Here is a 1141590-nt window from a genome sequence, read left to right on the forward strand (position 1 = left end):
TGATTTTTACCCTCCACGCTGTCCTCAAATACTAAACTGGTGATCCCTTGATGCCTCAGAACATGTCCTACCAACCGATCCCTTCACCTGGTCAAGTTGTGCCACAAACTTCTCTTCTCGCCAATCCTATTCAATACTTCCTCATTAGTTATGCGATCCACCCATCTAATCTTCAGCATTCTTATGTAGCACCACATTTCGAAAGCTTCTATTCTCTTCTTGTCCAAACTATTTATCGTCCATGTTTCACTTCCATACATGGCTACACTCCATACAAATACATTCAGAAACGGCTTCCTGACACTTAAATCTATACTCGATGTTAACAAATTTCTCTTCTTCAGAAACGCTTTCCTTGCCATTGCCAGTCTACGTTTTATATCCTCTCTACTTCGACCATCATCAGTTATTTTGCTCCCCAAATAGCAAAACTCCTTTACTACTTTAAGTGTCTCATTCCCTAATATAATTCCCTCAGCATCACCCGACTTAATTCGACTACATTCCATTATCCTCATTTTGCTTTTGTTGATGTTCATCTTATACCCTCCTTTCATGACACTGTCCATTCCGTTCAACTGCTCTTCCAAGTCCTTTGCTGCCTCTGACAGAATTACAATGTCATTGGCGAACCTCAAAGTTTTTATTTCTTCTCCATGGATTTTAATACCTACTCCGATTTTTTCTTTTGTTTCCTTCACAACGTATCCAGCAAGTATTGCACGGTGAAAAGAGAGGAGATAAGTGACTTTCGAAATTTTGGCGGTACCTGCGAAATTTAGTCAACGACACCGAGTTTCCAGATACGACACTGCAACATGTATGGGGTGTGCAGTTGCCAGAGGCAGTTAGAACGACTGTGGCGCTCTCAGACGCACAAGATATCTCGTCGTTGATCTCATTAGCCGACAAGGTCTACACATCATTAGACGCAGTGCATACGTCGACGGTGATGTTCGGACACAACAGTACAGACTCACAGGGAACGGCGGCGATACGACGACGCCAACAGCCGGACGTTTCTCAACAACTGGATGACCTACAAAAACAAGTTGACGGATTGAAGCAGCAGATATCGACGTTGCTCGGAGGCAAGAAAGGCACAAACAAAAAGAACTAGGAAGATGACATTGCGTCTAAGGAGCGTATCTGCTGGCACCATCGACGATTCGGAAGCGAGGCGAAGCGCTGCACGTCACCCTACAATCACCGAAATGGCGACGGTGGCCGGCGTTACGAGGTGAGATCGACGAGGGGCAGCTACGGGTGAGTAACCTTTCTTCTCTACCTTCACTGTCCCATCGGCTGTTTGTTACATACTTATCTAGTCGACTCAGGTTCGGACGTTAGTGCATTGCCTGTTAGAAACTGTGATGTGAAGCTCCCTCTATCTCAGTCGAAACTAACAGCAGCAAACCAGACGTCGATAGCGACTTATGGAAAACGTCAGATAGAGGTAGACCTCGGGTTCCATGAAAGTTTACCGTGGACTTTCGTAATTGCCGATGTGTCAGACGCAAGATTGGGTGCAGATTTCTTGTTTTATTGTGCACTTGAGATATCTATTAGCTCAGTGAGCATTCCACTGGGGACACAGTGCATTGGGTCTAGTGAAGCAGAGGATACAACCCGTCGGCTTTGACCAATGACGTCATACACTAGTCATAGATTGCAATGTCTTCACTTCGAGGCATAGATAGTAAAGCAGTTCTGTGTACGGGATAAGCGCTATCATTGTGCATTAAAATTATTCGCAATGATATTGAGGTAATTTCGAGTATTAGCTTGTTATTGTAGAACAATTTATACTGTCTTATTTTAGTTTATAGGAATGGATTTGTCTGTTTGTGGGCATGTAATTTTCGTTACTGTCTGTCTAGGCGAGCTTCGGTTATTCCTCGATATTTCCGTGTGGTAAGTTCACTTTTCTATTTACTTCTTTCACTGTATTTCACTATCTTGACATATTTCACTGTTTTATTCCACCAATATGTGCATTTTCGTGTTGTGAAGTACATAATAGAAATTTCTCAGCTGTCGACCTGCTTTCGTTTCCCACCACTAGTATCAGTACGACATTTTGGAATGTGTGCTTGCTATATCACAGGAGAAACCCCTGACACAACTGAAATTTGTATCCCGTCCTTCACTTCACCTTTACACCGACAATATATGTCAATTGGCGAGCAAGATGCAAATGTTGCGTATAGCTTTATAGCTCAAGTAACGAATGGGATACTGTTAGCGTCCAAGGCAACAAGAAAACTGTACCCCATAGTGAAGTACGGGATACAAATTCTAAATGTGTCGTCTTCTTGTCTCCGTGTAGGTCAGTTGTGGTACAGGTTGCAAATGTAACTTACGTCTATTTCCACCTTTTCGTTACCAGTGTACATATTATAGAGGTCAACGGAAGTCTGGTATACATACATTACATACGTAGGTTCTTCTGCCATGAGTAGTACTGATATGTACGTAAGAAAGGACTGTTAGTAATAGCGGAGACGAAAAAAAAAACAACACATCTACAATTTGTATCCCGTGTTCCACTTAGGGTTTACTGAAGCGGAGGATACATCGTTCAAGTGAAGAACAGGACAGTAATGCTAGTGAAAACGAAGACATCGACTTATGATAAACTCCTATTCCGTACTGTAGTTAAGCAACACACTTCGCATGAGCTTTTCATTTGCATCCGGTGTTACATTTACGGTTTAGTGAAGCAGGTACACATAGTTCAGGTGAACAACCGGACAGCAATGCTAGTTGAAACTAAGAAATCGACGTACGCTGAACTTGTATCCCGCACTGCACTTAAGCAATACTGTTCGAAAGAGTTTCGAGATACAACTGACATACATGTAACGCGATGTATTCTTTGCTAGTAATATATTTCATTCACTTCTTTCCATTGTATTTTGCGGAGAAATACTAAGATACAAACACGCGATATCGTTAACTTGGAAATGCTTCTGGCCCTTATATATCTGAAGTACAGTTTTTCTCTCTTGCATTTCTTTGTTTCTGAACATTCTTCTCAGCTCTTTCATCTTTGTAATACATGCTCTCTGGCTAATTCTGACGCCATTGGTCAAAGCTGACGGGTTGTATCCCCTGCTAAACGAGACCCCAGTGCATTAGAGGCACCGTAGGACGAAGCCCTGAGTCCACGTCTGATTGCAGACAAGTAGCAAACTGCGAATCCATGTCTGGTGGGCAGGCAATAAAGCACAATACGGTACATCACATCAGGACTACACCCGGTCAACCTGTGACTCAACGCCCACGCCGGTTAGCTTCGGACCGTTTTGCTACAGCGAAAGCAGAGTTCGAAGAATTATTGCGCTCGGCAATCGTCCGTAGATCCGACAGGCCGTGGTCATCGTCACTTCACCTCGTAAAGAAGAAAGATGGGACTTGGAGACCGTGCGGAGATTACAGGGCACTAAATACTCGTACCATTCCCGGTCGTTATCCGATACCACATATCAGGGGTTTTACGCACGCACATGCAGGCGCGACCATTTTTAGTGTCATTGATTTCAAAAAAGCCTATCACCAGATACCGGTCGCACCTGCTGATATACCGAAGACGGCTGTCGCGACACCATTCGGTTTATTCGAATACCTCCGTATGCCGTTCGGGTAAAAAAATGCGGCACGAACTTGGCAGCGTTTCGTTGACGAAATCCTCAAAGATTTACCATATTGCTTCGCGTACCTGGACGACATCTTGATTTTTTTGGTGCCTGAGGAATTGCACGAACTACATCTAAGGACTGTTTACCAACGTATTGAGGCATATGGCATTTCGATCAATGAATCAAAGTGTTTACTTCGACGACGTCAGGTGCCATTCTTGGGCTACTAACAAGGGAACCTCCCCATCGCACCCCCCTCCAACTTTAGTTATAAGTTGGCACAGTGACTAGGCCTTGAAAAACTGAACACAGATCAATCAACAAAACAGGAAGAAGTTGTATGGAACTATGAAAAAAATAAGCAAAATATACAAACTGAGTAGTCCATGCGCAAGATAGGCAACATCAACTAGCGAGAGAAGCTGCGAAGCGATAGCTCCTTGGTTCAATTCCTCCTTGGAGTGAAAAGTTTAATTTTTTATTTTCAGACAATTATCAGAGTTCAGGCACTCACACATAAACAACTTCGCTCTCCAAAATTCCACGACATGTTCACATTTGCTTGGACATGTGCAGGATTTGACGGTCTACACACGGAAAAAATTGAAAACGTTAAAAACGTATGTTTTGACAGAGCACAGGGAAATTTGTGCGACTGTGAAACTTGCATTCATTTGTTGCAGTTTATGTGACAAACTCTTATGTTTTCATCACTTTTTTTGGGAGTGATTATCACATCCACAAGAAAACCTAAATCGGGCAAGGTAGAAGAATCTTTTTACCCATTCGCCAAGTGTACAAGTTAGGTGGGTCGACAACACATTCCTGTCATGTGACGCACATGCCGTCACCAGTGTCGTATAGAATATATCAGACGTGTTTTCCTGTGGAGGAATCGGTTGACCTATAACCTTGCGATCAAATGTTTTCGGTTCCCGTTGGAGAGGCACGTCCTTTCGTCTACTAATCGCACGGTTTTGCGGTGCGGTCGCACAATACAGACACTAAACTTATTACAGTGAACAGAGACGTCAATGAACGAACGGACAGATCATAACTTTGCGAAAATAAAAAAAAGTAAAGTTTTCACTCGAGGGAAGACTTGAACCAAAGACATCTCGTTCCCCAGCTGCTCACGCTACCCACGGAACCACGGCGCTCCTGAGCTCATATTTCCTTGATGTTGCCTATGTCGCCCATGGACTACTCAGTTTGTGTATTTTGCTTACTTTTTTTCATAGTTCCACACAACTTCTTCCTGTTTTCTCGATTGAGCTGTGTTCAGTTTTTCAGGGCCTACCCACTGTGCCAACTTATAACTAAATCTGGGGGCGGTGCGATGGGGAGGTTCCCTTGTAAGTGACAGCAGCCGGTATCAGCCCACTGCAAGAAAAACTCGACCTTATCGTAGAGAAGACCCGCCCCATCGACTATCGCCAACTACGCCGCTTTCTTGGAGCAGTTAACTTCTACAGACAACATCTGCCTAATGCGGCGGCCATTCAAGCACCTTTGACGTCAGCACTAGTCGTGAAGGATGCAGTAGGCAAACGACCTTTACAGTGGACATCAGAAATGCAGATGGCATTCGACAAGATCAAAGCCTGTCTACGTCAGGGAATAATGTTGGCACGTCTGGTTCCTCAAGCTCGACTGGGAATTGTTGTGAATGCGAGCCAGCAGGCAATAGGTGCAGCTCTACACCAGAAGGTGGGAAACAATTGGCAGCCCCTAGGTTTCTTCTCCAGCAAGCTTACACCAAGTAAAATGGAGTGCCTATGATGAGGAGCTACTGGCAATTTATGAAGCCAGACATTTCCGACCGCAAGTAGAAGGCAAACCATTCACTGTTTTCACAGATCACAAGCCAATTACCTTCGCCTTCAGTAAGGATGGTTGCTCACCACGACAATTTAGACAACTCGAGTTTATCGCCCAGTTTACGACAGACCTGCAACAGATAAAAGGAGCTGAGAACGTCGTGGCAGATTCCCTGTCTAGGTTGGAAACAATCTCTCAGACTATTGACTACAAGAAAATAGCTGCAGGACAGGAAACAGACCAGCAGCTTGCTAAACTCTCTCGTGACAGTAGGTCCGGGTTATGCTTGCAACAAATACAACCTACGGGTGAACACTTCCGAGTTTGGTGGTATCGCAAGGAAAACCGAGACCGTTCCTACCTGAGAGACAGCGACGACAATTATTTGATAGCATCCATGGACTGGCTCATCCGGGAATAAACGCCAGCGTCAAAACATACAGATTCGTGTGGCCCAGTATAAATAGAGACTGCCGTAATTGGGCAAAAACGTGCCTAGACTGTCAGAGGACCAAGGTGGGACGACACGTGCACAAAGCGGTAGGAAACTTCCCACTTACCACACAACGTTTCACACATGTGCACCTGCACATCGTGCAACCGCTTTTGCCGTCGGAAGGATACCGGTATCTGCTCACTGCGGTGGACCGCTTCACCAGATGGGCAGAGGCGATTCCGTTATCGGATATTTCAGTAGAAACGGTGGCACGCTTATTTCTTTCATCTTGGATCGCACGTTTCGGCTGCCCTTTACGTGTAACCACAGACCAGGGCGTCAGTTTGAGTCAACGTTGTACTCAGAATTGGCCAACCTCGGAGGGTTCCAACATCATCGCACCACAGTGTACCACCCAGCAAGCAATGGTGTGGTGGAACGCTGGCACAGAACATTAAAAGCTGCATTAATGTGCCATGCAGTCCGCAGCTCGTGGTCGTGCGGTAGCGTTCTCGCTTCCCACGCCCGGGTTCCCAGGTTCGATTCCCGGCAGGGTCAAGGATTTTCTCTACCTCGTGATGGCTGGGTGTTGTGTGATGTCCTTAGGTTGGTTAGGTTTCAGTAGTTCTAAGTTGCAGGGGACTGATGACCATAGCTGTTAAGTCCCATAGTGCTCAGAGCCATCTGAGCCATTTTTTTGTGCGATGCACAATCTCGGTCGTCAGCGTTACCGCTAGTTTTGTGGGGCCTACGCACAGCATTGAAAACGCATTTAGGGGCATCCACCGTAGAATTGACTTATGGTGAACCCTTACGACTGCCTGCAGAATTCTTCACCGATAAAGAATGGGCACGAAAGACCGAATTCCCGTTTACTTTGCAAATGGTATGCTCACATATGGCCAGACTTCGCCCATCTCCTGTCTCGAGACATGGAGCGGTAAATACGTTCGTGGACAAAGATCTACTACGCTCATGTACACATGTGATGCTACGGACGGACGCTGTCTAGTCACCGCTGCAGTCTCCATATTCTGGACCTCACAGAGTGCTCTCATAGGATGAACATACCATGCAGATAGATCTAAGCCGGCCGGAGTGGCGGAGCGGTTCTAGGCGCTTCAGTCCGGAGCCGCGTGCCCTCTACGGTCGCAGGTTCAAATCCTGCCTCGGGCATGGATGTGTGTGTTGTCCTTAGGTTAGTTAGGTTTGAGTAGTTCTAAGTGCTAGGGGACTCATGACCTCAGATGTTAAGTCGCATAATGCTTAGAGCTATTTGAACCATTTGATACCTCTAAATGGGAAGAATTAAGTGGTATCATTGGAACGGCTCAAAGCTGTACATATGTTACAGATTGAAGAGGACACAGAGGCCAGGCACCAAGCGCCACCTTCCACACCACTGGACCAGGGTGACACCACCTCACCACCACAAGAGGATGCAGCGCTGTCACTACCAGCAACAGAAGCTGAAGAAGTTCAACCAATGCCTTCAGTACACACAAGAGCTGGGCCTCGGGTGAAATATAAATACCCCTAGAAAGTCTCTTCGGGTTTGCTGCTGGATCCTAAAATCAACTTGACTCGATATTTCGGCAATCCAACTGTTCGCCATCTTCAGGAAATGCTACTTCTGCTGATGAGTCCCGCTGAGAACTGACTCCAGGCTGCAAATCGACGTCCTATATGGGCCACCGTTCAGTACACGGCGCATGCGCCGCCCATCATGGCTTCTGCCTACCAAGACAGGGAGGTGGCGCCGCCCTTAGTGAAACACTGCTGTCAACGATATATCGCAATCAAGGCCGCACCGAAGAACGTTCACTTTTGATGCGAGGTAATACAGGATTCCACGTCTTGCTAAGAGGAAACGCATTGTCTGTTGATTAAATTGTCAGCCAACCTAATTTCAGTCGCCTCTTTATAGACACTATTCCAAAAACCGGAAATGTTGGCAATCACAACAGTTTCCTCAAATTTCATTTTGTGTCCCTCATTTAGGCAGTGATCTTCTATTGCCGATTTTTCCGGCTGTTGTAGCCTCGTGTGACGCCGATGTTCCACACATCTGTCATGCACTGTGCGAATAGAACGGCCAACGTAAGCTTTCCCACATTGACACGGGATTTTGTACACCCCGGGTTTCCTATGTCCCAAATCATCCTTCACAGAGCCGAGAAGAGCCCTAATCTTAGAAGGTGGACGCAACACACTCTTAATGCTAAAATTCCTTAAAATTCGTCCAGTCTTAAACGATAAACCTCCAGCATAAGGAAGAAAGGCCACAGACCTATGTTCCTCTTCACACGCCTCCGGTGATGGTCCAAATTCCATAGCCCGACGAATCTGTTTCTCGGTGTATCCATTTCCGACGCAGACAGCTTAACCCAAGAACTTGAGCATTTGATGACTGTTTTTAAGGAGAGCTGTTAGCTTTTGGTCTCGCTTTTCAACTCTGAAAGATTGCTTTGCCTTGTCGCAGCAGGGAATGCAAAACTTTGGCAGATTTTTCTTTTAGCAAATTTCTGTAGCAGACTTGGATCCGCCGGAAGAGCGCCACACAAAGGTGTCGATAAGAAGAGAGCATTCGCTCCTGTATGAATGTCTGTTTGCCTTCAGCTGTGACTGCATAAGCTTTCACCTTTCTAAATATTTAGAGCTTTGCCTTCTCGTAAATTTTCCTTGCTTTGTGTAACTTTCGTCTGTGGGGAGCCAACCACGGGGTTGAACATTAGAATTGTTGGGATACCGTCATCATAACTGTCCGATCTCATGTTTGTTTTAAAGAATGTTAACTGTTCATGATTGTGTGATGAGATATTGGTGCAACTTGGCCACGATACCTAGAAATTGCGTCTCCATAAACCACGTGGGGACGCGGGGCTACCGCGGAACGTGTACCATTTCGCGAGTCATTGCGATCTGTTATCAGGCAACAGCAGTAGTGTGAATGATTCAAACCAGTGCTTTTAGGTGTAGATTATAACGGTGAACGTATCGATGCTTTTCTTTAATGTTTTAGCAATTAATGTTATCAGGAATTGTGTACATGCCTCACACCCATATCTTAGGAATAAATGATTTTATCCACAATTTTCTCTTGTACTCCGAGGTTACGTTTTTGCACCTAGGCCACTCACCTCATAGCTTTCCCGTTAGCATATCCAATGCGTTTCCTTATGCACAGGTCCAGTGATTAGTTTCCCCTTTTAGTTTAAAACTAGTGCAGGTCTGTTGCTCGGAGCTGACCTTCTGCACAGTGTTCATTGATTTTCTATTTTATTTTAAATGTTTGATTCTGATTCGTGAACAGTGCACTGGCAATACTTTTAATTACATGGCATCCCCCTCCAAGCGACATCACAATGTATGCATTTTATGTGTTTTTGGTCTGTGATCAAATTAATTTATTTTCCGATTCGGCCAAACCTTTGATTAGTTCTATGGTTAGAATCGGTGGCGACCCTAACCTTCTCACGTTAATTTCACAATCAATAAGCATTTCCATTTCCAATAATAACGTAATAACCTGTAGAGACAGGTTGGTTACAATATATAATAGTTCTTTTGATATTGATTCAAAGTTGATATGAGCTTTTAGTTGCAATAAAAAAATAAAATATTATAGCCTAACTAGTCTTTCTGAAGATTGTAATAAGTAGTACGTGACTAAAAGACCATCATATCAGAAAAAAATGATTGAATCTCTGTTACAAAACTGACAGTTTTATATAACACTCGAGAGTAGGAAAAGCCGATGGCATTAACAAAAGAAGGTTGAGCCGCGGAAAAATTTGTTGTTTTGAAAAGCGCGCCGCAGCGCGCAGTGTAAAGCAGTCGCCTTCCGTTTCTGGCGGTGGCGCCGCTGTGGCAGTCGCAGCTTTGGTGTCTCCCTCTGGTGGGAAAGGGGAAAAGTTGCCTGTTCACGTGCATTTAAGGGGCGCTATGAGCTCGCCAGTCAAGCCCCACCGCCACACCTCCAAAGTGAATTGCAGAGACGTAGTCTCTGCCCTGTGGATAAATTTACTGCCTCACCAACACAGTTAGACCGCAATAGCCCGGTGATGCTGTATTGTAACATATCACACACACACACACACACACACACACACACACACAAAAATCGGCAGGGAGTCAGTCAGTAGGAGGCAGTTGGTCGGCCAGCGCAGTCTGTCAGTCTCGGCGAGTCTAGAAGGTCGGTCAGTCGGAGTGAGGCCAGGTCAGTCTCGCGTCACCAGTTGCTGGTCTGTCTCTCGTTTGCATTTGTGCGGCAGTTAGTGTCTGTCTGTCGTCGGAGTGCTAGTATAGCTGTCCTGAGGATCAAACCTTAAAGCCAGAAAATGATAGTCTTGCCACTCCGCCAGTAAGAGAACTCAGCGAGTGGTCGCCCGTTCGGGACTGAGATCCTGCATCTGAGTCTGCGCGTTAGGCCGCCAGTCTGCTCGGGCAACGGTCACTGGCGGTTGGATCGGTCGGTTGGTCGGTCGCGCACTGAGACACGAGATGACTTGTCCGCCTGGAGCGTCGGCGCATGTGAGGTCCCCACGTGACTCCAGTTGGCAGCGCCGTATAGAAAGATTGACGCGAGAGCAACAGGAGTGAAACCACGACATCGGGCTGGCCGGGGCGAGCTGCGACGCCGTGAGACGGGAGATCGGCGCGCCTTCCTGCGTCCGTTGAAGCGGTTGGCAGCGGACGGTTCGGGAGAGCGTTTTGGGTGTGCTGTACCAGGTCTTCGCCAGACATCGCAGTTACTAGAAGCTGAGTGATTAGTGATATGTTGTTTCAATTACTTGTTAATTCTGCTTGTGTGGTTGGTCAGTCTCTCGTCCCCAGCTTGCTCGTTTCTCTCGTGCGCATTTGTTACGCAGTTACTGTCGGTCTGTCTGTCTGTCGGTCTGCCATACGTTAATAGCTGCCTCTGTCATTTTCGTCGGATTCTGTGTTAACGAATTTATAGAATAAAAGTAAAGGCCGAATTCCTGAAATATGTATTTATCTTGCCTATCATCTTGCGAGGCAGTTTATGTGTAATGTAGAGCATGTTGAACACTTTATGTAAGTCGGAATTTCATGGGTTTCATTTAGTCATTTTTATAAGGTTGCCACCCTTTCACCGTAATTTGCAAAAAAATGGTTCAAATGGCTCTGAGCACTATGGGACTCAACTGCTGTGGTCATTAGTCCCCTAGAACTTAGAACTAATTAAACCTAACTAACCTAAGGACATCACACACGTCCATGCCCGAGGCAGGATTCGAACCTGCGACCGTAGCAGTCGCACGGCTCCGGACTGCGCGCCTAGAACCGCGAGACCACCGCGGCCGGCCGTAATTTGCACTTTTGGTGGAAAATAATTCTTAGTGTGAGTGTTTGTACCATTTCCATCCCTCTTACGGGGTGCATAGTTAAAGTGTTTGTGTGAGTGGTTAAGTAATCTGGTGTGTTGCAGATTTGCACCAGTGTAGTTTTTCAGAGGTCGTTGTGAGCGGTCGTGACTACGGCCGTGTTGAAAGGGAGCGGAAGCTTCTCAGCCCGAAGGCTCATACTGTCAATATTGTTCTTTCTGCCTCTAAATAAAATTGTAAGTTGATATTTCAATGGTGCTTTTCTGTTTATAATTTTAAATCTGTTTTTGAAAAAGCTTTTATGAATAAAATTTCCATTGGTTGAAATTTAATTTGTTTCCATCAGTTACTCCTTGGCAACTACTTCCACGCTCACATAGTGTGTTAATGTTCTTGATGAATCGCTACTAAATAAAGTAAATTCTTTAAGAAAAGATTTTGAAAATAAATTTACGGTTCAGAGGTCTTGCAAAGGACAACGTCCTAGCCCCGCTTCTATTTAATCTGTACCCAAGTAATCAACCAACACCAGACCATACTATGAATTTCTTGCATGCCAATGTTGCAGCTATTACTACACAAAGATATAGCTTTGAGGAAGTAGAAAGGATACTGGAAAACACATTGAACATTATATCTGAATATTGGCAACCAATTCCCTCAAACCAGAAACGCAAGTTAGCATTTTCCACCTTTGCTCAAAACAGGCAAGCAGAAAGCTGAACGCCACCTGGAACGGCAGCAATCTAGAACACACAAAGAAATCAACATAGCCAGGTGTCAATTTGGACAGATCACTAGCATACAAATGTCATCGCGAGGAGACCTGTCAAAAGGTTGCCGCCAGGAACATCATCTCGAGGAAACTAAAAAAGTAATACATAATTCCGCCCAAACAGGCCATGGGGGCCCAATGGTACCGACCGGCCGTCGCGTCACCCTCAGCACATAAGCGTCACTGGATGCAGATGTGGAGGGGCATGTGGTCAGCACACCACTCTCCCGGCCGTGTGTCATTTTACTGAAGTAGCACTAATCTCTCAAACAAAAGCTTCAGGTGGTGGCAACACTTTGATATTTGATACCTGAGAAATTCCTGTCGAAACACACGCTCTCTCTCTCTCTCTCTCTCTCTCTCTATCTCATGTGCCGACCTCCTGTCACATGCAACTGCCGAGCCTGCATGTGCCGTCGGTTGTGGTCAGACCGGACAGTTAACAAAGCAGGGTTAACCTGGTAAAACCAGAGCTGTAGATGTCTTGGAAATATTCCCTTACTGTATCAGGCTGGTTGGCTATTAATTAAACATACTTTGTGTGGGACAGTTCTTCCTTGCTTCCTACTGGTGCTTACAAGGATTGGAATATTTGGGGGGATTCGACACTGAAAACACCCGATTTCCAAACCCTACTGGGGCCTCCTATCGGTGGATACTGGCACAGTTAGATCATTTGGGAGGAAGTCCGTTACGTTGGAGGTAGCTGAAATATTTCAATTTTCAGCTCAGTCGCATGCTATGACCTTAAACAAATCTGTGGAGTGATTGCACTGATGTCTGTGTGCTCGCAATACCACTATTGGAGACAATAAATAGATAAATCTGGAATATGATGTTGCGACTGGGTTTTTAAAACACTATACAGGGTGTTATAAAACGGTACGGCCAAAGTTTCAGGAAACATTCCTCACACACAAAGAAAGAAAATATGTTATGTGGACATGTGTCCGGAAACGCTTACTTTCCATGTTAGAGCTCATTTTATTACTTCTCTTCAAATCACATTAATCATGGAATGGAAACACACAGCAACAGAACGTACCAGCGTGACTTCAAACACTTTGTTACAGGAAACGTTCAAAATGTCCTCCGTTAGCGAGGATACATGCATCCACCCGCCGTCGCATGGAATCCCTGATGCGCTGATGCAGCCCTGGAGAATGGCGTATTGTATCACAGCCATCCACAATACGAGCACGAAGAGTCTCTACATTTGGTACCAGGGCTTTCAACTGCCCCCATAAATGAAAGTCAAGAGGGTTGAGGTCAGGTGAGCGTGGAGGCCACGGAATTGGTCCGCCTCTACCAATCCATCGGTCACCGACTCTGTTGTTGAGAAGCGTACGAACACTTCGCCTGAAATGTGCAGGAGCTCCACCGTGCATGAGCCACATGTTGTGTCGTACTTGTAAAGGCACATGTTCTAGCAGCACAGGTAGAGTATCCCATATGAAATCATGATAACGTACTCCATTGAGCGTAGGTGGAAGAACATGGGGCCCAATCAAGACATCACCAACAATGTGTGCCCAAACGTTCACAGAAAATCTGTGTTGCTGAGGTGATTGCACAATTGCGTGCGGATTCTCGTCAGCCCACGCATGTTGATTGTGAAAATTTACAATTTGATCACGTTGGAATGAAGCCTCATCCGTAAAGAGAACATTTGCACTGAAATGAGGATGACACATTGCTGGATGAACCATTCGCAGAAGTGTACCCGTGGAGGCCAATCAGCTGCTGATAGTGCCTGCACACGCTGTACACGGTACGGAAACAACTGGTTCTCCCGTAGCACTCTCCTTTCAGTGACGTGGTCACCTTTACCTTGCACAGCAACAACTTCTCTGACGCTGACATTAGGGTTATCGTCAACTGCACGAAGAGTTGCCTTGTATGTTGCAGGTGTCCTCGTCGTTCTAGTCTTCCCCAGTCGCGAGTCGTAGGCTGGAATGTTCCGTGCTCTCTAAGACGCCGATCAATTGCTTTGAACATCTTCCTGTAGGGACACCTTCGTTCTGGAAATCTGTCTCGATACAAACGTACCGCGCCACGGCTACTGCCCCGTGCTAATCCATACATCAAATGGGCATCTGCCAACTCCGCATTTGTAAACATTGCACTGACTGCAAAACCACGTTCGTGATGAACACTAACCTGTTGATGCTACGTACAGATGTGCTTGATGCTAGTACTGTAGAGCAATGAGTCGCATGTCAACTCGAGCACGAAGTCAACATTACCTTCGTTCAATTGGGCCAACTGGCGGTGAACTGAGGAAGTACAGTACATACTGACGAAACTAAAATGAGCTCTAACATGGAAATTAAGCGTTTCCGAACACATGTCCACAAAACATCTTTTCTTTATTTGTGTGTGAGGAATGTTTCCTGAAAGTTTGGCCGTACCTTTTTTGCAACATCCTGTATAACCCCGAAGTTGTTTCTCTCAGCTACACCTGGACGAAGAATTAGCAAGAGGAGGAGGAAGATGAAGGTTCAACCACGTGATTGGATAGTAACAACAAGAAATACAACTGCAAGACAGGTTTCACAGGACTGTATTGAGAAGCAGTGAACACCACACACTTAATCCTCGTTCTGTTCCATAATAGTTGTCGCAACTAGACGTCGGAGATTGCTGAAATATTCGTACATCCCTTGCACTCATGTTCCAATGTCCACAAGCACCACCCAGGCAGTGATAGCTGCTGCATTGTACGCGTGTCTCAGTGATTGTGCCAGGTCAGCAGACAGGGGAGCGCCTGGTCATGGAGGGTTTTCGGGGATGATTGGAGTTGTAAGAACTTTGATGATATCGTCATATCCAGTCCTAACACTTGTCAGTGATCGATATTGAATCTTCTCAAATATCCACACAAAACTCAGAGAGTACTCACAACACACACATTCACAAGGGCTGCCCAACCCATACTGAGTATTAGGCTACCATTTCAGCTATCTAGAGGGCACCACAACCAGGACCCCCATGCAACTGTGAGCAAGAACTGACTAGCTGGCCGGACAGACTTTTCTTTGTTATCTGACACTCACGAGAGTCGTAAGCTGCAAATGCACATTTTTTCCAGCCACATACTACCTCTGCCATGCAACCCGCACGCCAAATGGTGTCATTCTAGGAAACCAGGCACATATATATCACTGTAATTAAGAGTGCAACCTCAATCTGATGTCATTTGACAATGAGCAAAGTATTGGAAATACCTCCTTCTGATAGCTGTAGCTCTGGAACTACAGTTCAAAAATGGTTCAAATGGCTCTGACCACTATGGGACTTAACATCTGAGGTCATCAGTCCCCTAGAACTTAGAACTACTTAAACCTAAGTAACCTAAGGACATCACACACATCCATGCCCCAGGCAGGATTCGAACCTGCGACCGTAGCGGTCATGTGGTTCCAGACTGAAGCAGCTAGAACCACACGGTAACTACAGTATCAATATCAATATCCTTCTTATGACTGGACATTATTTTCCATGGACAATCCTTCACCTCCCTTAAGACTAAAATCGCAGTCTCCCACATGAAATCTGTAGCCCCGCCACCCTTATGACCAGACATTGTCATTTTCTTTGCACATATTGGGATAATGACCACAGTAACCTTACAGACCAATCACAGCGAATCTGTCACCCATCCCCTACTAAATAGAACACTTTGCTAACAATTGAATATTGGTGGCACCAAGTAATATTGAGTGAAAATCCGCTATGGATGGGCAGGCATCATTCGTTTTTCATGCGAGTGGTTCCAGGGCGTCTTAGGAAGAGAGACATAATCGTCCGATAAGCAACCAGTTGTTAGAAACAAGATGGCAACGACCGTGTTACTGTCACCCCACATAAAAACCAGTCTCTGTTCTACAGGTACACACACATATATGCACTTTATATATCGAGATACGGCACTGCTTCTGAATGAAGTGTTCTTCCTCATAAATACTGTGAACTTCAATACACATGGTGATCGCAGGATGTGTATTAGAAGACAAAGTGAAGGCGCACGTCGCCAGCGGTGTAACCTCATAATAAAATTTAAAAAGTGATTTGGCTAAGGAATGTGGAATTAAGCCTATATTTGCAACTACCTCATGCCGCTGCTAGATATTTCCCACGCTAACAAACAGTATTTGTTCAAAAATGGTTCAAATGGCTCTGAGCACTACGGGACTTAACTTCTAAGGTCACCAGTCCCCTAAGTACCTCCATACCCGAGGCAGGATTCGAACCTGTGACCGTAGCGGTTCCAGACTGTAGCGCCTAGAACCGCTCGGCCACTCTGGCCGGCTAACAGTATTTGTAACACATTCTATCTCAATACCACATAGACAGTGTAACAGATGTTCTGCAATATAAGCATGGAGCTATAGGTGAGGGAGAATCTGCATGCGAACATCGCTCCAGATAAAACGCGTGGTGGATTGACACTTGAACACTACCCCGGGTCTGCTCTGAGTCATGGAAGCCATCTGCAACAGACACAGACATACTGAAAACAGAGCAAATGCACTCCACATATTCTACAGTTGCATTTGAATATAGTGCTATACTAAACCGTCTGATCGAAAAAGTAATGGATTTGCGCTAAGTGTTGGCAACTGTACTGCATTTACAAGAATTTCAGAACTCATGGCAAGAAGTGATGTCTTACAGAAAATACATATAAATTGAGGGTAAACACGGTAAAACGAGGGGAAATTGGGGAAGGGAGGATGAAGGAGTAGTTGCATGTCTTCTGCTTGGTGCAGGAAAATCCTTGTACTTGGGACGAATATGTGACACCAAGAGGAATACAAGAAAACATTGACATGGAAGCATCGGGAACCAGGAAAACAGTAGCTTTTCGTCGACAACACTAAGGCAGCTTGAATAGAATGTTTAACATGGATGACTACTGAACGTCGAGAAATAAATTTATGTATCTTGGATCACAAGCATACACAGAAGTTGACTGCTGCCTTTGATACTTTTCTGGAAAAGAGAACCATCTGCTTCTAAATTGACATGGATCTGTATTTAAGGATGACAGAAGCTGGGTGGAGCAATTGGTTGAGAAGGTTTGTAATGAAGTATCATTTAATTGTAAACTAGAGAGAGGGAGATGTTGCTCCAGGTCATTTAACAAAGTGCTCTCAAAGTGCTTCAGTTGGGTGGTGTTACCTGCATTTGACTCATATACAACTGCATTTTCTTTGTGACTTAGAGCGCTATTTACCTGCAATCGTTAACAGTAAATGCGTCCACACCATAGTTAACAGAGGGCTTCCAATACATGTGTTATGAATGATGTCCATCTATGGAAAATGTATTTCAACACCCTCCCCTAGACGAATGAAGATGTATGCGAAGTACTCCATTTCTCTGCCGCATCTTGGACGTAAATTGAGTCTTCAGTTTCATAACTGTAGTGATTCTAAGTTAGTGGCGGCTGTTTGTGAAGTACTGCAAACCCTATGTATACATCTGCTTGACTGTTGTAGTGTTTATGGAGTTAGTGCACCATGGCACGTAATTTTACACGTCAAACACCGCTGCTATTCATTTGTCTGTTTCCTTCCACGGGGCAGTCTCCATTGCTCACGATCATTTTACAGGACTGACGCGAGCATAGTTAATTTCTGAACCATAATTGGATGTGGACATTGGGTGCTATACACCTCCAGAAATCTATACTGTGCATGTACCACAAATACTCTATGTTTCTGTCTGGTGTAGAAGGAAGTAGTTTTAGCATCTTAAAAGTTTGTCACCGTTGTGAGTGAGAGAGAGAACTTGTAGGATGGACGTATGTGAGATGGAGGACGTATACATCCTGCATTAGATTATTAAGAGCTTTACACTCCACATGACTAATTTTTGGAAATCACATAGGCTTAACATTATAGTGTGTTTAAGTGCACAACCGTGTAGCCTTAGGATTGCATGTGTTTATGTTCTATGATCATTTATGTCTTACCAGTATCTTGTTGGTACTGGCGCCAGACACTAGAACAATACTTCAGACGTGTTTGTTCTTAACTGTCTGTTATATCATCACAACAGTCTCATATCTACTATACACCGATAAGTGGTGCTAACCTCCTTGACATGTGTGCATGTGGAAAGACCTTGTGCACTTGAATGGGGGCCGTAAGATTGGTGCACACAGTCTTTGCTTAATAGCCGTTACGGACTAAGCTCATTCTGTCCCTACACGAGACATGAACTGTAGTGGGTATAGTTCCCTCCTACTTCTAGTCAGATGAAAATTAAATCAATGACAGTGTTGTGTGGAGGGTTGATCAAAGACAATACGCAAAGATCTTTCTATCTCCAACTTTATCGTAAGAATGCAAGAATGCTCTGTGACTCCCTTCCACGTAGGGAAAGATAAGCAATCGTAAATTACACACAATCATCGAAGTGCTAGAAATATGTAGGTAACCTCACTGCATCGAATAGGGCACTGTCTGGTATGCTTTAGTGTATATGTTTGATAATTAACCATGAATGGATGTACTGCACAGTCATCTAACGACATTTGCAAGCTGGTATATGGTACACACAAAGTAGCAGTGGAGTGGTTTAATGATAATACAGAAACTGGGAAGCATGCTGCTGTGTCATTGAAATTACCAAAAATCTGGTAAAAGTGCTAGAATTGGTCGCACTATCAACTGTGATGATTATTACAGTACATTATCCCATATTGATGGTGTCTCTTCCACCTGTCCATCCACTGGTACACTATCCATTACCACATAATGATTGACTGATATCACTTCTTTGAGATGGGGAGTGTCTTAGTGGAAGCAACAACATTTGGGGATGCAATATAAGGAATCTATGCTCTTGGTCTCTTCAAAATGGAACACCTAGCCATCTACTACCCTGTCACTCTGAAAGATGAGATTAAATGTACAGGTCATCACCTCTGGGCAGTTGTTGGGAAATGCTCCACAGTGGTGCAAACTCTTGCAGTTTCCATAGGTTGCAACTTCTTCCATAATTTTGTCAATAAGAAACATCACCTCTGTATTTTATTTCAACCAACTTGTGTCTTGTGGGGGCAGTATCGTTTACACCATGTGATGTCCTGCTTCTTTTGAGAGAGCATATGGATGGAAAAATGTTAATGTCGATTTAGCACCTGATACAGACCTCAAAATTGTGGTGGAAAAACAAAATGTATGGTGGTGTACAAGGCTGTAGCCATATAGTGCTTGGATGTGTTACAGTAGGAAAACAATGCATCAAACTACTTATGGAAGAACAACAAGTTGCAAGAGAGAGCCCCTGTGTTGTTTTTTGTCATTCAGCAAAATGCTGGCAGTTGTTATTCATGGAGTAGCATCACTTCATGCAGTCTTCCTGCTCATTGTTCTTGGACTGCGTCTGCAAGACATATCAGTTGTTGGCAGTAAATATCATTAGTGGTGGTTACATCTCAGGGAAGCAATTCATAGTACACCACACAGTCGGTGTTGCACCAGATGCATAATGTTATCTTATGTGGACTGCAGGTCTTTGTACAGGTAGCTGCTGCTATTTGGGCTTAACCATTCTTTCCTTTTCCTTACATTAGCAAAAAGACACCATTACTCATCACAAGTAACAACACAGGATAGGAATGGTGAGTGTTGTTCCCGACCCTATTTATGACGAGCAAGCGGAGATACCAGGATTGCCACAAGTTTCCCCATGTGAAATTCCCTGACATTTCCCTGATTTCCAAACAATTTTTAGCATTTTTCCATGACAAATTTTAAGATTTCAGGGGTAAGTTAAGATGTAAATTGACAACCTGTCCTTGCAGCTAGAGAACAAGAAACGATAGTGCAAATGAGGAGATATAAAAAGAAGCAGATGGCATTTCCTGATGTGAGCAAAAATCTTAAATGAGCAACTTTTTTAATGAATTGCTTTAGATGCTATTTTAATGAATATTTATTTCAATAAATCAAAACACATTTGGTGACAAAAATACACATTTTCTTGGAATCACAAGACAGATTTAAAATACCTTTAGCAATAACCTCAGAAAAAAGTAAGTCTCTTGAAAGAAGTGGATTTGGTGGGAAAGAACTGTGTAAACAAACATTGTTAAGTGACTGGGAGTAAAATGTTGGAACTACTATGTTCGTTAAAGTCAGTCACTGCCCACTGTGTTATATGAATTATTTTACAGGTATTGTGTAATGTTACTTTTGAGAAATATATGAGTACATAGCTTACGAACTGCCAGCGACAGACTCATTTTTCTTCTTCTCATTGCCCGTACTTTATAATACATAAACTACCTGTGAAGTGAAAAATGTACAAGAACAAATAAAATGTGTCTAAAACTCCACACTGTACCACGTACATGAAGTGAGTCACAATTCCTGAAATCCATCGCCTGTGGCTCTGGCCTGCTGAGGAACACCACAGTCCTGGTTCCATGGATAAAGCACAAAAATCCGCTGCAATATCCCACACATATACAGACCCGAACTGTGTGCAGATCAGTGACACTAGATTCGACGGGCGGGTCGTGCACATTAGTGGGAACCGAATGGCTTCTGATCAGCAGGCCTGATCCATTACAGATACCCACAGAAACGGCCTGCAGTTTTGACCCGTCACGGAAATCCATTAGTGTGGCCAACTATTCAAGAGCCACAGAAAACATGTTGACGAAATGAGACTGCAGTGATCAATCCATGAAAACAGATAGCTTGTTCAAATACTCTGAGTATCAATAATAATGAGGATAGGTAGCAACTCACCGAAGAGATGATTGCTGAGCTGCAGGTAGGTATGTAGAAAAGACAATCACACTCTCACAACTAAATTTTTAGCCATAGCCTTTGTCAGAAAACAAGAGTGCACATACATTCACACAATCACTCAGACGCAATGCATGCACACATGACCCCTGTCACCAGCTGCTGCATCAACAATCTCTGAGAATCAGATCCCAGCAAACCCCTCCTCATGTGTCCCTGCCTGTCGTTGGCAGCTGCTAGGCTAGCGGCAAGAAGTGTCGACAACATTGACTGCAAGCTGAGGGGAGTGGTAGAAAGGGGAGAAGCAGTAGGAATGAGAGAGAGTAGGGAAGCGACAAACGTACTTCGCTGCAACCAACCGGCTACGATGCATGACACCTCAGTAAACAAACCATTTCATGTACTGAGACAAACGAGACTTTTCCAGGTTTTCTTCAAATTTCACTGACACGTTTGAAATTCCCTGGTTCCCAGAACTAAGGCAATCCTGGATACACATATGGACACCTGCTGATTTATGTGATTTTGGCTTAAGAGCATGCGGTACTCAAATACCCGAGTTTTGAACCTTTCTATTGCACACAAATGTCGCATGACAGTGCAATGATCCAGTTCCTCACATTTGTCCCTTCTCGAGTACAATGATCTGGGTCATTGTGGAGTAACTTGTTTAAATGATCTCCGTCAAACATCAACGATCTTACAGAATGTGTAGAGCCATTAATGTGGAAACAATCCTCCTTAAAATGAGAAAACCATCTTCGTGCCGGTTCCGTCCAATGACATTATCCCCATACACAGTGCTCATGTTTCTCACTGCCTCTGCTGCTGTCATTCTTCTAATGAACTCTAATGAAAGAATATGTCAGAAATAATAGGATTTCTCCACTTGGTACAACATTTTCTAGCATCCACAGCTTCACTCAATATTTTCAAATGACGATTTGTAAATTCGGATAGCAACAGAGAAATACATATAAAAAATGACAATCAATAAATAAACAAATACGAACCAGAAGAACACTATGTGAAACAAAACTGCTACGAACATATGCTCCTACCTAATGCATGAGAAAACAAAAGCACTTAACACTACTGCTGATACTTTCATTATCGTTTTGGAATTTCTAAGTAACTATCACGAGTTGTGATAATGAATTTGATAGTAAAATGACATTGTGTTATGCAGAAGGAGAACAGGAGTCGAGACCATGAGTGTGAGAGGAACAATCACACGTTAGAGGTCAAACCGTTTCCAGTTCTGAAGGGTCTCTTGTTGATGATCAGAATCTGGATAATAATCTGTGAAAAGAAGGAACATCAGAGTTCAACATCTCGTCAGTGCCACGCTGATACTATACAGACTACCAGCTCCAACTCAATAATGATGACGGAAGAAACTGGCTGTGCCATTTCTGAATGAATCATAAGTTATTTAGAGAAACCATGAGAATGGTCAGACATTGGGTGTTGCAGAGCCTGTGTTGTTCACAAGCGCTATGCCATGCAGCTTTACTGTATGGTTAAATTATGATGGCGTCCTCTTGGGTAAAATATTCCGGAGGTAAAATAGTCCCCCATTCGGATCGCCGGGTGGGGACTACTCAAGAGGATGTTGTTATTAGGAGAAACGGATTGAAGCGTGAAATGTCACATCCCTTAATCACGCAGGTAAGTTAGAAAATTTAAAAAGGGAAATGGATAGGTTGAAGTTAGATGTAGAGGGAATTCGTGAAGTTCGGTGGCAGGAGGAACAAGACTTCTGGTCAGGTGAATAAAGGGTAATAAATACAAAATCAAACAGGGGTCATGCGGGAGTAGGTTTAATAATGAACAGGAAAACAGGAATGAAGGTAAGCTACTACAAATAGCATAGTGCACACATTATTGTGGCCAAGATAGATATGAAGCCCACACCTACCACAGTGGTACAAGTTTATATGCCAACTAGCTCTGCAGATGATGAAGATATTGATCAAATGTATGATGAGATAAAAGAAATTATTCAGATAGTGAAGGGAGAAGAAAATTTAATAGTCACGGGTGACTGGAACTTGAAAGTATGAAAAGGAAGAGACGGAAACGTAGTAGGTGAATATGGAATGGGAGGAAGGAATGAAAGAGGAAGCCGCCTGGTAGAATTTTGCACAGAGCATAACTTAACCATAGTTAACTCTTGGTTCAAGAATCATGAAATGAGGTTGTATGTATGGAAGAAGCCTGGGGATACTGGAAGGTCTCAGATTAATTATATAATGGTAAGACAGAGATTTAGGCACAAGGTTTTAAACTGTAAGACTTCCCAGGGGCAGATGTGGACTCTGACCATGATCTATTGGTTATGAACTGTAGATTAAAACTGAAGAAACAGCAAAAATGTGGGAATTTGAGGAGGTGGGAACTGGATAAACTGATAGAACCAGAGGTTGTAGAGAGCTTCAGGGAGAGCATTAGGAAACGATTGACAAGAATGGGGGAAAGGAATACAGTAGAAGGAGAATGGGTAGCTTTGAGAGATGAAATAGTGAAGGTAGATAAGGATCAAGTAGGTAAAAAATTGAGGGCTAATAGAAATCCTTGGGTAACAGAAGAGGTGTTGAATTTAATTGATGAACGGAGAAAATATAAAAATTCAGTAAATGAAGCAGACAAAAAGGAATACAAACATCTCAAAAATGAGATCGACAGGAAGTGCAAATGTAAGGATGTAGAGATGCATATCACTAGGAGTAGGGTAGATACTGCCTACAGGAAAGTTAAAGAGACTTTTGGAGATAAGAGAACTACTTGCATGAATATCAAGAGCTCAGACGGAAACCCAGTTCTAAGCAAAGAAGGGAAAGCAGAAAGGTGGAAGGAATGTATAGAGGGTCTATACAGGGGCGATGTTCTTGAGGACAATAATATAGAAATGGAAGAGAATGTAGATGAAGATGAAATACAAGATATGATACCGAGTGAAGAGTTTGACAGATCACTGAAAGACCTATGTCGAAACAAGGCCCCGGGAGTAGACAACATTCCATTAGAACTACTGACAGCCTTGGGAGAGCCAGTCCTGACAAAACTCTACCATCTGGTGAGCAACATGTATGAGACAGGTGAAATACCCTCAGACTTCAAGAAGAATATAACAATTCCAATCCCAAAGAAAGCAGGTGTTGAAAGATGTGAAAATTATTGAACTATCAGTTTAATAAGCCACGACTGCAAAATACTAACACGAAATCTTTACAGACGACTGGAAAAACTGGTAGAAGTCAACCTCGGGGAACATCAGTTTGGATTCTGTAGAAATGTTGGAACACATGAGGCAATACTGACCCTATGACCCATCTTAGAAAATAGATTAAAGAAAGGCAAGCCTACATTTCTAACATTTGTAGACTTAGAGAAAGCTTTCCTGACTTCATGCCTTTCAACAGCTGCAGTTGTCCAGAGTGTAAAATTGTTTGGGATTGAGGATTTTTTGGTAGTATATTAATGATCTTGCAATCAATATTAATAGTAAACTGAGACTTTTGTAGAGGACACATTTAGCTACTACAAAGTACAGTTTGAACAAAGTGGTATAAATATTCTGCAGGCCTTCATATAAAATTTCAAAGTAATGCAGTGATTGGCAGCTTGCAATAAATGTTCAAAAATGTAAAATTGTGCACTTCACAAAACAAAAAAATATACAAATGAGACTTAAAAATGACTCATGTGACCCATTCTAGAATAATGCTCAGGCATCTGGGATCCATACCAGATAGGATTAGCAGAGGATATCAAACATACACAGAAAAGGGCAGCACGAATAGTAATACATTTGTTTCACCCACGGGAGAGTGTCACTGACGATGAGATGTGGAAAGAACTGGGCTGTGGCTAAGCCATGTCTCCGCAGTATCCTTTCTTTCAGGAGTGCTAGTTCTGCAAGGTTCGCAGAAGAGCTTCTGTAAAGTTTGGAAGGTAGGAGACGGATACTGGCAGAAGTAAAGCTGTGAGTACCGGACGTGAGTCGTGCTTCGGTAGCTCAGTTGGTAGAGCACTTGCCCGCGAAAGGCAAAGGTCCCGAGTTCGAGTCTCGGTCGGGCACACAGTTTTAATCTGCCAGGAAGTTTCATATCAGCGCACACTCCGCTGCAGAGTGAAAATATCATTCTGGAAACATCCCCCAGGCTGTGGCTAAGCCATGTCTCCGCAGTATCCTTTCTTTCAGGAGTGCTAGTTCTGCAAGGTTCGCAGAAGAGCTTCTGTAAAGTTTGGAAGGTAGGAGACGGATACTGGCAGAAGTAAAGCTGTGAGTACCGGACGTGAGTCGTGCTTCGGTAGCTCAGTTGGTAGAGCACTTGCCCGCGAAAGGCAAAGGTCCCGAGTTCGAGTCTCGGTCGGGCACACAGTTTTAATCTGCCAGGAAGTTTCATATCAGCGCACACTCCGCTGCAGAGTGAAAATCTCATTCTGGAAACATCCCCCAGGCTGTGTCTAAGCCATGTCTCCGCAGTATCCTTTCTTTCAGGAGTGCTAGTTCTGCAAGGTTCGCAGAAGAGCTTCTGTAAAGTTTGGAAGGTAGGAGACGGATACTGGCAGAAGTAAAGCTGTGAGTACCGGACGTGAGTCGTGCTTCGGTAGCTCAGTTGGTAGAGCACTTGCCCGCGAAAGGCAAAGGTCCCAAGTTCGAGTCTCGGTCGGGCACACAGTTTTAATCTGCCAGGAAGTTTCATATCAGCGCACACTCCGCTGCAGAGTGAAAATCTCATTCTGTGAACTGGCTGAGTCGTGAAGACAAACAGAAACTATCCTGAGAAAGTTTAGTGACTAAGTTTCAAGAATCTGCTTTAAATGATGACTCTTGGAATATTCTACAACCCCTATGGTTCACTCACATAGGGATTGTGAGGACAAGATTAGATTGATTACAGCTCACACAGTGGCATTTAAAGAATCATTTTTCCCGTGCTTCCTAACTGACAGGGATGGGAGACAAATATCATGTGTTTTCATAGTCAGTTTGTGTCAAACCCAACAGGTATTCCTTCTGTTAGTGAATGCAGAGACACCTGGACCAGTTCACTAGTGAACATTGTGAAGGTGACCACAAGCGATGAGCATTTGTACTCAGAAACCTGACATAAGGTGATTGCTCACAACAGCACATAAAGCTGTATATGTTCAATCAGCCAATTGACACAGAAGCCACAGTAGCTGGCCAGTGGAGGCGGGGTGGAGACTGTGTTCTGATATTTTTTAAATGGTGCAAGGTGCCGACTGTACTGAGAACTGAATGAAGTGTATAACCTCTACTACTTGCTGGATGTATTTCAAGGTGGAGGTAGTTTTATGATGTTTTAGGGATAACCTTCATACCGCAACTTGAGCCCAATCATTTGGGTTACCACAATAATGAACAGGGTGGTTATTAGGTTGGCACATAAGTTTGTGGCATTTTTGGTTTGCACATTGGTATTCCAGCAGCTATGGGTTTATTCATTAATCGTTATCTTTAATTTGTGGTTCACTGTTGCTATTTGAGCTTATGTAATGTTGTTTGGCATTCAGAGATAGTGAGTGGAGCTGTGGACACAACAACATCGAGTGACAAGTGGAGAAATCAGGACATTTCTGAAATATTCTTGTGATTGAGTTCAGTAGAGAGGTAACAGCAGTGGAGGTAGCGAGACATTTTTGTGCCCTGTATGGTGGACAGACAATAGCAAGAATATGGTTTTCTCATTTTAAGGACGATCATCTTGACATTAGTGACTCTCCACATTCAGGAAGATCTTTGGAGTTTGATGAAGATCATTTAAACACATTAATCCTTGTCAGTCTACCTCAGTATACTCTAGAACCAGCAAATGTGATGAACTGTGTGAACCATTTACATTGCAGTGAGGAAAGTTCAAAAATTGGATGTGTGGGTACTGCACGCTCTAAGCCAAAATCACAAACATCGGCAGGTGCCCATATGTGGATCTCTGCTTACTCGTCATCAATTGGCTCGTGAACAACACCGACCATTCCCATCCTGTATGGTGTCTTTATACCTTGACAATGTTGACTGGAATACTCTCTTTCAAATTCTAAAGGTGGCAGGGGTAAAATACAGGGAGCGAAAGGCTATTTACAATTTGTACAGAAACCAGATGGCAGTTATGCGAGTCGAGGGGCACGAAAGGTAAACAGTGGTTGGGAAGGGAGTGAGACAGGGTTGTAGCCTATCCCCGATGTTATTCAATCTGTATATTGAGCAAGCAGTAAAGGAAACAAAAGAAAAATTTGCAGTAGGAATTAAAATCAATGGAGAAAAAATAAAAACTTTGAGGTTCGCCGATGACATTGTAATTCTGTCACAGACAGCAAAGGACCTGGAAGAGCAGCTGAACAGAATGGACAGTGTTTTGAAAGGAGGTTATAAGATGAACATCAATAAAAGCAAAACGAGGATAATGGACTGCAGTTGAATTAAATCGGGTGATGCTGCGGGAATTAGTTTAGGAAATGAGAGCTTAAAGTAGTAAAGGAGTTTTGCTATTTGGGGAGCACGATAACTGATGATGGTCGAAGTAGAGAGGATATAAAATGTACACTGGCAATGGCACGGAAAGCGTTTCTGAAGAGGATAAATTTGTTAACATCGAGTATAGATTTAAAAGTCAGGAAGTTGTTTCTGAAAGTATTTGTATGGAGAGTAGCCATGTACGGAAGTGAAACATGGACGATAAATAGTTTGGACAAGAAGAGGAAAGAAGCTTTCGAAATGAGGTGCTACAGAAGAATGCTCAAGATTAAATGGGTAGATCACATAGTTAATGAGGAGGTACTGAATAGAATTGGGGAGAAGAGAAATTTGTGGCACAACTTGACTAGATGGGATCGGTTGGCAGGACATGTTGTGAGGCATCAAGGGATCACCAATTTAGTACTGGAGGACAGCGTGGAGAGTAAAAATGATAGAGGGAGACCAAGAGATGGATACACTAAACAGATTCAGAATGATGTAGGTTGCAATACATACTGGGAGATGAAGCAGCTTGCACAGGATAGAGTAGCATGGAGAGCTGCATCAAACCATTCTCTGGACTGAAGACCACAACAACATGCTATGTTCCTTCTAACATGTATGCATGTCCGAAGGGACAGACACTGTGGCAACTACAGCCATTACGAAATACATGAACTGCATTTGCCATTGTGAATATGGATAATGATTAGCTGTACAATTGTTGTCATTCCATTAGACAGCCATCACTGTTGTAAATAGATTTCTTTTATTTAGTAACGATGGTAGTTGGCACAGTACCTGATCCGCCAGCAACGGTCAAATGAATTTTAATTTAAATGTCTCTCCTGTATCGGAACATACACAGTAGATGTATGAGTACAGGTTGAAGATACACGGTTAATTAATACGGAAGTATGGTTCTAGCCATAAGAAATGTTCAGATAGTCTTATGGTAAGGCGAGCAATAGACAGGAAATCTGGGTTAGAGTCCCTATCCAGCACAAAACACTCACTGTCATCATTCCATTAAAGAGCTGATAGTTATCTGTATTAACAAATGTGAATATATTTCATTTAGGTCAGGCGTAGATTTGAAACCTAATTATATCAAACACTACTACAGTGTCTTGGTCACTGCATCTCCTTGGAAAGTGAACAGCGTCAAGAGCCTGTCAAGAATATCTATTTTTCAAGCATTACCTCACACCGTGGACAGTGCAGTGGCCCATGGCCTTTATTTAAAGATCAGGGACATACGAAAAAAGTATTCATTAGGACAATGCGGCAAAATTTGCTAACAGCATATCGCCTGCGACACCTCTCCTGGGCTCATGACTGTATCAGTTGGATGGACCCTAGACTGGAAAACCATGGCCTGGTCAGATGAGTTTGGTAAGAACTGATGGCAGGATTCGAGTGTGGTGCAGATCCCATAACACCATGGACTCAAGTCATCAACAAGGCATTGTGCAGGCTGGTGGTGGCTTCACCATGGTGTTGGCTGTATTTTCATGGAATGAACTGGGTCCTTTGGTCAAGCTGAACTGATCACTGACTGGAAATGGCTATGTTCAGCTATTTGTAGACCATTTGTAGCCATTCATGGCTTCAGGTTTCCAATCAACAATGCGCCGCATCACTGGGCCACAACTGTTCATAATTGGTTTGAAGAACATTCTGGGCAATTCAAGTGAATGAGTTCGCCACTCAGATGGACAATGTGAATTCCATCGCAAATTTATTGTACATAATCGAGAGGTCAGTTTTTGCAAAAAGCCTTGCACTGGCAACACTTTCACAATTAGTGATGCTTATAGAGGCAGCGTTACTCAGTATTTCTGCAAGGAACTTCCAACAATCTGTCGAGTCCATGACATGTCGACACTACGCCATGCAAAAGGAGGTCCACCATGATATTAGGCGATGTCCCATGACTTTCGTCACCTCAGTGTATATACATACCACATAAAATAAGTCTTTGGTATTTTTGGCTAGTAAGACGTGGGTCATCTCACTGGTTGCTCTCCCTCTGATGAAGAAGTTATTGCCAATTAGAGGACTGTTTGGTGTAATGCTATGCCAATACATTTAACAGTTTTGCAGTAGGGTGGCACAAGGATAAACAGGTCGTCATTAGGGAATTACATTTAAAAAAGGAAAACAGATGATTTCACAGAAATATATAGGTTTGGAGCACGATGGAAGTTACTCTGGTTAGTTTTTAGTGAGTAGTATCGACATAATTTCAGGCACGGCAACTGGAAATCTTACTCTCAGTTGAGGTGCTTGATGCCACTTAGCCTGGTTTAGACAGCAATTTCCTTAGCATTTTTAACCCTCCTGAATAAAAACACCACTGACTAATTTGAAAAATGAATCCGAAACATACCTAGGCACCTATTTATGCATTGTAAATTTGGAAAGAGAATACGAAGAGGGGAAAAGTGTCAGTCATACCTGCTGTGTCTTTAGGGACACATTGCTAATGTTGGCATATGTGAACAAAAATAACTTTTGTTTTGCTTCCTCCATTCTAATATCCACAAAGCTCTATGATTGTTGTGCTGCTGTACTACGAAGCTGGAAAGTTGGCATACACTGGTTAATCCAGTTTTACATTCAGTCTCATTAGAACCTCACATAGTCTTTTAGTAGTATCAGCAGAATTGCTTTACAGTAAAGCAGTGGTGTTCATCTGAGAAAGTCTGCAGACTAGTAGTGAAGTAAGTAAGTTACACTGCCAAAGAAATAATCTTTATATGATTTCGTCACATAAGTAGATAAATTACACAATCTTTGTCATTTTCTAAGGATGCTGATTCCAGTTAGTAGACGTTCAAGTTTCCTACATCGATGACACACCTGTGAACAATAATTAATTGGGGGTTTCACTTTCAGTTTTCTTTTTTGTGTGAATACACACAATGAAACCAGAACATGGAATACTCCAAGCTAAGTAGTGTTGTATTGAGAGCACAGAGTGACTTAAGTTGGACGAATATACCCTCAATAGCAATCAATTGGATGGCAGAACAAGAGAGTGAGTGTGTGTGTGTGTGTGTGTGTGTGTGTGTGTGTGTGTGTGTGTGTGTGTGTGTGTGTGTGTGTGTGTGTGAGGGGGCGTTGGGGGGGGGGGAAGGCAGTGGGGGGCAGGGGGAGGGCGAGAGGGAGGGAGGGGGAGAGAGGGAGAGGGGGGGAGGGGGGGGGGGGAGAGAGAGAGAGAGAGAGAGAGAGAGAGAGAGAGAGAGAGAGAGAGAGAGAGAGAGAGAGAGAGAGATATTGGCTGTGCACAGTAGCATGGACCGATGCATCAAATTTACCTTCCCACCGACCAGTGCAAAAATTATCACACAATTTTGTGGCGTGCTTAGTTTCTGCATCATAGAACACTTACACCAATGACAGGGAAGGGTAAACTTTTCTGCAGCCAGAAGCACAGTAGATATTTACATACAAGATGTGTACATCTTCTCAGAAGCAAAATAAATCCTATAATATTTTATTCATTGTGCCATATAAATTCTTGCATAGTGATGAGAATAGAATTTAACAAGTAACAGAGAAATTGTTTGGATGGTGTGGAATGATAGCAAACTTCACTGGGCCCACCACAATAACTGCTGAACATTTTCAGTTGTCTCTACTACAAATTTGGAATTCTCAGGCAGTTGTGCCATTGAAAATTGTGTATCGTGAGCCTGCACACACTAGAATAGTATCTCTTTCTCGAGAAACAAAAAACTTGGCCTGTATGTAACAGATGGATAAATGCATAACCATGACACAAACCGAAGCAAACATACGTCTGGTGTGTCAAAGATTGAGCAGGTGTTGTGACTGGGTGAGAAATATGGACAGTTTACTCTTCAATGAACTACCCCTCTCCATTAGTAATAAATACAATAATGAACACTGAACAATGTAATGGAAATGTAAATGAAACACACTTTTGTTCCGTTGACAAGGGAAAACTTGCATATGACCTCAATTTCTCCCTCATCTTAAGATGTGTGTTCAGAAGATACTAATGTACACAGAGGTCAAATACGCGTATAATTTAATTTTATATGCATACATTGTACTAGTGACAAATATTCTAGTTTGTCTCACATCTTTTACACCTATACAAATGCACACACCAAATGAAGGAAGCACTGATACCTGGCACCAACTTAGTCTTAACTAAACTGATCAGGGCCTTTTGTTTCCTACCACTTGTTCTCTGCTAAATTGCACGCAACTTATTCCTGCCACAATCTTCCCAGACCACAAGCTATTAAGTTTTCAGTCCCAGTTGTTCATATATTTTGTCTGGCGTTGTAGTATAACATGAGTTATTTGTTAGAATGATCTATGTTCCACTGAGGATGCTCACACTGGCACAAGATGGCCATTCTCTACCTAACATTTTATGTAGTGGAAACAACCCACTGTGCATACCCCGATCTGTGCAGATGGTGTATATGCAGTGATGTAATGTATCAGGGGCAAGGCGCAGTGTGGTGAGTGCGGTAGCACTTGCTGGTTGTGGGCGTTTATGCCTTGGTGATGACCCTTAAGGCATCATGAACACCTCAAAGAAAACAGACGTACGGCAATGTTAACACTCAAGAGAGATGAAGATTGTAAATTTTTACCTTTAGTCGGGTCCTATATGGTTGGATATACTGCACGATGTGTTTGAGTTCATGAGATATTGATATTTGGATCTGTCTTCACAATTGATGTAAATAGAAATTTGCAAGCTAACATACTTTCACTCTCTAATGTCATACCAAATAATATTTTGGGATAACTCTACACTTAGGTAAAAAGTATTTACTGCACAAAAGAAAGTGTTTAGAATAATGTGTGGGGCTCACAGTCGCATGTCTTGTAGGTAGCTCTTTAAAAGGTTAGGAGTTCTTACAACAGCCTCACAGTACATTTACTCACTAATGAAATTTTTTCTCAACAATATGGACCAATTTAAAAACAACAGTGACATTCATGATTATAATACCAGTAGAAAGAAAGAAACAGTTTTAAAAGTAAACTGAAATGGTATCTCCTTGACAACTTCTTCTATACCACAGATGAATTCTTGAATAGGAGTAAATAAATCTATAGGTATAATATAGGCATTTTGCAACGTTTAAAGGAATGGGGTAAGTCAAAGTAAGTTTGGGCAGGGCCATAGTACGAGTAGCCATACCATGAGAACAAAACTAAAAGGTGACTGTTTTGCAAGAAGAATAATCAAAGGTAACTTAGACCACAACCCTACTCACGGTGTTACAGCTGAGTAGTGTGTCCACACATGGGAAGAAACACAGCCGTAAGCTGACTGATGTCTTTGTCATCCAAGAAGGAGAGTTGGGGAATTTTAAGAAAGGAAGCAACCACGAAATATTAGTAACAAATGAGACTTAAAGCAACTCTTACTTAACCTCATACTAAGTCCTTTGTTCTAACAATCTCCTTCATGACAGGCATGTTCAAAGGCTAGCTTTAGTAAATTTTTGTCTGTCACAAAAAAGTTTCAGTCATCTCTGTTAACTGTAACGGGATATCCCTTCGAAGATAATACTTCCCTCAGCCACCTTTGATAAAATCTTCTAAACACAATAATGGAAACACTATGTAGAGGTGGAAAATTGGATAGACTTTCTTATAGGATGTCAAATAAAACATCTTACAGCATCAGATTTTTGCTACAGCCATCACTTCCCAGTTGAAGTGATCACTATATCAAAAATCTATGGATACCAGTATTTGAACGCTGGTCTCTGTTTTGACCCGAAGCAAGATGGAATCTTCCTGCACAATGGTCAAGGGCCTGAAGATGGCGTAGACAACTGACAGAACTGGTAGCCAAATAAAATAAGTTTGGAAATTAGACGGCTGAAAGGCATTTGATTTGACATTCGGTAGCGAACAGCCAATTCCTGCAACCATCTCTGAAAGATGGACATACAGAAACTTTGTTATGATTTAGAGTTTCTGTCAAACTTCGTCATTATCCTAAATGTATTGTGCATTCTGAGCAGACTTAATAAGTTTTCCAAGTGTCTCAAGAACTTTACTCTGACAGTGTTTATTTGATGTATATTAAGAACTTATTATAAGAGTTGTTTTGATATCTTTTAGAGTCAAGGCTTAGTTCACCACTTTGGTTTCATCACCAACAGACAGTTGGAATACTTTTATGTTCTACTCAGATGATTTCATTTGGGTTTTTCCAGTACTAAGATAGTTCAGAATTATCAAACTTTTGTTTTCTCCTTCCGAGAGCTGGAAGACTGTTTCTGCTTCACCAGCAAGTATAGTTGGTTTCATGGTTCCGAAGACTTATTAAGCTGAATTGAGTTTCTCTATATTCAAATAAACTTTGGTAATTTGTTTACACCTGGGCTGTTTACTTGTGTACCGCTTACAGCGGGCACTTTAAACACCATTACATACGATAAGTGAGCAGTCTCAACTTACTGTAAAAAATTTTCATAGTACAAAATTTATTTTTTAATACAAATGAGATTCAATTACAAAATAGTACACAAGAAAACAACTTATTGGGAAAAGTCTTACAAAGCTTCACCTTTGTGGTGCAGAACATAACAATTAAGCTCAAATTTTACACTTCACAAGGAAAATAAAAATATTACAAAAAAAGAAAAGAAAAAAATCAGTCTGTGCATAAAATAACCTCCCATCTTTTTGGTTACTTTCATGGAAATGCGATGACAAAGCCACAAAACTGAAGTTGTACTAAGGCACTTATGCAAATAACATGTACAGAAATATGTCAATGAATACTTAAAGAAAATGGTGTTTCTACACACACTAATTATTAAGCTCAACAAAAATATAATCACAGCCTACAATGCTTATTTCACAAACTACTAACTACATTTATCTATGGAGATTCAGTTTGCTTATGTATACTAGTAAAATAATTTTAATAAAAGTTGCAATCTAAACTGTTGCGTAATAGAAATTGAACTTCATTTTTATCACAGAAAAAAATATCTTTGTACCATAAACCAATGAATAACTTACAACATTGCATTGAGAAGATTTCATACCTGTAGAAATACAAACTGCGCATTTGTGAAATACTGCACCTCAACAGAAAGTATTTGCTTGAAGTTTTAATACAAGTCTACAAAAATGTGATTAAATTACTTCCATTATTAACAGCAAATAACTACACATTTTCTTTTTTTCCAGCAACACAAACTTTAGATAGACATGTATCACAATTATTTCTGTTTTGATTACATCGAGAATAAGTTACAACTTCTGTAAAGCCTGAGTAAAATTGAGCAGGCAATTAACTGAAGGTGTTGATGTACAACATAGACACAGATAAGAGAGGACAAAAACTTCAACTGGTAAACTACACACTTGTTAAATTTGAAATCTCTAATGAGCAATATTTTGACTGGATATATTAAAAAATAGACATCCACATAAAAAACTATGTATGCTTCCTTGAAGAGACAGAACATGTCTTTTGCTCAGAGTTAAACACACTGTAACTCCCATTTGTCAAGCAAGCAAACACTCACAATATTTGCTACACAAATAATTTTATTTGTGAGATATTCTGTGAGTTGACAATTAATTCTCCTCACGTCTCAGATCTTACTTTTTTTTAAGGAACTGAAGAAACTGAGCCTATCAACGAAAGGTCCCAAAAACTATGCATGATCTAAGGAACTTATTACTTGCAAAGCAACAGAAATACAAACTTATTTGTAAAGATATTTATATGAGAACTTGTAGACAGCTCAACAGACATGGGCACAAGTTTTTAGCTGCCATATCAGACCTTTACCCTAAGAAAAAGAAGTATTCCAACAACTGCCTTTTAAAACAGCTATTCCAGCAACTTCCTGATGTAATGCAGTAGTGGTGTTGAAAATAGTAATTCCAAGACAAAGTAAGAACATTAAATTAAGATAATTATTTTAACTAGATGTGTTTCTGCATATTTTCAGATTCATGCCAGATTTCTGTTTGGCGAAATAAGAAAAGCAGGTGCAAGGGAGATCCAATATTAAGCTTTCCTCTACATAGATGTCTTCTTTGCAGGAAAAAAACAATTTTTTTCTTTTTGCAATTTATGGTTTTTGATACAGTACACTTCCAAGAACTGCATTTAATACAGAAAAAGCAGAAACAAAAGTATGGTGTGTTTCTAAAGAAGTTAGTGAGGACAGCTTTGTCAGCTAGAGTCGCACCAGGTAACATTTCCTGATTAGCAACAACACAATAACTAGCACAGTATTTAACACGAATATTAACTGCGGGCTGCAAATGAAGAACCACAAATGCTCACATTATCTTGGGAAATCCTCGAAACTTACATCATTGACATATGAAGACGATATGGCACTGTAGCCGATTAACGCACGACTGTGACAATGATCTCACAATTTCTTTTTTGCACAGGCACCTCGAATGGCACAACAATTCCAGAGTCACCCATCAACGTCACGCAACCGGCCACGGCCTTTGCCACGTCCCCTCACTGCCACGGTGTAACCTCCCTGTGACTGGCTGGGATGGAGCCTCTCTTGAACCACCTGTGCACTGTGAACCACTGGCCACACTTCTGCAGTAGGCGGGACTACAAATCCCTGAGGTCCGACAGCAGGCCCAGCAGACGGGTCTGCGACAGGAGCGACACCCGCATTAAGGTGCATCTGTTGAAGGAGACGGCTAACGACTTCTGGTGGCTGGCACAGGAGGCTCTGAACTTTCTCATAGTACAACTGCGCCTTCGGAGTCGACCCCTGAAGTGCGGGAACAGACTGAAACGTGCCCTGAGGCGTTGCGGTCGTCTGCATCCCCTGAGCTGCACCACGCTGGGATGACTGTCTGAGCTTTTCGGCCAGGTATGAGACGTCCGCCCGGCTTCCATCTCCAGGAAATGGGTAGCGACCTTCCTGCGAGTTCTGACCTTGTGAGCTCTGAGCCCTGGGCATTTTCTGCACGTTCTTAGAATCGGAGCTCGATCCGTCACCGATAGTAGATTCAGACACAATCCTGCCCTTGGGAACTGTAGCTGTCCCTGGCTGTCCTGAAGCATTTCGTTGAGAATTTCCTGCTGTTGCCAGACTATTTGCATTTTGACACATCCCAGTGTGCAGGATGCCTGGCGGGTGCTGTGTGAAACCAATTTGTTGCTGGACTGTACCTTGAGGAAATGGTGGCTGTGGTGGTAATCCAGGTGGCACTGAGCTGTGTCCCACAGTATTAGCTGATGGAGTACTAAGTTGGGTCTGTGCAGCTATATGACCAATACCTGGGAAGTAAATCTGAGAATGTTCATTCAGCTGTTGAGATTCTGGACCAAACTGAGACATCTGAGGAGCGTGTGTTCCCCGCATCTGTGGCACCATTGCAGCCTGTGCTTCCAAACGCATATCTGCTACATTGCTAAACTGTTTCGCCTGATTGTTCCGGCACATGTTGACACCGTCATGCACTGGCAATAGAGGCGGTACTCCTGGATACCATATGTGATCTACAAGTGGGGTACCTGGCTGTTTAAATGACTGTTGCATTCCAAACTGTGCCATATCTGGAAAATGACTCACTGTACCATCAGCGTTCATAATTTGAGGCATTCCTTGCAATTGTGTCAAGTCAGTTTGAGAGAAACAGCAGAGTGGCCACTGAGACATACCTATAGCTGTCACATCTGGCGAATCAGCAATTCCGTTCTGGTGCAATGTGAGGAATGTATTCATGTCATTTGGCTGTACAGATGTATACATAGTTGGTGGGTTCGAGTTACCGGTATTTGTCGGAGGCACCTGGGGTTTCGTACTTCGGTTCAAAACTGTGTGTGAAGATTCCTGAGAAGCAGGTGTCTGGCCATTACCAGACGCAATCTGGGTATTCTGCGATACTCCGCTAGCTTGAGGAACCTGCGGAATTGCTTGTGTGGCACTGGAATACACTTGGCTCCCTCTAGCATCCTGCACGCTTGATGCAGCAGCATTCTCTTGTCGAGGTGTCACCTGTCTATCGCTGATATTCTCTTGGGGCACCTGCATCGGCTGCAGCACTAAACCTTGCTGTATTTGGCTACAGCGAGGTGGTGAGACACCGGTCAATGGTGTAACTGCAGGGTATGCAAATACTCCAGGTGGAGGAGGAACTCCAGTGGGCTGAGACGTGCCCATTCCTGGCATCATTACCTCCACTGGCATTAATGACGACGCTGCTGCCGCTGCCATATTCCCATAACCTGTCATTCCTCCATTTTTCAAAAGACTACCCAGATGATTGCCATTAAATGCCTGCTGTCCACCCTCAAAGGTGCATGACCCAAAGCTAGGGTATGCGCCTTCAGGGGACTGTGAAGACAGAGTGACAGGTACAACTGTCGGTCTCTCACTGTTGTTACCTCCAAAGCGAGAGCTCGCCTGAGGAGCTGCACTGGGACAGCAGTCACTGTTATTCTGCAACATAGCATGATTCTCTAGCAATGGCCTCTGACTTGTTCCATCAACGTAAGTGTAAGTGCTGTATGGTAAGGCAGTGCCCATGTCGGGTAACATTCCGCAAGGTTGGTACATCTGCGGTACCCCACATACACGAATCTGAGTTGGATGTATAGTAGGCACTCCTGTTGTTCCCTGGATCACTGGTGCCTGAGCACAATTGGGTTGTATTCCCAAACCCGGAGCAGACCCCCCGATTCTGAATGCACCCATCGGCAAGCTGCCGTCTGGCAACCTGACAGCCTGCCCAGAAGTACTGTTGTGCTGGGCGTACTTCCGAAAGAACTCGTCGACAGATGACTCTTGCTCTGGAGGCTTGCTCTCTGAAGTTTGCTTCGCAGCAGAGACCAGATCCCTCGACACTTGTTCGTTTCTCTGCTGCTCGCGGCACGGGAGACCTGGTGGAGAGGACACCTGTACTCTGGCATTTGTACAGTCTCTGTTGTATTTCTTCTCTGCTGCTTCCTCTTGTTTCAATACTTGGCCTTGTTGCTGGAGCTGGCCATTGGAGTTGTTTCGCTCTTGATGCACCTTCTCTTCATACTGATGTGAACTGTTCCCTGTCTTGGCGTTCCACACTGCAGCCCTCTCAGTAATGTTCACTGGAACGTTTGAATCAGTCTGCTCGTGTGCTGCCGAAGATACTGGAAAGTCTGTACTGTTAGCAGACTTACTGCAAACATTGGTAAATGAGCTCTGAAAGCTATTTTGACTTGAATTCAACAAGTTTCCTTCGGTACCATCACATTCAGAGCTTTCTTCCGTGTTTCTGCTGTTTCCTCTGCTTATGTTTGCTGCTACAGAAGGAGTACTGTTCCTGAAGTACATACTACGTACATTCGTGTACTTACTGGTGCTGGTATCATTGCCAATACCTTCACTGTCTTTATCTGCATTTTGCACACTGTCATTCTCCAATGATTGTAAGGAACCCTGGCGATTCCTACGTTTCGATTCTGACCTCTGCTCTTTGGGAGTTTGACAGTCTGTTGAAGAGGAGCCATCAGCGATGTACATCTCATTTGCTTCCTCAGGTTTTCTTCCTGTAACACTGTTTTGATTGCTTAATTTTTCATTAAAATCATTTCTTCTGTCTTTCCAGTCAGATCTCCATCTTTCTTTGTTCACAATCTCCTTTGGAGCAACCTGAGATTCATTATATATTCCAGTTGTTTTCTTGTTATTCACAGGTTCTGGTTGGAACCTGTCAGCAGAATTCTTCATGTGTGAATCTGTTGACAACTCACTTTCTTGAATGGGCTTTTTCCACTGCACTACTTTTTCACTTGCTTTTTCTTCCGTGAATAATGAAATCCTTGTCTTTCCATCCCCTTTACTTCTGATAGTCCTTTCCTTTGAGGATGACTGGTACCATGATGAGGCATGGTTATCATTTCTAGGAACTCTCCTTGAGTAGTTAACTGTGTTAGATACAGAGCTGTGATCTGTACACTCCTTTGAAGCAAAAGGTACAGTTTCAGTGTTCCTTTTTGTTTCTAAAAAAGATTTCTCTGAATTTTTATCACTGGCTTCCACTTTCTGCTGGAATGCCTGTTTTTCTGTGCCATTTTTTGACAACTTCTCAGCTGTGTTCCTGGTAAAACAAAGAGCAATGTTTAACATCATCTATATTACATGGATAGATCTGACTGTGTACATTATGAAGAAAATGTTACCAATATTAATCTAAAGAAGTATGTTGTAACAGCCAGACATGCAACAAAGTAATTGTATATGATCAACAAAAATTATAATTTTGAAAATGTAATATAACTGGAATTATAAAAAAATTCGCCCAGGAAATTGTGGCAAAAGGACACATGTGTAAAGCTGGATTAAATGTGCAAGCTTTTGGAGTCGGTGGCTTTTGGGTCATTCCACATTAAAGGAACCAATATTAGAAAGTGTTCCCACTCTGTCGTCTCAAAATTTAACAAAATTGTGTGTGAAGGTTCTTTATGGTCTTTGATCATTATATACCAAATTTCAGTCCAGTATCTTCACTGGTTGAATTTATGGGGCTTTAAAAGAGAAGCTACTCACCTTCGCATCATTTACGAAGGTGCAGATGTGTCAAGTTTGCTAGGCTTTTTTTAAAGTTCTAGCACACATTTGGTCATTTGCTTTAACATACATTGACAACTTTTTATGCTGAATCACACCATGGCAAAAATTTGGGATTTAGCCACACCTAAATATAGATATAAGCCTCTAAAGTGGCTAAAAAATTCTTCATGCTATTTTGAGAGTCCAGGTTTGACTGACCACTGCTACTTTTCATATGAAGCAATCACACCAAATTTTAGAGTGTTTTTGGGGGGCAATATCTCAACAGTTTCTTTTTCAATACTATTTTTCTTGTCACATATGGAAAGAGCATGCTTTAAGCTATCAAAGCTATATTGTTTAATTTCTAGACCTTGCGTATTGATGAGTAAGAATATACACTCAAAAGTAGGGAAAATGGATTATCAATAAATATGAAAAATTAATACAATTTGAAGTTCTAAACCAAAAAAAATGTGGAGTGTGTCTTTTGATAGTATAATATTTTCCTGCGGTTTGGGGAAATTAACTGTCTAATAAGTGTTTTGACAATATTTTACAGTATACAATATAAGTATAATAAAACATCAGAAAACACTCTTAAGATCATAAAATCTATATGAATAGAATGTTATGTTGTTTAGAATGTTCCAACCCTACAACACATGGTGGTGTTTATGTACGCATTGTCACTCAGTTTCCATCAAAATTATAAAGCAACAACAGTTTTTTAAGGCTCGATCCTCGTAGCAGTGATAGATTGCTGAAATATCACTTTCAACTGATGGTTTCATTATTGGCAATTTTCACTATGTCAGTCTTCTGTGTGGTATAATCTTAGTGTTGAGTACTGAGTGTTTGAATAATCAATAACCATTGTTGTAGCTGAAAGTAAGCTATAAAAAAATATGTTCTGATGGTGTAATTTGTGTATTTTATGTATTAACAAGACAATCTCCAATGCTTCAAATGCGGATATCCATAAGCTTTCAAATTCGCTTGTTATAGGTTAATAAAATATTGTATAAAATGAGCAAAGAAACCCCTTCACACAGCTACTTTGGTGGATCAGATGGAGCTGGTTGTCATAAGTCATCACCATTCTATTATGACAATAGTCAACTACAATCGGATAAGGAAAAGTCACCAATAGACATGGAGCTTCTACAGCATAGGTCTGGACATGATTTTACTGAATATGTCTAAATTTGTCCATACCTTAACACTTTGTTGATGACATTTCAGTTCCTGAAGAAAACCTGCTGCTACACAGTTGACAAAGAAAAACACAAACCCAAGATGGCTTGAACAGCGTAACCATTGCAAAGTCTGATAGGTTGAAGTTACTGACTAATTTTTTTTAAACCTAGTCAGAAAACTTGTACCAAATTGAGACAAGAAGTGGCCCAAAAAGAATGATTCGACAATTATAAGAAAGAATCACCATCCACTGAAGACATGGATGTTGTTGATGCTTGCATTACTGCTAATACTTCATTATCATCACTTTGAGAGCCACCATTAAAGGTTTAAAGAGTCATCAAAAGGGATTCAATAGGATACACAAAGTGCAAAGTTCTGAAAGCCCAAGCCAGCAATACTAAGGTAATTGCCACAGCTGCTGGTGTTAGCCAAGTAGGTATTCCTCAAATACAAACGGAAGTGTGCCATAAATTTAAAGATATGGATATCTTAATTGAAGATTAAGCTTCAGGCTTCAAGAAATTGCAGTATAGTTCAAATTTTGACCCTGGCTCCAAATAGATGGACTATTGAAAAGATGACTAAAGAATGTGCTGTTTTGACTAAAACGGAGTAGTAGTCTAGGAAACTAAAGATGGAGGGTGGGATTTTGGCGACACCTGTGAACTAAAAAGGGAAAAAGTTTATCAATGAAGTAAAACAAAATGTCCTAACTTTGTTTTTGGAGATGATGAGTTTTCTTGTTTACGCCTAGGCTAAAAGGATTGTGTTCCAGTAAAAATAAATAGGAAGAAGATTCACAAGCAGAAACATCTGCTCCTTTGAAATTTGAAAGAAATGTTCATTGTTTACTGTAAACAGTATGGAAATCAACTGAGTTTTTCAAAATTTTGTGAGCTCAGGCATAAATGGTGTACTACAGTTGGTGCTTCTGGATCACATTCAGTATGTGTATGTGTAATTTATCAAAATGGCAAATTAATGTTGGCTCCAGAAATATACATCCAAAATGATTACAAGATAGAGAGAGAGAACTGTGTGCAGTTTGGAATCAAAAGATTGTATGCTTCAATGTTGTGAGGAGTATACCAGAAAAATACAACTAGAGGCTTTTCTCAAAGACGCTTTTAAAGACACTGACCCAGAAGAAACAATGTAATACCAATAATAGGTCCATACCTGCAGACACACATTCGAGACAGGTCACAGAACTGTTGAAGATAATATGGAGGCACTGATTTTCAAAAATTACTTGTTTAAGAAGCCATCACTTTGTGACAAGACACTAAAGTTTATACCTTAAGCAGCTAAAATGAAATCCTGCATAAGTGAATTAATTATATTGATAGATTTTGTTGAGTATTATTCATTTGTTGGTCAAGATGCTGTGCAAGGATTTCATGGGGAGAATAGTCAGGCCACATTACATCCATTTGTTATCTATTTTGAAGGCAAAGTGTGTCAGAGTATTAGCAATTGTATGATCAGCGACTGTCTCCATCATGATACCATTGCTGTCCATGCCTTTCAAATAAAGTTAATAGCATACTTAAAGACAAAGATATAAACCATTTAAAACATTTATTTCTTTAGTGATGGTTCAGATGCTCAATACAATAATTTCAAAAATTTCATTAATTTATGTCTGCATGAAAAGGATTACGGCATCACCGCCGAATGGAATTTTTTTTGGGACAAGCTAAGGTAAACTGCCTTTTGATGACATTAGGGGAACAAGAAGAAGACAAGCAGTCCATGCTAGTTTGCCGAGGCCCTTAGATAACCAAATATTGACTCCATATGATTTGTTCAAAGTCTGTGATGGTAATATCCCAGGCATAAGGTTTTTTTATGTGCCAAAAGAAGATTTTGAAAAATTTCAAGGTTTGCTACAGGGCAGACATATCTGGAATAAGAGATAAACATCAGTTTAAGCAAATTAATTGTAATCAGCTCAGAGTAGGCAGAGTTTCCAACGATGATACAGAATTTTCACAGTTAATGCCTTCAAAACAGATGAAGAAATTCCAGCAACCTCAATTGCATGTTTACAACCAGGACAGTATGTTGCGTGTACGTATGACAACTTTTGTGGGTTGGAAAAGTGTGTGAAGTTTCACAAGAACAACAAGATGTCTTCAGTAGCTTTATACACCTACATGGTTCTGCTCATTCCTTCCACTGGACAGCGGCTAAAGACACCTGCTGGATTCCTGAGCAAGATTTTCATTACTTTAGAAGCAGCAGCAGCAGCAGCACCACCACCACCACCACCACCACCACCACCACCACCAGGAAGACAATACAGTTTTCCTCAGTCTGTCTTTGACAAAATTGTACAACCATTTAACCAAAAATGGAACTGAGTCTTTAGTGTTTTTGTTTTGCAACTTTACTATGTTGTGTATTACACTTGTTTTATAGCATATGTTAAATTAACTTTTGAAACTGATTTATATACTGAAAAAAATTTAATGTGGGACTTAATGAACATAATATTTCACTTTTCAATCTTCTCAAAGTGCTAAAATAATAGCTTTTGAAATGTATTCTTACCCATCAATATGCTAGATCCAGAAATTAAAACAATATAGCTTTGAAAGCTTAAAGCGTGCTCTTTCAAGGTGTAGCAAGAAAAAGAGGATGGAACGAGACACAGTTTAGATATTGCCCCCCAAAAATTTCCTAAAATTTGCACATAGAAGATTTTGTCCAACTTCGCAGATTCATGTCTTTTCTTCTAGGCATTCAATGTTAGTTAAATTTGATACATATATAGACAACTAAGGTAGGAATAGCCCTCTGAAGTTTTGATGTGATTTCTTCACATGAAAAGTAGCCATGGTGGTCAAACCTTGGCTCTCAGAATAGCATGATGAATTTTTTAGCCACTTTAGAGGCTTGTAACTATGTTTCGGGGTGGCTAAATCCCAAGTTTTTGCCATAGTGTGTTCAACATAAAAGGTTGTCAATGTATATTAAAACAAATGACCAAATGTGTGCTAGAACTTTTAAAAAAGCTAAGCCAACTTAGTGCATTTGCACCTTTGTATGTGATGCGAAGGTGAGTAGCCACTCTATAAAGGCTTCTAAAAATTCAACCACTGAAGATAGTGAACTGAAATTTGTTATATAACCATCAAAGACCGTATAGAACCTTCACACCAAATTTCATTCAATTTAGAGATGGTCGAGTGGGGAGCCCTGGTCCCCTCGACGTGGAATGATCCTTTCCCTTCAGGGAGAAGGATTGAAGGGAAAGGAAGAGGGATGAAAGAAAAGGACTGATGAGGTTTAGGAAATGGGAAAAGTCAGGAAAGTACCCCAGAAGCCTGGTTCAGGGAAGACTTACTGACTGGGATCAGAAGGGAAGACTGATTGTTAGGACTGCACTGCATGAGACTTGAAAATCTGAGAGCTTAAAGTTAGAAAAAAAGGGTCATAAGAAAGACAGAGATTACAGACAAATCATCAAACAGCAGTTAATAAAGAGCAGAAAACTAACTGCATTGTAGATGTTAGAGGTGGAAAGGAGGGGGGGAATATACAAGTCATAAAAGATGTAGAAACTACAAGGGAGTGAAGAAAAGAATAGTTACTGGAAGAAATGCTGAGGCTACAGAAATTAATGTAAATTAAGGCCAGGCAGGTGGTGAGAACCAAGGACATGTAATGCTAGTTCTCACATGTAGAGTTCTGAGAAACTCTTGCCTGGGGGAAGAATGTAGGTGGTATGTGTGGTTAAACAGCAACAACAGTACTGTCAAACGGGGTGATTTTGGATGGTTTTGTCATTATTTTGATTGTAACTTTCGTATATACTGTTAGATTAAATTGATTGTTATGGAAGTGGTAGAGTATATGTGTAATGAATAAAATATCCCAGAACCAGAAAGTGTATGTGAAGCTATATTTATCTGAAGCAGTTAAATAAAGTGTCCGAAGCCACCCCGTGGATTTGGGTGATTTCGGACACGTGTGTTTTTTAAATCTCTGTCCGAAATTGCAGTATATAGAGGGCAAATATGGACACTTACAGCCTTTTTTATAAATTCTGCATGCTTTTTATTTGATTTTGGTGACATTTTACACATTTTAAGGTAGCCCTTTGCTACGAATAAGTGATATGGAATGAGATAATGAATTTTATGTATTACAGATAAGTTTTTATTTTGCAAGAATTTAAATAATTTTTTTTTTACTGTTCTTAACTGAAATATTAGAAACAGACAGAAACAAAGTAATTTGACTAAAAGGTCAAAATAATTTTTCTCACTCATCATTCTGAATTAAGTTGCAAACACTTTAATTAAACAATTGTCTTCGAGTCTAAAGCACATCTTCTCGAAAAATGAACATTTCTCTCTTCTCAACTGGTGTGGGAAGTATTCTCGAAATTTGCAATTTTTGTATTGTGTCTTCATCAGGGACATTAGGAAACACAAATATGTTTTTACTGTTCTCGTGTGAGTGCAAGAATTTCACACCTACTTCCGTAGCGCCAACGTTTGTGGCCACTCCAACATACTGTCTTGTTAGCTTCTTGTTTCCACATTTATATTTGTACTCTGCAACAAGAAAAGTCTCTTCTTTTGCACTAAAATGTCATTGGATGATGTGTCGTTTTCACTTTCACTACTGCTAGAAGCATTGTCACTTGTTTCAGCTCTGTTTTTGTTTCCCTGAAAATCTCAGCCAGTAACTGATTTTCTAAATTGAATGTCTAGTTTGCGGCGGCGCGAGCCACCAAGCTTATTTGGAGGATAACAAATTTCTTTGAGCATTTCTTCAGAAGTGTAAGATCATGTGTCTGCATTGCTTTGTTGGCTCTCCTCATTACCAGACAATTTTCATAATACATGATCTGGATCAAATGGGATTAGGCCCTTGGTGCAAAATCCACCCTTTATATCATCCTTGGAGTTTGCTGAAATCTTGGTGAGTGTCTGCTTCAGAAAAGATGGGAAGGAATCCTTGGAAATGGTCCAACGAGTGTGTTTCTTCCAATCAGTTAATACAGTTCGCCACGCTGCTTTCATTGGCCTGAAGAAGCTTACATCGAGCGGTTGGAGGAGGTGGGTGCTATTGGGGGGAAGGAGAATGAATGAAATATTGTTCCACTCACACTCTTCAATAACACGTAAAGACACGTGGCTGGATAAGTTGTCTCCAATCATGACTGTTGGCCCATTTCACCTCTTCAAATAGGACAAAACAATTGTAAAGAACCAGTCTTCAAATACTGGCAGGTCAAACCATCCACTTTTGTTCCTATTGAAACGGGTTCCTTGTGGTCCACCTTCTTGCCACATATCCCACAAATGCTCTGATTTGTAAAGGACATATGGAGGAAGCAATTTACCATCAGCACTAGCTGCCATCATTATTCAGACACTAGATTTTGATGAGTCCATCACTTTTTCAGCATGCTTACTCCCTCGTTTTTGTAATTATCTGCTGCTTGCCTGAATCATCGGACATGTTGGTTTAATCATAGTTGATCAGGTTACTACACGGGAGATTTTCCAGCTTTGCCTTGATATTGGAGAAATACATCTTTAACAGTCTCTTTGTTCACTTCTACACAAGCTCATTTAATATTTTCACTTAAGCGAACAGAAAGATCTTCTGTCATTTGAGGAATAAATGCACCCATTCTTCTCCTGGTAAATTATTATGAAATTTCTTATCTTTTTGGCCAGATTTATCAAGGTAGCCTTTAACTAAATATCTAATATCCAATTCAGTGAAGGGAAATCCCCAATGTGCAGCCCTCAAGATACCTTGCTTCAACATTTCTTCTTCTTCTTCTTCTTCTTCTTCTTCTTCATTTAGCACTGGCTGTCCTCCCATTTTTTTCGGATGTGCTTCCTGCACTTTATTTTGTAGGGTTGATTTAGGTATATAATACAAATCAAACGTTTTTCTGTATGATAATTTACCACTCTGAATATCATGAACAGCTTTATCTAAAAGTTCCGGGTCATAATTACACTGTACTGTAGCACCTCTCCTGCTCTTATACATTCTTGGCATTGACATCTCGAGGAAATCTGATTTTCTGCCGGATATCAGCGTCTTCCAAACACGATATTTCGATGTCATTACTTGACGTCTTCATCAGGTGTTCCCTGAGTCTCAGGGTAGTTTCCACTGAGTCTCAGGGAACACCTGATGAAGACGTCAAGTAATGACGTCGAAATATCGTGTTTGGAAGACGCTGATACCCGGCAGAAAACCCGATTTCCACGAGATGTCATCAGATCGCCGGGAAAGTCTAAGAAATTACATTCTTGGCATTGTCGGAAATCACCACACACAGTACACAGTTTTACAAAAACCGTCGTTATTTTACAACCGTGCACGAGAAACTCAACAAACTTGCATAGAAATTGTCTCAATGTTGTTAGCTACTAAGTACATTGACAATTATGGTTACAATAAATTCCCAGTCGGCGCAACAATAGGAAGTTTCCACTTTACAATAAAGCATGGATTTTTAACACAGACTGTTCATCAATTATTCACCGAGGGAAACAATTGACGAAAAATAAAAGTTGTGGAAAGCGATAAATGCAATCTTACACTTAAAATAACTGGTGCACGGACGTTAAAATAAGTAACTCTCTGTTTCTATGCAGTGGCAAAGAGCAAATAAGCCATACTGTCCGAATTTGCCCTTGTGTCTGAAATCACCCCATTTGACGGTACTTAACATTCTGACATTTGCCGTTCTTTCCATCTCAAATGTTCCCTCCCATACAGCCTTGGCTTTCAAGGCAAACATATTTGTTCAGATGTGAACTCTTTACACTCATATATCGCCCGTCTCATCTCAGCCTTCACTGGTCATAATTATCCTATCCGCCTAGTTCAGAACCAGATTTTCCTGGTCATCACATCCAATCTTGAAATGCTGATCCATCCAAAAAACAGCTTGGGAGTATACCTCATCACTCAGTATTATCCTGGTATTAAATGTATTAATCCTACTTCAACAAGGCTGTGAATTTCTACAATAATGTCCTGCAGTGAGTCCCATTCCGTCCAAAATTTTGACCACCACATCTAGAATAGCCTTTCTAATTTTCCTATCCTATGGCTCCCACCTCTGCGACTGTCTCCCTGTAAGACTTGCCATATCCTCCCTCCTACTGGCCCTGTAACTGTCAAAACATGTACTACCAAATGTAGAACAACCTGTTAAATGACACTTTGTGTACTAGCTGTTATGTAAACATTGTTTGGCCCTTTACAGTGGTATTACTACTACTGAGAAATCAGTTATAAATAAAATAGAAAGAAACTTCCACATGGGAAAAATATATTAAAAACAAAGATTCCAAGACTTACCAAGCGGGAAAGCGCCGGCAGATGAATGGACATAGACTGAGGGTGTTTACTGATAACCCACAATATCTTGTTGTACAGAATGTTCTAGAATATGACAGCCATGACCATACTGATTGTTTCACCATATGTGTCACCTGGATTCGTCCCCCAGACACCAGATTATCAGAATTCCTCAGGTGTGAATTACATTACAACATGTCCTTGGTGCTTGTCACCCACCTGATCTTAAGTTACATTAATTTCTTCTCAGTAATTATTCTTTTTTTCACTCCCTTTCAGTTTTCTATCTCTCTCATTTTCAGACCTGTCTACTGTTTCCCATCCTCTACCTCTACAACATACAATGCATATACTTCTGCATTCTTATTAACAGTTGTATGATGTTTTGCCACTAACATCAATCTTCCTTATTATCGTATCTTCCACATTTAAATACTCTGATTTTCAAAACTCATCTGGTGCAGTTACAAACAATCAGTCTTTTTTTCTCATCCCAACCAAAGTCTCCCCTGACCCTGGATTCTGGATAACTTTTCCAAACTCCCTATTACCTAAACATTGCTAATCCCTTTCCTTCTTTGCTCTTCCTTCCCCCACAACCCTTCTGCCAGACGAAGGGGCTTATGGCTCAAAGCCTACACACTTACTTCACCTTTATTTATGCTTTCTGCTGCTCCCACTTGGTCAGCAATTTTTTTTAATCTATCGAATTAAATTATAATTAAAATTATAATTACATATACATAACAAAAGAAGTATATCAATGAGGAATCTTTTCACTGTGTGCTCTAAAAGACATTATGATCGATGATGTTTTAAACGTTTTTCAACAGAAGTATATTAATTATCCAAATCCTAGAAACTACTGCCAAATTGCGTAATTCTTTTAGTCCTGGTATTACAACTGAGTTTCACAGTACTTTTTGGGAACAGAGAAAGGTTACTGACAATTAAGCCACTCTAGTACCTTTATTGTAAAACAGCTGTCAAAAACCTAAGTGGTCTTGTCTGTTACAATATGCTTCCGTACTCTGAAATTGTTAACTGTTAGTTGAGTTCCTGGGGGGAAAAGGAGGGAGAGGGAGAGGGTATCACAACTCATGGTCCATATGATACTGCAAGCTCAGTGACACACACTTCCTACTTAACCATTACCAACCTCCCTCCCTGTCCCCTAGAGTAGGTTCTAAATCTAAGGTAGTGGGTGACTCACATTTTCGTATTAGCAATACAAAGCATTCCGACTCATTCAGGCTTCACGATTTACAGAAAGTGGAAAGGAGAAAAGAGCAGGGTGGAGAAAGTGGTGAAGGGTGGGAAGGGGATTGGGGGGGGGGGTGGGGGGGTGAGGGGGGGGGGGGGGTGCCGGTGGAAAGGCCGAAGGATGCCCAGGTGGACAGGCAAAGTGGGCCATAGGTGGAGAGGCGAAGGGTGTAGAGTGACCATGCTGTGTTACAGAGTGATTAGGGGGTGTTACCAGTGGCCAGAGGGGAGGGAGGTTAGAATGACAGAGAGGAGGGGTCGCAGAGCGGCGACGGGGTGGGGGTGGGGTCGCAGAGCGGCGACGGGGTGGGGGAGGGGTCGCAGAGCGGCGACGGGGTGGGGGAGGGGTCGCAGAGCGGCGACGGGGTGGGGGAGGGGTCGCAGAGCGGCGACGGGGTGGGGGAGGGGTCGCAGAGCGGCGACGGGGTGGGGGAGGGGTCGCAGAGCGGCGACGGGGTGGGGGAGGGGTCGCAGAGCGGCGACGGGGTGGGGGAGGGGTCGCAGAGCGGCGACGGGGTGGGAGGTGGGGGGATTGCAGAGAGATGGAAGGGTTAAATAGTGACAGAAGGTGTTAAAAAGTGATGGGGAGGTTGAAAGGTGTAAGGGGGAGCTAAAAAGTGGTCGGGGATGTAAAGCTGACCAAAGGAGAGTGGAGAGTTAAAAACTGTTGAGGGTGTTAAGAATTGATGGTGGTTAGAAATGATGGGGAGAGTGTAATGAAGAAAGGTAAAAAGGGTGAGAAATAACTGAGGAAAGATGAAAAGGATGAGTAAAAACAGGAATGGAGAAAAAAAAGGAAAACAACCATGAGCCACAAGGCATGAAAATATTAGCAAATTTAGAAAAGTTTGTAAATACCTAACATTAAATAGAAAAGCTGGTAAAGTTGAAGCAGCAGGTTACCTTTCTGAATCAGCACCATCAGCAATGTCAGCCTCCCAGTCTTCATTTTCCAGCGGAGGTGGCTGTACGTATGTTGACTTTGTACAACGTGGCCTGTGCAAATATAATGGAGGCGAATCACAAGGCATGTCAGATCTAATTATTATAAAATATTATATTATTCTTTTTCTTGTGCCTTTCTCCTGCACTGGCGTAGGGTCAGCGTGGTTTTTGACGGATTTAAGATGTTTAATTTAATAGGGTGTGTACCTGAACTGCCTGTGTGTAGCGATAATTATGTAAACGAGAAAGGAAGTTTTATAAATGTCTGTGAATTGTGTAACTGAGACTTGGGTTGGGTACTAGCCTGGTATTTGCCTATTGGGATATGGAAAGCTACCTATACATTGCATCTAGGCTGGCCAACACATTGAACCTCATTGTTAAACTCCTGGGCAGATCTGGTCTGGGTTCAGTGCAGCTCCCCATCCTGGAAGCAGTGCTTTAACATGCACAACTATTTTGCTAGGTATTATGAAATTTCCTATTAGAAAATGATTACAATTGCAATATAAGTACTTTTATTTTTACAAGTAAGGACAATGTGTAATCTACGACTACATACACACGCAAGAACCACAAAAGCGCATGGCTCAGCATAGTTCCCACTGTACCATATACTATATTTTCTTCTTGTTCCATTAGGGCATGGAACATGGGAAAAGTTATTGCTTAAGTGCCTGTGTACACTAGCAGTCCCTATGGCACAAATAAGGAGGGGGCTGAATCTGAACATTCTATTTTGACACTTTGCAATCATGCTTTTGTATAAAAATTTAGGCCTACTTCAAGTGCTGTCAATTCATACTTGTCAACATTTTCTGTGGCATTCACCCACAAGTCAAATCTATGACCATTCTTGCTGCCGTTCCTTAAATGTGTTCCGTATACCCTGTTAGTCCTATATGATACAGTTCCCATATACTTAGGAAATACTCTGAGATGGGATGCTGTCTCCTTTGTAGACTGACCACATTTTCCACAGTATCCTGCCAATGAACCCAAGTCTACCACCTGTCTTACATATGACTGAGCCTATGTGATTATTCCATGCCCTAATATTTTACATTTCTGAACATCTGAAACAAGTTGCCCATGTCTGCACAACTTTGGATATTTGTGCAGCTTTCTTTACACAGTATTTCATTACAGACACATGCATTGTCTGAAACATAACATTCTGCGTCGTCCCTAGCACGTAATTCTATCTTCTCAATCCAATAATAAATTTGCCCAAACTCTTTGCCTTTACATATGTCTGCTTGTCTCTGTATATGTGCGGATGGATGTGTGCGAGAGAGAGAGAGAGAGAGAGAGAGAGAGAGAGAGAGAGAGAGAGAGAGAGAGAGTATACCTGTCCCTTTTTGCCGCTGGCAAGTCTTTCCACTCCCGGGATTGCAATGACTCCTTACCCTCTCCCTTAAAACCCACATCCTTTCGTTTTCCCCTCTCCCTCCCTCTTACCTGATGAATCAATCGTGGGTAGCGAGAGCTTGAATTTTGTGTGTGTGTATGTGTGTGTGTTTGTGTTTGTTAGTGTCTCTATCAACATACCAACGCTTTCGTCTGGTAAGTTACATCGTCTTTGTTTTTAGATACAATAATAAATTTTGTTTGATATTTCATAAAACTATTTTTTCATTCCTAAACCTATGTGTGGTATCTAGTCAAATGCTTTTCACAAGTCAATAATGAACATCTACCCGATTGCCTCAATCTATGGCTTCGTCATGTCGTGTGATAACAATTTGGTATTTAAATGACTGATGTTTTTAGATTCCACACTGGTGGAGGTCATACAGTCCAATGTACCTCACAGATTGCAATGAGCTGGTAACAGTTATGTTGGTAAGAATGGGAGAGAAGGGGGGGGGGGGGGGGGTGCGGATAGGCGCATATCACACAAATTTTGTAATTTATTTCTACATCACAATGTGTGTGGAATGGCCCTAACTATTAAGACAACATGTGTTTTACAAATAGCCAGTAACTTAGAAACCACTAAACAGTAAGAATGCCAGTTTTGCTATTGGTCTGTACATATAAATCATGAAGAACTGCAGTGACATGTGCACCTGTGAATAGTAGCCTCTCCTGAATTATGTTAATTAAATTTGTATTTAAATTCAGTTGTTTGGAGAATTAACCTCAACCTACAAGCTTTTTTTGCTTCATTATGCTGTATCACCTGGCTAATGCTTGAATAGCAGCCACCAACCATATAATCATGTATTGTGGGTTGCCCACAGCTCTGGCTTGCTAATGACACTTCCTCAAGATCAGATGAAAACAATCCACATCAACAAACATGTGTCACATAGCATTCAACCAAACCTCCAGCAGCTGCCACAGTACCGTGTGGCACCAGCCTCACTGCCAAAGCCACAGGGAATGCTGCAAATGGTGATTCCATCACTGCACTACCTCAATTCATCGACTCGTCTGCTTCATGCCATTTCCTTCGCCAGGCAATTATTTAGGTCACCACCCAACTACCCTGCTGCCAGTTCACACTCCAGGCTTATGTTGGCACAATCAGAGCTCACACTGGCAAGCCAATGAGGAGTGTCTTGCTGCAGTGTCCATTAACTTCGACCATTCTCAAATTCGACACCTCGCTGGACTTAAGTCTTCACTGCCCTCGAGCAGCCTCCCACCTCATGGACTTTGTTTTGTAAGAACATTCAGTGTGCAACAGCAGTGACTTTCAGCTTGAACAAAGTAATGCAGACTGACTCCCCAGGAAACGGTGTTATTGTATTCTGATTATTAGACTTAATAAATGTACAATTGCTCCTTGTTAATGAGGCACATCAACACAATGTGTGAACCACAGTCTAGCCGTCCATTCACCTCAAAAACAAATGAAAATGTTGTGAAAGATCGCGACTTAGTGTGCTCCAATCACAGACTTACAATTAGGGAGATAGCTGATAAACTTAATTTAAGTTTCTATGGACTTCAGTCAGTTTTAACTGAAGATCTTAACATGCGCCGAGTGTCTGCATAATTCATTCCGTAAGTAGCTTACAGACTAACTTCATAAAGAAAACACTGTTTTTAACACAAAGGAATAAAAACATATAAACATATGTATCCAATTTACAGAATGCTACAGAAGATGCTTTAGAAATAAAAGCAAAGTGTGTCTGGTGTAATTCCTTTTTAATTACATTGCAGTCAGCTCAAGACAGATAACCTATAACAACAGAGCATTCCAAAAGTGTTGTCAAGTGACCAGAGACAATACCGACTTGAAGTGGCCAAGAAATGATTAATCGGAATACAAATTACCCACATTTGTTAAATCGGGTAATTACAGGTGACGAATCATGGGTATATGGATATGATCCTGAAACCAAAAGTGTCTTCACAGTGGAAGACACCAGGTTCACCACAACCGAAGAAAGTACAGCAAAGTCGGTCGAAGGCGAAGACAATGATGGTAATTTTTTTTTCGATTCTACTGGTATCGTGCAACATGAATTTACTCCTGGAGGGCAGACAATTAAAACCAGGAATATTACAAACGTGTCCGTGAGCATTTGCACAAAAAGGTGCGGAGGAAAAGGCCTGCATTGTGGAAAGACAGTAGTTGGGTGCTACACCATGACAATGCTCTGGCTCACTGTGCCTTCTCCATCATTGAATTTTGCACCAAACTAAAATTCCTGTGCTTCCACAACTGTCATATTCCCCTGGTTTGTCCAATGTGGACTCCTACCTGTTTTCTAAACTGAAATTTTCACTGAAAGGGAAGAGATTTGACTCGATTGAAGACATCCAGGCAAATACGGTGAGTGTCCTTAACAAATGTCCGGAAAAAAAATTTCCAGGGATGTTTCCGAAGCGGAAACACTGTTGGAGTGTGTGTGTGTGTGTGTGTGTTCAGTCAGAAGGGGACTATTTTGAAGGAGATCCATCACAGTAGCATGTAAGTACCACCGTTCTACAATTAAAAGCTCATTCTTACAACTTTCCAACCACACCTCATATATACATCATCAGTGGTGTGAAATTAAAGATATTTACACACAATATTACGGATCACTGAAGATGCTTCACCTTCCTAAAACCAAATGTGCCGGGTGAAAAAAACATGCGTTTTCTTGTAACAACAGAATGAAAATACCCTCAGGAATTTTAAAGGAACTATGCACAATATGGCCACACAAATGAAGAATTTAGAATTTCTTAGTGTTACAGCTGACGCACCCCTGTGTCATTCCACAAACTTTCTGAAAGATGTTTCTTGTGTTCATCTTAGTGGCAGTTTACAGCAAGTGCTGTTCCAAGTTGTCTGTCAGGAGTGACACCTTGATGTCAAGGACTTCTGTTATGCAGTGAAACACAGCAAGTTGGAATATAAGTCATCTGTTACATTTTCTGGATCTAAGAATAACTGAAGTTTTTTTTTTTTGGTGAGATTACAAATCTAATGCAGCTGCCCAAGTAATAGGTTACATATACAGAAACGTGTCAAACTTTTATTCACAAAAAGCTCTTAAATTTGTATCTCAGTTGTTTATATTCATGAGTATAGTGATGCCATTGGTTTTATGGAAAACTTGAGTGAAACTTGCGATAACTGACATCAAAAGTTCAGACCATCCAAATTTTGATAACTTATTTTACTCTAAAGACAGCAAGATTATGAACTTCGACAATATAATTTTACTGCTGCATTTTTTTAAAAATTAGACAACACTTCTCATGAATTAATGCACTCAGTAATTAAGATTTCAAATAATTTAAAATGAAAAGGAATTATTTCAAGATGAATGCCATACTCTCAAGTATGGAATTTCAGAAGCTGCACAGCAATAATGTTCCAGATACTTCTGTGAATTACTGACCTGAGACATTTTTTATAAATCAAACAGCAGCAAAGTTTTAGAGTCTTTGCCAAATAGTAGAATGTAACTTAATTTCAAAGCATTGTGTAATTTCTGAATTCGTGTCATGCATGTACACTTGTCTTTAAATAGCCACCCTGTAGTATCATGTCGAGAGAATTTGATATGTCCTTGTAATCTCTGTCTTATGATGCTTGTGCAGAAGTGGTAAAAGTGTCAACGTGGTGGAAATGTTTTTTATATTTGTTAAAAGCTAGTAGTGGCCAAACGTTAACTTCGCTCACGTTTTGAAATATATTGCAATTTTTTTTTAACGTCTGGTATGGACAGACTAAGAAAGCTATACATTGTTCTGTGTGTTAAAAATTACAACAGTAATATTGACACACAAAGATATAGTGGCTGCGAGCAGCAGCAGCGATGCTAAAAAAAGAGACTGTTGTACCTTGTATCTCCGGTTTTGTAAGCCAACTTTATATTGTCTACCTTGGGGGGACATTGTATGAAATGGATGGTCCACCATTGCAATCAGAATTGTGACTTTAATGTTTGGTGTCTACATAGAAAAGGTGGAAGGATTAAAAAACACTATATTTTGAATGAGATCATCTTGATGAAGAAACGGCGAATGTAATTATCGTCAAAGACAACAAAACAGGAAAAGGGGACTCATTCTTTTAAAAACCCAACACTTCACATTGGACATTATACAGGCCGAGTCAGGAGACATGCTAGTATAAAGGATTTGGAACAAAAAACTTCATATGGACATATGCCCTATTGCAAATGGTTTCCGAGATAGAACACGTTTAACATCACTTTTGTGTTTTTCTTCAATAACTCGAAAACCACACGCTCCAACGAAAACGTGCATCAGTACACAAAGTAAATTAAATTTGCAACAAAAAAATGTCCTATTTTTTATTGTCTAGGACTAACAGTTTGTGTTAAGTGATTGTGAGAAAATAGGAAACCTCGCAAGGGTCACGTGTGCTGTAGCGTAAGTACTTTTTGTAGGCCAGTTTGAGATAGTTTTCCTACTTGATAGATGAGAAGTGTCCTGTATCAAAATGTTTTTCTCGGCTTCCTCTATACTACTGTGGTACGTTTTAAACAATGACAATGAATAATACAGAAAATAAATAGAAATGTACATTAAAAGTGTTCTATCTCTGAAACCATTTGGAACAGGGCATATTTCCACATCAAATTTTTTGTTCAGAATCACTCATGCTGTCACCTGTCAAAACATGTACGTTTCCTCCTGACTCGCCCTGTACATGTTTAAGTTTTACCAGCAAGATTTACATCTTGGCCAAAAATAATTTCAAGAGCCTGCATCGAATTTATAACAACATGGATCAAAACCAGCTACAAGTGACATTTCATCTTTTCTCAAAAGTAACATTCAATAGCCCAGACGTGGATTTATTCTCGCAACAACAACTGAGGATCTGCTGCTATTTTCATTCCCCTCCTGTTTTTTTTCCATTCTTCTTCCCCCCCCCCCCCTCTCAAGATTGTGCAGAACCATACAAAAATCGTTGCAGCTGTGGAGTCCTGGGATCGACAACACTGAGATTCAGATGACTTCTTCCTCCGGTGAATCTATCTGGCTGGAGATACAAAGATTCTTAGGAAAGTCCTGCAACTAACTTCACAAATGTTCATAATACTTTTTTTTCTGCAGTCACCCTGCACAGTACATATTCATTCAAGAAAGAATTAGTACATTATTGCAATTAACTTGGGGAAAAGATATAATCCCTATCCCAGAATTGGCAGTTTGCATCCAGGGAGCAAACACTTCATCATCATCATCAGTATGAATAATGAATGGCTAACATGTTCCACTAACACCTCTACGCCAAATCTTGGCTGGTCTGCAACTGGGTAACATTTAGGTGTTAGTAAAGCATGCGTCTGGAATTATTCAGTGAACATTTATGTGACCATCCACATTGCTCCATTAACATCAATGTGTCATTTCACTGCATAGTGCAATCACTATGTTCACATTTCTGTGTCAGCCAAAGTGAAGTACTGCATCTCAATGTAACACATGTGATGAGTAAGATCAAGGATACGGAATGGTGTCTAAAGACTCTCAGATGAGCCAATGGATAAACAGCCTGTCTGTGGTAATGATCTAGAAACTGTGTGTGCTGGACAGTGTTATGTAGTCTGGTAACAATATTGCAAACCCTTTTATGAGCACTAATCCAATCTTATTTCTGACATCATATATTCTGCCACTGTGAACTTTAACCAAATCTTTGATGTTGCTTAGCAGTCTGAGGATTTTCCTTCCATACGGGATTACAAAGAAGGAAATGCTCTACTGTTTACATGTATATACTGTGAATTGTGAAACCAGAACTGGTCATCAACTATAATACAGTGCAAATATATTGGGATGAACCATCTTTCACCCTTTCACTGCTACAAACAAGCTCTCTGCATTCCATGCCGAGACGGCTGTTGTTATTGCTGTACAGAGCACCAAATCCTGATGCCTGTGCTGAAAGAGAGCATTCTGACTGATATGAATTATTTATCATTCGATTTTTCGAAAACTATTAGTTGAAAAAATTTGATCTTTGCTCGATGAATAACTGAATTTCTTTTGAATGGCTTAAGATATCAAACAAGATATTTTGCAAATGATAGTGCACATGAGGCAAATAGGTTGTATGACGAATACCCTCAAACATTTTTATTCTCCTAGCTATTGAAATAACTTGTCCACAGCTGTGAGATGTCAGGAACTCAGAACATATTTAGATGTCCAGAGCACTGCAGAAAAATCCAAATGGCACATGATTCAGTTCTCAGTAAGTTATTTCTGTTTGACTAGATGTGAAACTTCAACATTCTTCAAAATCAACTGCAACAAAACAGGCATGTGGAACACTGCAGCCTCAGACGTTTCGCTCCAAAATATACTTTTATTTCTTTGTTGGGGAACTTGTTCAAATGGTTCAAATGGCTCTGAGCACTATGGGACTTAACTTCTTAGGTCTTCAGTCCTCTAGAACTTAGAACTACTTAAACCTAACTAACCTAAGGACATCACACACATCCATGCCCGAAAACTTGTTGTTAAGGCGGAACAGGTAACTTTTATTTTAGCAGCACTTTGCTGTAACCTTCAGGCATGGGAGTATTTGCCACCAATTTGCAGGTCTTTAGTCAAGACAGACTCAGTAGCAGCCAGGTCTTTGTGGTTTGCACCAAGAGACTTATCATCAGCGTACCCAAATTCCTTAAGATTGTCTATGGCATGTCTGCTGTATACAGAAGAGGGGCTAGCACTGATCACTGGGGAAGGCCACTATTGGGCGTTATTGGAGGCCTCAACTTATTCCCTATCAGAATTTTGAAGATTCTATTGCTTAACACAGCTCTGATGAGGTTTCAAGTTTTAAGACATGGTATGACCACAAGTTTTTAACATTACCGATTGCCTCCACACAGTATCATAAGCCACTGTTAACTCCATAAATACAGTAGACTTCTTTTTTGTTTTGAAATCCTGCTTCAATCAAAGTTGTCTGTGAGAAGACCTGGTCGGTGCAGCTGTGGTTTGGGTGGAATTCTGCCAGTTCAGCAGGCACATCTTCAGAAATTTTGTGGCCGATTCTGTTATACAGTATTCTTTCCAAAAGTTTATACACTGTGCTAAATAAAGCACTGGGTCGGTAGCTTTAGCCTGCCATTTGGTTTTCCTGGTTTTAAGAAGGCTACAATCTTTGCTCTTTTCAAATCATAGGGTTTGTCACCAGTTTGGAGAATATCAGAAAGGCACTACCAGACTTATTTCATACTTACCACAGTTGATTTGGAATTCTGACTGGATGCCACTAATACCAGGTACCATCCCTGCTTTCATTTCTTTGACAGCTGTTTTAGAGTAATTTGACTGACGTTTACAGGCTAGTTTGAGAGCCTTTAATTTGTTTTTGAAATTAATTGAATGTGATCAAATCTTACGAGTTCTAGAAGTGGACACAACATTGTTTGCTACTTGCTTGTGAGCAACAGCCTTCTTCACGATGGCTTGGCGTTGGCATCTCCAAATTTTCTCACCTAGAATCAGACTGTCCTGCTTGTGGTTGCTCATGCTAGTGCTCTTTTAACATGCTTTGATCCTCCTTAGCACACTGTCCACAAGGTGGTCAAGGTATTGCTGCTCAAGCCTGATCCATTCTCTGATGACCAAGTGTAAGGTTCGCTGCGGCATAGCACTGGAAGTTTCCATAGGTCCTGAGAATGTTCAACTGGTTTCATTTCAGCATATACTGAAGGCCATTCCATTTGGTTGACTCCTGCACCCCCAACAGGAAAGAGTTCGCAACGTGAGCATGGTGGGATCTTTCATTATCTCTAAATACAAACTCATCACTGACGTGTTGACCACATAGATAGATGTACAATCGACTGACCGATCCTGTTGCAATACTACATATCCTTCAAATTATGCTTTATAAGTGATGAGAAGTGGCCCACCTCCCTGCCTGAATATGTGGGACAGGATGCCCAAGGTATGACTTTGTGCCTGGACCGTTTACAGACTTTTCTCCGGCAGTCTGGAGGCGCCACACAAATCCTGCACTCACCACGACAGAGCACCAAACAACTGTAGAGATGTTACCTTACCCATCCTCTTAGTGAACTATGGTCCTCGGGGATTTATACTGATGAATGTAATAGTACCTAAGGGAAGAACTCATTGGCCCGGAGATAGCTGCAATGGATCGACACTGCACAGAGTTTGGTGGGGAGGGGCAGCAGCGCAGCACCCTTATTCTGATACACTCAGCTCAGTATACCTAATAATTTGCAAGTAGGTTTCATCAGCTGGAGTTGTTGACATAAAAAGTCTGAACAAAGCAACCTAAGGTGGTCTTACATATGTTAACACTGTCTATGCATTAGGGCTACTACAGTGATATATTTTTCATGAAGTGGGTGTGTATCTGAAAAGATAATGGTTAACCAGCTCAACATTCACATCAAAAGTGTGGGAAATCTGCACTCAGGCTGGCTGTCTGAACCAATTGAAAATGAGTTATCAAACTAAAGTGGCTCTCGCTTCACCAAGTGTAATGCAAAGTGAGCAGACACACTACTCTGGCTGTTTGTTTACAATTTTAAAATAAGATCTCAAAATTATTCAGTTTAATTACATTATAATATCCTGTACCCTTGTTTTAATAGCAGTAAGTATACTCACCAAATGTTACTATGGACACAAAAACATATTCTAGTTAATTACACAATGAACAGTCCAGGTTGGGCATCAACAATATTATGCAAAAGTGTACATCTCTACTCACAAAAAGACGACTCATTAATTTGCAAACACGTCGAACAGAAGTAAAATCTGGAGTGGAACGGGGAAACGGAGGGATCAGGGTACGGGTGGGGCAGAGGAAGGGGGGTAGTGGGCACTGCATGGTGGGCTAAATTGTTGCAAGACCATGTCGCCAGTAGGCTGCTGCGGAGGAAGCGACACCCTGTGGCACAACATGCAGCCAAATGTAACATGCTTGATTTCAATGGCTGCTTCGCAACACAGGCCATCTGCATCCTCCCCTCCACAATCAGCTTTTCTGAACTATGCAGATGGAAGTTATACTGCCAACAAAGTATCTGCTCCCAAAATCATCCTGACTTCAACCTATGGAAACCTACCGTCTCCACACCGTCTATCCCACAGTTTCCGCTTCACCTGTCCCATCACTTCCTCCTAATTCACATCCCCTCAGCTACATTGTGCACCATTCTCTGCCAACGCACCCACCGGTCTTTTTTCCTTGTTTGTAAGTAATCAGAAAGAAGTAATAGTAATACCACCATCACCATTAATAATAATAATGTGGAAGAAGAAATCTGTAAAAATTACTAAAGATTCCAAATAAAAGGAAGAAAAAAACCAACAACAAATGAAGTTAACAGAAAGGTTAAAATTACTTGGAACAGGTTTACAAATAAAAAGAAATTATACTTTCACATATTAATGTAACAATGACAGCAATTTTCCACAGGGGACTGTGTGTGTGTGTGTGTGTGTGTGTGTGTGTGAGCGCACGCACGTCAACTTGGTGTGGACATGTTAATAGAATGGGAGGTGGCAGGATGTCAAGACAGGCTCATTAAATGACAATAAGATGAAAGATACCAAGAGGAAGATGAATTGGTTGAGGGAAGCATTCTCTGATTAAGCGAGGAGAAGAGCGAGACAGCGTGGAGAGAAACAAAAAGAGGGAGGACAGGAAAAATCGGAGGGGCTTACATTCTAACCAGCCAGTGGCTGGAAGCTGTAGATAATGATATTCATTTTGGATTGCCTTGTGCGTCATTGTCTCCTCTGTGAGACCATAACACAAACAGCAGAAACAGCACAATACCAGAAAGAAAAAATCTACTAACGGTTGGGGCAGCAATATAGTCCCTTCCTCTTCTGCAGTTTTCAAGCTCGCCTCTACAGCCATCTTAATCATCTTCTCTTCAGTTGCGCTGGCCAATTCGTCAGCCTTCTGCAGCTCACTGTCTGATACTGGCTGTTTTGGAAACAAATCCACTCCCGGCCGCTGCAACCAGACGTTGACACGCGTGGGGAAGGGAGCTGTGAGAAGAACCACAATCCTATGTTAGATGGAGTCCTCAGGCATTCTTCATTTCCAGTGGCTAACAAATAAACTATCCACATGACAGAAGATACTAAAAAAAAATACATACATACATTCATACATAAACGCTTTCGTTACGCATCTCATATACAAAGCTTTTTGAATTCATTCAACACAGTTCCATCAGGTTTAAATAGGGGACTAAATTTAAAGCTTTAAATAGGAATGTATGTCAGAAACTTTCCATTCTAACATTGCGAGGAAAAGGGAAAATAAAAGCTTATCTTTTAACTCTTACATTAAGATCTACGTTTCTTATGCAGTCAACTACACAAAGATTCCAAGACTTACCAAGCGGGAAAGCGCCGGTAGACATTATTTTATTGTGCCTGTCTACCGGCACTTTTCCGCTTGGTAAGTCTTGGAATCTTTGTTTTTAATATATTTTTCCCATGTGGAAGTTTCTTTCTATTTTATTCAACTACACAAAGAGCTTGATATAATTTTTACCATATTGTATCAATGCAGTATGTTCTGATACACTTGGTCATAAGTACCTGGTGTGCAGTCCCAAGCCCATAAGCTGTAAAGCAAGATCTTCCTCAGATTCTAGTTCTTTAAACAAGACTCCTAAAGAAGCCCAATAGCAGTAGTGTGAACGCCTCCAATCTGGGAGCATTTGTGGCCAACCTTTTCTATAATGTTTTTCAAGATGGAAAAATACGCAATATGCTGAAATGCCATGATGATGAAGCATGAATGTTCAGTGGACATCTTCCAAGATGATCACTCTTTTCTGCAGGCAAAACAGGTACTGTCCACTGCTGAAACGAATGCATGTGACAGATTGGTTGGTTGGATGGATTAAAAGAGGGAGAAAGGGACCAAACTATGAGGTCATCAGTCCCTTGTTCAGAATAAAACAATGCCACAAGTGTGAGAATAAAATAAACAAGACTGACAACCCAAAACAGAATGAAAGGAAAAACCACAACAACGATGAAGGGCAACAAACATATAAATGGGCAAAAGAGGACAAGAAAACATCACAAATGCAAGGAACGGGATGAAGAGATTAAAACAACAAGGAGATTACCATAACTGGCTGACCATGAGAATAAAAAAAAGAGGAAGCCGGCCACTGTGCAACACATTAAAACCTCCAACTTAGAAGCACTAGGGTGGAGGACACAGAGAGACAAAAGACATGCGCTAAAATTTTGATCAAATGATAAAACCCACCCTCACGAACAAAATGTAAAGCTAAATCAGCTGATGAGGCGTTGACAGATAAAATTAGCAGCAACAAGTCCAATAACCCAAGATTTTGTCGCTGAGCAGTCAAAGAGGGACAGTGCACCAGAATACGAGGCCACTGTCAACCGAGCGTCGCATCGACATTCAGGCGCATCTTCACGGCACAGGAGGTAATCGTGGGTCACACAAGTGTGGCCAATGTGGAGCCAGCAGAGGAAAACTGATTTCCTGCGAGAGGCCCACATGGAAGTCTTCCACACATTCATAACTTCTTTAATGACACACAGTTTGTTGTGAGTACTGTTATGTCATTCCATCTCCCAAAGCCGAAAAACCTTACGGCGCAAATCAGAACGCAGGTCAGATTCAGAGATGCCTATCTCCATAAGTGGATTCCGCGTAGCCTGTTTAGCCAACCTGTCAGCAAGTTTGTTTCCTGGGATGTCGACGTGTCCTAGGGTCCGTACAAATGCCACTGAACGAAGCAACAAGTCCAGTGCACAGATGGACTCCTGGATGGACGCTACTGAAGAATGGTGAGAGTAGCACTGGTCAATAGCTTGTAGGCTGTTCAAGGAGTCAGGACACAGAATAAACAATCCCCCAGGGCATGAACAACTATACTGTAGTGCACGAGATATGGTCACCAGGTCTGCAGTGAATACACTGCAGCCATCAGGCAAGGAATGCTGTTCAATAAGGCCTCTGTGGACGTAGGCGAAGCCCACATGACCATCAGCCATCAAGCTGTCAGTGTAAACCATTTCAGAGCCCCGGAACACGTCAAGAATCAAGAGAAGTGACAGCGGAGAGCGGCAGGAGTAAGCGAGTCCTTAGGGTCATGCGAAAGGTCCAGACAAATCTGCGGCCTAGGTGTATACCATGGAGGAGTATGCAGACGGACCTGGATGGGAGGTGGTAAAGGGAAGGACTCAAATTGAGACAGAAGGGATTGTATGTGAATTGCAATCGTTAGCCCTGACCTGGGCCGCTGATGCGGGAGATGAACTGCCGTGGGTGGAAAAAGGAAACAGTAATTAGGATGCCCAGGAGAACTATGAATGTGTGCAACATAGCTGGCTAGCAATTGCGCACGTCGGATCTGTAATGGAGGGACTCCGGCCTCCATCAGGACACTGGTCACCAGACTCATTCTAAAAGCTCCCGTCGCTAAGCGAACGCCACAGTGGTGCACTGGGTTGAGTACACGCAATGCCGAGGGTGCCGCTGAAACATAAACCACACTCCCATAGTCAAGGTGGGATTGAACGACGACGCTGTAGAGCTGCAGAACAGTAGAGCGATCTGCATCCCAGTTGGTGAAGCTCAAACAGCGAAGGGCACTGAGGTGCTGCCAGCACTTCCGCTTACGCTGACAAAGATGAGGAAGACAAGTCAATCGGGCATCAAAAACCAGTCCTAAGAAACAATTTGTCTCTGCTACAGTTAGTGGATCGTTATGACAGTAAAGTTCTACCTCCAGATAAACAGTACTTCACCAACAGAAGTGCATGACACACGACTTAGGGGCAAAAAACTGGAAGCCATGGGCTAGAGCCCATGATTGCACCTTGCGGATGGCTCCCTGTAGGTGCCACTCAGCAACACCAGTACTGGTGGAACTCTACGAAATGCAGAAGTGGTCTGCATACCGAGAGGGTGAGACGGACAGCCCTACAGCTGCTACTAGACCATTAATGGGCACTAAAAATAGTGATACACTCAATACAGAGTCCTGCAGGACCCCATTCTCCTGGATATGGGGGAACTATGGGAAGCATCAGCTTCTACATGGAAAGTACGGAGGGACAGGAAATTCTGGATAAAAATCTGGAATAAATAGGCCTCGGAGACCCCACCCGTATAATGTGGCAAGGATATGACGTCGCCAGGTGGGGTCGTACGTTTTGCATAGATCAAAAAAGATGGCAACAAGGTGTTGGTGTCTGGAAAATGCTGTTTGAATGGCAGACTCCAGGGACACTAGATTATCAATGGTAGAGTGACTCTGGCGGAAGCCGCCCTGACATGGAGCCAGTAGACCACATTGACTCCAGGACACAACCCAAAACACCAAAATACCATATGTTCCAGCAGCTTACAAACAACGTTGGTGAGCCTGTTGGGCCAATAGCTATCCACATCAAGCGGGTTTTTACTAGGTTTGAGCACAAAAATGATGGTGCTCTACCACCATTGCAATAGAAAGATGCCATAGCATCATATCTGGTTAAGGATGACGAGGAGATGTTGATTGTAGTCAGACGAGAAATGTTTAATCATCTGACTGTGGATCTGATCCGGCCCAGGAGCTGTGTCAGGGCAACGTGCAAGGGTGCTGAGGAGCTCCGACTCCCTAAATGGGATATTAGAGGGTCCACTGTGGCGTATAGTGGACGAGAGGACTTTCCTTTCCATCCACCTTTGAGGGTGCGAAAGCCTGGGGGGTAGTTCTCCGACACAGAGGCTCGAGCATAGTGTTCAGCAAGTTCTCGGCAATCGCTTTTGCATTGGTACATAGCACGCCAATGATGGTAATGCCAGGGGCACCTGTTGGGGTCTGGTACCCAAAAAGAAGTCCGATATTTGCGCAGACTTGGGAAGGTGACGTGTGGCACCCAATAGTCGACACATACCTCTATCAACACTCCTGTTTTTGTAGTTTTATAAGCCGGCATACAGGGGCACGGAGCTGCTTAAAGGCTACCAGATGCATTAGGAGAGGGTGCTGCTTATGTTGCTGTAGAGCTCGCCAACACACTGTAATTGCCTCAGCGACTTCCGGTGACCACCAAGGGACTGTCTTTCGCCGGGGCACCCTAAAGAGCGAGGAATCGCATTTTCTTCCACAGAAACGATTGGGGTAGTCACCTGCTCAACCACCACACTGATGTTATCATGTTGGGGAGAGTCAACAGTAACATTAGAGGTGAAAGTTTCCCAGTTTGCCTTGTTTAAAGCACATCTGGGCAGGCGTCCATGGGGCTTACGCCGGGGCAGTGACAGGAAGATGGGGAAGTGGTCACTACATAGGTCGGCCTGTGCTCTCCAGTGGATAGATGAGAGAAGTCCTGGGCTGAAAATTGATGAATCAATGGCCAAGAAACTACCTCAAACCACACTGAAATGTGTGGTGGCCCCAGTATTTAAGAGGCAGAGGTTGAACTCAGACAGTAAAGTTTCGACATCTCTGCCTCAGCCAGTAAGCACGGTGTCACCCCACATGGGGTGATGGGCGTTAAAATCTCCCAAAAGTAGGAGAGGTTCAGAGAGTTGATCAATCAGGGCAGCTAATACATTCAGGGGTACTGCACCATCTGGAAGAAGATATACATTGCAGACAATAATTTCCTGCATCATCCATATGCTGATAGCCAGAGCTTCAAGAAGGGTTTGAAGAAGCACAGTTTCACTACAGACTGAGTTTAGGACATTAATGCAAACACCACCTGACACTCGATTATAGTTGGTATGGTTCCTATAATATCCCTTATAGCCGCGGAGGGCAGGGGTCCGTATTGCCAGCAAACAGGTTTCCTGGAGGGCAATGCAGAAAGCAGGTGTAAAGCTTAAGAGTTGCAGTAGCTCAACCAGGTGGTGGAAAAAACTGCTGCAATTGCACTGGAGGATGACATCATCGTGAGACTGTGAAGGTGTGGAACATTCAATGAGGCAGTTTACGCCTCAGGGCTACCTGCTGCCACCGATTTTATGCCTGAGCAGTCCCTATCTATTGTTCTATTGTGTCTGAGGGTACGGCTAGATCCAGGTCCTCAGCGGACCCAAGAATCTCCACCTCCTCCTCAGAGGCAGAGCTTTCAGGTAGTGGTGGTGGGCGGTGTAATTGCCACCTCAAGTTCTTTGTTCTTCTTGGGGGGGGGGGGAGGTTGTCTTCTTTTACAATTTCTCGCGCTGTTCCTTGTATTTCCCTGGATGGGAGACCTTCACTGAATCAGTCTCGGGGACTGAGTGTGAGTGTGAGCATGAAGCCTTACGACCAGCTGCTTTTGGGCTCCTCAGTCACTAGTGGGTGTCATCTTTCGCACTAGCAGACATCTGGAAAGGGAGGGACCAAAGGGACCCCTTCCTAGCGAAAGGAGCGGAGAAGCCTTACGCTTCTCTGGCACGGAAGTGAGGACTGAAATCTCTGATGGTTGGGGGGGGGGGGGGGGGGGGGTGTTGCTTCTGAAGTAGGTGGTGCGGGAGCAACAGGGAGGGAAGTGCCAGCCACCATCAAGGGGGCAGCTGTAGTCTCTCAGTTCAAAGAGGCAACAGGAATTCAAGGAACTGATGGGGCTACAATTCTCGTAGCAGCGGCATATGAGCAGGTCACAGCCACAGAATGTAGGCGCTCAAATTTTCTCTTAGACTCAGTGTAGATCAGTTGGTCCAGGGTCTTATATACCATGATTTTCCTCTCTCTCTGTACAATCCTGCAGTCTGGCAAGCAAGGTGAATGATGCTCTCCACAGTTGACACAGATGGGAGGTGGGACACATGGAGCATCGGGATGCGATGGACGTCCACTATCACGACAGGTGGGGCTGGAAGTACAGCGGGAAGCCATATTGCTAAACTTCCAGCACTTGAAGCACTGCATCAGGGGAGGGATATATGGCTTGACGATACAGCACTACTCCATCACCTCGACCTTCTCGGGCAATGTGTCACCTCCGAAGGCCAACATGAAGGCATCGGTGGCAACCCGGTTATCCTTTGGACCCCAATGGATGCGCCAGACATAATAAACACCTCGCCACTCTAAATTTAAGTGAAGCTCTTCGTCAGGCTGCAAAAGAAGATCCCTCTGGAATATAATACCCTCGACCATATTTAAGCTCTTATGGGCCGTGATGGTAACAAACATCCCCCAACTTGTCACAAGCGAGTAATGCCCGTGACTAGGCAGATGATGCTGTTTTGATGAAGACTGACTCTGACCTAATTTTGGACTAGCCCTCCACCTCCCCAAACTTGTCCACAAAAAACTGAGGCTTCATGGACATGAAAGGTTTGCCATCAACTCCCGTACATACGAGGTACAGGGGCGAATAAGCTTCACTTCCATCCTTAGCCTGGCGTTCTTCCCATGGTGTGGCCAGGGAGGGGAATGACTTGGGGTCATATTTCTTAGCACTGTAGTTAGACTTTTCCCACTTAGAGACTGCTGGCGGTTGACCACCAGCAAGAGATGACGTACTACACTTCACGGCGTGTCATCTGCCCTGACGCCACTCTCTCCACCCAGGGGGCCTCCCCACAGGCGCCACCCAGCTGCAGCAAAGGTCACCTGGCAGGATGGCCATTGCCGGGAGTCCCGATGCCCCAGGGCGACGGGCATCTACCCCTCGGCATATGTGGGAGTTAATGACACAGCCATCAGCAGAGCGATTCTTGTGTTGTCAGGGGGCTACAACTGACAGGGTAAATGGTGGACCCACCACAATGGACTGGCTACCGTGCTGGATATGAGCTGCAAAGAAGTCCACAGTCATTGTCGGCACAGAAAGTGACACTGCGTAGTGCATTGTGGAAAATGCACCCACGAAGGTGTCCTCGCCCAAAAGATGGAGTCTGGGTGGGACTGGAATGTGACAACGAGAAAGTAGGCTATAGATCTCAATGCACGATGGACACGATGCACCGTGTAAAGCGCCCTTCCCCAATTGGCTTGCTCATTTGGAAAATTCTGAAAAATGGAGGTCAAACCATACACGAGACCATCACATAAAAGCCGAAACATGTGAGACTCCTTTTAGTCGCCTCTTACGACAGGCAGGAAATACATCAGGCCTATTCTAACCACCAGAACGTGTGACAGAAATGCGGCATTGATTCATGTGTGCATCATGTTGTGCTCTACAGCAGTATAGTACCATAGATGCCAAGTTTGGAAAGAGAATTGGGGACGAAGGTCTGGGAGCCCTTGCATGAATCCCCCCCCCCCCCCCCCAAAAAAAAAAAAAAAAAAAAAAAAAAAAAAAAAAAAAAAAAAAAAAAAAAAATTACAGTAAAAATCTTAATTTGAAGCATAATTTTAATGCCTGAAGAGTGACAAAACAGCTAAAAACACAGCATGATTTAATTTTGCCTGTATTTCAGTAAAACAAGACTGACTCTTAAAGCAGCAAAACAAATCGTACAGCACAATCAAACCAACCACATAAGAATTGAAAATGTTATTAAAGAAATAGAATAGCTTGAAACTACTGTTATTTACCTCCAAACAACTGCCTATTATTTTATAAGACATAAAAAGTGTAGCGCTCCATGAACACAGAATAGACAGATGAGTATGCTGCTCATTTGAGAACTGTGGTTGCAGTTGCTAATAATGACTTGTGATTATGAAGACAAGAGAAAGGCATCTAATAAATGAATTATTAATGCAGAGTATTCGTAACTTTAAAAGAAACAGTCACATTAAACATTAGAATCCACTTTATTTACCCAAGGCCAAAAGAGACCAAATTGCATTGTAACTACAAGCTTATGCACACACAGTAGCGAAGTTGGCAAGGCACCACTGCAGTAGAGAAGTGTTTGCGTATATTACACAGTCTATGCTGAACGTATAACAAAAGTTTATTGAATTACTTCTGAAACAATACTGGTTCACAAAATGATGCAACAAAAAACATTGTGCTGTCAAACTACTAAAATAAATTGAATAGTAAATTCCATAATTTTAGCAGTAGGTCCCATTAAGGCCATAATTTTAGCCTAGAAAACATAATAATCATCGATGAATAGTAATACTTTTCATGTCAGCAGCATATGTTATTCTAAAAACATTTTCATAGAAGCAAGTACAGTGTAATCAGACTTTTATACCCTCAAAGTAATGTTTTTCTCACTGTTTAAGACATTTTTTATCAGACCCTTCAAATTGTCTATGTTCACAATGATAATTAGCACCTACCGTAACTATAAATCTCCCAGCAAAGTAGAGTAACTTGCTGTTCCAAGTTCAGAAGTGAGGAAGAACAAATTCATTACTTTCTTCTTTCCAGCAAGAACAAAATCAAGAGGGCACAAGCTCAGGAATGGGTGACATGTGAAACAAGTTATTCATGCAAGTGTAATAGTCTCAATTTACTACAAATCTATGCACAACCACTAACCTTCCACTACCCTTTCTTCCCCTCAACAGGTGCAAACAGCCAGTAAAAACTGTCAAATATCGTGTGCAAAGTTTTGTAATGTGGTCAATGAAGTATGAAGGTGTAATTCAATGTTAGTACACTACTACCAGGTGTTTCACACTTGTGTAAAAATTCAGGCCACCTTACTAGCTTTATCACAAACAGATTGCTCTCCTTCCAAAATAATATTGAATTATCACCACTTGATACCACAACTATAACTGCTCAACAGCAGCATGTTGCTGGTCATTTTGTAAAGATGCCTTTGGGTACATGTATACTTAATGACATTTTCAGCCTATTCATCTTGTATAGAATGCCATGGCATGAGATGAACACAACTGGGACTTACTGAACTCTAGTTGGGGGTGGCCCTAGGCATTTTCACTTAAGTCTGCACAAATGTACTGATATCCAGATGTTGACTACTGGAAAGTAACAAATACAGTACAAATTTTAATTTATCACTGAAACACTCACTCAAATGTAAACAAGTGGTCACTAAGGTAAGTGCCAAATTCTGCTTTTTACACTTCAGAAGACAAACCTATACAACACATCAATAAGTGTTTACACATCTAGAACATTTGAAATCCTTCTAAGACATAATATTTTTTGTTACAGAACACTGTATAAATTATTAGAACATTTAAAACTAATCTTTAAAAAAATCTAAAATTTTTCTGAACTGAATCTGATAATTTCAGCATATTATGGTTAAAGAAGTACGTTTCTTTAACACTGAGCACGGTGCCGTATGGGTGCCCACAACAAGGCATTTCCGACAGCACTCTATCCCATAAGGGTGGCCAAGTGTCAACTAGCTGCCTGAAGGTCATTTGACATGTCAAGGACACAATTTCAGCATATAATGTGGAGGTAGGTTCCACTACCAGAGGGCTGCATTTACCCATTTTGTTAACCTGGCAGCAATTGAAAGAAACAGAAGAGAATCACTTGCAGTTTGTTTGCAGGCATTTACGAAGGAAGAAGTGGCGTGTAGGTAGGTGACAGAGGGAGAGGTTTTGGATATTTCATATAGAGATTAAGAATCACAAATGGAAGATATTAACACAGGAAATTCATACTCCCCAGATGAAAGTATAAGTGATGAACCACCCACATCAGTGTTTCAGTTGTCAGTAAAACAAATACAGTATAAGCCACTTTTACATTCCCAGAAGTAACATTTTCCTGCTGTTTGCGTTATTTTGTATCGCTCATGATTTTGTATCATATCCGATTTTGTGTTAACATGTTTATAATTTTCCCATAATTTTCGCTCTATTAAAAACTGTTTATGGAGAAAAAACTGATGTAAAAATATGCTGGTGGTTAAGTAGTGTTTACAAACATTTACATGGTTAAGTTTCTTGACACCAGAGTGCTCTACTCAGCGGATTTAAGACGGTCAACATGTAGAAGTTGAACAATTCGTGCCGTGTCTCCTGTCGTTGCAAAACTCTACTCTGCATGGTGGCTGATGGAAGTAATTAGGTTCATTTAAATAAAGATATCATGACCAATTACAAATCTCGCTACAGTGCATGGGCAGTTTTGTGATTGTTGTAATCATGTCGCACCTCTGTCAAACCATATTTAGCGTGTTATGTCTTTTGGCTGCTTGTAGCACTAGTTGACACCTTCACTCACTTTGCGTTGCTCAGATGTTTTTGGTTTAAGCACAGTGCCAATTACCTATTTTTCATGCTGAGCAAAACATGTTTCACGGATTTATAATCCAACAAAATTGTAGTACAGGAGCGTGACGATAATATAAGTTAATTGTTTATCTGAAATTACAATAGTGAAGCCAGAGTGCACAAAAATTTTCTTTAGAAAAAGGGGTTACATTTCCGATTTCAATGAACTATGTCATTATTTTCAAATGTAAAACATCAGTTGAAGAATATATAATAGGAATTGTGACCATACATCTGCCAACAATTACAAAAATAATGACACCAAGTAACGGAGAAAAAGGTGGCACAATCAAGTCACTGCAGGCTGTGCCCATTCTTGTCCAACTGTTCATTCCAAGTCCTAATGTAGAATAGATAAATACTACACTAGAGTAAAAATTGCCAAGGATTCTTGCAAAATGCCAATCCCAAACTTCCCGTGAAGCATGGCATTTTGTAATGTGTACAACAATATTTTGGTTGTTAGATGCTATATTGAGACGAAACTTCATTTCTTTGTTATCATACCTCATCGACTAGTCTTTTCTACCTCATTTTAAAGCTGTAAACAATGTAAACCAGTGTTTTGATGTATACTAGTGTGATTTGTGTTTAATAATTGTAACTAGACTAGTGGCACCAGCTAGTGCCCGTTATTGTACATTATATAGGTCATGCTTTATTCCTTGTGTTTCTATGTTATGTTCATGCCCTCTAGTGGCAGAATGGGTTACCCGGCAAATGGAGCAATGTTACGTTAGCAAGTTAGTAGTGTGTCAGTCATACATGAGAGTACAGCCTGTTTTAAGATTCTTTTTTTCAGAACATTGTAAAGTCATGTGCAGCATTCCATATGGAATGCTTGCTATGCTCAAGAGACATATGGTGAGGTTATTATCTGTGTTTATCTCATGGGAGTTCGCGCCATGATAATGATTAAAGGTAAGTGTTTAATTTTCAGACTTGTGAACTTATATCAGCCACACAATCGTTGTGTCACACCAGGATACATTGCAGAAGCCTCAACAATTTTTACCCTGGTGTAGTTTTTATCTATTCTACATTAGGACATGGAATGAAAGGACGAGCAACATGGGAATAACTTGTAGTGACCTGGTATCATTATTTTTCGTGATTGTTGTTACATATAGGGCACCCCATTGCTTTTTCACACTTTCTGTATGTGCACATAGTATGCATCAAAATACTTTCGTCAGCAACTAATAAAAACCACCGACATAGTGGAAACTGGTAACTGTCTGTTTGACACAATGTCATATTTTATATGGACATTTTTGGAAAGCCTGCAGCTGTCATTCGTTATTTAAATAACGAAATACTCTACCAATTATGTAATTCTTCGTCCTCTGCACAGTGTGTTTTGAGAATTTTTTCTTGTTATCAAGTGCAAATATTTACATAAATAATTTGTGTGGTGTTTGCATAATGTTGTTCTGCATCTCTTGAAGTGTAGTTATCTTTTTGCAGTTATCCGGTACGGTGCCTCCTCAGTTATGTTGAAAACCCCGTACATATGCAAACTCTCACTCATATTGTTTGTGTAATGTACAAAAAATACATACTTGAATACAGCACTTGACAATGAGACTAAATTATTGAAATGTCAATTGACACTACAATAGTGAAGCCATAGTGACAGGTATTACATTACCAATTTCAATGAATTACACAGCCATTTTCAAATGTAAAACATCATTTGAAGACTTTATAATTGGAATTGTGACCATATGCTGGTAACATTAAGACAACAAATGAAATGCAAAGACAACTTAAAAACTCTGTATGGCATAAGTGGTCTACAGTAAAACGACATGAAACTTACTAATTTTTCAACATTACTTTGCATATTTGAGCCATCAAATTGTCAAGAGACCGTGACTACTGGTGAACAACTTCATTATTACAGTTAGCATTTGTGATTAAATTGCCAAGGTGTAACCTGTTTAGTACTTTACTGGCCATTGCCCTTCGCATCCCACAGTGCTTCCAGGATTAGCATTCAAAAATTTCTCAGTTACATATCACGAATGGAAGGCAATGAAAACTCAACTCCGCCTGTCTGTGAAAACCTCTAATTCCAGCAACCAGTAAGTCCATTACCAAAGAGAGATTAGAAAGTGCATTGATTTCTCAAACCCGTCAATAACTAGGTTTTTACTATATAGTTACACATGAAGCAACATTATCTCTATCACTTTTTATATATATTTTTCAAGAAAGCATTTTTTGATTCTCCTGTAAAATTTAACAGATGGATTTACAAGGTTTTCATTGCCTACCATCGATATCAACTTTTAAATATTCCTGTATTATTTTTGTGACTCCAGGCTACTCTATAGAACACACAAAACTCTGTTTTCATAACTTTCATGTTTTCTTTTTATAATTATCTTGTCTATTAAAAAGATCGGTGTTTATGTAACATACATACTTTGTGCTTTTAAATGGTGCAAGAATTATATTCCTATCACATTTATGTATTTTGCAATCCCATTTAAAAGCAATATAGAATTATGTCAGGTCACAGCCATGTAATGCGCGCGCGCGCGCACACACACACACACACACACACACAGTTTTTCATACATACTTCTGTCATCTTCCTGACTGGACTTGGAAGCTCGCCAGAAAGGAGTAACATCACTTGGGCGAGAGCTGACTCCAGGAAATGGTGGGGGCTGCGAGGCCATGACCAGCTGTGGCCTGTCCCCCACCTGCTGCTGCTGCTGCTGCTGCTGCTGCTGCCGGCAGCGGCGCCGGTTGCGGCCCTTGGACTTGCCACGTGCATCCTCAGAAGCAGCGTCTGCCTCCTCTGCGGCCAAGTCTCGCTTCGGCGGTAAAGCGTGGAGCTCTACTTGGGTCCTGCGCGATTACAAATAAGTTGAGGTAGGAAGGAAATGAGATACCAAAGAAGCAGACGACTGGGAATTTAAGAACCACTGTCCAAGAACATCATTAATAAAAGATATGGGCCAGCTGAGCACACAAAGGGTGTTCCAAAACAATCTTTACAACTTTGCTAATGTGTTCTTGGAGAATGAGTATAGTACAAAGATGTGGCTCTGAGCATAATGTTCTCATACACCTGAAGTATTAGTAAGCATCTGACAGAGTCCAATTTGTGTGCCACCTATAGCACACAAAATGTCTAAGTGATACTCAAGAACCTCCCGTGTGTTCAGCCTAGCACGTCCTCATTAATGTGTGCAATTGTCCCTCTAATGCGAACTCGTAGTTCCTGCAGGTATTGCAGAAGGGTCTGGTAGTCACCATCCTTCACAAAATTCCAGGGGAAAAAAAAAACTAATGGGGTTGTGTCTGGAGACCTTGGGGTCCAGGAAATGGGTCCACCTCTGCCAGTCAGCAACCTGGAAAGACGTGTCCAAAGCCTTCCTAATGAACAAGGTCCATTGAGGAGGGACACCGTCCTGATGTCAGGTTGCAGTTTTTTGATCCATGGAAATGCAAACTGTTCCAACATTTATAGATTAACAGTCAAACACCACACAGTCACAAAGCAGATCACACCAGACATTTATCTTTGGACTGTAACATACAATTTCCAGATTGAAAAGGGGGGGAGGGGTGATCAGAAGTGTACAGCCTCACACTGTTGGTTTACCTTTCCAGACGTATGGAAGAAGCTCCATCTGTGAACACCACATTTTTCAGATAGTACGGATCATTGTCAATGCGAATCAATTTAAAGTGCACAGGTTTCGCCCTTCAACCTACCATCAGGCTGAAATGTATGCAGTAGCTGCACCTTATAGGCATGAAGCTGCTCCATCAGTCTCAAGCGTAGCATCCTGTGAACTGTGGTCGGTGGTAGCTCCAATCGTCGGTGTGGTGTGGTGTGGTGACCATTTTTGTCAACAAAAAATGAAAGTAGTAATAATAGTAATAGTAATAATTCAAAATTTTAGGTGGTTGTGAACACTACACTGAGAACTGTATCTTTCTGCCTATCCCCATTTCTGAAATATGTGTGATCAAAGCTGTGAATGTCACTGCAGAGCACCCTGTATTACGACACGAGTTACTCTTGAAAAGTGCACTCGATAGGTCGGTGGAAGGAACTATCGCAGGGGCCAGTCTGGATACGAATGCATGAAACAGATCAATAATGATGTGGGAAGTAGAACTTACGGCAAAATGAGAAACAGGATTTGGAAAACAAGTGACTTTGTGGTGTGGTATTTGGGCCGAGGGATAACTGGGGTGCACTTATTCAAATATGGCACCAAAAATACATTAAAACTGGATGGCGAATGGTACAGCAATGTTTTAAGAGAAATTTTGTGGTCTTACGTGGGTCATATGGATGCTCAAGAGGTTCTGTTTCGATAGAGCATACAAACTGTCACATCGATTGCAGGAATGGACTCATTAAGAGCGAGACTCCCAAGCCAGATGAGTTTTCACAAAGGGAACGTGAACTGTCTATTCAGATCTTGCGATCTGACAGCCATGTGCTTTCTTTCCGTGGTGTACGCCAACTGACCGCAATTACTTCTAGAGCTCAAGAGAGAAATTCATTGTGTAATTTCAGAACTAGAAAGGCATGTAAACCGAGAAGCTACAGAAAATTTCATCGAAATTTGCCTCCTGAAAGTTTCTCCTGGGCATAAATTTAATCTATAATGTTACAATTATAAAACACTACATTTGTATGTAGTTAATGGTTGGGATTTATTAGGTTGATACTGTTGCATTAAACTGTAGATGGTGATACTATTTGATATTTACTTAATTTCAGGATCATAAAAATACCATCTCCTCACCTCACGCTTCCATCCCCACAAATATATCTTGTAAAAAGTATCCCTTAAAGAATGCAACATTTAAGTGCACAATAATGCACAAAATTTATTGATGATATTAAGTAAATTACACTATCCTAAGTTTCTGAACTAATAGTTTCTTTCTTGGCAAGGAGAGACACACAGGTTGTGGAAGGTTAAAAGGGAACCCACACTAAACTGAAAACAGGCAGGCCTCATGTACTGACAGACAGGGACTCCGGATTCCAAAGATTGATTGTAAATATCACATGAAGCCATTGGAAGGAATTACTCGTGAATTCCGAAGTGCTACCAATAGTCCAGCTTGCTCAATGACCACATAGGGAGTTAAGAAGAGTATGGGCTACAATGCAGCTCCTCATAAGCCAGCTATTTCTACAGTCAAGGCTCAAAGTGACATTTGATGTGGCATACAGAGTGACGCCACTGGACAGTGTATGGCTGGAATCCAGTGATTTGGAGTGAACTAATATGCTACACCCTGCAGAAATCTGATGGCACAGTCTGAGAATGGTGAATTCCAGGAGAACATTACCTGCCATCATCAGCATAATGATAAACCACGTCATACAACAGCATCTGTGAGGTGACGGTTTGGCAATGAAAGGACTGGCCTATCTGAATCCCCACCTGCACCCGACGAAACATATTTGAACCGAGTTAAAACATCAACTTCACTCCGGACCCCAATTTCCTGCGTCACTATCTTCAGTGGTTTTGTCTTTTCAGGAAGACTCAGTTGTTATTCCTCTACAGGCATTTAGAAACCTTGTTGAAAGTGCCACCAACAGAGTTCAAGGGATTAGATACTGTACTTTGCTCCAATTGGCTTCTTTAGTGAAAGCTAGATGGGGTTATGCTCTTGTCAGCACACCAACTCAATTATTTTAGTTTATTAATAGTAAATAAATTAATCTTCAAGTATATTCAGATCTACCTCTCCATACTTTACCGTGGCACATTTATACTGTCAATTTATAGTTAACTTTCTATAAACAGTTCACGTACTGAGGAGAACTGTCAATTAAAGAACAACTGCCAAAGGAGGTGGTTCACACCAACCAGACAGTTCTGAGTACGATGAGATGCAGCATTAGAACACAAGTGGTTAAGGTCGGTCATCTGCGATTAAAGCATACAAGAGTTCAGGAATGTCTAATTTGTAATGTGACACATTTACTATAGTGTTGTCATCAGACATCACTATGGAAACCAAATAACTGGTGTAACATTACTGTCGACCATTCTGGTGCCACTATACAATAGGGCACTAGCTATCAGGAATGCTATGTGATGAAACCACACAAAATATTATGCATAAGCCAGTCCAAGACTAGTCTGAGTCAATTGCAATGCCATCTGTGAAGTGCGCAGTGATCAATATATTGTTTTGGTTAACAGTGTTGGCTCTGGTTGTTATACACAGAGGTCATACTGTGCAAACTGGACTAATTATAATCCTTACTCTAACAACCTTGCACTGTAGTGGAAGTGTTCCACAACAAATTCTAAACTGCCTAATGAATCAGACTTACTCTCTGTTAGTTTCACGCAAAACATACTTTTACTTACAAAAGTGACTGAATTTTGGCTAATGAAACTAACCAATGGTTTATTGTGTGATGCTGACGGGCATATATACATGACTATGCTACAATGTAGAAGTGAATTTGCTCTTTTCTCTTACTGATTATGGTTATAATGAAAATAAATGTCATCCCTATAAACTATGATCTTCATTATTTAGGTGAGATAAAAGGCTGTCATCAAAAGCTACAAACTCAAGATCTGCTTGCTTACTTCTGTGCTGGGGCCGTTGAATATGTCCTGTTGGTAGAACTATTAGAACTTTAGTATACTGTTCTGGTGGGGGCAAGATACTACTAAGCTGCATGTACGTTCTCTTTCTCCAAACAGATGGTGTGAAAGTGACATGCTAACTATGATAACGGAAAGAAGGGAATAACATTCTACTTTTACAGCCACATGCTATTTCTTACATGCAAATTTACTCTCTACTGGGGAAGAGGTGTGCTGCAATTTCACCACAAGGTATGTACAGCTCAGCAAATCTGTCTCATAATGTTATACTTTTCTCAAGAGAATTTTGCTTTTGAAACAATTACACATATTTCACATTAAATCACTTCGTAACTGGGCATTACAACAAAGGCAGGCTACTAATGTCAATGTAATAAAGCAGAATGCCCGATTCCTCTCAACAGGTATCTCATGAAATGAAGAAATCACTAACCTGACAGTCTCTGTCTTGTTCCGCTGCCACTCCATCCTGCGTAGGCGTTCTAGAGCGTTCTGCCGACTCACTGTTGGATCAGATCCCAGACCCTTCTGCTGGCCTTGTGACTTGGCCTTTTCTCCATCCTCCACTTGTGCAGGTTGCGATTCGCTACCACTGTTTGTCTTCCCACCTGCCTCTGTAGGTTTCTCAACCAGTTTAGTATCTAGTGACAACAAATAATAATTGGGGTCTCAAAACAACTGATTTATAATGATCAATAATTCACTGCAGGCAGAAATCTTACAATGGATGATCCAGCACTCTGCTCCTAACTGGAAAAGTTAGTTCCACAAGTCAACAATATTTCTGCCAGCTACTCTCATCTGTCCCTCTACAGTAAGACAGGCTCATCTGTTAATCCTAAAACAAGACTTTACCTGGAAATGTTCTCGCATCAAGTCAGGCTGCAGGAGTTGCAATGGTGAGTAATGTAAATCGTCACAGGAGCCCCAGTAATCACCACCTGTGCAGCTCCTGCATGTATTCTGCAACAGTAATGGGAAGTTTAAAGGTCTCATTTCTGCAAAACTTGTTCCTTCCCCACTATAGCTGGCCTAACATGCATTCGAATGCAACTTTTCTGTTGATGTGCAGTACTTCCTTTTACCCTAGTTTTCTGCACTAGTCATGCAAGAAGCCCTTTGTCCTTACTTTCTAACTTGCTTAGCCATTCAATTGTTTTTCAACCCTTTTTATTATATGAATTTACTTTTTTATTACAAGCCCACAATCATCTGCACTAAATTTTCATGTTTATTATGAGAACAACAACAAAATTACAATGCCATCATTTCTGAGCATAGCCACCCTAGTTTTTCAATGCATATGGTCCACAGTTGCACAAGCTTACCGATATACAAAATAGAATGTCTCTGTTGTGTAGAAACCTATATAAACACGGCTTCCTTCACCTCCCAATCATAAGTGAATCGACAGCCGTCTTTGGGCAGAATAAACAAATGCTAATCCAATGGAGTGAGATGGAGACTACACTCAGAATACTCCGTCTTCTCTAAATGAAGATTATGTAGTTATAGACAGTGTGGACAGCAGTAAGTTGCCACGCAAAAGGAAGAAGATACTTTGACAATCAAAATTTCGACCTGTGTTTGGTTCGTATTTGTATGTCTGAATTTCTTGCAAAGGCATGTAACTTATGTATATCACTTCTTGCTGACCCTTTTTCTCTAGCAATGTTTCAGAATTGGTCCTTGTAAAAGGGAGGGTGACTACCCTGAGAGTACCATGTTTGCTGCAGAATGTTGAAACTTTGATTTCCTCTTGGACAGAAACTTCGGGTAATTTCAGGCCTTACTCTAGCATTTACACTCTGATTTGAAATTTCGTCTTCAGTTGCAACTCATTTCCAAAATGTTTCACCTTTGTTAGCATAGCAGTTCAGCAGATGCTGACAATTTCTTAATTCCTCTTGTGCTCTTCACGGAGATATTTTGGAATCCATCTCACACAGACTCTACGGTAGTTGCACCTGCTATGCACTGCTACCTTTGTGGTTCTTATGACTAATGTGTATGTTGCTTCACCAATAGTCACTAATCAATCATTCAGAATCAGCACAGTGCTTTACAAAATGTAAAAAACTTCTTGGTTTACTTACACTGTGTAAAGCATGCAAAACATGTTAAGTGTGGCTAAGTGTGTGATGTGCAGTAAATTTAACTTCATTGGAAAACACTTATTATATTTTCCAGGATACTGTGGGCACCAATAACTACCCAATGGTTACTAGTAACTCAACACAACTACCACACTGCTGTGAACAATCAATAATATGTATCATCTGATGATGAATTGTTAGGCAGTTCGAAACTGGTTAATGAAATAATAAAAACTGAAGAACAAAACCAAAGAGAACTTTTTGCAGTAATTTTAAGAAACATTTAAGCTATACAATGTTGGAATAAATATTGGACGTGGACGCATATCCTATTCTTTGCAAGCCCTTCCAGCTCATTTGGCTACAAATGGATTTTTGCTGCAATATAGTGGAGGGTGTTAAGGTTTGGGTGTGTGTGTGTGTGTGTGTGTGTGTGTGTGTGTGTGTGTGTGTGTGTGTGTGGGGGGGGGGGGGGGGGGGGGGATGTCTTTTGGTGCAAAAGAAACAGAGTAGGGCAGTCATGTATATTTAGCAACACAAAACTAATTGCTCTCACACCACTTCAAACTACCATAAACAAAGAAAATGGTGCCATTTCAAGGTTAGCAAGAGCATGAAGCCAAACCCACAATACAGACGACAATTACTCAGGTACTTTCCAGTTTATCCTTAATAAGCAGCTGGTGACATCTTAATATGATAGTTACATGAAGTGGCTGCCATTTCATGTCTCAACAATGTAATATACTTATATTTACTATCCAGTTTTCTCCCCAATGGTGGAAAATTTATCTTAGATAACGTTTGACTCCCTGTATTCCTACCACCTTCACAATGTCGATGAGGGCACTCCTGTCAACGTTGCAAAAAGCTTTCACTGAATCTACAAATGCGTAATTGTAGGTTTGTCTTTCTTTAATTTTTCTTCTAAGTCATTACTGCCTCACATATTGTAACATTTCTTCAGACTCAAACTGATCTTTCTTGATGTCATCTCCTACCAGCCTTTTCATTCTTCTGTAAATAATGTGTATTATTGGAATGAGATTTTCATTCTGCAGCGAAGAGTACATCGATATGAAACTTCCTGGCAGATTAAAACTGTGTGCCAGACCGAGACTCGAAGTTGGGACCTTTGACTTTTGCAGGCAACTGCTCTACTATCTGAGCTACCCACGCACGACTCATGACCCATCTTCACAGCCTCAGTTCTGCCAGTACCTCGTCTCCTACCTTCCAGACTTCACAGAAGCTCTTCTGTGAACCTTGCACAACTAGCACTCCTGGAAGAAAGGGTATTGTGGAAACATGGCTTAGCACAGCCTGGGGGACATTTCCAGAATGAGATTTTCACTCTGCAGTGGCGTGTACGCTGATATGAAACTTTCTGGCAGGTTCAAACTGTATGCTAGTTCTGCAAGGTTTGCAGAAGAGCTTCTGTGAAGTCTGGAAGGTAGGAGACGATGTACTGGCAAAACTGAGGCTGTAAAGATGGGTCGTGAGTCATGCTTGGGTAGCTCAGATGGTAGAGCAGTTGCCCGCAAAAGGCAAAGGTCCCGAGTTTGAGTCTCGGTCTGGCACACAGTTTTAATCTGCCAGGAAGTTTCAATCTGTATCATCATTTTGCAACCCTCAATACTAAACTAATGCTTCTGCAATATTCACACCTGCTTCTTTGGAATGCTAATTATTTCATTCTTCTTTATGTCTGAGGGTTTGTTGGCTGTGCTATATACACTGTATACCAGCTGGAATAGCTTTGTCTCCCGAAGATTTCCATCATTTTGATGGCTGTCTTCTACTCTAGAGGCCTCATTTTGATTTAGGTCTTTCAGTTTTCTGTTGAATTTTTCTCTCTTCTCATCTTCGTCTTCACATATTTCCTCTTTCTTTTCTATAGAACTGTTTCGCAAGTTCTTTCCTTTCATATTGCCCACCCAAATTTGTACTTTTCTTAGTACTGGCTTACCAAGTGAGATATTTATATTCAAATGACTATTTCCCTTTTCTCCAAAGGCCACTTTTTTCCTGTCCCCTATAGCAACATTTATATTTCGGAAACTTAAATATACTTTTTCACATAGGTGACAAAACCATGCAATTCCTTTTGAAATCGTGTTGGAACTCGTTTTGCCTGATGCAGTACAGCAACTCGACATGGCATGGACTCAACATGTCATTGAAGTCCCCTACAGAAATACTGAGCCATGATGCCTCTATAGCTGTCCACAATGGTGAAAGTGTTCTCGGTACAAGATGATGTACATGAACTGACCTCTTGAATATGTCCCATAAATGTTCAATGGGATTTACGTTGGGGGATCTGGATGGCCAAATCATTCGCTGAATTGAGCAGAAAGTGCTTCAAACCAGTCACGAATAATTGTGCCCCAGTGACATGGCATTGTTGTTTGGCAAAATGAAATCCATGAATGGCTACAAATGGTCTGGGCAAGTAGAACATCATTTCCAGTCAATGATTGGTTCAGCTGGACCAGAGGACTCAGTCCATTCCATTTAAAAACAGCTCGCACAATTATGGAGCTACCACTAGTTTGGACAGTGCCTTGCTGACAACTTGGGTCCATGACTTAGTGGGGTCTGCGTCACAATCTAACATTACCATCAGCCCTTAAGGGGACTGATCCGTGAATACCAGGGGGAAGCCTTGAAAAAATTGTCAGTTTTCTCAATTGTGTATCACAAAGAATAAGATTTGTAAGCCCATATAACAATTACCATTTTTAAGACATCTTTCAAGAACATTTTTATGTTTAATGCTTTAATTCTCACACTTTTTTAACTATTTTTTGTTGCAAGTGAAATAAAGCATGCTAATTATTTATGTACATCATAGGTACACATTACTAAAAATACAAACAAAGTACACAGTTTTCTTTTCACTTAAGTTCTATACTCTATTATCTTTAAAGCAGACTATCGAAAAGATGGTGCTGTCTTAATTTGTGGCACAAAATTTTTTAAATATGACTGTCAAAAATTTTAGAAATGAATCCAAGGTTTTTCTTCAAAAAAAGCATTTTATTTTCAAAGTTAAGTCACAAGAATAATCTACTTTTTAGTTAAGCATGTTTTATGATAGTATAAAAAATTTCAGCACTATTTTTAATAGTTTTTAGCCAAAGTGTGCCAGAACACTAAACAATTTAACTTTTGGAAAATTCAAGTCAAAGTTAATACTTGCTTTTTCTATTAACCCTGCATGGCACTAATGCAACCCAGGTCCATATTCATCTTGTTTTCTGTGTTGTTCTTCCTCCCTTCTCTTTTTCACATTTATTCTTCTTATTCTTGCTTCTTTGATGGCTTCCAACACTAATTTTTCTGCTTCGAAGAGTCTCCTTCGGTCAATGGCTATTAGAGTTCTGTGCATATTTAGTCCACCAGACACTCCCATCAGCTCCATAACATCAAGTCTTGACACTTCACTGTCATTGAAACATAGCACAGCATCTAGCACACCTATTTTCAAAGTATTTAGTCCTACTAAAATAGTTTTTGGTGTCCGTTGCCATATACAATTGTTGATACTTTCATTTGGATTTTAGGTCCTACCATGTAAGCATTTCTCTAATAATCTTGTGTCACTAAGATCCCTATATATAGGTTTCATAGCTTCCATTATAGCAAATGGCAAAGACTGTTTACAGTTGCAGGTCTTACCTTGAGTAACAGCCGTCTGGTAGCCACATCACGAATCACTGGTAGGTGGGCAGTATACCTGACATGGTTTGTCATCTGTGGAGAATTTATGAAAGAAGATATCCCCTACTGCCTTTTTCATTCTCTCAAGGTCATTTTTATTTTGTCTTATGGCTTGTCCATAATAATATTGCAACCTGTCTATTTCTTCACCTGTAAGCCACCACATCCACTAATGCTCTTACCATCAGCTAATTTCTTTCCCTTCAAATTCCTTTTCAAGTTCCTCAATCTTCTACCTTATGTTTTCTGGATATGTCCAACACATTCCATTTTTTCAATTTTTGTGTCACCACAAGGTTTGGATTCACAAACTTTTTGGTACCCTCTTGAGTCTCCATGTCCTAGGTAAGGTATATACATCCAACAACATTTCTCCAGTGACCTGTGAAATACCTTCGTAACACTTTCAGATTCCATCCCTCCATAATTACCACTAAAATTAATCATAAATTCATGATTTTCAGTTCCACTACTGCAACCATGACCAATGACTGTTCGTTGTCAGGATGCATTCAGGGTTGCAGACATACATGTATCACTGTCATTCATGCCTATACTTTCCTGAACAATATTTTTCATACTATCATTTGCTACTTCTTCTAAAGACTGTATAATAATTTTATTTATTGTACCTGTCAAACACTGTAGTGGAGGTAAGTCCATAAGAGCACAGAAAATTTGTGCGCTTCTGTACCCTTTGCCTATACACCTCACAGCATAAGCAAGTTTAATATATCTGTTATACACTGTGTTTAGTTACGCCACAAGTATAACCACACTCGCTTGAACCACAAAATTACAAACAATTCTTAATTTTGATGTACAACCTCTCCTAGCACCTATCTCCTCAGCTACCTTCACACCACTACTGCCACACTCCTTACACTGTAAGCTTGCTTTATTGGCTCAGACAGTGCAGAGTGTTCCACAATGTAAGCTTGCTTTATTGGCTCAGACAGTGCAGAGCGTTCCACAATAACACAAACTGAATCAACACTTGGTGTGTGTATTTTATCAGCATTAATACTGAAAAGCTCATTGTGCAAATATTTCAGTTTTAGCTTCAAAGCACTTGGAATAGTTGAAGCTGATTAAAGTGTTGTATTATGTTGTATTTCAGTATTAGCCGAGTTAATCCGTTTGGTGAACTAATTCCCATAAAATTTATGTTGTTTAACACGATGTTTCCCATTGCTTTCAAGTAGAATAAGAAACCCGCGCACACAGTTGAGGAACCTGAGCACACAGTTGAGGAACCCGAGCACACAGTTGAGGAACCCGAGCACACAGTTGAGGAACCCGAGCACACAGTTGAGGAACCCGAGCACACTATTACGTCGCTGTAAACAAAATATTTGTGCCAAAACAACAGCAAACAAAAACTAAACTCCCTGTATAAAATAAAGAAAAGCAACTGTAAAGCCAACTAATGGGACTAAAAAGTCAAAAATGAAACAAAGGAGAGCAAAACTTTATTTTTAACCGAGCTGACTGTGTGTCATGGGAATGTCATGGTGCGTGCAACCATTTCTAATCTCCTCCAATTTTGGTAATTTCTGTGGTCCATTTCCCCAGAAGTAAGTTTTTCTCGTTCAGAGAATTACGGAGAATTTTTTAAGACAAAAATAAAAAAAATCGATTTTTTGACTGTTATTCACATACAAGTTCCCTTAAAAACTGAAATCAGGACAAATCTAACCAGACCACAGTTTTCTAGTCATCTAGGGTTTAAACAATATGTCACAAGCAGAGGAGAGGAGCTGCACGCAGTGTTGCACTACTAGCAAAGACACTCGCATTGGTTGTCAGCTGCCATACCCCATTAACACCAAATTTCACTGCACTGTCCTAATGGATACATTCGTTGTATGTCTACATTGAATTCTGTGGTTATTTCAGGCAGTGCTGCTTGTCTATTAGCACAGACAACTCTACACGAACACTGCTGCTCTCTGTCATTAGGTGAAGGTTGTTGGCCACTGTGTTGCCTAAGGTGAGAGAGAATGCTGGAATTTGGTATTCTAGGCATCTAATCTCTCTCACTTTATCCTCATGGTCTCTTTGCGAGATATACGTAGGAGGGAGCAATATACTGCTTGACTCTTCGGTGAAGGTATGTTCTAGGCATCTAATCTCTCTCACTTTATCCTCATGGTCTCTTTGCGAGATATACGTAGGAGGGAGCAATATACTGCTTGACTCTTCGGTGAAGGTATGTTCTCGAAACTTCAACAAAAGCCCGTACAGAGCTACTGAGCGTCTCTCCTGCAGAGACTTCCACTGCAGTTTATCTATCATCTCCGTAACACTTTTGCGATTACAAAATGATCCTGTAACGAAGCGCACTGCTCTCCGTTGGATCTTCTCTATCTCTTCTATCAACCCTATCTGGTATGGATCCCATACTGCTGAGCAGTATTCAAGCAGCAGGTGAACAAGCGTAGTGTAACCTACTTCCTTTGTTTTTGGATTGCATTTCCTTGGGATTCTTCCCATGAATCTCAGTCTGGCATCTGCTTTGCCGACAATCAACCTTATATGAGCATTCCATTTTAAATTACTTCTAACACGTACTCCCAGATAGTTTGTGGCATTAACTCCTTCCAGTTGCTGACTTGCTATACTGTAGCTAAATGATAAGGGATCTATCTATCTATGTACTCGCAGCACATTACACTTGTCGACATTGAGATTCAGTTGCCATTCCCTGCACCATGCGTCAATTCGCTGAAGATCCTCCTGCATTTCAGTAAAATTTTCCATTGTTGCAACCTCTCGATACACCACAGCATCATCTGCAAAAAGCCTCAGTGAACTTCTGATGTCATCCACAAGGTCATTTATGTATATTGTGAATAGCAACGGTCCTATGCCACTCCCCTGCGACACACACCTGAAATCACTCTTACGTCGGAAGACTTCTCTCCATTGAGAATGACATTCTGTTATCTAGGAACTCCTCAATCCAATCACACAATTGGTCTGATAGTAAGTATGCTCTTACTTTGTTCATTACACGACTGTGGGGAACTGTGTCAAACGCCTTGCAGAAGTCAAGAAACACGGCATCTACCTGGGAACCCGTGTCTATGGCCCTCTGAGTCTCGTGGACGAATAGCGAGAGCTGGCTTTCACACGACCGTCTTATGTTTCAAAACCCATGCTGATTCCTACAGAGTAGATTTCTAGTTTCCAGAAAAGTGATTATACTCTAACATAATACGTGTTCCAAAATTCTACAACTGATCGACGTTAGAGATATAGGTCTATAGTTCTGCACATCTGTTCGACGTCCCTTCTTGAAAACGGGGATGACCTGTGCCCTTTTCCAATCCTTTGGAACGCTACGCTCTTCTAGAGACCTACGGTACACCACTGCAAGAAGGGGGCAAATTCCTTCGTGTACTCTGTGTAAAATTGAACTGGTATCCCATTAGGTCCAGCGGCTTTTCCTCTTCTGATCGATTTTAATTGTTTCTCTATCCCTCTTACATCTATTTCGATACCTATCATTTTGTCATCTGTGCGAAAATCTAGAGAAGGAACTACAGTGCAGTCTTCCTCTGTGAAACAGCTTTGGAAAAAGACATTTAGTATTTCGGCCTTTAGTCTGTCATCCTCTGTTTCAGTACCATTTTGGTCACAAAGTGTCTGGACATTTTGTTTTGATCCACCTACCGCTTTGACACAAGACCAAAATTTCTTAGGATTTTCTGACAAGTCAGTACATAGAACTTTACTTTCGTATTCATTGAACGCCTCTCGCATAGCCCTCCTAACACTACATTTCGCTTAGCATAATTTTTGTTTGCCTGCAAGGCTTTGGCTATGTGAAGTTCCCTTTGCTTCAGCAGCAGTTTTCTAACTCTGTTGTTGTACCACGGTGGCTCTTTCCCATCTCTTACAATCTTGCTTGTCACATCTAATGCATATTGTACGATGGTTTTGAACTTTGTCCACTGATCCTCAAAACTATCTATACTTGAGACAAAACTTTTGTGTTGAGCTGTCAGGTACTCTGAAATCTGCTTTTTGTCACTTTTGCTAAACAGAAAAATCTTCCTAGCGTTTTTAATATTTCTATTTACGGCTGAAATCATCAATGTAGTAACCGATTTATGATCACTCATTCCCTGTTCTGTGTTAACTGTTTCAAATAGTTCGGGTCTGTTTGTCACCAGAAGGTCTAATATGTTATCGCCACGAGTTGGTTCTCTGTTTAACTGCTCAAGGTAGTTTTCAGAAAAAGCACTTAAAAAAAAATTCACTAGATTCTTTGTCCCTGCCACCCGTTATAAGCGTTCGAGACTCCCATTCTATATCTGGTAAATTAAAATCTCCACCCAGAACTATAACATGGCAGGGAAATCTACTCAAAATATTTTCCAAATTATCCTTCAGGTGCTCAGCCACAACAGCTGCTGAGCCAGGGGGCCTATAGACACATCCAATTACCATATCTGAGCCTGCTTTGACTGTGACCTTCACCCAAATTATTTTACATTTTGGATCTCCGTTAATTTCCTGTGATACCACTGCACTTCTTATCGCTATAAACACGCCTCCCCCTTCACTGTCCAGCCTGTCTCTGCGGTATACATTCCAATCTGAGTTTAGGATTTCATTACTGTTTACGTCCGGTTTCAGCAAACTTTCTGTCCCTAGTACTATGTGGGCATTGTGACCGTTTATTAATTAGAGCAGTTCTGGGACCTTTTTCTAGATGCTCCTGCAGTTTACTATTAGCACATTAATAATGTTATTCCCTGTAGCATTTTGCCTACTCCTACCTCACCGCATCTCAGGAGGCGTCTTGTCGGGCCTGGGGAGGGAATTCTCAAACCTAAAAAACCCACATGTGCACTCCACACGTACTCCGCTACCCTTGTAGCGGCTTCCTGCATGTAGTGCACACCTGACCTATTCAGGGGGACCCTGCATTTCTCCACCCGATAGCAGAGGTCGAGAAATTTGCACTCCAGATCTCTGCAGAATCATCTGAGCCTCTGGTTTAAGCCTTCTACTCGGCTCCAAACCAGAGGACCACGATCTGTTCTGGGAACGATACTACAAATAGTTAGCTCAGATTCCACCCCGCCTTCACCAACTCCGCCAACCGCCTGTACGAACTGAGGATGACCTCTGAACCCAGACGGCAGGAGTCAATGGTGCCGACATGAGCAACAATTTGCAGTCGGGTGCACCCAGTGCTCTCTATCGCCACTGGCGGGACCTCCTCCACATCTCAGATGAGAGCCCCCAGCAAGCAGACAGAGTGAACACTGGCCTTCTTCGCCGACCTTTCCGCTATTTCCCTAAGGGGCTCCATCACCCGCCTAACATTGGAGCTCCCAATAACTAATAAACACCCCCCACCCGTGTGCCTGCTTGGACCTTGCTGAAGAAGCAGCCACATGTCCACTCACAGGTAGAGTGGGCGATGCCACACAGCCAGCATCCACATTGACCCTAATTAATTCCCACTGTGCAGCCACAGTCACGTCAGAAACCTTTTCACATGAATCACCTGCGTTAAGTGACAGCTCTGACAATCCACTGCCCTTTTATACCTTGTGTACGTAATACTGCTTCTGTTAGTATATGGGTGCATCACTATCCATGACTTTTGTCATCACAATGTACAGGTTTGCATTGTTTTTAGTTAATCCTGTACTGCCAATCTGCACTTTCAATCAACCTCATTTATAAGTATTTACTTTTGCCTGTTTCATTTTTATATTTTCATGGTTCTTCAATTAAATTCAATGCCTCATGTCTTACTCACCAATTTTTACTAGGACTTTTATTTTTGTCTATTTGTTTAACTGTGTCCTCTCTCAAAGCTACCAATTTCTATTCTGTTGTGTCCCTTTGCTCAATTTCGGTCAATTGTTGTCCAATGCTTCCCCAACAGCTTCTGTTTCTTTCAACTTATCCCTGTCCAGACTCCTCAATCTCTACCCTTCCTTCAGTTTCAGTTTCTGCACCTCATAGTCAATCAATTGTGGCCAGATTTCGCACCTGCCCCTGGAAATATTTTTAAATTTAAAACTGGTTTTGGAAACTCTGTCCTACCGTTATATAATCTATCTGAAACTTTTCGATGTATCTTGTTGAATCAAGTGTTCATGGTGATTAACTTGTACTCTACACAAAATTCTATTAAACAGCTTCCCCTTTAATTCGTTTTCCTCAGTACCCATTCTGATACTACTTTTTTTATTCTTTCTTTGTATCCTATCACATTCCTGTACCTAACCAGAATTAAATTTTCATCTCCCCTAATGATTGAACTAATTTCTTTTATCTAACATTCTTGGATTGCAAAACAAGATTTCCTTTCTGGCATTGTATACTGGCTTAGAATTCTCTGGTGTCCAAGTACACGATAATGTGCCAAGTTTCCATGTCAGCCAATGAACTACTACCTTCAGTTGATAAATGAAAAACGAGCAACTGAAAAGAAATGGAACATAAGATAACAAATGTCAACAAACTGGACATTAACATAAAAAATAAACGCAAGTTTATTACAAACAAATAAATAAATATTTGGTTAGTGAAACATCAAGAATATGGGTGTTTGGTGATAGGAGTAGAAGTCACATGTGCAGATTATCACTAAAATGCAGTGGTTACAAAAACAGCCCTTGTCAAAAATTTATAATTCTCAATAACGACAAAACATTGTACATCTCTGCATATTGTCTTGTTCTCAATTATAGCTTTTACTCTTCTTCCTAAACATACTTAAAACACTTAAATTGTATTATGTCTACAACTTTGCTTCTGCCATTTCTCAATAGATGGCAGCAGCGTTAAGTGGTGGTGCTGGATATGGTTGTATGTATCATACAATAAGCTTGGGAATTTGTAAACTGAACACAATCTGTGATTGTCTCATGACGTTATTCTCGATTGAATATATTACCTTACAAGTCCAGTTCTAGTCATTTGCAGGACGTCTTAACTTTCTGCTTTAAAATGTAGAAATTCGCAACTGAAGCTCATAAAACGCTGGGTAAGACCTATGGTGAGACAACTATTAGTGAAGGAGCATGCAGAGAATGGTTTCAATACTTCAAGAAAGGTAATTTTGATGTGGAACACCAGCATGAGAGTGGAAAAGCGAGTTTTCAAAGATGCGAAACTATAGATGTTACCTGATCACAACACACGCCAAACACAACAGGAATTAGCACAATTGCTGGGATAGTTAACAAGCCATTTCCCTTAAACACTTGAAACCCACGGGAATGATACACATGCAAGGACATTGGGTGCCATGCAAGTTGAAGTGGAGAAATGTTGAGTAGTGTCTGCTCGTTAACAACTGCTTGCCTGGCAAAAGTGGAAGGGATTTCTGCATCATATTGTAAGCAGGGACAAAAAACAGGTTTCTTACAATAATCCTATGAGCAAGAAATCAAAGGAACATCCTGGCCATGGTTCCACATTGACAGCCAAACTGAATATTTATGGCTCGAAGGTCATGTTCTGTATTTGGTGATACCAGTTCAGCATCGTTTATTATGAGCTTCTGAAACAAGACTGAAAAAAACCACAGGAGATCGTTATCAAAAGCAACAGACGCATTTGAACCAAGCAATGAAAGACAAATGGCCACAATAGAGTGATAGACATGAAAATGTGATTTTGCTGTATGACAATCCTCAACCTCTAGTTTCGAAACCTGTCAAATTGTACTTGGGAATGTTGACGAGGGAAGTAACATCTCACCTGCCATACATCTACATCTACATACACACTCCGCAATCCACCATACGGTGCGTGGCGGAGGGTACCTCGCACCACAACTAGCATCTTCTCTCCCTGTTCCACTCCCAAACAGAACGAGGGGAGAATGACTGCCTATATGCCTCTGTACGAGCCCTAATCTCTCTTATTTTATCTTGGTGGTCTTTCCGCGAAATATAAGTTGGTGGCAGTAAAATTGTACTGCAGTCAGCCTCAAATGCTGGTTCTCTAAATTTCCTCAGTAGAGATTCAGGAAAAGAACGCCTCCTTTCCTCCAGAGACTCCCACAAGAGTTCCTAAAGCATTTCAGTAACACTCGCATGATGATCAAACCTACCAGTAACAAATCTAGCAGCCCGCCTCTGAATTGCTTCTATGTCCTCCCTCAATCCGATCTGATCCCGACGCTTGAGCAGTACTCAAGAATAGGTCAATTTAGTGTTCTATAAGCGATCTCCTTTGAAGATGAACCACATCTTCCCAAAATTCTACCAATGAACCGAAGATGACTATCCGCCTTCCCCACAACTGCCACTACATGCTTGTCCCACTTCATATCACTCTGCAATGTTACACTCAAATATTTAATCGACCTGACTGTTGCAAGCGCTACACTACTAATGGAGTATTCAAACATTACGGCAAACATTACGGGATTCTTTTTCCTATTCACCTGCATTAATTTACATTTATCTATATTTAGAGTTAGCTTCCATTCTTTACACCAATTACAAATCCTGTCCAAGTCATCTTGTATCCTCCTATAGTCACTCAATGACAACACCACAGCATCAGCAGCAAATAGCCGCACATTGCTATCCACCCTATCCAAAAGATCACTTATGTAGAAAGAAAACAACAGCGGACCTACCATACTTCCCTGGGGCACTCCGGATGATACCCTCACCTCCGATGAACACTCACCATCGAGGTCACTCACCATCGAGGACAATGTACTGGGTTCTATTACTTAAGAAGTCTTCGAGCCACTCACATACTTGGGAACCAATCCCATATGCTTGTACCTTAGTTAGGAGTCTGCAGTGGGGCACCGAGTCAAACGCTTTCCAAAAGTCAAGGAATATGACATCCGTCTGATACCCTTCATCCATGGTTCGCAAGATATGATTTGAAAAAAAGGGCGAGTTGCGTTTCGCAGGAGCGATGCTTTCTAAAGCCGTGCTGATGCATGGACAGCAACTTCCCTGTCTCAAGGAAATTCATTATATTCGAACTGAGAATATGTTCGAGAATCCTGCAACAAATCGATGTTAAGGATATTAGTCTGTAATTTTGAGGATCCGTCCTTCTACCCTTCTTGTATACAGGCATCACCTGCACTTTTTTCAGTCGCTTGGGACTTTACGTTGGCCAAGAGATTCGCAATAAATGCAAGTTAGGTGGAGCCAATGCAGTAGAGTACTCTCTGTAAAACTGTAAAACCGAATTGGAATCCCATCAGGACCTGGCAATTTATTTATTTTCAACCCATTCAGCTGCTTCACAACCCCAGGAATGTCTATCACTATGTTCTCCATACAGGAATCTGTACGAGACTCAAAAGGCGGTATGTTTGTACGATCCTCCTGCGTGAAAGATTTCTCAAATGCTAAATTTAAAATCTCAGCTTTCGTTTTGCTTTCTTCCGTTGCCAGACCAGACTGATCAGTGAGTGATTGGATGGAAGCCATATTCTCCAGACATTGCTCTCTCTGACTACCACCTTTTTTTGATCAATTACATGCAGCCTGGCTGCCACCACTTCTGGCTATACAGGGTGAGGCAACTAAAAAGTTGTCCCGACGAGCCGATACAACTGGACAAGAATGTATGCATATAACCACAGCCCGTCTACATCAGCCACATGATCCACATTGGTTCAAAGCATAGTGGAAGCAGTGGGTGTTAGTTGTGGAAAGTTACATGAAAAAGTTGTGGAAATGTTGTGGTCAGTTGTTTGCTGAGAAGTTTAATGGTGTCAAAGTGCGAGCAAAGAGCAAGTTCGGAAATGGCGTCAAGCAGTATGTGTTTTGAACAAGTTCAAAAATATTCCAAAACATGCCTGCACACCAGAAAAAGTAGCTGCAGTCCAGAGTCCTGCCAAATCAACCTGACACCTGTCACGAGAGATTGACATATCACATTGACCATGTGGCTGAATACTCCACCTGGATTTGCATAGTCATGGCCCTATTTGGCCATCCAGGTCACCTGATCTGTCAGTGTGCAATTACTTGGTGCGGGGACCCCTCAAGTCTAAATTATCGTAACAACTCTCACAGTCTTCAAGAACTGCAGCAGAAAACATTTCGGATGTGACTGCAGCAATTCCAGCAGGCCAGCTTCAATCCGAACTTCAGCAACTTGCTGAACAGGGACCAGAAGTGCCAGGAGATGAATGGTGGTCACTTTCAACATCATCTACAGTCATGATAGTACTGTATTTCCTTTCCTCTGACGTGTTTCTTTGTCTGCAACTCTCTTCTCCAGGCCACTTTTATCTGCGCCACCCTGTACTAACAAGTGTAAAACTGGACTGATTCATGAATCTCCTCAAAAAATACACTTGCCCACCGTAGGATTTGTATGCTGCTTGAAAGATGGGAAAAGTAGTGGCCAGCGATGGCCAATACTTTCCATCACAAATTGTTTACAAGTTTTTCACAATAAAGTTGTGAACTTCAAGAAAGAATGGTGGAAGCAAAGTTGTAGGCCTAATACTAAGTTATCTTCCTGTCTAAATACAATGAATGTTTTTTAAGTACAGTTCTCACTGACATTGGCTGAGAAAATTTAGCTGGTGGCAGAATTCCATGCAAAAGGGCCCAGGTTAGCTTCTCAGTTGGGTCAGATTTTCTCTGCTCAGGGACTGGGTGTTGTGTTGTCTTCTTCATCATATCACCCTCAGCGACATGCAAGTCGCTGAAGAAGCATCAACACAAGAGACTTGCGCCAGGCAGTTGGTCTACCTAATGGGAGGCCCCAGCAACATGGCATTTCATTTTCATTTACATCACGGTATGCTAGTGTGATACAGGAGACAAATTTAAGTTATATTAAAAAATGAACAGAACTGAACAAATCTAACTTTCACTTGTCTTCTCTAGGTCTGTTGTCAGATTGAATCGTAACCAAGTATAGTCCAGCTTCTTCCACTGCACAGGCTGTTAGTATACTGAAAAAGTTCTCTCTCTCACTCACTCACTCACTCACCAAGAAAACAGAAAGAGCCTTAAGGTCTTCAGCTTCTGACTACTTAATCTTGATTATATTGTATAGCTGACGATGTCAAAACGTGCAATTTCTACTTTGCACAAAACAACAAAAGACAATCAAGACAGATGTGAATGTGGAGAGCTTGGTAGAACACACAATGTTTGTTACAGTATCTTCCAAACCACAATATTCAAGCCAACAGACTGCAGAAGTAGCCCTTCGCTTTATGTTAAAGAACCACTACTCATGGGTAGCTACAAATTAACACTGCCAACAATACAACATACAGGTAGCTGTTAACATTCAGGGCAGAAAAAAGAACAAACAGCTGAAGCAAAAACATTTCTCAAGTAACAATAACAGGGAGTGAGCGAGGCACAGAAAGACGGGGTAGTGAGGGTGGAGATGGGAGAATGGTCTATTCAGGTAAGCTGAGGATACAGAGAGCACATGTGGGGCCAGAGTGGGAGCAGGGGAAGGCCCAGAGGCAGGAGGACGACGGGGACTACGGTCCCTTTAAAATTACCTGGTAGTTGACGTCTGTCACTTACCGTTATAGTGTCGTCACATTGGCCGCCGTCTACCACTCGATTATAAGCAACACACAAACACAGCAAGTCACTTCACAAATCCTGTTCTTGTGTAACACGATGCTTTGTCGGAAGTGGATGCCGAGAAATATGTCGGGAAAGTGAGATGCACTATTGACAGGTGTTTTGAAGTGACCAATGACTGAAGGCGTTCGATACAGTTCTCCACAGTCGTTTGATGAACAAAGTAAGAGCATATGGACTATCAGACCAATTGTGTGATTGGATTGAAGTGTTCCTAGATAACAGAACACAGCATGTCATACTCAATACAGAGAAATCTTCCGACATAAGACTGATTTCAGGTGTGCCGCAGTGGAGTTGTTGTACCGTTGCTATTCACAATATACATACATGTCCTTGTGGATGACATCGGAAGATATTGAGATGTTGTAACAATGGAAAATTGAACTAAAATGCAGGAGGATCTGCAGCGATTTGTCACATGGTGCAGGGAATGGCAATTGAATCTCAATGTAGACAAGTGTAATGTGCTGCGAATACATAGAAAGATCTGATATCATTTAGCTACAATATAGCAGGTCAGCAACTGGAAGCAGTTAGTTCCATAAATTATTTGGGAGTACGCATTAGGAGTGATCTAAAATGGAATGATCATATAAACTTGATCGTCGATAAAGCAGATGCCAGACTGAGATTCATTGGAAGAAACCTAAGGAAATGCAATCCGAAAACAAAGGAAGTAGGTTACAGTACACTTGTTCGCTCACTGCTTGAATACTGTTCAGGAGTGTGGGATCCGAACCAGATAGGGTTGATAAAAGAGATACAGAAGATCCAACGGAGAGCAGCGTGCTCCGTTACAGGATCATTTAGTAATCGTGAAAGCGTTACGGTGGTGATAGATAAACACCAGTGGAAGACTCTGCAGTACCGATAGAGGTACTGGAGGTACCCTCCGCCACACACCGTCAGGTCGTTTACGTAGTATGGATGTAGAAGTGCAACAGAAGACACAGTTTTTAGCCCTAAATTTAAACTTGTACCTTAAGCTAACCAGAATCCTATGATGAGTAATGTTCTGAGAGAGTAATGGTGGCCAATCTCCAGCAGAACTAAAATTGTGATCATTTTGTTCATGGCGATCAAAGCTAATCTGCAAGATCATACTCAAGACAGAAAAAGTTCAGTTTCAGCACTAAAAGCAAACTGTAATTTCTTGCTATCACTGGTTACCTGAAACTATCCTCTCACTGGCTAAATGAGCTTCCTGGCGTTCTCCAAGGAAGTGCTATAAGCCCTCTATTGTTTCTGATCTATATTAACGACATAGGAGACAATCTGAGTAGCCCTCTTATATTGTTTGCAGATGATGCTGTCATTTATCATCTTGTAAAGTCATCAGATGATCAAAACGACTTGCAAAACGATTTAGATAAGATATCTGCATGGTGCGAAAAGTGGCAATTGACGCTGAATAAAGGAAAGTTTGTAGTTATTCACATGAATACTAAAAGATATTAGCGATAAGTCTCACAAATACAAATAACCTGAATTGGAACAATCACACAGATAATATAGTGGGTAGAGCAAACCAAAGACTGTGATTCATTGGCAGAACAGTTAGAAGGTGCAACAAGTCTACTAAAGACACTGCTTACACCACACTTGTCCGCCTTATTCTGGAGTATTGCTGTGTGGTGTGGGATCCACATCACGTAGGACTGGCGGATGACATCAAAAAAGTACGAAGGAGGACAGCTCATTTTGTATTATCGCAAAATAGGGGAGATAGTGTCACAGACATGATAAGTGAACTAGAGTGGCAATCATTAAAACAAAGGCATTTTTCGCTGCAAAGGGATCTTCTCATGAAATTTAAATCACCAGTTTTCTCCTTCGATTGCGAAAACATTCTGTTGCCACCCAGCTACATAAGGAGAAATGATTAAAGCAAAATGATAAGTTGGGGTGGCAATCATTAGCACATGTGGATTTTTGGTAGCAACGAGATCTTTTCGCGAGATTTTAGTCTCCATTTTTCTTCTCGAAGAATGAAAACACTTTGTGGCCCACCTACTTAGGGAGCAATGATCATTGTAATAACATAAGTCAGAGCTCATACAGAAAGATTAAACTGCTTGTTCTTCCCAAATGCTGTTCAAAAGTGGAACAGTAGAGAAATAGTATGAATGTGGTCTGATGATTCATCTGCCAGGCACTTCAAGTGAAAATTGCATAGCATTCCTGTAAAGGTAGATAGAATACTTGTGACTCAACAGTGACCAGTACACTTGCTGCACCATGTGGAGTTGCCACTAAAATGCTAGTTTGAGTTCAACAGCCTTGCACAAAGGTTGGCTACATGTCTGATTCTGTAGGTATTTGTAGCCAGTCTTATCCCTTGAAGGTAGGTAGCATCACAACACAATAGGCTACTCATTTAAAAAACAAAACAAAAATAAAAATGCATGCAAGTATTCTGTAAGGCTGTTTTGGTGAATTTAATAAATTAGTATAGTTTCTGTTTAATGAAACAAAGATATTCTGAAGTGTTTATAACCTCCAGACACAGACACACTTGCACACTAATGAGGAAAGGCTATTTTCTCCTTGGCATTCACCCCAAATCTTGTTAGATTAGATTAGGCCAATTCTGTGTACCCCACAGTGAGTAATCTCTTGGATGTGGAAAGAAATAGGAGATATACATGTAATTTAAGGGGAATACATTGAAATGACTTTACTGTATTACACTGCAAAATTCTAATTATAAACTAACATAAAACATACAAATTGAGTGTTACTGTGGCCATTAGCAAGTTCTTTAATTCAGTCTTAAACTCCACCAATATACGATCTACAAGACATATAATGTGTTTTGGTAGGTTGTTGGACACATACAGACTCCTATCTGATTCCTTTCTGCACTAATGTTTGCTTCAAATCTCTGTGGAGGCTGTTCTAGCTCACAGCATTATATTCATGCTTTTTACCATTTTAGTTGTCAAAATATCCAGTTTTTGAAGAAGTCTCTACAAGATTTTCCAGAATGAAGACCAGTTGCAACTCTTGCAACACACTCCTGTGTTCTGAAAATACTGCCTCTGTACACCCCCCCCTCCCCCCCCCCCCCCCCCCGCCCATAAAAAAAAAAAGACCTGGAAATTTACAAAATAAACTACTACTCCATCTTTGAATCAAAGCAGTAATCATGTAGCTGAACTACAATGCTTCATAAACTCTGGGCAGTTTGTTTTATAATTAAGGTTGTGACCTATTTGTAGTCACAAAATATTGACTTCTACTTCTTATTTAATTGTTTGAAAAACCTATTTTTATAGCTTGTGGAGTTCTATGAGAAGTACTGCACCATATGTAATGAGACTTGTTAAAACTGCATTGATAATCCTTTTGCCTAGAACCACCTATTGATGTTTTTGAATGTTTCATTAGCTGCCTTTTCATTAAAAAGACTGACACTACTTTTTATTCCTATACATGTATCATCTACAAAAAGGAAAAAATTGCATCTTCTGAAAACACAAGTGGAAGATAATTTATATGTATCAGAAACGACAGAGGACCCACAACTGAACCCTGCATCACACCATGACCGGCTGTCAAATTTTGAGTGCCTATTATTGTGTGATTGACGTGGAACTTGTGCACACTGCTTTCTGTCATTCATGTCAGATAATATCTCACACGTGTTACATTGAACACTGAAGGAAACAGTGGGGAAGAGTTAATGCTCTGTCTCTCTAAGAGAGAGACCAAGCTCAGAGGATGGAACAGAAACAAAAGGAAGAAGAATGCCATATTTCCAAAGGAACCATTCCAGCATTTGCCTTATGTAATCTAGGGAAACCACAGAAAACCTAAATCTGAACATCTGGGAAGGAATCTTAATTGCCGCCATCCCAAATGCAAGTCCAGTGTTTTACCGGTGAGCAAACTTGCTAAGTAAATGTCAAATAAACGATAGCGCACAAAAGTAACAGTTTCACAAACAAGAGTTTTTAACTACACACAAGACAACAGTTAAATAGACAACATCTACTACCACCTAGCACCCATATACCAGGCTGTTAGAGAATCATGACTCGTTTGAACATTTATGTTACCTTTATTGTCTTTTCCACTCAAGACCAGTTTACCACTGCCTGACAGCTTCGAACCTCCTGTGGTGCCTTCCCCACTCTTCGGGTCTTGCCAGGCACAACTCCTGCACATATAAATAACTAGTCCTGAACAAGCTAGTATACAAGTATCTACGTGTCCATTTAGGATGCAAATAGTGTACAGATATGAACAAATAAAACAAACTGAAACTTATGAATGCAAAATAAGGTGAAATAACGCATATATCATGGCAGTAATATCATAATGTATTTGACATTTATGTAGAAAATTAGTACAAACGCCATTTAATTCCGTAATATCTTAACCACAATTGAGTCCAAACCTGAAAGCAGGGTTTTTAATTAATTACAAGATTTAGCACTGAAATCACGTACGTCAAAAACACCAATGTACTGACAGAACAGAACTCAACTCTTAACAGTGCTGCTATTTATAAAACCACTGATTACTGAAAAATATGCAAACATAAAAAACGGAATAAATTTTAAGAAATGTCTGTAAGTGATAAGTACTAAATAGCAAATAACTGGTGATTGGGTCTGAACTGGCAACCTGCAGCATGCCAGAAACTGATACTAACTGCCATGCCCCATCGCATGCAGCACAGCTAACAGCATTGCTCCCTCTCCTCGAAAAATGACCACCCACTTGTTCACAATTTCTCATCAGTACTGAGTAAAGACAGTGCTCTTTATCTAGGTCTTTTCAATGGTCTTCCATATGGCAGTGCTGGCAGATAATCATGTTCTGATCTTGTTGTCACATCCTCTCCATTTTAATGGACATCAAAGGTAGCTTCCTCCCATCGATGATTTGTGATCGCCAAACGGGTCTTTAATTTCTATGAACAAGAAGCCCCAGTGACAAGGGTGCAAGAGATGCATATCATATCACAACTGACACAGTGTTGCCAATTTAATAAATTCACTCTACCACAACATTTGAAACTATCCTGTAATTCACGAGACATAATTTATACTGAGAATCAAACAACAGAATAATAACAAAACAGAGAATACACATAAATCAAAGAGATATTCTGACAAAGATAATCATTGCACAGAGTAATCAATTGCATGTGTACCAATATACTTCGCCTCCATCATCAACCTGCATTTGAGGACTGTATATGGCTTCATACGCAGGTTATAAACAATGTGTCAGCAGTTTTTTCTACTTCATGAAGGGCCATAATCCTCAGCTTTGTATGTGACATCCAATGAGCAACAAAGGATACACTATGGTGCAAGTCCTATTTTGGATACAGCAGTAAAAATCCCTAGCAAGTCTCCCAGGCAGTACCTCACTGGCCTATGCTTGGGATTATGACGCTCTCAGTGCTCCTCCTGTGCATCCAGAGACCAAATGTGAGCCAGCTGTCTCTTCTTTTATCCTAGTGATGAGACGTTTCAACTAGTCATCCTGAGTATCATCCAGTGGACACAAGAAGAGTGTATCATTTGCAATCTTGATTTGCGACCTTGGAATGCAAAGAATGGTGTAAACATGCATTTTCTTGTTTCACTGTGTTACTTACGAATGTCACATTGGGCAGTATGGTATTCCAATCTTTCCCTGGGCCAGCAACATAAATCGACAGCATATCGGCCAATGCCTTATCAAAACATTATCTGAAGCCACCCACGTGTGTGTTGCAAGTAGCTCTCACCCTTGGGTGATGTCTCAACATGGAGACTTTTTCACACTGTCCTGGCCCTGGGTTTTGAGCAAATTTTCCATACTTCTCCCCGTATCCTAAACGTCACCAGTCCCTTCAACCAATTTGTCAGGATGAGGGGTCACTGGCTCTGAAAGCTAGCAAACTTTCGTATCTTTTACATGCATTTCTCCTGCGCTGCTGGCAAGTAAAACTTTTTTTTTAACCATATTATACCATTTTTTCAAATGTGTGAAAGACATGTAGGACAGCAACCCTTTTATTTAATGAAGTATTTATTAAAAATCTGTCATAGTTGCGGTACACACATTTTGACGACTAGTTTCGAAATGATTGGCCCATTCTCAAGCCTGACCTACTGAGACTGCACTGAAAATGCAAGACTTAAATAGGAGTCAGTGGAAGAATGTTGTCCGTATCAAGTTCCGTTGGCCAATTTACACAATGTGAGTTCAAAATAGAAGTAGTTGTTACACATTCAGGTTATACATTTTTCACATCTGTTTTAACAGAATGGTAGTGGGGAGCCACACACCACACCCATGACTAATGTCCCATACTTAGCCATCAACTTGCCAACAATGCTGATCTTGTTCATGTGCTTATCAACTGCTCAACGCCACTTCAACCATACAATAAATGATTACTTTTATTCCTCTCATAATTCATATTCCACAGTGGCCATTTGAGTATCAAATTAATTACAGTGTTTATGAAAATACTGTAGCATATAGACAGTCATTATTACCTTGTGTGACTAGGGCCTCCTGTCGGGTAGACTGTTTGCCGGGGGCAAGTCATTCAATTTGACACCACTTTGGCAACTTGCACGTAGATGGGGACGAAATGATGCGTGATTAGAACAAAACAACACCCAGTCCCTGAGCAGAGAAAATCTCTGACCCAGCTGGGAATCTAACCCAAGCCCTTATGGTTGATATTCTGTTGTGCTGACCACTCAGCTGCTGGGGGTGGACACTCCATCCATGAATGGAATAGAACAAAATTTGCAAGTGAATATATCAGAGCGGTGAATATATCAGAGCATCACTTCAAAAGAACTGCATAACTTCTTTTTTCAGAAATAGAACTTCCATTCTACATATGTGGAGGTCCCAGATACATTCTTCCCATACGCATTCAAATTTAATTCGACCTGTTTCCACAATTTGAACTCCATCAGGATGGCCGCTGCAAATGATGTTCATCTGAAGCAAAGTGCTGTTATAGTGTTCCTGCATTGTGAGAATGAGTGTAACAAACGTGAAAAAGTGACCACAGAAGGTGTAAAGGGTTGACCACTGTTAATGCCAGTACTGTTAGTTGTTGGGCTAGCCAGTTATCTGGTGAAATGGGCACGCTGATAATCATGTCACGTATAGCAACACACCAAGCACTGCACGGACTCCTGACAATACACACCCCTGACAATACACACCCCTGACAATACACACCCCTGACAATACACACCCCTGACAATACACACCCCTGACAATACACACCCCTGACAATACACACCACATTCACAATCTAATTTTGGCTGACAAATGGACTGTCAGTCTGAGTGGGCTAGGAAAAGTGAGTGTGTGTAAAATATTGAGACAGATTAAGTTCAAAAATGTTTTTTAAACAGGTCACTGAAAAAACGACCACGAAGGTCAGATGGACAAAACTGATGCCATTTTAACCTGAGTGTTAAAACCGCTCAAAACAAATGGTTTCCAAAATAACTGATTCTTGTTTTTTAATTCTTATTATTTCCTGTAATAAATGTAGAAAACGAACAAAGACTGAGAAACTTTTGACTCCTTCAGTTTCAAGATACATGGAATAAAACATTAAATTTAAATGAAATAGGCAAATAAAAGAAAACTTAGCCTGTGCATTGTTTGCTGCTTTTCTCGAAAAGTGGTAAGTGGTTGATTTTAAAAAAAATACAGTATTCATCTATTGATTCTAATTTCTTGAAACTCTGCTCAAAAATCATGTTGTAATCTAGGATCATACCACTTTTTGGGCATTATGAATGGTCAGTGCTAAAAGGTGAAAACTGAGCTTGAAAAACTATTTCTCATGTTAATCTGTCCATTTCAAAAGCTAGAAGCAGAGAAAGACATACGTAGACACAGGTGACAGGTCAACTACTCTCCATTTTTCATGTAAACTATGAACGAAGTGTTAAGTTAGAAGGTCCTCCTGACATTATTTGGCAAGTTTGTTGTGGTTCCTCCTGTTTCTAATCTTTTAAAGCAACTGGAGCACTGTACTTCACTGATACATAGCACTTAACGACAACAGTGGGAAACTACCATATATACACCATACATACCACACAATACGCCACACCACAAGGGTAAAAGGTACAGTTTGGGGCAGTAATGCTGTGCCAATCCTTATGTCATATGTTTGTTGCTCGTTTCTATTGGCATTTTTATGAAAACAGCACTGCTCACTTCTCCCATTTTCTATAAAAACAGAATATTCCAAAGCAGTGAGTGGAGTGGCTCATTAACGGCTTAGGGGAAAAACTGAATTAACGAGCCTCACCTTTGCATTCTGTGGGCCACACTGCACACCAGTCTGCAAAACACTTGCGAAAATACAGTAGTATTATCCCCACTGACACTAAGTGTCATACAGCAGAGAAACTGACAGCAGCTGGCTCAAAGTGAGCCACCTGCAAGCAACACACACACACACACACACACACACACACACACACACACACACACGACTGGCTCATGAGCTGTCAGCAATGTATCATTAGCACAAAGAACACTGCCATGCAGTGTACAGTATCTTGTACAGCATATATGTGGATATAAAAACCACTGTTTTCAGTCTGACATGGAACAAATGTGAGATAAGCAGAGAGTTGCACTAGTTTGTTGATAGCAAACAAGAGAACAGCAAATCCATAACCCTCACCCCAAAACACACAACTATAAAATACTCATATACATTACCAGTAGCCAAAAGTTAACAACATCTTGCAATGCAGAGTTAGTCTGTGTGGTTTCATCTGATCATGCAACTGGTAGAAGTACTTCAGTGCATATTTTCTTTAACACTTGGCTCCTTGGTTCTGAACTGGTAGAAGTCTGAAGACTACAGATCCTTACCCTTTGGCCTCAGACCACCACTAACCTTTGTGATGTAACACAACATTGTTGTACCCCTTAACTGAATGCTGTGTTATGCTGTCTGTTTATGGTGCAGTGAATGATAACTCACACCCTTCTCCGCTTACCTCCCTGTCTGTCTGTCTGGGGCATATATTGCTCCCACCCCTCCCAACCTGTTAACATTAAGAAATAAGTGCACGAAGTATCCAGGTTTGAAGCAAGGTCTGGGACAGAATTTTAAATTTTTCAAATATAAACACAGTTTTGCAGATTTGAATTGTTGTTTGCCTCACAGAAGCAAACAGCAATGACAGTTTAAACTTTCCACATGGCACATATTTCACTCTAACACTGGTGAACTACGATATTAAACGCATGCAAAACTGTAAAACAATCATCTAACAAGTAACACAAAAAATTTAAAGAATGTAACAGGTATCACATGGTAATATTAATCATACGTGATGGAAGTAGGAAGCTGACTAAGTATAGTGACACAAGTTAAATTAATTTGCACTCTTACCTGACAGTGTAAAAGTGCTGCTAACAAAATTAAAATTACTGTAGATTAGGAGGAGAACACAGACAGAGCACATGGAATAGGTGACACAATGCACAAGCAAAATTTCATTTAAGGTAAGACAGTCGCTAGACAGGATGGCAGGAAGCATGTGATGCTAAGATGAATGGAATTTAAGTATTTATCCCATAGAAAAGAAAAGGCAGCAACATGCACACTGGCGAGACGGGTAAATGTGTTAATACACAGACATTTTTGTGGAATTCTGAATAATGTAAGTAAATGCTGACTTTGCAAGAATTTCACACCTTACGTCATACAGAAACACACCACAACGCCTGCAAAGGAACTGTGTGAATACAAGAGAGTGTAGGTCAGAGATGGCAATCAGACAACAGATTGAAGGGTGATATGTTTTAAGGTACTAGCTATCTGATATTTAAACCATTCGTCATCATAGATTCTTTGTCCGTAGATCCGCAATGAGATGAATTTAGTTAAGACCCATCAATATTACTCTATTCTTTGAAACAGCACCATAAAATATTGTGCCAAGTCATAAGCTAAAATAGTGACTGCAGCCAGAATCTGATTCCATTACGTAGCATCCCTCCCCCTTTCCCTCTCTCTATTCATACTCTACTTTCACTTTTTATAGTAACTGTACAAATTAGATGCATACAAATTTACATACTTTTGTTGTTGTTGTTGTTATCGTCGTCGTCTTCTTCTTCTTCTTCTTCTTCTTCTTCTTCTTCTTCTGTCCAGAGACTGATTTTATGCAACCCTTCATGCTACTCTATCCTCCACAAGTTTCTTCATCTCCAAAAAACTATTGCAACCTATATCCTTCTGAATCCACTTAGTGTATCCATCTCTTTGTCTCCCTCTACAATTTTTACCCTCCACGCTGCCCTCCAATACTAAATTGGTGATCCCTTGATGCCTCATAACATGTCCTACCAACCGGTCCCTTCTTCTCGTCAAGTTGTGAAACAAACTCCTCTTCTCCCCAATCCTATTCAATACCTCCTCATTAGTTATGTGATCTACCCATCTAATCTTCAGCATTCATCTGTAGCACCACATTTCAAAAGCTTCTATTCTCTTGTTGTCTAAACTATTTATTGTCCATGTTTCCCTTCCATACATTTTCCGTTCTCCATACATTTAGAAAAGACTTCCTGACACTTACATCTATACTTGTTGTTAGCAAGTTTCTCTTGTTCAGAAATGCTTTTCTTGCCATTGGCAGTCTATAATTTATATTCTCCCTACTTCGACAACAATCAGTTACTTTGTTCCCCAAACAGCAAAACTCACTGACTACTTTAAGTGTGTCATTTCCTAATCTAATTCCCTCAACATCATCTGATTTAATTCAACTACATTTCATTATCCTCGTTTTGCTTTTTTTATGTTCATCTGGTATCCTCCTTTCAAGACATTGTCCATTCCATTCAACTGCTCTTCCTCGTCTTTGCTGTCTCTGACAGAATTACAATGTCATTCACAAACTGCAAAGTTTTTATTTCTTCTCTATCAATTTTAACTCCTATTCCAAATTTTTATATTGTTTCCTTTACTGCTTGCTCAATATACAGACTGAATAACATCGGGGATAGACTATAACCCTATCTCACTCCCTTCCCAACCACTGCTTCCCTTTCATACCCCTCAACTCATAACTGGCATCTGGTTTCTGTACAGACTGTAAATAGTCTCTCTCTCCCTGTATTTGACCTCACGCTAGAAACGTTTGTTTGCCTTTCCTTAATCTAGCTTGTAAGATACGTCATAGGGTCTGTATTGCCTCACCTGTTGCAATATTTCTACGGAATCCAAACTGATACTCCCCAAGGTCAGCTTCTACCAGTTTTTCCATTTCTCTGTAAACAATTCATGATAATATTTTGAAGCTGTGACTTATTAAACTGATAGTTCAGTAATTTTCACACCTGTCAACAGTTGCTTTCTTTGGGATTGGAACTATTATATTCTTCTTGAAGTTTGAGGGTATTTCACCTGTCTCATACATCTTTCTCACCAGATAGTGTCATGGTTGGCTCTCCCAAGGCTATCAGTGGGACTTGTTTCGACTTAGATCTTTCAGTGCACTGTCAAATTCTTTACGCAGTATTGCATCTGCCATTTCATCTTCATTTATGTCCTCTTCCATTTCCATAACATCGCCCTCAAGTACATTGCCCTTGTATAAACCCTCTATATACTCCTTCCACCTTTCTGCTTTCCCTTCTTTGCTTACAACTGGTTTTCCACCTGAGCTATTGATATTTACACAAGTGGTTCTCTCTTCTTCAAAAGGTCTCTCTCATTTTCCAGTATGCAGTATATATCTTACCCCTAGTGATGTAAGTCTCTACATCTTTAGATTAGTTCTAGCCATCCCTGCTTAGCCATTTTGCACTTCCTGTAAATCTCATTTTTGAGATATTTGTGTTCCTTTTCGCCTGCTTCATTTACTGCATTTTGATATTTTCTCCTTTCATCAATTAAGTTCAGTATCTCTTCTGTTACCCAGGGATTTCTACTAGTCCTCGTCTTTTTACCTACTTGATCCTCTGCTGCCTTTACTACTTATCTCTCAAAGCTACCCATTCTCCTTCTACTGTATGTCTCCCCCCCCCCCCCCCCCCTTCTGTCAATTGGTCAGTAATGGTCTCTCAGAAACTCTCTAAACCTCTGGTTCTTTCAGTTTATCCAGATCCCATCTCCTTAAATTCTCACCTTTTTGCAGTTTCTTCAGTTTTAATCTACAGTTCATAAGCAATAGATTGTGGTCAGAGTCTACATTTGCTGCTGGAAATGTCTTACAATTTAAAACCTGGTTCCTAAATCTCTGTCTTATCATTATATAATGCATCTGAAACCTTCCACCATCTCCAGTTCCATTCCACAAATACAACCTTCTTTACTGGTTCTTAAACCAAGTGTTAGCTATAATTAAATTATGCTCTGTGCAAAATTCCATCAGGTGGCTTCCTCTTTCATTCCTTACCCCCAGTCCATATTCACCTACTACTTTTCCTTCTCTTCTCTTCTCCTCTCTTCCCTGCTATCGAATTTTAGTCCCCCCATGACTATTAAATTTCCGTCTCCCCTTAACTGTCTTTTATCGCCTCATACATTTCTTCAATCTCTTCATCATCTGTGCGTGTCTATCTTGGCCACAATAACGTGTTCACTATGCCGTTTGTAGTAGATTATCCGCACTCCTAATTTTTTATTCATTAGTAACCTACTCATACATAAAGTTATTTGATTTTTTATTTATAACACTGTATTCACCTGACAGAAGTCTTGTTCCTCTTGCCACCGAACTTTGCTAATTCCCACTATATCTAACTTTAAGCTATCCATTTCCCTTTTTAAATTTTTTAACCTACCTGCCTGATTACGGGATCTGACATTCCACACACTGATCCATTTATTTTGTTTTGTTTCTCCAGATAACTATGTCCTCCTGAGTAGTCCCCACCCAGAAATCCGAATGGGGGACTATTTTACCTCCAGAATATTTTACCGAAGAGGATGCCATCATCATTTAACCATACAGAAAAGCTGCATGCCCTCGGAAAAATTTATGGCTGTAGTTTCCCCTTGCTTTCAACCGTTCGCAGTACCAGCACAGCAAGGACGTTTTGGTTAGTGTTACAAGATCCGATCAATCATCTTGACTGTTGCCCCTGAAACTACTGTAAAGGCTGCTGTCTCTCTTCAGGAACCACAGGTTTGTGTGGCCTCTTAACAGATACCCCTTTGTTGAGATTGCACCTACAGTACAGCTAACTGTATGGGGGGGGGGGGGGTGTCAAATATTATGCTTTATGAAAAGGCCCCTCTAGAAGTCATTATTTGTAGCATTTATATACACTACTAGCGATTAAATTTGCTACGCCAAGAAGAAATGCATATGATAAACGGGTATTCATTGGATAAATATATTATACTAGAACTGACATGTGATTACATTTTCACGCAATTTGGGTGCACAGATCCTGAGAAACCGGTACCCAGAACAACCACATCTGGCCATAATAACGGCCTCAATATGCCTGGACATTGAGTCAAACAGAGCATGGATGGAGTGTACAGGTACAGCTGCCCTTGCAGCTTCAACATGATACCACAGTTCATCAAGAGTAATGTCTGGCGTATTGTGACGAGCCAGTTGCTCAGCCACCATTGACCAGATATTTTCAATTGGTGAGAGATCTGGAGAATGTGCTGGCCAGGGCAGCAGTCGAACATTTTCTGTATCCAGAAAGGCCCGTACAAGACCTGCAACATCCATTCGTGCATTATCCTGCTGAAATGTAGGGTTTCGCAGGGATCGAATGAAGGGTAGAGCCACGGGTCGTAACACATCTGAAATGTAACACCCACTGCTTAAAGTGTCATCAATGTGAACAAGAGGTGACCAAGACGTGTAACCAATGGCACCCCATACCATCACGCCGGGTGATACGGGAGTATGACGAATACACGCTTCCAATGTGTGTTCGCAGCGATGTCGCCAAACACGATCATGATGATATAAACAGAACCTGGATTCATCCGAAAAAATGTTTTGCCATTCATGCACCCAGGTTCGTCGTTGAGTAAACCATCGCAGGCGCTCCTGTCTGTGATGCAGCGTCAAGGGTAACCGCAGCCATGGTCTCCGAGCTGATAGTCCATGCTCCTGCAAACGTTGTCGAACTGTTCGCGCAGGTGGTTATTGTCTTGCAAACGTCCCCATCTGTTGACTTGGGGATCGAGACGCGGCTGCATGATCCGTTACAACCATGCAGATAAGATGCCTGTCATCTCAACTGTTAGTGATACGAGGCCAATGGGATCCAGTATGGCGTTCTGTATTACCCTCCTGAACCCAGCGATTCCATATTCTGCTAAGAGTCATTGGATCTCGACCAACGCGAGCAGCAGTGTTGCGGTCCATAAACCGCAATCGCGATAGGCTACAATCGGAACTTTATCAAAGTCGGAAATGTGATGGTACCCATTTCTCCTCCATACACGAGGCATTACAACAATGTTTCACCAGGCAACGCCGGTCAACTGCTGTTTGTGTATGAGAAATCTGTTTGAAACTTTCCTCATGTCCGCACATTGTAGGTGTCGCCACCAGCACGAAGCTTGTGTGAATGCTCTGAAAAGCTAATCATTTGCGTATCACAGCATCTTCTTCCTGTCAGTTAAATTTTATATCTGTAGCACGTCATCTTCGTGGTGTAGCAATTTTAATGTCCAGTTGCGTATTAAGCTACAATTAATGATTTTTAGAGTGTCCTGTCATAGAAATGACAATAAGAAATTGTCCTCAGGAACTTTAACACTACCTGAAGGATACCTTGCCACAACGGTATTCAAATTTTCAAAACAATTTGTGAGAAAACATCAACATTCTACAATACTGGCTTTTCATACACTAAATCTGCATTCATGAGAAGTATCCAAATTAAATTCAGTTGTCTTGTCCCTAATTTTTTGTCATATACACTAACATATTTGTAAGTCAGCAAAAATAAAAATATAAAATGATTAAACAACTACTAAGATGTAAACTGTACCACTCGGGCACTACACACAATCTACTCTCAACCTTGTTAATAAGGTTGCTGTTTTACTGGATACTAACTTATCTCGCCAACATATCTCCTTTATAAAAGCCCACCACATTGAATGGTTTTACTGAGAGAAAGCTGGTGGCTTGTGCTACAGTAGAATACAAAACATTCAGTCATTATTCTGATCCCCCTAAGCCACTCATGGCCTCATGGTGTGAAAGACAGTGTTTGTTCTGTGAAATTTAATCATAAACTTTGTCAGAATAAATAAGTTATGATATACAAACAAGAAGGCAAATTATATAATATTTTTACAAAGAGAGATGCACTAGAATTAAAGCAGCGATTGGTTTATTTAGATGAAATGTGGATTCATACATACCTGTATTAAATAATAATAATAATAATGTTCTTTGAATAACTGAAAGCAACGAACAAAAGGCTGATTTACGTTGAATTACTATGCTATGCAGAGCACTGACATACAAACGTGCAGTACGTGACAGTGCTCCACTTTTAACAATCCTGGAGTGTATGCTGTTAACTTTCTTTCATATTTCTCTAATGTAAACATGACAGTGTAGTTACTCTGAGTTACTAATAGTTCAATAAATATAAAAAGTCAGTGCAAATTACTTAAACAGAAAATTCCACACTGTCTACAGTGTAACGTAATTTGGGCAGTTCCCCATTGTTTCACATTTGTGTCTTACTATTTTCTATCAGTGGATATTATAATAAAAAACCACTCAGTTTATACTGAATTATTGACATCACAGTATTAAGTACGACTTGACTTTATAGATTTGATGATGATCTGTGTCACAAATGTGAAAGTGCTGTTGCAGTGTACCTGAGTATACCGTTGTGTGACGCAGTCGGTAACCGCGCAGTGCGTGACTGGAAGTTATGACTAATGAGGAGTCACTCTTTAGTAGCCAGTAAGATTCTTCATTCGTAGTGTTGTGCTGTGTATATAAATTTAGTTGACATACCAAAATATCTGTGACCTGAAAGATAGCAAATCTCATCAGTAGTAAAAATAGCTAAATGTTTCTCAGAAGCAAGTTTGTAGACGTTATTTCTGCTTGTTCCAATTGTAGCAATTTAAAATTTGTCCTTAGGTAACAAACCCTAATCACGACCTTGGAAATCTTCAACGTAATTGTAATAAGAACAGAAATAGGCGAGGGAAGCAATGTTGTAAATCAGAACAATTTAAACTGTGTTCTTAGGTGCAACCCTAACCATGATTTCAAAAACATTGACATAACTGGAAAAAAAAGACTGAATATCAACAAATTAACGTAAGAACTCATAAAACTTTGGAACAGGTATGGAGCAAGTTAAAAGAAAGTGGAATACATATGCTCAATACAGGGTGGCCAAAGTGAACTAGTGGTGTTGACTGATTATGCCAGGTGGTGGAACCAATGAGGTAAGTGCATTTGGTGATCATCATTATGACGTCTAGTGTATGAAATCAAATTTTTCTGAATGCCTTCATATAATAAAAAGAATTCCATGAAATATAAGCTATACACTTACGTTCCCGGCTACCCACCACCTCAGAAACCTGCATGTTATGAATTTACCCCACAAAATTTTTGAAACCATCACTGCAAAAGTAATTTCCGAGATTTAAACTTAACCTACATCTCAGGCTACACTTCAGGTTGGTCAATCACCACAAGTCAGTTTTTCTTCAGTGAACTACAAAATCACTTTCAAAGGTCCAGACACTGGTAGTGCAGAAGACAGGTGGTCAGCTATAAATCATTTCCCGCGTGGAACAGATCAGTACAAAAACATGTTTTATGTCTTATTTGCTTAAGTAAATTTAGAGTAGGAAGTGGAGTGCAGAAAGTTATTTTTCATTAAGTTTACGGAGACGGTTTCCAAAATTACAGTCCAGGAAACGGTTTTAATTTTTGTTCTTTTTTATATTCTTTTCAATTAATGTTTCCCTGCAGTAACAACTTTTTAGGCTTTGCAAACTGACAAACAACAAAGATTTCAATATAAATTACATTTCGGGCGATTTGATGCGAACCGCCACAAATTCTTCTACTGTGCCAAACTCTTCATACCAGAGTAGCACTTCCAACCTACATCCTCAGTTACCTGCTTGATGTATTCCAATCTCCATCTTCCTCTACAGTTTTTGCCATTACAACTCCATCTTGAACCATGAAAGTCACTCCCTGATGTCTTAACAGATGACCTATCGTCCTGTCCTTTCTCCCTGTCAGTGTTTTCCACATATTCCTTTCCCCTCTGATTCTGCACAGAGTCTCCTCATTTCTTATCTTACCAGTCCACCTAATTTTCAACATTTGTCAGTAGCACCACATCTCAAATGCTTCAATTCTCTTCTGTTCTGTTTTTCCCGCAGTCCATGTTTCACTACCATACAATGCTGTGCTCCAAATGTACATTCTCAGAAATTTCTTCCTCAAATCCAGGCCTATGTTTGATACTAGTAGACTTCTCTTGGCCAGAAATGTCCTTTTTGCCTGTGCTAGTCCACTTTTGATGTCCTCCTAGCTCCATCCATCATTGATTATTTTGCTGCCTGGGTTATAGATTTCCTTAACTTCATCTACTTGGTGACCATCAATCCTGATAAGTTTTGCGCTGTTCTCATTTCTGATTCTTCCCATTACTTTAGCCTTTCTTCAATTTACGTCATCAGCAAATCTTATCATTGATATCCTTTCACCTTCAATTTTAATTACTCCTGAATCTTCCTTTTATTTCCATCACTGCTTCTTCGATGTATATATCGAACAGCTGGTGCCAAAGACTACATCACTGTTTTGCACTCCTTTTAATCTGAGCACTTCATTCTTGGTCGTCCACCCTTATTATTCCATCTTGGTTCTTGTACATAATGTATATTACCCGTCTCTCCCTACAGCTTACCCCTATTTTTCTCAGAATTTTGAACATGTTGCACCATTTTACATTGTCGAACACTTTTTCCAAGTCGACAAAGCCTATGAATGTACCTTGATTTTTCTTTAGTCTTGCTTCCATTATCAACCGCAATGTCAGAATTGCTTCTCTGGTACCTTTACCTTTCCTGAAGCAAACTGATTGTCATCCAACACATCCTCAACTTTCTTTTCCATTCTTCTGTACATTATTCCAGTCAACAACTTGGACGCACGAGCTGTTAAGCTGAGAGTGCGATAATTCACATGTTTGTCAGTTCTCACAGTCTTCAGAACGGTGGGATGATACACACTCCTGGAAATGGAAAAAAAGAACACATTGACACCGGTGTGTCAGACCCACCATACTTGCTCCGGACACTGCCAGAGGGCTGTACAAGCAATGATAACATGCACGGCACAGCGGACACACCAGGAACCGCGGTGTTGGCCGTCGAATGGCGCTAGCTGCGCAGCATTTGTGCACCGCCGCCGTCAGTGACAGCCAGTTTGCCGTGGCATACGGAGCTCCATCGCAGTCTTTAACACTGGTAGCATGCCGCGACAGCGTGGACGTGAACCGTATGTGCAGTTGACGGACTTTGAGCGAGGGCGTATAGTGGGCATGCGGGAGGCCGGGTGGACGTACCGCCGAATTCCTCAACACGTGGGGCGTGAGGTCTCCACAGTACATCGATGTTGTCGCCAGTGGTCGGCGGAAGGTGCACGTGCCCGTCGACCTGGGACCGGACCGCAGCGACGCAGGGATGCACGCCAAGACCGTAGGATCCTACGCAGTGCCGTAGGGGACCGCACCGCCACTTCCCAGCAAATTAGGGACACTGTTGCTCCTGGGGTATCGGTGAGGACCATTCGCAACCGTCTCCATGAAGCTGGGCTACGGTCCCGCACACCGTTAGGCCGTCTTCCGCTCACGCCCCAACATCGTGCAGCCCGCCTCCAGTGGTGTCGCGACAGGCGTGAATGGAGGGACTAATGGAGATGAGTCGTCTTCAGCGATGAGAGTCGCTTCTGCCTTGATGCCAATGATGGTCGTATGCGTGTTTGGCGCCGTTCAGATGAGCGCCACAATCAGGACTGCATACGACAGAGGCACACAGGGCCAACACCCGGCATCATGGTGTGGGGAGCGATCTCCTACACTGGCCGTACACCTCTGGTGATCGTCGAGGGGACACTGAATAGTGCACGGTACATCCAAACCGTCATCGAACCCATCGTTCTACCATTCCTAGACTGGCAAGGGAACTTGCTGCTCCAACAGGACAATGCACGTCCGCATGTATCCCGTGCCACCCAACGTGCTCTAGAAGGTGTAAGTCAACTACCCTGGCCAGCAAGATCTCCGGATCTGTCCCCCATTGAACATGTTTGGGACTGGATGAAGTGTCGTCTCACGCGGTCTGCACGTCCAGCACGAACGCTGGTCCAACTGAGGCGCCAGGTGGAAATGGCATGGCAAGCCGTTCCACAGGACTACATCCAGCATCTCTACGATCGTTTCCATGGGAGAATAGCAGTCTGCATTGCTGCGAAAGGTGGATATACACTGTACTAGTGCCGACATTGTGCATGCTCTGTTGCCTGTGTCTATGTGCCTGTGGTTCTGTCAGTGTGATCATGTGATGTATCTGACCCGAGGAATGTGTCAATAGAGTTTCCCCTTCCTGGGACAATGAATTCACAGTGTTCTTATTTCAATTTCCAGGAGTGTATTTCTGAAAATCAGATGGTATGTAGCCAGACTCATACATTCTACTTACCAATGTGAACAATTGTTTTGTTGCCTATTCCCCCAATGATTTTTAGAAATTCTGATGAATGTTACCTATCCCTTCTGTATCTCTTAAATTCTGATTCAAATACTCGATACCTTATCTCTTCCCCATCAACTCCTGTTTCTTCTTTTATCATATCAGACAAATCTTCCCTCTCACAGAGGCTTTCAATGTACTGTTTAGATCTATCCACTCTGTCCTCTGCATTTAACAATGGGATTCCCATTGCACTCTTCATGTTAGCACCTTTCCTTTTAATTTCATCGAAGGTGATTTTGACTATTCTGTGTGATGAGTCAGTCCTTCCAACAATCATTTCTTTTTCGATTTCTTCACGTTTTTCATGCAGCCATTTCATCTTAGCTGCCCTGCACTTCCTATTTATTTCATTCATCAGCGACTTGAGTTTCTGTATTACTGAATTTCCCTGAACATTTCTGTACTTTCTCCTTTTGTTGATAAAATTAAGTATTTCTTCTGTTACTCTCTTTGTACCTCTGTTTTTCTTTCCAACTTCTGTGATGGCCCTTTTGAGAGATGTCAATTCCTCTTCAATTGTACTGCCTACTGAGCTATTCCTTCATTGCTGTATCTACAGCCTTAGAGACTTCAAGCATATCTCGTCATTCCTTAGTACGTCCTCATCTCACTTCTTTGCATATTGATTCTTCCTGACTAATCTATTAAACTTCAACCTAGTCTTCATCACTACCAGACTGCGATCTGAGTCGATATCTTCTGCTGGGTAAAACTTACAATCTAGTATATGATTTCAGAATCTCTGCCTGATCACGATGTATTCTAGTTAAAATCTTCCCTTATCACCCAGCCTTTTCCAAGCATATCATCTCCTCTTGTGATTCTTGAACAGAGGTTCACTATTACTAGCTGAAATTTATAATGGAACTCAGTCTTTCGCCTCTCTCCATTCCTTGTTCCAAGCCCAATTTCTTCTGTAACCTTTTCTTCAACACGTTCCCTTACAACTGCATTCTGGTCCCCCATGACTATTTGATTTTCATCTCCTTTTATGTACTGAACTACCTTTTCAGTATCATCATACTTTCTTTATCTCTTAATCTTCAGCTTGTGATGTCTGCGTGTACTATCGTCATCAATGTTTGTTTGCTGTCCAGCCTGGTGAGAACAACCCTATCACTGAACTTTTCACAGTAACTCACTCCTTGTCCAGCCTTCATTTTCATAATGAATCCTAATCCCAATATAGCATTTTCTGCCGCTGTTGATATTACCCTATACTCATCCTTGTCTTACCCTATACTCATCCTTGTCTTCTTTCCATTTCGGTTCACTGACCCCTACTATATCTAGATTGAGCCTCGCAAATCACATTTCAGATTTTCTACCTTCCCAGCCACATTCAAGATTCTGACATTCCATGAGCAGACTTTTACTTGGCAGTCCCCTCCCAGATAGCCGAATGGGTGACTACTCTGGAATCTACATCTACACAATTACTCTCCTATTCACAATAAAGTGCTTGGCAGAGGGTTCAATGAACAACCTTCACTCTGTCTCTCTACCATTCCACTCACATTGCACACGGGAAAAACAGCACTTAAGTTTTTCTGTGCAAGCCTTGATTTCTCTCTCTCGTGATGATCGTTTCTCCCTATGTAGGTGGATGCCAACAGAATGTTTTTGCAATTGGAGGAGAAAACTGGTGATTAAAATTTCATGAAAAGACACCATCACAATGAAAACTCCTTTGTTTTATGATTGCCACTCCAAGTCACATGTCATGTCTGTGGCACTATCTCCCCTATTTCGCGATAATACAAAATGAGCTGCCCTTCTTTGAACTTTTTCAAAGTCACCCGTCAGTCCCACCTGATGCAGATCTCACAGCACACAACAATACTCCAGGATAGAGCAGACAGGCATGGTGTAACTAGTCTCTTTAGTAGACTTGTTGCACCTTCTAAGTGTCCTGCCAATGAATTGCAGTCTTTGGTCTGCTCTACTCACAATATTATCTATGTGATCATTCCCATTTAGGTTATTTGTAATTGTAGTCTCTAAGTATTTAGTTAAATTTACAGCCTTCAAATTAGTGTGACTTTCATGTATTCAAAATTTAGCAGATATCTTTTAGTACTCACGTGAATAATTTCACACTTTTCTTTATTCAGAGTCAACTGCCACTTTTCGCACCATAAAGGTATCTTATCTAAATCATTTTGCAATTCATTTTGGTCATCTGATGACTTAACAAGACTGTAAGTGACAGCATCATCAGCAAACTAAGAGGACTACTCAGATTGTCTCATATGTTGTTAATATAGATCAGGAACAATAGAGGGCCTATAACACTTCCTTGGGGAACACCGGATATTACAAATTTTACTTGATGACTTTCTGTCTATTACTATGAACTGTTACCTTTCTGACGGGAAATAACGAATCCAGTCGCAAAACTGAGGCGATATTCTATAGGCACGCGGTTTGGTTAGAAGACACTTGTAAGGAACGGTGTCTAAAACCTTATGGAAATCTAAAAATATGGAATCAACTTGACATCTCCTATCAATATCACTCATGACTTCACAAGGAAGAAGCACTAGTTGTGTTTGACAAAAAACAATAGTTTCTGAATCTCTGCTGACTATGTGTGAAGGAATCATTTTGTTCGAGGTAATTCATAATGTTTGAACACAGTGTATTTTCCAAAACACTACTGCAAATTGACGGTAATGATATGGCCCTGTAATTCAGTGGATTTCACCTATTTCCTATTCTATGAGCAAGCGGTTGTAGATAATTGCTAAATATGGTGCTATTGTATCAGAATATTCTGAAAGGAATCTGAGTGGTATACAATCTGGACCAGAGGCCTTGCCTTTATCAAGTGATATAACAGCTACACCGAGGATATCTACTTCTACGTTTCTCATCTTGGCAGTTGTTCTTGATTGGAATTCAGGAATATTTACTTCATCTTCTTTGGTGAAGTAGTTTCAGAAAACCGTGTATAATGAACTCTGCGTTAGTGGCATTGTCATCAGCAACTTCACAGTTGTTATCGTGCAGTGAAGATACTGACTTTGTCTTGCCACTGGTGTGCAGATTCCAAGACAGTGTTTCGTTGTGGAAATTATTAAAATCATCTCGTATTGAAACACGTTATATTTCAAATTTCTGCAAAACTTTGCCAATGTTGGGGATTTTGCATTCTTTTAAATTTGGCGAGTTTTTTTCATTGCTTCTGCAACAGCCAACTGATCTGTTTCGTGTAGCATGGGGAATCAGTACCATCACTCATTGATTTATGTGGTATATTGCCATTGATACTAACTCTGTGAAATCACTTCCATCTTTTCTAAGCTTACGTTGTCAGATCAGAAGGAGACTGTCTCTTAAAAAGGCGCTGAGAGCATTTTTTTTCCCCCTTTTTTAAATAGATGTACTTTGTGTTTCTTTTTGATGGTTGTGGGTGTTACCGTATTCAGCCTAGCAGCAACTGCCTTGCTGTCACTAATCCCTGTATCCACTATGATATTCCTTATTTGTCCAGGATTATTTGTTGCTAAGAGGTCAAGTATGCTTTTGCAACCATTTACGCTTTGAGTGGGTTTATGAACTAATTGTCCAAAAGGAAGCATTTCGTACCATTTCGGACAACATTTTATGCCTGCCACCAGTTTTGAACATGTAATTTTTTCAGCATATCAAGGGTAAATTTAAGGTACGACAGACTATAATTCTTTTAACTGTCCAGCAACTATGTCATCTGAGTCGGGAGTCAGAAAAAATGGTCCAATTAATAGTTTAGTCTGATTGCCACATATAACCTCCACCCATACTATTTTGCAGGAGCTATCTACTTCAATTTCATTACATGGTAAACTACTACTGACAGCAATAAATACTCCACCATCAACTGTATTTTAATCCATCCTTTCTGGACACTGTTAGGTCATTTGAAAAAAAAATTTGGCTGAACTTATTTCCTGCTTTAGCCAGCTTTCCGTAGCTGTAACTATTTGAGCTTCAGTGCTTTCTATTAGGGTTTGCAGTTCTGGTTCTTTCCCAATACAGCTTCGACAATATACAACTAAAATCCCGATTATTTCTACAACTATCTTACTGTGTTTCACCTGCCCTCTTTTAGATGGACGCCCTTTCTGTGGTTTCCTGAGACCTAAAACACTGCCCAGTCCCTTCCTTTGTGTAGCTCCCACTACACATGTAGCCGCTTCCTATATGTAGTGGACTCCTGACCTATTAAGTGAAACCCTGAAACTCACCACCCCTTGGTGCAAGTCAAGGAATCTGCAGCCTACTAAGTCACACAACTGCCCGAGCCTCTGATTTAGACCCTTCACTTGTCTCTGCACCAAAGGACCACAGTTGGTTATATCACTAGTGTTGCATATGGTGAGCTGCTCCTTTATCTCGCAAGCAAGACTGGCAGTCTTTACCATGTCTGCTAGCTGCCCGAAACCAGAGAGAATCTCCTCCGATCCAAAGCAACACACGTCATTGGTACAGAAATGAGCCACCACCTGCAGTTGGCTGCACCCTGTACTCTTCATGGCATCTGGAAGCACCCTTTACCCATCCGGAATGACTCCTCCCGGTATGCACACGGAGTGCACACTAGCTTCCTTCCCCTCCTTGGCAGCTGTGTTTCAAACGGACCTGATTATGCACCTACGTTGGAGCTCCCAACTACCAGCAACCCCACACACACTAATGCCCAGATCTTGCGGGCCAAGAAGCTCTCTCTAGAACAGGGGTGACAACAGCATCTGGCTTAGAGATTTCGTCAACCACAGATAACGCTTGAAACCTGTTCATCAAATGAACTGGGGAGGCCCAAAGATCAGCTCCTCGGAAAGTCTTCTGCTGCCTGCCAAACTTTGGAATGATCTCCCACTTGACTACGGGTGAACCTCAGTGCAGGCAGTACACGGGGCAGTCACAACAGTGAACTGATTGAGGGACACGTGGGATGTGCTTGACGTCCCTTGCATCTCCACGTCCGACCCCTCACAGTGATGTCCCTTGGCAGCAGCCTCCAGCTGTGACAGAAGCGAACAATGCCTGGAGCTGTGAGAGAAGGGTCACCAACTCAGCTCCGATCTACACACAGCAATCACAGTTCCTATCCATTACAAGTTGCTTCTGTTTGAAGCTCGTAAAAATAACAAACGAATGGTGTACTCAGTTTATTTACAGCAGGAACCCGAGGTACTCTCTCACAGACGGTCAAACCAACACATTTTTTTGCCAATGGAGATATCATCACGATACTTTTTCAGTTGCAGGCCACATGTCCTGTGGATACATGTTACGTGTCTTTAATGCAGTGATTTCCATTGCCTTCTGTATCCTCACACCATTGATCATTGCTGATCCTTCCGCCGTTACTGGCCGTGTCCCACCCCAAAGACAAGAGTGTGCCCTGAACTTCTGTCTGCTGCTCCGCCCTCTTTGACAAGGCTGTTGGCAGTGTGAGGATGACTTCTTATGCCGAAAGTCTTCGCCTGCAAATGCTGATAATTAATCAAAATTTAAGTGGTGATGGGTTTCGAACTCGGAATTGATGATGCTTTGTTTACTAATAGAAGATGTTACGCTAAACCACAGGTGCCTATGTTACATATCAGTTTTTCACACATACAGTTTTCCTTCTATAATAATTCATCTATGTGCCAAAACAGCTGTTACTTCAATTACAGACACTAGTTTGTATATAATTTTCTACAGCCACTACTTCATCCCACAATCAGCGTTGCCAACTTTCCAACAATACTAGTACTCCGTTTAACCTAAAAAGTTGTTACTGCAATGGAAATAGTAATAGAAAATAACAATATACAACAAAAATAAAATCTTATTCTGGATTGTAATTTTGGAAACGGTTTTCCTAAACTGCATGGAAAATAGTTTTCTCCACTCCACTTCCTCCTTCAAATACATCTAAGCAAGTACGACATAAAATATGTTTGTTCCATGTAGAAAATGCTTAATTGTAGAGCATCTGCTTTCTCTACCACCTGTGTGCACACACTCATGTCTGTACCTTTAAAAGTAATTTTGTGGTTCACAGTTAAATGCACTAAAGCTTTGTCACGAAGGCACTTGAATGATCAGAAGCAATCTGATATTACTGTTGTGCCAGGTAACACATATTTCATGATATTCAGAAAAATGTGGTTTGTCCTTGCCTCAACAACTTCAAAGAAGTGCTTCTTGCTTCCTGAGTGCCACCACTCACTCACTCTGTAATGTAATCACTACTTCTTCCAAAACTTCTCTTTCCAAACATGAAATTGACCAATCTCTACAATAAGACGACACCAAGTCTGTCACCAGTCTTCACACAGTACACACTAAGTGACAATACCTGTGCCAATCGAAAATACTACAATCTGATAAAAGCATGTGCTTAACAACAGAAGTTGTGTATTTCCGCGTCCACAAATGAGTTCTTTTGAATATGCATCCCACTGTGAGTCTGCCTATCACAAGCCAACTTTTTTTTGTCCTGCAAATTAAAGTAATTGCATTGGAATATGAAACAATATACCAAGAAGTGTCATCATTTTCCAAGTTACATACAACACAAAAATTGATAACCAATCTTATAATATATACTCACCATATGAATAATCGTCAATCAATCAGAGCTGTTCATTCCATAAACAGAAGTAATGATATTGCGGGATTTTATTTTGCATCAAAACAAATAATTAGAATCAGTGATTCTCATTGGCTACCAATATTATCACTTGATTGGGCAACAGAAAGAAACTGCAACAAGTTGTGTGCAATGCAACAGCTCAGTACACCATAACAGCACTTTACCTGAACGACCTAGCTTTTACTTGAGCAACAGCTTAATCTGGTGATTGTAACATTCCTGAAGTATTTACAAGTGGTGGGACATTGTCTACATAAAATTACACATGCTATTTTAAACAGAAAGAAGGAAAAACAAATGTAAGCACGCACACGCGCACGCGCACACACAAACAAACAAACAAAAACTAACCTCTGCTGTTGCAGCTGGATGCGGGCTTCTCGGAGGATCTTTTCAAGGCGTTCGTCATTCTGTCGTTTGAGTTCTGCTGCGTCCGGAAGCGGTTCCGGTTCTTCGGCATTGTCACTTTCAGCAGAGCCAGCAAACAAGTTCTGTTTACGCAAGAAGGACATAAGCGGGAAGTCGTCTCGTGACGACTTGCCCAAGTGCCCTGGTGCGATACCCACTACCTGGAGACCACGAGCATTGCTCATTGTGGATCACTGCATAATATCTGCAACAGATAAAGGGGCAGCTGAAGTTGATCTTCAAGCGTCTACCATCAGGATTTATTTCTTTTGGAGTCTGTTTCTATTAAAAAAATGACAATGAGGGAATACACCATTAGGTCAGTATTGTGTAGCCTGCTTTTGGGTGTTAGAAGGCAGTAAATATTCTCCTGCATTGTCTTTCTACCTTCAAGACTGATCCAGGCAGTAATAATACTTGCACATTCACTATGTGGACAGTATTAGTCTTCAACCTAAGGTTGAACAGTTTTCTCAACACCAAATATCACTGCTGTGTGAATGCCAGTCAGAACAAGTTCTTGTGCACTTTGTGACTGTTTAAAATGGCCTGTTCGATATAAATTTCTCCCTTATTGAGATATGATGTGTTATTTGAAACGTAAATACTTAGAAGTTTAAAATTACTGAAATTAATAAACAATAAAAACAAGGGTACGGTGGTAGAGTAATGAAAGAATGAAATCTAAGAAATTGGTCTGAAATGCCCAACAATAAATGCACAGACATGCATGAGGAAACAATCCCGATGTCCACTACTTATCACACGATTTGAGGAATCAATGCCTCTTTATTAATTTATCCACCTTACAGACCACACCTCGTCCCTGGTGATCAAGTCATAATTGCAATAATGACTGTGTGGACGATGCGGTCTATTCTCCACCTTATTTTAGATCTACATCTACATCCATACTACGCAAGCCACCTGACGGTGTGTGACGGAGGGTACCTAGAGTACCTCTATTGGTTCTCCCTTCTATTCCAGTCTCGTATTGTCCGTGGAAAGAAGGATTGTCAGTATGCTTTTGTGTGGGCTCTAATCTCTCTGATTTTATCCTCATGGTCGCTTCGCGAGATATACGTAGGAGGGAGCAATATACTGCTTGACTCTTCGGGGAAGGATATTTCTCGAAACTTCAACAAAAGCCCGTACTGAGCTACTGAGCGTCTCTCCTGCAGAGTCTTCCACTGGAGTTTATCATCTCCGTAACGCTTTCGCGACTACTAAATAATCCTGTAACGAAGGCGCTGCTCTCCGTTGGGACTTCTCTATCTCTTCTATCAACCCTATCTGGTACGGATCCCACACTGTTTAGCAGTATTCAAACAGTGGGCGAACAAGCATACTGTAACCTACTTCCTTTGCTTTCGGATTGCATTTCCTTAGGATTCTTCCAATGAATCTCAGTCTGGCATCTGCTTTACCGACGATCTACTATATATGATCATTCGATTTTAAATTACTCCTAATGCCTACTCCCAGATAATTTATGGAATTAACTGCTTCCAGTTGCTGACCAGCTATTTTGTAGCTAAATGATAACGGATCTATCTTTCTATGTATTCGCAGCACATTACACTTGTCTACATTGAGATTAAATTGCCATTCCCTGCACCATGCGTCAATTCGCTGAAGATCCTCCTGCATTTCAGTAAAATTTTCCATTGTTGCAACCTCTCGATACACCACAGCATCATCTGCCAAAAGCCTCCGTGAACTTCCGATGTCATCCACCAGGTCATTTATGTATATTGTGAATAGGAACGGTCCTATGACACTCCCCTGCACCACACCTAAATCACTCTTACTTCGGAAGACTTCTCTCCATTGAGAATGACATGCTGCGTTCTGTTATCTAGGAACTCCTCAATCCAATCACACAATTGGTCTGATAGTCTGTATGCTCTTACTTTGTTCATTAAACGACTGTGGGGAACTGTGTCAAACGCCTTGCAGAAGTCAAGAAACACAGCATCTACCTGTGAACCCGTGTCTATGGTCCTCTGAGTCTCGTGGACGAATAGCGCGAGCTGGGTTTCACACGACCGTCTTTTTCGAAACCCATGCTGATTCCTACAGAGTAGATTTCTAGTCTCCAGAAAAGTCATTATACTCGAACATAACACGTGTTCCAAAATTCTACAACTGATCGACTTAGAGATATAGGTCTATAGTTCTGCACATCTGTTCGACGTCCCTTCTTGACAATGCTACGCCGATTATATTTATATGTTTTGACGATTTCATTATGGCCTTATCACTTTAGGACATGGTGTAAAAAAGATCTGAGGATGGTCAAGACAGACTGAAACTGGTCATCGTCTAAAGAATTCATATTGTGATTGGAACAAAAAAAATTTCATTATCTCTACCTCGGCCAATAAGCATGGTGCCACCCCGCAAGGGGTTAGGGGCATTAAAATCTTCCAAAAGCAGGAAAGGTTTAGGGAGTTGATGAATCAGTGCAGCGAATATGTTCAGCGGTACTGCAGGAAGATGTACGCTGTAGGCTGTTATCTCCTGTGCTGTCCTTATCCTGACATCCATAGCCTCATGAGGAGTTGGAAGGGGCACAGGTTTGTTACATATCGACTGCAGGACATGAGATGCAAACCCCATCTGAAACACTACTAAATTCCCTACTGTTTTTGTAGAAACCCCTACAGCCGCCAAGGACAGTGGTCCTCATTACTGGGAACCAGGTTTCCTGAAGAACAATGCAAAAAGCAGGTGCAACACTTTGAAGCTGTCGTAACTCAGTCTGGTGGAGAGATAACCATCACATTTCCAATGGAGAATGACACTTTCTGTCGTCTGAGGTAGCACGAAGCGACCAAGGAGGCAAACTAGACCTCAGCATCACTTGCTGCCATCAGTTGAGTGTTGGCATCCAGTACTACTGCATCCGAGCCGTCCTCAGGGGACGCCATAATCTCCACCTTGTCCTCGGACGCAGAGCCATGGGGGAGTGCTGCTGCTGCTCTTTCAGCCACTGGCTGGTGTCTGCTTGACCAATGGGGGAGGGGGGAGAGAGGGAGGGGGACTGTGGAAGGCAGAGTCCCAAGGGACCCCTTCCACTTGAGAGGAGCTGGAGGAGAGGGGACCGATGACCCAAGCATATTGATGACGGAAGGGCCGGCGATGCTCGCAAAGCAGAAGATGGAGGGGGAAGGAAGGTGGGCTGCCCTGAGGGCCCACTGCAGAAACCTTAGATATGGGTGTAACAGTGTCATCAACGGTGACACTGTTGTGGAGCATAAGAAGATAGTATGCGAGTTGTGTTTAGCCTTTCATATTTGAGTTTAGCCTCACGGTAAGACAGCCTGTCCAGGGTAGTCCATAATTTTCCACTCCTTTGGGAGTACTGGGCTGTCTGGCGAGCAGGGGAATGGTGCTATCCACAACTGACACAGGTGGGAGGACGCGCACATGAAATATTCGGATGCAGTTAACATCCACAATTTCAAAATATGGCACTGGAATTGCACCAGAAGGACATGTGGCCCAATTTCTAGCTCTTAAAGCACCACATATGGGGGAAGGTCATAAGGTTTGATGCCACAGCAGTACACCATCACCTTGAGCTCTTCAGGGAACGAATCACCCTCAAAGGCCAAGATGACAGCACCAGTAGCAACCCTGTTGTCTTTGGGTCCCCGTACATGTGCTCGATGATACAAATACCCCACCATTCTAAATTGGCACATAGCTCGTTGTCGGATTGCCAAAGGTGGTCACGATGAAAAAATTCCCTGGACCATGTTGAGGTGTTTTTGAGGAGTGACCAAAACAGAAATATTACCCAGCCTGTCACAGGCAAATAACGCCCCGGACTTTGTTGTGAAGCCCTCTGAATCAAGAAAAACCTATTGCGCATTTTGGACAGTGCTGTAACTTCCCGAACTTATTTATCCTCCAGGTGCTCAACAAAAAACAGAAGCTTCGTATCCAGAAAGGAGTTCCCATCAGTTATGCTGCACACAAAGTAACGAGGCAAATACGGATCCTGTCATTCTGAAGCCTTATGTTCCTCCCAAGATGTTGCTCGGGGAGGGGGGACAAATTAGGCTAATACCTGTTAGCATTGAAATCAATCTTTGCTTTCTTAGAGACTGCTGCTGCCATTTGGTCCCCAGTAAATGATAACTTGGTCCACTTCATCGCAAGTTATCTGCACTGATGCCACCCACTCCGATCAGGGGCCCTCCCAATGTGCGCCACCCAACCACAGCAAAGGCCACCTGGCACGATGGCAGTTGCCGGGAGTCCTAATGCCCCAGGAAGACAGGCATCTACACTCATGTTCATAAATTAAGGATAATTGCACGATGTGGTGCCACACAACGTGGTACTACACAAAACTGGTGCTAATAGCATAGGCACACAGGGAACACACACAATACAGATCTTTAAGTCCATGGTATCGGTTATAAGTTGAGAAAACTGTCCCGAAACACACATGCTACAAAATGCCACAGTTTCCTTCACATGTACCCCAACATCAATATGGGATATGATCACCATGCACACGTACACAGGTCGCACAACGGATTGGCATACTCTGGGTCAGGTAGTCGAGGAGCTGCTGGGGTATAGCCTCCCATTCTTGCACCAGTGCCTGTCGGAGTTCCTGAAGTGTTGTAGCGGTTTGAAGACATGCAGCGATACGTCGACCGAGAGCATCTCAGATGGGCTCGATGCGGTTTAGGTCTGGAGAACAGGCAGGCCACTCCATTCACCTGATATCTTCTGTTTCAAGGTACTCCTCCATGATGGCAGCTCGGTGGGGCCGTGCGTTATCATCCATCAGTAGGAAGGTGGGTCCCACTGCACCCCTGAAAAGGTGGACATACTGGTGCAAAATGACATCCCAATACACCTGACCTGTTAAAGAGTTCCTCTGTCAAAGACATGCAGGGGTGTACGCGCACCAATCATAATCCCACCCCACATCATCAAACCACAACTTCCATACAGGTCCCTTTCAAGGACATTAAGAGGTTGGTACCTGTTTCCTGGTTCACACCAGATGAAAACCCAGCGAGAATCACTGTTCAGACTATACCTAGACTCATTCATGAACATAACCTGGGACCACTGTTCCAATGACCATGTACTGTGTTCTTGACACCAGGCTTTACGGGCTCTCTTGTGTCCAGGGGTCAGTCGAATGCACCTTACAGGTCTCTGGACAAATAAACCATGTCTGTTCAGTATTCTGTGGACTGTGTTTCTGGAGACAACTGTTCCAGTGGCTCAGGTAATGTCCCGAGCAAGGCTACCTGCAGTACTCAGTGGCTGTCTGCGGGCACTGATGGTAAGATATCGGTCTTCATGTAGTGCTGTACACTGTGGACGTCCGATACTGTAGCGCCTGGACATGTTTCCTGTCTTCTGGAATTGTTGCCATAATCTTGAGATCACACTTAGTGACACACAGGGGGCCTGCGCTACGGCCTGCTGTGTTTGGCCAGCCTCCAGTCGCCCTAGTATTCTACCCCTGATAATGTCACCAATGTATGTTCTCTGAGCCATTTTCAACACACAATCACTATAGGCTATCTGAAAACGTCTACACCGTACTCTGACATGCACTCTGGGTATATGGACTGCTGCCACTGCCACCGTGTGACGACCGCAGGTCAAATGAACCGCATGGTCATACCCAAGGTGATTTAAACCCGCAAACTGCTCACCAGAGCGTTGTTTCACCATGTATCAGCATTATCCTTAATTTAAGAGCACAAGTGTACTCCTTGGCATACATGGGAAGTTTACAGCTCACGCATCAATGGTGCGATCTCTGCGTTGTCAGGAGGCTACCACCAAATGGGTATATAATGGCCCACCACAAGTACTGGCTGCCGTGCTGGATATTGGATGCAGAGAAATCTGAAATTGTCATGGGGGCAGAAGAGGGCAGGAGACAACGAAAGTAGATTACATACCCCAGGAGGTGTCCTCGTCCAAATAGCTGAATTCCAGGTGGAGATGCAAAGCCATGACAAGAAAAGGTGCAGGAGATCGGATCTAATGGCACTATGTTTAACTGGTGCACCATGTAAGGCATCCTGCCTTAAATGGCCCACACTTGGGAAGTTGGAGGTTAAACCATAAAATAGGACCTGAAGTTATAGGGCTGAAATGCAGGAGACTCTTGTCTTATGACAGGCACGAATACCTCGAGCCTGTTCTAGCCCCCGGACCTGCAGGGGGGAGTATTTTTGTCATCAGTCTTCTGACTGGTTTCAGGCAGCCTGCTACAACTATGACTTCAACATCTTTCTCTTAATTTCATCTCAGAGAAAAAAATACGGGAACATCGTAAGAAATGCATGCTTGAAGACAAAGGCAGATGCTAGCGATGCCGGCAGCTGTGCTGTTGTATCTGAACACAACTGGCACCTGTGTAATGTCCTTAACACATTGCAAGTGTCAGTTGTGGTCAGAATAATATTCTGTGCAATTATATGTGCATTATGTTGGAAAAATAAGACGATGGCGGCTCCAAAAATCACTACACAACTGAATGCCACATTCACCAACCCTGCCAGTACGAAAACAAGGCAAAGGGAGCTTCTAAGTTGGTAAATGAAGGGTGAGCTGGAATTCCAAAACAACTCATCAGTGATGCAAATACCCATACGAATAAAACATGGTGCTTTCACTATAAGAACTAGACTGCACACCAACGAAAGAATGCCTTTGGGTCGGATGTGTCTAGATTCACACTGTCTCCAACTAGAGGCCAAGTTTATGTCCCAAGAGTGAAACACAGCTCATGTCCTGTGCTGATTTGGGCAGCAGTACTTCATGGGCTCAATAGTTACTCTGCAAGACTGGATTACTGCCAAGGATTATATGAGCCATTTGGCTGATCAGTACCATCTTTGTGCCCCAATGGTGAGACAGAGTACAAAGAGGATAGGGCCCCTGTCCACAAGCCCACATCCTCCTGTACTGGTTCTGAGAGCATGAGGATGAACTGTCGCATCTTCCTGGCCACCACAGTAACCAGACCTTAGTATTATTGAGTCTTTGTGGTCTACTTTGGAAAGAAGGGTGTGTGATCACTATCAACCTTCATCATTATTACCTGATCTTGCCACTATTCTACTGGAAGAATAGAAGATTCCTTTGAAAACTGTATGGGATCTGTATTTATCCATTTGGGGATGACAGGAAGCTGTTTCGAATATCAATGGTTTTCTACAGTGTTTCCAATAGAATAATGTAGTGTGCTTTTAGTACTTCCATACTTTTATCCAATCCCTGTGTATCCAAAATCCTCAATTATTTATTGTACACATCTCAATACTTGTCTTGCCCTACAGTTCATTCCAGTATCAAGGAAGTTATTCCCTGATGTCATTACCTAAGTCCTGTCATCCTGTTTCCTATTTATTGTCCCTGTTTGTCATGTACATACTTTTCCTCGTCTGTTCTTTGGATTATCTCTCCATTTCTGATTCTTCCAATTAATTTATAGCATCCTTCCATTGCAGCACTCCTCAAACACTTCATTTCCCCTGTTCTGAGTATGTACCATAATTTACAATGGAAAGAGCACAAGGTTTAATATAGAGAACAAAGATCTTACAGATAACAAAGATCTTCCAATGTATTCACAATTACTAACATTTATTAAATCTTAAAGGTTTTAACATCCCACTGGTGACAAGATGATTATAGAGACAGCACACAAGTGGAGATTGAGAAAGATATGGAACAAAACTGGTTATGCCTTTTCAAAGGAAGCATCACAGCCTCTTAGTGGAGGCACAGAAAATTTAAATCCATATGGCCATAAGAGGATTTGAACCGTTTTCCTCCCTGACTTTTCACTGTGGCACCATACTTGGTGTAACTAAGAAAAGACTGTGAAAAAATTCCACCTACAATAAAAATCGAGACACTGAATAGGAAAGAGGCTCTGACAGGAATACAAATGAATGGATGTGAGCTAGAAGGATGGAGCTTGGTGTATATTGAGGTGCAGATTGTGCACTTCCGTGAGGCACAAGACTTTGATGGCAGGATGTACATTGCTGCACAGGCCAGTCATGTGCCTTGGCTACTTACTGACTGACTGACTGACTGACTGACACTACACAGTTCTCTGAGGACCTTGGCCTCCTCAAACACAGATTTCCAATCTGTCTCGGTCTTCAGCACACCTACGCCACCTCCTCACTCCCACTGTTCTCAGGTCAGCTTCCACATCTTCCTGATGTGTCACACGCAGTCGTCCTCTCCTCCTTTTACCACCAGGATGTCCTATCATCATCTTCAGGAGCCTTTCTTCTGTCATATGCTGGACATGTCCTCACCATCTTAGCCTTCCCATTTTGATTGAAATTACCAAATCAAGTTCTTTGTACAGAGCCATTACTTCTTCTTTAGTTCTAATTCTGCATATCCCATCATCATTTACAGGACCACAAATCTTCATCAGCAATTTCCTTTCCCATATATTTAGTTTCTTCTCCAAAGCATCCATCAGTACCCATGCCTCACTCCCATACATATGAACTGGCTTGATCACTGTTTTGTAGAGTGTCAGCTTTAGTTTCCTACTTAGGTTCTTACTTTTGATCATGGTATATAGTGCTCTATATGATCTGTCAGCAGCCATAATTCTGTTTGTTATATCTGCCTCCACTTTGTTTCCTGATGTTATTACTGAGCCAAGATAAATAAAGCTATCTACTCTTTCAAAGTTATACCCTTCTAACTGGAGATCATCTGTGTTTCTTCTGTCTCTCTCAGTTATCATATACTCAGATTTTGTCTCACTTGTTACTAAACCAAGGTTCTTGGCAGCGACCTCAAACTCTTTGAAGGCTGATGTGAGCACCTCCATACTTCTAGTACTTATTACTACTACATCATCTGCATATGCTAAGATTTGCAGAAGTCTATTGTCAGTATTGCTTTCTGGGTTTGTGGTTATTGATCTTACTGCATCTCTCATACTAGGTTGAATAGTATTGGGGATAAAGAGTCTGCCTATCTTAGTCCTCCTCCCGTTGGGAACGATCTCGACAGACATCCCTGAACTTTAACCTGGCTTTTGCCATTTTCCAGGGCCATCTTAGTTAATTTTATTAGCTTCTTACAAAATGTGAATATCTGCATTGTTTCCCACAGTGTGGATCTTTTAACTCTGTCATAGGCCTGTTTAAAGTCTAAAAAGAGATGTTCTAATCTTACATTATATTCGTAAGTCTTCTCCAGCATCATATGTACTGTAAATATATGGTCAACTGTAGACCTCTCAGTTCTAAAAACTGCCTGGTACTCGCCTAGAATATTTTCTGCTTTTCTACTTACTCTCCTTGTTGTAGCCGTATGAAGGATTTTGTAGATGATACTAAGCAGAGATATTTCTCGGTAGTTCTTACACTGCACGCATGATCCATTCTAATGTATAGGGTAGGTGGTTGTAAACGTCCAGTTCTCTGGCATTTTCTCTGTTTCCCTGGCCATTGTAATTATTTTATGTATCCTCCGTACTAATATTTGACCTCCATGTTTTTGTTATTCCCAAGTTGCTTTATAATTACTCTTAGCTCTTCTATCAATGATAGTTCTGTGTCCACTGCATCATCATCTCCGGCCACCATTTGTTCTTCAGTTTCTTCTCTAGCCCCTCCATTTCTCTCTTCACTTACAATGTGTGTTTGACAGTAACACTTCAAAATGTTGTGGCCATGTTTCTATTATTTATTCCTTTCAAACTATCAAACTGCCTGTCTCATCTTTCAGAGTGTCCATTCTGGGCTGATATCCTCTCTTTAATTGTCCCACCCCATAAAAGAATTTCTTCCCCTGCTTATTTTCAAAGTTCTTCTGTATTTCATCCATCCTTTCCCTTTCCTCTATTCTCTTTTTAATCCACACTAAATTCTTAGCTCCCCTTCTCTTCTCTATAAACATAGACACATTATTTTGTGTAGGTCTCTTTAACCACCTTGGCCGAGCTTGATTTTTATCGTCTAGCGGCTTTGACATCTCCTCATCAAACCATCCATTTCTTTTCTGTTTTCCTCTTTCTCCAAGTACCTCTTGAGCTTTTGTATATAAAGCTATCTTAGTTTCCTCCCATAGTACGTTGATATCCTTGCCCTCCATCTCGTTGATCTTTCACACTTTGTTCCTATACTCTTCCTTTTTCGTCTTATCTTTGACCATCTCCACGTTGTAGACCTCACTTTTCTCCAACTCAGCCCTTCTGTCATTAACTGCAATTCTTTCTACGATTTTGATCCTTACCAAAATATGGTCTGAGTCAATATTCGCTCCTCGGCGGATAATAACATAAAAAATATCTGATGCATGCCGTCCATCTATCAGTAAATGAGCTATTTGATTTCTCGTTAACCCATCTGGTGATCTCCAAGTCTCCTTACGAATGTCTGTGTGTGGGAAACACGTGCTTTTAATCACTAGTCCAATGCTAAACACAAATTCAATCAGTTTCTGACCATTGTTGTTTGATTCCCGGTGTTTACTATTTAGACCTGACACCGGTTGGTTCTCTTTCTCTTTACCTACTTAAGCATTACAATGCCCCAGTATAATTTTGCTCCAATTTCTCATAAAATTCTCCTCTCTCTTCTTCAGCTGCATCTTCCGTTGGGCACGCACACTAATCAGCGACAAGTTGGAGAATTTGCACTTCAGCCTCAATCGGTTTTTATTAGGGTTTTATTGTTTCATATTACACCAGGGTTTTATTGTTTCATATTACACCATGGCGTGACTAAGGGACTTCTTTCCCGTAAAACCTGTTCCCAATCTATTTTCTTCTTCCCCACTATTGATCAAGGTATAATGCTGGAGATAACCACCTCTGCTTGTTTCCATCTTATCTCTTGCACTGCTGCAACATCAATTCGGTACCTCAATAATTCCTCCTAGAGCTTCCTAGTGGCTCCCACCTGAAAGATACTTCTTACATTCCATGTTCCGATATAGCAAAATCGTTACCGTTTGACATTCCTTAGTTGTCGTAAGTATAAGACAGTATTTTTTTTCTGTGCATTGGTTGCTGAACACCGAGGTTTTTTTTTTTTCTGATATAGGGTTGTTAGCACCATGATCAACCCTAAACCTGGAGGACCTGGATTTGTATCTGGTTTACTCCCTTAGGGAGACTGGCTTCGCCACACCTCTAGAGCCCTCCCTGCCCTATGTTGTAGGAAATTGAAAATGACAAGAAAAAAGGATAGGCTTAGGATAAGATAGGATACAACGGGAAACAGGACTGATAGGTCGTTGTGGGACACACTTCGTCTGGCTCCTCCTCTTTGGCCTGTCCGTATGAGTGACCCTGCCGGTAGCTACACTACCACAGTTACAGCCCTCTGGATCCAGAGTACGCAAACCACCTCGCCCACACAGACAGCACTACGTTAAGGGGGTGTCTCAATAAAAATCAAGATACTGAATAGGGAAGAGGCTCTGGCAGGAAGACGAATGAATGGATGTGAGCTGGAAGGATGAAGCTTGGTGTTTATTGAGGTGCAGTTCCCTGAGGCACAAGATTGCTAATGGCACAATGTACATCTCTGCACAGACCGGTCAAGTGCCCTGGCTACAATGCGCACAAATTAATTTGGGGTTTACCTGTACAAACGGCTTGCTAGGTAAGGAACCAAGAAGAGTGGCAGTGGTTGCATTGCCAGCAACTGGCACAACAGAGAAGGCGCAGTTCAAGTGCTGAAGCCTCTTACAAGAAGAACTTGGGAACTACGAACTATTAAGTCTCACATGATGGATAATTAGGCAAGTCTACCTTGGGGAAGATCAGTTTGGATTCCGTAGAAATTTTGGAACACACAAGGCAATACTGACCTTACGATTTATCTTAGAAGAAAGATTAAAGAAAGGCAAACCTACCTTTCTAGCATTTGTAGACTTAGAGAAAGCTTTTGACAACGTTGACTGGAACTCACTCTCTTTCAAATTCTGAAGACGGCAGGGGTAAAATACAGGGAGCAAAAGGCTATTTACAATTTGTACAGAAACCAGATGGCAGGGACATGAAAGGGAAGCAGTGGTTGGGAAGGGAGTGAGACAGGGTTGTAGCCTCTCCCCGACGTTATTCAATCTGTATATTGAGCAAGCAGTTAAGGAAACAAAAGAAAAGTTCAAAGTAGGTATTAAAATCCATGGTGAAGAAATAAAAACTTTGAGGTTCGCCGATGACATTGTAATTCTGTCAGAGACAGCAAAGGACTTGGAAGAGCAATTGAATGGAATGGACAGTGTCTTGAAAGGATATAAGATGAATATCAACAAAAGCAAAACGAGGATAATGGAATGTAGTCGAATTAAGTCGGGTGATGCTGAGGGAGTTAGATTAGGAAATGAAGCACTTGAAGTAGTAAAGGAGTTTTGCTATTTAGGGAGCAAAATAACTGATGACGGTCGAAGTAGAGAGGATATAAAATGTAGACTGGCAATGGCAAGAAAAGCGTTTCTGAAGAAGAGAAAATTGTTAACATCGAGTACAGATTTAAGTGTCAGGAAGTCGTTTCTGAAAGTATTTGTATGTAGTGTAGCCATGTATGGAAGTGCAATATGCACGGTAAATAGTATGGACAAGAAAAGAATAGAAGCTTTCGAAATGTGGTGCTACAGAAGAATTCTGACGATTAGATGGGTAGATCACATAACTAATGAGGAGGTATTGAATAGAATTGGGGAGAAGAGGAGTTTGTGGCACAACTTGACAAGAAGAGGGGACCGGTGTAGGACATGTCCTGAGGCATCAAGGGATCACAAATTTAGCATTGGAGGGCAGTGTGGAGAGTAAAAATCGTAGAGGGAGACCAAGAGATGAATACACTAAGCAGATTCAGAAGGACGTAGGTTGCAGTAAGTACTGGGAGATGATGAAGCTTGCACAGGATAGAGTAGCATGGAGAGCTGCATCAAACCAGTCTCAGGACTGAAGACCACAACAACAACAACAACCCTTTATTATTATTTCTTTCCTTTCTCAGACATTATGTCTGGTTAAAAATGGAAAGTGACGCAGACCTTCATCAAGCGTGCCTTTTTTTAACTGTACAGTATATGTTACATTGCATTTAGGAACTTTTGGGTAACTGAACATTTATCAATAATTACAGATTTCTGTGGTTGTGTATATATGTTTGGGTGTAGCTGTATTGCGTTGATGTACTGATGGATATTGTGTGGTATGACTCCTGTAGTTGATAGTATAATAGTATAATTGGTATAATGTCAACTTTATCCTGATGCCACATGTCCTTGACTTCCTCAGCCAGTTGGATGTATTTTTCAATTTTTTCCTCCCGTTTTCTTCTGTATATTTGTTGTATTGGGTATGGATATTTCGATTAGTTGTGTTAATTTTTTCTTTTTATTGGTGACTATGATGTCAGGTTTGTTATGTGGAGTTGTTTTATCTGTTATAATGGTTCTGTTCCAGTATAATTTGTATTCATCATTCTCCAGTGCATTTTGTGGTGCGTACTTGTATGTGGGAACATGTTGTTTAATTAGTTTATGTTGTATGGCCAGTTGTTGATGTATTAGTTTTGCTACATTGTCATGTCTTCTGGGGTATTCTGTATTTGCTAGTATTGTACATCTGCTTGTGATGTGATCTACTGTTTCTATTTGTTGTTTGCAAAGTCTGCATTTATCTGTTGTGGTATTGGGATCTTTAATAATATGCTTACTGTAATATCTGGTGTTTATTATTTGATCCTGTATTGCAACCATGAATCCTTCCATCTCACTGTATATATTGCCTTTTCTTAACCATGTGTTGGATGCGTCTTGATCGATGTGCGGCTATGTTAGATGATACGGGTGCTTGCCATGTAGTGCTAGCTTTTTCCAATTTACTTTCTTCGTATCTGTTGATGTTATGTGATCTAAAGGGTTGTAGAAGTGGTTATGAACTTGCAGTGGTGTAGCAGATGTATTTATATGAGTGATTGCTTTGTGTATTTTGCTGGTTTCTGCTCATTCTATAAAGAATTTTCTTAAATTGTCTACCTGTCCATAATGCAGGTTTTTTATGTCGATAAATCCCCTTCCTCCTTCCTTTCTGCTTAATGTGAATCTTTCTGTTGCTGAATGTATGTGATTTATTCTATATTTGTGGCATTGTGATGGTGTAAGTGTATTGAGTACTTCTAGATCTGTGTTACTCCAATTCAATATTCCAAATGAGTAGGTCAATATTGTATAGCGTAAGTATTTATAGCTTTTGTTTTGTTTCTTGCTGTCAGTTCCGTTTTCAGTATTTTTGTTAGTCTTTGTCTATATTTTTCCTTTTAGTTCTTCTTTAATATTTGTATTATCTATTCCTATTTTTTGCCTGTATCCTAGATATTTATAGGCATCTGTTTTTTTCCATCGCTTCTACGCAGTCACTATGATTATCCAATGTGTATCTTCTTGTTTAGTGTGTTTTCCCTTGACTATGCTATTTTTCTTATATTTGTCTGTTCCAAAAGCCATATTTATATCATTGCTGAATACTTCTGTTACCTTTAGTAATTGGATGAGTTGTTGATTTGTTGCTGCCAGTAGTTTTAGATAATCCATTTATAGCAAATGTGTGATTTTGTGTTGGTAAGTTCCAGTAATATTGTATCCATAATTTGTTGGAGAGTGTGTTCAGAGCAAGGCAGAACCAGAAAGGGCTTAATGAGTCTCCTTGGTATATTCCACGCTTAATCTGTATTGGCTGTGATGTGATATTATTTGAATTTGTTTGGATATTAAGTGTGGTTTTCCAATTTTTCATTATTATGTTTAGGAACTGTATCAATTTAGGATCTACTTTGTATATTTCCAATATTTGTAGTGACCATGAGTGGGGTACACTATCAAAAGCTTATTGGTAATCAATGTATGCATAGTGTAGTGACCTTTGTTTAGCTTTAGCTTGATATGTCACCTCTGGATCTATTATTAGTTGCTCTTTACATCCTCGTGCTCCTTTGCGGCAGCTTTTTTGTTCTTCATCTATAATTTTGTTCTGTGTTGTATGTGTCATTAATTTCTGTGTAATGACTGAAGTTAATATTTTGTACATTGTTGGTAGGCATGTTTTGGGGCGATATTTAGCTGGGTTAGCTGTGTCTGCTTGATCTTTAGGTTTCAGATAAGTTATTCCTTGTGTAAGTGTATCAGGGAATGTGTATGGGTCTGCAATGTAACTGTTAAATAATTTGCACAATAAAAAAACCACACAAACACACACACAAAATTTCAAGCTTTCGCAACCAACGGTTGCTTCGTCAGGAAAGAGGGAAGGAGAGGGAAAGATGAAAGGATGTGGGTTTTAAGGGAGAGGGTAAGGAGTCATTCCAATCCCGGAAGCGGAAAGACTTACCTTAGGGGGAAAAAAGGACAGGTATACAATCGCGCGCACGTGCCCGCACCCACCCACCCACCCACCCACCCACACACCCACCCACCCACCCACCCACACACACACACACACACACACACACACACACACACACACACACACACACACACAGACACAAGCAAACATATTTAAAGGCAAAGAGTTTGGGCAGAGATGTCAGTCGAGGCGGAAGTGCAGAGGCAAAGATAACGTTGAATGACAGGTGAGGTATGAGCGGCAGCAACTTGAAATTAGCGGAGAGAGGCCTGGTGGATAACGGGAAGAGAGGATATATTGAAGGGCAAGTTCCCATCTCCGGAGTTTGGATGGGTTTGTGTTGGTGGGAAGTATCCAGATAACTTGGACAGTGTAACACTGTGCCAAGATGTGCTGGCCGTGCACCAAGGCATGTTTAGCCACAGGGTGATCCTCATTACCAACAAACACTGTCTGCCTGTGTCCATTCATGTGAGTGGACAGTTTGTTGGTGGTCATTCCCACATAGAAAGCGTCACAGTGTAGGCAGGTCAGTTGGTAAATCACGTGGGTGCTTTCACACATGGCTCTGCCTTTGATCGTGTACACCTTCCGGGTTACCGGACTGGAGTAGGTGGTGGTGGGAGAGTGCATGGGACAGGTTTTACACCGAGGGCGGTTACAAGGGTAGGAGCCAGATGGTAGGGAAGGCGGTTTGGGGATTTCATAGGGATGAACCAAGAGGTTACGAAGGTTAGGTGGATGGCAGAAAGACACTCTGCGCTTTCCCGTTTGGTAAGTCATGGAATCTTTGTTTTTAATATATTTTTCCCATGTGGAATGTTAAATAATTTAGTTAGATGTGAATGTGTTGAGGTGAACGTCCTTAACCAGAAATCTGCTATTTTATCTTTTCCAGGGGCTTTCCAATTGTGAGTAGAATTAGTTGCTTGGGTGACTTTATGCTGCAAAATTATCACTTCAGGCATTTGTGGTATCATATTGGATATGTGTGTTTCTGCTTGTATCCACCATGAATGTCTTATGTTGTACCGGATTTGACTGTATGTTGCTCCAGAAGTGTTCCATGTCTATTATGCTTGGTGGATTGTCTATTTTAATGTGTGTGTTATCTATTGTCTGGTAAAATTTCTTTTGGTTTGTTTTGAATGTTTGGTTTTGTTTCCTTCTATTTTCACTTTTTTTGTATCTTCTAAGTCGTTTGGCCAGTCCTTGTAATTTCTGCTTCTTTTCATCTAATTGCTCTATTGCTTCTTGTTGTGAGATTTTACCTAACCTTTTTCATTTGTCGTCTGATATTTTATTTCTTATAAATTGTATTAGCTGTCTGATGTATTTTCTCAGTTTTTCTATTCTGATCCGTAGCCTGTGTTGCCATGCTGGTTTTGTGGGTTTCTTCTGTATATTGGTTGGTTCTGATCTCTGCCTAGTGTGTATATTTAGTGCAGTGAGTGCTCCTATATAAATCAGTAGTTGTAACTCTTCCATAGTTGTATTTTCATTTATGTTGTTGTGTACGATTGTGTTGATAGTTGTTATTGTTGTTTCGATTTGTGGGTTATTTGGTGGTCTATGCAAGAATGGTCTAATGTCTGTATTTGTTGTTGTTGTATTCTATATATGTCACCTGATTTTTTTCCCTATATCTAACATGTGTGTCACTTTGTGTTCTATTTTCGCTTGTTCTGGTGGCTGTCTTAAGATTTCATTTTCCTCCGATTGTTTAATTGATGCGTTGTGTTCTTTGTTTGTTTGCTCTGGGATGTTCGAGTCCATTACTGTATTTTCTTCTTCTTCTGATTGCACATTATTTTATTCCAGTATTTGTTGTACTTGTTGTGTATACTTGTGATCTGTATCCAGTTGTGTTGGTTCCTAAGTTTGTTGCTTGGTAACAAGAGAACATGAGGTGTCGGTTAACTTCATCTGACCATCTCATCCTCTGTCTTTGTTTTCCTTCTCGAGTGGTTGCAGGAAGCATATCCTGCAAAACACCTCTATTTGGATTTAAATCATTTTGCGTGTGGCTAGCAGTGTCGTTACCATTGTGGACGGACATAGGGTTCAAGCCTCATCCCCGATCGTGACAACGCTTGTCCGAGGCTTCATTAGTTCTGTTCTGAACCAACTAATCACACTAAAAGGGGGATTAGCCCTATTAGTGGTTTGATCTTTTCGTCGCCTTTTACCACTGGCAGAACATACCGGAGGCCTATTCTTTTCCCGGGCCTCCACGGGTTTTATTATTATTATTATTTGAGGTAAGGGGCGCTCAACATCGTTGTCAGTAGTGCCATGATGAAAAGTCAGCATGCCAGTCTCATGTTTGGGGATGAAGGCTGTCCCCACATGAGGAGCAGTTGAAGTCTGCTTCCCTTACCCACCAATTTAAGAATGAGGCCTTACAGATTACAAAATTTCACCATTCTTGTTAAACTGAAATCCGTATCCGCAAGGATGGTGAGTAGATCTCCATCGAGACTGAGGGGTGCCCTAGTATAAATATATAGGAAACACATCACCACAATACGCTGAACTGGAAGTGGCACACCACAGACCTTGCAGAGTGGTGGATCATCTCGCAGGAGGAGGAAGCCATGTGTTGAAGGGCTATGTCTGATGGATTATTTTTTATTTGTAGTCTCATTTTATGGCGAATGTACGTTCTCTCTTATTCTTCAGTCAGTCTGGTTCCCTATTTTAGTAAGTTTTGTTCCATATCTCAATTGTGCTGTCGCTTTATGGCAGAATTTATTACACAATATGTCAGAAAGCTTTCTGTTTCCAAATTGCAGCACCGACTAGCCAAAATTTACAGCAATAAACATTAGCAGAATCAAAGGGAGATCTTACAATGCACTTTAAAACCCTATCAGGCAAAACAACAGAACAAGTGAGGACATTCTCTTGCTGGGATCAATCTGTATAAACAATGATAAGCCTGTAGTATGTACTTAAAATGGAAGAAAACAAAGTTATAAAAACATAATCTGGAGTAAAAGTTTTCTCACACCGGGTCAAGCTTAAAATCATTTTGGGCCTCTGAAAACACCAAAGTGGCAAAGCGTTCCAATCTTGGTTGTGTATTTGGAGGACTGATAGGTCCAGATTCTTATGAGACAGTAAGTAGCATGTATCCCAAATGGCTTGGTCACATGAAGCCGATTCCTGAACAGATGTTCAAAGTTGGGTTGGAGCACTGCATTAAATGCCAATGACTTAGGTGATGCTGAGATTTTTAGTGTCCATCGATCCAATGAATAGTGGTTCATCAGCTTCTGCATACAAATTCCGAAATGGATTGGTCCGAAAGGTTCCAGTCAATATCTGTATGCTCTCATGGTGGAAAGAGTCTAACATCTTGAGGTAGGAAATACGGAGTGATTCATAGACCATGCTGCCATAATCTAAACATGATCACACAAATGCTTTATATGGGCCATTCCATGTCAAATCAATAAGTGAAACCATTGTTTTCAACCTTACCCTCTTAGATTTAAATGAAATTAAGTATGCCTATAGTACTCATAAATAGTACCACAAATAAATTTTTTACATTTTTCTGATAAAAGGTTATCGAGTAATGGACTTTCAAAAATTGAAAAAAGTGACAAATTTTTGACTTGCAGAACAATGTTGTTTTCTTTATAACTCGTGTTCCAATTAAGCTACAACAATAAAATTTACTTCATTGGCAAGCTCTTTAAAGAGCTTTTATATGATACCAAGCATCTCTCTCTCTCTCTTTCTCTCTCTCTCCCTCTCCCTCTCCCTCTCCCTCTCTCTCTCTCTCTCACACACACACACACACACACACACACACACACACACAAACACACAAACTGTTTATAAAAACAACATTGTTGAATTTATCGAATTTTGAAAACTGTATTTTTAAAATACTCAAAAAAATATATGTGAAAGATACACTTTACATCTACATATTCTGAAAGTTTCAACTTGGGATGAGCATGGGCTCACTATCAAAAGCAATTTTATTAAACTTTAGTGCTAACTATTTATTAATAGCTGTAAAACCACGGGAAGAAAAAGAAAAAAAAGGAAGCTATCCCTCATCTTAAAGATTATATATAAAATCATTCTTTGGTGTTACTATCTGCAATCTATTCAGTATTTTATCTCTGGTTAATATTGTCAGCAATTTTCACCTATTGTTTAAAGTGTCCCATACATTCTTTCGTTGTGAGGCACCTGAAGTGAAATTATGTGATTAACTCTGAAATGTGTTTTGAATCTAGCTTAAAGGTACTTTTGTACAAACCTCACAAGAGTCTGGAAGTTTGTATGCCTACAACTAGTTGGTGTTTGCATACATAATGAAATATTTTTTTTACAGGAAGTGAAAGAATAGAGAAATAATATTGTGTAGTATTGAATATAGAAAGCTGGGGCATTCGACTTCAAAAATATTTTTTAAAATTAGTTTGTTCACTTGAGAAATTTCAGCTTTGTGCTGTAATCCATTTAATGAAAAGGGCCACAATAACCACAAGAAAAACTTACGGCCTGTTTCACAATGGATGATAGCAAGAAAACCTTTCTTAACTTTAAATCAAAAAGTGTGTGACAACTGCCATAAAAAAAATTACACGAGTAAAAATTTGTGATACGTCTAACACCAAAAATAATGATGATCTACTGTATTCTGCGGTGATACAAGAAAGTGAAAAGGTTTTATGTGATAGTGACGTACAAGACATTGCAGCAAGTGAGGCCTTAGAAAAGTTGAATGCTTCTTTGCAGTCCGTTGGTGCATCGCCAATTAACAAGAAAAGACTGTGTGAAGCAAAATATCCTAAGGAAAAACTAATTAAATTAACTTCAACAATTCAAACAAAGGTATTATTGCTTCCTTCCAAAAAAGAAGAAGAGGTACATGATCATGCAGAATCTGAGATGATCAGTCAGCTAAAAGATAAATTTCATACATGTACATGTCGAAGTAAACAGATGGAAATTCTTACCATTTTACCTAAATGCTGGAGTGTTAAGATGCTTCAAAATGAATTTAACATAAAAAATTACATGGTTTGAATACCAAAAGATTTGGTGAAAGCCAAGGGAATTTTGTCTTCACCGAACCCAAATCCTGGAAAGACTCTTGATCAAACAACTGCTGATTTTGTAAGAAACTTTTATTGTTCTGATGAGATACGCAGGGCAATGCCTGGGAAAAAAGATTTTGTGCTTGTGAGAGATAACGGAGATAAACTGCAAGTACAAAAATGGCTAGTTTTAAGTAATTTGAAAGAAATTTACGAGAACTTTAAAGACAACCATCCAAGCTCCACATGGATTTTCGAAGTTTGCAGACCTACGTCCCAAAAATTGTGTTTTAGCTGGAAGTTGGGGTACACATAGTGTCTGTGTATGTACTACCCATCAAAACTCATGCTGACTGGACGTAACATTCTTCAGCTGACAAAGGATGAAGATAATCCAATAAAAACTTACAAAGACTGCATTGCAAGAATTGTATGTAATCTGTTATTACCTGCTTGTCATTTTGCTGAATAAATTCTGCCCTGGCCCAGACATATTTAAGACATATTTACAAGATTCATTGAATACTAATGATATTGATAATATAATATGGGTTTCCGTTGATCACACATCTCTAGAAACAATCATAAAATCATCTGACAACTTTATTGATTGTTTTTATGATAAATTAAAACTGCTTACACGACATTCATTTGTTGCTAGTCAACAATCAACCTTCCAAAAGAGATTGAGAAATGAATTTAAAGAAGGCGAGGTCTTAGCGATCTGTGACTTTTCTGAGAAATACTCCTTTGTCATCCAGGACAAAGTTCAAGGCTATCACTGGACAAACATGCAAGCAACGATTCATCCCATTGTTGCTTATTACAAGGATGGGAACAAACTCGAGCACACAAGTCTTGTAATCATATCAGAATGCCTAACACGACACTGTTGCTGTGCATTTGTTCCAATCGTACTTGATGGACTTCCTGACTGTTAAATTCGGTAGAAAACCAAGAAAAATATATTATTTCTCTGATGGAGCAGCAACTCATTATCAAAATAGGAATAACTTTATCAACCTGTGCGATCATGAAGAAGATTTCCAAACTGAAGCTGAATGGAATTTTTCAGCCACCTCGCATGGGAAGGGAGCTAGTGATGGTGTTGGTGGAACAGTTAAACAACTTGCAGCTCGAGCAAGTCTGCAATGGCCATACAGTGATCAAATGATGACACCAAAACAACTTTATATGTTTGCCAAGGGTAACATAGAAGGAATGAACTTCAAGTATCCTACTAAAGAAAATCACGAAAATGAAAAAATGAAACTGATGGAGAGATTTGAGAAATGCTGCAAAATTGTTGGGACACAAAAACTTCACACTTTTATTCCTTTTAGCAAGGACAAAATAATAGCAAAAGTGTATTCAAACTCTGATGATAGTAAAATTGAACTGGTGACAGTTTCTGACAGTGATACAATACCGTTCAAAGACCTAAAAGGATATGTTGCCTGTGATTATAATAGACACTGTTGGGTAACCTGGGTACTTGGAAAAAAAAAAAAAAAAAAAAATCAGGAGAAGGATGAAATTACAGTTTCTTACATCCACATGTACCATCACCATCTTTTGCATTTCCGAGTCATTCAGACATTCTTTCCATAAGCAGTAGGGAAGTAGTGGCAATTGTGAACCCTCAAACTGCTACAGCGCGAACATTTAAGTTATCCAGTGCAGAAATGTTGATGTGTAACAGACTGATTAGTTCGAAGTACGACGCAGTGCACTAATAGGACGGAAGCATAAAACATATGTGCTTTTGTCAAATATAAGTTATTTTTAATTTCCACATTTTACAACAACATACAGCTGGTGAGAAGTAGGCCTAATATCTAAAATAAATTAGTTTTTATGAATTTTTAAAGCACCACCCTTAACGTAAAATTGCTTTTGATGGTAATCCCATGCTCATCCCAAGGTGAAACTTTCAGAATATGTAGATGTAACGTATATCTTCCCCCCCTTTTTTTTGAGAATTTAAAAAATACAGTTTTTCAAAAAAAATTTTTAATGATGTTTGGTATCATATAAAAGTTTTTTAAAAGAGCTTTCAAATGAAGTATATTTACTTGTTCTAGCTTAATTAGAACACGAGTTGTAAAGAAAACAACATTGTTTAACGAGTCAAAAATTTATCATCTTTTCAATTTTTGAAGGTCCATTACTCGGTAACTTTTCGTCAGAAAAACTTGAAAAAATTAATTTGTGTCATGATTTATGAGTAATAGATGCATACTTAATTTCAAAAAAATCCGAGAGGGTCAGGTTGTAGCACTTGTTGATTTGACACGGAATTGCCCATATATAAGGGCAGGAGGCGGAACTTGTCAGCTATCCATGCTTTCTGCTACTAAGGCATTTCAAAATATTCAATGAATCTAACTCCTTTGCTTACAGGTCTTTCAGGTGTGGAAGCCAAGTTAATTACGAGTCAAATAATAAACCCAAAAAACACACAATTTCCTGAAACAAAAAAAGTTGTGCCCCATTGTGAGCACTAGTAGTTTAGAACTGACACATGTAGCCTTCTCTGGTGAGAATCCAAAACCAGTTGTGCTGGCCCAGTTTTCCAGGCTCCTAATGGTCAGCTGTAGCTGCCTCGTCATCATTGTAAGATCAAAAGAAGAGTAAAAGATTGTGAAGTCATCCACAAACAAAGAGCATTTGATTGGGCTCTTGACTGTGGAGGAAATGCCATTGGTAACAATGGAAAACAATGTGACACTGAGTAAACTGCCTTGGGGGGGGGGGGGGGGGGGGGGGGGGCGCTCCATTCTCTGGAACAGAGCTGTCACACAAGGCACAGACAATGTGATATCGAAAACACTGGTCCTCGAGAAAGGGTTGGATAATAAGTGGCAGATGTCCACATAGTCCCCATTCATGATGTTGGCAAATGGCGTTGTACCTCCAAGTAGTATTGTATGCTTCTTCGAGGTCAAGAAACAGACAAACCAAAGGGTTTCGGCATAAAAAGGGGCCCTGTATCATTTTCCCCAGTAGAATTAAGTTGCCAAGGGTGGAACAGAAGCGTCTGAAACTGCACTGGGAGCGGCTGAGGTGACCTCAGGATTCGAGCAGCCAGAGGGAGGTGGCTGACCATGTGTTCAAAAGCTGTACCCTTACAACTGGTAAGGGTTCCACTCTGGTAACTGTTAGAGGTGTTATGGTCCCTTGCCTGGTTTCCATAATGGAATTAACACTGCCTCCTTTCAAGTCATGGGATACTGTTCATCAAACCAAACCAGACTGAAACAAGAGAGGAGCTATTCTTTCGCTTCAGGGCAAAGCATGGCATAATGAATCTCATCAGGTCCTGGAGCAGTGTGTCTGGCCACGGACAGAGCTGATTCCAGTACCCACACGGAGAAAGAAGGTTGTATACTTCCTCATTATGCGAGAAGAAATAGAGCTTCCTCATCTCCGCAAGCCTATGGAACACCTGAAATGCAGGAGCTTATCTGGATGATGCAGTGACTGCAAAAAGTTTTCAGCTAATACCTGAATCATATCTTCAGGCATGTCCATCAAGGCCCCATTTCCTGACACGGCTGTAAGGGGATGTGTACTGCCTTTGCCTGACATCCGTATTATTGATTCATAGACTTGCGTAGTAGAAGTTGACAGATTAATGGAAGTTGTGAATTCCTTCAACGAATCCCTCTTCCATTCTTTTACCATTCACCTTGCATGTGCTCTAGCAGATCTTAAGGCATGAAGGTTTTTTTGTAGTTGGATGGTGTTCGAAGTTCCGCAGAGTGACAGTCATCATTACAGGCCTTCGTCTGAGCTGGTTACTAGACCGGGGAATGAAATCTGCAGCAGCCCGTTAGTTCTAACAAGTGATATGGGCCACCGTCTTCTGTGCACAGTCATTTTGTTTAAAAATAGCCTGTCGACTGTACTGCAGCCAATTTTCCCTTCGTATATCATCCATCTTCATGGTCTTTTGTGGACCACCGTCCAAATTGGCAGATGGATCCACACTGGGAAGTGGTCACTAGAGTGTAAATCTATTGCCACTTCCCACTAAACTGAGTCCGCAGTAGTTGGGGAGCAAAAACAAATGTCAATGGCTGAAAAAGATGCTGTAGCTGTGGAAAATTGTGTTATCTGACCTGAGTTCAAAACATTGATATTTTCCAAATGGGCAAGTCACTCAATCATTCGACCCCTGGAGCAACTGGTAGCTAAGACCCACAGCACATTGTGTGCGCTGAAGTCCCCCACAAGGAGGAATGGGGAATGGGCATGGGAGTGCCTGGAAGAGTTCTGTCATTGCATCTGCATTCATTCAAAGCATCACAAGGTGGAAGATACAGAGAACACAGTGTGATGTTAAATGGTGCTAGAACTTTCATAGCAACTGCTTTTATGACCATGGTAAGGGGGACAGGACAGGAGTGGCATCTGTCATCAATGAAAACAGCCACTGCACCTTTAGTCCAGTCTCCAGTAATATAATACTTCCTGTATGGGTGGTAACCCCATAATGCAGGTGTGTGTGTGACTAAAATGAGATTCTTGTAAGCAGATGCAGAATGGTTTCTCCTGGATGGGGAGTTTTAATTCCTCCAAATGTGATCCGTAACCATTTAAATTCCACTGCAACGCAGAAGTCCCTGTGGGAGCCATTGATTAGTGGTGATTGGTCTTCTATTTCTCGCACGGAAAAGAGGTGATTTACCCAGGAGGTCAGAGGAAATGTTAGCCGTTTGCCGGCCAGAGTGGCCGAGCGGTTCTAGGCGTTTCAGCATGGAACTGCACTGCCACTACGGTCGCAAGTTCAAATCCTGCCTCGGGCATGGATGTGTGTGATGTCCTTAGGTTAGTTAGGATTAAGTAGTTCTAAGTTCTAGGGGAATGATGACCTCCAATGTTAAGTCCAATAGTGCTCAGAGCCTTTTTTTTTGTTTTTGTTTTTTTTTTTTTTTGTTTTAGCCGTTTCCTACAGTTAACAGTCCATATCCTCAAGAGCACAGTCCCCATCTGAGAGGGAGAGAGCTCACTGATCCACAGGTTTACTGCCAGTTTCTTGAACTCTGAACTACTTTTTGAAGAACTTTTTTCCTTCCTTACAGGACGAGTTGGTTGAGTAGAGGGGATGGTTTAGTAGGCTTCTGGTGGTGGGCAACGGTATGTGGCTTAGGTGGTAAGCCCATTGCTAACAGCTTTTAATTATTTTTGGTTCAGGTGTAGCGTTTCCCCCACAGGTACACCGACAAGTGTATGCCCATGTACTTGATCTGGGGTCTGAGTTTGTATGAAACCATCCTAGTTGGCAATTAGCTTCTTAGGGCCTATGCAAAAGAAGTAGCAAAGCCCAGATATCCCATTGCTTTAAAAAAAATTTTAGCTTCAGCATAGGGTATACATCTCGTGACTCTGGAATTGTCTTTTCCTCATTGTAAACCTCACACTTTCTGCTCCATAATGGGTGATCCCTGGAGCAGTTTATACATTTCGGATTAAGTGTACAAAAATTGCCTGATTCGTGAGCTGAGCCTCCACAATTTCCATATATTCCCTCCCATTGCATCCCATAGTGGTGTGGCTAAATCTTTGACATTTGCAGCATCGCATTGGGTTAAAAACAAATAGGTGAACCTTCAGACGGACATGTGTTCAGATAATTCTGGAATACTAAATGTTAGAAAAAATGTTGCAGATTTTTCCAATGCGCCATTGACTCTCATATAGTTCAGCACTCCCATGACAACCCTATTTTTCCATTCTTCATGTAACTCTGCAGGGTCCACCTCCTTTATATGAGAGCAAGTAACCGCACCTTTACTTAAGGATGTTATGCAACTCGGCCTCAACTGGTTAGTCACCTAAGGCCTTGCATCCCAGAAGCTTAGATACTTGGTTTGAATTAACAGTTTCAACTACAAGTGTTCCACTATGATGTTGTTTGCCACTTTTTATGGACCCAGCAATACCCTCCAGCGCCTTGAGAATATAGAAAGGGGAGACCTTCCCAAAGATTCCCTCCATTCTCTTGGTTACAATGAAAGTATTATGGCACACGAATGCCACATTAATATGATTCTGAGACTTGTTCTCAGGAGGACTGACCAACCGAGTTCTCTTTGACCAGATCTTTCCATAGGGGTCCCATGAGGCACTAGGGAAACAAATGTTGACCCAGGCAGAGCACTGCATGCCTGAGCAAGCCTTATACAACTGAGGAATGGCAGGTGCACCAGAGGTTGCCTGCTAGAGACTTATCTCAAGAGCCATTCACATCTTCAGCACATGGCACACTTTGAGGTTGAGAGTTTTTTAAAAAAATGTGTATACCTTCCTAGTGGTCCCTGTGGTGAAGCCAAAGCCCCTGTTCTCCAAAACACACAACATTTCACCGCCACGAAGCACAGTGGTCGCTGAAGCATGCAGGAGGCTTACACTAACAGGCGACTGGTGGTGCTTAGCAGTCTCCAGCTCAGGAATCCAGGGTAATGAACAGTTTCTTCAAAACCACTTGAGAAAGATTGCAGAGCACTCAATACCTGCACACCTTTGTTTACACAGTGCTCCGAGTTGGTCACTGCCCATGCCAAAGTGGATAAGGACTATTTCGTTCATAAAGGATGAATTTCGCAGCTCTACAGGCGAGAGAAAACTGAGCAGACTGCCCTTTGCAACAGATTCGCCCAGACTAAGAACTAGAATGTGTTTCCACATAGAGGCCATGTTGACATGAGTGAACTCTACCTGCATCTCAATGTGCAGGGCTTATTGACTGATTCAGGAGTTAAAGAGGCTAAACAGGGAGGTCATCAGTCCCTTTCGATTTAGAGAAATCAGCCAGAAATCTGATCACCTGGAGGTAGAATGTAGAACTGGTAAAATTGAGGCTCCGAAAGTACTATTGAAACAAGGGATGAAAAATAATAATTGCATGCAATAAAAGTATATTGGACAGGCCACTCTTCAATCAGGAAAGTTATCCAGAAATCTTCAACCCAACCACAAGTTTGTTTGGTAACCTACATAATCTTTGTTTTCTAGTAAACCGCTTGGGAGCTATCAGGTAAAATGCTTTTTGGACCTCAAAAAATTGTGTGTGTACCCAATTTCCTTTGTCCATACCTCTCATTGGGTCATGGAAGAAAACTCGTAATGGGTATCAAATAATCAATGTTTTGGTAATCCATGGCGATTGGCATGGATTTGCAAATACATTTCCATTGCTAAATTGAGTCACCGATTATGCATCAATTGCAAATATGTAGTTTGGGTTACTGTTACTGTAATTACAGATGAAAACAAATTTTGTAATTGTTAATAAATGCAGATTTAGCAGCTGCATAAGAAGGGAACTGCATCACCACCATCAGCAGACTGTGAATCTTTCACGAGAGTTTACTGCACCTGACACTGCATCCCTCTGCAGGACACTCGTCTGCATTGCGCTTTCTGCCTTTTCTCAAATTGGCCAACCTGGCTGTCCTATTCTGCACTGCCCTGTATCCCTGTGAACACCTAGTCTAAGAGAGCAACTGTGCTGATCAGTTCATAACAACAACAAAACAACAGAAATGTTCTGTGGTAGGGAGAAAGCAGCACTATCACGGGTGAAGAGTTATCATCAGTTGCAGAAATAGCTTCTGGTGAGCCCATGGAAAATGTGTTGGGACCACTGCTGTTCATGTCTCATAATAATCTTGCAGACAATATTAACACTTTGCCATCTGCATGTTGTGTGCAAATTTACTCACTTGGCACCGGCAGTGCTAATTCACATTACTTGGCATGTCGTTGGCCATTCTTAACATTGACATTAAACTGTTAAGTTTTACTAATCTCATTGTTAGTTCTCATAAGTTCTCAACCCTGTTCTCCTACTTAAATGAAATTTCGAAGATATACATACGTAAATAAATAAAAAATTTGTTTGTTTCATATATTTGTACTGTCTTTGGTACTTAGTATTTCTCTTTCATATGATACACAGCAAAACAGTCTCCAAGATGTAACCCTACTCCACAACACTTGCAGATTGAGTTTGTTGTTGTTCTTTTTTGTTTTTGGAACATACATGGCAGTTTCTTCATTTTCGTTTATTCATTTCAGAAATAAGTATTAGGTTTTGTTGCTTTATGTGACCGGAAAGTCTGTCAACGGGACCACGAGATGTATGTGATGTAGTGGCAACCTCTAAGTCTTGCTCAGAAGCAGGTACATGGCCTTTCATCCACGAATCACACACACTCAATAAATCTTGTGAAATTGGAGACACTGTGTTCTGTATTGAAATAATGACATGTTTGGAAAGCATTAAATAATGAGCAATTAAAGAGGTACATACAAACCTTTTTTGACCATTTTCTAGTTTTTCTTTATATAGGGTAATAACTCAAATATTGGTCTGCCCGATCCACTCCTTTCATGCATTTGTTGTAGTCTAATATACTTTCAGGGTTTTTTATAGTGTGATTGTATTTTCCACATTTTCTTTGAGTGTCAGTCAAAGCAGCATAATGTATAGTAGAGATCATTCATATCATTTTAGCTCTTGAAGCTCTCCACACCTGTGCGACTACTTCACCTTTCTGTTGATGACAAGCTTCAAACACATTGACTTTTGCACACTTTAATTTTTCTGGAAATCCTCTATTTTGCTGTATCGTCCCACAAACTCGAATTTTCTTTTCAAGTAACTTCTCTGTAAGTTCTACACTGTTATAATAATCATCTATATAAAGGTGATGCCATTTTCCATAAGAAGACATCAATAGTTCCATCACTGTTTTTGTTAAAAGCTGTCCACTGCCGGAATACATCTTGAATGTGGAAATGTATCCCATACTCGAATCATGCAGCATCCGAATGAGTATGCCATATTCTGTAATTTCAACAAACTGTAAACTTTAAAATTTAACCGTCCTCACCACAGTACTGTTCCTTCATCAATTGATATGTTTGGACTCTGATTAAGAATCTCTTTAAACTTTTTTGAAAAAATAATCAATTACCAATTGCACTTCGAAAAGCTGGTCAGCACTATTTGGTTTATTATTGTTGTCAGAAAAATTTAAAAACGATAACATTTGTCTGAATCGGTTGCAGGGCACTGTTTTGCAAAATATCGGTGTGTATCATCAGATTCGTTGTCCCATGATCATCGATCCTTTTTTTTAAATTCCCGTGAGGATAGCAAGCCCAAACCATTTTTTAAGTTTGTCCCGTAGGGAGAAATTTAGCATTTTTTTAAAATCCAGTTTCCTTCTGTTGCAATTTTGACTGTAGTACTGTTGGTTTTTTGCTAATATATTCAAATAGATCTTTCCCAACATATAATTCTATGATATCCTTGATGCTATGTGTGTCTTTGGGAAACAGGTTTGGACCCGGAGATCATTCCGTCAAATTTATTATTCGTCTTAAACAAATCAAAGTCTGACCACTGTGCACCGTCTTCTTCATCTGATTCATCCGAGTCAGTTGACAACTGTAGAGTTCACCGAATTCTTCCAACGATTCTGCTTCACTTTCATTTCTTTGATATCCAATGTCTTCTTCCTAATCAGCCAAGTCGCCCAGAATGTCAGACAAGACGTCTGCGCATTCATTGCAAATAATCGTATCGTCTCTTTCGCCTGCCGTGATGAAAGGGCCCAAGTACTTATAAAAACAAAAAACTTGTTGATGTGTGTAATTTATTTGTTAGCTAAACAAAACACCAACAGAAAGAAAAGATACTAAAGTGCTGTTGCCAGCCACTGCACGATACTACGCACACGACAACACAATGGTGTCACCGGCTTCTGAGTGCTATTTCGCACACGACACCACTGTGGTGTCGCCGGACTGCATGGTGTTAACTTCAGATTTTTCACAGACTATGCAGTTATCCATAATTAAGTACTGTCTGAATAAAGCAGCACAAATCTCCATACACTGACAAGATTTCAGAATGGTACAAAGTTTGGGAACTTCCCTTAAATATCCAAAATTATAAAATTTTGCACTTCACATAATGAAAAACTGTAGTATCTTAAGGACGTTAAAAGACCATGGGAATATGGTGTGCGATTGCTTGACTTGCAATCACTATGCACATTCCCGCATCAGCTGACTCCATGTGAAACCATTGGCATTGAATAAAAGGTGTCCATGTGGAATCAAAGCTGGCTGTGATCTGTGTGCTATTGTCGCCACCAGTGACGTCTGCAACAGGTTGAAGTTGGTAGACTACCAGGGCCTTTATCACATGCATGTATATTCATATCACTGAAAGAATAAACGTATATGCATTGAACTGGACTATGACTATTAGTATTTATCACCTGCTCACCCTTCATGATTCCAAACATACCGCCCCTATCCTGAACAAAATACCTTAAAAGCTATAATATCAATGAGTCACGATTCGAATCTATCAACCCATAAAAATACCTGGGTTTAACAATTTGTAGGCAGTAAAATGAATATATCACACAAGTCTAGTAACAGGTAAAACAAATAGCAGACTTTAGATGACTGGTAGAATATTAGGGAAATGCCATTGCTTATAACTAGAGGTCTGCGCGGATGCGGATATCCACAACCGGTGCGGATATCCGCGGGTCATCTGCGGATAATGAGCAAGGCATCTGCCCCGTACCTATGTTGCAATGTTAGTTGAAAACTTCAAGTCTGTTGACATTCTTGGAATCTTGCAGGGCCCAGGTAGAGCGGATGTCTGTTGTCCTCAGCCCACCGTCTACCAGACATGTGCCCGTTGCAATTTTCCGCTGCCTACTGTTATCACTTTGTAGTGACCGAGGGACAACCAAGCAAATATCAGTGAGAGTTCTTTCTTCAAATGAACACCATATCGATGGATACAATTTCATGTAAGGTGAAAAAAAGGTAATTTTACATTAGTGATGGAAAACAAATTGAAATCGCCAATTTGGAAAAAATTCGAATACTTATTTGATGGCAACGAAAAGATAAAAGATATAGTGGCTTGTTTTGCATGTAAAAAAGTATATTCCTACACTGGACACAAAAATGGAACTTCAAATTTGCTAAAACATTCGTGTGAGGCTGGAAAAAGTAGAATAATTACTTATTTAAAAACCAAGAGAGACGTGAAAGTTCCTGAAGTTCCGCCAAATTTGAAGACAGTCGCGACAGAAAAACTTAACAATCTTGTCAGCCAAGACATTTTACCATTCGAAGCTGCTTGTGGATCTGGGTTTCACGAGACGGCACAGTTTCTTATCGATGTGGGGGCCAGGTACGGTGCAGTGAGTGCTAAGGAACTGCTACCTCATCCAACCACCGTATCCAGAAACTTGAAGGCAACGGCCGATCGTTTGCGTCAGAATGTCTCTGCAGAAATGAAGAATATATTCAGAGATATAGGTGGAGCACTAACTGTTGATTTATGGACCGATTCGTAACGTAAAATAAACTATATGGGAGTGACTGCACATTATGTTAATTATGAAGAAGTGAAACTTGAGGATCAATTGTTGTGCACCAGAAATTTTGAGAGTAAAAAAAAAAACAGGAGAAAACATTAAACTTGAATTAATTAAGATACTGCGGTCGTTCGATTTATTCAGTGCTGTGAATAACACCGTGTTCGTTACAGATAGAGGCCCAAATATTGCGGCAGCACTTCGCCAATACAAGAGGCTCTCATGCTCAGCACACATTCTTAATACCATGCTGGAGCACACGACTCGAGGAGACGCGAATGATAAGAAGAGTGACGTGCAGCGACTAATAAATTCCTGCCTAGCTATCATAACTTTCTTTAAAAGATCTGGTCTTCAGAATCGCCTTCAGAAGTCACCGAAGGGCGATATACACACACGATGGAACAGTAAATTGGATATGTTTGAGTTTATTAATTAATAATGGTTTGAAGTTCTATCAATTTTGTCAGAGAAAAATCAAGATAATTTGATTGATTCTATAGACAAGAGGATGTTGGAGAGATATAATAACCTTTCTGACACCATTTAAAATAGCTTCTTATGATCTCGAAGCCTCCAAAACCCGTATGCTTTATTTGTGTGTGTTGTGAAAGTTAAAACTTCTCTCCTTCCTTTTAAAAAATGATGGTGACAACCCATTTCTGATAGATTTAAAGAGTGCAGCCAAATCTCTTTTAATCAGCAAATGGGACATAACAGTAACCCATAAACTTGCAACATTTTTGAATCCAAAATATAAAAACCTAAAATTTCTTAGCAGTGACGAAAAAGAAGAAGTTGTAAAGGAAGCGAAAAATTATGTTGCGAGAAATTGTCCACAGTTAAAAGATAAGGAGGAAACAACATCTGGGGGGGGGGGGGGGGGGGGGAAACTGAAGTCTGACGTACTTTTTAATGAATTTGAAGATTCCTCAGAAGATGAATCGACGAGAGATCTTAACTTTACGTCAGATGAAATTCACAGATATACGAATGATAAAGTCCAATTTTCGGAGGGCATCGACTTGATAGCATGGACGTGAAAACGTCTATCCGCGTCTTTCCAAACTCGCATAGTTCGTGCACTGCATTCCAGCGTCCAGTGTGCCATCTGAGAGAAGCTTCTCTACTGCGAGACAAATAATGCAGGAACGACACATGTCTTTGAAGCCACAGACGACTGTTGACATGTTCCTGCATAGTAATCTTCCAAAGTAAAAAGGTACTTTACAGCTTCTCTTACTTCACTGTATTTTTTGGGCTTATCTGAATTAGTTACAATTTTTTTTTTTTCATCTGATTCTTTCTTTTACAGAATTGAATCAGAAGCAAGTAGAAGATGAAAATATTTAATCTGAAATTTCGTCTTAGTAATTTAGACCAATATTGACGTTTTAAAGTGTGAAAAACTTTGTTTGGTTGAGAATGAAACCGACATTTCATTTATCGCTAGGTCTTAATTTGATAAATCAGCCAAAAGGTGAGGTTCGAGATTTCAATCATATTTTTAGCTAAAGCTAAATGGACTCCTAATTTCTATAACCACTGATTTTGTTGTCACTCTTCGGAAGACGAGTTATTTACAAGTTATTTCTTCCAGACAACGTCAATTATTGCTGGCAGTCTAACTTTTTCACAGGTGCGCCCCTGTTTTGCAGTGTAGGCCTAATACTGTAAATATTTTCACCTGGAAATGACTAGGACTGAACACGTAAGCTATAATATAATCATCAGCTGACATGAATGGCTTCAAAATTTGACACACCCAAGCAGCGAGTACAAAAAAAACTGTCGGTAAATGATGCAATGTGCTTGTAACAGTTTAAAACCATGGTCGTTTTTAGCTGCCTTGACACAAGAGCAGTGAAATATAATTGTTTCTATACACGTATTTTCATCATTTAATACCATTACATTGAATGCATTTTTTTAAATAGCGTTTCCAATCTCACGAGATCTGAGCCGCTACTGTGTGTGCCCCAGAGCGCCAATGCTTTCCTGTTTGGAATGGTCTGCTGTAGAGTAGGTATAGAGCATTTCCTGTGATTTAAGAAGTCAAAAGTAGTTAAGTTGCCGCAGAAATGGCACCCTAACAATAACTATGTCATTACATACCATAATTCTAAGTACTACGGTCTCTTACTACCTTAGGTACAAAGAAAAATATCCTAACTTTATTTATTGGCAAAAAATAAAATAAAAATGTCACTTACACGTACCATCCACAATAAAAATAACAGGGAATTCTGAAATAAAAACCATATGTATTCCTTGAAAAACTATTCCTAAAATATTTGTGATTGACATGTAGATCAGAAATGTCATCAGGTGTGAGTTGAAAACAGTTATCAATTTTTTTTTTGTTAATGTACTTGTTGCATTTCACTGTTAAATGTCTTTTCAACCAAATGAAACGAAGGAAGGATTCAAGCCTTAAGGAGAAACATTAATAACTTTTTACATATGTACCGGTATATATAGATACGAACATTCTGCAAAGAACATTTTCATATACAAGTTAAAATATAAAGAAAAAACTATATCTTACAAAAACTTTGTTTCCCTCGACATCTTAATCCAAACACTAAACAATTTCACTTAAAGGTGAGAGAACTTACTGTCAAGTTTACACAATCGTGCACTGTGACTGTATGATGCTGGGACATCCACTTAACATACAACATTGGAGTAGGGGGCCTAGGCAGCATCTTTTCTATGCCACAAAAGGAAGTGTGATTCAGCACGAGACAACATCTCTAAATTCATGTGAAACTCATTAAAATAAATGAATGTGGCTAAAATTGTGAAAATTGTTCTATCCTCCACTCATTCACTCTCCCTCTCTCATGTGCACTAAAACAATGAAGAAAGAGTAAAATAAGCTATACATGAAATTAAAACACAAGTAAAATGATAAAGGAGCTAAAAGAAAGGTATAGGAAAATGTGATTGGCTGACTACTTACAAAAATATGGGTAAGACATTCAATCTTTGAAAAATGTCATACAACTCACAAAACCTTAGAACGCTAATGGTATTGGTTTGAACTATCAGCAAGCCTATTGTGGCTGCTGGTCAGAAAATAACACAAAGACCAATAAAATGTGATCTGTACACCACAAGCATCACACACTGGAGGGTCCTCTCGCCAGAGCAAGAAGCCAAGTGTTATAGAGTTGTGGTCCATGTAAACACGATTAAGGAGGATCTCGTACCATTGACATGGCCACTATCACATTGTGGTCTCTGTTAGACGGAGTTTATTATCTGTCCATCCTCCCACCAATGAAAGACTCTTGAGCTCAACAGTGAGGCTATAGCATGTAGGTGGATAACTAAACCAGCACCATCTGAAAAGGCCCAACGGTACCGACTGGTCGCCATGGCATCCTCAGCCCACAGACTTCACTGAATGAGGATATGCAGGGGTTTGTGGTCAGCATACTGCTCTCCTAGACATGGCATGCCTGGTGAGTGGCATGCTGAAATAGCTTAAAATCACAACACATCTCCTTGACTGCTAGATCCACCGTTTCATTCTCCACAATACGCATGTGCCCTGGTACCCAGCAGAAAGGCACCACCTTCCCCAGTAGTTGTAGTAAGACAGCCTGGATTCTAGATTACTTTATATACTGGGTAGAAATGTCCTAGACACTGTAGGGCACTTGGAGAATTGGAACAGACAAGAAAATTAGCACTTGGAACAGACAAGAAATTTAGCACTGGAAGAATGTCTCATCTGCTCCAGTGCTTGCAAGATTGCACATAATTCTGCATTGAAGACAGTAAAGTCTTGAGGCAGTCAGACCTAGAGGACACGATCGTGGGAAGACATAGAACGACCAACTGATGGCACCTGTTTAGACTATTTGTAAGGATAGCTACATAGTTGTGGTGCTCATTTAAAATGACAGAAAATACCGCATTAAAAACAGAAGCTGTACTGCACCAAATCAAAAAGTATTCTGGGCCTCCACAGTAAACAGGGCGGCAGATGGTTAAAACCCTGGAGTTGGGGTTGTACTTGTTCCACACTGAACGACTCCAGCACGTGGATCCCAAATGTGTGGTTCTAGAAAAGGCGTTCCGGAGGAGGACGAGCAACAGTATAGAATGCAGGCATGGGATTTGTCCTGCAAGCAACCGCGGTCAGCCAAATCCCCTCGTGATGGACTGCGTCAATGATTGTCAAATAAGGTGGTCTCACCTATCAATACACTGTGCATCCATAGTCCAGCTGCGAAAACATGAAAGCCCTATAAAACTGGAGCAGACCCACCCTGTCCGCTCCCCACAATCTGTGGCTAAGACACTTGATGACGTTCTGTGCCTTGAGGATTCTGGCTTTCAGGGAGCAAAAAATGAGGTCCAGAAACCTCACTGAGTCTCTAAATTATAGAGTGGTGTCCTCATATCCAAGTCAGATACATAAAAATATCAAGAGAATGATTAAAACAAACACACACACACACACACACACACACACACACACACACACACACACACACACCTAAAACACTGCCGAAGGGACATCATTCTCCTGCTCCAATTAACTTGAGTGTGCCACCAACTTGGTTCCTAAAAAACTGCTTAGATAGTAAAGAATGTAAGAAGATGGGGAGGAGCTCACAAAAGCCCCCTTGATGGAGTAGTGCGAGAATATTGTGTCTCCAAGTAGTATCGCACACTTTCGACTTCCAGATGTTCCCACAATGCATCTTCATGACCTTCCATAGCAATAGTGCTCCCATTTGCAGCTCATAAAGTCCCATAATTAGAAACATATTAGTAACAATAACTATAAATACCTGGTGTGATAGTGTTCCTGGAACAGCCTTCACTGTAATGACCCGGGTTCCAAGAAACCTTCATAGAATTTGTTTAACCCCCTGTATTTCATGCAGTATCTTGGGTACAAGTCTTTCAGATTAACTAAAGTAAGTCTTTTCTGCACGAGAATCTCCTTGTTATTTGCCATGGCAGAAACATACTCTTTCCTACCTTACACAAAGTCTTAAAAAATTGTCATCTTCGTAAAACATCACTATGTCATTTCACAATTTCAGGTAACATCTTTTAATCACTCTAGAGTACAAGAGAAACAATTAAAACATTACAGCCTAACTTTTCTTGCTACATGTGTCATTTACTCTGTGGCTCCAACAGTATATGCTACATTAACAGTGCTCCATGAATGTTGGGGAACTGATAAGACAATCAGTCCATCCAATGCAAGTTGAATTCTACAATTTCTGAGTGAGGGGCTCTATTACATGGGCAAAAGGGCTGCACTGTCCACATGGGCACCCCACAAAATACAGGATATTATGTTTTTTGTTTCTTCGTTGCAGAGCAAACTGTATGAAGGTTTCTTTGAACACAGGTACAGTAAAATGAGGACAGTTCCAGTAACACTATTGCACTATGCATTTCTAGTCACTGCCACTAACACCTTGTTAATTGTTGTTATTGTTGCAACGGCAGTTCATGAATACTTCACTGGAACAGCTGCAAGTCAAGCTGTACATTGCTTTCAGATACGATGAAAATTGATACATAAGACCCAAGTTCCAGGTATCACATGAATTTATAGATGCTGAGTTTAACTACATGTCTCCTGGTGAATCAGAATTCCTTTGATGGCAGAAGAGGAAGGATGCTGTTTGGGCCCCTTTCTCCAATGTTATATGTAACATAGAGGTCCCATGACTACAAAGTCATGGTGCACAGTTGTATAAACTTGACACTAAGTGCTCAGAAAAAATTGCATATCTTGCCTTTAAGTGAACTCATTTTGTTTTTGGATCAAGATGTCAAGGCAAACAAAGTTAGCCTACATGCAAGATGGAAGAGTTTTAAAAACATAATTTCTTTTTTATATTTTCATTTGTTTGTGAAACTGTTCTTTGCACAATGTTTATATATCTATATATACTTCTATGTATGTAAAAAGTTATTGTCTCTTATTGCTGCTTGAATATTTCCTTTTTTTTACCGAAGTTGTCCGTTTAATTTATAGTAACAGAATAAAGACATAATCACCACATTTGAGCATCCAAAAGTCTCTTAACTCTTCTCACTGAAAAGACATTTAACAGTGAAGTACAACATACATACTATGAAAAATGATTGATAATTGTTTACAGGTCAACTACAAATATCTCAAGGACTACACATGGGCCTTGTTTACCAATTCCCTGTAGTGGCAAATGTGGATGGTATTTGTAAGTGGCATTTTTATTTTATTCTCTGTCAATGAACTAAGTGACTTAGGATATTTTTATTTGCACCAAAGATTGCTACCAGATACATAAACATTTCAGTGAAAAATTTAAAGCACACCATAGAAAAAGTATTTTTCTTAAGAAATCTTCTTACATATATCCATTTAGTGGCCTACATAATACAGGCATAAACAAATGTATGTCTGTAGGTCAACTCTTCACTGAGTAGGGAAACTGGTGCCCGAATAATGACTGGGTACACACCCTTGAGCCTTCAAACCTGAATTTCTCAAGAAGGTTAGAGTTAGGACAGTGCTATCTGGCAGTCCTATTTAGACGTATAGTTATCCATGTACCGAACATGACTAAATTCTTAGGTTGCCATCTTACCACCACTGTGAGAATAACGGGAATATGGCACAACAATGAACATCAAAATACACTCCATACCAATCTGTTAACACAACCTATACTTCACATTCACAATCAATGGCTTTGCCAACTCTCAGACAAATTATCACCTTTCGACCTTCCTACACCTCATATTATGCTACAGCTCAGGGTCATCCCAACCAATGTTTCGGTTGGACAGAGGATGGAAGGGGAGGGTGCTTCATGCACACACAACCCAATAACAGCTTTGCAAAACAATCCTTTACACTAAGGGTCAAACATTTGAAGTTACACTGTTTTAAACAGACTAGACACATTTCTTGGAGGATGGAGGCTGCAGTCTCCATCCACTACCCATGATTTAATTTTCCTTGGTTTCTCTAAAGTAATTCAGGCAAATGCTGGGTTGGTGTCTACTATAACGTCATGGCCAACTGGTTGTCCTATTCTTGTCAAAAACTAATCTAAGTAATTTAAATGATTGTAGTTATTCATTAATTTTTTTCTGTTGCAGCATAAGACATCCAATATCCTTGTAAATGTGACAGACAGATGGATAAAACAACAACAGCAATAAGTAATAGCTGTCTTTATGTAACAAAGATAAACATGCATGAGCAAAATTACAATTTAATCTTAGTTACAGAACAATAAAATAAACTTACATTATAAAAGCTACATCACTGTTTACTTAAACAATAATTAAATAAACCTCAATTACATCACTCTGCTGCCTCATACAAGTGTCACCGTACACGAATGGCCCACTCAAAGCATTAAACAGTGCAACTGCAATACATCGCCACCAACCAGTTATTTGATTGATAATTTTGTTGCAGATAACTGCCTCAGTGTGGGATTATGCTGCTAGCTCTGAATAGGGGTCATTATCATGCACAGATCGTAAATTATTTCTTTACCAAGCTCACAGTTTATTTTATATTATTGCTGCTTACTTGAATGTACGACAATACAACTTACCATTGTGTTAGCTGAAGCTGCAATGAAGCAACAGGTAAAGGCTTACAATTGCAAAACAACACTGGAACGGTAGATTGTCGCACATTATACATAGGCACCAGCTCGAGGGTTGCGGGGAGGAGGGAGGCAGACCTTGAGAAGATTTCAAAGTGGTGCAAAGATTAGCTACTTGTTTTAAATGTTGAGAAATGTAAATACTACACTTCACAAAAGACTCACAGTTGGAATCAATCACTATTTTACTCCTTATCTAATCATGTTTCTCGTTGAAGGACCTAACATATGACGATATTTTCTAATCACTGCAACTACAGGTTTATCCACAGAACTACCATGTCTGCTCTCTGTTTTGACACACTTGTGGCCTCAAGAGCAATTACTGCAGTAACTGTATCCACGACACAAATATACATGTGAGGTTGAGGGCACTGGAACATACGAGACATGAGAAATATGAAATACAGCTGACATATGGTCAGAGGGTCTGCAGATCCTTTTTGAGGTGGTAGGAGTAGCTCTGGACCTGTAGTAGGTTCTTCACTCATTTCAGAAGCAGAAAAAGAGTGTGCACTACACACCACAAAACAAAGTGAAGTGGGCAAAGCATTCAGTATTGGCTACAACACTATTACCTGCTGTACTCCCATAAATGATGAAGTACAGGTCCAATCTTTGCTGAATTGAGTAATCAGAAACTTAAAAATATACAAACTATTGTATTTTGTTGAGTAATAATGTTTGTATACGCGGCAACTTTTACTCCTCTTCTTCGTAGCTTGGTGTAAATTGTTCCTAATGTTATCAAGCATAAAGTCCATATACACAGCTTTCTCTTCTGCAGTATTCACAAGGCTAATATTTTTTGACACTTCAATGTCTAAAACAATTTTTATTTTCTTTTTTACATCTTATCCCGACTAAAAATTTAACTTTTATACATCCCTTTTTACAGTTTTCATTAAGATCCTTTAATTTCAAAGGTAAGTACCCTGCTTCACTGAAAGTAGTGTTTAAATATTTCATAACCTAGAAAACTAAAACATTTGCACTTTCTCTGGGACTACATAATTTACATTACCTTTTTTTCCTTGGGTGTTAAATAAGATATTGTTTATTAAGATGGGCATTAAAACTAATAACAGAAAAAAGTTGTAAATAATTGGTTCTATAGAAGGAAAAAAAAAAAAAACACAAAAGAACAAAAACCCCAAAATTTTGGTGTTTCATTTCATAGTCCATGGCTTCAAATTTATTTTGTAAGAATATTTTGGCCATTGTCCCATCCCTTTATGTGGTATTTAGTGTTGCACATGTGCCTTTTTCTATTTCAGGAGAGGGACTTTGTCAAAAAGCATGTGTACTTTAACAGTCCTGTTTATTGTGCCTGTCTATGACTAGATGCCTTCTCCATATTATTGTTATTCCATCCTGGACTTCCCACTGTTTGAATTATTATTTTTATTTATATTTAGCAACTGTAATTTTGCACCATCACTATGTCAAAAAATCCAAATTTTCTAACTGTAAAATGTGGAAATGAAAGCAGAAACATCACATGCTAAAATTTGGTATGCATATCTTATCTCTGTAGGGTGAACTAATGAGCTAGATTTTTTCCAATATCTGGGATGGTGATAAGAAAATCCCCCCCTTTTTTTAACTCAATTGTCACAGAATGACCTACCATTGCGATGAATGTCAGATGAAACAGAACTAGGGAAAATAGGCTCTAAGCAGCAGTGTTTTACTCCAGATAAAAATAAGCCTATTGGCTTTGAATTTACATTACTTTCCATAGGTTCCATGAAGGGTGGTCACTGGGATGTGGAAAGAACTCAAAGACATGCATTGCAAATACAGGAAATGACTTTACATTACCATATTACAGCGCTAATTCTAGTTACAAATTAACATAAAAAATTAAATTTAGCAGTTTCTGTGAAAATGTTCAACTGTATCTCCCCCTAAAACATGATATATCATTTAGTTAATTAAGCCAGTGATAATGCCCCTTGTGTCATGTGCACACAAAACAGCCTTATGTCACGGGTCAAAGCAGACAGGTGGGATCGTACGCTTCGGTCAACCCACAATTTCTATAGAGAACTGGGTAGTAGGTCAAAAGTTGGTGATTTCCTGAAGTTATAGTGCTGAGATTACCATCCACAACTTCAATTTAGGCATATCTTCCATTTTACAATCATCACTGAAGCAATATTTTTGGTAAACAATGATCCAAGACAACCACCTTTTGGTCACTTCAGTGCCCTCCCCTTTTTTGTGTCCATATGAAATTTGCATAAAATATGTTATAAGACTGCGGTAACAGCAAGGAAGCTTATCGAGGTATTTGTACAACACACCTTTCAAAGGCACTTCAGTTCGGCTGTAGGAAATTACTGTATAAATCAAGGGATGAGAAATCTGTTACTCTCATTTATTTTAAATTCGAGAAACAGCAGAAGATGCTATTCACACACGATCCATGATCTACATAAACTGCAAATCTAGGAAGAAATAATCATAAATGTACGACTATGTTAGTTACCAGCACAAGCTAAAACATCAAAAAAGCACAGGAAAACCATATTTCGTAAGTAGATTTGACACCGACATCCAAAAGATTTCAGTTTCCTAGATATACCAGAATACTCCTGAGAAAGGCTGCAAAAGAATCCTTGACATTTTAAGATGAGTATGACATGGCCTGCTCACCCAGGGGATTCTCTCTTCCATAATCTACTAAAGTCAAAATAACTTCAGGACTACAATGTAACAGCTCAGATTCTAACAACATCTCATTCATTTACGCCCAAATGGCTTTAATCACCATCTATTCTGGGAAGTGAGGGGGATGGACAGATATTAATGATTAAAACAATTTAAGTATTGTAACTATGTAGCCTACTCCTTAGATTAATGAGGAAGAGTAATCTAAAGCAGTAGAAATTTTACCACTGAACATCCACATAAGAGTTTAACGAGTACGTCTATAGCAATTCTGCAACCATTATTAGACTACTGAAAACTGCCAAAACTCTTAATTCTTAACAGAATTCTTTTTAAACCTTTCTGCTCACCTGACAAATAAACTGAGTGGTATTTTTCACAGAGGCGAAATTCTATGGCTTTACCTATGAAGATTGCCTCACCATCAATTACCGCGGTAACACGGCGTATGTTTATTCAGTAACGAATAACAGATGTCAATTAGATGCTTTAACCATGGAACACAAACAAATTAACAGCATTCCACACATTCTTTCATCTGCAGAATTCGGCACAACACAAACCAGATCCAATACCAGTAGTAATTAGAAGTTCTTGATATTGCACTGATTTTTCAACATATATTCACATGCGTTTCTGTTATTCGCTAAAACTGTCGTTTAATCTGCTACATACATTACAATGATGCACAACATTAAAAGAATGAACCATTATGTTTCCCTCAAATCTGCAACATAAAATACACGTACGATGTGATAGAATTCATTTTCTCACGCCGTTTGGATTCTATAGTGAAGTTAAACACAACTTACAAATATCCTGATAGGGACAACTAACCTTAACAGGAACATCCATCGCTCAATAAACAAACGCCGGCTTGTCCTTTTGACAGTCTTCAGCTACATCGCTGCATCCAATTCGCTGCTGCGTACGTAAGGTTCACAATTACAATTTTCCAACAAATTAATTAAAAATAAATGTTTACACCTCATGCTCGAATCAAGCATAAATTCTATACCACCCACTCAACACAAATACAACACTGCGTCCTATTCTCCGCGCACCGCAATGAACTAATCCAAACATTACTGGTAGTGCGCACATTTGTTTGCGCATCTCAACACATAAAATCACGTGTTAAAACACTGGACACAAATCAATTTTAATACGGTCACGCGCGTAGGTTACCAATTAATTTAAAACTTACAGAATCGAATTACCTTTCTCACCCGACACTGTTGTAGAACATGACACCAAATTAAATTACGGCTTCTGGCACCAATAAATTCGTGATCGTTCTATGTCATATAAAGTTTTTGTTTATCTTAAACAGTTCAGACCACAAATTACAACTTCCTACCTACGGCCATAAAGTTTCACCAGTTATTTTTTACTGCATACTTCAGCGCATTTTGAACAAACCATTGATAACATTAGCCGCGAAATACATTTCTACAATCGTCATCTCTGCTACTGATTATACTATCGAATATTCTTTCGATTGTTTGCATCGAAGTTTCCTGAAATATATTAGTCCACCTCTACTACACATAATGCTTTAGCTACTTTATGTCGTAGGTTTATGATCGTTTCCAGTGACTTCAGTCATTCTAACTGTTTCTATTTCACAGCTCCTTACGCCCCTCGTTTGGTGTGAAGTGAACCACTAGAACGTTCGGGAATAAGAGCGGACAAGATAAGACAATTGCATTAATAATTAACTACGACAAATGTTGATGGTGTTAGGACAGCAACCAGCCACAAATTTAATTAGAGTTCCTTTATTCAAAGGAAACCGTTACCGGTTTCAAATCGTTGTAATTCATCATTAGACGGTTTACATGCTTTCTTTCTGATATTTGGTGTGTTTTTAAAGATTAATTGTCCTAAAATATGAATAAAACATAATTATAAACACACCACACACTAATGGTTTCGTTACAGATTTTCGTTGCATGTGACTTAATTTTATGTTTCTTGAAAGCATGTATGTTTCTCATTACCTGGCGAGGTAAGCTTACCTCGCCAGGTAATGAGAAATATACATGCTTTCGAGAAACACAAAATTAAGTCACATGCAACGAAAATCTGTAACGCAACCATCTGTGTGTGGCGTGTTTATAATTATGTTTTATTCATATTTTAGGACAATTAATCTATAAATACACACCAAATGTCAGAAAGAAAGCATGTAAACCATCTGATCATGAATCACAACGATTCGAAACCGGTAACGGTTTCCTTTGAATAAAGGAACTCTAAGTAAATTTGTGGCTGGTTGCTGTCCTAACACCATCAACATTTGTCTTCAAACTACAGCCACGGTCTCCTACATGTCATCATATGACAAAATTGAATTAACTACGATTTGCTGTAAACTACTTGTGCTTTCTCTAAGTACCTAAGAACCTAAAATTTACCAGGATGCTGAAACTAAACAAAAAGCTATTGCTCCCCCATCCATCTTTGCTCCAGATAGAGTTTTAGTCGATCTCACTTTTATTTTGGTTTCATACAGTACATTTTGTATTTTGAATGCAGTTGTAATATAAGACAAAGTAAGAAGCACAATATCATATGGATATATTGAGTCACACAATATGTTATCACAATACAGACTACATGTGTTTTAAATTATGTTATATCTGGGTATTAGTATATTTACACTTTCTTTTTGTTTTATAAAGTTAAATTTGTGCATACCACTAAAAGTTACAGTATTACTTGAAATGTATTTCTTTTTATAACAGTTTTGTTCAAACCGTGAAAAGTTTTTAAGTCCAATTCAAGCTTGTAGCCGCATCACGTCACGTGGTGCCAAAAAATTCCACAGTGCATTTCAAATGGTGGCATTCACGCAAGTCGTAAACGGGACGCCATTCAAGTTGCCATCAAAGTTTCTCAGATACAAAGATTTGACGGTGGTGTTGTTGAGAGGAAACTACTGTTGTCAACTGAGAAGGAACAAATGATGTAGCCAAAAAGGCATATCTATAGATACTCTAACATCAACATTAATGAACTGTCAACACACAAATGTAATCACAGTTGTGATACCCTACAGATATGAAGCTGAAAACTCGTATTGCATCAGAGATGAAACCAAGGGAACAAACAGGAAAACAGCCAAAATAATGGAATCTTACTAAGACACTCAATTTTTAAGAGTCCCTCAGAACATTGACTAGTATACTTGCCATGGACTCCATAAATGCTACACGAAAAAGAAGAAATGGCAATAACTATGGTTGAAGTCATCTCTGCAAAGAAGCAACTATAACCTGCAGTATCACTTAAATGGAAGTATCCAGATGAAAGTTACCAAGTAGTACAACCATAGTAATGTCGACAGGTAAGTGATGAGCAAAGGTATAGGAAGATCAGTCTACAGCAAAAGTATAGTCAAAAGACCAATCACAAGAGTTTTGTGGTCCTGTTAAGCAGGCCCACTTTATCAAGAAACTTCAACATTGGCGGCCTTACAAACAAATAATTAAGATAAAAAATATTTTGAATAGCATGAAGGTGACAGATCAACTAGAGGTAACACTGGAGAACAAAGTCCTTACATTCCACGCACTCTTCACCAACACTTACTAAGTCAAATGTTGTAAACTATACACTTCCAGTTTCTGCAACACCAGAGATGGTAGACACATCAGCACTCTGTACAGAGATTGCAGGCATTTCAGCATCTCCTATGATAGCTGAGCGGACAGAATATAAGTTGCAGCTCCAGAAATTCACCATGGCCAAAGAGAAATAAACTCTCCCTTGACGCCTGGACCCAATACTTAAGTAAGTGAACCACTTCAGTGCTTTATAAAGGAAGGCAATCACGGTGACCAACAAAAAATGACACAAAACTTATGCACTTATGAACCTAAATACACAGTAACTTAGAAATAAGCTTAATGTGTTGCAGCCCTTTGTAAATGAATATTCACTTCATGTGTAAGTGTTAAATGAGCATGGATGAAAATCTGATGAAATTGCTTACTGTAACCTAGAGGGCCACTACTTACACTTTTAGTACACTCTAAAAACAATAAAAAAGAAGGCATACCGCGAAGAAGTTATCCGAATGGGGCAAAAATGTGATGCACTTGTGCAAACAATGACTACAATTTAAGAAAAAAATGGGTTGATTTATTCAGGAGAAAGAGCTTCACAAATTGAACAACTCAAAAATGTAGTGATCCACGTCTGGTCCTTATGTAAGCAGATTCTCGGTTTTACATTGATTGATAGAGTTTTTGGATGTTCTCCTGGGTGATATCATGCAAAATTCTGTACAATTGGCGCGATAGATCATCAGAATCCCGAATTGTTTGGAGGTCTCTGCCCATAATGTTCCAGACGTTATATATTGGTGAGAGATCTGTCAACCTTGCTGGTCAAACAAGTTGATGAGCATGAAGAGAAGCAGTAGAAACGTTTGTCCTGTGTGGCTGGGCATTATCTTGCTGAAATGTAACCTCAGGATGGCTTGCTATGAAGGGCAACAAAACAGGGCATACAATATCATCGACGAAGCTCTATGCTGTAAGGATGTCACAGATGACAACCAAAGGGGCTAGCTGACTGCAATCGCCACACAGCCTGACAACCAAGACTGATGGTCTAGGGTGCAATTTCTTTTCATAGCAGGATCCTTCTTGGTTTCACCTGAGGCACCCTTCCAGCATACTCATACATTGGAGATATTCCATGCCCCGTTTTGTATCCCACCATGGCAAGCAAAGTGACAGGATGTGACATTCAGTCTGAACATACCGTGAAGTGATGGTGACGTGATGGTCCATTCATATCAAGTGTGAATCGACATTTAGGCTGATGGAATGTTGGCCAAATTCAAGTATCATTGCTGGGGAAGAGATGTAACACAAGTAGAGGTACAGTCAAACGTGGAAAACACAAACATATATATACACTCATGCTCATAAAGTAAGGATAATGCTGATACATAGTGAAAAAACGTTCTGGTGGGTGGTTTGTGGGTTTAAATCACCTTGGGGTATGACCATGTGGTGCATTTGAGCAGCAGTAGTCGCATGGTGGCGCTGGCAGCAGTCAAAATATGCAGAGGTGTGTTGATGAATGTCAGAGTACAGTGCAGCGAATAAGTGTGCAGAACCAGAATGAGATTTTCATTCTGCAGCGGAGTGTGCGCTGATATGAAACTTCCTGACAGATTAAAACTGCGTGCCGGACCGAGACTCAAACTCGGGACCTTTGCCTTTCGTGGGCAAGTGCTCTACCATCCGAGCTACCCAAGCATGACTCACGCCCCCTCCTCATAGCTTTACTTCTGCCAGTATCTCGTCTCCTGCCTACGAAACTTTACAGAAGCTCTCCTGCGAACCTTGCAGAACTAGCACTCCTGGAAGAAAGGATACTGCAGAGATATGGCTAAGTTTGGAAGGTAGGAGACGAGATACTGGCAGAAGTAAAGCCGTGAGGACGGAACGTGAGTCGTGCTTGGGTAGCTCAGTTGGTAGAGTACTTGCCCGCGAAACGCAAAGGTCCCGAGTTCGAGTCTCGGTCCGGCATACAGTTTTAATCTGGCAGGAAGTTTCATATCAGCGCACACTCCGCTGCAGAGTGAAAATCTCATTCTGGAAACATCCCCCAGGCTGTGGGTAAGCCATGTCTCCGCAGTGTGCAGAAGTTTTCAGATGTGCTAATGGTGACTGTGTGTTGCAAATGGCTCAAAGAACATATATTGATGACGTTATGAGGGGTAGAATACTAGGGTGACTGCAGGCTGGCCAAACACAGCAAGTCGTAGCATGAGCCCTCCGTGTGCCACAAAGTATGAACTCAGATTATGGCAACGATTCCAGCAGGCAGGAAACGTGCCCAGGCGCTACATTACGTTTTGTATCCCGCCTGGAAGCCGGCACGTGGGTCTGTTTCTGTAAACGGAATGGATAGGGCGAATATGAGAAGTGAGTAGGAGCAGGTGAAGTAAGATTCTCAGTACAGCTTTTTACGTGACAGTTCATTTGATTATTAGTCAATGAGATACGTAACTTTACACTGAAGAGCCCATAGGTGCGAAACTGTATTCCTGTCGTAAGTAGATACATAGTCTCAATAGCAAGCTGAGGTTGAAGCAATGTTTCCACGCCGTGTGCTCTTGATGAAATGGGCAGAATCTGGAGCGGAGCTTGTAGAGCTGGACAGCACTGACTAGAGGGCGCTGTCGCCGGTGTCTGTCGCCGGTGTCTGTCGTAGTGACAACTTAATAACGTGCATCTAAGCCGTGGCATCGATGCTATCGATAACATAGTACGCGACGCCCGCAGTGTACAACTCCACAAGAAGACCGATACCTTACCATAAGTGCCCACAGACAGCCACAGATTACTGCAGGTAGTCTTGTTCGAGACATTACCGCAGCCACTGGAACTCTTGTCTGCAGACACACAGTCTACAGACGACTGAAAAGACATGATTTGTTTGCCCAGAGACCTGCAAGGTGCATTCCACTGACCTCTGCTCACAGGAGAGCCCGTAAAGCATGGTGTCAAGAGCACAGTACGTGGTAATTGGAACAGTGGTTCCAGTTTATGTTCATGGACGAGTCCAGGTATAGTCTGAACAGTGATTCTTGCCGGGTTTTCATTGGTGTGAACCAGGAAGCAGATACCAACCCCTTAATGTTCTTGAAAGGGACCTGTATGGAGGTTGTGGTTTGATGGTGTGAGGTGGGATTATGATTGGTGGTGGGAAACAACTTGACGAGCACACGTTACAACACAACACCCGCATAGGCAACGAAAAAATCAAGCCTCTCTTTATCTGGTATGTTGTATGCTGCGATGTGTGTCTCGAGCTGGGTGATGTTTTCTGGCCAGCGTTCAACGCCAGGATTGAAGGCACGAAATGGCGGTGCCACTGGCGACGTCGTCGTTACAGGCGGTGGCGTCGGAGGCGCGGAAGTAGCTCCAGATTGTAGTGCGGGGAGTCCATTTATGCAGCAAGCAGCTGCGTCATTTGCTGAGCCTGAAAACGTACAAGATCGGACGGCAAAGCCTGTTCATGTGGCGAACCAATGGTTTACACAAATGAAAGTCTTTATAGAAAAAGGTGGGAACCAGCCATACACCCACAGGGAAATCACAAAAAATCTGAAACACTAGAGAGCAAAAAAGGAAATTATAGGAGAGGAAAAAAATATTTAATACCATCCTTGTCGCCAAGCTTGTGTATCCCACCTGCAAGGCGGTGTGTGTTTCTGTTTCTGTAAACCGAATGGCTAGGGTGAATGTGGGAAGTGAGTAGGAGCAGGTAAGGTAAGATTCTCGGTACAGCTCTTTACGTGAAAGTACATTTAATTGTTAGTCAATGAGACACGTAACTGTAGAGCCTGTAGGTGCAAAACTGTATTCCCGTCGTAAGTAGATACATAGTCTCAATATCAAGCAATGTTTCTAGGCTGTCTGCTCTTGATGAAATGGGCAGAATCTGGAGCTGAGCTCGTAGAGCTGGACAGCACTGACTAGAGGGCGCTGTCGTCAGTGCCTGTCGTAATGCCAACTTAATAACTTGCACCTAAGCCGTGACATTGTTGCTATCGATACCACATCCCTCCCCTCTGAAATGACGCACCGTTGTTGAGTATGGCTTCCGACGGTGCGTGGAGGAACCCAGGGGCGGCGCACCTGAGGGGGCGGACAGCAGAAGTGCCGGGGCGCACTGTCCACCTGCTACCCCGAATTGCTCGAGAGGGGGCGAGGAAAACGCTGCGTGGAAAACCTGACCAGGCCGCACACTTGCGACTGGGGATGCTCGGATGAGGAGGTGGAGCAACGACCTTCATGGGCGACGGCGGCAGGATGTCAGCCTCAGCGTCCATCGACTCTGCCACTGCCGAGGAACACGGCGGCTGTGGAGTCGTAGGCTGAGGCAGCGGAAGCAGTGAAGCCTCTAGTACTGCCAGAAAACAAAGAGCGTCAGAAAACCGAGGACAGCACAAACGCATCTGGTTCCGGTGTCGCTTGGCAGTGCCGGAGGGACCAGAAATGATAAATAAGGCGCGGGCGAGCTGACGAAGAATGCGTCCCTGCTCCCAGCGCTGCCTGCCAGAGAAAACCCGATATAACACCAAATCGTGCGGTGCCAAGCCAGAACGAGGTGAAGCAGCGGGAGCGTGCGGTGGCGGGAGCAATAGCTGCAGGAGCGACCGATGGGGTGTCTATGCAGCATTTCCGCTGGGGAAAGGGTGCCGCACAGTTGAGAGCGATATGAAGCACGGAGGGTCCAGGGAGCGCCCTCGCGAGAGTGCGTGGCGCGCAACTTGATCATCTGCCCCTTAAACGTACACACAAAGCGTTCAGCCTCGCCGTTCGACTGGGGGTGGAACGGGACTGAGGTCAGATGGCGAATGCCATGAGCAGTACACAACGCTTCAAACTCTGAGGACACGAATTGGGGGCCATTGTCAGAGACAATAACTTCAGAAAGGCCCTCAATGTTAAAAATAGACGTCAGAGCCTGAATAGTACTGGCAGATGCAGTAGAGGAGCAAAGCAATGGAATCCAGAAAAAATAAACTTGAATTGGCCTTCCAACTAACAAAAAATACATACAACAAAAAATCCCTTTCATGGGGATCATGGGGGTCCAAAATTACAGATTATAAGACAGTGATTAAGTCAGAAGCATTGTATGCAGCAGAAACACTTAACATGAATTTCAATGGCCAAATGGAGAAACTTTCGGTAAAGGAAAGAAAAATTTTTAAGAAAAATCATTGGGCCAAAATTTTAAGACAATAAGATTATATACATCAAAAATGAAACTCTCTACAAGAAAATTGAAAAACTTTCAGATTCTATGCGAAAAAGGAGAATAAATTTTTATGGTTATCTTCTCAGAATAAGTTCCAACAGATTAACTGAACAAATCTTTGACTTCTTCCATAACCGAAAAATGAAGCCCAACTGGTTTAAAGAAACTGAGAAAGACCTAGTGGAATTAAAGATTTCAGAAAATTCACTTATTGACCGAACTGTTAAATTAATTACTAAAGATGAAAACATAAGGTTCCAAGACAAATCCACACAAAAGTCCAAACCCTTCATCTCGGAAGAAGAGAGGAGAAGGAAAGAAAAATTTTTAAGAAAAATCATTGGGCCAAAATTTCAAGACAATAAGATTATATACATCAAAAATGAAACTCTCTACAAGAAAATTGAAAAACTTTCAGATTCTATGCGAAAAAGGAGAATAAATTTTTATGGTTATCTTCTCAGAATAAGTTCCAACAGATTAACTGAACAAATCTTTGACTTCTTCCATAACCGAAAAACGAAGCCCAACTGGTTTAAAGAAACTGAGAAAGACCTAGTGGAATTAAAGATTTCAGAAAATTCACTTATTGACCGAACTGTTAAATTAATTACTAAAGATGAAAACATAAGGTTCCAAGACAAATCCACACAAAAGTCCAAACCCTTCATCTCGGAAGAAGAGAGGAGAAGGAAAGAAAAATTTTTAAGAAAAATCATTGGGCCAAAATTTCAAGACAATAAGATTATATACATCAAAAATGAAACTCTCTACAAGAAAATTGAAAAACTTTCAGATTCTATGCGAAAAAGGAGAATAAATTTTTATGGTTATCTTCTCAGAATAAGTTCCAACAGATTAACTGAACAAATCTTTGACTTCTTCCATAACCGAAAAACGAAGCCCAACTGGTTTAAAGAAACTGAGAAAGACCTAGTGGAATTAAAGATTTCAGAAAATTCACTTATTGACCGAACTGTTAAATTAATTACTAAAGATGAAAACATAAGGTTCCAAGACAAATCCACACAAAGGTCCAAACCCTTCATCTCGGAAGAAGAGAGGAGAAGAAATACTGGGCCCTAAGAAAAGAACAAGGCACAAAGAAGTGATTGATCCAGCGTACCCCAAAGACGGTGAAACGAAAGAAGAAGAAGACTTTGTTGTTGTTGTGGTCTTCAGTCCTGAGACTGGTTTGACGCAGCTTTCCATGCTACTCTATCCTGTGCAAGCTTCTTAATCTCCCTGTACTTACTGCAGCCTACATCCTTCTGAATCTGCTTAGTGCATTCATCTCTTGGTCTCCCTCTACGATTTTTACCCTCCACGCTGCCCTCCAATACTAAACTGGTAATCACTCGATGTCTCGAAACATGTCATAGGTACAACAAAAGGAAAGTTGCTGTACGCATCAATAACGATCAACCAGCGTGTGTCACAGACCCGCAAAATCAATATGAACGCGCTGCCAAGGCGCAGTAGGAGTGAGCCAAGCAAAGAAGAGCTGGTGGGGAGCAGATTGATGCCCCGAGCAATAGCGACATTAGCAAGCAAATTCTCAATGTGTTTATGAATGCCGACCCAAGTGCAGTGACGACGCGCTAATTGCTTCGTCCGCACTATACTCCAATGAGCAGCACACAGCAATCGGAGGATTTCCGACTGCAACGAACGAGGTACAACTACACGAGACTGACCATTGTCCGTTCTTAACAAGATAATACTGAGGTGTACAGACAAGTTGTGACGTTGTGTAAAGTAACGTCGAACAAGTGGATATCGAATCTTCGTAGCAGGTGGAGGCCATTGAGTACGGATAAACTGCAAAAGAATCTGCAAAGAAGCATCGGCGGCTGTCGCGGAAACAATGGGACAAAAATCCACTGGAAAACCGTCAGCTAATAACTTATCTTGTGAATCAATAAACATGCAGGACAGTTCGGAAGAATCAAACACTTCGTCAGGACTGATAGGCAGGCGAGACAAAGCATCAGCATTGGCTTGCTGGGCCGTAGGCAGAAACAAAATTTCGTAATTGTAGTTAGACAATAACAAAGACCAACGTTGCAACTTTTGTGCAGTACGGGCCGGAAGTGGCTTTGACGGGTGGAAGAACGACGTCAAAGGCTTAATGTCTGTGTCCAAATAGAACTTTCGACCGTACAAAAAATCATGAAATTTAGTCACTCCATATACAATAGCTAAAGCTTCTTTCTCGACTTGACAATTGTTTCGCTGAGCAGATTTGACCAACTTAGACGCAAAAGTGAACGGGCGATCGACAGAATTAATGCGGTGCGAGAGAACCGCGCCGACGCCGTGAGAAGATGGATCGACAGACAAAACAACTGGTTTGGAGGGATCGAAAGGAATCAAACAGCGATCACTCAGCAAAACAGATTGGAGCTTGTGGAAATCAGCGTCACATTCCGAAGACCAAACAAATGGAACGTTCTTACGCCGAAGGCGATGCAATCTGCGCTGATTTGGAACAAACCGAATATAATATGTAATTTTGCCCAGCACAGACTGAAGTTCTTTCAAGCTCCTGGCCGCTGGCAAGTCTCTGATCGTACTGAGATATAGCGGCGAGGGGTCGATACCCTTTCCGTTAACCGCATGTCCTAAATACTGAATCTCAGTTTGAAAAGATTTGCACTTGTCTCTGTTACACTTTAGTCCTGCCTGTAAAAGTAGAGTAAATAAGGCACGCAAATTCTGCAAATGTTCGTCAGGAGTGCGATCTGATACAATTATGTCGTCCAGATAGATGGAACAACCAGGGACAGTGGCACACAACTGCTGCAAGTAAAAACTGAAAAGTAACAGGAGCCGAAGCACAACCCAACGGAAGGCGGCGAAACTTGAACAAGCCAAGGTGGGTGTTGATCACAAAATAGCGCTACTCAAAAATGGTTCAAATGGCTCTGGGCACTATGCGACTTAACTTGTGAGGTCATCAGTCGCCTAGAACTTAGAACTAATTAAAACCTAACTAATCTAAGGACATCACAGACATCATTAGAATTAATTAACCGTAACTAACCTAAGGACATCACACACATGAATGCCCGAAGCAGGATTCGAACCTGAGACCGTAGCGGTCGCTCGGCTCCAGACTGTAGCGCCTAGAACCGCACGGCCACACGGCCCGCAAATAGCACTGCGCCCCGCAAGTCAATCGTGGAAAAGAGTTTTCCCGCGCCAAGCTTATCAAAAACGTCTTCAGGACGCGGTTAGGGAAATGTAGCTACCACTGTCTGGGGATTTACTGTAGACGTAAAGTCAGATCAACTATGGAGACGGCCGTTTAGTTTCTTCACACTCTCTATAGGCGAAGCACAAACAGATTCAATGATACCACTGTCTTGCAAATGCCGAAGATCAGAAGGTACGGCGTCGCGCAGTGCGTGCGGTACTGGGGGTGCACACCGGAAAACAGGCCTGGCATTGTCTTTAACTACAACATGCGCTGCATAGTCCGTGGTACAATCAAGACCATCATAAAAGAGTGCAGCAAAATCATCGCATAATGCGGCAACGTTGTCTGCATGTTCACTAGCGCTGATGAAAGCACATTGTCCTGAACTGCGAGGCCAAAAAGTTCAATAGCGTCCATACCAAAGATGTTTGTAGCATCGTTAGAGCGGAGCACATGGAAAGACACTGCATGGGTCGTTGCACCATACATTGCTTGTAAACTACACACGCCAGGGTCTGAGATTTCCTGTCCAGTAACTGCAGTCAGTGTGGAATGTGAACGACGAAGTGGGGGCGAACCAAGCAAGTCATACGTCGATCTGTTCAGTAAAGAAACAGAAGCACCAGTGTCCAGCTTCAGGCGAACAGAACGTCCACAAATGTGCAAAGTCACAAAAAGTGTCCTCTCATCGACTTCTGATACTGCCTGCACACGCTTTACATGGTACGGAAACAACTCGATTTCCCGTAGCACTCTCCACACAGTGACGTGGTCAACGTTACCTCGTACAACAGCAACTTCTCTGACGCTGACATTAGGGTTATCGTCAACTGCACGAAGAAATGCCTCGTCCATTGCAGGTGTCCTCGTCGTTTTAGGTCTTCCCCAGTCGTGAGCCATAGGCTGGAATGTTCCGTGCTCCCTAAGACGCCGATCAATTGCTTCGAACGTCTTCCAGTCGGGACACCTTCGATCTGGAAATCTGTCTCGATACAAACGTACCGGGCCACGGCTATTGCCCCGTGCTAATCCATACATCAAATGGGCATCTGCCAACTCCGCATTTGTAAACATTGCACTGACTGCAAAATCACGTTCGTGATGAACACTAACCTGTTGATGTTACGTACTGAGGTGCTTGATGCTAGTACTGTAGAGCAATGAGTCGCATGTCAACACAAGCACCGAGGTCAACATTACCTTCCTTCAATTGGGCCAACTGGAGGCGAATCGAGGAAGTACAGTACATACTGACGAAACTAAAATGAGCTCTAACATGGAAATTAAGCATTTCCGGACACATGTCCACATAATATCTTTTCTTTATTTGTGTGTGAGGAATGTTTCCTGAAAGTTTGGCCGTACCTTTTTGTAACACCATATATATATGTATGTGTGTGTGTGTGAGTGATAACTGCAATTCTATTTTCGCAATGTGTAGCTAGAGTCAACCCCAAACAAATCCCACTCATCACATCTTTTGTGTCATACCCAGCATTGATGGAAAATATCAGTTTGCTTCCTGTTATAAACAAAACGATTTTTAACGGGAAATATTCCGTGTCCATTTTACAGAACAGTAATAAATTAGTTTAGTGCGAATTTCTTTTACCGATGTGTATTAAAAGGGACTCTAAAACACCAATCATAACCAGCAGACCAGCACTGACAGTACGACCTGGCCTGAGCTGACTGGTACTGCCATGATAATTCTTCTTGCTTTATTCTCATTCTTAATACATATCTATAAAATGAATATCGCACTACACTAACGTGGGACCACTCTATCGAATGAGCACATAAAATTCCAATTTAAAAGCTATTTTGCTTGTAACAGGAAACAAACCGACGCTTTACACTGATGTTTGGCATGTTGTGAAAGATGTGATGAGCAGGATTTGTTTGAGTTGACTCCAGCTACACGCTGCAAAAACGAAATTGCAAATATTTGCCAAAACACCGCCTGATGACCCGTAGAAGGGACACTTAAACATAGAATTTTTGAACTATATGAAAAAAACATAAATTAGTTACAACTATGGCGTAATCACGCTTTATTCAAAATGTAAACTTCACTAGAGATATTTAGATTTAGGTTATGACATGTTCAATATGCCTGCCAGCATTGGTGACAGTATGGCACAGGTGAATAGCTAAATTCTGCATCATCTGCTGAATTATTGGAATATCGATACTGACGATGGCCTGCTGGATGGCTGCATTTTCAGATCAGGTATATTTTTGAGGTCATTGCTGTACACCTTGTCTTTAATGTAGCACCACAAAAAGGAGTCGCATGTGTTCAGATCTGGAGAACATGGCGGCCAATCTAGGCCAATGCCAGTGGCCTCTGGAAACCTCAGAGCCAGAATGCTGTCCCCAGAGTGCTCCTCCAAGACATCAAAGATTCTTCTGCTTCGATGGGGTCGAGCTCCGTCTTGCATGAACCACATCCTGTCGAAATTAGGGTAACTTTGGGTAATGGGGTTGAAATCATCTTCCAAACCTTCACATACCGTTTCGTAGTCATTGTGTCATCCACGAATATCGCATCGATAATTTCGTGAGTGGACATTGTACACCACAAGTTATCCGTTGAGGGTTAGAAGACTTCTCGATCATGAAATGAGGATTTTCAGTCCTCCAAATGCGCCAATTTTTTATTTTTGATGAACCAATCAATACGAAAGTGTGCTTTGTCACTAACCAAAGCGTATTCACACACTAATTCCCATCATGTCCTGCTGATAACCATGCAGTTTGAGAGCCCTAGCGCAAACCATTCAGAAGTTATGACGTTTTCATTTTATATAATTCAATAGTGGTCACCCTGTTTATATATCTTTCTGTGTGTGTATCTCATCCTAGGTTGTGTTTCTTCACTTGCAATGACACTTGAGTATGGAAAAAATCGCATCAATGATCAATGTAGATTAATGAAACTTTGGAAATACATTTCTATAACTGACACATGTAAGCGAGAAAAACCATTGCAAATGTGAAATTCTGGTACATTAATAATCGGTTTAAGAGTCAGAGTTTGGAAAGCAACCACACAAATGCAAATGCATTGTGTTGTACAGGTGCAGGAAGTCAGTCTGTGGAATGGAACTCCATGCCCGTTACACTAGGTAAGTCAATACAGGGCCAGTTAATGCTGTTTGTGGATGATGCTGGAATTGTCATTGGATGATATCGCTTATGAGCTCCATTGGGGACAGATCTGATGACTGGGCAGGCCAAGGTAACATGCTGACACTGTGTAGAGCATGATCGGTTACAACAGCTGTGTGTGGGCGACCATTAGCCTGCTGGAAAACACATCATGGAACGCTGTTCATGAATGGGGGCACAATAGGTCGAATCACCAGAAGACTTACAGATTTTTTGTCAGGGTGCGTGGGATAACCACAAAAATACGAAATCTCACCCTAGACCATAAATCCAGGTGTAGATCCGGTGTGTCTAGCATGCAGACAGGTTGGTTACACGCCATCAACTGGTCTCATCCGAACCAACACTCAGCCATCACAGGCGCTGAGGCAGAATCATGTCCAATCAGAAAACACGACCTCCAATGAACTCTCGCTTGACACCACTAAAATCGCAAATGGTGGTGGTTTGGAGTCAGTGAAATGGACGCTACAAGGCATCTGGCTCGGAGCTGTCGTTGAAGTAACCAATGTGAAACAGTTCGCTGTGTTATTGTGGTGCTAGCTGCTGCCCAAATTGCTCCTGTAGATTGAGTATGATGCGCAAGAACCATACGCCGACACAGTGGTCTGCCCTCTCTTTAGTGCCACATGGCCATCTGGAGGTCCTTTTTCTTGTGTCCATACATTCTCATGACAACAGCTGCCAGCAGTCATGTAGAGCAGCCACAGTCCTACCACGTCTATCTGCAGCATCGCACAAGGAACATCCAGCTTCCCATAGCCATATTACACAAACTTGTTGGAAATCAGTGAGCTATCTCAAAAATAGCTAAAGCTAATGAACGTTACAGAGTGTGTTTAAAGCAAACCTGATTCGCATCATCATACTGGTGCTAGTAGAGCTGCTCTCATGCCACTGGCGCAAAATCCGAATACACTTCATATTTCAGATGTTGAAACATGCTCAACAAGTCATTCTTGATGTTTTTCCGTCAGTGTGTGTGTTTGTGTATGTGTGTGTGTGTGTGTGTGTGTGTGTGTGTCATGCATAATAGGCCACGTCCAAGGCCAGCCCTCAGACCTAATAGCACATGTCAAAAAAGTAAGATTAAAGTTATATGCGTGTATCAGCAGACTCTCACTAATAAAACTCACCAGTAGAATTCTGACCGACTGATGACCTCAGACGTTAAGTCCCATAGTGCTCAGAGCCATTTTGGAGAGAATTCTGACATATGTACAAGGGTGTCAAGTAAACAAAACAATGGATCACACAAGTGAAACTTGATCTAAAACAAGTACAAATCCATCTGACAAACTGAAGATGGAAACATATACAGAGACAAGATACACAATTGGTGTATGAGGTCAGAGAGCGTGACAAAGTGGGCGGAAGATACGAAGAAATCCCAGGGAGAGTGCCACATTCATCATATGTGGCACTGTGGTCTAAAAAGGAAGCTGTAAGATAAGATAAGAAATTGAAAGAATGATCAATCGGAAAATCGTAGAACCTTCACAATTATGATACTGCAGTCCTCTTTCAGTCATTGCAAAGCCTAATGGAAGTGTATGATTAGTATTGGATCCAATGTAAATGACCAAAATAATTCTGCCAATTATAGCAAGGTTGGACAATTTAGTTGAACAACTGTTAAATTTCATGGAGTTATTCACTTAGCAACCATAGGTCTGAGGGAATCCTACTAGCAGATCGCAATTCATACTGATATAAGAAAGTGTGCCGTGTTTATCTGTTTGAGCAGAAGCTACCAATTCTGTGTTCTACCCTTTGGGCTAAATGTTGGCACTGGGTAGATGACTTATTGATCACGATCACTACAAGAAAAAAATACACTGAATTACTAGGCAAGGTGTTGGAGAAATTTTTGAAGTTTGCAGTTAATATAAATCTACAAAAATTCGAATCTGGGAGAGAGGAAATTAAATTCTAAGATCTTCTCATCTCCTGAGAAGCAATACTCATAGATACAGGAAAAATTGATGCAATCAAACATTTTACAGTATCTCAAATTTAAAAAAAAAAAAAAAACAGGTAAAAGCATTTTTTGATTAACTTCACCTTTTAGGAAATTCGTATCAAAACACTGAACAGTGATGTATTGTTGTATTTATGAAGAAAACACATGGTTATGAACAAAATAATGCCAGAAGGTCTATGACACCATGAAAAAACTTTTGATAAATGCTCATTTATTGTGCCATCAGGACATTACCAAAGATTCTTTTTTAAGTATGGATGCTTCCTCAACAGGGGATGGAGTCTGTTTCAGATCATGGAAGTTGAAAGGAAACTAATAGTATGTGTAATTAGTTTTGGAAGCCAAACCCTTACCGGATGAGAGACACCATTTTCGGTGACTGAACTCGAGGCACTGGCAGTAGTTTGGGTGTTTAGAACCTACCAATATTACCATTGGGGGAAACAGACAAAAGCATTTTGTGTCCATCAAGCCCAGTCATTTCTCTTAATGTGCAAACTGTTACACAAACGAATGTCAAGGTTGCACCTTTTCGTACAGGAATTCAGTTTTGAGGTTGTATGTATAAAAGTAGAATCAAATATAACAGCAGACACACTTTCACAGCTCCCACAAAGTTTTAATGAATTTGCCAAACTAACAGAACAGACTTCAGTCTTTCGCATTTTATGGATGCATGAAGCTACATACTGTCTATACTACCTAGAATGTATCGCAATATGTGACAATTAGAAGAAGAAAGGAGTACTTTTTCATCATCACACGCCAAAATCGTCCATAAGGTTTGTATCTTGACATAAAACGTTTGTAGACGATTTTATTAAGTATAGTCACAATATCTGGTCGCATTATGGAATATCAAAGTGTACTAACAAATTTGTGTCATACTGCTATTACCCAGTGTTCATCGCAAAGTATCACAGTGAATAAGAAGGTGTGTCACATGCCAGAAAGCATAACATTCAAGCTGATCGTTTTTAACAGACTTACATCCAATCAACTCCACAAAAATACCTAGAGTTAATGTCACTGGATGCAGCTGCTTCATATGTACAGGGCAGAGCTGTAGTAAAACATACACTTGCGCTCTGTGAAGTTTTTTCTAAGTACCTCTGTATAAATGCTGTAAAAACAGTGACGTCAGCTCCTATTACTACAGGTATTATGGATGATTATTTACCCAGAGTCAGTAAACTGGCAGCAATGATGATGCATAACAATTCAAATTTTACAAGTAATAAGTTGAGAGATTTTGTAAAGGCATAGAAAACTAAAAATATTTCGGTTTTAACATTCCATGAAGAGGCCAGCTCTATGGAGAGGTTATATCAAGAGTTCGATGGATTTATCGGGACATACATCTCTAATACACAAATGAAATGGATAGAATATTTGGCTCCCTTCCAACAATTTGTTAATAAAAATGGTTCAAATGGTTCTGAGCACTATGGGACTTAACATCTGTGGTCATCAGTTCCCTAGAACGTAGAACTACTTAAACCTAACTAACCTAAGGACATCACACACATCTACACCCAAGGCAGGATTTGAACCTGCGACGTAGCAGTTGCGCAATTTGTTAATAAGCTACCACATACACCAACTGGTTTTACCAACACAACTAATATCCCATAAATCAGAAACGGACAAATGGATTAAAACATTGTCACATACACCTTATGCTGAGTTCTCATTAGAAGGAACAGTCAGAGAAGGCCCAGTAACTCTTAGTGAAAAAGCCAAAATTAGGAAGAAGGTTTACAACAAGAAATTAGCATATGTGTATACCTTCCAAGTAGGACAGGAATTACCACAAATCAATCAACCATGTCCGTCCTGATAGCTGAGTGGTCAGCATGATGGACTGTCATGCCAACAGGCCTGGGTTCGATTCCTGGCTGGGTCGGAGATTTTCTTCACTCAGGGACTGGGTGCTGTGATGTTCTAACCATCATCATCTCATCCCCATCGACATGCAAGACGTCGAAGTGTCGACAATTCAAAACATTTGCACCAGGCAACAGGTCTACTCAATGGGAGGCCTTAGCCACACGACATTTCGTTTCATTTCAACCAACCTTAAGAAATTGAACTGTAAATGGCAAAGGTTGGGTTCTGGACCACATCTCATAATCAAAATTCTGCACCCGGGATCTTTCCTCTTACGAAATCTGAATACTACGAAAGTATGAGGATTGTACCCACAAGGACCTGAAAAGAATTGTATGTCAGTATTAACAGCTGATAAGACACAGAACGCAAAGACCAAGTAAAGGGAAAGAGGATCTTAAAAATAGACAGATTTAAATATTAGTTTGAAGCTTAGGAATTAAAAACAACAGGGAAAGAAGAAAATCATAAGTATATAACTCATAATCACATGCTTAAAATAATTAACTACAGAGTATGATTATTTAGAAAAGAAATATTATGCAAGTAACCCAAACTACGCTATAGTTGGGGACACAAACGATGGTGGTCGAATTTAGGCTTGTTCTGCACCCCTATGTCATGTATTCTCCTGCAAACAATGGACATTCAGCAGCGTTCTGAGCACTCTGATATGAATGCTGTATACAATGTAGCTATTGAACGTGACTCTAGCTAGTTATTTAGGGAATTTTTATTCCGTTTGTTGCGAGTTGTCAAGACTGATAGCTGTGGTTGACGACAAATTCTACACATGTAAACAAGAAACATAGTTTGCAGGGTACACACATTCAACATGCTCAAAGCATGTGTATACACATAGCACAATGGTCGCTAGGAACCGCCAGCAACGCAAACCCGTCCATGTCTGAATCTGTGCAAACAACCACTGTTTATGGATTGGGCTATAAACTCCAGGACTGACGACCTTGCTGTTTGGTCTCCTCCCCCGAGTCAACCAATTAACCAACCATTAGGGTTTTCAGAGAACTATACTACACAAACTCGGAACTATGCTAGATTACAAGATAACCAAATCCATGCTACATACAAATATTTACAAGAACCTTATAGACAACAAATGTGACAACAAGAAGTTCCATGGCGGGACATGACTATTATACAAAACGTGAGGCAATGACCACTATGAACACAACAACACATGTAATATCACGAAAAGCAAATGAATTAATTTAGTGACTAAATCATAAGAAAGTATGTTTTGTAGTGAAAGATTGACATGTTACAGTGAAATGTCCCCTTACAAAAATGTATACAAGACTGTGCTTAAACTGACACACAATATTTTTAGCGCAACGGAATCTAACTTTCAAAAGACCCTACGAAAGAATGCTCCTGACTAACAATAACCTATACGTTTCACAAATCACTTACCTCACAAAAATCTTCATTACTCAAGCTACTGCAATACAGCGAGCGCCACTACTGCCAGCTAAATAAAAGATTCAAACTACTGAAGGCACTAACTAATGAAAGATTTTAATACAGAACAAACAATGTATTTACCTTAATAGTCATAATATATATATCAGTTCGTGACACCAGTTCTTACAAATTTCAAAACTCCGCCATCTCTCTCCCCACGTCCTCCATTGCTGGCGGCTCACCTCCAACTGCGCAACGCTACGCGCTGTTAGCATCCAGCTGCCGCTGCCCAACACTACAATGGCGAGTATTACAACAATGCCAACCAGCCACAGACTGCACATGGCACAGCCAGTGATTTTCATACAGAGCGCTACATGGCGGCGGCGTTACCAATAAAAAAACCTAAACAGCCTACTTACAACAGCACAGAAATTAACATATGAACTCATTAGTAAAGGTTTGATGGAATAAATATAATTTTAGTACTGTGTTCTCCGTGAGAGACAAGAGCAGTATTTCATGAATATGGCAAATAATGCAACCTAAGCTACTTTGTTGAAAAAATGTTTGAGTTATCAATGTCACACTGGCTAGCCTATGGATGATTAACAATTCAGACATTTTATTAGGGAATAAAGGGTTTAAGGGAATGATGCAAGCCTATATCCCAGTTAATAGAGGGAAATACCTATAAGTGCAGTGGTAGGTACTAGGAGGGTCCACTAACAAGAAATATAGTTATGTGACTGTGTAAATGTGTGTGAAAATGAATGCAGAGTGGAACATAAAGTACATGCTATACTCTCACCGTATATGATAGAGTAGCGGTGATTGTAATGGGAAACTGAGAAATGAGAGACATAAGAATTCGCGTACAAAGTAGGACATGAAAACACTGACCTACAAATCACTTGTTATCGTTCGTTCCTTGAGTACTGTATGTCAATCCTATTCTATTGCCAGATTGGATTTATGGAGGAAACAGAGCAACACAAGATCTCTACTCAGTCTGTCAAATGTTTGTCCAATCATAATGAGAGTATCACTGAAATACGTCACTAAATCCAAGGAAGGACGTTAAAACAATTGACGGTCGTACTCTACATAATTCAGGATAGAAACTTTCAAAGATAATTCAAAACCTGTATTGTACTCTCACATACATTGCATGTCGAAGCTTATCTTATAGGGCTATGGGGCAGTCATTAATTTCGGGCGTATGTGGCTACACAGCACGCGGCAAATACGAGTGTTATTCTTTCTTTTGTATTTAAAAAACTCTCCCCTCTTAGCTACATAAATGAAAATTGTGTACGTTCAGCACAGAGACATTTATTGGAAACGAAAAGGACGAGTAAACTTGCCTTTATGACAATAAAAACTAAAACTGTAGAGTTAAATAGTGTCTCTTCTTACCCCTTTGACTGCTGCAGACGTGTTAACTCTTAATGCCTCGCCGTTCCCCTGGCGCGCCTGACATGTAGACATGCGGCCTCGGGTCTTCCCAACGTGTTTATGCGTCCCGCGCCACCGACCTTCCCACCGCTAGGGGCGTGTTTACACGCGCTGAGTCACAGTTACCTGGGCGCTAAGGACGTGTATACACGCAGAGCTGTCTTTCCACCCCGCTCTTCTAGTAACTGTTCAGTGATCTGACTGTGTAGTTCGAGAGTGCATATATCTTTATCTTTGTGGCTGTGTTCGCTCTTTGCAGAATTCGACTCAGATTCCAGTATTTTCGTCAGTTTTCTCGTTTCTTATGTGAGAAATCTCACGTCGCTGTGGTTGCACAGATAAAGAAATCCTGGATATGCTCAGTAAAAGCGACAGTGAGTGTCAATTATCTGACAATTCTAACAGTGGTGAGTCTTCACTAGAATCTCGAAGTTGTAGTCAAATAAAAAAAAATGCTCAAATGGCTCTGAGCACTATGGGACTTAACATCTTGGGTCATCAGAGCCCTAGAACTTAGAACTACTTAAACCTAACTAACCTAAGGACATGACACACATCCATGCCCAAGGCAGGATTCGAACCTGCGACCATCATGGTGGCGCAGTTCCAGATTATAGCGCTTACAACCGCTAGGCTACTCCGGCCGGCTGAAAGTTAAGATTAAGTGATTATTGGTCCAGAGACACATTTTTGAATACAGCACTTTTCAGCGAAATTATATTCCGAGACCGTTTTTGCCTACTTCTGAGAATGTTACACTTGAGTGATAACTCTGTAAGTACTGGAGGCGACAGTCTATTTAAAATTAGGAAGATTGTTGGCAAAGTTCGTAAGACTTTTCGTAATTCATTTCGCCCACCTTACAAGCTTTGTATAGATGAAAGTCTCTTGTTGTTCAAAGGACGATTATCTTTTAAGCAATCTATTCCAACTAAGCGAAGTAGATTCAGAATAAAGACATTTGTACTGTGTGACTGTCAGGGTGGGTATATTTTAGATTTTATTGTATATGCAGGGGCAACAACAGAAATTGGGTTCCACAATTTTGGAAAAAGTGGCGATGTAGTGGCAACTCTTATGGGACCATATTTGGAACAGGGTCATATCCTATAAGTCGATAACTGGTACTCCAGCCCGGATGTGTTCCTCTGGCTTCACAACCATGGAACAGCCACATGTGGCACTGTTCGTAGGAACAGGCGCAACATTCCAAAACTGCAGAAGAAATTAAAACGAGGAGAAACTGAGTTTAGGCCCATTGACAAGGTTCTTGCTATCAAGTGGTGCTATAAGAGAGAGGTGTACACACAACACAAATGGTTGAAATAGAGGAGACTGACAGAAATACTGGTGGAAAAATAAAGAAACAGCAATGTATTGTAGATTAAAATTTGAGTGCAGTTGGCCGTTGTGACATGTTACTGAGCTCTGTGGGATCAGTGTGTAAGACTGTTAAATGGTATACGAAATATTTTTTTTCACATTCTGGATTTGTGCATTCTAAATGCTCATGCTCTCCACCGGTCGGTAACAGGGCGAAAAATGGCACTTGCAGAGTTTCACCTTTCTCTCATAAGGGAGATTGTAGAAAAATATGCTACAGAATGGAAAAAAAGCTGGTAGTGGAAAGCGCTACGATGGCGAGAATCCTCTACGATTCACAGGGAGACATTTTCCAGCTGTTATCGTGAGTGAACATTAGCAGAAAAGTACGCTAATGCGCAGATGTGTTGTTTGCACAAAACAGAAAGTGTGTCGGGAGACTAGATACCCATCCAAAACCTGCAACGTTCCATTATGTGTTGCACTCTGCTTTGAGACTTATCATACAAGAAGCATTACTAATCATTGGGAACTAAATCTGAAAAAAATTATTGATGCTTCTGAATGAATTACTAAAAAAAGAAAAAACGTAAAAAAATATCTATTATCTTCGTCACTGCCAGTCCGAAGCCCGGATCGAAAAGAAAGATAGGAAACAGATGCAACAGGTGTAAAATTATTCAAACAAAGCCTGACTTCTTCATATGTAGCAGTTTACTGGCAAATGAACGGACTTGGTGATTGAGGTGGCGCAGTATCAGTACGGTGGCAAATGTAATTATGCCGAGTACATTGCGCCAGTATAACAAAACCCATACATTAATCTGCATATGATACACTTAAATTATTAACGTGTAACATGGACAGTTATATTCTTTTATGCTTAGTAGTACTAATGTAGATCACACTCGATCTACTTGCACAAAACATGTTTTCCATAACTGATTTAAACGCCTTTGATCAACGAGAAACAACATGCCAAAGTTAAAACTCTTTTCTCAGTGCGATTTTTCTTGCTACTTTGCCTCTGTTGTTAGCCAATATTGAAAATTAAACTCCTTGTTCTGGAGTGGGGGCGGGGGGGGGGAGACATAAAATTTGTTGTTCGACTGAGACTAGCTTTGAAGCATTAATAGAAAACAGTACTTGAAAAAGAAGTATTGAATACACTGTACTTTCATCTTTCCATAAAAATCAACATCTTTTCGACTAATTTGTAGATTGTTGGAAAACAGCAGGAGAATAAAAAAAATATTCCTTATCGTTGACAGTCAATCTATTGCACTATAAATTTCATTTTCATCGTGCATTCACGGTACCACACATGCTAACCTGAAGTTTACATTGTTTTTGGGCCTGATTTTCGCGCTCAACTTACATTCCAGTTGTACAACTTGGTATGTTTTATGGAGCATAGTTTTCTAGCAAAATCGGAACGAAAATACAGCATTTTTGACGGTTTTACAAAATCTTCAATTTTATGCTTACTTCATTCAGTTCTGAAAACTGATAAGGAAATGAAACTTCATATTTAAGAACCTTGTGTTGTTAGGTTACCACATGCCAAGTTTCACGTTCGTCATCCCATTAATTTAGGAGATGCAAGAAGCCAAACTTCGAAAGTTTTTCAGGCGCCTATTTATTTGGCCGATTTAACTACAATTTTCTGGCTCAATATGGTTCATAAAATTATTTTCATTGTTATTCTTAAGAGAACGCATAAAGTTGTAAAAGATGGCCAAATTTTATTTCTTTAGAAAAACTATTGCCCGAGATATTACAGTTCAAAGTCGCCAAAAATTCACGCTGGCTCTGCGCGAGTCGTATTCATCCGAGAAATATTCGGCACAGGGTGGGTTGGGCAGCTCGGGCCGATCCACTCCCGGCGGCTGCTCCAAGGCACAGACACGCAGCGCAGGTAGACAGATTACGCCGCAGGCCACGGCGCCTCAGCGCGCCAAGTAGGTGGCGCGTCTTCAGTAGTCAAAGGGTTAGGCACGAAATAGCAGCACATCAGCACCCCACGTGGCAGGCTCGCGAACGTCTTTGACGTAACTTGGTGATCAGCTGATTGCAGAACTCCTCGCCACAGTCTATTGGGCATTAAGGTAAAAGTAGACAAATTTGAGCTTCTACAAACACAATATTTGAATAGATGAGGCAGAGGGATGCAATTAATGCCGGAAGAGAGCAAAAGTCTAGCGGCTCTGGCCTTGAGGTACGATAAAACTTATTAATGTTGTTAGACAGTCCGTCTGATTTTTCGAGATAATACAGCTCCACTCTCGTTCCTAGTAACCTACTGTCTGATACATAAACTACACCCCTACATGCACATAAAAAGGGTGGTGGATCGATTAGGTGGTTTTAGTTTCTCTTCAGTTTTGAGAAGATTTCCATTTATTTGTGTCCAGAGGCCACGAAAAAAATCAGTAACACAAAGTATTTATCCATATTTAAATCTAGAATGACTATGTCGTGACAAACAGAATACCAACATCTCATTTTGCACGCAAGAGGAGGCAACAGTAAAATTAATGCTATAGGAGAATCCCAGGAAAATATGATAGTAATGCTGGTGACAACATCGTACATTACTACTACTACTTCTATTATTATTATTACCAACTATATGTTATTCACCGGCATTGGCTGGACGTACAGCATCAAGATACAATAATAGTATCACAATAAAATTAATAGACTATGGTATTATAATTTAATCAATGATGCTAATGTGAATATTAGAAAATATATTAAAGTTATGGACGAGATACAGTATAATTAAGACTAATTACACAACTACAAAATTAATACAAGAACATAGTGTACTTTAATAGCAGAGCCGCTGTTTCTGCCATGGTATCACTTAATGACTTGTTAGACACCGTTACTGTAATCCTCAGCTTTTCAAAAATACAGTAATATCGTTATGTTTGAAAAATTGTAATTCATAAAGGTTGTACAAACGTTGGTTCCGATTCTGACAATATTTCATGTGTCACGGTAAGTATCTAGATCTAAATGTGGGAGGAAATAAAGTTGTGTACTTCACAAAATGAAAAAAATGCTTAATTACAGAGACATATGATTAGTAAGTCACGCCTAGAGCTAATTACGTTATATAAACATCTAAGATAATCCCATTGACTCAGATATGGATAACATATCTGAACTTTTTGATTTACCAGCATACTAGTGGTTTGTTGTAGATAGTCTCCAAGTCAGGGAATTTGATACAATAGGTGTGTCCTCTACCATGCGTACCACAGCGTTTTGAAAAATGTAGATGAATAAATTATTTTGCTATGTCATTCAAACATATTCATTACTTTCGGAATAATTCTGGGCCTTCTTTCTTTTGCATTTGGAAATAGGTAAATATTGACAGTCGATTCCTGTCTTTTTGTTGCAAGGTTTGCACCGGAGTGTCATCGATACTCGGATTTGGATTTGACACTGTGGATCACATCGCGCTCCATCTGTGGAGAGCGCAGAGTAAATCTTTGATTTGTTCTGCTTTGTTATTGCTATATTTTGATTTCAAAACATTTTGATGGGAGAGACTGTAATTTATTGATCATAACGTATTATGTCACTTAAACGCGGTCTTTGCAGATAATGGGAAAAAAGGGCCACGGAAAATCTGGAGGCAGAGGAAAAGTACAAGAATCGAGTAACGAAACAAGCGCACCGCGGAAACTATCTCGCCAGAAAAGAAATGAACTAAATCAAGTATTGGAGAAGCTATTAAAAGGTAAGTGTTTACTTTTCTTGTACCCTTTGTGTAGAAGGTGCGTTCGTGTGTCATCCGGGCAAAAAGTTACATTGACTTAACCAGACATGATTTCCGTAAGCTCAGTAATGTTTTCCATATAGTTTTACTACACAGCACGATATGCTTATAAGAAATATAATTACATGTGATGAATGAATCTCTTATGTAGCTCTGGTGTTTGTTTTGTTGGTGCTGTGTTGAAGTAGGTCGCCAGTGTGTGTGCTATTTTTAAGGGAAAGTCCTAATGAGCACTACCGAATTTGAACATTTTTCATTCTCAAAAATTTCGTTCTGTTTGACGACGTGGTTCAAACATCAGGCCACGGCGTATAAATTGAAGAAGGACAAGAGCCTGCTAAATACAAGATTTAAGAATTCTTGACGAAATAAGCGCGTACTAGAAGCTGCTAGAATTGCGTTCGCGTCATTCGCATTCCCATGGATGATGTATGGGTTCTTGCTGTCGAGCTGTAGAAATGTCAGTCTTTCTTGCCATTCTACCTCATATTTATGAATGATGAACATCACACTTCCGGAACATATTGTTTCACGTGAAACAAATTTTCTGACTGTTATATTTTCCGCCGATCGAAACTACGGAAGCACATTGAAACGAGAAGCAGTATGTGACTGATAGTGAAGTAGTACATGTAATTAACCTCTGGTGTTAGACGGAAAATCAGAACAATTGTATAGCAGTTATTATTACTATTTGATTTTGTTTCACACTTAACATTTTTATCGTTTCCAAGTGGAATGGATGTGGTAGATGTCATAGGGACTTTATATCACAGCTTTGAAGCATGTGAATGTGTGCATTTTACTGTGATAATGATGTGACCAGTTCACTTCTATTGTAAATTCTTGTGAACCGAGCCTGTTGGTCTCATGATACTCCCACACTCAAACTCACCTATTGTGATTAATTTAACATGTATATCCCGTGGCAGTACCATGAATGAGAGACATAACCGGTTTGCAGATAGTTATTGAAATAGGGGCTATGCCTGCACGGATTTGTTGACCACTTTTAGCTCACCTTTAGGCAACTGTTTGTTGTAGAATAAGTGCCTGCAAATTGTGGCTTGTTTCCAGAGTTCTGTAGGCCTACTGTTTATGTGGTGTCATGCTTCATCTAAACTTTGACGATGGGGTGGGGGAGGGATATTTCCTGGTCCCAACTGAAACTTAAAATGAAACCTAATAATGTTAATTTGAGTGATTGGGAATAAATTAAAGTACATTGCCATGTTGCCAGTAGAGGAAAATAAGGACCATAACCTAACCTTCAATTGTAGAAAGCAGGCAGTTGCACAGCTCTCTTTTGCACCCACCTTGTAATTTTTGTGTTTCTGATGCTCATGCCAGGCTGTGATTACAGGAATAGTTTGTTTTATTGGAGACATAAATTGTGTTCTACATTTTTATTGATTTAATCACTTGCCACATTCTCTTTTTCACCTTATGTGAAGCCTCTTCAGTATTAGCATGCCTGATTGGGTATTTGGTTTATTCTGTTGGTACTCATAGTTCAGAGTCACTTATTATAAGCATTGTGTACACTTTTTCTTGAAATAAATATAACACTCAGTGTGACATACATGCTCTCACAAGTCACAATCCAACAGTTTATCCTAGTTCTAATTAAGAGAAATCGCCTATTTTGCTGTATGTGATGGTAATTGACGGGATGAATCTATCAGAAGGTCTTAAAAAAATGAAGTTTACTTCATGCCATTTTATCGAAAATTTGTTAATTGTGGCTGTGTAAAATTACAGTTTAATTTCTATGATAAGGTAAACACAGCCACTAGCCACTTTTAAAAATGCTATTTATTAAGAACAAACAGTGCATCAATAGTCTTCAACCAGTAGGGTTGTCATCAAACAGCTGTTGGAGTGCAAAATATGGTGAATCTAACTGTTAAAACCAATAATGGCACTCATTGTTCTTATAATAAATGACATTACTAACACTGGTTGGTTACTGCTTTTACTTTAAGAATTAGCCCTTATAGACAGTTTTTCTCCAGAGAGACAGAAAAAGGAAAAGACGTAGCCACTTGTATAGCGTCTTTGATTTCTAGGACATACTACAATGAAATCCTATATAAAGTCCGTACACCTTGGCTTCCCTCTAAAATAATGTTTGAGATAATTGTCTCATCACTTTGTGGTCATATTACTGTTTTCTAAAAAGAGCTGTAAGGGTCTTGTGTGATCCTCTAAAGTAATTACTCCAACTTACATTCAATCATCTCTTCAGCACTCACAACCCCATGTCATCATTTGTAGTATATTCTCAATATTTCTGATACAGCAAGTTAGATTAAAAACTTCAGCTTCTGATGATAACCTTCACTATTAATATCTTGTAAGTGTTGCTTTGGTGCCCCCCCCCCCCCCCCCAAACGGGCCTAGATTGGTCGATTCACATCAGAAGTCGTGTCAAAAAACCTGCTTCTAAACACCACTAAGATTATAGTAGCTGCCCTGGTTAGGGTTTGTGTAGCAAATTCTGATTCCTATGACATCTTTAATGAGCATTCCATATGCTTGTTGTATTGGGCAATTTTTTAAAAATTTTATTTCGTTTTTCTTATCAACCAGAATTTTCAGTTTATTCATAATGCTGTAAGCAACCATAGATTTTTCTAAAACATAATTTTTACTATAGCATTAATGTTCTGCACATTGTTCAGATTGTTTGAATTTGCTGGTCCAATATCGTTACTTCCACACTAATAAATAATGTTGTAAATTCAAAGGCTCCTGAGGCTAAGACTGCCATGAGCCAGATACAGAACCATTAATATTCTTGAGCAATTGGATTATAAGTATTGAGCCTTGCCTGTGAGGACTAGTTTGCAAGATTTAGTCCCATAGGTAGAAAGAAGTTAAATAGATGGCACCCACTGACTAATACCTCCATCCCTACAACTACTCTTTCAGAGCACATGCTTCTGTAGTTTTGTCAGAAATGGGTGCAGATATAAGGTTAATCACTTCAAAAAATGCTGTCTAATGTCTTGAAATAATGATAGCTTAATCCTCCCTACTCCTTCAATTCCTCTAAGTCACTAACTGCCCTAAGACATGTTTAAGCCATCTCCCTCTCTTCCCTACTTCCTTTGTTTAATTTATTTTATCATAAACTACATGAGAAAGACCTCAAAAAACAGTCTTAAGTAGTCTTAAATCCACTCAAGTATTCAAGAATACCCTGATGTGAAATAAAGTACCATGTCATTGACTTATTCATTCCCTTACAGAACACCGAGAACATTCCAAAACATAAGAGAACAATCCAAAGCCATTAATTGAGGGGTCAAGAGGAATACTCTACACCAGGTGTTGATTTTGACAAGTGATATAATGTTAATGGCTGCTGTGACATACAACTAAATTTGAAAGCAAAAAAAACTGTGCTATGTTACACACTCATCTTTAGTGTAGTCTGTTTGGGAAAATATTACCATTGATATGACAATATAATCGGCATGATGCTCGCGATGTTTGTCTCATGTTTCCTATATCGCTGGTTAAAGCTGACAATTAGCATGAATATTCTTCTTCACCCATGCAAGTGATCACTGATGTTGATATTTATACCAGAATATTTTTATGATACGATCACAGTAGCAGAAACTGTTACTATAAATTGTACTACATATTTTATAAAGACTGGCACTTACAAATACGGAACATTTCAAAACATCCATAAATATTTAAGAACATTAAAGAAAACTGTAGAACTCTATGGATCATGCAACACTTTCTGGTGTTTGTCTACTGAATTTCTTGGCACCAAGGTACTGACAAACTTGATCTGCTCAGCTGTGGATAGTATGGTTGTGTTTCTTGTATTCCTTAGTGGGATGATAATGGAGTGCTTTGCCTGCCAAACAGTAATCTCTACTTGTTTGCTTTCTACTTCTTGTACACTAATGTTTTATTCACCCATTTGTGATTGTTGTCGTTCATGAGCTTCACTAGCTGTAACCCTACTTCATCCAAAGTCTAGTTTCCTCAACATTTTCTCTAGGTGTGCTTGTTGGTATCTTGCTCGATGCTCTTCTCTAATTTCATCTCACTGTTCATCTGTACAAGTTTCCTCCTCCTTGTCTTCCATGGTACAGCTAAATGTGCTTCTTGCTCCGCATATATTTCATACCTTTGCCGTTCTTTCAAGCAATTTACATTCTTTGAGATGTTGCTATTACTTTCTACTACTTTTGCAATTCCTTGATGCACTCTCATAAATTTCCAGAAGTATACTGACGCACACATCTTGCCATCACCTGTGTATACGCTTCTTATCTGAATCGTATTCTCATCAGAACATTTGGGAAACATTTTCACAATCGTTGTGGCAAATTCTCCAACATTCTTGAACTTTCTAGGAGAATACGGCACTTGATTTCCAGTTCTTTCACTGTCTTCCCAAAAGAAGTAAATTGGTGTGTTGCTCTCTTTTGACTCCCATATCATCAAACACAACCCCTATAGTTCCAAACTGAAACCTTCTTCAAGAATGGGGAGTGGAGGGGTGCAATACCACTAATAACACCTAGGGGGCTTTGGGGGTTGGTTGTAGAGTTAATATAAAGTTCTCGTGTTAGCAATGTAAAATGTATGATGCTTTGTTAAATATCGAAGAGGCAAAAGGCCAAGTAAATAAGTAATAAATATGCTGTAAAATAGTATAAATAAGGAGATGAGGAAAACTTGGGGACATGAGACAATAATGACACTAAGGCTTCTTTAGAAGAGAAAATGAAGAAAGGCAAACCATTTATAACATTTGTAGGTTTAGAGAAATCATTGGGCAATTCTGAATGGAATGCACTCTTTGAAATTTTTTAGGTGGAGGAAAATGAAGGAATCAGGAGGTAGCTGACAACTTTTATGGGAACGGAGTTGCAGTTATGAGAGTCAAAGGACATGTGTGGAGACAGTAGATGAGAACAGAATGCTCTTGGCTGTCCACATTTTATTCAATCCTCTAAAGGGAGGAGTATTCTGGGAGATGAAATAAAAACTTAAAGGTTTGTGAGTGGCATTGTAATTGTCAGAAATGACAAGAGTGTTGGAAGTGCAGTTGGATGTTGTCCTGAAAAGCAGTTACGAGATGAACACAGACAAAAGCAAAATAAGGGTAACAGAATATAGTCATTTTAAACTGGGCAATGCCTAGTAAATTAGATTAGCAAATGAAACAGTAAACAAAGATGAGTTTTGTTGTTAGCACATCAAAATTGCTAATGATAGCTGAAATAGAGAGGGTGTAAAATTCAGACTGGGCAAAAATAAAGTTATGTTACAGTTTGAGCAAAAGAAGGGAGTGGCTGACAGGACACATTTCAAGACATCAAGGAATTTGGTGATAGATGGAATGTGGGCATAGAAATCATAGACACACAAAGGGTGGAATGGAATAAGTCTCTTCAGCGGGCTGTAGATTGCACAGTTGGGGAGAAATGAAGAGGCTTGCATAGGCTAGACTCGCATGAAGAAATGCATCAAACCAATATTCAGATTGGATATTATAAATCCTTGGGTAACAGAAGAAATATTGTATTTAATTGATGAAAGGAGAAAATATAAAAATGCAGTAAATGAAGTAGGCAAAAAGGAATACAAACGTCTCAAAAATGAGATTGACAGGAAGTGCAAAATAACTAAGCAGAGATGGCTAAAGGGCAAATATAAGGATGTAGAGGCATATCCCACTAGGGGTAGATAGATACTGCCTACAGGACAATTAAAGAGAACTTTAGAGAAAAGAGAACCACTTGTATGAATATCAAGAGCTCAGATGGAAACCCAGTTCTAAGCAAAGAAGGGAAAGCAGAAAGGTGGAAGGAGTATATAGAGTGTCTATGCAAGGGCGATGCACTTGATGACAATATTATGGAAATGGAAGAGGATGTAGATGAAGATGAAATGAGAGATATGATACTACATGAAGAGTTTGACACAGCACTGAAACACGTAAGTTGAAAAAGTCCCCCTTATCTTAGAAGCTAGATTAAGGAAAGGCAAACCTACGTTTCTAGCATTTGTAGACTTAGAGAAAGCTGTTGACAATATTGACTGGAATACTCTTTCAAATTCTGAAGGTGGCAGGGGTGGAATATAGGGAGCGAAAGGCTATTTACAATTTGTACAGAAACCATATTGCAGTTATGAGTTGAGGGACATGAAAGAGAAGCAGCGGTTGGGAAGGGAGTGAGACAGGGTTGTAGTCTCTCAACGATGTTATTCAGTCTGTATATTGAGCAAGCAGTGAAGGAAACAAAATAAAAATTCAGAGTAGGTATTAAAATTCATGGAGAAGAAATAAAAACTTTGATGTTCACCGATGACATTGTAATTCTGTCAGAGACAGCAAAGGACTTGGAATACCAGTTGAATGGAATGGATAGTGTCTTAAAAGGAGGATATAAGATGAACATCAACATAAGCAAAACGAGGATAATGGAATGTAGTCGAGTTAAGTCGGGTGATGCTGAGGGAATTAGATTAGGAAATGAGACAGTTAAAGTAGTAAAGGAGTTTTGCTATTTGGGGAGCAAAATAACTGATGATGGTCGAAGTAGAGAGGATATAAAATGTAGACTGGCAATGGGAAGGAAAGCGTTTCTGAAGAAGAGAAATTTGTTAACATCGAGTGTAGATTTGTCAGGAAGTCATTTCTGTAAGTATTTGTATGGAGTGTAGCCATGTATGGAAGTGAAACATGGATGATAAATAGTTTGGACAAGAAGAGAACAGAAGCTTTCGAAATGTGGTGCTACAGAAGAATGCTGAAGATTCGATGGGTAGATCAAATAACTAACGAGGAGGTACTGAATAGAATTGGGGAGAGGAGTAGTTTGTGACACAACTTGACTAGAAGAAGGGATCGGTTGGTAGGACATGTTCTGAGGCATCAAGGGATCAACAATTTAGTACTGGAGGGCAGCATGGAAGGAAAAAATCGTAGAGGGAAACCAAGAGATGAATACACTAAACAGATTCGGAATGATGTAGGCTGCAGTTGGTACTGGGAGATGAAGAAGATTGCACATGTTATAGTTGCATGGCGAGCTGCATCAAACCAGTCTCAGGACTGAAGACCACAACAAGAACACAGAAAAATAGAAGCAGTCATTTTTCCCTCACTCCATATGCAATCAGGAAAAAAAGGGATGGCAGAGGGTATTACATATCCTCTGCCATCTGTGCAGTATGTATGTTTGGGTATATGTATGTATGTATGTATGTATGTATGTATGTATGTATAGCTGCACCAAACATCTCAGATGTGCATTCACCTTTTGCACTACATTGTTTTAGGATTAATTGAAGTGTGTGATACTGTTTGCCAATATATGATCGTACTGTTGCCTCTGAACAAACTTACACCTCGGGCTAAACTGCAAATAAGTATGTCACCCCATCTAAAATTTCTCATCACATTTGTTGGTTTCGTGAACTCACACAGTCACCTTCTGGCCTTACCTCAGTCTCGGGCTATGTTACCGATTAGACAAATCACCACATCCTACATTCCAAAAACTAATAACAACACAAAGATATGGTCAGTACTCTGTTCTCTTTCTGTTTGTGCCCATATGACATCACATGCCATGTCATTATGATCTTGGAGGACAAAGCTGACCTCCAGTACTGGTGGGCAGTTGACCTTTCTTTTCCAGATTCTGAAAGAGTGTGAAACTTGTTTTGGGATAACTTTCATGCTTCATAGCTTTCGTTTTAGTTTATATAAGTTGTAGACTAGCATTGATGTCTAGTTTACCTGTGTGATTGTTGCAGTAAGCACCAGTGTACCCCTCTCGCCCAATGCCAGCAGAGAATGGGAGTCGCACCTGGAGATCGACAGACTGTTGCAGAAAGTAAACCAGCTGGAGGCAGGTCAGTCTGCTTGCTCATTAGTGACCTCGTACCATTAATATTGTGTTCGTTGCTATCATATTGTTTCTCATTTGCCTTGCAGTTAGAGCTGCCATTGGCAACATCATTCAAGATATGGAAAATAGATAAAAACAGTTTTTTAAGTTTGTGTTTAGTATGTCAGATCAGTAATATGGTTTCTCCTTGTTTTGACAATATTATGAAAAGGACACATTGCAACTCACCATATAGTGGAGATGTTGAGTTACGGACAGGCACAAGAAAAAGACTGCTGTACAAGTATGATTTTGGCCTAAGGGCCTTCCTTTGAAAGACACACACACACACACACACACAAACTCTGGGAAATTAAACACCTCCTCCCAATGGCTTGGACAACTTCCTCACGTCATGTACGCTATTGGTAAGTATCGTTTCAGTCACCATTATTTGTTAAGTGGAGACACCACATCACTCTGCTTACTGCAACACAGCATTGACAGTGTGCCATTTTCTGACCCAAGCGCTATTTCATAGCTGTTTACATTTTAATATATGTTACCAGATACAGCACAAGCTGCAGATCATGTTTTACTTCTTATTCGTCTTAGAAATATAGCAAAGGTAATTTAGTTTCCAACCGTTCCAACATCCTCCTGGAATGAGAGGTGATTGTTTTTAGCTGTCCCTCTACTCCAGTCAGTTAGATTTGGAGTATTATTGACTTCAAGCTCATCTGGTAACAGTAGCCAGATGACCTCAGAAGATCACACACACACACACACACACACACACACACACACACACACACACACACACACACAATTTCGAGCTTTCGCAAGCGGCGGCTGCTTTGTCAGGAAAGATGAAAGGATGTGCGTGTGCGGGTATATACCTATCCTTTTTTCCCCCTAAGGTAAGTCTTTCCGCTCCTGGGATTGGAATGACTCCTTACCCTCTCCCTAAAAACCCACATCCTTTCATCTTTCCTTTTCCTTCCCTCTTTCCTGACGAAGCAGCCGCTGGTTGCGAAAGCTCGAAATTCTGTGTGTGTGTTTGTGTGTTTTATTCATTGTGCCTATCTATTGGCCCTTTCCCGCTTGGTAAGTCTTGGAATCTTTGTTTTTAATATATTTTTCCCATGTGGAAGTTTCTTTCTATTTTATTTAAATCTATCCTTTTCATATCATTGTCATTATTCCATCCGGTGTTTGATTTCTTCTTGTTTTGATCTACTTGGGTAGTTTGACAATGGTATTACAACACAGTGGACAAAGACGTGGCTGGGGTGAGAGCACCATTGTGTTTAAATCTGATAAGAATGGAGAGAGGCAGTAACAGTGTACTCTCTAGTGTTCCTAGAAGTGCAGCACTGCCACACACTATATGTTTATACACTGGTTGATTAAAGGCTTCCGGACACTAACAAGTGGACATTAATATGGTGCGAGTCCACCCTTCACTTTTATGGCCACATGAACTCTGCTGGGGAATGTCTGAATGTCTGTGGAGGAATGGCATCCCATTCTTCCTCAAGAGCTGAAACTTGAGGAAGTAGTGATGTCAGACATTACAGTCTGGAGTGAAGTTGTTGTTCTGACTCGTCCCAAATCTGTTCGTTGGGTTCAGTACGGGACTCTGGGAATGCCAGTCGACTTCAGGAATGTTATTGCTCACCCAACATTCCCACACAGAAGCTGCTTTGTGACAGGCTGCATACAGTCAGTGACAGTCTCCAAACTCATGCTCTACTGTACGCAGTACACGTTGCTGTAAAGCGTGTTTTATCCTTCCACATTTAGTGTTTTCCTGACGAGAAGATCGCACACTAAACCCCATATTGTAGGATCATCTACAGTACTCCGTACTTCACTGTTTGCACTACACAAGCGTAGGTAACATTCTCGAGGCATTTTCCAAACCCAAACCCTTCCATCGGATTGCAGCAGGGTATAACCTAACTAATCACTCATTTCCAATGATCCACTGTCTAGTCTTGTCACTCTTTTAATAACCTCAGTCATTGCTCAGCACTGATTATAGAAACTTTGTGTCTTATGAGGAGGTGCTGGAACATTGGACCCCATTCTTTTTTAACTCCCTACGCACAGTCTCTGCACTAACTGGGCTGCTGGTAGCAGTTTGGAACTCGCAAGTGGTTCCACTTCTGTCGTGCGAATTTTTGCAACCACCCTGTGCAGTGTATGACAAGCTCTGTCTGTCAGCACGTGAGTCCTGCCTGGCTGTGGTTTAACTGTAGTTGCTTCTTTGCATTTCCACTTCAATATTGTGGCTTCAGAAAGGTGAAAATGTCCACAGTGGATTTGTTACTCAGGCAATAACCAAGTCAGTGAGTTCTCTTGACTGACCACTTCTGTAGTTTGTAGTTATATGCTGACAACACAGTACTCTCTTGCTCCTTTTACACTGGTGGGTCGACCTCTCATGGCGTGTGGTGGTCAGTTCCACATTGTCTGGATACTTTTGATCAGAAAGTGTTCAACAGTGCCCTGTGTAATACAACAGCCAAACACTGGCTGCTACTTTTGTTTGATAAGATTCCACAGACACTTGAAAGGTGTCTTTGTTAATAGGACCTGTAGAACATATGTACTACCATTTGTGGAAATTGCAACACACAGAAAGAAACGCAGAATTCAGTTAATTTAATACCACTGGTTACCTTTTCAAATCTGTACACGACTTTTGAGCCCTACTATTCAGTATGTCATGTGGCCACCGTGCGCTGCAATTAGAGTTGTGGCATTGAATCGATAAGGTTCTGAATATGTTCCTGAGGGATTTCCCTCCTTGTAGTAGTTTGTATCTGAGCCCACAAATCCGTGACACCAGTGACTGAAGGACCGAGATGCACCAGGTGCCAACCGACAATATCCCGTACATGTTCAATGGCCGACATGTCTGGTGAAAGTGCAGGGAAGCAGTGGTACCTGTCACTCTTCGAAGAAGACCTGTACATCCCTCACAGGATGTGGCCAGTCATTGTCCTTTTGAAATGTGGCCTGTGGAGATGCCTGAAGCAGGGGGAGTACCTTGGGCTCAACAACCTGCGTTAGGTACCGGTTGTTGTTCAAAGTGCCTGCAATATGTAAGAGGTGAGATCAGGTATTGTAACCGATGGCACCCCAAACTGTGACACCTGTTGTTTGTCCACTATGCTGCTCCACAGTGCAACCCTCCAGGTTGCACTCACTACGGTACCGCTTGGTCACAAATGCGGCCATCACTGTAGGACACGTTGTAGCGGGACTCCTCCAAAAAGATTGCATGTTGCAACTCGGCACCCCAGTGTCAGTGTGCACGTGCCCATTGCAGTGGGAGTAGCTTGTGGTAACTGGACAATGGAAGCCGAAGTAATGGCATGCTTGCAACCAGTCCAGCTTGCAGCAGATGGTGACGAACTGACGAGTTCACACCTGTTTCAGTGCTCCAGTGATGAGCCAACACTGTGGATGACGCTCTACGGTCTGTAATGGCCATGTGGACAAGATGATAGTCATACTGTGCTGTGCTCATGTTCCGGGGTCTGGTTCCCACTCGTTGATGCTTATGACCTCCCTGTATCCACTGCTTCCACACACGCATAACTGTCATAGCAGCATGCCCTGTGTGAACCAAAATGTCACGGTATGTCAACCCCTTTTCCCAGAGACCGATCACTCTGCCCCGTTCGAACTTGCTCACATGCTGATATGACTCCCTCTGATGTCAATGAGGCATACTGGCACTCACTGTATTGTTTCCACCTTGTGTGACAGCTCTGCGCTGACTACACTAGTCACAACTCTGACCCTGTCGGACTGACACTAGAGGGCTCTGTTCGGCCTACATGTACCCTATCTCGCTGCAAAATGTATCGCATATTGCTTGCAAACCTGTCGCCACTTCCACAGAGTGTAGTGTTATTTGGGTAATTCCTTCTCTGTGTTGCACTTTTCACAAACGACAGTGTACATGTATGAATGCTAAATATCATTTTACTGCACAAATGAAGTTCACGCAGTGTGTGTGTGTGTGTGTGTGTGTGTGTGTGTGTGATACACAGTGTTGATGGAATAAAGTTAAAAGGAATTTGTTCAGTTTACTTCAGCAGGTGGGATGTAATGATTTGGCATCTCAGAATTGTTGGAGGAGTTAGTTTAAATTACTGTCCTTAAACTTCTCAGTATACGGGAGTGAAAATCTTTAGTAGACTAAAAGACAAGGAAATTCCTAACTTGAAATATGGTATACTAAAAACCGAAACTAATGATAAAATTTAATTTGTACATAACATGCTTGGAGATAAAAAAGTGATCTATTACAGATTATCACTTAATGAAACACTCAAGATCGCAGATAATCATTTATTTAAAAATGACTGGTTTTGGCCTTCATGCTTGCCATCTATAGATTAGGAGCGTCATATGGCTAAAGCTGATGGTGCGTAAGACAGTTGCATGATGCCACGGTCTACCGCTCCGTAAATGACCGTGCCATCACACATCTGTTCTGTGGACCACCAACTTCAGCCATATGGTGCTGCTGATCTAAAAGTGGCCAGCATAAAGGCAAAAACCGGTCATCATTTTATAAATGAATGATTATTTGCAATCTTTACTGTTTCGTTAAGCAGTAAAATGTTACTTCTGTAAGAGGTGATAGACAAAATGATTATTTCGGCAAGGTGACATGATCATTAGCTTCATCATGTAAATGTAATTATGTAATTTCATTCTCAGGGGGTGGGAGTATTAATTTTAGAGTACTGCTTGAGCTCATTAGCCAAAATTTTAGGTGAATGGATTGCATTACTATTTTTTTTTAGCATGTGCCCTGAACCCTTATTCAGAATTTTCTGCCACGAGATGAATAAATCACTAGGAAAGGAAAGTGAGAAGGCATAGACCAATGGTAGTCATCAGATGGTAACAAGCCTTTAAATATTGTTATTTTGAGCTTCTGGTTTAATCTTCAAGACAATATCAGTCTCAAATGGAAAGACAGTTCCACTCTGTTATTTAGTGAACAGAATATGAGATTATTAAAATAGGACCAGATTCGTGATGATTGAGAACCCCCTAGCAGATAAAACTCAACAGGACATCAAGAGACGTAAAGAAATTCTGGGAGTTTGCCAGGGGATTGTTATAGCTTAATGAAATGATTCCAGGGCATTATTGGCTGAGAGAGCACCACGTGGGTAGTTTCACTACCATAGTGCATATCTGTTTCCTGCCACTTCAGTGACATGCATGTCATTTATGATAACACAACACCCAGTCCCCATGTGGAAAAAATCCCTAACCCGACCGGAAATCCAACCCGGAACCACAAGATGCAGAAGGAGCAGAGCTAACCACTAGACCATGAGCTGCAGACATTATATCTTGATGATCTATTGGATAATGTTGGAAGCTCCATGAGGATGTTGAAAGACAGTGCCACTTCCAGAATGCAGGAGGATCTGTAGAGAATTGTTCATTGTCACAGGGGCTGCCAGTTGACCCTGGATGTTACAGAACATTTGTTTAACCAATTCTTCAGTGCTGCACATCAGTCTGGGACCCTTATAGAGTTGGGTTAGTTGGAGAGAGAGAGAGAGATGATCAACAAAGAACAGCACATACTGTCATAGGTTTGCTTAGTAAGCACAGAGAGTTTCACAAAGGTGCTTGACAAACTCCAGTGGAAGACATTACAAGAGAAGTGTTGAGTAGTGGAGAGATTTACTGTTGAGTAGCGAGGTCAGTTATTCTGAGAAGAATCAAGAATTGTATTACTTTCTCGCATCTGTGTATTTTGCATTGAGTGCAATGAAGAAATTGCAGAAATTGGAGCTCGAACAGGGGCTTACTCAAAGTCATTATTCTGCAGCACCACTTGTCAGTGGAACAGGGAAGGGCGGACGTAATAGTGGGACCAGAAGTCCCACTTTCCTCTCAGTGAGGTGGCTTGTGGATTATAGATGTAGACATCGAGCAAAGTGCATGTCCCTGCCTAACCCTTTGTTGATTTTAATTGAAGCAGCTACACTCATGTGAAGAGAGAGAGAGAGAGAGAGAGAGAGAGAGAGAGAGAGAGAGAGAGAGAGAGAGAGAGAATTACACACAACACCTTGAACAACCAGAGATAGGACATTGACTCATGCTGCATCCATCTGGTTGGCATTGGATCACAGCACTGCACCCATTGTTTCACCATATCCCACACATTTTTGATTGGCTATCTGATGATCTTACAGATGTACCTGCTAACTTTATTTTCAAACTATAGAAAATTATGAACTAACATTCTAATTCAGTACTGACAGCTGATTCAGGATTCATTGTATTCAGTTCGGGTTATTCGTCACACTACTTGTTACTGACATCAGCATATGATACATCAGCTGCTAACACTGTAAATGCTTTTATACTGACCAGTATAATACTCATAAGTTTTTTCACATGTGTTCCTCAGTGTAACTGGATTTATGTGATATGTTGAACATGTGACTGTGCTCCAGGTAGAACAGCCACTTAGTTAAAGCTTAAAGGTGAAAGATTGTTTCATGTGCTGACAGTCTTGTTTCTGTTCCAAACAGCCATGAAGATACCACCAGAGAAGGAGCGCACAGGATGCACAGAGCGGCTATTGTCGTGGGCGGTGGCAAATGGTGCAGAGGTGCGTGGTGTTAAGGTCACCCATTTCCCAAACTATGGTTTGGGTCTACAAGCAGAGAGAGACATCAGTGAAGGCGAGCTAGTGGTTGCAATCCCGAGGCACATCATGCTGACAACAGACACTGCTCGAAAGTCACCAATACTTGGTAAGTCAGTTCTGGTGACTCTCATGAAAAGAAGTTGTGGTTCTGCTTATGCTGCCTGCATGTCACTTGAATAAGAAGCTTTATTCCAAACTATAGGCTAGTTTCAATCTAGCAGCAGCTTCTACCATACAATTATTTTATCATACATATGCTATTGATAAATGACACGAGGAAAAAAAAAAAAAAAAAGAGAATGTTAGGGCATGTTCGAAATACACTGTGGTCCCACTGAATATGAAACACATTACAGAACATAATCTCAGGTAATTGTGTTAACACCTATTGCCAAACAAAATATGCAGCACAAATGAGTACATGGATGAAAAATTAATTATCCCAACGAAACATAATGTTAATATTCTGCAACACTGCCTCTAGCTTTGACAGCCTCAATTTGGCAAGGCAGAGATATGCAAAATCGAACTAAAGCCAATTATTGATTATTAGATTGCATAGAGCTACCAAATTGTGGGCATGTGGATTGCTATGTTTCATCTGCTTTTCCGAACATTCCCAGATATTTTCTGTAAGATTAGGATTTAGTGATTCAGTGCGACATTCAAAATGCCTTAGTGTAAAACCAGGAATATATGTGTGCAAGCTTGTGAACTGTCATCTTGAAAGGTGGGTTATGCTTGGTGGAGCACTGCATACATGCGGCAAAACCATGTGACTAGTGCTCGCTGCCCAGTGCTCACTTTGTGTGTGCATGTGCAAGCGCTCGGCCAGCTGTTTCCACACTCGGTATTATGTGGTTTCACTCTGTATCGTGCAGTGTGCACTCACAAAGCGCTGGGCGACACCCGCATGACAGGGAAACATGGATTCTATAAAGCTTTGTCACGACATAGCACCACTAATGGTCCTGGCAAGTGCTGGAATTCATTTAGGATTTTAATTTCTTGTTAGCTGCCAATTTTCCATGTTTTGTATTAAGAAGGTGAAATCTGTGCACCTGAGATTCAACAAGAACTAGCAGAGTGACTAACTATGATTATGTATAATGAAATGTAAACTGATAATTGAATATTGAATGTTACTGATTTAGATGTGGAAGTCTAAATTTTTGTAAATGAAAGCTAATGAAATAATTCTGACATCCAGTCTTCGGCTAAAATCACTGACATGCAGACGTATTTTGAACCGACCAAATGAAACAGATTTATGTTCACGGGCATGGAAACTGATAGATTGTCTACTTTAGTTATAATTTTGAAAAAAATTCCATCCAGTTACATGGCAGGCTCTCGTGAATAAATCGAACAATGAACTAAAAGGACCTGTTACATTTGATATTAACTGCTGTGACCACAAAGAGGAATGAAATGCAAGGTATAGTGGTAAGCAGAAATGGGTATTATTCATATAAATTTGGTGTCTGGATAATTGTTAGAATAAGCAGATCATTCAAACAAATTTATTCACAAATAAATTAATTGTAATCTAATTAACAAATAACACCACTGTATTTTCTTTGATTGCTTCTTGTGTCAAATTCTGTAACTGGTGCTCGTTCTCTTGGCTCAGCGCAATTTCTGTTAGATATATAACTTGGTAATGTGCCTCTGTGGCTCAGTGGATTAAGTCCCAAACTACAAAGCTAAAGTTTTTGTGTTCAATCCCCAGTTGGCGCCAACTGTTACTTTTCACTTCTTTCATCTGTAACGGTGACAAAAATGCCAAGTGAAGGATCACCATATTTCTAAGTAGTAAAGCACTGCATTGTTGAAACCAATCTTCAGACTGAGCACAGCTCAATGTACAAATGAAACATAAAAATACTTAGAGAGGGACAGCCTTTGCAGTTGCACAGCTGACACAGCCCTATTCAGCTGTCTGTATCTGCCAGTACTTCTTACCCTCCCCCTGCTAACATGTGCAAGTACTCTAAGTAAGTAGCCATTGATGAAAATGCATCCAACACAAACTCTTAATTTTAAACACCTTCCTCAGATTGCCAACACTATTAGATACGGCTGTCTCCTTGATATAATTATGCAAGTCATTCATGTTTGTAATACTACAAAATAAGTGCATCAAGTAAGAAGTCAGTGATTGGCAACAACTGACATCACCAGACTTTTAATCTAAATTTACATGGATCCTCTGCAAATCACACTTCAGCGCCTGCAGAGGGCTCTTAAAACTACATTCGCAATAATTCTCTATTATTCAATCTCGAACAGTGTGCAGAATAAATGAATATCTATATCTTTCCTTGCATCCTCTGATTTCCCTTTTTTTTATTATGGTTATTGTTTCCCCTGGTGTAGGGCAATGTCAGCAAAATAATTTCACATTTGGTTGCGATATTTCTTGACTGAAATTTTGTGAGAAGATTGTGGCACAGCAAAAAATGCCTTTGTTTTAATGACGTGCACCCCGTCTACCTCAAATCCTATTTCACACTAATATAAACCATGCTGCTGCTCTTTAAACTTTCTCCATTTACTCCATTAATCCTATTTGATAAGGACCCCACACCGCACAGCAGTACTCCAAAAGAGGATGGACAAGCTTAGTAGTATTGGCAGTATCTTTAACAGATCTGTTGCATCGTTGAAGTGTTCTGCCAATGAAATGCAGTTTTTGGTTTGTCTTCCCCACAACAATTTCTATGTTGTTCATAATTGTAATTCCTAGGTATTTAGTTGAATTTATGGCCTTTAGATTTGACTGATTTATTGTGTAACCAAGGTTTAATGGATTCCTTTTAGCATTCATATGGATGACCTCACCCTTTTTTGTTATTTTCTGTCAACTGCCAATTTTTTGCACCATACAGATATCTTTTCTAAACTGTTATGAAATTTGTTTTGACCTTCTGACATCTTTACTAGACAAACAACAGCATCATCTGCACACAATCTGAGGTGGCTGCTCAGATTGTCTCTTAAATTTTTTATATAGATAAGAAACAGCAGAGGGCCTATAACACTACCTTGGGGACTGCCAGAAATCGCCTCTGTTCTATTTGATGACTTTCTGTCAATTACTACAAACTATGATCTCTGATAGGAAATAATGAAACCAGTCAGATAACTGACAAGATATTCCATGAGCATAGAATTTGACTGTAAGCCAAATCCTTTGTCAGTAGTACTCAACACTTCGTGTGAGTAAAGAGCTAATTATGTTTCACAAGAATGATGTTTTCTAAATCTGTGTTGACTGTGTGCCAATAGACTGTTCTGTTCAAGGTAATTCATAATGTTTGAACACAATATATGTTCCAAAATCACGCTGCATATCCACGTTAATAATATGGGCCTGTAATTCAGTGGATTGCTCCTATTGCCTCTCTTGCATCTTGGTGTGACCTCTGCAACATTCCATTCTTTGGTTACATGTCTTTTGTCGAGTGATCGATTACATGCGATTGTCCAGTATGGACCTATTGCATCAGCATACTCTGAAAGGAACCTAACTGGTATACAGTCTGGACTGGAAGACTTGCTTTTATCAAGTGGTTTAAGGTGCTTCACTACTCTGAGGATACTTATGTTGGCAGCTGTTATTGGTTGAAGGAATTTTGGAAGGCTGTGTTTACTAACTCTGCTTTGACAGCACTGTCTTTGATAGTATTTCCATTACTATTGTGCAAAGAAGGCATTGATTGTGTCGTGCCATTAGCATAGTTTACAAATCACCAGAATCTCTTTGGATTTTGTACCCTGTTTCAAGACAGTTTGCTGTGGAAACTATTATAAGCATCTTGCATTGAAGTCCACGCTAAATTTCAAGCTTCCATAAATGATTTCCAGTCTCGGAGATTTTTCATTTGTTTAAATTCAGCATGCTCTTTTTTTTTTCATTGTTTCCCAAACAATGTTCTGACCCGTTTTGTGTACCAAGGGGGATCAGCTCCCTCGTTTGTTAATTTATTTGGTGTAAATATCTTCAAATTCAAGCTATGGCTGGGCTACATTTACCGATATAATGTTAATTTGGAAGGAATGTAGATTACCTCTAAGGAAGGTGTCAAGTGAATTTTTATCTGCTTTTTGAATATGTATATTTTTCATTTATTTGTGGCGGATTTGGGAGTTATAGTGTTCAGTCTGACAGCCCTGTGTTCACTAATCCCTGTATCCACTTTGATGCTCATTATTAACTCAGCATTATTTGTCGCTAAGAGGTCAAGTGTGTTTTCACAACCATTGACTATTCAAGTGAACTTGTGAACTAACTGCTTGAAATCATTTTCAGAGAATGCATTCAGTACAATTTCGGGGGATTTTTTAAGTGTACTGTCGGACTTATACCTGTATTTTTGCCAGCACGTCGAGGGTAAATTGAAGTCACCACCAACGAAAATTGTATTAGTCGGGTATGTCTTCGAAATTTACTTCCAACCTTTTGGCAATTGTATCATCTGAGTTGAGAGGTTAGTAAAAGGATCCAATGAGTATTAGCTAAAGTCTCTTAAACTGTTGATGCAATGCTGCTGAATGTTTTATTATTCAAAAATGTTTTTGGATTCACAGTGGGTAGTTCCAGAAGAGATCCTGAGTTTGGATACAAAAAAGGTTTAAAATATTGCAGCACACTGGCAGCTTTATAGAGAAAGTGTCAAGAGGCCATTGCAACAAAAAAATTTGAACCTTTTTTTTCCACCTTTCTACACCAACTGCAATTGTTGCATCACCATCTTACCTAAAACTTAAAAACAAATAGTTCCTGTGTTGCAGTTCATAACCTAGGGAAGCTTGCAACAAACTGCAGGCATATAACAGCCAAAGAAATGTCAAAGAAATTGGGGCAAGAGTTCCAAATCATGTCATAAAAAGAAAATTTTTATTTTGAACATGATGGGAGGTGTATGTAATGTGGAACCACAATGAATTATTTGCGAAAACTACAGGGGAACTGGTGATAACTCAGATTTTTGCTGAATACGATTATGATTTGACAGTCTTGTTTCACCCTGAATTAAAGGCAATTTCAGAAGATACGTCACATCGATATGCTCTTTACATGTGTAGAATGCACGTTCTTTAGTGTATCGCAATGGCATATTTTTGCAAATCAAATGAATTTGCTGATGAAAATAAAATAGAAACTTCCACATGGGAAAAATATATTAAAAACAAAGATTCCAAGACTTACCAAGCGGGAAAGCGCCAGTAGACAGGCACAATAAAATAACACACAAACACACACACACAAAATTATGAGCTTTCGCAACCGGTGGTTGCTTCGTCAGGAAAGAGGGAAGGAGAAGGAAAAATGAAAGGATGTGGGTTTTAAGGGAGAGGGTAAGGAGCCATTCCAATCCCGGGAGCGGAAAGACTTACCTTAGGGGGAAAAAAGGATAGGTATATACTCGCGCATGCACACGCACACAGACACAAGCAGACACATTTAAAGGCAAAGAGTTTGGGCAGAGATGTCAGTTGAGGTGGAAGTGCAGAGGTAAAGGTGATGTTGAATGACAGGTGAGGTACGAGTGGCGGCAACTTGAAATTAGCGGAGATTGAGGCCTGGTGGATAACGAGAAGAGAGGATATATTGAAGGGCAAGTTCCCATCTTCTTAGTTGGGATAGGTTGGTGTTGGTGGGAAGATGAGATGTTTGAAAGAGAGTTCTTTTGAAAATTAATTTATCAGCAACAGAAAGTATTTTAGTTTAATAAATGACAATAAATGTCATTGGATTTGAAATTTATCTGTTGTTTGTAATGTTTTGTATTAGCAGATGATGAACAAATATTTTTATTCATGTAAATGAATAATATTCGGAATAAATACTTCTATTTGTTATTCACAAATAATGAACAATAACTTTTAACCTGTATTTATTATTTGGATAAATGTGGCCCAAGTCATGTGGTACATGAAGTGCATCGTGCAAATGCACACAAAAAATTTGCAGTCTATGTGCAAGTGAGTGCAAACATGTTGTATCTGCATTATGTTCAGAAGTATATGACATCGGTGTGGCCATAGCCAAGTCCTCACTCACTAATGTGGTTAGGCAAGGAAGCATCTGTCATATTCGACAACTTCCGCCAATGTTAGCATAATGTATTCACGCTCTGTGATGTACTGCAGATGAGTGCGGACCATGCACATAGGACACACATTTGCAGGGCTCTATTGCATAGTATAGTCATTGTGAAGATGTAGGAGATAAGACAATAGTTAGTCACAAAGGAGGTTTAAATAAACATTCTGGCTCATGTTCACAGTAACTTGAGTGACTGGACACGCTAAATGGCATGAAAAACACCCTTTTAACGGCACAGAATGACCTCCACCCTGAACTACAGCCTCCACACTCTACAGGTTAAACAAGTCATTGGGGCATTAATGCACCCTTTGCCTTGCCTGATATGAAACCCGGGGAAATTGCGACACATTGGGCCACACAGCATGTCTATGGTCAGCTATTGTCCAGTTTGTGTTCTGGAGGTACGTATTAAAAAACGCCTTCAGTTACAACTTTTTGTGTTTTATTAGGTACACGAAGCATTTTGGACCCTGTGGGGTCCATCATCCCCATCAGCTGCAAAATATGGATAAAATTAAATTTCAGTGTTATTTGGTGCATTGAAGATGTGCAACTTCATATGGCTCTGTGAGCAATTGTCTTTTGAGAGATAGCCAGCTCCATGCAAGTAGTTTCCTTCACATTTCTTGCTTGGAATTGGCTGTTATAGATGTAAGTTCATTGATAGAAGCAATTCTTGTCATGTTCAAAACAGATTGTAAATAAAATAGAAACAAACTTCCACATGGGAAAAAATATTAAAAACAAAGATTCCAAGACTTACCAAGCGGGAAAGCGCCGGTAGAGAGGCACAATAAATAAAACGCACAAACACACACACACAGAATTTCGAGCTTTCGCAACCGGCGGCTGCTTCGTCAGGAAAGAGGGAAGGAAAAGGAAAGATAAGAAGATGTGGGTTTTAAGGGAGAGGGTAAGGAGTCATTCCAATCCTGGGAGTGGAAAGACTTACCTTAGGGGGAAAAAAGGATAGGTATATACTCGAGCGAGCGCCCCCCCCCCCCCCCCCCCACACACACACACAAGCAGACATATTTAATGGCCAAGAGTATGGGCAGAGATGTAAGTCGAGGCGGAAATGTAGAGGCAAAGATGATGTTGAATGACAGGTGAGGTATGAGTGGAGGCAACTTGAAATTAGCGGAGATTGAGGCCTGGTGGATAACGAGAGGATCTTCTCGTTATCCACCAGGCCTCAATCTCCGCTAATTTCAAGTTGTCTCCACTCATACCTCACCTGTCATTCAACATCATCTTTGCCTCCACACTTCCGCCTCGACTTACATCTCTGCCCACACTCTTTGCCTTTAAATATGTCTGCTTGTGTCTGTGTATGTATGTATGGATGGATGTGTGTGTGTGTGCGTGTGTGCATGTGTGCGTGCGTGGGTGCGCGCGTTGTGTGTGTGTGTGTGTGTGTGTGTGTGTGTGTGTGTGTGTGTGTGTGTGTGTGTGTGTGTGCGTGTGCGCGCGATTATATACCTATCCTTTTTTCCCCCTAACGTAAGTCTTTCCGCTCCCGGGATTGGAATGACTCCTTACCCTCTCCCTTAAAACCCACATCCTTTTATCTTTCCTTTTCCTTCCCTCTTTCCTGACGAAGCAGCCGCCGGTTGCGAAAGCTCGAAATTCTGTGTGTGTGTATGTGCGTTTTATTTATTGTGCCTCTCTACCAGCGCTTTCCCACTTGGTAAGTCTTCGAATCTTTTGTTTTTAATATATCAAAACAGATTGTGATTGACAATACAGGACACTAATCTCAAATCTTGTGCTGGCTATGATCTTTCTACAACCATCATTCTAAAGCTGTATTACTGGGCTGTGAATTGGTCACCGTTCCTTCTAGACCTGTTAGGCAGTCCGCGTCATTTAATGTTATTTTGTACACACGATCCGTGATACAACACACGGAAAGAAGTCTTAATGGAATGACATTGGGAGAGCGTAGGGGCCCTGTGATGGAACCATCAAGACCCAGCCACCTCTCAGGAAGAGTGTCATAAAGCACATCCCACATAATTGAAATCCAAACTGGGGTCTGCATTGAAATGCAGTGCGCACTCTGTCGACACTTGGTTGAGACACAGGGATATGTATACTTAGATTATGGTCTTTTACGCTGGCTGTTTCTGCAAAGTTTTTGAACCACCTAATTCTGCTCGTTTTTGCTGGTTGTGCTCATCCATACTGGTATCGATAATTCCGTAGCACCCTTATCACAGATTTTGATGTGCATATGAGATGACTCCTGGTCTATCGCCATTTTGATGAATTCCAAATTAAATTTGCGGCAGAGGACGAAGGAAAAAAAGCTTTGAGAGGTGCCAAACATATTACAATAAACCCCGATTTGCTATCTCTGATAGTTTCCAAGTTATAATGTTTTGAAATGATAGTGGGACCATATTGATGCTCTGTATAGTGAGAAGTTTTCCTCCCATTGAATTGTCTGGTTTATTTATTTTTATGATGGCTCCTTGGAGAAGATCAGTTAGAGTACATAATGAAGTGAGGAAAGTAATCAACATTGTCGCCGAATGCCTCTTTTTGAGAATGGATACATAATTTGTAGCAAAATGTTCTGTTATTGAAAATGTACATGACATAAAGGCACTTTGGGCGTTTGCCTATTCCATGTGTTCTTTTTGCTTTTGTGATGATGCCGGGTATGAGTCACACAGTACATATACATTTTTAGCTGGTCTCATCACTGCGCTGGACATGGGTTTCTATATACTTGTTTCCTGCACTCCTCGCACGTTTCTCTGTAAGCAGTTGTGAATTTGCTAGATAGTTTATTGTTTCCTATGTGGAAAAGAATTTTACCTCAGTAAGATTGTGAATACCAACATTCTGTAAGGAAAAATTGCTTAATAAGGAATTAATTTTAACCCTTTGACTGTTATGTTAAACCTTTAGCTGTTGTGATACACTAGATCCATTTGATTGACATGCTTTATCTGTTGCTATAAACCCAACAGATGATATTTCAGTGTATGCCACTGGATTTCTCTCTGTTATGCATTTTTGCACCACATTGAGAGAATGTGTTGTTGATACAGAAGACCGTAAATAATGTAAACTTCTGACTTCTGACTCTGACTCTGCTTATCCAAAGCCCAGAAAAAAGGGCTGCAAAGTGCTGAGGCTGTTGAAAGGATTCAGCATTCAACACACGAGTAGTGTGATGTTGCAGCAGGCTGCCGTGTCTTGCATGTAGCAGCCAGAAGATTAACAAGCATACGTCACAGCTTACCACAATACAGACGCTCTCCAAAAATGATACTGTAAGACAAAAAAACTTGCCCCATGACATTGACCATACAGTGTTTGAAGTTGTCATTTTATTTAGTGATTATATTTGGTAATGAAAATGTAATGATCCTTGATGTTGATGGCTTCTGTATTTTTAGTTGTTTTTTTCCCAGTTTGCAAATGTGTTAACAGAGGTGACTATAATTGCTATAGATGATTGACACATCCACATTCCAGTATATTCAGTAGTCACATTTTTGTTGCTAAATGCACCAATGTTCTTTTTTACAGGTCCGTTGATACGTGAAGACACAATGCTACAGCATATGCCCAACGTGGCCCTGTCACTGCTGCTACTGGTGGAGAGATTTTCCACCGACTCGTTCTGGCGTCCGTACATAGAAGCCCTGCCCAAGACGTACACCACTGTGTTGTACTTCACCACACAGGAGCTGCAAGAGTTGAAGGGGTCACCTGTTCTAGGTGAGGCCTGTGCAGCTGATAGACTCATATTTTGTACCCAATGCAATGTCACTGCCAAGATTCTCGTGTGAATAACTAATAAAGTCGTGTGTTAGTTAGCTTATATTCAATTCAGCATTTTTAAATGGAAATTCCAAACTTACCTCTACAAAATACGAGGGCATCTGAAACATTATGCCTCAATTTCTTATTCTTTTCTCAATATCACTCGAGGCACTACGTGTCATACATTTTACTCAGTCAACTTTCCTGATTCGTGGACACAAGTGGAAACCCTCAGCCAGCAGATGGCTCTGAACTGTACGAGGGAAAATCAGAAACTCTTTGTCCCTGTTTCATACTAGCCAAAGTAAGATACATACAGGTAATAACAAATGTACATTGTATTCTACATACCTTACACTATTTTTCCACATAGACCAAACACAGATTCACAAATTTGTCCCTCGCAGGCCTAAATTTGAGACACCCCTGAAATAGAATTTGTCCGGCTGACTATGGAACCACTGTCAGACTGCTGTCTTTGCTTCATCATTACTCGTGAATTGCTGTCCTACCATAAGTTTCTTCAGCAGTCCAAAACTGAGGCAATAATTACGGATGAGGTCCAGAATCTCCCATGAAATACCTGAAGCTTCTTTGTCACAGGTGAACCTGGATGTTTCCACATCATGCTCTGTGGCTTGGATTCTGATGTGAAATGCAGTATCCACGTTTCATCTCCATTAACAATATGGTCCCAGAAACATTCACATTTCTTGGAGTACCATTCCAGATGATTCAGAAAGACATAATTTGCTTGTGTTTCATCATGTCATCCAACAGCTGAGGCACCCACCGATATGAAACCTTTCAGTACCCTTAGCACCTACGAATGATGTCGTAAGCACTCCCATACAATATGTCAAGCTCCCAGGAAGTGGCCATGATGTGCACACGCCGATCTACGTTCACCAGTGCATCCACATGGGAAATGTCTTCAGTCAGCGACTAATGCGGCCTCCCCGACCACTAATTGTCATGCAAGACCTCATGGCCTTTGTTGAACTAACAGCACCACCACCACTCTCACTTCTGAAAGTGAGACTGTTTTCCCCATATGTTGGCTGCATTTCCCTGTAGGTCTCAATGGGCCTTCATCCCCCATCGTGTTGCTCTGATGCTGTGGATGTGTGAAGCACAACTGCCGTATTTAACAACTGACAACAGCACCATGCATGAACCTAGAAAAATCCGACATATGTGGACTTTGCATTTACAGCAGTAATTTGGCTGAAAAAAAAATAGGATCGAAGACTTCCCGGTCGGCCCTTGTGGTATGTAACATGTTGGTGCATAACTGCTGGTGCATGAGAAACAGCTTGCTGTAAGAGTTTCTAACAACAGAAAATGTTGTGCCAATTGAAATCCAAGAGAGGGAAAACTGTATGGTGGTGGTAGTATCGACATCCGTAATGTGTGATGGTGTGTTGTTCATGCTCTTAATGAAGGAAACTGTGGTGCTGACCTCGTTTGTGGCAGGGCTTGTTGTGTTTCCAAAACTTAAAGAATATGTTTGCGGGTTTCACTTTGATAGTGGTGAAGCAGTGCAAGCTGAAGTGAGGCCATGACTTCATTAACGAAGTCAGACCTTCTACAGTGACAGTATCAACAAAATGGACTCTAGTTGGGAGAAATGTTCGTCACCAGGGTGACTATGTTGAGAAAGGCATGAAGAAATTGTAGAATGTTAAAAAAGTATGTTTTGTTGAAAAATGTTAGTTTCCACATATATCATTCAGAGACATTACTTTTCATCATGCTGTTGTAAACTGGCAGCTTGTGTATGTTTGATACAGTTAACATTGCTCTCTGCAGTACCTGCTGTGTCTATAGAGGCTGAAGCAGTGAGTGTAGGCTTATTGAAGGGAAACTGAATTCACACATGCCTCATATTGGCTAGCAAGTGGTGCATGACATGGGTTTTTAGTTGTCACTTGTAACACAGACTGTGAGACAGTATGGCCTTAAGGCAGAGCACTAGTCGGTGTTAAATTTCTATCAGCGTTCTGGATTCTACCAGATTAAAAATCCCACTTGGTTAACTTAAGAATTGCTCTTATTGGATTTCGTGCTTTACTGTGGTTATACAGTAGTTAGTTAGTTTGTTAATGCAGATGACTTAAGTAATTGTTTTTATTTTAACCATTTGATTTTTATATCCTGGCAAGATTAGGGCCATCATGCCTTCTTACATATAACAATGGATGACATTCATTACAGTAAGTATGGCAGAAGTTACACATATAGGAAATACAATGCAGATCACATTTATTCATGAAAAGTATAATAATAAAATAAATGAGAGGAAAGTAGGTGTACTCTAAGATCACTAGCGGCAATGGACTTCAGAGAAGGGATGCATTAGAGTGAGGTAGAGAAATATGATGAAACACAGTTAATGAATGTACAATAGTAGAAACCTGAGACAGTTGCCTTTGCTGACAATGTAGTGTTGTGGGGTGAAATAGAAGAGGATGTTCACACCAGATTTGAGGTGTGGTAATCCCATATCTATGACTACAACCTCCACAAGTGAGACCAAGACATTGACATTGACATTGACATTGTCATTGTGTGTGTGTGTGTGTGTGTGTGTGTGTGTGTGTGTGTAGGGGGAGAGTGGCCTGTGCATACTCTAGCTCGGGAAAGGTTGATCCCAAAAGCCAGCAAGCCTTCTTCCTCTTTTGTGTCTGCATTTCGACAACTCAGTGTTTGTGTGTGGTCTCATTTACTTGTAAACTATTTACTCTGTACCAGAACTTTAGTGCTATACCTGTAGGGATAATTTGACTAGATAAAGGTTACCAGCAGTGTGCAAAGGGTTTCAGAATTCTACCAGCAAGTGAGAACCCTTTTATGGGACAGTGCGATTCCAGAAAAAGCAAAATAGGTGGTGTTCAATAGCTACTTCATAGCAATGATTGATCTTTGGTGTTGAAGCATGAACCCCCACAGAGATGCAACAAGACTTAAGGCATCAGAAATAAAATTACTGATATCCACTATCCAGGAGACCAGGATGAACAAGTTAAGGAATGGGGAGGTGATGAAGAAAGCTGGTAACAAAGCATTCTTTTTAGATCATATCTGCCGATCCAGACTTCAGTCATGAATGAGATTGGATCCCACAAGAATAGCCCAAAAAGCAAAACAAACAAACAAAAAAAAGGGGCGGAAGGGTTGTGCAGTGAGACCCAGAACCCATTGGAGGCCACGATAAAGGATAACCTAACAGCTGGAGGAAGACTACATGATGATCTCTGTGACAGGTTTTATGAGATCTGTGTTCTCCCCGTCACCTTCTTCCCACTCCTCAACCCCTCCCTCTCCTTCCAGTGTCTGATCAGACACAAAATTGAAACCACAGTGAAAAACAGAAGCAGTGTTGCACAGTATCCCTAGTTCACCTGTCGATCATGTCGTATTGCTTTAGTCAATTCTGACAGGATTATGAAAAGGATAGATTGCTACTCACCATACAGCAGGGATGATGACTCACAAACAGGCGCAATAAAAATACTGCTAAACATGTAAGCTTGTGATCAGGCCTTCTACTGAAACAGAAAAAAACACACACACACACTCACTCTATTCATGTAAATGCAGCTGAAACACTCACATGACCACTGTCTCTGGCAGCAGAGGCCAGACAGCAAGCAATGGCGCATGATGGAGGAAGCAGTCTGGGTGGTGAGGGCAAGGATGAAGTTAGGATGAGGAGGAGGAGAAAGATCAGGGTACTGGTAGGTGACAGTAAAGTGTTGTTTATGGAAGCATACAGGGACGAGGTGGAGATAAGGTGTAGGGTAGCTAGGTGCTACTGGGAGAAGAGAGTGGGGGTCGCAGAGCGAGAAAGGAGAGAAGTAAAAAGACTGTGGGTATGCTTGTGGAATGATGTGTAGTGCTGGAGTGAGGAGTGAGAACATTGAAGGGTGTAGGTTGATGAAGGACAATGACTAACGAAGGTCAGGGCAACAAATGTTGCGGGAACATAGGCTGTATTGCAGAGAGAGTTCCCACCTGTGCACTTCAGAAAAGCTGGTGGTGGTAGGAAACATCCATATGGCAAAGCCTGTAAAGCAGTCATTAAAATGCAGAAAGTTGTGTTAGGCAGTGTGGTCGATAACTGAGTGGTCAGCTGTTTCTTGGCCACAGTTTGTCTGGGACCATTCATGCTGACAGACAGCTTGTTGGTTGTCATGCCCACATAGAGTGAAGCACAGTGGCCAATGCTTAGCTTGTAGATCACATTACTGGTTTCACAGGTTGTCCTGCCTTTGGTGGGATAGGTGATGCTTGAGACCAAACTGGAGTAGATGGTGGTGGGACGATGTACGGGACAGGTCTTGCATCTAGATCTATTACAGGGATATGAGCCATGAGGCAGGGGATTGGCAGCAGGGTTTGTGTAGGGATATATGAGTAAATTGTGTAGGTTTGGTGGGCGGTGTAACACCATGGTGGGAGGGGTGGGAGGATAGTTGGTAGACATCGCTCATTTCGGGGCACAATGAGAGGTGGTAGAAAACCTGGTAAGGAATGTGATTCAGTGGCTCCAGTCCTGTGTGGTACTGAGTCACAAGTGAAATGCTCCGCTTTGGTCAGACAGGGGACTTCGGAAGATGACGGGTGTCTGGAGAGATAAGGCACAGGAGATTTGTTACTGTATAAGGTTGGGAGGGTAATTACGATCTGTGAAGGCCTCAGAGGGACTGCTCGTCACTACAGATGTGACAGCCATGGGTGCCTCTGCTGTATGGAATGGAGGTCTTGGTATGGATTGGGTGGTATCTGTCAAAGCAGAGGTATTGCTGGTGGCTGGTCAGTTTAGTATGGACATAGGCATTGATGTAGCCGTCTTGAGATGGAGGTCAACATCAAGGGTTGTGGAGAACCAGATGAAGCAAATGGGGGAGAAGACATAAAAGTTCTGGGGGGATGTGGATAGGGTGTCCCCACCCTCAGCCCAGATCATGAAAATGTCTCACTGAATCTGAACTACATGAGGGATTAGATGTTCCAGGTGGTTAGGAAGGATTCGTCTAGAAGGCCAATGAGCAGGTTGGCACAGGATGGTGCCAAGCAGGTGCCCATTGCCATACCCTAGATTTGTGTGTAGGTTATTCCTTCAAAATAAGAGGAATTGTACATGAGAATGCAGTTGGCCATGGGGACCAGAAAGGAGTGTAGTTTGGAATCCATTGGGTGTTGCGAAAGGTAGACTTCAATAACTGCTAACCATTGATATTAGGGATGTTAATGTGAAGGGAGGTGGCATTGATAGTGACGAGCAGGGCACCATGTGGTAAATGAACAGGAACTGTGGAGAGACAGTGGAGGAAATGGTTGGTATCTTTTATATAGGAAGTTTGATAAACTGAAGATGTTGGTCTATGAGGCAGAGATTCTTACAGTGTGGGCACAGTAACTGGCCACAATGGGGTGTCCTGGGTGGTTTGGTTTGTGGATTTTTGGAAGCATGTAGAAGGTGGGAGTGCAGGGAGTGGTGGTGGTGGTGGTGGTGGTGGTGGTGGTGGTGGTGGTGGTGGTGGTGGTGGTTGGTTGGTTGGTTGGTTGGTTGGTTGGTTGGTTGGTGGGGTGGGGAGAGAGAGGGGGGGAGAGAGAGAGAGCAGGGGGGGGGGGGGGCAGGGATGGGTTAAAGGGTTTAAGGAGAGACTGGAAGTCCTGCAGGATCTCTGCAGTGAGATCACTGTGGCAGGATTTTTAGGTGGACAAATCTGACAGGTAGTGGAGTGGTTCTGCCAGGTAATCCTTGCAGTTCAAAACAACAATGTTCGTCACTAGGTAGGATAATATGACCTGTTTTTGGTTGTTTCTGTTAAGGTATGATAAAATTACACCTAAAATGCACTACACATGAGTCAATACATCATGCAACTTTACTTTGTAGCTATAACAATAAATAGACTCAAGTGTTAGAGATTCATTCTTTTAATATGCATCTCTATTGTCATACACCACTTAAGTAAAGGCTGGCTGGGTTTGTCCCAATGAAGCAGCATGACATATTTTCAAAGAGACAATGTGGTGACAATGAGTCACATGCAGGTCGATTTCAGTGTGGCTGAACTGCTACCTACTGAACTACAAAAGTAAGTAGACTCAAGTGTCACTGATGCAGCAGGATGCTGACTCATATCGAATTATAAAGACAAGTAACATTGCACCATACAAATTCTTGATTTCAGTATAGTGTATAAACTTATAATGTCTTTTCTTAAAATGTGCTAATCTATATAATTGATCACCTGTAGTATGAGGCTTATTTGGGTAGTAAGTAAGAGGGTTTGCTTGGGTAGTAAGTAAGAGGGTTATTCGGATAGTAAGATCTGTAGCCAATCGAATGTCACTCGAAAATTGGAAAGCGTGTGGACACGAACTCCTGGCGTGCCTTGCTCATCAAACAATGCCATATGTGTTGCTTATGTCACAGTGTGCTGTTTACAGTTTCAGTTCCAAATGTTTAAAACGATTGATCAGCCTGCTGACTGTGGGATATGGTCAGTGATTAGTTTTTGACAGCAAGGAATGTTGCAGCAGTAGAAATTCGTTAACAGATAAGTTGAATGTATGATGCAAATGCCTCAAGAAAAGTGCTTAAGTGAGAGAGAGCTTTCATGGACAGACAGGAAAATGTTCCTGATGGATTGCGATCAGGCCAACCATCACTGATCACAGAAGATTTGCTCAATGCTGTGGATGAAAGGTTTCATGAAAACCGTTGCCAAGTGATTTTCACTTGTTCCACTAGCTGAAGGAGTTCATCGGTGGTTAAGTGCTTTGCAACAGATGATAAGGTGAAAGTTGTACTTGAAGACTAGTTATCCTCACAGGTGGCAGAAATCTATGACTTAGGGATACAAAAGCCTGTAGAACGTTACAACAAATGTGAAACTATGCAGAAAAATAGAGAAATATGTAATGAATTAAATAAAAACAGTCTCTTCTTTAAAAAAAAAAGTAAATAAAAAATCTCTCAGAGTTTATTTTATAAAAAATTGAACAATGGAATATCCAGGATGGAATGTAAAGACGGTCAGAAAGTGAGCTTTCAACCAACAAGGTCTTCATCGAAAATAGCCCCCCCCCCCACCTGCCTGCCCCCTTCACGCGCACATGTGTATGAGCGACCACAGTCTCTGTCTCTGGCTGCTAAGGCCAATGCTTTCTTATGAGTGATTTTATGAGAAATCTGGTCTTAATTTCTGAGTAACCTTTGTATTAATTCAGAAAATGAATTTAAAAGCTGTGTTTTTATGCAAAAGATCTTCTTAGCCCCTACTTTTTCTGTAAAAGTCCTATTTAGCCCTTTTTAGATCTTATCGTAGGATGTAGCTCTCTTTATGTTCTGCAAGGTTAAACCTTCGAATCCGGGCTCTGTTGGTTACACACTATAGAGCCGAGACTTGGCTCCTCTGATTTTCGTGTCTTTGCTCACATGAAACACTTACTAGAAGAACAGCATTTTGGCAAAAACAATGAGCCACAAACCAGCGTAGAGAATTGGCGAAAGCACAGGGGACTGCCTTCTATGACAACTGAATTCGAAAGTTGGTACAACGTCACCGAATTTCTAAGTTGGAGTGACGACTGTGTAAAGAAGTAGCTGGAAGGTGTAGCTAAATATTACAAATAATATTTTTGATTGGCAACGGCCTTGCCAAAGTGGATACACCGGTTCCCGTCAGATCACTGAAGTTAAGCGCTGTTGGGCGTGGTCGGAACCTGGATGGGTGACCATCTAGGCCGCCATGCACTGTTGGCATTTTTCAGGGTGCGCTCAGCCTCGTGATGCCAGTTGAGGAGCTACTCGACCGAATAGTAGCGACTTCGGTCAAGAATACCATCATAACGACTGGGAGAGCAGTGTGCTGACCCCACGCCCCTCCTGTCCGCATCCTCCACCGAGGCTGACATGGCAGTTGGATGGTCCTGGTAGGCTACTTGTGGCCTGAAGATGGAGTGCTTTAATATTTTTGATTATCACTGTTGTTTCCACCAGTGGAACATTTAAGAGAGAAAGGAAAAAAAAAAAAAAAAAAAAGCCCTCGTACATGAACAGAAAGAAGGGCAAGAACATAATTAACAATAACAGAATGTGACATAACTGAGAGCCAAAAAGAGAGAACATAATGAGGAGAGGCTGATAGCATTTGTTTTACAGTTTGAAAAGGAGATCTAGCCATATATTGTGTTGGTGCATAAGTTCGTAGCAGTTTTTCATAAGTTTAATAAACAGAACAGGTACCCATAACATTGACTTCAGTCATCAATAATATGTTCTCCTTCACTATTTACAACAGTCTGCCAATGCTGGGGTAACTTCTCAATCCTGCGAATGTAGAAATTGTGTGGTTTTGAGTTGCAGAATTCTTTGCACCATGTTTGGTGTGCGTTTTCATCTGGAAAGGATGTTTGCTGAAGGTTTCTGGATAGAAAGCGGAAAAGGTGAAAGTCTGAGGAGGGCACAATATCAAGTGAAGGAGGTGGGTGAGCAATGACCTCCCAACCCAGCTCCTGTGTAGTGTTCTTAGTCAGTCTTCCAGAATGTGAGTGGGCGTTATCTTGGAGTAGTGTCACTTCAAGCAGTCTTTTTGGTAATTGTTATTCGATTGAACCTGGAAGATGTCTCGGTAAACAATAAATGTCAACAGTGATGGTTACACCTGGGAGAAGCAATCCATAATACACCACACTGTCAGTGCTCCATCAGATGCATAACACTGTCTTTTGTGTATGCACGCAGGTCTTTGTACAGGGAGTTGCCCTCTTTTTTTTTCTTCTTTTTTTTTTCTTTTTCTTTTTTCTTTTTTTTTGTGGGGGGGGGGGGGGGTGTTGACCATTTCTTTCTTTTCCTTATGGTAGTGTAGGCATCATTTCTTGTCACCAGTAACAATACAGTATAGGAGTGGTCAGTGTTGTTCATGAGCCCTCCATCCTGCGAAATGATATCTAAATGTATACGCCCATGAAATAAATAGTTTGAATGTGACATTTCCTTATCTGCCACCAATATTCTGATTCAGTGACATTGTTAGCATGACTGCTTGATTTTTTTAATCCAGCAAAATATGTGAAATGTCAATCATTCCATCCATTACTTTCACCCGGATCAAATGGTGTTTTATAGCAGTAAGTTTTGTTCCTGATTTATGCGTATGATTCTCAGAGTGTTAATTGCTGCTTGACTATCACACCTCACAGGTGTTAACTCTCCAGTCATTTATTTCAGGTCAAGACTCTTCAGTATCTCTCACATACATACCGCCTGTCCAGTGACATGTTTGGCCTCCATTGTGCTAAATCCAATTGTAGTTTGTTAAATAATCCTCCAGTACACTGGAGATACTGTCTGTATTGTCACATATTCATTAATGCTTTAGTGATCATGTATTAAAGAAGCCCAGTCAGTATCAGCAAATGCAGGAAGCATTTGACAAGTGCAATAGTATTTGAGTTTGTGATGAACCAGAATGAGATTTTCACTCTGTAGTGGAGTGTGTCCTGATGTGAAACTTCCTGGCAGATTGAAACTGTGTGCCGGACTGAGACTCGAACTCAGGACCTTTGCCTTTCACGGGCAAGTGCTCTACCATCTGAGCTACCCAAGCACAACTCACACCCCATCCTCACAGCTTTACTTCTGCCAGTACCTCGTCTCCTAACTTCCAAACTTTACAGAAGCTCTCCTGCGAACTTTGCAGAAGTAACACTCCTGAAAGAAATGATATTGCAGAGACATGGCTTAGCCACAGCCTAGGGGATGTTTCCAGAATGAGATTTTCACTCTGCAGCAGTGTGTACACTGATATGAAACTTCCTGGCAGATTAAAACTGTGTGCCAGACCGAGACTCGAACTCGGGACGTTTGCCTTTCGCGGGCAAATGCTCTACCACTCTGGAAACATCCCTTACGCTGTGATTAAGTCATGTGATGAGCCGTTTCCTTCATTATTTTAGTAATACCCCTCTTGCTGCACTCCAGTGATTCTTGTTGAACTTTGAACAATATTGTGACATCTTTGTCAGCAAGAAAGCTATGTCTGGTCGAGTCCTCTGTGAAATGTAAAGGAGTCTACCATTAAGCTCACAATATGGAAGGTTTCTAGCTTCGCTGGCACACTTCTCATCGCGAAAATTTAGTTTCATTTCATTTGTGCTTTTGGGTCTCTTAGCGTATTGAAGTCCAAAACTTTGAAGTAGTTGATTAATATACTCTCTTTGAGACTCATTGTTCTATCTTAACGGTTTTCAAATTTTGTTTCTATCGTGTGACACTATGCCCATGTGTTAGAGGTAAAAGCAATTCTGTAGAAGAGTTTTCATTTTTTGCCTCATTTCTTCATTCTGTGGAAATGTTAGCATGTTATTCATGTATACTAACAGCATATGGCTTCATTCGTATACCTAACCTAACCTAACATAACCTAACCTACAGGGATCTATATCATTTTGAATAAGTCCCTGTTTTTATAGTGAATAATGATCACTCAAGCATCTACTGCTTTGTTTCAGTCCCTATATTGACTGTTTAACTTGCAAACTAAACTTACTTTGCCCTTCTTGATGAAGCCTTCTAACTAGAGCACATACAGAGGGGTCCAGAAGAATGTACACACTTTTTGATAGTTAATGTGTTTGGAACAGAATGACATATTGTTGCAATTTTGTGCAGTAGCATAGTCCATTGTTTTCTCAACAGATCTTGATGCTTGTTTTCCAACAGATGACAGTGCAGCAATGAATGAGGTAAGATTGTCATTTGTGCAGTCCAAGGTTCGATTGAAGTGGTAATGTAAGTATGAAAACATGATGGAAGTACAACACCAATGGCATAGATTATGTATTGAACTTGGCCAACAACACACAAAACGAATTTGTCATATTTGGGATAAATTTGAAGCTGACTGCACTGTTCAGGATATGCATAAGGAAAGGTTTGGCTTACCAGAAACATCAACAAGTCTGCTTCCAGTGAAGGTGTGTTGCAACATTTTACTAGGTCACCTCAGAAACCTGTGAAGCAGGGTGCACGTGAAAGTGGGGTAAGCCAGTCAAGCATACGATGAACTCTGAAGGAAGCAAAGTGGAAAGTGTACATTACAACATCACTGCATGCTATGAACAAGGATAACATGGATCCAAGGATGGAGTACTGCAAGTGATTTGAAGGCATGCTTCAGGAGGATGAATGACATGCAGGGATGGTTATGTGGTCTGACGATGTTAAATTCTGAATATTTCTGAAGGCTGCCGCAACTGTGTGTACTGGACTGCTGAAAACCGTCATGTTCACGTGGACAAACATATTAATCTGTCACATGTTAGTGTGTGATGTAGTCTGTCTTTGTTTAGTTTGACTGACCCATTCTTCTTTGAAGGTACCATAACTGGTGAGAAATATCTTCATATGCTACAAACATCGATTTTGCATGCCATCCGAGAGGTGTTTAGAAATGAAAGATTTATCTACAACAAGCCTCACTAGCACAGGTATGTCAGAACCTACTTGGATGAAAATCTACCTGTATGATTGACAGGTTGAAGAGCGGCTGTTGAGTACCCATCACAGCCTCCAGACCTTTCACCTCTTGTCTTCTACATACGGGGGACCTCGAAAAATGAAGTCTGTCAACAGAAGCCGGCTACAGTAAACGAGTTATGAGAAACCGTCGAGATGTAATGTTTGGCTATCACATAAGCAACACTGACAGCCATAGTTCAATCAACAGTTCAGTGGCAACGATGTAGTTTGGCTGCCAAAGGGGTCACTTCGAACAAATGAAATAAACTTCGCCCGTGCAAGAATTGTAACAGTATGTCATTTTGTTCCATTAATATTGACTATCAAAGAGGTCTTCTTTTTCTGGACCCCTCTGCTATGCAGATATGAACTCTTCATATCATACTAATCAGTATGCCAATTTTTCTCAACACTGACTGCTATCAGCAGACAAATTGTTTCAAAATTTAAAATAAGAGCATAAATCTTGATATAGTCCACACCTCATACTTGGAATGTCCTTTAAAAATCTCTCTCTTGCCAATTGTCGTCTTTTTTGTTGTGTACTGGAACTGCGCCAGATGGTAGCTTGACCATCTTCCAATCATCATAGATGTTCAAGGAGTTAATTTCTTCAGTCTACAGAATCGTGGGTGTGACCTCTATTGTGGTCAGGTGCCGTGGAGCAATGAGTGGATGCCAGACAGTTGTGCATTGTGTTGTCATAGAAACAGCAATACTGAAAAATTAATTTATAGTTAACAAACTACAACTACTGGGATGATATTGTGAGAAGTCACCATTCCCAGGAGGTAAGCTGTGTACAGCCTGCAAGAAGCTCTATCAGTGGCGGCACGACAGCTTGCCGTATTCGGCAGCCAGTGGGAAGCACCGGCAGTGATTCTGCGAAGACACTGACTGCAGCAGTGGGCAGTGGCTCACGGTGCGTACTGGAGGCTCCTGGCAGACCAGGATGGCCACACAAATGTGTGTGAGTCACTGTCGACCAGTGCGAACGGGGTGGCTCGCAGCAGCATCGGTGTGTGCCCACGCGAGCGGAGGCAGGTAGCAAGAAGTTTGCTTGCATGGGCGAATTTGGCTGGATGGGCGAATTTGGCTGAATGGGAGTGTGGCCCCAGTCTTGAACAATAGACTCCAGGGTAAGAGACCAGCAGCAGCTGAAGTAGACCCCCAGGTGGCCTGTCGGTTGGAGGGTACTCAGGTCTGCAGCTTGGACTTGGCACGAGCAGCAGGGCCGCCATTAGCAGCGACAGTCGGGAGTTGGTATCTGGTTGATGCATATAACAGACGTGCCAACTCTCCCGATTTAAGCGGGAGACTCCTGATTTTTTTCTTCTTACTCCCGATCTCCCAACAGTGAAGATCGATCTCCTGATTTTCAGAGCAGTTTCAATACTTTCTTTACTATTTGAAAATCCTGCACGTACGATACATTGGTGGATGACAAGGTATGGCTGCTACTTGTCTATGTTAACTTGGTAGATTGGTGCGGTGGCTGTCGGGAGTGGCAGTAGGCGTAGTTCGCGCTTCGTATCTACAAGGAAGTAAGTAACTTACCGTTGGCAGCGTTCGGAGACAAATGAATATCTTTCAACTAGTGCCAATTTCCTCCGCTTCTGGCAGCACCAGCGCAATCCTAAAGTTATCGTGGACAAGGAGTAGTGGACAGTTGTTCCAAGCAAAGTGATTTCCATTGTTATTTCTAAAAGGCAGTGTTGGCAAGTTTTGGGCATTTCCCCCAAATTTAGGGGGACTTAAGCTGCCTAGGAAGACGCCTATGGGCTGAGGATAAGGCGGCCAGTCAGTACCGTTGGGCCTTCATGGCCTGTTCGAGAGGAGTTTAGTTTTTAGTTTTATTCATTTCAGGGGGAAAAATCTGTAGGTTTACTACCCTCCTCTGCCTGCTCCTCCGCTCGACAATTTCATTCTTGACTCCCTTTTACCGCCCCACTACCTCGCTTGCTTACCCGACGGTGTGATAAATTATTTATGGGAATTTGAAGTGCAATATAGGGGGAAACGGTGCGCAAGGGTTGGCATCACTGCTACAAGACCATTGTCTAGAACGTAGGACCATTGTGTTCTCAGTTCTGTTTCGTGATTATAATATACGTTAATTTGTTTCCTCGGATCGTAATTTCGAACTGTAGTTCTCTAGTGAGAGTTTCAGTTGAATGTGTGTGAATCCAAAGAAACCTGCAGAGCTCATCATTCATATTGTTCAGCATGTTGAATAATAATTATACAGTCCGAAGGCTCAGGTATGCCCATTATTTAGTATTTACATGTAAATAATAAAGCAAATGTAATTGAATTGTTACAGTTATTGAATTGTTGCAACTTTAATCGTCAGGGATGTGTTGTAATTCACAGTAGCACACCACAAAAATTCTCCTGCTTTTTCACTTTTGAAAGTTGACATGCCTGATATAAACTCGTAGACCATTGTAGGTCTCCCTTTCGGGTCTAGTGACTGGTAGACAGCAATACCGTGGAAAAAATGATGAGTGTTTATATGTACTTGGCCTGTCCTTGTTTTGCTGCATTATTGATTTCTACCAAATAATTCACAACAAAACAATGGCCTGGATATGAAGCTGTCAGGCTAGCAATGCTGTAATGACACTGCCTGTTTGCTGCATCAGTTTTATTATGACACTAGACCCTTGGCTTGCCCAGTTATTTGATAGTTGCTGGATGTCATAGTGTTGTATCAGCAGGCAGCGCCTGATATAACGGCATCTGGTCAGCTCCAATGTGACCCATTTCTGTGGCTCGTGTTTTAGTTGTGACAGGTGTCTTAATTTTACTCAGCAGTGACCAGTAAATTATGTGTGGTACACTAAAGCAGTACAACTGTCCATTCACCTGTCCCATCCTAATTAACTACTTTTGCTGTATCCTTTCTTGGCATACAAGGTTTTTGTGGAGTTTCAGCATTTTTCATGAGTTCCTTATTACCATCCAGTAATAAAGGCATTTCTTTTAGGTTTTACTCCTCATTTGAGAGACCATAAAATTCCTCTTCAGTGGTTGAATCTTCTCATCCACTTTGGATTTCATCTTCGTAATATAGAAATGGATATGGTTCTTGTTTGTATAGTTCATCTGAGCATATGACATTCAGTTTTTTTTCAAATATACGGTGCCAATATTCCAAGAACTACATCTACATCTACATGACTACTCTGCAATTCACATTTAAGTGCTTGGCAGAGGGTTCATCGAACCACAATCATACTATCTCTCTACCATTCCACTCCCGAACAGCGTGCGGGAAAAACGAACACCTAAACCTTTCTGTTCGAGCTCTGATTTCTCTTATTTTATTTTGATGATCATTCCTAGCTATGTAGGCTCAACAAAATATTTTCGCATTCGGAAGAGAAAGTTGGTGACTGAAATTTCGTAAAAAGGTCTCGCTGCGACGAAAAACGTCTATGCTGTAATGACTTCCATCCCAACTCGTGTATCATATCTGCCACACTCTCTCCCCTATAACGTGATAATACAAAACGAGCTGCCCTTTTTTGCACCCTTTCGATGTCCTCCGTCAATCCCACCTGGTAAGGATCCCACACCGCGCAGCAATATTCTAACAGAGGACGAACGAGTGTAGTGTAAGCTGTCTCTTTAGTGGACTTGTTGCATCTTCTTTCCTGCCATGTGGATCCTTTATCCATAGCCCTGCAGAGAGTATCCAGTAAGAGTGCCTTTTTCCTGATAATTTAGAACATTATCTTCATTTGTGTGTATGAAAGCAAACTTTGCATCCAGTCATATGTAAATGATATACACAAGGCTTTCCAAGTGTCAGAAATCCATATGGCACTTTCTTTGTCGCAGATACTTGTAACAAGATTTTTTATATGTGGTGTAGTGTGTATCAGCTGAGCCCAAGAACTGTTTGGTAAATAGCATCCTAGCAACAGCAGTCTTACCATGTCCATTCATGTTTTATTGAGGCGTTCAGCTATACCATTTTTCTGCAGTGTCTGCATCCAGTGACGCCTATGGGCTGAGGATGACAAGGCGGCCAGTCAGTACCGTTGGGCCTTCATGGCATGTTCGAGAGGAGTTTAGTTTTATATGTCGTAGTTATTTCATGCTGAATACCTTCAGATTCACAGAACTCCACCATTGTCAGTGTGGATTCTTTTAGAGTTGATACTGGTTTATTTTTCTGTTTGAGTCTTGCATTTATTGAATTCTTGAAATACTTCGTTCTTATTTTTCAAGAAATGCACAAATATATATCTGCTTGCATCATTCATGAAACTCATTAAATATCTGTGTCTCCCAACCTTGCAACATCAGTAGGTCCGTGAGATCATATTTAACAGGTTCTAAAGTGATTGTTCATTACTTCAAATTTTGCTGTACAGTTTTGGTTAAGTTTTCATATTTATCTACCCAGCAAACTGCTAGCGTAATCCATGGAAGGTACTGCCAACCTATCAGGACATGCTCAGAGACATCTCAGTTTTGGTGTGTGTACAGGATTATTATTATTATTATTATTATTATTATTATTATTATTATTGTTGTTGTTGTTGTTGTTGTTGTTGTTGTTGTTATGGGCACACTTCTATTTGTCAACTGATGGCCATATTCAGTTCTAATCATTTTCACAGAACTATTGCGATCTTTGGTGGAGCCACTCATGATAAAATGATTCTGTTCGATGAACAGTATAAATGAGACAGGTGAGATACCTTCAGACTCCAGAAAGAATGTAATAACTCCAATTTAAAGAAGTCTGGTGCTTGCAGTTGCGAATATTACCGAACTGTAAGTTTAATTTCTTAAAAGACATCATAGTCACCGTTGACTGTACAAAATATTTATTGTTACTATTGCAATTTCAGCCTTATGGCCATTTTCAAGTAACACTGCAAAGTTACATTCTGTCAGAATATAAAACTATCTGACAGAGTACATGTCGTCGTCAAAATGCAGTCTTTTGACTGAGAGAATCCCAGATCTGATGAGTATGACACTCATTAAGTTAATCACATGAGAAGTTTATAAGTTTAATGTGTGGAAGCAAATTACTGACACACATTATGTACAGAAGAATAGAAAATCTGTTAGAGGCTGACCTCATGGAAGATAAGTTTTGGTTCTGGGAAAGTAGGGACAGTGAGGTAATACAACTTTGTTTACAAGAAAGACAAAGAATATGTAGGTTTAGAGGAATCTTTCAACAATGTTAGCTGGACTACACACTTACAAATTCCGGAGGCAGTATGGGTGAATCACAAGGAGTGGAAAGTTGTGAATAACTTTCACATGAGCAAAATTACTGTTGTAAGTATCGAAGGATATAAAAGGGAAGCATTGGTTGCAAAGGGAGCGAGACAGGGTTGTACGTCTACATTTGCATGGTTACTCTGCAATTCACATTTAAGTTCCTGGCAGTGGGTTTATTGAACCATTTTTATACTACTTCTCTACCATTACCCTCTTGAATTATCTGGACATTGTTGTCTGCGGTCAGTGTTGACAGCCTTCTGTCCTTATTAGCATTGTCCATGTCTGCGGCCTTTATCAAATTGTTGACACCATTTCACTACAGTAGGATGCAGCATTCTGGTGCATCTACTGCCAGAATTTCACAGTAAATGTGTGTCCAATTTAAATTTTTGCCCTCAAGAATCCCGCTGTCCCATGTACTGCAACTTTGGAGTATGTTTCCAGTTACAGCACAATTCACTTGCCCTGTATTACAAACCTGGTTAACTGTACCACAGCAGAACTGTGTTTGCAGGGAACCCAGAATATGTAGTCTTCTCTGACAATGCACCACTCTTGTGTGCGCAGTGGTCTTGTGCAGGACGATGTGTGTAACTGACTTATTGAATTTCCCTGAGGGTTAACCTCTTCTGGGACAAATATTTTTCTTAATTTCAATTTTGACAGCTATTTTTAACACTATATTTGAGATGTAAGGAAGTCATTTCACATATATGTTTTCAACAAATGCTTCAATTTACTGTACAACAATGAAAATAGGAAATGGCCACATTTGTGTACATGGTGCATAGCAGGTACAGGAGAGCAAACATGGTGAAAACATAAAGAAACCAAAAAATGCGATAAATAATGGCAAAATTCTAGTAACAAGAAATTGTTCACATCATGTATTGTGGAAGAACTCCATACATTCTGGGCAAACAGGAATCTTGCATTATTTGCAAATGTATCTTGTTCTTCTTTTGCAGTTTTTATCTCTGCACCTAGGAGGATTCTTACATTCTTTTTTTTCCAGGGTAATGTGTTATTCCATCCATTATTAGATCTGCAGAACATGCAGTGCGTTGCCTTTTCTTCAAGTGAATATTGTCATGGGTCTGCCACGCTTCCTTTGCAGGCTTCCGAGCTCTATAATTGTTGTAGCAGCTGATGCCTTGAATTCCACAAAAGAAATATTTCTTTCAGTGTCTATTTTGTAAAGAATTTATGCATTTTCTAGTGCATCATTATAAAAGTGGAAAAATATTCTCAAATAAAACTTATTGCTCTTCATTGTGCGAGGGTAGTGTGCAACCATCCAGTCAGTCATGTCTACTCCGCCCATGAATTTGTTGTATCATGCCACAGCATGTTGTTGTTGTTGTCTTCAGTCCTGAGACTGGTTTGATGCAGCTCTCCATGCTACTCTATCCTGTGCAAGCTGCTTCATCTCCCAGTACCTACTGCAACCTACATCCTTCTGAATCTGCTTAGTGTACTCATCTCTCGGTCTCCCTCTACGATTTTTACCCTCCACGCTGCCCTCCAATGCTAAATTTGTGATCCCTTGATGCCTCAAAACATGTCCTACCAACCGATCCCTTCTTCTAGTCAAGTTGTGCCACAAACTTCTCTTCTCCCCAATCCTATTCAATACCTCCTCATTAGTTACGTGATCTATCCACCTTATCTTCAGTATTCTTCTGTAGCACCACATTTCAAAAGCTTCTATTCTCTTCTTGTCCAAACTAGTTATCGTCCATGTTTCACTTCCATACATGGCTACACTCCAAACAAATACTTTCAGAAACGACTTCCTGATACATAAATCTATATTCGATGTTAACAAATTTCTCTTCTTCAGAAACGCCTTCCTTGCCATTGCCAGTCTACATTTTATATCCTCTCTACTTCGACCATCATCAGTTATTTTACTTCCTAAATAGCAAAACTCCTTTACTACTTTAAGTGTCTCATTTCCTAATCTAATTCCCTCAGCATCACCCGATTTAATTTGACTACATTCCATTATCCTCGTTTTGCTTTTGTTAATGTTCATCTTATATCCTCCTTTCAAGACACTGTCCATTCCGTTCAACTGCTCTTCCAAGTCCTTTGCCGTCTCTGACAGAATTACAATGTCATCGGCGAACCTCAAAGTTTTTACTTCGTCTCCATGAATTTTAATACCTACTCCAAATTTTTCTTTTGTTTCCTTTACTGCTTGCTCAATATACAGATTGAATAACATCGGGGAGAGGCTACAACCCTGTCTCACTCCTTTCCCAACCACTGCTTCCCTTTCATGCCCCTCGACTCTTATTACTGCCATCTGGTTTCTGTACAAATTATAAATAGCCTTTCGCTCCCTGTATTTTACCCCTGCCACCTTTAGAATTTGAAAGAGAGTATTCCAGTCAACATTGTCAAAAGCTTTCTCTAAGTCTACAAATGCTAGAAACGTAGGTTTGCCTTTTCTTAATCTTTCTTCTAAGATAAGTCGTAAGGTCAGTATTGCCTCACGTGTTCCAACATTTCGACGGAATCCAAACTGATCTTCCCCGAGGTCTGCATCTACCAGTTTTTCCATTCGTCTGTAAAGAATTCGCGTTAGTATTTTGCAGCCGTGGCTTATTAAACTGATAGTTCGGTAATTTTCACATCTGTCAACACCTGCTTTCTTTGGGATTGGAATTATTATATTCTTCTTGAAGTCTGAGGGTATTTCACCTGTCTCATACATCTTGCTCACCAGCTGGTAGAGTTTTGTCATGACTGGCTCTCCCAAGGCCGTCAGTAGTTCTAATGGAATGTTGTCTACTCCGGGGGCCTTGTTTCGACTCAGGTCTTTCAGTGCTCTGTCAAACTCTTCACGCAGTATCTTATCTCCCATTTCGTCTTCATCTACATCCTCTTCTATTTCCATAATATTGTCCTCAAGTACATCGCCCTTGTATAAACCTTCTATATACTCCTTCCACCTTTCTGCCTTCCCTTCTTTGCTTAGAACTGGGCTGCCATCTGAGCTCTTGATATTCATACACGTGGTTCTCTTCTCTCCGAAGGTCTCTTTAATTTTCCTGTAGGCAGTATCTACTTTACCCCTAGTGAGATAAGCTTCTACATCCTTACATTTGTCCTCGAGCCATCCCTGTTTAGCCATTTTGCACTTCCTGTCGATCTCATTTTTGAGACGTTTGTATTCCTTTTTGCCTGCTTCATTTACTGCATTTTTATATTTTCTCCGTTCATCAATTAAATTCAATATTTCTTCTGTTACCCAAGGATTTCTAGCAGCCCTCGTCTTTGTACCTACTTTATCCTCTGCTGCCTTCACTACTACATCCCTCAGAGCTACCCATTCTTCTTCTACTGTATTTCTTTCCCCTATTCCTGTCAATTGTTCCCTTATGCTCTCCCTGAAACTCTGTACAACCCCTGGTTCTTTCAGTTTATCCAGGTCCCATCTCCTTAATTTCCCACATTTTTGCAGTTTCTTCAGTTTTAATCTACAGGTCATAACCAATAGATTGTGGTCAGAGTCCACATCTGCCCCTGGAAATGTCTTACAACTTAAAACCTGGTTCCTAAATCTCTGTCTTACCATTATATAATCTATCTGATACCTTTTAGTATCTCCAGGGTTCTTCCACGTATACAACCTTCTTTCATGATTCTTAAACCAAGTGTTAGCTATGATTAAGTTGTGCTCTGTGCAAAATTCTACTAGGCGGCTTCCTCTTTCATTTCTTAGCCCCAATCCATATTCACCTACTATGTTTCCTTCTCTCCCTTTTCCTACACTCGAATTCCAGTCACCCATTACTATTAAATTTTCGTCTCCCTTCACTGTCTGAATAATTTCTTTTATTTCATCGTACATTTTTTCAATTTCTTCATCATCTGCAGAGCTAGTTGGCATATAAACTTGTACTACTGTAGTAGGTGTGGGCTTCGTATCTATCTTGGCCACAATAATGCGTTCACTATGCTGTTTGTAGTAGCTTACCCGCATTCCTATTTTCCTATTCATTATTAAACCTACTCCTGCATTACCCCTATTTGATTTTGTGTTTATAACTCTGTAGTCACCTGACCAGAAGTCTTGTTCCTCCTGCCACCGAACTTCACTAATTCCCACTATATCTAACTTTAACCTATTCATTTCCCTTTTTAAATTTTCTAACCTACCTGCCCGATTAAGGGATCTGACATTCCACGCTCCGATCCGTAGAACGCCAGTTTTCTTTCTCCTGATAACGACATCCTCCTGAGTAGTCCCCGCCCGGAGATCCGAATGGGGGACTATTTTACCTCCGGAATATTTTACCCAAGAGGATGCCATCATCATTTAATCATACAGTAAAGCTGCATGTCCTCGGGAAAAATTACGGCTGTAGTTTCCCCTTGCTTTCAGCCGTTCGCAGTACCAGCACAGCAACGCCGTTTTGGTTAATGTTGCAAGGCCAGATCAGTCAATCATCCAGACTGTTGCCCCTGCAACTACTGAAAAGGCTGCTGCCCCTCTTCAGGAACCACACGTTTGTCTGGCCTCTCAACAGATACCCCTCCGTTGTGGTTGCACCTACGGTACGGCCATCTGTATCGCTGAGGCACGCAAGCCTCCCCACCAACGGCAAGGTCCATGGTTCATGGGGGGAGGTGCCACAGCATATGGCCTCTATATATCTATGCAAGCATGGTTCTTCACATTCCATCTTTTGATAGTATCAGTTGGTGTCCATCCAGCAAAGGTAGATACCATGTAGACAATGTTTCTATACACTCATCACACAACTGTAATATTGTCATTAGAAGTAGTAATAGACATTGAACCTCAACTTGATTTCATTAGAACTTTTCTGTTGGTCAATTTACTCTCTGCACCCTTCAGTCTGTCCGACGTTTGGTTCCCAATACATGAATTTTCTTTTGCTTCAGATACAAAAGCAGTGGGATTGTTGTGAATAAATTGTCAAGAATGATCTTTTGATTGTTTCCTTCTAGCACCTGGCACAATCTTACAACAGTGTTTACAATAGGACCAAAGTTAGGGCTCGGTGTTTTATTCTGCACCTGCCTTTTCCCCTGGTACATCTCAAAAAAATCACATATCCATCTGAGGTAGAGTGTACCCATGCTTTGAATCCCCACTTTTTGGATTTAGACTTTTATACTGTTTTGCCCTGCTTCTACCCTTGAAGGGGATAATCATTTCATCTATAGATTGATATTCAGTAGGAGCTACTGTCCCAGAAAATGTCTCTTTCAGAATGTCCAAAATGGGTTTCACCTTCACAAACATGTCAGTTTCGTTTTCAGGGATTTCTTCATTGTCCATAAAATATAAATGTTTTTATTTTCTCAAATCTCTTTAGTCACATAATGTCAGCAATAAGATCCATTCTCGAAGCTGGATTACTTCACCATTACATATGATAGTTTGGGTACTTTATATATGTCAAAATCAAATTAACTGCTAAGAAGCGATGAGTTTCACTTACTGAGACAGAGAAATTTCATTCACCATTTGAAAAAGCATACCGTGTTCTCTCTCTATCATGTCCAATACTGATTTCTATCCTTTCCTGTATTAGAGATAAGTGTAACAGATTTATTATATATTGGAGTTAACAATAGCACATGTGACAGAAACTTAATAAAGAATGCACATAGAACGACAGCCTATTGACAGTTGATGTGCAAGTGGCTGAAATACATGAAAAATGATTAAGAAGAAAAGGTAAAGGAATCTGAGAAGCTGAGACCTACCACTGTTGGAATACACTGGATAGAATTTACATTCAGAGACTGCGAGTACAAAGAGAAGTTTGAAGGCAGGAAATTGTGAATTTCAAAAGTTAACGGAATAGTTCAGTAATATGTTTGTACTTGGTATATTTAAATTTGCAGTATACTGCTAAGGGCATATAAGACTCCTTCAGTGTTTTGTCTACTTTTGTGATGTTCAGCAATATAAAGTTCAATGTATTGAACTATTGGAGATTGGGACCCAAGAATATTTCCATAGTGACATTATTCAGTAGTGAGATGTAAATCAGTAACTTGATGGTTACAAAATCCAGTAGTTGAAGAGATAATTCAGAGCCAACTGAAATTGTAATTTTTGTTACAGAACCAGCGTTGAAACAATGCCGCAATATTGCACGCCAGTACGCCTACTTCAGCAAGCTGTTCCAGGTAAGAGTTATTTATTCTTTATATGTTTTTCCCTGTATTTAACTTCATTCTTAATGGAAGTCAAAATTGCATGGCAGGGTACTAACAAATGTGAAAGTGGCAGTTGTAGTTCCTATATGTCACTAATATTTATAAGGGCACTGTACTCTTGTGGTAAAGTCACTGTGCTCCCATGGGAATCTTGTGTTTTCTATACAGTGCGTCCAAGAAGTCCTCATGTTCCTAGATCAGAACAGTATATTGTATATTTGAGTATGTACAGATAAAAGCTATGTTTCTGTATGTAGACCATCATTCCTTACACAAAGAGCTCTGTGTCTCAATTTCCTCCTCGACATCTTGCAGAGAGTCATAGGACTTCTGCTTTGAAAGGCTTCTGCCGCTCTGTATTAGTCTTGTACTGACACTGAGCCACATGGGACTTAGTCGTTCCCTGTAATGAGCTACCTGGCATGGTAAGGTCTTTGTCATCGTGGTTTGTACAGGGCTGGAGATGTTGCTAAATCACGCCACATCCAGTGGCCTTAAAATGGTTCATTGAACAACCCGCCCACCTGAATAGTAATTTGTGCTGGGGCTATGTCTTGCTGTAACCAAATACCCATCATTATCTTGTGTTTGAGCTGAGGTATTAACCAAATTTTACCATGTCCAAATAAGAATTTCTATTACTAACAAAGAGATAGAGGGGCTGGCCAGTACTTACCTCAGCTCAGTACAGCCGATAGAAACACAAAAAACAACCGAAAATTTAAGTTCCTAGCTTTCAGAATAAATGTTCCTTCATCAGGGAGGAGAGAGAGGGAAGAAGGGAAAGTGGATTTAGTTACTCGCAACCCAGGTTATGAAGCAACAGGGAAAGGAAAACAGGGAGGGCAGCAAGGATTTAGGCATGGTTGTCAGAGGGAAGCCAAAGATATTGTACTGTAGGTACTGCGCCAGGAGTTGAGGTTATGGAGGAAATGGAGGAAACTCCTTTTCGAATCTGAATTTCACCTGGTCCTTCTCCAAAATCCAAGCCACCTTCCTGGATGTTGACCTTCATCTTGTTGAAGCTCACATCCACACCTCTGTCCATATCAAACCCACCAACAAACAACAGTACCTTCACTTTGATAGCTGCCATCCATTCCACATCAAACGCTCCCTTCCCTACAGCCTAGGTATTCGTGGCAAACGTATCTGCTCCAGTGACGAATCCCTCAACAATTACACCAATAACCTGACCAGTGCTTTCCTCTCCCACAACTATCCTGCAGACCTTGTCCACAAACAGATCTCCCGAGCAATACATTCCTCCCCGTCCAACAACAATATTCCTACCCTCAGACCACACAGAAGCATCCCCCTTGTCACCCAGTATTATCCTGGCCTCGAATACATCAATAAATTACTCCGCCAGGGATATGACTTTCTCAAGTCAACCCCTGAAATGAGATCATCCCGTGACAAAATTCTCCCCGCACCACCCAGAGTTGCCTTTCGTCGTCCCCCTAACCTCTGTAACATCCTTGTTAAACCCTACAATATTCCCAGACTACCTTCTCTACACAGCGGTTCCTACCCCTGTAACCGACCCCACTGCAAAACCTGCCCCATGCATCCCCGCACAACCACCTACTCCAGCCCCGCTACTGGTAAAACATACACAATTCAAGGCAGGGCCACGTGTGAAACTACACACGTCATTTATCAGCTGACATGCCTGCACTGCACAGCCTTTTACATTGGTATGACAGCAACTAAACTGGATGAGCGCATGAACGGACACAGACGAACTGTCCGCCTAGGAGATGTCCAATACCCAGTAGCAGAGCATGCCCTCCAGCATAATTCTAGGGACCTAGGAACCTGCTACACCGTATGTGCCATTTGGCTTCTCCCACCCAACACCAGTCCCTCTGAACTGCGGAGATGGGAACTTGCACTCCAGCACATCCTTTCATCCCGCCATTCCCCTGGACAGAACCTACATTAAACAACCTCACTCCCATTTACTTTTCAGTCTTCTCCTCTTTCCCTTTCCTCTTTAGCCATTCATGCATCTTTTCATCCTACATCTTTATACTATACACCTCTTTACTTCTGTATGCATCCTCTTTGGTTTGAAGCTGGCACAGTACCTACAGTACAATATCTTTGGCTTCCCTCTGACAACCATGCCTCCATCCTTGCTGCCCTCCCTGTTTTCCTTTTCCTGTTGCTTCATAACCTGGGTTGTGAGTAACTAAATCCACTTTCCCTTCTTCCCTCTCTCTCTTCCCTGATGAAGGAACATTTATTCTGAAAGCTAGGAACTTAAATTTTCGGTTGTTTTTTGTGTTTCTATCGGCTGTACTGAGCTGAGGTAAGTACTGGCCAGCCCCTCTATCTCTTTGTTAGTAATTGTTTCACATCTTTATATGAGATTTTCCATTAATTAGTAAGAATTAATATTCATGTTTCCTTCAAAAAAATATGATCTGGACGGGTATCGTGATGACACACTGCCCCATGTTAAAACTGTATTGCGTACTGGGCTGGGCTGCTGAATATTCAGTTATCACATTCACAGTTGTGCGTTGTGGGCCAGGTACGCCCTTGCTTTGTGTCAGGAGACTGTTTGCCAACAGAAGATTCACTCTGCTGTTTATTGCCGAGCTTCCTGCAGCTGCCACAGCATCTGAGTGGTAGTGGCTGAGCTGGTACACGGTGCGCAGGTCACAGTAATCAGCACTGCAGTCGTCGCCACCTATTTGTGTCTGCGTGGTTATGTGTACACAGGATGCAGCACCCATGTTTCTCTAATGATGGATACTTACAATGCCCCTCTACCCCTCGACAGCCAGCATTACTAGGATCGACCGTCAACTACTCAAATCTGCACTTCAGACAACACTATGTGCCACTGCCATTCCCCATCAGACAGTGCTGCCTCAGGTGCTTGTTGGGATCATCAGCTGCTTGACATCCATCAGTCATTCCCAAAGCATGGACCCATGTCTTGATGACCCATGAGCTCACAATCGCGTGGTACAGTGTCACTGATCATCCTCATCACCTTGCGACTCCTCACCACTACCGTGATGAGGAGCTCTGTAATTGTGGGCATCCACTACATGTTTTCAAGATGGACTTTTATGTTGTACTGCGGTTCTGTCCTCTAAAGCTGTACCAAGTTTTGTTCAGGTTAAAAAATAAATAGTTTTTATTCGCAACATGTGAATTCAGTCTCAGCCCGTCTCGTCCCTTGATTGAGAGTACAGCAAAACATGAGACAGGTTGTGTTCGAACACTTGCACATAATGGGAAATTGCCTTAGGCTGGAAAATGTTGTACGTGTTGTGTGAACTGTGGACTGTTGCACACTCATCAGAAAATAGCACCATTGCAAGTGAGAGTATTTGGAAATCATGCAAACAAAGCAGTCCAGGTTGCAACTCACTGCGCCGTGTCATTGTCAAATACTTCATTCACACACATTGGTCTAAATCCTTTCATTTTGAAATACTTTTTAAATTTAGTCATACACTGTTGACTGTGGTGCTTGAAGCTCAGCTGCATCTTTGGGAACAGGTAGCCTTGGAGGGGGCTCAATCAAGCAGTGCTGCTTTATAGGACAGGACCTTGCGAAAGTCTTGTCTTTGACATCTGTATCTGGAGAAGTTCATGCAGCCCCCTCCCTCCCTCCCTCCATAGAAAAACTAATCACTCCTCAACAATATAACTGTGCTATTTTACATCAGCCCTGACTTCACAGCTAAAACAGTACAAAAAAAAAAAGTTATTGATAAGTGTTTTCTGTCAGCTTTCAAATGGGGATTCCAGTAAAACAACAACTTATTTCCCCAACTGTACAAAGTCAAGAGTTTTACAGAATTTCTCAGACACCATGAGAAGAAAGAAGATGAAGTGAAAATAAGGAAACTCAAGATGTCAAGAAGAAGAAGAAGAAGGAGGAGGAGGAAAAAAAATCACATACCATAGTGCAAGATTCAAACGTCATCCCAAGTACTTTACCTTTTTGTCAAAGGGAAATGAAAACAATCGGCAAATACAAACCAATGTAATATGATATTGTTTTGGAATAAAAAATAAAGCTGTAAACCAATGAACAATTATGAACCTTTCAAACTCCCTGTCCTCGTAATTCAGAGGAAGGGAATGAAAATAAATACATACATACATTCATTCATTTTTGGAATTCACAAGTACTTTCTATAGTTCTACTTGGAAAATCGTGGTTACATTGACAACTTTTCCAGTTTTTAAATCATGAGTTTACAGCAATGTATTGCAGATGCTTCTGAGAACGCACATCCATGACAAACCAAGAAGCACATTTGTCCCTATGACTTGCATCTCAAGTATTCACCCTAAAACCATGTAAGTTAATGCAGATGAGTAAGAAGATCAAACCTGTAATGTTTGGATATGGTGTTAGTAGCGTCCTACACGATACAGTCAAGTTGTTCAAATATCTGAGCGTAATGTTGCAAAGTGACCTGATGTAGAATGAGAATATGAGAACTGTGATAGGGAAGGCAAATGGTTGACTTCAGTTTATTTGGAGAATTTTAGGAAAGAGTGCTTCGCCTGTAAAGGGGACTACATGTAGGACGCTGGTGCAACCTTTTCTTGAGTACAGCCAGTGTGTTTGGGGTCCATACCAGGTCGGATTGAAGGAAGACATCGAAACAATTCAGAGGCGGGGTGCTAGATATGTTACTAGTAGGTTTGAACAACACGCAAATGTTAAGGAAGTGTTTCGGGAACTCCAGTGGTAATCCCTGGAGGGAAGATGAGAAACACTATTGAGACAATTTAGAGAACCTGCATTGGAAGTTGACTGCTGAGCAGTTCTACTACTACCAACATATATTGCGTATAAGGACTGTGAAGATAAGATATAAGAGATTAGGGATCATACTGAGTCGTACAGTCAGTCATCTTTCTCTCACGCTGTTTGCAAGTAGAACAGGAAAGGAAATAACAAGTAGTGGTACAGAGTACCCTCCACCACACACCATATGGTGGCCTGCAGAGTATCTATGTAGATGTGGATGATACCTATAAATGTGTGGATTTATGCAGAGGTGTCTCCAGAGTGTTTGTATTTTATATTATGGGTACAAACAAAAGAGGTAAGTGGAAGACAAGCAAATAATAAAAAAAAAGTTGAGAAACAAATGGTATCTCTGACGTGCTGTATTAAGACTGTGTGCATGAATACCTTATAACAAAGTTCCTCAGGATCCAAAATGCAGATATGCACGTATTACAATGTGTCTTCCAGGTGGGCATCATTCATGTAAAGGCAGGTTTCTGCACGTCTCCTATCGATTCCTGTACAAGTACTGAAGTCCCAGATATGTTTCCAGTGCACTGACAACCATCCACAGTGCATTTCAGGAGTTTGACACTATCGGTAGGGCCAGCTTTAAACACCTGCTAACAAACAAACAAAAAAGTTGGCAGGACTTTGGATGCCTTGGTACTGACGAGCCATGACTGACACATTTGTTGTGGAAAGCTATTTACCAGCACTTCATCACCCATAAGGATGATAAGATCAAATAAGAGCAGTTTATGACATTGTAATTTGTGATTGACTTGTGGTGTTTCGAAATAAACAAAACAGTAGACATTAAAGTGTTGTGAGATCGGTGTGCCTGCACTTCATGTATATGCTACATCAGGGAGGCCATTGGATTCTGCACCTATGTTTATTAGGATTCTTTGGTTGTTTCATTGTCGTCCTCTCACCCATTTTGTTTATACTTACAATAATCAGACATCCAGTGGACAGCTGTTATTCCCATGTTATTGTTGTATCTTCTAGCACTACAACTAAATAAAAAAAGTTTGAAACTGTCAGTTTGTTTGAAATGCACAAGCTTTCACCAGTACCCTTCCTTCATGTAGAGGCAGACACTGCTAATTGTAACAGGGAGTTGAGACATGTATGATGACAAGGATATCCCCATGCAGTAGGACGATTTGGGGTTGTACTTGCATTCTACTTCTTCTGCAGTGTATCTTTACTTTGCCATTACAACACTTATCAATGTCCATTAATATTATCGCTCACTTTTTTGTACATCATGTAGCTTTGTGCTATAAACATCACTGTCCATAATATACTAACTGACAAACGACATTAAGCAGAAGGAAGAGATGGTCCAATGTAGATGCAATACTGTGTAAATCTATCAGCAGCAGGTGGCTGCGTGAGACTGCATTAAACGTTGTCACCATGAGATTATGTTATGAAGTCTGATAAGGTAAATAACAGGTATGCGATACGTCCAACAGTTCATGAGTGCATTGAAGGTCCACATTGTTATTAATGACCTGGCAGATGACATTTAAGTATTGTCATATGTTCGGTAGATGAAACTCTTCGTACGTACGGAATCACTACAAAAGTGCTACAAACAACCAGTCATTTCCTGATAAGATTTCAAAGTGACACAAAATCTGGAAATTAGCAATAAATACAAAAAAATGTAAAATCTTGCACTTCTTGAAACATGGAAAAGTAATACCATATTACTAAAATGTGAGTCTGAAAGTTCCCTTCCTGTTTTTAGGATTCTGTGCCTCAATCTGTAAACACAGAACTCTTACAGGATCGTTTTGTCTCTCTCTCTCTCTCTCTCTCTCTCTCTCTCTCTGTGTGTGTGTGTGTGTGTGTGTGTGTGTGTGTGTGTGTGTGTGTGTGTGTTTGTTTGTTCATGAAACTGATAAGAACCCTTTCTCCCAGGGATGAGTAGATGTGTCAAGTTCAAATTTATCTCACATGTTAAGGCCTATGATCTCTTGCCAGTGCAAAATGTTTGAGTTTCTAAGTCCATTCAGTCAAAAGAGATGGCCACTTATGTCACATACACTATGTGATCAAAAGTATCCAGACACCCCCAAAAACATATGTTTTTAATACTAGGTGCATTGTAGTGCCACCCACTGCCAGGTACTCCATATCAGCAGCCTCAGTAGTCATTAGACATCATGAGAGCAGAATGGGGTGCTCTGCAAAACTCGCGGACTTTGAACATGGTCAGGTGATAGGGTGTCACTTGGGTCATAGGTCTGTATGTGAGATTGCCACACTCCTAAACATTCAGAGGGCCACTGTTTCCGACGTGATAGTGAAGTGGAAATGTGAAGGGACACGTACAGCACAAAAGCGTACAGGCTGACCTTGTCTGTTGACTGACATAGACTGCCGACAGTTGAAGAGGGTCATGATTTGTGATAAGCAGATATCTATCCAGACAATCACACAGAAATTCCAAACTGCATCAGGGTCCACTGCAAGTACTATGGCAGTTTGGTGGAGGTGAAAAAACTTGGATTTCATGGTCGAGCGGCTGCACATAAGCCACACATCATGCTGGCAAATGCCAAACGACGCCTCGCTTGGTGTAAGGAGCGTAAACATTGGATGATTGAACAGTGTAAAAACGTTGTGTGGAGTGACAATTTACAGTACAAAATGTGACGATCCGATGGCAGGGTGTGGGTGCGACGAATGTCTGGCGAGCTTCATCTGCCAGCGTGTGTAGTGCCATGAGTAAAATTCGGAGGCGGTGATGTTATGGTGTGGGTGTATTTTTCATGGCGGGGGTTTCATCCCTTGTTTTTTTGCATGTTGCTATGACAGCACAGGCCTACATTGATATTTTAAGCACCTCCTTGCTTCCCACTGTTGAAGAGCAATTTGGGGATGGTGATTACATCTTTCATCTCGGTACAGCACCTGTTCATAATGCACGGCCTGTGGGTGAGTGATTACACGACAATAATGTCCCTGTAATGGACTGGGCTGCACAGAGTTCTGACCTGAATTCTATAGAACACCTTTGGGGTGTTTTGGAACGCCGACTTCATGCCAGGCATCACCGGCCAACATCGATACCTCTCCTCAGTGCAGCACTCAGTGAAGAATGGGCTGCCATTCTCCAAGAAACCTTCCAGCACCTGATGGAATGTATGCCTGCAAGAGTGGAAGCTGTCATCAAGGCTAAGAGTGGACCAACACCATACTGAATTCCAGCACTACCTATTGAGGGTGCCACGAACTTGTAAGTCATTTCCAGCCAGGTGTCTGGATACTTTTGATCACATAGTGTATTTTGATATTTGAAAACTTAATCCTAACATATAGTGTGCTTCCTGTTTGCCCAGGGTCATTAAATTTGGCAAGAAGTAAGGTTTCAAAGTATAAGTAAAGGAAAAAATGTGAAATTGTTAATTTGCATTTCATCAAACTACAAAAATATTTCTTTTGTCATTTGCTATCTGACTTCAAACTTGAAATTAAAACATTCTCAAAAGTCTTGGAATCCATGGGACCAATATCTTGCTGTCATTATCCTTAATTTGCAGAATGGATAAATCGTCTACATACATAATTACGCTTGTATTGAACCTCAGTGTGAAACTCCTCCTTGCACGTGGCCAATCTTTGTGATTGTGGTTCATTGAAATTTAGACATAAGACTGGTGGACAGGTAAAGGCGCACGCCTGTAGAACACATTTGTTGTTAACAATGAACATGTGTCTAGACAAATACAGTTAGTTAGATTTATTGTTATGAATAATATATTATTATTTAAAGGAAACTTTGAAAGAAGAAAACTTTTTCTTTTGAAGTTTCAGTGAGTTTATTTTGAAATAGCTAGTTACTGCCTATCTATTCAAATTCACAAACTTCAAGTTGATATAGCACTACTTTTCCTTACTGTCAGAGTTGTCCATTAGATGAGATTAGATTATTAGGCTTCTTAAAATTAATGCAGCATGATTTTGATTTGCTTCTTCTATCACTCATGGCCCAGAAATTTCATAGTGCTTTAAGTATGTTTCACAATTACTGTATACTGTTCATTAGGAATACCAATGAAACCCACAGAAATTTGGCCTATTTTCAGTACTTTGTGCTAGAATGAATTACAATATGCTTGACTGTGAGGAACTGAACTGGAAGCTAGAATGTCCAGACCTTCATGAAAACACAGAGCAGATACACTACCTACAGCAGCAGAAATTTTAAAAAAATAAGTAAATAAATAAATACCCTGAAAATCAACAAAGGCTGTGGAGAAGACTCTATTACATCTGTAATTATAAAATGGCCCCAACCAAAAATTGTAACTAGCATTCAGATCATGTTTGAAGAAACATGGGGAACTGAAAAGATTCCACAAGACTGGAAATGGCCTTTATCCATCCTTTGCACAAGAAAGGTGACAAACATAATATAAATAACTACAGAGCTATGTCTCTGTTGCCAGTGGGTTCCAAAATACTTTCAACAATATATCTCAACAAAGTAGAAGCAACACCTGATAGTCATTTGGTAGAATATCAGAGTGGATTTAGAATGGGCAGATCTTGCTCGGAATAGACTTTCAACTCAGTCAGTAATCCATCACAGACTTACAAACTCTGAAGACATGGTTGTAACATTTATAGTTTTAAAAAGCCATTTGATTCAGTTGACAGGGAAACACTAGATAAAGTGATCTGAGAATTTGACATTAAATCTAAACAAACCAATCTTATTCATGAAATGCTCACACACACCTAATGAAAAGTAAAGTTTCAGGATGAAACGTCGAAGGCATTCAAAATAAAAATAGATGCAAGCCAAGGTAACAGCCTGTCTCCACTCCTCCTCAGTTGCCCCTAGAAAAAAAGTAAGAGACTGGAAACTAAAAGAACATAAGCTATCATGAAGAAGACTGGAGACTAAGAACTAAGGCATTGATATTCACTGTCTAGCATGATTTTTCCATTCTTTCTGGAAATGTAACAAATGCAGAAATAGAAACCAGTTTCTTAGAAGAAATAGCAACAAAGTAGGTTTAAGAATATCTTTAAAAAAACAAAATTTATGACAAACATAAAAAATTCTCCTATAATCGTAGGAACAGATATTGGACAGAAAAGGAGGTTACTAAATTTAAATGTTTGGGAGAAATGATTCAAAAAAATGGTGTAGAAAAATTCGCTGTAGAAGGAAGAGTACGTAAAATGGAGTGAGTGTATGGTATAACCAGGAACATTTACAACAAGAGGGAAGAGTATGTAAAATGGAGAGTGTGCGTGGTATAACCAGGAACATTTACAACAAGAGGTCTCTGTCTAAAAATATGAGAACACAGCACTGTATTAAAACCAAAATGTATTTATGCAAGTGAATGTTTAGTACTGAATTACAAATTACACAAACTTGAAATAAGAAATGAGAATAATTTGAAAAATGCTTGGTCCTGTAAGAAATGCAGATGTATGGAAATTAAGAAGTAATGAAGTATATTGCAACATAGAAAACATAACTGAAATGCTGTGGAAGAGGTGACTGCTATTTTTTTGCCTTTATACAGAATGAATGGCAACAGCTTAACCAAACCGATTTTTAAATATCAATGGAACAAGAAGTCAACAGTAACCTGGATTCAAGAAGTGAGGAAAGATACTGAAAGAAACAACATAATTGAAAAAGACACAACAGAAAGAGACGTTTAAGAAGAAAGTGTTAAAAAATGGAAGGGTTCCAAGGGAGCAGGGAGAAGACATGATAAAAATGGCCTCAGGAGAGAAAAGGGTACATAGTTAGAAGAAGAAATAATACCGGAGGAAGAAGAAATAACAACAAAAGAGGAGGCATTGAAATTTGTGCATGGTCCTTAGATGATTCAAATGGAAAAAAGAAATAAAGAACATCAATATGCTTGAAGTCATCATTATATAAACTACAATTGAAGATTAAATCATTATAAAAATACTTGACTTATTCCACACATCTCGCGGACATTGATTGTGCTACGCGAAATCACTTGGCGATCGCTCTGTTCCAACACAACCACACATCTCGTGTTCCTAAGCCATATTATTGTTCTGTGCTGACAACATCTGAATTACATATGTGGTGTTTAAACTGGTGCTAGCACCAAGATAGGTAGAAGATAACCTCTGGTGGAAGAAAAGTTACACATTATCCAATTGTGAGCATATGTGGTACACTTTCAAGTCACATGTGGAATCAGTCAACTTGTGCAAATACCTGTATGTTACTATTTGTAAGGATATGAAATGGAATGATCACATAAACCCACGTATAGATAAAGGATGTGGCAGACTTTGGGTGTTCGGCAGTATACTGTGAAAATGAGTTCAGGCTACAAAGGTGACCACTTACAAAATATTTATGTTGCCCATCTCAGAATATTACTGAAGTGTGTGGGTTCCATACCAAATAGCACTAACAGGGAAACTGAATGTTTACAAAGGAGGACAGCATGAATAGTTACAGATTTGTTTAACTTGTGGGAGAGCATCACGGAAATGCTGCTGTTTCATGGAGGCGATCTTCCAAAGTTAGAAAAACCAGTACTAAACAAAGGACCTAAAAATAAAATTCAGTCACCTATGTATTGCTTCCACAGAAACTGCAAAGACAAAATAGAGTAATTAAATCGTGCATAGAGACATTTAAGCAATCATTCATCCTGTGCTCTGTGCGCACTCGGATCAAGAAGAAATCCTAAAATTCTATAAAGTTCTTTTGTAAGAATATGTTCCTAGAATATTGTGTGCCCTTGTAACCACTACCATCACTGAGCGGATTTAAAGTGGGCAACATTGTGAGCCTGTCAATGTGTGCAACACCCAGTCAGGAGGGGCATTTCAGTGCAACAATGGCCCAATGTTGGACTGAATGGTAACAAGATATGAGCCACAAACGGTGTCAGTGTTCTTGTTGACCAAGTCTGATTGCACTGAGGAAGGATTGCTGTGTTGTGCACGAAGCGCATCACCACCCTATCACTTCTGCACCTACCATCTGGCCGCAAGTAATAGACTCGTTACAACTTCTGAAGTAATTTCATCCCATTGATCGGGACTATGTTGGTGTTCAAGTAAGAAGATGGGTTCGTGATATGCAGGGAGGAATGCAGAATACTTTGCAGTGTTGCCTCAGGTCTATCCATTGCCCACCCTCGAAACTGGCAATGCTGAGGTGAGCACCACTTCGGGTTGCTGTTCACGATTCTGACTCTCCCTAGAAAAATACATATGTTCCAAAACGATCACTGCCCCTTTCTTAACGCAATACTTGTTGAACACTACAATGGCGAGCACCCTCAGTCAACTAAAATTGATATGAAAATCGACACTAGATGTTCTACAGACACACCAAAGCACATGCAACAGACAGGTGTGACAGAATTATGCTCTCGGTTGGAGCATCATATATCTCAGTGCCGCTTGCATTGCTCCGTCGACCGCCTTCGTATGTGCTAACCCGTATAGCAGTAGCTGGGGAAGTGTGAGTAGGCTTCTGTTAACATAACACCCCAGATGACAGTCTTTGGAATTATGTCATAGCTAGGAAGTGTGGACTGGTGACAAGTGGCATCGCATCACTTTCAATGGTGGGTATTGGTTCTATACTACCTGAGATCATCACCTGCAAATACATCAACACCGAGGGGACATGGGGCATTCTGCTAATGTTCTGAAAATGCATGATAGTCTAGCAAATGGTGTTTTGAGCCAATTTATATGAATTCAGGTACAACTGGTAGTGATTCAGGGATTTCTAATGACAGAACAATAGTCACTGTCACTGACCTCATCCATCCTTGCGTATTACCTCTCGTCAGACAGTCTACTGGTACCAACTTTCTACAGCAAACCACTTAATCCTCACACGATACGTGTGTATATGAACTGCCTGCATGATGTTGAGATCCTTCCTCACCTATAAATATCATTAGTAGAACTTCTGTGGGACCTGTGTGGACACCAACTCTGTCAGTGTCAGTATCCATGACATTGAGGGGTCTAACCTACCTCTTGCCTTTACTGCCCAAAATGATGGTTGTTATAATATATAAAATTTTTGTTTGTATTATTAGAATAAAGCCACAGTTCTCAAACACATTTTGTAAAGATAAATATGTGTATTTGATATGAATTAACTCCTAGTAACAAGCAGTGAAGTTCTGACCCAGTATATCATGCATGTAACATTGGTGTCATCTTTTCTACTAAAGTGGTGTATTGAGATGTGAGCTAAAATGAATGTAACACTGTTCAATTTCATTACAAGGGCCATTTACAGTAGTTGATCAAGAACCATGAGGAGACTGTACTATAACTATATGTAAGCTTTCCCAATCAAATTGGTGCAGGAATCCTGACACCATGGGATACAACATTTTACTTACAAGTGACCAGCCATGCCCCTCTACTGCCAGTTTTATTATTACTTTAACATGATACAATTGTCACTGAAACTACATGACCTCTGGTTGTAAGTTTCATTTCACTTCCTCCTCTCCTGCTAGGTGCTTGACTTTGTCAGTGAGTGTACATGCATTATACGATCTCCACGTAGGTCCACTTCAAAGTAATGTATAGTCAAAATTGACTGATCATGGAAAAATGAAATCAAATGATTGTGTGGTGTTATTGGTTGGGAGACCCCACTTGGGGCTTTCCAGGCCACATAGTACAAGTCTTTCTATTTGATACTAGTTTGGTGACTTGCACATTTTTGTAATCAAGATGAGCTGAAATGATGCAGACAATACAAACACTTAGCTTCTGAGCAAAGAAAAGCTCCCACCCAGGTGGGAATCGAACCCAATACCTCACAATTGAGAGACAGGGATGCTAACCCTCAGACCATAAGGTGCAGTGGAACACGTTATTTAAATAGTACACAGGCTTTGCACCTGGAAACCAAACAGATTGAATAAATGTTGTTGTTGTGGTTTTCAGTCCTGAGACTGGTTTGATGCAGCTCTCCATGCTACTCTATCCTGTGCAAGCTTCTTCATCTCCCAGTACCTACTGCAACCTACATCCTTTTCAATCTGCTTAGTGTATTCATCTCCTGGTCTCCCTCTACAATTTTTACCCTCCACACTGCCCTCCAATAATAAATTGGTGATCCCTTGATGCCTCAGAACATGTCCTACCAACCGATCCCTTCTTCTAGTCAAGTTGTGCCACAAACTTCTCTTCTCCCCAATCCTATTCAATACCTCCTCATTAGTTATGTGATCTACCCATATAATCTTCAGCATTCTTCTGTAGTACCACGTTTCGAAAGCTTGTATTCTCTTCCTGTCCAAACTATTTATCGTCCATGTTTCACTTCCATACATGGCTACACTACATACAAATACTTCCAGAAACGACTTCCTGATACTTAAATCAGTACTGGATGTTAACAAATTTCTCTTCTTCAGAAACGCTTTCCTTGCCATTGCCAGTCAACATTTTATATCCTCTCTTCTTCGGCCATCAGCAATTATTTTGCTCTCCAAATAGCAAACCTCATTTACTAATTTAAGTGTCTCATTTCCTAATGTAATTCCGTCAGCATCACCCGACTTAATTCGACTACATTCCATTATCCTCGTTTTGCTTTTGTTCGTGTTAATCTTATATCCTCCTCTCAAGACACTATCCGTTCCGTTCAACTGCTCTTCCAAGTCCTTTGCTATCTCTGACAGAATTACAATGTCATCGGCAAACCTCAAAGTTTTTATTTCTTCTCCATGGATTTTAATAAACATTGTGGAAAGCAAATGGGTGATCTGTGTAGGATATATAATGGTTTCACTTCTAACATCTGTGCAAACCTGTGATGGCTGCAAGGTCATTCTGAATGAGAGAATAACAGCAGCTGACAGTTAATTGTTTGCAATGAATCTGCATTAAATAGAACAAGGTCTCCAATATCTTACTTTCACCTCTATTCACATTAATAGACACCTTAATTTTAGTGAAACTTCATGTGCCAGACTCACTCAGGACCATGACCTTTTGCAGGGAAGTGCTCTACCAACTGAGTTACCCAAGAACAACTCATGACCTGTCCTCACAGATTCAATTGTGCCAGTACTTCACCTCCTACCTTCTAAACTTCACAGTTTTAACGTTAATATTTCTAGGTATAACATTAACACTACCAGTCTCAGCACTTTTACGGAAGTCTCTTGAAAACCTCATCATTTGATAGGCTAGCCACCTCCATAATCATCTTTGAAGGCCAGCTCTGCAGTCATATCAGGAGGATGGCTATTGGAATGAGGATGACCCAATTCCATGCCAACATGAACCTTCTCATGGGGCACTCGAAAGAGGCATACCTCAAATCGTACAAGCTGTCACTCCCCCTCACCCCCCTCACCCCCAAAACCCCCCTGTTTTTCTCTCTCTGGACTTGTGCTGGAGATTCATTGATGACAACTGTGTGTGTTCTCATCTTGACAAAAAGCTCTTCCACTTCACCAATGTAACTGATTTCCTTAACTGAAATTCATGTGGTTCCTCTCCAAATGAGAAACTACATTCCTGGATTTTGATTTCCTTCTTGCCACATCCACACATTGCTCCCTCCTTCCCTCTCCGCACTGCGTGTGTCACAATGTCCCTTCCTTACAGCCTAGGTATGCATGGTAATTATATTTGCTCCAGCACCAAATCTATCAGCACTTAAATTAATAATCCTCCCAGGTTTCCTTCTTGCTTGAGCCACACCAATCACCTTGTCCACAAGTAAACCCTTTGGAAAATCTCCTCTTCCTTCTCGCACACCCCTGTAGCAGCAAAGTTTGTACAAAAAAGAAAATAGAAGAAGAAAAATAAAGTTTGAAACACCACTTGTAACATTCTTTTGTCCATGCATGACTATTTTATAAAAATTTGCAGCTTTGTATGATGCAAAATAAACTAAAACCTTATCAATTTTGGCCACTTTTTTGTTAAAATCATGACTTCTTTTTGGGTCTTCAACCTTATTGTCTATGGAATACGGTGATTTGAAGTTGTATTTCAGCTTTTTGCAGCCAATTGAGTGCTTTGTGTTTTGCTTTGAAGCTGTTCTGGTACCCTTGTTATTGTTCGTTTCTGTTTTTTAATGCAGTCAGTTGTATCATGTATTCATATAATAATATCCTGCAGTATTCAGCTTATTCGAACAAATTCAAAGTAAGCTGCAAAGCAGATGATTTGCTGCAGCAAGCTCAAATATACAAGGTATGGCATAACATCCTCACTAATTTAGAGTTCAAATAAAAAGGAGACAGAAGAAAAAAAACTGCATTAACATAAATGATGTTTACACAGTGGATATTTTCCATTTTGTGAACAATGTGTCAAACAAGTGTGTTATTGAATCCAATTTCAGGCATTGTGCCTCACTCCGATAAGCATTTCTTCAGGAATAAGACCAGTTTCTTCCTTTATTACATTTCTTAGGGCTGGCAGAGTCCTTGGGTGATGTTTCAATACCTCATCTTTAAGATGGCCCCATGGAAAAAGAATCACATGGTGTAAGATCCAGTGTCTGTGATGATCAGGGGATGCCATTGCACAAAGAAATTAAGCTTGTGGGAAGCTGTCTCAGTACTTGGAGAGAAATCTGAGCTGTGTGAGCTATGGCTCTGTCCTGTTGAAACAATACCTGGTCAGTCTGCAGTGCACTGAGTCTTGGTGCAAAAATTGTGTTGATCATGTATGTATCATGAAGAGCTTACTGTCACAGTAACACCATTCTCTTCAAAAAGGTAGCGACTGATTACCTTGAATCTTCCAACCCCACAACATACAGCAACATAGTCATTTTGTAGTGGTTTTTCAAGAAGTTTACATTGTTTCTGTCCATTCCAATATCGGAAATTTAGACAATTAACACAGCATTTTCAGGCACATTTTAGAGTTTATTGGAAAATGACCTCACACAACTGTCGTAATAATGTTGAAACAGTTGTTGAACAGTGACTGACTATGTGGATGGAAATTGCAAGTCTTGTTGCAAAATGCACACTGTAATCAGATAACTAAAGAGCTCTGGCATGTTTTCGAGCAGATCTCTTTGGAGACTGCTGAAATGAGCACCTTACTGCTTTAATGTTTCTTGGAGTTTGAATGCTGTGTGGCCTTTCTCCTCATGTTTGAACTGTCACCACTCGTTCTGAAGTTTGATACCCATGAGCTAATGGTTTTCCAATCTGGAGCTTCCCCACAAATGGGAATCTGGAAGCATCTCCAGAAACCATGCTGGGCGGCAGTAGTAAAATAATTGTTTACTAGAAGCGATTCCATGGTGTAAGCATGTTCTTCACCTTCCACTGCATAGTAGGAATGTTTTACAGTTTACAGTAGCTGGATGCCAATTATGTATGTGCAATGTCCTATTCCTTCCTTGTTGTTATAATATCTCTGTAGTAATGTATCACTATGGCAATATGTGTAAACAAAACTCCCCACCCCTTAGACATTATTTATTTTGATACAGTCTCTTTATTTTGATTTATCTGCTTTTTTATTTGAACTTTAAATGAGAGACATCCAGAGCATGCCCCTACACCCTGCTGAGTGTGTATCCCTCATCACTGTTAAAATTGTTGTTGTTCATTCTGATCTCAGCCTCTTCTTTTATAACGGAATCCCAATGTTTTGATGCATGAGCTAAGACTCTCGTGTTTTCAAACAGTATTTTGTGTCGGTTTCCCAGGCAATGCTCAGCTATGGCTGACTTGTCAAGCTCGCTTTTTGTAATATGTCACTTGTACTCGGTATGGCACTCTACAACTGTGCGAATTGTCTGACCTATATACAAATAGATGTTACTGCCTTCACAATAGATACCATACATATCAGGTACACGAAGAACTATGTTGTCCAGCGTGTCCCTTGCGAATGTGGCAGCATCTATATAGATCAGACTATTTGCACAGTTGCAGGGTGTTGTACCGAGTACAAGTGACACATTAAACACAGGCAGTTTTACAAGTCAGCCATAGCTGAACATTGCCTGGAAGATGGACACAAAATACATTTGAAAACCTGAGAGTCTTTGCTCATGCATGAATGTACTGGGATTCTGTTATAAAAGATGTGGATGAGATCTGAATGAACAGAGACCAGGAATACACACTCAGTAGGGCATGGGGGCAGGCTTTGGACGTCAAGAGGAATCAAATGTAGCACCGTCACTGGGTCCTATGGCAGGCTGAAGTTGCCCAATCACCTATCGGGAAAGCTTTGTTTTGGCCCTCTCTGATTGGTGTCAGAGGCCAAATCATGGCTATATAAGTGAAAAACTGCACCAGCCCTGGCGGTCAGTAATTTTGCTCCTGACCACGATAGCAGAGATGGCCATTGAAAGTTTGAGTACTTTATTCGAATTGATGCGGCTTGAAGACTGAGAAGATTTTATTCTACTAGAATCCTTTGTTTTGCATAGCATATCTTCTTGTGATTAATTACGTAATTTTTGTTTCAGAGCAATTCAGATCCTGCCAGTGAGATGCTGAAAGATATCTTCACATACGAGCTTTATTGGTGAGTACTTTGTTATGATTGCTATAGCTTTCAGAGCACTGTGCTAGTAACATTTTCTGTTTTATTTTGAATGGCACTTAATTGTTTCATAATGCAGAATTTTTTGCGTCTTCGTTTCAGTTATTTCCAAGGGCTTTTCCTTTCCCTCTCTGATCTGTGCATTCTTTAATGATGGTAAATAGGCTAAGACATTTGTTGCTTCATCATGCCCTGAGAAATTGAGGCACAATTACTGTAAGGAGTCCAGGAATTCTCTCAAGTCTTAGAAAAGTTACTGTGTATGTCGAAGCCGTAATGACACCAGAGGCAGTGTGGGTAGTGATATAGGGAAATACAGGATTTGAGCCACTTTATATGTAACATTATTTATAACAAGATTTATTCATAAGTTTCATCCATATTAAACTGGGGGAATGAACCTTCATCATTATTTAGTGGACTGCATTTTGAACACTGCAACTGCCTTATAATCTGTGTGTTGCAACTCCTTGTTTGTCATTTATATAAATAGCTCAAAATTTATTTTAGAGTGACTGGCATTCTGTTGCAGTGCAGCATTTGTCATGTGATGAAGTTGTTACATATACAGGGTGTTACAAAAAGGTACGGTCTAACTTTCAAGGAACATTCCTCACACACAAATAAAGAAAAGATGTGGCCATTTGTCCGGAAATGCTTAATTTCCATGTCGGAGCTCATTTTAGTTTCGTCCACCTACGCTCAATGGAGCACGTTATCATGATTTCATACAGGATACTCTACCTGTGCTGCTAGAACATGTGCCTTTACAAGTACGACACAACATGTGGTTCATGCACGATGGAGCTCCTGCACATTTCAGTCAAAGTGTTCGTATGCTTCTCAACATCAGATTCGGTGACCGACGGATTGGTAGAGGCGTACCAATTCCATGGCCTCCACGCTCTCCTGACCTCAACCCTCTTGACTTTCATTCATGGGGGCATTTGAAAGCTCTTGTCTACGCAAATCGGTACGAAATGTAGAGACTCTTCGTGCTCGTATTGTGGACGGCTGTGATACAATACGCCATTCTCCAGGGCTGCAGCAGTGCATCAGGGATTCCATGCGACGGAGGGTGGATGCACGTATCCTCGGTAACTGAGGACATTTTGAACATTTTCTGTAACAAAGTGTTTGAAGTCACGCTGGTACATTCTGTTGCTGTGTGGTTCCATTCCACGATTAATGTGATTTTAAGAGAAGTAATAAAATGAGCTCTAACATGGAAAGTAAGCGTTTCCGGACACATGACCACATAACATATTTTCTTTCTTTGTGTGTAAGGAATGTTTCCTGAAACTTTAGCCATACCTTTTGTAACACCCTGTATAAATGTGAAACACGGGGTTGAGAGACAGCATAGGAGGCAGCTGCAGCATGCAGAATGTGGCCCGTATTGGGGCTTAGTGTTGCAACCAGGCCGCTTACAAGACTCTGTGTTAGGCCACCAGGTCGCTGCCTTCCTGGTGGTCTGTGTTGAGTCAGTTACGGTCACACAGTCTTTCGGTATGTGACCAAACACGACTTCCTCAACTGCTGTGCCACAACAAAACTGCTTTGGTAGTATAAGTACTCGAGGCACAATGGAATTACGACACGTAACTGCTAGTGGACATTGATTCACATCAGTGGAAAAAAAGTTGAAAATTTGTGCTGGGCTGATAGTTGAACTTGAGTCTCCTACTTACTAGGCAAATGGTCTGACAATTGAGTCATCTGGACACTGTGGTCATCAAAACTGCACAGACTTATGTAGCACGCCTCCCATCAGACCCAAATTCCCACCTTATCGGTACACTAATTGAATTGGTGCCCCTGCCTTTTTTGTTGTTACTTGAGGTGTTTCACTAATTCCTGTAAGAGTTCGAGCGTGGAATGCATTATTATATAGTACGAGAGCTATCCACAAAGTACATTACGTTTTGGAATTAAAAATAAAGTATTGGAATTTTTTAAAATTATATACAGATGAAAGCCACACTTAAATACTACTTTTCTACATAGTTGCCATTTAAATTAATGCACTTATTGCAGCGATGGACGAGCTTGGAAATTCCTTTGTCGTAAAATTCGGCCGCCTGCGCCTTCAACCATGTGGTTACCTGTTCTTGAAGCTGTGTGTCAGTCATCAAAACACTGCATAGCCAACCACTTCTTCGTTGCTGGGAATAAGTGGAAGTCGCTCGGTGCCAGGTCGGGACTGTACGGCGGATGAGGAAACAACTCCCACTTAAAAGATTCGAGAACTTCACGAGTGGCATTTGCCGTGTAGGCCCAGGCGTTGTCGTGGATCAGCAAGATCTTTGAGCCCAACTTTTCCCAGCGCTTGTTTTGTATTGCTCTTCTGAGGTTGTGCAGAGTTTGGCAATACCTTTTGGAGTTTATTGTAGTGCCTCTTTCCAGGAAATCCACAAAAATCGCACCTTTTCTGTCCCAAAAGACGGTCGTCATCACCTTCCTTGCCGACATTGTCTGCATGCATTTCTTGGGTTTTTGGGGGAATTTGTGTTCCCCCACTGCATTGACTGCAATTTTGTCTCGTAGTTCACATGCTTCACCCATGTTTCGTCACCAGTAACGATGCGATCGAGTAATGAGTCGCCATGTTTCTCGTAAGCGTCCAAAAACATTAACGCTGCAGCCATTTGCTGATTTTTGTGAATCTCTGTCAAGATTTTTTGGTATCCACACAAAACTTGTGGTAACCAAGCTTTTCAGTAATGATTTGGTGCAACAAACTTTGTGAAATTTGTGGAAAACTCATAGAGAGTTCTGTTATTGTGAAGTTACGGTTTTCATGGACCGCGGCATCGATTTTTCGACAAGTTCTGCAGTCACTTTGCTGGGTCTTCCACTTCGCTCTTCTTCGTGAACGTTAGTTCGGCCATTTTTAAATTTTATGACCCATTGACGCACTCCACCTTCAGTGATTATGTTGTTCTCATACACTTCGCAAAGCTGCCGATAGAGTTCTATCGGTGTACAGTCTTTTGCAGTCAGAAACCTTATTTCAGCACACACTTCGCGGCATTTTCAATTAATGCTGACATTTCAAACTGTCACAGTAACTCAATGGAGTACAGCACGAGCCTCCCACTAGCACGGAAGGATGTCGACTGAGCGACGGAATGCCATGACACCAAGATGGCCGCACTAGCCCCGCCCCTAACTGACACAAACGAAAACGTAATGTACTTTGTGGATAGCCCTCGTATAAGTACTGGCCATCTACCAGGCAGATGATTGATACATCGGTGAAATGTCGGATCGTCTACTGTCATCGTGTCATCTCGTGCTGTGAGCTGCCCTGCTACCTGCTCCTGAGCCAGCACCATGAGAAGGTCTGGCATTCATACACAGGAGCCTGCCTTGCCTCACTAGTTGCCGTCCAACAGCAAGCTTCGCATGCAGCTGAGCCGAGGAGCCGTGCTGCTGCTGGGCAGCGGGTCCTGTACGCAGCCCCTCTGCTAGCTGCGTGACACCACCAGGCCATCACACTGGCATCTGAAGCAGTATTGCTGAGGTATGCTGACCACACAAGGCTGCAGCATTTAGGGGTTGGTGCTATTGCCATCATCCTGTCACGGATGGGGGCTGCGAGAAGAACGCTTAACCACAGCACAGGCCATACGCTTCGTGGGCTGTGACAACTGAAGATAAGGACTCTCATGGATATGATGGAGTGCCTAGTAGAATACTGAAGTACTGTGCTGCATATGTTAGGCCTGTACTTAAACATATTTGTAATTATTCCTTTAAGAATGGTCAGTTTCCTGAACAATTAAAGTACTCAGCAGTAAAGCCAATTTATAAAAAGGAAGAAAGCGATAATGGAGACAATTGTAGACCTATTTCTATGCTATCAGTATTTGTTAAAGTTTTTGAAAAGGCTGTGTATTTAGGGATAATTGATCATATCATATCACATAATTTGCTAGCAAATGTACAGATTGGCTTTAGAAGTCGTTTAACAACAGAAAATGCTATATTGTCATGTGAGGTACTGGATGGATTAAACAAAAGGTTTCGAACACTAGCCATATTTTTTGATTTACTTAAGGTGTTTGATTGTGTTGATCACAAAATATTGCTCCAGAAGTTGGCCATTACGGATATGATAGTAGCTCACAATTGGTTCACCTCGTACTTTAACAACAGACAGCAAAAGGTCATTATTCACATTGTTGAGAATGGCTGGGATGTGGAGTCTGAGTGGGGAATGCCCAGGGATCAGTGTTGGGGCCACTCCTGTTCCTTATTTATGTAAATGATATGCCCTCTAGTATTATGGGCAACTCTAAAATATTTCTGTTTCCTGATGACACTAGCTCGGTAGTAAAGGAAGTTGTGTGCAACATTGACTCTGTTTCAAATAGTGCAGTTCATGACAAGTTCATGGCTTGTAGAAAATAAACTAATGCTAAATCACAGCAAGACTTTGTTTTTACAGTTTCTAACACACATGTTCATCGGTATTCAGATAGATAGTAAACTGACGTGGGAAGTCCACATTCAGGATCTTGTTCAAAGGATAATGCTGCCATTTTTACTATTTGAACGGTATCTGAAGTAAGTGATCAGTCAACACGAAAATTAGTCTACTTTGCTTATTTTCATTCACTTATGTTGTATGGTATTATATTTTGGGGTAACTCTCCCCATTCTAAAAGGATATTTTTGGCTCAGAAATGGACAGTTCGGGCAATAAGTGTTGTAAGTTCACAAACCTCTTGTCAACCGCTGTTCACTAGTCTGTGTATTTTGACATTGCCCTCTCTCTGTGTATATTCTTTACTGTCCTTTCTTGTTAACAATATCAGCTTATTCCCAAGAATTAGCAGCTTTCACTCAGTTAATACTCTGCAGAAATCCAATCTGCATCTGGATCACCGAGCGAGGTGGCGCAGCGGTTAGCACACTGTACTCGCATTCAGGAGGATGACGTTTCAATCCCGCGTCCGGCCATCCTGATTTAGGTTTTCCATGATTTCCCTAGATCACTCCAGGCAAATGCCGGGATGGTTCCTTTGAAAGCGCACGGCCAACTTCCTTTCCCATCCTTCCCTAATCCGAGCTTTGTGCTCTGTCTCTAATGACCCGTTGTCGACGGTACGTTAAACACCAATATCCTCCTCCTCCTGCATCTGGATCGCACTTCCTTGACTCTTGTACAGAAAGGTGTGCAGTATACTGCTGCATCCATTTTCAATGAGCTACCACAAGACTTCAAAAATATTAGCTGTAATCACGCGCTTTCAAATCGAAACTGAAGAATTTCATGGGTCACCCCTCCTATTCTGTTAAGGAGTTCCTTGAAAGGTGATTCTTTTGTATGTTGTTGATTGCATGTACTTAAACTTATGGCTTGACTTCTTTTGGATTCATAAACATTGTATTTTATCTGTTATTACTTTTATGTTGTAATTTTATGTACTGACACGTGTCATGCCCTTGGAGATTTGCTCCTCAATTTGGTCCTATGGAACTAGAAGTGTAAATAAAATAAATAAAAACCACCACCTTACCATTCGTGGGACATGGATGTCATGGATCAATCAGAGGCTCAGCCACCAACAATTGAATTCCAACAGGATACAGGAACAAGAGTTTTCAAGCATGTCTGTCTGTCTTGCTGCAGCCACCTTAGTTCTCACACCATAACCCCTCCACCCATCAAACTCACAACACTGAGATGGGAGAGCCGGCCTATAGAAGAAAGGCTCTTCCAGCCCTACATAGTATTCACTTGCACACCTGACCGTTACATTAATAATGATGAACCCATACATGTGTTATATTGATTGAAGAGGGGGGGGGGGGGTAGCCATAACATCTTTCACCATTAACAAAGCTATACAAAAATGTAGCCAGTTTCCACATTTCTTCAAGTAACACAATTGGGAGCCACAGAACTGTACCACTATTATTGTGGTTAAACATTCCGTCTGCAAAGAGAAAAGAGGAATTGGTTGGTGGAGGGTTCAGATTGTGGGGGTAGGTGCGGAGGTGGGTCACTCAGATTCTAGGTGGAAAGGAACCCAGACCTCTCTGTCTGGTGTATTTTAAGTGTTTCATACAATTCCCCCCCCCCCCTCCCCCCCCCCTCCTTGGGGTAACTATTGGCCAACCATTGTATCTTCTTGTAGTTGTAACAGTTTCTCATTTGAATCTTCAGTTCGATAGAAAAGAAGTTTAGTCAGATGGAGGTGGTTGCTGTTTCCAGTGCAACTTTCCACAGAAATAATCTATATTTTCTTGTTAATATGGTATTAGAAAACCTAAAATTTGTTAACCATAAATTAGTCCAAAGTAAATGACAAGACCATGTGAATTATGCCCAATTTTTAACTGTTCAAGATAATGATAACTATGTGCACAATGGCAGTGTTGGAACTTGTATTAAGATATACACTGAAAATTGAAAGAAGAAAGTCATTGGGTTGTCGTAAATGTTGAAACCAAACTAAAAGGACTGCATTCTTAACTTCATCATCATGCATATACAAAGAAAACTAGGGTTTAGATTTGAGGAATTCTGTCGTAGGGCATATGACTGATTTCTTCTGGGTATAAGAAGTCTACTGTGTATATTGCTGGTTGAAGGACTATAGTGAATTTTGTATGAAATTTGTGTATGTTCTGTAGTCGTGATGCACCCTGTATGCAACATATATTTATATGTGCAACTAAATCATAAAGGAGTGTATTCATAATGAAAGCAATGTGAAGTTTGACATACTGTCCATTTTATTTTTATTATAATAAATTAATACAAAACATTTAAGTATTCATATTGACAATAATTGTACAAAAATAGTTTGAGAAGGAAACTAGAATGTGTAATTATCATCACAATCACCACATAGACAATGGCATTGCATTTGGCAAATGTTTACACACAAAATAAACAGTCTGGGTTACTGTTTCTCCTCCCATGTGCTCATACTAACTTTGTAACATCATAAAAAATGAATAAGCACCCAGTTATCAGAAAGTTGTTGAAACGTTGCACCCACTGCATAGCCAGACAGGAATTCCTTTTAAAAATGTGTACTTTGTGAGCCATCACTTTTCTTCTAGCTGTTTCTGTTGGAGATACCATTACAGTATTTCCATTAAGAATATTTTTGTGCTCTTTGGATACATTGGTCAAGAGACTTGAAGGTATTATTAATCTACCTAAGACATGTGATGCTCAGAATTGATTTCTGCATGAAGTATGAATGTGTGATACACCTTCCTGATTTAGACTGTGTAAAAGTTAGGTTATGAAACCATAGGTGCATGTACTTTCTCCTGTTGTCAAGCATTGCGAAATGCAGAAAAGACACACTCCTACCATCCAGTTTTTTCACAGTGGGCATTCCTAACTTCTTGGAATTTGCCTATGTTCCAGGGGAGTGTACTCAGCGTGGACTGTTTCTTGCAGAACCACTGGTGTGGCTCTCTTTTTGAGAGTTCGTAAAGTGTTGCTGGCTGTGATTCTTATAGTTACATGCTAAACAGTCAGCCTGATCAGTCATACTCAGTTTGATAGATGATCCATCTGTCAGGGTTAGTGAAATGAGGAAAGTATCCTTACCCTGAGTTTATATGTAACATCCTTGTGGCAAGTAGAGTAAGTTGACAGTAATGGCCTACATATTCCACTTCCAAAAACTTGGCTTTTGTGGAAGGTGGCCACATTTTAATGTCCAACTTTGTAATCCAATGGAAGTGACACAGGTGCCATCACTTTGGGTCTTTGTTTTCCATATAAGAGACAACTTATTTACATCAGTTCACTTGAGTAACATGCCAGAGGTTTGAAGATTTGTCCATTCTCCATCTTGTGGTAAAACTGCTGTCTACTGATGTAGCCAGAGTAGTATAATCCACACACAAATGCATCACTGGGAGAGAATGTGGCAGAAATGATGGTTGTGTACCTTTGGCATTGTTTTTTTTTTTTTTTTTTTAACCCAAAGCAGTTAACACAAGTTACCGCCCAGCTCATCTATTGATGTCCTGTACTCATCTTGTAAGCACTATCACTTGTACTGAAGTGTCTTGCGAATGGTCCTCCACAGATAGTACCTCCTCGGAGGCTCAGCAAAGTCGTCCTCTAGGTAGTGCTGCTGACTGCCCTCCTGCTTTTTCCTCTTGTGACCCGGAAGCACGAGTGTGCCCCCGAGATTACGCTTGGCGCCGAGTGTGGCCCCCCGGTTGAGGATCATGGGCGAACGCGCCCGGGCACGGCGCCTCCGCTGTCGCACTCGGCATCCGACCAGCACCGCCAAGAAGACGAGGAGCGCTGCGCCGAGCACCGTGCCGCCAGCTGTGACTGCTGATCTGGCTGACGGAGACAGCCAAGCGATGTCGTCAGACTCGGTACTGTCCCTGTTTACACTGTCATCCTCCCTCACAGCTGCCATTTCGTCGACATCGTCTGCTGTCACAATATCTGTTTCTGGTTCCACTGTAGGATCCACTGCTGCATTGACCATCTCTTTGGGCTGTGTGGCTCCTCCAGGTATGACCTCATCGTGGTCCACCATCCAGTTTTTGTGACCAGCCTCAGCTTGCTTTCCAGTACTCTGAAAATCCCAAGGAAAAAATACTTTAGCTGGCTGTGATGGTGCAAGCCAAATCATGCAGAATAAAATAGTGAGCTCCATAATATAGAGCTAAGTTGTTCAATAGAAAATTTGTACGACTCAAGTTCGGCTGTTACTTTCACTACACATAAATGAATGTGCACGTATTTTTGGCAGTGTGTGTCATTCGTGTGTTCACTCATTGTGTGTTGCTTTGATTTCCCGTTCCATATCTTGGGTTATTGCGTATCATTCATAATGTGTTCCTAGATGTGGAGAACACTCATGACAGTATACTGAGGTATAAAGGGGTTGCTTTGTGAACACTGTCCTATATCCTGTAATTACAAACATTCAGAATGGCTTAGAACAAAGAGAGGTGTGCAGCAGGGCTGTTCATTCTCCATTATTCTTCACCATACCCTTTGGTTCCATAAGTAAAGATGTCAAGGAAATGCAAAAGGAAGATCTAAAAGCTATAATATTCATGGGTGACATCACCATTGGAGTGAAACCAATATGGAGATGAGGGGAATTTATATCTGTGGAACATCAAATTCAGAGTGTCTGGGTCAACTGTGAGCAAAAAACAAGACAATTAAAACAAGTGAAAAACCCACTCCATGTAACCTACGTAGGTTGTCCCAGGTGGAATGGTTACTGTTCAGGGATATGACAAGAATGATCATTCGAAGCACAAAAAGTCTAGTAAACGTGGGCACTAAAATGTGTACCTTAAGAACTATGAGCACATGTTCATCTTAGCTGCTATGAAACCCATCTATTGTACTGAACAAGTGCTCATAGCTCTTTAGTTACAAATTTTAGAGCCCATGTTTACTAGACTTTTTTTGCTTCGTATGATCATTTTTGTCATATCCCTGAACTCACTGTTCCTCTTGGAGAAACTCTGTATGTGAAGAAGCAGAATATGAGAGTATGAATAGTTTCACTAATGTTGTGGCAAGTGAAGAAGGTGACAATGTTTAGGTTCTGAACAGGGTAACTAAAGGACACAAACTCTTCATTGTAATACGAACACTTATCTGGAATCAGATTGTTCCTCTTAACAACATAACAAGCCATGTTCGAAACTTGCTTTCTGTCCATAATGTATTGTAGTCGTAAGAAAAAAGATACATAATAAGCTCGTGTGTAATTATATACCTTAAACATGCTGTACAAATGACAGAGAGAGGAAAGTCCGAAAAAGAAGATGTAAGTATAGAACTCCAGTGGAAGTGACCATGGAAGGGAGGCTGACTATTGTGAGACTGAAAATGTTTGTAGTATTGAAGAAATACAGCAATCACCCACTTCGTTACGTAGTTTTATTTATGCAAATATGCATTTTGGAGTTCACCCATCTTCAGTTGGCATAGTACGTAATACAACTAGTATATCGTTATGAATATTGGTTGCAATATGGATGCTGCGTATGACTTGTGGAAAATAACAATTTTGTTTTGCAGCGTCCAAACTGCAGTTGACATCTATAACGATATACTAATGGAATACTGAAATATGTATTGCACCAAGTATTGCAAGTGGATGAAAGTCTAAAAGGTATGTTGGGATAAATAACAAAATGTAAAAATGTGGTTGGTTACTGTAGTTCTTAAAATAACATGATCCACAGCCACAGAGCTCAACAAACAATAAAGTGGATAAATTATTGAAGTGGGTTAGTCATGTGAAATGGATGCATCCCAACCATATTCCCCTCCAGTACTTGTAAAGGATCGTATCAGATGAAGACCAGTTGATTATCTGAAGAGAGATAACTAGACTTAAGTTAGAGACCTGGAAAGGAGAACATGGGGTGCTTTGGTGAGGGAGGAAATCACCAAGACAAACAGATGCAGGAAACTGGATCAAAAACACTGTACCCAAATTGCTGAAATGCCTTTCTGATGATTAATGGAATTATCTTGTCTAATGGTGGTGACATACAGTTTATTGAGTTGTACAGATTCACAAAAATATTTATATTCTCGAATTATAGGTATGGATAATGGTGACCAATCATTTCAGGCATTTTCATATGTAGAACATATAGTTGGACACTACCTTTAGTCTTTCCATAGCAGCAGATCAGAAAGCTGTTAATGTATGACAGTTGTTCTGTAAGATGTATCCAAATCAAAGACATTTATCAATGCTTACTACAGCGTATATGAGATATTGGTTTGAAGAACCTCACTGGAAGCTTTAGCGATCATTGTCATCATCTTCTAATTGCAGAGTTGAACAGTGCCACTCTCATGAAATATTTGTTACTGTTATAATGTAAAACATTGTATGTCGTGAACTTGTGAGCCTTCCAAGACACACATTGTTTTACAAAGTTACAGAAACAAAAAGTAAATTATAGTGTACAGTTTACATTTGGGGGGGAGGGGGTCTATAGCGCCCTTGCCGCCCCCCCCCCCCCTTGCCATGTTCCCTGAATGTCGGTCATCCATAAAGGGTGAAAATACCTGAAAACATCGAAGATGTACTGTGTTTCAAACCAGCCCCAGGAAATCAATCAGGAGAGCTGCACAACAGGTGGGAATCAACTGGTAGACATTGTGAAAATTGTTGTTGAACACCTGCATCTCTTGTCATACAAAATTCAAACCCATCAGCTATTAAGACCCAGGAACATGTGTAAGCAGCTGTTTCGCCAACACTATTGTCCCTAGAATTGAAGAATGGACTTTATTGTAAATGTGGTTTGATTTAGTGTCGAAGCACACTTTCATTTGGATGGGTTAGTCACTGAGTAAAATTGGCACATTTGGAGGACTGAGAATCAGCATTTTGTGATTGAGAAGTCTTTTCACCCTCAATGGGTGACGGTGTGGTGTGCAATGTCCTGTCACTGAATAATTGGTGCAATATTCCATGATGGCATGGTGACTATTGAATTGTACATGAAGGTTTTGGAAGATAATGTCATCCCCATTATCTAGTGATGCTGAATTTGACAAGATGTGGTTCATGCAAGACGGAGCTCCACCCTATCGAAGCAGGAGAGTGTTGGATGTCCTGTAGGAGCACAGGGGGGGTCACATTCTGGCTCTGGGGTATCCAGAGACCACTGGCATCGGCCTCGATTGGCCACCATATTCTCTGATTCTGAACACATGCAACTCCTTTTTGTGGGGCTATATTAAAGACAAGGTGTTCAGCAATAACCCCAAAAGCATTGCTGAGCTGAAAAACAGCCATTCAGGAGGTCATCTGTTGAATAAAGTGTGTGCATGCTGTAGTTTGTAACTGATTTTTTCTTCTTTTTTTTCATGTAGTTCAATAACTGTCACATTGTATGATTGTGTAAAGGTACACACGATCTGTATAAAAATGAGCCGGAAGTGGCTGAAAAACTAGTTACGAAATGTAAAGTAATACTTCATAAATGACAGCAATTTCTCTATGTTTGTAATTCAATTAATGTAGAGTCATGGTATTTAGAACAATTAAAATTAATTTCATTTGCATTCTGTTTGAAATTATAGTATCTAAGATTAATGAAATTTGCAGTGTCCACCACAGTTTCTTTCATAGAATTAGCCATGCAGCTTTTATCTGTTGCTTCAAATTTTTTTCTTAGTACTCTCTAGCACTGTTAACTGATTGGTTCATAATTTGAGTGTATTAAATGAACCAACTTGACTAGAAGAAGGAATCGGTTGCTAGGAAATGTTTTAGGCATCAAGAGATCACAGAGGGAGGACAAGAGATGAATACAAGAAGAAGATTCAGAAGGTTGCAGTATTACTCGGAGATGAAGAGACTTGAACAGGTCAGAGCAGCATGGAGATCTGCGTCAAACCAGTCTTTGGACTGAAGACCACAACACAACACATGACACTGTATTGCATACTATTTATCTAGCACAGTGGTGATGTGTGACTCTGTACTGTGTTTTGAAATGTCAGAAGCTATAATAGTAGCTGCAGATTGGTTTGGTCAGTGATATCTTCCTAAGCTGTTTGACAGGATCTAGGAGTAGCAGCCAAAAGTGAACTGGTAAGGGATTTGTTCCACAGCAACAACATGATAAGTTTACAGAACACCCATTTCACAAGAGTCCCAAAGCAATCATTTGCATACAGTTTTTGTCTGGCTCCAACCAAAGGAGTCAGCAGAAGAAAGTGATAGCCCACAATTTCAAAAGGATTAGTCTGCTCGTGTTATCTGTTGTGTTCTCAAATGAACCACATGCTTGGAATAAGCAGCTCCATATGTATGACTAGAAAGAACTGTCCACTATATAAACTGCTTCATATCATTGTATTTACATTGTACTTAAAAAAACACCCAATAACTCTAAGAAGTCTCGTTTGTGTTAGCACTTTCTTCTACCAACCTCTTCAGTTATCTTCTTTTCTTAAAAATGGAATGTGTGCTAATTGCTCTGAATCTGTGGAAGCAGCTTCGTATTTCATGAAAAGTATATAATGTATTCAGTAAGTGGTTTGAGAGTATATGGAGGATACATTTTTGAATAAATCAAACTTGCATTCCTCAGATCATTATTGATGACTCTGATACCGTAAAATGTGTGCAAAATAGTTTTGTTAGCGTAGATGAACTAAGAACATCTTAATTTTCTTGCCCTGACTAGTAATTATCTTGACCTATCAGAAAAGTACCTGAGATATGCAAGTTACTATCAAGGCCTTATCTTGGTGACGATAGTAGTGTGGTGCAGTTGTTTTGGTATGAAATCTCTTGAGCTAGTTATGCATGTAAGTCAAATGAATGATACATTAAGAACAACCCTTCACCTCTGTGAATGCTGAATGCTGAGTATATAAGAATAAGGAACAAAGATATCGTGAAGAAACAGAGCTGTGTGTAGCTGAAATGACTACCACTACCCATTGAGACACACACTTCGCCTGGCTGAGCTGTGCATCCCAGACTCTCACATTGTAGGTATCCCAATACACAGCTGTATTTTCTCATTTAAAATGGAAAACATTCTACTCTGAAGCCTTCAGTTGAATATTCACTGTGTGCTTTGATACAGGCTCTGCTGCTGCAAAAAGCTTTAACATCTGAACTAAAGTGCTGTGGTACAAATCCTTTAAAAATCTCAGCTTATTGCCTGAAACAGTGAAACATTCTCTAGCCACCTGTTTCATCAATTATAAACATATGACACATGCTCCTTTACTGTTCTCAATGTTAGTAAGATCTTGTAAGCAACTGCTTGCATTCACAGCTTGCACACTAAGGAACAGCAAAATAAGTGGGAAGAAAGCAAATTCAGTAAAAATATACACAATCGTTTTATAGAGGAACTTCCGTTCCACCCAAATTCAAATTTTGTATGGTTTGGGAAAAGACATGGTATTATCCTCTCCAATCATGTCCAATCCAAGCTTGTGTTCTGTTGCTAATTACCTTGTCAATGGGCCAACATCAAACTCTAAACTTCCTTTTACTTGTGACCAAAACAGTTACTGGGTCAAGTATCTTGAGGCTTGAGGTATGTTCATACTATTGGTTTTAATGTGTGAGCTGCTGCCTTGAGGGTTTCTTGTTGCCCTCATATATGGAAATCCCTGCATGTTATGCATAACTTAAACAGTTGACATTTCAGTTTGTTTTTAAGGTGTACTGGGAACTATCAATTGTTTAAATGATGTATAATATACATGAGTTGAAGCATAAGAGGACAACAAGAAATAGGAATGCACCATACTAATGCCGCAACTCTCACATTACACCAAACATCTCATAATACTCTAAGAACATACTTGAAATGGGAATTCTTTCCTAAAAACTGTTGTGCAGAAAATAAAGGAATTTTAGGACTCGACAGCTTTCTCGTGGATAAAATAAAACTACATACTACTATAACTGAATTAATTATAGAAGGGCACTACAAACCTGCTGAGTAAGTTGATGGATGAGCACTGCCTGCAGTTCTGGACCATTTATTGCATTTGGCCGTACATCGTAGAAGCTGTTAATTCTGTGAACTGGATGATTGCTGGAACCTGCAGTGACTGGCTGGTCTCGGATGTCATTGGATTCCTCAGTCACTTCAGCAATGAAGAATCCATTGGGCTTGACTGGCTGAAGAACTCTGTGCCTGCTGATGTCGAGCTCAACTGTGTGGCCGGAGTGGCCAGGTATGTCTGTCTTTGGAGGATTGTTGAAGGTGGTGAAAGATGGAGGTAGTGCAGGACGAGAGGGCAGTGGTAATGCATCTGGGAAACGGAAACTACCTGTTCCTCCTGACTGTGTCTTGTTTGATTCCCTATTCTGGTCAATACGTAGTCCTGGGTGGAAGGCAATGTTATTACTATCACCTCCGGATGCGGACGGCTGTGAACTGTGAGCCGAAGTTCCATGATGTAGCCCAGTCATTATTCTTGGGTTCCGAGATGGGTCTGTCATGCTGATCTGCATCGGTTCATCGTGTGCCAGACTCTGTCCCCTCAACAACACTGGTAGCTGAGGAAGTGACTGCTTCTTCTTTCCACTAAAAATATCGGAAAGATGTTGGTGTGACGATCCCCTCTCTCTGTGCTCAATCAGCTCTTGCAGAGTCATATTGCGCGACTGCAATATCTTGGCAAGCTTGGCCGAGCCTGCCTGTGTTCTCAGCAGTTCCAGGATGTCTTCATCTGGAACGTCTTCACTGTCACTTTCTGTGTCAGAAACTACAGCGGGGACACTGCTCGGCATTATGACAACTCGACTCTTGGAGGAGCTTGCTGAGGCATTCACTCCTCCTTCACCCATTGCCTTGACAGGATCTATGGCTGGTGACTCTTGCATAATGAGTGGTACATTGACTGTTGGCATTTTTACCACCGGTTTCTCATCAACCTGACCACTTCTCACCGTTACTGTCGGAAGCTCGGTGACAGGTCTGCTTGTTGGGACTCTTTCTGCTGCCGGGGACAGTTTCACAGATGGAGAAGGTGTGCTGGATGATAGATTTGCGCCACTGTTGGTCAGACTTGCATTTACAATAGGAGTTATCTTCACTGGAAGAGTGGCCATGGCTACTTCAGATACAGTTGTTGGCACTGTACTCACAGTAAGTGTGTGTGGTGTATTTGTCTGAAAGCCTGTAATTGCAGGTATAGTGTTGACTAATGGAGGAATGGCTGTTGGTGGGCCAGAAATATTGACAGTCTGGTGAAGTGATCCTCTCTTCCTCGCAAATAGTTCTGTCGGTGTCGGTAGCCTGTGGATAGGGATTCTGCGGTGCTGTTGGGGTTGACGCAGCTTATCTCTGACTCTGGAGGCCGTTGTTGACTCCCCATTCTCACGCACGATGTCACCCAATGTAATGTTCTTGATCCTCAGCAGTTCTGACAGGCTTATAGGAACTGGGGTCGGTGTACTGACAGTCTCCTGATCTGAGGAATCTCTTCTCACTGTAGTAATTGTTGCAGTAATTTCAGTTGTGATGGCTGAATTTTCTGTGGTGAAGCCTGATGTGGCATTGGCTGTCTCTGAAATCTTATTCTCAGCCAGTTCTTTGTTGCTAGCACTATTGCTAAGGGACTGGGCAGTATTGACTGCCACCAGCTTAATGATTGCATCCTCTTGAAGTGCACCAGCTGTATCGCGATTGTCGTGTGATAATGTTTCAGTTTGTTCAATTCTGGAATCCTCAGTTCCCACTGTCAACACAGCTGTTTTCCCCTCACTGTCTGTCTGTGGTGCTGGTCTCACATCTCCATTGTGAACCTCACCTTTAGTCTGTTGATGCAAATTAGAAACAATACCTGCTTGAAATCTGGCAGTGCCTGTAGCTGGTGACGAGACTTCTTCTGCAACAGAACCACTATTGTCTGTGGCAGGCACCGGTAGCGCACTGTCATCAAAGTGAACTCTTGTCGATAGGTTCTGGCGCTTACGAGATCTCGTCTGATTATCACCACCATCTGGATACCCTTCACCGAAACTATCTTCGTGTGCTATGACGGTATGGTCATAAAGCGGCTGAGAGTTCTGGTATCGCAGCCTGTTGCGCCTCCTAGGTTTTGGGAAGAACGTGTCGTCATCGCCAGTGCTGTCGTGAGGTGGCGGCGGATTGCCTGCCTCCAAGAGGGGGATGCCATCACCGTGATCACGTAGAGGGACTCGCTCCAGAGGAATGGGCTCATCTTCAGGGATTCTAGCGTGGAACTGGTGTACTGGGCGCCTCCTGCGTGGTGCCAGTGGACCGATGTCCTCACTGTACAGTGACAGCCCAGCTTCTGCGTCTTCAGCACCTGCAAAAAGAATGTTGCCATTTACATCGTCCTTGGGATATCCCTCACTGTCAGCAGTATAATACAGTTAATAGAATAACAAAATTATGCCACAAGATATATCGTATCGCAGTGAAGGTAGCTAGTCTGTAGTACAGCAGATAGTGTTTGCGATGAGGCACCCAACAGGTTTCCTGGAATGATGTAAGGATTTATTCATGCCAATGTTAGTTACATATTTCCACAATCTCAGTAATGTAGGTTAGAGGTGATCAGTGGATGCAGTTAATTGCAGAGAAAGTCAGTTTCCAACCAATGAGAAATGTCCAGTACTCATGTAGGTGGTGGGGAGCAAATTGGATGCCAGTTGGTCATTTGGCTTGAGTAGATCAGGCCAGTGGGTGTGGAATTATTTACTATTGGCCCCATCCCAATTTTCAGGGTGATTCGGCTGCTCCTACCTCTAGGCCTTATGCAGCCTGCACCCACTTGAAAAAATTTTCTGTTCTCATGCTCACTGCGCACAGACTTAGTTCTACAGAAAAAATGAACAGGTCTTTTTTGCATGACATTTAATGCATTTAAATATTTTACTGGGACAAGTTTTCATTGGAGACCACATTTTTTGAGTTTCTCAACAAAAACACTTTCAAAGGTTACTTTTGTACACTTCTATTGCACGATTTGAAAACTACGACATCCAACAAAAATGAGTCCCAGTACAAAATTTTCTGTAAAAAGTCCTCTTCATTTTTTCTGTAGGGCTAATAGTCGGTGTGTAACAATATTATGAAAAGGAAAGTTGCCGCTCACCATATAGCGGAGATGCTAAGTCACACATAGGTACAACAAAAATACTTCCACAAATAAAGCTTTCGGCCAGTAAGGTTTTCATCAGAAGTAGACCCCACACACACACACACACACACACACACACACACACACACACACACACACACAAACACAAACACAACTGCAGTATCAGGCAACTGAAACTACACTGGAGCAGAAGCACCAGTTCATGATGGGAGTGGTGACTGGGTAGGGGTAAGGAGGAGGCTGAGGCAGAGGGGGAGGGACGTATGGTAGGAGTGGACAGTGAAGTGCTGCAGGTTAGATGGTGGGCAGGGGAGATATGGGGAGTAGCGGAAAAGGAGAGGAGGAGGAGGAGTGGGTGTGATGGTGGAATGTCGGCTGTGTAGTGCTGGAATGGGAACAGGGAAGGGGCTGGATGGGTGAGGACAGTGACTAATGGAGGTTGAGGTCAGAAGGGTTACGGGAATGTAGGCACTGTTCCCACCAGTCTGTGTGTAGCGAGTGACAGAATGTGAAAATCCTGTGCACGATATTTGAAAGTCTCGCAGGTTCCGTAAAACCCAACTGTGAGGCAGCTGAATCGCCCTGTTTATGGCAACGTAGGTGGGCTAGGGAGCAATGAGAAAACAGAGGAGCTAGTCATTTGATGACAGATAACACTGTTTTCGAGTATACCACATGTGCTATATAGAGAGATACTTTCTCTGATAATCTGTTTGTAATCGAGTAAATAAATTATATTTAGATATTTGCAACAGGATTGTGCACTGGCTTCTGTGTTATTTAAAATTTTCTTGGAAGACCTGTTAAAGACATGGAGAAGTAAACTTAGCCAAGTGGGAATACCAGAGACATAAACTATACTATCTCCTACACACTGACGAACAGATGGTAATTGCCACCAAAAGATACTAAGATTGATTGCTTTCCGTGCAAATTGATTACTGGACTCAAAGTTTTGGAGTTGCAAGATTAGACCACATCAGAAATGAAGAAATAAGAAGAATTATGGAAATTGAAGGAAATATGATTGAAATGAAGAGATTACTTTGGTATGACCATGTAGAAAAAATGGATGATAGTGCATGGCCAAAAAAGGGTGTAGGTGGATCCCAAAGGAGAAAGGAAATCAAATTGACTGCTTACAAGTTGGGTGAAAAATGTCAAGGAAGCAACAGGCAGGCACAAGCAATCTCTAAGAGGCTGAGTAGGAAAGATGAGATGGAATGGGATGAAAACTGAGAAGTGACAGCTACTATAAATAACTCTCTGACAGACATCGCAGGGGTAGCAGTTTTTTGAAGCGGTCATCCCCCATTTTTTAGGCAGGACCAACAAATTTATTAATTTTGTGTAATTCAATAATAGTAAAATTATTTTCAGTAAACTTTCTGATAGCCGTTATTCTTTTCTGTCTTGGTTCTACAGCCAAAGATATGTATATTATTGTTGTTAACATATTTGCTTTTACACTTGTAGTTTTCATGTATTTTTTTCTATTCTGTATTTCAAAATTAACTACATTATTCGTTTAAACTGACAAATGACCTGATGACTTCATAGATTGAAATGAAGGATTTTGTCTAAATTCTGCTTCGAAACATGCTCTCCCCCTACTCCAGCAGAGGGACAGAGTTAGTGTCACTTTTGTTTATTAATGTTCCACTATTGATGACCGTCTGTGTTGGTCATCTTTCCTGTGTAACGGTGTCAGTTGTTTACAGTGCATATTCTCTTCTGAAATGTGCATTTTGATCCCTGGTTGGCACAACAATACTTAGCTAGGATTAAAGTCGCTTCGCACAGCAATCCCTCGTTTCATTTTTGCGTTGAAAATTACAGGATGTTCACGTGTTGAAATATTGAAAGTTGCTGTATTATGTTGACCGGCTGCCTTGTCATCAGTTACTTGAACATTTGTTGTGAAATTTGGTACTGCTGGAATTGCTTAGAAGACTGCTGCAACCAGTCCTTTTGCTATTGGGCAGATACAAGAGGAAGAGAAACACTTCAAAAGCAATGCAAATAATGAATTTCCAGAGACAGGAAGCTGTTGTAGTTGGAAACGATTAACCAGTGCCCCAACTCTTCAGAGTCGCAGTCCAGTGTATAAAATTGTTTCAAAAATCTGATTACTTTACAATTGAGTTAATGTGCTAAATATTTGACATTATATGTAAAATATTTATGGTTGAGTCGTGATTATTTACCCATAGTCTAATAAAAAAGCTTAGAAAATGTCTGAAATTATGTTTAAAGGTTGTTGAAAGTGAGTTACGTGCTCTCATTATCAAACACTGTAGGAGTATAGTCTGGTTAATCTGTGCTCTGTTATAAGAAAATCTAATTTTTCATGAATCTAAGTATTTATGATGTCGTATTTCCCTAACCGTGTGTTGTACAGTGGTATAATTTGCAGGTATGTTCAGTAGTATATGTCAATACTGAAACTCCATGGCAGTTTAGAACTGTTTGCCGGACTGAGCTCAAACCTGGAACCTTTGCCTTTTGTGTGCAAATTCTTTTTCGACTGAAGTATCTGAGCATGGCCATGACCTGTCCACACAGTTTTACTTCCACAGTACCTCACCTACCTTTCAAGCTTCACAGAAATTATCCTGCGAAACTTGTCAAATTAGCACTCCTGGAAGAAAGGATATTGTGGAGACAAGGCTTACAATTAGCCGCAGCCTGAGGAATTGTTTCCAGAATGAAGTATATTTTTAAGGTATGAGATGGGATATTGGTAGAAGTAAAGCTGTGAGGGCAGGTGATGGTCACACTTTGGTTGCTCAATTGTTGCAGCACTTTTCTGCGAAGGGCCTAGGCCCTGAATTCAAGTCCCAGTTTTTCATATGCCAAGAAGTTTAATATTGGTGCACACTCCACTGCTGAGTGAAAAATCATTCTGGCTACTTAACTACTGTCTGCAAAAGTACTGCAAATAGAAATGATAAAATGCTATGCGTGATGCTAAAGCTTTAAGTGCACGAACAGCGAAAATGTTGTAAGCGATAAACTGTTTTCCTTTGATTGTTTTGTGAGAGGTATCAGCAAGAAAAAGTTACTGTGTTAAATCTTTAACATGAGATACACCCCCTAATGAATAGATTGTGAACAGAATTTTAAATTTGGGTATCTAATAGTGAAAAATTAAATTTCTGTTGCACCTCAAAGCTGTTAGATAAGCAACCTGCACCTGCGACTGTGTGCCCTTTGTAACTGTTGTAAGGCGCCACTGGAGTAAGGCAGCCAGTCTTTTCTTATAAAATGCGTTTTAACCATAAGCTGTTTATTTGTCCGATTAGGCATCTACTGATTTCAGTTGTCAACAATCTTCCAGGATGTAGGGTACAATTGTTTAGGTAAAAGCATCCACATTCCCTTTCAGCTGAATAATATCGAAATTATCCAGTGAAATTGTATAAACATCTGACATAATTTGCCTTCGAATACTGACAGTCATATATGGTTGCCAGTATTCTGAGACAAACTGTCAGGTGTTTGTACAATTTCAGTGGATAATTTGGATATTATTCAGCTTAAAGGGAATGTGGATGCTTTTTAACTAATGTGTTGTACCCTACATCCTGGATGATGTTTAATAACCGGAACCGGTAGATGAGTAATGGGACAAATAAACAACATATGGCTGAAATGCATATTGTAAAATACTTCACAACTGTTGAGCCTCACGTTGTGGAAACATCTAGTCAACCTGTTTCGCCACTGACGTCCACGAAGTACCACTCTCAAGGTGCAATGCCGTCACTACGGTCAAGGTATTGTGCGCATGGAAATGGATGGAGACAGTTGGCGTCTAATACCTGGGCGGTAGTTGTGTGCCCTGACTGAACATTAATAATTGCTAAGTATTGATGGAGACGATCAGCTGCTGTAATGAAATAATGGTTACAAACCATGTATGTTTATTGTTGTGACCTCTGTTATTTGCTCAGAACAAACAAGGATCAAATCTGGCCGTGGTCCATGGAATTCTTCTATTCCTAAAGTTTCGTCCACTACTACATTGGACGTCTTCAGAGGCATGGCTGGTCCTGCTGAGTCCTGAATCCTGCCGACTGACGAGTCGGGCGTCGGAGAGTGGCCTAAATACCGAGGAAGGTGGACGTGGTGTAGCTTGTACATAGTAGCAGAGAGAAAACTGCTCAAATATAAAATGTAACTATCGATAATAGTCGGTCATAGATAAAAATCCCTTATCTATTCTGTAACGCCACTGCCCATGTTGTTATGGTCTTCAGTCCTGAGACTGGTTTGATGCAGCTCTCCATGCTACTCTATCCTGTGCAAGCTTCTTCATCTCCCAGTACTTACTGCAACCTACATCCTTCTGAATCTGCTTAGTGTATTCATCTCTTGGTGTCCCTCTACGATTTTTACCCTCCACGCTGCCCTCCAATGCTAAATTTGTGATCCCTTGATGCCTCAAAACATGACCTGCCAACCGGTCCCTTCTTTTTGTCAAGTTGTGCCACAAACTCCTCTTCTCCCCAATTCTATTCAATACCTCCTGATTAGTTACGTGATCTACCCATCTAATCTTCAGCATTCTTCTGTATCACCACATTTCGAAAGCTTCTATTCTCTTCTTGTCCGAAGTATTTATCGTCCATGTTTCACTTCCATACATGGCTACACTCCACACAAATACTTTCAGAAACGACTTCATGACACTTAAATCTATACTCGATGTTGTTAACAAATTTCTCTTCTTCAGAAACGCTTTCCTTGCCATTGCCAGTCTACATTTTATATCCTCTCTACTTCGACCATCACCAGTTATTTTGCTCCCCAAATAGCAAAACTTTACTACTTTAAGTGTCTCATTTCCTAATCCAATTCCCTCAGCATCACCCGATTTAATTTGACTGCATTCCATTATCCTCGTTTTGCTTTTGTTGAAGTTCATCTTACATCCTCCTTTCGAGACACTGTCCATTCCGTTCAACTGCTCTTCCAAGTCCTTTGCTGTCTCTGACAGAATTACAATGTCAGCGGCGAACCTCAAAGTTTTTATTTCTTCTCCATGGATTTTAATTCATATTCCGAATTTTTCTTTTCTTTTCTTTACTGCTTGCTCAATATACAGATTGAATAACACCGGGGAGAGGCTACAACCCTATCTTACTCGCTTCCCAACCACTGCTTCCATAAATAGTCTTTCGCTCCCTGTATTTTACCCCGGCCACCTTCAGAATTTGAAAGAGAGTATTCCAGTCAACATTGTCAAAATCTTTCTCTAAGTCTACAAAGCTAGAAACGTAGGTTTGCCTTTCTTTAATCTTTCTTCTAAGATAAGTCGTAGGGTCAGTATTGCCTCACGTCTTCCAACATTCATATGGAATCCAAACTGATCTTCTCCGAGGTCGGCTTTCACGCATAATACACGAAAAAAAGTTTGTCATTCTTAGGGTATGATCCCGGGACACTTTGTATGAGGATGTAACACCCAACTTTCCCACGGAAGTAACATGTGTTAGTTTCTCAGAGGTACGCTGTTGATGTGCTCCGTACTTCTGGTGTTACTTTTAATTAACTTTTACGCCCGTTCTGCTGGGCGACAACACACAATACGAACTGAATCGGAGATACGGTTGATACTCTACCAACAGACAACGTTTGGTACCTATCTGAGTAGTAGTAGTAGTAGTAGTTGTTGTTGTTGTCGTTGTCGTTGTCGTTGTCGTTGTGGTTGTTGTCGTTGTCTTCAGTCCAGACACTGGTTTGGTGCAGCTCTCCACGCAAGCCTGTCCTGTGCAAGCTTCATCTCCCATTACCTACTGCAGCCCACATTCTTCTGAATCTGTTCAGTGTATTCATCTCTTGGTCTCTCTCTACGATTTTTACACTCCACGCTGACCTCCAATACTAAATTGGTGATCCCTTGATTCCTCAGGACATTTCCTACCAACCGATCCCTTCTTCTGGTCAAGTTGTGCCACAAACTCCTCTTCTCTTCAGTTCTGTTCAGTACCTCCTCATTACTTCCATGATCTACCCATCTAATCTTCAGCCTCCTTCTGTAGCACCACATTTCGAAAGCTTGTATTCTCTTCTTGTCCAAACAATTTATCGTCATGTTTCACTTCCGTACATGGCTACAGTGTGAGTAGAAAGGGAAATGAAACACGAGGCAGTGCTCACCTGCAGCGACGCCGGGCCTCCTGCCGCGGGTCCTGCGCCTGGGCGCCGGCAGCTCGTCGTCCCTGTAGCGGCTGTGGTAGCGCGCCGGCGCCGGCGCCGCCCCCGCGCCCTCCTCCGCCCCCAGGGGCAGCGCCGGGGCCGGCGGCCTGCGGCGCAGCTTCCTGCGGCGCGGCCTCGGGGCGGCCGTCTCCGCCTCCGCCTCCGGCTCCTCGTAGGCTGGCCGCGGCCGCTGGTAGGGTAGCGCGGGCAGGTCGGCCTCGGGGGCGGACTCGTCGGGGGCGGGCACGTCGAACAGCTCGGGGGGCAGGGGGCGGCGGGGGCGCTTGCGGCGGCGGCGCTTGCCCCCGGGTCGCGGCCTGCCAACAGCGACCGTAAACTGTCACCTTCACATACAACGTGGCGCACCAAATGTGTTACTATTTCGTTTTTGAATATAAACTTTATTTGATGTGATTGTTCACGTTTTGGCGGCACAAAGTCTGTTCCATTAAGTTTCGGGTGTGCAGCCGCAAGAAATCTCCCAATATTTCGGCTGTATAACGTTCAGCCATCTTCAGAGTGAGCCACAAGACTACTGCTCCAGTTTTTTTTTTTCATTATTGTTTTTCAATTCCCCCCGAAGGGGGCGGGGTGGCAGCAGCTTAGTACGCTACTCTACATCCTACAGACTTTAAAGGAAGAAGAAAACAAACAAGAAAAACAGGTGATAAAACGGTGACTTAAAGTGTAAAATGGCGGAAAAATAGGGAAAGTTAAAACAGAAAGCAAAAGGGGTTGGCAATGTTAAAATACACAGGAATCAGACAAGTAACATAGTGATTAACAAAATTCTTTTCCGGGCTATTATGCCGTGGTCTGATGGATTTCGCATTGTAATCCGACGTTTCGTCCCCATCTGCGGAGGACATCTTCAAGGGGGTTCGTGGCTTCTGTTAACTTCCGAAACACACACTGTCTCACTACTGACTGCAGCAAATTTTTGTTTTCGCGTGCTCCCGCGCATAGGCGTGACGTCACATGTTTTGAATACGCGAGCGCAATTGGCCGTTGTCGGTTGCCGCCGTCCGCTGTTGCTATCATCCCATGGCGGAAGACTGGTACACATCTTCTTCAGCACCGGCATCCAGATGTCATTCAATTTCACGCCCTCCTCCTTCCTATTAAAATTCCTGGGGTGTTTCATAATCTCTATAGCCTCTCTGTAAAGCCTTTCATGATATCCGCTTGTGGCTGCCAGTACTTGAGTTCTATCAAAATAAATGTGATGGTCTCCTGACTGCAAAGCGTGTTCCGCAACAGCTGATCTATCAATCTCTCCCCTTCTGCAATTGCCCTTGTGCTCTTCTAGTCGTTTTTTGACCGTTCTTTTTGTGGTACCCACATATACCTCCCCACAACTACACGGGATCCTGTAAATTCCTGCTTTTTCCAGCGGTTTACGAGCATCCTTAGCCAATCTCAGGTGTTCTTGTATCTTCCGGGTTGGTTTGTAAATCACCGCGATATTCCGTTTTTTCAATATTTTCCCTATGCGGTCAGTGACGTCCTTAATAAAAGGCAGGAAAACTTTCGATTTTGCAAGCGCTTGTGCATTGCTATTATTTTCACGCGGCGGTCTTAACGCTCTTTTTATCTCAGCAGCCGAGTAACCATTCCTGAGTAATGCATCAGTGAGGTGTTCCAGTTCCGTATCCAGTAGCCCAGGTTCACAGATGTTCCTCGCTCTATCCGCCAACGTTTTTATTATGCCTCGCTTTTGCTGTGGGTGGTGGTTCGAATCCCGGTGTAGATAACGATCCGTGTGCGTGGGTTTCCGGTAAACTGTATGGCCTAAGCTACCATCCTGTTTCTTGTAAACTAGCACATCCAGAAAATTTAGTCTCCCTTCTGCCTCCTCCTCCATGGTAAACTGAATCTTCGGATTAAACAAAAAATTTGCTGCAGTCAGTAGTGAGACAGTGTGTGTTTCGGAAGTTAACAGAAGCCACGAACCCCCTTGAAGATGTCCACCGCAGATGGGGACGAAACGTCGGATTACAATGCGAAATCCATCAGACCACGGCATAATAGCCCGGAAAAGAATTTTATTAATCATGACAGTTCCGGCCGTGAAAGTTTACATTTTACAAGTAACATAGTACACACACAATTAAAAAACATGGTGACAGTCTGGTTTCTTTTCGCAAGAGATAAGAAGCACACACAGCGACAGTATGATGGCCGTTCGCAACACTTCTCAAAAAACACAACACAGAACACTCACTGTAAAACACTGCACGAAAATGGCGGCACAAAGATGACACTCCCGAGCCAAAGGCAGATTGGGGGGGGGGGCTGGAGGAGGGGGATGAACAAGGAGGGAGGGAGGAAAAAAATGAAAAGGGGGAACCAAGGAGGGAGAGGACTCAAAGAGGGAGAGGGGCAGGGCAGACGCGAGAGGGAATGAGAAGAGGCAGAGGAGGGAAATGCAAAAGGACTTGGGGGAGAGAAGGGGGCAGAGAGAGAGGGGAGGTCAGCAAAAAGAGCATGGAAGGGGGGGGGGGAGAGGGAGCCCGGGAAAAGGACAGGAAAGGAGTACGAGGGATAAATGGCGGGTGAGAGGGCATCATCCGGGAGGGGGAGTTGATGGAAGCCATCTTGGGAAAGGAGATGAAGGGTGTAGAGATGGAGGGTATGGGGGACACAACAGTGAAGATGTGGCAGGGGGCGGGGATGGGAGAGGAGAGGAGCAACCAGGGGGTGAGGGGGATGCCGCTCCAGTGCTCGCTTCGTCCCTTTATACTGTTGGACCGCGCGACTGCGTGTGCGGCCACAGATGCAAATGCGCCAGAGACGTTGGTCGGCGGCAGAGATGTGCATAATGCGCGAGTTGTATCTATGACTCCGCAGTTGATCTTTGTTGGCATATCGACATATCATTGTGAGCAGCACTGTGACGACGTCTTTGCGAGTTTATTACAGCAAATGCCGGATTCCGTGATTTATCAAGATTGAAACCACTCTCTCTATTAATTACATTCGTCGTCAAGCGAATTTCAATTGCCTTCTTTACTATCGAGTCCCAAAAGGATGATGTAGTTGCCAAAATTTCGACATTGTCATACAACATACTGTATGCGCGATACAACAGTATAAAGGGACGAAGCGAGCACTAGAGCGGCAGTCTTGCGGCTCACTCTAAAGATGGCTGAACGTTATACAGCCGAAATATTAGAAGAAGAAGAAAGAGATTTCTTGCGGCTGCACACCCGAAACTTAATGGAACAATAAACTTCATTCTAAATACAATCTGAAAGGAACATACACTACAATGAAGAGCTGTCCATGGAGATTTGTTCAAGAATATGTCTTCCGAGCCCCATTAAATCAAGTGGACGTCTCGGGAAAATTTTTTCCTCCAAAGAAAAAGTCACACGGATTGAGGTCTGGAATATTGGGGAGGTGGGGGGGGGGGGGGGGGGGGAGCAATTTCGTCCGTCATTGAAGCGACCTGGAAACCTGAGTGAAATGATCCGCATGTCGAAATGCTCGTGTAAAACCTCCAACACAGTGTGTGCATTATGTGGCCTTGCTCCATCTTGCATGTGTTGAAGGGCAAGGCAGTAGCGAGAAGCTGTGGAATTAAGCTATTGCGAAGCATGCTCAAAGAACGCTCGCTGTTCAGTTTCTTCAAAGAAATAGGGTCCAATAAGTCCGTGACTGGAAATTGCTGCCCACGCTGTAATCCTCGGAGCATAATGTTGTCGTTCATGAAGCACTTGTGGGTTTTCTGTGGCCCAAAAGCGTACATTTTGTTTGTTAACCACACCGTCTAAATGAAAATGCGCCTCGTCTGAAAACCAAACGTTGTTGAGAGTTTCTTTCCTATCCTCCGCCGACTGAGCAAACAGTAGTCTCTGCTGCTTGTGTTCTTCAGTGAGCGTCTGTGCATAGGTCATCTTGTATGGGTACATATGGAGGTCACTTTTAAGAATGCTTTGAACGGAGCGTCTGGATATTCCCAGTTGCACTGCTGCCTTTCCAGTCCTACTACTCTGTAAATCCGGTTTTTGAAACTTTGTTACAGACTTCCTCGGGATAGTTTACATTCTGTCTTCAGGATTCTGCATTTCAGTTCCTTGAGTATCTTTGTGACACTCTCCTCTAGATTAAACAAACCTGTGACCATTCATGCTGCCTTTCTCTGTATACGTTCAATATCCCCTGTTAGTCCTATCTGATATGGGTCCCACATACTTGAGAAATATTCTAGGATGGGTCCCACGAGCGATTGGTAAGCAATGTCTGTAGGAGACTGACTGCTCTTACGTAGTATTCTACCGATAAACTGAAGTCTACCATCTTCTTATTACCGATTGAACCTATGTGATCATTCCATTTCATATCGGTACAAAGTCTTACACTCAGGTGTTTGTATGAGTTGGCCAATTCGAGTTGTGAACCCCTGATGTTAACAAACGTAGGATACCACGTTTTTTCATTTTTTGATGTGCAAAATTTTGCATTCAGCGTTTAAAGCAACTTGCCAACCTTTGCACCACTTTGAAATATTATCGAGATCTGACAGAACTTCCCTATAGATAACTGGATCATGTACGGGAACTCTGATGGTACTATTAGTATTGTCCTGTAGGTTGTTAATATACTACTTGCCCCGCCCAGTTAGCCGTGCGGTCTAACGCACTGTTTTCCGGGCGGGAAGGCGTGGCGGTCCCCGGCATGAATCCACCCGGCGGATTAGTGTGTGGGTTCTTGCCACTCGGGCCGAACCGCACAACAACACTGTGTTCGGTGTGGGGCGGAGGTGGCGTGAGTGGACTGCTGTAGCCTGTATCGGGGTTGTGAACCACTGAAGGCTACGGCGGGGACGAAGCCTCTCCGCTGTTTCTGGTCCCCAGTTCCATACAGTACAATATACGTCAACAGTGAGGTTGCTTGTACATGTGCCAAAAAAAAAAAAAAAAAAAAAAAAAAAAAATCCTCAATCCAGTCACAAAGTTCACTTGATACGACATATGATCCTACACAATGGATACTCATAAAAGGAATCTATTTAGGAACAAAATTCGGAAAGTCACCTTAAAGGACGATCAAGAAAGAGGAACAAAGCAACCTCGTAACAACGAAAACCTCCGGAAGCAGAAATCAGAACATGTGAAACGAATGTGAGCCAAGAACAAGACGAACTCAAGAAGCATAGATTGAAATATTGATTTCAACGTGCTTCGTAGAAGGCCCAAAACTATTAATTATGAGAATAACAAAAGTTATGAACCTATGTGTTTCAAAAGCTCAGTATCACGTTTCTTCCAGTTCAAATTATTATCGATGTGAAATTCCAGCATTCCTTCATGTCAACTAACTCCTGCTTATGTGTCACATCAAGTCCTGACGTTATTTTATTAGGTTTAAAGAACTACGGAACTGGGGAAGAAGCAGTTTTCGGATTCAATTTACCAATTGTTTGAATTTTTGATTAATCCGATCCAGTACGTTGTAATGGGTGCCGAATTTAAACAGAAACGAGTAATATATAATACCGGGTATGCTCCAGAGAAGCGTAATAAGACCTCTGATGATCCTGATATACGTAAATGATTCATCAGATAGGCGTCAGCAACACTGTGATTGTTCGCTGACGATGCTGCTGTCAACAGGAAAATATCGCCGTTGGACTATTACAAGAAAATGTGGAAAGTCCCAGACGGGTTTTTTCACTTTGTGTAACGGATGGGTGGAAGAAGGTATCTATAACAAGGAGACGAACCCAATTACAAGGTTAGTAATGAACGTCTTGGGCACTTCACGTTATAAAACTATTTAGGGCTAATACTAATAAGCGATTGAAATGGGACCATGATGAAATATTACAGAAGGCAAACGGCAGACTTAGATATGTTGGAAGGGTTATGTGCAAACTGCAATGTCTCTGTAAAGAAAATAGCATCGAAGATGCTAGCGCGACCAATTCTGGAGTATTGCTCCAGCGCTTGGGATTCTTTTGAAATGGTCTTGACAACAGACACCTAGCGAATTCAGACGCGTTGATAGAGTGGTAGCAGGTCGGTATAGTCCGTACGAAACTGTAACAGACTTATTCGGGGAAATGTTTTGTAAAGCTTTGGGGGGAAATGGCGGCGGTCTCATGAAACCCTGTAAATTCAGAGAACTGGTATTCGAGGATGTGTAAGTATCCCGTTGCCAGTTGAGAACAGGTTTAAATTATAGATGTGATACAGATAGGCGGAGAAAACAGCGAGTAGCAAAACAATGTTGACAAAGTCGAGTGTGTGTTCAGGAGCAAATTTAGGAAATGTCAACCAATGACGGTACTAAGTGTCAAATTTCTAGAGGTCAATGCCTTTCACTGGGCCACCGCCTCCTGAGCAAACACGAGAACGCTAATGGACGTAAGCTGTGATGTAACAGGCCGAACACCAGATGTCGTGAATACTGTCAGGCCCATTGCACCAATTTCCGCTTGCAGTCTGTCGACATACACATTCATGTTTGCTGCCGAAGGGAAGTACAGTACTTAGCGGGAGGCGTTTGCCCTCGAAACTTCAAACGCACTGTAGCGTCGTTTGATATTTCCTGGCATTGCATCCTGTCCTTAACTTGTTGTTACAGGCACCTTTTACAAGTCATGTCATGCTCTGTTTAATTCTTTACTTAGCTACAGTGAATGTGTGAATTTCGATGTAAGTAGAGTTGCGCTTTGTCAAAACTACAGTTCAGTACTTCTGGTACAGCACATATATGACGTAGCAAATACAATGTTACTGGTAGTATTGGTAGGGAAAGAAACATAAATGTGTGTGAGAGAAATTAGGGACCGACGATTTCTGTTTGTTGGCTTTACACATAATTAGAACCGCCGGCACATCGTTCAGTGTTAGGACATTATGTATTTTATATCCTTGCGAAATATAGAATACATATTATAAGTAATAAAAATGAGTTGCTCACGTGAATTCTGCGCTTTTACATAACTAAAACAATTACCTTCGATGGAATTATTGTTATTTTGTACTCAATGGAAGGTACTTCATCATGATCAGAGGCAAAACTTTGCTGTTACTATTAAGCTGAAAGTTGTTTAGGAATGACATGTTTATATAAAGCTCGACGAAGTATTGTAGCGATGTTTGACATTTCTAGGCTTGGCTTCATGCCCTTAACTTGTTATCCAAGACGCTTGTTTCGCGCAGTTGTTTTTACCTTTTTTTATTTAGGAAATTATGTTTCCAAGCGCCTGTATGATAAACCTGTAATTTTTTAAATTTTTACTACAACGTGTCTCTATTTCACGTTAAAAATCAACAATTTTCGGATACAACCGGAATTAAATATTAACAATTTCAGTTTTGCAATAGATACTGTTTATTTTTAAATAACAGACACGAGAAAAAAATGTTACGTAGTTTTGTGACCTTTTATGTATGCTCACTCCGTTTGTAAACGTGAACCGGTTCCGGTTTCTAAGGGAACCAAGTCAGTCCCTGATCGCATACGCAAGCAAAGCAATCGAAATTGGGTAACCTACGATACGTATACAACACAGCTAAGGTACAGGTAACGTGGGTAAGACCTTAGCTCACCAAAGCTATTTGGAAAAATATCGTAGTCTACGCTTATTTATGATAGTCTACGGTAGTTTTACAGCTCTTGTTGTAGGTTCATTACTTGAAAATGTACAGGTTTAAATTATAAATGGTGCCTGGAAAAGTTCGGAGTAGGTATTAAAGTCCATGGAGAAGAAATAAAAACTTTGAGGCTCGCCGATGACATTGTAATTCTGTCAGAGACAGCAAAGGACTTGGAAGAGCAGTTGAACGGAATGGATAGTGTCTTGAAATGAGGATATAAGATGAACATAAACAAAAGCAAAACGAGGATAATGGAATGTAGTCGAATTAAGTCGGGTGATGCTGAGGGAGTTAGATTAGGAAATGAGACGCTTAAAGTAGTAAATGAGTTTTGCTATTCGGGGAGCAAAATAACTGATGATGGTCGAAGTAGAGAGGATATAAAATGTAGACTGGCAATGGCAAGGAAAGCGTTTGTGAAGAAGAGAAATTTGTTAACATCGAGTATAGATTTAAGTGTCATGAAGTCGTTTCTGAAAGTATTTGTGTGGAGTGTAGCCATTTATGGAAGTGAAACATGGACGATAAATAGTTTGGACAAGAAGAGAATAGAAGCTTTCGAAACGTGGTGCTACAGAAGAATGCTGAAGATTAGATGGGTGGATCACATAACCAATGAGGAGGTATTGAATATAATTGGGGAGAACAGGAATTTGTGGCACAACTTGACTAGGAGGAGGTATCGGTTGGTAGGACGTGATCTGAGGCATCAAGGGATCACCAATTTAGTATTGGAGGGCAGCGTGGAGGGTAAAAATCATAGAGGGAGACCAAGAGATGAATACGCTAAGCAGATTCAGAAGGATGCAGGCAGCAGTAGGTACTGGGAGATGAAGCTTGCACAGGATAGAGTAGAATGGAGAGCTGCACCAAACCAGTCTCTGGACTGAAGAATACAACAACATAATGATTGGTGTCCAATTGGGCGCGAAGCGGAGAGGGGAGCCCAAGTGCAAGATTTGTGTACTATAAGTATCATCGTAGCGAAAAGTGATATGGGTGAAAAAGTATGAGGGAACGGGGGAACGGGGAGCACACCAGATAGGTCGCTTGTGTGGAAAAATGTTCTCGAAGCGGCCTGAGGACACCTCGTAGACCGAAAGTCTCCCGCCGGGCAACCCCTCCAAGACGGCTAGAGCGTGTTGTTGGCGTACCTGTTCCTGATGGGCTGCACGTCGTCCCCGAACACGAGGTCCTCGTCCTCTGGCAGCGCGCCGCCCGCAGTCACCGCCGCCGAATCCAGCTGGCTTCCAGCTGCTTCCAGGCTCGCCTCCGCGGGGTCGGCTCTTCTCCATGCCTGCGCAATTCAGGGGGGGTACGTCAGCGCAAGGAGCAGGGCGCGCAGCCTGCGCTGCGCCTGAGAGGGGGTGGGACTAGTCACGAGTACAAAAAACGTTTACGCGTTAACAACACTTTCTTCGTACAGTTGTCACACTTTTTTTTATCTACTGTGGTCTCAGCTGTGAGTGTATTCAGGCTGAAGTGTCAAATACGAAAATGCACAAAGGCATAAACACATGCGCTAGTCCAAACATCAGGCGAGTACGTACGGTGTCCCTGTAATAAGATACATGAATAATTAAAAAACCAGATCAATACTTACTTACTTTCCGTGTCCGGAACTAAACTTCAGACTTCCAGAAATCAGCAGCCAATATGACCTTGTCATTTGCCTCCCATAAGTCATTCATTGTGCAGGGCTGGTCTAAATAAGGACCGATAAGCAGGCGTTGAGGATCCTGGACAGAACCACACAGACAGAGAGAATTCTCATTCTCTTTTAGGAAACCCCGTTGCTGCAGGTTTGTCTTGCAATTTGGTACTTCTACCCTCATACGGTTTAGGGTTCTCCAGACTGTGTATGGTAGATCTCCACCAGCCGCCAGTTCTTCTTTTACATCTTTATGGGGGGTTTCTCAGGTCGATTTTCCACCTTTTCAAACGATTCTCTGCAGACGACCCTTCCAGGGCTCGGGTACGTGACAGGAAACTCTTCCTCGAACAAAGCCGTCGGTCAGCAGGCTGGTGTCCAAATAAAGGGTGACCCATGTCCTCTTCTTGCTTTGTTTTTTCGGCTTCGGCAGCGATGTCACGTCGTATGTTGGGCGGTGCGATCCCCATGATTAAGTACATCTTGTGCACTGGGGTTGGCCTCAAGCATCCGGTAACAATCCGTGCCATTTCATCCACCGCGACATCAACTTTTCTCGTGTGTGTTGATGCAGACCATACTGGAGCGGCGTATTCCGCAGCTGACACACTGAGCGCAAGGGCTGAAGTTCTCAGGACTTTTGGGTTTGCACCCCAGGATCCGCTGGTTAGTTTCCTGATGTTTCTAGTTGAGACTTCTTCCATTGTGGAAATGATGTTTATAGGTCAGTGTGCGATCCAACGTGATACCAAGATATTTGGTCGTTTTACAATACTCGAGACGTTCACCTTTCCATATTACATTTAATTTTTATCGACTCAAGTTCATCGATACCAGGAACTCTGTTAATCTTTAAACTGGAAATTAATGTAACTGCAGTAACATACTTGTGGCATTTAGCAAGTAATGAAACACAATTTTTTCTGAAAGAAAGTTGGTTGGTTGCATTCGAGATTCCAGTACACCATATTATTCCCCACTATTCTGGTCTCGAGACGGTAAGTTTGAACAGGAATCTTACCCGCATGGCTGTAACGGATCGCGCAGCCACGTCTCGATCTCTGAGTCAACAGATGGGGACGTTTGCAAGACGACAACCATCTGCACGAACAGTTCGATATTTGCAGTAGCATGGACTATCAGCTCGGAGACTATGGCTGCGGTTACCCTTGACAGTGCATCACAGACAGGAGCGCTTGCGATGGTGTACTCAATGACGAACCTGGGTGCACGAATGGCAAAACGTCTTTTTTTCGGATGAATCCAGGTTCTGCTTACACCATCATGACGGTCGCATCCGTGTTTGGCAACATCGCGGTGAACGCACATTGGAAGAGTGTATTCGTCATCGCCATACTGGTGTATCACCCGGTATGATGGTATGGGGTGCCATTGGTTACATGTCTCGGTCACCTCTTGTTCGCATTGACGGCACTTTCAACAGTGGACGTTACAATTCAGATGTGTTACGACCCCTGGCTCTACCCTTCATTCGATCGCTGCGAAACCCTACATTTCAGCAGGATAATGCACGACCGCATGTTGCAGGTCCTGTACGAGCCTTTCTGGATACAGAAAATGTTCGATAGCTGCCCTGACCAGCTCATTCTCCAGATCTCTCACCAACTGAAAACGTCTGGTCAGTGGTGGGCGAGCAACTGGCTCGTCACAATACGCCAGTCACCACTCTTTAGGAACTGTCCTATCGTGTTCAAGCTGCATGGGCAGCTTTACCTGTACACGCCATCCAAGCTCTGACTCAGTACCCAGGCGGATCAAGGCCGTTATTACGGCCAGAGGTGGTTGTTTTTCTCAGAATCTATGCCCCAAAATTGCGTGAAAATGTAATCACACGTCAGTTCTAGTATAATATATTTGTCCAATGAATACCCGTTTACATTTGCATTTCTTCTTGGTGTAGCAATTTTAATGGCCAGTAGTGTACATGAAGTATGAAAATACCGTCATAATGTTATATAATCAGAAAGTACGTGAAGGCAATCATGTTTGATACATTAACTGCTGTTGTTGACACTTAAATAGACTAAGTAGTTAAAACTATATAACAGCAGATGGCATCTACCAACGGCGTGTAGAAAACACTAGTTATCTCGAGATCCGTCCGTAACGGATGGAGCCCGAAACGCAAGTAAACTTCACATCCGTCCGCAATGTCTTAACGTTCATCGCGGACTCAATAGCACGGTCACAGTTAGCATCTTCCCCTTAACAAATTGTCAGACATGGAATGAACGATTAAGGATGAGAAAAAAAGAAAATCGTACTACCCACGAAGTATTGAATCATAGCCCTTCGCATAGCTTGACAGTGACTGATCCACTAGGTCGCCAGACTTGATATTCTTCACTTCCTCTGTCTTAATATAGACGGGCGATTTGAACGAGTGTGGACAGGAAACTGTGCTCACACAAACGCCTGTAGAATGTTTTGTTCCACCCGCTGAATGGCTGAGAACTCCTTCAGCGAGTTACGAGCAAATTATGATATTTTAATGGCCCGAGTCGCTCATATCCCCCCCCCCCCCCCCCCCCTCCTCTTGCTCTGCGGCTATGAACGCGGTTCAGCGTTCTTCACTTCCCACGATAAACTGAGGAAAAGCGCCTTCTGCGGTCCGCTTTCGCTGGAGGTTCCTCCCCAACAGTGCTGCCCGCGGACTGGAAGAGTTGTTGCGTCTGGAGAAACAGCGGCTTTCTCTGTCCGCGTTACTACATTGCTCCAAAGCGGTGACAAATTCTTCACTAAACGTGTTCAGCTTCTCGGCTGTAGTTAATGACACTCGATCGACAACTGTAACTGTGTGAAATCCAAGTACGAGCTGAAACAGTCCACATAGTACTCGACAAGTGTCTCCCATAACATCACCTGGTTTCTCGCTTCCTAATAGATTCTGTTAGAAGATGTTAGAAGATGTTAGAAAAACAGTCACTTCCGTAGCGGGAAGGAGTCAATATCCATGTAATGTACACAGATGATTCTGCATACCGGTGTCGGGATCCAGTATGTGACAGAATTAACGAACAGGCCAGCACCTCGGAGTCTTGGGTAAGTGGAGTAGAAGACCTAACTACACACAAAAAAAAAGTTGATGTTGTTCAGACACAGACGACTCGCACACACACTAAAAGCTCGTCGCTGGGGGCAAAAGATCACCCCCCCCCCCCCACAAGTACACTGAAGTACTTCGGAATTCACTTACGCGCGTTATTAATCCGGTAAAAAAAAAGCGCGATATAAAAATAAGAAAATCAGAGGATGGACTTGCGAAACACAGAATGCTTGGTACGGACCCACCAGTTTTATTTTTAATATACAAAATATTCGTTCGCCCAGTACTTGACTTGCTTGGATTGCAAGCATGGGTGACGTCACTTACAAACTAAGATCATCATGTCTACAAATAGGAGGATGTTCAAGCATGTGGGTCCTCTTCTACTTATTAAATGTAACTCTCAGTGCAAAGGAACTGCAGGACAGGCTCAGAGACAAATGAGCTAGATACGGCCTCGGCAGAATAAGTCACTCTGGATTCGTGAAATTTATCCTTCAGCGCGAACCTAGAACATTCAACTAGCCACACTTCAAGATATATGTATACCCCCCTCACTTCATTCCCGAAGCTGCGTCACACTCCCACCAGTCATGAAGAAATAAAAGCGATCCTTCTTAGGTCAACTAGAAAATGGGCTGATATAGCAAAGACTCCATGACAGTATGAATTATTAATAATACAGTAGTCTATAGAAAGTAATTAGACGCAAAATGTCACGGCAGACAAGGTTTTTTAAGATGCGACATGACGTAGCGTAGGACCATTACGACTATTGTCTAAGAATCCCAGGTGAGGTTTCTGTAAAAGAAAGATTTTCCTCGGCGGTAAGGCGAAAGCAGGGATTAAGCAGTAAGTATATGAACATCCCCCCCCCCCCCCTCTTCAACCTGCAGTACAAACCAGATTAGTACCCAAATTAATAAAATAAAGAATGTTAGAACTATAGTAAAAACACACACAGAAAATTATAATTTTGATCAGGGATATAATGTGAGAAAATAGTCCCAATCCTTCACATTCGGCCAACCTTTCCGTGAGGTTTTCTTTGGCTGTCAGTAACAGCTAAAGGCCGTATTATACTGTAAAAGATCTCCGACAAAAACGTCTTTTATCAAACCCATTTGGACAAATATTTGACAGACCACTAGAGAAGCTTCGATCAGAGATCGTGGATATAACTTAAAGCTTGGGCCTAGCTTTCGTCAAAGTTCCCTCGTGCTTGCTTTAGTGCCTTTAACCTATAAGACGTCGGGGAAGTGTATTTGCTGCATGGCTGGCATCACAGTGATCATTTCAAAGTATGAAGACGAAATTCTTGGTAACATAAAGCACGCTGAATGCAGAAAGTATTGTAAGAAGTTAAAATTGTTTAAACAAATTGTTGCAGCAATGAGCTGTATTCGAAGTTGCTGCGCCGTGGATGATGTAAGGAAGAAGTTAAATTGACTGACGAGTCTTTGGAGATGTGGAAAGCCATGTGTTGCCAGTAAAATGTACATTAGTGAAATTAATTCATTCATTTATACTCTAAATGACCTAATCCCACCTTTATAAATCTCTCCCTGAGTGACTTACGTATTAGTTCCCATTTTTCTGGAATAATACGTGAAATAGTGCACTGTGCGGTTCGAGTACTCCAGCTTATTGCAATCTGGAACATTGGGACAACATTTATCGGAAATGGCACTCATCATTTAAATAATGAAACATTGCACTAGTTAGGCATTTTTTCGTGGTTAGCATGACGCGCTTATCAAGTACAAATATTTGCGTAGATATTTCATCTTATGTTTCCGGAAATAGGACAAAAGAAATTCTCAGATTGCAGTAAAACATAAAAAGACAACTGCAGGGCAAGAGAGAGAACTACATACATACAGACACCGTGCGAAATACCTATGTAAATATTTGCTCTTTATAATAGAATTAATTCTAGAAACGCGTCATATTAAGCATGAAAAAATGCGTAATAGCGAAGTGGTTCATAATTTAAATAATGAACGCCACAGTCGCAGGCTTTTCAGAAACATATTTATGATGAATGAAATTAAGAAATGGCATTTATTAAATGAGTATCTTGTTTGCGGATATGGGTTGGTTGGTTGGTTTGGGGAAGGAGAGCAGACTGCGTGGTCATCGGTCTCATCGGATTACGGAAGGATGGGGAAGGAAGTCGGCCGTGCCCTTTCAGAGGAACCATCCCGCCATTTGCCTGGAGTGATTTAGGGAAATCACGGAAAACCTAAATCAGGATGGCCGGACGCGGGATCGAACCGTCGTCCTCCCGAATGCGAGTCCAGTGTCTAACCACTGCGCCACCTCGCTCGGTGCGGATATGGGGGTGGGGGGGGGTGGGGGGGGGGGGGAGCGGGCTCATTTCATAAGGACAAATTGAATCGTTGTTCGCCCATTCTCAGATAATTTTCGTAGTTCCTTATGTCCTCTCATTGTAGCTCACGAAGCAAATTCTCTTAAACACTTCGAGCTTCTCTTCTCGCTATCCACGGTTACACACACAAAATGCAGTGGCCACCAATATTACAGTAAATGCTGTTGTACGGACGATTTATTATTCGTCAACCATTGCCAAGGTATCATGACAAAAAATTTTTTATGGTTGCATGTTAGCCCCAGTCGAGTAGTTTGGTCAAAGAAGTTTGACAAAATCTTTGACGAATTGTAAGATCTTCGTCGGAGATAAATTACAGTGTATGGCTACCTACCATTTATTCCCAGTAGGGAAACTATCTCCGTTCCACTGCCAGCTATCCTCGTATTGGCTGAAAGGAATCGCAACTCTTTAATCTGCCAAATCGAAGACAGTCCTCTCTACTCCATGGAGCGGAGCAAGAAAATTGAAGAGAGGAGGGGAAAAAAGGCTGCTGAGTGTGTCGGTCTTCTCTCCTTTTCCCTCGTTCAAACATCCATGGACATACTTTGCAATTCACTGCGAAGTGCATGGCAGAGGATACTTAGCCTGGTACCGCATCTTAGGGCTTTGTCCCTTTCCATTCGCATATGGCACGCAGGATGGATACCTGCATTAAATGATAGTGTGCGCTGTAATGAAACTAATCATGTCCTCACGCTCTCTACGAGAGCAACGTGAAGAGTCTGAAATATGTGTCTAATTTCTTCGTGCAGTACTGGTTCATGAAACTTTGTAAATAGACTTTTCGCGGGATGGCTACCGTTTGTTTTGAAGCACAGCGCCACATCAGGTTTTCCAGCTTCTCCTCGACACTTTTCCGTAAGTAAAAAAAACCCTGTAACCGTTCTACACCTACATCGTAAATGTTGTGTGACTAGGGCCTCCCGTCGGGTAGACCGTTCGCCGGGTGCAAGTCTTTCGATTTGACGCCACTTCGGCAACTTGCGTGTCGATGAGGATGAAATGATGAAGATAACGACAACACAACACCCAGTCCCCCAGCGGAGAAAATCTCCGACCTAGCCGGGAACCACCGGCCGTGGTGGCCGAGCGGTTCTAGACGCTACAGTCTGGTACCGCGCGACCGCTACGGTCGCAGGTTCGAATCCTGCCTCGGGCATGGATGTGTGTGATGTCCTTAGGTTAGTTAGGTTCAAGTAGTTCTAAGTTCTAGGGGGACTGATGACCTCAGATGTTAAGTCCCATAGTGCTCAGAGCCATTTGAACAATTTGGACCAGCCGGGAACCGAACCCGGGCCCTTAGGATTGACGTTCTGTCGCGCTGACCACTCAGCTACCGGGGGCGGACTACATCTACATCTATGCACCACTACTAGCCAGGTCCTTTCGTGCTCCAGCCTCCGTACAAGCCCTGATTTCTCTATCTTCATAGTCTTTGCTGAAACATACGTTAGCAGTAGTAGAATCGGTCTGCTTTTAGCCCCAAATGTCAGCGCTCTAAATTTTCTCAGTAGTGTTTCGCGAAAAAAGAGCGTCTTCTTCCCTACAGGGATTCCCATTTGAGTTTAATGAAGCATCTACGTAATAACGTGCGTTGTAATCGAACCTACCGGTGCCAAATCTAGCAGCGTTCCTGTGAATGGTTTAGATGTCTTCCTTTAATTTGACGTGGCGGGTATCCTAAAAACTCGGGCAGTACTCAAGCATAGGTCGCACAATCGTTCTATACGCGGTCTCCATTGTGGATGTGGTATACCTTCCGACCGTTCGTCTTCACTTACTACCGCCCTCACGTGTTCGGTCCATTTCATGTTCATATCCGTATGCAGCGCTACTACTACTAGATACTTACTACTGTGTCAAGCTGCACACCACCAGTGCGTTATTCGGGCATTACGGATTGTTTTTCGTACTCAGCTGCATTAACTTACATTTTACATTTAGAATGAGCTTCTATTCATCGCACGAGCTAGAAATTGTGCGTAACTCATCTCGTATTCTCCTACAGATACTCAACGGCGACACCGTTCTGTACCCCACAGTTTCATCAGCAAACAGGTGCCCAGCTTCTCTGTCAGATCATCAGAGTGTAAAAGGGCTTCTGGTCTTTGATCGCTTGCCGTCGAGGACGTTCATTCTGCACTTCCCTGAACTGTTTTGGACTCAGCAGACTTCTGCAATGTGGATGTGTCCATAACAGTTTAATCGCCTTTTCAGGAAGCCTATCGCGAGGTAGGATCTCTTTCCTGTTTCCCGAGATTTCAGTCGGTAGCCATCTTCCAGTATCTTTGGGATTAGGTCTAGATTCTTTCTCATAATTTTAGTTGCCTCCTTCAGTATGTTTTCCATGTCGCTTTTTGTGATTAAGTGTGAGCGCATCGCTGGGAGACAGGGCTTCTGGTTTGATAACTGTATCGTAGTGCGAATTCTGTGCGCCATTTTTTTCCCCCAAGTAGGTTCAAGGATATCGCATCGGATAGACAGTGTCTTGAAAGGAGGATATAAGATGAACATCAACAAAAGCAAAACGAGGATAATGGAATGTAGTCAAATTAAATCGGGTGATGCTGAGGGAATTAGATTAGGAAATGAGACACTTAAAGTAGTAAAGGAGTTTTGCTATTTAGGAAATAAAATAACTGATGATGGTCGAAGTAGAGAGGATATAAAATGTAGACTGCAATGGGAAGGAAAGCGTTTTTGAAGAAGAGAAATTTGTTAACATCGAATATAGATTTGAGTGTCAGGAAGTCGTTCCTGAAAGTATTTGTATGGGGTGCAGCCATGTATGGAAGTGAAACATGGACGATAACTGGCTTGGACAAGAGGAGAATAGAAGCTTTCGAAATGTGGTGCTACAGAAGAATACTGAAGATAAGGTGGATAGATCACGTAACTAATGAGGAGGTATTGAATAGGATTGGGGAGAAGAGAAGTTTGTGGCACAACTTGACTACGAGAAGGGATCGGTTGGTAGGACATGTTCTGAGGCATCAAGGGATCACCAATTTAGCGTTGGAGGGCGGTGTGGAGGGTAAAAATCGTAGAGGGAGACCGAGAGATGAGTACACTAAGCAGATTCAGAAGGATGTAGGTTGCAGTAGGTACTGGGAGATGAAGCAGCTTGCACAGGATAGAGTAGCATGGAGAGCGGCATCAAACCAGTCTCAGGACTGAAGAAAACAACAACAACAACCTTAGGCATATATAAATTTAGCCATAGAACACAACAATGCCAAAAGAGGGAACAGATCGATTATACATCGGAAGAGATCGATTCATTACGAACTTGAAGAATCTTCTAGCATATTATAAAGCGTACTGCAGTTACCTGGCGGTTTCTAACTCTGCTGCCCTGGAAGTAAATGGCGACGTGTATACAGGGAGAACCAAAACCCACTAACAACATTTCGGAAGTTGTTCATGGTTATTTTCAGAGGATTTTACTGTAAGGGATCAGCGTCTACGGTTGCTCGTAAAAGAGTAATGACATTTTGTTTGATTTCTGAAGGTCCTGCATCTTTGTATCTGTATTGCATTGAAAATATCGGCAGAAAATTACAAATGCCAACAGCATTGTTTCCAAACTTGTTTAATTAACTGACGGTACTTGCTATTAGTAACTGTAATACTCCACTCATCGCTCAGGCGTTGAGTAGCGACCACTACGGTGTCGACTTGGTTATACTTCCGTTGTTGATTCTACGAGGGTCCTTCAGTAAGTAACGCAACACTTTTTTTTTTCCTCGGCTAAGTTGTTTTCAAAAAATACGGAACTCGTTGTGAAACATCACGGAATAATCACTCTTTAGCTCATATAGCTCCGTTAGGTGGTGGCACTATATTAGCCTACAAAATGGCGTCATCAACGGAGATGCGTTCCACGCAGAAACCCATCTTTTTTTTTAAATGTAAAACCAGAGCATCGCAGATACTGTTAGGCGCTTGCAGAATGTCTACACAGACCAGGCAGTTGGACAAAAGCACGGAAGCCGTTGGGAGGGGTGTGTGCCATCATCGCAACAAGGTCGCGCAAACCTGATCAATCTCTCGCGTGCATGCTGGACGCACATAGCAGTGGCTCCTGCAGTGTTGGAACGTGCGGACACTCTCGTTCGTGGTGAGCAACCGATCACAATCAAAACATCCCGGTGCTCAACGGGACGTCTCTGTTGTTAGTGCTGACACACTCGTCCACCACTTGAGGTGCTCAAAGATGTGTGCCGTATAGCTTCCTCGCTGCCTGACGGAAACCATAAAGAGAAACGAAGAAGCGTTTGTGTGGAACTGCTTGCGCGATACGAGGCTGTTCGTGACAATTTTTCTGTCGAACCTCTGCCCAGTTCATGAAACACGGCTCCATCTGTTAGAACCGGAAAGGTGAACTAGAAAGTGTGTTGTGCTAACTTCAGGTAATTAAAGGAATAACTGCAGCGTGTTCGTCGCCACACGAATGCAAACGAACTACTTCTCCACTACAACGCAAGGCCTCGCCAAAGTCTGCACTACTTTAAATGGAATGACTTTTGCAGCAGCATGTCTAATACAACAGTCATTGCGCGACTGTTGGAAGACCCGTCTCTGAACATCACTGGTATCATAACTATTTTGGAGCCCTCGCGGTAAAACGGTTTGTCACCTGCGAAGTGTTTGTTTTTATCTCCACCAAACACTCATTTTGTATAGTCTTTTAACAGCTCGTATATTTAAATACCGTATTTGGAGCCACTAACTTAGTAAGACATCTACATCTACATACATACTCCGCAATCCACCATACGGTGCGTGGCGGAGGGTACCTCTTCCCACAACTAGCTTCTTCTCTCCCTGTTCCACTCCCAAATAGATCGAGGGAAAAATGACTGTCTATATGCCTCTGTACGTGCCCTAATCTCTCTTATCTGTCCGCGAAATGTAAGTTGGCGGCAGTAAAATTGTACTGCAGTCAGCCTCAAATGCTGGTTCTCTAAATTTCCTCAGTAGCGATTCACGAAAAGAACGCCTACTTTCCTCCAGAGACTCCCCCCCCCCCCCCCCCCCCGAGTTCTTGAATCATTTCAGTAACACTCGCGTGACGATCAAACCTCCCAGTAACAAATCTAGCAGAATTGCTTCTATGTCCTCCCTCAATACGACTTCATAGGCATCCCAAACGCTCGACCAGTACTCAAGAACAGGCCGTATTAGTGTTTGATAAGCGGTCTCCTTTACAGATGAACCACATCTTCCCAAAATTCTACCAATGAACCGAAGACGACTATCCGCCTTCCCCACAACTGCTATCACATGCTTGTCCCACTTCATATCGCTGTGAAATGTTACGCCCAAATATTTTATCGACGTGACTGTGTCAAGCGCTACACTACTAATGGAGTATTCAAACATTACAGGATTCTTTTTCCTGTTCATCTGCATTAATTTACATTTATCTATATTTAGAGTTAGCTGCCACTCTTTACACCAATCACAAATCCTGTCCAAGTCATCTTGTATCCTCCTACAGTCACTCAACGACGACACCTTCCCGTACACCACAGCATCATCAACAAACAGCCGCACATTGCTATCCACCCTATCTAAAAGATCATTTATGTAGATAGAAAACAACAGCGGACCTACCACACTTCCCAGGGGCACTCCAGATGATACCCTCACCTCCGCTAAACACTCACCATCGAGGACAACGTACTGGGTTCGAAGCCTTAATTCCTGCGTTACGTCTTCAGGTGGTCCAAGAATTTTTCTGTGTTCTATCGTTAACATAAACATAAAATCATGTAAATAACAGGAAATAACGATTCATAAATGCGTTCACACGCTGTCAGAAAATGGACACCAGGAAAAAAAGAAAAATTGTCGTTGACGTGTAAACGAAAACGAGGAATCGCTACAGTGAGACTCAGTGCAGGAATATGATGCCAGGGTTGCTGTAGTAGCCTCACTTTCCACAAGTAGTCGTCTGAGGCAAAGTCGCTAATGTAAAAGGGGCTTTAATGGCTGTCGCGGCAGTTGCCTTGCCCTACGGGGGATTTGCACAGATTTGTGGCAGGTGTCGCTTGCCCCGGATTGCACTATCCACTGCCGAAGCCCGAGACGCGATCTGTACGTACGAGAAAGCACCGGCTCCTGGTGTGTGCGGCTAGACGTCCCAGATTTCCAGCCGGGAAAAGTGAGAGCGCGTGAGCTCGCCGTGTCGCCGAGGCGAGCCTGCGTCGGTCTCCTCTGGCTGCGGAGCGTGGCCACAGGCAGGGCGAGATATCTGTGTCAGCAGGGACGGCGCCTGCTGACGCTGTACGGGGAGGATGACTCGCACCCAAACCTCCACATGTCAGGCACTCAGATTGGCACCGAGCACTGTTCTGCTACGTGGGGGTTTCCTGCAAGGGTGCAGCAGGTAGCGAAGCTGTCCAGAGCAACCGGTTCCCTGACAAGGTGTTTGTGTTTGGCGGATCTCATTAACAAAAGTATGCTTTTAACGGTATTTCTAAAGTTCTAATACACAATCTGCTATTCACAGAATTCTTATCTCTAAAAAACTGAAATTTTACTTGGTAAATTTCTTACATAACACGGCACCGAGCATGGTGGCGCAGTGGTTAGACACTGGACTCGCATTCGGGAGGACGACGGTTCAATCCCGCGTCCGGCCGTCCTGATTTAGGTTTTCCGTGATTTCCCTAAATCACTCCAGGCAAATGCCGGGATGGTTCCTCTGAAAGGGCACGGCCGACTTCCTTCCCCATGCTTCCCTAATCCGATGAGACCGATGACCACGCTGTCTGGTCTCCTTCCCCAAACAACCAACCAACCAACCAACCAACATAACACGGTCACTCGACCTGTGAAGCTTCCAGAATTTTTGGTGAGGAAGGCGGAATTAGGACTCAGGCAGCTGGTTGCCCACTTTTCTGTTAGAGACTTTTAAACGTCATCATATTTGCCTTTATCGTGCTCCAACAGGAGCAATTTTCTGCTGATTATTGTGCAGTTCATTTTATAAATATGAAATTCCAACTAGATGAACTTTGGTGGAGTCGTCTCTATTAAGCAACGAATTTTATCATCTGTAGACATCAAGAACAAAACTCTAGTTATCGAGACTTTATACGCCGCATCTAACCATAGGGAAATATTCTGTAATTTCTTTCAGATGAACACGGCCATTGTCGCGTAAATCTTTATCTAATTACTAACTGTAAACTCGGCATTGCCCGGATATTTATTCAATCCAGTTTTACGTCAGTTCATCCCCGCTTCCCTCATCTCTCTTGTCCATTTAGTCCTATTTCGTCTCCCTGTCCACCTCCTCCCTCCGCCCATCCGTCTCTCTTTCCATCTCCTCCATCTGCCCCCCCTCTCTCACAACGCTTCCTCCTCCTTTCCATCCTCCTCTCCTTCTCCATCCATCTTCCCGTCTGTGTCCACTTCCTCCTCCTCCGCTTTTTCTAATAGTACATCAAATTTACAACAACACCCCTAATTTATGTATTTATTACAGTGTTCCATTAGTCATTCATCACCTTCCCCCTTTCTCTGTTTACCTGCGGCTCTCCCGCTCTTTTAATGTTTCTCTTACTGCTCTGGATGCACCTCCTCCTCCCTCCCCGCCCCTATCACGTTCTCCTCTCTCCGTATATCGCCTCCGTCATGCCATCCGTCATGCCATCTCCTCTTTCCCCGTCTATGAAAAAATACGTATTTCTGCCAACTTTCATGCTGATTGACGAGATGATGATCAATTTATTTAAACGTCGGCCAACCATCTGCCATCCAGCATACGTTGGCTTGTATAAATGCCTTCACCACGAAAACATACCTACATGAGCCAACTCCCAAGCTGATCAGTCAAATGGTGTGTAATTATGTTGTAAGGCACCCTCCGCCATACACCGTATGAAATTTCACGTAGACGGTGAGGTTTCCCTTGCTTTGAAGATAAAATGTACAAAATTTCATCAAGATCGGAGCAACACTCTGGCTTTTGTTGAAATCCGTAAGTAAAGTACCCTCCACCATACACTGAACGAAGTTTTATGTAGGCGGTGACCTTCCTCTTGGTTTGGGAAATAGGGATTCATTTTTATACACCCTGCTCTCTCTACACCGACTTAGTTACGAAACATAAATAATAGATTCGAACAACAGAAATCTTGCAATGGCCGGCCGCGGTGGTCTAGCGGTTCTAGGCGCTCAGTCCGGAACCGCGGGACTGCTACGGTCGCAGATTCGAATCCTGCCTCGGGCATGTATGTGTGTGATGTCCTTAGATTAGTTAGGTTTAAGTAGTTCTAAGTTCTAGGGGACTGATCACCACAGACGTTAAGTCCCATAGCACTCAGAGCCAGCCAAATCATGCAATGATTTCTGTTGCATAAGGGGCAACATAGCTATTAAATAATAGTAACGAGATTACGAGAGCAGTCACTTTCAGTGTTAAGTAAAATAACGTTATACCTTGTAAATTATCACAACACAAAATGAAAATCATAAGCAATGTGTGAGTTCCATCTGTTTGCATTTGAAACTCTCTGAGAAATCCTGTGTGGTGAGGAGGGTGGGAGGGGGCAGCAATGGGAGCCTTTATTTGTTTTGCCGGCCCGGGCCTCTGACAGGTTTAGTGTGACACTGCTCGTAGGAAACCCCACGGTAGGTAACCCTACGAAACCCACTGTTCGTCGCAAGAGTATCAATTTAAACACCGATTTAATTCGTGCTCTGATCTGTCGCCCAGTAAAACGTGCGTAAACGGTAATTAAAAGTAACATGAAAACTACGGAGCACAGCAAAAGCGTATTAGTGAACGATTGTTTTATAGATCTCGCGTGATTGAGTTGCTATAGCTTGAGGTCTTCGTATCAGACAAAGGTCCCGCGTTCAAACCCCACTGATGACAATTTTTTAACTGTTACGCGTGGAATTGTATACGGAAGAAGATGTTTCTGACATGTAAAAGGACTTTTTCCAATTTGTGGCAATTTTCTTTTGGCAGTCTGCTTTCGCTACGCTAACTGAAAGTAGCAAACACATGTGCGACAGAACACCATATCTATTTACACAGATGTACTCTATAGGTTTCCTACTTTCAGCTAATGAAACGAAAGGAGATTGCCAAAGGCACATCGGTACACTCTCTGAAAAGTCTTTTTACATGCTACGAAAATGTTCTCCCATATTAAGTTTCACGCTCAAATAGTTAAAAAATGTCATTGGGGTTTGAACGCGGGACTTTGATACGTCGACCTCACACACTACCAACTCAACTACGCGAGATTTACAAAACAGTTACTCACAGCTACGCTTTTCCTGTGCTCCGTTGTTACGCTGTCACTGATGCTCCATAGTCCAGGTGTGATGGTTTCGGCACCACGTTATCCTGTTTTGGACATTTCCATAAACAGAGAGTGGTTTTGCAGTTGTAGCTCGCACTGCAATTCCCAGATTATGGAGGCCCCTTCTTGTTGTTTTAGTGGCGACAGACTTAGCGAGTGCGGCATTCAATTCAGGAGCTACTTTAGGAGCTGTCGTCTCCTCTTACATTTCTGCAGAATCCTGTTCAGTGACCGTCTGTAACGATCGCTCGACGCAAACTTCCTTCCGCGTTGTGACTTAGCCGGATCATATTTCTCGTTTTCTGTGTATGCGGTATAAATCTTCGATGCCATGCCTCTTGAAACACCAAATACTTCGGCCACACTGGTAAAGAACAAAAAAATCAGAAAACTGCACCCGAACTGACCATAAAGCCGCAACGATACGGAGCGGCCGCCGGTTATCCTCAGCCCACTGGCATAACTGGATGCGGATATGGAGGGGCATGTGGTCAGCACACCGCTCTCCCGGCCGTGTGTCAGTTTCCGAGACCGGAGCCGCTACTTCTCAGTCAAGTAGCTCCTCAGTTTGCCTCTCAAGGGCTGAGTGCACCCCGCTTGTCAACAGCTCTCGGCTGACCGAATAGTCACCCATGCAAGATCTAGCCCAGCCCGACAGCGCTTGACTTTGCTGATCTCACGGGAACCGATGTTCTTTGGTTACGAAAGGACCCACCATATTATCACCAACAATTTGCCCACGTTCGTTCTTAGCTCCGATATAATGCACTCACAACGACACGGAACACTGTTCTAACAGTTGACACTTGGAACGTGCTGAGGACTTGCACAGACGAGCTTCGTGGTCAAAAACAACCGGCTGCAGGCTAGAGACAGTAAGAATTTATGGGGAAGCATGCATTTCTTATCGTGTTTCGAAATTTTTGCCCAACCCCTGTATAGCCTGCGCTACTCATAATGCGAACGATCAATTCATCTCTTGTCTACTTTCCCTTTGTGAACGTCACCTTTCAACTGTTCTCACTGGCAAATGTCCGAAGAGCAGAAGTCCAGGAACCTTGGTGGCCTAGAAACGTGGATGTTTCTTCTGAAATCACTTGCACTGTTTACAGTGAAGCCGCTTTCACTCTTGGCGGTATGATTACACTAGTAACCCACATTGGTGTTGCGACGAAAACTCACATGATTTTGTAAAGATACATTTTGAAGACCGTTTTGATGTAAATGTGTGGTGTGGAACGATAGAGAATCATGTTTTGCTACCTCATCGTCTTGCAGGGCCACGTTGCTTAGACTTTTTTGATAAACGAGCTTCGAGCGTTATGGAAAGAGTTTTCTTCGCCTACAGGAATGTGTATGATCTTCCAGAATGACGGCGCCCGAGCACTTCCTATCATCTGACATCCCGTCCAAACCCAAGAGTCACTGGAAGATTGATCAGCAGAAATAGTCATCCAGAGGCGTGAGTCGTGCTTCGGTCGCTCAGATGGTAGAGCACTTGCCCGCGAAAGGCAAAGGTCCCGAGTTCGAGTGTCAGTCGGGCACACAGTTTTAATCTGCTAGGAAGTTTCATATCAGCGCACACTCCGCTGCAGAGTGAAAATCTCATTCCGGAAACATCCCCCAGGTTGTGGCTAAGCCATGTCTCCGCAGTGTCCTTTCTTTCAGGAGTGCTAATTCTGCAGGGTTCGCAGGAGAGCTTCTGTAAAGTTTGGAAGGTAGGAGACGAGATACTGGCAGAAGTAAAGCTGTGAGGACCGGGCGTGAATCGTGCTTCGGTAACTCAGATGGTAGAGCACTTGCCCGCGAAAGGCAAAGGTCCCGAGTTCGAGTCTCGGTCCGGCACACAGTTTTAATCTGCCAGGAAGTTTCAGAAATAGTCATGTTTCTTGGCCACAAAGATCTCTGGACATTACCGCTTTAGATATTTGCCTGTGGGGATGGTTGAAAGAGAAAATCTAGAAAGAAAAAGTAAACTCAACTCACGCACTGATCCTTCGGATATAAGAAAAGTGCTGCTCTGATAATGTAACACCAGGACGACTTCAGTAGAGCTAGATATGATGTTGTTGATAGAATTCGAAAGTACAGTGAAGTCGGAAGTTCATGAAAAACAACTTTGAACTTAATCATTTCCCATCGCAGAGCGCCTGTGGGTTTTTGGTTGGGTTAAATCCTGTTAGTTGTATCTCTATAACCAATAAGAACAGAGCACATGTTATACGGAATATTTTGTTCGAATTAGTCTATGGTATAGCCACCGGTATAGAAAGCGACCTTCCCACTGGACTCGGAGCTCGGGCGATAAGTAAAAGCTGTCCCAGAAAGCCGCGAGCTGGCGCCTCTCCCGTAACACGCGCCACAAAGTGTGCCGCAGAGGCATCTGTTGGCAAACAAGCCGCCCGCTGCAGTCTCGGCGGATGCCCCAGTACTCGGCCTTGGGCGTCAGCCCTGGCGCTTGTTCAGCCTCACAGGCCCAGCCGGGGTCACCAGCTCTCGCCACTTCCTCTGCTGTAGGCCTAGTCAGCAAAGGTACCAAGTACTTTCTACGTCAGACCGCCTCGGTAGCTGCATGGTCAGCGCGGCGGATTGCTAACAAGGGAATCTCCCCATCGCACCCCCTCAGATTTACTTTTAATTTGCCACAGTGCATAAGCCTTGAAAAACTGAACACAGATCAATCCATAAAGCAGGAAGAAGTTGTGTGGAACTGTGAAAAAATAAGCAAAATATACAAACTGCGCAAGATACGCAACATCAAGGCTAGCCTGAACTCAGTACCGCCGTGGTCACGTGGTTAGCGGGAGCAGCTGCGGAACGAGAGGTCCTTGGTTCAAGTCTTCCCTCGGGCGCAGAAAAGTTTAATTTTTTTATTTTCAGACGATTATCAAATTTCAGGCACCCACACACAGTCAACTTCGCTCTCCAAAATTCCAGGACATGTTCAGATTTCCTTGGACATATGCAGGATTTGACGGTCTACACAAGGAAAAATTTGAAAACGTTAAAAACATATGTTTTGACAGAGCACAGGGAAAACTGTGCGACTGTGAAACTGTTGCATTCATTTGTTCTTATGTTTCATCACTTTTTTGGGAGTGATTATCACATCCATAAGAAAACCTAAATCGGGCAACGTACTAGAATCTTTTTACCCATTCGCCAAGTGTACAAGTTAGGTGGGTCGACAACAATTTCCTGTCATGTGACGCACATGCCGTCACCAGTGTCGCATAGAATATATCAGACGTGTTTTCCTGTTCAGGAATCGGTTGACCTGTGACCTTGCGATCAAATGTTTTCGGTTCCCATTGGAGAAGCACGTCCTTTCGTCTACTAATCGCACGGTTTTGCTGTGCGGTCGCAAAACACAGACACTAAACGTGTTACAGTGAACAGAGACGTCAATGAACGAACGTACAGATCATAACTTTGCGAAAATAAAGTAAACTTTTCACTCTAGCGAAAACTTAACCCAAGTACCTTTCGTTCCGCAGCTGCTCACGCTAACGACGGGACCACGGCGCTCCTGAGCACAGACTATCCTTGATGTTGCATATCTTGCGCACGGACTACTCAGTTTGTATATTTTGCTTATTTTTTTCATGGTTCCACACAACTTCGTCCTGTTTTCTCGATTTATCTATGTCCAGTTTTTCAAGGCCTATCCACTGTGCCAACGTATAACTAAATCTGAGGGGGGTGCGATGGGGAGGTTCCCTTGTAAGTGAAGGGGCCCAGGTATCGTCGTAATCAACATTGCTGTTGAGGTGGACGAATGGGCACGGACAGACAGCCAACAAATCGAAGGAGGAAAAAAAAAACTATTTTACATGGAGTCTTGAGTGACCAAACCTTTACGGTCAAAATTATACAGATGGTGTGTTGTTGTGGTGGTCAGTCAAAAGAATCGTTCTATATACTCTCTCTCTCCACGCTATTGTATACTGTGAAAGTCCCTTCAATCTGCTGCAATCTTCATGCATTTGAATCTGTTTACTGTAGTTCAGATTTGGCACCGTCAACAATTTGGATTTGCCTGTGCCAGACTTGACTCCACTGATCTTTTTTTTCTTCTTTCGTGTTTAACCATAAGTTTCTTTTCCCCAATTCGATCAGTAGCCCGCTTATTAGTTATCTATCAATCAGATCTTCAGTATTTTCAGTATCATTACGGCAGCTCACCTGAACTTCTCGATACCAGCAATATTCTACCGTGTTTCTGTAAAGTAGCTGACTTATTTCTGAGACAACATTCAGATTTGATTTCATTAATGTAGAGGCACTTTGATACATGGATATGTTTGTATTGCAATGATATTATTCTTATGTGTATTCTTTCTTTTTGCCACTATGATCTTTGACGTTCTTCTAACTCTGATTTTTGGGCGCGTAAGCGATTATTAGTTAAGAGTTAGAGAGTCGGGCCTTGAGGAAGTCAAGTGTTGGACGTCATGTTGTAAAGACGCGTATTGTAGTCAGCTTTTAAAATGTGAACTTTAACAGTGAGGAAGATGTTTTCAAGTGTGTTTTGTATTATGAAGTGATGTTTTGTGTGTTACGTGATATTGCAATAGAAAGGAAGTGTAACTTAAATTCGGAGTGCTAATTATTTTTTTACACCACCATTGTCCTAACTTTGAAAGGTTTAGTCTTCAAGAATGGTTTATGAAACACATCTATAAAACTTTTGAATATAGCAGAATAAAACCTAGGCCTCTTTGCATCCGAGCTGGGAATCATCACCACCTAGATTTTCGACGATGAATTTACAACGAGACCAGCGTGCGAAACACGAAAAGATGAGAGCCTAGTTCATTCATTATTGCATGAAATGACTTTATTAACTGTGCTCTAATGACACCTACCACATAATAACTTTGTTGTTGCCCGAAAATGCAGTATTTAGCAGCGTGAGCAACACCACAATCATTAAGTTTTGACCTTTGTTGTGGTACGGTTGTTAGACCTGCAACACAAAATTTCAAACCGAGCGAAATGGCGCAATGGTTAGCACAATGGACTCGCGTTCAGGAAGTCCCTGCCATTCAGATTTAGCTTTTCCACGATTTCTCAAAAAATGAAATGATCGTATGGCATTTATTGGCCGTGATACCCCCCTCGGGGTTCGGCCGCCGTATTGCAAGTCTGTTTAGTTGACACCACTTCGCGCGACTTATGTGTCAATAATGATGAAAATGATGGTGGACACACAACACCCGGTCCCCTGCCGGGAATCGAACCCGAGCCCCCTTGCGTGGTAGGCGGCTACGCTACTCTCTTCGCTACGGAGGTGGACAAGATTTCCCTACATCGTTCAGGACAAACGACGAGATGGTTCCATTGAAAAGAGCACAGCCGACTTCCTTCCACAGCCTTTCGTAATTCGAGCTTGTGGCCCGTCCCTGGTGACCGTGCTGTCGACGGGATGATAAACACTTATCTTTCTTCGTTCTCCCCCTTCTTTCTACATTTTCAAAACTACTATTCTAAAATGTTTGTTGTCCACGTTTCATTTCCGTACAAGGCTACACTCCACACAAGCACCTCCAGAAAATGCTTCGTAAAGGTAAATTTACATCAGATGTTAACGATTTTCTTTTTATTTTGACTTGCTTTTCTTGGAAACATACTCCGGAAGCCATCGTACGGTGTGCGGTGGAGGGTACTTTGTTCCGCTACCAGTCGTTTCTGTTCCTGTTCCACTCGCAAACGGGGGGAAAATAGACTGTGTACGTGTCTCCGCAACAGCTTTAATTTCTCTTACCTTCGTGGTCCTTACGCGATATACGCGCTGACGGCAGTAGAATCGTTCTGCAGATAGCTTCAAATGTCGGTTCATAATATCGTTTCGCGAAATAGCAGAACACACAGACTTCTACTGTTTAATTTTCTAATCTAATTTGCTCAGCATCCCTTGATTTAATTTGTCTACCTTCCGTGCCTCTTTTACTGTTGTTGATATTAATGAAATATTTTCAAGACGGTATCCATTTTATTCAACTGCTCTTGCAACTGGCAGAATTGCAGTGCCATCCCCAAGAACTCAAAGATTTTATTTGTTCTTCGTCAACGTTAATTGCTTTTCCAAATAGACCTTTGGTTTCAGTTACTACTTGCTAAATGCACAGACTAACTACAATGGTGGGCAGGCTACAATCCTGTCTCACTCCCTTCTCAATTATCGCTTCCTTTTCATATCCCATCAACGAAAGAATTGGCTTGCACAACACTCGTTAGAACCAATTATTGAGTATTATCAGTCAGTTTGAATAAGTTCCCTAGTTGATTAGAAGATGACGTTGAGAGGAACGAACGAAGAGCGGCGCGTTTCGTCACACACTCGTTAACTCGGCGCGTGAGGTTTACGGAGATGGTCAACAAACTCCAGTGACAGCTGCTAGAGAAGCATTGCTCGTCGGGGAGAGGTCTGCTGTTGAAATTCCAAGAGCGTACGTCAGAAGCACACACTGGAAGGAGGTTGTGCGGAGTGAAGCTGTAGAATGCTGTGTGTGTGTGGGGGGGGGGGGGGGGGGGGGAGGGAGGATGGGGAAGAACCCCGGGGCAGAGAGCTGCCCAGATGGCACTGCGGCCGGGTTCCGTGAAGCCGGCGGTGACTTTCACCAGCGCTCCACGACCTTGGCCCTGGGCGAAGTGAAAGTTGCGGCTGTTCAGATGATACCGGGACTCCGTCGCCAGCGCTCGGCGGTTGCAAACAGTTCGCAGGCTCAGTCACCTGTGGGTAAAAATTCCGCATACATTCCACACTTCGTTACTGAACGTCATTACTAATGTAGCTATTGTACATGGATACTCTTTCGCTAATCTAGCCGCGAATCTAATGGGGGGGGGGGGGAAATTGGGAGTACAGTAAACGAATTATGCTTATGTTAAACCATTTTATTTCCTTTATTCTGATACACTGAACAAACAAACAGGTACACCTACCGAATATCGCGTAGAGCCCCTGCGAGCAGGCAGAAGTGCCGTAAGACGACGTGGCATAGACTCGACTAATGTCTGAAGTAGTGATGCAGGGAACTGAAACTACGAATCCCGTAGGGCTGTCCAGTAAATCCGTAAGATTACGGTGGAGTGGAGATCTCTGCTGAACAGCACATTGCAAGACGTCCCAGATATGCTCAATAATATTCACGTCTGGGGAGTTCGGTGGCCAGCGGAAGTGTTCAACCTCAGGGGAGTGTTCCTAGATCCACTCTGTAACAATTATGGGCCTGTGAGATGTCGCGTCGTCCTGCTGGAACTGCTCAAGCCCGTCGGACTGCACAGTGGACACGAATGGAGGAAGGTGACCAATCGGGATCCTTACGCACGTGTCATCTGTCAGAGTCGTGTCTAGACGTGTCAGGGGTCCCATGTCACTCCAACTGCACACGTCCTACACCATGACAGAGCCTCCGTCAGCTTGAACAGTCCCATGCTGAGATGGAGGCTTCATCGATTCGTGAGGTTGTGTCCATACCTGTACATCTCCATCTGCTGAACAATTTGAAAGGAGTCTCGTCCGACCAGCAACATGCTTCCAGTCTCCAACAGTCCAATGTCGGTGTTCAAATAACTTAGGGGTTTGCTGCCGGGTGACGTCGTCGAACACCGCCGATATTTTGACAGGAGCACACCCTGCCATTCTCAAGACACAAATGCAAGGAAGAAAAAATGTGCAAGCAAATTTAATACCTCGGTTCACAGACGAGAAACAAGGAAGACACCACATACAGAACAAGTGTCAACACAACCAAAGATAACGGACATCAGAAATATCTATAGTTACTATCAACAGATGAGGTAGCACTAAATCTGTCCCTCTGTTTTTCGATGAGAAACAGTGCCGGATTCCAAGCAGCATATAAACAAAATCCACCATCTCTGTTAATAAGGTTGCTTGATAGTCTGATTTCAACAGCTTCCTTAATAACACTATCCCTCATTCGGTAGAGCACTTGCCCGCGAAAGGCAAAGGTCCCGAGTTCGAGTCTCGGTCCGGCACACAGTTTTAATCTGCCAGGGAGTTTCGTATCAGCGCACACTCCGCTGTAGAGTGAAAATTTCATTCTACTATCCCAATAGCTGTACGTGCAAGCCAGAATCTCCGTGTTGTTGTATTCCATAGGATGACCGGTGTCAAGGCAATGTCCTGCAATAGCGGATTTGCTCGGCTGTTGTAAGCGTGTGTGACGCTTATGTTCAATACACCGGTCTTGCACAGTCCTGATTGACCAATATGACATGCCACAACTGCAAGGAATACGATAGACCCTAGCCTTACGCAAACCAAGATCATCTTTTACGGACACCAACAGGGTGTGATCCTGTCGAAGTATCGGTGGCGTTTGACGACGTCACGACGTCACCCGCCAGCAAACCCCTAAGTTACTAGAACATTCGATTCACCTGGAAAAGTTAAGGTCTCACAGTCCAATGTCGGTGTTAAAGTGTCCCGGCGAGGCGTAAAGCTCCGTGTCTTGCAATCATCAAGGGTACACGAGTGCGCCTTCGGCTTCGAAAGTCCATATCTATGATGATGTTTCGTTGAATGGTTCGCACGCTTACACTTGTCGATGGCCCAGCACTGAAATCTGCAGCAATCTGCGGAAGGGTTGAACTTCTGTCACGTTGAACGATTCTCTTCAGTCCTCGTTGGTCCTGTTCTTGCAGAATCTTTTCCAGCGTCAGCAAAGTCGAAGATTTGATTAGACTCGTGAAATGGTCACACGGGAAAATCCTCACTTCATCGCTACCTCGGAGGTGCTGTCCCACATCGCTCGTGCGCCGACTATTATACCACGTTCAAACTAACTTAAATCTTGACAGCCTGCTATTGTAGCAGCAGTAATCGATCTAACAACGGCTCCGGACACTTGTTGTCTTATATAAGGGTTCCCGACCGCAGCGCCGTATTGTGCCTGTTTATATATCTCTGTATTTGAATATCCGTACCCATATCAGTTTGGTTCAAATGGCTCTGAGCACTTTTGGGACTTAACTTCTGAGGTCATCAGTCCCCTAGAACTTAGAACTACTTAAACCTAAGTAACCTAAGGACATCAAACACATCCATGCTCGAAGCAGGATTCGAACCTGCGACCGTAGCGGTCGCGCGGTTCCAGACTGTAGCGCCTACAACCGCTCGGCCATTACGGCCGGCCCATATCAGTTTCTTTGGCGCTTCAGTGTACTTAATATTCTAGGGATCTGTGGTACCTTAGGCCGAGCGGTTCTAGGCGCTACAGTCTGGAACTGCTACGGTTGCAGGTTCGAATCCTGCCTCGGGCATGGATGTGTGTGATGTCCTTAGATTAGTTAGGTTTAAGTAGTTCTACGTTGTAGGGGACTGATGACCTCAGATGTTAAGTCTCATAGTGCTCAGACCTATTTCAACCATTTTGCCGAAATGAGGGAGCGAGCTACGGCCTACCTTCATGACGAACTTGCCGCGACCTGCCTTCCTCGTGGACCTCGCCATGCAACAGAATGATATGTCTCTATGGTTGCTATCACTCACTTGCAGGGAGGCCATACATACCCGTATGGCGGACAGTCTTATCAAAAGGAATGCAGACTTTCAGTTAAGCGCCGCCTGGAATCCAACACTGGCTGCCGTTAAATAAAAACTAGGAAAACAAGATCTTCCGATTCCTCGCGTGACGCAACACACTACTGAGATTTAATCAGAATCGATCGGCAGCAGAGTCACTGCCCACAGTGCACGCATGGAAGGCCTTTCTGCGGCTTCCAGCAGGGGACACTAGGAGCGGCTCTTTCCTCCAACTGCGAGCGTCTTCCAGCGCGCGTATTTCCTACTCCCGGCTTGATACACTGTGTGATCAAATGTGTCCGGACACCCCAAAAATCATACGTTTTACGTATTAGGTGCATTGTGCTGCCAGGTACTCCATATCAGCGACCTCATTAGTCATTGGACACCGTGAGAGAGAAAATGGGGCGCCCCGCGGAACTCACGGACTTCGAAAGTGGTCAGGTGATTGACACTTGCGTCATACGTCTGTACTCGAGATTTCCACACTCCTAAACATCCCTAGTTCCACTGTTTCCGGTGTGATAGTGGAGTGGAAACGTGAAGGGACACGTGCTGCACAAAAGTATACAGGTAGACCTCGTCTGTTGACTGACAGAGCCGACAGATGAATAGGTTCGTAATGTGTAATAGTCAGACATCTATCCAGACTATCACAAAAGAATGCGAAAGTGCATCAGGCTCCCCTGTGCGGGAAGTGAGAAGACTTGGATTTCATGATCTTGCGGCTGGTCATAAGCCACACATCACGCCGGTAAATGCCAAACAGCGCCTTGCTAGGTGTAAGGAGCGTAAACATTGGACGATTGAACAGTGGAAAAACGTTGAGTGGAGTATGGCGAATGCCCGGCGAACGTCATCTGCCAGCGTGTGCAGTGCCAACAGTAAAATTCCGAGGCGGCGGTGTTATGGTGGGATCGTGTTTTTCATGGAGCGAACTTGCAGCCCTTGTTGTTTCGCGTGGCACTATCACAGCACAGTCCTACATTGATGTTTTAAGCACCTTCTTGCTTCCCACTGTTGAAGAGCAATTCGGGGATGACAATTGCATCTTTCAACACGATCGAGCACCTGTTCCTAATGCACGGCCTGTGGCGGAGTGGTTACACGACAATTGCATCCCTGTAATGGACTGGCCTGCACAGAGTCATGACCTGATTTCTATAGAGCACCTTTGGGATATTTTGGAACCCCGACTTCGTACCAGGCCTCACCGACCGACATCGATACCTCTCCTCAGTGCAGCACTCCGTGAAGAATGGGCTACCATTTCCCGAGAAACGTTACAGCACCTGATCCAACGTATGCCTGCTGGAGGGGAAGCTGTCATCAAAGCTAATGCTGGGCCAACGCCATACTGAATTCCGGCATTACCGATGGAGGGCACCACGGACTTGTAAGTCATTTTCAGTCAGATGTCCGGATACTTTTGATCACATAATGTCATATTAGACGACGCCGCGCGAGTATCATCAGTCACGTCTTACAGCTGTGACAGCAGCAACTACCACAACGTGAAGATGCCGAGCAGTTACATTGATGAAATATTGTGCGAGTTAGACAATACGATCCGGTTGCAAACCCGAGAAATGTATTTGCAACAAAGCCTGAGAAGTCAAACAGAAATCTCGTTTCGATATCAACTGTTTAATTTCTGGACGTTTTCCGGTAAGTCTGTCGCAGGACCTGTCAGTACGCACGTTCCTCACGATTTGTCTCCAACCCGGAGGCCATTAAGATCCAGCTGCCGCAGTGTACGCGGCAGCATTCCGTCACGTAGTGCACACGCACTTGCGTGTGTGCCTGCCTCGTTTACACGCTGCTCTTCAGTCGTTTGCCTCGCGGAAGGCAGGCATCCGGCACGGTCTCGGGATCCGTCGCCCTCCAGCGTACAGCTAGTGCACGCACTCCGTCTTAGTGCGACTCCCAGCACTTTTCCTTTGTTGAGTTTCCAACGTTATAGAACACGATATACGATGTAACCAGTAGTCGCCCCGCCCCATTCTTTAAAGAACTGAACTCGGGTCTACAAAACGTCCTGTCTCCTGAACTGTGCGTCAGTGATAAAATTTTTCTGAAACATTCAGTTGTGTACCAGGACTGTTCAGAAAGTAAGGTCGCGAAATGGAGACGACTGTGAAAATTAAAAATGTTTCGTTTGCAACAGTTAGCTCAATCTTCCAGCAACTTCTCTACACGCTCGCCTCTCCGACTTACATATTTGTCGGAGCGTTGTACCAACTTTACAATACCCTCGTCGTAGAAGGTAGCCACTTCTCTGCAGGGCCCACCTCCACTGGCTCTGCAAAGTGCGGTCGGGAATTGTCATGAAGGAATATGCATGAGAGTTGTGTTTTGCGGGCTGCGTGACATCTGCCGAAATCTCTGCGTTGATTACATCTCGTTGTCTGGGCCAAAATGTTTGTCGTCTTCATAGCCAGCGGTTCATATGAGCAAAAATGAAATTCAGGGGGCGCCAATGACGGGCTATATTGTGGGTGATTAAACACTTCCCATTGAAAACGTTGCAGGGGCCATCTTCATTCGCTCTGCAGAGTGCTGGCGGGAATTGTCATGAAGAAGGAATACGCATGAGAGTTCTGTTGTGAGGGCTGCGTGACATCTGGCGGAATCTGTCACAAGCCCTTACACTTGGCGGGAGACACTGTTGTTCTAGACATCTTTAAGTGCTCCCTGTGTGCTCAGAACTGAAAAGAGTGACGTGACGCAATCGACAGGCGTACTAGAGACACTGTTCAACACATCTATACAAAGCTTCATCGGATTTTCACTGTGGTTTCCATTTAGCGTCCGATCGGGGCTTACTTTTCGAATAGTCTTCGTATGTACAGGGTGTTTAAAAAATGTCCGGTATATTTGAAACGGCAATACAAACTAAACGAGCAGCGATAGAAATACACCGTTTGTTGCAATATGCTTGGGACAACAGTACTTTTTCAGGCAGACAAACTTTCGAAATTACGGTAGTTACAGTTGTCAACAACAGATGGCGCTGCGGTCTGGGAAACTCTGTAGTACGATATTTTCTACATATCCACCATGCGTAGCAATAATATGGCGTAGTCTCTGAATGAAATTAACCGAAACCTTTGACAACGTGTCTGGCGGAATGGCTTCACATGCAGATGAGATGTACTGCTTCAGCTGTTCAATTGTTTCTGGATTCTGGCGGTACACCTGGTCTTTCAAGTGTCCCCACAGAAAGAAGTCACAGGGGTTCATGTCTGGCGAATAGGGAGGCCAATCCACGCCGCCTCCTGTATGTTTCGGATAGCCCAAAGCAATCACACGATCATCGAAATATTCATTCAGGAAATTAAAGACGTCGGCAGTGCGATGTGGCCGGGCACCATCTTGCATAAACCACGAGGTGTTCGCAGTGTCGTCTAAGGCAGTTTTTACCGCCACAAATTCACGAAGAATGTCCAGATAGCGTGATGCAGTAATCGTTTCGGATCTGAAAAATGGGCCAATGATTCCTTTGGAAGAAATGGCGGCCCAGACCAGTACTTTTTGAGGATGCAGGGACTGCAACATGGGGCTTTTCGGTTCCCCATATGCACGTGTTCTGTTTATTGACGAAGCCGTCCAGGTAAAAATAAGCTTCGTCAGTAAACCAAATGCTGCCAACATGCATATCGCCGTCCTCAATCCTGTGCACTATATCGTTAGCGTATGTCTCTCGTGCAGCAGTGGTAGCGGCGCTGAGGGGTTGCCGCATTTGAATTTTGTATGGATAGAGGTGTAAACTCTGGCGCATGAGACGATACGTGGACGTTGGCGTCATTTGGACCGCAGCTGCAACACGGCGAACGGAAACCCGAGGCCGCTGTTGGATCACCTGCTGCACTAGCTGCGCGTTGCCCTCTCTGGTTGCCGTACGCGGTCGCCCTACCTTTCCAGCACGTTCATCCATCACGTTCCCAGTCCGTTGAAATTTTTCAAAGAGATCCTTTATTGTATCGCTTTTCGGTTCTTTGGTTACATTAAACCTCCGTTGAAAACTTCGTCTTGTTGCAACAACACTGTGTTCTAGGTGGTGGAATTCCAACACCAGAAAATCCTCTGTTCTAAGGAATAAACCACGTTGTCCACAGCACACTTGCACGTTGTGAACAGCACTCGCTTACAGCAGAAAGACGACGTACAGAATGGCGCACCCAAAGACTGCGTTGTTTTCTATATCTTTCACATCACTTGCAGCGCCATCTGTTGTTGAAAATTGTAACTACTGTAATTTCGAAAGTTTGTCCGCCTGAAAATGTACTGTTGTCCCAAGCATATTGCAACAAACGGTGTATTTCTATCGCCGCTCGTTTAGTTTGTATTGCCGTTTCAAATATACCGGTCATTTTTGAAACACCCTGTAGTTACTGTTTGCAAAATATGTTGCGGATATCGTTATTAGTAAAGAAGTGGTACTTTTGGTACCACTGACTGATTCACCTTCCCTGTTCCACTCGCAAATGGCCCATGCGAATATTGACCTTCGGTAAGCCTCTTCGTTAGTCGTAATTTCTCGAATATTTTAGCCGTGAGAATTTCGCGAGATGTATTTGGGAGGAAGTAATGTCCGAGTATTCACTGAAATGTCAGTAATAAACTCGTCTGTGATGCACAATGCATTCCTTGTAGCGTGTGCCACTGGATTTTGTTGAGCATCTCTTAACGATCTCGCGCAGACTAAATGATACCGTGACGAAACGCGCAGCTCCTCTCTGTCCTCTACACTTATGTTATTGTAAAATATTTTTTTGAAAACATTATCAGCGATCATATATTAATATGGTAATTAAAAAATAGTCGTTCTGGGTAAGGGTAGTTTATAATCTTATTTCTGTGTATATATGTTCCTGTAAGGAACCTTCTATCTGTAAATGTGTTGCTTCAGAGTCTCACGGTAATCCTTTAAGGATTGAAAGCGGTCACTCCGATAAAAAGAAATTTGCGATCAAGCCTGTTTTTAATTATTATTCTGTTATTGTGCTGAATCCTTAACATAAATTCATACCTCTTAATGCATATATTTTGACAGCATTCTAAATTCAAGCAATAATTACGTGAAATATTGAAAAACAATTTTTTTGTCCCTTGAAGCTGTTAGTCAACCTGGAACTGGGATGGTGCACCGACGTATCTGTTTAGTAATAAAGATTCATCGTTACTATTTAAGCACACTTCGCAGAAAATACAGGTTTATAAAAATAATTGCTTCACTTAGGTCCCAGGACACCTGCCCTTTGTAAGATGCCATATTCGAAGTTCTTCATAAGGTCCGTTTTCTTCTGTTTGGTGTGTATGTCTTACGGCGAACAGCACTTTAGGTATCTACATATGTATACCGCAAGCCATTCTACTGTGTGTCGCGAAATGTACTTGTAGTATCTCAGTAATTTCCCACCCTACCCGCCCCATTCGCGATCGGTACGTCGCATGAACGACTGTCGATAAACTTCGTATGATCGTCGAAAACTTCGTATGATCGTCGAAAACTTCGTATGATCGTCGAAAACTTCGTATGATCGTCGAAAACTTCGTATGATCGTCGAAAACTTCGTATGATCGTCGAAAACTTCGTATAATCGCTAATTTCTGTGAATTTCTCGTCGTGGTCATTTCACGATACGTTTGTGGGAAGAAGTAATCTGTTGTCCGACTTTTACAGCAACGTCGCTCTCTAAATTTGTGCAGCACACAATGCCACTCTCGTAGTGACTGCCACAGAAGTTTTGTAGAGCATCTCCGCTAACGCGCTAGGGCTAACTAAACGGCCCTATCGACGTATCTTGTTTTTTCTGTTAATCCAACCTGTTAAGAGTCCCAGACTGACAAGGAATTCGGTCGAACAGTCATCGGTGCACTGCCGTTGTTCGAGCAGTTCGCTACAGTTTTCTGGCATTGCTACCTTCCTATAGCCAACACCATCGTCTGCTTGTAGCCTTATAGAGCTTCTGTCGTTGTCCACTATATGACTTTTATACAGGTTTATGTAACCTGTCCGTACTGATGGGTTTTATGCAACCCGCACGGCGTTCTAAAACCAAGTGCGAGATCGTCATATTTTCTCACTTGATACACGCAAACTATTAGTCCTACAGAAAAAATGAACAGGACCTCTTTGTAGGACATTTGATGTCTTTAAATTTGGCACTGGTATATGTTTTCGCTGGAAGCCACAGTTTTCGAGTTATTCAAGAGCAACACGTTTGAAGGTCACTTTGGTAAAGTTTTTTGAATAATGCGAAAACTATGGGTTCTAACGAAGACGTAAACCAGTACAAAATTTAACTACATTAAATTTCTTACGAAATAGATCTGGACCATTTTTTCAGTAGGAATAATAGTTTGCACGTAGCGAGCAGGAGAATATGAAAACCATAGGTGTCGTATTTAAAGCATTGCAGGTTCCATAATACCCATCGATAGGCCCAACTGAACCACACTGTATTAATATGTTATATAATAGGGCACGAAAATCTATGTTTACTTAACGTATTTATTGAGATAGATATTCACCTGATGGAGGAGATGGCAAAGGGAACTAAGGTGAAAAAAGCATACATTGTTATCAGATTTGCTGTTGATGCCGTAATAGTTGTAAACTCCGAAAAAGAAATAAATAGAACGCTGTAAGTGTTTTTAGACGCTCTTCTACAATGGAAAGTAATAGTGACACACGAATGATGATATTAAGAGAAAATGTGAAAGAAATTAAAATCAGTCTAAAAATGAAACCAGAATTGATCAGGTAAAATAGTTTTGTTATCCTGGTATTATGATCACAGAGAACAGTACATGCTTAGCCTAATGCAAATGAAGAGGAGGATTGCACCGGCGAAACAGGCGTTTATGAATAGGAAAACCATCGTAACCTGCAAACGTTGAATATAGACGTTAGAAAGTGCTTTTCAAAATCATGGAAGTGGAAGTTGGATTCTGGATAAGTTGGAAAGGAATTCAGCTGAAGGTGCTCAAAATATGGATATGGCAGAAAACAAGAACGAGGTGGGGAAAAAAAACCCTCGAAGTCTTAGGGGAAGTCACCACACAACGCTTTAATCATTAACATTCTTGAAGGGGAAAAGTGCTGCGGGAAAAAAGAAGGAAGAGGACCGGCTAGGAAGAAGTATTTGGGAAACATCGACAAGAAGATACGGTGCGACTTACATGGAATCTAAATGACCCGTTAGAAGATATTGCTTCCATCGACAAGGTATTATCCTTTACAATATGTATGTACATTAAGTTGTTGTGAAGCAGTGTCAGATGATTAAGAAAGTTGAAGTCGAGTTTAGAAATGGTACATCCAGTGATATCGTAGGAAACATTGGCTGCTTGTGATTGTAAAAACTGCTCAGTTAGATACATAACAAGTACCTTTATTAAATTTAGATACATTAACTTATTGTTATGATATGCCACGCCCATTTTTTCCTAAGATATCGTTGTGCAAATCATTTATAAATTCACTCGACTTTTACGTTCTTAGTCGTGTTGTTTCTCAAAGCATAATATAATGTAAGGTACATATTTTTACTCTTGTTATACTCTACAGATGTAAACTTAGTTGTTGTTGTCCTATTATGTGAAAAATTTATACATCCGTATGACACATTAACAAATGCAGTTTCCGATCCATTAGAAAATGACTTAGATGCGAAAATCGAAATGGTCGTGATCTTGACTTATGTACACTGAGGTGACAAATTTAATAATATCGTGTCTGACATCTTTTTGCCCGGTGTACTTCAGCAACTCAACGTGGCGTGGACCACAGAACTCTTACGAAGTCCCCTGCGGAAATGTTGAACCACGCTGCCTGTATAGTCATCCGTAATTGCCGGCCTGTGTGGCCGAACTGTTCTAGGCGCTACAGTCTGGAACCGCGCGACCGCTACGGTCGCAGGTTCGAATCCTGCCTCGGCCATGGATGTGTGTGATGTCCTTAGGTTAGTTAGGTTTAAGTAATTCTAAGTTCTAGGGGACTGATGATCTCAGAAGTTAAGTCCCATAGTGCTCAGAGCCATTTTCATCCGTAATTACGAAAGCGTTGACGGTGCAGGATTTCGTGCACGAACTGACCTCTCGATTATGTCCCACAAATGTTCGATTGCATTCACGTTGTGCGATCTGGGTGGCCAAATCATTCACTGGAACTGAACAGAATATTCTTCAAACCAGTCGCGAACAATTGTAGCCCGGTGACATAGTACATTGTCATCCATAAAAATTCCATCATTGTTGGCTTCTGTGGTCTCCAAGTTGCCGAATATAACCATTTGCAGCCACTGGCCAGTTCGACTAGAGGACTCCGTTCATTCCATGTAAACACAGCCGACGCTATTATGGAGGCACCACCAGCTTGCACAGTGCCTTCTTGACAACCTGGTCCATGGAAGCGTGGGGTTTGCGCTACACTCGAACCCTACCATCAGTTCTTACCAACTGAAATCGGGACTCATCTGACGATGCCGCGGTATTCCAGTCCTGGGTCCAGACGATATGGTCACAAGCCTAGGAGAGGCGCTGGAGGCAGTGTGAGGTTAGCAAAGGCACTCCAGTCGCTCGTTTGCTCGTAGCCTATTAACGCCATATTTCGCCGCACTGTCCTAATGGATATGTTCGTCGTGCGGATCTCATTGATTTCTGCGATTATTTCACGTAGTGTTGCTTGTCTGATAGCACTGACAATTCTACGCAAACGTCCCTGCTCAGGGGCGTCTACAGAAGGCCGTCGGCCACTGCATTGTCCATCGTGAGAGGTAATACCTGAAATCTGGCATTCTCGGCACATTCTTGACACTTTGGATCTCCGAATATTGACTTCCCTAACGATTCCCAAAATGGTCTAATTCCAACTGCCATTCCGCGTTCACAGTCTCCTAATTCCTGTAGTGCGACCATTATCACGCCGGACACTTTTCCATATGAATCACGTTCCCTTTTATACTTCGTGTACACGATGCTACCGCCATTTGTATATGTCGCGTCACCTTTGTCACCTACCGTGACTCAAACGGTAATGACCATTATTATGGATCGGTTTTAATGCACAAGTAGAATAGAATCGTAATACTTTTGAGGTCGCCTGCTAATTTTTAAGCGGGTTGTTACTAATGTTGCAGATATCGTGCCCGTTCAGGCTCTAATCCGTAAAGTCAGCGTTAACTGCAGATAATCTTAGCCGTATCCACGTAGACTAGTGTGTATACGGTACTTTATCACGTGTTGTGGTTAGAGCCGGATTATAGTCACGTGTCCGCGCTGTGTACAAAAGGCGCCCCCGAACAGCTGTCGGCTGTATGCGAACACGGCAGGTGGCAGGGAAAGGAGGAGGGAAAGTGATGCGTGGCGGTGTTTACGCACGCCGGGCACGCACCGCGGCGCTCCCAGCACTGTGTCCACAATGCGATCCGGCACCGTTTCCCCCAGCCTCTCGTCTTCTCCGCGCGCGAGGACCAACCAACCAACTCTCTCCCTCCCTCCCTTACACCCACTCAGGACAACGGACTAAATCCTTTTATTTGTTCGGTTCTTTTGCCAGTCTCTAATTTCTCACTCATCGGCACTATTAACAAGCAGTATTTGGACAGCCTTTTCCCGTCGCCATCCTGTTAGGAGGTACATATGGGGCTAGGCAACATGTTTCGCGACTTTTCTTGAAACGTATAGACTCGGAATTGTAACAGTAAACATCTGTGTGATGAGCGTCGCGTCGTTTGTAGCGTCTCGAGTTCGATGACTAACCCTTTGATGCTCTCGCAATTACTGAGGAAACCTGCGACGACACGGAACGATTTTCTTTAGATATTCTGTCTCCCTCTACCTTTTGTCAATGCTAATCTGAGGAACTACTCTAGGGATTTTGATAGGGTTTTCGCTCGTGGACAGACTGACTGACTAGACTTGTGTATATAATCTCTCTCTCTCTCTCTCTCTCTCTCTCTCTCTCTCTCTCTCTCTCTCTCTCTCTCTCTCTCTCTCTCCATCTCCCAGCTATCTGCATTTGCATTTGCTCCTTGCCTCTCTGCCCGTCTCCTATTCCCGTCTCTCTGGGTCTTAGCCTTGTTGATGATTGCTGCCGACGAAACCTCGATCGGGAATTGAAAACGCTTAAAATGAAGGAATAAATCGGTTGCGTCATTGTTATCAAGGATTCGAGAGACCTCTCCTGCTGCTTGCTGTGGGAGGATATTATCTTCAGTGACAGTATTCCGCATAGCTTTAAACTGCTAACGGGTCGAATTACAAAGTTGGGGAAGGTTCAGTTCCAACGTAGTATTCTAATCGTAAGCCAACAGGGCGGAAATACAACTTTCCTGTTTTCTGTTAAAACCGAATGCGGGAAAGAAAATGCTATGTTGTGAAATATACGGCTTCGCATCTTGTCTTGCAGTCAGTTTGTACTACGACAACAGGGCATTTAAAACTCAGACAAATCGTTCAAGAACTTTTCAAGATTTTTGCTAACAACAAATGTTGAAAAGTTATTGAACGATTTGTCTAGTGTTTAATGCTGTAATAGCCCATGCCTGTTCCACTGTCTGAGTCCCGTACAAAAATTTGAAGAAAATCGGTCAAGAAGTTTTTGGGATTTTTGGTAACAATGTTCAATGGCGCCTTCCGTTCATATAAATAGAACACTTACTGATTACCGTCACTCCAGGCACGCACGTGCGGCCGTGTGTACCAGGTCTCCCTGGAGGAACTGCTTCGTATTTGCCACTGTGAATCGCATCTCTTTTATTGAAGAAATACTCACGGCTCTTGATGTATGCATTTTAGGGACCATGGTTATTAGACTTTAATGCTACAAATGATCGTTCGTGCTATATCCCTTTTTAACGGATGACGCTGCTAAGGCAGGCTTAGTTTTGAGTTTTATTAGCGCAGGGGGCTTTTATCGCTCGATCTGAGTGTTTGTGTCTTTTGTGTTGAGTCTGGCCTTTAGCCTACGGTTTTAGATTGGGGTTTTTAGTGTGTCTGTAGGTGGTTGGCTTTTTTTGTTCTTTTTTTGTTTCCATGGTCGATCACCCACTGTACACCTCTGTGTGCTTTTAATTCCTTTTGTCTCTCTCTTTCTTGTTCTGTATCGTCCCTTGTCATCTCCGTTGCTTGGTTTGCTTCTTTATGGGTGTTTCGTGGTTGTGGAAAAACGGACCGATGACCTTTGTAGTCTGGTCCCTTCAACCCCCACAAACCAACGAACCAACCTGTCATATCCCTGAGTATTAACAATTCGTCCTGGGACACATCGTATACACACTGGTGCGCAAAACTTAATAAAGAAATTAACTTTCGTGTGATGCGCCACTGTCAAGAAAGATAGTTGGGTGGAACTTGAACCATACATATAAGGAACTGCTACAGAATAGTACAGAAGGTAACTGAAAGAAATACTCAATGAAACGAACAGAAACGACACTTTTATCCAAAGAATAATTACACTGAAATCACCGTCATTTGTTCTCTGCACGTTACGAAAGGTGGGACATCGTTCTTAATAGGATGTGTGATCACCACAGACTACAGTGCTTGCTGTGCAACATGCTCCCACGCTAGCCACAAAGATGCTAAGGATTTTTTTTGTGGCGGAGCGTTCCGCCACCAGCGCATTTGACAACTGCTGGGCGGTCAATGGTGCATGTGGACCTTCCCAACGCATCCCACAAGTGCTCGATGGGATTTAAGTCGGCTAACCGGGCAGGCCAGTCCAATTGCTGGATGTTCTCTCGCCTCCAGCTGCGCTGTTCAATGCAGTCGCGCGTTGTCGTGCACAGAAATGAAATCAAGGCCGAATGCACCCGTGAAAAGACGCGCAGAGGGTAGGCATACAGTGTCACAATATCGTTGACCGGTGGTGTACCCTGTTAGAGGTTAGTATGCCCAAGCAGCATTACGCCTTCCCATACCGTAACACTTGGACCACCGAAAGCGATCGTGTGTGACAATGGTTGACGCGCCCTGATATAGCGAGATGTGAGAACACGTAATGAACCAAGTCCACAGGACATTATACGGATTATTGTGCCGCGGAAATGTTGGCTCCGACGAGATTCTTCTGGGATTCAGTTGTTAAGGAATCTGTGGAAATACATTTGGCGTAAGGGCTTTTTAATCGTGCTGGTTGCTTTCAACTACACTGAAGCGCCAAAGAAGCTGCTATAGGCATGCGTACTGAAATACAGAGATATGCAAACAGGCAGAATACGGCGCTGCGGTCGGCAACGCAGATATGAGACAATAAGTGTCTGGCGCAGTTCTTAGATCGGTTACTGCTGCTAGAATGGCGGGTTATATTTGGTGCACGAACGATCGCACACAGCATCTCCGAGGTAGCGATGAGGTGGGGATTTTCCGGTACCACCATTTCACGATTCGACATCGTTGCGCCCGCAAAAAGCTCCTGCGAGAATTGTATCAACGATGACTGAAGAGTATTCTTCAACGGGACACAAGTGCAACCCTTCCGCAAACTGCTGCAGATTTCAATGCTGGACCATCAGCAAGTGTCTGGGCGCGAACCATTCAACAAAACATTATCGATATGGGCTTTTGTAAGGGAAGAGTCGCTCGTGTACCTTTCATAACAGCACGACACAAAGCTTTACGCCTCGCCCGGGCCCGTCAACACCGACATTGGACTTTTGATGACTGGAAAAATTTTGCCTGGTCGGGCTAGTGTCGTTACAGATTGTACCGAATGGATGGACGTGTACGGGTATAGAGAAATCTTCATGAGTCCAGGGATTCTGCATGCCGGCACGGGACTGTTCAGGCTGGTGGAGGCTCTCTCATGGTGTGGGGCGAGTGCACTAGGAGTGATATGGGACCCCTGATACGTCTAGATACGACTCTCATGGATGACACGCACGTAAGCATCCTGCCTGATCATCTGGCTCCTTTCATGTCCACTGTGCATTCCGACGGACTTGGGCAATTCTAGCAGGACACTGCGACACCCCATATGTCCAGAACTGCTACAGACCGGTTCCAGGAACACTCTTCTGAGTTTAAACGCTTTCGCTGGCCACCAAACTCCACAGACGTGAACATTATTGAACATATCTGAGATGCCTTGCAACGTGCTTTTCAGAAGAGATCTCTGACCCTCGTACTCGCACGGATTTATGGACATCCCTGGGGAATTTATTGTGTCAACTCCCTCCAGCACTACTTCAGACATTTGTCGAGTCCATGCCACGTAGTGTTGTAGCACTTCTGCGTGCTAGCGGGAGCCCTACACGATATTAGGCAGGCGTACATGTGTTTTTAGCTCTTCAGTGTAGATATGGGGGAGGGCGGTGATTTCTTCAGTATCTTTCAAAAGAAATCATTTTATCCGTAATGACACGTGAATGTTGACACCGCGGAACCGCTGTCCAACAGAGAACGCACATGCAATATCACCATTACGCCTGCCGTTGCGCACCTCACAGTTCGAGCAGTATTCGAAGAGGGCGCTAAACTACACAGACGGCGCTCATGCAGGGGTAACCTTAGAGAGCCTGTATACAGAGAGAGTGGCCATAGGTGAAGTTGCCCGTGATTGGTTGATTAGCTTTGGCGCCATTTGTCTGTCAAACGTCTCTCGCGCTTCCTATGTTCGCCGTGTTTTTTAGTCGAATTGAAGTTCAGAGGACTTTCGGAAACGATTAAAAGGTATTTGAATTATTGAGAGACTTGATATGCGTTGTGCATGCGTGTTCGATTAAGTTGTATATCGTTTTCAGTACATAATTAGCGTTTGCGTGCATGCTGGTAGCATCACAAGCTTTTCTGAAGCCAATATCTGACAGTCCTTGATGGAAACGGAATGTTCCTGTAATTGTTGTACCATGCTAATTCGACTTTATAGCGTCAAACTTTATTTCGTTCCGAATCAGAGCTCTAGGCATTATTTTGGATTCAGTATTATCGCCTGACTGTTAACGCAGGCAAGTTGTAAGCACGTTTTACGCAGTTGTCGTGGTTGCTGAAACATTATTCGTAATAAATAATTGTTGATACTCTTGAAGACAGTTTTTAAAAAGGCCTACTTACTGTGGGATACAAGGGATACGGTAGTTTTCTTGTTATATTTGGTCGTTATTATAGTAGCCTACATTTAACATTACGTGATTTTTCTAATCTTTTTCGTTTGTTATCTACGACAGGTATTCAGTATACATGAAAGAAAATCAAAAGCAGTTGTTTACTTGTGACATGCAAAAAGTTTGAAAATATGACAAGAAGTACTAATACGTCTCACACTTTTTGCATGTCACAAGTAAAAAACTGCTTACGACTTTCATTCATCTGACGTAATACAGGTACGTTAAATCTTTAGCGTTATGCACTTCCGATTCGAAACAAATGCTATACATTTTTTATTTAAGTTACTTTCATTGCAATATGTCTAGTAAACGAAATTTAAAGCAGATGAATGCAAGTAACGAATAATTTTTGCAGTCACTGTATCAAATTTTCTTGTGCTGTGCGTAGCAGGCTACTGTGAATAAAATATAGCTGTAAAGAAAGGCATTTAACGAATGATTTCGCCATATTGTCTAGTGATTTTGATTCGCTGAGTGTGAACTCCACTATTGGCCATTCATAAGTCCCGCCCGCATTTTGGCAGAAAAATGGCCGCCGTATCGTCCGGTTGGCCACTCTCTCCCTATACAGGCGCTCTAGGTAACCTTTGCGCATGCACTTCCGCGTTAATTCTTGGTGTAAACTTACCGACGTGCACCGGCACTCGCCAGCGTAAAACAGTCGTCTGGAGACTGCTGAGCTGCATGGTTGTCAGCCGGACTACCGTGTGGGAGACGTCGACTAGATAGGCTGCAATCAGGAAATTTCTTGCAAAAGAAAAGACGATCTTTCGAATCCCGGTCCGGAGCCCGGCTTCAAACTGGCGGAGGAAGTTGCCACAGAGTGGCCGCTGCCAGCCGGCGGTGTATGCCTGGAAGGATCGTTTCGCCAGCCCCCGGCCGTTTCGGAAGCGCTGCTGCGGCCCGTCGGTCGACTGACCCAGAGGCGGCGCCGGCCGTTGCGCAAGTCGGAATTCATTAAGCGGGCGCCCCGTTGCGAAACACGAGGAAGCAGGCCCTGCTCCGCATCCCCCGTCCTCGGCGTCGTCATCAGCGCGAGTTCATTAACGGTGCCGTCTGCTCCTCTTTGCGCAACGCCTCTCCCGTTACAGCCGCACTGAACGCCATCTCCGGACTGGGAAGTGCATTAGACGGGCGTACGTGTCGGCGTGCGGGGACGTCTGCGCCCACGGGGTCACGTACACGGCGAAGAACCGCAGTCACACCTCCTCCCGCGGCCTGGTGCTAACAAGGGAACCTTCCCACCGCACCCCCCTCAGATTTAGTTAAGTTGGCACAGTGAATAGACCTTGAAAAACTGAACACAGATCAATCGAGAAAACAGGAAGAAATTGTGTGGAACTATGAAAAAATAAGCAAAATATACGAACTGAGTAGTCCGTGCGCAAGAAGGGCAACATCAAGGAGAGTGTGAGGTCAGGAGCGCCGGGGTCCCGTGGTTAGCGTGAGCAGCTGCGGAACGAGTGGTCCTTGGTTCAAGTCCTCCCTCGAGTGAAAAGTTTACTTTCTTTATTTTCGCAAAGTTACGATATGTACGTTCGTTCATTGACGTCTCTGTTCACTGTAATGAGTTTAGTGTCTGCGTTTTGCGACCGCACAGCAAAACCGTGCGATTAGTAGACGAAAGGACGTGCTTCTCCAATGGGAACCGAAAACATTTGATCGCAAGGTCGTAGGTCAACCGATTCCTCCACAGGAAAACACGTCTGATATATTCTATATGACACTGGTGGCGGCATGTGCGTCACATGACAGGAATATGTTGTCGACCCACCTAACGTGTACACTTGGCGAATGGGTAGAAAGATTCTTCTACGTTGCCCGATTTAGGTTTTCTTGTGGATGTCATAATCACTCCCAAAAAAAGTGATGAAAACATAAGAGTTTGTCACATAAACTGCAACAAATGAATGCAACAGTTTCACTGTAGCACACTTTTCCCTGTACTCTGTCAAAACATATGTTTTTAAGGTTTTCAAATTTTTCCGTGTGTAGACCGACAAATCCTGCATATGTCCAAGCAAATTTGAACACGTCCTCGAATTTTGGGGAGCGAAGTTGATTATGTGTGAGTGCCTGAACTTTGATAATTGTCTGAAAATAAAAAATTAAACTTTTTGCTCGATGGAAGACTTGAACCGAGGACTTCTCGTTCCGCAGCTGCTCACGCTAACCACGGCGCTACTGAGTTCAGGCTAGCCATGATGTTGCCTATCTTGCGCATGGATTACACAGTTTGTATATTTTGCTTATTTTTCTGATAGTTCCACACAACTTCTTCCTGATTTATCGATTGATATGTGTTCAGTTTTTCAGGGCCTATCCACTGTGGCTAGTTATAAGTAAATCTGGGGGGGAGGGGGAGAGGGTGTGATGGGGAGGTTCCCTTGTTAGGCGCTCCCTTTATGGGTTGTTGTGATGTTTGGTTTGTGGGGTGCTCAACTGTGCGGTTATCGGCACCCGTATAAAGTCCAAGTTTTACACAGTCCAATCTAGCCACTGCTTCGAATGATAATGATGAGGACAACACAAATACCCAGTCCCCGGGCAGAGAAAATCCCCAACCCGGCCGGGAATCGAACCCGGGACCCCGTGATCCAGAGGCAGCAACGCAAGCCACTAGACCACGAGCTGCGGACTCCCTTTATGGGGGTAGCGTTATCCCGTGATGCGTGGAGGAGTACGCTTCAGGAGCGATGCTTCTGTTACTTCTACATCTGAAGAGATGAGACCTGAGTTTCTCCTGGCGTATACAACTTTCAATTAACTTCCGGGAATTCAGCCAGGTAATACTTTCAACGACCGCCGATATTTCGGCCGGAGAACACCCCGCCATTTTCAAGGCAAACTGCAACGGACAGACGGCGTACACGCGAATTTAAAACCTTGGTTCTCGGATTGAAGCCGGAAAAATCACACACACACACACACACACACACACACACACACACTGAACACTAGTGGCACCAAAGATGACCAAAGTCAGAGCTATCGATAGTGAGACTATGAATTCGCAGGTGAGGTAGCGTTGACTCTGTCCCTCCTTTCTTTAGATATGTTAACGAGACCTCTGTTGTTTGGCCTCTTGGTAGAAAGAATCAGAACGCCTTTCTAGAACATCTGAACTCGGTCCACCTGAACATTCGTTTTACAATGGAGGTGGAAGAGGATGGTTGCCTTCCCTTTCTTGACGTGTTGGTTAGGAGGAAGGATGATGGATCATTGGGACATGCAGTCCACAGGAAACGTACTCACACCGACTTGTACTTAAAGGCTAATAGTTGTCACCATCCGGCTCAGCGTGAAGGGGTACTTCGTACCTTGGTACACAGGGCACATGTCGTTTCTGACGCTGAGACTCTGCCAGCTGAGCTGTCCCATCTTGAAGTTACATTTTGTCAAAATGATTATAGTGATAGACAGATGGAACGTGAATGAAATTTTCACTCTGCAGCGGAGTGTGCGCTGATATGAAATTTCCTGGCAGATTAAAACTGTTTGCCGGACCGAGACTCGAACTCGGGACCTTTGACTTTCGCGGGCAAGTGCTCTACCAACTGAGCTACCCAAGCACGACTCACGCCCCGTCCTCACAATTTACTTCTGCAGTACCTCGTCTCCTACCTTCCAAACTTTACAGAAGCTCTCCTGCGAACCTTGCAGAACTAGCACTCCTGAAAGAAAGGATATTGCGGAGACATGGCTTTGCCACAGCCTGGGGGATGTTTCCAGAAAGGCAAAGGTCCCGAGTTCGAGTCTCTGTCCGGCACACAGTTTTAATTTGCCAGGAAGTTTCAGATTGAACGTGCGTCGCGCTATCGACCAACTGTACATCGCGTGATCGATGATAATTCTGAATCGACACCTAAATCTACTGCCTCTTTGTCTTACGTAGGAAACACTTCCAACAAGATCGGTCGTATTTTTACGGAAATACGATGTGAAATGTGTTTTCCGACCTCCATCTAAAATTAGAGCGCTTTTGAGTTCTGTTAAGGCTGATCTTTGTATACGTAAGACGGGTCTATATCGTAGCTGCGGCATGGCAAATATTGGTCAAACAATCAGTACCGTGGAGGACCGATGTACTGAGCATAAACGGCACACACGATTACAGCACCCAAGTAGATCTGCTATTGCCGAACATTGTTTGGATACTGGTCACCTCCATGTTATATAACAACACACAGATATTGGCATGCACGTCCAGCTATTGGGACAGTGTTATTAGGGAGGCAGTTGAGATTAAATTAGTGAGCAACCTCGTTAACAGGTATGGAAGTTTCTGTTTAAACTCTGTTTGGAATCCAGCTCTCTCCCTTGTCAAGAAACAGAGGGACAGAGTCAATGCTACCTCACCTGTGAATTCGTAGACTCCCTATCGGTAGCTCTGACTTTAGTCATCTTTGGCGCCACTAGGGTTCAGTGTGTGTACCGGTTTTAAATTTACATGTACGTTGCCTGTCCGTTGCAGTTCGCCTTGAAAATTGCGGGGTGTTCTCCCGCCGAAATATCGGCGGTCGCTGAAAGTGTTACCTGGCTGAATTCCCGGAAGTTATTTGAAAATCTGAAGACGTGTCAGGCAAAGGCCAACATGTCCACAATTTAGAACAAATGATGCACAAAAGGGAACGGTGCATGTTCAGGGTGACAATTATTGAACTATATGAAAAAAAAGTAAATTAGTTACAAACTACGGCGTGCATAGATTTTACTCAACATGTAAAAGTCACTACAGATATTCGGATTTAAGTTATGACATGTTCGATATGCTTGCCATCATTGGCGATGATGTGGCACAGAAGACCCGCTGAAGTGTAGGAATATGATGCTGTCGACGACCTCCTGAATGGCTGTTTTTAGCTCAGCAATGCTTTTGGGGGTATTGCTGTACACCTCTTCCACATAGTCCCACAAAAAGGAGTCTCATGTGCTCAGATCCGGACAATGTGGCGGCCAATGGGGGCCCATGCCAGTCGCTTCAGGATACTCCAGAGCCAAAATGCTGTCCCCAAAGTGCTCATCCAGAACATCAAAAACTCTCCGATAGGGCGAGCTGCGTCTTGCATGAACCACATCTTGTCGTTACAAGGGTTACTTCGGATAATGGGAATGAAATTATCTTCCAAAATCTTCACACACCGTTTGGTAGTCATCCAGCCATCATGGAATATCGCAGCGATTATTCCGTGACTAGACACTGCACACCACACAGTCACCCGTTCAGTGTGAAAGACTTCTCGATCGCGAAATGCGGATTCTCAGTCCGCCAAATGCGCCAGTTTTGCTTATTGACGAACATTTTCACGTGCAATGGCCGACACCAACATGCCCCGCGGCCAACCGTGCAGTTTGAACGTCCTAACGCGCAGCGTTAAGCAGCTATGACGGTTTTATTGCACATAGTTCAGTTATTGTCACCCTGTGGGTTAAGCAGACTAAATACGTCACGTATTTTAAGCTAATTCTAAAATGTCTCCTGATATAAGCCTGTGAAAGCACATGGTTCAGAGGAAACACGATCCAGTCAACATATACATTTCGTGCCATTACGCCCAATAATATTGCGTAGTACTAAGCAGAAGTGACTTCAGCCTTATTGCATTCGTTTTAAATTCATTGATTTTTAACGATAAGAATGTGATAAAACTTTTATCCCTGTGTATTATTTTGTTTTGTTAACTTACGTACCTGCTGACCGCGTTTTTGGTAGAGCAGAGAAACGTCTACGACAAAGGCCAGCATTTATAACAAAGGAGGTATATAGCGAGGTCTACCAGTCAGTGGGTGAAGTAAGAAACCTTGGTGAAGATTAGAGAGTGATACACGTGAAATACCTATGTAAAGGGGTGTGAAATTTACATGAAATAACTGAAATGAAACGAATACTCACATACCAGTAAGAAACTGTGAGAAACAGTCATATCGATGTGGAGGCAACTGCATTCTACAGGTCTCAGCACGATGTACAAGAGCAGAATTCTCTTATGAAACACGGATGGACCATTACAAAACAGTCTTCTCAGTCGTGAGCTGAAGTACTTATCAGTCATCCAGTCTCAGATGACAAGAAGAAAGATGTTGATGGTTCAAAGAAAACTGTTTTCGGAGAAGACTGACGAAATCAAGAGCACTTAAGTTGTGATGATCTATCATTGACGATATTCCCATTTTGTTCAACACGGAGATAGAGGTAACGGCTCGTGATTGTTTAGAAGATGGTTTTGATTTATCTTTGTAAATGTGGCACTTAGAACCTTTCTAGTAACAGATAATACCATTGTCCATCATTGTATATTGTCGTTGTGATTTGAAATATTTCAGTATTTATGAAGCAGCAATAAAATCAGAACTGTAGGTAAAAGACTGAGAAGGAATTTCAATGTTGCAGTTGTCAGTTTACTTGCTTTTCCGTGAAATTAGATATTAAATTTTTAAAAACACGTAATTATTATACAATGAGATTTAAGTTCTTTTAAAAAGCATGATATTCACATCTGAAAATCATTCAAGGGCAAGCATATTCAATGGTTCTTGGAAATGTACTTCATAAAGGAATATTTTCGTTGTAGTATTTATTTAAAGATAATGAAATGCCTTTTGGCACCAAAGTAAATGTGTTTGTATTGCAAAATGTTCTTTTCATTCATATTTATGCCTGAAACAAGTTTATGTTGATTGTGAATAACTGCATTTAGTGGACATGTTCGTCTTTGCATGTCACCTCCTTATCTATACTATGGAAGCCTTCTCACGGTGTGTGACGGAGGATACTTTATGCACCACCAACCCTACCGTACTCGTTCAAATAGCGAATGATGCCCGCAAAGAACGATTGTTGGTAAGCCTGCGCGTGAGCTTGAATCTTTGTAACCAGTTAGTCTCTGCAACTGGGGATTTAAGGAATCGAACTCCCACGTATAAAACAGCGAGAAAAAATTTAGAAAAGGTGCGAAATTATGTTGAGAGTTTCTTTGAAGCCTGTCAGTGCTCTAGTTTTCAAACACTGGATGAATATAGTGTGGCTAATTTGCGCCCCGTGATCACGCTGCCTGAAGCCATACACACAGTTTCTTACAACAATATTTCTCTTACTGTGTTAAACTTTAACCTCTTAAAGAGTAGGTTATGACTGTAGATTATGGCCGAGTGGTCAACGCGACTGGCTGCAGTGCACGGGGCCCGGGTTCGATTCCAGGCCGAATCGGAGATTTTACCCGTTCGGTGCCTGGACGTTGCGTTGTACTCACAATCATTTCATCATCAATGACACACAAGTCGCCGAAGTGGCGTCAAATTAAAAAGACAACCCCCTAAATCATTTCCATTTTAGTAAATTATAACAGCATTTTAAATTTTAAATTCAGTCAATAATTATATGAAATAACGAAAATCAAATTTTTGCAACCCCCGGAAGCAATCAGACTGGCAACCTGCTATTACGACTGTGCACCGTTTTAGACGTTCAATAATGTAGAAATTTTTCTTTAACTACCGTTTCTTGAGATACACGGAAGCAATATCTTCGTTGACTCTTGTACGAATGTACGCTCTCGCAACTTTAGTAGTGAACCACACTAAGATGCTCATCGCCTCTCTGTAGCGTCTGTCATTGGAGTTCCGTAAACATCTCCGTGACGCTTTTCCGCTCACTAAATGAACCCTTAACGAAACGTTGTGCTCTTCTTTGGATCCTCCCCATTTCCTCTATCAGTCCTACCTCGTTGGATCCCAGACTGACGAGCAATATTAAGCTATTTTGTAAGTTAACTCCTCCGTGGGTGGGCTACACATCCTGAAGATTCTTCCAAAGAATCTGTCTGGCATCTACCTCCGCATCATCCGCGGAAAGCCCCCTGAAACATCCGATGTTATCCTCTTGGTCATATAGTCCAAATAATCTCCTGTTTGGCGGTTTTGTCGCACCTGTATGTTGCTCCTTGTATATAGCAGAGTATTTACAAATTACCATATAAGTAGCATTCACACAAGCTGGTTAATACATCTGTCAACTTCATTTGTAATATTATACACCCATAATGTAAGGTTTATCATTGTTTTAATTTTCATTAAGTTATGGTATTCTTTAAAAACAGTCATTCTGTGAAATCAAAGCAACCTGTATATTGTGATGTCTCTGAGACAGAACGTCTCTGACACTGTTGTGTTTGTAAATCTGCAATATCTGTGATAACTTCACATGTGGCAAATTGTCTTTGTGCGTGCGTGCGTGCGTGCGTCAGGGGGGAGTGCTTTGCACAATATGGTGATATACTAGTTTCGTAAGTGCTGGATATATTTGGGAATATGCGAAAAATACAATCCTGCAACTTCGCAACAAAATAGCGCGGAATTTTCGACGTAAGTACCATAACCACTCAACCTCTCATATTTATTTACGCTATATTTCATCGTTTGGGGGTCAGTTATTTTCACATAGTGCGCTTCTAACACTGTTTTTCTGCCGTAGGGCATCAAGGCACCAAAAATACTTCGCCACAGTGGAATAGTAAAAATCGGAAACCGACGATAATATAAAGTCTATCTTGAAAAATCATGTGAACAGCCGTCCGACGATGAACTTGCCAGTTAGAAACCGGCAACGGCGCTATTTACCTAAATAAATAGCAATATTAATAGTGGCTGGTTGCTGTTTTCTTATTTGTAAGAATTAACCTACATTAATTGTACAGAGCCACGGTCTCACCTTGTCAGTTTTAGACAAAATAGCAAAATGTAGTCAGTCATGCTTTTGATAGGTGGACTGTGTATTTGGCCAGCAGTTTTTAGCAATTTGAATACACTAAGCTCTGTTAAAGGAGGCACATAGCTCGTATTGATTATGCCACATTTACTCTTGCCCAACGGGAATCGTGCGGTGTGTGTCTCCTTTTACGAGTACTTTATGAAAATTGCTCCTCTGCCCCTCATACTCCCTGGCCCCATCCGTATTCTTTTCACAGAAACTGGCCGGGAAGAGACGGTCAATAAGATGAGGAGGAGATGATCGTGCGATAGAGTTGTTGAGCCCGGACAAGGCGGGACGCCTGCCCGTTAGGCAAGCGGGCGCTGCGCCGCCCACGGTCCATGAGCGATGCGGCGGTTTCTCAAGGCGGCGGGGCCGCTGCCGCTGCGTGCGGAATAGCCGATGGGCTGCCGCACTGCGCTTGGCCAACCCTGCCGGTTGCGGGCTGCGCCACGGCCTCCGTATCACCGTTTCGCCATCGTGATACCCCGACGTGTGTTGCCGGTGCTTCACCTCGTACCGAGGTGTGGATAAATACTCTGCTGGCCATTAAAATTGCTGCACCACCAAGATTACGTGCTACAGGCGCGAAATTAGAGCGACAGGAAGAAGAATGTTGAAGTGCCTGTGTCATTCCGCATTACGACACAGTATACCGTTGGATATGCATGCATTTCGAAAGGACTTTGCATTCTAATTAAAAATAACACAGGCACTGCAATACGGCATTTATTCGCCGACACCCTACAAGAGACTTTCAAATAAAATGTCTAGCCGTACGTTAATATAGATAGTGGATACACGAGTAAAGGTTGTAAACGCATGGTTAACTACATATGAAAGTCTGAGTCAGGCTGCACGGATAGCCAAATGCTAAGTGACCGATCGCGACAAGTAGGAAATCCGGGTTCGATTCACAGTTCGGCACAAATTTTCATTGTCCTCATTCCATTCTGCAGCTGATGGTTGTCCATATTCGTAGTTGTGAAAACATTTAATGAAGCAAATGGTGCCTTATCAGGAAAGCAGAGCTTGTATAGGGGGACTTAGATGATGATGATGATGATGATGATGATGATGATGATTATATGGCGGTGGGTCAGGGGATGGTGATGGTGGTGGTGGTGGTGGTGATTGTAATTACAATGCACTTCTTTTCTATACACATCTGCTGCTTTCCCCCGTTGCGGTTGCCGGTAGCGCTCTGACCGAGGTACGCGCAAACGTTACTCATTACTCACCTGGACATCGGGTTCTCCGGCTGTGGCGTACAGCAGCCGCCGCCTCGTTGGCGATGCAGCTTGCGCCTCCCGTGGTGGGGCCACCGCAGAGACCGTGAGCAGCACAGCCAGCAGCGTCATCAGCATTGACGACGCACACGCCGCCGCCCCGCGACCTGCCATCCTGCGGAGACAGTCAACGCCGTGGTCATGAGACGTCCATAATGACGGGATTTAAGCTGCTGTAGCGTATGCACTATCTTGATTAAAAGAAAAAATGGGTTGATAGCCGATAGGACACGTACTGAGGTGTCAATAAATAGTTATTATGGTAATGAGGGAAAGTGTGGAGGTAAAAGCTGTTTAGGGAGACTAAAGCTAAGCAGGTTCAAATGGATGTGGGTTGCTGCAGTTGGAGTTGAAGAAACTTGTACAGGACAGACCAGCGTCGAGAGCTGTGTCAACCCAGTTTGAGCTCTAAAACATTCTAATTCAATGTCTATATACGAGGTGTGACCAAAAAGTAACGAAACATTTTTGTTTTCCTTAAAGAATCTTCATTCATTCGATATCAACTTTTTCCGCCCCGAAGTAATCTCCCTCATATATAATACACCTGTGCCAGCGCTTTCCCCAAATTTGGAAACACTTCTGAAACTCACTTGCCTTTATGGTGTTCATTACGTTCACCGATTCTGTTTTTATCTCATCAGTGGTTGCAAAACGACGTCTCTCTTTAAACCCGAGAATAGAAAGAAGTCCGGGGGGGGGGGGGGGGGGTTCTGGCGATTATAGTGGCTGAGACAATATAACGGTTTTGTTTCTTGCCAAAAAAATTAACGAACAAACGTTGAGTCGTGATTGGGAGCATTACCACGATGCAGTTTCCACAGGTAGTTTGCCACAATTCTAGTCGTTTTCTTCGGATTGCTTCATGCGACGGGCGCGTTACTTCCAAGTAGTGTTCCTTATTGTTCTTAGCACCAAAAGGCAGGAACTCAGGATGCACTATCCCGTTGTAATCGAAGAAAGCAGTGAGAAGAACCTTCATATGTGATCGAACTTGTCGAATTATTTCGGTCTCGGCTCTTCAGGCAATTCCCATTGGAACGATTGTGCCTTGGTCATACCCTTACAAAAAATGGCTCTGAGCACTATGGGACTTAACATCTGAGGTCATCAGTCCCCTAGAACTTAGAAAACCTAACTAACCTAAGGACGTCACACACATCCCGAACCTGCGACCGTAGCGGTCGCGCGGTTCCATACTGAAGCGCCTAGAACCGCTCGGCCACACCGGCCGGCCATACCCTTACATCCATGTTGTTTCGTCACCTGTTGCAATCTTTAGAAGTTCTAGACCGTTGTCGACTTCATTCAGCAATTCCTGAAGATGTCCACGCGACGTCGTTTGTGGTCGAAATTCAACAATTTAGGAACAAACTTAGCTCCTACACGTTTCATGCCCAAGACACGCAAAAAATTGCTAGGTATGAGCCAAAGGATGTGTGTATATCAACTGAGACCTCTCTGGTGGTGATTCTGCGTTTTTTTCCAATACATTTTTCTTTACTACTTCCATATTGGCGTCAGTAATTGATTTACTAGGGCATCCAGGCCGGTCGACGTCATCAGCGCCTTCTCGACACACTCTGAAACTTTTATACAACTGCTAAACCCTTGTCTTACTCCTCGCCAAAAATCACAGTGCGCATTTCCAATGGAGTGCTGCACTTTCTACCGTTTTTCCGCCAAAATATAATGCACATTTTCTTAGTCGTAACTGTCGAAAGTAAAAATACGCCGAGCACTCGAAAACACATATAAACTTTTCGACTGTTAACAATAAATTAATATTCAAAAAGCTGAAAATACAAACATACATCAGGAGCATGTGTACCAATAAGACAAAAATGTATCTGAAAATAGGATGTGTAAAGCCTGCGCTATTAAGAAATTCCCGTTACTATTTGATCACATCTCATAATTTCATCTACGTATTATAGCGTTCTGTAACACAAATGTAGAATATAAAAACTAATTGATCTGAGGTCATACGTTGGGCAGTTAGTTTTGTAAAAGTTTACTACGTACTGGCTTCTGGTCTGACACATCATGATAACTTAACCAGTGTTATTCGCAAGCTGTACTGTATCGTTGAGAAGGGGAACGAAATCCGTTTACATTGATATGGAAACATTAAATGTTTTCCTTCTCGTAAACCATTCGGAATATGGCATATATTTTGAAGTGAGCATTCCTGTTGTATCCCCGAACGTTGACCATTCCTCGTGGGGCACCCTGTAGTCCTGAAGATAGCGCGTCTCTACCCTGACTACTCAGAAATTCGTGCCAAGTAGAGACAAAAGGACAACATGGCGGACACCACTGCATTGCAGGGCATACTTTACTGCAGTATTTTGTGGCACCAAAATGTGGTGCCATTGCTATGCTCAGATATAACTGTACACCAAACACGTCCAAGTGCCGCAACGTTACTGCCAACTGTGTCTCTCCATAGCATTGCTTGATGCACCTTGTTCATTGTTCCACTCAGATTTGTCTGTTTTTTGAAATTAACGTCCAGGTTTCCGGTTTATCAGGAAACAGGACGGAGGGGGAAAATCGGAAGCTGGAGAAGAATTGGGGGACAAATCCTACTGTACTGGAACAACCAGCAATAAGGAAATATCAAAGCAAGCCAACAAAAGAGATTAGCGTCAGTGTCTTTATTTTGTACCCTCTAATACCTTTCATCAGTTTGCATAGACAGCAGTTACTAATTGTTCTCCAGAGTTTTCTGACTCGGTAAACCGCCTCCACGAAAAAAAGAAAAATAGATCATATCTCCAAATGATAATCCATCGCACTCAGAACATGGGGACGAAATCACCAAGATTCGATTCGCATGACTAGAAAAGAACAGTGGCCGAATCTCTTCCCTATTGCCGATGTTGTTTGTCTTCTGTTTCCTTTAAACGAAATCAAGTTTGCCTCTTACAATTTTAGATCGATTCCACCTACTTTAGATTGATTCCACTTGAATTTGCTTTGTTGAAAGGCTCGTTTTTTGACAATACTTAGTAATCTTAATTAGTGGTAGTTTGAGATAATGTGGTGGTGGTGGTGGTGGTGGTGGTGATGATTTGTGGGGCGCTCAACATCGTGGTCATCATCGCCCGTACAAGTTCCCAATCTCTCCATTTCCAGTCTTGCCACTTCCCGAATGATGATATGATAATACAGACACCCAGTCCCAAGGCCGGTAATCGAACCCAGAACTCCGTGATCCAGGGGCAGCAACGCTGTACCACTAGACAACTAGATGCGGACTTGAATCAATGTATTTGTAGCTTGTTCAGTGCCCCTTTCGCTAGTTTATCCACATATTCATTAAATATTATTTCTTTGGCGGTGCTTGCCCAGTTGAGGTTTTTCATTTCCTTTTTGATATCCAGAACAAGTTGAGGTATCTGCATAATATCGGACGAATGTAAAACTGAAATATTCTCCTGCTGTTTGGTATGATGAGAAGCTTCTCGGATCCTACTATTCTGTCAGTTATCACTGCTTCTCGAATGGCTTCAGTCTGGAACCGGACGACCGCTACGGTCGCAGGTTCGAACCTGCCTCGGGCATGGATGTGTGTGATGTCCTTAGTTAGTTAGGTTTAAGTAGTTCTAACTTCTAGGGGACTGATGACCTAAGATGTTAAGTCCCATAGTGCGCAGAGCCATTTTTCTCGAATGGCACATGCTTCCCTGGAGCATACAGAAGTTTCTTTTGGGAGGTAAAATTAATATTAATCGCTTAAAAAGATTACTTAGGACTTCTTTCACATAGAAAGGAAATGACATGACGATTCCTTGATGCTTCAGAATGTCTTCAGTCTACCATTTGTTTTAGTTATGTCATAGATTGCTCTCTTATCCATTTCAATTCACTACCTCTTCTTTAGTTATTCGATTACCATTCTGATGCTCAGCATTTCAAAAGCTTCTGTTCTCTTCTTGTCTGAGCTGTGTTTATCGTCCACGATTCATTTTCGTGCAAGGCTGGGGAAAATAGCCTTACCAAAGACAGCGTAATACTGAAATGTCTATTCGATGTTAGAAACTCCTATCTTTTACAAATGCTATGCTTACTATTGCCAGTCTGCATTTTATATCCTTTCTACTGTGGCCGTGGCATGTTTGTTTACTGCCCAAATAGCAAAACACATCTACTACTTTTAAAATTTCATTTACTAATATTAATTCCATCAGCATCTCCTGATTAAATTCGGCTGCATTCCATTACCCTTTGTTGACTTTCGTTTGTGTTCCTTTAGAATATCTTTGGAAGATAGTATGCGTTCCGTTCAACTCTCTTCCAAGTCCTTTGCTGTCACTGGCAATTACGGTATCACCGGCACACTTCAGCAAAGTTTTTATTTCTTTTCCCATCTTTTTGAAGGTTATAATGCATGGTAAAGTACAGAAAGAACCCTCCAGCATCTTCTTGCTATGAAAACATGATCAGTATAGTATATGGAGTACGCTATACAAAGGTTTAATTATTGTCCATTAATGGTCGTTCTTCTTCACATTATCAAATCAGTCTCGTCACGGCGTTGCAGCTTCTTACAATGGGTTACGTTAGCGTAGCCTCAGTTGAGTAACAGCTCACTTCCTTCCTCTGAACTAGCGCGCCCCTGTCGTTTATGCAACACTCTTAGCTGCACCGCTTAGCGGGTCACCATCACTTCTCGGCAGTATTACCTTGAGTAGATACGGGGATGTCCATTAATTACATGTGTCGCTAACAGGGGTGGGGGGGGGGGGGGGGGGTGAGCTACACCTCTCACCCAGTCTCACATGGGGGGGGGGGTGTGTGTGCAAATATCAAATACTAAAATGTAGACTTTCACGGCAAGAAATATCATGTCCATTATACTTGTCCGGGCTGTTATGCCGTGGTCGGTTGATGAATTTTGTCTCAATTCCCAACATTTCGTCTCCGACTGCGGGAGACATCTTCAAGGGGGTCCGTAGGTCGATAGAAGGTCCAACACACCCACTGGCTCGCTACTGACTGCCGCTAAATTCCGTCTCCGCGAGCTCCCGCGCCGCGGTGTGACGTCACGTGTTTTGAAAACGTCAGTGCAATTGGCCGCTGTCCGTCGCCGTCGATCGCCGTTGCCATCACCCAGTAGTGGACGGGTGGTACACATCTTCTGTAACACCGGCATCCATATACCGTTTAATTTCACGCCCTCCTCCTTTCGGTTGAAATTATTTGGGTGTTTAGCGATTTCGATTGCCTCCCTGTAGAGCCTTTCGTAGTATCCGCTTGTGGCCGCTAGTACTTGCGTCTCCTCGAAACGAATATTGTGGTTCCCTGGCTGGAAAGCATGCTCCGCAACAGCTGATCGTTCCGTTTCTCCTCGTCCACAGTTTCCCTTGTGCGGTCCACAGTGCATCGTCTGTACCAACGCGCAAAGTGCGGCCCTTACGAATTATCACACGTCGAGGTACTGAGGTATTTGCAAGCGACAACGGTTTAGAGTAACTACATGAGAGACTAAAAGAGCAGATGATTTTACTGAAAATCACTTGGACACGATGGTTCCAGTAGTCACTTTTGATACCTCACGAGTCCCCGTGCACTGAATTAGAATGACAGTTCTTTTAAGAATTTTAATAGCTCCTTTTGTTTAAGTATTTTATCCTCATTGTGATTCTAGGCTACATTCTATCTGAAATACTAGTCTTAATTAGTCATAAAAATAATTAAGCAAATTATGTTTTTTTATAAAATAAATCCAACGGCAGGTAAGCACAAACAAAAAGTATGCATTTTGAAAAATCTCAGGTGCATTATTTTTTTTTGGGGAGGGGGGGGTCGAGCCAAATCTGACGACATCTCACCGAGGAGGGAGGGAGGGGGAGAGTCGAAAAACGCCTTACGCAATTAATGGGACCAAGAGAAGTAGCGCTGTGGTTAGCTCACTGAACCCACATGGCAGGGGGAGGGGGGGGGGGGGGGAATATACGATTCAGATATGCGTCCGGCCATCGTAATGTAGGTTTATCTTGATTTCCCTAAATCGCTCTAGGCAGTTTCCGAAATTGTGCTCCGTCTATGCAGTGGCCAATATATCGCTATGTTCTTTTGGCTAGTACGGTTGCAGAGCGTCACGGGTGTTGCTGTATTTCTTGTATCCCTAGATTCGTTACGTTCCGCGTATGTCTGTATGTATGTAAGGACAATACTTTGTACTACACTAGTGTACACAACTTTTTTATATTTATGACTCTTTGGGCGAATGTATGATAGGAAATTTAGAGCCAAACAAGTAGCCTTTCACGTATGCTAGACTTTCTAGAACATCATATCCCAGATTTGGATTAAAAATAGTTTCCGTTCCTCAGTTCTGGCTAATTATTTCGGGAAGCTTCCCTTGGTTGTAAGACAAGTACTGGAAAGGACTGCATTTTTAATCATTAGTTGTACAAACAAAACTTTGTCTCAGACCAAAGGAAGATTACTGATATAAAATTGAAAAAAAGCCATGTATGAGCACAGATTATGACCAGCAAATAATGTAAACACGTAGTTTAAAGAGAATAATAAAAGTACTTACGAAGACAAAACATCAGATGGATAAGCAATTCATCTTTCACTTACATGTTTCGAAAGCCCACACCCTTACAATAAGTGTATACGACCATCCACCATATACCATGACCTTATACAGCATCAAATTTGTCTCCTAATAATACGCAACCGAATATGAGGGAACTGTCATGAAGATTGATTCCATCTGACTAGAAACAACAAATATCACTTGCTATGTAAGAACTGCAAAGAATACAGTGCAAAGAGTATGCTACCATATTCATTATAGCTTACATACAAAGAAATAGACCGCCTGCGGCCAGAGAACTAGAAGGAATAAAGTATATCTTAGAAAAAGATCTTACTACAATGTGGCTGTGTTGTCGATACATCGTGTCTTACATCCTTGGACCTGGAACACTACAGTGAAGGTATAAACCTCAATAACTGTGGCTGTGGTGTGTAGATAATATACACCATGGTACCATACAACGTCATCAATATTCACATAGGTTGAAACAGTAATGTAGCCGGTCGTTGTGGCCGAGCGGTTCTAGGCGCTTTAGATCTGAACCGCGCTGCTGCTACGGTCGCAGGTTCGAATTCTGCCTCGGGCATGGACGTGTGTGATATCCTTAGGTTAGTTAGGTTTAAGTAGTTCTAAGTCTAGGGGACTGATGACCACAGATGTTGTCCCATAGTGCTTAGAGCCATTTTAACCATTTGGAATAGTAATGTAAATCTCACCATACCAGCACATTCTGCACTGGTGCAAATGTGACTCTCCAAAATCGCGATAGTAATCGTAAAAAATTTACCTCAGTCACTAGCCCATTATATTACAGATATAAACATAACCTAGACCTAGGTATACTGATGACTGAAATGTACACACAGTAGGTATCACGCAAGTCCAGCGATGTATGGCGCGATGGGTGTACATTTGCAATACATGTAACAGGTCGTGTACATAACCTTTCCTATGACTTATAGTATCTGAGATCTAGGTCATCCAGTGATAGAGACATTTGTTAATCGACGTGTACGGGTCGAAATGTTTACTGCCGGAGGTCTGTATCAGATGATAACTGACTAGCAATTGTGACATAGGTTCGCAAGTTTGACAGAGCTATGTCATCATCGTATCTAATGCTAATGGACAATATGTTCTAAAAAATTTTAAAACGAAATATCCTATGGTAACAACATAGCTCTGTCGAAACCGGTCATGCATTAAAGTGTTTTGCTTAGTGACCCTGCCTTGTGCAGTTTCCTTCAGGTATTACAATTGGTATATGTTTATGTATATTCATACATGGTTGCATATACAATGTGATTTTGCATTTAAAAAGTGGTTGAAGCCTATTTATTTTTGACAGAACTTTGCGATAATCTGTTTACGATTTGAATATTAGTTTAAAAAGCATTTATCTTGAAAATTTATGATTTAAACAGCATTTGTTTTCACTTTGCATATCTTTACTTGTTTGTTTCACTCAATGAGTGATGAAGTCAGCTTGTTTTCATGTATTTTATAGGTCTTCATATGGTCGGCAATGTAGTCAAATTGTAATACGACGTTTTTATAAGATATACGTTGTTGCTTGTGCTACTCTGACTGCAGTCAGTGTATTTCTTCGTATTTAAGCTACACTGAATATGGTAGTACACTTTTCGCACTGCCGGCCGGAGTGGCCGAGCGGTTCTGGAGCTACAGTATGGAGCCGCGCGACCGCTGCGGCCGCAGGTTCGAATCCTGCCTCGGGCATGGATGTGTGTAATATCCTTAGGTTAGTTAGGTTTAAGTAGTTCTAAGTCTAGGCGACTGATGACCTCATATGTTAAGTCCCATTGAACCGATAGTCTTCCTGTGATGATGGTTTCAGAGACCGAAACCGGTAAAGTATACAGGTTTATTTGAACAGATAGTTAAAAATGCAGTTCTTTGAGCATGTGATCGCTGCCGCTAAAAGATTAGCAACTACTGGTGTTGGAAATCCTCTCCACTGTACTCACAGTTGAGACTCCCTCTGCCGCAGTACAGCATGCCAGGTATATTTGAGCGAAAAAGCTATGTCTTTGTAATGTGTCATATCTCATACGTAGAGAATGGAAAGTAAGAAAACCTATTCTATTTGGGATCTCCTGTTTTCGAATACTGGCGCCCCTAGTATTTGCATTAAAAGGACTGCAGTATAATGGATCAGACCTCTGAAAACCCTCTGTATCCTTCATGACACAGAATGAAATGTTAAGAAAAAAGTAGTTTATCTGGCTAAGCTGTTTCGTGGCGTTTTTTAACTGTGGTCTGCATTTCAACATCACAGTTAATTTTGTGCAGGTGAAACGAGGGAGGTTGAAGCCAGCCAGTTTTGCCTAAGGATATGAGAAGACAGTAAGGAAGTGTTTTCTTACCTCAACGCGTCATCTGGTGCGGAAGACGTCACGGCTAGTTCTTGGCCCGTCTTCGACAGGTTTACGAGATTTATCTCGCTGCCGTCGCCATTGTCGATCAAAATCTGTGTAGGACGTTTTCGCCGTCGAATATGAGGCGACTGGATGTTGCTCAGCGTGGGTAACGATTATGCGAAAGTGGGGAACAACACATCATATATGACTCACGTTACGTGGCGCTGTTGGACACCAGCCAGCCGTCTGTGGTTTGTCAGCCATACAAAATAGCGGTTTCGCATGGTGAACGTACCTGTATTGCTAAACGGCCGATCTGCGCTCTACAAAAACTACGGTTCGGTGGTTTTGTAACAGTACGTAAATGACGCAGTAAATGCTAGGATTACCGCTAGTATTGGTAGCATTGACAGGGAAACAAAAAACATAAATGAATGTGTGTGTGAGAGGAATTGTTTTTGTTTATTTGTTTTTGTTTTATATAGAGCCGTACATTGTTCAGTGTTAGACCGTTGTGTACTTTATATCCTTACAAGATATAAATTGCATCTTATAAGGGTAAGAAAAGCTGATTGTTTAACTTATGCACTTTCATGTAACCAAGACAATTACTTTTGATGCAATTATAGTTAACATCCACCAACACACATAATGAATACAGAGTGAACCTCCAGAAACTTCCACTGAAAATATTGCGGAAATGGAAAGCGCTATTGATTTGCGGTTTTCACACAATGGGTGGGTGGTCAGGGGCTCGTATTGTTAGCCAATATACAGTTTGTAATAATACATAGAAATGTTTTTCTGCTGACATACATTGTTTAAAATGGAGTAGTGCAGATCGACATAAACAGACCAAAATAGGATAACATAGAATGTCAGTGGTGTTTGTCCCAGGACCCTAGTGCGAGTGGTTTACGAGATTTTTTTTTTAAGTTTCCACACCGGCACTTCTTTTTGCTAAGTACGATGTTGTTTTCTGGCTTACAGTGTGAATCTGTGTTCCTTGAGTGCATTGCCACTTGTTAGTGAGTCAGTATCACAGCATGAGGACTATGTCGTTGATGGACGTTGGGATTGACCAATGCAGAAGAAAGCCGACATGCTCATGGTGTATGGAGAGTCTATGAATAATGCAGTCCGTCCTTTTGCGGCGAATCCTGCAAGATATTGTCATAGACGTCAACCATGTCGCCATTATTTAACAACCTCTTCAACCAGTTACTTGAAAGCTGCAGTACAACACGTAGACAACGTTAATAGAAGAAAACAAGTGACAACAGGAGAAGGCAAATCAACGTTCTTCCTACTGTTGCAGTTGATCCGTGGCACCTTTCATCGGTAATGCTGGAGTTCAATATGGTGTTGGCCCACCGTTAGCCTTGAAGACAGCTTCCTCTCTCGCAGGCATTCGTTCAATCAGGTGCTGGAAGGTTTCTTGTGGAATGGCAGCCCATTGTTCATGGAGTGATGCACTCAGGAAAGGTAATGATGTCGGTCGTGAGGCCTGGCACGAAGTCGGCGTTCCAAAACATCCCAAAGGTGTTCTGTAGGATTCGGGTCAGGACTCTGTGCAGGCCAGTCCATTACAGGGATGGTATTGTCGTGTAATCACTCCTTCACAGGCCGTCAATTATGATTAGGTGCTCGAACATGTTGAAAGATGCAGTCGCCATCGAATGTAGGCCTGTGCTGTGACAGTGCCACGCAGAACAACATGGGATGCAAGCCCCCTCCATGAAAAACACGACCACACCGTGACACCACCTCCTCCGAAATTTACTGTTGGCACTACACACGCTGGCAGATGACGTTCACCGGGAATTCGCCACACCCACACCCACACCCTGCCATCGGATCTCCACATTGTGTACCGTGATTCTTCACTCCACACAACATTTTTTCACTTTTCAATAGTCCAATTTTTACTCCTTACACTAAACGAGGCGTCGTTTGGCATTTGCCGTGATGTGTGGCTTATGACCAGCCGCTCGACCATGAAATCCAAGTTTTCTCACCTCCCGCCTAGCTGTCATAGTGCTTGCAGCAGATCCTGACGCAGTTTGGAATTCCTGTGTGATGGTCTGGATAGATGTCTGCCTATTACACATTACGACCCCTCTTCAACTGTCGGCAGTCTGTGTCAGTCAAGAGACGAGGTCGGCATGTAGGCTTTTATGCTGTACCTGTCTCTTCACGTTTCCACTGCACTATCACATCGGAAACAGTGGACTTAGGGATGTTTCAGAGTGTGGAAATCTCGCGTACAGACGTATGACACACATGACACCCAATCACCTGACCACGTTCGAAGTCCGTGAGTTCCTGGGAGCGCCCCATTCTGTTCTCTCGCGATCTCTAATGACTACTGAGGTCGCTGATATGGAGTACCTGGCGGCGGTAGGTGGCAGCACAATGCACCTGATATGAAAAACGGATGTTTTGGGGGGTGTCCGGGCACTTTCGATCACATAGTGTACCAACTACACTCATTGGTGTGCGACGACGTCTTATCGCATCCTGCTCGGACATCTCCGCTGAAATGATAGCACGTGTGGAACAGTAGTTCCATACCAGACTGGAATCGTTTATTGCAGCTGCCGGTAATCATTTTGAACACAATCTGTGATGGTCAGATGTGTTATTGGTCAGAATCCACGTAAGTAGTGTATGCACTTGCGTTGTCCTTTAGCATGAGACGCCACAGATATTGTACAAGTGTCCGTGTGGCAACTATTTAAAATACGATACCTCCTAAACGCCTCGCACTATAATCCTGCAAAAAAATACCTGTGACATTCTAATTTTGATGGTGTCAATTAACATTGTTCCATATGTTTGCACAAAAAATACATTTTCGGAATAATATTACAATTTGTTGATTGGCTGAAATACGAACCCCTGGCTGCTAACTATTCCGTGAAAACGACACATCAATAACACTTTCCATTCCGCAATATTTGCGGTGCAAGTTTTAGGCGATTCAGCCTGTGTAATTATTGTTGTTAGACTGCACTCAATATCAGCGTTCACCATAGGGATCAAAGGCAAGAGTTTTCTGTTATAATTGATAAATGTGTAAGATGTTTGGCAGAAAAGAAACATGTTTTACATCAGGTCGCCCAAGAATTGAAGCGATGTGTTTTATTTGCAGTTTTATTATTTTACATTTTTTGAGGAAACAGCGTTTTGTAGTGGTATATAATACATCTGTAGTGTTTCTTCTTTTATTTTTACATCATCATCCCTCTTTTCACTTTATGAATAAACAGTTTTCGAGTAAAACGTGAATTAAACACCGACATTTTAAAAAAAATTGTTCAAATGGCTCTGAGCACTGTGGGACTCAACATCTGAGATCATCAGTCCCCTAGAACTTATAACCACTAAACCTAACTAAGCTAAGGACATCACACACATCCATGCCCGAGGCAGGATTCGAACCTGCGACCGTAGCAGTCACGCGGTGCCGGACTGAAGTGCCTAGAACCGCAAGGCCACCGCCGCCGGCTCGACATTTTAAAATTTGCTGTAAATGTTTATTTTTAAATAGTGGATTCGAAGTTAACGTGTAGGCTATACGACCCCTTGTATATATATATATATATATATATATATAGTCAGTTGGTGGACAATTGACTGCTTCTGGTTTCTAGACGAATTTAGAAACTGCGTACACAAACAAAACGATCGAAAAAAGTTAACGCCAGATAGATATGGAACTCTCCTAACGTACGAGTAACACGGTTACGATCCTAATTGAACAAAGCTAGGAAAACTCTCGTGGTCTACGATCATTTACAGTAGTCTGTGGTAGCCTACAGTAGTTTTACAACTCTGCTAAATTGCTGACCGATCGCACGATCCCACTTGGAGTTAGTCCGCTCGCGGTAGCTGAGTGGTCAGCGCGACAGGCAGAGATTTTCTCCGCTCAGAGACTGGGTGTTGCGTTTTGTCCTAATCGTCATCATGTCATCCCCATCGACGCGTAAGTCGCCGAAGTGGCGTCAACTCGAAAGGCTTGCACCAGGCGAGCGGTCTACCCGACGGGAGGCCCTAGTAGCACGACATTTACATATTACTTGGAGGTTACATATCTGGCAGTTTCCACAGGCAACAATTATGGTTTTTAACTATTTCATATAATTCATTTACAAATTTAATATGTCAAAATCGACTCGTACAGATTATCTTACGTCAGTCCTATGGGCCCGTGAAACGAGTATTAAAGTTAAAAGCTCTGTAGTTCTGTAAGCCTTGAAGGACTGTTAATTCATGGTGCGCAAATTACAGAGACTACATTCATCTAGTATCAGAGAATGAGAGCACAAACTTAACACATTGTTAGAATCCTTTCGAAACTTTACTCTCGAATATCCCACAAAATAATGAAAGGAAAAAAGTCTATCGCTTGTTAAATTTTCGTTGTTCATTCAGTGAATCTTCAGCAAAAGCCGTGACGTTTTAGTTTATTACTTCTTCAGTGCTTCTTCGATTCGTAAGATATTTTGTATACAGAATCAATATACACTCCTGGAAATGGAAAAAGAACTCATTGACAACAGTGTGTCAGACCCACCATACTTGCTCCGGACACTGCGAGAGGGCTGTACAAGCAATGATCACACGCACGGCACAGCGGACACACCAGGAACCGCGGTGTTGGCCGTCGAATGGCGCTAGCTGCGCAGCATTTGTGCACCGCCGCCGTCAGTGTCAGCCAGTTTGCCGTGGCATACGGAGCTCCATCGCAGTCTTAAACACTGGTAGCAGCGTGGGCGTGAACCGTATGTGCAGTTGACGGACTTTGAGCGAGGGCGTATAGTGGGCATGCGGGAGGCCGGGTGGACGTACCGCCGAATTGCTCAACACGTGGGGCGTGAGGTCTCCACAGTACATCGATGTTGTCGCCAGTGGTCGGCGGAAGGTGCACGTGCCCGTCGACCTGGGACCGGACCACAGCGACGCACGGATGCACGCCAAGACCGTAGGATCCTACGCAGTGCCGTAGGGGACCGCACCGCCACTTCCCAGCAAATTAGGGACACTGTTGCTCCTGGGGTATCGGCGAGGACCATTCGCAACCGTCTCCATGAAGCTGGGCTACGGTCCCGCACACCGTTAGGCCGTCTTCCGCTCACGCCCCAACATCGTGCAGCCCGCCTCCAGTGGCGTCGCGACAGGCGTGAATGGAGGGACGAATGGAGACGTGTCGTCTTCAGCGATGAGAGTCGCTTCTGCCTTGGTGCCAATGATGGTCGTATGCGTGTTTTGCGCCGTGCAGGTGAGCGCCACAATCAGGACTGCATACGACCGAGGCAGACAGGGCCAACACCCGGCATCATGGTGTGGGGAGCGATCTCCTACACTTGCCGTACACCTCTGGTGATCGTCGAGGGGACACTGAATAGTGCGCGGTACATCCAAACCGTCATTGAACCCATCGTTCTACCATTCCTAGACCGGCAAGGGAACTTGCTGTTCCAACAGGACAATGCACGTCCGCATGTATCCCGTGCCACCCAACGTGCTCTAGAAGGTGTAAGTCAACTACCCTGGCCAGCAAGATCTCCGGATCTGTCCCCCATTGAGCATGTTTGGGACTGGATGAAGCGTCGTCGCACGTGGTCTACACGTCCAGCACGAACGCTGGTCCAACTGAGGCGCCAGGTGGAAATGGCATGGCAAGCCGTTCCACAGGACTACATCCAGCATCTCTACGATCGTCTCCATGGGAGAATAGCAGCCTGCATTGCTGCGAAAGGTGGATATACACTGTACTAGTGCCGACATTGTGCATGCTCTGTTGCCTGTGTCTATGTGTCTGTGGTTCTGTCAGTGTGATCATGTGATGTATCTGACCCAGGAATGTGTCAATAAAGTTTCCCCTTACTGGGACAATGAATTCACGGTGTTCTAATTTCAATTTCCAGGAGTGTACATCACTGAATGTGCCTGCAAAATTGTCATTGTACGACACTTAAACAATGAGATGTTGAAAAATTAGCTCTTCTTAAAACAGAGTGGAAATTACCCAGCCTATACTAATCCAGTGTTTGATAAGAAGAACACTTAGCGTATTCCAACACACTTCAGTCACAGTTTCAAACCTTGTCTAAACTTTTCCTCGCTGTTGTAAATGTGGGAGTTATGTCCTTGAAAGAATCGGAGGTGAGGGAATTATTGGTTAATACTAAAGCATTTGTGCGTATCATGCTCATTTCTGTTCCAGATAGTCTTCCAGGTAGGTTGCTACGGCTTTGATGACGATTTTTGAGTTCTGTAGCCGTTTCTGAAGATGGTATAGAAGTTTAAGGCTGTGTCTAAAATAAAATGCACATGCTTTGGATGTGAAATTCTACTGTAATGTATGACTCCTGGACGTGACCATACACTGATAGTTTGTCTTCTTTTTCGGCCATACGGTTTAAATGAAAAATTTGTGCTACGGAAGAAAATAAGAAAGAATGAGGTGAAGCTTCTGTGAGATACTAGGCGTATCAGACATGTGACCGCTTGACTTGTACTAGAGCTCATGCAGACAGAGGATGTGACCCCTGCACCGCACGTGGAGAGGCGCATAAAAATGTCGCTTGCTGACGGGGATGGATTCGGGACTTCCCCGTACCCTATCGGAAGCTACGATGACCCAGACCTTCGCGCGGCATCGGTCTTCTCACGGGTGACGAGCGGGATTCCCCGTATTTCTTGTTAGTTCCAAACAGCGCAGTCGTTTGTCCCATTGGAGAGCGTGTCAAGTATGAGTCGTGAAAACTGGCAGTTTCCGTTTTCCCTTGTTCGTGAAGACACTACGCCAATGCAAATGAAACACGGCCTTACGGCACTTGACAGAAAGTGATCCTGTGTGTGACACGCACTTTACATCAAATTTTGTCGGCGTGCTGTGTAAATAAAGTGTATAATGAGATCCTTCGAGATTCTCTAGCGGTTAAGTGACATAAGGATGGCATCTTTACTCGTGCTTTTACACGTACGTCTGTACCCTGCGAATAACTTTTGAAGTGTTGGGGTAGGATGTACTTTTTATCGTAACATGGACGATTTCTTCTCGTAACGTTCAGAGATATAATAGGTTGGGGGGGGGGGGGGGGGGCGGCAAGAAGTATTCGCAGTTCCCACCCTAAGTGACGATTTTTTAAACATTCTAAGCAGGTTTTCTCAAAGTATTGGGTGTCCTCGACCTTATGCCTACCAGTTAAGAATTCTAAACATTACTGTTAACACTTTGACCAATCCTGTGAGCCACTGACCATCCGCACCGCCTTTGTATACGCTCGGTATTGGTAAAACCTAGTGTGGATGCCACACACTTCAGGAGGTATGAAACGTACAAGTGTCCAGCACGCAAGCTCTGTTCTGAGCCTCTGTGCTTGTTGCACTTAATATGCTAAATATTTTATGTTAAGCTTCTAAAAACTTTAAAGAGAGAAAAAATTTAGAAAGGTATGTTTTAAGTCTGTTGGGAGAGTCTAAGTCCTCCATTATCAAACTCGCGAAGACTGAATTATTTTACTTTCCGTTTTAACAAGAGCTAGTTTTTCACACATCTCGGTGAGTCTTTGTTGTTGTTCTGGTCTTCAGTCCTGAGACTGGTTTGATGCAGCTCTCCATGCTACTCTATCCTGTGCAAACTTCATCTCCCAGTACCTACTGCAACCTACGTCCTTCTGAAACTGCTTAGGGTATTCATCTCTCGGTCTGCCTCTATGACTTTTACCCTCCACACTGCCCTCCAGTACTAAATTGGTGATCCCTTGATGCCTCAGAACATGTCCTACCAACTGATCCCTTCTTCTAGTCAAGTTGTGCCACAAACTCCTCTTCTCCACATTTCTATTCAATACCTCCTCATTAGTTACGTGATCTACCCATCTAATCTTCAGCATTCTTTTGTAGCATCACATTTCGAAAGCTTCTATTCTCTTCTTCTCCAAACTATTTATCGCCCATATTTCACTTCTACTCACTTTCACTTACACTCCATACAAATACAACAAATTTTTCTTCTTCAGAAACGCTTTCCTTGCCATTGCCAGTCTACATTTTATATGCTCTCTACTTCGACCATCATCAGTTATTTTACTTCCTAAATAGCAAAACTCCTTTACTACTTTAAGTGTCTCATTTCCTAATCGTATTCCCTCAGCATCACCCGACTTAATTCGACTACATTTCATTATCCTCGTTTTGCTTTTGTTGATGTACATCTTATATCATCCTTTCTAGACAGTGTCCATTACGTTCAGCTGCTCTTCCAGGTCCTTTGCCGTCTCTGACAGAATTACAATGTCATCGGCGAACCTCAGAGTTTTTATTTCTTCTCCATGGATTTTAATACCTACGCCGAATTCTTCTTTTGTTTCCTTAACTGCTTGCTCATAATACAGGTTGAATAATAATTCAATAATATTTGTCGCCCTTGCGAAGCTGTTGCTGTTCTGTAATGTACACGGACGGTAGTGTCTTAACAAGCCGTCCTTGTGGTATTGTGTGACGAATTTTTGAATAATTCGAGAAGTGGTTTGCTCTATCCATGGAACTGAGAACATGCTTTGTGAAGAGCTTCATTCTTTTTCTTTTTTTTCCACATGATCGATATTTGTGGAAACAATGTTCATTTCCATAGATAGTTTCTTCCAGGTCGGTCATTGCCTTAAATCACAACGGAGGCGTATGGCCAAGGAGTCATTAATTTTGCTAACCTTTCGCAGGACTATGGTACGCACATAGATGTAACGTATGCTGCACTAATTCGCAGGACTATAGTACACACATAGATGTAACATATGCTACACTAATTCTAGTACGATACGCTTCTCAAGCGGTTTCAAGAAACCGAGGTTCAAAGTGCTAGACACTTCAATCCTGTAGTCAGGCGTCGTGTAGCGTCATGTGTGCAACAGGCTAAAGGTGACACACACACACACACACACACACACACACACACACACACACACACACACACAGAAAGTCAGTGTGTCTCTCTGAACCTATTTGCCTTCCAGTCTCTTTCACTTTTTCTTTGTTTTTCTTAGTCTTCCACCGAACACGTGTATCGTTACAGCAAGGCACGTTTCTTTGGAAGAAACATGACGATGGGGGGACCCATGATGATGATTGCTGTTAAACGTTCATAGAGAAAAATGTCAAGAAATCGTGATGAATTGAGAATTTACTTAACGACTCTTCTAGGTTCAAATGGCTCTAAGCACCATGTGACTTAACATCTGAGATCATCCGTCCCCTAGACGTAGAACTACTTAAACCTAACTAACCTAAGGACATCACACACATCCATGCCCGAGGCAGGATTCGAACCTGCGACCCTAGCAGCAGCGTGGTTCAGACTGAAGCGCCTAGAACCGCTCGGCCACAGCGGCCGGCGACAAATAGGGGATCGAGTCAAAGTAAGGCAAATCAGAGCTCTCATGGAAAGACATACGTGTTATTTTTTTTTCGGTGCGCTGTTAGAGAGTGGAATAATTGAGAATTATTGTAAAGTGGTTCGATGAACCCATTCCAGGCACTTAAATGAGATTCGCGAAGTATCCACGTAGATATAAACTGAAGCGCCAAAGAAACTGGTCTAGGCATGCGTATTCAAATACAGAGATATGTAAACAGACAGAATAGGGCGCTGCGGTCGGAAACGCCTGTATGAGACAAATGTCTGGCGCAGTTGTTAGATCGGTTACTGCTGCTACAGTGGCAGGTTATCAACATCTGAATGACTCTGAACGTGGTATTATAGTTGGAAGACGAGCGATGAGACACAGCATCTCCGAGGTAGCGGTGAGGTGGGGATTCTCCCGTACGACCATTTCACGAGTGTACCGTGAATATCAGGAATCCGGTAAAACATCAAATCTCCGACATCGCTGTGGCCGTTAAAAGATTCTGAAAGAAGGGGACCAACGACGACGAAGAGAATCGTTCAGCGTAACAGAAGAGCAACCCATCCCCAAATTCCTACAGATTTCAATCCTGGATCATCAGCAAGTTCCAGCTTGTGAACCATTCAACGAAACATCATCTATATGGGCTATCTGAGCCGAAGGCCCACTCGTCTGCCCTTGATGACTGCACGACACAAAGCTGTACCCCTCGCCTAGGCCCGTCAATACCGATATTGGACTGTTGATGACTGGAAACATGTTGCCTCGTCGGACAAGTCTCGTTTGAAAGTGTATCGAGCAGATGGACGTGTACGGCTATGGAGACAACCTCATGAATCCATGGACCCTGCATGTCAGCAGGGGACTGTTCAAGCAGGTGGAGGCTCGGTAATGGTGTGGGACGTGTGCAGTCGGATACGACTCTGACATTTGACACGAACGTAAGCATCCTCTCTGATCACCTGCATCCATTCATGTCCATTGTGGATTCCGACGGACTTGGGCAATTCGAGTAGGACAATGCGGCATCTCACACGTCCAAAATTGATACAGAGTGTCTCCAGGGACACTCTTCTGAGTTTAAACAGTCGCTCTGGGCACCAAACTCCCCGGACATGAACATTATTGAGCGTGCAACGTGCTGTTCGGAAGAGATCTCCAGCCCTTCGTACTCTTACGAACAGCTCTCCGGCACTACTTTCGACATTAGTCAAGTCCATGCCACGTCGTGTCGCGGCAGTTTCGCGTGCTCGTGGGCGCCATACACGATATTAGGCAGGCGTACCAGTTTCTTTGGCTCTTCAGTGTAGATGTACTTAAAGTCCAGGTAACCGGGACAGTACGATTCTTGTGGTGAAAAACGTCTAAATTGCACACAAATTCATCGTGAATTTCTGGCGGTGTATGCACCAGATGTAATGTTGCGTTGAGTCACAGTGAAACTGTGCCAACAATTTGCCCATGGCCACACAGACATGGGTGATGTTGATCGGGAAGGAACGCCATAAACTTCGGCCATAGACAACAGTATCCAGGCAGTTGAGAAACTGATTCGCAGTAGTAGTAGATTCTCCAGTACAAAATTTTAGAAAGCATTCTGTTATCTGGAGCAAAGCAACGATCGGCATAGAATGCTCGAAATCCAATAAAAACACTCTCGATCGCGTTTTCAGATTTTTGTTCATTAGCAACGGGTAGAAGCAAGAGTATCACTACTGCTGTGGCATCCCTACTTTTGCGGATCTCGTTCCGTCTGGCGCCACCAGCAGCCATAATTGGCGGTGAAAAGCCTCAAGATGGTCTGAGCAAAGGGCCGAAACCGGTTGCTAATGAAGTAATATCGGAAAACGCATTCGGAAGTGTTTTTATTGGATTTTTAGATTTTCCAATTATCAGTACGTTCACACAGAGGTTCTCGAATGGCTTCCGGCCCATGGAGCGTATTTCTGTCGTCGAGGAATTAAACGATTGTTGGAATGGTCTGACAGTTTTTTTACAGAGACTTGGACACCGTTGGAATATAGTGTCATCTTCCAGTGTCGCTTTCAAGCGTAGTGCAGCGTTCATTAAGTTATTTGCCTTCCATAGCCGTGTATAGCGCACTTTTGAACTTCGGTCGCGATATTTGTTACTCAACGCCAGGTAGTGGAGGTGGCTTGTTAGTGATCATTAGGTACCAGCAAACGTCGCGGCTCCACCGTCACAAAATTAGGCTAGGTAGTCCACCTGGAAAAGGTACTCCCACGCAATGAGGAAGTTATGTTATTTTGTCTGCAACGAAAATGTTAATTGCAAAGCAGTTCTGACGAAGCGTCGTAAGGGAGGGAGGAAGAATGGGTTAATCAGAAAACTGCACATTTGGATAGTCCTCAAGGGGATTGGTGGGCCGAAGAAGTAGCAATTAATGTAATTACTAGATGGAATATGGGGCATTAATGCTAAAGGTAGGGGCTTTCGGCTCCATTCAAGGCAGGAGCTCTTCCGGAGCACCTCATTACGTGAAATGTCCACGGCCGGTTACGCAACCCCGCCGTGTTGTTTACGGTGAAAGGGGTCGCGCATTTCTCCGGAGAACGGGAAGGCAGGCTGAGGGTGAACGGATCTGCTCGGGCCTGTGGTGGCTTCCGCGGTGGCAGGCGGCGAAATGCGGAACGCAGGCGTGGCGAATGTGGATGACACGCCGTAGGCTGGTGTTATAATGACGGCGGGTGCTCCATCCGGAAGTATTATACAGCAAATGGGGAGGCTGGCGCTTCCAACTGGGTAGCTCTCGAGGTCCTCTCTACGTCGTGATACCGCTGTAGACCACGTGAATTATGTATCAGTGAGAGATTGACCGACAACAAAACATATAGTAAACAAATACAGTGGTGAGTGAAGTGAAAAACACCTCTTACTAGATTCACGAAAGGCAATCGACGCTGTACTAATTACCAAAATACGCTCATGCGATGTATCTACAGAGAAGGGCGATTGGGTCCATGAATACTTGACTTAGAGAACCTTGTATGGTACGCTGGTCAGAGTGTGTTCAACAAAAACAAGTGTAACACAGGGCGTGCCGCAAGGGACATCTAAGGTTTTCAATAGACTCGGATTAAGCAGAACATTGTATTGTATGTTAACCGGAGACCTAGAAACGACGGAGAGGCTCCGTCCCCGAGGCTGCCGCAGTGGTCCTCAACCCCACGACGCCTGCTGCAATCCACTTCATCCCTCCGCCGCCCCACAACGAACCCAGGGTTATTGTGCTGTTCGGTCCCCGGTGCACCCTCCAGGGAGCGTCTCACACCAGACGAGTGTGACCCCTATGTTTTCTTGTAACAGTAATGGTGGTGTGCGTACGTGGAGAACTTTTTTGTGCAGCAATCGCCGACATAGTGTAGCTGAGGCGGAATAAGGGGACCCAGCCCGCATTCGCCGAGGCAGATGGAAAACCGCCTAAAAACCATCCACGGACTGGCCGACTCCCCGGACCTCGACACAAGTCCGCCGGGCGGATTCGTGCCGGGGACCATGCACTCCTTCCCACTCCGGAAAGCCGTGCGTTAGACCGTTCGGCTAACCGGCGGGCAAGCAGAACATTAGTTACTCCATTACTCCATTAGTTACTCCATTACTCCATTAGTTACTCCACCTTGCAGCACTGCCACTAGTCTCAGTTCGGCGAGAATCACTTGGCAAGTTTCTACACTTACGCCACATCCAGTTGAAACCAAACATTGGTGGTTACTATCCAACCACGGTGTTATTGCATTTGGCTGTTATCGGAAACACAAGATGACGTTACTGTAAACAAATGCAGTGATGAGTAAGGAAAATACATCACACTGCCAAAACTTCACGTCTGTCGTGCACATAGTTTCAACCTCGATTACGCTATGCCTCACGACAAGCCACAGACACGCCCTCACTCGCAGGTCCAGTGATTTTGTGACGTGACCAACAGATGCCGTGAAGTACTGCAGGAATAGTGCACTAATCGCCGGCCAGGGTGGCCAAGCGGTTCTAAAGTGCGCGTCATTTACGAGGGCGGCCGAGTTTAGGTTCTTTCTGCGCATCTGACGTCACAAAACACAGTCAGCCAATGAACAGAGAACGACGTTGCCAGAGCTCGACTGCAGTGCAGAGCACGGACGAGTGTCTTCAGTTTTAGGAACGTTCAGTCATAAATAAAGTAATTGAAGAAAAGCAGTGTCTTGATAGCAGAATTTCTTTTATAGAAAGTTTGGAAAAAGCGTTCTTTATACCAATTGCTTCATATTCTATTAATTAATTAAACCAAACAATCAATAAGCCTCCTAATTCAGGCGATAGCAATGAAAGGTGTTTGTATCATTCTCACTAACCGCTTTTTCGGAATAAAGAACAGCGGTAATTGTTTATTTCCTATTGTACTTCAACAAAACGTCAGTAATTCATAATCATACCAACAGTGTTTGTCGGTATTTTGCGTGATAGTTTAAAGTCCTTCGCCGGGATAGCAATTGAACAACGATCTGTGTTAGTGTAATGGTTAAAGTGTATGACTGCTAAGCAAAAAGTTCTGAGTTCAAACCTTGTTCGATGTTTAATATTTTCTTTATTTTAAACAATGTCAAACTGACTTACTTCATGAATTTTATTCTTTTGAATGTATTTTTTTGAAATTTCTAGTGGCAACTAAAATCGACCATACGGAAAGTATACGCTGTGGACTTTTACCTCTGCAAACTCTTCAAAATTTCGTGCAATGGTTCACTACATTTCATGCTGCACAGTAACTGCGTTGAACTTCGAAACAAAATTAAGTCATTTATGAGGGGAAGGTATCAGTCAAGAAGATGTGTAAAAATCAAATTTTTGGGCCTATTCGTTTTTGTGAAATGAAATGATAAAAACTGTGTCAAAGCAGTCGAAACACCATGTGTCTGCACAGGCTATCAGTGCAGTGATGACAAAATGGCGCACATCGCGGAATGTGGGGAGCACGTTTCTGTAGCAGCGAAAGGGTTAATGCGGCCGTGGTGGCGTTACTTCATAAACTGCGCGCTCTCCCCTAAGCGTGTTTGCGAACTACTATGGCGCTGCTTCTCTTGGCGCTTACAACAGGCAACGCAGCAATCTCCCGCGTCTGGGCGGGCGTGCGCGAACCGCCAAGATAAAAGAACTGAACTATTGGTGCTACAGTCTGGAACCGCGCGACCGCTACAATCGCAGGTTCGAATCCTGCCTGGGGCATGGATGTGTGTGATGTCCTTAGGTTAATTAGGTTGAAGTAGTTCTAAGTTCTAGAGGACTGATGAGCTCAGAAATTAAGTCCCATAGCGCTCAGAGCCATTTGAATCATTTAGTGCACTAACGGAATGGACAGTGTCTTGAAAGGAGGATATAAGATGAACATCAACAAAAGCAAAACGACAATAATGGAATGTAGTCGAATTAAATCGGGTGATGCTGAGGGAATTAGATTAGGAAATGACTCACTTAAAGTAGTAAAGGAGTTTTGCTATTTAGGAAGTAAAATAACTGATGATGGTCGAAGTAGAGAGGATATAAAATGTAGACTGGCAATGGGAAGGAAAGCGTTTCTGAAGAAGAGAAATTTGTTGACATCGAATATAGATTTATGTATCAGGAAGTCGTTTCTGAAAGTATTTGTATGGAGTGTAGCAATGTATGGAAGTGAAACATGGACGATAACTAGTTTGGACAAGAAGAGAATAGAAGCTTTCGAAATGTGGTGCTACAGAAGAATGCTGATGATAAGGTGGCTAGATCACGTAACTAATGAGGATTTATTGGACAACAACAACAACATGGAGGTGGAACAGTGTGTCAGTGTTCATCATACCATGAATGTATTCGTCCTGCTGGAAGTAAGTTTCAGAGGCAGAATTCTTTGTCATAATTGGAACCCAAAATATGCTGCTGTGATTGGATGTGTGTCTCCACAGCGGGAGTCGTCAAACATTTTTACTCAGGAGTCAACACTGACCTTGTTTGACGGCACCTCCGGTCGCATATGTACCGATCTTTTTAAAACTGGCACTCGACGTAAATTAGCTTGTTGCGAGCCCTCAATAGACGAGCTCTCGTGAGGGCGCTGGAAATCGGCCGCCGGACATCAGGCCCAGGTGCAGTTTGTTAAGTCGGCGCCAATCGTGTCCGTTTCTGATTGTTCCCATCCTCTGCGACCTTAAAACTGAAAGACTGTAATAGCCTGATGAAGTGTTGATTGGTGGTCCAACTGCCTATGGTTTCCATCCAGAATTGCTGATCAATGTGGGAGGAAAAGCTAAGAAATGGCTGGCAGAATTCTTCACTGACATCCTGCTGACTGGTCAGCTTCCATTGGAGTTAAAAAAGGCGAAGATAATACCTGTCCTGAAACCTGGCTAAACCAGCAACAAGGTAGAAAACTATCATCCCATTGCCCTACTTAGCTGCTGCTACAAGCTTTTTGAAAGACTAATATATAACAGAATAAGTAGCGCTATCCTAGAGAACGTTCCATTTCATCAAGCAGGCTTCAGACCAGAGCGTAGCTGTTGCGACCAAGTATTGTGTCTCATATCCTTCATAGTCAGGATACCAAATGAAGCAGAAACATCTGTGTCATTTGTTGATCTAACTGCCGCCTTCGACACTGTGTGGAGGGAAGGCTTATCTGCAAATTTCTCCGCATCATACCCTGCAGAACAATGGCTCGACTGATTAACAGAATGCTAAGTGATCGGAATTTCCAGGTAATCACTGGAAGCAACATAAGTAAAGAGAGGAAGCTGAGCAACGGATTGCCTCAAGGATTAGTTCTCACCCTTACTGTTCAACCTATATCTGTCTGATCTACCTGATACTTCGTCCAGAAAATACTGCTATGCCGATGACCTGGCTCTAGCCGTAAAACATCAGGAAATGAAGACAACACAAGAGATTCTAGCCAATGGCCTGTCTGCATTAGACAATTACTTCAAAATTTGGAGACTCCAACCCAGTGTGAGTAAAACAGAAGCGTGTTGCTTCCATCTGAATAACCAGTTGGCGAACGTAAAACTGGAAGTAAGTTTCAGAGGCAGAATTCTTTGTCATAATTGGAACCCAAAATATCTTGATGTCATCCTGGATCGTACACTAGGCTTTAAACAACACCTTCTTAACTTAGGTCAAAAGTTGAGAACTCGAAGCAACATCCTCCATAAGCTATGCGGAGCTACCTGGGGATCTTCAGCAACCACCCTGCGATCTTCAGCTCTGGGCTTGGTGTACTCAAGTGCTGAGTATTGGATGAACAGTCATCATACAAGGCTTGTTGATACCCAGCTGAATACGAGCATCAATCAGATCTATTCCAGTTTATTGGCTTCCACTGTTAACCGGTATAATGCCTCCTGATCTACGCAGATGTACTACCCTTATGAAAGAATTCCACAAGATCTCCAGGAATTCCAACCCACCCGTCCTTAGCGACCTATCACTTTCAAATAGCAAGAGACTGAAATCACGCCATCCAACTCTGTGCTATGCTGCTGACAAGGTTGCCAAGGGTTTCAAACCTCTTGAAGAATGGAAAAGTCGGTGGGAAGCAGTGACAGATGTGCCCCTGCATAACATCTTCTCAGGTGCTAAACTTCCAAGTGGATTCGACTTACCACGCAAGACCTGGACTACACTCAACAGAATCCGTACCGGCCATGGCCGATGCAGGGATGTTCTCTTTAAGTGGAAGAAGCTGCCTCATCCAGGCTGTGACTGCGGGGCTCCATACCAGACTGTTCACCACATTGTCAGTGAATGCAGGATTCGAGCTTATCGCGGCGTTAAAGAGGACTTCCTGCTAGTAACTCCAGATGCAGTGCGCAGGATTGAAGGACTGGAAATTCAGTTGTAAAGACAAACTTAAGTTTCTTGTGTGTCAATATGTACATATGTATATGTAATTTCATGATATGTCTGTATTAGCCATGCGCTAAATAAATAAATAAATAATTGATTAATATTTGTGATTTTAATTGTGTTGCATTGTTCCATAATGCATTCAGATATGAGACACGATCACAAATGTTTACTGAATGGTTTGAATGAGTTTCCTTCCACTCATAAGATATTTTACTTCCTCAGAAGTTTCGTTTTACAACCTCTGCGATTTTAGGCTTTCTTGCGTGTCCGATTTTGATATGTTCTTTGCAGGGTCGTTAAAACAGCCTTAATGTAATTTCGCATTCCTTGCTACAAATACATACCGCATTTGAAGATAGCCGTCTCTGCAAGTTTTTTCTGTTTCACATTCACACACGCCAGTTGTCTTTGAGGAAGACAAACCACGAAACATATCTCTGTCACATTCTCTAACGCAACAGTGGCCGCTTATTACACCTACGTCCCTGAGGTAAGCGGCCAACTTTACTTGGCCGTATTCAGCAACGTGAATTAGAATTACGGGCATTGCAAAATATTACATCTCTGTAAGTATTTCTGTTTGTTAATGAACTCTCTTAAGAAGCTCTTAACGTTATCTGACGTTTTTGAATTCGGATGTTAGCTGCTGGATGCAGATTATCATACGACACGAGTACAAGGTGTTGCACAGAAGTAACCTTTAGTTGTGAAGAATAAATTACTTAAAGAAATGTTTGATACAGCACTGAATGCAGTATATCTTCAAGTTATATTCCCGACGTTCCTGTCACTTGATATACGCGAATGAGTTATTCCAAAGGTCATCGTGGAATCTTATAACGATGCAGAGCGTCTGCAGTGTTGTTTATGTTTTCATGAATCCAGACCTGCGCACGCAACCATCTTCGTTGCAGTTTCTGGATAGAAAGGCGTGGTTTCGCTGCCCCACGCACCTTAATCGCCTGACCTCGCTCCGTGCGACTTTTTCTTGTTTCCAGGAACGGAAAGTGACATGAAAAGACACTGATCTGACAACACCCAAGAAGTCAAGAAGAAAACGAGGAAGGAGCTGTTAACCATTGTTAAAGATGACTGGAAAAAAAATGTTTCGAACAGTGGGAACACGATGGAACAAATGTGTTGGTTGTAATGGAGAGTATTTTGAAGAGGACAAGGTTGTTTTGTAAACGATTTGAAAATATATAGCTTTTAAAGAATAATTCTTTTTTTTTGGGGGGGGGGGAGGGCAGGGAAGGGTACTCCCTAGTATATCCAAAGACGATAACTATTTTCTGCCATTCTGTTAGATGCCAATGTGGACCCATCATACTGCGCTGGTTCCATACAACCGACTGGCACATGCACACCATTTCACCGCCATGATGTACGTCAGCGGCTGAGAGTCACATGACCAGTTCCACAACATAACAAGCGCCCCAAGGCACCACTGTACTCTTTCAAGCCGTTGAACTTATTGTTCTGTTGAACCAGTATACTTTGTCCAGCAGTCTGTTGTCACAGTTATGTCTACCGTCACATCCGTATGGCTTCGTGCTTGGGAGTGTTCTTCCTTGGCTACTTCGCCTTACCTGACGAAATGAAAATCGGACGCGCGTGTACCGGCCTGGCACGGCTGTGCCCGGGGCCTGGCTTTCTCCGACGCGATCGGTGTGGTCGGCTCCAGGTGTTCCACGCGCACTTTCTCCAGGACTCGCCTCGGCGCCTCGTGGAGCACGCCGCGGCTTCCCACGTGGTTCAGAGGTCCCGTAACTGGGAAAGTGTGGCCGACACCAGAGGGCAATCTGTGGCCTTCAGTCTCCGGGCGATTTACCGCACAGCCGTGCGCTGTTTGTTGCTGCGCGTAACTTATTTGCGTCTCAAAGCGGAGCATTTGAGGTCGACCCCAGAACCTAGCATAAGGACGGACGCGATATATCATAAGGATATGAATATGCAATTCGTCCACCATATTACGACGGGTTGAAGTCTGCTGGAGAGACTTTCAATGAGCTGTCTGAATGTCTGTGGAGTAATTGCAGGCCATTCTTTTTCAACAGCCGAAACCAGACATGGTGGACCTGAGTCGACGTTACAATCCTTCCCAAACCTATCTAATTGGGTACAGGTCGGGACTCTGGGGCACCAGTCCGTTCAGGATTCATATTTCACAAACTTACAGTTCTGTATGAACCTTCATATACAAGAACAGGATCGGTTTCGTGGTATCAAATCACATACTCAGGCGTTTATCTCAGTATTACACTAAGCTAGTACAAAAAAATAACTAACGATCTCTTCCAGATGAATATAAACCCAGTTCGCTTCGCTATTGTCCACAGCGTAAAACTAATTGTCGCGATTTAGGATAGGTTTTGTTCACAAATCATTGCTTCAGACATGATAATTTATGACATGTCATGCTGATAAAGTGACATCGTTTCCAAAGTGTTCTCTAGTATACATTACAAAATGCTCTACTATGGGTTCATATCCTTCCTCATTTACCTTCTTATTTAGTGCAATAACGGGACCACACCCTAACAACGAAGAACGTCAACCTACATGCCAAAATGTTACGGTTGAGAATGGCACAATTTACGAGGTTGCAGTAGTGAAATAAAAGCACTAACAGCTAAAACCGGCATAAAATAATTAAAAAAATATATAGAAGCCGTGGACCAGTATTACAAGAAAGTAAGGTTATAAGATATTTTACTTCCTCAGAAGTTCGTTTTACAACCTCTGCGATTTTAGGCTTTCTTGCGTGTCCGATTTTGATATGTTCTTTGCAGGGTCGTATCGTCCAAATGGTGCGACATTTAGGCAATGTAACTTGTTAATATGTTCAGGCGGCCCTGGTGATGGTTGCCTTCCGCAAAACAAACTTCGGGAACACCTTAATCCACACAGGCTATAAGATAAATATATATAAAAGTCGCATAATGGAATGTAGTAGAATTAAATTAGGTGACGCTGGGAGAAGTTTATTGGGAAGTGAGATAGAAAAACTCGTATAAATGTCTTCCTATTTGGGCAACAAAGTAACTGATGCCAACAGAAGCAAAGAAAATAAAAAAAGAGAAAAATGGTAACGTCGTCTATAAATTAAAGAATTACGGAGTGTCTCCAGAAAGTATTTGTTTGGAGTGTATGGAAGCATATTGGAGTGAAACTTGGACGATAAGCTGTTCAGACAAAAGAATAGAAGCTTTTTGAAATCTACTGAAGATTATGTGATAATTACGAAATGCTGAATCGAATTGGAGAGGAAAAAGTGATGGCACAAATTGATAAAAAGTATGGGGAAGTCTACAAAAAACATTTTAAAGTTTGCTCTAAATGTGCGAAAATGTAAGTTAAAAAATGCATATGAGTACGAAAAACACACCCTTTACTGTTAGAGTACAGTATTAGTGCTCCGATGCTTGACATAGTTACGTCGATTCACTATCTAGGTGTAACGTCGCAAACGATGTGAAACGGAACGAGAATCGTAGGCTTGTAGAACGGTAGAAAGTTAATTGGCATCTGTAAGGAAACCATGTACAGAACACTTCTGCGGCCTATCCTTGAGTGCTGCTCCAGTTACTGGGATTCCCAGCAGGTTGGATTTAAGGAAGACATGGAAACAATCCAGAGGGGTTTTGCTAGATTTGTTACCAGGAACTTCGATCACCGCGCAAATGCACAGTAATGCTCTGTGCACACTTTTGAGCAAATTTAGATAAACTGCACTTCGGACAGACTGTGGAACGACTCTCTTCCCACTAATGTAACCTACACCTCGCTTAATGATCGCAAAGACAAGATAAATAAGGGCTTGTACGGAAGCATATAGGTAACTGTTCTTCCTCGCTCAGTTTGCGATTAGAACAGGAAAGGGAATACTTAGCAGTGGGACTGGGTATCCACCGCCATGCACCATATGCTGGCTTGAGGAGTATGTATTAGGTTGGTGCATAAATTCGTAGCGTTTTTTCATAAATTAATAATAAACAGAACAGGTAAACATACCAGACGTTAGTCGTCAATAATATATTTTCCTCCACTATTTGCAGCATTCTGCCAACGCTGCGGCAACTTGTCTACTCCGGTATCGTAGAAATCACGTGGATTTGAGGTGAATAACTCATCGAGCCATGTACGGAGCGTATTTTCACCTGGAAATGAAGTTCCTTGAAGGTTGTTCGGTAGGGAGTGGAAAAGTGAAAGTCTGGGGGCGTAAGATCAAGTGAATAAGGTGTGTGCGGAGTGGCCAACTCCTGAATAGAGTTTATTGTCAGTTTAGCAGAAAGCGGGCGGGATCGTGGCGTATCATCAGTTCACGCTGTCTTCCTGGCCGTTGTCTACACGACATCTTAGTTGTTGACAATAAACGTCAGCAGTGATGGTTACACCTCAGGGAAGCAATTCGTATCACATGTCGCTGTTCACCAGATGCATAATATTATCTTCTGTGTATGCACGAGGCTCTTCGTACGGGAAGCTGCTGCTTTGTTTGAGCTCAACGATTCCTTTTTTCCTTTATGTTAGCGTAAAGTCACCGTTTCTCGTCACCAGTAACAATATAAGATAGGAATGGTCGGGGTTGTTCACGAACCAATTGATGACGAGCATGCAGAGATGTCCATATGACCATCCGCAGATTTTGTGATATTGGCTTAGAGGATGCGATACCCATACAACAGATTTTTCAACCTTCCCCATTGGGTGAAAATGCCCGCACGACGGTGGAGTGATAACAGTTCATCACATTTGTCAGTTCTCGAGTACACAGGTGGAGCATTGTGGGTTAATGCGTTCAAACGATCTTAATCAAACCCCGAAGGTCTGCCTGCACGTGGGGAGTCACTGATGTCAAAACGATAAAAACATTTTATTGAAAACATTTTATTGCCATGCTCTGTCCAGTGGCATTACCTCATACAAGTCGCAAATGTTTCTGGGTAGCTCCGCTGCTGTCACCTTTCTGTTGGAATCAAACAGAAGATTATGTCGGAAATGATCCGATTTCTCTACTTTGCACTCCATTTTCTAGCGCCCACAACTCCGCTCACTATGTGCGTCCGAAGGACAAAATGACAATATGTGAACTTAGATAGAAATAGTGAACTAGAAATAAAAAATCACTATCGACAAATAAACGAATAGCAACCGGAATGCCAGCATGCAAAACAAGCCGGCCGGAGTGGCCGAGCAGTTCTAGGCGCTTCAGTCTAGAACCGCGCGACCGCTACGGTCGCGGGTTCGAATCCTGCCTCGGGCATGGATATGTGTGATGTCCTTAGGTTAGTTAGGTTTAAGTAGTTCTAAGTTCTAGGGGACTGATGACCTCAGATGTTGAATCCTATAGTGCTCAGAGCCATTTGAACCATTTTTTTGCAAAACTAAAACGCTGCGAACTGATCCACCAGCCTAATATTTAGGTGCAGTAGAGGATTTGAGGAATAGTTAATTTGTTAGTGGAGGGGGAAGGAGGTAGAGATTATAGAGAGACACGAAGGCTGTAACACAGTAAACAGAGTGGGTGCGGAGGTAAAACAGATTTGTGCCATATAGAGTAAAAGTGGACAGCCCGATGTAACATGTTGACATATTCCGTCTGTTGTGAAAACAACTTCATTTGACTGTGACGTTCCTTTCTTGTCCGTTGATACCTTAAGTGAACCGTCTACATCTACATGTACATGATTACTCTGTAATTTACATTTAAGTGCTTGGCAGTGGGTTCATCGAACCACAATCACACTATCTCTCTGCCATTCCACTCCCGAACACCGCGCGGGAAAAACGAACACCTAAACCTTTCCGTTCGAGCTCCGATTTCTCTTTTATTTTGATGATCATTCCTACCTATGTAGGTTGGGCTCTACAAAATATTTTCGCAGTCGGAAGAGAAAGTTGGTGACTGAAATTTGGTAAATAGATCTCCGCCGCAACGAAAAACGTCTTTGCTTTAATGACTTTCATCCCAACTCGCGTATCATATCTGCCACACTCTCTCCCCTATTACGTGATAATACAAAACGAGCTGCCCTTTTTTGCCCCTTTCGATGTCCTCCGTCCATCCCACCTGGTAAGGATCCCACACCGCGCAGCAATATTCTAACAGAGGACGAACGAGTGTAGTGTAAGCTGTCTCTTTAGTGGACTTGTTGCATTTTCTAAGTGTCCTGCCAATGAAACGCAACCTTTGGCTCGCCTTCCCCACAATATGATCTATGTGGTCTTTCCAACTGAAGTTGTTCGTAATTTTAACACCCAGGTACTTATTTTAATTGACAGCCTTGAGAATTGTACTATTTATGGAGTACTATTGTTCTTTTGGAACTCATGTGGATCACCTCACACTTTTCGTTATTTAGCGTCAATTGCCACCTGCCACACCGTACAGGAATCTTTTCTAAATCACTTTGCAACTGATATTGGTCTTCGGATGACCTTACTAGACGGTAAATTACAGCGTCATCTGCGAACAACCTAAGAGAACTGCTCAGATCGTCACCCAGGTCATTTCTGTAGATCAGGAACAGCAGAGGTCCCAGGACGCTTCCCTGGGGAACACCTGATATCACTTCATAATACAGGGTGTCCGAAAAGTCTTTCCTTGATTACATAAATTGATAACTCAGGCTAGAAGTAAGATAAAAATATGAAACTGGTGTCTAATTGTTTACAAACTATCAAAGTTTTTTTTTTTTTCACACGTCAGTAAACTTCCAGTTTCATATTTGTATCTTACTTCTAGCCTGAGTTATCAATTTATGTAATCAGGGAAAGACTTTTCGGACACCCTGTATACCATTCATAATGTGGCCACTAAAGAGCGCGGTAGATTTTTGTGACATCACGTAAAAGCACAAACGACACTTAAAGATACAAGCTTGCCTCAGTACGGGAATAACACGCCAAGAGGCTTGCTAAAATACTCCGCCTCAAGTGGCTGAATCAGGTAACAATGTCGATCTTGTATAATGTTCTTCTTTCCACGCGCCAGACTTGCGCGGCTGCTTTGGAGAACCGCAGACATAGTGATCAGCGAAGCACCTGCGATTGCCTTGTTCCCCTCTTGCGATGTAGTGAGGACCTGTCAGGGTGCGTTCGCCTTCAGAGGCTTTATGACAGCCGTCTCCGCGTCTTGCCTTTTCTGGAGGAGAGTATGGAGAAAGTGGCCGCATGAAAGTGGAATTTCTTCTCGTATAAGCCGCATCCAAGTCGATTATCCACCGATAAGTGATTTCCCGAATGTGTGTACTTTCAAGACAACAGCGGATACTTCCTCAGTGGCTTGTTAGCGCCTGAGGTACGGCGAGCTACTCTCCTTATCTATCGTGTCGTAGATTTAGATACATCGATCTACCGCAAATATAGTTTTTTTTTTGTAGAAATAGTATTGATATAAACGGATATGGTGCTGCCGATAGTTATATGTTGCGCTCGTCAGTCCCGAGACTGCTTGATGCAGATCCTAACGCTGATCTGTCCAGAACAAGTATCTTCATGTATGCGTAATTGCTGGAACGTACACCTACTTCGACTTGTCTATATTAGTCATGCCTTCGTCCAACTCCGCACTTCCGCACTTACCTATTTACTAAATTATGTATTCCTTGATGACTCATGATGTGTACGAACCCTTGCTGTAGTCAAAATGTACCAGAATTTTTTTTCTCTCCATAACTTTTCTTCCTAACTTATCCGATCTTCTTCTGTAACACAGCATTTCAGAAGCTTCTGGTCTCACTTTTCTGAACTGCTTATCGTCCACATTTACACTATGTGATCAAAAGTATCAAAAAGTATCAAGACACCCCAAAAAACATACGTATTTCATATTAGGTACATTGTGCTGCCACCTACTGCCAGATGCTCCATATCAGCGACCTCAGAAGTCATTAGACGTCGTGGGAGAACAGACTGGGGCGCTCCGCGGAACTCACTCACTTCGAATGGGGTCAGTGATTGGGTGTCACTTGTGTCATACGTCTGTACGCGAGATTCCCACAGTCCTAAACATCTCTCAGTTCACTGTTTCCGATGCGATAGTGAAGTGGAAACATGAAGGGAGACGTACAGCACAAAAGCGTACAGGCCGACCACGTCTGTTGACTGATAGAGTACGCCGACAGTAGAAGAGGGTCGTAATGTGTAATAGGCAGCCATGTATCCAGACCATCACACAGGAATTCCAAACTGCATCACGACCCACTGCAAGTACTATGACAGCTAGGCGGGAGGTGAGAAAACTTTGATTTCATGTTCGAGCGGCTGCTCATAAGCCACCCATCACGCCGGTAAATGGCATACGACTCCGTGCTTGGCGTAAGGAACGTAAACATTGGACGATTGGCCAGTGGAAAAACGTTTTGTGGAGTGAAGAATCACGGTACACAATGTGGCAATCCGACGGCAGTGTGTGGGTATGGCGAATGCCCGGTAAACGTCATCTGCCAGCGTGTTAGTGCCAAGACTAAAATTTGGAGGCGATTATCTTATGATGTGGTGGTGTTTTTCATGTGGGAGGTTTGCACCCCTTGTTGTTTTGCGTGGCACTATCACAGCACAGGCCTACATTGATGTTTTAAGCACCTTCTTGCTTCTCACTGTTGAAGAGCAATTCAGGCATGGCGATTGCATCCTTCAACACGTTCGAGCACCTAATCATTATGCACGGCCTGTGGCGGAGTGGTTACACGACAATAACATTCCTGACCTTAATCCTGCAGAACACGTTTGGGATGTTTTGGAACGCAAACTTCGTGCCAGGCCTCACCGAACGACATCGATACCTCTCCTCAGTGCAGCAGGCCGTGGAGAATGGGCTGCCATTCCCCAGGAAACCTTCCAGCACCTTGAACGTATGTCTGCGAGAGTGGAAGCTATCATCAAGGCTGAGGGTGGGCTAGCACGATATTGAATTCCAGAATTGCCGATGGAGGGTGCCACGAAGTTGTAAGTCATTTTCATCTAGGCGTCCGATACTTTCGATCACATAGTGCAGCTTGCGCGCAAGGGTTGCACTCCTAACAAATACCTTCATTAATGGCGGGCTGGCATTTAAGATTATATTCAATGTTACCAGATTTCATTTATTTATGAAGTGGATTTCTTGATATTGACAGTCTGCATTTTACGTTCTTTCTATTGCAGTCATCGTTAGTTATTTTCCTGCCCGAATACAAAAAACTCATCAGCTACGTTTAATGTCTCAGTTCCTAATCTAATTTCAACAGCAACACCTGATTTCATTCACTGTATTAATTTTGTTTGTATTCGCCTTCCAACAACTTAGAGTCTGCCCACTCAGTTCAGCTGCTCTTCTAAGCCCTTTGCCGTCACCGATAAAATTGAAGTGTCTTCGCGAAACCTCAGAATTTTAATTTATTCTCCCTTAAATTTAATTTCAGCTCCAATTTTCTCCTTGGTTTCCTTCACAACTTGCTAAATATACAGATGGAATAACAACATCGGGGATAGGCTACAGCCTTGCTACACGCCCTTCTTAGCAACTGATTCCGCTCTTCTACTCATGCAATTGCAATCTGGTATCGGTAGAAGATTGAATAACGTTTCGCTCCATTCTGTTAAGCCGTCGGTCGTCTCGGGTATATCTCTTGGGGCATCTGGGACATTGTAGATGATATTCGATGTCCTGGACTTCACCGCAGTCGCATTTGTGGCCTGCTTCGTCGTTGAGGCCCCAATTAATTAGATTTGTTTTGACTGGCGCGACAGCCATTCTGATGTGATTCAGTGTTCTCCAAACCTTCCAGCTAGATGTGTTGCCGCGGGGCATCTCTTTTGAGGCAGGGTATGCCCTAGGGGGCTAAAATTACTCACTCCTAAGAAATCTGTTGCGGAATTTGAACATGCAGGTACGCCTGAAGCGCCATGTAGGGAGATGGCGCCCATAGAAAGTCTTAAGTTTTTCTGTAAGTTCTTCGGGATTCAGAATCTGAGAATCTGGCTACTTTATGTGGTTTCCCAAGTGATGTATTCCTCATGCATGCTGTTGTATGTCTGTGTATGTTTTTTTTTTTTTTGTTTTTTTTTTTTTTTTTTTTTTAGAATTTTATTGACTTTTCTTGCATGTGGGGATCTCGACCACACGGGGCAGGGATATCCCGCCGTGAAAAACCAAAGTGCTTAGACAGTTGTTACTAATACAGCTGGTCTGGCTCCCCATTTTCTATACCCTAGTTGCCTCGAGATGATGATCCTGGTGGCAACCTTTAGCCGAGTCTTCTCGCAATGATATTTGTAGGTCAGTGATCTGTCCAGGTAGTAACCGAGCGGTTCTAGATGCTTCAGTCCGCCAGAACTATGCGGCTGCTACAGTCGCAGGTTCGAATCGTGCCTCGGGCATGGATATGTGTGATGTCTTTATGTTAGTTAGGTTTACGTAGTTCTAAGTCTAGGGAACTGATGACCTCCGATGTTAAGTCCCATAGTGCTTAGAGCCAGGCACGACATCCAGCTATGTTCGTTTGACCGTATGTTCCAGGTTGCTGCCATTCCAGATCACATAAACTTTCTGTTTACCTGTTTTGAGCGAAGTTCCAAAGCGCTAACGAGTGTCTAAGGGGTGAGGAGAGCTGTTTGTTTGAGGGAGTTTTCTTGGTGGTTCAAAAGGTTCAAATGGCTCTGAGCACTATGGGACTTAACATCTGAGATCATCAGTCCCCTAGAACTTAGAACTACTTAAACCTAAGTAACCTAAGGACATCACACACATCCATGCCCGAGGCAGGATTCGAACCTGCGATCGTAGCGCCAGCGCGGTTCCAGATTGAAGCGTCTATAACCGCTTGGCCACACCGGCCGGCTTTCTTGGTGGTATTGAGACATGATACTGAACGGTTTTTCCAGTTTCTGTTCCTGTTCTACTTCCTCAAAGCTTTTTCCTTGTGGGGTAACAGCCATATCCTTGGCATACAAAAAAGAGTAGTGTGACCTGGTGTTGGCCGATCATTTGTGTATACACGGTGGTCAGAAACAGTCTGAAAATCGTGCCGTGTATTCGCAAATTGACAACTATCAGATACAGACATAGCACTAATGACAGTCACAAAGGCCTGTAAGGTTGTTGCAGGATAGGTTCTGCTGAGATATACAGTTCGTGTAAGTTGTTTTCATAGAGTATATGATAGCGCACGAGAGGCGCATCGTTTGGCTCGGATTCGACCCTTACTATCATTCCGTGACCAATTTTTGTATCACCCTCTTGTTCCGGTTTCTGAAACCAAACGAAGAACACGATTGTCGACAAAGTCTCTGGCTGGCCGCTTGAATTTGCGCGCGTAACGGCCTGACTAACTTCATTGTTAATTAACTCTGAAACGGCGCAACGTATCGCATTTTCTTTTTTCGTAACAGTTATTTCTCAGTACAATCTACCCTGCAACAACCTTACAAGCTTTTCAGACTTTTCCTGACCACCCTGTTTAATAAAGAAAAGGGGGCCAAGGACACTGGCCTGGACGAGACCGTACTTTCGTCGACGACATCGACTTTTCCTGCCCTATAGCTTTACGTAAAATTGCCGGTTTTGTAAATGAGATTCAGTAATTTTTGTGCTTTTCAAATTTATCCGGGACATCTCTCTCTCTCTCTCTCTCTCTCTCTCTCTCTCTCTCTCTCTCTCTCTCTCTCTATTCGTTTAGTCGGTTCCGACTCTCCGTGACCCCATGAACCAAATCACGCCACTTTTTCCTGTCTTGCACTTTCTCCCGTAGACCTTCCAGGTTGGAACACATTGCTTCTGTGATGTCATCGACCCATCTCATTCTCTGGCGTTCTCTTCTGCTAGTTCCTTCAATCTTCCCCAGCATTAATGTTTTTTCCAGCGAGGCATGCCTTCGCATTCTGTGTCCAAAGTAGGTCAGCTTTTGTTTCAAAATTAGACCTTCCAGGGAGAAATCGGGTTTTATTTGCTCCAATATTGATCTGTTGGTTCTCTATGCAGTGCATGGAACTCTAAGAAGTTTCCTCCAACACCACAGTTCGAAGGAGACAATTGTTCGCCGTTCAGCCTTTCTAATGGTCCAGGTCTCACATCCACATATCACAACTGGAAAGACCATAGCCCTCAAAATACGGATCTTTGTTGCTGATGTTATATCTTTGGACCTTATAACCTTGTCAAGGTTTGACATCGCCTGTCTACCGAGCAACAGGCGTCTCCGGATTTCATGGCTGCAGTCGTCATCAGCAGAGATCTGGGAACCGAGATAACTGAATGTGGTCACTACCTCCATGGTTTCTCCTGCTATATCCCACGAATTGGTAGGTGTAGTTGCCATAATTTTCGTTTTCTTCACATTTAGCATAAGACCGGCCTTTTCACTTTGGTCTTTCACCTTCAGTAAGTGTGTTCTCAATTCTTCTTCACTTTCTGCCAACAGGATTGTATCATCCGCGTACCTGAGGTTGTTTACATTTATTCCAGCTATTTTAATTTCTGTTTCTCCTTCATCTAGCCTCGCATTCCTCATAACATGTTCTGCATACAGATTGAATAAGTACGGTGACAGTATGCAACCTTGCCGGACCCTTTCAGTATGCAACCTTGCCGGACCCTTTAACCATTTCGTTGTTCCATACATAGTTCTCACCGTGGCTTCTTGGTCAAGGTATAAACTCCGTATCAGATGAATGAGGTGATCTGGTGCACCCATGTTTTTCAGTACGTTCCATAATTTGTTGTGATCGACGCAGTCAAAGGCTTTGGCGTAGTCAACAAAGCCAGAATTTAGTTCCAGGTGGTTCCATCCCCGCTTGTAGGGCACGTGCCGGAACTGGATACTCTCTCCCAAATACAACTGGCTTCGTTTGCCCCACTACAGCCTTCTCCGAGTATTTGGCTGAAACGACACTGACTCTCCAGTGGACCAGTCCTTGGCCCACGCGCTCCGTGAAGCGAGTTCTCTCGGTGAATCATTTCAGGAGCAGATCGCCCACCTCTACCTCAGGCTGGCTGGCGCGCTGTGTGACATTGACCGCAGTTGGCAAAGCCGCGAACCGAGCATTAGTGCAGCGTGGTATGTTTTCTGGTCGGGCGGCCGACGCGCAAGGTCGCTCACCGCCCTGTTTACCTTTCGGTTAGCCACAGGCTAACAGCCGCAAGCGGAACGCGAAACACTTTCGCCACGGGCGTCTTAGAAAAGCACTTCTGCGAAGACCGACTAAAACACTGACAGCTGCGGCGGACTAGCACCCTACGTCGCCTTGATAACTTCATTCTGGCGAGTTCAAACCTATTTGGTCGACAGCAAATTTATTGTTTTCTCTTCGGTGCAGCTGTCTAATTAACACATGTTGATTTCACTAACATGAAATGCACACTGTTGTAATGGCAGTCCACCAAAACTGCTGCCTTAAATTTTGTTTACGTAGATTACACTGCAATTAAATGTACAGTATCTGATGAAAAGTATCTGTAAATTGTTATGTAATGCTGAACTGACCGCTATATACCGGGTGATCAAGAAGTCAGTATAAATTTGAAAAATGAATAAATCACGGAATAATGTTGATAGAGAGGTAAAAATTGACACACATGCTTTGAATGACATGCGGTTTCATTAGAACAAAAAAAAAAGAAGTTCAAAATATGTCCGACAGATGGCGCTTCATATGATCAGAATAGCAATAATTAGTATAATAAAGTAAGACAAAGCAAAGATGATCTTCTTTACAGGAAATGCTAAATATGTCCACCATCATTCCTCAACAATAGCTGTAATCGAGGAATAATGTTGTGAACAGCACTGTAAAGCATGTCCGGAGTTATGGTGAGGCATTGGCTTCGGATGTTGTCTTTCAGCATCCCTAGAGATGTCGGTCGATCACGATACACTTGCGACTTCAGGTAACCCCAAAGCCAATAACCGCATGGACTGAGGTCTGGGGACCTGGGAGGCCAAGCATGACGAAAGTGGCATCTGAGCACACGATAATCACCAAACGATGCGCGCAAGAGATCTTTCACGCATCTAGCAATAGTTTTTTTTTGTTTCTAATAAAATCCCATGCCATTCCAAGCATGTGTGTCAATTTTTACCTCTCTATCAACATTATTCCGTGGTTTATTTAGTTTTCAAGTTTATACTGACTTTTTGATCACCCGGTATATATAAACGCCTGGAAATACCACTCATCTACTATGTACAATTTTTTCTCCCGGTTGATGTGAATGAAGACAACCCCGCCATATGTCTTGGAGGACTATAGAACTGCCGGCCGAAGTGGCCGAGCGATTCTAGGTTACAGTCTGGAACCACGCGACCGTTACGGTCGCAGGTTCGAATCCTGCCTCGGGCATGGATGTGTGTGATGTTCTTAGGTGAGTTAGGTTTAAGTAGTTCTAAGTTCTAGGGGACTGATGACCTGAGAAGTTAAGTCCCATAGTGTTCAGAGCCATTTCAACCATTTTGAACTTTATAAGTAAATAATAAATTCAGCAGTTTTATTTAGTGCTATTCCCAAAAGAGTGCAGAATGACATGTACTTCATTGTTACGCTTGGAACAAAGACATTCTCGCTTAATTAAACGATTGAATCGACTGAGAATTGGCTCCTGTCCTTTGACACAGACACTCCTGAATCCTTCCACCAGTGTGCGTGTGCGATGCGTGCTGGGTACCAAGCTTGGTGCACCAAATCGTACTCGACTGCGTTTCATATTCGGACAAGAGGGCAGCCGTTTTTTCTAACCACTTTTGCCGACTGCTGAAAGATATTCGCGCGTTTTACAGTATGCGACGAAACTAGTCGAAAGAGGGGTATGTGAGACGCATTATAAAGAACAGTCTCATATTGGGAATTTCATTTTTTTTCATTTTCTGTAGGAGACAGAACATTAAAGTTCATATTGTTGTTAGTTCAATGAGGACAGAATTCCAGATAAGGCTATCTCCCGAAGCGCAAACATACCAAACGCAATGCGACACGGAACTCTGTCGATCGAAGTACTTAGACAATCAACCGGTTTGAGGCTGTTTTCCTTGTGGGAAAATGTTGCAAAGAATTAATATAATTGTGCAGCTAATTCAATATATGAGCATATTCTGATATGTACTAACAGCGCTTCAGAATGCTGCAGCGGAATATTTTTAGACGGCTACTGTAAAACGTCGTTAAGTGAAGAAACAATCTTCGCGACGCATAAATAAATGCAAACATCTGAAAACGGAGTAAACATAAAACGAATGCACTCTTAAAAGCGCGTCATTTGTTGGCGTGGTGTGTCGGGAAAGTGGTGCCATTTATATCGATGCGTTACCCCATAAACATTGTCACCAACGCTATAGGTCTGCGTTCACGCGGTAGGTGCGTTGCTGTCTCATCACGCGAGCTTAAGTATGTGTATCAGGCCGGCGGGTCACTGTTCGTATCAGCGCCTCGTGTACAGCAGGTTCCTGCAAGCGTCCCAGCCGCTATACTTCAGCCGAAGTTGTCTCCACCTGACGTTTCATGAGAACCCTTACTTGATCCGGCTGCGATGTTACTCCAATATGTGTGAAACGTCTTCCGATTCAGCGCTACCGTCAACTAATCCATTATCACTGATGTCATTGTCATCTGACCACTAAAACGACACTAATTCGGCCGCCAGAAACCATGCAATCGGCCGTGTCGCCATTTCGCAGCCAGTCAGTTACGTAATTAAACGTATATCTGACCATCATGGAAGTATGGGAAGAGTTTCTTAGTTCAGTGTGGAAACTGAGTCAGTGGCCTCACAAATGACTCGACATAAGTTGTTGTTGTTGTTGTTGTTGTGGTCTTCAGTCCTGAGACTGGTTTGATGCAGCTCTCCATGCTACTCTATCCTGTGCAAGCTTCTTCATCCCCAGTACCTACTGCAGCCTACATCCTTCTGAACCTGCTTAGTGTATTCATCTCTTGGTCTCCCTCTACGATTTTTACCCTCCACGCTGCCCTCCAATGCTAAATTTCTGATCCCTTGATGCCTCAGAACATGTCCTGCCATCCGGTCCCTTCTTCTCGTCAAGTTGTGCCACAAATTCCTCTTCTCCCCAATTCTATTCAATACCTCCTCATAAGTTATGTGATCCACCCATCTAATCTTCAGCATTCATCTGTAGCACCACATTTCAAAAGCTTCTAGTCTCTTCTTGTCCAAACTATTTATCGTCCATGTTTCACTTCTATACATGGCTACACTCCATACAAATACTTTCAGAAACCACTTCCTGACACTCAAATCTATACTCGATGTTACAAATTTCTATTCTTCAGAAACGCTTTTCTTGCCATTGCCAGTCTACATTTTATATACTCTCTACTTCTTCCATCATCAGTTATTTTGCTCCCCAAATAGCAAAACTCCTTTACTACTTTAAGTCTCTCATTTCCTAATCTAATTCCCTCAGAATCACCCGACTGAATTTGACTACATTCCATTATCCTCGTTTTGCTTTTGTTGATGTACATCTTATATCATTCTTTCTAGACAGTGTCCATTCGGTTCAGCTGCTCTTCCAGGTCCTTTGCCGTCTCTGACAGAATTACAATGTCATCGGCGAACCTCAAAGTTTTTATTTCTTCTCCATGGATTTTAATACCTACTCCGAATTCTTCTTCTGTTTCCTTTGTTGCTTGCTCAAAATACAGGTTGAATAGCATCGGGGAGAGGCTACAACCCTGTCTCACTCCCTTCCCAACTGCCATCTGGTTTCTGTACAAATTGTAAATAGCCTTTCGCTCCCTGTATTTTACCCCTGCCACCTTTAGAATTTGAAAGAGAGTATCCCAGTCAACATTGTCAAAGCTTTCTCTAAGTCTACAAATGCTGGAAACGTAGGTTTGCCCTTCCTTAATCTAGCTTGTAAGATAAGTCGTAGGGTCAGTATTGCCTCACGTATTCCAACATTTCTGCGGAATCCAGCCTGATCTTCCCCGAGGTCGGCTTCTACTACTTTTTTCCATTCGTCTGTGAAGAATTCGCTTTCGTATGTTGCAGCTGTGACTTATTAAACTGATAGTACGGTAATTTTCACATCTGTCAACACCTGCTTTCTTTGGGATTGGAATTATTATATTCTTCTTGAAGTCTGAGGGAGTTTCGCCTGTCTCGTGCATCTTGCTCACCAGATGGTAGAGTTTTGTCAGGACTGGCTCTCCAAAGGCCGTCAGTAGTTTTAATGGAATGTTGTCTACTCCCGGGGCCTTGTTTCGACTCAGGTCTTTCACTGCTCTGTCAAACTCTTCACGCAGTATCGTATCTCGTCATTTCATCTTCATCTACCTCCTCTTCCATTTCCATAATATTGTCTTCAAGAACTTCGCCCCTGTATAGACCCTCTATGCACTCCTTCCACCTTTCTGCTTTCCCTTCTTTGCTTAAAACTGGGTTTGCATCTGAGCTCTTGATATTCATTGGACATAAGTGCATACTTAAAACCTGACAGGTTTGAAGTTCTAATACCAAAAGCCAGGAGCAGTGTTTTAACAATACTCGATGCATCATATGCTGCGCATGTTTTTGTCCGTTCGTACTGAACATAGCGCGTGCCGATGGTGATTGTGCGGAGAAGATGGCTCACGAAACATTTGATCCACACCCTGCTAAGGCGTCGATAACCGTGCCGTTGGGTGCCCTGAAAGCATCATTCTCATCGCCGCTACGACGACGACCACCACCACCAGCTTGAGATGGGCCGCGAGTGGTGGCCTCGTAGAGCGATACGCGCGGCTGACCGGCGCACCCGCCGCTATCGGGCAGCGCCCCGCCCCACGTGTGCGAGCGGCACCGCGTCGGCCATTGTGATAGGTCGCGCCCACAGGGTCAAGGCTGCCCTCGAGAGGTCGCTCTGACGTCACGCTGACCTCGAGTCAGTCCGGCGACCCGCCAACAGGTGCTTACAGATCTCCGTGGACTCCCGCTTCCAACACTGGTGCTTCGGCGCAAAGTGTTCATCTTTGATCCAGCGTACTTTGGTTCTTTTGTTCACCAGAAACTGTATTATTTCATGTATTAGTCTCACCTGAGCTCTTCTAAGGATGTGTTCCAAAACACGCTCCTTTTCCTGATTATTTCAGATATTCTGTCCATCTTGGTATACAGCTCTTCGTCCGGCCGTCTCCTACACTGACCATCTACTCGTCTCCACAATCCCAATATCCACCGTTTCATCCCACCAGTTCTAGTCTCGTAAGCACTTCTGTTCTTAATAAATTAAGAGTATCTGCTGCATACAGGGTGTTACAAAAAGGTACGGCCAAATTTTCCGTTAACGTTCTTCACACATAAAGAAAGAAAATATGTTATGTGGACATGTGCCCGGAAACGCTTACTTTCCATGTTAGAGCTCATTTTAGTTTCGTCAGCATGTTTTTCCACCTACGCTCAATGGAGCACGTCATCATGATTTCATACAGGACACTCTACCTGTGCTGCTAAAACATGTGCCTTTACAAGTACGACACAACATGTGGTTCATGCACGGTGGAGCTCCTGCACATTTCAGTCGAAGTGTTCGTACGCTTCTCAACAACAGATTCGGTGACCAATGGAATGGTGGAGGCGGACCAATTCCATGGCCTCCACGCTCTCCTGACCTCAACCCTCTTGACTTTCATGTATAAGGGAATTTGTAAACTCTCGTCTACGCAACCCCGGTACGAAATGTAGAGACTCTCCGTGCTCGTATTGTGGACGGTTGTGATACAATACGCCATTCTCCAGGGCTGCATCAGCGCATCAGGGATTCCATGCGACGGAGGGTGGATACATGTATCCTCGCTAACGGAGGACATTTTCAACATTTCCTGTAACAAAGTGTTTGAAGTCACTATGGTACGTTCTGTTGCTGTGTCTTCCCATTCCATGATTAATGTGATTTGAAGAGAAGTGTGTGAGGAATGTTTTCTAAAAGTTTGGCCGTACCTTTTTGTAACACCCTGTGTAAGGCTTCACGGCGGATGCTTGTCTAATAATATCTCAATTTTGCGTTATGGCAAATACATGTCACTAGTCGGACACTACTTAACCGCCTACTGCCCGATATATCGGCGGATAATGCGTGCAGATTCCAGTAAAGTAGCTATTCGTTGTAGGCATATGGATATTTTATCCATGCTGGACGTTTTAACGTGCCCATTAAAATCTTTTGCCTGTTCTCCCATTGTGGCGAGATCACTTTTTCACTTGTTTACACCAGAGTCGCTGTAGTTCGATTTTCAAGTCCTTGTATCAGGCAAGTTTTTCAAGTTGCTTCTTGTAGATTGTGCTGTCGCCTGGCAAGGCAATGTCTATGGTACACACGCTCATTTTCTCCGCAGTTGTGTTGTCTGGTGTATTGTGTTCGAGCACTCGAGTTCTGTGAAGTCAGGAGTCCCACAGCAAATGGGCGTGTTCATTCTTGACCACTTTTTTCTCGTTTGTGGCCCCACCAGTTCGTTTCTGCCGGCAGATGGTAATTTTGGCTTATGTTCCAGTGTATAATTAGTTCCACATCATTATGCTTATGCTTGTAATCAGTCTGACCTATCTTTTTGCAACAACTAAATACTTATGAATCTCCATCAGATAAAATTGACGAAGGACATCGAAAAGTTCAAAGAAGGGCAGCTTGTTTTGTATTATCGCGAAATAGTGAAGAGTGTGCCACGGATATGATACACGAATTGGGGTGGCAGTCATTCAAACAAAGGCGTTTTTCGCTACGGCTGGACTTTCTCATGAAATTTCAATCACAAACTTTCTTCTCAGAGCGTGAAAATATTTTGTTGGCGCTCGCCTGCAGAGGGAAAAATGTAGGCAACATTCCAATAGAATTGCTGACGGCCTTGGGAGAGCCACTGCTGACAAAACTCTACCATCTGGTGAGCAAGATGTATGAGACTGGCGAAATACCCTCAGACTTCAAGAAGAATGTAATAATTGCAATCCCAAAGAAAGCAGGTGTTGACAGATGTGAAAATTACCGAACTATCAGTTTAATAAGTCACAGCTGCAAAGTAGTAACACGAATTCTTTACAGACGAATCGAAAAACTGGTACAAGCCGGCCTCGGGGAAGATCAGTTTGGATTCTGTAGAAATGTTGGAACACGCGAGGCAATACTGACCCTAGGACTTATCTTAGAAGAAAGACTAAGGAAAGGCAAACCTACGTTTCTAGCATTTGTAGACTTAGAAAACGTTTTTGACAAAGTTGATTGGAATACTCTCTTTCAAATTTTGAAGGTGGCAGGGGTAAAATACAAAGAGCGAAAGGCTATTTACAATTTGTACAGAAACCAGATGGCAGTTATAAGAGTCGAGGGGTATGAAAGGGAAGCAGTGCTTGGGAAGGGAGTGAGACAGGGTTGTAGTCGCTCCCCGATGTTATTCAATCTGTATGTTGAGCAAGCAATAAAGGAAACAAAAGAAAAATTCAGAGTTGGAATTAAAATCCATGGAGAAGAAATAAAAACTTTGAGGTTTGCCGATGACATTGTAATTCTGTCAGAGACAGCGAAGGACTTGGAAGAGCAGTTGAACGGAATGGACAGTGTCTTGAAAGGAGGATATAAGATGAACATCAACAAAAGCAAAACGAGGATACTGGAATGTAGTCGAATTAAGTCGGGTGATGCTGAAGGAATTAGATTAGGAAATGAGACACTTAAAGTAGTGAAGAAGTTTTGCTATTTGGGGAGCAAAATATTTGATGATGATCGAAATAGAGAAGATATAAAATGTAGACTGGCAACGGCAAGGAAAGTGTTTCTGAAGAAGAAAAATTTGTTAACATCGAATATAGATTTAGATGGGTAGATCACATAACTGATGAGGAGGTATTGAATAGAATTGGGGAGAAGAGGACTTCGTGGCACAACTTGACAAGAAGAAGGGACCGGTTGGTAGGACATGTTCTGAGGCATCAAGGGATCACAAATTTAGCGTTGGAGTGCAGCGTGGAGAGTAAATCTCGTAGAGGGAGACCAAGATATGAATATACTTAACAGATACAGAAGGATGTAGATTGCAGTAAGTACCGGGATAAGAGGAAGCTTCCACAGGATATAGTAGCATGGAGAGCTGCATCAGACCAGTCTCTGGACTGAAGACAACAACAACAACAACAACAACAACAACAACAACGGAGTCGTATGTACAACTACGCTTCGCGCGTGTCTTTGGCGGCTGGAACAGGAAATGGGTGGGAATGGTAGTGGTACACTTTGTAGCGCCCGCCATACACCGTTAGGTAGATTGTGGCGTATATGTGTAAATGTAGTCGCCCTGGCTAACTATTGATCTCGTTGGGGTTCGGCAAGCACGTTGTCAGTGCTCCTATCGTGCTGGCGATGCGTTAAGGTTTTGCTGATAGAGGGCACATTCAGGCTGTGGCTACGTGGTTGTAAGCTCGAATGAGCAGTTAATCCAGGCGATTGAAGAGCCTTAGCCATCGTGCCAGCAGAAAAAAATCTGACATAAAGTTATCGTCGTTGGACGCTGGTAAAGGGGAAGAGGCGCTACGTGAGAGACAGAGCGTGTGCCCTCTCGGAGTGCCTGTCTAGACTAGAGGAATGCAACCCCGGGGCTTGCCTACGTGTCTGCGAGCACGTGGCGTCCTCTTCCCTCCCAGACCCTCCCAGGACGGGCTTATCTCTGCGACAGCGGCGTTTCTTTCTTCAGGGGTTGGCGGTAGGGGGGAGGGGAGGTAGAAGGGCGCAGTGTCCAGTGTGTGCCAGGGAGCCTCACAGAAACAGAGCAGGACATGGCAGAGCAGAAGGCGCTCAGCTGTAGAGTACGCCGTAATCTCCACCACGCCAAGGTTCCTCAAGGCGTCACGTGCGGGCAGATAGGGCAAAGCGTATATGGTGTAGTGTACTGCAGCGTGGGGAGCTTACGGTCCGATAATCTCGCACGTGCACAATACGGCCGATGCACTGCGGAGTTGCAGGGTGCCAGGACAGTTGAGTTGTTCTTTTCGGAAACGTTAAGTGGAGTCCTGGATTAGTTCTTTGCACAGCCAAACACCCAATCAGTGCGAACAGCAGGCACCAGTCTCGCTTTGTCCTGCGAGATAGGTTTAAACTTTACGCCAAAGCCCAAACACCAACCGTTCGTCTAATTTCTCGTCTCCACATCTGAGCCTGTGTATTCTGCCTACTGAGCGTGTGCACAAAATGGCAATACTTGCCTACGAAAATCGTAAAAAAACGTTGATTGCTCCACACTCACACACGTGAAACACCCTTGCCAGTTATGCGAGTTTTCAATGCTCAGATCATTAAGTCTCTGAACAACGTAATCAGCAATATTGTCGAATCGGCTCCTACACTCTAGAGATTCCACGACTCCAACACATAGGAAGGTGCCGATCGACAACGCCGATTAAGGGAGCTCTGAACCTAAACTACATCCGAACAGGCCCCGGAAGGCCCAACGGTACCGTCCGAACGCCATGTGATCCTCAGGGATTAGGCGTCACCGGACGCTGCTATGTAGGAGCATGTGGCCAGCACAACACTCTCACGGCCGTTGCCAATCTTCGTGATCGTAGCAGCAACTTCTCAATCAACTAGCTTTTCAGTTGCCCGCGATTTTAACCGCTGCACGAAATTATTTCAGATTTAGTGCTTCTAGTCAATAAGAATCAAAAGCAGAATGGAAGCATTTCCCGATCTCGCTAAGAGGGCTTACGAAAGATGCTGCTTCCTGTCAAGCACTTTCATAAGGGAGCGTGCTGCCTCCATTGCTGTTCAATATTAGTACAAACGGCTAGCCGCTACGTTACAACATAAGAAGTCTTAGCTAAGCCGACGAGCATGCCGTGGCCTCCCAACGTGAAACAACTCTCTTGATGGTGCTCTGGAAGAACTAGGCATCTACTATAAGGCGAACCACCTGAAACCCAACCCTTCAAAAACTCTGCTCTGTGCTTCCTGTCTCAGAAACAAGAAGGCTTCAAAAAAATCGAATGTCTTGGGATGGCACCCTACTGGAACATCGTTTCAGTCCAAAGTACTGAGGAGTCGCACTGGACCGATTCAGCGTCAAACAGAAAACCAGCGATCGGAATATCATCTTCAGAAAGTTTAGAGAACATCCTTTGGACTAAGCGACAAGTTATCAGAAGCACTGCTGCGGCTCTATGCTATTCTGCAGCAGAGTATGCCTCCCCACTTTCGTATAAAAGACGTCGTGCCAAAAATGTGGACTCAGTTCTGAGTGAAGATTACAGTCTGATTTAGAGGGTGCTTAAAACTTATCTCTGTTGAAATTTGTCCTACTGGTATCAGACCTCCAAATAATCATCGTGAAGTTCTTGCCTATCATGCACAACTGAACGATGAGACCTTGGATGCTCACCCACTGCCTAAGCTAAAATCGAGAAAAGTTTCCTTCGGACAGAACAACCTGTGAAATTCCCTCCAGACAAAGTAAGGCATTTTCGATGGAAATCTGTACAGCGAGATCGGATCGAACCGCAAGGACATCTTCCGACCGACCACAAGGAACGGAATGTTTGGAGGACCCTTAAACGTGTATGTACTAGTGTCGATAGGGCAAAGTCCTCCCTTAAGTTTTGAGATTCTGTTTTCGCCAAGTATAATTTGGTTTGCTAATTTTATCACTGAAATTTCTGAATGTTGTTCCTGCGTAAACATGTGTGTGCTATTATAACTGTGTGGACTGTAAATGTAGGTTTCTGACACTAGTGAATAATAAAATAAATGGGAAAAACACCTAACCTGAGAACCAACCAATTTAGAAGTATTAGGGGACTAAAAGCTCATCAGATCCAAGCTAAAGAAGCAACTCTAAGCTGAAGAAAATATTTCTCCGCCAGAAACCGACTCTGTCGTAGAAGATAGACGCAGGAAGAACGCACAGGCGCGACAAGGAATTGATGTGTTACGGACCGAATTTGTGAGCATGCAACCGTAACATTAGTAAACCTCAGTTCACACTGAACACAACTTTACGTCACGAATACTCTGCTAGAAAGTCTTGACAGCGACAGGAGACGGTATTTCGCCTCCTTACCCTTGTAGTTACGTATTTCCGACGTATTGTCGGTGGAACAGTGACCAACGGATTTAGAAGAAAAATACTTGCATTTGTTTACACACAAACTTTTATTTTGTCCAACAATTACCGCTTTCGGAATGAAGTGCCATCATTATCTCATCATGCGATTAAAAACACCACAGTGCACGATCAAATGTCTCTTCAGGAAATAATTATGTAACTTTTTTTATGCGTTACCTAAAATGAAATATAGGCAGCTCCTTCCCCTAGCGGCAGTCAAAATCGCTTACCTACGTAGGTGTAATAAGTAACGGTCAATACTGTGTGTTAAAAATACGTAAATTATCGCCAGAAGGGGAACATCGTCAAGGGAGCCTCCTATACACGAAGTTTTCCAAAAGTCGCAATGTAAAAGGTATAAAAAAAAGTCGCATAAACCAGAGATAGGACATTAGTCTTTCCCATATATGTCCTTCGACTCTTATTCAGAACTTGTACAGAAAAGTGGCCGCGCGAAATTAGCCGAGCGGTCTCAGGCGCTGCAATCATGGGCTGTGCGGCTGGTCCCGGCAGAGGTTCCATTCCTCCCTCGGGGATGGGTGTGTGTGTTTGTCCTTAGGATAATTTAGGTTAAGTAGTGTGTCAGCTTAGAGACTGATGACCTTAGCAGCTAAGTCCCATAAGATTTCACACAAATTTGAACATTTTTGAATGAATAGTGGCTGCAGTTATAACCTTTCACTGCCTGTAATTTATTCGTGCGTGGTTCAGAATTTCAAAGAGTCTATTCCAGCAACGTCAAAATCTTTCTCTGGATCTGCAAATGCTATAAACTTACGTTTGCCTTTCTTCAACCCGTTTTCTGCCTTTCTTCAACCCATCTTCTAAGTCCTAGGATCAGCACTGTCTTTCGAGGCGTACTGACGTAGTTTAATGGTTAAGGGAGCTGCTTCCGTTAAGCAGGAGGTCTGGGTTTGAGTCCCGGCCGGGGCCTTTGAAGAGCTAAAAGACTTGGTGAACCACCTGCGCTAGACGTGCAACAGAGAACTATACTAGTTACTATATAGGAAGATTTACTGAAAAGAAAAACAAATACTAATTCCTGTGGTGGGGCGTCCCCTAAATACCGTCGGAAAGTATTACTTACTGGCGATACAACGCTGACCGCGGAGAGCTGAAAATGAAAGACAGAGAATGAGGGACGCTTTGGAAAGTGGTAATCATGGATTCGTCTGTCGCGTTGGACTGCGGCCTTTGTAACACCTGTAAATCGGTGATTGTTTCGTTCCAAATGGCAAGGTCTTGCTGCCGATCAGCCATCCACTTAGCATAGCTCGACGGCGCACGCTCCTACCCTACACGAAGGGATACCTGCGGTACCGCCGACCTGATGCGGCGGACAGCGAATCTCCCTTAATGCCAAGGACTCGTCTCTCTTCCCACATTGCCTCCGTGCTTCCTGCATCCTCCGTGAATAAAGATCGTGCATTGTTTCTACAAACTCAAAGTGGCACTGCAGTTAATAGCACACGAGGTCTGTTTACGATGAAAAAGATAACAAGTACGATATTCTCCCACTAAAAACCACAGAAGTTAAGCACTAATGCTAAAAGACAGTCGTTGACGACTGCTAAGGAACAGACTCATTGTTAGACAGGAATAATCACAGGCTGTGACGGACAACGCTAAACACACTATTATATGTAATAGAGATAACGAAAAATGGTACAGATTTCGCTACATGGCAAAGCGGGATATCAGACATAAGTAATATTAATGTTTGACACAGGTCAGACTCCAAGAATAAAGGTCACTGTCGGACTCTCAGTAAGAAATCTGCACTCCTCGGGCACTAATGCTCATTTTGCACCTGTTACTCATGCTGGTTACCAAACTGTTGGAGAGTCCTTGGGGGATATTGTCCCACTCCTCTCACAAGACGATTTTCAGTCTTTACACGGTTGCCAACAGCATCCCGGGTATGCTTTATAGATTTAGGCATGGGAAGCACGGAGGCTGTTCCATTCGTTCAGCATAATCAGTTTCCAGGGTGTCCGACACCTTAGCGGTATTGTGTGCGTGGGCATTGTCGGGACGTACCTCACCCCTAAAGAGGCGGACATGATCCGGAAAACAGCTACTATGCTGTAACGGTACATTGCGCAAAGTTACACAGCACTGTTTGGCCATTTTGCATAATGCATGCCTGGACTATAAACCCTACGCCATACAGATGACTTCCATGAAAATTCTGTCGTTGTTGTGGTCTTCAGTCCTGAGACTGGTTTGATGCAGCTCTCCATGCTACTCTATCCTGTGAAAGGTTCTTCATCTCCCAGTACTTACTGCAACCTACATCCTTCTGAATCTGTTTAGTGTATTCATCTCTTCGTCTCCCTCTACGATTTTTACCCTCCACGTTGCCCTCCATTACTAAATTGGTGATCCCCTGATGCCTCAGAACATATCCTACCAAGCGATCAATTCTTCTAGTCAAGTTGTGCCACAAATTTATCTCCTCCCCAATTCTATTCAGTACCTCCTCATTAGTTACGTGATTTACCCATCTAATCTTCAGCATTCTTCAGTAGAACCACATTTCAAAAGCTACTATTCTCTTCTTGTCTAAACTATTTATCTTCGATGTTTCACTTCCAGACATGGCTACACTCCTGACACTTAAATCTATACTCGATGTTAACAAATTTCTCTTCTTCAGAAACGCTTTCCTTCCCATTGCCAGTCTACATTTTATATCCTCTTTACTTCGACCATCATCAGTTATTTTGCTCCCCAAATAGCAAAACTCCTTTACTACTTTAAGCTTCTCATTTCGTAATCTTAATTCCCTCAGCATCACCCGACTTAATTCGACTCCATTCCATTATCCACGTTTTGATTTTGTTCATCATATACCCTCCTTTCAAGACACTGTCCATTCCGTTCAACTGCTCTTCAAAGTCCTTTGCTGTCTCTGACAGAATTCCAATGTCATCGGCGAACCTCAAAGTTTTTATTTCTTCTCCATGGATTTTAATACCTACTCCGTATTTTTCTTTTGTTTCCTTTGTTGCTTGCTCAATATACAGCTTGAATAACATCGGGGAGAGGCTACAACCCCGTCTCACTCCTTTCCCGACCACTGCTTCCCCTCGACTCTTATAACTGCCATCTGCTTTCTGTACAAATTGTAAATAGCCTTTCGCTCCCTGTATTTTACCCCTGCCACCTTCAGAATTTGAAAGAGAGTATTCCAGTCAACATTGTCAAAAGCTTTTTCTAAGTCTACAAATGCTAGAAACGTATGTTTGCCTTTCCTTAATCTGTCTTCTAAGATAAGTCCTACAGTCAGTATTGCCTCACGTGATCCAACATTTCTACGGAGTCCAAACTGCTCTCCGTCGAGGTCGGCTTCTACCAGTTTTTCCATTCGTCTGTAAAGAATTCGTGTTAGTATTTTGCAGCTGTGACTTATTAAACTGATAGTTAGGTAATTTTCACATCAGTCAACACCTGCTTTCTTTGGGGTTGGAATTATTATATTCTTCTTGAAGTCTGAGGGTATTTCGTCTGTCCCATACATCTTGCTCACCAGATGGTAGAGTTTTGTCAGGACTGGCTCTCCCAAGGCCGTCAGTATTCTAACGGAATGTTGTCTACTCCGGGGGCCCTGTTTCGACTTTCACTGCTTTGTCAAATTTTTCACACAGTATCATTACAAATTGTCAAAGTTAAAAACTTGTCAGTAGAAATGGAACTGTGTGTTCTGCGAGAGGGGAGGGCGTGTGTTTGTTGCCCCCGGTCGTGAGAACGAAGAGGGCGTGCGCGCAGCGACGGCAGCAGTCCGGTCGTCCTTCAGATTCCGCTGTGGTCGCGTGCGGCACGTGCACGTGAACGCACGTTTATCCGCGCGGGGGCGACGCGTGAACGCCAGACATGATCCAACTGCCGGCGACCGCCGTGGCATGCACTCCCAGCTCCCGAGTCTTGTTCCGGAGGGGGTGCGGCAGTCTTGCTTGTAGCGTCTCGGCCAATTACAGCTGTGCGCTGTTTGACTGTTACAGGCGCAAACGGAAGGGTAGCATTCATCTCACGCTAGGTGAGGAGAACCCTGCGCATAATGAGGTAACGCTACGTCATCGTGACGTAAATCGCTTAAATCGATTAAATGAGTACGTATATCGATCTTTGCAGTTGTACTGATAACGTCAAAGCTAAATGTAAATACACGTGTATAAACGAAGTGGCAGGAGTTGTGTGATATGCTCATCCCAGCTGAATGAATTGTTAAATGTAATCCCAACAGTTTGCGATGTTATTGTGTATTTCACGAACATAATTAATGTCTGAGGGAAGGAGGCATAACGAAATCGAAAAAAAGCTTGTCATTCTTTTTAAATCCGATGAATCGTGCATAAATCGTGTGGACACAAAAGTGATGTAATTAATTATTAAGCTGCAATTCAAAGAATGTGGGATGTTGTGTGTTTCATGAACGTAACGAATATCTGAATGAAGGAATCATAACCATAACGAAAGTTAAAAAAGTGTCTAGTAATGTTTTCAATCCGATTAATATTGAATAAATAATGTGGATAAAAACGTAAATAGGAAGAAATTAAAGTGTTTCGTATTTTTATAAAATCCAATGAATTGTACATAAATCATGTGGGCAGGAACGTTAAACTGAGAAACTGAAGTGGTTCTGAAGATAATTCCGAATGTTGCTAGAAACATTAAACCATCTAGTTCTGTTTGATTTTGCCTTCGTGTTGTAAATCAAATAGGAAATATAGTGAAATCTTTCAGACTATCTTTATGGATCTGCTCGAAAGTCTCTGATATCCGTTAGAGCCCATGTTCAGAACGGCGTACACGCTAGCAACACCGGACAATAAAACACACAAACAAATAACAATGCAGAGTCTAGACGCACGCAACAGTCTATATATTCAGGTTGCACACAACAGTCCGTAGCACAACTCGTGAAACTCGAGATGACGCTTGCCTACGTCACTATGACGTAGGGCTCTCCTCACCTAGCGTGAGATGAATGCTACCCCAAACGGAAAGAGTGAGTAAAGGCCTCCTAACACGGACGCGGCACCTAACGTTGAAGTGAGTGATTTGCGATCTCAGAGCTCGCAGTCGTCTTCATTTGACTGGCGCACCACACAAATTCTTTACGAAAATGGACGCCCGTACATTAGCTGCGTTAACTCTTCCAGCGATTGTCGAAGAAGAGCAGAGAAAACTGTGAAGAAGATGCTTGACTCGTCGATTGCTTGAGCAGTGAATTTGCTGGTAGCGGAACACCACATAACGCTGTACTACGATCCGTGATACGTAACAGCAGAAGTTAATCGTTTCCAGTGACAGAACTGAATTTTCATCCCATTTTTGGTTTCAGATTGAATGTAGTTAAGTTATAGCGTCTGTAAGTTTGCGCCTGCGTAGTATCCATATACTCGATATTGCATTGCCTACCAATGCTCTGAAATAACGTACTGCGTCACATGGATTTCAAGATCGAGATTAGTTTCGTAATTTCATTAGAAGGAAAGAGGAGATTTGTTACGAAGCTTCTCACCATCACTGAAAAACATATTTACTGCCAAGATATGAACATGGAGAGAAAAAAAAAACTTTGAACTTAGCTGCTAAGGTTCAGTGACCGTGTCAGAATTATATTAGAAGAAATAAGCCCTCGGTCACAAATATTATTTCAAAATTGACCAGGTTTCGACGCTACTATGAGCGTCGTCTTCAGAATTAAACTAACTATTCTAAAACATATAGGTATATAATACATTAATAAAATTAAAGTTTGTACTGACTGGAAAGAGATGCAGTACTTACAAGTCACATTTAAAAAAAGATCTAAGCCGGAAAGGCGACGTCATGAATAGTTGTAAATAAGATGGCGAGCCGCTAAGGGCTGCTCGTACTTGAGTGAATAAGACTCTAAGAGTCTTGTTGCAACCCTACGAAAACACAAAGTTTACACGATTCACTCACATAGGGCGCACAGCTTACAAGCTTCGCCTCAGTCGAAATAAAATAAATTTGTCAAATCATGAAAACAGCCGGACTCGGTATAACTGTATAAAAGCCAGGAAAGAGAGAGGTGAGCAGTTCGGGAACACTTTCTCGGTTGAGCACACCGTATGAAACTACGTTCTGCAACAGTGGTTGGCGTGATAGAGATGTTTGGTTTTAATTCAAGGGAAGTGTACAGAATGTTCATTCCTCAACTGATGATGTTTCCCGAGGACTGTAGCTGCTAGGTAATACAGAATAATTAATATGTAATCCAGCAACAAGCATAAGGTTTGTTTTAAATCTCTTTTGCTAATAGTTGTCCATGGAGGTAATGAATTCCGATTCGCTGATAACTACTGACGCAGGAAAATGCGTCAGCCAAGGGTTGATTTCTACACCGCATAGCCTTACTGAGTGTGGAACCCTTTTGCCGTTGCCCGCTTTATTTACCCATAAAGTTACAGGGGGAACTACAGCTTGAAGTAGGCTCTCAACCACTTCGTATCTTGGAATGGTTTCACTTATACACATCTCTGCTGCGAGTAGGAAAAAAAAAGGGGCGTGTCACAGGAGTGCCCAATGACGACTTAGACATGAATTTTAGTATTTGTACCTTAACTCAAACCGACATGTCTTCGTGTTTTAGACAGATCCATTATCCGACTGCTCATATTTTGGTTAAAACAGGGTGCCTCGTTTCACAGATAAGTTTCCAACAGCTAATTCACCGAGTGTGATTGTGCGGGTATGAAGTTAATTAATTTGCATTCAGGATGAACAGGATTCAGTTCCTGGTCAAGATGTTCAGAGCTAAGTTTTCCTTAATCTTTCTGTCAGATTGAGCGGAAACTGTGCCTCTGAGAACGTTGATGCATTCCTCATACATGTACCATCTGAACAATGGGCTCAGTCTCTAATGATACCGCTGTCGACGGCAGGTTAAACTAATCTTTCCGTCTTCTTCTACAAATGTCTGTACACCCGAAGGCACCACGCGTGTAAAGCTTCGCGCAAGGTTTCCACAAAGGGCAATGTAACTCGCCTGACATCGAATATAGTTCGACACCGTTAGTGGTGCTTCGATATCAGATAAAATTGAGTCTGTATGGTGAATCGCATTATAAATGTGATAAATTTATAACTTTGTGCATATCTGCGTAAGTGCAGAGTAAAGCTTACGTATCGATTGTTGTTGTCTTCAGTCTGAAGATTGGCGCGATGTAGCACTCCACGTTAATTTATCCAGGCTGTATTTTGTATTCTCTTATCTTATTTCCTGCTCTAATTCGCACAACATCGCCTTATTTAATTCAACTTCATTCTTTTGCTCATGTTTTATTTTATTTTTTTATCGTAATGTGTAATTGTTTCCAAGGCACTGTCCTTCCTGTCTTAATTGCTCACGCACGTCGTTTGCCGTGTCTGACAAAATTTCAGTGTCGTCGAAAAATGCCAAAGTTTTAATTTCTTCGCTCAGAACATTAATTCTATTCTCCAAATTCTGCTTAGTTTCATTCCCTGCTTACTCAATATCAATAGGCTGCTATTATTTACTCAGCCTAATATAGGATTGCCTAACATTAAAGAAAAGGAACAAGAAGTATAATAATTATTTCTGATGTTAATTCTGGAACATCCTGCAGAGAACACTTCATACAACTTCATATGTCCTTTGACATCAATATTTCTCCTTTCTCAAACAATCGTGAAAAGTATTAATGACACCGGGATAAAAGCCTCAACCAGAACCTCAAGGGGTTCACATTAGTACAAAAAGAAATCAAAATACATGGGTGTCCATGGATTCAACAACTGGCAGACCAAATTATATGTTATGTAGATAATATCGCGTTTAAATCTTTTCCTTTCCACATCTGAAAGACAACACCATGGGATCAACGGAAAACGACTCTAGGAATATAAATATTTTTTTGTTAATTGTCTTGCCCAAGTATACTAGTGTTATCAGCATGTGATTAATATTATATTGAAATCTTAATTGCCGGCCGCGGTGACCGTGCGGTACTGGCGCTGCAGTCCGGAACCGCGGGACTGCTACGGTCGCAGGTTCGAATCCTGCCTCGGGCATGGGTGTGTGTGATGTCCTTAGGTTAGTTAGGTTTAAGTAGTTCTAAGTTCTAGGGGACTGATGACCTCAGTCCTATAGTGCTCAGAGCCATTTGAAGCCATTTCATCGGCACAAGACACCATTGAAACATGTTCGGGGGAAAAAATTAACGTAAACTCCAGCAAAAATTAGGCGCAACCGTATCCAATAGTTACTTGTTATTTTACTCATCAGCTTCCATGGGACCATACGAGCCGAAACTACTTGCTGATGAAACGGGACAACGTAGATTGTAAACTAGTGATTACAATGTTTATAAACAAGGGAGACTAAACAAAGCGTAAAATTCGGAAAAGAATTGAGAGAGTATACGAATAACGCATTGGAGAGGAACGTTCTGAACTACTGCGAGGAATTTCTGTGCCGCGTTGAAGCGTGCTTCAAGAAAGCTTTTCAACTTAGATTTGTAGACTTTTGATTTATCATTCTTTTGTATCGTTTCTGCTGGAAACCTATTGAAATCGAAACGTGCCGAATAGCGGACACATTTCCCTACAATGCTTCAGAAGTTATCTCCAAGTGCGTGTCGTCTTTCCTCTGGTGAACACCGAGTGAATGAATGTCTGGATGAGTGAACATTGTCAACAAGAAATCCTGTGATGGAATATATGTCCAGAGATATCAGAGCTATAATTCCGTGACGCAACTGAACAACGACCCACAGGAAACTGGCACCGCAGTTCAGTCGGACGACTCGTTTCTGGGCTGAGAATATTCAGATATGTGGAAGCGAAAGTTGCCAGAGAAAGCAAGCCCGCGCCCGGATGGCCTATCTCGCTGATGCACGCACGTACCTGGCTGTGAGAGCGCTCTGCTGCTGTCTTCTGATCCGCTTCGTGCCCGGCGTGCGCCTCTCGTGTTCTCCACCTGTTGCTCGCTCGCAGAATCGCTACTGCCCTAGAACGACGCGTCTGTACTGTATGCGGCCGGGGCACGCACTGGCGTCGTTCGCTTTCACCGGCAGCTGTCTGGTCCCGCCAGCTCCCCCCCTCCACCCTGCCCAGGAGGCGGCGGTGGTGGGGGGTCGGCGCGCGAAGCCACAAAGCGGAACGCAGGCGGCGTATCCGCAGCGGTGCCTCATTCACGCCTCCGAGCGTGACAAGAGCTGGCACGGCTGCTGTGATAGCGGCCCGTCGACGTCATTGTCTCCAGGCCTCTAAGTCTGTTGTAACAAAAGCGCAGTTCTGTTCGCTATAACTTTACGCTCCAGCCTAGTCCAACTAGACGGAGATTTCACCTGAACAATAAACCTACAGACATGGAACTCACAAGGGAACCTCCCCCCTCGGATTTACAAGTTAGCATAGTGGATAGGCCTTGAAAAAATGAACACAGGTCAATCGAGAAAACAGGAAGAAGTTCTGTGGAAATATGAAAAAAATAAGCAAAATATACAAACTGGGATAGGCAACATCATGGATGGTGATAGATCAGTAGCGCCGTGGTCCCGTGGTTAGCGTGAGCAGCTGCGGAACGAGAGGTCCTTGGTTCAAGTCTCCCCTCCAGTGAAAAGTTTACTTTCTTTATTTTCGCAAAGTTAGGGATGGCTAGAGGACAAATGTAAGGATGTAGAGGATTATCTCACTAGGGGTAAGATAGGTACTGCCTACAGGAAAATTAAAGAGACCTTTGGAGAAAAGAGAACCACTTGTACGAATATCAAGAGCTCAGATGGAAACCCAGTTATAAGCAAAGAAGGGAAAGCAGAAAGGTGGAAGGAGTATATAGAGGGTCTATACAAGGGTGATGTACTTGAGGACAACATTATGGAAATGGAAGAGGATGTAGATGAAGATGAAATGACGAGATACGATACTGAGTGAAGAGTTTGACAGAGCAGTGAAAGACCTGAGTCGAAACAAGGCCCTGGGAGTAGACAACATTCCATTAGAACTACTGACGGCCTTGGGAGAGCCAGTCCTGACAAAACTCTACCATCTGGTGGGCAAGATGTATGAGACAGGCAAAATACCGTCAGACTTCAAGAAGAATGTAATAATTCCAATCCCAAAGAAATCAGGTGTTGACAGCTGTGAAAATTACCGAACTATCAGTTTAATAAGCCACATATGCAAAATACTAGCACAAATTCTTTACAGACGAGTGGAAAAACTAGTAGAAGCTGACCTCGGGGAAGATCAGTTTGGATTCCGTAGAAATACTGGAACACGTGAGGCAATACTGACCTTACAACTTATCTTAGAAGAAAGATTAAAGAAAGGCAAACCTACGTTTCTTACATTTGTAGGCTTAGAGAAAGGTTTTGACAATGTTGACTGGAATACTCTCTTTCAAATTCTGAAGGTGGCAGGGGTAAAATACAGGGAGCGAAAGGCTATTTACAATTTTTACAGAAAGCAGATGGCAGTTATAAGAGTCGAGGGACATGAAAACGAAGCAGTGGTTGGGAAGAGAGTGAGACAGGGTTGTAGCCTCTCCCTGATGTTATTCAATCTGTATATTGAGCTAGCATTGAAGGAAACAAAAGAAAAATTCAGAGTTGTAATTAAAATCCATGGAGAAGAAATAAAAACTTTGAGGTTTGCCGATGACATTGTAATTCTGTCAGAGACAGCGAAGGACTTGCAAGAGCAGTTGAACGGAATGGACAGTGTCTTGAAAGGAGGATATAAGATGAAAATCAACAAAAGCAAAACGAGGATAATAGAATGTAGTCGAATTAAGTCGGGTGATGCTGAGGGAATTAGATTAGGAAATGAGACACTTAAAGTAGTAAAGGAGTTTTGCTATTTGGGGAGCAAAATAACTGATGATGGTCGAAGTAGAGAGGCTATAAAATGTAGACTGGCAATGGCAAGGAAAGCGTTTGTGAAGAAGGGGAATTTGTTAATATTGAGTATAGATTTAAGTGTCAGGAAGTCGTTTCTGAAAGTATTTGTATGTAGTGTAGTCATGTATGGAAGTGAAACGTGGTCGATAAACAGTTTGGGCAAGAAGAGAATAGAAGCTTTCGAAATGTGGTGCTACAGAAGAATGCTGAAGATTAGATGGGTAGATCACATAACTAATGATGAAGTGTTGAATAGAATTAGGGAGGAGTTTGTGGCACAACTTGACCAAAAGAAGGGACCGGTTGGTAGGACATGTTCTGAGCCATCAAGGGATCACTAACTTAGCATTGGAGGGCGGCGTGGAGGGTAAAAATCGTAGAGGGAGACCAAGAGATGAATACACTAAGCAGATTCAGAAGGATGTAGGTTGCAGTAGGTACTGGGAGAGGAAGCAGCTTGCTCAGGATAGGGTAGCATGGAGAGCTGCATCAAACGAGTCTCAGGACTGAAGACCACATCAACAACAGTGATCTGTCCGTTCGTCCATTGACGTCCCTGTTCACTGTAATAAGTTTAGTGTCTGTGTTTTGCGACCGCACCGCAAAAACCGTGCGATTAGTAGACGAAAGGACGTGCCTCTCCAATGTGAACCGAAAACATTTGATCGCAATGTCATAGGTCAACCGATTCCTCCACAGGAAAAACACGTCTGATACATTCTGTACGATACTGGTAGGGTTTGTCAGGCATAAAGACAAGCAGTAAAAAAACTCTCGTCGTGTACAGGCGGGGATTATCTTGCTGAAATGTAATCCCAGGATTGATTTGGCGTGAAAGGCAACAAAACAAGGCGTAGAATATCGTCGACGTACTGCTTTAGGGTAAGTGTGCCGCAGGTGAGTACCAAATTGGTCCTACTGTGGGGAAAAAAAATGTTGCATCCCAGACAATCAGTTTGTGGTTGTGGGTCTGTACGGCGAGCGACAGTCGATTTGGTTCCTTCGACTGTCCGAGACGCCTCCAGACACGTCCTCGATCTGGAATCTCATTGACAGGAGTAGAGTTGTCTTCAGCGGTGAGTCCCGCTGCGATTCTGATTGGCTGGCGCGCGTTTTCAAGCAGCGCCACTCACTCCTTCGTCCAGACTCGGTACACTTTCGGACTCATATCAACATCGGTTGTGGAAAACTGCAGGAGGAATTTGTATCGATGTAGCACTACGCTACCAAGCATTATGAGGCGCCAGCGACTTACCGGATTGTGTCGGCATTTAATACTGTTTGTGACTAACGAGAACAAAACTCGTCAAAACAGAAGGGCCTACCGCACTTCAAAATTATGTACGGGGCGATAAAAAGTCAGTATAAATTTGAAAACTGAATAAATCACGGATTAATGTAGATAGAGCGGTACAAATTGACACACTTGCTTAGAATGACTTGGGGTTTTATTAGAACAAAAAATTACAAAAGTTCACAAAATGTCCGAGAGATGGCGCTTCATCTGATCAGAATAGCAATAATTAGCATAACAAAGTAGGACAAAGCAAAGATGATGTTCTTTACAGGAAATGCTCAGTATGTCCACCATCGTTCCTCAACAATAGCTGTAGTCGAGGAATAATGTTGTGAACAGCACTGTAAAGCATGTCAAGAGCTATGGTGAAGCATTGGCGTCGGATGTTGTCTATCAGCATGCCTAGAGATTTTTGGTAAATATTTTTGGAATACAGTGATCAATAGATTATTATATTTTGACTTAAGTTCAGTCTTGATAACACCATTTATGTCTCAATGACATAGGTAACCGGTTTCGGTTATTTTTACATAACCATCATCAGACCCATGGTTTCCTTCGGATGGTAGGCGGAGCTCTCCTCAGCTGCTACGAAGTCAAGTCCTAAGGAAACGATGGGTCTGATGATGGTTATGTAAAAATAACCGAAACCGGCTACCTATGTCATTGAGACATAAATGGTGTGATCAAGACTGAACTTTAGTAAAAAAAAAAAAAAAAAAAAGTCCATAGAGATGTCGGTCGATCACGATACACTTGCGACTTCAGGTAACCCCAAAGCCAATAATCGCACGGACTGAGCTCTGGGGACCTGGGAGGCCAAGCATGACGAAAGTGGCGGCTGATCACACGATCATCACCAAACGACGCGTGCAAGAGATCTTTCCATGTCATTCCAAGCATGTATGTGAATTTGTACCTCTCTATCTACAATATTCTGTGGTTTATTAAGATTTCAAATTTATATCGACTTTTTTATCACCCGGTATATGTCAGTTATTAAGATGTTATCTTTTTGTATATGTCCAATTGTATTTATTGGCAACCTCAACTACTGACGCATCAACTCATGTTCATTCATGTGATTGTTAATAATGCGCGACTGCAGAAACCTGTTGAACGATAAAACGTTCGACTACGCAATTGTTCGTTAAAACCAGTAGGTTGCCGGATAACTAACGGTTACTACTTGATATTTTGCGATTGTTAATGTTCAAAATGGCGCTTAGCACGATGGGACTTAACATCTTAGGTCATCAGTCCCCTAGAACTTAGAACTACTTAAGCCTAACTAACCTAAGGACATCACACACATCCATGCCCGAGGCCGGATTCGAACCTGCGACCGTAGCAGTCGCGCGGTTGCGGACTGCAGCGCCTACAACCGCACGGCCACCGCGGCCGGCGATTGTTTATGTTCCCAGTAGTCAGTAGCGCAAGCGAACTGTAGTGGATCTTTCAGCCTGTTTATATGCAATAGGACAGCATCATATTTAATTCCTGCCTGTCCCTGCACCAAACATTGATCTGTAGGCCTTATAGTATTTCGCTGTAGTCTACTGACGCGGTGCTCGCGAGACGTAATCAGATCGATTCTATTGTAAACAGAACGCCCGTCATCTTGTTATTCAAGCTTACTGTTTTGTCAGAGTTTACTTTCTAGTGTATACCTGCGGAAATAGGGTTCTGCAAGGAGCAACCACGAATTCTTTAAAACGCAAACATGTTTCGGAGACGTTACACATCCTCAATGCGTTCACCTAGCGGATGACGCGTTTCCTCTGGAACGAACTGCTAACGTAGCTTGGCATGAACTGCAGACATAGATGACAAAATATTATCTCGTGCTTGCGTCTGAGTTTGTTAAATATGCGGGCAATAGTACGAATGAGACTGCGATGAAAAGAACTTGTTTGTCAAATTTTGCCTGTCCGTAGATTGACATTTACCGTTACGTTTATTCTTTAAGCTATTGGACACTGCAAGATTAATATAAATTCGTTCACTTACAAGGCAGATGCCTCTTCGTACCACGGTCCTTCGGAAAAACACATTTTTATCAGTGTTCACGAAACGTTTAAGAATACTAAATCGTGGACAAATAATCTCCAAAATTAAAATGACTGCAATAGGAACATAACGTTATCGAAACTAGTACAATTTACCAACGCAACAAAGGCCGTGCCGCGTTGAGCGAACGCAAAATAGATGATTGCCGTTTGAGAGAAAAGTTGTTTACATTACTACGTTCGTAATTAGTCGTGCATTATGGTTCGTTTTCAGATTACTGTGTCTGACGTAGAGCCTCAGTAGCGCAGATTATTTTCGTCTACATTGCGAAAACCGTGCAATCAATAAACCCGTTACAAAAGCCAGTAATACTTTAGACGCTGCAATACTTGCGCTACGACCAGGGCTACCAAACGAAACAAATTCCAGCTGAATGGTGTCGTCGTCAGCACAGGGCAAGGAACGATTGCCAGGCGAAATACGAGCAGGCCAACTCTGTCCGCGCTGACACCGGTAGCACGGCGTTAACATTAATCTTCCTTCCTTTCGGGTACCAGGTTAGTATCTAAGACTTATGTAGTATCGGAGGCGTATCCAGAGATAAGTAACGAGATTCGTCTAAACACACAACTTTTAATCGTGACGTTCATCCATCTATTGGATTTTGGTTTATGTACTGTGTTTAGACAGTGAAAGTAGGTCCACTGACGTAGGGTTTACCTGCCCAACCCACCGCAGACCACGTCGAAACCTCTCCGCATACCCACGTAGTGATCCACTGCTGAGCCAAGAACGTGGAGTCTGCGTCACTCAATGCTTGCTTACTGGCAAGTACGATCCTCTTATACACAGTATCTACTTATCAGCAGCTGCGCCCCTGTCCTACCCACTGGTTTTACATACTCATCTCTGTTGTAGCAGCGTGCCCCCAAAGTATCACCGTACTCCGAACCTAATTTCCGTAGAAAAGTAATACTGCAGTGCCCTTCAATCGAAAGAATGGTTGTGCTCAAGTCTCCATACTAGCCTGTCTATCGCAAGCTCCTTCATCTCTGGCTGACTGTTGTTGTTGTTGTTGTTTTCAGTCCTGAGACTGTGCAAGCTTCTTCATTTCCCAGTACCTACTACAACCTACATCTCTCTGAATGTGCCTAGTGTATTCATCTCGTGGTCTCCCTCTACGGTTTTTACCCTCCACGCTGCCCTCCAGTACTAAACTTGTGATCCCTTGATGCCTTAGAACATGTCCTACCAACCGATCCCTTCTTCTAGTCAAGTTGTGCCACAAACTCCTCCCCCATTCTGTTCAGTACCTCCTCATTAGTTATGTGATCTTCCCATCTAATCTTCAGCATTCTTCTGTAGCACCACATTTCCAAACCTTCTATTCTCTTCTTGTCCAAACTATTTATCGTCCATGTTTCACTTCCATACATGGCTACACTCCATACAAATACTTTCAGAAACGACTTCCTGAAATTTCAATCTATACTCGATGTTAACAAATTTCTCTTCTTCAGAAACGCTTTCCTTGTCATTGCCAGTCTACATTTTATATCCTCTCTACTTCGACCATCATCAGTTATTTTGCTCCCCAAATAGCAAAACTCCTTTACTACTTTAAGTGTCTCATTTCCTAGTCCAATTCCCTCCGCATCAACCGACTTAGTTCGACTACATTCCATTATCCTCGCTTTGCTTCTGTTGATTTTCATCTTATATCCGCCTTTCAAGATACTCTCCATTCCGTTCATCTGCTCTTCCAAGTCCTTTGCCGTCTCTGGCAGAATTACAATGTCATCGGCGAACCTCAACGTTTTTATTTCTTCTCCATGGATTTTAATACCTACTCCGAATTTTTCTCTTGTTTCCTTCACTGCTTGCTCAAAATGCAGATTGAATAACATCGGGGAGAGGCTACAACCCTGTCTCACTCCCTTCCCAACCACTGCTTCCCTTTTATGTCCCTCGACTCTTATAACTGCCATCTGGCTTCTGTACAAATTGTAAATAGCCTTTCGCTCCCTGTGTTTTACCCCATCCACTTCTAGAATTTGAAAGACAGTATTCCAGTCAACATTGTCAAAAGCTTTCTCTAAGTCTACAAATGCTAGAAATGTAGGTTTGCCTTTCCTTAATCTATTTTCTAATATAAGTCGTAGGTTCAGTATTGCCTCACGTGTTCCAACAAGCTGACTAGTGCAATCTATATTCAACTGAATCTCCGTGCTGTTAACGAGCCGTAACTTTCCTCGACATATTCCCCAACGCCCCCACTTTCCTTCGTTATCAAATTTATGATTCCCTGATGCCTCAGGATACACTCTGTCGATGAATCGCTTCTTTAGCTTAGTTCTGCAGTAAATGTCTTTTGTCACCAGTTAGATTCAGTACTGTCTCTCAAGTTACTCAATCTACCTTTATAATCCTTAGAATTCTTCTCAGACACCACATTTACAACACTTCTATTGTTTTCTTCTCTGTATTGTTTATGGTCCACTTCCGCACAAACATACACTCCAGACGCATAATTTCAGAAAAGTGTTCCAAACACTTATATTCGATACCAACATATTTATTTTCGTCAGAAATGCTTTCTTGTTGTTGTCAGTGTACTTTTTACATCCATCTGCTTCGTCCGTTGCTAGTACATTTGCTACTCAAACAGCAAATTCGTCTGGTGCTCCTAACACTTCATTTCATAATGTAATTCCCTCAACATTACCAAATGTAGTTCAGTTGCACTTCAGTACCCTCAATTCCTGCAATGGCACGCTTTTATATCGAAAGGGTATGGTGGTACTTGAGTTTTGGGTTTGTCGGTACTGCTAATCTCAACTTGGCATAACGCTGAACATTCATTTAGATCGGGCAGTGCAGGACACTGCTGGTCTCACATGTACGCCATATTTCTCCAGCCATTATCACTTACTTCGGCTGCACAGTGTTGCACGTTGGGCATGAAAAGTTATTCCAGCTTTTACACTGGAGAGCCAAAGAAACTGCTACACCTGCCTAATATCGTGCAAGACCCGCGCGAGCGCACATAAGTGTTGCAACACGACGTGCTATGGAGTCGACTGATGTCTGAAGTAGTACTGGAGTGAACTGACTCCATGTATCCTGCAGGGCTCTCCATAAATCCGTGAGTATGACGGGGTGGACACCACTTATGAACAGCATGTTGCAATGCATCCCAGCTATGCTCAGTAATGTTAATGTCTGGGGAGTTCGGTGGCCAGCAGAAGTGTTTAAGTTCATAAGTGTGTTCCTGGAGCCACTCTGCGGCAATTCTAGACGTGTGAGGTGTCAAATTGCCCTGCTGGAATTCCGTCGGAATGCACAATGGACGTGAAGGGTGAAACTGTCGTTCCACTATTGTTATTTTGTAATAAAACCTGGCATAGTTCAAATAAAGTAGTAACTTTTTTGTATATATATATATATATATATATATATATATATATATATATATATATAATAGTTAAATTCCTACAGGTGGCTTCAGTTGTCTAATATGAGTATGATTCCAATAGTGCCGTTTGTTGGATGCAGAAGTTCCGCTGTTCACCGTGTCTGTCTCAATTTGGGTGTTTCTAATACCATTTTTTCTTTCTGGATGTGCTTGCTTGCTGCTACTTGATATAGAAAGTAATACGAAAAACTCATAAGTTCATCATTCACTTTCGATTTATTTCACAGGGAAGTACAACTTTGTTCCACGACTGCGTCTCAACCGAACACAGCCAACTCTACAAGTGACAAAGAATGACTCTAGCGTCAAAGATATTCCACTCGACACCCAAACTTCCGCTTGTAATAAGTCTCTTTGATATTGTTCGTCATATCCAGCAATATCAATCAATATATTGCAATTTTTGAACATAATAGTTAATTAACATAAAAATAAGTAGATTGTAATTTATAAAAATTCCGACAAAAATATAAGAGAGAAACATTCACCACTTCGGCCACTAAATTCGGTATCGATAACATCAGTTGAAAATAATACATCTCCCAGATCCATTACAAGGGACGCAGGTGATCGGGCAGGATGCGTACGTACATGTCACCTGTCAGAGTCGTATCTAGTCGTATCAGAGGTCCCATTATCAGTCCAACTGTACACACTCCACACTATTAGAGAGGCCCCATCAGCTTGAAGAGCCTCCTGCTGACATGTAGGGTCTATGAATTCGCGAGGTTGTCTCCATACCCGTGCACGTCCATCCGCTGGATGCAATTTGAAATGAGACTCGTCCGAACAGTCAACATGTTTGCAGTCATCAACAGTCCAATGTCGGTGTTGAGGGACCCAGGCGAGGCTTTTTGTTGTGCAGTCGTAAATGGTAAACGAGTGGGCCTTCGGTCCCGAAAGCTCATATCGACGATTTTTCTTTGAATGGTTCGCACGCTGACAGTTGTTGATGGCTCAGCACTGAAATCTGCAGCAGTTTGCGGAAGGGTTGCAATTGTGTCACGTTGAAGGATCCTCTTCAGGTCGTCGTTGGTCGCGTTCGTGCAGGATCTTTTGTCCGGCCGCAACGATGTCGGAGATTTGATGTTTTCCCGTATTCCTGATATTCACGGTACACTCGTGAAATGGTCGGACGGGAAAATGACCACTTATCACTATCTCGGAGATGCCGTGTACCATCGCGAGTGCGCCGACTGTAACACCACGTTCAAACCCACTTAAATCTTGATAACCTGCTATTGTAGCAGCACTAACAGATCTAACAACTGCACCAGACAGTTGCCTTATACAGGCGTTGCCGATCGCAGCACCGTATTCTGCCTGTTTACGTATCTCTGTATTTGAATGCGCATGCGTGTACCAGTTTTTTGGTGCTTCACTGTATTGCCCGTTTTTGTAAGATTCAGACGAAACATGTACGCTTATTCATTTGAAAGCACGAAACTCTAATCAGGTAAACTATTTTTCCACGTAATGCACACTTTTTTTGCCGATTTCTCCAGCTTTAGAAATAATTCTGGAATGATGATCAGTTGTAGAGCATAATGTTTGATTTTGATCACAATCGGATCCGTTTTAACTGCTTTTTAAGCGTTTGGAGAAGTTGTAAAAATATTGAGCGATATTGGTTGAGTAGGAAGTCTGATGAAGTAACGCACTAAAATAGTCTGCCAAGTAAGAATGAATCAGATGGGAAAGAAAAGTAAGACTCTGAAGCGAAGAATAGGCGGGTGAGTTATCGTGAAGGCGGTGCCAGCTTCCTTCTGCCCACGCACGGTGCAGGGACGGGAGAGTGACGAATGCATCTTCTGTTAATGTTCGGGACTGTGACACGTTAATAATAATAATAATAATAATAATAATAATAATAATAATAATAATAATAATAATAATAATAATAATAATAATCATCATCATCATCATCATCATCATCATAGTCGTCGTCGTCGTCAATACCCGTTTGATATCCAGTTCTAGATGAAACCCTCCTGAGGACTTCTTTCGTCGATAAAAGTTACCAATGTCGAACTTCCAGTGACGTAATTACCTTTCGCTTGACTTCATACGTGCGCAAGTAGAGATATAACAGAAAACTATTTCTTTTGTTTCAATATTATTTTTTTGAATGTGGGTTTTGATATCAGACTGATTTGTAACGGAGCTCAAGGTCTAGGTTAACTGAAAAGATGGCAGTTTTTGAATTGGCGAAGCCAACGGATTTGATATCATGAGAATAACTCCTTTTTTATGTTGAGCATCTGTCGCATATTTGAGTGTCAGCAGTGGTTTATTTCCGCCATTTTGTCCCCCACGTCATGGTTGACCATTGGTATGCTCAATATGCATCGCATACGATATTCAGCTATACGCATCTGTTCGTCGCAAAACATAAGAACTTCCCAAAATTCATGGAAAAAGAAATAGGTAAAATAGAGCTAGCTGGGCAACCCTATACAACAGAATGGACGAGAAAACAATGCTGTAGGTGTAGGAGTTAATGAAATCCAAAGATCACTTTGTTTGACTAAAAATCTGCAACGGTAAAAGCATCTCTAGAAATACAATAGTAACACACAGTGATAGCACTGTGATCGTGCTAAGACCGGAATGTTAATATGCACGTGGATACTCAACGATGAACAGTAAGGTGGACAGAATAGACATACTCGGACGACGAGGTGATAGAAATTTACTAGTTGCAATACAAACTATAGTTGGTTTGAAAATGAGAAATAATGAGATCTATAAAAATGTGCAGAAAATATCAGGAGTAATGGTAAAGCAAAGGTTAATCTTTTATGAACACATCTCTCGCTTGTATTAGGACAGGCTAACGAAACCAAAATTGCTGTGTTTCTAGAAAAAGAAGTCAACAATCGGTTGGATTAAAGAAATATTACATTTAGGATGCTGTCAAGGCGGGAAGAAAGAAGTCGGGAGTGATATGGACAGAAGGGGAAAGAAGGCGACAAAAGAGGAAGACGGAATACTGGGAAAATAGGAAACAACATTGAAGGAAGAGGAATTGAAGCTGCTACATGGGTCCAAATAGTAACTACGAAGATAAAAGAATCTGTATCCGGTTAAGTGAAGCTGGTGTTGAAATTTTCTATATATGTAGCATGTATGGAATTACGGCGAATGTATAACAAAAGCTTATTCAAAAACAGTTCAACTTTCCACTTAATATACATTTACATCTACGTGATCACTCTGAAATTCATTCGTAAGTGGTTCCCAGAGGGTTCATGCAAAAAGCAGTTTGACTGTTAATGTACCGTTCAACTCTCGAATAGCACCTGGAAAAAATGAACACGTCAAGCTTTCCGTGCGACACTGCTTCCTCTTACTTTTACGCTGATCATTCCTGTGTGTTTAGGTGAGAGCCGACAAAACATTTTCACATTCGCGGGAGGAATTTGGAGGGCCCACAGCGCAAGGAAGAACACTTCTCTTTTAACGATTACCGGCCCAATAGGCGTATCATATATTTCACACCCTCTCTTCTGTGTTCACGTTAGTACAATATTATCTACCTTTATTTGATACTCTCTTTGAACTTTTTCGATGCCTTTCGATGACTTCATACGTGCACAAATAGAGATATAACAGGAAACTGACAATATATCTTTTGTTTCAATATTATTTATTCTGCGTCTTTCTTTTAAGTTTTTCGGCGCCTTTCTTTTAAGTTTTTCGGCGCCTTTCTTTTAAGTTTTTCGGCGCCTTTCTTTTAAGTTTTTCGGCGCCTTTCTTTTAAGTTTTTCGGCGCCTTTCTTTTAAGTTTTTCGGCGCCTTTCTTTTAAGTTTTTCGGCGCCTTTCTTTTAAGTTTTTCGGCGCCTTTCTTTTAAGTTTTTCGGCGTCTTTCTTTGAACTTTTTCGGCGTCTTTCTTTGAACTTTTTCGGCGTCTTTCTTTGAACTTTTTCGGCGTCTTTCTTTGAACTTTTTCGGCGTCTTTCTTTGAACTTTTTCGGCGTCTTTCTTTGAACTTTTTCGGCGTCTTTCTTTGAACTTTTTCGGCGTCTTTCTTTGAACTTTTTCGGCGCCTTTCTTTTAAGTTTTTCGGCGCCTTTCTTTTAAGTTTTTCGGCGCCTTTCTTTTAAGTTTTTCGGCGTCTTTCTTTTAAGTTTTTCGGCGTCTTTCTTTGAACTTTTTCGGCGTCTTTCTTTGAACTTTTTCGGCGTCTTTCTTTTAAGTTTTTCGGCGTCTTTCTTTTAAGTTTTTCGGCGCCTTTCTTTGAACTTTTTCGGCGCCTTTCTTTTAAGTTTTTCGGCGTCTTTCTTTGAACTTTTTCGGCGTCTTTCTTTGAACTTTTTCGGCGTCTTTCTTTGAACTTTTTCGGTGCCTTTCTTTGAACTTTTTCGGTGCCTTTCTTTGAACTTTTTCGGTGCCTTTCTTTGAACTTTTTCGGTGCCTTTCTTTGAACTTTTTCGGTGCCTTTCTTTGAACTTTTTCGGTGCCTTTCTTTGAACTTTTTCGGTGCCTTTCTTTGAACTTTTTCGGTGCCTTTCTTTGAACTTTTTCGGTGCCTTTCTTTGAACTTTTTCGGTGCCTTTCTTTGAACTTTTTCGGTGCCTTTCTTTGAACTTTTTCGGTGCCTTTCTTTGAACTTTTTCGGTGCCTTTCTTTGAACTTTTTCGGTGCCTTTCTTTGAACTTTTTCGGTGCCTTTCTTTGAACTTTTTCGGCGCCTTTCTTTGAACTTTTTCGGCGCCTTTCTTTGAACTTTTTCGGCGCCTTTCTTTGAACTTTTTCGGCGCCTTTCTTTGAACTTTTTCGGCGCCTTTCTTTGAACTTTTCCGGTGCCTTTCTTTGAACTTTTTCGGTGCCTTTCTTTGAACTTTTTCGGTGCCTTTCTTTGAACTTTTTCGGTACCTTTCTTTGAACTTTTTCGGTGCCTTTCTTTGAACTTTTTCGGTGCCTTTCTTTGAACTTTTTCGGTGCCTTTCTTTGAACTTTTTCGGTGCCTTTCTTTGAACTTTTTCGGCGCCTTTCTTTGAACTTTTCCGGTGCCTTTCTTTCGGTGCCTTTCTTTGAACTTTTTCAGTGCCTTTCTTTGAACTTTTTCGGTGCCTTTCTTTGAACTTTTTCGGTGGCTTTCTTTGAACTTTTTCGGTGCCTTTCTTTGAACTTTTTCGGTGGCTTTCTTTGAACCTTTGAACTTTTTCGGTGCCTTTCTTTGAACTTTTTCGGTGCCTTTCTTTGAACTTTTTCGGTGCCTTTCTTTGAACTTTTTCGGTGCCTTTCTTTGAACTTTTTCGGTGCCTTTCTTTGAACTTTTTCGGTGCCTTTCTTTGAACTTTTTCGGTGCCTTTCTTTGAACTTTTTCGGTGCCTTTCTTTGAACTTTTTTGGTGCTTTTCTTTGAACTTTTTCGGTGCCTTTCTTTCGGTGCCTTTCTTTGAACTTTTTCGGTGCCTTTCTTTGAACTTTTTCGGTGCCTTTCTTTGAACTTTTTCGGCGCCTTTCTTTGAACTTTTTCGGCGCCTTTCTTTGAACTTTTTCGGCGCCTTTCTTTGAACTTTTTCGGCGCCTTTCTTTGAACTTTTTCGGCGCCTTTCTTTGAACTTTTTCGGCGCCTTTCTTTGAACTTTTTCGGCGCCTTTCTTTGAACTTTTTCGGCGCCTTTCTTTGAACTTTCTCGATGAAAGGTTTCCTGTTAAGTGGTCATGCTCAGAGCAATATGCAACAGAGTAGGCACCAGTGACAAAGTAATACCCGTCACTAGGATCGTCCAACTGTGCGAAGTAAACAACTTGTGAGAGGGCAGTGACGCGATGCGGCAGGGACGTCGCACAGCTGAGGAGACGCTTAATTGCTGTGTGGCTGGCAACCTCGCTCGTTCGCGGTGAACCCATTAGCGGCGCTGGGCGCTGACTCACGGCTGGGATATCTGCCTGGCCGCCTCTCTCTGTGACCCCGCAGGGCTCCTCGCATGCCCTTATAGGGCCTCGCCCGGCCCTGCTCCGGAATTCCACGAGATAGCAGCGCCCAATGCTGTCCTGGCTCCTACCGCTGTTTGTCCACCAGGGACACGCGATCGGCCGTTGTCGTCGCCGTGCCACAGTTCATCTGACACGCACGCACTCGCGGAGGGCGAGAGAACTTTACAAAGCCGTCTCAGATAGCGCAACGCATTCTGATGACGCGCTGTGAGAGATAACGGTAGTTCTCAACGAAACCCCCAATAATACTTCCGAAAGTGTTGCTACTCGTCCGCTCAGGCATTGTGCAATATGGATAACCGATCAGATTCTACGTCAGCACATCCAACATGAAGCGTCTCCTATGTTTTTTGCCTTACATCGTGTGTAGAAATAGGGACGCCCATTTTTTAAGTAGTAATTCAAGAACTAAGCATCAAATGCACATCTACATTGTGTATCCATGTTTTGAGAGGGAGTACGATTCCGCCTTTAGAGACAAGCGCACACAAATGGTCAGTAATTGCCATTGCATCGAACTGCACAATTAAGCTGACGTAGTTGAAGTTAGTTAAGACCGGTTAAATAGAAAGTTCTGGAGTTGAAAAACATTAGACCTCGGACACTCAAAGCTTTGTGCGAGTCTTGCAGAACAATAAAAAGAAAGTAGCGTATAAAATATTGTTGTTATTATCGTATTGGAATTTTGAGCTCCGTTCCAGTGCTTCCAGAAAATAATGTCGAATTAGCGATGGGATCGCCTTTTTGCAAGTACACAAATTATTGCTTTGCTTTAATGCCCAGACGATTTCCACCACAGTTGTCACTCTCAGTGGGTTTTTTAGATTATGAAATATGTTGTGGCTGATTTCGATGAGCGCGCATACACACACACACACACACACACACACACACACACACACACACACACACACACACAGGTCGGCCTATGTGGCCGTGCGGTTCTAGGCGCTACACTCTGGAGCCGAGCGACCGCTACGGTAGCAGGTTCGAATCCTGCCTCGGGCATGGATGTGTGTGACGTCCTTAGGTTAGTTAGGTTTAATTAGTTCTAAGTTCTAGGCGACTGATGACCTCAGAAGTTAAGTCGCATAGTGCTCAGAGCCATATGAACGATTTTGAACACACACGCGCACACACACACACACACACACACACACACACACACACACACACACACACACACACACACACACACCAGCGCGCGCGCGCTTGACGTAAAATAAAAGGTAAAGTGCGTGTATAATTAAATACCAACAAAATTCGATCTAACACATTTCATAACTTGAACGTAATCTGTACGTACGTCTTGCAGAAAAATAAGAGAAAAACCCGCTATGGATGCCGTAACAGTGGTGAAAGATGTTATCGTGTGAAAGCAAAACAATAATTTGTGTACTTACTAAAGGCAATCCTTGCCTTCATTCTTCATTGCTGTTATTTTGTGATAAATTGTAAGAATCCCATTCAAAGTTGGATTCGCAGATCCTGCCTCATCCCAATGGTGCAGATTATTTTCATAAAATCTGCCCCATATGTAATTGGCTTTTCCTTTGTCGCACTGGTCGCCAACTACGGTATTTCATACTAACAGCGGTATATTCTACAAGTGGATGCTCTTTTATCCGGCACTCATCAACGCCGAGTCTGGAGCACGCGGTCTAGATGATACCATCGCAGCCTTTAGATCATGGGGTCTCGGGTTCGATTCCCGGTCGGTTTGGAGATTTTCTACCCTCGGGGAAATGGGTGTTTGTGTTGTCCTCATCATTTCATCTCATGACGCGCAGATGGCGTCATATAGGAAGGCCTGCACCAGGCGATTGATCCGAATAGGATTTTTCGTTTTATAGCACGGTGTTTGATACTCCAGAAGTGGTAACTCCAACAATTTACGACGACAACCATCAGTTTTAAATTCAACCAATTGCCATATACGGCTTCTGGCACGGTGTCAAGAAGTTAACCCAGGCCTATAGAGTACTGTATGACCCCCCGTTGTTTGTGACTGTAAAATGACATCAAAGAGAGACACGGTGTTACTGTGTCAGTGGACTAAACGTTTGTGCCACTGCGTAGCCACTGGGTAAAGGAACAGAACGCAGCCAGACAAAGTAAACCATTATTTGGAACGCCGAACTGTTGCTGGTCAGAGACCCGCGTGATAGCGCTGCACGAAAACCGTACACTGCCGAATTTCAGAAGAAACTTCCCGTTTCCTTAACTGGACAAAAATCATGGTGCTTCTTTCAGTACATCATCAACATTTGGGTTTATAGCTTTTAACCAACCTTATTCTGTTCCTTCCGACTTTCCGGATTAACCGGATTAAGATTATCTGGTGACTTACGGTCCACTCTAGTCCGGATAAACGAAGTTCAACTCTTCCGCAATCCTCTGTCAGTACCTGGCGACGGGTACTTCGTATCAATATCCATTTTCTTTCCTATCTGATGTATTGAGCGAAGGAAAAATATTTTTTCTGATGCCACTAATGCGCCGCAATCTCTCTCTTCTTTTTGTCATCTACATGACTATTCTGCACTTCACAGTTAAGTGCCTGGCAGAGGGTTTATCGAACCACCTTCAAGCTATTTCTCTGCCGCTCCACTCTGGAAGAGCGCTCGGGAAAAACGAACATTGATTTCTCTTATTTTATTACAAGTATCTTATCTCCCTCTGTAGTCTGGCGGCAGCAAAATATTTCCTCATTTAGATATGATGGTCGGTGTCGTGAAAAAACTTCGCCTCAAGGAAAAACGCCTTTCTTTTAGTTATTACCACCCCAAATCCTGTATCATGTCAGTGACAGTCTCTCCTCTATTTCACAATCCTACAAAACGTGTTGCCCTTCTTTGAACTTTCTGGATGTTATTGCTATCTGATGAAGAGCCCACACCGCACGGCAGTACTACAGAAGTGGGCGGACAAGCATATAGGGAGGGATAGACTTACTACTCACCCACGATATCATTGCACTTGGTTTTCTGTGGTTGTTATCGGAGGCGGTGACGTTACAGCAAACAAGTGATGACGAAGGAAAACCCATTGCACTGCGAATGATTTCAAAACAATTGTGCATATACTATCACGTGGCTGAGCGTATCTTCGTGAAATGTCACAATAAGACTCGTGATATACCGACCAAAGCGCCTTCACTCTCAGGTGCAATATGTTGTGTTCGAATAATACAGCTTGTTAACAATAACAAGCAACGTTCCGCGCTTTGTGTGTTCATGAGTTTCAACACAGTATGAAGCAGCATAGTCCTATCGCCGTTAGATCTCACATCGTCTGTGCCCTTAACGGGACTCTGAGGACGGAGGTCAGTTATTCAGGGGCGCTGCAGAAATGTCGTGCTTTACCGTCGTCATTGCATCTCTTACCGTGTCCTCCATTCGAGTAACTGGACGGGACTTTTTCTCTGTCATACACAATAACCAGTGGACTCATGAAAAGAACGGGAGACATAAAAACCGCTGATGATGCCTGACACGAATAGATGGTTAAAATGGCTCTGAGCACTATGGGACTTAACTGCTGTGGTCATCAGTCCCCTAGAACTTAGAACTACTTAAGCCTAACTAACCTAAGGACATCACGCACATCCATGCCCGAGGCAGGATTCGAACCTGTGACCGTAGGGGTCGCGCGGTTCCAGAGTGTAGCGCCTAGAACCGCTCGGCCACTCCGGCCGGCTAACACGAATAGGGAAACACGTTTGGTTAAAAACAAAATACACATTCAGTTGCAAAAGTCGAATGATATTTGGTTTTATCTACGTGATAAATACAGTCTGAGTTCCGGTGATTGTGATAATGGTCTGCTTTCGAAGTAATAACAGTGGTAAGTATTTGAAGAAGGAAAAATGTGTCTTCGTGAAACTCTAATGTAGCTCTTGTCTGGCTAGGAACTCTTTCGTAATTTATTGAGGGGAGCAAGATGACTCGTGTTCACAATACAGACCGGTGCAGATACCTTTGTTTAAGTTCTCCGTGGAGTCCTAACGAGAGGAAGAACTCGTACATGACCAACAGATTCGGCTCATATTACCACTAAAACGAAGTACTCTAGTTCGATTCCTACATTCATTTAGAAGTATTTTTTCCATATCTATATTGGTGTGAATAGAAGAGTTAGTAAGGTAAGTAAATCAATGTGAAATAATACCCAAATAGGCGAATAAATTCCTCATACAACTTAGATTAGTAAAGGCGAGACAAACTTCAGATTTGCACTGTAACATCAAGAGGTTGGCTCCACGGGGTATCCGATTGATCGTTTACGACCCTCGGTACTTGCTGTTTTGTGGAGGGGAGATTGCAGCTCAGGTATAATACACTGTCACTCCAAAAATGTCGATAGAGGATTAATAAAAATAAAGATGAATTTAGAAGATTGTGGTTTTAATGCTTCTTGTTTGTACGTAGTTCTCTCCCTACCCTTTTAAACTCCCCGCCCCTCCCACCACCCTGACAGAGCGAGGTGGTGCAGTGATTGACACAGGACTCGCATTCGGGAGGACGACGGTACAATCCCGCATCCAGCCATCCTGATTTAGGTTTTCCGTGATTTCCCTAAGTCACTCCAGACAAATGCCGGGATGGTTCCTTTGAAAGGACTCGGCCGACTTCTCTAATCCGATGACACCGATGACCTCGCTGTTTGGTCTCTTCACCCAAACAACCCAACCCAGCCCACCCCCTGACTTGAGTACAACGCACAGGACGTTCGTACAACCACGTGAAACTGCCCCAAATTCTTCCTGGGAATGTTGTTCAACTCAGATGTAACATTGAATTTCGTTTACGTCGCCAAAGCGCTTGTCCTTTATGTGAATTTCTGCTCTTTGCCGTTTTGTGGTAGGTTAGTAGGCTACTGACAGGACCGAGCGACGTCACTCGTGACGATATTACAAACAAAAAAAAAAAAAAAAAAAAAAAAGTCCGGGTGTTGCATTGCAGTCACGTCGCAGAAGGTGCCCATGCGTCGTTGTTGTTGTGCGGGAGTCAAGTTGTGTGGAACAAGCTTTTCACCCACTTTATCTTGTTCAAAACATTATGTAGACTTAGAGATGTCAGTTCATTGTTCCACTGCGATTTGTGTCCCTACAACGTTGACACACTGTAGCCGCACGTCCACTGCTAGACACTAACAACTGACTTGTCGAATGTATATTTCTCGTGTACAGTTGTTAGTTAAAGCATCCATTGCAGTTACTACCCTGACGTCGTTTCCACGCCAGCAATAAAATCAGTCTCGGATCTTTTATGTAGTGTGACCTTTCAGCACGGGCGATTCGTGAACGACTTCCATGATCTACACGGGGGTGGGGGGTGTATCTCGCACATATCTTACTTGTAAAATAGTAGTTTCTAAATAGAATAGGTAAAGAAATAACTTACGGAAGGTACGAGAAAGAGGCAACGGTTAGTCGGACTTACACCATCGAAGAGTAGTGTATCTTGTTGGCTGCGGAATGAACTCGCCTCTAATGACCTCACCGTCAACTGGATTTTAGAACCTAAGCTTTCATCCTTCCTATAAACAGACTTGAAGGGCACACATTCAAGGCCTTTGTAAGGCCTATATCACTCTGTCAAATTTCTTTGACAAAGATCTTCGATCAAAGCCCATCGGTTAAATCATTGACAATGTACTATGGAAGCTTTTACCAAAGGCTTCTTTGATCAGAGGCTTCTGTGATCAGAGATCTCTGTTTAGAGGCAGAGCGTTATCTTCTCCTCAGCCATCACAGGCCCTGTAGACCACGCGCTGCATCAACTATGTGCTTCCACCGCCTTCTATCTCTCGCAGTCTCTCTCCACTCTGCGCAAATTCCTAATGCTTCGATGTTCTTCTTTCCACCTTGTACGAGGTCGACCCAATGGTCTTGTTGCCTGGAGAGTTCCTTCAAATGCCTTTTTGGTGATTCTGTTGTTTTCCATTGTAGCCACATGCCCAGCCCATTGCAGTCTCCTAGTTCTTAATTTCTGGATGATAGTGGGCTGCATCATTAACTGATAAATTTCATTGTTCTTTCGAATTCTCCATACGCCATTCTCCAACACAGGTTCCCAGATTTTTCTCTTTACTTTTCTTTCTAAAACATTCAGTTTTTCGTTCTTTGTAAGTGTCCATCTTTCAGAACTGTACATTCCTATGGGGCAGATGATAGTGTTGTATATCTTCATCTTTGTCGTGATTTACAAAGCTTTACTTTTGAGTGGATTCTTAGTGAGTACAGACATCTTGACCCTGAGGTTCTTCTCTCGTTTATATCCATTGTTACGGTATTTTTACTGTTGAAACATCATTCGAGGTATTTAAACTGAAGAACTTTTCTGAATTTACAATGTAGGTCAGTTTCAAAGTAAAGATTTCGGTTTATGACTCGACCTGTTTTCATATACTCTGTTTTCTCTTGATTAATCAAAAGCCCGATTTTGCTGGCACTGTGCCTGAGAGATCTGTACATGTCTGTCAGTTCATCTTCAGTTTGACTCAGCAACACTATATCATCTGCATAAGCCAAGAGATTTACTTCAGTGTGTTAGAATCGGAGATCATTGTATAAATGTAAATTACTCTCCCGAACCACTTTCTCTAATGCAAGGTTGAAGAGGACACATTAAAAGCGTCTCCTCGTCGCAAGCCTGTTTTGATTGGGAAGGCGGGGGATATTGATCCTCTGAAATTCACTGCTGCCTGGGAGCCATTCATGCACAGTTGTATCATCCTCATGATTTTACTGTTTATACTAAACTCTCGTAACGTGTTGTACAGGCTACTTTGTGGATGCTGTCAAAAGCTCGCTGGAAGTCAATGAAGAAACATTGGACATTTTTCAGAATGAGGTGTTCACTCTGCGGCGGAGTGTGTGCTGATGCGAAACTTCCTGGCAGGTTAAAACTGTGTGCCGGACCGAGTCTCGAACTCGGGACCTTTGCTTTTCGCGGGCAAGTGCTCTTGGTAGAGCCAGGAAGTTTCAGCGGATATTTTTGTTGAATTCCCAGTATTTCTCAAAGATCTGTTGTATACTAAAGAAATTACCAGTTGTGGAATGGTTTGTTCGAAATCCAGCCTGGTAATTTTGAATAATATTTTCTGCGTAAGGTTTAAGTTTTTCCAGAATGATCATTGACAGGATTTTGTATGTTATGTTCAGCACACTGATTCCTCTGTAATTTGCACATTCCATCTGTTTCCTTTCTTGTGTATGGAACAAATTATTGCAGTTTTCCAATCTTCAGGCAGTGTTTCAGTTTTCCATATCACTGGGATAAGGTCATAAATTTCTTTGTGTAGTTTGCTTCCGCCTTATTTTAACATGTCTGCCCCTATCTGGTCCGCGCCTGCTCCCTTGCTGTTTTTCAGCTTTTGAGTGTTGTGGATCACTTCTACTTCTGCGATTCTACATTCATCATTATTAATGCTGTCACTCTTAGACATTGCGTAATTGAAGGCTATCTGCGGATCAGTGGAATTTAACATTTCTGAGAAATACTCTTTCCATCTTTCGAGGATATCTCCATCTGTGTTAGCATATTTTGTTTTTTCTCTTTTATGGAAAGGTTTTCACTTTGATAACCTCTCTTACTTTTCTTTGTATACTGAAACAACGTCTTTGAATTTGCATTCCTGCTTTCCACTTCTATCGGTTCTAGGACTCCAGTTATATACTTCCTTTGCTCTGTTCGTAGAACTCTTACTGTTTCTTTTCTAACCGCTTGAAGGTCTCTCTCCTGCCCTCACTGTCCTTATTAAGCAACCACAGCATCCTGGCTTCTTTCTTCTTTTCCACTGCTCTTTGACACTTTTCGTTGAACCGTTTCTGTTTCTTCGTTTTCTTTTTCCTGCCCAGTGTTTTTTCTGCTGAATCTATTACTACAGTCTTTATTTTTGCCTAAGCCTTCTCGACACTATTTACTTCCTCAGCTTCTTGCAATGCTGTAAATCGGTTATTTATTTCAATCGCTTAGGATAAGTGAAATTCATCTATTTCTTTATTGTTCTAAATAACTTCACCTATCCTTCACAAATTCCTCCTTAAGTGATTTACACATGGGTTCACATATTTCTGGAACTCTACGTGACCTGGTACTCTGTGGGATGCAAATACTATATTGTAAGTTTGAAGACTTTTCTTCTTCTGTTAATCTTAACGCTACCATGAGACAATCGTTAGCAGGAGTCGCGTTTCTTGAATGAGAATCTTGTTCGCAGATGTGTGAGGTTAGTTTCATAAAAACAAATTGAAGTGTTTGTTCTTCCATTATCAAATAATTTCGGAAGCTCTTTACATCTTCGCTTTGTACTGGTAGTTCACGAAGCAAATTCTAGAGCAGGGCTTCCCAACCCCTTAGGGGTCCGCCGGCTCTTTCTAGGGGGTCCGCGGCCACCTTTCACCAAATCGTGTAAAATAATGAGTAAAATTATTGAATAAAAATGTGAAAATCTAATTCATCACTGTTTCTCTTCGTGTGAAAAACAAGTATACTTCAAGTCGTATCCCCAAGCAGTCTTTGCGGTTCCTAAGTGAGAACGTATACACAGTTTAGTGCCGGAGAATGCGGCTTCTCTGATCGACTGTTTAGCAACAATACGGGGGTCGTTCGTGTCTCGGCTCACGGCGCTGGATGCGCTGAAACCTTTTACGCATGCGCGGAACGAGCTTTGTCGACCAATCACAGCGATCGCATGGCACGTATGCGGCCCCAGGCATCATTAAATGTTACACTTGCTTTGCCAGTGCGCTACCTGTTTCATAAGTTGATTTTTGACCAGTTTATTACTTCTAACATGGATCGGTGGCTGAAGACAGGATCATTGAAGAAGGGTGTAGTTTCTCCATCGTCTTCACAAGGGAAGTTTCCAGTTGAAATGAATGAGGAGGGAGGGCGACCAAAGGAAGCCTTTACATACATTTAAACATTTTTCTTCGGATTTCAAGAAAAACCACACACACACACACACACACACACACACACACACACACACACACACACACACGGCTGTTACGAAATATGCATGCTCCTTACACATCAGTAGCCAAATAGTGGAAGTGAACAGATCACAAGCGGCAGCTTGTCAATGGCGGACAGTTTGGACGTGACGTTGATTGCTCTTGGAGGAAGAAAGCTACATCGTGTGAAATGTCAATTACCAAGTAATTTTAATCAGGCTATAGTGTGTTGAACAAAGGGAGTAAATCCACTAGTAAGTGTCTGGATACAGTGGGAATTCAAATTGGGTCGTTAATTTCAAGTTGTTTTCATTCATCTCTAAACCGAAGACTATTGATACTTCGCGGAGGGGGGGGGGGGGGGGGTGTCATTGGGAACATGGCACTTCCATTAAGAAGCTTTCAGTTCCCATGCGTTTCGCTCTGAAATTTAAAGTTATTGTGCTCCTGACTGACTAGGGGTCCGCCATGGATTTTCGACCGAAGAAGGGGTCCGCCAGCTGAAAAGGTTGGGAAGCCCTGTTCTAGAGGATACACTCACAATCTTTTTCGTTTCTTGTTCTTTCTCGGGAATGCGCCTGCCGCCAGCATTACATTAAGTGCCGCTGCGCAGACGGTTAACTGTCCAGCATCCGTTCTCGAAAAACTAGATCCAGTGAAGTACTTTGGTCAAGGACGTTTGAGAAAATCCTGCTTTTGATAGTGTAAGGAAACGCGTAGAAACCGACCTAGTACGAACTACGTTCCAGTGCACACGCTCTGCGACATACGTGGGGAACCCATTAAGGACAGTGGCCGCGAACATCAGCCGATGCCGAAACTTAACGCCGCAAAGCAGCAGGTCATTAGGTTTCTGAGGCACCGCTACCTGTCAGGATACGAAAGCAAACTGCCCAATGCCGACGACCGGGATCTCCCACTTACCTTACCTCAGCATACCTGGCACTGAGTACACCGACTATATTGACGGCTTGGAATTTCCACAAACGCTGCAGCGTCACTTAAGAGTACGTCTGTCAATTGTGTTGTCAGCGGATTCATTTTGATACGCGATATGCTACCTTTATGATTTGTCTTTCCTGCTACTGGGCTATCTTATTAACTTATGAGAATACTGAAAGAAGAAATGCAAAGCTAACCCACCCTTTAGAAATAGTAATCTATTGACAACCATCCACCTTGGTGTCGACGTCATCGTAATATCATCCACTTTTCATCCGCTGCTGGAGGCTCTGAGTGAATTAATTTCCAGCTTCAAACGTGCATCCTTCTTCTGCGTATTTGTGATCCAAATACTATTTTTATGTTGCATATCTTTGTGGTCTCCTTAAATCCAGCAAAAAAACTTCTAGTCCATCTCTCACCCATTCTTCATTTTACGTATTCTACATAAACCGTTACGTTTTCGTTACAGCGATAGTATCTTCTTGTAGGTCCGCCTTATTTCGTGATGCATTTACATGTTTTCATGCCTCTTTCAGTAATTTCCAACATACACGGCACGTACGTTCACTGAGCTAGCCTCAGTTTTTCAATTGTTCTTACATCCAGACCCCATGCCTCACTGCCATAAAAAAAGTGGCATGATAAGGTGATTGTAAACTTTCCTTTCCAGACACAAAGCAAGTTTAGTTTTGGAGACTGTAAACCTTCTATCCGAGTGATGGCTAATGGAACCTGTAGCATTCTGCATCTACATCTATATGATTACTTAGCAGTTCAGTTACTCTGTTTGAGAGACGCTTCTCTGAAGCACTTTCAGACTATTTCTCTACCGTTCCAGTCTCGAATGTCATGTGAGTAAAACGAATACTTAAATCTTCCCGGACGAGCTCTTATTTCATGTTTTATTGCGATGATCTTTTCTCACTACGTAGGTGGGAGTCAACTAAATATTTTCGTGTGCTCATTGGAAATCTGGTAATGTAAATTTCGTGAAATGATCTTGCCGTAACGAAAAATGGCTCTATTTTAATGATTGGCATCACAACTGGCGCATCATATTCGTGATACTTGTACCCATTTTCAGGATAATACGAAACGAGCTGCCTTTCTTTGCACTTTCCCAGTGATCTCCCTCAATTCTGTCTGGTAAGGATCCCATTACGCGCAGCAGTACTCCGGAAGAGGACAAGCGACGTGTAGGCAGTTTGTTTAGTAGATATTTTGTATCTTCTAAGTATTCCTCAGTGAAGCGCAGCCCTTGGTTTGCCTTCCCCACAACGCTTTCTGTGTGATGATTCCAGTTTAAAGTTGTTGGTAACTTTAATCCTCAGGTATTTAGTTGAATCGACAACCTATAAATTCGTGTCATTTATCGTGCAAACGAAATTTTCGGTACACATGTGAAGGATCTCACACATTTTATTGTTCAGTGCGGACTTCTACTTTTCGCACCATACAGGTATCTTGCCTAAATGATTTTGTAATTCGTTTCGATCCTCTGAGGATGTTAATGGATGTTAATAGATAACATCTTTTGCAGACAGTCTAACGGCTGTTCAAATTGTGTCATAAATCGTTTATATAGAGGGCCCGTACACTCAATGATTTCCCACTAATTACCATGAATTGTGATACTTGCCAGGAAGTCACGAATCGAGTTGCACAGCTGACATGATAACTCCTAGGCACGCAGTTTGATTAGAAACGGCTTGTGAGAAATGTTGTGAAAAGCCTTCTGGAAATGAAGCAGTATGGAATCTGCTTGAGTTTCGCTATCGACAACGCTCATTACTTAGTGCGAATTAAGAGAAGAATATTATTTTCTGAATCCACTGTGGTTGTGTGTCAATAGGTCAGATGTTACCTTCGAGGTATTTAATATTATTGGAATAAAGTTTAATAAATTTTAACTCTCTTTGTTTTCCTACTTTTTACGAATACCAGTCGACACAGGTAGGTTAATTGCCGCTGGTGTTAAACATTGTAACTCATTTTCAATAACAGACCTTCACGACGCAATCTTGTTGCAGACATTGGCTAAGATTACTTGGTAGGCCAAATCGCTTGTGCTTGTGGTGCAGTTGAAGCGAACGACCGACTACAGGCAACACCACGGGCGATGTGGACAGCAGTTTGTCGTTCGTTTTGGAGGCGTTTGCGAGAGGTTTCCGCGAGACGTGCAAAAGTTTTACTTGATACACGTCTGGCTCCAGTGTTGGGTGGAGCCGATTTCGTATTTACAGAAAGTTGAAGTCGTTTACAGTCATTACTACTACGCAGTTCACACATAAGTGACTTGCAGAAGATTCGTCGAATCACCTTTGGACTATTTCTGTACCGTTTCACCCTCAAGCACGGCGCGGGAAAAACGAATTTTTGATTCTTTCCAGGCGAGCTCTGATTTATTTTATTATGATGATCATTTCCCCCTACAGAGGTGGGCACCAACCATATTTTGGCACCTGGAGGAGAAATATTGTGATTGAAATTTCGTGAAAAGATCTAGCCACATCACAAATCGTCTTTGTTTCAGTGATTGCCACTCCAATTTGCCCATCATATCCGTGTCATTATTTCGTGCTGATGCAAAACTCAGGACAAAAGATGTCTATTGAATCGACGTTGTCTGACGTAAATAATGAGGAATAATCGGCATTGTTTCTAGTGACTCACCACCGTAGAGAGGTCACTAGCGCACGCCTTTATGATGCTTCTCGACTCGGAGGTATGTCGATTCGAATCCAGGTGGTGGAAAATGTTCACTGCCAGTATTTAGCTGCCAAGGAGAGGAGAGGTGGCGATGTAAAGTTTCTGATCACCGGTTTTTGCGCCGAAGTGCTGGATTAAATTCCAAAACTCTCCGCAGTGTCTCAGAAAGTGAGGGCATGTGATTCTCTTAATGGTGGTCCGTCCGTCGAATGCGTAGGTCGAAGCTTTGCGGCCCACTTGGTGCTCTTTGAAAGTAGTAGGCTATGTCTTCACCCTCTCCATTCCCTTCACCCACAGCAACACAAATCAAAGGCTACACTTCGCAAGTACTCATAACACAGACACACACTTGGCACCTCTTAACAGTTTGGAGGAAGACGACGGCGAACCACCTCCACCAGGACCTTGACTGTAACGGCGATGTAGGCTTCCTGCATCTGCGCCCCTACACTCTGTCCCTCAGTGTGGGACTATTTTAAGTTTTTTTATGGTAATGGCAGAAGACGTGCTATTTAATGTGTTTTTTGTTGCATTAAATTTCCTCAGATAACAACATTCCGTACATGGTATTCGTCACGAGACTTCTCCACGCCTTTTGGTATTCTCCGCGTCTTTTGGTATTGCAGATACTTGTTGTGGTCTTCAGTCCTGAGACTGGTTTGATGCAGCTCTCCATGCTACTCTATCCTGTGCAAGCTTCTTCATCTCCCAGTACTTACTGCAACCTACATCCTTCTGAATCTGCTTAGTGTATTCATCTGTTGGTCCCCCTCTACGATTTTTACCCTCCACGCTGCCCTCTAGTACTAAATTGGTGATCCCTTGATGCCTCAGAATATGCCCTACCAACCGATCCCTTCTTCTAGTCACGTTGTGCCACAAACTCCTCTTCTCCCCAATTCTATTCAGTACCTACTCATTAGTTATGTGATCTACCCATCTAATCTTCAGCATTCTTCTGTAGCACCACATTTCGAAAGCTTCTATTCTCTTCTTGTCTAAACTATTTATCGTCCATGTTTCACTTCCATACATGGCTACACTCCATACAAATACTTTCAGAAACGACTTCCTGATACTTAAATCAATACTGGATGTTAACAAATTTCTCTTCTTCAGAAACGCTTTCCTTGCCATTGCCAACCTGCATTTTATATCCTCTCTACTTCGACCATCATCAGTTATTTTGCTCCCCAAATAGCAAAACTGATTTACTATTTTAAGTGTCTCATTTCCTAATCTAATTCCCTCAGCATCACCCGGTTTAATCTGACTACATTCCATTATCCTCGTTTTGCTTTTGTTGATGTTCATCTTATATCCTCCTTTCAAGACGCAATGCATTCTGTTCAACTGCTCTTCTAAGTCCTTTGCTGTCTGTGACAGATACTTAAGAATACTTTTTTAAGCAACATAAATAAACCAAGGAAATGAGTCTGGATCATGAGTTCTGAATAGCAGATAACGGAGAACATAATCCAGGCTACTACAACCGTCCAGCCGCTGCGTATCAACGCAAGGTTGGAACAAGAAAAATACGCCTTTAACCGATCTTTGTTAGCCCTAGTCGCTTATCACATTTTTTGGCGTCCGGTAATGGTTTCGGTATGTGAGAAATGTCAATAACCGTGGTTAACATAAGCTGTAAGTCCTGCAACAAGTGGCCGGGTAACTCAGTTCACAGCTCGAAAGAAGACAACGGAACACCACCTTCTACAGAAGCACGGCTAGCGAAGCAGTGCAGTATTCGAAGCAACCGTCATGTTGAGGACACGTTTACCTTTTAGTCCACACGTCTTCTGGACCCCGATGCGACGGACCTTCAGATCGTCCACTGCTCGCTACGTGTTACCGCAGCAGACCGCCTACCGCGCCTGTCGGGCATCTAGCCCTGCTTTCTATCGCCCGCCTTTCTCCAGCCCCAGGACTGGAATCCCACCGGCTGCCGCCTCCTTTCCTTCCGCCGAAGGCAGTCAGACGGCCGCGCGCTTCAGGCTGCGTTCTGCACTAGCAGCGCTTGATACACTTAACATCATGTCGGGCACACACTGCGCAGAGATTGGGAGCGATCAGAGGTTGTATCTACTAGAGTCCTGCATGACCGAGTAAGCGAGCACAAAATATGAGATGGGGCCAGCACATCCTAACTGGATAGGCTGCCCGCACTAGATCTACGGACTGAGCATAGAAGCCGTGACCGGATACGTAGCACGTAACTTCAAACACATTACACGTGTAATAATGTAGTGCGAGGAAGCCAGTGCTGTAAGGCGTAAGACTGAAACCAGTGTTTACACATTGAACAAACGGGAAGGTCTAAAAAGCCCAGTACGGAGTACATTTCTGTTGGTTGTAGACGAAAACAGTGCGTCTACTGGGTACCTATCGTGCATAAACTGCTCCACATTATTGTGTTTCCAATCGGGAACCACTCATTTAAAGAAACACAGTTGCAAGAAACCTCACAAAGAGCTCCTTCAGGAATACCGGCATTAATAAAAAATAGTATTACAGTAAAGTGTGTTGCAATGTGTGCTAAAGATATGAGAGCTTTTAATGCTGTTTGCGGTGAAGGTTTCAGAGAACTAGGCCAAGAATTAATACATCTAGGTGCGCATTATGGAGAAGTTAACGTGGCAGATGTCATGCCACATCCCTCTACTATAAGCAGACATGTCAAAGAACGAGCTGATGCAATACGAAACAGCATAATTCCTTCTGTTATTGCGGAAGTTATTAATAAAACATGTGCTGCGGCAGTTGATATGTGGACTGATTCGCATAATCAGGTGCACTATTTGACGCTTACAGCACATTACATTAACACAGATTGGTCTCTTGTGATCAGTGTTTTATTTACAATAAAATTCCCGGACGTTAGGAAGACAGGAGTAATTACTATAAAAGAAAGTGATATGTAAATTTAGCTGTGTTTTGTACCCGTTCTTGGAAACGTTACTTTTGTATTAAAAGAGAGAGGCAGAGATAAATACATTGTGTGTGTGTTTGCCGGCCGTTGTGGCCGTGCGGTTCTAGGCGCTTCAGTCTGGAACCGCGTGACCGCTACGGTCGCAGGTTCGAATCCAGCCTCGGGCATGGTTATGTGTGTTGTCCTTAGGTTAGTCAGGTTTAATTAGTTCTAAGTTCTAGGCGACTGATGACCTCCGAAGTTGAGTCGCATAGTGCTCAGAGCCATTAGAACCATTTGTGTGTGTGTGTGTGTGTGTGTGTGTGTGTGTGTGTGTGTGTGAGAGAGAGAGAGAGAGAGGCGTTGGATTTGTACAGCACAGTACAGCGTGCCGAGGCGAGGCGAATTGAGACGTCTGTGGTGACCGGTCATGCTCGGTTGTCCGCGTGCCTGCAATCGGAACAGACATGGGGCGAGTACGTGACCGAGCAGAGTCGTATGGGGCCGGACACACGAGCGGCTCGGTCCCCCCGTCAGCAGGCGAGCCGTGACCGGTCAAACATCGAGCGTAGCAGCACTCTAGTATCTACATCACTATAGATCGCTGTTGCGCGCACTGCAAAGTAAACTCACCTGACAAAATGTTTGTCGCTCCATTAAAAGACCATGTTTGTCGTTTGCGAGCGTTGTAGGTGGTATAAAACTAGTGTCATGCGACACTCTACCACTGACCTACGTCACCGCAGTCAAATGGTTTTCCTGCGTCCGGCCATCCTGATTTAGGTAGTCCGTGATTTCTCTAAATCGCTCCAGGCAAATGCCGGGATGGTTCCTTTGAAAGGGCACGGCCGACTTCCTTCCCCGTCCTTCCCTAATCCGATGAGACCGATGACCTCGCTGTCTGGTCTCCTTCCACAAACAAACAAACAACCAAACCAACCAGTGAAATGGTTTGTCTCTTCCAGTGGGACGTAAGGAGTCAGCACTGTAAGATGAGAAGACGTGGAAACGTGACAGAAAGGCCGAAATGAGCTGTCATGTTGGAACGCGCCAATGGCCACTCTGTGATTGAAGTTTCCCAGTTTGATCGAGACGGACTGACCAACGAGTGTACAAGAGATGGTGTGCCCTTCGCAACCATGTATCACTGCGTAACAACAGTGGTCGCAAAAATATCATAACCAACTGGAAACAGAGACAAGTGTCAATCCTTGACAATGGCAGTTGATTCCAAATCCGATAGATATTGCTACCACCAGTGAGTGTAGGTCTACTATCGTGCCAACGAAAACAAAGAGCGAAAGTGCGTCCAGTCGACATTTGGAGTCAGGTACCTAGCAAAAGGTCATTGGTAACAATGACACATAAAACTGCACGTCTCCAGTGTATCGAACAACACAAATCGGACGGCGGTGGACAAAACGTGATTAGAGCGGCCAGACGAATCAAGAGTTTTCCGTCATTTCAAATGATGGAAGGCGTCGAGAGCACAGACGGCACGATGAGGTGTTTAAACCGCATTGTCTAGAGGGTGTAGTACAGACCAGAAGAGCTCATGTGATATTTTGAGTCTGTTCATCGTTCCATGACTCGGGCCCACTGTTTCATGTTATCGTGAACATGGACAACGATCAAGACACAAAGTAATAAAAACATTAGCTGCCAGTGGACATCGATTTATATCAGCCGGGCAAGTTTGAAACTTTTTTTTGCCAGACTGGAATTAAAGCTCGGGTCTCCTGTTTACTAGGCATATGCGCTGACGACTGTGGCATCCCCAGCCAGTGGTCACCACAACCGCGGGGACTGACATAGCCCGCCTCCCGTCAGACCCAAATTCTCAACTTATAATACACACTGCTGACGTAGTACCCCTACTCATTAGCCTCATTAGTCGGAAAGAACAGACATCACATGTGTAATGAAGGCAATGTCGGACAATGGCACACCAAGCTCGGCGAAATGCCGCTAGCAATGACGCTAATGGGTAAGGGGCACTGCGTCAGTAGTGTGTGGTAGAAGTTGGCATTTTGTGTCTGACAGGGGGCGTGCTAGGGTAGTCTTTGCGGTTGCGGTATCAATAGTGTCAGGTTGGTGTAGTGATCAGCGCATCTGCCTAGTAAGAGCTTCGAATCAAACTTTCACCTTCCCCAGTGATACAAGTCAATACCCACTGGCAGGTAATGTTTCAAAATCCTTTGTGTCATGATTCATAGTAGCTTGAGAATAAAAATGGTGCCTGTTCTTTCGGACATGTCCAAAAGAACATATTCAAATGGTTCAAAGCAGTATGGGGCTTAACCAAGTCCTCTCTACTCTAAACTTAGAACTACTGGGTGATCAAAAAGTCAGTATAAATTTGAAAACTTAAGAAACCATGGAATAGTGTAGATTGTTGTTGTTGTCTTCAGTCCTGAGACTGGTTTGATGCAGCTCTCCATGATGCTCTATCCTGTGCAAGCTGCTTCGTCTCCCAGTACCTACTGCAACCTACATCCTTCTGAATCTGCTTAGTGTACTCATCTCTCGGTCTCCCTCTACGATTTTTACCCTCCACGCTGCCCTCCAACGCTAAATTTGTGATCCCTTGATGCCTCAAAACATGTCCCTTCTTCTAGTCAAGTTGTGCCACAAACTTCTCCCCGATCCTATTCAATACCTCCTCATTAGTTACGTGATCTATCCACCTTATCTTCAGTATTCTTCTGTAGCATCACATTTCGAAAGCTTCTATTCTCTTCTTGTCCAAACTAGTTATCGTCCATGTTTTACTTCCATACATGGCTACACCCCAAACAAATACTTTCAGAAACGACTTCCTAATATATAAATCTATATTCGATGTTAACAAATTTCTCTTCTTCTTAAACGCTTTCCTTGCCATTGCCAGTCTACATTTTATATCCTCTCTACTTCGACCATCATCAGTTATTTTGCTCCCCAAATAGCAAAACTCCTTTACTACTTTACTACTTTAAGTCTCTCATTTCCTAATCTGATTCCCTCAGCATCACCCGATTTAATTTGACTACATTCCATTATCCTCGTTTTGCTTTTGTTGATGTTCATCTTATATCCTCCTTTCAAGACACTGCCCATTCCGTTCAACTGCTCTTCCAAGTCCTTTGCCGTCTCTGACAGAATTACAGTGTAGACAGAGAGGTAAAAATTGACACACATGCTTGGAATAACATGGGGTTTTATTAGAACCAAAAAAACAAAGTTCACAAAATGTGCGACAGATGGCGCTGGACAGTAAAACTGCTACCGTGACGGGTGACAGGTACGCCGATATGTTACAGAATCACATCATCCCCAGCCTGGCTGATAAACACCTGCTGGAACGCACGATGTTTATGCAGGATGGCGCTCCACCCCATATTGCTAGACACGTGAAAGATCTCTTGCGCGCGTCGTTTGGCGATGATCGTGTGTTCAGCCGCCACTTTCGTCATGCTTGGCCTCCCAGGTCCCCAGACCTCAGTCCGTGCGGTTATTGGCTTTGGGGTTACCTGAAGTCGCAAGTGTATCGTGATCGACCGACATCTCTAGGGATGCTGAAAGTCAACATCCGACGCCAATGCCTCACCATAACTCCGGACATGCTTGACAGTGCTGTTCACATTATTCCTCGACTACAGCTATTGTTGAGGAATGATGGTGGACGTATTCAGCATTTCCTGTAAAGAACATCATCTTTGCTTTGTCTTACTTTGTTATGCTAATTATTGCTATTCTGATCAGATGAAGCGCAAACTGTCGAACATTTTTTGAACTTTTGTATTTCTTTGGTTCTAATAAAACCCCATGTCATTCAAAGCATGTGTGTCAATTTGTACCTCTCTATCTACATTATTCCGTGATTTATTCAGTTTTCAAATTTATACTGACTTCTTGATCACCCGGTATTTAAAACTAACCAACCTAAGGACATCACACAACACCGAGCCATCACGAGGCAGAGAAAATGCCTGACCCCGCCGGGAATCGAACCCGGGAACCCGGGCGTGGGAAGCGAGAACGCTACCGCACGACCACGAGATGCGGGCTGGTAAAATAGATGTTCGACAAGAGTCATCCTTCTTTCTACTTCATCTTATCAGCATGCGGTGGACAGTTCCATTTGGGAGGGGCGAACAACAGCCGTGTTAGCAGATGCACACATACGTCCCTGCTTTGACCAGTAGTCAGACACCCCACCCCACCGCACCTCGACGGATCTGCTATCAACCGATCTTCATACACAGAAAATGTCTGCGACCAGGTGGAACACTTGGTGAAAGAAACATAGCAATGTAGTATCCTCTCAGTTTGGTAACTCTACAGAGCCGGATGATCAGTGAGTGGTTTCAGCTGTATATGGCATGCCTAAAGAAATTAGTGGTCACCCTCACCAAATCGAGGCCAATATCGATGCAGACAGTGTCATGCGGTATTATAGTGATGGCCGGCCGGAGTGGCCGTGCGATTCTAGATGCTGGAGCCGAGCGACCGCTACGGTCGCAGGTTCGAATCCTGCCTCAGGCATGGATGTGTGTGATGTCCTTAGGTTAGTTAGGGTTAATTAGTTCCAAGTTCTAGGTGACTGATGACCTCATAAGTTAAGTCGCATAGTGCCCAGAGCCATTTGAACCATTTTATTATAGTGATGTCTTGCCATGAGGGGTAATATTTTCCAGTGTGTGTTCACATATAGTGTAAACTCGACGACAACCAGCAGCACCCATTTAGATCCACTCACGCATGAAGGCCTAGTACAGACGTCTCGTTGCATTATGTATTTCAGCGTCACCCATCCATTTTGCTCCTGCAAATATTCTAATCTTACGTACCTTTCTGCCTGTAGATCTTCCTTAACACAGCATTTCGTGGCCGCCGATGTATGTTAGCCCTGTTTTGTAGTCCCCTCAGCTAGTTTCCGGCTACAGGGAGAAAGGGTTTTTCCCTAATCCTTCTAAGTGGAGGGTAGTCGAAGCTGACAAGGCGGATTTGAAGGACGGGTGTTCCCCAGCACGGTCCTTGTCTCCGGCGTCCATTGTAGAAAAGGTTGTTAATGGCCTGCTAGGAGGCAGCACCTTACCTAAGCACGACCAAAAAGTGGCCAGTGAGAATGCCTGCATTCTGCTCCTGGTTGTGATCGGGTGAAGAGCGTATATATTTATTAATTTCGTGGAGCGCTTGGGAGCTTGCGAAATCGGATTCGGGCGGAGATGGTGTTTCCATTGTATACAGGGTGTTACAAAAACGTACGGCCAAACTTTCAGGAAACATTCCTCACACACAAATAAAGAAAAAATGTTATGTGGACATGTGTTCGGAAACGCTTAATTTCCATGTTAGGGCTCATTTTAGTTTCGCCAGTATGTACTCCAACGTGATCCAATTGTAAATTTTCACAATCAACACGTATGGGCTGACGAGAATCCGCACGCAATTGTGCAATCACGTCATCAACACAGATTTTCTGTGAACGTTTGGGCAGGCATTGTTGGTGATGTCTCGATTGGGCCCCATGTTCTTCCACCTACGCTCAACGGAGCACGTTATCATGATTTCATACGGGATACTCTACCTGTGCTGCTAGAACATGTGTCTTTACAAGTACGACACAACATGTGGTTCATGCACGATGGAGCTCCTGCACATTTCAGTCCAAGTGTTCGTACGCTTCTCGTTGAGATGCGGTGATCGATGGATTGGTAGAGGCGGACCAATTCCATGGCCCCCACGCTCTCCTGACCTCAACCCTCTTGACTTTCATTTATGGGGGCATTTGAAAGCTCTTGTCTACGCAACCCCGGTACCAAATGTAGAGACTCTTCGTGCTCATATTGTTGACGGCTGTGATACAATACTCCAGTCTCTAGGGCTGCATCAGCGCATCAGGGATTCCATGCGACGGAGGGTGGATGCATGTATCCTCGCTAACGAAGGACATTTTGAACATTTCCTGTAACAAAGTGTTTGAAGTCACGCTGGTACGTTCTGTTGCTGTGTGTTTCCATTCCATGATTAATGTAATTTGAAGCGAAGTAATAAAATGAGCTCTAACATGGAAAGTAAGCGTTTCCGGACACATGTCCACATAAATTTTCTTTCTTTGCGTGTGAGGAATTTTTCCTGAAAGTTTAGCCGTACCTTTTTGTAACACCCTGTATATAAGAAATCGTGAGTACGTGATGTCTCGTGATCAACTTAATTAGTTAGAGCAGTAAAGCAGACAGATAAAATTCGAATTGCGTTTCCGGGCGTGAGGATGGACTTTTTGATAGGCATCAGAGTAGAGCGTGGATACATTGTTTAGCTGGAGGTGGTGTAGGATATAAGTGACTGAATTGGCAGTAAATTTTATTTCTAACAGTACGGAGATTGGAGAGTGATGTTGTGGTATGACTTCTTCCCTGTTGACTTTAAACCGTGATCACGTTTGTTGTTGTTGTTGTAATAATCAACTGCAATTGCTAATAGTCTGTTGAAGGTTGTGTGTTGAACTGTTGGCGGTGAATATGTTCCAGTCCAGTTGTTGGACCTAGGAATCTCTCCTACAAGTAGTTTCCCGTACATAGCTAGAGAGGTTTTCATGTTTAGCTTTTGAGTTGTAAAGCTTAACCTTGTGTCGCGGACTACTCTGAGGCTGCCGACCCTATTTGCACAGATTTGCCAATCCACCAGGGCAGAGAATTAATCTAAGCCCGCCAATAAACGTGTCCAATACAGTCTCGGCAGCGGCACGTCGCTTAATTAGTCCCGCGCGTCGCACACCGCCAAGAGATCCTGGGTTCTGGCGGTGGTCGCGTGTGACTTCCCGTGCCGCCACGTAACTTTTGATGGTGAAAGGAAGGGACACTTCACTTCGCCTCATTGTATGTTCTCTTGGAATCGAGCAGAGTTTACAGTCAGTCTACATACCCTACCCACCTGCACTTTTTTCATTGCAGGCGTAGTTGCGTCTGCCACACCAAACTGTTCTCTGGTTACTTGTTTATTTTACGCCCCGTCTAGTAACTCCCAATACGTATTCATCTCCCCACTGTTCATTGAGGAATGCTCAATTTTAAAATGATTTTTCGCACTAAAAGTAAGTTTCTACATGAGAACGTATTGGAGCAAATGTCATCCTTCCAGCATCTTGCATGTAACATAACCAACGAGTAAGACAAAGACGTAATTGAAAATATTGTCGTCTCCCGGACCATTGCAGCACTGTCGTAAGTATCTGCAGGGTGGCCAGAAGCCGCCTGAGAAGCTTGTAAGGGTTTTCCAGGACATGTGGGCTGAGAAATAACTGTTACGGAAGAAATTCGATACGTTGCGCCGTTTCCGTGTTAATTAGCATTGAAGTTAGCCAATCAGGTCGCTGCGCCGCAGATTAAAGCACTTGCACGAGGTGTAATGCGGCGATACGGAGACATTTGCTTGTAATACTTTTCCTTTACTTTACGTCTGTGGTCACAGATTTTTTTGTCGTCAGACTACCGGTTTCGGTCCATAATGACCATCTTCAGATCTGCAGCAAAATATGGCAAAACGTAAATACACTAGCAGATTGTCTACAGCATAAAACAATAAAATATACCATAATGAAAAGTACCAGGTGTACCGGTATGAAATGAGCGTTAAAATACAAATGTGTCGATAGGGAACATTTGTTGTGAAAGAGCCTTAATTTTTTGTTTGTTTGTTTGGTTGTTGTGACATCTGTCAAAGATATTTAGTATACATCAAGTCACGGAACAATCATCATCATACGTTTCCATCGTGTTAACAATGTCGAATTTTGTACCGGAAAGTGATGATTTGCGGAAAGCATTAATTTTTTGTTTTCATTTGAAAAAAAGTGCTGCAGAGTCGCACCGAATGCTTGTCGAGGCTTATGGTGATCATGCTCTATCAGAAGCAACATGCAAAAGATGGTTTCAACGGTTCAGAAACGAAGAACGTGGAAGACCACCAAAAAAGTTTGAAGACGCCGAATTGCAAGCAATATTGGATGAATATGATACTTTGAGTCTGAAGCAAATGGCAGCAATGCTAAATTTTGTATAACAATTTCTGACCCTTTGAAAGCTATGGGAATCATCCAAAAGTGTGGAAAATGGGTGCCACATAAATTGAACGAAAGACAGATGGGAAACCGAAACACCATTTGTCAAATTTTGCTTCCAAGACATGGAAGAAAATCAATTTTGCATCGAATTGTTTGTGGCGATGAAAAATGGGTTTATCTTAAGAATCCTAAACGGAAAAAATCATGGGTTAATTCGGGACAACCATCAGCATCGATTGCAAAACCAGATCGAATCGATAGGAAAACAGTGCTCTGTGTTTGGTGGGATCAGAAAGGTGTGGTGTATCATGAGCTTCTAAAACCCGGTGAAACTGTGAATACTAATCGCTACAGACAACAAATGATCAATTTGAACTATGCATTGATCGAAAAAAGACCATAATGAGCCAGAAGACAAGGCAAAGTAATTTTTTTACACGACAATGCCCCTACACACAAAGCAAAAATGGTTCAGGATACAATCAAAACACTTGGCTGGGAGTTGCTATCCCACCCGTCGTATTCTCCAGACTTGGCCCCTTCCCACTACCATTTGTTTTCATCGATGGGACACGCATTGGCTGAGGAACACTTACATCCCTACGAAGAAGTCGAAAATTGGGTGTCTCATTGGTTTGCTTCAAAAGACGAACATTTCCATTGGCGTGGTGTCCACAAATTGCCAGAAAGGTGGTCAAAATGTATAGAAAGCAATGGTCAGTACTTTGAATAAAAAGGTTTTGATGTACAATGGATTGTAGTTAGATGAGGGGTAACTCAGCCGCAAAGTCAGTATAGAATCTCTCAGGGATTTCTTCCCAGTGGCTGTATGCCGTGGAGGTTCTCTCCCATTATTAATTGTTTTCCTGCGTACATATCTGTTCAGTACATGGTCAACTATTCTTTTTAAACGTTAGCCAGAGTTGCTCTACATGCTCCTGCCCTGAGCTGAAAGTTCAAAGTTCTTCATTTAGATATGAGACTACTGATTTTTTACCTCGTTTACTGAGCATATATATCGTTCTGCTTGTTTTAATTGCCTTTTGTACTGTGTTAATTATTGGTGCCACAACCGCGTCATGATTACTGATACCAATTCGATGTGGACATCCTCAAACGGGTCGGGTCTGTTTGGTGCCATTACAGCCTACATATTTCCATCATGAATGGGATTCCGAACTCTCTCTTCTACATCGTTTTGAGAGAAGACGTCTAGTAATGTTTCGTCGGATGTCTCATCATGCCCACCATTAACAAAACTGTAATTTTCGCAATTAATTGTTAGATGATTAAGTCTCCACCGATGACGACAGTATGATCGGAGAACTTACGTACAAGCGGACTGAGGTTTTATCTAAAGTTTTTGGTTAGGTGAGGAGATGAGTCTGATCATCTATTCATGAAGTAAGGTATTATAGTTTGCTAAAGGTTTAACACAGTAAGTATTACAGATAGAAACTGTGTACATATCCTGCGGCTGTGTAAGTCAAGGCGCGCAAATTACCCAAGCTATATTCGTCCAGTCTTTCGTAATGAGAGGCCCTGGCGACTTCCAACAAACCTTACACATAATTTCAAACCTCTTCTAGAGTACTTCCGGCTTACATTCTTAATGTCAAATACTTACCACATTTGTGAAGTATTCAGACGTTTGCCGCAGTGGTCTCGCGGTTATAGGCGCTCAGTCCGGAGCCGCGCGACTGCTACGGTCGCAGGTTCGAATCCTGCCTCGGGCATGGATGTGTGTGATGTCCTTAGGTTCGTTAGGTTTAAGTAGTTCTAAGTTCTAGGGGACTGATGACCACAGATGTTAAGTCCCATAGTGCTCAGAGCCATTTGAACCATTCAGACGTTTACCGATCTTTTATATATAAGAATTGAGTTTTTAAATAATCAGAGGCGGGAGCTTTACTGGTTCTTCATAAAAAGAAAGTGAAATAAAATTTTAAAAGGTGTATGGATTTCCTGTGGTATTGCTTGCGTCGCAGTGGTTACATGCGAAATATAAAAACCTTATTATGCAAGTACAAAAGGTCTGAAACGAACCACTTCATACCGATAGAAGGTCGCAACGAAGTAGATTAAAATCTGAAATGACTCCGAGGGGAAAGAAATTAACGTGTTACCAGTAAGGGCAAAAAAATACAGAAGAATGTTAATTTAAAAAAAAGATGCAGCGTTCCTGTTACTCGTTTTTGGTAGCTTCCGCGGCGTGGCGCGAAGTCAGTTCGCTGTTGGAGCTCCAGAATCCGTGCACTCTCGATGGTGTGCGGTACGCGAGACAATTTAGACGTCCATTTAGGCGGGATTGTTTGTTGGTGGCCGCGGATTAGTTCTTTGCTGCGCTACACTATCTAATCAGTCTGAACAAGGGTCGCGAAACAGGGTTAAACTTCTCACTACTAGCAAGTCAGTAACTACTCTCGGGCAGATTCCACAACAAAGCAACAAGCAAATACAAACGTTGAAATTTCCATCTAAGCAAATGGTATCTATTTGTTACGTATAGAAAAACACACGATACTGGTGTATTATTCTACAATATTGATCTTAAAAACTTGTTTCTTCGGCTGTTATGCCATCTTCAGGCGTAAAGAGTGCAATCACGGAGCATCTCAGTTGGTTTCCAAAACTGTCAGTTGTTATTGTTTAGTTTAGGAGAAAAACGACAGAGATTATTCCGTTAAAAATGGGGTGTAAAACTATATAGTCAAGATTAATATATATGATAGTCATGCATCACAAATTAGAACATATGTTCTGAGAACAAAAAATAAGTTGAACTGCTACAGTAATGTGTTTGGTGACTTGTTAAAGTGGGTTGACTCAACAAGATGATTTTGACCTTGACAGGGAAAATAGTACAGTTGTGTCAAAACAGCTAAGTGCAACAACAGTAATTAAACGAAGCAAAATTTTTTAACAGTGTGATTGTAACTACGGCAAGTAGAATAAAGAAAGAAATGGGACACATAGCTAGGAGGGGTAATTCACACAGTGGTTTGAATGGGTTTATTAGTAGTGTCTGCAGTTAAAACTGGCGAGTAAGTGAACTAACTCTGACCATCCGGTATTAATCGTACGAAAGTGTACATCATTATGTTCCTTAATTTAATTATTTCAAAGTAGCTCATATTCCTCCTATTGTGCATGTTATGTAAAACTTCACGTTGCATTTTAAAACTATGAATTTCTTTAAGAAAAAGTATTTTAGGCTTAGCCTCTCTAAGTGCGGCCATAAAGCTTAAATTTGAGAGCTCCAAAACATTGTATGTGCACAACATTGTTAGACATTTTATCCCAATTGGCGAAGACTGAACGTCAGCTTCGGAAAAGAGCGGAATATACCAAATCCTTACAAAAAAAAAAAAATGGTTCAAATGGCTCTGAGCACTATGGGACTTAACTTCTGAAGTCATCTGTCCCCTAGAACTTAGAACTACTTAAACCTAATTAACCTAAGGACATCACAAACATCCATGCCCGAAGCAGGATTCGAACCTGCGACCGTAGCGGTCACGCAGTTCCAGACTGTAGCGCCTAGGACCGCACGGCCACCCAGGCCGGCACAAAATCCTTAAAATTTTGGCAAATTCTGTATGGACTTAAAGTAACACCACAGAAGGTGGAGGTTTACAAAGGAAGAGTTTACTTTTGCGGACCACCTGTCTGCTGGAAATAGTCGAGGCCATTTCCAAACCGTCAGAAAGAGCACCTACGCATTATAGATATATTGTGAATAGTCGGTCTTCTTCTTCTTGTACCACCTGACACCGTCGATGGTCCAGACAGTGGTGTGGTCCTGTCGTTGCCAGTCAGCAACTGGGCACAGAAAGCTGCCCGTCTCAAAAGCAATTTACATCGTTTTTCTTACATGAGAGTATTTCCAACAGTGAGTAGTTATTAAAATCATTACATCACAAGTGATCAATTGTCCATCCTTCGTGTTATTCGTTTTTTCCTAAAACTACGCAACTATGAAACTAGTTGATTCTTATGAATACTGCTTATAGCGAAGAACAGTCTAGAACTGCGCGACCACTACGATCCCAGGTTCGAATCCTACCTCGGGCATGGATGTGTGTGATGTCCTTAGGTTAGTTAGGTTTAAGTAGTTCTAAGTTCTAGGAGACTGATGACCTCAGACGTTAAGTTCCATAGTGCTCAGAGCCATTTGTAGCGAAGAACCGCTATAGACAGTTCTTCCTCGTTGAAGACGAATATAAAAATCAAGCAGTTGCTCTTGTCTCGAATGCTGTAAACGCTCTGCCGTTTATTTACATTAATTTATTGGTGTTTATTTCGTTAACTTTGATTTAAACTATATCCATCGCCATAGACCTGTAATTTTATGCTAACCTACGATTCAATGTACGGGTGTGTCACCATACGGCACTACTGGCAGTATCGATGAGTTGTCAGTTTTATTTCGTAAGAACTCAAGATGGCAAGTACAAGAGCCGAGGGACACGAAAGGGAAGCAGTGGTTGGGAAGGGAGTGCGACAGGGTTGTAGCCTATCAATTCAATCTGTATATTAAGCAAGCAGTAAAGGAAAGAAAAGAGAAGAAATAAAAACTTCGAGGTTCGCAGATGACATTGTAATTCTGTCAGAGACAGCAAAGGACCTGGAAGAGCAGCTGAACGGAATGGATGGTGTCTTGAAAGGAGGGTAGAAGATGAACATCAACAAAAAGTACAACGAGGATAATGGAATGTAGTCGAATTAAGTCGTTAAGTCGGGTGATGCTGAGGGAATTAGATTAGGAAATGACACACTTAAAATAGTAAAGGAGTTTTGCTATTTGGGGAGCAAAATCACTGTTGATGGTCGAAGCAGAGGGGATACAAAATGTAGATTGGCAATAGCAAGGAAAGCCTTTCTGAACAAGAGAAATTTGTTAACATCGAGTACAGATTTAAGTGTCAGGAAGCCATTTCTGAAAGTGTCTGTATGGAGTATGGCCATGTATGGAAGTGAAACGTGGACGATAAATAGTTTGGACAAGAAGAGAATAGAAGCTTTCGAAATGTGGTGCTACAGAAGAATGATGAAGATTAGTTGGGTAGATCACATAACTAATGAGGAGGTATTGAATAGAATTGAGGAGAGGAGGAATTTGTGGCACAACTTGACAAGAAGAAGGGACCGGTTGGTGGAACATGGTCTGAGGCATCAAGGGATCACCAATTTGGTACTGGAGGGCAGCGTGGAGGGTAAAAACGTAGAGGGAGACCAAGAGATGACTACACTAAGCAGATTCAGAAGGATGTGGGTTGCAGTGTGTTCTGCGAGATGAAGAAGCTTGCACAGGATAGAGTAGCATGGAGAGCTGCATCAAACCAGTCTCAGGACTGAAGACGACAACAACAACAGCAACATTCCCTTAAATCTATTTTAGTTTTGTTGACATTCATCTTAAAACCTCTTTCCAAGACACTGCTCATTTCATTCAACTGATCGTCCCAGTGTAACAGAATTCCAGTATCGTCTGAAAACACCGGGGACTACCGTAGACGACGTTGTCGTTACGAACAACAAACCTGGCGTATTACATATCGGAGCCTGCCGTGTGAGACCCCTTAATGGAAGCGCTTGTCTTTGGATATTCTTGTGTCCGATGCGAAAGCACGTGTCTTTAGTAAACAGGTCGGCCAAGGGATACAAAATCCGGTCTCCCGTAAAAATGAAATGATGGCAGCCGCGGCACCGAATTTCCCGCCTATATACCTTCCACATGTTTTCCCGCGTTTCAGGCATTAGTTTCTCCGTCTAGGCTAGTTTCGATGTATTAGAAAACACGCTGTCATCGACAGGAGACAAACAGTAAACGTCGAGTGGTTGCACCTCAGTGTCAGTGCCGCTGACATATTTTTCTATATTTTCATGCTTACGTTCTGGCCTGTATTTCATAACATCATTAATCCTTCGTTCAATCGTATGACTGGCTCTGTAGTGATAGTGATGAGGCGCTAACGTACGCTGTATCTTCCAGGCGATACAATGAGGAGCAAGTGTCTTCCTAGTACTGCATCAGTAAATGAGCACTCGCGTGGATCCTCAATACGGGATGTCCTAATCCTTATTGTCAAAACAGGCCACGACGTGATTTGCCCGTTATGTGGTTTTCCGGCATTCTTCCCGTAGCTGCATTCGATACATTTATCTTGGTTTGCCAATTAACTCTTATCATTCTCTTCCCAGTCACCGTTCTTTCGTGCTTCCTTTATTATGCAGTCTTTTCTCATCCAGTGTCGTAGCCACCTGTTTATTAGTCTGTCCTCATTCTTCCTGTGTAACTACCCGTTTCACACCTTCCATACCCCCCCCCCCTCCCCCAGATGCACATCTTAAAAAGCCTTTAAGCAATTCCACTCTCCCAAATGTTTCGTTCCCATGTAGGGGAACGCTCCATACAAAGGACTTCGCTAATCTTTTCGTTAATTGTTCACTTCATGCACCACAGAAAATACTTTCTGTAAATTTTTTTTCTATAACTATTCTTGATTTTAGTTCTGGATTACATTTTGTGTTACTCCAAATTTACATCCTAGGTATCAAAGGTTGTCAACTTGTTCCACTAACCCATCACAAATTTTCACTTTTGATTTTCTAAATGCCTTGTAAGAATCATTGTCCTAGTATTCTTCACGTTTATCTTTAAATCAAATTGAGCACAGTTTGTGTTAACTTCTTTCGACATATTGTTAGTTGCCTATTCATTGTCGCCCAGCAGTAGCATGTCATCACTAAATCTTATACATTTATTTTATCCTCCCTCCTACTGTCACACCACACTTTCGACGGAAAAAATTTCCAACTCCAACATGTAATAGATATTAAACAGAGTAGATGGAAGATTACACCCTCGAAACTCGTTCTCCCATTTTTAATTAGTTCTGTTAGCTTATCGTGTATTCTTAACTCTTCGTGCGATGCGTAAGTTGCTTACTAGCATTTTTCTCTTCCAGCCGATACTGAAAAAGTAATGCCTCTGAACTTCCTTTATTCTGTTCTCAATATCGGTTTAGGTATTAGGAGCCTACATGTCGTGAATATCACTCGATGAGCTTTCCCGGTCTAAAATAAGAAATGCGTTGATAGAGACATCCAGAGGCGTCAAGGAAATTTCAGTTCGGTGTGTACGACTGAGTGGGGTGGGATAGGAAGAGGGGCCGGGGGAGGGATGTAAAAATTGCAGACGGTGAACAAGGCTTGAATACAGTAAGCAGGTTAAATGGATGTATACTGCTATAATTGTATTTGCTTAGGATAAACTAAAAGTTCTATGAAACCAGTCTCACGACTGATGATAACAGCAGCCTAGAGGATGTAATGCGACGAAGCATTTTTACATCAAGGAAGATAGATTTATAACGACGTTTGGCACTAAATCATTGGGAAAGACAATCCACAGGCACAGAAACGATCAGCTTGAAACAGTCGTAACAAGGCAGACTTCTTTCGAAATCTCTCTCAAGTGAAAACGTCAAGTGCGTAGATAGACGGAGTGATTACAACAGCACAATAGTTCGGCCTTTCTCTCTCTCGTAAACGAAGTCTCCCCTAATCAGTGCTCGCTTCATCCAGCGCTGGAAGCCACTAACGGTTAGGGGGGATCTGCTCATCGGCTATCGCTTCCGACACTTTAGGCAGATTAAATCGTGCGGGCCCGGCTGCGGGCCTTTGGCCGGAGAAAGCCGCTGGGAAACAGTGCCTGCAGATTAGTCGTCCCTCACTTTCTCCCGCGGGACTCAGCTCACAGGCTCATTCCGCTGCGGGAGACTTTACTGCAAAGTGGCGCCCAGATCTGCACAGTGGGCGCCGCCTTCCGCTTCCCCCTGGCTTTGAGCCACGACCGCATTAGTTACAAACGACGTTCTGCAGGCAGGAAGATTGAGGTTTAATGGTCTGGCGACGACTGGGTGGTTTCAGACGTAGCAACAGCTCGAGCAGTAGAGTAAGTGGCTCCTTTAATCCTCTGTCAGTCAGTTCAGTGTGAACTGCTGAGCCGGCCATAGTGGCCGAGAGGTTCTAGGCGCTACAGTCGCAGTCGCAGGTTCGAATCCTGCCTCGGGCATGGATGTGTGTGACGTCCTTAGGTTAGTTAGGTTTAAGTAGTTCTGAGTTCTAGGGGACTGATGACCTCAGATGTTAAGTCCCACAGCGCTCAGAGCCATTCGAACCATTTTTGAACTGCTGAGGAGTCACATAGACGAAGATGCAAGAGGATGTGGGCGAGGTTACTGACCCCGTCCATCTTCAACGGGCCATCGAGAAACTGCTCTGATGGTCTGGTTTGTCAACTATGATTTTCAGCTATTAAAAAAAAAGAAGACAGACAACCCTACTGCTAAACGAATGTTATGCTGCCGTTGATGCAGCTCTCCACCTCCTCTCGTCTGAATAACTACTGCAGCATACATCCATTTGAATCTACACTATTGGCCAAAAAAAAAATCACGAAGATGACGAGATACAGACACGAAATTTAACCGCCAGGAAGATGATGCTGTGATATGCAAATGATTAGCTTTTCAGAGCATTCACACAAGGTTGGCGCCGGTGGAGACACCTACAACGTGCTGACATGAGGATAGTTTCCAACCGATTTCTCATAGACAAACAGCAGTTGACGGGCGTTGCCTGATGAAACGTTGTTGTGATGCCTCGTGTAAGGAGGAGAAATACCTACCGTCACGTTTCCGACTTTAATAAAGGTCGGATTGTAGCCTATCGCTATTGCGGTTAATTGTATCGCGACATTGCTGCTCACGTTAGCGGAATACGGAACGTCGTGCTGAATCCCAACGGCCTCTATCACTAGCAGTAGAGATGACAGGCATCTTATCCGAATGGCTGTAACGGATCGTACAGTCACGTCTCGATCCCTGAGTCAACAGATGGGGACGTTTGCAAGACAACAACCATCTGCACGAAAAGTTCGACGACGTCTGCAGCAGCATGGACTATCAGCTCGGAGACCATGGTTGCCGTTATCCTTGACGCTGCATCACAGACAGGGACGCCTGCGATGGTGTACTCAACGACGAACCTGTGTGCGCGAATGGCAAAACGTCATTTTTTTTTTTCAGATGAATCCAGGTTCTGTTTACAGCATCATGATGGTCGCATCCGTGTTTTGTGACATCGCGGTGAACGCAAATTGGAAGCGTGTATTCATCGCCACACATTTCAGGTGTGTTACGACCCGTGACTCTACCCTTCATTCGATCCCTGCGAAACGCTACATTTCAGCAGGATAATGCACGACCGCATGTTGCCGGTCCTCTACGGGCCTTTCTGGATACAGAAATAGTTCGACTGCTGCTCTGGCCAGCGCATTCTCCAGATATCTCACCAAATGAAAACGTCTGGTCAATGGTGGCCGAGCAACTCGCTCGTCACAATACGCCAGTCACTACTCGTGATGAACTGTGGTATCGCGTTGAATTTGCGAGGGCAGCTGTACCTGTACACGCCACCCAAGCTCTGTTTGACTCAATGCCCAGGCGTACCGAGGCCGTTATGACGGGCAGAGGTGGTTGTTTTGGTTACTGATTTCTCAGGAGCTATGCACTCAAACTGCGTGAAAATGTAATCACATGTCAGTTCTAGTATAATATATTTGTCCAATGAATACCCGTTAACATCTGCATTTGTTCTTGGTGTAGCAATTTTAATAGCCAGTAGTGTACGTTAGTTCGGTTTGAGGAAACCAAACGAACAACACGTTTGCCGACACTATCTGAGGCAGGCTGCTTGAATTTGTGCACGCGATGAACTGACTGGCTAACTTCAATACTAGTTAGCTCGGAAACAGCGCATCATAAAGATTTTTTTCTTATCAGTTATTTCTGAGCATAACTTTCGCAGCAACTTGCGTACAAGGTTTTCAGGGCGTTTCTGATCACCCTTTATACCATATGTATTTCTTGCGCATTGATAATCACTTTCTTGTATTTAGTTATAATGGTGCTAAATATACCGCAGTAATTGTGCTGCGCGGTGTTGGATTACCACGTCTTGGTGTCAGCTAGGGCGTTGCGTCTGAATATCGCAGTTCATTCTCTCGAGCTTTCCGTCGAGGTGGAAAAGAGGACAAAACCAGTACTCGTTATGCTCGAGAAACGTCCGAAGACCCCCGATTACTTTTCCCAAATTGTGGACGGGGATTATGGTTTCCGGCATCGGCTGATTCCCGCGAGGAAAAAGCAGCTTGAAGCTGCGGCCGCGGTCGTGAGGTGGTCTTTTGTTCCGCCGAGAGCGGAAGTTATTCTGGTCGCTGTGTCTTCCTGGAGACGCATTAGAGGGAAAGCCGACCGCGTAGCCTCCAGCACTGCCGCACGGAGCGCCCGTCAAGTGGGCACTTCCGTTGCCTCGTGCCACTGCACTGGCCAGCCGGCTGTAGTGCTAGGCGAACGTGCTGTTAAGGTCGGCGGTCACAAGATCATATTACGACGAGTTAGGACGGCAGCCGTCTAGAGGCACGGAAATAAAACAGTGCCGAGGGTTGGAAATTGCTGCCGGACCGGGGCTCGAACGTGGCTGCTCTGCGGCTCTAGAATGGTTTGCTTAACTGCCTCTGCCATCCGGGCACGCTTCCCATCAATTCTCAATCTGGCACGCCAACGTAGCTTTCCCATCCGTTAGTCCACCTGATTGTAGCATTCGCAAACTCCCGCAGGGGTGCGGAAGATACGGTACGTCCGCATTGAATGTACGTACTGTACGTAGAGCGGTCCTCGAATATGCAGGGTGTTACAAAAAGGTACGGCCAAACTTTCAGGAAACATTCCTCACACACAAATAAAGAAAAGATGTTATGTGGACATGTGTCCGTAAACGCTTACTTTCCATGTTAGAGCTCATTTTAGTTGCGTCAGTATGTACTGTACTTCCTCAATTCACCGCTAGTTTGTCCAATTGAAGGAAGGTAATGTTGACTTCGGTGCTTGTCGTGGCATGCGACTCACTGCTCTACAGTACTAGCATCAAGCACATCAGTACGTAGTATCAACAGGTTAGTGTTAATCACGAACGTGGTTTTGCAGTCAGTGCAATATGTACAAACGCCGAGTTGGCAGATGCCCATTTGATGTATGGATTAGCAGGGGCAATAGCCGTGGCGCGGTACGTTTGTACCGAGACAGATTTCCAGAACGAAGGTGTCCCGACTGGAAGACGTTCGACACAATTGGTCGGCGTCTTAGGGAGCACGGAACATTCCAGCCTATGAGTCGCGACTGGGGAAGACCTAGAACGACGAGGACACCTGCAACATACAAGGCAATTCTTCGTGCAGTTGACGATAACCCTAACGTCAGCGTCAGAGACGTTGCTGCCGCACAAGGTAACGTTCACCACGTCACTGTATGGAGAGTGCTACGGGAGAACCAGTTGTTTCCGTACCATGTACAGCGTGTTCAGGCACTATCAGCAGCTGATTGGCCTCCACGGGTACACTTCTGCGAATGGTTCATCCAACAATGTGTCAATCCTCATTTCAGTGCAAATGTTCTCTTTACGGATGAGGCTTCATTCCGACGTGATCAAGTTGTAAATTTTCACAATCAACACGTGTGGGAGGACGAGAATCCGCACGCAATTGTGCAGTCACGTCATCAACACAGATTTTCTGTGAACGTTTGGGCAGGCATTGTTGGTGATGTCTTGATTGGGCCCCATGTACTTCCAGCTACGCCGAATGGAGCACGTAATCATGATTTCATACGGGATACTCTACCTGTGCTGCTGGAACATGTGCCTTTACAAGTGCGACACAACATGTGGTTCATGCACGATGGAGCTCCTGAACATTTCAGTCGAAGTGTTCGTACGCTTCTCAACAACAGATTCGGTGACTGATGGATTGGTAGAGGCGGGCCAATTCCATGGCCTCTACGCTCTCCTCAACCCTCTTGACTTTCATTTATGGGGGCATTTGAAAGCTCTTGTCTACGCAACCCCGATACCAAATGTAGAGACTCTTCTTGCTCGTATTGTGGACGGCTGTGATACAATACGCCATTCTCTAGGGCTGCATCAGCGCATCAGGGATTCCATGCGACGGAGGGTGGATACATGTATCCTCCCTAACGGAGGACATTTTGAGCATTTCCTGTAACAAAGTGTTTGAAGTCACGCTGGTACGTTCTGTTGCAGTGTGTTTCCATTCCATGATTAATGTGATTTGAAGAGAAGTAATAAAATGAGCACTCGCTAGCACGCCGAAGTGCCGCATCATGACTTGGCATAGACTCGACTAACGTCTGAAGTAGTGCCGACACCATGAATCCTGCAGGGCTGTGCATAAATCCGTAGGAGTATGAAGGGGCGGAGATCTCTTCTGAACACCACGTTGCAAGGCATCCCAGAAATGCTCAATAACGGTCATGCCTGGTTAGTTCGGTGGCCAGCGGAAGTGTTCAAAGTCAGAAGAGTGCTCCTGGAGTCACCCTGTAGCAATTCTGGCCGTGCGAGGTGTCGCATTGTCCTGCTGGAATTGCCCAATTCTGTCGGAATGCACAATGGACATGGATGGATGCAGGTGATCAGACAGAATACTTACGTACGTGTCACCTGTCAGAGTCGTATGTAGACGAATCAGGGCTCCCATATCACTCCAAATGCACACGCCCCACAACATCACCGAGCCTCCATCAGCTTGACCAGTCGCCTGCTGACATGCAGGGACCATGGATTCATGAGGTTGTCTCCATATCCGACACGCCCATCTGCTCGATAGAATTTGAAACGAGACTCGTCCCACCAGGCAACATGTTTCCAGTCATCAACATTCCAATGTCGCTGTTTACGGACCCAGGCGAGGTGTAAAGCTTTCTGTCGTGCAGTCATCAGGTTTACACGAGTGGGCCTTCGGCTCCCAAAGCCCATGTTGATGATGGTTCGCACGCTTACACTTGTTAATGGTCCAGCATTCAAACCAGCAGCAATTTCCGGAACGGTTGCACTTCCGTGACGTTGAACGATTATGTTCAGTCGTCGTTGGTCCCGTTCTTCCAGGATCTCAGCGATGTTGGAGATTTGATGTTTTACCGCATTGCCACTTGAGTTTGCTAAACATCTCCGTAACGCTATCACAGTTACCAAATAACCCTGCGACGAAACGCGACGCTCTTCTTTGGATTTTCTCTATCTCCTCCGTCAACCCGACCTGGTACGGATCCCACACTGATGAGCAGTACTGAAGTATAGGTCGAACGAGTGGTTTGCAAGCCACCTCCTTTGTTGATGGACTACATTTTCTAAGGACTCTCCCAATGAATCTCAACCTGGTACCCGCCTTACCAGCAATTAATTTTATATGATCATTCCACTTCAAATCGTTCCGCACGCATACTCCCAGATATTTTACAGAAGTAACTGCTACCAGTCTTTGTTTAGCTATCATATAATCATACAACAAAGGATTCCTCTTTCTACGTATTCGCAATACATTACATTTGTCTATGCTAAGGGTCAGTTGCCACTCCCTGCACCAAGTGCCTATCCGCTGCAGATCTTCCTACATTTCGCTACAATTTTCTATTGCTGCAACTTCTCTGTATACGACAGCATCATCCGCGAAAAGCCGCATGGAACTTCCGACACTATCTCCTAGGTCATTTACATATATTGTGAAAAGCAATGGTCCCATAATACTCCCCTGCGGTACGCCAGAGGTCACTTTAACGTCTGTAGATGCCTCTCCATTGAGAAGAACATGCTGTGTTCTGTTTGCCAAAAACTCTTCAATCCAGCTACACAGCTGGTCTGATATTACTTCATCAGGCGACGGTGCGGAACTGTATCGAACGCCTTCCGGAAGTCAACGAAAATGGCATCTAACTGGGAGCCTGCATCTAAAACGACATGATACTCGAGCAAAAAACATGTTCTAAAATTCTACAACAGATCGATGTCAGAGATATAGACCTATAGTTTTGCGCATCTGCTCGACGACCCTTCTTGAAGACTGGGACTACCTGTGGTCTTTTCCAATCATTTGGAACCTTCCGTTCCTCTAGAGACTTGCGGTACACGGCTGTTAGAAGGGGGCAAGTTCTTTCGTGTACTCTTGTGTAGAATCGAATTGGTATCCCGTCAGGTCCAGTGGACTTTCCTCTGTTGAGTGGTTCCAGTTGCTTTTCTATTCCTTGGACACTTATTTCGATGTCAGCCATTTTTCCGTTTGTGCGGGGATTTAGAGAAGGAACTGCAATGCGGTCTTCCTGTGTGAAACAGCTTTGGAAAAAGGTGTTTAGTACTTCAACTTTACGCGTGTCATCCTCTGTTTCAATGCCATCATCATCATCACCCCGGAGTGTCTGGATATGATGTTTCGAGCCACTTACTGATTTAACGTAAGACCAGAACTTCCCAGGATTTTCTGTCAAGTCGGTACATAGAATTTTACTTTCGAATTCACTGAACGCTTCACGCAGAGCCCTCCTTACGCTAACTTTGACATCGGTTAGCTTCTGTTTGACTGAGAGATTGTGGCTGCGTTTAAACTCGGAGTGAAGCTCTCTTTGCTTTCGCAGTAGTTTCCTAACTTTGTTGTTGAACGACGGTGGGTTTTTCCCCCTCACTCACAGTTTTACTCGGCACGTACCTGTCTAAAACGCATTTTACGATTGCCTTGAACTTTTTCCATAACCTCTCAACATTGTCAGTGTCTGAACAGAAATTTTCGATTTGATCTATTAGGTAATCTGCCTTCTATTACTCTTGCTAAACAGATAAACCTTCCCCCCTCTTTTTTATATTCCTGTCTCGTCATTGTGGAAGGTACAATGGATCAGCACAACTATGTATTTATCCCTGGTATCTAGCAGTATAATATAAAACCAATAGAGAATCTGGGAGGCTACCTCGATTGGACAGTTCGCGCCATTAAATCATGGATCCTCACCCGAGAAACCTGGCTCTGCTGCCCACGGCACAGCACAGGAGTCGGTGCGGCCCCAGGTCCGTGCAGAACCTCGTTGAATCACTTCATCTACATCTACATCTACATCCGTACTCCGCAAGCCACCTGACGGTGTGTGGCGGAGGGTACCCTGAGTACCTCTATCGGTTCTCCCTTCTATTCCAGTCTCGTATTGTACGTGGAAAGAAGGATTGTCGGTATGCTTCTGTGTGGGCTCTAATCTCTCTGATTTTATCCTCATGGTCTCTTCGCGAGATATACGTAGGAGGGAGCAATATACTGCTTGACTCTTCGGTGAAGGTATGTTCTCGAAACTTCAACAAAAGCCCGTACCGAGCTACTGAGCGTCTCTCCTGCAGAGTCTTCCACTGGAGTTTATCTATCATCTCCGTAACGCTTTCGCAATTACTGAATGATCCTGTAACGAAGCGCGCTGCTCTCCGTTGGATCTTCTCTATCTCTTCTATCAACCCTACCTGGTGCGGATCCCACACTGCTGAGCAGTATTCAAGCATTGGGCGAACAAGCGTACTGTAACCTACTTCCTTTGTTGTCGGATTGCATTTCCTTAGGATTCTTCCAATGAATCTCAGTCTGGCATCTGCTTTATCGACGATCAACTTTATATGATCATTCCATTTTAAATCACTCCTAATGCGTACTCCCAGATAATTTATGGAATTAACTGCTTCCAGTTGCTGACCTGCTATTTTGTAGCTAAATGATAAGGGACCTATCTTTCTATGTATTCGCATCACATTACACTTCGCTACATTGAGATTCAATTGCCATTCCGTGCACCATGCGTCAATTCGCTGCAGATCCTCCTGCATTTCAGTACAATTTTCCATTGTTGCAACCTCTCGATACACCACAGCATCATCTGCAAAAAGCCTCAGTGAACTTCCGATGTCATCCACCAGGTCATTTATGTATATTGTGAATAGCAACGGTCCTATGACACTCCCCTGCGGCACACCTGAAATCACTCTTACTTCGGAAGACTTCTCTCCATTGAGAATGACGTGCTGCGTTCTGTTATCTAGGAACTCCTCAATCCAATCACACAATTGATCTGATAGTCCGTATGCTCTTACTTTGTTCATTAAACGACTATGGGGAACTGTGTCAAACGCCTTGCGGAAGTCAAGAAACACGGCATCTACCTGTGAACCCGTGTCTAAGGCCCTCTGAGTCTCGTGGACGAATAGCGCGAGGTGGGTTTCACACGATCGTCTTTTTCGAAACCCATGCTGATTCCTACAGATTAGATTTCTACTCTCCAGAAAAGTCATTATGCTCGAACATAATACGTGTTCCAGAATTCTATAACTGATCGTCGTTAGAGACGTAGATCTATAGTTCTGCACATCTGTTCGACGTCCCTTCTTGAGAACGGGGATGACCTGTGCCCTTTTCCAATCCTTTGGAACGCTTCGCTCTTCTAGAGACCTACGGTACACCGCTGCAAGAAGGGGGCATGTCTCGCAGCAGCCCACATATAAAAGGTGCTGAGTCAGGCTTTTGACAGTTGCTCACTTTAATTTAATTGGACAGTGCAATTCATTAAGTCCGACTAAACCTTGCGAAGTCCGCGTCGTTCAGTGAACGCTTCCTCCACGCAGCTAACGCCCAACGCTCTCATGTAAGACGCTTCTTCTTATCGACAGTTTCTCACCCACTAAACAGCAGTCAGCAAGGGAAACTGGTATAAGGATTGAACAGAATTCCACACTTGCACACGGCGATGCACTTGCCGTTTCTTGTAGTGTTTCCATATTTAAGAAGCAGTTCGAACTCCCGACTTCAGATAAACACCTGCGCGCTGGAGGAAAACCCCTTTCCCCAGGTGCCGGTACTAGCGACACAATGCACACAGAACGGCACCGGCGCAGTCTGTACCCCAAACTCTTAAAATTAATCAATCACTTTTTCTTTCTTTTTGATGAAAAGATTTGTACAAGGTTGCAGCAACTGTAGGATGAAATTTAAGTTGAATGAACAGTCGAAATCTGAATAATATTTATTTAGCGGATTCGGCTTATGTACAAGCTATCCTCAGAACGAAATGTTCGTGAAGGAATACTAAGTAGCCAGTCAGTTACAAAATGGAAGGTTTATCTGAACAGGGTAGCACTGGAGACACACACACACACACACACACACACACACGACCAATAGTAACTCAATGCGGATACAAAAGTTATTTAAACTTACTGAAGCCTTCCGAGGGGAGAGGACGCTAGTAGAATGAGCGAGGGTGATGCACATAGCTGAATAAACGTGATTACGCTCAGCATGCTTAAAACGATTAAATTAAAAGTATGACAGTAAAAATCAGGTAATATTTAGCTACATACATACCTAAAATTAATAAAATGGGAATAAATAAGAAGTTACCATTAAGGAAAGCTTTTAGTAGTAAAAAGAAATTACACAAACTGTGAAATAGTGTAAATACTATAAAATACGGTAAGACGTGGGGTTCTAGAGGTAGGGGGGGGGGGGGGGAGGGGCAGCAAGATGTTAAAAACGTGTATGACTAAAAAGTGTAACATATCTGACAAACTGTGACCATCGAAATCTCAAGAAATGCGTTATCTTAAATAAAGAAGCAACGGAGAATCGCCAGCCTTAACACACGGGGAAAACGGCGTATCTAAGGTCGTATGGACGATCGCGCCACTTCTCAGTAAACGTTGTAAGCAAGTTTTAGCATAACCATGTTCATCCACTAACGTGCACCATCCTCTCACATACTACTTGTACCATCTCTCTCCGTAATCTTTCATTAGTCCAAGCGTTACGTACGAGCGCTAGTGGACAAGCTGTGACGACCACCATGTTGGATATGGTTTTAATATTATGAAAGTTAAATTTTTAAATTTTGTTGACGCCTTTCGGCTATTTTTAACGTACCTCCGCTACAACAAGCATCCCAGTAGGTTTGAATAATTTTTGTATCCGGTTAACATATATCCACTGTTAACCTGTCGCTAATATCCTTCTGCAGCAGACTTTTTTTTTATAAATGTTGAAACCATGTGATAGAGAGAGAGAGAGAGAGAGAGAGAGAGAGAGAGAGAGAGAGAGAGAGAGAACTCAAGGACACTGGAAACCAACTCGACTAGGAAGAGAAAATATAGAAATATCAGACCCAGCTTTCGCAGAAGACCAAACAGAGGTACTAAAAGACTGCACGGAAAATGTTCGGCTGCAAGTCTCTTTCGAGAAGTCTGAATTTTTCTGCTCAAAATTAAACAAAATTAGACACAAAATACGGCAAAATAAACATAGTTGCACACTTCATGTATCTAGGTGAAATCCTTGAACCTAAAGGAGGGGAAAAGATCGCACAGAAGACCCGAATACAAAAAATGAAGAGAGCGTTAGGCAAGACACAGCACGTATATAATAAAAAATGCATGTCCACTCACACAAACGTCAGACACTACAACACAGTAATCAAGACTGAATACTGAATGCAAGTAAGACGCTAACACTCCATATTCCATCAGAAAAAACATGAGGAAAATTCTCGGCACAAAGCTGGCAGAACAGGGATACAGATTACACTCTAGGAAAACTACAGAGAAGATGACAAACATATCAGCAGATGTCAGAAAAAGGTTGAAATTCTATGGCGACATCATCAGGCTATCACCAAAACGACTCAGAAAGAGAGTCTAACGTACATACAAGGGCTCAAATCAACATTACTATCGATCAAAAACGTCAAACTGGACGTAGAAGCAACAAAAATCGATCCAGTAGAAACTGAACACAGAAATATATGCAGGGACAAGGTAAACAAGTGGAATGTGAGGTCAGAGAATGAAGTCCCAAAGAAACCAGGGACAAAGTGGACTGAAGATAGAGAGAGATTAAAAAATGGTTCAAATGGCTCTGAGCGCTATGGGACTTGACCTCAAGAAGTTATCAGTCCCCTAGAACATAGAACTACTTAAACCTAACTAACCTAAGGACATCACACACATCCATGCCCGAGGCAGGATTCGAACCTGCGACCGTAGCTGCCGCGCGGTTCCAGACTGTAGCGCCTAGAACCGCTCGGTTACCCTGGCCGGCCAGATACAGATTCCATGGAGAAAAAAATGAGATATTCGTGGAAGGGCAGAGAGAACGCACGAATGAGGCATGCTTTGCGTGACCCTATAGGATCTCGACGAATATAACATACACTCCTGGAAATGGAAAAAAGAACACATTGTTACCGGTGTGTCAGACCCATCATACTTGCTCCGGACACTGCGAGAGGGCTGTACAAGCAATGATCACACGCACGGCACAGCGGACACACCAGGAACCGCGGTGTTGGCCGTCGAATGGCGCTAGCTGCGCAGCATTTGTGCTCCGCCGCCGTCAGTGTCAGCCAGTTTGCCGTGGCATACGGAGCTCCATCGCAGTCTTTAACACTGGTAGCATGCCGCGACAGCGTGGACGTGAACCGTATGTGCAGTTGACGGACTTTGAGCGAGGGCGTATAGTGGGCATGCGGGAGGCCGGGTGGACGTACCGCCGAATTGCTCAACACGTGGGGCGTGAGGTCTCTACAGTACATCGATGTTGTCGCCAGTGGTCGGCGGAAGGTGCACGTGCCCGTCGACCTGGGACCGGACCGCAGCGACGCACGGATGCACGCCAAGACCGTAGGATCCTACGCAGTGCCGTAGGGGACCGCACCGCCACTTCTCAGCAAATTAGGGACACTGTTGCTCCTGGGGTATCGGCGAGGACCATTCGCAACCGTCTCCATGAAGCTGGGCTACGGTCTCGCACACCGTTAGTCCGTCTTCCGCTCACGCCCCAACATCGTGCAGCCCGCCTCCAGTGGTGTCGCGACAGGCGTGAATGGAGGGACGAATGGAGACGTGTCGTCTTCAGCGATGAGAGTTGCTTCTGCCTTGGTGCCAATGATGGTCGTATGCGTGTTTGGCGCCGTGCATGTGAGCGCCACAATCAGGACTGCATACGACCGAGGCACACAGGGCCAACACCCGGCATCATGGTGTGGGGAGCGATCTCCTACACTGGCCGTACACCTCTGGTGATCGTCGAGGAGACACTGAATAGTGCACGGTACATCCAAACCGTCATCGAACCCATCGTTCTACCATTCCTAGACCGGCAAGGGAACTTGCTGTTCCAACAGGACAATGCACGCCCACATGTATCCCGTACCACCCAACGTGCTCTAGAACGTGTAAGTCAACTACCCTGGCCAGCAAGATCTCCGGATCTGTCCCCCATTGAGCATGTTTGGGACTGGATGAAGTGTCGTCTCACGCGGTCTGCACGTCCAGCACGAACGCAGGTCCAACTGAGGCGCCAGGTGGAAATGGCGTGGCAAGCCGTTCCACAGGATTACATCCAGCATCTCTACGATCGTCTCCATGGGAGAATAGCAGCCTGCATTGCTGCGAAAGGTGGATATACACTGTCCTAGTGCCGACATTGTGCATGCTCTGTTGCCTGTGTCTATGTGCCTGTGGTTCTGTCAGTGTGATCATGTGATGTATCTGACCCCAGGAATGTGTCAATAAAGTTTCCCCTTCCTGGGACAAGGAATTCACGGTGTTTTCAATACCTACTTACGTTTTTTTTTTTTTTTTGTTTAAATGTAAACCTGTTTTTATTTTTAGCGCAACTGAGAATAGAAACAAATACTTAATCAGTGCCGTTTGTTAAATTGTAAAATGTTAAGTACATGCGGAGTAATTTGTATCATAAGGTTGACACTTGAGACCTATTACGTTAAGTCTCGTGTTGCAACAAACAAGATGTGTAGGGGTATGTTTACGAAGACTAAGAGGTTTACGAGTTTGGCTGTCTCAGTGTCTGCATGTGGCGCTTGCTAAATTAGTCCTCGTACACAGAATAGCTGTAGTACACCGTGTTATCGGACGTTGTGATAGTGTACTGTACGAAAGTAAGAACGGAAGTACGCACAGTAGGAACGTGAGAAGGTCGCAAGTACAACAGTGTCTTTCTCCAAAACTGTTTCACAGAGGAAGACTATACTGTACCTTCTCTAGATTGTCGCACAGATGACAAAATGGTAGATATCGAACTAGACGACACAGGGATAGAGAGACAATTAAAATCGCTCAAAAGAGGAAAGGCCGCTGGACCTGATGGGATACCAGTTCGATTTTACACAGAGCACGCGAAGGAACTTGCCCCTTTTGCAGCGGTGTACCGTAGGTACCTAGAAGAGCGTAGCATTCCATAGGATTGGAAAAGGGCACATGTCATCCCCGTTTTCAAGAAGGGACGTGGAACAGATGTGCAGAACTATAGATCTACGTCTCTAACGACGATCAGTTATAGAATTCTGGAACACGTATTATGTTCGAGCATAATGACTTTTCTGGAGAGTAGAAATCTAATCTGTAGGAATCAGCATGGGTTTCGAAAAAGACGATCGTGTGAAACCCAGCTCGCGCTATTCGACCACGAGACTCAGAGGGCCATAGACACGGGTTCACAGGTAGCTGCCGTGTTTCTCGACTTCCGCAAGGCGTTCGATACAGTTCCCCACAGTCGTTTAATGAACAAAGTAAGAGCATATGGACTATCAGACCAGTTGTGTGATTGGATTGAAGAGTTCCTAGATAACAGAACGCAGCATGTCATTCTCAATGGAGAGAAGTCTTCCGAAGTAAGAGTGATTTCAGGTGTGCCGCAGGGGAGTGTCATAGGACCGTTGCTATTCACAATATACATAAATGACCTTGTGGATAACATCGGAAGTTCACTGAGTCTTTTTGCGGATGATGCTGTGGTACATAGAGAGGTTGTGACAGTGGAAAATTGTACTGAAATGCAGGAGGATCTGCAGCGAATTGAAGCATGGTGCAGGGAATGACAATTGAATCTAAATGTAGACAAGTGTAATGTGCTGCGAATACATAGAAAGATCCCTTATCATTTAGCTACAATATAGATCAGCAACTGGAAGCAGTTAATTCCATAAATTATGTGGGAGTACGCATTAGGAGTGATTTAAAATGGAATGGTCATATAAGTTGATCGTCGGTAAAGCAGATGCCAGACTGAGATTCATTGGAAGAATCCTAAGGAAATGAAATCCGAAAACAAAGTAAGTAGCTTACAGTACACTTGTTCGCACACTGCTTGAATACTGCTCAGCAGTGTGGGATCCGTACCAGAAAGGGTTGATAGGAGAGATAGAGAAGATCCAACGGAGAGCAGCGCGCTTCGTTACAGGATGATTTAGTAATCGTGAAAGCGTTACGGAGATGATAGATAAACTCCAGTGGAAGATTCTGCAGGAGAGACACTCAGTAGCTCGGTACGGGCTTTTGTTGAAGTTACGAGAACATACCTTCACCGAGGAGTCAAGCAGTATATTTCTCCGTCATATCTCGCGAAGAGACCATGAGGGTAAAATCAGAGAGATTAGAGCCCACACAGAGACATACCGACAATCCTTCTTTCCACGAACAATACGAGAGTGGAATAGAAGGGAGAACCGATAGAGGTACACAGTCAGGTGGCTTTCGGAGCATGGATGTAATTGTAGAGTGTGTACAGTGTCGTAAGAACTGTGAAAATGGTTTATTCCAGCTCTGAATAGGCAGAGATGATACTCGTCTATGACGAGTGTAGATAAAATGCAGCTACAGCCTGCAGGTTGTATTCAGAGGTCATCCAACGGGCCGCATATTTGAAAACATGTACAAGCAATTGTAAGCAACAGGATGGTCGTAACACGCAGACGGGTCCGTAAAAAACCCGTCACAGGAGAAGCAGGTGCAGTTTGTGTATTAGCTGCTGTTGACGTAAACCCACACGAGTTCCCATGACATCGCTAGAGGCAGTACAATGAGGCGAAGTAGTGTAATGCGCATACTACGTCGTGACAAGTTTCATCTGTATCATGTGTGCTGCATCAGCAATTACATGGAGATGACCTTAAGAATCCAGTAAATTTCTGTCAATGGGCATTACCAGAAAATGCGTTGCAGTCCTACCTGTTTACCGGTGAAGCAGGTTTCACGAGCCACGGTGCAGTGGATTTACGAAACATGCATTACTGGTCCGTGGACAATCCTTGCTGGCTTCGACAGGTAGAACGACAACGACCGTGGAATATACATGTATGGTGCGGAGTCATTGGCGACCACCTCATTGCTCCTCAGTTCATTGAAGGCACCCTAACATCTGCAAAATACACAGAGTTTCTACAAAGTGATCTGCCCACATTTCTAGAAAATGTCCCGCTGGAAACGCGTAGATGCATGTGGTATCAACATGATGGTGCTCCTGCACATTCTGCAATGGACACTAGGCTGACCCTTGACAGAATGTTCGACGGACGTTTCATAGGACGTGGCGTACGCATAAATTGGCCAGCCCGTACTCCTGATCTGACAGCTTCAGACTTCTTTCAGTGTGGTACGTTAAACGAGAATGTGTACCGTGATGTACCAAGAACCCCGGAGGATATGAAACATCGTATTGAGGCAGCCTGTGTCAACATTACACCAGATTTAGTGCGTCGTGTAGGTCAGTCATTACGCGGTAGATTGCAAATGTGTGCAGCAAATGATGGCCACCACTTTGAACATTTATTGGCCTGAAATGTCAGGATAGACTCTTTTACATTCTGTAATTGAAAAGAAGAATCAAATTCGTAAGTTTAACTACATTCTCATGTTAATGTGCATTTTCTTCTAACAAACCAGTGCCGTACAGTTGTCTTCAGAGAAAAAGACTAATAAAAATGTTACACCGAGCGAGGTGGCGCAGTGGTTAGCACACTGGACTCGCATTCGGGAGGACGACGGTTCAATCCCGTCTCCGGCCATCCTGATTTAGGTTTTCCGTTATTTCCCTAAATCGCTTCAGGCAAATGCTGGGATGGTTCCTTTGAAAGGGCACGGCCGATTTCCTTCCGCATCCTACCCTCACCCGAGCTTGCGCTCCGTCTCTAATGACTTCGTTGTCGACGGGACGTTAAACACTAATTTCCTCCTCCTAATAAAAATGTTAACATTTGGACGTAATGTGCTATTCATGACTCTTTTGTATCTGCGTTATATCACTGTTGTTTTTTGTATCTCTAATTAATTTGGTTATCTCAGATACACCTGATTAAATGCTTAGTAGTTACTCAAGCGTCAACTTTACGTTACAAATTACATTGAAGAAACCGCATTGATTAAGTATTTTTTCCTATTTTCAGTTGGGCTGAAAATATCAGGTTTCCCATTTAAAAAACATAAGTATGTATCGAAAATCATACTTCTGTGCATTTCTCAGTGGTTTGTATTAATCAATTCCATTAGCCCCTCTCCTTATTTTCAGTCTGTGGAATTGAGTATTCTGTGACATTTGAATTCCCTGACCCAGATTACACTTGCCATCGTACAATACGCTTCGTCATTTCGCGTTTTCTTATTAGTATAAGAAGGCTTGCATATTGCATGAACGAGATAAAGTACTACCTCGTCTGCTAAACCAAGAAATGTACTCTTGATTCGTATTTCCTATTCCGTTTAGTAGCTTAGCGCCGGTTTCATTTAGTCACTTACGGAAAAGTCGAAAGGCCAGTGGCTAAGAAAAATGGTTCTCTTTTCTGTTTGCACAGGAGTTGCAAACATGCGTTGCGACAGTGAGTCAAAGTTCTTCATAATGGAAAAGCTACCTCGCGAGGTGACTGATGCTTATACTGCAGATGGAACATCTGCCGCGAGAGCAAACGCTTTCGCGCCAACACTTTCTCGTTACTTTAATTGTTTCGTGATGGCGAGTGAAATAGTGGACTCTCGGCTGCTACTGAGCGTGACGGTGGAGGTTTAGCTAATGAGCGCGAAAAAGCCGCGAGAGCTTCGGCGTAATTCAGCGCCCGAGGAGGACGTCAAATGAAGCGAGCTCGCGGGGGAACGGTCTTGGGTTCGCGGAGGCAGGCTTACGTGAAGGATCGGACCCGAGGACTCATCCTACGGTCCTTCAATTGCCTTTGGAAGACATTGATAGCGGAGTGAGATGGCTTATCTTCGTGGAGATTTTATGTTACACATCTTACCGTGTCTTACTTGTAGTCGCTACGCTAGTATCCAAAAATTAAGCACGGAAAGAGATGGGATCGCAAACACACAAGGAAAAAGAAAAAAAAAAAGTAATCGTTCTCTAGGTAACACGTGTCAGTCCTACACCTCTTCCTAAACCTCACAATGGCCCGAACTCGGCGTGGAAGAGTGTCCGCAAGATCTCCCAGGTACGCCAACAGCAGCTGAAGCCGCTGATTCACGATAAGATCTCATAGACTTACGGGAATACTACGAAGTTGATCGTTACGTTTCACTCGCTGTTCCAAACAGCCGCAGACATTCTCTAGCGGATTAAGATCGACTGATGTAGTGGTCCAGTTTAGATGCGGTGTGATGCAGTGTGTCCGTCAACTCAGGACGTACTCTTGCTACCCTGTCAAGACGGCTTGTTGGTATCTTGAAGTTGGGAGTGTCCACAGCAACACTTAGGCACCAATTGTGGTAAAGTAATCACGTTCACGTGAATGAATGGGCCCAAGTCATGGACCAAAAAACATGCCCAAAGCAACGAAGAATAACCTCCAGGATGAACTACACCCTCGTAACTCTGCAGATTAAACGCCAAATTACGCCAACAGTGCGACATGCGTAGCCTGAAACGAGGCAAAACTAAGCGGTCTACACGCTTACCGTCAACTTTTGTCCAGTCTCTGTGTTGTCTGGCCCACTGACGTCCAGTTTTATCAGCTGTTGTGATAAGTGGCTCTCTGGAGGTAAACGACTCCACATATCAATTACATTCACTTTCTGTCGCAGTGTTAACTTGGAAACTGGTTGCGATGGACGCGCATTCACTGAAAGCAGCGGCAGTAGTCGCTGTCCGGTTTGAAACCGATTTCGTGGGTAAGGCGAGACTCTCGTCTCTGCTCCCTTTCGATTAGGATCTTTTTACACCCGACAGTTGTCATGGCGTGTTGCACGGTAAATCGTGTCATGTGGGCACGTAGGACAGTGCACGGAGGAGAATCATTCACGGTTGGTCATGGGCGCGTTCAAACACCGTAGCACTTTTTGCTTCTTATTGCGCTGATTTCACCACTGAACTTCACTACCATGACTTCGATCAACAGTGTGAGTGTCGTATGTCAGTCTGGTACCTGTCATGCACCACATCCAGTGCTACGAAGCGATCAGCATGCTCTTTTGAAGGGGGTGGGGGGACTAATATTTTATTCCATGAGCTTAAGTGTTTACCGCAGCCACTCATTATGTTTACGTTTTATTTTTATTACCAGCTGAGTACACAGCGTTTCACAGGTATTGATTTATTTTCTATTAGTCCAACTCCTCCTTCCCTGTCTCTCTGCCCATGTCCTCCCTCCTCTCCCTCCTTTCTCTGTCCATCTCCTCACGCTCACCCTCTCCCTGTCCATCTCCTCATCACTTCTTCCTCCCTTCCTCCATCTGTCTCCCCCCCTCTCTCTGTCCTCCTCCACCCTTCTCTCCATCAGCTCCACGCCATTAGCAGGTTGATGGTCTTCGCCCCCCTCCCTCCCCCTCAGGATTTCTTTTCAGATGGGATGCGTACCAAGTTACGTTGAAATCTATCCAGGGGTTTACGAGGAACGTTTTATCCGCAGCTTCGCCCGTGGAAGCACATGTCACATATATTTAAACATTCCACGCATATTTGGACACATATTTCATCTGTAGCTTTAGCAAATTTCGCCCTGTGGTTTCGTTCTCACGCAACTTAATGTTAGACGTCTAATCTCCTGAGCTACTTGTCAAACAGTGACATAATTTTGCAGGTACCCTGTGTATCCAAGGCAACCCGGACACCCCAAAAACATAAGTCTTTCATTTTAGGTGCAGTGTGCTGCCACCTACTGCCAGGTATTCCGTATCAGCGATCTCAGTAGTCATTAGACATCGTGAGACAGCAGAATGGGACGCTCCGCGGAACTCAAGGACTTCGAACATGGTCAGGTGATTAGGTGTCACATGTGTCATACATCTGTACGCGAAATTTCCACACTCCTAAACATCCATTGGTCCACTGTTTCCGATGTGATAATGAAGTGGAAACGTCAATGGACACGTACAGCACAAAAGCGTACAGGCCGACTTTGTCTGTTGACTGACAGCGACCGCTATCTGGGTCCTCTGGAAGGACTATGACAGTTAGGCGGGAGGTGAGAAAACTTGGGTTTTAAGGTCGAGCAGCTGCACGTACGCCACACATCACGCCGGTAAATGCCAAACGAAGCCTCGCTTGGTGTAAGGAGGGTAAATATTGGACGATCGAACAGTGGAAAAATGTTGTGTGGAGTGACGAATCACGGAACACAATGTGGCGACCCGATGGCAGGGTGCGGGTATGGCGAATGCTCGGTGGACGTCATGTGCCATCGTGTGTAGTGCCAAGAGTAAAATTAGGAAGCGGTGGTGTTATCGTGTAGTCGTGTTTTTCATCGAGGTGGCTTCCAACCGTAGTGGTTTTGCGTGGGACTATCACAGAGCAGGCCTGTATTGATGTTTTAAGCACTTTGTAGCTTCCCACTGTTCGAGAGCAATTCAGGGATGACGATTACATCTTTCAACACGATCGAGCAGTTGTTCGTAATGCACAGCCTGTGGCGGAGTGGTTACACGACAATAACATCCTTGCCATGGACTGGCCTGCACAGAGTCCTGACCTGAATCCTATTGGGATGTTTTGAAACGCCGACTTCGTGACTCTCCGACCGACATCGATACCTCTCCTCATTGCAGCACCCCGTGAAGAAGGGGCTGCCATTCTCCAAGAAACCTTCCAGCACCTGATTAAACGTATGCTTGCGAGAGTGGAGGCTATCATCAAGTGTGGGCCATCATCATATTGAATTCCAGCATTACCTATGGAGGACGCTACGCTTGTAAGCCCTTTTCAGCCAGATGTCCGGATAGTGTATATTCAGCAACATACGTCGATACACATTCTAAGGCATCAAGGGATGACCAGTTGAATAGTGGACGGAAGTGTGAGGAATAAAAATCGTATTGGGAGAACAAGAGATGCATCCAGTAAGCAGATTGTATGTAGGTTGCAGTAGCTACTCGGAGATAAAAGGCTTGTACAGGATAGAGTAACCTGGAGAGCTGCACCAAACAAGTCTTTGGACTGAAAACCAAAGCAATAACAACGTGTCGATACTGTCTGTGAAATGTGTTGGAACTGGAGGTAGTTGTAAAGAAATAATAAATTACAATGTCATGTATGATGCAGCAATTTTACTGCATGAACAGTGATAAATATTTTTCTTCTCAACATTTTGTGGATGCTGTATGCCAGAAATAGTTTCGTAAATGCTAGAAATTATGTGTACTGTTAGTTGGAAGCGACTAAGTGCTTCGTTCTAAATTACTGGATGAATAAAGTTTTGGTATTTGCGCGTTGTTACCTACACTTCACACGTACCCCCATATGATTCGTAACCCCACCCCTACCGTATACTCTCAAACAGTAAGTGATACGTGTTTCAGTTTTGATTCAAATAGACCCAGCAGTCTTGCAGGATACGTGGAACACACACACACACACACACACACACACACACACACACACACACACACACACACACACGCACGCGCGCGCGTTCACGTAAAAGCGTCATTTCCGGTCTCTGGAAATGGAACACACATGTACGACTTACCTTTCAGATTTGATGACGGGTGGCTTTTTTGTGGTGATATTTTGACCGTAGCTTATTGCGTGTTTTTTCACAAGTTATCCAAACATCGTTGTGTTCCATTCCATTTTGTACTATTTTGCGTTAATGTTAACGTCACATTGACCTCTTTAGAATTTTTTGGGTGTGACCATTATTGTTGGGTAGTAAGTCAGAATTACACTATAGCAATACATTATGCAGACGTGAGGGAAACTCAAGACTCACTTGCAATAATACATTAAGAACTTCTTACTGTTGTTGTTTCGGAGTTTTCTAAGTTAACTTGTAACTCCCGTTGGTCCCTCTCCGCCACTGTTCTTCAAAGAATTCATTTCCACGTATAAAACAGCTCCGTACGTTTTCAGTGTTCAGTATTTGATGTTAAACATGTAAAACATTTATGGTTCAAGATGAAAAACCCTAATTATGTTGGTTTTGTCAGTTTCGATTTATCGAGACATAGACTAACGGGAAAAATCGAAACTAAAACTGATTAACCGAAAGAGTGATGATACCTTTCTACGAATGTATCGAGAGGTTGTAGCAATGGAAAATTGTACTGAAATGCAGGAGGATCTGCAGCGAATTGACGCATGGTGCAGGGAATGGCAATTGAATCTCAAAGTAGACAAGTGTAATGTGCTGCGAATACATAGAAAGATCCCTTATCATTTAGCTACAATATAGCAGGTCAGCAGCTGGAAGCAGTTAATTCCATAAATTATCTGGGAGTAGGCATTAGGAGTGATTTCAAATTGAATGATCATATAAAGTTGATCGTCGGTAAAGCAGATGCCAGACTGAGATTCTTTGGAAGAATCCTAAGGAAATGCAATCCGAAAACAAAGGAAGTAGGTTACAGTACGCTTGTTCGCCCACTGCTTGAATACTGCTCAGCAGTGTGGGATCCGTACCAGACAGGATTGATAGAAGAGATAGAGAAGACCCAACGGAGAGCAGCGCGCTTCGTTACAGGATCATTACCGAGCGAGGTGGCGCAGTGGTTAGCACACTGGACTCGCATTCGGGAGGACGACGGTTCAATCCCGTCTCCAGCCATCCTGATTTAGGTTTTCCGTGATTTCCCTAAATCGTTTCAGGCAAATGCCGGGATGGTTCCTTTGAAAGGGCACGGCCGATTTCCTTCCCAGTCCTTCCCTCACCCGAGCTTGCGCTCCGTCTCTAATGACCTCGTTGTCGACGGGACGTTAAACACTAACCACCACCACCACAGGATCATTTAGTAATCGCGAAAGCGTTACGGAGATGATAAACTCCAGTGGAAGACTCTGCAGGAGAGACGCCCAGTAGCTCGGTACGGGCTTTTGTTAAAGTTTCGAGAACATACCTTTACCGAAGAGTCAAGCAGTGTATTGCTCCCTCCTACGTATATATCGCGAAGAGACCATGAGGATAAAATCAGAGAGATTAGAGCCCACACAGAGGCATACCGACAATCCTTCTTTCCACGAACAATACGAGACTGGAATAGAAAGGAGAACCGATAGAGGTACTCAAGGTACGCTCCGCCACACACCGTCAGGTGGCTTGCGGAGTATGGATGTAGATGTTCTTGTAAGACCCTTTTGCAAATATTGCATATTCTCAAACTTTATTTTAGGCTTCCTCATAGCAAAAAGTAAGTTAAAAATTCGAAATCATCAAATCCAATATAGCCGTAAGCGAGAAAAAGTTTAGAAAAGGTTTCACATGATGTATAAAGTTGGATGCAAGTTGATAAGTGCTCTCAGTCTCTAATACTGGATGAATATAGTATTGGTAATTTGCGCGCCGTAATTTACGTTGGCTCAAGACATATATACATTTTCTACATGTAATGCTTGCTTAAAATGTTTGTTGTCCCTGGAAGCCGTCAAACAGGTTGCCTGCAACTGGGACTGGGTGACCATTTTAGATGTTTGTTTATTTTTATCTGTTTGTTTAACCTGATCTGATTCGAGCCGTCAGGCCCTCTCTGACATCGGATCAGGGTTTCTAACATACAGTATCTTTTTTTACATCATAGTTACGTAAGGAATAACAGTTTCAATGTCACAAATGGGACAAATAGTATTAAAATGATATGGTGCATATAGTGACAATGTGGGAAAATCATACAACGATCTATTAAAGTTAATACAGCAGTTTAGTGGCGTACGTGTTCGGAGTAGTATTGTCCGTAAACCCAGGCAAAAAGAAAAAAAGACTTTGCCAAAGAAACAGCAAGCCAGTACGTAATGCTTAAGATTCTGCAGCCCTCTCTCTATAGAACACGGTGTTATTCGAGTGCTGAAGCGAAAAAAAAGACGGTTTGGCGCACGCATCAGTATGTTCCGCCTGGGAGACGATAGATTCATCTCGGTAACACATCTTCGTGACATCACTATGACGTGTACACGTACAGTATCGACCGTCGACTTTCGTGGTCGTATCGAGTTCTGAGAAGTGCGACAAGCCATATTTGATTGGTTTTAGCCTCCTACGCATGTCCGCTTCAAATGTTGAGGATTTCTCGAAAACCCGTCGCTTTGGTTCGCTTTATTATAATTAAATATAAGGAAAGAATCATAACGATAGCTGAAGTCTTCAGGTTGTCTAAATTTGAAACCAAGTGCATAGTGTCCATAGTGGTGTTGTGGATAGAATGTCCGGTGATTAAGCGGAGTATATAGCTAGTGCACTGGCTCGCGCCCTGCTATATCTGACGTTCTTTTCTTTGTTTTCTAAAAGATTCTACAACCTTACTATTTTGAGGAAAGTATGGTCTGTAGTACTTTATGTTGCGTATACAGGGTGTTACAAAAAGATACGGCCAGACTTTCAGGAAACATCCCTCACACACAAATAAAGAAAAGATGTTACGTGGACATGTGTCCGGAAACGCTTAATTTCCATGTTAGAGCTCATTTTAGTTTCGTCACTATGTACTGTACTTCCTCGATTCACCGCCAGTTGGCCCAATTGAAGGAAGGTGTTGTTGACTTCGGTGCTTGTCTTGGCATGCGACTCATTGCTCTACACTACTAGCATCAAGCACATCAGTACGTAGCATCAACAGGTTAGTGTTCATCACGAACGTGGTTTTGCAGTCAGTGCAATGTTTACAAACGCGGAGTTGGAAGATGCCAATTTGATGTATGGATTAGCACGGGTCAATAGCCGTGGCGCGGTACGTTTGTATCGAGACAGATTTCCAGAACGAAGGTGTCGCGACAGGAAGACGTTCGAAGCAATTGATCGGCGTCTTAGGGAGCACGGAACATTCCAGCCTATGAGTCGCCACTGGGGAAGACCTAGAACAACGAGGACACCTGTAATGGACGAGGCAATTCCTCGTGCAGTTGACGATAGCCCTAATGTCAGTGTCAGAGAAGTTGCTGCTGTATAAGGTAACGTTGACCACGCCACTGTATGGAGAGTGCTACGGGAAAACCAGTTGTTTCCGTACTATGTACAGCGTGTGCAGGCACTATCAGCAGATGATTGGCCTCTACGGGTACACTTCTGCGAATGGTTCATTCAACAATGTGTCAATCCTCATTTCAGTGCAAATGTTTTCTTTAAGGAAGAGGCTTCATTCCAACGTGATGAAATTGTAAATTTTCACAATCAACATGTGTGGGCTGACGACAATCCGCACGCAATTGTGCAATCACGTCGTCAACACAGGTTTTCTGTGAACGTTTGGGCAGGCATTGTTGGTGATGTCTCGATTGGGCCCCATGTACTTCCAGCTACGCTGAATGGAGCACGTAATCATAATTTCATACGGGATACTCTACCTGTTCTGCTGGAACATGTGCCTTTACAAGTGCGACACAACATGTGGTTCATGCACGATGGAGCTCCTGCACATTTCGGTCGGAGTGTTCGTACGCTTCTTAACAACAGATTGTGTGACCGATGGATTGGTGGAGGCGGACCAATTCCATGGCCTCCACGCTCTCCTGACCTCAACCATCTTGACTTTCATTTAGGGTGGATTTGAAAGCTCTTGTCTACGCAACCCCGATACCAAATGTAGAGACTCTTCGTGTTCGTATTGTGGACGGCTGTGATACAATACGCCATTCTCTAGGGCTGCATCAGCGCATCAGGGATTCCATACGACGGAGGGTGGATGCATGTATCCTCGTTAACGGAGGACATTTTGAACATTTCCTATAACAAAGTGTTTGAAGTCACGTTGGGACGTTCTGTTGCTGTGTGTTTCTATTCCATGATTAATGTGATTCGAATAGAAGTAATAAAATGAGCTCTAACATGAAAAGTTGACGTTTCCAGACACATGTCCACATAACATTTTCTTTCTTTGTGTGTGAGGAATGTTTCCTGAAAGTTTGGCCGTAAGTGGTGGTAACACCCTGTATAGCTAGTGCGCTGTTTCGCGCCCTGCTTTATCTGACGTTCTTTTCTTTGTTTTCTAAAAGATTCTACAACCTTACTATTTTGAGGAAAGTATGGTCTATAATATTTTATGTTGTGTGTGTGTATATATAAAAGAGCGCTGTCTCGGAGGAGTGAGTTTTAATTTCAACATTTTACAGATTAAGCGTGAAACAGCCAGATGCTAAAAATGTTCAAAATACGTCGGTCTGGTAAAAATGGTAAGTACTACTCAAAATAAAGGCATAGAAAAGAGTGATAGAATTGAAGAAGAATTAAAAGGTAGCTTGGTGTCAGCCATATAGAAATATAAAAGAAAATTTTCAAGCTATTTATTTTAGGGGCCTTCTTTTCCAAACAAGAGAATCTTCTACGTATGCAGACGTAATGTATTCTCGTACTGGCAAAGAAGTGAACCTTAAGGTGTAATTTTTCGTTGTTTCAGTTATTTTCACAAGTTCAAAGGAAGTATATTATTTTTCTCACAGCAAATTGTAATTTTTCATATCAAGTTAAACGTACGTCACTCAACCATCACGCTTTTACCATGTGGGAAGCGTATCGTTAAATACTTACCGTAATACGTAATTACGGTACACGTGTGTAAATGGCGTGTGTGAACTCGACAAGTTCTCACTTTCAAAGAAATAAAAGCCAGGAATAGTTTCCAGAGTTGCAATTAATGCACCAGGTGAGTTGCTGATTTAATTCGTGAGCAAGAAGCCTTTTACTGTTTCAGGACTGTGTTATGGTAATACTACGTTTATTATTGCGTAGCAAGCATAATTTTGTATAAATGACTAGACAAAATAACATTGGGTATATGGTCTTCAAATGAATAAATAGGTCAGTTAAATCGAATAAAATGAGGGAAGATGTGACTTATCCACTGATGTGGAGCCAATAAATCCGTTTCAATTTTTTAATACTTATGAGTCACACAAACTAATTAGATTTTTGCAGACGATAACTTTGTCATCCATACAACACGTTAGTGCTTGGAAATAATTAGATACTGAAAACAGCAACCAGTCGCATTATTTCCTATCGGTGAACTGCTATTACATCGCCTGCCGGAGTGGCCGAGCGTATCTAGACGCTTCAGTCTGGGACCGCACGACGATACGGTCGCAGGTTCGAATCCTGCCTCGGGCATGGATGTGCCTGATGTCTTTAGGTTAGTTAGGTTTAAGTAGTTCTAGGGGACTGATGACCTCAGCTGTTAAGTCCCATAGTGCTCAGAGCCATTTGAGCCATTTGCTAGTACATAACGTTTCCTAGCTGGTGGCATGTATCAACACAATGATGGTGCCAACCCCCATGTGAAACCGTGAGACTGTAGGCTCACCGCGGTGATGACTCTACGTAAACCTAGTAAGGATGGCCGTTCCACGAGAGGCTCGCCGGGCTCAGAGTCGATACGTCCACGAAAGTCGAAAGATGTCCGCAAGATCTCGTTACAGTGACGTCACGGAGGTGAACCTAGCGTCTTCCATTCCACCTTATCAATCAACATACTTTGCTCTTCCATCAGCAATTACGTTGCTACCTGAAGACGACGAGAGCGCGTGCTCCTTCAAAACATTCTGCGCATCGCCCACAAACTTCATGTGCAGCCGAACAGTTGCTAACACGTTGAATGATGGACGCGAGAGGAGGGGCGATACGATCGCTGTCAGTAGTTGCGTGGTGTTGCAACAGGAGCGCTATTCAGCCGAACCTGTGGCACGGAGTACCGGAAGGCAATTGTCCACGGCCGAGTTGCGATGGCGGCGTCTGCGACGCTCGCGGCTTAGAGCTCAGCGAGAGAGCTTGCATTGTCCGCGATGAGCTGCCGCAGAAGTGTGCCAAGAGCCCTGATCTCTCTGCCTGCTCGCACTGCAACTATATCTACTTGCTGCGTGTCAACCAAACACTTCTACATCTGAAATCGTAAGTGGTGCATGGTGAAGGGTCAGAACCGTACCGAAATGATCCTGCGCCCCCTGGCAAAACTGACAAAATTGGGCCCTCTCCACCTTCCCAAAAACTGTCTTCCTGTAATTTTTTCTACACAGATTTAGCAAATTTTATGGTCTTACGCCTAGGTGTAACAGAGATGAAGGATAACTGCTGCTTTAATGTTATTATTAAGCGACAGAAGATATATTCTTGAACTCTTTTTCTATTATGTATATTTTTACGAAACATATCGTGCAGACCTCAGACTTCAAGACTAATATAGTAATTCCAATCCCAAAGAAAGCAGGTGTTGACAGATGTGAAAATTACCGAACTATCAGTTAAATAAATCACAGCTGCAAAATACTAACGCGAATTCTTTACAGACGAATGGAAAAACTGGTAGAAGCTGACCTACGGGAAGATCAGTTTGGATTCCGTAGAAATGTTGGAACACGTGAGGCAATACTGACCGTACGACTAATCTTAGAAGAAAGATTAAGGAAAGGCAAACCTACGTTTCTAGAATTTCTAGACCTAGAGAAAGCTTTTGACAATGTTGACTGGAATACTCTCTTTCAAATTCTGAAGGTGGCAGGGGTAAAATACAGGGAGCGAAAGGCTATTTACAATTTGTACAGAAACCAGATGGCAGTTGTAAGAGTCGAGGGACATGAAAGGGAAGCAGTGGTTGGGAAAGGAGTGAGACAGGGTTGTAGTCTTTCCCCGATGTTATTCAATCTGTATATTGAGAAAGCAGTAAACGAAACGAAAGAAAAGTTCGGAGCAGGTATTAAAATCCATGGAGAAGAAATAAAAACTTTTAGGTTTGGCGATGACATTGTAATTCTGTCAGAGACAGCAAAGGACTTGGAAGAGCAGTTGAATGGAATGGACAGTGTCATGAAAGGAGGGTATAAGATGAACATCAACAAAACCAAACCAAAATAATGGAATGTAGTCGAATTTAGTCTGGTGATGCTGAGGGAATTAGATTAGGAAATGATACACTTGAAGTAGTAAAGGAGTTTTGCTATTTGGGGAGCAAAATAACTGATGATGGTCAAAGTAGAGAGGATATAAAATGTAGACTGGCAATGGGAAGGACAGCGTTACTGAAGAACAGAAATTTGTTAGCACCGAGTATAGATTTAAGTGTCAGGAAGTCGTTACTTAAAGTATTTGTATGGAGTGTAGCCATGTATGGAAGTGAAACTTGGATAATAAATAGTTTGGACAAGAAGCTACAGAAGAATGCTGAAGATTAGATGGGTAGATCACATAACTAATGAGGAGGTATTGAATAGAATTGGGGAGGAGTTTGTGGCACAACTTGACTAGAATAAGGGATTGGTTGGTAGGACATGTTCAGAGGCATCAAGGGATCACCAGTTTAGTACTGGAGGGCAGTGTGGAGGGTAAAAATCGTAGTGGGAGACCAAGAGATGAATACACTAAGCAGATTCAGAAGGATGTAGGTTGCAGTAGGTATTGGGAGATGAAGAAGCTTGCACAGGATAGAATAGCATGGAGAGTTGCATCAAACCAGTCTCAGGACTGAAGACCATAACAACAACAACAACAATAACTCTGATCACCCATAGCTCTAAAGAACAGAAACACACATGCCACATTTGCAAGCCACCTCATGTAATAGAATCGCCATACTACTGGCATAGAAGAGCCAGTAGGCAATGACAATAATTCGTAGACAACTAGCGACCACCTACCACAAAGGAAAAAATGATCCACTGCTGTGACTTTAGCCCAGCTACCTCACTTGAACATAGAATTTTTGACGTTTTACTTCTGGCCTAAAGTTTCCGATACGGCTGTTGCTTGTTTCGTAGATGAAGTGGAACATTAAGTGTTGACATGAGGCTGAAACAGCTAGACAGCCGCAGAACATGCATAATATAATGTAAGGTAACTTTCGGTTGATTATTAGTAAATTTTTGAGTCGTTCGAAACTTGTGGTTTGCAGTAAAGTAGTGACTGCAGGCCATAGATTCCGAAGCATATCCCTGTTCTGATATTTCTCATCCTCAGGAAGCCTCCCTATTAAGATATTTCTCATCCTCAGGATGGCACAATCTTCTCCCTTCTCGTACTGAACGTGAAAGTTTCTCAAATTGGTGTTTTGTGTATGGGAACGTCGCTCCATTCGACCGAAGAATACTGATTTGAATTCCGTCGTCCGAAGTCTGTACTTCCGGGTCTTCAGATCAGCTGCGTACTGACCCGCCTGGGTAGCCGAGAGCGCTAACGCACTGCTTCCTGGACCGCCTGCTTCCTGGAAACGCTCGGCGGATTACCGACGAGGGCCGGTATGCCGGCCAGCCTGGATGTGGTTCTTAGGCTGTTTTCCACATCCCACTAGGTGAATACCGGGCTGGTCCCCACATTCCGCCTCAGTTACACGACTCGCAGACATTTGAAAACGATCGCACCATTCCTTGGGTTACACTAGACGCAGACAGCAACGAATCTGTTGCCCAACGTAAAGTCCCGAGCGACTGGAAAAAAGCGAGGTGACGCCTTTATATAAGAAGGGTAGAAGGACGGATCCTCAAAATTACAGACCAATATCCATAACATCGGTTTGTTGCAGGATTCTCGAACATAACAGTTCGAATATAATGAATTTCCTTGAGACAGAGAAGTTGCTGTCCATGCACCGCTCCTGCGAAACTCAACTCGCTTTTTTTTTCACATGATACCGTGTGAACGGTGGATGAAGGGTATCAGACGGATGACATATTCCTTGACTTCTGGAAAGCGTTTGACTCGGTGCCCCACTGTAGACTCCTTGACTAAGGTACGGGCATATGGGATTGGTTCCCAAGTATGTGAGTGGCTCGAAGACTTCATAAGTAACAGAACCCAGTACGTTGTCGTCGATGGTGAGTGTTCATGGGAGGTGAGGGTATCATCTGGAGTGCCCCAGTGAAGTGTGGTAGGTCCGCTGTTGTTTTATATCTACTGAAATGATCTTTTGGATAGGGTGGATAGCAATGTGCGGCTGTTTGCTGATGATGCTGTGTTGTACGGGAAGGTGTCGTCGTTGAGTGACTGTAGGATACAAGATGACTTCGACAGGATTTGAGACTGGTGTAAAGAATGGCAGCTAACTCTAAATATAGATAAATGTAAATTGACGTTCATGAATAGGAAAAAGAATCCCGTAATGTTTGAATACTCCATTAGTAGTGCAGCGCTTGACACAGTCACGTCGATTAAATATTTGGGCGTAACATTACAGAGCGATATGAAGTGGGACAAGCATGTAATGGCAGTTGTGGGGAAGGCGGATAGTCGTCTTCGGTTCATTGGTAGAATTTTGGGAAGATGTGGTTCATCTGTAAAGGAGACCTCGTATAACACACTAATACGACCTATTCTTGAGTACTGCTCGAGCGTTTGGGATCCCCGTCAGGTCGGATTGAGGGAGGACATAAAAGGAATTCAGAGACGGGCTGCTAGATTTGTTACTGGTAGGTTTGATCATCACGCGAGTGTTACGGAAATGCTTCAGGAACTCGGGTGGGAGTCTCTAGAGGAAAGGAGGCGTTCTTTTCGCGAACCGCTACTCAGGAAATTTAGAGAAACAGTATTTGAGGCTGACTGTAGTAACCTTTTAGTGCCGGCCGCGGTGGTCTCGCGGTTCTAGGCGCGCAGTCCGGAGCCGTGCGACTGCTACGGTCGCAGGTTCGAATCCTGCCTCGGGCATGGATGTGTGTGATGTCCTTAGGTTAGTTAGGTTTAAGTAGTTCTAAGTTCTAGGGGACTAATGACCACAGCAGTTGAGTCCCATAGTGCTCAGAGCCATTTGAACCAACCTTTTAGTGCGGCCAACTTACATTTCGCGGAAAGACCACCAAGATAAGATAAGAGAGGTTAGGGCTCGTACAGAGGCATATAGGCGGTCATTTTTCCCTCGTTCTGTTTGGGAGTGGAACAGGGAGAGAAGATGATAGTTGTGGTTCGAGATACCCTCCGCCACGCACCGTATGGTGGATTGCGGAGTATGTATGTAAATGTAGATGCAGACAGTTGGGGTACACTCATTCCATCCCGGGGGATTCGGGGTGGCGGCACGACGGGCATCCGGCCACCCTTTGCAACGAACACTGCCAAATCAATAGTAACATGGCCGACCCTGCGTGACGCGGGACAAAGGTTCCAAGAAAGAAAGAAAGATCGGCTTCTTACTAATTGTGAAAAGACTGGCCGGTTCCGGTCGTCAGCGGGATCTTCCGATGTCTGTGCCGTCGTGGCCGCAGCCTTTGAACTGCCTGCTGATGCTGCTGCTGTACATAGCTCCATCGCCCCCTCCATTCAAGCTCGTCACTGATAACTGCAGTGGTGCTCAACTATGAACCTGTGGTGCTCGAGGCGACCCTGACCTGGCGCCTCCGCCGCTGGGAGCAGAAGTGTGCCGCTACACGCCATAAGCTGCTCCAGGGCCGCCTTTCTCCGGCCTGCCTGGAGTCAATTACGGGCCGCCGCGAGAGTAGCTGTCTCGTCTCCGGCGGGACTATGCTCTCCGAAAGCGGCCTCCGTCGACAAACAGAAAGCGAGGCGCGACTGCGCCTAGCGCTCTGCGTTCGCGCCACCACTCCTGTATCAACACATCAAGACCACAGGGCGTAGTTAGGCATACAAAAAAATCTGTATCGTTATGCGGGAAAGTGTCGTTCAGTTACCGCAGGAAGATACAGGATGACTTGGACGGAATTTCTGTTTCGTGTGACGAACGGCAGCTTGCTCTAAAAGTGGAAAACTTAATTCCGATGAGTAGGGAAAGTAGTCCTGTGATTTTCGTTGTGTGCTGTTTCACACAGTCAAGTTAGTTAAATATGTGGGCGTAAAGTTGCGAAGCGCCACGAAATTGTTTGAGCATCTGAGGATTGTTGTAGAAAAAGACTTCGTTTTATAGGGTGAATTCTAGAAAGGAGACCGCGTATATAACAATACTGTGACCCATTCTTCGGCTGGTGAAGTGTTTCCCGTCGCCACCATTCTTCTTCTACTGTATTTCTTTCCCTCATTCCTGTCAGTTGTTCCCTTATGCTCTCCCTGAAACTCTGTACAACCACTGGTTCTTTCAGTTTCTCCAGGTCCCATCTCCTTAATTTCCCAAATTTTTGCAGTTTCTTCAGTTTTAATCTACAGGTCATAACCAATAGATTGTGGTCAGAGTCCACATCTGCCCCTGGAAATGTCTTACAACTTAAAACCTGGTTCCTAAATCTCTGTCTTACCATTATATAATCTATCTGATACCTTTTAGTATCTCCAGGGTTCTTCCACGTATACAACCTTCTTTCATGATTCTTAAACCAAGTGTTAGCTATGATTAACTTATGGTCTGTGCAAAATTCTACCAGGCGGCTTCCTCTTTCATTTCTTAGCCCCAACCCATATTCACCTACTATGTTTCCTTCTCTCCCTTTTCCTACACTCGAATTCCAGTCACCCATTACTATTAAATTTTCGTCTCCCTTCACTATCTGAATAATTTCTTTTATTTCATCGTACATTTCTTCAATTTCTTCATCATCTGCAGAGCTAGTTGGCATATAAACTTGTACTACTGTAGTAGGTGTGGGCTTCGTATCTATCTTGGCCACAATAATGCGTTCACTATGCTGTTTGTAGTAGCTTACCCGCATTCCTATTTTCCTATTCATTATTAAACCTACTCCTGCATTACCCCTATTTTATTTTGTGTTTATAACCCTGTAGTCACCTGACCAGAAGCCTTGTTCCTCCAGCCACCGAACTTCACTAATTCCCACTATATCTAACTTTAACCTATCCATTTCCCTTTTTAAATTTTCTAACCTACCTGCCCGATTAAGGGATCTGACATTCCATGCTCCGATCCGTAGAATGCCAGTTTTCTTTCTCCTGATAACAACGTCCCCTTGAGTAGTCCCCACCCGGAGATCTGATTGGGGGACTATTTTACCTCCGGAATATTTTACCCAAGAGGACGCCATCATCATTTAATCATACAGTAAAGCTGCATACCCTCGTGAAAAATTACGGCTGTAGTTTCCCCTTGCTTTCAGCCGTTCGAAGTACCAGAACAGCAAGGCCATTTAGGTTAATGTTGCAAGGCCAGATCAGTCAATCATCCAGACTGTTGCCCCTGCAACTACTGAAAAGGCTGCTGCCCCTCTTCAGGAACCACACGTTTGTCTGGCCTCTCAACAGATACCCCTCCGTTGTGGTTGCACCTACGGTACGGCTATCTGTATCGCTGAGGCACGCAAGCCTCCCCACCACCGACAAGGTCCATAGTTCATGGGGGGGGGGGGGCAGGTTATATTAAGGGAAGATATCGAAGCACTTCAGAGGCGTGCTGGTAAATTTGTTACCAGTAGGTTCCATCAACAGGCGTTTATTACGGAGGTGCTGCGCGGAGTAAAATGGGAATCACTGCAGGGAGAACGATCTTTTCGCGGAACATTATCGATATAGATTTTGAGAAGCGGCATTTGCGACAGACTGCAGCACGATCCTACTGTCACTAACATACTACATCTCGCGCAAAGACCTCGATACAATGTAAGGAAATCAGAACTCGTACCCAAGCATGATAGTCGTTTTTCACTCGGTCATTTTGCGTCTGGAAAAGAGAAGGGAATGGCTAATAGTGGTACAAGGTATCCTCCACCATGCACGGTGTACTGGTTTCCAGAGCGTTGGCAGTCCGCATCAGTCTTCTTGTTCAACATGTGTTCTATTGAGGTTTCACTCGTATTTGCTTCTGTTGTTGTACGGTAAATTCCACGCAGCTGTGCAAGTGGGTCACGGTATGAAACTAATTAGAGAAATGATTTCTCTTTTGTGATTACTGTTACTGTGCGGTACGTACGCTGGAAAAGTTCAGAACATTTTTTTTTCTCTTTTCCGCCACTGGTTGGTAATGAGACGCTGCTACTCAAAAAGAGATGATGCGGAAATGATTTCTGCTGTAGTTTAGCAAATGGAAGTAGCCTGCGAAACTGTGCAAAAAAATATCACCTTGGCAGAGTACCGCGAGTTACGCCGTTGGGCTGACTGTTCCATTATCTTCGGGACACAGGTTCGATAGCAGTTAACAGTGCAAGCCCTCGCTCAGTTCTCACTTCTGAGATGTGCTACGTCTTGTGTTGTTGTTGTTGTTATTGTCTTCAGTCCTGAGACTGGTTTGATGCAGCTCTCCATGCTACTCTATCCTGCGCAAGCTGCTTCATCTCCCAGTACCTACTGCAACCTACATCCTTCTGAATCTGCTTAGTGTACTCATCTCTCGGTCTCCCTCTACGATTTTTACCCTCCACGCTGCCCTCCAATGCTAAATTTGTGATCCCTTGATGCCTCAAAACATGTCCTACCAACCGATCCCTTCTTCTAGTCAAGTTGTGCCACAAACTTCTCTTCTCCCCAATCCTATTCAATACCTCCTCATTAGTTACGTGATCTATCCACCTTATCTTCAGTATTCTTCTGTAGCACCACATTTCGAAAGCTTCTATTCTCTTCTTGTCCAAACTAGTTATAGTCCATGTTTCACTTCCATACATGGCTACACTCCAAACAAATACTTTCAGAAACGAATTCCTGATACATAAATCTATATTCGATGTTAACAAATTTCTCTTCTTCAGAAACGCTTTCCTTGCCATTGTCAGTCTACATTTTATATCCTCTCTACTTCGACCATCATCAGTTATTTTACTTCCTAAATAGCAAAACTCCTTTACTACTTTAAGTGTCTGATTTCCTAATCTAATTCCTTCAGCATCACCCGATTTAATTTGACTACATTCCATTATCCTCGTTTTGCTTTTGTTAATGTTCATCTTATATCCTCCTTTCAAGACACTGTCCATTCCGTTCAACTGCTCTTCCAAGTCCTTTGCCGTCTCTGACAGAATTACAATGTCATCGGCGAACCTCAAAGTTTTTACTTCGTCTCCATGAATTTTAATACCTACTCCAAATTTTTCTTTTGTTTCCTTTACTGCTTGCTCAATATACAGATTGAATAACATCGGGGAGAGGCTACAACCCTGTCTCACTCCTTTCCCAACCACTGCTTCCCTTTCATGCCCCTCGACTCTTATTACTGCCATCTGGTTTCTGTACAAATTATAAATAGCCTTTCGCTCCCTGTATTTCACCCCTGCCACCTTTAGAATTTGAAAAAGAGTATTCCAGTCAACATTGTCAAAAGCTTTCTCTAAGTCTACAAATGCTAGAAACGTAGGTTTGCCTTTTCTTAATCTTTCTTCTATGATAAGTCGTAAGGTCAGTATTGCCTCACGTGTTCCAACATTTCGACGGAATCCAAACTGATCCTCCCCGAGGTCTGCATCTACCAGTTTTTCCATTCGTCTGTAAAGAATTCGCGTTAGTATTTTGCAGCCGTGGCTTATTAAACTGATAGTTCGGTAATTTTCACATCTGTCAGCACCTGCTTTCTTTGGGATTGGAATTATTATATTCTTCTTGAAGTCTGAGGGTATTTCGCCTGTCTCATACATCTTGCTCACCAGCTGGTAGAGTCTTGTCATGACTGGCTCTCCCAAGGCCGTCAGTAGTTCTAATGGAATGTTGTCTACTCCGGGGGCCTTGTTTCGACTCAGGTCTTTCAGTGCTCTGTCAAACTCTTCACGCAGTATCGTATCTCCCATTTCGTCTTCATCTACATCCTCTTCTATTTCCATAATATTGTCCTCAAGTACATCGCCCTTGTATAAGCCTTCTATATACTCCTTCCACCTTTCTGCCTTCCCTTCTTTGCTTAGAACTGGGCTGCCATCTGAGCTCTTGATATTCATACACGTGGTTCTCTTCTCTCCAAAGGTCTCTTTAATTTTCCTGTAGGCAGTATCTATCTTACCCCTAGTGAGATAAGCTTCTACATCCTTACATTTGTCCTCTAGCCATCCCTGTTTAGCCATTTTGCACTTCCTGTCGATCTCATTTTTGAGACGTTTGTATTCCTTTTTGCCTGCTTCATTTACTGCATTTTTATATTTTCTCCTTTCATCAATTAAATTCAATATTTCTTCTGTTACCCAAGGATTTCTAGCAGCCCTCGTCTTTGTACCTACTTTATCCTCTGCTGCCTTCACTACTACATCCCTCAGAGCTACCCATTCTTCTTCTACTGTATTTCTTTCCCCTATTCCTGTCAATTGTTCCCTTATGCTCTCTCTGAAACTCTGTACAACCTCTGGTTCTTTCAGTTTATCCAGGTCCCATCTCCTTAATTTCCCACATTTTTGCAGTTTCTTCAGTTTTAATCTACAGGTCATAACCAATAGATTGTGGTCAGAGTCCACATCTGCCCCTGGAAATGTCTTACAACTTAAAACCTGGTTCCTAAATCTCTGTCTTACCATTATATAATCTATCTGATACCTTTTAGTATCTCCAGGGTTCTTCCACGTATACAACCTTCTTTCATGATTCTTAAACCAAGTGTTAGCTATGATTAAGTTGTGCTCTGTGCAAAATTCTACTAGGCGGCTTCCTCTTTCATTTCTTAGCCCCAATCCATATTCACCTACTATGTTTCCTTCTCTCCCTTTTCCTACACTCGAATTCCAGTCACCCATTACTATTAAATTTTCGTCTCCCTTCACTATCTGAATAAATTCTTTTATTTCATCGTACATTTCTTCAATTTCTTCATCATCTGCAGAGCTAGTTGGCATATAAACTTGTACTACTGTAGTAGGTGTGGGCTTCGTATCTATCTTGGCCACAATAATGCGTTCACTATGCTGTTTGTAGTAGCTTACCCGCATTCCTATTTTCCTATTCATTATTAAACCTACTCCTGCATTACCCCTATTTGATTTTGTGTTTATAACCCTGTAGTCACCTGACCAGAAGTCTTGTTCCTCCTGCCACCGAACTTCACTAATTCCCACTATATCTAACTTTAACCTATCCATTTCCCTTTTTAAATTTTCTAACCTACCTGCCCGATTAAGGGATCTGACATTCCACGCTCCGATCCGTAGAACGCCAGTTTTCTTTCTCCTGATAACGACATCCTCCTGAGTAGTCCCCGCCCGGAGATCCGAATGGGGGACTATTTTACCTCCGGAATATTTTACCCAAGAGGATGCCATCATCATTTAATCATACAGTAAAGCTGCATGTCCTCGGGAAAAATTACGGCTGTAGTTTCCCCTTGCTTTCAGCCGTTCGCAGTACCAGCACAGCAAGGCCGTTTTGGTTAATGTTGCAAGGCCAGATCAGTCAATCATCCAGACTGTTGCCCCTGCAACTACTGAAAAGGCTGCTGCCCCTCTTCAGGAACCACACATTTGTCTGGCCTCTCAACAGATACCCCTCCGTTGTGGTTGTACCTACGGTACGGCCATCTGTATCGCTGAGGCACGCAAGCCTCCCCACCAACGGCAAGGTCCATGGTTCATGGGGGGAGGTGCTACGTCTTATTGACGAAAAATTAGACTACAGCACAACTCACTGCAGTCCACCAATGGTCAGAGTGACTTATACAGAAAGAAATATAAACATAACTGTTGACCTTAACATATAACTTACAGACACACAGAACAAACACGAACAAGAAGCACCCACAACAAGAAACAAGTGGTTCGCTCTCACCTACAACAACAAAGCAGCCCACAGAATAGGCAACATACTCAATAAACAAGAGCTAAAAATAGCCTACAGGACAGACAAATCAACACAGAGGGAACTAAGGACAACCAACACAAGCTCAGACAAACACAACACATCTGGTATTTACCAATTAACGTGTCAGGACTGCAAATCAGTTTAAATAGGACAGACAAGTAGAAACTATAATACCAGGTGGTCCCCCCAGAGTAGTTTCCTGTCCAGCCAGACACCGAGGTATTTGACCTTCTCGCGGAAACGTATTGGGCGTGTGTGTAGTGTTATTGGGCTGCAGTGCTGATGTTTGCGCAGTTGCTTCGGTCTTCTAGTGAACAGAAAGGCTTCGCACTTTTCGACGTTTACTCTAACACGCCATTTCACCAGCCAAGGCTCCACCGTTCTGAGTGCAGTCTGTAGTCGTGAGTTAATGTTAGACGACATCCAATCTTGCGCAAGGATGGCGGTGTCATCTGCGTAGATTGCCACCGTCGTGTTGTGTGTAGCTGGGACGTCGTTAATGTAGAGGTTAAACAGTATGGGCCCTAGGATGCTTCCTTGGGGTACTCCTGCCTGTATACCATATCGTGTCGATTGTTTGCCCTGCACGTCGGTGTTGAAACTCCTGTCCGTGAGATCTGAGTGTATGAGACGTACGAGCCCGTCGGGGAGCCCTGCGTCACTAACTTTGCGTATTAGGCCGTTGTGCCACAGACGATCGAAAGCCTTTTCAATGTCCAGGAACACCGCCCCCAGTCGGTTTGTTTGTGTTGTATCCGTGTGTTACGTATTCAACGACGCGGAGGAGTTGCTGAGTGCTGATTCCTGAAGCCGAATTGCTCCAGTCTCAGGGTGTCGTTTGTGATACAGTGCCTGGTGAGTCGTTTTAATATTACCTTCTCAACGATCTTAAGAGTATTAAAAAGTAACAGCTGTCATTCCACATTTGTTGAACACCTTATGACAATAAAGATAGCCCAACAGACATCAACACTGATTTGAAAATTCTCAAAAACAGCAACATGCCCCCACAAAAACCAAAAATTGAAGAAAATTATCAAATACAAAAAGCCATAGTTGAAGGAAAGCTCTGTGCAATGCAACTCTGTTCTCTGCCCTCAAACGATTATTAGATAACATTAACATATAGAACTTCTCTCTCTCTCTCTCTCTCTCTCTCTCTCTCTCTCTCTCACACACACACACACACACACACACACACACACACACACACACACACACACACCACCTTTCACATAAATTATTAATTTCAGGCATTTCAGTTCTGAAATCGTAATACTCGAGTAAATATTTTGCTACATTAATTTGAATATGCAGATAACAAACTGTAGAGAAAAACAGACACTGGAAAAACGTAATATAGCAGAAAAACCACACCATGTGATAAGAAGGTCTGAATACATAATTTTATGTGGTCTTCAAAAATCTGTAATGACGATCTAGAAACTAATATTTACATGCATTTAAACAGTAAAGAGCATTCCTTACCATTATCGACCACAATGATAAAAAGAAACCACTGATGATGGAGCATCTGCAGCGAACCGTGTCCAGGACAAGAAACAAAAATGTGTTTTGCTAAAGGCGGACCCCACCCAAAAACACAATCTGCAGTCAGTCGTTTGCATAATCTAAAAAGATCATGCAAATCCAGATTTCGGCTAGTAGCTAGCCATTCTCAATGCGCTGTATTTTTATTCTCAGTGCGTGTAAGTCCCTGTTGTTCGGGCGTCAGTCACAGTTCTTTGGTAGTATTCAAAGGACTGTGACTGACGCCCGAACAACGGGGATGGATTCTTTGAAACGGCACGGCCGACCTCCTTCCCTAAATCGATGGGACCCATGACCTCGCTGTTCGGTTGCCTCCCCCAAATCAACCAAGTAATCGATCTTCTGTAGTTCGCTAAGAGTGAATCTGTAATTGCAGTTGAATGCGCGTTTCGCTTAAAGTTTAATTGTGATCCCCGATGTGGCAAAAACATCCGCCGATTGTATAGTAGACACACATGGTATGCTTCAAAGCCAGGTGACTGTGATGTACGTTATACCTTTGCAAATGAAGTATTGCTGCGGAAAGATTACTTCGTCGATGGTGTGGTTTTTCACCGAAGAGTGGATTTTTTATTTAATTAGGAAGGTAAATGCACATATCGTTCGTATCTGGGGGGGGGGGGGGCGTCAGAATATCCTTACGACCTCCTAAAACATCAAAGAGGCTCCTAAAAATCAAACATGTTCTATGCTCTGTCCTGATGTCAAGTGTATGGGCCTTTTTCTTCTGCTCTGAAGCTACCGTGACAGGTGCGGCTTATCTGGATACGTTTCAAGAACGGTTCTTTCCCCAATTAGCGGCCGGCCTGGTTGGCCGAGCGGTTCTAGGCGCTAGAGTCTGGAACCGCGCGACTGCTACGGTCGCAGGTTCGAATCCTGCCTCGGGCATAGATGTGTGTGATGTCCTTAGGTTAGTTGGGTTTAAGTAGTTCTAAGTTCTAGGGGACTGATGACCACAGATGTTAAGTCCCACAGTGCTCACAGCGATTTGAACCAACCCAATTACCGGGTGCACCTGAAAACTTCATTTGGCAACAACATGGAACTCTTGTCCATTGGCATCTCTTTGTATGAGTGTGGTTGCACTTCGAAAACCCTGACTGTTGGATTGGTTGTTATGATCAGTATGACTGCGCTGCTTTCCGCTGGCCTCCAAGATCATCTAACCTCACGCTCCACGATTTTATCCTTTGTAGCTCTAAAAAAGATACTATCTACGTTCCGCGAGTACCTAATGATTTGCCATAATTGAGGCACGGAAGAGAGCATTGCTTCCATTAGTCCTGTCTTGTTAAGCGAAGTATGGGATTTGAATTTTCGGTTGCGTGTGTGCCGGTAGCAAGCGGTGCACAATATACTACACATGTTAAGCGCAGCAGTATTGAACATTTCTAAGAACAAGTAGGTCAGTTTACCTTTAGGTTGATGTGCGATTCGTTGTAGATAGTTGAAACTGGGACTTACTGTTACGGACACTTTGTATTCATCGAGATGTTTATCCAGAAGTGTGATATCGCAGTGCCGGATACCAATAGTTGTAATCATATTAAACTCCATAAATCATAATTGCGTCATTACTTTGCAACGAGCCACAGGAGACTCCGTGTCCCATGTGTTATTCTTGTGGTCTTCAGTCCCGAAAGTGCTTTGATGAAGCTTGCACAGGATAGAGTAGCATCCAGAGCTGCATCATCTCCCAATCTCCCAGTACCTACTGCAGCCTACATCCTTCTAAATCTCCTTAGTATATTCACCTCTTGGTACCCCTTAAGGATTTTTACCGTACACACTGCCCTCCAATACTAAATTGGTGATCCCTTGATGCCTCAGAACATCTCCTACCAACCGATCCCTTCTTCTTGTCAAGTTATGCCACAAACTCCTCTTCTCCCCAATTCTATTCAATACCTCCTCATTAGTTATGTGACCCACCCATCTAATCAGCATTATTCTGTAGCACCGCATTTCGAAAGCTTGTAATCTCTTCTTGTCCAAACTATTTATCGTCCATGTTTCACTTCCATAAATGGTTACACTCCATACAATTACTTTCAGAAACGACTTCCTGACACTTGAATCTATAGTCGATGTTAACAAATTTCTCTTCTTCATAAACGTTTTCCTTCAATTGCCAGTCTACATTTTATATCCTCTCTACTTCGACAATCATCAGTTATTTTGCTCCCCAAATAGCGAAACTTCTTTACTTCTTTAAGTGTCTCATTTCCTAATCTAATTCCCTCAGCATCACCCGACTTAATTCGACTACATTCCGTTATTCTCGTTTTGCTTTTGTCGATTTCATCTTATATCCTCCTTTCAAGACACTGTCCATTCCGTTCAACTGCTCTTCCAACTCCTTTGTGGTCTCTGACAGAATTACGATGTCATCGGCGAACCTCAAAGTTTTTATTTCCTCTTCATGGATTTTAATACCTACTCCGAATTTTTCTTATGTTTCTTTTACCGCTTGCTCAATATACAGATTGAATAACATCGGGGAGAGGCTACAACCCTGTCTCACTCGCTTCCCAACCACTGCTTCCCTTATATGTCCCTCGACTCTTATAACTGCCATCTGGTTTCTGTACAAATCGTTAATAGCCTTTCGCTCCCTGTATTTTACCCCTGCCACCTTCAGAATTTGTGTCCCGTACCCCAGAATTTCGTCGGCTGAGTTCACGTAGACCCTGTGGGGGTAAGATAGACGTTCGACACAATCTGTGTGCCTCGGACAGCACGTGTTGGTGCTCGGGCTTACATATGGTGGCAATCAGTCCCCTGTCCCCCCTCCAGCAGCTGCCTGTGCCCACCCGTCTGGCGAGGCGTGGTAGGCGCGTCCAGCTCAGCCGCCGCCGTCTGGCAGACCCCTCGCAGCACGCTGTACGCGTGTGTAATCCGACCCCGCGTCCTGACGAAAGCATTGTGGGCCTGCTCGGTCTCTTGCGTTGCGCGGCGCTCCTCAACGTGTGGCGAGTACGGAGCGCTCACTGTACCTGTTGACACAACAGCCGTGCGTCTCGCATTCGTCAGAGAAGCTAGGGGGCGGTGCGCGCCGTGTATATTACTAAGCCAGCCAGTTACAGGTTCCATATTTAATGTCTTCTATTTTTCAATATTTCTTATTATGGGTACCAATGGATTATTTGATATGATTTTCACAATACACTACTGGAAAGCATTACATTAAAATTGCTGCGCCAAGAAGAAATACAGATGATAACGAGTATTCACTGGACAAATATATACTAGAACTAGCATGTGATAAATTTTTCACGCAATTTGGGTGCATAGATCCTGAGAAATCAGTAACCAGAACAACCAGCTCTGGCTATAATAACGGCCTCCATACGCCTGGGCACTGAGTCAAACAGAGCTTGGATGGCGTGTACAGGTACAGCTGCCAATGCAGCTTCAACACGATGCCACAGTTCATCAAGGGTAGTGACTGGCATATTGTGACGAGCCAGCTGCTCGGCCACCAGACGTTTTCAATTGGTGAGACATCTGGAGAATGTGCTGGCCAGCGCAGAAGTCGAACATTTTCTGTATCCAGAAAGGCCCGTACTGGACCTGCAACATGCGGTCGTGCATTATCCTGCTGAAATGTAGGGTTTTGCAGGGACCGAATGAAGGGTAGAGCCACGGGTCGTAACACATCTGAAATGTAACGTCTACTGTTCAAAGTGCCGTCAATGCGAACAAGAGGTGACAGAGACGTGTAACCAATGGCACCCCATACGATCACCCCGGGTGATACGCCAGTATGGCGATGACGAATACACGCTTCCAGTGTGCGTTCACCGCGATGTCGCCCAACACGGATGCGAGCGTCATGATGCTGTAAACAGAACCTGGATTCATCGGAAAAAATGGCGTTTTCCCATTCGTGCACCCAGGTTCGTTTTGGAGTATACCATCGCAGGCACTCCTGTCTGTGATGCAGCGTCAAGGGTAACCGCAGCCGTGGTCTCCTAGCTGATAGTCCATGCTGCTGCAAACGTCGTCGTACTGTTCGTGCAGATGGTTGTTGTCTTGCAAACGTCCGCATCTGTTGACTCAAGGATCGAGACGTGGCTGCACGATCCGTTACTGCCATACGGATAAGATGCCTGTCATCTCGACTGCTAGTGATACGAGGCAGTTGGGATCCAGCACGGCGTTCTGTATTACCCTCCTGAACCCACCGATTCCATATTCTGCTAACAGTCATTGGACCTCGACCAACTCTAGCAGCATTGTCGCGATACTATAAACCGCAATCGCGATAGTCTACAATCCGAGCTTTATCAAAGTCGGAAACGTGATGGTACGCATTTCTCCTCCTTACACGAGGCCTCACAACAACGTATCACGAGGCAATGCCGGTCAAATGCTGTTTGTGTATGAGAAATCGGTTGGAAACTTTCCTGATGTCAGCACGTTGTAGGTGTCTTCCACCGGCGCCAACCTTGTGTGAATGCTCTGAAAAGCTAATCATTTGCGTATCACAGCGTCTTCTTCCTGTCGGTTAAATTTCGCGTCTGCAGCACGTCGTCTCGTCGTGTAGCAATTTTAATGGCCAGTAGTGTATATGGTTATATGTCGGCGACATGTTTTTGCCATGATATCGATATCGAAATGGTCATATCGAATGCCGATATTTTTTGTTCAAAAGGCTCTGAGCACTATGGGACGTAACTACTCTGGTCATCAGTCCCCTAGAACTTAGAACTACTTAAACCTAACTAACCTAAGGACATCACACACATCCATGCCCGTGGCAGGATTCGAACCTGGGACCGTAGCGCAACTCCAGACTGTAGCGCCTAGAACCGCTCGGTCACTCAGGCCGGCGATGGTTTGGTCAGGCATATCGTGGTATTTCATGGGCCCCATGTCTAGCCTCTAAGGCCGCATTACTGGCAAGCACTATGTGGCTATTTTCGCTCTCACTGTTTGTTCCCCAGTGGTGCCACTGTGTCCCATGGCGACGATGCTCCTGTTCACTTAGCTCTCATTCTGCTTTTCTGGGCACGGGCGATGAATTTTCACACGTCCGATGGCCGCCAGTGTCCCAGATCTCAATACTACTAGCTGTTGTGGCCTACTTTGAGAGAAATTTGCGTGTTACCTATCCACTTTCATCATCGTTACCTGAATTTGCAACGATCTAGTAGCAAGTACGGTATTCCCCTTAAATACGATACAGGACCTGTATTTATCCCTCTGAGACGACTAGAAGCTGTTTTGAATGCCACCGGTTTTCGAAGCTTGCATTAGGCGTGCTAGTGTGTTGTATTTGTTGTGTTGCATAGTTTTTTTCGCCTTCTATATAATCGTATGTTGAAGTTTAACACTATGAGCTACCTGTATTATTGCGGTAGGAGCACGTTTGGCGAAATAACGTAAACATCCACTCGATGCAGAGAATTTGAGGATATTTCAGAATAAATAATTTCGCAACCACGACTGTTTATAATACAAATCCTTTTGGGGCATCAGAAGATTGTGTTAAAGTAGCTGCACATTCAACCTGTTCATCATAAACGTGTATAAAATGGACGCAACTGTAACTGGGTATGTGATTTATCCGTCATAAGAACATACACACTATGTGATCAAAAGTATCCGGACATCCGCCTGAAAATGACTAAAAGGTTCGTGGCGCCCTCCACCGGTAATTGTGGAATTCAGTATGGTATTGGTCCACCCTTAGCCTTGATGACAGCTTCCACTCTCGCAGGCATCCGTTCAGTCAGGTGCTGGAAGGTTTCTTGGGGAATGGCAGCCGATTCTTCACGGAGTGTTGCACTGAGGAGAGATATCGATGTCGGCCGGAAAGGCCTGGCACGAAGTCGGCGTTCCAAAACATACCAGAGGTGTTCCTTATGATTCAGGTCAGGACTCTGTGCAGGCCAGTCCATTACAGGGGTGTTATTGTAATGAAAGCACTCCGCCACGACTCCGTTTATTTGAAGAATCGAACTCCCAGGCATAAAACAGAAAATCTAATTTTTCATCTATCACGACTATCCTGAACTGTATTTCGAACAATGATAAAATTTTGGCGGTATATTCAGTGATACATGTGGATACTGTGTGCAAAATTCGGAAAACTGCATACGAAAGTACTGCATAGCCTGTTAATGAGACTGTTTACTGTTGACGATGAGGACAAATGAAGTCGTTGAAAGCTTGAGTAAACAAGCAAATGTGACGCTGCAATAAACGTTTATTTATACCACCCTGAGTTTTTGAGTAATCGAATCTCCTGGATAGTATCACTGTTGAGAACTTAGCCTACTAAGTTGGAGATCGGAGAGCGTTTTTCTCGTAATTGGAATTCTGTCCATGCTCATTTTACAAGCATGAGGTGAGGCCACCACGTGTACAAAAAGTTGTCACCAGCGTCGGCCCACAAAGCGTATCTCCATGTTTACGGTAATGTAATCAGACCGCCTTATCGTTTGACGACGGCCTGTAGTTAGCACGTTTACTTACTTTAGTTATCCACGCCTGCCATAATTTGAGCTATCCCGCGGCAGGAGATAGCTCGCTTTTTGAGAATCCCAAACGACTGTAACAGTGAGTCTAGAACAAGAGTTGTCTGCGTGTTGTGTCGAAGAATGTGCAGTCAAGAGCGTAATACTTCAGACCATATAGACCCCGATGTAATACAATACTGTCTAGAAGTCAAGGTTAAGCAAGCTATGAGAGCATTTGCTGGGCGTGACACACTGGTGGAAATGGAAAATGCTAGACGATGAACACACTGACCGAGCGCTACCGAACAGACTCTAGTATTTCCGTGCCCTTCGGTGTGTGGATTAAAATTACATCCTGTTGCGAACTTATTTTCAGCACAGAAAAAGGACTTTCGCACAGATGGAGAACGCCATGAACAAATAAGTGTGCCTTGAGGTAGATTGGTGGTGGTGGTGGTAGGGGGGGGGGGGAGGCACGTTTATTTAAAAGATGCTCAAAATATACAATTTTGACGAGAGGCAATCAGATTTTGTGCCGTGCTTTACACGGAATTAACTGATTTACTGTTACGTGATTTGGATTATACATATTTACTTATTTTATGGAATTTAAAAATTTTATTTTCGAGCCAGAGGTTGCATAGAGTTTCAGGGAGAGCATAAGGGAACAATTGACAGGAATGGGGGAAAGAAGTACAGTAGAAGAAGAATGGGTAGCTCTGAGGGATGAAGTAACGAAGGCAGCAGTTGATCAAGTAGGTAAAAAGACGAGGGCTAGTAGAAATCCTTAGGTAACACAAGAAATATAGAATTTAATTGATGAAACGAGGAAATATAAAAATGCAGTAATTGAAGCAGGCAAAAAGAAAAACAAACGTCTCAAAAATGAGATCGACAGGAAGTGCAAAATGGCTAAGCAGGGTTGGCTAGAGGACAAATGTAAGGATGTAGAGGGTTATCTCTAGGGTTGAGATACACTCCTGGAAATTGAAATAAGAACACCGTGAATTCATTGTCCCAGGAAGGGGAAACTTTATTGACACATTCCTGGGGTCAGATACATCACATGATCACACTGACAGAACCACAGGCACATAGACACAGGCAACAGAGCATGCACAATGTCGGCACTAGTACAGTGTATATCCACCTTTCGCAGCAATGCAGGATGCTATTCTCCCATGGAGACGATCGTAGAGATGCTGGGTGTAGTCCTGTGGAACGGCTTGCCATGCCATTTCCACCTGGCGCCTCAGTTGGACCAGCGTTCGTGCTGGACGTGCAGACCGCGTGAGACGACGCTTCATCCAGTCCCAAACATGCTCAATGGGGGACAGATCCGGAGATCTTGCTGGCCAGGGTAGTTGACTTACACAACCTAGAGCACGTTGGGTGGCACGGGATACATGCGGACGTGCATTGTCCTGTTGGAACAGCAAGTTCCCTTGCCGGTCTAGGAATGGTAGAACGATGGGTTCGGTGACGGTTTGGATGTACCGTGCACTATTCAGTGTCCCCTCGACGATCACCAGAGGTGTACGGCCAGTGTAGGAGATCGCTCCCCACACCATGATGCCGGGTGTTGGCCCTGTGTGCCTCGGTCGTATGCAGTCCTGATTGTGGCGCTCACCTGCACGGCGCCAAACACGCATACGACCATCATTGGCACCAAGGCAGAAGCGACTCTCATCGCTCAAGACGACACGTCTCCATTTGTCCCTCCATTCACGCCTGTCGCGACACCACTGGAGGCGGGCTGCACGATGTTGGGGCGTGAGCGGAAGACGGCCTTAACGGTGTGCGGGACCGTAGCTCAGCTTCATGGAGACGGTTGCGAATGGTCCTCGCCGATACCCCAGGAGCAACAGTGTCCCTAATTTGCTGGGAAGTGGCGGTGCGGTCCCCTACGGCACTGCGTAGGATCCTACGGTCTTGGCGTGTATCCGTGCGTCGCTGCGGTCCGGTCCCAGGTCGACGGGCACGTGCACCTTCCGCCGACCACTGGCGACAACATCGATGTACTGTAGAGACCTCACGCCCCACGTGTTGAGCAATTCGGCGGTACGTCCACCCGGCCTCCCGCATGCCCACTATACGCCCTCGCTCAAAGTCCGTCTGCTGCACATACGGTTCACGTCCACGCTGTCGCGGCATGCTACCAGTGTTAAAGACTGCGATGGAGCTCCGTATGCCACGGCAAACTGGCTGACACTGACGGCGGCGGTGCACAAATGCTGTGTAGCTAGCGCCATTCGACGGCCAACACCGCGGTTCCTGGTGTGTCCGCTGTGCCGTGCGTGTGATCATTGCTTGTACAGCCCTCTCGCAGTGTCCGGAGCAAGTATGGTGGGTCTGACACACCGGTGTCAATGTTTTCTTTTTTCCATTTCCAGGAGTGTAGATACTGCCTACAGGAAACTTAGAGAGACCTTTGGAGAAAAGAGAACCACTTGCCTGAATATCAAGAGCTCAGATGCAAACCCAGTTCTAAGCAAAGAAGGGAAAGCAGCAAGGTGGAAGGAATATATAGTGGGTCTATACAGGGGCGACGTACTTGAGGACATTTTTATGGAAATGGAAGAGGATGTAGATGAAGATGAAATGGGAGATACGATACTGCGTGAAGAGTTTGACAGAGCAGTGAAAGACCTGAGTCGAAACAAGGCCCCCGGGAGTAGACAACATACCATTTAAACTACTGCCGGCTTTGGGAGAGCCAGTCCTGACAAAACTCTACCATCTGGTTGGCAAGATGTATGAGACGGGCAAAATACCGTCAGACTTCAAGAAGAATGTAATAATTCCAATCCCAAAGAAAGCAAGTGTTGTCTGATGTGAAAATTACCGAACTATCAGTTTAATAAGACACAGCTGCAAAATACTAACGCGAATTCCTTACAGACGAATGGAAAAACTGGTAGAAGCCGACCTCGGGGAAGATCAGTTTGGATTCCGTAGAAATATTGGAACACGTGAGGCAATACTGTCCTTATGACTTATCTTAGAAGTAAGATTAAGAAAAGGCAAACCTAAGTTTCTAACATTTCTAGACTTAGAGAAAGCTTTTGACAATGTTGACTGGAATACTCTCTTTCAAATTCTGAAGGTGGCAGCGGTAAAATAAAGAGAGCGAAAGGCTATTTACAATTTGTACAGAAAGCAGATGGCAGTTATAAGAGTCGAGGGACATGAAAGGGAAGCAGTGGTTGGGAAGGGAGTGAGATAGGGTTGTAGCCTATCCCCGATGTTATTCAATCTGTATATTGAGCAAGCAATAAAGGAAACAAAAGTTCGGAGTAGGTATTAAAATCCATGGAGAAGAAATAAAAACTTTGAGGTTCGTCGATGACATTGTAATTCTACCAGAGACAGCAAAGGAGTTGGAAAAGCAGTTGTACGTAATAGACAGTGTCTTGAAGAGAGGGCATAAGATGAACATCAACAAAAGCAAAACGAGGATAATGGAATGTAGTAGTATTACGTCGGGTGATGCTGAGGGAATTAAATTAGGAAACGAGACGCTTTAAGTAGTAAAGGAGTTTTGCTATTTGCGGAACAAAATAACTGATGATGGTCGAAGTAGAGAGGATATAAAATGTAGACTGGCAATGGCAAGGAAAGCGTTTCTGAAGAAGAGAAATTTGTTAACAACGAGTATAGATTTAAGTGTCAGGAAGTCAATTCTGAAAGTATTTGTATGGAGTGTAGCCATGTATGGAAGTGAAACATGGACGATAAATAGTTTAGACAAGAAGAGAATAGAAGCTTTCGAAATGTGGTGCTTCAGAAGAATGCTGAAAATTAGATGGGTTGGATCCCATAACTAATGATGAAGTATTGAATAGAATTGGGGAGAAGAGAAATTTGTGGCAGAACTTGACATAAAGAAGGGACATTTCTGAGGCTTAAAGGAATCACAAATTTAGTATTGGAGAGCAGCGTGGAGGGTAAAAATCGTAGAGGGAGACCAAGAGATGAATACACTAAGCAGTTTTAGAATGATGTCGGCTGCAGTAGGTACTGGGAGATGAAGAAGCTTGCACAGGATAGAGTAGCATGGAGAGCTGCATCAAACGCGTCTCAGGACTGAAGACCACAACAACAACATTTTCAAAAAATATGTGTGCCTTTTTATCACACGCTATTTAAGAGACATACCGAATAGGATAATTTTAGTTATTATTTTTCATAATTCTGTTAAGTACAATATAAAATTCGTGCAAAATTTCAAGCACTTTGTCCCATATGTCAGCTTACACTCAGAATTTCAAAATTTGCTTTTGAGACACCATTTATCGGGTTTGTAGAAATAAGTACACAAAATTTTATAATTCTATCCTTCACAGATTCTGAGAAAAAGACATATAATCCTTAAAAAATGTAATTTTCTGGAAGTGCAATTTAAAGTTCAACCTAACGTTTTCTCTTATGTCACCTCTTTAGAAGGCCTCAGATTTATTCTCAGGGTCCTCTTTTTCTTCAAGGCTCCTTTTTTGGTTTCTTGTTTTTTGTCTTCTTTGTTTCACCGGGTCTTCAACTGAGCTTTTAGCCGCAGAGATGCGCCGTAAATCAATTTTTCTTAAGATGTCGTGAGTGAAGTTTCCTATATTGAAGTCCATTCTTTCTAATATCTTCATCGCGAAATTGAAATTCCGACACGGTACCAGATGAAAATGCCGTTTTAGGGCTTCGTTTCCGCATGTGTGAATTTAGAGACCCATTTGGATTCTGGGTTTTGCCATGGAAGCACTTTTTTAAAAGTTAAGGATCTGTCAGAAACTTGCGAGTGTGCTTGTCAACATCCAGAACATAATTTGGAAGTGGGTGTAATTCACGTAATCTTTTTTCACCGAGCTAGTATAGAATTGTAGCTTCAAACATTGGGCGTGGCGGGAACGTCGCGTTACGCATTTAATTATTTTTCAGGCACTTCGGAAGCGTTTTCATCATTGAAACTTTGGGAACTTATCATCAAAGAGTTCAACTAATAAATCGAAGATAGCTGTGAAAATTGACATTTCATATCAGTTTTACTAAAGTCCACTCTTTAACGTTACTGGATCTTCCGAGGCGAAGATCGCAACACAGCATGCACAGAGGAAGTGCACATTCATGTTGACGTCATTTGTATAAAAGTCGTAACACTGGCGTGAAGACTATCTTAGCATCATATCGACAGATCGCAGACAGTTGGCTGTAGTGTAATGAACGCAGGACGGGTGTTGTTGAGATGGACTCAAGCCAACAGTGTGGCAACAACTGTTGGCACGGGTCCTTCCAGGAGGAATACACAACAGGAGACGGTGTGGTTGTTGCAATGGCTCTGCCGAGTGGACTGATGACAACAGCTGAAACACTGGCATCCTCGTATGTTACAGGCAGAGCGGCACCACAGTCAGAGACGTGTATGGTGTGGACCCATATTCAGCTGTGCCAATGAGTGCCATTCACTGGCGCTCAGCGACGAGTGTCGGTGATGTTTGTCGTTGTCAAATCGACGCCAGCTTGTCCATAGACGAACTAGCGAATGACCACAAGAATCAGCCATTTTCGAGAACCAAGTCTAGCAACCTCTGGAAACGCGGCTGTGGGGAGGTGTTGGATACAAGAACGGGAATGTTATGATAGTTGTTGAATGGAGGCTGTACCTTTCCCAGTATCAGTCGGCCCTAATATTATTCCACCCAGAAGTGAGTGTTTCGGTCGGCTCATCGAGAGTCATAGCGAGAGCGTGGTTGCAGAGGAAGGGGGAGGGAAGGAGGGAGCGGGAGAAGGACGGCAGAAATACAGTTACGCAATGGAAACTCCACTAACCTTGGGGATGAAGTGGATGGTCCGTCGCAGAACGGGTAGGCGCGTTGTTCATCTGCTGTATCTGTTATCCTTTCATTCGCCTGTCGTCATGGGCACAATATACAGGGTGATTCAAAAATGCATGTAAATATTTTAAGGGTGTATTTGTGAGGTAAATATAAGACAAAAATGTTCTATACAATTTTTGCTATACTTGGCTTATTACAGAGTTATGAACAAAACATGATAATACATTCAATACAACGTAAAGTATTTACTTCCCAGAGTTCACAGTTTAATTACAGTGCATTTGGACTAAAAACGCAAACTGGTAAATAAACGTGACGTAACAAACTGAAACAATTCCTCGCGAATACTGTATTACTTTAGTTCCTGTTGATTGAACTAAATCAATGCAAAATAACTAAGGAAAATACGTGAAGAATTTACAGACTGTACTGTACTGTATTTGCACAAATCTTAATGCAATGCATGTTCAAAATGCTGTCCCTGAACTTGCAGACAGACCCGTGCTCGTCGCCGCAATGATCTCTGCACATTACACAGTCCGTTCAACTCTCCACGAATAATTTCACAACCACCTTCAATTCTTTGTTGTAGCACTTCTCTGTTCGGTACTGCAGAAGAATACACCAATGTCTTTAGTCGGCCCCATAAATAAAAGTGTAAAGGGTTCAGGTCAGGTGATCTGGCTGGCCAAGCAATTGGTCCTCCGCGACCTATCCATCGATGTGGATACGCATCATTGAGGTACGTCCTTACGTTGCGGCTGTAATGGGCAGGAGCACCATCGTGCATAAACCACAAGGTGGCTCGTGTTGCAAGAGGGACATCCTGTAACAATCCAGGCAATTCCCCCTCCAAAAATTCGCGGTAAGCGTGCCCAGTCAGCCTTGGAGGTAGAACATGAGGTCCGAGTAAGTCATTCCCCACAATACCACACCAAATGTTTATGGAGAATTGATGTTGATATCCACGCACAATTCTCGCGCCAGGATTCTCGACAGCCCACTGGTGCATATTATGCGAATTGATTACACCCGCACGAGTAAACATGGCCTCATCTGTGAATAATATCCGCCGAATGAACATTTGATCATTCAAATGACGCTCTTGTAACCACTGGCAGAATTGCTGACGGTGAGGATAGTCTGCAGGTGTCAATTCGTGCACTTTGTGCAGGTGAAATGGATGCAACTGTTGTCTCCGAAGCAGCCGCCATACAGTAGATTGTGGAAGTCGTACAGCTGCACTAATTTGTCTCGTACTGATGGCTGGATCTTGGTCTACCAGGTCCAAAACATGTTCCTCGACGTTCACTGCATGCTCAAGTGGTCGACCTGAATGTGGCCCAGGACGAATGCCATACTCCCGCATACGTCTGTCCACAGATACAAACGTCTGATGACTTGGTAACCGTCGTCTTGGAAACAGCTCACTGTACCTTCGTCTTGCTGCAAGTGCGTTTCCATCTGCTGCACCATACACAAGGTGCATATCAGCATACTCACTGTTTGAGTACATCATGTGCACGAAACCTGTAGCCTTCCGACGATGAATGAACGACAGGAAGTACGTTTCCGTTACCAACAACATCAGCACCATCTTCTGTACAGTAGGACTAAACAGCAATTGCAAACACAAACAAACACTATTCATGCAGTTTCGAATCAACTGTTGGGACATACGTATGTGCATTACGTACCAGAATATGGCATCCTGCTGCTTGCACTGACGTCGTTTTGATACGGACATGACTGTCGTATTTTAACGATAACTCTGGAATCAAACGTTTATGGAAAAACATTTATAGAACATTTTTGTCTTATATTTACCTCACAAATACACCCTTAAAATATTTACATGCATTTCTGAATCACCCTGTATATAAATGACCTAGTAGATAGTGTCGGAAGTTCCATGCGGCTTTTCGCTGATGATGCTGTAGTATACAGAGAAGTTGCAGCATTAGAAAATTGCATCGAAATGCAGGAAGATCTGCAGCGCATAGGCACTTGGCGCAGGGAGTGGCAACTGACCCTTAACATAGACAAATGTAATGTGTTGCGAATACATAGAAAGAAGGATCCTTTACTGTATGATTATATGATAGCGGAACAAACACTGGTAGCAGTTACTTCTGTAAAATATCTGGGAGTATGCGTGCGGAACGATTTGAAGTGGAATGATCATATAAAATTATTTGTCGGTAAGGCGGGTACCAGGTTGAGGTTCATTGGGAGAGTCCTTAGAAAATTTAGTCCATCAACAAAGGAGGTGGCTTACAAAACACTCGATCGACCTATACTTAAGTATTGCTCATCAGTGTGGGATCCGTACCAGGTCGGGTTGACGGAGGAGATAGAGAAGATCCAAAGAAGAGCGGCGCGTTTCGTCACAGGGTTATTTGGTAACCGTGATAGCGTTACGGAGATGTTTAGCAAACTCAAGTGGCAGACTCTGCGAGAGAGGCGCTCTGCATCACGGTGTAGCTAGCTGTCCAGGTTTCGAGAGGGTGCGTTTCTGGATGAGGTATCGAATATATTGCTTCCCCCTACTTATACCTCCCGAGGAGATCACGAATGTAAAATTAGAGAGATTCGAGAGGGTGCGTTTCTGGATGAGGTATCGAATATATTGCTTCCCCCTACTTATACCTCCCGAGGAGATCACGAATGTAACAGTAGAGAGATTCGAGCGCTCACGGAAGCTTTCCGGCAGTCGTTCTTCCCGCGTACCATACGCGACTGAAACAGGAAAGGGAGATAATGACAGTGGAACGTAAAGTGCCCTCCGCCATACACCGTTTGGTGGCTTGAGGAGTATAAATGCAGATGTAGATGATGCCGATCATGGAATGTTCATTCTTTTGATACCAGTTATGAACATCAGCACAAAATTTAATAAATACCGGACTGATGCTTCATGGTGTAACATCATCGGCCAGAGAACTTGTACCGAACTTAAGAGTTCAGACATTATCACCTACCTGAAACAAAATAATCAATATGGCTATTGACATAGCTTCCAAAACATATTTTAACAGAGCTCAAATTGCTCTTTCGACACATGATATCGTCAGCGCGCTGGATAGAGAAACCCGGTTTGATTCGGATTCTAGGCTGTCAAAAAAATTTTGATCAGTCTCATACCGGCTTCTTTTAAAGAAAGTAAGATCTCACAGAATGTCTAAATCAGCTTTGCGACCAATATCTTATCGCCAGTCCTTCCACATCTTCATGCTGATTGTAATGTGACCATTCCAGCCATCCAAGTTCACAACAACCATCTCGTGACTGGTCTGCAGCGATAGTTCCTGGTTGACGAACACGCAGGACCTCGGCTGATCGGTTAAATCACCCATTCTAAACCCACAGTAAATGTTTGGATCTGTTGGAACGGAGCAGTCAACAACACAGAAATTTGATAACTGTACGGGATGTCTTCCTCGATGAGTGGCTGTAGCTTGTTATGGCATACCTGGAAAAAAAAAAAGAAAAAAAAAAAGAAAAGAAAAAAAAACTTGTGGACATTCTTGCTCGCGACACTGAGGCCATCAACTACGCTGGAGGCGTGATGATGCGACTGCAGTTGCTACGAATGGCACGTACCGCTGTCATCGAGAGTGCTCTCCGCCATATTTTGCGGATTCGCCCGTAGTCCGGTGAGAAGAAAACACTTTCGGCTCTTCGGCACTTTCTCCCAGCGTGGCCTACAAACCCGTAACACACCGACGGATGCTGCACGTCGCTGCTCCGTTTCGGACCTACTGCTTGTGAACCTCTTCAGACTTTTGTCGGTGGAGAGCACGTCGTGAAATCATAGCGTTATAGCGACTGCGTAGCCGTCGCGAATGGTCTCAACCGTTCGTAATGTTTCATGTCGAAGAAAGCGTAATCCTCGTTACGAAATGTGGGGGACGGAATAGCAATTCTGCATTTCTGACGGTGGCAAGGTCGTAGTGAAGTTCTAACAACGACGACGCTGTACTGTTATACATATAAATAATATTTTTTCTTCTGATTTTTCGATAAAGTTGTGTAATTGATGTTCTGATTTCATTTCTTTTTTGTTTCATGCCATTGTGTTAAGAAAACTGTGAACAAGTTTCAATGTGAATATTAATGTTTATGTCAAATGTCAAGTAATATTGTAATAGAATTGAAATGTAACAAATTTTGAAACTGTTGTAAGATGTTTAAAATTGTAACTGTGCGTCTGGTCCATACGTAGGCAATGTGTTAGGATATGTGGAAAGCAAAACGTCGGGTGAATACCCGGTCTGTCAGGGAGCAGTAAAAGGTGGATGGCAGGCGAGCGTGGGAAAATGCACGCGGGCACTGCACGGCACAACGTGCTCAGTAGTGGTTGGGAGTTTGGTACTGGTTCGAGCAACAACTTCTGGAGCGAGGAGGCTCTCCTGGAAGACACAGCTTCACTGAGCCTCGGGTATGCCGTTCCAACGCCCACACAGCATGGCAAAATTCCATAGGCACTAAATGGAAAAGTATTGTGACGCTAAAAAGAATTAAAGTGCCGATACGTCAAGACCCATAGCTGTGGTTGTATGTATGCTCTGTGCTTCGTCATCTTGCCGCCCGCCAACCGCCGCATCGATACAAGCAGGTTGAAACTTTTAGTACTGTATTCGTATGGATCAGAGAGTGAACTGTGCAATAATAACCTAAATTTTACCAGAACTTTCCCGTCATTTAATTATTCTTACAACTAACCTAGACAGGGTCCTTTCCAAATGTTGTGCTATCCGAAAGTCCCGAAATGAAAATTAAAATTTGTGTTAATAATAACTATTTGCAGAACTAGCTTTGTTAGAATGGTGTTTAAAGAAATGTTTTATTAATGAACCAGTAAATGAATGACGAAGGTCTAACGAAGTTGAAAGATAACTTTAATATTAATATAATAATGAAGTTTATTATTTCGACACAGATATAAAGGTATTTAAGTGAGCAGTAAATAAGATGAAAAGAGTAGTAACTTATATACTGGAAGTCTTGAACGCATAATAAATTCAGTATTCCTTTTTTTTAATACAGCGATCATAACAGTTTCAAGGACCCCTCCTTCTTTTATTCATTTGAATTCTGAAGTGTTCTGAATTGTTTTGACCAGCAAAAGTTAAAGTCAATATAAAAGTCAAGATTTATCAGTGTTTTATCTTTATCAAAATTGACATTTTGTGTATGGCACGAAAGTGATATTTCTAGGGTAACCTATGCCCGATTTTAATCAGATTAACCCTTTCAGACTTGATTTTTTATTCACTTATAAAAAAAAGACTAACATGATTATTACATTCAGTTGAGTCTCCTGACAACATTTTTCAAAGAAAAAATTTCACATGATCTCTAATCTTCTAGATATTTAATGTACACAATTGTGTTCATCAGGTCTTGAGCTTCATGTCAGGAGGTTAACAGTATGGGTCAAGTATGTGAGTCTTTATTTTACTTTAAAATAGAAGAAACAATAAAAAAATTCCAAATTACTTTTCTTATTTAAACAACAATGGCCAACACAATCATTTTAAGGTTTAGTATGAAACTGCAAAAAACAATTTCTGTCCTATTGGAGGCACAACTGTATTTTACATTTTCTGCACTGAATTCTACAATGCCCTGTACATTTTGGAAATTTGCAGTGACTTGGAGTTCCTTCATGATAAAAGGCAAATGGTCAATGGAATCAAACTGTATCTCTGTAGCTGGCCATAATTATCCTCTTTTCCTTGGTATGACTCTCATGTCTGGAGCCAGTCCTTCATCAGACAGACGCCCCCTCTTCTTTTCAGTGACTTTCTTCTGGCACAGTATCAATCCATCTGCTACCCTGATATGAAAGGAAAGTAGATCCATTTGCTTCTTCTCTGGGATAGACAGGTTGTCTGCATCTCATCTGTATTCCAACCAACTTGGCATGATGGCAAAGTCAACAGCACGAAAAATCATAAGGAAATACCGTTTTCGAGATCTCATGAAAACTCTGTAGTAGCTTATCAATTGATCAAATAGATCCACAGGACCCATTGCATAATTATGTCTTCTCACTATTTCAGGTCTTTCTACTTTCACATAATTGTGGTGCTTTTTGCCCCAATCCTAAACTTCATCTACTGAGCCTTTACAAACAAAGTTTGATAACAATACAACTGGCCTATTGGCTAACCATTTACACATGGTAATGTCATCAGAACTAGTGATTTCTCCACAATAACCTCTGGTTTGTTTCATTATTGTTTTATCATCTGAAAAAGGCAAGTTCTTTCCAAATCTGTTTTGACAGACAGTGCCTGCTGCATGATGCCTTGAGATTTCAGAACTTCCACACAACATGAAGACTTTAATTCCCCATGGACTTGGTTTCCCCTTGACATACTGCTTTTCAGAAAACTTCCCAGTGAAAGTAATTCCTTCATCCACACAAACATTCTCTTCTATAGGAAGTTCACCGCAGTGTTTTCGAATGGCTGCGTAAATTGGCTTGTCTTTGTAAAATTTATCTTTATTTACAGGTGGCTTCTCCGGGCTGTTCAACAAGTGAAAATTTGTTCCTAATTCAATAAAACTGTCTCGTGACATGTTTTCCCAACACACATTTACCTTCAGGCTTACATCCCAATACATTCGTAATCTGGGAAATTTCAAAGCGCCAGTCAATATATGCAAACCAAGTAGCACCTCTAGTTCTTGAGAAGTTGTCTGCTTGAATGAGGATTTGCCTTGTTGTAATGCATAAATATTAGTGTTTGCTGCCAAGCTAGTGCACAAACCATCTGGTATACATCTTTTGAAATATTGTATTAGAGAACACAAGACAGATTCTTCAAAATTTGAAGCTTTGTATGTTTCTTCCATGGTACTTAGAGACTTGTGTTTCCATTTTATGGATTCTTAAGGTGTCACCAATATGATGTGAAACAGGCTATTAAATTCTGGGTTGTTTTCATTGTATAAAAAATTCATTTCAGCATCCACCACCTCTCAATCATATTCATCTTCAGGTATGGTGTCTCTACACACATCATTCATGCCCAATTTATCTGCTCCAACACGTTTCACTTTTTGTGGAGCTTGCCTTTCAATAAGTGGTACACTGTCATCCTCATTTCCACTCAGACTAATGTCAGAAATGTCACTATTTTCAATTATGTCCATAATCAAGTCCCAATCTTTGTCCACAGAAAGATATTCCTTACCCATATTTGTAAGTCAAAAGCCAGCAACATAAAATAAAATCATATGTACAGGTCAAGTTATTCTCCTCCTTGCTGCTGGTACCGAAATTACTGAAAAAAATAACACAAATAACTACCATAGCCATGCAAATACAGCTGAGGCACATTTTAGGTTACATTTCCTAATTATCACCATTAAGGACCTGTTGTACACAAATGTGTACATTAAACTTTCTTGATACACAACACAAATATGAACTGAATGAAATTGCTGAAAATTCCACTGAAAGGATGTCTAATGTTTCCAAAAGAAGGAAACCACACAAAATATTCATTAACAAAACCCAGAATGTGACTATTATAGCAATAAAGTCAATGAGTAATTGCTTCCCACCGAGAGATAACACCAGAGAGTATATTTTACTAAGTGCTCACAAGAGAGCAGCAGCTGCTGGAGCATAGCTAAAAGAAACATACACAAATGTGCACTGTGAGTTTGGATGCACCTGACATTTCATGTCAGCGAAATGTTAGTGAACAAATTTTATGTACACAATTGTGACCACCAGGTCCGAAAGTGTTAATAGACAGTATAAAGTTTTGTTGTATGCATTGTAGTGTAGTGTTATGTATTAATGGTTTTTCCGTATCAGTACAGAACGTGGGACCATCAGTTCAATAGATTTTCTGGCTCTAAAATTCTACTATATTATGCAGTGTTACTACTTGTTGTTTTGCATGAATATATACCAACTTGTACAGGGAAGACACTCAGTTAATGCCCAATTACGCTGGCGACCGTATTATTAACAAATTGGTAGTATCTCCAGAGTTGCTTTTGGTCCACCCTGACGTGTAATTGCATATCGAACTTACTTGACGTATCATTGTTATTACAGAGTGGATGTAAGTCTGATTTGCCACCATTCAGGTACACGCGGTCGATATCTAGACGAAAATCCTTTATCATAAAGTGAACCCCGCTCACTTACCTTAGCAAAGGCTTCAACGAGTACTGTGTCACGCGCAGGTTACAAAGTCATTGTTTGTTTTTCTTTCTCCTTTCATGGCGCAGCGAACGAGACGTCGCAGTGATGAAACACTAGACTCTTATCACGTCTCCGCCGAGATCTTGATGTATTTGTAACAGTTCTAACTGTTACGTAGTGGTCCCATCCGTCACAGCTAGGGAAAACGTACCGAGTTTCACTGAAGTCAAGACTGTTATACAGTTAGATGGAAACACTAAATCAACATTGCGCCTATTGGCACATGCGATGTAATAAATCACGGCTACATTAGAATCTGCTTGGAATCGTGTTTTACTGACATCTGATTAAGTAACTTGATATTCCCACATCTACTAATTGTATCTCGTACCCTATCCTACCATTCTACATACTACTTCGTGTCACGAATGCTATATAAATCCATGATTTACCTCTATGTTGGTTCACGTTTAAATTTAACATTCTTAAATCGTCCCTCATACCTTTCGCTTATCTATTGACTGCTAAATAATATATTGACTTAGTGTGTTTTCAACCAGTCTCCTCCCAGCAAAATCTGTTCCTGTAGATCTGGTTCCATGTACATATACTGCGGAGACTTCATACCCTTTATGGAAAATTTCACTCTAGGCACTTCTTTCACCTTTTTGCTTATGTTTCCCCAGTATTCTTTGAAACTATTCCTGTCATTTACTCAGATCCACCAAGTTTTGTCCGTCAGACATATAGTTTAGCTATAACGGAACTTTCGCTACTAGAGAGGGCCCCCGTGAAGAACGAGTGACCGTAGCACAAAGACACTGTGGAAACATTTGTAAGGACATGCGGAAGGGAAATGAAAAATAAATCTTTGAAAGAAACAGATTTTAATTTTCTTGTGAGAGAGTAACGTTTGTTACACGCCCCATGCTTACGTTCCAGGTTACAAACTTAGCTCGATGTGACGACCATCTGCATCCACAAAACCTGGAACCGCACTAGTGATCGCTCTGCTGTTGCCAGAAACATGTCAGGTAGAATTTTGGCTACCTGCCACGCCATGCCCATCTTCAACCTTCCTGAATGAGATTCACACTCTGCAGCGGAGTGTGCGCTGATACGAAACTCTCTGGCAGCTGTGAGGACTGGGCGTGAGTCGTGCTTGAGTAGCTCAGATGGTAGAGCACTTGTCCGCGAGAGGCAAAGGTCCCGAGTTCGAGTCTCGGTCCGGCACACAGTTTTAATCTTCCAGGAAGTTTCATATCAACGCACACACCGCTGCAGAGTGAAAATCTCATTCTGGAAACATCCCTCAGGCTGTGGCTAAGCCATGTCTCCGCAATATCCTTTCTTTCAGAAGTGCTAGTTCTGCAAGGTTCGCGGGAGAGCTTCTGTGAAGTTGGAAAGGTAGGAGACGAGGTACTGGCAGTAGTAAAGCTGTGAGGACGGGGCATGAGTCATGTTTGGGTAGATCAGAGGGTAGAGCACTTGCCCGCGAAAGGCAAAGGTCCCGAGTTCGAGTCTTGGTCCGGCACACAGTTTTAATCTGCAAGGAAGTTACAACCTTCCTACTACGCCTAGCATTGTCAGCCATGGGCAACAGAAACGTCTTCAGTAATTTGAGGCGCGCCTGACAGTCGGACTCTCTCAGGAGCTGTTACCAAATCGCTGGTTAATTCGATCTTCCGAGTCATGTTCTTCAAACGCGTTGCGGAAAGAGAATCTCTGTGTTCCTTTAATGCGTCTGTATTCGTGAAAAGCAGCTGCACTACTGATATTTTGATAAAACAGGTTTATGAACAAAGCCATGCTCAAGATTCCCATATCCTTGTTGACCGACTGCAAAAAAAAAGAAAAGGTTCTGAGCACTACGGGACAACATCTGAGGTCATCAGTCCCCTAGACTTAGAACTACTTAAACCTAACTAACCTAAGGACATCACACACATCCATGCCCGAGGCAGGATTCGAACCTGTAGCAGCAGCGCGATTCCAGACTGAAGCGCCTAGAACCGCTCAGCCACAATGGCCGTCTTAATAAAAGTGTTATTTTGTTTTATTTTTGATGTTTCGCATTTTGTACAAAATTTAAATTTATTTTTGACGAATTTTCATGCCAATAGGAATTAAAAAGAAAACTATATTTAAAAAACTATGTTTCATTATTTTGAAGTAAAATTTTCATTTGTCAATAAATAAGGAATTTTAAAATGTAAAAAAAAAATTTCTAGTGAGAGTCGATCTAGCAACTTGACGATTACAATCTTATTGCTCTGCACATTCACTTCTTGGCGAACGTTGTTAAGTCAAAAGTGTAATGTATCATTATGTATAGATTTGTATTAGGTTTTATATTAGACATTTTCACTGTAGCTGTAATGATGGAGGAGATTATTGTGAGATAATAAGTCCACACAGTACATTATTCTTAGTTTATGTTTATGTAATATGTAAACTTAAAAAAAGTCTCAGTTGCAAATAGTCACACTTGATAACTGGTTTCGATGTCATGTAGTGATCATCTCTAGATCTAAAAATAAATTAATATAAAGCATTAGTAAAGACTGGTACAAGAAATATTTTACAAAAAAACTGAACAGATGTGTGTCTCTCGTGACGATGCGTTGTCTGTTGTCATAACAATGTATAAGACTTCTGAATTTTGTAATAAATTGAGTTTTATATTTTGCAGTTGACCCGAATTCACAAATTGAATCAAGTGTTCCGTCTACTACACTGTTAACGCGCAATAAGTGAAATTTCGTTACTTGCTACTCTTCCTGATGTAGCAGTCTTAATGTCCAGTAGTGATGTTTAAAACGCATAAAGCTTTATAAATTCTACTGTTGTTTTGAAATGTATCAACATTGCAGAAAAGTGATCAAAAAATAATTGCGAAACGTGGGGATACGGAACCTAGAGGCAAAAAGGATCGTGGATTATACATTGTGTAAGAGTGGTGGTAGCTTCCTGTGTAACACGAAAACTGCTGTAATGATTTCTTAAGTTTATAGGTCAGCGTGAAGAGTGAGGTGGGGCTACCTCTGATTACTTCCCGCTTTTAATGAGTTTCGTTTAAACTGTTCAGATTGAGGCGGAATAATTAACGGGGGCATATTTATGCTGTGACGTAATTTCTGTGTAAAGCGAAGTGAGCGCTTAGAGAACCAGATACCAAAGTCACGATTTGGAGACGTTTCCCGTTCCTTGAATCACTTGGCTACCGATATGCCACGAGGACAGATTGACAACGATTTCGGAAACAACGGGATTCTCGTTTCGACATCATCGCTACCACCTTTGTTGTCTTTTCTTCATGTGGCGAAGGCTGGTTCGATGCAGTGTAAACCTATCCTTCTCTGCATAGCTACTGCAACCCAAGTGTATTTGAAACTGCTTACTGTACCATCGAAATCTAAAAAGGGGGGGGGGATGTTACATTGTTACTAAACGATCGTAAATTTTACTAATCCATATTTTATGCAAAGGAAATTAAGACTTATGATTTACGCACCATTTACTTACAATTAAGAGGTCTCCAGTGGTATATGGGATACAGAAAAGTAAAAAAAGGCCCCACTTTACACCGTGTACTGACAATACGAGATTGGCGGGAACCACGAATTGGTTCCATCTGCAGTCGTAAATTTTACGAGGGTTTAGGATCGAAAGTTAAGCATGGTCCCCCTCTACAATCTTTAGCCCTTCCCGCGCCACACACACACACACACACACACACACACACACACACACACACTCACTTTTCAGCCGGCCGGTGGGGCCGTGCGGTTCTAGGCGCTTCAGTCTGGAACCGCGTGACCGCTACGGTCGCACGTTCGAATCCTTCCTCGGGCAAGGATGTGTGTGATGTCCTTAGGTTAGTTAGGTTTAAGTAGTTCTAAGTTGTAGGGGACTGATGACCACAGATGTTAAGTCCCATAGTGCTCAGAGCCATTTGAACCATTTGACACTTCTCAAGTCGACAATTCCTTGACGCCTCAGGGTAAGTCCTATCAACCGATTCCTTCATATAATTAAATTGTCCCATATTCTTTTCTCCTTGGTTCGATTCAGTAACTCATTATTACTTATGCCATTTACACATCTAGTCTCCAGCATTCTTCTGTAGCACCACATATCAGAAAGCTTCTGTTCTCGTCTTTTGAACTGTGTATTGTCGACGTTTCACGTCCCTACAGGGCCACAGTCTAGACGGATACCTTGTGAAAACACTTTCTATTTACTTGTGTTCGATGTTAGCAAATTTCTCTCTTCAGAAACGCTACTCTTGCCATTGACAGTCTACATGTTATATTCTCTGTATTTTGTATATTTTATTGGTATTATTAACCTCATAGACACCTGTGACAGGTTAAAAATATAGATGATACAGTTCAGGGAATGGGGGAACAGTAACAAACGGTGAACACCCCCCCCCCCCCCTTTTTCAGAACCGAATCATGGTTTCGCGCCTGCTGCACAGCAAGTACAAGGTGTTGGCTGGCGAAGGTTGCATGGATTGAATCTGATTTTCGACTGAGGTCCTGCGGAAGTGTAGATGTGGGCGTCGTTTGTTTCTGTTACAGCTGGGCCGTGTCGACGGTGATGACGCGGCAGAACTTTGTTCCTTCCGCAGACGGCGGTGCCATGCTGAATGCGCTCATCCCCGTCTGGGACATGGCCAACCACGACAACGGAGCGGTGAGTACTTACGGCATTCTCCTATCTTTAACGGGGCAAACCATTTTGCCGCATGTCACACGTCGCGGGAGGGAAGGGATCATCCACAGACAGATAATGTTTCAGGTATCACATCATCATGATTACCCATATGAGGTCCTTTGCTGGAAAAATGCCTCTTCCTTGCGTTTCCACCTTTCACGTTATTCAGCGATAAGCATCCACATTGCTCCTGCTAATCTCGTCTGCTCATTTTCCTTTACGATGTGGTCTTTGACCTACAATATATTGAGAACGGGGCCAAAAACGAGCCAACCCCCCTCCCTCCCAGATCGCTGCCCTGGCCGTTGCCTAAAGCATCAGATTTTTCCCCTCAAAAATAAAAGTGGTCCCATGCAATGAGTGTAGGCAGCAAATGCATCGGCGCTCGTGACAATATGATACTGGAGGCAGTTTGGCATTACCTTCCTCAGGCCTGTTACGAAGGGTCTGGTGTGTATTTGTGTCGTGTGGATGGCTGTAATGATTGTTTGTACACTGTAGTGTCGGATTGTGTTGTTATGGGTGATGGGAATGGAGAGAGTGAAACCCAATACCGGCACACAGCTTACCACCAAGGGGACCACCAAGTTTGATGTCCCCATTCGACGGACGCGTCGCAGTGAACAGTGTCATATGCCCTCACTTCATGAGATATTGTGGAGATGTGGGTCAGCAGTTGCAGGAAGTGTTGGGGAGTGAGTACCAGGTCACCAGCAGTGTGATCTCCCTGCGGGTCAGTGGTTAAGAAAAGGCCCGATGTATTCCTGCCTGACGTAGGAGGCGACTAAAAGGAGTCTCACACGTTTCGGCCTTCATGTGATGGACCCCTGTAGGGTTTGACGTCCATTTTTAAAAATTTTCCCGAAGAGCGAACCAACTGGGGACAGACGCTTTATATAGTGCATAGTGTCCATCATGTGCTGAGACCTCTTGCATCCTTCATTGACACGGATCTGCACTTCCGCTCATTCTCCAGCTATTGGGCGAGGTCACCCTCCTGGATGCGTTTTCCTCCATCCTCTGTGCAGTATTGCTTTCTGCGTTGTCGACGATGATGGACTTCTTAGATCGTTTGCGCCTGATATCCAGCACAGTAGCTAGTGGTGGGGCCGCTATGTACCATGTTGGTTGTAGCCTCCTGACCACACAGAGATTGCTCTACTGATGCCTGCACAGTCAACTCCCCACGTATGCCAAGGAGCAGATGCCTGTCACCCTGGGGCATCGGGACTCCCGGCAATAGCCATCCTTCCAGGTGGCCTTTGCTGCGGCTTCGTGGCGCCATGTGGCAGGCCCCTGGTTGGAGTGTGTGGCATCAGGGCAGATAACACTCCACGAAGTGTAGTGCGTCATCTCATGCTGGTGTTCAAACACCAGCAGTCTCTAAGCGGTCAAGATCTAACTTCAGTGCTAAGAAATACGACCTCGTTCCCCCCCCCCCCCCCCCCTCCCTCCAGCCACACCATGAGAGGAACGCCAGGCTAAGGATGGCAATGAAGCTTATTCACCCCAATAACTCGTATGTACGAGAGTTGACCGGGAATCTTCAATGAAACATCATTTTTTTGTAGAGCATTTAGAAGACAAGCTTGGGGAGACGGAGGGCTTGTTCAAAATGCGACCAGGTTCGGTCTTGATCGAAACTACATCCTTTACCCATTCACGGGCACCACTCGCCTGTGATAAGCTGGGGAATGTTTCTGTTTCCATCACGCCCCATAAGAGCTGAAATATGGTCCAGGGTATCATCTTTCACAGGGACCTTATTTTGCAGTCTGATTATGAGCTGCGCGCCAATTTAGAGAGGCGAGGTGTCCATTTCGTTCGGCGCGTCCATCAGTGTCCGAGGGGTAATCAGGTTGCCACCGGTGCCTTCATCTTGGCTTTCGAGGGTGACACATTACCCGAGAAGGTCAAGGTGAAGGTCTACCGGCGTGACATGAAGCCATTTATCCCTCCCCTGATCCGGTGCTTTAAGTGCTGGAAGTTCGGCCATATGTCTTCATGCGGTACTTCCTGGGTCACATGTCGGGTTTGTGATCGTCCTTCCATCCCAATACTCCCTGTGCTCCACCTCCCAATTGTGTCGACTGAGGAGAGCACCATTTGCCTTGCTAGCCAGATGGCAGGATTCTCCACATAGAAAAAAAAAAAAAGCATGGAATACCTACCGACACACAGGCTAAGAGAAAATATGAGAGGCTACATCCTGTGCATATTCCACCATGACAACAGTTCGTCCATCTTCCGTTCCACCGCATACAGTTGGCTCTCAGAGCCGACAGACTCCACCTGCCCCTTGATGGTGGAGGCCACTTCCCTCCCAGTTGCTTCTGCATAACCGACTTCAGGAGCAACCCTCCCCCCCCCCCCCCCCCCCCCCGAACCATCGAGAACATCAGTCCTCAGCTGGAGAAGTGTAAGCCTTTATCGGCTTTTCTCACCAGGAAGGGATCCCTTGGGCAACTGCTTTTCCAGGTTCCTAACAGTGGCAGAGCTGACACCTGCCTGTGGCTGAGGCAACCAGGGCTTCACGGTCCTCCTGTCCCTGAGACTGAATCAGTCAGTGTGTATACGGCCCGGGACATCAGGGAGATCCGGGAAAAACCCGGCAATTTTTTCATCCGGGACAAATCCGGGAAAAACCCGGGAATTTTTTAGAATTCCGGGATTTTTCATTGTTTTAGATTTCAGTTAGTTTTGTAGGTTTGACGTGTAAGATCTGATACGTTGACAAAGAACTTTAGTCCACTACTGCTGAATAATACTGCAGCAATGAAACATAAATCAGAGTATAACACCAAAATAAAAGTTTAGTTGCATAGAAAATGGGTAATTTACACAATGCACAGACCAGAGTGCCGACACCGAAAAGTGTCAAAGGCTTTAGGTCGAAGATTATGCAGTACGTCCGTAACAACTTACGTGCATTCGATGTGCGTGACGTCACAATTGTTTACATTTCTAACACATCACCAGAAAATATTACGAATAGTGGCTTGAGATGCGTTACTTTCAAAGTAAATTTCCACGCAAGATGATTTATGTTACGTGTGAGAATGTGCAGTGAATTTCTTAAATCACAGGGCGTTATAACTCTCAGTCAGAACGTAACACTTTGAGGATCAGCCATCTGAAAAATGTCGGGCCCAGAAGATAAGTCATTTATGCCACTATTTAAAATTTTACCGGCACATTTGTATTTTATATGACTTAACGTGTAACACACGCTAAAGAAAGACCGAGCTTCAAGTTAGTTTTCATATTTAATGTTGTTCTTTCATAAATAAAAAAATATGCAATAGATGGCAAAAAGTTTAATTGACCTTCAAAAAAAAAGGGCACAATGTGTTACTGAGCAATGGCACAAATCTCTTCATGCCAGAACACTTCGACTTTTCTACGCAGCTGATAATCATTTTGGCACGATTGTAATTGCCAAATTAGGGCCTGTTAGGCCTACGGACTTCCTATCATTGTAGGACTAATAACAGTGGATGCCAATAGACGATGCAATTCTCGTTCATACATACGCATCTATTTACGAGTTAACCGGTGTAGAAACGCACTTTGCTGAGTTGAGCGAGCTCGGCCTACCTTCGTAACGTAAGCGCCGCGGCCTGTCTTTCTCTTAGGCCTCGTGCTCTGAATAACTGCCGTCATTCACTAGCGAGATCACGTGACATGAGCTATATTACTGGCTGACAATAGTGCATCGCTCAGCGAAATCTCTTTTTTAGAGTTTCGGAAGCTGCCGTGCTGTAATTTGTGGTATTTGTGTAAATACTTTCGCAATACGAAAATAAACTCTGTGCATCTTGTCTCGCATCAAACAACTTTCCAAACGCATTGTTTTTCCCTGGATTTCGTTTCCTAAAGTGCTGGGACGTCCTCCGCCGGTATAAGACCTTTACGATTCAAAGGGCTGGTAGGTTTTACAGTTCCGAGGGAAAGTATACTGTTACGGAACACGAATCTATTTTCACCCGCTTTATACGTAATTTCATCCGGGAGAAATTGTGTTTTTAACCGGGAAACCCGGGAAAAATCCGGGAATTTTTTTTTCTTATCCGCGTAGACACCCTGTCAGTGAAGCCCTCCCAGCCGTACAAACCTAAGGAGCAGCTAGAGAAACTTAAAAAGAAAAAGACCCCCAAGAACCAAGGCACTGCGATGGTACCCACAGCACCACTAACTACAAGCTCTGTGTCTGAGGATGAGTTGGAGATTCTGGCGTCCGCTGAGGACCTACTCTCGCTGGGCCCTGAGACACAACGGATGTTGATCGCACAGGTACTGATCTGGTGGCAGCAGGTGACCTTGAGGCGTAGACTGCCTCATTGACTGTAGCATCCCGTCCCAGTCTCACGATCACGTAATCCTTCAGTGGAATTGCGGCGATTTTTTTCCACCACCTGGCTGAGCTACGGAAACTGTTAAGCTTTACATCTGCTTTCTGCATTGCCCTCTAGGAAACCTGTTACCTGACAGTGCGGACCCCTGCCCTCTGCGGCTATATGGGATATTACAGGGACCATAGCAACTATTATTGTGCCAGGTGGAGTTTGCGTCTATGTCGTGAACTCAATATGTAGCGAAACTGTGCCCCTTCAAACCCCTCTTGAAGCTGTGAGGATAAGGACGACGCAGGAAATAGCTGTCTGCAATGTATATCTTCCTCCAGATGGTGCAGTACCCCTTCCCTACTTCTGGGAGATTTTAACGCACATAACTCTTTTTGGGGTGGCGCCCTGCTTACTGGCCGAGGTAGCGGCGTCGAAAACTGTCACAACTCGACCTCTGCCTCTTACAGGTGCCCCCACACTTTTCATTGTGGCACATGGCATATATTCGGCCATTGATCTCTCGGTTTGCAGTCCAGGCTTTCTCCCATCTATCCACTGGAGACCACATGACGACCTGTGTAGCAGTGACCTCTTCCCCATCTTCCTGTCACTCCACCAGCATCATGCCCACGGGCGCCTATCCAGATGGGCTTTAAACAAGGCAGACTGGGAAGCCTTCACATCTGCTGTCACCGTTGAATCTCCCCATGGTGCCGTCGATGTTGTCGTTGAGCAGATCACTACGACGATCTTTTCTACGGCGGAAAACGCGATACCTCGTTCTTTAGGGTGTCCCCAGCGAAAGACAGTCCCTTGGTGATCGCCGAAAGTAGCTGAGGCAGTTACAGAGCGGCGGCGAGCTCTACAGCGACATAAGCGGCACCGTTCCCTAGAGCGCCTAATAGCCTTTAAGTGGCTCGGTGCCCACGTTCGCCAATTTATCAAACGACGGAAGCAAGAGTGTTGGGAGAGGTATATGTGGACCATTGCGTGCCATACGTCACCTTCCCATGTCTGGACGAAGATCAGACGTCTTTTTGGGTACCAAGACCCAACAGGTGTGCGTGCCATTAACAACAATGGCGTGTTATCTACCGATGCAAACCCGATTCCCGATCACTTTGCTGGGCATTGTGCTCGAGCCTCTGCGTCGGAGAACTACCCCGCGGCCTTTTGCACCCTCAAACGGCACAAGATAAGGAACGTCCTCTCGTTCACTACACGCCACAGTGAGTCCTATAATTCCCCTTGCACATTGCCCCGACACAGCTCCTTGGCCGGATCGGATCCTCAGTCAGATCATTGTACATCTCTCGTCTTGACTACAGGCGACATCTCCTCATCATCTTCAACCGGATGTGGTGTGATGCCATCTTTCCATGGCAGTAGCAGGAGAGCACCATCATTCCGGTGCTCAAATGTGGTCAAAACCCGCTTGATGTGGAAAGCTATCAGCCCATCAGCCTCACCAGCTGTCTTTGGAAGCTGCTGGAACGTATGGTGTGTCGGTGGTTGGGTTGGTCCTGGAGTCATGTGGCCTACTGGCTCCATGTCAGGGCAGCTACCCAAACGGTCTTTTCCAGGCGCCAGCATCTGGTTGCCATAATTTTTGCCTTACATAAAGCGTAAGACACGACCTGGCGACATCATATCCTTGCCACATTGTATGAGAAGGGTCTTCAGTGCCCGCTGCCAATTTTTATCCAAAACTTCCTGTCGCTTCATACTTCCTGTGTCCAAGTCAGTGCCTCCCATAGTCCCCCCCTCCCCCCCCCCCCCCACCCATATTCAGGAGAATGGCGTTTTGCAGGGCTCTGTATTGAGTTCTCCCTATTTTTAGTGGCTATTAACCGTCTAGCAGCAGCTGCAAGGCCGGCGGTCTCACCTTGTCTGTATGTGGATGACTTCCGCATTTCGTACTGCTTCTCCAATACTGGTGTTGCTGAGCGGCGCCTACAGGGAGCCATTCACAAGGCGCGGTCATGGGCTCTAGCCCACGGGTTCCAGTTTTCAGCCGCAAAGTCGTGTGTCGTGCATTTCTGCCGGCGTCACACCATTCGTCCAGAACCAGAACTTTATCTTAATGAGGTTCCGCCCACTGTATTGGAGACATATCGATTTTTAGGACTGGTTTTCGACGCCCGATTGACTTGACTACCTCACCTTTGTCAGCTTAAGCGGACGTGCTGGCAGCACTTAAATGCCCTCTGTTGCCTGAGCAACACCAACTTGGGTGCAGATCGCTCTACGCTGCTGCAGCTCTACAGAGCCCTTGTTCAATCCCTCCTAGACTATGGAAATCTGGTTTACAGTTCGGCAGCGCCCTCAGCTTTGCGTTTATTCGACCCAGTGCACCACTGTGGCGTTAGCCTAGCGACGGGAGCTTTTAGAACGAGTCTGGTGGCCAGAGTCCTGGTGGAGGCCAGAGTCCCTCCATTGAAGGTTTGGTGTGCTTACCTGCTGGCCAGTAACGTTGCACACGTTCGTAGTTATCCTGCACATCCGAATTACCGCCTCCTTTTCCCAACCACGCCGGTCCATCTCCCGTATCAGTGGACCAGGTCAGGGCTTACGATTGCGGTTTGCGTCTGGTCCCTTGTGTCTGAACTGGAGTCCTTCCCATTACCACCTCTCCTCAAGGTCCATTCACATACGCCTCCACGGTGTACACCTAGGCCGCAGATTATTGTGGACCTTTCACATGGCCGCAAGGACTTCGTTAACCCTGCAGCTCTACATTACCACTTCTCTCGTTTTTCGAAATGTACCGGGGCCATTAAGTGGTTTACACTCGAGGCTCGATGGCTGACGGTCACGTTAGGCTTTGCGTATGTTCATGGGGAACATATTGAACAGTACTGCTTGCCAGATGGCTGCAGTGTTTTCACTGCAGAGCTGGTGGCCATATCTCGTGCTCTTGAGCACATCCGCTCATGCCCTGGCGAGTCGTGTCTTTTGTGTACTGACTCCTTGAGCAGCCTACAAGCTACCGACCAGTGCTACCCTCGCCATCCGTTGGTTGCGTCCATCCAGGAGTCCATGTATGCCCTGGAACGGCCCCGTAGTTCCGTGGTATTTGTGTGGACCCCAGGACACGTCGGAATCCCAGGCAACGAACTTGCCAACAGGCCGGCCCAAGAGGCTACCCGGAAACCGCTTCTGAAGATGGGCATCTCCGAAGCTGACCTGCATTCTGTCTTACGCCGCAGTGTTTTCAGGCTTTGGAAGACGGGATGGCATAACAGTATGCACAACAATCTGCGTGTCATTAGGGAGACGACGAATGTATGTAAGTCTTCCATGCTGTCCTCTCTTAGGGAATCAGTTGTCCCCTGCCGGCTCCGCATTGGCCATACGTGGCTAACGCATGGTTACCTCCTCCGTCGCGAAGACCCACCTGAGGCTTACAAACGAGGGTCGTCCACCTCTTACTGGACTGCCCACTTTTAGCCGCTCTGCGGCCCAGCACCCTACATTCGGTGTTGGACGCCAAAGCCTCAACAGCAGCTTTAGTTATACGTTTTATTTGTGAGGGTAGGTTTTAACACTTGATCGAAGTTTTAGCGCATGTCCTTTCGTCCCTCTATGTCCTCCACGCTAGTGCTTTTAGGGTGAAGGTTTTAATGTCTTGCAGAGTGGCACGCTTCTCCTTTTTATTCTCATGGTCAGCCAGCCAGCCATGGTAATCCGCTCTCTTGTTTTGATCTCTCCTGCATGTTTCTTGCGTTTCTATGTGGTTTCCTTGTCCAGTTTGGTCCATTTTAGTGTTTGTTGCCCCTCTGCCATTCTCCTTCCTTCCAGCTACGTTTTGTATGTCTCGATTATTTTACTTCCACCGATGACCTAGCAGTTTGATCCCCCCCCCCCTCGCCCCCCCCCCCCCCCCCCACCACCACCACCCTCTTTTAAACCAACCAACCAATGAATGGTCGGCTTTATTTGTCAAGCAAAACATACAGTTTGTTCACGAAAGTGGACGCCCGTAGAATTCCTGCGTTAGCTCTATTAAAAGACGTATCTCCTTTCTTGACCATAGGCTAGTCGTGTTGTTCTGTGATATGCATAAATAAAAACTTCAATATCCGTGAAGATGTTATATGACAAAAATGAAAGATACATGTCCACTCAGCAAGGATATCGTCTTACAAAAGTTCACCAAATCATAAAAACCCATTCCTCACCGAGATCGCAGTTACATTTACATAACATCAAATATTACAGAAATTATTTCTATTACATCTACATTTATACTCCGAAAGCCACCCAACGGTGTGTGGCGGAGGGCACTTTACGTGCCACTGTCATTACCACCCTTTCCTGTTCCAGTCGCGTATGGTTCGCAGGAAGAACGAATGTCTGAAAGCCTCCGTACGCGCTCGAATCTCTCTAATTTTACATTCGTGATCTCCTCGGGAGGTATAAGTAGGGGGAAGCAGTATATTCGATACCTCATGCAGGAACGCACCCTCCCGAAACCTGGCGAGCAAGCTACACCGCGATGAAGAGAAGCCTCTCTTGCAGAGGCTAAACATCTCCGTAACGCCATGACGCTTACCAAATAATCCTGTGACGAAACGCGCCGCTCTTCTTTGGATCTTCTCTATCTCCTCCGTAAACCCGATCTGGTACGGATCCCACACTGATGAACAATACTAAAGTCTAGGTCGAACGAGTGTTTTGTAAGCCACCTCCTTTGTTGATAGACTACATTTTCTAAGGACTCTCCCAATGAATCTCAACCTGGTACCCGCCTTACCAACACTTAATTTTATATGATCATTCCACTTCAAGTCGTTCCGCACGCATACTCCCAGATATTTTACAGAAGTAACTGCTGCCAGTGTTTGTTCCACTATCATATAATCATACAATAAAGGATCCTTCTTTTTATGTATTCGCAATACATTACATTTGTCTATGTTAAGGGTCAGTTGCCACTCCCTGCACCAAGTGCCTTTCCGCTGCAGATCTTCCTGCATTTCGCTACAATTTTCTAATGCTGCAACTTCTCTGTATACTACAGCATCATCTGCGAAAAGCCGCATGGAACTTCCGACACTATCTGCTAGGTCATTTATATATATTGTGAAAAGCAATGGTCCCATAACACTCCCATGTGGGACGCCAGAGCTTACTTTAACGTCTGTAGACGTCTCTCCATTGATAACAACATGCTGTGTTCTGTTTGCTAAAAACTCTTCAATCCAGCCACACAGCTGGTCTGATATTCCGTAGGCTCTTACTTTATCAGGCGACAGTGCGGAACTGTATCGAACGCCTTCCGGAAATCGTGGAAAATAGCATCTACCTGGGAGCCTGTATCTAATATTTTCTGGGTCTCATGAACAAATAAAGCGAGTTGGGTCTCACACGACCGCTGTTTCCGGAATCCCTATTGATTCCTACAGAGTAGATTCTGGGTTTCCAAAAACGACATGATACTCGAGCAAAAAACATGCTCTAAAATTCTACAACAGATCGGCTTCAGAGATAGAGTTCTACAGTTTTGCGCATCTGATCGACGACCCTTCTTCAAGACTGGGGCTACCTGTGCTCTTTTCCAATCATTTGGAACCTTCCGTTCCCCTAAAGACTTGGGGTACACGGCTGTTAGAAGGGGGCAAGTTCTTTCGTGTACTCTGTGTAGAATCGAATTGGTATCCCGTCAGGTCCAGTGGACTTTCCTCTGTTGAGTGATTCCAGTTGCTTTTCTATTCCTTGGACACTTATTTCGATGTCAGCCATTTTTCCGTTTGTGCGAGGATTTAGAGTGCGGTCTTCCTCTGTGAAACAGCTTTGGAAAAAGGTGTTTAGTATTTCAACTTAACGCGTGTCATCCTCTGTTTCAATGCCATCATCATCACCACCCCGGAGTGTCTGGATATGCTGTTTCGAGCCACCTACTGATTTAACGTAAGACCAGAACTTCGTAGGATTTTCTATCAAGTCGGTACATAGAATTTTGCTTTCGAGTTCACTGAACGCTTCACGCATAGCCCCCCTTACGCTAACTTTGACATCGTTTAGCTTCTGTTTGTCTGAGAGGTTTTGGCTGTGTTTAAACTTTGAGTGAAGATCTCTTTGCTTTCGCAGTAGTTTCCTAACTTTGTTGTTGAACCAGGGGTTTTCCCGTCCCTCACAGTTTTACTCGGCACGTACCTGTCTAAAACGCATTTTACGATTGCCTTGAACTTTTTCCATAAACACTCAACATTGTCAGTGTCGGAACAGAAATTTTCGTTTTGATCTGTTAGGTAGTCTGAAATCTGCCTTCTATTACTCTTGCTAAACAGCTAAACCTTCCTCTCTTTTTTAGTATTCCTATTAACTTCCATATTCAGGGTTGCTGCAACGGCCTTATGATCACTGATTCCCTGTTCTGCACATACAGAGTCGAAAAGTATTGGTCTGTTTGTTATCAGTAGGTCCAAGATGTTATCTCCACGAGTCGGTTCTCTGTTCAATTGCTCGAGCTAATTTTCGGATAGTGCACTCAGTATAATGTCACTCGATGCTCTGTCCCTACCACCCGTCCTAAACATCTGAGTGTCCCAGTCTATATCTGGTAAATTGAAATCTCCACCTAAGACTATAATATGCTGAGAAAATTTATGTGAACTGTATTCCAAATTTTCTCTCAGTTCTGTCACTAACGCTTCCTAGTCGAGAGGTCTGTAAAAGGAGCCAATTATTAACCTACCTCGGTTGTTGAGTGTTATCTCCACCCATAATATTTCACAGGAACTATCCACTTCTACTTCACTACATGATAAACAGCGACAATCTATCCTTTCTAAGCACCGTCTGTGCCTTTGTAAAAATTTCCGCTGAATTTATCTCTTGGCTTCAGCCAGCTTCCTGTACCTATAACGATTTCAGCTTCGGTGGTTTCTATCAGCGCTTGAAGTTCCGGTACTTTACCAACGCAGCTTCGACAGTTTACAATTACAATACCGATTGCTGCTTGGTCCCCGCATGTCCTGACTTTCCCCCGCACCCTTTGAGGTTGTTGCCCTTTCTGTACTTGCCCGAGGCCATCTAACCTAAAAATCCGCCCAGTCCACGCCACACAACCCCTGCTATCCGTGTAGCATTTCATAGGAAAGTTTAACAAAATTTCAGAAAAGTGAAGAAAAATTTTACAAACAGGTCTTCAACAGAGTATCTCACAACCGTCGATTTCTTAATGTGGCCCCTCAACGAACTACGCTATATATTAATTGACAATCAAAAAGAACAATTTCTAACAAGAACGACACTTTTTCATGAATCTTCAATGGCTCGTTGCCTTAAAACGGCGTTACTTTCATAACACGCGGTTTATAATGCGAGAATTTCTAAATACGAAAAATCCTGTAACCACCAATAAGACGTTTTCCGTCATTTTACCACAAATAGTACCAATAACGATTCGTTCTGGAGGTCTGCGATGTGCTGGCGCTTAGAACCAACATATATTGATAGGATGTAGCGCATAACACAAGAACCACTGAATATGGGCCTCTACTGAGCACGACAAATATAGTATGTCGTCTCGCTTTCTGTTGTAACGGAGGAAGCGTTCTTGCTTCCTATTGATTGTTCTTTACTTGGCACGTTTCCGAAATATCGCAGAACTTATTTTGTGTTTCACGTGACGAAATGGCTCCTCAGCGTGAAATCACAGTAAGTGACGCTACAAAACTCTTAGAGTACCAAATCAACTTTGGCTAACTCGTCACGCAGGCCGACGGCTTTAGCTGCCGCCACCACCACCCAAACAACAACAACAACAATAATTAACAACACCACTTCTTCCTTACCGGCCAAGTACTGGCAGTGAAAACTTTCCATTACCAGGATTCGAAGCAGCTTATTTCAGATTCGGAAGCACCACCACACAATCGTGCGTTAGCGACCTCTCGTCTACGGAGGCGGTTGTGCTTTTCCTATTGCAAGATTAATTCGTCTTGGTCTTACACTTACACATTTTAATTTAGAAAGCACCGAAATCAACAGTGAAACTGCGTTCACTGTAGAGCAGGGCTTCCCAACGTGTGGTCCGCGGACCGCTTAGGGGTCCTCCGGCTCTTTCTAGGGGGTCCGCGGACACCCTTCACCAAGTCGTGTAAAATAATGAGTAAAATTGTTGAATAAAAATGTGAAAATCAAATTCATCACTTTTTTTTTCGTGTGAAAAACCTGTGTACTTTTACTTCAGGTCGCATTCCCAAGCAGCCTTTGCGGTTTCTAAGTGAGAACGCATACACAGTTCAGTGCCGGAGAATGCGGCTTCTCTGATCAACTGTTTCGCTACAATACGGGGGTCGTTTGTGCGCCGGCTCACGGCGGCAGATGCTGTGAAACATTTTACGCATGCGCGGAGCGAGCTTTGTCGGCCAATCACAGTGCTCGCTGGTACGTATGCGACCCCAGGCATCATTAAATGTTAAACTTGCTTTGTCAGTGCACTACCTATTTCATAAGATGATTTTTGACCTTCAAGTTGATTTCATTCATCTCTAAACCAAAGGCTGTCGATATTTTGGGGAGGGGGGTGGGCAATTGGGAATATGGAATTTGCGTTAAGAAGCTTTCAGTTCCCATGGGTTTCGCTCTGAAATTTAAAGTTACTGTGCTCTTGACTGACTAGGGGCCCGCTATGGATTTGCGACTGAACAGGGGGTCCACCAGCTGAAAAGGTTGGGAAGCCCTGCTGTAGAGAATCATTGGTAAAAAGGCCGGCACACAGTGCTCAGCCAGTAAGGAAGAACCTCACACAAGAAGTATTGGTATTTGTGTGCGTATTTATAAAAATAATTGAACGTCTGTACGTGTAAGTTTCACATTTTCTACGAATCCACTGGACTGATTTCAACCAAACTTGGTATCACGCACATCTGAAAGGAGGTAATGTGAAGATAAGAATTACCTACCTTCCATAGCGGCGAGGATGAAAAGAGGGTGATTTGAGCCAAATTGAGTATATATTTTACTTATTATTTCTGTTAGTTGCACAATTAATAGTGTCAAAATACCGTGGGGGTAATATACCCATAGGAGAGGACGTGGATGTTGAGAAGCTGTGACATTAACATCATTCGATAACGACCGATAATAGAACCGAATACATTCATTTTAGCGTCGCTAGGCTCATTGGTGACAGCCCCAGTGCCATCCTTGCGAGGAGGGATGCAAAGACATTGACAAACCAGTACATATCTATAACGCCTAAAGCAGTTTCTATCAAACGTGGCATGCGCGTCACTTGCTACGTGGAAAAAATTACTAAACAAACCTACATTGGACTGTTGATGACTGGAAACATGTTGCCTGGTCGAGCTAGTATCGTTTCAAATTGTATCGAGGGGATGGACGTGCACGGGTATGGAGGCAACCTCATGAATCCATGGACCCCGCATGTCAGCAGGGGATTATTCAGTCTGGTGGAGGCTCTGTAATGGTGTGGAGTGTGTGCAGTTGAAGTGATATATGACCCCTGGTACGTCTCTCGCAGGTGACACGTGCATCCATTCTTGTCCATTGTGCATTCCGACGGACTTGGGCAATTCCAGCAGGACACCCCACACGTCCAGAATTGCTACAGAGTGGCTCCAGGAACACTCTTATGAGTTTAAACACTTCCGCTGGCGACCAAACTCCCCAGACATGGACATTATTGAGCATATCTGGGACGCTTTGTATGGTCTTCAGAAGAGATCTCCACCCCCTCGTACTCTTACGGATTTATGGACAGCCCTGCGGGATTCATGGTGTCAGTTACCTTCAGCACTACTTCAGACATTAGTTGAGTCCTTGCGACGTCGTGTTGCGTCACTTCTGCGTGCTCGCGTGGGGCCAGAGATGATGATAGGCAGGTGTATCAGTTTCTTGGGCTCTTCAGTGTAGGAGGCGAAGCTACGCCGAGATTATACCGTTATTCCTAACAAATCATGGTATGAAGAGTGCAAGTACAGTAGAAATTTCATTGTCACCACGGCTTGCTTCGGACAGAATCATGGGCGATTTCAAACACGCCTCTGTCAAGTCCCTCTGGTGTGTGTGTGTGTGTGTGTGTGTGTGTGTGTGTGTGTATGTGTGTGTGAGAGAGAGAGAGAGAGAGAGAGAGAGAGAGCGCGAGCGCTCGTGACACCCCATTTACCTCTACCTACGAATATGAAAATCTTTTTGAAGGTTCTCAGTATCACTACAACACAGAAGTGCTGTGACAAGTTTGTCTTTAAAGCCCGCGCGCAGAGCTTTTTTTGTGTGTGTGTGGGGGGGGGGGGGGGGTGTTGGGGAGGGGGGGGGAGGGTTGCAGGTGCGGAGGCCTTTACGCTCGGTTCCTATTTGAGGTGGGAACATGGGGTAAAGAGTTTCTGGCTTATCCTGAACCAGCGGCCATTTCTACTGCCATTCGAACATCTGTCTAACTGTAACTATGTTTCAGTATTTAAAGCTAGGTTGTACCGGAGCTGATACCCAGGCAAATTGTGGGAATCGGTTAATTCCTCTTGAAAAACATTTTAATTGTGTTGAAATTAATGCTCAAATAATGGCACTATTTGAAAATGCATCTTTCGGAGTTCACGTGCAAAAGCTGTCACCTTTAAATAACTCCTGAGTGGAGCAAGACTTGTGGTTCACATGTGGCCCACCTTTGTATTCTACGTGGCTCTAAGGTAAACTTTAACGGTTTGAAAAATGCTTGCTTCGTTTGAATTTATGTGAAAAAACCGTTTTATTATGAGGTTTTCGAAACGGGATACGTCTGTACTTTAAACTTGAATGAATCGGTTCAAACTTTGCACGAACGTGGGTGAATCGATAAAGCCAAGACGATTTTTTTAATCCAATAAGCTCCATCCGTTGCGGAGATTTTGTCCTTACGTGAATTGAATATGGGGAAACAAAGTGACTCAAAGAAATAAACAGTGCATTCTTACGATAAAATTGAGAACTTTCTTTCAAAAATTCAGCTTCATTCAAATTTTACCTGCAAAAATATTTTCTTTCTGAGTTCATATGGGTGTCGCTTCAGTGTTTCAGATTTGCTCGAATCGGTTTAAATTATGTAAGAAGGTATACAAATACATGTCAGTAATTGTTGTCTACTGCCACTATATAAGCATTATGGTTCGAAAGAGAATAAAAATATACACCAGAACGGTCGTCGCTGAATGAACAGAAACCTGCATCGGTTGCCAAGCTATGGCGGTTTAATGTCATAATTATGGTTGAGTAAAAGTTGCGAATCAGTGTGAAAAATGCTCCTATCGTAGCACAAAAAAGACAAATTGTTCCAGGGCGGAGTTGGAAGGTAAAAGAAGGCATCTAGCTTTTCGACTTAGCTGGTATTTACGAAGAAATTTTTATCAAAAGTCTTGAAGATTCGTGTTTTTTTTATGAGTTATCCGTACGTCACCAGCGCGATGAGCTCTTAGACCCATCTACTGTTAACATACATGGTGACGGGTGTAAAAACAAATAGACACAAATATGTGTGCTTCTAGAGAGTGCGATGCATCTACAATAGGAAGCACACTATGTGATCAAAACTATACGGACACCTCCAAAAACATACGTTTTGCATATTATGTGCATTGTGCTACCACCAGCTGCCAGGTACTCCATATCAGCGGCCTTAGTAGACATTAGACTTCGTGAGAGAGCAAAATGGGGCGCTCCGCGGAACTCACGAACTTGGAACGTGTTCAGATGACGGGGTGTAACTGGTGTCATATGTCTGTACGCGAGATTTCCACACTCCTAAACATCCCTAGGTCCACTGTTTCCGAAGTGGAAACGCGAAGGGATACGTAAAGCACAAAAGCGTACATGCTGACCTCGTCTGTTGACTGACAGAGACCGCCGACAGCTGAAGAGGGTCGTAATGTGTAACAGGCAGACATCTATCAATACCACCACACAGGAATTCCAGATTGCATCAGGATCCACTGCAAGTACTATGACAGTTAGGCGGGAGGTGAGAAAACTTGGATTTCACGGTCGAGCGGCTGCACATACGCCACACATCATGTCGGTAAATGCCAAACGACTCCTAGCTTGGTGTAAGGAGCTTAAATATTGGACAATTGAACAGTGGAAAAGCGTCGTGTGCAGTGACGAATCACGGTACACGATGTGGCAGTCCGATTTCAGGGTGTGGATATGGCGAATGCTGGTAAACGTCATCTGCCAGCGTGTATAGTGTCAATAGTAAAATTCGAAGACGGTGGTGTTATGCTGTGGTCGTGTTTTTCATGGAAGGGGCTTGCATCCATTGTTTTGCGTGGCACTATCACAGCACAGACCTACATTGATGTTTTAACCACCTTCCTGCATCCCACTGTTAAAGAGAAATCCGGGGATGGCGATTGAATCTTTCAACACGATGGAGCACCGGTTCATAACATACAGCCTGAGGCGGGGTGGTTGAATGACAATAAAATCCCTGTAATAGACTGGTCTGCACAGAGTCCTGACCTGATGTTTTGTAACGCCGTCTTCGTGCCAGACCTCACCGACCGACATCGATACCTCTCCTCACTGAAGCACTCCGTGAAGAATGGGCTGCCATTCCCCAAGAATCCCTCCAGCACTTGATTGAACGTATGCCTGCGAGAGTGGAAGCTGTCATCAAGGCTAAGGATGTGCGAAAGCCATACTGAATTCTAGCTTTAGCGATTGAGGGACCCACGAACTTTGTCATTTTCATCCAGTGTCCGGATACTTTTCATCACACAATGTATCAGAGAGTGGGGAGTCCATCTGTAATGGAAGTATCCCAGAGTGGAGATCCATGCATCCTAAACTTTAATAACACGTTGTGTCATATTGCACGACATGACTAATACTATATTGGATTACATAATGGCATGTGTCATGTTATAAGACGTGGCACATGTAAACACTTTACTTTATATGCATTATAGTACATGACATGGCTGCTTATACTGACAAGTAAAAAAAGCGGGAATATGTCAAGATGTTTTGATTTAAAGGTCTTTAAAGGCGCCAGATACTCGAAAAGCTAGTTCCCTTTTTTCCCTATCTTTGTCCAGGACATAGTCGCCTTTATTTGTGCTACGTTGGGAGCATTTTATACTCTAATTTTCTTATTTCTATAAGTTTATTACGGAACGGCAAATTAAAGTGTCGGTAACATCTGTGATTCATCAGCGGGAAACCAGAATTCATTTGTCTTACACTGTATTTTATACTACAATGGTAAGCACTAATAAGTGGTCTATATAACTGTCAAATATTATTCATCACATTGTGTTCCTGTCAGCGATGGAGTATACTACATAATTTTGATGGCTTCATGGGTGTTGTCCGAAGTCGAAAGTCGTGATAGGAAAAGAAATAGAAAGTAGTTTGAAAGCACTCGTATTCATTCTCGAAGATACCAAAACGATGTGACTAAAGTTGTATTAAGTAGAAACAATTTTGACAATAGTGGCAACTGTTTCGACGGAGACACATGAACATCGCGTTCTCCAATACAAATTGTTCATTCTGAGAACACACTCAGCCCAGTAGTTGACGGGAGTAACTGTAACTTTAGAAATCGAATGGTCTCGCCAAGTACCGACAACCTTCATCACACATCCAATCTATTCAGCATGAGCCAGCAGACTACGCTGTGTTCATTGCGTATGCGTACTCGTCGATGAAAGCAGATGTAACTCGAGGAGCTAAACGTTACAGAAACGTTATGTGTAGTTCAGCTCGAAACGGTTAAAATTTATTGACACGTTAATTGAGGGTACTGTTTGCCCACAATGTCGAAAACTACGGTTAGTAGCGACCAAAAACAAATGAATATCGTTTGGAAGCCGCGCACTGCTCTCAAACTCGTTATCTAAATAGCTAGTCCCATTAGCGATCGCGCTTGAGAGTCTTCTGAGTGAACGATTAATACAGCTTCAAGTCACGTGGTTCAGGCGTGACACACACACACACACACACACACACACACACACACACACACACACACACACACACACACACACACGAAATTTTCGAGTGTTGTGTGGGGCAGTTGACGTCATTGTTCCAGATCATAATGTTAATACGTGAATACCAATATTAAAGTGGCGATTTTTAATATAAATTATGCAAGGCGGTCAAACTTATGTAATTCGAAAGGTGCTTTGCCATGGATGTGCACAAAGAAAACTCGCGTGTATGTAGCTGTTAAGAGTGGCAAATGAAAATAGATGCTTTCATATTCAAAGCTCAGATGATACCTTCTCTATCTCCCAGGCCCAGTGACGAATACAGATAACCTCAAGGAGGGAGCCCTAAAGATACCATGAACTAACTTTACTTTTACCGTAATAAATAATCACGTCACATGCAAAGTTTAATAAAGTTTTATTGAAACTTACTATCACGTATACAAGACAATGCCATCTTATGATGTTAAAAAAGTTACAATTGTGGTCTCTGGTTCTCTTCCTCAAATGACGAATTCTGTGCACCTATTCTTCCTGGTAAATTGGTTAATTACATGGTCAACAGGACAATCAGTGTCACGGTGAGTGTTTAACAGAGCTAAGCCATTAATTCGATCCTCCTTCATTGTCGACCTCGAAAGTTCTTTGTACAAGAAAACAGTAGAATATTAGCGACTTTTATCAAACAAATGCCCCGCGCGCCCGCATATGTATCCGCCATTGCCCAGACGTGAACACCGAAAATTTAAGTGCTACGAACTTCTGCCCAATGTACCGATCAGGTGGTACGGTAGGAATGACACGAAAGTAACAGCATTTCGTGAATTCACATTCTAGGGACATTCATGTTTATATGGTTCATTTGTAGTAACACACGCATACCGGGCAGCTGCAGTGCGAAAACTGCTAGGTCGATGATGATGATGATGTCAGCAGTGGAAATCAAACTATCTAGCAACGAAGTTTGTAAATAGAGCTATATATTGGCGTCGTTATTTCGTTTACTTTTCTGTAAGAGTAACTTTGTGGTTATTTGCCACTGTTAGCAGAAAATTAGAAGTTAAGTTTCTAATTTTTAATTTAATCATTTGGAATAACTCAGACTTTTGACTTCCCTTATTATACGGAAACAATATTTGTTTTGGCTATGCTTAGGAGAACGCTGATGGGTCGGAATGAAACAGACAGTTAGACAGACACAATTTTTGCGTAAACAAAGTGATACGGATCATGTGAACGTTGACCGTGATAGTTTTGTCTTTGATTTGAGAGATACATTTAAATGTGCGCAGGACGTAATTGCAAATCGTTTTGAGGGTTATAACTGCTGTTGATGAATTTACAATGCAGATTTTGTAATGCAAATGGTTTCGCACCAAAGGCCATTTTATGCGACAGAACGGTATTCACATATTGTTGTCATAAGGGAAAAGTTAATTTGCTGCCGTTAACACAAACTTCAGTTTTCACTACACTGTATCAAGGACTCACTTCAAATGATCGAACAATTAAAGACAAATAAAAGAATTGCTTCAAGAATACACGTAGCTACGATGCAGAATTTGCTCTGAATCAGATCCAAAGCTAAAATTTCATCACCTTCTAGATGATTGACTTTTTTTTATCACAGTCGGGTCCACTAACCCTATTTGTCGAATTTCCATCGCCTGATTCTGTGCATTTTTTGTTTGCTTTTCCTGTGAATAAGTTTCTCACGGTTATCAGACAAATGCCAGAATTAGATACATCTACATCCATACTCAGCAAGCCACTTGACGGTGTGTGGCGGAGGGTACCTTGAGTACCTCTATCGGTTCTCCATTCTATTCCAGTCTCGTATTGTTCGTGGAAAGGAGGATTGTCGGTATGCCTCTGTGTGGACTCTAATTTCTCTGATTTTAACCTCATGGTCTCTTCGCGAGATCCCCCTGCGAGTTCGGGGGTTAGAATAGGCACGCGGTATTCCTGCCTGTCGTAATAGGCGACTAAAAGGAGTCTCAAACTTTTCGGCCTTATATGATGGTCCCCTGTTGGGTTTGACCTCCATCTCTCAAAATTTTCCGATTGGGGAAGGGCGCCTTACTTGGTGCATTGTGTCCGTCTTGCGATCAGACCTTTCGCCAGCTTATACACCTTTGAACTGCAGTCCTGTCCGCTCTCCATGTCTTGGGCACGACTCTTTTCCTGCGTGCAGATAACACCTTGCACTGTGCAGTGCCTCTTTCTGCACCGACGGCGACCATGGACCACATGTTACCTAACATCCAGCACGGTAGCCAGTCCGTTGTGGTGGGGCCGCCATGTACCCTGTTGGTTGTAGCCCCCTGACAACACAGGGATCGCTCTACTGATGCCTGCGCCGTTAACTCCCCATGTATGCCAAGGACTAGATACCTATCCTCCTGGGGTATCGGGACTCCCGGCAACGGCCATCCTGCCAGGTGTCCCTTGCCGTGGCTGGGTGGCGCCCGTGGGGAGGGCCCTTGGTCGGAGTAGGTGACATCAGGGCGGATGACCCGCAATGAAGCGTGGTACATCGTCTCTCGCTGGTGGCCAGGCGCCAGCAGTCTCTAAGCGTTCTCGGGCTCAGTTTAATGCTCAGAAGTACGATCCGAAAACGTTCCCCTCCCTGGCCACACCGTGGGAGGAACGTAAGTCTCAGGATGGCAGTAGCAGTTATTCGCCGCGCTTCGTAGTTTGTACGAGGGTTGATGGGGAGTCTTTTCTGTCCACAAAGCCTCAGTTCTTCGTCGAGCATTTAGAGGACAAGTTTGGGGAGGTGGAGGGCTTGTCAAAAATGCGCTCTGGGTCAGTCCTGATACAAACGGTATCCTCTGCCCAGTCACGACGGTTACTCGCTTGTGACAAGTTGGGGGATGTTGCCGTTACGATAACACCCCATAAGAGTTTAAATATGGTCCAGGGAGTTATTTACCATAGGGATCTTCTTTTGCAGTCTGATGAAGAGCTGCGCGCCAATTTAGAGCGCCGAGGTGTACATTTCGTCCGGCGCGTTCATCGGGGTCAGAAGGAAAATCAGATTGCTACCGGTGCCTTCATCTTGGCCTTCGAAGGGGATACATTACCGGAAAAGGTCAAGGTGATGGTCTACCGATGTGACGTTAAGCCCTATATCCCTCCCCCGATGCGGTGCTTTAAGTGCTGGAAGTTCGGCCATATGTCTTCTCGCTGCACTTCCAGCCTCACATGTCGAGATTGCGGACGCCCATCACATCCCAATACTCCATGTGCCCCGCCTCTCATCTGTGTCAACTGCGGGGAGCACCATTCACCTTGCTCGCCAGACTGCCGAATTTTCCAGAAAGAGCGTAAAATCATGGAATGCAAGACCCTGGACCGACTAACCTATACTGAGGCCAAGAGGAAATACGACCGACTCCATCCTGTGAGAATGACATCTTCCTACGCTGCTGCTACAACACCTGTGCTAGCCCTGTCTGTTTCTCCAATTGTGGCCGGATCGACGAGTAATAAAACTCGTCCTGCCCCCTCGCCAGTGGGGGGGGCTCTACCCACCGGGTTGCTCCTGCGCCACCTACCTCAGGAGCAACACCATCCCACCCATCGGGGACGTCTGTCCCCACTTCTCAGCCGTAGAAGCGTCCAACTTCTTCGGCTTCTCACGCTCGCAAGGGGTCCCTTGGGTCCCTCCCTTCCCAGGTTTCCGCCAGCGAGAAGCCTGACGACGGACAATGGCGTAAGTGCCCGCAATCAGCTGGTCGTAGGGCTTCCGGAGACTGAATCAGTGAAGCCCTCCCAGCCGGTGCGACCCAAGGAACGGCGTGAGAAACTCAAGAAGAGCTCTCAGCCCAAGGAACTCGCGGTGGCAGCCATCCCACCGCAACCTTCCAGCTCTGTGTCTGAGGATGCGGTGGAGATTCTGGCGTCCGCTGAGGACCTCGATCTCGCCGGTCCATCAGACGCAGTGGAAAGCACTCTCACAGGTGCTAAATCGGAAGCAGCAGGTGACCCAGCGGCGTAATCTCCCTTCCCAGTCCCGTCAAGCCTTTCTCAGCCATGGACAACACCATCCTCCAGTGGAACTGCAGCGGTTTCTTCCACCATCTAGCTCAGCTCCGCCAACTTATCAGCCTTCACCCTTGCCTCTGCATTGCTCTGCAGGAAACTTGGTTTCTGGCAATGCGAACCCCCGCCCTCCGTGGCTACTGGGGTTATTATAGAACCGGGCAGCTTATGAAAGGGTGTCTGGTGGCGTCTACATCTATGTCCTGAACTCTCTTCACAGCGAGTCTGTACCTCTCCACACACCTTTAGAGGCTGTCGCTGTTCGGGTGTGGACGCCACAGGCTGTTACCGTCTGCAGTCTTTACCTTCCACCGGATGGTGATGTCACGCAGCATGTCCTGGCTGCTCTGATAACTCAATTGCCTCCACCTTTCCTGTTACTGGGCGACTTTAACGCCCATAACCATCTGTGGGGTGGGTCAGTGGCAACAGGTCGAGGCGCCATCGTTGGGCATTTATTGGCGCAGCTCGATCTTTCGATCTTAAATGATGGTGCCTTCACATACTTCAGTGTGGCGCATGGCACATACTCCGCCATTGACCTTTCCATCTGTAGCCCTAGCCTCTTACCGTCTGTCCTATGGAGAGTGCATGACGACCTGTGTGGTAGTGACCACTTTCCGATCTTTCTGTCACTGCCACAGCGTCAGTCTTCTGGGCGCCCTAGCAGATGGGCTATGAATCAGACTGACTGGGACTTGTTCCCCTCCACTGCCGCTATTGAGCCTCTCTCTAACGATGTCATTGATGCAGTGGTTCAATCGGTCACCACTGGCATCGTTACTGCCGCCGAATCTGCCATTCCCCGTTCTTCTGGGTCCCCTCGTCGGCGGACTGTGCCTTGGTGGTCGCCTGAGATCGCTGAAGCGATTAAAGCTCGCCGGCGGGCGCTCCAGCGTCACAAGCGACATCCCTCAATCGACCACCTTATCGCCTTCAAACGGCTGCGTGCGCGAGCCCGCTGCATTATCCGCCAACGCAAGCAGGAGTGCTGGGAGCGGTATGTGTCCACCATTGGCCTCCATATCACTCCATCGCAGGTCTGGGCCAAGGTTCGCCGCCTCTATGGCTATCTGGCCCCTGTCAGTGTCCCTGCGCTCTCACTGAATGGAGCAGTTTGTACTGACTCCGACGTCATTACAAACCGCTTGGCAGAGCACTTTGCTATGAATTCCGCTTCTGCCAACTACCCCTTGGGCTTCCGCTCCATTAAGGAGCGGATAGAACGTCGGAGTCTCTCTTTTCGCACTCACCATCCTGAATTCTACAATGTTCCATTCAGTGAGTGGGAATTTCGAAGTGCCCTCGCCGCTTGTCCTGATACCGCTCCTGGGCCAGATAGCATCCACTCGCAGATGCTGAAACACCTTTCAGTAGACTGCCAGCGATGCCTCCTCGATCTTTACAATCGTATTTGGGTCGAGGGTCAGTTTCCGTCGCAGTGGCGGGAAAGTCTTGTTCTCCCCATTCTGAAACCAGGGAAGAACCCTTTGGAGGTGGACAACTACCGTCCCATTCGCCTCACCAACGTTCTTTGCAAGTTGCTTGAACGGATGGTGAGCCGGCGCTTGAATTGGGTACTGGAGTCTCGAGGCCTTCTGGCTCCGTCTCAGGGCGTGGTTCCGTAAAGGCCGCTCCGCCGCTGACAATCTGGTGAGCCTGGAGTCGGCCATCCGTACTGCCTTTGCCCGCCGTCAGCATCTGGTTGCTGTCTTTTTCGACATGCGGAAGGCGTATGATACGACATGGCGTCATCACATCCTTTCTACGCTTCATGAATGGGGTCTTCGGGGCCCTCTGCCGATCTATATCCGCAATTTTCTGTCGTATCGTACCTTCCGCGTGCACGTCGCGGCCTCATATAGTTCCTCCCAAGTCCAGGAGAACGGTGTGCCACAGGGTTCTGTTCTCAGTGTGTGTCTGTTTTTAATAGCTATTAACGGGCTCGCTGCGGCCGTGGGAAATACTGTCTCCGCTTTCCTGTATGCTGACGACTTCTGCCTTTACTACAGCTCTATTGTCATTGCAGCTGCTGAACGTCAGCTACAGGGCGCAATCCGCAAGGCGCAGTCTTGGGCTGTAGCGCACGGTTTTCAGTTTTCCGCAGCCAAGACCTGCGTTATGCATTTCTGCCGGCGACGCACTGTTCACCCGGAGCCGCGGCTTTATCTTGGCGGCGAGCTTCTTAAAGTGGTGGAGTCACATATGTTTTTGGGGGTGGTTTTTGATGCCCGGTTGACTTGGCTGCCTCATATTCGGCAGCTTAAACAGGCGTGTTGGCGGCATCTAAATGCTCTGCGTTGCCTGAGTCACACCAGGTGGAGCGGCAACCGATCTACTCTCCTACGGCTTTATCAGGCGTTAATCCAGTCCCGTCTGGACTACGGGAGTCTGGCTTATGGCTCAGCATCCCCATCTCAATTGCGGGTGCTGGACCCAATCCTCCACAGCGGGATACGCCTTGCCACTGGTGCCTCCCGAACCAGCCCTCTGGACAGCATACTTGTGGAGGCAGGTGTCCCTCCACTGTGGTTACGACGCCAACAATTACTGGCTGCTTATGCTGCCCATGTTTTTAGCTTGCCCGGGCATCCAAATTATCGTGTCCTCTTCCCGGAGTCAGTCGTTCATCTGCCAGAACGTAGGCCCCAGTTGGGTTGTCCGATCGCCGTACGTGTCAAACAGCTTCTTTCCTGCCTTGGGTGTTTCCCTGTTCCACCTCCTTTCCGGGCCCCTCTGCGTACACCCCCGTGGTGTGTGCCTCGCCCTTGCCTTCAGCTCGACTTGGCACAGGGCCCGAAGGACTCAGTCCCTCCGGAGGCCTTCCGACGCCGCTTTTATTCCATCCTGGACACGTATCAGGGCTCTGGCGTTGTCTACTCCGACGGTTCGATGGTTGCTGGTCTAGTCGGTTATGCACTAACTCTAGGCGACCATTCTGAACAACGTTCGTTGCCGGATAGCTGCAGTGTTTACACTGCTGAGCTGGTCGCCATCTTTCGTGCCCTAGAGTATATCCGCTCCTGCTCAGGTGAGTCCTTCGTTATCTGTAGCGATTCCCTGAGCGGTTTACGAGCTCTCGACCAGTGTTTCCCTCGTTCTCGTCTGGTGATGTCTATGCAGGATTCGCTGCATACTCTCGCCCGTAGCGGCAGGTCTGTGGTCTTTGTTTGGACCCCAGGCCATGTTGGTATACTCGGCAATGAAACTGTTGACCGCCTGGCGAAAGAGGCCACCAGTGCGCCATCTCTGGAGATTGGCCTCCTGGCGGCTGATTTGCGGGCAGTCTTACGCCGCAAAGTTCTCTCGTTTTGGGATGCTGAATGGCGCGGTCTGACCACCCCTAACAAACTCCGTGCCGTCAAGGACACGACGACTGTGTGGCGGTCATCCATGCGAGCCAACCGCAGGGACTCAGTCGTCCTTCGTCGGCTCCGCATTGGCCACACCAGACTCACGCACAGATATTTACTGTGTCGTGAGGATCCCCCTCTTTGTCGTTGTGGGGCGTCCTTGACGGTGGTCCATATTCTGTCGGAGTGCGCCCTTTTAACCGTGCTCAGGCAGATTTTTGCAATGCCTGACACACTCTCTGCTCTTTTATCAGATGACTCTGTCATGGTGGACTTGGTTTTGTGTTTTATTCGGGCAGGGTTTTTTTTATCCTTTCATCTGAGTCTTTTAGTGTTGATTCTGGCTTTTAGCCTCTCATTTTAAACTGAGTTTTTAAAGTGTTCTTGGTGGTTGGCTTTTCCTCTTTCTCTCTACGGTCGGCCAACCACCGTCACACTGTGTGTTTTAATTTGTTTTGTCCGGTCTCTGTCAGAGTATTTCATGTCCTGTTTCGTCTGCTGTCTTTCCTGTTGTTCGTTTTTTATTCTCTTCGGGCGGTTTTAGTTTTTATGGAACAAGGGACCGATGACCATAGTAGTCTGGTCCCTTTAATCCCACAAACCAACCAACCATCTCTTCGCGAGATATACGTAGGAGGGAGCAATATACTGCTTGACTCCTCGGTGAAGGTATGTTCTCGAAACTTCAACAAAAGCCCGTACCGAGCTACTGAGCGTCTCTCCTGCAGAGTCTTCCACTGGAGTTTATCTATTATCTCCGTAACGCTTTCGCGATTACTAAATGATCCTGTAACGAAGCGCGCTGCTCTCCGTTGGATCTTCTGTACCTCTTCTAGCAACCCTATCTGGTACGGATCCCACATCGCTGAGCAGTATTCCAGCAGTGGGCGAACAAGCGTACTTCCTTTGTTTTCGGATTCCATTTGCTTAGGATTCTTCCAATGAATCTCAGTCTGGCATTTGCTTTACCGACGATCAAATTTATATGATCATTCCATTTTAAATCACTCCTAATGCGTACTCCCAGATAATTTATGGAATTAACTGCTTCCAGTTACTGACCTGATATATTGTAGCTAAATGATATGGGATCTTTCTTTCTATGTATTCGCAGCACATTACACTTGTTTACATTATTAAATTGCCATACAACTTTCAAATTTTACCGTTCGGGAAGCCTTTTGCCTAACGCCCAGCTCGCTAGATATAACTGAAAGAACGAAGTACTGTGAGAAGGAAGAGAGAGAGAGAGAATGTGTGTGTGTGTGTGTGTGTGTGTGTGTGTGTGTGTGTGTGTGTGTGTGTGTGTCCACTTCAGAATGGGAGAAGGTTTGGCGTTTTTACTCAACCACTTTGTTTCCTTCCACATAATATACTGTACCTATGTGCACGTGTTTCTGCTAATAGGCACAAAAAGATGGCTGCTCAAGTCTATTGTTATCCAGATAATGTTCACACAATATATGCATTGACTGCCTCAGCCCACGCGACCTCATGATGCTCTCTTGTTTCCTCAGCTGTCAACTGACTTCAGTCCGACGCAGAACCGCAGCGAGTGCTTCGCCTTCCGCAACTTCACGGCTGGCGAGCAGGTCTTCATACACTACGGCGTGCGGCCGAACTCGGACCTCTTCGTCCACATGGGGTTCGTCTTCCCAGACAACGAGCACGACTGCGTGAGGCTGCGACTGGGGGTGAGTTCACCGCAGTCTCCGCTGTGCATGCCGTGTGCTACTGGGTGTCACCAACAGGGCTCTCACATGTCGAGTTACAGTAACTGAAGGTGATGCCAGGTATGTTGAAATGGAGTAACTTGAGGTAATGGCAGGTCTGTTGCCGTGGTGTGACTCGTTATTCTTTGACCGTGTGCTTGAGTATCACAAGCATCATATTTGTATAGTTACGTTTGTAAATATATAGCTATACAGCGCGTATCAAAAAGAATCATCCGATTTGGCACGTCTATATTTCTAAAACTAATAAACACATGGAAAAACTGGTAGAAGCCGACCTCGGGGAAGATCAGTTTGGATTCCGTAGAAATGTTGGAACACGCGAGGCAATACTGACCCTCCGACTTCTCTTAGAAGAAAGATTAAGGAAAGGCAAACCTTCGTTTCTAGAATATTTAGACTTAGAGAAAGCTTTTGACAATGTTGACTGGAATACTCTCTTTCAAATTCTTAAGGTGGCAGGGGTAAAATACAGGGAGCGAAAGGCTATTTACAATTTGTACAGAAAGCAGATGGCAGTTATAAGAGTCGAGGGACATGAAAGGGAAGCAGTGGTTGGGAAGAGAGTGAAACAGGGTTTTAGCCTCTCCCCCATGTTATTCAATCTTTATATGGAGCAAGCAGTAAAGGAAACGAACCCGCATCTCGTGGTCGTGCGGTAGCGTTCTCGCTTCCCACGCCCGGGTTCCCGGGTTCGATTCCCGGCGGGGTCAGGGATTTTCTCTGCCTCGTGATGGCTGGCTGTTGTGTGATGTCCTTAGGTTATTTAGGTTTAAGTAGTTCTAGTTTCTAGGGGACTGATGACTATAGATCTTATGTCCCATAGTCCTCACAGCCATTTGAACCATTTTCAAATTAAACGAAAGAAAAATTCGGAGTAGGTATTAAAGTCCATGGAGAAGAAATAAAAACGTTGAAGTTCGCCGATGACATTGTAATTCTGTCAAAGACAGCAAAGGACTTGGAAGAGCAGTTGAACGCAATGGACAGTGTCTTGAAAGGAGGGTATAAGATGAACATCAACAAAAGTAAAACGAGGATAATGGAATGTAGTCGAATTAAGTCGGATGATGCTGAGGGAATTAGATTACGAAATGAGACACTTAAAGTAGTAAAGGAGTTTTGCTATTTGGGGAGCAAAATAACTGATGATGGTCGAAGTAGAGAGGATATAAAATGTAGACTGGCAATGGCAAGGAAACGTTTATGAAGAAGAGAAATTTGTTAACAACATCGAGTATAGATTTAAGTGTCAGGAAGTCGTTTCTGAAAGTATTTGTGTGGAGTGTAGCCATGTATGGAAATGAAACACGGACGATAAATACTTCGGACAAGAAGAGAATAGAAGCTTTCGAAATTTGGTGCTACAGAAGAATGCTAAAGATTAGATGGGTAGATCACATTGAATGGAATTGGGGAGAAGAGGAGTTTGTGGCACAACTTGACTAGAAGAAGGGATAGGTTGGTAGAACATGTTCTGAGGCATCAAGGGATCACCAATTTAGTACTGGAGGGCAGCGTGGAGCGTAAAAATCATAGAGGGAGACCAAGAGATGAATACACTAAGCAGATTCAGAAGGATGTAGGCTGCAGTAGGTACTGGGAAATGAAGAAGCTTGCACAGGATAGATTAGCATGGAGAGCTGCATCAAACCAGTCACAGGATTGAAGACAACAACAACAACAACAACAACAACAACAACAACAACCATAAACATATACAATGAATTTAGTTTTTTGATGAACAGGTAACTCAAAAAGGTTTTTGTCATACATTTTCAAAGGTGTTCATTATGCCCCTTTTGATATGCACAAAATATGTCAGTGCGGTATTCAAATTGTTCCCACATTGTAGCAAGCATGTCTTGAGTTACAGCTGCCAAAGCTTCTGTTATGCAATATCTCAGTTCATTCATTGTTATTTGTAACGGAGGTATATAAACGGTGTGTTTTGTAAATCCCCATAAGAAATAATCACATACAGCGAGGTTCGGTGACCTTGGAGGCCAAGTAATGTAAGGCTGTAGGAGGATCCGTAGCATACCTAGTACGAAAGTCTTGCTGAAGCTGAACAGCTATTAATAACCCGTACTGCGTAAAACGTAGAACAGAAAACGCTTCTTGTTGTGCCGACACCATTTTTGCGAGAACTGAAGTGGGCGCACACTGTTGCTACCTAGCGGGAACCATGTAAAGAGTTTGCTCTTTCCTTTGGTTTAAAAATTCCCGCACTTCCACATGCAAGTTCCCCACTCTGTGAGTAAAATCGTTCGAATCGTTGTCCAAATGTGGTAAAAGAAACTTCGCGAGCATATCGAGATATGTGCTTCCTGTAACAGTGTTCTCGGCAAAGAAAATGGACCATAAACCTTTTCATGTTGACATAGAACCCATTAAATTTTGGAGAGTCCCTCTCATGTTGTACAACTAATGTGGCTATTCCATACCCACATTATGACAGCTTACCTTTCAATTCTAATGTATTGTTGCCTTGTCACCAAGTACTAAGCGTGAAAGAAAACTGTCATCCTCCAATTTACCAAGGACGAAATTACAGACTCCACACGTTGTTTGTCGTCTTCGCGAAGAGCTTGCAGTAGCTGAATTTTGTATGGTTTCATGTGTAATCGTCGACGCAACACACGTCAGTCAGACATGAGGGGCATGTTGAACTATTAACCTGCACGGCGATCGGATTTCTGCGGACTTCTTGTGAAACTATGGCTTGTGAAACTATGGCGGATGCGTTCAACATCTGTGTCAAACACTCTGGGACGGCTCGGCAATTTGCTTTTACACAAACAATCTGTTCCTCGGAATTGCTCGTGCCCTCGTCTAACGCTCCGTGCCGTAAGAGGATCCATACTGTACCTAATACGAAAGTCTTTCTGAAGCTGAACAGCTATTAATAACCTGCACTGCGCAAAACGTAGAACGCAGAACGCTTTCTGTTGTGCCGACACCATTTTTACGAGAACTGAAGTGGTTAGAGTTGTGGCGATTCGTGAATGAGTCGTTCTTTTGAACGACTCTAAATAAAGAATCATAAGAATCGAATCGTGATACGGACGAATCGTCGTTCAAAAGAATCATAAGAACGATTGCGTGTTTCCGAGTCGTGACGATTCCAAGTTCCAACGATTCATCGATTCTTAGCACGCTATGCTTCGAAGGCAACTTCCAAATCATGCTGAGTCGTGCCGAATGATTACGGCCGCCAGGTGGCAGTTAAGTGGAGGATGCGTGTGAACAAAACGAAGCAATTTTGCACCACCTTTCGCACAAATAGACTCCGCTTTCCTGGCATACTCAAATAAAACAATAGATACGATCAAATCAAACGTGACCTTTCATCAATTAAGGCATTGCACGTATAAATTGAGAATCACATCTGTAACGTCATATGCATGTTTAACTCATAAATAAACTATTTCTGGCATATCTTTATCATGTCACAGTTCGATTCTAACCCCACTGACAATTTCAGACATGTCCTGCCATCTGTGAGTAAGATGTAGAACTTTTTGCATTCCGTAAGAATCGTGCCATCGCAGACTAGAATGAATCGTGAACGAATAGTAGGAATCGATTCGCAATGTGAGATTGAATCGTAGGAATCGAATCGGGAAAAAGAATCGTGTTGCCCAACTCTAGAAAAGGCGCACACGGCTGCTACCTAGCGGCAACCATGTACCCAAACTCGAGAGTTTACTCTATTCCAACAGTACGTTGTTCACGGACATGTCTCGAATAATATTATTATGATTTTTTAAATATCAAATGATCCTTTTTGGTACACCCTGTATTATTTCTTCCTGTGTACTCGCATGTTCTGACTGGGAATATTTATTATTAGTACCCCGATATTACTGTAATTTGTTCGGCGACGTTGGCGGACGGTATCTGGTTAGTTGTTCCTTTTTCGTTGCTATACAGTTAACCAGAGATGAACTGCCTTGCTTGTTCGTTGGTATAGTGTCAAACTAAGAAGAGATCAACACGTTGCAGGGCATGCATGTTCGAAGGAACAGGCACTGCGGTGACTACAGTTGCTAATCTGGACAACCTTCAGCTGTGTAATGGAATTACGATATTGAAAATTTATGTGGGACCGGGCAAGAGTGTACCCAGGATCTGAACTACGGGGGGGGGGGGGGGGGGGGGGGGGCAGGTCATACTAGTCTCAGGAAACAAGGACTCGAGACAGCATACAGCACTTCTTATTAAATAAAACAGTACACCAGTGAAAAACTGCGAATATCTTCTTGGGGGGGGGGGGGGGGGGAAGCTGCCCCTCTCTGGGTACGCCCATGGGACCGGGACTTGAAGACGGATTCCCCACTTGTTGCGAGCCTTTGCCGTAACCACTTCGCCTAACTAGGAACGCTTCACGGCCACGCCCAAACCTCCATATGTTGTCGTCCTTGTGTCTAAAATGTCGTCGTTCCATTATGAAGCTGAAACTGTGAATACATTTTATGTAGAGATAAAAACTTTTTCTTCACAAGACATTCACCTTAGCCTTCCTTTAAATAATTTTCCATTATATGTGGTACATTCGCTACTTGCATATCATTTTCGCCTTCTTATAATCAATCTTTTAATATTTCGAAAACCTGTAATTCCCGAATTCGATAACTTTTTTTCATATTATTAGTACAGCAATATGTTAACGGTGATTGCCTCGCATTTCGTAACTGTATAAAACATTTCATGTGATTCATCAATCGTGTAAAGCTTCCAGTGAAACTCGGTGAATCTGTCAGATTAAACTCTTCAAAAGTTTCTGTTTTATTTTCACACTCCGCCAATAGAATATTTATTTCCACGCTATACAGCAGCATAACTTGACAATTAACCAGATACATTGCTGTCGTGATAAATACTACATAGCCTTCTGTAAGTTACACAACCTTATGGTAGCAGATGAAACATGCACTCCGTCTTCAGGCCACGAGTGGCCTACCGGGACCATCCGACCGCCGTGTCATCCTCAATGGAGGTAGGATGGGCGTGGGTCAGCGCACCGCTCTCCCGGTCGTTATGATGGTATTCCTGACCGAAGCCGCTACTATTCGGTCGAGTAGCTCCTCAATTGCCATCACGAGGCTGAGTGCACGCCGAAAAATGGCAACAGCGCATGGCGGTTGGATGGTCCCCCATCCAAATGCCGGCCACGCTCAACAGCGCTTAACTTAGGCGATCTCAGGGGAACCGGTGTATCCACTGCGGCAAAGCCGTTGTCTAGATGAAACATGAAGGCTCAATATTACAAAGGTTAAATTCATACGACCTTTACATGCCATATTTTGATCTGATCTAGTCAGATTGAAACCTGTTATCAAAACTAGAGGTCTAGGCGGTGTATTGCATTCATTAAGCTGAATCACTGCGTCGCTCCAGCCAATCTGACACGGTAATGCGGCGACTGGAGGTAGTTCAGGATCGCTGACTGAGTGTGAAAGGTATCGCCTCCGTATGTGGCATTTGCGTGTGATCTGTACACACAGTCCTGCAAAATGACCTGGAAATGAGGAGAGGGACCTCCAGTGATTCCCACTAATACCTCAAGCCTGCGTGGGTGGTAATTTGTCAGGCGGTGTTGACATGTGCGGCGGCATTAATGCAACTTTCTTTTCAACAATTGTGACAATTGACGAGACATAGATGTTGTTTTTCAATCCTGTTACGAAGCATCAATCAGCTCAATGAAAACACACGCTCACTGTCACAAAATAAAAATCGTGCGAGGCCCACTACTGAAAAATTTATGACGGCCGTGTTTTGGGACAACAGTGACGTAATCCTTACTCATTAAGTTTCAGAGGGCAATACAGTGACAAGTACAGTGTGTAAACTTTTAGATGGCAGACCTCTCCCTAGTCCTGAATCGGTAGTAGTCGCTAAACGTCGGGAGGCTTCGGTAGGCACGCAGTTTCGACTGCTGCCAACATTACGTGGCTGACTGTGTTGTACAAGGTAGCCATTGTCGTCTGCTTCGTTATTGTTTTGCGCTGTACTGTTCTGCGTGTTTTTATTGTGCAGTTGTGCTAAACATTATCAAAATGAGTGAAGAGGCAGTTGCTGGCCCATCTCGGGAGTCGCCAACAACCTCTACCGGTAGGCCTCTGGTTAGAAGGAAACCAGTATTACGTAAATTATATTGCGTGTGTTTGAGGCATTCTCGAGTAACGTCGACTCACCACCTCCTATCTCAAAGGCAACTAACGCTCACGACTGTATAAAGCGAGCCTGATTTTCATCCTCACAATGATGTTACTAGCGTCATTTTTATGCGACTGGCGCGAAATATGAATGGACATAGTGTTTCAGACAAACATGCCTACTAACTTTCGTTTATGTCGCGAAACTCCTCCTTGGTATTGCAATATTTTCCGTCCGTATTGATATAATTTTGTAGATATTTTCAGTGGTATACTGGAACACTGCAAAATGTTTAGCGAATACCGTTAGCAATATGGACGTAATAAGTTGAAGCGTCATGCTAGATGCGAGAATGAAGAGCAAAAATATAGTAAGGGATGAACTTTTTTTCTTTCAATATGGAGGGTGACAGCGAGAAAATGTTTCGTAAAGGTTTGAAATTATGTGTAAAGTTCGTTGCAACACACACACACACACACACACACACACACACACACACACACACACACACACACACACACACACAGAGAGAGAGAGAGAGAGAGAGAGAGAGAGAGAGAGAGAGAGGCACGACTGAACAGTCTGTTAAAATTTTAAATCTGGCTTAATTCACGGAGGAATTAACTCATACGGTTGTAATGACATGAGGTTTTATTGAAACTGAAAACATGTGCAAAAACTGGCCAACATGTGACACATGAGGAGCGTAAAATGAGCTGTAGTGAAAGAGGGATTCAGAAGCGTCAGCAATCGCAGCTTGACCAGAAAAGACAGTATGGCGTTCCACCCCATACAGCTACACATGTGAAAGATCTCTCTGCCATCGTTTATTGAGGATCGCGTGACTTGCTAAGCCACCACTTTCCGTCATACACTATGTGATCACAAGTATATGGACAGCCCCCCCCCCCCCCCCCACACACACACACTACTCAAACAAAAAAGAATGCGTTTTGCATACTAGGTGCATTGTGCTACCACCTACTGCCATGTACTCCGTATCAGCGACCTCAGTAGTCATCAGACATCGTGAGAGAGCAGAATAGGGCGCTCCGTGGAACTCACGGACTTCGAACGTGGTCAGGTCATCGGGTGTCACTTGTGACATACGTCTGTACCCGCGATTTGCACACTCCTAGACACCCCTAGGTCCACTGTTTGCGATGTGATAGTGAAGAGAAAACGTGAAGGGACACATACAGCACAAAAGCGTACAGGCCGGCTTCGTCTGTTGACTGACAGGCCGCCGACAGCTGAAGAGAGTCGTAATGTGTAATAGGCAGACATCTATCCAGACCATCACACAGGAATTCCAAACTGCATCAGTATCCACTGCAAGTACTATGACAGTTAGGCAGGAGGTGAGAAAACTTTGATTTAGTGGTCGAGCGGCTGCTCATAAGCCACACATCATGCCGGTAAATCCCAAACGACGTCTCCCTTGGAGTAAGGAGCGTAAACATTGGACGAATGAACAGACGAGAAACATTGTGTGGAGTGACGAATCACGGTACACAAAGTGGCAATCCGATGACAGGGTGTGGGTATGGCGAATGCCAGCGTGTGTAGTGCCAACGGTAAAATTCGGAGACGATGGTGTTATCATGTTTTTCATGTAAGGGGCTTTCGCGCCTTGTTGTTTTGCATGGCACTATCACAGCACAGGCTTACATTAATGTTTTAAGCGCCTTCTTGAAGAGCATTTCGGGGATAGTGATTGTGTCTTTCGACACGATCGAGCACCTGTTGATAATGCACGGCCTGTGGCAGAGTGGTTTCACGAAAATAACATCCCTGTAATGGACAGAGTCGTGACCTGTCCTTAGAACACCTTTGGGATGTTTTGGAACGCCGACTTCGTGCCAGGCCTCGCCGACCGACATCGATACCTTTCCTCAGTGTAGCACTCCTGAAGAATACGATGCCATTCCCCAAGAAACCATCCAGCACCTGATCCAACGTATGCCTACGCGAGTGGAACCTGTCATCAAGGTTAAGGGTGGGCCAACACCATATTGAATTCCACAATTACCGATGAAGGCATCCACGAACTTTTAAGTAATTTTTAGCCAGATGTCCGGACACTTTTGATCAGATAGTGTACTTGGCCTCTCCAGACCTCAATCCGTGAGTGATTATTGGCTGAAGTGTTATCTGAAGTCGCACGTCTACCGCGATCGTCCGACCTCATTATGGATCCTAAAAGACTACATCCGACGGCCATTTCGCACATTATCTACTGATACGCTGTTAATAACATTGTCCCTCGACATAATGTTGCTGATGTATGACGGCTGACATGTTGCGGATTTGTTATAAAGAACATCGTCTTTACTAAAAACCATTTATTGTGGCATGTGTGTGTAATGTTTACGTCTCTGCCTTACTCATTTCTAGCACGTGTGTCAATTTTTATCTCTCTGTCTACATTATTCCGTTAAGTGTCGGATTTTCAAATGTTAAACGACTTTTGGGTCACCCTGTACAAACATACATTTTTATAATACGTACGAATACATCTTTTTCCGTCATACAACCAATACGGAGGACCTAGCTACGCTGAAGTCTATAGTAATGTAAATAGGAGAGATATTAGAACGCGTGCAGATTTACCTCTCTCCACCCGCGGTGGAACATGTACATTGTTGAACACTTTCCGGAAATCTGGGAATACAGTATGTGCCTGTTAGCCTACACCCGTTGAAGAGGAAAAGTACTGCTTGCTGTGGGTTTAAAAAAAAAGTAATAAAAAAATCTCCAGCATACATTGCACAGAGGCTTGCAGAGCACGCATCTATGTGCAGAGGTAACTATTTCAGATAAAAACGAAGCCTGCCACTTTCTCACGTTCCTGTGTGGTACTGCGCAATTCTTACAAGGTCTCCTGTTTTCTTCTGCACAGTATAGTCACACAAAAAATTTGAAACTTCTGTTATTTCTCATTGTAGTATCCACGCAGCCATATGCACTACTGTATGATTCTTTGGCCACTGTGAATGTATCTACAGGAGTCTGTGTTAACTAATGGGAAATAACTGAAGCAACAAGGATGCAACTGGAGACTGTGCACGCAAAGTGTGTATTTCCTTACTGGAAAGAGCCAAAAATCGTTTGAGGCCGGGACAGGTGCGTACCGAGCACAAGAAACCACTTCAAAGTGGTTTTCATGAAGAAACTCCTACGTCACATATGCCCGATGCGCTGGTGCATTGTCTTGCTGAAAGAGCAGACGTGCAGCGATTTCCGACAACTTTTCCCCTCAATGCTGGAGGGAGATTGTTCCTCAAACTATTTTAATGTCTTCTACAGTGTGTTAACAGTAAGACGGCAGAGTTGTGCGGGGAGAGGAGGAAGCAAGCATTTGCTGGCGAGGGGGAGGAGCCGTTGGGGGGGGGGGGGGGTTGACAAGGCACGCCTACCAGTTGCAGTGCTGGTACTACAAATTGGGCGTCATGCTTAACATGCTTACACGATTGCTGGCGGTGGTGGTCACAGAATATACAGTCGCAAGGTGACCGCACTCCGGACCACCGCGTGGTACTACCGGGAGGAAAGATCGTCGTGTTAGGCATACGGCTCCGGCTCATCATACAGCATCTGCAGCAGCAATTTGAGCAGCATCTGCCACCGTAGTGACACAGAAAACTGTTACAAATTGGTTACTTCAAGGACAGCTCCCAGCTAGATGCTCTGTAATGTGCTTTTCACAGACACTAAACTACCACTATTTGTGACTGCAGTAGTGTTGAGCGAGAGCTCGTTGGAGGGCAGAATGGAAGTCTGCTGTGTTTTACAATGAAAGCTAGTTCTGCTTCGGTCCCACAGATAGCTGTGTGTCGTTTAGGAGGCTAGTTGAGGGCCTGTATGCAACTTGTCAGTCTACTAGACACACGCGACTGGCACCTGCAGTTGTGGTGTAGGTTGTGATTTCCTATTACAGCAGGACAACTCTCGTGGTTATCCCTTACTGCTAATTTGTACATCAGTCTTGTGATTCGATCTGTTGTGCTGCCATTCATGAACAGCATAGCAGGGGGCATTTTCCAGCAGGATAACACTTACCTATCTGCTCGAGCATCAAATCTGTCTCCGATTGAGTACATAAAGGACATCGTCAGACGGTAACTTTGGCGTCATCCACAACTGGCCTCAGCCGTCCCTGTACTGCCTGACCGAGTGCGACAGGTGTGGAGCTCCGTCCCACAAACTGACATCTGACACCTGGCACCTGTACGAGGCAATGCATGCACGTTTACACACTTGCATTAAACATTCTGGCAGCTACACCAATCATTAAGGTATCAGAATTTCACATTACCAATGGCATTTCTATCGTTTGCATTAACCTGTGATCTTGCAATGTTAATCACTTAAATATGCTACTTACAGAGATGCATTCCTGAAATTTCATTGCTCTGCATTTATTATTTTTTGGTGTTCCAGTTTTTTTTACCCATCAGTGTGTATACAACACACAGCTCAGAATGTACGCTGCTATAAATACAGAAATGCGTGAAAAACTGCTGCATCATTCGTGATGTTTAAATTTGTTATTACTAACCTGCTGAACTGATTTTTATGAATTTTGGTAAAGAGATAGCTTTAAACCTTTGTAGGAACGTACACAACTTTAGAAAGTGTGTAGTACAAGATACTTATTGACTTGAAGAGTTTTATATGAATTTGACTTTTGAATTGTTTGAATTGTTTGAATTGTTTGAATTGTTTGTGTAAATACCTTTCTCGGTTGGTATGTGTTGTGTGATACGATTCAAATTAGTGAATAAAATGCATATAGAATCTTCAGTGTATTTATTCCATACTTCCACACTGTTTGTTGCATAGTGTATAGCTGCTATGTGCATTATCCATAATTTGAGAACAAGAGACCTTATTGACTTGCAGCAAAGTTTACACATAATTTCAAACCTGTACAAAACTGGTTCTCACTGGCAACACCCACAAAATGATGAAAGTTCTTCATGCAGTAGAACTGTAGCATCAATCATGACATAATGACTTTTACATTTATTGCTTCTTTGAAACTAACCACATTTAGCAGATGGTATTGATATATGCTGCTGAATGCACGTTCAAAGTTATGTCATTGTATGATACACAGTTTAGGGGATATGAGGGAAGGAGGAGATGGGCAGAGAGGGGGAAGGAGGAGAAGGAATGATAGAACTGAAATAAGTACATTCCAGGGTAACACCAGGTACTCAGCTAATTTATTAATAACTTTGTTTCACTAATTAATATCAGTTTTCACGTAAAGACATATAATGTATAAACCAGTTTTTGGTGGCACCATTTTTATTAGTACAGCGTTCTGAACATTTTAATTTCATAGTTTGGTGTTGAAATACAAGTTATAATATTCACTCAAATAATAATGTTCACCATTCACATTTTTAAAGGATACTTATGGTCCCTGCATACAGATAAAAAATCAATAATATACTTGACAAGGTGTGGAAAGCAATCTACAATATTATGGATTACATCTCAGTTGTCACTGACAAGTACCAAGCTGGATAGTTAAACATACATTCATGTTTGTCACATGTTTCAGGTGAGCCGCTCGGATGCTCTAGCAGCAGAGAGGATATCACTGCTGGCACGACTCGGTCTACCATCTGCCGGTGACTTCGCTCTTCGACCAGGACCCGACCCAGTTGAGGGTCGCCTACTAGCTTTTCTGCGAGTGTTCAGCATGAACAAAGGTGAGTGTGCAGCATGAACAAAGGTGAGTGTGTGCATGTCTCCCCCCTCTTAGGCATGGGATGCATTTCTCCATCCTCTGCCCTTTCCTCCCCCCCCCCTCCACCCTCCTTTTCCTTCCTCCTCACCCCCATTTTTTCATATTTTTCTCTCATCCTACTCCACCTCCATATACATCTACACGTACTCTGCAAACCATCTGACTCTTATTTTTAGCAGGACAGAACATGAAAATATTAGCATTACTTCAATCATTGGCATCTAGTGTGATGTCCCAGTCAAATTTTGAGCAGATGAACATGAACTGGCCATAGGTGACCATCCTGTTCAGAATACGTGCTCTAAAGATTGCCTCACAGATCTAGATGTATCAGACCTCATAATATGCAGCTAGGGGTGGAACAAAATGTCACCTTGATGTGTTCAGAGGCGCAAAGTAATTTTAAGCTTGACTGAACGCCAAAAAAAATGTGTTTCAGATTCCATTTGTAAAAGTCTGTTTTGTTAAATTTTAAGACTGTACCAAGATTTTGTTGTTATATATGCAGATGGATCTAAGCAAGAGAATGCTCTCTATTGTCAGCACTTTTCCCTAGTAAGGTTTTGAGTTTGCTTCCCAGAATGTTTAATAAATTATGATGCAGAGGTATGCAGTGTCCTGAAGGCACTGGTGCGAGTATGTATGCATCACAACAGAGTCTTCCGCCTTCTCTGACTTGCTCAGTGTCCTATAATCAGTACAGAAGTAGTATCCAGTAGGGTGTGGGGTGGGCGGGGGGGGGGGGGGGGGGGGGGGGAGAGAGAGAGAGAAACAAATTGAAAACCAACCACGATGCATGACAGTGGATCCAAGACGAAGGCAAGGAGGTGGTCTTTTGTTGATTCAGGTACAAGTAAATGATGCAGCTGACAAAGTAGCCAAAGAAGCATGTAGAGATGGTGTTGTAATTAGGTGCACAAATATGGTTCCTCACCTCAGTCGAGTTATGATTCATTTACAGCATAGTTGACTGAGCACCAAAGCTGCACATATGTATAGTTGCCCTAGCTGCGCAGATGTGTAGCTGGCTCTTAATTAGGATTTGTCCAAGCTTAGTGATGTTTTCAGTTCTGTTTTAAGTGCCTAACAACTGCTCAGCACATCAACTACATGAAAAGGTTTTACTTGTACTTTCTCTATTAATTAAACATTTACAGTACATCTCTAACATGATTTCACAGATGTGAAAATTACCGAACTATCAGTTCAATAAGTCACAGCTGCAAAATACTAACACGAATTCTTTACAGACGAATGGAAAAACTGATAGAAGCCGACCTAGGGGATGATCAGTTTGGATTCCGTAGAAATGTTGGAACACGTGAGGCAATACTGACCCTATGACTTATCTTAGAAGAAAGATTAATGAAAAAGGCAAACCTATGTTTCTAGCATTTGTCGACTTAGAGAAAGCTTTTGACAATGTTGATTGGAATACTCTCTTTCAAATTCTGAAGGTTGCAGGGGTAAAATACAGGGAGTGAAAGGCTATTTACAAATTGTACAGAAAGCAGATGACAGTTATAAGAGTTGAGGGGTATGAAATAGAAGCAGTGGTTGGGAAGGGAGTGAGACAGGGTTGTAGCCTATCGCCAATGTTATTCAATCTGTATAATGAGCAGGCAATAAAGGAAACAAAAGAAAAGTTTGGAATATGAATTAAAATCCATGGAGAAGGAATAAAAACTTTGAGGTTCGCCGATGACATTGTAATTCTGTCAGAGACAGCAAAGGACTTGGAAGAGCAGTTGAACAGAATGGACAGTGTCTTGAAAGGAGGGTATAAGATGAACATCAAGAAAAGCAATACTAGGATTATGGAATGTAGTCGAATTAAGTCGGGTGATGCTGAGGGAATTAGATTAGGAAATGAGACCCTTAAAGTAGTAAAGGAGTTTTGCTATTTGGGAAGCAAAATAACTGATGATGGTCGAAGTAGAGAGGATATAAAATGTAGACTGGCAATGGCAGGGATAGCGTTTCTGAAGAAGAGAAATTTGTTAACATCAAGTGTAGATTTAAGTGTCAGGAAGTCATTTCTGAAAGTATTTGTGTGGAGTGTAGCCATGTATGGAAGTGAAACGTGGACGATAAATAGTTTAGACAAGAAGAGAATAGAAGCTTTTGAAATGTGGTGCTACAGAAGAATGCTGAAGATTAGATGGGTAGATCATATAACTAATGTGGAGGTACTGAATAGAATTGGGGAGAAGAGGAGTTTGTTGCACAACTTGACAAGAAGAAGGGACCGGTTAGTAGGACATGTTGTGAGGCATCGAGGAATCACTAATTCAGTATTGGAGGGCAGCGTGGAGGGTAAAAATCGTAGAGGGAGACCAAGAGATGAATACACTAAGTAGATTCAGAAGGATGTAGGCTGCAGTAGGTACTGGGAGATGAAGAAGCTTGCACAGGATAGAGTATCATGGAGAGCTGCATCAAACCAGTCTCAGGACTGAAGACCACAACAACAACATCAACAACTCTAACATTCAGGAGTTTTGACATCTTTGTCTCCTATCAGTGGGAGCTCACCTTCCAGTATCGTCATCATCAATAGCAAGAACATCTTGTGAATAAGTATGTGGTGTTTCCCCTACAAGTCCATCCTGCAGCACCTTACTCCCACTGGTCCAACACCTTTGCCCCCTGCTCCTGCCCTCTTTCTCGCTGCTCATCCTTTCTGGCATGTAGAATCACATACAGCCTACCTTATCACTGATACCCAGCCACAGCTAATAAATTCATAGATCTTGCTCTAAGTATGAGGACAGTCGGAAGAGTTCACGGTATGATAGTAAAAGTGGGAATTTTTTGTTTTCAAAAACTTTTTATCTTTCAACATGATCTACATTTACGTTAACATCTCTCATCCTGTGGCATTATTCTGTTTCTGTATTGTTCCTCTAGAAGTGCAGCAAAATACTTCTTTAGAGCTGCAGTTGCTTCTTGGTTCAAATAAAACATTAACCAGCAAGAAAGACTTTGTTTTGGGGAGAGATGAAGTCAGAGGGAGCCAAATCTACTGAACAGCACAGATATTCCGAAACTTCACATTGCAGATCTCTCTGTTTTCTCATCGCCAAGACACTTTTGTTGGCAGAAGTATTGCCTTGATGAAAGATGATACTTATCTTTTTCAAACAGTCTCTTTCCTCAAATTCTTGCACCCGATACATTAGAAGTTTATGATAATGATCGAAAGCTACTGTTTCACATTTTTGAAGACTGTCAGTAAAATTTCTTTCTGATCCCATGCATTGGGATGCTGTTTCCTACTGATGACACAGTCTTTACCTTCCTTGGAACTGAAGAATCACCTCTTGTCCACTGTCTGGATTGTTGTCTCAATTGTAATGTGTAGTTGTCAAACCATGTTTCAACCATTATCTTATACTGCTGCAGAAAACTACTTTGATTTCTACAAATATGCACCAAACACTGTTCACATCTTCGTGTCCCAACCTTCTGGTATGATATTTTGCACGTTATTTAAGATTTATGATATGATTAAGCTCTTCATCCTTCAGTGAATCAGTTTGGAAACTTTCACGGGCTCATTTAAATTGAAGAGTCCATTTCTCATGATGGGAATTCAAGGAGAAGAGTCACCATACAGATTTATGAGTGTCAGTTGGCATAGAAGATTTTTAAAATATAATATTCAACCACGGGGGTAAAAAGTTATGCCTGTAGTGGTGCAATATGTGGGTGAGACAGAACTTTTCAGAGAATCCTTGTACCAGGTTTTGTGAAGTCAGTCATGTACAATACCATACAAGCTAGAGAGAACGTTCTTTGATAATTGATCTCTGTGCAGGAGTATTTGATTTCTATGGATAATTACACAAAACAATAGTCCAACCTATCTCTAAAGACACAATACTCACAATCACATTGTGGTTACTGGCCAAGTAGCGTATTAGCTGCTGTATCAAGAGTCCTGGAATAAATATTTCACAGTCAACTAACTTTATACCTCAGCAAATACATCTTAAGTAATAGATATTACTTTAAAGTCAGTACCCGCCAGTAAGCTGTTGTTGTTGTTGTTGTTGTTGTTCCCAGTGTTACGTTTACACGATCATGATTTCAGCAAAAAACAGTCTAATGACTTTAAAGAAATATATTATGACTGTGACCCCACATTATGAAAAAAATATTAACAGAAATTAGCCTGTTTTTGAAAAACTGAAATATGCCATAGACAATTGTGAAGTCACAGGAAATTGTGACACTTAACATTTTCTTCTAAACTGAAGTGATTTGAAAGCTACTTGAGACACAGGCAGTAGCATATTGTCAGCAGGAATGAAGAGCTATCTTGGAAGCTCATGTTATTAGTCCTGGGTCATCTCTCCATGTGTGTGTGTGTGTGTGTGTGTGTGTGTGTGTGTGTGTGTGTGTGTGTGTGAGAGAGAGAGAGAGAGAGAGAGAGAGAGAGAGAGAGAGAGAGATATTGCCATCCCTGTCTTGAAGATACAATTTCTGTGAAGACAACTGCGTGCATTACTTAAGTGCTAGATCTAAACATATCAATACTGCCATCATACAAGTGAATGATGATCTGTCGTCTGAGTCCATATGGGTGCAAAACCTGGGACTCACACTAAATGTGAATTAAGTGCCAAGTAATTTCAGTACACCATCATAAAGCGAGAACTTCTGAATTCCACAAACAAGTGGCCCCTATTCTTTCCTATGGTATCTCATTAACATATAAGAAAAAGTATACGAACACCTCAAGGGTCTGAAAATAGTGTCGCCTCGTGCTGGAAGACTTCTCCGTGCCTCTACGCGCTCCAGAATTTTCGAAACATATTTGCACTGGGTGTGAAAAATTAACATCTGCACTGACTGTTCATATGAATCACTACTGTTCTAGTGTAATCCAACAAAGGAGGAGAACTAATCTTGTATGCTCATGTGTTTTTCATCTGCTTATTTGGCCACTTCATTCTGCAGCTAGTATGGTTGTGGCATAAAAAGTTATGTGACCACCATGAACTGTGTCTCCTCCAATAGCTTGTTATTGTGCAAGCATTTCAGTACCTCACATTACAGATTAAGTAACTGTCATCTCACTATCATAAAAGAGTCTCACTTATCGATTAACCTAAATGCACTCATCCATAAAACAGAAACACTGACAAAAACCTTCTCTGTTGCTGCTGTCCACTGCCAGAATATGTTACTTGCATTCTGTGAGCAATACAGTATCCTGTTGCATGTAAGAAAAAGCCGAATCACTTGCTTTGTAAACTTACATACCTGGTCTATTCAGGGGCACTACGCATCAAGATGGTTGAAAGAACTGGTGAGGGAGAGGGTAGATTCACACCAGTGTGTACAAATGATAAGCTATGGTGATACTGACAGGCCTTATAAAGCAGGCCCATTGGCCTCAGGTGTCACCAGCAGAAAAGAATGAGTGCAACCTGCCCATGTCCTCCAGAATTGTGCCAGCTAGACAACCCTGCATGTACTGGTGATCCTCATGTCATGCTATTGAGTGTGGTAGCCAATACTAGATGTTTGATGCAGAGCAATGCCTCCTACCCTCCCCCCTAAGGGGTTAACGACGATGACGAAATTGATGTACAGATGGCTAGGAGGACACAAGGACATACCTCCCCCAGACATGCCATAGACACCTTGCAGTCCATCAACCGAATCCCCTATGAAGCAACGGCTGGCCGCACACCAGCTCCGAGCATCGCTGAAATTTCCAAAGTCATGCAGTAACCCATCACTTTGTCTCAAGACTCGTGAAAGCATGATGAGTTAATCAGCAGACAGGCTGCCTCCAGATCCTCATCACCAAAGAGTAGCCACAGTTTCACGAAAACTCGGAAGCCTACCATTGTCTCCTGTGTAAGACACTGATAGAATGGTGGCACAGATAAATGCCTTAATGCTCTAAGCTTGATTGTTTGTATCCTTGTAGCTACACTTCTGACATAGCACTACTGGGGAAGGATGAGTAGATTTGCTTTATAATTCCTCACCCTGTCAGCTTTTCCAGTGAGCACAGGTTGCTAGGCCCTGTTAAATTTGCAATATGAGAGTTTCTCAGTAACACACAAGTGCTCCAAGTTACAAAATGTTACTTCACCCTTGTTCACACTGTGTTGCAGCATTAACAGTTCTGTGCACCTTTTCTGTGACACGTGTCACAAACACCGTCTTGCCAGCATGTTTTGATGTAATGTCCACAATATTTGCCCAGTGGCTTACTTGAGTAGCACATTGGCTGATCTGGACTGTACTGTCTGTAGCAGTGGCTGGAATGAGACTAAAAATATTTACAATAAGAACACTAAACTTTTCTGGGATGCAGCACTTCTTGAGTTGTAACACAAAAAATAATCTTCCTATCTTCCTATCAAACAAGTAAGCAATTGGTCCCATCTTCTTCCTGTTACATTCTCTTTCAGTCTCTCTCTCTCTCTCTCTCTCTCTCTCTCTCTCTCTCTCCTATCTCTTCTGTTACATCCATTGCTGCCATGGCTTGCAGTCTGTTTAGTTACCTGTACATAATTTGTAAGGTGGCTTTTATGTATGCAGTGTGCTAGAATATTGTAGGTACAAATGAAATGGGTGGTAAGAGGAAAACGAAACAAGCAGATAATCGTAACAAACCTAGGTCTGGAAACCGATGGTTTCCCTGATGTTGCATATTGTGACTGAGTACATGAACACCTTCTAACAGAGTACCTGAGGATCCAACCTGCAGACAAACATGGTACAGTAAGTGCTCCACATGACCGCCCTTCATGTGAGGGAAGGCTTCAGCACATTTCTTCATCAAAGTCTATACATGTCCAAAGATCCCCCGTTTGTTTTGAATGCATTGATAAGCATCAACAGTATATTGTCAGAGTATTGTGCCATTAACACGGCTGGAATACAGCAAAGCTTTTAAATAACCTACAGAGTAAACTCCTCTGGATTCAGGATGAGGGATGTGGAGGCCACAGTATTGGCTAGTTGTGCCCAATATGCTTGTTGTCGAAGATTTGTACACGTATTTCCCAACAGCCACATGAAAGTGTCCTGTTGGACCATCGTGCATGTCCCATGTATGTATCCTTTCACCTTAAGGAATGTCAGCAGCTTACATGTAGCCTTAGACATGTGTTGTGGAACAGAAATCCAGCTGCCACATGCAGGGTGAGAGGGGCCAGTTCTGAATGTGTTAACAGTATTTTTTCATTGCCATTTCGTAGCAAATGCACAAAATAAAATGAAAGCCATACAGAACATTGTAAGGCATACAACAGGAGTAAAACAGGGAGAATACCATAATATCAAACTGAACTATAACACTTCTGTAATATCTGATCCCCAGCAGGTAGCAAATAATTTTAACTCTTATTTCTCTGAGGCAGTTGAGATTCTGGTGAAGCAAAACTTTCAAAATGCTGTCACTGCAAGTCAGATTAAAACTATCCCTAGTAACAAGTCTCTCTTCCTATACCCAACAGATGAACAGGAAATGCTAAAAACAATAAGGGAACTAAAATCAAAATTTTCCTCTGGTACTGACAACACACCAGACCATATCATTAACAAATGTGCACACATAGTAGTTAAGCCTATGGTAGACATCTGCAATAGTTCACTTTCTCAGGGAATCTTCCCAGAAATGTTAAAAATAGCTAAAGTCAAGCCATGGTACAATAAGGGTGAAAAAACAGCTATAACAAAATATAGGCCAGTGTGTCTACTATCGGTTTTTTCTAAAATAATTGAAAAAATATTTTATAAAAGACTTGTAGATTTCATTGAAGAAAATAAACTTTTCTCAGCTAGACAGCATGGTTTCGAAAAATGTAAATCCACTGAGACAGCTATTATCGATTTCTTAAATGAAGCTTTAAATGCATTAGATAAAAAAGGACACATAGCAGCAATATTCCTAGATCTTTCAAAAGCATTTGACATCATTAACCATGGTCTATTGCTTAGAAAGCTAGAAAATGTTGGTGTCAGAGGCCCAGCCTATTAGTGGCTAAAGTCATATCTACAAAACAGACACCAGATAGTTGAAGTCTTGTACAAAGAAGGAAAACATTTAACTTCCTATCAATCAGAAAAACACTGTTAAATACGGTGTGCCATTGGGTTCCGTACTGGGACCAATCTTGTTCTTGCTGTTTGTAAATGATCTGGTACCATCCAGCCCTAACTATAAGCACATTAAATATGCGGATGATACAAATATACTTATCAAAGGAAAGACCCCAGAAGAGCTCCAAAATGAAGTAAAAAAGAACACTACACATGTATCAGAATGGTTTGCAGTGAACAGCTTAATAATAAACACACATAAAACACACTATGCATCTACACACAGTGCAGAATAAACAGCCTTTAATTGCAACCATAGAACTGTTAGGCAAAAGACTTGACATTGTAAATGGCAGCAGAATTTTGGGAGTTTGGATCCAAGATGACCTAAGATGGCAGAAACACACACAACACCTATGTAGTCAATTAAATACAATTTGTTATATTATAAAAATTCTTGCTGGATGCACATCAATGCAAAATAATGTGTACTATGCCCAAGAACAATCACTACTAAGATATGGTTTAATTTGCTGGGGAAATTCACCACCCAGCAAAAGCTGTTTTATTGCACAAAAAAGAATGATAAGAGTCATGGAAGGCTCAGCACCTCGATCTTCATGCAAACCCTCATTTAAAAAGCTTCATATTCTTCCATTACCATGCCTATATATCCTAGAAACAATAATGTTTATAAGGAAAATCGTAGATGAAAATAGCAAGATTGCTCCAAAAAAACCAAAATATCCATTCATACAACACAAGGAATAATCAAGATTTACATATGCAGTTTTCACATACAACACTAAAACAAAAAGGACCCTTGCAAGCAGGAAAAGAACTGTATAAGAAACTACCTAAAGAAATTAAGGCAATAACTGGGATGCATAAATTCAAAACTGCAGTGTGTGACTACTTGCTACAGAATTGCTACTATAGTGTTAATGAAGTTTTATCTACAATGTAAATATGTGAAAAATTTAAGTAGTTTACACAATTAAGGCCAAAATAAGAAATGTGTACATGTAGATTTATCTCTGTATTATATGTGGTCTATTACATATATGTGTGTGTCTGTATAATCAAGGCCGAATGTATGAAATGTGTGCGTGTAAAATTTATTTGCGTATTTGTAAAATGTTATTCTCATATGTTACAGTTATACTACTATATACTGAAAACCATACAACAGTTTTTTCTGTTAAACTTTATTGCAAATTATGTGACTTGTCCTATATCATTATGTGCCCCTGTACAGTGTATGATTCATAGGACCAATAAATAAATATAAATATACACTTGTGCTTACATGGTATCAAAGAAACTATTGGTTTCTGGACCTGTGCTTACTGTTGGGAATGCAGGGGGGACAGCATAATCGTCAGTCAGAACAATTCCCAACAATTGGTAATAAAATGACGTTTGTTAAATGTAAGTAAATACTCAACTTAAATGAAGCTTCTTCTTGTGAAATGTCCAGCACAATTAGTTTAAAATTACTACAAATCCTCTAAAACATTAAATTTGTTACTCTGTGCCTCCAAGTGATGCTTACGCAGAGTCCAGAGTTGGCCTACAATAATGAGGCATCGACCAGTCACTATCCACACACGTGATATCCAAGGGTTGGCAGCTGCGGCCCCTGGCAGACCTCTGTGTAGTTCATACTGCCGACCCATACAGCTGCTGCTCTAAGAGTGTTTCGAGCACAGTCTATCGATTGTGGTGCGGCATTCTCTGGAGTCAAGAGTACTGTCACCACATTTATTAGCATTATTTGCTTTCTCATTGTCCAAGCAGAGTTATTGGAGACATTTTTTCTGATAAGGTACAACCTACTGAGAAGAAATTTCATCCAACACTTGTCTGCAAAGTGTGTTCAATCAAACGAAATGTCATGCAAATTTATTGCATTCACAGTTACAAAGCTATGATTTTGAAAAATGTGTTAAGAAACAGCAGCCCAGCTACCCCATGCAGCAGGAGTATTGTAAAATTTGCATGACTGCACTTGTGCTTACATTGTATAGAGAAAAATATTAGTTTCCTCATTTATGTTTATTAGGATTCTTTGCTTGTTTCATTGTCCTCTACTTACCCACTTCATTTGTGCCTTTAGTAATCAAACACCCTGTATATATCTTCAAACAGGTTTGATGCAACCCTCCATGGCTTTTTCTCCTGTACCAGTCTCTTCATTTCAGAGTAACAGCATTTACACCCAATGTCCTCAGCTATTTGTAGGATATATTCAGACCTCTGTCCTACCCTCCACTGTTAGGAAGAACTAGACTCCGTTTAGGATGTAAGACCTCTTATAAGATGTGTGTGTCATGATGACTTCAATATAAAATATCTGCAGTAGAGGGCTGTATGGCTCTATTATTGTCAGGATAAATAAATTTACAAATGGAATAAAATTTTCACAGATCAGCTGCAGCACTGGATGGAGAGTGAGAAAGTCTGTGACCTGGTTTACGATGATTGTGCACTTGAGACAGAACTGGAGTCTCGAACCTGGAACTTCCTGTACACCCGCATACAGCTGCTCCTTTCTGCGTACCCGACAACACTGAAAGTAAGTACAAAGGGTAGTTACAATGTGCAAGGCAACATACAGCCACTGTACCTCACAAGGGAATTTCCCCATCGCAGCAACCCCCCCCCCCCCTCCCCCTCAGATTTAGTTATAAGTTGGCGCAGTGGATAGGCCTTGAAAAACTGAACACAGATCAATCAAAAAAACAGGAAGAAGTTGTGTGGAACTATGAAAAAAATAAGCAAATTATACAAACTGAGTAGTCCATCTGCAAGATAGGTAACATCAAGGATGGTGTGAGCTCAGGAGCACTGTGGTCCTGTGGTTAGCGTGAACAGCTGCAGAACGAGAGGTCCTCGGTTCAAGTCTTCTGTCAAGTGAAAAGTTTAATTTTTTTATTTTCAGGCAATTATCAAAGGTCAGGCACTCACACATATCAACTTTGCTCTCCAAAATTCCTGGACGTGTTAAGATTTGCTTGGACATATGCAGGATTTGACGGTCTACACGAAAAATAAGAAAACGTTAAAAACATATGGTTTAATAGAGCACAGGGAAAACTGTGCGACTGTGAAACTGTTGCATTCATTTGTTGCAGTTTATGTGACAAACTCTTATGTTTTCTTTTTTGGGAGTGATTATCACATCCGAAAGGAAACCTAAATCGGACAAGGTAGAAGAAACTTTTTACCCATTCGCCAAGTGTACAAGTTAGGTGGGTCGACAACATATTCCTGTCATGTGACGCACATGCCGTCACCAGTGTCATATAGAATATATCAGACGTGTTTTCCTGTGGAGGAATCAGTTGACCTATGACCTTGCGATCAGATGTTTTCAGTTCCAATTGAAGAGGCATGTCCTTTCGTCTACTAATTGCACCGTTTTGCTGTGTGGTTGCAAAACACAGACACTAAACTTATTACAGTGAACAGAGACGTCAATGAACGAACGGACATATCATAACTTTGCGAAAATAAAGAAAGTAAACTTTTCACTTGACGGAAGACTTGAACCAAGGACCTTTAGTTCCACAGCTGCTCATGCTAACCACGGGACCACGGCACACCTGAGCTCACACCACCCATGATGTTGCCTATCTTGCACATGGACTACTCAGTTTGTATATTTTGCTTATTTTTTTCATAGTTCCACACAACTTCTTCCTGTTTTCTCGATTGATCTGTGTTCAGTTACTCAAGGCCTATCCACTGTGCCAACTTATAACTAAATCTGAGGGGGGTGCGATGGGGAGGTTCCCTTGTCAGAAGAAACACTGCTGCAGTCAGTGTCGATATACACTTCTGTGGCCAACTGTTTAAGGTAATATCAGTGTTTAAACTGTTGGAGAATAAAACTCGTAAGTGAATGATGAAATATCAAGTAGACTAACAAAGTTATCACACCAACATTGGTGCTGTGCTTAGTTACATGAGGAATATGTCTTTGAGTGACAGATTAGAATACTAATTAGTAAAATCAGTTTGCAAAAAATGGAAAGAGAGATAACGTATGAAAGGTAAAGATGACATTTTAATTACCACCTTGAAAAAATAAACTTACATAATTAATTTTACATTCGTTTGCAGGAACTTGCTGCAGCCCTGGTACACATTGAAATCCATGTACCACAATACTCTAGCATGCTACTAGGAACTGAAAAAAAATTGCTCAGCTCATTCGCAAATTGAAGTGTTGTGTAGTAAATTTGTTTTAGCATTTGGTGAGGAACAGCACTGCAACTGTCCCTAGTGAGTTGGTGGAAGTGTGCAACAATTCATTATCATATGGAACACCAATTAGTTAATGGAGATGCTTCCATGTGACCAGAATGACAGAAGAAAATGACAGATTGTCTCTCTGAGAAGAACCACCAGTCATAAGAGTAGTCGTGGCCATAGTGCTCAAAGAATAGTGTCTCACAATTGAGGTAATGGTGGAAAATCAGTTTTTAATCAATTTTCCACATCATGCACATGATTTTCAATACGACATTAGTCCCCATCTGCTCGGTTTTGAGAGGGCTCACACCCATTCAAAAGCCCACCGAACTGACGCAGCAGAAACGTTGCATCTGTGTCAGACCAATCCATCCAGGTGACTTGTATAGCCACCTAACTATGGATGAATGTTGGGTGGGTCACTATCAATCCGACAGTAAGGAGCAAAGCAATCATTGGAAACATATGAACTCACTACCACTAAAAAAAGGCGAAGACCCAGTCATTGTCAGCCAGGCGATGCTGTTTTTTGGGACTGCCACATTGTGGTGATAGCATATTATGCTCATAATGGGCAAATCATCACAGGAGTGTATTGGAGAAATATCCTGAGGAGGGTAAAGGAGCTATCATTGCGGTAAGTTGTCCAGCGGTGTGTATTTGTTCCACAGCAATGACCTAGCCGATATCGCACAGGACACAGTGGCTCATGTTGCTTCTTTAGGTTATTAAATTTTCTCCCTCCTCATGTATCCTCCTAACACAGTACAGAGTGGCCAATGACTATGTCCTCTTTACTTGGATGAAGAAACCATTGCACAGAAGGCATTGTGTAGGTATGAAGACAAACTCATTTTTGAGAGGCAATATTCATAAACAGCCAAACTGCAGCCTCTTACAACAAGGTTTCTGCCAAGTTGTCTATCATTAGAAATGTCACATTGAAGGGGGGATACGTAGAGAAGGCAAACACCCATCACCTTTCCTCACTTTCACTACTGACTTCCCCCCTCCTCCCCCCCCCCCCCCCCAAAGAGATAATTAAAACTTTATGACTACCCCTTGCAGACAGTTACTTGCCATTAAGTGAGATCAGTGTTAGTTTACTGGCTGCATTATGTCTATTTGATATACATTAACGACTTACCATTCCATACTGGTGAAGATGCAAAGTTAGTTCTTTTTGCTGATGATACAAGTATAGTAATAACATCCAAAAACCAAGAACTGAGTGATGTAATTGTAAATGATGTTTTTCACAAAATTATTAAGTGGTTCTCAGCAAACGGACTCTCTTTAAATTTTGATAAAACACAGTATATACAGTTCCGTACAGTAAATGGCACAACTCCAGTAATAAATATGGACTTTGAACAGAAGTCTGTAGCTAAGGTAGAATTTTCAAAATTTTTAGGTGTGTCCATTGATGAGAGGTTAAACTGGAAGCAACACATTGATGGTCTGCTGGAACGTCTGAGTTCAGCTACGTGTGCTATTAGGGTTATTGCAAATTTTGGTGATAAGAATCTCAGTAAATTAGCTTACTATGCCTACTTTCATTCACTGCTTTCGTATGGCATCGTATTCTGTGGTAATTCATCGTTGAGTAGAAAAGTATTCATTGCTCAAAAATGTGTAATCAGAATAATTGCTTGAGCCCACCCATGGTCATCCTGCAGACATCTATTTAAGGATCTAGGGATCCTCACAGTAACCTCACAGTATATATATTCACTTATGATATTTGTTGTTAATAATCCAACCCAGTTCAAAAGTAATAGCAGTGTGCATAGCTATAACACCAGGAGAAAGGACGATCTTCACTATGCAGGGTTAAATCTGACTTTGGCACAGAAAGGGGTAAATTATGCTGCCACAAAAGTCTTTGGTCACCTACCAAACAGTATCAAATGCCTGACAGATAGTCAACCAACATTTAAAAATAAATTAAAAGAATTTCTAGATGACAACTCCTTCTACTCATTGGCTGAATTTTTAGATATAAATTAAGGGAGGGAAAAAAAAACTAACTTTAACATTAGTGTCATGCAATATTTTGTGTAATGTAATATCGTGTACAGACATCTTTCATTAACCTGACACGTTCCACATCATTATGAAGTGTCATATTCATGATCTATGGAACAAGTATTAATCTAATCTAATCTAATCTAATAGAATCAGATGAGTAACTATCTTGTCCACTTTCCATGGTCCATAGTGACCGTCACCTATGGTCGTACAGAGAAGGTGATTCACTCATAGGCAGAGCACCATTGTGAGATATACCCCTGCTGAGAGCACAGACACAGAGTGGCCTCAGAGACTGACTGGATTTAAAGATAGTTTAAGAATTAAATGTATGCAAGTTCTCCTAACCACAGTGTTCCTGTCTCCTTTCTATAAGAATTCTCTCAGCCTGCACAGCTGTGGAAATTCTGCCAGGGGTGTAGGATCACCTCACTACACAGCTATGGACAGTCAACAGGCAACCTTCCACAGAAATCAGTCTTGGACAAAGAGCACACACGGCCATGAAGTTCGGATATCTGCGGAACCAGATAAGAATATTAGTGCCGTGGCTTATGGATGCACAAGTGGTACTTTGTGTTACTCATGTGACAGACTGAAGATTATTTGATTGGAATGTCAGAACTGGTTGTCTAATAAAATAATATCAAAGTAATGGCTGTTGGTACAGTGTTATTAAATTTTTAAAAGCATAATGTGGAGGAAATTTCCTGGCACATTAAAACTGTACGCCGGACTGGGACTCAAACTCATATCAGCGCACACTCCGCTGCAGAGTGAAAATTTCATTCTGAAAACATACCCTAGGCTGTGGTTAAGCCATGTTTACACAATATCCTTTCTTACAGGAGTGCTAGTTCTGCATGGTTCGCAGGAGAGCTTCTGTAAAGTTTGGAAGGTAGGAGATGAGGTACTGGCAGAAGTAAACCTGTGAGGACGGGCCATGAGTCGTGCTTGGGTAGCTAATTTGGTAGAGCACTTGCCCACAGAAGGCAAAGGTCCCGAGTTCGAGATTCAGTCTAGCACACAGTTTTAATCTGCCAGGAAGTTTCATAACAGCGCACACTCCGCTGCAGAGTGAAAATCTCATTCTGGATAATGTGGAGGAGTTGGTTTGCTGAGTATGGTGTCAGTCATTTCAGTATAGTCTCTGTTGGTCTGCCACATTGCAGTGTCTATCTCTAAGAGCGTCTGCTGACTCAGGTTTTCTGTGACACTGTCCTGTGACTCAAACAAACCTGTGATGACTGATGTCACCCTTCTCTGTTTGTGTTCAATATCCCCTGTTATAGCCCGCACCACCTAGCAAGGTGCTTCCACACATAGAGGCAGAGCAAAAAGGAAGCGTGGGGGGATGGGAACTGCGCATGCACAGCAGCAGAGAGCAGGTAAACAAAATCCACATTGCTCAACTGAGTTGCTATGGACAACAGTCAGGCTCATTTGTGTACAGTACATTGAATTACACGTTCAAATCTATGAGGGGAATAATAAATGTTAAAACCACTTTCAATCAATCGTCTTGAGAGAAATATTAATTCACTTTTTGATGATGTTGCATCCACTGCTCCACAGATTTACTCTGTGTGATGTCTGGAGGTGAGAACAGCTGCCACAGCTTTGTGAAGACATGAAGCACAATTTTTCTCAAAATGATAATTGTCTAACAATTAGGTCATTGAAACTGCTTGCAATGTTGTTGTTGTTGTTGTTGTTGTTGTTGTTGTTGTTGTTGTTGTTGTTGTCTTCAGTCCTGAGACTGGTTTGATGCAACTCTCCATACTACTCTATCCTGTGCAAGCTTCTTCATCTCCCAGTACCTACTGCAACCTACATCCTTCTGAATCTGCTTAGTGTATTCATCTCTTGGTCTTCCTCTACGATTTTTACCCTCCACGCTGCCCTCCAATACTAAATTGGTGATCCCTCGATGCCTCACAACATGTCCTACTAACCGGTCCCTTCTTCTTGACAAGTTTTGCCACAAACTCCTCCCCTATTCTATTCAGTACCTCCTCATTAGTTATGTGATCTACCCATCTAATCTTCAGCATTCTTCCGTAGCACCACATTTCGAAAGCTTCTATTTTCTTCTTGTCTAAGCTATTTATCGTCCACGTTTCACTTCTATACATGGCTACACTCCACACAAATACTTTCAGAAATGACTTCCTGACACTCAATCAATACTCAGTGTTAACAAATTTCTCTTCTTAAGAAACGTTTTCCTTGCCATTGCCAGTCTACATTTTATATCCTCTCTACTTCGACCATCATCAGTTATTTTGCTCCCCAAATACCAAATTACTACTTTAAGTGTCTCATTTCCTAATCTAATTCCCTCAGCATCATGCGACTTAATTCGAGTACTTTCCATTATCCTCGTTTTGCTTTTATTGATGTTTATCTTATTCCCTCCTTTGAAGACACTGTCCATTCCGTTCAACTGCTCTTCTAAGTCCTTTGCTGTCTCTGACAGAATTACAATGTCATCGGCAAACCTCAAAGTTTTTATTTCTTCTCCATGGATTTTAATACCTACTCCGAATTTTTCTTTTGTTTCCTTTATTGCTTGCTCAATATACAGATTGAATAACATCAGGGATAGTGCCATCCGATTTCTGTACAAATTGTAAATAGCCTTTCACTCTCTGTATTTTACCGCTGCCACCTTTAGAATTTGAAAGAGAGTATTCGAGTCAACATTGTCAACAGCTTTCTCTAAGTCTACACATGCTAGAAATGTAGGTTTGCCCTTCCTTAATCTTTCTTCTGAGATAAGTCATAGAGTCAGTATTACCTCACGTGTTCCAACATTTGTACGGAATCCAAACTGATCTTCCCCGAGGTCGGCTTCTATCACTTTTTCCATTCGTCTGTAAAGAATGCGCGTCAGCATTTTGCAGCTGTGACTTATTAAACTGATAGTTCGGTAATTTTCACATCTGTCAACACCTGCTTTCTTTGGGATTGGGATTATTATATTATTCTTGAAGTCTGAGGGTATTTCGCCTGTCTCATATGTCTTGCTCACCAGATGGTAGAGTTTTGTCAGGACCGGCTCTCCCAAGGTTGTCAGTAGTTCTAATGGAATGTTGTCTACTCCCGGGGCCTTGTTTCGACTCTGGTCTTTCAGTGCTCTGTCAAACTCTTCACGCAATATCATATATCCCATTTCATCTTCATCTACCTCCTCTTCCATTTGCATAATATTGTCCTCAAGTACATCGCCCTTGTATGGGCCCTTTATATACTCCTTCCTCCTTTCTTCTTTCCCTTCTTTGCGTAGAACTGGGTTTCCATCAAAGCTCTTGATATTCAAGTGGCTCTCCTTTCTCCAAAGGTCTCTTTTAATTTTCCTGTAGGCAGTATCTATCCTACCCCTAGTGAGATAAGCCTCTACATCCTTACATTTGTCCTCTAGCCATCCCTGCTTAGCCATTTTGCACTTCCTGTCGATATCATTTTTGAGACGTTTGTATTCCATTTTGCCTGCTTCATTTACTGCAGTTTTATATTTTCTCCTTTCATCAATTAAATTCAATAATAATTGATTATTGCAATAATTTACATTTATTGTGATTTGAACTGCATTATAAGTAAAAATTTAATTCACAACAAAATTAACTTCAAGCACCAATCGAAATCATTATATTTGCTTGACAACTGCTTCTACTCAATACAATTTTTAAAAATGTGTAAGGTGTGTGTGTAGGGGGGGGGAGGGGGGGTTGAATGTGGATGACTATAGTTAAGTGTGAATGCTCCCTGTAAAAAAGAATTAGTGGTAGAAAAGACTAATGTAAAAGATGATCATAAAAATTGTCAGTAAGTTGTCACACTTTTCACTGTTAATGGACATTATGAGTGTAAACTAACAATTTTGATATTACAGTGAGGGAGACCACATTTATAATCAATTGAATGAGCAAACAATTAACAATCATCTGTGAGTAACTCCAGAGGATGCTTACCGATAACATCTAAAACCACCAGTATTTCAAATAACAGTTACTATCATTTTAGCACCTTATCCAGTTCGTGCCTTGAAAATGACAGAGGTTTACGTGTGGAAATATTGGACTTCTGATGAATATATTCAGCATGTTATTAAAGCATATAACATGATGGGAGAAGCTTAACTTCTCCTTGGGAAAAATTTTTGAATGTTATAGTGTGCATAACTAAAAGGATACAAAGTCCTAGTCAAAAAGGCTGGGAAGTTCTCATTATTATGTATGGAACTGATATGTTGACAAACACTTGTTTTAAATCATGTGGCTTCAAAATTAAGAAATATTATTACTTTGTCCAAAGTCTGTGTCATAATACCATCATCACTTCTATTTGAGTCTGTTTCTGAACAATCTGATTGTAAATTTATAATGATAGGTTCAAGGCTTATATCCGTCATCACTTCCCTGTCAGATTCTTCTTTCTGAAGCTTTTCAGCATGCTGCATGGACAGTGCTCACACTACAGGTGGAATGTTGTCTATTGCCTCATTGTCTGTTGTCTCATGCACAAGTGATTTCCTGTATGTTATCTTGAATGTGTTACTTTTTCCCTTACACATAGCCTTAAAACCTTTTGCTCAAATTAATTCTGTGGGACTACACTGACTATAACACAGGGGTAAACTCATAACTATGTCACGTCATTCATATGCAAGGAAGTGAAGTTTGTACATTCTGTCACGTGACTTCTATAAATTAATGAGCTGCAGGAGATTGGCATGAGTGTGGTTTATACGGTGCTTAATATTTTTATTTTTAAACTTGGGAAAAATATCCACTTTTCTGGTGTGTGTACTTGGTGTTTTCTCTATAACAGTTGAATTATAATTGGCCATGACCTACTTCGGAGTAAGGTATGGCAAGAATTATGAATCACGTCACGAAAATAACAGTGTTCATTTCCGAATGGTAATCACTGCAGTTTTTCTTACATGTAAATACAACTTTATTCTCAGAAACAAAACCAGAAGAACAGTCAGCATGCAGAATAAATATCTGAGAACTTATTCCTGTGACAACTTTAAAACTGCCAATACTATCACTCATTTTGCCAGCAGATCTTCTTCGAATGATTCCAATTGATCCATGTTTCAAGGTAATACATTGCTGAACTACCTCCTTCTCTTGTATCATGAATCTTTGTGGGATATAGATCGTGCTGCACCTGTGTCACTTCTTTTAACTAAAAACACTCTTCTTAACGTATCTGGAACCAATGTCTTTTAAAATTATTTACAAGGACAAAGCTGCATAACTGTAACACATTTTTGTGATGTTGGGCATTCGTCATTCACATGGAGCACTTTAAAACATCATTGTTAAAACCATCTATTTGAGTTAAGAGTTCCTTGCGATTTCGATGCTTTCCAGGTGATACAAAACCAACTGTTTCTACAGTTCATAGAGCTCTGACACTTTCGTTTACAATTCTTTGTACAGCTTTCTTGCTGACATCACATGGTTCTACAGTCCGTTCTTGTGTTTACAAATGTCAACAGTAAGGGACCTGCTCTGAAATTCACGTTTGAAAAAGTTACAAATATGGTAAATAATCTGCCTCGCCTGCTTGTGAAGTACTTCACATTGCTGTCACCTGACTTTTTTTCAAATTCACAGCTATACTGCTACAAGAAAGCAAAGGAAACACAAATATTGACAGTTGAATGAATAATTCAGTTGTTATCAAGTATGGCAACAGTGCAACAAGCAGGAGCGAAATTCTTGCTCTCTAGCTGTAACTCTCTGCTAGCCACCCAGAAAGAGAATGAATATTATTGGCTGCCAGTGGCTAGTAGAGAGGGATGCGCAGAATGGCTGAAAATTGGGCCACCTTCTTACATGATGTGAACTTCAGTCGTGTATGGCATGAGGCCCAAATGCTTCAGCAATAATTTAGATCGTGTCTGCTCTGTATACTGACTGTATAAAGTGGTTATATTGTAAGGATAGTGTTAGTTACTATGATGCTCAGCTGATCATCTTTTAAACAAATGTTGTTCAATAAGTAAGGCAGCACTTTTTTTTCTTAAAACAGTTTGGTTTGATGTGGGATTCCAGTACACCATATTATTCCCGACTCTTTAGGCTGCAGAACCCTATTTTGCAACCTAACCTCCATTCAATGTGGCAGCCTTATGGCACCTTACTGGGCAGGCCTGATGCTCTCATGGTACCACTCTACTGGTCAATGTTGGAGCCAATGTCTTGCTGCGTCAATAACCTCCCCATCATCTATGTACTACTTCCCACATACTGCATTCTTTGTTGGGTCAAACAGATGTAAATCAGAAGTTAGAAGATCCAGGCTGTAAGGTGGGTGAGGAAGAACAGTCTTTTGCGTACCCCAATTGGTGAATGAGTGTGGGCACTACCAACAGACACATCCAGTTGTACAACGAGGTATTTGATTGTGATCCATCAATCATCTCAAATGAAAATGTTCACACACTCCAACACTGCAAAAGTCACACCTGTGTGCAGCCAACTGACACACGTGAAACTGGACAGCTTTATGTGACTTTCTTGCTGTGATGACAGATGCCTTGCCCAATGATTCACTGTGTTTTTGTTCACTGCACGGTCTCGGTAGACATTACCTATGAATATATATGATGATCTGGTTTGCTGCCAAAAGAAACTCGGTGACAGCTTTCTGCTTGAAAGCATCTCCATTACAGATGCCATTTTGAAGGCTATGTATAGTGCTGCCACTTATCAGAACTTCATAAAACTATAGGGGCTAAAACAGGAATATTCCACGATGTCCCACAATAAAGTCTGCATTTTTGTTGTGAAGCAAGTGCTGGCCAGCAGCACGAGGTAGACGGTTTAAAGTCAGTAAAAATATTTCTGTTACTGATAAAACAGATACATGTACAGTATTTAATAATCATTTTCTGAGCATTGCTAGTGAATTAAATAAAAATTTAGTTTCTACAGGGAATGTAACTTTCTTGGAAAATGCTTTTCCGAGATTGATGTCTGAAATTCTTCTCTGTGATACAGACAAGGGGAAGATTGAATCAGTAATTTAATCACTAAAGACTAAGGACTCTCATGGATGCGATGGTATGCCTAGCAATACATTAAAGTACTGTGCAGCACATGTTAGCCCTGTATCTAGCCATAATTTTTAATTTTTCCTTTGAGAATTGTCAGCTTACTGAATGATTAAATTACTCAGTAGTAAAGCTGCTTTATAAAAAGAGAAAAAAGGACAATGTAGACAATTTTGGAACTATTTCTATGCCATCAGTGTTTGCAAAAGTTATTGAAAAGGCTGTGTATGTAAGATTTGCTATCAAATGTACTGTTCAGCTTTAGAAGTCATTTAACAACTGAAAATGCTGTATTTTCTTTTCTCTGTGAGGTAGTGGATGGGTTACACAAAAGGTTTCAAGTGCTAGGCATATTTTTTGATTTAACTAAGGCATTTGATTGTGTTGATCACAAAATATTGCTCTGGAAGTTGGGCCTTTATGGAATATGGAGAGGAGGTCACAATTGGTTCACCTCTTACTTTAGCAACAGACAGCAAAAGGTCATTATTCACAGTGTTGAGAAATGCTGTGATGTGGGGTCTCAGTGGGGTACAGTCATGTGGGAGGTACCCCAGGAATCAGTGTTGGGGCCACTCCTGTTCCTTATTTATGTAATTGATATGCCCTCTAGTATTATAGGTAACTTTAAAATATTTCTGTTTGCTGATGACACTAGCTTGGTAATAGATGATGTTGTCTGCAACACTGACTCAGTTTCAAATTGTGCAGTTCATGGCATAAGTCCATGGCTTGTAGAAAATAAAGTGACACTAAATCATAGTGAGACACAGTTTTTGCAGTTTATAACACACAATACACTGCCAATCACTTCGTTTTGGCACATCGGGAACATTCCAAAACATCTGAGAACATTCAAGAAATTCAGAAGCTTCCTAAAACATTCCAAAATCGAGAACATAAATATTTTACATTTGCAAGCATGAGTTCACATTAAAAAATATTCATAGAGCTTGACAACATAGATAAATCTTGAACTTTTCTTTTAAAATACGTGTTAATGCAAAAGACACATAAGATGTCCTGGTGACCAACACAGTGCAGTAGCAACCATTTAAAACATTCATATCTTGAAAAACACAATAGCTACCACTACACGACCACTGTAGTATACAACAGGGGAACAAATGACACAATTTGTCACAAACATTTGTGTGAGAATCAACCTCTAAGAACATAAATTAGAAAGCTGTACTGAATCATTGTATTCTCAATACTGCTATATTTAATTTAGTGAAAGAAAACTTTGCTTTGTTTTCACTGTATTTCATACATAATTAATTAATAATTAATTCATACTTATTCTGCCATTCTTATGAACTACGTATTTCATCTTGTTATTTGGTAAGTAGATAAATTCTTTGGGTTTCCTGTCTCTAGAGAAAGCTACATATAACTGACCACGAGAAAAGCATGATTATTTCAAATTAATACATCTTCATGTTCGTCCTTGTGCCTTATTTTTATTGGTACTACACACATCAAAAAACGTTTTGCATCACTGCGGTTCTGAGAATTCTGGAACTGCACAGAAAATTGGAATAGAGATCAACATAAACATCATTTCCGCCCTTTTTAATGCTCATGAAAACCACACATTGCATGTTGTACCACCATACAGCAAGACCTTCAGAGGGGGTGGTCCAGATTGCTGTACACACCGATCCTCTTGGCATTGATGCATGTCTGTATTCGTTGTGGCATTCTATCCACAAGTTCATCACGGCACTATTGGTCCAGATTGTACCACTCCTCAATGGCGATTCGGTGTAGATCCCTTAGAATGGTTGGTGGGTCACGTCGACCATTGACAATCCGTTTCAGTCTATCCCAGGCATGTTCGATAGATTTCATGTTTGAAGGACATGCTGGCTACTCTAGCCGAGTGAGGTCGTTATCCTGAAGGAAGTCATTCACAAGATGTGCACAATGGTGTGCGAATTGTCATCCATGAAGACAAATGCCTCGCCAATATGCTGCTGATAGGGTTGCACTATCAGCTGGAGTGTGGCATTCACATATTGTACAGCCATTACAGCACCTTCCATGACAACCAGTGGCGTATTTCAGCCCCACATAATGCCACCCCAAAATAGCAGGGAACCTCCACCATGCTGCACTTTCTGGACAGTTTATCTAAGGCGTTCAGCCTGATGGGGTTGCCTTCACACACATCTCCGAGGCAACACTCATTGGTGTAGAGAATGTGATGCAACCCTGAGCAGTCCATTCAGCATGTTGTGGAGCCCATCTGTGCTGCAAGGTGTCTTGGTTGCAAAGATGGACCTTGCCATAGATGTCGGGAGTGAAGTTGCACAGCTTGAGTCATAAGACAACGTCCTGTGGCTCCAAGAAAAGCACTTTTCAACATGGTGGTGTTGCTGTCATGGTTCCTCTGAGCCATAATCTGTAGGTAGCGGTCATCCACTGACTAAGGCATGTCATCGACAGTTCCTGTCTCTCTGTATCTCCTCCATATTCAAACAACATCGCTTTGGTTCACTCCAAGATGCCTGGACACTTTCCTTGTTGAGAGCCCTTCCTGGCACAAAGTAACAATGCGGGCACGATCGAACCGTGGGATTTGACCATCTAGACATGGTTAAACTACAGACAACACAAGCCGTGTACCTCCTTCCTGGTGGAATGACTGGAACTGATCGCCTGTTGGGCCACCGCTGCTCATGCGTTTTTGTTTATATTTTCGGACAGATTTAGTGATGAAGAGGTAGTGTACAAAGATCGTGACGATGTCCTCCAAAGGTGGGATGAATATCTAAAAGAGCTATAAGACACAAATCGCAAACCAGAAACTCTGGAACTTGAATCACGCAACATTGTAAGTGATGACAAGAAAGGACCAACCATCATAATGGAAGAAGTAAAGTCTGCCATAGCTGCAATGAAAAATGGCAAAGCAGTAGGTAGAGATACCATACCGGGAGAAATATTAAAAAGCTTGAATCAAGATGGAATAAGAGAAATATTGAGGTTATGTAATAAAATATATGGCAGTAGTGAATGGCCTGAGGACTTTCTGACAACAGTAACGATTCCATTATGGAAAAAACAAGGAACCAAGAAATGCAGTGAGCATGGGACAATCAGTCTCATTTCGCATGCAGCCAAAGAGATGTTAAGAATAATTAATAAAAGACTTGAAAAAGTAATGGAGAAGAATCTTGGCAAGGAGCAGTTTGGCTTTAGAAGGAATACGGGCACCAGAGATGCAATAGGGCTTCTACGAATCTAGGGGAGAAAGGTTTATTGAAAAAGGAAGAGACCTGTACATGTGCTTCATCGATCTAGAAAAGGCATTTGTTAATGTGATTTGGGACAAGCTAGTGACTATAATGAGGGAAAAGAGGTGTACTGGAAAACCAGAAGACTTGTAAACTCATTATATCTTAATCAAAAAGCCTCAGTTAAAATCAGAGGAGAAAGTACAAACTGGATTGGATTAGGAAAGGGAGTAAGGCATGGATGCTGTCTATCACCTACTCTTTTCAACCTCTACTTGGAAAATATGCTTGACCAGTGCTCATTATATGACAAAGGAGTAGAAATTGGAGGAAGAAGAGTAGGGTATTTGAGGTTGGCTGATGACATGTTCCTTCTAGCCACAGGGGAAACAGAATGGCAGAAATTGGTGGACATCATTGAAGCTAATGGAAAAAATTAAGGAATGAAAATCAACACAAAGAAAACAAAAGTATTGGCACTATGATGACATAAGGAAATAAAAATTATGCTGAATGCAGAAGTACTAGAACAGGTGCAAAATTTTAAGTATCTTGGAAGCAAGATAGACACCGACTGGAAGTGCACCACAGAAATTAAAATGAGGATAGCAATGGAAAAGAGGCATTTTATACGAAAAGCAGAATTTTCTGCAGTGGTCTGGACATAGAACTCGGGAAGAGACGCATAAAATGTCTTCTATGGAGTGTTTTTCTATATGGTGCTGAAACATGGACTTTGAGGAAGAAAGACAAAGAAAGGCTGGAGGCTTTTGAGATGTGGACATGACGGAGGATGGAAAGAATAAGTTGCATGTACAGAGTAAAAAATGAAGAGGTACTGAAAAGAGTAGGAGAGAAGAGACAGTTACTAGATGTAATAAAAATAAGAAAAAGAAATTGGATTGGGCATATATTAAGAAAGAATGACAGGTTGATAAAAACAGTTTTTGAAGGTTATGTAGAAGGGAAAAGGGAGTGAGGAAGAGATTTCAGATACTGGATGATGTGGTGGATGGTACAACATACGGTAGCCTTAAGAAGGAAGCAATTGATCGCAGAAAATGGAGAGGCGAAGGACCTGCTGATATAGCAGAATACTGATGATTATGAGTGACATCTCTGAATAGTCAAAGGGACTGTGTATGTGAACAGTGTCCACAGTCAGTGTCTATCTTCAAGAGTTCTGGGAACCGGGGTGATGCAAAACTTTTTTTGTTTTGTGTAAATGGTAATCTTACTGGAAATTGCAGTCTTTTGCATTTAAATGGCAGTTCGATCGATATGAGCAGAACCCTCAGTATAAATGCTATTTTTGCTTTACCTATCCTAATATTAGTTTTGCTGTGTGTTCATGACCATTTCTTGTTTTGAATATTTAAAATAATATTGTCCTCTACTGCATTTCTTACTGACAAAATGTCTGTCTCAGAACAACATTCAGAGAAAGCTCATCTATTTATTCATTTGAGCTTGTGATGTTGTTACATAAATCATTCTAAGTTCAGTTTGGCCAGTTACACAATCAGTTGGTGAGTGCCTTTACTAATTTATGAGTATTTTGTCCAAGTATTCTGCTTCTTCATCATTGGAAACTTAAGCTCTCATATTTACTCTTAATTGTACTTTCCTCACTAGATACAAAGAAATGATTTTTTCAAACGCACATTGATATCATCTGCTGGAGTTAATTTTTGAGTAACTGGACCCATTTGCTGAAAATGTCCAGAATGTGTAAGTAATGCACCTCCCATTAATTCTGGATTATCTTGGAAATTTAGAACATTCTCGAATCTTCGGGAAGGTTCGATAACATTGTGGAAAATTCTACAACATTCTCAAACATTCTGGACAGTCTCAGCCACTTAGGCACTCGATGCCAAGCTGCTTCACTGTCTTCCCACAGAAATCCATTGCTGGGATGTCCTCTTTTGACTCTCATATCTTCATAACTAACAGATGCAGTTGCAAAACAAAACTACCTTCATGGAGAGAGAGAGAGAGGGGGGGGGGGGGGGGGGTGGAGGATTATCACACCTTATAACCCCCATGGGACTGTGAAATTCATTTATGTAGTTTTGGTGATGTACATAGACACACCACACTTACTTTATCATATAAATTCATTGTAATTATATAAATTCAGTGTAATGCACTGAATTAGCTTTCTTTTGAGGCATTTGTCAGTGTAGTTGAATAAATGCAATAAAAGTCCAACTTTTGTCTAAATTTGTGATATGAGAAGTCTTTGTTACTCTGTTTCTGCTGAAATAATTACACTAAAAGATTCAGCATGGACATATTTGTTTTGTCTTGAAAAGAACTTTAATGTGATATGAAAATGTCTTATCTAACTGCAGTACCTCATGTTTTTGTTACGTGACATCCTGAGCAGAGCAACAGCCTAGCTTTTGCCATCCGGGCAGTATCAAACATGTTCAGATTGGCGATGACCCATCCCATGAGGTTGGAGTGTGCCCTTGCACACTCAATTTTGCTTGGTGTTTATAGAGCTCTGTACTTTCATAAAGCTTTGATTTCTATAATTTTGTAATGTTGCATATTAAATGAGATGATGAACTTTGCCTTCTGCAGGTCATTAAATTTCTTTAAATGATATAAAATAATGATCAATACATGTGACAGAAAGAAATCTATTTAAATAAAAATCAGTTGCTGCATGTATGAAAGTACCAGAGAACGGCTCAACTGATTTGGATGAATTTCTGTTGTGTTCATTTTTGTCAGGACAAGGTTTGCATAGAAGAAAATTTTTGGAAAATCCAACAGAAAAGTCTGAAATTAACATTAATTGCCATATATATGAAATATCAGTAGTTAAGAATGGATTGGACAGCTTTGGTTGATTTTTGTCTTTGTTATGTTCATAATTTTTACTTTTTTTTCAGGACAAGCTTTGTATGAAGATAATTTTTGGAAGATCTGGAGGAAAAGTCGGAAATTAAAATAAACTGTACAAGATTATCACTTGAGAATGGCTTGACCCCCCCCCCCCCTTTTTTTTTTTTTTTTTTTTTTTTTTTTTTTTTTTTTTTTTTTTTTTGAGAGCATTAGTATTTTTGGTATGAAAAAGGAAATTACAAAACACACACACACACACACACACACACACACACACACACACAGAGAGAGAGAGAGAGAGAGAGAGAGAGAGAGAGAGAGAGAGAGAGAGAGAGAGAGAGAGGTAATATATTAAGGGGAAAATATTCCTACTGATGGTCTCAAAAAGTTCTTGATCAATTTACTTCAGACTCTTATGTGCTACTCAATCATTTAGACAGAAAGGGTGGGGGGGGGGGGGGGTAGGATGTACAAAGAGAGAGAGAGAGAGGGTGGATGAGAAGATGGACAGACAGGGGTGGAGGACAAGGAATTTAGAATGTATATGAAGTTTCCATACATATTTAGCAGTTGCAAAGCACTGCCACATTCACTAGTGTAATGATAAATGTAGGTCAACAGAATAAAAGTTCCATGTATTGTAAACATCACTTGAAACATGTATTGCCTACTCCTATTTGAATCTGATATTTTATATTTCAGTACATGTCTCTCCCAGCAATCCAGTTACATTTCAAGTGATGGTTTGTAGGTGGATGAGGAGTTGTTGGCGAAGCGGTCATCGCTGTCCCCATGCCACGCGGCAGCTGTGGAGATGCGTGCCTGCGAGAAGCGGATCCTGCACAACGCGCTCGAGTATGTGAGCCAGCGCACACACACTTGACGGCCCGCCCTCGGGGCGCGTGGCGCGCTACTTAGCCGCCGACACTCCGCGCTCCTCGGGTAACTCCGGGTGGTGTCAATCAGCAGGTGGAGAAGTGGGAAAATATCATGGGCACTGCACTGTCCAGTCCCTGATACTCTGGGCCCCAAGTATGTAATGACACTGAGTCAGAATTCTCTTTCCCCTGTACCCACTGGTGTAACAACCCTGTTGCGGCTGTTTGGATGATCAGCAGTCCTTAATGTACCTTACCTGTCGTTCTTGCATCCACCTGTTACTGTCATGCAATTTTATATGTGTCTATGTATGTGGCTGTCTTATCATACATCATTGTTGTTACGTATTTTACTCAGTATAAGGAAAAAAAAATAGTGACAATGTAGGTATTTGTGTAAGTTTAATGGTATACTCCTCAATTGAGTTGAAACTCACATTTAAAATGGATCCTAAACTCTATTTGGAATTTGAACTTTATCTTTCCCAAGTTGGGCATTCGAGCACTGTGCTTCAAATCCCAAGCCAGGCTTAATTCTGATGTGTATTGTAAGGCTCACATGACAAGTATTTTGTTGATGGAGGAAATGTAAATTTGGTGGATTATTTGTGTCATGCTTCAGTGTATCAATGTATCAGCTAGAGGGGTTGGGGCAGGGCATTTGTTCAATATCCAGTAAAAGGATAAGAATCCTGTGACACAGATTGTGGTTTAAACTACAGACTGACTCAGAAATACTAACAGAGCTGCTACACATAATATAAATGCTAGTCCTGCTGGTATAATGGGAATATTTGAGACTTGGACGCATGTTTGTTTATTTTATGTTTTTTTACTGATAAAGGATACAAAGTAGGGTTTTACATATTGTGCTCGGCTCAGCCATTTAGTTGATAACATGTGTTGATTATTTTCAAGGTTGAAACTTCCTGGCAGATTAAAACTGTCTGCCAGACCATGAATAGAACCCATAATCTTTACCTTTCATGGACATATGTGCTACTGACTAAGCTATCCATGAATGATTCACTACCAGCCCCGTGTATTCGTTTCTACCAGTAGCTATCTCTTAAAACCCAAAGACAGGAGAGAGGTACTGACAGAAGTTATGCTGTGAGGGCAAGTTTTGAGTCATGGCTGTATAGCTCAATCAGTAGACCATTTGTCGATGAAGAACAAACTTAATGGGTTCTAGTTGCAGTCTAGCACACAGTTTTAATCTGCCACAAAGTTTCAAAGTTAGTTTGTTCTTATAGCAGAATATTTTCAGCAATTACTGCTGGTCTCTGTGTTATTATTTTAGAATATATTTTACACCCCATGGTTAGCAAAGAGTTGCCCCTGAAGCTTTTGCAATTACTTCTGTCTCCATTCTTGTAAATACGCATTGTTACTAATTTCCAATCCTGTGAAATTTCTTGAGTGCCCAGCATTCGTTAATATAGCTGATAAATGTGGATTTCAGTGTGGGCAATGCATATTTAAGCCATTCTGTGTTAATTCCATCATTTCCTGGTGTTTTTCTTCTGCATGCAAATCATTTTCTATTTTTTGTTTTACAGATTGCATTTTATAATTCCTTTATTTCTATTCCATCTGTACATTGATAGTACCACAATCATGTTCTGATTGTGTGATGTGGAGCACCTTACTGGACGAACACTTGAGCAGCAGATCAGAGGAATCTAGGCAGAATTGTGCCTCATTAAATAAGTAAATAATATTAGCTTCAATTAAATGGTTCAGCCTTCTTGTGAAATGATTGTTTCCAGTCACTGTCCTTTGCGAGACAATTTTTACTATAAATCCATAGCATGTTCTCCAGTTGTCATCAGTGTGGGAACACAAATAAAAAGTTTGCCCCCTTGTAGGATTTATTCCAGGTACACTTCTCAACAGTGTTTGGAGGCTGATGTGAAAGTCAAATACTTCATGAGACTGCATTTTTTCCAAACGTAATATATTTTTACTTTTCCGCATTTTCTTTCAAATTATCTTATTCCAACTGCTAATTTATTTCATGGAGACATGTTATTGACCACACAGATTTGTTGTTTGCTAACTGATGTGTCAGCATTTGAATGTTATGTGAGACACTTTGTTTAAGTGATAAAACAGACTGAACTCCAGGGTAAAATTGTCTTCCTGCATCCAAGTCTACCAAATGACAATTGTTTCATCCCTGCTTCAGATGACGTTGGATGGCCACCCGGCAGGGCTTTAGGTTAGCACACTGCTTGCCCCACCATTAACACTTAATTTTAAAACTGCCATAATTTCTCCTTCAGATATTCCAATAGTTTCTTGAAGTATGTGCAACTAGCTTTGAGGAGAGTCAATGACTGAATTAAAACTACTTTACATAATGGTATACTGTGAAATAAAATGTTTGTGTCTCAGAGATAAGACAATTGCCACATTATCTTCCAGTCAGAGATATAACTTCACGCATCAATGGATGGATGGCATGTGTTGGGATGCCACATAGTGAAGACTCCGAATGGTAATTCCTCTGAGAGAGCAGATGTGAAATGAGTGGTTTCCATGAACTGTTAGCTAGTCTTGCTTGAGCTGGCAGTCAGCAAACTAAATTTCCACACTTGCTTTCTTGACCACCAAATCTCAATAGGAGGAGGCTGTGGCCAGTATCTTGACCTTCCTGTAATCTGTGAAATGGCTGGTGGAAATACAGTGTTTCAGCCATTACAGATTTGTTAGGATGTATCACTGGTTCTCATTGCAGCTTTCTTGTACAGTGTGTGTTGTTTGTCCTATGTAGCTTTCACCACATTGCCAAGGAATTTCATCAGTACCCAACTTTCATAAAAGTAGATTGTCTTTCACTGATCCCAAAAGAGCTGCAATCTTGGCATGTTTCTTCATTATGCTGGCAGTTTTTAATGAAATGTTTCCCACATGCAGAAGAAAGGCCATAGATTTTTCCCCCTATTTCCTCTTCCTTTAGTTGGTCTGGTGTTTTTCCTTGTGGAGCATTTTTACTGAATACCTTCTCCAGGTGTACCAGTTAGTCCTGTGGGCTGTCAGCAAGTGTCTCTGTACTAATGTTTGTAGTAGACTCATGGTTTTTATTTGTGAGTGACACTGTTGTGCCGACTGTCCTATCTCAGATGCATGTGTGTTTTACCCCACTGTACATTACTGTGTTAAGTGGTTTTAATTCAGCCACCAACTTGCCTCGAGGATGGCTGTATGATTAAAGTGACTGAAATATTGGAAGGTGAAATATTGCTACTGCAGATGCATGTCTGGAAGATGATGGAATATATCATTAGTTATCGTATTGCATGTTGGTAATCTTATTTCAAAGCACTTTGCAGGGGGAAATACCTGTTTCTAGGACTTGAAACTTGTTCCTCTGCATGACAGAAATATATGTTAATTACCTTACCACCTATGTACAAGATATTTTTGCTATATATTACAGACATCCTGATCAGGAGACAATCTCCATATTGTAAGATTTGAAGAAATGTTTCAGATCGCATTTAAATATTTAAATACGATCTTGGCCATGAAGTATTTCTTCAAATATTACTATATCTTTGTTCCCAATATTAATGCATAGCTCAAAAAATATTATGGCAGAAGCGGAGAATTTAGTTGTATTTTATGTTGTTTGTATTGATTGCCTCTATGGCACAGGCTGTCTGTTTTTTTGCAGGGTCATGGCTTTTCTGTAGCACATTGAATGGAAGTAGTCTTCCGTCCTGGCATAGAGTACAAACGTTATCAAGTTGGGTTTGTCATTTGTCATTCATGCTTAATCCTCATCCATGTAGTCCGAGAATTGAGCACCTATATTTTCCATCAGCCATTTACAATGAAATAGGCTCTGTCACATATACTTAATCAGTCTCTCATAGATACACTTTGAATTTTAAAATGTGGTGTCTACATTATTAAAGTGAATGAATTCAGTTATATTATGAAAAAGGTTTTTGTGCTTTAGGGAATTTTGCCAAAACTAAGAATTGTTCTACTTTCAGCTGTAAAAAATATGCATTATTATCACCATACAGACCATCAAGTTAAAAAATACAAAATAATTTTAATCATCATACAGCAGATGCCTGTTCTGCTCAACAGAATACGAAATATGCTTTCTTGAAAGTTGTTGATTCCAACGATTGTCATTCTTTTGCACGACTGGTGTATTTTAAGGCTTGCACCTTTGCATAGTGTGTAAGTTTAACCTTATCCATCTCCACAACATCAGATTCTATTTGTTCATCTTTGTTTTTGAATATCACTTATTGAGTCTGGATATTCCATCAGAAAAAAACAGTGGTATGTCATACCACAGTTATGGAAATGTAAAGATAGCTGAAGTACTACTTAACACCTTTTTTAATGTGATGTGCTATTCATCATAAGGTGATGGCTTGAAACATATTACCTGAATTTTCAAAAATAAAAATTGTAATTTTAGCTTGTTGTTGGTGATGGAAGTCAATATAAGAATGGAAGCAGAAAAAGTGATTGTTACAGCATCATTTTATGTATTTATGGGAAAAGAAAGATGTATATTTTACACTTACTGAGCTTTTGTACAAGACTGTAATGTGCTGGAATTTGTAAGCATTGTTTGATATTTAAGAAAAAATTTAAAAAATTTCCTCTTGTGCATTGCTGCCCTGAAGTAATATGTAGTCATCTACTTGTGAAAAGGTCAGTTTAGGAACTGGTTTCAGGGCAGCATTACACGACTTTTCCTGAACTGTAGTGTCTTTGTAACACTAGCTGATTATAGATAAGTAAAGGTTCTTTAACTGGTATAATAACGTATTATCTGTTGGAAGAATTAGTGCTTGGTTGGATTATTCTATTCCTTCAGCAAAGTTTATCACCTATTGATGTAAATAGCTGCTTTATATGAAATGTTTATGTATTCTGTGTCAAAAACCGAATTCCATTGACTGTCAGTAAAACATTATTTATCGTCCCATATGTATTGAGCAGAGTTTAACAGAAACAGATTAGTCACTAAAAGGACTTTTGAGGTAATTGTTATATGCAAATTGTATTTAATATTTATCAAGAGATTTATCAATTAATAGGCGAAATGGTCAATCCACTCCACATAAAGAATCTCTTACCTAACTCTGGCATCTGTGAGAACTATGTGAATTTTGATCTGATGAGAAAATGTTAATCTGAATTTCTCTCCTACAGACCCGACTCACTATTCTGGTGCAAAAAAATACCATCATAACATTCAAAAATTGCTGGACTATGTCAGTGGTGATGGATGTATATTTTCAGAGTAAGTCTTCCAAGCAATTTTTGTTAACCTAAGTAGACCAGACATTTGGAAGCAAATACTGTATGGCTGAAACATTTCTTTGTAACATCAAAATTAATGTAGTTCTTGCAGATGCTAGAGTTTTCTGAGGCACCTTGTGGTTTTTAACAATGGCCTAGTAATGCCCATCACAAAGCAAATTCACAAAATGTATAATTTGTGAGAAGTGGGATAATTGTTCGATAAACAACATACATACAGTGGATGCCCTTTCTCACTTAAAACAGATTTGTCAAAATGTATGGTTTCCAACACAAATCGATGGAGATACACTGAATTTAACATCACTAACAAAACTAGTGTAAGTTGCCGTGTGAACTGGTGCTTGACTTCGTGTGTTTTAAAATAATTGTTGTGGCTGTGTATGTGTGTAGCTTTTCTTTATTTTCTTGTTTTTATTTGTTTTTATTTTTTTTATTTTGCTCCTGGCATTCAAGTGACTGATTAATATACATAGTATATTACTCGCCACAGAGTTTTAATGTCTGTGTAAGTGTGATGTAGTCAATTTTGTATCTTACAGTATTTATTGCTCTAGTGATTAATGTCAGTGACATTTTTTAATGACTGAATGTTTGAAGAGTAACTTTACTTGAGGAGAGTAAATTTCAGTGAGGCAACTGATTGGAATGACATGCACCTCACTGTGGTATGTACCAACAGGAAATCGGATATAAATGTATACTTTGGCAAGAATGTTTCATGTGTTTAGTATTGCTCATTCTGCAATGGAATATGAAATACGAAAATAGTGACGTTACTGTCGTTAGGGGAAAAGAGGGAGATTTGTTTAAATACTTGGTTCTACTTGGCTTCTGCGGCTTCCTGCAGTAAGTCTTATTTCCACTGTAATGATGAATTATATACAGAGTTGCATTATTATTCATTTCAAATGTAATGTACTAAGCATTATTTATGTGGATGAGAGTTTTGATCAGAGATTAATGTAGAGGAAATATCAGTTATGGAAAACAAAATTGTAAAATTAATTTGCTGCTTTTAATGGCAGTAGAAGTATTAAAGTCTAATGTTGGTAGGGAAGTGAGGAAAAGATTTCAAAATACAGAAGAGTATTTTCATACAATTAATATTAATATTGTGCATAATTATATTATTATTGTGCTGTGAAAAGCAACATTAGACTAAAAATGTAATCCATAGCAGTATTTCTGTCCTACTATATGTCATATTTATGCATTCATTTGCCAATCTATTGGATATATAAATACATCACATATTGAGAGCAATCTTTTCCTGAGTCTTATTTTGCATTTATTTTTGTGTTTAATACACTTTTCCTGATTTGCAGTAGGAGTGTTTGCTATACATTGATGCATGTAGTCTGTTTTCTTACAACTTGTAAAGGAAGTTCAGGATTCAGCATGTACCTAAGTACATTAGATCCTTTAATGTATGATTTCCTGTTGCTTCTGTCTTATATTCATAGTAAATAGTAAATTAAACGTAGGTTTAGGCAAAATAGAGAGCAACTGGTTTCTACACTGTTTGATAGCAATTTTTCTTGTCTCTCTTGAAAGAAATTGAGCAGAAGAAGCAGTATCCTGCATTACATCTTGTCACTGAAGGAAAATGCATGCTACCATTCTTTTTGTCATTCCTGCACTTTCCCTGTTAAGATGTTTCCGAATTGTTATTAGTCAGTTAATTATTTAATATGTCAGTTCATATTAACATGCTGGAAATTAATACAGTTGTGGAATACTGATGTGTGAAGGAAGCAATTTCACAGCATTTTTATTTGAATATTTAATTACCATGGTTTGATGATCATAAATTATCATTATCTCTGGTTAAGTATGCTGTGGATCTGTTCTTGTGGAACATTCTTGAAATATTGTCAGAAGTAATCTATAAACTGGCCTATGTAGAAAATATTTTAAACTACTTCTTTTTGTTCTAGATTGAGATGTTAAACCCAGGAGCATTAAGTCAGTGGGTAATGTTTCACTACCTTTATTGTAACATTCAAGCTATCTGTTAACTACTTTTGGCACATGGAATTAATATTTTACTTTTAGCTGCAGTTTTGTTTCTACATTTTTGCCTTTTTGTGCTAAATTTTCAAATGACAGTTAGTCAAGATAATAAGACTGTTGGCGCAGCAAATGGGAAAGCAGCAAACTGTCAAGCAACTGCAACAGCATGTTATCAGAGATAGCTTTCTTTGCTAAATACAGATTTATAGTTCTTAAATACCTTGTGGTTTTTATTCTTTGGTGTTGTCATCAACAGCAGTTCCAAGAACTTCCAAGATTGACTATTTTGTGTGCTATATTTACGTGTATTTTTGATCAGGGGAGAGCAAGCTTAACTTACATATTTGTAAGGTGCTGTCCTAATGGAATGGGTGTTGCAAATACTTCTATATGGCTGTAAATAAAATAAATATTGGTGTTGAAATTCTTTCATTGTAGTCATTCTTTAGAACTAACTCCAGTCTCAAAAAAGTTAAAGGTAAGTAGAACATTAGCAAGGAAAGTTACCTTTAATAATAATCTGAAGACCACGGGGCAAAAACAGGATAAGTCCATGTTAATAAATTTCACAGGCATGCAGTTTAAAAAATGATTCATATACCAGTGTTCTGATCGTGAAACCTCAATTTATTTTAGTAGTGCATACCCTTTTTTGCTGTTATATGAAGCATTCATATGTTCTTCAGCCAGTTTCGTTGGAAAGATATTCAGAATTGTGTTTTAACATTCCAGTGATATTCTGGAAGAGCTGATTATCACATAAACAATTTAGGAAATAAGTTTGCTTTCTTAAAAAGCTATTGCCTAATTTGTGCTCTATTTTTTTCTCATTGTGGATTGCAATAACAGGAGATTCAGGGTACCATCGAAAAGTATTGTTGCAACTATAGATCAGCAGTGGTACTGAGCAATGCTTCCCAGCATTTTGCTTCCAAGTACTATGCTACAGTTGTAATCACTTTCCGGTTAGATGAGAAATGCTGATTAGCAAAGAAGACTTTGAGTGGTGGGGAGAGATAGTAGTTTGATGGAGTCAAGTCTGGGGAATAGGGCAGATCTTTCAGTTACGCCATTGGCAAGACACTTCTGTGGGCACGTGCACTGTTGATGAAAGATAATTTTTCTTCTTCTTCTGCAAATCAAGTCTCTGTACCCAGATACATTAGAAGGTCAGAATAATATTATTGAGGTATTGTTTTACCATTTTGAAGATAGTTAACAGAAGTCTGTTTGCTCTGGAAAATACTGATTCCATGACCTTTCCTGCTGATCATCTCTGCTTTCTTGGTTGCTGAAGAATCAGCTACTGTTCACTTTTTCAAGTGGTATTTTGGGTATGGTCTGTAGCTGCAAAGCCATGTTTCATCTGTTGTTGCATACCAACACAGGAATTCACTTTTGTTTTTATGAAAACATGCCAAACACTGTTCAGAGATTGTTGTGTGAATTTGTCTTTGATCTGCCCTGAGCACATGAGGCACCCATGTCACACAAATGTTTCTCATATGCAGTTCTTCCTGTCAAATGTAGCCAACATATTCTTTTGCAACCCCTACTGTTACAGGAATTTCATGCCCTTTTGTATACTGATATTTCAACATCATATTCTGCACTTTTTTTGCTTTTAGAATGTTCTTCACTTAGATCATCCTGGATACTTTTGTGGCCTCGGTTAAATTCACTAGTCCATTTCTTCGTGGTGGACATTGAAAGAGGAGAGTCATCACACAGATTTATGGAGCTCAAATGAATTCAGTGAGCAACCAAACCTTTTTGCAAAACCTGTTTGCACAATACTAAATTTTCTCCATGTTGTCAAATTAACATGCCTCACCTTAATCAGGCTGCTGCTTACAGCCAAAAACTGGACAGAATGACTTGCAGTTTTGCATGGAGTGGGTTGAAAGTTGTGCTAATATGCTACAGCACACTGTAAATATACACCAAATTTATCTTTGAATGTGAGCCAAAAATCACACTAAAAGTATGGAAATTTTCTTTTCTGTAGCACACTTTCCATGATAATTAGAAACCAGTGTTGAGTGCTGAAATGATGGTCAGCCGCACTATGATCAACTTGGAGAAGGGACACATCTGTCTGTCTTTGGCTGCAGATTCTGTGATGTGACATCAGTGTTTCCAACAATATGAGCACTACGTTGCACACAACACTGGGTCAGTATTTTGCTTTGGAACTGTGTGAAGTTTATTGTACAAGTTTATTGTACAAGTTTGGAGTACAAGGAATTTTTGAGGAGTAATTGTCACAACAATCACTTGGGTGAGTGGTCTAGCACACAAATTGGCAATTCGCTGACTCGAGTTCAGTTCCCACTGACAGCAATTCTTTTTAAAATTTCCTCACAGTGTTACACTAATTATTATAAAATTTAAAAATATTTATGCAGTTCAGTTTATATACAGAAAGTGATGTATAAAATGTAATTATGATTAACACCCTTGTAAGTGAAACGGCTGTAACGTAGAAGTTGCTAAAAAAAATGCAAGCAAATGAGAAAATTTAGTATGAAACTGTTTTCTGTAGATTATCTGCCAAAGAAGCCCATATCCATTACATCTTTGCAGAAGAAAGTGAGGTTTAAAGATTTAGGTATGTCCACAAATGTAAATCTAATAACGGAGGGGCATGGGACAAGGTTCGCTGATTAGGCGAATAACTTCCATAATATTTGGATCAGCATTTTAATTGTCAATAAACTTGAATACTTGAACACTTGTGAAAATCCAGATTATTTACCACCAAGTATCAAAGAAACTGAAGCTATTACAACGTTATAAAGCTAGTGGAAAAGACTCTATGACCTCACAAGCTTTAAAATGGTCCCCACCAAAAATAGAAAAAGAACTAAAATTGATCTTCGAGAAAATCTAGAAAACAGAAAAACTCCCAATAGAGTGAAAGGTGGCACCGACAAATCCACTACATAAGGAAAGCAATAAATAATATATTGGCAGCTACAGAGGAATTTCTTTGCAACCATTTGCATATAACATATTTTCCAGGATTATACTAAAGAGAGTAGACATAATACTGGGGAGTAATTTAGCTGAATATCAAGGTGGTTTTAGGAATGGCAGATGATGATCGGAACAAATATTTAATCTGAAGTAAATCATTTGCTACGGATCACTGAATTCAAAACACATTTGTTGGGTTCCAAATGGTCAATGATTCTATTTACAGAAATTTTAGATAAAATAGACGTATGTGAGTAGAAGTAGTTGATGCCCTTTCAGTTCCTAGAATATTTCGCCCAAATGAGTCATATGAAAAGGTAAAACACTCTCTAAAGATTTACCCATAGAATGTGAGGGATTTATGAGCAACAGTTCACATAACAGAGTGATAGCCCAGTAGCTAAGAGCACTGGCTGGCAGTTTGTCAACTTGGATTCGATTCCATCTTCTGCCATTATTATTATTATTATTATTATTATTTTATTCCTCACAGTATTAAACCATTAATTATAAAATTTAAATATTTTTAAACGGGTTTGTGTATGTAAAATTAATACATTCAGTTTAGTTAAGATTGATGGTGATGAGGTCCCATACTTCGAAGAGTGTAGGGGACATTGTGGGTGACCTGCACCACCGTACTAGGCAAAGGCCTAGCGGAGGTGGTTTGCCATTGTCTTCCTCCAACCACAATGGGGATGAATGATGATGATGAAGACAACAGAATAACACCCGGTCATCTCGAGGCAGGAAAAATCCCTGACCCCACCGGGAATCGAACCCGGGACATCACACACAGGAAGCGAGAATGCTACTGCAAGTTAAGATTACTACACTTGTAAATCAAAAAGCTATAGGTCACCACATTGTTGCACATTGGTAAAATTTTGCAAGAGCTGCCAGTGCGCGGACATCTGTGGAAAAAATTACACACTTAGTGCTGTGACCCATGAGTGAAGCAGAGAACTTTTCAGACAAGCCTTGTGTATTTATGTATTTAATTGCTGTCCATATAACAATCAGCTTTTGGACATTGTCAAAGCTTTAGTTTATATGTACGATGAGGTACATGGTTGCTCTCATAACACTTCTCTTACCAGTAAAATGCAAATGCATACATTGATGAAAACAACAAGATCAAAATTATCAGTTTTTGCCACAAAAAAAGTGTATGGCTATAAATGAGGGCAGTTCAAAAAGTAAGGTGGCTTTTCAAATTGCGTGGGATTTTTTTTTTTGTTACGTTGGTACACATGACCCAAAAATATGTTCACAGTTTCAAGTGTGCGGCATACTTTGTTTGCTTAAGACAGATACAAAGATTAGACGTGTTTTAGTGTGCTCAGTGATTATTGATTATTATAAAAAGTGGAGCAAAGAATTTGCATCAAATTTTCTGTGAAAAATGGAATCAACTGCTCTAAAACACTTGAAATGTTGACAGTGGCATACAGAGTGTCTCCTGCAAGTAAAAAAAAAAAAAAAAAAAGTTTACAAGTGGTACAAGCTCTTCCAAGATGGCTGAGAAGATGCCAATGACGAACCTCACTCTGGACGCCCCAGCACATCAATAACAGATGATAACGATGAAGCTGTGAAGAAAATTGCTTTGGAAAATCATAGAATTGCTGTAAGAGAAGTTGCTGAGGATGTTGGCATATTGGTTGGCTCATGCCATGCAATTTTTTTTGGATGTTTTCGGCACAAGATTTTGTGTGTGTGTGTGTGTGTGTGTGTGTGTGTGTGTGTGTGTGTGTGTGTCAGCGAAGTTTGTTCCACAACTTCTCAATTTTGATCAGAAGAACTGTTACATGAGCATAACTCATGAGCTCTTGAATTGCATCAGTGATGATCCTGATTTGCTCAAAAGTGTCAAAACTGGTGATAAAATGTGTTCACTGTTAGGACATCGAAACCAAAGACCAATCGTTCCAATGGAAGCATTCGAGAAAGCGAAGACCGGAAAAAGCACGCCAAGTTCAATCAAATGTCAAAGTTTTGCATCATGAATTTTTGCCTCGAGGTCGTATGGTTAGTAAGGAGTGTTACCTTGACATTACGTGCTGTTTGCAAGAAGCAATATGCAAAAAATGTCCAGAATTGTGGAAAAACAATTCATGACATGCATCACGACAAAGCACCTGCTCATTCATCGTTGCCTGTGAGAGATTTTTTGACAAAAAATAAATCATGCTTCAGCCACCATATTCACTGGACTCACTGGATTTGGCCCCCTGCAACTTTTTCTTGTTGCCAAAACTGAAGAGACCTATGGAAGGACGAAGATTATGAATGATTGAGGAAATAGAAACTGCATTGCTGGAAGTACTCAAGGCTGTACCAAAAAGTGCTTGTGAGAAGCATTGGAAGAAGCATTGGCACAAGTGTATTGTATCTGAGAGGGATTACTTTGAAGGGGACAACATGAATAATAATGCATAAATAAATATTTTTTCATAAAAAATATAAAGTCACCTTACTTTTTGAACACACCTCTTACATTAACAGTTCTACAAAGGGCACATTACAGTTCAAAATATTCTATTGAAAACTAGTGCTTCAGTTTATTCTATAAGGCATTTTCATTACCTGTGTTAAAATCAAATGGTAATCTATTGTGAAAAAAAAATGTCCTCATTGTATGTGAACTGTGGTCTGAAGATTTTTTTTATTACTTTTAATTCTGTCAGTTTTAGTTAAGTATGTTACTACTTTTTACATTATGTTCTGGATTTAGCTTCATACACAGTTGCCTGCAGGATGTACACAGAGTAGATGTAAAATGTTTACCATTTTCTGAAAATTAATCTGCGAGGCTCTGTCGTTTGGCTTAGCTACTACTCTCCTGGTTTTTATGCAGTTTAAAAAGCCTGACCACACAGGCTGCTCGTGCCTCGCCCCATATCCCAATACCATACTGCAGGTGCGGATTTATCACTCAGAAATATTTTTACTGGAAGGAATCGTGGTTCATAAAGGCTGAGTCCTATTTCATTAAAAACATATTTGGGCTGATATTTTTACAAAAATGGCCTCTATGCTCCTCCTATGACAGATATTAGTTCACAATACTTTCCAAATTATTTTTTTTTACATCTGATTGCCAACAGAGGTGCATATGGAACAACATTTATCTTTAGACTGTAGTTAAGCAGGACTTTCAATGTCAGTATCTTCTTTTTATTTGCAAGTAGCTTACTCAAAGTAAGATAAGTTGATAGAATACTGTAATCTTTCACTATCACTGGCAGTAGTTTGCATATTACTGCCCAAGCTGAAAAACAATCTGTCAGCTGTGTATCTTGTGACCTCGCAGTTCGGCGTTTTAATTTAAACAGTAACATACACAAGGAATGGAAGGCACTAATTACTGACAAAGGACACAAACACAGCCACACCAGACAAAGTGAGGAGAATTATGGAACATGCTAATAACTTGCTTATTGCAAGCAGCTTAACCCCTAGTTCACAAAAACAAATCTTATGCATTTTGAAACAAACTTAAATAACTTCCAGTGAGTGAACTTTAAATTAGACAATCACTCCCTAGTCCTGGCTTCTGCTGGTACTCTTTGTGTGTGTGTGTGTGTGTGTGTGTGTGTGTGTGTGTGTGTGTGTGTGTGTGTGTGTGTGTGTGTGAACATTAGCTTGCAGGCAACATCTTATGCAATGTAGCTGTTCATTTTCACATCTTTGACACGGTATTTGTGTTTTCTGAAATACCTTTTTTCACTGTGTTACTATGATTTGAAAATGGGTCCTGGCCCAAAACTAGTCATCGTGAGAGTAGAAAAAATGAAAGTCGCAACTTAGGCTGGTTTTTCATTGTATTTATTAACAGAAGTTTGTGACCCACAACTATTCCAACATGTTAAAAGCTCATAAATACTGTAAGAGGTAGTCATTGTTATTATTGTATTACTTTGTTGCGTTTCACTGTAATTAGTGTTGGTTTCTTTCCTTGCAACAAGTGAGCGTAATTACTGCTGTTAGAGTCTTTAAACGTGAAACAATGTCAGTTTTATTTTCAAAAAAATCATTTAAGGGTTTTTTTTTTTTTTTTTTTTTTTTTTTTTACTTCCAAGTGTGACTTCTGTTTTCATGGAAGCATGAAGTGCTGTTTATGGTGGCAGCACTGCTGGAGCTAGGCATGTTCTCTTCCTCCTGCACAGCTCCTCGCCCTTTGGCACCTTATCTGGCGGCTTCCTCCACCTCACTACCCCCGTTCTGAGATCTCCCAATTGTACAGTTAACACACTGTACAATTACCAGAAAGAAAAGTCAACTAGTATACACTAAATAAAAATCACACAAACCTGAAATGTCTCCTAGATGTTTCCCAAACATGTGGAGAGGTCTTAGTGACCATTGCATCCAGTCATTGCAGAGAAGTCTACCAAATTATTTGCCTGATATAAACTCCAATGACAGATTCATACAGGAGGGTAAGTAGTGAATCCAATTACTGCAGTCTTGGGTGGATGCTGTACGTATTTAATGAGTTGGAAAACTTAATACGTAGATTTTCCTCATCAAATCAATTCTACTCAGTAATTTGGATACACTGATGTGTCTGTGAAGTAAAGGATTGTGAGAAAGTAATCAAAATGGTTTTTATATGCACTGTTTGAAAAACCCCAAAGTTGGCTTTGTCGTCACAATGGCATGGAGGCTGAACTGGCTTTCTTGGTGTGGTTGAGCCACAGTGCCTCAGAATGGCCACCTAAGAGTAGGAGTGCACAGTGCAGCCTTTCCTGTAAGGTTTGCTACAAGATTTTTTTTTTACCAGTGGAGACATGCTACTGAGGTCATAAACACCACATAACACACCAGCCACTGGCATCGTTTCCCCTTTTTCACTTTTTTTTGCATGTTTCTAAATGTACTTTGAATGTCCAGCGGTGATTTTTTTCCTCCAATGTATGTGTGTTGACAGCTGCATTATCCGTGAAGTGTTCATTATGTATGATGGATCAGAAAAGTGGCAAGTGTAACACAAACAAGCAAAAACTACATTGTTCTGAGTGCAAGGCTGTTTCGAGAATATTTTTCCATACAAGTGACTTATCATTTGGTCCCTCCCCCCATCCCCCACCCCGTCCCTATTGAGTTCTCTCTGCTAACTCTGGTATTCACTGTAAGAGGTGTGATAAAAATTAACGATTTTTTGTTTATTTTGTGGACTTCATACATGCGATTTTAAAAAAAAATTATCATCGAAGTGTTGCACATGTTCCTGATATGTGTTTGCATTTACAACTGTTTTGAATACTTAATATATTGTTGACAGTCGAGAACATTATATGTGTTTTTGAGTGCTCTTGGCAAATTTTTACATTTGAGAAAGATGGTTTGAAGAATCTGCAGTAAATTTTGCTTGAAAAATGGAATAAAGTGCAGCATCACATTCAAAATGTTGACTGTTGTGTTTGGTGAATCTGCTATGAATAAGACAAAAGTAAGGTGAATATTCACTAAAGTGCCAAAGAAACTGGTATAGGAATGCATATTCAAACACAGATATGTAAACATGCAAAATAAGGCACTGTGGTCAGCAACGTCTATATAAGACAACAAGTGTCTGGCACAGTTGCTAGATCAGTTACTGTTGCTACAATGGCAGGTTATCAAGATTTAATTGAGTTTGAATGTGGTATTATAGTCAGTGCACGAGCGATGGGACACAGAATCTCCGAGGTAGCGATGTAGTGGGGGCTTTCCCGTACGACCATTTCACAAGTGTGCCATGAATGTCGGCAATCCGGTGAAACATCAGATCTCTACACTGCCGCAGCTGGAAAAACATCTTGTAAGAATGGGACCGACGACGACTGAATAGAATCGTTCATTGCGACAGAAGTGCAATCCTTCTGCAAATTGTTGCAGATTTCAATGCTGGGCTATCAACAAATGTCAGCATGCGAACCATTAAATGGAACATACATCTAGATACGACTCTAACACATGACACATACTTAAGCGTCCTGTCTGATCACCCGCTTCCATTCATGTCTAGTGTGCATTCCGACGGACTTACGCAATTCCAGCAGGACACTGCGACACTCCACACGTCCAGTATTGCTACAGAGTGGCTCCAGGAACACTATTCTGAGTTTAATTACTTCCGCTGGTCACAAAACTTTCAAGACATGAAAATTATTGAGCATATCCAGGATGCCTTGCAACATGCTGTTCAGAAGAGATTTCCACCCCCTTGTACTCTTACGGATTTATGGACCGCTCTGCAGAATTCATGGTTCAGTTCCCTCCAGCACTGCTTTTTTTTTTTCAAAATAGAGCCTGAAGCAGACGACTCTCCGCCACTTCCGAATGTTGCCAACACCTGGCAGAGATCAGCTAAGGTGCGTGACGTGGAACTGATAACTGTGCAGCGAACGTATCTATCAAAGCCAATGGGTCGGCATCTTTTGAATCGCCACGAAAGTGTCGCAATCGCAAGAAACAAATAGGCAAACTGAACGAATTTTCTGAGAATGTTTTGTGTCGTATAATATTCGATATGTATCCGAGCAACGAATACCAGATTGCTGACAATTTCGTGAATGAAAAAGACTTGGATTTTAGCGGTACTCGATGGATGGTGCTAAGAACGTTGAAGGGCACGGGCTTTTTATATTGTAAGATGAACAATGGGAGAAAAATTTTATATTGTAAGATGAACAATGGGAGAAAAATTTCTTGGAGAGAGAAATTATAATGTGGCTGCAAGGATTAAGGAGAATGCAGGAAATGGATTCATTGTATCGACGAAACATGTGTGAACCAAGACCACACAAGGCCAATGTGCTGGAAAATGAGCAATGGGCTTAGTGGTCTTAAAAGTTCCACTGGGTAAACAAAGTCGCCATATTGCTGTACATGTAAGGTCAGTGGACACAGGAGTTATTCCTTGGAGTAAACTAATATTTAAAGCTTCAAAGTTGAAGATGACCCACAGTGCTTTAAAAAAATAGCCCACAAAATAGTTGTCACCATACCTCCGTTCAAATTCAGACATTGTGATGGACAATGCCAGCGTGGAATATTGAGAGAAATCAGAACCTTAGGTGTCTACAGGAAATCAGTGGCGAAGGTTCAAAGTTTGTGCCGCATCAGGACTCGAACACGGATGCGCCTTTCTCTAGAATGGTTGTCCACTGTCTTGGTCATCCGGACACGCCTCCTGTCCGACTCAAATTTCAACAATCACGCGAAAGCAGTGCCCATATCCATTAGACCCAACGCTCGAAGGGAACATTCCCTAAGTCCCGCAGGGGTTTGGAAAACACGGTGCATCCGCACTAAAAGTACCTAGATCCGCCTCGTATATACATACTGTGATCAAAAGTATCCGGACACACGGCTGAAAATGACTTAAAAGTTCGTGGCGCCCTTCATTGGTAATGCTGGAATTCAATATGGTGTTTGCCCACCCTTTTGCCTTGATGACAGCTTCCCCCACTCTCATGGGCATAGGTTCAATCAGGTGCCGGAAAATTTCTTTGAGAATGACAGCCCATTCCTCACGGAGTGCTGCACACAGGAGAGGTATCAATGCCGGTCGGTGAGGTCTAGCACGAAGTAGGCTTTCCAAAACATCCCAAAGGTGTTTTGTAGGATTCAGGTTAGGACTCTGTGCAGGCCAGTGTATTACAGGGATGTTATTGTCGTGTAACAACTCCGCCACAGGACATGCACTATGAACAGGTGCTTGATCGTGTTGAAAGATGCAATCACCATCCCCGAATTGCTCTTCAACCGTGTGAATCAAGAAGGTGCTTGGAACCTCTATGTACGGCTGTGCTGTGATGCTGACAAGCAAAACAAGGGGTGCAAGCCCCCTCCATGAAAAAGACGACCACACCAGTGCACTACCGCCTCCGAATTTTACTGTTGGCAGTACACACGCTGGCAGTTGACGTGCACCGGACATTCGCCGTAGCCACACCCTTCCATCGGATCGTCACATTGTGTCCCGTGGTTTATCACTCCACACAACGTTTTTCCAGTGTTCAATCGTCCAATGTCTACGCTCCTTACACCAAGCGCAGCGTCGTTTGTCATTTACCGGCCTGATGTGTGGCTTATGAGCAGCCGCTCGACCATGAAATACAAGTTTTCTCATCTCCCGCCTAACTGTCATAGCACTTGCTGAGGATCCTGATGCAATTTGGACTTCCTGTGTGATGGTCTGGATAGATGTCTGCCTATTACATATTACGACCCTCTTCAACAGTTGGTGGTTGCTGTCAGTCAACAGACGAGGTCAGCCTGTACGCTTTTGTGGTGTGTGTGTTCCTTCACGTTTCCACTTCACTATCACATTGGAAACAGTGGAGCTAGGGATCTTTAGGAGAGTGGAAATCTCGAGTACAGATGGGTGACACAAGTGACTCCCAATCGTCTGACCACGTTCGAAGTCTGTGAGCTCTGCAGAGTGCCCCAGTCTACTCTGCCAAGATGTTCAATGACTACTGAGGTCGCTGATATGGAGTACCTGGCAGTAGGTGGCAGCACAATACAGCTAATATGAAAAATATGTTTTTGGGGATGTCCGGATACGTCGTGTCAGCTCTATACGACATGTCAGATGCAGGAGCTGCTTGCTTCTGACAGGTTGAGAATTTGAGTCGATTGGGAGGGGTGTGCGGGTGGCTGAGGCAACTCTGTAATTCGTTCATCATAAGAATGTAAACGAACGCAAACGTGATGATTGGTCATCAGCCGTAGCTGAAGTACACTGGTGTTGTTCCGCTTCTGGAAAGAGGTCCAGGTATCTTAATGCTGTGTCACTGTAAAATAACCTTTAGGACATTCTGCTGTGTTGACAGTTATCAACGTTTTTCTTAACCATACTTTACATAAGTAACTTTTATTTAAAAAATGCTGTACCGTCACAGTCTCTTTAAACGCTACTTGTGCTCCGATCGTCTCGTACAGTGAAAATGGAAGACATTGTTCCCTGTTTTGAAGTGTAACGCGAGCGCAGAACACCGTTAATGGGGAGAAACAAGCTGTTCTTGATGTTTTTCACAATATTACGTAGCAAAACCAGCTCTGACGTTTTTCGAGAAACGCTATGTTAAAAATATAAGGGAAGGTATTGCATCTGTGTGTGTGGTGTAAACGGTAGCGTCATAACCGTGTATTCTGGCGGGCGGCTGTTCGAAACACATTATTCTCTGTAATGTTTTTTTTTTGTTCGGTTTGAATACCCATATCATTTAAATATGAAATTCATCAAATATATGTTAATTAAAGCATACTTAACCATCATTTTTCAAAAAGGGCTTGTCTTCTAGTTTCTAATTTCATGTCACATGCAACATTCTGGTTTTCATTTCAAATATACATTCTTAGTTATCGATGTTATACAAAAGACTTTTAGAGATTGTCGAAGTTAAGAAAACATTACACAAGTAAATTTTTTGGAGAAAAATAAAAAATCAAATACTCTTCATTTGAAAACGCCCATTGTTTTGTAGGACAGATGTGGTCTTACACGAGCCAGAGTGACAAGCATCGTAGAAACATGGACAACAATTTTTGCACACACTGTGGAAATACTGCATGTTTACAGCTGTCACCGTGAAACTGCAATCTGAACCCAAAAGAATTGACCTGGAGTCAAGGTAAAAGATTTGTCGCGAGAAATAACAAAGCATTTAAGCTGTCAAACGCACGAAGTATTGTCATTGACATGTCACGGCCGAACGATGACGAAATGTGGAAGAGCACGTTATAAAGAGGAGGAGGAGGAAATGGGGACTTTCTGGCTTTGGATTCTGTAGATGATCGCCTCGTTATCAATTTAGCAGTACCGAAGTGTACCGAATCGCACGGAATCCGATTTGGAAGGAGTTCGGAGATTACCAGACGACTGACTGTAATATCTTCAGTGGCTTCAATGTTTAACTACATGGCTTTTACGGCACACATAGCTCATGCAGTAAAATTACCCTTGTCGAAGCCAGGAATTTTCGTCAGTCTTGTGTTTAATTACAATACTATGTTAGAAAAGATCTTTATCTAAGATGTCATGTTTTCCGTCCGGCAACCTAAGAGTTTTGCCATATATTGTTTCCTTCTGTTTATAAATTAAGTGTCATTCAAAGCTATATTATCGTCTGTTCGTCTCTTTTTACGTCTTTACTGCAACTGCTGGCTATCTGGATCACTTGCCTGGCCCGTGCTGTCCAAGTTTAATGCGCCGATGAAGCTGTTGTCCCGCGTCATCGTTTGAGTCAATGTGCGCGTAGCGCACAGGGTATAATGTATACACATTATCGCACTTGGCTGTACTGGAGACAGCTTGGTTTCCGCTCCAAGTGAAACAAAATCCAATAAGGTTCCAGCAAATGCGGAAGAATACATAGTGTAACGTGTACAGGAGGTTCATTCCTACGATGAACGGAGTATAGAGAAGCGGATCATCTGGGTTCTAGACACCGTCCGGTACAAATTTTCAGCCTTCATCACTGATTTATTTTAGTGTCTGTAGGCGCCAGAAGTCCTGATTTTTCTTAATATTGTAGTCTATACGGCCGCTGTATCACCACTGGTGTCTGTTCTGCTGGGCATACCGACACAACAGACCCCATCTATTAAAACAACTCAACGAAGTTCGTACTACCCATACCTGGAAATCTACATCTACATTTATACTCCAGAAACCACCCTACGGTGTGTGGCGGAGGGCACTTTACGTGCCACTATCATTACCTCCCTTTCCGGTTCCAGGTGCGTATGGTTCGCGGGAAGAAAGACTGTCTGAAAGCCTCCGTGCGCGCTCGAATCTCTCTAATTTTACATTCGTGATCTCCTCGGGAGGTATAAGTAGGGGGAAGCAATATATTCGATACCTCATCCAGAAACGCACCCTTTCGAAACCTGGACAGCAAGCTACACCGCGATGCAGAGCGCCTCTCTTACAGAGTCTGCCACTCGAGTTTGCTAAACATCTCCGTCACGCTATCACGCTTACCAAATAACACTGTGACGAAACGCGCCGCTCTTCTTTGGATCTTCTCTATCTCCTCCGTCAACCCGATCTGGTTCGGATCCCACACTGATGAGCAATACTCAAGTATAGGTCGAACGAGTGTTTTGTAAGCCACCTCCTCTGTTGATGGACTACATTTTCTAAGGACTCTCCCAATGAATCTCAACCTGGTACCCGCCTTACCAACAATTAATTTTATATGCTCATTCCACTTCAAATCGTTCCGCACGCATACTCCCAGATATTTTACAGAAGTAACTGCTACCAAGGTTTGTTCCGCTATCATGTAATCATACAATAAAGCATCCTTCTTTCTATGTATTCGCAATACGTTACATTTGTCTATGTTAAGGGTCAGTTGCCACTCCCTGCACCAAGTGCCTATCCGCTGCAGATCTTCTTGAAATTCGCTGCAATTTTCTAATGTTGCAACTTCTCTGTACACTACAGCATCATCTCACTGAAAGGCCCTGCTAAACCCGCATGATAGGACATGTAGTTGGAATTGTGGAACAGGGCCAAAATATAACTTTATTTATTACCCCAAACATTACAGTGCAAATTCCTGAACTTAGTTATCGCCTGAATACGACACACTATCTTAAGGGCACAGCCACTTTAGTAAAAAAAAAAAAAAAAAAGCTAAAAGCCATTAACTCAAAATGCAGACGCCAAAGAGAACATTTAGAGAGCAGAAGGCCTCACGTTAATGAAGTTCTACAATTTGGCTGAAGGCCCAAAATCTAACACTCGAAAAGCAACAACCTTAATTTAAAGACGACTGAAGGCCAATGATTTGAGATTGAAGGTAAAATTAAATAAAACAAACACAAGACAGAAGGCCTTATCTTAAATTAGGCTGAAGCAACACCGACTCAAAGGAAGGTCTTGGCGCTAGTTGGTGATGTCACGTCAGCTAGGCACGGCGAACGCCAGGTCTGTTGCAGGCATACTCATAATGGTGGTGTCTCCCTCTCTGCACAGGAAAATGTGAAACTATTGGCGGTAGTTGACCAACACACATTGTTCTGAGAGATTTCTGCAATCAATTAATTGTGCAATTCATTACACTTCTTAACAAATACTGTACTCCTGAACTTAAATTTCCACCTGTTTTAAGGACTGACATACAAAAACAACTTCATGGCTCAGCAGCAACAGAATTCGTTCTTGTTTACCTTATTTGTAAATCTGAGGAAGTTACGTTTGTACTGGGTTCCTTTTACAAGAAACTGTGAACATATTGGTGCTCTTCTTTAGGTATCTTGGTTGACTGTGGGGTGAGGAGCACTGAATGTTAATGAAATATCTTGCGATTGTACACGTTGAGGGAGGGGGACAGAAGAAGAGGCAAAAGAGAGATACTTGTTTTATCAAATAGTTTTTTTATCTTATAAAGTTTCCCCTTTCAGTTGCAAGAGGGGAATATTAATCTTTTCTAATGTGCATGTTTAAAAAAGTTTAAGCTCAGCAGTATTTTCGATGTATGAAGCCATTTTGTTTCCTGCTTAGAATTCCTTTCGTTGAAAACGAGTGTAATCTAGTGACCGGCAACAGTTGGACATTTACACATGTAAATTAGTTCACATTTCCAGTGACGATGTCAAACGAAAATAAATAAATAAAAGAAACGAGTTAATTGTAAGGAGGTTGGGCTAAGTTTCGATAACAAAATGGATCAAGTAAATATAGTTACTTGAATGTAAAATTTCCGAAGCTTGCAATGGGGCAAAGCATCTTCTCATATTGATCTACGTTTGTTTCTGCAGGATTCAGTAATACAGAACTATAATCTTCATTTGTAGCTTTACGATAGTAAGAAAATCTTTCATCTAAATAAAACTGCAGTATCGAAAACAATACCAAACATTTCGTCCAAAAATAAGAGATTTATAGTGATAAGCACGCCCAGGCGCTTCTGCCTGCAACAGACCTGGCGTTCGCCGTGCCTAGCTCACGTGACGTCACCAGCAAGCGGCGAGGCCTTCCTTTGAGTCGGTGTTGGCTGAAGGTCCCAAACAATCTAACACTTGAAAAGCAAGGGACTTTAATTTTAAAACGGCTGATGGCCCATGACTTAAACACAACTAAAATAATTTTTAGTAGGCAGAAGGACCAAGGCTTTATCTTTAAACATTATTTTAATCACGTTGAAGGTCCACACGATCTATCACTTGAAAAGCAAGGAACTTAAATTTTAAAGCGACTGAAGGCCCATCACCTAAAACACCACTAAAATTAATTCAACTTTAATTCAAATCCATGGGCTGTGAGCCATACAAATACACACAACAAAAAATAAGAAACCGGCGCACGGACAAGGTAACTTGCGCTCCACTCGACCAGCACAGAACCGGGAGTTGAAAGCAAACGTAAAGGCACGGACGCCCACAACCGAGCGTACATTAAACTGTCCAACTACACACCGTGCTCGATAGCGACAACACGGTGAGGAAAGGACACTGCCTAAATTTATGTCAACGGCCAGGGCAGGTAACCGGAACGTTAACAGCTACAAGGCAGAAAATTCCGCTGGAGCACTTCAGTTGCAAATAACGAAATACGGTTATACTCCACCGGACGGTGGCTAAACCTTCGCCAACCCAAACACACACGTTGTTGCTCGCGGGAACGTCCCAACAGCCAACCATGAGAACCAGATGGCACAAGTGACAGTCTTGACATGCTGGTGAATTGAATCCAAACTGAAATTTCGTCTCCAGGGTCGGTGGGCCACGGGCCTCGTAGCGATGGGAACAGCCCCACACACTCCGACACTGCGTAGAGGCAGCCAGCGGGCGCAGCCAAACTACACCAAGACCTAGGCACGGCGGCCACATTGGCACGTGACGTCACAAACTGTTGGCCATCTTATGTTTAGCCGGCAGCCCTTGTTGGCGTGTATGTTGTGTTGAAAGTGTGTGCCATGTGAAACTGATATATATTTCATACAGTATTCGCCTACAGTTCTTCGAAGTAAGGGATACAACTGTTACGTTCCCTTTTGCCAGGGAAATTATAAATCCCAAAAAGGTATGAAAGTGCAAATTTTTCGATTTCCCAAATGTGTGAAGTTGAGAAATCGCTGGATTGCAGCTATTCCCAGACTGGAATTTGTATCTACGCATCATTCAAGGGTAAGTAAATGACAAAAAATTTATAGCGTGTTATTTGTTTCCATTGCACCACATTTGCCAATCGTTTTTAAAAGCAGTTATGTATCATGTAACAGTATGATTTGTTTCTTAATTCTGGACTATTGCTGCTAGGTTAATACGAAGCTGTCTGTGAAATGTCTCTCATATTTGCAACTATTGTCACACAGAATAGTTATATTAATTAGTGTGGCTCGAAAAGCGTCAAAATTATCATTCCTATCAGATTATTGAGTTTCCAGTAGTTTTATTTGGAAGCGCTACAGAATGATTTTGTTCAGTTTTACATATACAGCTATTCGGAAATAATTTCAATTTCAGTAAACTACCTTACAAAATTACTTTAATGAATACAGTGTTCAACAGATTAAGCAGTATAGAAAGCAGGATTTCGATGTAAGTGCATTGTGATTAAATTAACAGCACTCTGTGACACGAATTTCAGTCAAGGATATAGGAGAAACAATCTTTTCATGTTTAAGGTTCTAAATTTCTGGAGAAACAGGGAAATAAAATATTTTGTCTGGTTTTTTGATTTATTAAACATTATGTGAGGAGGTGCTCCATTTCGTCCAATGATTTGATTTCGTGTGAGGTCAGCAAATTTTGAAGTGGAGAGGAAAATTTACGAAAAGAACAGGGGAAACAAATTTTTAAATTCTGTAGGAGCTCCAGCTTCTTTATGTAAAACCGAAAACGTCTGCTTGTAGTTGCATATTGCCGATTTTTTGCTGCAAGAAAACGTAGCTGCTGAGGTAAAAGACAGAATTTAAAATTACAGTTTGCATTCGAGCCTAGAATCGCGTATTTAAGGCAAATCGTCAAAATAATTTTACGTCTTGAAATAACATACGGCAGTTTTGTTCATTTACTATACGCAATGATATAAATTTCCATATTTTCATTACAAGGCCATGTAGAAGAGGAAAGCACGAGAATCCGTATGCGGTCTCAGCTCTAAAACTCGTGAAGTTCGTACAGCTGCAGAGTGCTTAACAGGAGCGTTCCGATACAGACGTGGCCATCAGTATGTGACGTCACAAGCGTGAGACTGGTGATGATGACGACACCCGCTGCTCCACGCCAACCGACTGGCTGCCACACATCAGCACGGAGACTGCACTAAAATAACTGAGCAGTCGACTTCACAACATACCCACGTTTCACGAACACTTGCACGAAGGACTAGACAATACTAGTGGCAGTGACTGTGCAATAACAAGGACGAATCACGAATCGGCACACGCTGGCAACCCGTAGACGATCACCGGCCAACACACACGTCTCCCGACAAGACGACCGACCGACGACCAGCCAAGGTGATCCCCACTCAAGTGATATGTGTCGGCAACAGTCGGGGGAGTCATGGCTGTCTGGCACCTCACTGCAGCGGCGCCTCGACTCAAACACTTCCAGTTCCGAAATGCACTGCTAGCGCCTCCCAACTCTCTGGCAGATCCGAACTCACTCCGAACAAATTAACGTAACGAGGTGGTGGTTGTTGTTGTGAGCTTCAGTCATGAGACTGGTTTGATGCAGCTCTGCATGCTACTCTATCCTGTGCAAGCTTCTTCATCTCCCAGTACCTATTGCAACCTACATCCTTCTGAATCTCATTAGTCTATTTATCTCTTGGTCTCCCTCTACGATTTGTGCGCTCTACGCTGCCCTCCAATGCTAAATTTGTGATCCCTTGATGCCTCAGAACATGTCCTACTAACCGGTCCCTTCTTTTTGTCAAGTTGTGCCACAAACTTCTCTTCTCCCCAATTCTGTTCAGTACTTCATCATTAGTTACGCGATCTACCCATTTATTCTTCAGCATTCTTCTCTAGCACCACATTTCGAAAGCTTCTATTCTCTTCTTGTCCAAAGTATTTATCGTCCATGTTTCACTTCCATAATGTCTACACTCCATACAAATACTTTCAGAAACGACTTCCTGACAAATCTATACTCGATGTTAACAAATTTCTCTTCTTCAGAAACGCTTTCCTTGCCATTTCCAGTCTACTTTTTATATCCTCTCTACTTCGACCATCATCAGTTATTTTGCTCCCCAAATAGCAAAACTCCTTTACTATCTTAAGTGTCTCATTCCCTAATCTAATTCCGTCAGAATCGCCCGACTTAATTCGACTACATTCCATTATCCTCGTTTTGCTTTTGTTGATGTTAATCTTATATCCTCCTTTCAAGACACTGTCCATTCCGTTCAACTGCTCTTCCAAGTCCTTTGCTCTCTCTGACAGTATTACTATGTCATCGGCGAACCTCAAAGTTTTTATTTCTTCTCCATGGATTTTAATACCTACTCCCTTCTAAAGAAGGTTATAACAGGTGACCAAACATAGACATACGGTTATGGCATAGAAAACAAGGCCAGATCGTCCCAATGGGCACCGCCTGAAGAGCCAAGACCGAAAAAAATTCGAGAACTTTCATAAGACGTGAATGTTCTTCTCACTGTTTTCTTCTACAGTGGACCAGTGCATCATTCGTTCATGCCTTATGGTGGCACGATCAATAAGGAATACTACCTGGTAGTTACCCACCGTTTGCGTGGAGCAATTCGAAGAAAACGATCAGAACTGTGGCAAAGCCACTCGTGGAAGCTGCCTGATTACAATGCTCCCGGTCACACCACAATGCTTGTTCGTGATTTTTTGGCAAAAAAGAAAACCGTTATGTTGCCTTACCACCGTATTTGCCGGACATGGCCCCTGCGAGTTCTCTCTATTCTCGAAACTGAAGACAACCATCATAAGGTGTCATTTTTCCACCACTGATCTGATAAAATCAAAATCGCTGAAGGAGCTGAAAAGTGAGTTCCAGAAGTGCTTACAAAATTGCATAAAGCGCTGGCAACAGAGTATTAAATCTGAAGGGGATTAGTTTGAAAGGGACAAAATTGATGTTGATGAATGAATAAAGAAGCTTTAAGAAAAACAAAAATCCCGGTCACGTTTTGAACACACCTCGTGCATGGCTGGCCATATATACTTTGCTATAATGTTCGCCATTTTTGTAGAGTCATGTTGCTGTTAAAATCATCCTTAGTATTGTCACACTCACTTGAGCACAATATTTTCACTTTAGCAATGAAAGTTATTTCAGTGTGTGTGTGTTTCTTTGCCGTCTATGATCGTTCTGAAGTTGTAGCAGACAATTGCACTGTCTACAAATTCAGCGGTATAGTGTTGATTTATGTGGGTACAATTTTGTAGCTACTTTCTCTGTTAATTAATATATGCAACAACTACATGGCAATATAAATGAAAAGTTTAATAACACCTTGTCAAACATTTCCAAATGGTTTGTACCGCTAGTTGAAAAAAGCGCTTCTAAACTTAGGAAACACCACTACTAACGCTGTTGCGTCTGTAGGATAAGGAATGGCCTACAAGGATGAAAAACACATTTTTTCTGTAGTCTTAGAGACTGTGTCAAAAGCACTCTGGAATCCACGAAAGTAGCTACACAAACTGCTCAGAATGTCTGGCTGAAATGTGAAATTGAAGTACAGGATGTTTACAAGTCGGTTACACAAAAGTCATCTTTAATTGTGAAAAACGTAAATAACTTATGTTTGATACAGCACTGACTGCAGCATATCTCCAAGTTTATTTGCAAATGTTCAGTGCGGCTACCATTTGTAGCACGATGAATGTTCAATCTGTAATCAATTTCCTGCCAAATCCTATATACTGAGCTGACGAAAGTCATGGGACAGCCATACGCAGATATATACAGATGACCACAATATCGCGTACCCAGGGTATACAGGAACAGTGCATTGGCGAAACTCATTTGCTCTCAGATGCTTCACATGAAAAGGTTTCCGACGTGATTATGCAGTATCACGCGAATTAACACACTCTAAACGCGGACGGAATTGTACTTGGAGCTAGACGCATGGGACATTAGATTAAATTAGATTCAGTTTTCGTTCCATAGACCCAGAAAATTAGATGAATCTCCTGGGTGTGGAAGAGGTCAGAAAGTGTAACACAAAAACATAAAACATTTGAATATAATACTTACCACCCTGATAACTGATTGTCGAAATAGGTGAATACAGTGCGGTAAACTGGGACAGCTAATACTTACATAATTAACACGCTGTCAGAATGAAACATTGTTGTGCACTATTAATAAATTTATCATACGCAAAATACGTAATCTTGGCCGTTGTGACCAAGTGCTGTCAAAACTGAAATCTAACAGACACTTAATTAAGCTGTTAAGATATTCTCTATAGAGTGGAAGGAGTTGCCTATCAAAAAGTCTTTCAAATTCTGTTTAAACTGTGCTTTACCTGAAACCAAACTTTTAATGGTTGCTGGACATTTATTGAAGATGTGTGTTCCTGAATATTGGACCCGTTTTTGGTCCAACGTAAGTGATTTTAGGTCTTTATGTAGACTGTTCTCATTCCTAGTATTGATGCTATGTATTGAGCTATTGGTTGGAAATAGAGATATATTACCTGCAAAAAATTTCACTAACGAATAAATATACTGAGAAGCAGTGGTTAGAATACGAAGTTCCTTGAACAGTTTTCTACATGATGTTCTTGAATTTGCACCACAAATGAATCTTATTATGCGCTTTTGCACACTAAAAACTTTTCTCCGTTTGATGAGTTACCCAGAATATGACCCTGTATGACATAATAGAATGAAAGTAAGCAAAGTATGCAAGTTTTTTATATTTATGTCTCCTACATCTGACATCATTCGCACTGCAAACACCGATTTGTCTTGGCGCTTAAGCAATTCTGAGGTATGTACTTCTGAACTGAATTCCTTATCGAGTTGTAATCCCAGAAATTCAACACTGTCAATCTCTTAGATCTGCATGTCTTCATATGTTATACATATGCTGGAGGCAAATCTCTCACAGGTCGTGAACTGCATGTAGTGGGTCTTTTCAAAGTTTAAGGACAGTGGATTAGCTTTAAACCTTTTATTAATGTCAGTCAGAATTTGAGTGGCATTTATTTCTAAATCTGTACTTGACTTGCTACTTATTGCAATGTTTGTATCTTCTGAAAACGGAACAAACTTAACATCTGGCATTGTAACAGACAATCGGTCATTAATGTAAACAAGAAAAAGGAATGGACCCAAGATTGAACCTTGAGGAACACCACATGTAATAAATTCCCAAACAGATGAAGACTATTGCTTACTGCACAGATATTTCGCAACAACTCCCTTTGTTTCCTGTTAATTAGACAAAACTCAACCCATTTGGCAGCATTGATGGTGACACAATAATATTCTAAGTTACTCAAGAGAATGCTGTGGTTCAAACAGTCAAAGGCTTTTGACAGGTCACAGAAAATGCCAGTAGCCTCTAATTTTTTATCTTAAGATTTAAGTACATTCTCACTGCAAGTGTAAATAGCTTTCTCTATATCATAACCTTAAGAAATCCAAACTGTGACTTGGTCAATATGTTATTTGCAGTCAGATGCTTAAGGAGACACTTGAACACAACCTTCTCAAATATTTTTGAGAAAGCCAGCAAAAGTGAATTGGTCGATAGTTTGATGGTATATCTCTATCCCCCTTCTTGTAAAGAGGCATAACTTCAGCATATTTTAGCCAGTCTGGAAATGTTCCCCTGATAAGAGATTGATTACACAAATAACTTAAGAAAGAATCCAACTCACATGAGCACTTTTTGATTAACTTCGTTGATATATCATCATACCCACTAGAATGTTTACATTTTAAGGATTTTATGATGGATGTTACTTCTTTGGGAGACGTGTCATTTACCTTTTACTGAAGTTGTTTTTAAAGACTGGTCGCAGATACTCCATTGCCCTGTTCACTGAACCTGATAACTCCAAGCTGTCAGTAGCAGAAATGAAGTACTTGTTTAAGAGATTTGTAACAGAACATGCACATGTTACCAAAGTCTCATTTATTTTTAGAGCTATCTGTTCATCTTTCTTTTTGGCTCCTCCTTCTTTGTGTTCACTACGTCCCATACAGTTTTTATTTTGTTGCATGATGTATTTATCTTATTCTCATAATAAATCTGCCACGATTTCTGGATTACTTGCTTCAATAACATTCTTTGTAATGCATTACAATACTAAAATCCGAGCTTTTTCTAGATAGTAGATACAATCTCCTTTTTGTCCCACATGACACCTTTTTTCCTTGTGTAATCCACAGTTTAGTTTTTGACTTCAGTGTGATTTTAGTTGCCTTTAGGGGAAAACAATCCAAAAGTGGAGGTAACTTTATTAATGAATACTTCATATTTTATATTCGAGTCAGAAGTATTGTAAATGTCTGTACAGTTCATGTTTTTGAGCAGTTTCCTGAATTTATCAATTTTTGACTTATTCATTACCCTTCTGTACTCAGATTTAACAGATTTTTTTTTATTCTGGCAAGTTTCAACGTTTAACACAAGATGCTGCATATCATGATCAGATAGCCCATTTACTGTTGGTTTTGTGATATGACTTTGTTCCCCAAATATGTCTACAAAGATATTACCAATAGCAGTCTCAGAGCATTTACATATCCTAGTTGCAAAGTTCACAGTAGGAACTAAATTGAATGATATACTATATTCGTCATAAGAATAAACCTGATGTACAAATTACGCTAGGTATTCTTCCGCTTTCACTTGAATCTCATTGGATTTTCGTATCATGTGGAGCGGAAGCCAAGCTGTGACAAGTACAGTCAAGTACGATCATAAGGGTACGTCTTATGTTGTGTCATACATGCACAGCTTTTTACTGGCGCATTGAATTTGGACAGTACTGGCCAGCCAGCGGTCCAATTAACCTGCAATGGTGTGAGTAGCTGCAGTCCAGATGTCAACAGAGACGAGCAAAGAAACAACATAGCTCCAAATGCAATTTAATTTTTAAAAACAATGAAATAATATTCGCAAAACTTCAACTTCTTAGATTACCAGACAGATAGCATAAAATGTTGTCATTCTCACTTTACATAGTATTCCAATTACAAACAAGAGTGATGAAAATTCCAAACTTAAACACAGGCCAATTTTTCTGAGCGAGCTATGTGTGATGCAAAACCACACTCCAGGGATTTCACCATACTGTTGAAAATTAAATTATTAATTACTGTCACTGGTCAGGGAATCTCTTACCTCCTTCCTTATCCGAATCTGAGAAATACGTTTCACCTGCTACATTGATAATGAGTCGATCAACAACAGAATCTTCGAAGCCAACCAGGCGCTGCTGTGTCTCCTCTTATGACTTGTCATTCTGTATCCTGAACTACAGACAACAGGAGCTGTGTATCTTCTTCCCGGTGGAATGACTGAAACTGATCAGTAGAGTTGTGGCGATTCGTGAATGAGTCGTTCATTTGAACGACTCTAAATAAAGAATCATAAGAATCGAATCGTGATACGGACGAATCGTCGTTCAAAAGAATCGTGAGAACGATTGCGTGTTTCCGAGTCGTGACAATTCCAAGTTCCAACGATTCATCGATTCTTAGCAGGCTATGCTTCGAAGGCAACTTCCGAAACATGCCGAGTCGTGCCGAATGATTACGACCGCCAGATGGCAGTCAAGTGGAGGATGCGTGAGAACAAAGGAAGCTCGGAACGAACAAACGAAGTTCGTGGGCCGTAATATTGCTGGTGAAAACCAAGCTGACACTTGGCGGTGTCGTCTTCTCATATAAATAGTAGTGACAGCGGCAAGTTCTCAGGCAAATTAAAAGCAAAATACCTATACTTTGTATTTAGAAGAAATGAAAGTTAAGCTAAATTTGCCTTGTGGGAGGGCTGTCAGCTGCGTCATGAATTACAAGGGTGATGTGGACTTGGAAAGACATCTTAGCACAGATAAACATAGGTTGATATGAGCCAAACCACGTCTGCCTCACTGCTAGATTTTGTTGCTATAAAACAGACGTCTGTAGTTAGATACGTTCAAGCCACACAACCAAACTGCCATATCTCGTAATTTTGCACCACCTTTCACAGAAATCAACTCCTCTTTTCTGGCGTACTGAAATAAAACAATAGATGCAAGCAAATCAAATGTGACCTTTCATCAATTAAGACATTACACGTATAAATCGAGAATCACACTGGTAACATCATATGCATACTCATAAATAAACTATTTCTGGCATACCTTATCAAGACACAGTTTGACTCTAGCCCCGTTGGCAATTTCAGACATGCCCTGCCATCTGTGAGTAAGATGTAGAACTTTTTGCATTCTGTAAGAATCGTGCCATCACAGACTAGAATGAATCGTGAAAGAATCGTGAACGAATCGTAGGAATCGATTCGCAATCGTGAGATTGAATCGTAGGAATCGAATCGGGAAAAAGAATCGTGTTGCCCAACTTCACTGATCAGCTGTCGGATCCCCTCCGTCTAACAGGCGCTGCTCATGCATGGTTGTTTACATCTTTGGGCGGGCTTAGTGACATCTCTGAACAGTCAAAGGGACTGTGTCTGTGGTACAGTGTCCACAGTCAACGTCTATCTTTATGGGTCCTGGGAACTGGAATGATACAAAACTTTTTTTGATGTGTGTATACAGGGTGTTACAAAAAGGTATGGCCAAACTTTCAGGAAACATTCCTCACACAGAAATAAAGAAAATATGTTATGTGGACATGTGTCCAGAAACGCTTAATTTCCATGTTAGAGCTCATTTTAGTTTCGTCAGTCAGTTGGCCCAATTGAAGGAAGGTAATGTTGACTTCGGTGCTTGTGTTGACATGCAACTCATTGCACTACAGTACTAGCATCAAGCACATCAGTACGTAGCATCAACAGGTTAGTGTTCATCACGGACGTGGTTTTGCAGTCAGTGCAATGTTTACAAATGCGGAGTTGGCAGATGCTGATTTGATGTATGGATTAGCACGGGGCAATAGCCGTGGCGCGGTACGTTTGTATCGAGACAGATTTCCAGAACGAAGGTGCCCCGACAGGAGGACATTCGAAGCAATTGATCGGCGTCTTCGGGAGCACGAAACAGTCCAACCTACGACTCGCGACTGGGGAAGACCTAGAACGACGAGGACACCTGCAATGGACGAGACAATTCTTGGTGCAGTTGACGATAACCCTAATGTCAGCGTCAGAGAAGTTGCTGCTGTACAAGGAAACGTTGACCACGTCACTGTTTGGAGAGTGCTACAAGAGAACCAGTTGTTTCCGTACCATGTACAGAGTGTGCAGGTACTATCAGCAGCTGATTGACCTGCACGGGTACACTTCTGTGAATGGTTCATCCAACAATGTGTCAATCCTCATTTCTGTACAAATGTTCTCTTTACGGATGAGGCTTCATTCCAACGAGATCAAATTGTAAATTTTCACAGTCAACATGCGAGGGCTGACGAGAATCCGCACGCAATTGTGCAGTCACGTCATCAACACAGATTTTCTGAGAACGTGTGGGGAGGCATTGTTGGTGATGTCTCGATTGGGGCCTATGTTCTTCCACCTACGCTCAATGGAGCACGTCATCATGATTTCATACGGGATACTCTACCTGTGCTGCTAGAACATGTGCCTTTACAAGTACGACACAACATGTGGTTCATTCACGATTGAGCTCCTGCACATTTCAGTCGAAGTGTCCATACAGTTCTCAACAACAGATTTGGTGACCGATGGATTGGTAGAGGCGGACCAATTCCATGGCCTCCACGCTCTCCTTACCTCAACCCTCTTGACTTTCATTCATGGAGACATTTGAAAGCTCTTGTCTACGCAACCACACTACCAAATGTATTGTGGACGGCTGTGATACAATGCTCCATTCTCCATCAGCGCATCAGGGATTCCATGCGACGGAGGGTGGATGCATGTAACCTCGCTAACGGAGGACTTTTGGACATTTCCTGTAACAAAGTGTTTGAAGTCACGCCGTTACGTTCTGTTGCTGTGTGTTTCCATTCAATGATTAATGTGATATGAAGAGAAGTAATAAAATGAGCTCTAACATGGAAAGTAAGCGTTTCCGGACACATGTCCACATAACATATTTTCTTCCTTTGTGTGTATACACTGTGGGCCTACAGCACAGATAAACATGACTGACCACAAGATCAACAGATTTCAGAAGCACTAATGAATGCTACAGCCTCACAATTAACGCTGATGTGCTTTAGGCCACTATGAGTCTCGCCGCTTTACATGGATTACCGGACAATAAAATCCAAAACTTAATACACTGTAATTCATCCACAAATCCATAAACTAGGTTTTTCTGTCAGTATAAGTATAACATATACTTAAGTCTGATCTAATTTTGAAACTCCCTGGCAGATTAAAACTGTGTGTCGGACTGAGACTCGAACTCGGGACCTTTGCCTTCTGCCAGTACCTCGTCTCCTACCTTCCAAACTTAACAGAAGCTCTCCTGCGAACTTAGCAGAACTAGCACTCCTGAAAGAAAGGAGTAGAGAACTTGCACACGGAAGGCAAAGGTCCCGAGTTCGAGTCTCGGTCCGGCACACAGTTTTAATCTGCCAGGAAGTTTCATATCAGCGCACACTCCGCTGCACAGTGAAAATCTCATTCTGAACTACTTTTACTATATAGTGAGTGAATTGCTGGCATCTAGAGTGGTTTATGTCAAGTAAACGTGGATCGAAGTGTGCTGCAGCGTGCTGCCACCTGATGGCACTGATGTAAACTTGTAGCTGCGCGGTAGGAGATAGCTGTGCACCTCGTGAACCGTGCATGTTTACCAAATCCATACGTATTTGACCTATAAACAAATGACGTCACGCCAGTTGTGCATGCGCATGATCTTAAAACGTGTACAACTGAAGGTGTGTTCATGACTCTGATGCCAAGATTCAGGGAGTCTAGAGGAGTAGCAGTGCACAGCACGGTAGATTTACTGCTGTACACGTCAGTTACGCGTATACACTACTGGCCATTAAAATTGCTACACCAAGAAGAAATGCAGATGATAAACGGGTATTCATTGGACGGATATATTATACTTGAACTGGCATGTGATTACAATTTCACGCAATATGGGTGCATAGATCCTCAGAAATCAGTATCCAGGACAACCACCTCTGGCCGTAATAATGGCCTTGATACGCCTGGGCATTGAGTCAAACAGAGCTTGCATGGCGTGTACAGTTACAGCTGCTGCCCATGCACCTTCAACACGATACAACAGTTCATCAAGAGTAGTGACTGGTGTATTGTGACGAGCCAGTTGCTCGGCCACCATTGACCAGACGATTTCAATTGGTGAGAGATCTGGACAATGTGGTGGCCAGGGCAGCAGTCGAACGTTTCCCTTATCCAGAAAGGCCCGTACAGCACCTGCAACGTGCGGTCGACTATTATCCTGCTGAAATGTAGGGCTTTGCAGGGATCGAATGAAGGGTAGAGCCACGGGTCGTAACACATCTGAAATGTTACGACCACTGTTCAAAGTGCCGTCAGTGCGAACTTGAGGTGACGGAGACATGTAACCAATGGCACCCCATACAATCAAGCCTGGTGATACGCCAGTATGGCGATGACGAATATACTCTTCCAACGTGCGTTCACCGCGATGTGGCCAAACACGGATGCGACCATCATGATGCTGTAAAGAGAACCTGGATTCATGCGAAAAAATGACGTTTTGCCATTCGTGCACCCAGGTTCGTCGTACACCATCGCAGGCGCTCCTGTCTGTGATGCAGCGTCAAGGGTAACCGCAGCCATGGTCTCCGAGCTGATAGTCCATGCTGCTGCAAACATCGTCGAACTGTTCGTGCAGATGGTTGTTGTCTTGCAAACGTCCCCATCTGTTGACTCAGGGATCGAGATGTGGCTGCACGATCCGTTACAGCCATGCTGATAAGATGCCTGTCATCTCAACTGCTAGTGATACGAGGCGGGTTGGATCCAGCACGGTGTTCGTACCACCCTCCTGAGCCCACCGATTCCATATTCTGCTAACTGTCATTGTATCTCGACCAACGCGAGCAGCAATGTCGCGATACGATAAACCGCAATCGCGATAGGCTACAATCCGACCTTTATCAAAGTCGGAAACGTGGTGGCACGCATTTCTCCTCCTTACATGAGGCATCACAAGAACGTTTCACCAGGCAACGCCGGTCAACTGCTGTATGTGTATGAGAAATCGGTTGGGAACTTTCCTCATGTCAGTGCGTTGTAGGTGTCTGCACCGGCGCCAACTTTGTGTGAATGCTCTGAAAAGCTAATGATTTGCATATCACAGCATCTTCTTCCTGTCGGTTAAATTTCGCGTCTGTAGCACGTCATCTTCGTGGTGTAGCAATTTTAATGGCCTGTAGTGTTTGTTACGTTTGACAGTACTTAGGAGTCAGTTCTGCATAAAGTCATTACAGAAGGAATCCCATCGCATAGCGAGAGGATGCACAAGGCTATCGCGACGCCACACCACGTGCCGATGATACTTTAGTAAGAGTTGCTGCCCTTTGCACTCGAATCTCATTAACCCTCAAGGTCAGTAATATCTCTCTCTCTCTCTCTCTCTCTCTCTCTCTCTCTCTCTCTCTCCTTCGCTTTTCACCACTTACATCTTCCTACAGCTGGACGAACTTTTCATCATATTTTGTATTCTTCTTTTATAAATTCTAAATGCTGTGGGAGACGTGCGACTACCACGGACAGTATGCCGTTTTGTATTTGCGCTATCCTGCTCTGTACACGCTGCATCAAACTTCATTTCAGTTTGCGGTTCATTATACGCAAAATTTCGATTAATTGACGTTCTGCCTCCCTGTTATTTGTTGGTGGCCTTGGCACCTGTCTCTTAGTCTCCAACATTTTCTGGCTGCAGCACCTGCTGTAGATTTCATTCTCCGATGCTAGCGCGGCCAAGGAGACAGTAACATCTTTCACGTAAGCCTTTATTTATCTGGAGATTGTGGGAGGAAGTTACAGCTGGGGCAGCAAGTCCGCAACTCACCGCCAATAGTATTTCATCATTTCATCTTGTTGTCACTTTTACATGATTTTGACGAGACTAACGCACTATCTTTCATTTAATAGTCCTATATACCGCGTGTTCAAAAAGTGAGTATAAACTTGAAAACTTAATAAACCACGGAATAATGTAGATAGAGAGGTAAAAATTGACACACATGGTTGGAATGACTTGGGGTTTTATTAGAACCAAAAAAAGTATTGCTAGACGCGTGAAAGATCTTTTGCGCGCATCGTTTGGTGATGATCGTGCGCTCAGATGCCACTTTCGTCATGCTTGGTCTCCCAGATCACCAGACCTCAGTCCGTGCGATTATTGGCTTTGGGGTTACCTGAAGTCGACCGACATCTCTAGGGATGCTGAAAGACAACATCCGACGCCAATGCCACATCATAATTCCGGACATGCTTTACAGTGCTGTTCACAAACATTATTCCTCGACTACAGCTATTGTTGAGGAATCATGGTGGACATATTGAGCATTTCCTGTAAAGAACATCATCTTTGCTTTGTATTACTCTGTTATGCTAATTATTGCTATTCTGATCAGATGAAGCGCCATCTGTCGGACATTTTTTGAACTTTTGTATTTTTTTTTTTTTTTTGTTCTAATAAAACCCCATGTCATTCCAAGCATGTGTGTCAATTTGTACCTCTCTATCTACATTATTCCGTGATTTATTCTTTTTTCAAATTTATACTGACTTTTTGATCACCCAGTATATACCTATGCAGGACTATTTAAAATGATGTAGACACTTTCAAGTGATTGCAAAAAATGTTTCTCTTCAGGTAAGATATTATATGATCGTACACTATAAAGAGGGGTGGGGGGGGGGCATGGAACGAAAATTGGTAGATGTAATGTACCTGTACAGAAATTGTAAATTTCGGGTAAGGTCTTTGGGATCAAACCACTAAGGTCATCAGTCCCTAAGCTTACACACTAATAAATCTAACTTAAACTAACTTTTGCTAAGGACAACACACACATCCATGCCCAAGGGAGTACTCTAACCTCTGACGGGGGCAGCCATGCGAAACGTGACACGGAGCCTCTGACTGTGCAGCTACATGTATGGACAAACAAATGATTACAATGTCAGGAAAAACTAGGTGATGTATTCGAGAGAAAGAGTTTCAAAAATTCAGCAAGTCTGTGATGTCTTGGTCCACCTCTGGCTGTCATGCAAGCAGTTATTCAGCTTGGCATCGATTGATAGAGTTGTTGGAAGTCCCCGTGAGGGACATTGCACCAAATTCTGTCCAACTGACGTGGTAGATCGACGAAATCCCAAACTACTTAGAGGGCCCTGCCCATAATGCTCCACACATTCTCATCTGTGGAGAAATTTGGTAACCTTGCTGGCCAAGGTAGGGTCTCAGCAGGCATGAAGAAAGGCAGTAGAACCTCTCGTCATGTTCATATCTGCATTATCTTGCTGAAACATAGGAACAGGATGGCTCTCCACAAGGGTGCCTTGGACGACAACCGAAATAAATTGCACCCCAGACGATCACTCCTGGTTGTTCTGCCATGTGGTGGGTCACAGACATGCTGGTGTCCCATCGCTTTCTGGGGTGCTTCCATATACATGTTCGGCATGGAATCTCACTGACTGGAATAGTGTACAGGTATCGACAGACTGAGTACGGGAGTCCTTTATTTTCAATAAAAGAAAAGGGAAAATTTTTTAAATGCGTAAACTATGGATGTCAATGGATGTTTACAAAGCCGTGCACGGGCCCTGGGTTGGCGGCACATCAGATTTTTCCAGTGTGTGCCGCTGTCCCACGACTTGTTCACGTACTCGACGAACAAACAACCTTTCTGCTGACGGGGTGACGCTTAGGGAATCGTCGCTTGCCTAGGCAGAGCTCCTACTGCAGCCAATGAGAAAGGTCCAGGAGATCACGTGTGAGCGCCCACCGCGAACGAGGCGTGTGGATCGCCCTCTTTTATTGACAGGCCCCCGACGAGATCAGACGCATTGGCCGGTTGCCTCCGTGCACTTTTCGAGCGCCGGCTCAATCTGTTTGCGCCTTAGGGCCGCTAAACCTACATACTGTACCCCGGATAGGTCAATCAGTAAATGTTTTCTCAATAAACGGGAGGCAGTTTGCCGACTGGAGTTGAAAAATTAACACTTGTTTGTTTTTAGACCCCACTTCCACCTCAGCCACATCCTGACATGCACAACAGAGTAATCTTCAGTGACGAGTCCTGCTCGTAGCTGAGCCCCCGATAACCGACGAAGACATTTCTGGAGACACTGCAGACGACAATGGGGTGCCAACCTGACTTCATCCATCATATGTCCTGACAACCTGGAGGGGGAGTCTGTGATGCAATTTCTTTCTAATTTGTTTCTTCCTTTGGTCGTCAACCATGGCACCCTTACAGCACATCGGTACGCTGACGACATTCCACACCCCGCTTTGTTGCCCTTCATGGCCAGCCATCCTGTGCTGACATTTCAGCAAGATAATGCCCTCCCGCACACGGCAAGAGTTTCTACTGCTTGTCTTTCATGCTTGCCAAACCCTACCTTGGTCGGCAAGGTCGCCAGATCTCTCCCCAGTTGAGAATCTTTGGAGTGCTGTGGGCTGGGCCTTCCAACCATCTCGACATATCATCGATCTAAGAAGCCATTTGGCCAGAATTTGGTACGATGTCCCTCAGGACACCCGACAACTCTATCAATCAATGCCAAGCAGAATAACTGCTTGCATGAGAGCCAGACATGGAGCAGCACATTACTGATTTGCTGACTTTTTTAAACTCTTTTTCTCGAATAAATCATCCAGTATTTCTGAAATTATCATCATTTGTATATCTGTACATTTACATCACTTGTATCGATTTCCGTCCCATTCGGATAATTCCTCTTTCTTTTCCTCCTTGTTTAGAGTGTAAGTATGGAAAGAGCATCTTAAGAATTTCTTTCATCAGAGTGACCTCCAATAACATGGCTGATAGATCAGCAGCCACCAGCACGATTTGTTAGTGCAGGCAGCCCACATCAATGGGCAGGTATGCAACCAGGGGCAAACCTATTCTTCTCCTTTGATTGACAGGTCATTAACCTACCGTTCTCCTTTGATTGACAGGTCCTTAACCCATTGTACTGCTAAAAGAATCCTTCTTTTTAATTGACACATCCTTAACCTATTGTTTTCTGCCATCCCCCAACACTCTCCCACACATCCCTCAGGAAACCTCCCCCCCCCCCCCCTCCTTACTGCTGTAGGTACAATTTCAGGTCTGAGTTATTGGAATAGCACTTCTCACTCTTATCAATTTGATTGACTGCTTAATTAAATTGATCAATTAATTACCCTCTCCCCTCTGCTAAACCCCCTTCCCCTCCCGACCGCCCTCACGGAAATAGGCGCAAAAAAGATTCAGCTAATCGAACATTCGGAGAGAATTCGATTGCAGTGTATGGAATGTTGTTTAAACAATTTAGACAATGTGTACAATGTTGTTTAGTTATCTATAGCAGTTTATGGAACATAGTTTGTTTATTTAGTTAAGGAATTTGTGCAGAAATCGATTGCTATGTATTGAATATTGTTTAATCAATTTAGACAATTTGTGGAATTTAAACAATTTAGGGGATAAAAAACAATGTATGGAATATGGTTTATTTATCGATCACTACCCCGCCATCTCACTCCTACACCCGTGGCTCCACCCCTCACCACCTCCCCTCCTCTGCCTGGAAATTGGCGGCTCTGCGGTGTATAGGAAGAATCGAAGGGAAATTCAAGGGCATGTTGCTTTTTATTTAAAAAATCAGTTTGTGGGGCTTGTATTTCACTTGCTCATCATTCTCTGCTGTTTGGAAAGATGCAGGTCTTGTCAAAGTAATTACATCCATCACATTTCTTTCTTTATTCCGACTGTGCAAGGAATACCGTCATGAAACACACATCACACATAATTACACACAGTTACAAATCTTTCGATTGTGAGGCACACACTGCCCGCCATCGCCTGTCCAATGGACCACAGAGACATCTACCGCACGCAGGTTGCACTGGCAGCCCTCGCAAAATGACGACTCGGCCGTCAGCTGCTGAACCACCCTCAGGTGTCAGTTCGGCTACCACAAGGATGAGGCAGCGGCATCCCTTTCATACGTGGCACCTGACAAATAACTGGCGAAATACGTGCTCACCTAGGCACCACTTCCAGCGTGAGGACGCAGGGCTGCATGTCCGTCACTGTAGCAACTGTCCCAATGCTTCCCAGAATAACCCAGGGTGCATTGTTCCTAGGGATCCTAATGGGACATGCGACCTGCGTCTAGCCACGCATGCATGTTTACCTGCCAAAGCGTGGCTGAAGCATCGCTGCAAAACAATCACGTGATGACTCACCATCTAAAAGGTTCTCAATGTTATGCTGATGTCACATGACCATGTAACTAAGAGCCAAGTTGACCTCTCATAAATTGTAAAGTGTTGCACAAATAGTTAACGATAGCTTTTGTAAAAGCTTTTGTGATGTCTCAGCTTGTCGGAATGGAAATTTTGGTCCCAACAGGACCTGTTAACGAAAAAAGCCACAGAATAACGCCAAATACATTCCTTCTGGTGGTGCTAATGTAGCATTCCGTCCATCGTTTGTTATCCTTCATGAAAACAGTTAAGTCCTGCTTTCGACAAACATCTCTGAAACGCTAACGATCTCACCGCTTTGTAGAGGCTCCTCCATGGTGGCACAAAGGATGTCTTGCGAATGAATGGAGCATTATGATTGGCTGTTTCTGTTTTTACCCGCCAAATTACTGGTGCCACCGATGTGGAAGCACTGTCAGCCTTTTTTTTTCCTTTCTGGGGAGGAGACATTTAGCGACAAGACTATTTTGTACAGATCGCTATATTTCACTAATAATTAAACCTTGTAAATTGGCCTACAGAATGTCAAATATGGAAAAACACTTACTCAGTTACACTGCTGTGCCACTAAGGATGGAAGCTTAAATATTAGAGTGTGAAACCGATCTCCAGCCCGACAATATACCACCGCGTACCATGTCGATGTAGTAAACATACAATTCGTATCCAGTGCCACACAAAGTCACCCCTTTTGCATCATGCACATAGCTATCAACCGCCAGACACTCGTACATATACTGCGAAGACAGACACTATAAGCAAATGCACCCTAGGTATACTCCTCGCTGCACTAGATATTTCCTTCCTAAGAATGTGAGAATGCTCTGTGACTCCCATCCACATAGAGATATAAAGTAAATTATGCACAATGCTCGAGGTGCTAGAAATATGTAGAGTGCTGTGTGGTATACTTTGATGGTGTATATGTTCGAAAATAGTGAATGGACGTACTGCACATTCATCCCTCTACATTCCCAATGACACTCGCAAAGTAGAGAATGGGCGGTTTAGTAATTATATTGATATTGGGAAACATGCTGTTACATCACTGGTCAGTGTTGAAATTACTGTGAAATTGCTAAAATTATTTGCACTATCAACTGTGATGCTTGTTACTCCAGTACATCAACAGTGTCTTTTCCATCCCATCCGTCCACTGGTATGATGATTGTCACCACATAATGATTGACTGATATCGTTTGTTTCAGATGGAGGAAGAGTTTTGGTGGAGGGGCAACACATTCTGGGGTAGGCTATCACCGAAACAGTGACAGCGTTCATGACAGCAATATGAGGAATCAGTTGAAACAGAACACAGAGCCATCAGCTATTCCATCACTGTGAGAGATGAGTTTCAATGTAGAGGTCGTTAATCACCCTCAGACTGCAGTTTGGAAATGCTCTACAATGCCTCCAGACTGTTCCAGTTTCCTTATATTTAACTGTCTTTAGTTATCAGTGTGTGTGGTGTCTTATGGTCTGGAGCCCCGTTATGCATACAGCCACCTGTTTCTTGTTCTTCTTAATCGTCTGCTACTACAACACTTTCAAATCTGTTATTATACACGGATAAGAGGTGCTAACCTCCTCCACATGAGCGCATCTCGAGAAATCTTGTGCACTTGGATGGGAAGAACTCGGCAAGGACCATTCACACACGAGACACGGAATGTAGAGGTCTACCCGTGGTCAGCTGCAGATTAAATATGTAATGGTACTGCACGGTGGGCTGATCAAAGACAGTGCGAGGGGGCTTTCAGTCTCTAATTTTATCCTAAGGCTGTGAGGAAGCTCTGTGACTCCCATCCACACAGAGATAGCTCGTAAATTATGCACCATGCTCGAGGTGCTAGAAATGTGTAGAGCACTGTATGATCACTGGTCGGTGTTGAAATTACTCTAAATCGCTAAAACTGTTCGCACTCTCAACTGTGATGGTTGTTGGTTGAGTACATCGATGGTGTCTTTTCCATCCCATCCATCCACTGGTATGCTGTTGGTCACCACATAATGACTGACTGACATCGATTGTTTCAGTTGGAAAAAGCGTTTTGGTGGAGGGGCAACACCTTCTGGGGATGGCTAGCACCGAAAAAGTGGTTCCTTACATGACTGCAATATGAAGAGAGAGGCAAAACGGAATGCAGAACCATCAGCTATTCCGCCACTGTGACAGATGAGTTTAAATGCAGAGGTCGTTAATCACCTTAATCACCTTTGGAGACGATCCACAACGCTAGCAAACTGATCCAGTTTCCTTATCTTGTAATTTTCTTTTATTTAAAATCATCCAGTGTGTGTCGTGTGTTATGGTAGCAGCTGTAATAACATGATTTACACCGTGCAACATCCAGTTTTCTGTGGGAGGTAATGGATGAGAATGTGTCAAGGCCAGTTTACAACCCGACACAGACCCCAAAGTCGTGGTGGAAAACACAAGCCGTATGGAAGTGTACAAAGTGTGTTACAGTAGGAAAAAGAGCAATGTTTCGAAAATCGACAGAGGGTCACAGGGAGCGCCTCTTAAGACTTACAGTATAGTCTGTGGGATACGGTCATCCTCCTACAGCACAGGTGATGCAACTTTGAAGTGGGCTCTACAGTTGATCAATACCTGTGTATTTAATAGAACCGTCACATTTGCTCGATACAAGGACTTAGTTGAGGGAACATGGATTGTGGTGTGTGCATCTAGCAGGTGGAAGACAGGGGTGAGACACGTTTTCTGGTTCTCTAGACATGCAAAACATCTTAGTTGGCTTTGCAAATTATATGGGTGATTTAGAATCTGTTACATCAGCGACATCAGTGTTTGCGAGTGAATATCAGCTTCCTATTTTTTTCAGTTTTCATGAATAGATCTTCACAGAAGGAATAAGTTTATAGTTACTCAGTGGTTCACAGCAACCTCCACCTCACAACAGTTTCCAGTTTCTAGAGCAAAAATTTCCAGTCTGTATCTCCGGAATTGTGTTGCACGAGCGGTACTGCTATGCAACCGATATTCGTATGTGCTTGATATCTAGAAGTATCGCATAAATGGTATAATATTCTGGCAAAACCATGTTCAAATTACATGTGTTCTTGTAATCCCAGAGTCTTGGTGTAGGAAGCAAGCAAGCAGGCAAGCCGGGACCAGAAACGGTGTGGCCTTTGCGCTGAGGGGAACCGACCCAGCCTTTGTACAACAGGCTTCGCGATATACGTACGAGTGTCTGCCGAAAATTTCATGATATTCTGGCAGACCACGTGAAATTACGTATGTTCTTGTAACCCCATAGTCTGGAGATGGGTGTGAAAAGCAAGCAAGCAAGTTGGGGCCAGAAACAGTAACGCATTTGTGCTGTGGGGAACCCACCCCGACTTTGGACAACAGTTCTGAGAGAGACTTCTCTCCACTGAGAGCGCTCTGGTCAGGCATCTGGAGTAGATGACCACCCAACCAGGAGGGAAATACCTAGTGCAGCGAGGAGTATACCTACGGTGAATGTGCTTATGGTGTCTGTCTTCGCAGTATATGTACGAGTGTCTGGCAGTTGATAGCTATGTGCATGAAGCAAAAGGGGTGGCTTTGTATGGCACAGGATACGAATTGTATGTTTTCTACATCGACATGGTACACGGAGGTATATTGTCGGGCTGGAGATTGGTTTCACACTCTAATATTCAAGCTTCCATCCTCAGTGGCAGAGCAGTGTAACTGAATAAGTGACTTCCCATATTTGACATTCTGTAGGCCACTTTACATGGTTTAATTATTAGTGAAATATAGCGACCTGTACAAGATAGTTTTGTCGCTAAATGTCTCCTCGCCAGAAAGAAAAAGAAAAGGCAGACATTGCTTCCATATCAGTGGCACCAGTAATTTGGCGGGTAAAAACAGTAACAGCCAATCATAATGTTCCATTCATTCACAAGACATCCTTTGTGCTACGATGTAGGAGCCTCTACAAAGCGGTGAGATCGTTAGCGTTTCAGAGATGTTTGTCGAAAGCAGGACTTAACTGTTTTCATGAAGGGTAACAAACGATGGACGGAATGCTACATTAGCACCACCAGAAGGAATGTATTTGGCGTTATTCTGTGGCTTTTTTCGTTAACAGGTCCTGTTGGGACCAAAATTTCCATTCCGACAAGCTGAGACATCACAAAAGCTTTTACAAAAGCGATAGTTAACTATTTGTGCAACACTTTTCAATTTATGAGAGGTCAACTTGGCTCTTATTTACATGGTCATGTGACATCAGCATAACGTTGAGAACCTTTTAGATGGTGAGTCATCACAGCGATGCTTGAGCCACGCTTTGGCAAGTAAACACGCATGCGTGGCTAGACGCAGCTCGCATCTCCCAATAGGATCCCTAGGAACAATGCTCCCTGAGCATTGGGACATATTGCTGTAGTGCTGGACACGCAGCTCTGTATATGCGCGCTGGCAGCGGTGCCTAGGTGAACACGTATATCGTCAGTTATTTGTCAGGTGTCATGTATGAAAGGGATGCCGCTGCCTCATCCTTGTGGGACCCAAACTGACAGTTGCACGTGGTTCGGCAGCTGATGGCCGCGGCGTCGCTTCGCAGGGGCCTCCGGTGCATCCCGCTGACTCCTGGTAGCGTGTGCGGTAGACGTCTGTGTGGTCCAATGGACAGAGTATGGCGGGCAGTGCGTGCCTCACAAGCGAAAGATTTGTAACTGTGGGTAATGTTGTGTGATGTGCGTTGCATGTCGGTATTCCTTGCACAGTCGGAATAAGAAAAGAAATTGCGATCAATGTAATTACTTTTCACAAGACCTGCACCTTTCGAAACAGCAGAGAATGATGAGCAAGTGGAATCCAAGCCCCAGAAACTGATTTTTTTAAAATAAAAAGACAAGATGCCCTTGAATTTCCCTTTATGAGATCCTTTCTCTCCACCGCAGAGCTGCTAGTTTCCAGGTGGCGGATGGGAGGTGGAGAGGGCAGGGTGTTGGGGAAGCGGGTGAAAAAAATTTTAAATAAGTAAATAAAATATATCCCATACACTGCTTTTATCCGCTAAATTGTTAAAATATACAATATTCCACACATTGTCCAAATTTTTTAAACAGTATTGCATACACTACAATCGAATTCCCTCCAAATGACCGATCAACTGAGTCTTTTTTCCGTCCGTTTCCATGAGGGAGGGTGGGAGAGGAGGGGGTGACCAGAGGGGGAGAGCTTAATTAATTGATCGATTTAATTAAGTAGTGAATCAAATTGATAAGTGTGAGGGGGGCTATTCCAATAACTCAGACCTGAAAGTGTACCTGTAACAGCGAGAGGGAAGGTTTCCTGAGGTGGGGGTTGGGTGCCAGGGTTGGGTGGGAGGGGGAGGGGGCGGGGTAAGGGCCTGTCAGTCAAAATGAAGGTCCTTTTAGCAGAACAATAGGTTAAGGACCTGTCAAACAAAGGAGGACAATAGCTTAATGAACTGTCTATCAAAGGAGGAAAATAGGTTTGCTCCTGGGTGCATACCTGCCACTGATGTAGGCAACCTGTACTAACAAAATGTGTTGGTAATGGCTTTGGGCCAATACTACCACAGAGGTGGAATTCTGCATGTTCTTGAAAGAGTGAGTCTGCAAGCACATATCAATGTAAAACTGTCTCCACAAATGTTTTGCCGTGTGTAATGACTTGCAACAGCTGAATCTGATACGGTTTCGTTTGCAGGCTTTTTATCAGCAATCTCCAGCATAGCTGTGGATTTTCTAGGTCGTGACTGGAATTAGGTGTGGACTTTTGTGGACTTCCGAGGAACGATTCCTTGATGCTTTCAGCCTATCCTTCAGTCCACTGCTTTCGTCATAACGTAAACTTTCATTTCCTTGGACTTCTGTCGACAATCTTAAATAAATTGTCTGTTGGTTAGAGCCTGAATTTCTGACGCACTCCAGTAGTGCACTCGCTCTTGCAGAACTGAATCACCCAAAATACCCTCAACGCTGCTCCGTCGGCGATATTGCTGGGGATCACACTAATAAAAATATTCTCATGTTGCTGTTTCCGTACACAAACATTTTTTACAGTCAGTTGAATGTGTCTGGATCATTCTTAATAATCCTGTGTAATAATAACCCAGCTTAACAGTTAAAATTCATTGCCACTCCGAAGGAACATTGCGCAGTGGTACGATTTTGTTAATGTGGGATAACTTAGTTATTCAGCCAGCAGCAAGTATCCAACCAGAAACTCCTTGAGTGCGAGGCGGCAAAATGCCAATGAGGTTTATTGCATTCGACATTCCACATATTGTCTGCCATGCAACCACAATGTTGGCTGCTAATGGCAACAGAGGTAGGGTATTAGACTTATTTAGTGCTGACACAGCATGAGGCCATGGAGCGCAGTATAACTGCTTCGTCGAGGAACAGCTCAAAACAGTGCTACACTGCTGGTGGTGTTCATACAAAGCAGAGAAATGGCAACGATAACCAAATCAAACATTGCATTAAATCTTCAACAACAGCTGCAGAAGTTGACATTTCGTCAGAAAGGAACTTTGCAGTGTGAGAAAGAAGTGGCAGATGGGTCAATGCTAGATGCTAGATGGATCAATGGAATGTGTGGTGACGTATACGCTAGATTGTGCATGAGCAGTACAACGGTGACGAACGCGCTTAACAAGTGAAAGTGATACTCAAACAAGTGTGGAGCAATGTAGTTTCATCATCCTTGTCGAACAGGGAGCCACAAACCCCGTCTGCAGTGAAACGTAGTAAAGGAGCGGGTACTACACATAATTAAGTACATGGGAGATCATCCACAGCATAGTAAATAAAACAGTTATCAATAGATTTTGAGTAAGTCCGCAATAATATGACCGTGCAGTGGATAAGAAAAACAGATATTTAAGGGAGGACAAGATGCACTTGTTAGAAAAACTGGTGTTCGAACGTTACAAGGATGCTCTATACAGTTTACAAGATGTGCATGATAGTGTCCTGCTACATTACTCACAGCAAATTCCGCCCAACATAGATTATGGTGATTGCAAGGGAAGCAGTGGATGGTTATATAACTTTGTAAGACGCCGTGGTCTCCTGACCTTCATTGCTTACATATTCCGCCCTCACAATCATATTCCGCACATCAAGAAGCTTCATTCGAAGCCGAACTCGATAAGATAAAGTCAATGTTGTATGAATTCATGTAAACGATATGCAAATAACAAGTGCGCACTGGGGTTGAAATACTCGAGGCTGGCGTACACACATACATTCCAGACACGACGGTCACAGGAGCTTTTAGTTCGAGAGAGGCAGACCACACACCGGGAGGCCGGTCCCTTCAGAGGACGAGTCAACCTCGGCCTCCCGTGGAGCAGACAGCGTGTGCCCGAGTGAAAGGTGGAACGACCTCGTGATCGGTTTAAAAGCAAATTCCGCTACATTGTGTGGGAGCGTCCAACCTACGCATTCTTTACACATAGCTCGCAGTTTCAGAGATTTTCACAGGGAGACAGCAAACGCCAAACACCGATACTACAGATTTACGGATTAGTCGCCTTAAACGAAACGTCATTCTCACGTTTTAGAAGAGAAATACTGATTGGTAGACGATACTTCTGACGCCTTGAGCTGAAGGAGTAATGGAAGAACCGAAAGATATACCTGGCATGGAGAGGTGTCGTTCCTCTGTCGCTCTTGGAGCGAGGAACAAGTCTCTCCTCAGTACTTCACTGGGAGAGCACCTCTATCGAGGGCGAATCGAAGTGTGACTCTGTATTAAGTCCTTGCGATTACGCGTTGTTCACTGTGTTGGCCGACACACTTATTGTGCGGTGTGAATGAACAGAGTTATAGTTCAACGCCTGTGAGCGAATTTTTGAGTGGTATCACAGTGGACTGGCTATCTGACCGGTGTACCACGCCAATAGTAAGACTAGGGGAGAATAGGACTTCATCAAGGCGTAGGGAGAGTTTGATTGGCGAATGTCAATCCAGATAGAACGAGAGTTATCTTATTTGTCAGCAGCGAGCGGTGCAGACAGCAGTCATTGCAGCTTACAGTATTGTGCGCTACAGCTATTGCGAGCCCCATATTTCCTCCACAACAGTACACTTCACTGCATTTCACACGCTACAGCCTCGACTGTACCTAGCAACATTCTAACTGGTAATTATTCAAGTTGAGTAGGCGCGCCTCTCAGCCATTCTGCAAAGTCAACAGCAATCTTAAACTTTGTATAGAAATTTCACTAGCGAATGCTATCCTTGAGAGGTAACTTCACATTCCACAAAGAACCAGGATATAACTTGCTCAAATCATAACTAAAAGTGCCATTGTGATTTCTCAGAATTTCTGCAAAATAAATAATAATTTTCGTTAGTTTCATGTTTTTCTTACACTAACTAGCACTATTCCAGTACCCAAGTATCCCACTATTTACGTAAGAAATTTTGTGAATTTTTGTGTCATTTCCTTACAGCGGACGACTCCAGAAGACATTTATTTATTGCTGAAAGTTTTTCAGGCATTTCTCTTCAGAAAGTTAGGAGCGTCTGTCTGACTTCTGTAGCAGTGTGGGGGGTGGAAATTGCATCTTGCAGGAGCCACAGGGTAAAGGGTACATCTCAGATTAATCCGTTGCGCAGAATAACAGAACAGCAGATCAACCCCACGCTCACAGTGCTACGGAATTGAAAGTCGTAAGATAACGCAGTTTCAAACAAAGAGTCAACTTGACGATGCACATCAAACTGCAGAATCGGTCCGAAAATTTGTGGATGAGGTAAACAAACTTAACAGATCGTCCAGTAAGGAATTTGTTTTCAACTCCAACCAGCTGGGATTTGAAGAGGAAAAGCATATGAAAGGAACCATGGTAGTTAAAGATTCCAAGAGAGTTGTATCAAGATCAACTACCATCAATGCCTCAACTCATTCGTTTACAATTAAGCCTACTGTTGCCAGAATGAGATTTTTCACTCTGCAGCGGAGTGTACGCTGATATGAAACTTCCTGGCAGATTAAAACAGTGTGCCGGACCGAGACCCGAACTCGGGACCTTTGCCTTTCGCGAGCAAGTGCTCTACCATCTGAGCTACCCAAGCACAACTCAAGCCCCGTCCTCACAGCTTTACGTCTGCCGGTACCTCGTAGAGCACTTGCCCGCGAAAGGGATAGGTCCCGACTTCGAGTCTCGGTCCGGCACGCCTACTGTTAATCTGGATCGTAAATTGGCTGGAAAGTTATTTGTTGTGCTGCGACAAGTTGGAGGTGCTCTGCCCTCCTACAGTTCTTTCTCACGTGCGTAAACTTGCGAGAATAGCAGGGAATATTTACGCCATAGCAAGTAACAGTAGAAAAATGCGCGTAAGAAAACTACAACACTGCTTTTGGCCAATAGCTAATCAAAATAATTTGCTTTTACTTTATACCTGGTCTGCGTATAAAAAATCATACATCTTTATAACAAACTATCGCTCCTGAAAAGTGCGTGACATTGCCTTTTATACCGCCTGGAACCACTAGAAAAATTTAGTATCTGGTTGTTTGTTTTTTCCGTGTCTATAAAACGTACTTTCGCATTATGTGCAGTTACGCTTTAAAGGATAACCAGTTTCACGATAAGCTCCACGACAGACTGTTTCGCACTCAGTTGCATGCCATCACATTCAATCAGTTCTTATCACCCCGTTGCACCAATACGATTCTGTATGTGTTCTTTAAGAGTGGATACCTAGCTGAACAACCTGCGTTGTTCGTACCTCCCAAGAGGTTGGCCTTCGGTCATGATGGTGGAACCTCCATGATCACTGTGGCGCGATATTTTTCATTCGGTGTTCATGGTAAAACATTTCCTGAATGGTGACGATGTCCATTTTGCGAAGTGTGATACGTACATCCCATAGAAGTTTGCTCTCTGCACCTCCCCGGGCTGCTACGGTCACAGACTCGAATCCTGCCTCGGGCGTTGTCTGTAGGTTAGTTAGGTTTAAGTAGTTCTAAGTTTAGGGGACTGATGACCTCAGCTGTTGGGTTCCATAGTGCCTAGAGCCATTTGAACCATTTGCACCTCCCTGACACTCATTTTCTGTAGCCCTCCTGATGCACATGGTGAATTATTAGCAGCTAAAATTTTCCCTATGACAGTTGTTAACACAGCACTTACAAATGAGCCTTCATCTACATCTACGTGATTACTCTGATATTCACAATAAGGTGCTTGGCAGAGGGTAAGCTCTCTCTCTACAGTTCCACTCTCGAACGGCACGCGGGAAAAACGAGCACTTCAAATTTTCTGTGTGAGCCCTGATTCCTCTTATTTTATCGTAATGATCATTTCTCCCTATGTAGGTGGGTCGTAACAGAATGTTTTCGCAATCGGAGGAGAAAACTGGTGATTGAAATTTCGTGAGAAGATCCCGTCGCAGCGAAAAACGCCTTTGTTTTTTTTTTAATGATTGCCACTCCGTATCATGTGTGTGACACTATCTCCCCTGTTTCTCGATAATACAAAACGAGTTACCCTTCTTTGAACTTTTTTGATGTCATCCGTCAGTTCCACGTGATGCGGATCCCAGACCACACAGCAATACTCCAGAATAGGGCGGACAAGCGTGATGTAAGCACTCTCTTTAGTAGAACTGTTGCACCTTCTAAGTGTTCTGCCTATGAATCACAGTCTTTGGTTTGCTCCACCCGAAACATTATCTGTCTGATCGTTCCAATTGAGGTTATTTCTAATTGTAATCCTTAAGTATTTAGTTGAATTTACAGCCTTCAGATTTGTGTGACTAATCGCGTAATCAAAATTTAGCTGATTTCTTTTAGTACTCATGTGAATAACTTTGCACTTTTCTTCATTCAGGGTCAATTGCCACTTTTCGTACCATACAGATATCTTATCTAAATCATTTTGAAAGTCGTTTTGATCATCTGATGACTTTACAAAGCGGTAAATGACAGCATCATCTGCAAACAATCAGAGACGGCTACTCAGATTGTCTCCTATTTCGTTAAAATAGAAGGTCTATCACACTTCCTTGGAGAACACCGGATATTACTTCTGTTGTACTCGTTGACTTTCCGTCTATTACTACGAACAGAAAATCACGAAACCAATCGCACAACTGAGGCGATACTCTGTAGGCACGCAGTTTGGTTAGAAGACGCTTGTGAGGAACGGTGTCGAAAGCTTTCTGGAAATCTAAAAATATGGAATTAATTTGACATCCCTTGTCGATAGCACTTATTACTTCATGAGTATAAAGAACGATATTTTCTGAATCCGTGCTATGTGTCAATAAATTGTTTTCTTCGAAGAACTTGATAATGCTCGAATACAGAATATGTTCCAAAACCCTACTGCAAATCGACGTTAGTGATTGCTAAACATTAACACACGGCATCCCACTCAATCTAAGCTATATTTAGAATGAAGGGTAACATAAAGTAATATATGTTCCGCTACGCTGCGGCCGGCCGCGGTGGTCTCGCGGTTCTAGGCGCGCAGTCCGGAACCGTGCGACTGCTACGGTCGCAGGTTCGAATACTGCTTCAGGCATGGATGTGTGTGATGTCCTTAGGTTAGTTAGGTTTAGGTAGTTCTAAGTTCTAGGGGACTGATGACCACAGCAGTTGAGTCCCATAGTGCTTACAGAGAGCTGCGCTGCGCGTAAGAAAATTTTACCATTTACTAAAAGTTGATACAATTGAAATTCCACCCACTTCTCCTTCTGAAACTAGGAAGATAATAAACTCTCTCAAGAATAAAAGCTCACATGGAATTGATGGCATTTCCAGCAGGATAATAAAAGCGTGTTCCCAAGAAATAAGTGGGATTATTTGCACATATGTAATAGCTCTCTGAGGCAGGGTATTTTCCCAGATAGACTGAAGTATGCCATTGTTAAACCATTGCATAAAAAAGGGGATACGTCTGACGTCAACAACTACTGCCCAATCTCTCTTCTGACTGCCGTATCCAAAATTCTTGAAAAAGTAATGTATTGTAGAGTAGCTTCACACCTTTGTAAAAATAAAGTTTAAACAAAATGTCAGTTTGGTTTCCAGAAGGGTTTTACAACGGAAAATGCTCTGAGTAACCGGAAGTCACCCGTTAGGATTTTTTTTTGATCTATCAAAGGCTTTTGATTGTGTAAATCATGGAATACTTGTAGAGACGCTCAAGTACTGTGGTATGAATGGGACAGTGCTCCAATGGTTTAAGTCAGAAAGTTGAAATAAACAGTTCACATAATATGCAAAAAAAGTGGTGATTTCTCAAACTGAGGAACAATCAAGAATAGGGTGACGCAAGGTTCGGTCTTGAGTCCTCTGCTGTTCCTAATATATATTAATGACTTGCCATTCTATATTCACGAAGATGAAAAGCTGGTACTTTTTGCCGATAAAACAAGTACAGCTATCACACCAAAACAGACAAGAATTAACTGGTGAAATTGTAAACGATGTTTTTCAGAAAATCATTAAGTGGTTCTGTGCAAATGGGCTCTCATTAAACTTTGACAAAACATATTACATACAGTTCCAAACAGTAAATGGAATGACATCATTGATAAATATAGACTTCGATTAGAAATCGGTAGCTAAGGTACAATGTTCAAAATTTCTAGGTGTGTGCACTGATGAGGGGTTGAACTGGAAAAAACACACTGAAGATCTGCTGAAACGTTTGAGTTCAGCTACTTGTGCTATTAGGGGTCATTGCTAATTTTGGCGATATACAGCTCAGTAAATTAGCTTACCGCGCCTATTTTCATTCTCTGCTTTCGTATGGCATCATATTCTAGGGTAACTCATCATTGAGTAAAAGAGTGCTCATTGCACAAAAGCGTGTAATCAGAATAATTACTGGAGCTCATCCAAATCATCCTGCAGACACTTATTTAAAGAGCTAGAAATCTTCACTGTAGCCTCATAATATATATATATATATATATATATATATATATATATATATATATATATATATATATATATATATATATTAACTTATGAAATTTGTTATTAACAATCCGAACGAATTCAAAAGTAATAGCAGTGTACATGGCTACAACAATAGGAGAAAGGATGATCTTCACTACTCAGGGTTAAATCTAACTTTGACTCAGAAGGGGGTGAATTATGCTGCCCCAAAAGTCTTTGGTCACTTACCTAATAGCATCAAAAGTCTGACAGATAGCCATACAGCAATTAAAAGGAAATTAAAAGAATTTCTTAATGGCAACTCCTTCTACTCATTAGATGAATTTTTGGATATAGTAAGTAGGTAATTTCCTACCCCACAAAAAAATTAAAAATATTGAGTATCAAGTAATATTTTGTGTAATGTAATGTCTTGTATAGACACCTTTCATTAACCTGACACGTTCCACATCATTACGAAGTGTCGTATTCATGATCTATGGAACAAGTACCAATGTAATCTAATCTAATACAAGTAGGAAGAGCCAAATTACTAGCACCTCCTGACGCAAGTTTTGTTTATTTTACTTATCCATGAAGTGGCTCTGATCTGCCGTATTTACATCGTGCTATGAAGCAACGGCAGACCCATCCATTACTCAGTGCTATTTAGGGACGGACAGCACAATACGGTGGAGCAGTACCGGTACAGTTTCACAGAACTCACTGGCATGCACCTTGTGTATGGGGAAGTATTTTGCAACGCTCTCGCTGGTGAAAAGCTGCACTGGAAAGGATCTCCTAACAGGCACCATCAGTCACGACGAATGTTTATTTCTCCCGATCGACGAATGCGGGAGACTGGATCAGTGGAAAGAAGAAACGAGGAATCTTGCAACATGAGAACTACTCACGCATCCGATTTTGAGGAGGACGTGCTGGAAGGCGATGCAGCGGACCCCACTACAAGTACTTGTCATATTACACGTGGAATGAGAGCTGCACATACTGGCGTGTGGCGAGTGCACCGCGAAGAACAATTACACTTGTATCATCCACAAGAAGTCCGTGCAGTGCTTATGACTGACTTTACATCAAAGGTCGCATTGTGTCGGTGGTTACCGCCAGAATGGATTGATCGACCGCATTTCCTCAAAATCGTGCCGTTTACTGACGAAACCTCATCTCGTGATTGTACGAGGGTTGCAACTTAAATAGTGGCAACTATTTATTCACAAGCGATGCAAAAGAGTTACGTGTTTGCACGTGTTACTGTCCTTCAAAGTAGTCACCAACGTTGTGTAGAACCCGTTGCCTGCGATGTGGAAGGCGTAGTATACCGGTGCAGAGCCTGTTCTGTTGGTGGTGTGAATGGAGCGGTCTACTGCCTGACGAATCTTTCGAACAGTTCTGAAGCGAATGCCACGAAGTGGTTCCTTCAACTTCGGAATCAAATCAAAGCGACAAGGACTTAAGTCCTGGGAGTATGGTGGATGGTGCAGAACTAGCCACTCCCATCGGCCACAGCTTGCGGAGTATGCGCCCGCACATTGTCGTGCAAAATGTTGGGTGGGTTACGCAGAAAGTGTCGCCGCTCCTTTCGCAAAGCTGGTCGCAGGTGTTGCTCCAAAAACGAACAGTAATACTGTGCATTGACGGTCTGCCGTAGAGGAACGTAATGCGTTAGGATAAAACTATCACAGTTGTACACGAGAATCACCACAGCTTTCACCATACTGGGCCCTGACGCTCTTTCGACCTTTCGTGGCGACCCATAGTACGCCATTGAATTCTGAAGTGTTCTGAATTGTTTTGACCAGCAAAAGTTAAAGTCAATATAAAAGTCAAGATTTATCAGTGTTTTATCTTTATCAAAATTGACATTTTGTGTGTGGCACGAAAGTGATATTTCTAGGGTAACCTATGCCCGATTTTAATCAGATTAACCCTTTCAGACTTGATTTTATATTCACTTATAAAAAAAGACTAACATGATTATTACATTCAGTTGAGTCTCCTGACAACATTTTTCAAAGAAAAAATTTCACATGATCTCTAATCTTCTAGATATTTAATGTACACAATTGTGTTCATCAGGTCTTGAGCTTCATGTCAGGAGGTTAACAGTATGGGTCAAGTATGTGAGTCTTTATTTTACTTTAAAATAGAAGAAACAATAAAAAAATTCCAAATTACTTTTCTTATTTAAACAACAATGGCCAACACAATCATTTTAAGGTTTAGTATGAAACTGCAAAAAACAATTTCTGTCCTATTGGAGACATAACTGTATTTTACATTTTCTGCACTGAATTCTAGAATGCCCTGTACATTTTGGAAATTTGCAGTGACTTGGAGTTCCTTCATGATAAAAGGCAAATGGTCAATGGAATCAAACTGTATCTCTGTAGCTGGCCATAATTATCCTCTTTTCCTTGGTATGATTCTCATGTCTGAAGCCAGTCCTTCATCAGACAGACGCCCCCTCTTCTTTTCAGTGACTTTCTTCTGGCACAGTATCAATCCATCTGCTACCCTGATATGAAAGGTAAGTAGATCCATTTGCTTCTTCTCTGGGATAGACAGGTTGTCTGCATCTCATCTGTATGCCAACCAACTTTGCATGATGGCAAAGTCAACAGCACGAAAAATCATAAGGAAATACAGTTTTCGAGATCTCATGAAAACTCTGTAGTAGCTTATCAATTAATCAAATAGATCCACAGGACCCATTGCATAATTATGTCTTCTCACTATTTCAGGTCTTTCTACTTTCACATAATTGTGGTGCTTTTTGCCCCAATCCTCAACTTCATCTACTGAGCCTTTACAAACAAAGTTTGATAACAATACAACTGGCCTATTGGCTAACCATTTACACATGGTAATGTCATCAGAACTAGTGATTTCTTCACAATAACCTCTGGTTTATTTCATTATTGTTTTATCATCTGAAAAAGGCAAGTTCTTTCCAAATCTGTTTTGACAGACAGTGCCTACTGCATTGATGCCTTGAGATTTCAGAACTTCCACACAACATGAAGACTTTAATTCCCCATGGACTTGGTTTCCCCTTGACATACTGCTTTTCAGAAAACTTCCCAGTGAAAGTAATTCCTTCATCCACACAAACATTCTCTTCTATAGGAAGTTCACCGCAGTGTTTTCGAATGGCTGCGTAAATTGGCTTGTCTTTGTAAAATTTATCTTTATTTACAGGTGGCTTCTCCGGGCTGTTCACCAAGTGAAAATTTGTTCCTAATTCAAAAAATCTGTCTCGTGACATGTTTTCCCAACACACATTTGCCTTCAGGCTTATATCCCAATACATTCGTAATCTGGGAAATTTCAAAGCGCCAGTCAATATATGCAAACCAAGTAGCACCTCTAGTTCTTGAGAAGTTGTCTGCTTGAATGAGGATTTGCCTTGTTGTAATGCATAAATATTAGTGTGTGCTGCTAAACTATTGCACAAACCATCTGGTATACATCTTTTGAAATATTGTATTGGAGAACACAAGACAGATTCTTCAAACTTTGAAGCTTTGTATGTTTCTGCCATGGTACTTAGAGACTTATGTTTCCATTTTATGGATTCTTAAGGTGTCACCAATATGATGTCAAACAGGCTATTAAATTCTGGGTTGTCTTCATTGTATAAAAAAAATTCATTTCAGCATCCACCACCTCTCAATCATATTCATCTTCAGGTATGGTTTCTCTACACACATCATTCATGCCCAATTTATCTGCTCCAACACGTTTCACTTTTTGTGGAGCTTGCCTTTCAATAAGTGGTACACTGTCATCCTCATTTCCACTCAGACTAATGTCAGAAATGTCACTATTTTCAATTATGTCCATAATCAAGTCCCAATCTATATCCACAGAAAGATATTCCTTACCCATATTTGTAAGTCAAAAGCCAGCAACATAAAATAAAATCATATGTACAGGTCAAGTTATTCTCCTCCTTGCTGCTGGTACTGAAATTACTGAAAAAATAACACAGATAACTACCATAGCCATGCAAATACAGCTGAGGCACATTTTAGGTTACATTCCCTAATTATCACCATTAAGGACCTGTTGTACACAAATGTGTACATTAAACTTTCTTGATACATAACACAAATATGAACTGAATGAAATTGCTGAAAATTCCACTGAAAGGATGTCTAATGTTTCCAAAAGAAGGAAACCACACAAAATATGCATTAACAAAACCCAGAATGTGACTATTATAGCAATAAAGTCAATGAGTAATTGCTTCCCACCGAGAGATAACACCAGAGAGTATATTTTACTAAGTGCTCACAAGAGGGCAGCAGCTGCTGGAGCATAGCTAAAAGAAACATACACGAATGTGCACTGTGAGGTTGGATGCACCTGACATTTAATGTCAGCGAAATATTAGTGAACAAATCTTATGTACACAATTGTGACCACCAGGTCCGAAAGTGTTAATAGACAGTATAAAGTTTTGTTGTATGCATTGTAGTGTAGTGTTATGTATTAATGGTTTTTCCGTATCAGTACAGAACGTGGGACCATCAGTTCAATAGATTTTCTGGCTCTAAAATTCTACTATATTATGCAGTGTTACTACTTGTTGTTTTGCATGAATATATACCAACTTGTACAGGGAAGACACTCAGTTAATGCCCAATTACGCTGGCGACCGTATTATTAACAAATTGGTAGTATTTTCAGAGTTGCTTTTGGTCCACCCTGACGTGTAATTGCATATCGAACTTACTTGACGTATCATTGTTATTACAGAGTGGATGTAAGTCTGATTTGCCACCATTCAGGTACACGCGGTCGATATCTAGACGAAAATCCTTTCTCATAAAGTGAACCCCGCTCACTTACCTCAGCAAAGGCTTTAACGAGTACTGTGTCATGCGGAGGTTACAAAGTCATTGTTTGTTTTTCTTTCTCCTTTCATGGCGCAGCGAACGAGACGTCGCAGTGATGAAACACTAGACTCTTGTCACGTCTCCGCCGAGATCTTGATGTATTTGTAACAGTTCTAACTGTTACGTAGTGGTCCCATCCGTCACAGCTAGGGAAAACATACAGAGTTTCACTGAAGTCAAGACTGTTATACAGTTAGATGGAAACACTAAATCAACATTGCGCCTATTGGCACATGCGATGTAATAAATCACGGCTGCATTAGAATCTGCTTGGAATCGTGTTTTACTGACATCTGATTAAGTAACTTGATATTCCCACATCTACTAATTGTATCTCGTACCCTATCCTACCATTCTACATACTACTTCGTGTCACGAATGCTATATAAATCCATGATTTACCTCTATGTTGGTTCACGTTTAAATTTAACATTCTTAAATCTTCCCTCATACCTTTCGCTTATCTGTTGACTGCTAAATAATATATTGACTTAGTGTGTTTTCAACCACTCTCCTCCCAACAAAATCTGTACTGCGGAGGCTTCATACCCTTTATGGAAAATTTCACTCTAGGCACTTCTTTCACCTTTTGGTTATGTTTCCCCAATAGTCTTTGAAACTATTCCTGTCATTTGCTCAGATCCACCAAGTTTTGTCTGTCAGACATATAGTTTAGCTATAACGGAACTTTCGCTACTAGAGAGGGCCCCCGTGAAGAACGAGTGACCGTAGCACAAAGACACTGTGGAAACATTTGTAAGGACATGGGGAAGGGAAATGAAAAATAAATCTTTGAAAGAAACAGATTTTAATTTCCTTGTGAGAGAGTAACGTTTGTTACACGCCCCATTTTTACGTTCCAGGTTACAAACTTAGCTCGATGTGACGACCATCTGCATCCACAAAACCTGGAACTGCACTAGAGATCGCTCTGCTGTTGCCAGAAACATGTCAGGTGGAATTTTGGCTACCTGCCACGCCATGTCCATCTTCAACCTTCCTGAATGAGATTCTCACTCTGCAGCGGAGTGTGCGCTGATACGAAACTCTCTGGCAGCTGTGAGGACTGGGCGTGAGTCGTGCTTGAGTAGCTCAGATGGTAGAGCACTTGTCCGCGAAAGGCAAAGGTCCCGAGTTCGAGTCTCGGTCCGGCACACAGTTTTAATCTTCCAGGAAGTTTCATATCAGCGAACACACCGCTGCAGAGTGAAAATCTCATTCTGGAAACATCCCCCAGGCTGTGGCTAAGCCATGTCTCCGCAATATCCTTTCTTTCAGGAGTGCTAGTTCTGCAAGGTTCGCGGGAGAGCTTCTGTGAAGTTTGAAAGATAGGAGACGAGGTACTGGCAGCAGTAAAGCTGTGAGGACGGGGCGTGAGTCTTGCTTGGGTAACCCAGATAGCCCAGTTAGCCCAGTTAGCCCAGATAGCTCAGATGGTAGAGCACTTGCCCGCGAAAGGCAAAGGTCGCGAGTTCGAGTCTTGGTCCGGCACACAGTTTTAATCTGCCAAGAAGTTACAACCTTCCTACTACGCCTAGCATTGTCAGCCATGGGCAACAGAAACGTCTTCAGTAATTTGAGGCGCGCCTGACCGCCGGACTCTCCCAGGAGCTGTTGCCAAATCGCTGGTTAATTCGATGTTCCGAGTCATGTTCTTCAAACGCGTTGCGGAAAGAGAATCTCTGTGTTCCTTTAATGCGTCTATATTCGTGAAAAGCAGCTGCACTACTGCTGTTTTGATAAAACAGGTTTATGAACAAAGCCATGCTCAAGATTCCCATATCCTTGTTGACCGACTGCAAAAAAAAGAAAATGTTCTGAGTACTATGGGACTTCAGGTCATCAGTCCCCTAGACTTAGAACTACTTAAACCTAACTAACCTAAGGACATCACACACATCCATGCCCGAGGCAGGATTCGAACCTGCGACCGTAGCTGCAGCGCGATTCCAGACTGAAGCGCCTAGAACCGCTCAGCCACAATGGCCGTCTTAATAAAAGTGTTGTTTTATTTTTGATGTTTCGCATTTTGTACAAAATTTCAATTTATTTTGGACGAATATTCATGCCAATAGGAATTAAAAAGAAAACTATATTTAAAAAAATGTTTCACTATTTTGAAGTAAAATTTTCATTTGTCAATAAATAAGGAATTTTAAAATGTAAAAAAAAAAATTCTAGTGAGAGTCGATCTAGCAACTTGACGATTACAATCTTATTGCTCTGCACATTCACTTCTTGGCGAACGTTGTTAAGTCAAAAGTGTAATGTATCATTATGTATAGATTTGTATTAGGTTTTATATTAGACATTTTCACTGTAGCTGTAATGATGGAGGAGATTATTGTGAGATAATAAGTCCACACAGTACATTATTCTTAGTTTATGTTTATGTAATATGTAAACTTAAAAAAAGTCTCAGTTGCAAATGATCACTACATGACATCGAAACCAGTTATCAAGTGTGACTATCTCTAGATCTAAGAATAAACTAATATAAAGCATTAGTAAAGACTGGTACAATAAATATTTTACAAAAAAACTGAACAGATGTGTGTCTCTCGTGACGATGCATTGTCTGTTGTCATAACGTTGTATAAGAGTTCTGAATTTTGTAATAAATTGAGTTTTATGTTTTGCAGTTAACCCGAATTCACAAATAGAATCAAGTGTTCCGTCTACTACACTGTTAACGCGCAATAAGTGAAATTTCGTTACTTGCTACTCTTCCTGATTTAGCAGTCTTAATGCCCAGTAGTGATGTTTAAAACGCATAAAGCTTTATAAATTCTACTGTTGTTGTGAAATGTATCAACATTGCAGAAAAGTGATTAAAAAAATAATTGCGATCGTGGATTATACACTGCGTAAGAGTGGTGGTAGCTTCCTGTGTAACACGAAAACTGCTGTAATGCTTTCTTAAGTTTATAGGTCAGCGTGAAGAGTGAGGTGGGGCTACCTCTGATTACTTCCCGCTTTTAATGAATTTCGTTTAAACTGTTCAGATTGAGGCGGAATAATTAACGGGGGCATATTTATGCTGTGGCGTAATTTCTGTGTAAAGCGAAGTGAGCGCTTAGAGAACCAGATACCAAAGTCGCGATTTGGAGACGTTTCCCGTTCCTTGAATCACTTGGCTACCGATATGGCACGAGGACAGATTGACAACGGTTTCGGAAACAACTGGATTCTCGTTTCGACATCATCGCTACCAGCTTTGTTGTCTTTTCTTCATGTAGTGAAGGCTGGTTCGATGCAGTGTAAACCTATCCTTCTCTGCATAGCTACTGCAACCCAAGTGTATTTGAAACTGCTTACTGTACCATCGAAATCTAAAGGGGGGGGGGGATGTTACATTGTTACTAAACGATCGTAAATTTTACTAATCCATATTTCGTGCAAAGGAAATTAAGACTTATGATTTACGCACCATTTACTTACAATTACGAGGTCTCCAGTGGTATATGGGATACAGAAAAGTAAAAAAGGCCCCACTTTACACCGTGTACTGACAATACGAGATTGGCGGGAACCACGAATTGGTTCCATCTGCAGTCGTAAATTTTACGAGGGTATAGGATCGAGAGTTAAGCATGGTCCCCCTCTACAATCTTTAGCCCTTCCCCGCCACACACACACACACACACACACACACACACACACACACACTTTTCAGCCGGCCGGTGGGGCCGTGCGGTTCTAGGCGCTTCAGTCTGGAACCACGTGACCGCTACGGTCGCACGTTCGAATCCTTCCTCGGGCATTGATGTGTGTGATGTCCTTAGGTTAGTTAGGTTTAAGTAGTTCTAAGTTGTAGGGGACTGATGACGACAGATGATTCGATTCAGTAACTCATTATTACTTCTGCCATTTACACATCTACTCTCCAGCATTCTTCTGTAGCACCACATCTCAGAAAGCTTCTGTTCTCGTCTTTTGAACTGTGTATTGTCGACGTTTCGCGTCCCTACAGGGCCACAGTCTAGACGGATACCTTGTAAAAACACTTTCTATTTACTTGTGTTCGATGTTAGCAAATTTCTCTGTTCAGAAACGCTACTCTTGCCATTGACAGTCTACATGTTATATTCTCTGTATTTTGTATATTTTATTGTTGTTATTAACGTCGTAGACACCTGTGACAGGTTAAAAACATGGATGATAAATAGTTCAGGGAATGGGGGAACAGTAACAAACAGTGAACACCCCCTTCCTCAGAACCGAATCATGGTTTCGCACCTGCTGCACAGCAAGTACAAGGTGTTGGCTGGCGAAGGTTGCATGGATTGAATCTGATTTTCGACTGAGGTCCTGCGGAAGTGTAGATGTGGGCGTCGTTTGTTTCTGTTACAGCTGGGCCGTGTCGACGGTGATGACGCGGCAGAACTTTGTTCCTTCCGCAGACGGCGGTGCCATGCTGAATGCGCTCATCCCCGTCTGGGACATGGCCAACCACGACAACGGAGCGGTGAGTACTTACGGCATTCTCCTATCGTTAACGGGGCAAACCATTTTGCCGCATGTCACACGTCGCGGGAGGGAAGGGATCGTCTACAGACAGATAATGTTTCAGGTATCACATCATCGTGATTACCCATATGAGGTCCTTTGCTGGAAAAATGCCTCTTCCTTGCGTTTCCACCTTTCACGTTATTCAGCGATAAGCACCCACATTGCTCCTGCTAATTGTAATCTCGTCTGCTCATTTTCCTTTACGATGTGGTCTTTGACCTACCATATATTGAGAACGTGGCCAAAAACGAGCCAACCCCACTCCCTTCCAGATCGCTGCCCTGGCCGTTGCCTAAAGCATCAGATTTTGCCCCTCAAAAACAAAAGTGGTCCCATGCAATGAGTGTAGGCAGCAAATGCATCGGCGCTCGTGACAATATGATACTGGAGGCAGTTTGGCATTACCTTCCTCAGGCCTGTTACGAAGGGTCTGGTGTGTGTGTGTGTGTGTGTGTGTGTGTGTGTGTGTGTGTGTGTGTGTGTGTATCGTGTGGATGACTGTAATGATTGTTTGTACACTGTAGTGTCGGATTGTGTTGTTATGGATGATGGGAAGGGAGAGAGTGAAACCCAATACCGGCACACAGCTTACCACCAAGGGGACCACCAAGTTTGATGTCCCCATTCGACGGACGCGTCGCAGTGAACAGTGTCATGTGCCCTCACTTCATGAGATATTGTGGAGATGTGGGTCAGCAGTTGCAGGAAGTGTTGGAGAGTGAGTACCAGGTCACCAGCATTGTGATCTCCCTGCGGGTCAGTGGTTAAGAAAAGGCCCGAGGTATTCCTGCCTGACGTAAGAGGCGACTAAAAGGAGTCTCACACGTTTCGGCCTTCATGTGATGGACCCCTGTAGGGTTTGACGTCTATTTTTAAAAATTTTCCCGAAGACCGAACCAATTGGGGACAGGCGCTTTACATAGTGCATAGTGTCCATCATGTGCTGAGACCTCTTGCATCCTTCATTGACACGGATCTGCACTTCCGCTCATTCTCCAGCTATTGGGCGAGGTCACCCTCCTGGATGCGTTTTCCTCCATCGTCTGTGCAGTATTGCTTTCTGCGTTGTCGACGATGATGGACTTCTTAGATCGTTTGCGCCTGATATCCAGCACAGTAGCTAGTGGTGGGGCCGCTATGTACCATGTTGGTTGTAGCCTCCTGACCACACAGAGATTGCTCTACTGATGCCTGCACAGTCAACTCCCCACGTATGCCAAGGAGCAGATGCCTGTCACCCTGGGGCATCGGGACTCCCGGCAATAGCCATCCTTCCAGGTGGCCTTTGCTGCGGCTTCGTGGCGCCGTGGGGCAGGCCCCTGGTTGGAGTGTGTGGCATCATGGCAGATGACACTCCACGAAGTGTAGTGCGTCATCTCATGCTGGTGTTCAAACACCAGCAGTCTCTAAGCGGTCAAGATCTAACTTAAGTGCTAAGAAATACGACCTCAAGTTCCCCCCCCCCCCCCCCCCCCCCCAGCCACACCATGGGAGGAGCGCCAGGCTAAGGATGGCAATGAAGCTTATTCACCCCAATAACTCGTATGTACGAGAGTTGACCGGGAATCTTCAATGAAACATCATTTTTTTTGTAGAGCATTTAGAAGACAAGCTTGGGGAGATGGAGGGCTTGTTCAAAATGCGACCAGGTTCGGTCTTGATCGAAACTACATCCTTTACCCATTCACGGGCACCACTCGCCTGTGATAAGCTGGGGAATGTTTCTCTTTCCATCACGCCCCATAAGAGCTGAAATATGATCCAGGGTATCATCTTTCACAGGGACCTTATTTTGCAGTCTGATTATGAGCTGCGCGCCAATTTAGAGAGGCGAGGTGTCCATTTCGTTCGGCGCGTCCATCAGTGTCCGAGGGGTAATCAGGTTGCCACCGGTGCCTTCATCTTGGCTTTCGAGGGTGACACATTACCCGAGAAGGTCAAGGTGAAGGTCTACCGGCGTGACATGAAGCCATTTATCCCTCCCCTGATCCGGTGCTTTAAGTGCTGGAAGTTCGGCCATATGTCTTCATGCGGTACTTCCTGGGTCACATGTCGGGTTTGTGATCGTCCTTCCATCCCAATACTCCCTGTGCTCCACCTCCCAATTGTGTCGACTGAGGAGAGCACCATTTGCCTTGCTAGCCAGATGGCAGGATTCTCCACATAGAAAAAAAAAAAGCATGGAATACCTACCGACACACAGGCTAAGAGAAAATATGAGAGGCTACATCCTGTGCATATTCCACCATGACAACAGTTCGTCCATCTTCCGTTCCACCGCATACAGTTGGCTCTCAGAGCCGACAGACTCCACCTGCCCCTTGATGGTGGAGGCCACTTCCCTCCCAGTTGCTTCTGCATAACCGACTTCTGGAGCAACCCTCCCCCCCCCCCCCCCCCCCGAACCATCGAGAACATCAGTCCTCAGCTGGAGAAGTGTAAGCCTTTATCGGCTTTACTCACCAGGAAGGGATCCCTTGGGCAACTGCTTTTCCAGGTTCCTAACAGTGGCAGAGCTGACACCTGCCTGTGGCTGAGGCAACCAGGGCTTCACGGTCCTCCTGTCCCTGAGACTGAATCAGTCAGTGTGTATACGGCCCGGGACATCAGGGAGATCCGGGAAAAACCCGGCAATTTTTTCATCCGGGACAAATCCGGGAAAAACCCGGGAATTTTTTAGAATTCCGGGATTTTTCATTGTTTTAGATTTCAGTTAGTTTTGTAGGTTTGACGTGTAAGATCTGATACGTTGACAAAGAACTTTAGTCCACTACTGCTGCAATGAAACATAAATCAGAGTATAACACCAAAATAAAAGTTTAGTTGCATAGAAAATGGGTAATTTACACAATGCACAGACCAGAGTGCCGACACCGAAAAGTGTCAAAGGCTTTAGGTCGAAGATTATGCAGTACGTCCGTAACAACTAACGTGCATTCGATGTGCGTGACGTCACAATTGTTTACATTTCTAACACATCACCAGAAAATATTACGAATAGTGGCTTGAGATGCGTTACTTTCAAAGTAAATTTCCACGCAAGATGATTTATGTTACGTGTGAGAATGTGCAGTGAATTTCTTAAATCACAGGGCGTTATAACTCTCATTCAGAACGTAACACTTTGAGGATCAGCCATCTGAAAAATGTCGGGCCCAGAAGATAAGTCATTTATGCCACTATTTAAAATTTTACAGGCACATTTGTATTTTATATGACTTAACGTGTAACACACGCTAAAGAAAGACCGAGCTTCAAGTTAGTTTTCATATTTAATGTTGTTCTTTCATAAACAAAAAATTATGCAATAGATGGCAAAAAGTTTAATTGACCTTCAAAAAAAATGTGCACAATGTGTTACTAAGCAATGTCACAAATCTCTTCATGCCAGAACACTTCGACTTTTCTACGCAACTGATAATCATTTTGGCACGATTTTAATTGCCAAATTAGAGCCTGTTAGTAGGCCTACGGACTTCCTCTCATTGTAGGACTAATAACAGTGGATGCCAATAGACGATGCAATTCTCGTTCGTACATACACATCTACTTACGAGTTAACCGGTGTAGAAACGCACTTTGCTGAGTTGAGCGAGCTCGGCCTACCTTCGTAACGTAAGCGCCGCGGCCTGTCTTTCTCTTAGGCCTCGTGCTCTGAGTACATGCCGTCATTCGCTAGCGAGATCACGGGACATGAGCTATATGACTGGATGACAAAAGTGCATCGCTCAGCGAAATCTCTATTTTAGAGTTTTGGAATCTAGCATGCTGTAATTTGTGGTATTTGTGTAAATACTTTTACAATACGGAAATAAACTCTGTGCATCTTGTCTCGCATCAAACAACTTTCCAAACGCATTGTTTTTCCTGTATTTCGTTTCCTAAAGTGCTGGGATGTCCTCCGCCGGTATAAGACCTTTACGATTCAAAGGGCTGGTAGGTTTTACAGTTCCGAGGGAAAGTATACTGTTATTTAACACGGATCTATTTTCACCCGCTTTATACGTAATTTCATCCGGGAGAAATTGTGTTTTTAACCGGGAAACCCGGGAAAAGTCCGGGAATTTTTTTTTCTTGTCCACATAGACACCCTGTCAGTGAAGCCCTCCCAGCCGTACAAACCTAAGGAGCAGCTAGAGAAACTTAAAAACAAAAAGACCCCCAAGAACCAAGGCACTGCGATGGCACCCACACCACCAGTACGTACAAGCTCTGTGTCTGAGGATGAGTTGGAGATTCTGGCGTCCGCTGAGGACCTACTCTCGCTGGGCCCTGAGACACAACGGATGTTGATTGCACAGGTACTCATCTGGTGGCAGCAGGTGACCCTGAGGCGTAGACTGCCTCATTGACTGTATCATCCCGTCCCAGTCTCACGATCACGTAATCCTACAGTGGAATTGCGTCGATTTTTTTCCACCACCTGTCTGAGCTACGGAAACTGTTAAGCTTTACATCTGCTTTCTGCATTGCCCTCTAGGAAACCTGTTACCTGACAGTGCGGACCCCTGCCCTCTGCGGCTATATGGGATATTACAGGGACCATAGCAACTATTATTGTGCCAGGTGGAGTTTGCGTCTATGTCGTGGACTCAATATGTAGCGAAACTGTGCCCCTTCAAACCCCTCTTGAAGCTGTCAGGATAAGGACGACGCAGGAAATAGCTGTCTGCAATGTATATCTTCCTCCAGATGGTGCAGTACCCCTTCCCTACTTCTGGGAGATTTTAACGCACATAACTCTTTTTGGGGTGGCGCCCTGCTTACTGGCCGAGGTAGCGACGTCGAAAACTGTCACAACTCGACCTCTGCCTCTTACAGGTGCCCCCACACTTTTCATTGTGGCACATGGCATATATTCGGCCATTGATCTCTCGGTTTGCAGTCCAGGCTTTCTCCCATCTATCCACTGGAGACCACATGACGATCTGTGTAGCAGTGACCTCTTCCCCATCTTCCTGTCACTCCACCAGCATCATGCCCACGGGCGCCTATCCAGATGGGCTTTAAACAAGGCAGACTGGGAAGCCTTCACATCTGCTGTCACCGCTGAATCTCCCCATGGTGCCGTCGATGTTGTCGTTGAGCAGATCACTACGACGATCTTTTCTACGGCGGAAAACGCGATACCTCGTTCTTTAGGGTGTCCCCAGCGAAAGACAGTCCCTTGGTGATCGCCGAAAGTAGCTGAGGCAGTTACAGAGCGTCGGCGAGCTCTACAGCGACATAAGCGGCACCGTTCCCTAGAGCGCCTAATAGCCTTTAAGTGGCTCGGTGCCCACGTTCGCCAATTTATCAAACGACGGAAGCAAGAGTGTTGGGAGAGGTATATGTGGACCATTGCGTGCCATACGTCACCTTCCAATGTCTGGACGAAGATCAGACGTCTTTTTGGGTACCAAGACCCAACAGGTGTGCGTGCCATTAACAACAATGGCGTGTTATCTACCGATGCAAACCCGATTCCCGATCACTTTGCTGGGCATTATGCTCGAGCCTCTGCGTCGGAGAACTACCCCGCGGCCTTTTGCACCCTCAAACGGCACAAGATAAGGAACTTCCTCTCGTTCACTACACGCCACAGTGAGTCCTATAATTCGCCTTGCACATTGCCCCGACACAGCTCCTTGGCCGGATCGGATCCTCAGTCAGATGATTGAACATCTCTCGTCTTGACTACAGGCGACATCTCCTCATCATCTTCAACTGGATCTGGTGTGATGCCATCTTTCCATGGCAGTAGCAGGAGAGCACCATCATTCCGGTGCTCAAATGTGGTCAAAACCCGCTTGATGTGGAAAGCTACCAGCCCATCAGCCTCACCAGCTGTCTTTGGAAGCTGCTGGAACGTATGGTGTGTCGGTGATTGGGTTGGTCCTGGAGTCATGTGGCCTACTGGCTCCATGTCAGGGCAGCTTCTGCCAGGGTCGCTCTACCACTGATAATCTAGCGTCCCTTCAGTCTGCTATCCAAACGGCCTTTTCCAGACGCCAGCATCTGGTTGCCATAATTTTTGCCTTACATAAAGCGTAAGACACGACCTGGCGACATCATATCCTTGCCACATTGTATGAGAAGGGTCTTCGGTGCCCGCTCCCAATTTTTATCCAAAACTTCCTGTCGCTTCATACTTCCTGTGTCCAAGTCAGTGCCTCCCATAGTCCCCCCCCCCTCCCCCTCCCCCCCATATTCAGGAGAATGGCGTTCTGCAGGGCTCTGTATTAAGTTCTCCCTATTTTTAGTGGCTATTAACCGTCTAGCAGCAGCTGCAAGCCCGGCGGTCTCACCTTGTCTGTATGTGGATGAGTTTCGCATTTCGTACTGCTTCTCCAATACTGGTGTTGCTGAGCGGCGCCAACAGGGAGCCATTCACAAGGCGCGGTCATGGGCTCTAGCCCACGTGTTCCAGTTTTCAGCCGCAAAGTCGTGCATTTCTGCCGGCGTCACACCATTCGTCCAGAACCAGAACTTTATCTTAATGAGGTTCCGCCCACTGTATTGGAGACATATCGATTTTTAGGACTGGTTTTCGACGCCCGATTGACTTGACTACCTCACCTTTGTCAGCTTAAGCGGACGTGCTGGCAGCACTTAAATGCCCTCTGTTGCCTGAGCAACACCAACTTGGGTGCAGATCGCTCTACGCTGCTGCAGCTCTACAGAGCCCTTGTTCAATCCCTCCTAGACTATGGAAATCTGGTTTACAGTTCGGCGGCGCCCTCAGCTTTGCGTTTATTCGACCCAGTGCACCACTGTGGCGTTAGCCTAGCGACGGCAGCTTTTAGAACAAGTCTGGTGGCCAGAGTCCTGGTGGAGGCCAGAGTCCCTCCATTGAAGGTTTGGTGTGCTTACCTGCTGGCCAGTAACGTTGCACACGTTCGTAGTTCTCCTGCACATCAGAATTACCGCCTCCTTTTCCCAACCACGCCGGTCCATCTCCCGTATCAGTGGACCAGGTCAGGGCTTACGATTGCGGTTCGCGTCTGGTCCCTTGTGTCTGAACTGGAGTCCTTCCCATTACCACCTCTCCTCAAGGTCCATTCACATACGCCTCCACGGTGTACACCAAGGCCGGAGATTATTGTGGACCTTTCACATGGCCGCAAGGACTTCGTTAACCCTGCAGCTCTACATTACCACTTCTCTCGTTTTTCGAAATGTACCGGGGCCATTAAGTGGTTTACACTTGCGGCTCGATGGCTGATGGTCACGTTAGGCTTTGCGTATGTTCATGGGGAATATATTGAACAGTACTGCTTGCCAGATGGCTGCAGTGTTTTCACTGCAGAGCTGGTGGCCATATCTCGTGCTCTTGAGCACATCCGCTCATGCCCTGGCGAGTCATGTCTTTTGTGTACTGACTCCTTGAGCAGCCTACAAGCTACCGACCAGTGCTACCCTCGCCATCCGTTGGTTGCGTCCATCCAGGAGTCCATGTATGCCCTGGAACGGCCCCGTAGTTCCGTGGTGTTTGTGTGGACCCCAGGACACGTCGGAATCCCAGGCAACGAACTTGCCAACAGGCCGGCCCAAGAGGCTATGCGGAAACCGCTTCTGAAGATGGGCATCTCCGAAGCTGACCTGCATTCTGTCTTACGCCGCAGTGTTTTCAGGCTTTGGAAGACGGGATGGCATAACAGTATGCACAACAATCTGCGTGTCATTAGGGAGACGACGAATGTATGTAAGTCTTCCATGTTGTCCTCTCTTAGGGAATCAGTTGTCCTCTGCCGGCTCCGCATTGGCCATACGTGGCTAACGCATGGTTACCTCCTCCGTCCCGAGGACCCACCCGAGCCTCACAAATGAGGGTCGTCCACCTCTTACTGGACTGCCCACTTTTAGCCGCTCTGCGACGGACTTTTAACTTCCCAGCACCCTACCTTCGGTGTTGGACGCCAAAGCCTCAACAGCAGCTTTAGTTATACGTTTTATTTGTGAGGGTAGGTTTTAACACTTGATCGAAGTTTTAGCGCATGTCCTTTCGTCCCTCTATGTCCTCCACGCTAGTGCTTTTAGGGTGAAGGTTTTAATGTCTTGCAGAGTGGCTCGCTTCTCCTTTTTATTCTCATGGTCAGCCAGCCAGCCATGGTAATCCGCTCTCTTGTTTTGATCTCTCCTGCATGTTTCTTGCGTTTCTATGTGGTTTCCTTGTCCAATTTGGTCCATTTTAGTGTTTGTTGCCCCTCCGCCATTCTTGTGGTTTTCTCCTTCCTTCCTTCCAACTACGTTTTGTATGTCTCGATTATTTTACTTCCACCGATGACCTAGCAGTTTGATTTCCCCCCCCCCCCCCCCCCGCTTCGCCCCCCCCCCACCACCACCACCCTCTTTTAAACCAACCAACCAATGAATGGTCGGCATTATTTGTCAAGCAAAACATACAGTTTGTTCACGAAAGTGGACGCCCGTAGAATTCCTACGTTAGCTCTATTAAAAGGCGTATCTCCTTTCTTGACCATAGGCTAGTCGTGTTGTTCTGTGATATGCATAAATAAAAACTTCAATATCCGTGAAGATGTTATATGACAAAAATGAAAGATACATGTCCACTCAGGAAGGATATCGTCTTACAAAAGTTCACCAAATCATAAAAACCCATTCCTCACCGAGATCGCAGTTACATTTACATAACATCAAATATTATAGAAATTATTTCTATTACATCTACATTTATACTCCGCAAGCCACCCAACGGTGTGTGGCGGAGGGCACTTTACGTGCCACTGTCATTACCTCCCTTTCCTGTTCCAGTCGCGTATGGTTCGCAGGAAGAACGAATGCCTGAAAGCCTCCGTACGCGCTCGAATCTCTCTAATTTTACATTCGTGATCTCCTCGGGAGTTATAAGTAGGGGGAAGCAATATATTCGATACCTCATGCAGAAACGCACCCTCCCGAAACCTGGCGAGCAAGCTACACCGCGATGAAGAGAAGCCTCTCTTGCAGAGGCTAAACATCTCCGTAACGCCATGACGCTTACCAAATAATCCTGGATCTTCTCTATCTCCTCCGTAAACCCGACCAGGTACGGATCCCACACTGATGAACAATACTAAAGTCTAGGTCGAACGAGTGTTTTGTAAGCCACCTCCTTTGTTGATAGACTACATTTTCTAAGGACTCTCCCAATGAATCTCAACCTGGTACCCGCCTTACCAACAATTAATTTTATATGATCATTCCACTTCAAATCGCTCCGCACGCATACTCCCAGATATTTTACATAAGTAACTGCTGCCAGTGTTTGTTCCGCTATCATATAATCATACAATAAAGGATCCTTCTTTTTATGTATTCGCAATACATTACATTTGTCTATGTTAAGGGTGAGTTGCCACTCCCTGCACCAAGTGCCTTTCCGCTGCAGATCTTCCTGCATTTCGCTACAATTTTCTAATGCTGCAACTTCTCTGTATACTACAGCATCATCCGCGAAAAGCCGCATGGAACTTCCGACACTATCTGCTAGGTCATTTATATATATTGTGAAAAGCAATGGTCCCATAACACTCCCCTGTGGGACGCCAGAGGTTACTTTAACGTCTGTAGACGTCTCTCCATTGATAACAACATGCTGTGTTCTGTTTGCTAAAAACACTTCAATCCAGCCACACAGCTGGTCTGATATTCCGTAGGCTCTTACTTTGTTTATCAGGTGACAGTGCGGAACTGTATCGAACGCCTTCCGGAAATCGTGGAAAATAGCATCTACCTGGGAGCCTGTATCTAATATTTTCTGGGTCTCATGAACAAATAAAGCGAGTTGGGTCTCACACGATCGCTGTTTCCGGAATCCTTATCGATTCCTACAGAGTAGATTCTGGGTTTCCAAAAACGACATGATACTCGAGCAAAAAACATGTTCTGAAATTCTACAACAGATCGGCTTCAGAGATATAGTTCTACAGTTTTGCGCATCTGCTCGACGATCCTTTTTCAAGACTGGGGCTACCTGTGCTCTTTTCCAATCATTTGGAACCTTCCGTTCCTCTAGAGACTTGGGATACACGGCTGTTAGGAGGGGGCAAGTTCTTTCGTGTACTCTGTGTAGAATCGAATTGGTATCCCGTCAGGTCCAGTGGACTTTCCTCCGTTGAGTGATTCCAGTTGCTTTTCTATTCCTTGGACACTTATTTCGATGTCAGCCATTTTTCCGTTTGTGCGAGGATTTAGAGAAGGAACTGCAGTGCGGTCTTCCTCTGTGAAACAGCTTTGGAAAAAGGTGTTTAGTATTTCAACTTAATGCGTGTCATCCTCTGTTTCAATGCCATCATCATCATCACCCCAGAGTGTCTGGATATGCTGTTTCGAGCCACTTACTGATTTAACGTAAGACCAGAACTTCGTAGGATTTTCTGTCAGGTCGGTACATAGAATTTTACTTTCGAATTCATTGAACACTTCACGCATAGCCCCCCTTACGCTAACTTCGACATCGTTTAGCTTCTGTTTGAAAGGTTTTGGCTGCGTTTAAACTTGGAGTGAAGCTCTCTTTGCTTTCGCAGTAGTTTCCTAACTTTGTTGTTGAACCAGTGTTTTTCCCGTCCCTCACAGTTTTACTCGGCACGTACCTGTCTAAAACGCATTTTACAATTGCCTTAAACTTTTTCCATAAACACTCAACATTGTCAGTGTCGGAACAGAAATTTTCGTTTTGATCTGTTAGGTAGTCTGAAATCTGCCTTCTATTACTCTTGCTAAACAGCTAAACCTTCCTCTCTTTTTTAGTATTCCTATTAACTTCCATATTCAGGGTTGCTGCAACGGCCTTATGATCACTGATTCCCTGTTCTGCACATACAGAGTCGAAAAGTATTGGTCTGTTTGTTATCAGTAGGTCGAAGATGTTATCTCCACGAGTCGGTTCTCTGTTCAATTGCTCGAGCTAATTTTCGGATAGTGCACTCAGTATAATGTCACTCGATGCTCTGTCCCTACCACCCGTCCTAAACATCTGAGTGTCCCAGTCTATATCTGGTAAATTGAAATCTCCACCTAAGACTATAATATGCTGAGAAAATTTATGTGAACTGTATTCCAAATTTTCTCTCAGTTCTGTCACTAATGCTTCTTAGTCGAGAGGTCTGTAAAAGGAGCCAATTATTAACCTAGCTCGGTTGTTGAGTGTTATCTCCACCCATAATATTTCACAGGAACTATCCACTTCTACTTCACTACAGGATAAACAGCGACAATCTATCCTTTCTAAGCACCGTCTGTGCCTTTGTAAAAATTTCCGCTGAATTTATCTCTTGGCTTCAGCCAGCTTCCTGTACCTATAACGATTTCAGCTTCGGTACTTTCTATCAGCGCTTGAAGTTCCGGTACTTTACCAATGCAGCTTCGGCAGTTCACAATTACAATACCGATTGCTGCTTGGTCCCCGCATGTCCTGACTTTCCCCCGCACCCTTTGAGGTTGTTGCCCTTTCTGTACTTGCCCGAGGCCATCTAACCTAAAAATCCGCCCAGTCCACGCCACACAACCCCTGCTACCCGTGTAGCATTTCATAGGAAAGTTTCACAAAATTTCAGAAAAGTGAAGAAAAATTTTACAAACAGGACTTCAACAGAGTATCTCACAACCGTCGATTTCTTAATGTGGCCCCTCAACGAACTACGCTATATATTAATTGACAATCAAAAAGAACAATTTCTAACATGAACGACACTTTTTCATGAATCTTCAATGGCTCGTTGCCTTAAAACGGCGTTACTTTCATAACACGCGGTTTATAATGCGAGAATTTCTAAATACGAAAAATCCTGTAACCACCAATAAGACGTTTTCCGTCATTTTACCACAAATAGTACCAATAACGATTCGTTCTGGAGGTCTGCGATGTGCTGGCGCTTAGAACCAACATATATTGATAGGATGTAGCGTATAACACAAGAACCACTGAATATGGGCCTCTACTGAGCACGACAAATATAGTATGTCGTCTCGCTTTCTGTTGTAACGGAGGAAGCGTTCTTGCTTCCTATTGATTGTTCTTTACTTGGCACGTTTCCGAAATATCGCAGAACTTATTTTGTGTTTCACGTGACGAAATGGCTCCTCAGCGTGAAATCACAGTAAGTGACGCTACAAAACTCTTAGAGTACCAAATCAACTTTGGCTAACTCGTCACGCAGGCCGACGGCTTTAGCTGCCGCCACCACCACCCAAACAACAACAACAACAATAATTAACAACACCACTTCTTCCTTACCGGCCAAGTACTGGCAGTGAAAACTTTCCATTACCAGGATTCGAAGCAGCTTATTTCAGATTCGGAAGCACCACCACACAATCGTGCGTTAGCGACCTCTCGTCTACGGAGGCGGTTGTGCTTTTCCTATTGCAAGATTAATTCGTCTTGGTCTTACACTTACACATTTTAATTTAGAAAGCACCGAAATCAACAGTGAAACTGCGTTCACTGTAGAGCAGGGCTTCCCAACGTGTGGTCCGGGGACCGCTTAGGGGTACACCGGCTCTTTCTAGGGGGTCCGCGGACACCCTTCACCAAGTCGTGTAAAATAATGAGTAAAATTGTTGAATAAAAATGTGAAAATCAAATTCATCACTTTTTTTTCGTGTGAAAAACGTGTGTACTTTTACTTCAGGTCGCTTCCCAAGCAGCCTTTGCGGTTTCTAAGTGAGAACGCATACACAGTTCAGTGCCGGAGAATGCGGCTTCTCTGATCAACTGTTTCGCTACAATACGGGGGTCGTTTGTGCGCCGGCTCACGTCGGCAGATGCTGTGAAACATTTTACGCATGCGCGGAGCGAGCTTTGTCGGCCAATCACAGTGCTCGCTGGTACGTATGCGACCCCAGGCATCATTAAATGTTAAACTTGCTTTGTCAGTGCACTACCTATTTCATAAGATGATTTTTGACCTTCAAGTTGATTTCATTCATCTCTAAACGAAAGGCTGTCGATACTTTGATGAGGGGGGGGAGGGGCGGGCAATTGGGAATATGGAATTTGCGTTAAGAAGATTTCAGTTCCCATGGGTTTCGCTCTGAAATTTAAAGTTACTGTGCTCTTGACTGACTAGGGGCCCGCTATGGATTTGCGACTGAACAGGGAGTCCACCAGCTGAAAAGGTTGGGAAGCCCTGCTGTAGAGAATCATTGGTAAAAAGGCCGGCACACAGTGCTCAGCCAGTAAGGAAGAACCTCACACAAGAAGTATTGGTATTTGTGTGCGTATTTATAAAAATAATTGAACGTCTGTACGTGTAAGTTTCACATTTTCTACGAATCCACAGGACTGATTTCAACCAAACGCACATCTGAACGGAGGTAATGTGAAGGTAAGAATTACCTACCTTCCATAGCGGCGAGGATGAAAAGAGGGCGATTTGAGCCAAATTGAGTATATATTTTACTTATTATTTCTGTTAGTTGTACAATTAATAGTGTCAAAATACCGTGGGGGTAATATACCCATAGGAGAGGAGGTGTATGTTGAGAAGCTGTGACATTAACATCATTCGATAACGACCGATAATAGAACCGAATACATTCATTTTAGCGTCGCTAGGCTCATTGGTGACAGCCCCAGTGCCATCCTTGCGAGGAGGGATGCAAAGACATTGACAAACCAGTACATATCTATAACGCCTAAAGCAGTTCCTATCAAACGTGGCATGCGCGTCACTTGCTACGTGGAAAAAATTACTAAACAAACCTACATTGGACTGTTGATGACTGGAAACATGTTGCCTGGTCGAGCTAGTATCGTTTCAAATTGTATCGAGGGGATGGACGTGCACGGGTATGGAGGCAACCTCATGAATCCATGGACCCCGCATGTCAGCAGGGGATTATTCAGTCTGGTGGAGGCTCTGTAATGGTGTGGAGTGTGTGCAGTTGAAGTGATATATGACCCCTGGTACGTCTCTCGCAGGTGACACGTACGTAAGCGTCCTGTCTGATCACCTGCATCCATTCTTGTCCATTGTGCATTCCGATGGACTTGGGCAATTCCAGCAGGACACCCCACACGTCCAGAATTGCTACAGAGTGGCTCCAGGAACACTCTTCTGAGTTTAAACACTTCCGCTGGCGACCAAACTCCCCAGACATGGATATTATTGAGCATATCTGGGACGCTTTGTATGGTCTTCAGAAGAGATCTCCACCCCCTCGTACTCTTACGGATTTATGGACAGCCCTGCGGGATTCATGGTGTCAGTTACCTTCAGCACTACTTCAGACATTAGTTGAGTCCTTGCGACGTCGTGTTGCGTCACTTCTGCGTGCTCGCGTGGGGCCAGAGATGATGATAGGCAGGTGTATCAGTTACTTGGGCTCTTCAGTGTAGGAGGCGAAGCTACGCCGAGATTATACCGTTATTCCTAACAAATCATGGTATGAAGAGTGCAAGTACAGTAGAAATTTCATTGTCACCACGGCTTGCTTCGGACAGAATCATGGGCGATTTCAAACACGCCTCTGTCAAGTCCCTCTGGTGTGTGTGTGTGTGTGTGTGTGTGTGTGTGTGTGTGAGAGAGAGAGAGAGAGAGAGAGAGAGAGAGAGAGAGAGAGCTCGTGACACCCCATTTACCTCTACCTACAACTACGAGAATCTTTTTGAAGGTTCTCAGTATCACTACAACACAGAAGTGCTGTGACAAGTTTGTCTTTAAAGCCCGCGCGCAGAGCTTTTTTGTGTGTGTGTGAGGGGGGGGGGGGGGGGGGTTGCAGGTGCGGAGGCCTTTACGCTCGGTTCCTATTTGAGGTGGGAAGATGGGGTAAAGAGTTTCTGGCTTATCCTGAACCAGCGGCCATTTCTACTGCCATTCGAACATCTGTCTAAATGTAACTATGTTTCAGTATTTAAAGCTAGGTTGTACTGGAGCTGATATCCAGGCAAATTGTGGGAATCGGTTAATTCCTCTTGCAAAACATTTTAATTGTGTTGAAATTAATGCTCAAATAATGGCACTATTTGAAAATGCATCGTTCGGAGTTCACGTTCAAAAGCTGTCACCTTTAAATCACTCCTGAGTGGAGCGAGACTTGTGGTTCACATGTGGCCCACCTTTGTATTCTACGTGGCTCTAAGGTAAATTTTAACGGTTTGAAAAATGCTTGCTTCGTTTGAATTTATGTGAAAAAACCCGTTTTATTCTGAGGTTTTTGAAACGGGATACGTCTGTACTTTAAGCTTGAATGAATCGGTTCAAACTTTGCACGAACGTAGGTGAATCGATAAAGCCAAGACAATTTTTTTTATCCAATAAGCTCTATCCGTTGCGGAGATTTTGTCATTACGTGAATTGAATATGGGGAAACAAAGTGACTCAAAGAAATAAACAGTGCATTCTTACGATAAAATTGAAAACTCCCTTTCAAAAATTCAGCTTCATTCGAATTTTACGTGCAAAAATATTTTCCTTCTGAGTTCATATGGGTGTCGCTTCAGTGTTTCAGATTTGCTCGAATCGATTTATATTATGTAAGAAGGTATACAAATACATGTCAGTAATTGTTGTCTACTGCCACTATATAAGCATTAAGGTTCGAAAGAGAATAAAAATATATACCAGAACGGTCGTCGCTGAATGAACAGAAACCTGCATCGGTTGCCAAGCTATGGCGGTTTAATGTCATAATTATGGTTGAGGAAAAGTTGCGAATAAACGTGGAAAATGCTCCTATCGTAGCACAAAAAAGACAAATTGTTCCAGGGCGGAGTTGGAAGGTGAAAGAAGGCATCTAGCTTTTCGACTTAGCTGGCATTTACGAAGAAATTTTTATCAAAAGTCTTGAAGATTCGTGTTTTTTTTATGAGTTATCCGTACGTCACCAGCGCAATGAGCTCTTAGACCCATCTACTGTTAACATACATGGCGACGGGTGTAAAAACAAATAGACACAAATATGTGTGCTTCTAGAGAGTGTGATGCATCTACAATAGGAAGCACACTATGTGATCAAAACTATCCGGACACCTCCAAAAACATAAGTTTTGCATATTATGTGCATTGTGCTACCACCAGCTGCCGGGTACTCCATATCAGCGGCCTTATTAGACATTAGACTTCGTGAGAAAGCAGAATGGGGCGCTCCGCGGAACTCACGAACTTGGAACGTGTTCAGATGACGGGGTGTAACTGGTGTCATATGTCTGTACGCGAGATTTCCACGCTCCTAAACATCCCTAGGTCCACTGTTTCCGAAGTGGAAACGCGAAGGGATACGTACAGCACAAAAGCGTACAGGCTGACCTCGTCTGTTGACTGACAGAGACCGCCGACAGCTGAAGAGGGTCGTAATGTGTAACAGGCAGACATCTATCAATACCACCACACAGGAATTCCAGATTGCATCAGGATCCACTGCAAGTACTATGACAGTTAGGCGGGAGGTGAGAAAACTTGGATTTCACGGTCGAGCGGCTGCACATACGCCACACATCATGTCGGTAAATGCCAAACGACTCCTAGCTTGGTGTAAGGAGCTTAAATATTGGACAATTGAACAGTGGAAAAGCGTCGTGTGCAGTGACGAATCACGGTACACGATGTGGCAGTCCGATTTCAGGGTGTGGATATGGCGAATGCTGGTAAACGTCATCTGCCAGCGTGTATAGTGTCAATAGTAAAATTCGAAGACGGTGGTGTTATGCTGTGGTCGTGTTTTTCATGGAAGGGGCTTGCATCCATTGTTTTGCGTGGCACTATCACAGCACAGACCTACATTGATGTTTTAACCACCTTCCTGCATCCCACTGTTAAAGAGAAATCCGGGGATGGCGATTGAATCTTTCAACACGATGGAGCACCGGTTCATAACATACAGCCTGAGGCGGGGTGGTTGAATGACAATAAAATCCCTGTAATAGACTGGTCTGCACAGAGTCCTGACCTGATGTTTTGTAACGCCGTCTTCGTGCCAGACCTCACCGACCGACATCGATACCTCTCCTCACTGAAGCACTCCGTGAAGAATGGGCTGCCATTCCCCAAGAAACCCTCCAGCACTTGATTGAACGTACGCCTGCGCGAGTGGAAGCTGTCATCAAGGCTAAGAATGTGCGAAAGCCATACTGAATTCTAGCTTTAGCGATTGAGGGACCCACGAACTTTGTCATTTTCATCCAGTGTCCGGATACTTTTCATCACACAATGTATCAGAGAGTGGGGAGTCCATCTGTAATGGAAGTATCCCAGAGTGGAGATCCATGCATCCTAAACTTTAATAACACGTTGTGTCATATTGCACGACATGACTAATACTATATTGGATTACATAATGGCATGTGTCATGTTATAAGACGTGGCACATGTAATCACTTTAGTTTATATGCATTATAGTACATGACATGGGTGCTTATACTGACAAGTAAAAAAAAGCGGGAGTATGTCAAGATGTTTTGATTTAAAGGTCTTTAAAGGCGCCAGATACTCGAAAAGCTAGTTCCCTTTTTTCCCTATCTTTGTCCAGGACATAGTCGCCTTTATTTGTGCTACGATGGGAGCATTTTATACTCTAATTTTTTTATTTCTATAAGTTTATTGCGGAACGACAAATTAAAGTGTAGGTGACATATGTGATTCATCAGCGGGAAACCAGAATTCATTTGTCTTACACTGTATTTTATACTACAATGGTAAGCACTAATAAGTGGTCTATATAACTGTCAAATATTATTCATCACATTGTGTTCCTGTCAGCGATGGAGTATACTACAAAATTTTGATGGCTTCATGGGTGTTGTCCGAAGTCGAAAGTCGTAATAGGAAAAGAAGTAGAAAGTAGTTTGAAAGCACTCGTATTCATTCTCGAAGATGCCAAAACCATGTGACTAAAGTTGTATTAAGTAGAAACAATTTTGACAATAGTGGCAACTGTTTCGACGGAGACGCATAAACATCGCGTTCTCCAATACAAATTGTTCATTCTGAGAACACACTCAGCCCAGTAGTTGACGGGAGTAACTGTAACATTAGAAATCGAATGGTCTCGGCAAGTACCGACAACCTTCATCACACATCCAATCTGTTCAGCATGAGCCAGCAGACTACTCGTCGATGAAAGCAGATGTAACTCGAGGAGCTAAACGTTATGTGTAATTCAGCTCGAAACGGTTAAAATTTATTGACACGTTGAGAGTACTGTTTGCCCACAATGTCGAAAACTACGGTTAGTAGCGACCAAAAACAAATGAATATCGTTTGGAAGCCGCGCACTGCTCTCAAACTCGTTATCTAAATAGCTAGTCCCATTAGCGATCGCGCTTGAGAGTCTTCTGAGTGAACGATTAATACAGCTTCAAGTCACGTGGTTCAGGCGTGACACACACACACACACACACACACACACACACACACACACACAGAGGAAATTTTCGAGTGTTGTGTGGGGCAGTTGACGTCATTGTTCCAGATCATAATGTTAATACGTGAATACCAATATTAAAGTGGCGATTTTTAATATTAATTACGCAAGGCGGCCAAACGTATGTAATTCGAAAGGTACTTTTGCCATGGATGTGCACAAAGAAAACTCGCGTGTATGTAGCTGTTAAGAGTGGCAAATGAAAATAGATGCTTTCATATTCAAAGCTCAGATGATACCTTCTCTATCTCCCAGGCGCAGTGACGAATACAGATAACCTCAAGGAGGGAGCCCTAAAGATACCATTAACTAACTTTACTTTTACCGTAATAAATAATCACGCCACATGCAAAGTTTAATAAAGTTTTATTGAAACTTACTATCACATATACAAGACAATGCCATCTTATGATGTAAAAAAGTTACAATTGTGGTCTCTGGTTCTCTTCCTCAAATGATGAATTCTGTGCACATATTCTTCCTGGCAAATTGGTTAATTACATGGTCAACAGGACAATCAGTGTCACGGTGAGTGTTTAACAGAGCTAAGCCATTAAGTCGATCCTCCTTCATTGTCGACCTTCTTTGTGCAATAAAACAGTAGAATATTAGCGACTTTTATCAAACAAATGCCCCGCGCGCTCGCATATGTATCCGCCATTGCCCAGACGTGAACATCGAAAATTTAAGTGCTACGAACTTTTGCCCAATGTACCGATCAGGTGGTATGGTAGGAATGACACGAAAGTAACAGCATTTCGTGAATTCACATTCTAGGGACATTCATGTTTATATGGTTCATTTGTAGTAACACACGCATACCGGGCAGCTGCAGTGCGAAAACTGCTAGGTCGATGATGATGATGTCAGCAGTGGAAATCAAACTATCTAGCTACGAAGTCGGTAAATAGAGTTATATATTGGCGTCGTTATTTCGTTTACTTTTCTGTAAGAGTAACTTTGTGGTTATTTGCCACCGTTAGCAGAAAATTAGAAGTTAAGTTCCTAATTTTTAATTTATTCATTTGGAATAACTCAGACTTTTGACTTCCCTTATTATACGGAAACAATATTTGTTTTGGGTATGCTTAGGAGAACGCTGATGGGTCGGAATGAAACAGACAAAGTTAGACAGACACAATTTTTGCGTAAACAAAGTGATACGGATCATGTGAACGTTGACCGTGATAGTTTTGTCTTTGATTTGAGAGATACATTTAAATGTGCGCAGAACGTAATTGCAAATCGTTTTGAGGGTTATAACTGCTGTTGATGAATTTACAATGCAGATTTTGTAATGCAAATGGTTTCGCACGAGAGGCCATTTTATGCGACAGAACGGAATTTACATATTGTTGTCATAAGGGAAAAGTTAATTTGCTGCCGTTAACACAAACTTCAGTTTTCACTGCACTGTATCAAGAACTCACTTCAAACGATCGAACAATTAAAGAGAAATAAAAGAATTGCTTCAAGAATACACATAGCTACGATGCAGAATTTGCTCTGAATCAGATCCAAAGCTAAAATTTCATCACTTTCGAGATGAATGACTTTTTTTTTATCACAGTCGGGTCCACTAACCCTATTTGTTGAATTTCGACCACATGCGTTATTAGTACAAATTAAAAGTAATTTCCATCGCCTGATTCTGTGCATTTTTGTTTGTTTTTCCTGTGAATAAGTTTCTCACGGTTATCAGACAAATGCCAGAATTAGATACATCTACATCCATACTCAGCAAGCCACCTGACGGTGTGTGGCGGAGGGTACCTTGAGTACCTCTATCGGTTCTCCATTCTATTCCAGTCTCGTATTGTTCGTGGAAAGGAGGATTGTCGGTATGCCTCTGTGTGGGCTCTAATTTCTCTGATTTTAACCTCATGGTCTCTTCGCGAGATATACGTAGGAGGGAGCAATATACTACTTGACTCCTCGGTGAAGGTATGTTCTCGAAACTTCAACAAAAGCCCGTACCGAGCTACTGAGCGTCTCTCCTGCAGAGTCTTCCACTGGAGTTTATCTATCATCTCCGTAACGCTTTCGCGATTACTAAGTGATCCTGTAACGAAGCGCGCTGCTCTCCGTTGGATCTTCTCTCTCTCTTCTATCAACCCTATGTAGTACGGATCCCACACCGCTGAGCAGTATTCAAGCAGTGGGCGAACAAGCGTACTGTAACCTACTTCCTTTGTTTTCGGATTACATTTGCTTAGGATTCTTCCAATGAATCTCAGTCTGGCATTTGCTTTACCGACGATCACATTTATATGATCATTCCATTTTAAATCACTCCTAATGCGTACTCCCAGATAATTTATGGAATTAACTACTTCCAGTTACTGACCTGCTATAATGTAGCTAAATGATATGGGATCTTTCTTTCTATGTATTCGCAGCACATTACACTTGTTTACATTGAGATTAAATTGCCATACAACTTTCAAATTTTACCATTCGGGAAGCCTTTTGCCTAACGCCCAGCTCGCTAGATATAACTGAAAGAACGAAGTCCTGTGAGAAGGAAGAGAGAGAGAGAATGTGTGTGTGTGTGTGTGTGTGTGTGTGTGTGTGTGTGTGTGTGTGTGTGTGTGTGTGTCTCCACTTCAGAATGGGAGAAGGTTTGGCGTTTTTACTCAACTACTTTGTTTCCTTCCACATAATATAGTGTACCTATGTGCACGTGTTTCTGCTAATAGGCACAAAAGATGGCTGCTCAAGTCTATTGTTATCCAGATTATGTTCACACAATATATGCATTGACTGCCTCAGCCCACGCGACCTCATGATGCTCTCTTGTTTCCTCAGCTGTCAACTGACTTCAGTCCGACGCAGAACCGCAGCGAGTGCTTCGCCTTCCGCAACTTCACGGCTGGCGAGCAGGTCTTCATACACTACGGCGTGCGGCCCAACTCGGACCTCTTCGTCCACATGGGGTTCGTCTTCCCAGACAACGAGCACGACTGCGTGAGGCTGCGGCTGGGGGTGAGTTCGCCGTAGTCTCCGCTGTGCATGCCGTGTGCTACTGGGTGTCACCAACAGGGCTCTCACATGTCGAATTACAGTAACTGAAGGTGATGGCAGGTATGTTGAAATGCAGTAACTTGAGGTAATGGCAGGTCTGTTGCCGTGGTCTGACTCGTTATTCTTTGACCGTGTGCTTGAGTATCACAAGCATCATATTTGTATAGTTACGTTTGTAAATATATAGCTATACAGCGTGTATCAAAAAGAATCATCCGATTTGGCACGTCTATATTTCTAAAACTAATAAACATATGGAAAAACTGGTAGTACCTGACCTCGGGGAAGATCAGTTTGGATTCCGTAGAAATGTTGGAACACGCGAGACAATACTGACCCTCCGACTTCTCTTAGAAGAAAGATTAAGGAAAGGCAAACCTTCGTTTCTAGCATTTGTAGACTTAGAGAAAGCTTTTGACAATGTTGACTGGAATACTCTCTTTCAAATTCTTAAAATACAGGGAGCGAAAGGCTATTTACAATTTTTACAGAAAGCAGATGGCAGTTGTAAGAGTCGAGGGACATGAAAGGGAAGCAGTGGTTGGGAAGAGAGTGAAACAGGGTTTTAGCCTCTCCCCCATGTTATTCAATCTTTATATGGAGCAAGCAGTAAAGGTAGCGTTCTCGCTTCCCACGCCCGGGTTCCCGGGTTCGATTCCCGGCGGGGTCAGGGATTTTCTCTGCCTCGTGATGGCTGGCTGTTGTGTGATGTCCTTAGGTTATTTAGGTTTAAGTAGTTCTAGTTTCTAGGGGACTGATGACTATAGATCTTATGTCCCATAGTCCTCACAGCCATTTGAACCATTTTCAAATTAAACGAAAGAAAAATTCGGAGTAGGTATTAAAGTCCATGGAGAAGAAATAAAAACGTTGAAGTTCGCCGATGACATTGTAATTCTGTCAAAGACAGCAAAGGACTTGGAAGAGCAGTTGAACGCAATGGACAGTGTCTTGAAAGGAGGGTATAAGATGAACATCAACAAAAGTAAAACGAGGATAATGGAATGTAGTCGAATTAAGTCGGATGATGCTGAGGGAATTAGATTAGGAAATTAGACACTTAAAGTAGTAAAGGAGTTTTGCTATTTGGGGAGCAAAATAACTGATGATGGTCGAAGTAGAGAGGATATAAAATGTAGACTGGCAATGGCAAGGAAACGTTTATGAAGAAGAGAAATTTGTTAACAACATCGATTATAGATTTAAGTGTCAGGAAGTCGTTTCTGAAAGTATTTGTGTGGAGTGTAGCCATGTATGGAAATGAAACATGGACGATAAATACTTCGGACAAGAAGAGAATAGAAGCTTTCGAAATTTGGTGCTACAGAAGAATGCTAAAGATTAGATGGGTAGATCACATTGAATAGAATTGGGGAGAAGAGGAGTTTGTGGCACAACTTGACTAGAAGAAGGGATAGGTTGGTAGAACATGTTCTGAGGCATCAAGGGATCGCCAATTTAGTACTGGAGGGCAGCGTGGAGGGTAAAAATCATAGAGGGAGACGAAGAGATGAATACACTAAGCAGATTCAGAAGGATGTAGGCTGCAGTAGGTACTGGGAAATGAAGAAGCTTGCACAGGATAGATTAGCATGGAGAGCTGCATCAAACCAGTCACAGGATTGAAGACAACAACAACAACAACAACCATAAACATATACAATGAATTTAGTTTTTTGATGAACAGGTAACTCAAAAAGGTTTTTGTTATACATTTTCAAAGGTGTTCATTATGCCCCTTTTGATATGCACAAAATATGTCAGTGCGGTATTCAATTTGTTCCCACATTGTAGCAAGCATGTCTTGAGTTACAGCTGCCAAAGCTTCTGTTATGCAATATCTCAGTTCATTCATTGTTATTTGTAACGGAGATATATAAACGGTGTGTTTTGTAAATCCCCATAAGAAATAATCACATACAGCGAGGTTCGGTGACCTTGGAGGCCAAGTAATCTAAGGCTGTAGGAGGATCCGTAGCATACCTAGTACGAAAGTCTTGCTGAAGCTGAACAGCTATTAACAACCCGTACTGCGTAAAACGTAGAACAGAAAACGCTTCTTGTTGTGCCGACACCATTTTTGCGAGAACTGAAGTGGGCGCACACTGTTGCTACCTAGTGAGAACCATGTAAAGAGTTTGCTCTTTCCTTTGGTTTAAAAATTCCCGCACTTCCACATGCAAGTTCCCCACTCTGTGAGTAAAATCGTTCGAATCGTTGTCCAAATGTGGTAAAAGAAACTTCGCAAGCATATCGAGATATGTGCTTCCTGTAACAGTGTTCTCGGCAAAGAAAATGGACCATAAACCTTTTCCTGTTGACATAGAACCCATTAAATTTTGGAGAGTCCCTTTCATGTTGTACAACTAATGTGGCTATTCCATACCCACATTATGACAGCTTACCTTTCAATTCTAATGTATTGTTGCCTTGTCACCAAGTACTAAGCGTGAAAGAAAACTGTCATCCTCCAATTTACCAAGGACGAAATTACAGACTCCACACGTTGTTTGTCGTCTTCGCGAAGAGCTTGCAATAGCTGAATTTTGTATGGTTTCATGTGTAATCGTCGACGCAACACACGTCAGTCAAACATGAGGGGCATGTTGAACTATTAACCTGCACGGCGATCGGATTTCTGCGGACTTCTTGTGAAACTATGGCGGATGCGTTCAACATCTGTGTCAAACACTCTGGGACGGCTCGGCAATTTGCTTTTACACAAACAATCTGTTCCTCGGAATTGCTCGTGCCCTCGTCTAACGCTCCGTGCTGTAAGAGGATCCATACTGTACCTAATACGAAAGTCTTTCTGAAGCTGAACAGCTATTAATAACCCGCACTGCGCAAAACGTAGAACGCAGAACGCTTTCTGTTGTGCCGACACCATTTTTACGAGAACTGAAGTGGTTAGAGTTGTGGCGATTCGTGAATGAGTCGTTCTTTTGAACGACTCTAAATAAAGAATCATAAGAATCGAATAGTGATACGGACGAATCGTCGTTCAAAAGAATCGTAAGAACGATTGCGTGTTTCCGAGTCGTGACGATTCCAAGTTCCAACGATTCATCGATTCTTAGCACGCTATGCTTCGAAGGCAACTTCCAAATCATGTTGAGTCGTGCCGAATGATTACGGCCGCCAGTTGGCAGTTACGTGGAGGATGCGTGTGAACAAAACGAAGCAATTTTGCACCACCTTTCGCACAAATCGACTCCGCTTTCCTGGCATACTCAAATAAAACAATAGATACGATCAAATCAAACGTGACCTTTCATCAATTAAGGCATTGCACGTATAAATCGAGAATCACACCTGTAACGTCATATGCATGTTTAACACATAAATAAACTATTTCTGGCATATCTTTATCATGTCACAGTTTGATTCTAACACCACTGACAATTTCATACATGTCCTGCCATCTATGAGTAAGATGTAGAACTTTTTGCATTCCGTAAGAATCGTGCCATCGCAGACTAGAATGAATCGTGAACGAATAGTAGGAATCGATTCGCAATGTGAGATTGAATCGTAGGAATCGAACCGGGAAAAAGAATCGTGTTGCCCAACTCTAGAAGTGGGCGCACACAGCTGCTACCTAGCGGCAACCATGTACCTAAACTCGAGAGTTTACTCTATTCCAACAGTACGTTGTTCACGCACATGTCTCGAATAATATTATTATGATTTTTTAAATATCGAATGATCCTTTTTGGTACACCCTGTATTATTTCTTCCTGTGTACTCGCATTTTCTGACTGGGAATATTTATTATTAGTACCCCGATATTACTGTAATTTGTTCGGCGACGTTGGCGGACGGTATCGGGTTAGTTGTTCCTTTTTCGTTGCTATACAGTTAACCAGAGATGAACTGCCTTGCTTGTTCGTTGGTATAGTGTCAAGCTAAGAAGAGATCAACACGTTGCAGGGCATGCATGTTCGAAGGAACAGGCACTGCGGTGACTACAGTTGCTAATCTGGACAACCTTCAGCTGTGTAATGGAATTACGATATTGAAAATTTATGTGGGACCGGGCAAGGGATCTGAACTATGGGGGGTGGGGTGGGGGCGCAAGTCATACTAGTCTCAGGAAACAAGGACTCCAGGCAGCATACAGCACTTCTTATTAAATAAAACAGTACACCAGTGAAAAACTGCGAATATCTTCTTGGGGGAGGGGGGGGGGCAGCTGCCCCCCCCCCTGCCCCTCGCTGGGTACGCCCATGGGACCGGGACTTGAAGACGGATTCCCCACTTGTTGCGAGCCTTTGCCGTAATCACTTCACCTAACTAAGAACGCTTCACGGCCACGCCCAAACCTCCATATGTTGTCGTCCATGTGTCGAAAATGTCGTCGTTCCATTATGAAGCTGAAACTGTGAATACATTTTATGTAGAGATAAAAACGTTTTCTTCACACGACATTCACATTAGCCTTCCTTTAAATAATTTTCCATGATATGTGGTACATTCACTACTTGCATATCATTTTCGCCTTCTTATAGTCAATCTTTTAATATTTCGAAAACCTGTAATTCTCGAATTCGGTGGATTGCCTCGCATTTCGTAACTGTATAAAACATTTCATTTGATTCATCAGTTGTGTAAAGCTTCCAGTGAAACTTGGTAAATCTGTCAGATTAAACTCTTCAGACAGTGCTGTTTTATTTTCACACTCCGCCATTAGAATATTTATTTCCACACTATGCAGCAGCATAACTTTACAATTAACCATATACATTGCTGTCGTGATAAATACTACATAGCCTTCTGTAAGTTACACAACCTTATGGTACCAGATGAAACATGCACTCCGTCTTCAGGCCACGAGTGGCCTACCGGGACCATCCGACCGCCGTGTCATCCTCAATGGAGGTAGCGGATAGGAGGGGCGTGGGTCAGCACACCGCTCTCCCTGTCGTTATGATGGTATTCTTGACCGAAGCCGCTACTATTCGGTCGAGTAGCTCCTCAATTGCCATCACGAGGCTGAGTGCACGCCGAAAAATGGCAACAGCGCATGGCGGTTGGATGGTCCCCCATCCAAATGCCGGCCACGCCCAACAGCGCTTAACTTCGGCGATCTCACGGGAACCGGTGTATCCACTGCGGCAAGGCCGTTGTCTGGATGAAACATGAAGGCTTAATATTACAAAGGTTAAATTCATACGACCTTTACATGCCATATTTTGATCTGATCTTGTCAGATTGAAACCTGTTATCAAAACGAGAGGTCCAGGCGGTGTATTTCATTCATTAAACTAAATCACTGCGTCGCTCCAGCTAATCTGACACGGTAATGCGGCGACTGGAGGTATTTCAGGATCGCTGACTGAGTGTGAAAGGTATTGCCTCCGTATGTGGCATTTGCGTGTGATCTGTACACACAGTCCTGCAAAATGACCTGGAAATGAGGAGAGGGGCCTCCAGTGATTCCCACTAATACCTCAAGCCTGCGTGGGTGGTAATTTGTCAGGCGGTGTTGACATGTGCGGCGGCATTAATGCAACTTTCTTTTCAACAATTGTGACAATTGACGAGACATAGATGTTGTTTTTCAATCCTGTTACGAAGCATCAATCAGCTCAATGAAAACACACGCTCACTGTCACAAAATAAAAATCGTGCGAGGCCCACTACTGAAAAATTTATGACGGCCGTGTTTTGGGACAACAGTGACGTAATCCTTACTCATTAAGTTTCAGAGGGCAATACAGTGACAAGTACAGTGTGTAAACTTTTAGATGGCAGACCTCTCCCTAGTCCTGAATCGGTAGTAGTCGCTAAACGTCGGGAGGCTTCGGTAGGCACGGAGTTTCGACTGCTGCCAACATTACGTGGCTGACTGTGTTGTACAAGGTAGCCATTGTCGTCTGCTTCGTTATTGTTTTGCGCTGTACTGTTCTGCGTGTTTTTATTGTGCAGTTGTGCTAAACATTATCAAAATGAGTGAAGAGGCAGTTGCTGGCCCATCTCGGGAGTCGCCAACAACCTCTACCGGTAGGCCTCTGGTTAGAAGGAAACCAGTATTACGTAAATTATATTGCGTGTGTTTGAGGCATTCTCGAGTAACGTCGACTCACCACCTCCTATCTCAAAGGCAACTAACGCTCACGACTGTATAAAGCGAGCCTGATTTTCATCCTCACAATGATGTTACTAGCGTCATTTTTATGCGACTGGCGCGAAATATGAATGGACATAGTGTTTCAGACAAACATGCCTACTAACTTTCGTTTATGTCGTGAAACTCCTCCTTGGTATTGCAATATTTTCCGTCCGTATTGATATAATTTTGTAGATATTTTCAGTGGTATACTGGAACACTGCAAAATGTTTAGCGAATACCGTTAGCAATATGGACGTAATAAGTTGAAGCGTCATGCTAGATGCGAGAATGAAGAGCAAAAATATAGTAAGGGATGAACTTTTTTTCTTTCAGTATGGAGGGTGACAGCGAGAAAATGTTTCGTAAAGGTTTGAAATTATGTGTAAAGTTCGTTGCAAGACACACACACACACACACACACACACACACACACACACACAGAGAGAGAGAGAGAGAGAGAGAGAGAGAGGCACGACTGGACAGTCTGTTAAAATTTTAAATCTGGCTTAATTCACGGAGGAATTAACTCATACGGTTGTAATGACATGAGGTTTTATTGAAACTGAAAACATGTGCAAAAACTGGCCAACATGTGACGCATGAGGAGCGTAAAATGAGCTGTAGTGAAAGAGGGATTCAGAAGCGTCAGCAATCGCAGCTTGACCAGAAAAGACAGTATGGCGTTCCACCCCATACAGCTACACATGTGAAAGATCTCTCTGCCATCGTTTATTGAGGATCGCGTGACTTGCTAAGCCACCACTTTCCGTCATACACTATGTGATCACAAGTATATGGTCAGCCCCCCCCCCCCCCCCCCCCGCACACACACACACACACACACACACACACACACTACTCAAACAAAAAAGAATGCGTTTTACATACTAGGTGCATTGTGCTACCACCTACTGCCATGTACTCCGTATCAGCGACCTCAGTAGTCATTAGACATCGTGAGAGAGCAGAATAGGGCGCTCCGTGGAACTCACGGACTTCGAACGTGGTCAGGTCATCGGGTGTCACTTGTGACATACGTCTGTACCCGCGATTTGCGCACTCCTAGACACCCCTAGGTCCACTGTTTGCGATGTGATAGTGAAGAGAAAACGTGAAGGGACACATACAGCACAAAAGCGTACAGGCCGGCTTCGTCTGTTGACTGATAGACCGCCGACAGCTGAAGAGAGTCGTAATGTGTAATAGGCAGACATCTATCCAGACCATCACACAGGAATTCCAAACTGCATCAGGATCCACTGAAAGTACTATGACAGTTAGGCAGGAGGTGAGAAAACTTTGATTTAGTGGTCGAGCGGCTGCTCATAAGCCACACATCATGCCGGTAAATCCCAAACGACGTCTCCCTTGGAGTAAGGAGCGTAAACATTGGACGAATGAACAGACGAGAAACATTGTGTGGAGTGACGAATCACGGTACACAAAGTGGCAATCCGATGACAGGGTGTGGGTATGGCGAATGCCAGCGTGTGTAGTGCCAACGGTAAAATTCGGAGACGATGGTGTTATCATGTTTTTCATGTAAGGGGCTTTCGCGCCTTGTTGTTTTGCATGGCACTATCACAGCACAGGCTTACATTAATGTTTTAAGCACCTTCTTGAAGAGCAATTCGGGGATAGCGATTGTGTCTTTCGACACGATCGAGCACCTGTTGATAATGCACGGCCTGTGGCAGAGTGGTTTCACGAAAATAACATCCCTGTAATGGACAGAGTCGTGACCTGTCGTTAGAACACCTTTGGGATGTTTTGGAACGCCGACTTCGTGCCAGGCCTCACCGACCGACATCGATACCTTTCCTCAGTGTAGCACTCCGTGAAGAATAGGCTGCCATTCCCCAAGAAACCATCCAGCACCTGATCCAACGTATGCCTACGCGAGTGGAACCTGTCATCAAGGTTAAGGGTGGGCCAACACCATACTGAATTCCACAATTACCGATGAAGGCATCCACGAAGTTTTAAGTCATTTTCAGCCAGATGTCCGGATACTTTTGATCAGATAGTGTACTTGGCCTCTCAGACCTCAATCCGTGAGTGATTATTGGCTGAAGTGTTATCTAAAGTCGCACGTCTACCGCGATCGTCCGACCTCATTATGGATGCTAAAAGACTACATCCGACGGCCATTTCGCACATTATCTACTGATACGCTGTTAATAACATTGTCCCTCGACATAGTGTTGCTGATGTATGACGGCTGACATGTTGCGGATTTGTTATAAAGAACATCGTCTGTACTAAATACCATGTATTGTGGCATGTGTGTGTAATGTTTACGTCTCTGCCTTACTCATTTCTAGCACGTGAGTCAATTTTTATCTCTCTGTCTACATTATTCCGTTAAGTGTTGGATTTTCAAATGTTAAACGACTTTTGGGTCACCCTGTGCAAACATACATTTTTATAATACGTACGAATACATCTTTTTCCGTCATACAACCAATACGGAGGACCTAGCTACGCTGAAGTCTATAGTAATGTTGGAGGTTAACGAACAGACATGACGGTTTTACAGATTAATTATTAGCGTAGATAAAACTCATTAACCTTATGTCCAATTTAAACGGAAAAACGTAGGTAAAAAATCCCGAACCACACCAACGTGAAAACATGCATTTATGACAAAAATGATGATTTTCAGAAATAGGAGAGATATTAGAACACGTGCAGATTTACCTCTCTCCACCCGCGGTGGAACATGTACATTGTTGAACACTTTTCGGAAATCTGGGAATACAGTATTGCCTGTTTAGCCTACACCCGTTGAAGAGGAAAAGTACTGCTTGCTGTGGTTAAAAAAAAAATATTATCTCCAGCATACATTGCACAGAGGCTTGCAGAGCACGCATCTATGTGCAGAGGTAACTATTTCAGATAAAAACGAAGCCTGCCACTTTCTCACGTTCCTGTCTGATACTGAGCAATTCTTACAAGGTGCATTCCAGGTCTAAGGTCTCCTGTTTTCTTCTGCACAGTATAGTCACACACAAAATTTGAAACTTCTGTTATTTCTCATTGTAGTATCCACGCAGCCATACGCACTACTGTATGATTCTTTGGCCACTGTGAATGTATCTACAGGAGTCTGTGTTAACTAATGGGAAATAACTGAAGCAACAAGGATACAGCTGGAGACTGTGCACGCAAAGTGTGTATTTCCTTACGGGAAAGAGCCAAAAATCGTTTGAGGCCGGGACAGGTGCGTACCGAGCACAAGAAACCACTTCAAAGTGGTTTTCATGAAGAAACTCCTACGTCACATATGCCCGATGCGCTGGTGCATTGTCTTGCTGAAAGAGCAGACGTGCAGCGATTTCCGACTACTTTTCCCCTCAATGCTGGAGGGAGATTGTTCCTCAAACTATTTTAATGTCTTCTACAGTGTGTTAACAGTAAGACGGCAGAGTTGTGCGGGGAGAGGAGGAAGCAAGCATTTGCTGGCGAGGGGAAGGAGCCGTTGGGGGGGGGGGGGGGGGGGGGTTGACAAGGCACGCCTACCAGTTGCAGTGCTGGCACTACAAATTGCGCGTCATGCTTACACGATTGCTGGCGGTGGTGGTCACAGAATATACAGTCGCAAGGTGACCGCACTCCGGACCACCGCGTGGCACTACCGGGAGGAAAGATCGTCGTGTTCGGCATACGGCTCCGGCTCATCATACAGCATCTGCAGCAGCAATTTGAGTAGCATCTGCCACTGTAGTGACACAGCAAACTGTTACAAATTGGTTACTTCAAGGACAGCTCCCAGCTAGATGCTCTGTAATGTGCTTTTCACAGACACTAAACTACCACTATTTGTGACTGCAGTAGTGTTGAGCGAGAGCTCGTTGGAGGGCAGGATGGAAGTCTGCTGTGTTTAACAATGAAAGCTAGTTCTTCTTCGGTCCCACAGATAGCTGTGTGTCGTTTAGGAGGCTAGTTGAGGGCCTGTATGCAACTTGTCAGTCTACTAGACACACGCGACTGGCACCTGCAGTTGTGGTGTAGGTTGTGATTTCCTATTACAGCAGGACAACTCTCGTGGTTGGCATTTTCCAGCAGGATAACACTTACCTATCTGCTCGAGCATCAAATCTGTCTCCGATTGAGTACATAAAGGACATCGTCAGACGGTAACTTTGGCGTCATCCACAACTGGCCTCAGCCGTCCCTGTACTGCCCGACCGAGTGCGACAGGTGTAGAGCTCCGTCCCACAAACTGACATCTGACACCTGGCACCTGTACGAGGCAATGCATGCACGTTTACACACTTGCATTAAACATTCTGGCAGCTACACCAATCATTAAGGTATCAGAATTTCACATTTCCAATGGCATTTCTATCGTTTGCATTAACCTGTGATCTTGCAATGTTAATCACTTAAATGTGCTACTTACAGAGATGCATTCCTGAAATTTCATTGCTCTGCATTTATTATTTTTTTGGTGTTCCAGTTTTTTTTTCCCATCAGTGTGTATACAACACACAGCTCAGAATGTACGCTGCTATAAATACAGAAATGCGTGAAAAACTGCTGCATCATTCGTGATGTTTAAATTTGTTATTACTAACCTGCTGAACTGATTTTTATGAATTTTGGTAAAGAGATAGCTTTAAACCTTTGTAGGAACGTACACAACTTTAGAAAGTGTGTAGTACAAGATACTTATTGATTTGAAGAGTTTTATATGCATTACTATTTGACTTTTGAATTGTATCGTATTTGTGTAAATACCTTTCTCGGTTGGTATGTGTTGTGTGATACGATTCAAATTAGTGAATAAAATGCATATACAATCTTCAGTGTATTTATTCCATACTTCCACACTGTTTGTTGCATAGTGTATAGCTGCTATGTGCATTATCCATAATTTGAGAACAAGAGACCTTATTGACTTGCAGCAAAATTTACACATAATTTCAAACCTGTACAAAACTGGTTTTCACTGGCAACACCCACAAAATGATGAAAGTTCTTCATGCAGTAGAACTGTAGCATCAATCATGACATAATGACTTTTACATTTATTGCTTCTTTGAAACTAACCACATTTAGCAGATGGTATTGATATATGCTGCTGAATGCACGTTCAAAGTTATGTCATTGTATGATACACAGTTTAGGGGATATGAGGGAAGGAGGAGATGGGCAGAGAGGGGGAAGGAGGAGAAGGAATAATAGAACTGAAATAAGTACATTCCAGGGTAACACCAGGTACTCAGCTAATTTATTAATAACTTTGTTTCACTAATTAATATCAGTTTTCACGTAAAGACATATAATGTATAAACCAGTTTTTGGTGGCACCATTTTTATTAGTACAGCGTTCTGAACATTTTAATTTCATAGTTTGGTGTTGAAATACAAGTTATAATATTCACTCAAATAATAATGTACACCATTCACATTTTTAAAGGATATTTATGGTCCCTGCATACAGATAAAAAATCAATAATATACTTGACAAGGTGTGGAAAGCAATCTACAGTATTATGGATTACATCTCAGTTGTCACTGACAAGTACCAAGCTGGATAGTTAAACATACATTCATGTTTGTCACATGTTTCAGGTGAGCCGCTCGGATGCTCTAGCAGCAGAGAGGATATCACTGCTGGCACGACTCGGTCTACCATCTGCCGGTGACTTCGCTCTTCGACCAGGACCCGACCCAGTTGAAGGTCGCCTACTAGCTTTTCTGCGAGTGTTCAGCATGAACAAAGGTGAGTGTGCAGCATGAACAAAGGTGAGTGTGTGCATGTCTCCCCCCTCTTAGGCATGGGATGCATTTCTCCATCCTCTGCCCCTTCCTCCCCCCCCCCCCCTCCACCCTCCTTTTCCTTCCTCCTCACCCCCATTTTTTCATATTTTTCTCTCATCCTACTCCACCTCCATATACATCTACACGTACTCTGCAAACCATCTGACTCTTATTTTTAGCAGGACAGAACATGAAAATATTAGCATTACTTCAACCATTGGCATCTAGTGTGATGTCCCAGTCAAATTTTGAGCAGATGAACATGAACTGGCCATAGGTGACCATCCTGTTCAGAATACGTGCTCTAAAGATTGCTTCACAGATCTAGATGTATCAGACCTCATAATATGCAGCTAGGGGTGGAACAAAATGTCACCTTGATGTGTTCAGAGGCGCAAAGTAATTTTAAGCTTGACTGAACACAAAAAAAATTGTGTTTCAGATTCCATTTGTAAAAGTCTGATTTGTTAAATTTTAAGACTGTACCAAGACTTTGTAGTTATATATGCAGATGGATCTAAGCAAGAGAATGCTCTCTATTGTCAGCACTTTTCCCTAGTAAGGTTTTGAGTTTGCTTCCCAGAATGTTTAATAAATTATGATGCAGAGGTATGCAGTGTCCTGAAGGCACTGGTGCGAGTATGTATGCATCACAACAGAGTCTTCCGCCTTCTCTGACTTGCTCAGTGTCCTATAATCAGTACAGAAGTAGTATCCAGTGTGTGTGTGGGGGGGGGGAGGGGGGGGGGGGGGGGGGAGAAAAACAAATTGAAAACCAACCATGATGCATGACAGTGGATCCAAGACCAAGGCAAGGAGGTGGTCATTTGTTGATTCAGGTACAAGTAAATGATACAGCTGACAAAGCAGCCAAAGAAGCATGTAGAGATGGTGTTGTAATTAGGTGCACAAATATGGTTCCTCACTTCAGTCGAGTTATGATTCATTTACAGCATAGTTGACTGGGCACCAAAGCTGCACATATGTGTAGTTGCCCTAGCTGCGCAGATGTGTAGCTGGCTCTTAGTGATGTTTTCAGTTCTGTTTTAAGTGCCTAACAACTGCTCAGCACATCAACTACATGAAAAGGTTTTACTTGTACTTTCTCTATTAATTAAACATTTACAGTACATCTCTAACATGATTTCACAGATGTGAAAATTACCGAACTATCAGTTCAATAAGTCACAGCTGCAAAATAGTAACATGAATTCTTTACAGACGAATGGAAAAACTGATAGAAGCCGACCTTGGGAATGATCAGTTTGGATTCCGTAGAAATGTTGGAACAAGTGAGGCAATACTGACCCTGTGACTTATCTTAGAAGAAAAATTAAGGAAAAAGGCAAACCTATGTTTCTAGCATTTGTCGACTTAGAGAAAGCTTTTGACAATGTTGATTGGAATACTCTCTTTCAAATTCTGAAGGCTGCAGGGGTAAAATACAGGGAGTGAAAGGCTATTTACAAATTGTACAGAAAGCAGATGACAGTTATAAGAATCGAGGGGTATGAAATAGAATCAGTGGTTGGGAAGGGAGTGAGACAGGGTTGTAGCCTATCGCCAATGTTATTCAATCTGTATTATGAGCAGGCAATAAAGGAAACAAAAGAAAAGTTTGGAATATGAATTCAAATCCATGGAGAAGGAATAAAAACTTTGAGGTTCGCCGATGACATTGTAATTCTGTCAGAGACAGCAAAGGACTTGGAAGAGCAGTTGAACAGAATGGACAGTGTCTTGAAAGGAGGGTATAAGATGAACATCAAGAAAAGCAATACTAGGATTATGGAATGTAGTCGAATTAAGTCGGGTGATGCTGAGGGAATTAGATTAGGAAATGAGACCCTTAAAGTAGTAAAGGAGTTTTGCTATTTGGGGAGCAAAATAACTGATGATGGTCGAAGTAGAGAGGATATAAAATGTAGACTGGCAATGGCAGGGATAGTGTTCCTGAAGAAGAAAAATTTGTTAACATCAAGTGTAGATTTAAGTGTCAGGAAGTCATTTCTGAAAGTATTTGTGTGGAGTGTAGCCATGTATGGAAGTGAAACGTGGACGATAAATAGTTTGGACAAGAAGAGAATAGAAGCTTTTGAAATGTGGTGCTACAGAAGAATGCTGAAGATTAGATGGGTAGATCATATAACTAATGAGGAGGTACTGAATAGAATTGGGGAGAAGAGGAGTTTGTGGCACAACTTGACAAGAAGAAGGGACCGGTTAGTAGGACATGTTGTGAGGCATCGAGGAATCACCAATTTAGTATTGGAGGGCAGCGTGGAGGGTAAAAATCGTAGAGGGAGACCAAGAGAAGAATACACTAAGTAGATTCAGAAGGATGTAGGCTGCAGTAGGTACTGGGAGATGAAGAAGCTTGCACAGGATAGAGTATCATGGAGAGCTGCATCAAACCAGTCTCAGGACTGAAGACCACAACAACAACAACAACATCAACAACTCTAACATTAAGGAGTTTTGACATCTTTGTCTCCTATCAGTGGGAGCTCACCTTCCAGTATCGTCATCATCAATAGCAAGAATATCTTGTGAATAAGTATGTGGTGTTTCCCCTACAAGTCCATCCTGCAGCACCTTACTCCCACTGGCCCAACACCTTTGCCCCTGCTCCTGCCCTCTTTCTCGCTGCTCATCCTTTCTGGCATGTAAAATCACATACAGCCCACCTTATCACTGATACCCAGCCGCAGCTAATAAATTCATAGATCTTGTTCTAAGTATGAGGACAGTCGGAAGAGTTCACGGTATGATAGAAAAAGTGGGAATTTTTTGTTTTCAAAAACTTTTTATCTTTCAACATGATCTACATTTACGTTAACATCTCTCATCCTGTGGCATTATTCTGTTTCTGTATTGTTCCTCTAGAAGTGCAGCAAAATACTTCTTTAGAGCTGCAGTTGCTTCTTGGTTCAAATAAAACATTAACCAGCAAGAAAGACTTTGTTTTGGGGAGAGATGAAGTCAGAGGGAGCCAAATCTACTGAAAAGCACAGATATTCCGAAACTTCACATTGCAGATCTCTCTGTTTTCCCATCGCCAAGACACTTTTGTTGGCAGAAGTATTGCCTTGATGAAAGATGATACTTATCTTTTTCAAACAGTTTCTTTCCTCAAATTCTTGCACCCGATCCATTAGAAGTTTATGATAATGATCGAAAGCTACTGTTTCACATTTTTGAAGACTGTCAGTAAAATTCCTTTCTGATCCCATGCATTGGGATGCTGTTTCCTACTGATGACACAGTCTTTACCTTCCTTGGAACTGAAGAATCACCTCTTGTCCACAGTCTGGATTGTTGTCTCAATTGTAATGTGTAGTTGTCAAACCATGTTTCAACCATTATCTTATACTGCTGCAGAAAACTACTTTGATTTCTACAAATATGCACCAAACACTGTTCACATCTTCGTGTTCCAACCTTCTGGTATGATATTTTGCACGTTTTGTAAGATTTATGATATGATTAAGCTCTTCATCCTTCAGTGAATCAGTTTGGAAACTTTCACGGGCTCATTTAAATTGAAGAGTCCATTTCTCATGATGGGAATTCAAGGAGAAGAGTCACCATACAGATTTATGAGTGTCAGTTGGCATAGAAGATTCTTAAAATATGATATTCAACCACGGGGGTAAAAAGTTATGCCTGTAGTGGTGCAATATGTGGGTGAGACAGAACTTTTCAGAGAATCCTTGTACCAGGTTTTGTGAAGTCAGTCATGTACAATACCATACAAGCTAGAGAGAATGTTCTTTGATAATTGATCTCTGTGCAGGAGTATTTGATTTCTATGGATAATTACACAAAACAATAGTCCAACCTATCTCTAAAGACACAATACTCACAATCACATTGTGGTTACTGGCCAAGTAGCGTATTGGCCACTGTATCGAGAGTCCTGGAATAAATATTTCACAGTCAACTAACTTTATACCTCAGCAAATACATCTTAAGTAATAGATATTACTTTAAAGTCAGTACCTGCCAGTAAGCTGTTGTTGTTGTTGTTGTTGTTCCCCCCAGTGTTACGTTTACACGATCATGATTTCAGCAAAAAATAGTCTAATGACTTTAAAGAAATATATTATGACTGTGACCCCACATTATGAAAAAAATATTAACAGAAATTAGCCTGTTTTTGAAAAACTGAAATATGCCATAGACAATTGTGAAGTCACAGTAAATTGTGACACTTAACATTTTCTTCTAAACTGAAGTGATTTGAAAGCTACTTGAGACACAGGCAGTGGCATATTGTCAGCAGGAATGAAGAGCTATCTTGGAAGCTCATGTTATTAGTCCTGGGTCATATCTCCGTGTGTGTGTGTGTGTGTGTGTGTGTGTGTGTGTGTGTGTGTGTGTGAAGATACAATTTCTGTGAAGACAACTGCGTGCATTACTTAAGTGCTAGATCTAAACATATCAATACTGCCATCATACAAGTGAATGATGATCTGTCGTCTGAGTCCATATGGGTGCAAAACCTGGGACTTACACTAAATGTGAATTAAGTGCCAAGTAATTTCAGTACACCATCATAAAGCGAGAACTTCTGAATTCCACAAACAAGTGGCCCCTTTTCTTTCCTATGGTATCTCATTAACATATCAGAAAAAAGTATACAAACACCTCAAGGGACTGAAAATAGTGTCGCCTTGTGCCGGAAGACTTCTCCTTGCCTCTACGCGCTCCAGAATTTTCGAAACATATTTGCACTGGGTGTGAAAAATTAACATCTGCACTGACTGTTCATATGAATCACTACTGTTCTAGTGTAATCCAACAAAGGAGGAGAACTAATCTTGTATGCTCATGTGTTTTTCATCTGCTTATTTGGCCACTTCATTCTGCAGCTAGTATGGTTGTGGCATAAAAAGTTATGTGACCACCATGAACTGTGTCTCCTCCAATAGCTTGTTATTGTGCAAGCATTTCAGTACCTCACATTACAGATTAAGTAACTGTCATCTCACTATCATAAAAGAGCCTCACTTATCGATTAACCTAAATGCACTCATCCATAAAACAGAAACACTGATAAAAACCTTCTCTGTTGCTGCTGTCCACTGCCGGAATATGTTACTTGCATTCTGTGAGCAATACAGTATCCCGTTGCATGTAAGAAAAAGCCGAATCACTTGCTTTGTAAACTTACATACCTGGTCTATTCAGGGGCACTACGCATCAAGATGGTTGAAAGAAGTGGTGAGGGAGAGGCTAGATTCACACCAGTGTGTACAAATAATAAGCTATGGTAATACTGACAGGCCTTATAAAGCAGGCCCATTGGCCTCAGGTGTTACCAGCAGAAAAGAATGAGTGCAACCTGCCCATGTCCTCCAGAATTGTGCCAGCTAGACAACCCTGCATGTACTGGTGATCCTTATGTCATGCTATTGAGTGTGATAGCCAATACTAGATGTTTGATGCAGAGCAATGCCTCCTACCCTCCCCCCTAAGGGGTTAACGACGATGACGAAATTGATGTACAGATGGCTAGGAGGACACAAGGACATACCTCCCCCAGACATGCCATAGACACCTTGCAGTCCATCAACCGAATCCCCTATGAAGCAACGGCTGGCCGCACACCAGCTCCGAGCATCGCTGAAATTTCCAGTCATGCAGTAACCCATCACTTTGTCTCAAGACTCGTGGAAGCATGATGAGTTAATCAGCAGACAGGCTGCCTCCAGATCCTCATCACCAAAGAGTAGCCACAGTTTCACGAAAACTCGGAAGCCTACCATTGTCTCCTGTGTAAGACACTGATAGAATGGTGGCACAGATAAATGCCTTAATGCTCTAAGCTTGATTGTTTGTATCCTTGTAGCTACACTTCTGACATAGCACGACTGGGGAAGGATGAGTAGATTTGCTTTATAATTCCTCACCCTGTCAGCTTTTCCAGTGAGCACAGGTTGCTAGGCCCTGTTAAATTTGCAATATGAGAGTTTCTCAGTAACACACAAGTGCTCCAAGTTACAAAATGTTACTTCACCCTTGTTCACACTGTGTTGCAGCATTAACAGTTCTGTGCACCTTTTCTGTGACACGTGTCACAAACACCGTCTTGCCAGCATGTTTTGATGTAATGTCCACAATATTTGCCCAGTGGCTTACTTGAGTAGCACATTGGCTGAGCTGGACTGTACTGTCTGTAGCAGTGGCTGGAATGAGACTAAAAAACATTTACAATAAGTACACTAAACTTTTCTGGGATGCAGCACTTCTTGAGTTGCAACACAAAAAATAATCTATACAACCATTTCTTCCTATCAAACAAGTAAGCAATTGGTCCCATCTTCTTCCTGTTACATTCTCTTTCAGACTGTCAGCCTGTTGCAACCCCCCTCCCATTCATTACTCACATTTTATCACATTTACCCTATATCTCTCTCTCTCTCTCTCTCTCTCTCTCTCTCTCTCTCTCTCTCTCTCTCTCTCTCTCTCTCCTATCTCTTCTGTTACATCCATTGCTGCCATGGCTTGCAGTCTGTTTAGTTACCTGTACATAATTTGTAAGGTGGCTTTTATGTATGCAGTGTGCTAGAATATTGTAGGTACTAATGAAATGGGTGGTAAGAGGAAAACGAGACAAGCAGATAATCGTAACAAACATAGGTCTGGAAACCGATGGTTTCCCTGATGTTGCATATTATGACTGAGTACATGAACACCTTCTAACAGAGTACCTGAGGATCCAACCTGCAGACAAACATGGTACAGTAAGTGCTCCACATGACCGCCCTTCATGTGATGGAAGGCTTCAGCACATTTCTTCATCAAAGTCTATACATGTCCAAAGATTCCCCCGTGTGTTTTGAATGCATTGATAAGCATCAACAGTACATTGTCAGAGTATTGTGCCATTAACATGGCTGGAATACAGCAAAGCTTTTAAATAACCCACACAGTAAACTCCTCTGGATTCAGGATGGGGGATGTGGAGGCCGCAGTATTGGCTAGTTGTGCCCAATATGCTTGTTGTCGAAGATTTGTACACGTATTTCCCAACAGCCACATGAAAGTGACCTGTTGGACCATCGTGCATGTCCCATGTATGTATCCTTTCACCTTAAGGAATGTCAGCAGCTTAAATGTAGCCTTAGACATGTGTTGTGGAACAGAAATCCAGCTGCCACATGCAGGGTGAGAGGGGCCAGTTCTGAATGTGTTAACCGTATTTTTTCATTGCCATTTCGTAGCAAATGCACAAAATAAAATGAAAGCCATACGGAACATTGTAAGGCATACAACAGGAGTAAAACAGGGAGAATACCATAATATCAAACTGAACTAAAACCCTTCTGTAATATCTGATCCCCAGCAGGTAGCAAATAATTTTAACTCTTATTTCTCTGAGGCAGTTGAGATTCTGGTGAAGCAAAACTTTCAAAATGCTGTCACTGCAAGTCAGATTAAAACTATCCCTAGTAACAAGTCTCTCTTCCTATACCCAACAGATGAACAGGAAATGCTAAAAACAATAAGGGAACTAAAATCAAAATTTTCCTCTGCTACTGACAACACACCAGACCATATCATTAACAAATGTGCACACATAGTAGTTAAGCCCATGGTAGACATCTGCAATAGTTCACTTTCTCAGGGAATCTTCCCAGAAATGTTAAAAATAGCTAAAGTCAAGCCATGGTACAATAAGCGTGAAAAAACAGCTATAACAAAATATAGGCCAGTGTGTCTACTATCTGTTTTTTCCAAAATAATTGAAAAAATATTTTATAAAGGACTTGTAGATTTCATTGAAGAAAATAAACTTTTCTCAGCTAGACAGCATGGTTTCCAAAAATGTAAATCCACTGAGACAGCTATTATCGATTTCTTAAATGAAGCTTTAAATGCATTAGATAAAAAAGGACACATAGCAGCAATATTCCTAGATCTTTCAAAAGCATTTGACATCATTAACCATGGTCTATTGCTTAGAAAGCTAGAAAATGTTGGTGTCAGAGGCCCAGCCTATTAGTGGGTAAAGTCATATCTACAAAACAGACACCAAATAGTTGAAGTCTTGTACAAAGAAGGAAAACATTTAACTTCCTATCAATCAGAAAAACACTGTTAAATACGGTGTGCCATTGGGTTCCGTACTTGGACCAATCTTGTTCTTGCTGTTTGTAAATGACCTGGTACCATCCAGCCCTAACTATAAGCACATTAAATATGCGGATGATACAAATATACTTATCAAAGGAAAGACCCCAGAAAAGCTCCAAAATGAAGTAAAAAAGAGCACTACACATGTATCAGAATGGTTTGCAGTGAACAGCTTAATAATAAACACACATAAAATACACTATGCATCTACACACAGTGCAGAATAAACAGCCTTTAATTGCAACCATAGAACTGTTAGGCAAAAGACTTGAAATTGTAAATAGCAGCAGAATTTTGGGAGTTTGGATCCAAGATGACCGAAACACACAGAACACCTATGTAGTCAATTAAATACAATTTGTTATATTATAAAAATTCTTGCTGGATGCACATCAATGCAAGCCATAATAATGTGTACTATGCCCAAGAACAATCACTACTAAGATATGGTTTAATTTTCGGGGGAAATTCACCACCCAGCAAAAGCTGTTTTATTCCACAAAAAAGAATGATAAGAGTCATGGAAGGCTCAGCACCTCGATCTTCATGCAAACCCTCATTTAAAAAGCTTCATATTCTTCCATTACCATGCCTGTATATCCTAGAAACAATAATGTTTATAAGGAAAATCGTAGATGAAAATAGCAAGATTGCTCCAAAAAAAAACAAAATATCCATTCATACAACACAAGGAATAATCAAGATTTACATATGCAGTTTTCACATACAACTCTAAAACAAAAAGGACCCTTGCAAGCAGGAAAAGAACTGTATAAGAAACTACCTAAAGAAATTAAGGCAATAACTGGGATGCATAAATTCAAAACTGCAGTCTGTGACTACTTGCTACAGAATTGCTACTATAGTGTTAATGAAGTTTTATCTACAATGTAAATGTGTGAAAAATTTAAATAGTTTACACAATTAAGGCCAAAATAAGAAATGTGTACATGTAGATTTATCTCTGTATTATATGTGGTCTATTACATATATGTGTGTGTCTGTATAATCAAGGCCGAATGTATGAAATGTGTGTGTGTAAAATTTATTTGCGTATTTGTAAAATGTTATTCTCATATGTTAGAGTTATACTACTATATACTGAAAACCATACAACAGTTTTTTCTGTTAAACTTTATTGCAAATTATGTGACTTGTCCTATATCATTATGTGCCCCTGTACAGTGTATGATTCATAGGACCAATAAATAAATATAAATATACACTTGTGCTTACATGGTATCAAAGAAACTATTGGTTTCTGGACCTGTGCTTACTGTTGGGAATGCAGGGGGGACAGCATAATCGTCAGTCAGAACAATTCCCAACAATTGGTAATAAAATGACGTTTGTTAAATGTAAGTAAATACTCAACTTAAATGAAGCTTCTTCTTGTGAAATGTCCAGCACAATTAGTTTAAAATTACTACAAATCCTCTAAAACATTAAATTTGTTACTCTGTGCCTCCAAGCGATGCTTACGCAGAGTCCAGAGTTGGCCTACAATAATGAGGCATCGACCAGTCACTATCCACACACGTGATATCCAAGGGTTGGCAGCTGCGGCCCCTGGCAGACCTCTGTGTAGTTCATACTGCCGACCCATACAGCTGCTGCTCTAAGAGTGTTTCGAGCACAGTCTATCGATTGTGGTGCGGCATTCTCTGGAGTCAAGAGTACTGTCACCACATTTATTAGCATTATTTGCTTTCTCATTGTCCAAGCAGAGTTATTGGAGACATTTTTTCTGATAAGGTACAACCTACTGAGAAGAAATTTCATCCAACACTTGTCTGCAAAGTGTGTTCAATCAAACGAAATGTCATGCAAATTTATTGCATTCACAGTTACAAAGCTATGATTTTGAAAAATGTGTTAAGAAACAGCAGCCCAGCTACCCCATGCAGCAGGAGTATTGTAAAATTTGCATGACTGCACTTGTGCTTACATTGTATAGAGAAAAATATTAGTTTCCTGATTTATGTTTATTAGGATTCTTTGCTTGTTTCATTGTCCTCTACTTACCCATTTCATTTGTGCCTTTAGTAATCAAACACCCTGTATATATCTTCAAACAGGTTTGATGCAACCCTCCATGGCTTTTTCTCCTGTACCAGTCTCTTCATTTCAGAGTAACAGCATTTACACCCAATGTCCTCAGCTATTTGTAGGATATATTCAGACCTCTGTCCTACCCTCCACTGTTAGGAAGAACTAGACTCCGTTTAGGATGTAAGACCTCTTATAAGATGTGTGTGTCATGATGACTTCAATATAAAATATCTGCAGTAGAGGGCTGTATGGCTCTATTACTGTCAGGATAAATAAATTTACAAATGGAATAAAATTTTCACAGATCAGCTGCAGCACTGGATGGAGAGTGAGAAAGTCTGTGACCTGGTTTACGATGATTGTGCACTTGAGACAGAACTGGAGTCTCGAACCTGGAACTTCCTGTACACCCGCATACAGCTGCTCCTTTCTGCGTACCCGACAACACTGAAAGTAAGTACAAAGGGTAGTTACAATGTGCAAGGCAACATACAGCCAATGTACCTCACAAGGGAATTTCCCCATCGCAGCAACCCCCCCCCCCCCCTCCCCCTCAGATTTAGTTATAAGTTGGCGCAGTGGATAGGCCTTGAAAAACTGAACACAGATCAATCAAAAAAACAGGAAGAAGTTCTGTGGAACTATGAAAAAAATAAGCAAATTATACAAACTGAGTAGTCCATCTGCAAGATAGGTAACATCAAGGATGGTGTGAGCTCAGGAGCACTGTGGTCCTGTGGTTAGCATGAACAGCTGCAGAACGAGAGGTCCTCGGTTCAAGTCTTCTGTCAAGTGAAAAGTTTAATTTTTTATTTTCAGGCAATTATCAAAGGTCAGGCACTCACACATATCAACTTTGCTCTCCAAAAGTCCTGGACGTGTTAAGATTTGCTTGGACATATGCAGGATTTGACGGTCTACACGAAAAATAAGAAAACGTTAAAAACATATGGTTTGATAGAGCACAGGGAAAACTGTGCGACTGTGAAACTGTTGCATTCATTTGTTGCAGTTTATATGACAAACTCTTATGTTTTCTTTTTTGGGAGTGATTATCACATCCGAAAGAAAACCTAAATCGGGCAAGGTAGAAGAATCTTTTTACCCATTCGCCAAGTGTACAAGTTAGGTGGGTCGACAACATATTACTGTCATGTGACGCACATGCCGTCACCAGTGTCATATAGAATATATCAGATGTGTTTTCCTGTGGAGGAATCAGTTGACCTATGACCTTTGATCAGATGTTTTCAGTTCCAATTGGAGCGGCATGTCCTTTCGTCTACTAATTGCACCGTTTTGCTGTGCGGTTGCAAAACACAGACACTAAACTTATTACAGTGAACAGAGACGTCAATGAACAAACGGACAGATCATAACTTTTCGAAAATAAAGAAAGTAAACTTTTCACTCGACGGAAGACTTGAACCAAGGACCTTTAGTTCCACAGCTGCTCATGCTGACCACGGCACACCTGAGCTCACACCACCCATGATGCTGCCTATCTTGCACATGGACTACTCAGTTTGTATATTTTGCTTATTTTTTCATAGTTCCACACAACTTCTTCCTGTTTTCTCGATTGATCTGTGTTCAGTTTCTCAAGGCGTATCCACTGTGCCAACTTATAACTAAATCTGAGGGGTGTGCAATGGGGAGGTTCCCTTGTCAGAAGAAACACTGCTGCAGTCAGTGTCGATATACACTTCTGTGGCCAACTGTTTAAGGTAATATCAGTGTTTAAACTGTTGGAGAATAAAACTCGTAAGTGACTGATGAAATATCAAGTAGACTAACAAAGTTATCACACCAACATTGGTGCTGTGCTTAGTTACATGAGGAATATGTCTTGGAGTGACAGATTAGAATACTAATTAGTAAAATCAGTTTGCAAAAATGGAAAAAGAGATAACGTATGAAAGGTAAAGATGACATTTTAATTACCACCTTGAAAAAATAAACTTACATAATTAATTTTACATTCGTTTGCAGGAACTTGCTGCAGCCCTGGTACACATTGAAATCCATGTACCACAATACTCTAGCATGCTACTAGGAACTGAAAAAAAATTGCTCAGCTCATTCGCAAATTGAAGTGTTGTGTAGTAAATTTGTTTTAGCATTTGGTGAGGAACAACACTGCAACTGTCCATAGTGAGTTGGTGGAAGTGTGCAACAATTCATTATCATATGGAACACCAGTTAGTTAATGGAGATGCTTCCATGTGACCAGAATGCAGAAGAAAATGACAGATTGTCTCTCTGTGAAGAAACACCAGTCATAAGAGTAGTCGTGGCCATAGTGCTCAAAGAATAGTGTCTCACAATTGAGGTAATGGTGGAAAATCAGTTTTTAATCAATTTTCAACATCATGCACATGATTTTCAATACGACATTAGTCCCCATCTGCTCGGTTTAGAGAGGGCTCACACCCATTCAAAAGCCCACCGAACTGATGCAGCAGAAACGTTGCATCTGTGTCAGACCAATCCATCCAGGTGACTTGTATAGCCACCTAACTATGGATGAATGTTGGGTGGGTCACTATCAATCCGACAGTAAGGAGCAAAGCAATCATTGGAAACATATGAACTCACTACGACTAAAAAAGGCGAAGACCCAGTCATTGTCAGCCAGGCGGTGCTGTTTTTTGGGACTGCCACATTGTGGTGATAGCATATTATGCTCATAATGGGCAAATCATCACAGGAGTGTATTAGAGAAATATTCTGAGGAGGGTAAAGGGGCTATCATTGCGGTAAGTTGTCCAGCGGTGTGTATTTGTTCCACAGCAATGACCTAGCAGATATCGCACAGGACACAGTGGCTCATGTTGCTTCTTTAGGTTATTAAATTTTCTCCCTCCTCCTGTATCCTCCTGACACAGTACACAGTGGCCAATGACTATGTCCTCTTTACTTGGATGAAGAAACCATTGCACAGAAGGCATTGTGTAGGTATGAAGACAAACTCATTTTTGAGAGACAATATTCATAAACAGCCAAACTGCAGCCTCTTACAACAAGGTTTCTGCAAGTTGTCTATCATTAGAAATGTCACATTGAAGGGGGGATACGTAGAGAAGGCAAACACCCATCACCTTTCCTCACTGTCACTACTGACTTCCCCCCTCCCCCCAAAGAGATAATTAAAACTTTATGACTACCCCTTGCAGACAGTTACTTGCCATTAAGTGAGATCAGTGTTAGTTTACTGGCTGCATTATGTCTATTTGATATACAGTAACGACTTACCATTCCATACTGGTGAAGATGCAAAGTTAGTTCTTTTTGCTGATGATACTAGTATAGTAATAACATCCAAAAACCAAGAACTGAGTGATGTAATTGTAAATGATGTTTTTCACAAAATTATTAAGTGGTTTTCAGCAAACGGACTCTCTTTAAATTTTGATAAAACACAGTATATACAGTTCCGTACAGTAAATGGCACAACTCCAGTAATAAATATGGACTTTGAACAGAAGTCTGTAGCTAAGGTAGAATTTTCAAAATTTTTAGGTGTGTCCATTGATGAGAGGTTAAACTGGAAGCAACACATTGATGGTCTGCTGGAACGTCTGAGTTCAGCTACGTGTGCTATTAGGGTTATTGCAAATTTTGGTGATAAGAATCTCAGTAAATTAGCTTACTATGCCTACTTTCATTCACTGCTTTCGTATGGCATCGTATTCTGTGGTAATTCATCGTTGAGTAGAAAAGTATTCATTGCTCAAAAATGTGTAATCAGAATAATTGCTTGAGCCCACCCACGGTCATCCTGCAGACATCTATTTAAGGATCTAGGGATCCTCACAGTAACCTCACAGTATATATATTCACTTATGAAATTTGTTGTTAATAATCCAACCCAGTTCAAAAGTAATAGCAGTGTGCATAGCTATAACACCAGGAGAAAGGACGATCTTCACTATGCAGGGTTAAATCTGACTTTGGCACAGAAAGGGGTAAATTATGCTGCCACAAAAGTCTTTGGTCACCTACCAAACAGTATCAAATGCCTGACAGATAGTCAACCAACATTTAAAAATAAATTAAAAGAATTTCTAGATGACAACTCCTTCTACTCATTGGCTGAATTTTTAGATATAAATTAAGGGAGGGAAAAAAAACTAACTTTAACATTAGTGTCATGCAATATTTTGTGTAATGTAATATCGTGTACAGACATCTTTCATTAACCTGACACGTTCCTCATCATTACGAAGTGTCATATTCATGGTCTATGGAACAAGTATTAATCTAATCTAATCGAATCAGATGAGTAACTATCTTGTCCACTTTCCATGGTCCATAGTGACCGTCACCTGTGGTCATACAGACAAGGTGATTCACTCATAGGCAGAGCACCATTGTGAGATAGACCCCTGCTGAGAGCACAGACACAGAGTGGCCTCAGAGACTGACTGGATTTAAAGATAGTTTAAGAATTAAATGTATGCAAGTTCTCCTAACCACAGTGTTCCTGTCTCCTTTCTATAAGAATTCTCTCAGCCTGCACAGCTGTGGCAATTCTGCCAGGGGTGTAGGATCACCTCACTACACAGCTATGGACAGTCAACAGGCAACCTTCCACAGAAATCAGTCTTGGACAAAGAGCACACACGGCCATGAAGTTCGGATATCTGCGGAACCAGATAAGAATATTAGTGCCGTGGCTTATGGATGCACAAGTGGTACTTTGTGTTACTCATGTGACAGACTGAAGATGATTTGATTGGAATGTCAGAACTGGTTGTCTAATAAAATAATATCAAAGTAATGGCTGTTGGTACAGTGTTATTAAATTTTTAAAGCATAATGTGGAGGAAACTTCCTGGCACATTAAAACTGTACGCCGGACTGGGACTCAAACTCATATCAGCGCACACTCCGCTGCAGAGTGAAAATCTCATTCTGGATAATGTGGAGGAGTTGGTTTGCTGAGTATGGTGTCAGTCATTTCAGTATAGTCTCTGTTGGTCTGCCACATTGCAGTGTCTATCTCTAAGAGCGTCTGCTGACTCAGGTTTTCTGTGACACTGTCCTGTGACTCAAACAAACCTGTGATGACTGATGTCACCTTTCTCTGTTTGTGTTCAATATCCCCCGTTATAGCCCGCACCACCTAGCAAGGTGCTTCCACACATAGAGGCAGAGCAAAAAGGAAGCGTGGGGGGATGGGAACTGCGCATGCACAGCAGCAGAGAGCAGGTAAACAAAATCCACATTGCTCAACTGAGTTGCTATGGACAACAGTCAGGCTCATTTGTGTACAGTACATTGTATTACACGTTCAAATCTATGAGGGGAATAATAAATGTTAAAACCACTTTCGATCAATCGTCTTGAGAGAAATATTAATTCACTTCTTGATGATGTTGCATCCACTGCTCCACAGATTTACTCTGTGTGATGTCGGGAGGTGAGAACAGCTGCCACAGCTTTGTGAAGACATGAAGCACAATTTTTCTCAAAATGATACTTGCCTAACAATTAGGTCATTGAAACTGCTTGCAATGTTGTTGTTGTTGTTGTTGTTGTTGTTGTTGTTGTCTTCAGTCCTGAGACTGGTTTGATGCAACTCTCCATACTACTCTATCCTGTGCAAGCTTCTTCATCTCCCAGTACCTACTGCAACCTACATCCTTCTGAATCTGCTTAGTGTATTCATCTCTTGGTCTTCCTCTACGATTTTTACCCTCCACGCTGCCCTCCAATACTAAATTGGTGATCCCTCGATGCCTCACAACATGTCCTACTAACCGGTCCCTTCTTCTTGTCAAGTTTTGCCACAAACTCCTCCCCTATTCTATTCAGTACCTCCTCATTAGTTATGTGATCTACCCATTTAATCTTCAGCATTCTTCCGTAGCACCACATTTCGAAAGCTTCTATTTTCTTCTTGTCTAAGCTATTTATCGTCCACGTTTCACTTCTATACATGGCTACACTCCACACAAATACTTTCAGAAATGACTTCCTGACACTCAATCAATACTCAGTGTTAACAAATTTCTCTTCTTAAGAAACGTTTTCCTTGCCATTGCCAGTCTACATTTTATATCCTCTCTACTTCGACCATCATCAGTTATTTTGCTCCCCAAATACCAAATTACTACTTTAAGTGTCTCATTTCCTAATCTAATTCCCTCAGCATCATGCGACTTAATTCGAGTACTTTCCATTATCCTCGTTTTGCTTTTATTGATGTTTATCTTATACCCTCCTTTGAAGACACTGTCCATTCCGTTCAACTGCTCTTCTAAGTCCTTTGCTGTCTCTGACAGAATTACAATGTCATCGGCAAACCTCAAAGTTTTTATTTCTTCTCCATGGATTTTAATACCTACTCCGAACTTTTCTTTTGTTTCCTTTATTGCTTGCTCAATATACAGATTGAATAACATCGGGGATAGTGCCATCTGATTTCTGTACAAATTGTAAATAGCCTTTCGCTCTCTGTATTTTACCGCTGCCACCTTTAGAATTTGAAAGAGAGTATTCGAGTCAACATTGTCAACAGCTTTCTCTAAGTCTACACATGCTAGAAACGTAGGTTTGCCCTTCCTTAATCTTTCTTCTGAGATAAGTCATAGAGTCAGTATTACCTCACGTGTTCCAACATTTCTACGGAATCCAAACTGATCTTCCCCGAGGTCGGCTTCTATCACTTTTTCCATTCGTCTGTAAAGAATGCGCGTCAGCATTTTGCAGCTGTGACTTATTAAACTGATAGTTCGGTAATTTTCACATCTGTCAACACCTGCTTTCTTTGGGATTGGGATTATTATATTATTCTTGAAATCTGAGGGTATTTCGCCTGTCTCATATGTCTTGCTCACCAGATGGTAGAGTTTTGTCAGGACCGGCTCTCCCAAGGTTGTCAGTAGTTCTAATGGAATGTTGTCTACTCCCGGGGCCTTGTTTCGACTCTGGTCTTTCAGTGCTCTGTCAAACTCTTCACGCAATATCATATATCCCATTTCATCTTCATCTACCTCCTCTTCCATTTGCATAATATTGTCCTCAAGTACATCGCCCTTGTATGGGCCCTTTATATACTCCTTCCTCCTTTCTTCTTTCCCTTCTTTGCGTAGAACTGGGTTTCCATCAAAGCTCTTGATATTCAAGTGGCTCTCCTTTCTCCAAAGGTCTCTTTTAATTTTCCTGTAGGCAGTATCTATCCTACCCCTAGTGAGATAAGCCTCTACATCCTTACATTTGTCCTCTAGCCATCCCTGCTTAGCCATTTTGCACTTCCTGTCGATATCATTTTTGAGACGTTTGTATTCCATTTTGCCTGCTTCATTTACTGCAGTTTTATATTTTCTCCTTTCATCAATTAAATTCAATAATAATTGATTATTGCAATAATTTACATTTATTGTGATTTGAACTGCATTATAAGTAAAAATTTAATTCACAACAAAATTAACTTCAAGCACCAATCGAAATCATTATATTTGCTTGACAACTGCTTCTACTCAATACAATTTTTAAAAATGTGTAAGGTGTGTGTGTAGGGGGGGAGAGGGGGTTGAATGTGGATGACTATAGTTAAGTGTGAATGCTCCCTGTAAAAAAGAATTAGTGGTAGAAAAGACTAATGTAAAAGATGATCATAAAAATTGTCAGTAAGTTGTCACACTTTTCACTGTTAATGGACATTATGAGTGTAAACTAACAATTTTGATATTACAGTGAGGGAGACCACATTTATAATCAATTGCATGAGCAAACAATTAACAATCATCTGTGAGTAACTCCAGAGGATGCTTACCGATAACATCTAAAACCACCAGTATTTCAAATAACAGTTACTATCATTTTAGCACCTTATCCAGTTCGTGCCTTGAAAATGACAGAGGTTTACGTGTGGAAATATTGGACTTCTGATGAATATATTCAGCATGTTATTAAAGCATATAACATGATGGGAGAAGCTTAACTTCTCCTTGGGAAAAATTTTTGAATGTTATAGTGTGCATAACTAAAAGGATACAAAGTCCTAGTCAAAAAGGCTGGGAAGTTCTCATTATTATGTATGGAACTGATATGTTGACAAACACTTGTTTTAAACCATGTGGCTTCAAAATTAAGAAATATCATTACTTTGTCCAAAGTCTGTGTCATAATACCATCATCACTTCTATTTGAGTCTGTTTCTGAACAATCTGATTGTAAATTTATAATGATAGGTTCAAGGCTTATATCCGTCATCACTTCCCTGTCAGATTCTTCTTTCTGAAGCTTTTCAGCATGCTGCATGGACAGTGCTCACACTACAGGTGGAATGTTGTCTATTGCCTCATTGTCTGTTGTCTCATGCACAAGTGATTTCCTGTATGTTATCTTGAATGTGTTACTTTTTCCCTTACACATAGCCTTAAAACCTTTTGCTCAAATTAATTCTGTGGGACTACACTGACTGTAACACAGGGGTAAACTCATAACTATGTCACGTCATTCATATGCAAGGAAGTGAAGTTTGTACATTCTGTCACGTGACTTCTATAAATTAATGAGCTGCAGGAGATCGGCATGAGTGTGGTTTATACGGTGCTTAATATTTTTATTTTTAAACTTGGGAAAAATATCCACTTTTCTGGTGTGTGTACTTGGTGTTTTCTCTATAACAGTTGAATTATAATTGGCCATGACCTACTTCGGAGTAAGGTATGGCAAGAATTATGAATCACGTCACGAAAATAACAGTGTTCATTTCCGAATGGTAATCACTGCAGTTTTTCTTACATGTAAATACAACTTTATTCTCAGAAACAAAACCAGAAGAACAGTCAGCATGCAGAATAAATATCCGAGAACTTATTCCTGTGACAACTTTAAAACTGCCAATACTATCACTCATTTTGCCAGCAGATCTTCTTCGAATGATTCCAATTGATCCATGTTCCAAGGTAATACATTGCTGAACTACCTCCTTCTCTTGTATCATGAATCTTTGTGGGATATAGATCGTGCTGCACCTGTGTCACTTCTTTTAACTAAAAACACTCTTCTTAACGTATCTGGAACCAATGTCTTTTAAAATTCTTTACAAGGACAAAGCTGCATAACTGTAACACATTTTTGTGATGTTGGGCATTCGTCATTCACATGGAGCACTTTAAAACATCATTGTTAAAACCATCTATTTGAGTTAAGAGTTCCTTGCGATTTCGATGCTTTCCAGGTGATACAAAACCAACTGTTTCTACAGTTCATAGAGCTCTGACACTTTCGTTTACAATTCTTTGTACAGCTTTCTTGCTGACATCACATGGTTCTACAGTCCGTTCTTGTGTTTACAAATGTCAACAGTAAGGGACCTGCTCTGAAATTCACGTTTGAAAAAGTTACAAATATGGTAAATAATCTGCCTCGCCTGCTTGTGAAGTACTTCACATTGCTGTCACCTGACTTTTTTTCAAATTCACAGCTATACTGCTACAAGAAAGCAAAGGAAACACAAATATTGACAGTTGAATGAATAATTCAGTTGTTATCAAGTATGGCAACAGTGCAACAAGCAGGAGCGAAATTCTCGCTCTCTAGCTGTAACTCTCTGCTAGCCACTCAGAAAGAGAATGAATATTATTGGCTGCCAGTGGCTAGTAGAGAGGGATGCGCAGAATGGCTGAAAATTGGGCCACCTTCTTACATGATGTGAACTTCAGTCGTGTATGGCATGAGGCCCAAATGCTTCAGCAATAATTTAGATCGTGTCTGCTTTGTATACTGACTGTATAAAGTGGTTATATTGTAAGGATAGTGTTAGTTACTATGATGCTCAGCTGATCATCTTTTAAACAAATGTTGTTCAATAAGTAAGGCAGCACTTTTTTTTCTTAAAACAGTTTGGTTTGATGTGGGATTCCAGTACACCATATTATTCCCGACTCTTTAGGCTGCAGAACCCTATTTTGCAACCTAACCTCCATTCAATGTGGCAGCCTTATGGCACCTTACTGGGAAGGCCTGATGCTCTCATGGTACCACTCTACTGGTCAATGTTGGAGCCAATGTCTTGCTGCGTCAATAACCTCCCCATCATCTATGTACTACTTCCCACATACTGCATTCTTTGTTGGGTCAAACAGATGTAAATCAGAAGTTAGAAGATCCAGGTTGTAAGGTGGGTGAGGAAGAACAGTCTTTTGCGTACCCCAATTGGTGAATGAGTGTGGGCACTACCAACAGACACATCCAGTTGTACAACGAGGTATTTGATTGTGATCCATCAATCATCTCAAATGAAAATGTTCACACACTCCAACACTGCAAAAGTCACACCTGTGTGCAGCCAACTGGCACACGTGAAACTGGACAGCTTTATGTGACTTTCTTGCTGTGATGACAGATGCCTTGCCCAATGATTCACTGTGTTTTTGTTCACTGCACGGTCTCGGTAGACATTACCTATGAATATATATGATGATCTGGTTTGCTGCCAAAAGAAACTCGGTGACAGCTTTCTGCTTGAAAGCATCTCCATTACAGATGCCATTTTGAAGGCTATGTATAGTGCTGCCACTTATCAGAACTTCATAAAACTATAGGGGCTAAAACAGGAATATTCCACGATGTCCCACAATAAAGTCTGCATTTTTGTTGTGAAGCAAGTGCTGGCCAGCAGCACGAGGTAGACGGTTTAAAGTCAGTAAAAATATTTCTGTTACTGATAAAACAGATACATGTACAGTATTTAATAATCATTTTCTGAGCATTGCTAGTGAATTAAATAAAAATTTAGTTTCTACAGGGAATGTAACTTTCTTGGAAAATGCTTTTCCGAGATTGATGTCTGAAATTCTTCTCTGTGATACAGACAAGGGGAAGATTGAATCAGTAATTTAATCACTAAAGACTAAGGACTCTCATGGATGCGAAGGTATGCCTAGCAATACATTAAAGTACTGTGCAGCACATGTTAGCCCTGTATCTAGCCATAATTTTTAATTTTTCCTTTGAGAATTGTCAGCTTACTGAATGATTAAATTACTCAGTAGTAAAGCTGCTTTATAAAAAGAGAAAAAAGGACAATGTAGACAATTTTGGAACTATTTCTATGCCATCAGTGTTTGCAAAAGTTATTGAAAAGGCTGTGTATGTAAGATTTGCTATCAAATGTACTGTTCAGCTTTAGAAGTCATTTAACAACTGAAAATGCTGTATTTTCTTTTCTCTGTGAGGTAGTGGATGGGTTACACAAAAGGTTTCAAGTGCTAGGCATATTTTTTGATTTAACTAAGGCATTTGATTGTGTTGATCACAAAATATTGCTCTGGAAGTTGGGCCTTTATGGAATATGGAGAGGAGGTCACAATTGGTTCACCTCTTACTTTAGCAACAGACAGCATAAGGTCATTATTCACAGTGTTGAGAAAGGCTGTGATGTGGGGTCTCAGTGGGGTACAGTCATGTGGGAAGTACCCCAGGAATCAGTGTTGGGGCCACTCCTGTTCCTTATTTATGTAATTGATATGCCCTCTAGTATTATAGGTAACTCTAAAATATTTCTGTTTGCTGATGACACTAGCTTGGTAATAGATGATGTTGTCTGCAACACTGACTCAGTTTCAAATTGTTCAGTTCATGGCATAAGTCCATGGCTTGTAGAAAATAAACTGACACTAAATCATAGTGAGACTCAGTTTTTGCAGTTTATAACACACAATACACTGCCAATCACTTCGTTTTGGCACATCGGGAACATTCCAAAACATCTGAGAACATTCAAGAAATTCAGAAGCTTCCTAAAACATTCCAAAATCGAGAACATAAATATTTTACATTTGCAAGCATGAGTTCACATTAAAAAATATTCATAGAGCTTGACAACATAGATAAATCTTGAACTTTTCTTTTAAAATACGTGTTAATGCAAAAGACACATAAGATGTCCTGGTGACCAACACAGTGCAGTAGCAACCATTTAAAACATTCATATCTTGAAAAACACAATAGCTACCACTACACGACCACTGTAGTATACAACAGGGGAACAAATGACACAATTTGTCACAAACATTTGTGTGAGAATCAACCTCTAACAACATAAATTAGAAAGCTGTACTGAATCATTGTATTCTCAATACTGCTATATTTAATTTAGTGAAAGAAAACTTTGCTTTGTTTTCACTGTATTTCATACATAATTAATTAATTATTAATTCATACTTATTCTGCCATTCTTATGAACTACGTATTTCATCTTGTTATTTGGTAAGTAGATAAATTCTTTGGGTTTCCTGTCTCTAGAGAAAGCTACATATAACTGACCACGAGAAAAGCATGATTATTTCAAATTAATACATCTTCATGTTCGTCCTTGTGCCTTATTTTTACTGGTACTACACACATCAAAAAACGTTTTGCATCACTGCGGTTCTGAGAATTCTGGAACTGCACAGAAAATTGGAATAGAGATCAACATAAACATCATTTCCGCCCTTTTTAATGCTCATGAAAACCACACATTGCATGTTGTACCACCATACAGCAAGACCTTCAGAGGTGGTGGTCCAGATTGCTGTACACACCGATCCTCTTGGCATTGATGCATGTCTGTATTCGTTGTGGCATTCTATCCACAAGTTCATCACGGCACTATTGGTCCAGATTGTACCACTCCTCAATGGCGATTCGGTGTAGATCCCTTAGAATGGTTGGTGGGTCACGTCGACCATTGACAGTCCGTTTCAGTCTATCCCAGGCATGTTCGATAGATTTCATGTTTGGAGGACATGCTGGCCACTCTAGCCAAGTGAGGTCGTTATCCTGAAGGAAGTCATTCACAAGATGTGCACAATGGTGTGCGAATTGTCATCCATGAAGACAAATGCCTCGCCAATATGCTGCTGATAGGGTTGCACTATCAGCTGGAGTGTGGCATTCACATATTGTACAGCCATTACAGCACCTTCCATGACAACCAGTGGCGTATTTCAGCCCCACATAATGCCACCCCAAAATAGCAGGGAACCTCCACCATGCTGCACTTTCTGGACAGTTTATCTAAGGCGTTCAGCCTGATGGGGTTGCCTTCACACACATCTCCGAGGCAACACTCATTGGTGAAGAGAATGTGATGCAACCCTGAGCAGTCCATTCAGCATGTTGTGGAGCCCATCTGTGCTGCAAGGTGTCTTGGTTGCAAAGATGGACCTTGCCATAGATGTCGGGAGTGAAGTTGCACAGCTTGAGTCATAAGACAACGTCCTGTGGCTCCAAGAAAAGCACTTTTCAACATGGTGGTGTTGCTGTCATGGTTCCTCTGAGCCATAATCTGTAGGTAGCGGTCATCCACTGACTAAGGCATGTCATCGACAGTTCCTGTCTCTCTGTATCTCCTCCATATTCAAACAACATTGCTTTGGTTCACTCCAAGATGCCTGGACACTTTCCTTGTTGAGAGCCCTTCCTGGCACAAAGTAACAATGCGGGCACGATCGAACCGTGGGATTTGACCATCTAGACATGGTTAAACTACAGACAACACAAGCCGTGTACCTCCTTCCTGGTGGAATGACTGGAACTGATCGCCTGTTGGGCCACCGCTGCTCATGCGTTTTTGTTTATATTTTCGGACAGATTTAGTGATGAAGAGGTAGTGTACAAAGATCGTGACGATGTCCTCCAAAGGTGGGATGAATATCTAAAAGAGCTATAAGACACAAATCGCAAACCAGAAACTCTGGAACTTGAATCACGCAACATTGTAAGTGATGACAAGAAAGGACCAACCATCATAATGGAAGAAGTAAAGTCTGCCATAGCTGCAATGAAAAATGGCAAAGCAGTAGGTAGAGATACCATACCGGGAGAAATATTAAAAAGCTTGAATCAAGATGGAATAAGAGAAATATTGAGGTTATGTAATAAAATATATGGCAGTAGTGAATGGCCTGAGGACTTTCTGACAACAGTAACGATTCCATTATGGAAAAAACAAGGAACCAAGAAATGCAGTGAGCATGGGACAATCAGTCTCATTTCGCATGCAGCCAAAGAGATGTTAAGAATAATTAATAAAAGACTTGAAAAAGTAATGGAGAAGAATCTTGGCAAGGAGCAGTTTGGCTTTAGAAGGAATACGGGCACCAGAGATGCAATAGGGCTTCTACGAATCTAGGGGAGACAGGTTTATTGAAAAAGGAAGAGACCTGTACATGTGCTTCATCGATCTAGAAAAGGCATTTGTTAATGTGATTTGGGACAAGCTAGTGACTATAATGAGGGAAAAGAGGTGTACTGGAAAACCAGAAGACTTGTAAACTCATTATATCTTAATCAAAAAGCCTCAGTTAAAATCAGAGGAGAAAGTACAAACTGGATTGGATTAGGAAAGGGAGTAAGGCATGGATGCTGTCTGTCACCTACTCTTTTCAACCTCTACTTGGAAAATATGCTTGACCAGTGCTCATTATATGACAAAGGAGTAGAAATTGGAGGAAGAAGAGTAGGGTATTTGAGGTTGGCTGATGACATGTTCCTTCTAGCCACAGGGGAAACAGAATGGCAGAAATTGGTGGACATCATTGAAGCTAATGGAAAAAATTAAGGAATGAAAATCAACACAAAGAAAACAAAAGTATTGGCACTATGATGACATAAGGAAATAAAAATTATGCTGAATGCAGAAATACTAGAACAGGTGCAAAATTTTAAGTATCTTGGAAGCAAGATAGACACCGACTGGAAGTGCACCACAGAAATTAAAATGAGGATAGCAATGGAAAAGAGGCATTTTATACGAAAAGCAGAATTTTCTGCAGTGGTCTGGACATAGAACTCGGGAAGAGACGCATAAAATGTCTTCTATGGAGTGTTTTTCTATATGGTGCTGAAACATGGACTTTGAGGAAGAAAGACAAAGAAAGGCTGGAGGCTTTTGAGATGTGGACATGATGGAGGATGGAAAGAATAAGTTGCATGTACAGAGTAAAAAATGAAGAGGTACTGAAAAGAGTAGGAGAGAAGAGACAGTTACTAGATGTAATAAAAATAAGAAAAAGAAATTGGATTGGGCATATATTAAGAAAGAATGACAGGTTGATAAAAACAGTTTTTGAAGGTTATGTAGAAGGGAAAAGGGAGTGAGGAAGAGATTTCAGATACTGGATGATGTGGTGGATGGTACAACATACGGTAGCCTTAAGAAGGAAGCAATTGATCGCAGAAAATGGAGAGGCGAAGGACCTGCTGATATAGCAGAATACTGATGATTATGAGTGACATCTCTGAATAGTCAAAGGGACTGTGTATGTGAACAGTGTCCACAGTCAGTGTCTATCTTCAAGAGTTCTGGGAACCGGGGTGATGCAAAACTTTTTTTGTTTTGTGTAAATGGTAATCTTACTGGAAATTGCAGTCTTTTGCATTTAAATGGCAGTTCGATCGATATGAGCAGAATCCTCAGTATAAATGCTATTTTTGCTTTACCTATCCTAATATTAGTTTTGCTGTGTGTTCATGACCATTTCTTGTTTTGAATATTTAAAATAATATTGTCCTCTACTGCATTTCTTACTGACAAAATGTCGGTCTCGGAACAACATTCAGAGAAAGCTCATCTATTTATTCATTTGAGCTTGTGATGTTGTTACATAAATCATTCTAAGTTCAGTTTGGCCAGTTACACAATCAGTTGGTGAGTGCCTTTACTAATTTATGAGTATTTTGTCCAAGTATTCTGCTTCTTCATCATTGGAAACTTAAGCTCTCATATTTACTCTTAATTGTACTTTCCTCACTAGATACAAAGAAATGATTTTTTCAAACGCACATTGATATCATCTGCTGGAGTTAATTTTTGAGTAACTGGACCCATTTGCTGAAAATGTCCAGAATGTGTAAGTAATGCACCTCCCATTAATTCTGGATTATCTTGGAAATTTAGAACATTCTCGAATCTTCGGGAAGGTTCGATAACATTGTGGAAAATTCTACAACATTCTCAAACATTCTGGACAGTCTCAGCCACTTAGGCACTCGATGCCAAGCTGCTTCACTGTCTTCCCACAGAAATCCATTGCTGGGATGTCCTCTTTTGACTCTCATATCTTCATAACTAACAGATGCAGTTGCAAAACAAAACTACCTTCATGGAGAGAGAGAGGGGGGGGGGGGGGGGGGTGGAGGATTATCACACCTTATAACCCCCATGGGACTGTGAAATTCATTTATGTAGTTTTGGTGATGTACATAGACACACCACACTTACTTTATCATATAAATTCATTGTAATTATATAAATTCAGTGTAATGCACTGAATTAGCTTTCTTTTGAGGCATTTGTCAGCGTAGTTGAATAAATGCAATAAAAGTCCAACTTTTGTCTAAATTTGTGATATGAGAAGTCTTTGTTACTCTCTTTCTGCTGAAATAATTACACTAAAAGATTCAGCATGGACATATTTGTTTTGTCTTGAAAAGAACTTTAATGTGATATGAAAATGTCTTATCTAACTGCAGTACCTCAGGTTTTTGTTACGTGACATCCTGAGCAGAGCAACAGCCTAGCTTCTGCCATCCGGGCAGTATCAAACATGTTCAGATTGGCGATGACCCATCCCATGAGGTTGGAGTGTGCCCTTGCACACTCAATTTTGCTTGGTGTTTATAGAGCTCTGTACTTTCATAAAGCTTTGATTTCTATAATTTCGTAATGTTGCATATTAAATGAGATGATGAACTTTGCCTTCTGCAGGTCATTAAATTTTTTTAAATGATATAAAATAATGATCAATACATGTGACAGAAAGAAATCTATTTAAATAAAAATCAGTTGCTGCATGTATGAAAGTACCAGAGAACGGCTCAACTGATTTGGATGAATTTCTGTTGTGTTCATTTTTGTCAGGACAAGGTTTGCATAGAAGAAAATTTTTGGAAAATCCAACAGAAAAGTCTGAAATTAACATTAATTGCCATATATATGAAATATCAGTAGTTAAGAATGGATTGGACAGCTTTGGTTGATTTTTGTCTTTGTTATGTTCATAATTTTTACTTTTTTTTCAGTACAAGCTTTGTATGAAGATAATTTTTGGAAGATCTGGAGGAAAAGTCGGAAATTAAAATAAACTGTACAAGATTATCACTTGAGAATGGCTTGACCTTTTTTTTTTTTTTTTTTTTTTTTTTTTTTTTTTTTTTTTTTTTTTTTTTTTGAGAGCATTAGTATTTTTGGTATGAAAAAGGAAATTACAAAACACACACACACACACACAGAGAGAGAGAGAGAGAGAGAGAGAGAGAGAGAGAGAGAGAGAGAGAGAGAGAGAGAGGTAATATATTAAGGGGAAAATATTCCTACTGATGGTCTCAAAAAGTTCTTGATCAATTTACTTCAGACTCTTATGTGCTACTCAATCATTTAGACAGAAAGGGTGGTGTGGTGGGGGGGGGGGGGGGTAGGATGTACAAAGAGAGAGAGAGAGAGAGAGAGAGAGAGAGAGAGAGAGAGAGAGAGAGAGAGAGAGAGAGAAGATGGACAGAGAGGGGCGGAGGACAAGGAATTTAGAATGTATATGAAGTTTCCATACATATTTAGCAGTTGCAAAGCACTGCCACATTCACTAGTGTAATGATAAATGTAGGTCTGTAGGTCAACAGAATAAAAGTTCCATGTATTGTAAACATCACTTGAAACATGTATTGCCTACTCCTATTTGAATCTGATATTTTATATTTCAGTACATGTCTCTCCCAGCAATCCAGTTACATTTCAAGTGATGGTTTGTAGGTGGATGAGGAGTTGTTGGTGAAGCGGTCGTCGCTGTCCCCATGCCACGCGGCAGCTGTGGAGATGCGTGCCTGCGAGAAGCGGATCCTGCACAACGCGCTCGAGTATGTGAGCCAGCGCACACACACTTGACGGCCCGCCCTCGGGGCGCGTGGCGCGCTACTTAGCCGCCGACACTCCGCGCTCCTCGGGTAACTCCGGGTGGTGTCAATCAGCAGGTGGAGAAGTGGGAAAATATCATGGGCACTGCACTGTCCAGTCCCTGATCCTCTGGGCCCCAAGTATGTAATGACACTGTGTCAGAATTCTCTTTCCCCTGTACCCACTGGTGTAACAACCCTGTTGCGGCTGTTTGGATGATCAGCAGTCCTTAATGTACCTTACCTGTCGTTCTTGCATCCACCTGTTACTGTCATGCAATTTTATATGTGTCTATGTATGTGGCTGTCTTATCATACATCATTGTTGTTACGTATTTTACTCAGTATAAGGAAAAAAAAATAGTGACAATGTAGGTATTTGTGTAAGTTTAATGGTATACTCCTCAATTGAGTTGAAACTCACATTTAAAATGGATCCTAAACTCTATTTGGAATTTGAACTTTATCTTTCCCAAGTTGGGCATTCGAGCACTGTGCTTCAAATCCCAAGCCAGGCTTAATTCTGATGTGTATTGTAAGGCTCACATGACAAGTATTTTGTTGATGGAGGAAATGTAAATTTGGTGGATTATTTGTGTCATGCTTCAGTGTATCAATGTATCAGCTAGAGGGGTTGGGGCAGGGCATTTGTTCAATATCCAGTAAAAGGATAAGAATCCTGTGACACAGATTGTGGTTTAAACTACAGACTGACTCAGAAATACTAACAGAGCTGCTACACATAATATAAATGCTAGTCCTGCTGGTATAATGGGAATATTTGAGACTTGGACGCATGTTTGTTTATTTTATGTTTTTTTACTGATAAAGGATACAAAGTAGGGTTTTACATATTGTGCTCGGCTCAGCCATTTAGTTGATAACATGTGTTGATTATTTTCAAGGTTGAAACTTCCTGGCAGATTAAAACTGTCTGCCAGACCATGAATAGAACCCATAATCTTTACCTTTCATGGACATATGTGCTACTGACTAAGCTATCCATGAATGATTCACTACCAGCCCCGTGTATTCGTTTCTACCAGTAGCTATCTCTTAAAACCCAAAGACAGGAGAGAGGTACTGACAGAAGTTATGCTGTGAGGGCAAGTTTTGAGTCATGGCTGTATAGCTCAATCAGTAGACCATTTGTCGATGAAGAACAAACTTAATGGGTTCTAGTTGCAGTCTAGCACACAGTTTTAATCTGCCACAAAGTTTCAAAGTTAGTTTGTTCTTATAGCAGAATATTTTCAGCAATTACTGCTGGTCTCTGTGTTATTATTTTAGAATATATTTTACACCCCATGGTTAGCAAAGAGTTGCCCCTGAAGCTTTTGCAATTACTTCTGTCTCCATTCTTGTAAATATGCATTGTTACTAATTTCCAATCCTGTGAAATTTCTTGAGTGCCCAGCATTCGTTAATATAGCTGATAAATGTGGATTTCAGTGTGGGCAATGTATATTTAAGCCATTCTGTGTTAATTCCATCATTTCCTGGTGTTTTTCTTCTGCATGCAAATCATTTTCTATTTTTTGTTTTACAGATTGCATTTTATAATTCCTTTATTTCTATTCCATCTGTACATTGATAGTACCACAATCATGTTCTGATTGTGTGATGTGGAGCACCTTACTGGACGAACACTTGAGCAGCAGATCAGAGGAATCTAGGCAGAATTGTGCCTCATTAAATAAGTAAATAATATTAGCTTCAATTAAATGGTTCAGCCTTCTTGTGAAATGATTGTTTCCAGTCACTGTCCTTTGCGAGACAATTTTTACTATAAATCCATAGCATGTTCTCCAGTTGTCATCAGTGTGGGAACACAAATAAAAAGTTTGCCCCCTTGTAGGATTTATTCCAGGTACACTTCTCAACAGTGTTTGGGAGGCTGATGTGAAAGTCAAATACTTCATGAGACTGCATTTTTTCCAAACGTAATATATTTTTACTTTTCCGCATTTTCTTTCAAATTATCTTATTCCAACTGCTAATTTATTTCATGGAGACATGTTATTGACCACACAGATTTGTTGTTTGCTAACTGATGTGTCAGCATTTGAATGTTATGTGAGACACTTTGTTTAAGTGATAAAACAGACTGAACTCCAGGGTAAAATTGTCTTCCTGCATCCAAGTCTACCAAATGACAGTTGTTTCATCCCTGCTTCAGATGACGTTGGATGGCCACCCGGCAGGGCTTTAGGTTAGCACACTGCTTGCCCCACCATTAACACTTAATTTTAAAACTGCCATAATTTCTCCTTCAGATATTCCAATAATTTCTTGAAGTATGTGCAACTATCTTTGAGGAGAGTCAATGACTGAATTAAAACTACTTTACATAATGGTATACTGTGAAATAAAATGTTTGTGTCTCAGAGATAAGACAATTGCCACATTATCTTCCAGTCAGAGATATAACTTCACGCATCAATGGATGGATGGCATGTGTTGGGATGCCACATAGTGAAGACTCCGAATGGTAATTCCTCTGAGAGAGCAGATGTGAAATGAGTGGTTTCCATGAACTGTTAGCTAGTCTTGCTTGAGCTGGCAGTCAGCAAACTAAATTTCCACACTTGCTTTCTTGACCACCAAATCTCAATAGGAGGAGGCTGTGGCCAGTATCTTGACCTTCCTGTAATCTGTGAAATGGCTGGTGGAAATACAGTGTTTCAGCCATTACAGATTTGTTAGGATGTATCACTGGTTCTCATTGCAGCTTTCTTGTACAGTGTGTGTTGTTTGTCCTATGTAGCTTTCACCACATTGCCAAGGAATTTCATCAGTACCCAACTTTCATAAAAGTAGATTGTCTTTCACTGATCCCAAAAGAGCTGCAATCTTGGCATGTTTCTTCATTATGCTGGCAGTTCTTAATGAAATGTTTCCCACATGCAGAAGAAAGGCCATAGATTTTTCCCCCTATTTCCTCTTCCTTTGGTTGGTCTGGTGTTTTTCCTTGTGGAGCATTTTTACTGAATACCTTCTCCAGGTGTACCAGTTAGTCCTGTGGGCTGTCAGCAAGTGTCTCTGTACTAATGTTTGTAGTAGACTCATGGTTTTTATTTGTGAGTGACACTGTTGTGCCGACTGTCCTATCTCAGATGCATGTGTGTTTTACCCCACTGTACATTACTGTGTTAAGTGGTTTTAATTCAGCCACCAACTTGCCTCGAGGATGGCTGTATGATTAAAGTGACTGAAATATTGGAAGGTGAAATATTGCTACTGCAGATGCATGTCTGGAAGATGATGGAATATATCATTAGTTATCGTATTGCATGTTGGTAATCTTATTTCAAAGCACTTTGCAGGGGGAAATACCTGTTTCTAGGACTTGAAACTTGTTCCTCTGCATGACAGAAATATATGTTAATTACCTTACCACCTATGTACAAGATATTTTTGCTATATATTACAGACATCCTGATCAGGAGACAATCTCCATATTGTAAGATTTGAAGAAATGTTTCAGATCGCATTTAAATATTTAAATGCGATCTTGGCCATGAAGTATTTCTTCAAATATTACTATATCTTTGTTCCCAATATTAATGCATAGCTCAAAAAATATTATGGCAGAAGCGGAGAATTTAGTTGTATTTTATGTTGTTTGTATTGATTGCCTCTATGGCACAGGCTGTCTGTTTTTTTGCAGGGTCATGGCTTTTCTGTAGCACATTGAATGGAAGTAGTCTTCCGTCCTGGCATAGAGTACAAACGTTATCAAGTTGGGTTTGTCATTTGTCATTCATGCTTAATCCTCATCCATGTAGTCCGAGAATTGAGCACCTATATTTTCCATCAGCCATTTACAATGAAATAGGCTCTGTCACATATACTTAATCAGTCTCTCATAGATACACTTTGAATTTTAAAATGTGGTGTCTACATTATTAAAGTGAATGAATTCAGTTATATTATGAAAAAGGTTTTTGTGCTTTAGGGAATTTTGCCAAAACTAAGAATTGTTCTACTTTCAGCTGTAAAAAATATGCATTATCATCACCATACAGACCATCAAGTTAAAAAATACAAAATAATTTTAATCATCATACAGCAGATGCCTGTTCTGCTCAACAGAATACGAAATATGCTTTCTTGAAAGTTGTTGATTCCAACGATTGTCATTCTCTTGCACGACTGGTGTATTTAAAGGCTTGCACCTTTGCATAGTGTGTAAGTTTAACCTCATCCATCTCCACAACATCAGATTCTATTTGTTCATCTTTGTTTTTGAATATCACTTATTGAGTCTGGATATTCCATCAGAAAAAACAGTGGTATGTCATACCACAGTTATGGAAATGTAAAGATAGCTGAAGTACTACTTAACACTTTTTTTAATGTGATGTGCTATTCATCATAAGGTGATGGCTTGAAACATATTACCTGAATTTTCAAAAATAAAAATTGTAATTTTAGCTTGTTGTTGGTGATGGAAGTCAATATAAGAATGGAAGCAGAAAAAGTGATTGTTACAGCATCATTTTATGTATTTATGGGAAAAGAAAGATGTATATTTTACACTTACTGAGCTTTTGTACAAGACTGTAATGTGCTGGAATTTGTAAGCATTGTTTGATATTTAAGAAAAAATTTAAAAAATTTCCTCTTGTGCATTGCTGCCCTGAAGTAATATGTAGTCATCTACTTGTGAAAAGGTCAGTTTAGGAACTGGTTTCAGGGCAGCATTACACAACTTTTCCTGAACTGTAGTGTCTTTGTAACACTAGCTGATTATAGATAAGTAAAGGTTCTTTAACTGGTATAATAACGTATTATCTGTTGGAAGAATTAGTGCTTGGTTGGATTATTCTATTCCTTCAGCAAAGTTTATCACCTATTGATGTAAATAGCTGCTTTATATGAAATGTTTATGTATTCTGTGTCAAAAACCGAATTCCATTGACTGTCAGTAAAACATTATTTATCGTCCCATATGTATTGAGCAGAGTTTAACAGAAACAGATTAGTCACTAAAAGGACTTTTGAGGTAATTGTTATATGCAAATTGTATTTAATATTTATTAAGAGATTTATCAATTAATAGGCGAAATGGTCAATCCACTCCACATAAAGAATCTCTTACCTAACTCTGGCATCTGTGAGAACTATGTGAATTTTGATCTGATGAGAAAATGGTAATCTGAATTTCTCTCCTACAGACCCGACTCACTATTCTGGTGCAAAAAAATACCATCATAACATTCAAAAATTGCTGGACTATGTCAGTGGTGATGGATGTATATTTTCAGAGTAAGTCTTCCAAGCAATTTTTGTTAACCTAAGTAGACCAGACATTTGGAAGCAAATACTGTATGGCTGAAACATTTCTTTGTAACATCAAAATTAATGTAGTTCTTGCAGAGGCTAGAGTTTTCTGAGGCACCTTGTGGTTTTTAACAATGGCCTAGTAATGCCCATCACAAAGCAAATTCACAAAATGTATAATTTGTGAGAAGTGGGATAATTGTTCGATAAACAACATACATACAGTGGATGCCCTTTCTCACTTAAAACAGATTTGTCAAAATGTATGGTTTCCAACCCAAATCGATGGAGATACACTGAATTTAACATCACTAACAAAACTAGTGTAAGTTGCCGTGTGAACTGGTGCTTGACTTCGTGTGTTTTAAAATAATTGTTGTGGCTGTGTATGTGTGTAGCTTTTCTTTATTTTCTTGTTTTTATTTGTTTTTATTTTTTTTTATTTTGCTCCTGGCATTCAAGTGACTGATTAATATACATAGTATATTACTCGCCACAGAGTTTTAATGTCTGTGTAAGTGTGATGTAGTCAATTTTGTATCTTACAGTATTTATTGCTCTAGTGATTAATGTCAGTGACATTTTTTAATGACTGAATGTTTGAAGAGTAACTTTACTTGAGGAGAGTAAATTTCAGTGAGGCAACTGATTGGAATGACATGCACCTCACTGTGGTATGTACCAACAGGTAATCGGATATAAATGTATACTTTGGCAAGAATGTTTCATGTGTTTAGTATTGCTCATTCTGCAATGGAATATGAAATACGAAAATAGTGACGTTACTGTTGTTAGGGGAAAAGAGGGAGATTTGTTTAAATACTTGGTTCTACTTGGCCTCTGTGGCTTCCTGCAGTAAGTCTTATTTCCACTGTAATGATGAATTATATACAGAGTTGCATTATTATTCATTTCAAATGTAATGTACTAAGCATTATTTATGTGGATGAGAGTTTTGATCAGAGATTAATGTAGAGGAAATATCAGTTATGGAAAACAAAATTGTAAAATTAATTTGCTGCTTTTAATGGCAGTAGAAGTATTAAAGTCTAATGTTGGTAGGGAAGTGAGGAAAAGATTTCAAAATACAGAAGAGTATTTTCATACAATTAATATTAATATTGTGCATAATTATATTATTATTGTGCTGTGAAAAGCAACATTAGACTAAAAATGTAATCCATAGCAGTATTTCTGTCCTACTATATGTCATATTTATGCATTCATTTGCCAATCTATTGGATATATAAATACATCACATATTGAGAGCAATCTTTTCCTGAGTCTTATTTTGCATTTATTTTTGTGTTTAATACACTTTTCCTGATTTGCAGTAGGAGTGTTTGCTATACATTGATGCATGTAGTCTGTTTTCTTACAACTTGTAAAGGAAGTTCAGGATTCAGCATGTACCTAAGTACATTAGATCCTTTAATGTATGATTTCCTGTTGCTTCTGTCTTATATTCATAGTAAATAGTAAATTAAACGTAGGTTTAGGCAAAATAGAGAGCAACTGGTTTCTACACTGTTTGATATCAGCAATTTTTCTTGTCTCTCTTGAAAGAAATTGAGCAGAAGAAGCAGTATCCTGCATTACATCTTGTCACTGAAGGAAAATGCATGCTACCATTCTTTTTGTCATTCCTGCACTTTCCCTGTTAAGATGTTTCCGAATTGTTATTAGTCAGTTAATTATTTAATATGTCAGTTCATATTAACATGCTGGAAATTAATACAGTTGTGGAATACTGATGTGTGAAGGAAGCAATTTCACAGCATTTTTATTTGAATATTTAATTACCATGGTTTGATGATCATAAATTATCATTATCTCTGGTTAAGTATGCTGTGGATCTGTTCTTGTGGAACATTCTTGAAATATTGTCAGAAGTAATCTATAAACTGGCCTACGTAGAAAATATTTTAAACTACTTCTTTTTGTTCTAGATTGAGATGTTGAACCCAGGAGCATTAAGTCAGTGGGTAATGTTTCACTACCTTTATTGTAACATTCAAGCTATCTGTTAACTACTTTTGGCACATGGAATTAATATTTTACTTTTAGCTGCAGTTTTGTTTCTACATTTTTGCCTTTTTGTGCTAAATTTTCAAATGACAGTTAGTCAAGATAATAAGACTGTTGGCGCAGCAAATGGGAAAGCAGCAAACTGTCAAGCAACTGCAACAGCATGTTATCAGAGATAGCTTTCTTTGCTAAATACAGATTTATAGTTCTTAAATACCTTGTGGTTTTTATTCTTTGGTGTTGTCATCAACAGCAGTTCCAAGAACTTCCAAGATTGACTATTTTGTGTGCTATATTTACGTGTATTTTTGATCAGGGGAGAGCAAGCTTAACTTACATATTTGTAAGGTGCTGTCCTAATGGAATGGGTGTTGCAAATACTTCTATATGGCTGTAAATAAAATAAATATTGGTGTTGAAATTCTTTCATTGTAGTCATTCTTTAGAACTAACTCCAGTCTCAAAAAAGTTAAAGGTAAGTAGAACATTAGCAAGGAAAGTTACCTTTAATAATAATCTGAAGACCACGGGGCAAAAACAGGATAAGTCCATGTTAATAAATTTCACAGGCATGCAGTTTAAAAAATGATTCATATACCAGTGTTCTGATCGTGAAACCTCAATTTATTTTAGTAGTGCATACCCTTTTTTTGCTGTTATATGAAGCATTCATATGTTCTTCAGCCAGTTTCGTTGGAAAGATATTCAGAATTGTGTTTTAACATTCCAGTGACATTCTGGAAGAGCTGATTATTACATAAACAATTTAGGAAATAAGTTTGCTTTCTTAAAAAGCTATTGCCTAATTTGTGCTCTATTTTTTTCTCATTGTGGATTGCAATAACAGGAGATTCAGGGTACCATCGAAAAGTATTGTTGCAACTATAGATCAGCAGTGGTACTGAGCAATGCTTCCCAGCATTTTGCTTCCAAGTACTATGCTACAGTTGTAATCACTTTCCTGTTAGATGAGAAATGCTGATTAGCAAAGAAGACTTTGAGTGGTGGGGAGAGATAGTAGTTTGATGGAGTTAAGTCTGGGGAATAGGGCAGATCTTTCAGTTACGCCATTGGCAAGACACTTCTGTGGGCACGTGCACTGTTGATGAAAGATAATTTTTCTTCTTCTTCTGCAAATCAAGTCTCTGTACCCAGATACATTAGAAGGTCAGAATAATATTATTGAGGTATTGTTTTACCATTTTGAAGATAGTTAACAGAAGTCTGTTTGCTCTGGAAAATACTGATTCCATGACCTTTCCTGCTGATCATCTCTGCTTTCTTGGTTGCTGAAGAATCAGCTACTGTTCACTTTTTCAAATGGTATTTTGGGTATGGTCTGTAGCTGCGAAGCCATGTTTCATCTGTTGTTGCATACCAACACAGGAATTCACTTTTGTTTTTATGAAAACATGCCAAACACTGTTCAGAGATTGTTGTGTGAATTTGTCTTTGATCTGCCCTGAGCACATGAGGCACCCATGTCACACAAATGTTTCTCATATGCAGTTCTTCCTGTCAAATGTAGCCAACATATTCTTTTGCAACCCCTACTGTTACAGGAATTTCATGCCCTTTTGTATACTGATATTTCAACATCATATTCTGCACTTTTTTTGCTTTTAGAATGTTCTTCACTTAGATCATCTTGGATACTTTTGTGGCCTCGGTTAAATTCACTAGTCCATTTCTTCGTGGTGGACATTGAAAGAGGAGAGTCATCACACAGATTTATGGAGCTCAAATGAATTCAGTGAGCAACCAAACCTTCTTGCAAAACCTGTTTGCACAATACTAAATTTTCTCCATGTTGTCAAATTAACATGCCTCACCTTAATCAGGCTGCTGCTTACAGCCAAAAACTGGACAGAATGACTTGCAGTTTTGCATGGAGTGGGTTGAAAGTTGTGCTAATATGCTACAGCACACTGTAAATATACACCAAATTTATCTTTGAATGTGAGCCAAAAATCACACTAAAAGTATGGAAATTTTCTTTTCTGTAGCACACTTTCCATGATAATTAGAAACCAGTGTTGAGTGCTGAAATGATGGTCAGCCGCACTATGATCAACTTGGAGAAGGGACACATCTGTCTGTCTTTGGCTGCAGATTCTGTGATGTGACATCAGTGTTTCCAACAATATGAGCGCTACGTTGCACACAACACTGGTCAGTATTTTGCTTTGGAACTGTGTGAAGTTTATTGTACAAGTTTGGAGTACAAGGAATTTTTGAGGAGTAATTGTCACAACAATCACTTGGGTGAGTGGTCTAGCACACAAATTGGCAATTCGCTGACTCGAGTTCAGTTCCCACTGACAGCAATTCTTTTTAAAATTTCCTCACAGTGTTACACTAATTATTATAAAATTTAAAAATATTTATGCAGTTCAGTTTATATACAGAAAGTGATGTATAAAATGTAATTATGATTAACACCCTTGTAAGTGAAATGGCTGTAACGTAGAAGTTGCTAAAAAATGCAAGCAAATGAGAAAATTTAGTATGAAACTGTTTTCTGTAGATTATCTGCCAAAGAAGCCCATATCCATTACATCTTTGCAGAAGAAAGTGAGGTTTAAAGATTTAGGTATGTCCACAAATGTAAATCTAATAACGGAGGGGCATGGGACAAGGTTCGCTGATTAGGCGAATAACTTCCATAATATTTGGATCAACATTTTAATTGTCAATAAACTTGAATACTTGAACACTTGTGAAAATCCAGATTATTTACCACCAAGTATCAAAGAAACTGAAGCTATTACAACGTTATAAAGCTAGTGGAAAAAACTCTATGACCTCACAAGCTTTAAAATGGTCCCCACCAAAAATAAAAAAAGAGCTAAAATTGATCTTCGAGAAAACCTAGAAAACAGAAAAACTCCCAATAGAGTGAAAGGTGGCACCGACAAATCCACTACATAAGGAAAGCAATAAATAATATATTGGCAGCTACAGAGGAATTTCTTTGCAACCATTTGCATATAACATATTTTCCAGGATTATACTAAAGAGAGTAGACATAACACTAGAGAGTAATTTAGCTGAATATCAAGGTGGTTTTAGGAATGGCAGATGATGATCGGAACAAATATTTAATCTGAAGTAAATCATTTGCTACGGATCACTGAATTCAAAACATGTTTGTTGGGTTCCAAATGGTCAATGATTCTATTTACAGAAATTTTAGATAAAATAGACATATGTGAGTAGAAGCAGTTGATGCCCTTTCAGTTCCTAGAATATTTCACCCAAATCAGTCATATGAAAAGGTAAAACACTAAAGATTTACCCATAGAATATGAGGGATTTATGAGCAACAGTTTACATAACAGAGAGATAGCCCAGTAGCTAAGAGCACTGGCTGGCAGTTTGTCAACTTGGGTTCGATTCCATCTTCTGCCATTATTATTATTATTATTATTATTATTATTATTATTATTTTATTCCTCACAGTATTAAACCATTAATTATAAAATTTAAATATTTTTAAACGGGTTTGTGTATGTAAAATTAATACATTCAGTTTAGTTAAGATTGATGGTGATGAGGTCCCATACTTCGAAGAGTGTAGGGGACAATGCGGGTGACCTGCACCACCGTACTAGGCAAAGGCCTAGCAGAGGTGGTTTGCCATTGTCTTCCTCCAACCACAATGGGGATGAATGATGATGATGAAGACAACAGAATAACACCCGGTCATCTCGAGGCAGGAAAAATCCCTGACCCCACCGGGAATCGAACCCGGGACATCACACACAGGAAGCGAGAATGCTACTGCAAGACCACGAGTAGTTAAGATTACTACACTTGTAAATCAAAAAGCTATAGGTCACCACATTGTTGCACATTGGTAAAATTTTGCAAGAGCTGCCAGTGCGCGGACATCTGTGGAAAAAATTACACACTTAGTGCTGTGACCCATGAGTGAAGCAGAGAACTTTTCAGACAAGCCTTGTATATTTATGTATTTAATTGCTGTCCATATAACAATCAGCTTTTGGACATTGTCAAAGCTTTAGTTTATATGTACGATGAGGTACATGGTTGCTCTCATAACACTTCTCTTACCAGTAAAATGCAAATGCATACATTGATGAAAACAACAAGATCAAAATTATCAGTTTTTGCCACAAAAAAAGTGTATGGCTATAAATGAGGGCAGTTCAAAAAGTAAGGTGGCTTTTCAAATTGCGTGGGATTTTTTTTTTGTTACGTTGGTACACATGACCCAAAAATATGTTCACAGTTTCAAGTGTGCGGCATACTTTGTTTGCTTAAGACAGATACAAAGATTAGACGTGTTTTAGTGTGCTCAGTGATTATTGATTATTATAAAAAGTGGAGCAAAGAATTTGCATCAAATTTTCTGTGAAAAATGGAATCAACTGCTCTAAAACACTTGAAATGTTGACAGTGGCATACAGAGTGTCTCCTGCAAGTAAAAAAAAAAAAAAAAAGTTTACAAGTGCTACAAGCTCTTCCAAGATGGCTGAGAAGATGCCAATGACGAACCTCACTCTGGACGCCCCAGCACATCAATAACAGATGATAACGATGAAGCTGTGAAGAAAATTGCTTTGGAAAATCATAGAATTGCTGTAAGAGAAGTTGCTGAGGATGTTGGCATATTGGTTGGCTCATGCCATGCAATTTTTTTTGGATGTTTTCGGCACAAGATTTTGTGTGTGTGTGTGTGTGTGTGTGTGTGTGTCAGCGAAGTTTGTTCCACAACTTCTCAATTTTGATCAGAAGAACTGTTACATGAGCATAACTCATGAGCTCTTGAATTGCATCAGTGATGATCCTGATTTGCTCAAAAGTGTCAAAACTGGTGATAAAATGTGTTCACTGTTAGGACATCGAAACCAAAGACCAATCGTTCCAATGGAAGCATTCGAGAAAGCGAAGACCGGAAAAAGCACGCCAAGTTCAATCAAATGTCAAAGTTTTGCATCATGAATTTTTGCCTCGAGGTCGTATGGTTAGTAAGGAGTGTTACCTTGACATTACGTGCTGTTTGCAAGAAGCAATATGCAAAAAATGTCCAGAATTGTGGAAAAACAATTCATGACATGCATCACGACAAAGCACCTGCTCATTCATCGTTGCCTGTGAGAGATTTTTTGACCGAAAAAAACACAAAAGTCATGCTTCAGCCACCATTTTCACTGGACTCACTGGATTTGGCCCCCTGCAACTTTTTCTTGTTGCCAAAACTGAAGAGACCTATGGAAGGACGAAGATTATGAATGATTGAGGAAATAGAAACTGCATCGCTGGAAGTACTCAAGACTGTACCAAAAAAGTGCTTGTGAGAAGTGCTTCTAGGATTGGAAGAAGCATTGGCACAAGTGTATTGTATCTGAGAGGGATTACTTTGAAGGGGACAACATGAATAATGATGCATAAATAAATATTTTTTCATAAAAAATATAAAGTCACCTTACTTTTTGAACACACCTCTTACATTAACAGTTCTACAAAGGGCACATTACAGTTCAAAACATTCTATTGAAAACTAGTGCTTCAGTTTATTCTATAAGGCATTTTCATTACCTGTGTTAAAATCAAATGGTAATATATTGTGAAAAAAATGTCCTCATTGTATGTGAACTGTGGTCTGAAGATTTTTTATTACTTTTAATTCTATCAGTTTTAGTTAAGTATGTTACTACTTTTTACATTATGTTCTGGATTTAGCTTCATACACAGTTGCCTGCAGGATGTACACAGAGTAGATGTAAAATGTTTACCATTTTCTGAAAATTAATCTGCTAGGCTCTGTCGTTTGGCTTAGCTACTACTCTCCTGGTTTTTATGCAGTTTAAAAAGCCTGACCACACAGGCTGCTGGTGCCTCACCCCCATATCCCAATACCATACTGCAGGTGCGGATTTATCACTCAGAAATATTTTTACTGGAAGTAATCGTGGTTCATAAAGGCTGAGTCCTATTTCATTAAAAACATATTTGGGCTGATATTTTTACAAAAATGGCCTCTATGCTCCTCCTATGACAGATATTAGTTCACAATACTTTCCAAATTATTTTTTTATATCTGATTGCCAACAGAGGTGCATATGGAACAACATTTATCTTTAGACTGTAGTTAAGCAGGACTTTCAATGTCAGTATCTTCTTTTTATTTACAAGTAGCTTACTCAAAGTAAGATAAGTTGATAGAATACTGTAATCTTCCACTATCACTGGAAGTAGTTTGCATATCACTACCCAAGCTGAAAAACAATCTGTCAGCTGTGTATCTTGTGACCTCGCAGTTCGGCGTTTTAATTTAAACATTAACATACACAAGGAATGGAAGGCACTAATTACTGATAAAGGACACAAACACAGCCACACCAGACAAAGCGAGGAGAATTATGGAACATGCTAATAACTTGCTTATTGGAAGCAGCTTAACCCCTAGTTCACAAAAACAAATCTTATGCATTTTGAAACAAACTTAAATAACTTCCAGTGTGTGAACTTTAAATTGGCCAATCACTCCCTAATCCTGGCTTCTGCTGGTACTCTTTGTGTGTGTGTGTGTGTGTGTGTGTGTGTGTGTGTGTGTGTGTGTGTAATGAAATGAACATTAGCTTGCAGGCAACATCTTATGCACTGTAGCTGTTCATTTTCACATTTTTGACACGGTATTTGCGTTTTCTGAAATACCTTTTTTCACTGTGTTACTGTGATTTGAAAATGGGTCCTGGCCCAAAACTAGTCATCGTGTGAGTAGAAAAAGTGAAAGTTGCAACTTAGGCTGGTTTTTCATTGTATTTATTAACAGAAGTTTGTGACCCACAACTATTCCAACATGTTAAAAGCTCATAAATACTGTAAGAGGTAGTCATTGTTATTATTGTATTACTTTGTTGCGTTTCACTGTAATTAGTGTTGGTTACTTTCCTTGCAACAAGTGAGCGTAATTGCTGCTGTTAGTCTTTAAACGTGAAACAATGTCAGTTTTATTTTCAAAAAAATCATCAAAGTTTTTTTTTTTTCCTTCCAAGTGTGACTTCTGTTTTCGTGGAAGCATGAAATGCTGTTAATGGTGGCAGCACTGCAGGAGCTAGGCATGTTCTGTTCCTCCTGCACAGCTCCTCGCCCTTTGGCACCTTATCTGGCGGCTTCCTCCACCTCACTACCCCCGTTCTGAGATCTCCCAATTGTACAGTTAACACACTGTACAATTACCAGAAAGAAAAGTCAACTAGTATACACTAAATAAAAATCACACAAACCTGAAACGTCTCCTAGATGTTTCCCAAACATGTGGAGAGGTCTTAGTGACCATTTCATCCAGTCATTGCAGAGAAGTCTACCAAATTATTTGACTGATATAAACTCCAATGACAGATTCATACAAGAGGGGAAGTAGAGAATCCAATTACTGCAGTCTTGAGTAGATTTGTCTCATCAAATCAATTCTACTCAGTAATCTGGATCCACTAATGTGTCTGTGAAGTAAAGGATTGTGAGAAAGTAATCAAAGTGATTTTTATATGCACTGTTTGAAAAACCCCCTAGTTGGCCTTGTTGTCACAATGGCATGGAGGCAGAACTGGCTTTCTTGGTGTGGTTGAGCCACAGTGCCTCAGAATGGCCACCTAAGAGTAGGAGTGCACAGTGCAGCCTTCCTTGTAAGGTTTGCTACAAGATTTTTTTTTTACCAGTGGAGACATGCTACTGAGGCCATAAACACCACATAACACACCAGCCACTGGCATTGTTTCCCCTTTTTCACTTTTTTTTTTTTTTTTTTTTTTTGCATGTTTCTAAATGTACTTTGAATGTCCAGTGGTGATTTTTTCCTCCAATGTATGTTTGTTTACAGCTGCATTATCCGTGAAGTGTTCATTATGTATGATGGATCAGAAAAGTGGCAAGTGTAACACAAACAAGCAAAAACTACATTGTTCTGAGTGCAAGGCTGTTTCGAGAATATTTTTCCATACAAGTGACTTATCATTTGGTCCCTCCCCCCATCCCCCACCCCCTCCCTATTGAGTTCTCCCTGCTAACTCTGATATTCACTGTAAGAGGTGTGATAAAAATTAACGATTTTTTGTTTATTTTGTAGAGTTTATACATGCGATTTTTTAAAAAAAAATTATCATCGAAGTGTTGCACATGTTCCTGATGTGTGTTTGCATTTACAACTGTTTTGAATACTTAATATATTGTTGACAGTCGAGAACATTATATGTGTTTTTGAGTGCTCTTGGCAAATTTTTACATTTGAGAAAGATGGTTTGAAGAATCTGCAGTAAATTTTGCTTGAAAAATGGAATAAAGTGCAGCATCACATTCAAAATGTTGACTGTTGTGTTTGGTGAATCTGCTATGAATAAGACAAAAGTTTAAGGTGAATATTCACTTAAGTGCCAAAGAAACTGGTATAGGAATGCATATTCAAACACAGATATGTAAACATGCAAAATAAGGCACTGTGGTCAGCAAAGTCCATATAAGACAACAAGTATCTGGCACAGTTGCTAGATCAGTTACTGCTGCTACAATGGCAGGTTATCAAGAGTTAATTGAGTTTGAATGTGGTATTATAGTCAGCACACGAGCGATGGGACACAGAATCTCCGAGGTAGCGATGTAGTGGGGGCTTTCCCGTACGACCATTTCACAAGTGTGCCATGAATGTCAGCAATCCGGTGAAACATCAGATCTCTACACTGCCGCAGCTGGAAAAACAACCTGTAAGAATAGGACCAACGACGACTGAATAGAATCGTTCATTGCGACAGAAGTGCAATCCTTCTGCAAATTGTTGCAGATTTCAATGCTGGGCTATCAACAAATGTCAGCATGCGAACCATTAAATGGAACATCGTCAATATTGGTTTTCGGAGCCAAAGGCCCACTCGTGTACCCCTGATGACGGCACAACACGAAGCTTTATGCCTCGCCTGGGCCCGTCAACACAGACATTGGATTGTTGATGACTGGAAACGTTGCCTGGTCGGACAAGTCCCATTTCAGATATTATCAAGCAGACAGAAGTGTAAGGGTGTGGAGAAAACTTTATGAATATATGGACCCTCCATATCAGCAGGGGACTGATCAAGCTGGTGGAGTCTCTATAACGGTGTGGGGTGTATGCAGTTGGAGTAACGTGGGACCCCTGATACATCTAGATACGACTCTAACACATGACACATACTTAAGCGTCCTGTCTGATCACCTGCTTCCATTCATGTCTAGTGTGCATTCCGACGGACTTAAGCAATTCCAGCAGGACACTGCGACACTCCACACGTCCAGTATTGCTACAGAGTGGCTCCAGGAACACTATTCTGAGTTTAATTACTTCCGCTGGTCACAAAACTCTCAATACATGAAAATTATTGAGCATATCCAGGATGCCTTGCAACATGCTGTTCAGAAGAGATCTCCACCCCCTCGTACTCTTACGGATTTATGGACAGCTCTGCAGAATTCATGGTTCAGTTCCCTCCAGCACTGCTTCCGTGCCACGTCGTGTTGTGGCACTTCTGTGTGCTCGCGGAGACCCTACACGATATTAGGCAGGTGTACCAGTTTCTTTGGCTCTTCAGTGTAAATGTTTCATTGTATTCGGACATTGCTGGCGCCCCTTTGAGCTTGGCGTCTTAAGTGATGACCTGTGTGGGTTGGGGCTTAAACAGGACCTTCCCGAACCTACAACTTTTTTTCAAAATAGAGCCTGAAGCAGACGACACTCCGCAACTTCCGAATGTTGCCAACACCCGGCAGAGATAAGCTAAGGTGCGTGACGTGGAACTGAGAACTGTGCAGCGAACGTATCTATCAAAGCCAATGGGTCGGCATCTTTTGAATCGCCGGGAAAGTGTCGCAATCGCAAGAAACAAATAGGCAAACTGAACGATTTTTCTGAGAATGTTTCGTGTCGTATAATATTCGATATGTATCCGAGCAACGAATACCAGATTGCTGACAATTTCGCGAATGAAAAATTACTTGGATTTTAGCGGTACTCGATGGATGGTGCTAAGAACGTTGAAGGGCACGGGCTTTTTATACTGTAAGATGAACAATGGGAGAAAAATTTCTTGGAGAGAGAAATTATAATGTGGCTGCAAGGATTAAGAAGAATGCAGGAAATGGATTCATTGTATCGACGAAACATGTGTGAACCAAGACCACACAAGGCCAATGTGCTGGAAAATGAGCAATGGGCTTAGTGGTCTTAAAAGTTCCACTGGGTAAACAAAGTCGCCATATTGTTGTACATGTAAGGTCAGTGGACACAGGAGTTATTCCTTGGAATAAACTAATATTTAAAGCTTCAAAGTCGAAGACGACCCACAGTGCTTTTAAAAAATAGCCCACAAAATAGTTGTCACCATACCTCCGTCCAAATTCAGACATTGTGATGGACAATGCCAGCGTGGAATATTGAGAGAAATCGGAACCTTAGATGTCTACAGGAAATTAGTGGCGAAGGTTCAAAGTTTGTGCCGCATCAGGACTCGAACACGGATGCGCCTCTCTCTAGAATGGTTGTCCACTGTCTTGGTCATCCGGACACGCCTCCTGTCCGACTCAAATTTCAACAATCACGCGAAAGCAGTGCCCATATCCATTAGACCCAACGCTCGAAGGGAACATTGCCTAAGTCCCGCAGGGGTTTGGAAAATACGGTGCATCCGCACTAAAAGTACCTAGATCCGCCTCATATATACATACTGTGATCAAAAGTATCCGGACACACGGCTGAAAATTACTTAAAAGTTCGTGGCGCCCTTCATTGGTAATGCTGCAATTCAATATGGTGTTCGCCCACCCTTTTGCCTTGATGACAGCTTCCCATGGGCATAGGTTCAATCAGGTGCCGGAAAATTTCTTTGAGAATGGCAGCCCATTCCTCACGGAGTGCTGCACACAGGAGAGGTATCAATGTCGGTCGGTGAGGTCTAGCATGAAGTAGGCTTTCCAAAACATCCCAAAGGTGTTTTGTAGGATTCAGGTTAGGACTCTGTGCAGGCCAGTGTATTACAGGGATGTTATTGTCGTGTAACAACTCCGCCACAGGACATGCACTGTGAACAGGTGCTTGATCGTGTTGAAAGATGCAATCACCATCCCCGAATTGCTCTTCAACCGTGTGAATCAAGAAGGTGCTTGGAACCTCTATGTATGGCTGTGCTGTGATGCTGACAAGCAAAACAACAAGGGGTGCAAGCCCCTTCCATGAAAAACACGACCACACCATAACATCACCGCCTCCGAATTTTACTGTTGGCAGTACACACGCTGGCAGTTGACGTGCACCGGACATTCGCCGTAGCCACACCCTTCCATCGGATCGTCACATTGTGCCCCGTGGTTTATCACTCCACACAACGTTTTTCCAGTGTTCAATCGTCCAATGTCTACGCTCCTTACACCAAGCGCAGCGTCGTTTGTCATTTACCGGCCTGATGTGTGGCTTATGAGCAGCCGCTCGACCATGAAATACAAGTTTTCTCATCTCCCGCCTAACTGTCATGGCACTTGCTGAGGATCCTGATGCAATTTGGACTTCCTGTGTGATGGTCTGGATAGATATCTGCCTATTACATATTACGACGCTCTTCAACAGTTGGTGGTTGCTGTCAGTCAACAGACGAGGTCAGCCTGTACGCTTTTGTGGTGTGTGTGTTCCTTCACGTTTCCACTTCACTATCACATTGGAAACAGTGCAGCTAGCGACCTTTAGGAGAGTGGAAATCTCGAGTACAGGTGGGTGACACAAGTGACTCCCAATCGTCTGACGACGTTCGAAGTCTGTGAGCTCTGCAGAGTGCCCCAGTCTACTCTGTCAAGATGTTCAATGACTACTGAGGTCGCTGATATGGAGTACCTGGCAGTAGGTGGCAGCACAATACAGCTAATATGAAAAATATGTTTTTGGGGATGTCCGGACACGTCGTGTCAGCTCTATACGACATGTCAGATGCAGGAGCTGCTTGCTTCTGACAGGTTGAGAATTTGAGTCGATTGGGAGGGGTGTGCGGATGGCTGAGGCAACTCTGTAATTCGTTCATCATAAGAATGTAAACGAACGCAAACGTGATGATTGGTCATCAGCCGTAGCTGAAGTACACTGGTGTTGTTCCGCTTCTGGAAATAGGTCCAGGTATCTTAATGCTGTGTCACTGTAAAATAACCTTTAGGACATTCTGCTGTGTTAACAGTTATCAACGTTACCTTAACCATACTTTACATAAGTAACTTTTATTTTAAAAATGCTGTACAGTCACAGTCTCTTTAAACGCTACTTGTGCTCCGATCGTCCCGTACAGTGAAAATGGAAGACATTGTTTCCTGTTTCGAAGTGTAACGCGAGCGCAGAACACCGTTAATGGGGAGAAACAAGCTGTTCTTGATGTTTTTCACAATATTACGTAGCAAAACCAGCTCTGACGTTTTTCGAGAAACGCTATGTTAAAAATATAAGGGAAGGTATTGCATCTGTGTGTGTGGTGTAAACGGTAGCGTCATAACCGTGTATTCTGGCGGGCGGCTGTTCGAAACACATTATTCTCTGTAATGTTTTTTTGTTCGGTTTGAATACCCATATCATTTAAATATGAAATTCATCAAATATATGTTAATTAAAGCATACTTAACCATCATTTTTCTAAAAGGGCTTGTCTTCTAGTTTCTAATTTCATGTCACATGCAACATTCTGGTTTTCATTGCAAATATACATTCTTAGTTATCGATGTTATACAAAAGACTTTTAGAGATTGTCGAAGTTAAGAAAACATTACACAAGTAAATTTTTTGAAGAAAAATCAAAAATGAAATACTCTTCATTTGAATACGCCCATTGTTTTGTAGGACAGATGTGGTCTTACACGAGCCAGAGTGACAAGCATCGTAGAAACATGGACAACAATTTTTGCACACACTGTAGAAATACTGCATGTTTACAGCTGTCACCGTGAAACTGCAATCTGAACCCAAAAGAATTGACCTGGAGTCAAGGTAAAAGATTTGTCGCGAGAAATAACAAAGCATTTAAGCTGTCAAACGCACGAAGTTTTGACATGTCACGGCCGAACGATGACGAAATGTGGAAGAGCACGTTATAAAAGAGGAGGAGGAAATGGGGACTTTCTGGCTTTGGATTCTGTAGATGATCGCCTCGTTATCAATTTAGCAGTACCGAAGTGTACCGAATCGCACGGAATCCGATTTGGAAGGAGTTCGGAGATTACCAGACGACTGACTGTAATATCTTCAGTGGCTTCAATGTTTAACTACATGGCTTTTACGGCACACATAGCTCATGCAGGAAAATTACCCTTGTTGCAGCCAGGAATTTTCGTCAGTCTTGTGTTTAATTACAATACTATGTTAGAAAAGATCTTTATCTGAGATGTCATGTTTTCCGTCCGGCCACCTAAGAGTTTTGCCATATATTATTTCCTTCTGTTTATAAATTGTCATTCAAAGCTATATTATAGTCTGTTCGTCTCTTTTTACGTCTTTACTGCAACTGCTCACATAACTGCAGGCTATCTGGATCACTTGCCTGGCCCGTGCTGTCCAAGTTTAATGCGCCGATGAAGCTGTTGTCCCGCATCATCGTTGAGTCAATGTGCGCGTAACGCACAGGGTATAATGTATGCACATTATCGCACTTGGCTGTACTGGAGACAGCTTGGTTTCCGCTCCAAGTGAAACAAAATCCAATAAGGTCCCAGCAAATGCGGAAGAATACATAGTGTAACGTGTACAGGAGGTTCATTCCTACGATGAACGGAGTATAGAGAAGCGGATTATCTGGGTTCTAGTCCCCGACCGGTACAAATTTTCAGCCTTCATCACTGATTTATTTTAGTCTCTGTAGGCGCCAGAAGTCCTGATTTTTCTTAATATGGTAGTCTATACGGCCGCTGTATCACCACTGGTATCTGTTCAGCTGGACATACCGACACAACAGACCCCATATATTAAGACAACTTAACGAAGTTCGTACTACCCATACCTGGAAATCTACATCTACATTTATACTTCACAAACCACCCAACGGTGTGTGGCGGAGGGCACTTTACGTGCCACTATCATTACCTCCCTTTCCGGTTCCAGTCGCGTATGGTTCGCCGGAAGAACGACTGTCTGAAAGCCTCCGTGCGCGCTCGAATCTCTCTACTTTTACTTTCGTGATCTCCTCGGGAGGTATAAGTAGGGGGAAGCAATATATTCGATACCTCATCCAGTAACGCACCCTCTCGAAACCTGGACAGCAAGCTACACCGCGATGCAGAGCGCCTCTCTTACAGAGTCTGCCACTCGAGTTTGCTAAACATCTCCGTCACGCTATCACGCTTACCACATAACACTGTGACGAAACGCGCCGCTCTTCTTTGGATCTTCTCTATCTCCTCTGTCAACCCGATCTGGTACGGATCCCACACTGATGAGCAATACTCAAGTATAGGTCGAACGAGTGTTTTGTAAGCCACCTCCTCTGTTGATGGACTACATTTTCTAAGGACTCTCCCAATGAATCTCAACCTGGCACCCGCCTTACCAACAATTAATTTTATATGCTCATTCCACTTCAAATCGTTCCGCACGCATACTCCCAGATATTTTACAGAAGTAACTGCTGCCAAGGTTTGTTCCGCTATCATGTAATCATACAATAAAGCATCCTTCTTTCTACGTATTCGCAATACATTACATTTGTCTATGTTAAGGGTCAGTTGCCAGTCCCTGCACCAAGTGTATATCCGCTGCAGATTTTCTTGCAATTCGCTGCAATTTTCTAATGCTGCAACTTCTCTGTATACTACAGCATCATCTCACTGAAAGGCCCTGCTAAACCCGCAGGATAGGACATGTAGTTGGAATTGTGGAACAGGGCCAAAATATAACTTTATTTATTACCCCAAACATTACAGTGCAAATTCCTGAACTTAGTTATCGCCTGAATACGCCACACTATCTTAAGGGCACAGCCACTTTAGTAAAAAAAAAAAAAAAAGAGGCTGAAAGCCATTACCTCAAAATGCAGACGCCAAAGAGAAGATTTAGAGGGCAGAAGGCCTCACGTTAATGAAGTTCTACAATTTGGCGGAAGGCCCAAAATCTAACACTCGAAAGGCAACAACCTTAATTTAAAGACGACTGAAGGCCAATGATTTAAGATTGAAGGTAAAATTAAATAAAACAAACACAAGACAGAAGGCCTTATCTTAAATTAGGCTGAAGCAACACCGACTCAAAGGAAGGCCCCGGCGCTTGTTCGTGACGTCACGTCAGCTAGGCTCGGCGAACGCCAGGTCTGTTGCAGGCGCACTCATAATGGTGGTGTCTCCCTCCGTGACACAGGAAAATGTGAAACTATTGGCGGTAGTTGACCAACACACATTGTCCTGAGAGATTTCTGCAGTCAATTAATTGTACAATTCATTACACTTCTCAACAAATAGTGCACTCCTGAACTTAAATTTCCGCCTGTTTTAAGGACTGACATACAAAAACAACTTCATGGTTCAGCAGCAACAGAATTCGTTCTTGTTTACTTTATTTATAAATCTAAGGAAGTTACGTTTGTACTGGGTTGCTTTTACAAGAAACTGTGAACATATTGGTGCTCTTATTTAGCTATCTTGGTTGACTATGGGCTGAGGAGCACTGAATGTTAATGAAATATCTTGCGATTGTACACGTTGGGTGAGGGGGTGGGGGACAGAAGAAGAGGCAAAAGAGAGATACTTGTTTTATCAAATAGTTTTTTTTTTATCTTATAAAGTTTCTCCTTTCAGTTGCAAGAGGGGAATACTTATCTTTTCTAATGTGCATGTTTCAAAAAGTTTAAACTCAGCAGTATTTTCGATGTATGAAGCTATTTTGTTTCCTGTTTAGAATTCCTTTCGTTGAAAACGACTGTAACCTAATGACTGGCAACAGCTGGACATTCACACATGTAAATTAGTTCACATTTCCAGTGACGATGTCAAACGAAAATAAATAAATAAAAGAAACGAGTTAATTGTAAGGAGGTTGGGCTAAGTTTCGATAACAAAATGGATCAAGTAAATATAGTTACTTGAATGTAAAATTTCCGAAGCTTGCAATGGGGCAAAGCATCTTCTCATATTGATCTACGTTTGTTTCTGCAGGGTTCAGTAATACAGAACTATGATCTTCATTTGTAGCTTTACGATAGTAAGAAAATCTTTCATCTAAATAAAACTGCACTATCGAAAACAATACCAAACATTTTGTCCAAAAATAAGAGATTTATAGTGATAAGGACGCCCAGGCGCTTCTGCCTGCAACAGACCTGGCGTTCGCCGTGCCTAGCTGACGTGACGTCACCAACAAGCGCCGAGGCCTTCCTTTGAGTCGGTGTTGGCTGAAGGTCCCAAACAATCTAACACTTGAAAAGCAAGGGACTTTAATTTTAAAACGGCTGATGGCCCATGACTTAAACACAACTAAAATAATTTTTAGTAGGCAGAAGGACCAAGGCTTTATCTTTAAACATTATTTTAATCACGCTGAAGGTCCAAGCGATCTATCACTTGAAAAGCAAGGAACTTTAGTTTTAAAGCGACTGAAGGCCCATCACCTAAAACACCACTAAAAACAATTCAACTTTAATTCAAAACCATGGGCTGTGAGCCATACAAATACACACAACAAAAAATAAGAAACCGGCGCACGGACAAGGTAACTTGCGCTCCACTCGACCAGCACAGAACCGGGAGTTGAAAGCAAACGTAAAAGGCACGGACGCCCACAACCGAGCGTACATTAAACTGTCGAACTACACACCGTGCTCCACAGCGACAACACGGTGAGGAAAGGACACTGCCTAAATTTATGTCAACGGCCAGGGCAGGTAACCGGAACGTTAACGGCTACAAGGCAGAAAATTCCGCTGGAGCACTTCAGCTGCAAATAACGAAATACGGTTATACTCCACCGGACGGTGGCTAAACCTTCGCCAACCCGAACACACACGTTGTTGCTCGCGGGAACGTCCCAACAGCCAACCATGAGAACCAGATGGCACAAGTGACAGTCTTGACATGCTGGTGAATTGAATCCAAACTGAAATTTCGTCTCCAGGGTCGGTGGGCCACGGGCCTCGTAGCGATGGGAACAGCCCCACACACTCCGACACTGCGTAGAGGCAGCCAGCGGGCGCAGCCAAACTACACCAAGACCTAGGCACGGCGGCCACATTGGCACGTGACGTCACGAATTGTTGGCCATCTTATGTTTAGCCGGCAGCCCTGTTGGCGTGTATGTTGTGTTGAAAGTGTGTGCCATGTGAAACTGATATATATTTCATACAGTATTCGCCTACAGTTCTTCGAAGTAAGGGATACAACTGTTACGTTCCCTTTTGCCAGGGAAATTATAAATCCCAAAAAGGTATGAAAGTGCAAATTTTTCGATTTCCCAAATGTGTGAAGTTGAGAAATCGCTGGATTGCAGCTATTCCCAGACTGGAATTTGTATCTACGCATCATTCAAGGGTAAGTAAATGACAAAAAATTTATAGCGTGTATTTGTTTCCATTGCACCACATTTGCCAATCGTTTTTAAAAGCAGTTATGTATCATGTAACAGTATGATTTGTTTCTTAATTCTGGACTATTGCTGCTAGGTTAATACGAAGCTGGCTGTGAAATGTCTCTCATATTTGCAACTATTGTCACACAGAATAGTTATATTAATTAGTGTGGCTCGAAAAGCGTCAAAATTATCATTCCTACCAGATTATTGAGTTTCCAGTAGTTTTATTTGGAAGCGCTACAGAATGATTTTGTTCAGTTTTACATATACAGCTATTCGGAAATAATTTAAATTTGAGTAAACTACAAAATTACTTTAATGAATTCAGTGTTCAACAGATTAAGCAGTATAGAAAGCAGGATTTCGATGTAAGTGCATTGTGATTAAATTAACAGCACTCTGTGACACGAATTTCAGTCAAGGATATAGGAGAAACGATCTTTTCATGTTTAAGGTTCTAAATTTCTGGAGAAACAGGGAAATAAAATATTTTGTCTGGTTTTTTGATTTATTAAACATTATGTGAGGAGGTGCTCCATTTCGTCCAATGATTTGATTTCGTGTGAGGTCAGCAAATTTTGAAGTGGAGAGGAAAATTTACGAAAAGAACAGGGGAAACAAATTTTTAAATTCTGTAGGAGCTCCAGCTTCTTTATTTAAAACCGAAAACGTCTGCTTGTAGTTGCATATTGCCGATTTTTTGCTGCAAGAAAACGTAGCTGCTGAGGTAAAAGACAGAATTTAAAATTACAGTTTGCATTCGAGCCTAGAATCGCGTATTTAAGGCAAATCGTCAAAATAATTTTACGTCTTGAAATAACATAGGGCAGTTTTGTTCAGTTACCATACGCAATGATATAAATTTCCATATTTTCATTACAAGGCCATGTAGAAGAGGAAAGCACGAGAATCCGTATGCGGTCTCAGCTCTAAAACTCGTGAAGTTCGTATAGCTGGCGAGTGCTCAACAGGAGCGCTCCGATACAGACGTGGCCATCAGTATGTGACGTCACAAGCGTGAGACTGGTGATGATGACGACACCCGCTGCTCCACGCCAACCGACTGGCTGCCACACATCAGCACGGAGACTGCACTAAAATAACTGAGCAGTCGACTTCACAACATACCCACGTTTCACGAACACTTGCACGAAGGACTAGACAATACTAGTGGCAGTGACTGTGCAATAACAAGGACGAATCACGAATCGGCACACGCTGGCAACCCGTAGACGATCACCGGCCAACGCACACGTCTCCCGACAAGACGACCGACCGACGACCAGCCAAGATGATCCCCACTCAAGTGATATGTGTCGGCAACAGTCGGGGGAGTCATGGCTGTCTGGCACCTCACTGCAGCGGCGCCTCGACTCAAACACTTCCAGTTCCGAAATGCACTGCTAGCGCCTCCCAACTCTCTGGCAGATCCGAACTCACTCCGAACAAATTAACGTAACGAGGTGGTGGTTGTTGTTGTGATCTTCAGTCATGAGACTGGTTTGCTGCAGCTCTGCATGCTACTCTATCCTGTGCAAGCTTCTTCATCTCCCAGTACCTACTGCAACCTACATCCTTCTGAATCTGATTAGTCTATTCATCTCTTGGTCTCCCTCTACGATTTGTGCTCTCTACACTGCCCTCCAATGCTAAATTTGTGATCCCTTGATGCTTCAGAACATGTGCTATTAACCGGTCCCTTCTTTTTGTCAAGTTGTGCCACAAACTTCTCTTCTCCCCAATTCTATTCAGTACTTCATCATTAGTTACGCGATCTACCCATTTATTCTTCAGCATTCTTCTCTAGCACCACATTTCGAAAGCTTCTATTCTCTTCTTGTCCAAAGTATTTATCGTCCATGTTTCACTTCCATACATGTCTACACTCCATACAAATACTTTCAGAAACGACTTCCTGACAAATCTATACTCGATGTTAACAAATTTCTCTTCTTCAGAAACGCTTTCCTTGCCATTTCCAGTCTACTTTTTATATCCTCTCTACTTCGACCATCATCAGTTATTTTGCTCCCCAAATGGCAAAACTCCTTTACTATCTTAAGTGTCTCATTCCCTAATCTAATTCCGTCAGTATCGCCCGACTTAATTCCAGTACATTCCATTATCCTCGTTTTGCTTTTGTTGATGTTCATCTTATATCCTCCTTTCAAGACACTGTCCATTCCGTTCAACTGCTCTTCCAAGTCCTTTGCTCTCTCTGACTGTATTACTATGTCATCGGCGAACCTCAAAGTTTTTATTTCTTCTCCATGGATTTTAATACCTACTCCCTTCTAAAGAAGGTTATAACAGGTGACCAAACATAGACATACGGTTATGGCATAGAAAACAAGGCCAGATCGTCCCAATGGGCACCGCCTGAAGAGCCAAGACCGAAAAAAATTCGATAACTTTCATAAGACGTCAATGTTCTTCTCACTGTTTTCTTCTACAGTGGACCAGTGCATCATTCGTTCATGCCTTATGGTGGCACGATCAATAAGGAATACTACCTGGTAGTTACCCACCGTTTGCGTGGAGCAATTCGAAGAAAACGATCAGAACTGCGGCAAAGCCACTCGTGGAAGCTGCCTGATTACAATGCTCCCGGTCACACCACAATGCTTGTTCGTGATTTTTTGGCAAAAAAGAAAACCGTTATGTTGCCTTACCACCGTATTTGCCGGACACGGCCCCTGCGAGTTCTCTCTATTCTCGAAACTGAAGACAACCATCATAAGGTGTCATTTTTCCACCACTGATCTGATAAAATCAAAATCGCTGAAGGAGCTGAAAAGTGAGTTCCAGAAGTGCTTACAAAATTGTATAAAGCGCTGGCAACAGAGTATTAAATCTGAAGGGGATTAGTTTGAAAGGGACAAAATTGATGTTGATGAATGAATAAAGAAGCTTTAAGAAAAACAAAAATCCCGGTCACGTTTTGAACACATCTCGTGCATGGCTGGCCATATATACTTTGCTATAATGTTCGCCATTTTTGTAGAGTCATGTTGCTGTTAAAATCATCCTTAGTATTGTCACACTCACTTGAGCACAATATTTTCACTTTAGCAATGAAAGTTATTTCAGTGTGTGTGTGTTTCTTTGCCGTCTATGATCGTTCTGAAGTTGTAGCAGACAATTGCACTGTCTACAAATTCAGCGGTATAGTGTTGATTTATGTGGGTACAATTTTGTAGCTACTTTCTCTGTTAATTAATATATGCAACAACTACATGGCAATATAAATGAAAAGTTTAATAACACCTTGTCAAACATTTCCAAATGGTTTGTACCGCTAGTTGAAAAAAGCGCTTCTAAACTTAGGAAACACCACTACTAACGCTGTTGCGTCTGTAGGATAAGGAATCGCCTACAAGGATGAAAAACACATTTTTTCTGTAGTCTTAGAGACTGTGTCAAAAGCACTCTGGAATCCACGAAAGTAGCTACACAAACTGCTCAGAATGTCTGGCTGACATGTGAAATTGAAGTACAGGATGTTTACAAGTCGGTTACACAAAAGTCATCTTTAATTGTGAAAAACGTAAATAACGTATGTTTGATACAGCACTGACTGCAGCATATCTCCAAGTTTATTTGCAAATGTTCAGTGCGGCTACCATTTGTAGCACGATGAATGTTCAATCTGTAATCAATTTCCTGCCAAATCCTATATACTGAGCTGACGAAAGTCATGGGACAGCCATACGCAGATATATACAGATGACCACAATATCGCGTACCCAGGGTATACAGGAACAGTGCATTGGCGAAACTCATTTGCTCTCAGATGCTTCACATGAAAAGGTTTCCGACGTGATTATGCAGTATCACGCGAATTAACACACTCTGAACGCGGACGGAATTGTACTTGGAGCTAGACGCATGGGACATTAGATTAAATTAGATTCAGTTTTCGTTCCATAGACCCAGAAAATTAGATGAATCTCCTGGGTGTGGAAGAGGTCAGAAAGTGTAACACAAAAACATAAAACATTTGAATATAATACTTACCACCCTGATAACTGATTGTCGAAATAGGTGAATACAGTGCGGTAAACTGGGACAGCTAATACTTACATAATTAACACGCTGTCAGAATGAAACATTGTTGTGCACTATTAATAAATTTATCATACGCAAAATACCTAATCTTGGCCGTTGTGACCAAGTGCTGTCAAAACTGAGATCTAACAGACACTTAATTAAGCTGTTAAGATATTCTCTATAGAGTGGAAGGAGTTGCCTATCAAAAAGTCTTTCAAATTCTGTTTAAACTGTGCTTTACCTGAAACCAAACTTTTAATGGTTGCTGGACATTTATTGAAGATGTGTGTTCCTGAATATTGGACCCGTTTTTGGTCCAACGTAAGTGATTTTAGGTCTTTATGTAGACTGTTCTCATTCCTAGTATTGATGCTATGTATTGAGCTATTGGTTGGAAATAGAGATATATTACCTGCAAAAAATTTCACTAACGAATAAATATACTGAGAAGCAGTGGTTAGAATACGAAGTTCCTTGAACAGTTTTCTACATGATGTTCTTGAATTTGCACCACAAATGGATCTTATTATGCGCTTTTGCACACTAAAAACTTTTCTCCGTTTGATGAGTTACCCAGAATATGACCCTGTATGACATAATAGAATGAAAGTAAGCAAAGTATGCAAGTTTTTTATATTTATGTCTCCTACATCTGACATCATTCGCACTGCAAACACAGATTTGTCTTGGCGCTTAAGCAATTCTGAGGTATGTACTTCTGAACTGAATTCCTTATCGAGTTGTAATCCCAGAAATTTAACACTGTCAATCTCTTAGATCTGCATGTCTTCATATGTTATACATATGCTCGAGGCAAATCTCTCACAGGTCGTGAACTGCATGTAGTGGGTCTTTTCAAAGTTTAAGGACAGTGGATTAGCTTTAAACCTTTTATTAATGTCAGTCAGAATTTGAGTGGCATTTATTTCTAAATCTGTACTTGACTTGCTACTTATTGCAATGTTTGTATCTTCTGAAAACAGAACAAACTTAACATCTGGCAATGTAACAGACAATCGGTCATTAATGTAAACAAGAAAAAGGAATGGACCCAAGATTGAACCTTGAGGAACACCACATGTAATAAATTCCCAAACAGATGAAGACTATTGCTTACTGCACAGATATTTCGCAACAACTCCCTTTGTTTCCTGTTAATTAGACAAGACTCAACCCATTTGGCAGCATTGATGGTGACACAATAATATTCTAAGTTACTCAAGAGAATGCTGTGGTTCAAACAGTCAAAGGCTTTTGACAGGTCACAGAAAATGCCAGTAGCCTCTAATTTTTTATCTTAAGATTTAAGTACATTCTCACTGCAAGTGTAAATAGCTTTCTCTATATCATAACCTTAAGAAATCCAAACTGTGACTTGGTCAATATGTTATTTGCAGTCAGATGCTTAAGGAGACACTTGAACACAACCTTCTCAAATATTTTTGAGAAAACCAGCAAAAGTGAATTGATCGATAGTTTGATGGTATATCTCTATCCCCCTTCTTGTAAAGAGGCATAACTTCAGCATATTTTAGCCAGTCTGGAAATGTTCCCCTGATAAGAGATTGATTACACAAATAACTTAAGAAAGAATCCAACTCACATGAGCACTCTTTGATTAACTTTGTTGATATATCATCATACCCACTAGAATGTTTACATTTTAAGGATTTTATGATGGATGTTACTTCTTTGGGAGACGTGTCATTTACCTTTTACTGAAGTTGTTTTTAAAGACTGGTCGCAAATACTCCATTGCCCTGTTCACTGAACTTGATAACTCCAAGCTGTCAGTAGCAGAAATGAAGTACTTGTTTAAGAGATTTGTAACAGAACATGCACATGTTACCAAAGTCTCATTTAGTTTTAGAGCTATCTGTTCATCTTTCTTTTTGGCTCCTTCTTTGTGTTCACTACGTCCCATACAGTTTTTATTTTGTTGCATAATGTATTTATCTTATTCTCATAATAAATCTGCCACGATTTCTGGATTACTTGCTTCAATAACATTCTTTGTAATGCATTACAATACTAAAATCCGAGCTTTTTCTAGATAGTAGATACAATCTCCTTTTTGTCCCACATGACACCTTTTTTCCTTGTGTAATCCACAGTTTAGTTTTTGACTTCAGTGTGATTTGAGTTGCCTTTAGGGGAAAACAATCCAAAAGTGGAGGTAACTTTATTAATGAATACTTCATATTTTATATTCGAGTCAGAAGTATTGTAAATGTCTGTACAGTTCATGTTTTTGAGCAGTTTCCTGAATTTATCAATTTTTGACTTATTCATTACCCTTCTGTACTCAGATTTAACAGATTTTTTTTATTCTGGCAAGTTTCAACGTTTAACACAAGATGCTGTATATCATGATCAGATAGCCCATTTACTGTTGGTTTTGTGATACGACTTTGTTCCCCAAATATGTCTACAAAGATATTACCAATAGCAGTCTCAGAGCATTTACATATCCTAGTTGCAAAGTTCACAGTAGGAACTAAATTGAATGATATACTATATTCGTCATAAGAATAAACCTGATGTACAAATTACGCTAGGTATTCTTCCGCTTTCACTTGAATCTCATTGGATTTTCGTATCATGTGGAGCGGAAGCCAAGCTGTGACAAGTACAGTCAAGTACGATCATAAGGGTACGTCTTATGTTGTGTCATACATGCACAGCTTTTTACTGGCGCATTGAACTTGGACAGTACTGGCCAGCCAGCGGTCCAATTAACCTGCAATGGTGTGAGTAGCTGCAGTCCAGACGTCAACAGAGACGAGCAAAGAAACAACATAGCTCCAAATGCAATTTAATTTTTAAAAACAATGAAATAATATTCGCAAAACTTCAACTTCTTAGATTACCAGACAGATAGCATAAAATGTTGTCATTCTCACTTTACATAGTATTCCAATTACAAACAAGAGTGATGAAAATTCCTAACTTAAACACAGGCCAATTTTTCTGAGCGAGCTATGTGTGATGCAAAACCACACTCCAGGGATTTCACCATACTGTTGAAAATTAAAGTATTAATTACTGTCACTGGTCAGGGAATCTCTTACCTCCTTCCTTATCCGAATCTGAGAAATACATTTCAGTTCTGGAACTGTCACCTGCTACATTGATAATGAGTCGATCAACAACAGAATCTTCGAAGCCAACCAGGCGCCGCTTTGTCTCCTCTTATGACTTGTCATTCTGTATCCTGAACTACAGACAACAGGAGCTGTGTATCTTCTTCCCGGTGGAATGACTGAAACTGATCAGTAGAGTTGTGGCGATTCGTGAATGAGTCGTTCATTTGAACGACTCTAAATAAAGAATCATAAGAATCGAATCGTGATACGGACGAATCGTCGTTCAAAAGAATCGTAAGAACGATTGCGTGTTTCCGAGTCGTGACAATTCCAAGTTCCAACGATTCATCGATTCTTAGCAGGCTATGCTTCGAAGGCAACTTCCGAATCATGCCGAGTCGTGCCGAATGATTACGACCGCCAGATGGCAGTCAAGTGGAGGATGCGTGAGAACAAAGGAAGCTCGGAACGAACAAACGAAGTTCGTGGGCCGTAATATTAATGGTGAAAACCAAACTGACACTTGGCGGTGTCGTCTTCTCATATAAATAGTAGTGACAGCGGCAAGTTCTCACGCAAATTAAAAGCAAAATACCTATACTTTGTATTTAGAAGAAATGAAAGTTAACCTAAATTTGCCTTGTGGGAGGGCTGTCAGCTGCGTCATGAATTACAAGGGTGATGTGGACTTGGAAAGACATCTTAGCACAGAAAAACATAGGTTGATATGAGCCAAACCACGTCTGCCTCACTGCTAGATTTTGTTGCTATAAAACTGACGTCTGTAGTTAGATACGTTCAAGCCACACAACCAAACTGCCATATCTCGTAATTTTGCACCACCTTTCACAGAAATCGACTCCTCTTTCCTGGCGTACTGAAATAAAACAATAGATGCAAGCAAATCAAATGTGACCTTTCATCAATTAAGACATTACACGTATAAATCGAGAATCACACTGGTAACATCATATGCATACTCATAAATAAACTATTTCTGGCATATCTTATCAAGACACAGTTTGACTCTAGCCCCATTGGCAATTTCAGACATGCCCTGCCATCTGTGAGTAAGATGTAGAACTTTTTGCATTCTGTAAGAATCGTGCCATAACAGACTAGAATGAATCGTGAAAGAATCGTGAACGAATCGTAGGAATCGATTCGCAATCGTGAGATTGAATCGTAGGAATCGAATCGGGAAAAAGAATCGTGTTGCCCAACTCCACTGATCAGCTGTCGGATCCCCTCCGTCTAACAGGCGCTACTCATGCATGGTTGTTTACATCTTTGGGCGGGCTTAGTGACATCTCTGAACAGTCAAAGGGACTGTGTCTGTGGTACAGTGTCCACAGTCAACGTCTATCTTTATGGGTCCTGGGAACTGGGATGATACAAAACTTTTTTTGATGTGTGTATACAGGGTGTTACAAAAAGGTATGGCCAAACTTTCAGGAAACATTCCTCACACAGAAATAAAGAAAATATGTTATGTGGACATGTGTCCAGAAACGCTTAATTTCCATGTTAGAGCTCATTTTAGTTTCGTCAGTCAGTTGGCCCAATTGAAGGAAGGTAATGTTGACTTCGGTGCTTGTGTTGACATGCAACTCATTGCACTACAGTACTAGCATCGAGCACATCAGTACGTAGCATCAACAGGTTAGTGTTCATCACGGACGTGGTTTTGCAGTCAGTGCAATGTTTACAAATGCGGAGTTGGCAGATGCTGATTTGATGTATGGATTAGCACGGGGCAATAGCCGTGGCGCGGTACGTTTGTATCGAGACAGATTTCCAGAACGAAGGTGCCCCGACAGGAAGACATTCGAAGCAATTGATCGGCGTCTTCGGGAGCACGAAACAGTCCAACCTATGACTCGCGACTGGGGAAGACCTAGAACGACGAGGACACCTGCAATGGACGAGACAATTCTTCGTGCAGTTGACGATAACCCTAATGTCAGCGTCAGAGAAGTTGCTGCTGTACAAGGAAACGTTGACCACGTCACTGTTTGGAGAGTGCTACAAGAGAACCAGTTGTTTCCGTACCATGTACAGAGTGTGCAGGTACTATCAGCAGCTGATTGACCTGCACAGGTACACTTCTGTGAATGGTTCATCCAACAATGTGTCAATCCTCATTTCCGTACAAATGTTCTCCTTACGGATGAGGCTTCATTCCAACGTGATCAAATTGTAAATTTTCACAGTCAACATGCGAGGGCTGACGAGAATCCGCACGCAACTGTGCAATCACGTCATCAACACAGATTTTCTGTGAACGTTTGGGCAGGCATTGTTGGTGATGTCTCGATTGGGGCCCATGTTCTTCCACCTACACTCAATGGAGCACGTTATCAGGATTTCATACGGGATACTCTACCTGTCATGCTAGAACATGTGCCTTTACAAGTACGACACAACATGTGCTTCATTCACGATTGAGCTCCTGCACATTTCAGTCGAAGTGTCCATACAGTTCTCAACAACAGATTCGGTGACCGATGGATTGGTAGAGGCGGACCAATTCCATGGCCTCCACGCTCTCCTTACCTCAACCCTCTTGACTTTCATTCATGGAGGCATTTGAAAGCTCTTGTCTACGCAACCACACTACCAAATGTATTGTGGACGGCTGTGATACAATGCTCCATTCTCCATCAGCGCATCAGGGATTCCATGCGACGGAGGGTGCATGCATGTAACCTCGCTAACGGAGGACGTTTTGGACATTTCCTGTAACAAAGTGTTTGAAGTCACGCCGGTACGTTCTGTTGCTGTGTGTTTCCATTCAATGATTAATGTGATTTGAAGAGAAGTAATAAAATGAGCTCTAACATGGAAAGTAAGCATTTCTGGACACATGTCCACATAACATATTTTCTTCCTTTGTGTGTATACACTGTGGGCCTACAGCACAGATAAACATGACTGACCACAAGATCAACATATTTCGGAAGCACTAATAAATGCTACAGCCTCACAATTAACGCTGATGTGCTTTAGGCCACTATGAGTCTCACCGCTTTACATGGATTACCGTACGATAAAATCCAAAATACACTGTAATTCATCCACAAATCCATAAACTAGGTTTTTCTGTCAGTATAAGTATAACATATACTTAAGTCTGAACTAATTTTGAAACTCCCTGGCAGATTAAAACTGTGTGTCGGACTGAGACTCGAACTCGGGACCTTTGCCTTCTGCCAGTACCTCGTCTCCTACCTTCCAAACTTAACAGAAACTCTCCTGCGAACTTAGCAGAACTAGCACTCCTGAAAGAAAGGAGTAGAGAACTTGCACACGGAAGGCAAAGGTCCCGAGTTTGAGTCTCGGTCCGGCACACAGTTTTAATCTGGCAGGAAGTTTCATATCAGCGCACACTCCGCTGCACAGTGAAAATCTCATTCTGAACTACTTTTACTATATAATGAGTGAATTGCTGGCATCTAGAGTGGTTTATGTCAAGTAAACGTGGATCGAAGTGTGCTGCAGCGTGCTGCCACCTGATGGTACTGATGTAAACTTGTAGCTGCGCGGTAGGAGATAGCTTTGCACCTCGTGAACCGTGAATGTTTGCCAAATCCATACGTATTTGACCTATAAACAAATGACGTCACGCCAGTTGTGCATGCGCATGATCTTAAAACGTGTACAACTGAAGGTGTGTTCACGACTCTGATGCCAAGGTTCAGGGAGTCTAGAGGAGTAGCAGTGCACAGCACGGTAGATTTACTGCTGTGCACTTCAGTTACGCTTATACACTACTGGCCATTAAAATTGCTACACCAAGAAGAAATGCAGATGATAAACGGGTATTCATTGGACGGATATATTATACTTGAACTGGCATGTGATTACATTTTCACGCAGTTCGGGTGCATAGATCCTCAGAAATCAGTATCCAGGACAACCACCTCTGGCCGTAATAATGGCCTTGATATGCCTGGGCATTGAGTCAAACAGAGCTTGCATGGCGTGTAAAGTTACAGCTGCCCATGCACCTTCAACACGATACAACAGTTCATCAAGAGTAGTGACTTGTGTATTGTGACGAGCCAGTTGCTCGGCCACCATTGACCAGACGATTTCAATTGGTGAGAGATCTGGACAATGTGGTGGCCAGGGCAGCAGTCGAACGTTTCCTGTATCCAGAAAGGCCCGTACAGCACCTGCAACACGCGGTCGACTATTATCCTGCTAAAATATAGGGCTTTGCAGGGATCGAATGAAGGGTAGAGCCACGGGTCGTAACACATCTGAAATGCTACGACCACTGTTCAAAGTGCCGTCAATGCGAACTTGAGGTGACGGAGACATGTAACCAATGGCACCCCATACAATCAAGCCTGGTGATACGCCAGTATGGCGATGACGAATATACTCTTCCAACGTGCGTTCACCGCGATGTGGCCAAACACGGATGCGACCATCATGATGCTGTAAAGAGAACCTGGATTCATGCGAAAAAATGACGTTTTGCCATTCGTGCACCCAGGGTCGTCGTTGAGTACAACATGGCAGGCGCTCCTGTCTGTGATGCATCGTCAAGGATAACCGCAGCCATGGTCTCCGAGCTGATAGTCCATGCTGCTGCAAACATCGTCGAACTGTTGGTGCAGATGATTGTTGTCTTGCAAACGTCCCCATCTGTTGACTCAGGGATCGAGATGTGGCTGCACGATCCGTTACAGCCATGCTGATAAGATGCCTGTCATGTCAACTGCTAGTGATACGAGGCGGGTTGGATCCAGCACGGCGTTCGTACTACCCTCCTGAGCCCACCGATTCCATATTCTGCTAACAGTCATTGGATCTCGACCAACGCGAGCAGCAATGTCGCGATACGATAAACCGCAATCGCGATAGGCTACAATCCTACCTTTATCAAAGTCGGAAACGTGATGGTACGCATTTCCCCTCCTTACACGAGGCATCACAACAACGTTTCACCAGGCAACGCCGGTCAATTGCTGATTGTGTATGAGAAATCGGTTGGGAACTTTCCTCATGTCAGTGCGTTGTAGGTGTCGCCACCGGCACCAACCTTGTGTGAATGCTCTGAAAAGCTAATGATTTGCATATCACAGCATCTTCTTCCTGTCGGTTAAATTTCGCGTCTGTAGCACGTCATCTTCGTGGTGTAGCAATTTTAATGGCCTGTAGTGTTTGTTACGTTTGACAGTACTTAGGAGTCAGTTCTGCATAAAGTCATCACAGAAGGAATCCCATCGCATAGCGAGAGGATGCACAAGGCTATCGCGACGCCACACCACGTGCCGATGTTACTTTAGTAAGAGTTGCTGCCCTTTGCACTCGAATCTCATTAACCCTCAAGGTCAGTAATATCTGCCTCTCTCTCCCCCCCCCCTCTCTCTCTCTCTCTCTCTCTCTCTCTCTCTCTCTCTCTCTCTCTCTGTTTCCTTCGCTTTTCACCACTTACATCTTCCTACAGCTGGACGAACTTTTCATCATATTTTGTATTCTTCTTTTATTAATTCTAAATCCGGTGGAAGACGTGCGATTACCACGGACAGTATGCCGTTTTGTATTTGCGCTATCCTGCTCTGTACACGCTGCCTCAAACTTCATTTCAGTTTGCGGTTCATTGTACGCAAAGATTACGATTAATTGACGTTCTTCCTCTCTGTTATTTGTTGGTGGCCTTGGCACCTGTCTCTTAGTCTCCAACATTTTCTGGCTGCAGCACCTGCTGTAGATTTCATTCTCCGATGCTAGCGCGGCCAAGGAGACAGTAAGATCTTTCATGTAAGCTTTTATTTATCTGGAGATTGTGGGAGGAAGTTACAGCTGGGGCAGCAAGTCCGCAACTCACCGCCAATAGTATTTCATCTTGTTGTCACTTTTACATGATTTTGACGAGACTAACGCACTATCTTTCATTTAATAGTCCTATATACCGCGTGTTCAAAAAGTCAGTATAAACTTGAAAACTTAATAAACCATGGAATAAGGTAGATATAGAGGTAAAAATTGACACACTTGGTTGGAATGACTTGGGGTTTTATTAGAACCAAAAAAAAGTATTGCTAGACGCGTGAAAGATCTTTTGCGCGCATCGTTTGGTGATGATCGTGTGCTCAGATGCCACTTTCGTCATGCTTGGTCTCCCAGATCACCAGACCTCAGTCCGTGCGATTATTGGCTTTGGGGTTACCTGAAGTCGACCGACATCTCTAGGGATGCTGAAAGACAACATCCGACGCCAATGCCACATCATAATTCCGGACATGCTTTACAGTGCTGTTCACAAACATTATTCCTCGACTACAGCTATTGTTGAGGAATCATGGTGGACGTATTGAGCATTTCCTGTAAAGAACATCATCTTTGCTTTGTATTACTTTGTTATGCTAATTATTGCTATTCTGATCAGATGAAGGGCCATCTGTCGGACATTTTTTGAACTTTTGTATTTTTTTTTTTTTTTTTTTTGTTCTAATAAAACCCCATGTCATTCCAAGCATGTGTGTCAATTTGTACCTCTCTATCTACATTATTCCGTGATTTATTCTTTTTTCAAATTTATACTGACTTTTTGATCACCCAGTATATACCTATGCAGGACTATTTAAAATGATCTAGACACTTTCAAGTGATTGCAAAAAATGTTTCTCTTCAGGTAAGATATTATATGATCGTACACTATAAAGAGGGGGGGGGGGGGGGCATGGAACGAAAATTGGTAGATGTAATGTACCTGTACAGAAATTGTAAATTTCGGGTAAGGTCTTTGGGATCAAACCACTAAGGTCATCAGTCCCTAAGCTTACACACTAATAAATCTAACTTAAACTAACTTTTGCTAAGGACAACACACACATCCATGCCCAAGGGAGTACTCTAACCTCTGACGGGGGCAGCCATGCGAAACGTGACACGGAGCCTCAGACTGTGCAGCTACATGTATGGACAAACAAATGATTACAATGTCAGGAAAAACTAGGTGATGTATTCGAGAGAAAGAGTTTCAAAAATTCAGCAAGTCTGTAATGTCTTGGTCCACCTCTGGCTGTCATGCAAGCAGTTATTCAGCTTGGCATCGATTGATAGAGTTGTTGGAAGTCCTCGTGAGGGACATTGCACCAAATTCTGTCCAACTGACGTGGTAGATCGACGAAATCCCAAACTACTTAGAGGGCCCTGCCCATAATGCTCCACACATTCTCATCTGTGGAGAAATTTGGTAACCTTGCTGGCCAAGGTAGGGTCTCAGCAGGCATGAAGAAAGGCAGTAGAACCTCTCGTCATGTGCATGTCTGCATTATCTTGCTGAAACATAGGAACAGGATGGCTCTCCACAAGGGTGCCTTGGACGACAACCGAAGAGGGAACAAAGTAGAAATAAATTGCACCCCAGACGATCACTCCTGGTTGTTCTGCCATGTGGTGGGTCACAGACATGCTGGTGTCCCATCGCTTTCTGGGGTGCTTCCATATACATGTTCGGCATGGAATCTCACTGACTGGAATAGTGTACAGGTATCGACAGATTGAGTACGGGAGTCCTTTATTTTCAATAAAAGAAAAGGGAAAATTTTTTAAATGCGTAAACTATGGATGGCAATGGATGTTCACAAAGCCGTGCACGGGCCCTGGGTTGGCGGCACATCAGATTTTTCCAGTGTGTGCCGCTGTCCCACGGCTTGTTCACGTACTCGACGAACAAACAACCTTTCTGCTGACGGGGTGACGCTTAGGGAATCGTCGCTTGCCTAGGCAGAGCTCCTACAGCAGCCAATGAGAAAGGTCCAGGAGATCACGTGTGAGCGCCCACCGCTAACGAGGCGTGTAGATCGCCCTCTTTTACTGACAGGCCCCCGACGAGATCAGACGCATTGGCCGGTTGCCTCCGTGCACTTTTCGAGCGCCGGCTCAATCTGTTTTCACCTTGGGGCCGCTAAACCTACATCCTGTACCCCGGATAGGTCAATCAGTAAATGTTTTCTCAATAAACGGGAGGCAGTTTGCCGACTGGAGTTGAAAAATCAACACTTGTTCTTTTTTAGACCCCACTTCCACCTCAGCCACATCCTGACATGCACAACACAGTAATCTTCAGTGATGAGTCCTGCTCGTAGCTGAGCCCCCGATAAGCGACGAAGACATTTCTGGAGACACTGCAGACGACAATGGGGTGCCAACCTGACTTCATCCATCGTATGTCCTGACAACCTGGAGGGGGAGTCTGTGATGCAATTTCTTTCTAATTTGTTTCTTCCTTTGGTCGTCATCCATGGCACCCTTACAGCACATCGGTACGCTGACGACATTCCACACCCCGCTTTGTTGCCCTTCATGGCCAGCCATCCTGTGCTGACATTTCAGCAAGATAATGCCCTCCCGCACACGGCGAGAGTTTCTACTGCTTGTCTTTCATGCTTGCCAAACCCTACCTTGGTCGGCAAGGTCGCCAGATCTCTCCCCAGTTGAGAATGTTTGGAGTACTGTGGGCTGGACCTTCCAACCATCTCGACATATCATCGATCTAAGAAGCCATTTGGCCAGAATTTGGTACGATGTCCCTCAGGACACCCGACAACTCTATCAATCAATGCCAAGCAGAATAACTGCTTGCATGAGAGCCAGACGTGGAGCAGCACATTACTGATTTGCTGACTTTTTTAAACTCTTTTTCTCGAATAAATCATCCAGTATTTCTGAAATTATCATCATTTGTATATCTGTACATTTACATCACTTGTATCGATTTCCGTCCCATTCGGATAATTCCTCTTTCTTTTCCTCCTTGCTTAGAGTGTATGTATGGAAAAAGCATCTTAAGAATTTCTTTCATCAGAGTGACCCCCAATAACATGGCTGATAGATCAGCAGCCACCAGCACGATTTGTTAGTGCAGGCAGCCCACATCAATGGGCAGGTATGCAAGCAGGGGCAAACCTATTCTTCTCCTTTGATTGACAGGTCATTAACCTACAGTTCTCCTTTGATTGACAGGTCCTTAACCCATTGTACTGCTAAAAGGATCCTTCTTTTTAATTGACACATCCTTAACCTATTGTTTTCTGCCATCCCCCAACACTCTCCCATGCATCCCTCAGGAACCCCCCCCCCCCCCCTACTGCTGTAGGTACAATTTCGGGTCTGAGTTATTGGAATAGCACTTCTCACTCTTATCAGTTTGATTGACTGCTTAATTAAATTTATCAATTAATTACCCTCTCCCCTCTGCTAAACCCCCTTCCCCTCCCGACCGCCCTCACGGAAATAGGCGCAAAAAAGATTCAGCTAATCGAACATTCGGAGAGAATTCGATTGCAGTGTATGGAATGTTGTTTAAACAATTTAGACAATGTGTACAATGTTGTTTAGTTATCTATAGCAGTTTATGGAACATAGTTTGTTTATTTAGTTAAGGAATTTGTGCGGAAATCGATTGCTATGTATTGAATATTGTTTAAACAATTTAGACAATGTGTGGAATTTAAACAATTTAGGGGATAAAAAGCAATGTATGGAATATGGTTTATTTATCGATCACTACCCCGCCACCTCACTCCTACACCCGTCGCCCCCATCCCTCACCACCTCCCCTCCTCTGCCTGGAAATTGGCAGCTCTGCGGTGTATAGGAAGAATCTCACGAAGGGAAATTCAAGGGCATGTTGTTTTTTTATTTAAAAAATCAGTTTGTGGGGCTTGGATTTCACTTGCTTATCATTCTCTGCTGTTTGGAAAGATGCAGGTCTTGTCAAAGTAATTACATCCATCACATTTCTTTCTTTATTCCGACTGTGCAAGGAATACCGTCATGAAACACACATCACACATAATTACACACAGTTACAAATCTTTCGATTGTGAGGCACACACTGCCCGCCATCGCCTGTCCAATGGACCACAGAGACATCTACCGCACGCAGGTTGCACTGGCAGCCCTCGCAAAATGACGACTCGGCCGTCGGCTGCTGATCCACGCACAGGTGTTAGTTCGGCTACCACAAGGATGAGGCAGCGGCATCCCTTTCATACGTGACACCTGACAAATAACTGGCGAAATACGTGTTCTCCTAGGCACCACTTCCAGCGTGAGGACGCAGGGCTGCATGTCCGTCACTGTAGCAATCTGTCCCAATGCTTCCCAGAATAACCCAGGGTGCATTGTTCCTAGGGATCCTAATGGGACATGCGACCTGCGTCTAGCCACGCATGCATGTTTACCTGCCAAAGCGTGGCTGAAGCATCGCTGCAAAACAATCACGTGATGACTCACCATCTAAACGGTTCTCAATGTTATGCGGATGTCACATGACCATGTAAATAAGAGCCAAGTTGACCTCTCATAAATTGTAAAGTGTTGCACAAATAGTTAACTATCGCTTTTGTAAAAGCTTTTGTGATGTCTCAGCTTGTCGGAATGGAAATTTTGGTCCCAACAGGACCTGTTAACGAAAAAAGCCACAGAATAACGCCAAATACATTCCTTCTGGTGGTGCTAATGTAGCATTCCGTCCATCGTTTGTTACCCTTCATGAAAACAGTTAAGTCCTGCTTTCGACAAACATCTCTGAAACGCTAACGATCTCACCGCTTTGTAGAGGCTCCTACATCGAGGCACAAAGGATGTCTTGTGAATGAATGGAGCATTATGATTGGCTGTTTCTGTTTTTACCCGCCAAATTACTGGTGCCACCGATGTGGAAGCACTGTCAGCCTTTTTTTTTTCCTTTCTGGGGAGGAGACATTTAGCGACAAGACTATTTTGTACAGATCGCTATATTTCACTAATAATTAAACCTTGTAAATTGGCCTACAGAATGTCAAATATGGAAAGACACTTACTCAGTTACACTGCTGTGCCACTGAGGGTGGAAGCTTGAATATTAGAGTGTGAAACCGATCTCCAGCCCGACAATATACCACCGCGTACCATGTCGATGTAGTAGACATGCAATTCGTATCCAGTGCCACACAAAGTCACCCTTTTTGCATCATGCACATAGCTATCAACCGCCAGACACTCGTACATATACTGCGAAGACAGACACCATAAGCAAATGCACCCTAGGTATACTCCTCGCTGCACTAGATATTTCCTTCCTAAGAATGTGGGAATGCTCTGTGACTCCCATCCACATAGAGATATAAAGTAAATTATGCACAATGCTCGAGGTGCTAGAAATATGTAGAGTGCTGTGTGGTATACTTTGGTGGTGTATATGTTCGAAAATAGTCAATGGACGTACTTCACATTCCTCCCTCTACATTCCCAATGACACTCGCAAAGTAGAGAATGGGCGGTTTAGTAATTATATTGATATTGGGAAACATGCTGTTACATCACTGGTCAGTGTTGAAATTACTGTGAAATTGCTAAAATTGTTTGCACTATCAACTGCCATGCTTGTTATCACAGTACATCAATAGTGTCTTTTCCATCCCATCCGTCCACTGGTATGATGATAGTCACCACATAATGATTGACTGATATCGTTTGTTTCAGATGGAGGAAGAGTTTTGGTGGAGGGGCAACACATTCTGGGGTAGGCTATCACCGAAACAGTGACAGCGTTCATGACAGCAATATGAGGAATCAGTTGAAACAGAACACAGAGCCATCAGCAATTCCATCACTGTGACAGATGAGTTTCAATGTAGAGGTCGTTAATCACCCTCAGGCTGCAGTTTGAGAATGCTCTACAATGCCTCCAGACTGTTCCAGTTTCCTTATGTTTGTCTTTAGTTATCAGTGTGTGTGGTGTCTTATGGTCTGGAGTCCTATCATGCATACAGCCACCTGTTTCTTGTTCTTCTTAATCGTCTGCTACTACAACACTTTCAAATCTGTTATTATACACGGATAAGAGGTGCTAACCTCCTCCACATGAGCGCATCTCGAGAAATCTTGTGCACTTGGATGGGAAGAACTCGGCAAGGACCATTCACACACGAGACACGGAATGTAGAGGTCTACCCGTGGTCAGCTGCAGATTAAATATGTAATGGTACTGCACGGTGGGCTGATCAAAGACAGTGCGAGGGGGCTTTCAGTCTCTAATTTTATCCTAAGGCTGTGAGAAAGCTCTGTGACCCCACACAGAGATAGCTCGTAAATTATGCACCATGCTCGAGGTGCTAGAAGTATGTAGAGCACTGTATGATCACTGGTCGGTGTTGAAATTACTCTAAATCGCTAAAACTGTTCGCACTCTCAACTGCGATGGTTGTTGGTTGAGTACATCGATGGTGTCTTTTCCATCCCATCCATCCACTGGTATGCTGTAGGTCACCGCATAATGACTGACTGACATCGATTGTTTCAGATGGAAAAAGAATTTTGGTGAAGGGGCAACACCTTCTGGGGATGGCTAGCACCAAAAAAGTGGTACCTTACATGACTGCAATATGAGGAAAGAGGCAAAACGGAATGCAGAACCATCAGCTATTCCGCCACTGTGACAGATGAGTTAAAAATGCAGAGGTCGTTAATCACCTTAATCACCTTTGGAGACGATCCACAACGCTAGCAAACTGATCCAGTTTCCTTATCTTGTAACTTTCTTTTATTTAAAATCATCCAGTGTGTGTCGTGTGTTATGGTAGCAGCTGTAATAACATGATTTACACCGTGCAACATCCAGTTTTCTGTGGGAGGTAATGGATGAGAATGTGTCAAGGCCAGTTTACAACCCGACACAGACCCCAAAGTCGTGGTGGAAAACACAAGCCGTATGGAAGTGTACAAAGTGTGTTACAGTAGGAAAAAGAGCAATGTTTCGAAAATCGACAGAGGGTCACAGGGAGCGCCTCTTAAGACTTACAGTATAGTCTGTGGGATACGGTCATCCTCCTACAGCACAGGTGATGCAACTTTGAAGTGGGCTCTACAGTTGATCAATACCTGTGTATTTAATAGAACCGTCACATTTGCTCGATACAAGGACTTAGTTGAGGGAACATGGATTGTGGTGTGTGCATCTAGCAGGTGGAAGACAGGGGTGAGACACGTTTTCTGGTTCTCTAGACATGCAAAACATCTTAGTTGGCTTTGCAAATTATATGGGTGATTTAGAATCTGTTACATCAGCGACATCAGTGTTTGCGAGTGAATATCAGCTTCCTATTTTTTTCAGTTTTCATGAATAGATCTTCACAGAAGGAATAAGTTTATAGTTACTCAGTGGTTCACAGCAACCTCCACCTCACAACAGTTTCCAGTTTCTAGAGCAAAAATTTCCAGTCTGTATCTCCGGAATTGTGTTGCACGAGCGGTACTGCTATGCAACCGATATTCGTATGTGCTTGATATCTAGAAGTATCGCATAAATGGTATAATATTCTGGCAAAACCATGTTCAAATTACATGTGTTCTTGTAATCCCAGAGTCTTGGTGTAGGAAGCAAGCAAGCAGGCAAGCCGGGACCAGAAACGGTGTGGCCTTTGTGCTGAGGGGAACCGACCCAGCCTTTGTACAACAGGCTTCGCGATATACGTACGAGTGTCTGCCGAAAATTTCATGATATTCTGGCAGACCACGTGAAATTACGTATGTTCTTGTAACCCCATAGTCTGGAGATGGGTGTGAAAAGCAAGCAAGCAAGTTGGGGCCAGAAACAGTAACGCATTTGTGCTGTGGGGAACCCACCCCGACTTTGGACAACAGTTCTGAGAGAGACTTCTCTCCACTGAGAGCGCTCTGGTCATGCATCTGGAGTAGATGACCACCCAATCATGAGGGAAATATCTAGTGCAGCGATGAGTATACCTACCGTGCATGTGCTTATGGCGTCTGTCTTCGCAGTATATGTACGAGTGTCTGGCAGTTGATAGCTATGTGCATGATGCAAAAGGGGTGACTTTGTATGGCACAGGATACGAATTGTATGTTTACTACATCGACATGGTACACGGAGGTATATTGTCGGACTAGAGATTGGTTTCACACTCTAGTATTCAAGCTTCCATCCTCAGTGGCAGAGCAGTGTAACTGAGTAAGTGTCTTCCCATATTTGACATTCTGTAGGCCACTTTACATGGTTTAATTGTTAGTGAAATATAGCGATCTGTACAAGATAGTTTTGTCGCTAAATGTCTCCTCGCCAGAAAGAAAAAAAAAAGGCAGACATTGTTTCCACATCAGTGGCACCAGTAATTTGGCGGGTAAAAACAGTAACAGCCAATCATAATGCTCCATTCATTCACAAGACATCCTTTGTGCCATGATGTAGGAGCCTGTACATAGCAGTGAGATCGTTTCCGTTTCAGAGATGTTTGTTGAAAGCAGGACTTAACGGTTTCCATGAAGGGTAACACATGATTGGCGGGGGGGGGGGGGGGGGGGGGGGAGACTGTTACATTAGCACCACCAGAAGGAATGTATTTGGCGTTATTCTGTGGCTATTTTCGTTGACAGGTCCTGTTGGGACCAAAATTTTCATTCAGAGAAGCTGAGACATCACAAAAGCTCTTACAAAAGAGATCGTAAAGTATTTCTGCAACACTTTACAATTTATGAGAGGTCAACTTGGCTCTTATTTACATGGTCATGTGACATCAGCATAACGTTGAGAACCTTTTCGATGGTGAGTCATCACAGCGATGCTTGAGCCACGCTTTGGCAGGTAAACACGCATGCGTGGCTAGACGCAGCTCGCACCTCCCAATAGGATCCCTAGGAACAATGCTCCCTGAGCATTGGGACATATTGCTGTAGTGCTGGACACGCAGCTCTGTATATGCGCGCTGGCAGCGGTGCCTAGGTGAACACGTATATCGTCAGTTATTTGTCAGGTGTCATGTATGAAAGGGATGCCACTGCCTCATCCTTGTGGGACCCAATCTGACAGTTGCACGTGGTTCGGCAGCTGATGGCCGCGGCGTCGCTTCGCAGGGGCCTCCGGTGAATCCCGCTGACTCCTGGTAGCGTGTGCGGTAGACGTCTGTGTGGTCCAATGGACAGAGTATGGCGGGCAGTGCGTGCCTCACAAGCGAAAGATTTGTAACTGTGGGTGATTTTGTGTGATGTGCGTTGCATGTCGGTATTCCTTGCACAGTCGGAATAAGAAAAGAAATTGCGATCAATGTAATTACTTTTAACAAGACCTGCATCTTTCCAAACAGCAGAGAATGATGAGCAAGTGGAATCCAAGCCCCAGAAACTGATTTTTTTAAAATAAAAAGACAAGATGCCCTTGAATTTCCCTTTATGAGATCCTTTCTCTCCACCGCAGAGCTGCTAGTTTCCAGGTGGCGGATGGGAGGTGGAGAGGGCAGGGTGTTGGGGAAGCGGGTGAAAAAAATTTTAAATAAGTAAATAAAATATATCCCATACACTGCTTTTATCCGCTAAATTGTTAAAGTATACAATATTCCACACATTGTCCAAATTTTTTAAACAGTATTGCATACACTACAATCGAATTCCCTCCAAATGACCGATCAACTGAGTCTTTTTTCCGTCCGTTTCCATGAGGGAGGGTGGGAGAGGAGGGGGTGACCAGAGGGGGAGAGCTTAATTAATTGATCGATTTAATTAAGTAGTGAATCAAATTGATAAGTATGAGAGGGGCTATTCCAATAACTCAGACCTGAAAGTGTACCTGTAACAGCGAGAGGGAAGGTTTCCTGGGGTGGGGGTTGGGTGCCAGGGTTGGGTGGGAGGGGGAGGGGGCGGGGTAACAATAGGTTAAGGGCCTGTCAGTCAAAATGAAGGTCCTTTTAGCAGAACAATAGGTTAAGGACCTGTCAAACAAAGGAGGACAATAGCTTAATGAACTGTCTATCAAAGGAGGAAAATAGGTTTGCTCCTGGGTGCATACCTGCCACTGATGTAGGCAACCTGTACTAACAAAATGTGTTGGTAATGGCTTTGGGCCAATACTACCACAGAGGTGGAATTCTGCATGTTCTTGAAAGAGTGAGTCGGCAAGCACATATCAATGTAAAACTGTCTCCACAAATGTTTTGCCATGTGTAATGACTTGCAACAGCTAAATCTGATACGGTTTCGTTTGCAGGCGTTTTATCAGCATTCTCCAGCATGGCTGTGGATTTCCTAGGTCGTGACTGGAATTAGGTGTGGACTTTTGTGGACTTCCGAGGAACGATTCCTTGATGCTTCCAGCCTATCCTTCAGGTTTTGACGGCAGTCCACTGCTTTCGTCATAACGTAAACTTTCATTTCCTTAAACTTCTGTCGCCAATCTTAAATGAATTATCTTGTGGTTAGAGCCTGAATTTCTGACGCACTGCAGTAGTGCACTCGCTCTTGCAGAACTGAATCACCCAAAATACCCTCAACGCTGCTCCGTCGGCGATATTGCTGGGGATCACACTAATAAAAATATTCTCATGTTGCTGTTTCCGTACACAAACATTTTTTACAGTCAGTTGAATGTGTCTGGATCATTCTTAATAATCCTGTGTAATAATAACCCAGCTTAACAGCTGAAATTCCTTGCCGCTTTGAAGAAGGAACATTGTGCAGTGGTACGATTTTGTTAATGTGGGATAACTTAGTTATTCAGCCAGCAGCAAGTATCCAACCAGAAACTCCTTGAGTGCGAGGTGGCAAAATGCCAATGAGGTTTATTGCATTCGACATTCCACATATTGTCTGGCATGCAACCACAATATTGGCTGCTAATGGCAACAGAGGTGGGGGATTATACTTATTTAGTGCTGACACAGCATGAGGCCATGGAGCGCAGTTTAACTGCTTCGTCGAGGAATAACTCGAGACAGTGCTACACTGCTGGTGGTGTTCATACAAAGCAGAGAAATGGCAACGATAACCAAAACAAACATTGCATTAAATCTTCAACAACAGCTGCAGAAGTTGACATTTCGTCAGAAAGGAACTTTGCAGTGTGAGAAAGAAGTGACAGATGGAATATTAGCGTTTCTGCTAGATGGGTCAATGGAATCTGTGGTGTATACGCTAGATTGCGCAGACACTGTGCATGAGGAGTACAACGGTGACGAACGCGCTTAACAAGTGAAAGTGATACTGAAACAAGTGTGGAGCAATGTAGTTTCATCATCCTTGTCGAACAGGGAGCCACAAACCCCGTCTGCAGTGAAACGTAGTAAAGGAGCGGGTACTACACATAATTAAGTACATGGAAGATCATCCACAGCATAGTAAATAAAACAGTTATCAATAGATTTTGAGTAAGTCCGCAGTAATATGACCGTGCAGTGGATAAGAAAAACTACAGATATTTATGGGAGGACAAGATGCACTTGTTAGATAAACTGGTGTTCGCACGTTTCAAGGATGCTCTATACAGTTTACAAGATGTGCATGATAGTGTCCTGCTACATTACTCACATCAAATTCCGCCCAACATACATTATGGTGATTGCAAGGGAAGCAGTGGATGGTTATATAACTTTGTAAGACGCCGTGGTCTCCTGACCTTCATTGCTTACATATTCCGCCCTCACAATCATATTCCGCACATCAAGAAGCTTCATTCGAAGCCGAACTCGATAAGATAAAGTCAATGTTGTATGAATTCATGTAAGCGATATGCAAATAACAAGTGCGCACCGGGGTAGAAATACTCGAGGCCGGCGTACACACATACATTCCAGACACGACGGTCACAAAAGCTTTTAGTTCGAGAGAGGCAGACCACACACCGGGATGCCGGTCCCTTCAGAGAACGAGTCAACCTCGGCCTCCCGTGGAGCAGACAGCGTGTGCCCGAGTGAAAGGTGGAACGACCCCGTGTTCTGTTTAAAAGCAAATTCCGCTACATTGTGTGGGAGCGCCCAACCTACGCATTCTTTACACATAGCTCGCAGTTTCCAGAGATTTTCACAGGGAGACAGCAAACGCCAAACACCGATACTACAGATTTCCGGATTAGTCGCCTTAAACGAAACGTCATTCTCACGTTTTAGAAGAGAAATACTGATTGGTAGACGATACTTCTGACGCCTTGAGCTGAAGGAGTAATGGAAGAACCGAAAGATATACCTGGCATGGAGAGGTGCCGTTCCGCTGTCGCTCTTGGAGCGAGGAACAAGTCTCTCCTCAGTACTTCACTGGGAGAGCACCTCTATCGAGGGCGAATCGAAGTGTGACTCTGTATTAAGTCCTTGCGATTAAGCGTTGTTCACTGTGTTGGCCGACACACTTATTGTGCGGTGTGAATGAACAGAGTTATAGTTCAACGCCTGTGAGCGAATTTTTGAGTGGTATCACAGTGGACTGGCTATCTGACCGGTGTACCACGCCAATAGTAAGACTAGGGGAGAATAGGACTTCATCAAGGCGTAGGGAGAGTTTGACTGGCGAAGGTCAATCCAGATAGAACGACAGTTATCTTATTTGTCAGCAGCGAGCGGTGCAGACAGCAGTCATTGCAGCTTACAGTATTGTGCGCTACAGCTATTGCGAGCCCCATATTTCCTCCCCAACAGTACACTTCACTGCATTTCACACGCTACAGCCTCGACCGTACCTAGCAACATTCTAACTGGTAATTATTCAAGTTGAGTAGGCGCGCCTCTCAGCCATTCTGCAAAGTCAACAGCAATCTTAAACTTTGTATAGAAATTTCACTAGCGAATCCTATCCTTGAGAGGTAACTTCACATTCCACAAAGAATCAGGATATAACTTGCTCAAATCATAACTAAAAGTGCCATTGTGATTTCTCAGAATTTCTGCAAAATAAATAATAATTTTCGTTAGTTTCATGTTTTTCTTACACTAACTAGCACTATTCCCATACCCAAGTATCCCACTATTTACGTAAGAAATTTTGTGAATTTTTGTGTCATTTCCTTACAGCGGACGACTCCAGAAGACATTTATTTATTGCTGAAAGTTTTTCAGGCATTTCTCTTTAAACGTTAGGAGCGTCTGTCTGACTTCTGTAGTAGTGTGGTGGTGGAAATTGCATCTTGCAGGAGCCACAGGGTAAAGGGTACATCTCAGATTAATCCGTTGCGCAGAATAACAGAACAGCAGATCAACCCCACGCTCACAGTGCTACGGAATTGAAAGTCGTAAGATAACGCAGTTTCAAACAAAGAGTCAACTTGACGATGCACATCAAACTGCAGAATGGGTCCGAAAATTTGTGGATGAGGTAAACAAACTTAACAGATCGTCCAGTAAGGAATTTGTTTTCAACTCCAACCAGCTAGGATTTGAAGAGGAAAAGCATATGAAAGGAACCATGGTAGTTAAAGATTCCAAGAGAGTTGTATCAAGATCAGCTACCATCAATGCCTCAACTCATTCGTTTACAATTAAGCCTACTGTTGCCAGAATGAGATTTTCACTCTGCATCGGAGTGTGCGCTGATATGAAACTTCCTGGCAGATTAAAACTGTGTCCCGGACCGACACGCGAACTCGGGACCTTTGCCTTTCGCGGGCAAGTGCTCTACCATCTGAGCTACCCAAGCACGACTCACGCACCCTCACAGCTTTACATCTGCCAGTACCTCGTCTCCTACCTTCCAAACATTGCAGAAGCTCTCCTGCGGACCTTGCAGAACTAGCACTCGTGAAAGAAAGGATATTGCGGAGACATGGCTTAGCCACAGCCTGGGGAATGATTCCAGTATGGGATTTTCACTCTGCAGCGGAGTGTGCGCTGATATGAAACTTCCTGGCAGATTAAAACTGTGTGCCGGACCGAGACGCGAACTCGTGACCTTTGCCTTTCGCGGGCAAGTGCTCTAGCAACTGAGCTGCCTAAGCACGACTCACGCCCCGTCCTCACAGCTTTACTTCTGCCAGTACCTCGTAGAGCACTTGCCCGCGAAAGGCAAAGGTCCCGACTTCGAGTCTCGGTCCGGCACGCCTACTGTTAATCTGGATCGTAAATTGGCTGGAAAGTTATTTGTTGTGCTGCGACAAGTTGGAGGTGCTCTGCCCTCCTACAGTTCTTTCTCACGTGCGTAACCTTGCGAGAATAGCAGGAAATAATTACGCCATAGCAAATAACAGTAGAAAAATGCGCGTAAGAAAACTACAACACTGCTTTTGGCCAATAGCTAATCAAAATAATTTGCTTTTACTTTATACCTGGTCTGCGTATAAAAATCATACATCTTTAGAACAAACTATCCCTCCTGAAAAGTGCGTGACATTGCCTTTTATACCGCCTGGAACCACTAGAAAAATTTAGTATCTGGTTGTTTGTTTTTTCCGTGTCTATAAAACGTAGTTTCGCATTATGTGCAGTTACGCTTTAAAGGATAACCAGTTTCACGATAAGCTCCACGACAGACTGTTTCGCACTCAGTTGCATGCCATCACATTCAATCAGTTCTTATCACCCCGTTGCACCAATACGATTCTGTACGTGTTCTTTAAGAGTGGATACCTAGCTGAACAACCTACATTGTTCGTACCTCCCAAGAAGTTGGCCTTCGGTCATGATGGGGGAACCTCCATGATCACTGTGGCGCGATATTTTTCATTCGGTGTTCATGGTACAACATTTCCTGAATGGTGACGATGTCCATTTTGCGAAGTGTGATACATACATCCCATAGAAGTTTGCTGTCTGCACCTCCCCGGGCTGCTACAGTCACAGACTCGAATCCTGCCTCGGGCGTTGTCTGTAGGTTAGTTAGGTTTAAGAAGTTCTAAGTTTAGGGGACTGATGACCTCAGCTGTTGGGTTCCATAGTGCTTAGAGCCATTTGAACCATTTGCACCTCCCTGACACTCATTTTCTGTAGCCCTCCTGATGCACATGGTGAATTATTAGCAGCTAAAATTTTCCCTATGACAGTTGTTAACACGGCACTTACAAATGAGCCTTCATCTACACCTACGTGATTACTCTGATATTCACAATAAGGTGCTTGGCAGAGGGTAAGCTCTCTCTCTACAGTTCCACTCTCGAACGGCACGCGGGAAAAACGAGCACTTCAAATTTTCTGTGTGAGACCTGATTCCTCTTATTTTATCGTAATGATCATTTCTCCCTATGTAGGTGGGTCGTAACAGAATGTTTTCGCAATCTGAGCAGAAAACTGGTGATTGAAATTTCATGAGAAGATCCCGTCGCAGCGAAAAACGCCTTTGTTTTTTTTATTGATTGCCACTCCGTATCATGTGTGTGACACTATCTCCCCTGTTTCTCGATAATACAAAACGAGTTACCCTTCTTTGAACTTTTTTGATGTCATCCGTCAGTTCCACGTGATGCGGATCCCACACCACACAGCAATACTCCAGAATAGGGCGGACAAGCTTGGTGTAAGCACTCTCTTTAGTAGAACTGTTGCACCTTCTAAGTGTTCTGCCTATGAATCGCAGTCTTTGGTTTGCTCCACCCGAAACATTATCTGTGTGATCGTTCCAATTGAGGTTATTTCTAATTGTAATCTTTAAGTATTTAGTTGAATTTACAGCCTTCAGATTTGTGTGACTAATCGCGTAATCAAAATTTAGCTGATTTCTTTTAGTACTCATGTGAATAACTTTGCACTTTTCTTCATTCAGGGTCAATTGCCACTTTTCGTACCATACAGATATCTTATCTAAATCATTTTGAAAGTCGTTTTGATCATCTGATGACTTTACAAAGCGGTAAATGACAGCATCATCTGCAAACAATCAGAGACGGCTACTCAGATTGTCTCCTATTTCGTTAAAATAGATCAGGAACAATAGAAGGCCTATCACACTTCCTTGGGGAACACCGGATATTACTTCTGTTGTACTCGTTGACTTCCCGTTTATTACTACGAACTGTGATCTTTCTGACAGAAAATCACGAAACCAATCGCACAACTGAGGCGATACTCTGTAGGCACGCAGTTTGGTTAGAAGACGCTTGTGAGGAACGGTGTCGAAAGCTCTCTGGAAATCTAAAAATATGGAATTAATTTGACATCCCTTGTCGATAGCACTTATTACTTCATGAGTATAAAGAGCTAGTTGTGTTTCACAAGAACGATATTTTCTGAATCCGTGCTACGTGTCAATAAATTGTTTTCTTCGAAGAACTTGATAATGCTCGAATACAGAATATGTTCCAAAACCGTACTGCAAATCGACGTTAGTGATTGCTAAACATTAACACACGGCATCCCACTCAATCTAAGCTATATTTACAATGAAGGGTAACATAAAGTAATATATGTTCCGCTGTGCTGCGGCCGGCCGCGGTGGTCTCGCGGTTCTAGGCGCGCAGTCTGGAACCGTGCGACTGCTACGGTCGCAGGTTCGAATCCTGCTTCGGGCATGGATGTGTGTGATGTCCTTAGGTTAGTTAGGTTTAGGTAGTTCTAAGTTATAGAGGACTGATGACCACAGCAGTTGAGTCCCATAGTGCTCACAGACAGCTGCGCTGCGCGTAAGAAAATTTTACCATTTACTAAAAGTTGCTGCGTAATTTTATTTTGACCCTAGTGTCGGACGAGTGGTGTTGCGATTACGTTACAGTGTAGTTAATCTGTATTCCTTTGCTTCAAGTGTGCAGATTTCCCGAACCATTAGAAGGTTATTTCAAGCAACATACTTTAAAATTTGGTGGCTCATTCAACTGTTGTCATTGTGTAATAATTTAAAGAGTCTCTTCAAATTTTAACTACTCTCTGTTGCTGGGAAACCAAAGAAAAGTATTAAAATCCATGGAGAAGAAATAAAAACTTTGATGTTCGCCGATGACATTGTAATTCTATCAGAGACAGCAAAGGACTTGGAAGAGCAGTTGAACGGAATGGACAGTGTCTTGAAAGGAGGATATAAGATGAACGTCAACAAAAGCAAAACGAGGATAATGGGATGTCGTCGAATTAAGTCGGGTGATGCTGAGGGAATTAGATTGGGAAATGAGACACTTAAAGTAGTAAAGGAGTTTTGCTATTTGGGGAGCAAAATAACTGATGATGGTCGAAGAAGAGAGGATATAAAATGTAGACTGGCAATGGCAAGGAAAGCGTTTCTGAAGAAGACAAATTTGTTAACATCGAGAATAGATTTAAGTGTCAGGAAGTCGTTTCTGAAAGTATTTGTATGGAGTGTAGCCATGTATGGAAGTGAAACATGGACGATAAATAGTTTAGACAAGAAGAGAATAGAAGCTTTCGAAATGTGGTACTACAGATGAATGCTGAGGATTAGATGGGTGGATCACATAACTAATGAGGAGGCATTGAATAATTTGGGGAGAAGAGGAGTTTGTGGCACAACTTGACCAGAAGAAGGGATCGGTAGGTAGGAAATGTTCTGAGGCATCAAGGGATCACCAATTTAGTATTGGAGGGCAGTGTGGAGGGTAAAAATCGTGGAGGGAGACCAAGAGGTGAATACACTAAGCAGATTCAGAAGGAAGCAGGCTGCAGTAGGTACTGGGAGATGAAGAGGGTTGCGCAGGATAAACTAGCATCGAGAGCTGCGTCAAACCAGTCTCAGGACTGAAGACCACAACAACAGCAACTCTGTTGCTGAAGTTGGGACGGGTTATTTTTTGTATTTTAGTAACAACTGTGCTTGTGCTTATACAGAGTTTTTCCATAAGAGCGTGCAAAAATGTAACAGGACATAGAAAATGCTCCACCAAAGAATTTGAGGCAGGGGACCTAGTGATGGAGATGCCAGCTTAAGGAGGTATGGAAGTATACTTGTCTACCGCTTTGACTAGCGTTACTTTTTACCAGCTTATTTAAAACTTACATGCATACAAGTTTACACGTCCCGTGTTGTTTATTTACATGTACATTTTTATTTCATGCACATTTAATCATTTTTTACTTGTTGTAGAGAAAATAGGATATAAATGTTCATTAGAAGAAGCAAGGCAGATAATGGAAGAGGCCTTACCCACACCATTTGATACAATTGAAATTCCACCCACTTCTCCTTCTGAAACTAGGAAGATAATAAACTCTCTCAAGAATAAAAGCTGACATGGAATTGATGGCATTTCCAGCAGGATAATAAAAGCGTGTTCCCAAGAAATAAGTGGGATTATTTTCACATATGTAATAGCTCTCTGAGGCAGTGTATCTTCCCAGATAGACTGAAGTATGCCATTGTTAAACCATTGCATCAAAAAGGGGATACGTCTGACGTCAACAACTACTGCCCAATCTCTCTTCTGACTGCCGTATCCAAAATTCTTGAAAAAGTAATGTATTGTAGAGTAGCTTCACACCTTTGTAAAAATAAAGTTTAAACAAAATGTCAGTTTGGTTTCCAGAAGGATTTTACAAAGGAAAATGCTCTGAGTAACCGGAAGTCACCCGTTAGGATTTTTTTTTTTTATCTATCAAAGGCTTTTGATTGTGTAAATCATGGAATACTTCTAGAGACGCTCAAGTACTGTGGTATGAATGGGACAGTGCTCCAATGGTTTAAGTCATACCCAACTGGAAGAGTGCAGAAAGTTGAAATAAACAGTTCACATAATATGCAAAAAAAGTGGTGATTTCTCAAACTGGGGAATAATCAAGAATAGGGTGACGCAAGGTTCGGTCTTGGGTCCTCTGCTGTTCTTAATATATATTAATGACTTGCCATGAAAAGCTGGTACTTTTTGCCGATGAAACAAGTACAGTTATCACACCCAAACAGACAAGAATTAACTGGTGAAATTGTAAACGATGTTTTTCAGAAAATCATTAAGTGGTTCTGTGCAAATGGGCTCTCATTAAACTTTGACAAAACATATTACATATAGTTCCACACAGTAAATGGAATGACATCATTGATAAATATAGACTTCGATTAGAAATCGGTAGCTAAGGTACAATATTCAAAATTTCTAGGTGTGTGCACTGATGAGGGGTTGAACTGGAAAAAACACACTGAAGATCTGCTGAAACGTTTGAGTTCAGCTACTTGTGCTCTTAGGGGTCATTGCAAATTTTGGCGATATACAGCTCAGTAAATTAGCTTACCGCGCCTATTTTCATTCTCTGCTTTCGTAGGGCATCATATTCTGGGGTAACTCACCATTGAGTAAAAGAGTGTTCATTGCACAAAAGCGTGTAATCAGAATAATTGCTGGAGCTCATTCGAGATCATCCTGCAGACATTTATTTAAAGAGCTTAAATCTAACTTTGACTCAGAAGGGGGTAAATTATGCTGCCACAAAAGTCTTTGGTCCCTTACCTAATAGCATCAAAAGTCTGACAGATAGCCATATAGCATTTAAAGGGAAATTAAAAGAATTTCTTAATGGCAACTCCTTCTACTCATTAGATGAATTTTTGGATATAGTAAGTGGGTAATTTCCCAACCCCCACAAAAAAATTAAAAATATTGAGTGTCAAGTAATATTTTGTGTAATGTAATGTCTTGTATAGACACCTTTCATTAAAATGATTCAAATGGCTCTGAGCACTATGGGACCCAACTGCTGTGGTCATTAGTCCCCTAGAACTTAGAACTACTTAAACCTAACTAACCTAAGGACATCACACACATCCTGCCCGAGGCAGGATTCGAACCTGCGACCGTAGCAGTCACGCGGCTCCGGACTGAGCGCCTAGAACCGCGAGACCACCGCGGCCGGCCCTTTCATTAACCTGACACGTTCCACATCATTACGAAGTGTCGTATTCATGATCTATGGAACAAGTACCAATGTAATCTAATCTAATACTAGTAGGAAGAGCCTAATTACTAGCACCTCCTGACGCAGGTTTTGTTTATTTTACTTATCCATGAGGTGGCTCTGATCTGCCGTATTTACATTGTGCTATGAAGCAACGACACACCCATTCATTAATCAGTGCTATTCAGGGACGGACAGCACAATACGGTGGAGCAGTACCGGTACAGTTTCACAGAACTCACTGGCATGCACCTTGTGTATGGGGAAGTATTTTGCAACGCTCTCGCTGGTGAAAAGCTGCACAGGAAAGGATCTCCTAACAGGCACCATCAGTCACTACGAATGTTTATTTCTCCCGATCGACGAATGCGGGAGACCGGTTCAGTGGAAAGAAGAAACGAGGAACCTGGCAACATGAGAACTACTCGCGCATCCGATTTTGAGGAGGACGTGCTGGAAGGCGATGCAGCGGACCCCACTACAAGTACTTGTCATATTACACGTGGAATGAGAGCTGCACATACTGGCGTGTGGCGAGTGCACCGCGAAGAACAATTACACTTGTATCATCCACAAGAAGTCCGTGCAGTGCTTATGACTGACTTTACATCAAAGGTCGCATTGTGTCGGTGGTTACCGCCAGAATGGACTGATCGACCGCATTTCCTCAAAATCGTGCCGTTTACTGACGAAACCTCATCTCGTGATTGTACGAGGGTTGCAATTTAAATAGTGGCAACTGTGTATTCACAAACGATGCAAAAGAGTTACGTGTTTGCACGTGTTACTGTCCTTCAAAGTAGTCACCAACGTTGTGTAGAACCCGTTGCCTGCGATGTGGAAGGCGTAGTATACCGGTGCAGAGCCTGTTCTGTTGGTGGTGTGAATGGAGCGGTCTACTGCCTGACGAATCTTTGGAACAGTTCTGAAGCGAATGCCACGAAATGGTTCCTTCAACTTCGGAATCAAATCAAAGTGACAAGGACTTAAGTCCTGGGAGTATGGTGGATGGTGCAGAACTAGCCACTCCCATCGGCCACAGCTTGCGGAGTATCCGCCCGCACATTGTCGTGCAAAATGTTGGGTGGGTTACGCAGAAAGTGTCGCCGCTCCTTTCGCAAAGCTGGTCGCAGGTGTTACTCCAAAAACGAACAGTAATACTGTGCATTGACGGTCTGCCGTAGAGGAACGTAATGCGTTAGGATAAAACTATCACAGTTGTACACGAGAATCACCACAGCTTTCACCATACTGGGGCCCTGACGCTCTATCGACCTTTCGTGGCGACCCATAGTACGCCATTCGTTGGATTGGCGTTTCAGTTTTCGCTCGTACGATGTGGCCCATTCTAACATTCTAAGTGGTGTCTGTTTGTTCTATATCGTGTCTCCCTACCACTTTCGCGCAACGACGCTCTGAGCGTGTTTTTTAGGGAATTGACTAGTTTGAACCTGGGACCTGTTGCTGGTAAGGAGACGCCAGACCACACATGTAGAATTCATAAGAGTTCAGTGAGACTAGCGATGATATAACCAAATACTTAATTATTTCACAGTCAGCTCCACTGCACTCACTGTAAAAGAATCTTAATACTAACTAAATTTAGTGGAAGGGGTTCAAGGCTTTCCTATTTTTAGTTAGCTGGTAAAATAACGTCGAAAAAGCAGTTAAGTTTACCACTGGAAATTTTATTCTACTCACAAATCATTGTTTATAAAATGGTTCAAATGGCTCTGAACACTATGGGACTTAACATCTATGGTCATCAGTCCCCTACAACTTAGAACTACTTAAACCTAACTAACCTAAGGACAGCACACAAAACTCGGCCATGACAAGGCAGAGAAAATCCATGACCCCGCCGGGAATAGAACACGGGAACCCGGGCGTGGGAAGCGAGAACGCTACCGCACGACCACGAGATGCGGGCATTCTTTATAAATTGCCCTATTGATAAAAGGAAGTGTTTTAATACAGGATGGTAAAAACCAACTGCGTTCAACAAAAATGTGAACGAATATTCCCTGAATGGGTTTCCAAGTTCTACAATGGATCGAAGGATGACCTATGCCATATCACATCTATAATCTAGGTTTAAATTAAGTTTCACAAAAGAGAAAACTATCAAAATGGTCTACAGTGATCCTCAATTATCTTTAATTACATATCTAACTTGTCGTAAATTACAGTGGCTGATGTGGCTTCTCAGTAATTATATAACAGAAAAATCATCGCGTTTCAGATTTTTACTTCAAGTGGCAAATGTGAACACCATGAGCTTTAATTGACGATCGACACTAGTATTAGGCAAAAAGGGGGTGCAACAGATGAGACTTCTGCAGTTCTGAGTGAAGCTTTACGCGCTGTTATGCGGCATCGCGTGCGTTTATTACCTTGTTGGTGTTCGTCAGGAGGCGGCGGCTGGCGCAGCAGCCATCCAGTTCGCCGTCTCGGAACTAACTTCTCCTAACTTCTCCTTTCTACCATTTACCGAAGTTGGTTTAAAAAAAACTATCTGGCTGTGTTTTCATCTGACCAACCTTAAGCTTCGCCTACAAAAATTCTGTCTATCCAATGAGAAACGTTATACGTTTCGTGGTGGGGCAATGTTTTTAAAGTTTGCAACGTAACAGAGTCGCGAAAAAGTTTCACGCTAAAACTTGCAGCTGGTGTGGTTCTTTTAGCGTTATCGTAAGATCTATACTGTTCTTCAGGAGGGCTCTATCTTTTAAGATGGGCTGTGGGGTGGTCCTAACGTAACAGAGACGCGAAAAAGTCTCACGCTAAAACTTGAGGGTGGTGTGGCCCTTTTTGTGTTATCGTAAGATCTATACTGCTTTTCTGGAGGGCTCTAGCTTTTAATATGGGCTGGGGGTGGTCCTTGACGTAACAGAGACGCGAAAAAGTCTCACGCTAAAACTTGCAGCTGGCGTTGTCCTAGTGGTTAGCTGGCGACGTGGGTGTCCAGTCCATCCCTTGTCGTAGGGCCTTCTAGCTTAACACGGTTCTGCTCTCGGCTTCTGTTCTCGTTTCTCCCCTCGGAACTGCGTCTGTCTCACGGTGGGAAGGTATGACATGCATTTAGGCATTCTTGTGTTAGTCTGTGGAATTCCATTTGATCACTCGTTACTCGTATTACTTTGGTTAATTTAATGTCACGAATAATTCGGAGCTATGTGACGTACTACTGCATTTGCTTATCATGTCAGGGTTTTCATGGAAGGTGTTGGAACTGCCTGACACCTTACACCATGTCTCATCCAGTGTTACGATACGGCGTACGAAAGCCTCTCCTTCCTGCTCATAGTGCTCTAAGTGCAGCGTCGTAACGCATCCATTTCTCCATTTCCGTCAATTCATGCGGAACCCACCGTGATGCAATTTCTCTCATGCCCAGGCGATCCTTCAGGATGCCAAGCACCGTCGTATGCGCTAATCCGGTTTCGTGGTCGGTGCTCACGAATCGTATGGCGTCGATCACCGTCCACTAACGCTGCAACAACATGCACTTCTTCTTCAGAGACGCTAGGACGACCTGCCCGATGCATGCCCGCCACAGTCTGCCGACCTTCGTTGAAGGTTTTTACCCAACGTGCCACTGTTCCGTACGGCAATGGCGATTCCCAGGACGCCTCTTGAAAACCTCGATGACACTGTCATGCTGTACGACCTCTGGCACATTCAGTCTTGATCCAACTCCGTTGTTCCTGTTTCGAGTACACAGTGACACCGTTACGTTAGATCGCCCGCTCACAAGTGACTGTGTTTTCCTCGACTGTGCACAAGCCGGTGTCAATAGTAGATTCGATTGCATGGTGACTCCACAGCAGTGTTGCCACTATTTAAGTTCCAACCTTGTAAGGTGGCAACATTTTGAGCCACATTACAACTACCGCTCCGGAAAGAAGACCCTTAAATAGTATAAACATCGAGACAGGAAACCATTAACGATGCTGACAATGGCTAGGGATCTTAATTTGTGCCAGAATATCTGCACGTTGGGCGATAGTAAAGTGGACGGAGACGGGAGGCTGGGAAAGACACAAGCGTGGCAGGCAGGCCTGAGAGCTGAAGACAACAGCGCCCGTAAGCTCCTGGAAACCCCAGGCGGGTGGACCGCGGCTTAGCGGGAGCCACGTGGCCGAGGACAAGGAGAAGACACGGGGGCTCGCCCACAAAACGCGTGGAGGCGTCTAGGTGGTTTTCCCAACGGCCGGAGCGGAAGCTTCTGGAGCAGTCTGGAAGCTTCTAGAAGCTTCGGTCGGTTGCAAAACTGAGATTGGTCGGCGCTCGGAAACGAACGCCTTCCAGCAACTTGATTGGTCACGCACATTAAAGAGGGGGGGGGGGGGGGAGGGGGGAAGAAAAAACAACAGGAGTCACGAAAAAGCGAGCCACTGTGGTACACTTGTTCCTGGGGCATCGAGGAGAGAGGTTGGTCCTGGTGAGGTGTGCGACCTCGTTACTAGGACAGAGGACTTGTAGCGAGAGCCTGAGCATCGTCTGGTGTTCCACGGCAGCCGTGGAGGTGCCCACGGAAGCTTTTGGTGAGGTAGAATTTACGTTATCTCGCTGAGGCGAGAACCTTTGCAGCGATAAGCGTTAGATCACTGTAGTGGTCGTACATTCGCAACGCAATTGCTGATCACGTGTCTTTTTCGTTCTATGCTGAGGCTTCACGTTGCTAGAAGCGAGTGTAGTTCTAAATATAATTACAATTGCCGTAGCTGACGTCAGTAATCCGCGCTTGAATTAACGACCGCGAATATATCACAGGACAGTGTCAGACAGAGCGATTACCAAATCTAAGTAGGCAGAACTAAAATGTTGTTCGTACTGTGTAGAGTAAACCGCACAACTTGACTATAAGAAGGGATCGGTTGGTAGGACATGTTCTAAGGCATCAAGGGATCACCAATTTAGTATTGGAGGGTGGCGTGGAGGGTAAAAATCGTAGAGGGAGACCAAGAGATGAATACACTAGCAGATTCAGAAGGATGTACGTTGCGGTAAGTACTGGGAGATGAAGAATCTTGCACAGGATAGAGTAGCATGGAGAGCTGCATCAAACCAGTCTTGGGACTGAAGACCACAACAACAACAACAACAACAGGAAAAGTGCTAGGTTCATTGTGTCCCTGATGGTATTTGCAGTTAAAACGCAAATAAAAAAAGTGCACGGTACTGTGATTTTGTTCATATTATCTCCTTAAGCTGGCTTCTCCGACACTATTCAAATTGTTTAGTGGAGCGTGCTCTGTATCCTGTTAGATTTTTGCACTCTCTTACGGAAACGCTCTGTGTGTATTTGATGTGTTGCAGGTAGCTTATTTATTGTATTGAAAAAGTCTTGGGACTACACAGCGCGCAAAATTAAGGGATCAGTTTTTCGAAAGCCCGCAGTTGTTTTCCATCCCGAAACATTAGTTTGAAGTTTGGCTCAAAGGTGGCTACAACCTTCCTCGGTGACGAAGTGTGGCGCACTCTCACGTCACCACCGGGCCCAGTGACACTTGAAACAGCAACGTGTAGAGACGCGGAAAAAAGACGAACGGGCTACATGGCAGGAGTTCATGATAGCAGGAAGGTGAGTCGGTGAGGTTTCAATGGCACCTAGCTTCACCACAATTCTGCCCAACGCCAATGGCGGCAGCCAACGTCGAAATCACGTGGTTGTCTTGTGAGTGGCCTAGGAAAACATGTCAGACACACCGACACTCATAACGGGATCGAATACGCCTCAGGGGGTGGCATAAAGGGCGTCAGTGAAACCATTCCTTCCGCTGCGGTGCTGATTCCTGCATATTTCGCGGCCGTCACAGGAACACGCGAAACAAAAGGGCTGAAAGAGCAAAAACGCCCTTTCTTGCTTGGGAACACAATCATATTTAACAATGAAATTCGTCAAACGGCAGTGAAATTAAGACGTAATTGTAGTTTTGCTACCAGTTTCGGCAGTTCATTATGTCGTCTTCAGGCCTCCTATTACCCACACAAAAATAATCGGTATTGGCATACTGGGACCATATGTTTCTGGATGTCATGAATTCGTTGCAACTCTGTTGCAACTGAGTGTTTCATTTGCACTCTTGACCGCCACTCACTTGTGTCGTGTCGGCCGCCGCACAGCAGCCGTCAACTCGGCTACAACACGCTGGCGCCGCACACGGTGTCAACAACAGGCGCAAGTGGACGCGTCGTCGCGGCGTTAGCGGCAGCGTACACACCACTATCGACACGGATTACCCTGGCGGCGCTGACCTTGCCACCAGAGTGAGCAACCTTATAAGGGCGCCATCTACCAGCACTCACGACCTTTATCAAAGTCGGAAACGTGATGGTACGCATTTCTCCTCCTTACACGAGGCGTCACAACAACGTTTCATTAGGCAACGCCGATCAACTGCTGTTTTTGTTTATGAGGAATCGGTTGGAAACTTTCCACATGTCAGCACGTTGTAGGTGTCGCCACCGGCGCGAACCTTGTGTGAATGCTCTGAAAAGCTAGTCATTTGCATGCCACAGCATCTTTTTCCTGTCGGTTGAATTACGCGTCTGTAGCACGTCATCTTCGTGGTGAAGATATTTTAATGGACAGTAGTGTATACAACAAATTGAGTCTTCCACCATGTTTTCCACACTCTGAGAATTCGGCAAGGATTTAATTGTAGGTGGTTAACCTATTCATGCAACTTTTCACAGTATTTCTTATAAAATATTTGATATTGCATGTATGAAGTGTATGGAGCACTAATTTAGTGTATAGAGATATTTAGGGCGGCCTTTTCATATAAGAGAGAAACTGAAATATAATATTACACGGCTATAGAAATGTAGCTTTCGAATTTGCGTGGAAGTTTGAAAATCTTAAATGTATCAGTGTCATAAAATATGGATGTTATGTACTAATAACACGTCCCTTTTCAGTGGTTTTTGCCCCAATATAGGCACTTCTACACTGCAGCGAAAAAGAAACTGGTATGCGTATTCAGAGATATGTAAACAATCAACGCCCATATGGCGCAACAAGTATGTGGCGCAGTTGTTAGATCGGTTACTGCTGCAACAATGGCAGCTTGTCAAGATTTAAGTGAGTCTGAACGTAGTGTTATAGTCGGCGCACGAGCGATAGGACACTGCATCTCAGTGGTAGCGATGAAGTGGGAATTTTCCCGTGCGACCATTTCACGACTGTACCGTGACTACCAGGAAACCGGTCAAACATCAAATTTCCGAAATCCTGCAAGAACGGGACCAACGACGACTGAAGAGAATCGTTGAGCGTGACGGAAGTGCAACCCTTCCGCAAACTGCTGCAAATTTCAGTGCTGGGCCATCAACAAGTGTCAGTGTGAGAACCATTCATCGAAATGGGCTTTCGGAACCAAAGGCCCACTCGTGTACTCTTGATGACTGCACATCTCAAAGTTTTGCACCTCGTCTGGGCCAGTCAACACCGACACTGGACTGTTGACGACTGGAAACATGTTGTCTCGTCGGACGCGTCTTGTTTCAAATTGTATCGATTGGATGGACGTGTACGGGTGTGGAGACAACCTAATGAATGCAAGGACCCTCCGCCGGCCGCTGTGGCCGAGCGGTTCTAGACGCTTCAGCCCGGAACCGCGCTGCTGCTACGGTCGCAGGTTCGAATCCTGCCTCGGGCATGAATGTGTATGATGTCCATACGTTAGTTACGTTTAAGTAGTTCTAAGTCTAGGTAGGGGACTGATGACCTCAGATGTTAAGTCCCGTTGTGCTCAGAGCCATCTGAACCATGGACCTTGCCTGCCAGCAGGGTACTGTTCAAGTTGGTGGAGGCTCTGTAATAGTGTGGAGTGTGGGGCGTGTGCAGTTGGAGTAATATAGGATCCCTGACACGTCTAGATACGACTCTGACATGTATCACGTACGTAAGCGTCCTGACTGATCACCTGTATCCATTCATGTCCATTGTGCATCCCGACGAACTTCAATTCCACTGCGACTCCCCATACGTCCAGAATTGCCACAGAGCGGTCCCAGGAACACTCTTCTGAGTTGAAACACTTCCCCTGACCATCAAATTCCCCAGACTTGAACATTATTCAGCAAATCTGGGATGTCTTGCAACATTCTGTTCAGAAAAGATCCTCCACCCCTCGTACAGATACGGATTTATGGATAACCCTGCTGGTTTAATGCCGTCAGTTCCCTCCAGCACTTCTTCAGACATTAGTGGAGTCCATGCCACGTCGTGCTCGGGCGCTTCTGCGTGCTCGCGTGAACGCTACACGATATTAGATAAGTGTACCAGTTTCTTTGGCTCTTCAGTGTAAAAGTGGTGTTCATTTTTTAATTATAAGTATGAACTTTAAGAAATACAGTATTTTTATAGTACAGATGGCAGAAAATTTAGTTTCGTATTACAGTGAAACGAATTTTTATCAATAGTTTCATCTATCATTTGAGCAGTATTCATTTTGTGTACTTAAAGATAGGTTTATTGCTTGTTGAGTTGTGTTAAAAGCTTTATTCTTTGAAGGCTATGTTACTTCTGCAAGTTCCCCCGCATTGACCAAGTCTCTGTCAAAATATCTTGATTATCAATCGTCCTACCGAACCTGTATAAGAAATGGAGTTAACTATTATTCAGTTCGTGTATGTATGTTTATGATAACGTCGTATAAATACATCAGAAATATTCCTCTCCACTTCGCCAATTGGTAAAATATCTCAGGAATTTGAGACAAACTGATTGCGTACAGTTCTCGACTGGGGGAAGAAACGCTATTGTATATAACTGGTTTCATGTTTATATCTACTTTTATTAACGTATATTATTTTTTGATTCCCAGTTGTCTCTCTGGCAATTTATAGCCATATTTTTCTTTGTTCGGGGCCACCTAGAAGTTTAAGCCTGCAAAAACCATTTTTGCAATAGTAGAGTTCACAGCTGAGCAGCGACACATATTTAAGTCGAATTCTTCAATACATTTAACTAGGAATCTCCACTCGCATCTTGACTCATCTACATCCACATGATTACTCTGCAATTCACATGTAAGTGCTTGGCAGAGGGTTCATCTAACCACTCCCGAACAGCGCGCGGGAAAAACGAACACCTAAACCTTTTTGTTCGAGCTCTAATTTATCTTATTTTATTTTGATGATCATTCATACCTATGTAGGTTGGGCCCAACACAATATTTTCGCATTCGGAAGAGAAAGTTGGTGACTGAAATTTCTCGCCGCGACGAAAAACGTCTTTGCTTTAATGATTTCCATCCCAACTCGCGTATCAATATCTGCCACACTCTCTCCCCTATTACGTTATAGTACAAAACGAGCTGCCCTTTTTGCACTCTTTCGATGTCCTCCGTCAATCCCACCTGGTAAGGATCCCACACCCCGCAGCAATATTCTAACAGAGGACGAACGAGTGTAGTGTAAGCTGACTCTTTAGTGGACTTGTTGCATCTTCTAAGTGTCCTGCCAATGAAACGCAACCTTTGGCTAGCCTTCCCCACAATATTATCTATGTGGTCTTTCCAACTGAAGTTATTCGTAATTTTAACATCCATGTACTTAGTTGAACTGACAGCCTTGAGAATTGTACTATTTATCGAGTAATAGAATTCCAACGGATTTCTTTTGGAACTCATGTGGATCACCTCACACTTTTCGTTATTTAGCGTCAACTGCCACCTGCCACACCATACAGCAATCTTTTCTAAATCGCTTTGCAACTGATACTGGTCTTCGGATGACCTTACTAGATGGTAAATTACAGAATCATCTGTGAACAACCTAAGAGAACTGCTCAGATTGTCACCCAGGTCATTTATATAGATCAGGAACAGCAGAGGTCCCAGGACGCGTCCCTGGGGAACACCTGATATCACTTCAGTTTTACTCGATGATTTGCCGTCTATTACTACGAACTGCGACCTTCCTGACAGGTAATGACGAATCCAGTCGCACAACTGAGACGATACCCCACAGGCCCGCACCTTGATTAGAAGACGCTTGTCAGGAACGTGTGTCGAAAGCTTTCTGGAAATCGAGAAATACGGAATCAACTTGAGATCCCCTGTCGATAGCGGTCATTACTTCGTGCGAATAAAGAGCTAGCTGCGTTGCGCCAGAACTTTGTTTTTTGAAACCATGTCGATTACGTATCAATAGATCGTTCCCTTCGAGGTGGTTCATAATGTCTGAATACAGTATATGCTCCAAAACCCTACTGTAAACCGATGTCAATGATATAGGTCTATAGTTCGATGGATTACTCCTACTACCCTTCTTAAACACTGGTGCGACCTGCGCAATTTTCCAATCCGTAGGTACAGAACTATCGCTGAGCGAGCGGTTGTATGTGATTGCTAAGTAGGGAGCTATTGTATCATATGTAAACAAGTATGAATATCCTCTACTTTGGAGAAAACATCGCGCACAGTCCAGCTCATTTTATAGGAGTCTTAGGCCTCAGGATGGCGTCGCACAGGGCGCAATGCTTTCGAAGCGTTACAAGGGAAGCTTCCAGGCACCTTTAAACCTTAAGTTATGCTTCGGGTTCGGAGGACAGTTACGTGGTTTCGATCAAGTGATTCTTTAATTTAACAGCGCAGTGTAAAAGCGATTATGTAGATGCTATGGCGTATGCTCTTAAACAAAGGTGGTTCGTTGCGACCACACAGCAAATCTGATCACTTTTTACAACAGAGCTTATACAGGATGTTACAAAAAGATACGGCCAAACTTTCAGGAAACATTCCTCGTACACAAATAAAGAGAAGATGTTATGTGGACATGTGTCCGGAAACGCTTAATTTTCATGTTATAGCTCGTTTTAGTTTCGTCAGTATGTACTGTACTTCCTCGATTCACCGCCAGTTGGCCCAATTTAAGGAAGGTAATGTTGACTTCGGTGCTTGTGTTGACATGCGACTCATTGCTCTACAGTACTAGCATCAACCACATCAGTACGTAGCACAACAGGTTAGTGTTCATCACGAACTTGGTTTTGCAGTCAGTGCAATGTTTACAAATGTGGAGTTGGCAGATGCCCATTTGATGTATGGATTAGCACGGGGCAATAGCCGTGGCGCCGTACGTTTGTATCGAGACAGATTTCCAGAACGAAGGTGTCTCGACAGGAAGACGTTCGAAGCAATTGATCGGCGTCTTAGGGAGCACGGAACATTCCAGCCCATGACTCGCGACTGGGGAAAACCTAGAACGAAGAGGACACCTGCAATGGACGAGGCAATTCTTCGTGCAGTTGACGATAACCCTAATGTCAGCGTCAGAGAAGTTGCTGCTGTACAAGGTAACGTTGACCACGTCACTGTATGGAGAGTGCTACGGGAGAACCAGTTGTTTCCCTACCATTACACTTGTGCGAATGGTGCATCCAACAATGTGTCAATCCTCATTTCAGTGCAAATGTTCTCTTTACGGATGTGGCTTCATTCCATGCGACGGAGGGTGGATGCATGTATCCTCGCTAACGGATGACATTTTGAACATTTCCTGTAACAAAGTGTTTGAAGTCACGCTGGTACGTTCGGTTGCTGTGTGTTTCTATTCCATGATTAATGTGATTTGAAGAGAAGTAATAAAATGAGCTCTAACATGGAAAGTAAGGCTTTCCGGACACATGTCCATATAACGTATTTTCTGTCTTTGTGTGTGCGGAATGTTTCCTGAAAGTTTGGCCGTACCTTTTTATAACACCCTGTACATGGCCACAGGTTCTGGAAACTACAATTATAACGCTTATATTACGTTTTCTTTAGGGAACATCTGTTAAGCATTTAACGTTTATTGTTTTAAGATGTATGCATTATCATTGAATTTTTTGGGCTGAAGAAGTCATTTAATTACCTTAACGGTTTTAACTATGAGTTTAATAACTACTTTTGGCTGGAGTTTTTTTAAGTTAAATACATTTTGATCAGAATTGTGGTTTCCTGCCGCCCACTCCTGACGATTTATGTTGTAAAAGGGAAGGTTAAAGCTAATTTGGAACCATATTGACCTTTAATCGACGAGGTTCGTTTCAAAACTATGAACAACTTTTCGAATACGGCTACCAGCCACTAGATCTGTTGACTACTAAATTATTTATTTAACGACGTGTATCGAGGTGACACCTCATCATCAGGCTTTAGTGACATTACAAAAACATTTAACATAAATGTATAGAGGTATTAAAACTTCTGTACATGGCTGCTCTGATGATCACAACAGTCATGTAAAGAAACTTTAATATGTATATACACTATTATTATAGCCTGATGATGAGTATCACCTCAACACACGTCGCTAAATAAATAATTCAGTAGTCAACAAATTTTGTGACTGTTAGCGGCATTTGAAAACCTTTTCATAAGGTTAAAGCTGTTTCGACATTCTGGGTTTTTCAATATTTAAATAAATTTGTTTAAAGTATTGTGGAGTTGTTTTGATCCAAGCACCTTAGCACCCCACCACCTAGCTCCCTACCCTTTCAAACATGTAATGGTACGTCCTAGCAGTGCCGGAAACGCGACAGAGTGGCTTATTCGAACGCAGCCAGTGATCGCGCCTGCAAACTGACAGTTATGCAACTTGCCACACAGATTCGTCGTGCGTGAACTCCAATTGGACAGGCGGAGCTCGGGGGACTGCTTCAGGTTCTACATCACCTGCATCTAATTCAATGGCTAAATAACTTGCTAGCTACTAGCTACAAGCCAAAGAAAAAAAATAAAAAAAAATACAGAAAGCCACTGATTATCCGGCTGCGCATTATCTTTGAATAATTCGTCAATTTCGTTCAGAAAAGAGTATAATGAATGTGCCTCGCGGTTTGCCGTCGGAATACGATGCAACGCCGACAGCCGAAAGTGGTCTCGCAGATCAAAGTAGTCAGGAATGTGATAACTGCTACTCACGTGACCGATCTTGTGAAATAAATTATTGGTTGTGATGACGTGGATGACGAGAGGCTGAATAGCGACCCCACTGTAGCGGGTTCAGCAGCTAAGTCATGCGGGTCTAGAGAACGAAATATGCCCGGTAGAGGAAGACGAAATGATTTGGGAACTAGTTACCATGCACACGGAGGCGCTAAAGTGTGTTGATCTGTTATTAGAGTATGTCGCTATTATGGTTTTCAGTCTGACGGATCCACGCTATTCTGTACAAGCCTCTTCCCTTCCAAATAACTAATGCAACCTAGATCCATTTCACCCTGCCTCCTGTTTTCATCCATTGGTCTACTCTACACTTTAGTTCGCCTCCTCATGGTGCAACCTGGGCAACGCTAAATGAACTAACACAACTGGCGACAGACCGAACGAAGAATTCCTGCCCCACATCACAGTGAAACTGGACAAACCGCTATGCAAGATACGCACAGCGGTCCTCTTAGGGACCAACTGACTAAGGATCTCGGACCATGCATCTGAATCTGCCATTTCAACATTGAGGGCATAAGCAGAGCAAAATGTCAAATATTTCAGAGAATTTTACACGATAATGACATTGACGTGGTAGTCATACAGGAAACTCATGGTGAAAATAGAGCCCAACTTGAAGCTAGAGGAAGGATACTGGGATATGATCTTCTTGGAGCCACGTATGACAGACACTATAGCGTTGCGACGTATGTGCGTGGGGACATAGAGGACGCCTTTCTAGTTGAAGCCTCCATTGCAAATGATATCCATGAAGTTGTCATTAAAATAGGAGTTACAGTAACTAACATCTATAAACCTCCTGTTACTACATGGGCGGCTGAAGTGATAAAGATCCACCCACACCCAAGCGTATACGTTGGGGACTATAATCGTCACCACGAAATGTGGAAATACAGTACGAATGATAGCAATGGAGACATGCTGGGCGATTGGTCCGAGGAACAAAATAAATATCTGGTCTTTGATGCCAAGCACCGAGGGACATTCAGATCAGCCGCATGGAACTGCGGCTATAACCCGGATCTGTGCTTTGTTTCCAGGGATACAAACGATAAACCACTGGCAGCCTCTAGAAGGGTCCTGACAGACTTCCCTCATAGCCAGCACCGCCATGTACTTATTAATATCGGTATATTCATCCCGAAAATAAGGTCTTATCCTCGACCAAGGTGGAATTTTACAAAAGCTCACTGGACAAAATTCTCTGAACAATTTGATTATAGCTTGAGCTGGATCCATCCAACCAGCAAAAGCTATGAGAGGTTTGTGGGAGCGGTCATTAGCTCTGCGAAAACAGCGATCCCAAGAGGGTACCGCAAAAAATACATTCCCGGTTGGACTGGGATATGCGATGACCTGTACGCGGAGTTCCTCAAGAATGGGGACCGGGAAATAACGGATGAACTATTACATAACATCGACAATATTATACGGCAAAAATGGGAGAATACTGTTGAAAATCTAGACTTTTCAAAGTAAAGCCGACAAGGCTGGTTCCTGCTGCGTAAACTTGGAGGCGCAAATCCACCTGAACTTTTTTTTTTTTTTTTTTTTGGTCATCAGTCTACTGACTGGTTTGATGGGCCCGCCACGAATTCCTTTCCTGTGCCAACCTCTTCATCTCAGAGTAGCACTTGCAACCTACGTCCTCAATTATTTGCTTGACGTATTCCAATCTCTGTCTTCCTCTACAGTTTTTGCCCTCTACAGCTCCCTCTAGTACCATGGAAGTCATTCCCTCATGTCTTAGCAGATGTCCTATCATCCTGTCCCTTCTCCTTATCAGTGTTTTCCACATATTCCTTTCCTCTCCGATTATACGTAGAACCTCCTCATTCCTTACCTTATCAGTCCACCTAATTTTCATCATTTGTCTATAGCACCACATCTCAAATGCTTCGATTCTCTTCTGTTCCGGTTTTCCCACAGTCCATGTTTCACTACCATACAATGCTGTACTCCAGACGTACATCCTCAGAAATTTCATCCTCAAATTAAGGCCAATATTTGATATTAGTAGACTTCTCTTGGCCAGAAATGCTGTTTTTGCCATAGCGAGTCTGCTTTTGAAGTCCTCCTTGCTCCGTCCGTCATTGGTTATTTTACTGCCTAGGTAGCAGAATTCCTTAACTTCATTGACTTCGTGACCATCAATCCTGATGTTAAGTTTCTCGCTGTTCTCATTTCTACTACTTCTCATGACCTTCGTCTTCCTCCGATTTACTCTCAAACCATACTGTGTACTCATTACACTGTTCATTACGTTCAGCAGATCATTTAATTCTTCTTCACTTTCACTCAGGATAGCAATGTCATCAGCGAATCGAATCATTGATATCCTTTCACCTTGTATTTTAATTCCACTCCTGAACCTTTCTTTTATTTCCATCATTGCTTCCTCGATGTACAGATTGAAGAGTAGGGGCGAAAGGCTACAGCCTTGTCTTACTCCCTTCTTAATACGAGCACTTCGTTCTTGATCGTCCACTCTTATTATTCCCTCATGGTTGTTGTACATATTGTATATGACCCGTCTCTCCCTATAGCTTACCCCTACTTTTTTCAGTATCTCGAACAGCTTGCACCATTTTATATTGTCGAACGCTTTTTCCAGGTCGACAAATCCTATGAACGTGTCTTGATTTTTCTTTAGCCTTGCTTTCATTATTAGCCGTAACGTCAGAATTGCCTCTCTCGTGCCTTTACTTTTCCTAAAGCCAAACTGATCGTTACCTAGCGCATTCTCAATTTTCTTTTCCATTCTTCTGTATATTATTCTTGTAAGCAGCTTCGATGCATGAGCTTTTAAGCTGATTGTGCGATAATTCTCGCACTTGTCAGCTCTTGCCGTCTTCGGAATTGTGTGGATGATGCTTTTCCGAAAGTCAGATGGTATGTCGCCAGACTCATATAATCTACATACCAATGTGAATAGTCGTTTTGTTGCCACTTCCCCTAATGATTTTAGAAATTCTGATGGAATGTTATCTATCCCTTCTGCCTTATATGACCGTAAGTCCTCCAAAGCTCTTTTAAATTCCGATTCTAATATTGGATCCCCTATCTCTTCTAAATCGACTCCTGTTTCTTCTTCTATCACATCAGACAAATCTTCACCCTCATAGAGGCTTTCAGTGTATTCTTTCCACCTATCTGCTCTCTCCTCTGCATTTAACAGTGGCATTCCCGTTGCACTCTTAATGTTACCACCGTTGCTTTTAATGTCACCAAAGGTTGTTTTGACTTTCCTGCATGCCGAGTCTGTCCTTCCAACAATCATATCTTTTTCGATGTCTTCACATTTTTCCTGCAGCCATTTCGTCTTAGCTCCGCTGCACTCCCTTTTTATTTCATTCCTCAGCGACTTGTATTTCTGTATTCCTGATTTTCCCGGAACATGTTTGTACTTCCTCCTTTCATCAATCAACTGAATTATTTCTTCTGTTACCCATGGTTTCTTCGCAGCTACCTTCTTTGTACCTATGTTTTCCTTCCCAACTTCTGTGATGGCCCTTTTTAGAGATGTCCATTCCTCTTCAACTGTACTGCCTGCTGCGCGATTTCTTATTGCTGTATCTATAGAGTTAGAGAACTTCAAACGTATCTCGTCATTCCTTAGAACTTCCGTATCCCACTTCTTTGCGTATTGATTCTTCCTGACTAACGTCTTGAACTTCAGCCTACTCTTCATCACTACTATATTGTGATCTGAGTCTATATCTGCTCCTGGGTACGCCTTGCAATCCAATATCTGATTTCGTAATCTCTGTCTGACCATGATGTAATCTAATTGAAATCTTCCCGTATCTCCCGGCCTTTTCCAAGTATACCTCCTCCTCTTGTGATTCTTGAACAGGGTATTCGCTATTACTAGCTGAAACTTGTTACAGAACTCAGTTAGTCTTTCTCCTCTTTCATTCCTTGTCCCAAGCCCATATTCTCCTGTAACCTTTTCTTCTACTCCTTCCCCTGAACATAGAAAGGACGAAATATCTTCCAACAAGGTTGCATACCGCATAGTTTCTGCGTCTAGAGCCCCACGAGATAGAAAACACACAACAAAAGTGAAGAAGGACTTTAAAATATTAAAAAGGACCCGTGCAATGGACTCAGAATATTCACCAGATATTCGTATCGAGGAGGTTACCAATGCCCTGAAGGAGGCAAAGCTCCGGGTTTCGATGGTATCCACCCTGAGTTCCTCATACATGTCGGAGCCTACACAAAACAATGGCTGGCTAAGTTATTTACGGACATTCTCCAAGTGGGTAACATTCCTTCCTCACTTAAACCAGAATATGCCGAACTATACTCAAAAAAAAATCCCTATCGAAAAAGCAGGATTCCTTCCCTATCGCTGCTGCACAGATCAAGTCCTATCACTGACAACATATATAGAGGCGGGGCTGTAGAAGAAACATAAAGTAGCTGCAGCATTCATAGACCTAACAGCAGCCTATGATACAGTTTGGAAACAGGTTCTCATGTACAAATTAATCTGTGCCGTCCCCTGCAAGAAAGTAACCTCCCTCATTGACGATATGTTGTCAAATAGAACCTTCCAAGTAATAATGGGGAATGAAAGAAGCAAACAGATGAAACTCAATAATGGACTCCCACAAGGCTCTGTCCTTGCGCCCCTCCTTTTCAGCCTTTACCTCGCTGACATGCCTGCAGATCGCGCAAATTTGGTTATGCTGATGACTGGGCTCTGGCAACAGCCCACAGAAACATAGAAACTGCCGCAGATATCCTTACGAGTGACCTAGGGATTCTCAGCGAGTACTTTAGAACATGGACGCTACAACCTAGTGCTACAAAGACGGAAGTATCTGCCTTCCATTTGAACAACAAAATGACCAACAGAGAACTACATGTATATCTAGACGGGAAAATACTAAATCACAACAAACACCCAAAGTACCTTGGGGTTACCCTAGATAGGACACTAACATTCAAAGAACACCTGAAGAAAACTGCAGCGAAACTTAAAACACGCAACAAGACATTGCAGAAGCTCTGTAGCACCACTTGGGGATCCACAGCATCTACCTTAAGAACATCCGCACTTGGCTTGGTGTATCCAGTGGCAGAATACTGTGCCCCAGTGTGGCAACACACACACATGGTATATAGCCCACTTAATGCAACAATGCGTATTATATCAGGCACAATCAGGCCAACTCCTACAGTGTGGCTGCCCGTTGTCAGTAACATAGCGCCTCCTGACCTGCGCCGAGAACACGCTCTGGTTAGAGAATTTCAAAAAATCATGACCAATCCTCAATTACAAATCCATGAAGATACTCACGACATCCAAGGCAACCGACTCCGGTCTAGGCATCCTCCACTAAAGACCGCACAGGCGCTGCACCAAACCAACTTTAAAATAAAATGACCGATGGAAAAATGGGAGAGCAGAACAGCAGTAAACTGCCACAGTATGCCATGCATCTTTAGTAAACCGAAATGATTTGATTACCCACGCAAAGTTTGGTCAATTCTTAATCGCATCAGAACTAACTGTGGGAGATGCGCCGACTCCTTACACAGATGGGGTAAACTTCCTTCGGCCGCTTGCGACTGTGGCGCTGAGAGACAGACGGCCAAACACATCGTGCAGGAATGCCCACTAAGGGCATACGAGGGTGACCCACAGAATTTCCTAATGGCAACCCAAGAGGCAATCGACTATATATTATCTAAGCTGGACGTTTGTTTGTGATTGCTTTCCTGTGAGTGTAAATTTACAATTGGTGGTGTCCTTATATACAAACTGTTACTTATTGCTCTGTTTATACATATGTGATTCTTTTTTTTTTTAATCGTGTTGTTTCTGTAATTTTTACTGTGATGTTATGACCCATACGCTAAATCAATAAATAAATAATACACCACACACGTCCATCCATTACTAAACTGACGATTCCTAGATATCTCAGGATGTATCAATTGATCCCGCCAACGACCCTGCCGCAGGGGTAACAACAGGTCCCGTCAGAGTACCGAAGTTAAGCACTGTTAGACTTGGCTAGCACTTGGAGGGGTGACCGTCCGGATCTGCCGAGCACTTTTGGCAGCCAGGATGCACTCAGCCCTTCTGAGCAAATTGAGGAGCTACTCGAATGAAAAGTAGCGGCTCCGGTAACGAAAGGTAACAACGACAGCGGGAGCGGTGCGTTGACCACATGCCCTTCGATATTCGCACTCAGTGATACCTATCGACTCATGATGAGGCGGCGGTCGGTCGGTACCGTTGAGCCTCTCAAGGCTCGGACGAAGTTAGTTTTGTCAACAGATGCTTCCTTTTATTCAAATTGTGTCGTATATTTCATTTTTCCTCCGTTCTCAGAACTTTTATTATTCTGGTGTAGCACTAAATTTCCGAAGCTCCTGTGTCCTCCTTGTCTGTACTGTTAATTTATCCACCTTCCATATTTGCATCCAGCCAAATATCAAAAATGGCTCTATGGGACTTAACATCTGAGGTCATCAGCCCCCTTCCTAGACTCAGAACTACTTAAACCTAACTAATCTAAGGACATCAAACACATGCGTGCCCGAGGCAGGATTCGAACCTGCGACTGTAGCGGTCGCTCGGTTCAAGACTGAAGCGCCTAGAACCGCTCGGCCACTCCGGCCGGCAGACAAATATCTCCAGAAAGGATTCCTAACACTTAAATTTATACTTGATGGTAACAAATTTCTCTTTTTTCACAAATGCAATTCTTTGCTATAGCCCGTCTGCATATTATATACTCTCTACTGTGGCCATCGTCCATCACATTGCTACCGAGGCAGCAAATCTCATCCTCTACTTCTAGCGACTGATTCCCTCATCTAGTTTTGTCAACATTACAAGATTTTATTCGGCTACGCCCTATTGCTCTGTCTTCTACTTTTGATGATATTCTTCTTATAATTTCTTTTCTGTACAGTGTCCCATCGTTCGATGTCCTTTGCTGTCTCTGACAAAATTACATTGTTGATGGCGAATCTAAAGGTTTTTGGAAGGAATTTCCACTCTGCAGTGGGATGTGTGCAGATTTGAAACTTCCTGTCAGATTAAAACTGTGTGCCGGAAAGGGAGTTGAACCTGGGAGCTTTGCATTTCACGGGAAAGTGAATCTAGCGACTGTACTATGCAAGCATGAAATTCAGTCAGTGTGTCTTCTCGTACCTTCCAAACTTCGCAAATGTTCTCCTACAAACCCTGCAGTTCTGAAGGAAAGGATGGTGCGGAGAAATGGCTTAGCCACATCCCAGGGGATTGCTTCCAGAATGAATTGTCAGTCTGCAGTGGAATGTGAACTGAACAGATTGCTTCACAGTGTTTTAGAGATTCAAATTATAATAACGCGCTCTAAAAGCGAGATACAATTGGCAGGCTGTCTATTAGTAGTACAGAGGTTTCGACAGTAATCATGACGTACTGGTCGAAGGAACATGGTGCGTTCTTGGTGGAGTGCTATTTCCGCTTCGGCGAATCTGTCGTGGGCGTGCAGCGTGCCTTTCGCAAGGGTTTCAAGATTCAGCGATATCAATCCCTGCTCGTGGTATAATACTGAATTGGATAAGAAACTCGGTGCATCAGAAAACCGTCCGACTTCGCGAAAATAGGCCTCGCTCGTCTGATTTAACCGTGCCAGACTTTTACCTGTGGGATTATTTGGAGGCGAGGGTGCACTCCGACGGGTCGAGAAGATTGCAACAGTTAAAATATCGAATTAAGGATGAAATTTGCCGCTCTAGCAGTTACGAAAGATGTGTTCAAAAACCGGATGAAACGTCTCCAGTGTTGTGTACCCGCTAATGGTCGTCATTTGTCCGATATTGTATTTCATAAGTAAGCTTGAATACATGTTGTACCTTGTGTAGAATATTCAACCTCGTTTCGCGATTGTTATTCAAATCTGAAATCATCCAAACATTGTGAAGCACATCTAACATTCTGCGTGGTTTCTGTTTGTTCTGTGTCTCCCTACCACTTTCGCGCAACGACGCTCTGAGCGGGTTTTTTTGGGAATTGACTAGTTTGAACCTGGGACCTGTTGCTGGTAAGGAGACGCCAGACCACACATGACATGTAGAGTTCAGAAGAGTTCAGTGAGACTAGCGATGATATAACCAAATACTTAATTATTTCAGCATCAGCTCCACTGCACTCCCTGTAAAAGAATCTTAATACTAACTCAATTTAGTGGAAGGGGTTCAAGGCTTTCCTATTTTTAGTTAGCTGGTAAAATAACGTCGAAAAAGCAGTTAAGTATACCATTGGAAATTTTATTCTACTCACAAAACATTGTTTATAAATTGCACTATTGATAAAAGGAAATACTTTAATACAGGATGATAAAAACCAACTGCGTTCAACAAAAATGTGAACGAATATTCCCTGAGTGGATTTCCAAGTTATTTAATGGATCGAAGGATGACCTATGCCATATCACATCTATAATCTAGGTTTAAGTTAAGTTTCATAAAAGAGAAAACTATAAAAATGGTCTATAGTGACCCTCAATTATCTTTAATTACTTATTTAACTTGTCGTATATTACAGTGGCTGATGTGGCTTCTCAATAACTATAAAATAGAAAAATCATCGCATTTCAGATTTTAACTTCTAATAGCAAATGTGAATACCACGAAGTTTAATTGACGATCGACACTAGTATTACGCAAAAAAGGGGTGTAACAGATGAGACTTCTGCATTTCTGAGTGAAGCCTTATGCACCCTTATGCGGCATCGCATGCGTTCATTACCTTGTCGGTGTTTAGGCAGCGTCAGGGAGGCAGCGGGCAGCACAGCTCTAACTTCTTCTTACTACAATTTACCAAAGTTGGTTTAAGAAAAGCTATCTGGCTGTGTTTTCAACTGATCAATCAGGGTCTCAATTTTAACCTTAAGCTCTGCCTACAAAAATTCTGTATATCCAATGAGAAACGTTATACTTTTCGTTGTTGGGCAATGTTTTTAATGTTTGCTAAGCAACAGAGACACGAAAAAGTCTCACGCTAAAACTTGCAGCTGGTGTGGCCCTTTTAGTGTTATCGTAAGATCTATACTGTTCTTCTGGAGGGCTCTAGTTTTTAACATGGGCTGGGGGGAGGTCCTAATGTAACGGGGACGCGAAAAAGTCTCACGCTAAAAGGGTGGTGTGGCCCTTTTTGTGTTATCGTAAGATCTATACTGTTTTTCTGGAGGGCTCTAGCTTTTAACATGGGCTGGGGGTTGTCCTTGACATACCTGAGACACGAAAAAGTTTCACGCTAAAACTTGCAGCTGGCGTTGTCCTAGTGGTTAGCTGGCGACGTGGGTGTCCAGTCCGTCCCTTATCGTAGGGCCTTCTAGCTTAACACGGTTCTGCTCTCAGCTTCTGTTCTCGTTTCTCCCCTCAGAACTGCGTCTGTTTCACGGTGGGAAGGTATGACATGCATTTAGGCGTTCTTGTGTTAGTCTGAGGTATTCGATTTGCTCACTCATTGATCGTATTACTTTGGTTAATTTAATGTGAGTATTTATTCGGAGCTATGTGACATACTGTCGGATTTGCTATCATGCCAGGGGTTTCATGGAAGGTGTTAGATTTGCCTGACACCTTACACACATTATAGATGAAATTTACCATCATGTCGGTGGGCAGAATTTTAATTTCGTGTTCCTCAAACGCTTCGCGCATTTTGTAGAGCTCTAGCCGTTTTTGAGGCTAAGTTCTCAAGCTATTATTTTCTCCGAAAGTTAGCTGAGAGATTTGTCGGGCACTGGTATTTCTGAATACGGCAACTGTCGACTAAAATGTTGTGTCTATCCACGCTCTTGTCTAGAGGAGAGACCCTCAGTTCAGGTTTTAATGGCCAGTTGAGGGATGCTCTCACGATTACCTCGTAATGCTTGATTCGCGTAACGCACGTGGGTCACTGTATGCTTCGCAGTAGCCGGGAAACGGACTCGCGATGCCATGCAGATCTGGTACGTGTGGCGGTAGCCGCCAATGCTGAATCTTTTCCGAGCCGTTTTGGCGCCTGGCAGAGTAGCGGAGCTCCCTGTGGCTGCTACTCGCGAGTGAGCCTCTTTATTTCATTCTCACTTTTTGTTTGACTTATTGTGTACTGTCTAGTACGGAAGTAGGTATCTGTAGTGTCCCTGTGCGATTTCTAGGGTGCTGTGCCACAATCTGAGAAAACGGAATCTTTACAGGATCGCTTTGTAGTCCACCTGGTTGTCTAACTGTTAACAACCCTTTTTCTCATGAATGGGTGGACGTACCAAGTTCAAATTTATGTCACACGGTAAGGGCTATAGTCCCTTGGTAGGGTAAAATGTATAAGCTTCTAAGTCAATTCAGTCATGAGATACGGACATTTATATCACATACATAGTTTAATTAATTTCTTTGCGTGTTTTTGGGTACTTGTATTGTTTAATTCATATATTTCGGGCGTATTATAGTATTTGAGGGTTGTAGCATCGCGCCTTAGTACCTGAATAGTGTAAATTCGCGTAGTCGTCTGTCTTCTGTTTTTGTTTTGAACAGCCAGTGTCGGTTGGTCACAGCCATTGTGCTCCCTGCCGCCGTTGGATAAGCAGCTGCAGCAGCAAGTCGTATAACCCTAGCTTACTTATTTGTTAGATAGTTTAATTAATTTCTTTGCGTGTTTTTGGGTACTTGCATTGTTTAATTCATATGTTTCGGGCGTATTATAGTATTTGACAGTTGTAGCATCGCGCTTTAGTGTTTACTTGGTAGATTCTTACTTAAATTGCGTGTGAGTTTCGTATAGGAGGTGCAATTTCGAGTTTTAGTTACTGTAATCGTAAATTCAGGCAGATTGTAGCGCAGTCGTTAGGCATTTGTACAGGTTAGTTGATACATTCTTTGCGTGTTTCGCTTGCGTTATCTAGGCACGGACTCGTGTTTCGGTAACTGTTGTTCAGCATCGATTAGAATGGACAGGGACTGCGATTGCTGTGTTCGGATGAGGGCTGACTTGGCATCCCTTCGCTCACAGCTGCAATCGGCGCTGACTTCGGTCGCGCAGCTTGAGGCTGTTGCCAATGGGCACCACTGTGGGGAGCCGGACTTGGGTATCACGGGGATGTCAACCTCGTCCCGTCTGTCCCCAGATCGGTCCGCCGCTGTGGTTGCCCCGGTTGCTGCCCGCAGTGGGGCTGAGCCCTCGCCTGTGGTTGATTGGGAGGTCGTTCCAAGGCGTGGCAGGCAGCGAAAGGCGTCCCCGGAGGCTGATCAGAAAGCCTCCCCGGTGCGTCTGACAAACCGGTTTCAGGCACTGTCTCTGGCTGAGCCAGATGCAGCTGCCTGCCCTGTTTCAGAGGATCATTCTCAGCCTTCAAGGTCCGGGCAATCGCAGAGGGTGGGCTTACTGGTAGTTGGGAGCTCCAATGTTAGGCGCGTAATGGGGCCCCTTAGGGATATGGCGGCTAAGGAGGGGAAGAAATCCAGTGTGCACTCCGTGTGCATTCCGGGAGGAGTCATTCCTGATGTGGAAAGGGTCCTTCCGGATGCCATGAAGAGCACAGGGTGCAGCCAGCTGTAGGTGGTGGCACATGTCGGCACTAATGACGTGTGTCGCTTTGGATCTAAGGAAATTCTCTCTGTATTCCAGCGGCTATCTGATTTGGTGAAGGCTGCCGGTCTTGCTTACGAGATGAAGGCAGAGCTCACCATCTGCAGCATCGTTGACAGAACCGACTGCGAACCTTTGGTGCAGAGCCGGGTGGAGGGTCTGAATCAGAGGCTCAGACGGTTTTGCGACCGTATTGGCTGCAGATTCCTTGACTTGCGCCATAGGGTGGTGGGGTTTCGGGTTCCGCTGAATAGGTCAGGAGTTCATTACACTCAGCTGGCGGCTACACGGGTAGCGGAGGCTGTGTGGCATGGACTGGGCGGTTTTTTAGGTTAGAATGCCTCGGGAAAGTGCGGGGTGGGCTGCAATGTCAAAGGGTGCTTGGCAATTACAGGACATGCTTGGATCAAGGAACAGTCGGAATTATAGTTGTAAATTGTTGTAGTTGCGCTGGAAAAGTCCCTAAGCTTCAAGCGCTAATAGAAGGCACAGAAGCTGATATCGTTATAGGTACAGAAATCTGGCTAAAGCCTGAAATAAGTTCTGCAGAAATTTTTACGAAGTCTCAGACGGTGTTCAGAAAAGACAGGCAGAATTGGTGGGAGAGTGTTTGTGTCTGTCAGTAGTGGTTTATCTTGTAGTGAAGTCGAAGTAGATACTCCGTGCGAATTGGTATGTGTGGAGGTTATACTTAACAGCCGAATTAAGTTAATAATTGGCTCCTTCTACCGACCCCCAGGCTCCGATGATACAGTTGCGGAACAGTTCAGAGAAAGTTTGAGTCTCGTAACAAATAAATACCCCACTCTTACGGTTATAGTTGGTGGGGACTTCAACCTACCCTCGGTATGTTGGCAAAAATACTTGTTCAAAACCGGTGGTAGGCAGAAAACGTCTTCCGAGATTGTCCTAAATGCTTTCTCCGAAAATTATTTCGAGCAGTTAGTCCACGAACCCTCGCGAATTGTAAATGGTTGCGAAAACACACTTGACCTCTTAGTCACAAACAATCCAGAGCTGATAGAGAGCATCATGACTGATACAGGGATTAGTGATCACAAGGTCATTGTAACTAGGCTCAATACCATTTCTTCCAAATCCATCAGAAACAAACGAAAAATAATTTTATTTAAAAAAGCGGATAAAGTGCCACTAGAAGCCTTCCTAAAAGACAATTTCCATTCCTTCCGAACTGACTATGCGAATGTAGACGAGATGTGGCTCAAATTCAAAGATATAGTAGCAACAGCAATTGAGATATTCATACCTCATAAATTGGTAAGAGATTGAACGGATCCCCCGTGGAACACAAAACAGGTCCGAACGCTGTTGCAGAGGCAACGGAAAAAGCATGCGAAGTTCAGAAGAACGCGAAATCCCGAAGATGGGCTAAAATTTACAGACGCGCGAAATTTGGCACGTACTTCGATGCGAGATGCCTTTAATAGGTTCCACAACGAAACATTGTCTCGAAATTTGGTAGAAAATCCGAAGAAATTCTGGTCGTATGTAAAGTACACAAGCGGGAAGACGCAGTCAATACCTTCGCTGCGCAGTGCCGATGGTACTGTTATCGACGACTGTGCCGCTAAAGCGGAGTTATTGAACGCAGTTTTCCGAAATTCCTTCACCAGGGAAGACGAATGGAATATTCCAGAATTTGAAACACGAACATCTGCTAGCATGAGTTTCTTAGAAGTAGATACCTTAGGGGTTGCGAAGCAACTCAAATCGTTTGATACGGGCAAGTCTTCAGGTCCAGATTGTATACCGATTAGGTTCCTTTCAGATTACGCTGATACTGTAGCTGCCTACTTAGCACTCATATACAACCGCTCGCTCACCGATAGATCTGTACCTACAGATTGGAAAATTGCGCAGGTCGCACCAGTGTTCAAGAAGGGTAGTAGGAGTAATCCATTTAACTACAGACCTATATCATTGACGTCGGTTTGCAGTAGGGTTTTGGAGCATATACTGTATTCAAACATTATGAATCACCTCGAAGGGAACGATCTATTGACACGTAATCAGCATGGCTTCAGGAAACATCGCTCTTGTGCAACGCAGCTAGCTCTTTATTCGCACGAAGTAATGGCCGCTATCGACAGGGGATCTCAAGTTGATTCCGTATTTCTAGATTTCCGGAAAGCTTTTGACACCGTTCCTCATAAGCGACTTCTAATCAAGCTGTGGAGCTAGGGGCTATCGTCTCAGTTGTGCGACTGGATTCGTGATTTCCTGTCAGGAAGGTCGCAGTTTGTAGTAATAGACGGCAAATCATCGAGTAAAACTGAAGTGATATCAGGTGTTCCCCAGGGAAGCGTCCTGAGACCTCTACTGTTCCTGATCTATATAAATGATCTGGCTGATAATCTGAACAGTTGTCTTAGACTGTTCGCAGATGATGCTGTAATTTACCGTCTAGTAAGGTCATCAGAAGACCATTATCAGTTGCAAAGCGATTTAGAAAAGATTTCTGTATGGTGTGTCAGGTGGCAGTTGACGCTAAATAACGAAAAGTGTGAGATGATCCACATGAGTTCCAAAAGAAATCCGTTGGAATTCGATTACTCAATAAATAGTACAATTCTCAAGGCTGTCAATTCAACTAAGTACCTGGGTGTTAAAATTACGAACAACTTCATTTGGGAGGACCACATAGATAATATTGTCGGGAAGGCGAGCCAAAGGTTGCGTTTCATTGGCAGGACACTGAGAAGATGCAACAAGTCCACTAAAGAGACAGCTTACACTACACTCGTTCGTCCTCTGTTAGAATATTGCTGCGCGGTGTGGGATCCTTACCAGGTGGGATTGACGGAGGACATCGAAAGGGTGCAAAAAAGGGCAGCTCGTTTTGTATTATCACGTTATAGGGGAGAGAGTGTGACAGATATGATACACGAGTTGGGATGGAAGTCATTACAGCATAGACGTTTTTCGTCGCCGCGAGACCTTTTTACGAAATTTCAGTCACCAACTTTCTCTTCCGAATGCGAAAATATTTTGTTGAGCTCAACCTACATAGGTAGGAATGATCATCAAAATAAAATAAGAGAAATCAGAGCTCGAACAGAAAGGTTTAGGTGTTCGTTTTTCCCGCTCGCTGTTCGGGAGTGGAATAGTAGAGAGATAGTGTGATTGTGGTTCGATGAACCCTCTGCCAAGCACTTAAATGTGAATTGCAGAGTAGTCATGTAGATGTAGATGTACACTGAAGAACCAAAAACACTGGTACACCTTCCTAACATCGTATAGGGTCTCCGCGAGCACCCAGAAGTGCCGCAACAATACATGACATGGACTCCACTACTGTCTGAAGAAGTGCTGGAGGGAACTGACACCAGCGGGGCTGTCCATAGATCTGTAAGAGTACGAGGGGGCGGAGATCTCCTCTAAGCAGCACGTTGCAAGGCATCCCAGATATGTTCAGTAATGTTCATGTGTGAGGAGTTTGGTGGCCAGCGGAATGGTTTAAACTCGGAAGAGTGTTCCTGGAGCCACTCTGTAGCAATTCTGGAGGTATGGGGTGTCGCATTGTCCAGCTGGAATTGCCCAAGTCCTTCGGAATGCACAATGGACATGAATGAAATCAGGTGATAAAACAGCATGCTTACTTACGTGTCACCTGCTAGAGACGTACCAGGGGCCACATATCACTTCAACTGCCCACGCTCCACACCATCACAGAGCCTCCACCAGACTGAATAATCCCCTGCTGACATGCAGATTCATGAGGTTGTCTCCATACCCCTACACGTGCATCCGCTCGATACAATCTGAAACGAGACTCGTCCAACCAGGCAACACGTTTCCAGTCATCAACAGTCCGATGTCGGTGTTGTCGGGACGAGGCAAGGCGTAAAGCTTTGTGTCGTGCAGTCATCAATGGTACACGAGTGGTCCTTCGGCTCCAAAAGCTCATATCGATGATGTTTCGTTGAATGGTTCGCACGGTGACACTTGTTGATTGCCCAGCATTGAAATGTGTAGCAGTTTGCGGAAGGGTTGCAGTTCTGTCACGTTGAACGATTGTCTTCGGTTGTTGCTGGTCCCATTCTTGCAGGATCATTTTCCGGCCGCAGTGATGTCGGAGATTTGATGTTTTACCAGGTTCCTGCTATTCGCGGCACACTCGTGAAATGTTCGCACGGGAAAATCCACACATCATCGCTACCTCGGTGATGCCGTGTCCCATCGTTCGTGCGCCGACTATAACACCACGTTCAAACTCACAATTCTTGATAACCTACCATTGTAGCGGCAGTAATCAATCTCTTAACTCCGCCAGACACTTGGTGCCTTATACGTGCGTTGCCGACCGCTGCGCCCTATTCTGCCTGTTTACATATCTCTGTATTTGAATACGCTTGTCTATATCAGTTTCTTTGGTGCTTCAATTTATTTTGATACTGCAAAACTCACTCGTCAAAATCTTTACGGTACTTCCCGTTGACCTACAATCATGTTATCTGGGAATAACGAAGTTTTCACTGAACAAGGAAAGGAAAAAAATCCTAATATTGTTAATTTGTTGTTATAGCATATGACAAGAATATTTTTTTTATCATTTCTTGGTCCATTGTCTGTTTGTCCGTCTGTTAAAACTTCTTTTCCTCTGGAACAGGTGAGTCTATCAAATTCAGATTTATGTCACATACTAAACTCTATGATATCTTGGCGATGTAAAATATTTAAGCTTCTAATTGTGGCACTTATTTCGAAACGCGCATAGACACTCATCAAAACACACATTGTACTACCACGTTGACCTGGAATCATGAAATTCTGCAACAAGCAAGGTTTCGCAGTGCAGGTAACGAAAAAAATCCGAAAATTGTTCATTCGTAACTATCCAACACGAAAAAATATTTTTGTCACTTTTTATACGTTTGTCTCTCCGTCTGACAAGACCTTTTTTCTCTGGAACAGGTTGGGGTATCAAATTCAAATTTATCTTGGTGGTGTACAAAAGTTAAGCTCATAAGTCAGTGCAGGCAAAAGATTAGGGCAAGTGTGTGACATATTTTGTTACTGTCAAACTCACTCATCAGAAATTAAGAAAATTCTTTAACTGTAAATATATTTCACAAAAAATACATTGTTCCTCTTAGAACGTACATCGCATTCATCATCCGTCAAAAACAAAATAGACGAACATAAAATGCAAAGAAAAAATGTAAATTGTAGTCATATTTAGTAAATAAATCAAAAAAGGTAAAAACCATTGAGATTCTTTATTCCCAGGGTCTGCATGGATCCCACAGTGCGTGAGTCTTACTCGCACTTGCCCAATTTTTGGAGGTGGAAACGATTTCTTGTAGAGACGCAATTAAATTAACGTTCAGTCGCACATTTCCTAAGCCTAGTGCGCTTGAAATCCGAAAGTTCGTTACTGCAGCAGCTCTCTCAAGAACATGTTATTGTAGTTCGTATGTCGCAGTATCGTGCTGTCGTTTAGTTTGAAGTAAAGGGTAATGAGCCGTGTAATCGAATTGCAGCGACCCACTAAACCAACTATTCCTTAAACAAGTGAAACTCCTATGAATAAAACAGCTTCAAACGCGTGCTTATTTTACAAATGAGTTAATGTGTTAGATATTCGACTTCAAGTGTGCCAGAGAGAAAAATTTTAGGAAAGGTATGAAATTATGTTTAAAAATCGTTAGAAGTCGATTAGGGCACTCATTATGAAGCACTGTCTGCTCCATTTTAAGCAAAAGTTAGTTTTTCACGCATATAAATGTTTATCAACCCCTATCTCTTGAACTATGTGCCGTAAAATGATATAGTTTTGCAGTTATATTCAACTATATACGTAGATATCTCCTGCAAATTGTAGTAGAGCTGGTAGTGAACAAATAATAGATTAAAACGTCATGCCAGATGCTAAACTTTGACTGCATGAACAGTGAAAATGTAGTAGGCGATGAACGTCTTTCCTTTCCTCATTTTGAGGACGGTGTCAGCGAGAATGCGTTTCCTAAACTTCCAAAATTACGTGTAAAGTTTGATGAAAGGCGCTGAGCCCTCTCGTTCTCAGATATTCGATCAATAAAGTCCGCGCGTCTGAGCGCCGGCAGTTACGCTCCATTGTGACAAACACTCAGTTCCTGACCGTAAAATTTGCGTTATCGTGTTAAACTTTTATCGTAAGATAGTGGCTGCTCCTGAGCAGATTGTGGCAACGGCTTTGCCGCAGTGGATACACGAGTTCGCGTCAGATCACCGAAGTTAAGCGCTGTCGGGCGTGGTCGGCACTTGTATTGGTGATCATCAGGGATACGATGCGCTGTTGACATTTTTCAGGCTGCACTCAGCCTCGTGATTCCAATTGAGGAGCTACTCGACCGAATAGTAGCGGCTCCGGTCAAAGAAAACCATCATCAGGAGCGGGAGAGCGGTGTGCTGACCACACGCCCCTCCTATCCACGTCCTGAGCTGAGGACGACACGGCGGTCGGATGATCCCGATGGGCCACTTGTGGCCTGCAGACGGAGTGAGCAGATTGTGACAGCAATTTAAATTTTGGAATTCGGCCAATATTCAAATCTTTTTTGCTCCTCATATACTTTAGATAGGCAACTTAAAACTACTACTATGTTCGGGGGTAGCGGTTTAATAGTAGGGATTGTGGATGTTTACTGATGAAAATTCACTCAGAGCAATATGAAAATATTTCACGCCGTTTTGTGTTTTCTTACTGTAAAGCCGGGTTTTCGAAGGAGCAGAAATTTTGCGCCGTGCAAATACAGCTGAGCAGTTTGCATCGGCAAGGTTGCAGAATTTAAATATATTGACACCGTAAGCGCATTAACCGTTCAGCCCACAAGAGGAGTCTGGGGAGACCATCACTCCTGGCTGTCGGACCCTATCTACATCTACATCTACGTCTGCATGGCTAATCTAAAAATCACACCTAAGTGCGTCTTAGAACTTTCAGAGAGTTTCGTAAGCGTTTCCAGATTCAGCCGCGATATCCAATTCCTGCTCGTGGAATAATATTGAACTGGGTAAGAAACTCCGTGCAACTGCCAGTGCATAGGAAAACGGTGCGACCTCCCGAAAAACGGGCCTCTCTCGTCTGATCTAACCGTGCTAGACTTTTACCTATGGGGTTAAATGGAGGCGAGGGTGTACTCCGATAGGCCGACAAGTTTGCAACACTTAAAATGTCGAATTCACGATGAAATTTGCAGAAGTCCTCTAGCACTTACGAAAGATGCGTTGAAAAACTGGGTGAAACACTTTGAACCGGCCGCGGTGGTCTCGCGGTTCTAGGCGCGCATTCCGGAACCGCGCGACTGCTACGGTCGCAGGTTCGAATCCTGCCTCGGGCATGGATGTGTGTGATGTCTTTAGGTTAGTTAGGTTTAAGTAGTTCTAAGCTCTAGGGGACTGATGACCAAAGATGTTAAGTCCAATAGTGCTCAGAGCCATTTGAACCATTAGAAACACTTTGAGTGTTGTGTGTGTCCAGGAATGGTCGACATTTGTCCGTTGTCGTATTTCGCAAGTAAACTTGAATAAATGTTGTATCTTGTGTAAATTGTTCAACTATGGAGCCGTGCGCGGCTTGTGTTCATTCCGTTCATTGTTTGTCATCTTCTCTTACCGTTCTGACGCCTCATTTTCTTATTCCATTTACTGGCGTCACGAACTTCTTGCCTTACCTGTCCTTAAGTGGCAGCAGCAGTGCTTATCGATAAGTGCAAAGTCGTACAAAGGATGGGGCCCCTCCACGCCCACACCAACGTGTTGACCAAACCAAAAGTTCTAGTGCCATCTCCGTATAACATGTTAGGTTTTGAATCAGGAGTCACAGGATGTGGACTGGTGATGTTATCCGTGCATCTGGGTAAGATTACTCATTAACATGGTTCGTCAGGAGATAGAAAGTGGACGAAAGCGATCGAAGGGTAGCGGTTGTAAGGGGAGAGGAAAAAAAAGTGCCAAGGCAAGAGCCAAGGGAAAAAAACCTCTGCGACAGTAGGACGGGTAGCAAGGGCAGTAGCGGCTTGCTAGCTGCGACAGTGCGTGCAAGGTGTGGTTGTGTTAGTGCGAGGTATCGTGCATCGTTACCGTTGTCGTTGTTGGAGCTCGTTGCGGGGCTTGCTGCAGTTGCTGAGTCCCTGCAACAGTTCGAGGCCGCTGTACATTAGTGGGCGATCGGTCATAGATCGGCTCACAGACGGTGTAGGGAGCGTGTGTGGCTGGTTTGCGTGCTGTGTACAGTACGGTTTCCCTGCGTTTGCCTGTTTTTCGGCGGGTCGAGCATCTGTGGTTACCAGTAGCAGCTGTATTGCAGGGCCTCGCCAGTACTGTCGTGTTAGCGTGCTATGGACCATAGATGTTTAGTTCCTAGCCAATAGTGTCTTTGGTCTGTTATGCTTCCATCTATTGTCTGTCGTACTAGCTCTGCAGCGACTGATAGTATTTCCGGGTCGTCGTGCGTCTGGAAGTCAGTCGGGCACGGAGCAGCAGTCAGGCATGGAGCAGCAGTCGGGGACGAAGGAGCGTCGGGCACGGAGCGCCAGTGAGGTGCGGACAGCCAGTACCTGCCGACCGCTAGCCACACACACACACACACTGTCCGACGGTAGGAGACTGGAGCGGGAGCGACCGTTGGTTGGTCGTTCGGTCGGTCGTCTCATCGGCCGACGTGTATTTGGTCTTTTGACAGTTTCCGGGTGTGGGCAGTTGATTGGTTGCAGCGGAGCAGCGAGGAAGTGTCTGCGGCGTGTGATCAGGCAGGGGCCGCTGGCAGCGTGCACGTGCGGTCGGAGTTGTGTGGCAGTAGCTGTGAGAACTGCAAAGTTCGTCGCCCAGCGAACCTGCGTGCTGGAGTTGAGCAATCAGTGAACCTGTCACGAGAGCCCAACCGTTGTCACGTCTCTTCGTTGATTGCCGGTTGTTGCATCCTGTGCTGTCCCTGTGGTGTCACCGCCAGACACCACACTTGCTAGGTGGTAGCCTTTAAATCGGCCGCGGTCCGGTAGTATACGTCGGACCCGCGTGTCGCCACTATCAGTGATTGCAGACCGAGCGCCGCCACACGGCAGGTCTAGTCTAGAGACTCCCTAGCACTCGCCCCAATTGTATAGCCGACTTTGCTAGCGATAGTTCACTGTCTGCGAGTAAGACTCACGCAGTGTGGGATCCATGCAGACCCTGGGAATAAACAATCTCAATGGTTTTTACCTTTTTTATTTATTTACTAAAGATGACTACAATTTACATTTTTTCTTTGCATTTTATGTTCGTCTATTTTGTTTTTGACGGATGATGAATGCGATGTACGTTCTAAGAGGAACAATATATTTTTTGTGTAATATATTTACAGTTAAAGAATTTTCTTCATTTTTGATGAGTGAGTTTGACAGTAACAAAATATGTAACACACTTTGCCTAATCTTTTGCCTGCACTGACTTATGAGCTTTTGTACACCACCAAGACTTTAGTAAGCGAGATAAATTTGAATTTGATACCCTAACCTCATTTGCAGAGACGAGAGTTTAGCATAGCCTTCAGCTACGTCATTTGCTACGACCTAGCAAGGCGCCATACTCAGTAATTAGAATGAATTCTGAACAGACAATAATGTGAATCATGTACCGTCAAGAGCGACGTTCAACACTAATGGATTAAAGTTCAGTATCAAACTAATTACGTCCGCTTCCTGAATTCCGATTCCTTGTCATGTTCCAGACCTCACGTCAGTATAGTCCTTCCCTCCTCAAGTCAGCCTGCGTGACGTAAAACGTGTGCATTTCGGCCTCCACTAGTAACACGGTGTTGGCTCCTCCGCCAACACAACAGTCCCCGCAAGCAGCAACGTGATGGTCGGCAAAATTTTGCACCCGTCTCCCTGTATGGTGTTCAACTTTTGAAATGATTATAATTGATTAGTGAAGTGCAGCAGCGGTATCTTCTGCCTTGTGGCCGTTAACGTTCCGGTTACCTGCCATGGTCGACAGTGTAGTTTTGCGGCAGTGTGTTTTCTTAGCCTTGTTGATGCTGTCTGGCATAGGATGTAGTTCGACAGCTTGGTGTTGTTGTTCTCCTTTTTTTCGCTGAGTGTTTATTATGCCTTGACTGTGTTTACATGCGAGTTATGAAGACATGATCCTGCTGCGATCCTCGTCTTTGATGATACTTTTGGTTGTCGTGCTGTTGGTCGGGTGGAAGGGAACTGATTAGGCGGTTGGTTGGTTCGTCAGCCGTCCCTTGGTCGTGCTACACCTCAGTTGTTTAGTTTTACGCTTGACTCTGTCTCACCTAAACTGTGGTTAGTGTTTCCTCCCCAGGCCGACCCTTGGAACACTTCTGAGCACCACTGTTTGTTGTTTGTGACTGTCAATTTATTTGGTCGCAGGTACTGTGCCAGGCCTTCAGCCGTGTATTCAAATGGTTCAAATGGCTCTGAGCACTATGGGACTCAACTGCTGTGGTCATCAGTCCCCTAGAACTTAGAACTACATAAACCTAACTAACCTAAGGACATCACACACGGCCATGCCCGAGGCAGGATTCGAACCTGCGACCGTAGCAGTCGCGCGGTTCCGGACTGAGAGCCTAGAACCGCTAGACCACCGCGGCCGGCAGCCGTGTATTAATATTGTCTGTTTTATGTTTAGTACAGCAGAGCGTCGATTATCGGAACGTCGGTCAACCGAACGACCGCTTAACCCAGGGGCGGGCAAACGTTGCACGTGGCTCGTGAGCGCACAGCGCTGCAGGTGTGCTGCTCGCGTGCGACCGTCGAATGGGGCAGTGGCGACAGCCTGCAGGTTGTGGCAGTGTAGTGCCAGGCTAAGTCGCGGGCGCTGATGCGAAGCGACCACTACACAGTGAATGTTGTATTTCAAGAACCGGAAAATGCAGAGTGAAACGAGGAAACGGAGAAGTGGAGATTTTCTAGATTTTAAAAAGTAATGGGAGAATCATTTTTTTCTGGCAAAAACGTGAAAATTCGAAATTTTTAATATGTGGCAGTATTCTCGGTGGTCAGCGGAAGTTTAGCATTGAAGGCCATTATAACAAATTTCGCAAGGACGAGTACAATTTATTGTCGGATTCTGAGCGGATGGGGAAACTGACTGAGCTTAAGAAGAGCGATCTGACGATACTAGATGAATCTGTCGTAGTTGCTGTGGTCACGAGAGATCTGCGACTTCCTTCCGCCATGCCTCTCATCTAACTGATTTAACATTTCATGGAGCACTGTTTCCAATTTCTCAGGACGACAGCAATAATAGCCCAGCGGTACGTATAAGATTGCTCTTAATATAGCGAAAGCTGTAAAACCATTTGCTGAATTAGTAAGTGTCGGTTAAGAGCAAACATCAGTGATGAAAATTTAAGTAACTGTTTGCGTTTGTCTGTAAGTAGAAATTTTGTTCCACTCCACCTGTGATAATTAAATAAAACGTAACGTAGTTAATAGTTACTCTTTCAAACCATGATTTCTTTCAAGCACTTCTACTAATCTTATTCCTTCATTCAATAAAGCAAACTAGGAAAGAAAACGCATTGCAGAGGAAGTAGCGGAGAGACGGTATGGTGGGGAGGGGAGACAAGCGGGTGGCCAGCTTGCCCCTGTGTGCACGCAGTACACCTGTTAACTGCACGCGTACAAGTGCACCGCACACGTGCAGGATTCCTGCCCGCCCCTGGCTTAACCGAACCGTGTACTCGCTCGCACCTGTTACTCTCCCACCCTACCGTCCATCATCCCCCTCACTCCCAACCCAAGTTTCCCACAGCAGTCGCCGCACTGGGCCACCGCTGGCGGAACATTGCTTCTAATGGGGCCTTCGTAAGGCGCTGCTGGCCGGCCGTACCGCCAGCCACTGTGTTTCAACAATCAGCACACTTCTGTCGGCTCGGCACTGCCTGTGTTCGTCATTGGTAAAAGTAAGAAACCGTGTTGTTTCAAGCACGTTAATATGTCAGCCTTGCCTGTTGTGTACACCTCACAAAAGAGTGCCTGGATGGATAGTACGATTTTTATGAAGTCGTTTCTGGACGTTTTCGTACCATCTGTAAAAGCTCATCAGCTAAAGAATGGGAAGACGGAGAAAACACTACTCCTCCTTGACAATGCACCAACTCATCCGTCATGTGATATTTTAAACGAAAAAGACGAGTTCATAAAGGTAATCTTTCTTCCACAAAACATAACCTCCTTATTACAGCCCATGGATCAAGGCGTTATTGAGACTTTCAAACTATATTACAGCAAAGAATTGTTGCGTAAGTTATTGTTAGAAAGAGAAGAGTATGGAGAAGAAAGTCTCTTAAGAAATCATAAGAATATTGACTTGAAAGACGCGCCCTAAGTGATCAGCGCAGCATGGAATAGTGTAAAGGAAGAGAATTTGAAGAAAGCCTGGAATAAAATTTTCGACACAGAAGAAAATTCACAAGGTATGATTTAAAATGACGAACAGAATGATATGTCCGAAATTCTCGGTGTGCTAAAAGAAATAGATTGCCACGAATGTGACGAAGAAGACGTTCACGAATGGATGAATATCGATGATGCAGATCCAGGACACCAAATCATGCAGGGCAGCGATATTGTAAACGTCGTCACTGATAACGATGACGCCACCAGCATCTCAACAATGAGTGCTCCAGAAAAGTGAAGATGAAAGTATACCAACAGCTTCTGAGGCGTTCACTTGTTTAGATACTGCCTTGCGATGGTTTGAAGCCCAAGGTGAAAGTGACCAGTTTCAGATATCTGTAATGAAAAAAGTACGTGACTTAGATGCTCGCAAGCGTGTAGGCTTGCTTAGACAGACCAAAATAAAGGATATTTTTAAACGTTAATTTTGTATTCTGTGTGTATTGTTCATGCATACTGCGTATATAATATGTATATATTTTTGTTTAATAAACTGTGCCACATACTATATATTCCTATCGAAGTTGCCTTTGTATGTTACTTTGTAATACTAAACGAGATGCCTGTTTTTATGAGTAAATTTACTGTACAGAACTTCTTTTTGGCAAATAAACATGTACAGTTCGATTATCCGAACAAACCAGTTTTCCGAACACCCATGTCCCCCCCAATTACTTCGGGTAATCGACGCTCTACTGTATATGGCCTTCAGCCGAACTTCATAACAACTTTAAGATTAGGCCTTCAGCCGTGTTTCCTTTAAATTTCTTGTTGATCTGTATTTAAGTCTACAGCCGCGTTTGTTTCAGCATCTGTGGCTTTAATATGTAAATCCTTTCCTGTAAGGTTTCCCTTTAATTATCTTGAAATCTTAAAATTATCTTAAGGTTATATTTAACTGTTCTTGAGAAGTTACTTGGGCCCTCAGCCGTGAATTGATCTTTGTTGTTTTAAAGAGAAAACTGTGCACTGGTTTGAGGAATAAAGTTGTGTGTTCTGGTATAACTAACAGTAATTGACATTGGCCCCTTTCCAGAACGTCATCCGCTCTGTCCTGCGAATCCAGATTTCAACTGGGAGGATCGCAGCAGTTACGAACAATGTGTTGAAAAACTGGGTGAAACACTTTGGTGCTATGTGTCCACGAATGGGCGTCATTTGTCCGTTGTCGTATTTCACAAGTAAACTTGAGTAAATGTCGTATTTTGTGTAAACTGTTCAACTACGTTTCGCGATTACTTTGCCTGTTATTCAAATCTGAATTCGTCAAGACATTGTTAAACACCCTGTAGGGGAAGAGGCGCTGTCCTAACTAAAGCTCTGAAGGCAAAGGGAAGATCCCCGTTTGAAGTCCCGGTCTGGCACACAGTTTGCATCTGCCAAGAAGTCTCAGAGTTTCCATTTCTTATCGCGGAACTGTGTTTCCCTTTCAGGATTTCTCCTTGGTTTTCCTTTAGTGCTTACTCAGTGTACAGACTGGATGACACCAGAGAGAGGCTACAACCGTGTCTCACTCCCTTCTCAACCACTGCTTCTCTTTCATGTTCTTCGGCTCTTATAACTGCGGTCTGGTTTCTGAACGAGTTTTAGAAAACCCTTCGCTCCCCGTATTGTGTTGCTGGTATCCCAAGACTCTCTAAGAAAATACGCGCCGAATGTCCGCCGGAGAATTGCAGCCAGGAAGATTCGGAATAAGAATCGTGATATTGCCTCCATTATTCGTAATCCTTGAAAGTCTATGTCTGGTTTTGTTCACAAACATCAGCATATGAAGCACTTAGATTTTGCATATGGTGGGCAAATTGATCAAGTTGATTTTTTAAGTCTTAGTGAATTAAAGGGTCCAGCTATTAGTGATGCTTTTATAATGTTTCATTGCGATTATAAGTCAATTATATTTTCTAAAGCTGTTATTTTGTAACTTTGATGTTAAGTATTCGGTTGAAGTTCAGAAAACAGCGTCTAGTGAAGTTGATAAAGACGCACGTGAAGCTGCTATTGCTTCTATTTCAGCCAAGTCATATGATCAACGCTTGAAGTTATGTGAGAAAGCTGTTACATACCTTAGTTCTGCTAATGTTCTTGCATCTACTACTAATGATTTAGTATTTTTTGGCAATCCAGTACGTAATCCAAAAATTTGTATTTCAGTCAGTTTATTAAATGTCTTCATCAGTTTCCATGATTCCATTGCCGATATTTCGTCCCAAACCTTGTGAAATTGGCTTCATCACTGATTTTATTTGCAAAATGATCCCCGTTTGGGAAGGATTCTGAGATCCCCTTTACACGAAATCAAACACAAGCACATTGGGGACAGCGTACGTGAATTCTCTCTAGTGTAAACGGCAGGCGCGTGTGAACAAACGGCATTCGGGAGAGTTTGGCTGGCATTCGCTTGTCTTAGCTCATATCCTGCTTGTTATCATCCTTCAGAGAACGATGAAAGGAAGTTCGCGTCATCTCCGCTTGCGCTACGGAAAGCTTGATATTGCTGATAGGAGAATGTTCTGGGCCGTCCTGAAAATTAATGCCTCCGAATTTTTTATGTCAAAACTCTTACAGAAGTTCAGATAAAACACGCATTAATAACATTCTACGTCTTTTTTTCTTCATGTCTGCATATTAATTTCTCACCGTGGTCACCCTGGCGACGAACTCATTTCTCACAACGAGAGACCACTTTCTTGACGCCATCATTGTACAATGTTTGACTTTGTCGACGGACCCGCAACCTCACCTGTGCCTGCATAGCTTCCTCTCTGTCAAAGTGAAAACCTCAGAGGTGTTCTTTAAACTCGGGAAATAAATGAAAAGCGGATGAGGCGAAGTCAGGACTGGATGGAGGAAGGTGAATGACAGTGAACCGAAGCGTCGGCTTGTTGCATATGTCGCAGATGTGCGATCTGGCGATGACATGCTGAAGAGGAGGGAGATCCGTGTGCGGACCAACCCTTCGAATTCGAAACTCGATTACAGCACGTTTGTTTCTCATACGCTGACAGAGTTAGGCCACACACCGCCGTGGTAACACACTACAATTCCGAGCCCTTTATCGGCAGAGGGCTGCAAATACGTAGACGTAAATAGTAAAGACGTAGAATGTTATTTCCAGAGTTTAAAGAACACCTTTGAGGTCTTCACTTTGACAGACAGGAAGCTGTGCAAGCACAGGTGAGGTTGCGGCTCTGTAAAAAAGGGTAGAGAAAGCTGGCTAAAGCCTGAAATAAGTTCTTCAGAAATTTTTACGAAGTCTCAGACGGTGTTCAGGAAAGACAGATTAGGCAGAATTGGTGGTGGAGTGTTTGTGTCTGTCAGTAGAGGTTTACCTTGTAGTGAAGTAGAAGTAGATACTCCGTGCGAATTGGTATGGGTGGAGGTTATACTTAACAGCCGAACTAAGTTAATAATTGGCTCCTTCTACCGACCCCCAGACTCCGACGATATAGTTGCTGAACAGTTCAGAGAAAATTTGAGTATCATAACAAATAAATACCCCACTCATACGGTTATAGTTGGTGGGGACTTCAACCTTACCTCGATAAGTTGGCAAAAATACTTGTTCATAACCGGTGGTAGGCAGAAAACATCTTCCGAGATTGTCCTAAATACTTCCTCCGAAAATTATGTCGAGCAGCTACTCCGCGAACCCACGCAAATTGTAAATGGTTGCGAAAACACACTTGACCTCTTAGCCACAAACAATCCAGAGCTGATAGAGAGCATCATGACTGATACAGGGATTAGTGATCACTAGGTCGTTGTAGCTAGGCTCAATACCGTTTCTTCCAAATCCACCAGAAACAAACGCAAAATAATTTTATTCCTTCCCAACTGACTATGCAAATGTAGACAAAATGTGGCTCAAATTCAAAGATATAGTAGCCTCGTAAACTGGTAAGCGATGGAACTGATCCCCCATGGTACACAAAACAGGTCCGAACGCTGTTGCAGAGGCAACGGAAAAAGCACGCGAAGTTCAGAAGAACGCGAAATTGGCTAAAATTTACAGACACGCGAAATTTGGCACGGAATTCAATGCGAGATGCCTTTAATAGGTTCCACAACGAAACCTTGTCTCGAAATTTGGTAGAAAATCCGAAGAAATTCTGGTCATATATAAAGTACACAAGCGGCAAGACGCAGTCAATACCTTCGCTGCGCAGTGCCGATGGTACTGTTACCGACGACTGTGCCGCTAAAGCGGAGTTATTGAACGCAGTTTTCCGAAATTCCTTCACCAGGGAAGACGAATAGGATATTCCAGAATTTGAAACACGAACAGCTTCTAGCATGAGTTTCTTACAAGTAGATACCTTAGGGCTTGCGAAGCAACTCAAATGGCTTGATACGGGCAAGTCTTCAGGTCCAGATTGTATACCGATTAGGTCCCTTTCAGATTACGCTGATACAATAGCTCCCTACTTAGCAATCATATACAACCGCTCGCTCACCGATAGAGCTGTATCTACAGATTGCAAAATTGCGCAGGTCGCACCAGTGTTTAAGAAGGGTAGTAGGAGTAATACATCGAACTACAGACCTATATCATTGACGTCGGTTTGCAGAAGGGTTTTGGAGCATATACTGTATTCAAACATTATGAATCACCTCGAAGGGAACGATCTATTGATACGTAAGCAGCATGGTTTCAGAAAACATCGTTCTTGTGCGACGCAGCTAGCTCTTTATACGCTCAAAGTAATGGCCGCTATCGACAGGAGATCTCAGATTGATTCCGCATTTCTAGATTTCCGGAAAGCTTTTGACACCGTTCCTCAGAAGCGACCTCTAATCAAGGTGCTAGGCTACGGGGTATCGTCTCAGTTGTGCGACTGGATTCGTGATTTCCTGTCAAGAAGGTCGCAGTTCGTAGTAATAGACGGCAAATCGTCGAGTAAAACTGAAGTGATATCGGATGTTCCCCAGGGACGCGTCCTGGGACCTCTGCTGTTCCTGATCTATATAAATGATCTGGGTGACAATCTGAGGAGTTCTCTTAGGTTGTTCGCAGATGATGCTGTAATTTTCCGTCTAGTAAGGTCATCGGAAGACCAGTATCAGTTGCAAAGCGATTTAGAAAAGATTGCTGTGTGGTGTGTCAGGTGGCAGTTGACGCTAAACAACGAAAAGTGTGAGGTGATCCACATGAGTTCCAAAAGAAAAATAGTACTCGATAAATAGTACAATTCTCAAGGCTGTCAATTCAACTAAGTACCTGGGTGTTAAAATTACGAACAACTTCAGTTGGAAGGACCACGTAGATAATATTGTCGGGAAGGCGAGCCAGAGGTTGCGTTTCATTGGCAGGACACTGATAAGATGCAACAAGTCCACTAGAGACAGCTTACACTACACTCGTTCGTCTTCTGTTAGAATATTGCTGCGTGTGGTGGGATCCTTACCAGGTGGGATTGACGGAGGACATCGAAATGGTGCAAAAAAGGGCAGCTCGTTTTGTTTTATCAAGTAATAAGGGAGAGTGTGTCAGATATGATACGCGAGTTGGGATGGAAGTCATTGAAGTAAAGACGTTTTTCGTCGGTGCGAGATCTCTTAACGACATTTCAGTCACCAACTTTCTCTTCCGAATGCGAAAATATTTTGTTGGGCCCAACCTACATAGGTAGGAATGATCATCAAAATAAAATAAGAGAAATTAGAGCTCGCGCGCTGTTCGGGAGTGGAATGGTAGAGAGATAGTATGATTGTGGTTCGATGAACCCTCTGCCAAGCACTTAAATGTGAATTGCAGAGTTATCATGTAGATCTAGATGTTAATAACGCGTGCTGTAATTTAAAAACTGTAATATTTTTAACATAAAAAATTTAGAGGCATTACTTTTCAGCACTCCCTTTTAGATATGATAGGTTGTCTTGGGATCGAAGATATCCGCTGCATAAATGCCGAAGGACAAGAAATATGATTGATAGAAAATTGTCGAAGCATTCAGAGGTCCAACTGGGGACGTGAGAAATACGGTTAATTCATTATATATTTACGACGAGGGGGAACGGAGTGAATAAATACAACCTTCGTATTTGCTTTATTAAAAAAAGAAAAGCGCAATAAACGTTCTTGGAAGTAAACAAGTTGGAATATATCCCTATCATGCTGATTAAAATTAACTATATCGAGACGCTCTGATAAACCCGCAGAGCAGGACAGGTAGTTTAAGTTGTGGAAAAGAGCCAAAATAAGCGACTGTCAGTTACACTCGAACATACAACCTTTTATTTGATCAAACATTACAAGTTCGGAGAAAAACTTAAAAAAAAACACAGCTTTAGTTTTGGAACTTAATTAGTGGCTGAATCCGCCGCACAGTCTCATGCCTTAAGGGCAATACCACTTTAATTTGAAAACGGCTGAAAGCCAATAACTTAAAGCTCAACCAAAATTAGAAATTTAAAAGGCAAAGCCTTATCTTAAAAGAGTTCCTTAATTAGGCTGAAGGCCCAAATAATCTGACACTTTAAGAGCAAAACAACTTAAATTTAAAATCGGCTGAAGGCCCAACACTTAAGACTCAATAACATTAATTTAAAAAGAAACGCCAAAGGCTTTACGTAAAACAGTTCTTACATTAGGCTGAAGGCCCAAACCATTTAACACCTTAAGAGCAGAACAACTTTCCTTCAAAATCGGCTGAAAGCCCCAAGAATCTGACACTTTAAGAGCGAAACAACTTAATTTTAAAATCGGCTGAAGGCCCAAAACTTAAGACTAAATAACATTAATTTTAAAATGCCAACGGCTTTATGTGAAACAGTTCTTAAATTAGACTGAAGGTCTAGCTGCATCAAACCAGTCTCAGGACTGAAGACCACAACAACAACATTCCTTGTGTGTGTTTTTGTAAAATCCTTGAAGAGCTTTGCTTCTGTTACTGCGGACATCAGAAACTCTGGTACCTGGCAGCTATTGAAACGCGAAACAGTTGAAAGAAATTTTGCAGACTCTTGGATTCGATAATTCTGGAAATTTCGCTTTCCCTTATTGAATTTTCGGCCACGAGACAGGATGAAGTCACAGATAAAACACACACACACACACACACACACACACACACACACACACACACACACAATTTACCTTATTAATATGTATGCTGCGAACACACCGTCCCTGACTCCTAAAGATTAAGAATCCGTTGACATATAGCGTCTAAGGATTCCTAATATGTGTACTAAGGAGTGTGTCAGAACTCTCCATTACACTGATTAAATATTACATTGAGGATCTAAAACAATATTGCCAACTTAAGGCTATTCGTTGCATTGTGTGAGATTGGAAATAAATAAGCACTCAGATATCGACAGTAACAATCTAGGGGCGAAAAATGGAGCGCGATTCTAAGCATTATTGTCAGTAGTGTTGATAGAGAGCCCGGAGACAAAAGACGTGTCACGCAGCCCTCACGTCTCTGATGGCAGATCTTACCACACTAATGGCCTGATTTCATTTATATGTCCAGGAGAGAGTTAGGTGGCTTAACTGCGCCTGTAGATGGAATTCAAGGTAAAATTCGCGAGCATAGCGTAAAGCGCAGTTGCTCTACATTGTTAGTCTGCTTTTGCAATAATCCCATGTTTTGCTTGTCAGTTAAAGAATGCTCCTTATCCTGCAAATAATAATCATTATTCCCCACATCTAATTCATAAATATGCTGTGGTTATTACATGTTAATGTAGCTTTGAAACAGAAATAATTTGTTAAACTGTCACTCACCCCCTATTAATAATTATAAAGTCATTGTCAGGCACTTCGCCCTTATTAATACTTGTCAAACTATTATCGGTCATGATGACTTCTGAATAGACTTAAATTTTGAAATCCCATCTTACAAGTTATTTAGTAGTTAACTCACGATCACTCGCGTTGTTAGAAAAAAAATCTAACATTTATTATTTTAGTCAAATATTCCAGCACATTTCAAAGTTAATGAACTGTCGATCTAGATGTGCTTTCTTTCATATCCCGCGCTTCAATTAATCTGTGACTCGACAGTCAAATTTCGACAATAGCATGGTAGTCGTGCTATTATTTGAAGTGGTGCGCTGTGTTAGATATTTTCTAACACGGGAGTCTTTACGTAACAATTGCTTCCCCTCTCGTGGAATATCGCCTTGCTTCACTTTTAGTCTGTTTCCTGTACTTGTAACATGCGGCTCTGTTCATTTGTTTTCTCCTGAAAGTGTTCAGCTTATGTTACGTGTTTTATAAGAAAAGTAAGTACTCTTACTGGGTTTTACGAATTGAATGAAAAAATTGTTTATACAGAGTATATGATATTCTCTGTCGGGTATGAAAACATATAAAACTTGAAACCTTCCCGTCTCCTTTATATCTCTTCTGTTGCGCAACCTTCCCTTCTACAATAACCTATGAAACCTTCCCTTAGGATTTCTATCTCTTGCTTAATAATAACAAATCAAGTCTTCCCTTTGAAATTAATTCTCTTTCTCAATCTTCGCATACAAATTTAAATGCTGCTTATTAGAAGTGATTTTCTGATTATTTCGATGAAACATAGAATGTGTCGTCGTCGTGGCTATCAGTCGCTACCTGCAATAACCCAAAACTGTTCCTTACCTTTTTTACTGTTACTGGATCGCCATCTGACTGCTACATCGAACTGCGACATGAATATACTTACTCTGTTTTACTATACTCTATTAGCTGGTTGTGGGCTATCATAATAAGTGGCTGTATTTATTACCATAGCTGACGTTATTATTTAATAGAACCTGACGTTATTCTTTAATTAATTTGACTGAAGCTACGCAACAATTAAATCTTGCAAAGTTTTACAATGATGGTTTTTGGGATGGATTATTAATCAGTAAGGCAATATTGGTGGCAAAAATTAATTGTATTCTGAATGAAATGATTTTACAAACGTTGTAATGGGACTTACTTTTTACAATAGTCTTACAACTAGCATTGCGCAAACATACCTTCAGTAGTCTTGAGTTTCTCAATAAATAAATAAATAATAAAATAATAATAATTCAGTAATATTAGTTTCTCTTATGATAATAGTTAGCTGATGTCTCTGTACATCCGTGTATAATCTCTTGTAAACCATAGCTAGTAGCTGGCAGGCACACCGCCCCTCTCAACCTCTCTCTTTAGACCTTCTACTGACTCGCTTCACATCTCGCTTACTACTGACTTCCTACGAACGCTGAGGTGCGGTGTCTCACGCCAACAATGCTTTCTGGTGCAGACAATCCCTGCTACCATTACAAAATGTATCAATGCTTGGTCTTTCCCGCTCTTTTCTTAAAATGTATCCACACGCGGTCTCTCCCGCCCTTTTTAAAATTATATCAATGTGCGCTCTCTCCAGCCAACAATACCTTGCTGCAGACATTCCCTACTACCACAATTATTTCCAACACGACAAATATTAATTTTCTACTTAATCCTATTAATAAATTTAGACGTCTTTCATAAATTGTGGTTTGACGATAGACAATAGAAATATACAGGTCTTACAAACTTTTCAGGGAAAAAGTCATGCCAGAGGAATAGATATTGACGTGGCTAGATGAACCACTGGACGAGGATATTTACATAGAGAGTCTGTCATCAGATACTGACGCACCCTCTGTGCACGAAGAGATATTTCTACTACAGCTGCTTCTCAATATACATATCGTGAAACCTTTCTTGGTAAGGATGGAATAATGGTTGAAGCAACTCGCTCGTCCTGCAAAAACTGCCCGTTAGAATATTGTAACACAGCTTCCAGGTGTGAATGGTGTTGCAAAAAATTCTAAAACAATTTTGGAATGCTGGAAATTATTTTTTCCAGATAGCGTAATTTGTCGCTTTGTGGAATACACAAACGAAGAACTTGACAGAATGGAAGCATATTATTCACGGAGTGCTCGAGACTGCCCACGGACAGAATTTGAAGAGTTTTCTGCTTTCTTTGGTGTATTATATCTCGCAAGAGTGAAAAAGGTACAGCATCTCAGTACTGATGAGCTGTGGGCCACTGATGGGACCGCACTGGATTTCTTTATTGCATCGATGAGCAAACGAAGGTTCCACACACTTTGACGAAAAGTCTACGAGAGCTCAGAGAAAGGAAACAGATGATCTGGTACCTATTAGAGAAATATTTGACGAATTTATGGATGTTTGCAAGAAGAGCTATAGTGTCAGTGCATTGTCACCGATAGACGAGTTGTTAGAACCATTCCGTGGACGTTGCAAATTCAGGCAGTATATAGAAAACAAGCCTGCAAATATACACTATTGTCCATTAAAATTGCTACACCACAAAGACGACGTTCTACAGACGCGAAATTTAACCGACAGGAAGAAGATGCTGTGGTATGCAAATCCTTAGCTTTTCACAGCATTCACATTAGGCTCGCGCCGGTGGCGAAACCTACAACGTGCTGACATGAGGAAAGTTTTCAACCGATTTCTCGTACACAAACAGCAGTTGACGGCGTTGCCTGGTGAAACGTAGTTGTGATGCCTCGTGTAAGGAGGAGAAATGCGTAACGTCACGTTTCCGACTTTGATAAAGGTCGGATTGGAACCTACCGTGATTGCGGTTTATCATATCACGACATTACTGCTCGCGTTGGTCGAGATCCAATGACTGTTAGCAGAGTATGGAATCGGTGGGTTCAGGAGGTAGTACGGAACGCCGTGCTGGATCCCAACTGCCTCGTATCACTAACAGTCGAGATGACAGGCTTCTTATCCGCATGGCTGTAACGGATCGTGCAGCCACGTCTCGATTCCTGAGTCAACAGATGGGGACGTTTGCAAGACAACAACCATCTGCACGAACAGTCAGACGACGTTTGCAGCAGCATGGACAATCAGCTCGGTGACCATGACTGCGGTTACCCTTGACGCTGCATCACAGACAGGAGCGCCTGCGATGGTGTACTCAACGACGAACGTGGGTGCACGAATGGCAAAACATCATTTTTTCGGATGAATCTAGGTTCTGTTTACAGCATCGTGATGGTCGCATCCGTGTTTTTCGAGATCGCGGTGAACGCACATTGGAAGCGTGTATTCGTAATCGTCATATTGGCGTATCACCCGCCATGAATGTATGGGGTGCCATTGGTTACACGTCTCGGTCACCTCTTGTTCGCACTGACGGCACTTTGAACAGTGGACGTTACGTGTCAGATGTGTTACGACCCGTGGATCTACCCTTCATTCGATCCCTGCGAAACCGTACATTTCAGCAGGATAATGCACGACCGCATGTTGCATGTCGTGTACGGGCCTTTCTGGATACAGAAAATGTTCGACTGCTGCCCTTGCCAGCACATTCTCAAAATCTCTCACGAATTGAATACGTCTGGTCAATGGTGGCCGAGCAACTGGCTTGTCACAATACGCCAGTCACTACTCATGATGAACTGTGGTATCGTGTTGAAGCTGCATGGGCAGCTGTACCTGTACACGCCACCCAAGCTATGTTTGACTCAATGCCCAGGCGTATCAAGGCCGTTATTACGGCCAGTAGTGGTTGTTCTGGGTACTGATTTCTCAGGATCTATACACCCAAATTGCGTGGAAATGTAATCACATGTCAGTTCTAGTATAATATATATGTCCAATTAATACCAGTTTATTATCTACATTTCTTCTTGGTGTAGCAATTTTAATGGCCAGTAGTGTAGCATCAAGGTATATGGGCTCTGTGATGCCAGAACGTTTTATGCGCTATATATGGAAGTATATGGTGGCAGCCTACTGGGCCATATCATGAACCCAATCATGCAGAGAACGTGGTGTTACGATTGATTCGACCGATTGACAAAACGGGCAGCAACGTGACGATGGGCAATTGTTTTGCATCTATACCATTGGCTAACAAAATGTACACCAATTATCGACTCACGGTAGTAGGTACTCTACGGAAGAATAAAAGAGAAACTCCACCGGAAGTTCTGGACGTAAAGCGTAGGCAACTAAACAGCAGCATATTCGCATTTGAAGAAAAACCAAGCAACATTTGCCTGATTTGCTCATACGTCGCGAAAAAGAAACAGAAAAAGAATGTTCTGATGTTGTCCATCATGCACAACGACTATGCAGTAGACGAGGACAGTGCCGAAACGAACAAACCTGAGGTCATTACATTTCACAATCTCACAGGCGTAGATGTTGTCGACCGTTTGAAATCAGAATGTTCCGTTTCAAGAATAAGCAACCGCTGCCTCTTACACTGTTTTTCGGCTTGTTGAACATCGGAGCAATAAATGCTCAAATAGTGTATGAAGTAAACACAAATGACTTAATTCCACGGAGAAGATACATTACAGAATTGAGAGAATGATGCTTACAAAAGCCCACATGATCAAATGCATGCCGATTCCAAGGATATCATTTCTCTTGAAGGAGAAAATAAAACTTGCTGTACACATCTACGAACTACCGAAAGCTAAAAGAAGAAAATGAATCAAGAAGAAAAACAAGATGTCACTACTGCCCTAAAAGGAAAAATAGATTCACAGAGCATCGCTGCCATCGTTGTTCCAGCCCTGTCTGTAAAAAACATACAGCATCGAGTGTTCTTATTTGCCAGGAGTGTACGTCACAAGAAGACATATCTGAGTCTGACTAGTAAAAAAAAAGTGTGGTTAACATTAATTCATCACTTGCTATAAATAATATGAACTGCTGTTCACACAGGTGTTGTAATTGTAATCAAAAAAGTTTGTGAAATCTTTTCATGTTGAAATATTTGTAAGCTTAGCAAATTACATGTTCCATACCATGTTTATACTAATTTATAATGCTTCGGTAATAATAAGGAAATGATTTACTGTATAGACGTGTGTTTGTCTGGCATAAAGAGATAAAGAAGGTGCAAGATCTCATTGTTAGAAAAAATCTAAAACGGGAGTTATCGCTTGAAAACAAAATATGCGAGCGACCGCGGGTTAACAGGACCCAAGCAAACTCATTTTTATTATATTCATTCTTAGTAACAATAAGCTTCAGCCGCTGCTGCTGCAAATTGCTGTAAACCACGTGGAAAAAGGCGGTCATCTAAAGAGGTGTGTGCAAAACTTAGGACCAAAACAGAGACACTGACACACCACAATATATTATGAATTCCATTACAATAAATTGTGTTGCATAAGCCAGATTATGTTGTTGTTGTTGTTGTTGTGGTGGTCTTCAGTCCTGAGACTGGTTTCATGCAGCTATCCATGCTACTCTATTGTGTGCAATCTTCTTCATCTCCCAGTACCTACTGCAACCTACATCCTTCTGAATCTGCTTACTGTATTCATCTCTTGGTCTCCCTCTACGGTTTTTACCCTCCACGCTGCCCTACAATACAAAATTGGTGATCCCTTGATGCCTCAGAAAATGTCCTACCAACCGATCCCTTCTTCTGGTCAAGATGTGCCACAAACTTCTCTTCTCCCCAATCCTATTCAATACCTCCTCATTAGTTATGTGATCTACCCATCTAATCTTCAGCATTCTTCTGTAGCACCACATTTCGATGGCTTCTATTCTCTTCTCGTCCAAACTAGTTATCGTCCATGTTTCACTTCCATACATGGCTACACTCCATACAAATACTTTCCTGACATTTAAATCTATACTCGATGTTAACAAATTTCTCTTCTTCAGAAACGCTTTCGTTCCCATTGCCAGTCTACATTTTATAGCCTCTCTACTTCGACCATCATCAGTTATTTTGCTACCCAAATAGCAAAACTCCTTTACTACTTTAAGTGTCTCATTTCCTAATCTATTCCCTCAGCATCACCCGACTTAATTCGACTACATTCCATTATTCTCGTTTTGCTTTTGTTGATGTTCATCTCATATTCTACTTTCAAGACACTGTCCATTGCATTCAACAGCTCTTCCAAGTCCTTTGCTGTCTCTGGCAGAATTACAATGTCATCGGCGAACCTCAATGTTTTTATTTCTTCTCCATGGATTTTAATACCTACTCCGAATTTTTATTTTCTTTCCTTTACTGCTTGCTCAATATACAGATTGAATAGCATCAGGGAGAGGCTACAACCCTGTCTCACTCCCTTTCCAACCACTGCTTCCCTTTCATACTCCTCGACTCTTATAACTGCCATCTGCTTTCTGTACAATTTGTAAGTAGTCTTTCGCTCCCTGTATTTTACCCCTCCCACCTTTAGAATTTGAAAGAGATCATTCCAGTCAACATTGTCAAAAGCTTTTTCTAAGTCTACAAATGCTAGAGACGTAGGTTTGCCTTTCCTTAGTCTTTCTTCTAAGATAAATCGTAGCGTCAGTATTGCTTGATGTGTTCCAATATTTATACGGAATCCAAACTGATCTTCCTCGAGGTCGACTTCTGCCAGTTTTTCCATTCGTCTGTACAGAATTCGCGTTAGTATTTTGCATCCGTGACTTATTAAACTGATAGTTCGTTAATTTTCACATCTGTCAACACCTGCTTTCTTTGGGATTGGAATTATTATATTCTTCTTGAAGCCTGAGGGAATTTCGCCTGTCTCATACATCTTGCTGACCAGATGGTAGAGTTTTACCATGACTGGCTCTCCCAAGGCCGTCATTACAACTACAAATATAATCTATAAAAATGCATTCTTGATCATAAGTAAGGCGCAAAACAATTCATTATTCGCAACACCCAGAGGTTCACTTGCGAAAGGCACTGTAAGCCTAAACAGGCAAGCTTGTACTGCAGAAAAAGCTGATTAGAAGCAAACAAATATCACGTTGCAGTTGCTGGAATTGACTTATAGTAAAATCTTTTCTGAATATGAAAATTTTGCATCGTGGCTCTAAATATAAAGTGTTGTATCCTGTACGACAATTATTAGCGCCAAAAAAACAACTACGCAGTATTTATGGGCTCGTTATGCTGTTTTATCTCCCGATCCCTCTAGTGTAAACGCTTGCTTCACAGATACGCCCGCATGATAGTCAACACTGGCGAAAGCTCGTTCGCTTCCATTCGATCCGGTGTAAACCAGACTTAATACTCGGTAAGTACCCCCTGCCATGCACTTAGCTGTGGTTTCGCACGAGTGATGATTTTTGTTCACTCTCCACGCGTCATTTCGCAGTCGGTTTGGCCGGCACCGGTCTCGTGTGACGTCACGATCGCGCGCTGCGCAGTGGTGTTCTGCGCACGCTGGCAGCTATAACTCCGCCCGGGCGCCTTGCCTGTGTAGCAGTGAGACGGAAGCAGCGGTGCGAAGCGTTGGCGTGCCTTCAAAACACTACCAGGGCGGCGTCTTGCGGCATTCTTCGAGAGTGACACATACCTGTGGATTGACAGTCGCGCAACTTGGCGGTCGGTGACTTCGCAGTTACCGGTGAGTACCGCACTTTTCATCGAGTAATAGCTGCCAGTTAACCTTGACATGCAGCCCCATTCCGTCGTCGTGGCAACTCCAAGTGTTCCGCTACATATTTGCATGCAAACATGCGTACGATTAACAATACAAAGAGAATTTTTTTTCCTTTATATTTTTTACGTGGTTTAATGCTCCAGAGGCATACGGGGCCGTTCTCAGGCGTTGTTAACTCTTCCCTTGTGGAACATAAAGATGAGAGTTCGAATCTCAGCGACACCTAAGGCAGACACCAAGGTGAGAAAAGTAACGGGATAGCGGTATTCTTATATACTGAGGCCTTAGTATCGCGCACACAAAGTATAAAGAGCTGTCATTTTCTACTCAGGTGAAAAGGGTTCCGACGTGATTAAGGCCGCATGGTGGGAATTAAGACTTTTAACGCGGAATGGTTCGAGTATAATAACTTTTCTGGAGACTAGAAATCTACTCCGTAGGAATTAGCATTGGTTTCGAAAAGGACGACCGTGTGAAACCCAGCTCGCGCTATTCGTCCACGAGACCCAGAGGGCCGTAGACACGGTTTTCCAGGTAGATGCCGTGTTTCTTGACTTCAGCAAAGCAATTGATACAGTTCCCCACAGTCGTTTAATGAACAAAGTAAGAGCATATGGACTATCAGACCGGTTGTGTGATTGGATTGAAGAGTTCCTAGATAACAGAATGCAGCGTGTGATTCTCAATGCAGAGAAGTCTTCCGAAGTAAGAGTGATTTCAGGTGTGTCGAAGAGGAGTGTCGTAGGACCGTTGCTATTCACAACATACATAAATGGCCGTGTGGATGACATCGGAACTTCACTGAGGCTTTTGCGGATGATGCTGTGGTATATCGAGAGGTTGTAACAATGGAAAATTATACTGAAATGCAGGAGGATCTGCAGCGAGTTGACGCGTGGTGCAGGGACTGGCAATTGAATCTCAATGTAGACAAGTGTAATGTGCTGCGAATACATAGAAAGAAAGATCCCTTATCATGTAGCTACAATATAGCAATGATCATATAAAGTTGATCGTCGGTAAAGCAGACGCCAGACTGAGATTCATTGGAAGAATCCTAAGGAAATGCAGTCCGAAAATAAAAGAAGTAGCTTACAGTACACTTCTTCGCCCACTGCTCACCGGTGTGGGATACATACCAGATAGGGTTGATAGAAGAGATAGAGAAGATCCAACGGAAGGCAGCGCGCTTCGTTACAGGATCATTTAGTAATCGCCAAAGCGTTACGGAGATGATAGGTAAACTCCAGTGGAAGACTCTGCAGGAGAGACGCTCAGTAGCTCGGTACGGGCTTTTGTTGAAGTTTCGAGAACATACCTGCACCGAGGAGTCAAGCAGTATATTGCTCCCTCCTACATATATCTCGCGAAGAGACCATGAGGATAAAATCCGAGAGATTAGAGCCCACACAGAGGCATACCACAATATTTCTTTCCACGAACAATACCAGACTGGAATAGAAGGGAGAACCGATGGAGGTACTCAGGGTACCCTCCGCCACACACCGTCAGGTGGCTTGCGAAGTATGGATGTAGATGTAGATGGTAGTTGGAGCTAGACGCATGGAACATTGATTTCGCAAACCGTTAGGGAATTCGATATGCCGAGACCCTCAGCATCAAGAGTGCGTCTCTCATACAAACTGAAGCTAAACGACGTCAAAGTTAGCGTAAGGAGGAATATGCGCGAAGCGTTCAGTGAATTCGAAAGTAAAATTCTATGTACTGACTTGACAGAAAATACTAGGAAGTTCTGGTCTTACGTTAAATCAGTAAATGGCTCGAAACAGCAGATCCAGACACTCCGGGATGATGATGGCACTGAAACAGAGGATGACACGCGTAAAGCTGAAATACTAAACACCTTTTTCCAAAGCTGTTTCACAGAGGAAGACCGCACTGCAGTTCCTTCTGTAAATCCTCGCACAAACGAAAAAATTGCTGACATCGAAATATATGTCCAAGGAATAGAAAAGCAACTGGAATCACTCAACGGAGGAAAGTCCACTGGACCTGACGGGATACCAATTCGATTCTACAACAGAGTACGCGAAAGGACTTGGCCCCCTTCTAACAGCCGTGTACCGCAAGTCTCTAGAGGAATGGAAGATTCCAAATGATTGGGAAAGAGCACAGGTAGTCCCAGTCTTCAAGAAGGGTCGTCGAGCAGATGCGCAAAACTATAGACCTATATCTCTGACGTCGATCTGTTGTAGAATTTTAGAACATGTTTTTTGCTCGAGTATCATGTCGTTTTTGGAAACCCAGAATCTACTCTGTAGGAATCAACATGGATTCCGCAAACAGCGATCATGTGAGACCCAACTCGCTTTATTTGTTCCTGAGACCCAGAAAATATTAGATACAGGCTCCCAGGTGGATGCTATTTTCCTTGACTTCCGGAAGGCGTTCGATACAATTCCGCACTGTCGCCTGATAAACAAAGTAAGAGCCTACGGAATATCAGACCAGCTGTGTGGCTGGATTGAAGAGTTTTTAGCAAACAGAACACAGCATGTTATTCTCAATGGAGAGACGTCTACAGACGTTAAAGTAACCTCTGGCGTGCCACAGTGGAGTGTTATGGGACCATTGCTTTTCACAATATATATAAATGACCTAGTAGATAGTGTCGGAAGTTCCATGCGGCTTTTCGCGGATGATGCTGTAGTATACAGAGAAGTTGCAGCATTAGAAAATTGCAGCCAAACGCAGAAAGATCTGCAGCGGATAGGCACTTGGTGCAGGGAGCGGCAACTGACTCTTAACATAGACAAATGTAATGTATTGCGAATACATAGAAAGAAGGATCCTTTATTGTATGATTATATGATAGCGGAACAAACACTGGTAGCAGTTACTTCTGTAAAATATCTGGGAGTATGCGTGCGGAACGATTTGAAGTGGAATGATCATATAAAATTAAGTGTTGGTAAGGCGGGTACCAGGTTGAGAGTCATTGGGAGAGTCCTTAGAAAATGTAGTCCATCAATGAAGGAGGTGGCTTACAAAATACTCGTTCGACCTGTACTTGAGCATTGCTCATCAGTGTGGGATCTGTACCAGGTCGGGTTGACGAAGGAGATAGAGAGAAGATCCAAAGAAGAACGGCGCGTTTCGTCACAGGGTTATTTGGTAAGCGTGATAGCGTTACACAGATGTTTAGCAAACTCAAGTAGCAGGCTCTGCAAGAGAGGCGCTCTGCATTGCGGTGTAGCTTGCTGTGCAGGTTTCGAGAGGGTGCGTTTCTGGATGAGGTATCGAATATATTGCTTCCCCCTACTTATACCTTCCGAGGAGATCACGAATGTAAAATTAGAGAGATTACAGCGCGCACGGAGGCTTTCGTCGTTCTTCCCGCGAACCATACACGACTGGAACAGAAAAGGGAGGTAATGACAGTGACACGAAAAGTGCCCTCTGCCACACACCGTTGGCTGGCTTGCGGAGTATAAATGTAGATGTAGATGTACCAAATTTCTGGCATTACCTCTCACCACAGAGAACTTAGTAATTGTCGTCCTTCACTTAACGACCGAGAGCAGCTTCGTTTGCGTGGAGTTGTCATTGCTAACAGACAAGCAAGACTGTGGAACAGCTGGCCGGTGTTGCCAAGCGGTTCTGGGCGCGTCAGTCTGGAACCGCGCGACCGCTATGGTCGCAGGTTCGAATCCTGCCTTGGGCATGGATGTGTGTGATGTCCTTAGGTTAGTTAGGTTTAAGTAGTTTTAAATTCTAGGGGACTGATGACCTCAGATATTGAGTCCCATAATGCTCAGAGCCATTTTTTTCAACTGCGTGAAATAACGGCAGAAATCAATGTGGGGTGTGCGACGAAAGTAAAGGCTAGGACAGTGGGTGAAATCTGGCGGAATCATTACGGAACGGAGGGCGTCTTCGTCAGTCTTCGATGGCTCACCTGAGGATGGCTGGCGTTGTCCAGTCGAAATATCGTGGATGGAAGCTAACGAAGACCGGCTGCAAACCCGAAATCTTTTTGAATATTTAGTTCGCCGGGAAAATTTTAAATTTCACAAACCAGCCTAATTTAAACGCCGCGAAATGGTTCAGGCTGAGACAATTGCCGGTAGCAGTTGCAAGGTCTGCAGCGATCTACGTAGCAGTGAGATGTCTTTTCCTTTTCGCCACTAGGGCCTGCATTTTTTTCGCATAGCAGCGGCCATTCTTAGTCGCAAGATGACACTTTTATATTCACTCATTACTGTGGCCAGAGTAGTGACACTTTTTCGGCCTCGAGCTGTCGAACTGCTCGTCCACGGTCGTAAGCACTCAAATCAAGGAGACATGTTTGCGTACCTCCCGGAATGTCGCACTAACCGGTTCCACAACAGCCTGCGCCAAACACCGTACTGCATGAAATGTCGAATGAACACCAAGCGTTCATGCACTGGCTTCGCTGCAGCTAATGCGCTCCGGCCTCTAAATTTCTACGTCTACACTCCGCAAGCCACCCGACGGTGTGTGTGTGTGTGGGGGGGGGGGGGGGTTACCTTGAGTACGTCTGTAAGTAGGCTGTTTAGGTTTTTATGTTGGTAACGCTACGTAGCGATGCTGTGTGCAGTCTGTGGCTGGTTTGGATTGTTGGAATATTCGCTATTGTAGTGTTGGGCAGTTGGATGTGAACAGCGCGTACGTTGCGCAGTTGGAGGTGAGCCGCCAGCAGTGGTGAATGTGGGGGGAGAGATGGCGGAGTTTTGAGAACGGATGATCTGGACGTGTGTCCGCCAGAAAGAGTAAATTTGTAATACTGGATATCATGAACTGATATATATATATATATATATATATATATATATATATATATATATATATATATATATATATATATTATGACTTTGGAACATTATTAAGGTAAATACATTGTTTGTTCTCTATCAGAATCTTTCATTTGCTAACTATACCTATCAGTAGTTAGTGCCTTCAGTAGTTTGAATCTTTTATTTAGCTGACAGTAGTGGCGCTCGCTGTATTGCAGTAGCTTGAGTAACGAAGATTTTTGTGATGTAGGTGATTTGTGAAACGTATAGGTTAATGTAAGTCAGGGCCATTCTTTTGTAGGGATTATTGAAAGTCAGATGGCGTTCCCCCAAAAATATTGTGTGTCAGTTTAGTGTTGATCACAATACGTAAAGAGAGAAATGTTTGAGTACGTTCAGTTCTGCTCAGCTGTTTGAAAATCAAATAACGTAAGAGGTTTATCAGCACAGTAATTCACTAATTTTTCTAAGGGAACGTTTCACCTCTATCGGTTCTCCCTTCTATTTCAGTCTCGTATTGTTCGTGGAAAGAAAGATTGTCGGTATGCCTCTGTGTGGGCTCTAATCTCTCTGATTATATCCTCATGGTGTCTTCGCGAGATATACGTAGGAAGGAGCTGCTTGACTCCTCGGTGAAGGTATGTTCCCGAAACTTCAACAAAAGCCCGTACCGAGCTACTGAGCGCCTCTCCTGCAGAGTCTTCCACTGGAGTTTATCTATCATCTCCGTCGGATCTTCTCTATCTCTTCTATCAACCCTATCTGGTACGAAACCGTATCTGGTACGAATCCCACAGCGGTGAGCAGTGTTAAAACTGTGGGCGAACAAGTGTACTGTAACATACTTCCTTTGTTTTCGCACTGCATTTCCGTAGGATTCTTCCTGTGAATCTCAGTGTGGCATCTGCTTTACCGACGATTAATTTTATATGGTCATTCCATTTTAAATCACTCCTAATGCCTACTCTCAGATAATTTATGGAATTAAATGCTTCCAGTTGCTGACCTGCTATTTTGTAGCTAAATGATAAGTGATCTTTCTTTCTATGTATTCGCAGCACATTACACTTGTCTACATTGACATTCGATTGCCATTCCCTGCACCATGCGTCAATTCGTTGCAGATCCTCCTGCATTTCAGTACAATTTTCCATTGTCTCAACCTCTCGATATACTACAGCATCATCCGCAAAAAGCCTCAATGAACTTCCGATGTTATCTACAAGCTCATTTATATATATTGTGAATAGCAACGGTCCTACGACACTCCCCTGCGGAACACATACTATCGCTGTTCGGGTCGTTCCGTAGCGATTGTCGGTTGTTAGATACCAGTCATCAGTTGCTATTTAGCAAGTGTCAGTTACTCCTTAGAAACTGTGAAGCAATTTTAAACAAATGTCATCAAAAAAGGAAAATCGATGTTGATCTTTTAACCATTTGCCGTCCGGTGACCACAGTGGTGTAGTGAGCATAGTAGCTCGCAGTGGCCGGTCACAGTACTTTAGTATCTTTTCCATTTTGTTGGTGTTTTGTTTAGGTAGCAATAAGTTACACACGTCAACAAGTTTTTTTGCCGATTGGGAAGAAAACATTGGATATCGTCAAAATGACAGTGAGGCAGAATCGTCGGAAGATAGTGAAATACGACCAAGAAGAAACGGCGAACGCTACGGTTGCCAACTGATTAGTATGAATCAGACGAAGAAGACAGACTGTGATTTACTGAGGACCAATAATAAATTTGGAGGATCTCCGGGTCCACACATATTTCCCAAAGATACACAGAACGTCGTGGATATCGTAGAATTACACAATGGGAACGATCTATTTCAATATATTAGCAAAGAAATCAACAAGTATTACAGTCAAAATTGCAATAGAAAGAAATGGGATTTAATAAATGCCTAGTTTGTTGACATTACGGTACCCGAACTTAGAAAATGGTTTCGGCTTGCTATCCTTATGGTAATGGTAAAAAAAGCAAGGATCAATGATTACTTGTCAACGAATTCGTTGATAGTCCCGCAACGGACTCAGACAAATATTATCATTTTTACAATAAACCGGGTAATTCCGACCTTTCAAAGTGCAATTCGTAACTGATTATTTTTCCAAAATGTTAAAGAAACGTTTAATCTAATTCAAAACATCTCAATTGATGAACGAATGATACCGTGGCGTGGAAAGTTTAATTTTAAAGTTTACAATCCGTCGAAAATTACGAAATATGGCATACTCATTCGGATGCTGTACGGGATATATTTCCTCATTCAAAATATATTCCGGCGCTGGACAGCCAACACAGCAAAAACAGTGCTGGAAATGTTGACACCATCTTATGGAAAGTGGCATCACCTCTACATGGATAATTACTATAACGTGTAGAACTTGCCGAGAAGTTTCTTGGAAAGAAAATTCGAGTTTGTCTAACGCTAGTGCTGTAGCGTTCTCGCTTTCCACGCCCGGGTTCGATTCCCGGCGGGGTCAGGGATTTTCTCTGCCTCGTGATGGCTGGGTGTTGTGTGCTGTCCTTAGGTTGGTTAGGTTTAAGTAGTTCTAAGTTCTAGGGGACTGATGACCACAGTATTTAAGTCCGATAGTGCTCAGGACCATTTGAACCATTTGTCTAACGATACGGCGAAATATAGGATTTCCGGAAAAATTAAAGTGCGCAAAAGTCAATGTGTTTCAAGCTTATCATCAACGGAAAGGTGACAAACGGCCGGTGACAAGCCAAGTAATCCGACTTAGAGAATAAATTTTTACGAGGCGTACGGACGGCAAAGTGTTAATATTATGACTTGTTTGGATGACTGGTACTCCAGAGTAATTAATAAAAACGAGGATGAACGAACATTGTTGAGCAGCCCAACACCAAAGAAATAAGAAATACAAGGTGAGCATAACGACATTCCCTATTACAAAAAAAGGTTCTAAGGAGCTATCCTAGATACAGCTATGCTGTTTGTTTCAAATGGTAATTTACCTCATAACATTTTTCTTTTTTTATATGGATAAACATATGTTCCTTAGTTGTCCGTGCTACGTCCAGGCGATAATTTCTTCTCATGAGTTTGTTGACATCTTTTTCCGTTTCGCTCTCTACAGCATCTCGTATTTATGCCGTAATAGTTTACGTGTCACGACTTGATGAACATTTTATGCTTAACGTACCCCACAAAAAAAGTGAGTCGGTGTTGTGTCGTGTGAACGTGGTAGCCATGATTTCCATCCATATAGAAACACAAGTCAACAGACACAAACACAGGCTTAAAAGCTCTTAAATACACCAATAGCCCTCCACGGAAACTTGCACTAGAAGAAAGTTACCATTTATAAAAAACCATGTTCTTGTTGTTGTTGTTGTTGTCGTCTTCAGTCCTGAGACTGGTTTGATGCAGCTCTCCATGCTACTCTATCCTTTGCAAGCTTCTTCATCTCCCACGACTTATTGCAACCTTCATCCTTCTGAATCTGCTTATTCATCTCTTGGTCTCCCTCTACGATTTTTACCCTCCAATGCTAAATCTGTGATCCCCTCATGCCTCACAACATGTCCTACCAACCGATCCCTTTTTGTCAAGTTGTGCCACATACTCCTCCCCAATTCTATTCAATACTTCACCACTAGGCATGTGATCTACCCATCTAATATTCAGCTTCATCTGTAGCACCACATTTCGAAAGCTTCTATTCTCTTCTTGCCCAAACTATTTATCGTCCACGTTTCACTTCCATACATGGCTACATTCCATACAAATACTTTCAGAAACGACTTCCTGACACTTAAATCTATACTCGATGTTAACAAATTTCTCTTCTTCAGAAACGCTTTCCATGCCATTGCCAGTCTACATTTTATATCCTCTCTACTTCGACCATCATCCGTTGTTTTGCTCCCCAAATAGCAAAACTCCTTTACTACTTTAAGTGTCTCATTTCCTAATCTAATTCCCTCAGCATCACCCGATTTAACTCGAGTACATTCCATTATCCTCGTATTGCTTTTGTGGATGTCCATCTTATATCCTCCTTTCAAGACACTGTCCATTCCTTTCAACTGCTCTTCCAAGTCCTTTGCTGTCTCTGACAGAATTACAATGTCATAGGCGAACCTCAAAGTTTTTATTTCTTCTCCATGGATTTTAATACCTACTCCGAATTTTTCTTTTGTTTCCTTTACTGCTTGCTCAATATACAGATTGAATAGCATCAGGGAGAGGCTACAACCCTGTCTCACTCCCTTCCCAACCACTGCTTCCGTTTCATGTCCCTCGACTCTTGTAACTGCCATCTGGTTTATGTACAAATTGTAAATAGCCTTTCGCTCCCTGTATTTTACCACTGCCATCTGTAGAAGATGGTAGAGAGTATTCCAGTCAACATTGTCGAAAACTTTCTCTAAGTCTACAAATGCTAGAAACGTAGGTTTCTTAATCTAGCTTCTAAGATAAGTCGTAGGGTCAGTATTGCCTCACGTGGCAGGAAATGAAGTGGTGAAGGAGTACACAGCACTACACAATGCAAACCTGTTCTCATCTGTAAAGGGATTGTCAAAAGACCTAGAAACAAAATACACCGGCAGGCAAGTAAACATACAATACCACACAACCCCACAGCTCAAAGTCACTGCGAAGTTCAAAATTCCCGCCCAGAACAGGATGGCGGACCAAGTGAACAGCACACAAACAGTGAAACAGTGCGGGCTAGGAAGCAAACATCCTGTAGAGGGATGAAAATACGAGATCTGCAAGACGTACGGACACACACTTTCTTACAAAGGCTGCTACCCCTCAGCAATGACCATTTCAGAAAGCCCAACGACAATCAGCGTTCATTACACCCCATTTTTTTCTAAAATAGTACTGTAATCTAAAAATATGTAGTCAAAGAGAAATATAGCGAATATTTGTTTGCAAAACAATTAACGCAATGACAGTAGTGGATCAGGAAAAAAAAATGTTCAAATGTGTGCGAAATCCTTTGGGACTTAACTGCTAAGGTCATCAGTCCCTAATATTACACACTACTTAACCTAAATTATCCTAACGACAAACACACACACCCATGTCCGAGGGAGGACTCGAACCTCCGCCGGGACCAGCCGCACAGTCCATGACTGCAGCGCCTCAGACCACTCGGCTAATCCCGCGCGGCGCATCAGAAAAAGAAGAAAAGAAAACTAAAAAGTCGATTTATCACATTAAACATGAAAAAAATTGAGATGGGGGAGCGGACCAAACACCTAGTCATCAGTCCAATCGGAATAAGGATGGATGGGTGAGGAAGTCGGCAGTGCCCTTTCAAAGGAGCCGTCCCGATATGCGCCTGAAGTGACTTAGGAAAATCACAGAAAATCTAAATCAGGTTAGGAAGCGTCCCGAATGCGAGTCCAGTGTGCTAACTTTTGCGCTCCCTCGCTCAATTGCTGAACTCATATTACACAACTGGCCATTCAAATTGCTACACCAAGAAGAAATACAGATGATAAACGGGTATTCATTGGACAAATATATTATACCAGAACTGACATGTGATTAAATTTTCACGCGATTTGGGTGCATAGATCCTGAGAAATCAATACCCAGAACAACCTCTGGCCGTAAAAACAGCCTTGATACGCCTGGGCATTGAGTCAAACAGAGCTTGGATGGCGTGTACAGGTACAGCTGCCCATGCTGCTAAAACACGATACCACAGTTCGTCAAGAGTAGTGACTGGCGTATTGTGACGAGCCAGTTGCTCGGCCACCATTGACCACACGCTTTCAATTGGTGAGACATCTGGAGAATGTGCTCGCCAGGGCAGCAGTCGAACATTTTCTGTATCCAGAAAGGCCCGTACAGGACCTACAACATGCGGTCGTGTATTATCCTGCTGAAATGAATTTCGCATAAATTGAATGAATGGTAGAGCCACGGGTCGTAACACATCTGAAATGTAACTTCCACTGTTTAAAGTGCCGTCAATGCGAACAAGACGTGACCGAGACGTGTAACCAATGACACCCCATACCATCACGACGGGTGATGCGCCAGCGTGGCGATGACCAATACACGCTTCCCATGTGCGTTCACCAAGATGTCGCCAAACACGGATGCGACCATCATGATGCTGTAAACAGAACATGGATTCATCCGAAAAAATGACGTTTTCCTATTCGTGCACCAAGGTTCGTCGTTGAGTACACCATCGCAGGCGCTCCTGTCTGTAATGCAGCGTCAAGGGTAACCGCAGCCACGGTCTCCGAACCGATAGTCCATGCTGCTGAAAACGTCGTCGAACTGTTCGTGCAAATGGTTGTTGTCTTGGAAACGTCCCCATCTGTTGACTCAGGGATCGAGACGTGGCTGCACGATCCGTTACAGCCGTGCGGCTAAGATGCCTGTCATCTCGACTGCTAGTGGTACGAGGCCGTTGGGATCCAGCACGGCGTTCCGTATTACCCTCCTGAACCCACCGATTCCATATTCTGCTAACAGTCTTTGGATCTCGACCAACGCGAGCAGCAATGTCGCGATGCGATAAAGCGCATTCGCGATTGGCTACACTCCGACCTTTATCAAAGTCGGAAAAATGATGATGCGCATTTCTCCTCCTTACACGAGACATCACAACAACGTTTCACCAGGCAACGCCGGTCAACTGCTGTTTCTGTATGAGAAATCGGTTGGAGACTTTCCCCATGTCAGGAAGTTGTAGGTGTCGCCAACTGCGCCAACCTTGTGTGAATGCTCTGAAAAGCTAATCATTTGCATATCACAGCATTTTCTTTCTGTCGGTTAAATTTAGCGTCTGTAGCGCGTCATCTTCGTGGTGTAGCAATTTTAATGGCCAGCAGTGTAATTGCAAATGGCGTACTGGAAGGCAACAACTATGGTCGCGTTGCAAATACCAGACCGACTTGCGAACGCCAATATCTAATAATAAGATATATCTATATTCTTCTTGTTAATATTTCTGTCATAGTATTGTTCGTCTGGGGATGACACGGTTGTCGGTCGGTACCTTGGGCCTCCGCAGTCTGTCCGGAAGGAGTTTACCTTATAGTTTTGTAAATACTATAATTTCAAAACCTGGTCAATACCATAAAGCATAAATTGTTTGTATAATGTTCAGCAGATAAAAACTGAAACCCACTGAAGATGGGCAAACCTCTCAGAAACGTGTGTGGGTAGTAAAACAAAATGGCTCTGAGGACTATGGGACTTACCTTCTGAGGTCATCAATCCCCTAGAACTTAGAACTACTTAAACCTAACTAACCTAAGGACATGACACACATCCATGCCTGAGGCAGGATTCGAACCTGCGACCGTAGCGGTCTCTCTGTTCCAGACTGTACGCCTAGAAACGCACCGCCACTCCGGCCGGCGCTCGGGTCACAACCACATTTCTTTATTACATACTTGGAAGCAAACGCGGAGAAGAAAACAGCTTCGACAACAAAATGATTATCCAATAAAGTTTCAGCCGATCACTGGCTACCGACCTGGGTGGCCGAGCGGTTCTAGGCGCTACAATCTGGAACAGAGACACCGCTACGGTCGCAGGTTCGAATCTTGCCTCGGGCATGGATATATGTCATGCCCTTAGGTTAGTAAAGTTTACGTAGTTCTAAGTCTAGGGGACTGATGTTAAGTCCCATAGTGCTCAGAGCCATTTCAACCATTTGCTCACTGGCTAACAAATAACCGACAGTGCGGTGGATGAAATTCCTGTAACTGAGGTGCAACGTGTAGGTTACAACACGTTCAAACATACTGATGCCTTAATGGCAGGTTCAGCGAAAACGAACGGTCCAATAATGGTGTTCTGCATTAAGCCGCATTACACATCAAATCTTTAGTTCAGCACCTCCCTTGTCTTTATGGTGTATACAGGGTGAAAAGTATTTAAACCGACAAACTCGGGGAGGTTTAGGAGACTTCAAAACAAATATTTTTCCCTAATGTCATTTTTTCCTATGAGGAGTATTTAAACCGGTAGAGAAAAATTTCTCTGGCGGCAAATTAATTGAACCAACAAACACTTTTCTATTTTTTATGACGAAGAGGCAACACATTAACACAACCCAATTTCAGTTACAGTAGATTTTCAAAAATGCCTCCATTGACACGTAAACAAAGGTTACACCTTCGGATCGTGTTCTGTCTGACACGGGCAAAAACCCCAGGAGTATCCCGAATTGTTTCTGCTGCTCCTACTATCCGGGCAACCAGATCCTCTTCTGATGCAATAGAAGTTGCGTAAACAAGTTTGCCCATCTCTCCCCACACAAAAAATCCAGAGGGAACGTATCTGGGAAACTGCAGGGGACATCAAAACAAATATTTTAACCTAATGTCATTTTTTCCTATGAGGAGTATTAAAACCGGTAGAGGAAGATTTCTCTGGCGGCAAATTAATTAAACCAACAAACACTTTTCCATTTTTTTATGACCGAGAGACAACACATTAACACAACCCAATTTCAATTACAGTAGATTTTCAGACATGCCTCCATTGACACGTAAACATAGGTTACACCATCGGATCATCTTCTGTCTGCCATTGTCTGAATTGTTCCTGCTGCTGCTACCATCCGGTCAACCAGATCGTCTTCTGATGCGACAGGAGTTGCGTTAACAAGGTTGCGCATCTCTCCCCACACAAAAAAGTACAGAGCGGACATATCTGGGGATCGAGCAGGCCATGGTACAGGACCACCTCTGCCAATCCACGTTTCTGGGAACCGTGGGTCCAGGAATCGACGCACACGACAACTGAAATGTGCCGGCGCCCCGTCATGTTGGAACCACACGTGTTCTCTTGTAGGGAGCGGGACGTCTTCCAGCAATTCTGGCCATGCTCTGGCGGGAAAATTGTAATAGCGCCTGCCGTTTAATGGCCTAGGGAGCAGATGCGGCCCAATTAAACAGCCCCCAACAACACCGATCCACACATTAACGAAGAGCCGCACTTGATGAGCCCTAGTAACTTTGGCATGTGGGTTATCCTTACTCCAAACAAGCGAATTGTCCATGTTGAAGACTCCATCACGCCCGAACGTTGATTCATCGGTAAACAACACAGAGGATGGAAATGTAGGATGCAGTTCACACTCTTCCAGATACCACTGCGAAAACTGTGCTCTGGGTGGATAATCAACTGGTTCCAGGTTGAGGACACGCTGTAAGTAAAATGGACGTAACAATTGCTCTCGAAGGACTGTTCTTACTTTCGTCTGATTCGTCCCCATGTTACGTGCAATTGCACGAGTGCTGATTGAAGGATCCCGCTCCACATGCTGCAAGGCAGCTTCCTCAAATTGCAGCGTTCTTACCGTGCGACGGCGTCCCTGTCCAGGTAATCTGCTAAATGACCCGGTCTCACGCATACGTTGGTACACAGCAGCAAAGGTCGTATGATGCGGGATACGGCGATTATGATATTGTTGTTGATAAACCCGCTGTGCAGCTCGTCCGTTGTGGTGCGCTACGTCGTACACACCAATCATATCAGTGTACTCACTCCAGGTGTATCGCACCATTAGTAAACAGAGACAATGCACTACTGCACTGGTGGACAGCAGTTGCCTACAACTGAAGATCGTAATACGGCCTCTAACAACTGAAGAGCGTAATACGGCCTCTACCGGTTTAAATAATTCTCATAGGAAAAAAGAACATTAGGGAAAAATATTTGCTTTGATGTCCCCTACAACCTCCCAGAGTTCGTCGGTTTAAACACTCTTCACCCTGTATTATGAAACTTTCTCCAAGAGAAAGTCCCTGTTTTTAGTTGTGTTTCCTTCCGTCGATTGGGCTGAACGAGTAGTCGCTTTTAAGTCCATTTTCGTCTTCGTGCTCTACGATTCTGTCATGGGCGAGTATGAACTTAGCTGTTTTTGCGCCCTAAAACAAAACAAACAAACAGCAGACACACTGCACACGTTGCCCCTTATCTGCTGTACGGTGATATGCGGGTTCACCGACCCTGACATTATGACTATTTACTTTCCCGGAGATGTGAAAGGCACTTTCTCCAGAGAAGCAAACTTCATTACGGTAGTCATTCCCGGCACCGATTTGTTGCAGTACGTTCCTCGCAAACTCGGCATGTCTGGGCTTTTCATCTGACAGCAAAGCTTGCAAGACTTCGCTTTGTACGCAAGGAAGTGTAGTCGTTTGTGTAAAACACTCACCACAGACCTCAGAGGTATAGGTAAACCCCGCTATAGCGGATCCGTTATCCGCGTTTTCTCGTATACGCAATTTTAGTTTTCAGTCCAGTGCTGACATCTGTTAACAGTACGCGAAAGCAGTAATGCGTTAGCGCATTTCCAGGAGCGTCTGTCGTGTTTGTCGAGACGTGAATCGTTACTTCAGGTGAGCACAGCTGTGGAGTTGTACTTGACAGGAAGTTTGCCTGTCGAGGAAAAGAAGCCTGCACGAAGTTCGTATTCACTAGGAACAAAGTGAAAACTTTGGACCGCTGTGAGAAAAGTGAGCGTCTAGTTGACATTCAGCATGCTTTGGGACTTGGTGAATGCACTGCGAGAACTGTTCGTAAGAATGCGGAAGCATTTCGAAACATTGTTCATTGTTCAGCTGGCTTCAATTACGACAATAGTGCGAGTCATTTATGACGGCGGCCGAGTTCAGGTTCGTTCTGCGCATCTGACGTCACAAAACACAGTCAGCCAATGAACAGAGAACGACGTTGCCACAGCTCGACTGCAGTGCAGAGCACGGACGAGTGTCTTCAGTTTTAGAAACGTTCCGCCATAAATTAAGTAATAGAACAAAAGCAGTGTCTTGATAGCAGACTTTCTTTTATAGAAAGTTTGGAAAAAGCGTTCTTTATACCAATTGCTTCATATTCTATTAATTAATTAAACCAAACAAGCAATAAGTCTCCTAATTCAGGTGATAGCAAGGAAAGGTGTTTGTGTCATTCTCACAAACCGCTTTTTCGCAATAAAGAACAGCGGTAATTGTTTATTTCCTATTGTATTTCGACAAAATGTGAGTAATTCATAGTCATATCAACAATGTTTGTCGGTATTTTGTGTAATATTTTAAATTCCTCCGCCGGGAGAGTTGCGTTAGCGTAATGGTTAAAGTGTACGGTAGGTCAGCGTGTTCGGTCAGAGGGTAATGTGCCCTCTGTAATAAAAAGAAAAACTGAGTTCATCGATCAACAACGAACTTCAATGGATGTCTTACGACGTCCGCCCCGAGCAGACGCGCAAAAAAAAGCGAAAGGTTCTGAATTCAAACCTTGTCCTGGAGCTTAATATTTTCTTTATTTAAAAACAATATCGAAGCGCGTTACTTCATCAATTTTATTCGTTTGAATGTAATTTTTTCAAATTTCTAGTGGCAACTAAAATCGACCGTACGGAAAGTATACGCTGTGAACTTTTACCTCTGCAAACTCTTCAAAATTTCGTGCAATGGTTTACTAAATTTAATGCTGCACAATAACTGTGTTGAACATCGAAACAAAATTAAGTCATTTATGGGGGAACGTATCAGTCAAGAAGATGTGTAAAAATCAAATTTTTGGGCCAAATAGTTTTTGTGAAATCTAATGATAAAGTGTGTCAAAGCAGTCGGAACATCATGTGTCTGCACAGGCGAACAGTGCAGTGATGACAAAATCGCACACAGCGCGGAATGCGGGGAGCACGTCTCTGTTGCAGCGAAAGGGTTAATGCGGCCGTGGTGGCTTTACTTGATAAAGTGCGCGCTCCCCCCTTAACGAAAGTTTGCGAATTATACTATACTATGGCGCTGCTCCTCTTGCGTCGTTTGCAACTGGCAACGCAGCAATCTCCCGCGTCGGGGCGGGAATGCGCGAACCGCCAAGATAAAAGAATTGAACTATAGAGTGACGAAATCTCGCACGGAGGCGATGGCAAGAATGGAAAAAAAATGCTGTCATTGAATTGAGCACCACAACCAACAGCTCAAGTATCTCTCTGCAGTTACTATATAAGCTAAAGCCAAGAACATGTGTGCGGTTTTAACCAAAGAAGAGGAACTGAAAAGGCCATAATGCGAAGCAGTTTTTCAACCTTGATGAAGTGGGCTTATTTTGAAAAAAAAAAAAAAGCCTAGCTGTACGTTCATTTCTATTAAAAGAAAAACTGTACCTGGATTTAAGTGCTGTGTCGTCCGAACAACACACAGCCTGGGCAAAAACACCACCGCCACGGACGGCGCTGATGATGAACATATCGGCTGCACCTCGGCAGGAAAGCGGCCGCCAATGACCAGACGACAACGGACAGAAGACAGAAGACAGAAGAGCAGCTCTCGCCCACTTGGTGATAGATCATCGTCCAGGGCTGTCTTAGGCAGCCGGCCGCTGTGGACGAGCGGTTCTAGGCGCTTCAGTCCGGAACCGCGCTGCTGCTACGGTCGGAGGTTCGAATCCCGCCTTGGGCATGGTTGTGTGTGATGTCCTTGGGTTAGTTAGGTTTGGGTAGTTCTAAGTCTAGGGGACTGATGACCTCAGATGTTACATCCCAAAGGACAGGGAGCGTCGTTTAGTGAACTCTTAGAAGTGAACAGATAGTTGTTGTAAATTGCATTTGCTATGTACTGTGAAGTTTACTTACGATTATTTGCACTTAGCCATTGAGGGCCTTTGTTGCGTTATATTACACGCAGTGTTGCAGACTTCATTATTCGAGAAGTCACAAAGTAAACCTTTTTTCACTGATTTGTGTGACTTTGTTACTAATTTGTAGGACTATTGTAGAGCCTTCCTACCCCTGTCCTGTTACCTGACCCTGGAGCATAGCTGTTGTAATGGTACTTGAATTACGTAACCATTGCGGCACCTCACCTCAAGCTCTCGACACCAGCAATATTCTACTGTGTTTCTGTAAAATAATTAACTTATTTCTGTGATAACATTCAGATTTGATTTCATTAATGTAGAGGTACTTTGATACATCGATATGATTATATTGCAATGATATTATTCTTATGTGTATTCTTTCTTCTGTCACTATGATCTTTGACATACTTGTAACTCTTGAGTTTTTGGGCGCGTAAGCGGTTATTGGAGAGTCAAGTTTTGGTTGTCATGTTGAAAAGACGCAAATTGTTGTCGGTTTGTTAAATGTGACTTTAACAGTGAGGAAGATATTTTTCAAGTATGTTTTATATTGTGAAGTGATGTTGCAACAAAAAAGGAAGTGCAACTTAAATTCGGAGTGCTGATTACTTTTTTACATCACCATTGTCCTAACTTGCAAAAGTTTAATCTTCAAGAATGGTTTATGAAACACATCTATAAAACTTTTGAATATCGCAGAATAACACCTAGGCCTCTTTGCATCCGAGCTTGGAATCATCACTACCTAGATTTTCGACGATTGAGCCACAAGTTCACAACAAGACCAGCTTGGGAAACACGAAAAGATGAGTGCCTAGTTTATCCATTATTTCATGAAATGACTTTATTAACTGTGCTCTAATGACACCTGCCACATAACTTTCTTGTTCCCCGAAAATGCAATATTTAGCAGCGTGAGCAACACTACAATCATAATTAATTTTTTGTTGTGGTAGGGTTCTTAGACTGTGTAATAGTGGCAGGGAGAAATTGTCTCAGCGGTGTACTGCACCAGAAGCCGTTTCACGAACTCGCAAACGCGGCAATTTAAAAATTCATGGTAAGGTGTCATGGGACCAAACTGCTGAGGTCATCGGTCCCTAACCTTACACACTACTTAACCTAACTTTAACTAACTTACGCTAAGCACAACACACACACCCAAGCCCGAGGGAGGACTCGAACCTGCAACGCGGGCAGCCGCGCGGACCGTTACAAGGTGCCTCTGACTGCTCGATCTTTACAAAACTGGCGACGAGGGTTTACAAAATTAAGGTTGTTTTCATCTACGTAGTATGTGGCGTCGGTTCTTTCGGACCAGTCCGAAGAAACAGACACCATTTTCACCCGACAGCCAATATGAATCAAGACACAAAGCAGTTAATGACATTTAGCTCCTTGCGGGCTGTTGTAACCGCAGAAAAGCCAAGTCTAAATGCAGTTGTTCTCAGACGATACACCAGAAATCATACGGGGAGATAGAGTTAACAGGGGACGCCAGGCGTGTCAGAGGGGTCACAAAAGATAACGACGCAGCCAGATAGCCGAGGCGGCGGTCCAAGCGGCCAGGCAGCTGCGCGTGATAAGCAAGGAAGCAGACTCAGCTATTAAGATAAACAGGGCGCTCTGGGCAGGTCCCTTAATAAACAATAACTTGCAGTATCAACACTCTTGGCTAGAGGGAGAAGTCTGGGAGCGGAGAGAGAAAGAAAGAGGGCCCTAGGTGGGGACCGCACTACGTCATGAGGAGCCAATGAAGGGCTCAGGACACAGTGCGTGACCATATAGGGAGAGGCCCCTCTACCCCTCCACCCAGCTTCTGAAGAAAAGTACTGAAGTTAATACTAAAACAATCCCTAATAAGGAAAAGTTGCACTCGACGCTACGTCATGCCAAGCGCTGGCGGGATCGAAGGGGAAGAGCTAACAAAACTCGGAGGCACGCCGCTCCGGGGATCTCTCTCTCTCGGGTTTAGGCAGCGACGGTAGTCAGCGTGAGTAGCAGCCGACTTGGGCTGAGGGCGGGCTGCAGGCAGACAGTTGGAGATAGTCGCCGATGAGCGTTTAGGCAGCGACCGCGGGACTCTGACGTAGGGTGCTAGTGTGGGCAGCAAAGTGCTGGGAAGTTCTATCAGGCAGCCAGAACGGTGGAAGTCAGTCACCGTCTCTGTAATGGGCTTGGCTATTCTGTAGGTACAATCACTACGCAGTTAGGGTGATCTGTATTCTTTATGAATAAATTAGAACTTTTATAACGTCCATACGAGTTTACTTCTACCAACATCCTAGCCTTGTACCTTCACACCAGGGAATTTAACATCTTAGCCAGATCAAAAGTCTCCCTCTCAATTAGGTCAACCGGCTAATTCCCGTTTACGAACCGTGTCGCTCAATCCCTTGCAAAACCCACGCTTGGGACGCGACAGGGCAATGATTTAAATCAGTGGGGAAATTTGAAAATTTGTGCCCCACCGGGATTCGAGCCAGGGTATCCGGCTTTTAATGTAGCGCCCCTTGCCTATTACATTACTGCCGGCATTCCGCCAATTCTCGGAAGAGTCTGGCGCGCATCTGAACTGAAGAGATCATCGATCTTCCACCCCTTAATGACATATATGGTGCCAAGTCCGAAAGAACAGACGCAACATACATGTTATTAAAGCGAGGCTCGCCGGTGATCACTTCAGTGAGAAATGCACACCAGGCTCCAGCTCTTAAGGCGGCCCCACACTTCCGCATTATGCGTATTTAGATGTTCGATCAATCTGAATGGTTTGCAATGTTCCAGCGATTCTGTTCGAACTCTATGCTGATGTACCGACAAGGACCAATTTGGCAGACAAACATGCGAGTACGTAATGGATGTTCAGTTTCTCAATACAGTTCGTCGCACTCACACATTATACATCCGCTGTAAGAACAATTTCGTGCATTTACATTTTTTGTGTCCCACAATATTGGTTGGCTAAATATTATGACGGTATGTCGTATACAACTTCCATAGATATTTCCAGAATGAGATTTTCACTCTGCAGCGGAGTGTGCGCTGATATGAAACTTCCTGGCAGATTAAAACTGTGTGCCCGACCGAGACTCGAACTCGGGATCTTTGCCTTTCGCGGGCAAGTGCTCTACCATTTCTTTTTTTTTTAGTCTTATTTTGTTCGCTTTCGTTCGTTGCAGTGGCTCGGGGCGGACGCCGTAAGACATCCGTTTCAGTTCGTTGTTGATCGGTGCACTCAGTTTTTTATTACAGAGGGCAGCTAACCATCTGACCGAACACGCTGAGCTAACGTGACGGCGAAATTTTCAGTCGAGGGTAGACTTGAACCAAGGAACTCTCGTTGTGTAGCTACTCGCGGGACCACGGTGCTCCTAAATGAAGGGGAGCCAACAGCACCCTCTGAGCTACCGAAGCACGACTCACGCCCGGTACTCACAGCTTTACTTCTGCCAGTACCTCGTCTCCTACCTTCCAAACTTCACAGGTTCGCAGGAGAGCTTCTGTAAAGTTTGGAAGGTAGGAGACGAGGTACTGGCAGAAGTAAAGCTGTGAGTACCGGGCGTGAGTCGTGCTTCGGTAGCTCAAATGGCTGAGCAAAGGCAAAGGTCCCGATTTCGAGTCTCGGTCGGGCACACAGTTTTAATCTGCCAGGAAGTTTCAAGTTCCACAGATATTGATCAAATATGATCGAAGCAGACTAAATCAATTAAAATTTGTGCCGCGGCCGGGACTCGAACCCGGGTCTTCTTGCTTACTAGGCAGATATGCTACCACTACACCACCGAGGTATTATGGCAGACATAGCTGCACGAACTACCTCGGTGGTGTAGTGGTAGCATATCTGCCTAGTAAGCAAGAAGACCCGGGTTCGAGTCCCGGCCGCGGCACAAATTTTAATTGATTTAGTCTGCTTCGATCATATTTGATCATTATCGTGAGATAATAACGAGACGGGAGTCTCAAAGGACACATTTAATTATAAGATCTGAGAAGATCACCATATTGTACAGCAGACGTCCCGCTACGTCCAATGCTGGGTAGCTCGCCAATACCGGCGAGCCCTGGCAATAGTGACGGTATTAAGGGAAAATGAATTAAAGTTTGTGTTGGGGAGGGAACTCGACCTAGGTAGTTCGTGCAACTTTGTCTGCCATAATACCTCGGTGGTGTAGTGGTAGCATATCTGCCTAGTAAGCAAGAAGACCCGGGTTCGAGTCCTGGCCCCGGCACAAATTTTAATTGATTTAGTCTGCTTCGATCATATTTCATCATTATCGTGAGATAATAACGAGACGGGAGTCTCAAAGGACACATTTAATTATAAGATCCACAGATATTGTTTATCATGTAGTCAAGACTATGTAATGAAGCCAAAATCATGGATAAAATTGAAATGTAGTTTGTTTATTAACCCTTTTCTTTTCACTAACTAAATATGAAATATGAGTCGGGATTGGGGGTGATGATCCTATCCTTCTTTATTCGTGTTCTGAATAACGCGTGTCATATAATGTCCAAATATCGACACGAGCCAGGCTCTCAATTCGGCACTTGAATGTCTATTCTTCGCTCTCGAAACGTTCGATGTGATTGTCTTTCACACGCAGGGTTCAATTTAACGGTGTATGCGCTGTTTTTAGTATTTTAGGTCCCCGTTAATTAATATCTGGTAGTTAATAAGCGAACTATTTTTATGCTGGCGCGTTGTTTGTATAAGCTACCCCCGCAACTGTCCATGGGTAAGATTCTCTTAATGTTTCACAATTTTATAAAATGCAGAATTACGTAAAGTACAGCTTTGCGTTGCGTACAACTTTCGTGGGTTCCACAACCGTGATAGTTTACCGATAGTATTTTTCCCAGCTAACAGAGTTCGAATTATGTCGTCGGAATCATTTTCACTTCACCCGACAATAAACGTCTGTGATCACTTCGTCACATGGAATGTATTTTAAACGTGCTTGAAGAGTCCTTAAATAATCTCCTTAACGAATTTCGCAGTTGCGTACCGCTTTTTCATCGACTAGCCCGATCGCGATAACTGAAGGTAGAGAGCTCAATAACGTGTTACATGTTCTTTTATATAATTTAAAAAACAAACGCGCCCCTATATCTTTCTGTCTCGCTTGGTCTTTGCTACTTTGCTACTTTGCTTTTCATTACTTTTCATTATATTGCTTCTTAGTAATACCGTGCAGTTATTAAAGTTTCGTATTATTTTCCCCTTTTTAATTCTTCCAAAATGAAGTCTATTTATCCCCGATTTTAATTAATATGATGCTAATTGACACGCCTGCCCGCGAAGTACCGTTATAATGGAGAAAGAGACAAGAAAATCAACAGAATTGCGAGATAGTTTCCACTGTGTGTCTACCACTAATTAATACGGGTATAGTGTTTTCGTTTCTTTAATTACTCTTTACTCTATATACCACAGTTTATCTTTTTTCCATAACACAAGCAAAGAGTTCGCCAAAGCAAGCGCATCGTCGTCTGAGCTCGACCTTTTCTGATAAACAAACCTATGCTCGTACAGGCTTGCTTGAACCGTGTGTAAGCGCAAGCTTGCTTTTCACGCATGCAGTTCAATGTTTGACAACCATCACGGGAATCGGCGAAACGCCGCGAGTAATGAGGAATGCGTTTGGGGGACAATACAGCAGTACTATGCGGATCAGCTGAGAATTTAAGTGTGACGGGAGGCGCGCTATGGAGGCCCCTGCTGTTGCAGCGACCACCACGTCCGTGCGGCTTAGTGATCAGAGCATCTGCCTACTAAGCAGTATACCCGGGATCGGATCCCGGTTGGGTATAAATCTTCAACTTTACCCATCGGTGTAAATCAATGCCTGCTAGCAGCAAAATGTCTAATTATTTTTGTGCCCTTACTATCTACCGTCCTCAGGATACTTGGGCATTGACAGGTTGTGACAAGAGCGAATGGGAGTTCATTTGAAATGGAAAAATAACTTCAGTGAATTAGAGTGTGTTTCAGTGTTAAATTTGTAAGTGTATAAAGTTCGCATCCAAATGCGTTTCACTAAAATGAATATATTACTGAGAAGCGCTGCTATTTTAAACGTAATACATGAGTAAACGAGAAACTAACTCCATATTTAGGGTTCGTTGCATGACACTCAGACGAAGAAACGGAACTCTTATAGGGTTACTTCGTTGTCATTCCATCTGTCTCTTTGTCTGTTTGTATCCTCCGCCTCCGTAGCGTAGCGGCAGCGTTACCGCCCACCACGCAGAGGACCCGGTTTCGATTCCCGGCAGGGGACTGGGTGCTGCGTCTCCTTCATCATCATTGACTCGCAAGTCGCCGAAGTGGTGTCACCTAAAATAGGCTTCCAATATGGCCAACAATGCCATACCATCATTTCGATTTTTTTTTCTGTCTGTCTGTCCGACTGTTGAAAACACTTTTCCCCAGGAACGGCTAGACGAATCAAGTTGAAATTAACGTCACACACTAAGGTATATATTAAACAATTGCTCTGTGCTACAAAAGAACGCTGAAGATCACATGGGTGTGTCACGTAACTAATGGGGAGGTTCTGAATGGAATTGGGGAGAAGAGGCACAACTTGAGTAGAAGAAGGGATCGGTTGGTAGGACACGTTTTGAGGCGGTATCACCAATTTAGTATTGGAGGGCAACGTGGAGGGTAAGAATCGTAGGGGGAGACCAAGATATGAATACACTAAACAGATTCAGAAGGATGTACAGGGTGTCCGAAAAGTCTTTCCCTGATTACATAAATTGATAACTCAGGCTAGAAGTAGGATACAAATATGAAACTGGTGTCTTATTGTTTACAAACTATCAAAGTTTTTTTCACACATCAGTAAACTTCCACTTCCATTGTTGCCCAATGACAGTACACGTCGATATGACTCTGCGGTCGAAATGCTATCACGTATTGAGGACGAGGATGGTCATCTCAGACGAACTGCCTTTTCCGACGAAGCGACCTTTTTTGTCAGTGGAGTAGTGAATCGCCATAATGTGCGCATTTAGGGTTCACAACCCCCTGGCGAGGTCATGGAGTGCACCAGAGGCAGTCCAAGGATGAATGTTTGGTGCGCGATATTGCACGATCGAATTATCGGGTCATCCTTCTTCTCTGAGGCTACCATCACATCTGCAGTGTATCTGGACATGTTGCAACTGTATGCTGTTCCTGAGCTGCTTCAGTATCACCCCGAAGTCTTGTTTCAGCAAGACGGTGCACCGCCTCATTGGGGTTTGGACGTCCGTGCCTATCTCGATATGACCTTTTCTGGGCGATGGATTGGTCGCGATGGGCCAACGGTTTGGCCTCCACGCTCTCCTGACATAACCCCATTAGAATTTTTTTATGGGGTTATGTCAAGGACGAGGTCTACCGAACACGTGTACCAGATCTTGAAGCCCTGCGGCAACGGATAACCGCAATCGTTGAATAGATCCCTCCAGTGATGTTGGCTAATGTGTGGACGGAAACTGAATATCGCCTAGATGTGCTACATGCTACCAAGGGTGCTCATGTGGAAGTTTACTGATGTGTGAAAAATACTTTGATAGTTTGTAAACAATTAGACAACTGTTTTATATTTGTATATTACTTCTAGCCTGAGTTATCAATTTATGTAATCAGGGAAAGACTTTTCGGACACCCTGTAGGTTGCAATAGATACTGGAAGTTGAAGAAGCTTGCACAGGATAGAGTAGCGTGGAGAACTGCATCAAACCAGTCTCTGGCTGAAAACCACAACAACAACAACTAATAATAATAATACTAAGGTGTATAGTCCCTTGGTGGTAACATATAAGTCAATGGAATCAGAAGATACGGCCATTTATGTCACATTGTGACTCTCGCAAACTGTGCTCGTCAAAAGCTACGGACACTTCCCGTTGGCCTAGAATCATAAAATTTCGCAAAAAAGAACGTTCCACATCACAGACAAAGCAAAAAATACGAAACCAGTAAAATTATAGTTGTATCACACGGAAAAAATATTTATTTCGTCATTTGTTATCCGACTTCAAACTTACAATTGTTATGAGGAGTAATTGTACATTTAGGATGACTTTGTCGCATTGGTGAAGGTCAAATATCGGGGAAAGAATGGCTTTACTGTTTGTGTGACGCGTTTGGGAATTTATCCACCACCAGATATCCAGGAGTGATTACTGCACGTAAATATGGCATTCTGAGTTGCACGTGAAACAAACGTTCGCAGAATAGTGCGCGTGTAGTAATCATCCCTGGATGTGTGATGATGGATAAATTCTGAAACGCTTTATATGAGCAATAAATTAAAACGTTCTCGAAAAGCTTAGAATCACTGTGACCGGTATCTTGCTTGTATCAATATCGATAGCAGGCAAGAATTGTGGAGATTTTCTATTCGGATAAACTGTCTATGTAGATAATATAGTTTGCACGGAACGCTAGAGCTACTCGCACGTGACGAATTTTTTTACGTATAAAATGACTCTCGATTTCCACGTATTTGATATGCGCCACCATTCCGCGAAACATTAATATTCTCTTATAATGGGATTTATCTGTGCACCTGTTTCTCTGGAAATGCGGCGCCTGGATTTCCGCGTACAGCGTTCAAACCCAATCACTCACCCCACATCGACCGCCTCTGCCTTTGCCATTAACACTGCCAGTTTGTTTAAACTTCTCATACCGTTGTTCATCACCATAGGCACTTCAGAAGTTTCGCTGAACTGTAACAGTCTACCGTGTTCGATGGAACTGCAAATTACATTGCGCTTTCTTCTACACAGACGTTTACCAGTAATAAGCTTTATGGGTTACAGTCTGTTAAGTAGGATCATGATCGGATTAATCAACAGAAAAATTTGACAACAAACTAAAACGAATATACGAGGAGGGGGGGGGGGGGGGGGGGGGAAGGCGGTTCGAAAAGTTTCTAGCCTAACAAATAAAGAATGACAGAAATGTCGTAATACCAGTGTATTTTTCAACTTAAAGCAGTAAAGGAGTTTTGCTATTTGGGAAGCAAAATAACTGATGATGGTCGAAGTAGAGAGGATATAAAATGTAGACTGGCAATGGCAAGGAAAGCGTTTCTGGAGAAGAGAAATTTTTTAACATCGAGTATAGATTTAAGTGTCAGGAAGTCTTTCTAAAAGTATTTGTATGGAGTGTGGCCATGTATGGAAGTGAAACACGGACGATAAATAGTTTGGACAAGAAGAGAATAGGAGCTTTCGAAATGTGGTGCTACAGAAGAATTCTGAAGATTAGATGGGTAGATCACATAACTAATGAGGAAGAATTGAATAGAATTGGGGAGAAGAGGAGTTTGTGCCACAACTTGACTAGAAGAAGAGACCAGTTGGTAGTGCATGTTCTGAGGCATCAAAGGGTCACAAATTTAGCATTGGAGGGCAGCGTGGAGGGTAAAAATCGTAGAGGGAGACCAAGAGATGAATACACTAAGCAGATTCAGAAGGATGTAGGCTGCAGTAGGTACTGGGAGATGAAGAAGCTTGCACAGGATAGAGTAGCATGGAGAGCTGCATCAAACTAGTCTTATGACTGAAGACCACAACAACAACGACAATATCCGTGTAGACTAACACACTTGCGGGCACGCTTAGATAACTTCTGCAAAGCGTTCAAATAAAAGGTCTTCGATTTCGAGTCCAAAGAAGCGTTCTCAACATAAATCACTGCATCATAATTGTCAAATCATCGTCCTTTGAAGTCATTTTTTTAGGTTCGAGAAAAGAAAAATGTCTGATGGAGCCAAATCTGGATAATATGGTGGATGACGTAACAATTCGAACACGCAGTCATTCTGGGTTCCGCGTGTTGCGAGGGCTTTGTGCGCCTTTGCGATTGTCCTGATGGCAAAAGAACTGCGCGCGCCAATTTTCCGTGCCTTTTTTTGTTTACCTCTTCTCTCAAACGGCTCAGGGCCATTGTCGTGGCTGTTGTTTTGTCTCAGGATCAAAGTGGCGACCCCACCTTTCGTCCATTGTCACATGAAAGCCGACTTCATCCGCTTCAGATTGGCGGACGATCTCCTTTACAATACTGCCCACGTTCCCGTGCCCCATCTGCATTCAAGTCTTTCGGGACCCACCGAGGTGAAACTTCCCGCATTCCCAAAATACCCACAACAATGTCATGAGCACGGCCACGGGAGATTCCAGATGTCATTTCAATGTGGTGCAACGTTGTTCGTCGATTCTGCAAAATCGTATCGTCAATTGCTTGATCAGCGGCGACGGCGACAGGCCTCCTTCTTCTTGGCGTATCTTCCACACTCTTTCTTCCACGTCTGAAGTCGGACGACGAGTTTTTCGTCGTTGCATAAGACGCAGCACTGTTCTTAAGTAGTCGGCCGCTACGACCGAGCTGTACTAGGCGCTTCAGTCCGGAAACGCGCGACTGCTACGGTCGCAGGTTTGAATCCTGCCTCGGGCGTGGATGTGTGTGATATCCTTAGGTTAGTTAGGTTTAAGTAGTTCTAACAAGGGAACCTTCCCATCGGACCCCTCTCAGATTTAGTTATAAGTTGGCACAGTGGATAGGCTTTTAAAAACTGAACGCAGATCAATCGAAAAAACAGGAAGGAGTTGTGTGGAACTATGGAAAAAATAAGCAAAATATGCAAACTGAATAGTCCATGGGCAAGATAGGCAACATCAAGGACAGGGTGAGCTCAGGAGCGCCGTGGTCCCGTGGTTAGCGTGAGCAGCTGCGGAACGAGAGGTCCTTGGTTCAAGTCGGCCGAAGAACCATTGCAAGTGGGTCTCTTTTCTCCTTCGCCGATCTAAGACACTTTGATCTTCCTTGTCGGTTTGAAAATCGTCTTTACGCTATGTTTGCGCAATATACGGCCGATTCTGTCCGTCACTCTGGGAAGGTATGGCAGAAAGGCCGTACCCGACATTTCTTTTTCTGGTTCCTTACTTCGCCGAGTGTTTGGCTCTGTTACACTTCTAATATAATTTGCGGAGTACCCATTGCTCCTCAGAACAGTTTCCAGGTGTTGCATTTCTCGTTTCGGGTGTTTCGACTCACATATTCGTCCTGCTCTCGTTACGAGCGCACTAATCGTGCCTCTTTTCTGGCTCGGGTGGTGGTTTGACAGTTTGTGCAGGTATCGGACCGTGTGTGTCGGTTTTCGATACACGCTGTGTCCCAGGTTTTCGCCGTCCCTTGTGACCAGCACGTCTAGAAATGGAACTTCTTCATGGAACAATTCCAAGCACAGGCACTGGACTCTGCGCCTTGCAAACCTAAGGTGTGTTACAGGTACGTCGATGATACTTTCGTGGTGTGGAGCCATGGTGGAGAACAGCTCGGTGACTTCCTAAGACACTTGAACAGCCTCCAAGCCAACATAACATTTACCATGGAAGTAGAAAAGGATAAGAAACTGCCATTTCTAGATGTGCTGGTCACAAGGGACGGCGAAAACCAGGGACACAGCGTGTATCGAAAACCGACACACACGGACCGATAACTGCACAAACTGTCAAACCACCACCCGAGCCAGAAAAGAGGCACGATTAGTACGCTCGTAACAAGAGCAGGACGAATATGTGAGCCGCAACACCTGAAACGAGAAATGCAACACCTGGAAACTGTTCTGAGGAGCAATGGGTACTCCACAAATTATATTAGAAGTGTAACAGAGCCAAACACTCGGCGAAGTAAGGAACCAGAAAAAGAAATGTCGGGTACGGCCTTTCTGCCATACATTCACAGAGTGACGGACAGAATCGGTCGTATATTGCGCAAACATGGCGTAAAGACGATTTTCAAACCGACAAGGAAGATCAAAGAGTGCCTTAGATCGGCGAAGGAGAAAAGAGACCCACTTGCAATGACGGGAATATACCGTATACCGTGCACATGCGGAAAAGTTTATGACGGAATGACTGGACGATCAATTAACACCAGGATCAAAGAGCATAAGCGACATTGCAGGTTGGGGTAGGTGGAGACATCGCACTGAATGAGACCGACCACGTAATAAAATTCGCCAACACGGAAGTTCTGGCTGCAGAGAAGCACTATCACACGCGCTTGTTCAGAGAAGCTGTATAAATACAAAAACACGCGAACAGTACAACGATAAATATGAAAGCCTTAAGGTAAACGGATCCTGGCTTCCCGTACTGCAGCGAAAGGCCGTCGCATGTAGCAAGAGGAGAACCGCACCGGAAATGACCGCGGAGAAGCCCTCGGACGTTGGCGCGCCAGGTACATGTAGTCTGCGGCCGCTAGCTCGGCTCCAGTTGACCACCTGCAATGGAGGGTGAAGCTTTGACAATGCCAGCCACTGGGGCTGGCGAAACGTCAGAAAAATCTTTAGATGAACCTCGGCCGAAGAACCCGAGTCACAAGCCAATAGGCAGTTAGTCGAGGACAAAGAGGCTATTAAGCAGGTGGTCGTAACGTTTTGGTTGATCAGTGTATGGTGACGGTGTACGGCTGTCGAGCAGTTGTGCGCGGGCGCTGATGACCGCGCAGTTGAGTGCCCATAACCCAGACATCATCATCATCAAGCATTTGTGGAGCGTTGAATTGTTAGACACGGAAGTGCGCGTTTATTTTTTTAAAAAAATGTTGTGTGATGAATGTCCATGTTGCATCGGCGAGGTCTTTTGAGCGGCTGTGCGCAGCCGGAAGCTGGCCTTCCTGTGTCGGGGCCAGAACAGGAAGCGCCTTTGTGTGCCCGGGCTGGCTGACCCCACACTGGAGCAGCGCGCCGCTCGTTACGACCGGAATACTGAGCGTGCTGGCGATAGGCCACCAAACCTCGGAAACATCCTTGGCAGCGCCACATTCTCAGCCGGAGTAAAAACATGCTTAACGCAGAATTATTTCCAATTCCAACAGTCTCTGTACAGCCACCAAATGAGTTAGCAATGGGGTCACCACTGAGCCCCTTATTAGCTGGAATGTTTATGTATAGGGCCTAATTTCGAGCAAACATATTTTAGATAAAGAGCCTCTAAGTTCTAAAATAAAATATTGGACTAGGTATGTGGATGATGTATTGTGGTTGTGGATAGGTACCATAAGACTATTACACTACTGGCCATTAAAATTGCTACACCAAGAAGAAATGCAGATGATAAACGGGTATTCATTGGACAAATATATTATACTAGAACTGACATATGATTACATTTTCATGCATTTTGGATGCATAGATCCTGAGAAATCGGTACCCAGAACAACCATCTCTGCCCGTTATAACGGCCTCGATACGCCTGGGCATTGAGTCAAACAGAGCTTGGATGGCGTGCACAGGTACAGCTGCCCATGCAGCTTCAACACGATACCACAGTTCATCAAAACTAGTGACTGGCGTATTGTGACGAGCCAGTTGCTCGGCCACCATTGGCCAGACGTTTTCAATTGATGAGAGATCTGGAGAATGTGCTGGCCAGGGCAGCTGTCGAACATTTTCTGTATCCAGAAAGGCCCTTACAGGACCTGCAACATGCGGTCGTGCATTATCTTGCTGAAATGTAGGGTTTCGCAGGGATCGAATGACGGGTAGAGCGACGGGTCGTAACACTTCTGAAATGTAACGTCCCCTGTTCAAAGCGCCGTCAATGTGAACAAGAGGTGACCTAGGCGTGTAACCAATGTCACTCCATACCATCACGCCGGGTGATAACGCCAGTAAGGCAACGACGGATACACGCTTCCAATGTCAGTTCACCGCAATGTCGTCAAACACAGATGTGACCATCATGATGCTATAAACAGAACCTGAATTCATCCGAAATATAACGTTTTGCCATTCGTGCACCTAGGTTCGTCGTACAGTACACCTATTGCAGGCACTCCTGTCTGCAACGCAGTTTCAACAAAAACAGCAGCCATGGCCTCTACGCTGAACACTGTAGCTTAATAAATATGTAATGTACTGAATCGACTGTGAGAAAGCTAAGTGGCAAAGACGTTATCTGAGAGACTCTATGATAATTACATCGTTGACTCGGAATATAGCTCTCTCTCTGTGGTTTACTCGTAACTGAGGGTAACTAGACTTTTCTGTTCGCTTCTTTCGATGTTATGTGTACAAGAGACACAATAAACCGGTATTATTTCATGAGAATGAAGGTGCGCGTCACGACCTTTATTAGTATTTTTGGAAGTATTGAAACAGCAGAATTGTTTCAGATTGAATACGACGTGTGCGGGAAGAGACGTGGACAACAGCACTCGAACCTGCAATCTCATGTATGAATAGTTGCTAAGAATATCCAGCCGTCTCTCACAAGACTCTTCATAAGCGCAACAAACAATAATTCTTTTAACAGCACCGTCAGAAAATTTTATCACGTTGTTACGACCTTTTACTGCGAGCGTAATACATCGACAACAGACAAACAAAAATAGACAGACACATAAAAGAATCTACCATAACACGCGAGGCAGTACTGACCCTACGACTTATCTAGGTTAAGGAAAGGCAAACTTACGTTTCTAGCATTTGTAGACTTGGAGAAAGCTTTTGACAATGTTTACTGGAATACTCTCTTTAAAATCCTGAAGGTGGCAGGGGTAAAATACAGAGAGCGAGAGGCCATTTTAATTCCTGCTCCAAATTTTTCTTTTGTTTCCTCTACTCCTTGCTCAATATGCAGATTGATTAGACTGAGCATGAAGCTGTCTACCTGTAATATTTAAGTGAAGAGAAATGAGGACCGTGTTGGCTGAGTCAGAAACTGGATCAGATGTTTTCCAGACACGACTAGAAATTTCACTTTAGATCTTAACATGTAAACACGGCAATGAAGAACCGTTTCCGAAATTCGATTTTCGCCTTTGGGAAGATGTGTGGCATGTGAAAGTATTGGGGTGGGAGACATGGGTGGGAAGGGGGAGAGGAAGATATTGTCCAACTTTGGGGACGTTCACGCAGCGGTTTTGGCACGGGTCTACATCTACATCTACATACATACTCCGCAATCCACCATACGGTGCGTCGCGGAGGGTACCTCGTACCACGACTAGCATCTTCTCTCCCTGTTCCACACCCAAACAGAACGAGGGGAAAATGACTGCCTATATGGCTCTGTACGAGCCCTAATCTCTCTTATCTTTGTGGTCTCTCCGCGAAATGCAAGTTGGCGGCAGTAAAATTGTACTGCAGTCAGCCTCAAATGCTGGTTCTCTAAATTTCCTCATTAGCGATTCACGAAAAGAACTCCTCCTTTCCTCTAGAGACTCCCACCCGAGTTCCGGAATCATTTCCGTAACACTCGCGTGATGATCAAACCTACCAGTAACGAATCTAGCAGCCTGCCTCTGAATTGCTCCTATGTCCTCCTTCAATTCGACCTGATAGCGATCCCAAAGGCTCGAGCAGTACTCAAGAATAGGTCGTATTAGTGTTTTATAAGCGGTCTGCTTTACAGATGAACCACATCTTCCCAAAATTCTATCAATGAACCGAAGACGACTATCCGTCTTCCCCACAACTGCCATTACATGCTTGTCCCACTTCATATCGCTCTGCAGTGTTACACCCAAATATTTAATCGACGTGACTGTGTCAAGCGCTACACTACTAATGGAGTATTCAAACATTACGGGATCCTTTTCCCTATTCACCTGCATTAATTTACAATTATCTATATTTAGAGTTAGCTGCCATTCTTTACACCAATCGCAAATCCTGTCCAAGTCATCTTGTATCTTCGTACAGCCACTCAACGACGACACCTTCCCGTGCACCACAGCATCATCAGCAAACAGCCGCACATTGCTATCCCCCCTATCCGAAAGATCATTTATGTAGATAGAAAACAACAGCGGACCTACCACACTTCCCTGGGGCACTCCAGATGATACCCTCACCTCCGATGAACACTCACCATCGAGGACAACGTACTGGGTTCTATTACTTAAGAAGTCCTCGAGCCACTCACATACTTAGGAACCAATTCCATATGTTCGTAACTTAGTTAGGAGTCTGCAGTGGGGCACCGAGTCAAACCCTTTCCGGAAGTCGAGGAATATGGCATCCGTCTGATACCCTTCATCCATCGTTCGAAGATATCATGTGAAAAAAGGGCGAGTTGCGTTTCGCAGGAGCGATGTTGATGCATGGACTTCTCTGTCTCAAGGAAACTCATTATATTCGAACTGAGAATATGTTCGAGAATCCTGCAACAAACCGATGTGAAGGATATTGTTCTGTAATTTTTGAGGATCCGTCTTTCTACCCTTCTGATATACAGGCGTCACCTGCGCTTTTTTCCAGTCACTCGGGACTTTACGTTGGGCAAGAGATTCGCGATAAATGCAAGCTAAGTAAGGAGCCAATGCATTAGAGTACTCTCTGTAAAACCGAATTTAAGTCCCATCAGGACCTGGCGATTTATTTATTTTCAACCCCTCCAGCTGCTTCACAACCCCAGGTATGTCGACCAGCGAGCGGCTTTCCATCGTCGACGAACTGAAAGAGTGGCCTAACGGTCCGACCGATGTTTACATACACCTGTTGATTATGTCGAAAAATGGGGTGGCGTATCTGTGGGACTCTGAAGTGTAGTACAGAATTCAATAAAAGTTTATCGGCCCGAAGTAGTAATGTGTAATTCCTTTTTGAAGTCCCTTCGTATAAAGGTAAATGGGGGCGAGAACCAGACAGTGGTCCCTAAATATGGAAGTAAATAGGAATATAAAAAAAGGGAGGAAGGATTATCTGTTTAGCAAGAGTAATAGAAGACGGATTTCAGACTACCTAACAGATCAAAGCGAAAATTTCTGTTCCGACACTGCCAATCTTGAGTGTTTATGTAAAAAGTTCAAGGCAATCGTAAAATGAAAGGTACATGCCGAGTAAAACTGTGAGGGACGGGAAAAACCCACCGTGGTTCAACAACAAAGTTAGGAGCTTCACTCCAAGTTTAAACGCAGCCACAATCTCTCAGACAAACAGAAGCTAAACGATGTCAAAGTTACCGTAAGGAGGGCTATGCCTGAAGCGTTCAATGAATTCGAAAGTAAAATTCTATGTACCGACTTGACAGAAAATCCTAGGAAGTTCTGGTCTTATGTTAAATCAGTAAGTGGCTTGAAACAGCATATCCAGACACTCCGGGATGATGATGGCATTGAAACAGAGGATGACACGCTAAAGCTGAAATACTAAACACCATTTTCCAAAACTGTTTCACAAAGGAAGACCGCACTGCAGTTCCTTCTCTAAATCCTTGCACAAACGAAAAAAATGGCTGACATCGAAATAAGTGTCCAAGGAAGAGAAAAGCAACTAAAGTCAATCAACAGTCCACTAGACCTGACGGGATACCAATTCGATTCTACACAGAGTACGCGAAAGAACTTGCCAGTCTTCTAACAGGGGTGTACTGCAACTCTCTAGAGGAACGGAAGGTTCCAAATGACACGTAGTCCCAGTCTTGAAGAAGGTTCGTCGAACAGATGCACAAAACTATAGGCCTATACCTCTTACGTCGATCTGTTCTAGAATTTTAGAACATGTTTTTTGCTCGCGTATCATGTCGTTTGTGGAATCCCAGAATCTACTCTGTAGGAATCAACATGGATTACGGAAACAGCGATCGTGTGAGACCCAACTCGCTTTATTTGTTCATGAGACCCAGAAAATATTAGATACAGGCTCCCAGGTGGATGCCATTTTCCTCGACTTCCGGAAGGTGTTCGATACAGTTCCGCACTGTCGCCTGATAAACAAAGTAAGAGCCTACGGAATATCAAACCAGCTGTGTGGCTGGATCGATTAGCAAACAGAACACAGCATTTTGTGCTCATCGGAGAGACGTCTACAGACGTTAAAGTAACCTCTGGCGTGCCACAGGGGAGTGTTATACGGCCATTGCTTTTCAGAATATATATAAATGACCTAGTAGATAGTGTCGGAAGTTCCATGCGGCTTTTCTCGCATGATGCTGTACTATACAGAGAAGTTGCAGCATTAGAAAATTGTAGCGAAATGCAGGAAGATCTGCAGCGGATAGGCACATTGTACAGGGAGCGGCAACTGACCCTTAACATAGACAAATGTAATGTATTGCGAATACATAGAAAGAAGGATCCTTTATTGTATGATTATATGATAGCGGAACAAACACTGGTAGCAGTTACTTCTGTAAAATATCTGGGAGTATGCGTGCGGAACGATTTGAAGTGGAATGATCATATAAAATTAAGTGTTGGTAAGGCGGGTACCAGGTTGAGATTCATTGGGAGAGTCCTTAGAAAATGTAGTCCATCAACGAAGGAGGTGGCTTACAAAACGTTCGACCTATATTTGAGTATTGCTCATCAGTGTTGGATACGTACCAGATCAGGTTGACGGAGGAGATAGAGGAAATCCAAAGAAGAGCGGCGCGTTTCGTCACAGGGTTATTTGGTAAGCGTGATAGTGTTACGGAGATGTTTAGCAAACTCAGGTGGCAGACTCTTCAAGATAGGCGCTCTGCATCGCGGTGTAGCTTGCTGTCCAGGTTTCGAGAGGGTGCGTTTCGGGATGAGATATCCTATATATTGCTTCCCCCTACTTATACCTCCCGAGGAGATCACGAATGTAAAATTAGAGAGATTCGAGCGCGTACGGAGGTTTCCGGCAGTCGTTCTTCCCGCGAACCATACGCGACTGGAACTGGAAACGGAGGTAATGACAGTGGCACGTGAAGTGCCCTCTGCCACACGCCGTTGGGTGGCTTGCGGAGTATAAATGTAGATGTAGAAAGGCTGCAAACCGTTGAACTAGCGGTCATGCCCCTGGAAGCTTGTGGGGGAGGGGAGCGCGGTTCTCCTGTGTACCTCGGTCAGTTCTCGGGGGTTCCCTCAAGGGGGGAGGGGGCGATCATCAAGTGGGTAACCTGCCACCAGATGTGGTAAGATCGGTATGTGGGCAGGAGCTGGCACCGATCAGCCACTCCCGTCGTCTGGGCTTTGTGTATGCTTGCTGCAGCTGCGGTCGATGTAACTGAGTGGATTCGGTTTGCTGGGAGTTGCGTCGCCTTACGCAAGAGTGCGCGTCAGCTGATGTGGGGGCGCCCTTGGTCTCTGTCCGCCAGCGATGGCCTTCTGTGTCCAGCTGGGCGCGAGGCGCAGTTGTCTGCGGAGCCTCGGCTGCTTCGCGGTCTGGGAAGCGGCTGGTGGCGGCTGCACGAGAACCAAACACTTCGACGGCGTCTGTCCTTCCAAAAGAGCGCCGATTTTGAATCCCATATACAGGGAGCGAAAGACTATTTACAATTTGTACAGAACCCAGATGGTAGTTATAAGAGTCGAGCGGCACGAAAGGGAAGTAGTGGTTGGGAAGGGAGTGAGACAGGGTTGCAGCCTCTCCCCGATGTTACTCAAACTGTATATTGAGCAAGCAGTAAAGGAAACAAAAGAAAAATTCGGAGTTGGAATTAAAATCCACGGAGAAGAAATAAAAGCTGTGAGGTTCGCCGATGACATTGTAATTCTGTCATAGACAGCAAAGGACTTGGAAGAGCAGTTGTACAAAATGGACAGTGTCATGAAATGAGGGTATGAGATGAACATCAACAAAAGCAAAACGAGGATAATGGAGTGTAGTCGAATTAAGTCGGGTGATGCTGAGGGAGTTAGATTAGGAAATGAGACGCTTAAAGTAGTAAATGAGTTTTGCTATTTGGGGAGCAAAAAAAACTGATGATGGTCGAAGTAGAGCGGATATAAAATGTAGACTGGCAACGGAAGGAAAGCGTTTGTGAAGAAGAGAAATTTGTGGCCGGAAAGCGATTCAGCTCCGACGACGAGATGAAAGAAGTGGTTCATATTTTTATGAACAGCATGGTGGCAAGCTGGTATGACCTTGGCATACAAAAACTGCCACAGCGTCTACAAAGATGCATCGACACAAATGGTGACTATGTCGAAAAATAGTTAAATGTTGATGCTGTAAACTGATCTAAACCACTGTAGCAAGAAACAGTTCTATGTACTTATAAAAAAATTGGAGACCTTACTTTCGGGATTACCCTCGTACGACAGGGTCCATTCGGATTACGTCGTATGCACTGGACACACGCTCCCGCAACGTCTGCATATTGTTGATGGTTTGGGCGTACACCAATGCCTACAGATGCCCACACAGCCAGATAAGCAACGGATTCAGGTCGAGTGAACCGTGGGTTGGAATACGCTGCTACCGGATCTCCTCGACCAATTCATCACCCTTAAAACGTGGCGGTGAGGTAGCGATTCGCAGAAGATGGAATGGAGCCCTGTCATGCATCAAGCCCAGTGGCTGTCTTTCGGCAAGGGTAACTTTCTGCAGTAGCACTGGTAATTCATAGCACAGAAGTCGGTAATACACAGCACCCGTTAATTTGTTTGGTAATGTGTAGGTATGGGCCTTTGAGTCGGTCTCCGATTATTTGTGCCTTTACATTGATACCGAAGAGATCCTAATTCCTCACATCCATGACTGCTCGAGGTTCTGAATTTTGGGGCCGACCGGAGTTACCAAGCGGTTATAGGCGCTACAGTCTGGAACCGCGCGACCGTTACGGTCGCAGGTTTGAATCCTGACTCGGGCATGGATGTGTGAGATGTCCTTAGGTTAGTTAGGTTTAAGTATTTCTAAGTTCTAGGGGACTCATGACCTCAGAAGTGGAGTCCCATAGCGCTCAGAGTCTTTTGAACCATTTGAACCTTACTTTTGGGATTACCCTCGTATTTGAAAAAGTGCGGTATTCATTGCGAAGAAGGGTTGAAGGATGTCAGGATGCGTGGTAAACACATCCAGCGCCGCAGATATTGACCGCTGCTATTATGTACCAAATTGGCTGGGGGGGGGGGGGGGGCAGATAAGCCTAACTCTCAAAATGTATCGCTTTCCGGACTTCTTATAGGATCTTTGGTTCCAATTTTGATTTGTTCCTATAGTTCAGTTCTTTTATCTTGTCGGTTCGTGCATGCCTGCCCAGATGCTGGAGATTGCTGCGTTGCCAGTTGTACGCGCCAAGAGAAGCAGCGCCATAGTATAGTATAGTTCGTAAACGTACGTTTAGGGGAGAGCGCGCAGTTTATGAAGTAAAGCCACCACGGCCGCATTAACCCTTTCGCTGCTACAGAGACGTGCATTCCGCATTCCGAGCTGTGCGCGATTTTGTCATCACTGCACTGCTCGCCTGTGCAGACACAAGGTGTTTCGACTGCTTTGACACACATCATCATTCGATTTCACAAAAACCATTTGGCCCAAAAATTTGATTTTTACACGTCTTCTTGACTGATACCTTCCCCCCATAAATGACTTAATTTTGTTTCGATGTTCAACGCAGATATTGCGCAGCATTAGATGTACTAAACCATTGCACGAAATTTGAAGAGTTTGAAGAGGTAAAAGTCCATAGCTTACACTTTCTGTATGGTCGATTTTAGTTGCCACTAGAAATTTCAAAGAATTACATTCAAACGAATAAAATTCATGAAGTAAGACACTTCGATATTGTTTTTAAATAAAGAAAATGTAAAGCAGCGAACAAGGTTTGAACTCAGAACCTTTCGCTTATCAGTCATACACTTTTTTTTCCTATCTTAGCCACTTTTTTTAACAAAAAGGAAAAAGGATTTTGGAAGGTTTCTTTTTCTGCCTTTATTTTATTTTATTTTATTTTTATACAAATAGATTAAAGGAAGGCCGTTCCTCTTCACCTACATAAACAGAATAATAGAAACTCGTCCTGTTACGACAAAGGATGCTCCATACTATAGCTCGCTGCGAATTTTTCGGTGACTGTCGCCTCGTTGCTGTGTTGTTTCCGTTGTTTGTTCAGTCTCATAAAAAAGGAACTGGGAAGTGGTGCTATGGTTATCTTCTCATGTCATCGATAATCCAGCTGCGAGGCGGATTATGGAAAGCGCTCCAAAGAAAATTAGAAAAATATTGCCTATATTTAGGGTTCTTGAGATCGCACATTGTCGTTCGTTGAGGTAATACCAAAAATCGGGTACTGTCTTTTCGCCATTACCGAATAGGTAGTGCACAACGTGGCCCCTGATCCACGTCACAGAGTTCGTTTTTGCCCTTGGGAAATATATCTCATTGGGGAAAAGAAGTGATCGAGGACTTTAACCATTACGCTAACGCAACTCGTTATTCGATAGCTCCGCCGGCGGAAGACTTTAAAATGTCACGCAAAATACCGACAAGTACTGTTGGCATGATTATGAATTATTCCCGTTTCGTCGAAGTACAATAGGAAATAAACAATTACCGCTGTCCTTTATTGCGAAAAAGCGGTTAGTGAGAATGAATTTCCTTGCTATCGCCTGAATTAGGAGGCTTATTGTTTGTTTAGCTTAATTAATTAATAGAATATGAAGCGATTGGTGTAAAGAATGCTTTTTCCAAACTTTCTATAAAAGAAAGTCTGCTATCAAGACATTACTTTTGTTCAATTACTTTATTTGTGACTGAACGTTTCTAAAACTGAAGCCACTCGTCTGTGCTCGGCATTGCAGTTTTGTTCTGGCAACGTCGTTCTCTGTTCATTGGCTGACTGTGTTTTGTGACGTCAGATGCGAAGAACGAACCTAAACTCGGCCTCCGTCGTAAATGACGCGCACTTTAGCTCCTCTAGGGATCCAGGTACGTGACACTATTTTGAGAGGTGTGTCTCAGCTGTTTCTTCCGGTAGTAAATTTGTGAAATCGCTCTAGCACCTGTGGGCACCGCAACGCCGACTGTTTTGTTCTACACCGACTACAGGCGAGGCTGATAGGCCGTACCTCGGCGTGCATGACACCACACTGACAGCCCGCCTGTGTTTCGCAATGAAGCCGCGCCGTGGAGCCCAGTCACGAATCCAGTCGCGCTGCTGCATTGGTTGCGGTCGTAGCTTCGTCGCCTTGGTAAGTGCAAGTGGCGAGTTTGAAATCCGTCTTGGACAGAAGTGCACTTTTCTGACGTTCCCTAGCTGTTTTGGAAGGGCCTATACGTCAGTCAGTGCCATGTTGTTGTTGTGGTCGTGAGTTCGAAGACTGACTTAACGCAGCTGTCCTGTGCAAGCCCCTTCATCTCTGCATAGCTAACGCAACATAATCCATTCAAACTCGCTTACTGTATTCATCTCTCGGTCTCCCACAATTTTTACGACTCACTCTAACGTCCATCAACAAATTGATGCCCGTTTTGGAATGATACTTGAATTACGTCACCATTACGGCACCTCACCTCAACCTCTCGATACCAGCAATATTGTACTGCGTTTCTGTAAAATAGGTAACATATTTCTGTGACAACATTCAGATTTGATTTCATTAATGTAGACGTACTTCGATAAATCGATATGTATGTATTGCAATGATATTATTCTTATGTGTATTCTTTCTTTTGTCACTATGATCTTTGACGTACTTGTAACTCTGATTTTTGGGCGCGTAAGCGATTACTAGAGAGTCAGGCTTTGGTCGTCATGTTAAAAAGACGCAAATTGTAGTCAATTTATGAAATGTGAACTTTAACAGTGAGGAAGATATTTTCAAGTATGTTTTATATTGTGAAGTGATGTTTTGGAATGAGTTACGTGATATTGCAACAAAAGTAATATAAAAGGAGTGTAACTTGAATTCGGAGTGCTGATTACTTTTTTACATCACCATTGTCCTAACTTGCAAAAGTTTGATCTTCAAGAATCGTTTTTGATATGCATCGATAAAACTTTTGAATATCGCAGAATAACACCTAGGCCTCTTTGCATCCGAGCTTGGAATCATCACTACCTAGATTTTGGAGGATTGAGCCACGAGTTCACAACGAGACCAGCATGGGAAACACGAAAAGATGAATGCCAAGTTTATCCATTATTTCATGAAATGACTTTATTAACTGTGTTCTAATGACACCTGCCACATAATATAACTTTGTTGTTGCCCGAAAATGCAATATTTAGCAGCGTGAGCAACACTACAGTCATAATTAATTTTTGACTTTTTTTGTGGTACGGTTGTTAGACTTTGATGCCTCGTAGTATGTCGTATAAATCAGTCCCTTTCATAGCCAAGTTCGCCCATGAATTTCTTTTTTTTTTTCTCAGTTCGATTCAGTAGCTTCTAATTTGCGGTTGTCTTGAATCCATGGAAATGAGAGCCAAATCTTAAATTAATAAAAGGGGACATCTTCACGAGCATAATAAGGGAAATGCTACCGGAGCACGATAACAGGCTTACATAAAATTTCAACTGCTTCTCAAGTCACGTAGAAAGAATCTTTCCATCCGGTGGCGACAGAGGGATGCAAGCCGCGCTTAAGAAATACACTACTGGCCACTAAAATTGCTACACCACGAAGATGACGTGCTACAGACGCGAAATTTAACTGAGAGGATTTCAGAGCATTCACACAAGGTTGCCGCCGGTGGCGACACCTACAACTTGCTGACATCACGAAAGCTTCCAACCGATGTTTCATACACAAACAGCAGTTGACAGGCGTTGCCTGGTGAAACTTTGTTGTGATGCCTCGTGTAAGGAGGAGAAATGCGTACCGTCACGTTTACGAGTTCGATAAAGGTCGGATTGTAGACTATGGCGATTGCGGTTTATCGCATCGCAACATTGCTGCTCGCGTTGGTCGAGATCCAATGACTGTTAGCAGAACATGGAATCGGTGGGTTCAGGAGGGTAATACGGAATGCCGTGCTGGATCCCAACGGCCTCATATCACTAGCACTCGAGATGACAGGCATCTTATCCGCATGGCTGTAACGGATCGTGCAGCCACGTCTCGATCCCTGAGTCAACAGATGCGAACGTTTGCAAGACAGAAACCATCTGCACGAACAGTTAGACGACGTTTGCAGCAGCATGGACTATCAGCTCGGAGACCATGGCTGCAGTTATCCTTGACGATGCATCACAGACAGGAGCGCCTGCCATGTTGTACTCAACGACGAACCTGGGTGCACGAATGGCAAAACGTCATTTTTTTCGGGTGGATCGAGGTTCTGTTTACAACATCATGATGGTTGCATCCGTGTTTGGCGACATTGCGGTGGACGCACATTGTAAGCGTGTATTCGTCATCGCCATACTGGCGTATCACCCGGCGTGATGGTATGGGGTGCCACTGGTTACACGTCTCGGTCACCTCTTGTTCACCTTGAACAGTGGACGTTACCTTTCAGATGTGTTCCGACCCGTGGCTATACCCTTCATTCGATCGCTGCGTAACCCTACATTTCAGTTGGTTAATGCACGACCGCATGTTGCAGGTCCTGTAAGGGCCTTTCTGGATACAGAAAATGTTCGACTGCTGCCCTGGCCAGCACATTGTCCAGATATCTCACCAATTGAAAACGTCTGGTCAATGGTAGCCGAGCAACTGGCTCGTCACAATTCGCCAGTCACTACTCTTGATGAACTGTGGTATCGTGTTGAAGCTGCATGGGCAGTTGTACCTGTACACGCCATCCAAGCTCTGTTTGACTCAATGCTCAGGCGTATCAGGGCCGTTATTACGGCCAGAGGTGGTTGTTGTGGGTACTGATTTCTCAGGAGCTATGCACCCACATTGCGTGAAAATGTAATCACATATCAGTTCTAGTATACTATATGTGTCCAATGAATACCCGTTTATCATCTGTATTTCTTCTTGGTTTAGCAATTTTAATGGCCAGTAGGGTAACACTGCAAGCCTTAAGTATCAGCTCAGAGAGAGTGCAAGAGAGGATTAGGCCGGGTCTTTGGAAGGGGCCCATATACGTCTTGGAGGGATTGTAGCAGGTCCGGGACATGAATTGACAATAAACGCCCCTCCCCCTCCACTCAGCTTCCTGAACACGATGCATAATTGGAGCCAATGATATGGTGATGTCCCTTCAGCATTTCGCTAAGAACCGGTGGGAATGATGGGGAATGAATCTCGTCAACTACAGCAATAGCGGACACGCCTCAAACGCTTACGGAAGGCACGTGCAGAACCATCACACCAGCAGGCTCTCGCGGCAGGCAACCGCCAAGATGTCGGGCTCGCCCTTCACCATGGACGTAGAATAAGGGGGGAGATGGTACCGCAGGGCATACACTCTCATGTTTCGTGCCACGGAAAGGCCACAGAACGGGGTGGAGATCATGTGGAAGAATAGGATGTGTAGGTAAAACACCATTCTTTCTTGTGTGTAATTCTCGGTATGTTCAGTGAAGAATTGTCGAAGAAAAAAACTGCGGTGGTTTACTTTCTGGGCAACCCTCGTAAGTAAACTTTACATCAAATTGGACAACGAGATGCATACCTGAACCAGATAGAACGAATAAATGGTTAAGCTTACCCCTTCGAGGGAATACTTAGTGGCTCGACAACCATCTAAAATATAGTTTCTAAACACATATATTAATACAGGGAATTCTCTTTAAAAAATTAAAGAGGTAAAATTACAAACGTTACAAAACTTGATAAAGTCTTAAACTCAGAGAACGGGAATTATGTCACAGGGCTCATAAGCAAGTTAATAAAACTGAATAAAGAACTTCATCAAACGCTAATGCTCAAACCGCAAACTGTCATAGACGTCAGGAAGAAGTTAAGCTTCGCTAGTAAACAACCGAATTAGAAAGTGCTACACGGGTTATGGCCTTGGTAATCCACAGCAAGTAAACTATCACAGTAGTACACATTATCGCCAGCACAAGGACGGACACTAATTTATGCCGAAAATTTCAACCAATGAAATAAATAGAGGTACAACACAGTTGTGGTCAACATTAACAATAATAAATTAAAACTGATCGTTTTGCTTTCGTATGGAGCCACACTCATATAAAAATTTTTGATAGATATAACCGCATTTGACTGTAGAAAAGTTTTTATTTTATAAGCTAGATTTCGGCCTTAGGCCACTATCATGTGTTCCAAGTACTATAAATCGTTAGAATTGAGTAGAACCCAAGTCATCGTCAAAACATGTATCTTGGATTGCACAAACGAATTTTGTCAAAAATAAATTCCAGAAGGTCTGTGTAATATGCTAATATCAGTGGCTGCTCAGGCACGGTGTAGCAAAGTCAAAAACCTGTGATTTGGTCGTCTATGTTTTTCCACAACTGTGTCAAGTGAGTCATGCAAATTACCAGTAAATTAGCATATTACCCAAATGTTCTTGCATTTATTTTTGACAAAATTTCTTTATGTAACCAGAGATACATGTTTTGACGATGAGTTAGGCTCTGAAGTAGTTAGGCTCTGAAGTTCAACGATTTACCATACTTTTAACACTTGATAATGGCCTAAGGACGAAATCTAGATTGTGAAATGAAACCTGTTCTACAATCAAATGGCGGTTATACTTTCAAAAATCAATGTATGGAGTATCATCGAGTCAATAAAAAAATAAAATTTGCCACTTCTAACTGGTTTTTCGTTCTACCGAGACTGTCTTTGTACTGAAAAAATTCACTGAAGAGACTTGTTGAACCCATACCACGCAGACTTGTTGCTTTATTGCGTTCCAAAGATGGACCAGCACGCTATCAAGGAGGAGGTCGTAACGGCTTGGCTCATCTGTCTGTGAGGGAGGGGTGACTTGCAAATCTTTGTAACAGAGGCTGGTTATCTTCGAAATTCTTTGGATTTTATTAGAATTTCCTGATATCTATGGTCTTCCGTGTGCTACTGCGACTTCTGCGAAACGCTTTAAAGGGCTAAAATGATGTCTGCACACAAGTCTTATGTATGTACCATGGGTAGTAAACCACCCACAATAATTGCTTAAGACATTGCATTCACTTCTGATTTTGTCTAGAAAATTTAAGGAAACCAAAGAGAAACCATTCAGTTAGAAACACTGAGGGCAACATGACCTGCGGACCTTGCAGAACTAGCACTCCTGAAAGGAGAGCTTCTGTAAAGTTTGGAAGGTAGGAGACGAGGTATTGCCGGAATTAAAGCTGTGAGTACGGGGCGTGAGTCGTTCTTGAGTAGCTCAGTTGTCAACAGTCGGCTTTCGGCCGTGGTCGCGTGCGGACCGGCTCCGCGCGCCGGACAGCGCACCGTAGTTTGTTTACTTCCGCGTCGCGGTATTTCGTGTTGTGTAGCGTCCATTTCTATTGCACCTCATGGCGCACTGTTATCGCCGAGCGACAGTTAAAGTAACATTCCAAGCCGAACATGCTAGACCACGCACTTTTGAAATTGAGCAATTCATTCGCGAAGAGCTACGTCTAGACCCTCAGGAAGTGATAGGTATTCATTTCTCTATCACTAGCAGCATCGTCTATATTAAGATGACGACGGAGGAAGCGTGTGCTAACGTAGTTCGACAACACGCACGCGGACTCAAGTTCAAACATTCTGACGGGCATATTGGAGAGGTGACGGTCGATCACGCTGGTTTCGGACTTCGAACAATCCGGGTTTTTGAGCTCCCTTTCGAAGTGCCGCAAGATGTGGTCGTCGAAGCTTTCCGACCCTATGGCAATGTTGTGGGGCACATCGCGGAGAAATGGCAGACATTCACGACATACAACGTGTTGAATGGTGTCCGCCAAATCAAAATCGAACTCTCCAAACATGTACCATCCTATCTGCTGATAGGTGGCGTGCGAGCCATCGTTATGTATGATGGCCAGCCGCGGACGTGTGCCGGTTGCGGACAGGAGGGCCATGTTCGGTCAGAATGTCTCCGCCGACGTTTGCTCCAGGTCCCGACCAGTGACTCAGCTCCCAAAGTGACGGCCGCTTCTTTACCAGATAGCTACGCCACAGCCGTACGCAGCCCCGATGCGTCACTTCAGGAAGCACCTCTTCTCCACCCGGCACTCCCCACTGGAATTGACGGTGCTGCCTTGGCCTCACCGGCACCATCTCCTCTGACGGCTACGACACCACCAACTCTCCAGAGCTCGATGGACATCGACGCGAATGCGGTGCCTACCTCTGCCTTTCTTCAGACTGGCGCGACCTCGGACATCGAACATCCACATTCTGATTCAGAACAGCACCTCCGAAAGCAACGGTCGCCCAGAAAACGGAAGAAGAGGAGTCAAACGCCATCTGACGACACACTTCTTCATGTGGCATCACAGGCAGTGGAGCTGATACACGACAGTGATCTCCCTTCGAGCGTTCTGACGACAGGAGAGGCTGCTCCTGATGTCCCATCTGAAGAACGATCTCACACGAATATGACGGATTCCAAGGAGGGTGCCTCCCTGGACCCCACTACAGCAGCGTCGCTACAACTCGCCCCCGAGGAGTGTGACAGTCGCTCACCGTCTGTTCCAGTCTCCTGGGCTGATGATATCGACGAAGGAGCAGTTCGAGATAGTGGTCCTCCCATCAGGCAGTGCCCCATGGAGGTGCCTGACCCACCTTCCAGCCAGTGATTACGACAACGGTGACTACGTCAGATGTTACACGCCAGCCAGACATCTCTGCCGGAACATCTGTGCCAATGGTGGGAGCACGCCCCCAACATTACCGCATAGCGACGATGAATCTGGCCACCATTCGGGCCCCCCATAAACTGGCAATGTTCCGTGAGACCATTTATGCTGCTATTGTCGACATTGCCCTCCTCCAAGAAGTGTTTGTCGCCAATTTCCATGCCCCCACTGGCTACGTGGCACACATCTCCCATGCTTCTGACAACGGTAGTGGAGTTGCCATCCTCCTCCGTTCTGGACTCCCTGCTGAAGATGTAGTGTACCTTGCTAATGCTAGGGGTATGGCTCTCACGCTGTTCGGCGTCCGTATCCTCAATGTATATGCGCCGTCCGGCTCCAGTCGACGTCGTGATCGACACACTTTCTTTGCTGACGAGGTAACGCCGCTGTTTGAGGGTCCCCTAGATGATATGGTCCTCGGTGGCGATTTCAACTCCACGCAAAGGCCTGAAGATCAATTACCGCATCATTCCCCTTGTGCGGCCCTCTCCGTCATCGTCGACAGACTCCAGCTTGTTGACACATGGACAAAGGTGCATGGCACCCGTGCAGGTTTCACATATTATACGGCGCTTTCATCTAGTCGTCTCGATCGTATATACCTCACACGTTCCCTTGCTGCCGACACTCGACATGCCGAAGTATGGCCTCTGGCTTTCTCTGACCATGACGCCTACATCTGCGATGTCGTCCTCGCCCGCCAACAAGTGTGGCACAGCCGCGGCTTGTGGAAATTCAACGTTTCCCACCTGACTGTCCCTGACTGCCGACGAATCGTTGAGGATGCGTGGGCCCTCTGTCATCGTCGTCGCCCCGCCTACGCATCCACCTTATCGTGGTGGGTATCATGCGCGAAACCAGCTCTGCGCAGGGCGCTGATAGGATATGGCAAAGACTTCAAAGCCTGGCAAGCGAGCACCATGGACTTTTATTATGCAGTCCTTCGTGACTGCACTTCGATGGCCTTCTCTCCTGATCGTCAGATGATGGTGCATCGTGCTAAAGCGCAGATCACTTCCCTCACGCGACGGCGCTTAGAAGGGACTCTTGTCAGATCCTGCACCCGTGACCATATGCCTCATGAAACGCCATCGATGTACCACCTTCTCAGGGAACGCCGACGTCGTCGTCGAACCCTCATCCACGATCTCACAGATGCGGAAGGACGACGACACACTACGCAATGCGACATTGGTCACGCTTTCTATTCTCATTTCTGTCAACTGTTCGCTGCCGTCCCTCATCCCCCGACCTTAATTGAGGAGGTGGCAGCAATGACTGTCAACACCATGCCAGAGGATGTGGCTCAAGAACTTCAGGAACAAGTGACCTCTGATGAAGTCCTAGATGCAATCAAGGTGGGGGCTGCCAACAAGTCCCCTGGACCTGACGGCCTCCCCCTCGACTTTTACAAGTATTTTAGCTACCTTTTGTTACCTGCTTGGACGTCCATCTGTCGTAAATTGATGTCACCCACAACGATGATCCCAGCCACCTTCCTTGATGGGGTCATCATCCTGGTCCCTAAGCCACATGGGCGATCACGGATCTGTGATTACCGGCCCATCACTCTACTCAACAGTGACATGAAAATTTTCACCCGTTTGTTGGCCTCATGCCTCAAGAAGGCAGCAAGATCCGTCACCTCCCTTGATCAGACTTCGTTGGGCGGTGACAACAACATCCATACGGCCCTTTGCCGTTATAGGTACATGATTGCGCTCGCGCGCTCGCGACATTTACCTGGCGCATTGGCATCGCTTGACTTCCGTCAAGCTTTCGACCGTGTCGACCATACTTTTCTGAAATCGGTCCTCCAACACATGGGTTTTCCGGTTCGTACAATCACCGTGGTAATGCGGCTCTTGAGCGGCGCAACTTCAAGAATACTCTGTAATGGTCGCCTCACCGCGCCTCTAGCGATCGAGCGCTCTGTCCGACAGGGATGCCCACTTTCCAGGATACTGTATGCTTTGGCATTAGAGCCCCTCCTACAGGGGCTTCGCCAACGCCTGGTGGGCCTGACATTGCATGGGCACCGCTTCTGTTGTACAGCCTATGCTGACGATCTAGTCCTCTACCTCCGCAATGAAGACGATGTTCGCGCTGCTCTGACTTGGGTGACGACTTATGGGGAGGCATCGGGCAGTTCTCTTAACATTTCCAAATCGAAGGTTCTGCTCATTGGTGAGGGTCTACCAGAAAGATCTGTCGCTCCTCTAAGTGTGGCCACCAGTGTCCGCTGTTTGGGCATTGATTTTATGAATGACCTCCGTCGCTCAGCGGCAACCAACGGTCGACGTCTCCTACAAACGATCAGGGCTGGCCTTATGGACCACCGGCTTCGATCCCTCGACATTATACAGCGCGCGCAATACGTGAATGTTTATCACGCCTCACGCATCCCCCATGTGGCACAATTGTTCCCGGTTCCGATTACCCTCGCACGTCGTATGTTGATGGCGATGGGATCCTTTGTCTGTGCCGGGATGTTATTTAAAGTTCAATATTCCTCCCTTGCCCTCCCGCGGGAGCGTGGTGGAGTGGGCTTATTCCATGTGCCAGACAGAGTTACCGCACTTTTTGTTAGCTCCCAACTGAAAGTCTGGCGTCGCTGCCCGACGAGCCTGACCGGACTGCTTTTGCGTGAATACGCACCAGTCTCCATGTCAGCCCCGGTCATGTTATCCGACATTCCACCCCCCTTTTATCACTTTCGGTACTTCTTCTTTGAAATCAGTTACATTCTGCACTCCTTACCCCTTCTCCGTATACTCCAGACAAAGACTGTATACGACACCTTACAAATGTGTCAAACCCCCAACCCCATTGAACACAAGTTTCCCCAGATCATATGGCGCCGTGTGTGGAAAGCAGTGCATGCTGGTTACCTCGACACCAGCGTTCAGTCCACCTGGTATATCACCGTCAATGGCAAACAGGTCAACCAGTCTCGTTTGCACCGCATCCGCCTTGCCGACACACCACTCTGTGTTCACTGTGGTGTAGAGGACACGGACGCTCATCGGTTCTCATGTGGTCCGTCTGCTGACGTCTGGAGGCTCGCGCAGCGTATCCTGGCTTTCCTCACCCGACAGCCGCCTGCTCAGATTATTTTCCTGACGCTTCTATTCCCGGATGTGATTCATTACCCCACAACAAAAACTAATGCCGTGAATTGGATACGCGGTCATACAGTCCGCTACCTTTTTGGGCCCGATGAGAAATCAGAACTAGGCTATTGGACGTACCTTAGCGATCGACATTGTGCACTTGTTCGCAACCCCAGATACAAGCAGTTCTTTTCCAATTTTCTACGGAGCGCCTTTCATGACCCGCCTTCCAGCTGGAACGTCCAAGCCATGAGATGCTGATGCTTTTTTGCCGATATGATGTTCTGAACGTACTACACACGGAATCCCCACTAAAATTTCGAGAAGACACGTTTGGATGTTCCGCCAATCAGACGGCGCAAGCGACTCCTAGAATTCTGGTGCAACGACTGCCATAATACAAAAAAATGAATAAATAAAAACATACATACAAAAAAAACAAAGAAAAATAAAGAAAACAAAAATGCAATACAATAAACTAAAAAAAAAGTTCCTGTTCACAACAAATTTCATTTTTTTTATCGCTACTCTCTATGTTTCTTCCCCCCTACTTTCTTCCTTTCCTACACCTTTGCAGTAATAGGTTAGTTGTTTTGGAATAGGTGTAGATAGGTGCCAACGCCTGAAGAGGTGCATTTAATTTTATTTTTTTGTTAGAATACAAGTGGCGGTGGCAAATAGACATTTTTTTTGTAGTTTTTCCTTTCCTGTCCAAATTAAAAAAAAAAAGGGGGTGGCGTCTTATTAGAAATTTAAATGAAAACAAAAAAAAAGCTAACGGCTTAAAAGGGCAACAATAATTTGATTTTCAATATTTCTCATAATTATTGAACGAATTTAAAATGCTAAAAAAAAAGTTGTCAGAGCACTTGCCCGCGAAAGGCAAAGGTCCCGAGTTCGAGTCTCGGTCCGGCACACAGTTTTAATCTGCCAGGGAGTTTCATATCAGCGCACACTCCGCTCTAGAGCGAAAATTTCATTCTATATCCTTAATGTGCGGACTGAGTTGGCCAACACTCCGTTCCTAAACAACTACCATGAAGTACTTTCCGCATTCTAATATAAATAATGTTTCTACACTTGTCTGCAGATCAAGTAACTAAACTTATAATATTGTATGTATGTACAATAGTCAGTACTATTCATTGTACTAAACATTATTAAATTGTAATGTACTGTCGTCATCGCTGTTCGAATAGCACATAAGAATTTCACATATTTTCTTGTCCACATCTGTTTTCCTATCTTTTTCTAAGATACGTGTGTAGTGCTGTAATTCACAAAATCCCATCTATCCATATTTATCCGTATTTAATGCCCGAGATTTAATGTAAAATACTTTTTCAGTATAAAACAGCAGTAATTGAAGTTCCGTTCCCAAAAATGCCGTAGTTTTGTACAGCTGTATCGCAGCATCTTTGACAGTTACGTATTTTCTTAACATGGTATTTGTTTTCCAATGTTGTCAAAACATGTGGTGCCCATAGGAAATTCGTTTTCTGACGAAATCAAAGTGTTTTATAATGCAAACCGACGCATATGATGTTGAAACTACAAAAATATCTTCTAATATAGTAATTCGTTGCCGGCCGGAGTGGCCGTGCGGTTCTAGGCGCTACGGTCTGGAGCTGAGCAACCGATCCGGTCGCAGGTTCGAATCCTGCCTCGGGCATGGATGTGTGTGATGTCCTTAGGTTAGTTAGGTTTAATTAGTTCTAAGCTCTAGGCGACTGATGACCTCAGAAGTTAAGTCGCATAGTGCTCAGAGCCATTTGAACCATTTTTGAGTAATTCATTGGAACTGCAAAAACAATTGATTTGTCAAAAAACGAATTTCCAATGGGCAACCACATGTTTTGACAACATTGGAAAACAAATACCGTGTTAAAAAAATACGTAACTGTCAAAGATGCTGCGATACAGCTGTACAAAACTACGGCATTTTTGGGAATGGAACTGCAAAAACAAATTCTCCAGACAGACATTTCATTTTAAGTTGCGTTCTAACAAACACCTGTTGTGCAACCATCTTTGTTACACGTTTATAACTGTGCGTTATTTATCATCCTAGGACGCGTCACTAGTAGACGAATCTACCATGTTTTGATGAAACCATGAAAGCCTTCTGTGGTGAATTGTGTAATTTTGAAACCGGTGACGGTACTTTCTGAATAAAGTAACCAAAAACCAGTTTGTGGCTGGGCTGCTGTGCACCATCAACAATTTATTTCATAGCCACGGTCTTTATTGGACAGAACTACTTGAATCTGAAATCCAGTCAGATACACTGGATTCCTTGTTAGATGGAGCTGGCTGTCAGACAAGGAGGAAACAATAAAAACAGTTGGATTAATCTTGTGAATGTTACAGTTATTTCTGTGCTTCCTAAGAAAACTGGACAGGAATTCTATCTTATGCAAGACACCTTTGTGGTTTTGTTTTCATACAGACGTGTTTCAGCACTTTCTGTGCAATCTTCAGTGAGTTTGTTTATTTCTCTCCTGCAAAATTGTTGTTACATGTTAATATTTAAAAAAAGTTTTGATAAAAATATTTATATTTGTAAAATGAACAATTATCGCCAAATATTTTAGATTGGTTTGCACACAGTACATAGCTGAGACATTTCTCACGGAGTTGAAGCATTCTGTGTTGTTCATTTACAAGATGCCTTAAGGTTCTAGTTTTGCAATATGTTTGGAAGTAAAGTGGATGTATGAATTCGTTTACCTACCTTACAGGAAGCTGTTGCACGTTACTTCATTAGATGTACTACGCAGTCTACACTTGTCATCTGCAAACAGCGAAACATTATCTTCCTGTTTATGGTGTATTTCCGGCCGAAAGTCATTCTGCATCGTGTTAATTAGTGTGTTACGTACAGTTTTTAATATTGCTGTGTTTTTAGTGCGCTTGCATCTGGTGATCCTCTAAAAATTAAATTCCCTTCACCAATAATGGACATAATTCATTCTAATGCCTGTCTTTCTCTCTCTCTCTCTCTCTCTCTCGGGAACACACACACACACACACACACACACACACACACACACACGAACGAAACACCACAAATGTCAACATTTCAAATCCGCTCGCCACATCCCAAACAAATATGTCGCGAAACAAATGAACACTACACAACCAAAACAACACGCAATGGAGACGAAAACTCTGCTTTGCGAGCAATTTGTAAGAAATGTATGTGTGTCGGCAAAAGCGCAAGAAATCTGCGTGTTACAAAGTACAAACACAACACCATCAAAAACTGTAAGTAACGCGGTAAATAACACGATATATAGTGATTCTTGATCAGAAATGCATAATTAAACAGGAAAATAAAATAACGTATTGCTGTTTGCAGATGACAAGCTGTAGGTCGCCTAGTAGATTTAGAGCTATAAGCAGCAACATGCAATAGCTTCATGTGAGGTCCATAAACAAATGCATCTACTTTATTTCCAAATGTTGTACAAAACTAGAACCTTTACACACATCGTAAACAAACATAGAATGCTTCAGCTCAGTGATATACGCTTCAACTCTATACTGCGCGCAAGTATATGTAAATATTTGACGATACTCTCTCATTTTACTAGTGAAAATATTTTTACGAAAAGTTTCTTTAAAGGCTGGCAGCAACAACAATTTTGCAGAAGAAAAACAAACGAATAAATTCACTGAAGATAGCACAAAAAGTTCTGAAACATGTCTGGGTTTAAACAAAACTACAAAGGTGCCTTGCGTAAGGAGGAATTCCACCCCAACACTTGGATTCGCTTGGGATGTGACTGCCAATGGGAAAGGAAGCTTAGTCTTGTCTACAGTTTTGTAGTTTGTAGACTATCATGTGGTTCGTGTACCACTGGTGGTACGCAAAGGCCGTACGAGAACAAGTAAACAAAACACGCCCAGATAAAAGTAAAATTATTTTCTAGCATTACTTCAAAAATAAGGTAACATGATAGTGAAAAACTGATTCTACATCTACATCCATACTCCGCAAGCCACCTGACGGTGTGTGGCGCAGGGTACTTTGAGTGCCTCTATGCGTTCTCCCTTCTATTCTAGTCTCGTATTGTTCGTGGAAAGAAGGCTTGTCGGTATGCCTCTGTGTGGGCTCTAATCTCTCTGATTTTATCCTCATGGTCTCTTCGCGAGATATTCGTAGGAGAAAGCAATATAATGCTTGACTCCTCGGTGAAGGTATGTTCTCGAAATTTCAACAAAAGCCCGTACCGAGCCACTGAGCGTCTCTCCTGCAGTCTTCCACTGGAGTTTATCTATCATCTCCGTAACGCTTTCGCGATTACTAAATGATCCTGTAACGAAGCGCGCTGCTGTCCGTTGGATCTTCTGTACCTCTTCTAGCAACCCTACCTGGTGCGGATCCCACACTGCTGAGCAGTATTCAAGCAGTGGGCGAACAAGCGTACTGTAACCTACTTCCTTTGTTTTCGGATTGCATTTCCTTAGGATTCTTCCAATGAATCTCAGTGTGGCATCTGCTTTACCGACGATCAATTTTATATGGTCATTCCATTTTAAATCACTCCTAATGCATACTCCCAGATAATTTATGGAATTAACTGCTCCCAGTTGCTGCTTGCTATATTGTAGCTAAATGATAATGGAGCTTTCTTTCTATATCTTCGCAGCACATTACAGTTGTCTAAATTGAGATTCAATTGCCATTCCCTGCACCATGCGTCAATTCGCTGCAGATCCTCCTGCATTTCAGTACAATTTTCCATTGTTACAACCTCTCGATATACCACAGCATCATCCGCAAAAAGCCTCGGCGAACTTCCGACGTCATTTACAAGCTCACTTATGTATATTGTGAATAGCAACGGTCCTACGACACTCCCCTGCGGCACACCTGAAATCACTCTTACTTCGGAAGACTTCTCTCCATTGAGAATGATAAAACCAGCATCTGTATAAAGTTAAAGAATGTTTGTTTCTGACTGTACCCAGGTGAAGGGCAGGCCGGCTTCAACTCTTCCCCTCCTCTCCCTTGATCAGTCGTTGCAGCCTTGACCGGGCATGATTCATCTTGTTTTGACGTTGGCGATATTTTTATCGGGTCTTGTCGGGGGCTATTCCAAAGTGTTCATGCTACTTTGCAAATGCTGCCAACTTATGCAGCGTTCCAATGTGTGACGCTGCTGTAGTCCTTACACAATAAACGGTTTATTGTTATTGTCACCTTCTTGGGCGTTACGTTACGCACGCAAGATGGCGAAAATTATTCCCCTTCTCTCGTACCGTTCCTCACCTCTGGGGCAGACGCCGTTTAACACTTCGCACTCCTTCCCCCGCCCCCACCACCGGTCTCTCTCACGTCACGGTTCTTTTTAAATACAGGTAAACAGGCTATAACTTGTAAACAACGTTCTAAAGAAAGAGAGATTACTGCATAATAGGTGTAAAACGGAGCATAGGGCTGTGAATGGTGTTACAGTTTAAAACATGGCCGTTTCTCAGCAACCGTATACAATTTTCAAACGTAGGAATTATATAGCCAACCGGTTGCAAATAATTGTTAGGTACAATTGACCTAGGTTTCATCAGCTGCTAAGGGTGTCTTCATCAGGCTGAAATCTTGAGAAATGGTAAAATTGATTGCGAGAAAGCAATGTTCAAAATTTAGAGCGTCTGTGCTGCTCTAAATTCAACCGTTGCTTTCTCGCGATTTAATTTTAAGCTTTCTCAAGATTTCATCATGAAGACACCCTTAGTAGCTGATGAAACATGCAGCGGACAGGCAAAATAATGTTAACAGCAGTAGTAATGCGATGGTTGCGTTTGACGGACAACAACAATGGAAGGCACGTGTCGACTAGGCATCAGTTTACGAGTAGTGCACACTTCGTATTTGCATTCACAGGCCGAGGTCGACGTGCAATGAAGACCCAATAGAGTTCCAAAGAGGGCAGACTGTGGGGGCCCGATTAGTTGCAGCATCAGTAACGGAGACAGCCTACTTGCTGATTGTTTCAAGGGCTACTGTTTCAACAGTCATGACACCCTATACAAAGCATGGAAAGACATCATCTTGTAAACGTAATACTGGGCGCAAATCAAGACTAAATGACAGAGATCGTCGTACGCTAACATGAACTGTCAAAATAACAGAAAACTACGGCGCCTAAAGCGACTGCCGAGGTAAATATCCATTTCCGAGATCCTGTATCTATAGACACTGTCCGCCGAGAACTGCATAAAGTGAATATTCGTGGACGAGCTGCTATACCGGAACCATTAGTGACGACAACTACTCCATTAGTAGTGTAGCGTTCGACACAGTCACGTCGAAAAATATTTGGGCGTAACATTGCAGAGCGATATGAAGTGGGACAAGCGTGTAATGGCAGTTGTGGGGAAGGCGGATAGTCGTCTTCTGTTATTTGGTAGAATTTTGGGAAGATGTGGTTCATCTGTAAAGGAGACCGCTTATAAAACACTAATACGACCTATTCTTGAGTACTGCTCGAGCGTTTGGGATCCCTATCAGGTCGGATTGAATGAGGACATAGAAGCAATTCAGAGGCGGGCTGCTACATTTGTTACTGGTAGGTTTGATATCACGCGCACGCGAGTGTTAACGGAAATGCTTCATGAACTCGGGTGGGAGTTTCTGGAGGAAAGGAGGCGTTCTTTTCGTGAATCGCTACTGAGGAAATTTAGAAAACCAGCATTTGAGACTGACTGCAGTACAATTTTACTGCCGCCAACTTAACATTTCGCGGAAAGACCACAAAGATAAGATAAGAGAGATTAGGGCTCGTACAGAGGCATATAGGCAGTGACTTTTCCCTCGTTCTGTTTAGGAGTGGAACAGGGAGAGAAGATGCTAGTTGTGGTACGAGGTACCCTCCGTGACGCACCGTATGGTGGATTGCGGAGTATGTATGTAGATGTAGAAAGAAGCTTAAAACGTGGTGTCAGGAGCATAAATCCTGGACTGCTGATCAGAGAAAACACGTCATATGCTTCGATGAGTCAACGTTTTCGTAATTTCTGAAGTCGGGCCGGGTTTGCGTCTGGAGAACGCCAAAAGAAGCCTACAATCCTGACTGCTTGATTCGAACGGTTAAGCAAGGAGGTGGAAGTGTGATGGTGTGTGCAGCCATATACGGTATTCTGCTGGTACCGTCATTATTCTCAAAGGCTGATTATGTGAATATTTTAGGTGATTTGGTGCACCACGTGATTCAGATACTGTTCCCCAACGATGGTGCCATATTTCAGAAGGATAATGCACGGCCGGCCTTTTGTGGCTGAGCGGTTCTAGGCGTTTCAGTCTGGAACCGCGCGACCGCTACGGTCGCAGGTTCGAATCCTGCCTCGGGCATGGATGTGTGTGATGTTCTTAGGTTAGTTAGGTTTAAGTAGTTCTAAGTTCTAGGGGACTGATGACCTTAGATGTTAAGTCCCATAGTGTTCAGAACCATTTGAACCGTTTTTTGATATGCACGCATTCACGCAGCCAGGACAATACAGTCGTGGTATGAGGAGCATACAGCGTCTTCCGTGGCCAGCACAGCTCCCAGACTTGAACGTTATTGACCCCTTGTGAGCGGTATTGGAGCGCAGACTCCGGAACAGATTTCCGCCTCCCTTCTCACTACAGGAGTTAGAAGAGGTTTAAAAAATGGTTCAAATGACTCTGAGCACTATGGGACTTAACATCTTTGGTCATCAGTCCCCTAGAGCTTAGAACTACTTAAACCTAACTAACCTAAGGAAATCACACACATCGATGCCCGAGGCAGGATTCGAACCTGCGACCGTAGCAGTCGCGCGGCTCCGGACTGAGCGCCTAGAACCGCTAGACCACCGCGGCTGGCTTAGAAGAGGTTGTGATCGAAGAGTCGCATTACATTTGTGACGTCGTTATCATTCGTTACGTCATATACAAAAGAAATTATATATATTTAATTTATCAGAATGCTTCTTTCTCTCGGGGATATTGTCTTTTACTTACGTACATAAGGAAATATGAAACGGGTTCTTGAAGGGCCTCAGTTACTCATGTACCAACATTACATTTTGAGCGTGATGACTAAAATATAGTTGCCGTTAACTGAATTGAATGTAATTTTGTTAAATTCTATTTACTGATTGCAAAGCAAGCAAGGCTTGAGAGAATTTCGATTGTTGCCGTGGAGCGGCCAAGATAAAACTTACCGAACTCATGTAACCTCTATAGTTTAAAAACGTGAACTATAACGTGAATTATCTGTTGGAATTTAAAAAGGTTCTTTTAACGAAATCTCTCGCATTTACAGTTACTGTTAACACTGAAAAATAAATTAATACTTCGGCGCGTAATGGCCGACCAGAGGCTGCATCGGAAGATGAGCTTCTCGCAGCGCAAATTACAGAAAAAATGGTTAATAAAAATAATTAGCCACTGCGAGCATTTGAGGTGAGAACTGTTACAAAGAAATTCATTTTGTAATATTAATAACAAGTTTATTTTAGCAATAAATACGAATAACTTACATAAAATATGTGTAGCCGCTCAATGGCTGCCTTCCGTATAGCGAAACAAAACAGTGTGTGTACCACACACACTCGGCCGTACAATCGCCTCTCTTTCGATCCTTTTTTATTTTCATAGACATTAAATAAAGATGCTACTATTAAATTATCGCTGCATGCCAGTTGTTTCAAGAACATTAACTGTATCTTTAATACTAATTGTACAGGGTGTTTCAAAATGAATATACGGGTTTTAAGGCTTTGTAGCACATATTACATTCATCTTACAATTATAAATAATACGCCAAATGAAAGAGAAACACAAACAGTTTTTCTTACACCTGTCACACATTGAGTCAATAATTGAGTTGTTCCGAAACCTTGATCACAGTGTCAGGAGCAACTTTTACAATAACACTGTTTCTAAAGTCAGATAGATCGGCTGGCATTGGAGGCACATACACATAATCATGTCAGATCATGTGTGAACATGGAGGTCATGCATAAAATGCTGTGTCAACTGGCCCCTTACTCCCAATCCACCGGTCGGAGAATACAACATTGTTTAACCAGTCTCGTACTGAGTTATGCCAGTGGGGCAATGCACCATCTTGCTCCCAAATAAAGATGTGTTGTTCAGCTTCTTCCCATTGAGGCATGGGCCATATCTGTAGCACATCAAGATAAGAAACATCAGTTACAGTTGATTCACCGAAAAAGAAACGCCCATAAACTTGCCACGGGGCTATTTCTTGGGGCTAAGTGTGAAAGATTCGTACTCGTTCAACAAGTTCTTGAGTCACTCTTTGTCATTCCATTCTCTTCCTGTTGTGCACAGGTATACAAACAAAACTGTTTAAATTGCTCTGTGATTTAGTGTATTATTTACAATTGTAAGTTGAATGTAATAAATGCTACATATCCTTAAAACCGGTATCTTCATTTTAAAACACCTTGTATTCAGCCGGCCGCGGTGGTCTCGCGGTTCTAGGCGCGCAGTCCGGAACCGTGGGACTGCTACGGTCGCAGGTTCGAATCCTTAGGTTAGTTAGGTTTAAGTAGTTCTAAGTTCTAGGGGACTGATGACCACAGCTGTTAAGTCTCATAGTGCTCAGAGCCATTTGAACCATTTTTTAAATTATATTCATAAGATACTTAACCAAGGTTTACAACTGATAAAAATGTCAATATTTGTGCGACGTACCGTCAAACATTCCACTGGAGACTATAAAATCATTATACGCCAGTATTTTTCTTGGAATCGCAGCTGCAGTACGGACAAATGGGGGTCCAACCCCATATTCATAGACCATTCCCAAGTTTGCCTATCCCGTGTAGGTCAATTTAGTTGCAACCAGTGCTGCATAATCCCTGTATCTGAGAAAATAAAGCTTCCGTAAATTTGCCAGCCACACGAGCGAGGGACGTCGCGTGACCGCTTTCTGTCTTCAGCAGTACGTCAGACGCAGTTCCGTTTTTGAATCACTCTCGTATCTGAAGCAGAGTGATCGCATCAGTAGACCCAGCCGCCGCCGCGCTAACTGCGCGCCGGTGAAAGCCTAGCAGCTGGCTGGCTGGCTGAATAGCACACGGGGAGTTAAGTGATACAGGTCGCTGACGGCGGCGTTGCCACGCGCCGACTGCAGCTGGCCGTGGCGCAATTGCGCTTCCTGGAAAGCGGAAGGGTGCCGGCAACGGTAACGACACACAGGGACGGGGGCTTATCGCCGAGCGGCGAGTTCGCAGTTCCAGCGACTTACTGCCTTCTGAGAGCCGGTCATTCCACAGATAACAGACCTGCCTACCTTCACAGGCGACAACCGCGCCGCGCGGCAAATTATACACTGCTAGCCGTTGCAAGTAGAGTTCCTACAACTTTATCTCGGAATTCTTGCACCTGGTACGCGTTTGCGTAGAAAAACAACACTATGGAAATTGTGAGTCCACCTCGATGCAAAACACTTTTTTATATTTATGCACTTACTTATTCTCCTTCTGAAGGTGTCAGGTGTAAAATACAGGGAGCGAAAGACTATTTACAATTTGTACAGAAACCAGATGCTAGTTATAAGAGTCGAGGGGCATGAAAGGTAAGCAGTGATTGAGAAGGGAGCGAGACAGGGTTGTAGTCTCTCCCCGATGTTATTCAGTCTGTATATTGAGCAAGCAGTAAAGGAAACAATAGAAAAATTTGGAGTAGGTATTAAAATCGATGGAGAAGATATAAAAACTTTGAGTTTCGCCGATGACATTGTAATTCTGTCAGAGACAGCAAAGGATCTGGAAGAGCAGTTGAACGGAATGGACAGTGTCTTGAAAGGGGGATATAAGATGAACATCAACAAAAGAAAAACGAGGATCATGAAATGTAGTCGAATTAAGTCGGGTGATGCTAAGGGAATTAGATTCGGGAATGAGACACTTGAAATAGTAAAGAAGTTTTGCTATTTGGGGAGCAAGATAACTGATGATGGTCGAAGTAGAGAGTATATAAAATGTAGACTGGCAATGGCAAGGAAAGCGTTTCTGAAGAAGAGAAATTTGTTAACGTCGAGTATTGATTTAAGTGTCAGGAAGTCGTTTCTGAAAGTATTTGTATGGAGTGTAGCCATGTATGGAAGTGAAACATGGACGATAACTAGTTTGGACAAGAAGAGAATAGAAGCTTTCGAAATGTGGTGCTACAGAAGAATGCTGAAGGTTAGATGGGTAGGTCACATAACTAATGAGGAGGTATTGAATAGAATTGGGGAGAAGAGGAGTTTGTGGCACAACTTGACAAGAAGAAGGGAACGGTTGGTAGGACATGTTCTGAGGCATCAAGGGATGACCAATTGTAAGGCAGCGTGGAGGGTAAAAATCGTAGAGGGAGAACGAGAGATGAATACACCAAGCAGATTCAGAAGGATGTAGGTTGCAGTAGGTACTGGGAGATGAAAAAGCTTGCACAGGATAGAGTAGCATGGAGAGCTGCATCAAACCAGCCTCAGGACTGAAGACAACAACAACAATATTTACATTTATGAGGAAAAACAGCTTAATATGAGCATAAAATGACGTAATTAACAATATGAGATGATTTCCTGAACACAGTCAGATATCCTTTAATAACGTTTCGCAGTCGTATCGTCTTTTTTGCGTATAAACACATGCGTGAATTCGATGGCAACATTCTGTCAAATGAAAGCAATCGGTGAACTGATTTCGAAGATTTAAGAATGGAAACAAATGAACATTAGCATTTTAATAGATTATTTTACATTAGCAGACAATTACAGAGTTTTTCAAGTGCACGTGTCGTATTTGAAGAATATTTTTTAGGTAATACAGTAAGCTATTTCATTAAACACACTTAACATATAGCGATTCACAATTACACTAAAAACAGAATGTTATATATATATATATATTCTGTTTTTAGTTTGTGTTAAGTGTGTTTAATGATATATATATATATATATATAGGGTGAGTCACTTAACATTACCGCTGGATATATTTCGTAAACCACACCAAATACTGACGCATCGATTCCACAGACCGAGCGTGAGGAGAGGGGCTAGTGTAACTGGTTAATACAAACCATAAAAAAATGCACGGAAGTATGTTTTTTAACACAAACCTATGTTTTTTTAAATGGAACCGCGTTAGTTTTGTTAGCACATCTGAACATATAAACAAATACGTAATCAGTGCCGTTTGTTGCATTGTAAAATGTTAACTACATACGGAGATATTGTAACCTAAAGTTGACGCTTGAGTACCACTCCTCTGCTGTTCGATGGTGTGTATCGGAGAGCTCCGAATTACGTAGGGATCCAAAGGGACCGGTGATGGACCTTAGGTACAGAAGATACTGGAACAGCACATAAAGTCCACATGCTAACACCTTTTTATTGGTCTTTTTCACTGCCGCACATGTACATTACAATGAGGGGTGAGGTACACGTACACACGTGGTTTCCGTTTTCAGTTACGGAGTGGAATAGAGTGTGTCCCGACATGTCAGGCCAATAGATGTTCGATGTGGTGGCCATCATTTGCTGCACACAATTGCAATCTCTGGCGTAATGAATGTCGTACACGCCGCAGTACATCTGGTGTAATGTCGCCGCAAGCTGCCACAATACATTGTTTCATATCCTCTGGGGTTGTAGGAACATCACGGTACACATTCTCCTTTAACGTACCCCACAGAAACAAGTCCAGAGGTGTATGATCAGGAAAACGGGCTGGCCAATCTATGCGTCCTCCACGTCCTATGAAACGCCCATCGAACATCCTGTCAAGGGTCAGCCTAGTGTTAATTGCGCAATGTGCAGGTGCACCATCATGCTGATACCACATACGTCGACGCGTTTCCAGTGGGACATATTCGAGCAACGTTGGCAGATCATTCTGTAGAAACGCGATGTATGTTGGAGCTGTTACAACACACAACTGAACGTCGGAGGTTTCAAGCGTCAACTTTAGGTTACAAAATCTCCGGATGTAATAAACATTTTACAATGCAGCAAACGGCACTCATTACGTATTTGTTTATATGTTTAGATGTGTTACCAAAAGAGTCGAGTGGCATGAAAGGGAAGCAGTGGTCGAGAAGGGGGTGAGACAGGGTTGTAGCCTATCTCCGATGTTGTTCAATCCGTATATTGAGCAAACAGTAAAGGAAACAAAAGAAAAATTTCGAGTAGGAATTAAAATCCATGGAGAAGAAATTAAAACTTGGAGATTTGCCGGTGACATTGTAATTCTGTCAGAGACAGCAAAGGACTTGGAAGAGCAGTTGAACGGAATGGACAGGAGGATATAAGATGAACATCAACAAAAGCAAAACGAAGATAGTGGGATGTAGTCGAATTAAATCAGGTGTTGCTGAGAGAATTATATGAAGGAATGAGACACCTAAAGTAGTAAAGGAGTTTTTTTTGCTATTTGGGGAGCGAAATAACTGATGACGGTCCAAGTAGAAAGGTTATAAAATGTACGCTGGCTATGGCAAAGAAAGTGTTTCTGAAGAAAAGAAAATTAACATCGAGTACACATTTGTTTTGTTTTTATTTTTCTGAAAGTATTTGCACGCAGTGTAGCCATATATGGAAGTGAAACATGTGCGATAAACAGTTTAGACAAGAAGAGAATAGAAGCTCTTGAATTGTGGTGCTACGGAAGTATGCTGAAGATTTGATGGGTAGATCACGTAACTAATGCTTCAAATGGCTCTGAGCACTATGAGACTTAACTTCTAAGGTCATCAGTCCCCTAGAACTTAGAACCACTTAAACCTAACTAACCTAAGGACATCACACACATCGATGCCCGAGGTACGATTCGAACCTGCGACCGTAGCGGTTGCGTGGTTCCGGACTGTAGTGCCTAGAACCGCACGGCCACACCGGCCGGCAGTAACTAACGAGGAGGGTACTGAATAGAATTGAGGAGAAGAGGAATTTGTGGCACAACTTGACGAGAAGAAGGGATCGGTTAGTAGGACACGTTCTGGGGTACCAAGGTATCACCAGTTTAGTAATGGAGAGAAGCGTTGAGGGTAAAAATTGTAGAAGGAGACCAAGAGATGAATACACTAAGCAGGTTCAGAAGGATGGAGGTTGGAGTAGTTATTCGGAGGTAAAGAGCCTTGAGCTGCATCAAACCAGTCTCAGGTCTGAAGACCACAGTAACAATATTTATTCCCCAAACTAGTTTCAGAGTCAAATATTGCAATCATTAGTAGGTTCTTTAAATCTCATTCAATGTGCGTTATAGATGTTTTTAAGAATTGTTAACGCTGTTTGCGGCATATTTTCTGTGCTTTTTCTGTTTCCGTTATTCTCGGCATACACAATGTCATCTTCAAGTTCGTTGGACGGCTTGCAGCTAATTTTATACTCAGAAAAGCAAAACTTTCGCACTTTGTTTATGATTCAAAACATTACGCCATCTTGCTGTTCGCGACACACTCGACCTGGCCTGTGCTTAAATAAACAATGAAACCGTGAAATGGCGGTGTGTTCCTTTAAATAAATGTTGTGTGACTGTCGCTCAGCAACATAAAAGCATGTTAAAAATGTTTCGCAGGAAATATACAATCAGTTTCGAATTCGACAAGGCTGCCAAGCTCATTAGGAGTGCTTGATAGGATAATCGCAAGTACATCAGATCAAGTTCACATTGCTTACTACGTCACGGAGCTGTACTACTTTTTCGTGAAGCTCTTAGACCTTGTATTGTTGGAAATCATTCTTCTCGAACATGGGGGAAAGCTGAATTACATCACAGTGACACCTCGGTGAGTACTGTCGTAATTTTGAAGATTGGCGTAGAGTATAAATATGTACGCGAGTTTAACCAGCCTCCTGAAGCCGAGAATTGTTATTTAAGAGAGGTTTTAGCTAAGTATGGAGAAGTGGAACAACTCTATAATGAACGTTGGTCTAGCCTATAAAAAATGTAGTGTTTTAGCCGTACAGATAGATTGAAATTGATGTCAGGCAGAATATTCCAACTCATCTAATTGTTTGTGGATGCAAGGTGATTTTACTTGCAGTGGACACACCGAAACATCTTTATCTGTAATGGGAGTGACACCAAATAATGAATTACCCAAGATGAGTTTCCGTTTCAAATACTTCCTAAAAGCAGTACAAAAAAAAAAGTTCAAATGTGTGTGAAATCTTATGGGACTTAACTGCTGAGGTCATCAGTCCCTAAGCTTACACACCACTTAATTTAAATTATCTTAAGGACAAACACACACACCTATGCACGATAGAGGACTCGAACCTCCGCTGGGACCAGTCGCACAGTCCATGACTGCAGCACCTAAAGGCCCGCCCACACGCAACGACCTGTCTGCGCACATCACATCTACGCAGACAGATCGTTGCGTGTGGACAGAAGATTTGCACCAACCTAAGGTGTGTGCAAACCTGGAAGTTGGAATTGAGGTTTGAGCGAAACCTCTCAAATCTGTGGGTTCAAACCACATCTGCGCAGACAAGTTGGAGCGTGTGGACAGGAGATCGCCGCAAATCTGGTGCGAAACAGCTGTTTGCTCAGTCTAGTGTTTGTATTTGTGCGCACAGGGTATTAAAATGGCTGAAACTCGTCAGTGTTCTCGAGAGTTTTTTAGCGAATTCATTGAAATATATAGAAACCACCCATGTTTGTGGAAGATTAAAAGTAAAGAGTATAGTGCCCGAGACAAAAAGACAGCACCATACAATGCTGCAATTGAAAAATTGCGAGCAGTTGACGCCTCGGCAAACAGAGAAACAGTAATAAAAAAAATAATAAAAAATTCGTTGAGAACTGTTTACCGAAAAGAGTTATCCATAGTTCAGAAATGTAGAAGATCTGATATAAGAGTAGGTCAAGTATACCAGCCAACGCTATGGTATTTTGATCCGCTTGGCTTTCTTAAGGTTCGGCCTGCAAATCTCGCAGTAAATTTACGTCAGAAAACTGCTTTCGCTTTAGCAGCCACTGTCTACACTACACCATTTTCACCGGTTTCTCTGTTTCCTGCGGTTGGTCTGAATGTTTTTCGCAACACAAGTTGCGAACACAGACCACAACAGAACTTCCTCCATTTCTATGTTTCAAAATAACTGAATTAAATTTTTAACGTAGTCGCTTGCCACTGATATTTCTTTTCTACACCGATAAATGGTGGGCGAGTAGTAGATTGGGGTTTATGTCGTGTGAACACACCACATTTGCAGCGATCTTTTGCATGTACAGACATCTGCGCCGATGTCTGCTTAGACAGATCGTTGCGTGTGGACCGGGATTAAGACCGCTAGGCTATTCCTGCGCGGCCAAGGCAGTACAGCAACTGACGTTAGCTGAAATCGTGACGGAGAACCGAGTGGTGAATACAGAGGGGTCAAACTCTAGCGTGATATTACAACAGGAGCCAAAACATCAGCTGCAGATTTTTCTCCATTACCCTCAATACCGGAAGCAAAAGATCCACACCTTATATCTCATACATAGCCGCTAGAGAAAGAATAGGCGTAGAACGTGTGTTGGAATCAGCACGAACGAAGACGTACCCGATTTGTGACATACAGTGCGGGAAGAGGGTCCGGAACCGTTACCTGAAGTTACCGTTTCAATAGCTGCATCAGGAGCAGTCGAGGCTGCAGCGCATGACGTCACACCGGCCAGGCCACAGGCAGCTGTTGAGCCACAATATGGCGCCGCTCGTGGAGCAACAAGAGAACAGAACAAAAGAAGCACAGCCTCAAGGGCGCACTCTCCATAAGGGGAATAAGGACAGCAGTGCTGGTGCACAAACAGGAAATGTGTTCGTCTCAAACTCAAAACAAACACGACGGAATACTCAGAGGCTTCAAACAAATAGGAAACGAAAACGGAAGCAGATTGCTGGTTCAAGTGGCTCTGAGCACTATGGGACTTAACATCTATGGTCATCAGTCCTCTAGAACTTAGAACTACTTTAACCTGACTAACCTAAGGACGTCACACAACACCCAGCCATCACGAGGCAGAGAAAATCCCTGACCCCGCCGGGAATCGAACCCGGGAACCCAGGCGTTTGAAGCGAGAACGCTACCGCACGACCACGAGATGCGGGCAGATTGCTTGTAGAGGAAAAAACGTCTTCGACGCAGAAGCGAGAAGCAACTCAAGAACAGGTCAAGACCCTCAGATACCTCCATTTGACGAGAAATTGATAACTAACGGACGGCGTGGAAACAGAACCCAGCAAAATGTCGATGCAGTACGGATAAAAAACAAAAGCACCAATGACGTCAGTGTTGCCACTCGCCGAAAGGAATCCCAATCCGAGACTCAACTGCAGATGGAATAAGACCACAAGTGTTTAGTCAGCATTAAAACCAACGCTGTGTTGTTGTTGTTGGTGGTCTTCAGTCCTGAGACTGGTTTGGTGCAGCTCTCCATGCTACTCTATCCTGTGCAAGCCTCTTCATCTCCGAGTACCTACTGCAGCCTACATCCTTCTGAATCTGCTTAGTATATTCATCTGTTGGTCTCCCTCTACGATTTTTACCCTCCACGCTACGCTCCAGTACTAAATTGGCGATCTCTTGATGCCTCAGAACATGTCCTACCAACCGATCCCTTCTTCTAGTCAAGTTGTGCCACAAACTCCTCCCCAGTTCTATTCAATACCTGCTCATTAGTTATGTGACCTACCCATCTAATCTTCAACACTCTTCTGTAGCACCATCATAAATGGTACACTCCATACAAATACTATCAGAAACGACTTCCTGACACTCGATGTTAACAAATTTCTCTTCTTCAGAAACGCTTTCCTTGCCATAGCCAGTCTATATCTTCTCTACTTCGGCCATCATCAGTTATTTTGCTCCCCAAATAGCAAAACTCCTTTACTACTTTAACAACTTTACAACCCTGTCTCACTCCCTTCCCAACCACTGCTTCCCTTTCATGTCCCTCGACTCTTATAACTGCCATCTGGTTTCTGTACAGCCAGGATAAATAACGGTATTTCGGTATCATCAAATGGAAACGTTGAAATTAAATGGCTAATAGTAATAACAATGACGGTTAAGGAAATAAAACATAACAAACAATACGAGAGTAGGAGAAACCTCGAGTGTTATACAGAAAATGTATTCGCAATTGCGAATATGTTCCACTTCCGACTGCATATTAAAACGATGGTAGTGAAAATTTGTACCGGATCGCGGCTCGAACCCGGTTTTCCAGCTTACGCGAGCGGCCGCTGTAACCACCTTGGCAGTCTTTGCACGAATCACGGCCAGACCCAAACCTTCATACGTCGTCGTCCTTGCCACAGACTGCACCTGTACGTTACGTGTATTCCCGTCCACGAAGGACTTAGTTACTGAGAGACGACGCCTCGCATCAGCAAAAAAAGTCAGTATAAATTCGAAAACTTAATAAACCACGGGAATAATGTAGATAGAGAGGTACAAATTGACGCACATGCTTGGAATGACATGGGGTTTTATTAGAAAAAAAAAAGTTCACAAAACGTCCGACATATGGCGCTGGACAGCAAAACGTCAGTGACTGTGCATGACAATCATGTATAAAATGAGCTGTAATGAGAGAGACAATCAGATCCGCCAGCTGTCGCAGCGTGTTGACGTTACCTGAAATGGGCTTTTAGTGAAGCTGTATTATCAGAATGTGGAATGTGCTAGCTGAGCGTTACGATCCTATCGCCATAGGAAGGGGATTCGAACGGGTAAAGGTCCGTTAAGAAATGCAGCTGAGGCGCGAATGATTTCGAAGTTCGAAACCACGGGTTGTTTAGACGATAGACCCCGTAGTGGCCGACCGTGCATGCTGCTGTGACAGTTCAGGAAGAAATGGAGACTGTAGCGGGTTCGTCTATGCACGGGGAAGTCAGCGCTCGTGCAGTCGCACGTCGCACGGGCATTCCATACACTACTGTTTGGTTGGCACTGAGGCGTACCCTCCGATGCTATCCGCACAAAATCCATCGGCACCATGAACTGTGTTACCTGGTGATTTAGTGAGGCGGAGGGCATTTGCGGTGTGGGCGTTTCAAAAGATGGTGGAAGATGACGATTGGTTGAATAACGAGTTGTGAACCGACGAAGCTCATTTCACGCTCCGGGGGTCTTTCAAGGCCTACAACTGCAGAATTTGTCGTGGAAACTACATTGCACGACGAGAAAATCGCGGTATGGGTTGGATTTACCACATCTACCCTTATCGGGCCTTTTTTCTTCGAGGAAATGCGTGATTCTGGTTTTGTAACTGCTACCGTGACGGGTGAGAGGTACGCCGATATGTTACAGAATCGCATCATCCCCAGCCTGGCTGATAAACACCTGCTGGAACGTACGATGTTTATGCAGGATGGCGCTCCACGCCATATTGCTAGACGCGTGAAAGATCTCTTGCGCGCGTCGTTTGGTGATGATCGTGTGCTCAGTCGCCACTTTCGTCATGCTTGGCCTCTCAGGTCCCCAGACCTCAGTCCGTGCGATTATTGGCTTTGGGGTTACCTGAAGTCGCAAGTGTATCGTGATCGACCGACATCTCTAGGGATGCTGAAAGACAACATCCGACGCCAGTGCCTCACCATAACTCCGGACATGCTTTACAGTGCTGTTCACCACATTATTCCTCGAATATAGCTATTGTCAAGGAATGATGGTGGACATATTGAGCATTTTCCTGTCAAGATCATCATCTTTGCTGTGTCTTACTTTGTTATGCTAATTATTGCTCTTCTGATCAGATGAACCGCCATCTGTCGGACATTTTTTGAACTTTTGTATTTTTTTTTTTTTTTTTTTTTTTTTTTTTTTTTTTGTTCTTGTAAAACCCAATGTCATTCCAAGCATGTGTGTCAATTTGTACCTCTCTATCTACATTATTCCGCGATTTATTCAGTTATACTGAAATTTTGGTCACCCGGTATATAGGAAACAGCTGCGCCAGTGTTATTAAGAAGTACGATGCGATGTTCGATGCATGTCTCAAGGAACATTGCGCGGTATTTCTTAACAACGCAGACAGTGCTGTTTGGTATTTCGTGGTATTCCAGGAATGAAGGTCGCAGTAAGCACCGCTGGGACATGAGGGAGCTGTTGTTAATTCGCTCCCGCTCGTAACGAGACTGAGTGGCTAAGTAGCGGCTACCTGCTCGAACAAAGGAATGTCTCGGATCTGGTGGGAGCCACGGGATGGAGACCAGTACAGGGCAAAAATAGGCGCACAGCTTATGACGTGGCACACCAGGTGCCAAGGCTCTAGGTCTTTCTCACACAGCCACACCAGTGCCACAATACAGTCGCACGTACCACACGCTCTTCACACAGCCAGCACAGTTCTGTACGCCATAAGGACGCACATCTGTCGGCCTTCTGGATGACACCCGTACCCCGTACGGGCGCAACGTTTCCATTCGTTGAAATGTTTTTTTTTTTTTTTTTTTTTCGTGCATGCTGCACGATTGCCGGTTGTAAGGTAGCCGCAGCGGTCGGTATTTTGCCCATAAGTTAGAGTAGGAATGCATTGACAACTCTGCCTTTTTTGAACGTGTTGTAGGAACTCGTGACGCTACCTGTCGGAACTGTGCCGAAGAACAGTTGGGACCAACCAACAAGCTTCAAAACGAGGAAGCTTGAAGCAAAATGAAAATCTTTTTTTTTTAATTTTTGGATGGCATTCTAGCGCTCAAGTGGAAAAATAAATGAGATTTATATTGTTTCTCCGCGAAATATCAGAAAAGCATCAAAGAGATTTCTGTATTTTCAAAAGGATGTTCTACCAGAACGAGAAATCCAAAAGTTGTCATAGATTATGTTGTTGTTGTGGTCTTTAGTCCTGAGACTGGTTTGATGCAGCTCTCCATGCTACTCTATCCTGTGCAAGCTTCTTCATCTCCCAGTACCTACTGCAACCTACATCCTTTTGAATCTGCTTAGTGTATTCATCTCTTGCTCTCTCTCTACGATTTTTACCCTCCACGCTGCCCTCCAATACTAAATTGGTGATCCCTTGATGCCTCAGAACATGTCCTACCAACCTATCCCTTCTTCTGGTCAAGTTGTGCCACAAACTTCTCTTCTCCCCAATCCTATTCAATACCTCCTCATTAGTTACGTGATCTATCCACCTTATCTTCAGTATTCTTCTGTAGCACCACATTTCGAAAGCTTCTATTCTCCTCTTGTCCAAGCCAGTTATCGTCCATGTTTCACTTCCATACATGGCTGCACCCCATACAAATACTTTCAGGAACGACTTCCTGACACTCAAATCTATATTCGATGTTAACAAATTTCTCTTCTTCAAAAACGCTTTCCTTCCCATTGCCAGTCTACATTTTATATCCTCTACTTCGACCATCATCCGTTGTTTTGCTCCCCAAATAGCAAAACTCCTTTACTACTTTAAGTGTCTCATTTCCTAATCTAATTCCCTCAGCATCACCCGACTTAACTCGACTACATTCCATTATCCTCGTTTTGATTTTGTTGATGTTCATCTTATATCATCCTTTCATGACACTGTCCACTCCGTTCAACTGCTCTTCCAAGTCCTTTGCTGTCTCTGACAGAATTACAATGTCATCGGCGAACCTCAAAGTTTTTATATCTTCTCCATGGATTTTAATACCTACTCCGAATTGTTCTTTTGTTTCCTTTACTGCTTGCTCAATATACAGATTGAATAACATCGGGGAGAGACTACAACCCTGTCTCACTCCCTTCCCAACCACTGCTTCCCTTTCAAGTCCCTCGACTCTTGTAACTGCCATCTGGTTTATGTACAAATTGTAAATAGCCTTTCGCTCCCTGGATTTTACCCCTGCCACCTTCAGAATTTAAAAGAGAGTATTCCAGTCAACATTGTCAAAAGCTTTCTCTAAGCCTACAAATGCTAGAAACGTAGGTTTGCCCTTCCTTAATCTAGCTTCAAATATAAGTCGTAGGGTCAGTATTGCATAGATTATAACGTGAACAAAACCGACGTAGACCACACCATTCAGATTTACGACTGCCACACAGTCGCAAGCAAAACGATGACGTGGTGTAGAAGAACTTTTGTTTCACATTTGTACAAAACAACCCATGTTAGTGGCATTTCAAAACAATAATCTGAAAAGCTCATTACCATCCATACATAGTTTGAAATAGCATGTGTAGTGGCTACCTGGAGTCGAACTTTAGCTGTATCCAGAGGAAATGTGGCAAAATCTGTTATGCATGCTGCAGTTCCAGCTGTCAGCAGTTTCTATGTCAATGGCATATCAGGGTCAATGGTTTTTAGTGCGGGTTTGATTTTAAGATTTGTGCTTTGCTTGCCAGCAGGAAAGTCGGACAACAAGAGTAGATATCTGGCTTAATTTAAATCCTCGCTGTAATAACACTTCTCCTATAATGAGAAAGAAACAACTGAAGTAAAATGCGCGAATACATGAAGATGGTTTCCAAACTTCATTAATTAAATCATCATGTTCTGTAGATCCCATTAAGAAGAAGAATCTTCAGGCATGTGGAATGAGTCAAGATACATATAGGGTGCCCATGTTAAATATATAATAATATAAAGTGTAATACCTTGAGATGCGATTGGCATATTTATTGGCAGTTTCCTTCTACAAGTATGGTCACTCAAAAAGTTTTCTGCCTTTGCTAGCAGCAGTTGGTACCACACGCATGTGCGCATAACTGCTTTGTTCACATAAACAACCATCAGGAGGCATGTGAACTCTTCAGCAGAAGATAATCTTTGAGCTTTCTCTTGCAGAGCAGAAGTCTGTTAACACTGGTATAATGCCGTTTTCGGTAGGAGTATGGACTACGATCAACAGACAATGTTCCCACATATATAACAATCAAATAATGGGACAACCAGCTTTCTATGTCAGGCCACTATGCCAAAGACGCAGTTCCAGAAGCTACTATTGAATTAATCCAACTGTCCTTCCAGAAGAGCCCTCGTCAGTCAATCCCAAAAGTAAGTAGGAAGTTACAGTTAGTTACTTTGTTCATCAGTACACAATATTGACCATAAACAGTTGCGCCTATGGGTGTACAAACTGCACCTTCATCACAAAATCAAGCCCGAGGACAGGCCATGATAGAAGGCATTCATGGAGACAATTACTGGTCAACGTGGTTGAAAAGAGGCATTCCTACATTTCATATGTTTCTCGGGCAAGGCTACTTTCCACATGGTAGATATGCACAATTGCACCCCATTTTGTGACAGAGTGCAAACTTGACTGTCTGAATGTGAATGTGTGGTGTGGACTGTCAGGGTAAGGATTACAGGCCCATTCTTCTTTGTAGACCCTACAGTTAATGCACAATGTACATGCATAGGTTGGAGCTGTATGATGTGCCACAACTTCCTCAAGACGTGATCTTTCAAACAAGATGGTTCCGTATTATTTTGTGAACACTGTAAGAGACTTCTTTGATCACAAGTTCCCAGATCAGTGGATTGGTAGAGACAGCTAGTTGACTGTTTGGTGCCTTTGGAGCCCTTATATTACACCACTTGATTTTTATATGTAGGTGTCTACCAAGAATGAAGTGTACCAGACACCAGTTTGCGATCTACCAGAACTGCACTATCACATTTGAGCAGCTATTGCAAATGTTATGCCTGCAGTGCTATAAAAACACTTTGAGAGAAGTGGAATGGGTTGTTTTGTACAAGCATGTCAGCAAGCAAAAGATATCTCTAGTGGAATTTATAAAAAAAAAAGTAGTTGTCATGGGCTTGGCAGTATCAGGAGGAAACACTGTATCGTCATGGGCTTGGCAGTATCAGGAGGAAACATTCTATCACTGGAACCAAGGCCAACCACTAGCTTAGGTAGAAATTTTGGTCGCTGTTTTCAAGACTGAAGTATCACCCACTCCCAGCAAAGTAAACGTCACGTGCTTCTGTGACGTTCGGTCTGACAAAGGAAAGGAAGCGGATAGTAAAAGAAGGCAGCTGGTGGTGCAAAGACTGCAGTTAGGGACTTTGTGTAGTAAGTGTCGTATGCTTTTGTTTCTACTTGAAGGGCTTGTGAGCAAATGTAAAATTTTTTCGGGAATGTTGGGGTGCGTGGGGGGGATCAGAAACAAAGTGCGAAAGTTTTGTTTTCCTGTGTATAAAAGCAAATATTCTGGATAAGAAACAAAGTGCGAAAGTTTTGTTTTTCTGTGTATAAAAGCAACTACCTACCATCCAACGAACAAGACATGATGTTCGCTAAGTAAAAAACGGCAACAGAAAAGAGCGCACAGAAAATATGTTGCAAACAAGCGACAATAATTGCTTAAAACATGCTGTAACATAAAATAAATAAGATTTAAAAAAAACACTGATGATGGTGATATTTGTCGGCGGAACTATTTTGGGAGAATAAAGAAATAAACGAATAACAAAGTATTTTGCATCAAGGCCGAATCAATTTTCTGATATTACTGTTTTCCCATATGCCTCTCTCAAAGCGTTGTAAATTTCGGCTAGGTTCTTTCCACATAGAAATTAAGATTACATTTTGATCTAGAAACGCTGGTGTGTAATGAGACTTCATTCGGTTTCAGCTTACACTTTACTCCTGTAAAACTGAGTTACTCAAGACACCGTCACGCGAATCAACAAACACACAGACGCCCGTCACGCTTAAAGTCTCGCTCACAGCTGACATGGATTTCAATCGGATCGCAGCACCTAACGGTCGCGCATGCGCAGTGAGTGGCTTAAAAATTACCCTCGCAGAAACCTCGAGCGTTGTCGTTGACTTTGTAAATCTGTCGAACATGGCAAATGTCTCCTATATTTGCTGCTCCGCGCTTCGAGACATCTAGTGGTCAATTCCGCGTTACGTAAGAGACTCTGGATACTTAGAATCAGATAATGTAGACATGAGTGCGACCACTTGCAGAGGTCGAAATTGGCGCACTAAAAACAAATTTCGTTGTACCCAGAACTCTGCCAGTAAAAATGAGTTTCAGTAACACAGCAGTTACGGCAGTCTCCACGCGATAAAGACGGCGTTCTTCGTTATGTGATAGCATTGTCAAGGTGTAGCTCAAAGCGAGTGGGACATTAAGCAAGTCCTTGCCGTGTATCTCGTTAAAGTTTCTGCCGCTAGGAATGGCCCCTCTTCTGGAGTCATTTACAATTTTTAATACCGTGCTTTGAGTTCTTGGCAGTGGAATATAAAGCGGTTGCTTCCGCCGTACTGCAGGGGTTGGCTGTCAGATTACAGCAATGAAGTTAGACGGCCTGACTCAGTTCTTCGTTTTCTGCATTTCATTCTTTCCAGCTACTCAACAAAAGTTTTGCGGGGCTAAGCGCAACAGCAGTCGAAGAATACGACGTTGCTTATCACAGTCCCCATTCTGCGAAATGTAAAACGGTGTTTGTAATGGTACCTGAATTACGTAACCATTACGGCACCTCTCATGAACCTCTCGATACCAGCAATATTCTACTGTGTTTCTGTTAAATACTTAACATATTTCTGAGACAACATTCAGATTTGATTTCATTAATGTAGAAGTACATCGATATGTTTTTGTTGCAATGACATTATTCTACCAGAATGAGATTTTCACTCTGCAGCGGAGCGTGCGCTGATATGAAACTTCCTGGCAAATTAAAACTCTGTGCCCAACCGAGACTCGAACTCGGGATCTTTGCCTTTCGCGGGCAAGTGCTCTATCATCTGAGCACGACTCACGCCCGCTACTCACAGCTTTACTTCTGCCAGTATCTCGTCTCCTACCTTCCAAACTTTATTCTTATTTGTATTCTTTCTTTTGTCACTATGATCTTTGTCGTACTTGTAACTTTGATTTTTAGGTGCGTAAGCGATTATTAGTTAGTTGTTAGAGAATCGGACCTTGAAAGAGTCAAGTCTTGGAGGTCATGTTGGAAAGATGCATAACGTAGTCAGCTTATAAAATGTGAACTTTAACAGTGAGGAAGATGTTTTCAAGTAAGTTTTGTATTGTGAAGTGATGTTTTGTGTGTTACGTGATACTACAATAAAAGCAATTAAAAGGGAGTGTAACTTAAATTCGGAGAGCTGATTATTCTTTTTTACATCACTATTGTGCTAACTTTGAAAGGTTTAATCTTCAAGAATGGTTTGTTAAGCGCATCTACAAAACTTCTGAATATAGCAGAATAATACCTAGGCCTTTTTACATCCGAGCTTGGAATCACCACCACCTAGATTTTCGACGATTGAGCCATGATTTTACAACGAGACCAGAGATGAGTGCCTAGTTTATTCATTATAACATTTAATGACTTTATTAACTGTGCTCTAATGACACCTGCCACATAATAACTTTGTTGTTGCCCGCAAATGCAGTATTTATCAGCGTGAGCAACACTACAATCATAATTAATTTTTGACCTTTGTTGTGGTAGGTTTGTTAGATGTTGTAGAGTGTTTAGAATAGCTTCCTCCTGTGTTCTCCGCCAGTTTCCTTTTTTACGAGCGGTAGCCGTGAAGTTTTTATTATCACCTCGGAAAAATCAAGCTACGACCGTGAAGCTTGGTGATGACGTTAGCCCGTCCATGCGTATTCACCATTCAGGGCGACACATAATTTTTTGCTGACGACGGATGTCTTAGCGGAAAGCTTGGTTGTATAAATATGCATTTCGGCCGTTCGGAAAACCTCTAAAATCGCCAAGACATTCTGTAAATGCTCGCCACACAATGGTTAATTCGTCCGAGGTCACTGAGTTTGGGTTACCGTATTCTGAAATCCCGAAATGAGGACCGCTTCAGCGTGACTGATCGATGCACCTTTAGGACGTTTCTAGTCCAGATCTCGCTTGAGATGGTAGAAGACGGTAAACGTTAGTGACATTTACAGGGTGTCGCAGGAGCAACAGTCAATATTCAGGAATGCGAAAGGAACGATCATTCGACGGGAAAAGTTTACTAAACAAGAACTCTAAAATGCACAGCTTTGGAGCTGTGAGCACTTTTCCATATTCAATAGTGTGAAACAAATCTCTTCTAGTGCAAGGTGTTTGATTTTCATATTCTGAGAGCAGGTTGTGCTGACCAAAACATGAAAAACTGCCTAGAAAACTGCGTACGTTTACAGCGGTGAGCACTTGTTCAGTAACAAAAGTTGTGCTAATAGCTGTTAAGGTATGCATTTTAGAGCCCATGTTTAACAGTCTGTAGCCTGTTTTGATTCGAATGATTGTTCCTGTCTACCTTAATACAGACCATTCCTTCTGCGATCTCCAGTGTAGCGTTGCTAGAATATTTTTTTAATAAAAATGTTTTTCCTTATTCTTCTTTAAGGCCAGCAGCATTCGTAAACATACAGCGTCGTAAGAATCGAACTGTCAAAGCACTGCCTCATCATAATTAACACTTTATTTTCAACATTTTGACATACATTATTAAGTAATTGATGTACGACTTGACGTCCTCCACTGTAATCTCACGTAACAAGTTTTGTTGCATGCTTTTATCGTGTCGTCGTAAAACCCACGGCTTCATCCAGGTATGTTTCCTTTTTTGTCCCCCGCTTCTCATCCTCATATGCACACAGTGCAATTGTGGTACATGCAACTGTTGCGGTTAATAACAAGTTGTTGTTGTCAATCTCGTGGTCGTGCGGTAGCGTTCTCGCTTCCCACGCCCGGGTTCCCGGGTGCGATTCCCGGCGGGGTCAGGGATTTTCTCTGCCTCGTGATGGCTGGGTGTTGTGTGATGTCATTAGGTTAGTTAGGTTTAAGTAGTTCTAAGTTCTAGGGGACTGATGACCATAGATGTTAAGTCCCATAGTGCTCAGAGTCATTTGAACCATTTTGTTGTTGTCGGCCATCTTGAACTTTGACGAAAAATATGATGACAGTGTAATACCCCTTCTAGCGCTACGTCAAAGATCTTTGTCAAATATATTCGACGGAATATTTGATCACGTCTTTGATCAAATCTTTGACAAAGAAATTTGATAGTGTAATACCGGCCTTACTGCCGATTCGCCTAAGAGTTCGGGCACTGTTTGTGCATCTGCACAGAAGAAGATGGTCACATGGCTGGTGAGCCTTGACTATACATATATCTCTAGATTTTCTCAATACTGTTCCTCGAAAACACCACCACCTTACCTCCTGGGATTCTCAGTTGATATATAAGAATATACAGCCTATAGTTGCAGGTTAACTTTATCGTTTACCTAGGTTTCAACGTTAGTAATAACGTCTTCTTCAGAACATAAATTATTATTTAAATGTTTGCCTAAAACAGGCCAAACATTTAAATAATAAATTATGATCTGAAGAAGACAGGCAAACATTTAAATAAAAATTTATGTTCTGAATAAGACGTTATTACTAACGTTGATACATAGGTAAACGATAAAGTTAACCTGCAACTGTAGGCTGTATACTCTTATATAAACAATATCAGTTGCTGTCGCTGCATAAAAATGTTAAAAATTCCCATTTGAGTTCCCGAAGCATCTCCCTAGCACTTACTAGTCATTCGAATCTACCGGATCCGCACAGTTTGTGGTCTCGCGGACGCGTTCTCGCTTCCCGAGCACGGGGTCCCGGGTTCGATTCCCGGCGGGGTCAGGGATTTTTTCACCTGCCTCGAGATGACTGGGTGTTTGTGTTGTCCTCCTCATTTCATCATCATTCGTGACAGTGGCGGGATTGGACTGAGTAAAGATTGGGAATTTGTACGGGCGCTGATAAACGCGCAGTTGAGCGCCCAACAAATCAACCATCATCACCATATGGATATCGGGCCAATGGAGGGCAACAGTCGGGTTTGTACCCCAACAATGTCCAGGGCTTCTTCAGACATGTCTTCGTTGGTTATCGGGGCTCAATTCGAATCGGAAATCATCACTGACGACAATTCTGCTCCAGTAAGTGAGATTCCAGGCCGATGACACTGGTGGGATATCAATCTGATTGTCACCTGCCGTACCACCCGACTACCGTTAGCGACGGCCTAGTTTGCCGTTTCTATCCATCGCAGACATTGCTCCCTCTGATTGCCACCTTTTTCGATCAATGGCACACGGCCTGGCTAGCCTGCTCTTCCATTGGTATGAACAAGTGCAAAACTGGGTCATTCGTGGATCTCCTCAAAACACGCACAGTTGTTTCACTGCAGGACTCATATGCTGCCCGGAAGGTGGAAGCAAGTAAGTGACCAGCGATGGCCAGTACTCTGAATGGTAATTACAAGACGTATAACTTTGCTTCCGCCGTTTTCCCCACAACATTTCAGGCTTTAAGAAAGAAATTGGTTACACATGTATCATTCAAAGCATTTTACATCGCTAGCCCCTACTTTCTCCCTTCTTTCGGGCAGTATACGAATCCCGCGTCGGAAAAACTGTTTGTCTTTTGAAGCGATGCACGAATCGATCCAATTTGTGACTTCTTCATGAGATCGGAAGTGTTGGTCAGCCAGGCCATGCGCAATTGATCTAAACAGGTGATAGAGGGAACAATGACTGGTGAATACGGCGGGTGGGGTAGGACTTCCCATTTTAACGTTTCTAAGTACGTTTTGACCTCTTTTGCAACGTGAGGTCGAGCGTTGTCGTGCTGCGAAATCACTTTGTCGAGTCTCTCGCTGCACTGCGGCCGTTTGTCTTTTAATGCTCTGCTCAAACTCATTAATTGCGTTAGACAACGAGCACCTGCGATTGTTTCACTTTGTTTTAACACCTCATAGTACACGACGCCAAGCTGGTCCCACCGAATGCAGAGCATGATCTTGGAGCCGTGAATATTCGGTTTGGCCGTCGACCTGGAAGCAGGGCCGGGATATGCCCGTGGCTTTTTGTATGTAGGGTTATCCTAATGAACCCATTTTTCGTCCCCGGTCATAATGCGATGCAGAAATGCCTTCCTTTTGTGCCTCTGAAGCAACTGTTCCCAAACACACAAACGCCGTTCAACGTCTCTTGGTTTCAGCTCACACGGGACCCAAGTTCCTTCTTTGTGAATCATGCCCATAGCCTTGAGACGTTTTGAAATGGCTTGCTGGTGCCCCTCCCACTAATCGTGCCAATTCGTCTTGAGTTTGACGTGGGTCTTCACTCAGCAATGTCTGCAATTCTGCTTCTTCGAAAACATTCTCTCTTCCACCACTATTCCGGTCTACGACGTTAAAATCAGCGTTCTTGAAGCGTTGAAACCACTCACGACACGTTCTTTCACTAATAGCGGCTGACCGTACGTAGTTGAGAGCATTCCCCCCCCCCCCCCCCAAATATATTAATCATAGCATTCCACATAATTTTCAACTGACATTTAAAAGTAATAAAACAAACTAAAATTAATTACAGGTTCATTGGCATTTTAGAAAAAATCCAAGTCCTAGATATTGATGTTCGTTACTTGATCGTATTTGTTTTTCAAAGATCAAATTGTCTCTCGTTTCTTCATGTTCTGAATCCCATAATCGAAAATGGAGTTCATATGACTGTTCTTCTGAGGAAGTTGCCGTATGTATCATAATAATTATTCATGCGTAGTAGCTTGTGAGGCTGGTCGGAAATGTACGTCCAAAAATCTCCTTCGCTCCTTTCTTTACTGGACAGCAGGTAAAATACCGCGTGTCCCTTCAACCAGTTGACGGCATTTTTCTTCCAGGTGGGGCATAGCTCTTCTTCCGGGTACAAAAGGCACGCTGGCGTTATCAAATATGGCGGTTTTCTCTGCATAGTTGCAAATTTTTTTTGTGATTGACAACCATATATTATTCGCATTTCCACCGACAAATTGATGTTCATCTGTATCAATCAGGTTGCAAGTGGTACACAGAGGGGAATCAGCTAGGGGAATGGACTGTAGCCAGGAGTTCGATGAAAATTTCCTATCCACAAAATAGTACCACAATGACCGCTCTTTTGTTGGTACAGGATGTTTCAAAAATGACCGGTATATTTGATACGGCAATAAAAACTAAACGAGCAACGATAGAAATACACCGTTTGTTGCAATATGCTTGGGACAACAGTACATTTTCAAGCGGACAAACTTTCGAAATTACAGTAGTAACAATTTTCAACAACAGATGGCGCTGCAAGTGATGTGAAAGATATAGAAGACAACGCAGTCTGTGGGTGCGCCATTCTGCACGTCGTCTTTCTGCTGTAAGCGTGTGCTGTTCACAACGTGCAAGTGTGCTGTGGACAACATGGTTTATTCCTTAGAACAGAGGATTTTTCTGGTGTTGGAATTCCACCGCCTAGAACACAGTGTTGTTGCAACAAGACGAAGTTTTCAGCGGAGGTTTAATGTAACCAAAGGACCGAAAAGCGATACAATAAAGGATGTGTTTGAAAAATTTCAACGGACTGGGAACGTGACGGATGAACGTGCTGGAAAGGTAGGGCGACCGCGTACGGCAACCACAGAGGGCAACGCGCAGCTAGTGATCCAATAGCGGCCTCGGGTTTCCGTTCGTCGCGTTGCAGCTGCGGTCCAAATGACGCCAACGTCCACGTATCGTCTCATGCGCCAGAGTTTACACCTCTATCCATACAAAATTCAAACGCGGCAACCCCTCAGCGCCGCTACCATTGCTGCACGAGAGACATTCGCTAACGATATAGTGCACAGGATTGATGACGGCGATATGCATGTGGGCAGCATTTGGTTTACTAACGAAGCTTATTTTTACCTGGACGGCTTCGTCAATACAGAACTGGCACATATGGGGAACCGAAAAGCCCCATGTTGCAGTCCCATCGTCCCTGCATCCTCAAAAAGTACTGGTCTGGGCCGCCATTTCTTCCGAAGGAATCATTGGCCCATTTTCCAGATCCGAAACGATTACTGCATCACGCTATCTGGACATTCTTCGTGAATTTGTGGCGGTATAAACTGCCTTAGACGACACTGTGAACACCACGTGGTTTATGCAAGATGGTGCCCGGCCACATCGCACGGCCGACGTCTTTAATTTCGTGAATGAATATTTCGATGATCATGTGATTGCTTTGGGCTATCCGAAACATACAAGAGGCGGCGTGGATTGGCCTCCCTATTCGCCAGACATGAACCCCTGTGACTTCTTTCTGTGGGGACACTTGAAAGACCAAGTGTACCGCCAGAATCCAGAAACAATTGAACAGCTGAAGCAATACATCTCATCTGCATGTGAAGCCATTCCGCCAGACACGTTGTCAAAGGTTTCGGGTAATTTCATTCAGAGACTACGCCATATTATTGCTACGCATGGTGGATATGTAGAAAATATCGTATTATAGAGTTTCCCAGACCGCAGCGCCATCTGTTGTTGACAATTGTAACTACTGTAATTTCGAAAGTTTGTCCGCCTGAAAATGTACTGTTGTCCCAAGCATATTGCAGCAAACGGTGTATTTCTATCGCTGCTCGTTTAGTTTGTATTGCCGTTTCAAATATACCGGTCATTTTTGAAACACCCTGTAAGTACGTTCCTCCAGATATCATGCCAAGAGTGACCGATGTATTTTTGTTCTATGATGTTCTTAGGAGCATTCTGTGAGGCTCAGCCGCTGTTTTCTTCATACTGAAACAAAACAATAACACGTCCCGCAAATGACGAGAATTAGGCTCGTAAACTTACATTTTCAATCAAGAACAACTTAATGATGCAGACACAAATCGGCTAATGTTTGAATGAGGTTATTTTGACCGAGGTCGCAGCTGACGTCTGCGACCGCTTCTTACCGTTGTCACCTATCGGCAAACGGCGGAAGCAAAGTTCTACCGCTTGTATTTTTGTAAGTTCTTCACAATAAAGCGTCGAACTTCGAGAAAACAACCGCGGAAGCGAAATTGTAGACCTGATATTTAGAACAACTGATGCGTGCACAAGACAAAAATAAAGGCCGTAAACAGCAGCCTGCTAATGTTTCGGGTGTCTGGAGCCGCGCGACCGCTACGGTCGCAGGTTCGAATCCTGCCTCGGGCATGGATGTGTGTGATGTCCTTAGGTTAGTTAATTTTAAGTAGTTCGAAGTTCTAGGGGACTGATGACCTCAGAAGTCTGATAGTGCTCAGAGCCATTTGAACCAATGTTTCGAGGCATCTAACCTGGCGGCACCGGTTTCAAAGCGACATACAGCGTGAGTCAGTACCGCCATCTCCCCTAGCTGCACTTCAACGGTTATTCCTCTTCAAATACAGATAACGAATTACCGCAGGGTACCCCACCTTATCACCAGCACCGCTACGGTATTATGGAGTACGGATTTCAGTGTGTGACAGGACTGCAGACATGTAGGGGCAGCTTTTGTACCTGGAGGATAGAATATCTAGGAACGAACGGTGTTTCCTCGTCGGCGTTTCAATCTAGCGACTCATTTTAGAATCACCTGAAGGAATCCGCACTAGAGACCGCCATAATTTTTTTCCTTTATTGATTTTAGATTCCCTTAATTCACTTCTCTACAGCCGAGAGAAGAGAAGAACAAACAATGGTAAGATGACAAACAGTTTTGATTTTATCCATACTGGATGAGAGGTCGTGGTTGTGAATGTCAATGTTAAAAATATATCGGCTCAACCACTTGTTTATAGTGTAAAACACTAAGATTCGCGCGTTTCGGAAGTCAAGCTTCCATCATCAGAATAATAAAAAGTAAAAGAAGCTGTTAAAACTCGCTGAAATGGAACATGCACCAGGCACAATAAAATTGATAATAAAAAAATGTTTCAAATGTCTCTGAGCAGTATGGGACTTATCATCTATCGTCATCAGTCCCCTAGAACTTAGAACTACTTAAACCTAACTAACCTAAGGGCTTCACATAACACCCAGCCATCACGAGGCAGAAAAAATCCCTGACCCCGCCGGGAATCGAACCCGGGCGTGGGAAGCGAGAACGCTACCGCACGACCACGAGATGCGGGCGATAATAAAATTAAAACATCGTGGCTACTTCCCTTGTTGTAGCCGTGTCTTCCAAAGTGCATCTCCACATAGTCGTTAAGATATAAAAAAAACTCTAAAACGGTGTCGCCTATGGTGTTCAACATCTAACCACATGGCTCTCTCCTCTATCGTCGTAAACCGCCCGTGCGTCTTCGTTGATATCACACACCGCGTAACCAAACACGACACTGAAACGCGAGAGAGCTCACGCGCAAGTAAACAAGGAAGTCACTGAGATGTCTGTACAAACAGATAACGTATACATGTTCCAAGGACCTCATGAAATGATGGTATCCTGCGAATTGCTAGAAATGAAGCTACAAAAAGAAACCAGTGAAATGTTCGAAAAAGTCATTTGTATCACCAGTTAGCTGTTCATTCAGTGTGTTCTGATTATCCACGCTATGTATCGTAATTTCCAGCTGTTCTAGTAGATCCAGCTTTTTTTCCTTTGTCCTGTCTATGTAAAATAACGAGATCCTGATCTATACGCAACACGGGTGTCCCGTTTTCCAAATATGCGTCGCTACAGCTGACTTTTCGAAACTATTAAGCCGGAAAGCATCGCTATGTTCTTTGTAACGTACTGTAAAGGATCTACCAGTTTGGCCTACATAGCTTTGCCTTGCACGTGTTACACTGAATTTTATAGATCCCAGCTCTCTCATATTTATCGCTTTCCTGCTGTTATTTCTTGGTTTAAAACGCAGCGTATTATTGGTCTGAAAAGCGGTATCAAGTTTAAAAGGTCCCGGGTTCGAGTCTCGGTCCGGCACACAATTTTAATCTGCCAGGAAGTAACATGGTGAGACGTTCCAGCTAAGGTCTGTCGGTGTACAAAGTCACGTTTGCTGCCATGGGTGTGGCTCGGTCGCAGGCGCCGGCGCCTATGTTTTCGAAGTAGCGTCGTTGCATGATGTTTGCGGATACGGGATCCTGTCCTCGATTTGTTGCTCAAGACACTCCCTACAGTCCTTCGAAGCTTATCGCAACCTTTCTAGGATACACCGTATCTGAGTACCTTGCTTGCAAATCGCCACTCACTGTCAATTTTACTGTCATCCGTACTTACTTCCTCCTGAAGATATAGACAATTTTTAAAATCTAGAAATGTACTAGAATAAAATAGTGGCTAAAAACGTCGCATCTTACAACGAAATACTCTGGCCTGCCGAGCATGCGCTGCGGATAAATAAAATCCGCCGATTTATACCACACACGAAAGAACTCCTTTCGGTCATATCTCAGAGGCTAGTGCGGCGGTGCGGTTCCTTCCGTCCCTTTACGACGGACCAGCACCTACCTGTGAACATTGTCTCAGCATATCATCAATAGGAAAGCCGAGTGAAACCTACTGTACTTCGACGTGAACCAGGCTGCAACTAAAGTTACTAATCTACGTTTCGGGAGAAAGTTTTCACACAAGTGAAAGGTTGGAAATTTTACCTTCAATTAATATATTCTGAAACTTAGCTGAACAAGTATCACTGCAAATCCCGTGCTAGTCTTAACACAGTCACTCACAATCCCTTTCACTCACGTTAGCAAGTTTATGGTGTTGCATTTCCCGAAAACGTAATAGCTACAAAAATACTGATTGTTTTTGGTTGATAATTCTCGCCAAATGTTAAGTCTGTCGGTACCAAATGCAGTCACAGTTTTTAGCCACCGACCTGCTCAATACGCTACGCATAATATATGTCTTTTTTCGTCACAAAATTCACTTAAAATTTCCGAAATTTCAACACGCCCATCGGAATAATTATGCCGTTTATGCCGTCACTTTACCACACTGTTGATGTATGAAACAATGCTAGATCGGGCAACTTATCATTTCCATCGGAACTACTACTACACACGTCCAAACTGTTTCATTGCTAGGCTTCGACCTTTTCTCTAGAATACTCTGTCTTCTCTACTAGTCTCTACTAGTCAGGTAAAATCCCTGTTTCAGTGTTATCAACATACCTTCTATTTTCATGTTGGCTGTGCGTGCTCGCACAGCCAGCCTCTTCGTTTTTATCTTTAATTTTCATTTGTCTGCAAGCTCTGCCAACGGTAGGCTACCCGTAGACGCAAAGTATAACTGAACTTCACAATTAGTCACGGGTAATGATGTCAGCGCCCGCATCTCGTGGTCGTGCGGTAGCGTTCTCGCTTCCCACGCCCGGGTTCCCGGGTTCGATTCCCGGCGGGGTCAGAAATTTTCTCTGCCTCGTGATGGCTGGGTGTTGAGTGATGTCCTTAGGTTAGTTGGGTTTAAGTAGTTCTAAGTTCTAGGAGACTGATGAAAATCGATGTTAAGTCCCATAGTGCTCAGAGCCATTTGAATGATGTCAGCAGTGCAGGAAGCAGCTGACGCTGCCTCCCACTCGCCCCTCAACTCCCCAACCTCTCCTTCGTCGACCGGCAGTAGAGGGAGGACTGAAGGGAGGGTGAGTGACGTAGAGTTGATGTAGTGAGTGAGGCAGGGGGAGAGGGGAAGAGAGTGAGTGAACTAGAAAAAAGTGTGGAGTGTGCTATCTGTGATGAGTCTGAAGTACCAGTTCATTGACATTGAGTAGTTAGTTCACACTTCACTGGAATGAAGCGTTCATTTGAACGACTCCTTCACAAGCTCCCCATCACTACTCTGAGACACATCTCCCACTTACCCGCCTCCAAGGCAGGATCGTTATACGGCGCTACGACTCACTAGACCCCACGGGCGGGGTCTACACTCTAGTGGAATGCGTTGTGCCTGAGATCGGCGGGCCGGAACCGCTAAAAATACCAGCGGAAGTGGCTTGCGGTTCTGGCTAGTCGCAGAAATCCGCCCGTGTGCGGCCAGCTACTCAGTCTCGTGTTCGCCGGGGTGCGCTGTCGCATTATATGTAGGGCTGTGGCAGCCTCGTTACCTTTAGTACGTGACGCACCAGTTGCCCAAGGTGTAACTTCTTTGTTGTTAACTATTACCGCCAATTTATATGAGATAATTTCCCAGTATGGCATCACTGTATATATTTGCGGATTTTCCCCTTCTGTTGGTTTCTGTACCCTACCGGGAACACGAATTCTTTACAGACGAATGGAAAAACTGGTAGAAGCCGACCTCGGGGAAGATCAGTATGGATTCTGTAGAAATATTGGAACACGTGAGGCAATACTGACCTTACGACTTATCTTAGAAGAAAGATTAAGGAAAGGCAAACCTACGTTTCTAGCATTTGTAGACTTAGAGAAAGCACTTGAAAATGTTGACTGGAATACTCTCTTTCAAATTCTGAAGGTGGCAGTGGTAAAATACAGGGAGCGAAAGGATATTTACAATTTGTACAGAAACCAGATGGCAGTTATAAGATTAGACGGGCACGAAAAGAAAGCAGTGGTTGGGAAGGGATTGAGACAGGGTTGTAGCCTATCCCCAATGTTATTCCATCGGTATATTGAGCAAGCAGTAAACAGAACAAAAGAAAAGTTCGGAGTAGGTATTAAAAACCACGGAGAAGAAATAGAAACTTTGAGGTTCGCCAATGACGTTGTAATTCTGTCAGAGACAGCAAACGACTTGGAAGAGCAGTTGAACGGAATGGACAGTGTCTTGAAAGGTGGATGTAAGATGAAAATCAACAAAAGCAAAGCGAGGATAATGGAATGTAGTCGAATTCAGTCGGGTGATGCTGAGGGACTTAAATTAGGAAATGAGACACTTAATGTATTGAATGAGTTTTGCTATTTGGGGAGCAAAATAACTGATAAGGGTCGAAGGAGAGAAGATATAAAATGTAGAGAAATTTGTTGGCATCCAGCATAGATTTAAGTATCAGGAAGTCGTTTCTGAAAGTATTTGTATGGAGTGTAGCCACGTATGGAAGTGAAACATGGACGATAAATAGTTTAGACAAGAAGAGAATAGAGGCTTTCGAAATGTGGTGGTACAGAAAAATGCTGAAGATTAGATGGGTAGATCACATAACTAATGAGGAGGTATTGGACAGAATTGGGGAGAAGAGGAGTTTATGGTACAACTTGACTAGAAGAAGGGAGCGGTTGGTAGGAGATGTTCTGAGGCATCAAGGAATCACAAATTTAGCATTGGAGGGCAGCGTGGAGGGTAAAAATCGTAGAAGGAGACCAAGAGATGAATACACTAAGCAGATTCAGAAGGATGTAGGTAGCATAGGTACTGGGAGATGAAGGAACTTGCACAGGATAGGGTAGCATGGAGAGCTGCATCAAACCAGTCTCAGGACTGAAAGCCACAACAACAACAACACCGCTGCATCAATCCTACCTACTAAATCCGCCTCATGACCGTTTTCTACCGCTATTTGCTTACGTGTTTTCATTTCTTCATACTTGTTCTGAGGTCATGGGAGGATGGAATTAGCCTGATGCACTGCGTTTTCGAAGAATCTTTTGTTTACGGGTGGGGCAGCAAATCTTGTCAAGGGTGTCTAGCGACTGGAAAAAAAAGACACATTATACCCGTTATTCAGAAGGCTCTTAGGACTGACGAACAGAATTATGGGCCTATACTGATGACCCTAATGTGTTGTAAAATTATGCTCAACGTTTACACTGTTTTTGGACAACGAGTCTCCTCTGTAAACAAATAAATGGAGACCGGAAACATGTTGTTGTTGTGGTCTTCAGTCCTGAGACTGGTTTGATGCAGCTCTCCATGCTACTCTATCCTGTGCAAGCTTCTTCATCTCCCAGTACCTACTGCAGCCAACAACCTTCTGATTCTGCTTACTGTATTCATCTCTTGGTCTCCCTCTACGATTTTTACCCTCCACGCTGCCCTCCAATACTAAATTGGTAATCCCTTGATGCCTCAGAACATGTTCTACCAACCGATCCCTTCTTCTAGTCAAGTTGTGCCACAAACTCCTCTTCTCCCCAATTCTATTCAATACCTCCTCATTAGTTATATGATCTACTTATCTAACCTTCAGCATTCTTCTGTAGCACCACATTTCGAAAGCTTCTATTCTCTTCTTGTCTCAACTATTTATCGTCCATGTTTCACTTCCATACATGGCTACACTCCATACAAATACTTGCAGAAACGACTTCTTGACACTTAAATCTATACTCGATGTTAACAAATTTGTCTTCTTCTAAAACGCTTTCCTTGCCATTGCCAGTCTACAGTTTATATCCTCCCTACGTCGACCATCATCAGTTATTTTGCTCCCCAAATAGCAAAACTCCTTTACTACTTTAAGTGTCTCGTTTCCTAATCTAATTCCCTCCGCACCGCCCGACTTAATTCGACTACATTCCATTATCCTCGTTTTGCTTTTGTTGATGTTCATCTTATATTCTCCTTTCAAGGCACTGCCCATTCCGTTCAACTGCTCTTCCAAGTCCTTTGCTGTCTCTGACAGACTTACAATGTCATCGGCGAACCTCCATGTTTTTAATTATTCTCCATGGATTTTAATACCTAATCCGAACTTTTCTTTTGTTTCCTTTACTGCTTGCTCAATATACAGATTGAATAGCATCAGGGAGAGACTACAACCCTGTCTCACTCCCTTCCCAGCCACTGCTTCCCTGTCATGCCCCTCGACTCTTATAACTGCCATCTGGTTTCTGTACAAAATGTAAATAGCCTTTCGCTTCCTGTATTTTACCCCTGCCACCTTCAGAATTTGAAAGAGAGTATTCCAGTCTACATTATCAAAAGCATTCTCTATGTCTACAAATTCCAGAAATGTAGGTTTTGCCTTTCCTTAATCTTTCGTCTAAGATAAGTCGTAGGGTCTGTATTGCCTCAGTGTTCGATTATTTCTACGGAATCCAAACTAATCTTCCCGATGTCAGCTTCTAACCGTTTTTCCATTTACCTGTAATTAATTCGCGTTAGTATTTTGCAGCTGTGACTTATTAAACTGTTAGTTCGGTTATTTTCACATCTGTCAACACCTGCTGAATTGTTATGTTCTTCTTGAAGTCTGAGGGAATTTCACCTGTCTCATACATCTTGCTCACCAGATGGTAGAGCATTGTCAGCACTGGCTCTCCCGAGGCTGCCAGTAGTTATTTGATAAATATTTGATCATATTTCTTTGTCAAAGAAATATGAAAGTGTAATACCGTCGTAAGTGAGGAATTGTTTCAACTGGTGCATAGACTACGTAACAGTCCCGCGCCGACGTCTGCTGCGGCCGTCGTTCTGCGCCGCTGCCTGCTGACTGCTGACTCGGCCTGACCTTTTTGTGCGCGCCGTACTTTCCCTGCTGGCGCGGAACGCGGAACGATGGCAGCTACTGAACTGAACCCCCCGAGAGAACGGAACCTACAGTGTCGAGAGCCGTCTAGATCTGACAGCAGCGGACACATTCAGCGGGGTAGTGACTCGAGATCTTAGACTTTGGGATGTCGGTACTACAGAATGATGCCGAAAATATGCTGGAGTCGTCTTCACCTTGGAGACCTCTTGCGGATATGGGTGCGAAGTTGCGTGACATCCCGACGCGGCCCTCAACCGGATTTTCGCGGTCCGAGGAGGAGATCGGGGCACCGGCACAATAGCGGTGATGTTCGCGTTATAAACCCTGTTTACCAGCTAGAGGATTCCACGCAACTCGAACGCTCGTACAGAAAAGAAAACTTGCAGTCTAGTCGGTAAAGATCACCTTCCGCAGGACCACCTATGGAAATCTTGTTAAGGGGGTATTACATCTCTTAAAAAAATATTGCTGCTATTTATTTAGAGGAAACACTCTCCTAGTAAATTTGTTGGTCTTTTGATTTATCGTGATCTGTTACTGTTGTTTAGTGAAGTTAGTTTTTCGTTTAGCTTTCAAAAAAATACAAATAGATATAATAAGCAAAATAAGCAATTTCGTAGGTTGCTAATTACGTATTATATCTGGTTTTATCGAGCGCCAGGCTCCCTACAAATTACTGTAAATGCAATAGCGTAGCATTACTCAGCTCCAGTTCACTGATCTCAAATTATTACTATCACAGAAAATAGACAAGTTTGAATAAAATTATTTCACTGGATTCCTTCAATTAATCTCACTGAATATTTTTCCATAATTTCTTCCGCTCCGGCTATCAGACGTTGTGCTGTGAAAAAATATTTTTTGAATGTACCGCGTAATGGCGGCTAATTGTTAACAGTCAGAGATCACTGTTACTCGCTCCGCAGCAGCTGGAAACATGCTAAATAATTTTCATTAAATATTCTTTTCTTAAGATAAATGTGGCGTGGAGATCACTTTATACTAATATATTCTTACTAGGACACAGTTTACACCATTAAATATTTGCAATTACGTTACCACAGAAACAAATGCCAGCACAGCACAACAGCTCGCGTACCTTAGTCCAGCTAACACCAGTACGAACAGAACAAAACAGACTAGACTGAAGAATGAGCGTTGCATTGTGTTTTATACTCTTACAAAGATAATAATACTTCTTTTAGTTACTTACACATTATAATCCCATACAATGAAAAAATGTCTTTTCTGCATCTATCGATTTATATTGTATGTTTCTACAGTTAGTGTTATTACCTTTCGCAGATAAATCGATTTTTGCAGCTCATTTTGAGTCACATACAGTCATTTTTATTTATGTTTCACCTCGATAATGGTGCATATTGCAAAAACGACACTACAGGGGGTAGGACGTCAAACGGGCCGACTTGGAGCAGGAGAGGCACCACAGGACATTTTATTTACTACTGTCTGTACTTTTACAAATAAAATGATAAAACTTTGTCAGCATGACCAGGAAGGATCAGGATTCACACTCATAGCAGTGGAAGTGCAAAAACACAACAAAATAAAAATTTTTTACATATGAAATTTCATCATTTTTTCATTTACTTTTGGCTGCATTTGTTGCTATAGGTACATTTTTCTTCACAAATAAGAGAGATTCTTTGATGAATTTTTCACAGCATACAAACAATACTTACAGGTGTATAAAACTCTAGAATTTTCCAAATCTATTACAAACTGTTTTAAAAACAGATAATTAACTACAAATTTGATTTTTTTCTAAACAAAGTTTAAAACGTAACAGCTCATTCATTTTTTCATAAATTAAATAGATTCTAGAGTTTCAGACACTTGTAAGTATGGTTTCCATGCTGTGCAAAATTCATCGAACTGTCTCTCTTACTTATGTAGAAAAGTGTACCTATAGCAACAAATGCAGCCAATAGTAAGTGAAAAAATGATGAAATTTCACACGTAAAAAAATTATTTTGTTAAGTTTTTGAACTTCCGCTGCTACGAGTGTGAATCCTGAATCCTTCCTGGTCGTGCTGACAAAGTTCTATGAATTTGAAACTGAAACTTCCTGGCAGATTAAAACTGTGTGCCCGACCGAGACTCGAACTCGGGACCTTTGCCTTTCGCGGGCAAGTGCTCTACCAACTCAGCTACCGAAGCACGACTCACGCCTGGTACTCACAGCTTTACTTCTGCCAGTATCCGTCTCCTACCTTCCAAACTTTACAGAAGCTCTCCTGCGAACCTTGCAGAACTAGCACTCCTGAAAGAAAGGATATAGCGGAGACATGGCTTAGCCACAGCCTGGGGGATGTTTCCATCTTGAGATTTTCACTCTGCAGCGGAGTGTGCGCTGATATGAAACTTCCTGGCAGATTAAAACTGTGTGCTCGACCGAGACTCGAACTCGCGGCAAGTGCTCTACCAACTGAGCTACAATAGCACGACTCACGCCCGGTACTCACAGCTTTGCTTCTGCCAGTACTTCTGCCTTCTTTCATATCAGCGCACACTCCGCTGCAGAGTGAAAATCTCATTCTGGATTCTATGAATTTACTTGTAAAAGTATACACAGTGGAAATTAAAATGTCTTGTGGTGCTTCTCCTGCTCCAAGTCGGCCCGTTTGACTTCCTAGCCCCCTTAAGACTTTTACTTCTTCTAAATTATCACGCTTGTTCTCTTTGTTTTTATTAATCTAGTACCAAGTTTAGAGGTTAGAAGGCGATCATACACCGCCCTAGTTATAACAGTTTCCACACGAAACTTTGTCTCGAAACCTGGCAGAAAATGCAAAGAGATACTGGTCGTATATGCAGTATGTTAGCGACGATAAACAATCCATGCCTTTTCTGTGCCATAGCAATGCAGTTACTATCCAAGTCAGTGCTGGCCGGCAGGAGTGACCGAGTGGTTATTGGTGCTTCAGTCAGGAACCGCGCCTCCGCTACGGTCGCAGGTTCGAATCCTGCCACGTGCATGGATGTGTTTGATGTCCTTAGGTTAGTTAGGTTTAAGTAGTTCTAAGTTGTAGAGGACTGATGACCTCAGATGTTAAGACCCATAGTGCTCAGAGCCATTTAAACCATTTTTTTGAACCAAGATAGTGCTGCCAAAGCAGATTTACTAAACACAACTTTCCGAAATGCCTTCACAAAAGAACACGAAGTAAATATTCCAGAATTCGGATCGAGAACAGCTGCTAACATGAGTAACATAGAAGTAAATATCCTCGGAGTATTGAAGCAACTTAAATCACTTAATAAAAGCAAGTCTTCTGGTCGATATTGTATACCAATTAGTTTCCTTTCGGAGCATGTTGATGCATTAGCTCCATACTTAACACTCATATACAAACCGTTCGCTCGACGAAAGATCCGTACTTAAAGACTGGTTCAAAATGATTCAAATGGTTTTGAGCACTATGGGACTTAACTTCTGAGGTCATCAGTCCCCTAGAACTTAGAACTACTTAAACCTAACTAACCTAAGGACTTCACACACATCCATGCCCGAAGCAGGGTTAGAACCTGCGATCGAAGCCGTTGCGCGGTTCCTGACTGAAGTGCCTAGAACCGCTCGGCCACTCCGGCCGGCCCCAAAGACTGGAAAGTTGCGCACCTCACACCAATATTCCAGAAAGGCAGTAGGAGTAATCCACTAAATTACAGGCCCATATCGTTAACGTCGATATGCAGCAGGATTTTGCACCATATATTGTGTTCGAACATTATGAATTGCCTCGAAGAAAACGGTCTATTGACACACAGTCAACATGGGTTTAGAAAACATCACTCCTGTGAAACACAACATTCACATGAAGTATTGAGTGCTATTGACAAGGATCGATTCCGTATTTCTGTACTTCCGGAAGACTTTTGACACTGTACCACACAAGCGGCTCATAGTGAAATTGCGTGCTTGTGGAATATCGTCTCAGTTATGTGACTGGGTTAGTGATTTCCTGTCAGAGAGGTCACAGTTCGTAGTAATTGACGGAAAGTCATCGAGTAAAACAGAAGTGATTTCTGGCGCTCCACATGTGTGAGGTCATCCACATGAGTGCTAGAAGGAACTTGTTAAACTCCGGCTACGCGATAAATCAGTCTAATCTAAAAGCCGTAAATTCAACTAAATTCTTAGGTATTACAATTATGAACAACTTAAATTAGAAGGAACACACAGAAAATATTGTGGGGAAGGCTAACCAAAGACTGCGTTTTTAGGCAGGATACTTAGAAAATGTAACAGACCTACTAAGGAGACTGCCTACACTACTCTTGTCCGTCCTCTCTTAGAATACTGCTGCGCGGTGTGGGATCCTTACCAGATAGGACTGACGGAGTACATCGAAAAAGTTCAAAGAAGGGCAGCACATTCTGTATTATCGCGAAATATGGGAGACAGTGTCACAGAAATGATACATGATTTGGGCTGAACATTATTAAAAGAAAGGCGTTTTTCGTTGCGACGGAATCATCTCACAAAATTCCAATCATCAACTTTCTCCTCCGAATGAGAAAATATTTTGTTGACACCGACCTACATAGGGAAGAACGATCACCACGATAAAGTAAGGGAAATCAGAGCTCGCACGGAAAGATACAGGTGTTCGTTCTTTCCGCGCGCTATACGAGATTGGAGTAATAGAGAATTGTGAAGGAGGTTCTATGAACCCTCTGCCAGGCACTTAAATGTGATTTCTACATCTGCATCTACATCTGCATCCATACTCCGCAAGTCACCTGACAGTGTGTAGCGGAGGGTACCTTGAGTACCTCTATCGGTTCTCCCTTCTATTCCAGTCTCGTATTGTTCGTGGAAAGAAGGATTGTCGGTATGCCTCTGTGTGGGCTCTAATCTTTCTGATTTTATCCTCATGGTCTCTTCGCGAGATATATGTAGGAGGGAGCAATATACTGCTTGACTCCTCGGTTAAGGTATGTTCTCGAAACTTCAAAAGCCCGTACCGAGCTACTGAGCGTCTCTCCTGCAGAGTCTTCCACTGGAGTTTATCTATCATCTCCGTAACGCTTTCGCGATTACTAAATGATGCTGTAACGAAGCGCGCTGCTCTCCGTCGGATCTTTCCTATCTCTTCTATCAACCCTATCTGGTACGCTGAGCAGTATTCAAGCAGTGGGCGAACAAGTGTACTGTAACCTACTTCCTTTGTTTTCTGATTGCATTTCCTTGGGATTCTTCCAATGAATCTCAGTCTGGCATCTGCTTTACCGACGATCAACTTTATATGATCAGTCCATTTTAAATCACTCCTAATGCGTTCTCCCAGATAATTTATGGAATTAACTGCTTCCAGTTGCTGACCTGCTATACTGTAGCTACATGATAAGGGATCTTTCTTTCTATGTATTCGCAGCACATTACACTTGTCTACATTGATATTCAATTGTCATTCCCTGCACCATGCTTCAATTCGCTGCAGATCCTCCTGCATTTCAGTACAATTTTCCATTGTTACAACCTCTCGATACACCACAGCATCATCTGCAAAAAGCCTCAGTGAACTTTTGACGTCATCCACAAGGTCATTTAGGTATATTGTGAATAGCAATGGTCCTACGACACTCCCCTGCGGCACACCTGAAATCACTCTTACTGCAGAAGACTTCTCTCCATTGACAATGACATACTGCGTTCTGTTATCTAGGAACTCTTCAATCCAATTGGTCTGAAAGTCCATATGCTCTTCCTTTGTTCATTAAACGACTATGTGGAACTGTATCGAACGCCTTGCGGAAGTCAAGGAATAGGGCATCTACCTGGGAACCCGTGTCTATGGCCCTCTCAGTCTCGTGGACGAATAGCGCGAACTGGGTTTCACACGATCGTCCTTTTCGATACCCATGCTGATTCCTACAGAGCAGATTTCTAGTTTCCAGAAAAATGATTATACTCGAACATAATACGTGTTCCAAAATTCTGCAACTGATGGACGTTGGAGATATAGGTCTATAGTTCTGCACATCTGTTCGACGTCCCTTCTTGAAAACGGGGATGACCTGTGACCTTTTCCAATCCAATTTGCAGAGTATCCATGTAGATCTAGAGGCAGATGTAGGTATAATGTTACGGTAAAAGTTTAAAAGACTTAAGTATTCGAACTAGAAACGGGGTATACTTTGGGTTCACAAAGTCGTAGGATACCTCTTAATACTGTGTCTGACCTTCTTTAGCGCAGCGTAATGCAGGAACTCGGCGTGGCATGGGCTGAACAGGTCGTTGAAAGTTCCTTGCAGATATATTGAGCCTTGTCGCCTCTTCAGCCGTCTATAACTGCGAAAGTGTTGCCGATGTAGGATTTTGTGCACGAACTGAACTCTGGATAATGTCCCATAAATGTTCGATGGAATTCATGTCGGGCAATCTTGGTGACCAAATGATACACTAGAATTGTCCACAATGTTCTTCAAACCAATTCCGAACAATTGCGGCCCGTTGACATGTTTGGGAACATGGAGTCACACCTACGCAAACATATACCTGGCTATCCTGTAGTCACATGGGACTGACACGGCAGGTGGGACTGTTGATATTTTTAAAAATATCGGTAATCCGTTAAATCGATATTTAAAAGGATATCTTCATCGGCACTTGATATATCGAAAGAAAGTACCGATACATTGGCGGAAAAATTATCGATGTACCTACCTCTAAAAACATCGGCTGCACATTGTAAATATAGTGCCGGTTTTAGAGCAGTAGATTCAATTATTGATTTATTATTAGATATTCTGTAAATCAACAAGTTAGGAGCTTACCTATCCCCCTCAGAGCAAGAACAGAGGGAAACGATGCACTTTCACGCTTTGCGTTATCCACTTTGCTAACAATGTTAACTGCATGTAAGTGGCACAGTAAAAGGCGTGTGGTGGGTCCGCCGTTCTGTTTCGTCACATATCGGGCTAGTCCTCGTATCTGCAAACGCCAGCGACCTAGCAGTTAGTGTTGACATTTCGTGGTGAAGCTAAACGTTGCAGTTTCTGTTGGTAGCGCCGGGCGCCGATTACGTCAGCAGTTCCCATCACAGGTCCCCGCCCACTGCAAAGGCCAATCTTGTCATTTGAATGACGACTGGGTGTTGTGTGATGTCCTTAGGTTAGTTAGGTTTAAGTAGTTCTAAGTTCTACGTGACTGATGACCGTAGGTGTTAAGTCCCATAGAGCTCAGAGCCATTTGAACCATTTGTCATTTAGATTTTTGTTCATCATTTTCAGCAACTGTTTTTGAAAAATGTCGATGTGAAGAAACAGGCACACCAGTTGCGTTAAAAATTGTTTTTTTTTTTAACGCTAATGGTGCGCTGTTTCTTAACATCGGAAATATCGTATTTCATTCACCCCCCCCCCCCCCCCCCCCACACACACACACCAGTGCAATCGATGTTGTTCTTTTGTGCCCCTAATTGTTGCTTCTCACAGACAAAGAGAGAAAGATTGGACGTGATGAAATTTCAAATAGAAGTAACACCCCTTCACACAGCGAAAGTCCACTCCCGGTAGCTGAGTGGTCAACCCTAAGGGCCCGAGTTCGATTCCCGACTGTGTCGGAGATTTTCTCCGCTCAGGGACTGGGTGTTGTGTTGTCCTAATCATCGTCATTTCATCCCCATCGACGCGCAAGTCGCCGAAGTGGCGTCAAAACGAAAGACTTGCACCCGGCGAACGATCTACCCGACGGGAGCCCCTAGTTACATGACATTCATTTACACAGCGAAAGTAAAATTATGTCCTACTACAATTTCAACAACTTCAAATATTTTCCGAAAACTGTGAAAAAATACGATATAAAATAAATATATCGGGACTCGGTATTGCTGTTTTGATATCAATATATCCAAGGGCGTACCCAGGACCTAAACTAGGGGGGGGGGGGGAGGGGGGGCAGGTCATATTAGTCTCAGGAAACAAGGACTCGAGACAACATGCAGGCCTCCTTATTAAATAAAACAGTAAACTAGTGAAAAACTGATTTTAATAAACATTTTAAATACAAGAGTGCACTTGTACAATCCGAGAAAACATGCAGTATTTCTTATTAAATAAAACAGTAAACTAGTGAAAAACTGCTTTCAATAAACATATAAGAATGCACTTGTTTAAAAATATAACTTTTTAATTCAGTAATAATCTTCTAGAATTTGCCGCAGATTTCTCTGTTATTTTCACCTGGTCCGTGAGCCGTGAGATATTATTGTTATTTGTGAACTTGTAAATATATTCACATCATTTACACTCCTATAACTTTTAGTAAATGCAACACGAAGCAGACAGAATTGTAATTCAAGCAAAAATCAATTTATGTCTGTAACGAAAGTAATTTGCTGTTGTAACACTCTCAGGATATTTCGAGTCACATTTCATTATACATTATTCGTTGAACATGTCGGAAGAGCTGTTTCAGCATAAATAGCATGAATTTGCTTATGCACCATATCGCAGTATGTATAGAGAACATCGAATACTAATAACCACTATTATTGCTTCAGAGATTACAGTATAATAAAATAATACCCACAGAAAAAATAAAATTTAGTTAAACATCCTGCCTCTTAAAAAACGCGAGCAAAGAAGTAGATAATGTAACTAAACTCACATTTTTTAACAAATTTCTTGATGTCCATTTGATGGTTACAATAACTCCATGGAACAATAAAACATATTGGTAGCTTAGTTTAAATGCGATGGACATCGAAAGTCCCAAATGTACGTCAACACCCCGTGTTGTGGGATCAGAAAAACAAACACTGCCACGACAGAGGTCTGATATGCCAAGATTGGAATGAACTGTATAAGTACAAAAAATTAAAATAAATAACTACCAAAAATACTACAGACAAGAAAAGCATAAACTTTGGTGCATTATCATATTTGAGTTACGTACAAATTTTATCATTTTAATAAAGAAATGATAGCCCCAGTAATTGCAGCATTCAATAAACGATTCATGAGGTAAATTTGCAATGACAGTTGGCAGGTTTTGAACACCTCTCCTCCGCTCCTCATCCTTCTTGAAGCTCCACTGTTTTCTTCTGAAAGCATGCTTCAAAGCACTGTTTTCGATTTTGTCCTGGTAAAAACTCAACTGAAAAGAGATTTTGGGTCTACCTTTATCGAATAATATGTTGTGAAAGAGGGAGAATATGCAACTTGCTCGTGAAAAATCCGAACGTGCGTTCCACTAGCACTCTAGCCGCCAATAATTTCTTGGTAAATAATCTTTCTTCGTCACTTAGTAACAATCTAGAAAATGGACTCTTTAAATTATGCAAGTGAGCAAGGGCTTCAGGCAGCCCTAATGCGGCTTTTACTGAAGTGCCCGGTAGTTTTTTCGGTGATGGCTAGCTTTGTGGAACGTTCTAAAAATTATTTTATAAATCACTTGCACTAAATGTCTCGCCATCTACTGCTTGTCATAGCCTGCACGTCAACTGCTATTAATCTACAGTTAGCGTCAGCTGTAACTAAAAAATTAATAGTTTAAGAGCAGAGATGCATTTTACATTTAAATATGGTAGGCGAAACGATGTTGTTCGTTAGAAACTTCACATAGTCACGATCCCTTACTGCCTACAAGTGAATACGCTGTTCCTTGGCGACGTAACATGCCTGCGAATAGCAGAGCGGATTGCTTATCGCTAAATTTATTATTTATATAAACTTCCCTGCCGACAGTAACGTGCCGGAGACGAAAAAATTACTCCCGGATCTGCGCGAATGAGTTCGAATATCTTCTGGGTACGCCCATGGATATATCAGGTGGGAGGGGGAAACATCGTCGATATATATGTTGATATTTTTTGGAAAAATGTCGATACATCGATATTTTATCAACTGCCCTATCGCAGGCGCAGCGGGCTGAAGCTCGCCAGGCTTTTGGAAATCAGTGTTGGCCTGTGCTTCAGTAAACGTGCACTCTTGTGTCTCCTGTTGCTGCAGGTTGAACTGCTTTTAATGGACGCGGCAAAGATAGCGGCCGGAAGGCGGCGAGGGGAATCTGTACACCTTTATCTAGACCGCTGTCTTCCGGAAAGCGAGTCCTGGTATGTGTTAACCACCACTCGATGGAATTGCAGGAGCCGACTGCAGTTGCGGCCGAGCAAAGAAATCCGCACACGCCAGCAGCCTATTGTTCGGCACGGAGCTGTTACAGCGCGCCACACCCGAGCAAAGAAATTCGCAGAAGCAAGCTTTGCCATTGTTCGGCCCGAAGCGTCGGCAAACTGAGAGGTGGTTTGTCACGAACGACTGCCACCTAAGCGTGAAAGGAAACGAATTAGTTACGTAAGAGAGTTCTGTTTCTTATTGCTGTCCCAGAAAGGGCGCAGCAATATCTGGAACCTCTCGCTGTCCTCCACAGACGTAAAGCGAGGCGCATAGAATGAGCGATTCTTAATGTTTTTGGTTGGCTCTGCTGACGCTAATATCGTTTTCAGTCCGTAGATTGGTTTGATACAGCTTTCCGAGACACATTTTAAAGGCACATTTTTTAGCCGTAGCATGTAAATCTATTTTTTTAAATCAGAGAAGCCTGTTCAATAAAGCATGAAAGCCAAAGCAAGTTATCTTGTGCGCGGTCGCATGTGATCGCTGGTGAGACACAAGAAGGCTGTCTAGTCTTTTGTTAATTACTTCTTCTGTCATCTGTTCTGGAATGGAGTCGAGGGAGAGTCTCGCGCGTTAGACTGGCCGCTCTAATTTAAACTCTTTAGTTTTATAAAAAGTCACTGCGTACTGCAGGGCGCAATCTAGTAATTATACAAGGAAATTTCCGGTGCGCACGTACGAGATACCGACGTGCGGATAATCAACATATCACTACTGATTAATATTGTATTCCCAGTGTAAGTAGCATAGTACACTTCAGTAACTATAGTTATGATTAACGCTATTGCGATTTCATTATTTGTTTAATCCATGATCCTAAAATATCAACATTATATGTAAACTGTATTTTCAGTATTTATCTCGTTTTAGCTCAGAAATAATGTGGCCCACGAACCTCCTTCTTACGGCGACGAAATTCTGAAAGTATATGTCCGATGCCACCTTATCATGGTTTAAATATATTCACTGAAATTTTAAATATTTCCATTCATCTCAATTCACTTCAACAAAAATTATAAAAAAAAACAAAATAATATACAAGATGTACAACTACATACATATGCTGCAAGGCACCGTACGGTACCGTTCCACTCATAGAGAGAGGGAGGGAAAACGGAATATCTGTATGTCTCCGTACGACCCTTAATTTCTGTTACTTTCGTTGTCCTTGCGCGAAATGTACGTTGGTGGCAGCAGAGTCGTTCCCTAGATTTTACTATTTAGCTGCATACAGGCGTTGATTTAAGTCAACGGGGACAGTTGAAAACTTGTGCCCCAACCGGGACTCGAAACCGGTGTCTCCTGCTTACATGGCAGACGCTCTATCCACCTGAGTCACCGAGGACACAGAGGGTAGAGCGACTGCAGGGACTCATCTCTGGCATGCCTCCCGTGAGACCCACATTCGCAGCTTACTGTCCCACAGTATATTCATAGTGCCCCTGGCCATTATTACTCGCGGCTTTAGGCCGGTATTACACTATCAAATTTCTTTGCCAAATGTCTTTGTCAAAGATATTTGATGGTGTAATAGGGAACTTTGTGAAATGTCGTCCAATATGTGATCAAATCTAGGGCCTCGCCGTAGATTTGATCAGAGAAGTCGCTTGTCTTCTGTTCACTGCAGTGTGACATGTTACCGCATGGAGCGCTAGCATCGCTGCAGCGTTCTGTCGTCTGTAGTGTTTTTATAAACATTGCCGGTAAATACAATTGGTGTTTGCCGACAACTACAAAATTAATAGAGATTTATGAAGCTGATGAGGCGCTTTACAACGTGAGACACGCTGAATACAAAAATATATTAAGAAGATTGGAGACCTGACCTGACCTAATGTAACCTAACCTAACCCTCTCCTGTAGCAAGGAATCGGGAGTCTTACAGTGAGCCTGTCTTCTGCAGATATAGCAGTTCTTAAGTGAATAGTGTGCTTTGTGATATGAGGATACACTTCACTGAGCACATACAGAAATGTATGCTCATCCATTATTAAGTAATTGATGTACGACTTGACGTCCTCTACTATAAGCTCACGTAACAAGTTTTGTTGAATGCTTTTCTCGTGTCATCGTAAAACCCACGGCTTCACCCAGGTATGTTTCCTTTTTTTTCCCTCACACTTCTCTTTCACATGTACACACAGTGCAATTGTGGTACATGCAACTACTGCAGTTAATAAGTTGTTGTTGTCAGCCATCTTGAACTTTGACGAAAAATATGATGACAGTGTAATACCCCTTCTAGCGCTACGTCAAAGATCTTTGTCAAATATATTTGACGGACTGTTTGATCACATCTTTGATCAAATCTTTCACAAAGAAATTTGATAGCTCTCACTTGTCATTAGAATCTACCGGGTCCGCACAGCTTGTGGTCTCGCGGTCGCGTTCTCGCTTCCCGAGCACGGGGTCCCAGGTTCGACTCCCGGCGGGGTCAGGATTTTTCACATGTCTCGAGATGACTGGGTCGTTGTGTTGTCCTCCTCATTTCATCATCATTCGTCACAGTGGCTCCACAAACCTACCATGATCAGAACCTACCGGTAACAAATCTAGGAGCCCGCCTCTGAATTGCTTCGATGTCTTCTTAATCCGACCTGATTCAGATCCGAAGCTCCTACACGCGGTGTCCTTTACGATTGATCCACACTCCCCTAAAATTCTCCCAATAAACCGAAATCGACAATTAGCATTCTGTGCAACAATTCTTACATGCTCTTGCCAATCAAACTCTCATAACTGCGTGAAAGACATAATTTACAAGATATAAAATCGTAATTTGCGCCCGCTATTGTTGTGATTTACCGCAATACTCAGCAACCTGCTGCACAGAAAAATTTAATTTCCTTATATTTAAGTGTCAGGAAGTCGTTTCTGAAAGTATTTGTATGGAGTGTAGCCATGTATGGAAGTCAAACATGGACGGTAAATAGTTTGGACAAGAAGAGAATAGAAGCTTTCGAAATGTGGTGCTACAGAAGAATGCTGAAGATTAGATGGTTAGATCACATAACTAATGAGTAGGTGTTGAATAGGATTGGGGAGAAGTTTGGGGACAACTTGACTAGAAGAAGGGATCGGTTGGTAGGACATGTTCTGAGGCATCAAGGAATCACCAATTTAGTATTGGAGGGCAGCGTGAAGGGTAAAAATCGTAGAGGGAGACCAAGGGATGAATACACTAAGCAGATTCAGAAGGATGTAGGTTGCAGTAGGTACTGGGAGATGAAGAAGCTTGCACAGGATAGAGTAGCATGGAGAGCTGCATCAAACCAGTCTCAGGACTGAAGACCACAACAACAACAACAACAACCGGTTTCGGGCACATAATGCCCTTCTTCAGAAGGCCTATCTCATTACTTTCCAGTGTCAACAATAAGATGGACATAGCAAAATGCCATGGTTATGTGGTTCATATTGCCTGTACAAAAAAGGTATTTTGCTGTATACATGTTGTTGTTGACACCCGCAAATAACGCGATGGGTATAACCTTCTTAAAAAGGGCACTAACTATCAGAAGCTGGATAAGAAATTAAATGTCTTGTATGCAACTGGCTGCTGATTATTTCGGTACATGTAACTACCGGGTGATCAAAAAGTCAGTATAAATTTGAAAACTTAATAAACCACGGAATAATGTAGATAGAGAGGTAAACTTTGACACACATGCATGGAATCACATGGGGTTTTATTAGAACCAAAACAAAACACCCCATATTGCTAGACGCATGAAAGATCTCTTGCGCGCGTCGTTTGGTGATGATCGTGTGCTCTGCCGCCACTTTCTGCATGCTTGGCCTCCCAGGTCCCCAGACCTCAGTCCGTGCGATTATTGGCTTTGGGGTTACCTGAAGTCGCAAGTGTATCGTGATCGACCGACATCTCTAGGGATGCTGAAAGACAACATTCGACGCCAAAGCCTCATCATAACTCCGGACATGCTTTACAGTGCTGTTCACAACATTATTCCTCTACTACGGCTATTGTTGAGGAATGATGGTGGACGTATTGAGCATTTCCTGTAAAGAACATCATCTTTAATTTATCTTAATTTGTTATGCTAATTATTGCTATTCTGATCAGATGAAGCGTCAACTGTCAGACATTTTTTGAACGTTTCTATTTTTTTGGTTCTAATAAAACCCCAGGTCAATTGAAGCATGTGTGTCAATTTGTACCTCTCTATCTACATTATTCCGTGATTTATTCAGTTTTCAAATTTATACTGACTTTTTGATCACCCGGTACAATTGCCGAGGACGGATAAAATAGTATTTTACTAAACGCTACGATTGTAGAACGACGAAGACTAGATAATAGAAATTAGGGCTCGTACTGAGGCAAAAAGACAGTTGTTTTTCCCTGGCTGTATTTGCGAGTGGAACAGGAAAGGAAGTGACAAGTAGTGCTATATGGTGCCCTCCGCCATGCACCGTGCTGGAGTTTCCAATGTCCTGTGAGGTTACAGTTGACTTTTAAACATAGCCCGGCGATGTTGTAAAGGTCTATACAATGAGCAGACCACTCCACATAAGATCATGCGGGATGTTAAGACACAGTCGCCCAACGGATACAATTGATATTAGAACAAATAAGCCCTCGTTCACAAATATTAAGTCAAAATGGCTGTTGATATACTTTCCGGGATGTGAGGTGGTGGACCACGACCTTACATCCCGGGAAGTATATCAACAGCCATGTCACCCGGTCTTGAAAGCCTTCATTCTACATTAAGTCAAAAATTGACCAGGTTTCGACGCTACTATGAGCGTCGTCTTCAGAATGAAACTAATTGTTCTAAACTTATTAGGTATATAATACATTAATAAAATTAAAGTTTGTACTGACTGGAAAGAAATTCAGTACTTACAAGTCACATTTTAAAGAAAAGATCTAAGCCGGAAAGGCGACGTCATGAGTCTGGTTGCAATCCTTGTTCAGTCAAGTACGAGCAGCCCTTAACGGCTGCCATCTTATTTACAACTATTCATGACGTCACCTTTCCGGCTTAGATCTTTTTTAAATGTGACTTGTAAACACTGAATTTCTTTCCAGTCAGTACAAACTTTAATTTTATTAATGTATTATATACCTAATATGTTTTAGAACAATTTGTTTAATTGTGAAGACGAAGTAGCGTCGAAACCTGCTCAATTTTGACTTTATATTTGTGACCGAGGGCTTATTTGTTCTAATATAATTCTGACACGGTCACTGAACCTTAGCATTATGTTCAAAGAATACAATGGAACATGTGAATCTCAACAGCGTGGCCCAATTAAACGTAAAGTATGGGTATCACAGTTGAGACAGATATAATGAGAAAGGGTTTTACCTCACTATTGAATGAAACTAAATGTCACAACAAAGTCATGGGGTCGTCTCCATTGAATAGGTAATACAAGTAATCATTAAGTGCACAATGCTTCAAATGGATTATTAAACGTACACGCAAATACCTTGGAACAAGTGGGTGGAATTGGAAAGAAAGCGATAGTAATGACGTACCATTAGCGATGTCCACGCAGACCGCTAATGATTGCTGAATTAGCTAACGGACGAAAGAAAAGTACGTAAGAGCACCAGTTCCCTTGGCTAAGCGCATGTTGTGTACAGCTAGCTGAGTGCGCGAATTAATTCAGAAAAACAAGAGTGTCGTTCGTAACAAAGTTCAAGGCCGCTTCGTCATGTCGCTCGCAAATACTGTTCATGCTAACCGCCAAGTGTCTAGAGGAACGGAAGGTTCCAAATGATTGGAAAACAGCACAGGTAGTCCCAGTATTCAAGAAGGGTCGTCGAGCAGATGCGCAAAACTATAGACGTATATCTCTGACGTCGATCTATTGTAGAATTGTAGAACATGTTTATTGGTCGCGTATCATGTCGTTTCTGGAAACTCAGAATCTACTCTGTAGGAATCAACATGTTCCGGAAACAGCGATCGTGTGAGACCCAACTCGCTTTATTTGTTCATGAGACCCAGAAAATATTAGATACAGGCTCCCAGGTAGATGCAATTTTCCTTGACTTCCGAAGGCGTTCGATACAGTTCCGCCCTGTCGATAAACAAAGTAAGAGCCTACGGAATATCAGACCAGCTGTGTGGCTGGATTGAAGAGCTTTTAGCAGACAGAACAAAGCATGTTGTTCTCAACGGATAGACGTCTACAGACGTTAAAGTAACCTCTGGCGTGCCACAGGGGAGTGTTACGAGACCATTGCTTTTCACAATATATATAAATGACCTAGTAGATACTGTCGGAAGTTCCATGCGGCTTTTCGCGGATGATGCTGTAGTATACAGAGAAGTTGCAGCATTAGAAAATTGCAGTGAAATGCAGGAAGATCTGCAGCAGATAGGCACTTGGTGTAGGGAGTGTCAACTGACCCTTAACATAGACAAATGTAATGTATTGCGAATACATAGAAAGAAGTATTCTTTATTGTATAATTATATGATAGCGGAACAAACACTGGTAGCAGTTACTTCTGTAAAATATCTGGGAGTATGCGTGCGGAACGATTTGAAGTGGAATGATCATATAAAATTAATTGTTGGTAAGGCGGGTGCCAGGTTGAGATACATTGGGAGAGTCCTTAGAAAATGTAGTCCATCAACGAAGGAGGTGGCTTTCAAAACGTTCGACCTATACTTGAGTATTGCTCATCAGTGAGGGATACGTACCAGATCAGGTTGACGGAGGAGATAGACGAAATCCAAAGAAGAGCGGCGCGTTTCGTCACAGGGTTATTTGGTAAGCGTGATAGCGTTACGGAGATGTTTAGCAAACTCAAGTGGTAGGCTCTGCAAGAGAGGCGCTCTGCATCGCGGTGTAGCTTGCTGTTCAGGTTTCGAGAAGGTGCGTTTCTGGATGAGGTATCAAATATATTGCTTCCCCCTACTTATACCTCTCGAGGAGATCACGAATGTAAAATTAGAGAGATCCGAGCGCGCACGGAGTCTTTTCGGCAGTAGTTCTTCCCGCGAACCATATGCGACTGGAACAGGAAAGGGAGGTAATGACTGTGGCACGTAAAGTGCCCTCCGGCACACACCGTTGGGTGGCTTGTGGAGTATAAATGTAGATGTAGATGTAGATCCACTCACTGTGGACCTCTCGAGTTCTGTCCAATGAAAAATTCATAAAAACACTAGCAATCTCCCTCCTTTTACAGAATCTGCTGTGATAAACCAGGACGCAGAAAGCAAAAATTCTCTCCTGCTATGATTAGGGTGTCACGTTTCAGCCACCGACAGCGGCCGGACACAGGCACCCGCGAATTCTCATCACTGCTTAAAAAATAATTTTGGTGAGCTAATTATGTGCTCTCTTACAAAACTTATGTATCAATTACTGCTGATCTCCTTTGTTTCCAGAAACTTTCTCTCGCTCTGAGTGTCTCATGTTTTCCCATCCCCTTTGTAATGGTACTTGAATTACGTAATCATTGCGGCACCTCACCTCAACCTCTCGATGCCAGCAATATTCTACTGTGTTTCTGTAAGATAGTTAACACATTTCTGTGACAACATTCAGATTTTATTTCATTATTTCATTAATGTAATATATATTGCAATGATATTATTCTTATGGATATTCTTTCTTTTGTCACTATGATCATTGATGTACTTGTAACTCTGATTTTTGGGCGCATAAGCGGTTATTAGGGAGTCAAGCTTTGATCGTCATGTTAAAAAGACGCAAATTTTAGTCAGTTTATGAAATGTGAACTTTTAACAGTGAGGAAGATATTTGAAAAGAAAAATGGTTCAAATGGCTCTGAGCTCTATGGTCATCAGTCCCCTAGAACTTAGAACTATTTAAACCTAACTAACCTAAGGACATCACACAACACTCAGTCATCACGAGGCAGAGAAAATCCCTGACCCCGCCGGGAATCGAACCCGGGAACGCGGGCGTGGGAAGCGAGAACGCTACCGCACGACCACGAGCTGCGGAGAAGATATTTTCATGTACTGATGTTTTGGAATGAGTTACACGATATTGCAACAAAAGTAATAAAAAAGGAGTGTAACTTAAATTCGGAGTGCTGATTACTTTTTTACATCACCATTGTCCTAACTTGCAAAAGTTTAATCTTCAAGAATGGTTTATGAAACACATCTATAAAACTTTTGAATATCGCAGAATAACACCTAGGCCTCTTTGCATCCGAGCTTGGAATCACCACCACCTAGATTTTCGACGATTGAGCCATGAGTTCAGAACGAGACCAGCGTGGGAAACACGAAAAGATGAGTGCCTAGTTTATCCGTTATTTCATGAAATGACTTTATTAACTGTGCTCTAATGACGCCTTCCACATAATATAACTTTGTTGTTGCCCGAAAATGCAATGTTTAGCAGCGTGAGCAACACTACAATCATAATTAATTTTTGACCTTTGTTGTGGTAGGGTTGTTAGAAGGGGCATGGCTACTATATGACCTTGGCTGAATACATTTTGCAACAGCGTGATAAAAAGGTCGAAATGCGTACGTCTGCATGCAGTTAAACTGAAATCATAAAATCCAATTAAAAGGGAGCTAGACTCAAAACGTGAGTCAAAACAGAAATAATTGTTTAAATTCTAAATGGTAGGTGCTAGTAAGTGTAGATGCCATATGTAGTAGAATGAAATTAATGGAAAACTGCTTGTCAAACGATAAAAAAAACCGCGGGCGGAGAGGGCATGACGAAAACAGACCAGAGGAGTTGCCAGTGGCAAGGGGCCAAGAGATAACGAAAATTAACAGCTCCAAGACTAAACAAAAGTGTGGTAATGACCTAGCATTAAGATTGTAAAAACAAGAGCCTAGAGGTTGTCTGTGGCATATACAACACACAAATAAACGAATTGAAAGCGCCACCCCTCTAAACTTCTCAATGAACAGTTATACGACAAAGTGTTATGCGCATTATATCTTTGTAGAGTTCTGTTTCTTCTCCCGCCGTCCACGATTTTCTTGCTTAGGTTTCGGTGACTCTGTTGTGCCTCCAGCCTTTTTATAGTGTTTTGCCATGCTGTTTCCAATTCGTTTCTTTGTGTGTTGCAGCGGGTGGCTATTGTAGTTATTCACAGAAGTCCAGTGCCGCCTTAACTATCGTATGGCAACGAAACTTCGTAGATACACTAATGCGTTAATGCAGAACCCATTTATGCTGGAAAAAAATTAGGCCATTTGTTGGCCACCAGGTGCAAATCTGGCACTGCGAATGCAAGAAAGTATAGAAATTTTTTCAAATGTAGTGGATTAGCGATGCTGTTTCCGTATGTAATGGATTAGAAACGGGATGTTGTCAGTAGAGATCAAACAAGTGAGAAAGGCATAATGTGGACTTCATCATTGACCGTCGCTTACACAGCTTGTTCAATACGAGCGCTGGAGATTAGTTTAGATTAGTTTCTCGTTCCATAGATCCGTGTTGAGGAGATCCTCGGGGATGTGGAACATGTCTTTTTTTTAAGCTGAAATAACAATACTAATAGTATGAATAGATACAATACATCATATGTTTCTATTAAAAATTCGTCCATGGAGTAGAAGGAGTTGACCACTAGTAAGTCTTTCAGGCTCGTTTTAAACTGATCTTTATATGTAACTAAATTTTTTATGTTTGCTGGCAAATTATTGAAGATGAGTGTTCCTGAGTAGTGGATCCCTTTTTGAACTAAAGTAAGTGCTTTTAAGTCCTTGTGCAGATCATTTTTGTTCCTGGTATCGTGTGTATGAACTGAGCAGTTTGTTGGAAAAAGAGATATATTATTTAGGACAAATTTCATTAAGGAGTAAATATACTGAGACGCAGTAGTTACTATACCCAGTTCTTTGAATAGGTTTCTACAGGACGACCGTGAATTTACTCCACAAATAATACGTATTACAAGCTTTTGGACGCTGAAAACTTTTTTTTACTTGAAAAGTTACTCCAAAATATTATACCATATGACATTATGGAATGAAAGTAGGCAAAGTATGCAAGCTTTTTCATTTTTATGCCGCCTATGTCTGCTAACACTCGAATTGCAAATACAGATTATGTGGTGTGCACCTGCCAACTGAATTTATTATCAAGTTTTAATCCCAGGAATGTAAGACTGTCAACGTCTTCTCTCTGCTCTTCTTCGTACTTTATGCATATGCTCGGTGGAAACCTCTTACAGGTTCTGAATTGCATATAGTGAGTCTTTTCGAAGTTTAATGTCAGTGAGTTGGCTTTAAACTATTTATTAATATCCATGAAAATTTCATTAGCAGATCTTTCTAGAACTACACTCGACACACTATTTATTCCAATACTTGTGTCATCTGCAAACAAAACGAACTCTGTTTCTGGCAGTGTAGCTGATGAGAGATCATTAATGTACACCAGAAAAAGCAATGGCCCTAAGATGGATCCTTGTGGGACACCACATGTAATTTCTTCCCATGCTGATGATGACTGATGACTCAATTCACTAGTCCCTTGCACTGACACCCTTTGCTTCCTGTTAGCGAAGTAGGACTTAACCATTTTGCAGCACTGCACGTGACACCATAGAGTTCTAATTTCTTTAATAGGATGGGCATCACCGACGAGATGCTGCATCCGTAAAACACCTTGGTCAGCAGGTGCTCCCAGCAGTTCCGGTGAGATTTCAGCAACGAGTTCTTGTGCACTGGCATTCAGATCAGGTGGAGACCAAACGTCTCCCCTGTGAGCTCTTTGTTTTAGGCGTTCCCAGAGCGAAAAATCACATGGATAATGTTGCACGGCATGCGTCTGGAAAACCTCTGGAGATAGCATGTTCGTTGAAGGTCGCGTTAAGCAGATCTTTCCACTGGGATGTTGCCCCATCTTGAATGAAAACAATGGTTTCCACACAGTTGCGCTCTTCCAAAGCAGGATTCACATGCTGTGCAAGGTCTCGATAACGTGCAGACAACACGGTATAATCCCTTAAACGAAGAATGAATGGAGATTGAAGGTGATTGTAAATACTGTGCCCGATCACCCACCGTCGTCGTCACTGCACAAATATCGCTTCGCCGTTCGGTAACCCCCCCCCCCCTCCCCCCCGCCCCCTTGCTATTTGGGTATTTGGGGAGCAAAATAAATGATGATGATCGAAGTAGAGAGGATATAAAATGTAGACTGACAATAGCAAGGAAAGAAGAGAAATTTGTTAACATCGAGTATAGATTTATGTATCAGGAAGTCGTTTCTCAAAGTATTTGTATGGAGTGTAGCCATGTTTGGAAGTGAAACATGGACGATATCTAATTTGGACAAGAAGAGAATAGAAGCTTTCGAAATGTAGTGTTACATAAGAATGCTGAAGATTAGATGGGTAGATCACATACCTAATGAGGAGGTATTGAATAGAATTGGGGAGAAGAGGAATTTTTGGCACAATTTGACTAGAATTGGGATCGTTTGGTAGGACATGGTCTGAGGCATCAAGGGATCACCAATTTAGTATTGGAGCGCAGTGTCGAGGGTAAAAATCGCAGAAGGAGACCAAGAGATGAATACACTAAACAGATTCAGAAATATGTATGTTGCGGTAAGTACTGGGAGATGAAGAAGCTTGTAGAGGATAGAGTAGCATGGAGAGCTGCATCAAACCAGTCTCAGGACTGGGGACCACAACAACAACATACATCCTCTCGCTTCTATGGGAGGAATCGCGAATATTCGCCAATTTCTTCACAACTAATTTGCGTGAAACAGGAATACTATCTGAAGTGGTATATCACACTACTATCTTTACAAAAAAGTTTAATGGTTGTCAGCCTGTCTGAAATAATAGCGTCATGAAAAGCGGAAAAGTTAAATGATCTAGTTGTGTAGAAGTTAATGTTTTCAGAAAACCAGTCAGTTTTGCCCTGAATTGGAAAAGTATTGGAGAGCAGCAGGAGATCGACATTTTTATATTGTTAAATTATATGTTGGTAACCACGAATAAAGCAAAACCCAACTGGCCGGCACACGATAGTTGTCGTGTAGATGTGTAGCGCTCACTTGTTCTGCATTCCCCACCACCTGCGCCGGTATTTCCAGACGACACCGGCAACGGGGAAACACAGTGGGGGCCGCCGGCATCAGAACCTCGGACCGGCTGTCGGCTGTCGGCTGTCGGCCGTCGTTTAGCTGTCCACGTCGTTTGTCGGCTCGGTGTGAAACGTCCCGTAAGCACTTCACCCTCCAGCCGGCTAGCCGGTACCGGATGCCGGGTAGGTGTGAAATAAGCCTTTAGCCGTCGGCACACGGGCCGTGCTGTCGAACGTTAACGTTGAGCGTGCAGAGTTCAACGTGCTGCTGAACGCTCAGGAACGACGCGACTCGTGCACACGGTACGTGGGCCCCAAAGAGGTATAAGCGATCGCAACGCACTCCAGTTGAGGGATGTTTCTAGTTCGGAAATCACACAGTTTACTCAACGGGCGCGCGTAAAAGTCTCACGTTAGCTCTATTAAAACGCACATTTCCTCCATCGTTCACGAAAAGGAAGTACCATGTCCATTCAATAAAGACACAGGCTTATCAGAGTTCCATTACAAACAGTGCGGTACTAATTTGGAATACTTCTCCGCATAAGACAAACATTATTTCATCATTCATATTTTAGTAAAACCGCAAGGTCAGTGTTACTTGATCAATGTTCCTATCCCGTAGCAGAATCTTTGCAACATGTGAATTGCAAAGCGTAAAAGAAAAAGGAGCAAAATATCTTTATACAAGTAGCTGTCCTCTAGATTAAGCCAATCGAACAGTCACCCCTCCAAAAAGAGTGAACTTATATTTACATAACATCAGATGTTATAGTACATACTTACATTAAACTAATAATAAAGTACCAGAACCTAATAAAACCGCTAATGTTAGGAAAAAAATTTGGAAGTGGCAAGCCGCGAACCAGCACCCGGACAAACAACTCACTAGTGGACACATATTTTTTTAAAAAATTTTCATTTTGTTCGCTTTAGTTCGTTGCATCTGCTCGGGGCGCTCGTCGTAAGACATCCATTTAAGTTCGTTGTCGATCTGTTAACTCAGTTATTTTTATTACAGAGGGCACATTACCCTCTGGCCGAACATGCTGAGCTACCGTACCGGCAATGACAGTACTCACTACGCTACACCGACAACACATCAGTTTCGTCTAATCATAGTGTGTTACGCTTTGCTGAAAACCTTAATCGTAGATATGTTACTAATTGTAATTTAATTATAACAAATTGTGGGAAGAACAATGCGCTTTGGGTGGATCTTCAGTGTCTCGCTGCCTTCAAATAGCCTACCCTCATAATAAGCCAGTTACAATAATTATTTTGCCACGAATATGATGTTTCTCATTATTTTATTGGAACGAATCACAAAGTTAACAATAGATTTTCCAGTTATTCTCAATTTGCTGGTGTTCAGGAACGGCAAATACCATATACATGTTGTTGTTGTCTTCAGTCCTGAGACTGGTTTGATGCAGCTCTCCATGCTACTCTATCCTGTGCAAGCTGCTTCATCTCCGAGTACCTACTGCAACCTACATACTTCTGAATCTGCTTAGTGTACTCATCTCTCGGTCTCCCTCTACGATTTTTACCCTCCACGCTGCCCTCCAATGCTAAATTTGTGATCCCTTGATGCCTCAAAACATGTCCTACCAACCGATCCCTTCTTCTAGTCAAGTTGTGCCACAAACTTCTCTTCTCCCCAATCCTATTCAATACCTCCTCATTAGTTACGTGATCTATCCACCTTATCTTCAGTATTCTTCTGTAGCACCACATTTCGAAAGCTTCTATTCTCTTCTTGTCCAAACTAGTTATCGTCCATGTTTCACTTCCATACATGGCTACACTCCAAACAAATACTTTCAGAAACGACTTCCTGATACATAAATCTATATTCGATGTTAACAAATTTCTCTTCTTCAGAAACGCTTTCCTTGCCATTGCCAGTCTACATTTCATATCCTCTCTACTTCGACCATCATCAGTTATTTTACTTCCTAAATAGCAAAACTCCTTTACTACTTTAAGTGTCTCATTTCCTAATCTAATTCCCTCAGCATCACCCGATTTAATTTGACTACATTCCATTATCCTCGTTTTGCTTTTGTTAATGTTCATCTTATATCCTCCTTTCAAGACACTGTCCATTCCGTTCAACTGCTCTTCCAAGTCCTTTGCCGTCTCTGACAGAATTACAATGTCATCGGCGAACCTCAAAGTTTTTACTTCGTCTCCATGAATTTTAATACCTACTCCAAATTTTTCTTTTGTTTCCTTTACTGCTTGCTCAATATACAGATTGAATAACATCGGGGAGAGGCTACAACCCTGTCTCACTCCTTTCCCAACCACTGCTTCCCTGTCATGCCCCTCGACTCTTATTACTGCCATCTGGTTTCTGTACAAATTATAAATAGCGATACATATATGCTTGAAATGAATGCCACTGTGGCGCCTCACAACTCTGTGCTGAAGGGAGACGGCGTGCGTGTGACGTAGGTGGCGTTGTGCCGTCTCATTGGTCAACGCTCAAACGCCCGCTCAGAATGTCTGACATGACAGATACTGCTCTGCACGTTCGGAAATCCTCCCGAACGTGATACTCCACGCTATGACGTCAGAAACTCTCCACGCTCAACGTTCGGATGCACGATCCATGTGCCGACGGCTTTATGACTGTTCGGTTAGCTGTGCGTTCAGGCACACTTGTACTCTACCCAGCTGGTCGCGGTGGTCCAGCGGTGCTAGGCGCTTCAGTTCGGCACCGCGCGACTGCTGCGGTCGCAGGTTGGAATCCTGCCTCGGGCATGGATGTGTGTGATACCCTTATGTTAGTTAGGTTTAAGTAGTTCTAAGTCTATGGGACTGATGACCTCAGATGTTGTCCCATAGTGCTCAGGGCGATTTGAACCGATTTACTCTACCCAGCATTAAAATCTGTCCTGTTCTACCAGTCTGCCCTGCCTACGGCATCCGACGTCTGTAAGCAAGGTTTCCCGCCCAACCCCACGACGTCTGGACGTGGTTTCGCCACGTATTGAAGGCACCCACCACAGCACTCCTCGAACACGTGACCAAGCCGTGCAGTTTCCGAAAGGCTCGTACCGAGCCTCCGGGCCATCACAATCCGCCCTCGGTCGAACTCAAAAAATAAAATATAAATGGCTCTGAGCACTATGGGACTTAACAGCTATGGCCATCAGTCCCCTAGAACTTGGAACGATTTAAACCTAACTAACCTAAGGACTGCACACAACACCCAGTCATCACGAGGCAGATAAAATCCCTGACCCCGCCGGGAATCGATACCGGGAACCCGGGCATGGGAGGTCAATCTCAGATAGATGGCACGCCTGCCCCATTCTCCCACACAGCTCGCTCACTGGTGCTGGATGCACCGTACGTATGTCTGGCTAGCAGTCATTCCTCTCTAGGTCGCGCTGCTATCCTTGGACGGGTTAATATCTATAGTCTGTCGGTGGTCATAATTATCTGTCTGATCCGTGTATAATTGTATACTGGGTGAAAAGTATTTAAACCGACAAACTCTGGGAAGTTGTAGGGGACCTCAAAACATACATATTTCCCTAATGTCATTTTTTCCTATGTGGATTATTTAAACCGGTGGAGGCAATATTGCGCTCTTCACTTGTAGGCAACTGCTGTCCACCAGTGTAGTAGCGCATTGTCTCTGTTTACTAATGCAAGGATACACCTGGAGTGAGTACACTGATGTGGTTGGTGCGTAGTTCGTAGCGCACCACAACGGACGAGCTGCACAGCGGGTTTATGAACATCAATATCCTAAGCGCCGTATCCCGCATCATACGACCTTTGCTGCTGTGTACCAATGCCTGTGTGAGACCGTGTCATTTTGTAGATTACCTGGACAGGGACGTCGTCGCACGGTAAGAACGCTGCAATTTGAGGAAGCTGTCTTGCAGCATGTGGAGCGGGATCCTTCACTCAGCACTCGTGCAATTGCACGTAACATGGGGAAGAATCAGACGAATGTAAGAACAGTCCTTTGAGAGCAATTGTTACGTCCATTTCACTTACAGCGTGTCCACAACCTGGAACCAGTTCATTATTCACCCAGAGCACAGTTTACGCAGTGGTACCTGGGACAGTGTGAAATGCATCCTACATTTCTAGCCTCTGTGTTGTTTACCGATGAAGCAAGGTTCCGGCGTAATGGAGCCTTCAACATGCACAATTCGCATGTTTGGAGTGAGGATAACCCATATGCCACAGTTACTAGCGCTCATCAAGTGCGATTCTTCGTTAATGTGTGGGTCGGTGTTGTTGGGGACTGTTTAATTGGGCCGCATCTGCTCCCTAGGCCATTAATTGGCAGGCACTATTACAATATTCTCACCAGAGCATTGCCAGAATAGCTGGAAGACGTCCCGCTCCCTACAAGACAACGCATGTGGTTCCAACATGACGGGGCGCCGGCACATTTCAGTCGTCGTGTGCGTCGATTCCTGGACCGACGGTTCCCAGAAACGTGGATTGGCAGAGGTGGTCCTGTACCATGGCCTGCTCGATCCCCAGATATGTCCCCTCTGTACTTTTTTGTGTGGGGAGAGATGCGCAACCTTGTTTACGGAACTCCTATTGCATCAGAATCGCACCTGGTTTCCCGGATAGTAGCAGCAGCAGGAACAATTCAGGATACTCCTGGAGTTTTTGCCCGTATCAGACAGAACATGATCCGACGTGTAACCTTTGTTTACGTGTCAATGGAGGCATTTTTGAAAATCTGCTGTAATTGAAATTGGGCTGTGTAAATGTGTTGCCTCTTGGCCATAAAAAATGGTAAAGTGTTTGTTGGTTTAATTAATTTGCCGCCAGAGAAATCTTCCTCTGCCTGTTTAAATAATCCTCATGGGAAAAAATGACAGTAGAAAAAAACATTTGTTTTGATGTCCCCTACAACTTCCCCGAGTTTGTCGGTTTAAATACTTTTCACCCTGTATAGTCAGTCGGTGGTCTAATGATCTGCCTGATCTGTGTATAACTGTACACATACACCTCGACGGAAAATACGATTGTTTTAGTGCGGTTACATATCGCGGTAATACAGTGACACCGTGAGCAAAGGGGAAAATGAACGGGGTCTCTCACCATCAATAGTGAGCAGGACTTGGGAATTTGAGTCGGACTGGAAACGTGTCTGCATGGCGGGGCGGTCAAGGCCAGAAGCGGAGAATCCAGGTTCGAGAACCGGTCAGTCTAGAAATTTTCAAGTGTAGCTGTGGAATTATTTCAACGTCCAAAGCATCTTAGTCGTACCACTTTCCTTTAGATTATAAAAAGAAGACTGCGCCAATTGTTGTTGTTGTTGTTGTTGTTGTTGTCGTGGTCTTCAGTCCTGAGACTGGTTCTGTGCAGCTCACCACGCTATCCTTTGCAAGTTTCTTCATCTCCCAGTACCTACTGCAACCAACGTCCTACTGAATCTGCTTAGTGTATTCGTCTCCCTCTACGATTTTTACCCTCCACGTTGCCCTCCAATACTAAATTGATGATCCCTTGATGCCTGAGAACATGTCCTACCAACTATTCCTTCCTCTAGCCAAGCTGGGCCACAAACTCCTCTTCTCCCCAATTCTATTTAATGCCTCCTCATTAGTTATGTGTGATCTACCCATCTAATCTTCAGCATTCTTCTGCAGCACCACATTTCGAAAGCTTCTATGCTCTTCTTGTCCAAACTATTTATCGTCCATGTTTCACTTCCATACATGGCTACACTCCATACAAATACTTTCAGAAATGACGTCCTGACACTTAAATCTATACTCGATGTTAACAAATTTCTCTTCTTCACAAATGCTTTCCTTGCCATTGCCAGTCTACATTTTATATCCTCTCTGCTTCGACCATCATCAGTTATTTTCCTCCCCAAATAGCAAAACTCCTTTACTACTTTAAGTGTCTCATTTCCTAATCTTATTCCCTCCGCATCGCCCGATTTAATTCGACCATATTCCATTATCCTCGTTTTGCTTTTGTTGATGTTCATCTTATACCCTCCTTTCATGGCACTGTCTATTCCGTTCAACTGCTCTTCCAAGTCCTTTGCTGTCTCTGACAGAATTACAATGTCATCGGCGAACTGCAAAGTTTTTATTTCTTCTCCATGGGTTTTAATGCCTACGAACGAAAACAAGAAATGTACTGTGTTTAGATCGTAGTATCCCGGTCGGTTTCTACGATGTGATTTTGTAAACGTCTCTACTGCAACGCCACTTCAAGGGTACGACATTCCAGTACCTGTGTTGCTGAGACAAGTGAAATATCGTATTTATCCCCCGATACCGGGCAGCGACTTTTAAGTTTCTACACCTACATCTACAGTCTGCAATCCACCATACGGTGCGTGGCGGAGGGTACCTCGTACCACAACTAGCATCTTCTCTCCCTGTTCCACTCCCAAACAGAACGAAGGAAAAATGACTGTCTATAGGCCTCTGTATGGGCCCTAATCTGTCATATCTTATCTTTGTGGTCTTTCCACGAAATGTAAGTTGGCCGCACTAAAAGATTACTACAGTCAGCCTCAAATGCTGTTTCTCTAAATTTCCTGAGTAGCGGTTCGCGAAAAGAACGCCTCCTTTGCTCTAGAGACTCCCACCCGAGTTCCTGAAGCATTTCCGTAACACTAGCGTGATGATCAAACCTACCAGTAACAAATCTAGCAGCCCGCCTCTGAATTGGTTCTATGTCCTCCATCAATCCAACCTCATAGGGATCCCAAACGCTCAAGAATAGGACGTATTGGTGTTTTATAAGCGGTCTCCTTCACAGATAAACCACATGTGCCCAAAATTCAACCAATGAACCGAACACGACTATCCACCTTCCCCACAACTGCCATTACATGCTTGTCCGACTTTATATCGCTCTGCAATGTTACGCCCAAATATTTTATCGACCGGACTGTGTCAAGCAATACACTACTAATGGAGTATTCAAACATTACGGGATTCTTTTTCCCGTTCATCTGCATTAATTTACATTACCTTTATTTAGAGTTAGCTACCATTCTTTACACCAATCACAAATACTGTCCAAGTCATCTTGTATCCTCCTACAGTCACTCAACGACGACACCTTCCCGTACACCACAGCTTCATCAGCAAACAGCCGCACATTGCTATCCACCCTATCCAAAAGATCATTTATGTAGATAGAAAACAACAGCGGACCTACCACACTTCCCTGGGGCACTCCGGATGATACCCCCACCTTCAATGAACACTCACCATCGAGGACAACGTACTGGGTTCTAGTACTTAAGAAGCCAGAGATTTACCAGCAGTTTCTCGCAACTGGAAGTGCACATGTCTGAAGTTTGTTTTGGTCGAGTATTAGTTCCGGGTTTTGGGACGGGTCTACATCTACATCTACTCCGCAATCCACCATACGGTGCGTGGCGGAGGGTACCTCGTACCACAACTAGCATCTTCTCTCCCTGTTCCACACCCAAACAGAATGAGGGGAAAATGACTGCCTATATGCCTCTGTACGAGCCCTAATCTCTCTTATCCTATCTTTGTGGTCTTTCCGCGAAATGTAAGTTGGCGACAGTAAAATTGTACTGCAGTCAGCCTCAAATGCTGGTCCTCTAAATTTCCTCATTAGCGATTCACGAAAAGAACTCCTCCTTTCCTCTAGAGACTCCCACCGAGTTCCTGAAGCATTTCCATAACACTCGCCTGTTGGTCAAACCTACCAGTAACGAATCTAGCAGCCTGCCTCTGAATTGCTCCTATTTCCTCCTTCAATTCGAACTGATAGAGATCCCAAAGGCTCGAGCAGTACTCAAGAATAGGTCGTATTAGTGTTTTATAAGCGGTCTGCTTTACAGATGAACCACATCTTCCCAAAATTCTATCAATGAACCGAAGACGACTATCCGTCTTCCCCACAACTGCCATTACATGCTTGTCCCACTTCATATCGCTCTGCAGTGTTACACCTAAATATTTAATCGACGTGACTGTGTCAAGCGCTACACTACTAATGTAGTATTCGAACAGTACACGATTCTTTTTCCTATTCATCTTGCTTAATTTACATTTGTCTGTATTTAGAGTTAGCTGCCATTCTTTACACCAGTCACAAATCCTGTCCAAGTCATCTTGTATCCCACAGTCACTCAACGACGACACCTTCCCGTACAACACAGCATCATCAGCAAACAGCCGCACATTGCTATCCACCCTATCCAAAAGATCACTTAAGTAGATATAAAACAACAGCGGACCTACCACACTTTCCTGGGGCACTCCAGATGATACCCTCACCTCCGATGAACACTCACCATCGAGGACAACGTACTGGGTTCTATTACTTAGGAAGTCTTCGAGCCACTCACATATTTGGGAACCAATCCCATATGCTCGTACCTTAGTTAGGAGTCTGCAGTGGGGCACCGAGTCAAACGCTTTCCGGAAGTCAAGGAATATGGCATCCGTCTGATACCCGTCATCCATTGTTCGCAAGATATCATGTGAAAAAAGGGCGAGTTGCGTTTCGCAGGAGCGATGCTTTCTAAAGCCGTGCTGATGAATGGACAGCATCTTCTCTGTCTCAAGGAAATTCATTATATTCGAACTGGGAATGTGTTCGAGAATCCTGCAACAAACCGATCTTAAGGATATTGGTCTATAATTTTGAGGATCCGCCCTTCTGCCCTTCATATATACGGGCGTCACCTGCGCTTTTTTCCAGTCGCTCTGGACTTTATGTTTGGCAAGTTTAAATGTCTGCCATGTACGGGAATATATGTAATGGATGTAAGACGCAGAAAGTGACGACGTATTGATGTTTGAGTCTGGTCGTGATTCGTGCACGAATAACAAAATTGGTTAAGCGGGAAATCCGGTTTCGAGGCCCGGTCCGCCACAAATATTCACTGTTGACACTGCCTTCTACAGCTCGCAACTGCGATTCTCACGTCACCTCGTAGCTCTATAGACTCAGATTGTTTACGCCTGCGCTTCACAGTCGAAAGTTGCGAAAAGCCCTGCCAGGTGTCAGGGATTTCCTTAAGGGGGTCGTAGGACGTGAAACGGGCCGACTTGGAGCAGGAGAGGCACCACAGGACATTTTAATTTCCACTGCCTATACTTTGACAAATACATTTATAAAACTTATTCAGCATGACCAGGAAGGATTCAGAATTTACACTCACAGCAGTGGAACTTCGAAAACATAACAAAATAATTTTTTTTACATGTGCAATTTCATCATTTTTTTCTGTAACTAATGGCAGCATTTGTTGGTATAGGGACACTTTTCTTCATGAGTAAGAGAGATTATTCGATGAATTTTGCACAGAATACAAACCATACTGAAGTCTGCAGCTGGTGGTCGTGCGGTAGCGTTCTCGCTTCCCGCGCCCGGGTTCGATTCCCGGCGGGGTCAGGGATTTTCTCTGCCTCGTGATGGCTGGGTGTTGTGTGATGTCCTTAGGTTAGTTAGGTTTAAGCAGTTCTAAGTTCTAGGGGACTGATGACCATAGATGTTAAGTCCCATAGTGCTCAGAGCCAAACCATACTGAAAGGTGTATGAAACTCTAGAATTTTACAAATCTATTACTTAAGAAGTAACTGTGGTAAAAATTGAGGTAATTAACTAGAAAATTTGTGTTTTTTCTAAACATGAAGTTTAAAATATATCAGCTCATTCGTTTTTTCATAAATTAAATAAATTCTAGAGTTTCATACACCTGTAAGTATGGTTTGTATGCTGTGCAAAATTAATCGAAGAATCTCTCCAACTTATGAAGGAAAGTGTACCTATAGCAACAAATGCAGCCATTAGTGAGTGAAAGAATGATGAAATTTCACACGTAAAAAAAAATTATCTTGTTATGTTTTCGTTCTTCCATTGCAATGAGTGTGAATCCTGAATCCTTCCTGGTGATGCTGACAAAGTTTTATGAATTTACTTCTAAAAGTATAGACAGTGGAAATTAAAATGTCCTGTGGCGCCTCTCCTGCTCCAAGTCGGCCCGTTTGACGTCCTATCCCCCTTAAGGTGAATCGATTGTAGGAGTGTATTTAGTAAAAGATATATGTGTTGAAACTTCATGCATGATACGGCATTTTTTTTCAAGCATCTCATTGTTTATGATGCCATCTCTCTTGAATTATGTGTCGTACAGTGATATATTTGTGTAGGTACATTCAGCGGACACTGTCTCGAAAATAAGCTGCGACTAGAGTTTGTAGCAAAGAAGTAATAAATTTAAACGCTAAGCGTAGTGCGGAAGTTTTTCGCGCCTCTCATTGCATATGACGTCATATCTCCTTAATTATGTCTCGTCCGTCATCCAATTTTGTAGGTGTTTTAAGCGACATATATGGATACAGTCTGCGAAATTTATTGCGAATGGAGTTAGTACTACATACGGAAAAAACTGCGCGCCATGCTTGGCATTTACTACTTATCTCATTGTTTATGACGTCGTATCTCCTGATCTATGATAGCTAGCTAGTTCGTACCCCGACAGCGGTTGTTGCATGAGACTAAGGGATATGAGTACGAAGTTTGGTTGGAATCGATCTAGATTGTCTCCATCACGACAAGGAACTCTTTTGCCACACAGCTCCTGCCGTACAGAACTGTTCGCCAGATGGGTCCTACGTTACTTGAGCGTAACTCAGAACGCACAAGCTAATAGTGCAGAGCGGAAGTAAGGTTCCGTGGTTAGCGAACAGTAAACAAACTGCCGAACCGGTCTTGATATCCGAACAAGATAAGCTCACACGCCGGGTAGACGCAACGTGACGCAGCGAACTTGTAAACGCTACTACAGGCTATTCCAACAGACCAATAAGGGAACATTCCCAGGAGCAAATAAACGATCTACCGGGTGAAAAGTATTTAAACCGACAAACTCTGGGAGGTTGTAGGGCACATCATAACAAATATATTTCCCTAACGTCGTTTTTTCCTATGAGGAGTATTTAAACTGTTGGAGATCGAACTACGTAGCGCACCGCAACGGACGAGCTGCACGGCGGGTTTATCAACAACAATATCCTAATCGCCGTATCCCGCATCAAACGACCTTTGCTGCTATGTACCAACGTCTGCGTGAGACCGGGTTATTAACAGATTACCTGGACAGGAACGCCGTCGCGCGGTAAGAACGCTGCAATTTGAGGAGGCTGTCTTGCAGGATGTGGGGCGGTATCCTCAAATCAGGACTCGTGGAATTGCACGTAACATGGGGACGAATCAGACGAATATAAGAACAGTCCTTCGAGAGCAATTATGTCTATTCCACTTTCAGCGTGTCCACAACCTGGAACCAGTTGATTATCCACCCAGAGCACAGTTTTCGCAGTGGCAATGCCGAATTGGCAGCTTTTCCGTAAGCCGGTGGCGAAGGCAATATCGCGCCTGGTTAGCAACAGCAACAGGCTACCGCTCAAGTATTGATCGCTATCATCCCCGGATTCCGGAATTCTCCCCCACCCTAACGTGCCCATTTTCGGCAGTCCACGCTATGCTAACAGACAGTTTCCACCACACCTTGTACTCACAGCCCCATTAACAATTACAGTACACGTAACGCACAAGCTTACAAATCAAGGACATTATTAGCATATCTTTCCTGCTTCAGTCCGAGAAGCGAGGTTTTAAATTCGCATGAACCCCGCCTGTCCGTTGCAGATTGCCTTGAAAATGGCGGGGTGTTGTGCCGCCGAAATATCGGCGGTCGCTGAAAGTGTTACCTGCCTGAATTCCCGGAAGTTATTTGTAAAACAGACTTATTTAACGTAACCGAGTCAGCACATTAACCCTAGATTACCAAACCTTCGTAAGGTTTACTACCGCCCTTGGTACAAATTTGCGGTTCCCACCAATCTGCTATTGTCAGTATAGGTGCTAAACAGGATATAACGTACCTATTTTGTATGTGACATACCATGGGAGACCTTAGCATTCTAATTAAATAGTGCATAAACTATAAATTATGACTTCTTTCGAATAAAACATGGAGTATTGTAGTGTTCTAGGGTTAATAATACACACATCAAAGAAAGTTTTGTATCACCCCGGTTCCCAGAACTGCTGACGACAGACGTTGACTGTCGATAGTGTATCAGAGATACAGTACCGCTGGCTGGCGTGGCCGAGCGGTTCTAGGCACTTCAGTCTGGAACCACGCGACCGCTACAGTCGCAGGTTGGAATCCTGCCTCGGGCATGGATGTGTGTGATGTCCTTAGGTTAGTTAGGTTTAAGTAGTTCTAAGTTCTAGGGGACTGATGACCTCAGATGTTAGGTCCCATAGTGCTCAGAGCCATTTGAACCATTTGACACAGTCCGTTTGACTGTTCAGAGATGTCACTAAACCCGCCCAGAGATGTAAACAACCATGCATGAGCAGCGCCTATTAGACGGAGGGGGTCCGATAGCCGATCAGTTGCAGTCATTCCACCAGGAGAGAGGTACACGGCTCGTGTTGCGTGCAGTTCAACCATGCCTAAACGGTCAATACCGCGGTTCGATCGCGTCTGCTTTGTTACTTCGTGCCAGGTAGAGCACTCAACAAGGGAAGTTTCCAGGCGTCTCGATGTTTTTCGGACATGGAGGAGTTGCAGAGAGACAGGAACTGTAGATGACATGCCTCGCTCAGGCCGCCCAAGGGCTACTACTGCAGTGGATGACCGCTACCTGCGGATTATGGCTCGTAGGAATCCTGACAGCAACGCCGCCATGTTGAATAATGCTTTTCGTGCAGCCACAGGATGTCGTGTTACGAACTAAACTGTGCGCAAGAGGCTGCATGATGCGCAACTTCACTCCCGAAGTTCATCTTTGCAACCACCAGATGGGCCCAACAGCATGACGAATGGAGGGCTCAGGATTGGCATCATGTTCTCTTCACCGACGAGTGTCGCATATGCATTCAACCAGACAATCGTCGGAGACGTGTTTGGAGGCAACCCGGTCAGGCTGAACGCCTTAGTCACACTGTTCAAATGGTTCTGAGCACTATGGGACTTAACTGCTGAGGTCATCAGTCCCCTAGAACTTAGAACTACTTAAACCTAACTAACCTAAGGAGATCACAAACATCCATGCTCGAGGCAGGATTCGAACCTGTGACCGTAAGAGTCGCGCGGTTCCGGACTGAAGCACCTGGAACCTCTCGGCCGATGTCATCATGAGCTATGTTCGACGTCAACGTGCCAGTACTAGCAGTGTAGGGTATACAAGACTATATTGTTCCCTGTCGTTTTTCAACATGTCTGCTTCGATTGCTGTAGCTTTTCGCCATCTTAGCAGGAGGTCCTGTATGTCCACACGGTACCACTCTAATGGTGGACGTCGCAGCGATCGTGTTCCTGCAACAATAACCTCCCCATCAATTCCCGCAGAGTGCTTCCTTCCTTGCTCCAAACAGATGGCAGTCGGAATATGCGAGATTCGGGCTGTATGGCGGATGAGGAACAACTGTCCGATGTAGCGGAATTTGTTTTTAAGCCGAATACTGGGTCGTTCCCCCTTTCACTCGGGCCAACGCTGTCTGCTCCACGGGCGGCCGAGGTTAACTCGTCCTCTGAAGGGATCGGCCTCCCGGTGTGTGGTCTGCCTCTCTCGAACTAAAAGCTCCTGTGACCGTCGTGTCTGGAATGTATGTGTGTACGCCAGCCTCGAGTATTTCAACCCCGGTGCGCACTTGTTATTTGCATATCGCTTACATGAATTCATACAACACTGACTTTATCTTATTGAGTTCGGGTTCGAATGAAGTATCTTGATGCACGGAATATGATTGAGAGGGTGGAATATGTAAGCAATGAAGGTCAGAAGATGACGACGTCTTACAAGATTTGTGAGCTCCTCTCAGGCGCGCAGACTTGCGGGAAGCATTGTGTTGTCTCGGAGAAGGACATTTTTTTGCCGTCGAATACGCAGTATTCGTTTCTCCAATTTACCGAGGGTAGCACAGTGCACTTCAGAGCTGATCGTTGAACTGATCAAACAGAGTAATCCCTTCAGTGTCTCAGAAGATTGTCGCCATGGCTCTACCGCCTAAGAATTTTTTTCCGGAAGAAAGGTGGATTATTGCTTTGTTTGTGCTTCGACGGGATATAGATGTGGAGTAACCGCCAGACACCACACTTGCTAGGTGGTAGCCTTTAAATCGGCCGCGGTCCGTTAGTATACGTCGGACCCGCCTGTCGCCACTATCAGTGGTTGCAGACCGAGCGCCGCCACACGGCAGGTCTAGTCTAGAGAGACTCCCTAGCACTCGCCCCAATTGTACAGTCGACTTTGCTAGCGATGGTTCACTGTCTACATACGCTCTCATTTGCAGAGACGACTGTTTAGCATAGCCTTCAGCTACGTCATTTGCTACGACCTAGCAAGGCGCCATATTCTTCAAGAATGTATTCTGGACTGATCATATTGTGAATCGTGTACCGTCAAGAGCGACGTTCATCATTAATGGATTTAAGTTAAGCATCAAACTAATTTCGTCCGCTTTCTGAATTCTCATTCCTTGTAGTGTTCCAGACCTCACGTCAGTATAGTTCTTTCCTCCGCACGCCAGCCTGCGTGAGCTAAGACGCATGCATTTCGGCCTCTCCATTCGTAATACGGTGTTGGCTCTTCTGCCAACACAACAATAGAGACACTTCATGGCCTATGATGATGTTTGATAAAATGGTTGTCACGATCAGGCTCGCAACGCTCAAGGAACTCCGCGCAGATGGTCCTTCGTTGCTCTCTATGGTCTTCTGTTGTGTGACGAGCAACCCAGCAGGAACATACCTGTGAGTACCCGAACTTATGGACGAGTGTATCACCACCACCAACAGAGACGTTCAGTTGAACAGCGAGGCGTTTGATTGTCAGCAGTCGATTACCTCCAGTGAGAGTGTCCGCACGTTCCAACATTGTTTGAGTCTACATCTACATCTACGTGATTACTCTGCTATTCACAATAAAGTGCCTGGCAGAGGGTTCAATGAACCGCCTTCAAACTGTCTCTCTACCGCTCCACTCTCGAACGGCATGCGGGAAAAACTATCACTTAAATTTTTCTGTCCGAGCCCTGATTTCCCTTAATTTATCGGTCGATAATTTCTCCCTATGTAAGTGGATGTGTAAGTAAGCTGTATAAGTTTTTTTATTGGTAACGCCATGTAGCGCTCCGTATGAAAATCACTGGCTGTGCTGTGTGCAGTCTGTGGCTGGTTGGCATTGTTGGAATCGTCGCTATTGTAGTGTTGGGCAGTTTTTTTTTGGATATGAAGAGCGCGTAGCGTTACGTAGTTGGAGGTGAGCCGCCAGCGGTGGTGGATGTGGGGAGAGAGACGGCGGAGTTTTGAGAGCAGATGATCTGGACAGAGACAGTAAATTTGTAAGACTGGATGTCATGAACTGCTATATATATTATGACTTTTGAACACTATTAAAGTAAATACATTGTTTCTTCTCTATCAAAATCTTTCATTTGCTAACTATGCCTATCAGTAGTTAGTGCCTTCAGTAGTTAGAATCTTTTATTTAGCTGGCAGTAGTGGCGCTCGCTGTATTGCAGTAGTTCGAGTAACGAAGATTTTTGTGAGGTAAGTGATTCATGAAAGGTATAGGTTATTGTTAGTCAGGGCCAATCTATATTGTGTGTCAGTTTAGTGTTGATCAGAATAAGTAAAGTGCGAAATGTCTGAGTACGGTCGGTTCCGCTGAACTTTTTTGAAAATCAAATATTGTAAGAGGTTTATCAGCACAGTAATTCATTAATTTTTCAGGGGACGTTACAGATGCCAACAGAATGTTTTCGCAATCGGAGGAGAAAACTGGAGATTGAAATTTCACGAGAAGATTCCGTCGCAACGAAAAACGCCTTTGTTTTATCCGGTCCCCGGATTCGTTTCGGGGATCGGCACGCCTTCCCGCTCGGGAAGCAGCGCGTTAGACCGCACGGCTAACCGGGCGGGCAAGACATACATTGTTGTCAATCGTATCCGTTGTGCACACGCGTTATTGACAAGGTGTGGAAGTTTTTGACATCATGGCAGTTTTGACATTTTTGGCTGACATGCTTAAACTTGCACTGCAAATCGTCGAATCCGCTACCATTTTCAAATTTTTTACAAAGAACTTCGTCCGTTGTAGTCTGCTCTACTGTAAGCAGCTGACGGAATGTTTTACCAATCGTTCAATTCGTGGATTTCGTATTCCTGTCCACTACTTTATATTGTCCAAACAGGATAATCTTTTTCGCTCTTGTCTTCACTTTACTTTCATCTTCCAGTCTATTATTAGCTGCAGAAGCACATAGTTGGTGTGAATCGTCAGGTTTTGGCGGTGCAAAGAATGTTACATTAAGTTCCGGGTGTACAGCAGCAAGAAATCTCCTTTTTCTAATATTTCGGCGTAAGTGCCAAATTCAGTCCCTTACTCGAAACCATCATCGTAGTATCGTCCAAATCTCTACGTGTCATATTAATAACAGGGCGTCGAATAACAGTTTCTCGCTGCGATGTAATCTTCAGTCGACCAAATTTTGCTGTCTGTCGGGATGTGGCCACCTCACGAATCCAGTCTGATTTGGCCCAAGTTGTACCTTCAATCCAATTTTAAGAATCATAGGGTATCTCCACAGACATCTTCAGGTGCAGGCGATAAAGTTCTTCAGGAACCAGGTCTAATTTTCGGCGAGTAAAGTGGATCCTCTCGTTAACAATAGCAGAACCAGCTTTTGCTAAAATCTTATTCATAGACGTCGTCTTTATAAAATGTACTAATCTGGCAAACTTTGGAATTATGTCGTGGTCACGGCACCTTAGTAAAATACTTAAAGAGCTCAGTAATCTTGCTCTCAAGTGTCGAAGCTTATCCAGTCGTCGAACACATAAAACCATCTCCTCCGCGCAGGGGTGTGAATCTTCAGGTTTTCGCGGCGCAAAGACTGTTCCATTAAGTTTCGTATGTGCAGCCGCAAGAAAGCTTCTTCCTCTTCTAATATTTCGGCTGTACACCGCCCAGCCATCTTCAGAGTGAGTCGCAAGACTGAAATTTAATGGAACACATAGTTGGTGTTCCGTACTATCATTAGACAACCACTGTGTGAACGTCCTGAGGATCGGAAAATCTCTTTCCCCTCCAGAAGCTCTCCTTCCAGTGCGTGGACATTGTCCTCTGCGGTCGATGTGCCGATGGCCTTCTGCCGCACTCACTTCCGTGCGGCCTTGGTCATACTGTTAGCAACACTGGACGAGACATTTCTTGTGGCCTAAATGCCGCCAGAATTTCATCATGATTTATGCACCCAAATTGCGTGAAAATGTAATCACATGTCAGTTCTAGTATAATATATTTGTCCAATGAATACCCGTTTGCCGGCCGCAGTGGTCTCGCGGTTCTAGGCGCGCAGTTCGGAACCTTGCGACTGCTACGGTCGCAGGTTCGAATCCTGCCTCGGGCATGGATGTGTGTGATGTCCTTAGGTTAGTTAGGTTTAAGTAGTTCTAAGTTCTAGGGGACTAATGACCACAGCAGTTGAGTCCCATAGTGCTCAGAGCCATTTTTAATACCCGTTTATCATCTGCATTTCTTTTTGGTGTAGCAATTTTAATGGCCAGCAGTGTATTATTGTGAAAATTACCGAACTATCAGTTTAATAACTCACAGCTGCAAAATACTAACGCGAATTCTTTACAGGCGAATGGAAAAGCTGCTAGAAGCCGAGCTCGGGGAAAATCAGTTTGGATTCCGCATAAATGTTGGAACACGTGAGGCAATAATGACCCTACGACTTATTTTAGAAAATAGATTAAGGAAAGGCAAACCTTCATTTCTAGCATTTGTGGACTTAGACAAAGCTTTTGACAATGTTGACTAGAATACTCTCTTTCAAATTCTGAAGGTGGCAGGGGTAAAATAGAGGGAGGGAAAGGCTATTTACAATTTGTACAGAAACCAGATAGCAGTTATAAGAGTCGAGGGGCATGAAAGGGAAGTAGTGGTTGGGAAGGGAGTGAGACAGGGTTGTAGCCTCTCCCCGATGTTATACAGTCTGTATATTGAGCAAGCAGTAAAGGAAACAAAATAAAAAATCGTAGTAGGTATTAAAGTCCATGGAGAAGAAATTAAAATGTTGAGGTTCGCCGATGACATTGTAATTCTGTCAGAGACAGCAAAGGACTTGGAAGAGCAGTTGAACGGAGTGGACAGTGTCATGAAAGGAGGGTATAAGATGACATTAACAAAAGCAAAACGAGGATAATGGAATGTAGTCGAATTAAGTCGGGTGATGCTGAGGGAATTAGATTAGGAAATGAGACACTTAAAGTGGTAAATGAGTTTTGTTTCTTATTTGGGGAGCAAAATAACTGGTGATGGTCGAAGTAGAGAGGATATAAAATGTAGACTGGCAATGGCAAGGAACGCGTTTCTGAAGAAAAAAAATTTGTTATCATCCAGTATAGATTTAAGTGTAAGAAAGTCGTTTCTGAAAGTATTTGTATGGTGTGTAGCCGTGTGTGGAAGTGAAAGATGGACGATAAATAGTGTGGACAAGAAGACAATAGAAGCTTTCGAAATGTGGTGCTACAGAAGAATGCTGAAGATTAGATGGGTACATCACATAACTAATGAGTAGGTATTGAATAGAATTGGGGAGGAGTTTGTGGCACCAAGGGACCGGTTGGTAGGACATGTTCTGAGGCATCAAGGGATCACAAATTTAGCATTGCAGGGCAGCGTGGAGGGTAAAAGTCGTAGAGAGAGACCAAGAGATGAATACACTAAGCAGATTCAGAAGGATGTAGGTTGCAGTAAGTACTGGGAGATGAAGAAGCTTGCACAGGATAGAGTAGCATGGAGAGCTGAATCAAACCAGTCTGAGGACTGAAGACAACAACAACAATGTATTATAACAAAGACTACAATATTTTCTGTCATATTTCTGGGACTGAAAAGTTAGTAAAAATATTTTTTCCGTGGACCTCTGCAGTCTATCGTAATAGTGCACAGCATCATCGATGCATGTCCTGATTCACACTCAACTACGATAATTGGCTGGGGGAGAGAAGACATTCCAACATACGAGCAAATCTAAGCTGCGATGAGGTGAACACAGGGTCGTCGAAGTTTTCTGGGAACGTCGGTTAGAACAGTTCAGTTCGTCTTTTCCTACTTTGTGGTCATTCGCAGAATAATCCGGACGGAACACAGCAGCCTCGTGTGAGAACTCGGTTGCGAAAGGCCGCCCGTGGTTCGGTCTGCCGAAGAGGCGACGACTCTCAAAGGCGAAAGAGGGGCAGCCACGAGAGAGGAAATTGTTAATCGAGATGCTGATGGACATCGTCTGTCCCTGACACTGCCCCCTCCTTCCAGTCTCTCTGTCCCCCTTCATCATTCTCCCTCTCTCTTTTAGGCACACACACACACACACACACACACGCAAACGATGTGGCGAACCTTGATTCTGGTTACGCACGATGAGCTACGTTATTGGTGTTAGTCTTATGGGATTAGGCTGTTGTCCAAGATATATTATCACATTTATACCGGGTGATCTAAAAGTCAGTACTAATTTGAAAACTTAATGAACCATGGTATAATTTAGATAGAGAGGTAAAAATTGACACACATGCCTGTAATGACATGGGGTTTTATTAGAACAAAAACAAAAAAAGAACGAAGTACTGCTAGACGCGTGAAAGATCTCTTGCGCGGGTCGTTTGGTGATGATCGTGTGCTCAGCCGCCACTTTCGTCATGCTTGGCCTCCCAGGTCCCCAGACCTCAGTCCGTGCGATTATTGGCTTTGGGGTTACCTGGAGTCGCAAGTGTATCGTGATCGACCGACATCTCTAGGGATGCTGAAAGACACCATCCGACGCCAATGACTCACTATAACTCCTGACCTGCTTTACAGTACTGTTCACAACATTATTCCTCGACTAGAGCTATTCTTGAGGAATGATGGTGGACATATTGAGCATTTCGTGTAAAGAACAACATATTTGCTTTGTCTTACTTTATCATGCGAATTATTGCTATTCTGATCAGATGAAGCGCCATCTGTCGGACATTTTGTGAATATTTGTATTTTTTGGTTCTAATAAAACCCCATGTCATTCGAAGCATGTGTGCCAATTTTTACCTTTCTATCTACATTATTCCGTGATTTATTGAGTTTTCAAATTATACTGACTTTTTGATCACCCGGTAGATACAAGGTGTTTCACAATTCATGTTGCGCACTTCTAGAGGTTGCAGAGGGGACTTGGTAGATTTATATGGCAGCCCATGGCCCGAAACGTTATTCAACGAGGCTACAGAGCATCAAAGATGTAGACGCCGGCGTCTGTAAATTTATTTACATACAGAGAGATTCCGCGACGGTGTTACAAACTTTCTAGGATGATGGAGAGTGATAATTGTATCAGTTTGAGACGGGGGTCCCAGTATCGGAAACGAACGAGCTGTCAGCTGCAAGTGAAACCCGTTCTGATACCTCTGACAATAGAATACATGTACTGCTGCTGTTGCTGCTAAGACTGTAGTGTAGACAACTCTCAGAGTGGTAGTATGGAGTAAAACAAGAAAAAGAGTCCAGTAATCAAGCGCTCTAACACGTATACCGTAAGAGATCGAGTTCTTGTTCAATAGAGGATACATGTTTCACACTGGTGCAGATGAACAAATGCTCATTGCTCCTACAGTATGCATTTTGAGGCCCATGTTAACTACACATATTTTTTCTTGTTTGGTCTGTACTGTCACCTCTGAAAATTGCCTACCCTACAATCTTAGCAACAACATTACCAACACATGTATTTTACAGTTAGATGTGTGACAACGGTTTTCGCTTTAACTTTCGATTCTGTCGTTGCCTTATCTGAAATTGATTCATTTACCGTTCTTCATCATCCTATAAAGTTTTTAACACCATCACGGAATCACCCTCTATACACATACATTTTGAAGCGCCGACTCATGTAACTTCGACGCTCCTTAGCGTCGTTGGATGACATTTACGGATACAGGTTCCAATGTAAAGCATGATCTACTAAGCCCCCTCTACAAACTATAGACGTGTGTACCGTGAATTGTCAAACACCACGTATGTGCTCGCATTTACGGACCTCCAGCATGCTGCAGGTGTAGTAGATCAGCAACTTTTCCTTTAGTGAAATGAATGGAATTCCGTCGAAAGTCGCGTAAAGAAATATTCTTTATTTACCGGTGGTGACTCGTTTCGGACACCTTTTCGGACCATCCGTCTTCGCACATAGTTAAAATAAGGGTCAAATACGAAACTTCCTGACAAATAAAAACTGTGTGCCGGACCGAGACTCGAACTGGGGACCTTTCCCTGTCGCGGGAAAGTGCTCTACCATCTGAGCTACCGAAGCACGACTCACGTCCCGTCCTCACAGCTCTACTTCTGTCACTACCTCGTGCCCTACCTTCCAATCTTTACAGAAGCTGTCCTGCGACAACCTTGCAGAACTAGCACTCCTGAAAGAAAGGATATTGCGGAGACATGGCTTAGCCACAGCCTGGGGGATGTTTCCAGAATGAGATTTTCACTCTGCAGCGGAAACATCCCCCAGGCTGTGGCTAAGCCATGTCTCCGCAATATCCTTTCTTTCAGGAGTGCTAGTTCTGCAAGGTTGTCGCAGGACAGCTTCTGTAAAGTTTGGAAGGTAGGAGACGATGTACTGGCAGAAGTAAAGCTGTGAGTACCGGGCGTGAGCCGTGCTTGGGTAGCTCAGATGGTAGAGCACTTGCCCGCGAAAGGCGAAGGTCCCCAGTTCGAGTCTCGGTCCGGCACACAGTTTTAGTCTGTCAGGAAGTTTCATATCAGCGCATACTCCGCTATAGTGTGAAAATCTCCTTCTGGAAAGTCAAATACGCATGCTTGAAAATAGCCACAGCACAAAAATTCAGTATGGGAATATACGTAGTTAATACACTCCTGGAAATTGAAATAAGAACACCGTGAATTCATTGTCCCAGGAAGGGGAAACTTTATTGACACATTCCTGGGGTCAGATACATCACATGATCACACTGACAGAACCACAGGCACATAGACACAGGCAACAGAACATGCACAATGTCGGCACTAGTACAGTGTATATCCACCTTTCGCAGCAATGCAGGCTGCTATTCTCCCATGGAGACGATCGTAGAGATGCTGGATGTAGTCCTGTGGAACGGCTTGCCATGCCATTTCCACCTGGCGCCTCAGTTGGACCAGCGTTCGTGCTGAACGTGCAGACCGCGTGAGACGACGCTTCATCCAGTCCCAAACATGCTCAATGGGGAACAGATCCGGAGATCTTGCTGGCCAGGGTAGTTGACTTACACCTTCTAGAGCACGTTGGGTGAACACGGGATACATGCGGACGTGCATTGTCCTGTTCGAACAGCAAGTTCCCTTGCCGGTCTAGGAATGGTAGAACGATGGGTTCGATGACGGTTTGGATGTACCGTACACTATTCAGTGTCCCCTCGACGATCACCAGAGGTGTACGGCCAGTGTAGGAGATCGCTCCCCACACCATGATGCCGGGTGTTGGCCCTGTGTGTCTCGGTCGTATGCAGTCCTGATTGTGGCGCTCACCTGCACGGCGCCAAACACGCATACGACCATCATTGGCACCAAGGCAGAAGCGACTCTCATCGCTGAAGACGACACGCCTCCATTCGTCCCTCCATTCACGCCTGTCGCGACACCACTGCAGGCGGGCTGCACGATGTTGGGGCGTGAGCGGAAGACGGCCTAACGGTGTACGGGACCGTAGCCCAGCTTCATGGAGACGCTTGCGAATGGTCCTCGCCGATACCCCAGGAGCAACAGTGTCCCTAATTTGCTGGGAAGTGGCGGTTCGGTCCCCTACGGCACTGCGTAGGATCCTACGGTCTTGGCGTAGATCCGTGCGTCGCTGCGGTCCGGTTCCAGGTCGACGGGCACGTGCACCTTCCGCCGATCACTGGCGACAACATCGATGTACTGTGGAGGCCTCACGCCCCACGTGTTGAGCAATTCGGCGGTACGTTCACCCGGCCTCCCGCATGCCCACTATACGCCCTCGCTCAAAGTCCGTCAACTGCACATACGGTTCACGTCCACGCTGTCGCGGCATGCTACCAGTGTTAAAGACTGGAGCTCCGTATGCCACGGCAAACTGGCTGACACTGACGGCGGCGGTGCACAAATGCTGCGCAGCTAGCGCCATTCGACGGCCAACACCGCGGTTCCTGGTGTGTCCGCTGTGCCGTGCGTCTGATCATTGCTTGTACAGCCCTCTCGCAGTGTCCGGAGCAAGTATGGTGGGTCTGACACACCGGTGTCAATGTGTTCTTTTTTCCATTTCCAGGAGTGTATAAATTCCTGCCGAACAAGGTCTCGGAAGGCCTCACAGTACCGACCGATCGCCGTGTCGTCCTGGCCGATAATCGTCACTCTTTGCGAATACGGAGGATCATGTAATCTGCATAACGCTCTACGCGCCTTTGTCAGTTTTCGTGACCGGAGCCGCCACTTCTCAACAAAGTGACTCCTCACACCGTTCATGAACATTGCTCGGCTGACCCGGAGGTTCATCCACCCAAGCGCTAGTCAAGGCCGACAGTGCTTAACTTTGGTGATTTGACGGGTGTTACTGCGGCAATACCGTCCGCCCAATACCAGGTAGTTCAACATCTACATCTACATCTACATGATTACTCTGCTATTCACATTTAAGTGCTTGGCAGAAGGTTCACCGAACCACAGTCATACTATCTCCCTACCATTCCACTCCCGAACAGCGCGCGGGTATGTAGGTTGGGCTCAACAAAATATTTTCGCATTCGGCTGAAATTTCGTACATAGATCTCGCCGCTACGAAAAACGACTTTGCTTTAATGACTTCCATCCCAACTCGCGTATATCTGCCACACTATCTCCCCTATTACGTGATAATACAAAACGAGCTGCCCTTTTTTGGACCCTTTCGATGTCCTCCGTCAATCCCACCTGGTAAGGATCCCACACCGCGCAGCAATATTCTAACAGAGGACAAACGAGTGTAGTGTAAGCTGTCTCTTTAGTATACTTGTTGCATCTTCTAAGTGCCCTGCCAATGAAACGCAACCTTTGGCTCGCCTTCCCCACAATATTATCTATGAGGTCTTTTCAGCTGAAGTTGTTCGTAATTTTAACACCCAGGTACTTGAATTGACAGACTCGTGAATTGTACTATTTATCGAGTAATCGAATTCCAACGGATTTCTTTTGAAACTCGTGTGGATCACCTCACACTTTTCGTTAATTAGCGTCAACTGCCACCTGCCACACCATACAGCAATCTTTTCTAAATCGCTTTGCAACTGATACTGGTCTTCCGATGACCTTACTAGACGGCAAATTACAGCATCATCTGCGAACAACCTAAGAGAACTGCTCAGATTCTCACCCAGGTCATTTATATAGATCAGGAACAGCAGAGGTCCCAGGAAGCTTCCCTGGGGAACACCTGATATCACTTCAGTTTTACTCGATGATTTGCCGTCTATTACTACGAACTGCGACCTTCCTGACAGGAAATCACGAATCCAGTCGCACAACTGAGACGAAACCCCATAGGCCCGCAGCTTGATTAGAAGTCGCTTGTGAGCAACGGTGTCAATAGCCTTCCGGAAATCTAGAAATACGGAATCAGATACCCTGTCGATAGCGGCCATTACTTCGTGCGTATAAAGAGCTAGCTGCATTGCACAAGAACGATGTTTTTTGACACCATGCTGACTACGTATCAATAGATCGTTGCCTTCGAGGTGATTCATAATGTTTGAATACAGTATATGCTCCAAAACCCTACTGCAAACCGACGTCAATGATATAGGTCTGTAGTTCGATAGATTACTCCTACTACCCTTCTTAAACACTGATGCGACCTGCGCAATTTTCCTGTGTGTAGGTACAGATCTATCGGTGAGCGAGCGGTTGTATATGATTGCTAAGTAGGGAACTGTTGTATCAGCGTAATCTGAAAGGAACCTAATCGGTATACAATCTGGACCTAAAGACTTGCCCATATCAAGCGATTTGAGTTGCTTCGCATCCTCTAAGGCATCTACTTCTAAGAAACTCGTGCTAGCAGATGTTCGTGTTTCAAATTCTGGAATATCCTACTCGTCTTCCCTGGTGAAGGAGTTTCGGAGAACTGCGTTCAATAACTCCGCTTTAGCGGCACAATCGTCGGTAACCATACCATCGGCACTGCGCACCGAAGGTATTGACTGCGTCTTGCCGCTTGTGTACTTTACATACGACCAGAATTTCTTCGGTTTTTCTGCCAAATTTCGAGACAATGTTTCGTTGTGGAACGTATTAAAGGCATCTCGCATTGAAGTCCGTGCCAAATTTCGCGCGTCTGTAAATTTTAGCCAATCTTCGGGATTTCCCGTTCTTCTGAACTTCGCATGCTTTTCTCATTGCCTTTGCAACAGCATTCGGACCTGTTTTGTGTACCACGGGGGATCCGTTCCATCTCTTACCAGTTTGTGAGGTATGAATCTCTCAATTGCTGTTGCTACTATATCTTTGAATTTGAGCCACATCTCGTCTACATTTGCATAGTCAGTTCGGAAGGAATGGAGATTGTCTCTTAGGACATAATAAACAAACTATGCTGAACAGAACAACAAGAAATGAAATTGTCCGCCAATAAGTTTGTCGAAGATGTTCCCGAAACGAAGAGAAAATCTTATTAAAATATGTTTTATTCATATTTCTTTCTTGCTCCATGCTCGTTACCTAAGACAGGATTTGTTACGTGACGACTGGAACGCATCACATTGCTTTTTTTTACTCATTTATTGACATGAGATTAGCTGTTCACGATACAGGTTCTACAGACAAGTGAGAAAATAACAAAGTGACATAGTGTCAGGTAGTAAGTTAATCACAGCCTGACCTCACGGGTCAAAAGTTGAACACAGACTCACACAATTAGTGCATAACAGCCATATTTATAATCTTCCATTTATGGCAACAAATTTGCTAGAAGCAGACGCGTTTTAATTTTTCTTGTTTTAAAAGCAGCACATGTCCTTAGACGAAAGTATTCATCTTTAGAAACCTGAGAATTAGGGTCAGAAAAATGTAGTATTCTTTATTAAAATATTCTCCAATTTCACAAATAATGCAAATATTTTTTATCATTAATAACTTTTCAAACAAATTATTTTTTATAAACGAAATCTGTTCTTTGAAAGGAGCAGAATATTAGATTAACACTGAAGGACCAAAGAAACTGGTACACCTGCTTAATATTGTCTAGGACCCACGCGAGCATGCAGAAGTGCCACAGTATGACGTAATATGGACTCGACTAACGTCTGAAGTAGTGCTGGAGGTAACTGACACCACGAATCCTGCAAGGTTGTCCATAAATCCGTAAGAGTACGAGGGGGTGGGGAGTTCTTCTGAACAGCATGTTGCAAGATATCCTAGATATGCTCAGTAATGTTCATGTCTGAGGAGTTTGGTGGGCTGTGGAAGTATTTAAACTCAGAAGACGGTTCCTGGAGCCACTCTGTAACAATTCTGGACGTGTGGGGTGTCGCATTGTCCTGCTGGAATTGCTCAAGTCCGTCGGAATGTACAATGGGCATGAACGGACGCAGCTGATTTGACAGGATGCTTACGTACATGTCACGTGTCAGAGTCGTATCTAGATGTTTCAGGGATGCCACATCACTCCAATTGCACACGTCCAACACCATTACAAAGTCTCCACCAGCTTGAACAATCCCCTGCTGACGCGAAGAGTCCACGGATTCATGAGGTGGTTTCCCTATCCCCGTAGACGCCCAACCCCCCAATAAAATCTGAAAGGAGAGTCGTCCGATCAGGCAACATGTTTCCAGTCAGATACAGTCCAATGTCGGTGTCGAAGGCTCCAGACGAGGCGTAAATCTTTGTGTCTTACAGTCATCAAGGGTACACGAGTGGGCCTTCGGATCCGAAAGCGCATACCAATGGTGTTACGTTGAATGGTTCGCACGCTGACAATTGTTGATGGCCCAGAATTGAAATCTGCAGCAATTTGCGGAAGGGTTGCACCTCTGTCGCGCTGAACGATTATCTTCAGTCGTCGTTCTTGTAGGATCTTTTTCCGGCTCCAGCGATGTGAAACATTCGATGTTTTAGCCGATTCCTGACACTAACGGTACACTCATGAAATGGTCGTACGGGAAAATCCCGACTTCAGTGTATATTCGTCCATTGCGGTGCTCGGGGCCAGAGCAGAAAGTTATCATACCTGATAAAAGAGCCCGAAACCAGTGTTTAGGCGCGTTGGAAAATGAAAAGAACATTACAGCTGAAGTGGTATTTTCAGCCTCTGCCTAATGCCCAGTTGCGAATGTTCTTCCAGCAGGATTGTTTGTACATATTAAAGTGCTAGAAATGCGTAGCATGGGTACAGTACAGCAAGCATTATACAATAATGTAGGTTATTTTGAAAGCCAGATATTTGCTTTTGAAAATCATTTAAAGCAGAACATGTGCAAATGGTCCACAGAAATGAGAAAATGTCCATGGCCGAGTTTTTAAACGAATGTTTTCACTGTAGATTTGATTCAGAGCTACGTACCACGTTTTGGCCCGAGAGTAAATGGTATTTTAGTCCTTATGTGAGCCTGAAATAAGTTTTATGCTGACTGTGGAAATGTTGTGTACATAGTTCCGCGTAGTCAGCGCATACACAACTCTTTCCAAATAGAGCGCGCTTGCTAAGCACAACAGCGCAGGCGCAGCGCTCGTCCGTCTCTGCACTACGAGATGGCGCTGCCATAGAGACGGACCAAATTCTGCTTCCGCCGAACCGCGTATTAATATGTAACGCAGCCAATGAGATTGCTGTAAACGTAGAACCTTTTCTCCTCGCGGATCACACTCGCGCAGTGATACCTGAATGCTCAAGGTATTATAACGAGTGTACAGACCTCCGATTAGTCAGTCTGCATTAGTCTATAGCCAAGTTTCACTCTGCGTCTAAATAAGATTATCATATTCCTGTACATAGCCATGAAGATAAATGAATGGACACTTTGTCAAGTATCAGATATATGTGAGAATAAGATTAAAATACCAAGACCACAGGATCTTCAGATTGTCAATTGTAAACAGCATCCAGAATCAAGTAATTTCTATGATTTTTATTGTTTTAAGAAATGTGAGTGAAAATTAATCAAGCTCTGTTTAAAGGTGGTCACCGTGAATCTGCTACTCTAAGTGTGCAAGTGGCATTTCTGTCGTCTGAACTAATGGCAGAAGATGAACACGCCACGAGACATACTTCTGACACTCGCCTACTTCGTTAGAGCGACGATTCAAATAATCTGATGGTGCGTGTACCGAAGGTCTTACAGTACGCACACCACAGGAAAATCGCATTTAGTTCACATGTCTTTGGACGTCACCTCCTCATATGCTGAGTGAAGTAATTACTTATGTTATCACGTGTATCCCATATTTCAGATATCACATCGTATCGAAAAGTTTTGTAATCACGGTTTCGAGTGCTACAGTAATGGAAATTTTCCTACCCCCAAGATGCAATTCGAGATGGCTACCTGCAAACGAACAAAGAATTCACTGGGAACTTTATTTCTGCTGAACGACATCTGAAACGTTACTAGTTGCTCTCTAGTGCGTGCTAGGGACTGGGAAGCCTGTCAGGGTAGGCAACACTAGGAAGTTCAGCCACAGACTGACTGAGCGAGGCGAAGGCCCCGTGCCTCGCTGTGTTCCGCGAATGCTGCAGCTCCCCTCTGGCGCTGCACACGCGACGCCTACCCCAGCACCTGCAGTAGGGCAACCGAGGCCGTCCAGTCTGCCACTGTAGTCGCTTCCCAGCCGGCTGAAGGTGACTCTGTGCTAATGAGCGCACTTGCCTGCCAGCCACCGATAACTGCACTCGCCACTTCCAGTACACACTGCCGTGTTCACCGAAAACCTACGAAGGGACTTTAAAAAATAAGTGCACACATGTGTCGCTCGCTAACAACTTCCCCTCACTGATGTAATTCAACTGACAGGATGTGCACGGCAGAGATTAGGACTTCAACATATGTAAACAAGGAGTGTACCTCTGAACCGTTCTCCAGACAATTCACTTACACTACTGGCCATTAAAATTGCTACACCAAGAAGAATTGCAGATGATAAATGGGTATTCATTGGACAAATATGTTACACTAGAACTGACATGCCATTACATTTTCATGCAATTTCGGTGCATAGATACTGAGAAATCAGTACCCAGGAACAACCACCTCTGGCCGTAATAACGCCCTTCATTCGCCTGGGCATTGAGTCAGAGCTTGGATGTCGTGTTCAGGTACAGCTGCCCATCTCTAGAGTCAGCATTTTCAAGTACTGTCCCCTAGCTATAATCACATTTGTATTCTCTTTATATGCCGGTAATATTTAAAATCGAGAAAAAAACTCAGTGACCACCTACATGTTACTCGAGCTACGGAATATTCTTTCTTTCAGTCGATCCACCACATCGACACGACGTTTTGTTCGATTATAATACATGATGATGTCGGGTTTTGCGGCTTCCCCAGTTGTCGGATCAATCTGATCATAAGTACAGATATTTTCTTTTTTTCTTTGGTACATAGGAAACCAGAACCTTGTTCTCATCAAAACCAAGAATACTGCTGGGTGTTGGTCTTATTTTAGTATCTAGGGATTTCTTTTTTATTCTTCCTGAGAGTACCAACTAAAGTTGTTCATTTGCTCATTAATTCGTCCGCCAATGGTACCGAGCTGAAATAATTATCAGTCGTTATATATCTACCATTGTATAATATATCTTGTGATAAACGATTCACGACTGCATATGCAGTGTTATCGAATTTGTATGTGCCATTTTGGTTGCTCTCCTGGGTAAATTTCTACATTACTTGTGTGAAAAGAATTTTAGTCTCATAAAGCATACAACTCGATTCCGTACTTGGCCGGTTTATTTGCTATGTACATACGGAATTTACAGCGGCCTCGAAATGCTTCTAACATTTCATCAATTGTTGCATTTTTTTTCCTACCTGATAATTCGATCGACACTTTGGGACAAACGGATCAAATATTCCACGAAATGGGGGTGAGATTGTCATACTTAGACCTCTCTGAGCGAGTTTGAATATCGTCAAACCTTACAGTTGTCATCAGAAAAATAAATCTCGTACTGTTCATAATGGCTCGAAAAATAATCAGGAGCTGTGCCGTCGATATCCCACATTTCCTGTACGTTGAGATGGCGCATTTTTTTAATACCAGCCACGTATAAAATGCCAATAAACGCTTTCAGCTCTATGATATTATAGTCTCTTTACAAATCTCTCTGTCTTGAAAATCGAGCCTTGATTTTTCTAGTATGAATATTCGTATACGTCACTCTGTCAGTGAGCGTTTCTCTTATTTTAAATCAATGATATTTCCTCCAATATTGTAGAACAAAAGAAAACTGGTGCTTTTCATTTATAATAATATTATTCTACCAATAACCGACAGAAGATTCTGTTAATATGATATTTCAACCCTATGTCGGTGTTACAGCATTGAGAGGATAAATTTGGTGGTTGCGACTTCGTGTAAAGGCCTCGCCGCGACGGAAAGTACCGTTGTTTTAAAGATTGCCACCGTAACAATTATACACATGACAAAAAAATGGCTCAAATGGCTCCGGGCACTATTGGACTTAGCTTGTCATCAGTCCCCTAGAACTTAGAACTACTTAAACCTAACTAACCTAAGGACATCACACACATCCATGCCCGAGGCAGGATTCGAACCCTCGACCGTAGCGGTCGCGCGGTTCCAGACTGTAGCGCCTAGAACCGCTCGGCCACTCTGGCCGGCATACCCGTGACAGAAGCACTCGTATTTCGCGATTATAAGAAACGAGCTTCCCTCTTCGAAGTTTTTCGATGTCCTCAGTCACACCTACCTGGTACCGCGCAGCAATAATCCGGAACAGGGTGGAGAAGCGTATTGTAGGCAGTCTCTGTAGTGAGTTTGTTGCATTTTCTAAGTGTCTCTGTAGTAGGTTTGTTGCATTTTCTAAGTGTTCTGCAAACAAACCGCAGACTTCAGTGCGCCTCCTCAGCACAGTTTTGTGTGTGCTTGTACCAACGTAAGTTGTTCGTGATTGAAGTCCCTAGGTATTTAAAGTTAAACAGATTTAGATTTTAGATTTTTGTGGTTCAGCCTTTAACGGAAATTCACTCAATGTAAAAGACCACGCACTTTTCATTTTTCATGGACAATTGCCAGTCTTCATGTCTAAGCAAAGGAGGGAAGGCAGAAAGGTGGAAGGAGTACATAGAGGGTCTACACATGGGCGATGTCCTTGAGGACAATATTATGGAAATGGAAGAGGATGTAGATGAAGATGAAATGGGAGATATGATACTGCGTGAAGAGTTTGACAGAGCACGGAAAGACCTGAGTCAAAACAAGGCCCCGGGAGTAGACAACATTCCATTGGAACTACTACCGGCCTTGGGAGAGCCAGTCCTGACAAAACTCTACCATCTGGTGAGCAAGATGTATGAGACAGGCGAAATTCCCTCACACTTCAAGAAGAAATTAATAAATAATTCCAATTCCAAAGAAAGCAGCTGTTGACAGATGTGAAAATTACCGAACTATCGGTTTAGTAAGTCACGGCTGCAAATACTTACACGAATACTTTGCAGACGAATGGAAAAAACTAGTAGAAGCCGACCTCGGGGAAGATCAGTTTGGATTCCGTAGAAATGTTGGAACACATGAGGCAATACTGACCATACGACTTATCCTAGAAGCTAGATTAAGAAAAGGCAAACATACGTTTCTAGCATTTGTAGACTTAAAGAAAGCTTTTGACAATGTTGACTGGAATACTCTCTTTTAAATTCTAAAGGTGGCAGGGGTAAAATACAGGGAGCGAAAGGCTACTTAGAATTTGTACAGAAACAAGATGGCAGTTATAAGGGTCGAGGGGTATGAAAGGGAAACAGTGGTTGGGAAGGGAGTGAGACAGGGTTATAACCTCTCCCCGGTGTTATTCAATCTGTATATTGAGCAAGCAGTAAAGGAAACAAAAGAAAAGTTCGGAGTAGGCATTAAAATCCATGGAGAAGAAATAAAAACTTTGAGGTTCGCCGATGACATTGTACTTCTGTCAGAGACAGCAAAGGACTTGGAAGAGCAGTTGAACGGAATGGACAGTGTCTTGAAAGGAGAATATAAGATGAACATCAACAAAAACAAAACGAGGATAATGGAATGTAGTCGAATTAAGTCGGGTGATGCTGAAGGAATTAGATTAGGAAATGAGACGTATAACGTAGTAAAGGAGTTTTGCTATTTGGGGAGCAAATTACCTGATGATGGTCGAAGTAGAGACGATATAAAATGTAGACTGACAATGGCAAGGAAAGCGTTTTTGTAGAAGAAGTATTTGTTAACAACGAGTATAGATTTAATTGTCAGGGAAGTCTTTTCTGAAAGTATTTGTATGGAGTGTAGCCCTGTATGAAACTGAAACATGGACGATAAATAGTTTAAACAAGAAGAGAGTATAAGCTTTCGACATGTGGTGCTACAGAAGAATGCTGAAGATTAGATAGGTAGATCACATAACTAAGGTATTGAATAGAATTGGGGTGAAGAGGAGTTTGTGACACAGCTTGGCTAGAAAATGGGATCCATTGGTAGGACATGACCGTCGCACAGAATGAAGGTGCGCAGGAGTCTAGGTATTCCGACTGCCGTTCTTTTTCCCATGACCAATGCACTTGTTCTGACACATGAATGTTGCCAGACACCAAATTTTCACCAACAACCGCAATGGAAACTTCATTCAACGTCGGTGCACTGAAGCGTCTTTAATGTTCGCCAGCTGCTCTTTCGTCTATTCTGATCACTGTTTTGTGATCCTCAGAAGACATCTTGAACAATTTGACCAGTTGTTTGTGTTCGTATAAGAGTTTCACAGAAAGGTAGACGCTTGCATAGGATAGACTAGCATGAACAGCTGCTTCAAACCAGTCTTAGGACTGAAAACAACAACGCTGTGGGATTAGCCTTCTCCAACTTTTTATTTCTCCATAATCTCTTGAACAGACTTTAGTCTCATCTCACTAAAAAGGAAAATCAGGACAAGTTCGGTAGACAAAATATCTACTTTGTGCGAAAACTGGCAATTGTTGTTGTTATGGTCTTCAGTCCTGAGACTGGTTTGATGCAGCTCTCCATGCTACTCTATCCTGTGCAAGCCTCTTCATCTCCCAGTACCTACTGCAGCCTACATCCTTCTAATCTGCTTAGTGTATTGGTCTTCCTCAACGATTTTTACCCTCCACGCTGCCCTCCAGAACTAAATTGGTGATCCCTTGATGCCTCAGAACATGTCCTACCAACAGGTCCCTTCTTCTTGTCAAGTTGTGCCAAAAACTCCTCTTCTCCACAATTCTATACAATACTTCCTCATTAGTTATGTGATCTACCCATCTAATCTTCAGCATTCTTCTGTAGCACCACATTTCGAAAGCTTCTGTTATCTTCTTCTACAAACTATTTATCGTCTAAGTTTCACTTCCATACATGGCTACACTCCATACAAATACTTTCAGAAACGACTGCCTGACACTTAAATATATACTCGATGTTAGCAAATTTCTCTTCTTCAGAAACGCTTTCCTTGCCATTGCCAGTCTACATTTTATATCCTCTCTACTTCGACCATCATCAGTTATTTTGCTCCCCAAATAGCGAAACTCCTTTACCTCTTTAAGTGTCTCATTTCATAATCTAATTCCCTCAGCATCACCCTACTTAAGTCGACTACATTCCATTATCCTCGTTTTGCTTTTGTTGATGTTCATCTTATATCCTCCTTTCAAGACACTGTCCATGCCGTTCAACTGCTCTTCCAAGTCCTTTGTGGTCTCTGACAGAATTACAATGTCACCGGAAAACCTAAAAGTTTTTATTTCTTCTTCATGGATTTTAATACCTACTCCGAACTTTTGTTTTGTTTCCTGTACTGCTTGCTCAAATACAAATAGAATAACATCGGGGATAGGATTCTGTGCGACGGTGGTATACAGTTTTTATTATAACCTGGAAAAAAAATTTGTTTCCTGTTTGGGGAGACTGGGGGCAAGATGATCGACCTGGTGAGGTGACTAATTACTTAGTTTAATCCCAAAGCTGCAAATTTTGCTTTTTTTTATTCGTTTGATGACTAGTTTCGGCCCGAGACCCATTTTCAGGTCACTGTAACTTAGTCAAAAATGGTATATCGGAAAATGTGAAAACCATGTCAAAAATGCGCAACAGTTTTGACATTGTTTTCACATATTTGATGTGCACCTAAAATTGATACTCTAAAATGGACCTGCTCCTAAAGTCGACAATTTTGCACCCATAGTTGACATAATTCCCATATCCTATTTTCTTTTATAAGTGACTAGAGCTCAAAACGCGGCGAATCCAATGTTTAAAGTTTTGGCACGAGCCGACTCTTACAGTTTAAAAGAATTTTAACGACATTTTACTTTAATTGATAGTTTATAGTAATTTCGTCCCACTGCCCACCAGAGTGGCGTTCGATGTATTCGTTAGATTTTATAAATGGTACTGTGAACAAATCCAGGTCAAATGTAGTTCTGGCATAATTTTTCGCAAATAAAAAAGTAATTTTTGTTGGAAGATTTTGGTAGTCAATTTAGAAATGCGGGTAAAATACGATACAAACATAGGATGGCAGACCGCTGATTTGAAATCCCGCCACGTTTTGCCAGCAGCCCCGTGGTTTATGTTGGAGCCACACCAACCCTATAGCTTCTCCACAGCAAGGCCAGTCTACTAGTATCTCTGGTGGAAGGTCTTGTTTCAAATCGAGTGATTGGATGTGTACTGGTATGGAGACAACCTCATGAAGCCATGGACCCAGCTTGTCAGCAGGGCACTGTTCAAGCTGGGAGGGCTCTGTAGTGGAGTGGGGTTTGTGTAGTTGGAGTGGCAGGGGATGCCTGGCACGTCTAGATACGACTCTGTCGGGTGACACGTAAGTAAGCATCCTGTCTGGTGTCCATTCACGCCCATTGTGCATTCCTAAGGACTAGGTCAATTCCAGCAGGACAATGCAATATGCCATACGTCCAGAATTGCTACAGAGTGACTCCATGAACACTCTTCTGGGTTTAAGTACTTCCGTTGGGCACCAAACTCCCCAGACGTCAACATTACTGAGCATACCTGGGATAGTTTGCAACGCTCCGATCAGAAGAAGTCTCCACCCCCTCGTACTCTTACGACTTTATGTACAGCCCTGCAGGATTCATGGTGTCAGTTCCTTCTATTACTGCTTCAGACATAAGTCGAGTCCATACTATGTCGTTTGCGGCACTATTTTGTGCTCGCGGAGGCCCTACACGATATTAGGCAGGTGTACCACTTTCTTTGTGTGGTGTGCGTACTGTAAGACCTTCGGTACACACACCATCAGATTATTTGACTTGCCGCTCTAACGAAGTAGGCGAGTGTCAGCAATGTGTCTCGTGGTCTTATTGTGGCGTGTTTATCTTCTGCCGTTAGGTCAGACGATAGGAATGCCACTTGCACGCTTAGAGTAGCAGATTGACAGTGACCAACTTTAAACAGAACTTGATTAATTTTCACACACATTTATTAGAATAATAAAAAACATAGATATTACGTAACTTGATTCTGGATGCTGTTTACAATTGAGAATCTGAAGTTCCTTTGGTCTTGGTACGTTAATCGTATTCTCACGTACATCTCTGATACTTGACAAAAATGTCTATACATTTATCTTCATGGCTATGTACAGGAATATGATAATCTTATTAGGTGCAGACTGAAACTTGACTATAGACTGGTACATACAAATGCACACTGACTAATCGGAGGTCTCTACACTCGTTAGAATACCTGGCGCTTTCAGGTATCACTGCGCGAGTGTGGTCCGCGAGGAGAAAAGGTTCTACGTTTACAGCAATCTCATTGGCTGCGTTACATATTAATACGCGGATCGGCGGAAGCAGAATTTGGTCCGTCCCTAAGACAGCGCCATCTCGTAGTGCGGAGACAGACGAGCGCTGCGCCTGCGCTGTTGTGATTAGCGGGGAGCGCTCTAGTGAGAAAGTTGTGTACGCGCTGGCTACGCGGAACTAAGTACACAGCATTTTGGCTCTTCAGTGTATTTCGTGCGTAAGCTCTAACTGAGCGAATCGTACTCGAATGCTCCCCTATGTTGTTCCGGAGTCGTGGACAGCGCTCGAGAAATTTCTATTCGATTTCCTTCCAAACGTTGTCTACGTTCTTCGTCAGTCTCATTGACACCACTATTATGTAGTCGGCTTGCATTGTACGTGCGCCGACAGATATTTCGACGCCTCAGTGGTGACATTTTTTCCAAAGGAACAAACCACGGACTGAAACCAACCGAATGTTTGCAACACACCAAATTACCACGAACTGGAATCAATTGAGTCTTTGCAACACATCAAAGAAATGATCACCGCCGATAGCACATGTTTAGCCGTCTCTTTAGTCGACATTCCAAACTATTTTGTGCCTAATCTCCAACTGAGCAACTCAAACTCGACTGTATGCGCTGTTCCGAAGTCATAATGGATTCACTTGAGAAATTCTTTCCCGATTTATCATCATTGGCTCGCAAGTCACCAATGTGGCGTCAGCTAAAAAGGACTTGCAATACGGCGGCCGAACTCCCCCGAATAGAGCCAACAATACCATACGATCATTTCATTTCGTTTCATTTGTCTCTAAACGCTGTCTACGCTCATCGTTATTAGTCTAATGTAGGCGCCTGCGTTGCACGTACGCCAACTGATATTTCGGCGCTTCCCTGGTGGCATTTTTTTCAAACAAATAAAGTACAAACTGAAATCAATCCAGTGTTCACATCACACCAAAGTACGGCTAACTGACGTCAATTCAATCTTTGCAACACACCACAGATGTGATTATTACCGGTTGTAACCGCTCCATGTCATTCAACACGATCACGACGACACCCCTCGATCGACGTTAGCACTCGTGGTGTCACTCGCCTTCATACATGGCAGTGGACGTTTGAAAATTCGTGACTCTAGCTCAATGGTCGTCAATTGATTTAAATGTATTTCCCGGCTGACTCTTAATTCAACTACTGCCACGGGGGTGAGGAGAAAGAACACATCCTGGTGGTACCAGCATTATGCGTATTTAGATGTTCCATTAATCTGAATGTTCCAGCGATTCTATTCGAACTCTATGCTGATGTACCGACAAGGGCAATTTTCGCAGATAAACATGAAAGTACGTAATGGATGTTCAGTTTCTCAATACAGTTCGTCGCACTCACACATTATACATCCTCTGTAAGAAAAATTTCATGCGTTTACATTTTTGGTGTCCCACAATATTGGTTAGCTAAATATTACGACGGTACGTTGTGTACAACTTCCACAGATATTGTTTATCATGTAGTCAAGACTACGTAATGAAGCCAAAATCGTGGATAAAATTGTAATGTAGTTTTTTTATTAACACTTCTCTTTTCACTAATTAAATATGAAATATGAATCGGGATTGGAGGTGATGATCCTATCCTTTTTTAGTATTTTAGGTCCCCGTTAATTAATATCTGGTAGTTAATAAGCAAACTATTTTTTAAGCTGGCGCGTTGTTTGTATCAGTTACCCCGGCAACCGTCCAAGGATAGGATTCTATTAATGTTCCGCGCACACGCGTTTCACCATTTTATCAAATACAGAATTACGTAAACTATAGCTTTACGTTGCGCACAACCTTCGTGGGTTCCACAGCCATAATAATTTACCAAGAGTATTTTTCGCAGCTACCACAAAGTTCGAATTATGTTGTCGGAATCATTTTCACTCCACCCTACAATAAACGTCTCTGATCACTTCGTCACACGTAATGTATTTTAAACGTGCTTGAAGAGTCTTTAAATAACCTGCTTAACGAATTTCGCAGTCGCGTACCACTTTTTCATCGACCAGCCCGATCGCGATAAGTGACGGTAGAGAGCTCAATAACGTGTTACATGTTCTTTTACATGTATTAAAAAACAAACGCGCCCCTATATCTTTCTGTCCCGCTTGGTCTTTGCTACTTTGCTTTTTATTACTTTTCATTATATTGCTTCTTAGTAATACTGTGCAGTTATTAAAGTTTCATATTACTTTTCCATTTTTAATTCTTCCAAAATAAAGTCTATTTATCCCCCATTTTAATTAATATGATGCTAACTGACACGCCTGCCCGCAAAGGAGCGTTATACGGTATAGCACTGAAATATCGCTTTAAATTGTATTCTTTTTCGCAAAATATCAATATTCAATGCGGAGTTTATTGTTGATATGAAAACGTGTGACAGCACAACTGTCAAACCGACCGTCACGTTTCTTTATCGAGATTTTTATACAAATATACCATTCAGTTTTCGTCTATCCAGTGGAGCTTCCAAAATTTTTTTTCGTGCGAACCTTGTCAAAAATTTTCAGATTGTCAAATGTGTGTGACTTCCCCAGACGTACACACTATTTAAACTAACTTATACTAAGAACAACACATATTCACCCACGTCCGAGGGAGGGCTCGAACCTCCGGCGGGAGGGGCCGCGCAATCCGTGACATGGCTCCTCAAACCGCGCAGCCACTCCTCGCGGATCGAACCTTGTCCTGACAATTACGAGCGCACACACACACACACACACACACACACACACACACACACACACACACACACACACACACACGCAAGAATACATACTAAATCAGACAAATTGCTCGAGCCGTTCTCATAGATGATATTTCAAACATGCGACAATCGCTATATACGACAAACACGCTATGAGATACGAGTCAGTATCTGGAGGCTACCGCCGAGACACTTGTTGGAAGGTCGCACCGACAGTCAATTCTGAAGGCGCCGAAGCTGGCGCAACGCCAGCTATTAACAGCACAAATTACTGTGCGCCAGCCGTGGAAATGCCAGCGACTTGTGGAAACCCAGCTAACCTCACTTTCCTCGGAGTCGCTGCAACTGCGGCGAAACCGCGGGCCGTCGCCGCTGTTCTTCAGCTGCAGAATTACTGCATAGGACTCCCTGATGCAAATCGTGTTGCAAGCCAAGACCTCTCGTATTTTTATAGCGAGGCCTGTACCATTACATCTACTGCCGCCTCTGTGGTCAAAATACCGCATCAGAATTGACATATCTAGGGCTCACTTTACCCAGCAACAGTGTGCAATCGACACGAGCAGAAACATTATAAGCACTGGAAGCCATGAAATTGATTATCGTGTGGTGGCGTTGTGGGCTCATGGTGCGGTAAAGAAGTAGGGGAAAACTCGTGATTAAAATTTCATGAGAAGATCCCGCCGCAACGAAAAACGCCCTTGTTTTAATGATTGGCACTATCATGTCTGAGGCACTATCTCCCCTATTTCGTGGTAATACAAAACGAGCTGCTCTTCTTTGAACTTTTTCGATGTCATCCGTCAGTCCCACCTGATGCGGATTCTACACAACACATCAATACTCCAGGATGGGGCGGACAAGCGTGGTATAAGCAGTCTCTTCAGTAGACCTGTTGCAACTTCTAAGTGTCCTGCGAATGAATCGCAGTCGTTGGTTTGCTCTACCCACAAAATTATCTATGTGATCGTTCCAATTTAGGTTATTTTTAATTGTAAGTTGTTGTTGTTGTGGTCTTCAGTCCTGTGACTGGTTTGATGCAGCTCTCCATGCTACTCTATCCTGTGCAAGCTTCTTCATCTCTCAGGACCTACTGCAAACTATATCCTTCTGAATCTGCTTAGTGTATTCATCTCTTGGTCTGCCTCTACTATTTTTACCCACCACGCTGCCCTCCAATACTAAACTGATGATCGCCTGATGCCTCAGAACATGTCCTACCAACAGGTCCCTTCTTCTTGTCAAGTTGTGCCACAGATTTCTCTTCTCCCCAATTCTATTCAATACCTCCTCATTAGTTATGCGATCTACCCATCTAATCGTCAGCATTCTTCCGTAGCACCACTTGAACATACGTAAACAGAAAGACGCAACTCTCAGCCATTTTCGAGAAGATAGAGTTTGAAAATTTTAAGCGTGTTTATTTACTTTGTTTAGTCGCAAATATTCAACCAGTCTGCTGCAGAAAATGTCTTATCATTTAAATCTTGCATCTAAAGCCAATATAAAACTTTTGTGATACCCGTTGCTGAATACGAGGTCTGATCAAAAACTAATGGAAATTTTTATTTTTCTTAAATAATCATAATTTATTCTCCTGACACTTAAATCTATACTCGATGTTAGCAAATTTCTCTTCTTCAGAAACGCTTTCCTTGCCGTTGCCAGTCTACATTTTATATCCTCTCTACTTCGACCATCATCAGTTATTTTGCTTCCCAGATAGCATAACTCTTTTACTACTTTAAGTGTCTCATTTCATAATCTAATTCCCTCAGCATCACCCTACTTAATTCGACTACATTCCGTTATCCTCGTTTTGCTTTTCTTGATGTTCATCTTATATCCTCCTTTCAAGACACTGTCCAGTCCGTTCAACTGCTCTTCAAAGTCCTTTGTTGTCTCTGACAGAATTACAATGTCATCGGCGAACCTCAAAGTTTTTATTTCTTCTCCATGGATTCTAATACCTACACCGAATTTTTCTTTTGTTTCCTTTACAGATAGAATAACATCGGGGAGAGGTTACAACCCTGTCTCACTCCCTTCCCAAGCACTGCTTCCCTTTCATGCCCCTCGACTCTTATGACTGCCATCTGGTTTCTGTACAAATTGTAAATAGCCTTTTGCTCCCTGTATTTTACCCCTGCCACCGCCTATTTGACAGTTAACTTGCGTAGCGGTGAGATGCGGCTAATGTAACAAGAACGAATGGTGTAGTTGCAGTTTTTTTAATATCACTGAATTCACGCTTATACTACAGAGATTAAGGTTTGAGGGGGAGACGAACCGTCGCCTCATACAGTTCCGACTGTGCATTTTCAGACTGTGTGCGTCGCGACTGCGGTGGGCTGTAAACGTGAACAAGCGATGTTATCGCCTTTTAGCAGGTCGACGCGTCCCTTCGTCCTCTACCGAGAGCGGCTTGCGAAATCTGGCCCTTCGGGGGAGCGGCAGAGAGGAAAGCGCCAGTCAGAAACGCAGGAGTTCCGGGAAATAATTAGACGCCGCTCTTTCCTTGTTCTCCACCTACGCCAGACTTTCAGAGCGCTGGCGTTTCTACTGAAATTGAAGACACTCTTTTGCGTCTGCAAGCAGCGATGTACAGCAGCGACTACGTTTAATATCTCTCAAGCATTGCAACGAGCAGAGCACGTTAAATTCATCACCAGAGTTTCCAGGAACTCCGTTCAGTGGAAGAGGAGTCAAAATATGCGAATACGTGTTTCGTCTGGTCCGTAGGCACACGACAGTTTCTGACAAACCGATGGTCAGAGTTTTCGGGGTATTTTCGAGGTACTTACATCCCTTGTACCGCGCGATATCCTCAGACGAAATGGTGTGGACAAGAAGAGAATAGAAGCTTTCGAAATGTGGTGCTACAGAAGAACGCTGAAGATTAGATGGGTAGATCACATAACTAATGATGAAGTATTGAATAGAATTGGAGAGAAGAGTAGTTTGTGGCACAGCTTGACTAGAAGAAGGGATCGGTTGGTAGGACATGTTCTGAGGCATCAGGCGATCATCAGTTAGTATTGGAGGGCAGCGTGGAGGGTAAAAATCGTAGAGGGAGACCAAGAGATGAATACACCAAGCAGATTCAGAGGGATGTAGGTTGCAGTAGTTACTGGGAGATGAAAAAGCTTGCACAGGATAGAGTAGCATGGAGAGCTGCATCAAACCAGTCTCAGGACTGAAGACCACAACAACAACAGCAACAACATTTTACTTTACTTTTATTCTTTTCATTTAGCTGCCCAAGTCCGTAGAAGGTTACTACACGAACAGCAGGTGAATAAGATAGCGATCCAAACCTTAACCATGGTGTCAACGGATTTAAACCCGTCTTCTTTAGAAGGACAAACTCACTTCACATTAGCAACTGACTGATTGTTTGCTAATGAGAAGCTAGTTTCTTATACTTCTGAAGAAGACCGTTATAAATCCGTTGAAACTATGGTGAAGGTTAATAGAATAACACCATTTATTCACTATCTTATTCACCTGCTGTTCTGTAACAGTTGCTGAAGTGCAGCTATGTTCAAAATACTACACGAATGTTTCTTATCAAATTAGGCGTCACAAGGGTGTTATATTAATTTGCGAAGCTACGGGAATCAGAATGAGCCAATAAAATTATTAGATGAGTTTTCATATTTGAACAGCAAAATAAGTGTGATGGCCGAATAAGAGAAAATATACAGTGCAAACTGTCAATATCAAGAAAAACGATTCTGTAAAGCCGGCCGCGGTGGTATCGCGGTTCTAGGTCCGCAGTCCGGAACCGTGCGACTGCTACGGTCGCTGGTTCGAATCATGCCTCGGGCATGGATGTGTGTGATGTCCTTAGGTTAGTTAGGTTTAAGTAGTTCTAAGTTTAGGGGACTGATGACCACAGCAGTTGAGTCCCATAGTGCTCAGAGCCATTTGAACCATTTTTTTTTTTTTTTTGATTCTGTAAAGGAGAAATTTGTTTACATCGAGTAAAAGTGGTTTTTTTATGGGTTCTTCCGCTACTTCTTGCTAGAACAAATACATGTTTAAGGTTGAAAACAAGTATACTGTTTTGATTCTACTGATTCTTGTTTATTTATAGTAGGTAACCAAACATTATAGACAAAGACAGAATCCACTTGAAAGTCTCGTCGAGTATGCTGCCGGATTCCAAAATCAACCCGATTCAACTGAGAACAGTTCTCAGCGGGACGCAGCAGCGGCGGCAACGCCGTTCTCCTGAAATTTGCGAACAAATGGATCGCCGAAAAATTGAATCGAGTTGATTTGAGGGTCCGGCAGCAAACCCGAAGGACCTTTCAAGACTTATTGCGCCGGGAAGGCCACGAAGTCACGTACAATCCACTTGCTCGTAGTGTAGTGCACCAAACGTGTTTCTTAACGTTGGAATTACACTTTATGCAATGGACAGTATTAAGCTGCTGTGGAAAGCCCATGTTCAGGATCTTGTGCAGAAACTAAATGCTGCTTTATTTACCATTAGAACAGTATCTGAAATAAATGACAGTTCAACACGAAAAGTGGTCTACTTCGCATATTTTCATACGCTTATGTCATATGGTATTATTTTTTGGGGTAATTCTTCTGATCCAAAAAGGATTTCATTGGCTCAAAAACGGGCTGTTCGAGCTATATGTGGTGTAAGTTTGAGAACCTCTTGTCGACCCCTATTCAATAGTCTGGGAATTCTGACATTGCCCTCACAGTATATATTTTCTTTAATGTCGTTTGTTGTTAGCAGTATTAGCTTATTCCCAAGAGTTAGCAGCTTTCGCTCAGTTAATACTAGGCAGAAATCAAATCTGCGTGTGGAATGCACTTCCCTGACCTTTGTGCAGAAAGGAGTGCACTGTTCTGCTGCATCCATTTTCAGTAAGCTACCACAAGTTCTCAAAAATCTTAGCAGTAGCACAAACACTTTTAAGTCTAAACTGAAGAGTTTCCTCATGGCTCACTCCTATTCTATCAAGGAGCTCCTGGAATAGCTGAAAAATTAAGCAAATTCCAGTGTTACATTGTTGATTTTCTTTATTTAAACTTACGAATTGTCACCTAACTACGTTTCTTATATTTCAATTTATCTGTTTATTCTATCGTGTTATAATTTCATGTATTGACTCGTTCCATGACCATGGAGGCTTCTCCTTAATTTGGTCCCACGGAACAATAAATAAATAATTAAATAAAACACGATATTACAGTATTAGTGGTTATATGTTTATAATCCTTAAATTTGTAAGGTCTTCACATTATTTGAGATACTGTCCATCTGAGCACTCTTCATTTATGTTGTGCAGCAAACATACATATAATTCTGTAGTAACCACATAACCGGTAATACTGTAATGTATTGTGCATTCTAATTATTGTGGTCAGTATTGTTCATTGCGGAAAATGTCAGGTGCACAACATCTGTGCAAGTGGATAGCACATTCACTTACAGTGTTTGGTTACCTAAAAGAAATACGGTCCACCGCAGACGCTAGACAGTTGCTTCCTGAAAAAGGCCTCATAACCCAATAATTAATTAGAAATAAACGAAAATCAGCATAATAAAAACAGTGTACTTGTTATTCAACCTTAAATATGGAATTGTTCCAGGAAGAAGTAACGGGAGAATACAATAACAAAAATAAAAAAATATAACAGAACTTAATTTTACTCTGTATAAACAAATTTCCCTGTTTGAGAATCACTTTTCTTGCTATTGACAGTCTGCATTTTTTATCATCTGTCCTTCGACCATTGTTACTCAAATACGAAAACTGATCTACTTTTAATATCTCATTTGAGAGTCTGATTCCCTCGGTACCGCAAATTGGTAATTCGAATAAACATACCGGTACATAGTAACCCAGACGAAATATTGTCTTTCTTTATTATATTGAAAGAAATACTGTGTTTCGTGTCATGGAAGCAGGTAGCGGCATTTGGGAAATGTAGTGTCTGGCTTGACAAAGAATAGCTAATAGAAAAAGAAATCAACCGGGTAGCTCGCAGTCTACAACGGACTTCGGACGGCAAGGTATTCGGCCTCGATTCTTCGTCCACGAAGCACGGTGCTGCCATCTGTTACGCAGTCTCCACAGCGCAATGCCCTTGGCCTCTCAAGCCTTTCTCTTCCTAAGTGGGCGCCGGCACGGATGTCGACCGCATATACACTACTGGCCATTAAAATTGCTACACCAAGAACAAATGCAGATGATAAACGTGTATTCATGGACAAATATATTATACTATAACTGACGTGTGATTACATTTTCACGCAATTTGGGTGTATAGATCCTGAGAAATCAGTACCCAGAACAACCACCTGTGGCCGTAATGACGGCCTTTATACGCCTGGGCATTCAGTCAGACAGAGCTTGGATGGCGTGTACAGGTACAGCTGCCAATGCAGCTTCAACACGATACCACAGTTCATCACGAGTAGTGACTGGCGAATTGTGTCGAGTTAGTTGCTCCATTGAGCAGACGTTTTCAGTTGCTGAGAGATATGGAGAATGTGCTGGCCAGGCCAGCAGTCGAACATTTTCTATATCCAGAAAGGCCCGTACAGGACCTGCAACATGCGGTCGTGCATTATCCTGCTGAAATGTAGGGTTTCGCAGGGATCGAATGAAGGGTAGAGCCACAGGTCGTATCACATCTGAAATGTAACGCCCACTCTTCAAAGTGCCGTCAGTGCGAACAAGAGGTGACCGAGACGCGTAACCAATGGCACCCCATACCATCACGCCAGGTGATACGCCAGTATGGCGATGACGAATACACGCCTCCAATGTGCGTTCACCGCGATGTCGCCAAACACGGATGCGACCATCATGATGCTGTAAACAGAACCTGGATTCATCCGAAAAAATGATGTTTTGCCATTCGCGCACCCAGGTTCGTCGTTGAGTACACCATCGCAGGCACTCCTGTCTGTGATGCAGCGTCAAGGGTAACCGCAGCCATGGTCACCGAGCTGATTGTCCATGCTGCTGCAAACGTCGTCGAACTGTTCGCGCAGATGGTTGTTGTCTTGCAATCGTTCCCATCTGTTGATTCAGGGATCTAGACGTGGCTGCACGATCCGTTACAGCCATGCGGATAAGATGCCTGTCAACTCGACAGCAATGGCGCCATACGATAAACCGCAATCGCGATAGGCTACAATCCTACCTTTATTAAAGTCGGAAACGTGATGGTACGGATTTCTCCTCCTTACACGAGGCATCACAACGTTTGCCGGCCGGTGTGGTCTAGCGGTTCTAGGCGCTTCAGTCTGGAACCGCGCGACCGCTACGGTCGCAAGTTCGAATCCTGCCTCGGGCATGGAAGTGTGTGATGTCTTTAGGTTAGTTAGGTTTAAGTAGTTCTAAGTTCTAGGCGACTGACGAGCTCAGATGTTAAGTCCCATAATGCTTCGAGTCGTTCGAACCATTTTGTGATGAAATCAATGCTACTGGACCTTGTAAATGGTCCAATGGTCTAATTGCTGACTGGCTTCACTGCAATGAAAAACGAGAGCAGCCCCTAATTCACGATCAGTGTAGACACTAAAATAAGTGGGGCCGTTCTTCTCTGTAGTTGATCACTATCAGGTGCAATTTACGTGATCCTTCTGTTTTTTTTTTTGTTTCAGAGTCAGCGAGCACAGAAGCGCCGAGGACACAGAAATTACCGAGTGAGAGTCACTGACAACGAACGAAGATGTCTACTGGTGTGCTGTTCAAGAGCTGCTGCTGCGGCTGCACGCTCAAGACAGGCACCATACTCATAGCCCTCTGGTACCAGGTGAGCACCACAACCTTATAGCACCAAGCAAACACCACATCCTTATACGATACTGAAGTGCCTGTATTATTCCGATTACGGTGCAAAGTCCATCTGGAGATCTGTCCATGTCCCACTTCCGATTTGCGGGCAATCCAGGTTCGACTCTCGGTCCGGCAACAACTGTCATTGTCATTCCTTTCCACAGCTGACAGTAGTCATTATTCGCAATTGCGAAGTCATTTGATGTGCATCATCCTTGTAATCCAATGTAACCGGACTAGCACAGCATCCTCAAGAGTCGTACGACCCACCGACGGAAAAAAAGATCGCAACACCGAAAAAATATTCATGTACACTCCTGGAAATTGAAATAAGAACACCGTGAATTCATTGTCCCAGGAAGGGGAAACTTTATTGACACATTCCTGGGGTCAGATACATCACATGATCACACTGACAGAACCACAGGCACATGGACACAGGCAACAGAGCATGCACAATGTCGGCACTAGTACAGTGTATATCCACCTTTCGCAGCAATGCAGGCTGCTATTCTCCCATGGAGACGATCGTAGAGATGCTGGATGTAGTCCTGTGGAACGGCTTGCCATGCCATTTCCATCTGGCGCCTCAGTTGGACCAGCGTTCGTGCTGGACTTGCAGACCGCGTGAGACGACGCTTCATCCAGTCCCAAACATGCTCAATGGGGGACAGATCCGGAGATCTTGCTGGCCAGGGTAGTTGACTTACACCTTCTAGAGCACGTTGGGTGGCACGGGATACATGCGGACGTGCATTGTCCTGTTGGAACAGCAAGTTCCCTTGCCGGTCTAGGAATGGTAGAACGATGGGTTCGATGACGGTTTGGATGTACCGTGCACTATTCAGTGTCCCCTCGACGATCACCAGAGGTGTACGGCCAGTGTAGGAGATCGCTCCCCACACCATGATGCCGGGTGTTGGCCCTGTGTGCCTCGGTCGTATGCAGTGCTGATTGTGGCGCTCACCTGCACGGCGCCAAACATGCATACGACCATCATTGGCACCAAGGCAGAAGCGACTCTCATCGCTGAAGACGACACGTCTCCATTCGTCCCTCCATTCACGCCTCTCGCGACACCACTGGAGGCGGGCTGCACGATGTTGGGGCGTGAGCGGAAGACGGCCTAACGGTGTGCGGGACCGTAGCCCAGCTTCATGGAGACGGTTGCGAATGGTCCTCGCCGGACTCCAGGAGCAACAGTGTCCCTAATTTGCTGGGAAGTGGCGGTGCGGTCCCCTACGGCACTGCGTAGGATCCTACGGTCTTGGCGTGCATCCGTGCGTCGCTGCGGTCCGGTCCCAGGTCGACGGGCACGTGCACCTTCCGCCGACCACTGGCGACAACATCGATGTACTGTGGAGACCTCACGCCCCACGTGTTGAGCAATTCGGCGGTACGTCCACCCGGCCTCCCGCATGCCCACTATACGCCCTCGCTCAAAGTCCGTCAACTTGACATACGGTTCACGTCCACGCTGTCGCGGCATGCTACCAGTGTTAAAGACTGCGATGGAGCTCCGTATGCCACGGCAAACTGGCTGACACTGACGGCGGCGGTGCACAAATGCTGCGCAGCTAGCGCCATTCGACGGCCAACACCGCGGTTCCTGGTGTGTCCGCTGTACCGTGCGTGTGATCACTGCTTGTACAGCCCTCTCGCAGTGTCCGGAGCAAGTATGGTGGGTCTGACACACCGGTGTCAATGTGCTCTTTTTTCCATTTCCAGGAGTGTAGTTGCCTATTTGTTTATTTTTTTGTCTTGAAGAGTTAACAAGAACCACAGCATATAACTTGCTGTTCCGGTTACATCCTTTGTGTCCAGTGTCAACTTTCACATCACGAACTGCGCGTATACTCACAAGGGAACCTCCTCATCGCACCCCCCTCAGATTCAGTTATAATTTGGCACATTGGATAGGGCTTGAAAAACTGAACACAGATCAATCGAGAAAACAGGAAGAAGTTGTGTGGAACTATGAAAAAAATAAGCAAAATATACAAACTGAGTAGTCCATGCGGAAGATAGGCAACAACAAATCTTATGTGAGCTCAGGAGCGCCGTGGTCCCATGGTTAGCGTGAGCAGCTGGTTCAAGTCTTCCATCGAGTGAAAAGTTTAATTTTTTATTTTCAGACAATAATTATCTGTCCGTCCGTCCATCCGATGCGAGGTAACTGCGCCGTAGTATGGGGACGCTACAGCTAAACAAACATCGAAACAAAACATATGTTTTGACAGAGCACAGGGAAAACTGTGCGACTGTGAAACTGTTGCATTCATTTGTTGCAGTTTATGTGACGAACTCTTATGTTTTCATCACTTTTTTGGGAGTGATTATCACATCCACAAGGAAACCAAAATGGGGCAAGGTAGAAGAATCTTTTTACCCATTCGCCAAGTGTACAAGTTATGTGGGTCGACAACATATTCCCGTCATGTGACGCACATGCCGTCACCAGTTTCGTATAGAATATATCAGACGTGTTTTCCTGTGGAGGAATCGGTTGACCTACGACCTTGCGATCAAATGTTTTCGCTTCCCATTGGTGAACCACGTCCTTTCGTCTACTAAAGGCACGGTTTTGCGGTACGGTCGCAAAACACAGACACTGAACTTATTACAGTGAACAGAGACGTCAATGAACGAACGGACAGATCATAACTTTGCGAAAATAAAGAAAGTAAACTTTTCACTCGAGGGAAGACTTGAACCAAGGATCTTTCGTTCCGCAGCTGCTCACGCTAACCAGGGGACCACGGCGCTCCTGAGCTCACATTATCCTTGATGTTGCCTATCTTGCGCATGGACTACTCAGTTTGTATATTTTGCTTATTTTTTCATAGTTCCACATAACTTCTGTTTTCTCGATTGATCTGTGTTCAGTTTTTCAAGGCCTATCCACTGTGCCAACTTATAACTAAATCTGAGGAGGGTGCGATGGGGAGGTTCCCTTGTGAGAGTACTAGAACGTATTTGAAAACAACGATTTAATTGCGTCAGTGGTGCACTGCATAGTCTGGGAAACTCTGTTTGTGTGTCGCTGTGTGCTGTGCGAATGTAGCTTCTTGTTGCTTATCCTTGGCTGAAACTACCTTCACCGATAAATACGTACCTATTTGTTTATTTTTTGTCTTGAAGAATTAAGAATATGGCTTGCTGTGCCGGTTACATACTTCGTGTCCAGTGCCAACTTCCACATCACAAACTGCACGTATACTCGGCGTTCTCCTCGTCTCCCTCAGTAAACAGGAATTCTTGCAGCGTCTTACTGTTTGGTTTGGACTTGCGTGTTCCCGTAGTCAAGACAGATAATATTAAGATAAAGGTTAGCAAAGTCACTGCTGCAAGTGCTGGAAACCTTAAACTACCGTGCAATAATACAACCCACCGAAGTTAGAAAATGTGCAGCTGCTTACAAGCTCGCAGTGCCGATGAGTTTGCAATAGAATCGATGTGTTACAATGAAATTGACAATCAAGTTTAGCTTTCCGTGCGAATGCCAACGTTCCAAAACTTCAGGCGAGCAAAAAATTGTATCAGGAATGGTGATTTGTTATGGAAGAAAAAAGGTCACGCTATATAAAACGAAAATCCGCGACATTTCGCTGTCGCCAAAGAGGGTTCGGGCAAGCCGGGGCATTTTGTTTAAAATCAGTACGGTCCAGGAAAAATCGTGATGAATGGGAAATCCCATTGTTGTTTTAACCGTCATGCGTTGCCTTGCTGCTAAGGTACATCTATATCTACAAGCACATCTATACTCCATAAGCCGCTTTACAGTGTGTGGCGGTGGGTACTTTGTGACCAATGTCGCTTCGCCCTTTTCCTGTTCCAGTCGCGAAAGATTCGCGGGAAGAATAATTCCTGGTAAGCTCAAGGTCACCTCGAATGTCTCTGATTTTACCTTCTCGATCTTTCCGTTAAATATACGTAGGGTGAAGCAATGGATTGGTCGGCTGTTCTAGGAAGGCACGCTCTCGGAACTGAAACATGAGACCACTCCCCGATGCGGAACACCTCTGTTGCAGCGTTCACCTCTGGAGTTGGCTCAGCATCTTCGTGACACTATTGCCCTTAATTGAAATGGACCTATAAAGAAACGTGCTGCTCTTCTCTGTATCTTCTCCCTTTCCTCTATCAATCCTATCTGCTACGAATCCCATACTGACGAGCAATATTCAAATATTGCTCGAATCAGGGTTTTATAAGCTACCGCCTTTGTGAGCGGATTGTACAGGGTAATTCACGAAGATATGCAAATATTTTAATATGTTATTCTAAAAGTAAAACTAAAGAAAAAAGTTCATATAAATATAGGTCCGCAAGTGTTTAGTTACGGAGTTACGACCAACAAAAGATTGATGTTGATCAAGTTTTACAATGACGTTCTATATTGAAAATAAAGAGAGACCTGTATCGGCTTTTTGCTAGGCACTCCCTAGATTTGAAAAAAATCGAGGTCAAAGTTTGTGGCGGAAAATTGTATTTTCAATGCTATACAATGAAAGATGGTTAAAAAACGAATTTTTTAATTAATATATTAGGGGATAATATTAGAGTAATTAACGTTTTTCTGTTTTCAAATTGCTGCTTGGATACCCGTCATTCTGCGTACCTAGCAGAGGTAGATAGGCGGTCGAGCGACGACTTAGTTAGTTGGTTGGTTGCGTGTTCCATTGATCAATCACACGGTACGGAAGCCGTTATGATGTGGAACGTGTCAACTGCACAAGAAATGCACATATGAAACAAGATTTCTTAATGTGTGTATATATTACAGTGCAGTGTTAAAGATTAATATTTCTATTATTTACCCCATCCCCTTAAAAGGCACAACATACATATTAATAGATTTATTTATTCCTATTCAAGAATTCATCTATGGTATAGAAGGAGTTGTCAAGGAGATATTGTTTTGTTGGCAGAAGAGCCAACGCCGTGTTACGAGAGGAGGTGGAAATGCACGCGTTTTAGCTCACGCAGGCTGGCATGAGAAGGGAAGAACTATACTGACGTGAGGTCTGGAATTAGAATTCAGAAAGCGGACATAATTAGTTTGATACTTAACTTTAATCCATTAATCAGGAACGTCGCTCTTGACGGTACATGATTCACAATATTATCTGTTCAGGATACGTAGTAACTGAATATGGCGCCTTGCTAGGTCGTAGCAAATGACGTAGCTGAAGGATATACTAAACTGTCATTTCTGCAAATGAGAGCGTATGTAGACAGTGAACCATCGCTAGCAAAGTCGGCTGTACAACTGGGGCGAGTGCTAGGGAGTCTCTCTAGACCTGCCGTGTGGCGGCGTTCGGTCTGCAATCACTGATAGTGGCGACACGCGGGTCCGACGTATACAACCGAACCGCGGCCGATTTAAAGGCTACCACCTAGCAAGTGTGGTGTCTGGCGGTGACACCACAGAAATTACTTAGTTAAGATGCATACTTTCATTCTCTGATGTCATACGGAATAATATTTTGGAGTAACTCAACACTTAGACAAAAAGTATTCACTGCTGAAAAGGAAGTGGTTAGAGTAATGTGTGGGGCTCATAGTCGCACATCTTGTAGGCACCTTTTTAAAAGATTGGGAATTCTTACAACATCCTCACAGTACATTTACTCACTAACGGAATTTGTTATCAACAACATGGACCAGTTTAAAAACAACAGTGACATTCATGATTGTTGTTGTTGTCTTCAGTCCTGAGACTGGTTTGATGCAGCTCTCCATGCTACTCTATCCTGTGCAAGCTGCTTCATCTCCCAGTACCTACTGCAACCTACATCCTTCTGAATCTGCTTAGTGTACTCATCTCTCGGTCTCCCTCTACGATTTTTACCCTCCACGCTGCCCTCCAATGCTAAATTTGTGATCCCTTGATGCCTCAAAACATGTCCTACCAACCGATCCCTTCTTCTAGTCAAGTTGTGCCACAAACTTCTCTTCTCCCCAATCCTATTCAATACCTCCTCATTAGTTACGTGATCTATCCACCTTATCTTCAGTATTCTTCTGTAGCACCACATTTGGAAAGCTTCTATTCTCTTATTGTCCAAACTAGTTATCGTCCATGTTTCACTTCCATACATGGCTACACTCCAAACAAATACTTTCAGAAACGACTTCCTGATACATAAATCTATATTCGATGTTAACAAATTTCTCTTCTTCAGAAACGCTTTCCTTGCCATTGCCAGTCTACATTTTATATCCTCTCTACTTCGACCATCATCAGTTATTTTACTTCCTAAATAGCAAAACTCCTTTACTACTTTAAGTGTCTCATTTCCTAATCTAATTCCCTCAGCATCACCCGATTTAATTTGACTACATTCCATTATCCTCGTTTTGCTTTTGTTAATGTTCATCTTATATCCTCCTTTCAAGACACTGTCCATTCCGTTCAACTGCTCTTCCAAGTCCTTTGCCGTCTCTGACAGAATTACAATGTCATCGGCGAACCTCAAAGTTTTTACTTCGTCTCCATGAATTTTAATACCTACTCCAAATTTTTCTTTTGTTTCCTTTACTGCTTGCTCAATATACAGATTGAATAACATCGGGGAGAGGCTACAACCCTGTCTCACTCCTTTCCCAACCACTGCTTCCCTTTCATGCCCCTCGACTCTTATTACTGCCATCTGGTTTCTGTACAAATTATAAATAGCCTTTCGCTCCCTGTATTTTACCCCTGCCACCTTTAGAATTTGAAAAAGAGTATTCCAGCCAACATTGTCAAAAGCTTTCTCTAAGTCTACAAATGCTAGAAACGTAGGTTTGCCTTTTCTTAATCTTTCTTCTAAGATAAGTCGTAAGGTCAGTATTGCCTCACGTGTTCCAACATTTCGACGGAATCCAAACTGATCCTGCCCAAGGTCTGCATCTACCAGTTTTTCCATTCGTCTGTAAAGAATTCGCGTTAGTATTTTGCAGCCGTGGCTTATTAAACTGATAGTTCGGTAATTTTCACATCTGTCAGCACCTGCTTTCTTTGGGATTGGAATTATTATATTCTTCTTGAAGTCTGAGGGTATTTCGCCTGTCTCATACATCTTGCTCACCAGCTGGTAGAGTTTTGTCAGGACTGGTTCTCCCAAGGCCTTCAGTAGTTCTAATGGAATGTTGTCTACTCCGGGGGCCTTGTTTCGACTCAGGTCTTTCAGTGCTCTGTCAAACTCTTCACGCAGTATCGTATCTCCCATTTCGTCTTCATCTACATCCTCTTCTATTTCCATAATATTGTCCTCAAGTACATCGCCCTTGTATAAACCTTCTATATACTCCTTCCACCTTTCTGCCTTCCCTTCTTTGCTTAGAACTGGGCTGCCATCTGAGCTCTTGATATTCATACACGTGGTTCTCTTCTCTCCAAAGGTCTCTTTAATTTTCCTGTAGGCAGTATCTATCTTACCCCTAGTGAGATAAGCTTCTACATCCTTACATTTGTCCTCTAGCCATCCCTGTTTAGCCATTTTGCACTTCCTGTCGATCTCATTTTTGAGACGTTTGTATTCCTTTTTGCCTGCTTCATTTACTGCATTTTTATATTTTCTCCTTTCATCAATTAAATTCAATATTTCTTCTGTTACCCAAGGATTTATAGCAGCCCTCGTCTTTGTACCTACTTTATCCTCTGCTGCCTTCACTACTACATCCCTCAGAGCTACCCATTCTTCTTCTACTGTATTTCTTTCCCCTATTCCTGTCAATTGTTCCCTTATGCTCTCTCTGAAACTGTGTACAACCTCTGGTTCTTTCAGTTTATCCAGGTCCCATCTCCTTAATTTCCCACATTTTTGCAGTTTCTTCAGTTTTAATCTACAGGTCATAACCAATAGATTGTGGTCAGAGTCCATATCTGCCCCTGGAAATGTCTTACAACTTAAAACCTGGTTCCTAAATCTCTGTCTTACTATTATATAATCTATCTGATACCTTTTAGTATCTCCAGGATTCTTCCACGTATACAACCTTCTTTCATGATTCTTAAACCAAGTGTTAGCTATGATTAAGTTGTGCTCTGTGCAAAATTCTACTAGGCGGCTTCCTCTTTCATTTCTTAGCCCCAATCCATATTCACCTACTATGTTTCCTTCTCTCCCTTTTCCTACACTCGAATTCCAGTCACCCATTACTATTAAATTTTCGTCTCCCTTCACTATCTGAATGATTTCTTTTATTTCATCGTACATTTCTTCAATTTCTTCATCATCTGCAGAGCTAGTTGGCATATAAACTTGTACTACTGTAGTAGGTGTGGGCTTCGTATCTATCTTGGCCACAATAATGCGTTCACTATGCTGTTCGTAGTAGCTTACCCGCATTCCTATTTTCCTATTCATTATTAAACCTACTCCTGCATTACCCCTATTTGATTTTGTGTTTATAACCCTGTAGTCACCTGACCAGAAGTCTTGTTCCTCCTGCCACCGAACTTCACTAATTCCCACTATATCTAACTTTAACCTATCCATTTCCCTTTTTAAATTTTCTAACCTACCTGCCCCATAAGGGATCTGACATTCCACGCTCCGATCCGTAGAACGCCAGTTTTCTTTCTCCTGATAACGACATCCTCCTGAGTAGTCCCCGCCCGGAGATCCGAATGGGGGACTATTTTACCTACGGAATATTTTACCCAAGAGGATGCCATCATCATTTAATCATACAGTAAAGCTGCATGTCCTCGGGAAAAATTACGGCTGTAGTTTCCCCTTGCTTTCAGCCGTTCGCAGTACCAGCACAGCAAGGCCGTTTTGGTTAATGTTGCAAGGCCAGATCAGTCAATCATCCAGACTGTTGCCCCTGCAACTACTGAAAAGGCTGCTGCCCCTCTTCAGGAACCACACGTTTGTCTGGCCTCTCAACAGATACCCCTCCGTTGTGGTTGCACCTACGGTACGGCCATCTGTATCGCTGAGGCACGCAAGCCTCCCCACCAACGGCAAGGTCCATGGTTCATGGGGGGAGGATTCATGATTATAAAGTCAGAAAAAAGAAAGACTTTACTACCCTTTCTTTGGCACAGAAAAGGGTAAAATAGCTGCTATAAAATTTTTTGACAAATTACCAAATGAAATCAAATGTCTGACAGACAGCAGTAATAGTTTCAAAAATAAACTGAAATCATACCTGTGGTGTCACCACCAGACACCACACCAGTCAAACAAATCAGTAACAAAAAAATATTCAATGTGTGTGAAATCTTATGTGTCTTAACTGCTAAGGTCATCAATCCCTAAGCTTATTCACTACTTAACCTAAATTATCCTAAGGACAAACACACACACCCATGCCCGAGGGAGCACTCGAACCTCCACCGGAACCAGCCACACAGTCCATGACTGCAGCGCCTTAGACCGCTCGGCTGTTGTTGTTGTCTTCAGTCCTGAGACTGGTTTGATGCAGCTCTCCATGCTACTCTATGCTGTGCAAGCTTCTTCATCTCCCAGTACCTACTGCAGCCTACGTCCTTCTGAATCTGCTTAGTGTATTCATCTCTTGGTCTCCCTCTACGATTTTTACCCTCCACGCTGCCCTCCAATACTAAATTGCTGATCACTCGATGTCTCAGAACATGTCCTACCAACCGATCCGTTCTTCTAGTCAAGTTGTGCCATAAGCTCCTCTTCTCCCCAATTCTATAATCCCGCGCAAATCAGTAACAGATCGCACTGTATTTGTTTGAGCATGCGTCCAGCAAAATGGTGGTCTGGTCCTGCAGAAAGTGTCATCACTGCTGTCTCTGTGCTGTTCATCTTTGGAACACAATCTACGACGAGCTTAGAGACAGAAGTGATGACACTTTCTGCAGGACCAGACCATCATTTTGCTGGACGCATGCTCAAGCACTTACAGCGCTAGGTGTTACTGATTCGTTTGACTGATGGGGCTGCTAAGTGCTATACCACCTACTGCACTGCCCTGACTTAAGCCCTCGTGAGTTTAACTCGTTTTCTACACTGAAAGAAGCACTTCACGGCATTCCCTTCAGAACTGCTACAAATTCGTTGCGCAATACACCGCGCCTCTCGAACTGTCAACACACCTGGCACTGCTAAGAGTATCCTACGACTTCCACATCGCTGGCAATGGGTCATACCAAAGCCTTCTAGATACAAGGCCTACGCACGGCGGCCATATTGAAATGTGACGTCACAAACTGTTGGCCATCTTTAGTTGGCAGTGCTGTTGGCGTGTATGTTGTGATGAAAGTGTGTGGCACTTGAAAGTGATATATATTTAATAGAGTGTTCGCCTACAGTTCTTCGAAGTATGAGATACAAGTGTTGCGTTCCCTTTTGCCAGGGAAACTATACATCCCAAAAAGGCATGAAAGTGCACATGTCTCGATTTCCCAAATGTGTGAAGCTGAAAAATCATTGGAATGCAGCTATGCCCAGACAGGAATTTGTGCCTACGTATCATTCAAGGGTAAGTAAATGACGAAAAATTTATAGCGTGTTATTTTTTTCCATTGCACCACCTTTGCCAATTGTTTTTAAAAGCAGTTATAAATCATGTAGCAATATCATTTGTTTTTTAATTCTGGACCATTGCTGCGAGGTTAATACGAATCTGGCCGTGAAATGTCTCTCATATTTGCAACTATTGTCACGCAGAATAGTTATATTAATTAGTGTTCTGCTGTTAAAGATCTGTCACAAACATTTCCAACCGGAAAGTACTGTATGGACAGCAAACTGCTTTGATGAGAAGACAGGACGGATTTTAACTGTAAATCTTGAACGACCGAGGACAAAAGATGGGTGTATACCATAGATATTTCCGGGTTGTCCTTCCTACTTGTCATCGCAACTGGCTTTCCGGGAATCGCCTGATGAAAAGAGGATGCGTCTGGAAGCAGAAAGCGGTAAGTGACAGTGTGAAGTCTGCAGAGCAATACTAAAGTGAAAACAAAATTTCAAATATATCTCAGTTAACAGGGGGGCATAAAGTCAATTTTTCTTCGGCTGCTTTGTTTAAAACCGGAAACGTCTGCTTGTTGTTGCATACTGCCGATTTTTTACTGCAAGAAAACGTAGCTTCTGAAGTAAAAGACAGAATTTAAAATTACAGTGTGTATTCAATCCTAGAAACGCGTATTTAAGGCAAATCGTCAAAATAATTTTTTATATTGAAATGACATAGGGCAATTTTATTTACTTACATTACGCAATGATACAAATTTTCGTACGTCCATTACAAGGCCATGTAGAAGAGGAAAACATGAGAATCCCTATACAGTTTCAGCTCTAAAACTCGTAAAGTTCGTACGGCTGCTGAGTGCTGAATAGCAGCTTTCCAAATACAGACCCAGCCATCAGTACACAATGCTGGGGACGACTTTGAAGCCCGCATCTCGTGGTCGTGCGGTAGCGTTGTGGCTTCCCGCGCCCGGGTTCGATTCCCGGCGGGGTCAGGGATTTTCTCTGCCTCGTGATGGCTGGGTGTTGTGTGTTGTCCTTAGGTTAGTTAGGTTTAAGTAGTTCTAAGTTCTAGGGGACTGATGACCATAGATGTTAAGTCCCATAGTGCTCAGAACCATTTGAACGACTTTGAAGGTCAGTAAAACTTTGAAACACGTCTCTATTTTGTACGAGCTGTAAATAAATAGTTGGCAAAAAAATGTTCAAATGCCTGTGAAATCATATGGGACTTAACTGCTAAGGTCATCAGTCCCTAAGCTTATCCACTACTTAACCTAAATTATCCTAAGGACAAACACACACACACCCATGCCCGAGGGAGGACTCGAACCTTCGCCGAGATCAGCCGCACAGTTCATGACTGCAGCGCCTCAGACCGCTCGGCTAATTCCGCGCGGCTAAATAGTTCTACATCTACATGATTACGTTGCAATACACGTTTAAGTGCTTGGCAGAGCGTTCATCGAACCACAATCATACTATCTCTCTACCATTCCACTCCAGAACAGCGCGCGGGAAAAACGAACACCTTAACCTTTCTGTTCGAGCTCTGATTTCTCTTATTTTATTTTGATGATCATTCCTAGCTATGTAGGTTGGGCTGAACAAAATATTTTCGCATTCGGAAGAGAAAGTTGGTGACTGAAATTTCGTAAATAGATCTCGCCGCGAAGAAAAACGTCTTTGCTTTAATGACTTCCATCCCAACTCGCGTATCATATCTGCCACACTCTCTCCCCTATTATGTGATAATACAAAACGAACTGCCCTTTTTTGCGCCCTTTCGATGTTCTCCGTCAATCCCACCTGGTAAGGACCCCACACCGCGCAGCAATATTCTAACAGAAGACGAACGAGTGTAGTGTAAGCTGTCTCTTTAGTGGACTTGTTGCATCTTCTAAGTGTCCTGCCAATGAAACGCAACCTTTGGCTCGCCTTCCCCACAATATTATCTATGTGGTCTTTTCAACTGAAGTTGTTCGTAATTTTAACACCCAGGTACTTAGTTGAATTGACAGCCTTGAGAATTGTACTATTTATCGAGTAATCGAATTCCAACTAATTTCTTTTGGAACTCGTGTAGATCACCTCACACTTTTCGTTATTTAACGTCAACTGCCACCTGCCACACCATACAGCAATCTTTTCTAAATCGCTTTGCAGCTGATACTGGTCTTCGGATGACCTTACTAGACGGTAAAATACAGCATCATCTGCGAACAACCTAAGAGAACTGCTCAGATTGTCACCCAGGTCATTTATATAGATCAGGAACATCAGAGGTCCCAGGACGCTTCCCTGGGGAACACCTGATATCACTTCAGTTGTAGTGGATGATTTGCCGCCTATTACTACGAGTTGCGACCTTCCTGACAGGAAATCACGAATCCAGTCGCACAACTGAGACGATACTCCTTAGGCCCGCAGCTTGATTAGAAGTTGCTTGTGAGGAACGGTGTCAAAAGCTTTCCGGAGATCCGGAATCAACCTGAGATCCCCTGTCGATAGCGGCCATTACTTCGTACGAATAAAGAGCTAGCTGCGTTGCACAAGAACGATGTTTTCTGAAACCATGCTGATTACGTATCAGCACTATTAAAGTTCCAACCCTCGTACTTTTCGTTTGTGAGAAGAGTTACAGTTTTCTGCATGTGATACAGAAGATTAGCCTCTCGTTCCACTCTGGCACATTTCCATCCTCTCCCGCCTGCTCATACAGCTTCAGACGGCTGGTGCACTGAAGGAGAACGGCGTTCCCTGATCACAGAGCGACGCCCTCGGCCAGATGTCAGCACTAGTGTGGCCCTGGCCCCCTGTTACGTGTAGTGTGGTACCGAGTGCAGCGTGTTTTGTGTGTGTGCCGCAGGCCGCCAGCGTGGTGCAGCTGGCGACGATGGCGTACCGCTGGGAGACGGGCGACTACATGGGAGGCTCCAACGACCAGACGCTTCAGCGCGTCTTCAACCCAGAGGAGGCCAACCTGCTGCGCCGCCCGTACCTCAACTCACTGGAGATCATGTGTAAGTCCCGGCACCCAGTGTTGCGAGGGTACTGTCTCACTTCTACTACACGTTTCCCCGGCGGGTTTTATCAAAACGCTTTTCCTGAATGGGGTGACAACTTATCTCCGATCTGTGCCTAGATGTAGTATGCATACTTCTGATAACTGGTGACAGCTGTCGTTAACAATTAAGTTACCAATTAATGTTTTGATTATCATACATTAAAGAACACCACCATAATATTAACCGTCAGCCAAGTCATGTTACGAAAATTGAAATTAAAATCGCTTCACCCTGCATAGTTAATCCAGTGAAAAACATCAGCATAACACACAAGTGATAAACACAAGTTGCGGCGGCGCGATTCCTTCCGTCGCTTTACGACGGACCTGCACCTACCAGTGAACATTGTGTCAGCAGATCATCAGTAGGGAAACCGAGTGAAACCTACTGTACTTCGACGTGAACCAGGCTGCAATTAAAGACACTATCTATGTTTCGGGGCAAAGTTTTCACAGGAAATGAAAGATTGGAAATTTTGTCCTTAATTAATATATTGTGAAATTTAGGTGAACAAGTATCACTGCCAAGCCCGTGCTAGTCTCAACACAGTCACTCATAATCCCTTTCGCTCACGTTAGCAAGTTTATGGTGTTGCATTTCCCGAAGACGTAATAGCTGAAAAAATACGGATTGTTTTTGATTAACAATGCTCGCCGAATATTAAGTCTGTCGGTACCAAATGGAGTCAGTTTTTAGCCACAGACCTGCTCAATACGCCACGCGGAATTTGTCTTTTCTCGTCTCAAAATTTACTTAAAAATTCCGAAATTTCTATACGCACATCGGAATAATTATGCCGTCGCTTTCCAACACTTTTGATGTATGAAACACTGCCCGATCCGGGAACTTATCATTTCCATCGGAACTACTACTACACACGTCCGATCTGTTTCATGGCTAGGCTTCCAGTCTTCTCTAGAATACTCTCTCTTCTCTACCAGCCGAGAAACGCGCGCGAAGGATATTGCTGTACCATTGGTCAGTTTACTCAACAGCCAATAGCGAAACGACATTCTCCCACGTCAGTGTGCGCTTTTCATCAATAACCAATCGCAAAATAGTAAACCTAACGACTGCACTTTTTACCGACGTAATTATCTAATATGCTGAAGTTTTGTTTATGCATAAAGTAATTTACTATTGTTATTTATACCTAAATTAACTTTCCTTTACCATAAACTTACTTTACAAATCTACACTCCTGGAAATGGAAAAAAGAACACATTGACACCGGTGTGTCAGACCCACCATACATGCTCCGGACACTGCGAGAGGGCTGTACAAGCAATGATCACACGCACGGCACAGCGGACACACCAGGAACCGCGGTGTTGGCCGTCGAATGGCGCTAGCTGCGCAGCATTTGTGAACCGCCGCCGTCAGTGTCAGCCAGTTTGCCGTGGCATACGGAGCTCCATCGCAGTCTTTAACACTGGTAGCATGCCGCGACAGCGTGGACGTGAACCGTATGTGCAGTTGGACTTTGAGCGAGGGCGTATAGTGGGCATGCGGGAGGCCGGGTGGACGTACCGCCGAATTGCTCAACACGTGGGGCGTGAGGTCTCCACAGTACATCGATGTTGTCGCCAGTGGTCGGCGGAAGGTGCACGTGCCCGTCGACCTGGGACCGGACCGCAGCGACGCACGGATGCACGCCAAGACCGTAGGATCCTATGCAGTGCCGTAGGGGACCGCACCGCCACTTCCCAGCAAATTAGAGACACTGTTGCTCCTGGGATATCGGCGAGGACCATTTGCAACCGTCTCCATGAAGCTGGGCTACGGTCCCGCACACCGTTAGGCCGTCTTCCGCTCACGCCCCAACATCGTGCAGCCCGCCTCCAGTGGTGTCGCGACAGGCGTGAATGGAGGGACGAATGGAGACGTGTCGTCTTCAGCGATGAGAGTCGCTTCTGCCTTGGTGCCAATGATGGTCGTATGCGTGTTTGGCGCCACAATCAGGACTGCATACGACCGAGGCACACAGGGCCAACACCCGGCGTCATGGTGTGGGGAGCGATCTCCTACACTGGCCGTACACCTCTGGTGATCGTTGAGGGGACACTGAATAGTGCACGGTACATCCAAACCGTCATCGAACCCATCGTTCTACCATTCCTAGACCGGCAAGGGAACTTGCTGTTCCAACAGGACAATGCACGTCCGCATGTATCCCGTGCCACCCAACGTGCTCTGGAAGGTGTAAGTCAACTACCCTGGCCAGCAAGATCTCCGGATCTGTCCCCCATTGAGCATGTTTGGGACTGGATGAAGCGTCGTCCCACGCGGTCTGCACGTCCAGCACGAACTCTGGTCCAACTGAGGCGCCAGGTGGAAATGGCATGTCAAGCCGTTCCACAGGACTACATTCAGCATCTCTACGATCGTCTCCATGGGAGAATAGCAGCCTGCATTGGTGCGAAAGGTGGATATACACTGTACTAGTGCCGACATTGTGCATGCTCTGTTGCCTGTGTCTATGTGCCTGTGGTTCTGTCAGTGTGATCATGTGATATATCTGACCCCAGGAATGTGTCAATAAAGTTTCCTCTTCCTGGGACAATGTATTCACGGTGTTCTTATTTCAATTTCCAGGAGTGTATTCTACAAAAATCCCCTTTGTCCATATCCATACTTCTTTGAAATGTTCCCACACTAAATCCTACTCCACGATTCGTTAAACAATTATCTTCATATTAACATTAAACCATACTGACGCATTATTCATACTGCTAAAACACATTTACAACATTTTACATACATAAAAAGACATAACACCTTATGAAAATACTAGAACAGTTTATGAAAAACATTCAATTACTTTAGTGCACTCTAGTGGGCACAATCGAAACTAAACTCACCGTCCCCCTATCCAATACTGCCCTCTATCGGCTGATACATAAACTATGTGCGCGTCCAGTCTCGCGTCACCATCTGTCACTATCCAGCCCTGAGACATGTCCCACTTAACCGCCTCCAAGGCAAGATCGTTATACGGCGCCACGCCTCAAAGTCCTCGTGCACAACACTACTGTGAAACAATTGTGAGCGTATTAAGAATGACTACATAAAATATATCAATGTAAATTAAGAGGCGTGTTTTTTTAAATAAGGTCCGTTTTGTTGTAGACACTAGTAGTTCGCAAGCATACCGCAACGAGTGCGTGCGTCGTGTACCGCTAACAACTGTGCTCAGTTCCAGCTTTGTAGCTAACCTGTACGGTTCTGTTCTGTGCTTTCAAAATGTTTTAGACTATAAATTCGCCCGCCCCGTGTGAGGTTCTCTCACTGATACCGTTTTTGTCAGCTAGGACCCTGCCTGCTGCAGAAATTCAGCGACAGATTTGCGAAGTATGCAGTGATACTGTTATGAGTGAAAGCAAAGTGCGTACGAGAATTCAAAGATGGCAGTGACAACGTCCATGATGAGGACCGCTCCGGTCGCCCTTCTTTGATTGCAGACGATTTGGTGGCTTCAGTTGAAGCGAGTATTCGTGAGAACAGGCGCTTCACAATAACAGGTCTCTCAAACGAATTTCCTGACGCGCCGAAATCAGTGCTTTACAACATTGTTTCTGGACACCTAAAGTCCCGAAACTCCTAACAGAGGACCACAAAAACCAAAGATTTGAGTGTGAGATGAAGTTCTTGACTCATCGTCACGAAGAAGGTGATGGCTTCTTGTGTCAGCTCGTAACTGGACACAAAACGTGTTTTTCGCATATCACGCCCGAATCGAAGCAACAGAGAATGGAATGGAGACACACACACTCGCCTGTAAAGGTGAAGGACAAACAGACACTCTCCCAGCGCAAAATCATGGCGTCATTGTTTTGGGATAGGCTCGGTGTTTTGTCGGTCGACTTCGTGCAACGAGGAACTACTATCAATGTGGAAGCATAGAGTCGTACCCTGAGAAGACCGATTCAAAACAAAAAGCGGCATGCTCACAAAGGGAATTGTCCTTCTCTGTGGAATTGCTTGCAGGTTATGGGGCTGATTGTGACAATTTTTTGTCACACACAGTCAGAAGTGAAGCAGCTTGGGTTCGTCACTTTGAACAGAAAACAAAACGGCAGTCCGTGGAGTAGCACCATGTCAGTTCTCCTCCGGAGAAAATGTTCAGTGGCACATCCTCGTACAGTATAATCGTGATGACAGTCTTCTGGGGCTCTGAAGGGGTTCTTCTGTCCGATGCCTTCCCTCGTGGGCAACAATCGACTCGGAAGTGTATTGCACTACCCTCAGGCAAGTATGTTCATACTCACAAAAATCCAAACAAACTTCTTCACGAATGCGAGTCCTCACAGAAGTCTGCACACTCGAAAGAGCTCGCAAAACTTCGTTTGGCTGTTTTCCCTCATCCACCCTACAACCTGGATCTCACACCTTGTGATTTCCAAGTGTTTGGGCTAATGAAGGATGCACTCAGCAGAAAGCAGTACACAGATGACGGGGAGGTTACCGATGCAGCAAGATGTTGGCTCCTACGTCAATCAGTAGAAAGGTATGGCATGGGCTTTATAGGCTCTCCCAGTAAGGTGATGTAAGTGCGAATACCAAAGGGACCAAACGGCTGAGGTCATGGGTCCGGTGATGTAAGTCCGTCACGTGAAATGGAGATTATTTTGAAAAATAAGGTTTGTAGTGGAAAGAGTGAGGAATAATATGGTGTATTGAAAAATAAAATCAATCTGCTTGCAGAATAAAAGTATTGCACTACTTATTGAAAGCCCCTCCCATGCTATTGTATTTTAAATTTCTAGAACATGCTCAAGTGACAATTTTTTTTTATTCACTAACCTCTCTTTGGAGATGCCACCACACCCGTGCCGGGCTACCACACTGCCAACACCATCCCTCCTGCACCTCGGTCGTGAGTGGTACTTGAGATACGAGTTTGTGGCTTTAGAGTGTGTGCACAGTGTTGCAGTACACACATCTTTGATGTACAATTTGTTGAATCAAACACAGCAGATGTGCGCTTCAGAGATTTTCTTAATTGTTATTGTTACATTATTTTATTTTTTATCAAATAATATATTCTGCAACAGCCAAGTGTTACTAAAATTGCTCAGGCTTCAGAAATGGTGCAGGGCGCTTACTGTGTTTACATGGTTTCATTTTTCAATGTTTTGTGTTTGCTTAAGCCGGTGTTAAGGTGTGAAGTATCATTTTCTGGTGTTTGAAAATCAGTTATGGGATCTTTCCTGGTTAAATAGCATGCATGACATGTGAAGCTGTCACAATATTTTTCCACTGTGAAGATGAATGTAATGTCAACAAAAAGTTATTGGCTTTGGTCACATCCAGCCTTCTTCCTGTCGTAAGAAGAAAGCAGTTGTTCACCTCAAACTTTGAGAAAACCACATTGAGAAAGATGATGGTGGCAGCAGATATTTTTGTCTTAGGTAGCAGTGTTTCACAAGAAGGATGCCTCCGTTCTTTCTAATCCTCTCTGCTGAGGATTTCTGTTACTTTCATATGACCTGCACTGAGCTGTTATGAAGCTATCAGCATGTCCCTAAATTTGTTCAGTATTTCCTACCATGCCTGCTAAGTAGTCAGTAACATGTTACATGGATAATATGTGCAATATATGATATCAATATACAACAAATCAGTTTACACACTATGAGCATAATCCATCTGTGTGTATGTGTTGATCACATAAAATAGTGAGGAAAGGAAATGGTTTAGCAGCGAAAAATATGTATGACATCTCTATAAACATAATCTAAACATTTTCAAATAAAAATTCACATGTTACAAGGAATAAAGTTCCCTTCAGTTTTAAATATTAATTCTACTGGGAATCTTTTGTGGTTGAGAATACACCACATCTTGAGCAAAGATCAAGTAAAAGGCGAAAGAATATTTGTCTAATGTTACAATTATAACAACAAATACAATCAGTTTTTGACAATGTAATGTGATTTGATAGATAAAAAATCTATTCACCAAGTGGCGGCAGAACACACACATAAAAGGAGGTTATAATGAAATAAGATTTTGGAACCAGTGGCTTCTTCCTCAGGCAGAAGGGTTGAAGGGGAAGGAAGAGAGGTGAAGGAAAAGGACTGGAGAGGTAAAGGTAAAGGAATAGATTTCTGAAAAGTCATCCAGAACTGTGGGTCAGGGAAGACTTTCTGGACAGGATGAGTAAGAAAAACTCTGTCTATATGCTTCAGTCTAGATTATCCGTGGTAATGGAGGACTTGAAAAGTATGGATAATTGAAGTCTGTGGATAACTCAGAATTGTTTTTGAACAATGCTATAATTATACATTTTATTATTTCTATTGAACTGTTACAGATTGTTTGCAGAAAATTTCGTCAAGAAATTTGTTTAATTATGCATATATGATAAGATTTGTCCAACAAAGTTTTCTCCTAAAATATGAGTCATCTACATTACCAGAATGTCACCCTACATCACAAAAATGAAAATAGACCAGTAATAAAAGAAGTACAAGAATTGCTGAACCTAGCTTCCAGCAACTTCAAGAACATGTTTTTTTGAGATCAAATTCTCAGCTACATGTTCATCGTGAAATGCTAAACACTTTGTTCTCCTGTTAAATTCCTGACCAATTAGAAAATATATGATTAATATCTTTGGTATTTGTGTGCTGAACTGAATGTGGTATATTTATACAAAATTAAATAACTGGTGCTTGGTGAAAAGTACTTAATATTTAGCTTGAGAACATGTTCGTTCATTTTTTAGTGCACTATACAGAGGAAGAATCAGCATTTTTGCTAATCATAAAAAAATACAGTAACTCTCGATTATTGGTGATGATGGGAGACTTGAAAACTGAATAATTGAAGTCAGCAGCTAATTTGCAATTATAGTACACATTAATGTATTAGGATGTATAAGTTCTTTAGTGGATACAGAAGTGTGAAACAGATGCTGTTCATAAACAGAAAATTCAGACATTAATTTATTCTACATCTAATATTAAATAGTAAAAATAGTAATACATAACTTTGCTGCTGAAGTGGCAGCATCAGTTGCTACGGTAACTTCGAATGTAGAAATACATACAGATACAAAATAATTATAAATCTATTACTCTTCAATGCAATGTCTGTTCAGAAGATGTCAAACCCTTACTGCTATGGAAGTCTGTAAATGTTATTCAACTGACAAACACACAAAAAAGGGTCTGTGCATGAAAATTCAAACTTAAATACACCCACCACTGGAGCTCCAGAGAGGGGATACTTATATCTCACGGACAGCAGCTCAATCATTCATGGCAATGCCATTACGACACAGTGGCAACTGAAGGAAACATGGCTGTGTAACTGGTGGCGTGCGCATTTGAAATTGCAGCTGACCAGATAGCAGCCGATACCACAAAACCATTCAGAAATAGTTTCTTTGTCAACTGTTTCACATGCTGGAGTACTTACAAAAACAGCAGCTAACATTACTAATGAGCACTCTTCTCCATCATTGGAGTTACTTAATTCATAAATTTTAGAATTAATATTTTTCTGTGACTTTGCTGTGGTTGATTGTTTTATCTTATTGCACACCTTCAACACATATCTGCTGAAGTTAATTATTTCTAAAATTTTTGAAGGTTGCTGCCCTCATCAGTAAGTTTTTGTAGCAGACTTCCTACATAATTTTTTTCCATGGCAGCAATGACACCATGATCCACTGGCTGGATTAAGGCTGTCACATAAGGGTGGTAAATATTTTACAAATATCATCCTGTCAGCTAATTTCAGAATGTTTTCGTTTGGATGTGATAATGCATTGTCCAGTAATAATACAGCCCATGCAGGTTGACCTTGTGGCACACAGCAATCATTTTTGAAATACATCAAGGCTATATTTGTGTGATCCCAACCAAGCCTACATTTATTCCCAGACCATCAGCATAAAACAACACAGTTATCCTTTTCTTGCTTGATTTATAAGCTGGCACTCCGTGTCTTAAAAGCTAAAGTCTTTGTTGGTAGACTCTTCCAAAATGACATGGTTTCTATTGCAGTGTAAATTTGCTCAAAGTCGAAATTTTCTCATGTCATAATCTCCTGGAAATCATTACAAAATTCAGAAGCAGCCTTATTATCATCCCCACTTAACTTTTCTCCTTGGACAGGAATCGCCCAGATATCATGATTCTGTTTAAATCTTGTTAACCAGCTGAAATATGCATTAAAATACCCTTCAGTCCACAAAGTTTTGAAGAAAAATGAGGCCCAGTTGGCACATAATGGGTCAAATACTTGTGTGCACTCTGCTTGTTTCTGTTGAAATTGTTCCGACATGACTTTCTCTAGTTCTGTTTTTGAAGACTTTTCGTAGCCTTCCACCTTGATAAATGTTAACTGATAGTTGTTTTTATGAATATCTTGCATTGCTGTTTCACATATATTATAAATCAATGCTAGATTTTGCTCACCAATATTGCCTTCTTCAAGTTTTTTTTGTACTATTTTCAGTTTCTGCTGTATCAATAACAACGCAACACGACACAACACATTTTTGGTTTTCAGACATTGTTCAGCATGAACAGAAACCACTGACAATCTTCTGCAACATTTATGGGGCATTGCTTGAGGCTGTTTGAGCAGCACATTATTTACTACACTCTTTGTGCAATATGAGGTTATTGCTCACCTGCGATCACTCCCGGGTTAAAGGAAAAATTCTCAGCTGCAAATAATAAGTGTGAGATATAGGCTATGGATAATCCACAATGCCAGTCATCTGCCCATCGATAATCGAGAGTTTATTGTATGTAATTTTTTTTCATGTTTTTACTAAACTTATGTTTTCACTTTGCAGACAAGCTTCGTATATATGTATATATATGTATATATACTTGGGGAACAAGAAAATCATTGAAGTTTTTATCTATTTTCAGATACATACCCACTGCTGATCATCAGCCTTATGATGAATGTGTTTGAGGTCATAAGTTGTGCAATGCTTCTCTATGGAGCCATGAAGGTAAGCCAACTTATTATGTATCCAGCCAATAAAACTTGCATTTTACATAACTGAAGATATAATTTACTTTACATTATTCAAAGGATTGATTATGTGTGTATGTCAACTGGGGCACCATGTGCACTTGTGAATATCTCTTTCTATTTCTTTCCCTTTCACTTAAGTTCTTGTTTAGATGTTAAGTGGCACAAAGGTAACACACTTGACTTGCATTTGGAAGATGGTTGTTCAAGGCCCAACTGACATTCTGGATTTAATTTTCCATGAATTTCCTAAATTGTATAAGCCAAAAACCAGGATATTTCTGTTGAGAAAGACAAGACAAATTTCCTATCTAGTTTGAGCCTTTAGGAACTCTTATTACATAGGTTGGAGAGGGGAGAAACGAGTGGACATGGAAGGAACCGTTGATGTCAACTATATTGCCTCTTTATGTGGAATCGGTGGAAGTGAATGAAAATGTGCACTGGTTTGTCAGTATCCATTTTTGTTTTTGAACTCTCTAACCTACTGACCCAATTAAGACATCTAACATCCAACACTCTAACCAGCAGAATACCGGTTTTGTTTTCTTTATGACGACATAAGTACCTGCCCAGAGATTGGAATAGGGGACTGTTTTACCTCTGGGATATTTTACTTAAGAGAATCCCATCATCATTAAACCATACAATAGAGCTGCATGCCCCCAGTAAAAATAAAAATAATGGACATAGTTTTCCTTCCTTTCAGCCATTTGCAGTACAGCACAGCAAAGTCATATTGGCTAATGTCATAAAGCCAATAAGTCAATTTCCAGGTTGTCGCCCCTCCAACCACTGAAAAGGCTGCTGCCCCTCTTCAGAAACTACGTGTTTGTCTGGTGTCCACATGGGAAAAATATATTAAAAACAAAGATTCCAAGACTTACCAAGCGGGAAAGTGCCGGCAGACAGGCACAATGAACAAAACACACAAACACACACACAGAATTGCTAGCTTTCGCAACCGATGGCTGCTTCTTCAGGAAAGAGGGAAGGAGAGGGAAAGATGAAAGGATGTGGGTTTTAAGGGAGAGGGTAAGGAGTCATTCCAATCCCGGGAGCGGTAAGACTTCCCTTAGGGGGAAAAAAGGACAGGTGTACACTCGCACACACACACACACATCCATCCACACATACACAGCAAGTTTTTAGATATATTTTTCCCATGTGTAATCCTGTTTTGCGAAAATAAGCCACTGCTACAAAACTCCTATAGGCACCACTCATTAGTTCTGTTCACCCTAGATTAAGATTTTCTGTGATTTCCCTAAATTGGTCCAGGCAAAGGTCACAATGCTTGCTTTGAGAAGGACACAGCCAGGTTTCTTCCTTGTTCTCATGTAATCTGACCTCATGCTGTATCACTAATGACCGCACCATCGACAGGATGTTGAACTCTAATTTCCCCTTCTTCCTTCTTCTAAATCTTCATGATGAGTATGCTGTGACAGTCGTGCCCTCCAAGATAACATCAGTGCAACTGCACACATACATTCACAATCGATGAACATATAGCGACTTTCTCACACCTCAACTGGCCTGCAGGTCACTCAATCTTAATCCAAGAAGCCTGGGACAATTCAACTAACCAGACTAATTATTGTCATCAGTAAGTAAGCAGTGAATTAAACTTATAGGTAAACGTTTCCAGTTGGTATAAATATATTATAAGTGTTGTTACATTAGTGGAAGTGTTAGTGAAGTGTTAAATAAGATTAAATGGGGTAAGAAGTTTATTTTCCTTCTTGCACCTATAGCACAGACTGTAGGCTTAATTTCACGCGCACGTATCGTAAGTAAACAGTGACTTAAACTTATATGTAATCACCAGTGTTTTTTATTCATTACTATTTCAACTTATTTATATCTGCCTCAATAGTTTCTAGGGTTCTTTGTTTACGTATTAGTCAGTACTTAAATCAGTTTATACGACTTCTGTTTTTACCATGAATGAGACGTGTGTGACATGCCATAGGATCGTTAGTTCCAGGGTATGGTGTGATGGGTGTTGTAGTTTCTTTCATTGGGGCGAATGTAGTGGCATGGGAAATGGGGAAGTTGTAGAAAGGGCACAACAGTCTTTCAAGGACTTGAAAAAGGTAGGGAAATTTGTAAAGAGAAAGAAAGTTCTGTTGTTAGGTAGTTCCCATGGTAAAGGTGATGGCCAACTACTGCAGGAAAATCTAGGTCCAGATTACCAGGTCACAAACTTTTTCAAGCCTAGTGCAGATCTGGGTCAGGTAACAGAGGATATAGGTTCTTTATGCAAGGATTTCACGAAGGAGGATGCCGTGGTTATAGTGGGTGGTCCGGGAAACAGCATTGACAGAGACTCTGAATATTCCATAGAGAGTGACCTGGTGAAGGTAGCATCAGCAATGAAGCATACGAGTGTGGGATTTGTGTCTGTGTTGAGACGCCATGCTCGGCCTCATTTGGACCCCCTACCATTGGGAGGGTGAACTTGGAGTTGGAGTGGCTGCTTAGGACGGATATAGTCCCATATTGGTTTGATTCCTGTGGATGCTATTGATAGGTGGGACTACACTAGGCATGGCCGTCACCTCAATAGGAAAGGGAAGGGAAAACTGTCTGGCTTGATTGCAGGAAACTTAAGGGGTGACACTGTCACAAGTGGTAAAATACCAGTGGTCACAGGTGTTAGACGGATGCCTTTTTTAGGATAGGGCAGGGGGATAGAAAACGAGTTTTAAGAGAGATTGGCAGACACACTCAGTTTGAGAAAACAGATGATCAGGAGTCAGATTTTAGCATACAGCCTCCATTTAAACAATGTTTAACAGAAAGTAATCAGAAACTGCCAATTCATCTTCACCAAAGCAGTTATAATCCCATTAGTATGCAGTTATCTTTATTACACCAGAACATTCCGGGGCTCAGAAATAAAGTTGATGAACTACTCATTTGTATCGATGAAATGAATTCATCTAACCAAATTGACATAATCTGCCTCTCTGAACATCAAGTGACCACTGGTATAGATATGTTAGGCATTTCAGGATTTAAGCTAGCTTCCTACTTCTGCAGAGTAGATATGGATGGAGGAGGAGTTGCCACTTTTATTAAAAACTGCCATAAATTCAAGAACATTGACATTAATAAATTCTGTTTAGAGCAGCATCTAGAAGCATGTGCAACAGAAGTAGAGTTCTTTAACAGATCCTATATAATAGTAACTATTTACCGAGCACCTGCAGGAAATTATAATTTATTCCTAAGTTATCTAGAAGCTCTTTTGGGTTATTTAACAGTAAGAAACAAAGAAATTTTGATTGCTGGTGACTTTAATACAGATTTTCTAATTCAATCATCCAATAAACATTTGCTGCAGTTAGTAATGTTGTCTTTCAATCTAACTCACACTGTAAACTTTCCAACTAGGATCACTAAATCCTCAAGGACAGCCATTGATAACATTTTTATAGACAAATCAAAGGAACAAAATCATACCATAAAACCTGTAATAAATGGACTGTCAGATCATGACATGCAGCTCCTTGTTTTAGATGTAAATTCTAAGCAGATTATCAAGACTACTAAATCTGAGTACAGGAGAGTATTCAATCAACCAAAAATTGTATGTTTTAGAAAACTGCTCAAAGATATGAACTGGAAAGATGTTTATAGTGCTCATGACATGAATGAAAAATATAACACATTCATGAACAATGTCAGTACCATGTTTGAAAACTGTTTTCCTCTAAAAGTTAATCAAATTAAACAGAAGTCTATAATAAAACCATGGATCACGCAAGGAATAAAGATTTCCTATAAGACAAAAAGGAAAATGTATCTGTCGACTAATAATAGCTCCAATGCTGATGATTCAGCTAAATACAAGGAATACTGTAAAATATTAAAAAAAGTAATTCAGACATCTAAACAAATACACTACGAGAAGAAGATAGAAATGTCAGGGAACAAAATAAAAACAATATGGGATATAGTGAAAGAGGAGACTGGTAGAACCAGTAAGGAACAGGGGCAAATAGCACTAAGGGTAGATGACACATAGTAACCAATGGTCATAGTGTGGCAAATATATTTAACAAGTACTTTATATCCATTACTGATAGAATGGGATTGTCAGGATCAGTAAATAATGCCCTTGAATAACTGAAACTAGCCTTTACAGATTCAGGTACATGAATATGTCACTCACTTCACCAAAAGAAATAATTTCCATAGTAAAATCTTTAAAAACAAAGCATTCTAGTGGTTACAATGAAATATCAACAAAGGTAATTAAGACATGTTCTTGTGAGTTTAGTACAATTCTAAGTTACTTGTGTAACAAGACAATTATAACTGGGACACTTCCTGACTGGCTGAATTATGCAGATGTTAAGCCTCTGTTCAAGAAAGGGGATAAAGAGATGCCATCAAACTACAGACCAATTTCACTTTTGCCAGCATTCTCAAAAATTTTAGATAAAGTGATGTACAGGCAGCTTCTCAACCATCTGACCACAAATAACATATTATCAAGAACACAGTTTGGATTTCTGAAGGGTTCTTATATCGAAAAGGCTATTTACACCTACAGTGAAAATGTACTTAATTCATTAAATAACAAGTTACAAGCAGCAGGTAGTTTCTGTGATTTGTCAAAGGCATTCGATTGTGTAAATCACAACATCCCTTTAAATAAATCATAATTCTATGGTGTCATGGGCAGTGCTGCAAAATGATTCAAGTCATACCTCGCTAACAGGAAACAAAGGGTGTCAGTGCAAGGGACTAGTGAATTAAGTCATCAGTCATCATCAGAATGGGAAGAAATTACATGTGGTGTCCCACAAGGATCCATCTAAGGGCCATTGCTTTTTCTTGTGCACATTAATGATCTCTCATCAGTTACAATGCCAGAAGCAGAGTTCGTTTTGTTTGCAGATGACACAAGTATTGCAATAAATAGTATGTCGAGTGTAGTTCTATAAATATCTGCTAATGATATTTTCATGGATATTAATAAATGGTTTAAAGCCAACTCATTGATATTAAACTTTGAAAAGAGTCACTACATGCAATTGAGAACCTGTAAGAGGTTTCCAACCAGCATATGCATAAAGTATGAAGAAGAGCAGATAGAAGAGGTTGACAGTCTTAAATTCCTGGGATTACAACTTGATCATAAATTCGGTTGGGAGGAGCACACCACAGAACTGCAGAAATGCCTTAACAAATCTGTATTTGCAATTCGAGTGTTAGCAGACTTAGGTGACATAAAAATGAAAAAGGCTTGCATACTTTGCCTACTTTCATTCCATAATTTCATATGGTATAATATTTTGGGGTAACTCTTCAAGTCAAACAAAAGTTTTCAGAGTCCAATAGTGTGTAATACATACTGTTTGTGGAGTAAACTCACAGACGTCTTGTAGAAACCTCTTCAAAGAACTGGGTATACTAACTACTGCCTCTCAGTATATTTTCTCCTTAATGAAATTTGTCCTAAATAATATATCTCTTTTTCCAACAAACAGCTCAGTTCATACATACAATACCAGGAACAAAACTGATCTGCACAAGGACTTAAAGCACTTACTTTAGTTTAAAAAGGAGTCCACTACTCAGGAACACTCATCTTCAATAATTTACCAGCAAACATAAAAAATTTAGTTACAAATAAAGATCAGTTTAAAAAGAGCCTGAAAGACTAGTGGCCAACTCCTTCTACTCCATTGACGAATTTTTTAATAGAAACAAATGATGTGTTGTATATATTTATAGTATTAGTATTGTTATTTCAGCTTAAAAAGGTGACATGTTCCACATCCACAAGGATCTCCTCAACATGGATCTATGGAACGAAAAACTAACCTAATCTAATCTAATCAGTCATTCCAATAATTGAAAATCTGGATAACTGAATCAGTATTCTTCTTAATATCACTTATCGCAGAAGTACCTACACTATAATTATCAGCTAACTGCCAGTTTCTCCTATTTTTAATGAATCAGTAATGTTTATTTAAACAATGGAAAATCCAGGATGGAATAATGACAATGTTATGAAGAGGATTGTTGTTACTCACCATATAGTGGAGATGCTGAGTCCCATATAGGCATAACAAAAAGACTATGAAACAAAGCATTTAGTCAAACAGATCTTCATCAGAATAGACAACATACCTACAAACACTCATGCAAATGTAACTCACATATACACGACCACAGTCTCCAGCTAGCTTCGGTAGCCAGAGACAGTGGTCGTGTATTTGTGACTTGATTTCTGCAAGTATGTGTGTGTACATTGCCCATTCTGATGAAGCCCTGTTTTGCTGAAACCTGTGTTTGACAATCTTTCTGTTGTGTGTATCTGTGACTCAGCACGTCCACTGTAAGGTGAGTAGCAACTATCCTTTTCATAATAATGTTTATTTTATCTCGAAGCGATATCACAACTCTCTTGTGCTCTGACATTTTTAATCACAGATACGACATTGCAGAACGATTGGCAACTGTCTAACTAAAAGAATAATGAAATGCTCATTGTGTGACTCAAACAGTAATGAAACACACAGGATAAAAGTTGCTTGGGATACAGCCCATTAGTTCCAGTTCTACTCATACATGTGTATGCACACATCATGGCTCATGGTTGACAATATGGATACCTGAGGACTCTGCTGTATTTTGAAGAGTGGGTGAAATGTAGCAATCAACTTTCATGCAGTTCAGTTTCTCATAAGTGACTTCTGTGAGGTATGACATACCTGAATAAAATTTTAGCTCTCTCTCTCACTTAACTGAAGCTATTATCTAAGCTAGAGGCTGTGTTACATGGATTAGCAAAGCTTCTTAAGGGGTTGTTAATTTTTGTCCATTGTACTTAAATTGTTGATTAATTACCCCAGTGAAGTCTGGTGCACAACATTTGCATTCTAAAGATTGTTTTGGGTAAATAAATTATTACTGAAGGCCATCTGAAATTATTATTTGTTTTCGTTCCAGGAACGTTATGGATTTGTTTTGCCATGGATGATCATAGAGACCCTGATCGTCTCTTCAAGCTCTGTAGTCATGGTGCAGGTCTCCTCAGCATTCCTGTCTGACAAAGAATTCTATGCAGCTGGTATTGTTGGCCTTCTATTCTGCTGTGCATTTGTGGGTGAGTATACCATGCTGCTGTAATTGCTAATTTGGAGATAATAAGTTTGATATTATTTGAATATTATAGCACAAGGGTGGTTTGATAAGACTGATGAAAAAGAAAGAAGAAATATTTGTTTTATAAGCAACTCACCTTACTTCTTGACATAGTCTTGTTTGAGAAATTTACACTTGATCCTCAAGCTTCCTCATCCCATCAGAAAGATAGGTTGTGTCAAACTCTGCAAAATACTCATTGATTTCAACTCTCACTTCCTCATAGATACAAGCCAAAGTCTCTCAAATTAAGGAATGGAAGAAGTCACTGGGGGGTGGGGGTAAGTCTGGTGAATAGCGTGGATGGGGAACCAATTTAAAGTCCAGTTCATGCAGTTTCGTCATTGCTATTGCTGGTGCGTGGGATGTTGCATTATCTTGGTAAAAGATCATTTTTTTCCTTGCTAACCTTGGTCTTTTTTCAACCAACGCAAATTTTAAAGGGTCCACCAGGGAGGCATAATAGTATCCTATTGTTGTTGTTGTGGTCTTCAGTCCAGAGACTGGTTTGATGCAGCTCTCCATGCTACTCGATCCTGTGCAAATTTCGTCGTCTCCCAGTACCTACTGCAACCTACATCCTCCTGAATCTGCTTAGTGTATTCATCTCTTGGTCTCCCTCTACAATTTTTACCCTCCATGTTTCCCTCCAATATTAAATTGGTGATCCCTTGATATCTCAGAATATGCCCTACCAACCGATCCCTTCTTCTAGTCAAGTTGTGCCACAAACTCCTCTTCTCCAATTCTATTCAATACCTCCTCATTAGTTATGTGATCTAACCATCTAATCTTCAGCATTCTTCTGTAACATCACATTTCGAAACCTTCTATTCTCTTCTTGTCTTTACTATTTATCGTCCACATTTCACTTCCAGTGTCCTATTATGGTTCCTTTTTGCAAGTAATCTATGAGAATCATTACTTGGGAATCCCAAAAAGCTGTGGCCCTTACCTTACCAGCTGACAAAGCGGTCTTTCTTTGGCACAATTTTTCTTGATTTGTCCATTATTTATTGACTGGTGTGTAATGGTAGATCCAGGTTTCATCACTGGACATAAATCGGCACAAAAAGTCTTTTAGATTGTGATTAAACATTGCCAGGCATTGTGCACAAATGTTGTGCTGGATGCACATACGGTGAACTGCTGCTCATATGCTGCAGCACCCATCTCAAACACAGCTTCTCCATAGCCATTTCTCCATGCAGGATATTAAGCACTTCTATACTTGACATGCCCACAGTCTCAGCAATCTCTCAAATTTTTATTTGATTTGATTTGTTATTGGTCCTGTAGATCATACAATTTGTACAGCAAATCATGTTAATATGAAAAATTATGTTAAGAAGGTATATAACGAGAGATGACAGTAGTGGTACATAACTTACATAGCAGAATACATACAGGATATACAGACAAAATATAAAAAAAAAGGTGGTGTGTGATGAGAGATGACAGTGGTGCATACTGCACATAGCAGAAAACATATAAGAGATACAGACAGAATATGAGTAACAAACAATAATTAAATTATCTTACTAAGTAGAAATATCTACAAGTGAATATACAGATTAGCAGAATACATATATGAGATTCAGACAGAAAATGAGTAACAAACAATTATTAAATTATCTTACTAAGTAGAAATATCTACAAGTGAATATACACTTATTACAAGTAATTAAAATATTGTGTTACATAGTTCACATAGCAGAATATATAGATACAGACAGAATATAGATAAGATACAATAATTAAATTATCTTACTAAGTAGAAACATCTACAACTGAATAAACAGCTTATTGCAAGTAATTAAAATTTTGTTTCAAGAAATTCAAGTGCGGAATAGAAACAGTGATTTAGTAGCAATTCCTTTAATTTAGTTCTCATTATTTTGGTGTTTTTGCTTGTTTTTTATGCCTGTTGGGAGGTGGTTGTATATTTTAATGCCCATACATTTAACTCTATTCGCATATAATTTTGTGTTGTGGGCTATAATTTGTAACTGTGTTTTGTTTCTGGTGTCACGTGTGTGGCGGTCTGCATTTCGGTCGAGGGCGTCCAAGTGCTGTACTGTATAACAAGCTAGTTCCAATATATACAGACATGGCAGTGGCAGGATTTTTTGCTGTTGAAATAGTGGTTTACAGTGTTCAGTTCTTTTTTTACATTTCATTATTCTTACTACTTGTTTTAGTAACTTGAAAATTGTGAGAGAATCGGAGCTCTTTCCCCAGAAGATTAGGCCATAGCTCAAGACAGACTCAAACAGGGCTTGGTACACCAGCTTCAAGGTATCTACACTGGCTGTGTCTTTTAATGATCGTAAGACATAGCAGGTTTTACTAAGTTTTTGTGACAATGCCTCAATATGTGGTTTCCAGTTTAGTGTGTTACTGATGGTAAGTCCAAGAAATTTGGTGTCCTGCCTGTACGTAATGTCATCTTTGCCGATAACTATAACTGTATTGAAGGGGGTTAGATTTTGTCTAGTATGGAAGTTCGTACTTACAGTTTTTTGAGTATTTATGAGTAGTCTATTTGCTTCAAACCACGATTGTAAATGACAAGTAGTTTCATTAACTGCATGTTGCACTGTGTCACCTCTACTGGTTATCGGGATATTTGTGTCGCCTGCATACAGAAAGGAGCTGGCATTTGGTATGTGTTCTGGGTGATCATTTATGAACAGTATGAAAAGAATAGGGCCAAGGACAGATCCCCGAGGGACACCATTTTTTGTATGTAGTATATCTGACCTGCAGTGCCTGAATGTCTCTGATTTTCTTATTTCTATGTATTGCTTTCTTTGACTAAGGTAGCTATGGAACCAATCGTGGGCTACATCTCTAATCCCATACTCATGGAGTTTGGTAGTCTTGTGTTACCACATCATGGATTTTGTCAATGGTTTCCTCTATGGTGACTTCAGTTGGATGGCGGGAGTGCACTTAGTCTTTGGTGTTTGTCCAATGATGTTTAAATTCATTAATCTAAAAGTAAATAGTCTTCAATGATGGTGCAGAGTCTGCATGAACCTCATGCAATTTGGGTTTTATTCATGTGGCAGTCTACCCCTTCAAATTAAAAAGTTTAGAAACATAACAAAACTTTGTTTTCTCTATTTTCACTCACAGTTGACCACTGACCAATCCAGACAGCTTTTGACAGTCAGCTATATGCTGTACATTGTTGAAATTTTAATATGATACTTGGAATAATGAAGCTTATGAACCCTGATGGCACAACAAAACAATTCTACTCTTTGATGGAAATTTACCAGACTTATCAAACTACCGTTGTATTTATGAAAATTGCAGCTATCCATCAGATTCTGAAAATTTTATTGTTATATTTCTGAAAATTACCACACTATCACTCCAGTATCACTTGCATTAAAAAAAAAAAAAAAAAAAAAAAAAAAAAAAAAAAAAAAAAAAAAAAACAAGGGTACTTCATCGAAGAATGGAAGAGGAATACTGAAAATAAATTAGAAGAGAAGCAGTTCAGTTTTAGAAGCAAGGGTACTTGAGAAGTGGACTTGGTAGTAATACTAATAATATTATTTATTCTATCCCACAATTCTATGCAGTAATTTACAGCCTTGCAGCATCGTGTATTTTTTATTTCATATACTTGGAAGCAGTAAAGGAAACAAAAGAAAAATTCGGAGTAGGCATTAAAGTCCATGGAGAAGAAATAAAAATGTTGAGGTTCACCGATGACATTGTAATTCTGTCAGAGAGAGCAAAGGACTTGCAAGAGCAGTTGAACGGAATGGACAGTGTCTTGAAAGGAGGATATAAGATGAACATCAACAAAAGCAAAACGAGGATAATGGAATGTAGTCGAATTAAGTCGGGTGATGCTGAGGGAATTAGATTAGGAAATGAGACACTTAAAGTAGTAAAGGAGTTTTGCTATTTGGGGAGCAAAATAACTGATGATGGTCGAAGAAGAGAGGATATAAAATGTAGACTGGCAATGGCTAGGAAAGCGTTTGTGAAGAATAGAAATTTGTTAACATCGAGTATTGATTTAAGTGTCAGGAAGTCTTTTCTGAAAGTATTTAGCCATGTATGGAAGTGAAACATGGACGATAAATAGTTTGGACAAGAAGATAATAGAAGCTTTCAAAATGTGGTGCTACAGAAGAATGCTGAAGATTAGGTGGGTAGATCGCATTACTAATGAGGAGGTATTGAATAGAATTGGGGAGAAGAGGAGTTTCTGGCTCAACTTGACTAGATGAAGGGATCGGTTGGTAGGACATGTTCTGAGGCATCAAGGGATCACAAATTTAGCAGTGGAGGGCATCGTGAAGGGTAAAAATCGTAGAGGGAGACCAAGAGATGAATACACTAAGCAGATTCAGAAGGATGTAGGTTGCAGTAAATACTGGGAGCTGAAGAAGCTTGCACAGGATAGAGTAGCATGGAGAGCTGCATCAAACCAGTCTCAGGACTGAAGATGACAATAACAACATACTTGGAATGTGCCTGGCATTATCACATCTCACCCAACTGGTACACGATCGATTATTTCATTGTTGATGATGTGATTCAGCATTTAAGCATACTTTTTGATGAAATTTGCCTGAGTTCATTATCAGAAATTTTGAGACAAGGTATAGAGACTGTAACCACAAATAGGTACCTGACATAGTAATTTGGTTTAACTTTTTCATATATTCATATCAGATATGTTCAGAGGAGTGATGTGCATAAGAAGGACTTTCAACAACTGGTACATGACTGTCCTAACATGGGTCCAACTACAAGCCTTAAATAACATTTTAACAATACAATACATAGTGTTTCATTGTTGGAAACATAAATTTTATGAAATTGCACGCAATAATTTATGAGTTTGCCAAAAATCAAGTAGAAATTAAGTAACATACAACTCCAATGTTCTGTGCTAATTATCTCATTAGTCATACAAATAAATTACAGTAAAATTTTATAAGATTACATTTGTCAGAAATGATGCATGTTAATTTTAAAAGTGCTGGTAAATTATAATGTGTAAAACAACTCTAATAATAATTTGTAATATTCGTGCAAGATACAATGCACAGAACAATTCCTCTTCCAGCTACTTAGTAGAAGAATACTGGGCTTAAGAAACCAACCATTTATGCTGTTTCTTAAAATGTTTCCGGCACATATGTAACTGATGTATCTTAAAGGGCCAAACTTCAACTTTAGTTCTTTGATAGATTACAAATTTTAAAATAATGATGACAGAAAGTACATAATAATCTTCCCAAGAAAAAAGTGAGAGTTGAGTTTTTGAACAATTTATTCCTCTTGAGATCCCAAAATTTCTTGCTCACTCAACAAATATTATATATTTGTATCAGAATTATAGCAAACTGCAAAACCTAATGAGCAGATGCACAACATTATATCAGTGCGATGGAATTGGTTCAGTCATTCATGACAGTAGCTGTTACGTTCACTGATGTTTCTTTCAAAACAATTCTAGAAATAGACAACAGAATGCAGCAGCAGTCAAAGGGCTGGTTCTGAGATGTGCATACATCGTTCTCTTATGAAACGAGTCCAGTTTTTGAATGGTAGGTGGCTCACACAACAAGAAAATTGCTACCCGACCTATATTTGGGCATGGTCTTTTTAACACAAAGTTATGGCTCAAGCTTGGTCTCCAAAGTGTTAAATATTGGAAATGTTTATATCCTTACAATGACTACATGTTTTCATCATCAATGAATTTCATAGTGGTATTAATTGTTTGATCAGAAATTACTTAAATGTAACTTGTTATAAACATATCATCATTACTGTAAGGAAATCACAAACACAAATTACTTCAAAAAGTTGCCTACTAGAAATTTTTACAATGCACAATACAGTTATCATTTCTCATGTTGACATGGTATCAGTGTATTTGGAATATGTGGCTGCAGTTTGTCATGTTACATACTGTTGTATTTTTTTATATAATTTATGTGCATATGATTGTCTTGTTATTTAAATTTTCTTCTCTGTTTTTGCATGAATTATGTAGTGACTTGTTATACCACGGAAGTATGCTCTAGTGAAAGTTTGCCTCTTATGAAGATAATATGTTAGCACCACACCACGACTGTCCCAAAAAACACACAGAATCACCTTGCCCGATGACATTTGGGTCTTTGTCATTTTCAGCAGTGGTGGAGCTACATGTTTCCATTGCTTGCTTTGTTCCTTTGTGTCTGAGTAATAGTAATACACCCAGGGTTCATCCACAGAGGTGAGGTTGCTAAAGAAGTCATCTGGATTGGTCTGACGCATCTGCAACAAAGCACCTAGTGCTTCGTTTCAGTGGGCCTTTCTAATGGGGGTGAGTGGTTGTGGAACCCAGTGGACTGCAACCTTCATCATGTTCAAAAATATATTGAAGCAGTTGAAAATTGATCTGTGACACTCACTTTTGTCATTACTGCCCTGACTGTGATGAGCTGCTCCTCAGGCACTAGGGCCTCCAATCTTCTTGTGATATCTGCCTGTTCAGAGAGAGGTGGCCTGGCACTTTGTTCATTCAGACTTGTTTGACCACACTAGAACTGTCAATGCCACCTAATTATTGTGCCTTGTGATGGTGTATTGTTGCCACACACAGCCAAAGACTCAGTATGGATTGTTACACTGTTATTCCCCTTCAAAGACAGAAACAGAAGTCCCCACAATACTCCACTTTACCAATGGGCTGCACCATTGTGTTTTGGCTCATCTACTAGCATGGTGTGGTATTGTGGAGTGACAGAAGGAAGCAAAAACATCCTTGAATAAAAGGTTCTCATAAGTGCAAGCCCCAAAAACATTGCTGGCGCAGTAGTGAGTATGAACGCAGATCTTTGCTCTGTTTCTCGATGGGCACAGAACATAGGTCTGAAACTAAACCCCAAGAAATCCCAGGTCATACTTATATCTCATCCAAAGTTAATCAGCCAGTACTTTCGCGAAACAGTCCCTAAAATACTCCTCAATGTTACCCAACTACCATACCAAAAAACAGTACAAGACCTTGGAATAATCTTGGATGAACACCTAAACTGGGAAGAACAAACAGTCACAGCTTGCCGTAAATTGCTCTCCTCCCTACATGCAATTCAAAAACTTAGAAAAATATTTCCAACCCATGTTAAACAAAAATTAGTCCAAACACTAGTCTTGCCTAATCTTTACTACTGCGATGTAGTTCAACACGGCACAAATAGTGAAAATTCTAGATGCCTCGAGCTAGTGATGAATGCTTGCATTAGATACATGTGCAATATTCGGTTGTATGATCATATCAGTCCTTCATACTCCCAGCTAGGTTGGATACGTCCACATAAGGCACGCGATCTCCACACGATGTGCTTACTTCATCGATTTCTTAGCCACTGGTGCCCCCAATACTTATCTTCTCACATTAAACGCCTATCGTCATTCCACAATCGCAACACCAGATCGGATACGTTTATCATCTTGGCTGTACCTTTACATAACACAAAATCTTTCTCCGTGTCATTCTCCATCTCAGCCATACGACTATGGAACGCGCTCCCCTGTGATCTGCGTCTTATCCAGAACTACTCAACATTCAAGAGGGAACTCAAAACTTACATATTAGGGACGGTATAGCCATCATTGTTGTGCCCCTCCCATCTCTTTCTTTCTCCTCTCCATCACAGCTTCGAATTTTACCATTCTATTTCTCTTCCTCTAACCTATCTACCTCTTATATATCTCTTTCACCTCATTCTATCGTCTTATGTCTCTGCTCGATGAGAATAACTCACAAGCTGCAAGAACATAACGAGAAAATTCCCAACTAGCAATGGGACTGACATTCACAAAAGAAAAGTATGTTTACTTTCATATACATAGTCATTACTATTATTATTATTATTATTATTATTATTATTATTATTATTCTTGATTGTTATAATTATTTTTTATTGTTATAATTATCATTGTACTGCTGTTATAATCTTTTTTTTTTTTGTTTAACATCAATACTGCATAATACGTTATATGTCCTTAATGTTATGTAGAAACTGTAACTCGTTCAATCAGAGTATGCCTGGTTAGGTGTAAGAGAGGGCCTGAAGGCCCTAATCTTGCCAGGTAAAATAAATGCATAAATAAATAAATAAATAAATACTTGCCACATCAAATATTATTTTTTGAGGTGATAATTAGAAAATATTATGAATGTCTGATATGTGATGAGTTGTTACCTTTAATCTTTCTATTATTTATTATAAACAGATAACCAACATGTGGATCACAACTTTTTATTTATCAACAATCAGTTTCAATTTGCACTGCAGATCATCTTCAGGCCTACAGTGTAGAAAAAAGGCAATAATTATGTTACAGAAGTGTCACATTATGAACATGTCTCTCTTGGATAATAAAAGTAAGGAAGACTATTATGAATACACATATACCTGGCACTGCAAAGTGCAGTTTGTTAATGTCATGTGAAAATAACATAAGGAACAGGGATATCATGAGGAAAAATTTTTTGCAGTCACATGACATGTATGTATGAGGTCTATTCAAAAAATTCCAGAACTTTGTCCACAAAATTTTTCTACGTTTACCTATTACGTATTCCACATGATCTCCTTTGAAATACTCTCTTCCACAGTTGATACACGACTCCCAATGCCATTTCCACTTATGGAAGCAGTCTTGGTATGCCTCTTGCTGGATAACACAAAACGCTATCTGAGAATTTTCTTTCATCTCATCTACAGTTGAAAATCTTCATCCTTTAATGGGGTTTTCAACTTTGGAAATAAATAAAAGTCCTCAGGGGCCAGGTCTGGAGAGTATGGTGGATGAGGCAGCACAGTGATTTCATTTTTTGGGCAATAGTTACGCACCAGAAGGCATGAATGTGTGGATGCATTATCACGATGCAAATGCTGTGGATTGTCTTATGACATTTCATGCTGTTTCCTTCTCACATTTTCTCGCAGGTGTCACAACACATCCTGATAGTACAAGCAATTGACAGTTTGTCCCTGTGGCAGGAATTCAGGAATAACAATCCTTCACAGTCAAAGAAACCTATCAGCACACGGCTTTGACATTTGACCTGGCCTGACGAGCTATTTTTGGTCTCGGGGGAACCTTTCCAGCACGTTGTGAAGAACTGAACATTGCTCTCAACATCATAACTATAGACCCGGGTCTCATCACCAGTTATGGTTCTTATAAGAAAAATCTCTTTCTCATTTGTGTGATCCAAAAGCTCTTCACAGATTGTTTCAAGGCAAAGGTCAGGTGAGAGTTCAGCGGAGAGAAAAGTGGAGGTCTATTGTGTTTTCCGATGAAAGCTGGTTCTGCCTCGGTGCCAGTGATGGCTGTATATCAGCAAGCTAGACACACTGGACCTACACTTGGAGCTACTCTTGTGGTTATCCCATGCACCCTGACTGCAAATTTGTACATCAATCTGTTGCGCTGCAGTCATGAGCAGCATTCCAGGGGGTGTTTTCCAACAGGATAATACTCACCCACATACCACTGTTGTAACCCAGTGTTCTTTACAGAGTGTCGACATGTTGCCTCGGATTGCTCGATCACCAGATCTGTCTCGAATTGAGCACATATAGGGCATAATCGGATGATAACTTCAGTATTGTCCACAACCAGTATTAACCACCCTTGTACTGACCAACCAGTCCACCTCTGGTAGCTGAGAGGTCAGCGTGACGGAATATCAAACCAAGGGCCCGGGTTCGATTCCTGGCTGGGTCGGAGATTTTCTCCGCTCAGGGACTGGGTGTTGTGTTGTCCTAATCATCATCATTTCATCCCCATCGACGTGCAAGTCGCTGAAGTGGCGTCAAATCGAAAGACTTGCACCAGGCGTACGGTCTACCCGACGGGAGGCCCTCGTCACATGACATTTCCATTTCCACTGACCAACCAGATGAGACAGGCACAAGCTGACATCCAGCAACTGAAGGACACAATGCGTGCATATTCTCACGCTTGCATTCCACAGACAGTTACACTGATTGTTAATACACTGGCATATCACATTTGCAATAGCTTATCTCTTTGTTACATTAATGTGTGATCTTGCAGTGAAAATCCCTTAAATATGTTACTTAGGCAAATGTATTCCAAAAATGTCATTACTCTACATTAACAATTTTTGGGGGTTGCTGTTTTTTTCCATCAGTGTATGATGAAGACATTTCTTTGCATAACTAGTGTGGTGTGCGTACTGTAAGACCTTTGGTATACACACCATCAGATTATTTGACTTGTCGCTCTAACAAAGTAGGCGAGTGTCAGCAATATGTCTCTTGGTCTTATCGTGGCGTGTTTATCTTCTGCCGTTAGGATAGATGATAGAAATGCCAATTGCATGCTTAGAGTAGCATATTGTCGGTAACCACCTTTAAACAGAACCTGATTAATTTTCACACACATTTATTAAAATAATAAAAAGCATAGACAACACGTAACTTGATTCTGGATGCTGTTTACAATTGACAATCTGAAGTTCCTTTGGTCTTGGTATGTTAATCTTATTCTCACATATCTGTGATACTTGACAAAATGTCTATACATTTCTTTTCATGGCTATGTACAGGAATATGATAATCTTATTAGGTGCAGACTGAAACTTGACTATAGACTGGTACAGACAAATGCAGATTGATGCAGACTGGTACGGACTAATGCAGACTGACTAATCGGAGGTCTGTACACTCGTTATAATACCTCAAGCATTCAGGTATCACTGCGCGAGTGTGATCCATGAGGAGAAAAGGTTCTACGTTAGCAGCAATCTCATTGGCTGTATTACGTATTAATACGCGGATCAGCGGAAGCAGAATTTGGTCCGTCTCTAAGACGGCGCCATCTCGTAGTGCGGAGACGGACGAGGAAAGTTGTGTACGTGCTGACTACGTGGAACTATGTACACAACAACTAGCTAACTAATATCCTTGTTGAATGAAGAAGTCTAATCATCCATTGCTATTAACCAAGACCTAGAGAGAATTTTGCTTTCTGACCTATTTTCTATTTTGTTTTCAGTGGTCAATGGATATCTCATTCTGGTGGTGTACAGCTTCTACAGAAGCCTCCGAATTCAGCTCAGCTCCAAGCAACTGCTCATCAATGAGGAGGCACCTGAGGAGAAGGAGAAGGAGCAGGAAAAGGAACAGGAGAAAGAAAAACCCAAAACAGGTCTGGACGCCGTCGTCTTCACCAGGCCAGTTCTTCACCTTGGCGGCAAGGACAACTACTCCTCACTCAGTGAGGCCTAGATTTTGCAACAAGATTGATGTCCCAGCTTGTTTGCTCTGCTACTTCCAAACTTAATAATTTGCTGGGAAAAAATAACAGATAATTTTATGTACATTGAAGTCGCTTGTTAGCTGCAGGAGGGGGAAAAAATACTGAAATTAAGATCACTACAAGCTACTTCAAATGAAACCTAAGAAATTACAGGGGTGTCTGCATTGTTTTTAGGGAATTATCTGACTGCATTGCTGGCATGTTCACCTGGAGAGCATTGCTGTTTAAACCTGTTTGTCGTTTAGAAGATATATGTCAATTCAGCGTATGCTTTATCACTGTAACATTGCTGTCATGGTATAAAAATTTAACAATATAAATATCAGGAAATACTCCATAGACTTCCAAAAATCAGTTTAAAAAAAAGAGACTTTGTGAGTAACATATAGGTGTGTATGAGTTTGCTAAACATTCCATTTCAGTGCAAGACCTGTCTCACTGGAAATAATTATTAATTCCTACACACCAATTTTGTGAGTAAAAATGACTTATGTATTTTTTTTTTATCACTGACTTGGCAAGAGTTCTTAGACAATGTTGTTTTGACCAGCCCAATAAAGTGACTCCTGTATGTCACCGGGTTTTGAAATTACTTACACATCAACATTCACTCCGCAGTCTTAGGCATAAAATAGTGTACAGGATTGCTGGGGGCTATAAATGTGTTGGTTGTTGATTTTTACACGAGTCAGTCGTTCTTACTGAATTATATTACTAAAATCCTGGGAGATACTGCCATGTGGAAAATAGTGGAGAGTACTATTTTGGAAAATTTAATCCTAGAAACTTTCACAGCAGAATGTTTCACAGCGTATTGGGAATTATCAGTAGGTGTGCAAAACAATATTATTTATGTATGACTTACCCTTATTGCGTTGGCAATGGGCACTTTCTCCACTGAGAAAAAGTTTGAGCTGACCAACTCATATTTAGGAGTGGTCTCCAGATAACAAACTAATTTTTTCTCATACATCTGCTATGTTTTCTATTTTTGTAAGTGTTTTGTGTATTATTGCTCCCAGTAATAAATATGAAGATAATGTAGTGAACATTCTCACAAGAAATTCCAGTATTTAAATATAGTTTGTTACATTAGCCTCTACTAAAGAATTTCATTAATATTTCATAACTCTGATAAACCAAAGTCTGGTTCATAGTATTACCGCAGAGCTTTGCACAGCTTGTACTACAGCTTTTAGTTTTTTTTCTTTTTTTTTGTGGGGCAATCTTTACTGAAGAATGTTGGTGCACTTGCAATTATTTTAATTTTTAGAAATATGACTCTCAACTTAATAAGTACATGTATTACATACATAATATATGCAAAGAATAAATGCCAAGTATTTTTGTAATATTGTATTGTTACAAGCTTACATTTTCTTCACCAATTGTATGTAGTTTGTTGTGATGTATCTCTCTTAATTAAATACATTATTTTTTTGTTCTACACATACTCCATATTACTTTATTGAAAAGGTGTTCAATTTTCTTGTATGCAAAGTATGAAGCCAGGCAACCATGCCATTATAAAATGTAATCATAGTTTTATAAATTACTCTTAACAGTATAACTAACTATCACGTCAACTTCTGCTGACTAAGTTCTGAGTGGAATCCATACATGGAAAGGGTAAAGATCGCCACTTGTTCTTTATTAGAAGTATTACAAGGGCCATACTGAAAGTTTTTATTTTTGTTTTTCAGACAAACCAAGTACATCATCTTAATCTACATACTTTCTATCACTGTTTACAGTTTTGTACCTCAGTCGGTAAAAATGGAAGCCTTATAGCATCACATTGTTGTCTGTCTGACTGACTGATTAAAATACTTTCCCCCAGGAACCGGTAGACTTATCAAGTTGAAATTTATGTGATATGTAAAGATTTATGGTCCTTGGTGGTATAATACACTTTAGCATCTGAGCTAGTGCAATCAAAATATATGGTCATTTATGTCACATAAAGATTCACTAATCAAACCCTGCATGGTACATTCCATTGTTCTAGACTCTTGAAATTTGCCCAGAAGCAAGGTTTCACAGTAGGAACAAAGGAAAACCATCTGAAATTGTTAATTTGTAATTATATTGTCATTTTTATGCAATTTTCTTTCTGTCCCACTCCATCTGTTAAGACCCTCTTTCTCAGGATATATTGAGTTAAAATTTATTTCACATACTGAGGTTTATATTGCTTCAGTTGTGTAAAAAAATTTGTGTTTCTAAGTCAATGCAATCAAAAGATAGGGCCATGTATGTCACATATTTTCATACTTGCAAATTCACTCATCAATAGCTATAGGGTACTTCCCCTTGATGTAGTATCATGAAATTTGGCAAGAAAAAAGATTTCTCAGTTAATATAAAGGAAAAGAATAAAAAAAAAATCATCACTTTGTAATTATATCACTAAAAAAAAACTTTGTTCGTCATTTGGTATCCAGCATCAAATTGAAATTAAGAGAGTCCTATTCATGCCTTGCGCATTTTTAATAAGAGTCTCCATTTCTCTGGACATATTTATCCCATCATTGTGCAAGTTTGAAAATTGTTTCACAACAGAACTCCATTCCACATTCATGGAAATACTGATGCACTGCTTGCTGAATGCCGTCCAACATCTTGTAGTGTTGACTTCATATCTATGCCTTAACAGAAACAAAACTGTGGTAGTCAAAGGATACGAAGCTGGGACTATAGGGAGGATGTGGAAGAGTTTCCAGTCAAACATCCTGCTCTTCTCCATAGTGACACAAGCAGTGAGAGTTCAAGTGCAACGGCTACAGAGCTCATGTTGGATACTGATGTTTCCATCTTTTAAATGCTTCAACCATCCTCTAACACCACTGGTGCTCATGCAGGCACCTCCATTGGATTGGTGAAGTATGGGGTGAATTTAAGCAGCACATTTCTCCTCTGTAAAGGAATTCAATAACAGCAACATTGATGCCAACTGTTTTGGACGTAATGCTTGTGGTTATGTGATGAATGCTAATGATGTCATGGTTTGGCAATATGTGGTGTAAAGTGTGTAAATTATGGTCATGTAGCCATTTTTGTTACATTGTTTGAATTGAATTTTTAACAATGGATTGGTCATGACTGTCTGCATGGCCATCTTATTTGGCAGACAAATACATAAACAAGAATGAACTTGTAGCTAGCTAGTATCTAGATGGTATCCTTCATTAAAGATCTGAGAAAGGACACAGTTTTAATACTGCAGAAAGTTTCAAAACAGTGTAAATTCCACTGCAGAGTGGAAGATGCATTTTGATTTCTGCAAGTGTCTCTCCATGACATGGCTGCTTGCTTTCCACAAGTATGTTTCCATGGCTCAACCATATCTCCACAATATCCTTTCTTCCAGGAGTGCTAGTTCTGCAAAGTATGCAGGAGAGCTTATGTCACATTTGGGAGGTAGAAGGTGAGGTACTGGTGTACATAAAGCTGTGAAGGTATGCTTGGATAGATCAGACAACAAGAGCCCTGGCTAGAAAATTAAGGTTCCAGGTTTGAATTCTGATCCATCATAGACTTTAATCCTGCCAGGGTGTTTCTCCAATGTTGTTTCATTTCATGAGAGTTTTGTTACATAAAATCTTCTAATAACATTGCCTCAGTTTCCTCTTGACAGTCAGTTCTAAGACTCTCTTGAATCATATCTCTGTTCAGGATTTCATCATATTTTCATCTTAATCTCTGATTTTACAGCAGTATATATTTTTGGAGCCTTTGATTTTAGTGTATTAAAGTGTAATATTAGTTATTTAAAATCATTTCAAATTCATTATCAAGTATTCTAAAATAAGAAACTTTCTTTTATAAATAACATTTTTACCAAAAGAATTTATTCTTTCATCAGTAGATAACAGAATGATACAACTAATTTATCTGAAATTTAATATAACACATTTAGTTTATTCAGAAGTTTAACATAATTGCCAACTGTTTACCCCATAATTTAGTGATTTCTCTATAAATAACATGTTTTCAATTAAACTAACCGCGCTTTTCCAATCAGGTAACAGATATTTCAACAATGAGAAATAAATTTCAATCAAAAACATTTTAAACACATTTTTTGCAGTTTCAGAGATTTTTATATCAGTCATAACATATTTAATGATATGAATATAATAGAGGGAAACATTCCACGTGGGAAAAATATATACAAAAAACAAAGATGCTGTGACTTACCAAATGAGAAAGCGCTAGTAGATAGACACAATGAAAAACACACGAACACATACACAAATTTCAAACTTTCGCAACCCAAGGTTGCTTCATCAGGAACGAGGGAAGGAGTGGGAAAGATGAAAGGATGTGGGTTTTAAGGGAGAGGGTAAGGAATCATTCCAATCCCGGGAGCGAAAAGACTTACCCTTCGGGAAAAAAGGACAGGCATACACTCGCGCACACACACACATATCCATGCGGATATGTGTGTGTGTTTTTTATTGTGTCTATCTACCAGCGCTTTCTCATTTGGTAAGTCACAGCGGCTTTGTTTTTCATAACATATTAAATATGGTTCAACTGAATTCTCTCATTTTGGGAGAATTGAAGAGCGACCTATTTAATTGTTAAAAACCATTCACCAGCCAAGATTGCATAAAATATTTTTTTATTTAAGGCATTTGGTTTCAACAGACTATGCTGTCATCTTTGGTACTTGAAATCTTTAGTTGTAAAATATGTTCATTTTACACTGACCTCATGCACAAGATGTCAAGTGGATAAAAACAGCACATTATAAAAGATTTGGCATCACTAAAATATTTAAAAATGTAAAGCACCTTGTATTCTAAGATTTTTATTTCCCTCTGGATTGCTTCGTCTTTGAGTGGAAAGTTTATTAATCTGTTCAGCGTTATGTGGAAGAATATTTGTTTGTGGGCTTTTGGATGACATGAGTGTACATTGATAATACAGTCTGTTGTGGTAGGCTTTCTGAAAATTTGGTTCTATAAGCATTAAAGTGTCGTCTACATATATGTAATAGTATATGACTTTTTGATTAGTTGTGTTTTTTATTTCAAAAAATTTTTCTTCCAAACTGTTAAGGAATATGGTCCCACCAATACTATATCCCATTGCGACTCCATCTTTTTGTGTATATATTTTACTATCAAACTCGAAGTAATTTTAGTGTAAGACAAGTTTTGTTAGTTGCAAAATTTCTGTAGTGCCTTGTACTGAGATTTTTTTTTTGTACTTGAGTAGGTTTTGTTCTGTGATATCTATTGTTTCCTGGATTGCGATGTAGGTGTATAGGTTAGTAATGTCAAAAGATACAAATCTTGCATTTGGGGGTATTTTTATGTCCTTGATGTTTTTTAGCTAAAGTTCCAGAATTCCTTATTGTATATATTTTTGTTGTATGTGTAAAATTTATTATGGAGGTTGTTTAGTTTCTTGCTTATGTAATATGTGGGACTGTTAACACTGTCTACTACAGGTCATATAGGAATGAATTGTTTATGTATCTTATGGTGTCCACGGAGCTCTGGTGTTCCTGGGTTTATGGGTATATGTGTCCTTTTTTCATATTCTGTAAGTATTGTATGAGATGCTTTTATGGTTTTCCTGCCTTGGTCTATAAATTTGTTTGTGGGGTTTCTGTTGATTTGTGTGATACCATTGCTATCAAAGAAATCGTTAACTTTTTGTATGTAGTCATTTTTGTCGATGATAACTAAACTATTGCCTTTATCTGATGTAATTGCTAGGGAATTGTTATTCATTAATTTTTTCATTAATGTGGTGTAGTGTTTTGTTGTTTGAATAGGTATTATAGCTTTTCCTGATTTTGAGCTTTCTTTCTGTTGCATTTGCAATTTTGATAGTAATTTCTTCTGCTGTTTTATGGATAAGTTTGCTAAGAGGAGCGCTGTTGTTGCAGATACTATTACTTGTTTTTGTACACTATTGTAGAATCTAGGTTTAATAGTATACTTTAATCCTTTATCCAATAATTTTTGTTCTTGGTCATTGAAACTAATTTCGGTCATGTTGATGGTTATTTTTATGAAAATTGAAAGGAGAAATTATGTCATTATTTTTTGGCAGTGGGGTACTGTTTGTCCATGAGGTGTCTGATTTTACTTTTGAGTGTGGATCTGAACTGGGTGCTGACGTTGAACACACAGATGTTTATGAAATGTGACATGGTATCAAAAATTAATGGGGTAGTATTGTTACTTAATTTTAGGTGAGCCACATACATATCTTGATTTAGGTGTTCCTTATAAGATAGTTTACTGTTAATTTCTTATTGGATCCATAATTTTGCTCTGTATTGTCTCATGTGAGGTACCAGTGTATTTACAGATCACCTGACGATTGCAATTTGCCAAAATGGGCTCATTTTGAATGACATAAAATATAAACAACTTACATAGCAGTGTAAGTGGCTATTATCCATAAATAGCCATATAATTACAAGACATATTTTGCACTGCAGGCCTCAAAGAACACAAGTTATTATTGCTTGTAACATGGTGAATTGTGGGCTTAACGATCTTAAGATATCTGTTAAAAAAATAGTAAAGTACATGGTAATTACAAAACAGTATCAGAACAGTGAAATACAAGAACAACTCTCAGTTTCACACAGGAAGTACTTCAAGCAAAAATGTACCTAGGAGCAGCATGATGCATATAAAGGTTACAAGCTGTGCATGTAATAATCACAAGCAGACTAGTGAGAAAATGTAACATGAAACATAGAGGTGAACATTCATGTCAGATGGCAGTATAACATTGATTGTGGCACCATACTTGTACATAACTGACAGAGTAGTCAAAAAAATTTATTAAAAAAATACAGTACCAAGTATACATGATAACATTGTAACAGTAAGAAAGACTGTAAACTACTTTTTTTTATTAGACAAGAACACCAAATAACAAAGCCATGTGGCTGCTGGACCATAATGGACCATGGAGGTGCTATATTGCAAGTAACGAATCACATTATGTAGAGGAAAGCATGGGAGGAGGAGGAGATCTGTAATTTTTGAGAACATTTCTCATGAATATTATCACTGGTCTCTATAAAACATTTTAAAATTGAATGAAAACAGTCTTGAGCAAGCAGTTGTCATTCATGGGTCCACAATACCTGTCAGTTCATCACCACCTCTTGCCATGGTGGCGTAATACGGCCTGAAGATGGTCACATTTTGACTGTTACTGGTTACCAGCCCAATAAATGTTTTATTGTGGTCAAGATTGTTTTTAATTCAATTTTAAAAGAGTGGATAGTGTCTTTAAACAAAGTTGTAAGGTGAGCATGAATGAAAGCTCATTCAGGCAATGCTGAAGGAGATATTAAGAATAATAGACGAGTTTTACTATTTCTGCAGTAAAAGTAAAGAAGATGTGAAATGCAGTCAGGCAATAGCAAGAAAAGTTTTTTCCACAGAGGAGAGGAATCAAAAATGTAGACCATAAACGTATCAGAAAAGAAAAGAATAGAAGCTTCTGAAATGTGGTGTTGCTGAAGAAGATTGGATATTGAGATCAGGTAATTAATGAAGAAGTACTGAATCAAATTTGGGAGAGAGGAGTTTTGTGGCAAGAGTTGACGAAAACAAAGGATAGAGTGACAGGGTGCATCCAGAGGTAGCAATGAATAGTTCATTTGGTAATACAGGGAAGAGTGGGGGGTAAGAATTGTAAAGGGAGATGGTAAGCAGCTATAAGTGGATGTAGGTTTCGCTAGTTGTGCATGTATGAAGAGGCTTGCACAAAACAGACTACCTAGGAGAACAACTTCAAAATAAACTGTGGTCTCAATACTACAAAGACAACAATTTGTTTATGTATGTTGATTGCATTCTACACGGTGTTAGGAAATTCCTGTTTCAAACTTCTAGGACTTGTAGAGGGGAGTGAGTATGTTATATTTCTAATGGGAATCAATGTCAGAAATTGTATCATTTCTCTTCTACACTAAAATGCCAAAGAAACTGGTATAGGCATGCACATTCAAATACAGAGATATGTAAACAGGCAGAATATGGCACTGCGGTCGGCAATGCCTACATAAGATAAGACAACAAGTGGCTGGCGCAGTTGTTAAATGTGTTGCTGCTGCTACAGTGGCAGGTTATCAAGATATAAGGGAGTTTGAACATGGTGTTATAAACAGCACATGAGCAATGGAACAGCATTTTCGAGGTAGTGACGAAGTCGGGATTTTCCTGTATGACCATATTTACCAGAAAAACATCAAATCTCCAAAACAGCTATGGCTGGAAAAAGCTCCTGAATTAACGGGACCAATAATGACTGAGGAGAATCATTCAACATGACAGAAGTGGAAGCCTTCTGAAAATTGCTGCAGTTTTCAGTGCTGGGCCATCAACAATGTCAGCATGTGAACAATTGAATGAAACATCATTGACATGAGCTTTCAGAGCTGAAGGCCCACTTGTATACCCTTGATGACTGCATGATATGGCTTTACGCCTTGCCTGTGCCCATAACACCGACATTGGACTGTTGATGACTGGAAGCATGTTGCCTGGTTGGATGGGTCTCATTTCAAATTGTATCGAATGGATGGATGTGTATGTGTATACAGACAACCTCATGAAGCCATGGACCTTGCATGTCAGCAGGGAACTGTTCAAGTTGGTGAAACCTCTGCAACGGTGTGGGGCATGTGCAGTTGGAGTGTTATGGGACCCCTGATATGTCTAGGAATGACTTTGACAGGTAACACATATGTAAGCATCCTGTATGATCACCTGCATTGATTCATGTACGTTGTTTATTCCAGCAGACTTGGGCAATTCCAGCAGGACAATGCAACACCTCACACTTCCAGTATTGATAAAGAATGGCTCCAGGAACACTGTTAGTTTAAACACCTCTGCTGGCCACCAAACTCTCCAGACATGAATGTTATTGAGCATATCTGGGATGCCTTACAACATGCTGTTCAGAAGAGATCTCTGCCCCCTAGACTCTTACAGATTTATGGAAAGCCCTGCAGGATTCACGGTGTCCATTCCCTCCAACACTACTTCCGACATTACTCGAGTCCACGCCATGTCACGTTGTGGCACCAATTTCTTTGGCTCTTCAGTGTATGATGGTTCCAATGAAGAGATTTTTAAGTCATCCACTTCTGTTTATGCAACTGAATTAGTTGTGATGCATTACATTTATTAAGTAACAATTCAAAAGGAAATATAATGAAACATCCATTCATCACTTAAGCATTTTAATTTGTGTTAACTCTTAAACATTATGTGTTTACATTATTCCAAAACAAAAAAGAACCCAGTAAACGGTTCACACAGAACAGTACTGATGCATTACAATAGCAGTTTGATTTTATAAACACCAGTAGTGTACGCTCCATCTCATCCGGTGTCTCTTCCGTTTCTAGTGCAGCAGCTAGAACTTGCACCAGCAAATGTTCTTCTATCTCTACAGGAATCTTGTAAATCAAACTTTGCATACGACCACACAAGAAGCAGTCCATAGGAGTTAAATCCAGCGAATGCAGTTGATCCACGTCAGCCTTTCCATCTTTCACTGGATCATTCGTTGAGATGTTTCCGAACTGCATGTGAGAAGTGAAGTGGTGCACTATCATGCTAAAACCACATTTCCTGATGGGTATTCAGTGCCACAGTTTCCAAGAACAGTTCCAATACATTTTGTAGGAAGATTAGGGATGCAGGACCAGTTAGCTTGAGTGGAAGGTACTCTGTCCCAAACACATGACCATGCAGAATACCTTCCCCCAAGTTAATACCAAATTGGTGCTGAAATCCCTGAACGTGTGTGGCACAAGGGTTTTTGTCTGCCCAGACATGTCTGCCCAGACTTAACTTCAGAAGTCATCAGTCGCCTAGAACTTAGAACTAATTAAACCTAACTAATCTAAGGACATCACACACATCCATGCCCGAGCCAGGATTCAAACCTGCAACCGTAGCGGTCGCTCGGCTCCAGACTGTAGTGCCTAGAACTGCATGGCCACTCCGGCCGGTGGTATTTTGATGTCACAGTGCAGGAACCACATGCGGTAGGTAAGGAGTAATGGAAAATTGACTGGACACGTAGTGTGTACACTTTGTAGCTGGTATGGATGTAATTGTTACTCATCCAGAACATCCTAGATGATTCTTTGACTAACAGCTACTCCATTCACAACTGCTCAACTTCTCATTGATGTTTCTCTTCAATGCAATCCAGTACATCTCCTTTGAATTTGGGAATGCTGTGTTGGCGTGGAGTGCTACTGTCCTGCTTCCTCGTGGTGAAGGCTGCTGGACCTAAACGGCATTTCCCAGCTTTCTATACATACAGCGTAATGAGTACCAAAGCAAATGTTAAAACAAACTGTTCTTATCAGAACCGGCTGATGAGAGATATCGAGATGTCTTGAAAATATTACAACTGAATGTAGAAGGTGCAAGTGGATCAAAGTCAGATTACCTACTAAATATCCTGAATGATCACTCTGTTGATGTAGTTTTACTCGAGGAAACACACTGTTCTGATGAGACACAACTAAGAAACAGATGCATACTACCTGCTGTGGCCCTATCTGCTGCCACATATCATACAACATATGGCACTGCCAACTATGTCAGGAATAACATTGAGATGGTGAATAACATTGTATCCAGTACAGAAGAAAACATGTATGTCACACTCATTAAAATTTATGACGTGGAAATTATAGATCTCTATAAGCCTCCAGCCCAAGCTTGGAATGACAATACAATCTGATTATTTCAACACCCTGCAGTCATCATGGCAGACTTCAATTGTCACAGCACTCAATGGGGATACAACTATGCCAGCCAAGATGGTGAAGAAGTATCCAAATAGGCAGTGGCACAGAATACTTTTCTAATATGTGACCCCAAAGACAGGGGCACATTCCATTCTGCTAAATGGGGAAGAGACTACTGGCCAGATTTGTCCTTCATCACAAAAGATGTGAAAATACACCTTTATGTTGCAACAAGAAAGTAGTGTTCCTTAAACTTTGATAGTTGACGCATCTGATATTATCGATACTATTTTTAAAAATTATTGATGTATCAATTAACTATTGATTGTTTAGGTCAGGTATTTCAAATGAAAAATAGCTTTCTGAGAATTTTTATTGCTTAAAAAACAACAATACAAGATATGCAAATTTTGTTTTATAAAAAGTAAGGTATTTAAATTATTTTCTTTAGTCTGTTGTTTAAAATACAACATTAAAAGATACATGTAATGTGAATAAATTCTTCTGCTTTAGTCTGTTGTGTTTTTAAGCAATTATTTATCCTGCCTTGAAGAAACACCTTTCTGCAGGAACTGAAGTCACTAGATACCACAAAAATTTAATGGCCATTACACGCAACATACAATGAGATTTTGCATGATGTTCTAATACACAAGCATGCTTGTCTGCTACAGGTTTTTCAAAATATTGATGTAGGTCAATATTGATGTAGGTCAATATTGATGTAGGTCAATATTGGAATCCCCGACTGGTGTAACGATGACAACGTTACACTGTTGCTAATTGGGTAAAAAGAAGTAGACCATTTGATTTCAAAGTGTTAGACATATCAGCAGATGTACTAGCACTGCTCGTGGATGCTTCTGATTCAGGTATTATTCTTGTAGTTTATGTGGTGAGAGCAGTGTACTCTTTCTGAAGTACTTGTGAAGCATACTCTGCCTCTTGAAATGTCCTGGAACAAGTTTTTTAAACCTAGGATCTAACAATGTCACAAGCATATTAACAGTCAATGTATTAAATGGTTTTACTCCTTCACTGGCTGATTTAATCAAGGAATCGAGAACACTTCATCCTTCATTAGTTGTTAAGGTGCTTTGCAAGTCTGAAAACTTTGCAGTGATACCTTGCATAAGAGGTATAATTAAGGAAGCAGTGATTTATTACTCCCCTGAGATTGTTGATGTTGCTACTTCAAAAGGTTCAAGAAGATCTCATGTGTCGCCAAGTAATTTTCTGCTGTGAGGTAGGCAGTGCTTTTGAACTTTCATTTATTGCTATCTGAAGCTCACTTCATACTTCCATAATTATGGCATGAGCTATTCCATAGAGTTGCCACCTCTTGTGTCAACCTCAGTTCTTTTTTGTTTGAACTTTTTTGGACACTGCACAGTTTGTCACTGTATAGTATAGGTTTGTGAAAAAAAGTCACAATAGATTTTGTTTTCAAATAAAATTTTGGTAAATGTTTCTGCTTTGAAATAATCTTCCACAGTTAAGTTGATGCAGTGGACAAAACAGGGTGAATGCCAAAGCCTTAATATTAATGCAGCTTTTTTTGTAACTGCAGCATTGTCTGCAACCACTACTACTGCCTTATCACTGATATTGTGTTCTAGTAAGATTTGACTGACGACCTGAAAAAAATGTAATGTTAAATAACCTGCTGGTGTGACTGAAATTTTGCATAATATTGTCAAAAAATTTCTTTTTTTACAACATATTGTTGCCTGAAAAACTACTTTCCTATACAAAAAAAAAATAATTCTCATAAAAATTGGGCCAATATACTACTTGGCGATGTTACGTTGAGCTTGAGCATCTTAGAAGCACAGGGAAAGTAGAAAGAGGAAGAGGAAGAAGAAGAAGACAAGGAAGAGGAAGGTCACTATAAGGAATAGGGATGCAAGAGCGGAAGTGTTCACTTGTTTGACATGCAATGGTGATATCTCAGGTGTGTATGCTTGCTGATGAACTGCAGCAGATACGGTATAAACTGCAAATGGGAATAACAAGATTGAAACTGTGTTGAAGAGATCACGGGTGACTTCTTCACACATTATGTTTTGTCTCAGTTGAGCTGATACTCAGTACAGAACAAAAGGGGCATCATTCTACTGCAGTGCTACATTGCTGAGATCGGCAACAGTTGTGGCTACATTACATTACATTTATTGTTTTCCATGGATCCCTTGGAGGAGAGGAGTCTCTGTGATGTGGAAAGAGTCAAAGAATTTTTTTTTTTTTTTACTCAAATACATGTATACTGTACGATTCTAATGCAGACAGAGTTATGAGTTATAATTCTCGTGAAGATATGCATTGATGGAGTAGAAGAAGTTGGCCAACAGGAAGTTCTTTAATTCACTCTGAAACCGGTCTTTATCTCTTACAAGACCTTTGATATGCTCTGGTAAGTTATTGAATATATGAGTATCCATGTATTTGACTCCTTTTTGTACTAATGATACGCTTTCATAGTCCTTATATGGATTGTTTTTGGTTCTGGTATTATTATCATGTTTTGCACTATTTTGTGAGACATGTTGGAAATGACAAAGGACATCAATGAGTATATGTACTGAGAAGTAGTAGTTAGAATACCAAGTTTCTTGAAGAGGTCTCTGCATGATGGTCTAGGACTGACACCAGATGTAATTCTAATGCCTCATTTCTAAATTTTGAAAATGTTCTCATTGTGAGAGGACTTTCCTGAAGAGATGATTCCATAACTCATTAGTGGATGGAAGTAAGCCAAATAAGCTAACTTCTTCATTTTTAAATGCTGGCACTTTCACCCATCATACTGATGTATTTCTTTATGTTAGTGCAGTGGTCATAAATGAGTAGCTTGTAGAAGTTTTGTTGGGTGTTTCCCCTTTAGTCAAGGTAAGTATGAGGAGTGGTATAAAGAGCAGAATAGGGTATTAATGATGGATAAGGAAAGATGCAGCAAGAGACAGCAGTGCTGGCACCTTCAACCATCATACTGATGTATTCATATAGTATACCCATGCCTCTCTGAGTTTGCACTCGACAGAACCTGATAGATACCGTTTCGTCGGCTTCACTGTAGTGGCTATACGCAGCTTTCATTACACAATAGCTGAGAGTTTTCGATTACCACAGTCTTTTTTGGCAAATATATGCATTAATGTTGACACCATTTTATGAGCACGAAAGTTTTAATTCTGTGCTGATTCGCTAACACAATGGAAGCACTTCCGCATAAATCACCACAAAAGCAAGTTGGTTATATACTCGAAACACAGCAACACAATAATTGTAACGCCACTCCCAGCTGATTTTGCTATGCTGCATTAATTTTCATTCAGACGGTGTTGTGGTTTGTGTTCGTTTCTCACTTGTTAGTGTGCTATCACACAAACTCTCAACTGAAAACTTTGGGTGCAGAAGTAACAATGTTTCGAGAAAGCGCATTATAGAGACATCTACGTTCCAATGTGTTGCTTATTTGTAGTAAATAAGAACATATATTAAACCTGTTGTAACGCAGTTAATCAACAATTTGTTACCGTTGGCAGTGTCCATAAACAGAACACAAATGACAAGACAGCTACAAATTTCTATCGACAACAGGGTGAGCGTGCTGGGTGCAGGGAGAGCACTCAAATTCTCTGTGATGCATTCACAAACATCTGGTGGGAAGTCGTTGATAACCATTTTAATTTCGTTCTTCAGTTGATGTTATATTTGTGGTTTGTTCAAGTGCACTCTTGATTTCACAAATCCCCACAAAAAAAGTCACAAGGCTTAAGATCGAATGATCTGGCAGGCCATTCCTGATTGCCATGCAGAGAGATCATGTTTTGAGAAAACTTTTTATTCAGCAGAGCAATCGTTTCACATGATGTTTGACATGTCACGCCATCTTGTTGAAACCAAAAATCATTATTTCCATCAATAAGAGGGAAAAACCAATTCGTAAGCATGTTTTGGTAACGGTTGCCATTCACGGTGACAGCAATTCCCTCGTCATTTAAAAAAGTTTTGAATCCTACCTAGTCGTCAAGTATGTGGTGTCTAGGAAACGTGCTTTCTCTGATCGCTAGGCAACATTCAGACAAATCGTATTAATGAGTTTCATTACAAAAAAGTAAAGGCTTCCAGAAAGTAGGGAAATGTTTCTGTCTGACGTCGCTAGGCGAATGCCGATCTCGTATACAGGGTGAAAAGTATTTAAACCGACAAACTCTGGGAGGTTGTAGGGGACATCAAAACAAATATTTTTCCCTAATGTCATTTTTTCCTATGAGCAATATTTAAACTGGTAGAGGAAGATTTCTATGTTGGTAAATTAACTAAACCAACAAACACTTCTCCATTTTTTTATGACCAAGAGGCAACACACTAACACAACCCAATTTCAATTACAGTAGATTTTCAATAATGCCTCCATTGACACGTAAACAAAGTTTAAACCGTACGATCGTGTTCTGTCTGACACGGGCAAAAACCCCAGGTGTATCCTCAATTGTTCCTGCTGCTGCACTATCCGGGCAACCAGATCCTCTTCTCATGCAACAGGAGTTGCGTAAACATGGTTGTACATCCCTCCCCACACAAAAAAAGTCCAGAGGGGACATATCTGGGGATCGAGCAGGTCATGGTACTGGACCACCTCTACCAATCCACGTTTCTGGGAACCGTCGGTCCAGGAATCGACGCACACGACGACTGAAATGTGCCGGCGCCCCGTCATGTTGGAACCACATGCGTTGTCTTGTAGGGAGCGGGACGTCTTCCAGCAATTTCTGGCAATGCTCTGGAGAGAAAATTCTAATAGAGCCTGCCGTTTAATGGCGTAGGTAGCAGATACGGCCCAATTAAGCAGTCCTCAGCAATACCGACCCGCACATTAACGAAGAACCGCACTTGATGAGTGCTAGTAACTGTGGCATGTGGGTTATCCTCACTCCAAACTTGCGAATTGTCCATTTTGAAGACTCCATCACGCCCGAACGTTGCTTAATCGGTAAATAACACAGAGGATGGAAATGTAGGATGCATTTCACAGTGTCCCAGGTACCACTGCGAAAACTGTGCTCTGGGTGGATAATCAACTGGTTCCAGGTTGTGGACACGCTGTAAGTGAAATGGACGTAAAAGTTGCTCTCGAAGGACTGTTCTTACATTCGTCTGGTTCGTCCCTATGTTACTTGCAATTGCACGAGTGCTGATTGAAGGATCCCGCTCCACATGTTGCAAGACAGCTTCCTCAAATTGCAGCGTTCTTACCGTGCGACGGCGTCCTTATCCAGGTAATCTACTAAATGACCCAGTCTAACGCAGATGTTGGTACACAGCAGCAAAGGTCGTATGATGCGGGATACGGCGATTAGGATATTGTTGTTGATAAACCCGCTGTGCAGCTCGTCCGTTGTGGTGCGCTACGTAGTACGCACCAACCATATCAGTGTCCTCACTCCAGGTGTATCGCTCCATTAGTAAACAGAGACAATGCACTACTGCACTGGTGGACAGCAGTTGCCTACAACTGAAGAGCGTAATTCGGCCTCTAACAACTGAAGAGCATAATATGGCCTCCACCAGTTGAAATAACCCACAATAAAAAAATGACATTATGGAAAAATATTTGTTTTGATGTCACCTACAACCTCCCACAGTTTGTCGGTTTAAATACTTTTCACCCTGTAATTCGGTATGTGCGTGCTCGGTAGCTCAGTCGGCATCCATCCGTGACAGCGGGAACGTCTCTGCATGTCTGGTTATTTCGATATTCGAATTTGAAATGTGGCCTGGTATGGAAAATCCCGCCAGTTGTGAGGTGCGGTCTGTGATACGGGTTTTGTTGGCAAAAAACATACAACCTATGGAAATTTATCGTGATTTGTGCGAAGTGTACAGAACCAACGTAATGAGTCAATGTTCCGTCCGGAAATGGTGCATTCGGTTTAAAAATGGCCGAAACAAAGTTCATGATGAAGAGAAGAGTGGATGCCCAATCATTGTGACTGATGAACCTATCGCTAAAGTGATGAAACGATTCGTGAAAACCGTCGCTTCACAATAACGGTGCTTTCGCTTTCTTTTCCACAAGTTACACGGACTTTGCTGTTTGAAACTGTCACTCAAAAGCTAGGCCGCCACAAATTTTGTCCACGATGTGTGCCAAAAATGGTTACAGAGCACAATAAAGAACAGGTAAGATTGAAATTTCTAGAGGCCTATCAGAAACATGGTGATTCATTACTGGATCGAATCGTAACCGGTGACGAGACTTGGGTGAAACACGTCAATTGCGAGACAAAATTACAGTCCATGGAGTGGCAGCACACGAGGTCCCCCCAAAACCAAGTATCGATCACTGAGCAATGCATCTAAGTTTTTGAAAAGCTTCTTGCCATTCATCTGTCCAAACAAAGGGGACCTTCTTGCGACGCAAGCAATGAAATGGAGCTACGATTGGTGCAGATTTCGGTATGAACCGAATATAAAAGTTCATTTTTCCTAACACTGACTGCAATTTTGTGACATTGCGAGGAACTGACGGGTCACGTATGGCTAACAAATGTGGCTGAAGAGGATGTACACCTTGATGTTTACGACATGCCCTAGATACAGCAACTCGTTGTTTTCTTTTTTTTTTAAGTACACTTGTCCAGTCCACACTTTTGTCCTGCATCAGATAACATATGAAACAAAACACGCAAGTTATTAATGTGTTCTTCAGGTGTACGATCTGCTACGACAATATCGTCCAAATAGTTTGAACTGTTTGGTACTTGAGCAGTCACCTGTTCCAAATACTGTTGGAAAATGGCGGGTGTGGAAGCATTGCCAAAAGACAAACGCAAAGATTTAAACAAGCTTAAATAAGTGTTCAGAACACACACGTTTTGAGATTCTTCATCTAGTGGTATTTGAAGACATATGTCGCGCAAATCAGTTTTCCAAAAGTAGCGACCAGCGCGTAATCTGTCCATGAGATCCCCTGGGCGTGACAGTGGATAAGTATCAACAGTTTGTGGGTTGACTCTAGACTTGAAATCAACACAGAGGCTATAACACTAACGTGCCGTGAAACACGCTAATGTTACTCTCAGAGGATTTCGAAGTTCGACCGCGCATGTGTCTAATGGAAAAGGGTATGGGACTACAATTTTGAATTTGGTGAAATAACACAAAAACCAAACGGGCTTTAATCTTGGAAGTTAACGAAAGTGGTAAAATCACAAATGAATGAAAAATATGAACGGTTGCCAGATCAATTAGGCACATTAATTTCGAAATATATGTTTGAGAAAATTGAATACTGGTTATTGAAGTTACTTTTGACGAGATTTCCCTTTGGACAGCAAACAGGATACAAACTGACACAGTGCTCTCTGTAGCAGCAGTTACCAATAACAGACACACCAGTAAATTATGGGGAGCAAAATTGTATCGAGCTCATATTAATGACGGTCAAAGCCAATAGCATTATTTAATCAAATGCTAAAATGTCGCTGCATAAAGCGCAGAACTAAATTTGGACGAGAGGGGCTTCTGTCTACTGACATGAAAAACATAAATGAAGATGAATAACATCGTAAATACACTGTTTAAGCTCCTCTACATATAGCAATTTTCCTTAGGAACAGTACAATTTTTTATTAATAGGTGGAGAATATGATGGGGACCCATAAACTAGTATAGTTTCATTAGTCAAATCTCGTTGACTAACTCTAAAAGCTAATAATTCACTAAAATTACTTGGCAAGACAGTAACATACAACACTGGGCTCAATTAACTTCAGAATAGGAATCTGATGATGGGTACCAAAAATACACCTTTAAAAATGTGCATAATTTTTCTTGTAACAATACCACAGTAAATCTTTTCATTGAAGATTTATATGTACTTGAACTATAATTACCTGTCAAGCAGGTGTTCTTTGCAATAATATTTACACTATCTTATACTGTAATCCTACAAAACTATATTTTATAATAAACTAAGGATACTTTAGCAAAGACTATCCAACTTCACTTTTATAGTTTTAGCGTTGAAATAATTAAGGTTTTCACTTTCTTATTGACTGATCTTTCAATTTTTGTGCTTAAACTTCCTACATTAACAATTTCACTTGGAGTAGTTCATTAACAAAGCATCCAAATGTTACTCTTACTTTAACTTTTACTACTCCTTTTACGTTAGACAAAAAATCACTTTTAAACACATGAACGCAAGAATTGTTCGTTTAAATCACGATAATCGGCTTTCGTAGCTCTTAGGTGAGGACCCTGTGTAGGTTCGTGATCAGGATTAAAGTTATGGTTTGGAACATGAAATGACATTTTATGTGATTATTATTGAAACAACAGACAAGTTAACTGGTCCATGCCGACATACATTACTTAACTGAATGTACAGTATGAAGTCTGTGAAGCAGCGACGAAGACTGGTGGCAGGCGACGCGTCGGCAAACTGCACTCACGGCTCTTGACGTGTGAATGCTCTATAAATTTTCTTCTTGGTGTCAGATTTTCAACATATTAGAGCCATTTTATTATTCTGTGAATACCAAATAATAGTTCCATATCCGAGCCAAATCCCTTCTAATGCGGCTTCCAACTGCCTCTGTTACCACCGTCGAGGTGTACCGTGGTAAGGCCAGCCACACACTGCATGCCGTTCACACAAAAGAGCCGCTCAGTTCGACCGCCAAACCTACCTTCCACATCGCGCCGTACCACTTTCGTTGCAGAGGGACTTCCCTACAGCCTTTACATGTTACAAATACAAGTGCTTCAGCCATGAACCACCTTTTAACAAGTATACTTCTTTCATAAACATATTTATATCTGCCAGGAAGTTTCATATTTATATTACAATTACTCAAAATTTCAACATATTTTTTTGCATTTCTCATATATACATTACAAAACCCAAATTTTCTTGCGACACATCGAGGAGTGTAAACAACACAGAATACACACTTCATAAATTACAAATACACAATTACGAAAAATAAACCTACTCCTAATCGATATAGGCACCGTCCTTTCCACAGTGGATACACCGGTTCCCGTGAGATCACTGAAATTAAGCGCTGTCGGGTGTGGCCGGCACTTTGATGGGTGACCATCCAGCCGCCATGCGCTGTTACCATTTTTCGGCGTTGCCGACGGGACGTTAAACACTAACCACCACCACCACCATTTTTCGGGGTGCAATCAGCCACGTGATGCGAATTGAGGAGCTACTCGACCGAATAGTAGCGGCTCCGGTCAAAGAAAACCATCTTAACGACTGGGAGAGCGGTGTGCTGATCATACGCCCCTCCTATCTGCATCCTCAGCTGAGGATGACACGGCGGTCGGATGGTCCCGATGGGCCACTAGTGGCCTGAAGACGGAGTGCTTTAATCGATATAAGTGTTACAAGGCGAGAGCAACCTGAAGGTTTGGGGACCAAAACCAGAGGACTCGCCCATTGACTAGTTTGTATGGGCGCAATAAGCTCCGCTATCTTGGAAGTCTTTAAGTTCAGCAGCCACTTTGTCCTGTAGTGCAATGGGAGCAGTTTTGGTGTGGCAAAATTTCGGCTGAGCATTGTCTTTCATAGTAATATGTTCAACAAAATTGTTAGCTTTACCTAAACATTCAGAAAAGATTTCAGGGAATTCATTCAACAAGCTTGTTAAACCGTCTTTGGCATTGAATGCAGTCACTGACAACACATTGTCCTGAATGCTATAGCCAAACAAATCACACGAATCAAGGCCAATCAAGGCCAATCGCGTGATTGTAGCACAGTGAAAATTATAGTTCATACATGGCAGGCAAGTACGTTTTCCAAGAATGGTAATGTCTTGTACATTATAATGAAAAATTACCGTCAAACCTCCTTGCCTAGGAACGCCAGATGATAGTTGACGTCATCAAGTACTGAATGAAAATTGACAGAGCGTGTCCTTCCTGTACCATACTGGGCAATGGGCTGGAGGGCTCACACGCTGATGCGTGGGTCCCTTCAGTCTATATCTTTTATTTTAAATGAATTCCTTTAACTTGACGTATTTGTGATTTTTGAGGTATGTTAAAGATTGATGACAATTGATTACCTATTTGTTTTAAACATTATCACTCATCTTTACAGCGATTGCAACAATTGTTCCAGTTTACAGATATTACAATTTTGCAACATATAGCTCGGGTATATTATATACTAATCTGCACGCACATTTATACGAGTAAGACGGAATTGCGTTGGCCAGATGTATACCACCAAAGTCTCCCAACATTTTACATGGGACATCCACTACGTGAGGAGGATAATGGGCAAACTGGGGACCAGATACTTTAACACATGGGGTCCAATTTCCTAAATTAAACGAGAACATTCATTTCCTTACACAATTCGAAGCGAGAAACAAAAGAATTAGTAAAAATATTCAAATACCTCTCTTCCATGCGTGAACATCGAGACAGACGCACTAAGGGCACGTCTGCTCACTTACCCGTCTTCTGTAACACTCCCAGAACATGGCGGGCACCCGGAGGTCTTCCTGGGCCCCGGTGGAGGGGGTGGTCGAACCACTTGGCCGTGACCAACCTCTCCACCCCAAATCTTGTGACACTGGAAAGTCTTTGACTTTTACCTGCCTGTGCTGGCTCTCTGATCCCCTAGCCAAGAGTAAGGTTGCCACTACTATACTACAGAACTACTTCCCAACAAAGATTTGTGAGGAGGATTAGGAAAGTTCATGTGCAGATTCACGTTCATGTACAAGAAATGCATAATACAGGACACATATAAATACGTATTATGAAGCCTGACACATTTCTTTCCACCCGTCCACATGGGTTCTGTTGCACCCGCGGCTGGCCGCGTCGTGCAATAAAACTGGCGGCAGAGCCGCCTCCGTTTGTGTTTCCCGGTGCGAGCGAGCAGCGAAACCTGCTGCTTATGGAGCGGAACCTACTGTACCGTTTCAATAAGACGGCAGTGCATGCTAGTTTTAGACAGGCATTGGGAGCCTAACAGTTCATATGTGCTACGATTCAGCAATGTAATGGAGGCATCCGTGTCCGACTGAAATTTCACACATTTGCCACTAATATGAAATTGAACAAAAGGTTTGTAGGACTGGCGTAGCACTGAAGAAACTGTTCACTTGCTACTTTTGCTAACGCCTGCAGCAGCCTTTGAATGCACTGCACCGGTTACATGGGCCTTGTGACTAGATTTTTGTGAATGGGCAGAGTTCTTATGTTTGTTCCGTTGCAGTCATACTGTAGGCGCCCCGGTGGTCCCGGTCGCCTACGGTGGACTGGATGCCGAGCGGTGACCTCTCCAGTTGACAGGATGCTAGGAAATGACTATGGACGTGTCAGAAACGCCAAAGAAACATTATTAATTCATGACACCTTTATTCGTGCCGAGTAGAATGTAGCCCGTGTAACACAGGCTGGCTGAGCTTGGTGATGTCAACGACCTTCCCCGAGTCCTCGCTGACTCGGAGCGATGACACCAGCTCCGGGCCGCACCAGTCTTGCGAGCGGCGTGCTGTGGCGTAGCGATGGAATGCGATTACTTCAGCCGCACGTGGCTGGCGGCGTCCAGCTGCCGGCGGCAGACAGCAGGCCGCTGTGCGTAGGAGGCTCCGGGTTGGAGTCCCGCCGCTGTCGGCACGAGAGGCGTTCTCGTAGTGCGGAGTGTACTCTACCCCACCGCGCCTTCTTCCCAGCTCCTCCTGGTGGCTCGTCCGCGGTGGACGGGCGGAACGGGCTGCAGTCCCCCAGCATCGTCGGCTCACCCGGTTGTGACGGCGGATGCACAGGGCCTAGGCCCCGCACGATCTCGACGACGGCTCACTGATGTGGTCAGCATCGGCGGCGAGCGAGTCTGCCGCGATGTCTGCTAATCCTGGTTTGATGACTGACAGCGGCAGCAGAGAGGACCAGAGCTGGTACTGTCCCCTCACGTCTGCTGCTGGATGGGCCGCCCTTACTGCAACATCTCCATAATAAAGATTAACATGTCGATCACCGAGCTGAGCGCTACGCAGCGACCCAGTACACATCTAACTGCAAGTCTAACTGCGAGTGCCGTGTTGCTATCAAAGCTGGCGTATTTAAAGGAAGCACGAGCGACGTCCTGACGTCATGCTCGTTTGTAATGAACGCATTCGTTCCACTTATACTGCCGATTCATCTGTCGTACTCGCCCCTTAGGTGTTCTTGCCACAGAGTTATGTGCTGTTACGGCGAAGTTGTGAAATGCAGTACAGCTGACGCTATACCTCTGTCTTAAACTCTACAAAAGTCTCCGTCCAACACAAACCCGCGTGCTAAGCAATTCCCTCTCGCCTGTTGTGTATAACCAGGCCATTGCCCCTGTGTGACGACACATTCCGATACATGTGCAGTCCTCTTACCTCTTGGCCAACCTACTGCCTCTGGCTCTCGGCATAGGCTACGAAACTTTGACAATATTCCACGTTTCCAACTCTTTACTATTCCGCGGCAACTGTGTGCTGAAATGATGGATCTGACTGTTTCAGAATTTGTTCTCTGACATCATTTACATTATACATGATCACATCGGGCGACATGACATCTGAATATAAAGGACCACAAGCACATACGAATTTGCATTTACTCGTCCATACCCTGTAAATCTTTTACCCACTCGCAGTAACTTCGTTCTGGCCTTTTTTTTTTTGCAACGGAAGAATTGGTACCTAGCTCGTACCACATTCATGTGTTGGTCGTAATATTTAGTTACGGAATCTACAACCTCTTTGTAGGGACGTTCACACAGAGTTGCGTTAGGGAACAATTTCTGAATGAGGCGAACAACTGCACCTTCTACCGTTGACAAAAAATAATGTAGTTTCACAGTATCTAAAACGTTGTGAGCAATTACATGGCTTCAGATTGTTGCAACCACTCAAGCCACTCCTCGACTTTGTCGTTAAACTGGCGAAAGGGTGGTATAGCACTCAGAGTGACACGTACTTCTTGTCGTTTTGTCTGGCCCGCAGCGTTTGTGACTTGATTTGTTACCAGCTGCTGTACTGTGATTAGCAGCGTGGCTACTTGCTGGGTCTGAAACTGAAAGATCTGTGTTAGCTGTGTTGCTGCTGAGGCGCCTGAGTAGAGTTCGGGATAGGTGAGTTGTTCATTGCGGAAGAGACAAATGCAATAAACAGACAAGGCAAGAAAAAAAGCAAGTGAACATACCCCCATAAAGAAAAGCCAATGTAGAATTAAGGTGTCAGCAAAACACAAAAGAATATCCATGGTCGCCAGATTGAAAGGTCTCTGTTGGATTCCTTTCATGTTAATTTCTTAAATCTGTTGTCGTTTATGGCACACATTCCACTTCTAAATTTACTGTGGTGTTTCTGATTATCTGGGAGGAAACTGAGCAGAGGAACGTGTTACTTTTACACATAAACAAGAACGATCTGTCACACTTCTACACTTTAAAACACAGTTTATATGTAACTGATGTCACACAGTCTCATAGGGAACCTAAATCCGCTTCCTTTCATATACTGTATATGATAAGATACTGTCATCTTCCATTCCCTTCTGTGTGAACGGATGAATGAGCAAATGTATTTCTAGTTGCATGCTTGATGGTAGCAGACAAGCCTGTCTGCTAGAGAACAGTAGGACCAACGTCGGAACAGGTAGCTATGCTTTCTAAAAGCAAAGAGGTTTCTATTCTTAGTATGGTCCTGTCCGTCCCTTGTCATGATGGTATAGGAAGCCGCCTCTCTGGTCACTTCCGTTTGTATCTGTGAAGCACCCTCAGTAGGAGCCCAGGCCAGTCTGTCTGCGGCGACCGTCTGAAGTGGTAAGATCTCCGGCTAAGCGCATCTCTGCTAAGTCTGTAGGACAATGGATTTTTTAAGTTCAACCTAACTGAAAATTTAATCACCTTTTATTCAGGCTTAAATCTAAAATATCTTATATCATCTTAAATTTAAATGCAGTGTAATTCTAGTGTGAATTTAAGAATATTTTCCGGTAGTTGCTTTGTCACTATGTGAGTAAAGTAGAACCACGTGTTGATGATCTGTAACTCTAAATAAAATCATCAATCTTTAATGCGAATGTGCGTGAGATTATAACATCTTGTCTTGACAATATTTTTCAATATAGGAATTTTCATTATGTTCAACCCACATGGGGTGTACTTTGTGAGGCCAGTATCAGGTGCTGATACAGTTGTTTGACCCATCAGGTTAATAGTAAGACGATAGTAACCAGTTCGAGGTTTTTCTTTTGTAAATTGCGTTTCGATGTAATTTATTTTAATTATCAAAATTATTGTGTAGTTGCACTCTTTGAATAAACCAAGTTGACCACGTGAAGCTTGTGGTGTAATCATCAAAGTACCCCTCCGCTATTCTTTTCGAGAAGATTACACAGACAATTAGTATGAATTTAGTATACCAGTGTGTGGTAATTTCATGACGGACACGATTGCACTTCGAACGTAACTTCTTTGGGTGAAAATTGAATCTTTTGGTTGTGGTTAATTTCCTCTTGCATATGTTTCAACGTTCTTCGTGTGTTATTGAATGCAGTGTTGTATGCAGTCTCCCAATCTTTGCTCCATATTTGATGTGTTCCGTAAAATTACAAACTCAGATTTTCACAATCCTAAATAAGGCACCAGTTTAGTTATGAATCAAGTTTAATATGCTGAAATTTTAACGGAACAATGATATGTATATAAAATCAAAATGCCAACCAGACTAACGTTAATTATAATTAGCTTTTTGATAAACTAGACGGATACGTGGTGAAACAGTTCCTCAGTAATGCAAGGTTAACTTCCCCAGATAGCTCACAGCTTTTAACCCACTTTTATTGTCTGGAATATCAGCACTGCTTTCAGAAAAATTTAATGCTTCAAATTTGCAAGGTACTGCGTTCTTCTTATAACTTGCCGCCAAATGTTAAATCCTGTGTATTCGTCGAATATGGGGTGTCTAGGAAACCTGCTTTCTCGGGCCGCTGGACAACGTTCAAATAAATCGTATTAATGAGTTTTATTACAAAAATAACGCTGAATATTACACAGATGTATAGCAAGCAAAGGACGACATGCAAAATAAACAAGATTCTTCAGTATAACAATCCTAACACAAGCACGTGATTTGACACTTTTATTCAGGTCGCTCGTCTCGAAGCTTCTCTTCGAGCTTGAGCTTGTCATTCTCAATGGAGAGGAGTCTTCCGAAGTAAGAATTATTTCAGGTGTGCTGCAGGGGAGTGTCATAAGACTGTTGCTATTCACAATATACATAAATGACTTTGTGAATGACATCGGACGTTCACTGAGGATTTTTGCAGATGATGCGGTGGTGTATCAAGAGGTTGTAACAATGGAAAATTGTACTGAAATGCAGGAGGGTCTGCAGCGAATTGCCGCACGGTGCAGGGAATGGCAATAGAATCTCAATGTAGACAAATATAATGTGCTGCGAATACATAGGAAAATAGATCCCTTATCATTTAGCTACAAAATAGCAGGTCAACAAATGGAAGCAGTTAATTCCATAAATTATCTGGGAGTACGCATTAGGAGTGATTTAAAATGGAATGATCATATAAAGTTGATTGTCGGTAAAGCAGATGCCAGACTGAGATTCATTGGAAGAATCCTAAGGAAATGCAATCCGAAAACAAAGGAAGTAGCTCACAGTACACTTGTTTGCCCACTGCTTGAATACTGCTCAGTAGTGTGGGATCCGCACCAGGTAGGGTTGATAGAAGAGATAGAGAAGACCCAACAGAGAGCAGCGTGCTTCATTACAGGATCATTTAGTAATCGCGAAAGCGTTATGGAGATGATAAACTCCAGTTGAAGACTCTGCAGGAGAGACGCTCCGTAGCTCGGTACGGGCCTCTGTTAAAGTTTCGAGAACATACCTTCACCGAAGAGTCAAGCAGTATATTGCTCCCTCATACGTATATGTCGCGAAGAGACCATGAGGATGAAATGAGAGAGATTAAAGCCCACACAGAAGCATACCGACAATCCTTCTTTCCACGAACAATACGAGACTGGAATAGAAGGGAGTACTGATAGAGGTAGCACACCGTCAGGTGGCTTTCGGAGCATGGTTGTGGATGTAGATGTAGACCGGGCCGCGAAGGGGCCGCTACTGTTGCGTTGTTGTCCTGGAGAGGGGACAGTCAGCGTGCGATTGGCTGACGTCTTCGCACGACCGTCTTTGTTCGGGCGTCCCCGACTGGCTTGCTGGCGCTCGACTTTACGCCCTAACAAAAAAAAGTACGGACCGATCACATCTCCTGTCCAGAAGCCACAACATACGGTGGTGGTGTTGTGGGTGCATCACATCTTCCACAGTCACTCGTCGATTTCCCCAACCCCAAATTCTGCAGTTCTGCTTATTGACGAACCGGTACCCTCTGAGATGGAAGCACGCCTCATTTGAGAAAATTAGCCGGCCGAAGTGGCCGTGCGGTTCTAGGCGCTACAGTCTGGAGCCGAACGACCACTACGGTCGCAGGTTCGAATCCTGCCTCGTGCATGGATGTGTGTGGTGTCCTTAGGTTAGTTAGGTTTAAGTAGTTCTAAGCTCTAGGGGACTGATGGCCTCAGAAGTTAAGTCGCATAGTGCTCAGAGCCATTTGAACCATCTTTTTTTGAGAAAATTATTCTTTTTTTCAAATTCTAGTTGTCCACTTGTCGAACCAAGACGTCGCAAGCGGGCATTTTCTGATCTTTTGAAAAAAAAAAAAATCCTTCATCAGTGAACTAGGTGATAAATTCAGTTGTGGAACTCGTCGGCGAACCGATTTTTTGGGGCTTACGGTCACATTGTCAGGCACGACAGCAACCCTTTCTTGCATTCGAACAGCACGCGATCGTCCTGTTTTCTTGAAACAGAGCCCGTGGTCTCAGACGTCCGGCTGAACCTCCGAAGTGATGATTTCGGCTGGAGCAGCATTACGTGCGAGTGTCACACGCAGTTCTCGAACGCTTGCCGTGGGACTTTCACTGTTTTTGTAATAGCTTCTTATCAGTTGGGACGTTGCTCAGTTGTCATCTGGTCCACGATGAAAATAAACATTAAACAGCAATGCTCATCACATAAAAGCTACCAGGCTACTAATGGGAAGGATCGCAGATAACAAACATGAAAAAAAACCACGGCTACCAACCGTCATATGACAAAATGGCGCAAAATTCAAATTCGTCCTTAGTTCCCGGACGCCCGTAAGTATCCAGTACAAGGCTAAATTTTTTACAATACTCTGAGCGACCAAAAGTTGTGAGAAGGCTCCCGGGCACAGCTGATGAAGCCCATGTGGTACATTTTGAATTGACGCCAGCTAGGCTGCAATTGCCAAGACTACATACTGGGTGATCAAAACGACAGTATAAATTTGAAAACTTAATAAACCACGGAATGATGTAGATAGGGAGGTAAAAATTGACCTAAATGCTTGGAATGACATGGGGTTTCATTAGGACAAAAAAAAAACAAAGTTCACAAAATGTCTGACAGTTGGCGCTGGACAGCAAAACGCCAGTGGGTGCGCATGACAATGAGAGAGAGAATCAGATGCGCCAGCAGTCGCAGCATGTTGACGTTACCTGAAAAGGCGCTTTTAGTGAAGCTGTATTATCAGAGTGCGGAATGTGCTAGTTCAGCGTTACGATTCTGTTTACAGATTCACTGAGAGGGTTCATTACGATGGCTGCCTGACAAATACTGAACTAATTCTAAATACTGAACAACTTACCATAGTCAAACTCTCTACCACAGTCATTCTACTACTGTCATTTATTTTAAACAACAGTCAATGTCTATACGTCAGCTCGGGTTCTTCTGGGACAGCCTTCGTACTGTGAATGGCGTGAAATAAGACAGTGTTTGGTGCTCCTTAGGAGCAGACTTTGATTTCACAGATTTGCATTTTCGAACGTAGCTGCCTTTTCGAGGTGGTATTCAAAAGTTACCGAAATTTGAGTTTTTCCTAGACATGGTTACGAGTACACAGAAATAACGCCAGGTGTTTCCTCATTAGAGTTGTGCTCTTTCAAAAATATGGTTCGGTAGTTTTGGTACAGTACATCAATGACGTAGTAAATTGTAACATTGCCAGCAGTGTTAGTAGGGAAAGAAACATAAATGAATGTGTGAGAGAGACACTGGATACCGACGGAGGACAGAACGTCCTACCACAAGAACTCGTAATAAACCTTGCCGCCAGCACGGGAGAACGTTGCAGAGCATGGATTAACATCTGTGGTGACCACATGCCGTGTTAAGGACCATGTCCCGTAAATAGTGACGACTAAACTAAACTAAACTCCGTCTTAAAAAAATGGTTCAAATGGCTCTGAGCACTATGGGACTTAACTTCTGAGGTCATCAGTCCCCTAGACCTCAGAACTACATAAACCTAACCAACCTAAGGACATCACACACATCGATATCCGAGGCAGGATTCGAACCTACGACCGTAGCGGTCGCGCGGTTCGAGACTGTAGCGCCTAGAACCGCTCGGCCACTCCAGCCGACTACACCCCATCCGAATAGGCCGTGAAAGCCCAACGGTAACCGACCGGCCGCCGTGCCATCTTGTGTCCACAGACGTCACTGGATGCGGATATGGAATCTCAAGTGCAAGTATACCACTCTCTCGGCCGCTACTTCCCAATCAAGTAGCTCCTCAATTCACCTCACAAGTGCTGAGTGCAACCCACTTGCCAATACCGCTCGGCAGATCAGACGGTCACCCATCCACGTGCTAGCCCAGCCCGAGGGGCGTAACTTCAGTAATCTTTCAGATTAGGCTGATACAATAGCAATCATATACAACCGCTCGCTCACCGATAGAACTGTACCTACAGATTGGAAAACTGCGCAGGTTGCACCAGTGTTTAAGAAGGGTAGTAGGATTAATCCATCGAATTACAGACCTATATCATTGACGTCGGTTCGCAGTAGGATTTTGGAGCGTATTCTGTATTCAAACATTCAATCACCTCGAAGGGCACGATCTATTGATAAGTAATCAGCATGATTTCAGAAAACATCGTTCTTGTGCAACGCAGCTAGCTCTTTATTCGCACGAAGTAATGGCCGATATCGACAGGGGATCTCAAGTTGATTCCGTATTTCTAGATTTCCGGAAAGCTTCTGACACCGTTCCTCACAAGCGACTTCTAATCAAGCTGCGGGCCTATGGGGTATCGTCTCAGTTGTGCGACTGGATTCGTGATTTCCTGTCAGGAAGGTCGCAGTTCGTAGTAATAGACGGCAAATCATCGAGTAAAACTGAAGTGATATCAGGTGTTCCCCAGGGAAGCGTCCTGGGATCTCTGCTGTTCCTGATCTATATAAATGACCTAGGTGACAATCTGAGCAGTTCTCTCAGGTTGTTCGCAGATGATGCTGTAATTTACTGTCTAGCAAGGTCATCCGAAGACCAGTATCAAATGGAAAGCGATTTAGAAAAGATTGCTGTATGGTGTGGCAGGTGGCAGTTGACGCTAAATAACGAAAAGTGTGAGGTGATCCACACGAGTTCCAAAAGAAATCCGTTGGAATTCGATTACTCGATAAATAGTACAATTCTCAAGGATGTCAATTCTACTAAGTACCTGGGTGTTAAATTTCCGAACTACTTCAGTTGGAAAGACCACATAGATAATATTGTGGGGAAGGCGAGCTAAAGGTTGCGTTTCATTGGCAGGACACTTAGAAGATGCAACAAGTCCACTAAAGAGACAGCTTACACTACACTCGTTCGTCCTCTGTTAGAATATTGCTGCGCGGTGTGAGATTCTTACCAGGTGGGATTGACGGAGGACATCGAAAGGGTGCAAAAAAGGGCAGCTCGTTTTGTATTATCACGTAATAGGGGAGAGAGTGTGGCAGATATGATACGCGAGTTGGGATGGAAGTCATTAAAGCAAAGACTTTTTTCGTCGCGGCGAGATCTATTTACGAAATTTCAGTCATCAACTTTCTCTTCCGAATGCGAAAATATTTTGTTGAGCCCAACCTACATAGGTAGGAATGCTCATCAAAATAAAATAAGAGAAATCAGAGCTCGAGCAGAAAGATTTAGGTGTTCGTTTTTCCCGCGCGCTGTTCGGGAGTGGAATGGTAGAGAGATAGTATGATTGTGGTTCAGTGAGCCCTCTGCCAAGCACAAGCACTTAAATTTGAATTGCAGAGTAATCATGTAGATGTAGATGTAGATGTACCACTGTGGCAAGGGTCTTGGCAAGTGTAATTACTGCCTTCGGACGAAAGTGTCATTTATGTTCGTCTTATTGATTATTTCTTACAGTTACCTTCTGTACAACACTGCAGCTTTTTCTCTACGTATGGTTCAACTTTCATCGAGGTATGTTCCTTGGTATTTATGCGAAAATACTTTGCAGGCCAGTGCGTTTTCTGTTACATCAAAAGTACAGAGAGCTGTCACAGTAGTTATGACGCTGTAAACTTCTGCAGACACTGTATCCTCTAAGGCGGGCTCAAGTGCATTCGTCAGGTAGTTTTGGCGCGTAAACGCTCAGTCATCCCTGACGCAGACGTCGGTAATAGCTTGCTTCCGGTGCTTGTTTTCTGAGACATGTGCGATCAGCGTGATATTAATGGAGAGATACGGAGTTCTACATCTCTGAGGCCTTTCTCAGAACGGCGCTCAGATAAACAGCCACACACGGAGCTGCCATTATCTTATCGCCACTGTCTGCTCCCGGCCATTCAGCCGGTTTGCTGCATAGCTGCATTCTATTCGTACTGGGCAACTGTGGCACGATGTATACCGGGTAATCAAAAAGTCGATATATGAAAACTTAATAAACCACGGAATAATGTAGATAGAGAGGTAAAAATTGACACACATGCTTGGAATGACATGTGGTTTTATTAGAACAAAAAAAAAAATGTATTACTAGACGCTTGAAAGCTATCTTGCGCGTTTGGTAATGATCGTGTGCTTAGCCGCCACTTCCGTCATGCTCCCCCCCCCCTCCCCTCCGGGTCCCCAGACCCCAGTCCGTGCGATTATTGGCTTTGGGGTTACCTGAAGTCGCAAGTGTATCGTGATCGACCGACATTTCCAGGGCTGCTGAAAGACAACATCCGACGCCGATGCCTCACCATAACTCCGGGCATGCTTTACAGTGCTGTTCACCACATTATTCCTCGACTACAGCTGTTGTTGAGGAGTGATGGTGGACATATTGAGCATTTCCTCTAAAGAACATCATATCTGCTTTGTCTTACTTTGTTATGCTAATTATTGCTATTCTGATCAGATGAAGCGCCATCTGTCGGACTTTTTTGAACGTTTTTATTTTTTTGGTTCTAATAAAACCCCATGTCACTCCAAGCATGTGTGTCAATTTGTACCTCTCTATCTACATTATTCCGTGATTTATTCAGTTTTCAAATTTATACTGACTTTTTGATCACCCGTTACATCTTTTGTTGTGCACGTAAATGTACGTACGTACTCAGTGAGGTACTTTTTTTTGTTTTTTTGGTCATCAGTCTACTGACTGGTTTGATGCGGCCAGCCACGAATTCCTCCCCTGTGCTATCCTCTTCATCCCAGAGTACTTAAATGTGAATTGCAGAGTAGTCATGTAGATGTAGATGTAGATGTAGATGTAGTACTTGCAACCTACGTCCTCAATTATTTGCTTGACGTATTCCAATCTCTGTCTTCCTCTACAGTTTTTGCCCTCTACAGCTCCCTCTAGTACCGCGGAAGTTATTCCCTGATATCTTAACAGATGTCTGTGGCGTTTGCTGTGTTATTCAGTGGTTTGGTATTTAAATAATTTGTAAATGGAAATGATAGTCTTATTTTATTACATTGAGTAATTACTAAATAATTTTTCTCCCGGCTAAAGGTTTTGATCAAGTTGCTAAAGAACTCCAAGTTAACGTCGTGTTAAAGTGTTGTCTGTAAGTTGTGTGTCACTAAATCACAGTTCATACAACAGATTCTATAGAGCTATTGATTATGCTGGAAGCAGTTATCTTTAGCAAAATGATCATTAAAAGTACCGAATATCAGCCGCGTACAACACTGACGTATGTTACCTGAAACAATATTCTTCGCAACTCGTGCGTAATTAATTTCGGCTCCATACATCAGCTAGAAAAGTTTCTTATGAGGATCGTGCTATGAGCATTGTTTTTAAAGAACCAATCTGATTCGAATAATTTTCATTAAAATGAGTTCGCGACCACAGGTGCACATTTATTTTTACACGTTTGTATTACCTTCGGCATTTATTCTGCAGCATTGCGTAATTTAAATCTGAATTTGTCGCTGAGATAATTGTTAAGATGGCGGCAGACAATTGATAGAGACTTTCTATTGTTAGAGCAAATAAGTAAATATTTAAAATGCTTATTAAACGCTACAACATCTACTTTCGTATTGTGCACTATTTAGACTTCATCAAGCAAATATCTGATTTGTTTCTAAGGAAAATACAGACAAAGACGCGATACAAATTGCTATCATCAATGGCTGTGCTACTTGCAGCGGAAAGAAATAATTAACACAGATAATGCTTACTGAAAGAGGAATTAAAGTTACAAATAATTATTCACTCATATTTATAATAATAAAGAACTCTGTTTTCAAGTAATAATTAACAAATAATTACAGTTTCTTAACAGATCTCAGTTCGATATGCGTCCGCAACCTACAAAAGCCAACCAACAAAAGGTAAAAACAAAGGAAGACAACCGCAGATCAAAAAAGGAATTTACAATTATCAATGTCTTTGTATGAAACACATCGATATGTCCAATAACATCATAGAATATTATATAAATAATTAATATTTATCATCGTTTTCATTCATTTTCACTGTTTTCTCATACGTCGAATAGATAATGTTTATAACTGTTACAGGCATAATTTCCTCTCGTCGCACTGTAGCTAAAATTTATCTCGTGGATGTTGCATGTCCTATCATCCTGTCCCTTCTCCCTGTCAGTGTTTTCCACATATTCCTTTCCTCTCCGACTCTGCGCAGAACCTCTTCATTTGTTACCTTATCAGTCCATATAATTTTCAACATTTGTTTGTAGCACCAGATCTCAAATGGTGCGATTCTCTTCTGTTCCGGTTTCCCCACAGTCAATATTTCACTGCAGTACAGTGCTGTGCTCCAAACGTACATCTAGTTTCTTGCTCAAACCGAGGACTATATTTCACACGAGTACACTTCTCTTGACCAGGAATGCCCTTTTTGCCATTGCTAGTCTGCTTTTGATGTTCTCATTGCTCCGTCCGTCATGGGTTATTTTACTGCAAGGTTTCAGAATTCCTTAACTTCATCTACTTCGTGGTAAGTTTCTCGCTGTTCTCATTTCTGCTTCTTTTCGTTACTTTCGTCTTTCTTCAATTTACTCGCAATCCATATTCTGTACTCATTAGACTGTTCATTCCATTCAGCAGATCATGTAATTCTTCACTTTCACTCAGGATAGCAACGTCATCAGCGACTTGTATCATTGACATCCTTTCACCTTGAATTTTAATCCCTCTCCAGAACCGTTCTTTTATTTCCAGCCGGACGGTGTGGCCGAGCGGTTCTAGGCGCTACAGCCTGGAACCGCACAACCGCTACGGTCTCACGTTCGAATCCTGCCTCGGGCATGGATGTGTGTGATGTCCTTAGGTTAGTTACGTTTAAGTAGTTCTAAGTTGTAGGGGACTGATGACCTCAGCAGTAAAGTCCCGTAGTGCTCAGAGCCATTTCAGAATTCCTTAACTTCATCTACTTCGTGGTAAGTTTCTCGCTGTTCTCATTTCTGCTTCTTTTCATTACTTTCGTCTTTCTTCAATTTACTCGCAATCCATATTCTGTACTCATTAGACTGTTCATTCCATTCAGCAGATCATGTAATTCTTCACTTTCACTCAGGATAGCAACGTCATCAGCGACTTGTATCATTGACATCCTTTCACCTTGAATTTTAATCCCTCTCCAGAACCGTTCTTTTATTTCCAGCCGGACGGTGTGGCCGAGCGGTTCTAGGCGCTACAGCCTGGAACCGCACAACCGCTACGGTCTCACGTTCGAATCCTGCCTCGGGCATGGATGTGTGTGATGTCCTTAGGTTAGTTACGTTTAAGTAGTTCTAAGTTGTAGGGGACTGATGACCTCAGCAGTAAAGTCCCATAGTGCTCAGAGCCATTTGAACCATTTTATTTCCATCATTACTTCTTCGATGCGCAGATTCAGCAGTAGGGACGAATTAGAACATCCCTGTCTCACACCCTTTACAATCCGAGTACTTCGTTCTTCGTCATCCACTCTTGCTATTCCCTCTTGGCTCTTGTATATTACCCGTTATTAACAATACCGTCTGCTACTGCTATACCATAACCTTAAAGTTGGAGGCAGGTCGTGAAATAAAACTATCTTGTTAAAGCAATTATGGTATAAAACAACAGAGCAGTGTTACCCTCTGAGAAGAATTTTGTTGTGTTGATCGTGTTGTACCTAACGGAGATGGCTTATCGGAAATAAAAGTGAGAATTACGTAAATATTTAAACAGTACAAACAATATTTTACCTATCTACACTGTTCAAAGAATAAGGAAAACGGTCGCCAGCCTAATTAGGCAAGAGAATGATTAACATTCTTGTTTAAGAAAATAAGTATGAGTAATTTTAACGAACAAACACAACCTATATTTTGCCACACACGAGTGCAATTATCTCTGACACCTGCATATGTTCACGGTTAAGATTGGAAACTGACAGAGCAGAACAGACTATTTGCATGAATATAACAGATAACATTATACACTATTACTTTTCACACATTTTCCTAGCTGACATAAAATTGTAAATGTAGTTCACTGCAAAATTATGAACAGATCACAGGTTAAGTCTCTCTCTGCTAAATACTATTCTATTTAGAATGAAAGTTAATTGGAATTCACTAACAGGTTACTTCTCACTCTCTTTTGAATAAAGAAATTATTGTTTTCATAAATAGTGGTCTTTCTATTAATTGTTATTTATCATGAGCATAAAGGATAATCTGTGGATCCTATTACACTGTTAACATGCTCTTTCATTACCCAAAAGAAACAAGTACTTAGCAAGCATGAGTGTATAACTTTCCACTTTTACCACAGTGAGACACAATGTTGACAAATTTGCAAGAAATTGACTACAGTCAGCACTATGATCGTTAACCAAGCAAAATTTATAAGCCTCAGTTTTAAGAGCTTTTAATCTTTAAGTGAAACAGCAAATTGTCCTTATTATCACAGTCTTTTACTTTCAAGTAAATGATTAAATAGGTGACTTTGAAACTCCCACGAAACATTAAATTGGACTGTTTCCATCACTGGGAGGCTTTCACAAAACTACATTTACTACCTCCCACAATTTCACTAAATCCACAATAAATCTGAATACTCCCTTCTGACCAAAGATCACACAACATTATTTAATTAACTATTTGTCTTTGAGGCTTTCATTTTTTCGACAAACTCGGTAATCATAGTTCAAATGGAGAGGAACCTGAGAGGTGTTGGTGATAGGGAAAAAATCAAAGTAGGCACATAAATTCAGTTATATGATACCAATGGCTCTGAGCACTGTGGGACTTAACTGCTGTGGTCATTGGTCCCCTACAACTTAGGACTACTTAAACCTAACTAACCTAAGGACATCACACACATCCATGCCCGAGGCAAGATTCGAACCAGCGACCGTAGCGGTTACGCGGCTGCAGACTGTAGCGCCTAGAACCGCACGGCCACTCCGGCCGGCTATATTCAGTTATAAGTTACCTTATATTTGTGCACACTAAAACATCCAGTAAGCTGACCCTTCACCGTACGTTGCTATAGTGCTCCATTACAGTGATTGAGCAATGTGGTGGCGATTGCATGTTGGTAGATGGATTTGCAGGTAGAATTGCTGGACTCTGTCATTTCTTGGTGGCGATGATAGATACCAATTTCAGAATAGCTCCAGCTCTTTATCCATCCATCCGAGGCATTGGAAAGCGCCAGAAAAGCCTCTCTCAGAACCAATACACAACTTTTACATGAGCAGTTGACAGTTTGGTAGCTCGTCCACGACTGACTCTCAATTCCATCTTTTCTACCTAGGCAAACCACAACTTGCGCGCGCTACTAAGTTCCGTTCGCGAGGGGAACCACACTACCTTTTGCATATAGAATAACTAAGAATCCTAAGTGAAGGTCAGCAGTTTACATAACAGCAAACAATCATTTTAAACAAAACATATCATTTGGACATATAGGTAGCTCCAAACAAAATTATTTAAATAAATTTATTAAATTTTAAAGATAACCAAAGAGATTATATGAGGAAGATACAAGATCATTTACTCATATTGTGCATATTACAAGGATTACACTTCATTACAGTATCGAATTAATCGTACACTAATTACAGAAGTTCAACGATGGGATGTTGAACAAAATAGAAAGCTAAATGAATCAACAAAAAGATGTAGTGCCTAAGCTATGCTGTTACACCGTCTCTCCCTATAGGTTACTCCCATTTTGCTCAGAATTTCGATCATCTTGCACCATTTTACCTTGTCGGACCCTTTTCCCAGGTCGACAAATCCTATGAACTTGTCTTGATTTTTCTTTAATCTTGCTTCCATTACCAACCGCAACGTCAGAATTGCCTCTCTGGCACCTTTACCTTTCCTAAAGCCGATCAGATCGTCATCTAACACACCATCAATAGATACATGCATGGTACCAATATTTCCGATTTTCTGTTACTATTCCATTCGCACACTGAGCGAGGCAAAAATGCCTTTCCACACGTCCCGATCTTACTTATTCTCACATTCGCTACGGGAGAGAGGCAATGTTGGCAGCAGAACAGGTTCTCCGTATTTAACCATCTGGTTATGGAAGGATTACAGTGAGTGGACAAAATAATATGAACGCCATGCAATATAGTACATAGTCTTACACGTTAGCAGCACTGCGTATTTGTAAATACTGCGAAGTGGCTGCGGTAACGTAGCCAGCCTTTGGAGGCTATCTTTCAGTGTACTGCATGATTAAAAAAGAAAGAAAAGATTTCTATTGTTTATTACAAACTGTTGTTGTTGTTGTGGTCTTCAGTCCTGAGACTGGTTTGATGCAGCTCTCCATGCTACTCTATCCTGTGCAAGCTTCTTCATCTCCCAGTACCTACTGCAGCCAACAACCTTCTGATTCTACTTACTGTATTCATCTCTTGGTCTCCCTCTACGATTTTTACCCTCCACGCTGGTCTCCAGTACTAAATTGGCGATCCGTTGATGCCTCAGAACATGTCCTACCAACCGATCCCTTCTTCTGGTCAAGTTGTGCCACAAACTCCTCTTCTCCCCAATTCTATTCAATACCTCCTTATTAATTATGTGATCCACCCATCTAATCTTCTGTAGCACCACATTTGGAATGTTTCTATTCTCTTCTTGTCTAAACTATTTAACGTCCATGTTTCACTTCCATACATGGCTACACGCCATACAAATAATTTCAGAAACGACTTCCTGACACTTAAATCAATACTGGATGTTAACAAATTTCTCTTCTTCAGAAACGCTTTCCTTGCCATTGCCAGTCTACATTTTATATCCTCTCTACTTCAACCATCATCAGTTATTTTGCTCCCCAAATAGCAAAACTCCTTCAGTAATTTAAGTGTCTCATTTCCTAATCTAATTCCCTCAGCATCGCCCGACTTAATTAGACTATATTCCATTATCCTCGTTTTGCTTTTGTTGATGTTCATCTTATATCCTCCTTTCCAGACACTGTGCATTCCGTTCAACTGCTCTTGCAAGTCCTTTGCTGTCTCTGACAGAATTACAATGTCATCGGCGAACCTCAAAGTTTTTATTTCTTCTCCATGGCTTTTAATACCTACTCCGAACTTTTGTTTCCTTTACTGCTTGCTCAGTATACAGATTGAATAACACCGGGGAGAGGCTACAACCCTGTCTCACTCCTTTCCCAACCACTGCTTCCCTTTCATGCCCCTCGACTCTTATGACTGCCATCTGGTTTCTGTACAAATTGTAAATAGCCTTTCGCTCCCTGTATTTTACCCCTGTCACCTTCAGAATTTGAAAGAGAGTATTTCAGTCAAAATTGTCAACAGCTTTCTCAAAGTCTACAAATGCTAGAAACGTAGGTTTGCCTTTCGTTAATCTACCTTCTAAGATAAGTCGTAGGAAACACATGTCACTGGGTACAGGAAGGTTCTAAATTATGACGTAGCAGCACTGTCGTTTGTTTGTAGCAACATGGCGGTAAATCATTTTGTAAGCTGGAATTTGTGCATTGTCCAAGTGCAGCGCCCACGCCTCCGTCGATTCGACACGAGGTCGCCTGTTCACAAGCATGATTACGAGCGGCACTCAAATTGTTTTGAAGTTGGTTAATTATGAAAGGGGAAGAACTGTGGTCGGCCACGCACGTCTCATGAAGTTGTCGAGCGTATCCGAGATGAGCTCACACGGAGCCCGCGGAAGTTCACAAGACGTGTAGGCCAGAAACTTCCACTTCCTCACACAACGGTGTGGCCAGTTCTGAAACGACACCTGTGCTTCAAACCTTAAAATTTCCAGTTGCTGTTGCAATTCCGTTCCAGCGTCCATAACAGAAGTACGAATTTGTCATTTAAGTTCTCCAGGATATTAGAGGACACTCATTTTCCGAACGACTCATCTTTTCAGACGAATACTTTATGGCGTAAAGTGCAATGATGCAAGAATTTGGGGGTCACAAAAAGCCGGCGTTCTCGTCAAACATGAAAGAGACATACTTCATTTCGTTTTTTGCCGCTTCTCTTCTACATCTACATCTACATCTACATCCATACTCCGCAAGCCACCTGACGGTCTGTGGTGGAGGGTACCTTGAGTACCTCTATCGGTTTTCCCTTCTATTCCAGTCTCGTATTGTTCGTGCAAAGAAGGATTGTCGGTACGCCTCTGTCTGGGCTCTCATCTCTCTGATTTTATCCTCATGGTCTCTTCGCGAGATATACGTGGCAGGGAGCAATATACTGCTTGACTCTTCGGTCAAGGTATGTTCCCGAAACTTTAACAAAAGCCCGTACCGAGCTACTGAGCGTCTCTCCTGCAGAGTCTTCCACTGGAGTTTATCTATCATCTCCTTAACGCTTTCGCGATTACTAAATGATCCTGTAACGAAGCGCGCTGCTCTCCGTTGGATCTTCTCTATCTCTTCTATCAATCCAATCTTGGACGGATCCCACACTGCTGAGCAGTATTCAAGCAGTGGGCGAACAACCGTTCTGTAACCTACTTCCTTTGTTTTCGGATTGCATTTCCTTAGGATTCTTCCAATGAATCTCAGTCTGGCATCTGCTTTACCGACGATCATTCCATTTGAAATCACTCCTAATGCGTACTCCCAGATAATTTATGGAATTAACTGCTTCCAGTTGCTGACCTGCTATATTGTAGGTAAATGATAAGGGATCTATCTTTCTATGTATTCGCAGCACATTACACTTGTCTACTTTGAGATTCAATTGCCATTCCCTGCACCATGCGTCAATTCGCTGCAGATCATCGTCCATTGTTACAACCTCTCGATATACCACAGCATCGTCCGCAAAAAGCCTCAGTGAGCTTCCGATGTCATCCACACGGCCATTTATGTATGTTGTGAATAGCAACGGTCCTACGGCACTGCTCTGCGGCACACCTGAAATCACTCTTACTTCGGAAGACTTCTCTGCATTGAGAATGACATGATGCGTTCTGTTATCTAGGAACTCTTCAATCCAATTGCACAATTGGTCTGATACTCCATACGCTCACTTTGTTCATTAAACGACTGTGGGGAACTGTATCGAACGCCTTGCGGAAGTCAAGAAACACGGCATCTACCTGGGAACCCGTGTCTATCGCCCTCTCAGTCTCGTGGACGCATAGCGCGAGCTGGGTTTCACACGATCGTCTTTTTCGAAACCCATGGTGATTCCTACAGAGTAGATTTCTAGTTTACAGAAAAGTCATTATACTCGAACATAATACGTGTTCCAAAATTCTACAACTGATCGACGTTAGAGATATAGGTCTATGGATCTGCACATCTGTTCGACGTCCCTTCTTGAAAACGGGGATGACCTGTGCCCTTTTCCAATCCTTTGGAAGGCTACCCTCTTCTAGAGACCTACGGAACACCGCTGCAAGAAAGGGGGCAAGTTCCTTCGCGTACTCTCTGTATAATCGAACAGGTATCCCATCAGGTCCAGCGGCCTTTCCTCTTTTGAGCGATTTCAATTGTTTCTCTATCCCTGTGTCGTCTATTTCGATATATACCATTCTGTCATCTCTGCGACAGTCTAGACAAGGAACTACAGTGCAATCTTCCTCTGTGAAAGAGCTTTGAAAAAGACATTTAGTATTTCGGCCTTTAGCCTGTTCATCCTCTGTTTCAAAAAATTTACCTATCTTTTTTGCGGAGAGAACTGTGACGGGAGTGTCATCCCTGAACAACCGGCGAAATTGGTTGTTTTCTCATCTTCACGAAGATCCATTGATTTCATATTTATTTGTCGCCCCGTCTCACTTTCGACTTGAGGTGCGGCGTTATCTTAAAACCAACCCACAACGTTGGATTGGAAGAGATGGACAACTAAGTGGTGTTCATCGCTTTCGCCACCCATGTCACCAGACATCTCACCTTGCAATCTTTTCTGTGAGGGTACACTGTACATTAATGATATTTCTTCAGTGATTCACTCCTGCAACTACCACCTTTAAGCCGACGACATCCAACTGTACATAAGTGTAAGCCCCAAAAACATTGCTGGCGCAGTAGCGAGTATGTACGCAGATCTTTGCTCTGTTTCTCGATGGGACAGAACCTAGGTCTGAAACTAAACCCCAAGAAATCCCAGGTCATACTTATATCTCATCCAAAGTTAATCAGCCGGTACTTTCGCGAAACGGTCCCTAAAATACTCCTCAATGGTACCCAACTACCATACCAAAAAACAGTACAAGACCTTGGAATAATCTTGGATGAACACCTAAACTGGGAAGAACAAACAGTCACAGCTTGCCGGAAATCGCTCTCCTCCCTACGTGCAAATCAAACATTTAGAAAAATATTTCCAACCCATGTTAAACAAAAATTAGTCCAAACACTAGTCTTGCCTAATCTTTACTACTGCGATGTAGTTCAACACGGCACAAATAGTGAAAATTCTAGATGCCTCGAGCTAGTGATGAATGCTTGCGTTAGATACGTGTGCAATATTCGGTTGTATGATCATATCAGTCCTTCATACTCGCAGCTAGGTTGGATACGCCCACATAAGGCACGCGATCTCCACTCGATGTGCTTACTTCATCGATTTCTTAGCCACTGGTGCCCCCAATACTTATCTTCTCACATTAAACACCTATCATCATTCCACAATCGCAACACCAGATCGGATACGTCTATCATCTTGGCTGTACCTTTACATAACATAAAATCTTTCTCCGTGTCATTCTCCATCTCAGCCATACGACTATGGAACGCGCTCCCCTGTGATCTGCGTCTTATCCAGAACTACTCAACATTCAAGAGGGAACTCAAAACTTACATATAAGGGACGGTATAGCCACCACTGTTGTGCCCCTCCCATCTCTTTCTCTCTCCTCTCCATCACAGCTTCGAATTTTACCATTCTATTTCTCTTCCTCTAATCTATCTACCTCTTATATATCTCTTTCACCCCATTCTATCGTCTTATGTCTCTGCTCGATGAGAATTCCCAACTAACAATGGGACTGACATTCACAAAAGAAAAGTATGTTTACTTTCATATACATAGTCATTATTATTATTATTATTATTATTATTATTATTATTATTATTATTATTATTATTCTGGATTGTTATAATTATTTTTTATTGTTATAATTATCATTTTACTACTGTTATAATATCTATTTTTTCTTTAACATCAATACTGCATAATACGTCATATGTCCTTAATGTAATGTAGAAACTGTAACTCGTTCAATCTGAGTATGCCTGGTTAGGTGTAAGAGAGGGCCTGAAGGCCCTAATCTTGCCAGGTAAAATAAATGCATAAATAAATAAATAAATAAAAGACAGGGCCTTTGCCCTCCTCGTCAAGAGCTGAGAAATCAAATTGTTGAAGCTGTCGATTCAATAAACAAGGACCTGTTGATAAGTGTGTCGAAAGAAATGGAGTACCATTTCTCGAGCAACGCAGGGTGGTCGTGTTGAGTGCACGGCGTAGTTTCTACGCGAACATAAAACACGCAATGTGTTTTTCTCTTTCACACACCAAAGAGCCAAAGAAACATACACGTGCCCCAGCGAGCACGCACAAGTGCCGCAATTAGACGTGGCATGACTAATGTCTGAAGTAGAGCTGGAGGGAATTGGCGCTATGAATCCTGCAGGACTGTCCGTAAATCGGTATGATTACGACGGGGTGCACCTCTCTTCTGAACTGCACGTTGCAAGGCATCCCAGATATGCTCAATAATGTCCATGTCTTGGGAGCCTGGTTGCCAGCGGAAGTTTTTAAACTCAGAGGAGTGTATCTGGAGCCACTCCGTAGCAATTCTGCACGTGTGGGGTGTCGCATTGTCCTGCTGAAATTGCCCAAGTACTTCGGAATGGACAATGGACATAAATGGATGCTAGTGATCACACAGGATGCTTGCGTACGTGTCACATGTCAGAGTCGTATCTAGACGTATCAGGGGTCACATATTACTCCAACAACAACACACACACACACACACACACGATACCATTACAGAGCCTCCACTACTGACATGCTGGGTCCATGGGTTCATCAGGTTGTCTCCATTCCCGTAACGTCCATCCGTTCGATATAATTTCAAATGAGACTCGTCCGACCAGGCAACATATATCCAGACTACATCTACATCTACATGTATACTCCGCAAGCCACCCAACGGTGTGTGGCGGAAGACTGTCATTACCTCCCTTTTCTGTTCCAGTCGCATATAGTTCGCGGGAAGAACGGCTGCCGGAAAGCCTCCGAGTGCGCTCGAATCTCTCTAATTTTACATTCGTGATCTCCTCGGGAGGTATAAGTAGGGGCAAGCAATATATTCGATATCCCATCCAGAAACGCACCCTCTCGAAACCTGGACAGCAAGCTACACCGCGATGCAGAGCGCCTCTCTTGCAGAGTCTGCCACTTGAGTTTGCTAAACATCTCCGTAACGCTGTCACGCTTACTAAATAACCCTGTGACGAAACGCGCCGCTCTTCTTTGGATCTTCTCTATCTCCTCCGTGAATCCGACCACGTACGAATCCCACACTGATGAGCAATACTCAAGTATAGGTCAAACTAGTGTTTTGTAAGCCACCTCCTCTGTTGATGGACTACATTTTCTAAGGACTCTCCCAATGAAACTCAACCTGGTACCCGCCTTACCAACAATTAATTTTATATGATCATTCCACTTCAAATCGTTCCGCACGCATACTCCCAGATATTTTACAGAAGTAACTTCTTTCTATGTGTTCGCAATACATTACTTTTGTCTATGTTAAGGGTCAGTTGCCACTCCCTGCACCAAGTGCCTCTCCGCTGCAGATCTTCCTGCATTTCGCTGCAATTTTCTAATGCTGCAACTTCTCTGTATACTACAGCATCACCCGCGAAAAGCAGCATGGAACTTCCGACACTATCTACTAGGTCATTTATATATATTGTGAAAAGCAATGGTGCCATAACACATCCCTGTGGTACCCCAGTGGTTACTTCAACGTCCGTATAGATCGATAGATGCAGAAAAGACATTATTTTCATTGTATGAGATTACAATGTGTAAGTAATTAAAAGAAGTATTATTATCTTTGCAAGAGTATAAAACACATTGCAACGCTCATTCTTCTGTCTAGTCTGTTTTGTTCTCTTCGTTCCGGTGTTAGCTGGAATAAGGTACGGAAGCTATTGTGGTGCGGTAGCATTTGGTTCTGCCGTAACGTAATTACAGATGTTTAATGGTGTAAACTGTGTCCTAGTAAGAATATATTAGTATAAAGTGATCTCCGTGTGTTATTTCAAGAACCTACGCCACATTTATCTTATGAAAAGAATATTTAATGAAAATTATTTAGCATGTTTCCAGCTGCTGCAGAGCGCGTAACAGTGATCTCTAACTGTTAACAATTAGCCGCCATTACGCGGTACATTAAAAATATTTTTTCACAGAACAATGTCTGATAGCCGGAGCGGAAGAAATTATGTAAAAATATTCAGTGAGATTAATTGAAGGAATCCAGTGAAATAATTTTATTAAAACTTGTCTCTTTTCTGTGATAGGAGTAATTTCAGATCAGTGAACTGGAGCTGAGTAATACTACGCTATTGCTTTTACAGTAGTTTGTAGGGAGCCTGGCGCTCGATAAAACCAGAAATAATACGTAATTGGTAATATACGAAATTCTTTATTTGGCTTATTATATCTCTTTTGTACTTTTTGAAAGCTGAACGTAAAAATGAGTAACAGATCACGATAAATCAAAGAACAAACAAATTTACAAGGAGAGTGTTTCCTCTAAAATATATTAGTTACACTTTTTTTAAGAGATATAATATCCGCTAGATGGGCTGCCATTGGTCAAGCGGATATCAAATGCGTTTTTTAAAAAAATAGGAACACCCATTTTTTAAATTACATATTCGAGTAGTACGTAAAGAAATCCGAATGTTTTAGCTGGACCACTTTTTCCGCTTTGTGATAGTTGTCGCTGTAATAGTCACAAAAGAGTAAGTACGTGGTATCACGTAACATTCCGCCAGTGCGGACGGTATTTGCTTCGTGATACATTACCCGTGTTAAAATGGACCGTTTACCATTTCCGGAAAAGGTCGATATCGTGTTGATGTATGGCTATTGTGATCAAAATGCCCAACGGGCGTGTGATATGTATGCTGCTCGGTATCCTGGACGACATCATCCAAGTGTCCGGACCGTTCGCCGGATAGTTACGTTATTTAAGGAAACAGGAAGTGTTCAGCAACATGTGAAACGTCAACCACGACCTGCAACAAATGACGATGCACAAGTAGGTATTTTAGCTGCTGTCGCGGCTAATCCACACATCAGTAACAGACAAACTGCGCGAGAATCGGGAATCTCTAAAACGTTGGTGTTGAGAATACTACATCCACATCGATTGCACCCGTACCATATTTCTATGCACCAGGAACTGCATGGCGACGACTTTGAACGTCGTGTACAGTTCTGCCACTGGGCGCAAGAGAAATTACTGGACAATGAGAGATTTTTTGCACGCGTTCTATTTAGCGGTAACGTAAACCGGCATAATATGCACTATTGGGCAACGGAAAACCCACGATGGCTGCGACAAGTGGAACATCAGTAACCTTGGCGGGTTAATGTATTGTGCGGCATTATGGGAGGAAGAATAATTGGCCCCCATTTTATCGATAAAATCAAAATGGTGCAATGTATGCTGATTACCTACGTAATGTTCTACCGATGTTACTACAAAATGTTTCACTGCTTGACAGAATGGCAATGTACTTCCAACATGATGAATGTCCGGGACATAGATCGCGTGCGGTTGATGCGGTATTGAATAGCATATTTCATGACAGGTGGATTGGTCGTCGAAGCACCATACCATGGCCCGCACGTCCCCAGATTTCTTTCTGTGCGGGAAGTTGTACGATATTTGCTACCGCGCCTGACTACATGCGTCAGCGCATTGTCAATGCATGTGCGAACAATACGGAAGGCGAGCTCCTCGCTGTTGAGAGGAAGGTCGTTACACGTTTTGCCAATATACTGACGTTGACGGACATAATTTTGAGCATTTATTGCATTAATATGGTACTGACAGGTAATCATGCTGTAACAGCATGCGTTCTCAGAAATGATAAGTTCACAAAGGTACATGTATCACATTGGAACAACCGAAATAAAATGTTCAACCGTACCTACTTTCTGTATTTTAATTTAAAAAAACCCACCTGTTACCAACTGTATGTGACTATTACAGCGCCATCTATCACAAAGCGAAAAAAGTGGTCCAACAAAAAGATTCATATTTCTCTACGTACTACACGAATGTATAAAAAAAAGTGTGTTCCTATTTAAAAGAACGCAGTTGATATCCGTTTGAACTATGGCAGCGAGATCTAGCGGGCCAACCATAGCGCCATCTGGTTTCCCCCTTCAGGCTAGACGAGTTTCGTTCTTTGTAGTTTTTTCGTTTGACGCTTATTTCGTGAGATATTTGGCCCGGTCACTATCAATGGACCACCCTGTACAGGCGTTGCAGACCGCAGCGCCGTATTCCGCCTGTTTACATACATCTACAGGGTGTTACAAAAAGGCACGGCCAAACTTTCAGGAAACATTCCTCACACACAAAGAAAGAAAATATGTTATGTGGACATGTGTCCGGAAACGCTTACCTTCCATCTTAGACCTCATTTTATTACTTCTCTTCAAATCACATTCATCATGGAATGGAAACACATAGCAACAGAACGTACCAGCGTGACTTCAAACACTTTGTTACAGGAAATGTTTAAAATGTCCTCCGTTAGCGAGGATACATGCATCCACCCTCCGTTGCATGGAATCCCTGATGTGCTGATGCAGCCCTGGAGAATGGCGTATTGTATCACAGCCGTCCACAATACATTTGGTAGCGTGGTTGCGTAAACAAGAGCTTTCAAATGCCTCCATAAATGAAAGTGAAGAGGGTTGAGGTCAGGAGAGCGTGGAGGCCACGGAATTGGTCCGCCTCTACCAATCCATCGGTCACCGAGTCTGTTGAGAAGCGTACGAACAATTCGACTGGAATGTGCAGGAGCACCATCGTGAATGAACCACATGTTGTGTCGTTCTTGTAAAGGCACATGTTCTAGCAGCACAGGTAGAGTATCTCGTATGAAATCATGATTACGTGCTCCATTGAGCGTAGGTGGAAGAACATGGGGCCCAATCAAGAAATCACCAACAATGCCTGCCCAAACGTTCACAGAAAATCGGTGTTGATGACGTGATTGCACAATTGCCACAATTGCGTGCGGATTCTCGTCACCCCACACATGTTGATTGTGAAAATTTACAATTTGATCACGTTAGAATGAAGCCTCATCCGTAAAGAGAACATTTGCACTGAAATGAGGATTGACACATTGTTGGATGAACCATTCGCAGAAGTGTACCCGTGGAGGCCAATCAGCTGCTGATAGTGCCTGCACATGCTGTACATGGTACGGAAACAACTGGTTCTCCCGTAGCATTCTCCATACAGTGACGTGGTCAACGTTACTTGTACAGCAGCAACTTCTCTGACGCTGACATTACGGTTATCATTAGCTGCACGAAGAATTACCTCGTACATTGCAGGTGTCCTCATCGTTCTAGGTCTTCCCCAGTCGCGAGTGACAGGCTGGAATGTTCCGTGCTCTCTAAGACGGCGATCAATTGCTTCGAACGTCTTCCTGTCGCGACACCTTCGTTCTGGAAATGTGTCTCGATACAAACGTACCGCGCCGCGGCTATTGCCCCGTGCTAATCCATACATCAAATGGGCATCTGCCAACTCCGCATTTGTAAACATTGCACTGACTGCAAAAACACTAACCTGTTGATGCTACGTACTGATGTGGTTGATGCTAGTACTGTAGAGCGATGAGTCGCATGTCAACACAAGCATCGAAGTCAACATTACCTTCCTTCAATTAGGCCAACTGGCGGCAAAAAAAAAAAAAAAAAAAACGAAAAAAGAAAGTCTCTGAACACTATGGGACTTAACATCTATAGTCATCAGTCCCCTATAACTTAGAACTACTTAAACCTAACTAAGGACATCACACAACACCCAGTCATCACGAGGGAAAGGAAATCTATTACCACACCGGGAATCGAACCCGGGAACCCGGGCATGGGAAGCGAGAACGCTACCGCACAACCACGAGCTCCGGACAAGAGGCGGCGAATCGAGGAATTTCAGTACATACTGACGAATCTAAAATGAGCTCTAACATGGAAATTAACCGTTTCCGGACACATGTCCACATAACATCTTTTCTTTATTTGTGTGTGAGGAATGTTTCCTGAAAGTTTGGCCGTATCTTTTTAACACCCTGTATATTTTAATATGCATGCCTATACCAGTTTCTTTGGAGCTTCAGTGTACTTTGTCCGTAATAAAGAACTAAAATCTGTTATTTGTTTTTGAATAAGAGGTGTGATACTCTTTGTTCAGCGTCGGTTAAGACAAGTGACGGGTGAAACGTCTCGTCTGTCAGACTTCCTTGTTGCGCGTAACGAAAACGGCTTACCTGCTTAACTTGGACAAGCGACAAGAGCCACGATAATGGCATAATACACAAAACATAGTGGAACATCATCGATGAAGAGGAGTGGTGGGCGAAAGAAGTTAACAGACACAAAGCGGACAGTCAACACAGCGGAAGTCAACACTCACTTGGGTAACACAATGTCGACAAAAGCACTACAGCTGGAACTTAAAGCTAACAATCACGGAAGGGCAGCAGTTACGAAATGATCACCGAAGCCAACGAAAAGCTGCGAAAGGAGTAGTGTCATTGTCATAGAACGCGGATACTTCGTAAGTGGAATAACGTGGTATGGTATGTATGGTATGTTTTCCTATAGACTGCCCGGTTTATTTATGGAGAACCCCAAAACAAGCCTACAGTTCTACTCGCCCCGTTGTGATTTGAACTACTATACAGTAGTATTCAGCTGGTCCTGTCATTATCCTCACCGGCTGGATTACTACGAGCGAGTATTTCTACATCGTCGGCAATGAAGTGCTAGCATATTGCTGTCACACACTGCCATATTCCAAGACAATAACGCGTCCAAATACACAGCCAAAAATCTAAAGCGTAGCCGGCCAACTGTGGCCGAGCGGTTTTAGGCGCTTCACTCCGGGGACCCGCGCTGCTGCTACGGCCGCAGGTTCGAATCCTGCCTCGGGCATGGATGTGTGTTATTTAGGTTTAAGTAGTTTTAAGTTTAGGGGCTGATGACCTCAGATGTTAAGTCCTATAGTGCTTAGAGCAATTTTTTTGTAAAGCGTAGTTGTGGAGCAACTGAATATATATATAGTGTAAATTTTGTAGTGCGATAGTATTTATTTCAACTGATCCTTTCTGTCCTTAGTTCCTTATTTACAATCTTGTTTAAAATACCTCTTATCGTCAAATTTTCTGTTTAGTATTCACTTTTCTTTTTAAATTTTTATTTTCAGTTAACACATATTCATACATCACCTCGCTTACCGTTACAGCGTGAAAACGGTCTAACATATATACACTGAAGCGCCGAAGAAACTGGTATAGGAATGCGTGTTAAAACACAGATGCACTATGTGATCAAAAGTATCCGGACACCTGGCTGAAAGTGACTAGGGTTGATGACAGCTCCCACTCTTGCACGCATACGTTGAGTCGCGTGCTGGAAGGTTTCTTGGCGAATGGCAGCCCATTCTTCACGGAGTGCTGCACTGAGGAGAGGTATCGATGTCGGTCGGTGAGGTCTGGCACGGCGTTCCAAAACATCCCATAGGTGTTCCATAGGATTCACGCCAGGACTCTGTGGACGCCAGGCCATTACAGGGATTTTATTGTCGAGTAACCACTCCGCCACAGGCAGTGCGTTATAAACAGATCCTTGATCATATTGATTGATGCAGTCGCCATCCCCAAATTGCTATTCAACTGTTTTAAGCAAGAACGTACTTAAAACATCAATGTAGGGTTGTCTTGCGATAGTGCCAAGCAAAATAACAAGGGGTGCAAGCCCCCTCCATGAAAAACACCACCACACCACCCCACCACAACACCACGGCCTCCGAATTTCACTGTTGGCACTACACACACTGGCAGTTGACGATCACCCGGCATTCCCCATACACACCCTGCCATCTGATCGCCACATGTGTGCCGTGATTCGTGACTCCACAAAACGTCTTTTTACTGTTCAACCCTCCAATTTAACGCTCCTTACAATAAGCAATGCGTCTTTTGGCATTTACCGGCATGATGGGTGGCTTATGAGCAGCCGCTCGACCACGAAATCAAAGTTTTCTCACCTCCTGGCTAACTGTCATAGTACTTGCAGTGGATCCTGATGCAGTTTGGAATTCCTGTGTGATGGTTTGGATAGATGTCTGCCTATTACACATTACGACCCTCTTCATCTGTCAGCGGTCTGTCAGTCAACAGAGAGGTCGGCCTGTATGCTATTTCTCTGTACGTGTGCCTTCACGTCTCCACTACACTATCACATCGGAAGCAGTGGATCTAGGGATGTTTAGGAGTGTGGAAATTTTGCGTACAGACATATGACACAAGTGACACCCAATCACCTGACCACGTTCAAAGTTCGTGAATTCTGCAGAGCGCCCCATTCTGGTCCCTCACGATGTGTAATGGCTACTGAGGTCGCTGATATGGAGTACCTGGTAGTAGGTGGCAGCACAATGGACTTAATATGAAAAAAGATAATTTTTGGGGGTGTCCGAATACTTTCGATGACTTAGTATATATGTAAACATGCAGAATACGGCGCTGCGGTTGACAGCGCCTCTAAAAGACAACAAGTGTCTGGCGCAGTTGTTGGATCAGTTAGCCCTGCTATAATGGCACGTTATCAAGATTTAAGTGAGTTTGAACGTGGTGTTATAGTTGGTGTTAGGGCGATGGGTCCAACATCTCCGAGGTAGCGATGAAGTGGGTATTTTCCCCGTACGACAATTTCACGAGTGTACTGTGAATATGAGGAATCCGTAAAACATCAAATCTCCGTCATCGCTGCTGCTGGAACAAGATTCTGGAATAACGGGATCGACTGAAGAGAATCGTTCAACGCGACGGAATTACGACCCTTCCGCAAATTGCTGCAGATTTCAATGCTGGGCCACCATTAAGTTTCGGTGTGCGTACCATTCAACGAAATATCATAGATATGGGCCTTCGCCGGCCGGGGTGGCCCAGCGGTTCTAGTCACTACAGTCTGGAACCGCGGGACCGCTACTGTCGCAGGTTCGAATCCTGCCTCCGGTATGGGTGTGTGTGATGTCCTTCGGTTAGTTAAGTTTAAGTAGTTCTATGTTCTAGGGGACTGATGACCGCAGAAGTTAAGTACCATAGTGCTCAGAGCCATTTGAGCCATTTTTATGGGCCTTCGGAGCCAGAGGCCCACTCGAGTACCCTTGATGACTGCACGACACAAAGCTTTACGCCTCGCCTGGGCCCGTCAACACCGACATTGGACTGTTGATGACTGGAAACATGTTGCCTGGTCGGACGAGTCTCGTTTCAAGTTGTATCGAGCAGAGGGAGGTGTACGGTTATGGAGACAACTTAATGAATCCATGGAACCTGCGGCCCAGCATGGGACTGTTCAAACTGGTGGAGGCTCTGTAATGGCGTGGGGCGTGTGCAGTTGGAGTGATTTGGGACCACTGATACGTCTAGATACGACTCTGACTGGTGACACTTACGTGAGGATCCTGTTTGATCACCTGCGTCCTTGCATGTCCATTGTGCATTCCGACGGACGTGGGCAACTCCAGCAGGACAATGCGACACTCCACACGCCCAGAAGTGCCACAGAGTTGCTCCAGGCACACTCTCTTTGGTTCAAACACTTCCGTTGGCCACCAATCTCCCCGGACATGAACATTATTGAGCATATCTTGGATGCGTTGCAACGTGCTGTTCAGAAGAGATCTCCACCCCGTCGTAATCTTGCGGATCTATGGACAGCCCTGTAGGATTCATGGTGTTAGACTCCCCAGCTCTACTTCAGACATAGTCGAGTCCATGCCTCATCATGTTGTGGTTGTTCTGCGTGATCGCTGGGGCTCTCCACGATATTAGGCAAGTGCACCAATTTCTTCAGCTCTTCAGTGTATACGAAATGGCCCCACGCAGAAGCACGGTTTGGGAGGGGGTCTTGGCGCTCGGTTGCTATTTGAGCTTGAAACATCGGTTGAAATGGTTTTTGTTTGGCCCAGACTAGCGGCCATTTGTATAGCATTTACGCAGCTGCCTCACTATAGCTGTGTTACAGTATATCAAGCAAGCTCTGAACGACGAACCGGAAATGGCGTCCAGCAAATTGTGTGAATCGATTAATAGCTACTGCAAAAGATTTTAATTGGGCTGAAAGTAATGCTTAGTTAATGGCACCATTCATATTTTTCGTGTATAAACAAACACCCTTTAATATCTCTGGACTGGAGAGCGACTGATGGTTCAAACATGGTCTACGTGCCTAGTGGACCTTAGTCTAAGGTAAGTTTTAACCGGCTGAAAAAAATGTAGCTTCGTTTGAAGTTATGTCCAAAAAAGTGCGTTTTTCTGGGAGGATATGAAGTGCGCCATTTCTAGACTTTAAACTTGCACGACTCGGTTCAAACTTTTCTCTATGGCAGATAAATGGATAAAATCAAAACTAATTTTTTATTCAGTCGTTATTCTCCTTTGTCGAGGTACCGGGTGATCAAAAAGTCAGTATAAATTTGAAAACTTAATAAATCACGGAATAATGTAGATAGACAGGTAAAAATTGACACACATGCTTGGAATGACATGGGGTTTTATTACAACAACAAAAAACCATATTTCTAGACGCGTGAAAGATCTCTTGCGCGCGTCTTTTGGTGATGATCGTGTGCTCAGCCGCCACTTTCGTCATGCTTGGCCTCCCAGGTCAATACGTGCGATTATTGGCTTTGGGGTTACCTGAAGTCGCAAGTGTATCGTGATCGACCGACATCTCTAGGGATGCTGGAAGACAACATCCGACGCCAATACCTCACCATAACTCCGGACATGCTTCACAGTGCAGTTCACAACATTATTCCTCGGCTACAGCTATTGTTTAGGAATGATGGCGGACATATTGAGCATTTCCTGTAAAGAACATCATCTTTGCTTTGTCTTACTTTGTTGTGCTAATTATTGCTATTCTGATCAGATGAAGCGGCATCTGTAGGACATTTTTTGAACGTTGGTTTTTTTGGTTCTAATAAAACCCTGTGTCCTTCCAAGCATGTGTGTCAAGTTGTACCTCTCTATCTACATTATTCCGTGATTTATTCAGTTTTCAAATTTATACTGACTTTATGATCACCCGGTACATGCAGGACGTAAAATTCGTTGTTACGAGAAGTGAATACGTAGAAACGTTTGCGTAGCAAACTTGTGCAAATCGCTTCGAATTTTGGAAGAAGGTAGAAACATACGTAATTAAGGGCATTCCTGTTATTTCATGAAAGTTTTATCCGTTTTCTCGGCGTAGCTGTCTAAAGTTGCACGTAAAATCCAGTTTTACCCGAATTGCACATGCTGAGTCGGTTTGAAGTCATACATATATGCAAATGAAAGATATGTCCTTACGTTACGTATGAGAATCTTTTGCAAAAATATTTAACCATTCTGATTTGGCGTGCGAAAAATCACGCGTTTTCACATGAAACTGTGTTGCATTTTAAAAGCTGCATAACTAAAAAGCTGGTTATTAGAGCTGATTATCATTCCGTTCTTTATACGTTAAGGCTTTTAATCACCAGTGACTTAAAATCATCACAAATCTTTAGACGCGGAAAACAATGCATGCACCAAGACAGAATTCTGCCCAGCCCTATACGGAATGATATACCGTTTGATCGAGCATTTAAATCCTTATCGATGACCACGCACAAAATTGAACTAACAGGACCGTACGATGTACCACCGGAAGCATGTCACTGGTTTGAGATACAGCGTGTTACAAAAAGGTACGGCCAAACTTTCAGGAAACATTCCTCACAAACAAATAAAGAAAAGATATTATGTGGACATGTGTCCGGAAACGGTTAATTTCCATGTGACAGTTCATTTTAGTTTCGTCAGTATGTACTGTACTTCCTCGATTCACCGCCAGTTGGCCCAATTGAAGGAAGATAATGTTGACTTTGGTGCTTGTGTTGACATGCGACTCATTGCCCTACAGTACAAGCATCAAGCATATCAGTACGTAGCATCAACAGGTTAGTGTTAATCACGAACGTGGTTTTGCAGTCAGTGCAATGTTTACAAATGCGGAGTTGGCAGATGCCCATTTGATGTATGGATTAGCACGGGGCAATAGCCGTGGCGCGGTACGTTTGTATCGAGACAGATTTCCAGAACGAAGGTGTCGCGACAGGAAGACGTTCGAAGCAATTGATCGGCGTCTTAGGGAGCACGGAACATTCCAACCTATGACTCGCGACTGGGGAAGACCTAGAACGACGAGGACACCTGCAATGGACGAGGCAATTCTTCGTGCAGTTGACGATAACCCTAATGTGAGCGTCAGACAAGTTGCTGCTGTATAAGGTAACGTTGACCACGCCACTGTATGGAGAATGCTACGGGAGAACCAGTTGTTTCCGTACCCTGGCAGCGTGTGCATGCTCTGTCAGCAGCTGATTGGCCCCCAAGGGTACACTTCTGCGAATGGCTCATCCAACAGTGTTTCAATCCTCATTTCAGTGCAAATGTTCTCTTTACGGATGAGGCTTCATTCCAACGTGATCAAGTTGTAAATTTTCACAATCAAAATGTGTGGGATGACGAGAATCCGCACGCAATTGTGCAATCACGTCATCAACACTGATTTTCTGTGAACGTTTGGGCAGGCATTGTTGGTGATGTCTCGATTGGGCCCCATGTTCTTCCACCTACGCTCAATGGAACACGTTATCATGATTTCATACGCGATACTCTACCTGTGCTGCCAGAACATGTGCCTTTACAAGTACGATACAACATGTGGTTCGTCCACGATGGAGCTCCTGCACATTTCAGTCGAAGTGTTCGTATGCTTCTCAACAACAAATTCGGTGACAGATGGATTCGTAGAGGCGGACCAATTCCATAGCCTCCACGCTCTCCTGACCAATACCGTCTTTCATTTATGGGGGCATCTGAAAGCTCTTGTCTACGCAACCCCGGTACCAAATATAGGACTCTTCGTGCTCGTATTGTGGACGGCTGTGATACAATACGCCATTCTCCAGGGCTGCATCAGCGCATCAGGGATTCCATGCAACGGAGGGTGGATGCATGTATCCTCGCTAACGGAGGACATTTTAAACATTTCCTGTAACAAAGTGTTTGAAGTCACGCTTGTACGTTCTGCTGCTGTGTGTTTCCATTCCATGATTAATGTGATTTGAAGAGAAGTAATAAAATGAGCTCTAACATGGAAAGTAAGCGTTTCCGGACACATGTCCACATAACATATTTTCTTTCTTTGTGTGTGAGGAATGTTTCCTGAAAGTTTAGCCGTACCTATTTGTAACACCCTGTATATTTGACTAAGACAACCCAGTACAAGGAACAAGATGAACAGAAGGTCTACCTACTACAGGATAAGTGCGCAAAACGTCTACGCCATATCCGACTGTATATTTTCCCAAACGCGACAAATACAAGTGATAATTGGGAGCCTAAAGGAATAATACAGGGTGTACATAAAGTCTAGGAACACTTTCAATTATTTGTTGCAACAAGATCTAAACATTGTACAGATATCATACATATTTCATTTTTGTGGCGTGCGTACTGTAAGATCTTCAGTACACACACCATCAGATTATTTGACTTGTCGCTCTAGCGAAGTAGGCGAGTGTCAGCAATATGTCTCGTGGTCTTATCGTGGCGTGTTTATCTTCTGCCGTTAGGTCAGACGATAAAAATGCCACTGGCATGCTTAGAGTAGCAGATTGACGGTGACCAACTATAAACAGAATTTGATTAATTTTCACACACATTTATTAAAATAATAACAAGCATAAAAATTACTTAACTTGGTTCTGGATGCTATTTACAATTAACAATCTGAAGTTTCTTTGGTATTGGTCCGTTAATCTTATTCTCACATACATCTCTGATACTTGACAAAAGTGTCTATACATTTATCTTTATGGCTATGTACAGGAATGTGGTAATCTTATTAGGAGCAGACTGAAACTTCATTATAGACTGGTACAATCTGGTGCAGACAAATGCAGACTGGTACAGACAGATGCAGGCTGACTAATTGGAGGTCTCTACACTTGTTATAATACCTCGTGCGTTTATGTATCACTGCACGAGTGTGATCCGCAAGGAGAAAAGGTTCTACGTTAGCAGCAATCTCATTGGCTGTGTTACATATTAATACGGGGATCGGTGGAAGCAGAATTTGGTCCGTCTCTATGGCAGCGCCATCTCGTAGTGCAGAGATGGTCGAGCACTGCGGCTGCGTTGTTGTGCTTAACGGGGCGCACTAGTGGGAAAGCTGTGTACGCGATGACTACACGGAACTATGTACACAACAATTTTGAAGAGAAACTCTGAAAGTTTTTTTTTTTTTACAAACATTCGATGTGTGAAACTCGAGTGGCCTGACAGATGTCAATACGGTAATCGAATTCTTGCCATACACGTCCCAGCATGGCATCGTTGACTGCGGCAGTCGCTTCCCGTATTCTCTCCCGGAGCTCTGCTACGTCATGTGGCAGAGGCGGTACGAACACCAGATCTTTAAAGTCACACGGAGTGAGATCTGGTGATCGGGGAGGCCATTTCATGAAACAGCTGTCCCCCTCTGTAGCACGGTCGATCCATCGATTCCGCAGCTCCGTGTTCAGGTATCCACGAACTTCACGATTAAAATCCTGCTGAAAGACGAACTGAGAATCCGATTGCATTTGAAGCATCAGCCATTGCTGCAGCATGTCCAAGTCTCTCGTACGGGCTCCACATTCACTTGACTCACACTGGGACGTTTGCTTCTCTTTGTTGGGCACAAGCAACCAGTCGTAACGAATTTGTTGTGCTAGTGGTAAATGGCCTTCCTTGTCGGTGGCTTCTTACCGTTCTTGATTCTAAACAGCTATAGAACACTTGCTATTGTCGAACCCCAACACACAGAAAGCTCGCTCCGCACTTCGACCACAGATACTAGTAGACTGGCCTTGCTGTGTAGAAGCAACAGGGCTGGTGTGGCTCCAGCATAAACCACGTGACTGTTGGTAAAACGTGGCGGGATTTCAAATCAGCGGTCTGCCATCCTATGTTTTCATCGTATTTTACCCACATTTCCCATTTGACTGCCAAACGCTTCCAACAAAAATTACTTTTTTATTTGCGAGAAATGGAGGGACTAATGGAGACGTGTCGTCTTCAGCGATGAGAGTCGCTTCTGCCTTGGTGCCAATGATGGTCGTATGCGTGTTTGGCGCCGTGCAGGTGAGCGCCACAATCAGGACTGCATACGACCGAGGCACACAGGGCCAACACCCGGCATCGTGGTGTGGGGAGCGATCTCCTACACTGGCCGTACACCTCTGGTGAGGGGACACTGAACAGTGCACGGTACATCCAAACCGTCATCGAACCCATCGTTCTACCATTCCTAGACCGGCAAGGGAACTTGCTGTTCCAACAGGACAATGCACGTCCACATGTATCCCGTGCCACCCAACGTGCTCTAGAAGGTGGAAGTCAACTACCCTGTCCAGCAAGATCTCCGGATCTGTCCCCCATTGAGCATGTTTGGGACTGGATGAAGCGTCGTCTCACGCGGCCTGCACGTCCAGCACGAACGCTGGTCCAACTGAGGCGCCAGGTGGAAATGGCATGGCAAGCCGTTCCACAGGACTACATCCAGCATCTCTACGATCGTCTCCATGGGAGAATAGCAGCCTGCATTGCTGCGAAAGGTGGATATAGACTGTACTAGTGCCGACGTTGTGCATGCTCTGTTGCCTGTGTCTATGTGCCTGTGGTTCTGTCAGTGTGATCATGTGATGTATCTGACCCCAGGAATGTGTCAATAAAGTTTCCCCTTCCTGGGACAATGAATTCACGGTGTTCTTATTTCAATTTCCAGGAGTGTAGTTACTTGAATGTAAAATTTCCGAAGGTTGCAATGGGGCAAAGCATCTTCTCATATTGATCTACATTTGTTTCGAGAGGATTCAGTAATACAGAACTATGATCTTCATTTGTAGCTTTACGACAGTAAGAAAATCTTTCATCTAAATAAAACTGCAGAATCCAAAACGATACCAAACATTTTGTCCAAAAAAAGAGATATATAGTGATGAGCACGCCCAGGCGTTTCTGCCTGCAACTGACCTGGCGTTCGCCGTGCCTAGCTGGCGTGACGTCACCAGGCACCGAGGCCTTCCTTTGAGTCGGTGCTGGTGCCACACACCTTATGTGTCTAACGTTTTGGTGGAACGACTGACGCGCCCTCTTCGACTCCCCTATCACAGGATCCCAGGTGGCACTCAAATCCAATCCACCGTCTTTACTGAGCGTGTTGTCCGATAGTCTTTCGCTTATTACGCTGCATCAGAAGTTGATGGTCCGATTAATAACAGAAATCTCGTCGGATGCATGGAGCATTTCGAGGACATCGCCTCGGACATCGCTCCTACAAGCACAACTTATTTCTACCGCTACGTCGACGATGCCTTCGTAGTACGGTCTCGTGGACATGAAAAGCTGGAAGACTTCCACTATCACATAAGGTTCACGACGGAAGCAGAGAAGGACGGTGCCTTGCTGTTTCTGGACGTTCTTGTCCGCTGTAAGTCCAACGGGTGCCTTCGCCGCAGCGCTTACCGCAAACACACTCACACTGACCGGTGTCTGCACGTAACACGCACAGTGGTTACGGTTACTACAGGCCACACCACAAGTTGGGAAACGGGGCCAAATTTCTAATAGTTTACTGCCAGGTTGAGATTTTCACAAATGTTTCATTCGTATCTTACAGACACTATCAGTACGGCAATAAAGAGCCTTTTAAACACGCCGCTAACGGCACTCAAGTAATTTATAGCACTACAACAATTTAAAAAAATTATAGAACATTAGTAAACAGGCTGCTAAAGTAAATACAGAACTTTGTTAATAAGGCACGGTGAGGTAGTGAAGCTACCAACACCGCCATAAAAAAATATTAAACAGGTCTCAGCAAACATACGATTAATGGCAATAAAAGGAAGTTACAAACTTGTAGGAATTTAAAAAAATTTAAACAAAAGTGTCCTGGAATATCATTAGAACATAACAGATATGACGGACCCGTGTAAGGCGACCACAAATCACCCACTCAGGGATGCTCAGGCTAGACAGAATACTGACCAATTTAAATACGCCCGTAAACAGAATTGCCACTCTCAGGTTGGTCACTGCACCGACTTTTAGACAGCGAAAACTTGTTATAAGATGGCTTAACTTGCTGACAGAGTTAGAGCTAACCTCGTGCAAGGAAAGATTCCACCACACAGTCCTGAATGAGCGACCACATGATCAACCAACAAGAAGCATGAATTTACTCATAACACAAGACAGAATGGCAAAACAGTTAAACTGCCCAAAACTACACCTCCCATCAGGGAGGAGGAAAGATCATTGTTTTCAATTGCACCGGTGCCAGGGACAGGAAACCCGGTTGCCGGAGGCCCCAAGGCAGAAGAGACGCTGGTTACACACAATTATTAATTAATGATTAAACCTTCCACGAACTTAACTTGCAATTATGCTCGAACAGGCAGTACACGACCTCCGATGGCAAGGATCCACACATCCGACCGCGCGCGTGTGGCCAGCGTACCTAACACGCCACGGTCACGCGACAACACGCTCTGTCACCGGAGTTCACGTCTTCTCTGCAACGTTGACAGGTAGTGAGCGCTCCTTCATGTTAAGTGTCTCCTTTTAAACTACAGTGTTGAAAATGAGGGTTTAAAGACGCTTGTTAACGTCCCACCAAGGCGAAATGAACAGCTACTACTCGTGGGGCGACTCTGTATACAACCAACCCGCGGGGAGCTCTTCCGTCAACTCGACCCGCTCGTTACACACAACCGACGTACATCACGTGGCGACTCGGTACAGCCGACCACGCCTGCTTCACGCTGGAGAGCCACACTGCCCTCCCTTGTCCGCCAGACTATCTGAGCCCACGCCCCTACTTCCGCGCCACCACACGAAGTTACCACCGGTCAAAGACCTCACTTCCTCCATAGCAGTTTCCCGGAAGCAAAAACGCAGATATCGATAGCAGAGGGAAAAGACAACCAAGCAACCACTCAATGACAGACAACATATCAAACAAACACGTCAGGGGATGAAAAGGAAAACCAATGCAATCTAAACACAAGGTGTAGCACGAGTCGATACACGGCTCAATCGTCTTTCACAGGCATCATCAGTTGCTGGACCTTTGTTGGGAGCCTGAACACTCTACTGGGCTCGGCTAATCATCTGTGTTACTGAGCCACAGAACAGTAAAAACGAAATTTTCTTCGTATCTTCTACGGAGACCTGCTTTCGTAGCTCGGATGAAACTGCTTGCGTAATTTGTCTGTCGTTTAACGATCTTCAAATGGTTCAAATGGCTCTAAGAACTATGGGTCTCCTAGATTGAGGACTACTTAAACCCAACTTGCCTAAGGACATCACACATTTCGATGCCCAATTCAGGATTCGACCCTGCGACCGTAGCAGTCGCGTGGTTCCGGAATGAAGCGCCCAGAACCCCTTGCCCTTGCCACATTGGCTGACTAACCGTCTTACTCGAAAACTTTACGTAAGTGGCTCTGTGTCTCCCCTCCTCTTTCAGTTTTCGTCGTCTGAAACGGTTTCATACTGATGATCCAAGGTCCCAAGATCAGACTGTTTCTGTGCTGGGTAGTGGCGGCAAGTAGCGTGCTGTGCCGTGTATCGACTCGAGCTGCACCTTGTGTTTAGATTGCATTGGTTTTCCTTTTCTTCCTCTGACATGTTTGTTTGATATGTTGTCTGTCATTAAGTGGCTGCTTGGTTGTCTTTTCCCTCTGCTATCGATATCTGCGTTTTTGCTTCCGGGAAACTGCTATCGAGGAAGTGAGATCTTTGATCGGCTCTAACCTCGTGTGGTGGCCCGAAAGTGGGGGCGTTGTGTGCAGAGAGTGTGGTGGACACGGGAGGGCAGTGTGGCTCTCCAGCGCGAAGCAGGCGTGGTCGGCTGTACCGAGTCGCCACGTGGTGTATGTCGGTTGTGTGTAACGAGCGGGTCGAGTTGACGGTACAGCTCCCCGCGGGTTGGTTGTATACAGAGTCGCCCCACGAGTAGTAGCTGTTCATTTCGCCTTGGTGGGACGTTAACAAGCGTCTTTAAACCCTCATTTTCAACACTGTAGTTTAAAAGGAGAAACTTAACATGAAGGAGCGCTCACTACCTGTCAACGTTGCAGAGAAGACGTGAACTCCGGTGACAGAGCGTGTTGTCGCGTGACCGTGGCGTGTTAGGTACGCTGGCCACACGCGCGCGGTCGGATGTGTGGATCCTTGCCATCGGAGGTCGTGTACTGCCTGTTCGAGCATAACTGCAAGTTAAGTTCGTGGAAGGTTTAATCATTAATTAATAATTGTGTGTAACCAGCGTCTCTTCTGCCTTGGGGCCTCCGGCAACCGGGTTTCCTGTCCCTGGCACCGGTGTAATTGAAGACAGTGACCTTTCCTCCTCCTCTCGTTACTGCCCGATGGGAGGTGTAGTTTTGGCAGTTTAATTGTTTCGCTCTTCTGTCGTGTGTTACGAGTAAATTCATGCTTCTTGTTGGTTGATCATGTGGTCGCTCATTCAGGACTGTGTGGTGTAATGTTTCCTTGCACGAGGTTAGCTCAAATTCTGTCAGCAAGTTAAACCATTTTATGGCAAATTTTTGCGGGCTAAAAGTCGGTGCAGTGACCAACCTGAGAGTGGCAATTGTGTTTACGGGCGTATTTAAATTGGTCAGTATTCTGTCTAGCCTGAGCATCCCTGAGTGGGTGATTTGTGGCCACCTTACACGGGTCCGTCATATCTGTTATGTTCTGATGACATTCCAGGACACTTTTGTTTAAATTTTTTTAAAAATTCCTACAAGTTTGTAACTTCTTTTTATTGCCATTAATCGTGTGTTTGCTGAGACCTGTGTTGGTAGCTTCACTATCTCACCGTACCTTATTAACAAAGTCCTGCATTTAGTAGGCTGTTTACTAATGTTCTTTAAATTTTTAAACTGTTGTGTTGCTATAAATTACTTGATTGCCGTTAGTGGCATGTTTTGAAAGGCTGTTATTGCCGTACTGCTAGCTTCTGTGTGTTTTTTTAAAGAAATTTTTAAACTGTTGTATTGCTACAAATTACTTGATTGCCGTTAGCTGCGTGTTTTGAAAGGTTGTTTATTGCCGTACTGCTAGCTTCTATGTACTTTTTTAAAGAAATTGTTTTAAATTGTAGTATTGCTGTAAATTACTTGATTGCCGTTAGCGGCGTGTTTAAAAGGCTGTTTATTGCAGTACTGCTAGTTTCTGTAAGATACGAATAAAACATCTGTGTGTGAAAATCTCAACTGGACAGTAAACTACTACAAATTTGGCAACGTTTCCCAACTTGTGGTGTGGTTGTAGTAAACGTAACCACTGTGTGTGTCAACGATGTTGGCCTCCAGAACTCCTAGACATACAAAATACTTTAAGGGCGTGGGTAGTTTCGTGTCGGTCAGTATGACCGCATTATTGAAGAGTGCCGCGTGGAACAGAACACTGCTCCCGAAAATCAGCTGTGACGGAACATGTTCTGGAAAATGGACACCGAACTGCATCCAACGTGACTTCTATTATTAGGTGGACCAACGTCTTCTGAGATAGTGTGATCAAGGGCGTTAAAAAGAAACGAGCCGGAGGCATAAATACAGAAACCAGTAAGTGTATGTTAGAAGCATTGACCCTGGCTGTTGAGAGACTTGTCCCACTGTGACACAAGGTGGTGGTTGGCTGTGTCAAAGTTCCCGGGGCTGCGATGTTAAACAGTTCCGCACGTACAGCTGGAAGTCGTCGTCCGAGTTGAATCGTTTCCCCCTCAGAGCCTTTTTAAGGGGGCAAAAATGGCGTAATCACAGAGAGAGAGAGGTCTGGATTGTATGGAAAGTGCCATTTGCATTTCTGCCGGAGTGCCAGGACTGTTGCGCTGTGGTGGATTCCGGAAACAGCGATCGTGTGAGACGCAACTCGCTTTATTTGTTCATGAGACCCAGAAAATATTAGATACAGGCTCCCAGGTACATTCCATTTTCCTCGACCTCCGGAAGGCGTTCGAAACAGTTCCGCACTCTCGCCTGATAAAGTAAGAGCCTACGGAATATCAGACCATCTGTGTGGCTGGATTGAAGAGTTTTTAGCAAACAGAACACAGCATGTTGTTCTCAATGGAGAGACGTCTACAGACGTTAAAGTAACCTCTGGCGTGCCACAGGGGAGTGTTATGGGACCATTGCTTTTCACAATATATATAAATGACCTAGTAGATAGTGTCGGAAGTTACATGCGGCTTTTCGCGGATGATGCTGTAGTATACAGAGAAGTTGCAGCATTAGAAAATTGCAGCGAAATGCAGGAAGATCTGCAGCGGATAGGCACTTGGTGCAGGGAGTGGCAGCTGACCCTTAACATAGATAAATGTAATGTATTGCGAATACATAGAAAGAAGGATCCTTTATTGTATGATTATATGATAGCTGAACAAACACTGGTAGCAGTTACTTCTGTAAAATATCTGGGAGTATGTGTGCGGGACAGTTTGAAGTGGAATGATCATATAAAATTAATTATTTGTAAGGCGGGTACCAGGTTGATTCATTGGGAGATTCCTTAGAAAACGTCCAACAAAGGAAGTGGCTTACAAAACACTCGTTCGACCTATACTTGACTATTGCTCATCAGTGTGGGATCCGTACAAGGTCGGATTGACGGAGGAGATAGAGAAGATCCAACGAAGAGCGGCGTGTTTCGTCACAGGGTTATTTGGTAAGCGTGATAGCGTTACGGAAATGTTTAGCAAACTCAAGTGGCAGACTCTGCAAGAAAGGCGCTCTGCATCGCGGTCTAGCTTGCTGTCCAGGTTTCGAGAGGGTGCGTTTCTGGATGTGGTATCGATATATTGCTTCCCCCTACTTATACCTCCCGAGGAGATCTCGAATGTAAAATTAGAGAGATTACAGCGCGCACGGAGGCTTTCCGGCAGTCGTTCTTCCCGCGAACCACACGCGACTGGAACACGAAAGGGAGGTGTAAGGTGTCAAGCAAATGCAACACCTTCCATGAAAACCCTGACATAATAAGCAAATCTAGTAGTATGTCACATAGCTCCGAATAAATCGTGACATTAAATTAACCAAAGTAATACGAGTAACGAGTGAGCAAATGGAATACCACAGACTAACACAAGAATACCTAAATGCATGTCGTACCTTCCCACCGAGAGACCGACGCAGTTCCGAAGGGAGACACGAGAACAGAAGCCGAGAGCAGAACCGTGTTAAGCTAGAAGGCCCTACGATAAGGGACGGACACCCACGTCGCCAGCTAACCACTAGGGCTCACCACCCGCACGTTTCAGCGTGAGACTTTTTCGCGTCTCAGGTACGTCAAGGACCACCCCCCAGCCCATGTTAAAAGCTAGAGCCCTCCAGAAGAACAGTATAGATCTTACGATAACGATAAAAGGACCACACCAGCTGCAGGTTTTAGCGTGAGACTTTTTAGCGTCTCTGTTACGTTGCAAACTTTAAAATCATTGCCCCACCACGAAAAGTATAACGTTTCTCACTGGATAGATAGAATTTTTGTGGGCGGAGCTTAAGGTTAACATTGAGACCCTGATTGGTCAGATGAAAACATAGCCAGATAGTTTTTTTAAACTAACTTCGGTAAATTGTAGTAAGGAGAAGTTAGAGGAGAGTTGGTTCCGAGACGGCGAGCTGGATGGTTGGTGCGCCGGCCGCTGTCGCCCTGACGCTGCCTAAACACCGACAAGGTAATGAACGCACGCGATGCCGCATTTTTGAGCGCATAAGGCTTCACTCAGAACTGCAGAAGTCTCATCTGTTACACCCCCTTTTTGCGTAATACTAGTGTCGATCGTTAATTAAAACTCATGGTGTTGACATTTGCCACTTGAAGAACAGATATGAAACGCGATGATTTTTCTTTTATATAGTTATTGAGAAGCCACATCAGCCACTGTAATTTATGACAAGTTAGATAAGTAATTAAAGATAATTGAGGGTCACTGTAGACGACTTTGATAGTTTTCTCTTTTGTGAAACTTAAATTTAACCTATATTATAGATGTGATATGGCATAGGTCATCCTTCGATCGATTGTAGAACTTGGAGACCCATTCAGGGAATATTCGTTCACATTTTTGTTGAACGCAGTTGGTTTTTACCATCCTGTATTAAAACATTTCCTTTTATCAATAGTGCAATTTATAAACGATGTTTTGTGAATAGAATAAAATTTCGAATGGTAAACTTAACTGCTTTTTCGACGTTATTTTACCAGCTAACTGAAAATAGGAAAGCTTTGACCCCTTTCCACTATATTTAGTTAGTATTAAGATTCTTTTACAGGGAGTGCAGTGGAGCTGACGCTGAGATCATTTAGTATTTGGTTATATCATCGCTAGTTTCACTGAACTCTTATGAATTCTACATGTCATGTGTGGTCTGGCGTCTCCTTACCAGCAACAGGTCCCAGGTTCAAACTAGTCAATTCCCTAAAAAACACACTCAGAGCGTCGTTGCGCGAAAGTGGTAGGAAGACACGATATAGAACAAACAGACACCACCATGAATGTTTAGAGAGGTAATGACAGTGGCACGTAAAGTGCCCTCCGCCACACACCGTTGGGTGGCTTGCGGAGTATAAATGTAGATGTAGATGTAGATGACCCCCACGCGTTAGATTACCTGGTCGTTTTGATTTGATCGCTTGGCGAAATGTGGTCAAGGTTTGCGAGTGACGCTGGGCAATCACTGTCGTCCCGTGCTGCAGGAATGAATCAGAAGTGTCCCCCTTTAAGGGGGACACTTCTGATGGCGACGTCCAGCAGTGTGCGGAACTTCTTAGCATCGCAGCGCCGGGAATTTTACGAGACAGCCGTTCACCGCCTTGTCAAACAGCGGGACGAGTATCTCAGTAGCCAGGGTCAATACTTCTAATATACAGTTACTGGTTTCTGTAATTATGCCCCGGGCTGCTTTCTTTTTGAACGCCACTTATAGTAGCTATCAGGATATTGGACAACTCCCTCAGTAAAGTCGGTGGATTGCTGCTGTGTACTTCCTGGGATACTGTGATTCGAGAGTTGAGTGGATTTGACAGTCGTCCCACCAAAACACTGGCATATATGGCGTGTGACGCTGAACACGAGGGTCATCAATGGTGATACCGCTTACAACAGCGGTGCGTGGGCGACCTTCATGCTGCTGGAAAACATCTCCTGGAATGCATGAATGGCAGCACAACAGTTCGAATTACTAGGCTGACACACAAATTTGCCGTGAGGGGTTTGGGGTAATCAGGAGAGTGGTTTGATACGAAATCGCACTCCAGACCGTAACGCCTGTGTGTCTAGCACCCAGACAGGTTGGTTCCAGCATCTCGACTGGTCTAGTCCTATGTCTTGTGGGACTTGCTAATGTCATCAGTCCCTAAGCTTACACACTACTTAACCTAAACACAACCACCCATGCCTGTGGGAGGACTCGAACCTCCGCCGGGACCAGCCGGACAGTCCATGACTGCAGTGCCTAAGACCGCTCGGCTAATCCAGCGCGGCTAGTCCCATGTAAGTCAGCAGGCTTTCGTGGCCGTTGTCACTAAAGTTAAAATCTTCTGGGTTATTAGGCCGCGTCATGATTCTTCTAAAATGTTCGACGTTTCGACCCCTCTGCTGGGATCTTCCTCAGTATCTTTTGGTGTCCACTACTGCTAGAACACTGTCAGAGACGAGTGTCGCGTCCACTTATAAAGGCGGAATTTTCTGGCGTTCGTGCTGTAGAAGTGACAGTATTGGTTCAAATTCATGTGACTACCATTGGTGAGCCGTAGTCATAGGCTAATACAGAAGAAGGGGCGTTGGTAGCTCATCTCCTGTGGATACCATTGGCGGTCATCGTCATTGGATAGAAAGGCAGTGTTCCACACTTTTGCTGGAGAAGGGTTATTGGTTGAAATGCCTGCTACAGCTATTGGTTGGTCGTCATCAGTGGCTAGATTCGAAACGGTGAGAGCAAGAGAGGGAAAAATATTTACCTAAAATATTATTGTCCACCGAGGTGACATGCAGCGTGTTGTTTCTGCCGCTCACACACCGCGGCTGCGTATTTACTTCCTCGATGGCGGGGAGCCTCGATGCCGGAAACCTATAGTCGTCCTCTCTATTGAAATTAGATGAATTCTTAGAAATTTCAACCGCTTCTAGGACCTTTCTCCTATAAATGTTTGTTTCTTTAGCCAGTACGCGTACGTTATTAAAATTGATGTCAGAGCCACAATTCTCGTGAAGTTCCGCTACTGCCGATTTTGCACTTTGATTTAGCCGCATGTGCCGTTCGTGTTCGTTAATGCGTTCTTTAATAGTTCTTCCCGATTCGCCTATACAGGGTGTTACAAAAAGGTGCGGCCAAACTTTCAGGAAACATTCCTCACACACAAAGAAAGAAAATATGTTACGTGGACATGTGTCCGGAAACGCTTACTATCCATGTTAGAGCTCATTTTATTACTTCTCTTCAAATCACAGTAATCATGGAATGGAAACACACAGCAACAGAACGTACCAGCATGACTTCAAACACTTTGTTATAGGAAATGCCCAAAATGTCCTCCGTTAGCGAGGATACATGCATCCACCGTCCCTCGCATGGAATCCCTGATGCGCTGATGCATCCCTGGTGAATGGCGTATTGTATCACAGCTGTCCACAATACGAGCACGAAGAGTCTCTACATTTGGTACCGGAGTTACGTAGACTAGAGCTTTCAAATGCCCCCATACATGAAAGTTAAGAGGGTTGAGGTCAGGAGAGCGTGGAGGCCACGGAATTTGTCCGCCTCTACCAATCCATCGGTCAACGAATCTGTTCAAAAAATGGCTCTGAGCACTATGCTACTTAACTTCTGAGGTCATCAGTCGCCTAGAACTTAGAACTAATTAAATCTAACTAACCTAAGGACATCACACACATCCATGCCCGAGGCAGGATTCGAACCTGCGACCGTAGTGGTCGCTTAGCTCCAAACTGTAGCGCCTAGAACCGCACTGCCACTCCGGCCGGCCCGAATCTGTTGTTGAGAAGCGTACGAACACTTCGACTGAAATGTGCAGGAGCTCCATCCCGCATGAACCACATGTTGTGTCGTACTTGTAAAGGCACATGTTGTAGCAGCACAGGTAGAGTATCCCGTATGAAAGCATGATAACGTGCTCCATTGGGCGTAGGTGAACGAAACTAAAATGAGCTCTAAAATGGAAAGTAAGCGCTGCCGGACACATGTCCACATGACATCTGTTCTTTATTTGTGTGTGAGGAATGTTTCCTGAAAGTTTGGCTGTACCTTTTTGTAACACCCTGTATACACTTTGCCGCAGCCACATCACACTTGATAGACGCCTGCATTGTGGAGGTAATTAGGTGCATCCGTTTTCCGTCGGAAAAAATCTTTTATTTTGTTTTGACTAAAGAAAGATGTCTGAATACTATTGTTCCTTAAAATTCTGCTTATGCGATCAGTGACCCCAGAAACGAACGGTAACCTGACGGAGTGAGAAGGCGGTTCCTCGTTATTCATATTAGCGGTATAAACATTCCGCCTAAAAGCCCTGTCGATTTAAGAACTATCATACCCATTTGCCTTCAATGTCCTCTTTAAAAAATTCAAGCCCGATTCTAAGTTGTCGTCATCGCTGATACGGAAGGCACATGAAGACAGAGTGTTGAGTACTGCTTGCTTCTGGGCTGGGTGGTGGTGCGAAATGGCATGTAAATACCTGTTTGTTTTAGCCGGCTTTCTGTACACTCTGTGATCTAGAATGTTATCAGATCTTCTGTATACCAACACATCTAGGAATGGGAGACCGACGTCACTCTCAACCTCCAAGATGAATTTTATCTTCAGGTGAATACCATTTAAGAAATTGTGGAACGCATGAAGTTCTTCCTCGCCGTGTGGCCATATACAGATGTATCGTCCACGTAGCGGAGCCAGCAAGAAGGCTTCAGAGGAGCACTGCTTAACGCCTGTTGGTCAAAATGTTAAAGAAAAACGTCAGTTGCAACTGCCGAAATGGGTGAACCCATAGCAAGGCCGTCAGCCTGTTCATAGAATTCACCATTGTACTTAAAATAGCTCGAACACCCCAGGTCTAGTCATAATCAACACACGGCCATCGCTGGTTAGAACCAGCTGTCATCAGAAAAGACAACAAACTCGACCCTGCCCTCCAGTGCGCTCTCGATTGACACCACTGACGACGCTTGTGGGGTCACTGCCAGACACCACACTTGCTAGGTGGTAGCCTTTAAGTCGGCCGCGGTCCATTAGTAAACGTCGGACCCGCGTGTCGCCACTATCAGTGATTGCAGACCTACCGCCGCCACACGGCAAGGGCTAGAGAGACTCCCTAGCACTCGCCCCAGTTGTACAGCCGACTTTGCTAGCGATGGTTCACTGTCTACATACGCTCTCATTTGCAGAAATGACAGTTTAGCATAGCCTTCAGCTACGTCATTTGCTACGACCTAGCAAGGCGCCATGTTCAGATACTACATGGTGTTACAAAAAGGTACGGCCAACCTTTCAGGAAACATTCCTCACTCACAAAAAAAAGAAAATATGTTATGTGGACATGTGTCCGGAAACTCTTACTTTCCATGTTAGAGCTCATTTTATTACTTCTCTTCAAATCACATTAATCATATAATGGAATCACACAGCAACAGAACGTACCAGCGTGACTTCAAACACTTTCTTACAGGAAATGTTCAAAATGTCCCCCCATTAGCGAGGATACATGCATCTACCCTCCGTCGCATGTAATCCCTGATGCGCTGTATCACAGCCGTCCAGAATACAGGCACGAAGAGTCTCTACATTTGGTACCGGGGTTGCGTAGACAAGAGCTTTCAAATGCCCCCATAAATGAAAGTCAAGAGGGTTGAGGTCAGGAGAGCGTGGAGGCCATGGAATTGGTCCGGCTCTACCAATCCATCGATCACCGAATCTGTTGTTGAGAAGCGCACGAACACTTCGACTGAAATGTGCAGGAACTCCATTGTGCATGAACCACATGTTGTGTCGTACTTGTAAAGGCACATGTTCTAGCAGCACAGGTAGCGTATCCCGTATGAAATCATAAATTGAGCGTAGGTGGAAGAACATGGGGCCAAATCAAGAAATCACCAAAAATGGCTGCGCAAAAGTTCACAGAAAATCTGTGTTGATGACGTGATTGCAGAATTGCGTGCGGATTCTCGACAGCCCACCCATATTGATTGTGAATATTTACAATTTGATCACGTTGGAATGAAGCCTCATCCGTAAAGAGAACATTTGCACTGAAATGAGGATTGACACATTGTTGGATGAACCATTCGCAGAAGTGTACCAATCACATGCTGATACTGCCTGCACACGCTGTACGTGGTACGGAAACAACTGGTTCTCCCGTAGCACTCTCCATACAGTGACGTGTTCAACGTTACCTTGTACAGCAGCAACTTGTCTGACGCTCACATTAGGGTTATGGTCAACTGCACGAAGAATTGCCTCGTTCATTAGAGGTGTCCTCATCGTTCTAGGTTTTCCCCAGTCGCGAGTCATAGGCTGGAATGTTCCGTTCTCCCTAAGACGCCGATCAGTTGCTTCGAACGTCTTCCTGTCGGGACACCTTCGTTCTGGAAATCTGTCTCGATACAAACGTACCGCGCCACGGCTATTGCCCCGTGCTAATCCATACATCAAATGGGCATCTGCCAACTCCGCATTTGTAAACATTGCACTGACTGCAAAACCATGTTCGTGATGAACACTAACCTGTTGATGCTACGTACTGATGTGCTTGATGCTAGTACTGTAGAGCAATGAGTCGCATGTCAACACAAGCACCGAAGTCAACATCACCTTCCATCAATTGGGCGAACTGGCGAAGAATCGAGGAAGTACAGTAAATAGTGACGAAACTAAAATGAGCTCTAACATGGAAATTAAGCGTTTCCGGACACATGTCCACATAACATATTTTCTTTGTTTGTGTGTGAGGAATGTTTCCTGAAAGTTTGGCCGTACCTTTTTTGTAACACTCTGTATAGTACTATCTTCAAGAATGTATTCTGAACAGATAATATTGTGACTCATGTACCGTCAAGAGCGACGTTCATCATTAATGGATTAAAGTTTAAGTATCAAACTAATTACGTCCGCTTTCTGAATTCTCATTCCTTGTCGTTCCTTGTCATGTTCCAGACCTTACGTCAGTATAGTTCTTCCCTATTCACGCAAGCCTGCGTGAGCTAAAACGCGTGCATTTCGGCCTTCATTCTTAACACGGTGTTGGCTCTTCTGCCAACGCCGGCCGTAATGGCCGAGCGGTTCTAGGCGCTACAGTCTGGAATCCAGCGACCGCTACGGTCGCAGGGTCGAATCCTGCCTCGGGCATGGATGTGTGTCACGTCGTTAGGTTAGTTAGGTTTAAGTAGATCCAAGTTTTAGGGGACTGATGACCTCAGATGTTAAGTCCCATAGTGCTCAGAGCCATTTTCTTCAGTCAACAGTACACTTCACATGTAAAAAAATATATATATATTTTCTTATGTTTTCGAACTTCTACTGAAATGAGTGTAAATCCTGAATCCTTCCTGGTGATGCTGACAAAGTTTTATGAATTTATTTGTAAAAGTACAGACAGTGGAAATTAAAATGTCCTGTGATGCCTCTCCTGCTCCAAGTCGGCCCGTCTGACGTCCTGCCCCCCTTAAAGGCATTCTTGGCTAACATCGACTCACCACGCCCAATCTCAAAGGTAACTAACGCTCACCATCGTTCGAATATTTAACGCAATACTGCGACTTTATTTCAGTCAGTGTATGTCTGTTTCTGATACATCATATTAGATGTCTGCGAGTGATACACCATTCCTTGTAGACGGACAGTTACTCAAAATTACAGACCAATATCCATAATATCGGTTTGTTGCAGGATTCTCGAACATATATTCAGTTCGAATATAATGAATTTCCTTGAGACAGAGACGTTGCTGTCCATGCATCAGCATGGCTTTAGAAAGCATCGCTCCTGCGAAACGCCACTCACCCTTTTTCACACGATATCTTGCGAACCATGGATGAAGGGAATCAGATGGATGCCATATTCCTTGACTTCCGCAAAGTGTCAGACTCTGTGCCCCATTGCAGACTCCTAACTAAGGTGTGAGCATATGGGATTGGTTCCCAAGTATGTGAGTGGCTCGAAGTAATAGAACCCAGTACGTTGCCCTCGACGGTGAGTGTTCATCGGAGGTGAGGGTATCATCTGGAGTGCACCAGAGAAGTGTGGTAGGTCCTCCGTTGTTTTCTATCTACATAAACGATCTTTTGGATAGTGTGGTTAGCAATGTGTGGCTGTTTGCTGATGATACTGTGGTGTACGGGAAGGTGTCGTCGTTGAGTGACTGTAGGAGGATACAAGATGACTTGACAGGATTTGTGATTGGTGTAAAGAATGGCAGCTAACTCTAAATATAGAAAAATTTAAATTAATGCAGATGTATAGGAAAAAGAATTCTGTAATGTTTGAATACTCCATTAGTAGTGTATCGCTTGACACAGTCACGTCGATTAAATATTTGGGTGTAACACTGCATAGCGATATGAAGTGGGACAAGCATGGCAGTTGTGGGGAAGGCGGATAGTCGTCTTCGGTTCATTGGTAGAATTTTGGGCAGATGTGGTTTATCTGTAAAGGAGACCGCTTATAAAACACCAGTACGACCTATTCTTGAGTACTGCTTGAGCGTTTGGGATCCTTATCAGGTCGGATTGAGGGAGGACATAGAAGCAATTCAGAGGCGAGCCGCTAGATTTGTTACTGGTAGGTTTGATCATCACGCGAGTGTTACGAAAATGCTTCAGGAACTCTGGTGGGAGTCTCTAGAGGAAAGGAAGCGTTCTTTTCGTTAATGGCTACTGAGGAAATTTAGAGAACCAGCATTTGAGGCTGACTGCAGTACAATTTTACTGCCGCCAACTTACATTTCGCGGAAAGACCACAAAGATAATATAAGACAGATTATTGCCGAACGTTGCTTGGATACTGGTCACCCAATGTTATATAATAACACCGAGATATTGGCTTGCACGTCCAGCTATTGCGACAGTGTTATTAGGGAGGCAGTTGAGATTAAATTAGCGGGCAACCTCGATAACAGGGATGGAGGTTTCTGTTTAAACTCTGTTTGGAATCCGGCTCTCTCCCTTGTCCAAAAACAGAGGGACAGAGTCAACGCTACTTCACCTGCGAATTCATACTCTCACTATCGATAGCTCTGACTTTGGTCATCTTTGGTGTCACCAGTGTCCAGTGTGTGTGTTATCTTTCCTGCTTCAGTCCGAGGACCGAAGTTTTAAATTTGTATGTAAAGCGCCTGTCCGTTGCAGTTTCCCTTGAAAATGGCGGGGTTTCTCCCGCCGAAATATCGGCGGTCGCTGAAAGTGTTACCTGGCTGAATTCCCGGAAGTTATTTGAAAGTTGTATACGCCAGGAGAAACTCAGGTCTCACATTGTTTACCTCTAAAGGGAGGAAATTTATCGATTTTTGCGTAAGCTGGATAAACTTCTACCTGTCTTGTTAGACTACAATGTGCTTTGTCGTTTTTATTGAGGTGTCGTGATGAAAGTCATGTCCCTAAATTTGCCAAGTTTGTGCACCATATTAATTCTCCTGCCGCCAATCGCATCAAGCAACGTGCTCTTGTTCGTGAAAGGATTCGTTTTACTCGTCGACGTTTGCATTCTGTTTCCAAAGAATTTTATCGTTTTCATTTAATGGTTGCATCTGAAGTGTCTGATTTCACTTGGGATTGGTTGGACGGTGCCTAATGGACTCAAGCTGACTGGGAATACAACTCCGTCACTGCCCGGCATTTGGCCAAGATTGAACGTTTTCATCGCGCGGAGTCGGATGTTATATCTCGACGTTCTGTGATAAATCACACAGAGAAATCTTTTGACGACGCAACCTTATCCGTGCTAGGGAAGGGTTTAAATGTTGCACCCACTCCGAAGAGTTTGCCGGTAGTTGATTTTATTAGTTCAATTGAACAGGCAGTTTGCAAATTACCTCCTGACCCTGCAGAGGAGGTTAGGAGGGAGGCATGCCGTGTTTTGACTATGGCTCGTGCACCCAAGAGTAATGTAACAGCAGCAGAGAGGCCTGCTTTACGCTCTCTCAGAGTTGTATTGTTATTTTACCTGCAGACAAGGCCAATGCCACCGTTGTTTTAAATAAACATGGTAATGTATGAAAGATGCAACGTTTACTATCTGATTCAACGTATCGTAGAATCGATGCTGACCCCACAAAACGTGTTGAGAGAAAGACCAACAGCCTCCTGAAGAAAAGCGGTTTGTCGCAGGACACTATCAAGAGACTTAACACCTATAATGCTGTTCCCCATAGGTTACATGGCCTTCCAAAGGTTCACAAGGAAGGGGTTCCTTTCCGTCCTATAGTGAGTAACATCGGCTCTCCGACATAACGTGTAGCCAAGCATCTTGCTTCTCTTTTGAGTCCACAAGTAGGTCGGTGTGAACATCATATCAGGAACACAGCTGATTTTTTACGTCGTTTGGAGGGACTGAGGTTGAATGACTCTGATATTTTAGTGAGTTTTGATGTGGTCTCTCTCTTCACTCGTGTTCCTCTGTCTGATTCGTTGCGGTTAATTGAGGCCAGATTTGGTGCTGAATTAACTAATCTCTTTCGGCATGTGTTGACATCCACTTACATTTTATTTAAAGACCAGTATTACGAGCAGACAGATGGAGTTGCGATGGGTAGTCCGTTGTCTCCTGTGATCGCAAATTTGTTTGTGGAAGACTTCGAGGAACGTGCATTGGAGTCGGTACCTTTGAAACCCTTCTGTTTCTTTAGATACGTTGACGATACCTTCGTTGTTTGGCCACATGGTAGGGAGAATTTGAATGTCTTTCTAGAACATCTGAACTAGATCCAGCCGAACATTCGTTTTACGATGGAGGTGGAAGAGGATGGTTGCCTTCCCATTCTTGACGTGTTGGTTAGGAGGGAGGATGATGGATCATTGGGACATGCAGCCTACAGGAAACGTACTCACACCAACTTGTACTTACAGGTTAATAGTTGTTACAATCCGGCTCAGCGTGAAGGGGTACTTCGTACCTTGGTACACAGGGCACATGTCGTTTCTGACGCTGAGACTTTGCCAGCTGAGCTGTCCCATCTTGAAGTTTCATTTCGTCAAAATGGTTATAGTGATAGACAGATTGAACGTGGGTTGCGCTATGGAACAACCGTGTGGCTGGATTGCAGAGTTTTTAGCAAACAGAACACTGCACGTTGTTATCAATGGAGAGACGTCTACAGACGTTAAAGTAACCTCTGGCTTGCCACAGGGGAGTGTTGTGGGACCATTGCTTTTCACAATATATATAAATGACCTAGTAGATAGTGTCGGAAGTTCCATGCGGATTTTCGCGGATGATGCTGTAGTATACAGAGAAGTTGCAGCATTAGAAAATTGTAGCGAAATGCAGGAAGATCTGCAGCGGATAGGCACTTGGTGCAGGGAATGGCAACTGACCCTTAACATAGACAAATGTAATGTATTGCGAATACATAGAAAGAAGGATCCTTTATTGTATGATTAAATGATAGCGGAACAAACACTGGTAGCAGTTACTTCTGTAAAATATCTGGGAGTATGCGTGCGGAACGATTTGAAGTGGAATGATCATATAAAATTAATTGTTGGTAATGCGGGTACCAGGTTGAGATACATTGGGAGAGTCCTTACAAAATGTAGTCCATCAACAAAGGAGATGGCTTACAAAACACGGAGGAGATAGAGAAGATCCAAAGAAGAGCGGCGCGTTTCGTCACAGGGTTATTTGGTAAGCGTGATAGCGTTACGGAGATGTTTAGCAAACTCAAATGGCAGACTCTCCAAGAGAGGTGCTCTGCATCGCGGTGTAGCTTGCTCGCCAGGTTTCGAGAGGGTGCGTTTCTGGATGAGGTATCGAATATATTGATTCCCCCTACTTATACCTCCCGAGGAGATCGCGAATGTAAAATTAGAGAGATTCGAGCGCGCACAGAGGCTTTTAGACTGTCGTTCTTCCCGCGAGCCATACGTGACTGGAGCAGGAAAGGGAGGTAATGACAGTGGCACGTAAAGTGTCCTCCGCCACACATCGTTGGGTGGCTTGCTGAGTATAAATGTAGATGTAGAATGTAGATGTAGATGTACATCGGGTGATTGATGATAATTCTGAGTCGACACCTAAGTCTACTGCCTTTTTGCCTTACGTAGGAAGGAAATACGATGTGAAATCTGTTTTCCAACCTCCATCTAAAATGAGAGCGCTTTTGAGTTCCGTTAAGGATGATCTTGGACTGCGTAAGGCGGGTGTATATCGTATTCCTTGTAGCTGCGGCGTGGCATATATTGGTCAAACTATCAGGACCGTGGAGGACCGATGTACTGAGCATAAACGGCACACAACATTACAGGAGCCAAGTAGATCTGCTATTGCCGAACATTGCTTGGATACTGGTCACCCCATGTTAGTTAATAACACCGAGATATTGGCATGCACGTCCAGCTATTGGGACAGTGTTATTTGAGGCAGTTGAGATTAAATTAGCGAGCAACCTCGTTAACAGGAATGCAGGTTTCTGTTTAAACTCTGTTGGAATCCGGCTCTCTCCCTTGTCAAGAAACAGAGGGACAGAGTCAATGCTACCTCACCTGCGAATTCATACTCACTATCGATATATCTGACTTTGGTCATCTTTGGTGTCACTAGTGTTCAGTGTGTGTGTTATCTTTCCTGCTTCAGTCCGAGGAGCGAGGTTTTAAATTTGCATGTATGCCGTCTGTCCGTTGCAGTTTCCCTTGAAAATGGCGGGGTGTTCAACCGCCGAAATATCGGCGGTCGCTGAAAGTTTTACCTGGCTGAATTCCCGGAAGTTATTTGAAAATTGTATACGCCAGGAGAAACTCAGGTCTCAGATTAGGGCTTGTACAGAGGCATGTAGGCAGTCATAATTCCCTCGTTCTGTTTGGGAGTGGTACAGGGAGAGAAGATGCTAGTTCTGGTACGAGGTACCCTCCGCCACGCACCGTATGGTGGATTGCGGAGTATGTATGTAGATGTAGATGTTGAATAGTTTTTGTTGACAGACCAACAAATCTAATAACCTCATTCACGGTGTGGGCATTTGCTCGTACAAACGCGACTGCTCGAGTCTGTGTCTCAGGTCTTCCCATTTTACTGCGTCGATTCCACAGGCCCGATTGCAACACAGACAACGCTTCACTGCCCTGGCTGACGGAAGCAGTGTGAGGTCACGTGACAACCTGGTAGCAGTTCTACACTATCTACACAGCACCAGAAGTGACCGTGGCGGCCTTTCAAAGGGGTGACTCATATTCCTTCCGGTGGGCTGAGAACCCTTTGATCTCTGACCCTTTGATCTCTGGCTGCTGAAGTGGGCATTCTTCTGCAGTGGTCGCGAGTACGGGAGCATCCGGCGTAATGGCGCCGATGTTTACGAGCGATAACTTGCGCAGTCGCTACTTCAGCGTCGTCTCTTTAAGCTTGCTCCCTGATATTTCGGTGAAAGATATAAATCTTTGTGATTGGAGATAAAAGAGATGTGTCAGTGTTGATTTCAGCCATGTCCTTTTCGTGGGAAATTAACCAATCACCGCTATGAATGAACAACCACGGCGATCGCCGGAGATACAGGAGTTTCTGGTCACTATAAACTTCACACAGTGAGATTAGACCTCTGACTCACGTTACAAGTAACTATTATCAAGAAAGAAATAAACAGCCTCGGACAGCTGTTGACTACGTATGTCTAGTATGTGGTGGTTTTCTGTTGCCCTCAACGTTCGCAGGTACTACACTCTAAGCCAAAAAAAAAAAAAAAACGCCGCACCACGATGCAGTTATCCAATCGGCAGATGTGATGAACATGTATAACAAGCAAATCACTGAAATTTCAGAAAGAGTGGATGGTTTATTCGAGAGTAAGAGTTTCAGAAATTGGTCAGTAAAGCGTCGGTCCACAGATGGCTCTTTTGCAACAAACTGTTCGGCTTGTTGTTGGATGTCCTCCCGAGCGAAATCGTGCCACATTCTGCCGAACTGTTGTGTCGAATCGTCAAAATCCTGAACTGTTTGGCATATCCTGCACATAATACTCCGAACGTCCTCATTTAGAGAGACATCCGAAACCTCACTGGTCAAAGTAGAGTTATGAAAACACGGACACAAGCAGTAGAAAATGGCAGTTTGCAGGCGGGTATTGTTGCTGTGGTCTTCAGTCCTGAGACTGGTTTGATGCAGCGCTCCATGCTACTCTATCCTGTGCAAGCTCATTCATCTCCCAGTACCTACTGCAACCTACATCCTTCTGAATCTGCTTGGTGTATTCATCTCTCGGTTTCCCTCTACGATTTTTACCCTCCACGCTGCCCTCCAGTACTAAATTGATGATCCCTTGATGCCTCAGAACATGTCCTACCAACCGATCCCTTCTTCTGGTCACGTTGTGCCACAAACTCATCTTCTCCCCAATTCTATTCAATACCTCGTCATTAGGTATGTGATCCACCCATCTAATCTTCAGCATTCTTGTGTAGCACCACATTTCGAAAGCTTCTATTCTCTTCCTCTCTAAACTATTTATCGTCCATGTTTCACTTCCATACACGGCTACACTCCACACAAATATTTCAGAAACGGCTTTCTGACGCTTAAATCGATACTCGATGTTAACAAATTTCTCTTCTTCAGAAACGCTTTCCTGGTCACAAAGGATGAGGCCCCTCCACGCCCACACCAACGTGGTCACCAAACCAAAAGTTCTATTGTCACCTCCGTATAACATGTTAGTTTTTGAATCAGGGGTCACAGGATGCTGGCTGTGATTTTATCCATGCGTCTGGATAACATTACTCATTAACATGGTCCATCAGGAGATAGAGAGTGGACGAAAGCGATCGAAGGGTAGCGGTTGTAATGGCAGAGGAAAAAAATTGCCAAAGCAAGAGCCAAGGGAAAGAAACCTCAGCGACAGTAGGACGGGTAGTAAGGGCAGTAGTGGCTTGCTATCTGCGACAGTGCGTGCAAGGTGTGGTTGTGTTAGTGCGAGGTATCGTGCATCGTTACCTTTGTCGTTGCTGGAGCTCGCTGCGGGGCTGGCTGCAGTTGCTGCGTATGTGCAACAGTTCAAGGTCCTGTGCATTAGTGGGCGATCGGTCATAGATCGGCTCACAGACGGTGTAGGGAGCGTGTGTGGCTGGTTTGCGTGCTGTGTACAGTACGGTTTCCCTGCGGTTGCCTGTTTTTCGGCGGGTCGAGCATCTGGGGTTACCAGTAGTAGCTGTGTTGCAGGCGCTCACCAGTACTGTTGTGTTAGCGTGCTATGGACCATAGATGTTTAGTTTCTAGCCAGTAGTGTCTTGCCATTGCCAGTCTGCATTTTATATCCTCTCTACTTCGAACATCATCAGTTATTTTGCTCCCCAAATAGCGAAACTCTTTTACTACTTTAAGTGTCTCATTTCCTAATCTACACTCCTGGAAATTGAAATAAGAACACTGTCAATTCATTGTCCCAGGAAGGGGAAACTTTATTGACACATTCCTGGGGTCAGATACATCACATGATCACACTGACAGAACCACAGGCACATAGACACAGGCAACAGAGCATGCACAATGTCGGCACTAGTACAGTGTATATCCACCTTTCGCAGCAATGCAGGCTGCTATTCTCCCATGGAGACGATCGTAGAGATGCTGGATGTAGTCCTGTGGAAAGGCTTGCCATGCCATTTCCACCTGGCGCCTCAGCTGGACCAGCGTTCGTGCTGGGCGACGTGCAGACCGCGTGAGACGACGCTTCATCCAGTCCCAAACATGCTCAATGGGGGACAGATCCGGAGATCTTGCTGGCCAGGGTAGTTGACTTACACCTTCTAGAGCACGTTGGGTGGCACGGGATACATGCGGACGTGCATTGTCCTGTTGGAACAGCAAGTTCCCTTGCCGGTCTAGGAATGGTAGAACGATGGGTTCGATGACGGTTTGGATGTACCGTGCACTATTCAGTGTCTCCTCGATGATCACCAGAGGTGAACGGCCAGTGTAGGAGATCGCTCCCCACACCATGACGCCGGGTGTTGGCCCTGTGTGCCTCGGTCGTATGCAGTCCTGATTGTGGCGCTCACCTGCACGGCGCCAAACACGCATACGACCATCACTGGCACCAAGGCACAAGCGACTCTCATCGCTGAAGACGACACGTCTCCATTCGTCCCTCCATTCAACCCTGTCGCGACACCACTGGAGGCGGGCTGCACGATGTTGGGGCGTGAGCGGAAGACGGCCTAACGGTGTGCGGGACCGTAGCCCAGCTTCATGGAGACGGTTGAGAATGGTCCTTGCCGATACCCCAGGAGCAACAGTGTCCCTAATTTTCTGGGATGTGGCGGTGCGGTCCCCTACGCACTGCGTAGGATCCCACGGTCTTGGCGTGCATCCGTGCGTCGCTGCGGTCCGGTCCCAGGTCTACGGGCATGTGCACCTTCCGCCGACCACTGGCGACAACATAGATGTACTGTGGAGACCTCACGCCCCACGTGTTGAGCAATTCGGCGGTACGTCCACCCGGCTTCCCGCATGCCCACTATACGCCCTCGCTCAAAGTTCGTCAACTGCACATGCGGTTCACGTCCACGCTGTCGCGGCATGCTACCAGTGTTAAAGACTGCGATGGAGCTCCGTATGCCACGGCAAACTGGCTGACACTGACGGCGGCGGTGCACAAATGCTACGCAGCTAGCGCCATTCGACGGCCAACACCGCGGTTCCTGGTGTGTCCGCTGTGCCGTGAGTGTGATCATTGCTTGTACAGCCCTCTCGCAGTGTCCGGAGCAAGTATGGTGGGTCTGACACACCGGTGTCAATGTGTTCTTTTTTCCATTTCCTGCAGCGTAATTCCCTCAGCATCACTCGACGTAATTCGACTACATTCCATTATCCTCGTTTTGCTTTTGTTGACGTTCATCTTATACCTCTTTTCAGGACACTCTCCGTTTCGTTCAAGTGCTCTTCCAAGTCATTTGCTGTCTCTGACAGAATTACAATGTCATCGGCGAACCTCAAAGTTTTTATTTCTTCTCCATGGATTTTAATGCCTACTCCGAACTTTTCTTTTGTTTCCTTTACTGCTTGCTCGAAATGTAAGCCCAGGATGGCTTGACATGAATGTCACTAAAAAGGAGCGCAGGATATCGTGGTCCTACTACTGTGCTGTAAGGCTGCCGTGGATGAGAACCAAAGAGGTCCTGCTATGAAGTGAAACGACGTCCCAGAGCATCGCTCTTGGTTCTCTGGCGGTACGGCAGGCGACAGTCGTGTTGACATCAGAGGGCATCTTCAGTCACGCCTTCGTTGGTCATCGGTGCTCAGTTCGAAGCAGGACTCATTAATCAGGAGATTTCTACTCCGGTCAGTGAGATTCCAGGCCGAAGACGTTTCTGGAGACCTCCCGGACAGCGGCTCTCCAACCTGACAGTCGCCCGCCATATTGCCCAACAACCAAGAGCGATAGTCTAGGGTGCCATTCCTTTTCAAAGCGGAACTCTTCGGTTGTCGTCCACAGCTCGTGGTCTCTCGGTCGTGTCCTCGCTTCCCGAGCATGGGGACCCGGGTTCGTATCCTGGCGGGGTCAGGGATTTTTCACCTGCCTCGAGATGATTGGGTTTTCGTGTTGTCCTCATTATTTCATCATCATTCACGAAAGTGGCGAGATTGGACTGACCAACGGTTGGGAATTTGTACGGGCTCTGATAACCGCGCAGTTGAGCGCCTCACAAACCAAACATACTCTTCATCATCATCTTTGGTTGTCATCGGCGGCACCCATACAGCACAGCTGGACGTCGGCTATACGAGGGGAGGGGGGATCCAAAAAAACCGTATTGTTCTCATAAAAAATTTATTGATGAAACTCTTTACAAAATTATGTCAGTCACCTTCAAAATACTCTCCATTACATACGATGCACTTGCCTCTTTTCCCACTGTTGGAAGCATGTTTGGGACTCTTCAAGTTTCATATTGTCCAGTGTCCTTTGCGAAGCTGTTTTTACCGTCTCCACATCGTCAAAACGCTCCCCTGTTAGCGTTTTTTTTTTCATTCGTGGAAATAGGAGAAAGTCGCACGGGGCTAGGTCCGGCGAATACGGAGCGTGGGGAACGACAGACCACCTCTGAGATGCCAAATAGTGGGTCACTCGTAAGGCCGTGTGTGCTGGAGCGTCGTCGTGATGCAGAAACCTGTCTCCTGATCGCCAGTTCCGGCGTTTCCTCCTCACATCCTCTCGCAGACACCTTAAAACATCCAAGTAAAAGTGCTGGTTAACAGTCTGGCCAGGGGGTACGAATTCCCGATGCACAATGCCACGAACATAAAAAAAGACAATTGTCATCGTCTTCAAATTTGACCTCACTTGCCTTGTTTTTTTTTTGGTCTGGGAGAGTTGGGAGTCCTCCACTGTCTTGACGCTTGCTTGGTTCCTGGGTCATACCCGTAACACCAACTCTCTTCCCCTTTAATGGCTTTGATCAAGAAGTTTGGATCACGTGCAATCTCTGTTACCAAGTCCTGACACACATTCTTGCGGATGGTTTTTCGCTCCTGTGTGAGAAGGTGCGGAACAAATTCAGCAGCAACACGTTTCATGTGCAAATCTTCATTCAAAATGCTCCAACTGATTCCTGTCTCTGCTGAAATTTGGTCGATCGTTTGGTGACGATCCTCGTTGATCTTTTGGCGGATCTTTTCAATGTTCTCATTTCGCGATGTTGAAGGGCGTCCAGAACGAGCTTGGTCTCCAAGAGACATCTCACCACGATTAAAGCGCCCAAACCACGCGGAAACCTGTGTGCGGCTCATAGCGTCCTCCTGGAAAGCTTCCTGCAGCGTTTGGTGTGTCTCCGTTGCAGGTTTTTTTTAAGGAGAAAACAAAAATGCTGCCATAACGACTTCGTAGAGGTAACCGGCCAACAGCTAGAGAAACACAATACCACACTTGCACGTTCAGCTCCACACTGACACCGTCTGCACAGCTGTTTCATGGAGGTCTCTACTAACACCATCTAGCGTGAGAACCCTGCACTACGTCTACGAGTGGCAGCGCCCTCGGAGTCCCGTTTCTTTTGGGTTCCCCCCTCGTATTTTACGCTCCGCTTTGTTACCCTTCATGACAAGCAATCATAGGTTTAGACTTCAGTAAGATAATGTCCACCCGCACACGGCGAGAGTTTCTGCTCCTTGCCTTCATGCTTCATAAACCCTACCTTGTCCAGCAAGGCCGCTGGATTGGTCACCCATTGAAAACAATAGGAGCGTCATGGAAAGGGCCCTCCAACCAAATTGGGATTTTAACAATATAACCTGAAATTTGAAACGTCACAGGTTTACGCTTCATTTAACCGACTTATCAATTTCTACTTGTTTAATCATTCATTTTACGCCGAGAGCGTCCTTTCAATGTTAGCTAATTAACTTCTGGATTCAAGAATGCTTCTGTGTATATTTTTTCTTCTGTTGGTGTCACACCTCCTCTCTTGTCCTTTGATCCCATGATGTATGTGGATGGATAAACGTAATTATGTATGGAATATACACTAATCTGGGTTAGTCAAAGATGGTAGCAGTAGGGTAGTTTAGCACCTTCGACCATAAATATAATAGATTGGCCCTGACGTCATTTTCGTGGCTCCAACATCTCTGGGGTGAAGTCACGTGAATGTTGGCAAAACATGGTTGTTTCGTGTTGCGCTTATGGCTGTACTCAGCTTTTTGTCGGGGAAATGGCATTACATTTCACGTGTAAGTGTTTCTATGGCAGTGCAGATGCGTTTATTGAAATCTGCTGAAGTGACTTTTATATGTTTTTTACACTTGAAATAGAGTATCACGTAAATTAAAGTGCTGAAAGTGATTCCTGTAAAGTCAGACTCGTATTACATTTTAGAAAGTATCTGTGATAATTCTGTTACTGAAGTAAGCATACTGTTTCTCGTTCCTACTCATAGGTTCCCTAAGGATGACAATGGAAGGCAGCTTTGGCTACAGGCCCTGAAACGGAAAAACTTTAAGCCATCTGCACATGCGCGCCTTTTCGTGTATACAAGTGAGCTTATAATAAGGTTAGAGCACCTTTAGTCGACACATGAAGAGAATTTTTTTCTACCTTCTAGTACTATGAAATAAATGTAGGCTCCAAAATTATTTTATGAAACTTCAAAGTCTCACCTTTCATCTAAAATATGATTTTTTTATACTGATAGTTTAAACTTTTGTAAAAATGGTAGGAATTGAACCTCTGAAGTTCACCTAAAATTGATACTCTAAAATAGACCTGCTCCTAAAGTCGGCAATTTTGGCACCTATAGTTGACATAATTCCACCCCCCCTCCAAAAAAAAAATGTTTCAAATGGCTCTGAGCACTATGGGACTTAACATCTACGGTCATCAGTGCCCTAGAGCGTAGAACTACTTAAACCTAACTGACCTAAGGATGTCACACAACACGCAGCCATCACGTGGCAGAGGAAACCCTGACCCCGCCGGGAATCGAACCCGGGAACCCGGGCGCGGGAAGCGAGGACGCTACAGCACAACCACGAGCTGTGGACCATAATTCCCATATCCCATTTTCTTTTATAAGTGACTACAGCTCAAAACACGGCGAATCCAATATTTAAAGTTTTGACACGAGTCCACTCTTACTGTTTAAAAGAATTTGAACGACATTTTACTTTAATTGATAGTTTATAGTAATTTTGTCCCGCTGCCCACCAGAGGGGCGTTAGATGTATTTGTTAGATTTTATAAATGGTACTGTGAGTAAATCCAGGTCAAATGTTGTTCTGACATAATTTTTCGCAAATAAAAATGTAATTTTTGTTGGAAGCGTTTGGCAGTCAATTGAGAAATGTGGGTAAATTCCACACAAACATAGGATGGCAGACCGCTGATTTGAAATCCCGCCACGTTTTGCCAACAGTCACGCGGTTTATGTTGGAGCCACACCAGCCCTGTTGCTTCTGCACAGCAAGGCCAGTCTGCTAGTATCTATGGTCGAAGTTTAGCACCAGCATAAGAAAGTGAGCAGATTCGGCAGACAGTTCGTGATTCCAAAGATAGTGGGGGTGAGCAGGGCAGAGTTTGTGAGGTTGGTTCTCACTGAGGTCCTACCCCCACCACCAGTTTTTTTGAACGGTTGGCGGTTGGTCCTGGAACGCGCCATGTTAGGACACTCTGGGGCCGCCGATTTAACGAGACGGACGCAGGGGTGCGGCGCTCATCATGGATGGTGCTAAAAGTTATTCATAATGTAGGTCTTTTGGGGTAACATTGATTATGAAGTATGTTCGGGTGTGAATTAATACTGAGAGACATTCAGTGATATTTTATTTCTAGAAATTTTTCAGATTAATGTGTTTCAACTAGCGGACTTAGGCACGAGGTGATTGAGGGCATGATCCAACGGTTCTTGTTCTTAGGTCAATAGAGGATAGGTTCATTAATGTTTCATTTGTTGCATAGTTTCGTTCTGGATAGAAGCAATATAAATTTTTCATGATTCAACGGTTTATGGCTCAAATGGCTCTGAGCATTATGGGACTTAACGTCTGAGGTCATCAGTCCCCTAGAACTTAGAGCCACTTATACCTAACTAACCAAAGGACGTAACACATATTCATGCCCGAGACAGGATTCGAACCTGCGACCATAGCAGTGGCGCGGCCCCGGACTGAAGCGCCTAGAACCGCTCGGCCACAGCGGCCGGCCGAAACTCCTGGCAGCTACACGTTAAACACAGACGTGTGCATGGATGTCAACCGCATTTCGCTCCAACATACCATTGGTCCGAAATTACGAATGCAATGGAATTTTATGAGCAGAGCTTGACCAGCCATGAAAGTGTGAGTACCAGATGGATAAGCTTTAAGGGGGAAGAATTGGCCAGGTGCGATAACGACACGCGCTTTTACGGTTCAATACTAACTTAATTATGTTTATAGAAAGTTCATCCATCCTGGATTTCGAAGATATACAACCGTTCCCTTGACAAAAGATCCGTACCCAAAGACTGGAAAGTTGTACAGGTCACACCAATATTCAAGAAAGGTAGTAGGAGTAATCCGCTAAATTACAGGCCCTTATCGTTAACGTCGATATTCAGCAGGATTTTAGAACGTATATTGTGTTCGAACGTAATGAATTACCTCGAAGAAAACGGTCTATTGACACACAGTCAACATGGGTTTAGAAAATATCGTTCCTGTGAAACACAACTAGCTATTGACTGCTACTGACAAGGGATTTCAGATCGATTCCGTATTTCTGGAATTCCGGAAGGCTTTTGATACTGTACCACACAAGCGGCTTGTACTGAAATTGCGTGCTTATGGAATATCGTCTCAGTTATGTGACTGCATTTGTGATTTCCTGTCAGAGAGATCACAGTTAGTAGTAATTGACGGAAAGTCATAGAGTAAAACAGAAGTGATTTCTGGCGTATTGTTATAGATCCTCTGCTGTTCCTTATCTATATAAACGATTTGTGAGGCAATCAGGGCAGCCGTCTTAGGTTGTTTGCAGATGACGCTGCGCTGTCGTTTATCGACTAATAACGTCATCAGAAGATCAAAACAAATTGTAAAACGATTTAGAATAGATATCTGAATGGTGAGAGAATTGGCTGTTGACCTTAATTAACGAAAAGTGTGAGGTCATCCACATGAGTGCGAAAAGGAATTCGTTAAACTACGGTTACACGATAAATCAGTATAATCTAAAAGCAGTAAATCCAACTAAATATCTGGGTATTATTATTACGAACAACTTAAATTGGAAGGAACCATAGAAAATGTTGTGGGGAAGGCTAACCAAAGACTGCGTTTTTAGGCAGGATACTTAGAAAATGTAACAGACCTACTAAGGAGACTGCCTACACTAAGCTTGTCCTTCCTCTTTTAGAATACTGCTGCGCTGTGTGGGATCCTTACCAGATAGGACTGACGGAGTACATCGAAAAAGTTCAAAGAAGGGCAGCTCGTTTTGTATTATCGCGGAATATGGGAGAGAGTGTCACAGAAATGACACAGGATTTGGGCTAAACATCATTAAAAGAGAGGCGCTTATCGTTGCGGAGGAATCTTTTCACGAAATTCCATTCACCAACTTTCTCCTCTGATTAAGAAATTATTATGTTGACACTAACCTACACAGCGAGAAACGAACACCACGACAAAATCAGAGCTCGTACGGAAAGATATAGGTGTTCGTTCTTTTCGCGTGCATACGAGATTGGAATAATAGAGAATCGTGAAGGTGGTTCGATGAACCCTCTGCCAGGCATTTATATGTGGTTTGCAGAGTGTCCATGTAGGTGTACATGTACTTATTGCTGACCATGATATTGGCAAGATATCGATCCCAGCGAGTCCAAGACTTTCGAGAATGTTTTAATTCCAAATTCGAGGTTGAATAATAAACGACAAAAGAATTTTTTTTCCAGTGGTATGATTACAAATTAACATTTTTCTAATTTTTACCTTTTCTTGTACTGTGGTACCCTTCTTGCCAAACTCCATCATTCTAGATCTACGAGAAGTACACTATAGGTTTCGATGAGTGAGTTTACGAGTATGAAAATTTGTAATGTAGATGGCCATATCTTTTAAGAGCATAGACGTAAAACCCGACGTTGTTTATAGCGTCAAGGGACCATTGTGACATACGGGGTGAAAAGTATTTAAACCGACAAACTCTGGGAGGTTGTAGGGACCGTCAAAACAAATATTTTTCCCTATGAAGATTATTTAAGCCGGTGGAGGCCGTATTACACTCTTCAGTTGTTAGACGCCGTATTACGATCTTCAGTTGTTAGTGGGCTTATTACGCTCTTCAGTTGTAGGCAACTGCTGTCCACTAATGTAGTAGTGCATTGTCTCTGTTTACTAATGGAGCTATACACCTGGAGTGAGTACACTGATATGGTTGGTGAGTAGCACACCACAACGGACGAGCTGCACAGCAGGTTTATCAACAACAATATCCTAATCGCCGTATCCCGCATCATACGACCTTTGCTGTTGTGTACCAACGTCTGCGTGAGATCGGGTCATTTAGCAGATTACCTGGACAGGGAGACGGTCGCACGGTAAGAACGCTGCAATTTGAGGAAGCTGTCTTGCAGCATGTGGAGCGGGATCCTTCAGTCAGCACTCGAGCAATTGCACAAACATGGGGACGAATCAGACGAATGTAAGAACAGTCCTTGAGAGTAGTTGTTACGTCCATTTCACTTACAGCGCGTCCACAACCTGGAACCAGTTGATTATCCACCCAGAGCACAGTTTTCGCAGTGGTACCTGGAAGAGTGTGAACTGCATCCTACATTTCCATCCTCTGTGTTGTTTACCGATGAAGCAACGTTCGGGCGTGATGGAGTCTTCAACATGAACAATTCGCATGTTTGGAGTAAGGATAACCGACATGCCACAGTTACTAGCGCTCATCAAGTGCGGTTCTTCGTTAATGTGTGGTTGGGTGTTATGGGGACTGTTTAATTGGGCCGTATCTGCTACCTAGGCCATTAAATGGTAGGCACTGTTCTCACCAGAGCATTGGCAGAATTGCTGGAAAACGTCCCGATTTCTACAAGACAACGCATGTGGTTCCAACATGACTTGACGCCGGCACATTTCAGTCGTCTTGTGCGTCGATTCCTGGACCGACGGTTCCCAGAAACGTGGATTGGCAGAGGTGGTTCTGTAGTACGGCCTGCCCGATCTGCAAATATGTCCTCTCTGGACTTTTTTGTGTGGGGAGAGATGCACAACCTTGTTTACGCAACTCCTGCTGCATCAGAAGGGGATCTGGTTGACCGGATGGTAGCAGCAGTAGAACAATTCAGGAAACTCCTGAGATTTTTGCCCGTGTCAGACAGAACATGATGCGATGGTGTAACCTTTGTTTACGTGTCAATGGAGGCATTTTTGAAAATCTACTGTAATTGAAATTGGGTTGTGTTAATGTGTTGTCTCTCGGTCATAAAAAAATGGAAACATGTTTGTCGCTTTAATTAATTTGCCGCCAGAGAAATCTTCTTCTACCGGTTGAAATACTCCTCATAGGAAAAAATGACATTAGGGAAAAATATTTGTTTTGATGTCCCCCACAACCTCCCAGAGTTTGTCAGTTTAAATACTTTTCACCCTGTATAAACTGAAGACCCAAAGAAGTGTGTACACCACCCTAATATCGCAAGGGCCTCCGCGAGCACGCAGGGGTACCGCAGTACGACGTGGCATGTACTCGACTAATGTCTGAAGTTGTGCTGGAGGGAGCTGACACCATGAACCCTGCAGGGCTGTCCATAAATCCGTAGGAGTACGAGGGGGTGGAGATGCCTTCAGAACTTCACGTTGCAAGGCATCTCACATGTGCTCAATAATGTCTGAGGAGTTTGGTGGCCAGTGGAAGTGTTTGAATTCAGAAGAGTGGTCGTAGAGCCAGTGTGTATCAATCCAGGACGTGTGGGTTGACGAATTGCCAAGTCAGTCGGACTGCACAACGGACATGAATGGATGCAGGTGATCAGACAGGATGCTTACGTACGTGTCATCTGTCAGAGTCATATGTAGACGAATCAAGGGTCCCATATCATCTAGCTGCATACAACCCACATCATTACAGATCCTCCACTAGCTTGAATAGCCCCCTGCTGACATGCAGAGTTCATGAGGTTGACTCCATACCCGTACACGTCCATCTGCACGATACAATTTGAAACGAGACTCGTCCGACCACGCAACATGTTTTTGTCATCAACTATCCGATGCCAGTGTTGACGGGCACTGGCAAAGCATAAACCATTGTATCATGCAGTCATTAAGAGTACACGAGTGGACCTTCGGCTTTGAGAGTGCGTATCGATTACGTTTCATTGAATGGTTCTCACGCTGACACTTGTTGATGGTTCAGCAGTAAAATCTCAGCAATTTGCGGTAGAGTTGTACTTCTCTTCAGTCGTCGTGGATCCCGTTCTTGCAGGATCTTTTTCCGGTCACAGCGATGTCGGAGATGATCGTACAGGAAAATCCCCACTTCATCGTTACCTCTGAGTTGCTGTGTACCTCCGCTCGCTTGAGGACTACAACACCACGTTCACGCTCCTATAAATCTTGATAACCTGCCATTGTGGCGGCAGTACCCGATCTAACAACTGCGCCCGACACTTGTCTTCTGTTTGTTTACATATCTCTGTATGTGTATACACATGCCTATACCAGTTTCTCTGGCTCTTCAGTGTGTAATGTTGATGCATTAATTTGGTCTGAAAGCGGTGCTAATATTCAAGACAATAAAAGCGGGTTAAAGGTTCTCAGCTATCTGGGAAAGTTAACTTTGCATTACTGAGCAACTGTTTCACCAGGTATCCAGTCTAGCTTACCAAACTCCCAACCAGACTAACATTAATTATAATCTTTTAGTATTCATCTTGCGATAACCGCGATATATATATAAATATATATAAGACAATTTAAATAAAAACAAATAAATTCGTTTATATTTGGACATTTATTTTAACATTGATGATTGTTCCGTTAAAATTTCAGCATATTACACTTGATTCATAACTAAACTGGTGCCATATTTAGGATTGTGAAAATGTGAGTCTGTAATCTTACGGAACACATCAAATATGGAGCCAAGATTGGGAGACTGCATACAACACTGCATTCATAAAACAACACATGAAGAACGTTGAAACATACGCAAGAGGAAATTAACCACAACTAACCGATTCAATTTTCACCCAAAGAAGTTATGTTCGTAGCGCAATCCTGTCCGTCATGAAATTATAATCTCTCTGTGAAATTTTCCCGAAAAGAATAGGTGAGGGCTACTTTGATGATTATTGGACATGCTTCATGTGCTCAACTTGGTTTACTCAAAGAGTGTAACTTCACAGTAATTTTGATAATTAAAATAAATTACATCGAAACGCAATTTACAAAAGAAAAACCTCGAACTGGTTACTATCGTCTTACTATTAACCTGATGGGTCAAACAATTGTATAAGAACGTGGTACTGGTCTCACAAAGTACACCCCACGTGGGTTGAAAAGTTGCTATATTGAAAAATATTAGCAAGTGTAGGTGTTATAATCTCACACACATTCGCATTTAAGACTGACGATCTTAGGTTAGAGTTACGAATCATCAACACGTGGTTCCACTTTGCTCAAAAAGTAGTGATACAGCAACTACTGGAAGATATTCTGAACTCCACACTTGAATCACACCGTGTTGCAATTTAAGATAACATTAGACATTTTAGATCTAAACCTGAAATAAAGGTGATTAAACTTCAGTTAGGCTGAACTTAAGAAATCCATTGTCCTACGGACTTAACAGAGACGTGCTTAGCCAGAGATCTTACCACTTCAGACGCTCGCCACGGACAGACTGCCTGGGCCCCTACCGAGGGTGCTTAACAGATACAAACGGAAGTGACCAGAGAGGCAGCTTCCTATACCAACATGACAAGGGACGGACAGGACCATACTAAGAATAGAAACCTCTTTGCTTTTAGAAAGCATAGCTAACTGTTCCGACGTTGGTCCTACTGTTCTCTAGCAGACAGGCTTGTCTGCTACCATCAAGCATGCAACTAGAAATACATTTGCTCATTCATCCTCTCACACAGAAGGGAAGGGGGATGACAGTATCTTATCATATACGCTATATAAAAGAAAGCGGACATAGGTTCCATATGAGACTGTGTGACATGAATTACATATAAACTGTGTTTTAAAGTGTAGTAGTGTGACAGATCGTTCTTGTTTATGTGTAAAAGTAACACGTTCCACTACTCAGTCTCCTCGCAGATAGTCAGAAACGACACAGTAAATTTAGAAGTGGAATGTATGCCGTAAATGACAACAGATTTAAGAAATTAACATGAAAGGAATCCAACAGAGACCTTTCAAGTGTATTAAAGTAACTTTTTGCGGTATTTCTCATAAAATATATGACATTTCACGAATGTAATGAACCAAACAGTAATTAATGTTTATGGAGATATTTAGAAAGCCGTTTCCATATAACAGAAAAATGGAAATGTAACACTACGTGGCCATAGAAAAGCAGGCTCGGAACTTGTGTGGTACTTTGCAAATATTAAGTGTAACGAGTTAAGAGCTCGGTACCAATGTTTTCAAATATGAGTGTTGTGCAGTAATAACCTGTGGCTCTTTATTAGTTTTGCCTATATATAGCCACTTGTAAAAGATGTGTTTATTCAAAAGGAGCTATTTTAGGAAATGCTCCATTTTTATTGTACAGAGGTGGGGGAAAGTATAGTTTCGTCTCACAGTGAAACGAATTTTTGTTAATAGTTTCATCTATCATTTAGCCAGTATTCATTCTACGCATTTTGATGGGTTTTTTGCTTGTTGAATTGTGGTAAAAACTTAATTCTCTGAAGGTTTTGTCACAAGTGCAGCTTCCCACACAATGACCAATCCCAAAATCTGAATTAGCTCTCGTTCTACAGTGCTTATGTATGAAATGGGGTTAATTATTACTCAGTTTTTGTTGTATGTTTATGATAAGACGTATGTTGTTGTTGTGGTCTTCAGTCCTGAGACTGGTTTGATGCAGCTCTCCATGCTACTCTATCCTGTGCGAGCTTCTTCATCTCCCAGTACTTACCGCAACCTACATCCTTCTGAATCTGCTTAGTGTATTCATCTCTTGGTCTCCCTCTACGATTTTTACACTCCACGCTGCCCTCCAATGCTAAATTTGTGACCCCTTGATGCCTCAAAACATGTCCTACCAACCGGTCCCTTCTTTTTGTCAAGTTGTGCCACAAACTCCTCTCCTCCCCAATTCTATTCAATACCTCCTCATTAGTTATGTCATCTACCCATCTAACCTTCAGCATTCTTCTGTAGCACCACATTTCAAAAGCTTCTATTCTCATCTTGTCCAAACTAATTATCATCTATGTTTCACTTCCATACATGGCTACACTCCATACAAATACTTTCAGAAACGACTTCCTGACACTTAAATCTATACTCGATGTTAACAAATTTCTCTTCTTCAGAAACGCTTTCCTTGCCATTGCAAGTCTACATTTTATATCCTCTCTACTTCGAGCATCATCAGTTATTTTACTCCCTAAATAGCAAAACTCCTTTACTACTTTAAGTGTATCATTCCCTAATCTAATTCCCTCAGCATCACCCGATTTAATTTGACTACATTCCATTATCCTCGTTTTGCTTTTGTTGATGTTCATGTTATACTCTCCTTTCATGACACTGTCCATTCCGTTCAACTGCTCTTCCAAGTCCTTTACTGACAGAATTACAATGTCATCGGCGAACCGCAAAGTTTTTATTGCTTCTCCATGGGTGTTAATACCTACTCCGAATTTTTCTTTTGTTTCCTTTACTGCTTGCTCAATATACAGATTGAATAACATCGCGGAGAGGCTACAACCCTGTCTCACTTCCTTCCCAACCACTGCTTCCCTTTCATGCCCCACGACTCATAACTGCCATCAGGTTACTGTACAAATTGCAAATAGCTTTACTTTTCCTGTATTTTACCCCTGCCACCTTCAGAATTTGAAAGAGAGTATTCCAGTCAAGGTTGTCGTAATCTTTCTGTAAGTCTACAAATGCTAGAAACATGGGTATGACTTTTCTTAATCTTTCTTCTAAGATACGTCGTAAGGTTAGTATTGCCTCACGTGTTCCAATATTTCTGCAGAATCTAAACTGATCTTCCCCAAGGTCCGCTTCTACCAGTTTTTCCATTCGTCTGTAAAGAATTCGCGTTAGTATTTTGCAGCTGTGACTTATTAAACTGATAGTTCGGTAATTTTCACATCTGTCAACAACTGCTTTCTTTGGGATTGGAATTATTATATTCTTCTTGAAGTCTGAGGGTATTTCGCCTGTCCCATACATCTTGCTCACCAGATGGTAGAGTTTTGTCATGACTGGCTCTCCCAAGGCCGTCAGTAGTTCTAATGGAATGTTGTCTACTCCCGGGGCCTTGTTTCGACTCAAGTCTTTCAGTGCTCTGTCAAACTCTTCACGCAGTATCTTATCTCCCATTTCGTCTTCATCTACATCCTCTTCCGTTTCCATAATATTGTCCTCAAGTACATCGCCCTTGTATAAGCCCTCTATATAGTCCTTCCACCTTTCCGCCTTCCCCCCTTTGCTTAGAACTGGGTTTCCATCTGAGCTCTTGATATTCATACAAGAGGCTCTCTTTTCTCCAAAGGTCTCTTTAATTTTCCTGTAGGCAGTATCTATCTTACCCCTAGTGGGATAAGCCTCTACATCCTTACATTTGTCCTCTAGCCATCCCTGCTTAGCCATTTTGCACTTCCTGTCTATCTCATTTTTGAGACGTTTATATTCCTTTTTGCCTGCTTCATTTACTGCATTTTTATATTTTCTCCTTTCATCAATTAAATTCAATATTTCTTCTGATACCCTAGGATTTCTATTAGATACATAAAAAATATTGCTCTCCAATTTACCAACTGAGAAAATATCTCACGAATCTAAAAATTTTGAGACGAACTGCTTCACTACCGTTTCCGACTGGGAAGAAACGCAGTTGCGTACACCTGGATTCATGTTTATAGGTATTTTTATTAATGTGTATTTACAATACACAGCTGAAAGTCTGGTGGTTGCCTATTGTCTCTCCGCAGGCTATGGCCCATCTTTTTATTCATTCAGGGTCGCTAGAAAATCTAAACACGAAAAACCATTTTTGTAATGATCAGTGCAATTCATAGCTGAGCAACCACCCATTTTTACACTGAATTCGTCATTACTTTACACTGAAGTAGCAAATAAACTGGTATAGGTATGCGTATCCAAATACACAGATATGTAAACAGACTGAATACGGCGCTGCAGTCGATCATTCCTGTATAAAGCAACAAGTGTCTGGCGCTGTTGCCAGATCGCTTACTACTGCCACAAAGGCTGGTTATCGAGTTTTACGTGAGTTTGAAGGTGGTGTTATAGTCGGCGCATGATCGATGGGACACATCATCTCCGAGGTAGCGATGAAGTGGGGATTTTCCCGTGCGACCATTTCACGAGTGTGCCGTGAATATCGAGAATCCGGTAGAACATCAAATATCCGACATCGCTGCTGCTGGAAAAATATACTACAACAACGGGACCAGCGTCGACTGAAGAGAATCGTCCAACGTGGCAGAAATGCTACAAGGTTAACATAAGCAGTGACGAAACTTAGTTGTCTTAAGGGTTTCTGCTGGCAACAAATTTTAATGAGGCAATGTAAGGTTTATATCAGTTTAGCTCAAACACGTAGCTAGTGACTGAATCATGACACAGACACTTCAACAATTTCGGTAACAAATAAATAGCGTGAATTTGTACTCACAGTAACCAACTAATCAGCAGCCTTGCCATTGAATAAATAGTAGGCCATTTGGAACGAATTAGCAACACCCCGCAACTAGGGGAGTTAATACCAACAGTATTTAAATGTCTTGCTCCTCATTAAACAAACAAACTTACAGTAATTATACGAATAACAAATCAAACACACTACACTCCACTCAAATTCTTCAGTGGAAGCCAAGCGAAAATGAAGATTCCATTAACTGACTAGCACTGAAGTCACACTAAAGCTCATCTCTGTGTTCCCAGACACACATGAGGCAAACTTATACAAGATTTTGAAGGGAGCACATCAGTAAAACCGGTAGTGGAGCTGACTCGTGCCACTGAAAATTAAGGTACTAGACCGGGGCACAAGGTGGTATACAATGAGGTTGCCTTAGTGCTATACTGCGCTCCAAAATATTAATTCAAATGGCCCATTCAAAATTAAGTACACATAAACCAGCATAATTTACACTAGGTCTCTCGAAGGGATGACAACACTTAATTGAAAGACAAATGCCGGAAGCGGCAGTAACATCAAACACCTTCTCCGAGTTTTAACCAGGAGTCACTTCCCGCTATACAAGTAAACATTTAACCGAGCACAAGGTAGGAACCCCAAAAAGAAAATTCAAATAAAACCCCCAAAAGATTATAAAGGATAGGGAACCCCAACTATTTAAATTTAAAAGAATTATCTCTTCCCAAAGGAAGTGTAAACGCGAAGGCCACACTTAAGAGGCCACCAAAATTGGTCACAAAAGGTGTTATACATTTGCTCCCTTTCTTTAAAGAAACACAAGGTTGCTTAACTTCTGCTGGACGTCCGGGATGGCTCGTGTAGGATACACCAGGCAGCAACCCAAGCTAGGCGGTCGCAAGGCACGGCGAGCAAAATCAGGAGAGCAGACAGGCAGGCAGCCAACACATATCCTCCATGCAGACCGCGTACAACCAACTCCACATATACGTGGTTGCTTCCCACCTCGTACCTCGCGGCTTCTCAGCAGGTAGCCCGAGCAAACGTCAACTGCCACTCACCTCGCGAATGCGGAAAACAACAAGGCAAGCAAAGATAAGACACTTCGAAGGATCGATAATGGACATCCAAGAGACTGGCTCGCCAGTAACGAGCGCCACGACTCACCTACCGCAGATTGCTGCAGATTTCAATGCTGTGTCAGCATGCGAACCATTCAACGAGACACCTATGGGCTTTCGGAGCCGAAGGCCCACTCGTGTACCCCTCATGTCTGCACGACACAAAGCTTTACGCCTCGCCTGGGCCCGTTCAACACCGATATTGGACTGTTGATGACTGTAAACGTGTTGCCTGTTCACACGAGTCTCGTTTCAGATTGTATCGAACGGGTGCGGTTATGGAGACAACCTCCTGGCTCCACGGACCCTGCATGTCGACAGGGGTCTGTTCAAGCTGGTGGAGGCTCTGTAATGGTGTGTGGCGTGTGCAGCCAGAGTGATATGGGACACCTCATATGTCTAGACAGGTGACACGCACGTAAGCATCCTGTCTGATCACCTGCATCCATTCAGGTCGATTGTGCATTCCGACGGACTTGGACAATTCCAGCCTGCCAATGCGACACCCCACACGTCCAAAATCGCAACAGAGTGGCTCCGGGAACATTCTTCTGAGTTTTAAACACTTCCGCTGGGTACCGAGGTCTCCGGAAATGAACACTATTGAGCATATTTGGGACGCCTTGCGACGTGCTGTTCAGAGGAGATTTCTACCTCCTCGTACTCTTACGAATTTATGGACAGACCTGCAGGATTAATGGTGTCAGTTACCTCCATCATTACGTTAGTCGAGTCGATGTCACGTGGTGTTCCGGCGCTTCTGCGTGGTCGCGGGGGCGCTATCTCACGATATAAGTCAGGTGTACCAGTTTCTTTGGCCCTTCAGTGCAATCACACTACTGGCCATTAAAATTGCTACACCCCGAAGATGACGTGCTGCAGACGCGAAATTTAACCGAGAGGAAGAACATGCTGTAATATGCAAATAATTAGCTTTTCAGAGCATTCACACAAGGTTGGCGCCGGTGGCGACACCTACAACGTGCTGACATGAGGAAAGTTTCCAACCGATTTCTCATACACAAACAGCAGTTGACCGGCGTTGCCAGGTCAAACGTTGTTGTGATGCCTCGTGGAAGGAGGAGAAATGCGTACCATCAGGATTCCGATTTTGATAAAGGTCGGATTGTAGCCTATCACGATTGCGGTTTATCGTATCGCGACATTGCTGCTCGCGTTGGTCGAGATCCGATGATTGTTAGCATAATATGGAATCGGTGGGCTCAGGAGGGTAATACGGAACGCCGTACTGGATCCCAACGGCCTCGTATCACTAGCAGTCGAGATGACAGGCATCTTATTCGTCAGGCTGTAAAGGCAGTGTTCTCCCTGCCGCCGTTGGATAAGCAGCTGCCAGCAGAAAGTCGTATACTCCTAGCTCACTCATTTGTTACATAATTTAATTCTTAATTTATTTGCGTGTTTTCGGTACTTGCATTGTTTAATTCATAAATTTCGGGCGTATTATAGTATTTGAGAGTTGTAGCATCGCGTTTTTAGTACCTGAATAGTGTAAAATCGCGTCGTCCCCTTCCGCCGCCAAGCAGTGTGTCAGCAGTGCGCAAGTAGCAGCATTACTGCATTTACTAGGCAATCTTGTATTTTAATAACCGTTTAAATTTTGTGTCGATTTGTTTGTGCTCTCTGTAGATTAATTCAGACGTTCTTTGCACAACTGTTTTTAGCATGGATGGGGACTGTGTTCGGATGTAGGCTGAGTTGGCATCCCTTCGCTCCCAGCCTCAGGCAGTGTTGACTTCGGTCACACAGCTTGAGGCTGTTGTCAATGGGCATCACTGTGGGGGGTCCGGATGGGGGTTTGTCGGGGACGGCCAGCTCTCCCCACACATCCCCCGTTCGGACTACGGCTGTGGCTGCCCCGGATACTGCCCACATTGAGGCTGATCCCTCACCTGTGGTGGAGTGGGAGGTCGTCTCGAGGTGCGGCAGGGGGCGAGACATTCCGGAGGGCCGAAGGGAAGGCCTCTCTGGTTTGTCTGACGAACCGGTTTCAGGCTCTGTCTCCGGCTGATACTGATGTTCGGCCGCAGATGTCTGCTTGTCCTGTTCCACAGGTTGCCCCTCAGTCTGCAAGATCCGGGCAGTCGCAGAGTGTGGGCTTACTGGTAGTTGGGAGCTCCAACGTCAGGTGCGTAATGGGGCCCCTTAGGGATATGGCAGCAAGAGAGGGGAAGAAAACCAATGTGCACTCCGTGTGGATGCCGGGGGGAGTCATTCCAGAAGTGGAAAGGGTCCTTCCGGAAGCCATGAAGGGTACAGGGTGCACTCATCTGCAGGTGGTCGCTCATGTCGGCACCAATGATGTGTGTCGCTGTGGATTGGAGGAAATCCTCTCTGGCTTCCGGCGGCTATCTGATTTGGTGAAGACTGCCAGTCTCGCTAGCGGGATGAAAGCAGAGCTCAGCATCTGCAGCATCGTCGACAGGACTGACTGCGGACCTTTGGTACAGAGCCGAATGGAGGGTCTGAATCAGAGGCTGAGACGGTTCTGCGACCGTGTGGGCTCCACATTCCTCGACTTGCGCCATAGGGTGGTGGGGTTTCGGGATCCGCTGGGTAGGTCAGGAGTCCATTACACACAGCAAGTGGCTACACGGGTAGCAGGGGTTGTGTGGCGTGGACTGGGCGTTTTTTTTTTAGGTTAGATGGCCTCCGGCAAGTACAGAAAGGGCAACAGCCACAAAGGGCGCGGGGCAAAATCAGGACATGCGGGGACCAAGCAGCAATCGGTATTGTAATTGTAAACTGTCGAAGCTGCATTGGTAAAGTACCGGAATTTCAAGCGCTGATAGAAAGCACCGAAGCTGAAATCGTTATAGGTACGGAAAGCTGGCTGAAGCCAGAGATAAATTCAGCCGAAATTTTTACAAAGGTACAGACGGTGTTTAGAAAGGATAGATTGCATGCAACCGGTGGTGGCGTGTTTGTAGCTGTTAGTAGTAGTTTATCCTGTAGTGAAGTAGAAGTGGATAGTTCCTGTGAATTATTATGGGTGGAGATAACACTCAACAACCGAGCTAGGTTAATAATTGGCTCCTTTTACCGACCTCCCGACTCAGCAGCATTAGTGGTAGAACAACTGAGAGAAAATCTGGAATATATTTCACATAAATTTCCTCACCATGTTATAGTCTTTGGTGGAGATTTCATTTTACCAGATACAGACTGGGACACTCAGATGTTTAGGACGGGTGGTAGCGACAGAGCATCGAGTGACATTATACTGAGTGCACTATCCGAAAATTACCTCGAGCAATTAAACAGAAAACCGACTCGTGGATATAACATCTTGCACCTACTAATAACAAACAGACCCGAACTTTTCTCATCTGTAAGTGCAGAAGAGGGAATCAGTGATCATAAGGCCGTTGCAGCATCCCTGAATATGGAAGTTAATAGGAACATAACAAAAGGGAGGAAGGTTTATCTGCTTAGCAAGAGTAATAGAAGGCAGATTTCAGACTACCTAACAGATCAAAACGAAAATTTCTGTTCCGATAATGACAATGTTGAGTGTTTATGGAAAAAGTTCAAGGCAATCGTAAAATGAGTTTTAGACAGGTACGTGCCGAGTAAAACTGTGACGGAAGGGAAAAACCCACCGTGGTTCAACAACAAAGTTAGGAAACTACTGCGAAAGCAAAGACAGCTTCACTCCAAGTTTAAACGCAGCCAATACCTCTCAGACAAACAGAAGGTAAACGATGTCAAAGTTAGCGTAAGGAGGAATATGAGTGAAGCGTTTGGTGACTTCGAAAGTAAAATTGTATGTACCAACTTGACAGAAAATCCTAGAAAGTTCTGGTCTTACGTAAAATCAGTAAGTGGCTCGAAACAGCATATTCAGACATTACGGGATGATGATGGCATTAAAACAGAGAATGACACGCGTGAAGCTAAAATACTAAACACCTTTTTCCAAAGCTGTTTCACAGAGGAAGGACGCACTGCAGTTCCTTCTCTAAATCATCGCACAAACGAAATAAGTGTCCAAGGAATAGAAAAGCAACTGGAATCACTCAACAGAGGAAAGTCCACTGGACCTGACGGGATACCAATTCGTTTCTACACAGAGTACGCGAAAGAACTTGCCAGTCTTCTAACAGGAGTGTACTGCAAGTCTCTAGAGGAACGAAAGATTCCAAATGATTGGAAAAGAGAACAGGTAGTCCCAGTCTTCAAGAAGGGTCGTCGAGCAGATGCACAAAACTATAGACCTATATTTCTGACGTAGATCTGTTTTAGAATTTTAAAACATGTTCTTTGTTCGAGTATCATGTCGTTTTTGGAAACCCAGAATCTACTCTGTAGGAATCAACATGGATTCCGGAAACAGCGATCGTGTGAGACCCAACTCGCTTTATTTGTTCATGAGACCCAGAAAATATCAGATACAGGCTCCCAGGTAGATGATATTATCCTTGACTTCCGGAAGGCGTTCGATACAGTTCCGCATTGTCGCCTGATAAAGCAAGTAAGAGCCTACGGAATATCAGACCAGCTGTGTGGCTGGATTGAAGAGTTTTTAGCAAACAGAACACAGCATGTTGTTCTCAATGGAGAAACATCTACAGACATTAAAGTAACCTCTGGTGTGCCACAGGGGAGTGTTATGGGACCACTGCTTTTCACAATATATATAAATGACCTAGTAGATAGTGTCGGAAGTTCCATGCGGCTTTTCGCGGATGATGCTGTAGTATACGGAGAAGTTGCAGCATTAGAATATTGCAACGAAATGAAGGAAGATCTGCAGCCGATAGGCACTTAGTGCAGGGAGCGGCAACTAACCCTTAACATAGACAAATGTAATGTATTCCGAATACATAGAAAGAAGGATCCTTTATTGTATGATGATATGATAGCGGAACAAACATTGGTAGCAGTTACTTCAGTAAAATATCTGGGAGTATGCGTGAGGAACGATTTTATGTGGAATGATAATATAAAATTAATTGTTGGTAAGGCGGGTACCAGGTTGAGATTCATTGGGAGAGTCCTTAGAAAATGTAGTCCATCAACAAAGGAGGTGGCTTACAAAATACTCGTTCGGCCTATACTTGAGTATTGCTCAGTAGTGTGGGATCCGTGCCAGGTCGTGTTAACAGAGGAGATAGAGAAGATCCAAAGAAGAGCGGCGCGTTTCGTCACAGGGTAATTTGGTAACCGTGATAGCGTTACGGAGATGTTTAGCAAACTCAAGTGGCAGACTCTGCAAGAGAGGCGCTCTGCATCGCGGTGTAGCTTACTCGCCAGGAGAGGGTGCGTTTCTGGATGAGGTATCGAATATATTGCTTCCCCCTACTTATACCTCCCGAGGAGATCACGAAAGTAAAATTAGAGAGATTCGAGCTCGCACGGAGGCTTTCCGGCAGTCGTCCTTCCCGCGAACCATGGAACTGGAACAGAAAAGGGAGGTAATGACAGTGGCAAGTAAAGTGCATTCCGCCACACACCGTTGGGTGGCTTGCGGAGTATAAATGTAGATGTAGATGTAGATCTTGCAGCCATGTCTCGATCCTGGAGTCAAGACAACAACCATCTGAACGAACAATTCGACGACGTTTGCAGCAGCATGGACTATCACTTTGGAGACCGTGTCTGCGGTTACCCTTGATGCTGCATCACAGACAGGAGCGGCTGCGATGGTGTACTTAACGACGAACCTGGGTGCACGAATGGCAAAACGTCATTTTTTCGGATGAATCCAGGTCCTGTTAACAGCATCATGGTGGTCCCATCCTTGTTTGGCAACATGGTGGTGAACGCACATTGGAAGCGTGTATTCGCCATCGCCATACTGGCGTATTATCTGGCGTGATGGTATGGGGAACCATTGGTTACACGTCTCGGTCACCTCTTGTTCGAATTGGCAGCACTTTGAACAGTGGACGTTACATGTCATATGTGTTACGACCCGTGGCTCTATCCTTCATTCGGTCCCCGCGGAACCCTACATTTCAGCAGGATAATGCACGACCGAATGTTGCAGGTCCTCTACGGGCATTTCTGGATACAGAAAATGTTCGACTGCTGTCCTGGCCAGCACATTCTCCAGATCAGTCACCAACTGAAAACGTCTGGTCAGTGGTGGCCGAGCAACTGGCTCGTCGCAATACGCCACTCACTACGCTTGATGCACTGTGGTATCGTGTTGAAGCTGCATGGGCAGCTGTACCTGTACACGCCATCCAAGCTCTGTCTGACTCAATGCCCAGGCGTATCAAGGCCGTTATTACGGCCAGAAGTGGTTGTTCTGGGTACTGATTTCTCAGGATCTATGCAACCAAATTGCGTGAAAATGTAATCACAAGTCAGTTCTAGTGTAATATAGTTGTCCAATGAATACACGTTTAACATCTGCATTTCTTGTTGGTGTAGCAATTTTAATGGCCAGTAGTGTATAAGCCTCCAGTCGCATCGTGACTCGTACTTAAACAAGTAGAATATTCTATACTGTGGGGAAAACGTGGCAGACAGTTCGGCTCAGGTTATGGGAGTCTTAGCCAAGGCTCTGACGTCAGCGGCGCACTGCTTCTCTCAGTAATGGCGGCCGCTCAAGTGTGACTGACGCGCATTCACCACGGAGGGGGGAGGGGGGGGGGGGACGTGGTGTCTGCTCTGCTCAGGATTCTGCCTGCTGCTCCTGGTAGCAGTAATATGGCGGCAAGCTGTCGGCTCTGCTGTGTGCAGCCTGGACTCGAACCCGTGCCTGCTGCTGACAGTGCTCCATTGTTCTGCAGCTCGGTACGGCCCTGTAGTCGTCGCGGTGCTGCAGAACTGACGACTGGATGACGAGTCAATGACGAATCGGCCCTGCCTCCAAATACACTACTACAGTAAACTCCCGTTTATCCGAATCGCGTTTATCCGAAATCCGCTTTATCCGAACAAATTTCTCCGATATTCGCGGCCCGCATTGGCGCTGTCTGACGCATCTCACAGCTACACTTTTGGCTAGCTAGACTTGACTCCTGACAAGTTTCAAGTTGTCTGCACCTGGAGCCATGCATTCGCTGGTGTTTTGCGGCAGTTTACTGCTAATCAGTGCACTTGCGCGTGTCAAAAGTCAGTGTGTCGCCAATTCGTGTGTATGTTGGTTGAAGTATTGGCTTGTATCTTGTTCGTACTGCGTGGTTTCATGGTATGCAGCGCGACCTACTTCTATCGAAACCGACATTTTGAGAGCGGCGTCAAACCCTTTCCGCCTGTTGTCAGTAAATCAGACGAAGCTCCGCGATTAGCACGTTGACAGTGAAAGTACAACGCACTGTTGTGTTGCTGCGTGAGTTTGAATACGACAGGTGAGAGTGGATACATGTATCTGATACGTCGCGCGCCGCTAACCTGTGATCTTGTTCAGAGCGCGCACTGTACATCTACATAGACATCCATACTCCGCAAGCCACCTGACGGTGTCTGTCGGTTCTCCCTTCTATTCCAGTCTCGTATTGTTCGTGGAAAGAAGGATTGCCGGTATTCCTCTGTCTGGGCTCAAATCTCTCTGATTTTATCCTCATGGTCTCTTCGCGAGATATACGTCGGAGGGAGCAATATACTGCTTGACTCCTCGGTGAAGGTATGTTCTCGAAACTTCAAGAAAAGCCCGTACCGAGCTACTGAGCGTCTCTCCTGCAGAGTCTTCCACTGGAGTTTATCTATCATCTCCATAGCGCTTTCGCGATTACTAAACGATCCCGTAAAGAAGGGCTCTGCTCTCCGTTGAATCTTCTCTGTCTCTTCTATCAACCCTATCTGGTACGGATCCCACACTGCTGAGCAGTATTCAAGCAGTGGGCGAACAAGCGTACTGTAACCTACTTGCTTTGCTTTCGGATTGCATTTCCTTAGGACTCTTCCAATGAATCTCAGTCTGGCATCTGCTTTACCGACGATCACTTTATATGATCATTCCATTTTAAATCACTCCTAATGCGTACTCCCAGATAATTTATGGAATTAACTGCTTCCAGTTGCTGACCTGCTATATTGTAGCTAAATGATAAGGGATCTTTCTTTCGATGTTTTCGCAGCACATTGCGATTGTCTACATTGAGATTCAATTGCCATTCCCTGCACCATGCGTCAATTTGCTGCAGACCCTCCTGCATTTCAGTACAATTTTCTTTTATTACAACCTCTCGATATACCACAGCATCATCCGCTTAAAGCCTCAGTGAACTTCCGATGTCATCCACAAGGTCATTTATGTATATTGTGAATAGCAACGGTCCTATGACACTCCCCTGAGGCACACCTGAAATCACTCTTACTTCGGAAGACTTCTCTCCATTGAGAATGACATGCTGCGTTCTGTTATCTAGGAACTCTTCAATCCAATCACACAATAGGTCTGATAGTCCATATGCTCTTACTTTGTTCATTAAACGACTGTGGAGAACTGTATCGAACGCCTTGCGGAAGTCAAGAAACACGGTATCTACCTGTGAACCCGTGTCTATGGCCCTCTGAGTCTCGTGGACGAATAGCGCGAGCTGGGTTTCACACGATCGTCTTTTTCGAAACCCATGCTGATTCCTACAGAGTAGATTTCTAGTCTCCGGAAAAGTCATTATACTCGAACATAATACGTGTTCCAAAATTCTACAACTGATAGACGTTAGAGATATAGGTCTATAGTTCTGCACATCTGTTCCACGAGAGGGTAGTCGGTTTTTCCGGGTACTGCACGGAACGTGAAGTTCGCTCTGCCTGACCTGCTGGTGACTAGGCTAAGGTTGTTGCGCCTCGCGGTATGAGCAGAGTGGTCTGGGGCGGAGGCGACTCGCCGCTGTGCTGGCCATGCGGTGGTGATTCATTGGAGTCGGCGCACTTGTTCTGCGTGCCTGTCTGATGTGGAGGTCCGGTGGGGTCCTGTGATACTCTGTCCCGGAGACAACCAGTTGCTGAATTTTGGAGTCGTCTGCCAGGTTAGGGCGTGGACTCGGTTGGCTCTTCAGATTTTCCCCTGGAAGCTCCAGCAGCGGTTTCTGAACTTTCCGGTGTGGGACGGTGTTGTCGGAACTTTTTGCTGTGTGTGTGGCTCGTTACGATATTTGTTGGTACTAATTTATTTGCTCAACTGCCCAGAGTTGCGTTCATGTATGGCACATTTTGCAGTCGATGTGTTAGGTAAAGTCTGCCTAAGAAGGGCGGTTTTATACAGTATATACCTAGTGGATTACTGCTGCCAGGTATATGTGGTCTTCTGGGACCTGCACAACACGATCTATTCAATTTGGTTGTGTAACAGCATTTAGTGGTATGTTCTGTTTTTTTTACTGTGTTATTATTATCTTGGTGGAATAGTCGCGTTTGGTGTCGTTAAGGCACTTCTAAGACCGTGGTTTGACTATTCACGTGCGCTTGGCTTTTATTGTTTCGTTTTAGGAAGCGAGAATTGTTTGAGATTTGTGTGTGTTGGCTTCCGGCACTTATTAAGAGCGCCCGAGTTAACGGCGCCGTGGTTATCATGTGTTGTCGGGATGTTATACTGTATTTCTGAATTTTATCTTGTGTTGATATTATCTGTCGTGTGTTACAGAACATAACCAAGGTGAGTAATTGATTAGAAGTTGTGGGAGGCGTGTCGGGGAGCTCTCAGCGGTTTATCTCGGGGACCGTTTCTAGTGGGAAGGCTCCGAAGTGTTGAGAGCTCGCTCGTCTGTGATTGCGTTGGGAGTTGCCCTCGCCCTTTGGTCGTATCAAATTATTATTTTGTTATTATATTTACTGGTTGTGTGTTGCGCTTCTTTCATTTTATGGTGCCAAGCGCCATTATCTTTCTCAAAGTTTTTTATATAAATCATTTTAAATTGTAATTCAGAGTTAACTTATGATTGGATTTTGTCTTTTGGATAAACTCTAAAAGCACTATTGTAACAGGTTCGTGATTTTATGGTGGCAAGCCGCCCTTATTGTTTTTAAAGCTCACTCTTTAACCATGTGTTAAGTTTTGTAAGTTATATGAATTCGTTGTTATTTTAAAGAGTTTAGTATTGGCAATTTAATGAATTGTCTACAGAGTCTGCCGTTTGGATATTATTAGGTGGAACTCCTTGGATATTTGTCCTATAAGAAAACACAATACAGTATCGAATGTTTTCATTCGATGGCTGCCACAGCCTGATTTCAAAAGTCTAAAGCTTTTGTCTAGTTGCGTGTCAAGTGTTATCAAGGCGGGCGTCTGTGTGTTTTCGATTTAACATTGCGTGCTCACGCCACTTGCTTTAAAATCTCCAGAGATAAAAGTGGCCAAAAACAAAAAACCAATCAGTCGAGTGTCGGCAAAAAAGAAAAAAAAAAAACGCTGAACGTGATTACAGTCGCGAAACGAAAAGAGAATGTGATCGCGTTGGAGCAAAAGCTTCGCGCTAAGCAGAAAATTGATGCTGGTGAGGCAACCGCGAAAGTTGCTGCTGCTTTGAACGTCGGTAGGAGTGCGATTACTGATTGGAAGACAAATCGACCAGAAGCTGAAAAATGTAGTTACTTCCAAGCGTCAGGCAGCGCAATGAAATCTTGAAAAATAATGAGAAGCGGTGCACATCCTCAGTTGGAAAAGGCCTTATTTTTGTGGCACGAACATCAAAGAGCCAAAGGTGAGCCAGTTTCAGGTCCTCTGCTTCGTCAGGAAAGGAGCACGAATTCCTCGGAATTAGTGATATCTGGCGGGATCGGTTCAAGAAGCGGCATGGCATTCGTGAAATTGGCGTCAGTGGCGAATAATTATCTGGGGACGAAGCCGCTATCGCCGATTTTAAGAAGAAACTGCACACAAACATCGACAAACGGGGTTGCACTGTTGATCAACTTTACAACTGTGATGAAACCGGGTTGAATTACAAAAGGTTGCCAACAAAAATCTTTGCCTCTAGAGAAGAAAAAACAAAGAAAGAGTTCCACAGTGAGATTTTCACTCTGTAGCGGAGTGTGCGCTGATATGAAAATTCCTGGCAGATTAAAACTGTGCGCAGGACCGAGACTCGAACTCGGGACCTTTGCGTTTCTGCAAGGTTAGGAGGAGAGCTTCTGGAAAGTTTGGAGGGTAGGAGACGAGATACTGGCAGAAGTAAAGGTGTGAGTCGTGCTTGGGTAGCTCAGTTGGTAGAGCACTTTTCCGCGAAAGGCAAAGATCCCGAGTACGAATCTCGGTCTGGCACACAGCTTTAATCTGCCAGGAAGTTTCATATCAGCGCACATACCGCCGCAGAGTGAAAATCTCATTCTGGTAACATCCTCCAGGCTGTGGCTAAGCCATGTCTCCGCAGTATCCTTTCTTTCAGAAGTGCTACTTCTGCAAGGTTAGGAGGAGAGCTTCTGGGAAGTTTGGAAGGTAGGAGACGGATACTGGCAGAAGTAAAGCTGTGAGGAGGGGGCGTGAGTCGTGCGTGGGTAGCTCAGTTGGTAGAGCACTTCCCCGCGAAAGGCACAGGTCCCGAGTTCGAATCTCGGTCCGGCACACAGTTTTAATCTGCCAGGAAGTTTCAAAGAAAGAGTTACTTCCTCGTATGCAGTAATGCCACTGGCAATCGTAAACCGCGCCTTACTTTAATTGGCAAATCCAAAAGGCCAAGAATATTTGGACGGCAACAAGCTGACAAACATTTGCCGTTGTTTTACCAGATTCAGCCTAAGGCATGGATGAACGGTGCCATCATCAAAGTGTGGTTCCGGGCAGAGTTTTTTCCAATTGTAGAAAAATACATGAAGGACACTGGACTTCCTCAAAAAGCGCTACTTCTTGTGGACAACGCTCCTTCTCACCCAGATGATCGTCAAGATGGGGATACAAAGCTGTATTTCTCCCACCAGCCGGCCGCGGTGGTCTCGCGGTTCTAGGCGCTCAGTCCGGAACCTCGTGACTGCTACGGTCGCAGGTTCGAATCCTGCCTCGGGCATGGATGTGTGTGTTGTCCTTAGGTTAGTTGGGTTTAAGTAGTTCAAAGTTCTAGGGGACTGATGACCACAGATGTTGAGACCCATAGTGCTCAGAGCCATTTGAACCATTTTTTTTTCTCCCACCAAACGCCACGTCTCTATGTCAGCCGATGTACCACGGTGTTCTCGAGACGATGAAAAAACATTGCAGATGCAAGCTGCTGGAATACTTAGTCTGTGCGACTGATGCTGAAATGCAGGAGGATCTGCAGCGAAAAACGCATGGTGCAGGGAATGGCAATTGAATCTCAATGTAGACAAGTGTAATGTGCTGCGAATACATAGAAAGATCCCTTATCATTTAGCTACAATATAGCAGGTCAGCAACTGGAAGCAGTTAATTCCATAAATTATCTGGGAGTACACATTAGGAGTGATTTAAAATGGAATGATCATATAAAGTTGATCGTTGGTAAAGCAGATGCCAGACTGAGATTCATTGGAAGAGTCCTAAGGAAATGCAATCCGAAAACAAAGGAAGTAGATTACAGTACGCTTGTTAGCCCATTGCTTGAATACTGCTCAGCACTGTGGGACCCGTACCAGATAGGGTTGATAGAAGAGATAGAGAAGATCCAACGGAGAGCAGTGCGCTTCGATAGCGGATCATTTAGTAATCGCGAAAGCGTTAGGGAGGTTATAGATAAACTCAAGTGGAAGACTCTGCAGGAGAGACGCTCAGTAGATCGGTACGGGCTTTTGTTTTCGAGAACATACCTTCACCGAAGAGTCAAGCAGTATATTGCTCCCTCCTACGTATATCTCGCGAAGAGACCATGAGGATAAAATCAGAGAGATTAGAGCCCACACAGAAGCATACCGTCAATCCTTCTTTTCACGAAAACTATGAGATTGGAGTAGAAGGGAGAACCGATAGAGGTAGTCAAGGTACCCTCCGCCACACACCGTCAGGTGGCTTGCGGGGTATGGATGTAGATGTAGATGTAGAAGATTTTGTGCAAGCTCTTAAAAAAAAGGTGTTTTAAGTGTTATTCGTTGGATTGCTGAAGCTTTGAATCTAATTCCTCCAATTTCTCTCCTTAGATCGTGGAAAAAACTCTTAGATCATAAGACAATTCATCGGTGGTGGGAAGAAGGAGGCGGGACCGGAACTGAAGATGACGTGCCAGAAACAGATGAAAATGACGTAATTTTGGTGAATTCACTGGAGAAGCTACTGCGAAGACGTTGAAGAGCAGATGGGAAACGACTTTTTTGATTTGACTGAGGAAGGACTCGTCCAAGTTGTGACCAATCAGAAAGCGTCAGAAGAATATGTCTCTGATGACGAAGCAGAGAAAAAGATTCCTCACACAGTCGGTTACGAAGCGATCCAAACCGTTCTGTTGTAAATCAGGCGTATCCCGAAATCGTTTTTTTCCAACGTTGGAGATACGTATATTGCCGTGACAAGAGTATCTCAAGCCAGAAAACAAAAATAAAAAAAACAACAACAATAAAACGTTACAGACTTTCTACCAAAACCTAAATTCTAATGAAGCGTCCTAGAACTTCACCGTTCATAAGTTAAAAGTTTTTTGTTTTTTTGCTTTAAAGTTCCTCTAGACAAACTTTTAGTTCCTTTGAGCAATATCTAGATTTGTTTCATAATTGTATAGAGTAGTTTATTTTTTATTCAAAAGAGTAAGTAATAAAATTTTCCCGCTGCCAAATAAGACGGATTTTTTCTGTAAGAACGCAAAATAAACTAGTTTGTTATTCAGCATTTAAAAACTTTAAGTTTTCAATCATACTTTGATGCCTTCTTAACAAGCCAACACAGATTTTTCAGTCAAATTTACGATCATATTTCGCGCTATTGACGAAATTCGGGGTATTTCACGCTTGAGTACTTTTCGGTTTATCCGAAATTTTCGTTATGCGAACCAGCCGCAATCCCGATCGTTTCGGATAAACGGGAGTTAATGGAATAAAAACAGTCACGTTGCGGAAGGTAGTAGTCAAAAGCTATTGACCTAGGGTTTGAACCAATATAAATGTGCGTTCTTCAGAAGTCTTATTACCTTTCTCGTGTATGAGCCGCCGCCAATAGACTTAGTCATGATTAAAACTGACAATCGTAAAAACAGCCGTCTGGCTTTGTATAGTAACACAGATATTAGATGTGGCGTGTGTGACCTCAAACGTATAAACAGGCAACATCGGTTACTCGTCACGCACATCACATCTAATATCTGTATTAGAGTGTATGACAAAGAGGGACGGCTGTTGATTGTCAGTTTTAATTATGACGAAGTCTATTGGCGGCACATCATGGTCAGCAAGTGAAACGTAATAAGACTTCTGAAGGAGGTCCATTTATACGGGTTGAAACCTAGATGAAGAGCTTTTGACTACTACCTTCCGCAAGTGGTGGCTGTTTTTATTTCATACACAGTCGCTGCTGCAGCCATGCTCAATATTCTATTATTTACACCACCCTCCAGCACATTTGCTTCCCTAAGGCTCACTGCTAGTCATGTCGTTCAGAACAGAGAGGAGTCCTTAAGCCGTCGTCACACTGACCGTGCATCCGAGCGTTGAGCGTGCCGAGTTTCTGACGTCATAGCTTGGAGTAGCACGTTCGGGAGTCTTTCCGAGCAATATCTGGCCTGTCAGATAGTCTGAGCGTTGACCAATGAGATGGCACAACGCCACCTACGTCACACGCACGCCGTCTCCCTTCAGTACAGAGTTGTGAGGCGCCATACTGGCATTCATTTCAAGCCTATATGTATATATATGCCGTTTATGAGCACCATAAAATTGAGAATTACTGGAAAACCCATTGTTAACTCTGTGATTCGTTCCAATAAAATAATGAGAAACCTCATATTCGTGGCAAAAGAATTATTGTAACTTGCTTATTTTGAGAGTAGGCTATTTGAAGTCAGCGTCACGCTTAAGATCCACGCAAAACGCATTGTTCTTAATACAATTTGTTATAGTTAAATTTCAATTACTAACATAATTATCTACGATTAACGTTTTCAGCAAGGGCTCAGATAATATGATTAGATACAAATCGTGTTGTTGCTTCAGCGTAAGCCGGCACGGTAGCTCAGCGTGTTCGGTCAGAGAGTTGGTTGGCCTCTGTAATAAAAAACTGAGTAGGAGGATCAACAAACGAACTTAAACGGATGTCCTGTGACGTCCGCAACGAGCAAACACAACGATCAAGAACGAAAAAAAAAAGTCGCATAAGGAGTCGCGTCACTGTCTGCGGGGAAGTTCTTTGAACACTATCAATTTTTTTTTCCTTGACATTTGCGTTTTTATTAGGTTCTGATACTTTATTATTAGGTTGGTATAAGTGTATGCTATAATATTTGATGTTACGTAAATATAAGTTCACCTTTTTTTGACGGGTGACTTTGTTCGATTGGCCTAGTTACAGGACAGTTTGCGCTTCTTGTATAAAGGTATTTTACTCATTTTTCTTTTACACATCGTAATATACATGTGACAAAGATTCCGCTACTGGGTAGCAACAGTGATCACGTAAGACTGGCCTTGGGGTTTTACTAAAATGTGGGAATGATGGAATAAAGTTTATCTTATGTGGAGAAGTATTCCAAATTTGTACCGCACTGTTTGTAACGGAACTTTATTGATTGGACATGGTACTTCCTTTTCGTGAACGATGGAGGAAATGTGCGTTTTAATAGAGCTAACGTGAGACTTTTACGCGCGCCCGTTGAGTAAACTGTGTGATTTCCGAACTAGAAACATCCCTCAACTGGAGTGCGTTGCGATCGCGTATACCACGTTGGGGCCCACGTGCCGTGTGCACGAGTCTCATCGTTCCTGAGCTTTCAGCAGCACGTTGAAACTCGGCTCGCTCAACGTTAACGTTCGACAGCACGGTCCGTGTGCCGACGGCTTTAGCGTATTGAAATTGCGTCGCTCACTGCGGCGGCTACTGCACCGCTGTACTGTTTTGTTGTGGGATCAACAGCCTTTGGTATCCAACCTGTCTGCCTGCCGGTTTTTGGACGTCACTACACGGACGGCTTCCAACCCGAGACGACCAGTGCAATGCTTCTTGTCGCTAATTTACCACTTCCGATTACTTTTTCCAGACCGTGGTGTTACAACATGATCAAACTGAATATTAGCTAAGTTACAAAATAACTAAAATATCTAAATCCTTAGTAAAATTGATGTTGTTGTGATCTTCAGTCCAAAGACTGGTTTGATGCAGCTCTCCATGCTATTTTGTCCAGTAAAGCCGCGTACTCTCTGCAAAAATTAGTTTCCAATTGCTTTCAGCCGTTTGCAGTACCAGCACAACAAGGCCGTTTTGGTTGATGTTACAAGTCCAGATCCGTCAATCAACCAGACTCTTGCCCCTGAAATTGCTGGGAAAGCTGCTGCCCTCTTCAGAAACCACACGTTTGCCTGGCCTCTCACCAGATACCCCACCGTTGTGGTGTAAAATTAATATTAAACACATAAAACTTATGGAATCATTGCCATTTGAATGTGAAAGTACAGGCTTCATATGGTTCAAATGGCTCTGAGCACTATGGGACTTAATGTCTGAAGTCATCAGTCCCCTAGAACTTAGAACTACTTAAACCTAACTATCCTAAGGACATCACACACATCCATGCCCGAGGCAGGATTCGAAGCTGCGAGCGTAGCGGTCGCGCAGTTCCAGACTGAAGCGCTTAGAACCGCTCGGCCACCGCGGCCGGCCAAAGTACAGGCCATGATGAATGTAGCCCCTCTCTACACGGCAACAAATTGATCCCTTTATTGGTGTGATGAAATAAAGAATCACTTACTCGCTAGTGTGTGGAGTACTACTCTATTACAGCATGTCCTAAATACATTGCACTCCAAAATATTAAAAATGCAGACACTGCGACAACTAGTTATTCCTTAGCAGATGCTACGACCTAGTGGAAACATACAGAAATGGAAGTGTACTACACGCTTGGATACTCAAACGCTTATTGTCACGTGTACACTACTGGCCATTAAAATTGCTACACCACGAAGATGACGTGCTACAGACGCGAAATTTAACCAACAGGAAGAAGATGCTGTGATATGCGAATGGTTAACTTTTCAGAGCATACCCGCAAGGTTGGCGCAGGTGGCGACACCTACAACGTGCTGACATGAGGAAAGTTTCCAACCGATTTCTCATACACAAACAGCAGTTGACCGGCGTTGCCTGGTGAAACGTTGTTGTGATGCCTCGTGTAAGGAGGAGAAATGCGTGCCATCCCGTTTCCGACTTTGATAAAGGTCGGATTGTAGCCTATCGCGATTGCGGTTTATCGTATCGCAACTTTGTTGCTCGCGTTTGTCGAGATCCAATGACTGTTAGCAGAATATGGAATCGGTGGGTTCCGGAGGGTAATACACAACGCCGTGCTGGAGCCCAACGGCCTCGTATCACTAGCAGTCGAGATGACAGGCATCTTATCAGCATGGCTGTAACGGATCGTGCAGCCACGTCTCGATCCCTCAGTCTCCCTCAGTCAAAAAATGGGGACGTTTGCAAGATAACAACCGTCTGCACGAACAGTTCGACGACGTTTGCAGCAGCATGGATTATCAGCTTGGAGACCATGGCTGCGGTTAACCTTGACGATGCATCACAGACAGAAGCGCCTGCGATGGTGTACTCAACGACGAACCTGGGTGCACAAATGGCGAATGCTTGGCGATATCGCCGTGAACGCACATTGGATGCGTGTATTCGTCATCGCCATACTGGCATACCACCCAGGGTGATGGTATGGGGTGCTTCTTGTTACACGTCTCGGTCACCTCTTGTTCACACTGACGGCACTTTGAACAGTGGACGTTACATTTCAGATGTGTTACGAGCCGTCACTCTACCCTCCATTCGATCCCTGCGAAACCCTACATTTCAGCAGGATAATGCACGAACGCATGTTGCATGTCCTGTACAGGCCTCTCTGGATACAGAAAATGTTCGACTGCTGCCCTGGCCAGCAAACTGTCTGGATCTCTGAACAATCGAAAACGTCTGGTCAATGGTGGCCGAGCAACTGTGACTACTCTTGACGAACTGTGATATTGTGTTGAAGCTGCATGGGCAGCTGTACCTGTGCACGCCATCCTAGCTCTGTTCGACTCAATGCGCAGGTGTATCAAGGCCATCTTGCGGCCATAGGTGGTTGTTCTGGGTACTGATTTCTTAGGATGTATGCACCCGAATTGCTTGAAAATGTAATCACATGTCAGTTCTAGTATAATGTATTTGTCCAATGAATACCCGTCTATCACCTGCATTTCTTCTTGGTGTAGCAATTTCAATGGCCAGTAGTGTATATCCAGCACTAGGATGCAGACAGTTTTATGTAATTCCTCAGGCAGAAAGTGTTGCGGCTTAATGACAAGTGCCAGCACGTGGATGAAAAATGCAAAAGCAGAGAGGCCGGTGAGAGGATGTCAGCCAATAGCTTACTGACTAGGACATAACCATGACAGGAGCAGCCATCCTTCCACCGTCCTTCACAGCTACAAATCCTTGATACACCTCATCCTTTGTTATTCCAGCGTTGCTTGGATTTCCGCCCCTCCCAGGTTCTATAACGTCCTCCAAATCCTCGAGCACCATGCATTCCACCTTGCCTTCTGTATCAGCCTGCCGTCCCCCACACACATCCTCTAAGACCTCATCCCCTTCCGCCACCATCTCCTTTTCCTTGAACACACCTGCACCCTGTATATTGCCTGCTAACTCGATCCCCCCCCCCCACCCCCTCGATCTTCCCCTTCCTTTCCACCTCCAGCCTGTTGCCACTCCTTCACTGTTTTGTCCCACCCTCTCTCCATCTCCACACCCTCCGCCACCTTTCCCAATGCAACTTCCAGTGTCTACACCCCCCGGATCATGAACTTCCTCCTGATGCCTACCCCCACTACCACCATCCTCCTGCCTCCACCTCAGGGCTCCCTCTCCCCCCTTCTCCTGAGTGGCTTTTCCCCTCCTACACCCCACCCCTCTCCTGTGCTCCCCTTCAGTGCCTCTGCACTCCCTCCTGCCTTGTCTCCCCTCTTCATCTCCCACCCACCTGTCTCCTGCCTCTCAGTACACCCCCTGACCCCCCTATTCCTTTCATCCCACCCCCTCCCTCTGCTGCACCTTGCTCATCCCTCTTTTTCCATTCCCTCAGGCGTCTCCCTCGGCAGGTACCTCCTGCAGGCGTTTTTTCTTCGTCATGTGTGCTTCATCTCTTAAAGTGGTTTTAAAGTGTTTTTGTTCTGGAGAGTTTTAATACTGTGGCCAACATTTAACCTGTGTGTGTGACTTGAGTGTCTTTTTTGTGCTCTACGAGTCGCCAACTGTCTCACAAAGACATAAGAAAGAATATTCTAAACACAGGTAATTACCTTACCTTCTGACGAAGTCACCCTTAGAGGCGACGAAACCTGGTCAAGGTATATAGAAAAATTATGCAACTGGTTGGCTGATTTTTACATATTTTTCAAATTTGTGTATACGGTTTCTGCAAACGTCAGCCATGTTCAAAGTGGTTTATGTAGACTTTTTTAATTCTCGCCCCATGAACACCTCCGTGTCGGTGTATATTTTACCTCGATTGTCTCCCGTTACTCTGTTTTTATGTCCCCTTTTTTATCGCCTTTATATGTATAATTTTCTCCTTTTATTAGCTGTCATATTATTCGACTGAAGAGCAGTCGGTTGTGCCATTGCCAACCCTCCCCTGACCATATGGGACAGGGGAATGAAATTACAATAAAGAGGAGAAAAAACTAGTCTCAGCTGGACAGTAGTAGACCAGGACTTTTACACCCAGACAGTAGAAGACGGACACTATCAGAGAGGCCTTGAAGAGCTGTGATATTAACGATAGCAGTGAATTATGAGTGGGTGTGAATAACTTGCCTGGATAACACGTTTGTTTGTGTGGACATCTTCTGCAGCAAGCATATAAATACTTGTTTTGCAAATCAATGTGCCTTTTCCTGCTGCTATTTATTTTATTTAATCCATACGCGTTTCGCCTTCTACTGTTTTAAGGCATCATCAGTGGGATCCAAAATGATACAGTTTTGTTAGTTATAGATTATCAAACAGTTCACTTTGCGATATTTTGTAAAAAAAATGTAATTACTTACGATTTGCTGACTTGTGTTTCCTCACATCTGGTCTGGAGGTCGCACTACCACTTTTATCACTGTTCTATATCCACCTCTTCGTGTTTTCGCCATCCACACACTGTTCAGCATGTTTGTAACTCTTTTTCGTGGTGGACTACCGCTCTTCTATCACTCGATACAACTATTTCGTTGTACACATGTTTTCACAGCGTAAGTATTGCGACTCAACACAGTACCACTCACCAAAGAAAGCTACCAAAAAGAACTGGACATAACAATGCAGATAGCACAAAATAATGGTTACAATAATAATACAGTCACAAAGCTAAGCAACAAAATTAAAAATAAAATAAAAGCACAAAGCTCCAAACCACAGATAACAATACAACAGAACCCAACACAAACACGCAGTCCCGTAACAACTGCACAGAATAACCAGAAAAAAATGAAAGAAAACACAAGATGGTACACAATGACATACAAATACAAACTCACCCATAAAATCACCAACATTTTCAAAAGATAGGGAATAAACATAGCATACAAAACAGACAATTCTACACAAAAATACAACCGAAAACTGACAAAAAAAGAAACATATACCAGAAAGCAGGTATATACCAGTTACAATGTAGCACTTGTGAAGGCACATACATAGGGAAAACAGGGAGAACATTTGATGTCAGATACAAGGAACACATGAGGGCATGGAAATATTGGACAATCCACTCCACATTTGCAGAACACCTGAGAGAAAAGGACCACAAACCAACCACTAGAGAAGATGGCACGACAGTAATTAGAATCAACAATAAAAAGCACCTTCTGGCCATGCTAGAAAATTACCACATACATAAAACGAAAGCAGAGAGGAAAATTCTGTTGAATAACCAAGTACACATGCCAAACAATTCATTATTTACATTAATAGATAAAATAATAGAATAATGTTCGCAAAAAGGATAAATATATAGACAGTGTTCAATGTAATAACAATAGAACCCAACATCTATACACTCACTCATCCATGACCTCTCCCCAGAATATTGAAACGGAAAGTCAAAACAGCTGTCACTCGCTAACAGCTAGCACACACGCCACCCCCCCCCCTCCCCCCCCCAAAAAATCAGCTCTATCCCCCCCCCCCCCAGCTCTCTCTCTCTCTCTCTCTCTCTCTCTCTCTCTCTTTCACCCATTCGCAGAGAGACGGTATAAACAACGTAAACAGAAGGTAGTAACGAACATATACCTCGTTAGCTTGACGACACATAGGTAAACATACCAAAGACGAGGAAACACGTAATGCAATACTTACGCTGTGAAAAGAAGTGTACGACGAAATAGTTGTATCGAGTGATAGAAGAGCGGTAGTCCACCACAAAAAAGAGTTACAAACATGCTGAACAGTGTGTGGATGGCGGAAACACGAAGAGGTGGATATAGAACAGTGATAAAAGTGGTAGGGCAACCTCCAGATCAGATGTGAGGAAACACAAGTCAGCAAATCGTAAGTAATTACATTTTTTTACAAAATATCGCAAAGTGAACTGTTTGATAATCTATAACTAACAAAACTGTATCATTATGGATCCCACTGATGATGCCTTAAAACAGTAGAAGGCGAAACGAGTATGGATTAAATAAAATAAATAGCAGCAGGAAAAGGCACTATGATTTGCAAAACAAGTATTTAACTTGCCTGGACATTGTAATTAGTGAAGGACACTGATTATTTGTTTGTCGCCCATCGATTGCGACACCATTGTAAACCGAAGTTAAGTATTGTCATTCTACTTTTTGCAATAAAAACTATCAATGTGATTTGCTGGAATTGTTGTATAGGTATCGAAGAAAGCAGCATCGTTTAGGCACTCTACAAGAGACGAGTTGCTAGGACCCTACTGAAAGTATATACGCTGTGTAAGGAATGGGGACTTAAAGTTTGCACGGGACAAAGAATCTAAGTGGATAGATTGATAAGGGCACTAACTGCAAAAGTCAGGAGTGACTTCCGCGACATTTCCGAGTTTAAACCTCACTTGAATGGGAAAGGCAGTTAGTCAAATCAAAGTGAGGTTGGCGATGGTGAAAACTAGCTTCCGAGAGATCTGAGAGTTTGGTGAGCCATGTGGGCAGTGCTATATCTGGGCAAAGCTGTGTTCACTGCAGCTCAGCAGAAGCCTGAGCATTAGCAAATGCCAAACCGTGATAACAATATGTCTAATTCGCTTTCTGACCACTTCACAGCAGTGACCACAGGCTAATATCTTCATTCAGGTCTCTCCCAGTGTTTGTGAGCCCTGTGGTATACTTAGTCAAAGGGGGAGCAGCCCTAGACTCAGCATGCAGTCTACAATGCTGGTCTGTGAGCAGATCATCAATATTTGCTCCCCATAAACCAATCCAGGCGCACCGTTACCTTACAGTTAATGATAGCTGAATAGCATGAACAGTTATATTAAAGACTGAAATCTACCCTTGTTGGTTCCCATCATCCTCACTGGGCTACTATTATTACTAGAATGATCTTTTCAGTCGATAGAGGAACAGGTGTAGACATGGGCACTCTATATTATTTTTGACTTAAAGATACTTTCTTTTCGAAAAAGTCCTAGATTTTTGTTCTTCAATAACAATTATACTAAGCTTAATAAATGATTGGACGCAAAACTATGATCAATATCTTACTCGAAAACGACGATTCACAAAAAGCTCGTAAAACGGAAGTAAAATATGAGTCATAACTAGTAAAAGTTGCCAGAAATTAGGATATTTTAGTGAAACTGGATACAACAGAGGTTTCTTGCGCCATTGGAGGCGCAGTGAGAATACTACCCAGATAAACAATTTAGAACAAGTTTATTATTTAGTAAATAAACAGAATCTACTCCTTGGGGTAAACAATTTAGAAATGAAAGTTCGTTCTGTAATTTGTGTCCTAGCAAGAAAAGCAAATGATGATTAAGTGGCCAATGCCCAAAATTAGCAACAAAATGGTACAAGGCCAGGTTCATTCGGAACGTTCACTTCTTACTTCCACAGAGAGTAGTTGGTTGGTATAAGGCCAAAACCTGAAGAAGTCCAGTAGAGATCAGAATTTAAGCGTCCAGAGATGGTTCCTAGTGAGAGTTTGGACTGATAGGCTGCAGATGCAGCAAGTGTCTGTTCCAGGGACCTTGAAGCAATCATCGGTCTGATTGCTGCGAAGGCATTCGAGATCCGTTGTTGAATGCTGTTCTAAATGCTGTCACACCACAGGGATACAGAGCGTGCTGCTGGTGGTTACGTGACATGGCATAGGTTGGTTGGTTGACATGGGGAAGGAGACCAAACAGCGAGGTCACTGGTTCCATCAGATGAGGGAAGGACGGGGAAGGGAGTCAGCCTCCCCTTTAAAAGGAACCAACCCAGCATTTGCCTCACGCGATTTGGGGAAATAATGGAAAACCTGAATCAGGACGGCCAGACGCGGGTTTGAACCGTCGTCCCCTGGAATGCAAGTCCAGTGTGTTGACCACTGCGCCACCTCGCTCCAACTTTGAAGCAGAAAAGTTTATGTGAATTTTGTAAACAACAATAATTAGGTGTGGTTCAATGGCCGTGTGCAGGTCTTTAGATTGCAGTCCGCAGCTCGTGGTCTAGTCACTGCAGACTCCTACATAAGGTACGAGCATATGGGATCGGTTCCCAAGTATGTGAGTGGCTCGAAGACTTCTTTAGAACCCAGTACGTTGTCCTGGATGGTGAGTGTTCATCGCAGGTGAGGGTATCATCTGGAGTGCCTCAGCGAAGTGTGGAAGGTCCGCTGTTGTTTTATATCTACATAAATAATCTTTTGGATAGGGTGGATAGCAATGTGCGGCTGTTTGCTGATGATGCTGTGGTGTACGGGAAGGTGTCGTCGTTGAGTGACTGCAGGAGGACACAGGATGACTTGGACAGTATTTGTGATTGGTGTAAAGAATGGCAGCTAACTCTAAATATAGATAAATGTAAATGCAGATGAATAGGAAAAAGAATCCGGTAATGTTTGAATACTCCATTAGTAGTGTAGCGCTTGACACAGTCACGTCGACTAAATATTTGGGCGTAACATTGCAGAGCGATATGAAGTGGGACAAGCATGTAATGGCAGTTGTGGGGAAGGTGGATAGTCGTCTTCGGTTCATTGGTAGAATTTTGGGAAGATGTGGTTCATCTGTAAAGGAGACCGCTTATAAAACACTAATACGACCTATTCTTGAGTCCTGCTCGAGCGTTTGGGATCCCTGTGAGGTCGGATTGAGGGAGGACATAGAAGCAATTCAGAGGCGGACTGCTAGGTTTGTTACTGGTAGGTTTGATCATCACAGGAGTGTTACGGAAATGCTTCAGAAACTCGGGTGGGAGTCTCTAGAGGAAAGGAGGCGTTCTTTTCGTGAATCGCTACTGAGGAAATTTAGAGAACCTTTGAGGCTGACTGCAGTACAATTTTACTGCCGCCAACTTACATTTCGCGGAAAGACCACAAAGATAAGAGAGATTAGGGCTCGTACAGAGGCATATAGGCAGTCATTTTTCCCTCGTTCTGTTTGGGAGTCGAACAGGGAGAGAAGATGCTAGTTGTGGTACGAGGTACCCTCCGCCACGCACCGTATGATGGATTTCTGAGTATGTATGTAGATGTAGATGAAATGAGGACCTTTAAACAGAAGAGTCTAAATGCTACAAACAGGCCGTTATACCATTTATATCCAGTATTGATCTTAAATTGCCAACGGCGTTGCCGCAATGGTAACATCAGTTCCCGTCGTGTCAGCCAAGTTAAGCGCTCTCGGGCTCGGCTAGCACTTGAATGGGTGACCATCTGGTCTGCCGACCGCTATTGGTAAGCGGGGTGCACTCAGCCCTTGTGTGGCAAACTGAGGAGCTACTTGATTGAGAAGCAGCGGCTCTGGTCTCGTAATCTGACATATGGCTGCGAGAGGGGTGTCCTGACCACACGCCCCTCCATATCCGCTTGTGCACTGAGGATGACACGGTTGCCGGTCGGTACCATTGAGCCTTCATGGCCTGTTAGGACGGAGTCAAACCAAAAAAGTAAATCTGATATTAAACTGTCCAACTTTCTGTGCACGACTGGGAGACCTCTGACAACATGCCCCTACACTCATTCATTTCAACCGAGTACTTAATATGTTACTTTACTCTGTCCGTCTCATTCTGCAGAGCACGTACTCGGCAGAGAACTTTACCCGCGATGAATCACCCATCACGATGAACAGGTACGATAGAAGAACAGGTATTCTCCATGAGCAGTGATAACGCGAAACTGGTATCTCGCTAATTTGCTCTGTAGCAATCCTCATATGTTATCGCTCTCGACGATCTCTGTTGTTTAAGCGCTTTCCACGAACTGAACGCACACAAACCGCAGGGGAAGTGATACGGGGTATAAAGAGGCCCGGCGAGGTAACGGACGAAGCAGTGCAAGCTTCTCACTGGCTGGCGGTACAACAGGGGCAGAAAGGTAACACCTTACGAGGCGTGTGCTCCGTTCATTCATACTGCAGCACAGGCTATACTCGTATTCCATTGTCGCTCGTTTCAACACGTCACTGCTATCCGAGTTCACAATTGACTTTTATTGTAACTTCGACTTTGTCGTATTGATTGCTACCTACAGATTCGAACCACTGAAGTCACTCAGACATTTCTTTTCATCCGCATGGTTAAACAGGAAAAATGGATGGTTGTGTTTGACGATGTTGAAACACAAATAAAAAATAGGGAAACTGCGCTAAACGCAACAGGCGCTGTGGCGTCCTGTTTTATGATTATTTTATTGTAGCTTCATTGAATGTTCTGCAGATCCTTTATTGCTTAATTCCGCTGGTATGTGAGGATAACTATAGAATACCTCGCTGCCAGCAGCTTATTGGACGCCACGGTAAAATGCGTATTATAGAACACTTAAACCACTGAATCTACCTGCAAAATTGTGTCATTGTAAGACACATAGTTCAGGAAATGTAATGTCATAAACACTGAGATTCGTGAAAAACATTTTGCTTAAAACGGAGCGCAAGTTATCCAGAATGCATTCAGTCACTGTCCGACGTAAATTTACGTAACGTTTGCTTCATTATTCCATCTTTGTTATGATGAATATAATCCTTGTCGACGAAGATACAGGGTGTTGGGAAAGTTGCTGTGCAATTACAACGTAAGTTGGTGATGACGTCCTCAGACGGCTATGTTAGTCTGAACCATCTTAATTTTCTAGGATGAGATTTTCATTCTGCAGCGGAGTGTGCGCTGATATGAAACTTCCTGGCAGATTAAAACTGTGTGGCGGACCAAGACTCGAACTCGGAACCTTTGCCTTTCGCAGGCAAGTGCATCTGAACTTTATTGGAAAACGCATTCCGTAGATATTATTGTGATATTTTGCTTCTTTAAGGAGAGCAGCATAAAATATGTTTGATAACGACACGATTATCAGTGTAGATGCACCAAATAGCTGCTTACAATAAGTAATCTTTTTTCACGACAGACTGTTTCGGTCTTTATCGGCATTTTCAAGCGCGTGTAGAGTGATGTAACTTCCATGTTACTGACATTCTGCTGTCACATCCAAATTAACATTTCATTTTCAACATATTTACATCATTTACCAACAAATTAAAAGAGTGAGAGTTATAAGACAGTTTACGCCGTAATATGGACGTCACATTAATCTACACGCACTTGGCAATGACGATAAAGATTACTTATTATAAGCAGCTATTTTGTGCACTATTGTGATATGCGTTTCACGTCTGCAGTTATGTCAGTTGTTAAACCACAAGCCGTGCGTGGGCGATGCATTACAGAGGTTGCTGAAGACAAAAGTCTGATGTAGTAAAGTCCGGCGAGCGATTGAGCCACAGATTTTTTTTGAATGATCGTTCCCCAAAAAATTCTCCCAGAAGATGCATAGTGTTGTTAACTGTGTGAAACCATGTTAGTTGATTTTGTCTGCCTCTAGCTGGAATCGTCTATCATAGAGCAACAACGTTTAATGTTGACGGTTTCTTCAAAACAAAGGTCCAATAATGCGCCGTGTGTATATTGCTACCTACAGGCCAAATTTCTAGTCATTCAGTGGCCTTTCAAGCACTACATGAGGATTCGACCGTAAGCGTGTATATTGCGTGTTAACATGCCTAGAGAGATGAGGGCAATCAAGAATATCAGTTTTATTCCTCGCAATAAAAGATGTTAACCATTTCCGGTAATGGATTCGTTTATCAATGTTTGTCTCACCGCTTTTATGCGCGGTTGCAAGACCGATATCTTTTTACTTGTGGCAGCTTGCGCAATGATTTTGTTGGGCTCTGCTGCATACAATCAGGAATATCCAACAAGTTTTGTTCATTTCATTTAGGCTGCCTTCATTCGGCATATCATAAAACTGGGCTGTCTCTCGAAATTTCCGGCGAACAGCTGGGTACAAATGCCAAGTGCAGGAAATCAGTGTATTTATCTCCTTATGAAATTTGATGTTCACCTAGAAAAACACATTCCCCAGTTAAAAGCATCATAATTTAAAAACAAACTGGGCATCTAAACACCACACATTGCACTCAGTAGCTTTCATCTATTGAATCAAACAGTTAATTGTAAAGCAGCACTAGAATAAATCAAGAAACTACGGAGTCTCTATGAAACTTGTGTTCTGCCAGCTATGTTTCGAACTTCCAACGTAATGTAGTCCAGCCCACAGCAACTTTCCGAACGAACGTTATTAAATCGCTGGCGGGAATCTGTCTCCCAGGGCTTGTTTCATCCTTCTATTCTGTTAATGAACACTCTCTATTCTGGACATGACGGCAAGCAGTACCTAATTTTGTTTGTTCTCGTAGTTGCATACATTTTCGTATATTATAAATTGAACTGGTGACTGAAGCTTTGATTCTAATAATGGTGTGTGCGATGGTGCAAATGACTGGTAAACCAGGTCAGTTAACATGTCGTCATTTATTGTTAAGCAAAGAAATATTTTTACGCAACGTTTATGGTATCATATTCCCTGAACCACCTCCCGTGCTACACGCGCCATGTGTGGAGACAGTGAAATGTGTTGCTAATGGAGTTAGTAATAAAGAAGAAATAAATACGTAAGCTTGACGTGCAGGTGTTTTACTGCTAGAACAGTGAAAATACAGTAAGTGATAAACTTTTTTCCTGTCAGCATTTTGTGTGGAGGGACGGAGGGATCTTAAGCGGGAAAAAGTTTCGCAAAGATTTGCACTTGCGAACAAAGTTTGTTGCAAGCTATTAAGTGCTCTCTTTCTCAAATACTAGATGACTATATATTCCGGGTATTTGCTCGCAATGGATTACGCTACCTCAAGGGATGTGAACAGTTTATAACTGCAACACGTGTGTCACTGTGTCGAACTTTCACAAAAGATTCTACCTCTTAATGAGAAGATTACGATAGAGATTTAATTTTTAAATTCGGTCGCTATTTGTCCCCACATATAAAAGAAAAAGTCCTGACTGACTGACTCATTGCTAATGAATGACTGACTGACGAATTGCTAATGATACAAACTTTAAATCTGCAGTTGAATGTTGATCTCATGGTGTGGGCAACGTTTAAAGCGAGATTTTTCGAAACTACACTCCTCAAGGGAATATGTCGCTATCAAGGCAATTTTGAAACTAGAACCACTCAGTCAGAAATAACAAAAAATATGTGCTTCATCATTTTTGGAAACTTAACCACTAAGAGTGTAAAACTATACGTGAAAGTTAGTTTGGAAAACAAATTACTAATAAAGCATTTTTAGAGGCACATTTACAGAAATTGATATTTGGCTTCTCAGCTAGAAACAAAGTGTACATATTTCAGTGTTTTTCGAAACCGAACCTCTACAGGCGTGAAATAGAGGAGGAAAATTATTATGAAAGCATATTTCCGATTCCCCACGTGCCTTTCATGGCAGACGCTCTATCTATATATTTTTTTATTTCTTTTTCTTTTTTTACTCTCATTTTGTTCGCTTCGGTACGTTGCATCTGCTCGGGGCGTACGTCGTAAGACATCCGTTTAAGTTCGTTGTTGATCGATTGACTCAGTTTTTTTTTATTGCAGAGGGCTGAGCTACCGTGCCGGCGGACGCTCTATCCATCTGAGCTACCGAGGACACAAAGGATAGCGCGGCTGCAGGGATTTATCTCTGGCACGCCTCCCGCGAAACCCACATTCTCAACGTATTGTCCCGCACTACATTCGTAGCGCCCCAGCCCATTATACTCATTACTCGCGGCGCGTTGCCGATTCCCGTGAGAGTTCGGGCACTGTTTGTGCATCCGCACAGAAGAAGAAGATGGTCAAGTGGCCGGTGAGCCTTAACTATATACAGGGTGTTTCAAAAATGACCGGTATATTTGAAACGGTAATAAAAACTAAACGAGCAGCGATAGAAATACACCGTTTGTTGCAATATGCTTGGGACAACAGTACATTTTCAGGTGGAACAAACTTTCGAAATTACAGTAGTTACAATTTTCAACAACAGATGGCGCTGCAAGTGATGTGAAAGATATAGAAGACACCGCAGTCTCTGGGTGCGCCACTCTGTACGTCGTCTTTCTACTGTAAGCGTGTGCTGTTCACAACGTGCAAGTGTGCTGTGGATAACATGGTTTATTCGTTAGAACAGAGGATTTTTCTGGTGTTGGAATTCCACCGCCTAGAACACAGTGTTGTTGCAACAAGACGAAGTTTTCAACGGAGGTTTAATGTAACCAAAGTACCAAAAAGCGATACAATAAAGGATCTGTTTGAAAAATTTCATCGGACTGGGAACGTGACGGATGAACGTGCTGGAAAGATAGGGCGACCGCGTACGGCAACCACAGAGGGCAATGCGCAGCTAGTGCAGCAGGTGATCCAACAGCGGCCTCGGGTTTCCGTTCACTGGGTTGCAGCTGCGGTCCAAATGACGCCAACGTCCACGTATCGTCTCATGCGCCAGAGTTTACACCTCTATCCATACAAAATTCAAACGCGGCAACCCCTCAGCGCCGCTACCATTGCTGCACGAGATACATTCGCTAACGATATAGTGCACAGGATTGATGACGGCGATATGCATGTGGGCAGCATTTGGTTTACTGACGAAGCTTATTTTTACCTGGACAGCTTCGTCAATAAACAGAACTGGCGCATATGGGGAACCGAAAAGCCCCATGTTGCAGTCCCATCGTCCCTGCATCCTCAAAAAGTACTGGTCTGGGCCGCCATTTCTTTCAAGGGAATCATTGGCCCATTTTTCAGATCCTAAACGATTACTGCATCACGCTATCTGGACATTCTCCGTGAATTTGTGGCGATAGAAACTGCCTTAGACGACACTGCGAACACCTCGTGGTTTATGCAAGATGGTGCCCGGCCACATCGCACGGCCGACGTCTTTAATTTCCTGAATGAATATTTCGATGATCGTGTGATTTCTTTGGGCTATCCGAAACACACAGGAGGCGGCGTGGATTGGCCTCCCTATTCGCCAGACATGAACCCCTGTGACTTCTTTCTGTGGGGACACTTGAAAGACCAGGTGTACCGCCAGAATCCAGAAACAATAGAACAGCTGAAGCAGTACATCTCATCTGCATGTGAAGCCATTCCGCCAGACACGTTGTCAAAGGTTTCGGGTGATTTCATTCAGAGACTACGCCATATTATTGCTACGCATGGTGGATATGTGGAAAATATCGTACTCTAGAGTTTCCCAGACCGCAGCGCCATCTGTTGTTGACAATTGTAACTATTGTAATTTCGAAAGTTTGTCTGCCTGAAAATGTACTGTTGTCCCAAGCATATTGCAATAAACGGTGTATTTGTATCGCTGCTCGGTTAGTTTGTATTGCCGTTTCAAATATACCGGTCATTTTTGAAACACCCTGTATATACTGGTATCTGTTCTTTCGGACATGACCGAAAGAACAGATACCATTGGTGACCATGCAGTTCGTTAGAATGAAATTGCAATGAAATGAACATCCTTAGCTGCTTACAGGCGTTGACGTACGTCAACGGGGACAGATGAAAATGTGTGCCCTGACCGGGACTCCGGTGCACTACGAATGTAGTGCGGA

The 1141590-nt window shown here is 42.6% G+C and overlaps 4 protein-coding genes, 2 non-coding genes and 1 pseudogene across 18 annotated transcripts; 4 read left to right on the forward strand and 3 right to left on the reverse strand.

The window, feature by feature from the left end:
* Positions 1 to 35361: 35361 nt before the first annotated feature.
* Positions 35362 to 166735, reverse strand: LOC126292239 (uncharacterized). 8 transcript variants are annotated; one of them, XM_049986127.1, is made up of 9 exons: positions 166483 to 166720; positions 162533 to 162664; positions 122977 to 123238; positions 100288 to 100388; positions 79247 to 79454; positions 74778 to 75049; positions 61883 to 62078; positions 50553 to 50645; positions 35362 to 39378 (listed from the first exon to the last, which is right to left on the reverse strand). In XM_049986127.1, the coding sequence occupies exons 3-9, from the start codon at positions 123216 to 123218 to the stop codon at positions 35751 to 35753; spliced, it is 4740 nt and encodes a 1579-aa protein (XP_049842084.1). In that variant the 5' UTR covers positions 123219 to 123238; positions 162533 to 162664; positions 166483 to 166720; the 3' UTR covers positions 35362 to 35750. The 8 variants fall into 8 exon arrangements, with proteins under 8 accessions (XP_049842084.1, XP_049842081.1, XP_049842083.1 ...); XM_049986124.1 differs by lacking the exon at positions 162533 to 162664 and adding an exon at positions 166100 to 166186; XM_049986126.1 differs by lacking the exons at positions 162533 to 162664; positions 166483 to 166720 and adding exons at positions 166100 to 166186; positions 166288 to 166476.
* A 25231-nt stretch (positions 166736 to 191966) lies between these two features.
* On the forward strand, positions 191967 to 710678 carry LOC126292242 (actin-histidine N-methyltransferase). Of its 6 annotated transcripts, none has more exons than XM_049986134.1 (11): positions 191967 to 192274; positions 200117 to 200215; positions 206781 to 207005; positions 216564 to 216755; positions 239714 to 239778; positions 258078 to 258136; positions 641443 to 641557; positions 662755 to 662931; positions 674666 to 674816; positions 685353 to 685501; positions 702801 to 710678. In XM_049986134.1, exons 1-11 carry the CDS (start codon positions 192139 to 192141, stop codon positions 702930 to 702932), a joined length of 1500 nt encoding a protein of 499 aa, XP_049842091.1. In that variant the 5' UTR covers positions 191967 to 192138; the 3' UTR covers positions 702933 to 710678. The 6 variants fall into 6 exon arrangements, with proteins under 6 accessions (XP_049842091.1, XP_049842089.1, XP_049842092.1 ...); XM_049986132.1 differs by lacking the exons at positions 641443 to 641557; positions 662755 to 662931; positions 674666 to 674816; positions 685353 to 685501 and adding exons at positions 509520 to 509634; positions 536862 to 537038; positions 548818 to 548968; positions 559509 to 559657 and having other exon boundaries at positions 191986 to 192274; XM_049986135.1 differs by lacking the exons at positions 641443 to 641557; positions 662755 to 662931; positions 674666 to 674816 and adding exons at positions 509520 to 509634; positions 536862 to 537038; positions 548818 to 548968 and having other exon boundaries at positions 191986 to 192274.
* Positions 224466 to 224583, forward strand: LOC126292354 (5S ribosomal RNA; annotated as a pseudogene).
* On the reverse strand, positions 264882 to 399054 carry LOC126292240 (uncharacterized). The gene is made up of 6 exons (XM_049986131.1): positions 398925 to 399054; positions 339685 to 339847; positions 290737 to 290879; positions 281934 to 282289; positions 272623 to 274970; positions 264882 to 266733 (listed from the first exon to the last, which is right to left on the reverse strand). The coding sequence occupies exons 2-6, from the start codon at positions 339844 to 339846 to the stop codon at positions 266188 to 266190; spliced, it is 3555 nt and encodes a 1184-aa protein (XP_049842088.1). The 5' UTR covers position 339847; positions 398925 to 399054; the 3' UTR covers positions 264882 to 266187.
* Positions 710679 to 812533: 101855 nt separating the features above from the next.
* On the forward strand, positions 812534 to 1014130 carry LOC126292244 (lysosomal-associated transmembrane protein 4B-like). The gene is made up of 6 exons (XM_049986140.1): positions 812534 to 812780; positions 971495 to 971646; positions 984978 to 985131; positions 994071 to 994156; positions 1001158 to 1001314; positions 1012420 to 1014130. The coding sequence occupies exons 2-6, from the start codon at positions 971563 to 971565 to the stop codon at positions 1012650 to 1012652; spliced, it is 714 nt and encodes a 237-aa protein (XP_049842097.1). The 5' UTR covers positions 812534 to 812780; positions 971495 to 971562; the 3' UTR covers positions 1012653 to 1014130.
* Trnat-agu (transfer RNA threonine (anticodon AGU)) lies at positions 833931 to 834010 on the reverse strand. The gene has a single exon. It is a non-coding gene; the product is annotated as a tRNA-Thr (tRNA).
* Positions 834030 to 834101, forward strand: Trnat-agu (transfer RNA threonine (anticodon AGU)). Its single transcript has one exon. It is a non-coding gene; the product is annotated as a tRNA-Thr (tRNA).
* Positions 1014131 to 1141590: the final 127460 nt, after the last annotated feature.

This window comes from Schistocerca gregaria, chromosome 9, assembly GCF_023897955.1.
Source record: "Schistocerca gregaria isolate iqSchGreg1 chromosome 9, iqSchGreg1.2, whole genome shotgun sequence".
NCBI classification, from domain to species: Eukaryota; Metazoa; Arthropoda; class Insecta; order Orthoptera; family Acrididae; genus Schistocerca; species Schistocerca gregaria.

Coding starts and splice junctions, on each gene's coding strand:
- LOC126292242 (XM_049986134.1), top strand. CDS start 192,139: ATGGGAAAAAAGGGCCACGGAAAATCTGGAGGCAGAGGAAAAGTACAA. Junction 662,932..674,665: donor GCGTGAGGCTGCGGCTGGGG/GTGAGTTCGCCG, acceptor CACATGTTTCAG/GTGAGCCGCTCGGATGCTCT. Junction 674,817..685,352: donor AGTGTTCAGCATGAACAAAG/GTGAGTGTGCAG, acceptor AAATTTTCACAG/ATCAGCTGCAGCACTGGATG.
- LOC126292240 (XM_049986131.1), bottom strand. CDS start 339,846: ATGGCAGGTCGCGGGGCGGCGGCGTGTGCGTCGTCAATGCTGATGACG. Junction 274,971..281,933: donor GAGGCCCGGCGTCGCTGCAG/GTGAGCACTGCC, acceptor TTCTTTTTGCAG/GTGCTGAAGACGCAGAAGCT. Junction 266,734..272,622: donor TCCATCAACTTACTCAGCAG/GTTTGTAGTGCC, acceptor TGGGATTTTCAG/AGTACTGGAAAGCAAGCTGA.
- LOC126292244 (XM_049986140.1), top strand. CDS start 971,563: ATGTCTACTGGTGTGCTGTTCAAGAGCTGCTGCTGCGGCTGCACGCTC. Junction 971,647..984,977: donor TCATAGCCCTCTGGTACCAG/GTGAGCACCACA, acceptor TGTGTGCCGCAG/GCCGCCAGCGTGGTGCAGCT. Junction 994,157..1,001,157: donor TTCTCTATGGAGCCATGAAG/GTAAGCCAACTT, acceptor TTTTCGTTCCAG/GAACGTTATGGATTTGTTTT.
- LOC126292239 (XM_049986123.1), bottom strand. CDS start 123,218: ATGAGCAATGCTCGTGGTCTCCAGGTAGTGGGTATCGCACCAGGGCAC. Junction 100,389..122,976: donor ATCCAGCTGCAACAGCAGAG/GTTAGTTTTTGT, acceptor TTATATGTGCAG/GAGTTGTGCCTGGCAAGACC. Junction 79,455..100,287: donor GAGTGGAAAAGACAATAAAG/GTAACATAAATG, acceptor TGTTGTCACTAG/ATACTAAACTGGTTGAGAAA.